We start from the raw sequence: 997,496 nt of genomic DNA, 5'->3' as shown, positions 1-997,496 counted from the left end.
GTGCTTGTTTTACCATTATTTTTCTTCATTCATTTGCTTGATATATCCAAACCATTTCAGTTTGTTTTGCTCCAGTTTTTCATTTACCCTTTGCACTTTTAGTTCTTCTTGTTGTGTCTTCATTTCTCACTCCATCCCTCCTTGTCTTCTGCACTACACACCTCAAGAACTTCATTTCAGCTGTCTGTACACTACTCTCATCTCTCTGTTTCACTGTCCATGTTTCCGCTGAATATGTCATTATAGGCACATAACATCCCTTCTTTAGCCTTCACTGGTACAATTTTTTCCATGTTAGACTCTGTACTAGTGATGGGATAATCAAATACTTTTAATAATTGATTAACCTCTGAATATTTAAATAATCAAATAAATAATATAGTGATGGCATAACCGAATACTTTTATTATTCAAAAACCTCCACCTGATTATTTAAATAATCAAATAAAATACTGTAATCAAATGAGTTTCAAATACCATTCAGTTGTATCGCTTAGAATAATTGGATGTGTCATGAACAAGTTATTCAGTTTAAGTGTGACAGATGAATAATAAGTGAATAGCTGAACTCTTTTCTCGCTTTCTTTCTTGGTCGTTTGGGCCTACTGTGGACCACGGGGCTCATATCTTCTCATCACTTGGGCCTTCTCTTTTGTCCTCTTCCAGTATTCTTTCATTTTCTGGCTGTGAGCCAGCTTTCTTTCCTCCGTCGACATAGGTGTGCTGATTCGTGTGTTCTTCCTACTCGTAAACAACATTGGAAAAATTCCCTGCTGGATGGCTTAACCAAAACTGTGGGCAGTTATGTACGACCTCGTGGACCTTTCCTGGTCATCATGAGACACTCAGAGGCATAGAGAATATATGGTTTTACTACAGCATTATAGTGCCTGAATTTGAGGTTCTTGGGGACGTACTTTGATGCGCAGATGATCCTGCAGAAGTGATAAGCCCTCTCAAACTTGATGCACCTGATATCTACGGCTAGGTTCTAAGCCACACTTCATTACCTCCATATCCTACTTGTGTACTTTACAAGACATCACATTCTTTACAATGTCGTACATCAGTCTGTTATGGCTGCTTAGTGTTCTCTATGCCTGACTTGACATGTAGTTCATCCCGATTAGACAGATGTCACCTCATGTAATGGAGGATTGCCAAAGTATTTCTTTCCAGCCTATCTTTGATTGGAGTTATCTCTGGTCTTCGGACAATAATGTCTTTTAAAAAAAAAGATGGAGACATTGGTCTACAAGATTACTTTCATCTCGTACAAATGGTTCTAAAAAAAATTTCAAATTTTATCTTGCATGGCTCTCTTAGTTCAGAGTAAATGAATATGACTTCTTCAATCTCAAGGTATTTATCCTACTTATCCTTTCTTGGCTTGCCATAGTTATGCTAGTTTGTTTCCTGAGATATCCCTATTTAGTGTATTATTCTTTTATAATTTTATTATTTCACTGTCCTTCCTTTCTCTTCTTGTCTGCTTGTTATGTAATCGTTCCTACATAGAGCTTAAAAGCTTAAGGTAGCACCGATCCGATTATATGTGTATGTGATGAGTTTGTTTGTGGTTTTGGATTGGAGACATTTTTGTTTCTCTAGATCTTCCACATTTTGGCTCAAGCTTATGTTCTGCATCATGATTTAACGCTGATATTGTATGATTCATGTTCGCCTTGGTGTGCAATATGAATATGTGTCATGTAGCGTGTAGGTTATTTACATTATATGTTTTGACTGGGTGAGCCAGGTCTCTTTGTGGTGACCCAGGTATCTAACGTGTGCTCTCAGGTCAGGCTCATGAGCCGTTGACTGATTCATGTCATGCTGTTACGATTCTTGTCATAACCTGTCTTGATTTTTTGTTTATACACTCTGCTTCACATGTTTGGTCTCTGAATATATATATATATATATATATATATATATATATGTGTGTGTGTGTGTGTGTGTGTGTGTGTGTGTGTGTGTGTGTGTGTGTGTGTGTGTGTGTGTGTGATGGTTATCGGACCTGCATTACTTTTCACTATCTTACAGATAATTGCTTTTGTCATCATTCCTATTTTATCTCGTTATTGATTCCAGCTTCCTCAGCTGATTAATATGTTTATTTCAGGATTTTGCTTTCATTTTATTTGCTTTATGACTCATGTTTATTTGTTTCTGTAACTATGGCAACTCCTTTTCTTACCTCCTTGTGTTCCATATTTGTTTACCTTTCTACCAGCCTTGGTTCACTAGCGCCTTTGATTTCTGGGGATGCAGTCTCTATGGAGATTGTTGGGAGCCATGTTTCTTTTTTTTGACAAAGAGTCTTGACTTTGTCTGGGGAGCGTGAAAATTTGATTCTGCAATACCTGCTTCTTTCACCTCATGGTAGCAGAGTGGTGCAGTGGAAGCATGATGGGCCTGTAACCCAGAGGTCCATGGATCGAAACCATGCTCTGCTACCATTTATACCACTTACCTATTCTGGATTATTATTATTATTATTATTATTATTATTATTATTATTATTATTATTATTATTATTATTATTATTATTTATTACCACACAGTGGCAATTAAAATGCGACCCAAAGCATCACTTTCTTTAGAACCATTTGCAATCATGATGTGAAAGAAATAGCTATCACACAATCAGACAAAGTCAAGGCTTTTTGTCAAAAAAAAAGAAACATGGCTCCCAACAATCTCCATAGTGACTCCATCCCCAGAAATCAAAGGCACCAGTGAACCAAGGCTGGCAGAAAAGTAAACAAATATGGAACACAAGGAGGTAAGAAAAGGAATTGCCATAGTTACAGAAACAAATAAACATGAGTCATAAAGCAAATAAATTGAAAGCAAAATCCTGAAATAAACATATTAATCAGCTGAGGAAGCTGGAATCAATAACGAGATAAAATAGGAATAATGACAAAAGCAATTATTTGTAAGATAGTGAAAAGTAACACAGGTCCAATAACCATTCCACACACACACACACATTCAGAGACCAAACATGTGAAGCAGAGTGTATTAAAAAAAACAAATTGAGACACATTATGACAAGAATTGTAACAGCATGACATGAATCAGTCAACGGCTCATGAGCTTGACCTGAGAGCACACGTTAGATACCTGGCTCACCCAGTCAAAACACATAACGTAAATAACCTACACGCTGCATGACACATATTCATATCGCACACCAAGGCGAACATGAATCATACAATATCAGCATTAAACCATGATGCAGAACATAAGCTCGAGCCAAAATGTGGAAGATCTAGAGAAACAAAAATGTCTCCAATCCAAAACCACAAACAAACTCATCACGTACACATATAATCGGATCGGTGCTACCTTAAGCTCTTAAGCTCTATGTAGGAACGATTACATAACAAGCAGACAAGAAGAGAAAGGAAGGACAGTGAAATAAGTCTGCAGAAAAATTATAAAAGAATAATACATTAAATAGGGATCTCTCAGAAAAGAAACTAGCATAACTATGGCAAGCAAAGAAAGGATAAGTAGGATAAATACCTTGAGATTGAAGAAGTAATAATAATAATAATAATAATCGTATGGCCTCAGCTACCGTGTGCAGACATTTCAATTTGACGCCATCTGGCTGTCTGCTCGTCAATTTCGACGTTCCGTTTTACTCTAGGCGCCCACTAGATGGCAGACCGAGTAAACCGAAACTCTCTTGGGCGTCTATGGCTGAGATTTAATGAATTTTGTCGGGTAAACACCAAATGTGTCACCAGAGATCTTTTACATGCCGACATCGTACGACATGGAGTGTCGAATGGACTTTTTTCCGCCCTTCAAAAATCCGACTACCTCTGCCGGGTTTGAACCCGCTATCTTGGGATCCGGAGGCCGACACTCTACCGCTGAACTAAGAGAGCCATACAAGATAAAATTTGCATCTATTTACAGAACCATTTGTATGAGATGAAAGTAATCTTGTAAACCAACGTCTCCATCTTTTCTTTTCAAAGAAATTATTGTTCGAAGACCAGAGATAACTCCAATCAAAGATAAGCTAGAAAGAAATACTTTGGCAATCCTCAATTACATGAGGTGCCATCTGTCTAATCGGGATGAACTACATGTCAAGCCAGGCATAGAGAACACTAAGCAGCCATAACAGACTGATCTACGACATTGTAAAGAATGCGATATCCTGTAAAGTACAAAAGTAGGATATGGAGGTAATGAGGTGCGGCTTAGTTCTCACTCTGCTTTGCAGAGATCCACTCTCCTAGGTACTTAATTGCCAGCATCTTTTTGATGGTAGTGTCTTCTAGTGGTATTGTGGAAGAGGTTTCCTTCATATTAGTAATGAATTCAGTCTACCTGATGTTGATCTTCAAGCCAGTCCTAGTGGCTACAGTATGAAGGCTCTGCAGGTGGTGGGTTGCTTCGTCTATACTGTTAGTTAGTATGGTGAGGTCATCAGCAAATATTTGACATGAGACATTCAGGTCGTCTTTCTTGTACCCTAGCTTCAGTCCTGCTCCTGGTGAAAATGTTGCCGTCAATTCCCTTGTGATCTTCTCCAGGATGCAGTTGAAGAGAATGCAAGAGAGTCCATCTCCTTGCCTGACTCCTGTCCTAAGGAAGAAGCTCTCAGATAGTTCACCTCTGAACTTGACCTTAGAAGTACTGTCCTTGAAAGTTTCCTGGACTAATTTTAAGGTCTTCAACAAGGCCAAGTTCCCGAAGGGTGAAGGAAAGGGTCCCCCTGTTCCACTGAGTCATATGCTTTCTGGAAATCTACTATGACAACTACCCAGGGATGTCTTCTTGGACTCTTATAGGTGAGGATGTCCTTGAGATTTTGTATCTGCTTGGGATAAGATCTATTTGCCCAGAAGCTGACCTAATAATCTCCTAATTGAGAGTTTAATTGGCTGGTGACTCTACCTAACAGGGCTGCAGAAAGAATATTGTAGGTAACCTGTAATAAGGAGGTACTGCTGTAATTATTGAGGTCTGTCTTGCTTCCCTTCTTGTGGAGTGGGTGTATCACAGCTGACATCCATCCTTCCTGTAAAGTTTCTGTTGTCCATATACCTTTTATGAGCTATGGCCTGGTCGCACTCCGTTGTCCACCAAGGACGTAGCAGCGATAGTTTCATGTGCGGCATCCAGAAGAGCCTTCTGTAGGGCTGGCCAACCTTCTTTCTGAGTCCATCCTGAGAGTCGCAAATTTCATCGGTAGTCGCAGAGTGTTGAACCTGGGTATTCTATAGCTCCTTGGGGGGTTTTGCTGTTCTTCTCAAGGGTTGACTGTTTGTATGCATATTTCCAAATCTCTGCCACTATACCTCCTTCACCTGAGGCCCTGTTATTCTTTAGGTTCTTGATTATGTCTTCTATTTCTTTCCTGGTGGGTGGTTGAAAATCAGGGTTCTCGGTTGAAGGCTTATGGAAGATTAGTCTTTCACTAGGATCTTCTGTGTTGAGGAGCTTCTGGAATATTGCAAGAATATTGGTGCAGTCCCTGTTGTTCATTTGAATCTTCCCGTCCTGCCCGCGAAGAAGTAGGGCAGGGGCAGTATACTGGGTCGCCTATTTCTTGAGTCCCTTGTACAGGTCTCTAGAGTTATTTCTCTGAAATTCTTCTGCTTGTTGCAGCAGGATTCCTCTTGGCTCTGCGTACGGTGTTTGCTGTTGCCTTTCTTTGTGTGATGAAGGCCACACAGTTGACTTCATTCTTGTGCTGGTTCCACCTGATCCAGGTTACACGCATTTCCTCTATGGCCTGGTCGCACTCTGTTGTCCACCAAGGACGTAGCAGCGATAGTTTCATGTGCGGCATCCAGAAGAGCCTTCTGTAGGGCTGGCCAACCTGCTTTCTTAGTCCATTCTGAGAGTCGCAATTTTCATCGGTAGTCGCAGAGTGTTGAACCTGGGTATTCTAGAGCTCCTTGGAGGGTTTTGCTGTTCTTCTCAAGGGTTGAAAATTAGCCGTTGAAATCATTTAAGAAAAGGCTAGGAAAACAACAGATAGGGTATCTGCCACAGGGGTGACTGCCATAAATGGAGATCAGGATTGATTGATTGATTGATTGATTGATTGATTGATTGATTGATTGATTGATTGATTGATTGATTGATTGATTGATTGATTGATTGATTGATTGATTGATTGATTGATTGATTGATTGATTGATTGATTGATTGATTGATTGATTGATTGATTGATTGATTGATTGATTGATCGTGGGTTGGTGACCACAGGCCCTTAGCTGAGTCCAGGCATTGTTTCTACTCACTTGTGCCAGGCTCCTTGCTTTCGTCTACTCTGATCGACCTTCCTTAGTCAACTCTTGTTTTTTACCGACCCCGCCGGTATTAGGTTTCCAAGGCCTAAGGAATCTTTCATTTTGACGCCCTTCGTGGCCATTTTCTTTATTTGTCAGATATCTTCATTTTTCAAAGTGTCGTAAACCTTCCATTTGTTCCCTCTGATTAGTATTAATAGAGGATGGTTGTGCAGTTGACTCCCACTTAAAACAGTAATCACTACCATCACCTGTTCCTTAATTGTTTTTAACTCTTATTGATTTGTATTGACCACTACACATCTTGGCTGTGGAAAGAACCACTATCACAAAATATCACCATCATGATCATCATCATCATTATTAGCGATCTGGAGTCTTCTTGAAGTCATTTAGCGACAGAATTTCAAAGATAGCAACTAGTGACTTTGCCATATTTTAGAGAAAATTCTAAAGAATTTCAATGTATGACTTGATAAGTTTGATGAGCCAAGTAGTCAATACAATAGCACTGCGCTTCGTGTAACCGCATGGGTGCGTGATGCACTATATTATCCTATGCATTTTAACTAATGATATCTGATTGCATGACTTATTCATACATATCATTTTACAAAGTTTATTCCACCTACTCAATACAGTACAATAATTGCAATGTCTATAAATACATTACAGTATGTTATCAAGGGACTAGTTTCGACCCTAAGTGGGTCATCATCAGCCTAAATAAGTTACACTTTGATTTGCCGAATTCCTAAGACAAAATTACATTGTGGAATAAGAATTAGATGAGTGAACTGTGTATGTGGTGTGGTAATATACATATAAAATTGTTGAGTGGATGAAATGTTGATAGATAAAATTATGTTGTACTGATCAATGAAAAATAAAAATTTTCAGGTTTATGTTGCAATTGGACTGTAAGAATAGTATCACAACGATTTTCTACATTAATGATTAAAATTGCATGTTAAAAGTATAAAATGCCGGTCTGAATACAAAGTCCAGATGCTTCTATTGAATTCTATGTTTCAAGTGCATCTTCAGGTAGAAAGTTGAATGTTTGCATGTTGAATCTTAATTCAATATGGAACCAATTATGAAATTCATAACCTTGAATTATTCATACATGTGGAGCATAGGTAAGGTAAGGGTTATTCTGCCCGAAGGCAGGTCCGAACCTCCGCAGAGGTGTTCCTGAGCTGGAGTTTACGTGCGGTAGGGTGGCCAGTTCCTTTCCACTCCTCCATTCCCTTACCCCCCACCAACAGCGCGTGGCAACCCATCCACCTCCTGACCACGCCCAATGTTGCTTAACTTTGGAGTTCTCACGGGATCCGGTGTTTCAACACGGCTACGGCCGTTGGCTGTGGAGCATGGAGCATAAGTTCTTATTATTTTCAGAAGGCTTATCAGAGACTGTCCTACTCACACACTTCCTGTAAGGGAATGGAGATAGGTAATTTTAATTTCCCTGTGATGAGATTGATGAGCTGACGACAACATTAGAATGACTTTTCTTTTGATTATTTCAAAAGCATTCACTATTCAATTGTCTGAATCATTTGAATAGAAATAAACAGTAATAAAAAATTGAATGGAAAAAGTAATCAAATAACCAAACAATAATTGAATGGAAAAATATTTGAATAATCAAATAAAATGAAATCTAATAAGCTATTATTTTGTATTTATCCCATCACTAACTACTCTGTACCTTGTGTAGAAGACAATCCTTGTATTCTTCTATTGATTTCATATCCAGTCTTCAGTCAGTTCACTTCCCAAGTACTTAAAGTCTCCACTACTTCAAGTTCCTTGTCTCCAATTTATTTATTTATTTATCTATCCGTCTATTATAAACAGTACATACAGGGGCATAACGTTAGGGCCTGCAATGTAGGCAGGCCCGGGCCTTCAAGGGGCCCTGCAGACCTCACAATAAAAATAAACTAAATATAGATCTAGCCTAATGTCACTCTGCACAGAAATGGTCAGAAGATCAGATCACGACGGAATAGTTTGTTGTTACAATTTTTATGTAGAGGAATTGCCATGTGCTTGCATGTAGCAGCTGTTGTTATAATTGTTTTTAGTGTACAAAATGCTTCTCCTTGCTGTTTCCAGCAACACTGCAACACGCTTCTCACAAAAGACCTGCACTAAATTATTCAAAAATAATTACTGCAATAAAAATTGATACTAAAATATCATATTTTCATTAGAAAATGATACATGTTTAATGTCTAGTATTCCTGAGATCATATTATGTCCAAATTTTTCTTTTCATTATTTAACTTTTCCACACATTTATTCAACAACAATGTATAATTCCAACAATAACTTGGTGTAGTGACAGTCAATTCAGTTTTGAATAAGATCTCTTTGTGGAAAGGTAATAACATGGTGTACTTGCATTTTTCATTTGTGCGGTCTGATATTTTTCAAACTTTATTTCAACCTTTTTTGATTTAATTTAATTTTGCTCGTATACTTTTCTGGGATGTAATTGAATAAATTATTATAACTGTGACTTCAGTATTGGTTACAGTCCGGCTCCACAGCTAAATGGTTAGCGTGCTGGCCTTTCGTCCAGAGGGTCCCGGATTCGATTCCTGGCCAGGTCGGGGATTTTAACGTTAATTGGTTCATTCCAATGGTTCGGGGGCTGGGTGTGTGTGGCATATTCAGCATTAGAAATCATCCTAGATAGGAACCTCATCTTCACAGACATGCAGGTCACCTAATAGGCCGTCTATGAGAAAAAGACCCACACCAGGCCTCTCCGGAGGCCATACGCCATTATTATTATTATTATTATTATTATTATTATTATTATTATTATTGGTTACGGAGTATAGTTCTATAGTTACTAAAATATGGAACCAATTTTAAGTATGAATATCTAAGTGGTTTATGGTTGACAGTTCAGCAGCTTAGCCGTTAAACCACGGAGGCAGATAAATGAAACCTATTAAAACATTATCCTTTAATAATCTTACAATAATGAATAATCCCTTTGTTCACATAATTTGAGATCTATTGCATTAGTTATACTTGCTGTAATTATATTTATATTAGTTATTTATAGGTTTTACATTTTATTTGAGGGGGCCCAAATTTTTATTTTGGCAGGTGGGCCCATATCACATTCATTACATCCCTGGTACGATGATACCAATGACATTAGATTTCCAAATACAAGACTATACAAACAGATGTTACACCATTTACGGGTCCTATTTAAATCACTACATGCATATAACCAATTACATTCCATTGTACTTATAAACTTACTTTTACATATAAGGATCTTAAATCCATACTTTTAAATACTGTGTAGAAACAGTGTTGCATCAGATACTTCTTCATGACAATCTTACATTGAGCACAGGGTGACTAGACGTCCTCCTTTTTTGACCATGTCCTACATTGTAACCTTCTGTCCAGCATCCAGGAAGAATTTTCAATAATTTCTAAATGTCCTCCATTTGTTATAAGAGTAACTTAAACTGCCAAATTTTGGTGACTTGCTTTCAAAGCAATCTTGTATTTAGAAACTCTATCATAAAATGGCATTGCGAGTAAGTTCTATCAGTATATTTATTCTAAATCAACAAAGTGTTTAAAGTAGCTCATCAGAAAAATACAGTCAAGCACATGACTGTACCCACTAAATCACTTACTACAAATCTAAATACCACCTTCAGGAAATTGAAATAATAGGGATAATGGTCGGGGCTCGCAGTACCATACGTCGTCACTTTGTCGCCACGTGGAAGCGCTTCCAACTTCCAATTAAGCTCATTCCCGAAATTGCGACTCAAATCCTCCGAGGCTCCATCAAGATTCTGAGACACCGCCTCTACAACTAGAGCTCTGAAATGCCGCACTAATTATACTGTTTCTCTATAATTTAGAGTTTTCTTCAATTAATAGAACTGTACAGAAAATTTGATATGTTTTACCTTGTACTTATGGGAGTCTGTAAATACAGGAGGAGGTTCCTAAATAAATGGAAATGTATGTATTGGTTATAAATGAATTATTATTTTTCTAACTTCAGATGACTTTCCCTGGGCATGTTTAATAAAATATAATATGTATATCACAAAATTAAATATTATCTAAAATAAAATAATTATATGAGTGTGTTTTATTTTGTAATGTCCTACAGTTTTTTTGGAAGTCCTGAATTTTGGGGCACCATGTCCTCTTTTCTGTTTATGGCGTCTGGTCACACTGAGTGAAATAACTTTCAGTCTGTTTTATTGCATTGGGTAATTTATATAGAGTTGAGGGGTCCTTGTTTGTACATACTAATGTTCATTGATTGCATATGGAAGTCTGATTTATTCCTTGTGTTGTAGACAAGTACAGTATATCATAATTTCTTTTTAATATTTGAGTATCTAGAACTAAGCTCTTCTTAAAAAATAACAAGGTTTATAGTACAGTATGTAGACAGGGAAGCGGAAGGAGCATATGTCCATATTATGGAATAGTGGTTTACAAGATAGTAATCTTGAATCTCCATTCATGATTCATATTATTATTATCACAGCCAGGAGAATTGCCCTAGAAAATTATCCCACATTTTAGAATAGAATAGAAAAGTAGCTATGCATAATATGCACTATAAAGAGTTCCTGCACTAGTATTTGTTTTTAAAATTCTTATTACGTAACAGCTTTTACTTCATTTCAATTTGATTTCATTAATATCTGTATTCCATTTGAAATAATTTCACAGCCAAAAACCTAGAAACTTAGTTTCTCATACTTAATTTTATTAGTGTTTAATTGAACTGAAATAGGATCTAGGTCTTTCCTTGTTATGATGATAAATTGTGTATGCTAATTGTAACAATATTGCAAAATACTATTTACAATTATTATCTAATGAGCGTGATTTAGCCGGAAATTTAATTTACACATCTTTGCTGCCTGGTGCTCCTAGACAATTGGGAAAATTAAATTTCTCCCAATACTTCTGTGCTACTTGTCGCCACATTTCAGGTTTGGAAGGTGAAAGGTATTTTTTGTCATTCTTGAGTAATCATAAAATTTATCGCAATAAAGTCTTGCATCTCTGTACAAACGATGGAATTCTCCTAAAGTAATTCGTTCTTCATTAAATTCATGACACCACTTTCGATTCTTCTTTCTAATTTTCAATTTTAGGTAACTGTTATCCATCAGTAAACTGTTTCTAGTGTACTTGGATAACGGCATTAGTTTGTGACCACCCTAAAACACCTTGCGCCAAACTAAGCTGAGAGCACGGCGTAGAGTTTTCGGTGTGAACAGCAAGCACGCCTTGTGCTATGCATAGCATTTCACGCTACACGCCACACACTATGCGAAGCGCGCTCGGTGTGCATACGGCCTTATTCTCACGGTTAGTTTACACTAAAACACGCAGACTCCGCACTACAGTCTCACTGAGCCGTTCAGTTACACTCATTGGTGCTGTCACAGTCCACAGTTCACAGCCCGCGCACAACAGTCTTGTAGCTCAGAATGAGGTTCCCTGTCCGCACCCCGGTGGAACTCCGTTTGTAACAGGACAATCCTCAGTTTGACAGACAAACACTCCACAGACTGCCCCTCTCAGCTCCGGCTGTCTCTTGGTCTCGGCTACTAACTGACGTAGCTCACACTGAGCTCACCCGTGACTGTAGCACCCTTCATTCTCCTTCGCTCCACTAAGTCCACACACTGACTGACAGAACTAACCTCGCTGGCAGGCCACTCCTGTCTTATACACCTGCGGCTGGGCCTTCGAGATATGTCAGTTTTGCATTGCAGGTTATAAATTTCATCTTCTTTGTCCGTATTGAAGATCTACTTGTGATACAAATTCTTATAATTTTGTTAATTACCACCTATTCAATACAATAAAAACAAGTAGTTCTCAAGAGGCTAGGAGTAACACCAAACAATTACGCAGCAGAAAGAAAAATATACCAACAAGCCATTATGGAACGTACGAGAACATCTTAAATCCAATATGACATTAGAAAGTGTTTCATCAACAAGTTTGTTCACAAACAATATTATCCTATTGACAATATAAAATTAATGCCAATACATTTGTATAAACGTTACTCTAGCAACGAGAACAAATCAAATGTCCATAACATAGACAATTATCAACTGCAGAAAATTGTCAATATAGTTTACGAAGTTTTAACGACAATCGTACAAGTTAAGCAACATGAATCAATACAATTAGCCAAATCTCAAAAGTTTTTTATTTTTTATTAATTTTTTATTTTATTTTTTAAACAATTTAAAAGATGTTCACCAGATGAGTTTTGTCAATAAAATGTTAGGCTTAGATAGATTTTAGACAAAAAGTTTTAACTTAAAGACATAATTTTATTGTTGTGTGACTTTTAAAATGTTATAAGATTTGTCAATTAGTTTTATAGGAATAATCTTGATCCAAAAGAATTGTTCATGATCTTATACAACCTTAAGTGAATGATAGTTGGCTGATGATGCTCACGAGAAAAAGGAGCGAAACATGTACCATATAAACATCTTAATAAATATGTAAGTTTGTACTATGTTTTTATTGTATTGAATAGGTGGTAATTAACAAAATTATAAGAATTTGTATATGTCAGTCTTGCGAAGCTCGTGGAGGCCTCCAGGTATAGAAATTTCTTGGCCTGCGGGACTCATAGTTTCTACCCCTCGAGGCTACTAGTGATGCAACGGCCCATGATGGCCACTGTAGCAGTGTCTGACTAATGGGCACCAGCCTCCCCCACTGGCTGAACAGCGGGAAGCGCTGCCCTGGCACATCGACATCACTCACAGGGCAAGGCCACAACTGATCGCCCTCCTCTTCAGCCCCGTTCCTCAATATTTAAGAGGATGGGTGAGAGAATGCAGCCGTGTCTTGTACCATCTTCTGCTTTGAAGTTCCTGGACATTGCTTGGTCGACCTGAGCCGGCCCCATGGTGTGGACTCGCCCGGAGGCCCTGGGTTCGATTTCCGGCCAGGTCAGGGATTTTTCTCTCGGCCTGGGGGCTGGTTCGAGGTCCACTCAGCCTACATGATTAGAATTGAGGAGTTATCTGACGGTGAGATGGCAGCCCCCCCCCATCTTGAAAGCCCAGAATAACAGCCGAGAGGATGCGTCGTGCTGACCACACAGCCCCGTGTAATCTGCAGGCCTTTGGGCTGAGCACCGGTCGCTGGGCAGGCCAAAGCCCTTTTGAGGGCGTTAAGTGCCATGGTTTTTTTTTTTTTTTTTTTTTGACGTGAACAGTCACCAGGTTGCTCTGATAAAGATTCCACACAAATACCACCAGACACTGTGGAACTCCTATTTCTAGAAGAGTGGTCGAGAGAGGTGCACTTTCCACCAAATTAAATGACTTTGGATAATCAACGAAGCACAGAAAGGTCGCAACATAGAACTTTACAAGAACTCCACCAGTAAACTAAACATGAATTCTGTGTGCATAATCACTAACCTTGCTCACTGCGCTGCCTGACCAAACACTAATATCCCCAGTCCACCTCCAAGACAGCACCAGCGAAAGCTTTGGTAACATTTTGTTGCCTCTCTCTGTAGTAACTGAAACCATCTATACCAGCTCTAGAATGTGTAAGCATATTTATTACTCCTCAGAACTTTTAATTGTCATACTGACAAGCCTGATAGTAAGACACAAGCAGTGCTTGAAACTCTCCAGGAGGAAGGCGTCTCTCTACCGTAAAATACAATGCATGTTAAATGGTGTGCACTGATGCCAGATCTGCTGCATATAAAAAGTTGTGCAAGGCCAGGCAAATGATGAGACAAAACTCTTTTAGTGTAAACCCTTGAAATTCGTAAGAATATAATTTTTTGTTTTGGGGAATATGATTCTGTATAGAAGTTATTCAGGTATGGTTACATTGTGCTTATTTTTAGTTATGATGATCTAATATGTGTGAATTATGTAGATAACTAAATGTTCTACATTGTTGTGATACAGAGTCTCGATGATATACTTGAGTAGGAAATATTGTAATAATTATTGTAATACATGAGGGTCTTCAAAATATAAAGATGGATGAGTTACGATGTGAAATATATATATGAGTCTTTGAGAACAATCTATCATAAGTGAGTGTCTTATGCTGTGATTCTGAAAGATGATGCAAGGTTTGTTCAGGATGTGTCCTATTGTATCGCACAAGTATAAGTATCACTGTTATGCACTCAAGTGTCCGGCCCCGTGGTCTAAGGGGCAACGCGTCCGCCTATCCCCGGCGGCCCCGGGTTTGATTCCTGGCCGGGTCAGGGGTTTTTAATTGTACATGGTTAATATCCCTGGCCTGGGGACTGGGTATTTGTGTCATCCTTAATGTTCATTTCCTCACATTCAACACTTTACACTTCCGCAATTTCCAAATACACGCAGGTTCATATCATATGGTGCAAAGTAGGCGCAAAAGATCTTCTTAGGATGACGCCCCAAATGGTAGTTTTTATGATGTCAGGAAATTATGTCTCAGTTTTGTGCTATCTATCTTTTTTTTTTTTTCATAGTTGCTTTGTGATGCACCAACACAGAAAGGTCTTATGACGAAGATGGGATAGGAAAGGGCTAGGAGTGGGAAGGAAGCAGACGTGGCTTTAATTAAGGTGCAGCTCCAGCATTTGCCTTCTGTGAAAACAGGAAACCTCGAAAAACCAGTGTGGTTCAAACCCACTATCTCCCAAATGCAAACTCACAGCTGGACGACCCTAACAACATGGCTAGCTCACTCAATACATCTATGTATGTATGTATGTATGTATGTATGTATGTATGTATGTTTTTTGTTGTTTTTTTTGTTATTTGCTTTACGCCGCACCAACACAGATAGGTCTTATGGCGACAATGAGGTAGGAAGGGGCTAGGAGTGTGAAGGAAGCGGCCGTGGCCTTAATTAAGGTACAGCCCCAGCATTTGCCTGGTGTGAAAATGGGAAACCACGGAAAACCATCTTCAGGGCTGCCGACAGTGGGGTTCGAACCCACGATCTCCCGAATACTGGATACTGGATGCACTTAAGCGACTGCAGCTATCGAACTCGGTATGTATGTATGTATGTATGTATGTATGTATATCCCTATATATATATATATATAATATAACATGTCCTGACTGACTGACTCATCATCGCCGAGCCAAAACTACTGGATATAAAAGAAATGAAATTTTGAGGATACATTTATATTGCAGTGTAGGTGCTCACTATGGAAGGATTTCTGAGTATTGTGTCGGTAAGGGGTGAAAGGGGTATGAATTACTAAAATGAATATAATCTATATCTCAAAAACTTAACAATTTAAAGACATGAAAATTGATATTTGGAATCTCTTTTAAAAATAAAGAAAAAAGTTTTTTTCCAGAAAATCCACTTAAGAGGGGTAAAAATAAGTGAAAAACAGGTTGAATTATTTTAATGATGATACTTATATCTCATAAACTGAACGTGTTACAAACATTAAAAATGGTATATGGAATATCCTTCAAAAATAAAGAATCGCACATTTTTTTCTTTTCGGAAAATCCATTTAAGGGGGGTTAAAAGATGTGAAAATAGGTGAATTTTTAAAATTAGTTTATCTCAAAAACTTAACATGTAACAGACGTAAAAAGTTGGTATTTTGAATCTCCTTTAAAAATAATAATAATAATAATCGTATGGCCTCAGCTACCGTGTGCAGACATTTCGATTTGACGCCATCTGGCTGTCTGCTCGTCAATTTAGATGTTCTGTTTTACTCTAGGTCCGCTAGATGGCAGACAGAGTCAACTGGATCTCTCTTGGGCGTCTATGGCTGAGATTTAATTAATTTTGTCGGGTAAATACCAAATTGTATCACCAGAGATCTTTTACATGCCAACATCGTACGACATGGAGTGTCGAATGGACTTTTTCCGCCCTTCAAAAATCCGATTACCTCTGCCGGGTTTGAACCCACTATCTTGGGATTCGGAGGCCGACACTCTACCACGGATCCACAGAGGCAGCTCCTTTAAAAAAATAAAGAAGCACATATATTTTTGTTTTTGGAAAATCTACTTAAGGGGAGGGGGTTGAAAAGAGTGAAGAAGGAGTTGAATTCTTTTTATGAGGATAATATATTTCAAAAACCGAAGATGTTACAGACATGAAAATTGGTATTTGGAATTTTCTTTAAAAATAAAGAAATGTGTATTTTGTGGTTTTCGGAAAATCTACTTAAGGGTGAGAAAAGAATTGAAAAAGCAGGTGATTGTTTTAAATTAGTGTATCTACAGTATATCTCAAGAATTTAACATGTTACAGATGTGAAAACTGGTATTTGGAATCTGCTTTAAGAATAAAAGAACATGTTTTCTTTTTTATCTTTTTTTGAAAAGCCACTTATCAGGGTTGAAAAGAAGTGAACAAGGAGTTGAATTATTTGTATGAGGATACTTATATTTCAAAAACTGAAGATGCTACAGAAACACTATTTTTTTTTTTTAACTTGAGAGAGGACTGGTTCTCACATGTACAGTTCTATGTTGTATTTTCCAGAGTAAGCTCTCCCAATAGCCTGGTCATGTTAGCCCCAGAAGGCAATACCACAAACGTGGTTTACAAAGAGATTCTGGGGTAAAAGAAACTCAATTTTTCAGTAAATTTTTATATTTGGGGGATTTTTAGATAATGTATTAGTGCAGTACGGAGAGCGATTACTTTTATCAAATTATAAAATTCACGCGGGAGAAGCCGCGTGTAACAGCTAGTATACCGGTATACTGTATAGGCTATTCCCTTACGATGATCAGTTTATTAGATTACATATCTGAGATTATATTCGTGTAGCATATGATATATACCCGTAGGCCTATATATGAGAATGCGTTATTCTGAGGATTAATTAAAGCACATTTTTCTATGTTCATTTGATCTCGTTAATTTTCCATACATAAAGCCCTCCATGCTAAGAGTAATGAAAATCCACAGCCTCTTTCCAGTCATTCGACCGGGTCAGGAATGGAATGAATGAAGTCCCCATCTAGCAACGACGATAGGATTTGTGCCAGCTGCCGAAGGCTGTCGCACTTCTCTGGGGCAATGATTGTTGATTGATAGATGATATGATACTGGAGAGTGTTTCTGGAATGAAATATGACAGGGAAAATCGGAGTATCCAGAGTAAAACCTGTCCTGCCTCCGCCTCCACTTTGTCCAGCACAAATCTCACATGGAATGACCAGGATTTAAACCACAGAACCCAGCGGTGAGAGGCCGGCGCGCTGCCACCTGAGACACGGAGGCTATGCTAAGAATAATAAATGGGATTAATAATTAAATCGATGCATATAAATAAAGTTCCTAATATCCCGTGACCCTCATTTATATATATTTGCATGTTTGTTTCATTTCAGGTACTGTTTCCATATTTATGTTTATTGTATTACCTGGCATGTGCATGCTTAGATTTGAAATTAGTCTTATAGTTTTGGTTTGTGATATTTTTCAGCTTCAGTATGAGAAGCCAACGTTGTTCATGTCATATTGTGTGTTGCCAAATGTTATTTTGTTTCTTTTACAGAATTTATCGTAGGGTAACATTGTTATGTTTGCGTTGCATATTTATTTGCAGTAATTTTTAATTGCATTTATGATGATAACGTTTGCATTGCAAGGAAAGGAATCCTTGCCAATAAAAGTAAATAAACCCTTCTAATATATGTTCAGATGAAGCAGATAGGCCTACGTATAAAATTTAATTGAATTCCAAAAACGTTTTATTATTTTCTAAATGACTAATTTATTTGATGTTCGGTTTTACTATCTTGTTAAAATACGATTGTGTCAATTGCATAATGTATTTCCATTATTCAATAAATCAATCAATCAATCAATCAATCAATCAATCTTATCTATCTATCTATCTATCTATCAATCAATCACTACTGATCTGCATTTAAGGCAGTTGCCAAAGTGGCAGATTTCCTATCTGTTCTTTACATACGGTAGCCTTTTCTTGAATGATTTCAAAGAAATTGGAAATTTATTGAACATCTCACTCGGTAAGTTATTCCAGTCCCTATGACATCAACATCTATATCATCTATATCAACATACCACTTAATCGGGCAGCTCGTCTTCTTTCTCCCAAGTCTTCCCAGCCCAAACTTTGCAACATTTTTGTAACGCTAATCTTTTATCGGAAATCACCCAGAACAAATCGAGCTGCTTTTGTTCATGATGGTGGAATTCTAAGATGAGTCAGTTAACCGTTTATCTATCTATATATATATATATATGTATAAAAGTGAAATTATGTGGGTGTGTGTGTCTTGCATAGACTCCAAAACTACTGGATCGATTTCACTGAAAATTTCACAATTTGTTCTTATTACTACTGCGACATTTTAGGAATTTGTTTGAACGAAATCCGATGGGTATTTTTTTTATGATGAGTAATTTTATGTAATTAATTTAATTGCAAAGCTGCACAAAGATTGGATCGACTCGATGGACAGATTGTCGCTAGGCGACAGCAACTTACGGTGTATCATGACAGTCTGGCAAGAAATGCTGTACATAAGAGGATGGGAAAACGCCACCATGTTTTATAAAGTGCCTTTCTTGCTAGGAAGTTCATGACAATGCCTGTTATTTGGAAATAGCGACCCAACATGCCGTGATCGAGATGTAGGCCTACTTTCTTGTCATAGGATCTACTTTGATAGGTCTGCCAAGTTTTAAGAATGTAACTGTGCATTAGATGTGAAGAAATATTTAAGGAACTGTGAAAAATGCAGAATATCAACGGTGGAATGACATGAGTTATCACCCACTCCTAACAAAGAGCAACTGGAAGTTTGGGGGCAGAGCCCTCAACAAGCAAAGGCGAGTCTATATTATCTATCTACCGTATATATAAAAATCGATGTTTTTGTGTGTGTATGTATGTAAATAACATCTCCTTCTAAACCACTGGAGCAATTTCAACCAAACTTGGTACACTTATGACATGACTTATTATCTGGAGATAAGCAGTGTGGGGGTAAGACACCGCACCCTGAGGGGTAAGGGGTGAGGTTTAAAAATAATCGAAAAGAGTGTCGAATCCATAGTTTTCAGGGTTGCTGAGATGAATAGTAACACTCATGATAACACTCCAAGTCCATCCCGCTTTGGCATAGGAGGTGAGAAGGGGTAAAAAAAAAAAATGACCAACATGAAAGAGATTAGGGATGTATGTCTGTATGTTCCAATATAGCTGTCTGTGGTACAAAAAATGTAATTACTAATCTGTAAAAATACTGTGGGGGAAAGACACTCCTAGAACCCCTAGGGGAGGGGGTGAAATATAAATTAACTAAAAACGACCAATATTAGTGTCAAATCCATTGTCTTCGGTATCGCTGTGATGAACTGTGACACTCTGGTTGATTTTTAAGTCAATATTCATCCCCAATTGGAATAGGGTTTATTAGGGGTGGAAAAGAATGTCCAAAATGACCGAGATTAAGGACGTATTGCACCTGTCCCGGGCTCCGCAGGGCATTATTTAGACAACATAGTTTCACAAATAAATATATGAATGGAAATCTTCTGGATGAGGAACTTCGGAAATCAATCCCGAGCGTCGAAGTCCCATCCTCCCTGCTTTCACTGTTACAACGGCTAAGCTCAAGAGCATACGGGTCAGTGGACTGTTTGAAATAAAGTGGGCACTTAATTTAAATATACAGGTATTGAAAGTAGGGTGCTTTATAATATGAGAGGAATACACTATACTACTGAAATGAGAATAATGTTTGTTCCCAATTCAAAAACACAAATTTAATAAAACTGAAAGAGTCACAAGAAATCAATGTACACGAGAAAATGTCGTATTATCACACACAGGGAAATCAGTTATATGGAGAATGCCTTTAGGTCCATATCAGTCCTATTTACTTCTGAATATTATCTGGCATTCTCAAATCAGCTTGTTAACACACACCTATGATTATCACAAGTCATACTGAATAAGGTCTTATCCCTTTACTTATTATCAGAACCCGATGGTATCCGTTAGGTTAGTGCATAAACCAAACACATAATTATCATTTCTCATGAAGCAAACACTATATTTTTTAGACATCATGGTTTTGAGGTATTGTATGAGACACAGTTGCACACACTTCCTTAACCATGAAAATCATGTCGCCGCTTATCGCACATAAGGTTTGCTTGATTACATTAAGTATATGTTATCACATATACGTGTTTCTCTGGGGTTACGATCTTATCCTACTATATTACAAAGCAGACCCAAACAATGTTGGTATCCTGTAAATCACCATAAAATATCATAGAACACTACAAATACATGAAATATAAACACACAAAGAATGAGCAGTCACCTGTAAACACATCGACATATAATACACTTCACACACGTATGTGAATTTTAAATTGTGAACCTCTTAGGTCTTCTGGTGTTGATACCAGGTCGTTGATACCATCTGGTATCAAACCCGTGTTCGTTGGGCTTCGAGGTGCGAATCTGAAAACCCGATTCTGACTTCATTTGAACACAAGAGGGGGACAGATCACTTCATCTATCAAATCATAGAATCTGCAATGCTGGTGGTTTTATTTTATTGGCATGTGAATACTCAAAACAATGTTGAAATGAGGAGGACTTCCTATGTGAATATTGCAAGGATTGACAAATGAAAGGAACCACTGCAGGGGCTTGGCATTCCTGTCCCTCTCAAGGCCCATAAACCTCTCTCTAAGCAGTAGCCTGTGACTGTCAGCTGGGAGAATAATTTCACTCTGTTCCCCAAACGTATGTGCGGATTGCACTTCTCAATTCTTTTGCCCCTTTCCAGGCAAATAATTATTCGTGGCTACCAAATATAATTTTATCAGTGTTTCAAATACATTCATCCCTATTCACTTCCTAATTAATATTTTCATTATCATTTTTCAATCTGTCATCTTACACATTGTTACATATTCCGTCTCACCCCTGCTTTCACATGTTTATCTCAAACACACATTATTTATGCATGAAGAAAATTATAACTCAACAGGTAATTTAATTAACACAACTTCACCCGCATAATTATATAAATCATGGTTTGCACCTCGAGCCGATATTTTTTTCTTCTTCCAAGGGTCATCATTCTTAAGATTTAAGGGAAGTAACTGGACGCATGCATTAAATTGTGAAGCATTGAAATAAATTGTATTTAAAATACTTTGAGGATTCATATCAATTAATGGAACTTGGAATGAATTATGACATCTGTCAAAGTATTAATTCCAGAGGAGCAAAGCTGGTTCTGGACATTAGCGTCAGCATTTTTTCTGAGTCAGCACCCGAGGTCATTGACCCCTAGTAGTATACCTAGGCAGGTTCTGATGCTGAGGTCATTGACTCCTAGTATAGTAGTATAGCTAAGCCGATTCGCGGACTTTGCATAAGAGAGCAAGCCTAACCTCACAGCTGCTATCTGGGAGGGACCTAACCTCACTTTAACGGCCAGTCACCCTTCCCGACGCGGATTTTACCTAAGGGAGCAAGCGTAACCTCACAGTCGCCATCTTGGAGGGCCTATCCATAACGGCAAGTTGCCCTTCCCGACATGGATTTTACATAAGAGAGCATGCCTAACCTTACAGCCTCCCCCTTAGACGGACTTAACCTCAGTTTTACTGTGAGATGCCATTCACGACGTGGACAGTCGCCATTTGGAGGGAGATAACCTCAGTTTTACGGGCAGATGCCCTTCTCGACACGGACAGTCGCCATCTTGGATGGGGCTAACCTCTGTTTTACGGCTAGATGCCCTTCCCGACACCATGTAGTAGGCGAATGGGATTATCGCGATGCCATCTTAAGTAGTAGGGCAATAGGGATTTGCATAAGAGAGCACACCTAACCACATGGAGGAGCGCAATTACACAGGCCCGTAGTTTTACGGCCAGATGCCCTTCCCGACGTGATTTGCACAAGATGGCGGCTATACACAGGCTCTTATGAAACTAACTCCTGGAACCTGGGTCAGGGGCTACTGCGCCAGATGGCGGCTATACATAGACTCTTATGGGGAAAGCTGGCTCAGGGGAGACACAGGATTTAAGGAGACCGCCTCAGGACGCTTGCGCAAGATGGCGGCTATACACAGGCTCTTATGGAGAAAGCTAGCCTAGAAGCTGCTGCGCAAGATGGTAGCTATACATAGGCTCTTGTGGAGAAAGATGGGTCAGGGGAGACATAGAACTTAAGGAGACGGTCTAGGAGCGATTGTGCAAGATGGCGGCTATATACAGGCTCTTATGGAGAAAGCTATCCCAAGGGCTACTATGTAAGATGGCGGCTATACATAGGCTCTTATGGCCTCCTCCTCCTCCTTCTCCTACGGGTCACAGCCGCGTTCTTCCTCTTCCTCCTCCTCCTCCTCCTCCTCCTCCTCCTCCGACGGGGCATAAGAGGTCAGGTCATAGCTTCATGTCACCATACGACAAGACTAAACATGCATAATTATGACGACGCGGTCTTCTGCTTAAGGCTTTACGCATCACAGGAGTGAGCACGTGACATTAGAGTGAGCACGTGCTATTATTCTGTTTTTTAACCTGCAGTGATGACGTCATCATGGTTATGCATGTTTAGACTTGTTCGTTATCAAGGTTAGGTACTCACTCAAGCCTTTATAGGTGGAATAAGTGCGAATATTTTCGATAGGTGTAAGGAGGCAAAGGAATGCAATAAGTACAACATTTTGAATTTAATGAAATATTTATTTACAAAATTAAGCAATCTACTACCGGTTATACAACAGTCTTGGTTATGTTGCCGACAAGGTTGCTATGCTCCTTAACAGCTTACTGCGAAGAGGTAGCATGCTTCCGAAATTGTAATGCCCCCTGCAACATTCAAATTAAACAAAACACTTATTGTTTATGAAATATATTGTACTATGTACGGTATGTTATGGTTTACAAAGAAGTTAATGCAGTTCTTACCTTGTCATTTATGATGTTTGTTCCTTTTCTGACTCATCGTCATCATGTACTGAAATGAGTGGAAAAAGTTCATCCGTACACTGTGTGCAGTTTTTAATCCTCAGATTTGGTCCATCCCAATCATTATCAGTATTTTCACCTCGATGCTTGTAACGACGTTGACAGGGCCTGCATAAAGCTACATCGATTGAAATCTTACTGTGTAAAGGAAGGATGTCCCAAAATGCATTTACGAAAGGGGCAGCGACCGTAGAACAAAAATCCTGGTGGTAAACATTGAATCAGATGCGAGTTTTCGTACGGTATCTGATATAAGGTTCCTAGGCATTTCCTGTCCCATCGTCGCCATAAGACCTATCTGTGTCGGTGCGACGTATAGCAAATACCGTAGCTTATATATATTGTAAAATAATGCATTTGATTGCACGTTTCGTGAACGTATTTTGCCAATACTGCAAAAATACTTAGTAGCCATGTCATTTATTTTAGGTTCATGACTTGTCTTCAGTAACAGCACTTAGACCTGAACCAAGACGATTTCTAACTGTTGACTTCAAGGCGTTCATTGTTGAAAATAGCTGCTCGTAGGCGTATGATGACCCATACAAAGTAAGTAGCGCTGTAGCAAGTTTCTTCTTGCCCGAAAATATCTGTGGCAGTCTGTTCCATTGTTCAAGTATTACGTTCTCCGGCTTCTGGAGAGAGTATTCGCCATCAACAGCACACTCGATTTTCACCAATGTTTCACCAAGTTGTACGAATTTGTTCACCCACGTACCGCTTTCCTGAAATTCAGTCAACTCCATTTCTAAACTGTCAATATCTAACCACTCAAGAAAACTGACATTAATATCACTAATTCTCCAAATCTCGAAACTGGGAAAATATCTTGGCAACTATTTGTCTTACAGAATTCAAAACAATGAACAGTTACAAAGAAGAATTACGCGATGCTGTCAATCTTCACTAAATGACTGATGTGGGTGAGCGAATGGTTCGTCGGCCGCATCTGACCTTTATCTCACTTGACTTCTGGACCTATCAGTGCTGCAGTGTTGCCACAATGCACGTCCTAATGGAACTAGAAATTAGATTTTCGGTATTAATTTCTTAAACCTGAAACACTATGAGTATACGATGCACGAGATATGTATTGTCTATAGTACAAGGCATACATAAAAACGTTAATATGTGCAGCTGGTGTGCCACCGAAATCGTGTTCGCGTGTCACCTAGTGACACGCGTGGCATAGGCTCGCCATCCCTGAGTTAGAAGCTTTGAATAGGGCGAAATTTGGGTATAGTTTTCACACATTGCATTACTCTTCGGATACTTACGTGAACTTGGCTGACTGGGTGGGCCAATGTTCATGCCGAATTTGATGTTCTTTTCTTTACTACAAGTGTGTCAAACTATGAATTATACGTGTAAAAAAGTACAACATTTACGTGCATTCGAGAAATACAGCCAAATCTAATGTGTAAGGGATCGAGATACGACAAATGGCAAGAATTAATGTTGTGGATCTCTTCATGCTGAGTTCGAATGTGCCATCTGTTTTGTGATACGACTTATCATTTAGCCACCAAATACCTTGCAACGGAGGTCTGCACAGTCATTAAAATTGCCTCAATATTTCGATATTTTTTCGGGGGTTAAAAGTGAAAAATTTAAACATCTTGGAATTTTACCAAATTTCCATTTTCTAGCTCGTCTGTCAGATTGTGCTGTCATCTTGATTTGGGAGAAGGGGAGGTAAAAATGACTTTCGGGAAACTTTTAACCCCATGAATCTTATAGGTCATCGCTTTGAAAAATTATACCCCACAGGGTGAAAGAAATGCTTATACATGCAGTCTTATGCTGAGCCCCAAATTTGAAGAAAGAAAAAAAAAAAAAAACCTGGCCTCCTCGGGGAGTTTTGAATTTTTTTATTTTTCTAGGAATCCTGCGGTCATCAGCTACCCTGGTAGAGAGTTTTAAGTTTCTAAGATGCCTCGAAGGGCCTCAATAATATTCGCATCTATTTTCAAAACCTACTTGCATTTATATATAGAGAATGCATATTACTTATTAACAGTTTTTCCTTTGAAATTGTACTCGCGCAGATAGGTATGTAACAAGGATTGCTTTATTGTCTTTATATTGCTGTCATGTTGGAAGATCCTCTACGACTTTGGGAAATCACAGAGACAGCCTTTCTGAGGATATAAAAATGCAAGTGGAAAGTGAGTGCCTACCATTATAATTATAGGAAACTGACCAACTTGTGTGTGACCATCAACATAAAATTAAAACTCCCCAACCTATATTTCACATGAGAAACGACCTATGGCGACCTCCACCTTGTGTTGCTCAGATACCGCTAAGAGCCTTGCGATTTAATAACATCTTACAACGTGTACATTACTTCACCAAGAAATCTGTGTACAATATAGAATTCCGTAGTGAAACACAGGAACATCAGCTGGTCTAATGAAATATACAATATAATTATTTTATGGAGTAATGAAGCGTTTAGTTCTCATAGCACAGTAACAATTGTATTTAGTAGGTATAAGAGGCTGCAACAATTTTCCCGTATATTTACTGACCCATCGCCCTCTACTATCACTGCGCTAATACGTCTTCCCAATACAGCAATATGAGCGATATGGGCCTAGTTCCCATTCCTACCACCGAGCGCTGCTTCGCTGGCATTGAAACACGATTGTTCATTACAGCACACGTTCAGTGTTTTCTATATTTCTGTTCAAATATAAAGCCAATCACTCAATAAACATATTTGAATTGCACCTTACACCTTAATAAAGAAATTCAGTGAAGAACGAACCCTTCCGCAGCGGAAAAACCGTACAAAATAATGTTAACGGTAGGTAGTAAGTACTTTAGGAAATAAATATATTCACACACTTTTCTGTTTAAGTGTTTCCCGTTCTCGCGTTTAAATCTTTCAAAGATCTCTGTTATTGATGTGGCTATGTTATTTAAAAATAGAGGAATAGCACACTCAAAAATAACTTCACTCAACTATGAAAGTCCGATTTCAGGAAAACTGAAGTGAGGAAAATCACGCAACACAGGCACTCATAGACGCAACAAGATTTTTATGCACAAATGGTTGTGCTTTCAGTATCATGAATAACTTTCAAAATCTACAGTGGCAAATCAGATGTGTACTGCAGCCTGCTCTTTTAATCTGTTTTATACGAGTAAATCAAGTCCATTAGCACTGTTGAATACCTTGGTCTTGTCAAAAGAATCACGCATCTTGTCCGGCTGCAATGTTGCTACATTTGTGCTACTAACACGTATGTCGAATCAATTCTTTTATCGATAACTTGTACTTGACAGTGGTACCTGCATTAAAAAATCGTGGATATCTGTATATGAATGGTCTTTCAAATATTATAGGGCTGTTATTACTTCAGTCACAAAAATATATTTTGCGCGGAGGACATTCATTTTCTTAAACTTAGACGGCTCGATGTTTTTGCACGTAAATGAACCGGTTTCACAGTTTCATTTGATTGCATCTGATACAGTTTCTTGATAAAATCACGATTTATATCCTGGGAACCATCAAACATAGATTTTTCGAGTAGGCTAAAGAATTTTTTACTTTTCAGAATGTTCCATTTGTCGAAAGCAAGAAGAGGCATTTCACTGTCAACAGGATGACAGATCATCAGTTTAATGTGTTTTGAATAAGATATTCTTCTTATCATGCTAACATTAGTCTTATGATTGTCACTCACAATGCGCAACACGAAAAAACCGCAAGCTTCGACTTCCTTTGTTGTTTTGAGTGTTAAAGTATGCAGCTCTGTGCCTAAAAGCCTCTTAAAGAAGAAAAATGCAGCTGTAACCTTTATTTTGTGGTTACAGCAGAAATTGTAAAACAGAAAAGGCTGTTAACTAGGGTAATTCGATTTCTACTTTCGCTTGGATGACGGTCATCTTGAGTAGTTTTTATTCGCTCAACGTGGAATGAAGCGTCTTTCTGTTGAAAGAAGGTGTCGAGTTTATTGTCATATAACATCTGCTGTTCGATGGACTACCAACAATCACAATCTCTCTGCTTCATTTAGGCACTGACTTTCTGCTAAGAGACACTCCTTTACTAAGAGCGTTACCATTCCAGTCTCGCAGTTTATATCTCCTACGTAGCGTGAAAGTGTGGATTTATTCGGCGTGGCAAACATATTGTTTCGATGATCTTGAATTGAAAGTCGGCAAGGATCCTTTCTTGAAATAACATTTAGCCATTTATGACGTTGCTCGTTGAGAGGAAATTCATGAAACGAAATCCCACTTTCCAATCTGCTTTTCATCTTACAATAAGGCACACAACAGTAAACAATATTGTGTACATAAACATTAAAACGGTTCACGACCAAAGAAATAACCAAATAAGGTAAATACAGGCTCAAAATTACACCAGTACTCTTAGCAATAATCACTGAGCGTGTCTCATCAAGCAGACTAATGCCAGCTTCTCAGCGCTCCAAGCGCCTGAACTGGTAACTACGCCGTGTTCGCTCGTTTACATGTGTGACCGGGCGAATGAGAAGGCGTATTAGCGCAGTCATAGTAGAGGGCGATGACTGACCATTTATTGATACCAAAACTGACACCTGAGAAATTCTTCACAGAAACAGAACAATCGTCATTCTGTGGATTCACCGCACATTTCTTCTCAGGAACTAGGCCTACTCCTAGGTCCATGTACATCTGCAGCGGTCGAGAACTCACGAAGAACATCAGCAATAACCAGAACAGAGAAAAGTACTTAAGAACATAACAATTTTGAGCTGATCTTCCTGGAAACTACTTTTTTTTTTAAGTAAGAAGGTACTCGGATATTTGTCTGCAGCTGGAAGGTGGTGAGAGTTCCTAGCTGCCCTCACCCATGCAGATTATGCCAAGAGTCGGTGCCTTTTATCGCCCCCCCCCCCAATACTATCGGACGCGCACCTTACTCATTACTTAGTGTTGATATCTCTGAGGGACTAAACCTCTGGGTTGTCACCCCGTGGACATCATCAAATACGATGAGAGGATGGCGCTTCCTTGACCTAACGCAGGAAGCTTATATAGCGGTGACGGCCCCTCCCCGCCTTCACCCGTGACGACTACCCAAAAAGTCGGTTCGCGTTGTCGCCTCCGGAATCCTTTCGGACGCGCACCGCTCCTATGAATGCTTGTGCCATTCTACCTTAACCTAAGAGAACAACTCAGCAAGCATCCATAGTGTTGATGACACCTCCCCGCCAATACCCGTGGCGACCATCCATATAGCTGGTGCGCTTTGTCGCCTCCGGAATCCTTTCGGACACGTAACGCCCCTATGAATGCTTGTGTCATGCTTGTGTCATTCTACCTTAACCTAAGAGAACTCAGCAAACATCGTAGTGGTGATGGCAACTCCCCGCCAATACCCGTGGCGACCATCCGAATAGTTGGTGCGCTTTGTCGCCTCCGGAATCCTTTAGGACGCGCACCGCCCCTATGAATGCTTGCTTCGTTGTTCCCTACCGGAACACAGAATCCTTGCCTTGTTATACAAAATGAATGCGGACTGCACAGTAAGCGACCTATTCAACACTTACATGTCACTGTCTTGCATTATTATTAACCGTGAAACATCGAATTGGTTCTGACTTTAGAGCAGAATGAAAGCTTCTTCTAAATCCTACTATTTCTTATGATAACTTAATAATATATAACTCGAAGGAGGAAGATCGTAAGAACCAATAACTGAGTTTATCTCGTATATTACATTGTTTCTCATCAGGGAATTTGTGATTTCGGCAGTGAAATACTCTCTTCTGGCAGTCCATCCTGTACATATGTACATTTTAGAATATCTAGCGTCAATATCGCATTCATGTCTTTGGTGCATCACGCTCAATTAATATAATATTGTACATCGCATGTATTACAAGCTGTCTCATTTGCACACAATAATATATTTTGTGGCAATAATAGGTTAGTACGTTTCCTTAGAAACAGTTAGATATTTAATACTTCGAAAAACAGACCGTAACTATTTTCAGTTATTCAGAACGCTGCCTTCGTCGTATGCAGGTCATATTATGGCTTTCACTGGCCCAAACGTACAAACACACTTGTCTCATATAATCAAAACACTCCCTTCAACAGTTACAAGAAATCCACCCACCTTCCAATATCACATGCAATCGTAAATAACACGTTAAGTTTAACCATTAACTACTCTGGTCCGGTCTTTCAGACAGCGCGAATTTTCTCTAACTCCATAACTCCCCTTCGTCAGTTAACACGGACTCGTCCAACCATGTAATCATTCAGCGCTATTATTCTAATAAACTGCCCTTTGGAAAGCAACAATTACTTAGGTGGTGACGAGATACAACTTGTTGAACATCTACGTATATTTTACAGACTGGATCCTAAAGTGCTTGCAGTTTTCAAGAAAAAAATGGTGTAATTCAAATAATAATTTGTACAGTATTTTGTTTATAGCAATGGACTACATTTCACTTAGTCATAAAGGAAGTTTCCAATGTAAGGAAAATGCACAGTACGTATAATAATGCGCACATATATACACCTTGTAATTGATGTTATGTACTAAACATTTCTACTTAATATTTTTAATCGTTCGCTTTGTCTTTGTGGCAGTAAAACTAAATTGATCCTACTGATCAGTAGTTCATGAAAATTTAAAAAAAAAAAGTTCTCAAAGATTAACAATGATTTCCCAGATTTGAACGGGGTGTTAATGTTCCTATCATGATAGCCGGATTGTTAAGGGTAAACATAATATGTAGGGGTTTTGAGTTCTCCTTTATTGCGATTAAACCCCGATACCCTCCTCATTTTCGAAGTGTAGAACTCCCATTCCTTGCCCTTCGATTAGTTTAATAGAGGATGTTTGCCTAGCTGTACTTCCTCTTAAATAATCACAACCACCACAACCACTACCACCATCAACACCACCACCACCAGCAGCACCACTTCATTACCGGTTAATTTCAAAAATCATCAACTGCCATGCATTAAATAATGAATTCCTTAGCCTATTTATGTAAATATTTTATGTTAACGAATAACTCGAAAGTAATTAACTATGTTGGCACAGAGTTACTACTCTGTTCCAGTCTTTTGCTGGTACAACTATTTCAAGATCTAGAACAGGGATTTCCAACTTGAAATCTGTGAATGGGTCCTTGAAAATCAAAACCTCCGTACAGGCCATGAAGGCCCTTAGAGGAGCCTTGTTAACCGCGGCACGTGATGGGGTAGAGTGGTTAGCTCTACGCCCGGCCGCCTTTGCCCCCAGGAACCTGGTGCTCATTTTTGGTGTAGGCTGAGTGAACCTCAGGGCCATATGCACCTCCGGAAGTGGAAATCTCGTGTTTTAAATTTTACGACTTCTTGACGGGGATTCGAACCCACGTCCTTCCGGGCGAACCAAGCACGCCTTTACCGCCTCGGCCAGGCAGCCCTTAATTTTTAGCAGTGCTTAGTAATAATGAAAACTCTTAACAGCCAGGTTTTATTAATGAAAACCTACAACTTGTTTTCCAGTCTTTGACCGGGTCAGGGGTGTAATGAATGAGCCATAAATAGGCTATTTGTACATTGGATTCGCCACTCCCAAAGTGATTTATGAATGACTGATAAATGCTATGAAATGATAATGGAGAGTGTTGCTGGAATGACAGGAGAAACCGGAGTACCCGGAGAAAAAACAGGTTTTATTAAATCACTAGCAAATGTACTCGTGCTTCTCTACGGTATTCTAAATTGTATACAGATATGGAAGTAAATTTCTGTACACGCAGTGAATAAGATTTTTTTTAATTGCTTGTCTCCTAGCGTTATCCGAGAAACAGCACGGGGAGTTTCCCATAAGCAGTTTCAGTGTAAAGTATGAGTTGCGGAGTGGTGATGATGACGGCAGGTTCACTTGCCTACCGCCAATCATAATCGAGTTGGGAAGTTTTCATTATAATGGCAGACACAATCGGGTAGGAGAGTTTTGAAAAAATTGCATGCTCTCTTGCCTTCTGCCAGTCAAATCGAGACGGGAATTATTCATTACAATGGTAGGCCTTCCTTCCTAATGCCAGTTACACAGGAGTTGGAGAAGGACCCCGTTCCTACTACCAGTCAAAGTCGATGTGGGGAGTATTGATTCAATAGCAAACGCCCTCCTCCTGGAAGTAATTATCGATTTGTAAAGTATTAATTACAATGGCAGACACTCCCTTTCTAGATCGCTACAAAACGACTTCAGTGAATACATTGAGATCGACATACGAAAGTATATGCACGTTGACAATATTGCAAACTATCATTTACAGATTAACTGCTCCTAAACGATACGTCATATCGACAAATGGATTGCACCATATGGCTCTTATTTTCGCAGTCGAAACGATTGATACTATGATATTTTTACGTATTTATGAGTTGAGTTAGTTACGTTGAATAAGGTGAAATTTGGTTATTTTCAAACAGTGGATTAGTTTTCGTATATACAGGGTGTTAGGTGTATACGTGCAGATATTTCTTGTAGCAATAGAGAACGATGTGACGAACCACTATATATCAAACTTTTAGTAATCCGCGGAAGTTATTTTCGAGAGCAAAGGGATACGATGTTTTTAGAATAGGTAGTATGCCTTGTTCTGTGAATGAATAGCTTTCCGTTGATAACAGGCAAGTCACGCGCCATCCGTGCCAAACCGGTTTCTGTTTATGTTTCAGAGCAAATATACTACCGTAACAGCTGAACGCTAATGCAATGCCACGAGATGTTACGTAATATACTTGCCAAACTAGTTTTATGTTTACGAGCAACTGAACTACGATAACAGCTGAAGGCTGCTACCGGTGTTCACCATGTTACGTTACATTCTCGCCAGACTGGTTTTGTTGTTAGTATTTAGTTTCCGTCAGACAACCCTAGTTATCGGTTTCGGACCCTGGAGCTGTATCGAATTGTCAGCGTTAATACTGGTTCATTTGCTGTTACGTCATTTAGGGGATTGGGATATCTGTGGTCGTCAGCCCCATGGTCTAGTGAGTATGGAAATGACCTGAAAACCTATGTCTTTACGCCAACGAAAGCAAGCATGGGATTGAATTGAATTAGGCAAGCACAGCCAACGTTTTACTTCAAACGAATAATGGACATGTTATACAAATAAATAAATTAAACGTACCTACATTTCGTGCCTCCTGCCGGGCTGTGTGGCTCAGAAGGTTGAGGTGCTGGTCCTTTGACTCCAACCTCGCAGGTTCGAACTTGGCCCAGTCCGGTAGTTTTTGAATGTGCTCAAATACGTCACACTCGTGCCGGTAGATTTAGTGGCACGTAAATAGAACCCCTGCGGGACTAAATTCCGGCACCTCATCCTCTCCGAAAACCGTAAACGTAACGCAAATACCATTATTATTATTATTATTATTATTATTATTATTATTATTATTATTATTATTATTATTATTATTATTATTGACTACTCGCCAATAATGTCTGCCTAGAAAATACTTCTCATCGTTTATAACTATGGATCTCGACAGTTGTATAATGTCCTAATTATGATGATTTTCAAAATTGGCTTTAAGTCGCACCTACACAGATATGTATTATGGCGACGATGGGACAGAAAAGGTGTAGAAGTGAGAAGGAAGCGTTCGTGACCTAAATGAGGTTCAACTCCAGCATGTTCCTGATGTGAACATGGGAAACCACGGAGAACCATCTTCAGGGCTGTCGACAGTGGAGTTCGAACCCAGTATCTCCCCACTGAAAGTTCACAATTTCGCACCCCTAACCGCACGACCGACGTATTCCAAGCTCTAATGCCGGGTTGAGTACCTCGGACGATAGAGCGCTGGTATTCTGATCCCATCTTGGCAGGTTCGATGGAGGCTCTATTCGGGGGTATTTGAAGGTGCTGAAATACGCCAGTTTCGTGTCTGTAGATTTACTTGCGTTTAAAAAAGTCCTGCGGTACAACATTCCAGCACCTCGGCGTCTCCAAAACCCGCCAAAGTAGTTATTGGGACGTAAAAAATTACATTATTATTTCGTGCTTGCAAACGAAAAGTATATGTGTAATGGTAAAATAAAGCAAAATAAAAGTGGCCAGTCTGAGTTGCTCAGACGTTTAAAGCACTGGTTTCTTGTTTCCAACTTAGCAGGCTCGATCTTGAGTCCGTCCGGTGGCATTCGAAGGTGCTCGTCAGCTTCGTGTCGGTAGATTTACTGGCACGTAAAAATAACTCCTGCGGGACTAAATTACAGCGCCTCCAGAAACAGTATGAGTAGTTAGTGGGACGTAAAGCAAATAACATTACCGGTATTATTATTATTATTATTATTATTATTATTATTATTATTATTATTATTATTATTATTATTATTATTATTATTCACCTGTTCATACTTTCGTCTTATTCCTCTTTTTACTCTCCTTTTACGTCGTATACTTGTTATTCATATTTGATGTTTTGTTATTAATATTATTGTTATTTTTATATAATTATTATTTTTATTATTTAGTTTATTTCGTTTATTTATAACATCTCTTTAGCTTCATGTGACACAATACTTTTTCCGTCTTTAATTCACCTTTTGTGTCGTGTCCCGGTGTACTTCTGTCCTGTGCTTCAAGACAGCGGTGCAAGATCTGTGTTTGTTTCCCCAGCCCGGGTGTGTTTCGTTTCTCATGTGACAGAGTTACATTTTACGTTCTGTTACATGTTTAAGTTTGGCCTTGTGATACATCGCCTTTAATCTGCTCTGCAGCCTTTAAACGTGTAGCATGGTCAATGACCTCAGTGCTTGTTTTGTTCACATATCTGGACTAAGAACTCGTCTCACTCGGCACAGCAAGTTCAAGGCCAACCACTTCTATCTGTTTGTTTGTTTATTTATATACCCAGGTATGTATGTCAACACTGTACTATGTCAACATCGTACCATGAAAACGTACTCAATAAACGGGGTGTTTGGGGGCTCTCTGTCCTGGATGGTGTGTTCTGCGGGCCTCCTCTGGGGTCCGTGTTGTTGCTGCGGTTATCTCTCTGCGCGTTCAGGTATTTACTAACATGTTCAATTCAATTTATTGTATGTACAAGACATACGTCCAACTTGAATTATTTCAACCTCACAACTCTACTTCCTTACTCCATGGCCCAAGAGCTACACGTATAGCTGACGGCCCACCCACCCCTCTACGAGTGTGGGAATGAAATAACTAATTTGATTGAATTGTTTTCATATTTCAGTAGTGATGAATATAAAACAAGAATTTTTTGAATTTTTATACGTGTTAATGATGATGATTGCTGTTTTAAGGTCATCGGCCCTTAAAAACGCAAAGTGTCTTCTGTTTTAACTCGTAGTGAATAAGAAACAAAATATAAATTTCTCGAACACACGTAAAGAATCAAAAAACCGAGCTCGATAGCTGCAGTCACTTAAGTGCGGCCAGTATCCAGTATTCGGGAGATAGTAGGTTCGAACCCCACTGTCGGCAGCCCTGAATATGGTTTTCCGTGGATTCCCATTTTCACACCAGGCAAATGGTGGGGCTGTACCTTAATTAAGGCATGGCCGCTTCCTTCCCACACCTAGCCCTTTCCTGTCCCATCGTCGCCATAAGACGTATCTGTGTCGGTGCGACGTAAAGCAAGTAGCAAAAAAAAACACATGCAGTGTAGGACTGAGCAACTGCCGAAATGCGTTCAAGGTCAATGTCTAGCGTTTTAACAAGCACGTCTTCCGCACTCGCGCACTGAAACTCTCGATTTATAATTTTTGTTACCGGTACATCAATTTCCCTGCTCGGATTTATGAGAATATCGAACTATCGAGACTCAAAATACTAAGGCGATACTGTGCTGTACTCCCAAGCCATTACGTTGCAGAAATGGCGTAACATCTGACATACCAAAGTAAAACTCGTAGCAATTGTTCAAAGTGATCACCCTGGGCTTCCCTGCAGGCTTCACTTCTCCGAATCCAGTTGCGACGCATTCGAGCCAAGACACCAGGGTTGTGTCCGACTCGTTGGCTGAACGGTCAGCGTACTGGCCTTCCGTTCAGAGGGTCCCGGGTTCGATTCCCGGCCGGGTCGGGGATTTTAACCTTAACTGGTTAATTCCAACGGCACGGGGGCTGAGTGTATGTGTTGTCTTCATCATCATTTCATCCTCATCACGACGCGCAGGTCGCCTACGAGAGTCAAATGGAAAGACCTGCACCTGGCGAATCGAACTCGTCCTGGAATATCCCGGCACTAAAAGCCATACGACATTTCATTTCATTTCATTTCACCAGGGTTGTTCAGAATATCCTCTGCTGCTTAAACAATACGTTCACGGAAGTCGTCCGAAGTGGTTACTTCAGTTCGATATACTTTGTGTTTCATGTTCCCCCAGACATTAAAGCCCATTGGAATAACGTCTGGAGATCTGGCTGGCCAATTGATAGTTTCACATCGTCCTGTCCACCGTTGAGGAAATGTCTGCACCATCGTGTAAAATCCACGTGGTTCTGCGTAGTGGAAGCGACACGTCCTCTGAAAGCTCAAGTAACGTACTGTATCTACAGGGGCAAGGTAACATTAATAAAAAGATGATTAGTCCACGTAACCGACTTCCTACTACACCCATCCAGGTATTAATTCATAACCGGTGCTGGAAATTGCCTTCTCCTACTGAATGGGGACGTTCCACAGCCCATGAGTGGGATATAGTGGGTTCGAACTCCTCTGTCGGCAGCCCTAAAGACGGTTTTCCGTGGTTTGCCATGTTCACACCAGGCAAATGCTGGTGCTGTTCCTTAATTAAGGCCACGGTTGCTTCTTCACGATCCTAGCCTTTTCCTGTCACGTCGTCGCCGTAATATCTATCTGTCTCGTGGCGACGTACATCAACTCGTAAGAAAATGGTAATCAGCTGTCAAAGACACTGCACCCGTTGAATATGTCAGGATGCACTCGTTCTTCATGCAGTGCCCTACGTATGGTCCAAGTTGGTACACCAACGGCACGTGTTATACTACGCGTACGGCGCCCGGGATCATCGTTTACTATTGTTAGGATGCTCGGCTCCATGGCAAAACGGTTAGCGTGCTGGCCTTTGGTTACAGGGGTCCCGGGTTCGATTACCGGCAGCGTCGGTATTTGAACCATCATGGTTATTTTCCCTGGCATGGGGCTGGGTGTATGTGTTGTCTTCATCCTCATTTGACTATCATCAAGATGCGCAGGTCACCTACGGGAGTCAAACCAAAAGACATGCACCTAGCGATCCGAACGCGTCCTGGGATCTCCCGGCACTAATATCCATACGCCATTTCATTTCCATTGTCAGGATGTCTTCTTCCGCGTCTAGAATTACACGTGGCCGTTTAGGCCATCGCTTCTGAAAGCGTGATGTAACACAACCTGCATCGCGAATACGCTGCAGTACAGCAAGTATCGTTGCTGGATTCGGCACCCGTCTGTTGGAAAGCCTTTTCCGATTTTCCGATAGATTCATTGAGGGCGACCCGTGTTCTGTTCTGCCACACGATACACTAGCAGCATATCATGGTATTCGTGGTATTCATACACTGGCATTATTCAAATACTACTACTACGAAGTAACTCGCGTACTAGTACGGACGATAATTCGCCTCTCTGACAGCTGTTATTCAGGTCAAGGTCAGACAGACAGCTCATTCCTCTAGTCCGGTGGTTTCATGTAGGGGCGGGAACCCGTCCCACCACACCCCCGTCGCTAGAAACAGCAGACGACCGACCGGCCCGTGACAGGTCTAGTGAATTTGTCAAACTGCTTACGTGAAATATTCTCCCACAGTGTGATTTCAATACCATGGATTCTTGGGAGACCAACTCGCCGTATGCAGAAACACCCCGTATTGACGTGTACGTAAATAAAGTTTCTTACGTCAACGAAAGAATGCGTGGGATAGGATTTCCAAGTGAGTAGTATCAGAACTGAATTGTCAAAGCACATCGAACGTTTTGCTTCATATCAATAAGGGACATGTTATAAAAATAAATAAATTAAACGTACTTCCTTTTCGTGCTTCCAAACGAAAAGAACTTGTTTAATGGTAAATTAAAGCATTCTGCTTTTGCAGTGCCTATTAAACGTATCAAAATAAACGTTGCCAGGTTGAGCGGCTCAGACGGTTCAAGCTCTGGTTTCATGAACTTAGCAGGCTCGATCCTGGCTCAGTCCGCTGGTATTTGAAGGTGCTCAAATACGTCCGCTTCTGATCGGTAGAATTACAGGCACGTTAAAGAATACCCGTGGGCAAAATTCCGAAACCGCGCGTCTCCATTGGTACGTAAACATTTATTTTTATTATTATTATTATTATTATTATTATTATTATTATTATTATTATTATTATTATTATTATTACTGAGCGAGTTGGCCGTGTGATTAGGAGCGCGCGGCTGTCAGCTTGCTTTCGTCGTAAAGCCACCTACCAATATTATAATAAAAACTGTGTTAGTCCATTATTACTAACTATTACGAAAATAAAAGTTAAACGCCCCACTCAAACTTCGTAGCTGGTAATCTGTCAGAAAACACTAAAGAAAATAGTGAACTTTTAACAAGTCCGAATTATTATTAATCTTATAATTGCGGACATGTCTCCGGAATTACCGAAACATGTACTTACAAATTGTTTTACGTCGCACCGACACAAGTAGGTCTTACGGCGACGATGGGAGAGAAAAGGGATACAAGTGGGAAGGAAGCGTTCGAGGCCTTAATAAAGGTACAGTCCCAGTATTTCCCTGATGTGAAAATGGGAAATTACGGAAAACCATCTTCCCGGCTGCCGACAGCGGAGTTCGAATCCACTATCACCAAAATGCAAGCTCACAGCTGCGCGCCCCTAACCACACGATCAACTTATTCCAAACTTATTCCAACCTCTAATGCCGGACTGAGTAGCTCGGACGATAGAGCGCTGGTCTTCTGATCCCACCTTGGCAGGTTCGATGGCGGCTCAGTTTGGTGGTATTTGAAGGTGCTCAAATAAGCCAGTCTCGTGTCTGTAGATTTACTTGCATTAAAAACACTGCGGTAAAAAATTCTGGCATTTCAGCGTCTCCAAAAACCGTGAAAATTAGTTAGTGGAACGTAAAGACATTATTATTATTATTAGTAGTAGTAGTAATATTATTATGATTACGGAAGTTCTAATTAAGCGGGTCCATTACAGTCATCACTTTACCTATCGGCACTTACTGTCCAGTAATAAGCCTTCTGTCCGCCTCTGTGGTGTAGTGGTTAGTGTGATTAGCTGCCACCCACCGAAGGCCCGGATTCGATTTCGAGCTCTGACACGAAATTTGAAAAGGGGTACGAAAGTTGGAACGGGGCCCATTATGCCTCGGGAGGTCAAATGAGTAGAGGTGGTTCGATTCGCACCTCAGCCATCCTGAAAGTGGTTTCCCGTGGTTTTCCACTTCTCCAGGCAAATGCTGCGATGGTACCTAGCTTAAGGCCACGGCCGCTTCCTTCCCTCTTCCTTTTCTATCCCTTCCCATCCCCCCGCAAGGCCCCTGTTCATCCTAGCAGGCGGGGCCGCTTGGGCGATGTACTGGTCATTCTCCCCAGTTGTATCCCCGACCCAATGTCTCACGCTCGAGGACACTGCTCTTGAGGCGGTAGAGGTGGGATCCCTTGCTGAGTCCCAGCGAAAACCAACCCTGGAGGGTAAAAATATTAGGAAAAGGAATAAGCCTTATATTACAAATGCCCGGCGGCAATTCCACAGTACCGGTAGCTCTTTTTCCTTCGAGCAATGTTCACGATGGATGAAACTACGGTTTTTGAAATGTGTCTCTATAATAATAATTTCACTGAATATGTATAGCCTTTTCTTTCAGTGTCCATCGTCCTTTCATTGACATAAAATATTTATGAATAAGCATAGACAACCCGCATGGTCTATCGTCAGAAATTCATCGCAAACTGTCGCAATAACAGCACAGAAATGTTGCGCCCATTTTTCATTTACTTATTAACTATTTCCTTTCATTTTGTCAGCTGGGGTCACTGATTAATGCCACTGACGTCTTATAAATCACACACAACTACACAACACTTGATTTGCATGCATGTGCTGGTACGGATCTTCGACGTCAACGTAAGGATTCTGTGTACTTTTCACACAGGCTACCCTAGACCGGTTTTCGAGTACAGCAAGTGGCCTGGCAGGTGAGTCAACCTCTCCTATTTGCCAAGCCTTTAGGGGAAGTGCACAACATGTGTTGGCCTGCGATAAGAAACAGGTTCAACAAACTCTATACTCTGCTACTGTACTTGGACTACGCGTGGACAGAATGACATCACCGGCGTATCCAGCTACGGCCGTTCAAAACACATTGGGTCCTGAAATATTTGGTTCAGTTATGGGCAAACTAATAGGACAAGGTAAAAAGTACATAGCATATATTGTGAGATGTCTTTTTCTTTGCCGACTAGCTTAATATCTGCACGTATACCCCTAACACCCTGTATACAGTATGTGACAGCTAGAAACATAAAATTTGGCTCATATATGGCCACTGGGTGGGCCAATGTTCGTGCCGAATTTTATGATTCTATCTTCACTATAAGTGTGTCAAACTATGAATTATATGTGTAAACAGTTCAAAATTTACGTACACTGACTGACAGAGCAAATGCAACACCAAGAAGGAGTGGTCAGAACTTTATGCCAATTGCAGGGTAGACTGACGTCACTGAGGTATGCTCATGATGTGAAATGCGCCGCTGTGCTGCGCACGTAGCGAACGATAAATGGGACACGGCGTTGGCGAATGGCCCACTTCGTACCGTGATTTCTCAGCCGACAGTCATTGTAGAACGTGTTGTCGTGTGCCACAGGACACGTGTATAGCTAAGAATGCCAGGCCGCCGTCAACGGAGGCATTTCCAGCAGACAGACGACTTTACGAGGGGTATGGTGATCGGGCTGAGAAGGGCAGGTTGGTCGCTTCGTCAAATCGCAGCCGATACCCATAGGGATGTGTCCACGGTGCAGCGCCTGTGGCGAAGATGGTTGGCGCAGGGACATGTGGCACGTGCGAGGGGTCCAGGCGCAGCCCGAGTGACGTCAGCACGCGAGGATCGCCGCATCCGCCGCCAAGCGGTGGCAGCCCCGCACGCCACGTCAACCGCCATTCTTCAGCATGTGCAAGACACCCTGGCTGTTCCAATATCGACCAGAACAATTTCCCGTCGATTGGTTGATGGAGGCCTGCACTCCCGGCGTCCGCTCAGAAGACTACCATTGACTCCACAGCATAGACGTGCACGCCTGGCATGGTGCCGGGCTAGAGCGACTTGGATGAGGGAATGGCGGAACGTCGTGTTCTCCGATGAGTCACGCTTCTGTTCTGTCAGTGATAGTCACCGCAGACGAGTGTGGCGTTGGCGTGGAGAAAAGTCAAATCCGGCAGTAACTGTGGAGCGCCCTAAGGCTAGACAACGCGGCATCATGGTTTGGGGCGCTATTGCGTATGATTCCACGTCACCTCTAGTGCGTATTCAAGGCACGTTAAATGCCCACCGCTACGTGCAGCATGTGCTGCGGCCGGTGGCACTCCCGTACCTTCAGGGGCTGCCCAATGCTCTGTTTCAGCAGGATAATGCCCGCCCACACACTGCTCGCATCTCCCAACAGGCTCTACGAGGTGTACAGATGCTTCCGTGGCCAGCGTACTCTCCGGATCTCTCACCAATCGAACACGTGTAGGATCTCATTGGACGCCGTTTGCAAACTCTGCCCCAGCCTCGTACGGACGACCAACTGTGGCAAATGGTTGACAGAGAATGGAGAACCATCCCTCAGGACACCATCCGCACTCTTATTGACTCTGTACCTCGACGTGTTTCTGCGTGCATCCTACTGAGTCGATGCCGTGCGCATTGTGTAACCTGCATATCGGTTTGAAATAAACATCAATTATTCGTCCGTGCCGTCTCTGTTTTTTTCCCAACTTTCATCCCTTTCGAACCACTCCTTCTTGGTGTTGCATTTGCTCTGTCAGTCAGTGTATGTTGTACATTCTTTGGCAACATGAGAAGCCTTCCCTGATCAAGGAAAAAGCTTTCAGTGTCGCATTTCAAGCAGGTAGACGGATAATGATGATTTTCACAATAGCTGTTTCCTTCTGACATTACTCTTTCCTTCTCCTTACAGTAGCCTCCCGAGATTTGCTTAAACTTGTGCGTTCATCTGTTAACTTGTTCTTCGTCTGCTGCAGTGTTTCACCTGATTAAACTCTGAAAATGCCTACATTTTTGCCATAAGAATGTTCCGAGCAGTCAGTGCCAGTGTTCAAGTATTAATCATTTACGTCCGTCGATGTAGAACGATCATTTTCAGCGTATAAATTAATTCTGGCCGACAACAGAAAGTTATTGACTCCTGAAAACATTGAAAAACTGTTGGAACTTACTGACATGCATCATTTTGCAAGGAATTAAACATGTTTATCAATTTAATACTGAGTTAAAATTAAATTATGTGTCTGGTAATTGTCTTTTATTGTATTTTTAGTGCATATTTTCGTGCATATTTACTACATTTTTAGTGCATATGAGCACGCTTATTTTCGGAGATTTTAGTGCATATGAATCCGGGCCCTACGTATAAGTCATCATCGAGAACATTGTAGAGTGAGGGCACGCAAGTAAAAAGTTTGTAATAGAGAATTTCCACACCTCCACACACACACACACACACACACACACACACACACTCCAAAGTGAAGCCATGCAAGAACAAAATGTGCAGGGGTACTCTTTCACAAAGAAGAAATCTCAACCCTTCCTGGGGAAAAACTTAACAAGTGTCAAGAATGTAATTATACTCTTACGTTTTCGCGAAGTGTTGATCTCGAAAGACACCATTGCACCCACTCGGACGTGAGACTACACACAAGTGTACAACATGCAATAATACGCTTTCACGAAACGAGCTAGGAAAGAACCACTCCGAGATGAGACTACACAGGAATACAATATGCAGTAATACGCTAGGAAAGAACCACTCGGAGATGAGACTACACAGGAATACAATATGCAGTAATACGCTTTCACGAAACGAGCTAGGAAAGAACCAATATAATAATGCTCCTCAGATCCTGCTCACCCGATGAGTTAAAATGAGCAATTTCCCTACGTCGCAGGAGGTCATAGCTCTTAGGGTATTATTTATTTATTTATGTACAGGTATTTATTACTTGTTAAATACAATAAAATATGGTAGTATGTTGTCTGTGCCACAGAAGTCGTGTTCGCGTGTCGCCATAGGTTCGCCATCCGTGACTTAGAAGAATAGAAAAATTAACTTTCATGCGGTGGAATATCAATGAAATCGAACTCGCAACTTAAACTGGTCACTTGAAAAAAAAATCATTAAACTTTCATGCGGTCGAATGTCAATGGAATCGAACTCGTGGTCTGTTACATTTCATCACTCAAATGTCTACTGACTGCGCTGAAATTCAACCTTGCAACCGCGAGCACAGTACTCAAGCGCCTACTACTCAGCCAATCGGCTTTAAAGTCAGGTGAAATAGAAGTGATTAGGTAGCTAACTTTGTTGAATGTGAATATTACCCTATCTGATAACCGTGTTATTTTAGACCCTGTAATATTATGCTTCACTATCATTATTTGAACCTGAAAGCTCCACCAAGGCCTCAAATGGTTTCACGTCAGCCTTTCATCACTGCATCTTGGCTGGCAGTGTGGTAAATTCGTGCTGGACAAATCTGAGGCGTGGGTCATGATAACTGACTAATATCATCAGTGGTTTCTCACGAAGGTGTCCAGGATTCAAATCCCGATCAACGCATGTGGGATTTTTTGAAATTAAAAGTTTCGTCCCTATCGTTTAGATTCCACGTAAAACAGGAAGTCTCGAGGTCATGGACCGATATCAAGAGTCACATAAAAGTACAAGCTTGCTTTGCAATAATCTGAAACACTGTAGTGTCTCAAATTCCTCGTGTGATTCTCATCCCAGTAATACACTATAACGATTCGTTTGATCCAGTGGTGTGCGAGCGTTGGCACTTTGTCCCTGATACCTGAGTTTTCATTCTCTGAAGCCTTAGAAGAACCAGGTTACGGAAGGTGCGTAGAAAAGGAGCTAAGGTACTAGAAATGGTGTTTTTACCTAAAGTTTTCCAGCAGGAAAAACAAACTCGCTATGACCTACGAACGAACCAGTCAGCTTCGACTTACAACTTCAGTAAGTGCATGCTGTTGAGCGTTTTATTAACTTTTGCAATATAGTGTTAAGAGAATGGCTTTATTTCCATCGTTGAGGCACTACCCCAGATAACTGGGAAAACGTCAGGAAAGAAGTAGAAGAATAAGGTGGTTTTATTTCTATAAACGAACTTCGTGTTTTCTTGTGTATTTAAATGACATGAGTAAAGAACAAGAATCACAGTTACGGCTTTTTGCAGATGATGTTACACTGTACAGAATATAATTAACAGCTTTACAGCCTCTTGAACACGAAATATAACAATCTAACCAGTGGCGGTGGGCTCTCAGGAGCACATGAGCACGTGAACACCCAGTTCTAACGCATATTCACGCATTCATGGATACCGGCAATTCAAAATTGTTTCCTTTTTTCGACCTGATTTCGTCAATCGATCGAAAACATTCGACTTATATCGAAACTCCGTTACACTGACAGCTGTTCGTTTCGACCAACGAGCTAGAATAACATAGAGGGGCTGTATGCCTGTCATCAGCGCTCCCTGCTTGAAACAAGTTGATAAGGGGCAGCCATGTTAACGGTTGTCAAAACAAAGCGAATTGGAGCTAGAGCATATGTTCAGGTGACAGGGAGATCGTGCATGCTAATTTAATTCCCTAAGTTATAAGAAGTGAAAACATAGATTCTCGCTTTCAAGAATGCCAGCCGTAAGCTCAGCGTATGGTTGTTGTAATCGGAGTAATAAAACCAAGGATATGTCGTATTTTAAGTAAGTATTACTGAATTATAGCCGAGATTCCTTTTTGTAATTTCTGTTTGTAATTAAATCCATTTTATTGTTTACTTAGCGAAAGTACGGATAGCCACGGTAATTATTTGTCGAATTTTGTTTCAGATTTCGTTTAAAGAACAAGGTATTAACGGAACAATGCGTTGTGAGGGCGAAAAGAGATAAATGGTATCCCACTCAACTCAGTTGCTTATGCTCTGTACATTTCCAGCCCTATTTAATTTTCATTCACATTTACAAATAAAGGAAATGGAGCGCCCACCACCAAGAAAACGTAACCACAAAAAACACTTATTTCGTTCAAACGTACACTAAGTATGATAAATACAGCATTTTACTATTTTTTTTACTGTAGATATCTGTTGCCTTGGTTTTTAAAACTATGCCACACTTCATAATGGACAACTTTCAAGCTTACCTTTCAGCTAGTAATCCCAGTATGATATGGTAATGGGAGAAACATGATATCCCCACTATATTATAATAAATAATTACACTAAACGATTATTGTGGTAAAGTATTCATGGGCCGCCTCTGTGGTGTACTGGTTAGCGTGAGCAGCTGCCACCCCTGGAAACCCGGGTTCGATTCCCGGCTCAGCCACGAAATTTGAAAAGGGGCACGAGGGCTGGAACGGGATTCTATCAGCCTGGGGAGGTCAGCTGTGTAGAAGTGGGTTCGACTCCCACCTCAGCCATCCTCGAAGTGATTTTCCATGGTTTCCCACTTTCCCACTTCTCATCCAGGCAAATGCCGGGATGGTACCTAACTTAAGGCCACGGCCGCTTCCTTCTCCCCCCCCCCCCCACAAGGCCCCTGTTCAGCATAGCAGGTGCAGCCCTCCCTCACAGTACTCATGAGGATGCAATAATTTTAAAAATATGAACAGAATGAGGTTGTAACCTATTGTAGGTCCCAATGATTTTAAGGCTTCCTGTCATAAATATTTATGTCCATCGTTTTTATTCTAATTTACGCTTAACCACAACAGCCAAGCAGGGTAAAGCTCTTGTTCCGATTTCGAGGCCTATTCGTATGTCACTGTGCGATGATTTCGAACTACCCTACAATCAACATCGTGATGTTGGCCTCGTGCCGCAATATGATGAAGTGGCGGTATTCACTTTCATGCTTCAAGCTTTCGGCAATGGACTTTAATTCTCCCCCAGCGATTATAAAATGCGCATTTTCTACACTTTTCGTCATTTAAAGGCCATGCCCCCTTACTTGTGTGACAACAGGAAACATGGCGGACGTTCGTTCTATTAGGTTCACCCAGGCAGCGCTTCCGCCTCTCTATGTTATTCTAGCTCGTTGGTTTCGACTGACAATGCCAGGGAGCACATTGGAGATTTTGCTACGAGCCTTAACATTATACGCATGCGCATGGAGATGACGTCATGGTTTATGCACAAATATCTCCATAAGCGAGGAGCACGGTAAGGAATGTGCCTTTCCGTCTACAACCACCCTCAAACCAGATATTAGTATTACAGTTGACCACAAGGGTCCGCCACCTCCCTTACTGTTGGCCACAGCTCCCAGAAGTTACTATTGCATTACTTCGCCGGAAGATTTCGCTAGTAGCTAATTCTGAACAGGTGTTTGTAATCACGGGATCAGACAGCCAGAGACGCAGCCTCAGCAAAAGCCTGAGCGATTCAGCCCGGCAGTCGTAATTTTAGTTTTTTTGTACATTCACAGATTAGCCTAGGAAAAATATGTCCTCGGTTATAAGGGTTCTACCATATTATGAGTAGAGAAGCAACCGTACAAGGAACTTTTAGTGAAATGATTTAAGTAAGTGATTTTGTACTTATTCGCGTTCAACTTTGGTATATTTGAGACGTGAACACAAATTTGGTTGTGAACCCTCTGAAAATTTGGTCATGAGCCGCCACTGACTCTAACATACCTGTAAGAAGAACACACTACTAAACAAAGAATGACAAGTTTTGTTCTTGAAAAAACATCTTCAGATTCTATCAAATCACACTTTTTTAAATTGATGAAAATTGTTTAGAAAATACAGAAACATTTATGTTTAAATTATGTTTATACACTTAAATTTACCGAGCTCGATAGCTGCAGTCGCTTAATTGCGGCCAGTATCCAGTATTCGGGAGATAGTAGGTTCGAACCCCACTATCGGCAGCACTGAAAATGGTTTTCCGTGGTTTCCCATTTTCACACCAGGCAAATGCTGGGGCTGTACCTTAATTAAGGCCACGGCCAATTCCTTCCCACTCCTAGCCATTTCCTGTCCCATCGTCGCCATAAGACCTATCTGAGTCAGTGCGACGTAAAGCAAAAAAAAAAAAAAAAAAAAAACAAACACTTAAATTTTTGAAACTTAGAACTTATCTTAATGAAGTGCTCTAGTACTCCAACAGAGTACGATGTATTATTCGCACACTTTTTAGTGATAGGTTTTTGTACTGGGTTGAGGAGTAAGGAGGGAGCACTGCCGGTTCCGGTAATACTGCCAACTGAATGGAAATGAAATCTGAATTGAATCGATAATATGATCGATCGATATGAATTTTCTAAACCTTTATTATCTTACGCCAACAACTGTGTCACACACACAATATATAATATTATATAACATTTCTCGATGCGAAACTTGTTCCTAGCATGAATTATATAGTTTGGCTTTGCTGTGTAAACAACAACAGCACTAGTACGTAAAGTGTACGCCAGATGTCGCACAGCGTTCATAAGCGATTCTTAGTTTGTGTTTCAAAGGTTGCCAATACGAATCTCGAAGATAACCGAGGTCGACCTATTCAGCACAAGGGTGTCCATCTATCACTAAAAATGCGCGTACAATAGTAATTACTTAGAAAAGAAAATGAGTAGCAAGGAGAGAGGACGTACTACTGGAGCACTTCTTGAAAATAAGTTCTAACTTTGAAGTATTGAAAGAATTTAGACACAAATATTTCTACATTTCTAAAGAATTTTCATCAATTTTAAAAAAAGTGTGATTTGATAGAATATGTTCTTGCAGTCGTCCACGTGGTGCAGGAGTCATGTGACTCCCCCTTACTCGGAGGTCTCGCGCTCGATTCCCGACCAGGTCAGGAATTTTTACCTGGATCTGAGGTCTGGTTCGAGGTCCATTGAACCTATCTGATTACAGTTGAGGAGCTATCTGATGGTGAGATGGCGGTTCCGGTCTAGAAAGCAAAGAATAACGTCAGAAAGGATTTGTCGTGCTGCCATACGACACCTTCCGACTGAATAGCCAGCGGTCGCTTGGTAGGGCCAGGCCCTTCGAGGCTGTTGCGTTGTGGTTTGTTTGATGATATTTTTTTAACCTGTCATTCTTTGTTTAATAGTATATTTTGATTTTACAGGTGTGTTATAGATGTTTTAGTATTCAACAGACTGAAAATATTTTAAGTTACATTAACATAGTCAACACTGAAAAGCATGGCTTCCTTCTTTAAAAATACCGTAACTGTTACAAAGGTAGCGGAGATTTGTGGACAAAGAAATTAAATTTTTATTCCTTTTTAGTCTCCTGAAACTGGAAATTATTAAAAAAAAGCAATTTGTACAAATCCTGACGTCTTTTAAGCTATTTCTTTAATTTAATTTCCTTAAATATTAACAAAAGTCGTCGTCGTCGTAATCGATTTACCCTCCAGGGTTGGATTTTCCCTCGGACAGCGAGGGATCCCACCTCTACCGCCTAAAGGGTAGTGTGCTGGAGCGTGAGACATTGGGTAGGGGGATACAACTGGGGAGAATGACCAGTACCTCGCCCAGGCGGCTTCACCTGCTATGCTGAACAGGGGCCTTGTTGGGGGATGGGAAGATTGGAATGGATAGACAAGGAAGAGGGAAGGAAGCGGCCGTGGCCTTAAGTTAGGTACCATCCCGGCATTTGCCTGGAGGAGAAGTGGGAAACCACGGAAAACTACTTCCAGGATGACTGAGGTGGGAACCGAACCCACCTGTACTCATTTGACCTCCCGAGGCTGAGTGGACCCCGTTCCAGCCCTCGTACCACTTTTCAAATTTTCGTGGCAGAGCCGCGAATCGAACCCGGGCCTCCGGGGGTGGCAGCTAATCACTCTAACCACTACACCACAGAGGCGGACAATTAACCAGAATGTAGTTCGTCGTGGCTAACCGAATTGTGCAGCGCCATAGCAAGTAGTGAGCAGCATGTTCTGCGACGAAGGGTAGCAGGTCACTCGTTTACCACTTGCATTCGTCAATGTGGCAGTCTCACTCACTCAGTCAGTATTACTGTGTAGTCAAATACTGATGATGATGATGATGGTTGTTGTTTAAAGGGGCCTAACACCTAGGTCATCGACCTCTAATGGTACGAAATGTCATGACAATTTAAAAATCCAGAATCCTCCACTGACCAGATTCGAAAACGTGAGGACGAAGAATGAATGGATGGATATGAAGTTAAAAACAATCAGTGGATCCGACCCGCAGTGCCTCACATTCCCAGAAACTAGCGTTAAATAATAGTATTACTGGCTAAGGGACTGCGCCTAAAGCACAAGACTGAATCGATGATGCTTGTAGTCGAAACGGGTCCAAAATCCAGGTCATCGGCCCCTCATAATGGTACTTATCGCTAGGAAAATTGAACCATGCTATTTGACATGTTACGGTACTAATCAAAAGTAGCACAGACTCGCTGTATTCCACACATTATGGTACTACTCACAGGTTATGAAATTCGGACATGTAACACAGACCTATGGTGTTTCGCACTCTGCGGCGCTATTTACAGGCAACGCAAACCTATGGCGTTCCTCACATAAGTGGACTAACCACAGGGACCCGCACTATTCCGTGGTGTTCCTCACAGAGTGGGTACTAAGCATAGGCAAAGCAGAACCATGGTGTTGCTCATATAGGGGTACGAATCACAGGTACTGTAGAAGCCGGCAATGTACTCTATTGCTACTGATCACAAACCTATTGGGTACCTAACATAGTGGTACTACCCGCAAGTAAAAGCGACCCATGGTGTTTCCCGCGTGGTGGTACTAATCGCAAGTAGTCTCATGGTTCTAATTTAATCATCCTTTGGTCGCCCCTTTTAGTCGCCTCTTACGACCGGCAGGGGGTACCGTGGGTGTATTCTTCGTCTGCGTCCCTCACCCACAGGAGTTAGTCAAATACTAAGTGAATTTTAAATTCTATAATCACGCCGTACTTCTATTTAATTGTAATACATGCATAATTAATAGCCTCCGTGGCTCAGACGGCAGCGCGTCGGCCTCTCACCGCTGGATACCGTCCATGTGAGATTTGTGCTGGACAAAGCGGAGGCGGGACAGGTTTTTCTCCGGGTACTCCGGTTTTCCCTGTCATCATTCATTCCAGCAACACTCTCCATTATCATTTCATATAATTTATCAGTCATTAATATCACCTTGGGAGTGGCGACCCCATTGTAATAATAGCCTATATCTGGTTCATTCATTACATCCCTGACCCGGTCAAAGACTGGAAAACAGGTTGTAGGTTTTCATTTCATTTTCACATGCATAATTATTGTTTCTTTGGTGAAAGTTTGATTGTATAGCACTATTATTACTGCACTTAAGTTGGTAGACTGTCAACCCGCTATCAAAATTTGCACAGAGATCATCAAAAACGATTTTTTGGCAATTTCTTTCAATTTTGATGTATATCCCCCTCCCCTCCTCCTCCTCCTCCGCGATATCCCGTCGACCCGTCTATAAATGCTCGTGCCCCCAGTTCGTCGCCGCTACTGAGTCATGGGATTGCAAGCGATTGCGAAAAGACCTAGACAGTGTTGTGAGATAGACAACTGACATTGGTATGGCAGTAAACGGGATGAAAAGTCAGGTTGTTTCACCGGGAGGTAAAGTCAGGTTGTTTCACCGGGAGGTAAAGTCAGGTTGTTTCACCGGGTGGTAAAGTCAGGTTGTTTCACCGGGAGGTAAAGTCAGGTTGTTTCACCAGGTGGTAAAGTCAGGTTGTTTTACCAGGAGGAAAAGTCCTATCAGTTTTAATTACTTTTTTTTTTGTTTACAAGTTGATTTACGTCGCACCGACACAGATAGGTGTTATGGCGACGATGGGAAAGTAAAGGGCTAGGACTGGCAAGAAGGCGGCCATGGCCTTAATTAAGGCACAGCCCCAGTATTTGACTGGTGTAAAAATGGGCAACCACGGAAAACCATATGCAGGGCTGCCGACAGTGGGGTTCAATCCCACTATCTCAGGAACGCAAGCTCACAGCTCCGCGCTCTTAACCGCACGGCCAGCTCACCTGGTACTTTAATTACTGTGTTGTTAGGGGTGAAATTACGTGGGTCACTGCAAATACTTACATGTTAGTATAACGAAAGATCTTCATTAACGATCACATTAATGAGGTTGTAAATAAAGGCTGCAGATCTCTTCTTATGGTTATGAGGGTATTTAGGAGTTGTAGTGCCGGGCTGAGTTGGTTCCACTCGTTGGCTGAATGGTCTGCGTACTGGCCTTCGGTTAAGACGGTCCCAGGTTCGATTTCCGGTCGGGTCGGGGATTTTAATCGCTTCTGATTAATGCTGGCTCGGGAACTGCATGTTTGTATCCGTCCCAACACTCTGCTCTTCACACAACACACTGCACTACCAACCACCACAGGGTCGGCGGCAGGAAGGGCATCCGGCCGTAAAACAGGGCCAAATCCACATGTACGCACCTGCGACCCCACACGTGTGGCAAACGGTATGAAAAAAAGAAGAAGAAGAAGTGCCGGGCTGAGTTGCTCAGACATCTAAGGCGCTGCGTTCCTGAACCCAGGAAGGCAGGTTCGATCCTCGCTCAGTCTGCCGGTATTTGAAGGTGCTCAAGTACGTCAGCACCGTATTCGTAGATTTACTGGCAAGTTAAAGAAACTTCCGTGGCACAAAATTCCGGCACCTCGATATCTCCGAAAACCATAAAAATATTTAGTAAGTCGTAAGACCAATAACATTTCTTAAAAATACTGAAGGAGTTGTAGTAAGGATGTAAAGGAGAGGGTAAGACATCAGCTAGAGTATGGTTCCGTTGTATGGGACCATCACCAGGACTACTTGATATGAGAACTGGAAAGAATCAAAAGGAAAGCAGCACAATTTGTTCTGGGTGATTTCCGACAAAAGTTAAGAAAATGTTGCAAACTTTGGGCTTGAGAGACTTAGGGCTTGGAAGTAAGGAGACAAGCTGCTCGACTAAATGGTACGTTAAATCAATAAAAGTAAACTTCCACCTGTTCGATACTATGAATTTGCTTTAAACAAATTAATTATTTGTAGAACATGTTTCATTCCTTAGGAACATCTTCAGCTACATAACATTCCTTAGGTGAAATTACATAAAATTTTCTTCTTCTGAAAAATCATCTTAAAATAGTACCTTTGTTATACTTAAAGCAATAATTTGAAAATGAAAACAACAATTAAAAGAGGTGTCGATAAAAACCGTTCTCTTCAGCTACTCTTCTTTTCGGAAGTGAGTATTGTCGTTTGACTTAATTTGGTGAAAATGGGTCTCTTGAATTTTTCTTGCTAGACCCCTCCAAGGACACAGTAGGTTGACGACATAACAAGACTTTGGAGAAGCTTTTTCGTAACATCAATAAGATAGCAATCAGCTTCAGAGGATATCCTCTTCTTCTTAATCTGCTTACCCTCCTGAGTTGGCTTTTCCCTCGGACTCAGCAAGGGATCCCACATCTACCGCCTCAAGGGCAGTGTCGTGGAGCGTGAGACATTGGGTCGGGGATACAACTGGGGAGGATGACCAGTACCTCGCCCAGGCGGCCTCACCTGCTATGCTGAACAGGGGCCTTGGTGGGGGATTGGAATAGTGGAAGGGATAGACAAGGAAGAGGGAAGGAAGCGGCCGTGGCCTTAAGTTAAGTACCATCCCGGCATTTGCCTGCAGGATAAGTGGGAAACCACGGAAAACCACTTCCAGGATGGCTGAGGTGGGAATCGAACGCACTCTACTCAGTTGACCTTCCGAGGCTGAGTGGAACCCGTTCCAGCCCTCGTACCACTTTTTAAATTTCGTGGCAGAGCCGGGAATCGAACTTGGGCCTCCAGGGGTGGCAGCTAATCACACTAACCACTACACCACAGAGGCGGACATAGGATACCCTAATAAACAAAAATTCAAGAGACCCATGTTCACCAAATCAAATCAAACGATAATACTCTTTTCGGAAAAGAAGAGCAGCTGAAGAGAACAGTATTTTTAATAAAGACGTAACATCGACATGAAAAGGCCCTTTTCAAGAACTTTTAAAAAATGAACTAAGAAAAACGTACACATCACATATGAACAAAAGTGCTGTATATTAACCACTTTAACATCTATTTAAGTGCATAGGAAATGGTTTTAAATTAGGTTAGAACATAAGTAGATCCATCTTCCCTTCCCACTTCACTGCCCCACACAACCCTTCCACCTATTTTAATTTTTTATCTTTTAAAATTAGTTTTGTTTTAAGCAAACAAAGGTACTATTTTAAGATGCTTTTTGAGAAGGAGAAAATTCTATGAAATTTCACCTAAGCGATATTAAGTAGCTGAGGGTGTTCCTAAGGAATGAAACATGTTCTACAAATAATGAATTTGCTTAAAGCAAATATATATTATCAAACAGGTGGAAGTTTACTTTTATTGATTTAATTTAAATAAGATTTGATATGGGAAATGAAGGTGGTTTCTTGCAATAAGCGATGCGTTCCCAACTGTCAGTGGAGAGATGGGGTGGAATTACATTTGAAGAAAGATAAGCTTGAGTGGAGCTCTTTAAGGCGACACTCAGGAGATAAAAGTCGACATTTTGGTTATTTTGGTGACATTTTTTTATGACTGAAATTGAAAGGATTGAGTTTCTTTCTTCTTGTCACGAAGTTATTCCGCTGAATTCAAACAATTTATCACTGTAATAATGCTTTGTTTGCGAATTGTAATTTTACATTTAAATCACATTTTCTCCCATAATATTCTGCCAAATATAACAAAATTTGTATGGTATATGTAGCACAGCTAGTCCGACTCGTTGGCTGAATGGTCAGCGTACTGGCCTTCGGCTCTGAGGGTCCCGGGTTCGATTCCCGGCCGGGTCGGGGATTTTAATCGCTTGTGATTAATTCTTCTGGCTCGGGGACTGGGTGTATGTGTCCGTCCCAACACTCTTCTCATCATATTCAGACAACATACTACACTACCAACCACCACAGAAACACGCAATAGCGATTACATCCCTCCATACAGGGTTGGCGTTAGGAAGGGCATCCGGCTGTAAAACAGGGCCAAATCCACATGTGCGACGCAGTTCGCACCCGCGACCCCACAGGTGTGGGAAAAAGTGGTAGAAAAAGAAATGTAGCACAGCTATATTAAGAAACATGCGTATGGAATTTTTGATTGCAGAATTTTTTCAAGTAGTAGGAATTTTTAAGTCCAAAATTTTAGAACGTAAAAATTACACAAACTTTAGTACGATATATATACTAATATAAATTATGTACAGACAAATCGATACGTAGTGCTTTTAAAGGAAGTATTATCTGCCTAATTACGAATTTACATTAACATGTTACCGGTAATTAAATTTCATGAAAAGCTTGAATTAAAAATTTCAAAAAAATATTTTGGAAAACTATTAATTGTATATGAAAGAAATATTCGTGATATCTCTACTTTTATGTAGATGACATTCCCACAAAGATTCGTGAAAATCCATGCAATAGGTAAAAATATCTTTTTATCTCCGGAGTTTCGCCTTAAGGTATAAAAGACCATAATATGAAGATAAAGTTGGAATTCAAGAGAAAATGTTCATTCACGGTAGCCATGCCCGTTAACGCGCTACGGCTATGGAGTCAAGCTCTGCATTCGGGAGACTCGTGAAGTGTGAACGGTGATTCTGGTCCAGAGAAAAATTAAAAGATGTGTTAATAATAATGTTATTGGCTTTATGCCCCATTAACCACTTTTACGGTTTAAGAGGCGCCGAGATGTGGGAATTTGTCCTGCACATTTTTTGTTTGTTTTAAATACTAGTAAATCTAGAGTAACACAAACGGACCTAGCCGGGATCGAACACGCGTCCGTTTCAGTCCCTCATTCTGGCAGGATTAAATTGCTTTATTTTGCAATTTGTTTTTGTTTGGGTGATCAGTCCTCCATGCTCTGCATGCTACCCTATCCTCCGCCAACCCTGTCCATTTCTTCATAACTACTAGATCCTACATCTGTTTGCTTGGTCTACTCCTACGTCCTTACGGCCTTCACCTCAAAAACTAACTGAACAAGTCCTGGGGGTCTTAAGATGTCTGGTCAAATGTCGCCATTCTCCTCTAACCAATTAGATTCAGTATTTCTTCATTCGCAATTCGATCAATCTCTTTTTTTTTTTTTTTTTTTCAATTTGTTTTACGTTGTACCGACACAGATATGTCTTATGGCGACGATGGCATAGCAAAGGAAGGAAACGGTCGTGGCCTTAATTAAGGTACAGCCCGAGCATTTGCCTGGTGTAAAAATGGGAAACCACGCAAAAACCATCTTCAGGTCTGTCGACAGTGGGGTTCGAACCCACTATCTCCCGATTACTGGACACTGGCCGCACTTAAGCGACTGCAGCTATCGAGCTCGGTGGGAAGGAAGCGGTCGTGGCCTTAATTAAGGTACAATCCCAGCATTTGCGGCCGAAAGTGAAGTTCGAACCTACTATCTCCCGAATGCAAGCTCACAGCTGCAGACCCCTAACTGCATGGTCTACTCGCTTGGTCTATCAATCGCATTTTCAACATTCTTCTTTATCTTTGGAATTGATAGCGTCAGTTTTCTTTTTTTCTTTGTTTAATTGATTGTCTTTTATTTACAATTGTGGCAAATGGTGAGCAAGAATAGCGAGCTATGCTCAAAGTGATCCTGCTACAAGTAAAGATCAAATCTGATCGCTTCAAAGGTTTGGTCCATTTGAACGACGGTACTATTCGCGGGCTCCTTTTGCATTTTCTACTGGGCAGCCAGAAGACCGCTAGCGCTCCTTGCGGAACGAAGGTCACCATCGAATCTCTTCTCGGATCGCATTGTGCTGTCACCTAGTGGCAAGACTCGTAAACAACTCATCATGATCAACTAACGCTACTCTCTTCGTTTGTAACTCGTTTAGAGTTTACAATGTTTAAGAAAATGCTAGTAAACTTATGTTAGCCATTCTTACTGACAAAGTAACGGTACAGTACTAGACTAAACCGATCATGCTGTGGAAAATCACTTATATTCCACTTGGATAATGCAAGTACAACACGACAACGATCACGGCACAACTAATTATCTTTCTCACCTCGTAACCTTTTATCTCGTATACTGAACACGGAGTCCGGAAGCTTTACTATAATCAGTTGTGTTTCTAAGTTAATTTAGCGATATCTCTGCATCTCATTTCCAAAATCCCTTACTGTCCACGAACCTTTCAACCAATCATGGCTCGTGTTTCAACATGCCCTCCTTACCTTTTACGGACATTGCCATGTTCGTATTCAAAATAAGATTATACATCTCTTTTCTTGTAAATCGTTCGAACAAGGCATATTCTCTAAACATGGCAATAACGAAGGTGAAATCATTGATGCTGACAGTGCGGAATAACCGAAAAAACACCATTTCTTCCTAAATCATGACAACTCGCGCCGCGCCGCCTGGTAGGAACGCGCCTTGTGGATAGCAGTAAAAGTTTTAGGAGTGGTGGGGGAAGGACAGAAGTTGCTGTAGCACAGTAGAACGGGGAAACTACGCCAGTGAGGAGCTGTGCGAAGCAGTGTATACGTGTGCGGGGCACATCTGTTGAACGTGGGGTCTCGTGTGTATTGAATAGTTCCGTCAAACGTGGTTGGGGACTGTGAATCTCTTTGTTATTCTTGTTGGATAATCTTCCTGGTTCACTGTTTTGGTTAAAGATGAAGTTTCTCATGTTCTGTACATCGTAATAAAGAGAGGAAAACTTAAGAGAAACTTTCTTCTTAGTATCTTCTTCAGAGTGAGCGCGTGTACCCAACAATTCCTTCAAGATGATGGCCGATGGCTTCTTGGTTGGGGATGGATCCTGGAATTTGCGAGTTTATGTCACTGATCTTCAGGTGGAGAGAAATCTTCGAGTGAAAGGAGATTTACACATCGGGGGAGTTATGCTTAAACTTGTGGAGGATTTAGGTGAGTAATTCATTGCTTTATTTTCAGATTCAGTATGTATTTGTATCGCCTGCTGTTCTTGTAATTTTATATTTGGAAAGCTGATCACCACCATAATTGTTACTTGTTATCTGTACACGAAAACGTCACTATAAAAATGTTACAAACCATTGATGCCAATTTACCTAATATTTGATATTACGGTACTGAAAAGACATGAAGTGTTTTTGCAGTATTCCATTTTCTGCGCTGTACATTCATACCGATATTACAGGTTCACATGAAAGTGTTGTCACTCTATAATAGCTGTAAAATACTGGAAAAGGTCACAGGTATTTTTTTCATTCCCTATCCCGTGACATTCATAGGAATAGGCCTATGTTAAATCATACACGTACAGTAGTTCCGATGAATGACAGTAGAGAAGTTCACCGATCCGATTAATGTTTTTTTGGGCTGCTTCATCGGAGAACATCCAGTACGAGATAATTTCTTACTTTATTGTCAAAGTAGTGTAATAAAATTATATTTGGCGTTTTCCGAAAGTGCGTATGATGTCCCGATAAACTCCAATAAAGTGCAATTCGGGGTCGAGTAGGGAAAATAGAGGCATTCCAAACGCCTCCCCCTAAAATTATATCTGCCAGGTCATTCGCATTCTCCGCAGTTCCATAACCGATCCCTCTCTTGATAGTTGTTACAGCTACTTGAAAACATCAGCCTGTTTCCCAAGTTATTCCACTATCCTATAACTGTGTTATTTCATTGTTGTTTTCTGCTTTTACCGGGCGAGTTGGCCGTGCTGTTAGGGGCTCGCATCCGGGAGATAGAAGTTCGGACCCCACTGTCGGCAGCCCTGAAGATGGTTTTCCGTGGTTTCCCATTTTCACACCAGGCAAATGCTGGGGCTGTACCTTAATTAAGGCCAGGACCGTTTCCTTCCCATTTCTAGGCCTTTCCTGTCCCATCGTCGCCATAAGACCTATCTGTGTCGGCGCGACGTAAAGCAAATAGCAAAAAAAAAAGAAGTGTTAGGAGCAAGTGTAACACCGTTGTTTATGACAATCGTTCATATGTTAATACATTTAATTAATAGTAATTTATGGTTTTACGTCCCACTAACTAGTTTTCGGAGACGTTGAGGTACCTGCATTTTGTCCCGCAGGTGGTCGTTTACGTGCCAGTGAATCTGCCATCTCGAGGTTGGCGTATTTGAATACCTTCAAATAACACCAGACCGAGTCGGTGTCGAACCCACGAATTTGGGCTCAATTATGTATTAGATCAACAGCTCTCTACTGTCTGAGCCACTTACCCTGTCACTTTTTTTAAATGTATGGTTCCTGGTTGAAGAATTTTCCTCCACTCCATTTCGATCTGAACACAATATATTACTAGAGATTATTCTGCACACGAGTTTTTTCAATCACCATAATGAAGTTCATCACATTCTATTATAATTATGGGGTCGCCGGGACCACACTGTCTCAATTTATGTTTTGACCCGGGGTGTAAGACCAAATGCTCTTCTTTATGGGTCGGAACTTCCTGAAGAAAACCGAGCGAATTTGCCACTCGGTTTAGATCACGTAGCTATGATGTTGCATTCGGGAGATCGTGGATTCGAGCCCCACTGTCGGCAGTCCTGAATATGGTTTCCCGTTTTCATACCAGGTAGTTTTCTTTCCAGACCTAGCACAATTAACGCTACAACTGTCTTTTCAATTGCAAATTTTAAAAGAAAATGCTGAAAATACCACCCCACACACTGTGCCGTCGAGTCTCGGCCATAAAGGGAAACCAGCATATAAGCTGTTTAACTGATCACACACCCTCTCATTGCAATAATTCGTATATATGTGTGTGTATGACGTTCAGTCAGCCTGTTGATAAAACTGTTCTTCATATGCTTGGATAAGAGTCCTCAAGTTTTGTGTGTCAGTAACAAAATGGGGGTTTAAATTTGTAGACTACATCTAGCGGGTGACCTAATTACCTCGACCGGTCAGCGAACATAAGACTATGGGTGTATTGGGACAAACATTTCATAGCGGACCGGTCTTCTCCCCGAGTACACTATCGCTCAAGAAACAACACGTGGCATCAGACCCCCACAGTCACAGGTTTATGAGGGATTTTCTCTTGCGACAACTACCGACGTATTGAACTTTGTTCCTTCGTTCCATTAATTGCGGGCAGGAGCCAGTAAGGCTTAGATCAGAATTACGGCTTTATGGTTTCAAGGCTCTTTATATATATAACCATTCTCTCATACCACTGTTGAGGGTCACCCAACTACAAGCAAAAATAAGAGTATACGTGAGTGAAAATTAATGAACTTCATTATTTATAAATTAACAGCAAAATTATCCGCACTGCCATACAGTTTGCATCCGCAAAGACAATAACTTGGTGGATATCCGCACCCGCGCAAGGCTCTGGCTGTAAGCCCAGAAACTTGAAGATATCCCGATGATCTTTAATAACGAAAGTATTGTTTTTGTTGATGTTGGGAGGCCTTTTCTTTTTGAGACAGGTAGGGACGGTGTTTTCTTACAGTTTTAGTGAGTTAAATTATCAGTGAGCAAACTTTACGTCATAGAATTGAAAATTACATTAAACATCGTTAGATTCCAACAGAACAACAAATCGGGTAGTGGAATACATATTGCAAAACAGTCTGTAGTAGCTTTCTAAGAGAAGTTAATAAATTTAATTCATACAGGAATGGTAACTTAGTGCCATTTTCTTACAACGGGGACAGCTGTTTAAATTCTTTTTTTTTTTTTTTTTTTTTTTTTTGCTATTGGCTTTATGTCGCATGGACACAGATAGGTCTTATAGCGACGACGGGATAGGAAAGGCCTAGGAAGTAGAAGGAAGCGGCCGTGGCCTTAATTAAGGTACATCCCCGGCATTTGCCTGGTGTGAAAATGGGAAACGACGGAAAACCATCTTCAGGGTTGCCGACAGTGGGGCTCGAACCCACTATCTCCCGATTACCGGATACTGGCCGCACTTAAGCGACTGCAGCTATCGAGCTCGGTGTGTTTAAATTCTGAACAGTGCTTGAGGGATTTTGTCGTTCGGATTCTTTGAAAGACTAGTTTCTGTGCCCATATTTTACTTGTTACATAACGTAGCAATATCGCATTGCAATTTGTTTAACCATTCTTAATTATCAGATATACTGTACCATATCTTGCCTGCATGGATTAAAGTAGGGTATTTTTAACATCTTATTTATTTCACTGTAACACTAGAGCTGTTATTACTTTTTCTTTTGATATTATTGTGGGAAAGTGTTCTTCTGCTGCTTTTTCCCACACTTTCGTGAGGTCACAGGTGCAGATTGTGTCACATGTGTGTACTTGGTCCTTTTATACACTCGGGTGCCTTTCCTGACTCCAACCTTATCTGAAGGATTCTAGCCTATTGCTTGTCTGAGATGGTTGACAAGTGTGGGTGGTGTGTGTTGAGACAAACCAGGACCTTTCCTACTGTATAATACACTATTGGGCAGATTAGTATAATGAGGAGAATCATCATAAATTAGATCTGCCTGCTATTTACAACAGTAGGTAATAACCTAATAACGAAGGCAAACCGCTCACCTTCATTATGAACGTGCCGTGGATCTCCTTAAATGCTCAGTTGCTTTAAGATAACCTGTTTCCATTAATAACTATATTATTGTCGAGAATGCTGTTTATCAGAACGAATGGCTGCAGAGTTTATGAAAGGGCTTAGTCCGGTTTAGGAAGAATACACTAGTATATGGAGAAATAAATGGTTTTAAGGCGATTCACCATAAAAGGATTGATTCTGTAAAGTATTTCGACCACACACGCGGACAGTATAGCGAGCGCAGTTTTTATCGGTGACGAAATTGCTCTATACGTGTGTTTAGTATGTTTAGCCCTCTGGCTGCTTATCGTAGCTTCGTCTTGAATAATGCATACTTTGGAATACCAGACCTTGCAGGTCTGTTTTTACTTATTTTATGTATCAAATTGATTACTATAACTTCACATTATTCATGTGCCTTTTTTAAAAAAAGTTTGGAATGTAGTCGTATTTCACTGGAAGTGGGAATCGATGTTTCGAAAACATCTTATGTCGGTACATCAGATCTTGCATGGGATGTTCCAAAGAAAATACGGTAGAGTATCTGGACGTCGTGTATATTTGTGCGAAATATACTGTCTTGCTTAGTTGCCACTTGTACCAGGCAAAATAATACAATCAATAGGAACTCTGCTCTTCGAATAATCGTAATAATTTTAGTAATGGGTATTAGTCGATTTAAATAGACTCGGCCGGTTATGGAAACTGTCTTATATTAGACTAGCTATCGTACCTATCTTGGGTAAATCTACCATGTTGGTGGGCTCAGGTAAATAGAGAAAACAGATTACAAACGGCACAGATTCTTACTTTTCAAGAAGAGTACTTCGCTTGCATTGCAGAGTTTCAGTGCTGGAGTGACCTGGCCACCGGCAAAAGTGAAAACAGCTCGTGTTCCGTTCAGAGTGTGTGAACTCTCCATTCCTATCAGCGCGGATCGAATAGCCGAATACTATGATGGACCAATGTATCAGGTGTTAGAATACAGAGAAATGGCAGGATAAAAAAATCAAGTTACCTAACTCCCTCGCTGCTCCTCGCCAATAATCCGACAGTTTGTTCCATTCAGCCAGGTAACTCCCCTAGATCGTGCGTCATGCTGCTGTACCCGCACTGCCCGGTAACCTTTCCACTGCCATAAACATGTATGAGGTACGGACGATTCGAATTTACTATTGCTCCTCGTTTTGCTACAAAGGTGCTTCGGTAAGACGAACATTAACAACGCTTGGATGCATCTAATAAATGGAAAATATGAAATCGTACATATTTTCGGTTATATCCGTCGTAGGATAAATGTATACTGCGTGTAAGATCAGAAATGTCATATTCATCAGGTTTAGTTATGTGGCATGTATCAGTAGGACCAATATGGGCAGAGATGTTTCAGAATGATTTTTTAGACCTTCCCCTCAATTAGTTTTACCCTGCGTGAATAAAATTCTATGTAGCCTAGATAGTAATATGTCCGACTCATTGGCTGAATGGTCAGCATTGAGGCCTTCGGTTCAGAGGGTCCCGGGTTCGATTTCCGACCGGATCAGGGATTTTAATCGCCTCTGATTAATTCTTCTTGCCCGGGGGCTGGGTGTTTGTGTTTGTCCCAACACTTTCCTCTTCATATTCAGACACCATACCACACTACCAACCACCAGAGAAACACGCAATAGTGATTACATACCTCCATATAGCGTTGGCGTCAGGAAGGGAATCCGGCCGTTAAACAGGGCCAAATCCACATGTGCGGCACAGTTCGCACCCGTGACCCCAAAGATGTGGGAGAAAGCGGTAAGAAAAATAATAATAATAATAAGAAGAAGTAGTAGTCTAGATTGTAATACATTCTCCCTTGACCTTATATGTATGCTCAACCCTTGTCCCGTTGCTGTACAGGGTCGGGTATGAAGCGAGATATCTCGATGGCAATGTTTTACGACTGGATGCCCTTCCTAACTTCAACTTCATTAGGGGATTCCTGAAATGAATGACATAATGTATGATAGTAGGAAGAGAGATGGGGAAACTCCGGTACCTACTCCAAGGGGTCTGCTCAAGGTTTAACGTTCCCATCCGACGGATGAATCCCCATCAACAGCGCCATATGTCCTCAGTCCATACGAACACTGCGGAGAATTTTGGAATTTAATCCACGCGTTTGGTACATTAACATTATCTAGTGATTAGAAATGCTATACCCCATCTTTCCTACCCTGCCGGCCAACATTCTGTTGGTGAACATTTTTTCGACCAACGGGACTCGAACAGGTGACGCCTTAACGACCATGGCGGGCCCTGACCTTAAATATATATTTTCTTTCATTATTTTCAGTCGTTTTGTCGAAGTGCACATAGGCCTATATACATGATGGAAATTTAGCAGTAGCTTTTTCTTCTTATTCTGGATATAACCGACACAAATACGTTTTGTTATTTTACAATTCTTACCAAAGTACAGACACAATTTTTAAACTGTTTAGGCTATATAGACTACTTATACTGAACCGAACGAGTTGGCCGTGCGGTTAGGGTCGCGCAACTGTGAGCTCATTCGGGAGATAGTCGGATCAATAAGTAACCCAGTTCCCTCCTCCATAATGCATAACCCTATTTCTTCCCACGGAGAATCTTCACCTTCAAGGTCATAATCGAGTTCCCTCCGCTAATTGGAAGAGAATTTTCCGTCCCATGGACTAACATGAATACAAATTATTGTTATTCCCCTCATTTTGTACCTAGTGGAGTTAAAAATTTTGTACCGCTTGCTTAATAGGCCTATATAACATGTTTCCATAATATTCAGTTTTAAATAAATGGACCTGGTATATTTAAAAAGCAACAGACTTAACATATTCGGAAATGTATAGTTCACCTCTATCGAAGCCAATTATGAGTGACGGAAGTTTATCGATTTTTTCATAGCAGATCTTTTTTTTAAATTTATGTCAAACCTTAATTTTTTTAAGACTTTTAAAAAAATGCTGCATAAATATCTGGACCGACTAAACATCAAGTGGGAACTTTACGTGCTTTAGTAGCTTGTTCCGCAGAAGCACATGTTATAACCTATATAAATGAAGGAAATATTCCATCGCTCGCTATATAACTGCCATACAGATACAGTAATCACAAAATTCTATTAGTATGTCGAAAGATGGATATTGGAAATGAAGAGATCTGCAAAACAGTCTCCCACTGAATCTGGAAATGGCACATTTTGCCCAGATAAACATATTGGAGTACAAGTTCGTTTTCGGCTAAATTAAAAATATCAACAAAAAGTGGTATGAGGCCTTCCTAAGAGTCCTGATGCAGGTCTTTCGCGTTGACGCCCTATAGGCAACCTGCTCGTCTGTGAGGATGTTGAAAACGGCACCAACGATTGGCCTCCCAAGCCAGAGAAATTAACTAAAGAAAGTTAAAATCTCCAACCAGGCCGGAAATCGAACCCGGGAAGACGACCATGCTAACCATTTACTGGGGAGCCGGAAAGGAAGTACTGTCCTCGTCCCGCTCCTGACAGACGCACCGCAATGGAGGTGAGCTGCATGTACCTTTTTTTAAATTTTGCTAGTGGCTTTACGTCGCTCCGACACAGATAGATCTTATGGCAACGATGGTCTAGGAACGACCTAGGAGTTGGAAGGAAGCGGCCGTGGCCTTAATTAAGGTACAGCCCCAGCATTTGTCTGGTGTGAAAATGGGAAACCACGGAAAAGCATCTTCAGGGCTGCCGACAGTGGGATTCGAATCCACTATCTCCCGGATGCAAGCTCGTAGCCGCGCGCCTCTAACCGCACGGCCAACTCGCCCGGTGTACCATTTTAACCACATGACAACACTTCTACCATCCTTAAATCTTTGACAGTATCAGGAATCGAACCTGAGCCTTCAAGGACGGCATCTGATAGTTACAGAGGCGGACAGAGTATCAAGCCATTAGATTATAGTGTGATGTAAAAGGAACCTTACCTAACGTGTATTTTTAATGCTATGGAATAATTGCAGAGTATTTACATTGAAAGAGTTTCTGGTGTGTTTTATCGTTACGCATTACTCACTGTAACTGGTGTGGAAATGAAAACGAAGACGAATGAGCAAGAAAATAACAAGAAGATGAATAGATTACACGATCCATTACTCGAGCTGTGTACTGTACACCCCTAGTGGTTTCTGTTTATACTCCCGGTGCGCGCAGCATCCGGTCCGCAGGTCTAGCAGCGTACCATTAGCGTGCAGAGTCGGCCTCACTGTTCTTAAAACAAATGGCTGAACGATACTGTGTTATGAATGTCTTAAGCAGGACGCTGTCTGTTTCAGCCAACATTCTGCACCTTGATCTAAAAGAAATGTATGGGTGGACTGACTGACCGACCGATGGCTGGATGAATTTCAAAACATACTCTAAATGAAAACGCTAGCGTATGTACGGTGGCATGGCGTGCTGCATCAAACTTGTCTGTGGACTGATGTCTGCAACAAAAGCAACAACAACAATGTTAAACTACTATTGGAAAAGAAACAGACTGTTAACTAAATTGAAAAGGAATACACAATTGTCACTGGCTCCACCAGGGGCGGCATCTGATAGTTACAGAGGCGCTAAAGACGTGCTCGGCTCGCCCGAAGGACGTGGGTTCAGAGTTCACTCAGCCTACATCAAAAATGAGTACCAGGTTAATTCCTGGGGGCACAGACGGTCGGGCGTAGAGCTAACCACTCTACCCCATTAAGTGCCGAGCTTACGAATAGTGGAACCCTTTACCTGTGGCCTGTACGGAGATGACTTTGCTTTTACTGGCTTTACCAAAAGATATGAGTTTGATATAAGGTAAAGTAAGTTTTGAATATTTGAATTCAACCAGAGAACAAAGTGTTTTAACTCGAAATTAACCTTCAATATATTAGGTCGTGTTCAGTGCATATAGTACATACCGAGGCCTGAAGTACTGAAAAAAATGGCCAACCTGTCACCAATGGGGTACGAACCCACAACCTTCTTGTTAGCCCCCGTTCCAGCCCTCGTACCACTTATCAAATTTCGTGGCAGAGCCGCGAATCGAACCCGGGCCTCCGGGGGTGGCAGCTGATCACACTAACCACTACACCACAGAGGCGGACCACGTTGAAAGTTAATTTCGAATACAATACAGTCGTGAACATGAAATATCCATCAAAATTATAAAATCGTCGACTGACAAACTAGAATGGTTGTGCTACAAGATATTGGTTGTTCCTTTCTTATTATAACGTAATAACATCCATGGCAATATGTGCTGCGGTATAATGCAAGCCTGCAGCAAAATATAATTAAGAACAAATGTGCCGCTGGTGTTAAGGTCCGACTCGGGTTTCTTTACCTATTAATTTTATGTCGCACCGGCACATCAGACAGGTATTATGCCAGCGATGTGATAGGACTGGGAAGGAAGTGATCTTGGCCTTAAGGTGAAGTCCCAACATTTGTCTGGAGTTAAAATGGGGAACCACGGAAAGCAGTCCTCAGGACTACCTACAGCTAACAGCTACATGGGCTGAATTGGCAACCAGCTCGCACGGTGGATCGTACTGTATACCTCTCGAGATTCTGTACGCATTTCAGGAAAGATTCCAGTCTAACCTTATAGTCACTGTAAGTCGTTTTTTCTCTTTTAAGAGAGTCGATGTCGCCTTGTGAGACAAGTACGGTGACCTTTCGGCCACCGCTCCGCTTTTTAGCCCGGAACCCCTCTGATTTGCTACGGTACGTAAGTGGCAGTAGCATAGCCAGGATCAGCTGATGGCGGGGGGGGGGGTATAGTTACCAAATAACTACAGAACACAATGAAGGGGTGTGTGTGTGTGGTGTGCGCATGCAAGGTTTGTCATTAAAATAACTCTGATACAAGTGAATTATGTTGATATTCAGGTTACAGTACACTAGGTATGTTCAGTTTACAATTTAACAAATCCAACTTTCGAAGCTTCTTAGAAAATAGATCAACAGATTTGTTGGTTCCACAATTATGTCTCTGAATTATTATTTTTTAATTTCCATGGGGGGTTCTAACCCCCAGTAATCCCCCCCCCCCCCCCTTGGCTACGCCCCTGGTAAGTGGAATAAAGTTTCTTTGAAATGAAGACAAGTAGCCTACTTACAGGCACAAAAATTGTGTGAATTCTGGTACAGCGTCAAAAAACTTTGCGTACCTCGTCCGTGCTGTGGTCCTCCATAATAAAATATTTTTTATCTTACTCTTTTTTTGTTGCTATTTGCTTTACGTCGCACCGACAGATATGTCTTATGGTGATGAGGGAATAGGAAAGGCCTTGGAATGAGAAGGAAACGGCCGTGGTCTTAATTAAGGAACTGTCTCAGCATTTTCCTTGTGTGAAAATGGGAAACCACGGAAAACCATATTCAGGGCTGCCGTGGTTTCCAGTTTTCACACCAGGCAAATGTTGAGGATGTACCTTAAGTAAGACCTGTGTGTGCCGGTGCGACGTAAAACAAATACTAAAAATAACAAACAAAAATATTTCACCTTCGATATTCACAGTATGCATGTCAGCTACTGAAAGGTACAAAATCGCAGGGAGCTATTTATTTAGGCGAAAATGTACTGTAAACAGTTTGCCTTACGCGGATGACGTGTTGATAATGGCAGATAGCGCTGAAAGCCTGCAATCAAATATATTGGAGCTTGAAAAGAGGTGCAACGAGTGTGATATGAAAATGAGCACATCACTAGGAAGAAGCCTAATTGGATTCACTATCAGGCCGGGAGTACAGAACGAGAACAGGTAGATCGTTTCAGGTATGTATGATGTGTACTTTTAGAGGATTGTAGTATACTAATCGAAATGGAGTTAAAACTGCAGCAAAGCTAATGCATTGAGCCCGCAGTTGCGATCGACATTATTCAGTTAGAATGAAGTCCGACTCGTTGACCGAATGGTCAGCGTAGTGGCCTTGGGTTCAGAGGGTCCCAGGTTCGATTCCCGGCCGGGTCGGGTATTTTAACCTTCATTGGTTAATTGCAGTGGCTCGGGGACTGGGAGTTTGTGCTGTCCCGAACATCCCTGCAACTCGCACACCACACTTAACACTATCCTCCACCACAACAACACGCAGTTATCTACACATGGCAGATGCCGCCCACCCTCGGCTGCACTCGGATAGAAATAGCTACAAGACATTGACATTATTATTATTATTATTATTATTATTATTATTATTATTATTAAGAAGGAAGAAATAGCCCGTTGCTCAGGCGGCAGCGCGCCGGCCTTACACCGCTGGATACTGTGGTTCATATCCCGGTCACTGCATGTGAGATTTGTGTTGAACAAAGCGGAGGCGGGACAGGTTTTTCTCCGGGTACTCCGGTTTTCCCTGTCATCTTTCATTCCAGCAACACTCTTCATTAACATTTCATTTCATCTGTCAGTCATTTATCATTGCCCCAGAGGAGTGCGATAGGCTTCAGCAGCCGGCACATTTCCTGTCCTCGCCGCTAGATGGGGGCTTCATGGATTCCATTCTTGTCCCGGTCGAATGACTGGAAACAGGCTGTGGATTTTAATTTATTTATTTATTTATTTATTTTTTGCTAGTGGCTTTACGTCGCACCGACACAGATAGGTCTTACGGCAACGATGAGATAGGAAAGGCCTAGGAGTTGGAAGGAAGCGGCCGTGGCCTTAATTAAGATACAGCCCCAGCGTTTGGATTTTCATTAAGATGGAAGAGAGTTCCCAGACGAAACTATATTTGTATCGGTCTGTTTTCAGACTGGCTGCTTATTCATTAGTTGGAAGTAACAGACATGAAAGTTCGGCAGCAAAAATGATTGCTGGTACAAGCAGGAGGGTACTCGGAAAAGGTTAAGAATAAACGCTCTTGATGAAGCTGTATGTATAAACCGACTTCTGTGGTGATTCGGCCATGGGGGTAAGAGAAGTTGTGGGAGACCAGGGCGACGATGGTTTTTAATGTTAAGATCTGTGGACTAAACGAGGCCATATGGTTATAATATAGAGAAGTGTGTAGAAGTTTAATTAGTTCAGCGGTTTACAGACTTAATCCTGATAGTCATAACAGTTCATGGTGATTATGTATGTGTATTATAAAGCAGCAGAAGTTAACGAAATTCGCCCAGAAATCATGAAATGTATTGGCAAAGCAGAAGTAAAATAGGTGCGTTAAGCAGTAGCATAGCGAAGATCGGTCGATTGGTGCGGGGGAGGGGGTGCATAGTTACAAAATGATGATAGGTCATATGAAGGCAGTATTGCTCACTTAGCGGATTTCCCGCTAAATCTGGTGGGTTCTAAATCCTCCTAGCGGCGAAAAACTACATTTATCCGCTAGCGGTATTTTTGGCGGAATCTTAATGTGTCAGGATTTTCTAGCGGTGTTGTTTAATGTAAATGTAATGTCATATTTATGGCATAGATATCACTGAATCAAATTAGTGGGGAAAATGAGAATGCACCTAATCCCCGATGGAAGTACCACAAACACTACTGTTACTTCTCAATTGCGTTAGGCCGAGCCTGTAAATCCCCTTCCTGTAATTGGGAAGTATAGTTTTTTTTGTTTTTTGTTTTTTACTGGATGTCGCCTGTTTTCCTTTGTGACAATGTACATTAAATAGTTAAGTTCTTCACTGAAGTCTGTGCGTGACAGTCGTCCTACGGCAGCCCCACAGGGTTCTTTTTCTAAATATTTAGTATTTTAGTGACTTTCGTAAGTTTGTTGTGCACGCATTCTGTGGTTTTTATGTTCAAACGATTTACGTTATTTATTTAATATTAAATTAGAATAAATGTGAAGAATCTAACGGATTTCTAGCGGAATTGGTACAGTCAGTTAGTGGATTTAACTCCTACTGTGATGGTAACACTGAATGGAGGTGCTTATTCGTGTGCGGTGCGCTTATGCAAGACTTGTCATTATAAGGACACTGATACAGATTAATTTTGTTGGTATTCAGATTGCAGTACACTACAAGATGCGAATGGTATGTTCAGTACCGGGCAAGTTGGCTGTGCGCGTAGAGGCGCGCGGCTGTGACATTGCATCCGGGAGATAGTGGGTTCGAATCCCACTGTCGGCAGCCCTGAAGATGGTTTTCCGTGGTTTCCCATTTTCACACCAGGTAAATTCTGGGGCTGTGCCTTAATTAAGGCCACGGCCGCTTCCTTCCAACTCCTAGGCCTATCCTATCCCATCGTCGCCATAAGACCTATCTGTGTCGGTGCGACGTAAAGCCCGTAGCAAATAAAAAAAGGTATGTTCAGTTTACAGTCTGAATTCCAACTTTCGAGGCTTCCTAGAAAATAGATTCGACAGATCTGTTGGTTTTACAATTGTTTCTGAATGATTGTTTATTTTCTATTCGTTCATTTCCTTTTTTGTAAAATTTCCACCCTTGGCTACGCCCCTGATAAGAGCAATAGTTTTGCTATTGTTATGAACGTGTCTCGGATACGTAGCATTCCTTGAATGCAAGTTTTTTTGTTTTGCTTGCTTCCCTGCATTTACAGATACTTCCAATACAAGGTAGGCCTACAATATGTTAAGGAGAATATGCTCGTTGTTTTCTTTCGTTTCCATATGAACAAATAGATCGCCGTGGTTCGAATCCCGATCATTGCATGTGGGATTTTTGAAATGAATGGTCACGTTCCAGTGGTTTGGATTCCACAGAAATCTGCAGGTCATGAGGCTGTGATCTTGATATCAAGTCATGTCAAGCTATAACATTGGTTGCTTTCAATCCTGAGTTTGTCCTTTGCTCCATTTAACCATAACAGCTAAATAAAGGGAGATGGTTCTTTTCTTCAGATTCTTCTTTATCAGTAAACATGCAGATCACTAATGTTCGTCACAAGCGTTTGCATTGTTTCTACCCGTGAAGTGATCGAAATTATTCAAGTACTGTTGATGCCACAGTGCATAGCGCGGAGTGTGTACAAAATTGGAAGTAGTTCGAGCCTTCTATAAGAATTGTAAACTAAATGAATCAAAACAAATTATATGGAAGAAAGAAAATACCGGAGATGCAGACCATGGCGCCGGTAGGCTACTTAATTATTCTGGGAAATAAGATACGAGTTTTAGAATTAGGATAATTTTACGTAAATTATGATAATTTTTAGATTACAGTACCATAATTTTGTGTTTAAGGTATAATGCGGCGGAACCTAGAGGCAAGGAATGGGAACTCCTGTGAGGTCTGGTTGGAGCTCTCCGTTCACCACACGAGCATCACCGGTTGTGGATCACTGAGCGAAGGGGGAAGGGTCAGAATAGCTGGATGTGGGATAATTAAGTAAACATCATGCGCTATCACAAGCATTGCTGTGGTATCACAGTCATTGTAAGGATTCTCCTTTACATAGAATTGAAGATGAGAGATTGACTCTCTTGTCCACCCATTATTTCATTCGGATCTCCTATTGTGTTTGTGATAAAGACTTATAATCTCGTATAACCCTCTTCATGTGACTTTGTACTAGCCCAATTTTTACTAAATTAAGGTAATTATAATATAATATACAGATATAATATGATACTGTAATTATTATTGCGCTCTTTTCCGGGGTGCAAATCACCATTTTCTACGCGCAATATTAAGCGAACTGGCCAGTTTGAGGTTAAAAAAAAAGCACGAAGTCCAGTATACTTCCAAAGCAAATGAAAGAAATAATTAGAATTTGACAAGTGGGCGTCAGAATGTCTTTGTATTATATGTAAAGGAAGTTTACGAAGCTTTTCATTAATAAACGGGCAAGTGAAGCAAAAAATGAAATAATTGGTTCTCATGTAAAATTGCACATTTGTGACATTGTATCTCCAGGGCGTATGTAATACGAAGAAACAAATTACACTGTACTCCATCTTACACCTTACGTCCAGCACATATCGTGGTACACTGAAATTGCGTACTGCCCAACAGTGTGACATTCCATCTAGCGTGGGAAATACCCAAAGATCATGCAGTGCTAAAAATACCTTCAGGGTAGACTGGTAAACTTCCAACTATGCGCAAACATATACCACAGGTGTATTCTTATCAAACCGAAAAACAACCTAGGGCCTACCTAGATAGAGTATGCTGGGATATTCTTTACCTTTAATACATACATACTCCATTATAGACTGATATGCCTTTCGACGTTCAGCCTGCAAGCCTCTGTGAATTTACTAAACGCCACCACAATCCTCTATTTGTAATTAGCTCGTAGCCTTGTTTTCCCTCTGCTCTTTTACCCTCCATAACAGAGTCCATAATTCTCCTAGGTAACCTATCCTTCTCCATTCGTCTCACATGTTCCCACCACCGAAGCCTGTTTATGCGTACAGCTTCAAAAGTCCAGTTCCTTCCTAACTCAGCCTTTATCTCCTTACTCCAAGTACCCTCCTGCCATTGTCCCCACCTGTTTGTACCAGTGACCATTCTCACTTCTTTCATGTCTGTTACTTCTAACTTATGAATAAGATATCCTGAATCTACCCAGCTTTCATTCCCGTAAAGCAAAGTTGGTCGAAAACAGACCGGTGTAAACATAGTTTCGTCTTGGAGCTAACTTCTTTCTTATTAAGTACTGTTGATCGCAACTGCGAACTCAACTGCATTAGCTTTGCTGAACCTTGATTCAATCTCGCTTACTATACTACCATCCAGGAAGAATAAACATCTTAAAGCCAGTAAACTCTTGCCATTCCCATAATCTTCCATATCTTCCCCACATTTACCAATCACCTTTCAGTTCTATTTCCAACTCTCACATTGAAATCGCCCATTAGCACTATCCTTCCTTGCTGTTGACCCTGACAATGATATCGCTCAATGTTTCATAAAACTTACCAACTCCCTGCTCATCTACACCCTCACATGGTGAATAGACTGAGACAGTTCTCGTCCTAATTCCTCCAACTGCCAAATCTACCCACATCATTCGCTCGTTCACGTGCTTAACAGAAACTGTGTTGCGTGCAGTAGCATTCCTGATGAACAGACCTACCCCACACTCTGTCATTTCCTTTTTAACACCTGTTAAAAACCTGTCTTTTTTTTTTTTTTTTTTTTCCTAGTTGCTTTACGTCGCACCGACACAGATAGGTCTTATAGCGACGATGGGACAGGGAAGGGCTAGGAGTGGGAAAGAAGCAGCCGTGGCCTTAATTAAGGTACAGCCCCAGCATTTGCCTGGTGTGAAAAAGGTAAACCACGGAAAACCATTTTCAGGGCTGCCGACAGTGGGATTCGAACCTACTATCTCCCGAATACTGGATACCGGCCGCACTTAAACGACTGCAGCTATCGAGCTCGGTCCTGTCATAATCTATCTCCTCGTTATTTCCTCTTAACCCGAATAGCATTAACTCCGAACACACCCAGACGCATCCTCTTTGCTGACTTGGCCAGTTTTTATTTCTTTCATAACCCCATTAATATTGGTAGCCCCCTATCGAATACCAATTTTGTTCGCCAGGTTGTTTCCATGGAGTTCCTAGCCCGTCAAATGGATGTGGGACTCCGTTACTCCCGTAGGCTTGCTTGAAATGTTCTGAGCTCGGTAAATTCTGTGAAGCAGGATGCTACGTTACTTACATATTGTTCGTGAGGATCTCTCATCTAACGGGCTAGGGACCACAGTGGGTTGTGTAGTCCTAGCTGCCTTCGGGCGAGGAGGGTCATGGCTCAGAATATGTCCGAGATGCCCACTCGTAACTCTCAGGAGCACTTACTAGGTTACTCAGCCGTTGTCATGGTTCACGAACTAGGACGTGACTACAGTAGCCCACACCACGAACCATCCTCCCTTTTCTCCACTACAAAAATTAGGATGCCTACTTGGTAGTGAGGTATTCATGAGTAAATACGGTGCAGTTTACATTGTTCTTAATTGGGCATATGATTCGGAACGAGCAGCTGTGGGTAACATAGTAGTTCACACTCGGAATTCGTCTGGAGTTAAGGCGCAGGGGTGGTGCATAGAAAGTTATCTCTTCTTATTCTTATTCTTGCCATTTGCTTTACGTCGCACCGACACAGATAGTTCTTATGGCGACGATGGGATAGGAAAGGCCGAGGAGTGGGAAGGAAGCGGTCGTGGCCTTAAGGTACAGCCCCAGCATTTACCTGGTGTGAAGATGGGAAACCACAGAAAACCATCTTCAGGGCTTCCGACAGTGGGATTCGAATGCACTATCTCCCGGATGCAAGCTCCCAGCTTTCTAAAATGGGATGAACTTAGTCTCGGGAACACAGTTGGGAAGAAATATCGATTACAGTTCCACTCTCCACCATACTTGAGATAACTCTAACCGCACGGCCAGAAAGTTATCTCAAGTATGGTCGAGAGTGGAACTGTAATCGATTTGTCTTCCCAACTGTGTTCCCGAGACTAAGTTCATGCCATTTCAGACGAGTAATATCCGTGAGAAATTCGGGAAGCGAATCAGAGTCTAACCCTGGGACAGCGTCGAAGAGATACAAAATCCTGATAGTTCGGAGTGTGAGGAGGTAAACTGTGATCGTAATTCTTAGCATGAATGAATAGGGAAGCAGAGTGATATGCACATCTCCTATTGTGTTGTGTGGTGTTGCATAAGATAACACGTCATTGTTATTTTCGCATCAATTCTAGGAAATGAAACTTACCTGTTCCACGTGCGGGCTTTAAGAAACCTACGCAAGTCTGTGGAAAAGCTTAAATTCCTACCCACGTTATCTGTAATAAATATTAAGATTCTAAGATAGTATTGTAAAAAAGAAAAGCTTTTTGGTCATGTGCCGCATCTGGCACGACGCACTGTATAAATACAGTTATACTATGTACGGCAATACCATCCATTTACTTCCATTACAGACTGGTGTACTTTACAATTTTCAGTCTGCATGCCTCTGAGATCTACCTGCGCTCCTCATGTTCTATGGCTTCTGTAACTTCAAGTGAACCTCATGTGGATGGGGGACGCAGATGAAGAATACACCCATGGTATCCCCTGCCTGTCGTAAGAGGCGAATATAAGGGGGGACCAAGAGATGATACTTTTGGAACCATGAGACAATCTCTGATTAGTACCATTACGCGATGAACACCATGGGTCGATTTTACTTGCGATTAGTGCTACTACTACTACTACTACTACTACTACTACTACTACTACTACATGTGCCCGGTTGTGCTCTCTCTTAGAGCAATAGTCACTACTACCTGCGGAACATGTACCGCTACTGTCTTCAGCTGGGTTTGTGATTGGTACCGTCGCGGGAGGATTAGTAGGGAAGTAGTACCATTATATGAACACCATGTGTCTGTGTTGCCTTTGTGTGGTGCTGTTATATGTGACATATGCGAGGAACACCATGATTCTTCGTTACCTGTGATTAACACTACTACACATCATGGTTCTGCTTTATCGGCGATTTGTAATATTGTTGTGAATCGGATCCACTGATTGTTTTGGATTTATGGTAATTTTGTCATCGTTTTCTAGTCTGTGAATACATTTTGAAGTTTTAATTGTCGTTTTATACCGTTGCATCTCGTATCACTAGGGGCAGATGACCTAGCTGTTAGAACCTTAAAACAGCAAACAATCGTCATAATAATCATCATCAACTCTCAAATCATTAAATATTGAACCATCCCATTTTCTCTCACGACTCCCTCTGCTCTTCTTGCCCTCTATGTTTATCCTCGTCTGCACACGTCAAAACCCAGATCTCTCGGTGTCGTGCCAGATGCGACCGTGCGGGCGGTGCCACTAGCGACCTCATAATCTGTAACCGTGTCGGATGCGACCAGTTTGATAACCTAACTTTCATTTATAATCTAGGTCATCATCCAAGATAAGGTAAGCTAAATCAGAACCAGAAAGGGTTAGAAAATAGGCCACTGCTTATCGGGTAGCGAATTAAATTGTTGTTTATTCTATTCAAATAGCAAATTACTATAATCTCATACCGTGATCAACATTTAATTATGTATTATAATTATAAGTAATAATCAGTGAATACATTTCTATGACGAAAGTTTAAATAAAACATGTATACATCACATATAAAACCAACTCAAGAACTCGTTATTGAAAAATAAATGTAATGAATAATTCGGAATGGCATAAAAAGAGATATTTCTTCCCCATAGAAAACATAGATGGGTATTAATAACGCAAGAGATATTCAAAAGTCAAAACCCTCTAAATGTGGCGGGGTACGGGGTGCGGGAATGCACAATCAGATAATTCTGTACTAGAGCTAGAATAACAAAATTTCGGTTATATTTTAAAGATTATTTGTTTTACAGTTGCCTGATCTATAAGTACAATTCTTGGGGATCATCAGAATCAGTCTCCGTATTTTCAAAAACAATAAAGAAATGATAGAGCAGCATCTTCCCGAGTTGCTTTTGAAGTACCGAGTGCAATGTCGCTTGAACCACTCCGATAAGCGGCTGCTGTCCCTACGTTACGTAACACTTCTGGGAGAAACTGGTAGTTTTAACAATACGAAATATGAGTGTGCTTTTACACTTTATCATTAAGCATGCCCAAAGATGGTGCTGAATTTCCATATCTCGAAAAGATACCAACAGGTTACCTCGGTGCGTTACGGCACGACCAGTTACGGCTAGTTCGAATACCCCGTTGGCCATCCTCGAATATCGTTTTCCGTAGTTTCCCGTTTTCATCTCAAGCCAAACGCCGGGATGTTACCTTTCTCAAGGCCTTGGCCGCTTTCTTCCCATTCCTAGCCCGTACGATTACACCTACACTCACAAGCAATACCCTCAAACAGCGCTACATGAAGCTCGTCCTCATAGAGTGTACCGGGAAAACTACATATCTGGCGAGTCGAACATGTCCTCAGACACTCCCGGCACCAAAAGCCATGCGCTAAAAATTACATTTGAAAACGCTCAAGGTAATCGTACGAAGTGGTAGCATTTATTCAGATATGGTATACTTTGAAGTTTCGTGAGATCATGTTCAATAATGAAAGCATATTCCGGTATATACGGGGTGGAAGGTAACTGATGCACTAAATGAACACAATAGATCTTGTGGAGATGATCACAATGCCGTTATTTTCAGATCTGTAGCTTGCACCCGTACGCTAAGACTTGGGAGAAAGGAGACGGCCTGCTCTACTAAGAGGAACCATATGTTCCGAACTGTCAGTGGAGAAATGGAAGGAATGACATTAATAGACGAGTAAGTTTGAGTGGTGTTTCTAAAAGTAGGAAAGATCACAATATAAAGGTGAAGTTGGAATTCAGAGGAACAAATTGGGGAAAATTAATATTTAGGAAGAGGAATTAGGGATTGGAATAACTTATCTAAAGAAATGTTCGATAAATTTGCAAATTCTTTGAAATTATTTAAGAAAAGACGGTAAAAAGCTGATGGGAAATCTGCCACTTCGGCGACCGCCCTAAATGCAGATCAGTGTTGATTGATTGGTCGCATGCGGCACGATTTTGGTTTGGCATGGTCGTATCGGCTACGGTCTCTTCTGACACGTAACTGATCTGTCTCTGATGCGATGTACGCGTATCTTTTAGTATGCCCGTTACTTTCATAGACCTGTATTTTTGAACTCACTATGTGTCACCTGCTCTGGCAGTATGAAAATGACCGAGGTGTGAGCTGTGCTAGTGACGTCATTACTGATGCAGCCAATCCCAATGATGGCGTGAACGTTTCTCTCGTTAGGTCAATTGGTGTAGACTTGTGCGTTTCAGTGGACTTAGTAAACTGTTGGTTCCGTGAAGAGAACAACAGGAAACTACACCACTCATGTTTCTAATATGCTTTTCCGGTAACGCGTGGACTATCTGCGACAGCTGATGGTTGAACTGTTGAGCATTCAACCAGCCTTCAGACTAAGCTCGTCCGTGTCACCATCTAACCTTATCCATACACATAGTTTCATCCGTTTTCATCCCTAACTTTGTCTTTATCTACTTTTACGGATACGTTTCAAATACTGTTCCCGTTTAATCGTACTCGGCCGGGCTGAGTGGCTCAGACGGTTAAGGCGCTGGCCTTCTAACCCCAACTTGGCAGGTTCGATCCTGGCTCAGTCCGATGGTATTTCAAGGTGCTCAAATACGACAGCCCCGTGTCGGTTGATTTACTGGCACGTAAAGGAACTCCTGCGGGACTAAATTCCGGCATCTCGGCGTCTCCGAAGACCTTAAAAAGTAGTTAGTGGGACGTGAAGCAAATAACATTATTATTATTATTAATCGTACTCGGAATCATTCTTCTTATCGTCATATCTGCTTCCTTATAAACACTCAAATGAGAGGTGCATCCAGGCTTTACTTGAGTAGGCTTTGTAGAAGTAAATTTATATCAGTCTACTCTTTGAAAATATTAGTATTCAACTTCCTTAGATAGGCCTGTTTCGAGCATTGCTTTTGGATCCTACACAGTTCTCTCCAAATACCATTCTATCGCATACGCATCTTAACGGTCTGTTTTAATAATGCTTACATTTTGAAGGAATAGAATAAACAAGACGTGAAGCCTTACATTTGCAATACTGCGAGGGACAGGGAAGATTGCCAAGAAGTGACACTGGTTAATCTCTGATGTTTGTACCGGAAGCAGTACTTTGTCCATGAAAGAAAATGTGCACGTTGCCGACATCCACAATGAGTTTAAGGAGAATTTCACTGGTATTCTACTACGTATTTCTTCTGAAGGGTCTCCGTGGTAGAGGCCCAGGAAGGATAATGAAAACAAGACATCTACTTCAGAGAAAGGCGATTGATATCTTAAGCGCCGTGACCGAGTGCAGCTTGAGTGCACACCAGAACCCGGTCTTCCACACTGGGGCTAAAAGGGTCACTGGTACCGTATCTGTTTGCAGAGGAAGAGGGAGTTTTTAACAATTAACTCTGTAATCTAACTTTCCACTCTTCTTTTGTTATAGTTTACTTGGATCATTTACTGAAAGGCTGGGTGGGATTGAGTTGGGAGGATATTCAGGGAGCGGTTTGTGTTGATGAGAGACTGTGTTAAAAACTTGCGGACTTTTAACGCGAAATGCAGCAAATGATAATCCCACATACAGTGGGATACGTCGTTGTAATTGGAGACAGGAGAGGGACGTATAAAAATTGTGCACTATTAGCCCAGTTTGCGTGGAATGAAAGCAATCAAGAACGTTATTTGTTTTGTTGCCCAATTACGACAGCATGGGAACATTTTAAATATTCCACAATTTCTGCTGGAGAAGTGGAGTATGTTAATTATGTATGTAGTGAGGTGGAAGGAGTCTTAAAGGAGGAAACAACAGCTATGGAGTCGACGGCTTCGCTCAAACTTTGGGAGATTAATCTATGTCTAAAGTAAACACACAACATATCCGGGAGTTTGTGACATTGACCTTTATTTGACGAGAATACGACATTTAAATTTAACAGCATGCGTATAAGTTTGGAATTTGGGTGTAAGTATATAATTAGTACCGCTGGTGATTCCTTTTATCTGATTTTTTTTCTGCGAACTAGGAATTGCGCAGAATAAATGTAAGCTATATCATTAACCAGTTTACTATCGTCCCGTCTTGCCACTCGTGACTCGACTAATCTGCGCATCTCCTAACAATAAGATCGCACCGGGCGAGTTGGCCGTGCGGTTAGGGGCGCGCGACTGTGAGCTTCAATCCGGGAGATAGTGGGTTCGAATCCCATTGCGGGCAGGCCTGAAGATGGTTTTCCGTGGTTTCCAATTTTCAAATCAGGCAAATGCTGGGGCTGTACCTACCTTACTTAAGGCCACGGCCGCTTCTTTCCAACTCATAGGCTTTTCCTATCCCACCGTCGCCATAACACCTATCTGTGTCAGTGCGACGTAAAGCCACTAGCAAAAAATAATAATAATAATAATAATAAGATCGCAGGGTCAAGGGAAAAACAGTTATAAAGTAGAATTCGAGAAGAAAAAGTAAAATATGAGGCGTTGTTGTGCTTTAAACCCAGAGCAACCATGTGGAAATCAGGGGTCGCTGACCACTAGAACAGACGTGGTACAAGTTCTCAAAACCAAATTCCCAACATTTATGCAGACTGTTAGATTTAAAGGGCCATTATCTCTTTAAATAAGGGACAGTGGCACAAACCCTCGCACAAGTCTGTTTATATTTTACATTGAACCATCTCTCAAAGTTTGAACGAAATCGATGAACAACCGGTTAGTCAGTCAGTCGGTCATCATTGACCTGCATTTAGGGCTGTCGCCCATGTGGCAGTTGTTATTTAGTTTTAAATGATTTCAAAGAACTTGGAAATTTATCGATTATTTTCCTTTATAAATTATTCCATTCCATAATTCGTCTTCCTGTAAACGAATATTTGCCCCTATTCGTCCTCTTGAATTCCAACTTTATTTTCATATTGTGATCTTTCCTATTTTTAAAAATACAACGCAAACGAATTCGTCTACTAATGTCATTACACGCCATCTCTCTACTGACAGCTAGGAACATACCACTTAGTCGAGCATGTCGTCTCCGTACTCTCAAGTCTTCCCAGCCCAAAGTTTTCAACATTATCCTAACACTACTCTTTTGTCTGAAACAAATCGTGCTGGATCTTTTCCATTTCCCGTATCAAGTTCCCCTAAATACCGACATAACCATATGAAGAGATACGTAACCTTTATGTACAACTCTAATGAAGATCTTTCATAGCTTTGCTGTGGCTTCCACTAAAGCCTGAAATAGTAGTCTATACCTTGGAATCTGTTTTGCACCCAAAGTAATGTCGTCCGCTGAATTTGTGTAATTTAACACTGCTGTGCTGCCAGATAAAATATGTATAGTTACATTTAAAGAAAGTAAGTATATGATTCAATGTCTACGTTGTTAGTAATCCTGCTGAAAAGGTGAGTAAATTGTTTTACTAGCCTAGCAAATGGCATTTAACAATATGAAAACAAAATGACGATATCTTGAGCGAATTTGGAGATATTTGCGGTGGACGTTCTTATTGTTCTTTTATTATTAAATTTTTTAATATTATTAATACAACTTCCCCCATGAGGAGGCTGCCACGAGGACAAAATATATCAACTACACAGTATTTTGTCTTCTGAGTTTGTTCGAGCCCCACTGTCGGTAGCCCTGAAGATGGTTTTCCGTGGTTTCCCATTTGCACACCAGGCAAATGCCGGGGCTGTACCTTAATTAAGGCCACGGCCGCTTCCTTCCACTTCCTAGACCTTTCCTATCCCATCGTCGCCATAAGATATATCTGTGTCGGTGCGACGTTAAGCAAAAAAAATAGCGTCTTCTCCGTTTGCTAGTATGCCAGATAAAAATACCCATCACAAGGTTCAGGAATAAGTTTGGAACGAGTTTGAAATGCGGCATGATGGATGGTTTTTCAAATGGTATATAGATGGTTGCGGAGTATGGTTACTGAACCTCGTATTGTGGCGATAGCGATGTCGTGAAGTCGTGTCCGGTTGAGGCCGAGAGAATCCCATACCTGTACAAGAAAGTTGAAGATGAAACGAATTATTCCTGTGTGTTTTCCATTATTAATCTACTATGTAGAGTTGTAGAAAATGAGTTCTAACGTGGAATTATAGCGTTTGCAGACCCATGTCGCCTTCTACGTGTGAGGAATTTGTCCTGAAAGTTTGGCCATACGTTAATGTTACACCCTGTGTGTATAGAGGAGAGTATTTGACAGACATAAATAGCTAGCCCTCGTGTCACAGGAATTAATCAGACACGGGTAAAATCCCCGGGCCAGCCGAAAATCGTACCCGGAATTCTGTGAACCGAAGGCTTCAACACTGGTCATTCAGCCAGTTAATCGGACACCACCTTTGAAAGAGTATACGCGTAGTAATGTGTTCCCAGTCCAAAGTAAGAGGTGTAGAAACCATAATGATATTTGTAAACACAGATTTGGACACAGAGCTGGAGAATGAACACGGAAACTCCTAACAGTCTAGGGCCCGGTTTCATCAACACATGTTAGTAATTAACAGGGTGTTAAATCATTTTAACATACGATTTAAGAAAGTTTGCGTTTCATCAACAACTGTTCACGTTAACAAATGTTAAACTGCGTATTAAAGTTAAAATCAGCCATTTCCAATGTTAAATGGCTAACATTAGCATTAAATGCAACCTGTTCCAAAATGGCTGCTGTGAATCTCGCTTTCGATGCGGAATTGCTCTATTTAGATATTTTACAAAACAATCCTGATCGAAGAAGAGTTCAGCGACGTAATGACTTTGAAAATTTGACGGATGCGGAATTTCTTCATAGATACAGGTTATCGAAAATAGTCGTTGACGAAATTCGAGTGAGGTTGGAATATCCTACGAATATCCCTGATTTGTAGGTTAGGCTCACTAATCACCTGAACATTAACAGAGAAATATCACTCCGATTACGATATATTTCTGCCCAATTGCCTCCAGGTGATTGGATTCTTACATGTGTGTAATCTATTGCACCTAGAACAAACACTAGGAAAACGGCTTATTTCATAGAAGTCGCGGATAATTTGCTGACGCTCTTCTGCTGAAGGGAATGTAATGTTATATGCCTCCTCCTCATGGATGCTATTGCTGCAGACACTCGACAAACAACTCTACTAACAGTGGCTTTAGAAATTCCAGCATTGTCTCCGACCATTATGTGAAAAGAACCCGTAGCAAAAAATCGTAATATTATCAGCACTTGCAACATCGGATATTCGTAGGATATTCCAACCTCACTCGAATTTCGTCAACAACCTTAACAACGACTATTTTCGATAACCTGTATCTATGAAGAAATTCCGCATCCGTCAAATTTTCAAAGTCATTACGTCGCTGAACTCTTCTTCTTCCTCCTTCGAAAAAGAGTTGTTAATTGAATTAGTAAATATATATAAGTTATTGAGTGCAAGCGCACAGATGGCTTGACGATAAAAGAAAAGGACGAGGCGTGGGAGAAAGTTCGCGAGTGTTTCAATGGGGTTAACAGATACTTTTTTTAGCGGGTATCCACTGTCACCTAACAAAATCGCTTCGTTCATTGTTCCACTTCAAACTGTGCTCCGATAGAAGAGTTATTAAATATTGTATGGTCGTGTGCAGAACCAGACCACCTAGCAGTCCTAATATTTTGTAATCATCTTTTAGCTTTGAATCACACTTCAAATCTGTGGCTTCTTCTTGAAGTTGTGCTGGCAGTGCTTCAATGTCAATGGCAAACGGATTACTTGTTTAACATCCAGGACCATTCATCTGACGAGATATCGGGAAAGTAGGAATTGAATTCTTGTGCCAGGGAATCCAAATGTGACTGTATTTGCACCTTAAGTTTCTTACGATCACGTTCATTTTCCGGCAAAATTTCATTAAGGCGGTGAAAGGATGAGAAGTTGTTCAACTGAAGCCGGCGTTTCCATAACTGTATTTTCTCCAGGAAAGCTCTGATGGCATCATAAGCAAGCATAATATTGGAGTTTTTGCCTTGGAGCTTTAAGTTCAAACTGTTCAAAGCTTCAAAAAGATCGCAAAGATATGCCAATGAGACGATAAAATTGACATCAGTAAACACTTCATACACATCGTTCTTGCCTTCACCAAGAAGAAAAATTTCAACTTCAGACTTTAATTCGAACAGCCGAGCCAACATGTTCCCTTTTGATAGCCAGCGAACCTCTGTGTTGAAAGGGAGAGTTTTGTGATCGGCTTGAAGGTCAACACAAAGGGCTTGAAACAATCTTGTCTGTAAAGATCTTGTCTTCACAGAGTTCACAATTCTTATAGCGACTTTTAGAGTGTTATTAAAATCTTGGGGCAAGGTTTTGGCCGCCAAAGCCTGCCTCTGCATTATACAGTGGGTTCCCATGATGTTTGGATTTTTATCTTTGGCCAATTTGAGAAACCCAGAACGTGACCCGATCATAGCAGATGCACCATCCGTACATATATCCACTACATTTTCCCAGGAAAGTCCATGTTCTTGGAAAAAACTATCGATGGCAGAAAACACATCACAAGCTTTCGAAGTTGTTTTCAAACATTCGGAGAATAACATTTCTTCTCTTAAAATTCCACTGTCGACAAATCGACAGTATACAATCAGTTGACAACAATGGGCCACATCGGTTGTTTCATCACACTGAATTTAAAACACTGGAGATGCTTTCACCTTTTCCAAAATTTGCATTTTAATGTCTTCTGACAGTTCTTGAAGTCTGCACTTCACTGTGTTATCGGAAAGAGAAATTTTAGACAATTTCTGCCTACTCCCTTCACCCAAAACCATATTTGCAGCTAATGACATACACGGCTTTGCTAATGTTTCTCCAATTGTGTGTGCTTTTTTGTCTTTGGCAATGGGAAGAGCTAGTTCATATGATGCTTCCACTGCTTTCTCATTTTCTTGGTTAAAAGTACCCGATGAATCTAATTTCATACGTTTTGGTGAGTTGAGTTTAGTTGCAAAATATTCTGTGTGTTTGTCTTTTAAGCCTGAATGATTCGTGTTTAAACGCCTCTCCAAACGCCCGGGCCTCATCGCATCGTTACTCAGAACACAGTGGCAGATTACGCATTGAGGCTGTTGTATTCCGTTCCTTTCAACGACTGTGAAGCCATATTTAATGTAGGCATCATTGTACAGTCTCTTCTTGGACATCGTTTTCAATTTTTTTAAAGTCACAATATTAAATTACACAATTCACACAGTCGCACTGTTACAGCGAAGCATACACAACACTCACAATAAACAACTTGACAGACACGTCCACTGCGAAAGTATACGAGGCACAGAATTAGCAGACGAAGGGCCTGGCCACTGATGTTCTATCGGCGATGTGTTGTCATGGCCATTACTGCTCCATCTCTGATAGGACAGTTGTACTATGTAGCTCCCGCCAATTTGACTGCAAGGGAAGAATAAGAATATGTAGGGGGGGTGGGGGGACAGAGCATTCAAGGACGAGCTACCCACAATATGAGTCTCTATGTCGCAGGGTGCGAGGGAAGGAGGAACTTCCACTGCATTTGTTGCTTCTGAAACTCCGATTTTCTTTGTTCTTCAGAGTTAATATCGACTCCTGACTGTAGTAACTTATTGCCAGTTAAGATCTTTGGTGAGAAAATGTCACTGTTTCATTAATTGCTGTGGTTAAACATTAATTAGTTGTAGCCCAAAATACCAGTAGGCCTACATAGAATTTCACGCTAGCCGTGGAAGGCTAACATGTTTTATTAAATACATTTATTATAATTAAGCCTACTATTATTGCCTTATCTCCTGTTGTTCTCACTACTAGATAAATTTGATATAATACCGACATTTATACGATTACCTCCTTCATGGGTAACAATAATACTGGAAAATGAAAGTAACTACTACATCGTTGATGAGTTTAAACATGTCGCGTAAGGTAATAGTTTACTTTCACGCAAGTAGGTCCACAAAGTGTGCAATTAAACGTGCGTTGAGTGCTCTTGTTCCCGCTCCTGCTCTCAGGCTACATTTTTCTCCTCACAACACAGTAAGTTCCTTATTTCACCTCCAACCTCGCGGCTCCGCAGAGGTTTGTGCCAGTGGTTTTGAACGATTGACTTGACGCGACAATCACTTGGAGAGATTCGAAAAATGTTCATTACACAAAATTGTAATATTCGAGTTAAAATCGCTTCACGCCCCCCCCCCCTGATAAAGCCCTACGCCCCCCAGGTTGGGAACCCCTGCTCTACAGGCAGGCTGACAGCTGCGCGACCCTAACCGCACGGCCAACTCGCCCGGTGATACCTGACTTAAAGCCACAGCCGCATCCTTCCCATTTCCTCTCTATCATTTCCAATCTTCCCATCCCCCCACAAGGTCCCTGTTCAGCATAGCAGGCGAGGCCGCTTGGTCGAGATACTGGTCCTCCTTCCCTGTTTTATCCCCGACCAAATGTCTAACGCTCCAGGACACTGCCCTTGAGGCGGTAGAGGTGGAGTCCCTAGCTGAGTCCAAGGGGAAAACCAACTCTGGAGGGTAAGAAATAAAGTAAGTACAGAGCAGGAGAGGTAGTGAATGTTTTCGCAGAAGTTAGTAGCACTATACGCTCATTGTAAGAGTGTATTTATAATGAGTCTCAATTTCTCTTACATAGAGTATAGTGTGTTATGTAAAGAGCTGCAATTTTTTCGCAAGACTACTACGTTGTATGCCGTGACTTGGTTCCCCTTGCCGCATTATACAGACTAGAGATAAATACGAGCTGAGGTGGCTTCTAGGAACTCCGACAGTGCAAGACTGGTGGCTTGCATCGGTCGACGGTCACTTTCAGCGAAAAGACAAGTGCATTAATGTACTTGCTGAGGAATTGGGACGGATGTAGAAGAAGGAATTTCAACAATTATTTACACCGTAGAGGTAGTGCAGCTCTTCAATCGAGGCTATGAGAAGAACTGTACGAGTCTGTACCGGAGTATATGAAAATCGAGGCTCCGTGCAAATGTCACTCCGGGCAAGTGTTCTAAGCCCTGCGATGACAAACTGAAAAAATATCTTATATGGTCAGAATATTTCGCAAGAAGGGATTAAAGGGATTAGGAAAGCACAGCAGTGAGAGCTACACATCAACTGCAAAAATGTCTTGCAGGTCACTAAACTGCTTTGTACTTCGAACGGGAAGATTCTCTGTACTCGCCAAACACACTATAGTGCCCCATCCTAGCCGCAATGAAATTGAAGGAGTACTGTACAAGTAGAAATACAGTGTGTGTATGTATTTTTAAATACTGAAAATAGAGGATGCAAGACATTTTTGGCCGTAGTTTAAATCTAGTTGAGATAAAATCACTAAAAGTGGCAAATAAGATTCGTAAATGGAGCTTGTCATCCATGACTTCCGGGGTTGCTTTCATATGTGACTGGTAATGAATTCACACCTGAAAAACAAGGCTTCGCTGATTTTCCAATCACTAGAAGTTTGTTTTTTTGGTTACAACTGACCAGCGCAACAATAAATTTATTCAAGCATCAAAATTTTGCGGAGTAAATCACTAGACATTCCCGCACGTGTGCTGTAAGTTTGTCTGTACATGGTTAGTTTGAATCCAGAAAATGACCTCTCAGCTTATGCCGAAGTGACCGAAACCCTAACATGGTTAAATCCGTCTGCTACGTCCGCTTTACATCCGTTCAATACCGTATGCCCCGGTTTTTGTCGAGCACCATTTGCTGTTTCTTCAGAACAGTTTCTGAGACGTTATCCTATATCCTGTATTTCTTTTCACTTGATACTCTGCTTTTGTAAGCACAAACATTGATTCATTGAGGCTTTAATTTTCTATAGTGTTCGCGAACACTGTAAAATTAACATGAATGTATGCCATATCATTCCTTTCTTCTCTCGTAGTATAATCTAGGCCATCTAAATACACTGAGAGTCATATTCCGACCTTAGTCAGGAGAAGGTAGGCCTATACATTAATTCGTCAATAAATCTACGCCTGGCGTATGTCGAATTTAACCTGTTTTAAATGCCAAATGACTCTACCAGGAGGTCGTGGTGGTGGTGGTGGTGGTGGTGGTGGTGATATTTGTTTTAAGAGGTAATCAACCTCTCTACTCTGTCAGTACTCGAGCCTGTTATCTGAATCACAGGAAGAAAGCTGAGATATCCTTAAATGCTTTATTCCTTTTCGTTCAATAACAGGCATTGTGTTGTGTTACCCTTGAATTCACATTTCTCTATTGGCAACTGTGCCTGCAGATTTGGCAAAGCACTGTAAGATACTGCGTCAGGTCACAGTTTTGGCTGAGCCGCTTCAAATTAGCGCCAAATAGTTACGGAGAAGGGCTATAACAGCTGAGAGGGCAATGGATTAGCATACGGAAGACATTCAGTAAAAGTGAATGTGTAATGGGTTCATCGATTCTTTTAGCGTGGAATACGGTTTTTCGGTAGGCCTAGTTGCTCAAAAGTGACACGTGGACAGCCGTATATATAGCATATGCGTGTATTCTGCCGTGGTTATCCATTGTGGATTTTGAACACTGATAGGGCAAATAATACACGTTAGTTTAGAGGGGCGGAATTTAGGCTAAGTATGTATGTATGTTGGGTATTCAGCCCGAAGGCTGGTTTCATCCTCTGCAGCTCCGCCCACAGCTGTTATAAACAGCCTAGGCGTCACTGAAGAGGCGTACTAGGGAAATGAGAAGTGAGGTAGTTTCCCGTTGCTTTCCTCACCAAGCCAGCCGTTGCTATTACACATCAGTCTGCCAAACCCACTGAAATGCATGCACCAACCGACCCTATGAGTGATATTTTCACACCATTCATAACAGGGACTGGCTGCAAAAGCAATGGTATTACTAGCATCGCTCATACCTCAGTCACTTTCATATTGTCAAAGCCAAGGATGAGACTGAGACAGGTCAATGAAAGTAACAAATTTTATGTAGCCCATATCAGGAGACATAGTGCACTGTAAACACATCTCGCCAGCAAAGGCATTTAGGCTAAGTCACACATTTATTTGATTTAGGTCACAGGTTCATGTATGTGCGAGAAGACGTGTGATGTGGTGGTACTTAACTGCTATAGTCGCCACGATTTCGAATGCAAGTAAGTATGTAAACCTGCAGGCATTGTATCGTACAGGTGCCGTGTGCCATTTTTTGCGATGGACTTCCAGTCAAATCAACAACGGTTAATGCTGGTATTGGATGACACTGGATTTGTTGTCCCATAATGTTCCATACGTGTTACTGCTTGGCTGATTGGTCAGCGTTGAGGCTTTCGGTTCAGAGGGTTCCGGGCTCGATTCGCGACCGTTTCGGGGATTTTAATCGCGTCAGGTTAATTCTTCTGGCTCGGGGACTGGATGTTTGTGTTTGTCCCAACACTTTACTCTTCATATTCACACAACACATTACACTACCAACCACCACAAAAACACGCAATAGTGATTACATCCCTGCACATAGGGTTGGCGTCAGGAAGGGCATCCGGCCATAAACCAGAGCCAAATCCACATGTGCGACGCAGTTCGCACCTGCGACCCCACAGATGTGGCAGAAGAAGAATGTGTTCCGTGCGTGTTCAGTGGACGAAAGGTCTGGTAATCTCGCAGGCAAGGCACCTGGTCGGTACTCTCTAGAGCAGGTTTGGTGACAACAGGGGTATGGAGCACGAGTTGGAAAACACCCTGTTGAATACTGCGAATTAATGACAGCACAACCGGTTTAATAACCAGTCTGACTTAGATCCCCTGCCAAGAGTCTTGGGATAACGACGAGTGTGCTCCTGCTGTCAAATGAAATCGCTCCCCAGATCATAACTCCTCGTGTAGGTCCAGTGTATGGACGCGCGGACAGCTCCAAGCGCTCACCTGGCTTCCTCCTTACCAACTTACGGTCATCACTGGGACGAAGACAGAAACGGCTCACATCTGAGAACATAACAGATCTCTACTCCGCCCTCCGATGAGCTTAGCTTGGCACCACTGAAGTCACAGGTGGCAGTGATTCGGAGTTAGTGGCATCACGTCCGACTTGATGCGTCGCTCTAGGCTAGCTCCTGGTGGCATGAACCCTACATGACGTCTAGCTCGGAGCTACCCGTCAAGTAATCGACTTGTTACAGTTCGCCAACTGGTGCCATTGGCTGCTGCAGATGCAATACGATCCACCACAGCCATGCGGCGAATACAGCGGTCTTCCCGCTCCGTAGTGGCCCGTGTGCGGCCGGACTCCGGTCTTCTGGAGATAATAATAATAATAATAATAATAATAATAATAATAATAATAATAATAATGTTATTTGCTTTACGTCCCACTAACTACTTTTTAAGGTCTTCGGAGACGCCGAGGTGCCGGAATTTAGTCCCGCAGGAGTTCTTTTACGTGCCAATAAATCTACCGACACGGGGCTGTCGTATTTGAGCACCTTCAAATACCACCGGACTGAGCCAGGATCGAACCTGCCAAGTTGGCTTCTGGAGATAGTGCTTTCCCTTCACCATTGTTGCTAACACCGTTGCACTGTGGCTACATCCCTGCCAAGTCTTTCTACAATATCATGGAAAGAAAGTCCACCTTCTTGTAGTCCTATTACACGGCCTTGTTCAGACTTGGTAAGCTGCTGATACTGCCTTCTTCGTCTCCTTAAAAGCATGTGTGACTCTCACCTACCTCACATTGTCAACGAGACGATGACTAACGCTCACGATGTGTACAGTGCGTGTTTAAAGCAAACTTGCATTGCAAGGTCATAGTGGCGCTACTAGCACAATTATTCGTCGACAAGGTGCAAATTTGAATATGCATCAACTTTCAGATGTGCAAAGATGCCTCCCGAATTACGTTTATCTAGCAGAACTCCTTAGTGTTGAGATTTAATTTGCCGCCAGTGTAATTGCCTGTTAGAATAAAATAGTAATTGCAGTATTACAAGTTGCTTTACGTCGCACCGACTCAGACCGACGATGGGCAGGAAAGGGCTAGAAGTGCGAAAGAAGCGGCCGTGGCTTTAATGAAGGTACAGCCGCAGCATTGGCCTGGTGTGAAAATGAGAAACTACGAAAACCATCTTGAGGGTTGCTGACAGTGGGGGTTCGAACCCACTATCTCCCGAATACTGGGTACTGGCCACACTTAATCTACTGAAGCTATCGAGCTCGGTAATAGCAGTATTAATTATAAACACATTGTAAATAGTTATGCAATATTAATAAAATGAAAACGTCCCAACTTGTAATCCCTTGATAGTTGATATTTGGGGAAAGTGACTGTAAGAAGGCCGGCCCCGTGCCTGCCTCTTACCCGGTGGCCCTGGGTTCGATTCCCGGCCAGGTCAGGGATTTTTACCTGGACCTGAGAGCTGGTAAGAGGTCCATTCAGCCTATGTGATTAGAATTGAGGAACTATCTGACGGTGAGATAGCGGCCGAGAGGATTCGTCGTGCTGACCACACGACACCTCGTAATCTGCAGGCCTTCGGGCTGAGCAGCGCAGCGGTCGCTTGGTAGTCCAAGGCTCTTCAAGGGCTCTAGTGCCATGGGGTTTGGTTTGGTTTTTTTGGACTGTAAGAAGGAGCGATGAAGTCTGATAATAAAATATTATAAATGAAAATTGTCAATGATATACTTGTGTCGCTTCATTATTATAAAACACATGACATATTTTTATGAAAACTTATTTTATTATATATGCTGTAATTATTATATTCCTTTTCTTATGAACATTTGTACGAAACTTCTCCGGGATGGGCGAGTCTAAATCACGCCCACGAGTTTACTTCTTTGCTTACAGGGTGGTGTATATACTTCAAAGCCAGTGTGTTAAATACATGAATCTTAGCTTTTGTTCTCATTCGATACCATATTTGGTAAGAAAGTTCAATTTACTCTAAGCGGTAATCCTATTGTTTACTGGGAATCACAACTTCCCCTACGCCTCCATATCCGGAATGACTCATCTATTGCCTGCTTCAGGCATCGAGAAGTACTTCATTGGAAAATGAACATGCATGAAATGATGTTGGTTAGTTCAACTAAAACTGTGTCTAGCTACCTCTCGCCGCTTGAAGAGAAGAAAAGGTTATGTTATTTTACGTCCCTCTAACTACTGTTATGGTTTTGAACGTCGTCTAGATGCCGCAATTTAGTCCAGTCATTCTGGCAAATCAATCGGCACCAACCTGTCGTATTTGAGTACATTTAAATATCCGCGGACTGAGCTGGGATTGGGACTGAACCCACCAACTTGAAGAAAGACCCCCTACTACTGGACAGCATTGAATTCAAAGAAGATGCAGCTTTGAAAGATGCATTCAAAGTTACACCTTCAGACATTACCTATAAACAATTTTGGAGTAAATATTTATCCAAAAATATATATCCAGTGCTGCGGAAATTGGTTAAGTAGTGTATTTTGTAAACAACAAATGTTTATCATCGTTAAGTACTATATTCATAAAAGACCTGCTGTAAATAGATTGCATTAACTTCGATCCAGATTTTATACAGATTATATCGTATCATATAGAAGGGCCGTGCCCTGATTATTGTACGTAGTTACATTACAATTCTTCTTCTGTTTACCCTCCAGGGTCGGTTTTTCCCTCGGACTCAGCGAGAGATCCCACCTCTACCGCCTCAAGGACAGTGTCCTGGAGCTTCATACTCTGGGTCGGGGATACAACTGAGGAGGATGACCAGTACCTCCCCAGGCGGCCTCACCTGCTATGCTGAACAGGGGCCTTGCGTGGGGGATGGGAAGGTTGGAAGGGATAGACAAGGGGGAGGGAAGGAAGCGCCCGTGGCCTTAAGTTAGGTACCCGGCATTTGCCTGGACGAGAAGTGGGAAACCTCGGAAAACCACTTCCAGGATGGCTGAGGTGGGAATCGAACCCATTTCTACTCGGTTGACCTCCCGAGGTTGAGTAGACCCCGTTCCAGCCCTCGTACCACTTTTCAAATTTCGTGGCAGAGCCGGGAATCGAACCCGGGCCTCCGGGGGGTGGCAGCTAGTCACACTAACCGCTACACCACAGAGGCGGACACATTACAGTTCTACTTCACTAACTGTCAGAAATTCCTGAAAGATTTTTAACTATTAACTATTGCTCCTCACAGATGATTCAGTGTTCTTCATAGGCCAGGGGAGGCATTAATAAGATTTCATTTAGGTCTTTACCACGCGACAAATGAAGTTATTAAAAGAATTTGGCTTATGTAACACTAACTGTTTTACCCGTCGTTGACAGATTATTGAACAACTTAGAAACCATAAGGTTGTCATGAGAACCTAATTACATACCATTAAGTTCGCCCCTGGTCAATAGAGGCTGATATTACACGAGAAGTTAAACCTCCGTGGCTCAGGCAGCAGCGCGTCGGCTCTCATCGCTGGATACCATGGTTCAAATCCCGGTCACTCCATGTGAGATTTGTGCTGGACACAGCGGAGGCAGGACAAGTTTTTCTCCGGGTACTCCGGTTTTCCCTGTCATATTTCGTTCCAGCAACACACTCCATTAATATTTCATTTCATTTGTCAGTCATTTATAATTGCCCCAGAGGAGTGCGACAGGCTTCGGCAGCCGGCACATTTCCTATCCTCGCCGCTAGATGGGGGCTTCATCCATTCCATTCCTGACCCGGTCGAATGACTGGAAACAGGTTGTGGATGTTAATTTTCATCACACGAGAAGGTGGTGGTGATGACGATGATGATAGAACTGAAGGAAAATATCGAAAGAACTGGAGGGACCATGTCAACTGAATGGGAAGGGAAAGAATCCCAAAGCAGATCTTACGATACCAGTCCATAGGAAGTTGTTCTATTGGACGCACAGCTAAGAGATGGATCGAGACTGTAATTGACCACTTGGTGAAATACCCGTTTGGATGATGATGATGATGATGATGGTCATAATAGTCATTGCTAATAATAATGATATTATTCATGAGCTGAGAAAGTAAGTCTAAAATATGTACTTTGACTAATCGTGCGTTGGATCACTAAATGGGGGGGGGGCGGGGGCGGAGTGAACTCACTTGCGCAGTATTTGTTCTGAATTTAGATCTTGGTATGGAAATGTTAACTCAGCGGTGTTAACTCGCGTGACCGTCTTTCAAGCACGCTGGGTGTGGTGTTTTGGTCTACGAGGCGTGTCTAGCTAGCATCCTCTAAATATGATGACTGTCGGGGTAATAACGGTTTCCTGGTAGAGCGATCACTCTTTCTTAACTCGGTTTCCAATAATTCTAAGCAAGTTTTCCTCTGATTTCTCGACTCTTAGCATGCTTCTCTATAATTAAAGCCGATTGTTATTTTATAAGCAAAACTGCGTGGTTGTCAAGCTCCGTAACATTGTGTCAAAAAGTTCCGATGTGATTTTCGTGATTGAAGGAAACTGTATTATCAGCCCCTCTCGATTGAAGGAGGAGGCGATGAAGTTGTGACCCTTAAGGAATATGGGTGGTGTGAACGATAGAAGCAGAAAGTAAGTCCGAAGGCTGGTTGGATCCTAAACAGCTCTGGTATCAACTGTCGTAGATGGCCTAGGAGTCATTACAGAGGCGTAGAGCCAGAAGTTGATGTTAGGCCTACATATCTTTGTGCCAAGTCCATTGAAAGAGATTATGCATTTCTTTTCAAGCATAACCTCAATGGAGATGTGCTGCATATACTTTTCTAACCACATACCAGTCCTCCTGCCCATCTAAACTTCCTGGCAGTACCGCGATTCGAACACATCTAATAATGCTGTTACACTACGGAGGTGACTTAAGAGTAATATTTAATTGGTAGGCTATATTGAACATGCATAAACTGAGTAGGCCTATGTCAAGGGAAATATACTGAATTATAAGCGAAACACCTCATTCCCATTAATTTTGTCTGTGTTTAAGTTATGCTTAAAAATGTTTTTTTTTTAATTCTGTAGACTATTTGACACTGAATTTTTAAATGTTTAGATTTCATTTAGCTTATCTTAAAAGGTATTTAAATGAAGTAGTCTTTAAAACCTGGAGCCTTGAAATATGTTATCCTTGATTGGATTTGATTTTGCAAAATCGTTTCCTTATTCATTATACTTCTCTGTTTTCATGAAGTGTGAAGTCAGAATTAGTAGTTAGCTTGTTAAAGAAACTTGGTGTCCGACTCTTCGGTTGAATGGTCAGCGTAGTGGCCTTCCATTCAGGGGTCCTTGGACTCGATTCCTGGCCGGGCCACATACAGTCACTCGCATAAGTATTCGTCCGCGTTCGTCATGTTAGGACAATAGCCCACAGCACCAATACAATAAAGAAGTTAATTGTAAACAAGTAATAGTATGTTTTATTTGCCATCTGAACAGCTGAGGACATAATTTATAGCACCCTAAGCGCTGGCATTTCGAATAAATAAAAAACAATCGCACTGCTTGCAGGAAAGTCACGTTGCAAAAGCATCCATCCACAATAAGAACTCAAGGAATGTTCAGTCATTGTCTAAGTATCAGAAGCGCGTCGAACGTCCTTTGGAATCAATCACGGCTTGAAGGTGTTTCACCATGGATGTCACCAGTTTTTCTGTCACTTCCGGGCCTATTTTGTGCCATTCTTCCATGAAGGATTGCTTCAGAGCTTCTTTATTGGGAATACGCTGCTTGCTCAATTCACACTTTAATTTCGCCCATAAATGCTCTATGGGGCTTAAGTCTGGGGACTGGGGTGGTGTCTGCAGCACATGTGGTGTATTGTAGAGTAGCCTTTCCCGAACAACCCGAGCAGTGTGCTTAGGGTCATTATCTTGCTGGAAGAAGTATCCACTACTAAGACCTAATTTTGCTACGCTGGGTGGTAAGTGTTGCTTTAATATATTCAAATACACCATCTTATCCATCCGTTCAGGTATTATATGGCAGTTGCCTACCCCAGCCGCCGACATACACCCCCATACCATTATGGAACCTCCTCCATATTTTACGGTTGGTTGCAGATTTTGACTTTGGAGCTCGGCGTTCTTCTTTCTCCATACACGTCGCTTTCCAGAGCAATTAAATAAACAGAATTTGCTCTCGTCCGCAAACAACACGCGTTTCCAAAATGCTGGTGGCTTCATAACGTACTGTTTGGCAAACGCCAGTCTCTTCTTACGGTTCACCTCACTTATCCAGGGCTTCTTCCGACTTGTACGCCCCTGCAAACCAGCCCTGTGTAACACACGTCGTACGGTGTCGGTACTGATGTTCTTCCCAGTGGAGGTTTGTACTTCTGTTCGAAGCACAGGTGCAGACACATGGGGATTTTTCTGGACGGTGCGTATAATGCTTCACTCTTCGCGTGCTGGCAGCTTCCTTGGCCGCCCAGGTCTTGCTCTGTTGAGTACAGTTGCACTGGTCTTATATCGCTGAATGATACTTGCGACTGTAGTTCGCGGTATTCCGGTTTTTTCAGCAATTACTCGTTCCGAATTACCAAGTTGGTGGAGTTGGATACGTTGGCGTTCAACAACAGTTCGTTCCCTTATCTTACCCATTATACTCAAGGCATGCACTAGATGTTAACTCACCGACACTGTCCGTATCACTGATGGACTGAGCTTGGTGATGTCTCATTTCTTCAATGCTGGGTTCGTTCTACAAGCCAGTGCACAAGGTGGACGAATACTTTTACGTTGCCATTTCCTAGCCCAACCACACTCATTATCATTTACTAACTAGCATTGACGTGCAAGATGTATATTCTGCCGGTATTATTGTACGTATATATTGCATATGCACTGCGTATTTGTTTCTGAACGTACCCGAAGCCTTGTAATGCTTTTTTGATGTTCAATATATGAACAGGACAGATGGACGAATACTTATGCGAGTGACTGTATTTTAACCGCGTTTGGTTAATTTCTCTAGCTCGGGGACTGTCTGTTTGTGATCGTCTTAATACACATCTACGTACAACACACTACACTTTCAACCACCACACAAACACGCAATAGTGAATACTTCCCAACATAGGTTTAGCGTCAGGAAGGGTATACAGTTGTAAAACTGAACTTAATTGACACTTGCGCCGACTCCAAATAACTGCGAAGAAGGCCAGGGAAAATAAACTAATTTTATGTAAAATTGGTAAAGGCCTACTCCTTACGGGACGCAAATTAAATTCTGAAATTTTATTCTCCAAGATCCATCAAAGGACGGAGCTTGCCTGCACCCACGTCATGTATACCCCTAGCATTTATCAACTACTAACACGTGACGTGCTCACTTTCATAGTCATTGTTACACCGGGCTGAGTGGGCCAGACGGTTGAGGCGCTGGCCTTCTGACCCCAACTTGGCTGGTTCGAACCTGGCTCAGTCCGGTGGTATTTGAAGGTGCTCCGTTATATCGTCAGCTTTGTGTCGGTGGATTTACGGACACCTGTCTGGCACCTTGGCGTCTCTGAAAATCGTAAAATGTAGTTAGTGGGACGTAAAGCCAATAACAGTAGTAGTAGTAGTAGTAGTAGTAGTAGTAGTAGTAGTAGTAGTAGTAGTCATTGTCATTGTTACAAGCCTGACTGGAAGTAATTGCATCGCTGAATGTGGCTGCCTACGACCAACTGTGTATGTAACAGAACTAGGTACAGTTACGATAGGCAGCTTTGTGTCTCTGCATCGGTGGTTGTTAAAGCACGGGACACACATCGCTCGTTGCTGCATGTGCCCCTTACTGTTATTCACCGAGGTAAAAACCGCACATTCCGATCTTCAGCTAGCCAGAAGATATTTGAGGTGAATGGAGTGAAATTATTTCAATTGTCCGACTCGTTGGCTGAATGGTCAGTGTACTGGCCTTCGGTCCAGAGGGTTCCGGGTTCCATTCCCGGCTGGGTCGGGGATTTTAACCTTCGTTGGTTAATTCCAGTGGTCCAGGGGCTGGGTGTTTGTGCTGTCCCCAACATCCCTGCAACTCACACACAACACTATCCTCCATCACAACACGCAGTTATCTACACATGGCAGATGCCGCTCACCCTCATCGGAGGGTCTGCCTTACAAGGGCTGCACTCGGCTGGAAAAAGCCACACGAAATTATGATTATTATTATTATTATTATTATTATTATTATTATTATTATTATTATTATTATTATTATTATATTTCAATTACTATGACCAGCAATATTACGGAGGTTCGGAGATTTCGCGACACACCTTGCGAATCTTGGGGCACCATTCCCGTTGCTTATCCACAGGTTGCAACACACCAGTATCATATGGTCTTCCCGTTCTACATTGTACTGTATTTTACTTCGTGCTAGACAAATAATCGGGCATCAAGTCTGGATCACCTTTAGGCATCTTCACTTGTTGTGAAGTTGGAAGGTGTTCCAAGAGGTTCTATTTTAAGATTCTGGTCTCAGTGTAGAGCCGCGAGGTAATAGCTGTCGCTGTTACACTTCTATCGCCGACTGTGTGCCTGTTAATTCTTGTTCCTAGAATTTGTGTTCAGTGTTATTATACTTCTGTAGTGCGATATAACTATGGACTCCCGTGTCTCCATTAATGCATAATAGTTTCGTGCCACAGAGCTCGATAGCTGCAGTCGCTTAAGTGCGGCCAGTATCCAGTAATCGGGAGATCGTGGGTTCGAGCCCCACTGTCGGCAGCCCCGAAGATGGTTTTCCGTGATTTCCCATTTTCACACCAGGCAAATGCCGGGGCTGTACCTTAATTAAGGCCACGGCCGCTTCCTTCCACTTCCTAGGCCTTTCACATCCCATCGTCGCCATAAGACATATCTGTGTCGGTGCGACGTAAAGCAAATAGAAAAAAAGTTTCGTGCTGGATTTAAGGAGCATTCGCCGCTGTCTCTCTCAGTTCCTTGTCGTTCTATTAATCTCCTTGGAGTTGAGACCATGAATTTCAGTACGTACGGTACGTTCTTTCCGAAACTATATTGTTCTGTGAAGAATGTGCCCACCCCGCGGTTTGGTGTCGCGGGCCTGCTTCTTATCCGGAGGCCCCGGGTTTAATTCCCGACGAGCTAAGGAATCTTTACCTGCTCCGAAGGGTGATGTGAGGTCCAGTCGCTCTACGTGAGAACATTGAGGAGCTATCTGATGGTGAGATAGTGGCTCCGGTCTAGAAAGCCAAGTATATAACGGCCGAGATAATTCATCGCGCTAACCACGCGTCACCTCGTAATCTGCAGGTCTTCGGGCTGAGGCCCGTACGGGCTGTAGCGCCATGGGGTTTGTTTATTTTCGATGTTTGTGACGAAGAATGAATTACATTATGGTAAACAGGAAGTAAAATACCGAGGTACCAGATATAGAAGTTAGTCTCTAGCAAAGACTTTCATATTAATTATCTAGACTCACAGAGCGCGCTGATGCTATGCGGAATATTGAACACTTTCGCGCATCGCCATGTTGCGGGCGCTTCAGCTTCGAATGCATGGGTAACACGTGATAATGTTTACAGTCCCTTGCATGTTTTCGATTTTATTCATGTCTGTTAGTGGATCTGTTGTAGTATTATATGTGACGGAGTGATAATATATTGATCAAATATTTTCAAGAAATGTGGGAGCTTATACATTACGGTAGTTAAACTGATCGGCAATATTAGGCATGAAGTTAGGCCTTACGTGTGGAATAGAAAGGTATTCACGAATGTGAATTCGTGTGCAGCCTTCATTTGTACAGATTGTTATCTGATATTTCTTTTCAAATGCGAGTAGAAATTGAACTGTCATAAAATAACTTTCAATGACCATAATCGAGAACTAACAGGTTATAGGGTGGGTGATTCAGAGAGCAGGACGACATGAAATTTAGAATTTTTAGGCTTCTTCTTTTTCTTGTTTGCCTTTTCCAATTCATCGGGGATAATTATTTAGAACTAAACAGCTGTTCTGAAAGAGACTACGTGATTTTCATACAGACAGTGTAGACCTACCGTTATTACAAATTTGATAAACCTGGGCCTAGAATCCGTAAGACATGATCGATAAAGCTTGATATAACGCTTTAAATATTAGGGTAAAGTACTGCTTCAAATTATTATAAATTATCTGAAAAGTGATTTATTAGTATCGCAAGTCTTAAGTTCTCAATTTTTTACACTTGCTTTATAATAAAAGAATGCAATTGTTAATAGGCTATTCCATAAAAAATTGACAATGAAAATAAAAATGAAAATCCACCGCCTGTTTCCATTCATTCGACTGGGTCAGGAATGGAATGACAATTTAAAGTCTAAATAAAGCTCATTATAAACTTGTCAATCCTAGTCTGTATTAGAAAAGGCTAATAAAAATAACTGTTTAACTATGATTTTAATCTTCTTGCAAGTGTTTTACATTCAACTCCATATTTTCTGGTGTAAATCATGGTGCGCATATTCGAGAAAAATTAGAATGCACTTTCAATTTTTATTTGTGCTCAGATAATGTTAATTCAGATTGAGTTTGTAAAAGCAGTAATACGGGTATTTAAAAAGATAATATTATGAGGAGGGTTTCACATCTTAAATTATAACTTTTTACTTAGGCCGAAACGACTCAGAGAAACTCAGACTAACCCTAGACATTTATTTAATTTTAAGAAATACACAATAGAGGCAGACTAGCACCAATGTAATGAATGTCACGCAGCATTTACCTAAGTCCAAATCACATAGAAGTAACTTCTACTAATCCAATTACGCTATTTCATATCCGAACCAAACGAAACCCCATGACCTACGAAGCGATCGCTGCTCAGCCTGAAGGCCTGCGCGAGGTGTCGTGTGGTCAGCACGACGAATCCTCTCGGCCGTTATCTCACTGTCAGATAGTTCCGCAATTGTAATCACGTCGGCTGAGTGGAATTCGAACCAGCTCGCAGATCCAGGTAAAAATCTCTGACCTGACCGGGGATTGAATTCCGGGCCACAGGGTAAGAGGTAGACACGCTACCCCTACACAGCGGAGCCGGCATTTCATATTCAGAAAATGACAAAAAATGTATCTGATCGTTTTAGAAAGATTTCTGCAGTTATGTACTTTTTAAACAATATGTTCAGAGAATTGAGTAAAACTTGATGTAATGACTTATAGAAGAGGAATCATAAGCTATGTACCTTTCATAGAAAGATTTTATTTCACAGGTTTCCTTTTTGTTGATATTGAAGATTACTGTTATCGGTACAGGAGTTTGTATATATTTAATGAGCCCTCCAGTCTGCTAACTGACAGGCAATTTTTATCTCACGATATGTAATCGTACTCAAGTTCTAGACTGCTGTCATTTGAACATGTCTTCGTATTTTCAATAAATCAAAAGTGTAGAGCCTAGGTTTCGATTACATGTATCTGCTCCGAATGTTCAAACAAAACAGTTACAACATGACCCTTATATTAAAATGAGCGACATTATCATTCATGAGGTACCCGTAGGCCTGTATACTGTTTTTCTGTTTTCGGGGACTAAAATTCAAATATGTGTTTATTTATATATATTTGATTTTGTAGTAGTATATTTTTCAGTCTTCTTATTCAGTCTCCTAAAGGTTCTTTTAAAATTTTTAATGTGCGCCACCTATGGGCTATCCAAAGAATTTGTATAGATTGTTCAGTTTTTTATACAGAAGTACCTTTCAATATTACCACAGTCTTGATATTATGTATATTTATTGCGTGTGTACACGGTAATCGGTATAGGCTGTCATTAATTTACTAGGGAGAGTGTTTTCATATGTGCGAAATGTAAGTTAATGCATGAATTCCATACGATCTCCTCGTCAAGCTGAGGAGCTCCCGCAACATGGCGGTACGCGCATGGACATGACTTCCTCCGTCACACGCTTCTGCGCAGCCAGCGGTGTGGGGCCTTGGTACAGCCTATAGAACTCCTTTAATTCATGCTACTCTTCCTACATTATGGCACAACGGGTTGTATGACACTTCCTACAAACCAAATTACTTCTAACCTATTACCACCTATAATTATTACAAATGATTGAAGCCTGAAGCGATTTCATAAATTCACTGTAGCTCCACGAATTGGCATATGGTCACGAAATAAAGTCATGTAGAAAAACTCATAAGTTTTGGTCTGCTGAAGTCGCACTTTAGATTTCTGCCACGAGAGCGCAGCAGCAGTGAGCAGTGCGTAGTGAGACAAGATGGCGACAGGAGCCGAGAAAGCGTTTGTTGTGCTTGAAATGCACTCACATCAGTCTGTCATAACAGTGCACCGACACTTCAGGATCAACAGGTCGGCGTGCAGTGACTGAAGAAACAGTTGATGCGTGCGGACAAGTTTCACGCGTAGCCCACAGAAGTTGACGGAGAGAGCAAGCAGAGAGCTGAACATACCACAGCCGACCGTTTGGGAAATCTTACGCAAACTGCTAAAGCAGAAGCCTCACCGCTTACAATTGCTACAAGCCCTGACTCCCGATGACAAAGTCAAATGCCTTGAATTTTCGGCACGGTTGTATCAGTGTATGGAAGATGATGAGTTTAGTACGAAACTTGTCTTCAGTGTTGAAGCAACATTTTTTTGTTAATGGTGCAGTGAACAGACACAATGTGCGGATCTGGGGGGGGGGGGTGTAGAGAATCCTCACGTGCAGCACATTCCAAATTCACCGAAAGTTAATGTGTTTTATGCAGTCTCACGGTTTAAAGTATACGGCCCCTTTTTCTTCTGCAAAAAATCCGTTACAGGACACGTATATTTGGACATGCTGGAAAATTGGTTCACGCTGCAACTGGAGGACAGCGCGCACTTCATCTTCCAACAGGATGGTGCTCCACCCCACTTCCATGGTGATGTTCGTCAATTCTTAAACAGGAGATTGCCAAACCGATTGATCGGTCGTGGTAGAGCTGATGATCAGCAATTCATGTCATGCCCACCACGCTCTCTTGACCTAACCCCATGCAATTTCTTTGTGTGGGGTTACGTGAAAGGCTCATAGTTTACACCTTCTCTCCTAACAAACCTGCCAGAACTGCGAGTTCGCATCAACCGTGCTTTCGAATCCATTGATATGGACATGCTGCGCCGAGTGTGGGACGAACTTGATTATACCGGTAGCCTTGATATCACTAAAACCTTTGCAAATGTCAAAAATTCTTTTTGAGTTTTTTTAATCTGTGTGCAAAGCCTTGTGAGAATATGTCAAATTATAGTTATTGTAGAGCTTTGGAATCACTCAAATTGATAACGATTCATTTATTTGCATCGTATGAATAGTTTTCGAGAGACATCTATATAGACTTTGGGGTCGACAGGTGTAGGATTCAGTGCATCGAAAGGGGAGGAAACTGTTATCTGGAAATAACTACCACGAATTAAATAATCAGTTCTCCAACGTATGATGAGATGAGGCCTCTTGATAAAAGAGCCTTCTATATGTCTCTGCCATGGCCATACATCAGTACTTCACACCAGAGCCTGCACGGTTGCTAGGTAACTTCGCGCCACACATTTTGTGGCGCAAATTTTCAGAAGAAATATGAAACTCGGCACCAACATGACGAGTAGACAGAATTATAAGCACACACATGCTAAGCGATAGTTTCGTCAACAATGAGTACAGCAGTTGTTATTAATATAACTCGAGTTCTTCCCGCCCGGGTACTGATCGGCGGTGCAAAATAGTCCATGCACGCCTTGGCTTTAAGGTATGCCCACACCAACGCGGGATGCGGGAGCGGGAACGATCCCGTCGCGAAGTATTATGAGTACAGCGGGATATGGATCCATTCACACCGGTGCGTCACTTTCCCGCCCAAATGGCGGAATTGCTGCGAACCATTTTCAGTTCGCAGCATGCAGCGTTTTCCCGCGTCCCGCATTCATTGTGACAGTAGCAATGGCGAATGAACTGTTGATACGAGTGCGTTAAGAAACATCCAATGCTTTACAACATGAGTAATGAAGATTACAAGAATGTAAGGAAGAAAGATATGTTGTGGGATGAAATAGGAAAAGAACTACGTAAACCTGGTAAGTATCAATTATTTGATTATCACTGTTTGTTTGTGACTTTTTGCACACATTTATCCGTTCATAAACTTCCAGATACATGTAATATGTATACTAAAACTATCTATACACTGGTGTTATGCATGGCCAAGAACTCCACAAATTTCTTACGATCAGTGAAGGCTACAGCGGGTGTTCGTCGTGCATCATTGTCAACATTTTCAAAGGCGCAAAGTCCTGATTCGGTAGATCTAAATCTTCGTAATATGCTGAATTTTCTCTCAGGAAATTGTGCAGAACGCACGTTGTTCTAATGATTAGCTTAGCGGTGTCCACATGAACTTCCATGGGTCTGTAATAAATTCTCCATTTGTGTGCTAATATGTCGAAGGTATTTTCTACGACCCTTCTTGCTCTACACAGTCGATGGTTGTAATTTTCTTTGCGCTTGTCTCCTTTTTCTTGTCTGTGTAGAAACTGTCTCATTAAGTAACTTTTCAGAAGAAACGCTTCGTGCCGATTATGACATAAAGCGCAGGCACGTTGTGTCCAGGAAGATTTTTGTCTTTCGGAACACCAAGAGCGCCCGCTTCTAACCTTGTCCTATTACAAAGTTCTGGAAAATACCACCATCACTGTTTTTTCCGTACCCTCCGATATCCACAAATAGGAACTTGTGATCTGGACCAACAATTGATAAAAGTACAATAGAGGATTTCTTCAGGTAACAAAAATAATTTGATCCACTGTTCCTCGGACATTTTATAGTAACGTGCTTCCCATCTATACTACCAATACAGTTTGGGAATTGCCACATTTTGTAATTGTAGGTTTCGCTCCCGATTCTCGCGTCCCGCGAGGCATCACTGTACTCATTGACTTTGAACATTGATGGTGGCGTAACAGAAAGACGAACTTAACAGCGACCGTAGGATTGTAGGTTTCGCTCTCGCTCCCGCTTACCGCGTCCCGCGTTGGGTGTGAAAATGGGGAAACCACGGAAAACCATTTTCAGGGCTGCCGACAGTGAACCTACTATCTCCCGAATACTGGATACTGGCCGCACTTAAGCGACTGCAGCTATCGAGCTCGGTCTCATCAGGTGTAAGCTAAGCTCTAATATAATAAGAGGCGGACAGAATAAGGCTATCCCCAGTGCTGGTGCGAACATTGTGTATAACCTCGTGTGTCTCAGAGCTGTACTGTTGCTGTTCAAATCATTTGTGTACGATGTGTCTTTGAAAACCAGGTTTTAAAAACTTTTTTATTTTTTAACGTGACAGCTTCTCTAATAATTGGCCTCGGTTATGTGGTCCGGGCGAGGAGAGGTGCGTCACCCGAGGTGCGATGATGAGATTCAATAGCCCGTTGTTAGGCTAATACTACGTTGTGTCGAATAATTCTATTATGTTCCTTTATTATTGTTATCTGGAAATAACAGCCTACGTCTACTTTTGTATTCCTCACCACCCACGGTCGTTCTCTGATCCATGAACTTGAAAAATCATGTCTACAAAAAGATGGAAGATCACAGGAAAATAAATTTTCTGGGAAGGTCTCTAATTTGAGGATTTTAAACGTAATCAAAACGTTTTCTTGCTTAAATTCAGGATTTATTCTGTAAGTAGAAGTGAGGATGTAGTGGGCTTCTATATTCGCGAAGGACTTTGAGGGGTTATGATGAATAGTTCGTTATATCTTGCGGCGTGTACTACACTACCGGGAAGGTTTATTTGAACTATTTGAAGTGGATTACATCTTAAAACTTTGGTTTCGCGTTTCAGCTGTGTTCCGCTCCAATTTCTGCTTTCAGAGATGTGAATCCGTCGTATTAATTTCAGGATGTAGTTCTTCTGTATCTATAGGTTTGAGAAGGGTAGGCTTCTTGTTTCCATAAAATGCAGGAATATTGAACTCTGCTACTCTTTCTGGAAGATCAGTTACAAAGCAGATTGATTTTTCATATGTCTGGAGATAGAACGATTAAAATTAAAGAGCAATTTTAACATAATGTGGATGTCAGAATTGTCTTGAGGTTATGGAAAATAATTACACAGATGTGAAGAATAACTTTTGAGTTGGTGAATTCTTCGTTTTACAGTTGCTACTAGGTTGTGGATCGTATAGACGCCAGAGAAATGATCTTAGAGCACAACACATGGCTCAGCGGCATTCCTGCGGAGCAGTGTCATGGTGTCCGCTACACGTGGCTGACGTACACAACTGAGGAGTACGAAACTCAAGACGACAGGGCTGGGCAAAATTGAACATCACTACTGTACGTTGATTTTTTAACAACTCTCAAAGCAAGTGTCAGTTTTCATTATTACGGGTGATTTATGATGTACTCTGTATAGTGATCTGATTTCAGAAGGCTTCTCACTAAGACGGCCACGGTTGGAATCCCGCCCAATGTATGTGCGATTTTTTTATTAGTACCCCTATGGTTTGGATTCCACGTATATCTATGTTTAGTAGCTTAAAAGCGTGATATCAACAGCCATGTAAATCTACAAACTTGCTTGGACTTTATTTCATCTCTTGAAGCACTCGTGCAAGTGGAATATGGAACTTAATCCAACATTACTCTAGTTCCATGGTGAAATCCTGTGTACATTCGAGCCCAGCGGTCTCTTTCAGTTTTCTAGACCTTGCGTTTCTCTTCTTCACCTCGACATTATCAGTGTAGTAGTAGTAGTGGTAGTGGTGGTGATAGTAGTAGTAAACAAGGGGAACCTAGTCGAGGCGGTAAAGACGTGCCTGGTTTATCCGGAAGGACGTGGGTTCGATTCCCCATCCAAAAAACAAACCAAACCCCATGACGCAACAGCCCCGAATGGCCTTGGCCTTCCAAGTGACCGCTGCCCAGCCCGAAGGGCTGCAGATTTCGAAATGACGTGTGATCAGCACGATGAATCCTCTCGGCCATTATTGTTGGCGTTCCAGACCGGGGTCGCTATCTCACCGTCAATAGCTTTTCAGTTGTAATCACGTAGGTTGAGTGGTCCTCGAACAAGCCCTCAGATCCAGGTAAAAATCCCTGACCTGGCCGGGAATCGAACCTGGGGTCTCCGGGTAAGAGGCAGGAACGCTGCCTGTACAGCGCGGGGCCAGCTTCGATTCCCCATTGGGGAATGGCTTTTATGAGTGATATGGTTCCAACCGAAAGTTAAGCATCGACCTGGGAGTAAGTCCAGAAGTCTTCCATAAAATATCCATGTACTGATAACCGTGTGATTTTGGCATTTAAGTTAATAAGAAACCATCTCTTAGACCAAGCATACACGCTTGCATCTGGAAAAACTGTTACAAAAGACATCTTTATAGACTTAGCACAGTTCCAGAAAATTGCGGACTTAAAATTCACTCACACAATAACCGAACATTTGCTTGTAACTGGTAGTGAACGACAAAACGTAAGAAAAGCTGTTGAACTTCTCCCTAGCACTGTGGCTAAGCTTATATCGTATATTTTTTCCTGGGAATGAATATGTAGTACAGTTTGTTGAAACTGTTCATGATGGATTTTATATCCTTAAGTAACAGAAGAAGTTGTGACACTTGCACGGAGTGACACTTGCACGGAGATGGAATGTGTTGACACTTGCACGGAAAGCCAAAAATTCCCGGAAATTACTAAGCATGGCTATTTCAAACAGTGACACTTGCACGGAGGTCCAAGGAGGGTTGGAGAACCAGAAACAGGGGAGGGGAAGGCCCACACGGTAAGTGGAATTCATTGCTACAGTTGATACCTGTGTGACAATTAGTGTTCCGTGTGGAACTGGTGATAATTGCTCTGCAGCTATGGAGTTCACTGAGACCGCCTTTATTGATTTACGACGGACATCAGTATATTGTGGACTATACCAATGAAGATCAAATGACTTATTGGCGGTGCGTATATTTCAAGAAATTAAATGTAAAGGAAGAATAACAACGAAAGGTAATACAGTTTTAGGCGAGACAAGTCATGTTTGCATTCCGGACGACGCGGCGAATGAAGTAAAAAAAAGTGTAGTAAATGCAAAAAAAAAAAAAAAAAAAAAAAAAAGTGCAAGGGAAACAGACGGTATGATTTCAACAGTTTACACCGAAGTAGGCCAGCTCTTCAATAGAGGCTATGACCTTGTGACATCGCTGCCATCATATAGAAGTGCCAAACAATCATTACATCGCATCCGACGGAAGAGAATGGGACCTACAAAAGACCCGATCGATTCTGGAGGTGTAATAATACAAGAAAGACACATAGCAATGAACGACGGTGGAAAATTCCTACTTGAAGACAACAGGAGGCTTAAAGACAGGATATTAGTGTTTGCCAGCGAGAAGGAAAATCTGTTTTATCAAGTTGCTCTTCCTTCTTTGTCGATGGGACCTTTAAAAGTTCAAGCAAGCAGTTTGGGCAGTTACTTAACATCCACGCCGATCTTGGAAGTTCTTGGAAAGAAGCTAACACGATACCAGCTGTCTACGCGCTGTTACCAAACAAGAAACGGGAAACATTATGCTTGTTTGTTCGAAGCTGTTAAAAACAACGTACTAGGATGGAACCCTGTGACACGTATTATGGACTTCGAAATAGCCATCGACCAATCAGCTAAAACGCTGTTTCCTCAAGCTGAGATTTATGGTTGCAACTATCATTTTAATCAATGTCTATGGAGGAAAGTACAAGATTGTGGCCTTGTTACTGCGTACAGGGAAAATGAAATTAGACTTCATATTCGAATGTATTCAGCACTAGTGCACATTTCCCTAGAAATGATTGATGATGGCTGGCTATGTATTCAGGAGAGCTCGCCTGAAAATCAGAATCTACAGGTGTTTTACGACTATGTCGTCGATCAATGGCTGCATAACGAGCACATGTCAAGGAATATGTGGAACTGTTGTGGAAGGCGGCATCGGACCAATAACGTTTCTGAAAGCTAGAACCAAAGAATAAACAGTTTAATTTCGAGAGCGCACCCGAATGTATATTCGCTGATCAAAACTCTTCGAGATGACGCAGAGTACTACGGTCACCAATTTGACATGATAGTTTTAAATATCGATGTGAAGAGAAGAAAGAAATCAGCAGTGAAGATCAATGAGAGTATTTCAAAGGTCTTAAAAATACTTAAAGTTGATGGCAAACTAAGATCATTCCTAGTTTGTGTTGCTTACGCTCAGAAACTGCAGTGAAACTACCCTGGAATATTACAGGATTTGTAAATCATGTAAATATTTTAAATATATAAATATTCTGAATCATTCTTAAAGAGAAAACGTGACAATTGAATATCACTGCATAACCATGCAATTATCTTGAATCAGCACTTAAAAAATAAATAACTTGATGAACTTGATAAAATGAAAAATATATCTATGAGGAACGCAAAGAGACTACCTCCCCGTGGTGTTCCCTGGAAACGGCGGTAAGTCGGCTAAATGTCTCTTACAATGTATAAAATTAACCAGAAAAACAAACCCTATGGCGCAACAGCCCTTGAAGGGCCTTAGTCTCCCAAGTGACCGCTGCTCAGCCCGAAGGCCTGCAGATTACGAGGTGACGTGTGGTCAGCACGACGAATCCTCACGGTAGTTATCCTTGGCTCTATACACCAGCGCCGCTATCTCGCCATCAGATAGCTCCTCAATTCTAATCTAATCACGTCGAACCAGCCCTCAGATTCAGATAAAAATTCCTGACCTGGCCGGGAATCGAATCCGGGGCTTCCGGGTAAGAGGCAGGCACGCTACTCCTACACAATGGGGCTGGCATTTATAAAATTAACAGTTACTTATAAATTGCATCTAAATTCACTACCGTGATTACCAGAGCTAGGATTTTTGATGACATGTCATCTTTCAGTTGGTTCTAAATAGACATTGCTAACTTGTATAGAAATCCTTATCATAGTTCCCACATTGTAAAAATGCTAATTACCGAGCAAGTGGCCGTGCGGTTAGGGTCGCGCAGGTGTGAGCTTGCATTCGGGAGATAGTGGGTTCGAACCCCACTGTCGGCAGCCCTGAAGATGGTTTTCCGTGGTTTCCCATTTTCACACCAGGCAAATGCTGGGGCTGTATCTCAATGAAGGCCACGGCCGCTACCTTCCCAATCTCCCACCCTTCCGTCGCCGAAAACCTTCGATGTCTTAGTGCGACGTTAAACAAATACGGTAGCAAAAAAAAAATGCTAATTTATTAGGTCATTTTTGTCATTTTATATTATTAGGTCATTTTATAAAGTTGTAAGTCATTATGCGGTCATTTTATGGAATTTATTGTCCGGCTCCATGGCTAAATGGTTAGCGTGCTGGCCTCTGGTCACAGGGGTCCCGGGTTCGATTCCAGGCATGGTCGGGAAGTTTAACCATAATGGGTTGTGGGTTCGTTCCGCTAGCACGGGGGCTGGGTGTACGACCCGCAGATCGCCTACGGGAGTCAAATCAAAAAGACCTGCACCTGGCGAGCCGAAGACTATTTTATACTTTTTGAGTCATTTTCTTACATGTTGAAGCATTTACGCGTGTGGTATTGGATTTCCAGGAGGGGCCAGTATTTATGTGTATCTTCGTCAAAGTACCTATCAAATTAGATTAGTATCCACAATTTATGTTAGTATGACCAATCTACTTCTGACTCTTCAGGTAGAGTGAAAGCTCCGTGCAAGTGTCACCATCCTACTTCTGACTCATCAAGTAGAGTGAAAGGCTCCGTGCAAGTGTCACTCCGTGCAAGTGTTCCAACCCCGTAACAGAATCCCTCGTCATCCAACAAACAAGTTCAAAAGTGCTTACGGAACAAGTTTACAGGAACAGGATGTTATCCTGAATAAAATATTCGACCTCTTTTCATCAGCAAGAGTTATTGGAAATACTGACTTACTACCTTTTCAAATAGTCTGTATGGTTTTCATCCGTAGCTTGCAGGGATTATTTCGAAACCTAAAATATGATGGATATCAATATCTATTAGCCTCGAAATGTAATCAAGTTGTTTTAGAGTCATATCTTTCTATGATCAGAGGCTTAGGTCGGTTTTATGATCACTCCCTGCCCACAACAGTTACTCGGATAATAAATGCCTATTACTAAGCAAAAGTGTATATGACATGATTAAAACTGGAAGCTGCAACAGGAAGAGTGTAAAACATTAACTGTAGATGTCCTCGACCGAGTAGACTAGGCTGTTACTAATGAGTAATGACACCATAGAATTAGTCGAAACTAACTTAGAAATTTTTTGTTCAGAGTATGAAGACTTCAATTGTATAGTTGGCTCATTAATAGATTAGTTTACTGAGCAGCACAATCTCGAATATTGATTACGTAATGAAAATACGGGCTTATTGAAAATGTTGGCGTGGTATATTGCATACCGAGTTACGAAATAAAAGGGATCACCACTGGCTTCATCTACGGAGGAAAAGCTGCAAAATGCGTTAGTAATTAGGAGCTCTGACTGGATCTCGGCTTTGTCTAGAGGAGGCCTAATGAATCCATCTCCTCAGTGGTTTGACACCGTTTGCGAACTAGAAACAGATCCTCAATGGTTCCACGGAAATGGTCTAAGGAAGTGCCCAACAGTGATGGAGGAACTGATAGATATCATCAGTCCTAAGTATAGTGAAGTCGACGACTTCGCTGTTACGTGTTGTGTGAGAATTCGTTCATTTATTAAAATGAAAGAAATTAATTAAAAGAGAGCACTCAAGTGGTCAGTGAATGAAACTCGGACTACGGATGCGCATGCTGACGCTGCGCGGAAAAAAAAATCGAAGATGATGAACAAAATTAAGTCCTGAAAGGTAGGCCTAATTAATAGTAATGCTGCCATTAATGCTTTCACGGCCCGTACAAAACACGGCATAAGCCCAAAAGCCTATACAGCATCGTGTCTATAATAGTAATGCTATTTTTATTATGTGGAATGATTATTATTATTATTATTATTATTATTATTATTATTATTATTATTATTATTATTATTATTATTATTATTATTATTATTATTATCTTCAACCAACTGAACTCTTAATCTTTTGTTCTGAAATATTTTGTGATTGTAAACTACAGCCCTAATATACCTTTGTGAAATAGGGCTCCATCTGTACTGGATATTCCATATTATTATTATTATTATTATTATTATGTAATTAGGAAAATTATCTTCAAGGCTGCCGACAGTGGGTCTCGAACCCACTATTTCCCGGATGCAAGCTCACATCTGCGTGCCCCTACCCGCACGGCCAACTCGCCCGGTATTATTATTATTATTATAGATTTTTGTTAATCATACAAAAGGTTTTAGTACAGTACTTACTATTTTCAGGAAAAGTAACAACATGCACTATTTACTTTTGTGTATTTTATTTAGACTTTATCGGTTAATATTATATCTTGATTGTCAAGCACAGATTTATTTAATCTATACGTGTATAGGGTACTTATTTTAAATTCTTTCAAGTAATCGGGAACTGTAGATACTAAAATTTGCGATATATTGAACATTTAAAAATGATTTTTAAACATATTAGCAAAAGGTCTTACTATTCTGGCTTTTGAAGTAGGTCTGCAATATTTCCGAAAGCATACAAACAAAATAATAAAAATACTAATTGTATGCAATATCTTGGTGGTTTTCATGTGAACATATTACGTTACAACGTAAACGTGTTTGTGATAAGGAAGGTAAGCGCGGCGCTCGGCGCACACTGGTTTGCAGTAAGTTACAGCGCTTGGCAGACTAGAGTCCGCTGACGTCACTCGCTCCTGGCCGGCTGCGCGTGACACCTCCCGTCTTTCTTTAGCTACCGTGCTAGTGCTAATCCCGAAACCGGGACACTCGTTTCTTTGAGGAAAAATTTCAAGCTGTTCAAATGTATAACTTTTGTCCCCGAAAAATATCGAAATATGGATGCAATTTTAATGACGGTGCAGACCTTAGTTTCGGGATAATTCGTCGCTAAACGGTAAGTCGTATCACAAAGCAGATAACACAATCGCCGTTCACTTTGGAGAGATCTACAACTTTGGTGCTATGACTTATCGTCGTGTCTCGATTGTTGATACTTTAGACCATTATAATGAAATGTCTCCGCCTTGATTGTGGCTGGCATTAGGAAAAGGGGCCTCTCTTTATACTGAAAACTCTCCATCTCTACTGTGAATGGCAGTTGCCAAGTGAGTCTGCTGATAGTAGAATCTCCCGAACTGTTTTGACTGGCAGTAGGAAATGTGGCCTGCCATTATCAACAAAACTTCTCTAATTCCTATCTTACATCGGGAACATCATATGGTGTCCTCCCTGTTTTATTTCTTGGATAGCGCTAAGAGACATGGCATTTAATATAATCTTACTCGCTGCCTTTACAGTAATTTACAGAGGAATCCGTATACAATGTAGAATATGGTAGCGAAGCATGAGTACATTTGCTAGTAGGACAATATTCGCTATAATTTCTTCAGATTGTGGTTATTATCGATGATTTGCTAACATGTGTGATTTTTACCCATCTTGTGTCTTGAGATTTCGTTCACATTGTTCCTCAAGTGGGCTCCTGCATAAATCGCTCAAAACAAACGGTCTTGTGTCTTCTTTTGTTCCTCACCTTGGCGAATCCAAGGCCAAGTTCACAGAAGTAAACAGAGCCCTGACAGTAGATCTCTCTGCTTGGTCGTTGTTTTACATAACGCCTCATAGTTAGGGGGCTTTGTATTCTACCGCCTGCTGATAACATCAGCACGGCACACGTCTGAGCGACACAAAAGCATCGAGGGCTCTGTCTTGGCCTCCTCTCATGGAGGATGAGGTTACGTGGTGAGCGAGCGGATCGCTATCTGAATGGCTCGTTATACATAGGCGGACGGGTGTAACCTAACAAAGAGTAGCAAAGCCTGTTTTAAAAATATTTGTTTAGGTCTATGTAATTTGATATTGGGTAGTGATATTTGATATTGGATGCAGATGTAGATCTAATTAGGCATTTTCTTCGAGAAGGGATGTTACTGAAGACAGTGCTTCCACTGCGGATAGGAAATTAATTCATGTATAGTACCATCTTCTAGAACGGGTATATTTAAACGTTTTCAAAGCCTTAACGCCGCTATAGTGCACGTTAATCAACTCATTGGAACTGAACGTTTAATTGTTCTTCGGTTATGGCAACAGATGCCTCGTCCGCCCTAAATCAGCAGTTCTTATTCTTCTTCTTCTTCTTGTTATTATTATTATTATTATTATTATTATTATTATTATTATTATTATTATTAGAGGACCCGTGCTGCTCCGTAGCATTGGTTATAAATAGGTCAGATAACTCGTCTTATGTGCCAGAGTAGTCATGTCTTTTTGTCCGCCCTTTTCAATGGTTTTATGAACATTTAATAAAAAGCGCTGTATGCTGGAGCGTGAGACATTGCGTCGGGGTATACAGCTGGGGAGGAGTACCAGTATTTCGCCCAGGCGGCCTCACCTGCTATGTTGAACAGGGGATGGGAAGATTAGAAGGGATAGACAAGGAAGAGGGAAGGAAGCGGCCGTGGCCTTAAGTTAGGTACCATCTCGGCATTTGCCTCGAGGAGAAGTGGGAAACCACGGAAAACCACTTCGAGGATGGCTGAGGTGGGAATCGAACACACCTCTACTCAGTTGACCTCCCGAGGCTGAGTGGACCCCGTTCCAGCTCTCGTACCACTTTTCATATTTCGTGGCAGAGCCGGAACTCGAACCCGGGCCTCCGGGGATGGCAGCTAATCACGCTAACCACTAAACCACAGGGGCGGACAATCGCATTACAAGGATGAAAATCACTGTATTAGAATATTAATGAAAGTGTTGGTCGCTTAGCAACCTGCTAAGTACAGAAAGTATTGCGGGTTAGGGTAAGCCTTCGCCTGCAATTATTGGAGTGATCATTTAATGATTTGATTTTATGATTATTCAAAGTTGGCTGAACTTAGAGAGCTATCAATGTCTCGTGATTCACCGGCAGGCAATTCCGAAGAGAATAAAACAGATATGAAGCAAATCTGTCCAATGGAACGGACGAACGGATTTGCCAGAGCTGTTTTTAGTAAACCTTTTTAATATAATAGTTTATTGCATTCAGTCTAACCGGCTAAATAGCCACATGTGCTTGCGTGGCACGGGCGGACGGATTCTTCAGAATAATGAGTAGAGCGGATATGTTCATTTTTCTATCCTGACTGAGGATAGAAAATTGTCGTTAAATAGGCTATATTCGGGTTTAATGGTTCGCTAATAAAGTTGTACTAGTTGGAGGAGGGGTGTTTAGTTTGAGATTTTTTCATAAAACTTCCACAAATGTTGAGTGTATATTCTGCACTTATGGAGTCTGTTGAATCACCAGGATCAACCGTTCAGTTTGGTGATTCTAGAGCGCCAGTCCTGCAGTAGAGTCCTCACTTACATTACTGTCCAGACAGGGCGATATGGAAGATTGAACAGCGTTGCGTTGTGTGAAATAACTGTAATTGTCTGCCTTGTGTGTTACGATCGTTCGCGTGTTCAATCTAGACCGTGTGAGCGACATATTTCAGCTTGTATCTGTTCAAACAACTGCTATGATGTAGTTGACCGTTAGTTATGCTGCTGACATTTGAGGCTAGGAATACGATCGACCATACATTACACCAACTCAATACGCTGTTTGAACTCTCATCATTTACTTACCCCCCGAGCACGTGTAAGACGGGAGCTGTTCACCAACTGCGCGAGTGATATCAATTCCACAAATCCTTGTGCAGAAATTTAAGGTCGCGTTACTGCTAGAGCCGGCCCCGCGCTCTAGGATCAGGGAGTCCCCTAGTTCAGTACCCGGCCAGATCAAGAATGTTTCCCTGAATCTGAGGGCTAGTTCAAGGTCCTCTCAGCCTACGTGATAACAATTGAGGGGCTGTCCGACAGTGAGTGCGGTCCGGGTCTAGTAAGCTAAGAAAAAGTTCCGAAAGGCTTTGTCGCGCTGACCGCACGTCACTTCTCGTAATTCTACAGGCCTTCGGGCTAAGCAGCGGTCGCTTGGTGGACCAAGGCTCACCAGGGCTGTAAATCATGGGGTTTGGGTTTGTTTACTACTAAAGGTGATCATTTTTTTAAAATGCTATTTGTTCGGGGAGTCGACTTTTGCCCCTACTTGCACCATGTGATATGAACCTGCGTGTAATTGGAATGGAGGAAGTGTAGAGTGTTGAATATAAGAAAAGGAACGTTAAGAACGACACAAACCCCCAGTCCCCAGGCCAGGGATATTAATCATTTACAACTAAAAACCCCTGACTCAGCCGGGAATCGAATCCGGGGCCGCCGGCTGACAGGCGGACGCGTTGCCTCCTACACCGCGGGGCCAGATTAAAGGGAATTGAGCAAACAGCACGTGTTGTTCCCAAGCGGTCACCCATCCAAGTACTGACCACGCCCAATGTTGCTTAATTGCGGTGATCGGACGAGAACCGGTGTATTCAGCATGGTATGGCCGTTGGCAAAGGTGATCATAGTATATTGTAAAATATATTGAAATTTGGTCACTTTTTAATGTTCATGCCACCATGATACGCATGCATATGAAATGAAAACAGACACGCAATGAAAACAAGCATCCTTCTTTGTAGTATTTAAGCATTGAAATGAAAAGCGTCTTTGGACACTCACAACACGACGTCATTGCATCACTGCCATAAGCTAAGTGGCACCTGGTCATACATAAAAAATGCCTGCGTGGTAATTAAGCGTCTTAATGAGCAGTATTGCCGCCCCCCCCCCCGCTCTCACGCTCTCTCGCATGGACAATAGCTTCAGAACCGAGCGAGTGGCTACGCGGTTTGGGTCACGCCGCTGACAGCCTGCATTCGGGAGATATGATGGGGTTACGACCCCACTTTAGGCAGCCCTGAAGATGTTTTTCCGTGGTTTCCCATTTTCAGACCAGGCAAATGCTGGGACTGTACCTTAAGGCCACGGTCGGTTCCTTCCCACACCTAGCCCTTTCCTGCCCCATCGTCCTTATAAGACCTATCTGTGTCCGTGCGAAGTAAAGCAAATTAAAAAACTGCTTCAGAACACCTTATGCTTCTGACAAGGCGCCACACGTTCACTTGAGGCAGACGTCCCCACTCTTCTAAAAAGGCGTCTTCAAGGGCTTTGTAGTGTTTGAGGTGGTGGATTTCTCTCTCGGGTGTGTTGCTCCAATTGGTCCCAGACTTGTTCGATCACATTCAAGTCGGGACTCCTTGATAGCCACTCCATTCATTGCTTTCTCTCTTACCTACATCGGTCAACACGATCAACCATGACTTGTAAAAGCTAAGTCCACACAGGCCAACCTTCGTATACACTTCGACTTGAAGCACTTGTACCTTTCAGCTGACACTGACACCTCCCAGATGACAATGGCGCCCTCTGTTCTGTAAACAGGACATATTACCAATACAATTACAATAGTCCAATATTCATCCCACTGTGCTATATGCAATGTGGTTGGGAACATCTGCAGACGTGACTAAATTTCATTTTTGAGCAATGTAGTTTAAGTTTGGTTCGACTGACGCCATACGGGTTACTCGCGGCACTTTTTGACAGGCTCTCGCAGAAATTTAGATCTATATAAATATTATATAACTCAAATAACCCATGCTCCCCTTCAACCAAATCACCCTAAACAGACTATCCCCCCAACCCCCTCCATTCAGGGCCACCTCGGTGGATGGAGTAGCTTAGACGCTGAATCCAAGAAATGCATTCTTGCCAAGAAACTCGCTCATTCCCACCAAGCTCAACAATTTCCCCCACCCTCTCACTTCCAGGCCACCACTAATTCTGCCCAACGAAACCCAGCCTCAACCTAAAACATCTGAAACACTAGAAACAGAACACCGATGAGGGTGCACAATGCAACGCTTATTACATAATGCTGCTTCTACATGCTAACATCCGCATTTAATTTACAAATTAGTAAATTAGCGAAAAATCGGCGGTATTGACCCCGGGTAGTCTCAAAACTCACGAATTCCAGGAAGAGGATTAATAAGAAAGGTTTCTCTACCTGGGCCAGTCTCAAAACTCACGAGCACGGCCAGTTCTTCTTTGAAAGGATAATGTCCACCCTATTAGTGATGGGATAATGGAATACTTTTAATAATCGAATGGCTTCGATCCGATTATTTAAATAATCGAATTAGTTTCAAATACTATTCAGTTATATCGCACAGAATAATCGGATGCGTCCGACTCGTTGACTGAACGGTCAGCGTACTGGCCTTCGGTTCAGAGGGTTCCGGGTTCGATTCCCGGCCGGGTCGGGGATTTTAACCTTAATTGGTTAATTCCAATGGCACGGGGTCTGGGTGTATGTGTTGTCTCCATCATTTCATCCTCATCACGACGCAGAGGTCGCCTACGGGCGTCAAATAGAAAGACCTGCACCTGGCGAGCCGAACCCGCCCGCGGCACTAAAAGCCATACGACATTTCATTTCATGGGATGCGTTATGAAATTTTTTTTTTTTTGTTTTTGTTTAAGTATGTCGGGTAGACAATCTATTGAAATAAGCGAATAGATGAACTCTTACGAAAAATAGTAATACGTCTTTTTCCCAAATGAATCTCCAAGTGTTGAATGTAAATGAGTGAATTAACCGTCTAGATCTGCCTGAATTCATGGCACACTTGGTCTAATACTTCATTGGTGTGTCCCCAACGAATAGGAACTGAAAGTTCATGTGAGATCCAAACCGTAATTTAACATTTCTTTAAAGACCTTCTAGTTTTGTCCAGTTGTACTTCCTAGTTCAGTTCTTAAGAGTTAGTCCACGGGATAAAACTACATAAAAGGGTTACTTATTCCTAACCTGTTTTACCTATTATTAAATGTTTATTTTCACTACATGCAGTTCTAGATGAACAGGTGCATGTGGGTACGGTGCTACTGTTGAAAGTATTGTGTGTTCTACTTTAGATTGTCTAATGTTTATTTAACCCTTGACCTCGCAGTCACTGGCAAAAAAAAAAAAAAAAAAAAAAAAGCCGCTTGACAAGTTCCCATTCCCACGCTATGTGGGGCGTGCAAAACGCACTGTCGGGCGCGTGCGCAGTGTTGAGCCAGGAGGTGGGAAGCTATATAGGATTAGATCGAACAACAGGTGTTCCTGGCCTTTAATTGCGTACAGGCACATCAGAGCAAAATTGAATAACCCTCAATTTTAAGAAGACAATGCACTTTGATAACTTATTTTATTCATTTTATTAATCCCCAGACAGCAAACCATGAGTGGGGATAGGGGTAGCGTGCCTACCTCTTGCCCAGAGGCCTAGGGTTCGATTCCTGCCTAGTCGAGGGATTTTAGTTCCGGATATGGAGATGGAATTGGTTCATTCGGCCTTGCGAAACCAACTGAGGAGCTGTCTGTTACAAGAGGCAGCCGACTCTGTGTGATGGCCAAGCAATACAGCTGAAGATGTTATGCTGACGATGCAACACTCCAGTATGTACAGGCCTGGCTGTTTCTTCTTCCTGGCCTTTTCCCCAAGTAATTGGGGTCGGTACTTGGTGTGGATTTGGCCCAGTTTCACGGCCTTCCTGATGCCAATCCTGTGTGGAGGGATGCAATCAATATTGCATGTTTCCGCGGTAGTGTGGTGTGTTGTATCGAGATGAGTAGCGTATTGAGACACAAACACCAGTCCCCGAGGCTCTCTGAACCGAAGGTCAGTGCGCTTACAATATAGCCAAGGAGCCAGACCTTTTTGTTTGTGGTGTCATAAGTAGTTAGCTTGAAGTTTTGAAACATAGAAGTAGTAACTTATGTGCTTACAGTAGACTTCATAAAGATTTGCATATCCCAAATTATTGTTAATTCTTTAAAGTTATTATAACCAATCAGTTTACATAAATCATCTGTTTACGAAAATCTAAGTCTTTCTTAAAGACTGCAAGCTATCATGGCACTTCACATAACACAGTTTGTGTTTTCTATTCCACTTTGGTTTAACTGCGTTTGCATGTGCTCCTCTGATACCTTTAACCACCTGAAATGATGTTCATGAACACTCCGTAAGAGATACCCGTTACAGTACAGTACACTCCGTAGCGCAGCGTTATCGACGCTAGGCAGACATTCACCAATGTACAAATCAGTAAGAAGCGTTTATGTTAAAGTTAATGAAACTATTCTAAATAAAATTAGATCTAACGTCATTTTACAATAATGCATTGCCTAATTGCATCTAAAGTTACATTTGTAATTTCATCATCCGCGTCAGTTCTCTCTCCTGTCGTATCAAGATTCCCTAGCTGTGGTTATATTGGGCTCCTGGCCGCTGTCTTCACCAAACCAATATTTATCACTATTCCCTCAATCTCCTAGTTATTTTCTTCATCAAACCAATATTTATCACTATTCCCTCAATCTCCTAGTTACATTCTTCATCAAACCAATATTTATCACTATTCCCTCAATCTCCTAGTTACATTCTTCATCAAACCAATATTTATCACTATTCCCTCAATCTCCTAGTTACATTCTTCATCAAACCAATATTTATCACTATTCCCTCAATCTCCTAGTTACTTTCTTCATCAAACCAATATTTATCACTATTCCCTCAATCTCCTAGTTACTTTCTTCATCAAACCAATATTTATCACTATTCCCCCAATCTCCTGTTCTATTAGTGCGTCACGGCGCCATTATTGTTTCTCGATATTTTAAACTTTTGCACACTTTCATTCAATCTTCTTCGGCCACTCTCGGTAGATTTACTGGCACGTAAAAGAACTCCTGCAGGACTCAATTCCGGCACCTCGGCGTCTCCGAAAACCATAAAAAAGTTAATGGGACGTAAAGCCAATAACATTAATTATTATTAATTCTAAAACGGAATATCAACACTGCATCCAACATACACCCTAGGTTAGAGCTAGTGGAACAACGAAACATCGCGCGCTCTGGTTCAACCTGCTGCGCCACACACCACTTGTGTTGACATGCGGAAATTTATTATTTTTACCACCAAGAGTCTGCCATTATTCATAATAAACGGAAGGCTGAACATGATGAAATATCACGCATTCAAACACGTTTATCATATTAATCTCTTTCGTTGGTGTCCGCCCTGTTTTCATTTTTCATTTGGATATACTCTTGTACGGGTAAAGTTAATGTGATCTTCAATTCTGTATTGGTGTTCTGTGGTGTCCCGCTTTTGGCTGAACGGTCAGCATATTGGTATTCGGTTCAGAGGGTTCCGGGATCGATTAGTCGTAATAAACTTCTCTTCATCTGCATACAATACACCACGTCAAAAACCACCGCGTAAATATGCAACAGTGATATCCCTCCATATAGAGTTGGCGTCAGGAAGGGCTTTTGGCCTTAGAACTGGGTCCGTATAAGATCATTTACCAACCTCATAAATTTAAAAAAAGAGGCGAGGAAGGAGGAGAAAGAACGTATTTCATTGGTAATTGTGAATAATATAGCTATTATGTGTAACGTCCATATTTGTCATGTAGTCTTCAGCCCTAAGGCTGGTTGGATCCTCAACAGCTCCACCATCAGCTATCATAGATGGCCTAGGCATCACTGAAGAGGCGTACTAAGGAAATGAGAAGTGAGGTAGTTGCCCGTTGCTTTCCTCACCGAGCCAGCAGTTGCTATTACATATCAGTCTGCCAAGCCCACTGAAATGCATGCACTAACAGACCCTATGAGCAACATGTTCACACCATTCATAGCAGGGACTGGCTGCAGGAGGAATGGCATTACTAGCATCGCTCATACCTCAGTCACTTTCATATTGTCAAAGCCAGGGATGAGACAGAGACAGATCAACGAAAGTAACAAAATTGCTCTGGCCCATACCAGAAGAGCACTGGAAACACTAGGTCCCGCCAGCAAAGGCATGATGGAAGCTTAACACAGATTATTTCAGTCAATCAATCACTAGTGATCTGCATTTAGGACAGTCGCCCAGTGGCAGATTCCCTATCTGTTCAATTTTACTTTCATGTACTTTGTTAGTCTGACATTCGGTGATATTATTCAAGATAATTATAATGAATAATGAAACTTCTTGAAAAAAAAAAAGGCAGAAACTATGCCAGCCTTCCGATTTAAAGTCAACTGAAAGGATAATGCAGACAGCCTAAACAGTCATAATGAGTTTTCTTATAGGCTACACGAGAACGTCTCATAAAATCTAATTTCACTCTTATTTCGCGGAAACGCATGCATTCCGCATTTTATGCTCAATCTCGAATTTTATCACGATTAAGAATTAGTAGTGCTACACTTAATTGTCCTTTGAACGTCAATGGCAACGTGTTGCATTTATCGCGATTGCAAAAATGTACCGTCACTAATCATGTTTATCGTAAAAGAAACCACACACACACCACGATGAGGTCTGCAAAATCTGACGTAAAATGTAGGGTTATTCCATCTTAAATGAGTTGTAAACCACAGGTAACAAATTTAATATTATTCCGTATTGAAGAGCAATGTAAAACAAGAGCTAAAAGGTTTCTACTTACTCAATACTATTTATTGTAACCTACAAAAGTTATTTGAAACTAGTTTCGGTCTTGCTAGAGGCCATCATCAGTCAAAATCATTAAAGTTAAGGCAAGACATGAATTATAATAGATAAATTTTTAAATTTACGAAAGTAATCGGGAGATAGTGGGTTCGGGCCCCACTGTCGGCAGCCCTGAAGATGGTTTTCCGCGGTTACCCATTTTCACACCAGGCAAATGCCGGGGCTGTACCTTAATTAAGGCCACGGCCGCTTCCTTCCACTTCCTAGGCCTTTCCTATCCCATCGTCGCCATAAGACATATCTGTGTCGGTGCGACGTAAAGCAAATAGCAAAAAGAAAAAAAAATTACGAAACAAGCATGAGTCGCAGATATTCGGTGCAAGACAAGCAAAGAGTTGAATGATAAACGCTCATCACGATCACACGTCATGTGAAAGTTCTCAAAGTTCTCTTCCAATTTTACATTACCTTGTAAACCGTTAGAGCTATTGATATATTGTCTTAACTTTCGGCAGTGGTACTGACGGGCCCATAAATGAACTTAAGTAATTTTCCAAGGTGTCAGTATGTGCTTATAACTTACTAACTTGGTATTCTTAAATTGAACCACACTATTTTCTATGCATAATCTTAAACTTACGGAAATCACAAATTCAGCGCTCTAATTATTTTGAAAATCGGAAACGTACTTCTCGAGAAAATGGAATGTATTCAAACCTGCTTCATTTGCCAGCCGTCGATCAGCCCGTGCGATTGAATCACAAACCAGGCGGCTAAAAAGACGCTATGTACATAAGATGTTGATGTGGAATTCCTTCACTTTATTCTGACAGCGGGGCATGCGCTCTATTGTGACCATAAGTACACTACGTCCGGCTCCATGGCTAAATGGTTAGCGTGCTGGTCTTTGGTCACATGGGTCCCGGGTTCGATTCCCGGCAGGATCGGGAATTTTAACCATAATTGGTTAATTTCTCTGGCTCGGGGGCTGAGTGTATGTGTCGTCTTCATCATAATTTCATCCTCATCACGACGCGCAGGTCGCCTACGGGAGTCAAATTGAAAGATCTGCATCTGGCCAGCCGAACTTGTCTTCGGACACTCCCGGCACCAAAAGCTATACGCCATTTCATTTCAGTACACTACGATAAATTGATTGATTTAAGGTAAGACCGAACGCCAAAATCTGAAAAATATTACTTTTTTCGTTTATTGACTTATGTTACAATTTGGACTTCAACGAACATTCTGATGTATCATTTATATAGAAATTCGTCCTAGAAGTATTTTTTAATTTTACATCTACACTGCATGGATTTTCGTTTCAAGTATCACCGATTGATATAGTCATTGATATATTAGGGACTTCTTGATCTAGAAGGCTGTGGTTTGGCTCATTTTAAAGTTCCGAAAGTTGGCTATACTGTTGAGCTCTAAGATGTCTGCCTACTGGTGTTTACAAACAAATAATTGGCGATAAAATTTTATAATATCTTCATGAGAAAAAACAAAATGTCAATGAAGCATTTAATATCATCATCTGTACCAGGGTCCCTAAGAATGTGTTTGTGGGATATAATCCATTAAAGTTAGCTGTTTCGGATGCTGTAATAACCTTCAATCGTGGGAATTCAGGCAGACTTAAGGTTCTTAAAGAACTGGGAGTAGAAATACGAAAGCATACAGCATCTGGATTGAAAGTGCTTGACAGGTTAAGGGTGAAAAACGCAGAATTTTCGGCAAATCTGGCAACAAAAGAAGCAATAAAGAAGAAAAAAGGAGCAGATTAGCCAGCGAGGAGTCACATTATGGCGCTGAATGCTTCTAATTGGTCTAGCAAAACGTATAGGGTAAGTATAAGATACTTTTTTCACTCTTCAACTTTGGAGTTGATTTTTTTGAAACTAAAAAAAAAATCTGATAAAATTTTCCTTTTTCTTCAAAACTATAAAATGTATAACCATGAAATTTTGACAGGTACTTAATGTGTATACAATACAGCTGGGGATCTACAATCAGGTCATTGCGACTAATACCTTGAGAGTTGTGCCTCATTGTTCAATATTTTTTTATTGGAATATTTTTTTTAAATAATCATTACTCCCACATTTATTGAACCACAGTTCAAATTGTAGATCCCAGGAGTTAGTAAGAGTTGAAGAATATACTGTAAAAATATCATGCATTTATCTTTAGCAGTTTCTGAGAGAAAAAAGAGCATAAAGTATACAAAATTAACATTGGCGTATAGGGCATTTGGTCTTACCTTAACATCTTCAGTATTGTTGTAGGTAACAGGTAAATGAAAAATGGATATGCGATGGGTTTCCCTTTCCTATCCGACTTCGTTGGCCATCTCTTATTCTTTTACACCCCGACGAAATTAGGTTTGGGAGGCCTAGGGAGTCTCATTTTCGCGTCATTCGTTTTCTTTCTTCTGTTGATATTTCGAAGCACAGGGCTTTCCAGGTGTAAAACGGGATGCCGATGATGGGGTTCGAACCGGAATGAAAGCTAACAGGTACGTGGCCTTTACAGGCAGCCAGTTAACTGTCTGTGTGGTTTAATGTCACGTCTGGATAATCGTGTTGTGTATTGGAGTCGTCACATATACGTTTTTCCTTTGCGTCTTATTCGTCTATTGTTAATGTGCTTGCACCGAATACTTAACCGCGTTTCTCATTTATGATACGTATTATATATCTGTGCATGATCGGCCGACGGTTGGTGGTGGTGGTGGTTACAAAATTGTGATGGAACACAAAGGTGCTTGTGCGTGTGTGGTGCGCGCATGCAAGACTTGTGATTATAAGGACACTGATACAAGTGAATTATGTTGATATATATATTGATATTGAAATTCAAATACAGAACAAGAACAGTACGATCAAGATCAACAAGTTGGCAGCGAATGATATGTTCAGTTTATAATCTAAAATCCAACTTTCGAGGCTTCTTAGAAAATAGATTCAACAGATCTGTTGGTAATACAGTTATGCCTCTGAATGTTGATTTAGTTTAGGTCTATTGTTTACTGTCGGCTTCTGTTTTTCTTTTCTTTTTTAATTTTCATTGGCTGATTGTCTAACCCCCAGTACCCCCCCCCCCCCACTTGGCTACGACTCTGTATCTACGTGATACTCCAAATAAACTTTCAACGGTCGTGTTCTGTATATATAGCAAGTATTGAAGAGAAAGTGCGTTTCGAGTACAATGCGGTCGTGAAAATGCAATATTCATTATCTCTATGTTTTAAAATGGTTAGTTACGGATTAAGACTTTAAAAAAACAAAACAAAAAAAACACAAGTCAGATATTGGAAGATGGTGATGGTGAAAGGGATGTATGTGGTGATTGGAATTTGGAGTCCGACAGTGTAGGCCAGGGCCTCTCAAACGCCTACACTCTCACGCGTGCAGAGCGAGGTGCATAGGCTCTGTGCACTGTGCATCGGTACGCTTCGCCTCAACTCGGCTTGACTCGGATGGTGTAGTGTGCTGAGAGCGACGAAGCGTTTCGTGGTAGACGACGTGTTTATCAGTGAAATAGACAAGCTCACGACAACAACATAATAATGGAGCAACCTGTTTCGAAGAAAGCAAAGACTTCCGAAAGTCCATTTCAATCGAACTGGGAACTTTCGTATTTTTTGTTTGTTTGTTTGTCGTGACGATAACGCCAAATGCTTAATCTGTGGGACGATAATTACGTGCGTAAGAAAATCATCTATTGAAAGACACTACAACAGACTACATTCGGAAAATTATTGTGAAATCATAGGAGACGTCAGAGAGAAAGAATTAAGGAAGTTGAAACAGCTTGAAGAAGAGCATTCTATATCCACAAATGAGTTTTGTTCCAGTACTGTAGCATTTTCATTTTGGTTACGGGTTCTGCATTTTTTAAAATTATGTTTACATTCCTCTCAAACATGTATGTGTATTTCTAATTCACTTTTTTAATTTTTTTAATAACACTGGTAACCTTGTCCCATACAACTGTGCGTCTCCGCTCACCACACATAAACATTTCGCAGTGGGGGAGAAACAGCAGTGAAGGTGAGGAACGCGGAGACAGGCCGAACCGGGAGACAGGTGTAGGGAGAGAGGAGTGGGGGGTCTGCACTCTGGTCAACCAAGCGTAGTCGTCTTTTGCACCGTGCACAGTGCATGCACCACGCGCATGCACCCTGAGAGGCCCTGGTGTAGGCCCTAAATGAGGACACTGAAACGAGCAGTGAGTTAATGCGCTCACAGCGTGGCAAACGATTTTGTCCCGGTAACAGCCGTGCTTTGCCTGCTGCCCTTTCTTGATGGATACAGTACTTTTGTATCCATCTCTTGGCACAGGCCCGAGTAAAGTGTAGCTTTCACCGAAGTCCCAGTCTCATCCATGGCTGTGACAATATGGAAGCTGCTGGGGTATGGGTGGTGCTGAGTAATGCAATTCAGAGCACGACTAGTGGATCTGAGTGTTATGAAAGGTGTTTCTCATAGGGTCAGTCGTGCTGCAATAGCACTTTCTGACCCAGTGAGGAAAGCAATGGCAAACAACCTCACTCCTCGTCTTGCCTAGTACGCCTCATTTTGGTGCTGCCATTGGTTTTTTCGGTTTCCTTATAACCGCATAACCTTTGGTGGTGCTATTTGAGGATCCAACCAGCCTCTGGGCTGATGACCTAACATACAGACAACAGCCGTGCTGTGTGTTGAGCGGGAACGTCTCATGTGAAACACGTTGGAACTCCTACTTGTCAGTGATACTTTCTCCAAGATATGATTATTGTTACTGTTAATAGTGTATAATGACTTGTAAACACCGATCTGCTGAATCGGCACAAAGTTAACTTTGTGTGTCCTCCACTAAACCGAGCTAGTAGGCCACGCGATTATGGTCGCGTAGCTATGAGCTTGTATTTGGGAGATGGTGGATTCGAATCCGACCATCGGCAGCCCTCAAGATGGTTTTCCGTGGTTTTCCATTTTCACACCAGGCAAAAGTTGGCGTTGTAGCATAATTAAAGCCTCTCCGATCCTTGAGTAGCCGAAAACCTTGGATGGGTTAGTGCGACGTTAAAGCTATTATTATTATTATTATTATTATTATTATTATTATTATTATTATTATTATTATTATTATTATTATTATTATTATTATTATTATTATTATTATTATTATTGTAAACAATGTGTGCACAGTGATTTTAATTACTAAATACTGACAGGTTTGTCAGATTCCATTGGTATCCATATGAGTTTTAGGACGGTGCTGTTCCAGGGTCTAATATTTTAATTTAACTCATAAGATTATAACGTTCACTTGTCTGATATGTCGCAAAGGACAATGAGGGAAAGTGTTGAGTGTTCGTAGTCAGTCAGGTTGCGCTAGACATGACGAAAGAGAAGAAGACAGTGGCGGGACAACATCCTGTCTTGTGAGAAAATGGACTGTGTAAGTGTTTCATGGAACCATGTGTCAGAAACTTCAGTGGAGGTTTCTTATAACGGACGATTTCTACTGGTCAATGAGTGTGTAACTTGTAGTTTCCCAACCATTTATTTTATACATATAATTCTTTCAGTTTGTTCTTTTTTAGGTATTAATCTGATATTTGGTCTTTATACCGAATAGGACAAATTGATGGCCTATCTTGAGTTCAGTTTAATTTTTGTCTGTCTTTCGCAACATTACAAACAATAGATTTATGGATTCTCATCAAGCTTGTTACAGTGAAAGTTGTTTACAAATCAACAAGGGGGGTTTTCAGATTGGATCTGAAATTAAAACTCAGTGTAATTATCTCCTTTATGGTCGGTTTTTACAGGAACATAGCTCATGGCAAAATTTATTTGGGATATTTCTTCCAATTTTTTTCCGATACAGTGAAGAAAAAAAAAGAGCAAATATTAGTGGCGTTCGTGTGAAAGTGTAAGTCGAAGAGTGTGGAGATTACCGAGGCAAATTTGTACAGTTACGTGAACGAATGTATCATGAAATGTCATTGTAATTTTTATCCTAAATGGAGGATAATTGCTTTCACACGAATCAACAGTAAAATTAGCGGTACATTAATAAATATCATTATTACTAGAGAAATATAGATATGTAACCATGGCGACTATTTCGCTGTAGATATGACTCTCTTCTGTGGCATTCCGCTTCATCGTCGTAGTCTTTTGTTTCCTTCCTGAGTTTTTTTTTTTTTTTTTTTTTTTTTTTTTTTTTTTTTTTTTTTTTTTGCTAATGGCACCGACATGGATAGGTCTTTTGGCGACGATGGGATATGAAAGGCCTAGGAGTTGGAAGGAAGGGGCCGTGGCCTTAAGGTACAGCCCCAACATTTGCCTGGTGTGAAAATGGGAAACCACGGAAAACCATCTTCAGGACTGCCGACAGTGGGATTCGAACTCACTATCTTCCGGATGAAAGCTAACAGCCGCGCGCCCGTAACCGCACGGCCAACTCGCCCGGTGTTCTTCCTGAGTCTGGGGTTAGCACCGTTCAATGGAAGTGCTATGTCTGTGAATTCTCAATATCTTTGTCCATCATCCCTAGCGCGGACGGTTCAAACGGGAAAATGGAGGTGAATAATATATCGTAAGTAACACAAAAAAATTGAAAAAAGTAGCATGATCCCTGGACCAATAATTACATTAATTAATGAGTTAAGGTAACATCAAGCAAAGTAAAGAAGTTCAAAGAAGTGGGCAGAGACTTCACACATAATTCTTACATGAACAAACGACATACTGAAGGGCTATGAGGTCTTCTCCTTTTCTTCTTTGGCATCTAAAAATTAGTTCCTAATTAGCGTCAACCTGTAAGATCTTTTGCTACCATGTTTTTCCTTCATTCCCACCTAGATATACCTGCTCCCTTCACAAAGCTGCAGGTTGTTCTTATTGGGTCTTCTTGGATGTTTTTCTCTCTCTTCACCTGGTAGTCCTAGAGTGGCGAGTCTGATTCTGCCCAGCGCCTCACATTCGAAAAGTATGTGTTCAGCTGATTCCTCTCCTTCATTGCATGTCCTACATATATCGTCTCTTATTACTCCAATTCTATGTAGGTGTTTTTTCAGATGGCAGTGTCCTGTCAACAGTCCTACTACCCATCTTATATTTTCTCTGCTGACTTTCAACAGTTCTTTAGTATGCTTCTTGTTTGGTCCTTTTATAATTTTCTTTGCAAGCCTGCATCCTGGAGTATTTTTCCAGGTCTCCATTTGTTAGCGCTATGAGTTAGTAGAATTCATAGTCATAATGTAGGGTATGAATATATTTATCTAGTAATAATGATATTTATTAATTTACCTGCGTAAAAGCAATTATCTTCCATTCAGAACAAAAATTATAATGACATTTCATGGATACGATTCGTTCACGTACCTACACCTTTGTACATCTCTCTGTACTTTTTTTTGTCTAGTTTTATGCCAGAAGGAAGAAATCATTTATCAAGATGAGCAATAATTAAAGTAAGATTAGTACATCGCCGCTATCCGCTGTTATGGAGAGGCATACCCACTTACGTGCTTCGGAATCCCAGGAACAACATGAGTGTAATTGTGCACATGCTTATTGATTGTCCCATTAGTTAGTTCCCTATACAACAGAAACTTTCCAGGTGAATAGTTTCCGGCCTTCTTCAAGACAGCGAATACAACCTTTGTCAAAAGGAATCTGAGATTTTTTTAAAAAGTAAGTTACATTTTATCGGGTAAAAGGAAAAAGTAAGGATTTCTTGTGCTTCCTTTAATTCAACCATTTGAATAGTACTCAAAAATATTCTTCTGTTTAAATTTATGCCACACCGACATCTAAAAACGAGAATTTCGTGTTTTGTTGTTGTTGTTTAGCGTTGCACAAAACGCAGACAGATTCTTTACGACGCTGTCATGGAAAAGTAGAGACTGTGACGAAGGGTGTAGTATGGTAAGGAGTTGATTAATTAATTCATTCATTTATTGACTTCATACTTGGGCTGTTGATTGCGCTCGTTACATTACGTCCGTGTGAATTTCTAGTCACCCTTCGTAAAAAAGGGGAAACTGATGAATTTCATCATGGTCTCGACTCGAATTCAGTCCTATATTGTTTTAATATCTGGAAAATCCTATTTAAGTAGTTTACCAGGAACAGTCCCGATAGTTCTGGGCTTATTTGAAAGAGTTGGGAGTATTTGAAGTCATATTTAAATCAATGAATACTTCTTGTTTGTTGTTATTAAAAGGTACTCGTTCTTTCATTTTCAGATTGTAAACAACAGTTCTTCCGGGTTGAACGGTGTTGTTGTATTCACCTTACGTACAGGTAGCCGACGTTTCGAATACATTATGGTATTCTTTGTCAAACCGAGATTAGTCTCCCCAGGCAGCTAAAATCAACTACGAAAGTGGTTGCTTTGCCTCGCCTGAAATAACCTCCTCTCCCTCGGGCTGTTGTAAGCCCTGGCAGGGCATCTTGAAACATCTGGAACGTACCTCTCGCTTGGCAGTCACCTGGGAGTTACCGGTGATATAACGTAACTTGTGGGTTTGTCCTGTATTCTCATTCTCTGACCTGCATATTGCAATCTGTATATAACAGACAACCGAGGATTGTTGATTGTGTGTAGCCTCCCTCTAAATTCATATTGTTTGGGTATTTCGTGATTTTCGTGGCCTCTCGGATTTTTATTTCGAGGTTCCGGGGAATCGCTGCTAAAATCTTGGTAACAACTGAAATTTCCGTGCCCTGGTTCTTGGTGTGACGGATATGTTCTTTGATTAAGTCCGCTAGGAATCGGACTCTTCGTTTCGCCTACGTAGCAGGTATCGCAGCGTGGTAGACTCCAAAAAAGACCTTCGGAGGGGTGGAAGGCAAAAGCTTCCACTATCCGTAACCGCGGTACTCCAGAGGCCTGCAGTTGTATTGTGACTGTGACTCGTGACGGCTGATGAGTTAACTTCCAGTTTGGTTTGTAAATGATCTTGATGTCATATTTGTTTAGCATCTTCCAAATCCTGTCTGTCGTGTTTCTGATGTACATAAGTATGACTGTCTTCAGACAGGTCGGTTCCTCTTCCCCTGTGTTCTCTTGCACCGTGGCTTTTCCTATGCTTTGTTCTAATTTTCTAAAAGCTCGTCGGATGTTGTGTAACTGTTCATTCCACGTTAAGAAAACAGTATTGCTCTTATGGACCTACAAGGAGTGAAAACATCCCCTCTGAGACACCCATAATTCCTCGTGATTAAGGGATATTAGTTTTTTTTTGTTAGTGGCTTTACGTCGCACCGACACAGATAGGTCTTATGGCGACGATGGGATAGGAAAGGCCTAGGAGTTAGAAGGTAGCGGCCGTGGCCTTAATTAAGGTACAGCCCCAGCATTTTCCTGGTGTGAAAATGGGTACCACGGAGAACCATCTACAGGGCTGCCGACAGTGGGATTCGAACCCACTATCTCCCGGATGCAAGCTCACAGTCGCGCGCCTCTAACCGCATGGCCAACTCGCCCGGTAAAGGGAATATTATATTGTAGTTTGTAATGTATTATGAAAGACAAATAAAAAGGATGAGATATTTTCGGCCGTGAGTAAATAAAATAACTACATAACATTTTATTTTTCATAAATATATTCGTTTGGACGAAGCACAATGGCAGCAACCAGCCATCGCTTCGTTGCCTTCCTTCATGTTCCTTTGTCTGTGTTGCTCTGGTACACTCACTTCTGTAGTGAGTCCGGCCCCGCGGTGTAGGGGGCAACGCGTTCGTCTGTCACCCGGCGGCCCCGGGTTCGAATCCCGGCCCGGCCAGGGGCTTTTAATTGTACATGACTAATATCCCTGACCTGCGGAATGGGTGTTTGTATCGTCCCTAACGTTCCTCTCCTCACATTCAACACTCTACACTTCCGCAATTCCAATTACAGCAGGTTCATAATATGTGGTGCAAGTAGGAGCAAAAGATCTCTACAGGTCGACGCCCCGAACAAATAGCATTTTTATAAAAATAAAAACATATGTAGTGAAGTCGTCTACAGTGTTCATTTGTTGCATGTGTGCTTGTAGGCTTTAAATCAGTGCGTACTTGTGTTGAGTGAGAGTTGGTTGTATACTGCATGGTATTTTTGTGTGTTCTATTATTTTCGTACTGTACAGAACTTGTTACTGAAGAGTTTGGGGTTATGGTCTGCAGCGATACGTCATTTCTTCGGAGAGTTCTGGTGGGTTTTCTTTCTCTTCGTCAAGATGTTGAAGAACAGGACTGGCTGAGTCCTCGTCGCAGAAGGGGTTCATCCAAATTTTCCATTAATATTGTTTGTCTTCTATTAATAGCTCTGATTTCCCCGAAGTACTGTCCACAGTGTTGACAAATAACATCCACTACGGTAGAACATTCCAGCTTCTACATTTAACAAATGAAACAAGTTAATCCTGAAATAAACGTAAAAATGAATTCATTGCGGAAGTATGACATACAGGGTGGTCGGAAAGAACGTAAACCAGTTATATGAGTGTCAGTCATACTGATAAATACATCATTTGAAAAAAATAATTCGATATCTTGCTCCGTTGTCATTTTATCGGCTGCTGAATGTCGCCAGAGGAGGGGTTTGAACACCGACCTTAGAGCTGACAGGATCATTCCATATAAAGTACGCTACGATAACACTGGCTGAAATATCCGCGGTGTGTTTGTGTTTGATGCTGATTTCTCGGCATGGCTCACAAGCCGGTCTTACGCCAGGTGCAGTTACAACAACAGCACCCCGTAAAGCCCAAAACCCATGGTGTGTTTGTGTTTGATGCTGATTTCTCGGCATGGCTCTCAAGCCGGTCTTACGCCAGGTGCAGTTACAGCAACAGCACCTCGTAAAGCCCAAAACCCATGGTGTGTTTGTGTTTGATGCTGATTTCTCGGCATGGCTCTCAAGCCGGTCTTATGCCAGGTGCAGTTACAGCAACAGCACCTCGTAAAGCCCATTTGAATTCGCCCGCGAAGTGATCTGATTGGCTAACTTCAGCAGCTGATAAAATGACAAAGGCGTGGGATATCAAATTACATTTTTGAAATTATTTATCAGGATGACCAACGGTCATACAACCGGTTCACGTTGCTTCCGACAACCCTGTATGTACTGTTACATCCGCCACTGCCCAACAGTATTCCTCAATCAATATCAATCAATCATTCAATACTGATTTGCATTTCGGGCAGTCGTCCAGGTGGTAGATTCCCCATCTGTTGTTTTCCTAGCCTTTTCTTAAATGATTTCAATGATATTGGAAATTTATTGGACATTTCCCTTGGTAAGTTATTCCAATCCCTAACTCCCCTTCCTATAAATGAATATTTGTCCCAATTTGTCTTCTTGTATTCCAACTTTATCATCATATTGTGATCTTTCCTACTTTCAAAGACGCCACTCAAACTTTTTCGTCTACTAATTTCATTCCACGCTATCTCTCCGCTGACAGCTCGGAACATACCACTTAGTCGAGCAGCTCGTCTCCTTTCTCCCAAGTCTTCCCAGCCCAAACTTTGCACTTTTGTCGGAAATCACCCAGAACAAATCGAGCTGCTTTTCTTTGGATTTTTTTCCGGTTCTTGAATCAACTAACTCTGGTGAGGGTCCCACACACTCGAACCATACTCCAGTTGGGGTCTTACCAGAGACTTATAAGCCGTCTCCTTTCCATTCTTGCTGCAACCCCTAAACACCCTCATAACCATATGCAGAGATATGTACCCTTTATTTCAGTCCCATTTATATGTTTACCCCAATGAAGATCTTTCCTTATATTAACGCCTATTGCAGGTACTTAGAGTCCCGCCAGCCGTAGTATTTCTTGACTGAAACTTCCTCCAGTTCTGTCTTCAAGACTGAAGAACAGCTAAGGGGAAGGTGATGAAGAGGCCTTAGGGACATGTTATCTCCTCTCCATTTGCAGTACTTGCATGGCAGTTCCAGAGCCTGTGTTAAGTGAGTCATCGGTAACATCATTCTAGTGTGCAAGAGACGGCGGCCTTGCTCACATATCGAGAAACCCGAGACGACGTGTTACACTCCACAGAAGGCCAACAGCTTCCCTTGTCCCAAGACAATTCCTCTGCTTTCATAGTAATTGAAGCAAAAATTGACTACAAACAGAACAGACATGTCATTATTAAAACTTCAGTCTATATACGACCCTTTATCTAGCCTTCGGCTTTATCAAACAGCTCTATTAACATGAAGTATCTGACCTGCCAAAAAACGCGTCGGGCCGGATTTCGATTAGCTAATTAATGGCAAAAAGTACATAAAAATGACAAAATAGTTCTCATAATTTTATTGAAAATTACCCAAATTATGGGGGGTCTGCCCAGTTTTACCACCGGATGCAGTTCCTGGCCCTATGTGGATGAATGTATTCATTGTTGATTGTTTCTGTGGTTGTTATAGCGTGGTGGCTATATGAAAATACGTTTGTTGAGAAGAAGGAATTAACCATACACCGTTAAAATCCTCGGCCCTGTTGAAATCAAGCCTGGCATCTTCTAAACTGAAGGTCAGTACGCTGACCATTCAATTAAGGAGCCAGACAGAATTTTCTTCAGCATATCCCAGGTATTTCTGGAGCCACCTGACTCATTTTGGGTTTTGGCTGGCAGGTTTATGCCCGAATGTTCTTCTAACGCCAAGTTATTTTTCAGCTGAATAATTCCAACCCAGGATCGACCTGCAATCGAACCTTAATCACTACAGTAATCACGCCAATAATAATAATAATAATAATAATAATGAATGAGAGAAAATGGGATAATAATGTATTAGTCCTTTCTGTTCAGTATATGCCGTTCTTCTCACAAGCAGAATAACGGTGCATCAGTATGCCGTCATTAGGAGGTTGTGGAAAGGAAAAGATGATCTTCATGATTAGCTAATCAAACACATGAATATTAATGGAAGAGATCATAGTCAACGATAATGTTCATCTGTATAGATTCCGTTATTTACCTCATTCTGCATTTGCGTCAGATGACTGGGACCATACACATATTCTCGAATACGAAAGAACGTCTGTCTTCCTGCACATTATTCTTTTTAAAGAATGATTTTTTTTTTTTTTAGTCGGCTCTGTCGGTTAATATAACTTACAAACTTTTCGGTCTGTTCAACTCGAATAGAACACTTACAACAATATAAAATACCTGTAAAACATGAGCAAATTTTAAGTGTTATATTCGCGTTCGGCAGACTGAAAAGCTTATAAGTTAATAATTTATGTGAAAAGTTCGAACCGCTGCCGAAACTTCTGATATTTGAATATTCACGATTATTCAAAGCTCCGATGGTACTCAGATATGAGGAACGTAAACGTAAATATTTGAAAATTACTGCCTAATATCGGAGAACAAAGGAAGATGACTGAGAAATAAAAATAACAAAACGAATTGCTGAAGAATGACAAAATAATGACGTCAAATTGAAAAGAAAATGGCCAAAAATATTCAGTAAAAAAGACTTAATGAATACACATTTCCTGTAATCTGGGGTCCATTATAAGGATTAATATAGAAGTTAGCAACGTCTATGATAATGATAATAATAATAATAATAAAACCGGGCGAGTTGGCCGAGCGCGTAGAGGCGCAAAAAAAAATAATAATAATAATAAAGAAAACGAATATTGTAGGCACCTTCTAAAAATAGACCTAAGCTATTTGTAGCTATAAAAATACTATTCATTTAATTCAAATCATCCATTTATTCAAAACAACGTATTGCAGTCCGACTTCTTGGCTAAATGGTTAGCGTTGAGGCCTTTGGTTCATAGTGTCCCGGGTTCGATTCCCGGCCGGGTCGGGGATTTTGATCGCGTCTGATTTAATTCTGAGCGATTGTGTTTGTACCAACATTTTCCTCTTCATATTCAGACAACACACTGCACTGCCAACCACTACAGAAACACGCGATTGTGATTACATCCCTCCACTTAGGGTTGGCGTCAGGAAGGTTATCTTGCCGTAAAACAAGGTCAAATCCACATATGCCTGACACAGTTCGCACCCGCGACCCCACAGATGTAGGAAAAGCGGTAGTAGAAGAAGGTCGGTATAAAAGATTGAAAAATAATAATTTGAGAAAAGCAATCGCATTATTCACAAAATCGTTATTCTTAAACTTTTGTATATTTTGAATAAGTTACATCAAAAAAACAATTCTTAAAATGTAAACTAATTACATTTATTTAAAGGAACTATACACTGACTGACTGATACGCATTCAAACAACTCTCAGCAGTGTTATTGGTACCGCCGCTGAAGGGAGAGGGGATATAGGATGCGAGAACTCTGCCTATTAGATGAGTTGCGCCATATTGATCACGGTTCGCCTGGATGTTTCTTGTTCCTAAATCCTAAAGTACTGTTAAGGAAATATCCAATCGTAAATTCCATGTGTTTACTGCATTACCATGTGCTCGGCAGCTATGGCCAGTCAAGAGCTGCTGGCTCAGGGATTTGTGTTAATGTCCGGGTGAGTGTGAGAAAGAATGTCCACTATAAATAGTGCTTTTATGGTGTTTGTACGTGGCACGGTGCTGTAGAGGCCGGCTGCATAGCGTAGTAGGTCAGGCATTGATCTTCTGCGTACAACGTTACAAGTGCTCTGTCTGTTGGTATTTGAGAGGGCTTAAATGCAAGAGAACAGTGCCGTTAGATTTATTCGAAGGCTTGAAAACCATTTTCAGTCCAAATCCATGCTCCCCGAGTTCCTTTTCATTTTTTTCAATTTGCTTTTCGTCGCACTGACGTAGATAAGTTTTAAGGTGACGATGAGATAGGAAAGGGAATGAAGCGGCTATGGCCATAATTGAGTACAGGCCCAACATTTTCCTGGTATGATAATGGGAAACCACGGATAACAATCATAAGGGTTGCCGACAGTAGGGTCCGAACCCACTATCTCCCGAATGTAAGCTGACAGCTACGTGACCCGAACTGCAAAGCCACTCGCTCGGTCCTTCGTTTCTTGAAACTAACAGCAGTTCAAGGGAGCTCAGACACAACAACAACAACAACAACAACAAAAATCGCTGTACCGTGTTCACCATCCCCATGTAGTAGTGACATCCAGAATATTTAAAAATATTCATTCATTTCTTCCTTAACTTTGACCATTTTTAAAAATATTTTTCAGTTGACTCGAATATCACAGTTGCCAATCCTCTTTATGGCTTTTATTATGGACTGTGAGCCCCTTTAATACTCTCTCCAATAATTGGTCATCTTTATCTACTTCGAGATGAATAACGTTATCAAATCGTAGAATATGTGAGTGATATGTACTTGAACGATGTTCAGAACACAGGCCAATATAGGCGAGTAACAAATCCTGTTTCTCCTGTCTGATTCACATAAACGTAGCCGTACGGTACTTACTATTTGTGGATGACCATCTTCCTCGCGAAGACAGTCTTAGTGTTGAAAAAAAAAAAAAAAAAAAAAAAATCCACAGCCTGTTTCCAGTCATTCGACCGGGTCAGGAATGGAATGAATGAAGCCCCATCTAGCGGCGAGGATGGAAATTGTGCCGGCTGCCGAAGCCTGTCGCACTCCTCTGGGGCAATGATTAATGAATGGCAGATGGAATGAAATGATATTGGAGAGTGTTGCTGGAATTAATTATGATAGGGAAAACCGGAGTACCCGGAGAAAAACCTGTCCCGCCTCCTCTTTATCCAGCACAAATCTCACATGGAGTGACCAGGATTTGAACCACGGAACCCAGCGGTGAGAGGCCGGCGCGCTGCCGCCTGAGCCACGGAGGCTCCAGTCTTAGTGATATTACCAGTTAATTTAGAATTGAAAGAACATTTCGTAAATGTAATATGCTTTAAATATGTATGTTTTATTTCGTGTGAAATAGGCTACCTAGCGATTCCCAACAGGAATTCCACGAAACTGCATTAAATATTTTAAGAACAGCCATAAAACTCGATCGTTCACCTGTACTGGACGCTGAACACGACCGCTGTTCATGATTTGACGTGGAGACTTGCTGTCATGTCGTGGAAAGCTTTAAACATTGTAATCCAGTTCTCCACATCTTATTGATATGAAGACGTGTTTTCCTGTTTGATGAACATAAAAACCAAACAACAGAAGCTTTTGTCTGTTGAGGAAGAACTTCGTATTTGTCTATCAGTAGGAGTGGTAATATTTTGCAATAGCGATATGGCTCGAAATGCTTATACTTTGGTGTGTTCATTGTTCACGACCTGTAAAATATTTTCTAACGTGTTTTGAAAACGCGATACAATGCGAAATTCTCTCAAAATGGGAAAATTATAGTCTAATAAACTGCGATATAAATACAAAACAGACTTTCTTTTAAAACTACTTTATTTAAGTTTTATTCTTCTTTTGGAAATTGAAGAGTTTGTGCATCTTTTAACTGCCCGTACATGCTGATGGCTGTCACCCAGAGTTAACCCAAGCAGCTTTGTAAAGTATTTGCGGCCCTACCAAGATTGCAGATGCTTTTCATTGTAGGTGATAGCAGAACACGAATGACGGAACAAATGTTCGGGTATGTTCTCTGATTTCCTTCAGAGGTGTCACCGATTCATGAACATAAATTAATTTTGTTATTTTATGTTTATTATTGTGATTTTGCATCAGTATAAATTTGCTCTTTTTCTGTTTTGTTTTAACGTATATATGTACAATTCTATCTACGTTATCCATTTTTATTTTTACTATGAACTCTATGCAGATGTGATTTTAATTTGGCAGAAATATTTTTCGTCCGCCTCTGTGGTGTAGTGGTTAGCGTGATTAGCTGCCACCCCCGGAGGTCCGGGTTCGATTCCCGGCTCTGCCACGAAATTTGAAAAGTGGTATGAGGGCTGGAACGGGGTCCACTCAGCCTCGGGAGGTCAACTGAGTAGAGGTGGGTTCGATTCCCACCTCAGCCATCCTGGAAGTGGTTTTTTGTGGTTTCCCACTTCTCCTCCAGGCAAATGCCGGGATGGTACCTAACTTAAGGCCACGGCCGCTTCCTTCCCTCTTCCTTGTCTATCCCTTCCAATCTTCCCATCCCTCCACAAGGCCCCTGTTCAGCATAGCAGGTGAGGCCGCCTGGGCGAGGTACTGGTCATTCTCCCCGGTTGTATCCCGGACCCAAAGTCTGAAACTCCAGGACACTGCCCTTGAGGCGGTAGAGGTGGGATCCCTCGCCGAGTCCGGGGGAAAAGCCAACCCTGGAGGGTAAACAGATTAAGAAGGAATATTTTCCAGAAACAACTCAAATTATGTTTTTCTTCAAAACGTGATAAAAACCGTATAATAATAATAATAATAATAATAATAATAATAATAATAATAATAATAATAATAATAATAATTACCCCGTGCAGACATTTCAATTTGACGCCATCTGGCTGTCGGCTCGTCAGTTTGGACGTTCAGTTTTACTCTAAGCCTACTAGATGGCAGAGTAAACGGAATCTCTCTTGGGCGTCTATGGCTGAGTTTGAATGAATTTTGTCGGGTGAACACCAGATGTCACCAGAGATCTTTCACATGACGACATCGTACGACATGAAGTGTCAAAAGACAAAAATATTTGTACGTCTCGCCGAAACAAAAGGGGTTGTCAAATACGGTAAAGTAAAGTCGTGTTCTCATCCGGATGGAGGTGAGCTGCATGTACAATTTCAAGAACATACCAGCCCTCCTGCCATTCTTAAATTTCTGGCAGTATCGGGAATCGAACTCAGACCCCCGAGGACGGCAGCTAATAATGCTAACCATTACGCTGCGGAGGCGGACGGGAAAAACGGTACTACCCGACGATGAAATGGAAATGTCGTATGGCTTTTAGTGTCGGGAGTGTCCAAGGACAAGTTCGGCTCGCCAGATGCAGGTCTTTTTTGGATTTGACGCCGTAGGCGACCTGCGCGTCGTGATGAGGATGGAATTATGATGAAGACGACGCATACACCCTGCCCCCGTGACAGCGAAATTAACCAATTATCGTTAAAATTCCCGACTCTGCCGGGAATCGAATTCGGGACCCCTGTGACCAAAGGCCAGCATGCTAACCATTTAGCCTTGGAGCCGGACACTGCCCGATGATGACAGTAAGCAATGTATGTTGATGCAGCAATGAATGAGACTGTCGAAGAGTTAAATGATGATCTATGGTAGGTACAGTATTTCAATTCTCCTCCTCCACTGTAACGTGTACCTGTTACGGCTATATTATGGAAGGAGTATATTCAAATGCAGTATGCGGCGGAACAAACAGTACTGTCATTACAAACATGCTCTGAACATCGAGACACGTCATCATAACATATGAGGTGACCATGGCAACACGTATCTAACTGCGTTGGGGTACAGTATATGATCAAAATCTGCACCCTCATTTTCCACACATTGTTCATAATGGCCCTGTAGACTGTCGAAAATGTTGATGAATACCGTGTCGTCTCAAAACTCAAGAATTCCAGGAAGAAGATTAGTAAGAACAGGTTTCTCTACCTGGGCCAGTCTCAGAACTCACGAGCAGGGCCAGTTCTTCTTTGAATGGATGAATGTCCACCCTATTAGTGATGGGATAATAGGATTTTTTTTTTCTTTTTTGCTATTTGCTTTACGTCGCACCGACACAGATAGGTGTTATGGCGACGATGGGACAGGAAAGATCTAGGGATGGAAAGGGAGCGGCCGTGGCCTTAATTAAGGAACAGCCCCAGCATTTGCCTGGTGTGAAAATGGGGAAACCACGGACAATCTTCAGGGCTGCCGACAGTGGGGTTCGAACCCACTATCTCCCGGATGCGAGCTCACAGCTGCGCGCTCCTAACCGCACGGCCAACTCGCCCGGTGGGATACTTTTAAATAATCGAATAACCTCCATCCGATTATTTAAATAATCGAAGGAATAATCAATTTAAATAATCGAATGAGTTTCAAATATCATTCAGTTATGTCGCACAGTATAGTGCATGAATATATATATATATATATTTTTTAAGTGTGTTCGGTAGACAATCTATTGAAATAAACGAATAGATGATCTCTTACGAAAAATAGAAATACGCCTTTTTTTTTTCTTCAAATGAATCTCCAGGTGTTGAAAATACATGGGTGAAATAACTGTCTTGATCTTATATCCAAATAAAATTCCTTATTCAAGTAAATGCCGCCTTCTGGCCGCATAATGGAACTAAGCCCCAGTACTACCAACTGACAGTTTCTTTTAACTAGCAACATTCCTAGGTGGCTCATCGGACCAGAAAACGGATTCTTTCAGCATGCCCCGAAATTGAGTTCATTTAAATGCAGAGACCTTGCGATATCATCGTTTAATGGAAGATAAAGGCTTCCCCTGTTGAAATAATGTCCTTTCAGGTAAATCTAGCGCCCTCTGTACCGTCTAAGCTCGGTAGCCTGTCTGAGTACTTAATTTTGCAAAAACAACAAATTGTGGAGATGTGCTGTGCTGTCATCGCTCAGAACGGAGGCAAGTGAAACAGCTTGCAGATAGATTGACTCCAGCATATAACACTTACTGTATACCAGAATAATTATAGATGCGGCTATCAAAAGCCCAGGCCCTTACAAACGAAACCATTGGGTAACGACATCGTTTAGTTACATTTTCAAGAAATCCATTGGAATTAATTTCGCTCTTGAGCGAAGGCAGACTCCTTACAGCAATAATGGAATATATTTATAAATGTCCCGTTATATTTCAGGATTGTTGAGTGCTAAAGCTTGTGTGGTACCCAGCGTGCTGACTGCATACTGGTGTGAAGTGGTGGTGACCCTGCCAGACGCGTTCCCCGCAGCTTCGTGACGTACGCGGCAGAGAGCTTGGGGCGACGAGCCTGCCAACCTCAGTCAAGGTCGCAGAAGGCCGGGAGTACAGTGCCTCCTCGACCCGCTTCATCTTGCAGCTTGCCTCTGCTGCTGGCAGAGGTGATTTACTCTTGGCCCGTTCTTCAGGTGATACCAGTGATGCCCCGTGCTTGGAAAATTGTAATTCCTGCCAGGCTTATTGTTGTATTACGGAGGGAGAGGTATAATGGAGGTTGAGGAAGATAAAAGGAGTCGTGGTCTAATTATCATTTCAGGGAAATAAGGTCATCCCCTCAGAACGGCAGTTTCCACTCGTCGGACTACCTCAGCATTTAGTTTTGGAGTTCAGTATAATAACGTATGCTGTTGCCGACGAGATCTACCGTCTTACTAATAAACGGTGTATAACTTTTATACAAGGTTTATACACCGTTTATGTGAAATTCGTTACTAATAAACCGTGTATAAGCCTCCTGAGTATACATCTGCTATAGTTATTCATTGAATTGCTTTATACAGACCAGGACCCTTGTATAAGCGTTGTATAGCAGTGAGTAGCGGAAAAAGAAACGAGTGAGCAGTTTATTTTCGTGGTATTTATTGTCTACAGTAATATAATCGTGGTGAATTATTCGACTTATCCATTTAACATTGAAAGAATGGACGATAACGTTGATGATCTTCACGATATTTTAAACATATAAGCCATACACCATTCAGAGGTTATGGACTCTAGACATCTTCGTAAAGTAAAGCGCTTTAAAGAGACGGAATGACAATGAATAACTATAAAAGAAATGATGGTTGGGCGTATTTTTGTGTAATAATGTGTTACTGCTTAATAGACTTTTGATATTGCGAGTTTATTATACAATATCTTCCCCTACAAAGATCTTTCTCAAATTTGAGTACCTATAAAAGGGGACATGTTCCTTGACATAAAAAATGGTATAACTTGAAAACCGCACGTAACATGATTTCCATACTTTGTAGTTGAATACGCAGAAATATGATGTATAAATGCCTAATAGAAACTTTTTTGATAAAACCTTTCGCTTAGCTACAAAACAGGTTTTCCTTTCTTCTGAAAAGTAAGGATTTTGGAATGTGTTCCCTTTTCAACTCACCGATTCAATTACAATTGCTTACGTTTTCCGTACTATCCCAGTTAGGAGCTATTGATCTTTTCTTAAGCCATTCCATTTCTTTTTTTGGCGTTCATTACACAAGCAAGCTGAATAAATATTGATATCAGTATAAGCCACTTTCCAGCTGTCTCACTTAGTGTTGCCACTGCCTTTTCGATATGCCGTGCTACTGTGCGACTTTCCGGAAAGTTTTGCTCGTAGATAACCAGCAGAAGCGATCATAAAGGCGGTGAACATGCGAAATACGTCAGTGAACTGCAGGAAGAGATTCCTACGCCTTGGAACGAGTGTATACGTGCTTTATAGTAATACAATGCGTATACCTCGTTTATTAGTAAGAAAAATGTAAAACGCTTATACAGGGTTTATTCACTGTATAACTAAACAAGAGTTAAACGACTGTATAAGGAATTTTTATTAGTAAGACGGCTAGTGTTTACAGTGCACTAAATCGTGTTGCATGACAAGAACAGATTTGTTACTTTCATTGACCTTGACTTGGTCAATATGACAGGTATGAGGGATGCAAGTAATGTCGTTCATTATACAGCTAGTCCATGCTATGAAAAATGTTACTCATAGAGTCGGTTGGTGCGTGCGAATCAATGGGCTGACTGATCAGTAATAGCAACTTCTAGCTCGGTGAGGAAAGCAACGGGAAAATACTTCACTTCCCTGGTATGCCTCTTTAGTGATGCCTTAGTCATCTATGACAACAACTGTTGTTGGAGATTGAGCCAGTCTTCGGGCTGAGTACTATACATACATACATACATACATACATACATACATACATACATACATACATAGAATGACGTTTACAATATATTTTTAAGTCTGACAGTCGATTTACATTTGATTAAAATATTCCAGGAATGCTGATCTTGTTAAGATATGTTTCGCATACTCCGAATAAATGAAACTATTATTATATATTCACAATATTAAAAGGGAAAAATAACGCTGAATAAGGACACGTGGATATTAAACCCAGCATTAGGTGAATATAATACTCTCGAACACGACACGCTTACACAAAAGGGTACTTCTACGAATCTCCCGATATTCTTCATTAAAACTGTTAGTCGGACTGAGTGGCTCAGACGGTTAAGGCGCTGGCCTTCTGACCCCAACTTGGCAGGTTCGATCCTGGCTCAGTCCGGTGGTATTTGAAGGTGCTCATATACGTCAGCCTCGTGTCGGTAGATTTACTGGCACGTAAAAAGAACTCCTGCGGGACTAAATTCCGGCACCTCGGCGTCTCCGAAAACCGTAAAAGAGTAGTTAGTGGGACGTAAAGCAAATATTATTATTATTATTATTATTATTATTATTATTATTATTATTATTATTATTATTATTACTAAAACTGTTAGCTACGATATTTATTCAGTAACATTGTAAACTAATCTTTGTGGCGAATGTGAATTAAAACCCACCTTAATGTGTTAGTTCTAGTTCTGTGTAATGATAGTAATCAACGCGACATCTGCCGCCTACCTACAAGGCGGAAATGAAGTCCCGTCAAACCCCCACTCCCACCCCCTAAATGAGTGAAAAATACAAATTTCGAATATAACTAAAATATACGCAACATAGATGTAAATTTCGATGTGTAATGGGAATTTATTGCTGTAAGCTTTAATGTCTAAATGTCTGGTATGCAATCTAGCGTGTTCAGAACACAAAATAATGCGTCGCTGGAGAATGCGCCCGGGTCCATTTGTTCGGTGGTTTTCACGCTAGCTTTCAGATCTGTCTGGCCGCACGCGCGGGGAAACACGCTGCTCTAGAATTGCAGATAATGAAATGGCGTATGGCTTTTCGTGCCGGGAGTGTCAGAGGGCAAGTTCGGTTCGCCAGATGCAGGTCTTTTGATTAGATTCCCGTAGGCGACCTGCGCGTCGTGATGAGGATGAAATAATGATGAAGACGACACATACACCCAGCCCCCATGTCAGCGAAATTAACCAGTGGTGGTTAAAATTCCCGACCCTGCTGGGAATCGAACCCGGGACCCCTGTGACCAAAGGCCAGCACGCTAACCATTTAGCCATGGAGCCGGACAAAAGTTAGATAACAGACACCTAGAGCGAACTCTGTTTAATGTATATCGTCCGTTTTCTTTATTGGGTTAATTCACAACTTTTAATTGTTATAAAACAGTGTACTCGTATATCACTCTTCTAGTGCTGTTTGAGAAATGGAATTTTTTAAACAGTGAATTGATAATTTTGGAGGTCCAAAACTATCCATGAGCTGACAGATATCGCGTAATAATTGAAAAACTTCCAAGGATTTTCTTTCAGTTTATTATGTAGGAGCACACATTTCTCCTTTGCTTCAGTATGGCCCGATCCAGTTCGACGAAACAACTAACGCAGACATAATGCAACAACTGCATTCTTATTTAATGAAATTCTGTTCATAATTACTACATCGCCCACATGATGGATTATGCCAGTATACACTCGGAATGTGAACTGCAACGTGAGAACACGTACATTTGTAGCCATGGGCAGTATATGGTTTCAAGCTACCTGGAAACACGCTTTGATCAACGGCGTGAAAAACACGCACGTGTAGCCATAGCACAACGTCGCTCTGCGACAATATTCTTGATGAACCGCCAGAATGAATTGTCGCATGTCGTTAGGTCAGGGCTTCGAGGTGGCCAGTCTAGTGAATCTGACAATGAAGGTGATCCACGGCCAGTCCAGCGTTCTGAACACACCTCATTGAAATATTCGAACCGAAACGGCAAAATGAGGATGCGCTCCATCTTATTGAAACCAGCATTCATCCTTGACCCCTCTCTTCTCCAATTGGGGTATGAACCAGTCCATTAGCATCTCAAGATATGCGTGTTGGTTAACAGGTCCATCAAAATAATGTGGGCCGTAAATGTGTATGCACCGAGCGAGTTGGCTCTGCGGTTAGGGTCGCGTAGCTTGCATTTGGAAGATTGTGGATTCGAATACCACTGTCGGTACCCCTGAGGATGGTTTTCCGTGATTTCCCAATTTTCACACCAGGCAAGTGCTGAGGCTGTACCTTAATTAAGGCCACGGCCTTTATCTTCCCAACCCTAACCCTTTCCCATCCTTGCGTCGCTGAAACCCTTCAATACGTAAGTGCGACGTTAAACCACTAGCAAAAAGGAAAGTGTCTGCTATCCATTCGGTGTAAGGCACATTCATCGCTAAATATCAGTGACGCCTGGGCTGATGGCTGAGAACTAAACATACCTGTTGATACAGGGAATTGTTGGAAGGTAGTGGAATATGTCAAAAGGACACATCCTCGCTCAACAATCGAATAGTTGTAGTACATTCGTCTAGACCAGGGTTGGCCAAATTTATACCTTTCGAGCATGGGCGCTCGCCTTGCTCCCCCCCTCCCCCTGAAATTCTAAAAAGGTTGATGTTGAATTGTTTAATATCATACCAGATTATTTCATAAACTGAACTTACTGACAGTCATCTAGCATCTGTTATAAACGGACATTTATGTAAACAATTTAATGTTGACGTTATATTGGTTTTTATGTTCAAGAAAATTGTTAATGTGCCCCCCCCCCCCCCCTGAAAAGATCCTGCGGGCGCCCATGCGTTTCGAGGACTAAATTTAATTTAGAGATATCCTTCAGGAAGCAGATCATGCATTTTTTTGTTTTATCCATGTGGAAAATATGAAATACAAGTTATACAGGTAGATGGAACTTACAAAACAAAGATCAGATGCCTGGAAATAGAATAAAGTATCTTTCTGCTGGAATTAACAGAAAAGTCTCTTGAAACATAATTTTTTAGTCCTTAAATGGGCACTGACACCCTCATACACACGCTGTTTAATGAGAACATTGTGGTTTCTGGAGAAACCAATGATCAAAACCCAAATTGTGAGGATGCCACTCGAAGAATATATGACAATAGTATAACACGGAATATAAAAGTCTGGTTCTGTTCCTAGATTTTACTTGCTTCAGTGAAGAAAATGTCTGCTTCGCAATGCAGGTGCTTGCAAAAATAGAACAATTTGAAAACCCAGTTTTGCAGCGGTGTACCGGTCTGGTGAGAACGGTTTTGAAAGTCAACTCCAGTAACCTGAGATGTGTTGATGATGGATCACGTTGAAGTTCACAAAGCTGTAACTGCAAATGTCTTCGCTGAGATTCGATATCACAATGCAGTGGATTATTTAATAACGAAGTATCAGGGTGAAATATTTCAAAATCTTGAAAACGTTGGTTGAACTCTGAAGTCAGTTCTTCAATAATTTCTTCATATTCCTAAAATTCCATGCTCCGCCATCAGTTTCTGATAAGGCAGATGTACCTGGTTATTCTTCCACAATTCCGACCTAAATAATTCAAGGTGTTTTTTTGTTGTATTGGATTTTTTTAGGGAAACCGTCAACAAAGCCGAGCATTCGACTAATTGCTTCTCTCCCTGTAGTTGCAAATTTAGAACATTAAGATGTTAAGTGATATTGGCGAGAATCTGACGTTAATGAGATAGTTCTGCAGTTCAGCAGAATTGAAAAAGTGTTCTCTTAGAAATGTGGCATTTCACGACGGAGTTCAAAGAATCGTAGCAGACACTTCCCGCGGCTTAACCCACCTTCATCATGTTGACGCAGATCCCCGTGAGCAGAATCCATTTCTGTGATTCTGTGTGGTGAGGGATCAATTTACCTGATTTTCGTGACAGTAGTCATGTTGGTAGGTTTTGTACATAGCGCCTCTTGACAGTGCAGGATAAATAGTGATTTAATTCTGTCCAGTGAAACCATGGACAGATTTTGCTTTTGCTTCATCTCTAACTATAGAGGACAATTTTGCAAAACCATCGAACGGTACTCACTCAACCACGGCACTCTAAACAGCGTTAACAAATTCTACGTCTTTAGTTGTACTGTGTGATGAGCGTACTTTACCAGCTCTTTGAAAAGGTATAATCTTCGAATTTCAAGGCGTATCCGTTGCTGTAAGACAGTTTGGAGCTTTAAAATATCCAACACAGTGAGAATGTTTGCAGTCGACTGCAAAATTTGTAAATTTGTGAAGCGTTCTCCCCCCCCCCCCCTCCCCATGGCACTACAGCCCTTGAAGGGTCTTGGCCTACACCAAGCGACCGCTGCTCAGCCCGAAGGCCTGCAGATTATGAGGTGCCGTGTGGTCAGCACGACGAATCCTCTCGGCCGTAATTCTTGGCTTTCTAGACCGGGGCCGCTATCTCGCCGTCAGAAAGCTCCTCAATTCTAATCACGTAGGCTGAGTAGACCTCGAACCAGCCCGCAGGTGCAGGTAAAAATCCCTGACCTGGCCGGGAATCGAACCCGGGGCCTCCGGGTAAGAGACAGACACGCTACCCCTACACCACGGGGCCGGCTGTGAAGCGTTCTAGCTAAAAGTAAATACTACGTTGGTACAGTGATTAAGTTATGATTTTGAAAGTAAATATCGGACTTCTCGGGACCGTGACTATTTTTTCAGATGTAACAATTTCTAATCTGGCTTCTCACTAAGGTGGTTGTAGTTCGAGTCCAGGTCAAGCGAGAATTGAAAAGTCACGTCCCAGCTGTTTGTATTCCAAACTGTAGAACCCGTTGCTTTAATAAGGTCACGTAATTAAATTAATTTCATTAATTTACTTCCTTTTGCTTTGTAGCTGCTGTGTTTCGGGCGGGGGGGGGGGGGGGGCGAAGAGCTACTTTAAGAGACACTTTCTTGAACTTTCACGTGCTGAGGGTGGTGTTACTCTTTTATTTCAGTCCTCTCTCCGCAGATTTGAGTAATGCAATACGCTGACCATGTGTTCGGTCGTGTCAAGGATGACGGGTGAAGAAGGCCTTGATTAGCTTGATCCAGCGCGAGCAGGAGTCTGCGACAAAGTGAAAGCTGAACGCGATACTCGTTTCATGAATGTTATGGAACAGACTGCAGAAGTCGAAAGTTTATTTTTAGCGATTACACAACGCCAACTTCTTTATTGTCACCAGTTTGATGCAGAATCTTTCAACAGGTTTTCTTCGCTATGGTGCAAGAAATTCCATTAAGTGTCGAGATTCATACTAATCGGTTCCTAATGTATTGTGAAATTGAATCTATATGTGTATCCGACTTGATATGATGATGGTGATAATAATCCCATCTTTTCCCGATGTATTTGGGGTGGCGTTTCCTTGAATTATGGCACCAGGTAGTGTGTACAATCTTCATTTCTTTTTTCAGAGTTTGTCCACCATGTTGTAGGTGGCTTGCCTCTTTCTCAGAGTAGATTTTTTTTTAAATTGGCTTTCGGTCTTCACGACCATTTAGCCAGCTACAAATTTGTATGTTTCTGATTATTCATTATGAATCGACTTGATGAATTGAAACTATACATTTAAGACGAATACAAACACCCAGCCTCCGAGCCGAAGAAATTAACGAGACGATCTTAAAATTCCCGGCCCGGCCAGGAATCGAAGCCGGGCCTCAGTGACCAAAGGACAACGCGCTAACCATTTAGCCATGGATCTGGACAAAAGTGGATTTGTTAAGTTTAACGCCTCCTTGACATGTCTCATCCTCCCAAGTATATGCTCATAATTTTTCTGATTTTCTTTGGCCTTCTGAGTAATAGCACTTATTATTATTATTATTATTATTATTATTATTATTATTATTATTATTATTATTATTATTATTGTCCGCCTCTGTAGTGTAGTGGTTAGCATGATTAGCTGCCACCCCCGGAGGCCCGGGTTCGATTCCCGGCTCTGTCACCAAATTTGAAAAGTGGTACGAGGGCTGGAACGGGGTCCACTCAGCCTCGGGAGGTCAACTGAGTAGAGGTGGGTTCGATTCCCACCTCAGCCATCCTGGAAGTGGTTTTCCGTGGTTTCCCACTTCTCCTCCAGGCGAATGCCGGGATGGTAGGCCTACCTAACTTAAGGCCACGGCCGCTTTCTTCCCTCTTCCTTGCCTATCTCTTCCAATCTTCCCATCCCTCCACAAGGCCCCTGTTCAGCATAGCAGGTGAGGCCGTCTGGGCGAGGTACTGGTCATACTCCCCAGTTGTATCCCCCGACCAAGAGTCTGAAGCTCCAGGACACTGCCCTTGAAGCGGTCGAGGTGGGATCCCTCGCTAAGTCCGAGGGAAAAACCGAACCTGGAGGGTAAACTGATGATGATGATGATGATGATTATTATTATTATTATTATTATTATTATTATTGTTATTATTATTATTATTCATTTTGTTTGTTAATGATATTGGTTGGCTCTGTATTGACGAATTCTAAATTTCAGTTATACAGGGTGTTAGGTGTATACGTACAGATATTTCGCTAGTCGGTAGAGAAAAGTACATCTCACAACACATACTATGCACATTTTACCTTGTCCTATTAGTTTCCCTATAAATGAGCCAAATATTTTAGGAGCTAATGTGTTTTGAATTGCCGTAGTAGGAAACGCTGGTTATGTCATACTGTCCTCGTGTCGTTGAGTCACGTGCTCAACTACAGTTGCAGAGTAAGGGAGTTGTTGAACCTGTTTGCTATCGCAGGCAAACGCATGTTGGTGCACTCCTCCCCTTGTCGCTGGGGAAGAGGGGTGATGGCCCACGTGCGGGCCATGCTGTACTCGTAAACCGGTCTAGCTTTCGTAATAATAATAATAATAATAATAATAATAATAATAATAATAATAATAAATACCGAGCTCGATAGCTGCAGTCGCTTAAATGCGGCCAGTATCCAGTATTCGAGAGATAGTAGTTTCGAACCCCACAGTCGGCAGCCCTGAAAATGGTTTTCCATGGTTTCCCATTGTCACACCAGGCAAATGCTGGCGCTCTACCTTAATTAAGGCCACGGCCGCTTCCTTCCCACTCCTAGCCCTTTCCTATCCTATCGTCGCCATAAGAGCTATCTGTGTCGGTGCGACGTAAAGCAACTAGAATAATAATAATAATAATAATAATAATAATAATAATAATAATAATAATAATAATAATAATAATAATATTAATAATAATAATAATATTAATAATAATAATAATAATAATAATAATAATAGGTTTTGCGTCCCACTAACTACTTTTACGATTTTCGGAGACACCGAGGTGCCAGAATATTGCCTCACATGACGTCTTTTACATGCTACTAATTTTGTTTTTGCTAGGGACTTTACGTCGCACCGACACAGATAGGTCTTAATGCGACGATGGGATAGGAAAGGCCTAGGAGTTGGAAGGCTCCTACTAAATCTACTGATACCGATTTCGATAACTGCAGTCGCTTAAGTGCGGCCAGTATCCACTATTCGCGAGATAGTGGGTTCGAACCCCACTGTCGGCAGCCCTGAAGATGGTTTTCCGTGGTTTCCCATTTTCACACCAGGCGAATGCTGAGGCTGTACCTTAATTAAGGCCACGACCGCTTCCTTCCCACTCCTAGCCCATCCATGTCCCATCGTCGCCATATGACCTATCTGCGTCGGCGCGATGTAAAGCAAGTTGCAACAAATCTACTGATGCGAGGCTGACGTACTTGAGCACCTTCAAATATCACCGGGCTGAGCCGTATCGAACCTAATACGTTTGAATGTCAAGACATTGTTAAATCTACGTATACCAATCAGATGAGGAAATGATTTTACGCAGCTCTTATGTAAGCAATCCGAGTGACGTTATATTCAGCAGTAGTGAGTAAACAAGTGAATGCGACACTGGATGTAGGCTCCACGCTACCTGCCCCACTGTCACTGTTCGCAAGTTGTTGCTGCCTGTCCCGCAGTCTTGGGTTAACATCACTGCAGCCAATTGATTACATAACGGAAACATTTACATGTGCCGAATTAGCTGATATTCACCTCGTTTACAGACAGCTGGAGAAACTGCACATGCGGCGAGGAAGCTGTACATACGAAGATTTCCAAACTGCCGTATTTCCAATAGCCGAACGTTCGCCGATGTGTACCGAAGGCTCCGAGAATCAGGCTCGCTTCATTCTCAGATCGAGTGCCGTGGATTGCAACGCGACCCCTTGGATCTTCGGCGGGAAGAAGAAAACTTGTCCAAGCGGGACCGACTATAGCCAAAGGAGCTTGGCAAGACAAGTAGTTACATCTAACTAGACTGCTCATCGTACATTCCGTGAACAGCTGTTGTACCCACAGCACTACCACGAAGTTCAGCATCTCACTGGGCAAGTAGCCGCATGGTTTGGGTCACGTAGTTATCAGCTTGCATTCGGGAAACAGGGGATTCGAACCCCACAGCCAGCAGCCCTGAACATGGTTTTCCGTGGTTTACCATTTTCACACCAGACAAATAGTGGGGCTCTATCTTAATTAAGGCCAAGGTTGCTTCTTTCGCATTCCTTTCCTATCCCATCGTCGCAGTAAGACGATGGGATAGGCAATTGTAAAAAACAAAAAAAAATGAGTATCTCCAAGAAGCGGATTACCTACCAAGAGCTGAATTCTGTACCTGATTCTTGTAACAGTGTGAACGTAATGCAGACGTTCCGCACAGTGAGTTGGTTACAGAGGAGGCATCCTTTACCAGTGGGGTGGGGTATAATTATTTTTCACAATGCCCCTACATGAGCGCAAGAAGACCCTCATGCCATTCACCAAGGTTATTTCCAGCATAGGTTTTCTAAAAATATTAAGGCTGTAAATTCGGGAGATCTGCTTCTTGGACCATTGGCGCTGCCTGCGCAACTGACTGGCTCTAGTTATCTCCAATTTATGCAGTTGTCTCTGCCGGAGCCTCTGGACGACGTTCCACTACAGATACGAAAGCGGATGTCGCTCATGCACGACGGGGTACCTCCTCACCTCAGTAGGTACGCTCGTCGATCACTAGAACGCCGTTTCCCCAATCGGTGCGTTTGTCGGTATAGTCTCGTCAGCTGCCAACCGAGATCACCCGAGTTCGATCCACTAGATTTTTTATTTCTGGGCGCACCTCAAAGACTTGGTGTACCAAGTGGAAATGCCGATGAATTTACTGTAAGACGACGTATTGGGGATGCCATCGTAACTGTGAGAGCTGACATGGAGGTGGGTGAGGGATTTATGCTGTCACCACATGGACGTCTGTCGTCCAGTTAACGGACGACATTTCGAGCACCTCCTATAAGGGAACGGAATGGTGACTTTGAGGTACATGTTCTAGTAATTTCGGAGCCGTATTCAGAGTTAATTTTTTTTCGCTATTTGTTTTACGTTGCACCGAGACAAATAGGTCTTATGGCGACGACGGGATAGAAAATGCCTAGGAAGGGGAAGGAAGTGGGCGTGGCCAGCATTTGCCTGGTGTGAAAATGGGAAACCACGGAAAACCATCTTCAGGGCTGCCAATAGTGGGGTTCGAACCCACTATCTCCCGGATGCGAGCTCACAGCTACGCGCTGCTAACCTCACGGCCAACTCGCCCGGTAGAGTTATGATTAACAATTCGGATAAAAATTCGGAGTTCTTGACAGTTCACTATTTTCTTTTTCATGTATTGACAAATTAAGAGCTACAAAGTTTGAGTGGGACGGATACCTTTTATTTTAATAATAATAATAATAATAATAATAATAATAATAATAATAATAATAATAACGATATTTGCTTACGTCCCACTACTTTTTACGGTTCTCGGAGACTCCGAGGTGCCGGAATCTTGCCCCACATGTATTCTTCAACGCGCCAGTAAGTCTATTGATAGGAATCACTCAATCACTACTGATCTGTATTTATGGCAGTCGCCCTGGTGGTAGATTCCCTATCTGTTGTTTTCCTAGCCTTTTTCTTAAATGATTGCAAGTAAATTGGAAATTTTTTGAACATCTCCCTTGCTAAGTTATTCCAATCCCTAACTCCCCTTCCTATAAACGAATATTTGCCCTAATTTGTCCTCTTGAATTCCAACTTTATCATCATATTGTGATCTTTCCTACTTTTAAAGACACCATCCAAACTTATTCGTCTACTGCTGTCCTCCCAAGCCATCTCTCCACTACCGAGCTCGTTAGCTGCAGTCGCTTAAGTGCGGCCAGTATCCAGTAATCGGGAGATAGTGGGTTCGAGCCCCACTGTCGGCAGCACTGAAGATGATTTTCCATGGTTTCCCATTTTCACACCAGGCAAATGCCGGAGCTGTACCTTAATTAAGGCCACGGCCGCTTCCTTCCACTTCCTGCGCCTTTCCTTTCCCATCGTCGCCATAAGGCATATCTGTGTCGGTGCGACGTAAAGCAAATAGCAGCTCTCCACTGACAGCTCGGAACATACCACTTAGTCGAGCAGCTCGTCTCCTTTCTCCCAAGTCTTCCCAGCCCAAACTTTGTAACATTTTTGTAACGCTACTCTTTTGTCGGAAATCGCCCAGAACAAATCGAGCTGCTTTTCTTTCGATATTTTCCAGTTCCTGAATCAAGTTATCCTGATAAAGGTCCCATACACTGGAACCATACTCTAGTTGGGGTCTCACCAGAGACAAATATGCTCTCTCCCTTACATCCTTATCTGACGTATTTGAGAAGGTTAAAATACCGCCAGACTGAGCTAGGATTAAGCCTGCCAAGTAAGGGCCAGGATGCCAATGCTTGAACCGTCTGAGCCACTCAGACACTAAACTTGAATTTTGATGCGGTAAATAAGCCCTGCAAAAGCAGCAATCAGTTAATGATTTTTTATTCTACCATTATACATGATCTTTTCGTTAGGAAGGATGAACTGTAGGTACGTTAATTTATGTAGTTTAATAACGTGTACATTATCCGGTTGAAACAAAACGTTCGATGTGCTTTAATAGTTCACTTTCAATACTACCTATTTTTATATCCTATCTCAAGTATTTTTTTTGACGCAACGAAAGTTCTTTACGTATACGCCAGCATGATTTTGCCTTGTTCATTCTCCATTTATGCAATACAAAGCGGGATAGTAGCATATTCATGTCCTGGAGTACTTATCCTAACTCCACTCTCGAATAATTATAATACCACACAATCTTACAGACCCCGTACCGACACAGATGATCAGGCCATTTTCACACTCACTAGAGCATGGGACTGATAACCACAAATATCCCAATCCCCTAAAGGACCTAACAGCAACAGAGCCCACATTAACACCGGCTATTCGATACATCTCCATTAACCGAGATCGATGACCAAGGGAGTCTGAAGATCTTGAAAATGGAAATCCACAGCCTCTTTCCAGACATTCGACCTGGTCAGAAATGGAATGATTGAAGCCACATCTAGCTGCGAGGATAGGAAATGTGCCGGCTGCCGAAGCCTGTCGCACTCCTCTGGGGCAATGACCTGCACGCGGCGATTCGAAATTGTCCTTGGGCACTCCCGCCACTGAACGTCGTACGCCATTTAATTTCATTAATGACCGACAGATGAAATTAAATGTTAATGAAGAGTGTTGCTGAAATGAAAGATGACAGGGAAAACCGGAGTACCCGGAGGAAGCTGTACCGCCTCCGCTTTGTCCAGCACAAATCTCACATGGAGTGACCGGGATTTGAACCGCGGTATCCAGCGGAGAGAGGCCGACGCGTTGCCGCCTGAGCCACGGAGGCTTCCTGAAGATCTTGAAATGGAAACAAAATGCTAAAAATTTATCGTGGACAGGCTGATCGTAAATAAACAAAACTGTTTTGGGAAGAATGTTATGTGACATATTAGGAACCAGTAGCACCAGCCTTCAGCTGTTATCTTGGACAGGATGCACATACTCGTAAACAAAACCGGTTTGACAAGAATGGTGCGTAACTTGTCATGAACAATTAGCACCAGCCTTCAGCTGTTATCGTGGACAGGCTGCCCAAACACATGAACAAAACCGGTTTAACAAGAGTGGTACGTAACTTGTCATGATCCAGTAGCACCAGCCTTCAGCTGTTATTGTGGACAGGCTACCCATATACATAAACAGAGCAAAGCTATCCTTTCACAACAGAGAGGTGTATTAACTACTCTAAAAACATCATATCCCTCTGCTCACGAAAGTAACTTCCGACGATTATTAAAAAATTGATATATATTGGTTCTACACATCATTCTCGATTGTTACAAGAAATATCTGCACGTATACACCTAACACCCTGTATACCGATGACATGAAAATTTACAGGCAGATTAGTTCAAACAAAGATAACGAAAAACTACAGATCTCACAGCACTGGTTGAATGTGGAAAACACAATTCCTTTCAATTCAATGTTAAGAAATGTGAATCAATGATCTTTACTAGAAAAAGACAACCAAAAATCCATTCTTATGAAATGAACGGTATCAGCCTAAAACGAGTTGAAGAAAAGAAGGATTTAGGAGTGATATTTGATAGTAAACTTCAGTACAATATACACATGAAGAAGGCCTATAGGAACCTAGGATTTCTAATGTGAAACACCAAAAAGTTCAAAAATATCAAAGTCATAATACAGGTATACATTTCACTAGTTAGAACAGAAATCGAATATGCCTCTATAGTCTGGAATCCATCGTGTATTAAACGTATAAAAGAAATAGAAAATGTTCAAGCTAAATTTCTAAGATATCTGTATTTCTGTATCTCTAAAACTAGTGCAAAATATGTGGCATGTGGTGATTTAATAACAAATTTTGGGATAGATATGTTGCATACTAGGAGAACATTAACATGTGTAAAATGCCTACATAGAATGCTCAGAGGTAGAGCAGATAACCGAGAGTTACTCCACTAAATAAACCTGTATGCACCGTTTGGAAGTAATAGAAATAATTTAAGTTTCTTTGTTAAAATGTCAAACACAAATCACCATATGAATTCACCATTAAACAGAATATGCCAGTCGGTTAATAAAATGCCAAACGTGGACATATTTCACGACAAGAGTATTTTGTTAAGGTCAGTCAGGGGGGAACTCACACAGAGAGAAGACATGAAGTAAATAGAGTAGGTAGCATACTTGTGTACCATGAATAATTTACTCCTTCATAATGTATATTTTAGGAGAAATTCAAATAATAAGTTGAAATACACACTTATCACTGTCCATAGTTCATGAGTATAGTATTAGGTTACATATTTTAATTTCTATGTAAATTATTTATAAAATTAGAAATAAGAAATGGAAATGTTCTGTAAGTGGGCAGAAATGCTTGTTGAACAATAAATCAAATCAAATAAATAAATAAATTTATTATTATTTCAGATGTGTGGGGGCTGATTAGGTCAATGGCTCAGCTACTGGCTTCCCACCAGGAAGGTTGAGGTTCGAATCTCGATGGATTCTAGGTTGAGATTTTTACCTGAAAGTTCATGTGGCATCAGGTCTTAAAACCTCGGCCTAAACCAAAATGAGCCTGGGCGACGCCAATGACGCTAGAATTACTGCGATAAGCTGAAGAAAATTAAAATGTTTTCTCAGAATTTACTGATTCGTGTTTCCACGGTATCCCACAAGGCCCATCCAGGAAAGTAATCAAATCACAGAGAAACTTATTCTGTAAGAGAGAGGTCTGCTCCAGAACGAGAGCATCTTTACATCAGTCTTGTGTTCAGACCGGCTTTACTGTACGGGAGTGAACGCTGGGTGGACTCCGGCTGTTTTACTCATACGTTAGAAGAAACAGACATGAATTAGTGATATATACTGCGTGGACAGACGCGTGGAGCAATGGCAGGGGGTACTCGAAATTGAGGAGATAAAGGTTAAATTAGGAGTAAACTCGAAGCGCATAAACTAGCTTGGGTGTTGGGGCATAGCAGGAGAATAGATGTTACGTGTTGAAAAAGGAACGTGTAAGAATGCATGATTACTACGGTTAATCGCTTTTAACTCGTAAATATTGCTACTTCTTACGTCTCGATGAATTCAATCATTGTAATGCTGTGTGTTTAATGTCATACTATCGCTGATGGTTTTTCGTTGACGATGGAGAAAAAATATAGCGGTCGTAGCCTTAATTAACGACATTTGTCTGATGTGGAAATGGGAAACTATGGAGTAAGACTTTAAAAGCTGTCTGCGGTGGTACTCGTTCTCGCCATCTCCCGAACGCAATCTCACAACTTCACGACGCGTACCATGAAGCCAGCTCGCTCAGTAATCTGTATAATGCTTGGAGTTCCTAAAATCTGTAAAAGATCACAGATGCTCGTTCTTTGAAGAGGACTGGTGTATCTTGTATTTAAACCTGAAGGGGCTTTAGAGACTGTTACTTCACAAGCATATCTATCTAGACTGAAACTCGTGTACCTTATCATTTGACAATCGCTAATGGGAAACTCTCATTTTACGGCATGGTGAAGAGAGGGAAAGCATTCTGTATCACAGGAATTAAGAGAGACTTGTCCCTCATTCAAAAAATTGACCGCTCCTTCTCGGGGTTACAGAACAAGCAGAGAACCAACAAAGGGAGCCATTGAACGAGGTCGTTGGTTATCTGACTCTCCCGGCCCAACGAGAGTAAACATCAGCAAGGAACCACTTATTAACAAATGGGTCTCTGTATATGGTGTAGCGTGAGGAACGTAGTGCCCTCGGTGGTGGGCTAATGTTTGTGGTCATAGTTAAAATATAACGTGAAACTTCGGACTTCAGCATGTTACACTGTCACGGTATTAAGGAGTTGAACTTCTGAAATAAAATGTGCTTGGTGGTAAAATTATGCCATAGACCTGAGAACGGTGTCTGGACATTTGCGGTCACTGAGACATAGGCTCTACTTGTGGCCACTCACAGAAATTCCCGAGTAGTCACAGATTTGCGGTCAGTGCAGCATAGGTGTCGTCCCATTTGCGATCACTTTTATCAGAGACATACAAACAGTCAGGTTGCTGTGAGGGAATTCCCTACTGAAGGACTGGTAAAGGAAGATATCCCTCAAGTAACTGGCTGTCTGCATACTAGGATTCTTACGAAGCGTATGTTGAAACATTAAATTACTTATATTTACCGTTTGAGACTGATCCGTTAATATCGGGACTGGCAGAGAATAAACAGAACTCAAATGAACCTTTTATTTAGAGTTACCAGATGGTTGTGGGTGTAAACGCGGTTAAATTAGTTTTAAGAAGCAAGACAAAAGATGGGCGTATTAAAACCGTTGAATTTTACAATTTCCAATTTCAAAACAAAGGATTTTGCTGTAACACTTTGCTTCTCGATAGTGCTACCCGTTCTGAAGCAATTGTAGCTCATCTGAGACTTAACAGACTTAACACTTTCTTACACAATAGGGGACACTGTTAAATTACTGCTTATAAACTGCAGCAGGTGATGGGCCTTATTAGCTTATTCTGGTGGTATCTCCGGTAACCTGCCTGGGCTCCTTCTTGCTCACTTCGAAAACATCTTTCTCGCGCAGGCATCATTTAGAGACTGATACCTTCAGCCATAATTGAGCACATTACAATGGTTATATGTAGAGAAACTTTAGGGAAAGTCAACATGAAATCGTCAATTGAGAGTGTCTGAATGAGAAGAACAAGTTGTGTCATGGTTTTGGAAACATACAGTTCAGCAATTTATAAACAAAGTATAAAACACTCCAATGTATATTGTGTGGAAAGTTGGATTAGATCAGATGACGGGTTTTTCAGTAACAATGTCTTAAAATTGACACATGGTTGAAATACATTTAAAAACGGATACTTTTTGCGTTCCACCTGCGATGAAAAGTATTAATTTAATTACACATTCAAAACCTAACTAAAACGAAACGAGCAAAATGATGATGTCATTGCCTTTTCTGTCGGTCTATTGATTATTTAATGAACAACCTCCGAACTCGAGTACATATAATAATTTGGTCGACAGTAAAGTATATGTTTTACAATGCTGATTCCCATCACACTTTATCCAGAACGTTAGTCTAGAACGAGCGAGCAGGAGCCCAGGCAGGTTAGCAGGGATATCCCGAGATTAAGCTAATGGGGCCCATCCCCTGCTGTAGTGACCGCTAATCTCCTGTGACTGCTGGGGAATTTCTGTGAGTAGGCACAAGTTTATCTCAGTGACCTCCAACGTCCGACAACCCTGAGACCGGCGACAGTGGAGCCTCTTAATAATCTACCATTGTCAAACTCCATTTTCTGCAGCATATCACCATAAATGAGCAACATATACAAATTGATCAGATTGTACTAAGATGACAGGATGCATCTACTTATCTGGAAGCATTATTTCTGATTTTATTTTTCGAAAAAAACAAAAAAAAAACGAGGTGAGTCTTAATTTGTAAAATCATGCTACTGGTGTCCGGTTGAACTTGAATCTTAAAACTGCTTTTCCACTGTCGCCATCGTTAACGAAGTTTTTTCCAATTTCGTCGTTAATCGAAGCATATCCTTTCGTCTGGAGCGTGGTATTGAATGGAAATGAAACATGGACGGACGATAACTACCTTATAGAGAAAGAAATAAAGAAAGAAAGGGAATAGAAACTTTTGAGAATGTGGTGAAGATGAGATGGGTAGATCGATCACGAATGAAGAGATACTGAATCGAATTGATGAGAGTAGAACGATTTGGCGAAATTTGGCCAGAATAAGAGATAGAAAGGACATTAAGACATGCAGGACTTGTTCAGTTGTTTTTTGAGGGAACTGCAGAGGTAGGCAGCCAATGGCCAAGAAATAAATACAATATTGTACATTGCTCATTCACTACAAAATGAGGTCAACGACGTTGTTCTCTCCGTACACTCCCGAAAATGGTACCGATCGCATTGTTTCTTGCACAATTTGCAAGTACAGTCGCATAGTTATATGATGTCGCATATTTTGTGATGGAATCCATGCACAGCGAATCGCGTCATGATATGTCGCAGATCGTAATTTGGACGTTGCCAGTCTTGAGTCATCATAGCATCCGTGGTGTAAAACGTGCTCCATATTTTTTCTTCTTGTCATGTAGTTCTTTTAACGCACTGTGATACACAGGTGTATAGAATGTAATAGCATCCATTCTCGAAGATCCTCTATAAAGAACCTTTCTCTCCAGCTCACATACCATGGGCGCCCATATGCCAGTTTCTAGAAGGGGGCCCAGACCTGGGGGTACGTAGTCATTTTAATATTTTGGAAGATAAATGGCGGTTTGTATAACCCACGGTATCCGCTGCCTGTTGGTGGTGGACGGTACTACCGCTTTTACGTAATACTGACTTTTAAATTATTTTCTTGAAAGGAAAACAGGTGACTACACTAGATTTTTGCCTTTCCCTGAGAGCTAGAGGGGGGCCGCGGCCCCACCTTGCCCTCGGGTATGGGCGCCCTTGTCACATACGAACCGTGAGGGGGTAAATTTATATACGCTGAGTAGGGCTACTCTTTTTAGATAAATTGCCTTGATCTTTTCCAATTCCAGAAGATTGCTCTTAGAAATATGGTCCCATATTAGATGTAATCCGTAACTCACAACAGGCGAGATCTTCACTCTGAATAGCTTTATCGCTGTATCCAGTGAGAGGTTCCTTATGTGTAAGATATGACAGGCAGGTTAAGAGTAAATGTAGGATGTAGTAGGTACGTAGAAATGAAAATAGCGCAGGAAACGGTGGCATAGGGAATTTCATCAAACTGGGCTACTGACTGACGACCTAAACTACAGCATCCTTTATTGCTAATGCATTGACGGTAAGTGTTGGCGAATCATCGCTCTGTAAATATATTCACGACATGACTACAAGGTATAGCTACCATAATGTGGTAGTAACACATTATACCTTAGTTATAATGCACAATGGAATTTTGGTACATTAAACAGCGATGCTGGGAGCACAAGCACACCCTATTGTAATGTATCTCCCTGGTCTTCAAACTCGTCTTACCTTGAAGTTATTGTCTGCAGTCTTTGGTTCATCATCATTTCTGCTGGTTTCATGACTTAGAGCTGTTAGGGTTTTCCGTTTTAGTACCCTGCACAATGCAGTTCCTTCTAAAACCCAAACCAAACCCCATGGTGCAACAGCCCGGAAGGACCATGGCCTACCGAGCGACCGCTGCTCAGCCCGAAGGCCTACAGATTAGGAGGTGTCGTGTGGTCAGCATGACGGATCCTCTCGGCCGTTATTCTTAGCTTTCTAGACCGGGGCCGCCATCTCACCGTCAGATAGCTCCTCAGTTGTAATCACGTAGGCTGAGTAGACCTCAAACCAGCCCTCAGATGCAGGTAAAAATCCCTGACCTGGCCGGGACTTGTTCGGTACATTGTTCTCTTGCGGGCAGGTTTTCCGTTAGCCGGTTATATTGTGAACTATGGTTGTGTAACGCTCACTGATATCTACGTCCGCCTCCATAGACTAACGGTTAGCGCTATTAGCTACCGTCCTCGGAGGCCCGGGTTATTTCCCGGTACTGTCAGAGATTTAAGAATGGCAGGAGTGCTGGTATGTGCTTAAAAATGGTGCAAGATATTCGCCTATATTGGGGATGAGCCTGTAAAAAGCTGCACCATCTCGAGTAATACGAGTAATCTACAGCGTTGTGCTTTCCCGAACTCGATGTGAGATGGATTACTCGGTACTGTTAATAACATACCCAAGTCTCATTGTAGGAAAATTCCATCCGTAAGGAACAACTAATTAGGCTCGGTGTGACCGCATTCCATCCAATCATCGTCCAGAAGAGGCCACTGTCTTTATTATGGTCATGTTCCCCGCTTAGACGGCGCAGTGCCGAGAATAACCTATGTAATGATCACTGCGGTATTGCACAACTACGTAACGACCGCGCCCCATGTGCCGGGCCACCTTCTCCAGTAGTTAGAATAACCAAGCTTGGTCATCTCAACTCCAGTCGAGTATCACATTGTGCTAGTCTGTGGCCACTTCCTTTCCAGTAAATAACAGATTAAGTACCACGCCACGCAACACCACCCTCTCTTTAACACTAATCAGAGGTAAAGTGGAAGATACCTGACTCTTCGAAGAATTAGCTTATGGGTAACAGTAAGCTAGGGGCTGGGAAGGGCGTGAAATAGAAAGACTTTCTTGGTCTCATAAACCTAATACCGACGGAATCCTGGCCAGAGAGAAGGCGTCACCTTCTAAGTGGCCGCCAACCCCTGCGGGGAGGGGGAATGAAAACTTTCCCTAGGTCCTAGGAGTCGGAAGAGAGCAAGAGACGACCCGGAGAGACCGGATAGGAAAGATGGAAGTAAGGAACAAGGCACAGTGAAGTGTAGACGGTCAGACTGAGCTTGGGGTCCCATGTTTCCAACCCATTCTCCTAACGTGGGAGTCTCTGAGCTCCGAAAGCTCCCTAGTCACCTCTTACGACAGGCTGAGGGTCGTAATCCACCTACCCACAGAGGAATTTCAGACCGAATTGACATGTTCGAAGTACGGAAGTCGGATAATAATGATATACAAAGGGAATACATACATACGACTTCATTATAAAGTCGCCTTTCAACGTTCAGTCTGCAAGCCTCTGTGAATTTACCTCTTATCTTTACATCTTTCGAAACAGTCTAACCATCGTCATCTTGGTCTACATCTAGTTTTCTTACCATCCATGACTGAGTTCGTTATTGTCCTAGGCAACCTGTTCTCCTCCATTCTCTTCACATGATCCACCACCGAAACCGGTTTTTGCATATAGCATCATCCGTAGAGTTCATTCCTAACTGACTTAGCCTTTATCTCCTCATTCCACATACCCACGTCTTTGTAACAGCGATCATTCTCACTGCTTTCTTGTCTGTTACTTCTGAATAATATATCCTGAGTCCATCCAGTCTTTACTCTCGTACAACAAAGTTGGTCTGAAACCAGACTGGTGTGAAGATTGTTTCGTCCGGGAACTGACAGAATACTGTTTTGCTAAACTGCACTGCATTAGCTTTGCTGCCTTTTCATTCAGTCTCGCTACAGTATTCTTCTTCTTCGTATTATTATTATTATTATTATTATTATTATTATTATTATTCTCCTTCTACAGCTTTTCCCACGCCTCTGCTGTCGCAGGTGCGACTGTATCGCAAATGTGAATTTGGTCCAGTTTTTACCGCCGGATGCCCTTCCTGACGCCCCCTATGTGGGGGGGGGGAATGTAATCGGTATTGCGTGTTTCAGCGGTAGTTGGTAGTGTGGTGCTTCCTGAATATACGTAAAGAGGAACGTGCTGGGACAAACACAAACATCCAGTTCATGAATCAGAAGAATTAATCAAGCGCGATTAAAATCCCCGACCCGGCCGGGAATTGAACACGGGGCCCTCTGATTGGAAGACCTCTACGTTGACCATTCAGCTAAGTGTCGGACAATCTCATTACTATAATAATAATAATAATAATAATAATAATAATAATAATAATAATAATAATGTATTGCCTGAGCTACCGTGGGCGTGCCCTTTCATTTGACGGCATCTCAGATACCTCCATGTCGATAAGTCTGATGACAATTACAGTATTATTTCGACCACTTTATATGGAGGAAAAATAACAATGATAAAGACATCGTTTATTTTATTTAGGGTATGTCTGCTAAGCGTGCTATTCCATGGGCTTGGCAGACTGAATAGCAACTTCTGATTCGGTGAAGAAGGCAATGGGAAACTACCTCGCTTCCCTAGTATGCCTCCTGAGCGATATTTAGACCATCCATGACGGCTAATAGTAGAGCTGTTGAGGATCAAACTAGCCTTCGGGCTGAGTGGTGGTGATAGTGATTGCTGTTTTAAGAGAAAGTACAACTGGGCACCCAACCTCTGATACTAGTCACAGGGGAAAATGTAAGAGGTCCCACCCTTCGAAAAACGAAAGTGCCGGAATAAGAAAAGTAACGACCACGAACAGTGTGAATCCCTGAACATGGAAAATCGAATACCATTGGGGCGAGAAAAGAGAGTTGACCAAGGGAGATCGAATAGGAAAGATGAAAGTGAGGAGCCTGACACAAGTGGAAGCAGTGCAAGACTCAGCTAAGGGAACTGTGGTCGCCAACCCATGCTTCTAAATTGAGATCCCCCCCTGATTCCCCCGTTTAGTCGCCTGTTCCTACAGGTAGGGAATACTGGGGGTGTTTCACTACTGCCCCTGGCCACAGGGGGGACCTCGGGCTGAATACTATACATACATATATACATGACTTATACAAAGCATAAAGAAAAAGTGAAAGAGAATTACAAAATGTTTAAAGAACGAAAAAGAAAGAATTTAGCCGGCTGGGTGCAGCAGCCCTCACAGCTGATAATGCAGATCAGATCCGCGCATCTGGCTAAAACCGGGCAGCGTAGCTCTCTGCTCAGGGCCATTTCGTTCTCGTACGTTTGCCTCTGCTGCTAGGTCGTTGCTTTCCACACAGCAGTCGTAGCCCCTCCCTCTTCGCCTGCCGAATGTGAGGTCCATAACTTCCGCGGTAGTCTGAAATGATTGTTACGTGCGAGCCATATCGTAGCTTCCTTCGGTGATTCCTGGTGGGATGACTTAAGTCAGCCGCGGCCTCCCCATTGTTGTTCTCTTCGTCTGTCTTCCCATGCGCCTTCTGGTAGGTGCAACGAGCATCTTCCGTCTATGGCCGAGCCCCGAAGATTCTAGTACTCCATCATCAGGATATAAAAAGGTTAGCCGCGAACAGACAGGCAGTCTGTCAATGTTGGAGTTATTTGAGTGGAGTAGTTGGACTGGGACGGCAGTAGTGCTGACTGTCGTCAGTGTTCCAGCGGAGTTAGAGTATCGTCGTGAACGGGGCGTAGCACAGTGTGTGTGCTGCCGTGGACCGTAGAACGCGGACGAGTCTGTGTGAGAAACAGTTGGTGTGAGTAAAGTGGTGCAGTTACGTTGTTGTGCGAGTGTCGAGTGTGTGGTGGGTGTTCCACAAGAATCAATGCCCGAGTATCGTAGTGTTGGGGTACGGAGATACTATGTGTGTACTACCATGGACTGTAGACCGTCGTGGAGTCAGTGTGTGGAACAGTTGGTGTGAGTAGAATTGGAACCATTTTAATTGTTGTTGTGGGGAGTATTGCAGTGCTGGTTAGAACTGTTCAGTTATAGCTGTTATATGACCGCTGTGGAGTTGTCGGTATTGAGTAGTTCAGTGTATGGAGTGGTCTCGTGAATTGTAAATAGCGCACTTTCTTTAGAGTCAAGCCAAGGAACAGTCTTCTTGTGTGCAGCCCAGTCTGCGTGCAGCTGCTGTGTGTGTGTGTGTGAAGTGTCTGAACGAGCGAGTGAAAGTGAAAGGAGCTTGTCAGTAAGGATTATAGCCTGTACCAGGTAAAAAAACTGCCCACCTGGAGTCATGCTGAGTTGTAAATAAACAGCAATTAGTGGAGTGTAGTCATTCGACGGGGAATATAATTGTATGTGTAGTAATTGGGTCATCCTAGAATTAAATTAGATCGATGGACGTGCCGGGTTTTTTTTTTTTGGTAACAGTATCTTGTCTTACTGCCAAGCTCATCTATGTGTATTTAGTTACATGTACCATGTCGGAGGAAGAAATATGTGTGACGGATACTTCGGTAATGAACCCTTACATTCATGGTGAAGCATCTCTACAACAAGGTCTGGATGGAATTTCGTGAACTAATGTGCACTTCCCTTGTGTTCTATGATGTTATCTTTGACCTTCGTTGCACAGTGGTTGGCTACACTGTGGATTTATAGAGGTGTTTGTTGTTTGTTCTGTCCTCAGCCCTAAGGCTTGTTGGATCCTCAACAGCTCTTATATCAGCTATCATAGATGGCCTAGGCATCACTGAAGAGGCGTACTAGGGAAATGAGGAGTGAGGTAGTTTCTCGTTGCTTTCCTCATCGAGCCACAAGTTGCTATTACATATGTCTGCCAAGCCCACTGAAATGCATGCATCAACCGACCCTATGAGCAACATTTTCACACCATTCATATCAAGGACCGGCTGCATAAGGAATGGCATTACTATAATCGCTCAGACCTCATTCACTTTCACATTGTCAAAGCCCAGGATAAGACTGAGACAGATCAATGAAAGTAACAAAATTGCTCTAGCCTATACAAGAAGACAGTGCACTGTAAACACTAGGTCCTGCCAGCAAAGGTATCTACTGATAAGCAGGATTGCTGCATTGACTTGAATTTTGGAATTCGTTTTGCTCACTAAAAGCCATTTTTTGAAGACTTGGCCTTTTTTTCCCTAGTGGTTTAACGTCGCACTAATGCTGGCCTTTGGTCACCGGAATCCCGGGTTCGATTCCCGGCGGGGTCGGGAATTTTAAGCATAATTTGTTAATTTATCTGACACGGGGGCTGGGTGGCTGTGTGTATGTGTCGTCTTCATCATCATTTCATCCTCATCACGACGCGTAGGTCGCCCAAGGGAGTCAAATCTGAAGATCTGCATCTGGCGAGCCGAACATGTCCTCGGACACTCCCGGCACTAAAAGCCATACGCCATTTCGTCGAAGGTTATCGGCGACGGAAGGATGGGAAAGAGCTATAATTGGGAAAGTAGTGGCCGTGGCCTTAATTAAAGTACAACCCCAGCATTTTCGTGATGTGAAAATGGGAACCTACGGAAAACCATCTTTAGGCCTGCCGACGGTGGGATTCGAACCCACTATCTCCCATATTCAGGCTCACAGCGGCGCGCCGTTAATCGCACGACCAACTTTCTCATTATTATTATTATTATTATTATTATTATTATTATTATTATTATTATTATTATTATTATTATATACGTTTTCACTGTCTGCTTCGTCTAAGCACCGTGATAATCCTATATTTGCAGCTGGCTCCTATATCTCGTACGTTCTAATATTGACTTAGTTGTTTCATATGTATATTTAGTTACATGTACCATGTCGGAGGAAGAAATATGTGTGACGGATACTTCAGTAATTAACCCTTACATTCATGGTGTAGCATATCTGCAACACGTAACCTCAAACTGCAGGCGAATAGGTTAGTAACTCGCCACAGCGATAAATAATGAGAGGTTTTTATCTTTCTGTACGATCTCCTCCTCCTTTCGCTTAACATGGCCATGTAAACTGATTCATTTTTATAACTTGAGCCGGCATGTTCATTCCTAAATATGCTTTTATCTCGTCATTACGAATACCATCCTGCAGAAGAAAGAATTCCAACCTTTTGAAGAATGCCATGAAATATAAATACGTTCCTAGACAGAGCAGGTTTATCGTTTTACGTCACTGATGTTATCGTGATCATTAATTTCAATTTTTTTTCCACGGAATATATAGTACAAGAACGTGAATTTTCATTTTAAAATACCACATGTATTCTCAGCCGGGTCGTTAGATCTTAATTGTGAATGTTTAATTCCCTTCGCTCGGGAACTGGGTGTTTGTGCTGTCCCCAACTCACGCACTACACTCAACGCTACCCTGCACCGCATTAACACGGTGCTTTTTGTATTTGTCAGAAGTCGCACAGCCTCGTCGGAGGGTCTTCTTCGTAGCTACAAAACATCGTGATCGTTATCAGCTGAAGTTAAATACAACAAGACAGACATTTGTAATAACTTCGCGGAACTTCTTCCTGACCGGCACTTCATGTGGATTTGGCTCAGTTTTACAGCAGGATGCCCTTCCTGACTCCAATCCTATGTGCTGGGATGTATTCATCGTTGCGTGTTTCCGTGGTGTTGGTAGTCTAGCTTGTGTAATGCAGACGATGAGATGCGTGTTACGACGACCACAAACACCCAATCGTCGAGCCAGAGAAATGAATCACACCCAGTTAGAAACCCCGGTCCGACCGAGAATCGAACCCGGAGCTCTCTGAACGAAGGCCATCATTTCGGAACTGATACAATGACGTAGCTTGTAAGTGGTTTTTAGTATGCTGATGATTATCTGAATGGCATTAACAATGAGAAAAGATGGATGAAGACTGTTAAAGTTAGCCTACGAAATTCGGTCATATATATGCATCTTTGTCATTGTATACGACTGTCCACGTTTGTCTCAGAGTGAGCTGAGTGTACGTGGGCGCTCGTAACCTCAAACTGCAGGCAAATAGGTCAGTAACTCGCGTATGTTGTGACGCCACAGCGATAAATAATGGGAGGTTTATATCTTTCTGTACGATCTCGCTTGTGAAATGTGGCCAGATGGGAACTTAATCACCTTTTAGACGCTGGTTATTGGATCTACAGAACGGGAACATGCCCATTTTCAGCACTGATTGTTAAATTATGTCCATAAAAGTTTCTCTTATGAGGAGGGATTCTACCGACATTTACAACAATACATTACAATTTTAGTACCAGCTGTAGCAGCAACAAAACTTGACGTTTTTCCCAAGTATGACTAGCATAAGTCAAATACCAACAACTTTACGCAGAATCCAATCCAAAGGGCCGTGATTTTTTTATCTTGAAAACCACTCTTACGTTGATCAAGATTCGATCCATGACGAAAAACTAGTAACACTATTACCATTATACCTGCCTTGCAAAGCATTTATAGGCAGACAAATTGTATTTTTCGCACAAACTCATAAGAAAACTCAGTACCGTACTTAGAAATATGAATATTCTGTTGTGTGTTCCTATTTAGCAAGATGTTTCATCATTTTTAGCTATTCGTTAAATATACGGAATGAAAGCACCAAAGAGAGAAAAAAAAAATGCAATCTTCAATGCACACAGTTATGCATTTCAGCGGTCAGATTGCAAGCTTCTGCCAGTGAACTAAAGATCTCCGCAGTTGCATATTTGCAAGAGTTCCGTGACGTCATTTAGCTTCCCATCCAATACGCTTTATTAAAAAGGGAGTTTTAAACATCGTCACGTTGGTCTCGCTCTTCTTCTCATTTACTCCATGCTCGTGTCCACTATTTTGCTAGGTAACATACAGTACATCCTCGTTCATTCCCCTCACATGACTCCACTAACCAGGCCTGTTCATACGCACAGTTTAATTCATCCAGTGTCCGGCTCCATGGCAAAATGATTAGCGTGCTGGTCTTTGGCTTAGAGGGTCCCGAGCTTGATTCCCGGCCAGGTCGAGGATTTTAACCTTCATTGGTTAATTTCGATGGATCGGGGGCTGGGTGTGTGTTCCGTCTTCAGCATTACAATTAATCATAGGTAGGGTCCCATCCTCACAGTCGCGCAGGTCGCCTATGTGGCGTAAACTCGAACGATAATAATAATAATAATAATAATAATAATAATAATAATAATAATAATAATAATAATAATATCCCGCATGTAGCTATTTCTTGATGGCTGTGACAGTGCGGAAGCTGCTGAGGTGGGGTTGCTGAGAAATGCCATTCAGAACACGACTAGTGCGTCAGAATGTTATTAAAACTGCTACTCATAGGGCTGGTTGTCCTGGCCCAGTGAGGAAAGCAGGGGCAAACTACCTTACTTCTCATCATGCTATGTCTGGCGCTACCATCGGGTGTTGTGGTTCCCTATAAGCGCATAGCCTTTGGTGGCGCTGTTACAGGATACAACCGACTTCTGTGGTGAAGTCGTAATATGGTGGTGATTGTTTCAAGAGGAAGCCCACGTGGGCAACCATCCTCTATTAACACTGATCAGAGGAAAAAAAGGAAGAGGTCCGACACTTCGAAAAAATGAAGGTATCGGCCAAAGAAAAACAAAGGCCACGAAGGGCGTGAAAATAAGACTCCTAGGCCTCGCGAAGCTAACTAATACCGTTGAGATCGGAAAAGAACAAGAGTTGACGAAGCGAAGCTGGATAGGAGAGATGAAGTGAGGAGCCTGGCACAAGTAAGGGGAAGCAATGCCTGGAAGGACTCTGTTAATGGCCCCATGGTCGCCATCCCACGCTCCCAAGTTAAGAGCCCCTGAGGGACCTTGTAGTTGACTCTTACGATAGGCAAGGGATACCGTAGATTTTATTCTACATCCACTACCCACAAGGGGAGCTGAAGTCGTGACAGACAGACAGACAGACAGACAGACAGACAGACAGTCATGAATGATCTGCAGTGTCACCCAGGTGGCACATTTTCCTCTCAGGAAAGGAACGTTAATGACGACGTAAACACCCAGTCCTCATACCAGGGATATTAATCATTTACAGTTAAAAACCCCTGACCCGGCCGGGAATGGAACCGGGGGTCGCCGGGTGACAGGCGAACGCGTTTTCTCTTACTCCTCGTCCTGTACATGAATATTTGTCCCAAATTGTCCTCTTGAATACCATCTTCATATTACGATCTTTCCACCGAGCTCGGTAGCTGCAGTCGCTTAAATGCGGCCAGTATGCAGTATTCGGGAGATAGTGGGTTCGGACCCCACTGTCGGCAGTCCGGAAGATGGTTTTCCGTGGTTTCCCATTTTCACCTATCCCTTTCCTATCCCATTTCGCCATAAGACCTATCTGTGTCGGTGCGACGTAAAGCCAATTATAAAAAATAAAAAAGATCTTTTCTACTTTTAAAAGCTACGCTCAAGCTTATTTCGTCTAGGATGACGTCTATGTCCTTACTGCCGAGGAGTTCTCTCGCATTTACTGCTATACACAGATAAGGGATGCCAGATATCTGTCCTAATATTTTACAAGATTCTTTGCTACGTGTTTTAAGCAGCTCAGACTTGTAGCTGTATACTGATAGATGTCCTCTAGCGTGTAGCCCATGCCTGTAAACTTTCCGAGGACGTAGTGCGAATAAACATGGTGCGGGCACTGTTTACCACATGCAGCTCTACTCCGGCCGCCCGGGATGTTCCTTGTGTCGGCTGGGCGTTTGTGTTTACGTTTTTTGCCTTTTAGTTAAACTGAAAGCAGCGACTTGGAGCTTCAGAAGGCATTTCCATGCGATAAGATCGGGGCTTGGAGCATTGGGGGAAGGGACTGAAAAGATAGCATTCATAAGAACAACATCCAGATTCTTCTGCTCTACTGTTGTGGGCTGTATCTGTATAGTGCCATACCTACGACAGTAGATGACTTGAACTTGGCACTTGATATCAATAACGGAGAGTTGCTACAACCAACAAATAATGTTTTAGAAAGTGATTGTTATCATCAGCTGAGGTAGTCGATTTTAAAAAAAAAGTCAAATAATTTAACAGTCATTTCATTGTTATTAGCATGCTAAATATCTCTATCTTGCGAAAAAATTAATTTAACTCAGTCGTAGTAATCGACCTTGCTAGATACCAGCATAATCGAATATAGAGGTGGGTACACAGATCGTCTGCATGGCTCCACTTCAGCAATTTGATAACTGAGGCCACAACTACTACTTTTTTTAGTACTGTAGGCTCTTTGGCTGAATGGTCCAAGGTTCGATTCCTAACAGGGTCGAGGATTTTAACTGCTTATTGTTACTTCTTAAGGCTCGGAGATTGGATGTTGGTTTTCATCTTAATACACTTCTCTTCTACATAGTCTACAACACACCAGACTACATACCACCACAGAAACACGCAACTCCTCATGGAGTTGACGTCAGGAGGGACCAATTTCTCCTCAAGTGCTGACCCCGCAATAACTTGAGAATATTTATTTATTTATTTATTTATTTATTTATTTATTTATTTATTTATTTATTTTATGCCTTTGTATGTGGCGAAGTTAGGGCTCACGGCCCTCTCTTACACTTAACCACTACGTACAGTACATAATTACATACTTTGGTAAAATAACATTAGCAGACTCTAGGAAGAATGTTATTATTACCGGTAATATTATTATTTTACGCTAACGATAGGCTTTGGACTACCATATCGTTGACAGCGGGTATCACAAAATTGTTGACTTCGTCGAAATTGATATCGATTCTGTATCATTAGTAATTAAATAGTTTGCCACTATTAGAACTCAAAGCAAACTAAAACCCATGGTGCTACAACCCTGAAGGGCCTGCGCCTATCAAGCGATCGCTGCTCAGCTTGAAGGCCTGGAGTTCACGAGGTGCGACGAATCCTCTCGGCCATCATTCTTGGATTTCTAGATCGGGGTCGCCATCTCACCGACAGACAGCTCCTCAATTTGTAATCAAGTAGATTGAGTGGACCTCGAACCAGCCATTGTTTTAAGAGGAAGTACATTTGGTAATCAGCATCTCTTTAAAGTAGTCAGGCGAAATAATGGAAGAGGTACGACCCTTCGATGAATGAAGGTATCGGCAAGAGAAGGAAAAGGGTCACAAAAGGCGGGAAAATAAGACTCCCTTTGCCTTGTAAACCTAATAGCGTCGCGGTTGGAAGAGAGTAAGAGTTGATGAAGAGAGCTCGGATAGGAAAGACAAAAGTATGAGCCTGGCACAAGTAAATGGAACCAATTTCATTCCCAGGCAAGGGCCTGATGGATAGCCTTTTAGAAGTAATATGATTTGGAGTGACGTTGGAAGAGAGCAGTGAGGGTCTGTTGGTAGTCTAATCAACGCGATTGGTACAGTACCCAAGGAATTCCTTCGTCGGTCATCTTTCGTATAGTTTTAACTCACTCTCGCAGTAATTGTACGGTGCTGAAGACTGCGGTGTACCAAACCTATAAATGCAACGTCAAAAATATTGCTATGTGTACAGATCATGGGCATCTTACTCTTGTACTCGTCCAGTCCCTACTTTATTAGGTTACGAGACCTAGGCGGATTTTAGTTTTCCCCGCTTCCATGGCCCTCCTTTTGTTTAGCCAATATCCTCACTATCACTATCACTATCATAATTTCGGGCAAATTTCGCATTGACTTACAATGCTGTACATCTAAAACTCTGCTCAAAGGACTATGCGCAGCTTCTACATATTTACGAACGTTCATGGGACACGAGCCGAAAGCTTTTATAAGTTATTTGATTTTTTTTTTCTTTTACAAGGAAAGAAAACGGAAATTGATTACTTCTTTTCCTACTGAAGAGACCCCCCACTGCCCTTTATCCATTACTTTAGACACTAGACGAAAAGTTACCACCAGTATAGCAATAAATTGATGGTGTTACCACCTTCTCCTTCATCTCCCGACGTTGTTCTTACATCCCGATGGGGTCGCAGGTGCGAACTGTGTCGCATAAGTGGACTTGGATTTAGAAGGACATCCGGCCGCAAAACACCGCCAGCGCTATTTGGAACCATTTATTTACTATTGCGTGTTCCTTTGGCACTTTGTAGTGAGATGTGTTGTGGGTTTATGAAGAGACGAACGCCCAGACCCTAAATCAGAGGAATTAACTAGACGCGGCTAAAATCTTCGACTCGGCAAGGATTCGAATCTGTGATCCTATGAACCGAGGACCCAGACAATGATCATTCAACCAAGAAGCCGGATGATAGTGTTTCTTATATCTGTAAAACATGTCACGGTGGATATACGTTATCGTTGTTCAAACGTAATGAAAACATTATTCCTTTGAAGTTGAATTCGACGTTAGTTGTTTATTTTCTTCGCCAAGTTCATGTGCAAGGGAAGACACACCACGTCAGTGGAAAATTATTTTCACAAAGGCAGTTTGGCTCAGGCTCTGGCCGTATTTTTTATACCAATACATTGCCTGTCAAGATTTGGGACAATTTATGACCTTGCCAAGGTCTGTCTTCCAGGTAGACAGGACACACCTGTTACTCTTGGTGGTTCTGGGTGGTTCTGCAGACCTTGATGATGAACTTGACAAGAAGCACGGCTTAAGCGTACTTCGAGAACCCAGTTCGAAACTACATTTAATAACAAAGATTAACATGTCTGTATTTTACTCTGTTCGATATGTATATTTATACGTCCTCTGAGGAAATTGATAGCTAGGTTAATAACTCTCTTAAAACTGAAATAGAGTTGTCCTATAATCTGAAATGGTATTAATTGTTCTACTTGAGAGTAAAAACAGAGGTTTTTAAACGACAATTTTGAATACATATGGAAGGTCTAGTGAAAACGAAGCAAGGCCCACGTACGTATAAAATTATTATTATTTTTTTTTTTTAAAGAACTTGCTTTACCTCGCACCGACACAGATAGGTCTTAACCTTGACAGCAACACGTCTATAAATATCGCTTTAGTTACACCACACGTTTCGAAGACGTGTCACTCAAAGCCTATTATTTAAAGTTACATTAAAGTTACCAGATGGAATGAACAAGGAATAGAGGTGGTGGAGGGGATAACTCTCCCCTCCTTAAGAGGAATAGATGGCATTCATTCGCACAACACGTCAGAGCTGCCGATATTGGGGTTCGAACCCACTATCTCCCGGATGCAAACTGACAGCTGCCCGGTCAGAATGATTCCTAGCTCTACCGTATGTGTCATTCGAATCCAAAATGATCTTCTTTGAATTTTATTTGCACTTGGCTGCAATCAGGGTAGAAGCTAGACGGAATTAAATGGGGAAACTAATTGAAATATGTCATTTCCAGTCAAAACGGTTCCCTTGTAAGTCGATTGTGATTTAAAGTTTCTTCTCTCCTGAACCTTCAGAGACCCATTATCATCTTTCACTCACGTGTTCTGCGAACAATACAAGCTTGTGAATTATGATTCAGAGTGATCCTAGATTAAACACGTACTTTGAAAAATGAGGTCAAAGTACACAACAGTTCAGTTAAGCACTAGATAAAAGTTGACAGACTAATAGAAATTAAACCAGTGTTCTGCAAGGTCTTGATATGCAAGGGGAAAGGATTGTATTAAAAGAGAATGGTCATTGTATTAATGAAGAGATACACTCTTAATTTAGATAAATTTCTGTGACTACAGACAGCCGCCTCTTCTAGGTTCCCCTTCGTACCTGTTGCCGTTGTCTGTTAATGAATGAAGTTTACATACACAATGAAGAATCACCGTCGTTGGGTGCATACAAATGAGATCATAATCTGATTTAGTGATAGGCTATTTCCTGTTGCTCAGAATAGGTAGTACCTGTGACATTGCCCGACACCTGCGAACCACCGGCAGGCACGTGGTGTTAAAGTACGTTATGTCACGTACAGTGCCGATAACATTGTGCACTCCACTAACAAAGCCACTCGTTCGTTTTACTCATGCAACTCCTCTGAACTCGTTATTACACTGGAATATGTTAAGAGATGTTTTGTGTTGATTTGTCCGACGTATGACCTCGTTTTGAACAGTACGCGTTAAATCTAGTGGAACAAAGGATCGTTCTGAATCATAATTCACAAGCTTGTATTTTTCGCAGAGCGCGTGGCTGAAAGATGATAATGGGTCTCTGAAGAGTCAAGGGAGGAAAAGACTTGAAATCAAAATTGACTTACAAGGGAGCTGTCAGATTTCAATGGAACTAGGGTGAATCAATTCATAATGTTATTGTATCTACGTCCCACTAACTACTTTTGACTGTTTTCGAAGACACAGAGTTGCCGAAATTTTGTCCCACAAGAGTTCTTTTAAGTGCCAGTAAATCCACCGACACGTGACTGACGTATTTGATTACCTTCAAATACCACCGGACTGAGCCAGGATCGAACCTGCCAAGTTGGGTTCAGAAGGCCAGCGCCTCAACCGTCTGAGCCACTCAGCCCGACGAATTGTCAATTAACATATCCTAAATTTAATTGCCGTAAAATTAACGGTAGTGTTGTAATTGCTGTAGAATAATGTGGCAGCTCAGAACAGCTAGCTCATGACGTAGAATGCACTGTAGAAAACCGACAGTTTTATTTTAAAGTTACATAAAAACCTTTATTCTGAAAATGAGATTTTGACAACCCGAACAGAATTTCACCCTCCTGAAACCCCTACGTCTGCGTTGCCAGGCCGAGTGGCTTAGACAGTTGAGGCTCTGGCCTTCTGGCCCCAACTTGCCCCAGTTCAACCACATTTATTTTAATCAAATTTTTAAAAAACTTAAATTTTTCAAAATTTGACGTCCGGTGGTATTTAGGTGCTCAAATACGTCATCCTCGTGTTGGTAGATTTATTGGTACGTAAAATAACTCATGCAGGACAAAAGTCCGGCACTTCGGTGCTCCGAAAACTGAAAAAGTAATTAGTGGGACGTACAGCCAATATTATTCTATTATTATTCCGGGGTCTCCGTGGCTCACAGAGGGATTAGAAGCGTGAGGGGCGAATGGGTGTACAAGTGATTAACAACAGTAGAACTTAACACAACGAAATTCGATTTTTTGTTTGCGAGTTTAAAATTTGAAAGATAGAAGATTTGGAACAAATATCAGTTAAATAGAATAACAGTGAGCTCGTCAGCTCCGATAACAACAGTGGACTCTTAAGTCCGAAAATCAGCTACAAAAACTGAAGAGAATTATCAACACGATGATATACAAAGGGATGAGCTATAACTCTGAACAGGTACACTATTTTATATGAGCATGTTTGCTCCACTAACTTACATACCCTAGTTGTCTGAGCTCCCCCCTCCAAAAAAAAAAAAAAAAAAAAGATATAGTCTAGCTTCTCAGAGGCATAAATTTCTTACAGCGCACGCGTTTATACCTGGTAATCTTCAAATAAGGTATTTACTGTCACGTAGCCCTGGCTTGGGCTTATCTTCTGCTCAACAGTTGTATAACTTACTGTTCCTAAATGGAACTTTACATTACAAACTATTATCTAATAAACAGGGACATGCTACCTACCTTAGTGTGTAAGGGAAAGGTTATACGTGATCGGTCACAAAGAAAAGGATAGGAGGCCAAACTTTTACCCTCCTTATAAAAATTGTTATAAACCCTAAGTGGGTTTATGGCCCAATAATACAGCGGCTAAGCCTATTCTACAGAGGGGTGACTAAATAAGAAACATTACATTCCAAAATAGTGTTAAGAAATTTTGAAGTTTAGAAATCTTAGTCACCCCATTCCAGTTTGAATGGGAAACAGACGGAGGGTAATCGCTATTTGTTCCCGTAGTTTGCATGTTTCCCAGTAGGGAATAAAACAAGAGTCCTCAGATTTGCCGAAATTCTACATTTAAACGACCAAATTTGTAACTTTACATAAATATGAGGCTTGAAACCTTCCCCGTAGGTTATCTGTGGGAGCTATCACAGTTTATGAAAATTCTGCCATTACCTCGCTTTGCTGGGCCTTCCGAAACCCGCCCGCGGTCCCTGCCTCCGTTAGGACACGCCGCACTCAATAAACTGGAGCGATGATGATGACCACACGGCCCTAAAGCGCTCAACTTTTATAGCATTTCGAGGGGAAGTTTTCAAGAACTCTTTACAGATAGGCTGGATTCCTGTACACACACCCAATATTAATTGGCTAGCGAAAATATTTACAAATTTCTGATTGGTTGATTACTATTGAAGAAGGAACCAGCAGAAATGTTGACAACTTTTACATATAAACAACACGGACTTTAAAACGTATGGTTTGTCACCTGTCACAATACAAATTTCTTAATAAATTAGATTTCGACCCGCTAGGGGAAGCAACAAAACCGATGACTGAGACATCTAACGGTTAAAAACCTAAGTATCTTGCATAACATCAGTTCAAGATAGATTACAGAGATGGCCTTGTGTATCACCCGTCCAATTATTATTATTATTATTATTATTATTATTATTATTATTATTATTATTATTACGTCTGTGTCATTTATAATTGAAATAAAACATTGCAAATGTTTGTAAGAAAGTTCAGTGTGTAACTGACTAGCGTAAACTGTAAATACTCGATAATAATGGCAGCAAGACGCTCTTCCTCAACCATGGGACTGGCTGTTATTTATATTATTGTGAAATATTTGTAAGATCCAGCCTATACCCACTGCTACTACATTGTGGATTGAGCATGACTGAAGGTAGCAGGTGTGTCGTGAACACGGTTAATGTTATGCCGGAACTAATTCAGTTGTTACGCAGGTCCCAGTGTGTGTCTGGCAGCTATAAAATGATCACAGCCAGAGCCTTTAGAGGTGCGGTGTGGTATTTCCTAAGAACGGACACGAGCGGGCATAGGGGCGACTAGAGAAGTGCTGTTCTGATTTACATGGGATAGAATAGACAGTTATTCTCCCCCTATCACAGATGACTAGCAAGGGGGATTATTATATATTTTATTTGTTGTACCCGTCTTTTAGGGTAGTTCCGACGTGAGAACGGTACACTCGTGGGGGGGGGGGGGGGCTTCAAAAAGAAAACAAACACAAACTGACAATAAACATTCAGAGACAATTGCAAAACCAACAGATCTCCTAAATCTATTTTCTAAGAAGCCTCGAAAGTTGGTTTTTAGATTGTAAACTGAACATACCGTTCGCTGTAAAACTTTTCACAACCGAGCGACTTGGTCGTGCGGTTAGGGGCGCTCAGCTGCGAACTCGCATCCGGGAGATAGTGGGTTCGAACCCCACTGTCGGCAGCCCTGGAGATGGTTTTCCGTGGTTTCTCATTTTCACACCAGGCAAATGCTGGGGGGCTGTACCTCCCCATTCCTAGGCCTTTCCTGCCCCCCCCCCCTCCCCAATCGGCCGATCCTAGCTACGCTACTGGTTTCACTCCGCAGGCGTCCATGTGTGGAAAGTTGGCGTCACAAAAAATACCCAGTCTGTTTCCAGCTAACTATAAGTGATACTTCATATATTCCGATATCACTAGGTATTTCAAGGGCGCATTTAAATGCCGCAATGGTGAATTTAACACGACGATGCTCCCTTTCCCCGCGGGGGTCTCGTGCTCTGGGCACTCTATTACGCACACTCAGTGCAGTTCGGAACGCCGTGGGCCGATTTAAGGTATTTTGGTCTTGTTTTCTTCGCAACAAGATAACAAAATATAAGTGGAATTTTAGCGAATATAATTGCAGTTTGTAAATACATGACTGGATATTCAAAATTTGCAACTAATGTTTTGAAAAATAGGCAAAAGTAAACTCGTGTCCTCGTCCCGAGGTGGTCCAGCTCTTTTCAAGCACACCCTCAGCGTAGGTGAGCTGCATGTACCATTTTAACCACATACCAGCCTTCCTGCCATTCTTAAATTTCTGGCAGTACCGAGAATCAAACTCGGGCCCCCGAGGACGGCAGCTTATAACACTAACCGTTACGCTACAGAGGCAGACTGAAAAATAGATGGTTTGACCATCTCAATATAAATTACTTACCATTTAAAAGCTCCTTCTAAGCTAGAGATAATGGTACCACAACCATCAACGATTGGCCTACGGTCCTTAGGAGCAAAGTTGTAGGTGGTCGAAAATGGTATAATTTCTGAATTTACTTCATATTGACTCCAGAATGTCAATTCCGACCAATAATGTGTGTGTCACTGGATAGAGAAACTTACGCCTGACATAATGATACCATTACGGTAGACATTGCACAATTAAAGCCAAGTAACATGGAGTACGAAATTTTGAATATAGATCTACCGAATGTTTTGGAACATAGCCTATGCTCGGGCTGTGTAATTTGTTATCCGCGTCGTTAAGCCACCAGTCAGACAAGCCAGTTTACAATAAATTACATCAATAATGAAACGGCCATAAAGATGAAATCAGTTAATTAGTTTTTATTTATTTATTTATTTATTTATTTATTTATTTATTTATTTATTTATTTACGTGGCAGTTCCCCAGTATTATGCCATTCGTCTCTGTACTTATCACTGGTCACTTGTAAATAAATTGGTGAACTAAATTCACTTTCTAACTTGACTTTCATTTCAGCCACAGACTAGCGCCGGCTGATGTCACGAAAAACTAACGGGACAGTCTCGTCTCTCGCTTGTCCCCACCCACAGTTTCTGTACGATTACACGAAATGTGTCAACAAAAGGGACACGGCACACTACCACTATTTTCTATTTTTTCAATAACAGTATAAAGGTCAGTAGTTGTAGGGTTGTATGTAATATTTGGGACACAAATGTTAAAAATATAAAGTCAAGACTTTCGAACCGGAAACATTTACATTTAGTCAGAAACATGCAGTATACATTCACCGCATTCACTTGAAAGTAGGCCTAATTATTGCACGTTGACGGGTACTAAAATCGCCACTGCGTGGCTCCCGCTTGCCGTATACCAATATTTTGTACACCCAAACCCTCCGCGATAAATACTCTACCCCTTAGTCCCATTTTCTGATACGGGGTCGAGAATAAGGGGAGTTGAAATTACATGGTCTATTTTTACGGTTGGATGCCCTTCCTGACGCCAACCTCTGTTTAGGTGAATGAAATTGGGTGGTTATTTACATAGCCCGCACAAACACAGCACATCTACCCGGGACTTCGTTTTGTAATAAATTAAATTCATTAGTAGGAATAATTTACTTCTTTTGTACAATGTTCTGTGTTATATTTTATGGCACCGAGCTCGATACCTGCAGTCGCTTAAGTGCGGCCAGTATCCAGTATTAGGGAGGTAGTGGGTTCGAACCCCACTGCCGGCAGCCCTGAAGACGATTTTCCGCGGTTTCCCATTTTCACACCAGGTAAATGCTGGGACTGTACCTTAATTAAGGCCACGACCGCTGCCTTCTCACTCCTAGTCCATTTCTATCCCATCGTTGCCATAAGACCTATCTCTATCGGTGCGACGTTAAGCAACTTGTATTTGTGTAGGGGAGATCGGGGCTAGTTGTTACAGGGGCAGGTTGTTACAAACATCTTTTTGAAAAAACCAATAGGAGCAGCGCACCCCCCCTCCATATAATGTGTTGACCTTGCCGTCCCTCACAATCCAAGGGAGTCTCAGGCTGCGTGTGGATCTGTGAAATTTTTAAAATGGAAAAGTTTATTTTCGCTGTGTGTTTAGGCAGCGTCTTACACCTTTCCGATCTTTAACCACGTGATCAAATATACAGGTAAACAGATTTTTTTCTGTTTGTGATTTAAACCCTCAGACATGGTTTTCTAATGTAAGATAATTCTATCTTTCCTCTGTGATTAACTGTAAGACAAAATATAAGATGGCGGCTACTGGGGCTAGTTGTTACTTACCACGCGGGGGACGTTGATACATGTAACAACGTGCCCCATGCAGTTCTTATTTCGATTCTCTCGTTTCTTAGAGTGAACATGGTTCGTTCCCCTAAGAAGACAACTGAAAGGGGTAACACAGACATGGAGACATTCGAAGCAGCCGCTTTAGAAGTAAGATCAAATAAATCTTCCATTAGGAAAGCTGCTGTAGCGTTCGGAATTCAATTAATACTGTTCCGAGGTATCTGTGGAACAGCAGAGGTGAAAGAAGGTGCGGGGGTGAACAGGTCTCAGGCTACGAAATTAAAATTAATTTAAAATTTAACAAGGTTATATTTTCTTTTCAAAATCAAGAAATAACAAGCATGGCAGGTACAGAGTAGCAAGGCAACAAAAGTACAATTACAGTATTTACAGGATTTGGGCTTCGAGCCCCGAACTCACAATTCTTGGTCAATTAGCCCAAAATAAGTTTTAACAGAGGGGCAGAAAACCCCATTCATGCCCAGGAGCTCTCGCTCCAAATTACACAGTAAAGCCTCCTCGAGGCATACAACAACTCAATTTTCGAGAAAGAGCAACTCGCTCTCAAAATTTAAGCCTATCAAAGGCCACACCAAACTCCACATTCAAGTTGTCCTCCAAGGACATGAAAACAGGGGTAAAAATACCCAACCTACTGAGGCCTATCAAGTAGAGAAACAGAAATATTACATGGCCTCGACAATACCAATTTGAAAGGAGGCGAAGCTGCACTCCTAATACATTTCGTTTAAAACCCACTTGGCACTAGGCCGTTAATACAAGGGCTAATCCCATACTAAAGAGGTGACTTATATGAGAAGACAATTTACATTACGCTAGACTGGAAGAAACGGTTGAGAAAATAAGTTCACCTCAAAGCAATATGAGTGGGAGCTCGAGAGGGTTAAGCACTCTCTATCCCAATATGTAGCTTTAAAAGAGAATAGATGCTAAGAGTCTTTACATTTTAGGGAAAGGTTACATGGTGGAAACTCTTCGGACCCGCCCCGAGAGTTAAACTGCTGAGCTAGCAAGAAAAGAAGTTATTAAACGGCCATTACCTTGTTGTTGAACTGCTGCCCGAAGAAAGAGGCGCTTCCCGCCCCCTGCTATGTACTTTACACTTTGAAAGTTGGTACTGAAGTGGCGCAGAGACCCGAAAATCAGCAGTTTATATACTCTCGTGGAAAGTTCGAGGCGTTTCAGGAATGAAAACACCTGCCCACAATCATTTTATTGGATAACCAAGAAAACCCCTACACAAAATGAAGAAGAAACACATAATTGGTGGAAAATTAACTCAAGAAATTCGGGATTGGCTAAATTCAAAACAAGGGGAAAGAAAGGGTTAATATTGCCAACTTAAACAATGACTGAAAGAAATTTAACAAGGAACAAACTTATGAATTCAAAACTTCTCCAAAAACATAGTTCTTTCACTTCGCACTAGGGTGCACTAGTGTAGTTCTTCAGTAGTGTCCTCTTGAAGAGAATGTTCACACTTCTTACTACAGGAAAAACAAAAATACGTCGAAAACGACCCAGTTCAGAAACTTCAAAATTTCCAAGTAGTGACATCTTCTGAGAAACTTGAAAATTAATACCGTAGATAAAGTTCAGACTTCCTCCAGCAGAGGAGTTTCAACTGGCGCAAAGTTTGAATTAGCGGCGCGGAGGTGTACCGCCCGGTACAAATACGTTGCACCATTTCACAGTACCTAGAAAGAATTTCCTCGGGAAAATGAACATGTGAGGAACAGAATTACCAGCTGCCCTAACTGCGCACTAAATTTACTCCTTTCCCCTGATGTTACTGCACCAACTTGCTTTACGCCTTTTACTGCCAAAATTTTGCTGGGACGCTGCACTATTGTGATAGCTGTTTCATCGCAGTTCCAAAGATCTAACGCAGACGATTCTTCGTGGAACAAGCCTGGCTCAAGTAGATCCACAGTTACCATTTGCACAGATAGTCTCAAATTACCAGAAACATTAGAAGATGGAAATTCAGCATTACGGCATGTTTGAGACATAAATAATTTTAGAGAGGCATTTTTTTCATAATTTTTGTCTTCACTGTAAGCTACGTGAATAAATTTCAGCTCAGACCATTATAAACTTAGTTGAGTATTGGTTTAAAATGATGTTAATTAGGTCATAGGGGCAGGTGATAACCTATTATATTAATTGTGTATGTATGGTCAGACCTAAGCAATAAGCCTGGTTGGATCCTCAACAACTCCGCCATCAGCTGCCATGGATGGCCTAGGCATCACAGAAGAGGCGTACAAGGGAAATGAGGAGTGATGTAGTTTCCCGTTGCTTTCCTCACCGAGCCAGGAGTCACAATTACATATCAGTCTGCCAAGCCCACTGAAATGCATGCACCAACTGACCTGATGAGCAACATTTTTACACCGTTCATAGCAGGGACTGGCTGCATAAGCAATGACATTACGAGCATCGCTCATACCTAAGTCACTTTCATATTGTCAAAGCCAAGGATAAGACTGAACAGATAATTATGTTATATTTAATGAATGGGCTAAACATATTTTGAATTTAAAATGAAAATTATAAATATTTATCATACTTTCAGTGACATTTTACTCTATGTAACAAAGTGCCCCTCGCATGTAACAACCTGCCCCGCTGTGGGGCATGTTGTTACAGAATACCTAAGCTGATAATAATGTATCTTATTGACAAATGTGTGTATGTTCTAGAATTTTTCAACTGCTATTCTTATGATAAAAGTTTGTTCCTTTTATCAGCAAAATTGAAATTTCATTAAAATTAAAAAAAATGAAAACCAAAAATCGTAACAACATGCCCCGGTCTCCCCTATATATAGTATGGCTAATGGATGGCTTCTCTTTTCTGTTACAGGTGAGTCGTTAGGAAGGGTTCGCACAACACTGTTCACTGCTGCTAAGTATAGAACGAGTTTGGTAAGATATGACATTATGTAAAATAAGTTTTATACGTTCTTCTCTTATTTATTCTTCTCTTAAGAGAAATGTCTCCCTTCTTATCGGAATGTTTTTTGTTTTCCCAGGCTGTGGAAGGTATGGGACTCCTGCAGCCCATTATATTTTAGTTTCTTTTTCAGATCAGCATAACATCCTGAATTTTCTTTACATGTTAAAGCCGTCCTCATGCTACTTTTTTTAATCACTTGTGCAACAAACGCTGGTGCATGCATATCTGCCACCTTTCCCGATTTAGACGGGAGACTCCCGATTTTCGACAGTTTTACCCGCCTCCCGATTATTATATTTTTCCCGATTTTAGCTTATTTTTTGGTGAACTTCAAACATTTGTTTTCAAATCCCGTCATTTCAGCTTTGTACGCCAGTGGCCGGAAGTCCTTCGCTCATTGGCCGCTTTCAAATTAAATATCCACGTACTGTATATTAATACGAGAAATGCGCGCGAATGTGCTATGTTGAAACCTGTATATCGCGACGCGTATATCGATTGTCAATCTCTCGTTCTCGCATGCTGTGTACGTGTTCGTTTACATCAGTCTAGTCGATTCTAGAGACTAGTCGCTAGATTTGGAGTATTTTTTAGTAATTTAGTGACAGAATTTCAAAGATAGCGACTAGTGACTTTTCTAGAGATTTTAGGACCCATTTAGAGACAATTCTGGCGAATTTTAATTTATTACGTAATAAAATTAGCATTGCGCTTACCGAGCTCGATAGCTGCAATCGTTTAAGTGCAGCCAGTATCCAGTATTCGGGAGATAATGGGTTCGAACCCCACTGTCGGCAGCCCTGAAGATGGTTTTCTGTGTTTTTCCATTTTCGCACCAGGCAAATCCTGGTGCTGTACCTTAATTAAGGCCACGGCCGCTTCCTCCCCAGTCCCAGCCCTTTCCTGTCCCATCGTCGCCGTAAGACGTATCTATGTCGGTGCGACGTAAAGCCAATAGCAAAAGAAAAGCATTGCGCTTCGCATAATCGCGCGGGCGCAAGATAGAGTATTAATCTATGCATTTGCTAAGTAATGGCATCTAAGTGCATGACTGATTCACACGTGTGGAGTATGAATTCATACCATTTTCGGAAGGCTCTCGCTCACATACTTCCTGTGAGAGGATAGAGATGCGCAGTTTTTAGCCTTGTAGCCTCGAATAACAACAGTCGGGTTTTGAGACAATAAGTGTTATAGTATACCATAGTACTCCTGTAGAATAAGCTGTTTTAATCAATAGTATCTTATGATTTTTTTGATTTTCATATCAAAATCTCCGGATTTTTGGCTTTGTAAAGTTGGCAGGTATTTTGGTGTCTATCGTCGATTTGCTGGAGACGATTCCTCTTTGGTTTACTTCACTTCATTATGAATTTCTTTTTCTTACCTGCTGTTAATATCCATCCATTACCAGCTATACGTTTCAAAGGCTTCTAAACTATCTTCATTTTTAATTGGCGTTCAAGTCTTTGTTTCTGGTCGATATGGGTAACACACATCTCATTAGGCACCTAAAGAGGTTAGATTTAAAGATTTGTATAATTTTGCTTGATTGCCTGCTTTGTTATCTCGAGTATTCAATTAACATCATTACAGTGAAGGAATTATGTTAATGTTTGTAATTCAAACAGGTTTCTTGCTCAGTTAATTTGTCACCTACTTTTATGCTGATTTTCCAGTCAGCTGATATTTTATCTTAAGTATGTCTGTTAAAGAAGGCAATCTCACCGATGTTCGTGAATTTAGATTATGTCATCTTAAGCAAGTTGACATAATAATAATAATAATAATAATAATAATAATAATAATAATAATAATAATAATAATAATAATAATAATAATAATAATAATAATAATAATGTATGGCCTCAGCTATCGTGTTGCAGTCGTTGTGATTTGACTCCATTTAGGCTTCCTGCTTGTCAGTTTTGAGGTTTTTGTTTTACTCTACCCGATGGCAGAGAAACTGGAACCCTTCTGGGCGAACTATTGCTGAGCTTTAATTAATTACACCAAATTAAACATCAAATGTGCCACTAGAGGTGTTTTACATGCCGACACCGTACGACACCGTACTTCCACTTTTCAAAAATTCCGACTATCTACTTCTGCCGCGTTTCAACCTGTGATTTTAGGATCCGTAGGCCGTTAAGCTGGCACTATGACAGAAGAAGTCGATATGTTATTATTAAACTGCTTACTTGATTTATTTATGGTATGGTTTTTAGTGCCGGGAGTGTCCGAGTACATCGTCGGCTCGCCTGGTAGATGATGATTAGATAGGGTGAAGGCGAAAATCCGTGTCGGCACATAGCCTACTCCTGTTTAATAACACAGAGGTTTAATGTCCCCACCCGACGGATGAATGACAGTCAACAGCCTTATACGCCCTCACTCCATATTAACACTGCGGAAGGGTTTGAAATTGAATCCAAGCTTTTGGTACGCGATCTATTGATTAGAACCACCACCTCTTCTGCCGTGCCGGCCAACGTTCTGACTCGAACCGGATAACCACGGTGTCAGACTTGTCGCCTTAACGATCATGGCCACGAGGCGGGCTGTTTTATTAGAAATGTCGATTATCGTATTACTTTTGAATGGATTGTAATTCTCTTCGTTTCCGTGCTTCCCATTTTCACACCAGGCAAATGCTGGGGCTGTACCTTAATCAAGGCCTCGGTTGATTCCTTTCCACTTTTTACTGCCCCATCGTCGCTGTAAGACCTGTGGGTGTCGGTGCGATGTAAAGCAAAATTGTGAAAATACCGTATAGTTGGGCCCAGGAGAGTTGAAGTATGACGTTTAGCTCCACCGACGAGAAAAAGTTGACTAACGCTGCTGGAAAATGACCTGTTGCTATGGCAACGATAACAGAGATGCCACATTTAAGGATGCTATCGCCACGTGGGTTAGCTTGCTCTCAGTCGCTTTTTTGATATTATTGGGAGTAGTATTGTGTTGGCTGTGTTAGTTGTTGCTGGTTTATGTAATAATTTAAGTGTTTATTTCCTGAACATTATTTTCGTTGTTAGGTTGTTTTTTGTAAGTTAATAAGTGGCTAGTTGTACAGTTCTATTCTCTATTTAACATGTGCATTTGTTGAGGTTATTGTCAGATTATTGAATATGAAATCTCATATTTATCGGCAATGACGTGTTCTGTCTTGAATGCCGAAATTATTAGCACGAGCTTAGAAACGGGTCGGAGTGTATTGAATTAAATTAGGCCAACATAGTTGATTAAATATTCAGCCTGTATGAAAGGGTGATATGCCGCAGATTGAGGTAACTATGAAAACGCAGCGTACTTCGTAGTTACTGCTTTCGCCGCTCAAATGTCAGACTTCAACTCTCGTGGGCCCAACTATAATAATGTTTGTTTATTGGAACTGATTTCAGGCCATGTTGTTCAGTTTTCAAACCTATTCGCTTGCAAAATTTTCTTTAAATCTTCTCGCATGTGGGACGCAGCTGTTGGTTGTTCTTCTGAAGATGTCTATTAATAAGATGTGTACCTAACCCAAATAGCACATACCTTGCCGACTGAGGAGAGGATAAACATGGGACGGGTCTTTCAAAGAATGTCGCTCATCCGTATGTTTATGGCGGGGACTTACAAGTATGCAAACTATTGGAAAGTCAGTGTTGCAATGCGGTTAACACAACGCGCGCATTATGTTTCCTGACACACTGCCTCGCCTTGGCGGCTCAGGATGAGCCTTGTTTGGCGCGAAGGCGAGATTGAAGTGAAGTACTACATCAGTTCGCCTTACTTAACATCCTCACTTCTGCTGTAAAACGTTCCTCGAATCACGTCACCATCTTCTATAAATTATACTTAAAAACATTCAAACGACCCATATTTTATCGCATCCAGCTGTACGGGGGTGAAATATGGGCAGACGTATGATATGTTGTTCATAAATTGGAAATAACTCGTGAAAGTAGCGAGACTGATTGCAGGTACAAACAGATGGAAACAATGACAGGGCTGTACTGGCAATGAGGAGATAAAGGCTAATTTAGGAATAAATTCTGTGGAAGAAGCTGTGCGAATAAAGTCTTACGTTCTGGAGTCATGTGAGGCGAACGGAGGAGTATAACGGACTCGGCCAAAGAGGGTAAGAGAAACAGGGAGACCAAGGCGACGATGGTTAGACTCTGTTTCTTTTATTTAAATATAAGAGGCGTGGAACAGAACAAGATCACTCAGCTAGTTGCAAATTGAGTGTTTTGGAGGTGCATATCTAAATCACAGAGGCATGCAGACTGAACGCTGAAAGGCGTAACAATAATGAAGATTGATTTATGTGTGTGTATGCAAAGGTTACAAGAACTCCTGTGGGACATTTCCCTTATTTCAGTGATATCTCCAAAAGCGGTAAATATATCCCCAACCCCATGGCACTACAGTCCTGAAGAGCCTTGGCCTACCAAGCGACCTCTGCTCAGCCCGAGGCCTGCAGATTACGAGGTGTCGTGTGGTCGGCACGATAAATCCTCGGCCGTTATTCTTGGCTTCCTAGACCGGGGCCGCTATCTCATTGTCAATAGCTCCTCAGTTGTAATCACTTAGGCTGAGCGGACCTCGAACCAGCCCTCAGATCCAGGTAAAATCCCTGACCTGGCCGGAAATACAACGCAGGGCTTCCGGGTAAGAGGCAGGCACACTACCCCTACACCACGGGGTCGGCTGATAATGTGTTAGCCGAGCTGAGTGGTTCAGACGGTTGAGGCGCTGGCCTTCTGACCCCAACTTGGCAGGTTCGATCTTGACTCAGTCCTGTAGTATTTGAAGGTGCTCAAATACGCCAGCCACGTGTCGGTAGATTTACTGACATGTAAAAGAACTCCTGCGAGACAAAATTCCGGCACCTCGGCGTCTCCGGAAACCGTAAAAGTACTTAGTCGGGCGTAAAGCAAATAACATTATTGTTATTTTGATAATGTATTAGTGACACTTAAAACCAGGAACATCATAATAATAATAATGGTAATACTAATAATACCCCCTGTGGGTGGGGGACACAGACGAAGATGCACCCACGGTATCCCTTGCATATCGTAAGAGACGACGAAGAAAAGGGGCAACCAAGGGATGGTGAAATTAGCATATTAAGAATAATTGTAATTAGTACCATTACGTGCGGAACACCATGGGTCGACTTTGCTTGCGACTAGTAACTCATTGCGAGGAAAACCGTGGGTCTACGTTATATAGGAGCAGTACCATTATCTGAGGAACCTATGGGTCTGAGTGTTGCTTATTTATTTGGGAAACCAAAACAGCGAGAAGCCGAATTACAGAGTTCCGCAAAGGAAAGATATATTTACAGTGGAGTAGCACAAGGCAAACATAACAAATAAGTGGAAGAACAATGAGGAAAAAATATCTAATGATAAAAATAGAGGAAAAAATTAAAAACTAACAAAATAACAACAGAGACACAACAATTAAGAACAAAATATAAAGGCAAAAGAAACGAGGAAAATTGAACATTGAACGTAAAACGAAGAGAATAACTTATACTGTAGCTAGGCACAGTAAGATAAATAAAGATATAACACATAAGTAATGGTATAGTAAAAAATAAATAAATAAATGAATGAATATTGCATTATGTACAAAAGAGAAGACAGCAGTGAGAAGAGGGGAAAAAAAAGGAATATGAAGAAAATGAACTAGGTTAAGTTAAGGAAGAATCGATTAAAGGAGGCATACGAAGAAAAAACTTCCAAGTTCCTGTTAGAAGATAAAGAGTTAAGGAGGGTTATTATGCGGATAAATAAATTTCTTTGAACAAGAGAGAGAGGCGGGAATACGGAATATGAAGGGGTGGATTAGTCCTGGTTTTGAGAGTTGGAACATTTAAGGAAAGAAGGATGCAGGTTCGGGAGAATGAAATAAACCGTTAACAGCGTTATATAGGAATCTAAGGTCGGCTACTTTCCTGCGACTAGATAACGGGCGAAGGTTTAACTTATCTAGTATCTGATTACTGCTTAAGTTTCGACAATCAGATACTCTGGCTCTAACAATGGCACAGAAGAATGACTGCACACGGTCTATGTGATTCAGATTAGTGGGTGAAGAGATAGACCAAATAGGAGACGCGAATTCAATAATCGGTAGGATGCAAGATACATAGTAGGCTCGGAGGGCGTGGACATCGGTGATGTCAGAAAATCTATACAACAAACCGAGAAGTGACATTGCTCGTGAGGTTATCTTTTGTATATGGGGGACAAATAAAAATTTGCTGTCAAACAAAACTTCTAACTCATTTTGTTCTGTTAGAGTTAGGAACGGGTTACTAAGGAGGGAGTATTTACTGAGAATCGGGGATTTACGAAGCGTGATCGAAATAGAGGAACACTTGGTAGGATTAGGCTTAAGACGTCATGTAGAGCACCATTCAGAGAGTGAGTTAAGCCCACTCTGTAAGGAGTTTACGTCTGATAATGAATCGATTTGTTTGAATATTTTACAGTCATCTGCAAATAGTAGAATTTCACAACAAACGGAGGATATAGTATTAATGAGATCGTCAATAAATAAGACAAAAAGAAGCGGACCTATGACACTGCCCTGTGGCACGCCAGAATGTACCATAACAAGAGTCGAACTGAACCCATCAAGAACCACACGCTGAGTTCTGGTATTGAGGAAGCTCTGTAGGAGAGTTATCAAGCGACCATGGATATTAAAACGTTCCGAGAGTTTATAGGAAAGAAGTGCGTGGTCGGTCCCACTGTGTTCAGAATGGGTCTGTTTTACCTGTAAATAGTACCACTTTATGAGAAACATAATAGCTTTATGGTTTAAAAAAATGCTATTTATTCGGGACGTCGACCTAAGAAGATATTTTGCCCCTATGGCTGTAGGTTGCCTGTGGTTAGTACTACTATGTGAGAAATATCACTGGTTTGACTGACCCCCGTGATTAGTACCACTATTTGAGGAAAACCGTTGGTCTGCGTTGACTGAGAGTAGTGCCATTATGTGAGGAACGCCATGGGCTTGTGTTGCCTGTGGGCGTTACTATAATGTGCGATACACCGTGGGTCTGCATTGCCTGTGATTAGTACCACTATGTGAGCGACCTCATGAGTATACGTGGCCTGTGATTAGTTCCACCAAATGAGGAACCCCATGGGAAATACCAGCGACCGTGATTAGTCGCACTATGTGAGGAGCACCATGGGTCTGCGTTGCTTGTGAGTTGTGCCCGTATGTGCGAAACACCATGGGTTTGTGTTAACTGTGAGTGGTGCAATTGTGTGTGAGACATACCATGAGTCTACTCCACCTGTGATTAGTACCATTGTGAGGGGCCGGTGATCTGGATTTGGACCCCTTTAGATAATAAGGCATCATCCACGATCATTTTCTCATCACCATTCGTTTTAGATTATAGTCAGGGGATACATATTGAAGTTCTAATTTGCATTTCGTTACACCTCGTACCATTAGGGGCCGATGACCTAGCTGTTAGGCCCCTTTAAACAATACTCATAATTATAATCAATAATGATAATACATTCTTGCATTGGTACAGTGTAGCCTGATCTAACAATAATATTTCGGGAGATAGTGCTCGGAAGATGTTTAGATATATGCCAATTAAATTTTACTGAAAATTGAATTATAATACAATTAACATTGAGCGATAGAACTGAATGACCGTCAGTCATTCATCTGAAAATCTTTCTCTTTTGATCATTTTTTTGTTTAAAGGGTCCAAACATCTAGGTCACCGCCCCTCCACATTCCTCTTTCCCCTTACCTTAACATCAAAGAAGTGGTTCTTAGTCAGAGGTGTAAAGTTCGTACCCAGTTCAAAATCATCGTATTTTACTCTTCAATTGCCCCTAGGAATAATGTGGTAGGTTATGTGGTCTGTTAATATCCCAGCTAGCCGGGCTGAGTGGCTCAGATGGGTGAGGCGCTATCCTTCTGACCCCAACGTGACAGGTTCGATCCTGGCTCAGTCCGGTGGTGTATGAAGGTGCTCAAATCGTCAGCCTCGTGTCGGTAGATTTACTGGCACGTAAAAGAACTCCTGCAGGACTAAATTCAAGCACCTCGACGTCTCCGAAGACCGTAACAATAGTTAGTGGGACGTAAAGCAATTATTATTATTATTATTATTATTATTATTATTATTATTATTATTATTATTATTATTATTATTATTATTATACCAGGCGGTACACCTCCGCGCCGCTAATTCAAACTTTGCGCCAGTTGAAACTCCTGAACTCTAACAACCATGTTAATTCTAAAGGTTATCAGAAGATGTCGCTATCTGTAAATTTTGAAGAGTTCTGAACTGTGTCTTTTTCGATTTATTTTTGTTTTCTCTGTAGTGAGAAGTGTGAACATTCTCTTCTAGATGGCACTACTGAAGAAATACAACGGTGCACCCTAGTGCGAAGTGAAAGAACTTTTTTTTTTTTTTTTTTAAGAATTTTAGTATGCATAAGTTTGTTCTTTGTTAAATTTCTTTCAGTCATTGTTTAGGTTGGCTGTATAACCCTTCTCTTTCCGCCAGTTTTGAATTCGACCAATGAGTAATTTTTGTAATTAATTTTCCACCAATCCTAGATGTATTCTTCAGTTTTGACTTGTAATGTTTTGGCCGTCCAATAAAATGCTTGTGGCCGGGTGTTATCATTCATGAAAGGTCTCGAATATTCCGCGAGGGTATATAAACTGCTGATTTTCGGGTCTCTGCGCCACTTCAGTAACATCTATCATTGTGTAAATTATGTAGCAGGGGGCGGGAAGCGCCTCTTTCTTCGGGCAGCGGTTCATCAATAAGGTAATGGCCTTTTAATAATTTCTTTTCTTGCTAGCTCAGCAGTTTAACTCTCGGGGCAGGTTCGATACCTTTTATCATGTAACTTTCCTCTAAAATGTAATAGACTCTTGGTATAAATTCTATCTCTTTAAACTACAACTTGGGATAGAGAGTGCCTAACCCTCTCGAGCTCCCTTTCATATTGTTTTTGAGGTGACTACGTTTTCTCAACCATTTTTCTTCGTTTCGTAATGTAATAAGTTTTCCTATCGTGTCACCTCTTTAGTATGGGATTAGCCCTTGCATATGCGGCCTAGTGCCAAATAGGTTTTAAATAAAGTGTATTAGGAGTGCAAGGACGCCTCCTCTCAAGTTGGTATTTTGGAGGTCATGTAATTGTCCTGTTTCTTTATTGAGTAGGCCTCAGTAGGTTGGGTATTTTTACCCCTGTTTTCATGTGCTTGGAGGTCAGCTTGAAGGTGGAGTTTGGTGTGGCCTTTGATAGGCTTGAACTTTAAGAGCGGGTTGCTCTTTCTTAAAATTTTGATTTCTGTGTGCCTCGAGCAGGCTTTACTGAGTAATAGGGAGCAAGAGCTCCTGGGCATGATTGGGGTTTTCTGCCCCTTTGTCAAACCTGGTATCTGGCTAAAGTTGGGCTAATTGCTCGAGAATTATGTGTCTGGCTCTCGGAGCCCAAATCCTGTAACACTGTAATTGTACATTCTCGATTTATTGCTAGGCTACTGTGTACCTGTTATATTTGTTATTTCTTGATCTTAAAAAGAAAATATAACCTTGTTAAATTTTAAATTAACTTTAATTTCGTATATTGAGACCTATTCATCCCAGCACCTTCTTTCACCTCTGCTAATCCACCAAACCACGGTAACAATTATTATTATTATTGAGATTGATTCAAGGTGCAGTAAAGCTAATGCAGTGAGCTCGCAGTTGCGATCAACAGTATTCTGTAAAGAAGGAAGTTAGCTCTCGGACAAAACTATATTACATCGGTCTGTTTTCAGACCAACTTTGCTTTACGGTAGCGAAAGCTGGGTGGACTCAGGATATCTTATTCATAAGTTAGAAGTCCCGGTCTAGAAAGCCAAGAATAGCGGCCGAGAGGATTCGTCGTGCTGACCACACGTTATCTCGTAATTTGCAGGCCTTCGGGCTGAGCAGCGGTCGTTTGGCAGGCCAAGGCCTTTTAGGGCTGTAGTGCCATGGGGTTACGTTAGGTTAGAGGATTATGGCGACATTTAGTACATTCACAGAGGCTTGCAGATTGAACGCTGAAAGGCATAACTCTCTATAATGATGTATTATTATTATTATTATTATTATTATTATTATTATTATTATTATCCCAGCTCAGTCGACTGTCATTTAAGAGTGTTTTAAATGCGAGAGATCCTTACCATTGACACATTAAAGAACTCATTCTCAGGATCTCAGCATTGCACGCTAAATTCAAGGAAAGCTAAAACCAAATACAGTAGAGACAATACGCGACACTTCCGGATTTAGCCTTGTTAAAATGGGAGACAAGTCGCAAGTGACGCTCCTAGTGGCTTGACCTGAAAATTCCCACTAAATTCAAATATCAATGGAAGTGTATATACGGAAATGGATAAATAAATTACCTCCAGAAAGAAAGTGTTACTAAGATATTAACTTCAAAGTTACTAAAGCAATTCTGGATAAATGAATAAAGAATTATTTAACAGGTTATTATTTAAAGACTGAAATTAGACATATAATCAAGATGTGAAATGGATTGCTGTGAAAGGGCTTGATCTTTCATTTATGCATTCCTTTTTTAGCTTTAAAATTCCTGCCTGAACGTTCACGGCTAGATTTTTCTTGTTTCTCATTTAAAAGCATTGTATCATATTAAAACACTTGTCAACAAAAATATCGGCACATTCCTTACACACATGATTCAATGAATTTACATTTAAGAGCTGGACAATTTTCCTTTTAACTTGAAGCCTACTAACAGAAAGAAAATCTATAAATTTAACCTCAAAAACATTCAAACTTTCCCTGTAAACAATACTTGCAATAATGCCATTACATTAGGGTGAAGCAAATTTGCATCATATTGTTTCAACAAAATATGTACATATTTTCTTCAATGCTTGACAACGCATTACGGCATTCTAAATGGGGTTAATTTGGAACACAACCAGCCACACTCATATGCATATATATTTTCCTGAATTAAATCAAACCCACAGGTCACACCTACAACAATACATCGGTATTGAAGGTTAACTGCTGCACTATACAATAAAATATGCGTATTATATTTTAAGCCAGTTAAAATATGGGTCGAGCAGGTCAGAAGATTATGAAGTACTATAAAAATCTCTTTGTCACTGGAAGAATACATATGCAAACACAATATTACTTACATTTTCTTGTCACGAGGGAAACGGAAGAAAGACCGCGCATTTTTCTCTACTTCATAGTTACTGCAGCCAAACACAACACATACCTTTCCCCTCATGTTGAAAGGAGATATCAAGGAATGACACACGCTACTATTTAATTATGTCAACTCACTGAAAACGCATAAATATATCAAAAACTTACACATAAATACACGTGCTCTTATGACAGAATCAGTAGTTCTCAGGTCAATCCGCTAGAGAGAGCTCTAATAGCTGTCCCTCGATATCTCCCTGAGTGTCGCGTATTCTCTATTGTATTTGGTTAAACACACAGTATTGTTCTTTTTTCTTTTTACAGGTTGCTTTACGTAGTGCCGACATAGAACTCTGTAATTCGGCTTCTCGCTATTTTGGTTTCCCAAATAAATAAATAAATAAATAAATAAATAAATAAATAAATAAATAAATAAATAGATAGGTCTTATGGCGACGATGGGATAGGAAAGGGCTAGGAGTGGGAAGGAAGCGGCAGTGGCCTTAATTAGGGTATATCCTCAGGATTTGGCTGGTGTGAAAATGGGAAACGACGGAAAACCATCTTCAGGGATGCCGGCAGTGGGGTTCGAACCCACTAACTCCCGAACCTAAGCTCACAGCTGCTCACCCCTAACTGCACGGCCAACTCGCTCGGTACAATATTGTATTGGTGTATCATATAGCCATGTAAAATACTCCTGTTCATAGCTTGGATCTATAAAGTGAAGACGTAAAATATCGGAAGATTTCCATCTAATTTCGTATTTTGTGGAATACTTTTAAAAATCAGAACATTTTCCAAAATTTCGGAGGATCTGTCAAGGTTGGATTGATAATCATGAAATACTCCTTATTTACACTTGACAACAGTACATTGGTACTTAAAACTGTGTTGGTCATTTCTTTCAAAGTGATCTCTTTTTATAACTTCATTAAGGATCCTTGCCACCTATTTCTAATTGAGTCAGGAATACTGCCACAGTTGTAATCTGAGTTTCACTGAATAAGAAACTTCTCCCCTGTGAGTAAGAATGAGTGAACTAATGCACCTTGACACCTTAACACGGTACTTTCTCTCTAGTTGGAGGTACTGTGTGAATAATGTATTAGCCAGCAATCACTCAGATCTTCTCGCCACTGGACTTTCGTTTTGATCTAGGCTCTAGGGAATAACTAAAGAACATAAATTTTATTCTTGTTTTACTCGTTATTCTGCTATTTCTCTATCTTACCAGTGTGTTAATAAACCGAGCCGGATGGCCGCGCGTGTCAACCCGCTAAGGCTATGGAGCCAAACACTGCATTCGAGAGACGTGTGGGTTCGAACCCCACCGTGTGTTCTCCTGAGAATGGTTTTCTGTGGTTTCCCATTTTCACTTTCTGGCAAATGCCAGAACAGTTCCTATTTATAGGCCACAACTGATTCACTCCACCTCCTTACTAAATTTCATCTTCATTAGCTCCTCAACTGAGATTGTCAGGAAGGACATCAGGCCGTAAGAACATACCATATAAGTTCATGTCACCTCATCGCTGGCATCGTATCAGGAAACGGGACTAAGAGGTAGTCAGAGGTTTGCTTTTGATGGTTGACAACTGCTGACAAGTTAAAAACTCAGAAAGTCACCACGATCCTGACGGAATTGCGCTATGCAAATACGAGTTTCAGTTAGATCCAGAAAATGAGCAACCTATCACAAACCATCCTGTCGGTATGAGATTTGATCTGTTAGTGGATAGATGTCAAGATACCGACATAAATCTTGATGTATTGTTTGTTTGTGATCTTATTAAACTCAAAATTATTAACGTACGGTTTTATGGAGGGTAAATCATGCCTAGCAAAGCTATCTGTCTTCAACCAACACGCTACCTGCGCCATCGCTAACAAGGCGTAGTTGGATATCATTTACATTGACCTAGCTAAAGCATTTGACTCCGTTAACTATAATTTGCTTATATACAAAAACTGTCCCACAGACATAATATTCATGGCAATTTTTTAACTCTCCTAAAAATCTATCTTCTCAATCGTCAACAGTGAGTCGTACTTCCTGGTTCTATCTCCCCCTGTCTCGTCTGGCGTCCCAGAAGAAGGATTTTATCATCTCTACTGTTTTCTCTCTTTGTAGATGTCCTCACAGATGAAATAAGAGGACCCCATGCTCCATATTGCTATACGCAGATGGTCTTAAAATGTTCAAAAACATAGTGAACTCCGGTGATTGTGATAGCATTCAGTTCTTTAGTCTTGTGCGGCCAGTATTCAGTATTCGGGAGATAGTAGGTTCGAACCCTACTGTCGGCAGCCCTGAAGATGATTTTCCGTGGTTTCCCATTTTCACACCAGGCAAATGCTGGGGCTGTACCTTAATTAAGGCCACGGCCGCTTCATTCCAACTCCTAGCCCTTTCCCGTCCCATCGTCGCCATAAGACCTATCGGTGCGACGTAAAGCAAAAAAAAACTTGTGCTACGACTGGGTAACTGAAAATGTGTTAAAATATCGATTTGTCTAAATGAACGTCAGCTTACCCACAGGTATGAAATAAATGGCACTCCACTGAAGGCTGTTACGCAGGTCAAAGATCTCGGAATAATTCATGATAGCAATAGCAAACTAAATTTCTCTCTTCATCTAGACCAAGTTAAATCTCGTGCCATGAGGTATCTTGTTCATATTTACTGAAACTCGCGACTTAAACGCTCATAAATTATACTTCTGTACGTATGTTCTTCCCATCATTGATTTCTGCTCCCCATCTGGTTATCTGCCTCCACAAATGTCAATAAAATTAACAGCGCATTCTCATTCTTTGCGTACATTACGAAAGCCCGTAACCTCGACCTGAGGCAGTACCAAGCAAATTATGTCGTGTTTGAACGTCTTGGACCTGAGTAAACGTGTACAGTACATTGATCTCTGCTTGTTAATGGCACTGTTAAATGCACATCTTTGTTACCTCATTTCCCATTACTTGTTCGTCCACGTAGGATCCGAAAATAGACCATATTTTCCGAGTGCGCCTAACACTCCAGCAACGCTCATATTCTATCGCCTTCTCACAACAGCAAATGCCCGGCAAGAAATTGACATCTTCATTCAGTGACATCTCTTCAAAATCAAACTGAAACGTATACTAAAGGAGTAAGCTCTAGATCGTCTGTTGACAACCTGACCAGAACACTACTAGAAACATGGACATTGTTATATATGCTTTTATCCCCTGCCATTTATTTGTATTTGTTATTTAATTTCTAAAGAACCTTTTAATATCGAGGCCCTTCTGTTAAATTTTGTTTGTTTTCTTACTGTTGATACTTCATATTGTTATACAGCCAGTGTACAATAAATACTTCGTACCTGTATCTCGTTACTACTAAATAAAATAAATAAAAAATAAAATAAATAAATAAATAGCAGTATCCGCGAGGTTTGCCACATTCAGGTTAAAAATCGCGAATTTTTCTGACAGTGTTGTATGGCACAAGTGAGGCTCATGGTGAAATGAAAGACACTTTATATAGTAAATTCAGCGCGCGCGCGCGCACACACACACACACACACACACACACACACACACACACACACACACACACACACACATACACACACAAACTTTCTTGAGCTTATCCTAGTTACTGCGGGGATTGTTGGAGCCACGCAGGCTCATTTGGATCCTGGCCTGGGGTTTAAGCCGGATGCCTTTCCTAATGGCGCGCGATTGTTTTTGAGTGAAAATATCAACCCAGAATCGATCAGGATTCGAACCTCAGCCTTCCCAGTCGGAAGCCAGCAACGAAGCCACTGAGCTAATCACACCCCGGAGTCAATTCAATACAGTGTTATTTAAAAATAAAATCAAACCAATTAACTGCTTTTATCTTTACAGGTGTTCTGTTATTAATGTGTGTGTGTGTGTGTGTGTGTGTGTGTGTGTGTGTGTGTGTGTTTCGAACTAACTTATGCGGCTGGTTGCCTAGCGATACCGATGGCTAATTATAATGCACGAGCATGCGCGAACTGTTCCATTCCGTATCAGTCGGCGAGTGCTCTTATGTAAGTCGTATGATTTCCTGTGGACGTAATTTGTAAAGTTAACGTCTGGGAAGAGTTACGATGTCACACTTCAGTCCTATTTGAATTCCTCTTTCCAATGATATGTCAAATACTAATGTTTGAAGATATTTAGTAATTTTCGCAATATCTGGCACCATGTAACTTCTGGCCTTATTGACCTAAATCTACCACGATGGTACCGTTATGTCTGGCGAAAGATCCCTATTCATTGATACACAAATTAAGGGTCGCACTTTACGTTCAGAAGTCGACATGAAGCAAATTACGAAACGGTTACATTTTCGACTTCCGCATAACTTTCTCCCTAAGGGTCATGGGGCAACCGTTGTGGTACAGTCATCTCGTTCTTGGAGAGACCTTGCTAACGGTTGTCTACAAGAGAATCGGAATTAATACTTACACGGTCAAATTAAAAAATCGAACTCAAATTTTGGGCCCTTCCTTTACCGTGTTATGTGTTTGGGCCGGGCTGAATGGCTCAGACGGTAGAAGCTCTGGTCTTATGAGTCCAACTTGTCGCCTTCGATCCCGGCTCTGCCTGGTGGTATTTGAAGATCCTCATATACGATAGCCTTCTGTAGGTAGATTTATCAACGCGTAAAAGAACTCCTGAATGACAAAATTCCGGCACCTCGGCATCTCCGAAAAACCTAAAAAGTACCATTTGGAACAAAAATTCTGTGGTGTAGTGGTTAGCGGATTAGCTGCCAACCCCGGAGGCCCGGGTTTGATTCCCGGCTCTGCCACGAAATTTGTAAAGTGGTAAGAGGCCTGGAACGGGGTCCTCTCAGCCTCTGGAGGTCAACTGAGTAAAGGGGGGTTCGATTTCCACGTCAGCCATCCCCGAAGTGTTTTTCCCTGGTTTCCCATTTCTCCTCCAGGCAAATGCCGGGATGGTACCTAACTTAAGGCCGCAGCCGCTACCTTCCTTCTTCCTGGTCGATCCCTTCCAATCTTCCCATCCCCCACAAAGCCCCTGTTCAGCATAGTAGGTGAGGCTGTCTGGGCGAGGTACTGGTCCTCCTCACCAGTGGTATTCCGACCCAGTCGGCCTTGAGGCGGTAGAGGTGGGATTTCTCGCTGAGTCAGAGGGAAAACCCAACCCTGGAGGTTAAACGGATTAAGAAAGAAAACGAATTATTGTTATTATTAATCCGACCATTTTGTAATGCAGATATAAGAGTGATCAGATGTTCTATCTTCAGATGTGTTAATCACGTTCGAATGCATTTTGGTTTTGGACTTACTGATCGCAAAACAAGTCATACACCTCAAGTTATTTTCTCTCATGTTCCACATTTCCAGTCAGGTGGTTCCTCATCCCTTTGGATCGGATCTACAGGGTTATTCACCTAACATGTTACACAGAAATAACTTCTAAACCATTAAAGATATCGGCATTCTGTTTTCATATTCATAAATGGTACCCAGGGCCTTGTAAAATAACGTGCTACTTAGTCTCATGATACGATTAATAACCGAGATATTGATACTACCTCCATATTTTTAAGTGGGACGTCACAAATTCATACAGCTGGCCTAAAAGATCAACTGCGTATAAGTTCAAATATGTAAGTATTTTCAAAATCGGACAATTACTTTTTGAGATATAAATAAGAACAGCATGCGCGGTTTTGCTGCAGCATTAGACGACGTGAAGTCGGGCAAGGACATATTGAGGCGCAAGCTGCTTCCTGGCCTTGATTCCAGCCACAGAACGGATATTATACCAGGCATGTACTGTAAACATAATGTGATGTACCGTAACATACCCTGGGTGTGCAACGTTATTGTATGACTGGCGAACACACAACGGGGAAGGGAGATTAAAGTTTTATTTTGACATGTAATAGGTAATAGCGTTTTTTCTCACGGATGGGAATGGGAAGGATTTGGAAAGGAAGTCGGCCGTGGCCTATCACAAAGGTACCTATCCGGTATTTGCCTAGTGTTACACATGGGACACCATGAAAATCACTTTCAGGTTGGGCGAGGCAGGACTCGAACCTACGCTCTCCCGAATGCACGCTATTTCAGTCGCACTGGAGCTCTGCGGAGATTAATGCGTCTAAAATGAAACATAAATAATAGTGTTGCTGCCATCTCACCACGATCAGCTCTGACCATTTGATTTTCTAGGAGGTCTTCCGGTGTTTTGTGTTATGTTTATTTCTCAACTCATAGAGTAGTATGAACTGTACACTAAAACCAGTGACAATTATAGCTTTCGTTATGTTCCTTTCGAGGCAAAGTACTTATTTTATTCCTTTTAAACACATCAACCCTTTCTGTCCTGTTATGTGTTCGTCTGTCATACACACTTTGCAAACCCATCACATGTGTACGAGGTGCTTACATGCCTGGTATCCATTCTGTGGCTGAACTCACTCCCAGGAAACTGCTTGCGCCTCAATATATCCTTGCCCGACTTCACGCCGTCTAATGCGGCATGCAAAACGGCACATGCTGTTCTTACTTATATCTCAAAAAGTAATTGTCCGATTTTGAAAATACTTAAATACTTGAACTTGTAACCAGATGAACTTTTAGATCAGCTGTATGGATTTGTGCCGTTCCATTTAAAAATATGGAGTTAGTACCAATATCTCGGTTGTTAATCACCCCATGAGACTAAGTAGCACGTTATTTTACAAGACCCTACGTACCATTTACGAATATGAAAACAGAATGCTGATATCTTTAATGGTTTAGAAGTTATTTCCGTGTAACACGTTAGGTGAATAACCCTGTATAGTACCGGAGCTGTAAGCCTGAATGCGAGCACTAAGGTTGGAATGTATGTAGCCTGATTTTATAAGCGTTGTTACGTCACGTCAGAAGTTCAAGGTTATAAGAGATACTGTATCATCAAAAGCACACACACACAAAAAAAAAAAACAGAGGTCATATCGTCGTTGCGCCTCGAAATATCGCTATGTGACAATGAATGTTGAGGAGAAATACTGACCCACAGCACATTGCAATTTGGAACGAAAATTCGTTGAGATAGTTCATGCAATATTGAACCTTTGATGGCTGAACCTTTGGATGCAAATATATAAACTTCAGTTTTGTTTCCGTATTGAACTGAGATTACAGACATAGGTTTTTTTAAGGTTCAACCTTTTCAAAACAAATTGCGAGTTGTATAAGATATTATTTACAACATTTATTTAATAATGGTACCGGTTTCGACATTTAAATGCCATCATCAGCCATAAAATACATTAATCACACTAGTGCAATCACTCCAATATGTTCTATATGTACTGAACAAGAACTAGTACGCTGAAAGTTTATTTAGAGTACAATGCGGCCGTGAAAATTCAACATTAATTGACTTGGCCCACAGCGGGCGACTTGAACGCACTCTACAGTGTGATGGCAGTAGTGCCAGACCGGTAGCTTAGATCCCTTGCAACAGAACAAATATGGCCTAGGCCACTATAGTTCAGCGGTAGAGCAACCGTCGCGAAATCGGTAGGTTTTGGGTTCGGATCCCACTGGTGTCCGGTTGGCCATTTTTGTTTTGTACTTAACATCTCTTCAGTGCATACTATACGTACTAAAAACACGACGTAATACACTGAGAGTTTATTTCGGAAACCTATTCATAGTGCCATATTAACATTTGTTTTAACACAAGCTTAGACTAACAATCTGTTCTTTTTCTCTTCTTCAAATGACAGCCGGCATCGTGGTCCACTACAACAGTGCTTGGATGTTGTGACCACCAGCTTCGATGCAAACACCGTGTCTGCGATTCACGTTAGAAAAGTCCGACTCCATGGCAAAATGGTTAGCGTGCTGACCTTTGGGCATGGGTCCCGGGTTCGATTCCCGGCCGGGTCGGGAATTTCAACAATTGGTTAATTTCACTGACACGGGGGCTGGGGGTACGTGCCGTCTTTATCTTTATCATCATTTCATCCTCCTCACGAGGCGCAGTTCGCCTACGGGAGTCGTATCTAAAGACCTGCATCTGGCGAGCCGAACTTGTCCTCGGATACTTCCGGCACTACATTATAAGCCATCCGCTCTTTCATGTTAGAAATGTGGTTAACTGATTCACAAGTAATTACAGTATATTACTGTTTATCCTTGAACCAGAAGAAGCGAAAGATTTGAAAACTTGATTTGAAATTATTGTACGTATAGCGTTTCCGGACGTGGGTTCCTATTCAAAACGTTATCTTTTCACTTCCCTTTACAAGTCCTAGAAGTTTGTAACGGGAATTTTCAAGCACCCTTTACATCAGAAATGAAGCATTAGTATACAAAATATATGTACAGGTTTTGTTTTTTTTTTGCACCCTAGATCGTATTGAGTTAACAAAATATCTCCATTAGACTCGTAAATAATAATTGAAAGATGAGGCCGATTTGTTAAATTTAGTTGTGCGCCTGCTGCACTGGAAGGCGGCTTTTCTCAACACAATCTCTTTCTTTCAACTTTTTGTGTAGGCCTATACCTGTATAGTAATTATATTCACCATTTAGGGGATTGTGTTCATGGGCGGGGCAAGTGGTTGCACTTGCGCACCTTTACCTCATGAAAATGGAAGGGCTTAAGTGGGAAAATCGACAAGAAGAATAGGTAGTGTAATATAGAATGTAATTTATTCAATAGTACAGACAGGACCGTATGTAACATTTTCTGCCTCGGGCCTTTGAGCACACACACACACACACACACACACACACACACACACACCTCTCCTTTCCCACCTCCCGACGAAATTACCGGTATATTTGAAAATAATCGATTACTTGTGATTAAATGAATAATCAACATAAACATTCAAAACGTTAGGCAAAAATACACAACACATCAAAAGTCAACAAAGATCTGGTAGGTTTCACTTACCAACGTGGGATTACTGCTGAAGAGGTTTCCTTCGCTCTTTCTGTTGTTCAAAAGCATCGATCATACCATCACAATCTATGGATTTGAAGTGTTCACGCTCACTGCGTAGACAAGTTATGTATGATTTTCTTAGAAAGAGAACAACAAAGATATGTTTTGATTCGTCGCAGTGACGAAAATGAACATTCAGCTGAAATGTTGGATACACAAGTGCACAAATGCGAGTGCAAAGTTACGTCCGCGTGTGGGTATACATTTTTCAAAACCTTTTGTCAAATCAAAATGCGTAAAACAGGTGTTACTTGCCTTCGATGTAATATGAGCTGCGCTGTTACAATAAGGCAGTTACAAGCGCAAATTCTGCAATGTATTAGTGGACTATATGTCGGGACAATATAGTCCGACCTGATATCGAACATCAGTACGTATCTGAAGTTAATTTTTTTAATTTCGTGTGGCTATTTCTAGTCGAGTGCAGCCCTTGTAAGGCAGACCCTCCGGTGAGGGTGGGCGGCATCTGCCATGTGTAGGTAACTGCGCGTTATTGTGGTGGAGGATAGTGTTATGTGTGGTGTGCGAGTTGCAGGGATGTTGGGGACAGCACGAACACCCAGCCCCCGGGCTATTGGAATTAACCAATGAAGGTTAAAATCCCCGTCCCGGCCGGGAATCGAACCCGGGACCCTCTGAACCGAAGGCCAGTACGCTGACCATTCAGCCAACGAGTCGGACTGTATCTGAAGTTAACACATTGTTTAATTAACTGACCATTCTTTGAGAAAAAATCTTAACGAAAGCTTGTTTCGTGAACGCCAATACTAAATTTATAAGTGCCTTCCTTGCATATCGGATTATAAAAAATCTTCATTAAAAAGTTATCCCACTTATCCCCCCAAAAAACTGTTGCCTCCCCGGAGCATGGCCTTTGTTGGCCCATGCGTAAATACGGCCCTGAGAACGGAAGTTCAATGCATTGAAGATAATGATCGTACCATAAGTCTTTTGAAAATCTAGTTCATTTAAATCATATTAACGTAAGAACAAAAAACTCCAACCTTCTTGGTTGCTGTCCAAATTTGTTTGTCACAATGCCGGCGTGTTCATTGTTCTCTTGCACTTTCTTCGTGTGAACACTGAGCATGCATAGTCCACTAAGTTTTGACCTGCCATGATGTACTGAATGTACCTTCAGTAATACACGTCACTGGCATAGAGACACCATTTCTGATGCCCTCAGCTGCAGCTTCGTAGAGCAGTGTCGCTTCACCAATTAAGTCGGCATACTCAAGGGATTCAGTTGAGGTTCCTTCATATTTCCAGATGTCATACCATGTGGCAACCTTGGACATAAAATTTGGTACCTTTAACCATAACCTAAGAGAAATAGCCCTTGTTATTTCATAAAGTCGTTCTATCGGCCCAATTTTAGTCCTATTTCAAAATGAGTTTATATTGCAGAAATTACTTGTGATTAATTGAAGTAAGAAGGCGATACTTTTAGCTGAGATTCCTTAAAAACACATCATTTTGATTTCAAATTTTAACGATTTCTTCCTATTCCCCGCTCTCAGCACCTCCCCGACCGCCCGGAATGGCATCCCTTCGCAAGTACTGTACTGTAATCCTACCGACACTCATGACCGTGTTGGTATTGTAGAAAATGTGTTAAATAATAAAATCTGAATAGTTATTAGTATTACCATACCTACCAGCCCGATCTAGAAAGCCCAGAATAACGCCGACACGCAACGCCCTTCTGAATTTCAAGGAATACTGATAAGATAAATTGTGATACCTGAACGTATGAATGAAAACCTACAACCTGTTTTCCAGTCTTTGACCGGGTCAGGGATATATATATGCTATTAGTACAATGGGGTCGTCACTCCCAAAGTGATTTATGAATGACTGATAAATGCTATGAAATGATAATGGAGAGTGTTGCTGGACAGGGAAAACTGGAGTACCCGGAGAAAAACCTCTCTTGCCTCCGCTTTGTCCAGCACAAATCTCACATGGAGTGACGGGGATTTGAACCACGGTATCCAGCGGTGTCAGAGGCCGACTCGCTGCCGCCTGAGCCACAGAGGCTACTTGAACGTATATAGTATTGTAATTTGACAACGTGTGCCACCATTGATTGTCTCTCCCCGCGGTAAGAATCACATGCTTCCTATCGGACAGCCTTGCTATTAATTAGTTTTCTAACCTCTGTTGGGAGCTTCCTGGAACAGTTTGTATTAGTAACACACTCTGTCGGCCAGCTCGCGAGTTGTTCAGTGGTGGGAGGATTCTGCAAGCAGCTATGACGTAATGTTTCCTGGGATAGCGGATTTGCTCCCCATGAGAGACTCTTTCTACGTATGTGACTCGTTTTTACGCCTGATGATGTCATTGGGCCTGGTGCGTATTCATTCATCATCTCTATACTTCGGCCAGAAGACATCGAAAGAGGTCAGCACACTCTAAATAAACACCGAGCATGGAAGATGAAGTGTTCCCCGGCCCGTTACCGTTGTCACATATGATTTCTTTGGAAATTACTTTTGTGCAATGTTATATATAATTATAATTAACAGCAGGCGCGCCGACTTAGGGAGATGTTGGGGAAGGTGGGTGGGGGTATGATAAACATGAACACAGGCATGTGAAACAAGGTCCAACTATTAACGCAAATATTCCTATATAATAACAATATTCACAAAAAGAGAAAAACAGAACAATAATAGAGCTTGTTTCTCAGATACGTTTTTGAACGAGTCTTATGTATGGGTTTTTAAATAATGTTCACAAGTAAACAGAAAAATAGAACTTGATTCATAAACACAGTACAAATTTTGGAGGGATGTTTTATGTACGAAGCTATAACAAATAATCACAAGTTAAAAAAATTAGAACTTCCTTCATAAATACATTTTCTTAATAAATATCCTTTTACCGCGCTGAATGTCCGGTTCCATGGCTAAATGGTTAGCGTGCTGGCCTTTGGTCACAGGGGTCCCGGGTTCGATTCCCGACAGGGTCGGGAATTTTAACCATCACTGGTTAATTTCGCTGACACGGGGGCTGGGAGTATGTGTCGTCATCATCACCATTTAATCCTCATCTTGACGCGCAGGTCGCCTACCGGCGTCAAATCAAAAGACCTGGACCTGGCGAGCCGAACATGTTCTCGGACATTCCCAGCACTAAAAGCCATACGCCATTTCATTTTTTTTTACCGTACTGTATATTATGCTTTTCATGATATGAAATGTGAAAAGCTCTACTGCCATATGTACCGCCTGAACAGTTTTCACGGGGAAATGTTCTCTGAAGGAATGCTCGCTTTCTAATCTCATCTACAACCTTCACCAGATTTAACTCCTTAGCAGCCTCCGAAGACTACCAAACTCCAGGTTTTTAGGGGACATAACATCTAGGAGGAGAATTTGAGGGAGGGGGAGTCAGAATGGCAATCTGGCCCTCTTAAGATCATTTGGGGGGGGGGGGGCAGAAAACGCCGTGCTCCCCAAAGTCGGCGCTACTGATTAACAGTGAACATTTAACGTTTCATCGCTTATCCTCAGATAATGCGGGCAGAACGTTTGCATGGTTATGTCAATGTCTTCAAGGCGTACCTTTCAGTTTTAAAACCCCAAGGGACTGAGTTTTACGTCTTCTTCTGGATGATAATAATAATAATAATAATAATAATAATAATAATAATAATAATAATAATAATACATCTACCGACACAAGGCTGACGTATTTGAGCACCTTCAAATACCACCAGACTGAGCCAGGATCGAATCTGCCAAGTTGGGGTCAGAAGGTCAGCGCCTCAACCGCCTGAGCCACTCAGCCCGGCATGTGCTGCTAGTTGATTATTGTTTTCAGGGACAAAGTACGATTATGAACCACCTTTTAACACTTTGTTGGAAAAAGCGGCAGACATAATGGGAACGGCCATGAAAGACGAGAAGATAATCTTCTTAGGGCTCGCAAGCGTAGTAGTAATGTTGACTGAGTATGAAACAGAACGAGAGTTGACCTACGTAATAAAGTAATTGATGTTACGTCCGGCTTGCTATTTTTACGGTTTCGGAGACGCTGATATGCCGGTAAATCTACCGACACGAGGCTGGTGTATTTGAGCACCTTCAAATACCACCGGACTGAACGGGAATAGAACCCGCCACTTGACATCGTGAGGCCCACTGCTTGTACTGTCTGAGCCACTCGGCCCGGCAGTTGGCCTAAGGAAGCAGAAGAACTAGTGTAAACAGTGCCACCGTCAGCTGGAGCCTCGTGGTCGCTATTTCACACACGCAAGTTTTGATGCATGCCGAGCTTGGAGTTTATCTTAATTTATACATAACCTACACTAGCTGATGTACCCGTGCTTCGCTACGGAATTCTACGTTAAGTAGAGTATACGTTGTAAGATTGTATTAAATCGCATAGCTCTTAGCGTTACCCCAGAAACGTGACTGGGAAGTCACCATACCATACGTCTTTTCTCATGTGCAGACAGGGTTAGGGAATTTTCATTGTAATGGTAGGCCTTCTTGCCTACCATCAGTCACAATGTAGTTGGGGAATTTACGTCATAATGGCAGTCACTCTGCACCTGCCTTTTTACATCTTCAGAAAGACTGTCTTAGTGGTCTTCCCAAATGAAAACAACACAGGCCATAACAATGACGTCAGTAGGAATGTTGCGATTAAAAGAAATGCTACCGTATAAAATACTCGATCAGATGAAAAACCACACATTTTCTCACTTTCAACGAACATTGCTATGCTGCCAGTCTAACAGTCCGAAGTTCTTGAGGTAGAATGACCAGGCCACAGACAGCGGTGAACACTCCACTGCCATTATTCCGTTAAGTGTGCATACTGTTCATTCTAATCAGTGCCTCAGAGTAGGGATCGAATAGCTGGAATACTATGATGAACCACTGTGTTACGTACCAGTAATATCAGAAAATGTATGAACCAGAGGAACGGCATGCTAAAGAAGAAAGTTATCTAATTCCCCAGCTACTTCCCGTCAGTGTTCAGGCAGGCCTGTTATACTGGGTACGCAGAAGTAATCCCATCTATCGGAGAAGAATGGCAGCAGAAGAGAGAAAGAACATCTCAACAAACAATTGTCAGTGTAATGTTATTGTTGATCAATTTCATGAACTTTCGACATTGTAGGCCTTCACATTTAGTTTCCTTCTGACTCTGAAATACACCTCTTACCATAGTCGGCACGGTAAAAATGAATAAAACATAAATTATAGGAAATTGTATTCTCTATAACTTTTGTTATGTAGTACTTTTCGATAAGACCAATAACATAGGTATTTAAAAATTACATTTCAGGCGCCTTCCCCTAAACTACCATTTCATCCAGGATAAATAAAAGATTTTTATTCCCCGACGCTACATACCGATTTTCATTAATTCTGTTTACCCATTTTCTCGTGGCTCGGCGTTGATATAGACTTAGCAACACAAATCAAACTTCATGAATATCTCTGTTATCATAACTAGTACGGTAAAAATGTATAAGACATAAATGATCGGAAGTTTAATTCTATACAACTGTAGTTTTGAACTGTAGTATTTATCGATAGGACCACTAATAACATAAATATTGGAGAATTAAATTTTAGGCCTTCCTCTAAATTACCATTTCACTTAGCGTGAGTAAAATGAGGTCCGCCTCTGTGGTGTAGTGGTTAGTGTGATTATCTCCCACCCCCGGAGGCCCGGGTTCGATTTCCGGCTCTGCCACGACATTTAAAAAGTGGTACGAGGGCTAGAACGGGTTCCACTCAGCATCGGGAGGTCAACTGAGTAGAGGTGGGTTCGATTCCCACCTCAGCCATCCTGGAAGTAGTTTTCCGTGGTTTCCTACTTCTTCTCCAGGCAAATGCCGGGATGGTACCTAACTTAAAGCCGCGGCCGCTTCCTTCCCTCTTCCTTGTCTATGCCTTCCAATCTTCCCATCCCCCCGCAAGGCCCCTGTTCAGCATAGCAGGTGAGGCCGCCTGGGCGACTTACTGGTCATCCTCCCCAGTTGTATCCACGACCCCGAGTCTGAAGCTCCAGGCCACTGCCCTTAAGGCGGTTGAGGTGGGATCCCTCGCTGAGTCCGAGCGAAAAACCGACCCTGGAGGGTAAACAGATAAAGAAGAAGTGAGTAAAATGATTTAAAGCCTAGATTGCATTGGCTCATTCCCCACCTTTACATACCGATTTTCATTAAATTCTCTTCAGCCATTTTCTCGTGATGAGCGTACAGACAGACAGACAGACAGAAATGACGGAAAATTAAAAAGTGCATTTCCTTGTTACTGTGGGCACGACAGATACAGAAATACCATCCTTTTTAAATTCTGAGCAATGTACAGATATACATACATACATACATACATACATACATACATACATACATACATACATACATACATACATACATGCCAGTGATGGCTCGTGAACGGAATATGGGAGTTTCATATACAGTATTTAATTTCAAAAATGTATATCATTTTCAATTGTTCTTGTTTCGATAAACATAAAATTAGACCATAAGGACAAAAGACACACTCACCTAAGTAAAAAACGTGGAAATCGATGGTGTTGCGGGTGAATATTTGTTGCGAAAGTAACTTTGAAGCTTGAATAATCTACAAAACGGTTTACCGTTACAAGATCGGGATCGGTCCTGAGAAATGTTCAGATGCGTAAGTGGCCTAACCAAAGCCTTGATTTCAAGATTTCTTTTTAATGGAAGACTTGAAAACTTAGTTTCCTAGGGAAACTTACCACAGCTTCCCACCATTGTAAAACGCGTTTTACTTTAGCAATTACAGTATACACAAAGCATATTCGCAGTAACGCCTGTTTCCACGAGTAAATGGTAATCTGCACCACAGAAAAGCAACTTTGTAACTACTAGTGAGCGTTAACAAAACCGACACGAATCCTGTTTTTACTTTACCACAGACTAGGCTATCTTTAAAGCAGAATCTGTCGTTCTTTCCGAAGCATACAATCTAAGCATGAGACCTTCGACTCTCTGACTCTTGAAAACACTAGTCACCCACTACAGACAAATTAACGGTCAAATCCAAATCATTTAAAGAATTAGCCAGATTTCACGTCTTAGTATCGAGGTACGTTTCTCTTGGATACCTAGCCACAGAGGTACCCAGCACAGCACACAATTAATGATGCTGACCGTCTCGCTAGAACAACACACTCCGGCCAACGCAGTGCCTCGATTCACCAGTAACCATCGGAGACTGAATGCTGCGTACCAAGCAACGTTCCCAAACACACATCGAAGAAGACTTGAACATTACAAAAATGCAGCGGCGAAAACAATACACTGTTGTACAACCATACCCTCCACACTCCCGTTGTTTCTCCGAGTGGAGAGGTTCAACCACGGAAGTTTTGCAAGCCATCTCTACCGGATAGGTGTCCTGGACTTGCCATAGTGTTCTCGTGACCTCCAAGCTATTGCTGATCTCAGTCACAGCTTTTTGTGTCAACTTTTATCATGTGCATCGACAAAAATGAACAACTACTTTACTTATACTAAAATTTCAACTTCACAATCTTTAATTCTCCCTTTAACCAGAGGTGACTGAAGCAATTGCCACGTTCATAAAAGACAGAAATTTACGAATATAAGATCTGCAGTGCTACAGAACTTGCAAAATATCACTTTACCGATAGCATTTGCAGTGCTTAGAGGCTTATTTTTTTATATGTGACCTTTACATGTGTGAGTATAATCTGTGAACCTAGAAATAGTAAATCTGTGGAGATCGAAGTACACTGTAATGGATTCCTTGTATGCGTATATTGCAAAGTACAAATTTACTTCTTATCTTTTCCTCTGTTCCAATTTGTAGCTATCTGATCTTTTTAAATTTAAACCCAATAAAATAACTCAAAATAAAAAGCCCTATTTATGTTCCGCTGCTTCCAGGCAGGTTTGTAGAGAAGTGATGGTGTGTGTGTGTGTGTGTGTGTGTGTGTGTGTGTGAGAGAGAGAGAGAGAGAAGGCAGGCTAGTGTGAGGGACGAGGACGAGAGCGTAGTGTGACAGAGATGGGAAGTATAAGAGCTACACTGGCGATTTCTGCTTTTGTTTTAAAGCACATTTCCTTATATTTGGTATCCTGTCTGTTTGCGAACAAAGGAAGACCAGAATCGTTTAAATGGGTCGGCACGTTCGCTTACGATGGTGCTCCGAAGTGTACTCACTGGACGTGATTGAGCGCTTAAAGCCTTCACGGGGTGAGGTTGAACATCTCGTTAAATTCATTGTTTTGCCTTTTAGCTGAGGCCTTGAGTTACCTAGCCAAATCGGAATATCGAATGTATGTATCACTTGCAGTTTGGTAAAACAGCCTGCGATAGAAAGGCTGATTTTCGTAACGCCAACTTTCCGTGCGTTCTGCGAAGTAAGACGTTGTTTCATCAGAAGTAAACAAATAAAAATTACAAAAAAAGTTTGTAATTAATTGAAGTAAAAGGAACATATTTTGTGTGATAAAATGCCTCAATAGCACATCATTCATTTTTTTAATCCCCTCCCTCAGGACCGCCCGGAACTGCACCTCCGTGCAAGTAATTCTGCAGACATCCATGCGTAAAAGTGAATAATCATCGCTCTCATTCTATGTTTCCGCTACATTGGCTGTTGAATTATTTTTACTTTGACATATTACCTGTCGGGATGCCGCAGGCAATTTCCAAACGAACACTACTTGACGAAGAAGTGAAGATGGTCTGTATCGACTGGCGCGTACTGTCCATATTGGGAGCGATTGCCAATCCTTGGATAAAAGTCTCTCTCTCTCTCTCTGTGTGTGTGTGATTAATGAAGCCCACAGATGTTTCTTAACCGGCCACGCGTTGTTCGTATCGCTTTCACACAGCTGCGCGCTCGTCTTGGACTTAGCGAAACTAAAAGTTATCGCAGAGCAGTTTTTTAAATTAAGATGAACGACAGGAGGAAGTCACGAAGTTCCATTGTGCCATACTTTTAGTTCACAACAACTATTACAGGACTTCCATACTCACTTGCCAAATGTCATGTTCAGAAATTATTCTTGGGTTCAGGAGAGGGTTAAAAATATCGTGTTGCTTTGTTTCGGAACTGATTTGCTTAGTCGTGCGTGAATATTGAATCCCATTTGGTCCATCCAGCTCCGTAGTCACGTATGCAACGGAACTTCGGCAAGGGGCTCACAGATTGGGACCTCTTTGACGACCTCGATGGTCTTGAGTTCAATTCCTGAAAAAAAGTGCTTGTAGTTTCACGTGACTTTTTGCTGCGATCATAGTCAGGGGACCTGAAGATTTGTGTGGAATCTGACCCAGAAGAACGCGACGTGTTATCCCAGATATGCGACATGCACTGGCCTGAATTCGAACCGCGGTAGCCTGAGTGAGAAGCTAGCGACGATGTCACACGGCTATCACGCTCTACACTGATGAGCAATTGAATTAGAGATATCTAACTAGCGGCGTATAGCGCCGCCTTTCGCCCTGATGATGGCAGTGACTTGGCTTGACGTGGACTCCAAGGTACCGAAGGCATTAGGGAGCCATACATGTCAATGACCGCCGCACAACCTCCCATAAATGCATGGAGATTGGTCGGAGCAGGGTCCAAGGAACGCAGATCCTATATGCGCTCAGTAGTATTGAGGTTGGCTGGCCTTCCGGACTAGGCAAGCATCTCATTGTCTGCGGAGAGTTCATTAAACCAATCGCAATTGGCCACAGTTCGGACAGAGACAGACCACGCGTCTCAATGGATATGTGGGCGGAGCCTAGATCCTTTGAGCGAATTTAGCCCATCAGCCTTGTGGGCCTTGAGTGCTGCTTTCGACAAATTGGAGTTTGGGCAGAATGGTTGTGGGGGGTGGTGGTACCTTTGAAGAAATCGGACTGGTCAGAATATGACCTGCACCCCTAGGGGTGGAAGAGTAGCCTGGGGTCTCTGGTGATAGATGGGGCGGTGCATTGATTTTACAGCAAAAAGTATCCTTTCAGGGTGCTGGAGGCGAACAAATGGTGGACATGATCAGACAGTAGGTTCCTGTAACGTTCGCTGGTCAAGGACGTTGGCAGATATGCCAGGGGTCCAATTTCATCCCATAATAAGAACGTTCACCGTACGAGGTTACCGCCACTACCAGCTGAGCTGTAACCTATTTGCAAGAGGGATGTGCTGGGTGACGCAATCGTACCCTGTCGTCGTTGTGTACCTTGACTCTTCAGACCAGGCGACCTTTCTCCGCACTGGACAGGCCCTGTGACCAGATTCTCGAGCCCCTGGGCAACTGAGGGGTTCGGGCCCCTAAATCTCGGTACACCCCACCGGGATTTTAGTCGCGTGTGAATAATTCCTCTGGCTTGGAGACATGGTATTTTGCGTTCGTATTAATACACAGCTCTTCATATTCACATAACTGATTAGGCCTACACTACAAACCACTTCAGAGATACGCAATAGTGAATACATCCCACTACCAGGGGAGGGGGGGGCTTCAAGAAGAGCATTCGGCCGTAAAATTGGCCAAATCCAAAGGGACAGGGCTAGGAAGGAAACGACCGTGGCCTTAATTAAGATACAGACCCAGCATTTGCTTGGCGTGAAAATCGTGAACTACGGAAAACCAACTTCAGGGCTGCCAATAGCGGGATTCGAACCTAGCTTCTCCCGAATACAAACTAACAACTACTCGGCCCGAACTGTACAGTGAACTCGCTCGGTCCATTAGTCAGTGTTATGTCGATTAGCTGCATGGGCTTAATATAGGACTGCAGGTCATCACCCCCGTGTGCTTGAGGGTATCTGATGTGATAACCGGTGTTACTGTGGTGTGTGTACTGCGATTGTAATCAGTATTGGGGTTCTGATTTGGATAGGCGCTCTGGTATTTTCCTGGAGAGTGTGGAATATCCAGGGATAAAACACAGCCACATTTATTATTATTATTATTATTATTATTATTATTATTATTATTATTATTATTATTATTTGCATTTTTCAGTCTAAAAATCTCCAGAAATGTTTTTCAGTTCATACATCAGCAATGACTGGTCTTACCAAAAAGTCGATCACTCGATTAGATTGTCTTGCTCTCTTGGGACTATTTTTCAATGGCGCCTGGTTTTTCTCGCCATGAAGTCCTGTTTGCTGCCATTCCCCTACGTCGCTAAAATGGAGCGTTAATGATATGTTTAATATGAATCACATATCGTGTTAAAGCTCTACCTCGGATTCTTTGTCCATCAACTATCCCTTCAATTATATTTTGTTCAAGACAGTCTTGCCTTATACAATATTGTGCCCAAAGTACTTGGCAGTGCGCTGTTGTACTGTCATGCTTGCGAGTAATTTGACTTCGCAGTACTAAGAAACCCATTCCACATTAATTGATAACATTTTTAGCAATGATGATGGAAATCTATAAGGTAAGGGTAAGGGTGTATTCTGCTCGAAGGCAGGTCCGAACCTCCGCAGAGGTGTGCCTGAACCGGAGTTTACGTACGGTAGGGTGGCCAGTTCCTTTCCGCTCCTCCATTCCCTTACCTCCCACCAACAGTGCGTGGCGACCCATCCAGATCTTGACCACGCCCAATGTTGCTTAACTCGGAGATCTCACGGGATCCGGTGTGAAGAACATTTAGGGGTATGGCTTATAAACAGTTTATTGTGATAGGATGACGCGTTTTTATTTTACGGAGTTGCAAAATATAGCTCTGTCCACAGAAGGTAAAAACAGGTTAACGGTTGAAATACCTTGGTAGCTAGAGCATTGGACATGACAAAAACCGAACAAGTGGCCATGCAATTAGGGTCGCGTGGTGGTGAGCTTGCAGTCGGGAGATACTGGGTTCAAACTCCACTGTCGGCAGCTCTGAAGATGTTTTTTCGTGGTTTCCCATTTTCACAACAGGCAAATGCTGGGGCTGTACCTTAAGACCACGGCTGCTTCCTTCCTACTCCTATCCCTTTCCTATCCTGTCGTCGCCGTAAGATCTACTGTATCTGTATCTGTGTCGGTGTAACGTAAAGAAAATTGCAAAAAAAATGCCCAGAATAGGTATTGTACACCACCCTTAAACGCGGAAAGAATACAGCTATAATTTGATGTGATTATGCTTTGACATTGGTCCAGCCGTTCATTTTTTATTGCGGTTTAACACTCAAGTACCCATCCTTTTGAATTGGACAGAACGTACTTTCAGTTTGAGCTTGTTTATTAGTCAACGAGTCAACGGGATCCGCCGCCACCAGTACATTTCATTTGGAAGGCTGCAGTGGTGTCCTTCAGGCCTATCTTCCGCTTTAGCTATCCCAGCTCTCCTTTTTACTTCTCACCAGAAAATGAATTGAACAAAAATGGTTTTAAACGATTTCGACGACTTCGCTCAATGTACTTCTTGTGGAAATATGTGCAGGCAACACTTAGTAACTCCCTCTAACTCCTCCCATGCTTCTTACTATATAGGAATAATTTGGATCCTACTTTTCCTTCTACTCATATACGGACTTCCATGCCAAAAATTCAAGTAGATTTGACGTGACATTCCTTAAAAAAGTGAAAACTTGCCTCGGTGGATCAGTGGCAGAATATTCGACTCATGATCCTTGGTCTTAATATTCGATTCCGGCTGAGATTTGTCAATTTTCGAAGGACGGTCAAAAAAACTTGGCAATCCATATCATTGTTTTAGGTAATGTTGGTTGGAGCTAATTATTAAAAACAACTTTATCTGCTTGGTAGCGCACTCGGTTTCAAACGGCAAAATTAAATTAACCTGACTACAGTTTTTAGCCTCGCGGTCTGGGGGTAGCGGACTTGTCTTTTACTGAGAGGCCCGGATTCGATTCCCGGCCAGGTCAGGGATTTTTATCTGGATCTGAGGGTTACTTCGATGTTACTTCTATGAGAACAATTGAGGAGCTCTCTGACAGTGATCTAGTGATCCCGGTCTAAAATCAAAGAATAGCGGCCAAGAGGATTCGTAGCGCTGACAACGCGTCATCTCGTAATCTGCAGACCTTCGGGCTGAACAGCAGTCGTCCATCAGGACTGTAGTACCATGGGGTTGTTTTGTGTTTTCATTGTTTCCATCCAATATAATTATGCTTTCGGAATGTAGAGATTGGTAGGCAGGCTGCCATAGGGTATCACTTCCAAAGTTCTACAGCTCTGTGGCCGGATGCGGATTTATCCGCGGATATTCGCGAAGTTAGTGTCTTGGCGGATGCAAACTGTATGACAGTGCGGATAATTTTGCTGATCATTTCTAAATAATGCAGTTCATTAATTTTCACTCCGGTATACTCTTTTTTTTTTTTTTTGATAGTGTGACCCTCGACAGTGGTGTGGGAGAATGGTGATAATTATATAAAGAGCCTTGAGACCATAAAGCCGTAAATCTGATCTAAGCCCAACTGGCTCCTGTCCGCGATTAATGGAAGGAAGGGGCACACGTAAATACGTCGGTAGTTGTGGCAAGAGAAAACCCTCATAAACCCGTGAATGTGGGGGTTCTGGTGCCAGGTATCAGACCTATTGTATTATGTTAACAGATCTATGCGTTTCATTACCTTAGGTGTAACATACTGTAGTTAAATATTTACAGTATCCGCAGAGAACCATTTGCGGGTGCGGTTGCGGATGAAGGAAGTGCGGAGCGGATGCGGATATTATTTTACATATCCGCGCAGGGCTCTAGTTATAGGGTTAATATTATTTAGTGGAAATGGAACCGAAGTTGGAGTTCATCATTGAACACTTTGTTCGAGATTAAAAAGAGAGATCCATGGACCGAAAATTCGCCATGTACAAACATAAAGTAAATGCATATAGATTTAAGAGGGCGTGGACCGGGCGAGTTGACAGTGCGATTAGGGGGCGCGTGGCTGTGAACTTGCATCCGGGAGATAGTGAGTTCGAATACCACTGTCGGCAGCCCTGAAGATGGTTTTCCGTGGCTTCTCATTTTCACACCAGGCAAATGCTGCGGCTGCACCTTAACGCCACGGCCGCTTCCTTCCAACTCCTAGGCCTTTCCTATCCCATCGTGGCCATAAGACCTATATGTCGGTGCGACGTAAAGCCACTTGCAAAAAAAAAAAAAAAAAAAAAAAGAGGGCGTAGAACTGTAATTTGAATTGCAGGTCGTGACTGATAGTTTGTGAGAAAGACGTGGTAGACGTAGAATAGGTACACTTGGAGTACACAGCTATTGATCTCTCGTGCAGAAAGTTGGCGCCTATTTCATACAAGAAATACGTATGAGTAATATAATGACAGCCTGTCCATCACGCAATGCCAGCCATGCACCTCTAATAACAACACGTTATGTCTGGTCAGCCTAAGGGCGAAGTGACCCAGAATGACGTTAATCTGACAATCTCTATTTAAGCTGCCGGATAACTTTTATGATGGTTGATTGTGATAACACTTTTGCTGGTAAAGCTATCAGAGTGCGTTCAGGAATGTGGTTTGTTGAGAGAATAGTTCGAATTGACGATAGCGACAGCATGTCTTTTCTTTTTTCGATAAACAAACCAAACCAAGCCCCTTGGCGGAACAGCCCCAAAGAGCCATGGCCTACCAAGCGACCGCTGTTCAGCTCGTATGAGGTGTTGTGTGGTAGGGACGACGAATCCTCTCGGCCGTTATTCATGGCTTTCCAGAACGGGGCCGCCATCTCACCGTCAGATAGCTCCTCAGTTGCAATCACGTAGGCTGAGTGAACCTCGAACCAGTCCTCACATCCAGGTAAAAATACCTGACCTGGCCGGGAATCGAACCCGGGGCCTCCGAGTGAGAGGCAGGCGCGCTACCCCTACACCGCGGGACCGGTTTTCTTTCTTTCGATAGGAGTCCTGAATGCCGTTTTACCCTGTAACCTGGATAACAGACAGGGAACTAGATTTTCAGAAACAGAAATGTACGTTTGTGACACAAAGAGTTGCTCCAATAAATTCTAAGTTCCATTGTGTGTCGGCTGTGTGATGAAACTGCTAAGACACTCTCTTCCTATGCTCCAGTTAGTGGGTTCGAATGCTGACATAGCGTCTGAACATCTGATGGTAGTGAAGAAGCGTTCCATTTTGCCTGAGTTCTTCTCCCTCTTCCTTGAAAATCATTTATGCCGTGTACCAGTCCAGAAGTTACTTCTCTCTAGAATTAGGGCCTCAGGTGCAACGGTCAGATCCTCCTTGGTACAGTACATGTCCACGTCTTGAGAAGAATTCTGCGTCATGTAGTCTGGTGTTAAACATTCGAGAGAAATTGCCGTAAAATATGAGGCGACGTTTCCTCATAGAAAATGAGAGCTTTTCAAATGTTATAGCTTTGCATTTATAATGTTATTGGCTTTACGTCCGACTAACTACTTTTACGGTTTTTCGAGACGGCGAGGTGCCGGAATTTAGTCCCTCGGGAGTTATTTAACGTGCCAGTAAATCTATCGACAAGAGGTTGACGTATTTGAGGACCTTCAGATACCACCGGACTGAGCTAGGATCGAACCTGCCAAGTTGGGGTCAGGAGGCGAGCGCCTCAACCGTCTGAGCCACTCAGCCCGGCACTTTGCATTTATCTTCAGGGGATACTCACTCTGGGCCGAGGTTCATTCACAGGATCCTCTCTATCTCACCGTGGCGTGTGTCCAGTACTCGGTGGCTTGAGGCTTCAGGACATACAGCTGTGGTGTAGTGGCGGTGTTTGGTTTAACCTGCACTGGTCAGTAGGTTTATGGTGGTGAAAAACTATTTCCGTTCCGTTGGCCCGATATTTCAGGTTGACCGTGCGGTTAGGGTCGCGCAGCTGTGAGCTTTCATTCGGGAGATAGTGGGCTCGAACCCCACTCTTGACAGCCGTGAAGATGGGTTTTCGTGGTTTCCCATTTCCGCACCAGGCAAATGCTGGGCCACAGCAGCTTCCTTCTCACTCCTAGCCCTTTCCTACCTCATCGTCGCCATAAGATCTATATGTGTCGGTGCGACGTAAGGCAAATTATATACACTCATGCTACATGGTTAAACAACGCTATGGTGGGCGGTTTGCGGTTGTAAATCACCTCGGGGTATGACCATGTGGTGCATTTGACCTGCGGTCGTCGCACGGTGGCGCTGGCAGCAGTTCAAAAACGTTGTGTGGCACCACAGTATGCAATTATCCTTAATTTATGAGCATGAGTGTATATTTCGGAACTTGATTCTCTCGTGCACTAATAGAAATGATCTCCGCAAGGTGCTTGAAATTAATGCAGTGTTTGATTTATCCATATTTGGTATTGAGAAATGCGGTGATATTGCGGAGGTCAGACATCATTGCTTCAGTTTTTTCAAATAAAATTTGGAATTATTATTATTATTATTATTATTATTATTATTATTATTATTATTATTATTATTATTATTATTATTGATTCATTGCTGACTGAATACCAAATAAAATATTGAACAAATATTTCTATTTTCCATGAAACAAATTTTTCCTTATTTTAAAAGGTAATTCAGGGTGTATTTAAGTTAGTTTTCCAGAGCAGCACAACTTGTAACCAGTGAACTATTAATTTTTTTTTACTTCAACTCGTTCGGTTTATGAGAAGGAGATTGGAATGAGTTCATTACCAAACTCTCTTTCACCTTTATGTAGTAGGATTTTCCCGCTCGTGACAAGAAGAGCACAGCGGATTCTTAGGGTGTGTGTATCCAGTCTTTGGTAAATAGGTGACATTTCTTTACTGCGATTGCGAAAGGTGTGAGTTCTCTTTACAGACTTCAAAAAAGTGTAAGCGAGTTGTTTTTTGTTTTGTTTCTGCTATAGACTAGATTGGTTTCTTGAGGCAGAACAAGATTGCGTGGAGCTGTCTGGGCTGTATTTATTTATGGTAATATCACCTCGGGCTTGTGAGGACGTTTAGTTTAACTGTGGAAGTGCGACTGAGTAAGACTGTAGCGTCGAGAAAGACATGCTGCTAACCGTCCCATTACATGAACGACAATTGACCATGTTTTACAGGTTCGTCGGTGAATCATTTTCAAAGAACGGCTTGTTTGATGCCTATGTGTCAGAAAAGTATGCACTGCATTAACCTTTGTGCCTGCCGCTAATAGAGAAAGTACGAACAATAATACTAGGTTCTGTACAAAAAATTCCAGAATGCGGAGTTTTGTCCTAATAGCAATTTATTAAACTATTTTGGGAATCAGTCCAGCTTTCCTGCCAGGCTGAGTGGCTCAGATCGTAGAACCGCTGACCTGAGCTCAAGTTGCCGGGTTCGATCCAAGCTCAGTCCAGTGGTATTTGAAGGTTCTCAGATCGGCCTGCCATGTGTCGATAAATTTACTGGCACATAAAAGAACTCCTAAGGGACAAAATTCCGTCACATCGGTCTCTCCGAAAACCGTAAAAGTAGTTAGTGTCCCCTGTGGGTGGAGGACGCAGACGAATACACCCACGGTATCCCCTGCCTGTCGTAATAGGCGACTAAAGGGGCGACGTAGGCTCGAACACGGATTGTGCTTTGGTACCATGTGTTGGAAACCCTGTGGATGGGAGGGGTTGAATACGCTGACTGAGCACATGTCATAGGATAGCAGAGCACTGATGCGCAGGTGTGTCGTCTGCGCACCACACACCCCCTGTGCCAGCGGCACTTGTATAGGAGACCTTGTGAGCAGTGGCTGTGCATGTGATAGGTGTAACATGGAACGTCGTCGTGAGCTGCTGACACCGTTCGAACGGGGTATGGTGGTCGGTGCCCGACGGACGGGAAGTGCGATTTCGGAAGTGATGCGGGAATTCGGCTTCACACGATCAACCGTGTCCAGGGTGTATCGTGAATGGTTGAATGCGGGTGTCACCGTCCACAACAGATGAACGACCGGTCGTCCAGCGACCCTCGATGATCGTGACCGGCGACATCTGAGACCGATTGTCAATAGTGACAGACAGGCAATCGTGCAACAAATCACGGCTCAATTCAACACAGGCCGTGCTAGACACGTCTCCCAGTGGACAATCCGTAGGAACATGGGTTCTGTGGGGTATGGGAGCCGGCGCCGCACACGGGTGCACTGTTCACCCTACGTCATCGGGCACAACGACGCGCATTTGTCGCCAGTCACCAGGGATGGACACTGGAACAATGGCGTAACGTGATATGGTCGGACGAATCACGATTTCAACTGCACCATGCCGATGGGAGGCACCGTGTATGGCCCAGACCACATGAAGCGATGGATCCCGCCTGCCTCGAAAGTGTGGTCTAGGGCGCTGGTGTCTGTTATGGTCTGGGGTGCATTTTCCTGGTATGAAATGGGCCCCCTAGTTGTTCTAGAAGAGACTTTGAATAGTACGCGGTATGTTGAGCTGCTCGGAGACCATCTCCACCCATTTTTGGCCTTCCAGCGCCCAGACGGTTCTGGACCATCTCCACCCATTTTTGGCCTGCCAGCGCCCAGACGGTTCTGCGGTGTTTCAAGATGATAACGCGCCGCCACATCGCTCCAACGTCGCCCGGGAATGGTTCCAGGAACATGCAGCGGAAATCCAACGACTGCCATGGCCACCCAGAAGCCCCGATATGAACCCTATCGAGCATATCTGGGATGTCCTGGAACGCAGGCTCCGTGCCATGGACCCTGCACCCACGAACAGACCAGCATTGGCGGCCGTTCTGCAAACAATTTGGTGTCAGCTGCGTCCAGAGGACTACCAGGGACTAGTCGACTCACTTCCACGGCGTCTCACTGCAGTTCGCAAGGCCAGAGAAGGCCCCACACTCTATTAGGTGACTATCCCATGGCACTTGCTAAGTCAGTGTACATCCACAGGTAATTCCTGCCTGTCGTAGAAGACGACTAAAAGGGCCATGTGTCCATCGGTCTCTTTTTTGAGAGTTAGTTGTACATCGATTCAAAATTCTTGATGTGCGTGCTGCTCGGAGATGGGCCTCTTAACGTGTGCGACTACGCCCGAAAGTCCGACGGTATTGCCAAAACTCACGTAGTATCCGCCTGATAGCACAGGTCCCCGCACAGCCGAATACCAGAAGGACATATTAATAATTGTTTTTATATTTTTGATCTATATTTATTACTCTGTGCACGCTGTGGGATACATGCTATTGCGGTTGATTGGAGGGAGTCCTAGTGCTCATTGCCTCAGTCATCCCGTATTAGGCATTGTCTAACATCGGAGCCCGGGCAATGCCTGCTATGACCAGGTGGCTATTGCCTTGACTGCTTGGTTCGGCTACAGAGGCCCCTGATCGGAGTGGGTGGCATTCGGGGAGGATAATTTTGGGCATGGCTTCGAAACGTCCTCAGCTTGCCCGAGGTAGTCCCCACGGAAGTCTTTAACTTTTGATTCCTTGAGGGGTTCAGCCCTTTGGGAACATGCGCAGTGCGAAGGAATGGGATCTACCTTCGCTAGGTTTTTCGTTGTTTCCAGAACTGATGGGAGTGACTAAAGCTGGTCAAGTCTATTTTGTATAGTAGATACACAGGTGTCTGCAGTGAACTGGAAGACTGAAAACAATGCACAACGGTAGTTTGTTGCTTAAGACGCGCACTGCCGTACAAGCTGATCGGTTGCTCAAGTGCAACCACTTTGGTGATATTCCCGTCAAAATGGAGTAATAGTTTAAGGGGGCAGACCACCCCACCTTCGACCACGAAGAGGGGGAGGCCAAGTCTCCCTCCCTTAAGAGGTCGGCGAACAGCGTGCCCAAGTCGGCGGAGGCGGCGTCGTCGACCAGGAATTTCCCAGCCCGTCAAAACGAGAAAAGAAGGCGGAGAAGAGGAACGCACTTACCAGGCGCTCCCGCACTTCTCCTGCGAACGGGAAATCATGCCCTCCATCTGGAGGATATAAATCAGCGCCAGCAGGTACGCCTCCTCCTAAACCTGATCGATCCCGTCTTAGGAGGAATCCCGCCCCTAAAATACGTCGATGGTCTGAGCGTCACTTCCCTCGTCCGTTCGTGATGATGGGATGGACGTCGAGCTTTCATCTATATTACGGATGTAGATACTGATGTTAGATGTTAGGTTTAGAAATATCTCACCGCTTATAACCGAACACTCTCCCTTTTTAGTCCACATTATAGCACAGTTACAGGGAAATTGTAACGGTTATGATCGCCGTCTTGCTGAGCTGAGTGAGTTTTCGGTGAGCGTAGTCTTCATTCAGGAAACCAATCTCAGTTCAGGTCGTCATACGATCTTGAGGAATTTTAGACTATACTAGACAGAACATTATGCTAACCAGGCTTCCGGTGCCGTTGGCATTCTAGTTCGTTCTGATACATACAGTATGCAGCGAAGGGGTTCCAGTAAGACCCTCGCTGGTGGCGTTCCGCTGCCTGTCATAGCAACAATGTGTAGTGTTTATTTTCCACCAGGGCAGCCTCTTAATATAAATGCTGTAACTGGTCTTATAGATCAGCTTCCAATTGGATTCCTCTTATTGGGAAATTTTAACGCCCATCACCCTGTATAGGGCTCTAAAACGCCTTGCGACAGGGGAAGGGAGTTGGAGCAATTAGTAAGAAAGCTGAATTTATGTATTTAGAAAACAGGTGGACCAACTCATTTTAGTGTACGTTACGGCACATACTCTCACATATACGTTAGTCTATACAGCCGAACGCTTGTTCCTCTGCTTCAGTGGAATGCACACGATGCTTTTTGTGACAGTGCGAGCCTCGATGGATTCTTAAACGTGCTGATTGGCCAAAGTTCACATCACTAGCTATCCTTAACGACGTGACCAGGCGGACCGTAGACGGTGGTATAACTTACGTAACACAGGTTATTCTTTCTGCTGCTGAGGAGTCCATTCCATCGTTTTCAGGGACTCCTTGCCAAAAACTTGGTAGAACAACCGACGCGAAATCTGGAGGTTGTGGGTTCGGATCCTGCTGTTATCCGGTTGGCCATTTTTGTTCTGTACTTAACATCTCTTCAACACGTATTAAATGTACGTAACACGACCTAATAGGTTGAAAGTCTGTTTCGATTACAATGCGGTCGTGAAAATTCAATATTCATTAAACCTTTCATTCTTTACCGTTGACGTATACAAAAGAACATGGATGTATTAGCGTTCATTTTCAGAACACAAACCGAAATATCCAAATAGGGGCGAAAACAAAGTGATAACAGTCCTCCAAGTTGGATTTTTATCACAGTTGGAGAGCTTCACTATAGTGTATGTCCTCCACGAGGATTTATCACAGCTTGGCACCTACGTGGCACGCTGCGTATAAGTCGACGGTGGTCACGTTGCGGTATCAGGTCCCATTCTTCAATGAGAGCCTGTTCGATGTCATGGAGAGTCTGTGGTGGAACAGAACGCCCACGAACACTTTTGTCAAGCCTATCCCACACATGGTCGATGGGATTAAGGTCGGGACTCACTGCTGGCCATTCTATTTCTTGAATGTCCAGTTCTCGCAAGAGAGCTCTGGTGATGCGCGCTACATGAGCCCTGGCGTTGTCGTGCATGAGTATGAATTCAGGGCCAAAACCGTATGCAGCAACCAGCACATGCTGTAGCAGTATCTGCTCGATGTACCCAGCAGCGGTAAGATTACCATGGACGACGACAAGATCCGTAAGTCCATCAATACTGATGCCACCATATATCATCCATCACAGAACCATGTCCAAATCGGTCGCCTTCCTGGTCAACATTTGGCATGTACTACTCACTACGGCGTCTCCATACACGTTGACGTCCATCGCGCTGTGTCAAGGGAAATCTGGACTCGTCTGGGAACAACACAGGTCTCCATTGGTGAAGTTGCCAGTTGACGTGGGTACGGGCAAACAGAAAGCGAGCTGCGCGATGTTTCTGCGTTCAATGGGGCACTCAAACAGGACGTCTGGGTCGTGAGGACACTTCTCTTAACCTGTTCCTTATTGTCTGGTCAGTCACCGGACTCCAGTGACCCCCGTGAGGTCTTGTTGCATTTCTCTGCCAGTTGCTAAACGACGCCGCAACGCACAGATGGTCAGATATCGGTCATCCTGTGGGGTGCCATGCGTCCACAAACTTGTCCAACCCGCCTTGTGAACTGACCTGCCTCATTGTGGCGATTCCACAAGCGCTGAATAACTGACGGAGAGACATGGAGATCCACAGCAACACGACGAAAAGTCCATCCTTCCTGGATCAAAGTGACGGCCCTTGTGACTTGAACCTCGTTAAGATGTCTCGTGGGATGTGCTAGTTGACGTACAACATGCTCAAATGACCGTGGTAGTCTGTGTACCTCACGACGACACACGGATGCACAGTTATTCACTTTGTTTTGAGGGGTCACCTGACAGTTTAATGCATGGCTACGCCTACAGATGGAGTGTAACTTCGATTTGACATACCCTGCGTAGCTAAGGTCTCGAGGTATGCTTTACGAGCGTTGGAACCCCATCTATAAAATTAACGTTCACATACGAGTGCAACAAAACATGTTCCCCCTAGTTGTTTTGAACTGTATTATTTGTTGTTCAAAATATAATTTCCGATCTTCTTTGTCTTATAAACTTGTAATTGACAAATGAAAATAACCGATATAATGGTGATTATTATATTTTTCACGCGAACCTCCGTGGCTCAGGCGGCTGCGCGCCGGCCTCTCACCGCTAAGTTCCGTGGTTCATATCCCGATCGCTCCATGTGAGATTTGTGCTGGACAAAGCGGAGGTGGGACAGGTATTCCGGTTTTCCCCGTTATCTTTCACTTCAGTAACACTCTCCAATATTATTTCATTTCATCTGTCAGTCATTAATCATTGCCCCCTGAGGAGTGCCACAGGCTTCGGCAGCTGGCACAAATCCTATCCTCGCCTCTAGATGGGGGCTTCATTCATTCCATTCCTGACTCGGTCGAATGACTGGAAACAGGCTGTGGATTTTAATTCACCGGCGATGTACGGTACACCTCATGTCTCCTTACAATGCCAGACTAGAGTCAAGCTCAACAGGGTCTTCTTTGACCACTAATTGTCCAAGGCCCGTTCCCTTGGCAGTGGTTTGGCTAAATAGGGACAGTGGGAATCTCGTTAATCCATTCATGAGCACCACTAAATAGATTATGTTTTTTCACAATCTTCCAATTTCTTCCGATATATTTATTCCATCGAAAATCTCTACATAACAAAAGTTATAGGAAATGCAGTTTCCGATCATGTACGGTAGAACCGCGCTTAACCGAACTTCGCTTAACCGACTTAACCAAAATGGTCTGGCAAAATTGTATTTTAATATTTTGTTTTTAATCTCTCGTTCTTAGCCGTCGATATTAGTAATTCTCTTGCTATATGTGCTGAGATCTAATAGGCGAACCCTATTTTTATATTATGACTTGTGCCAGAATGCACGTATATCATAAAGCAAAAGTTTCTTACCCTCTAGTTCGTTCCATGATACATATTTCTGGAACAAGCAGGAATTATTATTATTATTATTATTATTATTCGTCATAAAGATTATGCAGACGACAATAGCAGTTCTAAGAATCGAGTTACATTAGATGATGGATTTAATGCATTGGAGGTAAGATTGATTTCGAATTTTCATTAAAATACAGTACCACACGCTTTAATTAATGTAATTCAGTTCAGTACTAACAAAAATGTTTCATTAGTATTTATTTGTTGAACAAAGCAATGAACCTACACCAGCTGATATATTGTTGATTAAACGGTTGCACGACAGCGCTGCACCAAGAATATTCAGAAGAAAATCGGAGAATCACGAGTGACATTATGTAAACATTTTAATGTTTATATAGTCCGACTCGTTGGCTGAACGGTCAGCGTACTGGCCTTCGGTTCAGAGGGTCCCGGGTTCTATTCCCGGTCGGGTCGGGGATTTTAACCTTAATTGGTTAATTCCAATGGCACGGGGGCTGGGTGTATGTGTTGTCTTCATCATCACGACGCGCAGGTCGCCTACGGGCGTGAAATAGAAAGACCTGCACTTGGCGAGCCGAACCCGTCCTGGGATATCCCGGCATTTTAATGTTAATATACAGTATGCACCTTTGCTTAACAGAGTTTATACATTTCTATTTTGACATTTAACTTCCGAAAAAACACGTCGACCGTCGCCCGCTTTATTTCGGATAAACGGGGTTCTACTGTATCCCTAATAAAAAAATTTCTGCATGGGATGTGATAAGTAGAGCCCGGATTATATGTAATATAAAAATGATAAATATGTGCTTATATGGGTAGCTAAAATTGACAAAATATGTAATTAAATATGTAATAAGTAAAAAATATGTTACTTAATATCTAAACTTTATTTGATGTATTCTTGTACGCAGAAAAGGAAAAAAAAAGCAAAGAAGTGAGAAGTTCAGGTATTATTAAACCTCTAATTTTCATTTGGCGGCGCAATTAATAAAGACATATTTTTCCACATTTTCTGCGGTCATCAAATGCCTTCTGTCGGTTAGGATGTTGTTATTTATAGAAAAAGACCTTTCACCTTCACACAAAGTCACTGGCGCGTGTTTCAAATTGCCCGGCAAAGAAATATTTAATTGTAGACTTGCTCAAGCAATGAAGGTCCTTAATAAGAGAGAAGAAATTTGAACTCATCAAACACAAATATGCTTATTATAAAAATGTTCCTGAAGACTTTAGTATGGAGTGTAGGCCTTTATGGAAGTGAATCATGGGCAAGAACCGAATAAGAAAGACACTGGAAAGGAGCTTTTGACATGTTACATTAAACCGAGGACTGACGAAGGGATCACAAAGTAAGAGTCACTAAATCTAAGAGGAGAACCATGTGATAAAGTTTGTGCAAGGGAAGATTGATAGACAGTTCGAGACACCCAAACCTTGCAACGTCAACACAGCTAAGGGATGCGATTCTTTCACAGAATAGTTCACTTTAAATTATTAAATTATCTTTAGATGTTAGTGAGTACAGTCTTTTAAAACTATTTTCAATTGTTTTTAATTAAACTTCAGTCAATTTAAAATTAGTGAAAAAAAAATGTTTTCTTTCAAATACGCTATATCCTTCAGAATATTTAAAATATGTAATATTTATCAAAATATTTTTATGCATCGAGATATGTAGAAATGTGTAACTTTGAACTCCTGGAATAATGGTCCTTTTAGTGTGATTCGCCAACATTTCAGTTTTTCTTGTAGCTGCACATATGAGAACACCGCTGACATTTCCAAATTCTTTGAAATCATAGGTAAACAATAGACCGGAATCTACCAGCTGGGCGACAGTCCTAAATGCAAATCAATGATGATTCATTGATTAATTAAGTGGAAATATTGTTCAATAGTCATGGTGTATGTGATCAGCTGGTTTGGACCTCAACAGGTCCGCCATCAGCCGTCACTGAAGAGGCGTACTTGGGAAAAGAGGTGTGAGGTAGTTTCCCGTTGCTTTCCTCACTGAGCCAGAAGTTGCTATTACATCTCAATCTGCCAAACGGACTGAAATGCACGTACCAAGCAACCTTATGAGTGACATTTTCACACCATTTCTAGCAGGGACTGGCTGCATACGGAATGGCATCACTAGCATCACTCATACCTCGGTCACATTCATGTTGTCAAAGCCAAGGGTGAGACTGAGACTGGACGATGAAAGTAACAAATTTGTTCTAGCCCGCACCAGAAGACACAGTGCACTGTAAACACTAGGTCTGGTAACGAGTTAAATCGTGATAATGGCCGTTGTGATTATTTTTATACGGCACACAACCTGGTGATCATCAGCCCATATTGAGCTGGAATATAATTAAGGTAACCAACGAAATGAGAAGGAAAACGTGAAGAAAAATAATACAAGAAAAGAGCCATGAAGGGAGGTGGAAATGAGACTCCTCTGACCTCGGATGCCCTAATATCGTCGAGTCGGAAAAATAAGCTGTGGACATGTCCTAAGCTCATGAAACAATAGCACTACACTGACAAGTGCTCTTTCTTTCCCTTCGGCTGTCACTCACCTCCACTAGATCGTACTGTTGCTGCAGTTGTATAAAAAATAACACGTCAACGACAGGTTCAACAACTAGTCTTACATTATATCACATATCTCGTAGGTGAATACGCGAAATTTTATATAGACCTTCGGTTAGATAGAAACGCTTGGAAAACTCGCAGTATTAGGCTGCAGGGGCTTGATAGTAACTGGGTTCTCACCTAGGTGGCCGTGCTTCACTTCCCGGTCAGTTTTAATGGCATGTGGCCTGGTGCAAGTCATTCGAGTTGAGGATGCGCGTCTATGAGGATGGGGCCTTACCTATGATGAATTTTAATGATGACGACGGCACACACACCCAGCCCCTGAGCTATCGGAATTAGTCAATAAAGGTTAAAATCCCCGACCCGGCCTGAAATCGAATCCGGGACTCGCTGGACCACACTAACAATTTGGCCACAGATCTGGGCACTTCCTGTCCAGTGCATGCAGGGTTTAAAAATAGTCATGTCCTTGTGGTTCGGATTGCATGTAAACTTGCAGAGGTCTCTTGACCATAAACATGATATCATAAACCCTCATAAAACTACAAACTTGTTTTGCAGTAGGTTAGTAACTCTAATTTCGATCAGTTCTGCGAATTTTCATATTAAATTACTTTGATTGTAATTTCCAGCTTTGGACAATCTCAGTATATTGTGTACCTGGTATTTTACGAATTGCGGAGTCGATAAATTTCAACTTTGCAGATATACCATAAACGTAAAGCAACCGACGCAAACAAAATCAGAGCAGAAATCAGTCACTGTTAGAGTGATGCATTATTTTTTCAGGGCGTGAAAACAGTGTCATGGTCACTGGTTTATCACCAAGGTCGTGGTTCGTGGAGTTTTTAAAGGAAAAACGTAAAACTAGGATGTCCTGTAAATATGATCACTCTGTCAATATTAGCGTAAACCTGCTTGTTTGCAATACTTTCAGATAGCTGGTGACAATGCCACCCTGTTTTCACGCCCTGAAAATATATATCTCTAAAAGTGAGTAACTGAGTTTTTTGCTCTGGTTTTGATTTCATGAACAGTAGGCTCCGTAAAAAGAAATAATAACCTTGTAAGATGATCATTAGGTGATAAGAACACTGAACTTTTTTTTTTTGCTAGGGGCTTTACGTCGCACCGACACAGATAGGTCTTATGGCGACGATGGGATAGGAAAGGCCTAGGAGTTGGAAGGAAGCGGCCGTGGCCTTAATTAAGGTACAGCCCCAGCATTTGCCTGGTGTGAAAATGGGAAACCACGGAAAACCATCTTCAGGGCTGCCGATAGTGGGATTCGAACCTACTATCTCCCGGATGCAAGCTCACAGCCGCGCGCCTCTACGCGCACGGCCATCTCGCCCGGTCTGAACTTTATTAGTGTTGATAATTCTTTCTTTAGTTTTCTTCCATAGTTTATCTTGATCTCCAGAAACAAGATGGTACATTTTTGTAATTTTCTGGGATGAACAATTTACTTCATAATCACAGAAAGGCATTTAATATATTTATATACTGTCGGATTTTTAAATTGTTAACCCGAAGGGCGTTAAAAATGAGTAAATCGTCCACTTAATGACTACTACAAGGGAAGACATACGATACAGAGATTACAGCGCCTCGTGGAAAAGCTAATTGTCATTCAATCTCCCATCCAACAAGCCTCTCTTCCACTGAGGAAATAACCAAACTGATCTGATCTCTGTTCGAAAATATGTCTGACTCTACATTCATCCCTTCTACTGCTTATGACTTGCACACCGTTCGGCTTAGAGATGAAGAGTTGTCCTAAATCCGCCCTTTGTCTGTACCTTTGCCTTCCAGAAGAGGTTTCATTGGCGATCTGCAAAGCTATGGAACTCGCTGTCTGGGGATGTCAAAATTGAAACTGTAGTTGAAGAAAAATCTTATTTAAAGGTACTGCCTCTTGTATCTGCGGATGTATGAGGTAATGAATGACAGGACAGTAAAGTGAAAAGGAAGTATATGAGCACAGGAATAGGTGATTGGATTTAAATAGTCGGTTGGTTGAGAGAGTGAAGAGTGAATTAGTGAGAAATGTTTATTTATTTATTTATTTATTTATTTATTTATTTATTTATTTATTTGCATAGAAAACATATATATAATTTCGTGTGGCTATTTCTTGCCGAGTGCAGCCCTTGTAAGGCAGACCCTCCGATGAGGGTGGGCGGTATCTGCCATGTGTAGGTAACTGCGTGTAATTGTGGTGGAGGATAGTGTTATGTGTGGTGTGTGAGTTGCAGGGATCTTGGGGGCAGCACAAACACCCAGCAACCGAGCCATTGGAATTAACCAATGAAGGTTAAAATCTCCGACCCGGCCGGGAATCGAATCCGGGGCCCTCTAAACCGAAGGCCAGTACGCTGACCATTTAGCCAACGAGTCGGACATAGAAAACATTATATATTTGGAGCTCGCCCCTTTTCACTAGACCTTCCATATTCCTGTGGTTAGAATTGTGGTAACCTGAGATGGAAGTGTCGGTTTCGATGACAGTGCGACGGTAAAAACCTGTCTCCTTTTGATCACGATCAGGTTTCCGTTTGGGCTGGTTGCACATTATCCCATCAGTTCCTTGAACTTTTTGAAAAATTATCCCAATTAGTTCCCGGGATAAAAAATAATCTGTTGCTGAGTGCTCCGAAGGGATTACATGGCTGCGAATTTGTAGTGTGAAGTTTTCTGCTGTCTGGATGCTCCTGATGATAGGCGTGGTATTGTAATTCACACATCTGCTCCGTGTTTTCTGAAGGATGATTTACGATGAAATTGGAGTCTGAGCAAGAGCACATAACAACGCCATATACGGCAGTTTGCTGGAGTTTCGTAACTCCTGAGACCCAGCCCACGCTGATGTCATTTCCTTGCTTCACAGCAACACTAGAACAGGTATTTCTTTTTCTTCCCTTGACACTGCGTACTGTTGTCATTCTAAACCGAGTGCATTCATAATCCTTTTACAATTCAAGGACACAGGCCACCTCTGCAAAAACTTTATCGCCACCGGCAACACCTTCCGTGGACAATGTAGCTAACTAGTTTTACACAAAATAGCTACAGTAACAGCTCCCAGGATGATTCTTATATCAATAGAATTATTTCCAACTTTTAATAATACAGCCACTCCATCAGAATTATGGTAATACGAGCTTCCCTGTTTGGCGGTACTAATGCTGAGTTTCCTTATCAAGTGCAGCTAACATCTAGCAGAATGGTGGATGGCAGTAGCATTAGTATCAGTAGTTTGTTTCAGACTTACATAGAGTACCTTGAAAAACGAATATTTTCATACCGTCAGCTGTGTAACGTAGGTGTAACGAGTAACAGCAGTGAGAAATAACTTTTTTTTTTACAAGTTGCTTTACGTCGCACCGACACATAGACCTTATGGTGACGATGGGATAGGAAAGGGCTAGGAGTACGAAGGAAGTGACCGTGGCCTTAATTATGGTACAGCCTCAGCATTTTCCTGGTGTGAAAATGGGAAACTCCGGAAAACCATCTTCAGGACTGCCGACAGTGGGGCTCGAACCCGCTATCTCCCGAATACTGGATACCGGCCGCACTTAAGCGGCTGCAGCTGTCGAGCTCGGTAATTTCGTTTCTTTCCATAGCTCTGAGAGACGTGTCGGTGCTCTGAGGAAGGTCATCTTTTTTCCTTGCGTCATTCCCATGTTGCAACGGGGGTGGTATTTGAGTATATGTTATTATTTAGTGTTCCGACAGGGATGTTATGTTTTATTCAGAAGCTCCAGATTCGATTCATTGTCCCAGTGTTGAAATTGCTCTCAGCTTTGTCACTACAACTGAGGAGATGTCTCAAGTAGCGAACCAGGTTGTGATCGAGGAGCAAACCACGCTGACCATGTGCTAACCCTGGCCATCATTTGTCTTATCAAGCCTAGGCGCTTGGAATGCTGTAGTAGCTATATACGTGTGCCGACCTCGGCAGTGCAATCGGCGAGTCATTGTCTTTCAGTTTCGATGGTAGTGGGTTCAATTTCGATTGAAGTCGGTGGCATTTGAAGGCGTTCCACTGCATCAACTCCTTTTCGTTGACTTCCGGTGCGTTAAAGAATTCTTGCGAGATAAATTTCCGACCTCCTCAGCGTGTCACGACCGTTAATATTTACAATGAACGTTAAACAATTATTATTATTATTATTATTATTATTATTATTATTTAGAGGCATGGGTTCAGTCAAAAAAGATAATTAATTAATTTAATAATTGTATTAATTAGATATCTGCACATTTTTTCTTCTCTTCCTGCTGCCTAAATATACTTCCTGGCCCAACTCTATGTGGACGGATGAATCAGTTATAAATAAATAGATAAATAAGTGCATGTCTTTGGACATTCGATGTGAAAGGATCAACATAGTATGCTTTCTCAAAACGAAATAGCGTATCACGAAAGAAAGGCTGCATAAATAGAACTAGCGGTACTATGCGCTTGCTGCATGTAATCATAATGACATACATACATGCATTATCTTTGTAGACTATTATGCCTTTTAGCGTTCAGTCTGCAAGCCTCTATGAATTTACTAAACGTCGCCACAATCCTCGATTTGCAACTAGTGTTGTGGCCTCATTTAATTCTGTATCTCTTATCTTTAAATCGTTAGAAACCGAGTCTAACCATCGTCGTCTTGGTCTACCTCTACCTCTCTTACCCTCCATAACAGAGTCCATTATTCTCCTAGGTAACCTATCCTCCTCCATTCGCTTCACATGACACCACCACCGAAGCCGGTTTATGCGTACAGCTTCATCCATCGAGTTCATTCCTAAATTAGCCTTTATCTCATCATTCCGAGTACCCTCCTGCCATTGTTCCCACCTGTTAAAATGAGCTTCAAGAAAATATTCAGCGATTAAAGTATCGTACTGGGTAACCGTTTTAATGGACCGTATTACTTAATGATAGTCCGGCTCCATGGCTAAATGGTTAGCGTGCTGACCTTTGGTCACAGGAATTCCGGGTTCGATTCCCGGCAGGGTCAGGAATTTTAACCATAATTGGTTAATTTCGCTGGCACGGGGGCTGGGTGTATGTGTCGTCGTCATCATCATTTCATCCTCATCACGACGCGCAGGGCGTCAAATCAAAAGACCTGCATCTGGCGAGCCGAACTTGTCCTCGGACACTCCCGGCACTGAAAGCCATACGCCATTTTATTTTCAATTAATGATATTAATAAACGCGTTCTTCAATTAAAGAGCCAAAGTACTAATATTATATCCCGCCTGGTGGCCGTGGTCGTTAAGGCGTCTGGCACCGTGGTTAGCTGGTTCGAGTCTCGTTGGTCGAACAAAGTTTCACATTCATATTATCGGCCAGCAAGGTAGGAGAGGTGGTGGTATACCGAGCGAGTTCGCATCGCTTAACTGTGAGCTTGCATTCATGAGGTGTTCGGTTCGAATCCCACAATCGACAGCCCTAAAGATGAGTTTGATGTTTCCTATTTTCACACCAGGTCACGGCCGCAACCTTTCGAATCCTAGCACTTTCCCATTCTTCGGTCGCCCTTTCACTGTGACGTTAAAACCACTAGCAAAGGAGATCACAGTCGTCATCTTAGCGCGCACGCACAGATGGCGCAGCGAAAGAGTTCCTTCCTCAACCGCACGCGTACTGCGTCTGCATGAGCATAATGCAGTAGCGATCAGTGAGACACTGATGTTTCAAACGGACAGTGCATGTCAACATGGGTAGATGTAAGGATGTGACAGAGTGGCAAAAAGGGGCAATCGTGTTTGGCCGTGAAACGGGATAATCATAGGGGACCATTTAGTGGATGAGGGAATTCGAACTCTGCCTGTGTGATGGTTAAACAAGACCACAGGGGGTCAACACACTGGTTAGTACATTGCCAAAAACTCGAAATTTACTTTTTTTCTTTCAAGGGGAGCACGTGGCCTACGATCAAAGAATTAAAGCTGTTAAGAAAAAGCAGGAAGATGAGACAAATCAGGAATATTTTAATACTTTGCTTAAAGCACATACATTGAATACAGTGTACCAATAAAAAAAAAATCAGTTTTCTCAAAACTGCATTTTTATACATTAAAATACCTCAAGTCCGCCTCTGTGGTGTATGTGGTTAGCGTGATTAGCTGCCACCCCCGGAGGCCGGGGTTCGATTCCCGGCTCTGCCACGAAATTTGAAAAGTGGTACGAGGGCTGGAACGGGGTCCACTCAGCCTCGGGAGGTCAACTGAGTAGAGGTGGGTTCGATTCCCACCTCAGCCATCCTGGAAGTGGTTTTTCGTGGTTTCCCCACTTCTCCTCCAGGCAAATGCCGGGATGGTACCTATCTTAAGGCCACGGCCGGTTCCTTCCCTCTTCCTTGTCTATCCCTTCCAATCTTCCCATCCCTCACCAAGGCCCCTGTTCAGTATAGCAGGTGAGGCCGCCTGGGCGAGTTACTGATCATTCTCCCCAGTTGTATCCCCCGATCCGATGTCTGAAGCTCCAGGACACTGCCCTTGAGGCGGTAGAGGTGGGATCCCTCGCTAAGTCCGAGGGAAAAGCCAACCCTGGACAATAAACAGATTAAGAAAGGAAGAAAATACCTCAAATTTTACCTAAATTCAGTTAACGTTTCCACGAACGTTCAAACTTATACCGAGAAGTAAAATTCTAATTCAAAATTTGTGGTATCAGTGAGAGCTTACAGCTGGACTTTTTAAGTTGCCTAAAATATTTCTCTGTAAAAGTTGGCAGGATGGTCTGGGATGTGCAATATACAGATTGAAATTTTAATACATGCGAAAGGTTTTCATTACGGGACATTTTTAATAATCAGATTAATAAAAACAAAACAATTTTGAGTTATTCTAGTTGATATATAACCGGGCGAGTTGGCCGTGCGCATAGAGGCGCGCGGCTGCGAGCTTGCATCCGGGAGATAGTAGGTTCGAATCCCACTATCGGCAGTCCTGAAGATGGTTTTCCGTGGTTTCCCATTTTCACACCAGGCAAATGCTGGGGCTCTACCTTAATTAAGGCCACGGCCGCTTCCTTCCAACTCCTAGGCCTTTCGTATCCCATCGTTGCCATAAGACCTATCTGTGTCGGTGCGACGTAAAGCCCCTAGCAAAAAAGTTGATAAATATTATTTCATTCACACGAACAGATAGGCCAATAGCTGTGCTTGGAAGCTGCTTTTTTACGAAGGTGTGAGAAGGGATATATGTGTAGGAGTGTCTTCGAAATTAATTATGCTAATTTAATAATGTACACAATTTTACACTGACTGTATAACAAAATAAAATGTAAACAATAACAAAACAGAACAGATATAATCATGCCCATATCTTTAGCCACGTTTGGCAGAGAAATGAGAGCTGACTTACTCCTTAATTAGTACACATTCCAGTTTCGTTCTGAAGAGATAGTAAAGATTGATGTCAGTTTCATGTAGAGCATTTGCTGTTATTCGATGTCTGTACAGTATGGAACGTTGCTAGTCGCACACGTGGAACATGAAGTGATCTGTTTCGGATTCTACGAGGATGAATATGCAACGAGAAATGAGGTAACGAAGATGTTTATTTACGAATTCCATAAACCGAACCTTGCTGCCTTGACTGTAAAGATCCATGTCTGTAATAAAAACATGGTAACTCGGCATTCTGCACCATACCAACTAGAGGCGCAAAATAAACAATGCACGTAGCAACATTAGTTCTGAAGTCAAGATTATAGATGTTGCCTTATGAGGCGTGCATTCCTCGCCACGTGAGTTGTGACGTCAGGAGCTGTCGCCCACCGGGATCGAGGTTCCCGTCCGCCCACAGGAGTACAGGACTCCACACCTGGCACTCCCTGTTCAGGAAACAACATTCATAATACCATAGGTTTAAATTCTGGTCATACTATAAGGAAAACTTTCAGCGTTACACTATTTCATTCTTCGGTTTGCCGGGCCAGATGAGATCAAGTTGGTGGGTTCGATCCCAGCCTAAGTTCACTGGTATTTGAACCAACCAACCAACCAACCAACCAACCAACCAACCAACCAACCAACCAACCAACCAAGAGTACCTGGTGGGTATTTATAATATTTTGTAAATAGGCGTAAATGATCCATGAGATAGTAGGCCCTAATACATCACTTTCGTCTAGCCGGTGTTCATCTTCGTTCCAAACTCTTTCCCCACTACTTCAGTACCCTCCCTCATAACTTGCAGTTCTTCTTTTGTTTCTGCGAACACCTCTTCTCCCCCTCCCCCAATACTAGTCCTCCTGATTCTTTCCAAAGTCATCTCGGTTAATGTTTCGACGTATGTATTGAAAATTTTGTATGTGACATATATCTCTGTCTTACACCTCTTCGAATACCAATCTCTTACTCGGTAGACTACCACTGGACAGAATACCCTCTTCTAATATTTTATTATAATATGTTTATACTTGACCAACGTATTTTTAACTGGTTAATTCCTCTGGCTCGGGGACTGGGTGTTTGTGTTTATTCGTCTTACTACACGTCTTCATTTACATAAATTATAACACATCACACTAGCAACTACCCAAAAACACGCAATAGTGAATACATTCCTCCACATATGGTTGCGACGAGAAAGGTATCCGGCTGTAAAACTGGACTAAATTCATATTAAGTGCCGAGCCCAGGTAATTGGGAAAAGGTCAAGAAGAAGAAGAAGAAGAAGAAGAAGAAGTTTGACAAACGCATGTCATCACTATCACTACAGCCCGGAGGTTTAGACAGTAATTAATGAGTTACAGTGCAAGCTTACTAATGCGAGTAACATGTATACCCTAGCCCGGACAACAGCCCTGCTAGCAGATTTGCATAAAATCAGGGGCTCGGTCTCTCAGAACCCCTAAAAGTTACTCCCGTTACAATACGGAAGAGAGAGTACAGATAAGGTTGATGGAGTGGATTAGTTTTGGATTCCTGGGCATGCCTCTCTCTTCAAGAAGGTATGAAAAATTCGTAAACATTCTTGGAATGAATACGCCGGCAACGCGCCGAAAATGTGCGAACGCAATGTTAGTGATTACATGCTTGAAGAGTAAAGTGAACTATCCGGCTATACTGGGGTTGATCCCACTTCATGTTCCAAGGAGACGAACAAGGCAGAAATATACACTCAACCTGCCCAAATGTAGGACGGTTGCACATGAAAATTCTTGGTTCATGCAAGCCCTTAGGGCCGTAAATCAGCTCGAAGGGTCGCTCGACATTTTTCACCACCCTTCCACTGCAGTTCGGAAAGTTCTTCTCAAGGGTGCAACGTGTTCATTTTGTAAATTATATAAATAATCTGTAGAAAACATGTGAAGATGTATATCTGTTTGTATATATATTTAATTTAATGTTTTATTTAATTTAATTATTTTATTTTTTATTTTATTTTCTGTTACATCGACTGTAATTGGGACATTCTGTAGGTGATAAATAAATAAATTCTCCTATTCTATTCTATTCTATTCTATTCTATTCTATTCTATTCTAACCAACACGTATGCGCCGCGTCGTCGCTGTCACATATTGAAAGTGAAAACTGCGCTTTGTTCTAAGGCAAATAGAAATTGTAACCATCGAAGAAGTAGGTGAGCTTTGACCAGAAGTCGTGTTCTTCTGACATATAGACGAGCTTCCCACCTCTTCTGCACGTGTATCGATAATCTTTTCAGATATTTGTTGTTCGAAAATCCCTCAGAGCTAAAATACTGTGCATTTACCTATGATTAATGACTTAAATACACTAGGACAAAAATGTCGTCCAGAAATCACTAGCGCTGATACAGGGGATCAGTACATTTAACATGAGGATAGGAACGAGCCCTCTAACTCACAGTGTTCATCCAAAGTCATGCTTCATCAGCTGGGAGTCTCCACAGTCGTTCTGTCATGGGCTCAGTTCGATGCAATGACGATGTGAGTGAAAGGACTATTGTATTCGTGCAGACCTCTGCTTCTTGATGGAGCACTAGACATCGAAAAAGTATGTTTCGCAACGTAACTGATTTAAAGTTACTTGGGGGTCCCCCTTTGTCCTTTCGAGGCATTTGGGCCGCAAGACCTAGTTTAAAGCGAGCAGTCCCTCTTGCGTTCCCAGGACCCTAAAGAGACACGTGCTTGCGGCTGCCATATTTCACCACCTGTTGCTACGCAGTACTTACTGGGTAACCCGGACCATCATCGTTAATCTCTTTGTATGTGCCTCATTTACATGTCCCGACAAACTGGTTCCTCTTCTACTGCCTCTTCCATAAAGATCATTCACCGCTAATTTACAACCCTTTACAATTTGTCATTACGTAACCTTGAAACCCTATCTCCAGTCGCAGTGAATATCCGTTCGTATATTTGATTTCATTAGTTTTACTTTTACTGATCTGAAATCATTAGAAATTTAATTTGCTGTAAGTAGAATGAGGAAACAAAAGCTGCTAAAGCTGATCGTGTACCTTCTGCCTACAAAGAAGATTGTTCATGGTAAACATACACATCGAATTTCCCCGGTAGGGGACTGTTCTTCAGTTCCTCAGAGAGAGAGAGAGAGAGAGAGAGAGAGAGAGTGTGAAATGTCGGTGAAGTATCGTATATTCATTTTAGAATAATGATTATATATAATGTTCAAGTTGTTCTTAGTATTCATGAATAATTTACTGAAAGGTATAAGATGGCCGAGAGGGCTGCAGTCGGGTGGAAATGTAGTAAGCAGTCTGGTCTTCATGTCAGACCGCTATTATTTACTTATCGTATGGCTTGTAGTGCCGGGAGTGTCCGAGGACAAGCTCGGATCGCCTGGTGCGATCCCCTCGTAAGGCAGGCCCTCCAACGAGGGTAGGCGGCATCTGCCGTGTATGGATAGAGTCCTGTATCCGCGAAATTAATGTCTTGGTGGGTGCAAACTGTATCGCAGTGCGGATAATTTCCGAATAATGAAGTTTATTGATTTTCACTCAGGTATACTCTTTATTTTTGCTTGTGGTTAGGCGACCCTTGACAGTGTATGGGAGAAAGGTGATATATAAAGAGCCTTGAAACCATAAAGCCGAAAATCTGAACTGGCTCGTGCCCGCAATTAATGAAAGGAAGGAACAAAAGTCAGTAAGTCGGTAGTTGTGGCAAGAGAAATCCCTCATGAACCTGTGACTGTATCTGGTGACAGGTATCAGGCCCATTGTATTATTGTATTAGATCCATCCGTTTCAGTACATTGGGTGTAATATAATGTACCGTAGTTAAATGTTTAAAATATTCGAGGGTGCGGATGAAGGAAGTGTGGATGCGGATAATATTTTGTATATCCGCGCAGGGCTGTATGTATGGAAACTCCGTGCTTTTGTAGTAGAGAATAGTGTTGTGAGTTACAGGAATGTTACGGACAGTACAAATACTCAATCCCCGAGACAGGGGAAATAGCCGTTTTAAGGTTTACATCTCCGACCCGGCAGGGAATCCATTTCGGGGTCCTGTAAACCGACTACGCTGACAATTCAACCAAGGAGCCGGTCAATGGCAGACTGCTGAAAGCATGCATTCTAATATCTTGGAACTTGTGAAGAGATGCAGCGGGTACGATATTTTGAAAATTAACATTTCCAAGACTAAACTTACGTAAGTACGGGAAAATGTCAGAGAATTAAATGCCAGGTCGGGAATACGAACTGGAACGTGTGGATCATTTCAAATATTCAGTATGTGTGTTATCTCACGATGCCGGCCCTGCGGTGTAGGGGTAGCGTGCCTGCCTCTTCCCCGGAGGCCCCGGGTTCGATTCCCGGCCAGGTCAGGGATTTTTACCTGGATCTGAGAGCTGGTTGGAGGTCCACTCCGCCTACGTGATTACAATTGAGGAGCCATCTGACGGTGAGATAGCGGCCCCGGTCTAGAGAACCAAGAATAGCGGCCGAGAGGATTCGTCATGCTGACCACACGACACCCCGTAATATGCAGGCCTTCGGGCTGAGCAGCGGTCGCTTGGTAGGCCAAGGCCCTTCGGGGCTGTTGCACCATGGGGTTTGGTTATCCCAGGATGGCAGCATAGTAAGTGGAATCTATTCAAGAATCAGTAAAGCTAATGGAGTGAACTCGCAGATGCGATCAACGTTTTTCTGTAAGAAAGACTTCTATCCTCGGACGAAATTATCTTTACATAGCTGTTTTCAAACGGAATTTGCTGTACGGGAGGGAAAACTTGGTGGAACTACGATATCTTATACATAAGTTGAAAGTAGCAGACATTAAAAATAGTAGCGCTATGTGTGTTCTAAAACAATGGGTGCTGCGTCAGCATTTTCCCCACGAGGTCATTGACCCCTAGTTGAGCAGTGAGGCAAAGTAAGTTTTGAATCCGAGGTCATTGAACCCTAGTTGAGTAGTAAGGCATTGTACGTTCTAAACCATTGAATTCGGGATAACGTCATATCCTTTCGTACGAGAGCAAGCCTAACCCCACAGACGTCATTGGAGGGACCCAATTGTTCTGGGGTGCTTTTTGACCCCCCTAGGTGAGGTTATGACGTCATACGCATACATACGAGGTCAATGCTAACCTCACTGTTTTTGACCGCTAGGTCAGGTTATGTCGTCATACCCTTACGTACGTGGTAATTGCTAACCTCATGGACCCCTTTGGAGGAGCCGAATCGATCGGACGCCCCTTGGAGGAGCCGACTCGGAAAGAACACGGAGCCCTTAAGCACATGGACAATGTTAACCTCACGGGTGACTTTGTGGAGCCGAATCGAACGGTTGTCCCATGGAGGATCCGAGCTGGAAAGGTCACGGACCCCTTTCCGTTCACTTTAAAGCCTTGTACATCAACTATTAATGTTCTTGTCATGATGCAATAAAGCGCTCTACCCTCTATCACAGTATCTCAGAGACTAAAGAAGGCTTGAGTTCACTAGATAGTGACATTGATAACGAACAGTCTAAATATGCATAACCGTGTCGACGTGATCGCTGCATGGCACGTGTTCAGTCCCGTCGGAGACAACTCTGGAGGAGGAGGGTCGTGCATGAGGTGAGGCAGAGTTTGCGACGGGAAGGCCAGCGTCTCGACCGTCTAAACCAATCAGCCTGGGTAAGTTAGGTGGTGGTATACAGTTTCTAATTACTGAATTGTGTGCCCAAAACAGCCTTCCAACCTCTCCGTAGTGAGGTCATATAACGCTGTTGATGGTTATTTGTCCATCGGATGGAGACGTAAAGCCTTGAACAGACCTCTCGATGCTGTTCGACAGGAGAAGGCTATGTGCCACTACCGGGTTTTACCCTCTCGCCATATATCTTGACATTCGTTTCATCTTCCCTGACGTCAGGAAGGGCATCCGGTAATCGAACTTAACAGATTCATTTCATCACAAAAAACCGATACCGTAGAGAAATGAGACAAGGAATGTGGAAACACGTCATGCACCCTTAGCCAGCAGTCCGCATTTCACGTCACTCACGCTGTGACGTCACAGCTCTGCCAGGAGAAGGCCTGCGCGTTCGGTTGTGTGCATTTTTAAATCGCCCGCGCTTATTACGTCACAGCTCTGTCACTACTCCAAGGAGGGGGGGGGGGGCGACAAAGAGCCTGTGTGAGATTAGATTACCGTTCGTGACCAAAGTTAGGTTAACACACCTACAAGTCATCTCAATGGTTCGGCTCCTCCAGGGGAACCCGTCTTAGGTTAGGATAGGTTAACACGTCATCGATTAGACTCCTCCAAGGGGAGCCTCAGTGTGTGTGTGTGTGTGTGTGTGTGTGTGTGTGTGTGTGTGTGTGAGAGAGAGAGTTTGGTTGACACGTCATAATGACGTCTTAATCTCATCTGCAGGTCATCTGTAGCTCCTCCATGGGTGCCCGTTCGATTCGGCTCCTTCAAAGGGGTCCATGAGGTTAGCATTGCCCATCTACGTAAGCAGTTCGTGTCCTTTCTGAATCGGCTCCTCCAAGGGACGTCCAATCGATTCGGCTCCTCCAAAGGGGTCCGTGAGGTTACCATTGACCACATACGTAAGTGTATGACGACATAACCTCACCTAGCGGTCAAAAACACTCAGTGAGGTTAGCATTGCCCTCGTACATATGCGTATGATGTCATAACGTCACCTAGGGAGTCAGAAAGCACCCCAGACAAATTAGGCCCCTCCAGTGGCGTCTGTGAGATTAGGCTTGCTCTCGTACGCAAGGATTTGACGTTATTCCGAGTTCAATGGTTTAGAACGTACATTGCCTTACTACTCAACTAGGGGTCAATGACCTCGGGTTCAAAACGTACTTTGCTTTACTACTCAACTAGGGGTCAATGACCTCGTGGGAAAATGCTGACACAGCATCCATTGTTTTAGAACATACATAGAGCGCTACTACTATTAAAGTAGCGATAATAATTTCTGGTTCAAACAGGCGGTAAAAATGCAGGAGGGTACTCGGAATGAGGAGATAAGGCTAAATTAGGAATAAACTCGATGGATGAAGCTGTACGCATGGACTGGTTTCATTGATGGGGTCATGTGAGGCGAATGAAGGAGGATAAACCTGTGAGAATAGTGGGCTCGGTCATGGAGGGTAAGAGACTCAGAGGGAGTGAGACGATAGTTACTCTTTTTTAATGAATCGATAGTAAGGGGTGTGGAACTGCAGGAGGCTTTGTATGTATGTGATACGTTTATATGAATTTTGCAAGTGCATAATTTGATTAGCTTTTCTTCTTATATGTGTACTGGTCTTTCGCTGCCAGTAGTAACTCTGTGCTTGTTGAAATTATCTGTGGGGATATCTAGGTGCTGTTGGGATAATGCGCACTTCCTGCTTCGGACTTAATTTCAGAGGTTTTCCTGGTACAGTACCTGAAATAAGTTGATAGCCTGAGAGTATTAGGTAAGCCGTAGTGCGGTGGTTCTAATGGAATATAGAAAATTTCAGTTGGGTTTTTTCGTATTAGACAAAGAAGGTGTGGGTACTCTATTACATGTTCTCGATCGCGTGTTCTTATCTCATTCCATACTCATATATACTTCTGAACACAAATATATTATTGCTTATATTTGACACCAGTGCAAAGTTGTTTTGGTAAATTCCATGCTTAAGAGGCTGAAAGTACGCCTCTTATTATATTGCTAAAAAAACAAATATACAATTAAAATGGTCATTACAATGACAGCTTACACAACAAGACAATAACAAAAGAAATTGAAAGAAAGGTGTGCCCACTTTCTGTGGATACCGGGCTGTGAGGCTCAGACGATTGAGTGCTGGTTTTCTGAACCCACTTATCAGGTTCTATCCCGCCTCAGTTCACTGCTATTTGAAGGTGCTAAGATATCCAGCTGCCTGCTGTCATTTCTTGGTGGATGCAGTACTTTTGCATCCATCTCTTGGCACATGCCAGAGTAAAGTGTAGCTTCCACCGAAGTCCCAGTCAACATCCATGGCTGTGACAATATGGAAGTTGCTGGGGTATGGGTAGTGCTGAGTAATGGCATTCAGAGCACGACTAGTGCATCTGAGTGTTGTGAAAGGTGCTGTCATAGGGTCAGTCGTGCTGCAACAGTACCTTCTGACCCAGTGAGGAAAGCAATGGCAAACTACCTCACTCCTCATCTTGCCTAGTACGCCTCATTTTGGTGCTGCCATTGGTTTTTGGAGTTTCCTTATAACCGCATAACCTTTGGTGGTGCTATTTGAGGATCCAACCAGCCTCTGGGCTGATGACCTAACAGACAGACAAGATACCCAGACTCGTTTAGGTAGATTTACAGACACTTCAAAGAACTCCTGAGGGACAATATTCCGGCATATCGATGTCTGATTCCCTTTCGGGTGGGAACAGTAAAGCGCAACCACGGTATCCTGTCAGTCGCAAGAGGTGACCAAAAGGGTTAATATCCATGACCTCTTAACTTAGGAGCGGGGATTGGTGACCACAGGACTTCTGTGTGTAACATTACTTCCACCGGGCGAGTTGGCCGTGCGGTTATAAGCGCACAGCTGTGAGCTTGCATCCGGGAGATAGTGGGTTCGAGCCCCACTGTCGGCAGCCCTGAAGATGGTTTTCCGTGGTTTCCCATTTTCACACCAGGCAAATGCTGAGACTGTACCTTAATAAAAGCCACGGCCACTTGCTTCCCACTCCTAGGTCTTTCCTATCCCATCGTTGCCATAAGACCTATCTATGTTGGTGCGACGTAAAACAAATTGTACCCAAAAGAAAAATCTCCCACTAGTGTTAGTCTCTCAGATTTCATCTTTGCTATCCGAGATCCCTTGCTCAGCTCTTGTTCTTTTCCGCCCCGACCTTATTGGGTGTGCGAGACCTTAGAAACTCTGGCACTTGGACGACCTTCGTGGCCCTTCCTTTCCTTTCGCCGATACCCTCATTCTTCGAACAGTCGACCCTCTTCAACTTTTTTCTCGGCCCAGAATGATTGCCTGGCTATACTTCTTACAACAATCACCACCTCCTCCCGGCTCCATGGCTAAATGGTTAGATTGCTAGCCTTTGGTCCAGAGGGTCCCAGGTTCGATTCCCGGCGGGGTAGGGGATTTTAACCTTAATTGGTTAATTCCAATGGCTCCGGGGCTGGGTATGTGTGGCGTATTCAGCATTATAATTCATCCTAAGGTAGGGCCCTCATCTTCACTGACATGCAGGTCGCCTAATAGGCCGTCTATGAGATAAAGACCCGCAGAGGCCATACGCCATTATTATTATTATTATTAGTAGTAGTAGTACGCTGAAAGGCATAACAGTCTATTATTATTATTACCACCTCGTCGATGTCTCTGAAAATGTGTTAGTTGGTGTGTCGTAAAACTAATAGTAGGGACCATGAAGCTTGAAATGGATTATGGTTTAACAATATTGTTGCGTCACGTCTTCACTGTTCTCAAATGCAACCAACAAATTGACTTCATTCACTTCATCCTTCTCATCTAACGAATGAACGTGATTGTATTGCGTCTGAATCTGAAATACTTAAATTGTTACATTAGATTCATTGGCATGCTTATATATCACCATTACGGGAAGAGCATTATATAATTCACTTTTTCAGAATCCTAAATGTAGGCATCCCGGATTATCCCTCGTGTTATCATTGCTGTAGTACCAGATCGTCTCCGTATACTTCTTAAATTCACACAATCGTATACTCCATAGTTGTGGATTTCCCTCCTCGTGGCTTCTCGTGAGAAGTTTAAATGAATTGTCGAATTCACTTGCTGAAAACATCCAATTTACGAAAGAGTTGATCGATGGAACAAGTGAAACAATCATAGTAGTAGTCGTAAAAGTAACCGAACTTTGGCTGGCTGCGCCCTGCGGTGTAGGTTGAATTGTAGAGAATGAATCGGAATATTATTGCATTCTACAGCGCTTTTCTACTTGCAGAGAAAGAACATTTTCTACACGTACTTTAATGTTACCTTTTATTAATTTCTATCTGTTTTTCGGTTCGATTATCCATTCATCGAACTTAGTGGGTTTTCAATGACCGTGCGAGAATGGTGTGACGGTGACCGCTCTCGGGCACGCGGCATGCAGGATGGACGGCAACTCTGCGAGACTCACCCTATATTAGATAAAACTACAGAATATTATTGTTTTGATCATATATAGGGACTGGAACATGTCTATATATGAACCACAACGTAGTGTGGTCTACTATCCCCACCTACCTCTGTGGGAACTTAGGACTGAAGTGAAGATTTTCTGTTTTGATCTGTGTCTGTCAGCATCTTCTATTCTGTTCAGATCTTAAAGTGATCCTTTCTGCTGCGTTTTGATTCCGGTCGTTGTGCTGCCTTCTCGATCTATCCCTCTGGTTTCCTTAGAGTATGTTCAATACAGCGCCGCGTATTTTCCTTTCTCACTACAGGAGCAATCTTGAAATTTAGCCGTATATCATTCGTTTTGAAACACAGAACGACGAATTGTAGTGGTAGTTAAACAAGACAAAGCCTGGAACACTAACTTAGCTATAAAAAAAGCTGTGCATCTTGTCACAAAATGTTTTAAATTCAGCGCTACTGTAGTCGCTGAACCCATCTGTACTCTTACAAGGAGACCTTGCCAACGTGTCCCCTCGGATTTGATTCATTTCAATTTAAGTGCAGGCTACGGCGAGAACCTTTCGCATGTTCAAATTACAAGGCGCAACTCCGAACTAAGTTTTGAGAAAATGGAATTCGAAATATTTCGACAGTGCTTCACAAGATCAACACAAAACATACTCCCGCAACGAATGCGCAGCTCAACGTGCAAACTCTCTGCTTCACAAGCTTGTGATCCCGGACCGAATTTCGCCTCCATAGTGTTTTCGCATTTTTGTTGTTTTCACTTTCAGTTTGCACTGTATTTGCATTACCAGCTCGCTAAAGATAAGCGAAGCAATATTTACTTCAGAATATCGGCTGACGATTCGTTTCACCATCTGCTTCTCTGTAAAAAATGGGATGTTATGTATTGAATATATGAGTACTTTATTGTTAAACGTTGATTCCACGAACCTACTACTCTGGCGTAGCAGGGGGAGAGGTGATACTCCCACGTGGCGCGTCCCAGGTGGCGGATAGGGGGGTCCTTGCCGGCGGACTTGGGCGAAATAAAATAGCTCTCACAGACCAAACACACTACCCTCTGTGGGTGGGGGACGCAGACGAAGAATACACCCGCGGTATCCCCTGTCTGTTTTAAGAGGCGACTAAAAGGGGCGACCGAGGGATGATCGAATTATAACCATGAGGTTACTTGTAATTTGCACCATCACGCGGGAACACCATTGGTCGCCTTTGCTTGCAAGTACTACCACTATGTTAGGTACCGGTATACAATAGGTTTGTGATTAGTAGCAACAGAGAGTGAATCAGGGTGGGATTTACAGTACCCGTGATTAGTACCACTACATGAGGAACACCACGGGCTTATGTTGCCTGTAATTAGTACCATTATGTGAGAAACAACACGGATCTGGGCTTTGTCTGTGATTAGTATCACTATATGAGCGACACCGTGGGTCTGCGTTGCCTGTGAAGAGTACCCACTATGTGAGGAACACCACGGGATAGTAAGACTCCCTGTGATAAGTACACCTATGTGAGGAACACCACAGGTTTGCGTTGCCTGTAAGTGGCGCCGCAATGGGAGAGACACCATAGGTCTGCGTTACATGTGCGTATTACATTATCTGTGTGGAATACCGCGAGTTTAAGCTACTTTTGATTAATGCCGCAACATGACAAATACCATGGTTCTACTTTACTATCGATAAGGACCGTTATGAGGGGCCGATGACCTGGATTTTGGACTCCTTTAGACAACAAGCATCCTCGATTCAGAATTGTGCTTAAGAAGCAGTCCCTTGGTCAGTAATACTATAGCTTTGCGATAGTTTCTAGGAGTGTGGGGCATTGCGGGTCGGATTCACTGATTGCTTTAACTTCATATCCATCCATTCATTCTTCGTCCTCACGTTTTCGAATTATGGTCAGTGGAGGATTATGGATTTTTAAATTGTCATAACATTTCGTACCATTAGGGGCTCGGTTTTTAACGATTTAAAGATAAGAGGTATAGAACTAAATGAGGCCACAACACTAGTTGCAAATCGAGGATTGTGGCGACGTTTAGTAAATTCTCAGAGGCTTGCAGACTGAACGCTGAAAGGCATAACAGTCTATAATGATAATGTATGTATGTATGTATGTATGTATGTATGTATGTATGTATGTATGTATGTATGTATGTATGTATGTATGTATGTATGTAGCGGCCGATGACCTAGAGTGTTAGGCCCATTTAAACAACAAGGATCATCATCATCATCAACAGTCAATGTTTTAAGAACTATGTAAGTGAAATTATAAACAAAGGTTACGAGTTTGGTTCACAGTTGAAAACCAAGCATTTGAGATGTAGTTTTGTGTTTGGATAAAGTATTGTAACCAAAGCAGTAACACAATGTTTTTTCACATATCTATGCCGACAGCCTGTATTTGTCACCTGTCATTTATCGTACGGTATACATCGTTGTAAGAGTTGTGTTGTGACTACGTATTGTTACACGATCCAGGGTTGTAAAACCAAAGCAAAGTCACCTCCGTACAGGCCATGAAGGCCCTTGGAGGAGTGGAAGGTAAAGGCTTCCACCATTGTTAACTTCGGCACGTGATGGGGTAGAGTGGTTAGCTCTACGCCCGGTCGCCTTTGTCCCCAGGAATTAACCTGCTACTCATTTTTGGTGTAGGCTGAGTGAACCTTGGGGACATATGCACCTCCGGAAGTGGAAATCTCGTTTCTTAAATGTTACGACTTCCTGACGGGGATTCGAACCCACGTCCTTCCGGGCGATCCAGGGTTGTACTAATCATAAATACAAGAGAAGTAGTAATTTACACGGCATCAAACACACCAAACGAGGGCCGCGTTTTCGATTCTACAGGGAATTCTTAATTCGTCTATCGCCAAAAACAAAACCGCTGTGTAGGCGAGATTCGATCCATAGATCACAAACTCGTGAAGCGCGGAGTTTGCCAATTGTGCTGCCCGTTCGTTGTAGGCATATGCCACATAGCTGTCTTATGAAGCACTCTCAAAATACCCAAATTCCATTTTCTTTTAATTGGGTGGTAGTTGCGCCTTGCTATTTGAACCCGTGAAGGTTGTCGCCATAGTCTGCACCCATGTTGAAAATGGATCAATTCGGTGGAGACATATTGGCACGGTCTCGTCATTAGTTATTGGTACACGAATCTACTATTGTAATAAAGACTTCCTCTGCCACTTTACTCACATTTTGATGGGATCACGGGTGTGAACTGTGTAGCACATTTGGGCTTAAACCATTGTTACGACCTGATGTTGTACCTAACGCCAACCTTATGGGGAGGGATGTGTTAACTATTGTATTGTGTGTTCTGTAGTGGGTTGTAGTTGTGATGTATTGTGTGTATATGAAGAGGTGTGTGTTAAGATGGACACAAACACCCTGTCCCTGAGTCAGAGAAATTAGCCAGACACAGCTCGACTCCCCGACCCCTACTGGAATCAAACTCGCGACTCTCTGAACTTAGGGCCGTGACGCCTAGGAGACCGACACTGATTGTTAAAGACTAAGTGCTGTGCCGAGAAAACATACAATATTGTGTGTTGTACTAAAGTTAAAAAATAACTACAATATACTGTATAGTATACGAGTAAACACTTGTTTCCTCGATGCGTATTTTTCTTCACCAGCTGAAAATGAAGACAAGTGGTTGATCTCTCCATGCACTCGTTAGAGGGAGTCCATGTATATGACATAATCATAAACCCGTCCAAATTTCTTAACGTCTGGGGACGTTTTCCCAAATAACATTGTCAGTGGCTTCTTGCCTAGCCGGCCGTGGTTCCAATCCCGGCTTTCAAAATGATAAATCACGTCCCTCTGGTTCAGATCCCATGTAAAACTGGAGGCCCCTTGATTATGATCACGATATCTACATTCATATAAAAATCCAAACCCGTTTTGTTGTCTAACCAACTTCGTGAGACAGATGTGTTTGTAGATTGATCATAACCTCGAACATATACATTCCTTGTGAATGTGAACACATTCTGCTAGCTTGAATCTTGTTTTCGTTGCACGGCACCATGTGCGGCTCCTATAAGTGATGTCACGAATTAATCGTGGTCATTAGTCCATACATGTCATCCCATTTGGGTTGATTGTTCTTGCCATACCCGCCACCCCCACAACACACACACACACACCAGTCGTATCAGCATTCTCCTTGGCAAGTCATGCTCTTGAATGACTTGGTTTGGAAGTCTTTGTAGTCAATTCTTGGAGATGTTCTTTAGCTGAAGGGCTGGGGAGGGATGAGCCATGGAACTTCCGGAACTACGTCATTTCTTCCCGTCCTAACCTACTATTACCGGCACGTTCTCTCTGCTCTTCCATTGTGCGTGTCCACAACCCCCACGCTGCCATTATGAAGGGAGGTCCTCTGCTCATACAGACCGAACTGAAAACATCGAGTGTTCTGCTGTAGCTGGGAATTTATTGAATGTATTGGTTTCCTACGATATCTTCAGATTATTATTATTATTATTATTATTATTATTATTATTATTATTATTATTATTATTATTATTACGCCAAGTTGATTGACTGATGGTAAAGCGCTGGTTTTCTGCGGGAAAGTTGGCGGGTTCGCTCTGGCTCAATGGGTTGGAATTTGAAGGTGCTAATACGCTACGCATGTGCCTGTAGATTTACCAACATGTAAAAAAACGTACACAACGAAATTCTGGCACCTCGGCGGCTCCGAAAATCATTAAAATAGTGTCCGGCTCCATGGCTAAATGTTAAGCGTGCTGGCCTTTGGTGCCAGGGGTCCTGGGTTCGATTCCCGGCCGGGTCGGGGATTTTAACTTTCATTGGTTAATTCCGATGGTTCGGGGGCTGAGTGTGCTGTCGTCTCAAGCATTAGAATTTATTATAGATAGGGCCCCATTCTTACAGACGCACAGGTTGACCGACTATCAGGCGTCAACTCGAAAGATCTGCACCAGGCATCTCCGGAGGCCACACACATTTATTATTATTATTATTATTATTAATAATAATAATAATAATTTATAACACTGAATGAATAAAATTGCGTCTGCAATCAGGAGCCCTCCCGCCCCCTGCTCCTAAGATTGTACTTCTTTCACGCAGATCATTTCTTTTTGTGTTCATTATTTTCTGTCTCGCTCTTTCGGATGTTCCAATCAGGCTCGTTGGCTGAATGGTCAGCGTAGAGGCCTTCCGTTCAGAGGGTCCCGGGTTCGACTTACGATCGCGCCGGGGATTTTAGCCCCGTATGATTAATTCCTCTGGCATGGGGAGTGGGTTTTTGTATTCGTCTTTATACACACCTCTTTATTTACACACTATACAGTACATCCCACTATCAAATGCCACAGAAACTAATGAATGCATCTCCTCTGTGAGTGGGGGTGCTAGAATACATCCACAGTATCTCCTGCCTGTCGTAAGATGTGACTAAAAGGGGTCATCCCAGGGACTCCCATCTTGCGAGCGTGGTCGGACAATGGGACCCCTAGCCGAGCCTTGCATTGCTTTCACTTGTGTCAAGTTCCTCACTGTCAACTTTCCTTTGTGACTCGCTCGGTCGTCTTTTGTCCACTTCTGACCCTGACGTTATTAACTTTTCGACGCCTTGGGAGTCTTTCATTTTCACGCCCTTTCTGGCCTTTCCCTATTGTTTTTCCTTGCGGATATTGGCATTCTTTCGATCTCCAGCTCCTTTTCTGAATGGTCAGCATACTGGCTTTCGGTTTAGAGGGACCCGGCTTCGATTCTCGGCCGGGCCAAGGGTTTTAACTGTGTAGAGTTAATTCTTGTGGTTCTGGGACTGAGTGTTTGTATTCGTCCTAATACACATCTTCATGCAAAATACACACTACCAACCACCACAAAAACATATACTAGTGAATACATCCGTTGTAATGTAAAGGCGTCCGAACGTAAAACTGGGAATAATAAATACATACACGTTCATTATAGACTGTATTCTTTACAGCGTTCAGTCTGCAAGCCTCTGTGAATTTACTAAATGCCTCCACAATCCGCTACTTGTAACTAACTCTGTGGCCTCGTTTAGTTCCATACTTCGTATCTTTAGAAACTGAGTCTAACCACTGTCATCTTAGTCTCCCTCTACATCTCTTACCCCCATGACCGAGTCCATTGTTCTCCTAGGTAACCTCGTCTCACGTGACTCCGCCACCGAAGCCGGTTTATGCCTACAGCTTCATCCACAGAGTTCATTCCTGATTCAGTCTGTATCTTCTTATTCCGAGTATTCTCCTGCCATTGTTCCCACCTGTTTTTACCAGCGATCATTCTCGCTACTTTCATGTCTGTTACTTGAAACTTAGGAATAAAATATCTTGTGTCCACTCAGCCTTCACTCCCATACAGCAAAGTTGGTCTGAAAACAGATCGATGAAAATAAAGTTTCGTCCGGGAGCGGACTTCTTTCTTACAAAATACTGTTGATCGCAACTGCGAGTTCAGTGCCTTGATTCAATCTCACGTACTGTATGTACTACCATCCTGTGGGAAAACACATCTTAAATACTTGGAAATAATCTATCTACCTGTTCCGGTTTTATATTCCCAAACTGACATTTATCACTTTATCATAATTTTCAGCCCTAAATAATTTGGAAAAGAAAAATATGATTCTTGGATGTTCACTTTAAGCTTATTATTAGAGGGAAATAGTCAAATTTTGTCCCTTTTAATGCTACAATCACCACCTTTCATGTTTGTTAGTTGCGCAGAAGTCATACTTGATGGACTTTTTCTATCTAGCAAGTATATTTACACCATTTAATTTGATCACCCGACTAAAGTACTTATAGGGACCTTGCACGTGACGTCAGACTGGAAAATCCCAAGTTATTATTTTAACCCAATTTTGAAATCGGTAGAAGATATTTCATGATGCTGTCTTTCAAGGAAATTGATTTACTCTTTCATGAAATCCAGTCAGATGGATTCCTGTCCACTTATGAAAGTTGCTTGGCTCAAAAATTGGCTCATTGGCTATTTATTTAATTGTGAGGATATTGTCTAGAAACCATTTTGATTCCTAAACTGACCTTTTCGGGTATGAATTTACTGGTAACCCCTCCATTCAATTCGCTGCTTAATAATAATTAATCTGCAAGCTCGCGCACTCGAACAGTTTATTCAGTTACACTAGCTATTGTTACATTGCCACTATATTACTAGTCAAAATCATAATGTCGCTGATATATCTACTGTATATTTATATATATAACAGATGTAGTAATGGATAAGTTCTTAAGGAAATGTACCGTTTTGATACAACTCTTTCGAACCCCACTGTCGGCATCCCTGAAAATGGTTTTCCGTGGTTTCCCATTTTCACACCAGGCAAATGCTGGGGCTGTACCTTAATTAAGGCCACGGCCGCTTCCTTCCCAGTCGTAGCCCTTCCCTGTCCCATCGTCGCCATAAGACCTATCTGTGTCGGTGCGACGTAAAGCAACTAGAAAAAAAAAAAAGACAACTCCTCTCAAGATGTGAAAGAATCGAAATCTCGTACTTATTTTGAAAGTTGTTCACAATTTGATTTCTCGGCGGTTCGCCATGTATTGTGGGTTAATAATAAAAATGATAAATTATGAATAATTCCAAATATCTCCCCCCGCCCCTCCAAATAGCATCCTTTGGGGTAAAATGATAAATTATGATTAATTCCAAATATCCCCCCTCCAAATAGCATCCCTTGGGCCCTTGAAGGGTCACGACGAAGTCGGGGGGGGGGGGGGTATTGGTTATTGTTTTAAGAGGAAATACAACTAGGCAACCAACCTTTATACAACACTAATCAGAGAGAAGCAGATGGATGGATCCGACACTTCGAAAATGAAGGTATCGGCGAAAGGAAGACAAGAGCCACGAAGGGCGTGAAAATGAAAGACTCCCTAGGCCTCGAGTGCTCTAATACCGTCGGGGTCGGAAAAGAACAAGGGAGGTCGAATAGATAGATGAAAGTGAGGAGCCTGGCACAAGTAAGTGGAAGCAATTCCAGGAGTCAGCCAGGGACCCGTGGTCGCCAACCTACGCTCCCAAGTTGAGAGCCCCTGGGGCCCCATTTAGTTGCCTCTTACGACAGGCAGGGGATACCGTGGTTGTTATTCTAACGCCCCCATCCACAGGGAGTAAATGCTGGACTGGACAGATGTTCTCCAGTACTCAGTTTGTAGTAAGCGACATCACTCTCATGTTTTCTCAGACTGAGGTGCTGCCATGTCCATGTTAAACTACGAGCTCCGGGGATGACAAAAATCGGAAGGTCTTGTCGATCCATCGGCGAGCCGTGGGGAAGAGGGCACAAAAACCTCTTTGTTATGGTGGAGGGACTATTCCCACAGAGTGACACAATTATCTCCTAGCCATTAAGTGCATCCTCATGAGTCGTCTGCTGTAACGATTGGTTTTGTAGCTATACGTGCCCCGTAATTGGGAACTTAACGATGACTGTAAAAAGTCAACAATCTTCAAATGACTCATTACGAAGTGCGAGGCTGTAATCATTTATATCATAAACTCTTGCCAGGTTCGACCTTTTTTTTTTTTTTTGGATTGCAGTGTTTTTGATGGGTCACCGTCGCCACGTTAATGGAGTTCGGAGTAAGCAGGAAATGTCGCAAAGGATTTTTTTTTTCATAATTGGCTTTACGTTGCACCGACACACATAAATAGGTCTTACGCGACGATGGGAGGAAAGGGCTCGGAGTGAGAAGGAAGCGGCCGTGTCCTTAATTCAGATAGAGCTATTTGCCTGGTGTGAAAATGAGAAACCACGGAAAAGGTTCTTCAAAGCTGCCGACTTATTGTTTTAAAGGGCTACTGAAGAATATTATTACGGCCAAAAAAATGCTCTTCCACGCTTTCGTACAGAACAGTCTAGCGTACGATTACACAGAAACTCGCCGATCCAGTACTTGACAGTTTGTTTCATCTCAGTGAGGTCCGGCTCCATGGCTAAGTGGTTAGCGTGCTGGCCTTTGGCCACAGGGGTACCGGGTTCGATTCCCGGGAAGGTCGGGAATGTTAACCCTCATTTGTTAATTTCGTTGGCACGGGGGCTAGTTGTATGTGTCGTCTTCGTCATCATTTCATCCTCATCACGACGCACAGGTCGCCTACGGGAGTCAAATCAAAAGACCTACACCTGGCGAGCCGAACATGTCCTCGGACACTCCCGGCCCTAAAAGTCATACGCCATTTCATTATCTCAGTGAGCAGGTTAGGTTAGCGCACTGAATTGTTACTGATGAACTCTGGATTATTTAGGAAAAGGGTGGGTTTGTACCTCACTGTCAACCACCTTCCCAGTGCGTTCTCCATTTCGGCCTCGAGTTAATACTGCGGTTGCACCTTCTCAAGATCACGAGCGCCCAGTTCTGAAGTAGATGAATTATAGGAATGTTCAATAGTAACGCATATTGTCCCGCAGAATTCTCAGTTTAAGTATACGGGCTGTTTATAACAATCTCGGAGTTGCTTGAAATAATGCGACGTTTTGTAAAAGCTTGTGTCATAGTGCATCAGTTTGTTTGGCCTCACATAAAATTGATCGAAGCAGGAAAGGAAGACAGTCCTCCAGCCCGTGTTCAGAAATGACTAATGTATTGGGAGATTTTTTTATATGGAGGGTTATTATTTTATTTATTTATTTATTTATTTATTTATTTATTTATTTATTTAAATCATAACAGTTTGAACCTTATTGTACATGAATATATTTGGGTTATAGTTTGGATCAGATAATTATTGATCCTTGACACAAAATTAGGAAACTAAATGATTGAAAATGTGATGAACTTACGGAGCTGTTTGTAGGGGTAAGGCCTTCCCAAACAGATGGTATAATGGCTTTGAAAGTTACACATTATAGTTGTTTACGTGACACTCAAATTCGAATCTTGTCCTTCTGAACATGGTACAGTCGAACAGTTAAATAATGGTCTGCTATTAGAGAAGATCCACAGAAGCACAAATAATCGCCTGCAATGTTAATTTTTAAGCTTTCGAAGTATTGTAGCACTTAAACTTTTCATGGTTCGTACTGGAGTCGGCTATATATGTCCGGGGAAAATAATTATCTTATGACTGACCCTTTTGTACTTGATGTCCAGAGGTTGTTCCACTGTCTTATTAGATATGTTTTGATTTGGGTCTTGCATAGCTTGGGGGTGGTTTCTAGGTAATTTCTATGTTGGATGAGGAGGCTGCTGTTGCCGAGACGTCTGTCTTTTTCATTTCCAGGAGAACCGGTATGTTCTTGGATCCAGGAAGACATACCGGTTCTCCTGGAAATGAAAAAGACATCCTCGCAAGAGCAGCCTCCTCATCCAACATAGAAATGACCTGTCAGATATTACTGTTATGCGAGAATACTGCCACTCTACAAAGAATATTACATGAAGTGTATATACTGTATATGGAGAGAGAGAGAGAGAGAGAGAGAGAGAGAGAGAGAGAGAGAGTATGAAGAGGTGTCTGTTGGGTCAAACACAAATACCCCGTCCTCGAGTCAGAGGAATTCATTGCCGGACACTTGAGCTCACACAATATTCCGGCAGCTTGGCTTCTCCGAACACTATTTCGAAGAATTGATCAGATGCGGCTAAAATCCTCGACCAGGTCGGGTTGCATTGTGACGTGGTATAAATAAATGAACTTCTGATAACCTTGCACGCTATAGCCCGGAACCGCCCTCGCATTCTGTTTCGTTAGAGATTGTACAATACGTTGTCAGACTCAGCAGGTCCAAGTGTGCCGAGATATTGAGCTCCAAGGGCCACATTTTAGAATGATACAACTTTGAACCTTCGTAAAACGAATGAACTGAGATAGGTTTTGAATCAAAACGCATCTTCTGTGTCCATGTAGCAATTTTTCTGAATGCATATACTCGGATAAGCAGCTATATCATCCACAAGTCTCGGTTAAGATTTCCTCTCCTTCAACTAAGATTCCTTTCATAATTTGTCTTTGATTTTCTTTACCACCTATATACAGTATACTGTATAATAAGAGTTTTGTCTGTACATTGCTCAGAATTAAAAAAAAAAAAAGATTAGTATTTCTTTATCGGACGTGCCCACAGTAACAAGAAAATACACTTGTTGATTTTCCGTCATTTCTGTATGTATGTATGTATGTATGTATGTATGTATGTATGTATGTATGTACGGGCATCACGAGAAAATGGCTGAAGAGAATTTAATGAAAATCTGTATGTAAAGTCGGGGAGTAATGCTCTACAATCTAGGCTATAAATAATTTCCTTGGGGCCGATGACCTTCGATGTTAGGCCCCTTAAAACAACAAGCATCATCATCTCATCAATAATTTCATTCACACTGAGTGAAATGGTAGATAGGAGAAGGCCTAAAATTTAATTCTCAAATATTTGTTATTAATGGTCCTATCGATAAATAATACATAAACTAAAGTTGTATAGAATTAAATTTCCGATCATTTGTCTTATACTTTTTTTTAACAATTGGCTTTACGTCTCACCGACACAGATAGGTCTTATGGCGACGATGGGATTGGAAAGAGCTAGGAGTGGGAAGGATGCGGCCCTGGCCTTAATTGAGGTACAGTCCCAGCATTTGCCTGGTGTGAAAATGGTAAACCATCTTCAGGACCACGGACAGTGGGGTTCGAACCTATCTCCCGAATACTGGATACTGGCCGCACTTACGCTATCGAGTTTTGTTTATACATTTTTACCGTACCGGCTATAATAACAGAGATCTTCGTGAATTTCAATTTTTGTTTCTTTTTAAGTTTTTAATTTCGTGTGGCTATTTCTAGCCGAGTATAGCCCTTGTAAGGCAGACCCTCCGATGATGGAGGGCGGCATCTGCCATGTGTAGGTAACTGCGTGCTATTGTGGTGGAGGATAGTGTTACGTGTGGTGTGTGAGTTGCAGGGATGTTGGGGACAGTACAAACACCCAGCCCCCGCGCCAATGGAATTAACCAATTAAGGTTAAAATCCCCGACCCGGCCGGGAATCGAACCCGGGACCCCCTGAACCGAAGGCCAGTAGGCTGACCATTCAGCCAACGAGTCGGACATTTTTGTTGCTAAGTCCATATCAAAGCCGAACCACGAGAAAATGGGTGAACAAAATTGAATGAAAATCGGTATGTAAAGTCTGGGAATAAGGTGCTACAATTTAGGTTATAAATAATTTTTATTCACGGTTGGAATTTTTCACATGGAATTATTGTTTACTCTTGTTAACTGGCGATGGTTTTTGTCATGATTGTCTTAAGGTGTAAAACCGTGTGGTTATAGGTCCGTGTCTACAAGGAAAAATGAGAAAAACCGTAAAGGAACGATGGCTTGAAGAATAAGAAAGGGAGTCGTGAAAGAAGGAAATGCCGCCCTTATATTAGATGCTCTAATATCCCAGAGTCGGAAGAAAATTAAACGTGAAGGCCTACATTATATTTGTTGTGATATTTCTCTTCTGTTGCCACTCATCTCCGATAGATGGGATTACCGCTGCGTCTCGAGTAAAACAGCGTGCCTGAATATTGGCAGAAAGTAGCTGGGGATTAGATAACTTTGCACATGCTATATGATTGTCCCGTCAAGAACAGGTACTGCAGCTAGTCGGTTCTATGTACACATTTACCTACCCTAGGGGAAGTTTTCATTCCCCTCCCCGAAGGGGATGGGTGGGCCACTTAGAAGGTGACGCCTTCTCCCTGGCCAGGGCACATTTATAAGTGACGGGGATAGGGAAGTGACAGACAGCAACCCTTCTTCACTCCTCTGTGGATAGTTGCTTAATACCGCGTGGCTTTTATCACTTACTTGCACTTATATAGGTGAGGTGGCGCTAGTGTTTGTTTATCGTTGTGGATAGAGGCCAGCGGGGCGAGCAGCGGGCATGTCAGCAGACTGCGTGCAGTTATTACTGAATCTCGCATTACTGACAGCACCGTGTTAATTTTAGAGAAGAAACACCAAATAAATACTACACTGTAAATTACGCTACGCTAAACTTAACCACATACAATTAAACAAACGAACAGTAAAATAAATACAAATCCACGGAATGTTTGAGCGAAAGAGAAACTACTGTATCGCAAAGAACTGACTGTCTGAGTAAAATGAGCACGCACAGATTTACTGTCCTTGGCGGCAGAGCCGGTTGACTGAACACCAGCAGTAGTTCCTGACGTGGCCGAATGCAATCGCATTTTAAACAGCTTGATTTTTTGATCTGTACCCAAAAATCTGTTCGTGCTTGGCCCAATCAACGTAATAATAATAATAATAATAATAATAATAATAATAATAATAATAATAATAATAATAATAATAATAATAATCGTCCTGGCTTTTTTTACCAATTTATTGGTGTCGACACTTATAGTTTTGGATGTTTTACGGCCGAATGCCGTTCCTGACGCAACCTACGTGGAGGGATGTATTCGCTATTGCTTGTTACTGTGGTAGTTGGTAGTGTTGTGGTGGGTGTGGACGAAGAGAAGTGTATTCAGACGAACACAATCATCCAGTCCCCGTGCCAGAGGAATTGACTGCACCCAGTTAAAATCCCTGCCCTATCCAGGATTGGAACCCAGGGCTCTCTGTACCGAAGGCCAGTGAAAGCTGCAGACCTTCTGAAATGGTGCTATCCAGACGACCTCCTACTAATTTGAATTTCTGATTTTGCTGCCATCCAGCTACGAAAGCTGAATTATACTGGATGAAGAACTTTCTATGTCGAGAGTTAAAGTTTAATTAGTGCGCCCCCAAATATCTTTAACATGTCAACAACAAAGACATTGAGTGTAGAGATCTTTGCTAGTCCTTAAAAAATCGACTGCCTCAGCCGGGACCGGGATCATTAGTCGAAGACACTATCATTGATCCTCTGAGGTAGTTTAAAAGCTTTTGTACTTTAAGCGGCATAGTTGTACATTTCAGAAAATATGCAAAATCTCTGCAACTGTTTGAAGGATTTTCTTGAAATCTGGCTCATATGTGCTTTTTATTGACGTGAAACAATTTAATTTATATGTTGTGTGATTGGTTATAAAATTATTTTCAAAATATTTTGTTCCCACAAGTTTGTAAGTAAACACAATGTCCCAAAATTAAAACAAAAAACGAGCATTTTCTCTGCTCATCTTGAAAGCAGGATGAACTACAACGAGATTAACACGTACATTTATGTAGACTTTAGAATAAAATTAACATTTTTGGAAGTATGGTCTTTTTCATGGATTTTCGCATTTAAGCCTTTAATTAAATATCATTTCGGTTCATCGTCGAGAATGGCTACATTTGAAGAATTCTGCAAAATTTTAAGCGAGTTATCCAAAGAATGAAATATGAGATCAAACAAGACTTTCTTTTTCAATCTGCTTTACGGCACATAGACGCTGATAGGCCTTGATGGGATAGGAAAGGACTGGGGATAGGAATGAAACTCCGTGGCCGTGGTACAGCCTGCCTAGTATGAAAATAGGAAACCGCGGAAAACAATCTTCAGGGCTGCTGACGGTGAGGTTCGAACCCACTGTCTCCCGAATGCAAGCTTAAAGCTGCATGACCCAAACTGTACGGCCATTTTCTCGGTGTTTGTTTATTCATTGACTAAGAAAGTAAGAAAGTAAATAGTGCAACTCGAGCAAACGTCATGGGAGATGCAGAATAGTATTTTGCTCTTATCCCACGTCTACTACTCTGACTGGAACAACGGTGGCTAGAAGAACAATATGTATGTAAATCATCTTCTCAATGAACATTTGCAGCAAATAAAAAAGGAATTGAGGATCTGGCTGTTGCTGTAATGGCCGCACTATTAATAGCAGTTACTCCACTGACATATACAGGAGTGACATCACGCCGTTTTTTGGGTGCGCACAATTCAGGGCTGACTGCTTTAATTTTAGTTCACATTCTTTCAGCTTTGACTTTTTGCGCTGTTAAACCAGTTTATATGCTTTTCTTAAATCTAGTGGACATAATTGTGTGTATGACTCAGCTTACTTATCTCTCCTAACAATAGTTTAATAGCAGATTGTGTGTGTAATTAGCTACTCTGGAAACTGGCTTGTCGAAAAATGGCTACAAAGTCTTCGTGAGGATAGGAAGTCCGGACAGTGACTGTTCATTCTTTTATGCTCGTTTTGATAGAAAGGTGACCGAGCCCTGATTTAAGGTGGTGGTTCTCGTGATAGTGACTGTTGTATTTGTGAGACTTTTATAATCGTATTCAAACTTGCCTGAAATGTCGTTGCAGTAATCTCATTCTGGGCCCCGGTTTTCGGCGGGATGTCTTTTTTAATGCCGGCCTTATGTGAAGAGATGTATTCACTATTGCGTGCTAATGTTATGTGTGTGTGTGTGTGTGTGTGTGTGTGTGTGTGTGTGTGTGTGTGTGTGTGTGTGAATGAAGAGGTGTGTACTGGGAGAAAAAGGACAAACACCCAGTCCCCGAGTCACTAGAGTTAATCAGAATGGCTAAAATCCCGTAGTTGGCTGGGAATCGAACCCATGGCCCTGCATGTCGAATGTGTCTGCGCTGGCCATTTAGCTACAGAATCGGACGGAATTATCATTACAGACCTCCCATAATACCTCTCCACTAGCTCCCTATGTGGATCAGTGATAGTGCCGGCCTCCTGATCCCAAGATTGCGGGTTCAAATCCAGCAGAAGTAGTCGGATTTTTGAAAGGCGTGCATAAGATTTCTGGCGATACATTATTTTTCACCCGACAAATTTAATTGAAACTCAGCCATAGATCACCTAACGGGGATTAATTTCTTTGCCATCTGGTAAAGTAAAATGGTACGTCGATATTGACCTACAGGCAGCCAGGATGGCGTCACACCAAAACGATGCCATTTGTTATTATTATTATTATTATTATTATTATTATTATTATTACCGGGCGAGTTGGGCGTGCGGTTAGGGGCGCGCAGCTGTGAGCTTGCATCCGAAAGATAGTGGGTTCGAACCCCACTGTCGGCAGGCCTGAATATGGTTTTTCGTGGTTTCCCATTTTCACACCAAACAAATACTGCGGCTGTACTTTAACTACGGCCACGGCCGCTTCCTTCAGCTCGTCAATAACGTACCCCGCTTGGTCTGTGGTTGTCCAATCCTGTTGTACCTTAATTAAGGCGATGGCCGCTACCATCCCAATCCTATTACTTTCGCATCCTTGCGTCGCCAAAATCTTTCGATGTGTTACTCCGACGTTGAATCATTAGGAAAAATAAGTAACATTCTCTTGTAGAAAACAGTGATATCTTTAAATAAAAAGCCGATGGATCTAGTTTCCAATAGTGTTTTATCTTATGCAATTTGCTGTCCACACCAGCTCCATGATGAGCCAGTCTCTTATTGGTTTGTCGTTAATCCCTGCATTTTTGTTATTGTTGTTGTTGAGATCTAGTACTCGAGAGTCCCGGGGCGAAAACAATGCCTCTCTACTCGTCTGTATCTACGGCATGTCTGATGAATCGGAAACATCTCAAGTCTCAGTACCCTAGCTGGGGAAAAGCGATCTCTCGTGAAGAAAACAAGTTCACCACGTCAGAGATGAAACCATACACTCATTTACCAACTAATACAGATGTCATCTAGATAAGAAGTGAAAGGGGAGGAAAAACGTGAAGTGGTTGAGTGGTGGTGGTGGTGATTATTGCTTTAAGAAGAAGTACAACTAGGCACCTATCCTCTATATAACACTATTCAGAGAGAAAGAATGGAAGGGGTCCGACACATCGAAAAATGAAGGTATCGGCCAAAGGAAGACAGGGGCCACGAAGGGCATGAAAATGAAAGACTCTTTAGGCCTCCATACGTAATACCGTCGGGGTCTGAAAAGAACAAGAGTTGATCAAGGAAGGTCGGATAGGATAGATGAAAGTGAGGAGCCTGGCACAAGTATTTGGAAGCAATGCCAGGATTCATCTAAGGGCCCCGTGGTCGCCATCCCACGCTCCAAAGTACAGAACCCCTGGGACCTCTTTTAGTCGCCTCTTATGACAGGCAAGGGATACCGTGGGTGTTATTCTACCGCCCCCACCCACAGGGGGATGAAGTGGTTGAAACCGATTCCGAGCGATGTAGTGTAACTTACTTCATCGGTTAGATATCATGACCGAAGGTAGACATATTCACAGACAGCTTTAATGGTTTGATTCCCAAATTTGGGATGTTTGTTTTCGGGACTTAATATCTTAGTTTTATCGATGTTCATCTTCAAACCGCTGCTGAAGCAATCTTCACCTCCTGAATCATAGTCTTCAGTTCGTCCAAGTTTTGGCTTATAAGTACGATATCTTAATCAAACCTAGGATGATTCAGTTACGAGTCATTGATTTCTATTCCTTTGCTGTCCCGATCTACAGTTTTGAACACTAGTCGTATACTAGTGTATCTGACGTATATATTAGTGCGACAGTACTTGGTCATTTTGTAGTGGCTAATGGTAGAGAGGGAAGCGTTCCATTGGTGTCTAAACAGTCAATAAAACAATGAGGAGCGGGAGAGTCTAATAGAGCGAATGAGTTCAATGAACTAAGAGTTGACGTGGTGGAATGGTATGCTCTAGGAATGACAGCTTGTTGTCTAACAGCCTTACACCCAGCTTATGAGAGGATTCATTTTGGATTCTCTCTCACCGGTTCACCAATTCTATCCCGAACCACGGAGACCTGAGGTATCTCTCCTATTTTCTCTCCAGATATTTCCTTGCTGGGCTCAGTGTCACTGACTGTAGATCGCTGGCCTTTTGAACCCAAGTTGGCGGATTATATCCCGGCACTGCCCGGTGGTATTTGAAGGCGCCAGCCTCGTGTCGATAGATTTATCGGCACGTTAAAGGACTCTTGAGAGATAAACTTCTGGTACCTCGGCATCTCTGAAAACTAATAATAATAATAATAATAATAATAATAATAATAATAATAATAATAATAATAATAATAATAATAATAATAATAATGTTATTTGCTTTACGTCCCACTAACTACTTTTACGGTCTTCGGAGACGCCGAGGTGCCGGAATTTAGCCCTGCAGGAGTTCTTTTGCGTGCCTGTAAATCTACCGACACGAGGCTGTCGTATTTGAGCACCTTCAAATACCACCGGACTGAGCCAGGATCGAACCTGCCAAGTTGGGGTTAAAAGGCCAGCGCCTTAACCGTCTGAGCCATTCAGCCCGGCTCTCAGATAACTGTGCAAGTAATTATTGGTTATTATTATTATTATTATTATTATTATTATTATTATTATTATTATTATTATTATTATTATTCTACACCTACTCTTGAGATGAGCTAATACAGTGAGCTCGTAGTTATTATCAGCGTTTGCTGTAAGAAATAGGTGAGGTCTCGGGCAAAATTTCCTTTACGTCAATTTGATTAGGATATCTTATTAAAAAACTGGAAGTTATTGTCATGAAAGTAGCGAGAATGATTGCTGGAATGAGACGATAAAGGCTTTTAGGAATGAAGCTGTACTGGCTTCGTTTGTGGATATGTAAGTCGAAAGGAAGACGATAAGGTCTATATGATTTAAGGGTTCCACCAGATATTATGTACCCTCTGCTCGTTGTCATACTATCATATTGAGAAGTAATGTCATTCCCTTCTTCCTACCAATAAGGAAATTGATTTTTATGCAGAATGACAGTTTAAGTTGCGACTGTTCAATAACCTCTTTCTCTTTCTTTATTCGTAAAACCGCCTTAACTCGCTTTGTGCATGATCTTCGAAGAAAACTTGATACCACACAATAGTGTCAAACCGAACATTTTGCGGACCGTCGCCGGGCAGTGATCCGCGATGTGGTCGGCCGCTTCCCGCGTGTGGTGAGACTTCCCGGCGCCTCTCACCACACGGAGGATGCCGAGACGTTTCCTTTCTTTTTTCCTGTCTATATATAGTGAGCTGTGGACTGAATATCTCCTTTTTCGGCTGTTTTGCATATTCATGGACATTTATGGCTAAAAAAGAAATAAAACATCACTGTGTGTGGGGGGGGGGGGGGAATTCTCCTGTTAAGATGAGGTTATGTTTGGAGGAGTTCGCTTCGCCGTCAGGAATTTACGTACACAGTTGCCAGTTTTGCAGAGATACAATGCCTTCTGGTTACCTTGTTCTTCTTCTTCCCCATTTACTTAGAAGGCAGTATTGTGGTTATGTACATCAAGGCCGGATGTCTTTCCCTGTGTAGAGGGATGTTTTCAATAGGGCGTGTTTCTGTGGTGGTTGCAGTGTGATCTGTTGTAAATGAAAGTTAGTTTTAAGACGAACACAAGTGCCCAGCCCCCGAGCTAAAGCGGTTGAAATATCTGCCCGACTGGGAATCGAATCATGTGCGTCACTTCTGAGCCGAAACTCAGTACGCCACCATTAGCCAAGGAGGCAGACAATAGCTCTAAGAGTTAAATCTGCCAAGTTACATCCTTAGGACAGAGGCGATTGATTGTAGACTTAACAAGTATGTCCTAGTTATTACAGAGGTTATTAGTATTCCACTCCTCCAGTGGCCGTTGTGACCTGTGTGCAGATTACCTTGCTGTCTTTTCAGACGGACTCTCGAACTACTTTAAGTAGCTAAGGAAAAATCAGTCCATTCTTAAAAGTAAAATATATTCCTAAAAGAAATCAATTGACTTAGCAGTATGCCTAATCAGACACCATTCAGTTGAATACATGTCTAAACACTAACCGTCTTACTAATAAACGGTGTATAACTTTTATACAAGGTTTATACACCGTTTACGCGAAATTCGTTACTAATAAACCGTGTATAAGCCTCCTGTGTATACATCTGTTATAGTTATTCACTGAATTGCTTATACAGTCCAGGACCCTAGTATAAGCGTTGTATAGCAGCGTGTAGCGGAAAAAAAGAAACGAGCGAGCAGTTTATTTTCGTGGTATTTATTGTCGACAGTAATATAATCGTTGTAAAATATTCGACTTATCCATTTAACATTGAACACACGTTGACAGAATGACGATAACGTTGATGATCTTCACGATATTTTAAACATAGAAGACATACGGTACCGTACACCATTCAGAGGTTATGGAAGCTTTAAAGAGACGGAATGACAATGAATAACTATAAAAGAAATGATGGTTGGGCGTATTTTTGTGTAAAAATATGTTACAGCTTAATAGACCTTTGATATTGCGAGTTTATTATACACTATCTGCCCCTACAAAGATCTTTCTTAATTGAGTACCTACCGTATACAAGGGGACATATTCCTCGAGATAAAAAGTGGCATAACTTGAAAACCATACGTAATATGATTTCCATACTTTGTAGTTGAATACGTAGAAATGTGATGTATAAATGCCTAATAGAAACTTTTTTGATCTAACCTTTCGTTTAGCTACAAAACAGGTTTTCCTTTCTCCTGAAAAGTAAGGATTTTGGAATTTGTACCCTTTTCAACTCGCCGATTCAATTGCAATTGCTTACATTTTCCGAACTACCCCAGTTAGGAGCTTTTGATATTTTCTTAAGCTTTTCCATTTCTTTTTTAGCGTCCATTACACAAGCAAGCTGAAGAAATGTTGATATCAATATAAGTCAATTTCCAGCTGTCTCACGGAATGACAAGGAATAACTGTAAAAGAAATTATGGTTGGGCGTATGTTTGTGTAATAAGGTGTTACTGCTTAATAGACTTTAAATTGCGAGTTTATTATACATTATCTGCCTCTACAAAGATCTTAGATCTTTCTCAAATTTGATTATAAAAGGGGACATATTCCTTGACATAAAAAATGGTATAACTTGAAAACCGTACGTAATATGATTTCCATACTTTGTAGTTGAATACGTAGAAATGTGATGTATAAATGCCTAATAGAAACTTTTTTGATCTAACCTTTCGTTTAGCTACAAAACAGGTTTTCCTTTCTCCTGAAAAGGAAGGATTTGGGAATGTGTACCCTTTTCAACCCGCCGATTGAATTACAATTGCTTACGTTTTCCGTACTATCCTAGTTAAGAGCTATTGATCTTTTCTTAAGCCATTCCATTTCTTTTTTTGGCGATCATTACACAAGCAAGCTGAAGAAATGTTGATATCAATATAAGCGAATTTCCAGCTGTCTCACTTAGTGCTGCCACTGCCTTTTCGATATGCCGTGCTACTGTGCGACTTTCCGGAAAGTTTTGCTCGTAGATAACCAGCAGAAGCGATCATAAAGGCGGTGAACGTGCGAAATACGTCAGTGAACTACAGGAAGAGATTCCTACTCCTTGGAACGAGTGTATACGTGCTGTTTAGTAATACAATGTGTATACCTCGTTTATTAGTAAGAAAAATGTAAAACGCTTATACAGGGTTTATTCACTGTGTAACTAAACAAGAGTTAAACAACGGTATAAGGACTTTTTATTAGTAAGACCCAAACTCTGGACCACACGTTATTGACTGCTTTCTTTAAATCTGCAAATACAACGTACCGAGCAAGTTCGACAAGCTTCTAGAACAATGCAGGAACGAAGATAGTTACTGCAGGACTCCGTCCAGTAGAGGTTTTAGCAAAGACAGTTAACTAGTCCAGCACCAGGACTGCTAAATGTCGCAACATATTACATTGCTTTCCAAACAGAAAGTGAATATTTTTTATTATTTGCGGCTCCGTGACTGCACTTTGCGAACCGCTCCGTCAAGCAATAGAGACATATAGAAAACAAAAAATAAACAGTGGTTAGCTTTTCCATGTGATATCGTGTGGCCTCTGGAGAGGTCTTTCTAGCTGACCCCCATGTGCGACCTCCGCGTCTGGGTATATGTGATGATGATGATGATGATGATGATGATCGCCATGACATACAGAGAGGGTGAAATCCGGTTCGGCTCACAGCCTACTCCTGTCGAATAACATGAAGGCTTAACGTCTCCGTCCGACGGATGAATATCGACAGCGTCATACGCCCTCACTGCATATGCACACTGGGAAGAGGTGTGGAAATGTGGCACAGAATCTAATCATTAGAAATTGTATAGCACCTCTCCTACCCTACCGACCAATATGTTGATTTTTCCCACTATCGGGACTCGGAAGTAGCTCGAACTAGATCATAAAGACTAGACGTAGTAACGATCATGGCCACCAGGCGGGCTAATTTCTCCATCATATTGTACCAGTAGAGTGGGTTTTGGAAGTACTTGGTGATTATTTACATTAAGAATATCATATATTCCTTTAGGTTACATACACTGTACTGAAACGATTTCCGAAATTATGCACAATTCCAACAACACAGAAGCCTAGAAACACCATAACACACTGCGAGGTTCGCTCTTGTCTTCGGAACGGTTCAGGGAGCATGATTTTATCATCTGATCTCAAGAAATATTCGAGTAATAAACTCCTTCATTCCTTTAACATAAACATTGATGATATTGGTTGTGTGTCCCATTAACTACTATTATGGTTTTCGACGACGTCAAGGTGTGGGTAGTTCGTTCCGCAGGAGTTGTACGTGTCAATAAATCTATTCCACGGACCTACTATGCTGGCGTCCCAGGTGGCGGATAGCGGGGTCCTAACCGGCTTGCCGGCGGACTTGAGGGAAATAAAATCCCTGTAAAATACACCCGCGGTATCCCTTGCCTGTCGTAAGAGGCAACTACAAGGGCCCCAAGGGGCTCTCAACTTGGGAGTGTGGATTGGCGATCACGGGGCCTTTAGCTGAGTCTTGGCATTGCGTCCACTTGTGCAGGCTCCCCACTTTCGTCTATCCTGCCCGACCTCCCTTGGTCAACTCTTGTTCCTTTCCGACCCCGACGGTATTAGAGCATTCGAGGCCTAGGGAATCTTTCATTTTCACGCCCTTCGTGGCCCTTGCTTTTCATTGTCCGTTACTTCATTTTTCGAAGTGACTGATCCCTTCTTCTTTTTTCTCTCTCTACCCCCTGTGGGTGGGGACGCAGACGAATAATACACCCACGGTATTCCCTGCCTGTCGTGAGAGGCGACTAAAAGTGGCGAATTAGAACCATGAAACTACTTTTGATTCGTACCATCACGCGGGGAACACCATGGGTTGCCTGTACTTGCGAGTAGTACCACTATATTAGGTACGAAACAGGTTTGTGATTAGTAGCAGCAGTGAATTGGTTCGCTTGTGGGATTCCAGTACCCGTGCGTCGTACCCATGTGAGCAACATCGCGGGTCTGGGCGTTGCCTGTGTGTTGTACCACTATATGAGCGACACCGTGTGTCTGCGTTGCCTGTGATTAGTATCCACTATATGAGGAACACCACGGGAATACCGGTACCCATGACTAGTACACCTAGGTGAGGAACCTCATCGGTTTGCGTTGGCTATGAGTGGCGCCATTGTGTGAGAAACACCATAGGTCTGCGTTACCTGTACGACGTACAATACTTGTGAGTAGTATCATCACGTGTGGAGCACCGTGAGTCTTCGCTACTTTTGATTAGTACCCCAACATGACAAATACCATGGTTCTACTTTACTAGCGACATGTACGATTATGAGGGGCCGTTGACCTGGATTTTGGACCCCTTTAGAAAACAAGCGTCATCATCATCATCATCATCATCATCATCATCATCAGGATTGTACTTGAGAATGGTCCCTTGGTCGGTAACGCTGTTTCTTTCTGGTAGTTTGTGGGTAGGGTCCACTGATTGTTTTAGGTTCATGTCCATCCATTCATTCTTCATGTCGTCTTTTTTTTCTCTTTTGGTCAGTGGATGATTTAAAACTTTTGTTTTGTCATTTCATTTCGTACCATCAGGGGCCGATGACCTACATGTTAGGCCCCTTAAAACGACAAGCATCATCACCATCAATAAATCTATCGACCTGTGGCTGACGTATTTCGGGATGCTCAAATATCGCTGGATAGAGCCGGGATCGAACCCGCCAGCTGTCTACCATCTGATATTGAGCAATTCAGTTCCGGACTTACATTTCTTTCTTGTAATGCTGGAAAACAAGGAGAGGATCTTGGTCGCCCTTGTGAAATGGTAGCGCACTCTCCAAAATGCTCGGGTTCGAGATCCAGTCATTGTAAGCTCTTTTATTTGTTTTATTACCCATGTTCCAAAGGAAATAGATTTTCTTGTTTACTAACTTGTCTTTATGTTGTTGCACTGTTATCAGTTAGAACCCAAGAGAACAAGATTTAATAAGATCAGCTTTGATAAGCTATTGACTGGTAGGTTTAGGCGTTTTAGTAAACCTGCTGCCCTTCATTATTTGTTCCTTGTGTGGTTTATATTGAACTGCATACTCATATAATTTTCTCTCTCTTTGCAGGTAAGCGAGAGGAGGAGAAAAGCACGTTGGAGTTGCACAATAATTTAAGGTAACAGGTAAAGCATGATGCTCAGTTCAGCTATCTATATATTTAAAATAAATTATAAAAACTAAAGTTAGTCAGTCCAGCCATTCTATCCGGTCGATTCCCTTCATTTTTTAAACTGAAAGGTATTCGCGCACAGATTTGTCATCAGGTACCATGGATCACTTAACTTCCCGCCTTCCTCAAATTATTTGATTTTTTCCATTTTTTTTGTCTCTTAAGCAATCATATCTTTGGTTCTAATTGAGGTACGGAGTTCGTTTTGGCCTAAGAACATACAGTGGATCAAGTTCTTTCATTTCAGCACTTAACTATTCAAATTGGTTGATTCTGAGGAAAGTTATGAGTGCACATTCAATTTGACGTCTCATTTTTTAAACCTTTTTTTTTCTCATTGAAGCAATTATATCTTTCATTCTAATTGAGGTACGCAGTTTGTTTTGGTCGAAAAACACTCAGTGGATCAAGCGCTTTCTTTTGAGGTAATAACTACTTATAATTGGTAGATTCTGAGAAAAGTTATGAGTACGTTTGTCTCCATGACGCAGATCTTTGAAGGATTTTTTAACAGTTCGGCGCGTAGTGTTGTTCCAAGGAACGTTTAATTCAATTTCTTTGTGTGATGTATTTTCAAGTGTTTTGTTGACATAATATTATATTCTATTACCACAGCAGATCATGTGCTTTATTTCATTAACTCGAAACTTTGCAAATACATCCGTGAGGATAGTAACGAACAACACCATACTTTGTACATTGCGGGCGGAGCCAGCGGAAAACTGCTAGTATACTTTAAACTTGTACGCAATAAGGAATGAGGAAATGTTCTGTAAAAGAAAAGAACCTTGGCACAGCAGGCCATTAGAGCGTTGGCATGCCAAGATGGCTGCTGCCCAATTCAAATGCAGGAGTGCTAGAGGTCAGCCTGACGATATCCTCAGAGCCGTGTTACTTGGCTGTCTTGACCGGGTCAGGTTTCTGTCGTATCAGACAGCGCCTCAGTTACTTTCACGAGGCTGAATGAATCCCTTCTATACTCCGAGCCACCTTTTGAACACATAAAAGCGGAAGTAACGTCATTGCCTCGTCACACACTTCCTGGTTAACAAATGAACTGGCGCGCGCGATTGAAAGCTGTACTCTCAACACTATAACACAGCACAGTTCACCGAACTTGAGCGCATTTCAAAGAATTAATGCATTAAGGCATTCGTATTACAGCCCCGTGCCGCCACTGCTGTAGTAAACGTAATATGATACTAACTGCACCTACGTAGTTAAGACATCTACTGAATAAGTATGGCAGCATCGCATTGGGCACACCATTGCCGTAGCTCGTGCTCACAGTAGGCATGTAACGCGCGCCTGTTGCAACTTTCCTGCAGTGTGACAACACAGTAAACTCAGCCCCTCTCACCTGCGTCTTCCCCTGGCCTTCACTCTCGTTTCCGCTTTAGTCCTCATTCCGAAATTAAAATCGCTGGTTAGGTTGGGAATCGAATTCGCTATACTGGAGCCGGCAAACATTTCTGCAAACGTTGTAGTAATGAGAGAGTGTTAATATATTGGCAAATGTGTGTTGCTCAATAAAGGAGTTAGGCACTGTGAGCAACCACCGCCTCTTGACGCTAATCAGAGGGGCACGAAATGGTAGAGTTGAAGAGCGAGCGTATCGGCAAAAGAGGAGGACCACGAAAGGCGCGAAAACTGAAGACACAGTAGGCCTCACAACCCTAGCACCGTCGATGTCAGAAGAGAACAAGTGTTGACCCGGGGAAATCGGACACGAAGGGAAGTAACGAGTCTGGTAAAATTGAGTGCCTATATTGGTATAATAACCCCTTACGAAAGACAGGGGATACCATGGATTTATTCTGTAGCCCATGCGTACAAGGGCCCTTTTAGTCACCTTTTATGACAGACATAGGATACCGTGTACGCAGTCTACTCTCTGTTGCCCCCACTCAACGGGGATAATTTACGCGAGTGTGTCTCGCCTCGAAGGAGTGGGGTCATTATTAGACCAAAACTGGGTGAGACAAAGGTTTGTAATGGATGTAGTCACAAGATATGCGAAAAGTTTCCTGGATTTCAAATGTGAAACCACTATTTCGCCATTCAACTAACGTGGCTCTTTGAAGACAACTATCGGGTAATATTTAAATGCCTACTACGAGGAAGGGTTTATCATTGTTAGTTGTTACTATGGAGAGAACGAAGAGGCATCAGAGCAACTGCTGTACCATGTCAACAGACAACGTGACCTCGTTACTCTTTATCACAAAGACTGGAGCAGCGGAAGTTAGATGCATACAGAACAAAAATAGATTCTAAGGAGTCCCAGTTTGATGCTGTACTCTGCTCTCCTACAAAGATGCTCAGGTGTTGGCGACTCCTGTTTTCTGCATATATGCAATTTTTTGTTTGTATGCGGCAGTTTTTGCCCCATACTAAGTTTTTATCTCGCATAACGTATACTATAGTCGGTGATAGGTTCAGCTCAGATATTGCGTATTTGTTACTGTAGATCACGGCAAAATGGCTGAACAGAATATCTTAAAACTCTGTATTTAAGTTCAGGGAAAGGCGGATTGTGCACTAGGCTGTATGTTATATCATTATTACACAGTGGCGTAGCTATATTAAGAGGGCTAAAATAGTACATTTCAAATGTCTCCGTCAATAATACCTATATCAAAGAACTGTACATAATAAAAATGTGCCAAATGGTATAATTTCCGAACATATTTGTGTCATGCCGTTTTACCGTACAAGGATATTGAGGCAGATATTCATGATTATTGCATTCTTCACAAACTTCCAGATATTTGCGGAAATGCAGTGTGTCCCACCCGCTACCGAACCCGGTATTTCGTCAATAATTCAAATATCAATGAATAAGTTATTCCAAGGACATTTGAACAGGGCTCAACTTATTTTGTAAGGAATGGGACTTCATCATAGCACCGAGCAAGTGGCTATGCAGTTGGCGTCACCTAGCTCTGTGCTGGCATGCGGGAGCTAGTGGCTTCGAACCCTACTGTGGGCACCCCTGAAGATGGTTTTCCGTGGTTTCCCATTTTCACACGACGGAGATGCTGGGGCTATACTGAAATTAAGGCCACAGTCGCTTCCTTTCTGCACCTAGCCCTTTTCTATCTCATTGTTGCCATAAGACCTATCTGTCGGTGCGACGTAAAGCAAATTGAAAACAAATAGCTCCCTGGCACGAAAGTTGATTGATTGATTGATTGATTGATTGATTCATTCATTCATTCATTCATTCATTCATTCATTCATTCATTCATTCATAATTCTGGCAAGTTTAAGGACAGATGGCATTTTCTTACATCTAACCAGACCTAAAATAAAACATTATATTACAAACAATTGTATAACAAATACATTCCTAATTACGTATATGATAACTGAGATTGCAGAAAAGTAATCATTAGTACACTATTTCACTTTAACACATAGAAATAAAAAAGCATAACACTATGTAGATGGATATTAAACTAAGTTTATTAAATATGACATATTGTGACAGATTACGTTAGAGTAATTAAGATTCAGGAAATTTAAAAAAATAACTAAATATTAGGGATATAATCGACATGTATATGCAGTAATCATGAGATAGATTAATATGTGCACTATATAGTATTAATTAGCGAACGTGAAATTGACGTGAGTCAGTGAGATTATGACTTTAAAAATAAAATGGCCGCGTTGAGCGGCTCAGACGGTTAAGGCGCTGGCCTTTTAACCCCAACTTGGCAGGTTCGATCTTGGCTCAGTCCGGTGGTATTTGAAGGTGCTCAAATACGACAGCCTCGTGTCGGTAGATTTACTGGCACGTAAAAGAACTCCTGCGGGACTAAATTCCGGCACATCGGCGTCTCCGAAGACCGTAAAAGTAGTTAGTGGGACGTAAAGCAAATAACATTAATTATTTAATTAAAAATAAAATGCTTTAATGTCTACGGATAATTCGTAAGTTCACTGAGGTTTAGCCACACAAGAACTCCTACACAGCCGCTTTAAATATATTCGTGTTCTGTATAGTCCTGATATTATCAAGAATTCGATTCCAGTCACGGGATGAGTACCTACTGACATAAAATCACTAAAACATATTTTATGAATCTGCCGGCCCGGCGGTGTAGGGACAACGTGCCTGCCTATTACCCGGAGGCCCCGGGTTCGACTCCCGGCCAGGTCAGAGAATTTTACCTGGATCTGAGGGCTGGTTCGAGGTCTACTCACCCTACATGATTACAATCGCGAAACCATCTGACGGTGAGATGGCAGCCCCGGTCTAGAAAGCCGAGAATAACGGCCGAGAGGATTCGTCGTGCAGACCACACGACACCTCGTAATCTGTAGGCCTTCGGACTGAGCAGCGGTCGCTTGGTAGGCCATGGCCCTTCGGGGCTGTTGAGCGATGGGGTTTGGTTTAGTTTATTCTGTAAATCTTCAGTAAAGAAATAGCTTGATTCGTATTTTTTAAGATTTTTAATTTTTGTGTAATAACTGTTAGGTTCTTCAGTCTACCGAAGCTAATTTTGAGTAATTGATGCATAAACTACCTGAACAAAACGACATGTGGTAACAGTATTAAACTTCAAAATGAAACAACTTTATTAAAGTGTAACACTTGCCATATGGTTTCTTTTTCAGGTAGTTTATTAATGTATTACTCAAAATTAGTTTCGACAGAGTGAAGAGCCCAACAGTTATAGGGTCGAAAGATAACGAAAGGAATTCACGGAAAGCAACAGCGAGCAAGTGCGAAGTTGCATAGCAACTGTGACCACAGGGGGATGAGGAGAGGGCGGCTGATTATATACCTATCCTGACCTTGACTGAATCATTCGCGGCTGGTGAGGAATGTGTGATGAAAGACTTGAAGCTTTGTCTTCAATGTCTTGCTGGTTATAATAGCGTAAAAGAAAGATAAATTATGTTATGGCTGATAGCGCGAATGGATGTTATGCGTCGCACATGCGACGTTAGCATTCTAGTGATAATACGTTTCGCAGTTCTAGGGTTAAGGGGAGAATCGTCACCACTACATGAAGAGGGCTTGCAGTTTTCATACCAAGCAAAGTCAAGAGTTCTACCTTAACCCTTGTAGCTTACCTAGGGTTCTTTTACCCCATTCATTCTAAAACCTTAATAACTCGAATTCGAAACTCGTATACATATTATCTAGGTAGGATACATTTTTCAGACATTCTATTTATAATCTTTGTTTGTTTCGAGATGGCTGCCAACATTTCCGGAGTGGTCCTACAGAATTTATAGTTATCTACATGAAAAAAATAATAGCGAACCCTGTGATAAGTAAAATTGTACTCTCTAACCAATATGGGCTTTGGACATGAAAATGAGAATTGATGTTTAGAGTTTTCCAGTGCTTTTCTTGTTACCAGTTTTGGTTATTTATAAAACACTGACATACCAGGGAAACGATAATTAATTTTTGTCCAGATTTTTGAGGAAAGATAGAATGGTCCATTTTTGCAGAGCTTATTTTTAGTATTGTTGTATTTTCTTACGGGTTTGTATTTTTCTTTTTTGCTCTGGCGACGTGACTGAAAGCATATTTTAAAAGGAATTACGTGCATTACGTGATAATTATGTGGGTTTGTTTAGGGAGTATAGCTCTATACGGTGCAGAAACATGGAATAGAGGCATTCGAATAGGAGTAGTGAGCTGGGAAGATAGAATTACGAAAGCGGAAGTGCTGGAGAGAGTGGGAGAAGAGAGAAGCATGCTAGCTGTAATTCGAAAAAAGAAAGCAAAATTGAATGGGACATAGTCTACGACATGATTCCTCATCACGAATAGCAATGGAAGGGATGGTAAAGGCGAAAATGCGGAAGGGGAAGGAGGAGATACCAGCTAATAGACAACATTGGAAAAGGAAATGAAGGTTATGCAGAGGTAAAGAAAAGGGCTCAAGACAGAGAGATGTGGAGGTCACAAGCATGACTGGAGTTGCCGAAAGGCAGAACGACCTATGATGATGACGATGATGATGATGATGATGATTTTAAAGTCGCGCTGACACAGGTAGGTCTTACGACGACGATGGGACAGGGAAGGGCTAGGCGTGGGAAGGAAGCGGCGTAGCCTTGATTAAAGTACAGTTCCAGTATTTGCCTGGTGTGAAAATGGAAAAACACAGAAAACCATCTTCAGGGCTGCCGACAGTGGGGTTCGAACCCACTATCTTCCGAATACTGGATTCTTGCCGCACACGCGACTGCAACTATCAAGTTCTATGATGATTACGTGGGGCTTAGTTCATTCGCTAGAATACAAGAATGATTTTGAAAGTGTTCATATGCATACGTTAGCCTCGTGTCGGTAGAATAACTGATACGTAAGAGAATTCCTGTGGGACAAAATTCCGGGACCTCGGAGTCTCTTCAAGCCTTAAAGTAACATTATTATTCATTTGCGGTGGACATTCTGTGTACACCGTGTGACTCAGACCAAGTGGACTCAATCGACAGTAGATCAGAGTAATGAATAATAAACTGAGAACGGTGTCTTTGGAGTTAGAAAGGCCGTGAGTTCAAAAGACAAAGACTGTGATTATGTTATATACTGTATGTTTCACAGTTCAACAAATTGAACACAGAAGACGTCAAAAAGAGCATTTACAATAACTTAAAAGTTACATGAAAAGCCGTAAGAATACATCTGATGCTGTATGCAATTTTAAAGCAAGTAGGGCCTTTCCCAACGTCTCAGAAGACCGTAAGAAGATAGTGCGACGTTAAACAAGTGACCAAGAAAGATAGTTTAAATTATTTCTAAATGTTGGTAGGTCTGCTAGTAGAGCGTAGAATGTGGCTATGTCTGCTCATTGTAAAACTTGAAATGTGGCATGTTATGTTCAGGTGCTCATGTTTCTTTCTGTAGCTACATCGTTCTTGTGGTACGTACCGAGAATAAATATTCTGCCCATCTCTCTTCCCGTGCACGAACTTGTTCAGTCTGAATCAAGGTTGGCGAATTTTATGGACATGAACTTACTTGGTCAGAGGAAGTTTTAAAGTATGCCCGTTATTCAACCTTGTAACCCTTTTGTAGCGCGGTTTGCCAATAAATATCACGCGATGTTCATACGGATGAGAGGAGGAGTACATTATTTTAATCTCCAAAAGGAGTTGAAATGCTTGAAAAGGTAATATTTAGAGAAGCCAAGTCTTATTCCTGTCTTTTTCCTCAATTTATTTTGGTCGGCACGGGGTGTAGATGTTGGCTAGTTTTACGGCTGGATGCCCTTCCTGACGCGAACCCTATGTGGAGGGATGTATTCACTATTACGTGATTCTATGAGGAATAGTAATGAGTTTTATGTAGATGAAGAGATGTGTATTAGGACGAGCATTAACCGAAAGTAGTTACAATCCCGGCCCGGCCAGGGATCGAACCAGGGCCCCTCTGAACAGAAGCCTAGTATGATGACCATTCAGCCAAGGTGCCTGACATTTAAAGAACTTACTGGGAATTTGGAATCAAACGTATTCGGGAATTTAATTTTGCTTTAAAGTATATTCAAATATTCTAGTTCAGTCTAGTAAATGGTTCTGGACTTGATAAAAAATGCGAAGAGTTGCCGTTGAAATGTGATTTACAAGTTTTTTCACACCTGATATAACTGTATTGAATGGTACTAGTACAATGCATAGATGTTGAAGAAAAGTTCCCGCTGTAGATAAGTGGTAGGGTGTCCGAGTCCAAGTCCCAAATTTGCGGATTCAAACACGACAGCGGTTGTTGGATTTTTGAAGGAATGAAAAATGTCCACTCGGCACTCTATGTCGTACGATATCAGCATATAGATCTCCGGTGACACGTCTGATGCTTACTTGACAAACTTAGAGCCATACATCGAGATCCGTTTCTCTGCCATCTGCTAGAGTAGAACGGAACGTCGAAATTGACATGCAGGCAGCCTTAATTGCGCTAAATCAAAATGCCCACTCAGGGTAGCCGAGGCCGTAGAATTATTGTTAACCCATATATGTATATTAATGACATAATAAGCTGGAAGGTTGCATGGAGATTATACAAAGTATAAGGTGAGCCTTAAGGACATAAGATTCCACTGTGTTAGGTACGAATAGAGGCTTGTATAAAGGCTTAGTTTATTCAGAGAAGACTTGCACAGTGAACACCAAAAGGCTTAACATAATGAATAGCTCAAGCCTGCGTTTTAACTTTTGATGCTGAGCCAGAGACGGTGTTCAGCTAAACAAATATAGTAAAATCTGAATTAAGGAGTAGAATGGGACATGAACATGACTGATCTATCCTAGACAGGAACGATAGCTGATTTCAAATAAAATCATTAGTGTTCAGTTAACAGCTGTAGCACAGTTGTCTGTTGAGGGCTGGATTAGCGAGATTCTGTTGTATTTTTACTGTACAAGCTGAAATAATGGAAAAATTCACGATTTTAGATTTTTATAGCAAAATCCATAGACTGTTCAATCGTTATGTTAATCAATAATTCTGGCGATGTTATTTATTATTATTATTATTATTATTATTATTATTATTATTATTATTATTATTATTATTATTATTGTTACGGGGTTACCCGTGGAGCAGAAAGAGGTTAAAGAAGGTGCCGGGGTGAATAGGTCTATCTGCAATACCAAAATTAATTTAAAACGTGAGCTGAAGGTTATATTTCTTCAAAAACAACAACTCAACAAATTTTCACATAACAACATTTCAGGTACAAAGCAACCTTGAAACAAGACAAGGAAGATCCAAGATAGTGAATTTTACAGATTCTGGGCTCCAAGCCCCTAGTTTTACAATTCCAGAGATACTGGATCCAGTTTACAAAACCCCAATGAAAAATAAGGAATTATTTAGCAAAGGGCGGAAATCCCCTCATTCAAGAGCACTTGCTCCCAAAATACAATATCTAGCCTTCCAGAGGCACTCGTTAAACTTACAAAAACTTTGAAAAAGAGCAAATAGGCTCTCAGTTTCTTACTGCCCACTCAAGGCAACGTTACATCAAAATTTACAATCTCTGGCCTCTGAAGCCACCATTTACAAATTGAACTTACTTTTATATTTACAGGGGCATTTAATACCCAACCTACTGAGCCTTCATGGAAAAGAACAGGTTAGATAACTGGCCCAAACACAAAATGAATGGAGGCGCACACTGCGCTCCAAGATAATGACAACTTAAAAACCTATAGGGCTCTAGGCCGATGAAACAGGGGCTATTCCCGAAGTACTGAGGTGGCTCGCATAGAATTTACTGTAATCCATTACAAAAGGGTTGCAAAATCGCAGACACCTCAAACCAAGATGAAGGGGAGCTCGAGAGGCTAACTCACTCTCTGTCCCCAATTTACAATTAAAGATTTTATGAAGTATTTACATTAGCCAAAAAAAAAAAAAAAAACGTTTTAGAAAAGTACTGTTACATAGTTAAAGATTCGGACCTTCCCCTCGGAATAATTTGCGGATACAGCAGTAAAGATGGAATTATGTGGTCATTACCTTGTAGATGTTCTAGCTGCCGACGAAAGAGGCCGCCCGCCTCCTGCTTAAACACACACACTCAGAAAGACGACGATCAGTTGGCCAGGAAACGTGAAAAGCCGCAGTTTATAAACCCTCAGGCAAGGTTCGAGATCATTCAAGACTAATCAGGACACACCCTCTTAATTTTTATTGGCCGATTCAAAGTGAACAAGAAATGCGGGATTGGTTGAAAATTAATTACAAAAATTAGTGATTGGCTAGATTCAAAACTGGCGGAAAGAAAAGGAAGTGTTGCCAATCCAAAAATAAATGAACATAGATTCAGTTATGTACAACCTAGAAATACAAAACTTCTTTAAATTATAAGTTCTTCCACCTTGAACCAGAGTGCATGATCATAGTTTTAGTAGTGTCATCTGTAGAAAAATGTCCAAACTTCTTGATGTATATCAAAACAAAACAAGGAGAGATTCAGTCAGTTTAGGAAACTTCACAACAAAACAGTTACTTAATATTCCAGTGGTAACATCTTCTGATTAAAGTTCCAACTTGTTGTGTTATTAATTTCACTTTTTGATCGATAGGGGAGTTCTTAAGTCGCTGATTTTGAATGTGCGGCGTTGAGGTGTACCTCCCGGTACAATTATTATTATTATTATTATTATTATTATTATTATTATTATTATTATTATAATTATTATTATTATCTATAAAACCGCGTAGTCATTTGCTCCTATTGATCAGGATAATAAAAAAGAATCTTGCTTGTTGGCTGAATGGTCGGCGTACTGGTCTTCGGTTCTCAGAGGGCCCTGGGTTCGATTTTCGGTGGGCCGATGATTTTAGCTGCGTAAGATTATCTTTCGTCTTAATACACTTATCTTCATATACACAACACATCACACTGCTAACAACCTCAACAAAAAGCAATAGTGAATACTTCCCTCCTCATAGGGTTAGCGTCAGGTTGGGCACCCGGCCATAAAACCGGGCCAAATCCATATTCAAGTGCTGACACCAATTAGCTGGGAAGAAAGCCAAGAATATGAACAAGAAGAAGAGTTGCTATTCTGACAAGAAGTGCCGGTTCATAAAGAGAAGGAAAAATTCTACCTTGATTGCGAAATTCTCATTGACGTTGATAGAAAAGAAATGACACTTAATGTACATAGACATCTAGCCCATCTACTGTTCATCATATTTCAAACCACCTTAACGACCTGTCCTATTTTATTACGTTTCAGATAATAGTATTGTAAAATTTTGGTGGCTTTAGGAACATTTTCAGAAGCTTTTCTTGACGAAATGTCGCATGCTGTAGTTGGCAACACTGGCCTACTGTGTGTGTGTCATAATAATAAATATTAAACACAGATGGAACGAGTCGTTGAAAGGCATCCAGCTTTGTGATGTATGATAGAATTACCGTATCTCAGTGGATCATTCGCTACCGCGTTGGCGGAGATGTTGAGGGAGACGATACTACCTCCTCAGATCTCTCCTGGACAGAGAAAAAGAAACACCACATGAGACGTTCCTATTGACTAAAAATATACATTTCTTAGTGTTCATAGAAGCTCGCCAAATAGCTGCCCCAAAAATAAAAATATTCAGATAATAAAATAAAGCCATACATTGAAGACTTTCCCTGTTTATGAAGTGAAAGTAAGCCCCTTACTTACTATCTGGGTAACGATAGGTCTAGGAAACTGTGCCATTAGAACAACAGCTATTCTGGGGTGTGATATTTCTCAGGGCTCTTCCACACTCATTGTTGGCAAAATTTTAGGACAGTACTTTATTTCAGCTCTATGCTTCTTACAGCGGCTTCCTACCCAGTTGGCTCCGGGTTCGATATCCGGCTCTGACACGAATTTACACTGGCTTTAAGGACTGGATCGGTATCCACTCAGACTTAAGTAACATAACTTAATTGAGAATTGGGTTAACATCCCTCCTTCAGCCATCGTAGTATTTTTCCACCGAGCTCGATAGCTGCAGTCGCTTAAGTGCGGCCAGTATCCAGTAATCGGGAGATAGTGGGTTCGAGCCCCACTGTCGGCAGCCCTGAAGATGGTTTTCTGTGGTTTCCCATTTTCACACCAGGCAAATGCCGGGGCTGTACCTTAATTAAGGCCACGGCCGCTTACTTCCACTTCCTAGACCTTTCCTATCCCATCGTCGTCATAAGACATATCTGTGTCGGTGAGACGTTAAGCAAAATACCTGGGCGACCAATACATGTAGGGTTTTTGAAATGAAAACGCTAGTCCCTTTGGTTCCAGTTCCTCCCGTGGCTATCACGATATCAACAGTCGCTTGCTTGTGCTTTTCTTTTTTCCCCCTTTTTATCAGTATTTTTCGAGTTCCCTTTCCCCACTTCAACTCGAGGAGAATGCTAGGATGGCACGTAACATTAACGATCACTTCCTTCGTAAATCTAAAAGTCGCATCAAAACTCCCTAAGAAAAAGCAGAAGGAGAAGAAGAAGCGTGAATTCTGAAACATTGTGATTTTGATCCCCTTTTCCTCCCCAAAGTCGCTGCAAATCTGTGTGTTAGCACGATGCTGAATTATTAGCAAAATAACAATAACATCATGTTCTACAGAGTTGACCTGAACGTTAGCTCAGGTCACCATACTCCTCCAAAAAAGAACGTATTATTTCCGCCTGTGTGCACAGATGTCCAGTACTGCGGAGCATAGTCTGAGAGACAATAGAAGACGTGTGTCCGGTCTGCCATCCGGCAGTGACCGAGTGACCAAGGACGGCTGACCTAGAGATAAGTCCGTCTTACATCACATAATGATCTCTGGCCATTGTTAAGGTCATTGCTATCATTGTCATGTACGATATGTCGTCATATACATTCTCAAAATCGAGGTTTGATGAACATAACGAAAACCATCTGCAACAACACTAGAATCTAGGTAAAAACTAGTTGTCTCCAACTACAGATCGCCAAATACTGACATGAGTGTGTAAATAATAATAATAATAATAATAATAATAATAATAATAATAATAATAATAATAATTGCGTGTGGCCTTCGGAGAGGCCTTGTTCAATACAAAAATTCGAAACATTACAAGCATAAACAAAGAGTTATTTATTTCAAATTATAGTTATGGCTTGCTTTAAGGGTTGGAGTGACGCTGATTGTAATTTTACAGTTTTCTACATATGATTTTATTTGAAAAGTATCGTGCTGAGTAGCCCAACTTGGCAGGTTCGATCCTGGCTCAGTCCGGTGGTATTTGAAGGTGCTCAAAAACGACAGCCTCGTGTCGGTAGATTTACTGGCACGTAAAAGAACTCCTGCGGGACTAAATTCCGGCACCTCGGCGTCTCCGAAGACCGTAAAAGTAGTTAGTGGGACGTAAAGCAAATAACATTATTATTATTATTATTATTATTATTATTATTATTATTATTATTATTATTATTATTATTATTATTATTATTATTATTGATGATATTTTTGGAGATATACTGACGCGCAGCACATACATTATGAAGAGCGAGAATGCCTTGACAATATTGCACCTTAGATGACGGAACCTTACCGGGCAAAGTTCTAAGCTAAAATATTTCACATGGGAGGTTTTGCCCCGGCAGCGACGAAATACTACCAGTTTAATATTCTAAATCCATCATCATCATCATCATCATCATAATACACAGATTCACACACAACTTAAGTATTTCCAATGCTTAACACTACGGCTTACAATTCTATTGGTTGAGCTTATTACTAGCTTAGGGTCTGCCTGTCCGAGGCGGTAAAGGCGTGCTCGGTTTGCCCGGAAGGACGTGGGTTCGAATCCCCGTCAGGAAGTCGTAAAATTTAAGAAACGAGATTTCCACTTCCGGAGATGCATATGGACCAGGTTAATTCCTGGGGGCAAAGGCGGCCGGGCGTAGACCTAACCACTCTACCCCATCACGTGCCGACGTTACGAATAGTGGAAGCCTTTACCATCCACCCATCCAAGGGCCTTCATGGCCTAATACTGAAATGACTGTTACTAGCTTAACATTACAACACCGTTATATACAAATTCGCAAGTGCCTTAAGTATTTAAAAATTTTACACTATGCACTTCATTAAGTTTGACACATGCATTACAGTTTTCTCTTAGAATTATTTAATTATTACTACACTAAATATAATTTATTTTGTCCTAGATCTTCTTCTTAAATCTGTTTACCCTCCAGGGTTGGCTTTTCCCTCGGACTCAGCGAGGGATCCCACCTCTACCGCCTCCAGGGCAGTGTCCTGGAGCGTGAGACATTGGGTCGGCGGATACAACTGAGGAGAATGACCAGTACCTCGCCCAGGCAGTCTCACCTGCTATGCTGAGCAGGGGCCTTGTGGGGGATGGGAAGAGTGCAAGGGATAGACGAGGAAGAGGGAAGGAAGCGGCCGTGGCCTTAAGTTAGGTAGCATCCCGGCATTTGCCTGGAGGAGAAGTGGGAAACCACGGAAAACCACTTCGGGGATGGCTGAGGTGGGAATCGAACCCATCTCTACTCACTTGACCTCCCGAGGCTGAGTGGACCCCGTCCCAGTCCTCGTACCACTTTTCAAATGTCGTGGCAGAGCCGGGAATCGAACCCGGACCTCTGCGGGCGGCAGCTAATGACACTAACCACTACACCACGGAGGCGGACGTCCTAGATGTTAACAATGCTATATTGTCTAGGACAACATGTATCGTTCCTTAGCTTATTTAATGTTTTCTTTTGTGTTACAAGCCTGTTTGGTGTAATCTACCATTAACACATGCCTTACTTAACGGCTGAATTATGAATAGAATACACGACAATAGAACAATTTATATATCACTACATTTGACATTAGTTTTAACCTACTGGTAAATGTCTACCTTTTTAAAAAGTTGTACATTACATTATTTCTGTTCTTTGTTTTGGAAACAAAATTTGAGAAGATCTTTAGGTCGTAATTATCTTGACACCGTGTAGTCCGTAAAGAGAAATGATCTGTGAAGGAAAATAACTTTTTCTATAAAGATAATCGTACTCCAAACTTCTGAAAACGAACATTCACGTTAACAAATTAATGACACAAAAAGTGAAAGAATTACCTAGAAATGCTTACAAAAATGACGAAAAAATGACTTAATAAATACACTGCTCAAAAGAATTACAGGGACAAGAATTTGATCGCATGTACCATGTTGTAAGTAGACAGTGATTAAGAAATATACTGTTTATCTTATTCTTCCGACATGTTTTAAAAATGAGAGGAATCTTTCACAATTTGTTGGAAAGCCATGGCTTTGTTGCGGTTGTATCGTGCTATGCCTCAGAGTGAAATGGACGAGCGATGTCTCACTCTGTCATTTAGTGAGTATAAGTAAAGAGTACGTCTCTATACTCTTCGTGTACTTTTCGTCAATCGAAATGAGGTATCTGAATGAGGCAGAACGTGTTCGGGCAGTGACATTACTGCAGGAAGTTTGGACTACTCGTACAGTGTCTACAGAGCTTAACGTGGCTTCATCTATTGTTGGGAGGGTTTGGAAACGATTTCGTGAAACTCGTACATACCACGAAAGCTACGGCAAGGGAGAAAACGCAAAACATCGGCCACAGAAAACCGATATGTGGTGAATTGTTCTCCATCCCGGCGCTCTGCGACTGCCCGGGACCTACAAAACGATGCAGTTTCAGTGATCAAACAATATTCAATAGATTCCAAGAGTCAGGTTTAAAACCAGGAAGACATTATCAGGTCCCTCGATTAACTGTTCGGCACAAGAGAGATCGACTTCGATTTGCTGAGGACTACAGGAACTGGCAGCTGCGTCATTGTTCACAGACGAGTCCCGCTTTTGTCTAACATGGCGCGACGGATGTATACGTGTATATCGTCGTCGTGGTGAACGTTATAATGAAGCAGCAGTCCAGAAGGTGGACAGATTTGGCTGCGGCTCACTCATAGTATGGGGTGGCATCACAATTGATGGCCGATCGGACCTTCAGATAATCAGAGACCGACTTAAGGCTCGGAGGTACATCAACGAGATTGTAGTGGATCATGTAATGCCAATTGCAGTTGTAATCGTTCCCCAGTTTATCCTGCGAGAGCAGCCATAATGGAGACTCCACAGGACTTCGCGATTCAAACATTAGACTGGCCTGCTCTGAGTACTGACCACAATAGAGCATTTATGGGATATGCTGGAGAGACAACTTCGAGCCCGTCCTGTAGTACCTCAGACTCTTGAACAACTTGAAGAGTTCCTTATTAAGGAGTGGGACAAAATTCCACAAGCAACTGTTCGTTAGGAACATGCCTCGAAGATGTTAGGCATTAATATACGGGCACCAGATCTGGATTTTTTTTTTTTTTTTTGCTCTATGTGAATTAACTAAGGACTTTCCACTTTGGTTTACGACATGGTGTTGAATTTCTGGTCATAGCACCAACATCTATATATATAAAATAAGAGTTTTGTCTGTACATTGCTCAGAATTTGAAAAAAAAATGGTATTTCTGTATCGGTCATGTCCACAGTAACAAGAAAATGCACTTTTTACTTTTCCGTAATTTCTGTCTGTCTGTCTGTATGTACACGCATCACGAGAAAACGGCAGAAGAGAATTTAATGAAAATTGGAATGTAAAGTCGGGTGATGAACCGCTACAATCTAGGCTATAAATTATTTTAATCACGCTGAGTGAAATGGTAGTTTAGGGGAAGGCCTAAAATTTAATTGTCAAATATTTATTTTATTAGTGGTCGTATCTTCACGAAAATTGGTATGCGAAGTCGGGGAATAGGTCGCTATAATCTAGGCTATCAATAATGTTATTCGCACTGAGTGAAATGGTAGTTTAGGGGAAGGCCTGAAATGTAATCTATATATAAAATAAGTGTGTTGCCTGTGCATTGCTCAGAATTTGAAATGAATGATATATCTGTATCTGTCATGTGCACAGTAACACGGAAATGCATTTTTTACTTTTCTGTAATTTCTGTCTGTCTGTCTGTACACGCATCAATAGAAAACGGCTGAAGAGAATTTAATGAAAATCGGTATGTAATGTCGGGTGATGAACCACTGCAATCTAGGCTACAAATTATTTTATTCACGTTGAGTGAAATGGTAATTTAGTGGATGGCCTGAAATGTAATTCTCAAATAAGTTACTTATGTTATTATTGGTCGTATCGATAAATACTACATAACTAACATAACTTTAGTTATGTCGTAAGTTAGTAGTTGTAAGAAGTTATTAAATTTCCGATCACTTATGTCTTATAAATTGTTACCGTACCGCATATAATCAGAGATATTCATGAATTTGGATGTTTGTTACGAAGTCCATATCAGCGCCGAGTCACGAGAAAATGGTTAAACAGAATTTACTGAAAATAGGTATGTAAAGTCTGAGAATAAGGAACTACAGTCTACGATATAAATAATTTTGTAAGACACCCTAATATCACAGAGTTGAAAAAAAACTAATGTGAAGGCCTACAATATAGAAAGCTCATAAACTTTAACAACAATAACATTACATTGTCCATTGTTTGTTGTGATGTGCTTTTTGTCTTCTGTTTCCTCTCATCCCCGATAGATAGGATTACTGCAGCGTACTGAGGTTTCTTTAATTTGCTTGACGTCGCACCGACACAGGTAGGTCTTATGGCGACGATGGGATAGGAAATGAATAGTGGTGTGAAGGAAGCGGCCTTGGCTTTAAGATACAGCCTGGTGTGACTGGTGTGAAAATGGGAAACCATGGAATACCACCTTCAGGGTTGCCGGCAGTGGAGTTCGAATCCACTATCTCCCGGATGCAAGCTCACAGCTGCGCTCCCCTAACCACACGGCCAACTCGCCTGGTCGTACCGACTGTAACAGCCTGCCTGTATATTGGCGAGAAGTAGGTGGGGAGTAAGATAACTTTCTTCTTTAGCATGCCATTCCTCTGGTTTATACATTTTCTGATATATCTGGTACGTAACACACTGGTTCATCATAGTATTCGAGCTATTCAATCCCTACTCTGAGGCACTGATTGGAATGAGTAGTGTGCATATTTAAGAGAATAATGACGGAGGAGTGTTCACGGCAGTCTGCGACCTGGTTATTCCAGCTCTAGAACTTTGGACTCTTAGATCGGCACCGTAGTACTGTTCGTTGAAAGTGAGAAAGTGTGCGGTTTTTCATTTGTCGAGTATTTTATATGTTAACATTGCTTTCAATCCCTACATTTCTACTGACGTTTTTGTAATGACCTATGTTGAATTTAGTTAGGAAAACCACCAAGTCAGTCTTTCTGATAATCCCGTAGCGAAGCACGGGTACATCAGCTAGTGGATGATAAGAAGGATAACAGGATATGTTGTTAAAGGTTTCATTTTCCAGATAAATTGCCTGTTTCACTCCAACCATTCCTGAACAAATAATGCAGGTGTTTCCAATGTTGTCCCTCTAATTTATCACTTCAGTCTTGGAGATACTAATTTTCAAGTTCCAACTTGTTAAAATTACAGACCTCCAGCACAGTCGGCCATTAAGACCAAAGTCTTTGGCATAGGCCAAATTGCTTACTACATTTTGACCTGCCAAATCCCTCTCTGCCATTTTATACATCTCATTAAATGATCCATGTAAACTGTGAACAATATGGGTGAAAGGTTACAGCCGTGTCTAACCCCTCATACTGTCCGTCTCCATGGCTAAATGGTGAGCGTGCTGGCCTTTGGTTCAGGGGTTCCCGGGTTCGACTCCTGGCCGGGTCGGGAATTTTAACCTTCATTGGTTACTTCCGATGGCTCGAGGGCTCAGTGTGTGTGTGTGTGTGTGTGTGTGTGTGCCTTCTTCATCATTTCATATACTGCATCAACTCGAAAGATAGGCCTTTTGGGAAGCCATATACCAATTATTATTATTATTATTATTATTATTATTATTATTATTATTATTATTATTATTATTATTATTTATCCCTGCAACTAACTTGAACAAACAACTCATTCTGCCATAAATTATCACTCTGTGAAAAGTTTGACTTTTCTTTCCTATTTCATAAATAATCGTGATTTGTATTGAATAAACATTTTAGTAAGTGCATTTTTACTCCTCATTTGAAGTAGTTATGCTCTCCTCTGAACCCTATCGTTTGGTCGGTGAAGTGACAGAAAAAAATCTCGCAACGACCCCAAGATCCAAGAGTACGATATTGCTCTACCGGAGCAGCCGAGGCATACGACCAACGATGAAATGGTAAGTTGAAGGGTTCAGGATATGTATTCGTGTAAGATGGTAGTATAGTAGGTGAAAATGAATCAAGGTGTAGCGAAGCTAATGCTGTGAGTTCGCAGCTGCGATCAACGGTATTCTGTAAGACAGAAAGGAGGTCCCGGACAAAATTATCGTTACGTCGACCTGTACGAAAGTAAACTCTGGGTGGATTCAGGATATTTTGTATATAAGTTGGAAGTAACAGACATGAAGGTAGCGAGAATGATTGTTGGTACAAACTGGTTGGAACAATGGCAGGATGCTACTCGGGATGAGGAGATAAAGGTTGCTAGGAATGAGCGTTTAAACCAGATGAGGCGAATGGAGGAGAATGGGCTGCCTAGGAGAATAAGACTCGGTCATCGAAGGTTAGAAAAAACAGATGGGGACCAAGTCGGCAATGATTACTCTGCTTTAATGATTTAAAGATAAGGGATTTTGCAGATAGAAAATTGCAGAGGTGCTTAGTTCATGCACACAAGTTTGTTGACTGAACGATGAAAGGTGCAACGGTCTACAGTCTATAACAGTGAAGAATACCGAGCGAGTTGGCCGTGCTGTTACGGGCGCGCAGCTTTGAGCTTAGATTCGGGAGATAATGGGTTCGAGCCCCTCTGCCGGCAGCCCTGAACATGGGTTTCCGTGGTTTCCCATTCTCATATCAGGAAAATGCTGGGGCCACGGACGCTTCCTTCCCACTCGTATCCCATCGTCGCTATAAGACCTATCTGTCGGTGCGACATAAAGCAATTTGTAAAAAGAAAAATAAGAATATATGTAATGTATCCTAAGAAAGATTCGTGTTCTGTGCAATACAGCATGTACGTATTTAATAAAACACTAGACTGGGTCCAAAACAGTAACGTCTCTGAATCTTCGTTTTATTCGTGGGACGTGTGACTGACTTCTGACCAAGGACAGCGAGCGTCATAACGGTATGACGTAAGGACCAAGAATGCTTGAGGAGTGACAGAAGGCGTGGACCACTTGCAATTTTAACGCTTAAAGCCCACTTCTTCAGAGAATTGGACCCAAACCATATCCTGTAGTGTGTTTGTCGGCAGCTTTATTTTGATGATTGTTGTTGGCGGCAGAGATTTTTACGAAGATGCCCTTCTGTAAATGTGATTACGGACATGTGGTTCTCGGCATTACGTTCTGCACTACTTAACAAGTGGATTCCAGCAGTAATTTCTTTCATCTTGTGTGAGAGAAAAGTCAACATGCTTGTAGTTTTACGTGATTGCAATATCATGATTATCTCCAGTTTACGTGTAAGTCGTGCCACACAGATGTGCATCTTCATTTCAAAAATCTCATGTTCATTGGCCGAGATTCGAACCTCGGCACCTTGATGAGAAGTGCCACTCAACTATCTCGCGTCCCGAGAGAGACAGATCAGCATTTCGTCTAATTTCATGTTCTGACTTGCCGTCTGGAACTCTTTCTAGCCTTTCTTGTTAGTCTTTCCTTGTTTCTTTCTGGCGCTTCACCCCCTCCCGCCCCTCCCATTGATTGGGGTCAGCGCAACCTTTCTTGTTAGTGACGTTTATAATATAGCGGTATCCCGATATACGAAAGATACAGAAGTATCGTTGACTTGAATATACTTATCCAACATGAGGAAAATAGTTCACTTGAGTGTTTCATTAATCATTTTAATTTGGCAAGCCGCTTTGTGGTAGGCAGAGCTGTTTATTAATATTTTTGCAGGCATTATTTTGACACTTTCGCTCCTCGCCAAAGGAAATCCTCTTCAGATAAGTCGTTATCATGTTTTCGGATGCTCTGCTACGCTTCCTCTTTCTCCTCCATAGTCTACTTGTGCAGTCTTGACTGTTTTGAGGATGGTGGACTGTTGGCATCTTATATACCTTTATGCCTTCGTCAGGTTGTGAGTTTCACGAATAGGAAAAAGTCCGCTCAGTTTTAATTACCGAGTTGATGGAGTGAAAGTTCCTTTTGGGGATCATTGTAAGTACTGAGGTGTTAATGTAAGGAAACACCTTCATTGGGGCAATCAGATAAATGGGATTGTAAATAAAGGGTACAGATCTCTGCACATGGTTATGAGCGTATTTAGGGGTTGTAGTAAGGATATAAAAGAGAGGGCATGTAAGTCTCTGGCAAGACCCCAACTATAGTATGCTTCCAGTGTATGGGACCCTCGCCAGGATTACTTGATTCAAGAACTGGCAAAATCCAAAGAAAAGCAGCTCGATTTTTCTGGGTGATTTCCGACAAAAGAGTAGCGTTACAAAAATGTTGCAAAGTTTGGATTGGGAAGACTTAGGAGAAATGAGACGAGCTGCTCGACTAAGTGGAATGTTCGAGCTGTCTGTGGAGAGATGGCGTGGAATGACATTAGTAGACGAATAACTTTGAGTGGTCTCTTTAAAAGTAGGAAAGATCACAATATGAAGATAAAGATGGACTTCAAGAGGATAAATTGGGGCAAATATTCGTTTTTAGGAAGGGGGGGGGGGGTACAGATTGGAATAACTTACCAGGGGAGATGTTCAATAAGATTCCAAATTCTTTGCAATCATTTAAGAGAAGGCTTGGAAAACAACAGATAGAGAATCCACCACTTGGACGACTGCCCTAAATGCAGATTGATTGATGATTGATAAATGCAAATGTATAACGTAGTTGGTTGGTTTCGGTCGAGGTCAGGTTGAATCATGACTTATTTATTTATTTAATGAATTTATTTATTTATTTATTTATTTATTTATTTATTTATTTATTTATTTATTTATTTATTTATTTATTTATTTATTTTTGGCTTTCGGCCATTCGACCATACAGCCAGCTTGTAATTAGAAGGCGGATTTTGGCATATTTTCATGTTTTGTTTGTGTCAATATGTAACATGCCCATATGAAATAAAGGCTATTCATACCATTTGAAATCAATTGGCTAAGTTTTATAGGGCATATATACGGAATACGCGCATATCCTTAGCATGCGTGCATATAAATGCATAATTGCCGTTTTTAGTATTATTTCGCTTAAAACAACTTATATTGATATTCAAATCGGCACAACAATGTAGAGAAAGCTTTTACAATGCGTTGTTGTTGACAGTCAACAGTATTAGTAAGAGATTAACAGTTGCAAATTTTTTTGCAGTGGCGTTTTGGTATTCGGTTCGGATGTTGGAATAATTGAAAAATAGTGCTTTACGAGAACTGAAGTAGCAGAAAGGAGAGATCCTTTCTCGATACTTGACAGGGACGAACCTACCCGCCCCAAGAAGTATTCTTATATAGAAGTATAGAACTAAATTTATGCCACAGTTTTCTTTGTTCCTGTGGTCTTGTCACTAGCAGGACCTAACCAGTCCAGACCAATACTTTGTAGCTCTAAGTTGTCTTTACCGTTCATCTTTCGTGTGTTCGACTCGTTGGCTGAATGGTCAGCGTACTGGCCTTCGGTTCAGAGGGTCCTGGGTTCGATTCCCGGCCGGGTCGGGGATTTTAATCTTCATTGGTTAATTCCAATGGCCCGGGGGCTGGGTGTTTGTGCTGTCCCCAACATTCCTGCAACTCACACACCACACATAAAACTATCCTCCACCACAATAACACGCATCGGAGGGTCTGCCTTACAAGGGCTGCAATCGGCTAGAAATAGCCACACGAAATTATCTTTCGTGTTATTCAGTATCTGTAGATAGTGCGCCGATGTTGGCAAGCATGTCAGTGCATTGCGAGCTCGCCGAAGCCGCCGCTGTTCATTCTATAACTAGAGCCCTGCGCTGATATACAAAATAATATCCGCATCCGCGAATTCTTAGCCGCTTCTGCGAATTCTTATCCGCGGATATTGTAAATATTTAACCACAGTATATTACACCCAAGGTATTGAAACTGATAGATCTGTTAAGATAACACAATAGGCCTGACATCTGGCACCAGAACCTCTACAGTCACAGGTTTATGAGGGATTTTCTCTTGCGACAACTATCGACGTATTGACCTTTGTTCCTTCCTTCCATCAATTGCGGGCAGGAGTCAGTCGGGCTGCTTAGGTCAGATTTACGGCTTTATGGTCTCGAAGCTCGTTATATATCACCATTCTCCCGTACTTCTGTGAAGATTCGCCTAATCACAAGCAAAAATAAGAGTATACTTGAGTGAAAATCAATAACATCATTATTTAGAAATTATCAGCAAAATTATCCGTACTGCCATACAGTTTGTATCCGCCAAGACACTAACTTCGCAGGGCTCTGTCTATAACCTACACTTTCATTTCTTCGTTGTCTGGAGATCAGTAACCACTAGAAATCATGCCAAATTAGAAATCAGCTAAAAGTATTCTGCTTCATCAGTTGATATTTGGAGAACCAACCTTATACATAGAGGAAAAATAAGTATTTTGCAGAGTATGCATATATGAGTGCATATTTTGCCGTTTTTAAGGAATCCGCCATCTACTTATATTGTACAACATTAACATGTATGCCACTTTGTATACGAAACTGTAACTAGATACGTAATGGAAAGGCATCATTAGTTCAAATGGTCAATCAAGCTGTTGTAAGGAAGCCTACACATTATGCTTCCATCACTTTGTGTTGTATTGGTTCTGATCTGTGGGAACTCATATTTTAAATTCATGATAGTCGGTTGGGAAAATGCGAGAAAGAGAGAAAGCAAAACTCGTAATATTTTGCCGATTTTATCTCTATCTCAGTGGAGAAATTGCTGCATGGCAAGGAGGAGTACAAGAACAAAATATATAAAGTCAGGACAGAAGCGTTGGAATACAGTTGAGTGCAGTCCAGTGATGCAGAAGATTTTAGATTAGATGAGAAGCAGATGAATATTATTACTTGGGTACTAGAGAATAACTAACAATGGCAGAAGTAAGGAGAGGGCATAAAGTGTAGACTAGCACAAACAAGGAAGGTCTTTCTTAAGAAAATTCAAACCCACTTCACAATTATCATCTTCTCCTCCTTCCAATTATCATCTTCTCCTCCTTTCTGGCTCTTTTATTTGGGGTGCGTACTTGAAATTCATTTGGCCTAGTTTAACGGCCAAATACCCTTCACTATTGCGTGTTTCTGTGGTGATTAGCGGTGTGGCGTATTGTTTGTAAATGAAGAGAAGTGTATTGAGACGAACACACATCCAGTCCCCGAGACAGAGGAATGAATCGTTTGCGGTTAAAATCGCAGGCCCGGCCAGGATTTAACCCGGGTCCCTCTGTACCGAAGAACAACACGCTGCCCATTCAACTGAGGAGTCGGACAGCTTCGAACAACTTCGAACGTTGATATAAACATTAAAAATGTATTTTTGAAGACTTTTGTGCGTTGCATTGCATGGAAGTTTGACGACGTAACTAGCGCAGAATTGAAGTGAAATTGAAATGTGGTATTACAGAATAATTCTCAACGTGAAAGGTGGAGGGGGGGGGGGGGGGAGGGGTAGGAAGTAGGAAGAGATCAAGGCATGAGTATGACAAACAGATTAGAGTAGGTGTAGGGTGCAGCAGTTATGTACAAATGAAAAGGTTAGCATAGGATAGGATAACATGAGCGCTGCATCAAACCTGTCACCGGAGTGAAATTCCAAGGGACATCGGCAGTATTATTATTATTATTATTATTATTATTATTATTATTATTATTATTATTATTATTATTATTATTATTATTATTATCATCATTTCAAGCGGCTGTAGGTGAAATTTACTGTTGATTTAATTCTCCATGCCACTGCTAAACAAATATTATTTTGTCCTTGTGTGGGTTCAAACGTCCAGTTAGATGTCTTTCGAACACGCTCTTCTCTTCCGTACTTTTCGTCTGGGCTGTCGTGTTACATGAATATGCGATTAGAAATAGCAGAAAAAAAGTCCTATTAGTGGCGCCTCGGAACGGTTTGCAAATGATATTGCCTGTAAAGCATGTAAACGTCGAGCATTAATTTTTATGCCTCTTTGTTCGTGTCTACCATACAGCTTGTAAACAGAAGCATAAATCATAAAGGAAATGAAATAATTGAATTACTCTGCGTCTCCTTGGGTCATGCATAGTGATGAGGATGACGTACGATGACAGTACAGTCTCTCTCGACATAGTGATGAGGTGAGATACCCAAGTACAACAAGTTCTGCAAGAAGGTGGTCATGAAACAGACGGAGCGGCTTCCTTCTGTCACTAGCCCTTTAGTGGCCATTTGCAATTAGAACAAATATTAACTTACTGTCACTTTTGTAAGAATTTTTCATGAGAATATACATACATAAAATTGTAATTTTGTCTGTGCTCTTCAGTTTTGATTGATTGATTGATTGATTGATTGATTGATTGATTGATTGATTGATTGATTGATTGATTGATTGATTGATTGATTGATTGATTGATTGATTGATTGATTGATTGATTGATTGATTGATTGTGTTGACGTCACGGGGAAACGGCTTAACAGAATTTATCGAAAATTGGTATTGGCAGCCGGGGTGAATATTATTTGATTCGTGTACAGTGGCGCAGCAATACTGAAGGGACCAACACAGGAAATGTCAAATTATTCCGTCAGTATTAATTATATCGAAAAACTGTTAATGATATGCACAATATAATTGGCGATATTTTATATTTCAAGCCGTCTTCCGTGTGTGGATTTTCTCACGATTTTTCCATTTTTCATAAACTTTCAAATATCTACGGCAATATCAGTTCTGTTAAAAAAAATCAAAACCACATGGCACTATAGCCCTTGAAGGGCCTTGGCCTAACAAGCGACCGCTGCTCAGTCCGAAGGCCTGCAGATTGCGAGGTGTCGTGTGGTTAGCACGACGATTTCTCTCGGCCGTTATTCTTGGCTTTCGAGACAGGGGCCGTTATCTCACCGTCAGATACCTCCTCAGTTCTAATCATGTAGGCTGAGAGGACCTCGAACCAGCCCTTAGGTCCAGGTAAAATGCCTGTCCTGGCCGGGAATCGAACCCGGGGCCTCCGAGTAACATGCTCGCTACCCCTACACCACGGGGTCGGCTTCTATTTAAAAGGTGTGTGTAATAAAAATGATAGAAAATCCCGTATCCAACATTCAGTTTTTAATGCGTCGTACATGTTTACCGTGCGAGCTACAGTAATGCAGATATTCATGAATTCAGATGTTTTATTGCAAAACCGACCATCGCTGATGTGGTAATACTGTTCCAGTCGTCATTGTTACAAACTGATTGGCGGTGGTGAGGTTGCTGTGATTGTTTTTGTAAGCTGTAAAAGTGTGATTATTAGCTCCTGTTCATGTGAAAGACAATGAAAATTACTATCGAAATGAGAAGAAGGTGAAGGAACCATCACTTGAAGAATAAGGGGGAAGAAGGTTGGAGTTTGAGTTAAAAGGCTGAGCTCGAATACTCTGATATCGCAGAACCGGAGGAAACAAAATGTGATGGTCTACTATATCCTAAGCATCTAAAACATCAACAATAACTGATTAAGTATCATTAGTTGAGGCGTGTTCTGTCTCTTCCGTTACCTCTCGACTTCGCTAGGAGGCCTTACTGTTGCACTTACAAAAACTAACCCATCAACCACCAGTGCAGAAAAACTAGTGTGTTTATAAGTTGATAAAGGAGAGGGGGAGTTGCAGTTGAGTGCCAGTCATTGGCATCTCACACAGGCGGCCGTGGTTCGAATGCCAACCGATACATGTGGAACTTTTTGAAATGAAATGTCATATCCCTGTGGTAGTAATTACGCTAAAGACTGGAAGACCCATGGCTATGATCACAATATCAACAGTCACGTAAAATTATAAGCTTTCGTTTTCGCTCCTGGTTTCATAATAATAATAATAATAATAATAATAATAATAATAATAATAATAATAATAATAATAATAATAATAATACTGCACTGGCTTTACGTCCTACTTTATCGGTTTTCGGAGACGTTGAGATGCCAGAATTTTGTCCCACAGGAGTTCTTTTGCTTGCTAGTAAATCTACCGACGCAATGCTGGCTGGAGCATCCTCAAATTCTACTGGGCTATGCTGAGATCGAGTCCATGGATTTGGGGTCAGAAAGTCTGCTCTCAACCTTCTGAGGACTGAGCCCGACTGCTGCTATTTCATTGTAAGAATGCCAGGACTGCTGTGTGGTTGAAATGGTACATGCAGCTCACCTCCATTGGGGGTGTGCCTGAAAAGAGCTGCACCACCTGGAGATGAGGACACGAGTTTACTTACTTTACTACCACAGATAGGTTTTCGGTGGAAGAGTGGGAAGGATGTCGGCCATGGCCTCAATTATGGTGCAACACTAGCAAATATTTTTTTTTTTTTTTTGAAAATGGAAAACCACAGAAAACTATCTTCGGACTCCCGAGAGTGGAGTCGGAACCCAAGCTTTCAACTTCACGACCCGTACTGCGTAGTTAAGTCGAACGCTACCTTATCTGTCCTACCCCTTTTGATCCCGAAGACCCGTATGGTGTTAGAGGGACGTTGAGTCCAAGTTGAAGTTAATTTTCCTCCATGTTCTCGTATTTTATATGCATTTGGCGACAGAGTGTCGAGTTACTTCTTGACAGATGGAAGATATACAGTCTAAAATCGGAAAACATTATTAACGTTAATAATTATCTGCACTATGGCGCGCTTGCTAGTGTGCCCTTTTTAGGATTATTCCAATGTTGCAATGTACTATAGAAAGATGATACAGTTAATGGCTCCAATGTTGTCAGACCGTATGACCATTAGCGTGGCTAGACGGTTCGCATCTCCACAGTTCAAAGGCCAACGGCAATTAATCCTCATGTAATTGTCTTCGCTTGCAAAATGTCTGGCGTTGTTGTCGGTAATTGCCCGTGAGCTTTGGGGAGTGGACTTGGCCTAATTGGAGGGGGCTAATGAGCCGAACAAGTGTCACGCTAAACTTTGATGGACTGTTTAGTTCCTCTCCCCTTGAGTACTGAGAGTATTAATTACGAAACTAATCACACATGGTCAAGTGGTTAAAGAAGCGTGTGAATGAGTGCATTATGTCCAATAACTTCCTGGAGAAGATCCGTTCACATACACCCCATTATCAGTCGTAGAGGAGCTGAACCATTCGAGGTACTGGGCTTGAATCTCCACGCTAGTAGCCACTGTCATTGAATGTGGTTTTCTCTGGTAAATTTTCTGATAGTTTTTATTTCAAGTCACGTCGTAGTGAAGCACAGTGTCTGCTTAGCTACGAGCTTCCTACCCAGACGACAGAGATTCGAATTCTTAATTCTTCTTCGTAATTTTTCTCATTCCTACTGGAGCATAGGGCACCCACGGAACGTCGCCATTGTCTTTGACGTACCGACTCTTCGAAGTCTTGCTTATTTCAAAGGCTTCTCCTTCCATACTTCATTTCTCTTTCATTGACAAGCTCTTCTTCACTCCCTGGGTGATGGAATACATTCACGGTATGCCCTGCCTGTTGTAAGAGGCGACTAAAAGGGGACCCAGGGGCTCTCAACTTGGGAGTGCCGGTTGGCGGCCACGGGGTTATAACCGAGTCTGGCATTTCTTCCACTTGCAACCGCCAGACTCCTCACTTGCATCTTCCATATCTAACCTTTCTTGTTCAACTCTTGTTCTCTTCCGGCAGTGTTAGGTTTGCGAGGCCTGGTCAGTTCTTTTTCACGTTCTCCGTCCTGTCCCTTCTTTTGCCGACACCTTCATTCTTCGAAGGATGGTTTGCCAATTTTATTCCCTCTTAAACAATTATCACCAGCAACAGTATCAGCAACTTTCCTTTTGGATCCTTGGAGTTTCCAGTCCAAAGCCGTCGTCTCTACTTGATCCATTTGATTTTCTCAGTGTGTAGCCAATCCATTACCACTTTCTCCTTTTAATGTCTTCTACAAATGATAGCTCTCTAATGTTTTTCACTGCTTATGATTTCTTGCCATCCGAAGTTAATGATGTGTCGCTGACAACGGTTCATACCAAGTCTGTAGCGAGTTAGTGAGAATCTGAGTAACTTTCAACGTTTCACATGCATAGAATAAGCCTGATTTAATATTTATGTTAAAAATGTATATTGTCATCTTCCTTCAAATATTCTCGAATCGCAATTTTAGCTGAAAAGTCGCCTGACCTTCGGAAGGACATGTGGCCTTACATCGCCAGCCAAAACTGAAAATGCAGTAGTCAGAGTAGCTCTAGCGCGACCTCATAATTAACTGGGATAAGCTAAAGAAAGTTTATTTCAATTCCCACAGCTTCTATCCCAACCGTAGACCGAAATAATTATGTTCGTCCGCCATCACAAAAGAGGACTACCTAGCAAAGTGGTGAAGGTGCACTTGGTTCACTCACAGGAACGCAAATTCGAGTTCCATTCATGGAATGGGGAAATTTAGAAACGAGATGTAAAATGTTGAAAAGAGACGTGACTCTGTTATTCATGTGGCCTGCAACAGAAATGAATATTTGACTAAGCCCTAGGGCAAAGTGTTAACGACTCTATGCCACTTGAAGTCGAGGTTACGAAATGTGAAAATCCCACTCCACCAGGGGCGTCCAAGAACCTACCCCTAGGGGACTTGGTTGCTTTGCTAGCCATCATTAATCTCAAAATTACAGAAGTTATCAGACAATTTGCCCGGGATGATAACGAAAAGAAAGAAGATGAAACTGCCATACACGCCGTATCGTAATAATGATCGGGTTGAGATTACGAGTGGTTAATGGTTGAAAAGTAATGTCGAAATTACTTTGCTGTTTATATATCGTGGATGAAAATATGGTTGCCTTTCTCAACGAAGTCCACCGCCTTTAATGTCGATTTACTCAGTCCGTTTCGGTATTATTTCTCATTGCAAAACTCCTCACTACACTGAGACGGCCGCGTTGTAAGGCTTAAAATCAGCTTACATTTGTAACAGTTCAGTAAATCGAACCGAGATAGCAGCTTGAAGAGCTGACTGTTAGGCCAGGTAATAGTTACCAAACATAAACTCGGCACTTAAAGTTTTGTGGACAGAAGTACCATTCCGTGCATTTAAAATTTCTTGCACAGAAGTTCCATTAGTCGTGTCTTGTTGTCAACCTTCTGCCATTATTCTTGTCAGAAGTGTGTCATGCTAGGAAGGCACACACGTGTCCAGCGTTCGAATCACAGAGATGGCGGTGGTTCTGCTTTCTCCTGGAGTTTCCTTCGTTGTACTGGAACCTTTAAACTTGGGACACTATTATCAATCCTGGCATCAAAATTATTCCCTTATATGTACACAACAATGATATAAGCTATCTCAGGATATCTCTCACATACACTCTTTAAATAGTAGTTGAAGAGGCATTGAACATACACACTTATTCACAGACAATAAATACAGTACCTGGGATTGTTAGAACAAGTAACAACCGAACGAGTTAGTTACGCGCTTCAAAGCCTGTAATTGTTAGTGTGGTCACATCCCACTGTCGGCATTCTTGAAGATAGTTTTCCGTGGTTTCACATTTTCATATCAGGCAAATGAGGCCATGATCTCTTCCTTCCTAGTCCTGTCCTACCCCATCGTCGCTATAAGACCTATGTGAGTCGTGAAACAAATTGAACAAGAAAATAACAATAACGCTAAGGCAATATACCCACGGGAACTCAATTAATTTCTGACTGACAGTGTCTGCCACCAGTGCTATCAACTACGTCAGTATCAGAAACGATTACAGATAGTTTCGAGAAACAGAGTTTCGATTTTTTGCCGTTTGCCTGTGATGTATCAACCAGCCAAATTAAATAAATAAATAAATAAATAAATAAATAAATAAATAAATAAATAAATAAATAAATAAATAAATATTTTTTTGCTAGTTGTTTTACGTCGCACCGACACAGATAGGTCTTACGGCGATGATGGGATAGGAAAGGGCTAGGAGTGGGAAGGAAGCGGCCGTAGCCTTAATTAAGGTACAGCCCCAGCATTTGCCTGGTGTGAAAATGGGAAACCACGGAAAACCATCTTCAGGGCTGCCGAGAGTGGGGTTCGAACCTACTATCTCCCGAATACTGGATACTGGCCGCACTTAAGCGACTGCAGCTATCGAGCTCGGTAAATAAATAAATAAATAAATAAATAAATAAATAAATAAATAAATAAATAAATAAATAAATAAATAAATATATTCAACTGGACTTACTTTCGACTTTTGTGTACCTTATCGGAGATAAACACGAAGTATGATCCAAAGATTAGAAGATTAGAAGTGTATAGACGACATTACAATTGTAGCCCGTTTATCTAGATAACAGAGTGGATATTGGCTAGCTAAGCCAAGGGCTACTGGTAAGTCATGCTAAGCCGGACTGTCTGTGCGGTATGGTGGCATTTTATTTTATTTTTTTGATTTACGTCGCACCGACACAGATAGGTCTTACGGCGACGATGGGACAGGAAAGTCCTAGGAGTTGGAAGGAAGCGGCCTTGGCCTTAATTAGGGTACAGTCCCAGCATTTTCCTGGTGCGAAAATGGGAAACCACGGAAAACCACATTTAGGGCTGCCAACAGTGGGATTCGAACCCACTATCTCCCGGATGCAAGCTCACAGCATGGCGCGCCTAACCGAACGGCCAACTCGCCCGGTAAGTTTGTTTTCGCTCCTCCTCTAGTTAACAGCATCCGAATAGTGACAACGCACAGTATTGTTTAATTTTGGAAATCTCAGGGAAATCGCTTTTACATCTTCTACATGTAAGTAAAAATTATCCAGCCGTGAAAATTTCCCTTACCGTTGTATTTTGTTATTGTTGTTGTACCGATGCTTCTCAAGCGACCTTAATACAGCTAGAGATATTTATTGCTATGTGATGAAAATGTAAATTAATTTCTGTAACTGTCACCATATTTGCCGCCCTTCTCCGTAGCGTAACGGTTAATGTTATTAGCTGCCGTCCTCGGAGGCCCGGGTTCGATTCCTGGTACTGCCAGAAATTTAAGAATGACAGGAAGGCTGGTATGTGGTTGAAATTGTGCATGCAGCTCACCTGAAAAGAGCTGCACCACCTCGGCATGAGGACACGAGCTTGAATTTGACCATATTTGCCAACAATATTCAGGGGACTTGTTCTTGTGGAATTGCCAAAAGAAGATATTTTTATTGAGGGGCACGACACCCTCAAATTAGTCTTAAGATTTCTCCGCTCATCTATGAAATACAGTTAATGGTTGGCCGGTCTAGTCCAGTTCGTAGAAACACTGGCCAGAACGCTGCTACGTTACCCGAATTCCTCCAAGAGCTCTCAACTTGGGACATGGGACGGGCACCACTGAACTGGCATTGTTTCTGCTTAGCCTACTTGTCTCCGGCTATCCACTTTCTTCTTTCCCATCCGACCTCCCTTGGTCAGTTCTTGTACTTTTTCACTCCAAATATACTACATAGTTTTCGAGGTATAGCGTCTTCACGCCCTTTGAGGCCTTTCTCTTTATTTTTCCGATACCTTCTTTGTTCGAAGAGTCACTATTCTGAACAGCTCAGACGGTAGAATGATGATCTTGTAAACTTAAGTTGGTGGATTCGATCCCAACTTTACCTGGTGGTATTTGAAGGTGTTCATATACGTCAGCCTCCAGTCGGAAAATTTACCGGCACGTTAAAGACCTCGGCGAGACAAAATTCCGATAACTCGTCTTCGAAAACCATAAAAGTAGTTACTAAGACGTAAACCGTTTATTTATTATTATTATTATTATTATTATTAATTTTCTCTTCTAGCCCGCCTGGTGGCCATGATCGTTAAGGCGCTGAAGTCTAAAACGGTCTGACACCGAGGTTAGCCGGTTGGAGACCCGTTGGTCTAAAAAAATTTCACCATCAGAATGTTGGCCGGCAGGGTAGGGGAGCTGGTGGTATACAATTTCTAATCACTAGATTGCGTGCCAAAAGCCTGGGTTAAATTCCAAACCTCTCCGCAGTGCTCATATGAAGTGAGGGCATATGGCGCTGTTGATGGTGATTCGTCCGTCGGATGGAGACGTTAAGCCTTGAGCAGACCCCTTGGTGCTATTCGACAGGAGTATGCTATGTGCCGGCACCGGGTTTCACCCTCTCTTATCTCTTCTGATTCGTCTTGAGGGTATGCTTATGTCGTTGTACTTCCCTTGGAAACCACCACCACCACTGCTGAATGTTGACTGACTTCATAGGCCCTACAATGCGGGATTCGAGACGCGAGGAGTTCGAAAACTCATATGCGGGAGTGAGAAGTATTCATAAGTATAGCTGAAATGATTCGTCTTATACCTCGATTCATCCGTGGACAGTGAGTTTTATATCGTTGGTATTTTCGCAATGGTGATCGGTAACAGTGGGGTGTCATCAAATGGCTTAGGTATATTTGATATTAAGTATAAGTGTATCCCTAACCCGGTGGCACATACTCGCCGATTAAAATCCTGAACCAAATTCTAGAAAAATGAACAACTTGTATTTAAACAGTCTTCTCGAAAATACCCAAATCTTCCTCCAGGTCTCTTCATTCCCATCATAACACGCCCGAACTCATGGTTTGACAGCGCTGTCTGTCTAAATATTTACTGGTCTTGAAAATGTCTTTCCTTTCAGTTGATGAAAAGTTGTTAAATAGCAGCTCTTCATCAGTCGTAAACACTTTTGAAGATGAAGTCGGCTTCACGACAGTAGGAGATTGAACTTGCATTTTAAAGCTAAGTGTCGCTACAAGTTAAGAAATTGGTACCGCAACTAGGAATATATAGAGAGTCGCTGTAGATGAAAGTGGCTGTCCATTTGCGGGTAAACTATAGGCTGAAGTATGGTTTTTGAGTGTAGAGTTACAAAAATGTGCTAGAAGTTGGTTGCCAGCTGACACACTTGAAGCCCTTAAGCATTCCTCTCACAAACATATTAAAGCAAGAAAGTCTATCCTGTCATGTGGCAAAACGAGAGAAGTAATCCAAGTTGTTCACGAGTTCTTCAGTTCAGCAGTGTTTAGTCGCTTTACGGGATACAGGATCCGTATCAGTCAACTCTGCATATCTTTTAATATTCACAAAATAGTTTTACATTTATGATAGATAGATAGATAGATAGATAGATAGATAGATAGATAGATAGATAGATAGATGGTTTATTTTAACTAACATATTTAGGGACACGTGTCCCTTGTCTTACACTTAACCAGTGAATATATGAATAACATAAAATAAAAAAATAAAAAACTGAAACAAATTACTATTTTACTGTGCTGTCTTAATATATATAAAATATCTATTATACTGCACAATATAAAATAAATCAACATTTTGCTTCCTAAGTACAATATACCTACGATAACATTAAATTAAAATAAATAATAATAGTGATAAGAATAATATAAATAACCGTACTATTATTTACAACTAGCTGATGTACCCGTGCTTTGCTATGGGATTCTCAGAGAGACTGACTTTGGGGTTTTCCTAACTGAAGTCATCATAGGTCATTACAAAAAACGTCAGTAGGAATGTAGCGATTGAAAGCAATGTTATCACATAAAATACTCAACCAAATGAAAAACTCACTTTTAACGAACAGTACTACGGTGCCGATCTAACAGTCCAAAGTTCCAGAGCTGGAATGACCAGGCTACAGACAGCCGTGGACACTTCTCTGCCATTCTCTCATTCCAATCAGTGCCTTAGAGTAGGGATTGAATGGTTCGAATGCTATGATGAACCAGTGTGTTATGAACCAGTAGTATCGGAAAATTTATGAAACAGAGGAATGGCATGCTAAAGAAGAAAGTTACCTAACTCCCCACCTACTTCCCGCCAATATTTAGGCAGACTGTTGCACTTGTACGACTGGGCGAGTTGACCGTGTGGTTAGGGCGCGCAGCTGTGAGCTTGCATCCGGGAGATAATGGATTCGAACCCAACTATCGGCAGCCCTGAAGATGTTAATCCGTGGATTTCCTTTTTCACACCCAGGCACATGCTTGGGCTGTACCTTAATTAAGACCAAGGCTGCTTCCTTCACACTCATAGCCCTTTCCTATCCCATCGTCGCCATAAGACCTAACTGTGTCGGTGCGACGTAAGACAAATGTTAAAAAAATACTCGGTACGTAGCAGTAATCCTGTATATCGGAGACGAGTGGCAACAGAAGACAAAGCACATTACAACAAACAATGGTCAATGCAATGTTATCGTTGATCAATTTTATGAGCTTTCTATATTGTTGGTCTTTACATTTAGTTTTGTTTCGACTTTGTGATATTAGGATGTCTTACAAAATTATTTATAGCGTAGACTGTTGTTCCCTATTCTCCGACTTTACATACCGATTTTCATTAAATTCTGCTTACCCATTTTCTTGTGACTCGGCGCTGATCTGGACTTGGTAAGAAAAATCCAAATTCATGAATATCTCTGTGATAATAGCCGGTACGGTAACAATGTATAAGACATAAATGATCGGAAATTAATACTATATAACTTACGTTACGTAGTATTTATATCGATATGACCACTAATAACATGAATATTTGAGAATTAAATTTTAGGCCTTCCTCTAAAATACCACTTCACTCAGCGTGAATAAAATTGTTTATGGCCTAGATTATAGCGACTTTTTCCCCGAATTTGTATACCGATTTTCATTAAGATAGAACCACTAATATCAATATTTCAGAACTAAATTTTAGGCCTTCCCCTAAACTACAAATTTTCCTCAGCCTGAATACAATTATTTATGGCCTAAATTGTAGCGAGTTATTCCCCGACTTCGCCTACCGACTTTGGTTAAGATACGACCACTAATAACAAATATTTGAGAATTAAATTTTAGGCCTTCCCCTAAACTACCACTTCTCTCAGCGTGAATACAATTATTTATAGCATGGATTATAGCGACTTATTCACCGACTTTGCATACCGATTTTCATTAAATTATTTTCGGCCGTTTGCTCGTGATGCGTGTATAGACAGACAGACAGAAATTACGGAAAATTAAAGAAGACCATTTCCTTGTTACTGTGGACTCGACTGATACAGAAAAACCATCCTTCTTAACTTCTGAGCGATGTACAGACAAAACTCTTATTTTATATATAGAGAGATTGTTAAAGAAACTGCAGGAACAGAGAAATTTACAAATAATATACTGTATAGGGCTATACTAATGTTAAACGGCTTGGCATTGCGAAATATTTCACATCCCTTCGAATTATACGTGAAAAGTACTTATGAGAAAACGTTTTGAGAAAGTTTACTGATGATTACGTCACTTAGGTTATTTTAAGGAAATAGAAACAAATGAGAGCCTCCGTGGCTCAGACGGCAACGCGTCGGCCTCTCACCGCTGGATACCGTGGTTCAAATCCCGGTCACTCCATGTGAGATTCGTGCTGGACAAAGCGGAGGCGGGACAGGTTTTTCTCCGGGTACTCCGGTTTTCCCTGTCATCTTTCATTCCAGCAACACTCTCCATTCTCATTTCATAGCATCTATCAGTCATTAATAAATCACTTTGGAAGAGGCGACCTCATCGTACTAATAGCCTATATCTGCTTCATTCATTACATCCCTGACCCGGTCAATGACTGGAAAACAGGTTGTAGGTTTTCATTTTCAGAAAATAAATAAAAGGCACTGTGTTGGTTGTAGAGCGGTGCCCAGGCGAGGTTGTCAAGATGTAAGTGGTTGGTTCACCCAGAAGGACGCAGGTTTGTTTTTTCCGGCCGGAAGTAGAGAAAGAAATGAAACTTCTACGTCTGGAGAGGCACATCGCCTGCGGGTCCACTCACGAGGGAGGTGTTTGAGTTGCTGAAAACGGCTGTAGGGTTCTTTCATGTGTAAAATTACACAGTTGATCAAATAAGTAACTTCAAGTCGTTGCGGTTAGTGACATCATTCTGTGATGTTCGGTCGCAACGTTGAAAATAACCGGAAAGTATCCTTTAAAAATCAATAATATTATCAATATAAAATGTAATACAGTCGAACCTCCATTCTGCGGACACTGTCGGTTCCGGGGAAAAATGTCCGTTACGAGAGGTGTCCGCTAAAACAAGTTTGTAAAAATAATCGAACATTTTAACGGCAAAGAACATCCACCTTAAAAATCTAATCAACCATTGCTAGCTACAAAATTCTCAACTTTCAGATTATTTGCGATTTCTAGAGCTTTTTCTTGTAACATTGGTCCAGTCACACACAGTTTCTTCACTCGAGCGCACTTGAACGACTCATATACTGTACCGCAACGTTCACTTGTGAAAAAACTGACTCCCGCTTTCTTTTCACTCCTCGATTCCTATTTTCCTCCCACTCCAATAAAATTTCAGTTCTATTCTTCACAATAGTGTTTATTTGTGTTTTCCCGCAGTTTAATTTTTCGGCAAGCTTTCTCACTGAAAGTCCCTTGTCACTTTCTATAATCACATTTCTTCTTGATTCGAGATCTAAACACGATCGTCCCTTGTTACTCATGTTTAACAGACAACTGAAATGCTACGGTTTTTCTGTCTCACTAATTAGCGCCTGTACTGTATTTTCCTTCTCAAGTTGACTACTTGAGCTTGACCTTATCAGCGACAATTCGAGTTATGAATAGAATGATGCAAGAAGGGAAGAAAATCCCCAGGTAACTTGTGAGTCAACAGTCTCTGGCAGCATTTCTGGGCAATTAGAATTCTCGGAATAGGCCTATACACCACTAGGTAGAACTGCATTCCGATGTACCTTGTCTCGCCTTGCAATCGAAATAGTACAAACATTCAAAAGGGATTTCCTTATCTCTGAAGAATGGTTTTAAAAGAAAGACATGCGGTCCGGCGTAATAAATTGTCCTGCAACGTGTAAAGTGTCCGCTTAAGTCAAGTAGACGGGACATATGGCGATGTCCCGGAGTTCAAGGTGTCCGCTTAAATGAGGCCAATTTAACACCTGTCTTATGTAAAATAAAATCGGTTCCGAGGAAAATTGTCCGTATAGGGAGGTGTCCGTTGAATAAGGATGTCCCGTTAGGGCAGGTTCGACTGTACATAAAAACGCCATTACTTATCTAGTGTACACTCAAGTGTACGTGCCTCCGTACATCTTCAGCATGGGGCTTCTCAATGAAGTGTTCGACGCACAGTGCAGAACATTTGACGGTAGCCTTATCACTGCACATACCCTCTTCAGCGTTGCTACCAGACGTTACTGCAACTGCTTGAAGTTGGGTACTCGTTTGATCAAATGCGCAGTTTTATATGAAAAGAACCCTACAGTCGTTTTCAGCCACCATATTTAAACATTCTTACCAATTTTCATGCAGTGCGGAGCGTTCGAACACACATTCTTTCCTCGTCAGTCTATAACAGGAAGACATTGTAGGTTAATCCCTAAGGGCAAAGGCGGGCCTCTCTAATTTCGTTAGGGTCGAGGTCACGAATTGTGGGACCATCCAACTTTGTCCTCTAGTGATATTCATGGAGTGTACAGGAGATTGCTTTTCCGTGTTTTACGTTGTTTAAAAGCCACTCGATTCTACCAACAGGTCCAGCCCTCGACGGTTGGAATTCCTGGAAAAGTTAAATTTTATAAGCCATAGGCTGTATGAATAAAATTGTGCACTTCCGTACACTTCCGTAATTTAACTCCTTTACCTCGAAATGTTTGAACGGATGTGGTACGGTACATAAACTCAGCAGTACGAATTGTTCTTCAAGAAAGTATAAATACAGAACGCTGAATAAACTAAGGCGTTTCCTTATGATGTTCTGCGAATGGCCAATTTTGGTTGCTGTGCTGGTTGCTAGCTGGAAGCGGTCCAGACAGCTGCGTCTATTTCCAGAGCCATCTCAGATGGATTGACGTGACCTACATAATTACATACATCTTGGAAACAACTGATGTTTTCATTTGTGTGGAGCTAATGAACCAGGAAGGAAATGAGTGCAACAAATCATTCTACTGTAGAATATATAATACAATATATTATGTAGTCTGCACTCTGCGAGGTCTAAAATATGTTTGCCAGGTCACAGAAAGAAAGAAAGAAAGAAATGAGGACCACCTGGCAGCTGATGTGTTATAAGCTGTTCGAGATCACTAGGCATGCTTAGGCATACAGCATCAACAAAAACCAAACCCCACGGCGCTACAGCCCTGCCTTGACCTACAAAGCGACCGCTGCTCAGCGCGACGATCATTCATTCATTCATTCCTTCATTCATTCATTCATTAATTCATTCATTCATTCTTAGCTTTCTAGGCCGGGTCGCTATCTCACCATCAGATATCTCCTCAGTTGTTATCGCCTAAGCTGAGTGGTCATAGAGCCAACCCTCAGATCTAGGTAAAAATCCCTCAACTAACCGGTAATCGAACTCATAGCCTTCCAAGTATGAGGCCGATTCGCTTCTTCTAGAGTAGACCATGGAGCTGGCATAATGAATCAGTAGCTAAGCCTAATTGGTCTTCATTTTCTGCACTTGTTTAAGAGCCTCCGTGGTTCAGACGGCAGCGCGCCGGCCTCTCACCGCTGGGTTCCGTGGTTCAAATCCCGGTCACTCCATGTGAGAATTGTACTGGGCAAAGCTGAGACGGGATAATTTGTTCTCCGGGTACTCCAGTTTTCTCCGTCATCTTTCATTCCAGCAGTACTCTCCAATTTCATTTCATTTCGTCTGTCAGTCAGTCAGTCATCATTACCTCGGAGGAATGCAACAGGCTTCGGTAGTCAGCACAATGTCTATCCTCGCCGCTAGATGGGGGCTTCATTCATTTAATTTCATTCCTGACCCGTCGTCGTCTGACGGGTGAATCGCAATCAACAGCACCTGGGAATGGAAGTTCACAACTGAGAGACCCTAGCCGCATGGGCAGTTCCCTCGGTATCTTGAGATTCGAATATTAAGTTTGGAATTAGACTTACATTAGGTGGAACTTCTCTCAAAACACTTAGGTTGACAATACGGGTTAATAATGAAGTTCTTTTCTTGTATTAATGATCAGAAATTGTACCACCGCCTTTCCTACCCTTCTGGCCATGTGACCTGTTCACAGGAGCGTAGACACGAATTAAAACAACGTATGTAATAATAATAATAATAATAATAATAATAATAATTTCTTTTCGGAACGAGACTGGTGTGCACTATTTGCTCAGGAGCTTAGCTGTCGGTAACTGTGTCACGAGAAGCCGTTCGTTCTAAATTTGTCATGTAGACATTGAATTATTTATTTAATATTGAATGGCTTGTGCAGCGTGGACCAATCGTGCGATGCACTAGGTATTTCAGATGTAATATATTCAGGCCTGGAGCTGTGTTTTATTTTATTTTTGCCGCCTGTGAATACCGATGTGGCTTGCTTTACAGACCAGAAGGGCCACTAATCTTTTATTCGAGAGGCAGGTCCTACTCAGGTGTCAGTCGTTGGTTTACAACCCAGAGCAGAGTTACTCTACAGCCCACAGTTCAGACGACTGCGATGCACAATGTAGCGGAAAAAACTAGCAGAACTAATTCTTACACCAGGTTCTTTCCCCTTTCTGATCTCTTTTCCTTTATCTTCCTACACAGATGGTTTAAAGCTGAAGGACTAGAAAAATATGTAAAACCATCGAGTAGACAGTTTGATAACCAGCTTATCTTCTCTAAAAGTCCTCTTTTTTAAACTATAATAAGCAGGTACCGGCCACAACTCATGTCTCGAACGAAAGTGCTCTCATTATATAGAGTAGCTTTTCCTTCCAAGATCTACCATGAGTCGAAGAGTACTACAGCGCTCCATTATTATTATTATTATTATTATTATTATTATTATTATTATTATTATTATTATTATTATTATTATTCCCGGCTCTTTGGCTAATTGGTTAGCGTGTTGGGCTTTGGCCGCAGGGGTCCCGGGTTCGATTCCCGGCAGGGTCGGGAATTTTAACCATCATTGGTTAATTTCGCTGGCACGGGGACTGGGTGTATGTGTCGTCTGCATCATTCATTTCATCCTCATCACGACGCGCAGGTCGCCTACTGGTGTCAAATAGAAAGACCTGCACCTGGCGAGCTGAACTTGTCCTAGGACACTCCCGGCACTAAAAGCCATACGCCATTTCATTTTTCATTTCATTATTATTATTATTATTATTATTATTATTATTTACCTACGTGAACAATAGATGTAGTGTCCGTCTCCGAATCCCGGGATCATGGTTTCAAACCCAGGTCGGATGTTTGAAGAACGGAAAAAAAGTCCATTGTCGTATGATGTCGATATAGAAAAGTTCCCTGGTAGCACGTTGATTACGAAAAACTCGACCAGGAGAGTTCCATTTCTCTGCCACCTGGTAGAGTAAAATATAACGTCGAAATTGACTCACAGTCAGCCTTAATGTCGTCATATCAAAATTTCTGAAACGCGATAGCTGAGGCCATACAATTATCATCATAATCTTCATCAACATTATCAGAAGTAACACATTGAATGGAATACGTATAAGAAACAAATGGTACTGCTGGTTAATAATACCGGAAGGTTCTGGTAACGGCTAAGTTTCGGAGTAGCAATTGATCTAACTTCTTAGGTGAATATAAATTTGTTTAAAACTGTGCTTGTCGATGTTAATTGACCTGCGATGCATTACTTTCCTTTTACTAAATTCTAAAGCTCAGTTCTGTTTCAAAGAAATAGGGTTTTTAACTCTAATTCATATTCTAAATCTTGATAAGCCCTAAACGCTTATGAAGAAAAGATCTCATGGCAGCGAGCCCAAATGGCGCAAGGAGGGGTCATGGAAGGTGTTTACAATTATTCTGCAGCTCCTTGAAAGCTGTTAACGACACGTGCCTCGGTTTCCATGAGAAGACTGTTTCCAAGCTGCCCCTGGCAGATAAACACCTGTTCAAAGACGCATTTTAAAGAATCGAAATTCCACAATAATCTTGGACAGATTTACATGAAATTCTAAAAGCAGTTTAGAGAACTACACGCGCATACTGCTTTAGATACACTGAAGTCGTTATGGAGGAGTAAATACGGTATATTTGGCAGCAACGTTTGTTTCGAGGAATGCCGCTTCAAGGTCCTTGCGCTAGCTTTGATGCCGGCTAGGAATACAATGACCATTGTAACTATACAGTGAAACCGCGATTATACGTTCCTGTGTAATACACTGCCCCATGTAATGCTTTTTTTTTTGTTTTTTATTTTATTTTTAGCCTGGCCATCTCATGTAAAACTTTATTGGGCTCGAATTCCGCCTATTTTGCTTCATTCCTGGAATATTCTCAATTCATTCTCGACAATGCTTGGAAGAAAAAGTTTTCGTTACTTGTTCCCGCTACGGTCGTAGATCTGTAAAAATGTGCATCCTTCATTTGCTGGTTTTGTGAAGTGTTGGTCCGTGACCGCTATGTTGTTACACACACTCGCATTCCTTAGTTCTGGAGAAATTTGCTTCATTGAAGTGACTGTGTAACACGAGAAGCACGTCCTTTGTCGGGTAAATTTGAAATCTTAACGAAGCATGACGAAAACACCTTTCTTCATCAGGCATCCCATCGTCGACATAAGAATAATGATAAAGTATTCTGATTCTGTCACTACAACTGTGACACTCGAAAGATGCAGCTATTTATGCTACCTGAGCGTCTATTTTGACGTTCCGTTTTACTCTCCCAGATGGCAGAGTAAACCGGATCTCTCTACAGTAGAGTCACTGTACAGTTGGGCCCACGAGAGTTGAAGTCTGACATTTGAGCGGCGAAAGCAGTAACTACGAAGAAAGCTGCGTTGTCATAGTTACCTCAGTCTGCGGCATATCACTGTTTCATGCAGGCTGAATATTTAATCAACTATGTTGGCCTAATGCAATTCAATAAACTTTGACCCGTTCCTAACCTCATGTTAATAATTCCGGCATTTATAACAGAACACGTAAATACGAGATTTCATATTCACTAACCTGACAATAACCTCAACAAATGTACATATCAAATAGAGAATAGAACTGTACAACTACAATAGCCATTAACTAATTTACAAAAAAATAAAATAACGACGAAAATAATATTTAGGTAAGAAACATGTCAATAATTATATAAACCAGCAACAACTAACGCAGCTAACACAGTACTACTCCGAATAATATCACAAAAGCGACTGAGAGCAAGCCAACCCACGTGGCGACAACGTACTTAAATGTGGCATCTCTGTTATTGTTGCCATAGCAACAGACCATTTTCGAGCAGCGTTAGTCAACTTTTTCTCGCCGGTGGCGCTAAACGTCAGACTTCAACTCTCGTGGGCCCTACTATAGATCTCTCTTGGGCGACCTACAGCCTGTGTCAGCATGTTTGAGAGCCTGTGCGAGGTTTGGTTTTAGGAACGCACCCCCTATATAAATATTGCACAAAAATTAACGTTGCTCAACTTACATAGTTTGGAAGAAATGTTAAGAGCCTAACATACGTAGCTTTTGCTCATTATTAGCAATATAGTTTGTGTATGCCTTATTCTTCGCACATGTATATACAAATATGTTTACATCTCGTAGACGGAGGGAGGCAGGTCACTTGACGGAAGAGCTTGCGGGGAACGACGATCCGTTTCGAAAACATTATTTCGAAAACATTATTCTTTAAGCCCAGTAGCTCAGTGTTTGCTAATCCGAAGCACGTGTGTCCAGTTTACTTGTTTGCTTGTTGTAAGTTAATTGTAAATAATAATACACGACGTGTATAATTTATATTTTTTAATTAGTTGAAAAGGAAAACTTCCTTGCTGAGAGAGAAAGTGCCGTAATTGTAAACCATTTGTGAACCAGACCATTCTGTGATGAAACATTGAAAAAAAAAAAAAACACTAACTAATGGTGAGAAGACATGTGTGTTAAATGTGTTTTCCAAATTTCGTGAAGTAAATCCTGGAAGTACTCTGGATGAAGTAACACGTGCAGTGGTCGATGTAACTGGTATTTCCAAGGCGAGCATTTACCTTGCTAGGAAAAAATTTAAGGTTGACAGGAAACTAGTTACTCCCAAGAAAAAACGTAAAGCGACAAAGATAATGAGGGGAACCCGCCAAGTGTAACGACCCGATTTCCCAGAAACTTCACCCAGCAAAAGAGGGGTCGAAATAAGCGAACGCATGTTTCGGCTTATCCGTAGACACTCGACCGTTTCCAAGAAAATGACGGTCGAAATTTCCGACATGAAAATAAGTTTAACTGACGCTGTCGCCGCGGCTTCACACTTTTGCACCCCATGTTCAAATCTCGATGACTTTTTTTTAATGTATCTACTGATGTCCATTGACGATTACTACACGACTGTTTCTTATCTAGTTAGTGGATACAAAGGTGTTATATTGATTGTAAAATTACAACTAGGTTTCACAGTAAGTGTTATGTATTTTTTATTTCTTAATCCGTGCACTTTCCAGGGCTACTTTTTCCCTCGGACTCACCGAGGGATCCCACCTCTACCGCCTCAAGGGCAGTTTCCTGGAGCGTGAGACATAGAATCGGGGAGATACAACTTAGAAGTAGGGCCAGTACCTCGCCCAGATGGCCTCACCTGCTGTGCTGAACAGGGACCATGTGAGGGTTGGGAAGATTGGGAGGGATATACCAGAAAGAGGGAAGCAAGCTGCTGTGGCCTTAACTTAGGTATCATCCCGGCATTTGCTTGGAGGAGAAGTGCGAAACCACGGAAAACCACTTCGAGGATGGCTCAGGTGGGAGTCGAATTTCCCTCTACTCCCGAGGCTGAGTAGACTCCATTTCAGCCCTCGTACCACTTTTCAAATACCATGGCAGAACCGGGAATCGAACCCGGGCCACACTAACTACTAACCATAGAGACAGACGGTAACTACACTTATTGTCAAAATTACAGAACAGGTTAATTAATTACATAAAGCAACAACGAAAACTTTGTCGTAAATTAAAAATCTTTTACTGTCTCGTATCTTAACAGTAAGTCACAATAAAATGAATACACGAACATTTCTGTCAATTGAATGCATTAATACTACTACATCTTTTATGAATATTACATATTTAATTGCATAAGTGAAAATCATCTCCGTACAGGCCATGAAGGCCCTTGGAGGGGTGGAAGGTAAAGGCTTCCACTATCCGTAACCTCGGCACTTGGTGGGGTAGAGTGGTTAGCCCTACGCCCGGCCGCCTTGGCCCCCAGGAATTAACCTGGTACTCATGGTACTCGTTTCTTAAATTTTTCGACTTCCTGGCGCGGAATCGAACCCGCGTCCTTCCGGGTGAACCGAGCACGCCTTTACCACCGCCTCGACCAGGCTATTTAATTACATATTTCACTGATATTTACTACATTTTATATACAAATGAAATGAAATGGCATATGACTTTTAGTGCCGGGAGTGTCCGAGGAAATGTTCGGCTCACCAGGTGCAGGTTCTTTGATTTGACACCCGTAGGCGACCTGCGCGTCGTGGTGGTGGTGGTGGTGGTGGTGGTGGTGGTGGTGGTGGTGGTGGTGGTGATGATGATAATGAAGACGACACATACACCAAGCCCCAGTACCAGCGAAATTAACAAGTGATGGTTAAAATTACGAACCCTGTCGGGAATCGAACCCGGGACCCCTGTAAACAAAGACCGGCACTCGAACCATTTAGCTATGGAGTCGGACATTTTATATACATATTTAACACTTTGATATTACATAAGGATTCGGGCCCTAATGATAACAATGCCTGGGTAGTAATTTTGTTTGGATGTTGCTAAAACTGGTGCAGTCTTTGTAAGGCTGATCCTCTGAAGATGGCGAGCAACTTGTGCCATATGGGCAAGGTAGCTTCAAAAAGCTTGGCGGTAGACTGTCGCTATTGTAACGGCCGCAGGGTTTTGCTGGTTTCTTAGACTTACTTATTAGAAATAACGGACAAATATTATGTGGATAATAAATTTTATTCAATAGAAGTGGTACACTTGGAATATGGGTAATAACTCGGTGTAGTATGGTCTGTGCTATGAGAAACATAATTTAAGAGCTCGGGAGTAATATTACGAATAAAAGAAAGATCAATAAATGACTTGCCCAAGGTGCTGGGATAGCTGCTCGGCACGACATTCAAATTAAAATGATGTTTGAGAAAATCAAATGCCTTTTCATTTCTTTTGGATATCTATATTAAAATTGGCCATCATGATGACTGGCACATCAACATCAGTATCAAACTCGTCGTCAATCATTGAACTTGATTCAAAGTAACACATGAGTGCACTAAAGAGGAACATTTTCAAATCGCCAGAATTGATGGAAGGAGGCTAAATAGAGCGCGCGAGTCAACACAGCGCCATCTTATAACAGAGTATGCGTGTGACGTCACACATTTAGCACAGATGTTGCCTTATTTTGAAGCGCTATTTCATGAAAACTAAGTTTCAGATTTTCCTTTTTGCAACAGGTAGCTTCCTCGTTTATCTTCAGTTGAGACATTAAACATAATCGTAAGTTAAATACTCTTGGCGATATGCACCTTCTACCCAAACACCAAAAAGCGTCTTTGTTTATTTCCATGCACCCGTTGTCAAGGAATGCAAGTCTACGTGAAAACAAGATAACGAGAGCTCGTGTCGAAAAACTATTTTACAGGAAGATATACACAGTACTAGGGCACTAATGTACTTTAAATATTGAACGTACTCACCATCCTTGCCCAAGCACTTGTTCAACGGCACGCCAAGGCTTTGATGCCGGCACGCCATGACGTCATGCCGAACAGCTGTATCGTTATTGAGTCTCTTACCATCCAGGTGCTTCTTAAACGACCCGAAGAGGAAGTCACTGGGTGCCTGGCTCAGCTGTAGAGAGGATGGTCATCGTTCAGTCCAGCTAGATTAGGTCTGCCTCCTTCTAGGTGAGATAGAGTGAATATTGCTGTGTTATTATATTCCTTTGTGTTGTGGCGCCGTGGTGAGCTACCTGTTCGGACAAATGACCGACAAGCGAGTATTAACGCAGGAACATAGCCCGGTACAAGAGCACAGAGTAACGTGAGGTTCAAAGGCTAGTCTTCTGCCAGTACTTTCACCCCTCCGTAAAGGAGAAGTTATGGGAAACCTCCCTAAACACACCAGGCAATCCCATATCCCCTTTCGGCACTGGTTAACCTGTCACGGTCGTACCAAGACATCCCCGACGCTAGACTACTGCCGCTCAAGCGCCACTGTCACCTCCGGCACATGGCCGCCTGCAAGGCTTTCAAGGTGGAAAATTCGAAAAGCTACCAGTAGGTAGGTAGCCAGTGAACAAAAATTTTGGCGCGCAGTCAAGAGAGAATTGATCCTAGAAAACTTAAGTCTTGCAAACGCCCATGCGGATGGCCAGTCATGCAAAAGCTCTTCCCTACGGAGCTACTTCGCAGACCCCCTTCAAATTAGCATGTTATTGCAGCCACCTCTTATAACATTAAGGACGGACCGTATAGGGAGCGTGCACGGCCGCTCTTAGCGCCTCTAGCAGAAGAAATCGGTAACATTTTGGTGATATTGTCTTGAGCGGTCAGTCCAGGCTGTGTAACTGTGGGTGTGAAATTGTGGTGGTGGTGGTAGTAGTAGTAGTGCATCACAATGCCTAAATCAAATTGAAACTGTTGTGCAGTGAACTGCCACAACACACAAAGAAACACGCATGGAAAGGAATTACATTTCACACATTTCCTGGTCGTCCATAGGAATCGGACAGATGCAGGAAGTGCATTTCGGCTGTTGGGAGGATAAATTAAGTACAGTAGGCTACCTTATTTCATTTGTGACGTACACCACACATTTCAAACATATCAGGTATGCCAAGTCAAGAACACGTTCATTTAAGTACACTTTGAAATAGTACCTTTCATTTCAATTATACATTGCAGCAGGTTCGTATGTTTACATTCATTTCCTTCCATGCGCACGTGTCTTGATTACGCCGAATAATAATAATAATAATAATAATAATAATAATAATAATAATAATAATAATAATAATAATAATAAATGTTTTCCTGCATTTCAGTGCAGACGGAACTCCATCGGAACCCACCAAATGCTCCGTTATTTGCAGCGAACACTTTGTTGGAGGAAAGCCTAGTAATATTGAAAATCATCCATCATATATACCATCTGTGTGTCATGAGAGCTATAAGAAGAAACCGAAAAGAGAATGTGATGTATCCCGGTTTTAAGAGCGAGTAAACGAATGAAATGTTCAAATATACGTACGTCTTCTAATCAGGAAACTCATGAATTTATTGTGAAAAATTAGTGTGAAAAACTACGTAAGTCGATGCAAGCAGCATTTGAGATTGAAGCAACGACTTTCGAATTCACTTTTGTTTTTAGCGGGAATGATGTAGGCACAGTGCTAGTCAATCACAGTACCTCCAAATATTTCGGAAAAGATGGATAAAAGTTGTGGTCCCAACACCCCCTTGGACATATGCAGAGGATTTTATAGATACCAGAGCATAAAAAATTAGGCACAGTTTAATTTGAAACTGTTACCGTGTTTTTGGTGGTAGTTATGCGTGAAAGAAGGTGCGGGGTGGTGAATAGGTCTCAGGCTACGAAATTAAAGTGAATTTAAAATTTAACAAGGTTATATTTTCTTTTCAAAATCAAGAAATAACAAACATGGCAGGTACAGAGTAGCAAGGCAACAAAAGTACAATTACAGTATTTACAGGATTTGGGCTTCGAGCCCCGCGATCACAGTCCTTGAGCAATTAGCTCAGTTTTACCCCAAACACAAGTGTCAACAGAGGGGCAGAGAACCCCATTCATGCCTAGGAGCACTTGCTCCAAAATACACAATAAGGCCTCCTTGAGGCGCGCAGAAAACAAAATTTTCAGAAAAAGAGCAACTTGCTCTCAAAATTCAGGCCTGTCAAAGGCCCCACCTAATTCCACTTTCAAGCTGTCCTTTCAGGACATATACACAGGGGTAAAATACCCAACCTACTGAGGTCTGTTAAATGACAAGAAGGTTAATTACATGACCTCTAAAATAACAATTTGAGAGGAGGCGATCTGCACTCCTAATACACTTGTTTTTAAAACCTGATCTGGCTCTAGGCCACTAATGCAAGGGCTAATCCCATACTGCAGAGGTGACTTTAGAAAAGAACAATTTGCTTTACGTTAACGAAGAATAGGTTGAGAAAAATAAGTTCACCTCAAAACAATATGATTGGGAGCTCGAGAGGGTTAAGCACTCTCTATCCCGATATGCAGTTTAAAAGATGGAATAGATACAAGTTTCTTTACATTTTAAGGAAGGTTACATAATGGAAAAACTTCGGACCCGCCCCGAGAGTTAAACTGCTGAGCAAGCAAGAAAATAAGTAATTAATCGGCCATTACCTGGTTGTTGACTGCCGCCGAAGAAAGAGGCGCTTCCCGCCCCCTGCTATGTACTTTACACACGAAAAGATGGAACAGAAGTGGCCCGGAGACCCTAAAATCAGCAGTTTATATACTCTCGCGGAAAGTTCGAGGCGTTAGGGGAATGAGAACACCCTCCCACAAACTCTTTATTGGGTAGGATACAGCAACATATTCAAGTTGGGGGAAGATACATCCGATTGGTCAGAAATTAATGAAAGAAATTCGGGATTGGCTAAATTTAAAACAAGGGGAAAGAAAGGGTTAATATTGCCAACTTAAACAATGACAGAAGGAAATTTAACAAAGAACAAACTTTTGAAATTAAATTTTCTCCAAAAGAACAGTTCTTTTTCTTCGCACTAGAGTGCACTATTGTAGTTCTTCAGTAGTGTCCTCTAGAAGAGAAAGTTCACACTTCTTACTACCGGTAAAACAAAAATACATCAAAAGTGGCACAGTTCAAAAACTCCAAACTTTCCAAGTAGTGACATCTTCCGAGAAACTTGAAAATTAATACCGTCGATAAAGTTCAGACTTCCTCCAGCAGAGGAGTTTCAATTGGCGCACATTTTAAATTAGCGGCGTGGAGGTGTACCGCCCGGTACAGAAACATTCAGTTTTTACTTTCTCTCTTTGTTTCTAAAGTGTCTGTAAATATAAGTAATAACGATGTTTGTTTACTCTTTTTAATGAAAATGGAATTGGGTATAACCTATGCTGCCTTGGCAGTCATATTTGGTGTACATCGGACTACTGCAGCGCGAATATTTTTTACTGTTCTGGGAGTAGTCAAGAAACGCACTACTAATTTTATTTTGTGGCCTAGCAAACTATCCCTGCATAATACTTTGCCTAGCGCTTTTAAAACATTTTATCCTGATGCACGGGTTATAATAGATTGCACAGAAATGAAATCAGAAACGCCAGCAAGAACAGATGAGAGATGTTATATGTATTCTTCGTACAAGTCATGTTATACATTTAAATTTTTATTAGCTGTGGCCCCAAACGGAACTATTGTTTTGTTTCCCCTTGTTATGGCGGAAGAACTTGTGATACTTTTAATGTTAACAATTCAAGCTTCCTAAATCATTTGAGTGAAGGGGACGTTATATTTGCCAGCAAGGGATTCCCAGGTTTTAAAACATGGTCACATCATTCTTTACTTGTTATGCCGCCTTTTCTTCACAATGGGAGATTTACAGAAGATGAAGTGTTACAAACTCAGAGTGTAGCAAGTGTGCGAATTCATGTTGACAGATGCATACACAGGGTGACCGTTTTCAAAATCTTGAAAAATATTCCTCAAGATCTGTTTCCGTATATCAGCGACATTGTTTACGTAGCTTGTGTGCTAGCAAATTCTTGCCACCAATAATAAAGAACGTAGAACTGAAACCCCTGCACATAATCCACTCGTATAAATCTTTCTTATCAGAACTTCGCTTAGCAACATGACGTGTTATCTACTTAATCCAACTGAATTCCTGTTTATTTGCTTACCGGATGCTGCCTGTCAATAGTTTGTCAAAAGCACAGTCAATTTCACCGGAAATCTCACTCGCGAAATTTGAGTTTTCACAGATTCATAGATATGAGGTAGTTACAATATTGTTCTTCATTTCATCCTGTGACAACAATATCAGGTTTGAATGTATTTTTATATGTACATCATTTTACAACTTCCATAGAATTACTTCATATTTATCTTGACGACAAAATGCAACGATATTTTTTTGCCGTAACTATGAAGCAGGTCTTCCAGCGGAACGCACTCTCACCGTATTAATTCTCGGAACTCCGTCAGAGCGCTCTGTTACTAGTACCGTGCACGCTCCCTGTAGAGAATGTGGTACCACACCATTGTTGTCACACAAGGCAAGTTAAGACATTAAGCATAATAATAATAATAATAATAATAATAATAAGAAGAAGAAGAAGAAGAAGAAGAATGTGTGGCCTCCGAAGAGGCCTGGTGCAGGCAGGTCTTTCGAGCTGACGCCATAAAGGTGCCTCTTGAGGATGGGGCCCTACCTATGATAATTTCTAATTATGAAGACGACACACACACACACACACACACACACACACACACACACAACACAACACACACACCTAGTCCCCGAGCCATCGGAATTAACTAATGAAGGTTAAAATCCCCGACCCGGCCGAGAATCGAACTCGGGGCCACAGCACGCTAACCATTCAGCCATGGAGCCGGACAGTATACCTAATGACCAGGGATTACTTCAATATATTAAAGCTCCCACAAACTGTACGTTTGGTAGAGGAGAAATGCCAACGGCCGTAGCCGTGTTGAAACACCGGATCCCGTGAGATCTCCGAAGTTAAGCAACATTGGGCGTGGTCAGGAGTTGGATGGGTTGCCACGCGCTGTTAGCGGGGGGGTAAGGGAATGGAGGAGCGGAAAGGAACTGGCCACCGTACCGCACGTAAACTCCGGCTCAGGAACACCTCTGCGAAGGTTCGGACCTGCCTTCGGGCAGAATAACCCTTACCTAGAGGAGAAATAACTGATATGGCGAGCATCATATCTTGACTAGCATTCAGCTGTGGTCTTCTGGAGGGAATTCCCCGTAATACTGTGTTCCCATTGCATTGCTGGATGTTTTACCAGTAACTAACGAGTGGCACAGGAAAAAAGTATAAAACCCTTTTCACTGTCGGATATTTAAAAGCTTCTCTTAAATAGCAATAGTGAGAAATAGAGTGAGAAATAGGTATTCTGAAATGAAGTAGAAATAAAGATGCGCCACTCGGGATGATTGGTACAACTAAGCTACCACCCCATCTTAACGCAGCTGTATCGGACCACGGCCGCAAGTAGAATACGTACAAATCACTGATCTCTATACATGGATCGCTGATGGCAGGTCTCCGCTGCAGGAGAAAGTACGCCAAGTTGAGCGCGCGGTTCGCCATGTTGGCGTACCCAACCTAGAGCTCTCCTTATGGGGAAGCAATGATAATATAGTCAATTTTAAGTCGCAATTAATGGCGCATTGGAATAATTAAAAGTATAGAGACATGTTCACTCAAAGCATAAGGACATTGGGATCACTGACACGTCATTCCGAGGTCAGTAAATCTCCGGGATAGCAATAAACATGAGTGTATAATAACGGCCGACAAATATTAACTTAGGTGCTGAATAAATGCAATTAGCGATTGGTAACACAATACGAGTGAAAACCAGTTTCTGGAAACATTGCTGTAAATTGTATACATGTATGCCACGAAATTATGCATTCTTAAAATGATGTACCTATAAACGTAGCTCACTACACAGGCCTAGATTCGACATATCGTAATCGGTGCTTGATAATGAATTTCTGTTTCCTGTTTCCATGAAATAACGCGCATATTATCAAATTAAAATATCATTGAAGCAAATGTACACATTTATAAAACCAGCAAATATTCAAAACTTGTCAATATATCACATTACCTGCAGCTTAATTTACTATTACAGACCTCTTTAATTAAATTCAGCTAGCAAAGCGATATTGATAGTCATCATCAGAAATATGTAACACCAGTTAAAATAGTCCCAAATACCACGAATAGTATAATGCTATAGCCCCAAACACCCACCACACTTTCCCTTCTCCCACCACTCCAGTGTCTGAAATCCATAATTATTACTGATGTAAATAAGGTCCAGAATTCCTCCAGACTTCACTTTCTAAGATTGTTATAAGGTCACGCCAATTATTTCATCGAAACCGTCAGTTTAATTATGAGGAAAAAAAAAAAGTAAATCTTTACTTGCAGTTAATGTTCAGTAAAATTGAAAACAGTTGGCTGTACATCACTTCTAAGGTGTACAGTTTGTCCATTTCTATCAAAACAGTCTTCCTCTAAGTGATCCGAGCAGAGAACAGCTGTTTTAGAAGGCTCCCAATTCTCCCGCCTGATACACCTAATCGATGATCTTAGATGTTCGGGTCTCGAGAAAGGAAACCTACAAAAATTAATTGCCATTTTGCTCCCGGAATATGCGAAATAAGATACAATAAACCTAAAACTCAAAACACTACCCTAGGAAGATTCTTATGTACAGTATAAAACTCCCCGATGAAATGATTTCTCCTTCTGCTGATCGGTTCTGTTTGTACATCCATAAGCTGAACATTGCGGTATGTTAATAACCCGTAGAATGTTTCTTCATTCATATTTCAGATAAACACATACATATTTAAATTGAATCTTGCAATCCACAAGTATACTACAAGGCAACGAACCTAAATTCGTAAAATACACTACTATTTACTTTGCAATAACACAGCACAGAACACTCGTGGAACTACAATCAAGAGGCCTGGCGTCACTGAACTAAGCATAAACAAAGCAAGCGCGCTCGTCGTGGTCTATTGCACCGTGCGCTCGCTGCCATCTTACTACGCCAGTCATCTTCTATTCGGCTTACTGCTACCCAAGCTACCAGCCATCCAGGTATAGAGATCAGTGGTACAAATACACTATAGAGAATACGTGACATATTGCGAGATATTGCAAGACATTGATTGCCAGCGCACCTAGCGGGACGACCTTAAAACTGACTGTAGTAGTAATACCGATCAGCATATGCAGTGTGGACTTTTGGTCTTGGATTTGCGTTAAGAAGATTTCCATGAAAATGTAATTTATCCGGTGACAAAAGTTTAGAATTACAATCATACAAGCACTGAACCATATTTGGTAAGGTTTGTCCTGTTTTTTGCTTCAATAACTTCGAACTTTTTCAGCTGTAGAAATCTTTCTTCCGCGTTCCTCGAGACAAAACATTGTAAGTAAATTCCAATATTGTAAGATATTAGTGTACACATCACATTAGGTTTAACATTTAGTTGTCAAGTATTCTTAGATTAATTATATGAAGAAAATTAAAACAAAATACATAAAACAAACTTTTTTTCTAACCGTTTTTTCACAGATTTGTTGGGTCACGGGTGCGAGCTGTGTCGAACATGTGGATTTGGCGCTTTTACAGCCGGATGCCCTTCATCACGCCTACCCTATATGGAGGGATATAATCACTAGACCTGGTATTTTAGGGAAAGGGCTATTTTTTTTTTCTTGAATACAGAACTTAAAATGAAGTTGTATTTGCACGTTTTCACGTATTTATAATGTTAGAAACGGTAGTTGTATTAGTGTTTAAAAGTGCCTGAATTGAAGTTAGAATCTATATTACCGAGCTCGATAGCTGCAATCGCTTAAGTGCGGCCAGTATCCAGTAATCGGGAGATAGTGGGTTCGAGCCCCACTGTCGGCAGCCCTGAAGATGGTTTTCCGTGTTTTCTCATTTTCACACCGGGCAAATGCTGGGGCTGTACCTTAATTTAGGCCACGGCCGCTTCCTTCCCACTTCTAGGCCTTTGCTATCCCATCGTCGCCATAAGACCTGTCTGTGTCGGTGCGACGTAAAGCAAAAACAAAAAAGAAAAAAAGAAGAACCTACATTTGCCTATATTCCTATAATTACTATTTTTATCCCTAAATCGGCTAACATGCTTTTAATATATTCAGAGAAAATACAATATTTGCTGACTCGTTTCCAGTACCGGTATCTTAAACAAAATCTTAAAATCGGAAAGCTGTAAGCCACACATCCCGGAAAGCCTTATGAACCTCCCGCAGCGAACACTTCCGTGGTCCGTCACGAGGCTGGAGACAGTATCCACTGAAAAACTCCATTCTATTCTGTGAGAACATTTCGGTATTCCCGTGGGTTCAGTGTGTGAGTTATACCGAGAGTGTCAGGTTCCAAGTCACCTTTAATTAAAAAGTTACATGTGTTTCCCCATTTCACATCGAATGAAAAAAGTATTCTTTGACGTTTGCAGCGAAGAGGCGAGGGAAACTTGTTTTATAGTTCCCCCTAACGAGTCATTATCAACTTAGCAAAATAAACACGGTATTTTAATTCACGCCTTAAAATACATAAAATTGAAGCTACCTAAAAATATTTTAGAACCTGTTTTGACAGCCTATTTAGGCAGCTAAATAACATTTTAGCACATAAAAATCCGAGGTCTGGTAAACACTATTGCATGTTTCTGTGGAGGTTGGAAGTGTAGTGTGTTTTCTGAATATGAAGAGAAAGTGTTGGAAAAAATACAAACACCCAGTCTCCGAACCAGAAGAATTAATTAGACGCGATTAAAATCTCCGATCCCGTCGGGAATCGAATCCGTGACCTTCTGAAGAGAAGACCTCAACGCTGACCATTCAGCCAAGAATTCGGACGAAACGAAATCATTATTGAATTTCATTGTTTCTATCAGCATTAACATTCAACTTTCATAGTAGAACAACGCAGACATAATTATTTAGTTTCATTATTTCTATCAATTTTAACATGCAACTTGTGTAGTTTCAACCTTGCCACCTGACGTTTAAGGTCGGGCAGCCAGGTGCGCCACTGTCAACATGTCTCGCAGTTTAGTTTGGGAGAATGCGGGAAGTGTCCAATATTGTCTACAGTGTATTTGATACGTGCCATGTGATCTACAGTATGTCTCACCATGTTTGAGAGTCGGGAGTAGGGATTGTCTGCGAGGTTTGGTTTTGTAACGCACTCCCTATATGAACATCTGCACAAAAATTAACGTGTAGTGCTTAGCGCGATTAGCTGCCACCCCCGGAGGCCCGGGTTCGATTCCCGGCTCTGCCACGAAATTTCAAAAGTGGTACGAGAGCTGGACCGAGGTCCACTCAGCCTCGGGAGGTCAACTGAGTAGAGGTGGGTTCGATTCTCACCTCAGGCATCCTCGAAGTGGTTTTCCGTGGTTTCCCACTTCTCCCCCAGACAAATGCCGGGATGGTACCTAACTTAAGGCCACGGCCGCTTCCTTCCCATTCCTAGGCCTTTCCCATCCCATCGTCGGCATAAGATCTATCTGTATCGGTGCGATGTAAAGCAAAATAGCAAAAAAAAAAAACAAAAAAAACGAAAAAAAAACGTTGCCTAACTTAAATAGCTTAGAAGAAATGTAACAAGCCTAGCATTATTATCAGTATGATAATTTTGGACTTGATGTTGTATTTTGTTTCTGTCCAAGCAGACAGCTACTATTTCAGTGTGTTTGTAACTGGCGTTATATTTGTATATGGCTAAACGTTAGGTTGTCCTTACCTTCAGTCTCTCTACTACAGCGGAAAATCGAATTGTTCTAATTCCTCTGCGATAAAAAAAACCGTAATAATGATGAATTTTGCTCAGGCGAAACAGTCTAATGAACAAAAGAGAAAAGTTTTGAAACAGGTAGTATTTTAAAATACACGTGCTTCTGATTACTTTCTTCGACTCTCAAATATGGCGAGGCAGGCTGTAGGGCTATGTTTTAATTCATTTTGTCGAGTGAACGCCAAATGTGTTACAAGAGATCTTTTACATGTCGATGTCGTAAAACATGAAGTGTCGAATGGATTTTTTTTACGCCCCTCAAAAATCAGACTACCTCCGCCAGGTTTGAAGTCGTTTGAACGCACAATCTTAGGATCCGAAGGCTGACACTCTATAACACTGATCCACAGAGGAAGCTTAAGACTTTCATTTAATGGCTCTATCAGTCCTGGAACTAACCAATACTTTGTATAACCTATCTGTTATATTGTACTGTAACATGTTGTACCTCCGTAGCAATTAATTCCTCTCCTCTTTCTGTTTAATTATGTGGCGAATTGTAATTATTTTAAATTTATGAAGAAACAATTAATTCCAGGCACATTTATATTCAGTTAAGTAGCAAATTACAAATATGTTAAGATCATTATATGTGGACCTATTATTATATTATATTATATTATATTATATTATATTATATTATATTATATTATATTATATTATATTTTTTATGTACGATATAAATCAGACATTCTATGTAGGTCATTGTGACATACTTAAATAAAACATTTAATTTTGGTACGTAGTTGTTGGAAGTTTCCCTTTGGGTGGTGTGGAAAGCATATGCATCTAAATTGGAAAGTAATCTATAGAAGACAGAGCACGAAGTGGTTATCGTCAGAGTTCACAAAATGATCAAAGCAGACTTTTAACTTGGGCCATGAATAGTGAATTAGCAACGAGTCATTGTACTTATCACAAAAGAACTCCTTTGTGGTAAACGGTTCAGAATGTCATGTTTATATACTGGTAGTACTCGACAACGCGTATTGTGTCAGCATACAGTTCATCGACTCAGCACCATATTTGAATGATTTCCTATTTTACCGACCAATATTCAGGAACCGTGATTAATTTGGTAGGAAGGAAGACTAGTGCGCAATGTTTCATGGTCATTTCTAAATAGTAGCAGATTTTTATATAGTATATTCCATAGTTTCAGTAGACCTTGTCTGACCTTCAAATATCCTCCAGTCCATTTGGTTCTAGTCCGTACGTAAAGAAAACAGCCTCAGTCTTCAGATTTATTGTACTATTTTCGTTGAATTCTGAGTTAATAAATATTATCAGTCCCATGACATTTGTCTCCTCTTAGTATTTCCTAAGTTTCCTCTGTTCTCTTCGCTACGCAGAGTACTGTTGCTGCATAGCAGAGAATGTAGATAGATGTGTGGTGTGGCAAACAGAAAATTAAACAATTGTGTTAGCGAATTGCACAAAGCAAACCAACATCCTGTGAGGATGGGAGTTGCGGACATAGTGCCGGAATTCCGCTTGGGGAGACGAGTATGTTAGGCAATACTTAGTGCAATTATGGGACGTGCGCTATAGATGGCTTGATATATCGAACAAAACTAAGACGCGCGCATCGTTTGTTAGCCCTTCTATCAATTGCAGAAACGGAAAGGAGACAATACTTTACCGGGCGAGTTTTGGTCGTGGGGTTAGGAGCGCGCAGCTGTGAGCTCGCATCCGGGAGATAGTGGGTTCGAAACCCACTGTCGGCAGCCCTGAAGATGATTTTCCATGGTTTCCGATTTTCACACCAGGCAAATGCTGGGGCTGTACCTTAAAAATAAGGCCACGGCCGCTTCCTTCCCATTCCTAGGCCTTTCCTGTCCCATCGTCGGCATAAGACCTATGTGTGTCGGTTTGATGGAAAGCAAATAGAAGAAAGAAAAAAAAAGACAATAGTTTCAGTAGAGTTCAGCAAAAGTCTTGGTGAAGGTTTGCAAGAGACCTAGTTATAACCACATTCCTCAGAAACGTGAGTGTGTTTAAATCTGAAAACTACTCATAAATACATTTTTCCACATTTTGTGTTCTTTATTCAAATAATAATAAGACGTTTCATGATGGGATTTTTTTCACGTTTCTATTTGTAATACAAGGGATGACAGGTAAATGCATACTCTTGAAATCTCGGTTGTAGTTAATACCGGTAGGTTTTGTAAATGACCAACCAGCTTTTCGTACTTCCATTACCATTTAGCCTCATTCTCGTTTAATTGCAAAAACATTACTGTGCATTCGTCTTACTGGAAAAATACCAACCCTTCATTTTACCCCAAGTGCTTTTTCAAGATCAATTTTAAAGCCCATTCATTTACCGAGACAGTATATCGCCGTTGCGCCTGCGAAAACCGCTATGTGATAATATTTTTTGGAGAAATACTGACCCGCAGTACACATATTGTGAGGAGCGAGAATTCCGTGACAGTATTCGCACAATATTGAATCTTAGATGACAGAACCTTACTGACCAAAGTTCTCAGGTAAAATGGTTCACATAGTGGTTTTTGCAAGCGCATCGACGATGTGATGTTACAATACAAACTAAACACACAACACTGCACGACATGGGAGAACTTGGCTTCTCTCTTTTGAGTCTTTGGTCATTTTGACAGATCCCGCTATCGTTGATATCACCTCACTACTGGCGTCACATATAAATAACTAACTTCTCAGATATACCCACTAGGTCCATTAAAGCCCATTTCACACCCTCATACCAGAGACAACGGTTTGCAAAACTGTAGGTGGACCGGCACAAGGTTGCACTTGACAGTTGTATTTCGTGTTGACACCACTACAAAAAAAAGAAAAAAAATGAAGAGCGTCACCCTTCAATCAGGATGACCAATCCACTACTTTTTATGTCACATACAGTTATACACATTAGTTCGTATTAAATTTCTTATAGTGCTTATAACCTTTTATTTACCTACAAAAAGACGAGCTTGGCCAGGGAAAGGCCCGTGTAACCTTCCAGAACTTGAGTTACAGGCATCATTTCAGTTATGTTTGGGCTTGGTTGTGATACCCCTGTTAGCGTTTGTCTGGCTCCAGTGTTCTGTTCTTTGCGCAAAACAGACGTTGTGTGACACCCACAATAGCTCGCAGCAGATGTTTTCTTCAGGCAAGCTTCTGTGCATTTGGATCAGCTGTCAGGCTATCACAAAAACGACTGTTTAGTGTTATAGTGAATGTGTTGTTTTTTTGCAGCCAAATTAGGTTAAAATTAAGACCCGACTGCTGTAGAAAATTTTTCTTTTTATTCGAAGACTACGGTTGTCTTCAGAGAAACGCCGCCATTTTTATTAGTCAAGCCATTACGCTGCGAGGAGACATTTTCCACGTTATTTATTCCGAATGAAGCTTGCTTTGCTTGATCGTATTTTGCAAAGCTAAATTGATAATTTAGTTGTGCCTGGAGCCATTATATTGTTCCGAGAACTTAACGTCCCATAAATAAATGTATCGAGGCTGTAGAGCACGCGCGCTTTGACGACCTCATCGACTGAGAGATGAAGGATTACCAGGAAATAGCACATTTCAGACGTAAGATTTTAATGCCCAAGTTAAGAGAATCGCTTGTTCTTGCATAAACTTGGTTGAAACATAGTTTATAGCATTCATAACAGTCGATAATTTTATGGTGTAGTAAATTCTAGGATTTTAGTGTTGAAAACTGGCAAATAGTGGAGATTTACGGACGGACTAACCCACGGTAGTTAATCGTGGTTACTTCAGTAATCGCTAGGGGTTTATAGTAGTATCTCCATCGAAAATGAATGTTTCCCGAGCCCTTGCACGCCCGCTGTTATTCAGAAGTTTGGCCTGAGTAATTTCGTGAAATTGATAAAAAAGCAAATTCCGTGAAAGGTAAGATTCACTAGTGTACTGCACCTTTCCTGTGAAATGAAAATTTTCTTAGTTACTGTTCAATGTCACACTGTACATACAGAATGTTGACTACTCTGGGATACGATTGGGAAAGTAGCGACCCTGAACTTAATTATTAAAGTACAGCTCTGCTATTTGCCTATTGAGAAAGTGAAGAAAAATAATATGGAAAGTGATCTTCAGCGGTGCCGACGGTGAGATTCGAACTCTTCAGCTTCCGATTGCAAGCTTTAACATACACGACGTGTACCGCATAACTGACTCGCTTGGTGTTTGATAATTTATTCCTGCGTATCGACTCTAATAAATGAAAGTCAAAGTGTAGTGATCAGTTAAATGTAGATAGAAAAATGAAAATATGCATGGAAACACTTATAACTTGGTGGGTTATCCGTGACCAAGATTTCTACAAAAATATGTTTAATATTAATTTGAAACGACCATTCAAAAGGTCCGTCCGTCCGTCAGTCAGTCCGTCCGTCCTAGTTGAATCGTGGATGGGATCTGCGTCGCACATTTATTTCTGTATTTTTATTTATTTATTTATTTATTTATTTTGCTTCCCAATATCATGGGTTGCCATTTTGGCAAAACATACCATACAAATGTTAAATCGTAAAGGGTAGTACTTAAAAAAATGAACTAGGATTATACAGATGATTAATCAAAATATGAAGAGCCTTTTAGAGCCCTTAGTGCTATTTCTTTTCTTAACGGTCACAAAATTCGCTAAACAATGCGGTAATAAGAAATAGGTTATAAAGATAACAGCGGAAACTCTCGAAAGTGCGCAGCTTTCCGTCGAAACAGCGCCACTAGCACTATCTAGCGGCTCGCAGTGCAAAAACGAACAGTTGTCGACTGCTCCTTGTGGCTGCTATGACATAATACCTGAACCAGAGAGATCTCGAATTCACCTGTACACGGAAATGTATTGGTTTTAAGTTTTAAAGGAATTATGGAATAGCTTTTCAAGTACATAAGTTTTGATCTGGGGTTATAACATTTTATTAGTCACGGGATAAGGCATGAAAATTAACATCAATATAAGGCCTACAGCTAGACCAAAACTACTGGATTTTTTATGTGATAGCCTACTGTCTACAATTTTCACGTATGTCATGAAGAGTGACAACTATATACTGTACATTCAAGAAATATCTTAGCCTACTATACACGTGCTATTTTCCACAAATTAAAGTTTGACAATTAGCCTAGCTTTCAACACACAATTCTGTTTCTTATATCTGGACACTGTTTTTTTGCAACGCTCTGTCCTTTTTTTTTTTTTTGCCATTTATGAACACTTTAGCACTCTTCTTTGAAGGTGTTATTACTCACCACTTCACTTTCACCACCCACTATTATTTCTGACTCCAGTTCCTCTTCTCTCTCCATTTTCTTTGGGCTTCTCCTGGGATTGATTTCCTTCGCAGATGGAAAAGCTGAGGGGATAGACCCAGGCCAAAGTCTGAAAAGAGCAATTAAAAATTAAAAAGTAATAAAGCTATCATACATACAGTCTACATAATCGCAAATCCTAATGTATTCGAAATACTTACCCCTGACTTAATAAATGATTGTTTCTAAAGTATTTCTGTAGAAAATGATCTGAGCATACAACATCACTTTTGTTCAAATGTTCTGGTCCATCTCTTTTGAATATATCATCCAGGTCTGCTCGTCTGCTCCGAATAACCCATTGCTTGCATCTAATAAAATCTGTAATATCAATTAGTACTGTAGCGGCGCTTGGGGGCATTAATGAAACAATTATAAAAGAAAAACGTTTGGACATTAAATAAAATTTAGAATCGTTAAAACCCTATTATAAAATCAAAAGTAAACAAGGTAAAACACACGGAGTCCGCCTCTGTGGTGTAATGGTTAGTGTGATCAGCTGCCACCCCCGGAGGCCCGGGTTCGATTCCCGGCTCTGCCACGAAATTTTAAAAGTGGTACGAGAACTGGAACGGGATCCTCTGGGTTCGATTCCCACCTCAGCCATACTGGAAGTGGTTTTCCGTGGTTTTCCACTTCTCCTCCAGGCAAATGCCGGGAGGGTACCTAACTTAAGGCCATGGCCGCTCCCTTCCCTCATCCTTGTCTATTCCTTTCAATCTTTCCATCCCCTCACAAGGCCCCTGTTCAGCATAGCAGGTGAGGCCGCCTGGGCGAGGTACTGGTCATTCTCCTCAGTTGAATACCCCGACCCAGTGTCTCACGCTCCAGGACACTGCCCTTGAGGCGATAGAGGTGGGATCCCTCTCTGAGTCCGAGGAAAAAACCAACCCTGGAGGGTAAGAAGGAAAACCGAACTCGATAGCTGCAGTCGCTTAAGTGCGGCCAGTATCCAGTATTCGGGAGATAGTAAGTTCGAACAGCACTGTCGGCAGCCCTGAAGATGGTTTTCCGTGGTTTCCCATTTTCATACCAGGCAGATATCGGGGATTTACTTTAATTAAGGCTACGGACACTTCCTTCCCACTCATAGCCCTTTCCTATCCCATCGTCACCATAAGACCTATCTGTGTCGGTGCTTCGAATCTCCTCAGGTCATGCAAGTGAAACAATATGTTTGAGAATGTCGTTACGCTAACCACGTGGCACTTCTCACTAACTGCAGGTTATCTTGCTGGCCAGCTGCCATCTGGCAGCCTCTGATAGGGTGTGTGTGTCACGTGCTTGTCGTTTTGATCTGATGATTATGCATGGAATTCGTGCAGGACATGGACGTGACCATACCAGAATTCCGACCAAGACGCATCCTCGTGAGCTGAAGTCATTGTGTTGGGTTCCTGACCTTTGCTCTTGTTTGTTGTCTCCACAACTCGTCGCCCGCCTGTCTCAAGAATTGTTTTGACCAGGCGTTTAGGTCAATTTCTATCGCTGTGTTTAATTTAGACGACTCCTGTCTCGCAAGCTTGTGGAATGCAGTGACGCAGCGTGGTAACTTGACAAAGGAACTAAGAGCTACTTAGGATTGTTAGTTCGATCACTTTGTTGTGAAGGGGCTTCCACACTTCTGATTATAACGGAATATTCATGAATCACATATAATGCTCCTCATCAATTAAATGAAATGGCTAAACATGAACTAATTGTTAACGGAAATGGCTGTAAGCCTATAACAAATTTGAGAATGATTATAGATTTGTGCAGCATATTTAAACTTACAACTTACTCCTGTTGTTACACCGATATCTGGACGATGTCTGAACTGGAACGATGTTCGATATTATTAATACTACAAGGTACAACTTTGCTTCCGCCGTTTTGTCCCCAACAATGGAGGCTTTAATGGAATAGATTACTTACACATGTATCATTCAAAGTAGTGTCCATCGCTGGCCACGACTTTCTCCCATCTTTCGGGCAGTGTTCGAATCCCGTGTCGAAAAATTTGTTCATCTTTTGAAGCGATCCACGAATCGATCCAATTTGTGACTTCTTCATGAGATCGGAAGTGTCGGTCAGCCAAGCCATGCGCCATTGATCGAAACATGTGATAATCAGAGGGAGCAATGTCTGGGAAATATAGAGGGTGGTGTAGGACGTCCCATTTTAACATTCCCAGGTATGTTTTGACCTCTTTTGCAATGTGGGGTCGAGCGTTGTCGTGTTGCAAAATTACTTTATCGTGCCTCTCGCTGTATTGCGGCCGTTTGTCTTTCTATGCTCTGCTCAAACGCATTAATTGCTTTCGATAACGAGCACCTATGATTGTTTAACTGGTTTTTAACACCTCATAGTACACGACGCCGAGCTGGTCCCACCAAATGCAGAGCATGATCTTGGAGCCGTGCGTATTCGGTTTTGCCGTCGATGTTGAAGCATGGGCGGGATATCCCCATGATTTTTTGCGTTTAGGGTTATCGTAATGAACCCATTTTTCGTCCCCGTTCAACGTCTCTTGTTTTCAACTCATACGGGACCCAAGTTCCTTCTTTCTGAATCATGCCCATGGTCTTGAGACGTTTTGAAATGGCTTGCTGTGTCACTCCCACTGATCGCGCCAATTCTTCTTGAGTTTGACGCGAATCTTCACTCAGCAATGTCTCCAATTCTGCATCTTCGAAAACTTTCTTTCTTCCACCACTATGCCGGTCTTCGACGTTAAAATCACCGTTCTTGAAGCGTTGAAACCACTCACGGCACGTTTTTCCACTAATAGCGTCCTCACCATACGTACGTGAGAGCATTCGATGAGGCTCAGCCGCTGTTTTCTTCATACTGAAACAAAACAGTAACACCTCACGCAAATGCCGAGATTTTGGCTCGTACACTGCCTTGCTCAATCGAGAACAACTTTATGATGCAGACACACATCGACGAAGTTTGAATGGGGTTATGTTGACCGAGGTCCAAGCTAACTGCCTGACGTCTGCGATCTGTTTCGTTCGACCGCTACGTACCGTTGTCGCCATCCATCGGCAAACGGCGGAAGCAAAGTTGTACACCCTGTAGGAAAAGTTAAAGGTCATTGAAGTCTCAGGTGCTTAGTAGAGTTCTCTGGATGGTTCTCAAGTAAAAAAATGTATTTACTTGTTTGTGTAATCTAATGTATAGTATATATAAACTGCAAATAAATAATTAAATAAATTAATTAATAAATTAATAAATTAATTAAATAAATAAATGTGGTGCACATATTTTTTTAACTGTGTATATTTTTTAGAAAATATTTTCCCGTATTGGGAGAAGTATCATTGTCCAAGATTGCTGTTTTGAAATAAATCTTGTATGAATAGATCTAGGAATTTCGTATAGCTAATATGTTGTATCGTATTATATGTCTCATTGCTTCGTGCAGTGTTTGGGGTATTGCTGGTGTAGTCTGTATTCATTTCTAAATTGGAGTTTAATAAATCTACATTTTCTGAGATTTTTATTCAGATAAATCAGAGTGAAGTTCAGATCCTGTAACGTGAATTAAAAATAATGTAGTCTTTTCTCTTTCCATTCCCCTAATAGTAATGTACCTTTTTGTCTCTTTTCAGGTAAGTCAGCCGTCTCGGGCCATTGAAACACGTAAGGTAAACCTAAAACAATTGACCAATTTGCCATTGTGTGTGATTTTGCTCTAAATTTTGAGTCCTTGAAACTGTCTACTTTGATAAATGATTAGATGCTAATCAAAGAAGTAACATAGTATAGACTGCATAGACTGTGACGTAGACAATACTAATCTACGACTCATATTAATGCCTACGCAAACAAGCTCCTTAGAAAATAACTAAATTAAATAAATAATAGCACAAAATAAATTGTCGGCATTATACGTTAAAAATTCCTTCGATGCAGTACAGTTCGTATTAGAACTCTTACTATTTCAGGAACAATTTGCACTTTTCCACTCGACTGTTAGTATTATCCTACATTATGTCCGGCTCCATGGCTAAATGGCATGCTGGCCTTTTGGTCACAGGGGTCCCGGGTTCGATTCCCGACAGGGTCGGAATTTTAACCATAATTGGTTAATTTCGCTGGCACGAGGGCTGGGTGTATGTGTCGTCTTCATCATCATTTCATCCTCATCACGACGCGCAGGTCGCCTCCGGGCTGTCAAATCAAAAGACCTGCATCTGGCGAGCCGAACTTGTCTTCGGACACTCCCGGCACTAAAAGCCATATGCCATTTCATTTCCATTTCATCCTACATTATTTTAAAATGGGGCCGGCCCCGTGGTGTAGGGGTAGCGTGCTTGCCCTCTTACCCGGAGGTCCCGAGTTCGATTCCCGGCCAGGTCAGGGATTTTTATCTGGACCTGAGGGCTGGTTCGAGGTCCACTCAGCCTACGTGATTAGAATTGAGAAGCTATCTGACGGTGAGATAGCGGCCCTGGTCTAGAAAGCCATGAATAACGGCCGAGAGGATTCGTCGTGCTGACCACACGACACCTCGTAATCTGCAGGCCTTCGGGTTGAGCAGCAGTCGCTTGGTATGCCAAGGCCCTTCAAGGGCTGTAGTGCCATGGGGTTTGTTTTTATTTTTAAAATGGATCTATCCTGTAAGAATTAAGTTTCATCGTCAAGGTTTTATGACTGGTGTCGCGCGGAGAATCAAGTCTTGAAGTCCTTGTCTAACACCGATATACTGTACGTACAGTCACTCTCGAAAAAGAATAATAGTATGGTATTGTGTAAGTTCCTTGCAGGTATAACCAATTAAGCCTATAGATATAATGTTTGTTTTTGGTATTCGTAGGTTTTCTTTCTTTGTCTTCATGAGAAGTGAATTATATTTTGATAATAATTAAAATTAAATCTGATAAAATATGAAATGCAGGGAACGAGCCATACCATGCGCTTGTTCTTGTTTTGAAGGACTACACATAAATGGCGGCCTATCCAGAAAACCCTCCCAGCCTTTATTAATAGGCTGACGAGTGTTGATTTGCAAACTTCTGTGAATGAACTAAGCTCCTCTACAATCTCTATTCACAACTAGCTCTGCGGGCTACTCTACTTCTCCATCTCTTACCTTTAAATTATTTTTTAAAATATGGATCTAATTATCATCATCTTGGTCGCCCTTTACTTCTCTAGTCCATTATTCTCCTAGGTGACTTATCCTTCTCCACTCGCTTCTCATGACTCCGAGGCCGAATGAACAGAATGATCGTTTACCGTAGCCTGTAGGATGCGATATTGGAACTGCAAACTCCTTTACATTGGTGGCACACTTTGTCAAGCTCAAACGATAGCTGCTGAGAGTTGTTTCTGTTGCTCTTTCTTACCATCCCGTTCCAGCTTCGAGTTTCTGTCTTTGCTTTTCGAAGTGTTGAGAGCTTTCGTCGACAAGTCGACTGCATGCTATGTGGTTAGATGCAGCCACCTCCCAGTCAACAGTTCTGATTTTACTTTTCGTGTTGGGCTTTAGAACACATAATAATAATAATAATAATAATAATAATAATAATAATAATAATAATAATAATAATAATAATAATAATATGATTATTTTGCACTTACAAATAGGATTATGTAATCTTCAGTGCCATAGTAGATTCTGTTCCGCAACATTCAGTATGGGAGGCGAACTCTTTACAGAGGTGTGCTACGCAGATGGCATTCTCTTGGAATCCAACGGACGACTTCGTTCTGCAAACTGCAGGCTAGCTAGTTAACTTAGATCCGTTTCCATTTCTAATAATTTCACGGTCCCTTCGATTACTGCGAGGAGACGTCCGAGTGGTGGAATTTTTCTCTGAAGAGGGGTTCTTTACCGTGCCAGAAAAGTTGCTGATCTGAGTGTCTCGCATTTAAGGCTAGTATACATGGGTCGAGTAGCCGTTCAAGTTATGTGAACAAGTAAGGGAATCAATGTTCATAGGCAGTGAAAGTTATCCAAATAGGCATTTATATAGGCTCAAGTGTTTTTATACAAGTGACATCAAAATGGGCCTAGGGGACGTACTGTGCAAAATGGTATTAGGAGTATACGCAACGAGTTGATGAACGTTCAAATAGAGTTAAGAACAAAACAGTTACTTTAGATTGGGGAGTAGTTTACAACGAAGATCTTTTTCATGGGGGACGCTAGAACAAGAGTAAAACTAGAAAGGTCATTATGTTTTTTGTCTACAGGATATAGATATAAAGGTCTCCATTATCTTTTCCTTATACCAAAGGCTGCAATTTTAAATTTTATGCCTGAGGATACGTTTACGCGAGTGAAATATGGCTCCCTGCCTTCTTTCCAGTAAAGACTACCGTTGTTGGGGGAGTGGTGGTGATGGTAGTTGAGATTATTGTTTTAAGAGTAAGTACACCTGAGCAACCATTCTCTATTAATACTAATCAGAGGGAAAAATTGCAAAGGATCCGACACTGCAAAAAATTAAGGTATCAGCAAAAGAAAGATAAGGGCCACGAAGGGCATGAACATGAGAAACTCTCTAGGCCTCCATACTTAATACCGTCGGGGTTTGAAAAGGACAAGAGTTGACCAAGCAGCGTCGGATGGGATAGATGGAAGTCAGGAGCCTGACACAAGTGGAAGCAATGATAGTCTCAGCTAAGGGCCCCGTGGTCGCCAACCTACACTCCTAAGTTAAGAGCCCCAGGGGACCCTTTTAGTCATATCTTACGACAGGCAGGGATTACCTTGCGTGTTCTACCGCCCCCACCCACAGAGGAAGTTATAGAAGAAACTAACTCACTTGACTGGCCTGGCTACTTGTTCAAGAACTTGAACCTATGTAAACCAGCCCTTAGATTCAGAAGGCAAGCTGCTCAGGTAGCTCATCTTTCATTTGTTCTGCCATTCAATACCACCATATATAGTAAGACTTTTCTCAGGACTGTCGACTATTGCTTCTACGGATTCGTTTATTTTGAGTGATAGAATAATTAAATTGCTGACTTGAGACTGGAACGATTCATTTCAGACTCCAGTCTGTTGGTCGTGGAATGCAACCATCACAAAGGGATAGGCGGGGGGAGCTATAGTGGATTACTTCCACCCGTGTCCTGCTGTTCTCTGGGGAGTGATATATAGCATATAAGTGGGGGAATGAATAAAACTATTGTATATAAATTAGTGAACCACCACCCCTTCTTTATTGCTATCAAAATATATCATCCTGGATGAGAGGTGCCTCAAGTGGACCCTACTTCGCTCCACGGCTCGTTAGGGGTTTCTAAGGGTAAAGGGAATATTGTATTACTCGAAATTAAAATCTAATTTTCAGTTGAGTGTTTTAGTTCTATAAGCTATTGTGGTCCAGATGGTGATATGTGGCGGTTTCAGTTTGTATCTCCCCCACCAAGCGAGTTGGCTGTGCGGTTAGGGGCGCGCAGCTTTGAACTTGCCCTGAAGATGGTTTTCCGTGGTTTCCCATTTTCACACTAGGCAATTGCTGGGGCTGTACCTTAATTAAGGCTACGGCCGCTTCCTTCCAACTCCTAGGCCTTTCCTCTCCTCTCCCGTCGTCGCCATAAGACCTGTGTCGGTGCGACGTATAAAGCAGTAGCAAAAAAAAAAAAAAAAAAAAAAACCCATGTTGACTTCGTCATATTTTGACGGCCGAATGACCTTCCTGACGCCATGTATTTACTATTGCGCGTTTCTGTGATGGCTGGTTGTGGTGTGTGTGTGTGTGTGAGAGAGAGAGAGAGAGAGAGAGAGAGAGAGAGAGAGAGAGAGAGATAAGTGAATTGAGGCAAACACAAACACCCAGTCCCCGAGTCAGGATTTAACTAGACGCGATTAAAATCCTTCTACCTGGTCGGGAATCGATGCTGGGACTCTCTGAACCGAAGACCTCGACGCGGATCATTTCAGCCAAGGAGCCCAATCCCATGTAAAAGTATTTTGCTGAAATTGTAAAACATATATTTAAAGCACCTTTTATAATTCACCAGCCACTTGGTACGTACAGTAGCTGGTAATACGTGTTGGAAGCGCCAGACAGTTGATGTCGAGAATATGAACGCAGGAATCCATGAGAGGTGTGCCCTAGTAGCTGCGCTCCGTTGTTTGAACACCTGCAATAGACGACACGCCCACGCTTCGCGTGCCCCCGAAAGCACCGAGAATTAATCAATCAGCCTGCCAACTCAGGGTTATTCTCACTTTCACAGCCCACACGCTACTGTACCTCATCCTCGTTCTAATTTACTGCTTACAGTGATAGCAGAGTGGCATTCCTTAATATTTCCGACCAGCTAGTGAGGAGAGACCGGAGTATTCTTATTCTCTACAGGCGCGTGCGTGGTAAGATTCGTGCTATGGGAGTTTACTAGTTCGATATTGGACAGGTGCTACTGTCTTATCAATCGGTGTGTTTTTAAGCATAACAATTCTTCTTCTTTTTCTTTAACTATTCCCACACCCTGATGGGATGCCAACAGTGTCGCACATGTGGACTTGACCATATCTTACGGCCGGATGCCCTTCCTAATGCCACCCTACTTAGAGGGATCTCTTCACTCTTCTGCGTCTCTGTAGTGTGCGATAATGTGACGTGTTGCGTGTAATTCTAGAGTTGTGTATTGTGACAAAGGAAAACACTCAGTTCCCGAGCCAGAGGAATTACCTAGACACAGTTAAAATATCGAATTCGAGATCATCGGAATTGAATGCTGTGACACTGATCATTCAGTCAGGGAGCCGGGACATTTCTAAGCATTATACTGTGTTGATGAAGTTCCACTAAATCTCTAACTGATATGTTTAGAAACTAGAAAATTCGAGTAAGTGGCTGCGCGGTTTGGGTCACGTAGCTATCAGCTTGCATTCGGGGAGAGTGAGTTCGAACCCCACTGGTGGCAGCCCTGAAGATGGTATTCCGTGGTTTCCCATTCTTACACTAGGAAAATGCTGGAGCTGTACCTTAAGGCCACGGTCGCTTCCTTCCCTTCTCTAGCCCATCGTCGCTATAAGACGTATTTGTGTCGGTAGAACTAAAGCAAAGTGTAAACAAATCATAAAAGAATCCCAAAAACTGAAGGACGATATCAAAAGTTTCCACAGATTTATGTCTGTTTTGGGGAATTCCTATTTTTGTTTCCTTAAGAATTTCGTATCCCTCGAAAGAAATCTGGGACAAAATTGACGTTCCAAAATAAGAAGTCAGATCATCCTCACACGAAAGCGCTCCACTCACAGACTGACATACCTACCTCATGGCAATTCACAAAAATAGCAAACTTAATATCATTAGGCCATAAATATTGCTGAAGTGTGGTAGCTTCAACAATTATTCTGCCCCATGTGTTATAAATTATCCCATGCCAGAATTGTAGACCCAGCTCTGAATTACTTGCCGGTTGATCACAGGGTGACTAAAATCAACTCCTCGGGAAAGTTTTACCATCTTGCTGGAATGATACCTCCAAGTGTTCGTCGAGAAGTTGAAGCTGATCGTGAACGAATTCAGGCTGAGAACATCCAAGCTGGATGGTTATCAATTGCCTCAATCCAGGCTAAAAGCTAGGAAGAGTGTCTTCCACATATCAAAGCCCTTGGAAAAAATCTCCAGTAAAAGATAGGCCTCCTTTGTGGGAGTATCAAGGTTGGCTGGAGCCGAGCGAAGAACTTCCGGCTGGCCACAGCGAGAACGGGGATGTGTGGAGATCACTGGAGTGGGCAGGTCTACGTCGTCACTCAGGGTAAGGGGTTTCACCGAGGATAGCTGCTCCCTCTGTGGATCAGTGGTGGAGTTTCGGCGTCCGGATCCCAAGATAGCGGGTTCATACTCGGCAGAGGCAGTCGGTTTTTTGAAGGGCGGAAAAAATCTACTCGACACTCCGTCGTACGATATCGGCATGTAAAACATCTCTGGTGACACATTTGGTGCTTACCCGACAAAATTCATTCAAATTCAGCCATAGTCGCGCAAGAGAGATTCCGTTTACTGTGCCATCTAGTAGGCGTAGAGTAAACCGGAACGTCGAAATTGGCGAGGAAGCAGCTAGACGGCATCAAATTAGAATGCCTACACACGGTAGCTGAGGCCATACGATCATCATCATCATCATCATCATCATCATCATCATCATCATCATCATCATCATCGAGGATAGCAGTCTGCTCAGACTGTAAAGTGCTGGTATTCTGAGCACCATTTGCCGAGTTCGACCATCGTGGTGGTGGTGGTGGTGGTGGCGGCGTCGGCTATTGTTTCAAGAGGAAGTACAGTTCGGCAATCGTCTTCTGTTAGCACTAAACGGAAGGAAAACGGAAGAGGTCCGACACTTCAAATAATGAAGATATCAGTTAAATAAAGGGAAATGCCCCAACGGGCGTAAAAATGAGACTCCCTTAACCTAATACCCTCGGGATCGCAGAACAGGTGTTAACCAAGGAAGGTCGGATAGGAGAGACGAAGGTGAGAAACCTGACACAAGCAAATGGAAGCAGAGCTCCGTCCGGTGGTATTTGAAGGTGCTCGGATACGCTAGCCTCGTATTGGTAGATTTACTGGCACTTCTTCCTCTTCTTTTTCTATTATTATTATTATTATTATTATTATTATTATTATTATTATTAATCTGATTCCAGGGTTGGTTTTTCCCTCGGACTCGGCAAGGGATCCCATCTCTACCGCCTCAAGGGCATTGTCGTGGAGCGTGAGACTTTGGGTCGGGTATACAGCTAGAGAGGAGGACCAATACCTCGCCCAGGCAGCCTTACCTGCTATGTCGAACAGGGGTCTTGTGGGTGGAGGCGGGTAGAGTGGAAGGGATATACAAGGAAGAGGGAAGATAGCGGCCGTGGCCTTAAGTTAGGTACCATCCCGGCATTTCCCTGGAGGAGAAGTGGGAAACCACGGAAAACCACTTCGGGGATGACTGAGGTGGAAATCGAACCCACCTCTACTTGTTGACGTTCCGAGGCTGAGTGGACCCCCTTCCAGCCCTCGTACCACTTTTCAAATGTCGTGGCAGAGCCGGGAATCGAACCCGGGCCTCCGGGTTGGCAACTAATCACGCTAACCACTACACCACAGAGGTTGACATAATAATAATAATAATAATAATAATAATAATAATAATAATAATAATAATAATAATAATAATAATATTCAAAGTTCCAGTGAGCGTTAACATCTATGGACTTGTGCTTTTAACCACAACGCAGTATGTCAGAGATGCCCATTTCCATTCATAGTCGCTGGTGTCTCCATCCGATTGTACAGAAAACGATTTCCTGATCGACGCTCACCCAATAGGTGAACGTTCGTTACTGCATACCAGTGAGTATGCGATACTGGTAGTGTTTTTCCGTCCTATCGAGACTATAATAAATAATAATCGTATGGCCTCAGCTACCGTGTGCAGACATTTCGACTTGACGCCATCTGGCTGTCTGCTCGTCAGTTTCGACGTTCCGGTTTACTCTACGCCTACTAGATGGCAGGGTAAACGGAATCTCTCTTGCGCGTCTATGGCTGAGTTTGAATGAATTTTGTCGGGTAAGCACCAAATGTGTCACCAGAGATCTTTTATATGCCGATATCATACGACGGAGTGTCGAGTAGACCATGGTCAGCAAAGACTGCAGCAAGTGTTCGCAGAAGAAACCGACATTCTGAACACAATTGAACGGCGCTCGGGGCGAAGCACTCGAAGTGTTGCTAATGATGATGGTGTGTCTAAATGGTCTGTGCATCGAGTCCTGCGTGAAGAGTGTCTGCGACCGTATTGTTTGCAAAGTGTAAAGTGCCTGAAAGACGAAGATTTTCCACAAAGGCGGTAATTCTGTACGTAGGCTATCTAAACGTTTCAGCAGCCACTGTTCCTCTTCCAAGTGCTAGCCACAGCCGAAGCCTTTTTGACGGGAGATGCGTGAAAGTGAGGAGACTGGCACAAAGACTGTAAGTAGAGACTCAGCAACATGTCACGTGGTTGCCAACCCACTCTCACAAGGATAGATCTGTTGAGGGATTCGTCCTTTTTGTTACCATTTACGACAGACAAGAGCATATTCTACCCTCGCCCAAAGGAGGTGATCGGATCCCAGTAAGAACTTCCTTCCTTCACCAAGCGAGTAGGTTGCGTGATGCGCACTGCATTAACCGGAAGCTTGCATTCGGGACATGGTGAGTTCGAACGCCCTGAAGAAGGCTTTCCGTAGATTCCCATTTTCGCACCAGGTAAATTCTGGGGCTGTACCTCGGTTAAGGTCACGTCGACTTCCTTCCCAGGTCAAGTTATTTCCTCTCTCATCGTTGCTGAAAATCAGAGGTAGCACGCCGTTAAACCACTAGCAAAAGTAAAAAAGAAACTTCGTTATTCAGTCTTTCGTAATACATTGGTCCCCTGAAGTTCTTATCATTGGTGACATTTCGTAAAAGTAAATGTGCTTGTCTTTTCCAATTCACCTTTTCAAGTGTCTGGTCCTCGGAGGATAGAGAAGGTCATTCACGCTGCAGGTGACATTTACAGGCATTACGCACGGTGCGACTAATGGAATAACACGGATGGAGCTGACATGAAAACAGCTGATGAAATATTCATGAGTCTACCTTCCTCAAAGCGATCAACTGGACCAAATCAATTGATTGAATCAGAATTAATGTTCATTCAGCCCACACTCCACCAATAGAAGTTCGATACCGTCACATCTGTGAGTAATGTAACGATAAGAAAGAATCAGTTGTGTTCTATGTTACCGGGCGATTTGGCCGCGCAGCTGTGGGCTTCCATGCGGGAGATAGTAGGTTCGAACCCCACTGTCGGCTGCTCTGAAGATGGCGGCTGTACCTTAATTAAGGCCACGGCCGCTTCCTTCTCACTCCTCGCCCTTTCCTATCCTATCGTCGCCATAAGATCTATCTGTGTCCGTGCGACGTAAACCAATTTGTATTATTATTAATTTTTTTAAATCCGGGCTGAGTGCCTCAGATGGTTGAGGCGCTGACCTTCTGACCCCAATTTGCCAAGTTCGATCCTGGGCTCAGTCTGGTGGTATTTGTTGGTTGGTGTTCAATACGTCAGATTTACTGGCACGTAAAATAACTCGTGCGAGACTAAATTACGGTACCTAGGCGTCTCCGAAAACCGACAAAGTAGTTAATGGGATCCAAAGTCAATAACATTATTTATTAATTATTTTGAAAGATACACGGTAAAGTAAAAATAAATTTGTGTACCCGCCCCGAAGTGGTGCAGCACTTTCTAGGTACACCCCCAATGGAAGTGGGCTACATGTACCATTTTAACCCTCTACTGCATGAATTATTTTTCGTTTCCGTTTGGTGAAGAAAATTTCAAGCTTTAATGTTCAACATACGCTCAGTGTTTTAGATGTACCAGCAATTCTTGACTGGGTCTAATAGCTTAACACTCGTATGTGATGTGGATTGCCATATTGGAATATATATGCGATTTTTCACGATTTTACGCTAAGCTTTTAACATTCAAAGACCGAACTGGCCATGGGTACGTATTGCAAGGCGCAAGTATACTTGCACGACCGTAGGTCGGTAATGTCTTTGAGGTTGAGCCAGAGGTACTCCTGAAGCCTGTGGTAATATGATGGGGAGGGCCCACGTAAAATAAACGGTGGTTGGAACGCGTGGATGTTGACGGGGTGGAAGGAGTACCTTTCGTTGTAGGGCTGTTTTGTCTTAAGTTATGTATATATATATATATATATATATACAGGGTGTTAGGTGTATACGTGCAGATATTAAGCTAGTCGGCAAAGAAAAAGACATCTCACAATATATGCTATGTACTTTTTATCTTGTCCTATTAGTTTGCCCATAACTGAGCCAAATATTTCAGGACCTAATGTGTTTTGAACGGCCGTAGCAGGATATGCCGGTTACGTCATTCTGTCCACGCGTAGTGGAAGTACAGTAGCAGAGTCTAGGGCTTGTTGAACCTGTTTCTTATCGCAGGCCAACACATGTTGTTGTGCACTTCCCCTAAACGCTTGGCAAGTGGGAGAGGATGACTCACGTGCCAGGCCACTTGCTGTACTCGAAAACCGGTCTAGGGTACTCTGTGTGAAATGTACACAGGATCCTTACAGTGACCTCGAAGATACGCACCAGCACATACGTGCGAATAAAGTATTGTGTAGTTGTGTGTGATTTATAAGACGTCAATGGCATTACTCAGTGATCCAACCTGACAAAATGAAAGGAAATAGTTAATAAGTAAATGAAAAATGAGCGCAACATTTCTGTGCTGTTATTGCGACAGTCTACGATGAATTTCTGACAATAGACAATGCGAGTTGTCTATGCTTATTCATAAACTTTTCAGGTCAATGAAAGGACGGTGGACACTAAAAGAAAAGGCTGTAAGTATTCAGTCATATTGTTATTAATGAGACAGATTTCAAAAACCGTATTTGCAACCATGCGTGAACATTGCTCGAAGGAACAATAGCTACTGTGGATTTCTTTTGCTAGATGCTTTACGTCGCACCGACACAGAAATGTTTTATGGCGACGATGGGACAGGAAAGGGCCAGGAGTGGGAAGGAAGCGGCCGTGGCCTTAATTAAGGTACAGCCCCAGCATTTGCCTGGTGTGAAAATGGGAAACCACGGAAAATCATCTTCAAGGCCGCCGACAGTGGGGTTCGAACCTGCTATCTCCCGAATACTGGATACTGGCCGCAGTTAAGCAACTGCAGCTATCGAGCTCGGTCTACTATGGAATTGCCGCCGGGTATTTCTAACAGAAGGCTTATTCTTCTTTTTTCCTAATCTGTTTACCTTCCAGGGTTGGTTTTCCCTCGGACTCAGCGAGGGATCCCACCTCTACCGCCTGAAGGGCAGTGTCCTGGAGCGTGAGACATTGGGTCGGGGATACAACTGGGGAGAATGACCAGTACCTCGCCCAGGCGGTCTCACCTTCTATGCTGAACAGGGGTCTTGTGTAGGCCTTGCGGGGGAATGGGGAGATTGGATGGGATAGACAAGGAAGAGGGAAGGAAGCGGCCGTGGCCTTAAGTTAGGTACCATCCCGGCATTTGTCTGGAGAAGTGCGAAACTACGGGAAACCACTTTCAGGATGGCTGAGGTGGGAATCGAACCACCTCTACCCATTTGACCTCCCGAGGCTTAGTGGACCCCGTTCCAGCCCTCTACCACTTTTCAAATTTCGTGGCGGAGATGGGAATGGAACACGGGCCTCCGGGGGTTGGCAGCTAATCACACTAACCACTATTACCACAGAGGTGGACAGAAGGCTAATTACCGGACAGTAAGTGCCGATAGGTAATGTAACGGACCCGTTTAATTAAAACGTCCGTAATAATAATGTTACTACTACTACTACTACTACTACTAATATCTTTACGTTCCACTAACTAATTTTCACGGTTTTCGAAGACGCTGAAGTGCCAGAATTTTGTAAAGCAGTACGTTTTTAAGTGCAAGTAAATCCACAGACACGAGAATGGCGTATTTCAGCACCTTCAAATACCACCGAACTGAGCCGCCATCGAACCTGCCAAGGTGGGATCAGAAGACCAGCGCTCTATCGTCCGAGCTACGCAGACCGGCATTGGGGCTTAGAGTAAGTTGATCGTGCGGTTAGGGGCGCGCAGCTGTGAGCTAGTATTCTGGTGATAGTGGGTTCGAACTCCACTGTCGGTAGCCGGGAAGATGGTTTTCCGTAGATTCCCATTTTCACATCAGGGAAATGCTGGAACTGTACCTTTATTAGACTTCGAACGCTTCCTTCCCACTTGTATCCCTTTTCTCTCCCACTGTCGCCGTAAGACCTATTTGTGTCGGTGCGACGTAAAACAATTTGTAAGTACATGCTTCGGTAATTTCGGAGACATGTCTGCAATTATATTATTAATAATAATTCGGACCTGTTAAAAGTTCACTATTTTCTTTAGTGTTTTCTGACAGATTACGAGCTACAAAGTTTGAGTGGGGCGATTAACTTTTATTTTCATAATAGTCAGTAATAATAGACTAACACAGTTTTTATAATAATATTGTTAGTGGCTTTTCGACGGATGCAAGCTAATCGCACGGCCAACTCGCCCAATAATAATAATAATAATAATAATAATAATAATAATAATAATAATAATAATAATAATAATAATAATAATAATCATAATAAATCTTCACGTGCCAATGGAGACGCGCGGTGTCGGAATTTTGCCCACTGGTATTCTTTAACGTGCCCGTAAATCTACCGATCAGAAGCGGTCGTATTTGAGTACCTTCAAATACCAGCGGACTGAGCCAGGATCGAGCCTGCTAAGTTCATGAAACCAGTGCTTGAACCGTCTGAGCCACTCAGCCTGGCAACGCTTGTTTTGATACGTTGAATAGGCACTGCTAAATCAGCAGTAAGCTAGAAGGTTCTCATTTACATTTAAACATGTTCTCTTCGGTTGGAAGCACGAAATAAGGTACGTTTAATTAATTTATGTTTATAACATGTCCCTTACTGGTATGAAGTAAAACGTTCGATGTGTTTTGACATTTCAATTCCGATACTACTCACTTTGAAATTCTATCCCATGCATTCTTTCGTTGACGTAATAAACTTTATTTACGTACACGTCAACACGGGTTGTTTCTGCATACGGCGAGTTGGACTCCCAAAAGACCATGATATTGAAATCGCACTGTGGGAGAATATTCCACGTAAGCAGTTCGACAAAAGCACTAGACCTGTCACATGCCGGTTGTCTGTTGTTCTTAACGACGGGGATGTCGCTGGACGGGTTCCCCACCCCTACATGAAACCGGTCTGTCTGACCTTGACCTGAATAACAGCTGTCAGAGATGCGAATTATCGTCCGCACTAGTACGCGAGTTACTTCGTAGTAGAAGTAGTAGTATTTGAATAATGCCAGTGTATGAATACCACGAATACCATTATATGCTGCTAGTGTATCGTGTGGCAGAGCAGAACACGGGTCGCCCTTCATGAATCTATCGGGAAAGTCTTCCAGCAATTTATATTATGTTTCTTATTCCGTACGAGTTAAAACAGAGGACACTTTGCGTTTTAAGGGCCGATGACATTAAGACAGCAATCATCATCATCATCATCATCATCGTCGTCGTCGTCATGTATAAATATTCAATAAAATAATCGTTTTATATTCATCATTACTGAAATAGGAACTATAAGTTAACATTTAACTTAAGAAGATTGCCTAGAGTGTTTTGTTAATTTACAAAAGAAAGTTTAACATTTATTTTAATGCAATCTGTATGTTTTTGTTTTCTAAACTGTTGTACTGTAATGTTTAACATAGGTACATTATGTTGTTCACAGGCGTTTTCGTGTACGTTCGTAAATCCGTACTTTTCTATTCGAGATAGTCTTGTTACCGTGCACCTGGAATTACGGAGCCCGTACTGTATGTTAGTTAGTAACAGAGTGTTACGAATTCGACTGTAGTTCCCGCGACCACGCCACTCTTATGTCTGTGTCACTAATGTGCACTTTGTTCAGCTGTGTGCTGCTTGACTATGTGGCTCTCGTTACCTTCTTCTTCCTCTCCTTCTACTGCAGCCTTATGTCTTAACAGGTATACTGTATTCTACCGACATCATCTCAACACGCAGTAGCGTAATCTGCTGCGATTTACCGAGCTCGATAGCTGCAGTCGCTTAAGTCCGGCTCCATGGCTAAATGGTTAGCGTGCTGGCCTTTGGTCACAGGGGTACCGTGTTCGATTCCCGGGAGGGTCGGAAATTTAACCTTAATTGGTTAAATTTGCTGGCACGGGAAGTGGGTGTATGTGCCATCTTCATCATCATTTCATCCTCATCACGAAGCGCAGGTCGCCTACGGGAGTCAAATCAAAAGACCTGCATCTGGCGAGCCGAACTTATCCTCGGACACTCCCGGCACTAAAAGCCATACGACATTTCATTTCAGTGTGGCCAGTATCCATTATTCGGGAGATAGTGGGTTCGAACCCCACTCTCGGCAGCCCAGAAGATGGTTTTCCGTGGTTTCCCATTCTCACATCAGGCAAATGCTGGTGCTGTACCTTAATTAAGGCCACGGTCGCTTCCTTCCCTGTCCTAGCCCGTTCCAGTCCCATCGTCGCCATAAGGCCTATCTGTGTAGGTGCGACGTAAAGCCAATAGCTGCTGCGATTTGTTATTAGCACCATCATAGTAAAATGTAATATAGTTGTGGCGGAATCTTCTTAGATAAGTTCGACATCTGTGGATTGTGTATAATTTGATAATTCATCTGTACTCATGAAAGCGACCGTCGGCCTGGCGTTCAGGTTAATAGCTACATGTCTCTAACGTGTAACCATGTTTATGTTTCTTATATTTGTTGATGTGTATGTTTGATGTTTATACACAATACGAGATTACAGCTGACGCATCCCCACGAGCTTGACCTGGTTCTCGTTTTACGCATAGTAATCTGTAGGTAACTACTGCGACCGATGCTAACTCACGTGACATATATTTCATCTTGTTTCCTCTTAAACCACGCATATTTTACTATTTTCTTTCACGTATTTCAGCTTTTAATGACCTAATAATAATAATAATAATAATAATAATAATAATAATAATAATAATAATAATAATAATAATAACGTTAAGTGCTTTACGTCCCACTAACTACTTCTACGGTTTTCTGAGACGCTGAGGTGCCCGAATTTAGTCCCGCACAGTTCTTTTTATGTACCAGAAAATCTGCCGACACGAGGCTGACCTACAGTATTTGAGCACCTTCAAATACAACCGGACTGGGCCAGGTTCGAACCTGTAAAGTTGGAATCAAAAGGCCTGCACCTCAACCGTCTGAGCAACTCAGCCCGGAAGGAGGCACGAAATGTAGGTACGTTTAATTTATTTAGTTGTTTAACATGTCTAATATTCCTTTGAAACTAAACGTTCGATGTGTTTCGATAATTCAATTCCGATGCTACTCATTTGGGCATCACATAACTGCTTTCGTTGGCGTATGGACCTGCCATCTTTCTTGTACCTTTACACAATGCACACGGGGATCTACTGTATTTCACGTCCCGGCGCGCCTATACCAACCAATAATTATATCACACGCTCGTACAGGTCCCGCACCAATTCAGGTTTTCAGGTCATTTCCATACTCACTAGACCACGGGGCTGATGACCACACATATCCCAATCCCTTAAAGGACATAACAGCAAATGAAACCAGTATTAACGCTGAGAATTCGGTACATCCAGGGTCCGAAACCGATGACCAGGGTTGTCTGAAGCCCCTAAGACGGAAACTGAATACTGACAACTACGAAACCAGTCTGGCGTGAATGTAACGTAACAAGGCATACGCTACTGTAGTAGCCACCTTCAGCTGTTATCGTAGCTCAGTTGCTCTTAAACATAAAACCAGTTTGACAAGTATGTTACGTAACATCTCGTGCACTGCATAGGTAGCGTGCAGCTGTTGTACGTAAACATAAACAGAAACCAGTTTGGCACGCATGGCGCGTGACTCGCCTGTTCTCAAAGGGAAGCTATTCATTCACAAGAACAAGGCATACTACCTATTCTAAAAACATCGTATCTCTTTGCTCTCGAAAATAACTTCCGAGAATTACTAAAAGCTTGATATATAGTGGTTCGTCACATCGTTCTCTATTGCTAGAAGAAATATCTGCAGGTATACACCTAACACCCTGTATATATAAACAAGGCATCACTGGAATATATGTTTAAGGTGTGGCGTAAAACTACCTCTGCCTACAATATTTACCCATGTATACAGGTGAAAAATTTGTTGCCTAATGGCAACAGTATGCAGTAGAGGGTTAACCACATACCAGCCCTGCTCACCCATTCTTAAATCGAAACCAGGACACAGAAGACGGCAGGTCATGGTGTTAACCGTTCCGTATGTGAAATACGTCCCATTTAGTATTTCATGTACTGATATTTCTAGATTTGAGGCAAATTCTGTTTGAAGTACAGCTGCTAGATTTGTTTCTTTGAAATAATTTGTTCATGTTTTTAAGTGTGTCATATCTCGAGTAGTCTAGTGAAACTGGGAAAGGTTGCCTCTTTTTTTCTTTTTCTTGAAGTTAGTCTAATATATCACTTATGCAATAAAGACTCTACTGACTAGAGTTTTCTCAAAAACAGGTCGTTTCCATTTCTTCGGTCTTCAAGCTATTCCTAACGACGGAATTACATAACGTATATGCGAACGGGTTTTATCTTACTCGGCTATGGACTGTCTCGGGTTGCTTACTTGAAGCATAATATGACAGGCTGGAAGTGATGTGGCTTCTATCCCTTGATAATGGCGGATAAAAGTGGTGGCCACAAATTACACTGGAGTAAGCCTCTGGGAGTAGATTGCGTGTAAATGGGTGAGAAAGTAGCGTGGCGCCTGAGACGACCTCTGATAACCATAGGGCGCTGGTCTTGAAGTGCTGAGAGCAATAAAGAAAAGAAATCATCTTCCTGTAACCATAAGGGGTTGACTTTCTTCTCCCGGTAGGAAGCCTATTCAGCTGTTGTTTAAGTTTGTAGCCAGAGAAACAACAAAACCGCCTACAATGTTCTCTGAACAATGTTCCACTTGGCGTCTCCTGGTGGTCGAACATATATTTCAAAGTCTGTGGCCCTTAATGAGCCATGTCAGCAGTAAAAGAACAAGAAATTATTGGGTATTATTCGATAAGAAATTATTGTTCGTTACAAAAAATTTAAATAATGCCAAATTATCTATAAAAAAAAATTCAGCAGAATTATGTGAGACTTACCCTTGCTGCCAACTTCAGTTGTTACTTATAAAAAATCACCAAATATTACCAAAACAGATAGTTTCTCAATTCAATTAGCAACATGAAGATTCACTTACCTACGAATTATTCATGGAACTTAAAATTTAATCCTTCATCCACTAGGTGATTGGGGTGTTTAAGGCCTTACTTTGTTCATACATACCACTGTTCTGTTTGCCTCGTATCATCCTAATTGCCTTACACTCCTAAATAAATATGACATTAACCAGTCACACTCTGAAGTATACCTGTGCTGATTTAAACTATAGGACAATATGAATTCCGGACATAGATCAACTCGCAAAACAGGAAAAACGCTGCTAACATGCGAGTTTAAAGATAACTGTAGCATCTTATATCGGCAAGCAGTCTCTTCAACTATATGGGTGGTAGCGCAAAATGAAACCCGAAGAAATAAATTGTAGTGTGAGGGAGAACTGGTAAAATTTCTCCCGTAGGACTGAACACAGTTGATACTGACTACACCCGACTGTATGGAAGATCTCTTTACGTTCCATGTCACTTGTCGGTTTATTATACAGATTTAGACGTCACTGATGTTTAGGTTCTAATGTTATTATTTTGACATTTCTTTCATCATAACATTTTTTTCTCCCATCTGGTCGACAACTGCTCCTCCCAATTTAGCTAAACTTATTAGTGTCTCGTTCTCCTCCTGTAAATTAGCCAGAGCTCGTTAATCTCAGTGTCTTAATTTAAGCAGGCTAAGCTAACCTCCGACCTCCTCCTGATAGCAGTAAAGTAGCTGAGTTAAGCTACTGTTGGAGGCTGATAATGACCTCTCTAGACCATCACATGTTGTGTCATTCCTTCCCCTTTAGTATAAAGTAACTTTTCCATGTACGAACTTTCTGCTTTTTCCTCACCCAAAGTATCTACAGTATTCTGTAGCATTTTTCACCCTCTGCGACACCACATGTTCCAACATGGCTCTCGATATTCCTCCTCCATGAAGAAAATTGTGTAGTGCTGGAAGAGATTGCGAGTTCTTGGAAGTTGAATCCAATTTATATATCTTACTGTCTCTGGTTTACTTTTTTCACTTGAGCTCCAGCCAGCACTTACCGTGCGATATAGATGAAAGGAAGTATATTGGGCAGATACCATCTGACACCTCTGATTGTTTGCATAATACATTAAAATATAATTTGAGTCACACACTTGCATACATTTTATGCATAGAAACTCCAGGTTAATTTAAATTAGTCCAAAAATTTTCATGTGGTCCCTCTGGTTTGGACGACTGGAAAATCTCTAACAGCACTCCGATTTTTAGTCAGAAACTATCACCCGATTTCTATATTAGCCACCCTGTCACTCATCTGTGAAAAGATTATCCACCAGCGTTTCCTTTCTTTCACCATTCCTTATATATCGTCCCAGCAGCATGGTGTTCTTCCTGGTAGCTCCTGCCTAACTAATCTGGCTGTTCTTGTCCATTGTGCACCATCTGTTCTTAATGCCGGTTCTCATCTGAACGTGTGCTACATTGATATTGCAAAATAATAATAATAATAATAATAATGTTATTTGTTTTACGTCCCACTAACTACTTTTTAAGGTCTTCGGAGACGCCGAGGTGCCGGAATTTAGTCCCGCAGGAGTTCTTTAACGTGCCAGTAAATCTACCGACATGGGGCTGTCGTATTTGAGCACCTTCAAATACCACCGGACTGAGCCAGGATCGAACCTGCCAAGTTGGGGTTAGAAGGCCAGCGCCTTAACCGTCTGAGCCACTCAGCCCGGCGATATTGCAAAGGCTTTTGATACCGTAGACAATGCACTTCTTTCCTAAAAACTCTCAGAACGTTTTATCATCCTTTGTCGCTTCCTAACTCTCCTCAATACTGTACCAGAACTCGGCGTGTGGTTCTAGATGGGTTCAGCTCGACTCCTGTTATGGTACAATCTGGTGGCCCACAGGGCAGTGTCCTTGGTCCCTTTTTTTTTTTTTTTTTTTTGTCCTATTCATTGACGATCTCATTAATACTATATCCTCCTATTCTTGTGAAATTCTACTATTTGCAGATGACTGTAAAATATTCAAACAAATCGATTCTTTATCAGACGTAAACTCCTTACAAAGTGGGCTTAACTCTCTCTCTCTCTCTCTCTCTCTCTCTCTCGCTCTCTCTGAATGGTGCTCTACATGGCGTCTTAAGCCTAATCCTGCCAAGTGTTCCTCTATCTCGATCACTCTTCGTAAATCCCCTATTAGTACTCCCTCCGTGGTAAACCGTTCCCAACTCTAACAGAACAAAATGATTTAGGAGTATTGTTTGACAATAAATTGTTATTTGTCCTCATATACAAAAGATAACCTTACGAGCAATGTCACTTCTTGGTTTGTTGTATAGATTTTCTGACATAATCGATATCCACGCCCGCAGAGCCTACTATGTATCTTGCATCCTACTATGTATCTTGCATCCTACCGATTATGGAATTCGCGCCTCCCATTTGGTCTACCTCTTCACCCACTAATCTGAATCGCATTGACCGCCTGCAGTCATTCTTCTGTACAAATGTTAGAGCCAGAGTATCTGATTGTCAAAAACTTGAGCAGCAGTCAGATACTGGACAAATTAAACCTTCGCTCATTATCTACTCGCAGGAAAGTAGCCGACCTTAGGTCCCTTTATAACACTTTTAATGGTTTATTTCGTTCTCCTCGACCTGCATCCTTCTTTTCCCTGCATGTCCAAACTCCCAAAACCAGGATATATCCACCGCTTCATATTCCGTATTCCAACCCTTCTTAACTCTTTATCTTCTGACAGGAACTTGGACGTTTTATCTTCGTATGCCTCCTTTAATCGATTCTTGCTTAACTTAACCTAGCTCATTTCCTCCATATTCCTTCTTTTTCTCTTCTCATTGTTGTCCTCTCGATTGTACATAATGTAATATTTATTTTTGTACTGTACTGCACCGTCAGTTATGTGTCATATCTGTAGTTATCTATACGTTCTTCTCTTCGTTTTACTTTCAATAATTTTCCTAGTTTTCTTTGCCTTTGTTTTATTGTTAATTGTTGTATCTCTACAGTTATTTTCTCCGTGGTGTAGGGGTAGCGTGCCTGCCTCTTACCCAAAGGCTCCGGGTTCGATTCCCGACCAGGTCAGGGATTTTTACCTGGACCTGAGGGCTGGTTCGAGGTCCACTCAGCCTAAGTGATTAGAATTGAGGAGCTATCTGACGGTGAGATAGCGACCCCGGTCTCGAAAGCCATGATTAACGTCCGAGAGGATTCTTCGTGCTGACCACACGACACCTCGCAGTCTGCAGGCCTTCGGGCTGAGCAGCGGTTGCTTGGTATGCCAAGGCCCTTCAAGGGCTGTAGTGCCATGGAGGGTGTCTACAGTTATTTTGTTAGTTTTTAATTTTCTTCCGCTACTCTTGTCATTAGATGATTTTTCTTCATTGCTCTTTGCGCTGTGCTACTCCACTGTAAGTATATTTTTCATTGCGGAACTTTGTAATTCGGCTTCTCGCTGTTTTGGTTTCCCAAATAAATAAATAAATAAATAAATAAATAAATAAATAAATAAATAAATAAATAAATAAATAAATAAATAAATAAATAAATAAAATAAAATAAATTTCGGAGAGGATCTTGGAATCAGGCTGCCAAACCACGAAGAAAAAATACATCCCACTGAAAGTGAATATTTCTGCAAAAAGGGTACCGGCACCCTGTATATACTTTTCTTACTATAGGGTACCCCCACACATTAAGATGTTCAGAGGATGTGCAATTCAGCCATTTGTAGAAATTGTCCTAAAACATCAGGCAAGACGCCAGTTCATAGGCGTCTCCCGTCTTCTTTTTCCTAGTGGCTTTACGTCGCACCGACACAGACAGGTGTTATGGCGAGGATGGGATAGGAAAGGGCTACGGGTGGGAAGGAAGCGGCCGTGGCCTTAATTAAGTTACAGCCTCGGAATTTGCCTGGTGTGAAAATGGGAAACCACGGAAAACCATCTTCAGCGCTGCCAACGGTGGGATTCGACCTGCAGAAAGTTAGATTAGATCGACTGGGATGTCGCACTCACTTGCTATATTGACTGGACTGCCAGTTGATTTGAACGGAAAATTGTTTGGCGATTTCAACGTGCCAAATTCTTCGTCTCCCAAGCAACTCAGTTCTCTGTGTACAAACATTTAAAATTCCGAGCATGATAGAGTAAAGTTCTACAAAACATCATTGTATCATTCCGACGTTTTAAAACTGGAGAATACTTTTGATCAATACCCCTTTTCTCTCAAACGCATAAAATTGGTTTAATTTTCAACCAAGAAAACTGTTAATCATCTCAATAACATCGGGTCTGGAATGTTGATGACTACAGATAACGACAGAAACGATTGATGGGTTTCGTATTTGTCAGATGGATTCTGTATCAAGCTTTCCATTGCAGTAGTGTATTTCGAAAGTAAATGAGTGGACTATAACACCAACCATCGTTATTCTTTGCAGTAACGTACTACATGCGGGAAAATAAATTGATGTTCAGCTGAACTTAAGAAGAATATTTTGTGCATTGTTAACCAATATATGTTCCTTTGTAAGGGATGGTTGTAGAGTTAAAGCCCTTAGGGTGTATTTCTTTTCGAGGAAGAATGTAGCATTTGGCAGAATTTTAAATGGATGGGAGTGATAGGAAGCCGTAAGGAAACTGTGTTCACGACTGGTTCAAAAGCTTTCGGGGTGGACTGGAAACACTTCATGATGCGCCATGTCCGTTCTGCTTGCGGCTTATGCTCCGTACATGTGCCCCAACATCGCATGCGTCTCCGTCTCCGTATTATCCAATTTGTAACAAAACTTTATGTTTATCCGTCGCTCAACTGCACTATGACACGAGTCTTCACACGTACTACGGTCGAGTGGCCGCAGCAGACTAACCGGCGTCAAGTCCGTGTGTTCATCCCTACGTGACGCTTCTCGAGATGCTTCCCTATTACATACACGCAGTGTTTCTTCATGTTGTCATTACGATATCGGTCCATTCACCGTACTTTTTAGACACACCTCATATTTAGCCATCACTGTAGTTGGAATATTGTTCGCTCGTGGACGCGCGTAGGATATAAATTATGATACAGAATCTTAAGGCACATGGCAACTCTAATCTCGTCATGGTTTTTGCTAATTATGATTTTTTTTTTAAAGCGAGTAATTTCCTCAAAACCTACAGTGTATCATTCCGTCTTCGGGGAATCAAATTGACTAGGCATACTGTTGTGTGAATTCTGTGTTCTGTCTTGAATCTTTTGTTTAGGAAAGAACTTTGTGGCGGTGGTGAGATTTTAGCAATTGAAACAGATTTTGAACCCGCTGTAACATAAACCGAGGGGAAAAAGGGAATTGGAAACAAAATTGAAACATTTTTAAGAAACCATAATTTCTCAAATTGAGTAACATAAAGGATCAGGTATTTTGTAGTAATTATGTGCTTATACTGTGGCATTGTTTTACAGATCATTAAGAAAGTACTTTCCGTACCCTACATGACGTCACGCAAGAAGAAACCTGAGTCGCTTGGGAACTTCATCGCGTGACACGGAATTGAACCGGGGTATTCTGCTTCAGTAGTCGCAGAGTTTCTTGTGTATCCGGATTAAATGACCTGTTTGGTTACTGCTCACGAAAATTTCGTTCATAGCAACGCACGTCACTTTGTTCTGTAATACATCAAGATTTCCGGATTGACCGTAATAAAACAGTGCCAGGAATTGTCCTGGTTCTCATTTCTGGTGCAGGCTGAGTGAACCTCATCGCCATGTGCCTCTCCAGAAGTGGAACTCTACTTTCTGATGGGGGATGGAATCCACGTTTAATTCGGCTGAACCGAACTCGCCTTGATGACCTCGGATAGACACCCTCTCATATTTTATGACAGGAATGTATTACTTCTCACTCCTCGAAGAATTTCAAGAATAATTCATTGTTATTTTACCTCTCCATATCACTGAGTTCATCGGTAATCATTTGAGCACCGATCTCTTTTAGTTCTTATATAAACCTGAAAGATAGGTCTAACTCTCATTTGCCTCATTTACTCGTGGAATATTACAGTAATTGAATACAGTCACCGGTATTTTTCCATGAAACAGGAAGTAGGCCGTTCCCGTGCAAGAATATTATGTATTCTGTGCGTTATGTTTTACAATATCACGAGCATGGCGCAGTTCTCCTTATCTTATCGCTACTGATAATAACCGCATGGCTTGTTTTTACCGGGAAGCTCGGTAGGGTGCTCCTGTTGTCACTCTTGTGCTTCTCTTCTTTTAACATTTCCGGATGTTTTGAAATCTACGAAACATGCGGCCATTGTAGATACTCTTGTAATAGATCCTTCTGACAATGGAATAGCCCTTGGATACATTAGTAATAGGACCTCTAGGCTTCAAATGATTGCAATAGCACGTGTAATAACGGAGGATTAATAATAATAATAATAATAATAATAATAATAATAATAATAATAATAATAATAATAATAATAATAATCAATACTGATCTGCATTTAGGGCAGTCCCCAGGTGGCAGATGCCCTATCTGTTGTTTTCCTAACCTTTTCTTAAATGATTTCAATGACATTGGAAATTTATTGAACATCTCCCTTGGTAAGTTATTCCAATCCGTAACTCCCCTTCCTATAATTGAATATTTGCCCCAATTTGTCCTCTTGTATTCCAATTTTATCTTCATATTGTGATCTTTCCTACTTTAAAAGACGCCACTTAAACTTATTCGTCTACTAATGTCATTCCACGCCATTTCTCCGCTGACACCTCGAAACATACCACTCAGTCGAGCAGCTCGTCTCCTTTCTCCCAGTTCTTCCCAGCTCAAACTTTGCAACATTTTTGTAACGTTACACGTAATCATTCTGATAACATATAGTACTGTGTTATATTACACCAGAATTATTATCATCCCATACCTTAGCCATGAAATTCAGAATTCAAATTGGGCACAGTTTTGTTTTCATTGATGGGGGACACGACAAAGGGCATAGGCCTATTTAAGAAAGGTTAGTTTAGTTTTGCGATGCAACAGTATAATGAGTGTACTTAAAAAGTATGAATGAACAAGCTACAAGTCATAGGAATAATGAGAACATTACAGAAATAGAAGAAACGTTCCTTGGGTTTTTCATTCTAATGATCAGTCTACTTCTGGACTTGTAAATCTAGTTTTGAACACTTTGAAAAAAAAAGTGTTATACTTTCCAAAGTCAGGAGTCAAGGGTAGAATGGAGCAGCCAGATGCATGGCTATTATTCAGGAGTATGTCGTCAGTAGGGTTGCCACCTGTCCCGTATTGTACGGGACATCCCGTATTTGAGGTGAAAATTTTGCATCCCGTATTATGAACTGTTGTCCCATAAAAACAAGTATTTGTCTTTGTCTCTAGATATTTTAAAACCCGTATTTAATTTGAGCGCTATTGAAGTTCAAAGTATCTCCATTATTTTTTTTTTTTTCCTCTATGGAGCCTCAGAAGAAGGAAATCTCGTGATGTCTCGCCATTTGCTGGTAAAGCTGAGCATGTTGGGATATTTACCTGTTCTTCTGCCGCGTACTTCCATTCCAATTTCTTCCGCGATTGTTCATGCTGTTTGAGAGTGAATCTACGTAAATTGTGAAGTTATCGAAGCTCATCGAAGATATCAGTGTTAAGATGTCAGATGCATTGTGCTGTGCTGTACTGTATGTAGTGTTTAAAGGGTGGAAGTTAGTTTCTTTTACGAATTTCAGTAATGATCTTATTCTGTTAATGAAACTAATCATAATCTAATTGAAATTGGTACCTAACGTTTGATTTTCTAGTATTCATGAACTGTTATTTTTGTGAAAAATCTCGTATTTTTAGTTAAATGTCCCTTATTTCTTATGTCAAAAAGTGGCAACCCTAGTTGTCAGGTCGGTATCTCTCAATGCGTTCGAATGCCGTATCCGTTCTGAGAAATGTGCGCTCGGTAAGTTAGAGCAGAAAGATTTTCCACAACATTCTTGGCCCAAACTATAAAAAACGGGATGTACATAAAATCCAGAGAAGATAATAATGTTATTAGCTTTACGTCCCACTAACTACTTTTTAAGGTCTTCGGAGACGCCGAGGTGCCGGAATTTAGTCCCGCAAGATTTCTTTTACGTGCCCAGTAAATCTACCGACACGAGGCTGTCGTATTTGAGCACCTTCAAATACGACCGGACTGAGCCAGGATCGAACCTGCCAAGTTGGGGTTAGAAGGCCAGCGCCTTAACCGTCTGAGCCACTCAGCCCGGCAATCCAGAGAAGAAATCCACTCTTAAGATAGAGAAGATCACAGACACAATACGCAAATGCAGAGCTGGCTTGTATGGTCTCTTGCGACGGATAGACGACTCTCGATGCACAAAACACATTTTTTAAAATGTTGACTCAAAACCAGAAACAATTCCCTGGCACGTTAACGTCAAGAAAGACCTCGAAGAAATAGGCCCACGACCACGACACGAACAAACGAGACCTTTTCAGAACAACCATCGTGACTTTTGAGGCTTTCCGGGATGTGAAGTAGGCAACTGGTGAAAAGTGGTCCGATGAAGGCGCTCAGACAGCGAGCTAATGAAAACCTACTGGATCAATGGAAAATTGAGTAAACGCCAGAATGTATACCGGTAATGAAACGTATCGTGCTCCCTAGTTAGGCGAGTAGCTAATAATAAATAAAATAAATAACAATACAGTCAGTTTCACTCCGGTTCCTTGGATGAATGGTCAGCGCACTGACCTTCAGTTCAGAGGACTCCCGGTTTGATTCTCGACCGGGCCATAGATTTTAACTGCATTTATTTATTCCCCTAGCTCGGGGGCTGGGTGCTTGTGTTAGTCTTAATAAAAATCTTAATTTGCATACAACATATCACACTACAAACGACTACAAAAAAGTACGCAAATGTGAATGCATCCCTTCACATGGCGTTGGCGTCGTGAAAGACATCCCGTCGTAAAACTGAGCTTAATCCTCATAAGTGCCTACCTCATTTAATTAGGAAAATGTCAGGAAAAAGGATAGTCAGTTTCCCTTTTCTCTGTCCAGACAAGAACATTTCAAAGATTATTGTTACACAAGAACCTCGTTTATCCGGCCCTCATTAATCCGGATCTCTGGTTTATCCGGATCGAAAATAATAATAATAATAATTTTTTTTTTTTACTTTTACAGTATTTTCTTACGGGGTCGATTCTTCTTGAATGTATTTTTCGCCAAGGAGAGTTAAGGACAGGAATTAGAAGTAAGTCGGCCGTGGTATATCAAAGGTACCGTCCCGGCATTCGCCTGGAATTGAGAACGGGAAACTGTAGACTCTTCTGAGTTAGTTGACACATTTGCAGACATTCCCGGATGCTTGGACGTAGATGTGAACGACGTAAATGACTGGTTGAAAAATGACCGTAATTCAGGCTACGGCATAATGACAGATGAATACATTATTGCCTCTTGTTCCTCGGCAGGTGACGTGAGTGATGGTGAATTTGAAAATGAAACAGGTGCTCCATCAGAAGAAACAATGACTCGTGGAGATGCGACAATAGAGCTGGACAAACTGATGGCCTATTTAGAATTCCAGACTGAAACCAAACCCGCAGAACTGATGTTAGTAAAACATCTACGTGATCGTGCTGCGCTAAAACGCTATACTAATGTAAAACAGAAAAAGCTCACAAATTATTTTAGTGCATAAAACAGAGTCGTAAATTTAAGTAAAGTGTTCTTATACTTTCTTGTACAGTTGAAAAAAGGTATTATTGTATAACTTATGTTAATATGTTGTATAAGAAGTACTGTATTTGTTTTTTAGTTTTCCAGGATTATCCGGATTTTCGATAATCCGGATCAGATCCGGTCCCACTTAATCAGGATTATTATTGATACCATCTAATTGGTACCTGTTCAGGTCTGTTGGGAGAGCTCAGATGAAGTTTATTAAGTTATCTTCAGGAACTTGCCCTCAGCGATTCTCATTTTGGCATTCGATATTAGTGTGTCTGCCTCTTACACGGAGCCCTCAGGTTTGATTACTGTCTCGTCAACGTATTCTAATTCTGGACTAGGGCTGGAACGGATTCACTCTGTCTCTGACACCAGCTAAGGAGCTGTTGATATGAGAGCCAGAGTATCTGGTCACGAAAGCCAAGCAATATGGCTGACGTGTCGTCGGGCTGACCACTTGACTTTCCAGTATTTCCTGGTCATCTTGCGGTGTAGCAGTTCCCTTGGCAAGCCAAGGCCCAAAATAAGCCGTGAATGGCGCGGTTTTTCTTTTTATACATGGTCTGCTGGCCATAATCGTTAAGGCGTACGGTCTGACACCGTGGTTAGCCGGTTCGAATTCCGTTGCCTGAAAATATTTTCACCATTAGAATGTTGGCCGGCGGGATAGGAGAGGTGTACAATTTCTGATCACTAGATTCCATGCCAAAAGCCTGGATTCAATTCCAAACCTCACCGCAGTGGGCGTATGGAGTGAGGGCAAATGGCGCCGTTGGTGGTGATTCGTCTGTCGGATGGAGACGTTGAGCCTTGAGGAGACCTCTTGGTCCTATTCCACAGGAATAGGCTATGTGTCGGAACCGGCTTTCACTCTCCCTCTTCCTGCTATCATATATCACGTCATTCATTTCATCTCATTAACTCGAATGATGCGGTTGACGTCAGGAAGGACATCCTGTCGTAAAAACTCGCTACGAAGTTTCCTTTCACTTCATGCCCGATTTCACAAAGCAGTAGGATAAGGGTAGGACATACATGCATTACATTTATAGATTTTTTTTTCCGTGGCGAAGTTAGGGCTCTAGGCACACTCTTACACTTAACCATTACATTTACGATGTATGTTGAGTACAGAGTCCAAAGGCTGCGGTTGGATTCTCAAGAGCTGTGTATGTTGGGTATTCAGCCCGAAGGCTGGTTTGATTCTCTACAGCTCCACCAACAGCTGTCATAAATAGCCTACGTGTCACTGAAGAGGCATACTAGGAAAATGAGGAGTGAAGTAGTTTCCCGTTGCTTTCCTCACTGAGCCAGAAGTTGCTATTACATATCAGTCTGCCAAGCCCATTGAAATGCATGCACCAGCCGACCCTATGAGTGATATTTTCATCCATTCATAACAGGGACCGGTTGCATAAGGAACGGTATTACTAGAATCGCTCATACCTCGGTCACTTTCATACTGTCAAAGCCAAGGATGAGACTGAGACAGGTCAGTGAAAGAAACAAATGTATTATAGCCCATACCAGAAGACATGCAAAATCATCTCCGTACAGGCTATGAAGGCCATTGGAGGGGTGGTAGATACAGGCTTCCACTATCCGTAACCTCGGCACTTGATGGGGTAGAGTGGTTAGCTCTACGCCCGGCCGCCTTTGCCCCCAGGAATTAACCTGGTACTCATTTTTGGTGTAGGCTGAGTGAACCTCAGGGTCATGTGCACCTCCGGAAGTGGAAATCTCGTTTCTTAAATGTTATTACTTCCTGGCGGGGATTCGAACCCAGCACGCCTTTACCGCCTCGGCTAGGTAGCCCCTACCAGAAGACATAGTGCACTGTAAACACTACATCCCGCCAGCAAAGGCATTCGCAAGAGCTACACTATCATTTATCTTAGAAGACCTAGGACATAATTAAAATAATGCGATAGTAATAATAAAAATAACAGGAAACCATGGGAAAACAATAATAAAGTGGTAGTAATAGCAACAAATAGAGAAATAATAGAAATGAGCGCATGGTAGTGTATCTTCCTCGCATTGAATATTTTATCAGACTTATCTACTTATCACCATTAGATACTTATCGTATCTACCTCCCATGTAGATACGAACCCTTTACCCACAACAAACATACCTATAGGTTCAATTGTTTCAGAGAAAAGTGTGCCTGCGGGGAACTTACGCTGTACAATTTACTAATTTTTTTAAATTTTTTTATTGACTGTACAACATAGCAATATAAATTAATATAACGGTTGAATGGGCAAGACCCCGGTAGCCATTAATAAAAAAAAGTACCAGCAGCTATAAAAATAGTCATTGTAAAAGCAAGGAATTTGTAGTGTAACATATAACTAATTTTTAAGAAGTATGCCGATTTACTCACTCATTCATACTTTGCTCATTATACAAGTCGGATGGATGCACCCCGCAAGTGATTTCGCCAATCTATTGTAAATTTACTATTACAGTAGAACGTAAGTGTCTAATGTTGCAGGGAGGGTATTCCACAGCCTAGTTGCAGAGAGCCAGACACTACGAAGGAGGGTTGTAAGCCATGGAGTTACTGAGAGATATAGTTAGAGAGGAGCCAGATTGTGTATTGTGATAGGAGGAAAAATAATTACGGTTCGAAATAAGGAATTTTGGAACATCAGAATTTAAAACTCCATTCAGAAGACAGAACATGTAGAGGTTTCGACGCTCATGCAAATTATAGAAATCTAGATTGATGTAATCCAAATAGATGATCGCCACGCCACATTCTCCTACTGTGACCTCTCGAAATAGAATCGTATTTGGTTTGCCATGCGAAATGTCTCGCGTAGATTTTGAACTCTCATTCAAGATATCTCAAGACAAGTGTGGATACGGAGCAACATCATAGTTTTCGTAAATTGTCAGGATTTGGTAGAAAGGTGCATTCCAGACGATTTTATAGCGTAGAAAGAGTGGTGGCATAAAGCCACTGTCTGGAAGGGAGAGTTATTTAAAGTGCTTTTATAATAAGCGATAGACAGCCTACAGTCTTGTCGGGAAGCTGTTAAAAGGTTGTTGAATACCTCTCCATTAAAGATGTAGCGAACATTGTTCTGTTTGATGTCAACAGCAAAGAATGCAACACTTATCACGCATGGGAGTAGTACAACGTTGCCAGATAAGTGAAGTCATCATCATAATCATCTTATACTTCCTCGGGTTTTACCATTCCTGTGGGGTCGGGGGTGCGAACTACTGTATGTAGCGCATGTGGATTTCGCTGTTTTACGGCCGGATGCCCTTCCTTGTGGAGAGGTGTAATCACTATTGCGTGTTCCTGTGGTGGTTGGTAGTGGTGTGTTGTGTTGTTTTGTCAGAGTATAAAGTGGAGAATGTTGAGACTAACACTAACATCCAGTCTCTGAGCCAGAAGAATTAATCAGACGCGATTAAATTTCCCAATCCGGCCGGGAATCGAACCCGGGACTTTCTGGAGGACCAAAGGCCCCAACGCTGACCGTTTAGCCAAGGAGACGGAAAAGTGGAGGCAAATATCCTATATCGAAGAAATTAGTATAGAATCCTTTGAACTCGGTAAATTAAATTTTCAAATCGCATATCGGTCATTGACGAGATGCATGTATGTTTAGTCATCAGCCCGAAGGCTGGTTGGTTCCTAAACAGTTCCGCCATGAGCGGTCATAGATGGCCTAGGCATCACTGAAGAGGCGTACTAGGGAAATGTGTGAGGTAGTTTCCCGTTGCTTTCCTCACCGAGCCAGAAGTTGCTATTACATATCAGTCTGCCAAGCCCACTGAAATGCATGCACCAACCGACCCTATGAGCAACATTTTCACACCATTCATAGCAGGGACTGGCTGCGTAAGAAATAGCATTACTAGCATCGCTCATACCTTAGTCACTTTCATTTTGTCAAAGCCAAGGATAAGACAGAGACAGATCAATGAAAGTAACAAAATTGCTCTAGCCCATACCAGAAGACTTAGTGCAGTGTAAACACTAGGTCCCGCCAGCAAAGGCAAATTGACGAGATATATTCTGTTTTTTGAAGGGAAAAGGGTTTCTGAAGGGAAAAGAGAACTTCCACGTACAGTCCTGAGTTTTTCATTATCTTTGTCTGTCTGTTAGGCTAAGTATTCAGCCTAGAGGCTACTTGAATCCTCAAATAGTACCACCGAAGGTTATGCGGTTATAGGGAAACAGCAAAAGCCCATGGCGACGCCATAATGAGGATTACTAGGTATGATGGGGAGTGAGGTAGTTTGCCATTGCTTTCCTCACTGGCCCATAAAGTGCTATTTGCAGCACGACTGATCCTATGAGTAGCACCTTTCATATCATCCAGACGTACAGTGGTCTGAATGTCGTTACTCAGCAGCTATCTGTACTGTCAAGTCATGAATGAGGCTGAGAATTCTGTGAAAGCTAAACATTGCTCTACCGGGCGAGTTGGCCGTGCGCGTAGAGGCGCGCGGCTGTGAGCTTGCATCCGGGAGATAGTAGGTTCGAATCCCACTATCGGCAGCCCTGAAGATGGTTTTCCGTGGTTTCCCATTTTCACACCAGGCAAATGCTGGGATAGGGAGGGCCTAGGAGTTGGAAGGAAGCGGCCGTGACCTTAATTAAGGTACAGCCCCAGCATTTGCCTGGTGTGAAAATGGGAAACCACGGAAAACCATCTTCAGGGCTGCCGATAGTGGGATTCAAACCCACTATCTCCCGGATGCAAGCTCACAGCCGCGCGCCTCTACGCGCACGGCCATAAGACCTATCTGTGTCGGTGCAACGTAAAGCCCCTAGAAAAAAAAAAACATTGCTCTGGCCTGTGTCTAAAGGCGGGTACAAAAGTACTGCATCCATCAAGTAATAGCCATAGGCTCCTATTATGCTAAACCAATGGATTTTATTGTTCTGATCGATTACTATAGGTTGCAATGTTGAACGAGATTTCCTGACATGTTGTATATACTACGTCACTGTAGGAAGAAAAATAATTCACGAATAAAAATTGTATTTACAACTGACTTTGCTGTACTAGAGTGAAAGCCAGATGGCTCAGGACATTTTATTTACAAGCTGGAAGTAAAAGACCTGGAAATAGCGAGAATGGTAGCAGGCTATGTGAGAAATGAACTCGACGGTGAAGTTTGCGTATGGACCGGCTTCGATGGCGGGGACATGTGAGGTGAATGGAGGAAAATATGTTACCTGGAGAACAATGGAATCGACCATGGAAGGTGAGAGAAGCAGAGAACGATGAAGGGCAAGATGGTTAGACACAGTTTTTAATGGTTTCAAGTTAAGAGGTGTGGAACTAGACGAGACCACAGTGTTGAGGGGGCGCTTAGTCATTCAAAGTCTTGCAGACAATGCTGATTGGAATAACAGTCTCCGCAATTTTCTATTTGCAATTAGCTCTGTAACCTTGTTTAGTTCCATTCCCCGTATCATTAAAAACTGGGTCTTAACGATCATCGCCTTGTTCACCCTCTGCTTCTCTTACCTTCCATGGCCGAGGTCATTATTCGTCTAGGTAATCTACTCAGCTTTCACTCCCGTACAGGTAAGTTGGTCTGAAACAGATCAATATAAATATAATTTCGTCCGAGACCAGACTGTTGATCGCACCTGGGAGCTCACTCCCTTAGCTTTGTTGCACCTCGATTCATTTTCACTTAATATACTACAGTCATTGGAGAATACATGTCATCTCTATACTTTTAATGACCCGTCTGTTCCAGTTTTGTATTCCCGACCTGACATCACTTTAGAAATGCTAATTTTCATATCATGCTCCCTACAGCTCTATTTAAGCTCCAAGAAACAGGCTTTCTGCCAGTAAAACGAAGTCATCGTCTTAGACCGAACTGCTTTCTGAATTTTCCTCCAACTGAATCCCATTTTATACCTTTCAGAAAATAATCCATGTAAAATGTGAAGAAGTGGAAGCTTTTAGTCTTGTATAACCCCTGAAACTATTTTGAATCGAGAATTCGTTCTACCATCAATTCTCACCGTGGGCCGATTGTCAGAATGGATGCTTGTCGTAAGTTACCCCTAGTCACATAATCCCTCAATACGGCTAGTTTCCTTAAATCTTCAACGCATTACTTGGTATTTCTGGGTAAGATATAGCTGAATTTAAAAATCTATGGTTATTTTTTTGTGAAAATTGCAAGACCTGTTAAATACTCAGGTTACTGACTGCTCGGAGGTAAACAGCAAGGAAGTCACGCGAGCGGCAGTGTCACTATCGTGTTGATCTCACGTCGTCACAGAGCTGCCAACTTTTAATTGGTGTTCCCGCTGGCCGACAGGTTGAATGGACGTGTTGCCAGCCAACAGTGGTCTTGTTGCATAAACAACTGGTTTCTATTCATTAGAAGTGGCCAAGTATTATGATTATATTACATCACGTTTCTCACTGCACTTCTTGACACTTCATCATGTAATTGCTGTTAACCGCTTTGACATATCGACAGAAGATAATCATGATTACTGGTCGAGCGTGGCTGCAATGTGTTAACTCTGGACTTCACTTTTAGATTGTCGTTTGTGAACTGCTCTGGGGAGTACGACACCAAGAGTTACGCTTTCGGTTTCATAGAATACTAACGAATATTACTAAAATTGTAATCTTACATGCCTAATGTAGGCCTACAGTCTTGTATTCTAGGGATGGTGAGCTTGAACTCACCGTCTGGACCTCAACATGGTTCTCCGTTGTTTCCCATTTTCACGCTAGACAAGGGCGGGGCTTCACATAAATTAGGGCCACAGTGTCACCGAAAACTTGTGTCGTCCGACGTTAAATTTAGACCCTGCTATTACTATATTACTTTCATTTTAAATTCAGTGTTATTCTTCCAGACTGTTAACACCTTGGTCACTTTTTTATTGTCAGAGATGAAACTCAGATTGATCGCTGTAGATACTGTACCTCACCAGAGATGTGTGTCAGCGGCAACATATGCAGGGCTTTCAAATTGAAATACTGTCGGTCGTTGAGATCTCATAGTGAGCTTCCGGCCAAGACAGCGACCGCCTGCCGCTAAATGGTCTAAGGCCCTTAACACACGAGCGTTTTTTTGTCGTCGTTATCGACTGCAAAAATACGCATCTTTGTGGCCGGCTCAACCACTTCTGCAGTTCATTATGGCCACATTTTGTGGCCGAGCCAGCGACAAAATGTGGTCCGGTCAGCTTCACCGCTGGGACAGTCGGCAAGTGGAACTTCGGTCATTCTCATTTATAATAGGTTCTGAAGAGGAGGCTGTACTTCTTTTGCTCATGCGAAGAAGCAGGAAAAGAAGGAAAACGCGGACAATGTGGTTACATACAATAGTAGAAGTCCGGCATCAGTTGGGGCAGTTTCCTGCTTTATATCACGAACTCTACAATTATCCAGATAAGTTTTTCCAGTTCTTCAGAATGTCAAAAACGTCTTTCAGTGAACTACTACAGGAAATAGGGCCAATTATTTCACGGACAGATACTGTGATGAGGAAGGCTATATCGTCAGAAGAATGACTCGCAATAATTAAACATTTTGTAAATAAATATATGTAGATCTTACCTATTTCATTTTTCTCCTCCGTGCTTTAGTTCTGGAAGTTACTGTGAAGGACTTCACAGATCTCCTCCCATGTTCTGACCTTCTCAGCTCGGTTGCTGTATGTATCACTAGTGTAGTTCCATATAGCGGGTTCGGCTTGAATCTCGGCAATGAACGTATCTGTATCAACCGACTCCATCACGAATACTGCCAGCGGGAACTTGTCGCCAGGATGTCGCCCGTGTGTAAAGGTATGCCCTGCAGTCGGCAAGTGGTCGGTGGCTGGGATCGGCTACAGCTGGCGACATGTGGTTCGCATGTGGTCGAGAAAACGCTCGTGTGTAAAGAGGAGGTATTCTTCCCATTGCATTGTATGGTGACGGCAAAGCGGCGACAGCCGGCCACACATGAACCACTTTTTGTGGTCGACAACGGCGACAAAATAACGCTCGTGTGTAAGGGCCCTAAGTGCTATACCCCAAGACCACCCGCTATGTCGACCGGGAGATATTTCTGCGGTCGGCAGCATTTTAAATTGAAACCCCTGTATTAAAGTTTTATCTTCCGTACAATTTGTTTTAACAACGGAAATTGCAGTCCAAACTCAAGCTCGATTAACAATGTCGTAACTCTTGGTGTCGTACTCCTCAGAGCAGATCACAAACGACAATCTAAAAGCGAAGTCCAGAGTTAACACCTTGCAGCCACGCTCCACCAGTTACTTAATCTGCAGGGTAATCAGCCACTGTGCAAATCAGCTTCTACGATATTGTTTAAGCTTTTTGTAAAATGTATGAAATATATCTATGATTATATTACGAAATTCCTCCGTGAGGAGCGCAATTCATTTTTGTATTTTTATGGTACTGATACGCTGTCAGTCCCATGGTGTAAGTACCCAGAGTTCTCGGATTTGATTCTCGGCTCGCCGAAATAATATAATGCTGGAATGGGATCCACTCAGCTTCGTAACCTAATCTGAAGAGCTGCCTCCTAACTTGAAAGACAGTTGATCCTCTTGATGCTCTGTAGGAGCCACAAGGTGGTTGGTTTCCTTTTAGGGATACGCTGCACCATTCATCTAACGGTTCAGCGGTTAACTTTGTAGAGCTGGCTTTGTCTCCGATTTTAGAGATTTGACGGGTTTTATTGAACTGAGGAAAGAAACTTCTTCTCACTAATCCCCAAAATTAATATTTTACAAATCTCAGCCATCTTTGAAACCGTTATCTTTAGTTTCCTCATTTCATCTCCAGACAAATCCCAGGATGGTTCCTTACATAAAGACCACAGTAACTTCATTCTCATGCCAGCCCAATTATCTACAAGTCTATAGACACCTCAGTCCTACAGGGAATAAGTCCGACGCCAAATGCAGTAAAGTGACCGAGGTATTAGTGATAGAAGTCTGGAAGAACACCACTATATTTTAATTGAAAGGGCAGAGGCATAATTACACAAGGGAGCTTAGTCATGTACCGTATGTAGAAAGATGGGAACACGTAATAGGATAACACAATGACAGGTCAGTGTTCAAATAGATAGAACCTCTCCTTATCAATCCCAGTTCTCTTACATCCATTTCTTCTCAGCCCCTGATGAGCTGAAGTTCTGTCAAGGTGACACTCAATGAGTGCTGAAGCCTGCATTTATGATGAACCTGGAAAGCACAAAAGAACTCGGGGATGGATGAGAAGAAATTGAATTTACAACGGGGAGTCACATGAAAACCGAACACCCGCTACAACGTGACCATGGAATGGTTTTATGCAAAAGTAAGTACCAAAAGCGTTAATACACATATCCCACTGGGAGACGAGACGATAAATTCCAGTTTTATAGAAAGAGGTAGGTCGCTGACGGATCCACAACCGCACTCTCTTGCACTTCCTCGTCCGAATGAAACCGACTACCACGAATGTCTTTGTTCAGGTCGCCAAAAAAGTGAAAATCACGAAGTGACATATCCGGGATCTACGGAGGATGTTGAAGTGTTTCCCAACCAAATCGCCAGATTGGAAGTAGTGGGGCAGTGATGTGTGCCCTTCTCGGAATCCCCTATGCAACTCGTGCACACTCGTCATGGACATGCAGTGTTTGCCATACACAGCAGACATGAGACGATGAGTTTCGCGTACTCCAACACCCTCAGCCATCAGAAAACGAATCGCACTTCTCTGCTCTTCTTTGCTTGCCTCCATTGCTACAGCTGGACGAACACACTAGATCAGTGCGCGCACCAACAAGGACATAACCCAACAACAATGTGCCGTTGTGAGTAGTTCTCCTGCCACAGGGATGGCAGTTTCGATGCGTAACAACAGTGTTGCCACCTTTCGTGCAGAATTTGTCTTATGGCGGGTGTTCGGTTTTCATTTGACTGGTCCTTATACAAGGGCTGTGACTGATGAGAGAAATCGTCTGTGAAGACGGCAGTGTATTCAGGGCGTTTTCATGTTTGTCGTTGTCTCCTCTTTTTGTTGCTCCCTTTTCCCACACTCACCTGTCGTTGTTTCTGTTTCTCTCTTTCTAATTATTGTCACTTGCTTTTTCCTTTCCACTACTTAAATACCGAGGACTGTCGACAGAGAAGTTGCGAGTTTTAGTTCAAACCCTTCATCTCCGTCCATGTAACTATGAAAATAGGACATAAGCATACGTGAAAACAGACTAGCTTGTCGTTTTCAAATAGTGTGGTACAGCATTCGGAGCTGGACGAGATTTCTGGAAAAGGAAAGTGGTGAAAACAGCTGAGATACTATCTGTCAAAAACCATTCGCCAGGATAGAAGAGGTGGTCGTCATCGTTGCTGTCTGTCGGGGCGAGGGACATTGGTCGAACGCCTCTTGGGAAGGACTTTGTGTTGAGTGCCACCATAGAATTCGCCCACCGTTGACTCTGGGAAACTGATTTTAGGGTTACTGACAGTCTTTCATAACGATTGGTGCATATCAGAGATCGAACTGGGGCCGACCGAGTGAGGAACTAGTGAGTTAATTCTTAGACCACGATGGGAGACTGTGTTGATGCTTGACTTGACTGAACCTGCTACTACAGCTGTGCTGTACATCCATACAATCTTCTTGTGATAATGGCATAACAGCTCCGTCTCTTGATTTCAATTTTTCAAACTGCTACAGGCCCCATTCTTAGTGGGATGTAATGCATGGGTAGGATGCATGTACGTGAAGTGGATGACTCAGTGCACCCTCTACCAATCCTTCATGACACTGCCGCAGTGGATTAATCGTCGTCTTGTGCGGATATTGTGTTTTTTAAGAGCGTTTAAATGGGACAACTTCCAGTCGTTGACTTCCGACATGTTTAAGACCGCCTGTAGGACAAAATGTTAATACTCTGGCATTTCTTAATCTACAGAAATTGAAGAAATATTACACCATTTTATTTATTTTATTTATTTATTTATTTATTTGTCTTTCTTTCATACGTGGGGGCATAATGGCCATGTTGGCATTGTCGCTGGCTTCTCACCAACGCAGTCGTGGTTCGAATCCTGACTAATGTATGTGGGATTTAAAAAATGAAAAGTCACGTCCCTGTGGTTCGGTTTCCAACTAAAATTGGAATAAAAGCTAACAGACTTGTAGTTTTTTGAATATTGATATCGTGATCGCAGCAGTGGGACCTCCAGTTTTACGTGCAATCTGAACTAGAGGAACTGTTGTCACTCTACTCTGCTGCAGTTTCATTCTTGGTGACATCTCTGAATTTAACTAACACCCCACCTTCAGTTGTTCTCATTATGCCTAAAGCAAAACATGTAAATGAGATTTTTGAACACTGGCATCAGCTTTTAGTGGAACATTGTGCGACGCACCTGTGTTGTAGAGACAGCGGCGCCTGGAGGCAATAGAATGTCCCTCAGCTTCAGTTGCCTCTCGATTGAAATAACTTCTACCAATCCCGTGTATTTGGTTCTGTTCGTTCTCATTATATCTGGACTCGCTGACTTCAGGAAGTTGTTTATAATATTATTATTCATTGTTTTCTTTTTGTTTTCCTTAACCCTCTGACAAGTTATACAATTATTTCACTTGAAAAAGAGCCAGAGAATGTGACCATTTATTGTGTTAAGTCATGAATTTGTTAATCAACAACATTTGAGTTAGATATTAGATTCCTACCTTTCAACCAAAGAGTCCTTTAGTGTTATGGAAGACTTAAGTCCGCTAACGATCCTGGAAGAGGAGAATCCATGTCCGAATCGAATCTGACTCCTTCGGTTTATACAGTCTTTCACTTTAGTAACGAAAACGCTGCGCTTTTGATAGTCAAAATAAATTTGTTTCCTCTAACAAGATCCTACGTACATAGCTTCATGTAACATATAAAAATAAAATGACCAGTATGTATAACAATTTGAAATTTCAGAAATTGTACTTTTTTAGCCATGTTGTTATACAGTGGATTAAATAAATAGATGAGAACAAGAGTATGTTTAATACTTTGTAGAATATTCTTTGACTTTAATGATTGCTTGACACCTTCGCCACATGGCCACTTTTCTGGGCTGACATTGAACCATTCTTCAGTCACCACTCTTTTCAACTCCTCTTTAGATGACACATTTCGGCTATAAACACTAAATTTCAAATACGTTCATAAATTTTCAATAGGGCAGGTCAGCAGACTTGGCGGTGGGGGAGGTTTTTTTTAAAGAATTGTCTTGGAACGTGTAGGTAGGTAGCATCCCTAACTATTCCACACTTTGCGGTGAATAGTCGAGATTTCTTCTGAAGACGCAGAGCAAAGTTCTCTGCGAAACATAAGGAGTTTCACCTTGTTTCCTTGACACGGCATAAACCTAAAAGGCCATATCATGTCTATAATAAAGTTATTGTTTTTACGTCCCACTAACTACTTTTGTCGGTTTTCGGAAACGCCGAAGTGCCGGAATTTTGTCCCGCACGAGTTCTTTTACGTTCCAGTAAATCTATCATCACGAGGCTGACGTATTTGAGCACCTTCAAATACCACCGGCCTGAGTCAGGATCGAACTTCCCAATTTGGGGTCAGAAAGCCAGCGCCTCAACCGTCTGAGCCACTCAGCCCGGCTCATTATAATAACTTACTACCTCGTTCATTATGTCGTCAGTAGCTTGGATGTTATGAACCCTTTTTGCTACCACCCCGCCCAAAGAATAATTGACCTACCTCCATGCTTTACAGTGAGAAGTGCATTAGCCACATGATTGTCAGTATTACACCCTTTCTCCAGACCCTGTGCGTACCATCCGAACCAAAAAGGTTAATTTTAGTTTCACCAGATCAAGTAAGAGTTCCAAAATTCCTGCCCTTGTTTAGATGTTCTTTTGCGAAAAGCAATCTTGCAGCACGTTTCTTGTTACTGATATTACGGCCTGTTCCTCGGTATTCCGCCATTGTAACCATGTCTGTGTAGTACCCGACGAACCGTCTCGGTACATACCTTGTTGCCTGTAGTAATTTCCAATTCTGACAGCAGTTTTGCAACACTAATTCTAGGGTTGGATTTATGCAAGTGTAATGGACTAGTATAACTTGGAAACAATTCCCTAAACCCATGGGTAAATAGAAATATCGAGCTCGATTAGTATGTGTGATTATAATAATAATAATAATAATAATAATAATAATAATAATAATAATAATAATAATAATAATAATAATAATAATAATAATAATAATTGTACCGGGCGGTACACCTCCACGCCGCTAATTTAAAATGTGCGCCAGTTGAAACTCCTCTGCTGGAGGAAGTCTGAACTTTATCTACGCTATTAATTCTCTACTTTCTCAGAAGATGTCACCACGTGGAAAAGTTTGAGTTTTTGAACTGTGTCATTTTTGATGTGTTTTTGTTTCACTTGTAGTTAGAAGTGTGAACTTTCGCTTCTAGAGGACACTACTGAAGATCAACAACGGTGCACTCTAGTGCGAAGTGAAAGAACTGTTTTTTGGAGAAAATTTAATTTCAAGAGTTTGTTCTTTGTTAAATTTCTTTCAGTCATTGTTTAAGTTGGCAATATTCACCCCTTCTTTCCCCTTGTGTTGAACCTAACCAATCCCGAATTTCTTAAATTAATTTCTATCCAATCAGATGTATCTTCCCCCAACTTGAATATGTTGCTGTGTCCTACCCAATAAAGTGTTTGTGGGAGGGTGTTTTCATTCCCCTAACGCCTAGAAACTTCCGCGAGAGTATTTAAACTGCTGATTTTTGGGTCTCTCGGCCACTTCTGTTCCATCTTTCAGTGTATTAAGTACTTAGCAGGAGGCGGGAAGCGCCTCTTTCCTCGGCAGCGGTCAACAACAAGGTAATGGCCGATTAATAAATTCTTTCTTTGCTAGCTCAGCAGTTTAACTTTCGGGGCGGGTTCTAAGCGTTCCACTATGTAACCTTTTCCTAAAATGTAACTTCTCTTTTTATCCATTCTCTTGTAAAGCTACATACTGGGATAGAGAGTGCTAACCCTCTCGAGCTCCCACTCACATTGTCTTGAGGTGAACTTATTTTCTCAACCAATTCTTCCGTTATGTAATGTAAATTGTTATTTTCTTAAGTCACCTCCGTAGTATGGGATTAGCCCTTGCGCTAACGGCCTAAGGCCAAGTAGGTCTTAAACAAAGTGTATTGGGAGTGCAAGTTCGCCTCCCCTCAAATTGTATTTTAGAGGTCATGTATTAACCTTCTTGTCATTTAATAGACCTCAGTAGGTTGGGTATTTTACCCCTGTGTATATGTCCTTTGAGGACAGCTTAAAGGTGGAGTTTGGTGTGGCCTGGGAGAGGCTTAAATTTGAGAGCGAGTGGCTCTTTTGAAAATTGTATGTTGTATGCCTCGAGGAGGCTTTTCAGTGTAATGTGGAGCAAGGGCTCCTAGGTATGAATGGGGTTTTCTGCCCCTCTGTTAAAATTGTGTTTGGGGTAAAACTGAGCTGATTGCCCAAGAATTATGTTTCTGACTTTTGAAGCCCCAAATGGGGTACCTATGTAAATGTATTTTTTCAATCGTGTTTCGGCTACTAAGTACCTGTTCTATTTGTTGTTACCTAATTTTGCAAAGAAAATATAACCTTGTTAAATTTTAAAATTAATTTCACTTTAGTAGCTTGAGACCTATTCACCACCCAGCACCTTCTTTCATGCATAACTACCACCAAAACACGGTAACAATAATAATAATAATTATTATTATTATTATTATGAGTTGTGAGGTGTGGTTATGAAGTTGCTTACGTCTATTAGTATTATTGTTTACGTAGTTATGTACGGGTATTATTTGTGTGTTGTATGATCTGTCTTGTGTAACAAAATATGTGAGGTTATGTCACGAAACATCTGCTGTATCGCCATAAGACCTATCTGTGTCGGTGTGACGTAAAACAAATAGCAAAAGAATAGCATCTGCTGTATGTATATTCATAAGAGTTTATTTAGTGTAAGAACACGTAATTAATAGTATATAATTTATTATTACCTGTAAATATGATGTATAAGTCCAATGTAATATTGTGTAACGCAGGGTAATAGTCTTGAACAACGTATCTTTGGCACTAGAGAGTTACAGATAATTCGATCCGTTTGTAAATAGGTTATTGGAAACTCTAGAAAGTACGAGAAAACATGTTGTGTCATACTTGTCTAGAAGCCTGGCCAGGCAATGTATATAAAGAGGCAGTCTTGGGAGTTGAGTTGTTAGCGAGAGTTGCTAGTGAAAGTCGTGAACTCATGTTGTGATTTTGTTGTGTTAGTAGTCGGTTGACATGCTAATGTTGCAGTCTTCTTCTTCCTCTTCTTCGTAGCAGTGTTTTGTTCAAAATGGTGTTTTATTAATGTGTGTTTAATTTGTAAATAAAATAGTGTACACAATTGACAACATCGCGTGTGTACGCCTTTGTAGTTACAACAGGATTTATCCAACGCAAAATGAGACGTTCTTTCAAAGCATTGTCATTTTTTTCTTAGTGCGGAGTGTCTTCGTATATTTCTCACAGACCCTTGATAGTTGAATTTATTTACCACATATTGCTCTGTTGCGTGGCTTTTATGCACTATTTGTTCTTAAAATCCTCTCAGTGCTAGATTAACAATTCTGTCATTTCGGAGCCAAGCTCTCTGTCCATTTTGAACAACACTACTGTGAACGCATCCTGGATTAAATTAATTGAAGTAAAACAGCCAGTTTCTTTCGTAACAGTATTGATAAGTTAAAAACTAAACTGAAAGCAATACTTCTGTAGCTGTTATAAAAATCGCCTCTAGTCGACTGATTATAGTCGGACTTAGGTTTACAGCAAGGAAGATGTACCGTGTAAATTTAGCGAAGCTAAGCTGGGTGAAGGTTACTTCAGTGTCTTTGGCGTTCAATAAACAGTGCTGAAACACATGCTCTTCCCCAAATAAACTGTGAGGGAGGGGGCGAAGACAAACACTAACAAGAGAGGGAGCGGGGCGCTTTTAGCGCCTGACTAGGTCGATGGAAAATAATCTTTTGACAGTTCTATCGCTCTCAGGAGCCAATTACTGTCCCGACGAGCCATGGCTATTTATCAGCTGCCTTGCTTCTTATCCCATCTGACACGCTGCACCCATTCCACAATTTCGACTTCTAAAGTATTTTATTACAAAGTCTGGAAATCATGTTTTGTATTCTCTTCTAAGCTCTGCCTAAACGACTGTATACATCCTCGCGCGAACGTGAGACGGCAGCAATGGATTTCCTGTAAAACTCGCTTGATATCGTACGGCAAGAAACCACATCGTAGATTTAAGTGAAAATTGTTCATAATTCGAAATGGGGTGATTAAAACGGGCATAGCATCAGCTATATAAGCATGTTTTTATTTCTTAATGATCACTAACTCCTGGTAGGTTTTCAGCAAGGGTGGGAGAAGAAAGGACTGGGACTGGGCACGTGGTTTTAATTAAGGTACAGTTCCAGTAATTTGCTCGTGTGAAAATAGGAGACATCGACCGCCGTTCGCCGGGCTGAGTGGCTCACACGGTTGAGGCGCTGGCCTTCTGACTCCAACTTGGCAGGTTCGATCCTGGTGGTATTTGAAGGCGCTCAAATACTTCAGCCTCGTATCGGTAGATTTATTGTCACGTAAAAGAACTCCTGCGGGATTAAATCCGGTACCTCGGCGTCCCGGAAAACATTATTATTATTATTAGTAGTAGTAGTAGTAGTTAAATAAGCTTAGGAAGAGGAAGACACATGTTGTCCTAGACTATAGCGGGTGGTTCACCAGCCCCTTGCGATCCAGTCTTATTCATTCCTTCACATTTACTACAATTCTGAAAGACATCGGTCCCTTTCCCTAAACGGGGGTAATATAACGAGATGAGTGTTTACGGGCTAGAAGACAGCAGTCATCGTGAGCGCCACTATTAATTCATTATGGGTACCTGGAGTGAACCCGTAAAACGAGTACAGATACGCAGAACACGAACTTTAAAACAGGAGATGGACGCACAGACCGGGAGCACGCTACTGTATAGGCTGGGAAATAGGATGCCGTAGGTCAAGTGTCGTATTAGCTCACATGACAAACGAGCGGGGAGATATGTGATAGTGGACAGTGCTCGAGGTAGGAGGTTCGAATCCCACATAAGATTTTTTTAACAGCCAGTTGCCTGGGATGTGTTAAGGTTGCATGCTTGATAGCTTCCAAGGACTGATTTGTTTATTTGACACTGTAAAATCCTGGCAAATCCAGCGAGTTCAAAAATCTGTAAATTAAGAAGGACAGGTTTATTGTTGTCACAAAAACTATAAAATAAAATCAAATAAACATAGCAATATGGGGGATAAGTCTGTTAAAAGAAAGCAATATTATATGTTACCTTGAAAGTTGGCATGAAATTGTCCATTTGTTGCCCCAATTGAAGTCATTTGAAAGCAGTTGTTATAATTTTGGATATTTGTAAGGAAATGTATGGAATCTGTTCTTGTACCCGAAACCAACGAGTACAATGGATCTGGTGATGGAATCAGTGGTACTAATTTCACTTTGCCATTTGCGCAACACAATCCAGCGGCTTCATTTTTGTATTTCAATGCCTTACAATTTTGGCAAACTGAGTGCATAAATCCAATAGCAACTCATTGGTACGCATTGTAGTCAATTGAAACATCTTAACTGAAAGCAGCTCGATTCAAACTTGGAAGATTATTAGCTGAACGACGCGCTGCACGGGTTTGTGATATTCGAATCCATTCAGTTTCATTTCGCTCTTCACGTTGTTGTGCAGTCCGGTTAGACTGAAAATTAGCTTGGCTTGTAGCATTTCGAGTTCTTCGACCGAAGTTGCTCCGCCCGCGTCTTATAGGCGGCATGAGTCTTGAAATGAGTATACTGTGTATGGAAGCACACACAAAATAAACCATTCAACCAAAGAAATCGATGAACTTGTTTGTTGAGAAGCGAAGATTTAAAAACAATCAGGATAGACAAAGGTCTCCAACTATAACAAAACACGACACTGCATGCGACTGTCTGGAGAGCGATGTTTGGGATATCCGTACCGACACTCGAGGCAGCCAGACAGCCAGCCCGTGCGAAACCAAAACCCAAGGAGACATTCTTCCTGTCAAACTGAGAACTAAGGGAGATAAGGACTTGAGGTTTGTTTTAAAAATAACTTCCATATCTGAAGACCATATGCCTCGCTTTGACCCCCCATGCAAATTCAATAGCAAAGAAGTTGCCCAGCGACTGACTTTTTCATGCCTGCACATAAAAATCTCTGAACATGACTGAAAAGAAACACAAACAGTACATGTTCTTATCATTTAAATTTAAAAACAAACGTATCTACGTCGAGCTGAAATGTTCCTTTACCAGCAGTGAAAAAATTACAAATATAGTTAATATAACATGACATGATAAGTTCTATGCAATGAAGATTTTTGCATTTGAGGTAACATTCCATTATATCAACATTTTCACACTTAATTATTTTGTAAACCTTTTTTTTATTAACGGTTTGAAATGCGGCTTGAAATTTTGTACATAATCCCATATTCACACCCATTTTAACCGATAACATTGAGATTTACGGACATTTGGCAAACGCGGTGGATTAAAGGATGACAGCGCTAAGCGCAAACGTGGGAGAAGGAAAGAGAGACGAACAGTTTGAATGGAAAAAGAGAAATGGGGCTTTTACGTTTTTTCAGGCATTTTTTCCAGTTTTTCTCTTCGTAAAAACCTTACTCGGACTTCGACGAATATTTGAAAAAGAGAATTGGCCAAATTGGTCCAGCCGTTTCCGAGTTTTGCGCTTAGCAACACATTTAGCGACTCATTTTTATTTATATAGATATATAGATTGATGGCTATTTTTAAGTTGGTACTACCTGTTCTGTTTATTGCTAAAACGATAATATTAGTTTTTTAAACGTTTATTATTCAGTTGCTGAGCCAAACCAAGTTCAACGTGGGTTTTTATAAATTTAATGCATGCTTTACTCCGTGTAACAGTGCTCAAAAGGAAATGTAAATTTACTGATGAGTTTGCTAAGAACGCCCTTGTTTTGAGAGCTACGACAAATAATTATTCAGTCAAATGTAAAATTAATAACAGTGTATGTCTGTGGTTCATGGTGGGAGGGCAGACTTAAAGAATCCTATAGCTTTTCATAAATATAAATAGAATCTCGATCGGTAGACGCATCTGAGAAAGTGGCATTTGTGTGTACCTTCAAACTCTTTAGAACAGCAAAGAATGTCAGCAGCAGAAGGTGCAATGTCATTCTGTATGGTGAAGCAGCATGTAAGGCTGTAAGCTACCGTTCTAACGACTACAGTTTACAACTCCATAAAACAGTTTATCCTGATTCGAAAATTGCTCAGAAAGTTTCTTGTGGAACGAACAAGTGCGAGGCAATTATCAATAATGCCACAGTTTTACATTCTCATTAACTGGTAATTGATTATGTAAATAATGAGAAATAATTTCCTGTCTACTGATGCCAGCAGCTATGGGCATCAGAAAATGTTTCCAATAATAGTTCAGTATCTCTCATTATGTGAAGGAGGATTACAAATTAATTAATGTTGATGAATTGCAAAATGAAAAGTCTGAAACAGTGTCTATTTGAATGTCGGGCTGAGTGGCTCCGACGGCTAAGGCGCTGGCTGGCTTTCTGAGCCAAAGTTGGCAGGTTCCATCATGGCTCAGTTCTGCGGTATTTGAAGATGACAACCCCATGTAGGTATATTTCCCAGCACGTAAAAAGAACTCCTGCGGGACAAAATTCCCACAACTCTGCGTCAACGAAAACCGTAAAATTAGTTGGTGGGACGTAACACCAATGCAGTTATTGTTAACTATGCAAGTCAAATTATAAAAACATTGAACATAACCTCAAAACGTGTTGCAGTTCGGTGTTGACAATACTATTTTTAATTTTAGTGGAATTACCGGGGGAGTTGGCCGTGCGGTTAGGGGCGCGCCGCTGTGAGCTTGCATCCGGGAGATAGTGTGTTCGAACCCCACTGTCGGCAGCCCTGAATATGGTTTTCCGTGGTTTCCCATTTTCACACCAGGCAAATGTTAATTAAGGCCACGGCCGCTTCCTTCCCACTCCTAGCCCTTTCCTATCCCATCGTCGCCATAAGACCTATATGTGACGGTGCGATATAAACCAAGTTGTGAAAAAAATATTTAAGAAGTTGCTGGAATTAACAGGGAACGAGGCAATACTATTTTCTCACATTTTAAAGAACTAATACAACATTCTCTTATTGACAAAGGTTGCTCAGCTCATGTTGTGCACAATACCCTCCAAAGTGCTTGTGATATTTTACTTTTGGTTATAGACTGCACTGTCATGAATGTATTTTAACTATTTTCACGTGTATGATATCCATGTAGCTGAATTAATTGAGTTCAGTTATTTTGTAAGAGTCACATACTGTCATGTACTTTCTTTCTGTAAACCAGAATATTTGTCATTATTACCAGCCATAGAAAGAATTCTAAAAATGTATGAACCTTTAAGAGTAAAGCCTCCGTGGCTTAGGCGGCAGCTCACTGGCCTCTCACCGCTGGGTTCCTGGTTCATTTCCCGGCTACTCCATGTGAGATTTGTGCTGGACAAATCGGAGGCGGGACAGATTTTTTTCCGGGTACGCCGGTTTTCCCTGTCATCTTTTATTCTAGCAACAACACTCTCCAATATCATTTCATTTCATCTGTCATTCATTAATCATTGCCCCAGGGGAGTGCGACAGGCTTCGGCAGCCGGCACAGTTCCTACCCACGCCGCTAGATGGGGTTTCATTCATTCCATTCCTGACCCGGTCGAATGACTGGAAACAGGCTGTGGATTTTCGTATGAACCTTTAAAAGTGTCCTGAAATCTTAATCTTTTATGATTACGCTGCATAAGTGTTATTTCCTCTTGTACATTCACAGACGTGTGTTTGAACATTCTATTGAGCTTTGAAAAACATTTTGCAATTCTGTATGTGAAGTACTAGACTTGAAGTGTCAGATTAATGTTCTGAAACGGGACCGAGGCTAAACTATCCTTGGAAACAGCCTCTAAGCCACCCACATGCACAGACACCACAATCCCTCACCCCTCAACCTACCACCGAGCCCGGGGGTGGGATCCCATCAGTCTCCCACCCCCGAGCATGGATGCACTACACAAATACAGTCAAAGAGCAGGCGTAGAGAACCTGCTCACAAGTCCAGCAGAACACCAACACGTAACACCGCCACAGGAACTCGAACCCGTATCCCCCCCAGACCCACACTCGTAACACAGTGTTTTAACTGTCTAAAACTACATCACTCAGCTGCTACGTGTACTGATCCTACCCGCTGTAACAGGTGTCGTGGTTCACACCGCCACACTGCTTGCACGGTACCACGGGACCAGGCGAGGTGCGCCAACTGCCAAGGCAGTCATGCCGCCTCATTCCCTGGATGCCCCTTCATCAAAAAGGCAGTTAAAACACACTACAGGCACGCACAACACTTATTCACACACAATAAACCTCCCCCACTCCTAAATCTTCCTGCCACTCTACTGTCGAACCCAGGACCCTCCGCCCCAGATCTCACTACCCAGCCCAATCAGGACATCTCAACCCTACTCAACATCCTCCTTCTGAAACTACTTACGGCCCAAAACCAGACTCCACTCCCCAATATACCCTCCAGACAGCTAATCATCAACTAACCCTCCAACCACCAAGAATCCCCACCAAGATAAAACAAGTTCTCATTTCCTCAAAGCACTGGAACTCGGGTACAGCCGAGGCGGTGTGCCACCAACTGCAAATACTAGATGCTGATTTTTCCAAATTTAACATCAATAGATGCTGATTTTCCACTTAACATCCGCAATTACTTGCTCTTTTAGGCCCGGTTTCATCAACACATGTTAGTACTTAACAAGGTGTTAAATCATTTTAACATACGATTTAAGAAAATTTGCGTTTCATCAACAAATGTTAACATTAACAAATGTTAAACTGCGTATTAAAGTTAACATCAGCCATTTCCAATGTTAAATGGCTAACATTAGGATTTAGCAACCTGTTCCAAAATGGCTGCTGTGAATCTCGCTTTCGAGGCGGAATTGCTCTATTTAGATCTTTTACAAAACAGTCCTGATCGAAGAAAAGTTCAGCGACGTAATGACTTTCAAAATTTGACGGATCCGAAATTTCTTCATAGATACAGGTTATCGAAAACAGTCGGTGCTAAGGTTGTTGACGAAATTCAAGTGAGGTTAGAATATCCTACGAAGAGAAACTTACCTCTTTCTCCAATGTTGCAGGTACTGATAATATTACGAGTTTTTGCTACTGGTTATTTTCACATAATGGCGGGAGACAATGCTGGAATTTCTAAAGCCACTGTTAATAGAGTTGCTTGTCGTGTGTCTGCAGCCATAGCATCCATGAGAAGGAGGTATATAACATTCCCTTCAGTAGAACAGCGTCAGTAAATTATCCGCGACTTCTATGAAATAAGCCGTTTTCCTGGTGTTTGTTCTACGTGCAATAGATTGCATACATGTAAGAATCCAATCACCTGGAGGCAATTGGGCCGAAATATATCGTAATCGAAAGGGATATTTCTCTGTTAATGTTAATGTTCAGGTGATTAGTGAGCCTACCCTCCAAATCAGGGATATACTTGCTAGGTAGTCTGGTTCTGCACACGACAATACAATATTTAATAACTCCCATATCGGAGCACAGTTTGAAGTGGGACAATTAACGAAGTGATTTTGTTAGGTGACAGCGGATACCCGCTAAAACAAAAGTATCTGTTTACCCCATTGAAAACCTCGCGGACTTTTCCCCCGCCTCGTCCTTTTCTTTTATCGTCAAGCCATCTGTGCGCTTGCACTCAATAACTTATATATATATTTACTAACTAATTCAATTAACAACTCTTCTTCGAAGGAGGAAAAATTAGAACTACGATTCCGTTTCACTTCACGCGCCATATTTTACAGCTGTGCTCAAACAAAAGCGCATCGGAGCGCGCTGTAAAACAGCATGTTCGTACCACTGCCTCCTTGATACGCACCAGTTCGCAATATTGGGAGAGTTAACAGTCGATTAGTTAACATTTCACAAGAAAAGTTTGATGAAACGCAAGAAACCTAACAAGATGTTAAATTTCTAACTCCGTATTAACTAACTACTTGTTAGTATATATTTAACATGTGTTGATGAAACCGGGCCTTAATATGCTAAAATAGCAAGTTGCGAACTAACATACGATGCAGCGTTGCAAATATCCGAACGCAACACTAAGCTAGGCAAACCCTAAATTCAACAGGGCGAGCCACATCGTATACAAAACATGCTGTGCTAGCCATGTCACTGAATGAGGATGTTACCTTAGGCACTTAACACACACACACACACACACACACACACACACACACACACACACACAGTTAAGCATCATTGTGAGTGGTCACCCACTGGATGGATGACCACAACACATACACAAATTCCTACCACAATACGAAAAAAAATAACATACCGAAAATCCAAAACATAAATTAACTAAATTACATTTTAATAAAATACACTGCAGAAAACTAACACAATAGGCCGACAGAGGAGACTCGAACGAGACACTGGTATCGGCAAGACACAAGATGGATATACAGAGACTAGGGTTAATGTTCTGAAAAATCCTCATGAAAGGTAAACGGAAATATTATACCCATGACCGTGAAGAAGTTTTTAAATAACAGTTATAATTAACAAATGAATGAAGAGATTCAGCATAACTGAATCCACATTTTACGATGTTGTTCATTACTTACTTTTCCTGTTAGATGAAATACATAATTTTTCTACCTTCGGAAATAACCGCCAACTTGGTCAGTAGTTGAAAATAATGTTATATGTGAGTGTCAGTTTATTGTTTGATGAAATACTGTAGTTAAATCGTTTAAAAAGGAAAATTGAATATGGCAGGAGCACTGGAATCAGCTAATGGCCGATGAGAAATGGTGTAGCTTCTTCAGTTCTTGCCATTGTGATGATAGTTCACAGAATTACTTAATACTGTATAGCTGAATATTTATTTTCAGTCCCAGCACATAATGCAACGTTGAGAGTTTCCAGTTGACTATCAGCATAACGGACAGATGAGAGAAAATGGTTTGCCGTAAGTAGTACAAAAGAGTATTTTGTTAACTTGTTTCAACTTCAGGAAATTTAACGACAATGATTTTTATTCGTATGGGCTTGCAAAACCCGAGTTGCTGAATGCAATAGCAGTTTCTGCCAAGTATGATTGTATTTAAGAAAGTAAATTAACCCCGTTAGAAGCCTATTTTCTGACTTGAGCTAAATATTAATAATTTGGAAATACAGTCCAACTCGGTTATAATGACCCCAAAGGGACCGCCAATCAACGGTCCTTACAACCGATAGTCGCACAATCGGCTTTTTTTGGTTGTTGTTGTTGTTGCTAAAAGTGTCATATCTATAAGTTTTAGGCTGTACACGAACATAGTTGATTAACAATGACAACTTCAAAAAACATAAGTGAAAGTACTGTATTTACAGTACCTGGCGAGTGGCCGTGCTGTCAGGGGCGCTCAGCTGTGAGCTGGCATCCAGGAGATACTGGGTTCGAACCCCACTGTCGGCAGCTCTGAAGATGGTTTTCTGTTGTTTCCCGTTTTCACACCAGGAAAATGCTGGGGCTGTACCTTACTTAAGGCCACGGCCGCTTCCTTCCAATTCCTAGGCTTTTCCTATCCCATCGTACTTTTCTGTATCGGTGCGACGTAAAGCCGCTAGCAAATATATATCGTTGTATGCGATATGTCGTTATAAACGACGTCGTACTAAGCTATTTTTAAAATACAGTTTATATGTAGGATGTAGACGGGACCGTTAGATTTCGCCGTTATTTCCAATACGTCGTTACAAGCGATGTTGCAATGAACGGTTTAGACTGTATTTCTTCTTATAGCTACTTTTATCGAGTGTAATTTGAAATCGTTAACATTTGTTCCTTCTCTTAGTATCATTTACGTTTCATTTTGGTATTTCTTTTTCGTATGGTCAAGTTTAAACCAAATAAATACTGAATTGTGGGAAAACATGGTGTCCCACATTTTCCCTAAAGAAAGTGATTCAAGTTATACTTTCACTCCAAGGAATGCTCACTCTGCGCATACTCCTGTATTATCTGCTAATTTGAAAATATATTTTACTCTCTCTGGGCCATTTCTGGGCACTGCTCTTTTAAATCACTATGCAGTATGAAACGAAGAACAGCAGATCCGTGTAAATTTCTACTTGATTGATCGGTTATTGCATAAGGCGGTAGTAAAAAAATGGCATATGGCTTTCAGTGCCTAGTGTGCCAGATGCAGGTCTTTTGATATGACACTCGTAGGCGACCCGCGCATCGTGATGAGGATGAAATGATGAAGCGGAATTAACCAATTATGGTTAAAATTCCCGACCCTGCCGGGAATCGAACTCGGGACCCCTGTGACCAAAGGCCAGCACGATAACCATTTAGCCGTGGAGCCGGACAGGCGGTAGTAAGTTGTGATGAAACGTGAGACATGATCAAGAAAAGAGGGCACAGGTAGGTTTACATTCTCTTCCATTTATTTGTACACACCGAGTGTGGAGTGATCTCTCTGCGTTTAGCTTCACTCCCTAGCAAACAGCTGCTAGAAGGTGACATCTTTATCTATAAATAGCTGTTCATTATTGTTTGTGATCTTTACAGAGATCCGGGAGGAAAACGTGGTATCCGTCTTAAACGACCTGAACAGGGCAGCTACATTCCGAACATGGTTGAAAAACTGCATTTATGAAGATCAGGACGTCATTGTAAGGAAATCTATGATCAAGGTGATCGATCTTTTACACTTCCTCTGTCCTGCTGGATTTATGGCTTTCCTTCCTTTCCCGATATTAATGGTAAACCGTGCTGAAATCCTGCCATCTAGTAATATCTTGGAGGTTGAAAAGAGATGCAGCGGGTATAATACGAAAATTAGCACTTATTTACCTTAGAGGACTGAACACAACACTGGGTGGACTCAGGATATCTTACTCATAAGTTAGAATGATCAGACATGAAAGTAGCGAGAATGATTACTGGTTCAAACAGATAGGAACAATAGCGGGAGGGTGGTTGGAATAAGAAAAAGGCCAAGTTAGGAATAACCTGGATGGATGAAGCTGTCAGTCATAAACTAGCTTCGGTGATGGGGTCAAGCGAGTTCTGTCTGAAAACAGACCGATGTTAAGACAATTTCGGCCGAGAACGTCTTTCTGATAGTCTGCGAGCTCACTTTATCCAGTTTCACTTGGTATGCAACCATCCTAGGAGAATATACAGTAAGCGAAACTTTTAGTGATACGTCGGCTCCCTAGTGCTGAATCGGTAGACCTTGGTTATTTTCGAGATTCGTATGACCAACCTCTGACACAAAAAGTATGAAACCATTATGTATCGCCGTGAGACATCTGGCGGTATGATTGCAACACTTTAAATACTGTTATTTACACAAGAAAGTCAAAATATAGGTTAAGCTTGAAACATGAGTGAGGAAAATCAAGATACATCGCAGAAACAACCTAGAACGGAAAGGACGGTTTAGAAAATTCATATCGATAGCGAGGTGAATGGAGGAGGATAGGTTACCTAGGAGATTAATGAATTCGGCCATGGAGGCTAAGAGAAACAAAGAGAGAGTTTTTTATTAGGTTGTAAGAGGTGAAGAACTAGACGAGAAGATTCTTAGTTAATTCACAATACCTTGCGGACTGAGCGCTGGGGGCATACTAGTCTACAATGAAAATGTATGATGATGCTTACATCCTTTCCTGTAGCCGGCTGTGTTAACACACACACATTTCAGGGTAATACTGAGAAGGTTCACCGTTGGAACAGTGGAACTGTTAGCTCTCGTAAATTCCTGGGCACTACCTGGGACACTTAGTTATAATAATAATAATAATAATAATAATAATAATAATAATAATAATAATAATAATAATAATTGTGGTCATGGCTGTTGAAATGCTAATTGTTGTTGTATCCCAATAGAAGGAACTGCGTGGCATGTAAAATGTGTAATTACCGTATTATTTAAACCAACATGGCAGGACAGGAGACAGGATAAGTCTAGTGAGTTGAGTCTTTAATTGTACCCTTCACGTTCCCCATACCAGAAAGGCAGGAAATAAATATGTATAAACAGTAGAAGGTAAAGAGAATCAATCAAGTGGCTGAGAAAGCTTTTTAACTCCGGTTAACTAAACGATACAAGCTTGTAGTTCCGTTACACACTGTGAACACGAGATAAGGCGACACAAAGCTCCGAGAATAATTACAGTAACATGTATTATCTCAACCTTCATCAAAGTTTCCGCCTCGAAAGAGCCACTAAAGCAGTAGTGGCACACACTGACTCGAGCGACTCAGGTGGTAGAGCGGGGAGCCCAAGTTGGCGAGTTTTATCCCGCTTCAGCCCGGTCTGGCTATCATAGCGTGGTGCACCCTTGTAAGGCGGACCCTCCGATATGGTTGGTCGGCGTCTGCCGTATGTGGCAAACTGCGTGTTAATGTGATGGATGATAGTGTTACGTGTAGTGTGTGTTGTAGAATAAATACCCAGTCCCCGACCCAGGTGAACTAGCCATTTAAGATTAAAATCCCTGACTTGGTCGGGAATCGAAGCCGGGGCCCTCTGAACAGATGCGCTGACCATTCAGCCAAGGAGCCGGACATCAGTTCGGTGATATTTGGAGATGTTTAAATACGTCATTCTTGTGTGATCGAACACAAGATGGGTCAGAATCAAGAAATAAACAAATTATTGAAACTCTGAAAAACACGTAAAACAGAAAACATTGGACGATGTTACATACGTACATCTTCATAATAGACTGTTATGCCTTCCAGCGTTCAGTCTGCAAGCCTCTGTGGATTAACGCAGCACCTCCACGATGTTATATCTCTGTGGCATCGTTTAGTTCCACTCCTTTTATCATTGAATCTTCAAAAGCTGAGTCTAACCATCTTCACCCTGGTCTTCCTTAGCTTGGTGTCCATAGTCGAGTCCATTATTCTCCTAGATAACTTATCAACCACCATTCGACTCGCATGACCACACCACCATCCGGCTCCATGGTTAAGTAGTTAGCGTGCTGGTCTTTGGTTGCAGGGGTCCCGGGGATCGATTCCCTTCAGGGGAATTTTTAACTATTATTGGTCAATTTCGCTGGCACGGGGGTTGGGTGTATGTGTCGTCTTCATCATCATTTCATCATCACGACGCTCAGGTCGCCTACGGGAGTCAAATCAAAAGACCTGCATCTGGCGAACCGAACTTGTCCTCGGACACCCCCGGCACTAAAAGCCATACGCCACTTCATTTAATTTACCACACCACCGAAGCCGGTTTATACGCACAGCTTCACGCATCGAATTCGCCCTTAACTCGGCCTTTATTTCCTTATTCTAAACATCCTCCCGCCATTGTTCTCTCCTATTTGTACCAGAAATCTATCTCACTTCTTTCAAGTCTGTATATATCCTGAGCCAACCCACATTTCACCCCGTACAACAAAGTCTGCCTGAAAATAGACCGGTATAAAGAGTTTCGTCCGACGGCTCACAGTTGATCGCAACTGTGATTAGCTTTGCAGCACCTTGATTCAATTTCCCTTAGTATAGTACTGTCTTTGGAGAATAGGCTACACATCCTAAATACTCGAGATGATCCACCTCTTCCAGTTGTAATTCCACTCCCACCCCTTACCCCCGCTAATGCAAGTGTGTATCTTTTTACATACGGTCAACTGTAATGTGTATAACCAAGGCAGCAGTAAGCATTATCCCGTATAATATTCGATCAGAACACGGATTTATTTATGTTGGTTACAACAACAAACGTAAAGCCATCTCCGTTACAGGCCATGAAGGCCTTGGAGGAATGGTACATCTACACTAAGTGGCATAGTGGTTAGCTCTATGCCCGGCCGCCTTTGTCCCCAGGAATTAACTTGGGACTCATTTCTGGTGTCTTCTTCTTTTCCTATAGCTTTATCCGACACCTGTGGGGTCGCGGGTGCGAACTGCGTAGCACATGGGGATTTGGCCCTGTTTTACGGCCGGATGCCCTTCCTGACGCCAGCCCTATATGGAGGGATGTAAGCTCTATTGCGTGTTTCTGTGGTGGTTGGTAGTGTTGTATGTTGTCCGAATATGTTGGGGAGAGTGTTGGGACGGACACATACACCCAGTCCCCGAGCCAGAAGAATTAATCAGAAGCGATTAAAATCCCCGACCCGGCCGGGAATCGAACTGGGGATCCTCTGAACCAAAGGCCAGTACGCTGACCATTCAGCCAACGAGTCAGAATACTCATTTCTGGTGTATTTTGAGTAAACCCTGGGGTCATGTACCGCTTCAGAAGTGGAAATATCGTTCGTTAAATGTTTCGTCTTCCTGATGGGAATCGAATCCAAGTCCTTCCGGGTGAACTTACCACGCCTTTACCACCTCGGTTTTGCAGCCCCTGATTACAGCAGCATTCTACATATGAAGATCTTCTCAAAGCAGTTAGATCTAATGAAATGTAATATTTTTTTCTGTTTTAAAGATACAATAGACTTTTCTGATTCATTTTTACTTCTTCAGTCACACAGTGTCAAGGATACTCTTTCTATATAATGAAAGATGGCACCACCAAGTATTTACTTGACCTCAGTATGAGAAATACTAGTAGCTGTATCTATACTGTCCTTTTTTCTTTACTCTGCTATATTCGCCTTGTGGCAAACAGTAGTGACTTGTAGCTAAGCTCCGGAGTGGGATCGGTGGATATGAAAAAGTCTGCTGTACCCTTTAAAATAATATTGTATGTAATGTGAACGTCCTTCCAACAGAAACATAAATTCAAGATGAATTTCAAGAACAAGTGCGATGTTACAAGGGTATAACGAAGTGCACTGTGTAAAATTTTGTCTGAAGCAGGTGTACAAATCCCGCCGTAAACTGCCCAAAATCCGTCAGCCATGGATTAGTCCGATCTGGATTTATTTTTGTGAAACATAACAATAAACCTACGGCATAAATCAGTTGTTCACTTTTCTCAAGATTTATCTTCATATCACCCTACCGTGATGATAGTGATCGTTTTTAAGGGGAAAATTACGAGATGATCTGCCCTTTGTAAACATTAACCGAGGGTAAGAGGTTGAAGCCCCGACCTCTCTAGAAATTAGGCTATCGGCTAAAATTGACGGGCTATGAAAGACCTCTCAAATGAATTAACGTCGAGGTCGGAAGGGAACGAGATTTGACCGAGGAATATCGGATAGCGAGGATAACATGAGTAACCTTGCGCAATTACATGTTGCTCGTGATTGTCACATGGCAGCCTACCACTGTGTGCACCAGTACCTCTGGTTTTCCATGTTCTACCAAAATCTGAACAGTAATTGACTTTAGTCTTACAATATAAGCCTGCAGTAAAAACAAACTTAGCTTCTTCAAACATTATTGCTGTTTGGACACCAGTCCATAGACTGGTTTGGTGCTGCGCTTCATACAACCGTATTTTGTGCTGGCCGTTTCATTTCTACCCAACTACTCCATCCTTCTTGTTCTTTCTCCATCGCTTTTATCACACTCTAGTGGGGTTGTGGTTGCGAACTGTGTCGCACAAGTGCTTGGCCCTACCTGACGCCAGCGCTGTGTGGAGGAATGTATTCACTATTGTGTGTGGCGGTCTGTAGTGTGGTTTGTATGCATGTGAAGAGGAGTGTGTTCGGATAAACACAGATACCCAGTCCCCGAGTAAGAGGAATTAACCAGATTCACTCACGGCCTAGAATCGAACCAGAGGTCCCATGAACCTAAGGCCTCAACGCTGACCATTCAGCCAAGGAGCGGGACAGCTAATGCGTCCTATAATTATCCAGTCTCCTTGATGTATTTATGCCTCGGTCTATCCCTACAGTTCTTACCCTCTACACTTCCTTCAGAATCTGAGTGAACAAGTTCTGCATGTTTCAAGATTTGTCGTATCAACCTGTCACTTCTTCTGGTTAAGTTTTCCCAAATTCATTCTCTCACCAACTCGATCCAGTTTCTCTTAATTTTTGATCCCATCTACCCATCCATTCATCTTCAACATTCTTCTTTCAAAGCTTCTATCATCTATCCTCCTCCGCTAGTTATTGTTCATGTTTCACTTTCATACTTGCAGTATTTCTGCCCTCGTTGATTATTTTACAACTCAAATAATTATGTTCTTGAATACTTCATTTCCTAACGTAATATTTCCTGCATCACTTGACTTTAATCGACTAGGCCTATACTCCATTACTTTTGTTTTGGGTTTACTTATTTTCAACTTGTACTCATCGAAGACTGTGTCCACACCATTCAACAATTTGTCCAGATCATTTGTAGACTCGTATAAAGTACAGTAACAATAAGCCTATCGTCGACAAATCTCAAGAGCGTGTCCTCTCCTTTTAACTGTTTTTCAGTTTCCAGTTTAAAAAAAACATTTCCTTTACTACCTAACTGCTTTTTGGATACCGCTTCTTTCTCAGAGCCCTCGATTATTATCGCTGCAAACTGATTATTCAGATATGCGATACCTTAAATATCGTATGTACAGTATTTGAGTTGGCCTGGACCAGTCAGTTGCTCGCGGAGCGGTGTGCGGCAGGAAGTAGGCCTATTATACGTTCAACCATGGAGATACTTCTCTTGGTAGAGAGGGTTAAAGAAGATCAGGGTTTCAGAGTAGCTGCCAAGCTACTACTGGTTTACATCTATATATATATATAAAATAGCTTGTCCTGACTGACTGACTGACTGACTGACTGACTGACTGACTGACTGACTGATTCATCATCGCCGAGCCAAAACTACTTGACATAATGAAATGAAATTTTGGGGATACATTCATATTAAGATGTAGGTGCTCGCTAAGAGAGGATTTTTGGATATTCCGTTGCTAAGGGGGTGAAAAGGGGGCGTGAAATTTTAAAATGAGAGCACCTATATCTCAAAACTTTAAAAGTTTACAAATGTAAAAATTGGTATTTAGAATCTTCTTTGAAAATAAGGAAACACGTATTTTTTTGTTTTCAGAAAATCCCAATAGGACGGGTGAAAAAGGGTGAAAAAGGGGTTGAATGCCTTTAATCAGGATACCGGTACTTATATCTCAGAAACTGTAGAAATTACAGACCTGAAAATTGGTACTTTTGATCTCTTTTAAAAAAAAAATAAAGAAACACGTATTTTTTTGTTTTTGGAAAATCCAATTAATGGGAGGGGGGAAAGGGGGGGGGGAATTTTTAAAATGAGTGTATCTATATATCAAAACTTTAACAGTTTGCACATGTAAAAATTGATATTTAGAATCTCCTTTAAAAGTAAAGGAACACGTATTTTTTGTTTTCTGTAAATCCGAATAGGAGGAGTGTAAAAGGGTGAATAATGGGTTGAATGCCTTTAATGAGGATACATATATATCAGAAACTGAATTACAGAACTGAAAATTAGTATATTGGATCTCCTTTAAAAATAAAGAAACGCGTAGTTTTTTGTTTTTGGAAATGCCAATTAATGGCGGTTAAACAGGAGTGACATATTGGGGTGAATTGTTTGAAAGACTATATCTACAGAATATCAGAGAAACGTAAAATGTTACAGACATAAAAAGTGGTATTTGGAATCTCCTGTAAATGTAAAGAAACATAGGTGATTTGTTTTTGAAAACTCCACTTAAGGGGAACTAAAAAGTGGGTGAAATTTTAAAATGAGAATTTATACAGTATATCTCAAAAAACTGAACTTGTTACAGAAGTGAAAAATGGTATTTTTTTATCTCTATTAAAAATAAAGAAACGTGTGTTTTTAGTTTTCGGAAATACCACTTGGGTTGGAGGTGGGGGGGGGGGGTAAAAGTGACTGAAAATAGTGTTGAATTCTTTTAATTAGGCTACAGTTATCTCAAAAATGAAGATGTTACAGACGTGAAATTTGATATTTGGAATCTGCTTTAAAAGTAAAGAAACACGTATTCTCGGAAAATCCAATGAAGGAGGTGGAGGGGGAGGTGAAAGAATTGAAAAATTGACTTAATTGTATGAGAATACTTACATCTATTAAAAATTAAAGTTGTTAGGGCCTACAGACGTGAAAATTGGTATTTGGATCTCCTTTAAAAACAAAGAAAAACGCGTTTTGGGGGGCAAATCATCTTGGGGGGCGGGAGTGAAAAGGAGTTAAATTCCTTTTATGAGGACACATAAATCAAAAACTGAAGAAGTTACAGAGTTACAGTCGTGATGATTGGTATTTAGAAGATCCTTTACTATTAAAGGAACAAGTATTTTTTTCCGGAAAATTCATTTGGGGGGGAGTGTGAAAGTGAAAAAAAGTGAATTATTTTAATCTCAAAACTGAAGGTAATAGACGTAAACAATGGTGTTTGGAATCTCCTTTAAACATAAAGAAACACGCCTTCTTTTAGTTTTTTTGGGGGGGTGGGGGAGGTAAATAAACTTTACGGCGGTGGGGTGTAAAAGGAGGTGAGACCAATTGATTTTACTGTTCATCATGTGTTTATAAGGAGCCTCCGTTTCTCAGGCGGCAGCGCGCCGGCCTCTCACAGCTGGGTTCCGTGGTTCAAATCCCGGTCTCTCCATGTGACATTCGTGCTGGACAAAACGGAGGCGGGACAGGTTTTTCTCCGGATACTCCGGTTTTCCCTGCCATCATTCATTCCAGCAACACTGTCCAATATCATTTCATTTCATTTGTCATCCACTAATCATTGCCGCAGAAGAGTGCGACACGTTTCGGCTGCCGGCACAATTCCTATTGTCGCCGCTAGATGGGGGCTTTATTCATTCCATTCCTGATCCTGTCGAATGACTGGAAACAGGCTGTAGATTTTCGATGTACTTATTCTGATCATAAATCGATCATTTTTTTTATCTTTCCTGGGTTCGTTTTCAAGAGCCATCTTTTCCTTCGGAGAACGTTCTTAGATTACAGTAGATTCTCCTGGCATATAAATAAAAATTTAAACACATTTGAAATAAACGATAGGAATGAGATTGACCGTCCAATTTTTCGCCTCCATAATAAGGTCAATAATGCACGGAAGTATGTCATTCGTATGGCCAGAAATCCGGCACACTTGCCTACGCGCGACAATGGTGCTGGTCACATTCTCAACAATGACAATGGCAGCAGATGTAATTTACCGGCAAGTAGCGGTCTTGCATCTTGCTGTGGGGTCCAGAACATCTATAATAATAATAATAATAATAATAATAATAATAATAATAATAATAATAATAATAATGTTCTGGACCGTCGTCAAATGTGCGGACTGCGCTGGAAATGGGTCCTGGACGGGTAATGACTACGATTGCAGTCCGGCCGCGGGTTCAGTATCGCCAAGGCACCCAAGACGACACCACGCTGGATCTCCTGAAGGATTTGATCCATATTAAAAATGCTTATAGGAAAATATGGCAAAGATTTAAGGACCCAACTCACCGGGTGGAATACCTCTACTTAGCTCGGGAAGTACGAAATCGATTGCTGGAAATAAAGATTGAAAAATGGGAGGAAACTTGCCATAATCTATTAGAAAACGAGTCAGATCACGAATTTTGGCGGATTCTCTCAGAAAACGAGTCAGATCGCGAATTTCGGCGGATTATATATAAAACAATAAGCATTCAATTCCAAATTTCAGTATAATACCGTAGCGAAGCACGGGTATTTTGCTAGTATGATATAATATTACAGAGTAGAATCCAAGGGCACTTAGGCATTGGCATGGTGCAGTGTTTCATGTGGTCTGGCACAGCAGTACTGTAACGATCCACTTATTGCGTATGTACGCAACTCGACGCTATACAGAATGGCATTCTGGAACTTGGCATAAAATCAGGCTGTAAGAGCAGTGGTTGAGGGATCGGGAGGATGGTAAAGATAACCAGTAAAGGGATGCAAGCAATCGGCTGCTAACACAGTATTAAAGTCTCAGGGACGTGCTCCCAACTCAATGACTGACTGTCGTAGTTATTTTGTTATAGTGGACGCCATTTCTCTTCAGTTTCTAGGTATAACTGTGAGGTTTTCAGCTTCTTTTTTTTCTTTTTCTTTTTACAATTGGCTTTACGTCGCACCGATACAGATAGGTCTGATGGCGACTAGGGGGGAGGAAAGGGCTAGGAGTGGGAAGGAAGCTGCCGTGGCTTTGATTAAGGTACAGCCCCGGCATTTACCTAGTGTCAAAATGAGGAAACCACGGATAACCATCTTCAGGGCTGCCAACAGTGAAGTTCGAGCCCACTATTTCCCGAATGCAAGCTCTCAGCTGTGCCGAGCTTTTTCAGTTTCGACAGACTGAAGAACTTCAGTTATAATGGCATAGATATGTCATCTTTTTATGAAACACCATTCAGCAGTGGAGGGAAGTTTTATGATGTAACCTCTAGATTGTGTTCTGGAAAGAAAGTGGATCATCGGGTTGAATGGATCAGAATGCTTGACCCGCAGTTGGTGGGTTCCAACCTGGCTCAGTCTAGTGTTATTTAAAATGGGCGTTAAATTTATGGGCACGTTGAAAAGACTCTCGTGGGACAAAATTCTGGCACTTCGCCGTCTTCAAAATCTTAAAAGTAGGCACTGGGACGTAAAATTGTTATTTTTATTACTGCTACTAATACTACTACAAAGTGGATCCTTTCTCGATTCTCGCACGAACATTACATTCTTGAGAGAGCTGGCAGTCGAACCCAGGCCTACCAGGAATCTGCTGCATAAAGTCCACAGGTGATCAGAGATAGTAAGACACTTAGCACTACGCATAGTCAATGGACCGGCAAGGAGAATTCGATACTACTCTGAGAGAACGGAAATGGACAGAACGTCCTTCCTCATGAGGTCTTGAGTTATATAATTCTCTTTGAGAGTTCATTTCCCCCGAATCCAATGGTGCTAGTGACCAAGAGTGTTACGCACTTTCCTTGGCTCTTCTCAAGCTTCTGCTGCATGGCTAGAATATGTTAGGAGACGAAATAGCGACTCGGCATTCTAATTAACAGACCGAAAATAAACTCGATGACTGCTGCTGAAGGTATGCTATATTGTATGACACCATTCAGCAGGAGGAAGTTTCAGACGACTGCGAAAATATGTAGCAACGCATTCTCACATTAGCTATAGAAAACTTTTTTTTTCTTTTCGATTCGCTTTTGATCATCGGACATAGCGTTTAGACCAAAGACGGGTACAGTTCGGCTCATTGAGCAACGCTCCAGCTCAGGAAGGTACAGTACATCCTAGCAGCTGCTTTCACGTCTCTCAGTTAAAGGGTGCGATCTAAACACGTACATTTTTAACAGTTTTATTGTGCCAAATGTCTCGTTCTGCATTAGATTATGGCAAGGAAACAATATTGGTCATTTTGTATACAAACACCACGTGCTACGTAAATACGTTTAATGATATTCATTTCATTAGGTTATGTGTACAGAACGAAATTAACTTTTATTGACATGTGATAACTAAATACTTCCTTAACTACATGTCTTTTCACGAGAGTTTAATCCTGATGGTATGTCCACGCCTCCGCCAAAGAAAGAGTTGTGATTCGCTGAGCGTGTAGTACTGACCTCCACCCCGTCAACGTCTCGTGTTCGGACGCACAGGGCTGCGCATCGCATAAGACAACAGTGCGAAGATCTGAACTTCTGAATAAACGACTAATCCTCGATTCTGTTAACTCAGTTTATTGAACACATTCACAATGCACTGCTTATAGTCACTTCTGAGCGGTTTTCCTCTTTTGTGCTTCACTACACGCGATGGTCCCACCTCATTTTTCTCACTATGAATATTGACACTGACTGCTGCTGCAAGATGCAACACTTCTCCACGCTGTACAGCTTGGGATTTTCCCTCACTACGGGAAGACTTTCTGTATTACACCACGCCTTGTGCCTTCATTTCTCGTTATTTAATCACTATTTTATAAAAGAAACATATATATATATATATATATATATATATATATATATATACCGGTATATATGACAACCGTATTTTAATTTGATTACGTATTCTTCCAAACTCTCTAAATGTAATAAATTAAAATAAAATTAATGCGACGTACTACTTTTCTTCGAGCTCACATACAGTCGAGTGAGTGCGACGGTTGCTTCTCCAATCAACTACGTCTATGTCCACGTGCAAAGGCAAGGTGCTCCGCCTATTTGTTTACATCAGGATTAAACTCTCGTGAAAAGAGGTATACTACCTGTACTCATAGAAATAGTGTAGGCCAACATAAAAGCTTGAACGACAATCTAACTGTACGACTATATTGCGGAAACAACCAGGTGCATTGCTGTGGCTTCGCTTGCGACCTGACTCCGCATATCGCCATCTAGTCTTTACAGCACGAACTATTTAGAAGTCCGCGGCTCTCGGCTCATGCAGCGCTCATGCCGTTAGCTCAAAGGGCGCGGCGGTTCTCTCATCCATCAGCGGAAAATTGAAATAACACAATACATTAGCACTACTATTTAGTTAGTGGTTGAGATAGTTACGCATATGGGAAGGGCCAGGGGTTCAACCCTCTAGGTGGCCCGCCCCACACCCTCAGGGTGGGGAATGAAAGCATCCGAGCGAGCGAGGGGTTCAATCAGCGTTCATCAGAAATGACCATCAGGTTAATTCCTCAACGCAGACACCCGGGCGTAGAGCTAACCGCTCTATCTCACTTTGTGACGACGTTACGGATAGTCGAAACCTTTCCCTTCCAATCCTCCAAGGGACTTTCCAGGTCCGTAGGGAGATGGTTTTGCGTTTGAATATATATGTCTCGTTTGGATGAATCGAATTTAATAAATTCCTGAGGTTTATTTAGGCGTCTTTCAGTGTAAACGCCTCAGAGAATCTCCAGGAAAGTACACTCATTATGTTTTTAGTACTTGTGAACTTAAATTCCTCTTCTGTGCTAGTGATATGTATTAACAGGAAAATACCCTGGTTTATGCACATATATATAATCTGGCGGAGGCCACTCAAAACTGGGTAGTCAGTACAGATTGGTCGCAGTAATCTATTTCAGTGTTTTTTTTAAGAGCATCAGTATACAGTATTAATAGTCGTTTGTTCTTTGTTTGACTTACGGAATGTAGTAGAAATGCCGAAGGACAAATTTATATGCAAATTTAAGGGAGATGACGATGTTGAATTCGCGTTGCTGTAGGAAGGATTATTTGAAGCAGAATGTTAGCTTCGCAGGTTGATATTCTAAAGACAAATCCAATGAATTGGTGAAAATTGTGCACTTCTTTTTTACTTTTGTTATTCCGGCCCATAATGCAGCCGTGGAAGGTATATTTCCCTTATTAAATGTTCATTGGACAGATGAGCGAAATATGCTATCTACAGAATGTGTCGGCATGTTCTTGTGCTTGTTCTCAATTCTAATAACATCAAATTTGGAAATTAGTTTCGTCTGAAAATTCTTGAGAGTGAGAAATTCTCTGTTCTCGAAATGTAAACGATGTTAAGGTTTATAATTATTATTAGAATTAAGGATGCGTTAAACAGCCCCTTCTGCTATTAGTTTTTCGTCGCACCTACTCCTGTGGCGACGATAGAATAGTAAAGGACTAGATCTGGGAAGGAACTGGCCATGACCTTACTTAAGCTACCGCCCCAGTATTTGCCTGCCCTCTTCAGAGCTGCTGACAGTGGAAGTTCGAACCCACCATCTCCCGAATGCAAGCTCACAGTTGCTTGACCCCAACCGCGCAGACAACTCGCTAAAATATTTCAAGGACAGCCAAGACATTAACAGAATAAAAGGTGTATTGGAAAGTGAAGATGTGGAAAATGTTAACGACTCGGGTGTGAGACAGTGACACACCTTATTGTAGTCACTCTCTTGGATATATTCAACTCATGAAAAATTGCACGCTCCGTACTAGAATTAATCACTGTATGAAGCAATGTGTTATTACCTTCCTAAGCGTAGGTTGGCTTAATTTAGTTTAACAGTAAAATCTGCGGACAATATAATTTCAGAAGAGGAGCTTGGAGAACTGTTGTATAAATATGGCCTCAGAGGCATCTGAACAAGAGCCAGAGTCTGAAATAAATATATTTCTGTCTGAAGAGAGGGAGAACTCACTTAGAAGTGGAGAACGGAAATAGAGAGGATGAATATATGCTTACCGACCTGGAGCGCTTTACAATTCAATAATCAATTAGGAAATAAGGGGATGAAGCATTCGGTTATCTATAGGACACTTGTTAGATCAGCTTCACATTCCAGATCCAGTCGCAGATCATGGTTAAGGAGATGACAGGTCCATTCCAGCCATTGTATTGGAAGCTGTGAACGGAGTATTGGTTAGCGTAGTAGTGACTTTGTCCTTAAAACAGCTGTGCGTGAAGTCTCAAGCGAAATTCTAAGGGATAAGAAGATCTGCTTGAAAACTGTAGCTTAATTTCAATCAGCGTGTTCAGATCAAGATTTTTAACAATAGAAAGTATATATGCTAAACCAGTCGTGCACGACACATCTGTTGCTATTTCTTGGTGGATGTAGTATGGCATCTGTCTCTTGGCACAAGCCGGAGCAAAATGTAGTTCCCACCTGTTTGCCTCATTTATGGCTGTGGCAGTATGGATGCTACCGAGATATGGGGTGGTGATGAGTAATAAATAACACTCAGAGCGTCTGGATGTAATGAACCGTGCTGCAATACAACAATTTGGCCCATTGAGGCAAAGAGTGGCAAACGACCTCACTTATGCCTTGCACTCCTCATTATGGCGCTACCATAGTTTTTTCTTTTTTGTATTCCTGTACGGCATTACGTTTGGTGGTGCTGTTTGAGGATCCAACCAGCCTCTGGGCTGAATACTTAACAGTACGACACTGACGGAGTCGAAACGATTTCTTTGGGATTGAACTTTTCGAACATGTATTGAACTGTTTCTTCCTGTAGTATATGTAATATTTCTATAAAAATGTGAACAGTAATATGCTATAAGTGTTACGAGACGCCAAAGTACCAGAATTGTGCCCTAAAAAGAGGTTATGTCCTTTAACTTCTCCTTTCTCTACCTCTTATCCCTCAACGTGGTGAGATCGCAGGTTACAAACGTGTCGCAAATGTAGACTTCGCCCATTTTTATGGTTTGATGCCCTGTCTGACGCCAACCCTGTATGGTAGAATATACTGTGTTCTACTAAGTGTTTCAGTACGCCTAGTGGTTGGTAGTATTGAGTGTGAATGAAGATGTGTGTGTTAAAACTATAATAAATTCTCGTCCCTGAACCAGAGGAATTACAAGGCTCGGGAATCGAACTAGAGACCCTCTGAACCGTAGGCTGCTACGCTAACCACTTGACCGAAGAGCCAGATGAGTTTCATTCTTCAAAGTCCCATAGAAATAGAAACTTCCGAGACGGATCTCTCTCAGTTAAATAGTTGCAAATGCTAACAGATTGTGCTGCGGTTCGATCGAGCTACCTCGAGCACAGGAGACGAACGTGTAACCCGCTACACTGCTACACTAGCAGGGTGTTGGGAACAAAATGCAGGTGTTAGGAGCACAATACTTGTAACTTAGACATAGTCAGTTGTTGAAAAGTAGCATCTCCAAACTAATCGAAAAATCAGAAATTATTGTCCAGTATTTTCTGATACGTTGCTATCGTTTCCTGCTGTATCCAATAACAGTCTTTTAAAAAGGTAATATTGAAGCTACGGTAACTTATACTCTAATTGTTCTTTATTATGCAGTCACATTTAGGGAAACTGAAGTATTGCAAATAAGAAAAAGAGGGAAGTCAGCCAGACTCTTACATAAAGTATTTTCCGTACTGCCGTTTGAAGTGGTCACATCTGGCTGTAAGTTTTATCATCCTGCGGACTGTCCTTACGGAGAGAAGATAAGAGTATTCTATATTTTGAGGTCGGGATGCTGTGTCGACTCGCCTGTTCAAAGACTCTGAGAGTTGTTGGCACGGTGAGAATGCTAATCAGGAAGCTCTACTAGTAGACTTCCTTACAGACTGATTGGTTGTGTGTTAAGAGTTCTCAGGAATTGTAAACCCGTCAGTCTTCTCAACGCATTCCCAGGCCTCGATCTGCACACAGCTGGTAGCGGGGCTGCCAGAGATGACTGACCCGTTGAGGTGAAATATCCGCTTATTCACGGTGGTGTTGCTTAGTGACTGACTGGGCTGGAAACTTGAGGAGGCCAAGGAATGACGGGTTTTAGTTTAAGAGGGTGACAATCACCATTGTAAACTTTTGACATGTGTATGTATATATACAGTATATATAACATGTCCTGACTGACTGATTCACCATCGAGCCAAAACTACTGAACATAAAGAAATGAAATTTTGGGGATACTGTACATTTATGTTAAAGTCTAGGTGCTCACAAAGGGAGGATTTTTTTATATATTCCGTTTAAGGGGGTGAAAAGGGGGATGAATTGTTTAAATGAACATATCTATATCTCAAAAGTTTACAGACTTAAAAATTGGTATTTAGAATCTCCTTTAAAAATAAACATGCATTTTTTTGTTTTCGGAAAATTCCCTCCAGGGAGGTGAAAAAAGGTGGAAAAGGGGTTGAATACCTTTTATGAGGATACTTATATCTCAAAAAATAAAGATGTCACAGACATGAAAATTGGTAATTGGTATCTCCTGTAAAAGTAAAAAAAAAGTAGATAATTTATTTTCGGAAATTTCACTTAAGGGGAACTGAAAAAGGGGGTAAATTTTTAAAATGAAAATATCTACAGAACATCTCACAAATTTGACATATTACAGACGTGAACATTGGCATTTTTAATCTCTTTTAAAATAGACATTTTTTCGAAAAAAACACTTAAGGGGAGGGATAAAAAGGACTGAAAAGAATAGTGCTATCTCAAAAACTGAAGATGTTACAGAGATGAAAATTGGTAATTGGAGTCTCATTTAAAGAAATACGTATTTCTTTGTTTACGGAAAATCCAACTTGGGGCGGGGTGGAGGGTGTGGGTGAAAAAGTTGTTTTATTTTTATGAAGATACGTATATATCAAAAACTGAAGATGTTACAGTCATGATAATCGGCATATGGAAGCTCCTTTATAAATAAACACTTTTTAAAGTTTTTTGAAAATTCACTTAAAGGGGGGGGGGGTGAAAGGAGGTGAAATTCTTTTATTTTTTATGGTGATACTTATTAAAAACTGAAGATGTTACAGACGAGAAAAATACGTATTTGGATCTCCTTTAAAAAACAAAGAAACACGCATTTTGGGGGAAATCAACTTGGGAGGAGAGGAGTAAAAAGGCGTGGAATTATTTTATGTGGATACTTATATCTCAAAAACTGAAGACGTTACAGGCATGGACATTGGAATCTTCTTTCAGTAAAGAAACGTGTACCTATTCGTTCGTTTTTGGAAAAAAAAAACACTTGGAAGGGAGGTTGTAGAATTGAAAAAAATAGTTTAATTCTTTGTATGGGGGGTACTTATCTTAAAAACTAAAGATGTTATAGACATGAAAATTAGTATTTGGAATCTCCTTTAAAAATAAAGAAACACGCATTTTCAGCGGTGGGATCAAATAAAGTGGGGGGATGGGGTGGAAAAGGAGTTGAATTATTTTATATGAGGATACATACATCTGAAAAACTGAAGATGTTACAGTCCTGATAATTGATATTTGGAAGTTCCTTTATAAATAAACACGTATTTTTTGTTTTCGGAAAATTCGCTTAAGGAGGGAGGGTGAAAGAATTGAATTCTTTTTGTGTGGATACTTATATCTCAAGAACTGAAGGTTACAGACGTGAAAATTGGTATTTGGAATCTACTTTAAAAATAAAGAAACGCACATTTTTGGGGGGGAGGGGGAAGGAGTTGATTTGTTTTTGTGAAAATACCTATAGCTCAAAAACTGAAGATGTTACAGTCATGAAAATTTGTATTTGAAAGAAGCTTCCATATAAAGAAACACGTATTCTTTGATTTCGGAAAGTCCACTTAAGGTAGAAAAGGGGGGGGGGGGTGAAAATAAACACATTTTTTTCGATTTGAGAGAAGATTGTTTCTCACATGTACAGATCTATGTCGCATGGTCATCTTAGTCCCCGAAGGCAATACCACGAACGTGGTTTGCAAAGAGTTTCTGGGGTATATGAAACTCAATTTTTCAGTGAGTTTTTATACCACAGTTCTGGAATCTTACAATTCGATTTGCGTTAATTTTTTGTCTAGCATGTATGAAGCATTTATGAAGCGATTGACAACTTACTGTGTTAAGTTATAAACATGATAACCAAGTGTCTTATTCAAACCTGGACGTTGGCGAGGCAGCTGGGCCAGAGGTCACTCTGCTCAAGCGTCCTGAGCTGGAGTTCACTTGCCGTAGGATGATAAGTTTCTTTCTGCTCCTCTTGTAGCCAACAGCACGTGGGCTGCCCTTCCAAGCCCAGTGTTGCTTCAGGTCAGGTGTTTCCACATTTCTACGCTGTTGGATTTTGAAGTTATATCTTAATAAATGCCATTCTTTAATATAAGTTTACCTGCAGGTTTGCAAAATTTACGTATGGTACATGTGTCGGAAACTACTCATGATACTGACCCCACTGTGTTCTTGCTATATTCTCAAGGTTTGGGGGTAATTTGATCCAACAGAATTATTCGTTTCTCAATAAAAATTGTTTTAAAAATTTATTTTTAGTAGATATTTACCTTTTTGGGTAGAAATATTTTATCCTACTACTATTTTTAGTTCAGATTGATGCACGACCAACTCGTGCCGAAAATTTAAAGGAACTGCTACTTTAAGATAAAATGCACCTTTTATACCAAAAAGGTAGGTGGTGGTACGTAAAGGGTAAAGTAAAACATGTACCAGTACAGCTACGACGGTATTTAAATGCCACACTCACCTTACATAATCAACTTTAAAAACCTACAAGATGAAAACTAATAGAGATCAACAAGAAACCAACTGATTTGAGAAGAGCAACGTATGAGCTTTTAGAAATAGCAGTAATATTCCCCCCTTTTTTTGACCTGGAACCTCAGTTAGCGCCCTCTTAATCTGGCTGACTTCAGTGTACAATGCACTAGGGCCCGGATTTTGATCTTTTTAAGGCAACGTAAGGGAAAAAGTGGAACAGCTAATAATGTAAAATACGATTGCAGGATTCGGAAATCAGAGGGCCCAAGAAGAAAACAAGACATCTCAGTGACTTCTGAAATCAATGTTTGTATACCCAGTGAAGAAAATAGTAGAAACACATACACAAAATAGGACTCCGAGGGAAGCGTAGTAACCATAATAATGAAACAGCCAGTTCATCAAAACGGTTAAATCTAATAGAATACTCTGAAAATATCTTCAGTTTGTAACGGTAATGAGAGTGGCAGTAAGACCATTCACACTGGCGATAATTTCTTGCTATAATAAAACAAGATAATCTGATTTGAAAAGATCACTTGAAATGACATGATTTAAATGATAACTTGAAACATTTTAATGTTAAAATTGGATACGGCAAATACACACTGCTGCAGACACTACAGTTTCTTCCGACCGTGTGGCTGCGCAGTTTGATTCACGTAGCTCTTAGCTTGCATTCGGGAGATAATGGGTTTGAAACCCATCGTCGGCAGCCCTGAAGGTGGATTTCCCGTGGTTTCCCGTTTTCACAGCAAGAAAATTCCGGAGCTGTACCGTAATTAGGGCTACGGTCGCTTTCTTCCCAGCCCTTTCGTCGCCATAAGACCTGCCTGTATTGGTGTGACGCAAAACATAATAATAATAATAATAATAATAATAATAATAATAATAATAAATAATAATAATGTTCACAGGTTATCATTCCACAAAAACCTGATATGCGGGGCTTCTGGCTGCATGGTCCTAACTCTAGCATAGAAAGAAAAGATGACACAATTCCAATATCAGAATCCTGCATATCTTATTTTACAAAATGATACAATAAAAATCACTTACCCAAGTATTCTGAAGCAGAATTTACTCTCTCGTTAAAGTGATTCATCTTCATTATAGACTATTACACCTTACACCTTTCATCGTTCAGTCTTACAGCCCTGTGAATTAACCATGCGTCTCCATTACGTTCTATTTGCAAATGCGTAGATTCACAAGGCTATTTTATTTATTTATTTATTTATTTATTTATTTATTTATTTATTTATTTATTTATTTATTCAACTTCGCTTATTTCCATACCTATATCTTGAAATCATTAAAAACGGAGTCTAACTATCGTTGTTTTGGTCTTCCTCTACTTTTCTTGCCCTCCATGACCAAGTCCACTTTTCTCCTAAGTAACTTATCTTCCTCCATTCGCCTCCCATGACCCTCACAACCGATGCCGGTGTATGCGCACGGCTTCATCCATCGAGCTAAAAGTATCCTTTATCTCCACATTCCGAATACCCTCTGCCATTGTTCCCACCTTTTTGTACCAGAAAGCATTCTCGCTACTCATGTCTGCCACTTCCAGCTTACGAATGCCTGTCTCATTCATTCAAACACAGGTTCAGATCACTTATGTAAATGACATTGTTGACATCTAGCTTAGTCGTGCCCGCCGAACAGTTTACACTGCTTCTGCAAACGACACCGCGGAAGTTGAAAGTCCACTTCTATTTATTTTAGTTCTCAGGATTTCTAAAATGTCTTCTCTTGAATTGAGAGTAGTGGTAGGCTGTGCCAACAGACTAGCCTGAATGTATCATAGCAATATTTCCTAGTTACCGTAGCGAATGTATTTTGTCGCCCTCCCAGCTGACTGTGACGAGGTGCAGATCGAGTGTTGTGGGCAAGTGCTACAGAGACTCCCTCACCCGTGATTCATTGTCCATAAGTGGGCTGAAGGCAATGCGAATCTCTTTCGCTACGTATTTGTGTTGAGAGATTGTGGGGATGAAGGGAATGGCAATGGGGTGGCCAGTATAGGGTGAACCAATATATTGGATCCCAAGTAATGGAGTGAGCCAAAATTTAATGCAAAATGCTAATATAAACCTGATTTATCAAGCCAGTATCATTAATTGAGCTAATGTTCTACATTAGTTCGAGGCTGATAACCACTTCTTGTTATTCTTCCTGGCCTCTTTCCCAATTATTTGTAGTCGGCACTAGTGTGGGTTTAGCCCATTTTTACGACTTGTTGCCCTTCCTGACACCAAACCTATGTGGAGGAATGTTTTCATTGTTCCGTGTTCCTATGGCAGTTGTGTGTGTGGGGGGGGGGGGTGAAGAGGAGGGTGATGGGTCAAACACAAGCACCCAGTCCCCGAATCAGAGAAATTAACCAGTTGCGATTAAAATTTCCGACCCGGTCGGAAATCGAACCCGGGACCGTCGGAACCGAAGGCCTAGACGCTGACCATTCAACCAAGAATCTGGAATGGCTGATAACCACTGTGTGGCTATATTTTAGGCGGATGTCTTCTAACCCCTGCCGAGCCAGGCTGGATGGCTCAGGCAGTACAGTAGAAGAGCCAAAGTTGGCGGGTTCTATCACAACTCAGTATGGTGGCATTTGAAGGTGCTCAAATACTGCATTGTTGTTGTTGTTTTTGCAAAATTCCAGCACCTCGGCATCTCCAGAAGTGATAAATAGAACTTAAAATCAATATTATAACACCTGCCCGCCCCACACTCGTTTAAATATCATACACCTTCATTATAGACTCTCTTGCTCTTCACCTTTCAGCCTGTAGTTCTTTGTGAATGAGCTATGCTCCTCCATGACTTCTATTTGCAACTAGCAGTGTGAATTCTTGTGCTTGTACGTCTCTTACTTGGAAATAATTAAAAACCGACTCTAGTCATCACCTGCTGACGATTAACCTATCCCACTTTGAGATTGTGAAAGAGCAATGTTGTTGATATATTTAAAAGTTCCACACAACATCCGCAATAATAGTCGGTTCGTTGGGAAGTTTAGCATTTGGTGGGGTGTAAGGCATCTGCTTCTGAAATGGAAGGTAGGAGTTACGTTTCACAAAATGGTCATCGTTAGAGTTCAAAACATGATCAAAGCAGACTTCAGACTTACACCATGAACAGCGAATGAAGAACAAGGCACTGCACTGATCACAAACGTTCACACCATCTAAATCAAGGACGAACCCCTTCGGTAAGGTAAACCATCCAGAACGATCATATTTTTATAATAATAATAATCCTGGAGAACGCATATTGCATCACTATTATGAAGGAGATGAACGGCATATTTTATGTCTCTGAACACAATTCCGAGAGTGGTTATTGTTCTGTCAATGTAGGTGGACAAAAGGCCCGAAAAGGCACAGTCCTATGAACCGTAATTTGTATGTGGACGCATTATACTTTCGAATGCAGTTACAGAGTGAGCAAGTTACTACTATGCTGAAGATAGCCATAATGGCAAATGTTAGAACTCCAGAAAGTGATGCAATTTTACTTATCCCCAAACGTTGCCGTTGGGTCTGAAGAGGACGTATTTTGAACCTTCAGTTCGAAGGCTGCTTGCATCCTCGACAGCTCCACCATCATAGATAGCCTGGGTGTGTTAGGAAAATGAGGGGTGGCATGGTTTCCCGTTACTTTCCTTACAGAGCCAAAAGCTTCTGTTACATATCAGTCTGCCAAGCCCACCGAAATGCGTGCACTAACCGATCCTATAAGAGAGATTTTCACACATTCACACCAGGGACTGACTACATAAGGAATAGTGTTACTAGCATTGTTCATACCTGTCACCTTCTTATTGCCAAAGATAAGGATGAGACAGAGAAACGCCAGTACCAGTAGTGAAATGTAAACACTATGTCTCATCATAAATTGATATGCACCTCTGAACTCACATACGTCGACAGGGCCGGGTTTCGATCGCACAACCCTTAGCATAGGGGGCGAATGCCTAAGCAGTCAATCACATAATATAATTGACATGAATAAATTATACTAGAATTTATAGATTGACGCTGAAGTAATATGGTAATTTTATTTCAAGGGTAGTAAAACAATCAGTCGGGCTTAATGTAGCGAAAAATTCCGGCACATTTCGGAAGTCATGTATGGCTTCTGAGTCACGGTATTGTATGATAAACAGATTTCCGGCCTTCCTTTGCCTGTTTACCATAGTGATGGAGGGGGCCGGGGATGGTTAAGGTTAGCCGAGAGCCAACACGACGAGGGAATATTTATTAGAGTCGCTGCTACATCATGTGGTCCTCTGATACATTAAGATAGCTCGTTACAAATCCGGGTAGAATTAAGATCTAACTAATTAAGAGGCCTTAGGAAGAAAGATTTCTTACACATCCTTTGCGTAGTGTCCTCGAGTTTTCCGCTCTTTCATAGATAGTGATGGAAAGACTCTTCGTTTAATGTCCCTTCTGACTACAAATTGGTGAGTTCCTGATCCCATCCCCGTCCCGCGACATTTTAAGGTGCTCAAATACGTTAGCCTTGTGCCGATACTGGCATGCAAAATAATTTCTAGCACCTCGGTAAACTGTAAAATGATTTAGTGGAACTTAAAACCAATGATATTACGATCATCGTTCAGTGTCCTAATCCCCACTACGCGTATTATAACACTTTTTCTCTTGTAGAGATTGATATTATATCTCATCAACGGCTAGTTCTACACATGTTGCATATACCAGTGTTTGGATTCTATTTATTTTCTACAAATATACTTTCAGTCTGAAATTGACTAAAAATCGTACGAACGTCCCTAGAAAACAGCGACCCCCCCCCCTTTTTTTTTTCCTTGTCTGACACGATTATATTTTTTATAGCCCTGTTGCTTATTGCGATTATTTTTTACAAGTTGCTTTACGTCGCATGACACACATAGGGATGGGATAGGAAAGGGCTAGGAGTGGGAAGGAAGCGGCCGTGGCCTTAATTACGGTACAGCTACAGCATTTGCCTGGTGTGAAAATGGGAAACCATGCAAGACCAGGGCTGCCGACAGTGGGGTTCGAACCAACTATCTCCCGGTTGCAAGCTCACAGCACGGCCAACTCGCCCCCCGGTGAATTTTTGTTGCAACTTATTTCAGACTACTCTTTTCGCTGTGGATTTCTTATTAGTCTTTTGCGATTGAGTTCGCCGCGTACCTGTGAGCTTACATTCGAGAGATGGTGGGTTCGAATCTCGCCGTCGGCAGCCTGAAGATAGATTTTCAATGGTTTCCCATTTTCACACCAGACCGAACCTGAAGGCCACTACCGCTACCTATCCAATCTTAGCCCTTTTCCATCCCTGCATCGCCGATGTGCTAGTCATTAGGGCGATGTTAACCACTAGCTGCTCAAATACGTCAGCCTCGTGTCGGTAGATTTACTGGTTCGTCTACAAAAACCGTAAAATGTAGTTAGTGGGACGTAAATCCAAAAACATTATTAAAAGTATATAAATTGTCGTTCATTTTCTTCGGTGTTCAATGTGTAGGACAAGGAGTTTTTAAACATGACAAGGAGTTACTTCCCTCGGAAGGAACTGAATAACTTAGTCTGCTGATTTGACTGATCCTGCTCGAGATTATTTTAAATCACATGTGGCTAGTTAAAAAGTCAATTGCACATAGAGCAATAAATTATAATCCAGATACAAGGGGTTAAGATGTATAAAATAAATGATTTTTCCCTCAGAATCATGCTAAATTATTAAAGTTGCTTCTGAAAAATTGCTTTTGAAAAGAAACGTTCTTTGTTACCCAAAGGGAGTACAGATCCTCGTAGAGGGCGAGGGCATAAGAACATCCACGGTAACCCTTACCGGGATGGCTTCCTGATTCCCCAGGTGCTCTCAAATTGGGAGTGTGGGTTGGCGACCACGGGACTTCTGATCGAGTCTGGAATTTCTTTCTCTTTCTTGCACCACGCTCTTGTCCGGCTCCATGGCTAAATGGTTAGCGTGCTGGCCATTGGTCACGGGGGTCCTGGGTTCGATTCCCGGCAGGGTTGGGAAATTTTAACCATCATTGGTTAATTTCGCTGGCTTCGGGTCTGGGTGTAGGTGTTGTCTTCATCATCATTTCATCCTTATCACGACGCGCAGGTCGCCTACGGTAGTCAAATAAAAAACCTGCATCTGGCGAGCCGAACGTGTCCTCGGACACGCTCGGCACTAAAAGCCATACGCCATTGCACTTTTTTTTACCACGCTCTTAGCTTTTATCTTACCTTTCCGACCTGTCTTGGTGAACTCGTTGTCTTCCGCCCCGATGGTATTATGTTTACGAGGTATGAGGAGTATTTAATTTTCTCACTCTTCATGGCCCTTATCTTTATTTTGCCGATACTTTCGTTTTTTTGAAAGATCGGATGTCGTCTTTATGATGAGGAGGATAATTGTTAGTTCGAAGTCATCGGAGCTTTCTCCTTACTTAGAGGAGGATGGTTACTTAGTTGTCGTCATCTTTAAAGAATAATCACCATCATCATCAAAACAGACCCCATGACACAACCGCTCTGATGGACCTTGGCCTACCCCTGCTCACCCCGAAGACCTGCAGATTACGAGGTGACGTGGAGTCAGTGCAACGAATCCTTTCACCGGGCGAGTTGGCCGTGCACGTAGAGGCGCGCGGCTGTGAGCTTGTATCCGGGAGATAGTAGGTTCGAATCCCACTATCGGCAGCCCTGAAGATGGTTTTCCGTTGTTTCCCATTTTCACACCAGGCAAATGCTGGGGCTGTACCTTCATTAAGGCCATGGCCGCTTCCTTCCAACTCCTAGGCCTTTCCTATCCCATCGTCGCCATAAGACCTGTCTGTGTCGGTGCGACGTAAAGCCTCTAGCAAAAAAAACACGAATCCTTTCAGCCGTTATTTACATTCCAGACTGGGGCCGCTATCTCATCGTCAGATAGCTCCTGAATTCTTACCACGTAGGCTGCTGGGCCGATGACCTTCGATGTTAGGCCCCTTAAAACAACAAGCATCATAATCATCATCACGTAGGCTGAGTGGACCTCGAACCAGCCCTCAGATCCAGGTTAAACTCCTTGTCCTGGCCTGGAATCGAACCCGTGACCTTCGGTTGAGAGAGAGGCTCGCTACCCCTAGAACGCGGGACCAAGCACCGCCATCATCGAAAAAAAGTATTGAAGGAAAACTTTATATGTTAAACGTTTTACTCTATAGTCTACCAACTCCTGTTTGAGAAACCCTGTGATAATATATCCTGATATATAAGTTGATCATAATACTTAAAACTGGCTACGTTTCTGAAGTTTATATGTTCTTAATAGCGTAATAAAAGAACATCTTGGGGATTCGAGAACCACAGCGCTGAGCGGGTACCGTTGTTCGACCTTGCGAACTATTCTTGGCGATTCCTCAGCTTGCCAGGCCCACACGATGACAGCACAGGTCAAACCATGAAGCCGTGATGTAACAAGTGGAACAGACGGAGGTCAGGTCAAGCGCACCTAACGTGGTGATGACATCCTCTCCTTGTGTTCAGTGGCCAGCATTCAACTCAAGTTAACACCGCACTTCTTCTGTGTTGATACCTCTTGTAAGTCTAGAATTCGAGCCAAGGAATAAATACATTCCCTTTGGGAGGATCGATTCCTCATCTTGGCATGTACACGAATCGACTGTAGTAAATGGCATTTTAACTAATAATTAGGGGTCGTGATTTTTCTCAATAGTGATATAACGCGAAATATATATTTTTTTGTATCTTCATGAGCTATAAATAAGCTTTAATGTGTTGTAAAAAACTAGATCAAATATGACATTTACTCAAAATGGTATATAAATACGAATCGGACGATTTTTATCAAATAAAACTTCATTCGTGTTAAAAAAAAAATTATTCTGAACACTTAAACCGGGGAGTTTATTCACACTTGCTCTGTCTGCAAATGGTGATGCCTATTAAGCTCAAACACCCAGAATTTAGCCAATCAGCTCTGCAGTGTATTTGGTATTCTGCCAAAAGGAAAGCGAAAGGAAGCAACTGTGGCCTTAATTGAGGTACAGCTCCACTATTTCCCTTGTGTGGAAATGGGACACCACGGAAAGCCATATTCAGGGCTGTTGACATTGAGTGAGCTTCGAACCCACTTTCGAATGAAAAAGGCTGAAAGGGACTTCATTAAACATTATTTAAATTGGAAGTCATAGGAGAACACGACTGACAAAATAAAATATTCTTCGACAGTGACACTGATTCATGAACATGACTTTAAGTTAATATGATATATTTTCTTTTTTATTATTCTAATTTAGCATCAGTATAATAATTATATTATAATTTAGCGCGTATACATTTAAATTAAATGTACTGTTTTACTATACTTACTGTATAATTTAATGCCCGTACTGGCGGTATTTACAAGAAAACCCTGAGACGTTCGGATCACCGAATTTGTTAATACTTCGTGTGTTAGTAGAAGACTTCGTGTACATCACTGTTTAAAAATAATAAAATGTACCTCTCAGTAATTCATGAGAAAATAGCGATTGAGATTCAAGTAATAGGGACTGCATGGTACTGTACCTATTTTAAAAAAGATTGAAGGTGTTCATGTCAAATGCGCGGTAGTTTAACTGTTAGCACTTCTGCCTACGAATCCTGGGGGTGGCTGTTTTCTTTTACAAATGTCTATTTCAGTAACGTTTTTTCTGAAGATTAGTGTTTATCAATGAAATAATTTTTTCAACGACCGGAACGTGATCCTAGTGCTGTAGAAGTCCAGGTCCGTAGGCAGTAACGCTACCGCTGAACTACCGCTGACTTATTATTATTATTATTATTATTATTATTATTATTATTATTATTATTCCTCATACCATTTACTTTGTGCCAGTTCCAATTGGTCTTTCCTCGAAGATGGCAGAGTGGTACGCTTTATTACTTCAGCGCGTCGTTATACCTAATATATATGCTGTTAATATATATATATATATATATATATATATATATATATATATATATATATATATGCTGTTAATAAAATCAGTGACCCGAACGTCTGAGGGTCTCCTTGTTAATGTTTATTTTTTAAAAAAATATTTTTAAAGTAGTTGTTTTACATCGCACCGACACTGACAGGTCTTCTGGCAGCGATGGGATAGGAAAGGAAGCGACTGTGACCTTAATTAAGGTACAGCCCACTATTTGCCTTGTGTGAAAATGGGACACCACGGAAAGCCATCTTCAGGGTTGTTGACATTGAGTGAGCTTCGAACCCACTTTCTCTCGAATGAAAGTCCAAACCGCGTAGCCACTTGTTCGGTTTTTTTAGTGTTTACAGTGCACTATTTCTTCCGGTAAATGCTAGAACAAACGTGTTGCTTACACTAACCTGTCTGTCTCATCCTTGGCTTTGGTGATTTGAAAGTGACTGAGACTTGACGGATGCGATCCATACTGTTCAACGTTGATCAAGTATTTTGTTTGTACTGTATTACATTTCTCACCATGCTTTTGTAATGCTTCGGTACGAAATATGAACTATTCCCCTGTCGTTTTACGATTTATTAACGGCTGCCTACCCGTGGCGGTAAGAAAGTGTTCGCTTGGAAAGGCGAGGGTAAGATTCCCCGTAAGTCCAATAATAATAATAATAATAATAATAATAATAATAATAATAATAATAATGATAATAATAATAATAATAATGATAATAATAATAATAATAATAATAATAATAATAATAATAATAATAATAAACTATGGTCTCGAACATCATGTGAAGGCTTTTTAATTTGATGCCATTCGGGCTACCTGCATGTCCGTTTTAGTTTTATTCTTCCAGATCGTAGAGAAACCGGATCTTTGTTAGGTGATCTGCGGCGGAGTTTTAATTAATTTTGTCCCGTAAACACGAAATGTGTCGTCAGATATTTTTTACATGCCAATGTCGTAAGAGACGGAGTGTCGAATGGACACTTTCCCGCCCTTCAAAACTCCTATCTCTGCTGGGTTTGAACCCGCGATCTTGCGGTCCAGAGCTGACCCTCTACCACGGATCCACAAAGGGAGGTTACACCAGAAATGAATACCAGGTTACCCAGCGAGTTGCTGCGTCGTTTCGGTCACGTAGCTGCCAGCTTGCACTCGGGAGATAGTGGGTTGGTTCAAACCCTGAAGATGGTTTTCCGTAGTTTCCTATTTTCACACCAGGCAAATGCTGGAGCTGTACTTTCACAACGAATGTCGTTGTAACGGAGATTTATTCTATCAGTCGAATGAGGTGGAAAATAATTTAGAACAAAACTTAGTTAGGCTAATCTTAGATTTTACACATTTACTTTTTAAGCCTGACATTAAAGTGCAAAATTGAAGTACAACTTAAAATACTGTATTAAATTTCCTAAGAGACCTCTAGGAACTATAGTACAATACTCATTTCTTCTTTTAAGAATAATAATGAGTAGGTAATTTCTGTCTGCCTTCTTCTGCTTGTCCAATTCTAAATTAAGTTCTGTGTTCGCAATTAACATCACAGTTTGAGCATCTTCCCCTAGGTTTTTAGAACATGTTCACAGCTCTGATGGCTTCCCTCTTCTTCATGGTCACAGTGGCCGTGTGGCTCTTATTCTTCACTTACCATATTATCGTCAACTTATGCGTAAGCCTATGGCTATTGTTACATACATTTCGTAGATATTGATTCAGAGATTACTACGGTCTGTGTTTTCGCAGCAGTTCAGGTAATGGCAAATTATCATCACGGTTATTAAAATCAGCTCCGGCGCCATTTATTTCATCAGTTGATAAAATTACCGCTTGGCAGAAATAAACCAAATTGAGGTTTTACACGAGGTAGAAGCATATGTCTATCGTATTGAGCAATGAGGAATGTTGGTGCCACAAAACACCAGAATCTATAAGACTATAGACGAGGTATCGCTGAAACAGATGTTGCTATTACGAAGTTCTACTGTTAAATTACAGATTCCTCAAAACCTGTCGAACATAATGTCCTCCGAACTACGACCTTTTTTTTTTTTTTTAATTTTATTTTATGGTGTGTTCAATAGATTACTGACCCGAATTACTCTCTTCAATAAACATTTCTGACAGAGAGATTGAAACTTGTACATGTTAGCACAGTGCCAGTATCATTAAACTGAATGATATGCGTTCTTTATATTGTAAATAATGGTGAGCCCGACATTAATAATATGCTTCTCTTCTGTTACAGGTGAGTTACAGAGGATGACTTCAAGTTGCAGCAGACTCGTGACTGGTAGGATAAACTTTATTATAGTAATTGAGCTTGATTTAGCGGCTAAGGTATACCTCGCGCACTGCACAGTAGATAGACAACATGGAAGAAATAGCAGTTATGAGAGAACATAAATGTAAATCTGTCATCTGCATACAAACCATGAAGGTCCTCGGCGAAGTGCAAGATAGAGGCTTCCACTATCCGTAACATGGGCACTGAGTGAGATGGACTGGTTAACTCTACTCCTGGTCACCGCCTTTGCCGTCAGGACTTAACCTGATACTCATTTTTTATGTAGGCTGACTGAACCTCAGTGCTATACACCCCTCCAGAAGTGAAAATCTCGTTTCTAACTCTTTCGACTTCCCGGCATGGAATCGAACACATGTCCTTTTGGGGTGAACCAAGCATGGCCTTGACCGTTTCGTCTAGGCAGCTTCTGGAACATACAAATACTCGAATAAAATGTGTATGAGAGAGAAATATGTTTTCTTGAGGATGGTTTATTGTTTACTCATTCCGTAGGATATTTGCACATTATTATTACTATACGTACCTAGTTCCCTCTAATTTGTGGTAGTGTGTCCGCCTACGGATCCCAAGATCATAGTCGTATGATGTCGATATATTAATGATATCTGGTGACACATTTGATGTTCAGCTGATAAAATTAATTGAAACTGAGCTAGGCTAGTTGGTTTCTCTGGCACCTAATAGAGTAAAATAGAACGTCAAAATTGATATTCAGGCATCCTAAATTACGTCAAATCAAAATGCCTACACACAGAAGCTGAGGTTATATTACTACTACTATAATTTCGGGTTCTGCAGTCAAACATTTTTCAGAATAGTCTAGGTCTGACACAGTACATCTATGACGTATTTTCTCTATGCTATTTGGTTGAAAATACAGTACATTTAATTTGCTTCAAATTATGATCTTCTAATGCACTGAAATATTTCTATGTTGGCAAGCATGGCTTAAATATGAACTACCGAAATTCCTTTTTTTTAAAGCAGTGACAATGAAAAATCTAAGTAACTTCTGATACCTACAAGAGGGATAAATTCAAAACAGAAACACATTAATACTAAAATAAAACCTGCATACATATATACAAAAAGCAAAGAACTACAACTTTTAGATTGAAATATTGTATTTGGAAACTTGAACAAGATTATTCAAAATTTAGCATAGTCTCAAATATATTCATTCTTATCTGCACCCGCACGGTCCATGTGTGAACACATATTTCACACAAAACACACCTTTGAATTTTCAGAAAAAAGTATCACAAAACATACAGGTAGCATCCTTGTCGTTTGGGTAGTTCGAGGTATTTCAAGCTCACTATAATCCTCATTCCCAGAAGTCTCCAAAAGTGCAAAAAATATCTAATTCTGATGACTTTTTGTCCTACTTAGAATGGCGTTATCCAGTTGCTGGTGCTACTTTACTAGTTGACGCTTTTCCTCCAGTTTGTAAATTGTGAGACTTCTGATAATTTCTTTTTTCTCACTAGCAACTCGAATGTCTTCGAAACTCAACATTGTCTTTCCGTTGTTGGTAGGTTTGTCCAAGGACGTAGATAAAGCGTCTTTGTATGACATTCCAGTGATATAGGCTAGCCCATATTTAGACGAACCTCACTAGCCCGTATTTGGACCTTCTGTATGAGCACAATTTCAGTTACGCATATCATTACTGCTTAATTACGGGGGCTGATTCGTAAAGTGCCGTAAACTACAATATTTTGGACACATCATCAGGAATCAGAAAAGGTATGAGCTGCTTCAACTTATCCTGCAAGGGAAAATAGAAGGAAAAAGATCTCCTGGGCGAAGAAGAATTTCCTGGCTCGACAACCTTAAAACCTGGTTCAACAAAACATCTGCAGAACTGTTCCGAATTTCAATGGATAAAGCCCGAATAGCCATGTTGATCGCCAACGTCCGAGGCGGACAGGCACGCTAAGAAGAAGAAGATTCGTAAATCAAGGCAATTATTTCTTACCTTCCGAAAATGTGTCCACACTGGAAATCAAATATAGAAGTTTGAAAGTACATGATGCATATTTTGTAATGGTGCCCACGCAGTAATCTCTCGGAGGATGGACAGAACAAACATGACGTCTGAAATCATCACTTGTTCACGTAAAAGTTGTTTAAGCTCCATCAAAGTAATATCTCAGATAACCTACGGGTTGTGGCCATCGATGAGGAAGACGAGGAATACGATCGATCACATGAAATCCTTTAATGTGTGCTGCATCACACCAAACTACAGTTACGATGATATGTGTATTAGCAGTCATTTCCCATGCGGGGGCTTTTTCACTTTAGGAATGGAACCAAAGTCATGCGGACTACGATCAGGGAAATGATGATGGCGTGGCAAGACTTTCCATTCCCAAAGCCGTACATAATGTCCAACTATGGTCACTTCCATAACGCACCGCTCTCACCGAATGACTGTTATTGAGACCGTGATCGCCTCCAGACTGATCCACTTATGCCTCATCTAGTGGCATCGTCACAAAATACATTTTACACACTTTCAAAGGTATATATTAGATTTTCAGTTTGGGAACATTTCCAGGGAATAGAAATGAGCTACCATCAATCCCTTATATTTAGTTAATTATATTTGCTAAATTTATCTTACTATATCATATATTTCGCGTGACCTTCAAAATAGCACTTACTTCAGCAGATACATGGACATAAGGAAACATACGTACCTGAAAGAAATATTCAGTATCGTGAAGAAGTCGAAACCACACGTTATAATACAGTCTGTCTAAACTACTTAGCTGTTTAACAATTCCATGTTATTCCCACTAGGCTACAACAGCAACGAGAATGGTAGCGTCCCCTACTTTAATCAAAAGACTAAGAGCTTAAATAGTGTATTCTACGTTTTAAAAGGATTTTTTTAACGATGTATTTCAATATCACTATATGATAATTCGGTGTTATGATGTCTTCTAGCGTTACAAGAACTAGAACTGTTTTGAAAGCGACCGTGGTCGGCGGAAGAGATCCTAGCCTGACCCGACGTTCAAGTAGGAACAGAAAACCTTTTCATGGATTCGGATAGATGGTGTTTGCTCCTGTGACCTGTACGGACAAGCAAAGTAGGAATTTTAGTCATCTTCGTCGCAATATATCAGTTGCCAAGAATTCAAATTCGTAGGCTTTTGATCTCGAGTAATAATGACAAGGACTGGCGGCGCGCTATATTTTCTTCTTCGAACCATGTATGTGTAAACATCACAACTCCTTTTAATGAACAAAGCCGGCCTGAAACGTACATGTTTCGTAATATTTGTTTCGCCGCCAGACTGCGGCATTAATGAGCTCCTTAAAGTGATTTGTTTTGTGACAACTAAAATGTTACTTGTTTATTCTTACCTCAGCCCACGATGATGTCACAGGCTGCTTCTTACTGCCAAGTGAACACCCACACTGGCTTACAGTCTCAGCCAAAACGGAGACATAACTTTACTTCTGTCAGTTTCGTAGTAATGGTAAGTATTGTTGATTTAAGGAGAAGAACGACAGGATTATCAGCCTCGCATAACCCCTTCAGTCCCGATGTGGTCATTATAAAAAAATTTGAAGAGGAAGTACCGTCCTCTCTTAATAGTAATCAGAGGAAAACGTGGATCCTGTGAAGAATGAAGGTATCGGGGACAAAAGGAAAGGGCCACGGAGGTCTAAAGTGAACAACAGTTGTCCGAGGGAAGTTGGATACGAAAGTGAGGATTCTGGCACAAGTCAGTGGAAGTAATGTAAAGCCCAGCTAGGATCCTATGTTTCTCAACGTCCCTGAAAGAGAGTCGCTGGTAGGGGATGTTGTGAATGTATCCTACTGTCTCAACCCACAGGGGGTTCAGACGTGATGTTTCATATGGAACACATTGGGTGATTTCACTTCTTTCCAAGACTCATGAGACGTCATGAGTTTTGCGTCTGTAGTATCATATGCTACAGACATGCCACATCTTTATCGTAATTCCTTATGTTGGTCCAGCTCTGTGGTATCATACATGGTGCCGGTAGCTAGTATTCTCAAAGTAGGAAATCAGTAATAATTAACTAACGCAGTAGAATACATGCATCATTTAAATACATTTTTCAGTTTTATCAGCAACAGTGATCTGTTTTATTAATGATCGTAATTATATTAGAAATTTTCATTTCAATTTTTGAAGTTAGCGGAGGCATGTCACAAAGATCATATCCGACTCGTTGCCTGGACGGTCAGCGTACTGGCCTTCGGTTCAGGGTTCAATTCCTGGCCGGATCGGGGATTTTAACCTTAATTGGTTAATTCCAGTGGCACGGGGGTTGGGTGTATGTGTTTTCTTCATCATAATTTCATCCTCATCACGACGCGCAGGTCGCCTACGGGTGTCAAATAGAACGACCTGCACCTGGCGAGCCGAATCCGTCCTGGGATATCCCGGCACTAAAAGCCATACGACATTTCATTTTCATTACTAAGATAATGGATTTGTGCGGAACTTGGATAAGATACAAAAGTATCCTAAAAGCGAATTCATCTGGGTGTAAGCTTACATGGAGTCGTGTGAATAAAAAATGAGGACAAAGCGATAAGTAGGGTAAAGTAAATTTGTGTCGTCCTCCCGAAGTGGTGCACTTCATTTCAGGCACACCCTCCAGTGGAGGTTAGCTGCCATGGAACATTTTTACAGAACACTAGCCCTCCTGCCAATATTCAATTTCTGGCGATACTGGGAATCGAACCCGGGTCTCAGTGGACTGCAGCTAATAGCGCTAATCGTTACAATATGAAGGTGGACATTAGCAGCTTAAAAAGCCATTAGTTGTTTACTCAACTTACTATACCTTTCAAATAACATTATATATTATATATAATCTAGGTAATATTGATCCAATCGGCTGATATTATCAACATAGTACAAATTTCCAAGAATTCTACTCGGGATTATGTATCATTAATCCAGTAAACTCTATATAATTACCATTTTAGGAAAAAGTGCCTCAGATTTCTTCTCAGGACTGACATGATAAGAGAAAGAGGTAGAGTTCCTACCCTATAGGAGCTAAAGATGGGAGAGGCGACAGAAGGTGGAAATATACGGCTCTGCAGACTTCTCGAGGCTAGTAATCTCGGGATAGGAAGAAAAGAAAACTTGGTATTATCATTATAAACATATTTGGACCGGGCGAGTTGGCCGTGCGGTTAGGGGCGCTCAGCTGTGAGCTTGCATCCGGGAGATAGTAGGTTCGCACCCCACTGTGGACAGCCCTGAAGGTGGCTTTCCGTGGTTCCCCATCTTCACACCAGGCAAATGCTGGGGCTGTACCTTGATTAAGGCCACGGCCGGTTTCTTCCCACTCCTAGACCTTTCCCATCCCGTCATCTCCGTAAGACTTATCTGTGCCGGTGTGACGCAAAATAAATTGTTGTAAACATTATTGGAATACAAGGAGAACATTCAGCAAAGGCGGGAGCGGTGGTGGTGGTGGTGCTGGTGGTTGTGTTATTAAGGAGCAAAGCATGATTATCAATCCGAACGCGGGAAGAAAACGTTTTGTACACTTGAAGAAGTTAATACCAGGTTTTTCTCCGAGTACTCCGTTTTCCCTGTCATCTTTCATTCCAGCAACTCTCTCCACTATCATTTCATTTCATCTGTAAGTCATTAATCATTGCCCCAGAGAAGTGGGACAGGCTTCGTCAGCCGGCACAATTCTTATCCTCGCCACTAGATAGGGGCTTCATTCATTCCATTCCCGACCCGGTCGAATGACTGGAAACAGGCTGTGGATTTTCATCTTTCTTTAATGTATATCTATTGTTTTATAGGCTTGTAGGTGATGTAGTAGTATATGTATGTGTTCAGTCTTCAGCCCTAAGGCTGGTTGGATCCTCAACAGCTCTGCCATCAGCTCTCATAGATGGCCTACACATCACTGAAGAGGCGTACTAGGGAAATGAGTGATGTTGTTTCCCGTTGCTTTCCTCACTGAGCCAGAAGTTGCTATTACATATCAGTCTGCTAGCAGGGACTGGCTGTAGAAGGAATGGCATTACTAGCATCGCCCATACCTCAGTCACTTTCATATTGTCAAAGCCAACGATAAGACAGAGACAGATCAATGAAAGTAACAACATTGATGTGGTAGTGAAGTTTGTAATTGGCGGCCGTGGGCCTTCACAGACATCGGAGACAGTAGGCTCTCTGGCCCACGGGGTTTAAGCTCAGGAAGCTTCTGTTTACTCCTGCGGTACAGAATTCGTGCTCCTCGGCAGTAGCGGCGATTGGGAATTAAAAGTGGGGGGAGGGGGAGGCGAAACAAAATTACAAACAACTAAAAGTACCCGGGTTAGTGGAATATTGCGGGCGGGGGTATATGCATGTAAACTGGAAGAAAAGCTACAAAGTGGTACTTTTTTTTTTTTGCTCTCTGGACGAATTTCCACAGAGAGGTAAAGGTTTTACCAATTTCAGTGCGGTGATAACAGTTTTTGAGATGTTGATTCAATACTAGACTACAGAATAAAACATTCACCAAAGGAACAATAAATAATGTTATTTGCTTTACGTCCCACTAACTACTCTTTTACGGTTTTCGGAGACGCCGAGGTGCGGGAATTTTGTCCCGCCGGAGTTCTTTTACGTGCCAGTAAATCTACCGACACGAGGCTGACATATTTGAGCACCTTCAAATACCATCAGACTGAGCCAGTATCGAACCTGCCAAGTTGGGGTGAGAAGGCCAGCGCCTCAACTGTCTGAGCCACTCAGCCCGGCCAAAGGAACAATATATATAATATATACATATTATGTATTTAATATATACATATTATGTATTACAATTAAATAGAAGTATGGCGTGATTATACAGTTAAAAATCATTTAGTATTTCACTACACACAAAGCAACTAAAAATGAAAACCTACAACCTGTTTTCCAGTCATTGACCGGGTCAGGGGTGTAATGAATGAAGCAGATGTAGGCTATTAGTACGATGGGGTCGCCACTCCCAAAGTGATTTATTAATGAATGATAGATGCTATGAAATGAGACTGAAGAGTGTTGCTGGAATGAACGATGACAGGGAAAACCGGAGTACCCGGAGAAAAACCTGTCCCGCCTCCGCTTTGTCCAGCACAAATCTCACATGGAGTGACCGGGATTTGAACCACGGTATCCAGTGGTGAGAGGCCGACGCGCTGCCGTCTGAGCCACGGAGGCAACTAACAGAGAATAAAGACTGCCGGACCGATGAATGCGCGCGACAATCGGTGAATCATACCTGTGTCCTTGATCTCGGCAAAAAGACATACCCCTGCTAGCACATGCAACGTCTCCACTACTTAATGAGGCGCTAAGCAAATCGGTTAGCCGCGACGAACGACATTTTGTACGTATTTCCGCTAATAATTAAAGAAAATTAACTAAAGAGCTAGCTGATAAGATAACGGAATTCGTACAATTTTTTAAATCCAATAATTCCTAGTTTCAGACGGCTAAAATGGAATTAAAATGTAACGTTTTCTCTACAAAATGGGGGGGGGGGTGTGACAGACCCCCTCGCCCCTCTTAGTCGCCGCTACTGCTCTTCGGCGTCTCCGAAAACCGTAGCCTAGTTAGTGAGACGTAAAGACAATAAAATTATTATTGTTCAAGTTTAAGCTTCATTTTCTCTCGTTCACCAATCGTAAGCAGTTCGGTGAAGGAGCACTTCGTAAGGAAACGGTATTAAATTTATATTCTCTTTCTCATATTAGTAGAGTCATTATTTCGTATATAAGGAAACAAGTCATGCAAAGGAACCGACAAGCGCAAATTGTCATATACAGGGGGGTCGGAAACAGCGTGAACCCGGTATATGAGCGTTAGGGGGCGGGCCACATCGATAAATAATTTGAAGGTAGCCAATCAGATCACTTCGCGAGTGAATTCAATTAGATTCCGCGGGGTGGTGGTGACTTAAGACCGGCTTGAGAGTCATGCTGAGAAATCAGCACCAAACACAAACACACCGCGGATTTCAGCCAGTGTCACCGTAGCGCGATCCTCTCAGCTCGGAGGTCCATTCTCAAATTCCTCCTCGGGCGAAGTTTGTTTCTTCGATTTGGTGCCCTCAAGTCGGTTTTAAGCCACCTGTAGATTTAGCAACACCACCTCGCAAAGACCATTTATAAACACCCGCGAAGCGATGTGATTGGCTATCTTCAGTAGCTGATAGGGGCTGCCTGGCCGAGGCGGTAAACGCGTGCTCGGTTCGCCCGAAAGGACGTGGGTGGGAATCCCCGTCAGGAAGTCGTAAAATTTAAGAAACGTAATTTCCACTTCCGGAGGTGCACATGCCCTGAGGTTCACTCAGCATACACCAAAAATGAGTATCAGATTAATTCCTAGGGGCAAAGGCGGCCGGGCGTAGAGCTAACCAATCTACCCCATCAAGTGCCGAGGTTACAGATAGTGGAAACCTTTACCACACTTCGATGACTTTGCTTTGCTTTGCTTTGCAGTAGCTGATAAAATGGCAATCATCAGTATAAAAGTCTCCGTGGCTCAGGCGGCAGCTCGTCGGCCTCTAACCGCTGGGTTCCGTGGTTCAAATCCCGGTCACTCCATGTGAGATTTGTGGAGGTGGTGGGGACAGGTTTTTCTCCGGGTACTGCGGTTTTCCCTGTCATCTTTTATTCCAGCAACACTCTCTACTATCATTTAATTTCATCTGTAAGTCATTAATCATTGCCCCAGGGAAGTGCGACAGGCTTCGGCAGCCGGCCAAATTCCTATCCTCCCCACTAGATGGGGGCTTAATTCATTCCATTCCTTACCCGGCCGAATGACTGCAAACAGGCTGTGGATTTTCATTTTTTTTTTTTTTCATTGATCAGTTTGACTAACCCGCTAACCCTCATATAGCCTGTTCACGTTGTTACCGACCACCCTATATAGAAAGAAAGGAACATCCAATAGGATAAGGACAGCGACAGGTCAGTTTAAGAAGAGTAGGAAAACGAAATGAAATGGCTCTCTCCTCAACAGTCCCAGTTTTTCCACATCTGGGCGAGCTACTCTTTCACTGAGGAGCCATGTCGGCTGATCTTCAGGCTTGATATGGGAAGTGTAGGATAAGAAGAATGCGGATAAACACAGGAACATGGAAGAGACAAAAAGATATAAATTGACTACAGGTGGTAATCTAGGAACCTACGATAAAGGAATCCAACGGGTCGGTATGGTTAACGCAACAAACAAGTGCTAATCAATCCAGATATTATGAATATAAGTTAACCTCTTGAACATAGTGAAGAATTGTTAAACTTAGTTAATTATATCGCATAGAAAATCTTCGCATAATTTTAGAGTTTGAATGACTAGATCAGTAAACAAAACATTATTGTGGAATCCACTGGAGACAAATCTGCAGCAACTTGTTTCACGTCGAACGTATTTGTATTAACATTAGGGTACGTCTGCCAATTTAAAATGACTGAACTTACGATCACGTCCGTGAAAGTAGTATGGAAATGTTTAGAATGATATCTTTTAGGAGGGGCGAGGAAGGTTCCTGCTCTCTCCCAGCTGTTCTGCCCCACTATCAATTCAGTGATTAATGTGGAGAAGACCCGCCCTGCTGCGGTAATGGCCGCACTTTCCAATCACTGGGAAAGGCTCTAGGCGCTGCGGAAGTGCACCATCGATAAGTTCCTTCCGTTCCGCTGTGTCTCTCTGACGGGCGCAATCTTACGTCATATCGTGGCATCCAGACCGCGATAGAGGCAATCGCTGAAAAAGTTGGCAATAGAAGGGCCAGCTGGAAAATATACGAAGGGAGATTTTAAATTCAGCGCAGGTCTCTGTAACAGTTGTCATAAGTTGATTAATGAATTAAAGTTATGTCCCCTTCTTAAAGGTGAGCATCAAAAGACAGAGTATCGCCGACGGTTGGGTACTTCTCACTGTGCTCAAAATGTGTTTTTGAAACCTAGCTTTTCAACTTGAATGGGAGACAGTAGTGGTGGAATTAATTGTTTAAAGGGGGGGAATGATATTGTTATTTTATCCGAGACTGCAGAAGATCTCGAGAAGTTGCTGAATGGTATGGATGAAGTCTTGGGAAAGGAGTACAAGATGAAAATAAATAAGTCCAAAACAAAAGTAATGGAGTGCAGTCGAACGAAGGCAGGTGATGCAGGAAATATTAGATTAGGAAACGAAGTCTTAAAGGAAGTAGATGAATATTGTTACTTGGGTAGTAAAATAACTAACGATGGCAGAAGTAAGGAAGACATAAAATGCAGACTAGCACAAGCAAGGAAGAGCTTTCTTAAGAAAAGAAATTTGCTCACTTCAAACATTGATATCGGAATTAGAAAGATGTTTTTCAAGACTTTCGTGTGGAGCGTGGTATTGTATGGAAGTGAAACATGGACGATAACTAGCTCAGAAAGAAAGAGAATAGAAGCTTTTGAAATGTGGTGTTACAGAAGAATGCTGAAGGTGAGATGGATAGATCGAATCACGAATGAAGAGATACTGAATCGAATTGGTGAGACGAGATCGATTTGGCTAAATTTGACGAGAAGAAGAGATAGAATGATAGGACACATCTTAAGACACCCAGGACTTATTCAGTTGGTTTTTGAAGGAAGTGTAGGTGGTAAGAACGGTTGGGGGTAGACCAAGGTATGAATATGACAAACAGATTAGAGCAGATGTAGGATGCAATAGTTACGTAGAAATGAAAAGGTTAGCACAGGATAGGGTGGCATGGAGAGCTGCATCAAACCAGTCTATGGACTGATGACTCAAACACAAGGGGGGAAACAGTATATTATCCACCCATCTCAGCATTAATAACAAAGAACAAGCATCTTAGCTTTACCGTTGGAGTCTGTAAAGGACGATAATTTACCAAGAGAGGTCGGCTAGGAATGTTGAGAGGAGCTTGATACAAATTGTAGAAACAATGCTGCACCCTACTGTGTCCCGGTGGTCACCACACCAGATGATGAAAATGAAAGAGTCAAATAAGTATCGCACGATAGCATTTTTACTAGATGTCTACTTATTTTAACAACAGTTTTTAAAATAATTTACATCATAACTCGCTAGTTACGAACCATAGCATCATCATCGTCATTATCATCATCATCATCATCATCATCATCCAGTTATCAACCCCAAGGTTGGTTTGGAGCAGCACAAGCAAAGATAGCCATCGTCCATGCATTTCTGTCTTGAGCAAATCGTTTCATATCTTGATAATTTTTGCAGCGAACATCCTTTTGAATTTGTTGGGTATAAGACCATCTTGGTCTTCCTCTACTAATTTTTCCTTCGCGTCGTCCCTCTAGTATGATCAGCGAGATCTCTCGGCTGCACGTTCGTCGGACAGTGTTTTTCCACAGCCTCCGTTCTTCTTGTATATGCATCACGACTTCTTCGTTTGTAATATTTTATGTCCAGGTAATTTTAAGCATTCCCAGAGCTCGAAAGCTTCAAGATTACACTTTTCATATTTCCTCACTGTCCAAGCACAAAGTTATGCTCCAGAAGTATGTTTTAAGGAACATTTTCCTGGACTCAGTATTCAAGCTTTTGAATTTTAGGAGAATTTCGTTTTGAAGATTTTTTATGTTTTCCTCCCAAGTTTCGGCTGTTGATATCAGCCTTGCTTCTCCCGTCAGATGTAAATTTACTGCCCAGTAACAACATGAATTCCATAAATGCAAGAACATGCGTATTGCTCGCAAGGCATACAGATTTTGGTATTCAATTTTCATCAATTTCAGTCAATCACTACTGATCTGCATTTAGGGCAGTCGCTCAGATGGCAGATTACCTATCTGTTGTTTTCCTAGCCTTTTCTTAAACGATTGCAAAGAAATTGGAAATTTATTGAACATCTCCCTTGAAGTTATTCCAATCCCTCACTCACCTTCCTATAAACGAATATTTGCCCCAATTTGTCCTCTTCAATTCCAACTTTTAAAGACACCATTCAAACTTATTCGTCTACTGATGTCATTCCACGCTATCTCTCCACTGACAGCTCGGAACATCTCGTCTCCTTTCTCCCACGTCTTTCCAGCTCGAACGTTACAACATTTTTGTAAGCCTGCTCTTTTGTCGGAAATCGCCCAGAACAAATCGAGCTGCTTTTCTTTGGATTTTTTTTCCAGTTCTTGAATCAAGTAATCCTGGTGAGGGTCCTATACACTGGAACCATACTCTAGTTGGGGTCTTACCAGAGACTTATATGCCCTCTCCTTTACATCCTTACTACAACCCCTAAACAACTCATAACCATGAGCAGAGATCTGTGCCCTTTATTTACAATCATATTTATGCTATTACCCCAATGGAGATCTTTCCTTATATTAAGACCTAGATACTTACAATGATCCCCAAAGGGAACTTTCAACCCATCAACGCAGTAATTAAAACTGAGAGGACTTTTCCTATTTGTGAAACTCACAACCTGACTTTTAACACCGTTTATCATCATACCATTGCCTCCTGTCCATCTCACAACATTATCGAGGTCATATTGCAGTTGCTCACAATCTTGTAACTTATTTATTACTCTGTACAGAATAACATAATCTGCAAAAAGCCTTATCTCTGATTCCACTTCTTTACACACATCATTGATATATATATAAGAAAACATAAAATGATTGATAGTCTCTCAAAGTTCCTACCTGACATATCTTAAAGAGAGTAAATAGCAGATGCATTTTTGCATACGTATCAACTGGTCTGAGAACATACCTGCTGTTTTCATGTTACTCATGTTTGCTGGGCTTTCCACACCTCTCCTGTTTGTCTTGACTTTATTGTTTATTGTAAGAACCTTCTTCTCTGCCTTTCTAATTCTTAATTTGTCTATTCTTCGGAAGAATTGAGCCATATTGGACCCATGTTCTAGACCCTATCTTCTTAGAATTGCTGTTCTTCCGTTATTTATCTCTTTTAAAAGCACTTTCGGTTCTGTCAGCACTAGTAGCACAAATTATCACACCATTTTTACAACGTGAAATAGTATCGGTGAATGCTCTTCCCCTTCCAAGACCTAATTTTCCTTCAGAAACAATATCATTGGCCGAGTCATTTTAACTGCGTAAAACCGTGAAAATGTCAACAAAGGAACCAGAAAGGACGAAAATAAGAGTATAAGATTTTGCTTTAACAAGAAGAGGGCGTGGTTCAATTCAGAGAGTTCTATAGATTACATTTTGAAGGGCTTAATGCTGCATCTCTATCCAGATAGCAAGCATAGGCACTTAGAGTAAGGTCAAATCTACCAAAATTCTACGAAAACAAAAAATCGATTATTTGTCACAAACAGTTGTACAGACTCCTCTTAATATACTATGCAAGTAATTAGATTTTTTTATTTAAGTACGAGTTTTTTCTGTTATTAGAACACACTTTATGTCCGACGTGAGCTCACTTATACGAAGAACTAAGTATGAATTGTGAATTTTGTTTGTCTGGAATTATTTTAGCCTAATATGAACTTTAAGGCAGAAACAGGTTCCAAGAAGGACTTAATGAACAAGAGTGTGTATGCGAGGATCTTCAAAAGTATGTAAAGATTGTTGGTTACAAGGATAAGGTCCAGATAGAGGAGGTGACTAATACTAAAGAGCATTAAAATTTACCTATGACAATGACATTTACGGTAAGATACAAAAGTTGAAAACTAGAAAAGCAGCTGGAATTGATGAGGTTTCGGTGGATATAGTAAAGAAAATGGGTTGGGATACAGCAGCATATCTGAAGTACTTATTTGATTATTGTGTGCATGAAGGAGCTATACCAAATGAATGGAGAGTTGCTATAGTAGCCTCTGTGTGTAAAGGAAAGGGTGATAGACATGAAACTGAAAATTACAGGCCAGTCAGTTTGACATACATTGCATGTAAGCTTTGTGAAAGCATTCTTTCTGATTATATTAGACATGTTTGCGAAATTATCAACTGGTTTGATAGAAGGCAGTTTGGGTTTAAGAAAGGTTATCCCACTGAAGCTCAACTTGTAGGATTCCAGCAAGATATAGCAGATAACCTGGATTCAGGAGGTCAGATGGACTACATCGCGATTGACCTATCTAAGGCATTTGATAGGGTAGATAATGGGAAACTACTGGCAAAAATGAGTGTAATTGGACTTGACAAAAGAGTGACTGAATGGGTGGCTATGTTTCTAGAAAACAGAACTCAGAGAATTAGAGTAGGCGAAGCTTTATCTGTCCCTGTAATAATTATGAGGGGAATTCCTCAAGGCAGTATTACTAGACCTTTATGTTTTCTTATATATATCAATGATATGTGTAAAGAAGTGGAATCAGAGATAAGGCTTTTTGCAGATGATGTTATTCTGTACAGAGTAATTTAGTTGCAAGATTGTGAGCAACTGCAAAATGAGCTCGATAATGTTGTGAGATGGACAGCAGGCAATGGTATGATGAGATAAACGGGGTTAAAAGTCAGGTTGTGAGTTTCACAAATAGGAAAAGTCCTCTCAGATTTAATTACTCCGTTGATGGTGTGAAAGTTTCTGTTGGGGATCATTGTAAGTACCTAGGTCTTAATATAAGGAAAGATCTTCATTGGGGTAATCACATAACTATGATTGTAAATAAAGGTTACGGATCTCTGCATGTGGTTATGAGGATATTTAGGGGTTGTAGTAAGATTGTAAATGAGATGGCTTATAAGTCTCTGGTAAGACCCCAACTAGAGTATGGTTCCAGTGTATGGGACCCTCACCAGGATTACTTGATTCAAGAACTGGAAAAAATCCGAAGTAAAGCAGCTCGATTTGTTCTGGGTGATTTCCGACAAAAGAGTAGCGTTACTAAAATGTTGTAAAGTTTGGGCTGGGAAGACATGGGAGAAAGGAGACGAGCTGCTCGACTAGGTGGTATGTTCCGAGCTGTTAGTGGAGAGATAGCGTGGGAGGACATCAGTAGACGAATGAGTTTGAGTGGTGTCTTTAAAAGTAGGAAAGATCACAATATGAAGATAAAGTTGGAATTCAAGAAGACAAATTGGGGCAAATATTCGTTTATAGGAAGGGGAGTTAGGGATTGGAATAACTTACCAAGGAAAATGTTCAATGAATTTCCAATTTCTTTGCAATCATTTAAGTAAGGGCTAGGTAAACAACAGATAGGGAATCTGCCACCTGGGCGACTGCCCTAAATGCAGATCTGTAGTGATTGTGAGATTGAAATCAAAACTTCTCTATTATTAAAACAGTCATGATTTATTTCTGAGGATGCAGAACAGTATCGTCGCGAAACTTTGGGTTTTCTAAACAGTTTGCCTTGCATAAACTTGGAACGTTATACCCACAAATACAAAATGTGAAAAACAACCTGTCACTGTACCCACTAGCCCACTTGTTTGAAGTTTGCGTGTAGGTTATATGTAGTGTGTATTAGCCATTTTTGCGGCGGATGCAGACTCTTTGGCGGGAGCGTGGCGCCTGGAACAATACAGTCATCAGTCTTCACATCCGTCTAGCAAGTACGAGATGAGTAACTAACCGGCCGTGACGAATATTTTTCTCTCTCTCCATGGCTCATCTCTGATTTGAAGACGGATATTACTATAGTCATCAGTGGCTCTGGATCCTTGCGGCATAACAAGAGCGCACGTACGGATTGCTGTCATGCCTAACTTCGCTTCAACAGGCAGAAAGTTCCAGAATTTTGCATTGATGGGGTTCTTTAACGTGCTAGTAAATCTACAGTCACAAACTGGAGAGGAAGCACTAGTTTTTCATACATTCAGAAATAATTTTAGATATAGGTCAACACCAAGATTGAACCAAGTTATGTATTAGGATCGTGCCGTCGCCCAGAAACGTTCGTCCACCTGAACCAAAACTGAATGCATTGTGTATAATGTTATTGCACCACATGCTACTGAAGTGACTGTTGAATGTTTGACTACTGCAACACACGTTTTCATTCAGCGCCATCGCTCAGGCTAGGGAGATTTGTAAAGATGTTCGGTGAAGGTGAGGGGGTTGAGAGGAATTTCGTGTTTTGGTGTGTCCGCAAATGGAAGTAACCATGGGAGAATAAAAATGTTTCTAATTCTCATACAGTATTTTGTCTATAAATCATGTGGCATAACAACAAAACTGACCGAATTAAAATAAACTAAATTAAATAAAAACCGCTTAACTGGTTTTACCTTTACGGTTATATTACTGATGCTATTTATTGCGAACTAACTTATCTGGCTGGTCGCCTAGAGGCATGTATGGCTAATTATTTAGCCAGGGTATCTATCTATCCTCTCTCTCTCTCTCTCTCTCTCTCTCTCTCTCTCTCTCTCTCTCTCTCTCTCTCTCTCTCTCTCTCTCTCTCTCTCTCTCTCTCTCTCTCTCTCTCTCTCTCTCTCTCTCTCTCTCTCTCTCTCTCTCTCTGTGTGTGTGTGTGTGTGTGTGTGTGTGTGTGTGTGTGTGTGTGTGTGTATGTGACCGTGCCCAAAAAGGGACATTATGGCTAGAAAAATACGATTTGGGGTTTCTGCAATTTCTAATCTTTAGAACCTCTTCTTTCAAATGGAATTTACAGCCAACTGTAATATGTTCGAATGACTGACTTACAAAGAAAACAAAATGTAAAATGCATGTCCAACCCTTGTTCCGCAGAAGGGGTCTGCTCAAGACTTATCGACGCCATCCGACGGACGAATTACCATCAACAGTGTCATACGCCGTCGCTCCATATGGACACTGCGGAGAGGTCTGGAATTTAATCCAGGCTTTTGGCTCTGCTGTGCATAAAAGCTGCAGTGTTTCTGAGAATGACTTCAATAATTGCCTCTTGTACAGTTTTTGCAGTGTGCGGGGAAGCTAAGTGTTCACAAAATTGCTGTAAGATGTTGTGTAAGATACGACTAATTGAAAGAGACGTTTTTCATTTCTAACAGGTTGCATATGTTCCAGAAGAAATAGCCGTTGCTGTACCACGCGGTATATATCCAAACCAAACGACCAAGCGACCGCTGCTCAGCCCGAAGGCCTGCAGATTACGAGGTATCGTGTGGTCAGCGCGACGGATCCTCTCGGCCGTTATTCTTGGCTTTCTAGACCGAGGCCACCATCTCACCGTCAGATAGCTCCTCAGTTGTAATCACGTAGGCTGAGTGGTCCTCGAACCAGCCCTCAGATGCAGGTAAAAATCCCTGATCTGGCTGGGAATCGAACCTGGGGCCTTCGGGTAAGAGGCAGGTACGCTACCCTTACACCGTGGAGCCGGCTACGCGGTATATATAAAATCCCTATTTCTGTCCGGCTTCCACGGCGATATCGAGAAAACGAGAGCGTTTCGACAGTTGAAAGTGCCACCGAACGATAGATCTTCCCTTTACAAGAAGTAGTACAGTGAACCTTTCACGACAACGATTTTTAAGCCTCAACTGCAAAACCAGTGATGCAATTCTCTCAGTTGATGCAACGTCAGTATATCCCGTTCAACCAGAGGTCTCTTAAATTCATTATATAAGCCTTGGTAACTGGGTGGGAAGCTCAGTACTGCAATAATGCCGTGTTATGTAACTAACTGCCGTTGCATTTCTTTCCTGTGTACAACGATTTTATAAGGAAAGTAATCGAGTTGTGACATATCGCATCCAAGGCCCTCAGAAAAGATTTGTGACATGCAGTTTCTAAGAAGGAAACACAGCAGACTCGTAGCGCAACACCTCCTTAGGCCGTCGTCTACCAAGAAAACTGATGCCCAGCCGGATGGTGTGCGTGACATCATCAGCCGTATTACTTAACTTTCCTCACCAGGTCCACTGCCTCTCTGTAGTTGGCCCCGCGGGGCTGTCAGTTCTGTTCCGGCCTTCAGTCCAGATTGAAAATACCTGCACTGGCCGCCAATCGAACCCAGGGCCTTCGGGTGAGGAGCTTGCACGCTACCCGTACACCATGATGCGGGTAAAGGAAGCTTCATCGTCCTATTGCTAGCTATTCGAGATGGTTTGTCATATCGTATTCTGCGAGGGTAAGGGTGGGTGGTAGAATATATCCCCGGTACCCCCTGCCTGTCGTAAAAGGCGAATAAAAGGAACGATTCCGATAGGGTTGTCAACTTAGGAACGTGGGGTGGCTACCACGGGGCTTCTCACCTTCAGTGTTCCGCCGATCTCTCTTGGTCATTTCTTTTTCTCTCCCAGCAATGATTGTATTAGATTTGCAAGGGCTAGGGAGTGTTTCATTTCTCGCCCTTCGTGGCTCCTACCCTTCTTTTGGCCGCGCGGTTAGGGGCGCGCAGCTGTAGCTTGTATCCGGGAGATGTGCGTTCGAACCCCACTGCTGGCAGCCCTGAAGATGGTTGTCCGTGGTTAACCATTTTCACACCAGGCAAATGCTCGGGCTGTACTTTAATGAAGGCCACGGCTGCTTCCTTCCCACTCCTAGGCCTTTCGTATCTCATCGTCGCCATAAGATCTGTCTGTGTCGATGCGACGTAAAGCAAATAAAAAAATCTTTCGGTGACATCTTCATTCTTGGAAGCGTCTGAACTCCTTAATGTTAAGAGGGAATAATTATATAAGAGCACTACTCCCGACTAAGTTGTGCAACGATATGCACAATGTAGAAGAAACTGTCTCATAAATTTATCATGACATAAGTTATAGAGAGGTTTCGTCAGTACCAGGCGAGTTGGCCGTGCGGTTAGGTGCGCGCAGCTGTGAGCTTGCATCCGGGAGATAGTGAGTTCGAACCCCACTATCGGCAGCCCTGAAGATGGTTTTCCGTGGTTTCCAATTTTCACACCAGGCAAATGCTGGGGCTGTACCTTAAGGCCACGGCCGCTTCTTTCCCAACCGGGCGAGTTGACCGTACGCTTAGGGGCGCGCAGCTGTGAGCTCGCATCCAGGAGGTAATGGATACGAACCGCACTATCAGCAGCCCTGAAGGTGGTTTTCCGTGGTTTCCCATTTTCACACCAGACAAATGCTGGGACTGTACCGTAATTAAGGCCACGGCCGCTTCCTTCACATTCCTAGGCCTTTCCTGCCCCATCGTCGCCATAAGACATACAGGTCCTACCAAAAGTTTAAGGACACCTGTGTATTTCATGAATATGATTCCTGTCCATAAATTTTTACTCTCAGGAATACGATTTTTTACAGGGAATGAGTACATATTTAGAGGAACATTTCTTGAAATTTTCATTGTAATACCGCTCTTTGTTTTGAAGTAACTGAATTCTTTGTTTATGATCATTAGAAGAAAGTTGCTATATTTTGAATACTAGAGGAGATTTTGACAGTGCAGTATGGGGTTTATATTTTCATTTTTTAATGGAGAAACATACATACCTGTAGAATATTTATAATTGTAATGGAGCAACAGAATATGTTCCCATTTTTAAACATTCCCCCGCAATAGAACCACGTAAAGAGGTCATAAAACAAACATTCCTTGATCCTAGCTGGGCAGGAGATCCTTCAAGCTAGCCAAATCGTTTGTGTGTCACGTTATAGTGGTATATTTACACTACAGCGTAACACACAAACGATCTCGGTAGCTTGAGGGATCTCCTGTCCAGCTAGGATCAAGGAATGTTTGTTTTATGACCTCTTTCTGTGGTTCTATTACGGGGGGATTTTTTTTAAAAATGGGAACATATTCTGTTGCTCTATTACAATTATAAATTTTCTACAGGTATGTGTGTTTCTCCATAACAATTTTTTAAAATGTAATCCCCATATTGCACTGTCAAGATTTCCTCAAGTATTCAAAATGTAGCAACTTTCTTTCCAATGATCAAAAACAAAACATTCAGTTACTTCTAAACAAAGAGCGATATTTTAATGAAAATTTCAAGAAATGTTCCTCTATATATGTACTAATTCCCTGTAAAAAAAAAAATCGTACTCCTGTACTAAAAATTTAAGGACAAATCATATTCATGAAATACGCAGGTGTCCTTAAACTTTTGGTAGGACCTATATCTGTGTCGGTGCGACGTAAAGCAAATAGAAAAGAAAACTTCTCATATCGCAGACCCACTGTACATCGACTTTGTCTTTAAGATATGCAAATTTGTTTATAATCTACCAAGTACAATAGTAATGGTCGCCTGTCTGCAAATTTATAAATTCAGATTTTTTATAATTATTAATGCTATACGTAATACTGATCATTTGAAGGTTTTTTGTTTGTTTTATGATTTTAAAACTGGCAAACGGCTGGACAAAAGTCACTCAACAAAGTCACCCGACTCCATATTTGGAACCTAACCATTCAGGGTTATCTTGTAGGATACATATGATTTCACGGTCGTTGTATGAAGTTCGTCGAATGAAATGGGATTCTATAGGGAGATCGGAACAGTTACTCCTTAATATCTCCGTTAATATTAGGTCTATTGTAACATTTTCTATAACAAAAGTTGTAAATCGAATTGTTTAATCAGATTCCCGTGAAAATTCCGTGTATATCACTTCAGGCTCACTTCAGGGCGGGTTCACAGACAGAACAAAAGTCATTTCACTTTTTGATGGAGTAGATACTAGGGGAGATATCGACAGCGGGTGTCAATGATTCTCCAGTCGCAGCTCCACGCCAGTGGTCAGAGAACTACAGTATATTACAGGGAAGCAGAGCGATTTTGTCCTACTTTGAGCATGGAACTGTACCGTACTATACATTAAGAAATTGTTCCCATTCTGTCTCGATTTGATTGAAGTTTATCGTACTTTACACTACCGCTACATGCTTCCAGAAAGCATCCCACTGCCGTAAATAACGTGTGAATTAAGCCACAGGACTTTGCTCAAACGCATGGAGAAACCGTATATTCAATTGCAACATGCCGTTTGAAGAGCTGGTACAACTGCTACAGTAGTTAAGAGGGAGAAAATTTATTTAGATACTGTTGGATTTTCATCTAGTTGCCACTAAATACGATCTGTTGTGAACACATTTTGTTTTATATTTACAAGATATGGTAAATTATTTTCCCAACTTATTGCTTCACATAAATGTGATGGCATATGATGGCCACGGAGTCGGCGATGATACTATCTGGATTAACCGCGCTCTCGATGTCAGTATGCGGAGAACGGCGATCTCAACCGTATTCTGTTTAAATGTAATCTCTTTGGTGCTTCTCGATACCTCCTTTTTTTATCTGAACTGTAACATCTACTAGGACCGTTCACGACATTGGTGTTACAAGGACAAAACAATTCAGTAAGTTATACTTGTTATGTGCTTGTCGGGCGTAGGAGTTCTAAGCGTTTTATGTTCCGAACTCGCTTAAACGAAGGTCAGTATATACTGTATCTGTCTCTCTGTTGGGTCATCAGCCCAGAGGCTGGTTGGATCCTCAAATAGCACCACCAAAGGTTATGCGGTTATGAGGAAACCCCAAAAACCAATGGCAGCACCAAAATGAGGTGTACTAGGCAAGATAAGGAGTGAGGTAGTTTGCCATTGCTTTCCTCACTGGGTCAGAAAGTACTATTGCAGCACAACTGACCCTATGAGCAGCACCTTTCATAACACTCAGATGCACTAGTCATGCTCTGAATGTCATTACTCAGCACTACCCATACCCCAGCAACTTCCATATTATCACAGCCATGGATGTTGACTGGGACTTAGGTGGAAGCTACACTTTACTCTGGCCTGTGCCAAGAGATGGATGCAAAAGTACTGTATCCATCAAGAAATGACAGCAGGCAGATATACTGTATATTTCTTTAAATTCTGCTGCAGTACTTTGCTGTATGGAGTTACGAATCTCTCTTATTTCTTTCAAGTTCACCCTTTTTTTTTGGTAGGAGTCTGTGTAGAGGGGTCTCTCAATTGACACATTCGAAAGTATTTCAGTTCGTTGGCTGGCTGATTTGTAAACCCTTACAAATGTGAGCGTGTTTGTGTAGCGCGCTGATGTCACGCTGGTTTCTCTTGATTGAACTACAGTGTTCCCTCACCCTCCCTCTACAGTATTATAACAAGACAGGGATGCTGTTGAGGACAAGGGTGGTGGCAGCAGCAGGGAATGAATACAATAGTGGCTTGTTGATTGGTCTCCTCTTCCATAACCTTGAGGAAGTACTTCACTCAGTCTAGATCCTCTATTATGATGGGGTGCAGCTGTGACTAATCAGAAATTATGATTACAGCAGTTGAACGTACTGATATTAGTTATTAATTTATTAATAACGAATAAATCCAGAGCTTTCAATTCCGAACTTTGTAACACAGTTCAGAAAGTTGACTGGCAGAGTAGCAAAGTTGGTTGCTCAATCGTCTGATGCAGTCTGTCGGCATTTCCGAGTGCTTAAATGCGACAGACAAGTGACAGTAAAATTACCGACTTGTCAAAGAATCATTTTTCATTGCACGAGTACAACACTCTGCTGTCACTTAACAGTTGCAGAGATTTTCTTCTTCTTCTTCTTCTTCTTCTTCTTCTTCTTCTTCTTCTTCTTCTTCTCCTCCTTCTTCAACAACGGATTGTTACATGTTGCAATACTGCTTTGCTTTGGCTCGTAAGTTGACCTGTGACCAGGAAACTCATTTAATTATGCGGCAGAGTTGAAGTAGAACTGTTAGTGATGTACACTGACTGACAGAGCAAATGCAACACCAAGAAGGAGTGGTCAGAACTTTATGCCAATTGCAGGGTAGACTGACGTCACTGAGGTATGCTCATGATGTGAAATGCGCCGCTGTGCTGCGCACGTAGCGAACGATAAATGGGACACGGCGTTGGCGAATGGCCCACTTCGTACCGTGATTTCTCAGCCGACAGTCATTGTAGAACGTGTTGTCGTGTGCCACAGGACACGTGTATAGCTAAGAATGCCAGGCCGCCGTCAACGGAGGCATTTCCAGCAGACAGACGACTTTACGGGGGGTATGGTGATCGGGCTGAGAAGGGCAGGTTGGTCGCTTCGTCAAATCGCAGCCGATACCCATAGGGATGTGTCCACGGTGCAGCGCCTGTGGCGAAGATGGTTGGCGCAGGGACATGTGGCACGTGCGAGGGGTCCAGGCGCAGCCCGAGTGACGTCAGCACGCGAGGATCGGCGCATCCGCCGCCAAGCGGTGGCAGCCCCGCACGCCACGTCAACCGCCATTCTTCAGCGTGTGCAAGACACCCTGGCTGTTCCAATATCGACCAGAACAATTTCCCGTCGATTGGTTGAAGGAGGCCTGCACTCCCGGCGTCCGCTCAGAAGACTACCATTGACTCCACAGCATAGACGTGCACGCCTGGCATGGTGCCGGGCTAGAGCGACTTGGATGAGGGAATGGCGGAACGTCGTGTTCTCCGATGAGTCACGCTTCTGTTCTGTCAGTGATAGTCACCGCAGACGAGTGTGGCGTCGGCGTGGAGAAAGGTCAAATCCGGCAGTAACTGTGGAGCGCCCTACCGCTAGACAACGCGGCATCATGGTTTGGGGCGCTATTGCGTATGATTCCACGTCACCTCTAGTGCGTATTCAAGGCACGTTAAATGCCCACCGCTACGTGCAGCATGTGCTGCGGCCGGTGGCACTCCCGTACCTTCAGGGGCTGCCCAATGCTCTGTTTCAGCAGGATAATGCCCGCCCACACACTGCTCGCATCTCCCAACAGGCTCTACGAGGTGTACAGATGCTTCCGTGGCCAGCGTACTCTCCGGATCTCTCACCAGTCGAACACGTGTGGGATCTCATTGGACGCCGTTTGCAAACTCTGCCCCAGCCTCGTACGGACGACCAACTGTGGCAAATGGTTGACAGAGAATGGAGAACCATCCCTCAGGACACCATCCGCACTCTTATTGACTCTGTACCTCGACGTGTTTCTGCGTGCATCGCCGCTCGCGTTGGTCCTACATCCTACTGAGTCGATGCCGTGCGCATTGTGTAACCTGCATATCGGTTTGAAATAAACATCAATTATTCGTCCGTGCCGTCTCTGTTTTTTCCCCAACTTTCATCCCTTTCGAACCACTCCTTCTTGGTGTTGCATTTGCTCTGTCAGTCAGTGTACATTCAGTATTTGTTAAGAGAATTGTTAGCTCCGTTTGTGGATCAGTGGTAGAGCTGCGGCCTCTAGATCCCAAGGTCGCGGGTTCTTACCAGGCAGACGTAATGGGAATTTGAAGGGCAGAAAAGAATTCTATCGGCACTTAAAGTCGTACAATATCAGCGTGTAACACGTCTGTGGTGGCACTTTTTGTTTTACCCGATTAAATTAAAACAGCCATACGTTCCTGTTTCTCTGCCACCTGGTAGAATAAAATATAACATCAGAATTGACAAGCAGGCAGCCTAAATAACGCGTCAAATCAAAATCATTGTACATGATAATGAAGAAAATAAAATTATTATTATTATTATTATTATTATTATTATTATTATTATTATTATTATTATTATTATTATTATTATTATTGTTCACGAAGAGTGTTATCACTGTCAGTCTTCTCTTGTCGATTCATTACAGTGTACACCATCTGTTTCCTTTTCTCTCTCAATAAACAAAGCTTGCTAAAATGTTAAACGGGAGGACGTTTTACACAAAATCTGATAACTCGAACATTTCAAAGAATTACATTTTTTGCGTAGAAGTCTTAAACGAGGAATGAACAAAGGAAACCCGTTGCACATACTGTGCTTCTCATGAAGGCCTTCATGCCGAGACAACCGCTGCTCACCATATGGTCTGTAGACAGTGGAGCGCCACTAGGTCGGCGTATGTCTTCTTCAGCTGTAATGCTTGGCTTTCAGGACAGGGCCCGCAGCCTCTCTTATCAGACATCTTCTCATTCGACTTCACGAGGTTGAATGAACCGCGTTCTGAAATATTTGGATGAGTCTGAAATCGAATCTGGAGCCTCTCGTTACAAGGCAGGCCCTACGTCACAATGCTGGGCTTTAAATGAGGAATGCATATGCACTGATCCGCATGAGACACCATATGTGAGTTTATTTGGTACCTCATGGATTCCATGAAAATTGCAACCTTGGCACGTTTTTTTAAACAGTCAAAAAGTGGTGTGTTTGACTATATGAACAGGGCATATTATAAATAGCCATATCTAGTGATGAACATATTTTTAAAATCATTATTATTAAAGTTAGATGTAGTTTTTGAGGTTTCAAAATAAAAAAGTAGAATTTGTAACAATATTAATGCTAGGTTTTGTCTTAAGTTCCCTCTAATTATAAATTTGATTCTAATGTGTATTTAATAATAAATATCTATTAAAACACAAGGAGTTTCAGAATACATTTTAAGAAGTCGTTAAATTTTGTTCATGAGCTCTGATGCTTAATTTACTCATTTAAACAAACAATTTTACTTTAATTTGTCCTTATATCCTTTAATTTTGCCACTTTTGCTCAGTTATAATGTTTTCTGTCAACTGTGTAACACCGGTTACATTCAGAACGGTAAAATAACAAGAAAACAGATATTGTCCTCTTTTCAAAAATTACAAGTTAAGTTTTCTAGAGTTTCTTTGGTCTGCAATAAAATTTGCAAGTTTCTATTAGCTGTCATCTCATAGAGTTTATTGATTTTCACCATCTGCCTCAACAGGTGGGTTGCATTCGTGTAACACCCGTTACATTGCTTTTTTATATATTTTAAAAACTGGGAAAAGTTTTATTTCAGAAAATAATAGCCTATAGTATGCACAAAATTAAAAGCTAGCGTTTGCAATTGATGAGATTTTGATCAATAATCAACATTATCTCCAAGTTCGTATTTTTAACTGTTCAACTGCAACACCCGTTACAATGGAATGCCTGGCCTACTATAAATACAAGTAGAAACGAATGTAAGAAGGAAAGCCAGCAGTATATTCGAGGATTGGGAACAGCTCTTTCATTAAGGACACACAAATTGACATTAACGGCGGTGAAATTTGCTACGTTGTTCGCATATAGTGATGACTGTTGAGCGATCTGGGAGTCGTTCGGCTGCGATTAAAAAGAGAGCGTTTAGTGTTGATTTGAATGTCCATGCTATGTTTTTCGACTGTAATACCTAGTGTCAGGGTTCGGTAAATGGTATGGGCCGGACGACGTTTGCTGAGTGAGATTGTGGTCAGACTGTATCGTCATGCTGATAGATTTCAATAGAACTCCAGGGGGTAGAGTGGGGATTAATTTCTCTCCTTATTCTTCATCTAAGTTGGTGAGCTTAAATTGACCGTGGCTCGGACAATTGAATCTGACCAGTTAGTTTTCAGCACTCCTCCCCAGTACAGTCTAATTATAGGCGTTCACCATTTTTCTTGCTTTGGTACAAGTAACACAAGTACAAGAAGATAAGTTACATTAGCAATATAATTAAGGATATCTTGTATGACGGAGTGTCATTGAGATAGTATTTTACTGGGAGTTTCTGCAAAGCTAAGGATAAACATATCTTAACGAGCAGAAATAGTGGGAACCCGCTCCAACAGCTCAAGTTAGCTTGAGAAATTTTTACGAGTCAAGTAGTACCTGGTTGATAAACAGCATCTGCCGTAGAGATTCAATTACTTTGGCACATGTTAACCGTACACAGGGTGGAATTTGCCTTGATGCCTACTCTAGGCCAAAAAAGCGCTGTCACGTTTTGACGTAGAATAAATCTATAGTTACCGAGCGAGTTGTCTACGCGGTTTTGGTCACGTATCTATGACCTTGCACTAGGGAGATGCTGTTCGGCTCCATGGCTCCATAGCGTGCTGGTCTTTGGTCGCAGGGGTCCTGGGTTCGATTTCCGGGAGGGTCGGGAATTTCAACCATCATTGGTTAATTTCGCTGGCACGGGGCTGGGTGTATGTGTCGTCTTCATCATCATTTCATCCTCATGACGACACGCAGGTCGGCTACGGGTGTCAAATCGAAAGACCTGCATCTGGCGAGCCGAACTTGACCTCGGACACTCCCGGCACTAAAAGCCATACGCCAGGGAGATACTGCAGTGTAAATATACCACAATAACGTGACACACAAACGATTTGGGTAGCTTGAGGGATCTCCTGTCCAGCTAGGATCAAGGAATGTTTGTTTTATGACCTCTTTTTGTGGTTCTATTACGGGGGGGATTTTTAACCCGGGCGTGGATTGAATCAGTAGACGAATACGTTTGAGTGGCGACATTGAAAGTAGAAAAGATCACAATATGGAGATAAAGTCGTAATTCAAGAGGACAAATTGGGGAAAATATTTGTTTATAGGAAAAGAAGATAAGGGTTGGAATAACTTACAAAGGGAGATGTTCGATAAATTTCCAAATTCATTCAAATTATTTATAAGAAAAGACTAAGGCGACTGCCCTAAATGAATATCAATGGTTATTATTATTATTATTATTATTATTATTATTATTATTATTATTATTATTATTATTATTATTATTATTATTATTATTATTCAAAACTGCACTATGGACAGGAGTGCTCTTCTGCTATATGTTGTCGTAGAGTCAGCTCAAACATGATACTGAAATCAATCTTTCCAGCTAAAGTTCCTTGGACGTCAGCGCCTGAAGGCTGTACTGTATTCAGCTTGTGAATAATAATAATAATAATAATAATAATAATAATAATAATAATAATAATAATAATAATAATAATAATAATAATAATAATAATAATATAATAATAATAATAATAATAATAATAATAATAATTTCGTGTGGCTATTTCTAGCCGAGTGCAGCCCTTGTAAGGCAGACCCTCCGATGAGGGTGGGCGATAATAATAATAATAATAATGCCAGTAACTAGTAGTTGCTAGAGCTAACCACGGTTATGGTGCTCCGACAGTTTTCCAAACTTAGTTCTTTCTCTGTATTTTATTTTCACTTCATTGACCAGATGAGAATAAATTTAACCTTGTTCGATAACATTGGGCAGACATTGAACTCGGTCTAATGAAAATAGATTAGCCCTCTTAACGAATCTGAGCTATGAACGTCGTCATATCCGGGCAGAAAACACCAGATTGCAATCGTGGGTAGCTTGACGTCATCACCGGGATATGACATCATTTCCTAGGGTTAAATTGCGTGATCCAAAGCTAATCAGCATACAAGTAGGCACGTGCTCTGATGCTATGTCTAGTCAATCGTAAAAAGAATTAGGTACGAAACTGACCTCATAATAGGCATTCTGCTGCACCTTTTAACTTTAGTCTTTCGGTATCACGTCGCGTCGGCTAAACCCCAACTCTGTCCAGTTTTCTACTTTTCTACACCAAATCTATCCTATTTAGCAAGAAAAGGCAAGCCATATCACTCCCAAGTTGAACATTGTAAACAACCCAACGTGATCCAGTTTATTTTTTGTGGACAGAGGACTTAGTTTAATGTAGTACAGTGCATACATTCCCTTTTCATTTGAAAATACTTCAGGACTCCGGCACATTCAAGTGTAGATATGATTGAGAATTATGAATTGTAAGTGTAATCTTAAAAAAAATTACTAAAATTATTGTTGTTATTATTGTTATTATTAAACGAGGGACTGAGGTAGGTAGTCGATACATATTTATGTTTATTATGGGTTTTACGTCGCACTGACAGGTCTCATGGCTGCAGTGAGATAGGACAAGGCTAGAACTGGGAAGGAAGTGACTGTGGCCTTAATAAATGTACAACCCCAGCCAGTATTTCCCTTTTGTGAAAATGGGACACCATAGAAAACCATTCAGGGCTGCCGAGAGTGGGGTGCGAACCCACCATCTACCGAATGCATACTCACAGCTGAACCACTCAGTCAACTTGACATTTCACTCGTGACGATTTGGGGACCGACATGTGAAACTGCAGTCACGTTTCTGTAGTTCGAAGATTATCACGATATCAACAGTCAAGTAAGATTAGAAGCGTTCTTTTCTTCTTTTTCTTTTCTTCTTCTTTTGGTTTCGAACGCCAATAAAATTATATTCTTAAACTTTTGGGCGAGGTATATCCTGGGCTTAGCATACATTCACCAAGTCCTGTGTTCGGACTTGGAAAACTGAAGAAACGTAATAGGATGCTGATTTATTTGTTATTGTTTTTTGTTGTTGTTGTGGCTGTTGTGGTTGTTGTTAGTGTCGGGGACATCGTGAACAATCACTGTACATGCAAGGGAACCCTCCCACCTGGCCATGGCTAAAACTGCCCTTAACTTATCGATGGAAATGTGGTTTCAAAACGAAGTGTTTTGGGATAAAGGACCGTAGAAAATTACAGATATTTAACAAATAGCCCACTGCTTCTTCACAATATTCCATTTCACATTCGCTATTAACTTGAAATAGAGTTTGAAGAACATTTCGGAAACCACTATACACGTAAACAGTTGCATCGAACCAGTCTATAGACTACCATTATTATTTTAACGACTTTACGATTTACGGAGACGCCGAGTTGCAGGAAATTTTTCCCCTCAGGAGTTCTTTTACCTGCTTTCATAAAAAGGCCCTCAGCTTTGCGTTGTTTTAATATCACAGTTGTATATATTGTTAATAACAAAAAAGCGACATTAAGTACAATACTTAAATCCTTTTCCGTACATTGGTAGTGGAATTTTAATATTTTCTCTATCACTGATTCAGCTCGGATTGCCAGCGTTCTACTGTATGTTATCCGCATTGTTTGCAAAAGATACACGTTCATCTTTCCGCTCTCGACTCCTGGAACGTGGGGAGAGCCTCTCTTTCGAGCTTGCGGCTCTTTCTGATAATTTTACAGGCAAATTCTGGCCAGCGAATGATACAGCATGCATTTTCTTCAGTAAAATTTTGGTAAATGGCAAAATGTTCTGTTGAACAGATGAATTGAATTTAGTTCTGATGTACAGAAATATGATCGTTTTAATTTAAACACCTAATTAAAGTAGTTATCATCGTAGAAACAATATTTTTGAAGAGAAAGAAGCAGTATACTAATAAAATAACTTCGTTTGAACGTGAAGGTTCCTTGGACTAGCGGCAGTATTTAATACTTAGGAATGGCTGCAGTGGATATAAAACAAGCATACGGCCCATTAAGAGTGATGGTTGCGATTATTATTTTAAAAGGAAGTACAACTGGCCAACCATCCCAGTAATAGCCTTGGCCTCCCCTACCAGGAGGACTAGTGCCCAGCCATGTGATACTTGCCTTGTTGTAGCTCCTTGTAAACCAGTAATTGCCACCATGGCCTCAAGATACTAGAGTGCCCCTGGTCGCCATGACGACGTCCACATCCGTGTTACTTGACTTTCTTGGGTTCTCTGCCTGTCATATTAGCTTCTCAGTCTCACGAATCTGAAAGAACCCCGTTACTACTCACAGTCCACGATTTAAATTATTTGACTGGTGTAACTGGGCCCATGGGAGTAATATACATATATTATGTATAATAGTGCTAAGGGAAAATCTAAGAATAGTTTCCCCTCAAGTAGTACGATTTATGCAATGAAGTAACTATCCAATTAAGAATGGAGGCCGTGGTCTTAGAAATCTCAAACAAGCATTGCTGAGTAACAAGATATTGGGCAAAGGAAAGGATGCTACATAACCTGGAAAGTTAAAGAAAAATGTAAGGAGGAATAAGGGACATGATAAGTGAAAATAGATCAGAAACCAATATAAAATTTAGAAATAAATATATATATTGAAATAATAAATCAAACCTCTGACAATTTACATGAAAGGAGGACTATACAAATATAATATTTTCCCAACCACTTACACGGATTACAAATTCATTATATAAAAAAAGAGATAAGATATCCAAGAGAAAGAATGCCACAGGAAAGGAAAGGGACAAACAAGGAAAGGATGAATACTGCAATAAAAAGAGAAACCCAGAACGACAAGAAAAGGAAGATGTTCAGTTAGCAAATTCAAGTATACCAGCAGAAAAATTATCTGAGCAAAGTGCAAATACTATATGCAGGTCACCACCACTTCCGTTATCGCACAGATTAACACTAGGTGACGTAGTTCTACAGCCAAATAACCACAACGTAGTTCCATTAAACCAGTTTTCACAATATCCCGAAGCACTGAACGAATAGAAGTGTGTATACAGTAGAAGTCGCACAGTTGCCAATACACCACACGCACACTTCAAAAGAAAGTTGTTACGAAGGTCGTCAATGAAAAGTTTTAAATACAAAGGGGCAAGTGAAATTTCGGCCTGGAAATGCCATGCTCCCAGTTTAATTTTGCAGGGAAAGTCTGTCCCAATGCAATTTAAAATATTTACAGTAAAGAAATCAGTTTGTCATACCTCATCATGAAGCAAATTGAACTGCCCGCAAATGAAGACATCTGGGCACATGTAATTAAGGACGAAGTTGACGTAGGATGTTGCTCCCTCCACACAGGCCTAAGTCCATCTCAATATTTCCAGAGGAAGGCCAGGTATTTATAGTGTGGAGTAGAATGAGAAATATATCTGGAAGATTCCAGAGATTAGTGAAGCATGCGCGAATAAACCAGGCGGTCACGTGACGTCAGCCGGCAAAAAGGAAGTTAGTTTATCGAAGATGGTGAAGATGAATAGAGTAGAGTTCATGCAAAGTATGAAGTATGCAAGTTCAGTTGGAGAAAAAATGCAGTTATATCATGATGAGGGTAAGTCCATACTAATCGTAGAAAAAAGGTTATGTGCGTGGCGAATTTCATAACAGTAGTTGCCGATGAAGTGAAGAGTCCGTTACACTGGCCAGGAATCGAACTCGGGGCAGACTCGCTACCCCCTACACCATAGAGCTAGCGACTTGGTAATGGATACTGTAGTTTCTCGTACAGCGAACATGATACTACTGTGAAAGAACTGAAACTGTGATCGTCCTTGGGAGTACTTTAAACATTCAGTTACGATTACAGTGTTCACTCGGCTTTTTGACTTTGAAATTGACCGCCATTGGAGACATCAGCGCCCGACGTTTGTTTAAGAGGTTTCATAGTAATCCAGTCGTTATCCATCTACGCTTGGGAAGGTAGCGACCGTGGCCTTAAGGAACAGCCCTGGTAGTTCCTTGATGTGAAAATGGGAAACTGGCGGTGGGATTCAAACCCACTATCTCCTGAACTAAAGTGGCTACACGGACTGTACCGCGTAGTCAACTTGCTCGGTATCGGTATATGTTCTTCATTGCTGGGCTAGTAATTGCTTCATTCTCAGACATTGTAAAGGGTATACTCTTGCCAAGTGAGGAACACTAATCACACGCTATCACTTTCTCGTTAACGGAGATTTGCTCCAACGCAGTCCGTTGTTGAAAGAAAACAAAAAAAATTGAACATCTAAGAACCCCAAAAATACCGCTCAGAGGGAAAGCTAAAATACCTTAACGGTCTCGTGCTTGACTACCTGTCAAGCATGAAATTCAGTACTCACATTTCTCGTAGATATTACTCAGCTAAAATGTTCGTCCCCTCTCTCATTTTCTGTTAATTGACCGTTAGTAAATGATAATTTGATAATTTGAAACCAAGACGACTGCGGTTCGAATAGCAGCATTAAATGTGGGCTCTTGGAAACGAACGTTTTACTGTGCTTCAGATTCTGCGTAAAAGTCAATGTCCCGTGGCTATTTTCGCGGTATCAACAATCAAGGTTGCTTTATTTATTTGCAATAGTATTGTCATCGCTGTAACTCATTTCTGTATAGCGTAATTGCTGTATTCTGTTACTTTCAGCTTCTTGTTGCTGGAACGAGAGCAAATTCGGGACGTGCGTGCATGTGACACGAATGATTACCAGGGGCGGTGCGTGGTATTGTTGCAGGGTTGCACAACTCCCAATAATTTTGCACTTCATTTGTCATCTTTTCTTCTAATGTCTTAGTTTAACAAACCTGACATGTATTCGAAAACCTGTTAAAATCAGCCATCTTCGGTCGTTCGCTGTACTAATGCTTCGTAACGGACCAACAAACGCTGCTGGCTTCGAATCAAACTCAGGGGGTTTGTTTTCCTATGGCAACTGCCTAGTGGACAGCGCGGCGCAATGTACCTCAGCAGGGACGAGCCTAAGCCTGCACAGCACCAGGTAGCATGCTCGCCAGTATCGGTCTCAGGGAGTTGCACGAGACTAGCAAGTCCCCTACCGAGAAACAGTTCCAAATGTCCCCGTTAGATTGCGCCACACTGCGGAGATTACTTCATTCCTACTTCCTCTCCTTTCGCAACGGTAATTCATTTCCATTTTTACAAATTTACAAATTTCATTTACGTTGCACCGACGTAGATAGGTTGTACGGCGAATGGGATAGGAAAGGGCTAGGAGTTTGAAGGAAGCGACCGTGGCTTTAATTAAGGCACAGCCACAGCATTTGCCTGGTTTGAAAATTGGAAACCTTGGGAAACCATTTTCAGGGCTTCTGACAGTGGTGTTCGAACCCACTATACCCCGAATGCAAGCTCACAACTATGCGACCCTAACCGCACGGCCAACTTGCTGGGTAATTTCTTTTCCACGCCATATCAGACCACACACAATATTAGCAACATCTTTCTTCAATGAAAAAAGGGTGGCAAATTTTCAATTCAAGTGAGGCAAAAGTAACTGTGCCAGGCTGAGTGACTCAGGCGGTTGAGGCGCTGGCCTTCTGACCCAACGTGGTAGGTTCGATCCTGCTTCAGTCCGGGGGTATTTGAAGGTGCTCAAATATGTCAGCCTCGTGTCAGTATATAGAGTCGTTAGTGGGACGTAAAGTCAATAACGTTTTTATTAAGAGTAACTGTAGTTACAGTGTATAATTAGCCTCTTGTTTCCTCGGTTGTAATTGCCAGATATATTACAGTTTAGTAGGAATGTAGTTCATTACTTAACGATAATAGTTTCTTGTTATTTCTGTAAGCTATAAGAATGTGACACTAGAAATGTTGGTGCAACATCAGTGCGCGCATCAGTGAACGTTTCAATGACGAAGTAAACTCATCCTCTCGTAGCAGTCTGCCAGTGTTACATGTTCTATTTGTATTGATACTAGATCTAATACTATCTTTGTACTAGTACTTTGCCAGGGAAGTTTCTGGTCCTAACTAGTGTTTAAGATGAATATCGTTGTAGCAGTGCTGAAACACGTTGCGGAGTAGTAGTTCAAATAATTCCCCTTGATTGCTGTATTTTGTACTTCAATACAACCAGCTGTTCACCTCTATAATTATAGTTCCAATAATTCCTTCACATTCTAAAGCTAACCCCGCACTCCATCTCCTTTTAGCTAACGTTCATTCCTTGGAATAAAACCGGAAACGGGCTGCCCTCTGCCGGAAATCGTTACCTCACCCCAGCGAGTGTCACACCATTAGTCAGACATGGGCGGAACCTTGTCCTACTTCGGACTTTCGTTAGTGTCGATGACACAGATCAGCATGTGTCTAAGAATATGCGGGAGCAATGTCAAGCTGCTCCTGTGGTTTTATTTCGGTACCAAGTTAAGTGGAATCGATTGCAGGCTCGACTGGGGTTCCACCGTTGCAGGGGCGTAGCGGGGGTGGAGGCAGATGTGTTACTGGGGGTTAGAACCCCCTCCCCCCCACACCATGGAACTTTATAGAAAAGAAAATAAACAGAAATTGACAATACACAAGTAAAAGTCGACTCAATGAGTTGGCTGTTTTAAAGATTCAGTGACATAATCTTAAAACCATAATACTTTATCTCTTGAATCTATTTTCTAAAAAGCCCTGAAAGTTGGATTTTAGACAGTAGCGGCGATTGGGAATTAGAAGTGGGGGCGGGGGGAGGGGGAGCAAAATATGTAAAGACAACAAAAACTACCCGGGTTGATTGTCGAATATAGCGAGGGGAGAGGGTATATACACCAAAACTTAAAAAAATAGTTACAAAGCTTTTTTGTGCTCTTTGAGCGAATTTCGACAGGGAGATAAAGGTTGACAGTTTACCAACTTAAGTGCGGTAATGATAGTTTTTTTGAGATTTTGATTCAATAAACTAAATAAAACGTTCACCAAAGAACAATAATTACCCATGTATTACAAGTAAGTAGAAGTACGGTGTGATTATACAATTACAAATTATTGGTATTTGACTGCACGGTAAGAAACTAAGACACTACTAAAGAGACCGTCAGACTGACGAATGCGCGCGGCAAGCGGGTGAATCATACCTCAGTGTCCACGACCTTGGCAAACCTGCTGCTACCCTTCCTCACAGCACATGCAAAGTCTCTACTACTTGCTGTGGCGCTATACAAGTCTTCAGTCCCGGCTAACCGGTATTTTGTGCGTATTTCCGCCAATAATTTTGTTAACAGTTAAGGTTAATAAAGTAAAGAATTACCTCATAAGACAACAGAGCTTGTACAAATTGCTATTTTATTTAAATAATTCATATAATACATAGTTTCAGCCAACTAAAATGCAATATAAATGTAATGTTTTCTCCACAATGTGGGGGGAGGGCAACTGCCCCCCCTCGCCCCCACCTAATCGCCGCTACTGATTTTAGATTGTAATCTGAACACACCATTTGTTTTAAAACTGTTGACCTTGAACATATTGTTCTGGTTCTGTATTTTAATGTAAGATTTCTTTAGTGTACCGCTACCGCAATCTGAATATCAAAATAATTCTCTTGCTCCGGTGTCCTTATAAACACTCATGCGTGCACCAAACACGCACAAGCACCTTCATTATGTTCTATCATCATTTTTTAACTATAAACACCCCCCCTCCCCACCGAATCGGTCGATCCTGGCTACGCTACTGCACCGGTGTCTCACTCTTTCCACAAGTTGTGAGCTCTCAGGTGGAGGGCTCAAAGTTAAGCACATTTCAAGTTCCCAAACTCAAGGTCAGTCTGTGGTTCTGAGTGATGCCATTGCGGCCGGCGTTTTTTTTTTTTTTTTTTACTAACATAGTTTGTTTTGTAGCCCTTAAAAGGGCTGTTGGACCTCCCAGGTAAGCCTGGTCAGACAGGAAAGGATAGGACACGGGAAAGGATTGAACTTTAAAGTATAGTGTTGCATTACCAAACAGATTTAATTTCAATGCACTGTCTTCAGGGGTGTGTGAGATATTTGCATGGGGGGCACAGGCAGCATACTCAGGAGAAGAAACAAACATTTGTCACCTGGTAAATAGATACATTAATAAACTTAACTTCGTGTGGCTGTTTCTAGCTGAGTGCAGCCCTTGTAAGGCAGACCCTGCGATGAGGGTGGGCGTCATCTGCCATGTGTAGGTAACTGCGTGTTATTGTGGTGGAGTAGTGTTATGTGTGGTGTGTGAGTTGCAGGGATCTTGGGGACAGCACAAAACACCCAGCCTGCGAGCCACTGGAATTAAACAATGAAGGTTAAAATCCCCGATCCGGCCTCGAATTGAACCCCGGACCCTTTGAACGAAGGCCAGTACGTTGACCATTCAGCCAACGAGTCGGACATTAATATAGATACAGCATTCAACTGGTATGTACTAAGCGGAGCGGCCGCGCGTGTTGACGCGCTACGGCTATGGAGCCAAGCTCTGCATTCGGAAGACGTGTGGGTTCGAACCCCAGCGTCGGCTATTCTGTGGTTTACCATTATCACTCCTAGGCAAATGCTGTGACAGTTCCTATTTATAGGCCACAGCCAATTCTTTCCACCTCCTTACCCAGTTTAATTCACCATCATTCAGTTCATATACATTAGCTTCTCAACTGAGGTTGGTGCCAGGAAGGACAACCGGCCGTAAAACATGCCAAATACATTGACCTCACCTCATCCCCGACCCCGTATAAAATAATAAATAAATGTTATTTGCTGTACGTCCCTCTAACTACTTTTACGGTTTTCGGAGACGCAGAGGTGCCGGAATTCTGTCCCGCAGGAGCTCTCTTTCGTGCCAGTAAATCTACCGACACGATGCTCACGTATTTGAGCACCTTAAAATACCACCGGACTGAGCCAGGATCGAACCTGCCAAGTTGGGGTCAGAAGGCCAACGCCTCAACAGTCTGAGCCACTCAGCCCAGCACCCCGTACAAAGAAACGGGACTAAGGATTATACAAACAATTAAAACTAGTATGTGAGAGGTATGTTTCTTTTATATATGGCACCGACTGCCTCGCTTTGCTTTGGAGGACACCCAGTAGATATTGTAGAGATCCTCCTCCTATCCAGTCTCCTAACATGTCCCTACCGGGTTTTCCTCCCAATGTCGATGCACTGAAGCTCAGCTCTTAAAGCAAATTGTCATTCTAAATATTTTCAGGTAAATGAATGCGAGTGTAAATGATGAATTAATTTAGTTACATATTTATTTAAACTTATCTTCACCGGGAGAGTTGGCCGTGCGGTTAGGGGCGCGCGGCTGTGAGCTTGCATCCGGAAGATAGTGGGTTTGAATCCCACTGTCGGCAGCCCTGAAGATGGTTTTTCCGTGGTTTCCCATTTTCACACTAGGCAAATGCTGGGGCTGTAACTTAATTAAGGCCACGGCCGCTTCCTTTCAACTCCTAGGCCTTTCCTATCCCATCGTCGCCATAAGACTGTGTCTGTGCGACGTAAAGCCACTAACAGAAAAAAAACTTTTCTTCTGGCCAACACTTTGGGTTTGAAGCAGCATTTTTATATTGACTTTATCGACGTATAATTATTTTAGTACATTTCAGTTCACATTCCACACATCCTAGATTTTGTTGACATTTCTTACTATATTCTTGTGCAATTTGAAATCTAATTTATTTTACGTACTCAGATATAAAGGTTTCTGAGAAACATGTCGCAATTGGAAATAGTCTCTGAACTCCGCTTCACAGAAATGTAAACACGAATAGTCAGATTATGAATCAGAGATCGCCTAACTTAACCTTGTTGAATTGTTTTTGACCGTCTGTTTGCAGCACTGTAGTTCCGTACCCATCTACGTCAAAAATGATGTCTGTATTCCCAGCTCAAGTAATCTGCCGCCATCACCATGTTGACTAATCTATAGGTTAATCCATTTTCGCTTCTATTACAGTATGTCAATTTCGTATTACCTTCATTAATCCAGGACAGGATGGCCATGTTTTACGATTCTGGTAACTTAGTGGGCTGTCCACTGCTTCAAATAACATTAATTTCGATGTATTATTGCCGCATAACTCCATGTACACAGTCCGGCTCCATGGCTAAATGGTTAGCGTGCTGGCCTTTGGGCACAGGGGTCCCGGGTTTGATTCCCGGCAGGGTCGGGAATTTTAACCATAATTGGTTAATTCCCCTGGCACGGGGACTGGGTGCATGTGTCTTCTTCATCATCATTTCATCCTCATCGCGACGCGCAGGTCGTCTACGGGTGTCACATCTCGGCACTAAAAGCCATACGCCATTTCATTTTCCATGTACACACTTCATATCTTTCTTAGTAACATACAACAAAACAAGAAAACGTAATTGCATTAGTCAAACATGGATGATTTGCGTGGCGACATGTCAAAATTAATTATAATTAAATTGATTAATTTCAAATAAGTAAATTCACCATATTTTGAAATAATGTATGCAACAGCCTTGAAAGTGCTAGTTTACGTTACTCGATTCGAAACATCTCGTTCCTAACCTAAAAGGTCACTGAATATTGAAATTTCACGACCGCATTGTAATATTTCTTACAAGTTGCCTCACGTCGCACCAACACAGATAGGTCTTACGGCGACGATGGGACAGGAAAGGGCTAGGAGTGGGAAGGAAGTGGCAATGGCCTTAATTAAGGTACACTGGTGTGAAAATGGGAAACCTTCCGGGCTGCCAACAGAGGTGTTCGAACCCACAATGTCCCGAATACTGGATATTGGCTGCACTTAAGCGACTGCACCTATCGAGCTCGGTCGCATTGTAATCGAAATCGACTGTCAGCCTATTAGGTCGTGTTGCGTACATATAGTACGTGTTGAAGAGATGTTTAGTACAGAACAAAAATGGCTAATCGGACACCACTGGGATCCGAACCCATAACCTAATAGGTTGAAAGTCGATTTCGATTACAATGCGGTCATGAAAATTCAGTATTCATTGACTTGGCCCGCAATGGGCGACTTGCACGTGATGGCAGTAGTGCCAGACCTGTAGCTTAGATCCTTTCCAACAGAAGAAATATGCCATATTCACCACAGCTCAATTGGTTGAGCAACCGAATTGCATAAATAACTATTCTGACCTACTCCTTCCTGCAGGTACCCCAAAACTTCACGCCATTTTTACGCCCAGGCCGGCCTCGTGGTGTAGGGGTAGCGTGCCTGTCTCTTACCCGGAGGCCCCGGGTTCGATTCCTGGCCAGGCCAGGGATTTTTACATGGACTTGAGGGATGGTTCGAGGTCCACTCAGCCTACGTGATTAGAATTGAGGAGCTATCTGGCGGTGAGAAAGCGGCCCTGGTCTAGAAATCCAAGAATAACGGCCGAGAGAATTTGTCGTGCTGACCACATGACACCTCGTAATCTGCAGGCCTTCGGGCTGAGCAGCGGTCGCTTGGTAAGCCAAGGCCCTTTAAGGGCTGTAGTGCCATGGGGTTTGGTTTGGTTTTCACGGTTAGTGAATGCGTTCTTCCTGAGGTTGCGATTATCTCTTTACTGGCATTGGTTGCCACTCTTCTTCTTCCTGGCCTCTTTTCCAAATACTTGGGGTAGGCACTTTCTTTACAGCCGGATGCCTTTCTTGACGCCAACCACGTGTGGAAGAATGTATCGCTGTTGCCTATTTCTGTAGTAGTTGGTAGTGTAGTGTATTGTATGCACGGCCTAAATAAAGAGGTGTGTATTAAGACGAATACAAATACCCAGTCCGCGAGCTAGATGAATTAACTGGACGTGCCTAAAATTCCTGGCCGGCCGGGAATCGAATCTGTGTCTCACTGAACCGAAGACTACTATGCTGACCATTCAGCCAAAGAGCCAGTCCCTAGGTCGCCACTCTCCAACCTAGTAAATAGCCTACTTGCAAACAGGACGTCAGTGGCGCTCTCTCCGCATCCCACACGGGAGAAGCAGACGTTCCAAGCCGTTTCCCGGCACCAACCACGCCTCCCATTTTACACGATAATTGACTGCAACAATCATTGCATCACCACATTTTTGCTGAGTCTAAACGAGGTCAAAGCAAAATGCGCCTCCATTTCCTGCTCCCACAGAGCAGCTCTACAAGATGCTCTCCCGGGTCTTGGCCCCATGATCTCCTACAAGATGCTCCATGACATAGTCTCATATCTCATCAATCAAGGATCTGACCCAGACTTACAGAATGGTAATTAGATGCTCTATTTGTAACGATTCACTCCACTCGAAAATTAATCAGAATTCTTATTAAAGTCGCGTGCTGCTGTTTGTTAGTTTCTAGTATAGCTCGTACCGGGCGAGTTGGTCGCGCATCTGTGAGCTTCCATCCGGGAGATAGTGGGTTCGAACCCCACTGTCGGCAGCCCTCAAGATGGTTTTCCGTGGTTTCCCATTTTCACACTAGGCAAATGCTGGGGCTGTACCTTAATTAAGGCCACGGCCGCTTCCTTCCCACTCCAGGGCCTTTCCTATCCCATCGTCGCCATAAGACCTATCTGTGTCGGTGCGACGTAAAAAAAAAAAAGTAACCCATAGCTCGTAACAAAGGCTATTTAGTTTCCTTCTGTTAGGATGAGGAGATGTTCGGATTTCGCTCAACTTGTCCTACTTGGTCAACACTTTGAGTGAGAGTGGTCAGTCTGTTAAATCTGCTAGTGACAAGGCATGCTTTTTTACGGCTTGTCTGTCGAGTCATGAGCCTGGCGGCTGGTTTCATCCTCAGATAGCACAGTCAGGAAGTTAAAGGGAAACTGCAGGACGCGATGGCTGCACAATGATGAGGCGTGCAAGGCAAGATGAGAAGTGAGGTAGTTTGCCATTGCTTTCCTTAATGAGTCAAAAAGTAAAGTGCTGCTGCTGAACGACAGACGTTTTCACATCATCTAGATGCACTCGTAGCGTTCTGAATGGCATTGCCCAGCACCACCCATACAAGCCTCTACACACGACCTAATCTGCTGGGCCCGATCTGCAGGGTCCCTGCAGATTGCGTGGTGTGTAGGCTTGTCGGGGCCGATCGGGCCGACATAACTCATGTCGGGTGGTTGGTCGGAGCGACCACACAATCTCCCAACTATCGCGACACTGCAAGTTTGGTCGTGTGTGGGGCGGTTGTACAACTTAGGGGCAGATTTGTCATAAGCTGCCTCGCGGCCGCCTAGCACTGTGATAGTACATATATCACACCCCCGAATTATATGTAGAAGTTATAGATATTATTGTCAGTATTCGATTTATTATTATTATTATTATTATTATTATTATTATTATTATTATTATTATTATCAGTATTTATTTGTATACTTTGCCATTTATATTGGTAAGCTGGAAGATATCCACATATGTAGGTATGAGTAATTTGTTTTGCACGAGTGGGAAAACCTTGCTTTAATAACTCTGGTAATTTGAATGAGTCATCTGGCTACCCCAGTGTCTGTTGTGATGTACTTGTGTCAGGAAATTCCATTTACTCATGTATATATCCCAGCCTGATGAGATAAGCTTGTTGTTGTACCAGGAAAGTTTGGTGATTCATGAAAACTCCCCAGAGTTTGTTATTGTCTTGGGAGGAAGAAGTAGTTCAGGGCTTGGGCTTGAGAAGAGGACCACCCATGATTGGTGGGCATGCACCAATCCAGACGTCTCATCTGAGAGGAGGGGGATGTTGATGTCTATAAAGGTTGGTCATACGGCGGCAACCGGCACATTATAAGTGACATTGTATAGGAGATTGTAGAGGATTGTAGAGGAGATTGTAAAGGAGACATTGTAAGGGTGATTGTGAAGGTGATTGTATAGGAACGAGAAGGAAGATAACTACAACTACAACTGACGCACTGTACGGGAAGGAAGTGGTGCTGAGACACGGTACTGGATTGACATGGCTGCAATGGACTGGACTTCAAACGTTCGTGGAGCGTAGTCGTGTTATGTTTGTGGAAAGTGGCTGATTGTGGAGAGTGCTTGCGCATTAAGTATTGTAGCACTTGTGGCGGCCTAGCATTATATGTTGGTGAAAGCTATCTCAGACTTTCCATAAATTTATATGTTGAGGATCGACAGACGTGTGTATATATCTTTACAACAAGTGTTAAAATATGTGAACACAGTAGTACAAGGTACAGTATCTGTGTGAAGTGATAACTGCCGATTATGAGAATCGGTAAATCGAATTGATATAGAGACAGTGAAGGGTATTTATCTTCATACATGTACATTGTTCATCGGACTATCTGCAAATGGTAGCTTAGTTCTCACTTTCGTTTTCCCACGATTTTCATTATTATTGTTGTTGTTGTTGTAAATATGGAGTCTTCCAGCAATATTTTATGTGTGTATTATATGTATAATGTTGTATGTTGATGAGGTGCTCACGCACGGAATTTGTTCAGAATATAGTTAGCTATTTTAGAATCAGTGTTATTGATAAACCTAGGTGCAGTTCCTACCTAATTAGTCGTTTTCAGGAGGTTAGGTAAGGCCTGCAGCAGATGTACCAGTACGCAGCATTATGTACACGCCCTGGGATATAAAGTTTATCATGCTCTTATCCAAATTCGAGGGATCCATTCTGGTGAACTCTGGCGCCCATACTACGGACATTTCGGTTAATTATGCTTATTAATTTTATTAAGTTTTTGAGTAATTTTATTTATATATTTTTATTCATGAATTTATTTATTATTATTATTATTAAGTTACAATTGGCTTCCCAACGTGTGGCTGAATGATTGGTACATCTGTTAGGCTTATAAGCGTAGGTGCACTTGTCAGGTGTGGTTGGAATTCTGCGAACTATGTCAGTGAAGTGTTTTATATGTACGTGATATGTATGTTGGAGTATGAAGAAATGTTGTAGTGAGTCGAGTATTATAAAATTGAGAAGTAGAGAGGTTGTTAAAGTTGTGGGTACTATGAATCAGGATAAGAGAAGTCAAAAGAATTCCACCACATTGAGTTTATCTAATTTAAGTGAGAATAGCGAAATGGCTGATAGTAGGAAAGATCAATTGACAACGATAGGTGAGGAACCGAGTAACCCGTCTCAAACTCAGAATGTAGGGGATCAAGGGGCGACCTTAACTCTTAGTATGCTTCAATCACTATTTAATCAGTTCAGTAAAGAGTTGAAAGGTGAATTTAACAGTAAGAGTGATGTATTGTCCAGTAAGAGTGATGAATTATCCAGTAAAATTAATAATAATATTGTTGAGCTGTCCAGTAAAATCGATAATAATAATGTTGAACTGTCCAGTAAAATCGATAATAATAATGTTGAATTGTCTAGCAAGATTGATAGTCAGAGTAAAGAGTTGAAGAGTGAATTGAGTTTTTTAAGTAATGAAATATACAGTATTAATAGTGAATTAAATTCAGTTAGTACGGAATTGTCCAGTAAGATTGAGAATCAAAGTAAGGAGTTAAATTTAGTGAGTGTTGAATTGTCTAGTAAAATTGATAGTTTAAGCAGTGCTGTGAATGGTAGAATAGATGAATTAAACCAGAAGTTTGACCATCAAAGCAGGGAAATTCAGGAAGTCAAGAATAAGGTTGAATCTCAACGCTTGGAATTGACTGAGAAAATTGAATGCCGATTTAATGTAGTTAGGAAAGAATTTGTTGAAAACAGCAAGGAATGTGACAAGAGAATAAAAATAGTTTAAGACAAAGTCGAAGAAATAGATAGAATTAAAACCAGCCAGAATGTTTTAGTGAAGCGAATAGATGAGAAGAATGAGAAATTGGAGAAAGACCTTAAGTCGGTAAAAGATGACCTCAAGTTAGTAGAAGGAAATGCCAGAATGGTAGTGGAAGAAGGAATTAAATCATGTCATGTGAAATTAAGGCAGGAGATCAGTCAAATCCAATTAGGTAGCAGTATATGTAATAGGTACGTATCTTGTACGAAGGACTCTGAATTACCCAAGTTTAATGGTCGGCAGTTTAATCCGATGGAATTCTTGAAAACGGTGGAGAAACGGTTTTCCAAGAATCTTGACGATGGTTTGATTGATTGGAGTATGGTTGATGAGATGTTGGATATTGCATTTGTTGGTGAAGCGAGATCCTGGTTTCAAGTTTATAGACAGGGTATTTCGAGTTTAGAGGAATTTAGAGAGAAATTTAGTTCTAAATTTTGGAGTGAAGCTATTCAGGGAAGGGAAAGAGATCGCGTGCTATTTGGCAAGTATAAACCTCAGGAAGGTGTATCTATGACGGAATATTTCTTGGCGCATGTTCTGATCAGCCAGAATATTGAAGGTCTAGCATCGGAGAGAGATACAGTCCGCCAGATGTTGAGGCATTTTCCTGAGAAGGTCGGATTAGCTGCATGTATGCAGAATATTGTTACGATCAAGGAATTAGAGCAGCTGTTAGAGAGGTTTGATGCTTTGGAAGGGCAGGGGAGGACTAGGCAAAGTGAAGGTAGGAATTACGGGGATAATGGGAGACAAGGTAATCAGCTAGGGGGAGATAGGAATAATCAGAATTTCAGTCATTCTAGGCAAGGGAATCAGGGTGGTAATTCCGGAAGGGGAAACAGACACTCTAACCAAGGAGGTAATCACCAGGAATATTATGGCAGAAGTCCTAATCAAGGGGAATCAGAAAGTAGGGGGCGTACGGATCAAAGACCGCCAGATCAACTGCCGAGACATGATAACAGTGAACAAGCTACGTCAAGTAATTTAAACCGGAATCGGACTTCTTAGTTGGGTCAGATAGGCAGTCCGATACCGAAATTCCTATTCACGCGATGAAACAGGTAAGTTACGAGGTAGACGTGAAAGAGGAATTATTGAATGACCATGTGTTTTGTGATCAGGGAGATTTTGTGTATAGGGGGCGTGATGAAAGTAAGAAAGATGTGTCGGATGTCTTACTTTGTGCTAGTGGTGATGGTAATAGCGGTACTGCGATCGATAATCTTGTAGAAGTTTCTGAAATTGAAAGTGAAGTTTTTTGTGAAGTTGATGAAGGTTGTTTAGTAAGTGAAGAGTGTTTACGGAGTATACATCATGAGGATGTTTTTGTTGATTTAAGTGTAAGTGAGGAGAGTAAAGTTAGGACCATTATGTGTGAAAATGGTGACTTTGAGATTAATGAAACTTCTGATAAGAGAGTCGAAAGTAGCGGTGTTGTTGGCATGAAAGTGGTGCAAGTAGGAGCTGATATGGAAGGTGGTGAAGATGGATTAATTGTTGGGTCATTAAGTAGTAATGACAGGAAGTTCAAAGTGTATTATGGTAAGAATTTCTGTGATAGAGTGAGCGTGTGTGAGAATGGAAGTGTGCGTGAGATGAAGGAAAGTCTATCCAAGCGTGTGCGTAATGTTTTATTTAAGTCTGAGAGTTGTGTGAATGATTTGAATGACGTACTGTGTGATATCGGTGTGGAATGTGTGAAAAAGTATGTGATCTGTTTGCTTGCATTAATTATGGTTTTGTGGAAGAGTAAATATTGTGAGATTCCCGCATATTTCAGAAAGAGGGATTTCTTGGTTATGAATGTTCCGAATGAAAGTTTGTATGATTCTTGTGTGACTGGATGGGATGAATGTTTGTGTGTGAGATAGAGTGGATTCTAGACGTAGTTAGTTTTTATTGCGGTACGCATTCCTCGTCTATCGATGCCAATGTTAAGTTTATGTATAGTTTTTTCATTTATATTAGGGTCCGTATACTGTGGACAGTAGAATAGGCAAGTGTGCTTATAGGCTCCTAACCGCTGAAAATAAGGTCCTTGGGACATTTAATATTGATAGCCTTCGCAGATATAAGAGATAGGATCTGCACCTTGGAGGTATATATTATCAATTTTAATGTACATGTACAGTAGCAAGTAGGGATTGTGTTCAATGGTATATGAAACAATCAGAGTTGTGTGTATGTAGCCATATTATTATTATTGTTGTTTGGACAAATTGTATTTCGTGTGTGCGAATACAATGCAGTAGACGCAATGTATATATCATTATTACAGTAAATTATGTGTTCAGTTATGCCATTATAAGGTTATGTATGAAGTTCTGTTTTATGGTGAATCATAATATATGATATCATCGATTCACCAAGGGGGCGTTATGTGATAGTACATATATCACACCCCCGAATTATATGTAGAAGTTATAGATATTATTGTCAGTATTCGATTTATTATTATTATTATTATTATTATTATTATTATTATTATTATTATTATCAGTATTTATTTGTATACTTTGCCATTTATATTGGTAAGCTGGAAGATATCCACATATGTAGGTATGAGTAATTTGTTTTGCACGAGTGGGAAAACCTTGCTTTAATAACTCTGGTAATTTGAATGAGTCATCTGGCTACCCCAGTGTCTGTTGTGATGTACTTGTGTCAGGAAATTCCATTTACTCATGTATATATCCCAGCCTGATGAGATAAGCTTGTTGTTGTACCAGGAAAGTTTGGTGATTCATGAAAACTCCCCAGAGTTTGTTATTGTCTTGGGAGGAAGAAGTAGTTCAGGGCTTGGGCTTGAGAAGAGGACCACCCATGATTGGTGGGCATGCACCAATCCAGACGTCTCATCTGAGAGGAGGGGGATGTTGATGTCTATAAAGGTTGGTCATACGGCGGCAACCGGCACATTATAAGTGACATTGTATAGGAGATTGTAGAGGATTGTAGAGGAGATTGTAAAGGAGACATTGTAAGGGTGATTGTGAAGGTGATTGTATAGGAACGAGAAGGAAGATAACTACAACTACAACTGACGCACTGTACGGGAAGGAAGTGGTGCTGAGACACGGTACTGGATTGACATGGCTGCAATGGACTGGACTTCAAACGTTCGTGGAGCGTAGTCGTGTTATGTTTGTGGAAAGTGGCTGATTGTGGAGAGTGCTTGCGCATTAAGTATTGTAGCACTTGTGGCGGCCTAGCATTATATGTTGGTGAAAGCTATCTCAGACTTTCCATAAATTTATATGTTGAGGATCGACAGACGTGTGTATATATCTTTACAACAAGTGTTAAAATATGTGAACACAGTAGTACAAGGTACAGTATCTGTGTGAAGTGATAACTGCCGATTATGAGAATCGGTAAATCGAATTGATATAGAGACAGTGAAGGGTATTTATCTTCATACATGTACATTGTTCATCGGACTATCTGCAAATGGTAGCTTAGTTCTCACTTTCGTTTTCCCACGATTTTCATTATTATTGTTGTTGTTGTTGTAAATATGGAGTCTTCCAGCAATATTTTATGTGTGTATTATATGTATAATGTTGTATGTTGATGAGGTGCTCACGCACGGAATTTGTTCAGAATATAGTTAGCTATTTTAGAATCAGTGTTATTGATAAACCTAGGTGCAGTTCCTACCTAATTAGTCGTTTTCAGGAGGTTAGGTAAGGCCTGCAGCAGATGTACCAGTACGCAGCATTATGTACACGCCCTGGGATATAAAGTTTATCATGCTCTTATCCAAATTCGAGGGATCCATTCTGGTGAACTCTGGCGCCCATACTACGGACATTTCGGTTAATTATGCTTATTAATTTTATTAAGTTTTTGAGTAATTTTATTTATATATTTTTATTCATGAATTTATTTATTATTATCATCAAAATAGTTACAGCACATACAGTATTACGCATTAATTGAGTGCAGTGAGTAGATTGGTTCAATTATATTAGTAGATTATTACAATCGATGATGTCGGAAAAGGAGAAAGAGGTTTGGAAGGAGATTTTGGAACTATACAAAATTATGCCCTCTCTATGGGATATTTCAAATTCGAATTACCTCAGTAGAGGTATGCACAGTGAAGCGTTAGAAACTTTGCTAGATGAATATAAACTGGTCGATGAGGACGCGACCACTTCTATTTTTGAAAGGAAAATGGGAAATATATGGTGACACGGCCGCAGTAAATTGTAGATCTTCATAATTCGCTCCGGTTGCTAAAAAATCTTAGTCACGATTAATCGCTCTTGAACACTCACACATTCCCTCATTACAGTGTCTTCGTTTCTTTATTAAAGCAGCCACCATATCGAGCAGTTCATTGAAAGTTTCGATACCCATTCGTAGAAAGTTTCTAAAATCGAATGGTTCTAGTTCTTTAATAATATTTGTATGACTAAATTCTTTCCTCTGTAATAGTCAGTTTTTAGTCCAATATTTTCTCCTTTGTATAGACTTCAATGACAACAAAGTCAATGCAATTCCTATTTTTTGAAACTTAGAAAATGAAGGAGCCATGATGACGCGCGTTTTCAGAGCAGGACGAGCGAGACAGCGTACTGCACATCGGACCAAGCCGATTATGTCGTGTGTAGAGGCGTCAGCAGCCTCCATACTGTTACAGCCATAAATGAGACTAAGATTTCAGTGAAGGTACGCTTTTTTTATGGCTTGTGCCTAGATATAGATGCATAAATTCTGTATCTATTAAGAAATAGCTAGGAGTGGTTTTACAGCAAATATCGTGGTGAAGTAAAAGCCAGTGAAATCAAAACAAAATCAGTAAACTGATAGTAAGAGCATAGCAAAACAAAAAGGAGTAGTGCCCTTTATCACCCTAATTTTTCAATGTGTAAGTTGGAGGAGCCTTTACTGCTTTGAAGGAGTACAGAAAACGGATTACATTGAAAACGATTACAGAGTTAGATTTGCAGACGACATGACCATTGTTGCAGATACAGAAAAGGACGTGGATAGGATGTGGAGAAAGCTTTAGGGAAATTGAAGCTCAAAATTAACACAGAAAAAACTAAGCAACAATGGTAAGCAAGTCATAGACTGGAAGAAATAATAAGACTCGGAGAACCAGACGAAATGTTACAGTTCTGTTGAAGTATTATTACAAATGATAACCCGAGCATGGAGGAGGTCAAAAGGAGAATAGCTATGGCAAAGAATGCAATTCAAATTTAAAAAAAATGATTGATTAAAACTTCAGTCTTGGAAACAGGAGAAGAATTGTTACGTCTTATGTGTAATGTGTGGAGTATACTAACATATGGGAGTGAATCACGAACAGAGTGATTGTGTAGCACCGTACCAAACTATCCGCCACATCATCGAGGAGTTAAATTTGAGAACCTTCACGGGTGATCCGAGAGCAGTGCTACACCATCGAGCATTGAGCGGATAGCTAGACTGGACGTTAGGCTCTAACATTATTTCGTTTCGTGTCATTCCACTAGTACGTACATATTTCATTATTTGTATGTTTTATCATTACGTATTATTATTAATATTATAATTATTTAATATTTGTATGTATTATTTATCATTATCTTTTATTATTGGTATTTTATAGTAGTTTGTATGTATAGTTGTTTTTCTTCCTTGTATGATGCCACACGCTAAATAAACAAGTAAATCAATAACTGGGAAAAACAACAAGAGGACAGACTAGAAGCAGCTGAAATGTGATTTTGAAGGCAGTTAAACGGAACAAGTTTTTGAAGGCAGTTATACGGAACAAGTTTTTGAAGGCAGTTAAACGGAACAAGTTGGACTGAAAGAAATGTAACACCTTAGTGCTCAGAGAAGTAAAGGGAAAAGGAAGTCCTTTTGGAGAATAGGAAAAGAAAAGTAGGATGAAAATGTTTGAACACCTAATAAGACATCAATATCATCTGCAACTTTCTTTCCATAGACATTTTTTTGGAAAACAGGGAACGGGGTAACCAAGACTTTCATACATAAATGGATGGAAATAAACTCCAGCTCCTATGCAGAGATGAAAATGCTGGCACTGGACAGAGAGAGTTGGCATAGCCTTCAGTAAATGATGATGAAACTAGTAGACGTCGGGCTCTTTCGCCGAATAGTCAGCGTAACGTGCAAAATAGTAATATCATAGTAATGTCTGTCGCCAATTTCGTACAATTCAGTATGTAATCAGTAATCACCTACAAGACTTTCACTATGGCAAACTACCCCATTTAGTCATCATCTTATAGTTTTTCTGATACCTAGGCCTATTGATCATTTGAATTTTAACTAGTATTCCACGGCCCGTTATGTCCGTTGCGTCTTACATTTCTACCTTGGTGGGTGGCTTTGTTCGGTGACGTGCTAGTTGTCACGTGGGGATGTCGCTAATTATAGAGGTTTGAGCGGTTAGCTAACAAAGGACTCTTTGTATTTGGTGACATTTTATCCACCCTGCCATGGTATACAGTGAAATGCCTTGTTAGTTCAAAGGTTATCGGGAGGTTGAAAGGACAGTCTGACAGCTGGGACCCCGCATGTTGTCGCGTGCCTTATTCCTTACAGATTGTGTGGTCGTGTACACAGACTTGTTAATTGGTTGATTGTTTACACAAGTTAACAGGAAGAATCACCACGTACCTCGAGGTGCACATCTGGTTGCTGTAGTTCTTGGTGCAACACAGTGCGTTCACTACCAAACCCCATTGCGCTATCTCGTGGTGAACTCCAACTGATCGACGGCTGCAGATTGGGTGTTAGTCGTTAACACCGCTGTTAACTAATTATTCTCTAGATCACGGCTTCAACCTCTCCGCATAAGATAATTATCTTCTCCATCGTCTGAGTGAATCCCATTCCAGGCTCTCAAACCAGTTTCAATTTCGTGACAGAGCCGACGATAGATTGTGTGTCCTGGATACCATCTTGCAAGTCTAAATAACTGCCCACTGCTGTGGGTAGGTGGTGGTGTTGATTGTTGTTTTAGAGTCAAATAAAAATGATACTAATCGCCCTTTTCAACACTAATCAGAAACGAAAGTGAGGCCTGACTCTTCGAGAGATGAAGCTATCAACAGAAGAAAGGGAAAAGCCACCAATGGTGTGACAGTGTGGCTGAGGATATTGTTACGCTCACCATGTGGCACCCCAATGTCTGCCGGCCATCTGGCTGGACAACAATCGCCTTAGCAAATTAAGGCTCGTAAGGAGGAGGATTGGTAAACGTTACAGTCTTAAAATAAATGAAAACAATATTTCTCAGACGTTCTCTTTCTTTATATGCGAACTATAGCAGTGAGAAAACTTTATCGGTCATTTGCCTTAAAGTGCATTTTTAAAATCTGTTTCCCATATAGCTTCTAATCACGTGTCTGGTGTTGTTTGCTGTTAGGGCGAAAATGATCTGCTTGAAAACATTGAGAAATTGTTTCACTAAAAAACCCACCGCACTTAACACTTGAAAGGGCTCTGGCCTGCCCAGCGACCGCTGCTCAGCCCGAAGGCCTGCAGATTACGAGGGGCCGTGTGATCAGCACAACGCATCCTCTCGGCCGTTATTCTGGGCTTTTGAGACCGGGGCCGCCATCTCACCGTCAGATAGCAACTCAATTCTAATCAAGTAGGCTGAGTTGACCTCGAACCAGCCCTCAGGTCGAGAGAAAAATCCCTGACCTGGCCGGGAATCGAACCCGGGGCCTCCAGGCGAGAGGCAGGCACGCTACCTCTACACCACGGCGCCGGCCATGTAAGTTAACACTAAAGTAACAGGATATATCCATTCTAACTTTGAAAATGTATACTTCTGGAAGAGGTCAAATGTGACTCCTAACAGTACCATGAAAAAAAGAAGAATGTAATTATGCTGCATTAATAAATGGTCCAGCTGTGAAGGAAGCGGTGAATATCGACAAGCAAACAGCCGCCAATTTGAATAATTAGCGAGACTGATAATGCCTGTGCTATTTCTGAAATATATGATTTTGATGTAAGCATATCATATTTTTCATTTATAAAGTTAGTTGTATTAGGGACCTCATTTTTGAAGGTTGTGACATATACCAATCTCCTTAAAGAGGTGTATGTTCCACAGAGGTTTTAAAATTTACTTTTTTAGATTTTTTAGATTCAGATTTCTTCTTTGAGATGTGTAAATTGTAATACCTAATTCCATGGCTTTTTCAGTTTTATTATTCGGGTGCAGTTTTCAGTAAGTGTTTTGAGAGTACTTTCTCATTATTTTGATCCTTAATTATCATGTGCATAATGTGCCAGTTTGAATTTTGCTGTACACCATAAGATGGCACTGTATATTAATGTATCTAATAAATTCAAAGTAATGTATTTTCCTAATAGCCTGTATCTCCACATTTCTAGATTATGTAAACGAGTATTAACTTATGTTCAGTTAATGCCGGGCTAAGTAGTTCAGGCGGTAGAGCGCTGGCCTTTTGAGCCCAGCTTGGCAGGTTCGATGCTGGCTCAATACGATGGTATTTGAAGGTGCTCAAATACATAAGCCTCATTTCGGTAGATGTGCTGGCACGTAAAACTGCTGTTGGACAAAATTCGTACACCTTGGCGTCTTTAGAAACAATAAAAATATAGTTAGTGGGACGTATCAACATTGTTATTATTATTATTATTATTATTATTATTATTATTATTATTATTATTATTATAGTACACATTTCCGTTATTTCCTCTGTAGGCCCATTGTATGTGTTGTGTTTATAACACAGTCTATACTCTATCTTTTGATGGAGAAATTAGACACCTTACGTGTGGATGTATCATGATGATGATGGTGATGATGATCGTATGATCTGAGCTACAGTGTGCAGACATTTTTTCATTGACGTCATTTAGGCTGTCTGCTTGTCATTTTCGATGTTCCGTTTTATTGTCAGATGACTGAAACACTATTTGCACGACCTGTTGAAGTTAAAAAATGTCGGGTAAACACCGAATGTGCTATCAGAAGTACGACATAGAGTGACATATTAACTTTTTTTTTTCCACCCTGAAAAAAGTCCGTCTACTTCTGCTGGGTTTGAACCAGCTTTTTTGGGGACCCAGAGGCCGACACTTTTCCACCAATCCTGTTAAGCTATTACAACAATAACTTCCTGTCCGACAAAGCGAACAATGAGGACTCTGGAAGATAAGGTTCCTAATGCGGAATCTGGAATATAAATTGTTCGGCTAATCTCATCCTCCTAAGGAAAACGTTCGATTGAGAAATTAGGCACTTCGCATGTGGGTGATTAGACTCGGAAAACGAAAAAAATAACTCCCGTGCCTCGTCGTGATGGAACGATGGTTCTACATTCGGGAGGTTTACGTTTAATCACGGCGGGTTTCAGCACTATTTATAAATTTTGTCTTTTAGTTTACCAATACAGCAGTAGCTATTAGCATTCAAATTAATCTACGTCGGTTCTAATAGACTTGACTTGAAAGAGAATTATCGCGTAATGTGAAGTTACTTTCGGTTCCTCTTAAATTGACGAGATAAGACATCGCTTGCATAAACGTTCATATGACTCTCCAGGCGAGTGATACCACCAGCAGTACCATGCTTCAGCCTTTGAGCTCGTCATTTCTCTCTGCCTTTCGACTGTGTTGGACTATATACTGTAGTATCGTGTCAGGTAATGCTAAGTAGCTGGACATTATCAATAGTTTCGGCTCCATGGTTGAGTGGTCAGCGTCTTGTCCTCGTTCGAGGTATATTGATCGTAAATGGTTAATTATTTTGGTTCGGAGACTGATGCATGTGATGTCCTCAATGAAGGTCTACATCAAAGAGGATATAGGTCTGCATTCCTCGTTTACGGTCGGTCGAGTGATGGTACTATTGTCTGACCGCTTGGCGCTTGACGGTCTGAGCGAACGCACTACATTCGGTCCGCCTCATTCACATTCGCCATCACTACGCCATTCATTGCGTACATGGCATGGGAGACCAAAGATACGGTGGAAGCAAAACTTGAGATGAAAGCTTATGAATTAATAAAGGAAGAAAGGATGAAGACAAAGCGTGGGAATACTTCTTGCTAGTAACAACTACGAATGGTCAACATGTAAGATATGTGCCATGTAAACGTTGTGCTTCCTTATTGACGTTTGCATCTAATATCCTATATATGGAAGCACACGTGTGTAAAGTGCGGCCTCGTAGAGTGTTTCCATCAAATATAGTGTCCGACTCGTTGGCTGGACGGTCAGCATACTGGCCTTCGGTTCAGAGGGTCCCGGGTTCGATTCCCGGCCGGGTCGGGGATTTTAACCTTAATAGGTTAATTCTAATGGCACGGGGACTGGGTGTATGCGTTGTCTTCATCATCATTTCATCCTCATCACGACGCGCAGGTCGCCTATGGGCGTCAAATAGAAAGACCTGCACCTGGCGAGCCGAACCCGTCCTGGGATATCCCGGCACTAAAAGCCATACGATATTTCATTTCATCAAATATAGTACCATAAGATATCAAACAAAACATTACATAGAAATGCGTCAAAATATGTGCAACAGATCTCCGTCCCTTTGCGGTTGTTTCTACAATAGGGTTCCAAGATCTATCTCACAAAGAGAGTTAATGTTGGTGCAGACTATGGCCGATTAAACGTTGCAATTGTTCTTCCTACAACAATTTATTTAGCCCATTAACAATCACCTTTCTGATGACGATTCCCTTTGCATGATGAAGGAATAACAGCACAGAATATCCAAGACTTACTCTGCTAGCGAAGAAGGTATTGTCTATTCCAGCCTCCTATGCGGCAAGTGAAAGAAATTTCAGTTCAGCTGGTAACGTAATTAGTGATGAAAGGAGCTCGTTTAACCAAGATGTAGTAAATGACGCTCTCTTGATTCATTCTGTGCTAAAACTGACAACACAAAAATAATGAATGTTTGTGACGATGTGAAAGACAGTGCAACTTAATGTTCTGCTTCTACTATCTTGACAAGTTGATCTCAAAGTGTTTCTAGTAAGTTCGTAATTACATTACTTCAGTTAAAATTTCGTTAAAAATGTGTGCATGTTCAGCATTTTTATAGCCAGCCACTCTCATTTCTTCGCTCCTTTTAAGTTCGTTCGTCGTAACTTCGTTGGTACTGTCCGTAAGCGCAGCAGCCGCATGCTGCTAGCTAACCCGCTCATATGGTCGCCTATGAGGGTGAAATTAGAGTGGGCGAACGAACTGGGTGGTTTGCAGACCTCTAGTGCTCCAACTCATACGCCGCACACAACAATGTCCTTCAACACACAAACATGCAGTTTCCTATACATGGTAGATGCCTCCACCCTCGTCGAAGGGCTTGTCTTATAAAGGACTGTACCAGAACACGCGAAATTAAAAATAATGGATAGTATTGAGTATGCAGTGTAGTTCGACGATTCCACCCAGGTAGACATGAAAAGTAAGGACATAACTTTCAATTTCGAATATCTCATTTGCTTTGAAAAAGGGGTCGAAGTATGGTCAGCTTGCTGGCAGGTACAGAAATACATATAATATGCGAAGAGATCGCTGGGATTCAGCCAATTCTACGAACACTCCGTCCAGTTTCTTAGTTTTATATGCCGTATAAACTAGTTGTTATATTCGTCGCTGGTTGACTGGTTAGCTTTTGTACAACTGCAGCAGTAGTGGCTGCAAAGGAGATACAGAGCATGCAATTCAATTACTGTATAGCCATTCAGTGTGACCTTATTTTTCATTGTGAACAAAATACAATTCCCTAAGTTATTCGCATTTGTGTCAGTCAGGGTTGGCTTTATTAAGAAAGCTGCGATGACAAAAATGTTAAAGTACGGTTTGAAACATTTCTAAGTAAAACGGACTGTTTTCAAAATATCAGCAAAAAACAAATTCATCTCCCGTCTTAACCCTCTTCCTCCTTTGAATATTGAAATGCTGCTTAGCCTAGTTGTAAAATATATGGCGAATTTCATAAAAGTTGGTTGTTGAGGGCGGTTGAATACACCCACCATACTTTCTGCCCGTCGTAAGATGCAACTAAAATGAGGAAAGCCCAGGGGTCGTCAACTAGCGACCACATGACATGGTGCCGGACTGAGTGGCTCAGACGGTTGAGGCGCTGGCCTTCTGACCCCAACTTGGCAGGTTCGATCCTGGCTCAGTCCGGTGGTGTTTGAAGGTGCTCAAATACGTCAGCCTCGTGTCGGTAGATTTACTGGCACGTAAAAGAACCTCTGCGGGACTAAATTCCGGCACCTCGACGTCTCCGAAAACCGTAAAAGAGTAGTTAGTGTGACGTAAAGCAAATAACATTATTATTACATGACATGGTTTATGCCGGGATTCTCACTTTTTTTTATCCGACCTTTCGTGGCTAAGTCCTATTCATTTCCGACCCCGACGATATTAGGTTTGCGAAACTGTGAGCGTCCTTCATTTTCACGCCCTTCATGGCCCTTTCCTTCCCTTTCCTTTGCAGTTATCCTCATTCATATTTCCCTTTGATTTTTGTTAAGTGGGAATGGTTGCTTGATGCGGAAAAACAAACATGAACATCAGACAGTACATAATGTTGCCAGAAGCTTGCTACTGCAACAACAGCAGCAAGGTGGTCACTTCCCCTTCTGCAATACACCTTCGGAGGTCGCTTAAATTCCCTCACTCTCCGTAACTCCGGATCTCGTGCCCCCAGATGCTTACATGTGGGACATGTGAATATAAACAGTTTTCCGATCAGATGGCCCATTTAGGAATATTTCCAGAAAAAAATAGTCAGGTTTTGTGTCCACCGGGCGAGTTGGGCTGCGCGGTTAGGGGCGCGCAGCTGTAAGATTGCATCCGGGAGATAGTGGGTTCGAACCCCACTGTCGGCAGCCCTCAATATAGTTTTTTCGTGGTTTCCCATTTTCACACCAGGCAGATGCTGGGGCTGTACCTTAATTAAGACCACGGCTGATTCCTTCCCACTCCTAGCCCTTTCCTATCGTATCGTTGCCATAAGACCTATCTCTGTTGGTGCGCCTAAAACAAATCATTGAAATAAAGTTTTATCCTTGCAGCAACCTGTGCTCACCAGCGTGTTCTACAATCGTTATCAATAGAGTTCAGAAGTTTATGACCTAAATAAGTATAAAATATGCAAGCCAATATGCCCTAAAAGCCAGCTAAATATGACCTTAAAAGAAGGTAAAATATGACTTAAGGTAAACGTTTTAGGGATAGGTTGTAAGTATTAAGAGTATTACTAACATTAAAGGTGTCAAAAGTGATTAGCGATATTACAACAGGCACATTTAATCATGCAGACAATCCGTTCTGACTCTGTTTTTCTAAAAGAGGAACCAAAAATTACGTACGGTATGACCATGCTTTTTGGTATCTGTCGGTGTGTTTTCGTACATCATCTCTTTATTGGAATCATGTCTTCTAAATCTACTGCCTTTTTCGGGAACTCTATTGATAACGATTGTGGAACATGTTGATGAGCACAGGTTGCTCAAGGACACAAAAAGTAATGTGTTTGAAAATCGACGTAGACAACACGTACCTCGTTAAAAATGGTGCTTCAGTTTGAACGAGAATGCTCAAAATATAACCAAATATGACCTTATAGCAGAAAAATGAGCAAAACATGAGCAAAGCAATAAAAATGGCCGAAATATGCATTTATATGCAACATCAAATTGCTTTATGGGGTCAGGGACCCATCATTCACACTTATTTTTCAGATTTCGGGTAAAATAACCTCAAGAAAGAAATATGTATTTTCCTTAACATCCGAACCTTAGTTATAAACAATGTGTAAGAAGTGACGGTAATAATAATTTCATGTGGCTATTTCCAGCAGAGTGCAGCCCTTGTAAGGCAGACCCCCCGATGAGGGTGGGCGGCATCTGCCATGTGTATGTAACTTTTTTGCTAGTTGCTTTACGTCGCACCGACACAGATAGGTCTTATGGCGACGATGGGGCAGGGAAGGCCTAGGAATGGGAAGGAAGCGGCCGTGGCCTTAATTAATTTACAGCCCCAGCATTTGCCTGGTATGAAAATGGGAAACAACGGAAAACCATCCTCAGGGCTGCCGACAGTGGAGTTCGAACCCACTATCTCACGGATGCGAGCTCACAGCTGCGCGCTCCTAAGTGCACGGCCAACTCGCCCGGTAGATACGTAACTACGTGTTATTGTGGTGGAGGATAGTGTTGTGTGTGGTGTGTGAGTTGCAGGGATGTTAGGGACAACACAAACATCCAGCCCCCGAGCCACTGGAATTAACCAATGAAGGTTAAAATCCCCGACCCGGCCGGGACCCTCTGAACCGAGATTCAGTACGCTGGTCATTCAGTCAACGTGTCGGACAGAAGTGACGGTGCACATTTAGAACACATGCTGTATCGGCGCAGTTACAGTAGATACGTGTTGCCGTCGTCGCCCTGCATGTTATGATGAAATGAAATGGCGTATGGCTTTTAGTGCCGGGAGTGACCGAGGACATGTTCGGCTCGCCAGGTGCGCAGGTCTTTTGATTTGACGTCTGTAGGCGATCTGCGGGTCGTGATGAGGATGAAATGATGATGAAGACAACACATACACCCAGCCCCCGTGCCAGCGAAATTAACCAGTGATGGTTAAAATTCCCAACCCTGCCGGGAATGGAACCCAGGACCCCAGGGACCAAAGGCTAGCACACTAACCATTTAGCCATGGAGCCGGACCATGTTATGATCACGTATCTTGATGTCCAGAGCATGTTTGTAATTTCAGTACTGTTTGTTTTGCCACATACTGTACTTAGCCTTAAAAGAATAACCGCTACCGCTACCTACCTACAGACAGACATTGAACTAATGGTCTGTAATGCATCTATGATACGGGAAGGTCTGTTTAGTTAAACGAAATTATATTTTTTATAATGCGGAGATAAAATGTAAATATTAAATATAGGTATGTATTTTACACAAAATGAGATCTGTCTGAATGACTCACAACTTGGAAACTAGTAATTTTCATGTGAAGTTTACCTTCCAGTTATCACCTTGGATAACCTTAACATTACCATACACATTTTAATTTATTAAAAGTGATCATTGATTAAATAAAATTCAGGAAACTCAATCGTAAAATATTACCAGTGTTTCGCCCCAGTGCTAGCCGGCCAGTATCTTAGGAAGGTGCGGTATCCAACTGACGAGCCCATGCCGCACTGGGACGAAACAATGGTAATTCTTGACGATTGAGGTTTTTTTTTTTGTATTTTATATAGATACCTCAATCGGAAGCCATGTTTATGGTTATTTTTAAATAATTGCTTGTTAGGGTTGACAAGTGTAATAATTCGTCGTCCAGGAACAAGCATTAGTATAACAATATATGTGTATGAAATGTGGTAACCGATAAATATGGTTCTGAACCAAGGACATTAATATAGAATTGTTTATTTTAATCTGCCTTCCTCTACTTATCTCCCGTGGTGTGGTGCACACGACGTGTAAGAGAGTCAACTTATTAAGCGATTCGTGAACAGTGGTATGCTAGTAAAGATACATTGCGGATGTTGCCATGGGCCACGCCAGTTGTGGTAATAAGGAAACGTATCACTGGCTCGTTGAGTTAAGTGAAGTGGAGCTGTGGCCAAGTTGCGTATCTCACGAGGGACGTGACTAGGTTCTTGATGTCTTGAGGTGAACTCTTCGAGGTTCCAGAGTTGCACCAGACAGCTGAGAGCACAGATGATTGCTTCGGTCACGGACTTAGCCGTAGGTACATTTTTTCTCCTCCTGGTGCCCCAGTTTTTGTAGCAGTCTCTTTAAAAAGTTTTTTTCTTCAGAAAAATGAGTTGTGTAACTGAGGGACAATTTTTTTCAAATCTCTAGTTCCTATCCACAGTAGTTCCACGGTACCTTCGTTAAGTTACAAATCGTATTCTCCCAATCCATTTCTTTGACCCATTTTGACCCCTGTGGTTGGGGCGGCAGAATACATCCAAGGTATCTCCTGCCTGTCGTAAGAGGCGACTGAAGGGGGGCGTAGGAGGACTCTCATCTCGGCAGCGTGGGCTGGCGACCACGGGGCCCTTATTTAAGTCCTGGCATTGCTTCCACTTATTTGTGCCAGGCTCCGCACTTTTATACGACATTCTATCCGACCTCTCGTGGTCAGTTCGTATTCTTTTCCGATCCCGATCGTATTGAGTGTGCGAGGCCCTAGGGGAGTCTTTCATTTTCACGCCTTTCAGGCCCTTCCATTTATTTTGCCGATACCTTCGTTCTTCGAAGTGCCGGACCTCTTCCATTTCTTCCGCTGCTTAAAGTTAAGAGTTGATGGTTGTCCGTTGGTACTTCCTTTTAAAACACTACCACCACCGCTCACACATCTTGCCCGAATCAACCCTCAGTTCCACATTCAAAAATAGATATGCCTCTTAACAGATGAATTACCTTCGTGCTTGTTTGTTCTTTCTTTCTTTCTTTCTTTCTTTCTTTCTTTCTAGATGTTTAACCTCCCACCAACTCGTACAGTTTCTTGGTAACTATGGAGTGAGGAAGGGCTACACCTTGGAAGGAAGCAACCATGACCTTAATGAAGTTATAGCCCCAGCGTTTTCCTGATGTAAAATGAAAAACCACGGATTCGAACCCACCATCTCCTAAATGCATGCTAACAATTACACGGCCTGAAACATGCAGCCATATCGTTCGGTCTCGTTCGTGCTAATGTGCATTGTTTCCAGCTTCCGTGACCTTATCACTCGGCCGAATTGATCAATTCTCGTGGCAGAGGAAGCGTTCTACAGACATGGTATTCCGCTTTACAGACAATGCCCGCAGAAGAAAGAAAAATACATTTTGTAAGTAAAAGATGAAATGTGAATGTTCAACTCGAACTGTAACTAACGAAACTGAAATTGTGCCCCTTTGTAGGGTCCTGCTGAGCCTGAACATTGTCATGAGCGAATGTGGAATAGCTGAAATCTTGTGAATTGTCGCTAATCTAAAAAGGACTGCCACAGAACATCCTCCCCGAATTCTACGAAACGAGTTAAGAGAAAGCGGCTCTTCCCGATCGGTAGAATTTAAGAAAGAGTGTCTCTCGAGAGTGACTGAAAAATATTCCAGCTAATTCCCACAAAGATTCCCCACAACTTCAGCAGGAGATAATTTTCTATGTACAGTGCTCAAAGAAAAGTTTTTTGTGTTCTGATTTAGTACTTTTTTAATTTTCCTATGTCTATATACGTACATTCTTCATTACGAAGGGTATATACAAAGAAAGAAATCATGCAGTCAGCTATGCAGAAGGAACAGAAACGCATCAAGGAACAAAATTGGTAATGCGAGATTTTGAACGCAAAGTTGTCGTTTAGTATGTGACAGTTTAATACTCAATCTGCAACCGTGTGTGCCTCTTTGACATGTTTCCAAGCTCTGTACAGATCACTCTGATTCAGTCCAGCACCGAGCGGTGACATCCACTTTTTACCATCCTTCTTGGTGCAGTGTCACAATTCGAATGAGGCCAGTAGCAAAAATGGGTGCACCAAAAGTGATTTTACTTTTGCTTTACGTCGCACCGACACAGATAGGTCTTACGGCGACGATAGAACAGGAAAGGGCTAGGAGTGGGAAGGAAGCGGCCGTGGCCTTAATTAAGGTACAGCCCCAGCATTTGCCTGGTGTGAAAATGGGAAACCACGGAAAACCATTTTCAGGGCTGCCGACAGTGGGGTTCGAACCTACTATCTCCCGAATACTGGATACTGGCCGTACTTAAGCGACTGCAGCTATCGAGCTCGGTAAAAGTGATGTTAAACTGGCCAACACGACACCTCCTATCGGACAAATATCGAACCTGATGTGGATTTAGCATCACTGCGTATCTGACTCTCTGTATTAATTAAATTCGGTCTGTGTCCGTGGCGTAACGGTTAATGCTATTACCTGCCCTCCTCGGGGGCTAGGATTCGATTCCCGGTACTGTTAGAGATTTAAGAATGGCAGGAGGGCTTGTATGGGGTTGAAATGGTACAAGCAGCTTTGGGGGTGTACCTGAAAGAAACTGCATCACCTCGGAATAAGGACACGAGTTTACTAATTACATTCGGGGTAAACGGTTTAAAATTCTTTGTTGGACAATTTCATACTTTCACTCTTGTGATTTTCTGTTCGTGCTTGCTAGCCTCTGTAGGAAGGCATCGTAAAAACTCCACACGTGAGGAGGGGAGCGTGTATTGATAGCTCTCCTTCAACCTCAAGCGTGTCTTCTTCGAATATAATAGACTGTACCTAGGGCTGTACCTTAATTAAGGCAACGTCCGCTTCCTTCCCACTCCTAGCCCTTTCCTATCCCACAGTCGCCAGAAGACCTGTCTTTGTCGGTGCGACGTAAAGAAAACTGTAAAACAATAAACCGTTAATCTTACGAGATCTTTAGTTGCAGAAAGTAATTTTTTGCGGAATAAATGCACTTTTTTGGGGAAGTCTTTGAAAAAAAGGGGCTGTTTCAAAATTGTTTATGAAACTAATTGGCTGTGGAACTTTCGGGAAACCGAGCGAATAGCTGCGTAGTTTGGGTCACATAGCTGTCGGCTTGCATTTGGGAGATAGTGGGTTCGAACCCCCCGGCAAATGCTGGGGCTGTACCTTTCCGCTCATAGCCCATCCGTATCGTATCGTCGCCATAAAACCTGTTTGTGTCGATGCGCCGTTAAAAAAATAATGTCCGCTCATGCTCTTGTTATACTGATCTAGAACATGTGAGTCGTGATTCAGAGAACAGTGTTCCACGGATGTCTTTCGCCAGCTTATTTTCATCAGACCTTAACAGTGTTGAACACGCTCGATCTACTGTCTTCAGCTTACAGGAGTTGAACAGTAGGCTATATTTTCATGTTGTAAACATTGCTCAAGCCATTTAGTCCTCCAACATTCATAAAGGCACCACACTCCATAATGGATGATTATCTCGTTCCAGGGCCGGGAGGGGAAGTATCTTATGATAATAATGTTGTTGACTTTACGTCCCACTAACTACTTTTACGGTTTTTCGGAGACACCGAGGTGCCGGAATTTAGTCCCACAGGAGTTCTTTTACGTGCCAGTAAATCTACTGACACGAGGCTGAGCATTTTAAAAATACCATCGGACTGAGCCAGGATCGAACCTGCCAAATGGGGGTAAGAAGGCCAGCGCCTCAACGTTCTGAGTCACTCAGCCCGGCGGTAATTTATATCTTCGTCGCTAAACGAAAGAATAAAGTTGGTAAATCAACATATCCCAGACTCATTTTTTGACACGAGTAATTTCCCTTAATGAATGAGTGAAATAATTAATAGTACAAACTTTAAGAAAAGAAAAAAATATGTGAACGGTGAGGAAAAACGTTTTATAAGGGAATATTTTAATGTCGATTATGTTGATATACGTATTTTCACCAAAATATTACGTTAATTGTAGTATTATAGTGTAAATCCAATTTAGCTGTAAATGATTAATATACAATTTGAAAAATAATTCAGATAGTTGATATTTAATTTGAACGTTATGTACAAAATTGTTACGGATTCATGTTAGTGATGTAGCCATACGCTAAATAAATAAAATACAGAATGTTGTTGAAATAACATTCGTAATTGTTTATATATTGCAATTTTAATTTGATTAAATTAAAGTTAGTCAAAATTATACCTGTCCTCTTAAAACTGTGATCGAATACTTTACACATTTCAATAGCAACCATATATTTGGTGGTATGTGCTTTCGCCTTAGTGTATTCATTAGGCATGGGAGTTGTGGAACAACACGTTTGACCACTCAGCTGTAAGTGTAAATTAAAAACCTTAGGTGTGGTAGATATGTTTATTGTTTCCTTGTTTTAAATCCTCCATCCGGTTCCTCCCACAGACCTGTTTCTTATCGTTCCAAGTTGCAATTCTCGAAATAGGACCCTGTTAATTGGTGATAGAGAACTAGTACGCCTTCACACAGTCGATATCGCCAAGCCGCTGCCCACAAAGTAGCCGTGTGTGTGTATTCAACCCACTCGAGTATCAACAAGTTGAATGGCCTGCGTAGGGGAGGATGGCAGTGGGAAGACCTACCGACTTATATCACGACTATATAACGATAAAGTAACTTCAGTTATTTCGGAACTAAAGCGTATGGGCTTTGTATTATATTTCCTCTTTAAAACAGAGAGCACACACACACACACGCGCACACATTTGATCAGCCCGATGGTGTTAATTGCTAGTGCGGCGTAATTGGTGACCACAACATTCCAGGTTGAATCTGAAGTTGCTCCAGATTTCTGTCCTTCATATGAACATTAAAAAATATTCTTCATTAGTGTTTGTTCTCTTCAGTAACATCCTGTTAGATTTCCTAGGCGTATTGGTAATTTCCCGTGGACCACGACTCTGTTTACCGTAAACTCTATATTCAGGGGATAGGAACTTAATTTGCCTGCTTCGGAACTGCTGGTATAGATTTATAGGTCCAGAAATGTAAAGTATATTGGTCTGGTGTGGCTTGCCACTTAATTGTAATAAATGAAAACCCCCGAAGTTTATGAATGGGCAATGAACTATGGGAAATGGGTGGTCTAGGTCTCAGAAGTTTTAATATCTGCGGAATCGAGGGGATTGGTGGACCGAAGGTCAGTCTGTCTTTTTCAAGCACAGTATTTTTAAAAATAAGTTAATCTTTGTGAATTTCCTGCTTATTTGCCAAACGAGCATTTTTTTTTGCAAGTTGCTTTACGTCGCACCGACACAGATAGGTCTTATGGCGACGATGGGAGAGGAAAGGGCTAGGGGTGGGAAGGAAGCGTCCGTGGCCTTAATTAATGTACAGCCCCAGCATTTGCTTGGTGAAAATGGTAAACCACGGAAAACCATCTTCAGGGCTGCCGACAGTGGGATTCGAACCCACTATCTCCCGAATACTGGATACTGGCCGCACTTAAGCGACTGCAGCTATCGAGCTCGGTAACCGGGCATTCTTAAACCTTTAGCTTTAAATATATAAAGTTTCCAATCCGTTTTAGGTTATGTAACTACGTAGGAGCAATGAATGTTGGTTCATCCTGAGACCTCCAACTCAGATTCGTAGAAACTAGTAGTATATTTTGATGTTTGGGCCTTTTTAATGACTGACAAAACTGTGGGTGGTATCTTGCCTCTCATGTACTTTGATTCTACAATGGTCGAAGAAGATCGTGGACACGAACTATGTATGCAGAGGATAACTTTTTATTACGGTGTTTGAAGTGGTTTTCCCACCAAGTTGGCCCAGGTTCGATTCCCAGTTCCACTATCAGTTTTGATTTGGCACCGGGAACATGGTGAACACAGCCTCAGGTAAATACACTGACAAGAGAAATGCGTTAAGCTCTCTCCTTCAACTTTGGTAAATACGGGGTGGCACGGAGACTTTGATTCCAGGCCTACCAGTTTATTACAAATGTGACTTGAGACACCACAGCTACACAGTTAAGACTGACGTAATTATTGTTGACCACTCAATCCCTTTGCTTCATGCAATAATACAGTAATGATGATAATGATGACTTAGAAGATCACTGATGAATAGTAGTTCTTGAATATCGATAGAATAAATTATTATTAACAACCCCCTCTGACTCCTTGGCTGAATGTTCAGGTCGCAGCCTTCGGTTCAGAGGGTCCCGGGTTTTATTCGCTGTCGGGTCGCGGTGTGTTGCTACTTCTGGTTAATTCCTTTGCCTCGGGGTCTGTGTGTTTGTCTTAACACACATGTTCATACATTCACAACACAGCACAATACCAACCATCACAGAAATATGCAATAGAGGATACATCCCTCCATATAGGGTTGGGATCAGGAAGGACATCCAGCCGTAAAACGGAGCCAAGTCCGCATGTACGACACAGTTTGCACCCGTGACCACCAGGGTATGGAGAACAGCGGTAGATGATGATACAGCTTTCGCCATTTACGTGAGCAGTCGCAAAGAACTAACTTTAGCCATTGTGTTTTGTTGTTTTTGTTGTTGTTGTTTCCCTCCGATAAAATAAGAGGCTACTAGTTCAGTGTTCTCCCTTACTGTACTTCAAAACTGTTCAGCAGAATTGATTAACCAGCAATACAACTACGAATATTGATGATAGATTTTAAGCTTTGTTCCATGTGAAACAGTCTGTGTACGGAATAATTCAGAGTGAAAGCGTTCGTCGAACTTACCACACAATAAACATCTATCCACTAGCCAGTAAAATGCAAGAAACTTTTGGCATTCCTTAAATAAATCTTGCTAATTGAATTTTTTGCAGTGGCTGAGTGCATTGAAAGAGTCTCAAGGCAATTTGGGACAGTTTGAGAGCTCCTGGACTGGTGAAGACAGTAAGAGATGATGATGATGATGATGATGATGATGATGATGGTGGTGGTGGTGATACCGGGCGAGTTGGCCGTGCGGTTAGAGGCGCGCAGCTGTGAGCTTGCACCCGGGAGACAGTGGGTTCGAATTCCACTGTCGGGAGCCCTGAATATGGTTTTCCGTGGTTTCCCATTTTCACACCAGCCAATGCTGGGGCTGTACCTTAATTAAGGCCGCGGCCGATTCCTTCATACTCGTAGGCTTTTCCTATCGCATCGTCACCATAAGGCCTACCTGTGTAGGTGCGACGTAGAAAAAATCGTGTAAAGGACTTGCAACATCAGCATCCCCGTTTATTGGGTCTGCGATTTGGAGGAATGCGGTAGTATTCGGTAGCAGTCTGGTATTGCCTAGAGTTGAGGTGGGGAAACAGGAAAACTACCCTTAAAATGGACGAGAATGGGATTTGAGCCCCTTTCTGTCCTCATTTATCGTATAGCATGTCCCAGTCCTTCAGATGCCTTAAATTCTTGACACATGTCGAACATGGGCCAACCGAGCGGGAACCTTAGATCACGATAGGGCACCGAATGATAGTGGTGGTGGTGGTGATGATGATGATGATGATGATAATATTGTTTAGTTATCCGTTTCCAGCTGTTGGATAACACGGTTTTGAAGTAACAGTCGCAGTTTGTCTCTGAAACCGGCGTTAACGTCTGTGATCTTACGTAATTGGAACTATTGCAGACGAGTAGTAATTTAATAATCCTGAGTTCGCACATAATAAGAGTATCTTTACAATCCGGAAGATGGAGATGTTTTTCCTAATTTGGTATGGGAGGTCTAGAAAAGCGTTGACCGGTTCTTGTTAAACCCACGCATGCCGTAGGTTCAGTGGCCTGTTTCTCTGTTTTGTTTATCTGACTGGAACAGTGGGGGACCCGGTCGTGATACCGGCGTACCAAGCGCAGTCATGGCCATGTTGTGTACTACATACGCATGACACCAATCAGAAGAAAACCTACAGCCTGGTAATTACCCTCTTTCGAAGTTTTCTGCATCTTTTGCCGATGAAATTACTATTACTCGAACAAAATGACTATTTCTCGAGCAACATCACGAAATATTTATATCCTCTGTAATGTAAATATAGTGTGTAGAAACAGTCGTAAAGCCATAACTGAGGTCGTTTTGTGGGCGGTCATCAGAGAGAAGGGTGTCCGGCTCCATGGCTAAATGGTTAGCGTGCTGGCCTTTGGTCACAGGGGCCCAGGGTTCGATTCCCGGGAGGGTCGGGAATTTGAACCGTCATTGGTTAATTTCCCTGGCACGGGGGCTGGGTGTATGTGTTGTCTTCATCATTTCATCCTCATCACGACGCGCAGGTCGCCTACGGGAGTCAAATAGAAAGACCTGCACCTGGCGAGCCGAACCCGTCCTGGGATATCCCGGCACTAAAAGCCATACGACATTTCATTTCATTTCAGAGAGAAGGGTGAACGCATTCCTCTACATTGTTATTCATTATATAATTTCACGGGTTGAATATTTTAATGGCCAGTATGAGCAGATTTGACTTTTTTGTCGCGTCCCCCTTCTAGAACGAAAAATTGCTTAAGCACCCCAGCCCCTTTAATTCTTCCTTGTTCTGAACTATTCGTCCTTCGCACAAAAAACCGGCTCACGAGATCATATGTTTAGGCCTATCTATGCAATTATTATTATTATTATTATTATTATTATTATTATTATTATTATTATTATTATTATTATTATTATGGGAGGCACGATAACGCAGTGACTTTTTGGCTAGCTCTCCATCCAGACGGCTGGGCTTCGAGAACATGTAACACGGGGTTGAAATTTTCATGTGAACAGTCACGCGACCTCAGGAAGTGCATCCGATTGTATATTCTTGCATGACCATGAAACAAAGTTATGCAATCATCAAAGAAAACAGCGCATTAAGAACTTTTTCGCAGGCCTGCTCTAAAACTAATCTTATTCAAAGGTATTGAACATTGAAAATTACGAAAAAGTTTAATGGTTGCATTTACTGGAATCTGGGAATGATTAGTTCACTTCTCTTCAGAAACTTTGTCACTAACTATTTCTTCATTATATTGCTTATTTCAATTATAATGCTTCTAACATTTGAAAGCTCATGACTTATGAATGCCTATATGTTGCCAGAATACGATATAACGTAAAAATGTATTCATTATCAATAATTAAATGCAAATTACAAATCAGATCACAGCCGCGCCCCCTAGCATTTACACTCTGCGCTTCATTGGTGGGGGGAGCCCCCCCCCCCCACTTTGCTCTAGAGCACTGGCCTTGTAACCCGAAGTTGGCGTTTACGATCCCGACTCAGTTCGGTAATACAATATTTTGGAGGCGTTCAAATACGCCATTCTCTTGTCAATAGATTTACTGGCACGTAAGAACTCCTGTGGGATAAAATTCGGGTACATCGGTGCCTCGGAAAACCGTAAAGGTAGTTAATAGCACGTAAAAATCAGTCGTATTATTATTATTATTATTTTAATGATCTCTGTAAACAAATTATGACTTTTAGGTGTTGCTCTATGATTGAGATCGCACAGGAATGACTGCTATACTGCATTTTGTGCCAGAAATGCTTTTCACTAGTTTCTCTTCTCGGCTGCTGGCAGATATCCCACGCCCCACTACCTTAAGACCGAGCGAACTGGCTGCTTGGTACGAGCCGCGTAGCTGTAAGCTTGCATTTGGGAGATGGTGTGTTTGAACTCCATCACCGGCAGCTGTCAGGATGTTTTTTGTGGTTTCGCATTTCCATGCTAAGCGAATGCTGGGGATGTATCTTATTTAAAGCCACGGTACGTCGTTTCCAGTCCTAGCCCTTTCCTATCCCATCGTCACCGAAAATCTGAGCTAGTGCAACGTTCAACAACTTGCAGAAAAGAACTTGAATAATTCTTTTAATTGCCGGTGCACTCAGTTCGGCCAGGCGGTTATTAGGTAGGCTTCACATGGGCTTAGCGCACAGGCGCCTTGACTAAGATGCCTTACAATACTTGCATTTGCAACATCAGTGGAAACATTAAACAACGTAGCTGACATCAGTTCTTCGTGTTAATATAATATTCTTTCATAGACTACACCAAACTTTAGTACATGTTAATGTAAAGAACACTTTTCTTTTGTTACTAGTGTGAAAATATGTTCTTATAGGCTACTAATGCATTACTTCTCTCTTTCCAGGTAAGGGTGCAGCTCACGTAAGATTCACGAGAAAACAACTCAAGGTAAACATAATGAATAAGTTTACGTTGTAAAGTAAAAATAAAACTCATTCCATATATGAATATGAAGTATGAAGTCTTTTCCGTATCATATTTGTAATCGGCGCCTTCTTCATCGCACCGATATACAGGGGATGGCTCAGTTCTGCTTAGATCATATTATTATTATTATTATTATTATTATTATTATTATTATTATTATTATTATTATTATTCAAAACCTTAGTATGAAATGTTGGATATGATATGTATGTATGTTTATGCTCGTAGGAATAGAAAATACAGCCGGGACTTCACACACAGTATTGAGTGAAGGGAAACCATACTTTTGATGGCCTTCAGAGATCTGGAAGTCAAGTAGGGATGACATAAAAATGTTAGTGTTGAACTATAGAAGTATTGTAAAGAAAGGAATAGAATTAAGTAACTTAATAGATGTATATTTACCAGATATTGTAATACGAGTTGAATCATGGCTGAGAAATTATATAATGGATGCAGAAATTTTCTCACGGAACCGGAGTGTGTATCGTAGAGAGGATACGAATGGCGGGAGGAGGAGTATTCATTCTGGTGAAAGAAGAATTTGTAAGCTACGAAAAAGTTAAAGATGAGAAACATGAAATTTTAGATGTGAGGCTCATTTCTAAAGATAATAGGCAACTTGATGTCTTTGGAGTGTACAGACCGGGAAAGGGTAGTGCTGACACGGATTCAGAATTATTTGATAAGGTAATAAGCTATGTGGGAAACGACATAGAAAGGAATGTGATTGTAGCGAGAGATTTTAATTTACCAAATGCCAATTGGGAAGGAAATGTGAACGACAGGAAGCGTGACCAACAAATGGCAAATAAGCTAATATGGGAAGGACAGCTGATTCGGAAAGTGATGGAACGAACTAGAGGGATAAATATCCTGGATGTGGTGCTGATAAAACCAGATGAGCTCTATAGAGAAACCGAAGTAATAGATGGTATTAGTGATCACGAAGCTGTTTTTGTCGTAGTTAAAAATAAATGTAATAGAAAGGAAGGTTTTAAAAGTAGGACTGTTAGGCAGTACCATATGGCTGATAAAGCAGGCATGAGGCTGTTTTCAAAAAGTAATTATGATCGGTGGAAAACGGTAAATAAGAATGTAAACAGACTCGGGGATGGGTTTAAAGCAATTACTGAGGAATGTGAAAAAAGGTTTGTACCTTTAAAGGTGGTAAGTAATGGTAAAGACCAACCTTATTATAATAGAGAAATAGACTAAGAAGAAGGTGCAGATTGGAAAGAAATAGTTATAAATGGCTGTGGAATTAAGGAGAAATTGGAGGAACTTACTAGGAAATTGAATCTAGCAAGGAAGGTAGCTAAGGATAACATGATGGCGACCATAATTGGCAGTCATACACATTTTAGTGAAAAATGGAAGAGTATGTATATTTTAAGGCAGAAACAGGTTCCAAGAAGGACGTTCCAGGAATAATTAATGAACAAGGAGAGTGTGTATGTGAGGATCTTCAAAAGGCAGAAGTATTCAGTCAGCAGTATGTAAAGATTGTCGGTTACAAGGAAAATGTCCAGCTAGAGGAGGTGACTAGTGCTAAAGAAGTAATAAAATTTACATATGATAACAATGATTTTTACAATAAGATACAAAAGTTGAAAAATAGAAAAGCTGCTTAGAATTGATAAGATTTCTGGGGATATACTAAAGACAATGGGTTGGGATATAGTACCATATCTGAAGTACTTATTTGATTATTGTTTGGTTGAAGGAGCTATACCAAAAGAATGGAAAGTTGCTATAGTAGCCCCTGTATATAAAGGAAAGGGTGATAGACATAAAGCTGAAAATTACAGGCCAGTAGGTTTGATATGCGTTGCATGTAAGCGTTGGAAAGGCATTCTTTCTGCTTATATTAGACATGTTTGCGAAATTAATAACTGGTTCGAGAGAAGGCAATTCGGTTTTAGGAAAGGTTATTCCACTGAAGCTCAACTTGTAGGATTCCAGCAAGATATAGCAGATATTTTGGATTCTGGAGGTCAAATGGACTGTATCGCGATTGACCTGTCTAAAGCATTTGATAGGGTGGATAATGGGAGACTACTGGTAAAAATGAGTGCAATTTGACTGGACAAAAGAGTGACTTAATGGGTTGCTATATTTCTAGAAAATAGATCTCAGAGAATTAGAGTAGGCGAAGCTTTATCTGACCCTGTAATAATTAAGAGGGGAATTCTTCAAGGCAGTATTACTGGACCTTTGTTTTCTTATATATATAAATTATTTGAGTAAAGGAGTGGAATCAGAGGTAAGGCTTTTTGCGGATGATGCTATTCTCTATAGAGTAATAAATAAGTTACAAGATTGTGAGCAACTGCAAAATGACCTTGATAATGTTGTGAGATGGACAGTATGCAATGGTATGATGATATTTAACGGAGTTAAAAGTCAGATTGTGAGTTTTACAAATAGGAAAAGTCCTCTGAGTTTTAATTACTGCGTTGATGGGGTGAAAGTTCCTTTTGGGGATCATTGTAATTATCTGGATGCTAATATAAGGAAAGATCGTCATTGGGGTATTCACATAAATGGGATTGTAAATAAAGGATTCAGATCTCTGTACATGGTTCTGAGGGTGTTTAGGGGTTGTAGTAAGGATGTAAAGGAGAGGGCTTATATGCCTCTGGTAAGACCCCAACTAGAGTATGGTTCCAGTGTATGGGACCCTCACCAGGATTACTTGATTCAAGAACTGGAAAAAATTCAAGTTCTTTAGCAGAAGTAACAACATAAAATATATTTATATCATCTGCAAAAAATATATAATTATCCTTGTCATTTTAGGAAGCCTATATCATTCACAAATATTAGAAATAAAATTGGACCCAGTACTGAACCCTGAGGAATTCCAATTGATATAGGAAGAGATAAACATTTTGCATTTTTATATGAAACTGTGGTCTATCACTGGGATAATCCTTAAACCATTTCATCGCTACACCTCTTACTACTGGTCTTCCAGTTTTCTTATTATGATCTCGTGATCAACTGTGTCAAAGGCTTTTCTTAAGTCTATAAATAACCTAGAAGCAAATGTTCGTAAATCAAGAGCTTCCTGCAGTCTAAATGATAATTTCCTCAACAGCATTGTATGTAGACATAATATAGGCTTTTGGGTTTATGCCGTGTCCAGAAAATAAGGTGAAATTCTTTACGTTTCCTCTGCGTCATCAGAAGAAAATCTTGACCGTCTACGAGCAAGCCTTCTTGAACTACTGGATTTTTTTATTTCTTTTATCATACACTTTTTCGTTATCAGTTGGATACAAGAATAAAGAATTTCTTGGCGCTGTGTGATAACTATGTGGATTACTGGTATTGGTTGCATAGGTAAATTAACAGCTAGATCCTATTTCTATTGCTATTTGTTTTTAGAAGTATCTCGTTAACTAATTTCCAGGGATTTTTGCTAGAAACTAACTTGTTACTGTAATAAGAACTTTCATATTCACTTTTAAGTTTAGTGACCTTATTACAGATTATTTTATATTCATCTTTTAGATATTCTGAGACATACTGGTATCCCCATCCCAACCTATAATGCTGTCTCTTAGTTTTCCCTATATTTTATTATGTTTTATGAGGTTGAGGAGTTCAGGAATCATCCATGGACGTCCTGAGTTTTTATGGCTTGATTCAGTTGTCGTCTTAAAACTGCATATCCTGGCTTCTGCTAAGAGATTACTGGTACAGGTCTTTATACAGGGTGTCTCTTCTAAACACAGACCGAGCGCACGGTTTTTGTACTCTGCACTACAGCAGCTGCCTCAGCCCAACTTAAACGTGGCGCGCGGCCGCCCTGCTTTAAGCGCGTATGCACTCTTATAAAACATCTTACCTTATGAAAGATGCTGGAAGTGTCATCCTTCAAAATGAGGGACTTTATAAACACCATTAGGATTTTCTGCACACCAGTAGTTCACACGGCCATCCGAAAAGAACACAAGCTGCGGGTGGAATAAACAACCAGTCATGATGCAAGACACCACTCACAATATCTCACTCTCGTGGTTGGATCAGCAGATTTTAAACAATGGGCCCGTGTAAACCTGTACGGTTTGATGTGTGAGAGCTTTGTAGCTCTGTGTGCAGAAGAAACGGAAACCCCCTACTTGTTGTGTTAATTTTGTGAGTGATTTATTCGGTGATCGTTAAGATTCGCACCAATGGCATCTAGCTTTTCCTCTGTTGAAACTGTTCGTGTGTGCGCGTGTTTTTTATTGAGCACTGAGCCAGTAGTTTCATATTTATTTATTTACGTGAATCTGTACTCATGAAGGTGGAACTTCATCAGGAAATTGCTGAACAAATGCATCGCTTCCCCGTCGAATCGACTCTTATCTAAAATAAATTTTTACATACGAAAATACAGTGTTGCAATGAAAACTGTCTGACCATGTTAACAGCTGAGATTCAGACTGGCTATTGATGCTAGGTCGAACACGTGCAGGCTGCTTGCAAGGTCAGGAACTATGCGCACGCCTTCCGTACAGCTGCTTAGGTCTCGGAGAGTAGAAACGCCGTTGGACGGTCTGCGTTTATAAGGGAGATCCTGTACTTGACTTGCATCTGGGTGTGAAGTGATGATGATTATGAAGTAGGGAGAGGGTGAAACCCGGTGTCGGGACATAGCCTACTCCTGTCGAATAACACCAAGGGTTCTGGTCAAGGCTTAACGTCGCCATCCGGCGGACGAATCACCATCAACAACGTCAGATAGCCCCACTCCGTATGAACACTGCGGAGAGGTTTGGAACTGAATGCAGGCTTTTGGCACGCAATCTAGTGATTAGAAATTGTGTACCACCATTTCTCCTACTCTGCCGGCCAACGTTCTGATCGTGATTTTTTTTTCCGCCGGTGGGACTCGAATCGGGTAACCACGATGTCAGGCCATTAAAAAACTTCACGCCTTAACGATCATGGCCGCCAGGCGGGCTGCACATAATACTGAATGAATTGTAGTTGCTTAGTAGGTGTTTTGACAGTCGCCATGTATATCAAAAGAAGCTGAACAAGTGTAGTTATTTTAATTAATAAGGGTATCACACAGGTCATCTGCCCCATGAAGGATAAGGGCTCCGACCTTCCACAAATGTATGAAAGAAATAAGAGTCCTTAGACACAAATTCCTAATACCGTCAACGTCAGAATTGTTCGAGGACAAGAGGAACGTGGCGTGTGTAAATATATGAAAGAATGCCAGACACTGTTAGAAATCGATAGTGGCCATATACACTCTGTAGGCTGTGAATATTGGATAGGTTCTCGTCTGCTATGCTAATGAGGTATTTGCCTCTGTTTAAAAACAAAAGTCGACTGCTCCGGGCGCGAAAATTGACTTCAATTACGGTAGGATTTTCCTTTCGATCGTGTGATACCCATTACTGTGTAGTGTCCGGAGGAAGACGGCCACAACAGTCGCCCGTCATAGTTATTACTATTAAATTAATCATACCGTGGTTTGTCATCGAGTGCCCCGTTTACCGCGTCACGAACCGGTGATTCAACACTGCTCCATTTCGTGGAACTTGTTGCTCGGCAAGTTTCCTTACAGTGACGTCACATTAGCCTCGTATTGCATTATTGCATACTCTAGCTTGGAATGCAGCTTCTCTATTATCGAATACCGCGATCACCGTTCTCTGTGTCCAGTAAACGAGTTCGTTTTGCCCTTTTTATTTTCATACTACTGATCACATTTCCATTTTACCAGTTAATGACTGTTTCGTTGTGTTGTCTAAAGTTTGCAGTTCACACTATGAGGTTCGAACATACGAATCTCGGATGTACTAGGAGCCGACGATCTCTAACGTACGCCTCTTCAAATAATAATAATAATAATAATAATAATAATAATAATAATAATAATAATAATAATAATAATAATTTTTATTATCGTCTACATGAAGTTCGGTGTATCTTACTTTCTTACTTCACACAAGCAGGTGCAAAATAGATCCATTGCAGGATTCGTAATTTTTTGTATCAACTGTCACGATGAACTTCAAGTCCTTTGCCACGATTGGAAATGACCGCATTGTACTGCATTTTCATGAAGATCATCAGCTGAATGGCAGTATGGAGGGACTGAAAGACTGAGGATTTGGAAATAGAAATTCGTTCAATGGCAGAATAACGAAGAGCAGCCAGGATCTCTAGGACCTCATTCTTACGAGAATTTCCTGAAGTCAGAATTTGTCTTCAGGCATTATGCATAAGTACATGCCCTATATTTCCAAATGCATATCTTGGATTTTCCGCGTTGTCTCCTGTTCGCGAGAAAAAAAATAGTTGCCATGACTTATGACTCGACCCTCGTAAAATAAAGTCAACCGTTCTGTTAACTGATATTTGGTTATACGCTTTCAAGAGCTTCTGTATAACTCATCTAAGATAGGGTTAAGATCTGGGTTATTCCCAGTCCAGTACGACATTTTCATTTGAAGATAGCTCATTATACTCTTTGCTGTACCGAGCTCGATAGCTGCAGTCGCTTAAGTGCGGCCAGTATCCAGTATTCGGGAGGTAGTAGGTTCGAACCCCACTGTCGGCAGCCCTGAAGATGGTTTTCCGTGGTTTCCCATTTTCACACCAGGCAAATGCTGGCCACGGCCGCTTCCTTCCCACTCCTAGCCCTTCCCTGTCCCACCGTCGCCATAAGACATATCAGTGTCGGTGCGACGTAAAGCAACTAGCAAAAAACTCTTTGCTGTGTGGCATAGGAAACCACACGTTTTGTTGTGGAATTACACATGTATCCCTTACTTGGAAGTACTGTTCTTTCTTCATTGTACATTGAACAGTGAAATTGGTCTAATCTTCTTCTGAAATCACTCTATACCATTATTTTCGTGTGAAGTTTTACAGTTTCCTTTTCATATTTTTGCAACAGCTGTTCCTCAGGTCTGCGTCGAGAAATTCTGTTCGTTATCTACAGAAGAATCCTTAAGCAAGAGTTCGCCCATCTTAGTTATTTTTCTCATTTGGGTGGTATATTACTGATTCTTGCGATTTCACAAGCTTTGTATGTAATGATTCGTAGCATAATAAGTTTCCTTATTTTCTGGGCTAATCTCGCTATTATGTATGGGTTAGTAATTTTAAGATAGCTCCAACTGTTCTTTTAGTCTAATAAAGGAAGATTTCGTTAACATTTCTTATTCCACTGTAGAAATAGACAGAATCAGCAGGCTAAAAGAGTTAGAGTATAGCGCGTTTTCTTCACAACAAGAGTTATGGCCGGTTTCACCAAGCTTCGTTTATGAATTTGACGACTGTTTAACTTTGACGATTCGTTTATCGTCCATTTTTTCGTTTCTTCAATGTCTGTTTACTTTGACGATCGTCAAACGCACCGTCAATTTTGACGCGCCGATTTTCGACCTTCAAATATGACGATTCGTTTAAAATGGTGTGTCCGTGTTGTAAATATTGCAGTGTTCAATAGTAGTTGGAAATTATAGATCTCTTTTAAAGTGTTTTAAGCGTTCCGACATTTTACAGGAAGTGTTAAAGCATTTCACAGAACGTTATTTAGAAGATCATGAATGTGGGAGAAAACTTTGATGCTGAATTACTGTATATAGAATTATTGGAAAATCTGGGACCTGAACGTGCAATTTCTGACCGTAATGATAATTTCTTCTCAATGGATGACTTCAATTTTGTAACTAGGTACAGACTTTCCAAGAGAGTAGTACTGAAACTTTTAGAGCAAATTGAAAATAGACTGGAATATCCTACTAATAGAAACCGTCCGTTAACACCGATACAACTACTACTTTTAACTCTACGTTTTTATGCTACTGGTTCTTTTCAATTGGTACTAGCAGATGTGAATAGTGTATCTAAATCAACAATTTGTCGCTATATTAGAAAAGTTTCCGAAGCAATTGGTTCCTTGAGACCCCTGTATGTGAATTTTCCTGAAGGTGACGAAGCTCGTTCAGTTATTCGCGATTTTTATATGATAAGCAACTTCCCTGGAGTAATAGGTGCCATCGACTGCACACATATACCTACCTATACTGTCTCCTGGTGGACATAATGCAGAAGTTTTCCGCAACAGAAAGTCCTATTTCTCAATTAATGTACAGACTATTTGTGATGCTAATTTACTAATAAGGAATATTGGTGCTAGATGGCCTGGATCGGTTCATGACAGTTTTATTTTTGATAATTCTGAAATAAGAATGAAATTTGAGACGGGAAGAATCCAAGACGGACATCTCCTAGGGGATAATGGATATCGGCTAACACGTTTTCTTCTTACGCCATTCTTAAATCCACGAAATCAAGGCGAGGAAAACTACAACATAGCCCATATTAAGACAAGAAACACTGTTGAACGACAATATGGAGTATGGAAAAGGAGATTTCCGGCCTTATCACTGGGTTTAAAAAACAACAGTAACAACATCTTTGTCTGTCATAGTGGCTACCGCTGTGCTACATAATATTGCTATGCAAACAAAGGAAGATGAAGTACTCCATCACTATCTAGAAGAAAAAAAGACGACTTAACAGGAATTATTTAGTCTTTGAGGAAATTAATGTAGGCCTACCTGGCTTAGCTGATCAAGATGGTCCTCCAGTTGTTAATCGGAACAGAATCGTTGAAAACCATTTCCGTTAAGACACTGCTTTAAAAGTGGAATACATTTAAAACACACGAGTTCTGTATCACTAATATTACAAAAACAAGCACACACTTTATTGTTTTCTATAGCATATAACAGGCAATATTTAATGTGACTGTATGTTTGTTACTAATAGGTCATTGGTTAATAATGTTACTTAAGTTTATAGGTTAACACATTCGTAGATCATTATTACGTTATTATTATTATTATTATTATTATTATTATTATTATTAAATTTAGTCTATTGTTTCTTCAAATAAAAGGAAAGTTTTGCCTCTAGCACTGCACTTCTCAGTTTTTCATTTTCTTGCTTAATTTTTTCGGTTACTTTTTTCATGTGTATTAAGGCAAGTTCTTCGTTATGCCTTAATTGCAGCATGTCTAATTCTTGCTTGCAGAGATCCCTTCTTGCTTCTGACAATTCAATAACTTTTTCACGAGCTTTCAATGCTTCTGATTTCTTTGTCTTCTTAAAAGAAGGCCGGTTTCTTGATGCCCACGATATCTTGCTACCGCTAGTTGATGGTGGAAGGTCATGGATTGTATTCGGGACCGTTTCTTCACTGGTAGGAATAAGGATCTCTGTACTAGGTTCTTCTTCAAACGTCACCAGTACATTGCATGGTTCAGTAGTGTTGCTACTGGATGCGGTTAGGCCTATGTATGCAGAGTCGCTATCCAAGTTGTTGGGAAGAGGCTCTACTTGGTCCCTGATTATTTCTAGGAGTTGTGATGATGTTTGATCTAATGAAGGAGTTACAGCAACTCCACCTCCAGTTTTTAAACATATTCACCTTATCCTGGCATCTTTTTTGCTTAGCCCTTCTTTTGAAGTTGTCATAAAACATTTTCAGTTGTTTCACTGACCTCTTACAAACAAATTCATTAGAATTAAAACAATTTGCTAGTTCTATCCACGCTTTCTCTTTATCACGCAACGTTATGCCATCGGTTTTCTTGTTTTCGATTTTCTCTTTCCTTTCGGCAACAAGACTCACGAACAACTCTTCTCGTCTTCAGAGAATTTGGATCCTCTCTTCTTTGACGAAATATTATTATTATCTTCCATTTTTGAGACCACTCTTACAACAGAAAATTAAATTACAAAACAAGTCTATTTTCAACCACGGCTCAGTACTTCAATTATTAATCGAGAAATGACAATCCGAACGTACGATAAAACTCGATATATCGCGATATAACGTCGTCTGGCCTCCTTCATACACACTTACCAAACTCTTCAGTGATGTACAGAATAGTTTGTCACCAGCATCATATTCGCGATACGGAGGAATTTCGTTCCACTTGAGAGAAGATACACACAAACTTCATGGGATGTGGTTTAGAGTTGAGGCCATATCCTTCATGGAAAATCAAATCCAAATACTTTTGTCTATAACATACGGTAGGTAATTCTCTCGATTTCCTCGTTAACGACTGGTGATAAGTAATACTGACTGTCTACAGTCGCCCCTGCTGCGACCATCAGCAGATGGCTCTCCACCACTAGCATGTTAGCTTTGCCGTTGACAGTCCACGTGGAGTGCTTTAAAGCACTGAAGCCGGCTCGCTTGTCAGGTGTCCAGTGTTGCACTGCTGCACACAGTTCTGTCCAGTCTCTCCCTTCTCGCTCTCAGTGGATACATTATACAGTATATAATTAAAACGCAGAGTTGACAACGCTTTGTTTCGAGTTGGGGAAATTGTAGCACTCCGGTAACAAAGAAGGTAAACACAGCCGGCCAACTAGGCTTCAAAAGCGTGCTGGTCGTTAACGAGGAAGTTGCACAAAAACTATACATGTCGTTTCGTGGAGTTTTGGATATTATAATCTTATTAAGGAACCATTGGTTGTTCAGATTGTAATTATTGGCTACAAAATGCGACAACGGACTGGCCTTTCTTGTTTTGCCCCATCAATTAGAATAGCCAATTGAATAGAAGACTTTTTTTAGAAAGTGTTTTGAGAACAGTCCGTAAAAACAGTTTTTTCTCGTTGTTACGTCGGATATGAAATATAAGAAATCCCCGGCACTAGAAAGTAGAAGCAGTGCCACTCATCCATTCGGCGCCATATGCTAAACATCCATGTCTCAGAAGTGTTTGATCCTTTTAAAGAAAATGCGAAGAAAATTCTTATCCTTAAAGAATTGCCCATTTAGTAATGACAGGGAGGTGGTACTAAGACGGGAATGTAGGTAGGTTGAACAACAGCAAGTGGAATCCACTAATTGATATGCTCGTGAGAACAATTGTGTTGCCTTTTCAGGAAATGAATGGGTTTCTTTGCACTATCAACGACGTGGATTTTAAAGCGCTGCTGAATTTAAATCTGCAATTCTGGGGGAGTTGTCCTCGTTGGCGGTGTTCAGTAGGCGAGGCTGTGCACATTCTGCTATCAGACACCAAACTTGGATGCGGAGCTAGCTAGTGTGCGAGTGCGACCAAGGTCTTCGCCAGTGGGTGGGGCTCGCCTGGTGCCACAGGATTTGTTTGGCGAAATGCTCCTCTTGATGTCCGCAGCATCACTTCTTCTGACCAGCTGACAGGCAGGAAGTGTAGAAGACATAATTAGTCAATCTATCTCTCTATCTGCAGGGGCCGAGATTCTTAGCCCAGACCTGGTCTGGCCCGATCGGAGCCGAACCCGAGCCCGATAATGGGTTATATTTTACCACCCGTCCCAGCCTGTTGGTCCAAAATGTTACTACATAGAATATGATTTTTAAACAAAACTATTTTTATTCAGTAACTGGAGGTATGTGTATTATTATTATTATTATTATTTTAAACTAATATGTAAGCCTGTCTTCGACAGTCGAAATTACTATGTGAAAAGTAAGCCTAATTGGAAATTTAACATGTTTATAGTATTCATAATATCCCTAAGTTACATTTCTCATGTAGGCCTATGTCATTTTCATGGAATCCGAACAGATATTATGGAATTTCATCGAGAAAGAACCAGGCCTGCAAAATTCCACCATAAAAAGAGTTCCATCTCATTCTTATAGATTGTAAAGGCGATTGGGAATTAGAAGTGGGTGGGGCTTCACGTCTCAAACCGCGTAGCCAACCCGCTTGGTAATAAATGAATGTGTATATGTGTGTGTGTGTGTGTTCATACTCAATACTGTTGTATTCCCCAGTACACGCCGCATTACCGAAGAGCAGAGAACAACTTGCCTGTGATCAATTGACTCTGATGAAATTAATTATCCAGTTTGTCTAAATCACTTACAGGATGGTCATGACAGTCAAGGCACTGACATTTTAAATTTGTTTTGTAGTCGAAGGAAGGTTGAATTTATGTAATGCAATTACTATATCCCCCTTCTGTGTTACTGTCTGTGAGACGTGAGCCAGCCGAGTCTGATGTAACTTCCAATCGCTAGTGCCAGACTCTTCGTTTCTTGTTAATCTTATTTGGTCAAGTCCATCCTCTGACAGCATTACGAGATGTCATATCTAGTGCATCCGAAGTTAACATACCTGCTAAATTTTCGGTAGAACTCTAATTTTAGCAATCTGCTTCTGAAAATTTTAAGGTCAGAGTTACCTTTTTACCAGGCGAGTTGGCCGTGCGGTTAGAGTCGCGGACCTAGTGATAGTGGGAGATAGTGGGTTCGAATCCTACTGTCATCAGCCCTAAATATTGTTTCCGTGGTTTCCTATTTTCACACCATACAAATACAGAGGCTTTACTTTAAAGGCCATGGTCGCTTCCTTTCCACTCCTAGCCCTTTACTCTCCCATCGTTGCCATTAAGACTTATTTGTGCCGGTGCGACGTAAAGCACATTGAAAAATCTACATTTTTCGTTCTTTAATTTCATAATTTGAAATAAAAATACCTTCACTACGTATTGAAGGAAATGGACGCTAGTTCATGGCAACATGGAAACTGTTGGCGTTCTTGGTATCAAAATAAAAAGCCAACTATACTTTCTGCATTACAGATCAAGGGAGGTAAGGCTTACATTACCCAGAACCGCAGCATTGAGAGGGACACAGTTGTTGGCTGTATACCTGACTACCTTTGCTCCCAGGATTTTTTTTTTTTTTTGCTAGTTGTTTTACGTCGCACCGACACAGATAGGTCTTATGGCGACGATGGGACAGGTAAGGGCTAGGACTGGGAAGAAAGCGGCCGTGGCCTTAATTAAGGTACAGCCCCAGCATTTGCCTGGTGTGAAAATAGAAAACCACGGAAAACCATTTTCAGGGCTGCCGACAGTGGGGTTCGAACCTACTATCTCCCGAATACTGGACACTGGCCGCACTTAAGCGACTGCAGCAATCGAGCTCGGTACTTCCAGGAATTAACCTGGTACTCATTGCTGTTCTATGCTGAGTGGACCCCAGGGCCATGCTATCTTCGTTAATGGAGCTTGTGATCCGCGACTTCGAGGGCTGCTTTCGTACGTGACCGGTAATTAATTCACACCCGAGAAACAGCGAGGCTTCGCCGATTTTCCTATCACTAAAAGTTTTAGTTTTTCGGTTTCAGTCATATTAGCTCCCAGCATCATTGTAACCCGTTCTTTATTCGTTAACTGTTCCTCACAAACCACAAATGCCGTATTGCACAGTTAATGTTGCACAAAATTCGCGTTACAGAGTATTTTTTGCTTCAAGGGAGGAAATGTTTGCTTCGAGATATCGAGAATTTCTTGTAACTGAATTTCGAGTAATAGAGACATAAATACACGTGAAGAATAGAACAAACGGCCGGGAAATTTAAATTACTTCGAGATGCTGAAAATTCGAGTAATAAAAGGTTGGAGATATGGAGGTTCGACTGTATTACCTTGTTAACATGCATTTTACGTGTACAATGTCACCATTATACAAGTCCACTTATTTGGAGTTGACAAACACTTCCTGAAATTAATAATAGCCACTTCGAAAACCACATCTATCGAGTTATGTTATTGTATTGGATAGGCAAATCCAAGCTGCTGAAACGTACGAACTGCAGCTACTCGTATATATAACTTGTTGAATTTGAGGAAAAGAGAAACATTCTAATTTCACTAGCATCACTGAACTGCCAGTGTAGGCGGCAACAGTACGTGCCGTTCTGCACGTAATCCCGACCATTACGTACGTATTTACAATATATTACCTGCGACTTAACACCTGCCAGAAAGGGCATCTAGCCATAAAACTGGGCTTAATTCACAGTTGTGCCGACTCCAAATATAATTGGGAAAAGGGCCATGAAAGAAAGAAAGAAAGAAAGAAAGAAAGAAACCCACATCTTTAAAGGTTTTATTTTTCCATTAGTTCGTTATTTTTTAATATTCTGATACTTCAGCGAATATGCTGTATGTAACACCTGTCAATCTATAAAAAATAATTACACTTGCTTATTTGAAGAAAGTAGCAAGAATATTTGCTGGCGCACAACGATAGGGTGTTCGAAAGGAAAATATATACTCTCGAATATAATAATAATAATAATAATAATAATAATAATAATAATAATAATAATGGTGTATGGCCTCTGGAGAGGCCTGGTACAGGTCTTTTTCTAGTCGACACTCTGTAGGTGACCTGCATGTCTGTGAAGATGGGGCCGCGAAGACGGCACACATACCCAGTCCCCGAGCCAGACGAATTAACCAATTAAGGTTTAAATCCCCGACCCGACCGGGACCCGAGGCTGGGACACCCTGGTCGAAAGGCCAGAAGGTAAACCTTTTAGCCATGGAGCCGTGCGAAGTTAAGAATGAACAAGTTATATGAAAGTGGGCATTTGCACTGGGGTTATGCGAGACGAGTAGAGGATATGTTATTTCGTTTTAAAAATATGATTGCACTCGTTCATGCCGGGAACTAGTTCTTGTGTACGTCATTTGGCTCTGTCGCCAGGTATGAAAGTGACTGATAAGTTAATCGATTTTTTATTCCTTGGTTATACGGTGACTCCTTTCGCTCTAACGATCACCGCACATTACACAGACCACGCGTCTCGACGGATATGTGGGTGAGACCCAGAGCCATTAAGCAATTTTAGCCCTTCGGCCTTGTGGGCAACTCTCGATAGATTTTTAACTGGACTGCATTGATGTAGGAGGTGGTGGTACCTTGAACGGAATCGGACTGCACCCCGAAGGGTGGATTAAGCTAAGATGGACTTAGTTCTCTTATAGCGAAGGCCTTCGACGTCATAGTTTCCTAAGGTGGAGATAAGGGGGTTGGGGTTAGAGTCGAGACCAGGATAGAATTTCTTGGCGGATTTTAGAATCCTGGGGTAGACTTCATCAATGAGGTTAGAGTAGATGTCGCTATTCCGTTCAAACAATTGAGCACCTGAGATCATGCGAAGGGCACGATTTTGAAAGCCCTGGACTTGTTTTAGGTGCGTATTGGCTGCGATCCCGCAGACGGGACTGGCACATTACAGTACATTCTCAGTTCGCCCTATTGTTTTTGTAGCACTCGCATCCATCTTGTCCTGTTGATAATGCGAGACTCACATGGTGACTCTATACGGCCCAATGACGTGCCCGCTACTCGTCCCGCTGTCGCCTTCCAGTTGTGATAAACAAACATTAGCGCCGCCGGGCCTAAGTACAATCGTTCCTTGAATAATACAGTACATTTAGTTATTGAAGGCAAGATTTGGAGTTGCGGACAAGGTTAGGTTCAGTTTTTAATTGTTTCACTTTTAAAGAGGTGTAGACGCATAAGAAGCAACACTCGTAGTTGCAAATGGAGGATTATGGAGCCTCAAACACTTCGATTTGCGTTCAATTTTACTCTGCCACAGGGTTGCAGAAATTCTCTCTGAATTTAGGAGCTAGCCCAAAAGTTTAGGAGCCAGCAAGAATCCCACCACCTTGATAGCTATAAATGATCGAATTGCGCTATTTAAAGTTGACCTTGGTATTACATTTTCTAATCTTAACATTTAAATCGTCCAGAAATATTAAATAAAGAGCTATAGTAAACTGTAAACGCTGGTGTCGAATTTGTTTTAAAAAATCAGAAGATACGGAACATAAACTTCCAATCTTTCAGAATAATGACCTAATACTTTCATGGTCGTTGCGACCATGGATGTAGCTTGTGGTCTTGCTACTAAAAGAACACTAGTCCACAGATCTTGCAGGATCAAATTCATATACTGCAGGTACCTTAAGATTACATACAGTCATACAAAATGCTTGTTTCTAATGTCGATCTGAATCTGTCTTGTGTAAGGTTCATCTGATTAAATCCTCGCTCACACAATGCTGTACATACTGGAAGAACACACCCAACAGATAGTAGCTGTCCCAGAATAGGAAATCTATCACTGCTTGCCAGCTCCGACATTTCGAACTTTTTCCCCCCTCTTCCAAGAATTTCGAACTCATACCACTCATTTTGTATGCATTATGTGTTGTTCCCATCGTTGTCACATTTTGCAAGTTTCTCCCTGAAATGTTTTGTCTACCGAGCTCGATAGCTGCAGTCGCTTAAGTGCGGCCAGTATCCAGTATTTGGGAGATAGTAGGTTCGAACCCCACTCTCGGCAGCCCTGAAGATGGTTTTCCGTGGTTTCCCATTTTCACACCAGACAACGGCCGCTTACTTCCCACTCCTAGCCCTTTCCTGTCCCATCGTCGCCATAAGATCTGTGTCGGTGCGACGTAAAGCAACTAGCAAATGTTTTGCCAACATTGAGGTGTCGTCAACAGCATGGTTTTCAAGATCAGTTAGCTGGCCATGCAGAGGTATCTGATAAAGATGTGCACTTCTCTACAGTTCCGTGAACCAAAAATCTTTCCTGACGCTATGGCATCAGTTTTTCTTTCTGCAAGTCGACAGCAGAACTAGCAGCTGGTCCAACTCCCTGTATGTGTTGGAAAATGCCACTAATGGAGGCATTTGCTACAGATTTATCTTCATTTTGGCCAGGGGTAGTTTTGAGTAATTCAAGTGATGATATCGTACATTTTACACCTAATTTAATAGTGCTGAGAAATAGCTGCTCCCTCTGAAATGGGAGAGACAAGTTCGTCAGGATTTTTAAGAAGTCCAGGAAAAAGTTTAGCATGTGAACAAATGCAGTAGACCTTTTGCCACTGAAGCTGCTTTATCTTTACCTTAATTAAATTTTTCAAGTGTACAATGGCACATTTCCATTCAGTCTCTAGAACGGAGACACAGTCAATCTTGCTGGCCACCCATCCTACACTGCAAGTACTGAAATTATTTCCGAACTCTCGTCTCAGTTCTTGTAGCCCCTGGGGATACTGGTGGTAGAATTTGTAGAACGACTTCAGTAATGAATTAAGTTCATCAACATAGTCCACATTTTTTGTAGAACATAATACACTTAATTGAAGACTATGTGCTATTCAATGCACAGCACCAATATATTTCACCTTTTGTCTAATATTATGAATTAATCCATTTTGTGCACCAAGCAGAGAAGCAAGCGCCATCTGTTCCAATGCCAACTACCTTTGAACCAGACAACCATTCCGAAATGCCAAATTTTTAAAGTTCCTTTTCAAGTATTTCCATGTACCCAACTGCACTTGCACTTTCTAAAGGTGTGAGTACCGGGCGAGTTGGCCGTGCGCGTAGAGGCGCGCGGCTGTGAGCTTGCATCCGGGAGATAGTAGGTTCGAATCCCACTATCGGCAGCCCTGAAGATGGTTTTCCGTGGTTTCCCATTTTCACACCAGGCAAATGCTGGGGCTGTACCTTAATTAAGGCCACGGCCGCTTCCTTCCAACTCCTAGGCCTTTCCTATCCCATCGTCGCCATAAGACCTATCTGTGTCGGTGCGACGTAAAGCCCCTAGCAAAAAAAAAAAAAGGTGTGAGTGATAGGATCATTTATTTGATCTTTGAAGTTCCTTAAGGGGTGTTTTCACGGGGTTAATTTACGAACTGCAAGTTCTAGCGGCTTGTGAAATTACCCAATATAAACATACTCGTTAGTTAGATTTCAGCTTACCGAGCTGGCGACAAGTGTAGTTGAACTCCCGGCTACTTTACAGTCCACTTGCCGGTCACGTGTGGAATTGTGTTGAAATGGTAAGATTTCTTGATAACTATAAGCAGTATGAGTACGACATTTCGATTATTGCAATAACAATGAACGGGATTGTGCCATGATTACATTAATGAATGTATTGGCGGAAGAGAACTTTGGCGTTGATAATATAGAGAACATACGTAAAAGGATCTAAGTAATAAAGAATGTTTATCGCCAGGAATTACCCAAGATAGAGAAGTCTTAAAGAAGTGGAACTGGTGTAGATCTTAGTTATCATCCCAAACTAATATGGTTTAAGAGAGCAGACGCTTTCCTGAGGAATGTAATGATTATTGACTGCAGAGCTTCTGGTAAAAATCTTGATATTGTGCGTGATGGTATTCTAAACAATAATACAAGATAGGAGAAGCTGGCAAGATATCGAACAGAAACCTCAAGCTTTGTTCTTGTTGCAATTGCACGTTACATTCTTCACGAGTACTACAGCAGCATCAATTGCTACGAAATCACAGCAATGTACTTGTCTCTCCCTCGATCTGGGTGAATGTAGACGATGGAGAACGATGTGTGGGTTGAACTAGCCGACGACTGTGTCGGCTTGCACTAGTCCAACCGACTTGCCTGGTAACTTTGACTTGCGGCAAGTAGTTACGGCAAGTAAACTAGCCCCGTGAAAACGAGTCTGCGATTTTTACGTAGATAATTAGTTCTTCCATAGATCCATTGTCCGCCGATCCACCCAGCAGTAAACTAACACAGCTTGCATCATTCAGTTCAGAAACTGTTAGCAACTTGGCTATTTGACTGATAAATTCCTTGTACATTGCCATGCTCCTCTCTCAGCCCTGCTGTCGATTTCTCACTCCGGACTATAATCCAGCAAAATATGTGAATGGCTTATTATTCATTGCAATATAATATGCAGTGTTGAAAAGCTCCTTCAAATTGTCAAACACATTAGAATCATTTTCTTTACACTCATGGCCAGAGGCGTTGTTTCTGGAAACAATGTTGATTATAATTACAAACTTCAACACAGTTTCTGTGTTGTAAAGATTTAAGTTTCTTAAATGCTTGTAGTTTAAATGGCCCTGTAAAACCTGTTGATGGTTAGAAGACTGATCTGAATAATAATAATAATAATAATAATAATAATAATAATAATAATAATAATAATAATAATGGTTTTACGTCCCACTAAATACTTTTGATGGTTTTCGGAGACGCCCGCTGAGGTGCCGGAAGTTAGACCCACATGAGTCCCTTTACGCGCCACTAAATCTACTGACACGAGGCTGACGTATTTGAGCACCTTCAAATACCACTGGACTGAGCCAGGATCGAACCTGCCAAGTTGGGGTCAGATGGCCAACACCTCAACCGTCTGAGCCACTCAGCTCGGCTGGAAATGCTGTAGCTTTAGGTTCCCAGTGATATTGATTTCCATTATATTGCTTGTATTTTTGAATAAGATCCAATAGCTAATTGTTTGTGGAGACAGTGTGCAGTCTGATTTCAGACGTAAACAATACATTTCGCCAAGTTGCTATTAAGACGTAGAAAATGTTGCTTGACCTGGGATGATGTAACGGCAGTCTTCATATGGGCAAACTACAGTCTTTTAACTCTCGGAATTACGATGCCAAGGAAGAAAGCGACATAAATTGTGTCACGATGTTAGCCTTGGCGACGCCACTTTCGTAATACTGACAGAAATGGAACTGCGATGGTAATTAGCAGACCGTGTCCTTGCCATACTAAACTCCTTGATAGGGGAGACTATTGTTGTTCTTTGTATCGCCGACATCTTCTCAAAATTTTGATTTTGTTTGTTCTCGTTGTACATAGCATCTTCATGGTGGGAGGACATAAGATGACCCAAGCTATACATTATGTAGTGTCTCGGTTGTGATTTCCGGTATTCGGCGAGAAGTCCGTTTCCAGATTCCAAATACGCAATAGATGATGGAAGAAAAGTACCTTGTAAATAAACTTCATTTTCTTGTATTCTTGCCTCTTACAGAGATTCTTACCAATGGTGACAATGGGACTGCACGCTGGGGCTCTATCTCTCCACCCTCCCGCCCCTTCTTCTCCGCTTCTTCTAGATCCTTCTTAGGCCCGACCTTCCTTACCAACTCTTTTCATTGGACTAGGTAGAGAGTTTCGATTAGGGCGTTTTCGACAGTAATAGCTGCGTTTAGAAAATATCAGCTAATGGTACTCATCTAATGTTTCAGCATTTCCTATATGGATTCACTGAGGTGAGTTGTGTTGTCATTTTTTGTTTCTTTACATAGTAGTGAATCAAGTTATTAGAGTTTGGGTCTCGTATGATTAATAAACATTTAGTCTGCTACGTGTTTCACTAAAAGAGATCTCCTAATTGGAGCCATATCATTGAGCGGAAGGCTCACACATTGGCTGCTGCAGCAGTGTTGACTGTTCACAAGAGAGGGAAAAGATCGTCTGTTCTTATTTTCCTCCATTTTTCTCTTCTTGTACTGTGTCTAAGCTCTAATTGTTTTACTTGAATCCTGAATATTAAGTTGATCGTAATAATACTTGATGTTAGGAAAATATTACTATGTAATTTTAGGTTAGATTAATTATTATTCTTAAGTTGACAACAAAACAAATAAACATAGAGTGCAAGATGGAGATTGTGTTCATGTTACTTTTACACCTTACACATTCCCCTCCATACAATGCATCTAAGACTTCTGGCCATTTAGATGGATACTTCACATTGAAGTGATTATTAAGATGATCAGAGCCTCCGTGGCTCAGACGGCAGCGCGTCGGCCTCTCACCGCTGGATACCGTGGTTCAAACCCCGGTGACTCCATGTGAGATTTGTGCTGGACAAAGCGGAGGTGGGACAGGTTTTTCTCCGGGTACTCCGGTTTTCCCTGTCATCTTTCATTCCAGCAACACTCTCTATTATCATTTCATAGCATTTATCACTCATTAATAAATCACGTTGGGAGTGGCGATCCCATTGTAATAACAGCCTATATATGTTTCATTCATTACATCCCTGACCCGGTCAATGACGAAAACAGGTGGTAGGTTTTCATTAAGATGATCATAGATATATTTCTCTAAATTGTCAGAATGTAGTTCTCTAAGAGATGACTGCAGTCTCAGTTTCTGTAAAATTGTCTGTCAATAATAGATTTAATTTTGTTATTAGTTTATGTGACACGTTTAAATTAATGTTATTTTTGCTAAGTTTCTGTTCATTTTTGGTATGAAGACCTGGATGTTTTTGCATTTCTTCAAATACTTGTGATTGTATCGGCAGCAGGAAGGTATAGATCTTTCTTTTTCTTTTTTGAAGATCCCTTGACAGATCATCAAACTCTGTTACAGCATCGTGCTCACAGTTGCAGGATTGACTGGGACTGTAGAGACAAAACTTGAACCAATACGTGAGAGAAAACAAAATAGGCCTATCTATGTATTCTTAATTACTGGAGCGTACCGCCACTGTCTAACATGTAAGGAAACTTCCGGTACTCACTCGGCAATGTTTTTCGAACTGCCGATACTGGGACTGGTGAGTATCAGCCCAAATACACCCCTGAATAATAATAATAATCGTTGTTTTATTCTACTCATGCTATGAAGTTTAGTTTATTCCAGAGGATATAACGTTACTTATTGGGAGCTGTTATCATACTTTGGTTGATAAAAAATAATCTCAACAGTCGTGCCAATCGGAGACCCGATATTAGTATCCAAGCCTCACATCATCTATCCTGAACGTGGTTTATCCTCACTCAATTTATTTTCGAATACCTTTCGCAGATGAACGAGAGTTGCAGTAACTACTTGAGCTGATGACCGTGTTGACCTAAGCCAATATTTAAAGCTTTCGGTTCGTTATCTTGTCAGACAAATGAGAGTCCAGAATGGCATTAAATCGCTAGAGGCATGCGTTATGAGGCGGACGTGCTTGACAACTGGACAGACCATTGGTGCTGCAATGCGATCTCGCGACCCACTTGTGCTAGCTCTCATTACTCTTGGATGTGCTGGATCTCATGTGGGTGGTGGCAGCTGACTGACCTCAATATCATCAGATCTTTGTTTACTTCTGAGCCCGTCCGTAACTCCAAGAGGAACCCTCGAACTTTTAAAACAATATATTTGAATTGGTATGCAGTGTGAAGCAGGCGGGTGAAGAAAAATGCGAGCGAGAAAGCGAAGAGATTAACAAAGTTGTCATGTGAACCTGAGTACTCTCTTGTTATTGCTGATCCGTAAAAGATTGTAGTCTGCACACCACCGCCAACTTAGACTCCTACGTTCCCGGGAAACCATTCTCACTGCAGTGGAATCTTTCGCTACTCACCGTGGAGTTGGAACGCACAGAAAATGTCTAGCTAGACTTGAAACGTATGGCAGTTTTCTTTCATTTCAATAAATGTTTTATGTTCACTGTAGAGTCCGGCTCCATGGCTAGGTGGTCAACGTCTTGGACTTCAGTCCTCGGGGCACTGGGTTTGATTCTCGGCCGGACCGAGGGATTTTATCTTAAAACTCCTAATTTCTTTGGGTCGGGAACTGGGTGTGCCAACGTCCCTGCAACTCACATGTCGCACACAATATTATTCTCCAATACACTACACGCAGTTTACCATACACGGCAGATGCCGCCCACCCTATTATTATTATTATTATTATTATTATTATTATTATTATTATTATTATTATTATTATTATTATTATTATTATTCCCTATTGTTACTTTAAATATGTATATTCTTCATTTTTCTTTTGACTTTGTATTTCAGTAATTTCGTCTTCAAGAACAGAGGAAGTAAATTCTTTCTTTAATAATCTTCTTGGGTATGATCAGTTTTTAGGAACAGATTAATTCGGGAGGGGGGGGGGGTGAGTTTATTCATGTCGCGAACCCATTATTCTTAAGAAGAACCAAGTCATCGGTGTTTTTCTTAACGATATCATTGCTTCCTAATGTCAAGGGTATATTCGTACCGGGCAGAGTGGATTCAGTGGGTTTTTGTTTCTGAGCCCAAGTTGGCAGGTTCGATCTGGCTCAGTTCGGTGGTATTTGAAGGTGCTCAAATACGTCAGTCTCATGTTGGTAGATATACCGGCACGTAAAATAACTCTTGAGATAAAATTCTGGCACTTCGGCGTCTCCGAAAACGGTAAATAAGTACTATAGTTAGTAGAACGTAAAATCATTCGCAAAAAATGTTTCTAATCCGTACTACAAATTTCCTATTAAAACCACAATTTTTTGAAAAACTCTCGTTGATCCATTTTTCAAAAGTCTGTCCCGGATAAACTCTCCTCTTTGGTTCACTTTCTATATTGCCTAGTTCCAAATGACTACAGAAAACAATCTAAGCAGATCACATGCACTTGGGCATCTCTGAGTTTCATGATCTATTCCCTGGTAAGGTTTAATTATCAAATTAAAAGTTGCTCTGCAACTTGTTTTACTCCATGGCACCATTGTTTATTTATTTATTTATTTATTTATTTATTTATTTATTTATTTATTTATTTATTTATTTATTTATTTATTTATTTATTTGGTAAAGGGCACCTGAGCCATGGCTCATATAAGTGCAATACATATCTGATATACATGTAGGAGAATTAGGAGATAACACAGAATCTTAAATGTTTTACATTGAGAATAAACGAAAAGTGAGTTAAACTCATTATAGAGGTACGACACGTTTAACGTATACATGTTGCATAGTCAAGATATCTCAGATGTTCATAGCATCTTATGTAAATATTTTACAAATTTCTGATTAAATACAGTAAATGAAGCAGCCTGTTGAATATGTTCATGAAGCGAGTTATACACATGTGCTGAGTAGTACCATACAGATTTATTGCCATATTTAGTTGAATTTATTAATTCAATGTGAATTTTATTGACACCTCTTGTATTGTATGAATGTATGTCAGAATTTGACACACATAAAGTGTTGGAGTGAGCCAGAATATTTATCAATTTATAGACCATCCCAGCTGAAGCTTTCTGACGTAAAGCCTCAAGTGGAAGAACATTACAATGTTTGTATAGATAAGCTGTTGGTGTCAATGTAGGTAGCTTAAACAGTATTTTTAATGCTCTCTTGTGTAGGATTTCAACAGTCTGAAATAGATCTTTACTGCAACATGCCCAAATATGCATCATATAAAGTATATGACTTTGAATAAGACCGTGATAAATATGTTTAGTTGAGTGTTAGTAAGTTTGTATTTAAATCTATTAAGAACGCCTTTTGACATCAATATTGGTATTGCTAGTGAGACCGGGAGAGAAAGATGTGGTCAGAATGCGCGCTGAGCGCAGAGTTGACTGAAGGTGTATTTGTACAAGCGTTTTTCATGCTCTATGCGACTCTGGCCCTCTTCGTCAAAATGATATACAGTACAATATACTACTTGCTTACCGTCTTACTAATAAAAAGTCCTTATACAGTTGTTTAACACTTGTATAGTTATAGAGTGAATAAACCCTGTATAAGCGTTTTATATTTTTCTTACTAATAGACGTGGTATACGCATTGCATATTACTATACAGCACGAATACACTCGTTCCACGGCGTAGGAATCTCTTCCTAAGTTACATTTCCCATGTATGTACGTTGACACGACGTTGAACTCACGCCTGGCTTAAGATGGCGAATCTCACGCGGGAAGGGAAGGGAAGGGGTATCAACTGCTGCTAATCTGTTTATCGTCGAGGTTGTTGCAGCGTTGGGAAAACAAGAAGGAAAAGCAGGACGTCGACCTGGGAACGGATTTTACGGCGCGATGCACTGGGTGCTTCGGCAGATTTTCTAGTTGAAGTTGAAGACGAGAATGATACCTATCATCTGTGACTCAGTTATCCAGTATTCGATCATTACCGGTACTACACTCGGGAATCGGTCAACGATGTCAAGCCGCTGGATTGAGGGTGACTAGGTTTCTTCAACTGATGTGCCTGACTTTAAAAACTAATCACAATTTGTTGTCTCTACATACTACGAATGTTCTTAATTTTCTTGCTGGTTTCGTCAGCACCCACGCCTAGAATATTACGCAATTCATGGATTTCCCTGGTTCGACTTTTCATAAAGTCGAAGTCGACGTACATCACGATATTTTAGGATTCATTGGAATTGATTTTGACAACAGTAAGAACGATTCTTGATTTAAGGAAGATTACTCGGTATTCTTAAGTAGAATATATGCCTTACAGGTGTATGACCTCTTATCCTTGTACCATATGATAAAGAATAATTAGTGAAGTCTATGAATATGTTCAGGCAGTCCTGTAGTTGGACCGGTACGCCGTACACAAAAGCATGTTGTTAACGTTCCGGATAAATCACTGAAATACTTCAATAAAAATTAAAGTTGTTTACTGTCTGAAACCTTTATAATTAGGCTCGAGTTACTGAAAGTACTAATTTGTATTTAAACAATGCATTTTATTCCTTTTGCTGAAACATTTGACCGTCGTTTGCTTTTCTCGAAAACTATGGGCAGCCGCCCATGAGTTGCTGTGATGTATTAAGTTCGAAGCTTGCTCTCGAATTGGTTAGTTCACACCATGTGGCGCCTCAAGAATTCCGCTGTAGTGACACGCTTAGTTAAAAAAAATCGCGAAGGCGCCGTGCTGGCGGGTTTCTAGAGGAGGAATGAACTTGTCACTTGTGGCTAAATCTAACACTTCTAAATAATTATTTAGCCACATCTGAATTCAAAAGACATTACTTAGTCATTTTTAAAAGTTCATTTAGCCACTAAACTAAGAGATTTCGTCATTTATATTAAATGAGTTTGGCCATTTTAAATTCCGTTACGGCGATTTTTAGTCTGATGTTAGCTCAAGTATAATAAGTGCCGTAAATGTCCCTAGTAAGAGTCTATATGGAGTCTCGTTTGTCTTAATAGAAAGTTATTTTAACAGAACCCCCTGAAATGTGTTTTCAGCTGCAGCTCTGGGTACAGGACATCTCAAAAGTTCTCAACTAACATGAACTATTTGAAAGAACCAGAACATGTTAGATTGTACACTCTGTTGTTGAACACGTTTTCGGGTATATGCGGTGTATTGCTAGACTCAAATCCATCTCATCCTACTTGCTTATTCAGACATCTGGTGGTGCGGCCATAGCACACGTGACAACAACTTCAGATTACGCCGAAGTGCGTGCGTCCAGCGGTCTATAAAACAATGTCTTAATAAACGATCTCGTGACGTTTCATATGAGTGTTTCATGTCCTTTGAACTTTCAACGTTAGCTGTTATTTCTCCTCGTACATGTACTATTTGTGATTTGACTACTAGAAGAAGCGAACTGATCGACACTTCTTTATAGCCGTCTTTTCGTTGAACTGTATATTTGTGTAGTACACCTGTAGTATTTTTATGTGTAAAATAAGAAAATGATTACATTTAATTTTATATCTTTACAATGATACTCTTCTTTCACGCCCATCAACTCAAAGTATCTGAACATAATATTGTTACCATAAGTTTCACTCCCCTTTTATGTAGGTTCCGTAAACACGGCAAAATTCGCCTGCTGCTATTTATGTACGGATGCAGTGTTTTTGTACCTGTCTCTCGCCACAGGCCAGAACAAAGTGTATCTTCCACGGAAGTGGTAGCCTCGTTAATGGCTGTGACAGTATGGAAGTCACTGAGTATGGCTAGTGCGTCTGCATGTTATGAAAGGCGATGCTTATTGTGCCAGCCATTCTAGAATAGCATTTCCTGATCCAGCTAGGAAAGCAATGACATGCCTTGTACGCTTCTTTTTAACGCCACCATCAGTTTTTGAAGTTTTCCTCTAACCGGTGCCAGGATCCAGTCTGTCTCCAGGCTGAAGACAGACAGACAGTAGACGAAACAAGAACTACCTGTAGTAGTATTATTACATCACACAGCAAGATGGTTATATTCCATCTTTCTGTTAAAAATACTCAGGGTTATTGTGTAGGAAGACGCTCATTATCCTAGAATATGGCATATCTCAGTGTAAGCTATGTTACCAGAAATGTTTCTTTCCGGGAAATTTAGTTCAACGCTAGAAGACCGTTCTCTTCGCGGACTGGTGATAGTTGATCAAATATGCGGCATGTTACACATGTAGAGACACGCGTCTTGTATACGCACCGGGCTAGCCAAATCCCAGCGTCTATTTTAAGAGCGGCGCCAACATGGTTTCAAGAGGGGAGGATAAATTTGTACGCTATGGAGATATTTCTTCACACAATCTTAATCTCCAGTACGTGTTGGATACCTGCGTTCAGTGTCTCACCGTGATCCCTCTGCTTCGGCTTACCATTATTTTCAGAAATATATTAAAAAGGTGGTTTTTCGAGGTTTCTCCATTTTCTTATGCTGTACCTTAATTAGAGCCATGGCCGCTACCTTCCCATCTTAGCGTCGCCGGAGACCTATCAGTGTTAATGCAACGTTAAATCGTTTGCCTAGAGGAGGACGGCTTAATAAGATGTATGTTCAGTACTGTCCGAACCGAGTCAGGGATGTAATGAATGAATCATATATAGGCTATGGGTCGCCACTCCCAAAGTGATTTATTAATGACTGATAGATGTTATGAAATAATATTGGAGAGTGTTGCTGGAATGAAAGATGACAGTAAAAACCGGAGTACCCGGAGAAAAACCTGTCCTGCCTCCGCTTTGTCCAGCACATATCCCACGTGGAGTGACCGGGATTTGAACCACGGTATCCAGCGGTGGGAGGCCGACGCGCTGCCGTCTGAGTCACGGAGGCTCCCTTATTACGTGTATATTCCACCATTATTTGACCTATCCTTTCTCTTCTCTGGACTGCATTAACTTCTGTCTGAACGGCGACGCAAATATTGTACCTACTACTCTTTTTGCATAGTATACACTAGTTCTTTTCGATTAAATCATTTGTACAGTCGATAAAAAAAGAAAAAAGAATTGAGCGCATGGTATTGTGTAAATTCCTCTCGGTTACACTTTTCTCAGAAGCAATTGAACCTATTGTATATTTTGTTGTGGGTATCCATAAGACTTACATCAACACGGGAGGTGAATTATATTTTGATAATGCTTACAATTATGTCAGTCTATTATTAGTGCAGTTTGCGCACATCACAGTACTTCTGGTTTTCAGGCAGATCTCACATGTGCAGGAAGGACAGGACTGCTGACCGCCATGTCGGACTTATATAATACGAACCAAAAACAATAACACTACCGTCTAATATTGGACACCTGGACGTACTGTACTGTATTAAAAGCTGCGCTTGTCGTTTGCAGTGCCACTATGTTCAGGCCGCTGCGCTGCTTGCTCGCTTGTTTATATCTTTACGTTTTATGACGCAGTTATTTCGTTTGCATAGTCTGTGAGCGTTCCCTTGTTTATTCTTGGCGTTCCTCAGCCTCCCGAAGTGGCACCAGAAGCAGATAGCAGCAGAGTACAAAATCAGACGCTTAGCTAGAATTTTTGCTACCAGTCGACTACAAGTAGATAATTTATTAATAAATCGATGCTGATTATTGTCCCGTTAATTTTCCTAGTTCTTATTTAGTGTTCGTTTATTTTGGCAGAATATTTGGAAATATTTAACATTTTCCTTCATATTCATATTTTTCAAAAACTTGTGTCAGTTTTTCTAATAATACCTTGCTGCATGCAGTTCGTATCAATTGGGCAGAGTCTTCGCAAACTTAGTGCACCAATAAGATAAGAAAATGAGGATTAATTTATGAACTTGGCTTAAAAAAGACAACCTAGTTTGCCACGAGCTTTTCTTTTTTTTTTTTTTTGAGCGGACAGTTCAGTTTGTAGAATAAACCTTCAACACATGCTCAGTTTGGTAGTAATATAACTTTTTTCGTGAACTCCGAGGCGAGAGTTTTTGTTCTCAGAGGATTTTTGAAGGGTCGATGATGGATCCTATGATGTCGTCATGTTAAAGATATCTGGCGACACATTTGACACAGAAAATTAAAACTGTCATAGGCCCCCCCCCCCGGCAGAGATGTGATTTACTCTGCCGCCTGGTAGAGGAAAGCGAAACGTCGAAATTGGCACGCTGGCTGCCTGAATGGCGACAAACTGAAGTACCTGCGTGCGGTAGCTGAGGCGTGTGTCACGTAGTAAAAGCAGAAACAAGTTGCATATTTTTTTTTTTTTTTTTTTACCAGGATGGTAATATAGTAAGTGAGATTGAATCAAGGTGCCGTAAAGCTAATGCAGTGAGCTCGCAGCTGCGATCGACTGTATTCTGTAAGAAGGAAGTCAGCTCCCAGACGAAACTATCTTTACATCGGTCTGTTTTCAGACCAACTTTGCTTTACGGGAGCGAAAGCTGGGTGGACTCAGGATATCTTATTCATAAGTTAGAAGTAAAAGACATGAAAGTAGCAAGAATGATTGCTGGTACAAACAGGTGGGAACAATGGCAGGAGGGTACTCGGAATGAGGAAATAAAGGCTAATTTAGGAATGAACTCGATGAATGAAGCTGTACGCATAAACCGGCTTCGGTGGTGGGGTCATGTGAGGCGAATGGAGGAGGATAGGTTACCTAGGAGAATAATGGACTCTGCTATGGCGGGTAAGAGAAATAGAGGTAGACCAAGACGACGATGGTTAGACTCGGTTTCTAACGATTTAAAGATAAGAGGTATAGAACTAAATGAGGTCACAACACTAGTTGCAAATCGAGGATTGTGGCGACGTTTAGTAAATTCTCAGAGGCTTGCAGACTGAACGCTGAAAGGCATAACAGTCTATAATGATTATGTATGTATGTGGGGTTTTTTTTTGAATGTATGTTTACTAAGGAACAAATCATACATTTTATGCAGGAAATGTTTCAGATTATCTTTGTGTTAAAACATTGCCAATACTAGTTTCTGACATGTTGCTTTTGTCTTTTGTTCAACATTTAATCACAGAAGCAAGTAATCTATCAATTCGGGCGATTGGCCCTGGTAAATAAAATATGCATTCAGCGACAATGGCAGGAGTTGAACAACATATACAGTATTTATATCTTTCAGAATTTTTAGAAAGAAAAAAAAAACATCCCTCCAGTTTTACAGAGTTAATTTTGCCGTATTTGTGAATTATATGTAATCGCTGACTTCGCAATAGCCAAGCTATCGAAAATCTTCCCTGAATATTAATTGTAATATGCAGGTGTCAGCTTTATCTACTTTAAAAAGACCACCAGTGTCCGTATTGACACGGACGATATTCGCGTATTACTTGTAAGTAAGTGTCACATATTTAAACGAATTCTTCAGAAACCCGGGACATTTCAGCGTCCCAACGGCTTTCCTCTGGGACAGGGACACTTAGCTTCAAATCGGGACTGTCCAGAAAAAAAAAACCCCACTTAATTTTCTTTCTGCACTTGGAGGTAACGGTAATCGTGTAGCGATTCTGCTCGGATGAACAAGGTCACTGGTGAACACCGGAGTTACGCGTGCAGTGTGAGATGGAGTATACTCAAAGGTGTTGTCACACCTTTTAGTAAGGAATGAGATACGGTACTAATTTAATTGTGTAGCGTGTGGGAGAGAGTGAGAGGGGGGGGGGGGGGGCTTAGCAGTAGAATTTTCCACCCGGACGGCCGAAGTTCGATTCCCAGTCGATTCTGGGTAGGAATTTTCACCTAAAATCGCGTGATGTCAGGAAGTGCATCCGACCTCAAACGCCCAGCCAAAACCCAAAACCCACCTGCCCCCAACGAGCGCGGAAATTTCTGGGATGAGCGTAAGACAATTTTAGTCCTTTCCATCGGCTGAGTGGCTTTCGGGTCAGAGGACCCTGGGTTCGGTTCCCGGCTGAGCTGTGGATTTTAACTAGATATGGTTAATTCCTCTAGCTCGGAGGCTGGACGCTTGTGTTGGTCTAAGTACACTTTCTTTACATTGACACACAACACAACTACTACCAATCACCACATAAACACGCAGTAGTGAGTATATCGTTCCGTATAGGGTTGGGGGTCAGGAAGGGTATCCGGCCGTAAAACTTGACCAGGAGCCATCCTCAATAAATTGGAAAGAGGTCAGGAAGAAGATATCATTTGAGTGCAAGGAGCAAAAGAGATTTCAGAACTAAACAAGCAAAAGAGGTGACAAATACGAACTTCTGCATTAAAAACAATTGCTGATTGTTGGGGAATTTGTTACGTTGTGTAAATTACCTCAAAAGGGACCTGGAGTTGAGCTGCATAAGGAATATTCTCTCTCTCCCGACCCCCGCTCCAACAATTGGGATAAGCACCACCAAGTTCGTACAGTTAACGAATGGCGCGAGGCAATGAACATGTCATCTAATCTTTCCTCACTTGGAAGTACCCCTGGTAGATCTCAAGACGACAGCCTTTCTCGCAGATGTGGCAAAGAGAATGAAACAGTGGGTCACGTCTTGGATAACTGCCCTTATAGTGATACATTGAGAAAGGTCCGCCATCATGGCCGAAGAGCTTCGTGGAAAAGTTACACCGTTTGCGAAGAGGTTTACGGCGAGTGAACGAACGATAGCACCAGAATAATCAACATGATGGCCTTTAAACACGACAGGAAGAAATGTTGCAAAATCTTTCCTACAGTTAGAATGGAGCATCACACCGGCTATCCTGAAAACTTAACCTTGAAAAAAAAAAAAAGAAAAGAAAAGAAAAAAAAGAATATCTAAACACACACAATCGAATATTACAGGAGATGGTAATAGGTGTAATGCTAGGGGCACGTGGCACAGTAAGTAGGAGTTTTCTCCAACTAATTTCTGGAACAGATTCAGCTTACTAAAGTCCAGAATCGATATTTTGGTAGTCGCCACTTTACTGGGAGCTTTGTATATTTTAAAATCACATCTGTATTCTAAGTAGTTCCCTTTATATTCACATTAATGGCGTAATACCGAATGTACCGTTCCTTAATTTTTTATATTTCCAATGTTTAATGCTATAGACTGTTTACTGTATTATTATTATTATTATTATTATTATTATTATTATTATTATTATTATTATTGATATTATTATTGATATTTTAGTTTTTTATCAGATGATGTTTAATATTATATGTTCGGATTTAATTTTGCTACCTGTTTTGATGTGGTTAACTTTGGTTCTTATGGCAGTCCAGAATATCTGAAAAGTCGTTGAGCTACGAACGAAGACTAAAAATGAAACTTATTCACCGAGATAAGTAAATACCTATTTTGTCAAAACTTTAAACCTATGTTTTGTTAATGATCATTGCGAAAGCAAGACGTAACGGGAACTGCCTTCTTTTAAATTTGAAAGGCAGGTTATTGTCAGTAGACACCAAATCAATCCTAGGTAGATAAATGACCCTCGTATAATTTTATCATACCTTTCTCTATAATATACACTCCGTTTACTAAATCACAGGCGATGTGCATATCTCTTATAATTATTACAGTTGCACCAACTTTCAATTATAGGCATTCCAGACGGCATAAATTCAAGGGGTACGCTGTTTACGAAATCTGTGTCAACATAATCATCTAACAACAGAGTATCGACACTTTTGTAGTCCTTAAAACTTCCTGGGATTAGGTGAAGAACGTTTTCATTTATGCTGTTACAGTGGTCATCAAAGGGACTTACAATAGTTATAGTTAGCTGACATACGAATGAATCGTTACTTAGGAAGTCATTGGGAGCACTTATTATATATCATTTCCTATTTCACTTTTAATCTCATCATTTCCTAATTGTAATAGCCACGCCGCGAATTCTTGTTCGTCTGAGTGGCTCAGACGGTTGAGTCGCTGTCTTGTGACTCCAACTTGGAGGTTCGTTCGTGGCTCAGTCCGGTGGTATTTGAAGATGCTTAAATTCGTCAGCCTCGAGTCGGTAGATTTACTGGCACGTGAAAGAACTCATGCGGGACAAAATGCCGGCACCTCGGCGTCTCCGAAAACCTGCAAAAATAGTTTTTTTTTTTGCTAGCGGCTTTACGTCGCATGGACACAGATAGGTCTTGTGGCGACGATGGGATAGGAAAGGCCTAAAGCAGTTAGTGGGACGTTAAAGAAATAACATTACTATTTATTATTAATTCCTTTTCGGAAGGTTATGCACGCATATTTGTTTTCAAGTACAATTCTTTAATTTTTGTCCATATTTGAGCATTCTGGATACATGCCTCACTTACCTGAGCTCTTCCACCTTTAGACACCACACGAAGATCTTGGCAAAAATCTCCCCCAAATACGACAATCTTACAATCTTACCACCCATTTCTGTTTTACACCTGATAATGTCTTTTAGCAAGCGATCAATGCAATTTACTGCTAATGCAGGATTTTTTTTTTTTTTTTTTTTTTTTTTTTTTTTTTTTTTTTTTTTTTGCAAGTTGCTTTACGTCGCACCGACACAGGTTTTATGGCGACGATAGGACAGGTAAGGACTAGGAGTGGGATGGAAGCAGCCGTGGCCTTAATTAAGGTACAGCCCCAGCATTTGCCTGGTGTGAAAATGGGGAAACCACGGAAAACCATCTTCAGGGCTGCCGACCGTGGGGTTCGAACCCACTATCTCCCGGATACTGGATACTGGCTGTGACTGCAGCTATCGAGCTCGGTTCAGGAATCATCGAAGCTTCATCAATAATAATAATAATAATAATAATAATAATAATATATGTATATTCAGTCTTCAGCCCTAAGGCTGGTTGGATCCTCAACAGCTCTGCCATCAGCTGTCATAGATGGCCTAGGCATCACTGAAGAGGCATACTAGGGAAATGAGGAGTGAAGTAGTTTCCCGTTGCTTTCCTCACTGAGCCAGAAGTTGCTATTACATATCAGTCTGCCAAGCCCACTGAAATGCATGCACCAACCGACCCTATGAGCAACATTTTCACACCATTCATAGGAGGGACTTGCTGCACAAGGAATGGCATTACTAGCATCGCTCATACCTCAGTCACTTTCATAATGTCAAAGCCAAGGATAAGACAGAGACAGATCAATGAAAGTATAACAAAATTGCTCTAGCCCATACCAGAAGACATTGTGTACCGTACTGTAAACACCAGGTCCTGCAAGCAAAGGCATAATAATAATAATAATAATAATAATAATAATAATAATAATAATAATAATAATAATAATAATAATAATAATAACGGCTGGTCTTCGCAAAACGTCTGCTTCTGAGATGTTCCATTTGATACATGAAACTGAAGTTTCTGTTACAGGAACAGGCAAACCAAAAGTTTTGTGAATTGTCTTACCATCTGGTAATAACAAAGCTGCAATTACTGTCCATGCAGCAGCAATTGCAATCTCACCTCTGCTTAAACTTGAATAAACAAATGGTTTACCGCAGCCTCCTGGAGCTTCTAAACAAAACCAAATGTTCTGACTTGATTTCACATATCCATCTATCGAACTAACATACAAAAATCTGCATAGACAACTTTCATAGAACCATCTACCGGCGAATACAGTTAACTGCAGTAAGTTAAGCATCGTATTATTGGAATAAAATAGTTTACGCAAATAAAGGACTTAATGAAATAAATCATATTTTTCTAGTAATCCTGAGATGGAGACCTTTCTTTTAATGTACACTGCCGAAAAAAAAGAAACCCACCATGAAACATCCACAAGGACCAGATCATTTTATTCACAAGCTATGTGACAGGTAGTTTATTATTGCCCGAGTATGTGATTACAAATTCAGACCATATTAAACACACATTTCACAGTAAAGGGTGCCCAAACAGTCGCATCAATGCACAATGTATCCCCTCTGGTGGCATTGCAGGCATGTATTCGCGCATGCAAGGAATCATAAAGGTGCGGAATGGCATCCTGCGATAGATTGCCCCAAGCGTTTTGCACCTTCCGATGTATTTCTTGCAGTCTCTGAAGAACGCGTAGGGTCCCGTTGCATCATGTCCCATACGTGTTCAGTTGGCGAGAGATCCGGTGATCGTGCTGGCCAGGGCAGTTGTACACCACGTAGAGCACGTTGCGTCGCAGCAGCTGCGTGTGGACGTGCATTGCCCTATCTGAAAAGCACATCACTGTCCTGTCGGAGAAATGACATTAGCACGAGGACAACAACTTGTGCAATGTAGCGGCCAATGCTTACGTTACCCTGCAGAAACACCAGTTGTGACCGCGAGTTGTAACTGGTGCCCCTCTACACCATGAAGCCTGGGATGGGACCTGCGTGTCGTGGACGAATGCACTCTGGAATAGACCACTGTCCAGGTCTACGCCGTACAAGTGTACGTCCATCACTTGCATACAGACAGAACCTACTCTCGTCACAGGAGACAGCAGAGCGCCATTCCCCTCTCCAGTCGACTCTTCCACGACACCAGAATAGCCGTGCTTAGTGGTGTCGTGATGTCAGTGGTAGCCTGGCAAGAGGCACACGTCCTCGTAATCCTGCTGCAAGCAGACTGTTTCCAGTGGTCCTTGGTAACACAGCTGGTGCAACATATGACCGGATTTCGTTCCTAGATGATGTTCGGTCGGCCACCGCTGCTCGCACAATGCGTCGATCTTGACGTGCGTCTCTGTAGTACGCGGATGTCCGGAGCCTGGTGTATGGGTGTGGGAATGTTCGGCAGAACACTGCTAAAAGCAGCGACGCACCACCAGTACATTGTGCCCAACATGTGCAGCAATCCGTCGATACATCCATCCAGCTTCCCGCAGGCCCACAATGCGACTCCATTCAAAGGGCTGCAGCTGTTCAACAGGAGCACGCAGTCATTGGCGGGCCATTGTTGTAGCCTAGAATGAATGTTGTGAACACTGTTCACCTCTAACCTCAGCACAGTTACTGCATGCAGAGTCAAGTCAGAGTGCGCACGGACAGGCCTCCTGATGTTGGATGTTTTATTCCGGCGATGTATAACACACGGGCGTTAGCATTGCAGTTTTCTCACAATATTACGTTACACGTTTATATTTTATATTTTGCAATCTGCTTTACGTCACACCGACACAGGTAAGTTTTATGGTGACAATGGGATAGGGATGCTAGGACTTGGAAGGAAGCGACCATGACCTTAATTAAGGCACAGACCGAGCATTTGCCTGGTGTGAAAATAGGAAACCACGGAAAACCATCTTCAGGACTGCCGGCAATGGAATTCGAGCCCACTGTCTCCCGAATGCAGTTTACGTGCCGCAAACCGCGCAGCCACTTTTTTTGGTTTTTCTCGGTAATTATTTAAGCAAGTTCTGTAGAACATCTGTACGCATTCCAATTTCACAACAGCCTTTCCTTCAGAAGAGGTTGTTCTGATTATCTTTTGATTTGTGAAGGGTTGAAATGCTGTCGAGCAGATGGCTGGAACTCCTTACAGGTATACGGTAAATTGCCTGTTGTTTATGTGGTGGTTTTATTAAGGCCTCCTATTACTGTAAATGCGTAAACATCATATATGGAAGCGATAAAACTCATTTTTATATGCGGCCTCTGTTTTCATGTCGCCAAGTTGCCGCATGCCTTGCTGTTGTGTGGAATGCAATAAGGAATATCTGTCTATTCGACCGTCCGCTCTGGAGGGCTGAGGAAGAGGAGGTGGAGGCAAAGAAGAGAAGCATGCATTGCAATAAACCTGAGGGTCATGGCCAAACTTGTAGCCTCAGGCTTCGAGACCCGCCATACCAGCGCCAGACAGTCCTTGGTCGCCACAGCGCCTCTGACTCACCATGACAGGCGTCATCTAACATTGTCTGTGAGTTATTTATAATTATTGAGAATTCCCCGGTTATTAACTATAATGTAATTGCTATCTTGAAGTCGACTGATTAAGATTGTTGTTGAATCCGTAATTTTGAAATAAGTGATCCTCTCAAAGAATTGATTATTATTATTATTATTATTCATACACTTCTCCACAGGAAATATGGGTAGTAATGGGGCACGGGATGCACCAAGTGCCTTACATAATTAAACTATTTACACATTATAATACAAACGTTAATGTACAGGTATATACAAAACTGTAGATCACGGGATCTTCATTCTTGCGAGAGGAATGATCGCACAATGTTGCATGTTGACAGGAGGACAGAATGTTGCATAATTCTGTAGATGTTCGGTGGAAGACCCAGTTCTCGCAGACTCTTGTGAAGTGTGTGTGGAATGAGGCCGTTGACTGACAGAATCACAGGAACTATTCGTACCAGTTTCATCTTCCAGATCCTCTTTATCTCTTCTGCAAGTTCTTTGTACTTGGAGATTTTTTCACTGTACTTCCTGTCAATGTTGGTGTCATTGGGGATAGCGATGTCAATAATGAAAGTCGTCCCAGTTTTCTTGTTTACCAGTATGATGTCTGGCCTGTTATGGTTGACTGTTTTGTCTGTCACTACAGCAGTGTCCCAATAAAGCTTAATCGACTCGTTCTCCAGGAATGGTCTTGGATGGTACTTGTAATAAGGGATACGCTCCTGAATTAATTGGTTTTCCTGAGCAAGTGCCTGGTGTATGATTCCCGAGACATGATTGTGTCGTCTCGTGTATTCTACGGGGGCAAGTACTGGGCAGCCCGCAGTGATATGGTCGATGGTCTCGAGATGAATGGAGCATCGTCTGCATTTGTCGGAGAGTACACTGGTGTCTTTGATGATGTACTTTTTGTAATTGTTTGTAGCTATTACTTGGTCTTGTATAGCAACTGCAAATCCCTCTGTCTCCCCAAATAAACGCCCACTTTGTAACCACATACATGACGCATTCTTGTCTATGCTCTGTTGGTTTAGATTGCTGTAGTATTTTCCGTGGAGGGTCTTCTCTCGCCATGTCCTTTCTTTCTCCTGCAGGGATACTTGGTGATTTGTATGTGGGTCAGAGGCATTGTATGGATACAGAACAGTGTACTTGTCAGTAAGTACTACAGCTTTATGGAGAAGGCTGTTTTCTTGCTTTTTATGGAAGTATCTCCGTAGGTTCTTTATCTGATTCAGGAGCATGACTTGAAGATCCAGTACTCCTCGGCCTCCCGATTTTCGTGGGAGAGTGACCCTTTCCATGCATGAATTGGGATGATGTAATCTATAGGTGGTGAGCAAAGTTCTCGTTTTTCTTTGTATGCTGTCTATTTCTGTAGCAGACCATTTCAGAATTCCGAATGAATAAACAAGGGTTGGAATAGCGTACGTGTTTATTGCTTTAATTTTGTTCTTGGCATTTAGGTAGCTGCGCAAAATCTGATGCAACCTCGATGTATATTTATCAGTGAGTTCCTGTTTGATTTTCTTGTGTTCCAGAGTTGTATTCTGAGCAAATCCAAGGTACTTGTATGTTTCTGTTTGTGTCATTCCCTCAATTAAAGATCCGGTATGGAGTTCATATGGTTGGGAGTTTGTGTACCGACCACGTTCAATTGTTAGCAGCTTGCATTTCTTTACTCCCAACGTCATTCCCACATCAGATGAGTATGAGTCTATTATATTCAGCAGGGCGTTCATTTGTGTCTCGTTGTGGGCATACACTTTCAGATCATCCATATAAAACAAATGAGATATTCTGTGTTTCCCATTGTTATATTTAATATCAAATCCAAAACCAGTAGCTTTTAGAAGATTGGATAGGGGATTCATTGCAAGGCAAAACCACAGAGGACTTAATGAATCTCCTTGAAATATACCACGTTCAAGTTTAATTGTGTCGGACATGATACATTTATTTTCTGTCTTAGTGCAGAGCATTGTCTTCCAATTGTTCATAGTAACTTCAAGAAAATGAATTATGGCAGGACTGATCTTGTACAAATGAAGTACTTCTTTTAACCATGAGTGGGGGACTGAGTCAAATGCTTTCTGATAATCTATATACGCTGTGTACAGGTTCCTTTGTGAGTGTATTGCCTGTTGTGTTACAACGGAGTCTATGATTATCTGTTCTTTGCACCCTAGTGATGACTTTTTGCATCCTTTCTGCTCCTCAGTCAGAATGTTATGGTTGCTGATATGTTTATACATTTCTTCTGTGAGTATGGATGTAAAAAGTTTGTAGATCGTTTGTAGACAAGTTATTGGTCTGTAAGCTGATGGATCTTCTGCATTTCCACCTTCCTTAGGTAGGAGGTATGTAATTCCTGATGTAAGGAATTCAGGACACTCTTCAGGATGATGCATGAGATAAGTGAATTGTTGGGCTATTTTCTTGTGGACGCAAGTGAAATGTTTATACCAAAAATTTTGTATTTTGTCTGTACCTGGTGCTTTCCAACTTTGAGTTCTCCTGACAGCATTACTCACATGACTTTCTTCTATGGTATCAAAACTCATTTCTGCATAACCATTGTTGTTTTTCTCTTCCTTAATCCATGTTTTGTTTGTATTGTGGACTGTGTTGGTACACCAAATACGTTTCCAAAAGTCTTCCGTGTCCTGCATACTTGGAGGTTCTTCTGCCTTAGTTTGGCGATTTTGCTTGAGCGTTCTGTAGAATTGGCCCTCATTCTTGGAGAAAAGGTTGTTTTGCATTTTCCTAGCTCGAGACTCTTTGTACCTCCTGAGCCTTGCTGCTTTTGCACACAACTTTTGTTTTTGGGTGTCAATGTATTCTTTGACCTTTTCTCTGTGCTCGGGTTCATTTGTGTGGGTGTTGATTTTCCTGAACACATTCCTCAAGTTTCTGTTAGTTTTCGTTTTCGTTTTGTTACAGAGGTATGCAGAAAGTTGACCAATGGTTTTTCTTAGCTCTTGGATATCACTTTGTAATCGACGTTGCCATGGTGGAATGTATTCTGAATCTGCGTTCTTACAAGAGCTTCTGGAGATGGGTATTAGATTTTGGTTGTTCATCCTAACCACAGTTACTGCTGCGCAATAAACGAGGGTGTTTGTTTCCTCTATGCTACTGGATTCTTCTATATACTGCTGTAGGATGTTATTTACAGTACTCATAAGGTTTTTGCTCATTGGTGTTCCTCGAATTTTGGGAAGTTTTGGTCTATAGTTCACTTTGAGACCCACGAACTCCGCCATCGCCTCTTTAAACATGTCTTCGGCACGACGTGCTTCATCAGCACCTGAGAAATCAACAGTTTCTCTTATTTCCACAGATTTATCTTCCTGTGGTTCTTTTCTTCCAGAATCATCCTGATGAATTTGAGGCATTGAGATGGAGTTGCCTTCACTGCTCGGCCTCGTAGCTAGAATTTTAGCAGCTTCTTCCTTAAGGTTTTGAATTATTGTGGCAGGAAGTCTGTTGTTGGTTACTATTGCACGTCTTTGGTCTGCAACTCTTTGTTCTGTGACAAAGGAGTACTGGGGGAATTTGTCCACAAACAACCTGTGCATATCTCTCCTGTACGTTGTAAGGTCTTTCTCTAAGTTCGTAGTTATAAAGTAGGAGCGCATTATGAATTTATTCATATCATCTGTCCATTTCAAGCGCTGCCTCGGTTTACCTGCCTTGGTGGTCAGCTGAACTTCTGAAACATCTTCGGCAGGAGGAGTAGGTAGCTGTTGAGTTCTCCTAGCTGAATTGTCGGCTGTAGAATTTTCGGGTGACCCGACATGTGCCCGCCTGATCAGCATCATGTCACTGGTGGCTTGCCTGCTGTCACGCTCAGCACCAGCTCCAAGCGTGCCCCGACGACCCTCGGGTAGCGTCCTTTTCCGAGGCTCATTTCTATTATTCATTTCCTCCATCAATGATGGGTTGCATTTTATACCTACTGCCAGGATTTTAATGAGGCCGCCCCTAACATGGGGTACAGACGCCTTTCACAGCCGCCTCTAACATGAGGTACAGACGCTGCTAGATGGTTTGTGTTCAGTAAGTTCATCCGCCCTCTCCGCCACTGGGATATATCCTCTTCTGCCGTCGAGGCCGTTGACCATATTCGCATTCCCTCAGTTGATCCGCGGGTGCTTATTTGGCTAGGCCTTATTCACACCTGTCCTGCATATCTGCAGGAACTTTCCCTATCAGCCATTGGGACGCGCCGTGTCGGGGTTGAGGGCCCCCACCCCAGTGTCTCGCGTAGAGTTATGCCTAACCCCTACTCAATTCAGGGCTAGACCCCTACGCAAGCTGACAGGGCACGGTTATTATTATTATTATTATTATTATTATTATTATTATTATTATTATTATTATTATTATTATTATTATTATTCAAAGTTCGTAGAATATCATGATGGTAGAGGGTTGTAATGCTAGTTTTCGTGATGATTAAAAACAGTGTCCGACTCTTTGGCTGAATGATCAGCGCAGTGGCTTAATATGTGGTGGTTATTGTCTTAAGAGAAAGTATAACTGTGCAACCGTGCTCTCTTTAAACTAACGAAAGGAAACACAAAGAAGTTCAGACCCGTCCAAGAATGAGGGTATCGGAAAAACAAAGTGCAGGGCCACAGAGGACGTGAAATTGAAGGGCTCCCTAGACCTCGGAAACCTAATACCTTCTGCGTCGGAGTGTGGCCAAGCGTGGTCAGATAGGGGAGATGAAAACGAGAAGCCTTGCACAATGATAAAACTCTTGGAGTTACGGCAGAATGACACCATCAAGTTTGATTTTTTTTTTTTTTTTTTTTTTTACAAGTTGCTTTGCGTCGCACCGACACAGACAGGTCTTATGGCGACGATGGGACAGGAATGGGCTCGGAGTGGGAAGGAAGCAGCCGTGGCCTTAATTAAGGTACAGCCTCAGCATTTGCGTGGTGTGAAAATGGGAACATCCTTTCCAGTTTCATGGCGAAATGTCTGCTCCAGCCCAAACAATTCCCTTGTAAGAGGTAATTTACAAATCATAATCTTGTTATTTGATTACATGTCCCGATTCGTTTCAGTGAAGATTTCTCTTCGTAACCAGAGAGGTCTTGAAGTACTATTCCGATTGCACAGTATGTGACGTTGAAGCACTGTTATGGACAGCGGGCATTGAACCGCGTAAGACATGATGATGATGATGATGATGATGATGATGATGATGGATTATGATGATCAAAATTTCATCTAATGAAATGAAAGTAATAATTACTTCGCGAACGTGCATATACTTTCACCGTCTGAACAAATGACATCGAATGATTTTAAATTTCATTTATATTAGCCTGGTTCAAATCTTGGACATTAGAAGAATTTTGTCTTCTTGAGATATCGTCTCATCACAGATCGTTGTGTTTTCCGCATCACAGTTGCCGCATCGTGGATGTCGAACCACTGCCGAAGGATGCGTGTCGAGGATAATCTCCTGCAGTCACGTCTACATTTCTCTTCTGAGAAGAACTGCTTACTATGTAGACAGTTTAGTACGTCTTTCCAGTTCTGATTTTATTTGTGTTAACAGAAGGTTTCGCACTATTGCCGTGTCACAGACACAAACACTGCTGCTATGGGCACTTTATTTGACGCTTCAAATCCAGTTCACATTACCAAGCCTGTCTAGATTACAGTGTGAACTTATATTTCGGAGATGATGGCTTTGAACCTCATCGACGGCAGCCCTGAAAATGGTTTTCTGTGGTGTTTCAGTTTCATTTCTGGCTGCCGGTGCCACTGTTGCATCCCAGCGTCTCTGGAAACGTGCATGTGTTGGTGCGACATTAAACCATCGAAAGCGATGCATCAGTTCAGTATAACAAAATTAGTTTGATCCCTGTCATTAATTGGCGTCTATAATATAGTGTGGTCCAGATCGTTCGTAAAATAATTTACGATTGTGAGAGTAAATATAAAAGAAAATTGTTTGACTGTCTGATGAGGCATGCATAAGATGCATAGTTCTGGGGAAGTATAGTAGGATAAAAATACACAGGGCTGTAGTCCAGGGTAAACAAGGTATACGCCGCATGCCCTCCGGTTAACTCCACTCATTAGAGTATGCCTTCTGATTTCTAGCGTATACCTTCTACTTTTCCTTCTTTTCTTTTTTATTTCGCAAATCCGTAAGTGAGTGTTAACTCTCCAACTCGCTCGTAATTGTGAACATCGAAGGTTCAGCTTGATGAATAACATTATCAGCTATTACTTATTTAACGTCACCACTGTTCGTTGCTTACATCTCCAGCCTTATGTTCATACATTCAAATGCCTCTCCAGTTGACAGATTTAAGCCTAAGAAATATTTGAAGACGTAGCCGCAAAACCACCGTTTGCAACATACACCAGTTCAAGAGTTTGTTCCAGTGAAAAGTGTGATTGCAAATCAAAAGAGCACCTTGGATTGTTTTTTAATGAATAGCTGGAAGTAGGCTCAGTAGAAAACTACTGTGTATGCAAATTAATATTTTCAAACTAGTGCATTCAAATATGGATTTCTTCTTTGTCATCAAACTGTCTTCTATATGCATAATGTTTGCCAAATTGAGGGGAGTTTGTTGTAATTAGCTGTAACCCACTCACTTTAAACGGGCTTTGTCATTCCCTGTCCTAGAGTAGGCCTATACCCTGTGAACTTTTGGGCCTGCAGCGCTGAAAATAGGCTACATGTCTCAAAACATAATTTTTCAGCAGAAAGTGTTAGACATTCAAATACTTCAATAAATGAGGGATAGTTTTAATTTATTACTGTTTTTGTTAAAGCATGAAAAACAGCATTAGTGAACTTGTGTAGATTTCACATATGAAAAATGAAAGCGTTATACACAATTTTGTTTCAGAATACATACCCAAAGTAGTCTCCGTGGCTCAGGCGGCAGCGCGCCGGCCTCTCACCGCTCAAATCCCGGTCACTCCATGTGAGATTTGTGCTGGACAAAGCGGAGGCGGGACAGGTTTTTCTCCGGGTACTCCGGTTTTCCCTGTCATAATTAATTCCAGCAATACTCTCCAATGTCATTTCATTTCATCTGTCATTCATTAATCATTGCCTCAGAGGAGTGCGACAGGCTTCGGCAGCCGGCACAATTCTTATCCTCGCCGCTAGATGGGGGCTTCATTCATTCCATTCCTGACCCGGTCGAATGACTGGAAACAGGCTGTGGATTATCATTATTATCATTTATCAATACATACCCAAATTAACGTGATATTTACTCCAGCAGAATCTTCTATAAAGTTTTAGACACTAAGTAAAAATACATAAATAAAATTATTCACTAATACACAAACCAATTGATGTGAATACTGACCGTGGCAAGTAATATAAATTAACATGTGGCTAGTTTAGCTTGTACATAACAAATCGGACTTAAATATATATTGTGTTAAAAAGCATGAAATCTGTCACTAAATTTAAATAGTACAAACACTAAATAAATGCCTTCAATCCGAGATAAAGGATAAAAGAAAGCTACGATAATAAGCTTACCTTATCTTTTTTCGATCAGGTTGTAATTTGGATTAAGAATTTTTGTTAACTTTTTTGTTCAAGAAGTTAGTAAAATAACCACCTAATCGATACTTTATTATTGCAATGTTTTTCTTCTCAATTCTTTCTTTATACAGCTGAAGAGGACCACTAAGTGGTCGAAACATGTCCTGTAAGTTCTAATTTATATTCAATTTTGCCTGATGCAATAATGAAGTATCGATTACGTGGTTATTTTACTAACTTCTTGATTATATTCATCGATACAGTCATGAAATGGACAACTTGTAACTTTTTTGTTGTTGTAATTGGTTGTCACTAGAAACGAATATCAGTGCATTAGATATACAAATACAGTATGCCTTTGCTGGCAAGATATGATGTTTACCGGTGCACTATGTATTATGGTATCGGCTAGAGCAATTTTGTTACTTGCATTGATCTGTCAGTCTTATCCTTGGCTCTAACAATATGAAAGTGGCTGAGGTATGAGCGATAATCGTAATGCTATTCCTTATGCAGCCAGTCCCTGCTATGAATGGTGTGAAAATGTTGCTCATAGTGTCGGTTGGTGCTTGCGTTTCAGTGGGCTTGGCGGACTGATATGTAACAGTAACTTCTGGCTCAGTGAGGAAAGCAACGGGAAACTACCTCACTCCTCATTTCCCTAGTGCGCCTCTTCAGTGATGTCTACGCCATCTGTGACAAGTTAATGGTGGAGCTGTTGAGGATACAACCAGCCTTCGGGCTGAGGAATGAACATACATAACATAGATACAAAACTAGCGACAGGAGCACACGCCTGGTCTAGACGAATTCAACGTGAATCGAAAGAGAATAGCATTTTATTCGAACACGTCTGGATTTATTTATATGCCTTTCAATGTTTTGACTTTTCAGCTGCCGCGGTGCTACATCTTGTTCAACCTATTCTCTGCAGCTGTAGATAAGCCTTCTTTTCTGTATGTCTTTTAGGATCGTAAGCTGGGCCTCATTTACCACTTATTGTGTGTTCCTCTTCATGGGCGGTCAGCTGTGTTGTGCTGATGATGCCCTTGGCATTTGTGGGGCTGTTTCACCTTCAAACATTGTTACACTTGTTTTTGAACTGGAAATGCCAGCCAAACCATTCTCTGTTTTAAAGGGGACGTCTTCGCTTGTCGTTTAATAAAGTGTTTTTTGTTATCTGTTCAAAACAATGTACAGTGTTACAGACTTCGATATAAAGAAATCGAGTAAGTGGCTGCGCGGTTTGAGTCGCGTAGCTGTCAGCTTGCATTCGGGAGGTAGTGGGTTCCTACCCCAATGTTAGCAGCCCTGAAGATGGTTTTCCGTGGGTTGCCATTTTCACACAAGGCAAATGCTGTGCCTTAATCAAGGCCACGGACACTTTCTTCCTACTCCTAGCTCTTTCCTATCCCATCGTCGCCGTAAGACCTATCTGTGTCGTTGCGACGTAAAGCAAATGGTCAAAAAGATTAGTGGAGCTTATTAACGTGACTATGTCTATAAAATAAGACGTCATACATTCGAACCCCATTGTAACGAAAACATGCCCTCACACTCTGGTTTATAGCTTTGGAACTGAAGACCCAATCCGAATGACTGAGATACCATTTGATTTGAAATGTGAAACACAAGAGAAAATATGATACTCAGTGAAATACAGGGGAGGGATGGGCCTTTTTTTTAAATGATGATTTTGGCTTGCGATTAATCACCTCAAAGCCAAATGACGAAGGTAGATAAAGTGTCTGAAAACAGAGCATTTGATGTCTAACATGCTCGCAACAAAATGGTCCTAATTCTAAAAGAACAACACGACAAGGGATAATTTGAAAATGGAACATTTTTTTTGAAAATATCTTCAATTTCACCGTTTAAAAATCAATTCTGACTCTTCACGTAGGGTACTAATAGACTGTATTCTCTAAACCTGAGATTGTTGAGTTACAACAGTTATCCTACGGCTCTTAAGAACACAATTATGCGGGGTTCGAAAATGTGGGAATTTCTTAATTTGGTTCAAATCGACTTCTGTATGCACATTCCGACCATGAAGAATGTATTACTGAAGTCAACTATTCCTCCTCCTCCTTCTCCTCCTCTTCAATCCACTTTACACACTAAACATACATCATTCGTAACTTCTTCGGAGAACGGACAATGACAACTTTTGCTGTTATGCCTTTATAACATTTCTTCAATAGAATCGTCCTGGAGAAAAATTCCGGAGACTCGAGTCATTGTAACCTGCTCATTGTCAAAAATTCCAGCACAACTAGCATTATCAGAGAAATGGTAATTTAGTGTATATTTATTGTTATATTATATTCCTGTCAGGGGTTGATGAAGGATTTCTTCTTTGCCGTCTCAAGAGCACCAGCCAATAAGGGAACGTGAGATATTAGTGAGGCGTGAAGAGGCTCATGTTCGAATGTCGGTGACCAGCTGTTGCACCATATTACGTATCACGCACTGATGGGAGCGGTAATTACATTCTGTGCTGCAGCGATGGCGCGCGCCTTCCATTCAGTATCACCCTGCGACTACCACTTCGCTAGAATATTTATGCTAAAGACGGTAGGAAATAATTTATATTACTTTTGTCAAAAACATTGGAAATTGTCCCTGAAACTCTTGTATATAACTGAATACTAACAATTATTTTGTTCGTTACTCGAAAAGGTTTCCGGAAGGACTGCAAAGTACTATCAAAGTATTAGTAAATACTACTCTTTCTGTTAACCAGACGGTAGAGCGCTGGCCTTCTGAGCTCATGTATGCAGGTTCTATCGCTCAGTCCAGTGGTTTTGAAGGTGCTGAAATGCATAAGCCTACTGTCGGTAGATTTACCGGGACGTAAAAGAACTCCTGCAGAAAAGAATACGAGCACTTCGGCACCTTCCGAAAACCTCCAGGCGCTTCATATCTCTTTTATTCGCCATCCAGGTTTCTGAGTCGTACAGTAATGCGGTCCAGACTAATGTATGTAGAATCCTCATATGAAGGTAGAGGTTGAGTCTGGTCCAAGCTTTGCTTGAGCAATCTGGCTTTTGTTATTATTATTATTATTATTATTATTATTATTATTATTATTATTATTATTATTATTATTATTATTATTCCCAAGTGGTGTCATCTTTCGTCAAAGTTTTTCCTGCATATACTCAACATATTAGCACACACTCTTTTGTAAAGAAAAACATTAACATAACTGTTGCCATCCTTGTGTGTGGAATGTGGTGCTCTTTGTAAATTGGTGATCTCATTCTAACGACACAGCGGTTGCCTCATGCCCGCAAATAATGATCCAGAGGAGCCGGTTGCGGAGGTTAAATGAAAACACAGCTGTTTCTGAGCAAATTGACTCGCACGCAGCTTTAATGAAAGAGCGAGGTACTCTAACTGCCCTCGGACGAAAACATAATGGTTGCAAGGGAAGCCACATGTTTTCAGAAAGCCGCGCAGCTCAGATTGACGAGTTCGATTCCTGCTCGGTCCGGTGGTATTTGGATGTGCTCAAATACGCCAGTCTCGTGTTGGTAGATTTACTAGTACATAATGGAACCCCTGCGGGACAAAATTCCAGCACATTGGCGTCTCAGAAATCCGTACTGGTTGGTGGTTATGCGTTTATAGCGAAATCGCAAAAGCCGACAGCGGCACCGGAATGAGGAGTACGCTCCGAAGTTCAGAGCCCTTGCGATCCCCGTTTCGTCGCCTCTTACGATAGGTAGAGAATATCGTGGACCGCCCCCACACACTGAGGGTAGTTGACCAGACGGAAAGCTTGAACTGCGTGGAATGTGAGAAAATGTCCGGCCCAACTGAGGTCCCGCCTGTGCCATTCCTTTTCCAGTTTCTGGGAGACTACAGTATTGAACTTCCACAATAAATTCATAAATTTGTCCCCAACTGAATATCAGTCCATGAGCCTTACCTATAAAGCAGGCACGACAGCTTTATGATTGTCACTCTGTTTTCTCAAAATGAATTTCTTTCACTTATAATTCATTTATCCTTCTACAGTCTTGATGTCTACTGATGTCATTCCACGCCATCTCTCCACTGTGAACAGTGAACATACGGTTTGTCAAGTAGTTTGTCTCCTTATTTCCAAATCGTCCCAGCCCAAAGTTTACAATATTTTCGTAACACTACTCTTTTGTTGGAAATCACCCACAACAAATCTTGCTGCTTTCTTTTGGTTATCTTCCATTTTTCGTATCAAGTAATACTGATGTGGATCTCATATACTGGAACGAAACTCTGAGAGACTTCTCCTTCACATCCTTACTACAACCCCAAAATACTCTCGTTAACCTCGTTAATGCCATTGCCCCAATTAAGATCTTTCCTTACATTAACACCTAAGTTCTTACAGTGATCCCTCTGAGGTACTATCACCCATTCAACACAGTAATCAAAACTGAGAGAACTTTCCTTCTTGGTGAAACTTACAACCTCACTTTTCATCCCATTTATCATCATATCATTGTCGACTGTCTATCTCGAGGCTCTTTGTGCAGTCGCTCGCAATCCTGTAACACATACTGCTATATACAGTATAGCATCATGTGCAAAAAGCCTTCTTATCTGTGATTCCAATTTTTTATCCATATAATTTATGTATATAATCCCAGAATGATTAAGTTATTTAATACTAATTTATATACATAATCCTACTACCTCATTCTGTATGGCCTCTTAGTATATGTTAAACGAAAGAGGAGATAGGACACAGTCTTGACGCACTCCTCGGCGGTGCAGCACTTTTACGCAAAAGTACGTTGCATTTACACAAATTGGCATGGCTATAGTACAGCAAACGTTGACATATCATTAGCGCAAATGAACATCAAGGCTTACCTTACCCTAGAAGTGTGGCGTCCACTGCATTCTTCGAAGAATTCGTCATAGCACTTATTCTTTTCCGAGCTGTTGTGGCTGGTAACGGTGTCCTAAATTTTGGTGTGCTGTAGTAACGACATTGTACCAGCTAAATAACTTTTCCAGAGTTCCATGTTGTGTTTCTGTATGATATGTTTTCTAACATTTCTCTTATGCAAAAAGGCGATGGAGGTGTATATTTTACTGTGGAATTTCTTAAGCAATGCAGTCAGCACATGAACAGATGGATGTACGGTAATTCATGAAATTGTGTTTTTTTAAAATGTCTATGGAAAGACTCAGCCCCATTTGTTGTTCGGGGATCGCTTGAAGGACAACTAGCCCATGACCCTGGTGGAAATTTGGCGTCATCAGTGATGTAGTTTTCGAATACATACTTGACGAAAGCATTCATTTGGGGATTATCAGGAGTTACGCTGTACAGTTCAACAAACCCATCACCTACAGTATCTGAAGGCAAATACTGCATACCAAAGAAAATGTTTGGATGTCCTAATTCTGAGCTTTTATTGATGTATTCACGTTTCAGCCCGATATTTAGAGCTTTTCGGAGCCAGGCCTGTCCCAAATGAAAGCTACACCATTTAAGACGCGCGTTCGGAAACACATTCCTTACAGCAGTTAGAGCTGCTAATTCAAGTCTAAAATTATACATTCAGGTTTAAAATAGGTTTTACTTAACTGGTAATACCGTTCCACATGTGTTCATACGTTTCAACAGTTTTGATTAAAAGTAAACCAAATATAAGTTAAATGTATCCGGCATTTTGTATATGAGTGAATGGTATATATCTGATAAAAATGCTTAAAGTATTTAATTCAAGTAATTGTACTTGTGCCTCGTCAGCAGAACGAGGTAAAAGTGGTAGTAGTATCCTTCGTTCTCTGTACATTGAAATACATCATCATCATCATCTTCCTTCCAAGTATTGGGCCATGTGACCCGTTACGGTCTTGCATTTTACTTTTTGCAAGACTTGAAAGCAGTCAAATGTCCTTCCGACGGGTTGCTAGCCTGAAGGAAGTAAGACCATTGGTGGGGCTGCCACCTCTCAGCTAATGGACTAGCTGAAATCACAGCATTTCCTCCATAATGGATGTAACGGTTATACCGCCGTGACTCTGTCAACAGGGCTGGGAACAGGTTTTCATCTCGGGAAGGTGAGGTTGGCCTTTGGGCAGGAGAGGTTATGTCATAATCATCATCATCATCCTTCCAAGTACTGGGCCATGTGGCCCGTTACGGTCTTGCATTTTCTTTCCATCGCTTCATTGGACGTCCTATAGATCTCTGTCCTCTTGGCTGATAGCGTAGGATCTCCTTTGGCAGTCTTCCAGATTCCATCCTTTGAACATGACGTTTCCAGTTTTCTTGGTAATCATAGATGTAATTGATTACTGATTTCACATTCAACATTGAAATACGAATACTATTAATGTTTCCTTTGTGAATACGATTAGCATTTGACTTACAGAGTTCCTCTGCAGCTATGCGATTACAACTACACAGTTAAAAAAATTAGGGAACATGTTTTTGAACGCATACTATGCTCCACAAAACAATACCTCACACCCAGATATATTACCAACTAAAGCTTTATTCTTTACCGTTGAAGTATACAAAAGAACATCGATGGATTCGCGTTCGTTTTCAGAACACAAACGGAAATGTCCAAATAGGGGCGAAAACAAAGTGAAAACAGTCCTCCAGGGTGGATTTTTTATCACAGTTGGAGAGCTTCAGTATGGTGTATGTCCTCCACGAGCTTTATCACAGCTTGGCACGTACGTGGCATGCTCCATACAAGTCGACGTAGGTCACGTTGCGGTATCAGATCCCATTCTTCAGTGAGAGCCTGTTCGATGTCATGGAGAGTCTGTGGTGGAACAGGACGCCCACGAACACTTTCGTCAAGCCTATCCCACACATGCTCGATTGGATTAAGGTCGGGACTCACTGCTGGCCATTCCATCTCTTGGATGTCCAGTTCTCGCAAGACAGCTCTGGTGATGCGCGCTACATGGGCCCTGGCGTTGTCGTGCATGAGTACGAATTCAGGGCCAACACCGTATGCAGCATCCAGCACATGCTGTAGCAGTATCTGCTCGATGTACCCCGCAGCGGTAAGATTACTACGGACGACGACAAGATCCGTACGGCCATTAATACTGATGCCACCCCACACCATCACAGAACCTTGTCCGAATCGGTCGCCTTCCTGGACAACATTTGGTATGTACTACTCACCACGGAGTCTCCATACACGTTGATGCCCATCACGCTGTGTCAGGGGAAATGTGAACTCGTCTGTGAACAACACAGGTCTCCATTGGCGAAGTTGCCAGTTGACGTGGGCACGGGCAAACAGAAGGCGAGCTGCGCGATATTGCTGCGTTAAAACGGGGCACTCAAACAGGACGTCTGGGTCGTAAGGACACTTTTCTTAACCAGTTCCTTACTGTCTGGTCAGACACCGTGACTCCAGTGACCCCCCTGAGGACTTGTTGCAGTTCTCTGGCAGTTGCTAAACGACGCCGCAACTCACAGATGATCAGATATCGGTCATCCTGTGGGGTTGTCATGCGTCCACGACCTTGTCCAACCCTCCTTGTGAACTGGCCTGTCTCATTGTAGCGATTCCACAAGCGTTGAATAACTGACGGAGACACATTGAGATCCACAGCAACACGACGAAAATTCCATCCTTCCTGGATCAAAGTGACGGGCCTTGCGACTTGAACCTCGTTAAGATGTCTCATGGGATGCGCTAGTTTACATACAACGTGCTCAAAGAGTCTGTGTACCTCACGACGACACACGGATGCACAGTTATTCCATTTGTTTTGAGGGGTCATCTGACAGTTTAATGCATGGCTACGTGTACAGATGGAGTATAACTTCGATTTGACATACCCTGGGTAGCTAAGGTCTCAAGGTATGCTGTACGAGCATTAGAACCCCATCTACCAAATTAACGTTCACATATCAGACGTCGTTACAAAACATATTCCCCTAATTTTTTTGAACTGTGTGTTTTTGATGTTTGGATTTTCGATACACTGTTCGCTGTTACTTTCTTGCATATGTTCACCTTTTGTAAACACGACTTCATTCGCTTCTGAGCTAGTCTGTAATGTAGCTACACAGTTTTTAACAGTGCACCGATACGATATATTTCCAGTACTCACTACACGTTGTCTACGGTATTTAACATTATCCCAGACTACGCATTGCACTCCACGGTTGGTCACTTTTTTCACAAGCTCCATGCCGGCGCTTATACTGACACACTGAAGAACGTCTACGTATGCTGTTACACCGGCAATATGTACTGTTCAGCAGTACTGCCACGCCAGTACCATATGGACGTGTTCGTAAATTCAGAAATTAAAAGACGGCTCGATAAATTATTGATAGACTCAATCTTCCTTTGTACGAACGATTTATATACCATAGAGCTTAGAGCCAGTTAGTCACTTTCACTGTGTGATTAATTTGTCACATTCATTTGCAGTACTGTAAACTGAATTTTTGCGGTACTATAACCTACATTTTTGCGGTTATGTCACGGTATCCCACGGTCAGTTTTGCGCAAATGGCATGCACCCCTTCTCTGATCTGAATTTCTTCAAGCAATGTGCCTTCAACGCAAATCTTTGCCTTCTGATTCTAGCAGAGATAAACTCTGTTACGGGGATGTTTGCTATAAAGACCGATCTGCTGCAGAACTATCGACAGTCTTTCGTGTTGCAGTTATGAAACACTTTCTCATTAATTTCAGGAAGACATGAACTACGTTTACTTATATACTGACGATGGCCTAGACGTAACTAAATGGAGATAGACGTGTCGAGCATAGGGCCCTTTCAGAAAGTGAAAACTTGTTTTGCTTTTACGTTGATTGTAACAATTACCTCGAAGCGAATAATGAAGAAAAAGGTCAGTGCCCCATATTAGTAGTCTTCACCAGCCATTCCTCCCTACAGCAGAACACTGCTCATTCAACACCCATTTCATCTAATGAAAATGTTCCTAGTTTCACATTATCAGAGCTATATAACTAAGTTACTGGATCACTATCTTCCTAGTGTTTGTCCCACTTTGGTGCAGGTCCGATGTTCGGTACAGTGATCTCCAGTTGGCTCTCTCCATTCCGTCGTCAGGATCTAGATGAGCGTGGCGCATGTTTATCTGTATCCGATCGAACCAGTGTATTTTGGGCCGAGCGTGACGTCGAATTCCAGATGGAGTGATATTCCTTTGCGGCGTAAGACGTGACCATTCCATCGGAGGTGGGCTCCACTCATTTTATCTACAATCGGAGCAACACTCGTTATTTTTCTGTTTGTTACGAGTTAGGCCAAGTGACCTACGTAGCTCGTGCATCTCCATGGCATGGACCGCTTGTTCATGTTTGACTGTCGCTGGCCATTGTTCAGAGCCTTCGAAGTTACTATTGAAATTGAAATCCACAGGCTGTTTCCACTTTCAACCGGGTCAGGAATGGAATGAATGCAGCCCTCATCTAGCGGCGAGGATAGGAACTGTGCTGGCTGGCGAAGCCTGTCGCACTCCTCTCGGGCAATGATTGAAAGCCGGACTGAGTGGCTCAGACGGTTGAGGCGCTGGCCTTCTAACCCCAACTTAGCAGGTTCGATCCTGGTTCAGTCGGGTGGTATTTGAAGATGCTCAGATACGTCAGTCTCGTGTCGGTAGATTCACTGGCACGTAAAAGAACTCCTGCCGGACTAAATCCCGGCACCTCGGCGTCCCCGAAAACCGTTAAGTAGTGAGATGGCGTGTGGCCTCCGGAGAGGCCTGGTGCAAGTCTTTTAATTTCACTCCAGTAGGCGACCTGCGCGTCGTGATGAAGTGATGATGATAATTGCCCAATTATGGTTTAAATTTTCGACCCTGCCGGGAATCGAACCCGGGACCCCTGTGACCAAAGGCCAGCACGCTAACCATTTAGCCATGGAGCCGGACAAAAGTAAATCCGTGTCCTCATCCCGAGGTGATGCAGCTCTTTTCAGGCACACCCCCAGTGTAGGTGAGCAGCATGTACCATTTCAACCACATACCAGCCCTCCTGCCATTCTTAATTCTGGCAGTACCGGGAATCGAACCCGGGCCCCGAGGACAGCAGCTAATAATACTAACCGTTACGCTACGGAGGCGGACGTTAAAGTAGTTAGTGAGACGTAAAGTTATTATTATTATTATTATTATTATTATTATTATTATTATTATTATTATTATTATTATTATTATTATTATTACTGACTTATAGTATTGTAAGCCGCAGTGTTAAGCACTGGAAATTCTTAAGTTGTGTATGAATTTGTGTATGATGATGCTGGATGTAGTATTTCTAGTAATATTTTCTTTCCATGGACTTGCTTGTTGTAGGCCTACTCTTGTTGTTTAATTATGTTTAAACCGGGCGAGTTGGCCGTGCGCGTAGAGGCGCGCGGCTGTGAGCTTGCATCCGGGAGATAGTAGGTTCGAATCCCACTATCGGCAGCCCTGAAAATGGTTTTCCGTGGTTTCCCATTTTCACACCAGGCAAATGCTGGGGCTGTATCTTAAAGGCCACGGCCGCTTCTTTCGAACTCCTAGGCCTTTTCTATCCCATCGTCGCCATAAGACCTATCTGTGTCGGTGCGACGTAAAGCCCATAGCAAAAGAAAAAAAAAAATGTTTAAACTTTAAGTGATCATTGCCACCGGGATATTTCCCAATTGCGAAGTATTTGTTAATAATATTAATAGAAGAAATGATATCGGAGAGTGTTGCTGGAATGAAAGATGACAGGGAAAACCGGAGTATCCGCAGAGAAACCTGTCTCGTCTCCGCTTTGTCCAAATCTCGCATGGGGTGACCGGGATTTGAACCACGGAATCCAACGGTGAGAGGAGGATACGAAGTTACTAATATGAACAATACATACATAACGTGAATATCTGCAAGAAATATAAAATTATACCTTTAGTTGACATCTTATAGTTCAGATCCTGTTACAAGAGGAAGAATACCTTGAGACTAGGCTTCCTTCACGCGTACCACTTTGCAACCACACCGCAACCTCACCACAGTGGTTGGCTGTGGGCGGCCTCAAGCTCTTATGGAAACGCAGTATTGCTTTCACACGTACCACACGCTGCACTCAAGTTCAACCACTGTCGCAGTCTGTGGACGATATCGCCCACAAAAATGTCACTGACAGTGGTCGAACGCTGTTCAAACGTGCGATTCGCCAACCTCACGCCAGTAACAATTCTGTACATCGGCACACACCTGTCATTGTGATTGGCGAGACGTTCTTCTGGCGATAAACTTTCCCTCGTAGGTGTGTTCTTCCATTCTAAATTAACTTTTGCTCCTCTTTTCTATAGTAGGATGTATGTATGTATGTATGTATGTATGTTCAGTCCTCAGCCCTAAGGCTGGTTGGATCCTCACCATTTCTGCCATCATCTGTCATAGATGGCCTAGGCATCACTGAGGAGGAGTACTAGGGAAATGAGGAGTGAGGTAGTTTCCCAATGCTTTCCTCACCGAGCCAGAAGTTGCTATTACATATTATCAGTCTGCCAAACAAACTGAAATGCATGCACCAACCGAGCCTATGAGCAACATTTTCACACCACTCATAGCAGGGACTTGCTGCATAAGGAATGGCATTACTAGCATCGCTCATACCTCAGTCACTTTCATATTGTCAAAGCCAAGGATAAGACAGAGACAGATCTATGAAAGTAACAAAATTGCTCTAGCCCATACCAGAAGACACAGTGCACTGTAAATAGGTCCTGCCAGCAAAGGCATATAATAGGATGAATCCAATAAATTCTACGTCTTCGTCGACGTAATAAAGGCCACAGCAATGCTCTTCGAAATCCATTTCAGTACTGCGTACTTTTTACGGGTGTAAAGTGGTTGGAAAGATTGTGGCCGATGTGAACTTCACACATTAATAATAATAATAATAATAATAATAATAATAATAATAATAATAATAATAATAATGTCATTTTGCTTTACGTCCCACTAACTATTTTTACGGTTTTCGGAGACGACGAGGTGCCGGAATTTAGTCCCACATGAGTTACTTTACGTGCCAGTAAATCTACCGACACGAGGCTGAGGTATCTAAGCACCTTCAAATACTATCGGACTGAGCCAGGATCAAACCTGCCAAGCTGGGGTCAGAAGGCCAGCGCTTCAAACGTCTGAGCCACTCAGCCCGGCGAACTTCAAACAACCACAAAGAACCACTTAATTGTGGTTGAGAAGTGGTACGTGTGAAGACAGCCTAATGTAGTCGATTTCAGCTGTCTAGGGAGACATTACTTTAAGAGCGTGTAGGAGTGCATCAGTCGCTATGATAAAGAACGTTGTAACCTATTCTAAACGGCAGCATCTTGTACATAAGGTATATAAAACAACACGGTCCAGCTTGGAAGAAGAGTGTAATGTTTTTCCAATTTTCAGCTACACTAGTTCTTGCAATATTCGAGGTATTGGTTATTCGTCACACCGACTCAGACAGGTGTCATGGCGACAGTGGATTGAACTGGGAAGGAAGCGACCGTGGCCTTAATTAACGTACAACCCAAGCATTTACCTGGTGTGAAAATAGAAAACGACGGAAGACCATCTTCAGGGCTGCCGACAGTGGGACTTGAACCCACCATCTCCCGGCCTGAGCCGTGCAGCCAATTCGCTCTGTTTATCCAATATTCTGAAAATCAATCAATCAATCAATCAATCAATACTGATCTGCATTTAGGGCAGTCGCCCAGGTGGCAGATTCCCTATCTGTTGCTTTCCTAGCCTTTTCCGAAATGATTTCAATGAAATTGGAAATTTATTGAACATCTCCCTTGGTAAGTTATTCCAATCCCTAACTCCCCTTCCTATAAATGAATATTTGCCCCAGTTTGTCCTCTTGAATTCCAACTTTATCTTCATATTGTGATCTTTCCTACTTTTATAAACGCCATTCAAACTTATTCGTCTACTAATGTCATTCCACGCCATCTCTCCGCTGACAGCTCGGAACATACCACTTAGTCGAGCAGCTCTTCTTCTTTCTCTCAATTCTTCCCAACCCAAACATTGCAACATTTTTGTAACGCTACTCTTTTGTCGGAAATCACTCAGAACAAATCGAGCTGCTTTTCTTTGGATTTTTTCCAGTTCTTGAATCAGGTAATCCTGGTGAGGGTCCCATACACTGGAACCATACTCTAGTTGGGGTCTTACCAGAGACTTATATGCCCTCTCCTTTACATCCTTACTACAACCCCTAAACACCCTCATAACCATGTGCAGAGATCGGTACCCTTTATTTACAATCCCATTTATGTGATTACCCCAATGAAGAACTTTCCTTATATTAACACCTAGATACTTACAATGATCCCCAAAAGGAACTTTCACCCCATCAACGCAGTAATTAAAACTGAGAGGACTTTTCCTATTTGTGAAACTCACAACCTGACTTTTAACCCCGTTTATCAACATACCATTGCCTGCTGTCCATCTCACAACATTTTCGAGGTCACGTTGCAGTTGCTCACAATCTTGTAACTTATTTATTACTCTATAGAGAATAACATCATCCGCAAAAAGCCTTACCTCCGATTCCACTCCTTTACTCATATCATTTATATATATAAGAAAACATAAAGGTCAGATAACACTGCCCTGAGGAACTCCCCTCTCAACTATTACAGGGTCAGACAAAACTTCACCTACTCTAACTCTCTGAGATCTATTTTCTTGAAATATAGCAACCCATTCAGTCACTCTTTTGTCTAGTCCAATTGCACTCATTTTTGCCAGTAGTCTCCCATGATCCACCCTATCAAATGCTTTAGACAGGTCAATCGCGATACAGTCCATTTGACCTCCAGAATCCAAGATATCTGCTATATCTTGCTGGAATCGTACAAGTTGAGCTTCAGTGGAATAATCTTTCCTAAAACCGAATTGCCTTCTATCGAACCAGTTATTAATTTCACAAACATGTCTAATATAATCAGAAAGAATGCCTTCCCAAAGCTTACATACAATGCATGTCAAACTTACTGGCCTGTAATTTTCAGCTTTATGTCTATCACCCTTTCCTTTATACACAGGGGCTACTGTAGCAACTCTCCATTCATCTGGTATAGGTCCTCCGACCAAACAATAATCAAATAAGTACTACAGATATGGTACTATATCCCAACCCATTGTCTTTAGTATATCCCCAGAAATCTGATCAATTCCAGCCGCTTTTCTAGTTTTCAACTTTTGTATCTTATTGTAAATGCCATTGTTATCATATGTAAATTTTATTACTTCTTTCGCCTTAGTCTCCTCCTCTATCTCGACATTATCCTTGAAACCAACAATCTTTACATACTGCTGACTGAATACTTCTGCCTTTTGAAGATCTTCACATACACACTCCCCTTGTTCATTAATTATTCCTGGAATGTCCTTCTTGGAACCTGTTTCTGCCTTAAAATACCTATACATACCCTTCCATTTTTCACTAAAATTTGTATGACTGCCAATTATGCTTGCCATCATGTTATCCTTAGCTGCCTTCTTTGCTAGATTTCTAGTAAGTTCCTTCAATTTCTCCTTACTTCCACAGCCATTTTTAACTCTATTTCTTTCCAGTCTGCACCTCCTTCTTAGTCTCTTTATTTCTCTATTATAATAAGGTGGGTCTTTACCATTCCTTACCACCCTTAAAGGTACAAACCTGTTTTCGCATTTCTCAACAATTTCTTTAAACCCATCCCAGAGTCTGTTTACATTTTTATTTACCGTTTTCCACCGATCATAGTTACTTTTTAGAAACTGCCTCATGCCTGCTTTATCAGCCATATGGTACTGCCTAACAGTCCTACTTTTAAGACCTTCCTTTCTATCACATTTATTTTTAACTACCACAAAAACAGCTTCATGATCGCTAGTACCATATATTACTTCAGTTTCCCTATAGAGCTCATCTGGTTTTATCAGCACCACATCCAGGATATTTTTCCCTCTGGTTGGTTCCATCACTTTCTGAATCAGTTGTCCTTCCCATATTAACTTATTTGCCATTTGTTGGTCATGCTTCCTGTCGTTCGCATTTCCTTCCCAATTTACATCTGGCAAATTCAGATCTCCCGCTACAATCACATTTCTTTCCATGTCGTTTCCCACATAGCTGACTATCCTATCAAATAATTCCGAATCCGCGTCAGTGCTACCCTTTCCCGATCTGTACACTCCAAATATATCAAGTTGCCTATTATCTTTAGAAATGAGCCTTACACCTAGAATTTCATGTGTCTCATCTTTAACTTTTTCATAGCTTACAAATTCTTCTTTCACCAGAATGAACACTCCCCCTCCCACCCTTCCTATCCTATCTCTACGATACACACTCCAGTGCCGTGAGAAAATTTCTGCATCCATTATATCATTTCTCAGCCATGATTCAACTCCTATTACAATATCTGGTAAATATATATCTATTAAATTACTTAATTCTATTCCTTTCTTTACAATACTTCAACAGTTCAACACTAACAATTTTATGTCATCCCTACTTGATTTCCAGTTCCCTGTTTGTCTCACTTCCAACTGTCAGTGTTGTTGCAATGAGGAATATTTGTAAGGAGTAAACAAAGATGATCACCATTTTAGAAACATTTCCCTAAACTGTAATTGAACAAGCGCAGCGGTTCAGAAAGGGTATGCCCTGAAATTGCCTGATTTGTGCCAAAAAAAAAAAAAAAAAAAATAATTGAAGGGGAAACTATGAACACACAAAAATAGGCATGTATATTGTACATAGTTTAGTGATGTTATTTACTAAATTTGGAGAACTGCAAAGATTTAATAGAACCCGAAAAACTAAGAATATTCTGTCAGTGTCTACATTATTGTTGCAACCCAGTAGGAACGGAGAGGTGGTTTACTTTTGCACAGTCGTTCAATACCGGCATACAGAAGAACTGCACCAACACACTCGTAATTCTCAATCTAAAGGTGTGGTGGTGGTGGTGGTGGTGGTGGTTACTGTTTCAAGAGGAAGTACAACTGGGCAACCTTCCTCTATTAACACTAATCAGAGGGAAAAATGGAAGGAGCCCGAAACTCTTAATCAACAGAAATAAATGCTGATCAGTGCCTAAAATCCCTGATCACACAGGTACGTTCTTAATAATAATAATAATAATAATAATAATAATAATAATAATAATAATAATAATAATAATAATAATAACAACGAGCGAGTTGGCCGTGCGGTTACGGGCGTGCATGTATGAGCTTGCATTCGGGAGATAGTGGGTTCGAACGCTATTGTCGGCAGCCCTGAAGGTAGTTTTCCGTGGTTTCCAATTTTCACCAGTCAAATACCGGCTGTACCTTAATTAAGGCCAAGGCCGCTTCCTTCCCACTCCTAGCCCTTTTCTGTCCCATCGTCGCCGTAAGACCTATGTGTGTCGTTTCAACGTAAAACCAGTTATAATAATAATAATAATACTAATAATAATAATAATAATGTAGTATTAACGTCCCACCAACTACTTCTGTGGTTTTCGGAGACGCTGAGGTGCCGGAATTTTGTCCCACAGGAGCTTTCTTACGTGCCAGTAAATCTGCAAACATGTGGCTGGCGTATTTGAGAATCTTAAAATACTACCGAACTGAGCCGGGATCGAACCCGCCGCCTTGAGCTCAGGAGGCCAGCGTTCTACCGTCTCTATTCAGCCAGGCAGATACGTTGTTGAAGTAGGGTATACAAGGCGTCTGAAACCTTTTGGGTCAAACTGAAACAGATGATAGTGGGTCCACAATATATTGAGATAGGGAGCCAAGATCTCCAAGATCCCTGGTCTCTGTTGTACGAAGAGACAGGCAGCTTGGGCCCTAGCAAGCAGGTATTCATCCGTTTCTATGGGGGTTTCATACACCAACTACTTGACGTAACCCCAGAGGAAAATTTCGGGATCTTTGCGAGAGTGCGGCAGAACTTAATGCGCCGTTTACCATGCATGCATTGAGTTTGGCGATCGTCACTTTGAACAATTACTATGAGCTATGTTGTTATTAAGCGGTATACGCTGTGTATGTGTATGTCCATAACACAATAAGCATTTCCGACCATTTGTCCTCTATATACATTTAATTGGTTGTGGACCCACTATCACCTGTTTCAATTTGACCCCAAGGTTTGAGACACACTGTGTAGGTCCTACTTTCCGCTAAGGTTCGTGATCTTCCGGGACTGCTCCCTGGCATTTGAAATCTTTCTTAAGTATACCGAACTTGCCGCAATATTTCTTCATGTGAAAGTGTATGCTGAAAAAATATAAAAATTAAATAAATGAGAACTGGTCTAAGGTCTCTGTAATGCTGGATTGGGTGTTGTGATTCTCTTTTTCCTATACTGACATACTAATATATTGATTTTGGAGTGGATTAGTGTATTCTAGGAGCCTTGCAGGAGTATCACTTTGTTTTTTGAAATGCTGATTTTAAAGATAATGTTCTTATTTTTTCAGACATAGCCATGGACTGGTCTGACCATGCTCTTTGGTGGCCTGCTCGTAATGTGTGGCTGGCTCGAACCCGCTCCACCTTGGACCAGTGTGGAGTTCAGGCCGACGCTCAACTTTACTTCACACCCATGCACAAAACTTTAAGGGTCCAGCTACCAGACTTACGCTACCTCGACTGTCGGGTGGACTTCTCCATCAAGACCTTCAACGCTGTTGTCAATCTCTGCAAGGACCTAGGTTAGCACTACTTCCTTTTTGTTTATTAACTCATACTCGTATAAATGGAGGTCATATAGGAAAAATGCAAGTGAGGAGCTAGACACAAGTAAGTGGGAGCTATGACAGACTTAACTATGGTCTCCAACCAACAGTCCCAAGTTGGAGAGTTCCCATTTTAGTTGCCTCTTGTGATAAATAAATATTCTGCCTTCCCCAACCATGGGGGACATCACTACTGTATAGCAAAACATCAGACTAACATAAATGCCTCATGTTGTTTGCATATTTAAAAACGGCAGTATATTATGTTCTTGTAACCTGAATTTTGAAAGTAGTCTAGAGGGTTGGTGTTTTGGACATTCACCAGGGAGTTGATTAAGTGACAAAATCTGTCTTAGTGTTTATGTGATTGTGGAAATGTAGTAAGCAGCCTGGCCTATGCTGACGACTTGGTCTTAATGGCAGATTGTGCCGAAAGCCTGCAGTCTAATATCTTGGAACTTGAAAATAGGTGCAATAAGTATGATATGAAAATTAGCCTCTCGAAGATTAAATTGATGTCAGTAGGTAAGAAATTCAACAGAATTGAATGTCAGATTGGTGATACAAAGCTAGAACAGGTAGATAATTTCAAGTATTTAGGTTGTGTGTTCTCCCAGGATGGTAATATGGTAAGTGAGATTGAATCAAGGTGTAGTAAAGCTAATGCAGTGAGCTCGCAGTTGCGATCAACAGTATTCTGTAAGAAGGAAGTCAGCTCCCAGATGAAACTATCTTTACATCGGTCTGTTTTCAGACCAACTTTGCTTTACGGGAGCGAAAGCTGGGTGGACTCAGGATATCTTATTCATAAATTAGAAGTAACAGACATGAAAGTAGCAAGAATGATTGTTGGTACAAACAGGTGGGAACAATGGCAGAAGGGTACTCGGAATGAGGAGATAAAGGCTAATTTAGGAATGAACTCGATGGATGAAGCTGTACGCATAAACCGGCTTCGGTGGTGGGGTCATGTGAGGCGAATGGAGGAGGATAGGTTACCTAGGAGAATAATGGACTCTGCTATGGAGGGTAAGGGAAGTAGAGGTAGACCAAGACGAGATGGTTAGACTCGGTTTCTAACGATTTAAAGATAAGAGGTATAGAACTAAATGAGGCCACAACACTAGTTGCAAATCGAGGATTGTGGCGACGTTTAGTAAATTCATAGAGACTTGCAGACTGAACGCTGAAAGGCATAACAGTCTATAATGATAATGTATGTATGTATGTATGTATGTATGTATGTATGTATGATTTGATGAGTGGTATTTTATGATGCAGGACTGAGGCATCCAGAGGAATTGTCTTTCTGTAAACCACTGGAACCAAACCATCTCAAGTACAATCTGAAAGACATGCCATGCAATAAGAAGAGACACTCGGACACAAAAGGGCACAACAACAGTTTGCCTCCTCCAGATACAAACACCTTCATTGCCAACCACAGTCCCTCAGGTTCGACTGGCAGTCTAGATAAGACGAGCCCTCCGTTTATGTGTGCACCAGTCACGCCTAGCAGACAGCAAACTTCTACTCCGATCAGTTCTCCTGTTTCGGTAAGTCTGGCCTTTAGATGGTATGTGTTAATCATTTCATTTGTGCTGTGTAAAATTACACTTCACGAAGTATGAGCTCTGCATGACATAATTGATAAATGTTACTGGTACCGGTATGTGTTACAAATTTACAAAGGATGTGTAGGGTCAAAAGTGTAATTTCTGAGTTGAAATATGGGTTTGAAGTACCTAGTACTATTCTTTAATTATAATAATAATAATAATAATAATAATAATAATAATAATAATAATAATAATAATCTGTATGTAGGACTGTTGCCCAGGTGGCAGATTTCATGTCAATTGCTTATCTAATCTTTTCGTAAATAGTTTCAAAGTAATTCAACATTTATTGAACATTCAAAATGACTATTATGCTTTAAAATTGATTACTGCATTTAAAGTTGCATACTAAACTATATTTAGAATGGTCTCTAAAGGGTGCTGTAATTTGTAATGAACTTGGAGTTCAGTTCTTCATCTTGAAGATCAGTTACTCACACTACGCCTCTAACCTTCCAGAAAATTGGCCTGTCACGACTTGTGAGTAGAATTGTGTGATAAAATACACCGTTAAGATGCATAATTCACTGATAGAGATATAAAACACTTCATGCTTTATGATCCTCAACAGTCCCAAGTTGGCAGTAAATCTCGACAGTGATGATTACATTCCTTTGAAACATTTCATTGTAGATGTCATCATTGTTACTCCACCAGATGCACAACATTTTCTTCCATCGATACTCCCAGTTTTGCCCAGGGAGTTCAACTTTTGTTTGGGCCTAATTGTTCCTTTATTTCTTGATGCTGATGTTTCACTAGCAATAACATATGGGGCAGAAAGACCAATATTGCTGATGAGCTGAATGATGATGGATGAACAAATATGGAAGTACAAATGCTAACTTGTTCATTTTTATCATTTTCACTTAAAATGTATAGTACCCATTCATCCAATTTTTAAACTTTGTCTTCCATGAAATGCAGCTCAGAATATGTTTGATTGATATTTGTTCATCAGAAATGTTTACATTTTAAAATTGATCTCTGTGGCTTATTATTAATGTCCTTAAATGCTTATCTTCAAGGTTGGTTGATCTTCCAGAATAAGGAGAATCATTTATGTTGGAATGGCCATATTCGAAATGAGAGTACGGTACCATATTTTTGTAGAATTTTCCGTAATGATGTTCTCTCCATAAACAGCCTTTGATGTCTTTGCTTATCAGTTAAACTGAAAAATATGTCAGAGTAGATACTGTATTTGATTTTTTTTTCCACTTGACTCTCCATTTTTAGCCCCTAAATAACACAACTTTCTTAATTCGGCCATTCAAGACATATTGAATATCATGATTTCTGATGGTAGTTCAATTTCACTAGTGTGTGTGTGTTTAAAAAAAAAAATCTTGATCAGGGTACCTCGGTGCATTAAAATGCTATTCTGGATTATCTGATAAGTCATCAGCCCAGAGGCTGGTTAGATCCTCTGAAAGCATCACCAAAGGTAATGCGATTACAGAGAAACCACAAAAAACTATGGTAGTGCCAAACTGAGGCATCAAGGCAAGACGGGAGATGGATAGTTTGCCATTGCTCTTGCTTGCTGGGCCACAAAGTACTACTGAAGCACAACTGACCCTATGAGTAACACCTTTTACTCCGTAGCCTCCATACTGTCACACCCATAAATGAGACTGATCTTCAGTAGAAGCTACATATTGTTCTGGCCTGTACTAAGAAGCAGATGAAAAAAATATTTCATCCATCAAAAAATAGCCACAGGCAAATATCTAGGCTTAAAACTTCTAAACTTCAGGATAGGTCACATCGTAGGCCATCCTCCATATACAATAATTGTTTTTTTCCATATTTTCCCACTTCATCTCTAGGGAAATTGTTATGGTGTTTTTTCCAATGATATACCTATATGACCTTCTCTTTTAATTCAGCTCCATTTGATTTTAAGCAAACTAGTTCAGCTAAAACATAGATTGCCAGTGTAGGCCATAACAATGTGAAATTCAAATTGGTGACCAAATTTTCATTTAATTTTCCATTTTCTATGGAGATTATTATTTATCTATTTATTTAATTTTTAAAAACAATTTCTGAAGTACATTTTTGATTACAGCAATCTGGTACCTGGAAACGTGCTAACCATTCGAGTGAAATGAACGGTAGTTATTCCAACAATAGCCTTACTCTAGAGATGCTGAATGGCAGTTTGGATTCATCATTAGCTCACAGCCCTGCCCATCCCAGCCCTGAAGCACGCAGTCGCCTCCTGAGGCCTCGCTCTTTGGTTGAACGTGCACGTATTAATGTAGCGTAAGTACAGCCATTATACTTCAGAATTAAAGGTGCTGGAGATTTAAGTTAAACTCTGTGATATATTTTTTTTATCTTGTCAAAGATAGATGGTAGAGATTGTTGTTTTAAGGGTCTTTCCATTGGCCCATTTGATAATGCTTAATTTTTTAACTTCAGGTTCTTTTTCTCATTAATTTTTTGATACATGATGATCAAATTTTATTACCATAATTTGTAGATATTCCTTATAAATTACACAGTATCTTTAATTTTCTTCACTGTTGCCAATATATTTCTCAAACAAATCACTATAAATATATCAATATTTAGAAGAATAAACTTGTATTAAAAGCTTGTGCATGTATCACAGGATATATTTCATTCAGGGGCCTCTGGACTGAAGTATTATGAAAGGCAGGAAACCCTAAAAGTTGTAGTAAAGGAATCTAATACCATTAGGGTTGTAAAGGTTCGGCTTTTAAGACTCTGTGCATGTTAGGCATGAGGTACAAGTCCTGCACTGCATACTAACTTCACGATGATGTTATCAGGCTTAGTAGTTTCTCACACTGCAAAATCACATTCTGTCCAATAGATCTCCTCACCTGCAAACTACTTTTGAAAGAGAAGGCTGATGATAAGGACAACATTCTTCTGTGCACTTTTGATGGGGAAAGTGGTGGTGATAGTGGTGATTATTGTTTTAAGAGAAAGTACAACTGGGCAACTCTCCTCTATTAACACTAATCAGAAAATGGAAGAGGTTTAACACTTCAAAATATGAAGGTATCGGCAAAGGAAAAACAATGGCCGCAAAAGACATGAAAGTGAAAGACTTCCTAGGACTCGGAAACCCAACACCGTCGAGGTTGGAAAAAACAAGAGTTGACCAAGGGAGGTTGGATAGGATAGATAGCCTGGCACAAGAAAGTGGAAGCAGTGTCAGAACTCAGCCAAGGTCTCTGTAGTCACCAAACCGTGCTTCTTGCATGTATGGCCTACCCTTTTTTGTGTAATCAATGTTTGCTTGTATGTTTTAGGTGGCTAGACTCGTCCTTGTCCATCATGGAGCAGGGAGTACGTGAGTTCGACACTCTGTGTCTTCGCTTTAAGTTCTACTCTTTTTACGACTTGAACCCCAAATATGATGCTGTAAGGATCAACCAAATCTATGAGCAGGCCAAGTGGCAACTCCTAAATGAAGAGATTGACTGCACTGAAGAGGAGATGCTCATGTTTGCAGCCTTGCAGGTTTGTTGCTCCAAGTAACCAAAGGCAGAGAGTTGAAATATTTTCTCTGTCTCTTCATATTTTCAGTTACTCTGTTATAATAGACGTGGAGCATCGTTTTGGCATTCCTTGTCTTCTATGTATTGTATAATGGATCATTTTTAAACTTACATTTGTATTAACATAACTATCAATTTTGCAGAAAGAAATGAACTAGAACAAAACCCAGTTTAGGAAATTTTCAAAACCAAATTAAATATTATTTGCAGTTAAATAACAATTATAGTTATTACATTGAGTTCCTCTTGTTCTTCTATTGAAAGTTTTTAAAATTGGGTATAGTAAGTGTAAAATTATGAATACCAATTCATAAGACAGAGAAAAAAATACGAATAAAGTTTAAGGTACAAACACAACTCTTTGGAAGAATACACAGTACATTCCTTACCTTCGTTGGTCATATTTGCATGAGAAGCCTGCAAAGTCAAAGAGCTGCTAGCCAATGCTTGACTGCCTTGAAATATCTCATAGCTTTTCAAATGGGGAATCATGCTCAGAGTATTTTTGCTTTCAAAACTAAAACACAAAAAATGTTTCACATCATTTTTTTAAATTTTCTGGGACTTCCATAAAATATTTCCAGGCCCATGAATTTTTCTTGGCAGCCATTGATGTGTGCTAAAAGTATCACATCCAATAAATCAGGAGCAGAAGGGTGCAGATCTTCCCATTCACCTTAAATTAGAGAAGGCTCAGTCTCAAATGAAATGATGGATTCTGCTGTTCACTTCATATGTTACCTGAGGCAAATGTGACTTGCTATCACCTTTCTTTGTGCTTGTTATTCGTAGTGAATGGGAAGTCAAACTGCTTCCCGACTTGTCCAGTTTACCGAGACGTGATGTCTTGTTATCGCTCTCGGTGCACTGCATGATGTAAGAGTGGTGGTGGTGATATTGTTTTAAGAGGAAGTACAACTGTGCAACCATCTTCTCTTAACACTAATCAAAAATGAAAATGGAATATTCCAACCTTTAAAAAAAATGAAGGTATCAACAAAAGAAATGGGAGGACCACGACAGATCTGATAATAAAGACTCCCTAGGCCTCAAGAAGCTAATACGTTCAAGGTCAGGTAAGAACAAGAAGAAATATGAAAGCGAGGATGCTGTACAAGTAAGTGGAAGCAATGCCAGACTTGGCTAGAGGCCCTAGGTCGGCAATCCACTCTCCCAAAATGAGATCTGCGGGATCCCCTTTTAGTCTTCTTTTACAACAGGCTGCCCTCACCCAGAGGGTGTGCAAGGCGTAAGAAATGTGCTTAGTTTTGTCAAAAGGCTTACAAGATGTCTTCTCTGAAAAACGTACAGAAGTTCTTGGGCTTCTCAAGATGTGTACTCTCATTTCACATCTCTAATGCTTAGTAAGGTACATATTTAGGGGTTGTAGTAAGGATGTAAAGGAGAGGGCATATAAGTCTCTGGTAAGACCCCAAGTAGAGTATGGTTCCAGTGTAAGGGACCCTCGCCAGGATTACTTCATTCAAGAACGGGAAAAATCCAAACAAAAGCAGCTCGATTTGTTCTGGGTGATTTCCGACAAAAGAGTAGCGTTAAAAATATGTTGCAAAGTTTGGGCTGGGAAGACTTCGGAGAAAGGAGGCAAGCTGCTCGACTAAGTGGTATGTGATGCAGATGTTGATTGCCATAGGGGAACCTAAAATATTTGTTCCGAATGAGTAAATTTAAAACCCCAATATCGTAGGTCTGTTATTAGACATTATAAATTTTCCAGCTAACTCATTCCTGGTTGCTAGCGTTTCAACCCAGTGTGCTAAGTTGGGCTCATCAGTTGGTAATTAAGTGGTATGTTCCGAGCTATCAGTGGAGACATGGCGTGGAATGACATCAGTAGAAAAATAAGTTTGAGCGGTGTCTTTAAAAGTAGGAAAGATCACAATATGAAGATAAAGCTGGAACTTAAGAGGACAAATTGGGACAAATATTCATTTTTAGGAAGGGGAGTTAGGGATTGGAATAACTTACCAAGGGAGATGTTCAATCAATTTCCAATTTCTTTGAATTCGTTTAAGAAGAAGCTAGGAAAACAACAGATAGGGAATCTGCCACCTGGGCAGCTGCCCTAAATGCAGGTCATTAGTGATTGATTGATTGATTGATTGATTGATTGATTGATTGATTGATTATAAAGATGACTTTTGAATATACTATAGCGTTTTTATTCTTTGATCCAATGGACTCATTAGGACAGTCTCTAGTTTCTATATGATACAAGTTTGGAAAGGGTTCAGATTATCCAGAAATTTTAGACCACGTTAAATTCAGGTAATATTGATATTATTGACCGAAATAATTGTACATAATTTTGATCATTTAGAGATATATCACATGTACCTGTATGTGGTGATACAGTTATATTATTTTTTGCACAGTATCTGAAAGTTTTGTATGTTATATCATCATTAGAAAGAAGCTGGGCTAAAATGGGTAGTAAGAGTGTAAAACTCACAAGGTCAGAATGGAAGAATGTCACATAATGGGATACTGGTACTAAAATCATATTTGCTTCCACCCACGCAAACTATCTAACAGTTATTTTATGCCACAAATATTATTTGAATTTATAAATAATTTGTTATAGATAATTATAGTCATCAATAATTTATGTCAAGGAATACCAAGTGTATATCTTGTCATACCTTTGTTAGTTATAATTATAGCTATCAGTAATTTATGCTAAGGAATACAGGCTTTATTTGGAGAATATTGGCTGCTGGCACTAAATTAACATTTCAGTGTATTCCACATGGATCCACAGGGGTGATGTTCTATCATCATTATTCTTTTCTTTTCTTCAAAAGAGCACTCCTAATTGGAGTCGCAATTTAATTAATTTTGTGGAAGACTTGTTCACTGCAGTAGTATTAGCTGTTGACAAAAGAGGGAAGTCCATCTTTTTACGTATTTATTTATTTATTTATTTATTTATTTATTTATTTATTTATTTATTTATTTATTTATTTATGTAATTTATTTATTTATTTATTTATTTATTTATTTATTTATTTATTTATTTATTTATTTATTTATTTATTTATTTATTTATTTATTTATTTATTTATTTATTTATGTTTTTCTCTTCATTTTTGTCTTCCATTTACTGTCTGTTAGCTCTAATTATTTTACTTCAATCTTTTACGTCATGAGCCTCCGTGGCTCAGACGGCAGCGCGTCGGCCTCTCACCGCTGGATACCGTGGTTCAAATCCCGGTCACTCCATGTGAGATTTGTGCTGGACAAAGCGGAGGCGAGACAGGTTTTTCTCCGGGTATTCCGGTTTTCCCTGTCATCTTTCATTCAAGCAACACTCTCCATTATCATTTCATAGCATTTATCACTCATTAATATCACCTTGGGAGTGGCGACCCCATTGTAATAATAGCCTATATGGTTGATTCATTACATCCCTGACACGTTCAAAGACTGGAAAACAGGTTGTAGGTTTTCATTTTCAATCTTTTACGTTAAGTAGATTGTGCAAATACACAACACATTCCTCTCCATATAATCCATCTGGCCATTCAGATGGATACATTACATAAAAGTTTAGCAATTTTTCAAACTACTGTTAGTGAGTACTGTTGAGTACTGACCCAATTAAACCCCTCCTTTTCCTGAGATAACAAAAGAATTTGAGTGAAGTTGGATAGAAATGGTAAGTTGTAATTTATAAGACGGACCTGATTGTTCTCCAAGCTTTTTCAGGCAAACTGCTTGACAATCTTGATGTTTCGTGAAGACCTTCACTACACTACCACTATTGTAATAATACTAAAAGGTTTTATGATAATATATTATAGAATTAAAGTTATGGTTACCATACGGAGAAGGAGAAACTATATCTGTACTTGTTATTCTTTTATCTGTAAAATAGAATGGAGAAAAAGTTACAGTATCCTACCTTTCAATTTGAACCTATGAATTAAAATTTGGTTTTTGCTACAACTAACGGTGAACCATGTTGTGTTCACAGGTACAAGTAACACTTCAGTCTGGAGTACCGCAGCCGGTTATGGACAACAGTTCAGTTGTTGTAGAAGATGACATTGATGCTGCACTTACAGATCTCCAAGTCACATTGGAAGGTTCTCACATAAACTCAATGCACAATGACATTACGCAGGTGCCAGAACTCTACGACTACCTACGCTTCCTTAAGTACGTTTATTAACATGTGTTGAAATGTTTTATAGTATCATATAGAATTTTTATGTTATTTCTGTGCATGGGATATGTAGTGAGCAAGGTAGATATTAATCCTTTCAAACAGTTTATCTCTTACTTATTGCTCAGCTCTGAGAAGAAGAGGAGTTGCCCTTTTTTTTTTTTCCCTTTGCCCATACCTCTGCCTTCCAGAAAGGCTTTTATCGGTGCTGTACAAAGCCATACAACTTACTGTCAGTTGATGCCAAGAACTTGCTTCTTCAAAAATTTCAGTTAACTTAGGCCTATACATAAAGAAAATTATTACATAACAGGGCTGGTGTATGTGTCTGGGAGTGTGTGAGGGAATGAGTTAGTGACAACTGACAGAGTGAAGGAAGTATGTGAACACACGAATGCGTGTGTGATCAGTATTAATAAGTTGATTTTTGAGTGAGCAATGAGAAATAATTTACCTAGATATATGTACACCCATGTTCATAAAAACCAGAACGCCTTGAAAGACTAGAGGTAGAAAGTTCGTATTCACAGGACATGTGCATTAGTATGTTCTGAAGAAATGATTAGCATTTAAACCATGTCGGCCCTCAGGTTCAAGGTCCACATCGATATCTCCGCGCACCACCACCAACTGGTAAAATTTGCCTGCGGCTCTCATTGTCTCTATAAACCGAAGGTAATGGATCAATCCGACTTGAGCAGATGTGCAGGTTGCCTCACAGATGTATGCGAGAACCGTACCGTCAAATGTGTTAGTTTGAAAGAGGGCGCATTATTGGCACGAGAGAATGTGATGCATCCTTCCAGAAATTGCTGCTGGTGTGGGACGAAGTGTGTCAGCAGTGCAATGGGTGTGTAAGAACGGTTCACAGAATGCCGTAGAACACGATAAGATGGGTCTGGTCGCACCACCCAGACCATTTCCCGAGAAGATAGTCGCCTCATCCGAATGGGATTGCCGGACAGATATGCGTCCTCCTCGGCTCTGGTGCAACTGTAGAACAGTGTAACACATCGTACACTATCAGGAGTGACAGTCCGTCGCCGTTTATTACGGTGTGGGTTACTGGCCCGTCATCCACTTCTCCGTCTACCTTTGACTAATGTACAAAAATATTTTAGACTGCAATGGTGTATGGAACGACATCACTGGAGACGGGAATGGCAGCAGATAGTGTTTTCAGACGAATCCAGGTTCTGTTTGTTTTAAAATGATGGCCAAATTTTGGTTTGCCGCAGACAGGGGGAGAGGCATCACATTGACTGTATTCGCACAAGACTTACAGCGCCAACTCAAGGCCTTATGGTGCGGGGTGCTATTGGGTACAACCACAAATCACAGTTGGTGCGTGTCCAGGACACTGTTACCAGTTTGACCTACGTGAATGACATCCTGCGACCCATAGCCATACCCTTTCTGCTGGACACCCAAGACCCCATATTTCAGCAGGACAATGTGTGACCACATTGCTGCATGAACACATGCCTTCTTGTTGTCACAGGATGTCAGATTGTTGGCCTGGCCCGTCCGATCACCAGACTTGTCGTCAATCGAAAATGTGTGGATATGGTGAAATGACGGGTGTGGCGCTGCGACCTAATGCCAACCACCAAAGATGAACTGTGGAACCAGGTGAATGCAGCATGGATGGCTATACCCCAGGGCGCCATTCACGCCTTATTCACATCGATGCCATCACGCATGGAACAAGTTATCAGTGTCCATGGAGGACCCAGTGCCTACTAGGCAACAGGACACATGCTGAACCTAGCTGACTGAAATGCTAATCGTTTCTGCAGAACATACTAATGAACATGTCCTGTGAATATGAACTTCCTATCTAGTCTTTCAAGGTGTTCTGTTTTTTATGAACATGGGTGTATATTTTGGTATTTTGTAATTTTAAGGATAGTTGTGGAATATTTTTTATATGTGGGACTCTTCCTTTTCCACTAGACCTTGCCAGGATGAATAGCTTGGACAGTACAGAGCTGGCCTTCTGAGCCCAACTTGGCAGGTTCAATCTTGGCTCAGTCCAGTGGTATTTGAAGGTACTCAGATACGTCAGTCTGGTGGTAGTAGATTTACTGGCAAGTAAAAGAACTCTTGTGGGATAAAATTCTGGCACCCTGATGTCTCTGAAATCCATAAAAGTAGTTAGTGGAGCATAAAATAATAATAATAATAATAATAATAATAATAATAATAATAATAATAATAATAATAATAACAATAACAACAACCACCTTCTGTATTTATGTTCAGAATTGTGGTAAATAAACAATAAAGCAAACGTGAAACTGCTTAAACTTTTGGCAGTATAACATCACATCTGAGATGGATTCATGGAAAGTTAAGTGAATGATTTCTACAAAATATACAATGGGTAAATAAAATTATTATTTTAAACACATCATCATCATCATCAGTACTCCACTTCTGGGTGCTGACATACATATATCAAACAATGTCTGTCTGTTTTTTCAAATCTTTTCTTAAAAAAAAAAATTTTTTTAGACCTTTTAAAATTGAATGGTGAAGAAAAAATTGTTTCATGTCTTTATGTGCATGTATGTGTGTTTGTAGTATCATCACACGAGAACCTCTGAAAATATTTAGTTGGTGTTTGGACTAAGGTAGGCCTCAGTTAATGTTTAGAGTAGCTTTTGTTTCAAAATTCAAATTTGAACACTGTCTTATATGGAAGCATAAAATACAAACTTTGAAGTATCTCCCTTAATATTGGGTGTAGGAAAAAGTTTTAAAGGAGAAACATGCTTTAAAAATCAATTTGCAGTAATTTTTGTGATATGAAAAATGTTGAAATGATGAAATTTTCTGAAATCTTCCTCTCCCCCAACTGTCCAGCAGTGATAACAGCCCAGATGCATTCGCCTGCCAGTGACTAATCATGTGATCATTCCTTGCTGCACTCTGTCAATTAAATACATTTACATGATGGCTTACGAAGTTGCTGCTGATTCTTTCAAAATAACTTATCCATCTTATCCATATGAGTTGTAAGAGCTCAAACTTTGTTCTCTATTCTGAAGGTAGCTGAAGACATGTAGTGGAAAGAAGGTTGTTATTGCTACTTTCACATTGATACAGACAGGTCTTTAGATGAAATAAATTTCATGGTTGATGCCTTATTGATGAATATTCATATCATATAATTTTTAAAGAAGTCCACCTTTTCAGTACTAAAAAAATGTATTCACTTATTAAAGGAATGTACATTTATATGTTAAGTAGGATACTTTTGTCCTTTGATGTAGGACATCTTCAGATACATACAAAATCGGAACAAATTCCAATAATAGAAAGATATACATTGAGGAATAAAATAGAACACATAGAATGATACATTGATATATAGACATTACTTTTCGCTTATAGTCTGAAAAAAACATTTTCAGCATTGTTCAAATCATTCACCACTGATCTGCATTTAGGGCTGTTGCTTCAGCGTGATAGTGAGTTTAGAAACAATGTGTGTGTTGAACTTCTACTTCATTATATTATGCCAATTCAGTAGTCATGTAGCATGCAGTTTCTTTGCAGTCACAGTATCTTTTTCATGTCAGTTTTTAAGAGTAAATGATTCACTTCTCTGCTGATAAGATATTTGTCCCAGCTTTTTCTGCCATTATTCATGGTCACAAAATCACTGCCATTTCTGTTCCCTCTTTAGGAGAAGTCTATAGTGTACATACCTTCGGTCAGGCTGATTGGTTCAGACGGTAGAGTGCTAGCTTTCTGAGCTCAAGTTGGCAAGTTGAATACTGGCTCAGTCTCAAGGTATTTGAAGGTGTTCATATATGCCGGTCTCATGTCAGTAGATTTGCTAGCATGTAAAAGAACTCTGTGGGGAAAACATTCTGGCTCTTTGATTATCTCCAAAATCCATAAAGAAAATTAGTGGTTTGTGGGATGTAAAACCAATAATATTATATTTCCATTCTGAATAAATTTCTCTGAACCTATGCCCAATACTGTACTTGTTCTTTAGTAACCTTTCATTATTTTCTGCATTTGTGGTAGCTAATGACCATCGTTTCCATTTGCAGACCAAAGAGGTTCACTCTGAAGGCTTTCAAGAGACTGTGGTTCACATGTCGTGACCTACACTTGACTCTGTACAAATCTCGCGAAGATGCCGGTCAAGGAGCTGAACCTGTGCTGCGTATCAATCTCCGTGGCTGCGAAGTGACGCCTGACGTCAATCTGGCTCAGAACAAGTATGGCATCAAGTTGGAGGTACCCAGTGCTGAGGGTATGACGGAGATGTGGATTCGTTGTGATTCGGTAAGTTCATTGAATTTCCTACTTACTTGGAAAAGCTAAATACGTGTAATTTCATACATATTGTAGGATTAGAACTGAAACTAAACAGAGTGAATAATAAAAGTCTGCAAGAGCTCATATTATTAACAGGAGAAGCAAGTTCAGGAATTGAAGAATGAAAATTTTGTGAAAAGAACATGACATTAATTGTTAAAGATAATTATGGATTTGAACTAAATACCCAACTAAACACTGAAATATTCCTGGCACAGATAACGGAACCTGATAAAATTTTAAATGAATCAGTCGCAAGCAACATATTATTCACAACCTTGAGGCGACGTAGTATCGTGTACTTCCAGCGTGCCCCGTACTTAATTCTGAATGTTTGTCTAATACTAGATCACGAGGATAATCCAGCCCTTCCTATGGTGTGTCATATATATTTTTTACGTCATCATTAAGTTTTATATGTGTTTTATGCATACTCTTACATTTTTTATTTTTCTTATTTTACCGTTGATCTCAAGAGGGCTCTATTTTAACTTAAAACTCAGTGTGACACCTTCATCTAAAATCAAATGTTTTAAAATATTTCAACACTGTTGATGGAACTTAAGAGTCCAAAAACTGCTTCTGAAATAAAATTTAGTGTGCTGATACGACTGTATATAATTAATTATAATAATAAGTAACACCATCAGCACTGTTATTAAGATGGCTTTGATATTTTATAATGATTATAATGAAGTAACAATATTTGGATCTGGTGCGAGTGGTACTTAACATAGTGAAATTTTCCGAGGAACGCAGTGCATTGTGTGGATAGGATATCGTGACTACATAGCAGCTGCTTGGTTGGACAATTCTGAGTAATCTCTTGAGACCAAAGCACTCCCTGTTTGACACAGATTGTAAATCATATTATTCATATATTTTCATGATAGTATCTTAACACATTGCTGTCCGGCCCATCTGACGTATAACCTGCCCCTGTGGCCGGAAGGTTTTGGCAGAGACATGGAGTTTTGCAGGGTATCATAATTTAATAATTTTAGGTTCATTCACAGTTATATCTGTACACTTTAAAGTTTTTGGTGAGATTTTATATTTCGGTTCATTCTGGCATTGATATCTGTTTGATTCCTCCACCATATACGCCAACAAATCATTACAAATGAACAACTTGACGTCACAACCTATATTTTCAGGTTCACTCGGCGAAATTTTAACGCCAGGCGTCCACGAGAAAGACTCCAAAAACAGTATAATATCCTGTTAGGCCACTCACTGCAAGAAATAGGGAGAATATTATCAACAGTACTTATATCTAGACCATCTTTGCTATCTGAAGCATCAGGTCATTGCTCACATGGTGCAATTCAACGCATCACTTCCACATAAATGCATGGCACTAGCACTAGAATTATCATTAGACAATTCATCTTCACTTTCCTCACAATCACGGGAAACGTATGACAAATTATCAGCGTATAATTCATGTATAATATCACTAGGAGTCAGTCCACTGTTTTTGTTTACCGGGGCTGCCATTTTTGTTTACTAGCATTGATGGATACACGGAAGATATTCGAAGGCAAAAACAAATGCAACTGACGCAGTAAAACGGGAAAAGCCAGTACTAAAATAAGCATAGTTTCTCTACCATTTAGGCACATCAACGATAATCTCCAAATAGTTCCTCAATAACCGTTAGATGGCATCAGAAGACAGACTTGCACAAACACGTATTTATACGTGATCGGCTGCAGAGCACCGTGCTTGGAAACACGTTTTGATACGTGAGCGGACAGCATTGTGTTAACTGTACTTAGCATTATAAGATGTAGTAATACTCCTGCCCAGAATGGCTTGATGAGATAGAAACTTGCATGTTAAGTAAGCAGATACAGAGTAAGTGCTGATCTACATTTCAGTTACCAGTTGTTCTGCAGAATTTTGTTGCCTCATCGAATCGTGATAGGATATCAAAATAATCCTTAAGCAAATGTAATTTTTATTACTTAAAATAGTAGAAAATTTCTAATTAACATTTATTATGCTTGAAGTTCATTAATTTCACTGTGGTTTTTTTTTTAAATTATGTAATTTGTAGTGATGATAGTGCTCCAAACAGCACCTTGTGCTCTAGATGGCCGGGCCACTGAACGCACTGAAAGAGTAAGCTGGAAACTGCAACTATCACTAGGGTTTTATGTGTCTTTCTTGAGTATGATACTGTAGGTATGCTGTGATATCATACTAATCATACTACTTCTGCTTGCAGATCACAAGTTTTTGTTGCATATGTTTAGACTGAGATGGAAAAGATTCACCATACTGTTTGTGTTTTGTATAATTTCTCTATCCATTTAACATAATGTAGAGCAAGGCTAGTAATGTAATGCATACTTTGTTGGTCAAGTGCAGTTAATGCTAATTATTTACTCATTTTTGTTTAGGACAAGCCAGTTTGTTACAACTGAATAAACTGTAGATATTCATCATCTAGCTCATCTAGTTTGTATTCAGAGTCTTTTTTCCTTGCCATGAATGTTCTAATTCAATTCAGTTCTGTGATGTAACAGAGTATAATAGTAACAGAGTGATGTATTGGGATTCTCAGTTTTTATGTTTCTTCTGAACAGGAAGAGCAGTATGCCAAATGGATGGCTGCTTGCCGCCTAGCTGCCAAGGGCCGATCGCTGGCTGACAGCTCATATGAGGCAGAAGTGCAGTCTATCCGGGCATTGTTACAGATACAACATCCTGCACCAGCTCCTGCGATAAACCCAGCATCCCTCGACATCAGCCCTGATGATTACATTGCTCCGCGATTTGTTCGCAAGCTCAAGGGGAAAGTATGTGTTTTTGTTTGAATATATTTTTTTTAACAAATGTGAGACCACCAGTATGTTAAGACCTGCTTCATAGAAACTTGGCATTTCTCCATCATCATCATCATCATCATCATCATCATCATCATCATCATCATCATCATCATCATCATCATCATCATCATCATTTCCCCTATTCCAACTGACAGCGGGTGGGAGCAATTATGGTTCCTCTCTGTCCTGTCTCCACTATTCCTCATCCAACACTATGTTCCAGTTGTCCTATGCTGTTCTGCACAGAGTCCATCCAACGTAATCTTAGTCTTCCTCATCTTCTCTTTCCTGTCATCTGACTTTCCAGTGCCTGTCCTGGCACTCGTTCTTCTTTCATCCGCTTGACATGTCCAAACCATCTTCATCTTGTTCAGTTCCAGTTTATCATTTAATGTTTGTACATTTAGCTCTTTTTTTTGTGCATCACTCTATCCCATCCCTCCTTGTCTTCTGTACTACCTATATTTACTTGTGTATTAGACCCCCTCGCGTATTAGATCCCCCCCCTGGCTTTTCAAGACAAATAAAATGAGAAAAATAATCTCACATACAAGACCCCCCAACGTAATTTGTCAGAGAAGAACGATGATTCCACTTCGAAGCGGTTACAAGTCTTATTGCATCTCTGATGACATCACACAAATTTGTGAATAGGTTCATGTCCGACCCGCGCATTGCAGGAATGCATCAGTCATGCTATATGTCAGTGTTTTCTAGTTAAGAATGTCCGCCAGCGTAATGGTTAGCACAATTAGCTGTCATTCTCGGGAGTCTGAGTTCGATTCTTGGTACCGTACTGCCAGAGATTTACGAATGGCAGGAAGGTTGATATGTGGTAAAAATGGTACATGTAACTCGCCTCCACTTGGAGCGTGTCTCAAAAGAGCTGCACCACCTCTGGATGAGGAAACGAGTTTACTTTAGTTGAGAAATATTCACGGTTACTATCAATACAGCAGGCGAGATCATTAACAAAGTGATCGTTTAATATCTCGTAACTCAGTTCAATATAGGTATTTTTTTGGAGAGAAGTAGGTTTAAAATGTGATAAAAACTACTGGATCATAACGATTGTTTTACTTGCCAACGTACCTAACAAATAATAATAATAATAATAATAATAATAATAATAATAATAATAATAATAATAATAATTTTATGTTTCCGCTTACTTTTAACAATTTTTGGAGATGCCAAACAAAACATACTAGGATATGCGTTAATAAAAAATGGAGACAACTAATGTACGAAATTAAACATCGTGATGATAAAACGCATTACCATCACACCTGTAGATATCCATAAATGTGACAAACTTTCCTGGTATTTATTTTTATTCTTTCCGTCGTGAAACTTTTGGCACTATTCGGGCGATAGCATATCTAACCTAAACAACGCGGTCTCTCTTATCTCATTTACAGCTGTTCAGGATAATCCTGATGTGATAAATGTGGAGAACAAGCATGAAATATACTTAAAAATAAGAGTCTTGCTTTCAATAGCCGCAGTTATCAAAAGAATGCTTCCAGACACTATGTATTAAATTCGGTAGTACAACTCGTAACATACGCTAGTATCAGCTGGTGGTTTGCCACGCTTTATACATGGCTTTATTTGAAAAGAGTTGCTTCTGCTACACCTACACCAAATGGGAATATAAGAGACCATCTCCAGAAACCATTTGGGAATATATTCACACTGTTTGGACTCTATAGTCGGGAATGAAAATATTTTTAAAAGGTTCAAAAAGACGGGACCTCGAATGCTCTCTATTGCAGGGCTATGGTTGATGAGATGGTAGTGAAGATGTCACTTGGAATGACGACACGCTGGTAGCAGGGAAGTTGGCGGCGCAAAACAATAATTCAAATGAAAGCAGTGATCGGGTTTACTCAGGTTTACTGTGTGGTAGCCCTACTGCTCAACTCACAGAGACAAATGACTGGCTATTTATTTTTTATCAATATTGCATAATATCCCTTTTTTCTACGGGATTGAGTATGAAGTGAGACGAATCTTCGAGTGAGTTTTTATGACCAAATGCCCTTCCTGACGTCAACCTTATCAGAGGAATTAAGGGTAATTAAAACTGCCTATATTTACTTTATATATAGGCCTAAAAGTAGTGTTCTCCATTTATTGTCATTTTACTTTTAGAAATACTGCCTTCCATCAAAAATAGCCAGTATAACTCAAATACATTCATAAGTTTGTTAAAGAATAGTGTAGAATGTTTACATGTACAGTTTATAGCTCTTTATAGCCTAGAAGTCAAGTGTTCACTGCACAAAATTTGAGGTTATCGCATATTGGACATCCCGTGTACGTTTTCTGGCTGTAGAAGTGGAAAAAAGAAGAAGGGGGTCTAATACGCAAGTAAATACGGTATACTCCTCAGGAATTTCACTTCAGCTGCCAGTACTCTACTCTCATCTCTGCGAGTCATTGTCCAGATTTCTGTTACGTATGTCGTTATAGGTAATCAATATCCCTTGTACATTACTTCTTTAACCTTCATTGGTACATCTTTATTCCATATTAATCTCCGTACCTGGTGGTAGTAGGCACTCCCCAGTCGTATCCTTCTACTAATGTCCATATCCAGTCTTCCATTTTCTGTCAATTCACTTCCCAAGTACTGAAAGTGTTCTACTAATTCGAGTTCTTTGTCTTCAATTTTAATAGCTCCTTTTTCATTTTTACTTCCCCTACTTATCACCATTATCTTGCTCTTCTTAATGTTGATCCTCAATCCTCATTGTTCAGTCCTTCTATTCAGTACATTCAGCTTTAATTGCACCTCATCATCTTCTGCCCAGATCACATCATCATCATCATCATCTGAAAACGTCATTACGTTCATTCTTTCCCCTCTATAATCTTCCCTTGCTACTTGTATGATGTCATCCATTACCAGTGTGAACAGTAAAGGTGACAGCACACTCCCTTGTTTTAGTCTTTTGTCAATTCCAAACGATTCTGATCTACCAACTGGTGTCTTCACACAGCTATCATCATCATCATCATCGTCATCGTTATCGACATCATTATTGTTATTATTATTATTATTGTTATTATTATTGTTGTTGTTGTTATTATTATTATTATTATTATTATTATTATTATTATTATTATTATTATTATTATTATTATTATTATTATTATTATTATTATATAATTCGCTGGGGCCATCAAGGATCACGTTAAGTCTTGTTTCATTTGACACTGAACTTGGCCTTCTTTAGAGCCCAAATTTCCCTCATTCCTTGTGAGTGGGCCTGCTTACGCTCCTCTGTCCAAGGGGCACCGTGTCTTCTCTTCGGTTGCTCGTCTCGGTTTAGCCCGTTCGTCAATATTTTCTTGCGGAAGAGATCTCTGTTAAGGGCGTCTTCAGCTGAGATATGTAGCATTTGCAGGTCTTCTTTGGTATTTCTAAACCAGGAAATTGTGGTTTTGGGGTTTGAATCAAAAAAGTGAAAGATTTCTTTAGTTAACTTTCTTCCGTCCATTCTTTTCAGATGACCGTAAAATTGTGCCCGTCTTTTTCTGATTGTGTCAGTAATTTTCTCTATTGCTGTAGACTTCCTTGTTGGATCTCTTTTGATGGATTCCATTTTTGTACTTTGATCCCAAGATCCCTCTCACAATTTTGTGTTCTCTTTTCTCCAGTTCTTCAAGGAGTCCTTTGTTGGCATTTAGAGACAGGGTTTCGGCTGCATATAGAACTACTGGCTTCAGAACTGTTTCATAGTGATGTATCTTGGTGTTTTGGGAAAGGCATTTTTTGTTGTAGATTGTGCGGGATGTTTGGTAGGCTATTTCCAGTTTGCGTACTCGCTCCTGAAGTGCTTCTTTGTCCAGTCCATTTTTCATGATGATCTCACCCAGGTATTTGAATTTGTCTACTCAGGTGATGTTCCCGTATTTTGTATGGAGTTTTGGTGGAGCCTCTTTGATGTTAGTCATTACTTCTGTTTTCTCAAACGATATCTGCAAACCAGTTTATTCAGCAATTTCCTTTAAAATTTCAACTTGAGCTCTAGCGGTTTCTATGTCGTTTGAGAGAACAGCAATATCATCGGCAAATGCTAAGCAGTCTGTTGCGATCCCCTTGGATTTGGTTCCTATTCTTAATGGACTGTAGTTGGTTTCCTGTAATCTCACCCGCCAGGTTCTGATGATCTTTTCAAGAACACAGTTGAAGAGTGTCGGGGATAGCCCATCACCTTGTCGGACTCATGTTTTGATGTCAAAGGAATGCGAGAGACATCCGAGGAACTTCACCTTGGATTTTGTATCGGTCAGGGTGGCTCTAATTAATGCCAGCAGTTTCAAATCAACTCCAAATTCATTTAAGACGTTTAGCAGGACTTCCCGGTCAATGGAGTCGTACGCTTTCTTAAAGTCCACAAAGACAGACACATACTGCTTGGACCTTAGTGTACAATATCTGATGATCGTTTTGAGATTTTGGATCTGTTCAGCTGTTGAGCGACCTTTTCTGAACCCTCCTTGGTATTCACCTGTTTGATGTTCGACTTGTGCTTCCAAACGCTCCAGGATGGCAAGTGATATAATTTTGTAAGTCACGGGTAGCAAAGATGTTCCTCTGTAGTTGTTGATGTTCTTCATGCTGCCTTTTTTGTGTAGTGGATGGATCAAAGCTATTTTCCAATCATCGGGTAGGGTCTCCTTGTTCCAAATTTCTTTATTTGCTTTTGCAAGATATCAAGTGATTCCTCCGGGGCATATTTCCATAGTTCTGCTACTACTGAGTCTTCACCCGGCGCTTTGTTAGTTTTGAGACGGGCAATGTGGCGCTTGATTTCATCTCTGTCGGGTGGTACCTTTCGCTCAAAGCATAGAGATGGTGGTTTATAGCCAGTGAGTTTGCGTTTGAAGGCTCTGTAGTACTCTCTGCTTTCATTCTTCCTAAAGTTTTGTTCTATCTTTTCAATGAGAGATTTTTCGTATTTATGTTTCTCAGTTCTGAACACCCTAGCTGCTTGGGCACGTTGGGTTTTGTAGGTTTCCCAATCATTTTCTGATTTCATAGAGTAGTACTGTTTCCATGCATTGAGTCTTTCTTGGAGGACTGATTCGCAGGTACCATTCCACCAGGCATGCTTTTTGCTTCTCTTGATTTCTGCAACGTCTTTGGCGGCCTCATCAAGGAGACTTTTGGCGTTGTTAAAGTCACAGTCATTTGGTCTAGCCTTCTCCTGGAACTCCTCGACCCTTTGCCGAAGTTTATCATTGTCGAAGCGTGTGATCTGTTTGGTTGTTTTCCTTGTGTTTGCGGGAATTGGTTTGAATTTGATAAGAGACATATAATGATCTGAGGCCACATTGATGCCTTTCTTTACCTTCACATTCATAATCTCAGGACTGTTTCTCCTGGAGATGGCAACGTGATCAATTTGGAACTCTCCGAGAGCTTGGACGGGAGAACGCCAAGTCATTTGCTTTCTGGGTAGATGGCGAAAGTGGGTCGACATGACCTGCAGGTTGTGATTTTCGCAAATGGACACCAGTCTTTTGCCGTTGGGATTGGTTCTTTTGTGAGCAGGGTAATTTCCTATAACTTTCTTGTACTTCTGTTCACGACCTAGTTGGGCATTGAAGTCACCCAAAAGAAGCTTGACATGGTGTTTGGGGATTTTGTTTAATTTCTCATCCAGTAGGTCCCAGAAATTATCAACTTCGTCTGGATCAGACTTGTTCTTATCGTTTGTAGGAGCATGTGCGTTAACTAGGGCGTAGGTTTTTTTTGCGCATTTAATTGTGAGTATAGACAATCTGTCATTCACAGGTTCGAAATTTGCAACCGATTTAAGGATCTTGGTTCTAACAGCAAACGCGGTTCCAACCATCACAGCTCCATTGAGGATTCCTCTTTGCGCTTTGCTCTTGAAAAATCGGTAGCCTTCGGATTAAAAAATCTCTTCATCTGGGTACCTTGTTTCCTGTAGGGCCATCATGGATATCTGATTTTCGTGAAGAGCTTTGGTGAGGGTTTTCAGCTTGCCAGTTTGTGTAAGTGAATTTATGTTGAAAGTTGCTAGAAAGGTTTTAGATTTTGGCCTGAGTTTTTGACTCTTCGGGGTACACCGAGACGCTCCGCCTCATCTCTTGCATGATGTCGAGTCTCCCCCAGAATCCGAACGAGACTCGTGCGCCGTGGCATTCACGACGAGGGATTTATCCGAAGATTTACCCCCTGGGGTATGTTTCTTGAAATGTTGTGCCATCATGCTTTTTGACTTGACTTTGCTTTGGACGGGTACCCATCCTTTTACAACTAGGGTTGTTAAGCCCTATTGGTTGCCTCAAGATGTTTTCTGGCTTCTGGTCATTTACCAGTCTTCGCCGTAACCCTGGCAAGGGACCAGTTTTTTTTTTTCACGGTGGTATTTTATTTCCCTACTACTCTCTGACTCTGCTGGCGGCAGAGCCAGCGAGCTTCCCCAATTCCAATGGGATGCGCCCGATGGAGGTATTATTATTATTATTATTATTATTATTATTATTATTATTATTATTATTATTATTATTATTTCTTTGCCAATGCCCCTGTGTGTCAGGCTTTTCCAAACTTTCGATCTGGGGATGCTGTCATATGCTTTTATAAAGTTGATAAGTCATCACTATATCCTTCCCATATTCCCAGCTCTTTTCCATAATCTGTCTCAGAATGAAAATGTGTTCCACAGATGATCTTCCACTTCTGAATCCAAATTGTTCTTATTGTACTGATGATTCATCTTTTCTCTAATTCTTCTTTCCAATAACCTTGAAATTATCTTGGCAACCTGGGGAGTTGATGGTGATTCCTTGGTAGTTATGACATATCTTATCTCCTTTCTTTGAATATTTGTATTATAATCCTCTTTTTCCCTATCTTCAGGCACTTTTTTCTCTCTCCATATACACTTGATTACAGTATTTTATTAGTCCACTGAAGTCCCGCTGATCTTGCAGCCTTGATCATTTCTATGGCTACTTTATTTATTCCCACAACTTTTCCCAACTTCATCTCTTTAACTGCCCAATCCATCTCTGTCATTGTTAAGTCTGATTCCTTCTCTGTTACTTCTATACCTGCTGCCTGGATACCTTCTTCACATGTCTTGTTTCTCACGTTCAGCAGTTTACTGAAATATTCTTTCCATCTGTTCCTTATCTCTTCTGGGTTTGTCAGTATTACTCCTTTATTGTTCACAAACCCTGTGTTCGCTGTTTCATTCCTACAATTTCTTAGAATTCCAAAGAATTTTTTTTTTTTCCCCACAGTTCAAATCTTCCTTTATTTCCTGGGTGAATGTTCTCAACTTTTCTTCTTTTCATCGGTTACTACTTTTTTATTACAAACTCTTTCCACTTTGACCCCCTGTGGGTGAGGGATACAGATGAAGAATACACCCACGGTATCCTCTGCCTGTTGTAAGAAGCGACCAAGGGATGATGGATTTTGAACCACGTAGCCTACCTGTGATTGGTACCATCACGTGAGGAACACCATGGGGCGACTTTACTTGCAATTAGTACCACTATGTGAGGAACACCATGGGTCTATGATTTGTATCATCGTGGGTGGATCACTATGGGTTTACAGTATCTGTGATTAGTACCACTATACTGCAAGAGAATTCTCATGATTGATCCATATTGAAACTAACTATAAGCAAATTATCACTAAAATAGTTTATTCTATTATCACCACCTATTCAGTACAAGCCACGTGCTACGTGGATGAAATCTACACAATATTATGTACACTTCTCAGGGACATGTTTCGCCCCTTGTTAAGGGCATCATCAGCCTGTAGGTAACCTTAAGGTCAAATGTCTGAAACTATATCTATTCATACATACAGAACAGTATATACATACATACATGCATACATATCAATGTATGAATAGATAATGTTTCAGACATTTGACTTTAAGGTTACCTACAGGCTGATGATGCCCTTAACAAGGGGCGAAACACATCCTTGAGAAGTGTACATAGTACTATGTAGATTTCATCTACGTAGCTCATGGCTTGTATTGAATAGGTGGTGATAATAGAATAAATTATTTTTGTGATAATTTGCTTAGTACCGCTATATGCGGAACGCAATGGGTTTACATTGCCTGTGATTAGTACCACTATGTGAGGAGCACAGTGAGTCTACATTACTTACGATTAGTACCACTACATAAGGAACACCATGGTTTTACTTTACCAGCGATTTGTACCATTATGAGGGGCTGGTGACCTGGATTTTGGACCACTTTAGACAACAAGCATCATTGTCATCATAATCTTTTTGCTTCAGTGTATCTTGCTCTACTCTCTTCAGTCTTTTGTGTTCTCCATTCCTTCCAAGTTTTCTTCTTTTCCTTTACTTTATCTTTCATTCTATCATTCTACCTTGTTGTGTCTTTCTCTCTTACATTTCCTGATGTTTGCTACATGTTTTCTCTGCACACATTACAAATGTACTCCTAAAACTATTCCATTCCTTTTCAACATGACTAATATAAATATTCTTAATATAAGCTTTTGTAATTTTTTCCTAAACTCTTTCTGAACCTCCTTTTCCTTCAATCTCCAGACCCTAATCTTTCCTATGTCTTTTTTCCACTAATATGTATTCATTCAGAGTTTTCATTCTTCTATCTCCCCATCAACACCTGGTAATGGTCTTATCTATTTTTCTTCCTGAACCATGTGTTTCCTATTATTAGGCGGTTTCTCTGGCAAAAGTCAACTAACATAGTCACTTCTTGATTCTTGTTGCCATATCCATATGGCCCCAGAATGTCTTCTCTTGTCATTTGAGAGTTCAGATCTTCCATTATAATTACTTCTTTTCTTCATTGTATTTCTCCATTTCTTCTTCTCTTCTTTATTTCCAGTTTGTGGAGCAGATCTCATGTTTCCTGTCTCAAACTGTATCCGTGCTATAATAATTCTGTCATTGATTTTCACTTCCTCTGCTTATTACAGGACATTCTTTCCAATGATCATTCCTTCTCCATTTACTGCATCCTGTCCTCCACTGTAAAACAGCCTATACCCTTCCTTCGGTTTTCTTTCCCCTCTTCCTCTCTATTTTGTTTCACTAAGACCAAGGATGACTATGTCCTTCTCTTTCATGAACTCTTATCAGCTCCTCAGTCTAGGATGTTGACTGTCTCGATTCGGATATATTAATACTGGTCGTTCACTTCTCACAGCTCCCCCAGTACCTGAAGAACTGCATGTCGCTTGCAGGGGGTGCCCTAGCATTTTCCGAGGCCACACCATATTTTCACTCATTTTAGGCTTTTATTACGATGGGTTCACCAGTCCCAAAAACATTTTAGAGCTGCTGCCAACAGGTGATGAGGCCGCTCCCAACACGGAGTACAGGCGCCTTCTGCAGCTGTCCCTAATTCGGGGACAGGCACTGTTTGATGGGTCCCAGTGTCGGAGCCAGACAACTGAAGCAGCTTTTTATTAGCTCCAGAATATCTTTGAAGATAATCAGTATGTTATTTTACTTTTGGATAGCAGTTAGTACAGTAATTGTAAGTTACATAATTCTTTATTTACTCATTAGAAATGTGATAGGTAATTAAGCCTTTTAGTGTCACACCTGTTTACAGTGGGTATGCTAAAAATGACACCTAATTGCAAGGCTGAATAAGATGAACCATAATTTACCAAATTCTCCACAATTTGCTTTACATCGCACCGACATGGATAGGTCTCATGGCGACGATGGGATAGGAAAGGATGAGGAGTGGAAGGAAGCAACTGTGGCCTTAATTAAGTTACAGCTCTGGCATTTGCCTGGTGTGAAAATAGGAAACCACAGAAAACCAGGGCTGCTGAAAGTGGGGTGTGAACCCGTTATCTCCTGAATGAAAGCTGATAGCTATGTGACCCAAACCACAGAGCCACTTGTTTGGTCCAAATTCTCCAAATTCTAAAGCCACATTACTGAAAATTGTCCCAAATCGCTCAGAAAGGTTGACTATATTGAGATTGATAGATAATTTGAGGAAGAAAAAAAAATTTTCTGGGAAATTAACATGGAACAGATTGAAATTTTCAAGTTAGACCTGTAAAAGTTGCCTGAAATATTTAGGCACTCACCTAAGAATGGTGTGGTGGGAGGTCTTCTAATATGTACTTATAGTTAGATGGAAGGAAAAAACTCCCTGGGATTTCTGACATCCATTCATTTTTGAGTTCATAAATAATGGAAGTAATCAATTTTAACCTTCATCTTTGTCCGTGGAGTCCAAGATCAAAACAATCTGTTACTCATCCTCCCTCTTTCTACTCATCTCTCACTGCTAAGTGGTAATGGCACTCTATTCAGGGAATTCCCATTGAGCTAGAATTTGTTTACTGCCATCTGTCAAGCTATATGAATATTATGTGTGTCTGCAATGGTGTATCTGCCGGATTAATGTATTAAATTCCACTCACAGGCAAACTGTTATGAGATTTAATATATTAAATTCCTCCCTCTTGAGGGATAAGGCGATGGCAACAACAAAAATAATAATTGTATACTTCTTTAGCCCATCACTTTAATTAAACAGAAGATATTTACTACAGTTTGTTGCAATTAGTTTCAACACTGTTGTTCCCAGGCTATAATAGCCATGGCCATTTTATCCCCAGCCGGCATCAGAGAGAGTAGGTCTTTAAAACACAGTCTTACCTACCTTCTCAGTGTTGCAGGTGGCCTCGAAATAAATGTTGATACCAAATACCTATTGTCCTCCATGACGACTTAAGAATATCCTAGTGAGCAGTATGCGCAGGTTTTAGTTTGCTTTGGTGTTTCTAGATTTTTACCTAACTGTGCTAACTTTATTGTGGAACTGATTTAAAAAAAATATGTTTTCTTTCATTCATTTATTTAGCTTCCATAGACTGTACAATTACATATTTTGAAATATGCCAACAGTATAGGAGTTGTCAAGTGATTTCCTAATACTAACAATAATATATGCACAACAATGAACATTTTGAAAAAGAAGAAAAACAGAAACACCACATACCTCAATGTTAGGATAGCACATCTTAATTTTTTAAAATAATATTAATAACCAATATTTACAAGACAAAATAAAAATATATTGGTGTGGTGTTAATAATGTGAACATAGTCAATGTGACATTAACATATTTTTAAGGCTATATACCAGATTACAAGTTAATAAGTAGTAGCATCATTACCATCACTTCATCATGTATTGTTCTGTACTGTAGAAGCAGCTACTCAGCAGGAGATTTTTTAAAGCTGTGGTAAATGAACTGACGGGACTAATATCTTTAATCGTATTTGGAAGCTTATTACACAATCTGATTCCAACAGTGTCTACATGTCTCAAGGCAATGGTTTTACTCTTGTGCTCGATAAAAATATTATTTCTTGTTCATGTCTGGTAATTGTGATTGTCAAAATTCTTTCTGAAGTGATCAATATTTTTTTTCACGTGTAGAATGCATTGCATGATGTATATACTTGGTACTGGGAGTATCCTTAGTCTCTTAAATAATGGTCTGCAATGATCTAACCTGTTACGTCTCAATATAATTCTGATAGCTCGTTTCTGTATTTGAAAAATAACATCAAGATTTGATTTGTAGCAGCCCCAGAGACCAATAGCATAAGTGATGACTGAATGGAAATATCCAAAATATGCTATCCTAACATATTCTTCACTACAACTATTAGACAAAATCCTTAAGGCAAAACAAAGAGAACTCAGAGACTTCCCTATTTTTTTAATATGACAATCCCATCTTAATTTTTCATCTATATGGACACCTAAAAATTTTGTGGTCAGCGTATTTTCAATTGCACTTGCATTTAATATAAGGTTGTGTTTTTTTGCAGTTTTGTCATGGTACCGGTAGTTAGATGCCTTGAATTCCATGTATTGGGTCTTTTTAAAGTTCAATGTTAATTTGTTTTTCCTGAACCAGGATTCTAACCTAGACAGGACTGTATTTGCTGTAGTTTCTATAGACGTAGGGTCAGGATTATTAATAATTATGTTTGTATCATCAGCATACAGAACTGCTGTTTCTACTTGATTGTTGTGAGGAAGATCATTCACATAGATCAAGAAAAGAACAGGCCCCAAAATACTACCCTGCGGAATACCTAAGTCTATGCTTTTTACCTGAGAGTGATGTCTCATTATGCCCTTTACTGTTACAATGTGTAATTTCAACAAACTGGGATCGTTTATTCAGGTATGATCTAAACCAGTCATTAACAATTCCTCTAACTCCAATCGGATATAATTTGTGCAACAATATTTCATGATCAACAGTATCAAATGCCTTTGAAAGGTCAAGAAATAGTCCTATCACAGTTTCATCATTATCAAGAGCATTTACGACCAACTGTGTAAAATGTGATAAAGCAGACAAAGTACTTCTGCCAGCTCTGAACCCTTTTTGTGCATTATTTAACAAGTTATATTTGATTAAAAAATTAGTAAGCCAATCTTTCATAGCACATTCAAATATTTTTGAAATAACAGTAAGTATTGATATTGGTCTGTAGTTATGTAAATCGTGTAAGTTTCCACTTTTAAAGACTGGGATAACTTCAGCTATTTTTAGGAGATTAGGAAACTGACCACTAGAAAATGATTCATTGATGAGATAAGTTAAAGGCTGTACCAGATAGGGAGCACATTTTTTAATGAGTTTTGTGGGAACTTCATCTACACCTGTGGAAGTTTTGTTCTTCAAAGATTGTATGATTTTAAAAACTTCCAGTTCTGTTACTGGAGTTAACTGTATAGAGTTTTGCACAAAGGTTGGGAGTTCTGGTAATACATCTGATTGATTTGCATTTTCAAGTTTGTATGGTAGGGATAGAAAGAAATCATTTATATAATTAGCCAAATGATGAGGGTCATTCATTTGTATTCCTTTATCATTTTTTACGGCAGCAACTTTATTTCCAACTGCGTGTCTGTTGGTTTCTCCCTTGATTACCTTAATTGTTTGTCTGTGGGAGTGAGCAGTCACTAGCTACTAGAAGCCCAGTCTTGTGCTCTTTACAGCTTTCAAGGGAGTTACGGGTCAAAAGCAAGTGTTCCATTACAACTCAGACTGCTGACTGGGAGATCCAATGGCCATGGTGACTTAATGTTGTGAGGAACAGTTTTGTATGAGACTTACTTGACAATTCAGTGTAGTTACTGTATGAACATATTTTCCTTCATGTTCTGAAAATGTAACTAATGTAATTTTAAGATGACTTGGATTGCCTGTGAAAGTCCGAAGGCTGGAATTTTCAGAGTAGTATTGTATACTGTACAGTAATTAGAAATGTGTTTATTGTGGTTGCAGCTGGTCCAGCGAATATTAGAGGCACATGCAAATGTGAAAGATTTACCTCTTATAGAAGCAAAGATGAATTACATCAAGGCATGGCAATCTCTGCCTGAATATGGAATTTCCCTCTTCATTGTTAAGTTCATGGGCCATAAGAAGGAAGAGCTGTTGGGTGTGGCTTTCAATAGACTTATGCGCATGGACATAAGCACGGGTGATCACATCAAAACCTGGCGCTATAATACTATGAAGGTAAGTTCTAAGATGACCCTTGTTATAAATAAGTTGCAAGATGCATGCAATGAAGGGACTAGCAAACTAAAGTTGTCTGATTCAAATTTCGGTCTCGGTAACTTGTGGCAGCTGTCCCGAATATATTCCCCCTCGCTGAAGTTTTCGTGAAATTTTTCTATGCACTATTACAGCGATACCTAATTTTAAGTATCAGAACACTTAAACTCAAACCTCACATCAATTAATTGTCGTCATCGCAGTTGTCGTCATCATCATTTCCACTTACCCAAATTCTGCCTATTCAAGACAAATGTGGTTTCTGCCCATTTTACTTTACAGTACTTATTTCACTCTCTTCCTATTACCTTATGCTGTTCTTAATCAAATTCATCCATTGGAATTAATCTCTTTCCATTCTTTTATAATTCTGTAGTTAACTATGTCTTTCTTAATGTATTCAACCCTGTAATATGTTCAAAATATCTTGGTTTGTTTTTCCCCACTCCACCCACCATTACTTTTTCAATACATCTTCATTTCTACTACATATTTCATTATTTTCTGTAGTATACTACTACTTAGAAATATTTCTGAAGTCTGAATTTCATTTCTTTCCTAGTCTGTCTCTGACCACAAATGTTCTGATGGTTATACAATATACCTGTACATTAAGGCACTCACCTAAGAATGGTGTGGTAATTGTACTGAATTTGTTCTAAAATACCCTCTATTTCAAAAGTAATTACAGCCATAAACATAAGCAAAATTACCACAAAATTACATATTACATTAATTTTTTTTTCTTACCTAATGTGAGATTCCTAGCACTGAGAGAAACCCTAGACTGTTCCTATCTCTTGTCTATTCAAAAGAAACTCGTCCTCCCTTGGCTTCTCCTCTAATTTTCAGCGATCATTGCTGATACAGTATATTGTTTATGTTTTCATCCTGTTCTTTTTAAGTTCAGAGTACTGAAAACTTGTTCAACCTGAGGCACTTACAAAGGGAAGACAGAGGAGGAATTTGGAAAAAATAGGAATTTTGGCTGCAGATTTCATACCAAAGGTTTTCTTTCAGTATTCATTGGCAGGTTAAGATGCATCTAATCCAAATTTTTCATGCTCCAGCGTAGCGTAAATTTTCCTTTTGGAATCCAGTTGCTAACAATTAGGTACATCTTTAAAACAGGGAACCTAGTTACTACAGGGAGCAAAGATTTAATAGTGAAGGATTGGCTTTGCTAGATTCAACTATAAAATAGCATCTGAGAATAAACATAGTCTTTTGATATGTGATACAAGCTCGTAAGTAGAAATTCAAGTAACTTTTGAGAAATAAATATATATCCTGTTGTTGTACTTCAGTGTTGCTTTTGAGTCTTGCAGATGTTTCCTGGGCTCCATGCCTAAATACAGGGTGTAACAACAAGGTGTGAGCTAACTTTCAGGACACGTTCCTCACATGTAGAAGAAGAAAATATGTTATATCGACATGGGTTTGGAAATGCTTTATTTCCATGTTAGAATTCCTTCTCTACATCTCTACACAGTACAGCTGGGCCGAGGGGCTCAGTTGAGACGCTGGCCTGCTGACCCCAACTTGACAGGTTCAGTCTGGTGGTATTACAAGATTTTCAAATCAAATAGGTCAGTCTCGTGTAGGTACATTTATTGGCACATAAAAGAACTCCTGTGGGACAAAATTACAGCACCTTGGCATCTCCAAAAACGGTCAGAAATTAGTTACTATTATATTATCATTAATACATAGTACGAGGGCAAATCAAAAAGTTAGTTACACTAGCTCGCCGTGAGAGCATGCTGCGTGTCGAGACCGTAGCCAATGCGGAGCAAGCTACAATAACTGCTGACACATCCAATAGGAAGGTTGGTGTGGTATCTTGTCGTGTTGTGTGTGTGTGCGGAGCGGGCTAGGCTCAATGGCGCATCAACTGGATGTTCACTCCAAATTGGAGGTGCATGCAACGATCAGATTTCTATGGGCTAAAGGGCTCAGTTGCACGGACATTCATCGTGAAATCACTGCTGTATATGGTGTGCGTGCAATTTCTCGTCCAGGTATTGTAAAGTGGTGTAAGCAATTTGACACCGGGCGCACGGATCTCACGGACGAATATCACGAAGGCAAGTCCTCAATGTCCAGTACCGTGTGGATGGGATCATTAGAGGGAATCGGCGCATAACACTGCAGGAAATTGCCAGCATGCGGAGTATTTCGTATGGCAGTGTGTTCTCCATTGTTCACCAGCACCTTGGCTGTTGTAAACTGTGTCAAAGATGGATCCCACGTCTGCTCACCAATCAACGACGATTGTGAAACTAAACGATGAGGAGGTGAAAGCAGCTGTTGCCAGGTGGTTACATGGTGCTGGAGGTGATTTCTACGCATCCGGAATCAAAAAGTTGGTTGACCGTTCTGAGAAATGTTTAGTCTCTTGGGGACTCTGTGGAAAAGTGAACTTACATTGTATGTTGTCATAGCCATGTTGGCTATGTGTAGGTGGTTTCATAAATGGCCATAACTTGGAAGTGTAAACTTACTTTTCGATTCGCCCTCATCCATTAATCATGGAAAACACACAGGAACATCACATTGTAGGCATTGCTACTCAGCTTTATAAAGAGATATCAGTATTAGATGCAACACTTTTAATTTTATTAATATGTTTGGCAGATTTTGAATGTCTCAGTATTTCAGATTTATGTGCTGTTATAAAATTATCACATACCTTGCAGGCCTTCCAGTGCTCCAAATCACGTCCATCCCTTCGTTTGTCGATCTTTCACAACTATCCAATGCACTCCAGCGAACTTAGGCAAGGATCACTAAATCTGTTTATTTTGGATTTCTTTGATTTCTTGTTCAAAGAACATGATGTAGATGAAGCATTCTTATCTTTTTCAGTAAGCTCACTGTGTAAATTAGGAATTGCAGGAAAATGTCAGGAAAGTCAGAAGGATCATCTGGATTGTCTGTAGATTTCACACTAACACTAGCTTTATGAAACCACCACCCATTTTAAAGAAACGGTACAAACACTACAACTAATTTTATTACTAAACTTTTTCTTTAACTGACCACAACTTTTGCCAGGGGAAGAACATTCAGTTAACAAGAAAAACCTTACTAGGCATGCACCAGTGAGCTGCATAAGCAATTTCAAAGAGTGAGAAATCTGATTCACCGTGACTAATTCAGCATACCAGCATCAAGAGCAAGCAAGCAAAGCAATTGAGGAATTCTCAGGGTAAGGAAACCCTGTTGCATAATACTGCATTTCTTTGCATATTAGACCCCATTTTTTCCATTATGCAATAGCCTCCCATTTCGTGCAGTGACTTCTGGGTGCAAAGAACTATAAATTGTATATGTATGTATTCTACACAATTCTTTAAAAAATTTAGGATTGTATTCCGAGTCTTACTGGTTACCCTCATTGAAAGGCAGTATTTCTAAATTTAAAAAAATAGAGAAAACATTAAATGAACACACGACAACATATACTGTAAATATAATCAGTTTTATTTACTCTTATATCTCTTCATTCGTTTCATCTCATTAACTTCTCTGATAATGTTGACATTAGGAAGGGCATCCGGTCGTAAAAACCCACTAAAAATTCATTTCGCTTCATATTCAACCCCGAAGCGAGAAGTGATAAGGTTTGAACCTCCACTTTTATGGATTGTATTATGCATTATTAATACGAAAGGCCGAAAAAGAACTGAATGGCCAGTCATTTTTCTCTGTCAGCTGAGCAGTAGGCCTATCGCACGGTAAATTTAATCACTTTCATTTAAATATCATCGTCTTGTGCTGTCAGCTTCCCTGCTACCAGTGTTGTCATCATCCCAAAAGACGTCAACTTCACTGCCATAAAGAGCATTTGAGATCCTGGTCTTTTTGAAACTCTTAAAAAGAATTTTGTTCCCAATTACAAAGTCCAAACAGTGAGAATCTGTCCGTAAATGGTTTCTAGAGATGATCTCATTATTTTCCCAGTTGGTGTATGTGTAGCAGAAACTACCCCTTCTGAATAAAGCTGCGCTGTAGAAAGCATCATTGCTAGCAAATGTTATGAATTTTACTTCCAAATGTAATATGGTACATAATTACTGGAAACATTCTTTGGATAACAACAGCTATTGTTTTTAAGTGTATTTAATTCTTGTTCTCTACATTTCTCACATCAGGATTTACCTAAACAGCTGTAATTGAAATAGAGAGACTCATTGTTTAGATGCCCAGATAGTGCCAGAAGTTACATGACGAAAAAATAAATAAAGGAAATCTTGCGGTGTTTATAGATATCTAAAGGTGTGGAGGTAATGCATTTTGTTATTAGACCCGTCGGTGTTGGTGCGACGTAAAACAACTTGTAAAATTTAAAAAAGTCTCCATGTTTTTATTAACATATAGTATAATTCGTTTGCCGTCTGGAAAAAGTGTAAAAGTAGTTATTGGGACATAAAACTAATAACATTATTATTATTATTATTATTATTATTATTATTATTATTATTATTATTATTATTATTATTATTATTATTATTATTATTATTATTATTATTTGTTAGGCACATCGGCGAGTAAAACAATTGTCATGATTGGATTATTTTTATCGCGTTTAAATTCAAATAAATAAATAAATAAATAAATAAATAAATAAATAAATAAATAAATAAATAAATGCTGGTACAAACAGGTGGGAACAGTGGTAGGAGGGTATTCGGAATGAGGAGATAAAGGCTAATTTAGGAATGAACTCGATGAATGAAGCTGTACGCATAAACTGGCTTCGGTGGTGGGGTCAGGTCATGTGAGGCGAATGGAGGAGGATAGGTTACCTAGGAGAATAATGGATTCTGTTATTGAGGGTAAAAGAAGTAGAGACGACGATGGTTAGACTCAGTTTTTAACGATTTAAAGATAAGAAGTATAGAACTAAATGAGGCCACAGCATTAGTTGCAAATAGAGGATTGTGGCAACGTTTAGTAAATTCACAGAGGCTTGCAGACTGAACGCTGACAGCCATAACAGTCTATAATGATAATGTATGTATGTATGTATGTATGTATGTATGTATGTATGTATGTATGTATGTTAAAATCAACATTTCCAAATAATACCCATATTCACCTCAGTTACCAGATATTAAACTATCACTTTGTTAATGATCTTGCCTACTATACTAATAGCAACAACCATGAATATTTCTTAACTAAAGTAAATGCATATCCTCATCCTGAGGTAGTGCAGGTCTTTTTAGGCCCATCCCCAATGGATGTGAGCTGTATGTATGAGATTACCACATACCAACTTTCCTGCCATTCTTAAATCTCTGGCAGTACCAGAAATTGAACTTGGGCCCCCGAGAATGCTGGCTAATTGTGTTAACCGTTACACTGGCGGACATTCTTAACTACAGAACACAGACATATCATACGACTATGCGTGCTTGCAGTGTGTGGATCAGATGTACGAAACTATTCACTAATTTGTGTGATGTCATCAGAGCTGCAGTACGGCCTGCACCCGCTTTGAAGCAGAATTGTTGTTTCCTATGATGAGGTACGCTGGGAGATCTTATATGCAAGTTTTATTTTTTCATGTTCTTTGTCTCAAAAAGCCAGGGAGGTCTAATATGCGAGGGGGTCTAATGCAGAGGAAATACGATATTACACATGTCACTGTTCTGGTACATGGTGTACTGTATTTAAAAAGTTGTCAATTCAATTTTATTTCAGAAATGTAGAAGTATGAATTTAATCAGAGAATACCAGAAATTTCTTACTACCTGCTAAAATACCCACCAATTAAGGTTTAACCAAAAAATTGGGTGGTTGCCCTCTGATTGGCAACACTGTTAATTATGCTCAATACAGAGAATACAATAATACAAGTTGTCTTAAATAATTTATTGGTCTGGTAAGTATGTTGGGTTGTTCCCAGTATCTAACAGGGTTGACATGTCTGCTTGCTTCCCTGAATTCTGTGTTTTTAAATCCTGAAGTCCTCTGCCTCTCTTTTTTTTTTTTTCATGGCTTAATGGAATTATTGAGTGATCTATGATAGCCATGACTTTAAAGCAGGAATTCTTTTGTGTTACAGGCATGGAATGTGAACTGGGAAGTGAAGCATATGATGGTTCAGTTTGAAGAGGAAAATATCATTTTCAGTTGCCTTTCTGCAGACTGCAAAGTAATCCACGAGTTCATTGGTGGATATATCTTCTTATCGATGAGGTCCAAGGAAGCAAACCAAACGCTCAATGAGGACATGTTCCACAAGTTGACTGGTGGCTGGGTTTAGTGAAAGAGTAGCAGCAACCAAATAACAGTGCCTTCATAGCTGTGAGACAATCACAGTCAGTCATATAACATGTACAGTAAGCCCATTGACTCAAGATCGAGGGGACTGAACATAATAAATTTTTCATATAGATGGAATCTGCCAGTCAATTCATCTAAAAGAAAGAAATTTAAAAATAACTACCCTTCAGAGAATCAATCTGTCATTTGAATTAAAATATAACTCCTGTGAGATAAAATTTAAACATCCTGACATCTGTTAAAACAGGTTCTAAGTGAATATTTTTTTTAAGAAACTTCTTGCAGATCTATTTATTGGTATGTTTCTACTGAAACTGCAAATGAATTACCAGATAGATCTACAATATGGATAACAATCTACCCTTTCCTGGTCCTCAACCTATCCCAAGGAAGATTATTCTCTCTGAAAGGAATAATCTGGCATGCACTGCTAGGTATCTGTACATATTAGATTCTTGTGGAGTTGTTGAATAATGGGTAGAGTTAGAAAGTAATAATACCAGATTGTTGGTTTTTTATTTTACTATTGGTATGTGATAACTCAACCTGAGAAATGAATTAATAAACTTTTTTTCCTTCAGCCTGAGCTGTGCTACATCTAGGCTATGTCTGCTACACCTTTTCAGTCCTTGTAAATATAAGTGGAGTGGAAGGATAGTTTACAATACAAAGTGGATAATAACAGGCTTCTGTTGAACTCTTCTTCAGTTTCTCTGTTACCGTATATATTATTTGAAAAATTATCTCACTGGAAGTTATAAACTGATAAATAAATATTTTTATTTTATAATTGTTTACTATGAATTAGTCTCCTGTATAATATAACTTGCATCTACTGTAAATGAAAGGTTGTAAAAATGTTTCAAATATTGTGAAATTAATATTTTGTGTATGAAATGATAACGACTACAGTAATGTAGATAAAATCATGTGTGCATTTTTAAGTGATAAAGATAGTCTCTTTGTGTAATTTTATTGTAAATAAAATATAAGAAAACCAATTATGGTTAAAGATTTAGGTTGCATTTAGAACATACTGGTAGGAGATAGAACAGTTGTAAACACAGGCAGTCAGTTCTTTCTAATCAAATATACTTAGCATCTGATATGGCCCTGATTAATACAGTATACTGTAAAACTATTTCTCATGTTCTGTTGTCTAAAGGATGCTATTAGCATCATGAAAAAGTAAATAGGATGGAAAGAAAGGAACTAAGAACTGTAAACTCTCAGCATATCCCTCTGTCATTGAAAACAGGAATATGTAACTACTGGTCTATAGAATATTTTCTTGTTTTTTTTACCTTAAATTTCATTTCTTTTCCTCAAATTTTATTTCTTGCCCTGCTGTGTGAGATATGAATAGTTATGTACTTTTGGAAATTATTTTAAAAGTTTGAAGTTGTGTTTCTGATGGGAATCCTTGTATGCTTTGGCTGCTGAAGGACTGTTTTTACAACAAATTTCTGTTCTATCAGCATTGTATAATAATGCCATTTTTCTCTGAAAATGCCAAGAGTTAACCAAATGTTGAGAAGGGATGCCTCATTATTGTTAGTTACATTTGCTGACCTTGGAATTCACCTGTTGTTAACCATTAAATGTACTGTATAAAGTTGATATGTAAATAATTTTAACCTAGGAAAAAGGCCCAATAATAGGTTTAGTAAGTTTAAAAATAAGTCGGTTATTAAGAAAGAGAGAGTTATTTATGTTTTTTGTTAGGAGCTAGTGTTGGTGATGTTGACATATACTGACATTTTATATCCTTGTTAATAATCTTGTTACTATTGTAATTAGTGAATATAAAATGAACAGTCATATTATATATGTTTCTAAACCAAAACTTATGGAAGTACTTGTATTCTTATAAAATACCTGACACACTCAAACACTTTTATAAGTGAAATAGTGCATAATTACTTCAGCATTGCTGAAGGCAGATTGTACAAGCATGTAGATCTACAATATAGCCAACCAAGGTAAGACCTACCTGTGCTTCCCTCCTACAAGACTGCTTGTTAAGGGCAAATTACTATATTATTTATATATATGGTATCAATCAATAAGTCAATCTATTATCTGCATTTAGGGCTGTCGCCCAGAGGGCAGATTCCCCATCAATTGTTTACCTAGCTTTTTCTTAAATACCGTATTTTCAAAGCACTTACAAATTTATTGAACATTTCCCTTGATAAATATGCCAATCCTTTACACCTTGTCCTATAAATTAATATTTGCCCCAATTTGTCCTTTTGATTTCTAACTTTATCTTCATATTACCATCTTTCCTACTTTTAAAAGCTTCGCTCAAGCTTATTCGCCTACTAATGTCACTCCACACCATCTCTCCACTGATAGCTCGAAACATACCACTTATTACATGTTATAAATCTCATTTTTGGTCCGTATTGAAAATTTACAGTTCAACAACAATAAAGGTGTTTTAATTTAATCCACCTATTCAGTACTTTTATTTTCACTTATAGTGGTTACATAAATAGACTCACAGTTAAATGGGACATGTTTCGCCCTCAATTAAGGGCATCTTCAGCCTAAAAACAATCATCAAGAGTACAACTAATATTAAAAGTGGAAGCTAAAAGTTTAGCCAGTTATTAAAATTCGGAACATGAAAATGTGAAAAATGATACAATATATGAAGATGCTAATGGAAACACTTTCAATGATTAAACTATAATCTTGTCGGAGACTAAAACTTCTTCCATTAAAATTCCAATTAAAACAGTTCATTTAAAATGTTAGTGGAAAACCAAAGTGGTAATAATATAAAGCCAACGATATGAGGGCGTGAACACAAACATAAACATGATTGTCATAAATACAATATGTCCAAGGCCTTTGCAGCACAGTTACAACACCAGACTCAGAGCCAACAGAAGGGCAGCAACCAACACAACAGTAGATATCATCATCATCATCATCATCATCATCATCATCATCATCATCATCATCCTAAACCATCTCCAGTTTCCCGGGTGTGGTATATGAGCCTCCTCCATCTCATCCTGTCCTTGTACTATTCTTCCTCCACCAACTTGTCCCAGTCATGACCTCTCAGCAGTACATCGCTCTTAACTAAATCTTAACTAAATCTATCCATAACAAATAACAAATAACTTTCAACTAACATGTAAGTCCTCATCTGTTTCAATTTATGTAATCCGAATTCTCTCCTTACGTTCTACTTCTTATTTCATCTTTTCCTTCTCTTACAGAAAACATTATTTCAGTATCTACTGACATTTCCTGGCAAGGTTTCAGCCAATAGTATTACCTACCGGTGCTAAGGGCCACTTACAATTTTTCAACTGATGCTTCTGTCTCACTTCATGCTGACGAATTTCATCAACGGCCTTGGACATATTGTATTTATGACAGTCATGTTTATGCTTGTGTTCACGCCCTCATGTTGTTGGCTTTATATTATTACCACTTTGGTTTTCCACTAACATTTTAAATGAACTGTTTTAATTGGAATTTTAATGGAAGAAGTTTGTCTCCGACAAGATTATAGTTTAATCATTGACAGTGTTTCCATTAGCATCTTTATATATTGTATCATTTTTCACATTTTTATGTCCTGAATTTTAATAACTGGCTAAACTTTTAGCTTCCACTTTTAATATTAGTTGTACTCTTGATGATTGTTTTTAGGCTGAAGATGCCCTTAATTGAGGGCGAAACATGTCCCATTTAACTGTGAGTCTATTTATGTAACCACTATAAGTGAAAATAAAAGTATTGAATAGGTGGATTAAATTAAAACACCTTTATTGTTGTTGAACATACCACTTAGTCGAGCATCTCATCTCCTTACTCCCAAGTCTTCCCAGCCGAAAGTTTGCAACATTTTTGTAATGCTACTTCTTTGTCGGAAATCACTCGGAACAAATAGTGCTGCTTTTTCTCTCGATATTTTCCAATTCTCTTATCAAGTAGTCCTGGTGTGGGTCCCATACACTGGAACCATAATTGGGGTCTTGATCAGAGAATTATACACCCTCTCCTTTACTGCCACTCATAAATACAATCATAACCATGTGAAGAGATCTGTAACCTTTCTTAACACATTGAGGAGGTGCTCCAAACAGAGGCTGCTACCCCATGTAGACCAAATACTTCAAGCCTATAAACAATGATTTTTCATATTCATATTGATGGGTATGACTTTATTAACAGACATAAGAGTTAGAGATCCAACTAATCAATACATCAGAATTGAGATCATTCTTGTTCTATATGTTTTTATTCACATGTTTAATCCATTGTTCTTACATGAACAAGGATAACAATTCCATTGTTCCTTCGCATGTTTTATACTTTTATACTATCTTATTGGAAATACTAGCCTAGATACTCATATTGCCTAACATTATGGACTCTTTACTTCAACCTTTTATAACCATTTAACTACATTGATCATAGATTTATATGCTTTTTTTTTTTAAGTTCATTGTGTTCTTTTACTGATTGGACTCTCACAGTCCTCTTTTGACTTGTTTTAACTATACAATTCACCTTCATGCTTTAGACAATTTCATGTACTCAATTCTTAGATATGTTTTATTCTGTTATTTGATTCGTTTAGCTGAAGATGATCAGATTCTTGATCGAAACTAGTACTAAGATGATAAGAACTTTGAATGAATACATGAGTCAATTTTAACTATATCAATTCTGATGTGATTAGGTGGATCTATAACTCTTATTTCTGTTTAATATAGTTAAAACCTCCAAGAAAGAAATTACACTGCTGTACTCAAACTTCTTTATCTCAAAAAGTATTCAAGATATTGACCTCAAACTTGGAACATGTGATCTTTTTTTTTTTTTTTTTTTTTTTTTTTTTTTTTTACAAGTTGCTTTACGTCACACTGACACTGATAGGTCTTATGGCGACGATGGGACAGAAAGGGGCTAGGAGTGGGAAGGAAGCAACCGTGGCCTTAATTAAGGTACAGACCCAGCATTTTCCTGATGTAGAAATGGGAAACCACGGAAAACCACCTTCAGGGGTGCCGACAGTGGGGTTTTAATCCACTATCTCCCGAGTACTGGATACTGGCTGCACTTCAGCGATTGCAGGTATCGAGCTTGGTATGATATCTTTCAAAGCAGTGCCATTTGTGGCTCCATTTCTAAGCACAGTGTAGCAGGAATGCTCTGTTTGTGCCTTTTGTGTACTTATTGTATTCAAGTATGCAAGGATTTCTCTTTACGGTTACTTCCCGTATAGTGTTAGCCGTTAATCATTAGAAATATCCAATTCACTGTCACTCAGTATCTATATTAACCGGTCTGCACATAATTAATCGCAAATATCAGTATCCGTTAGCAACAAAATGCACCGCGCCATGTTGACATCCGCACTGAAGTTCCAGGGAATAACTCTACATATCCGATATTACAGTATTTTGTTAAATACATGAAGGTTTAGCATATATGCTTTGTCCATATAGGCTATTGTTACGATGGGCTTGCCACACCCAAGGGCTTTTTGTACCTACTGCCAGGTTTAAAATTAGGCTGCCCCTAACATGGAGACAGATGCCTTTCGTAGCCGCTCCTCTGGAGTATAGACGCTACAGGTTTGCCCCTTCCGCCATCTCCACTGTACCAAAGTCGTACCTTCTTCGCCGTAGATGCCGTTGAGGTCTTCGCTCGTAACTCGGAGCTGGGACCCATACCAGATGTTACACACTGGGTCAGTGTACTCTGGGACTCGCATAGGCAGGGGTGCCACTCCCTGGGTAGGGCTGCCTCCGAAGAGGGTCGAATACAGGCAGCCGAAATGAAGTTCTTCAGGAGTGTAATACAGAAGAGTAGAAGAGACAAAATAAGGAATGAAATTGGAGTGGAAAAAATTAATGATAGAATAGAGAAGAGCTGACTAAGATGGTTTGGGCACATAAAGCGAATAAGTAATGAAAGAATGCCAAAAAAGATCGTGGAAATGCAAATGTAAGGAAGGAGAGGCCGTGGACAACCACATCAGCTCCTGGGAAGGTCTTGCAGTCCAACACCTGGTTTCTGAATTTCTGCCTTATCATAATGAAGTCTATTTGATACCTTCCTGGATCTCCAGGTCTCGACCACATATACAGCCTTTGCTTGTGGTGTTTGAATCAAATATAGCAAGGACTAAATTATAATGAAATGAAAATAAAATGGCGTATGGCTTTTAGTGCCGGGAGTGTCCGAAGACATGTTCGGCTCGCCAGGTGCAGGTCTTTCGAGTTGACTCCCGTAGGCGACCTGCACGTCGTGATGAGGATGAAATGATGATGAAGACAACACATATACCCAGCCCCCGTGCCATTGGAATTAACCAATTGAGGTTAAAATCGCCGACCCGGCCGGGAATCGAACCCGGGACCCTCTGAACCGAAAGCCAGTACGCTGACCGTTCAGCCAACGAGTCGGACACTAAATTATAATCATTGGAGAATTCAACTACCCAACTTCCTCTTTCATTCCTTCGTCCCAGTTTGAATTCTCTTACAGCATTACCTTCTCTTCCTTGGCCTACCACAACATTCCAGTCTCCCATCATAATTAGATTCTCATTTCCTTTTACATATTGTCTTCTACCTCTTCATATATTGTTTCAATTTCATTATATTTTGCTGAACTAGTAGGCATATAGATCTGCACCTTTTGTAGTGGGCATTGGCTTGGTGTATATCTTGACAACAAATTTCGTTCACTATGCTGGTCATAGTATCTTACCTGCTGCCCTGTTTTCTTATTTATTATTAAACCAACTCCTGCATTCCCCTGTTTGATTTTGTGTTGGTAATTCTGTAGTACCTGACCAAAAACCTTGTTCCTCCTGCCAACGTACTTGACTTATACCAACTACATCTAAATTTAGTCTATCCATTTCCCTTTTCAAATTTTAAAATCTACCACAACGATTCAAACTTCTAACATTCCAACATTTGACTCACAGAATGTTGGTCTTAATCTTCATTATGATTGCCCCCTCTTGTGTAGTCCGCACCCAGAGATCCAAATGGATGACTATCTTACTTCTGGAATATTTTATCCGGGAGAACGCCATCATCAGTACATCATTCATTCATTCATTCATACAGAGAGAGCTGCATGTCCTCGGGAGTTAGTTACGGCTTTAGTTTCCCCATTGTTTCCAGTCGTGTAGCAGTATCAACACAGCTAAGCCATGTTATATATTATTACAAGGCCATATCAATCAATTGGCCAGACTGTCGCACTTGCAACTTCTAAAAGGCATGTACTCTCTTTTGTTGAACCAGTTGTTAGTGTGGTCTCTTGACAGATACCCATCCAATATAGTTGCACCTATGGTTCAGCTATCTGCTTCATTGGGATGCACTGTGGCAAGGTGGAGGATTCAGAGGGGACAATTCATTTGTTAATGTAATATTTATTAAAATGTTCCAAATTCTGTCCAGCAATCTTTGATGATGATGCTTGTTGTTTTAAGGGGCCTAACATCGAAGGTCATCGGCCCCCAGCAATCTTTAACTTGCTTTCTGGTATAACACAACTTTTTAATGTTTTTTTACAATTTGCTTTACATCGCATTGAAACAGATAGTTCTTATGGCGACGATGGGACAGGAAAAGGCTAGGAGTGGGAAGAGAAGGAAACTGCCTGGTGTGAAAATGAGAAACCACGGAAAACCATCTTCAGGGCTGCCCACAGTGGGATTCGAACCCACTATCTCCTGAATACTAGCCGCACTTGCGCAAGTGCAGCTATCGAGCTCGGTATAAGACAACTATAGGCAGCGGAATGTGGTGGGAGACAGTGGTGAATGGTAAGTGAGGAGAGACTATGCCAGGCAAAACAGCAGCCAGTTATCAGCGGTGACATGTACCGGCTTGCTGAAATCTTAACTGATGATTTTATGATTAGTCGTAGCGGTAGCCTCTGACATCACACGATTGCAGTTATCATGGCCCATCCATATCTCTCCAGCACAGCTTCATAATAGACGAGGACAGAATTCTTGAGACCTTTCCCATTAACATCCAAGCTTGAGCTTTCAAATGATCCTGAGATATATCGAGACTCTTGGGTCTGATTTCCCATTCATAGTGTTTAGCTCTAAATTATGCTGAGAATGAATGGAAGTAACAAAGGTCCCTTCTCAATTATTTCGTGAATATATTTTTTAAGGATGAAATTGAACTCATTAATGCCATCATTTGTTGATATTAGGTACCACAAACAAAATTGCTGGAGACAATAAACTGGATAAATTGCTTATATTTACAGTCATACTTAATGTACATGGCAGATCATCTTACCTCTTTCTTTTTTGAGTTGCAGCTATCTTTGAATATATGGCAGTATTAAACTGCAGACCATATGAGTGAAAACAAATTCTGTTTTGTATGTCAGTCACTGAAGTTGAGTGTATTACAGAGTAACACTATGATAACTCTATGACAATGATGTACTGTGTTTCAGCTGCTCTGAATACATAGCTTTTCAGTGCACATAAAGGATCATAATGAACCCTAAGGCTTAATCTTCGTCGTCTTCTTCGTCCTCTTCACCTTCTTCTTCCTCTTCTTCCTGTTCTTCCTCTTCCTCCTCATCAGGAGGTGGAGGTTTCTTCTCGTGTGCCAAGCGCCAAGCTTCCTCCTCTTCGGGAGTGGGATCATCTATTTCCATAATTTCAGGGCCTTGTGGATACTCTGATTGAATTGCTTCCATAGGCTCTGGACTGAAGTTGTTCAATGAAATTTTATGGCCCCAGCCAATATACACATTGTCAAACTTCCTGTGAATGAACACAAACAAACAAATAAATGAAATAATGGATAAAATTTGATGAAAGAGTGGAATACAAAGACTTCAAAATGTCCTATGTAGAGTAGAGAAGAAGAGAAATATAACACTAGAATTGGTGGAGGACACCACATGTATGCTCCGAAGGGCTTAAATTCGAAACTGACAGTTGGCCAACTATGTGACCAACACATTACCTTAGAGTAGAGAAGAAGAGAAATATAACACTAGAATTGGTGGAGGACACCACATGTATGCTCCGAAGGGCTTAAATTCGAAACTGACAGTTGGCCAACTACGTGACCAACACATTACCTATATTGCCAGCGCTCTACTGCGAGAAAAGCTGATGCTATATGATCGTGGTACACGGCCCTCATAAAATCTAAAATTCAGAGAAAGTAACGAATTACAAGAACACATTGAAAAACAAATTCACAAAAACACACTAACTTACATGCACTTACTAACACATCTGACACTAGAATGAGGAAAGAACATTTTGAAGAATGAAAGAGAATGAGAAAATGACAAATCACTAGAAATACATATTTTAAAAATTTTTTACAATTGGCTTTACATCGCACCGACACAGACAAGTCTTATAGTGATGATGGGATAGGAAAGGGCTAGGAGTTGGAAGGAAATGGCCGTGGCCTTAATTAAGGAACCCACTATCTCCTGAAGGCAAGCTCACAGCTGCGCGCCGCTAACTGTATGGCCAACCACAGCAGTTCTTGCCTCATAAGTTGAGAGAAGCTCTATCTGCCATATTTGGGTATCCAAGAGATGTCACTCTGGTATCTCAACTGCACATTTACCCTCCTTCAGGCCTAATGAAGTACAGTTGAGAAACATATGCAAATGCACATCATTCAACGTTACAAAGAAGTAACACACACAATACATATACACGAAAATACCAAAAAAATTACCATGGAGTGGTCAAAACTGACTAATAACTGGTCAGGAACTGGACACGTGCCTCTTATACAAATAAAACCCAGTATAGAAAGGCAATAACCCAAGACAGATGTAGTTTAAAACACAACAGGATTTATTAAATTAAACTTTGGCTAAAGCAAGGATAAAGCAGAGTATAACATACAGTGGAAACGTAGGGGAAGTGAATACAACTTGTATGCATAATCATGGACCTTTTAACGTTGCTTGACATGATTGGGAGATCTTTTAATATCATCAGCTTCTCATTCAACTGTATCATATTTTCTTCACAATAATATAATAATTTAGAGGCTGGGGAACCATCATCGATTTATGCTATAATAAGGTCAAAACATTTCTTTCTTTATACAGAGAAATTGTATAGTAACAAACTGGTAACCACAATCTCATCAGAAAAGGGGGGTGAGATCACACACATCAATTAAGAGTTCTTCTTGTGTAACAACAATCCCCAAGGAATAGCATCAAGAAGAAAAGATAATACATGGGCAAAGAAGTACTTTTGCCAAAAGATGAACCGCAAAATACAAAGAGGTTATAGGGAAGTGAGGGACGCTAAAGGTTGCCATAGCTACACAATAAAATTAAACATACTCCCAGAGCATAAAATAAGGAAAATAGAATGAGATCCCAAACTACAAATAGAAATGGCAGAATCAGCCTAAGATAGGGAATAAAATAAGCAATATGGCCACCCAAACACACAAAAAAAGGAAAATAACACCTGTAAGGAAATACAAGATATAAAGATAGCACAAACCCGTCATTCATACTATCCATTCATACATGAATACACGTAGACCAAATGTCCAAGGTATCATAATAGCAAAACAGACACACACTGTGATGGAATCACAGCAGCACAAGCATGTAAGCTCATAGTACATAGGCTCGAACTGAAAGATTAGATCCAATTTTCAGGGTGGCCATAAATATAAGACAAGAATCACCTCATCGTATAAAATTACAGAACAATCATGCTATTGGACACATTCATATCTGCTCTGGTGGTGAAAATGAATTGACGCAAGATAGCATTATACGCACACACAACATAATGAGCCCAAGATGAGATGCGAGGAAGGAGACATAGGTACAGGTCTAGAATACACAACCAGGGCAGACAGACAATGACATGCACCCATACACACAAAATGGGTCTGTGTTACCTTCTTGTCCTTACATAACAGTATAAATACATTCAGGAATAATAATAATAATAATAATAATAATAATAATAATAATAATAATAATGCAAAAGGAAAACAGAGAATATCACCTCGTAATGATACAATAATAAATAACACAAACGGGACCACAAAGACATATAACCAAGTAGCCATGGCAACCAAAGAAAAAGGTAAATAACAAATATCTGGGGTCAGATTCTGTACACATTAAGTGATTCTGAAATAAAGTCAGGACAGAGAATTAAGTAAGGCAAGGTTTGCATTCCTTTCAAAAACGATTTCTACCACATGATACACATTTCGTAAGACCGTCTCGCCATCTTTGTGTTAAAAGCCTCTATCCTTTTCAAAGAGATAATAAAAGTAAAAGGGTAGGGAAGAAAGAAATGTCTTAGAATACCAAAGTGGCATGGAGGTGCTATCTGTCAAGTTAGGGCAGAAGTAATTGTTAAGTCCAAGAAAGTTACAATATTGGAACAACAAACATATGGTATAGCCTCTAGGAAATAGAATAATAGGGCAGCTAGAGCAATGAAGCAAAAGAGCATTTGGTGTGGCACATATTTCATGCTCCAAAAAAGAATGAGACTAACATGCTTCCTCTCTCCTTCTGTTCATTAATTTTATCTAATTTTATCTGTCATTTATCCAGGTTAACTTCATGGACACTGCAATGAATTGCGAATTTATACCAGCCACAAATTAAACATGTGTCAGTTTTAACCATATCTTCATGTGCCATCCTGACAATGTCCAACAGCATTTCAGCGTGTTTTTAACAAGCACTATGGGAATATTTCATTTTATTTACATTGGTCGATGTGGAAACACCATCTAGGAGTTCTGCGTCAGCTGGCGGTTATTTACAGTGGCATCCAGTGGCTTGCGTACTGATAACACCACTAAAGTGGAATTGGTGATTGATGATCTGACTACAGAATCAACATTTACCAGTTCCCATTTTGCAATTGAAATTGTAAAGATTAGCAATGATGGCACTAAAAATTCTATGAATATCAATACAAGAAAGACTCTGGATGATGAGCATACTCCAGATGCTAAGAATTTAGAACCTAATTTATTTTTCAGATTTTACACTTAGTTCATCCCAGATTAATTGTGTGTTTGTACATTAGTTTTCGTGCCAGTTGTGTGTTTTTACATTTTTTAGTTATTAGATGTATTACATTAAGGCTGAAGATGGCCAGCGAAGGCGGAAACTAGTCCCTAGTTTAGTAATGATAATAATCATATAATTAAGAAAGCAGATAAAGGTAACACTACCATCATAATGGGCAAAAACGAGTATGTAAGCAAAACAAATCAATTTTTTAAAGATAGCTCATTCTGTACGGTATAGAAGGACCCTACCCTGAGAATACATCACCTTAAACAGACCCTCAAGAATACTTCATATCTACTAACAGATCAAGACAAAACTAATATGAACCCAGGTTTACCCACCGCCAAAGCCCTCCCCAAGATACACAAAACCGGCGCCCCCATTCGCCCGATCATTAACTATAGACCGAGTCCGTTATATAAAGCATCACAATTCATTCAAAGATTTTTAGGTAGGAACTATCATTTTTTGTAGAACAAATCCGTCAAAAATACTGAAGAATTGATTGATAAATAAAAAAGTTTAACATTTAATCCTATCATTCTTTTCACTTATTCGATACTGTAAACATGTATCCTAGCATACAAATCTCCAAGGTATACCCCATCATTCAAAACAATTTAAGCAAATACAGCAGCGTAAATATATTAGAAATACAGGATTTCATGTCTATGCTTAAAATAGTTACAAGCAACAATTATTTCACTTTCAATAATGTTATTTATCAACAGGAAGAATTAGCTATGGGATCGCCAGCCTCGGGTATCTTAGCTGAGATTTACTTGGATTTTTTGGAACACACCAAAATTGATAATAATAATAACTTTGACAACATCCCTTTCTGGGCAAGATATGGAGATGACACCATAGTCCAACCTGTGTCTGAAAAGTTCGGTGAATGGTCTCATGAAATAAAGACAACATAAGTTACACACAAAACTCCTTTACTGGCCTTCAAAGTAATCTCTGTTAGCTACAACACACTTTTGACTTTGCTTGAATCTGGCAGCAAACGCTTCTTTTGGAATCTCCCAGAGAACCCTTGTCACGCGTTGTTGGATACCTGCTACACTGTCGAACCGGTGGCCTTTCAGGGCTAATTTAAGACAGGGAACAAAAAAAAAATCTGCCGGCGCCAAATCCAGACAATACGGAGGGTGTGGAAGAACAGTTACCTGGCGTTCAGCGAGAAACTGGGTCACGCGGATCGCGGTGTGCGGACAGGCATTGTCGTGGAGGAGCTTCCACTGTCCATTCTGGTACAGTTCAGGCTGAACCCGTCTGATGCGTTGCAGTAGCCATTTCAAAACTTCCTCGTAGAATTACGTGTTGATAGGTATACCCTGGGGTACAAATTCATGATGAACGACACCATTGCTGTCGAAAAAGGGGATCAGCATTGTCTTAATCTTGGACTTTGTGCGCCGACTTTTCTTGGGAGGCGGAGAAGATGCTGAACACCACGGCACTGGTTGTCTCTTGGTCTCCGGATCATACTGGTAGCACCACAACTGTACTGATGGTTTTCAACACCTCCGGATTTCGGTCACAAACGTCAATGAAATCTCCTGATGTTTCCATCCGAGTTTGCTTCTGCTCGTCTGTCAGGTTGTGCGGTACAAACCGGGCACAAATCTTCTGCTTTTTCAAATGTTCATGAACAGTGGTCCTTACATTGTCCTTGTCTACACCCACTTCATCTGTTATCATTCATAAGGACAGTCTCCGATCATTCGCAAGCTTCAGTCGCACTCGTTTGATGTTGTCTGGAGATGTGCTTGTGGTTGGTCAACCCAAACGCACCTCGTCCTCAACACTTTCATTTCCATCTTGAAAGCGTTTAAACCAGTTAAAAATGCACTTTTTACTCACTGCTTGAGCATGGTAAACTTGCACTAACATTGTGTGTTTTTCCATTGACGTTTTGCCTAGGTGGAAGCAAAACTTCATGTTAACGCGTTGTTCCATTTTGCACTCCATTGTGCAATGACACGAGTCCTCGCACTAACTCCATGCAATGTATTGCAGTGTTCAACTCCATTTAACTGTGTTGAGTTGACTGATAAGGGGCACTTGGTGTCTTGTCTCACAATGCGTGGGCCGATGACCTTCGATGTTAGGCCCCTTAAAACAACAAGCAACAAGAGAATCACAATGCGTATGCACGAGCGTATCGTCCGAATTAGCACGGTGTACAACCTAGGTGACCATTCACCAAACTTTTCAGACACAGGTTGTAATTATGGATGAGAGCATCACAGACGCTGCTACCACCCTCATTAATCTAAATAACATTGACCCATATATAAAATTCATACTTGAATCCAAAATTGAACGGAAAATTAAATTTTTAGACTTAACTATTATCAGGCACCCAAGCTACTCAAGATAAAAGATTTTCAGGAAACCCACCCAAACAGTCACTACAATCCATCAAGATTCTTCACACCCCCAAATTCACAAATGAGCAGCGTACAACAGCATGGTGTACCGAGCCTTCAATGTTCCAATGTCTAAAAGAGACCTCAAAATTGAGTTGAACACCATTTGTAATATAGCTAAATCTAATGGATGCAACAGTTTATTTATTGGAAAAATAATCAATAAATATAAATATCACCCCTCTACCACTTTCAAAAAGATAAACAAAACAACTCCCCCCCTTTCTATCTTTATGTTCAACGAACAAGTTTACAAAGTCACCAACATCTTTAAAAAGCACGATGTAAAAGTAGTTTTGAAAACCAACAATAGGAATGCACAAGTCTTACATAATGCCACATCCATAAACAAGTTCAATAGTTTTTCAAAATCAGCAGTATACAGGATTATTTGCAACATTTATAATTCTTCTTACGTCGGACAGACCGGGAGGAATTTTAATATAAGGTACTCGGAACACGTCAATGCCCTGAAGTACAATAAATTTTCAGCTGTAGGACAGCATATGCATGACTGTAATCACAAATTCACAGACATAAAACAAGATATGGACATTTTCAAAATCATCAACAAAGGACCCCTCCTTAACATTACTGAAAGCTGCTTCATACATATAGATCAATGCTGGCGAGATGTAGTGTTTACAGTGCACTATGTCTTCTGGTATGGGCTATATCAAATTTGTTACTTTCATTGACCTGTCTCAGTCTCATCCTTGGCTTTGACAATATGAAAGTGACCGAGGTATGAGTGATGCTAGTAATACCATTGCTTATGCAGCCAGTCCCTGTTATGAATGGTGTAAAAATATCGCTCATAGGGTCAGTTGGTGCATGCATTTCAGTGGGCATGGCAGACTGATATGAAATAGCAGCGGCTGACTCGGTGAGGAAAGCAACGGGAAACTACCTCACTCCTCATAGTATGCCTCTTCAGTGATGCCTAGGCTATTTATGGCAGTTGTTGGCAGAGCTGCAGAGGATCAAACCAGCCTTCGGGCTTAATACCTAACATACAACATACACATTTTTTTTAAATTTTTTTTTTTTTGCTAGGGGCTTTACGTCGCACCGACACAGATAGGTCTTATGGCGACGACATACACATTTTAACCTGAATCATAATCTTAATGACATTTCAGAAAAGCCAAATATCCTATTTGACCTTCTAATTCCCATCTTTAGAAACATCAAACCAACAAGTCATAATTCAGTTTTTCATAATATTCACAGCACCTTCCCTCAACAGCCATCTCTATTCCCACAACCTTCAGCCCTGCCTTAATTCCCCCCCTCCTCTCCTTTCCCCAACCCCTCCCCTTTCCCCCCTTGCACCTCTCTCTATCTCCTTGCCCCCCCCCCCCCCCCTTCCTTCTCCTTTGAATCTCACAACCGTTAGTATGAGGCACACATCAATACACCACGCACCACATGCCGCAACAAGAGGTAGGTCTCATATAACCTATGCCATTTGACTAACACACTTTCTCTCTCCTTCTATTCATTAATTTTATCTAATTTTATCTGTAATTTATTCGGGTTAACTTCATGGACACCGCAATGAATTGCGAATTTATACCAGCCACAAATTTAAAATGTGTCGTTTTAACCATATCTTCATGTGCCGTCCAGACAATGTTCAACAGCATTTCAGCATGTTTTTAACAAGCACTATGGGAACATTTCATTTTATTTACATTGGTTGATGTGGAAACACCATCTAGCAGTTCTGTGTTAGCTGGTGATTATTTACAGTGACATCCAGTGGCTGGCATACTGCTAACACCACTCAAGTGGAATTGGTGATTGATGATCTGACTACAGAATCAACATTTACCAGTTCCCGTTTTGCAATTGAATTGTAATGATTAGCAGTGATGGATCTAAAAATTCTATGAATATCAGTACAAGAAAGACTCTGGATGATGAGCATACTCCAGATGCTAAGAATTTAGAGCCTAATTTATTTTTCAGATTTTACACTTAGTTCATTCCAGATTTTAATGTTAATTGTGTGTTTGTACATTAGTTTTCATGTCAACTGTGTGTTTTTACATTTGTATAGTTATTAGATGTATTACACATTTCTGTAATATAATATGATAATATGAAGGGCATGGTTCTTGTCAACAATAACCCTGGAGAAAATTTTGAAATCACAGGAGGTGTGAAGCAAGGTTGTGTGATAGCTCCTACTCTGTTCTCAATATTTGTTGGGACTATACTTCATCTTGTTGATAGGAAACTACCAAAAGGCATAGAAATTGAATACAGGACTGATGGAGGTTTATTCATTCTCAGTAGACTGTAGACTACGAGCCAAGACCAAAAATTCCACTACATCCATCATTGAACTTCAGTATGCTGATGACAATGTTGTTCTTGCAAATTCTGAACAAGATTTACAAGCAATCTTAAACACATTTGATGAAGCTTATACAAGTATTGTCCTAAGCCTTAACATCCAAAAGATGCAGATCTTTTATCAGCCTGCACCCAACTCCACCTCCGTATGTCCTACAATCACAGTCCAAGGCAAAGTTCTGAAGAACATAGAACATTACCCAGACCTTGGCAGCCATCTCTCAGCAAATGCAAATCTTGATGATGAGATTCAACACAGCCTCAAATGTGCTAGTATGGCTTTTGGTCGTCTTCATGTAAGGGTCTTTGATTATCATAATATCAGCACTCAGACCAAGCTTTATGTGTACAAGCTACCGTTATACCATCTCTTACATATGGATTCGAAGCATGGACTACCTACAGAAGGCACATACGATGCTTGGAAAAATACCATCAACGTTGCATGAGAAGGATCCTGAGGGTGAAATGGCAAGATCAACGCACTAACATCAGTGTTCTGGAAGAAGGTAACTCCATTAGCATTGAGGCCATGATTATCAAGCACCAACTTCGCTCGACAGGCCACATCGTTTGCATGCCTGATTTCCGTCTCCCAAAACAAATTATCTACTCCCAGCTAAAGGATGGTCATAGAAAACTTGGAAGACCTCAAAAGCATTACAAAGATGCGCTAAAAACCAACATGAAAAAGTGTCAAATCAAAACTAACAACTGGGAAGCTACTGCATGTAACCGCAGTCTGGCATCATAATGTCTGGGAAGGAACTCAGCGCTTTGAGCAAGAAAGGCGGAGAACAGAAATTGACAAGCGCAATGCAAGAAAACAACGTAAGCTCGTGGAGAAAAACCAAACTACACAGCCAGTACCTAACAGAACAAATGTGTGTCAAAAATGCAGAAAAATCTGCGATTCTAGGATTGGCCTCTACAGTCACTTAAGGTCTCACAAAAACTAAGTTCTTCAGGAAGACAATCATACTCGTCTACGAGGGATAGCCCATCAGATGTGTTACATTAAGGCAAGGCTGCAGTTTGTCCCAACTCCTTTTCAATTTTTACATAGAACAGGCAGTAAAGGAAACAAAGAGGAATTTGGTAAGGGTATCAAAGTTCAAGAAGAGGAAATCAAAACCCTGAGATTTGCCGATGATATTGTTATTTTATCTGACTCTGCAAAAGATAAGGAAAAATTGCTGAATGATATGGATAGAGTCTTGGGGAAGGAATAAAAGATGAAAATAAATAAGTCCAAAACAAAAGTAATGGAGTGCAGTCGAATGAAGGCAGGTGATGCAGGAAATAGTAGATTAGGAAATGAAGTCTTAAAGGATGTAGATGACTATTGTTACTTGGGTAGCAAAATAACTAATGATGGCAGAAGTAAGGAGGACATAAAATGCAAACTAGTACAAGCAAGGAAGGCCTTTTGTAAGAAAAGAAATTTGTTCACCTCGAACATTGATATAGGAATTAGAAAGATGTTTTTGAAGACTTTCGTCTGGAGTGTGGCATTGTATGAAAGTGAAACATGGACGATAACTAGCTCGGAAAGAAAGAGAATAGAAGCTTTTGAAATGAGCTGTTACAGAAGAATGCTGAAGGTGAGATGGGTAGAATCATGAATGAAGAGGTACTGAATCGAATTGATGAGAGATCGATTTGGCTAAATTTGACCAGAAGAAGAGATAGAATATGGCACATCTTAAGACACCCAGGTCTTGTATATTTGGTTTTTGATGGAAGTGTAGGTGGTAAGAACGGTAGGGGTAGACCAAGGTATGAATATGACAAGCAGATTAGAGCAGATATAGGCTGTAGTAGTTATGTAGAAATGAAGAGTTAGCACAGGATAGGGTGGCATGGAGCACTGTATCAAACCTGTCTATGGACTGATGACTCAAACAACAACAAAAACAACAACAACAACAACGACAACAACACATGATGTTCTTAGGTATTTTTATGTGTGTTGAATTTTCTCAATAATTAAAAAAGGTAATGAACAGTGTTTTGAGTAATTCAGGTTAACTCATATTATATCCCAGGGATTCACTGGAGAGGTGGAGGGAATATTTTGAACATCTTCTCAACGTAAAAGGAAATCATCCTGGTGGTGTTGCGAGCAGCCAAGCTCATGGGGAGGAGGAAAATTATGTTGGTGAAATTACGCTTGAGGAAGTGGAAAGGATGGTAAATAAACTCCATTATCATAAAGCAGCAGGAACAGATGAAATTAGACCTGAAATGGTGAAGTATAGTGGAAAGGCAGGGATGAAATGGCTTTATACAGTAGTAAGATTAGCATGGAGTGTTGGTAAGGTACCTTCAGATTGGACAAAATCAGTAATTGCACCTATCTATAAGCAAGGAAATAGGAAGGATTACAACAACTATCGAGGAATCTCATTGATTAGTATACCAGGCAAAGTATTCACTGGCATCTTGGAAGGGAGGGTGCGATCAGTCGTTGAGAGGAAGTTGGATGAAAACCAGTGTGGTTTCAGACCACAGAAAGGCTGTCAGGATCAGATTTTCAGCATGCGCCAGGTAATTGTATAATGCTACGAGAGGAATAGGTAGTTGTGTTTATGTTTCGTAGATCTAGAGAAAGCATATGATAGGGTACCAAGGGAAAAGATGTTTGCTATACTGGGTGACTATGGAATTAAAGGTAGATTATTAAAATCTATCAAAGGCATTTATGTTGACAATTGGGCTTCAGTGAGAATTTATGGTAGAATGAGTTCTTTGTTAAGGGTACTTACAGGGGTTAGACAAGACTGTAATCTTTCACCTTTGCTGTTCGTAGTTTACATGGATCATCTGCTGAAAGGTATAAAATGGCAAGGAAGGATTCAGTTAGGTGGAAATGTAGTAAGCAGTCTGGCCTATGCTGACAACTTGGTCTTAATGGCAGATTGTGCTGAAAGCCTGCAGTGTAATATCTTGGAACTTGAAAAGAGGTGCAATGAGTGTGGTATGAAAATTAACCTTTCAAAGACTAAATTGATGTCAGTAGGTAAGAAATTCAACAGAATTTAATGTCAGATTGGTGATACCAAGCTAGAACAGGTAGATAATTTCAAGTATTTAGGTTGTGTGTTCTCCCAGGAAGGTTATATCGTAAATGAGATTGTTAATGAAGTGAGCTCGCAGTTGCGATCAACAGTATTCTGTAAGAAGGAAGTCAGCTCTCAGAGGAAACTATCTTTACATCGGTCTGTTTTTAGACCAACTTTGATTTACGGGAGCAAAAGCTGGGTGGACTCAGGATATCTTATTTATAAGTTAGAAGTAACAGACATGAAAGTAGTGAGAATGATTGCTGGTACAAACAGGTGCTAACAATGGCAGGAGGGTACTTGGAATGAGGAGATAAAGGCTAATTTAGAAATGAACTTGATGGATGAAGCTGTACGGATAAACCTGCTTCGGTGGTGGGGTCATGTGAGGGGAATGGAGGAGAATAGGTTACCCAGCAGAATAATGGACTCTGTTATGGAGGTTAAGAGAAGTAGAGGGAGACCAAGACGATGATGGTTTGACTCAGTTTCTAATTATTTAAAGATAAGAGGTATAGAACTAAATGAGGCCACAGCACTAGTTGCAAATAGAGGGTTGTGGTGACGTTTAGTAAATTCACGGAGGCTTGCAGACTGAATGCTGAAAGGCATAACGGTCTATAATGATAATGTATGTATGTATTAAAAATGTGGCCTGTGATTTCTTCTTGTCAATCATGTACTGTGCTGTACTTGTTATGCATGCTGTACTTTTGCTAGTGGGAGTAAATTTTATATGTGAGTATTGAATGTGCACATCATGATGTTTTCAAATTTTCTGTCTTCAGTAAACTGATTGTTCGTGGTGTCAGTTACTGTAGTCATCTCTTAGATCGTGAACCATGGTCAATGGCTGATGGTCCTGATTGTCAGGATGCCAATTGCTATATAATAGGAGTGGGCATCGGGCATATTCCCTCCTTGTAATCAAGCAGCTAGGACAATACAATCCGCCAGTTGTCCCTAACCCATTAGAGGAAAGATTCTCACCAAGACTATATACACACAGGGTGTATCAGTGATGATGTTACAAACTTTCAGGGATGATGAGGATGGCAAATGGATCAATTTGAGATAAGGAACCGTATTCTGGAAACGATTGAGTCAAAAGTTAAGCAAAATTGTACTAATTTAAGTCCATTTACATGCACATATTTCACCAGCTGCTCTATTTACAACAAATGTTCAAAATGACGTCCCCCTGCGTCAATGCAGGCATGGCATCGTCGCACATAGTTCTGTCGTACTCATTCAAAATTTTCCGGTGTCATTTGAACAGCGTCCCCTAGGGTTTGCTTACCCCCACAGTGCTTTTTTTTCAGACAGTCATATGTGCAGTAGAATCTCTCCTTGGGTTTTCGTACATTTACGCATGTGCCTACTTCGAATACCAGGCCTGTATTTTACTGTAGAATCCTTGATCTGACATTGCCATGGTTATGGCTGGTCATTTCTTCATCCAATTCCTAGAGCGGGACAGTGTGATGCCAATATCTCCATAACGGTTAGGATTTTTTTGTTGCTATTTTGCTTTACGTCGCACCGACACAGGTAGGTCTTTTAGCAATGATGGGATAGGAAAGGGCTAGGACTGGGAAGGAAGCACCTGTGGCTTTAATTAAGGTACAGCCCCAGCATTTGCATGGTCTGACAATGGGAAACCACGGAAAAACATCTTCAGTGCTGCCAACAGTGGGGTTCGAACCCACTATCTGTCGGATGCAAGCTCAGAGCTGCGCGTCTCTAACCGCTGGCTAACTCGCCTGGTATGGTTAATTTTAGGCCCTTAAAACATGATCTTCGGGGCCCACAGGGCCTTACCGAGTTTGTTCTTTGCGGCGTAAGGCGTAAAATGAGCTTTGTCTCGTCCTTCTATGACAAATTTGATATTCGCGTATATTAGCCTACGTTAATGTGCCAAAGGGCCTAAATATTGGGAATGGAGAGGGCTGTTAAAATTTCTTGCAGATGGTATTACCTGCATGGTCCTAAAAGGTAAGTATACAAAACTTGGTTCAGATTGGTAAAACGGTATGGATTTGGGTAAGTAACAGGTGGACGGACAGACAGACATTCTGTTTTATAGTAGAATGAAAGCTGCAGAGGACCATGATGAGGACTCCCCTGAGTTTTATTCAGCCAGGCGCACTGATACTAGTGCCAACTTTTAGGTGATGCAACAGCCATTGAAGAATAATATTCCAAACTTTAATGTTAACTATTTTTGCAGTTACGGGATGTTTTCAATTTAAAAAATAATCATCACTACATTTTGAGCATCAACATTGTTGTTAATGTTCTCAGAAACTTTCACTGTGTTTACCTTTCAGAAAATTTCTATATGGCTGCCTCAATAAGAAAACCTGATTTATACGATGACAAAAATTGGATTTCACAATTTTCCATTATAAAATTTAAACCCTGTAATAACTTGGGGGATATTTTCATAGCTCTTCAAGAGGACTGTGTCTGGAGTTAGGATATTTAGTGATAACTGACATTAGAATTATATTCACTAGTTATTTGAAGTTAATGTACCTGCCACTAGCAAAGGCAATTGCTCCAGGCCAGAGATTTGAGCGCAGCACTGCCACAGCAAAGTCTGTAAGAGTTTTAGAACTGGACTGGACAGTCCAAGGAGGAGTAGCTTCCATGGAGGTGTCTTCAGACAAGGGAGTGAGTAAAGGAGGCCCAATTTCCGGCTTAACATCTGTTTGTTCCTCTTCAGGCTCTTCTTCCTCTTCTTCCTCTTCATCCTGTAAAATATGAATTTTTCTATTCTTTAGTTTCTGATATTAGAATTATAAAGATTGGTTTTGAGTATAGTATGTATACTGTTTGATTAACTGAATTTCACCATTGCTCACAAACATTGATTAGCCTCTAAATATAGACTACTATTTTCATGCCACAATCCCATCCAAAGTAAGAGAAATTTGTTATCTCAGCACAATTCAAACATCAAAATTGAGAGGGAGGCTGTCTACATGGCACTACTTTAACCCTTAGCACTCAAATAGGATTGTCAGGTACACTACTCGTATTTATTTTTCTAAAAAAGTATAGATGTAGTGCTATCTATTCTTATGGCTATAACTGAGCAAAATCTGATTTGAAGTTCTTTACGTGATATGTAGGGCCCGCATTTTTATGTAATATCAAAGTGCTAAATATGTACATATATATGTAGTAAATATCAGTGAAATATGTAATATTCATAAAATAAAATGTAGTATTTATGCACTAGATACACACAAAAAAAAAAAAAGTTAGTGTATTTCTTTCATGATTTATGTTTGTGATATGAGCCAATAAAATACGTCCATATTTTATGACAAAGTCATCACTGTCTCTTTAGATCTTTTATATAGTCTACTGCTTTCTAATTTTGACAGCATTAAATACTGTAATCAAATTAAAGGCATAATCAAAATACTTAAAATATTTCAAAATATTGTTATGCACTGTAAATCGTGGAGTATATTACACAGTGTACTGTTGTAGCTAATTTAAGAGCCTCCGTGGCTCAGGCGGCAGCGCACTGGCCTCTCACCGCTGGGTTCTGTGGTTCAAATTTCGGTCACTCCATGTGAGATTTGTGCTGTCAGTCATTTATCATTGCCCCAGAGGAGTGTGACAGGCTTCGGCAGCTGGCACATTTCCTATCCTCGCCGCTAGATGGGGCTTCATTCATTCCTTTCCTGACCTGGTCGAATGACTGGAAACAGGCTGTAGATTTTCATTGTTGTAGCTAATTTCCTGTTGCCCTCATGCCCTGAAAATGGAACTAATAAATGTTACTAATGAAGTTAATATAGAATCTCTCTTTACACCCCTATTAAGTAACACAAATAGTACGGTACTTTTTTTAACCGTGTGTCACCAAATAGTTCTCCATGTTTTCCATTGTGATGTTTTGGTGCTGATCTGATAAAAATCTCTTGTAGGCTGAAAAGGACCGTTCAGCATTGCAGGAAAACACTGGTGCATATTTTAAAAGGTAAAACTAGCTGGGTGATGTATCTTCCGGGGGTACTTCTTGTTTGCCACTAATGCTCTTACAAACAGATGGAGAGCTTGAATAACCTGGATTTTGTTTCAAGACTGCATGGAATTTATTAGAAACTCTGATCAATGAAAGACACCTAACCATCCCAGATTCTGAGAAAGGTTTAGTGCTGTTGTATACAGTAGAGGCACTCGGGCCCTCGGGTTAGAATTCCCAATTTGAAAGCAACTTTGAAGCCAACTATAGGAAATAAAATATACTCTATATGAGATAAAATTCGCCCATTATTTTACTATAGTCTGTAAATTAAACAAGCTGACACATTTTATAAAATAATCACCTAGATATGTACAAAACTGTTACGTTCTTCACATAATATGTAAAAAAAAAAAAAAAAGTAATATTACTAAGAATATGTAGAATGAAACACAGGTGTAACCATATCAGAAGCACAGTTTGCTGACATTTTTCATTTTCAGTTGTCTGTAAGTAAAGGAATGGGACATCTAATTACTTAAGAATCTGGGCCCTACTCTTATGTAAATGTGAAATGAAGAATTTTTAGGTACGCTTTTGTTTACTTTTATCCTCTGTAGAGCACGTCTCGAAGCACACATCTCGGTGCGGTCTTGTTTCATCATTGCAAGAAGTGGGTTTCTCTTTGCCTTTCTTTGTTCTGTCTATTACTGCAAAGTCCATTGTAATATTCGAGTGTGTGCCTAGATGATGTGTGGCCCTCAGTGACCAATCTGGTACAGTATAAGAATATCAGGAATTTTGGTTGGCCCTCATCTTAATTGAAAAAATACATTCCACAGCCCATAAATTGGTACTTTACATATGTGATTCTCTATAAGAATTGCTAAAAGCTTTAATGATGCCATTAAAGTGAACTGCTCTTGGACGCTGATGCTGATTCAGAATTATTTGATAAGATAATCAGCTATGTGGAAAATGATATGGAAAGGAATTTGATAGTAGCAGGTGATCTCAGTTTACCAAATGTCAGTTGGGAAGGTAATGCGAATGACAGGAAGCATGATCAACAAATGGCAAATAAGATAATATGGGAAGACCAGTTGATTCAGAAAGTGATGGAACCAACTAGAGGGAAGAATATTTTCGATGTGATGCTGGTAAAACCAGATGAGCTCTACAGAGAAACCGAAGTAACAGATGGTATTAGTGATCACGCAGCTGTTTTTATCGTAGTTAAACATAAATGTGAAAGAAAGAAAGAAAGGAAGGTATTAAAATTAGGACTATTAGGCAGTACCATATGGCTGATAAAACAGGCATGAGGGAGTTTAAAAAAAGTAACTATGATCGGTGGAAAATGGTAAATAAAAATGTAAACAGACTCTGGGATGGGTGGTAAGGAATGGTAAAGATTCACTATATTATAACAGAGAAGTAAAGAGACTAAGAAGAGGTGGAGGTTGGAAAGAAAGAGTTAGAAATGGCTGTGGAAGTAAGGAGACATTGAAGGAACTTACTAGGAAAGTGAATCTAGCAAAGAAGTCAGCTAAGGATAACATGATGGCAAGCATAATTGGTGGTCATACAAATTTTAGTGAAAAATGGAAGAGTATATATAGATACTTGAAGGCAGAAACATGTTCCAAGAAGGACATTCCAGGAATTATTAATGAACAAGGGGAGTGTGTATGCGAGGATCTTCAAAAGGCAGAAGTATTTTCAGTCAGCAGTATGTAAAGATTGCTGGTTACAAGGATAATGTCCAGATAGAGGAGGTGACTAATACTAAAGAAGTATTCAAATTTACCTATGATAATAATGAGATTTACAGTAAAGATACAAAAGTTGAAAACTAGAACAGCTGGAATTGATAAGATTTCTGGGGATATACTAAAGGCAATAGGTTGATTTATAGTACCATATCTGAAGTACTTATTTGATTATTGTTTGCATGAAGGAGCTATACCACATGAATAGAGAGTTGCTATATTAGGCCCTGTGAATAAAAGAAAGGGTGATAGACATTTTGACATGCATTGCATGTAAGCTTTGGGAAAGCATTCTTTCTGATTATATTAGACATGTTTGTTAAATTAATAACTGGTTTGACAGAAGGCAGTTTGGGTCTAGACTGAAGCTCAACTTGTAGGATTCCAGCAAGATATATCAGATATCCTGGATTCAGGAGGTCAAATGGACTGTATTGCGATTGACCTATCAAAGGCATTTGATAGGGTGAATCATGGGAGACTACTGGCAAAAATGAGTGCAATTGGACTAGAAAAAAAGAGACTGAATGGGTTGCTATATTTCTAGAAAATAGAACTCAGAGAATTAGAGTAAGCGAAGCTTTATCTGATCCTGTAATAATTAAGAGGGGAATTCCTCAAGTCAGTATTATTGGACCTTTATATTTATATATATATATATCAATGATATGTGTAAACAAGTGGAATCAGAGACAAGGCTGTTTGCAGATAATGTTATTCTCTACAGAGAAATAAATAAGTTACAAGATTGTGAGCAACTGAAAAATGACCTTGATAATGTTGTGAGATGGACAGTAGGCAATGGTATGATGATAAACAGGGTTAAAAGTCAGGTTATGAGTTTCACAAATAGGAAAAGACCTCTCAGTCTTAATTACTGCGTTGATGGGGTGAAAGTTCCTTTTGGGGAGCATTGTAGGTACCCAGGTGTTAATATAAGGAAAGATCTTCATTGGGGTGATCACATAAATATGCTTGTTAATAAAGGGTACAGATCTCTGTACATGGTTATGAGGGTATTTAGAGGTTGTAGTAAGGATGTAACGGAGAGGGCATATTTGTTCTGGGTGATTTCCGACAAAAGAGTAGCGTTACAAAAATGTTGCAAAGTTGTATGTACACAAGTATGAAGTGGTATGTTACAAGTAACAATTCTCATTCTTGTTCTGTAATGAAAATGATGTTATGCATAAATATCTCCAGGGTAATTTAATGAAACCACCTGTTCAATGCATACCACATTTAATGTAGTTTGGATCTACATGAATTTATATGGATTTATATGTAGCTCCTTCTGAACACTGTTCTGTTTGTAATATCTCCCTCCTCAGTTCCACACTTTTTAAGATCCTGATGAATTTCTTTCAGCCATGGTACTTGGGTCTTTCTTCCTTCCTGGAAGAGGAGGATCTTATTTGCTAGGCGTTCCGGTGCCATTCTTCTCATGTGTCCATAGAAAGTCGGTTGCCTTTTCCTTATCGAGGTTGAAATGTTTTCACATTTTTCATACAGCTCTTGATTTGATCTCAGACGGAAGGTAAACTCATTTCCTGTTGCTTTCTTGGGTCCCAGAATTTTCCGCTCTTTATTTTCTATTTTGGTAATCCCCTTTCTGGCAATTGTTTCTGCTGCATAGAAGCATTCAGGTTTCACCACGGTTTTATAGCGTCTGAGTTTGGCTTGATAGGAGAGGGATTTGGACTTATATGTTTCCTGGCATAGTCTGAATGCAATCTCCATCTTCTTTGCTCTTTCTTCAATAGCTGGCTTCTCGTTGTTGTTAGGAGTCAGAATCTCCCCTAGATATTTGAATTTATGTCACCATACTTGATCTTCATTGTCCATGTTGGTTCTTTGGGATCTATGTCCATGTACTTAGTTTTCTCAAAGGATATTTGAAGTCTTGCCTTTTCTGCTGTTTCTTGCAAAACCTCTATCTGTGTAGTGGCAGCCTCTAGATTTTCAGCAAGGAACACTAAGTCGTCTGCAAATACAAGACATTCAAATTCAAGTCCAGCCTTTCTGTGTCCTATCTTGATTCCATTCGGGATATTTTTCTGACTCACTTGTTTTCACCATTCTCTTATCACCTACTCCAAGACACAGTTGAAAAGGACTGGGGAGACGCCATCTCCTTGCTCACACCTGTCTTGATTTCAAACGGTTCTGATAGCTCTCCAAGGAATTTTACTTGTGACTGGGTGTTTGTTAATGTCTGTTGTATTATATTAGTTGTTTTTTCATCAATTCCAAATTCTTTCAGCATTTTTATTAATGTGTTCCTGTCAACAGAGTCATATTCCTTTTTGAAATCTACAAATGTCATAATTACCTTGTCTGCTGCTAAAATTTTAATTTTGATTTAAGTCTTGATAGTAAATATCTGCTCCGACAGGACCATCCTTTCCTGAATCCTGCTTGGTATTCACCCAACTCTTGATCTATGTGATTATTCTATTCTGGAGCACTTTAGACAATCTCTTGTATGTGACTGACAGGAGTGATATGCCTCTATAGTTGTTAACATTAGTTTTGTCTCCTTTTTTAATGTAATGGGTGATTGATAGCATCCATCCATTCATCTGGTATCTTTTCCGTTTCCCAAATCTTGTGGAAGAGTCTCACTAACTGTTCTAATACTTTGTCCCCTGAGTATTTTAGAAGTTCTGCCACGATTGAATTTTTACCGGATGTTTTGTTGTTTTTGAGTTTATTAATGATTTCTTTTATTTTCTCTTTGGTGGGGCTGATACCAATATAAATGGTCCGTTATTGGACATTATAAATTTTCCAGCTAACTCATTCTTGGTTGCCAGCGTTTCGCCCTCGTGTGCTAGGGTGGGCTCATCAGTTGGTACCTAGCACACCTACCAATACGCTGGCTAGTGCATACCGTGGAGGTCACTGCGTAGGCTACTTGGAGCCACCGGCAGTGCCGATGCACTAAGAGACTTTGTCTCATTACCAAAAATTTATGCCTGCTTGGCCATCAGATGATATAGATGTTGATTCCCATACGGAATCTAAAATCATCTGATGGCCAAACAGGCATCAATTTTTGGTAATGAGACAAAGTCTCTTAGTGCATTGGCACTGCCGGTGGCTCCAAGTAGCCTACGCAGTGGCCTCCACGGTATGCACTAGCCAGCGTATTGGTAGGTGTGCTAGGTACCAACTGATGAGCCCACCCTAGCACACGAGGGCGAAACGCTGGCAACCAAGAATGAATTAGCTGGAAAATTTATAATGTCCAATAACGGACCATTTATATTGGTATTATAAATTTACTCATTCCGGACAAACATTTTAGATTCCATATGGGAATCAACATCTATATCATGGTGGGGCTGAGTCGAAAAGTTTGGATTGGGGTTCTTGGAAGGACATCTCTTTCTTTAGAGATTCACAGTTCACTAATACTTTAAAGTATCACAATTTTGTTTGTTGTTCAGAAGCAATTTACCGGAATCCTTCTTGAAGTGGTTAGCAGATGGAGAATACTGTATTTTCTAAGTTCTGATTTGAAGGTCTTATAGAAGTTTCTTTTGTTGTTCTTAAAATTTTCTTCAATATCCCTTAATTGGTCTCTTTCAAAGTTTCGTTTGGCGTTTATGAAAACTTTGGCCGTCAATTTCCTTTGAGTTTCTGAACCCATCAGAAATATCTTTGGTGGAGTTCTATATATTCTATGTCTCAGAACGTTTCTTTAGAGTAGCTTCACACTCATCATTCCACTATGGATGCTTTTTCCTTTTAGCGAGAAATATTGTATGTTTTGCAGCTTCTTGAATTTTTTGAACCATTTCATCCCATTTATACGTGTTCAATAAATCCAGTTCTTTCTATTATATCTTGGTTTATTTTCAGTTCTTCAATTCTGTATTTTTGTATCCTGAAAGTTTTCTTCTTGGTGTTGTTAGGAATGAATTTCATTTTGATCCTAGTCAGATAGTGGCCTGCTCCTCGTTGTACTCTAACATTCATTATTTCTTTGGGGTTATTGGTTGCAACATGATCAATCTGGAACTCTCCTAGCAGAAGGAGCTTGAACTGTATGGACATTATTTTCAAGTTGAAAGGTTCACAGATATCTATTAACCTTTCACCGTTCTTGTTTATCCTGTGGTGAGCTGAGTGTTTACCTATCACCTTTCTGTACTTCTTTTCTTTCCCTAGCTGAGCATTAAAGTCCCCCATTAGAATCTTGATGTGCCTGTCTGGAGTTCTGAATATTTCTTCTTCAAGTTGAGACCAGAAGTCGTTTACCTTCTGGGAATTCTTTTTGTTGTCATCATTAATAGGGGCATGGGCATTGAATACAGTATAGAGTTTATTGCCACTTTTTAGGGTCAGTATAGACAGTCCTGGAGATGGAGATCTGAAATCCACGATGGATTTTATTATTGAGTGGTGAACAAAGAAGGCTGTACCAAGTATTACCATCATGTTCTTGGTTTTCTCAGATTTACTAACTTTAATGGCTGGTTTTCCCTTTAGTATCCTGAAGTTATCTGCTACTGAGATTTCATTTGATATGCCTTGTTTCCTGGATGGTTAGTAGTTTTATCTGATATTTTTCAAGTACTTTTATTAGTTCCATCTGTTTACATGTATTCAGAAGAGTGCTTACAATGAGTGTTCCAAAGAAGTGTTTCTGTTTTGTCCTCAGCTTGCGGGGTGATAGACCCTCCGACTGATCCAAGTATGATGCGTTAGGGTCCCCAGAATCCTGTGCCCTAAGACCAATGAGTTGGCCCCGGATTTTACCGGCTAGGGTATTAATTGTCAAACGTTTTTCATCCATCAAGGTAGTTGTGTGAGATAGCACTTGTGGGACAGAGCAATGCTATGTCCAGGAGTAAAACCAAGTTGGTAAGGCCTGGAGTTGGTTCTTCTGCCCTCCAAGCCATTGGGAATCTTACTCTTCCACCCTGGAAACCGTTGACTGGGTGGCTTTATTGCACTCATATTAATCCCTGAGTGTAGGGCTGCCTCTTCCGCCATCTCCACCATATTAAAGTCCATCTTCTCCGCTGTAGATGTCGTTGAGGTCTTAACTCGTAACCCTGAGCTGGGACCCTTACCAGATGCTACACACCGGGTCAGTGTGCTCCGGGACTCACATAGGCAGGGGCGCCACTCCCTGGATAGGACTACCTCCAAAGAGGGTCCCTACCTGCTATCCCTTTTATTATTATTATTATTGTTGTTGTTATTATTATTATTATTATTATTATTATTATTATTATTATTATTATTATTATTATGTCCGACTCGTTGGCTGAACGGTCAGCGTACTGGCCTTCGGTTCAGAGGGTCCCGGGTTCGATTCCCGGCCGGGTCGGGGATTTTAACCTTAATTGGTTAATTCCAATGGCACGGGGGCTGGGTGTATGTGTTGTCTTCATCATCATTTCATCCTCATCACGACGCGCAGGTCACCTACGGGTGTTAAATAGAAAGACCTGCACCTGGCGAGCCGAACCCGTCCTGGGATATCCCGGCACTAAAAGCCATACGACATTTCATTTCATTATTATTATTATTATTATTATTATTATTATTATTATTATTATTGACAAAGATTTCAATTTAATATATTGTGAAACAGAACTGTTATGACGTTATGACTGAATCAAACTTAACTTCTACAAATCTCAGATTTTATGTTTAATATGGAAGCATGAGATTCTTGATACAGAACTACTTCCAGACAAATTTGATATGAGGACAATTTCCAGATACTATTTACCTTATGAACCAGTGACCAATCTGGTATTAGAATGTCAGGAATTTCAACCAATCAGAGCTGCCTATCTTTGCAGTTTCTGTTTTATCACTTTCATTTTATAACACCTATGTGCACTACTTGCTTCTTCATTTAGTTAACTGGTATCTTGAAGGTAGGGTGTAAAAAAAATATTCCTTACCACCTTTAAAGGTACAAACCTGTTTTCACATTCCTCAACAATTGCTTAACCCATTCCAGAGTCTGTTTACATTTTTATTTATCGTTTTCCACCGATCATAGTTACTTTTTAAAAACTCCCTCATACCTGTTTTACCAGCCATATGGTACTGCCTAATAGTCCTAATTTTAATACCTTCATTTTTATCACATTTATTTTTAACTACGACTGCTGAGCGTTTCAAAAGGGTGTTAAATAGAACAGAAAGAAAAGTAAGAGAAGAGAATGAGTTTTTTTTTTTTTTTTTTACAATTGCTTTACGTTGTACAGACACAGAAAGGTCTTATGGCGACCATGGGATAGAAAACGGCTCGGAGTGGGAAGGAAGCAGCCGTGCCCTTAATTAAGGTACAGCCCCATCAATTGCCTGGTGTGAAAATGAGAAACCATGGAAAACCATCTTCAGGGCTACCGACAGTGGGGTTCAGACCCACTCACAGTGTGTCATTTCAGGAATCTAGCTGGCCAAAAATCATATCTCAGGAACTAATGGACCGATTGACATAAAACTTAGTATATAACTGTTATTATTGGAGATAATTAAGGGTGTGGTCAATCAAGTACAAAGAACAATTTACTACGCTAAGAATAGAATTAGTAATTTCAGTAATTTTAATCATTTTTCATATAGCTTTAAGAAATTAAATATATGTTAATAATGGGACATACTGTTCAGAATGTTTAAAAACAGATACAGGAATACATGTGCTTACCAAACAATTTAGTCATTAGGTGCAGTTCCATCAGAATTGCTACCTTCACCGCCATTATATCTTTCGGCAGAACCAGATACAGGAGGCTCAGTTGAGCACTTCTCGTGAAAGTGTAATCAACTTCCTCTTCCTTGATTTCACCAAGGGTCCGAGGATATAAGCAGCCTATGGAAAAGGTCAGTATTTCTGTCTTTTCTGGAGTTCTTCCTGGTGAATATTTCTCTATGGATCAGTGGTAGAGTGTCGGCCTCCGGATCCCAAGATAGCGGGTTCAAACTTGGCAGCGGTAGTCGGATTTTTGAAGGGCGGAAAAAAGTCCATTCGACACTCCATGTTGTATGATGTCGGCATGTAAAAGATCTCTGGTGGCACATTTGGTGTTTACCCAACAAAATTCATTAAAAATCTCAGCCATAGATGCCCAAGAGAGTTTCGGTTTGCTTGGTCTGCTATCTAGTGGGCCTAGAGTAAAACGGAACATCGAAATTGATGAGCAGACAGCCAGATGGCATCAAATTGAAATGTCTGCACACGGTAGCTGAGGCCATACAATTATTATTATTATTATTATTATTATTATTATTATTATTATTATTATTATTATTATTATTATTATTATTATTATTATTATTATTATTATTATTATTATTATTATTGTTATTATTATTATTATTATTATTACTTCTCTGAAGCACCTATTATCTTTATTCCTGGTCTTCTGGGCTTCCTCGGAGAGTTGTCCAATAGGTGCAGTACAGTGCCCAATAACCTCCTCTCCATGAACCAAGAGTTTATGCAAAGTTACAGGCATGGACTACCATTTGTATTTTTGTAAGTAGGCCTACAGTTTCCTTTTCCTACATTCCAAATGCCACTTTATCAATGGCATACCCACACGAAAGAGTTTCTAAGATGACATATAGATGGTTTATTAAATTTAGATCTATTCCAGTAATATCGGCAGAAGTAGGAGCCTCCCTGAGGTGTCTTCTAGCGGTGTTTTCATCATTAGTACTGCCAGCACTTTGCTTTGGTATATCAACCAATAGACCCGTTTCCTTCCTGAACTAAGCCAGTATATTCTTCTTTCTTTCTTTAACCAGTTTCTTCTCCTCGGCATCCCTTTTTTGTCACTTTCTTATGTCAACTCTGTATGCTTTATGTAAAAGGCATTCGAAACATCGAATCCATGCATGAAGTGGTGATAACCCAAATTTAAGTGTTGTTTTGATTAATCTCTCACTCAATTCAGGAATATTACTCAACTCTTTAGGGGACGCACCACATATATAGCACCTTTGGGAAGACTGATAGGAAGATAATGCACTGCAGACTTCTTTATTGATTGACCCTGTGAAAATCTCTGTTTATAGCAACTTTGGTCTGAACTGCCACCACAGCCCAACTTCGTTACAAGTTTTTACTGATACCTACCTTCTTGATCTGCCAAATTCAATGTATTCCCTTGTATTTGGCAAATTTGGCATATCTGTATGGTCAAGCATTGCTTGTAATCTGACCTCTGCAGATGAACCACAGATATCACTGGGGCAACATTCGTATTTACTTTTTCTCGTTAGATAATACTAAGGGTAAAAGTTACAGCTATATGTTTTAGCATTTTCCCTCAATTCTTTGTACTGATTAGATGACAATTGCAAATCAATTATCTTAGCAAGAGACTGATCAGGTGAGATTGTCGGTTGTTCTTGCAAAAATAAATTGCGTGACCTTTTCATTTTTGTTGCACGTTGAGGAGAGTTCACCAACAATATCAGCAGCGTCCTTTATCCAAGAAGCTCAAAGACTCATCTGAGTGGCAGGAACTATCTCTTCTTGTGATTTTTCATTAAGAAGTGATCTAGTTTTCCTTCTCTCAGACCGTTCACTCGCTTTTGCAAACAGTATACTCGGGCGTCCTCGAATGCTAGTACTGGCAGGCTCATCCTGACATTGTTGTAATACACGTCCTTCTGCAAGGCTCACTCTCTGGTCCAACCAACTTTTATGGTACTTCAGGAATTTGTCCTTTTTTCTATTATATTTTGTCCAGCGTGATCTAATTTTAGCACACAAAATACTGACCGATTTCCTTACTGACTTGGATATATCCTCGGAACAATCCTCAAGGCCTCAATATTCAATTACAACATTCACAATATCATTGTTCTGCTTATATTCCCTGATGTTCCTCCACAGCTCGAAAACTGTGCTCCGGATTACAGAGCACATGGCTTCTGAAAAAATTAATTATTCTCATGGTCGCACCTTTTTGTAGCAAAAAGTGACAGTTTTCTATTCTTTAAAGTATAGATAACTCCTCCAAAAACTTTCATTATAGAAATCAAAGGCAATCCATTTCGAAAGTCAGCTATAAATTTGTATAATTAGATAGTGCTTGGACATCCTGTACCTGACTTTTAAGCATACATTCCGGACAATAATATCGTAATCTTCAGCAAATGCTAGATACTATATAAAATACATACTTTCATCTAATATAATGGCACTGCAAGCTACATAAATATTTAGTTCTGACGTCCTTGCTGAGCCCTCACATAAAAACAATTGTGTGCCTGCCTTGCCAGAATATTATCCCCTAACGGAGAAGAGCTACTTTGGGCCTTCGGTGAGATAAGACAACCAGACAGAGCAACGTTTCAACACTTAATTACTGTACCCAAGAGTCTTATAAACACTACTCACAGAAAATGAGCACCAAAGAGAGGGGTGGAAAATATTATTTTTGTCCGGCTGGATGCTAGAAATTTCCCATTGTGCCACTGTTTCCTGAATGCAAGTTCACAACTGCGCGCCACTAACCGCACGGCCAACTCACTTGGTAATGAGGTCCTAGAGGCAGATTTTAACACTAGGAGTAAATTTGTGAATGCATTTACGTAATCGACATAAGTAATAGTGCGACACAAGAGTTCGTTTTTACCTGTACGACTGATGGTAATGATATTGCTAGTGAAGCATGTATTCCCATAGGCTTTTATATTGGTAGGGGTATTGTACAAAAATATAATAATGATGATGAATTAACTGAATCAGTAGGCTTTGAAGGTTACTGATCTATTAAAGTTCTTGAACTCAGAGACTCGACGGTTGTAAATACAGAGGTTTTTGATTTACTTCTAAAGAAGTTGCTAGATCGGAGGAACTAAAGGTTACTAAAGCAAATTGCTTCTTTGTTTAATGAAGAAAAAAAAACTGGTTTATCCTACTCAGTATTGAGAGTTTTGTTTGCTATTCATCACACTAAAAACTAGAATTTTTATGGCGACACTTACGACTCCTTCAGCGATTATGGCGAACTTTGTTATCTGGCCTGGTAGAGAAAGTGTCAAAGAAACTATGCTCTCAGAATTTCAAAATAAACTTTCCCATTGCAGAGTAATATAGACTACACAGAGTTAAACAACCAAGCAGAATTGACCATAGAATATATCTGTTCCCACATTTCAAGGGATGATACACAGTAAAATTTTGTATAGGAATCACACCATTGATCAGAAACAACAGTTTTACAGTCTTGTTCTAACATGTTTCGCTCTACTGAATTAACAACAATTTTATTACACTTTTGCAAATCCTGTCTATTTCTGTTTTATTCTCCTCTTGCATTATTTGCCTTCAGGTGCAATTGATACCTTGAAGGTCATCTTTTGTTAGACAATTGTACACTTCAATTTTTTCTTGGGGCTTCTTGGTTGCTTTCCATTTGAATATTTTTCTTTATGAATATTGGTAGCACTAGGTATCCCCCAATTTTGTGACAGACTAGTATTGGGGAAGGAACATTCATTGTTTATATAAAAAAGTACATTTGCAACGTGTTTACATAATCCTCCTCCTGCAGGACAGGTGTATTCTCCACTTAAAAATTGTGCTCTGTATCAATCTAAACAATAATGTGAATAAAAATTAAAAGTTTCATATTTACTTAGTGCAAGCATGTGGAATGGATAACACAAATATGCACAATTATACAGCTACCTAGAGTTTTACTGTGTACGATGGTAGTGTCATAGACGTTTGCCGTATCACATTTGCAGAAATAACTGATACATCATCTCTTCTTATTTCCTTTGCTTCATTCGCATGTCCACTTGGGTACAAATTTTCACCCTTAGAAAGTGATGCTCAGCCAGATTTTGTACTTTTGATGGGTAGAAATCCACATTCAATGCTGAGATGCATCTTATCTTAATGTCACTCAGGAACTCCTCTCAGTAGACGCAAGGTCCACATTTAATTCACCACAGAAATGCTTGGCGGCACTTTTAGTACATCCCGCAAGGTACCTATATCTTTCATTTGACCATAGATTGTAGAATCATCAGAATGTAACTCAGTTATTCTGATGGAGTTGACACATTGGCACACTGCAGCCTAAAGAGAGTAAATGGAAAAATAAAACAGTACAGTATATTTCCATACTGAAAATTTTGTTCTCTGAATAAGTTACAAATAGCTGTGTTGTTGATTTGTTTTATATTTCTTCACTTTTATTATAATTATTTTTTATTTTTACAATTCGCTTTACGTCGCACTGACATGGATAGGTCTTATGGTGACGATGGGATAGGAAAGGTCTAGGTGTGGGAAGGAAGCGGCTGGGGCCTTAATTAAGGTACAGCCTGGTGTGAATATGGGAAACCACTGAAACCATCTTCAGGGCTTCTGACAGTAGGGTTTGAACCCACTATCTCCTGGATGCAAGGTTACAGCTACACAGGGCTAACCACATGGCCAGCTTGCCAGGTATATCATAATTATTTAATTTTGTAGTTAATAGTCAAAATAAGTAGAATTTGAACTCAAGTTTCTCTCAAGATAAATTCTGGAGCTCCCATTATATTTCTCAATTTATACTATATTGTTGCATAGCTAAATCTATCTAAATAAAGAAAAAAGAACTGAATAGTTTCAATTAAAAAATAAGTTGGCAATAGATAACCATAATTATTTAAATTTCATCAATATTGCAAATACAATATCAACAAAATTGAAATTATTTAAGCTTTTTAAGCATTTTCAGTTGAGAAATTACCAGCTTTTTGCCCCAGTGTGGCAGCAGTCTCTTCAGTTGGAATACCACATCTTTCTAAGATGCTGGTGGCTATTGCATCATTGAGACATCACAGCTATTTTTTTTGCTATTTGCTTTACGCCGCACCGACACAGTTATGTCTTATGGCGATGATGGGATAGGAAGGCCTAGGAATGAGAAGGAAGCAGCCATGGCCTTAATTAAGGTACAGCCCCAGCATTTGCCTGGTGTGAAAATGGGAAACGACGGAAAACCATCTTCAGGGCTGCTGACAGTGGGGTTCGAACCCCCTCCAGCTGATGAGTCCAAATGGCACATCTGGGTGAAACTCTGCAAATGCACATGGCCTAACCACCCAAAAGCTGGTTCTATTCCTGTGATTGTAAGATCTGCGGCTGTGAAAGCCATTTTTGAAAGAATAAATAAACCGCTAAGTTGTGTTGCCAGCCTACCACTATTCTTTCCATACCAGCACAACTTTCAATACAGCAAAGACTTCAATCAATCTGCCACCAAAAACATTATTGAAAGAGGGTGATGTTAAATAGGTTACACATATAAACATAATCATTTCATAAATTCCATTATTATGCTTCCCATTCCTTCTACATAGCTGCTCAAGTCACCAACTCACCACGCTTACTCGCTTGACGTTATTTCTGCGAAAGGACTTCAGATGTTGCCAATTGAAGTGACGTTTGGCACTTTTTATGCAATTTTAAACACGTGCTGATAGTCTGAAGATCTTAATTTTTATTAAATTATTATTTACTTCACTGCTGGTCAAGCACCTGAGTGTCACATTTAATAGTTTGTTCTTGTGCATATATTATACATGAATTTCATTACTTTACAAATTACATTTATAGAGTAATAAAAACTTTTCAACAATGAATGAAAGTTCCTTTGATTCTTTTTTCAAATAGGCCTATACATGGGACTACACTTGTTCAACAACTGGGCTTTGATCTTTATCCAGTATTGTTGCATCATCATCTTCTGGTGTAACTTCTTTAATTCCTCTGAAACAAGGGAGTGGGAGCGGGATACCCTTCTTCTTCATAGGTTTTCTCTGAAAACCACAAACTTTCTTCAGGATCAGTCTCACAGTCGTCTGTTTTGCAGGTCTGTCGGCCCCTGTTCTTTTATGTCATTCTAAGTCTCCCTCAGCCCTGTGGTATGGACTTGCTTGTTTTTCCAGAAGGTGAACAGGTGGTTATTCAGCCAGTGGGGGGAAGATCTTTCCACATGATGACAGGAAACAGCCCTCATTCTCCTGGCATAGTCAGAGAACCTCTCTATCTGGAAGTAGAGCTCTGAATTTTGATGTCTCTTGTATTCCCCCATCTTCCAGTACCGGGCCTAGGATATCTCTCACTCCCTCCTTCTGACTGCCAGTTTCTCAATCAAGCATTTTCTGTTTAGTGGCAGATACTTCACGGCATACAGGACTTCCGAGCGGGTGACTTATGCTTCAGTGTCAGATTACGTGCCTGATATTGCTTTTTTGTAGGTGTTTTGTGTCACTCTATAGGTACTTCCAGCTTATTAACTCTTGCGGAGAATTGTTTATATCTTTTACAATATTGTCAATTTTATAAAGTTACTTATAGCTAAAATATCCTTCATTTAGTACTGTTAAAGTATAATTGATTTTTCATAATAATTGCAGGTGTTGGTGATGTTAGAATAAATATCTTGCGAGATCACGATCAAACTATACAGAATGGAAATTCTAAGTTCCCATGGAGGGAATTAGATATTTTTCCACCAATAGAGCATATCAAAAATCAGATCAACAATTAGATGTATGGCTTTTCAGGCGTTTGCTCTGTTAACTATACGGAATGGCAATGTGCATTAACGCATTACGGTTATGGAGGCAAGCTTTGCATTTGGAAGACGAGTAGATTTGAACACCACTATTGGCTGTCCTTAAAATGGTTTACTGTGGTTTACCATTTACATTTCCGGACAAATGCCAGTCTATTCATAGGCCACAGCCGATTCCTTCCAACTCCTCACCCACTTTCATTCCCCATCATTTTTTTCATCTTCATTAGATCCTCTTCAGGAAGGGTGTCCAGCCGTAAAGACATGCAATATAATTTCATCTCACCTCATCCCTGACTCCTTATCAGGAAATGGACTAAAGGGTAGACAATCGAACTATCACTATTAACAATTAACAAGTTAACCAGTAGTCAGAACAATGTGATAGTGAGACTAAGGTTGACCAAATACAACTTCACACTGTTTAACTTCACAACATTTATCCATTTTTTTTACTGCGAATATGACCCTTTATCATAATTAATAATTTTCATTCCGTGCTGATATAGTCAATAACTAAAAAGAAATTGGGGTACATGCTCCACCTAATCAACACTATATGACCCCCTTTTTTTTTAGGTATGACCCTTTAGGCAGAGAAAACAAAGCTTTGGGAAGGCATTCTTTCTTATTAAATTAGACATGTTTGTGAAATTAACAACTGGTTTGATAGAAGGCAGATTGGGTTTAGGAAAGGTTATTCCACTGAAGCTCAACTTGTAGGATTCCAGCAAGATATAGTAGATATCTTGGATTCAGGAGGTCAAATGGACTGTATTGCGATTGACCTGTCTAAAGCATTTGATAGGGTAGATCATGGGAGACTACTGGCAAAAATGACTAGACTAGACAAAAGAGTGACTGAATGGGTTGTTATATTTCTAGAAAATAGATCTTAGAGAATTAGATTAGGCGAAGCTTTATCTGACCCTGTAATAATTAAGAGAGGAATTCCTCAGGGCAGTAATTATTGGATCTTTATGTTTTATATATATAAATGATATGAGTAAAGAAGTGGAATCAGAGGTAAGGCTTTTTGCAGATGATATTATTCTGTATAGAGTAATAAATAAGTTACAAGGTTGTGTGCAACTGCAACGTGACCTCGATAATGTTGTGAGATGGACAGCAGGCAATGGTATGTTGATAAACGGGGTTAAAAGTCAGGTTGTGAGTTTCACAAATAGGAAAAGTCCTCTCAGTTTTAATTACTGTGTTGATGGGTTGAACATTTCTTTTGGGGATCATTGTAAGTATCTAGGTGTTAATATAAGGAAAGATCTTCATTGGGGTAATCACATAAATGGGATTGTAAATAAAGAGTACAGATCTCTGCACATGGTTATGAGGGTGTTTAGAGGTTGTAGTAAGGATGTAAAGGAGAGGGCATATAAATCTCTGGTAAGACCCCAACTAGAGTATGGTTCCAGTGTATGGGACCCTTACCAGGATTACCTGATTCAAGAACTGGAAAAAATCCAAAGAAAAGCAGCTCAATTTGTTCTGGGTGATTTACGACAAAAGAGTAGCGTTACAAAAATGTTGCAAAGTTTGGGCTGGGAAAAATTGGGAGAAAGGAGACGAGCTGCTCGACTAAGTGGTATGTTCTGAGCTGTCAGTGGAGAGATGGCGTGGAATGACATTAGTAGACGAATAAGTTTGAGTGGCGTCTTCAAAAGTAGGAAAGATCACAATATGAAGATAAAGTTTGAATTCAAGAGGACAAATTGGGGCAAATATTCATTTATAGGAAAGGGAGTTGGGGATTGGAATAACTTACCAAGGGAAATGTTCAATAAATTTCCAATTTTTTGAAATCATTTAAGAAAAGAATAGGAAAACAACAGATAGGGAATCTGCAGATCAGTATCGATTGATTGAAAGAATAAAAAAGAGTATGCTAGGAAAAATATGTCCTAAATCTGTTGGGTTTTTGAACAAATTTCTGTGGCTCTGAATCTTTGCCGGCCCCACAGTGTAGGGATAGCGTTACTGTCTTGTACCTGGAGTCCCCGGGTTTGATTCCCGGTCAGGACAGGGATTTTTACCTGTATCCGAGGGCTGGTTCGAGGTCGACTCAGCCTATCTGATTACAATTGAGGAGCTGTCTGACGGTGAGATGGTGGCCCTGGTCTAGAAAGTCAAGAATAACGGCCGAGAGGATTCATTGTGCTGATCACGACATCTCATAATCCGCAGGCCTACGGGCTGAGCAGCAGTCGCTTGGTAAGCCATGGCCCTTCGGGGCCGTTGCGCCAAGGGGTTTGGTTTTCAGAATCTATACCGGTACATCTGTACTTCATCTCTTGAATTTTCCTCTGTCTAGAGGTTCTTTTTAAGAGCCTTTATTTTTATGTTTCTGATTCAGGAAATGGACTTTTGTTAATCGGCTGATTTAGGTAAGGGTTTTGCAAATTCAGGTACTCTAAGGAAAATTTGAAATGGTGAAAATTTTTTCAGTGACCACTATGAACTAATTAAAATAATTAATTTTCATTTAAAAGCATGAATGTGCGAAAACTCTTTGGGATGAAATCTAGTAGGAAGTAAAGCAAGTCATCTCCATAAAGGCTCTTGGAGGAGATGGAAATAAAGGCTTCCAATATCCATCTACGCCTGGCTGCCTTTGGTCCCAGGAATTAGCCTGGTACTCATTTTTAGTGTAGGTGGAGAGAACCTCAGGACCACATGCACCTCCAGAAGTGGAAAACTAGTTTCTTAAATTTTTCAGCATCCTGAAAAGGAATCAAACCCCCATCCTTCTGAGTGAATTGGACCTTTGCTGCCCCCTGCCAAACAGCTAAAAATATAATATTTTGTTTCTTTACAGTTATTTGAATATTTTGTTATCAGCTTTGAAAAATATCTTAAGCCTGCCTCCTTGGATGAGTGGTCTGCGTAGTGGACTTAGTTTCGTAGGGCTGAGAGTTCAATTTCTGGCTGGGCCAAGGATTTTAATCACGTTTGGTTAATTCCTCCAGATTGAGGACTTGGAATTTATGACCGCACACAACATATCACACTATCAACCATCACATAAACACACAACAGTGAAGACATCTTCCCATAAAATCCATATCAGTGCTGACCTGAGATAACTGGGGAAAAGATCAGGAAAATAGAAGAAACTCTTAAGTATTCCTGAAACACGATTCATATTAATTGATGACAAATGTGTCAAAAACTGAAGACAAAACTATAAATTTTAGGCTTATAACAATTCAGATTTATAAGTAGGCTACTTCAACACTTATAATATTAAGACAAGTTATGTTTAGAGAGATAGGAAGATGTTTTCATGTTTGTCTTTGTCCTGCCCTTTCTGTTGCTTCCTCTTCCCACATTGTCTTACCAGGATGTTTGTCTTATTGTGTTCTTTCTTGTACTTATTTCTCTGTACATAACCTTATTTGATACTTGTTTGTTCCTTTACCCTCTGGATATGACCTTGTACCAGATAGCAAATATATAGCCAAATGAGCAATAGTTGATGTTCATTAAAATAAATGAGGTTTCTCCAGTGGTTACAGAGGGTACGTGTACTCCTCATGTGCTTATCTGGACTCTTGGGAAGAATACGTGGAATATGAAACTATCTATAAATATTTGACATTTCTTTAGTCAGTGTTTCAATAAAGATATATTCTTACTCTTTTACTATAATAATTGTTTCAAATCACACAAATTCTAACAACAAAATATATTCAGTTATACACTATTCACCTCAATGCACTTGGCCCTTCCTTATAAACTGCAAGTTAGAGTACAAAGCAGTCAAGAAATTCTATTCACAACTTTGTTTAATTTTCAGAATATTAGCCAATTCATATTTCTGGAAGAGTTTAAATTGACAGCCCAGAAGATAAAAATTTGCCATACGTCCATATTCTTGAATCTGTAATAACAAGTTAAAAGGACCAAATATATACTTATAATACCTAACAACTTTTACTACAAACTATAGTATTTTGGAAATTGGGAAATGAATGGAGTGTGATGAAAATATAATACATGTATAAAATCTTTGCTATGATTTTTATCTGCAGTCTATAACTAAAACAGTACGGTACCATATGTGTGCAAAGGACAGATTTTTACAGTATGTGAATTTTAAGTTTGTAAGGTACAATACAATTTAAGTCACAGCTAAGTTTATAAATATTTATAATTTTGCCACACATTATTTTGCATTTTTCAGGTTCTTTACTAAAGAGGAGAAGTACTGCTCTAGCTGCTTAGAGAAAGAGAACACTGGAATAGAAATGTACGACCATATTCAAACTTACCTCTTTTTGTAGTCCTTTCTTCGGGTTCCACCAAGCAGTGCGGCCCTGCTTGAGGATGTGTTGGGTGTGATGAACCCAGAAAGGAAAATTGCCATCCAGAAGATCTCTAAGGGGTACTGGTTCAAACTCGGGGTTCTCTATGTAGTTTGTACGCTGTTCTGTAATGGAGATGGAGTGAACTTTGTCACTTTGGTTCTTAAGTACAGTTACAAACTAGATTGCAATTTGTATTTTCTAATTGTGGAAGCTCTATGTGTTGAAGTGTTGATCATTATATCAGGTGCCCATGAGCTTGAGATTTATTACCACTATGTTCAAAGTTCCTAGCTAGGTGGGGGTGGGAGGGGCTGTTACGGGGGAGATGGAAATTTTACAAAAATAAAATAAACAGAAACTGACAATAAACTAAATTAACAGTCCGAGACGTAATTATAGGCTCCATGCGCTGCTGGGAAAAATGCACCGCTGCGCTGTGAGTGGCGAACATTGTAAGTTAATCCGATCACCGCACAAATATCTCTGTCATTTCACAGCGTGTTGCTATGGCCGACTAAATAACAACAGTGGGATTTCAGAGTGTTTTATGCAACAACAATTGGCCAAATTATTCCAAACTTCAAGAAAGTGGTCATGTATTAATTTTACAAGAAAAACTGTTCGCAGGAAACAGCAACAGAGCGAATAACTGCAAATATGATAAGAGAAAAACGTTGGTTCACTAGAGAGACTACCATTTCACGATAGAGGCAACATAGTAATTTATGTATTATTTGTGGTGATAACGAGAATGATTTTCATGTACACATTCAACAATGCTGTCTTCAGAAAAATATATTTGGCCTATCTCTAATACGATATCATGTTAGCGTAGGTTAATGTTGCGAGGGAGGCCTTGGTAAAATAATAAAAATGTTTCCATAAATGTAAGCATATTTTTGCTGTTATTTATACAGTTTACTCAGAACATGTCACTTCGTGTACCGATCAACCCTGTGAATTGTCTGGACTTCGCATCTAAAAAGCGCGGAAGGAGAAATACAACAGGGAGAAGAACTTATAGAGGAACTGTTTCCGATAAAAAGGCACAAGTTTGATGTTGGACCAGTTGAAAATATCAGAATATCTTAATGTTGCCAATAAATTATTGTGTCTATTTATAATATGATCGCGACCACCTCTGTATTATAACGGTTAGCGCTACTAGTTTCCTCCGTCAGGGGATAAAAGAACATCCATCCAATTCGGTACTCCTTACTTTCAACTGGACATGCTTAATTCAGTTTTGCATTCAAGCCCTCTGATCACTCAGGGAGGATATGGATGCATAGGAAAGAGTCGTAAGTCCTAAAATACTACCCGTTTTCTCCAACAATATTCACCGTTGCTGGTGAGAATAGTGAATATAAGTGAAAGAGACGTTGTCCAGTTGATGAATTCCTTGGAGAGGGAGTGGATGGGGTGATGACCATGTACAAAATCTGGGGAGAAGCCACAAGTCTGTATAGTTACACCCCAACGTCTGCCACACGTCACATGAAACAAGGCTGGAGGTTCAAAATGGAAGGCCACTAGAGGGTCGAAGCCCTTTTGCATATTCTGCATGTCTCAGGATGTTGGACTCAGGACTGTAAAATGGTATTGGATGTCAAGGTAAGGACTGAAAGTTATTTGCTTTACGTCCCACTAACTACATTTATGGTTTTTGGAGGAGGATTGAATCAGTGTTTTCTCTGTTTAAATTGCAGGTACAGTACACATCTTCAAGTTGCAAAAAGAAGGGGAAGGCACAATGCACAAAATGCAGATCACACACAGATTCTTGAGATGAATATCTCTACCCAGGATCGACAGGGATTCGAACATCGGTCTTCTGGGTGTGAAGCTAGCAGCTAAGTAACTGAGCTAATCATGCCTCCCTTTTCTTTTCCTGTTTCTATGAAGGTTGAAGTGCTTCTGGTACACTGCCTACCCCTCAGTAATACCACATCTGTAGGCTTCACCTACTTGCTGACTGCCCAGTTGTGGATCACTGCTTTGACGGGATTGAGTTGACTTACTCATTGCATGCTGGATGGTAGAAGTCAATCAAATTTCATCACATAAAATGTAATTGGGGAACTAAAACTTATGACCATCGAGTAACAAGAACTGAATGTTTCTGTGTTTGACTCAGAGGTTACCATTTCAAGTCAGCATAGGCTCATTCATTTCGATACGAAAGGTCATATGCCACTTGAGAGCATGCACATGCTTTTGCCACAGCCAGCTGTACCACATGATATCAGATTCTTGGCACACACCCAGAGAGTGCAATTAGCAGACCCGAAGACTGATTCATTAGAGGACATGCCTATCGAAGTTCTAATTAGTGGTGATTCATACTGGGAGATAGTGATAAATTGTTTGCCAATAAACATTTCTGCATCCTTGGTATTAATACCTTCCATTTTCAGGTGAATACTTAGAGGGATTCGGATCGCAGTATGCGTGAGTGCTGCTACAGTTAATTTCATGCAATTGGAAAAACTTCACTAACAATGACCTCAGGTGCTTTTGAGACTTAGAGGCCATTGGAATAACTGCCAAACTGAATTAAGCCATGAGTTCCAAAGGTACTTCTCCAAGAATCCAGAATCAATATAAAATGACAAAACCATATTTAAAAATCAAGTGCTGATGAATTACAAACAATACAAGAATAGAAACACAGTCTAAATCAGCATGAATCAAGTATCTTTATTATAACTTCTTTATGGAATTAAATTCCATCATCAGTAACATATTATATCCTTAAGTTACAACATACTTGAAAATGGTAGGACTACAGTAGTTGGACGTATGATAATATTAATGTGAGTTAGCTGTTTCTGTGGTATTGGGTTCAACTTACTGTAATTTGTCGGTAATTGGTATGAGATTCAAATGTTATGTCAGATTTTTAAAGAAAATATTTTCAGCAGTGCACTCATTTAATAAATTTTAAATTTTCAGGGTTCTGGTACACTGTCTACCCCCCCCCCCCCCCCCCCCCCCCCCCCCCCGTAATACCACGTCTGTAGGGAGGATAGATGTTGCAATAAGTGGCTTCACCTACTTGCTGACTGCCCAGTTGTGAATCACTGCTTTGACGGGATTGTGTCGACTTACTCATTGCATGCTGGATGGTAGAAGTCAATCAAATTTCATCACATAAAATCTAATCGGGGAACTAAAACTAACAACCATTGAGTAACAAGAACTGAATGTATCTGTGTTTGACTCAGATGATACCAAGCTAATATGAGAAGGACAGCTGATTCAGAAAGTGATGGAACCAACTAGAGGGAAAAATATCCTGGATGTGGTGCTGATAAATTCAGGTGAGCTCTATAGAGAAACCGAAGTAATAGATGGCATTAGTGATCATGAAGCTGTTTTTGTCGTAGTTAAAAATAAATGTGTAAGAAAGGAAGGTCTTAAAAGTAGGACTATTAGGCAGTACCATATGGCTGATAAAGCAGGCATGAGGTAGTTTAAAAAAAGTAAATATGATCAGTGGAAAACGGTAAATAAAAATGTAAACAGACTCTGGGATGGGCTTAAAGCAATTGTTGAGGAATGTGAAAACAGGTTTGTACCTTTAAAGGTGGTAAGGAATAGTAAAGACTCACCTTATTATAATAGAAAAATAAGAGACTAAGAAGGAGGTGCATATTGGAAAGAAATAGAGTTAGAAATGGCTGTGGAAGTAAGGAGAAATTGAAGGAACTTACTAGGAAATTGAATCTAGCAAAGAAGCCAGCTAAGGATAACACGATGGCAAGCATAATTGGCAGTCATACAAATTTTAGTGAAAAATGGAGGGGTATATATAGGTATTTTAAAGGCAGAAACAGGTTCCAAGGAGGACATTCCAGGAATAATTAATGAACAAGGGGAGTGTGTATGTGAGGATCTTCAAAAGGCAGAAGTATTCAGTCAGCAGTATGTAAAGATTTTGGTTACAAGGATAATGTCGAGATAGAGGAGAAGACTAATGCTAAAGAAGTATTAAAATTTACATATGATAACGACATTTACAATAAGATACAAAAGTTGAAAACTAGAAAAATGGCTGGAATTGATAAGATTTCTGTGGATATACTAAAGACAATGGGTTGGGATATAGTACCATATCTGAAGTACTTATTTGATTATTGTTTGGTCGGAGGAGCTATACCTGATGAATGGAGAGTTGCTATTGTAGCCCCTTTGTATAAAGGAAAGGGTGATAGACATAAAGCTGAAAATGACAGGCCAGTAAGTTTGACATGCATTGCATGTAAGCTTTGGGAAGGTATTCTTTCTGCTTATATTAGAGATGTTTGCGAAATTAATAACTAGTTCGATAGAAGGCAGTTCAGTTTTAGGAAAGGTTATTCCACTGAAGCTCAACTTGTAGGATTCCAGCAAGATACAGCAGATATCTTGGATTCAGGAGGTCAAATGGACTGTATCCTGATTGACCTGTCTAAAGCATTTGTGGACCATGGGAGACTACTGGCAAAAATGAGTGCAATTGGACTAGAAAAAAGAGTGACTGAATGGGTTGCTATATTTCTAGAAAATAGAACTCAGAGAATTAGAGTAGGCAAAGCTTTATCTGACCCTGTAATAATTAAGGGGAAAATTCCTCAGGGCAGTGTTATTGGACCTTTATGTTTTCTTATATATATAAACTAGCAAGATACCCGTGCTTCGCTACGGTATTATACTGAAATTTACAACTGAATGCTTATTGTTTTATATATAATCCGCCGAAATTCGCGATCTGACTGGTTATCTGAGAGAATCCGCCAAAATTCGCGATCTGACTGGTTATCTGAGAGAATCCGCCAAAATTCGCGATCTGACTCGTTTTCTAACAGATTACGGCAAGTTTCCTCCCATTTTTCAATCTTTCTTTCCAGCAATCGATTTCGTACTTCCCGGGCTAGGTCCAGGTATTCCACCTGCTCAGTTGGGTCCCTAAATCTTTGCCATCTTTTCCTATAAGAATTTTTAATATTGATCAAATCCTTGAGGAGATCCGGCGTGGTGTCCTCTTGGGTGCCTTGGCGGTACTGAACCCGCGGCTGGACTGCATTCTTAGTCATTACCCGCCCAGGACCCATTTCCAGCGTGGTCTGCACATTTGACGACGGTCCAGAACATTATTATTATTATTATTATTATTATTATTATTATTATTATTATTATTATTATTATAGATGTTCTGGACCCCACAGCAAGATGCAAGACCGCTACTTGGCGGTAAATTATATCTGCTGCCACTGTCATTGTTAACAATGTGACCAGCACCACTGTCGCGCGTAGCCAAGTGTGCGGGATTTCTGGTGATACGAATGACATATTCCGTGCATTGTTGACCTTATTATAGAGGTGAACAATTGGACGGTCAATCTCATTCCTATCGTTTATTTCAAAGGTGTTTAAATTTTTATTTATATGCCAGGATAATGTACTGTAATCTAAGAACGTTCTCCGAAGAAAAAGATGGTTCTTGAAAACGAACCCAGCAAAGATAAAAAATGATCGGTTTATGATCAGAGTAAGTACATCGGAAATCTACAGCCTGTTTCCAGTCATTCGACAGGGTCAGGAATGGAATGAATAAAGCCCCCATCTGGCAGCGGCAATAGGAATTGTGCCGGCTGCCGAAGCCTGTCACACTCCTCTGGGGCAATGGATAATGAATGACAAATGAAATGAAATGATATTGGTCAGTGTTGCTGGAATGAATGATGACAGGAAAAACCGGAGTATCCGGAGAAAACCCTGTCCTGCCTCCGTTTTGTCCAGCACGAATATCACATGGAGTGACCAGGATTTGAACCACATAACCCAGCTGTGAGAGGCAGGCGCGCTGCCACCTGAGCAACGGAGGCTCCTTATAAGTACATTATGAACAGTAAAATCAACTATTCTCACCTCTATTTACACTCCACCGCCGGTAAGTTTATTTACCCCCCCCCCACAAAAATAACAGAAAGGCATGTTTCTTTATGTTTAAAGGAGATTCCAAACACCAATGTTCACGTCTATTACCTTCAGTTTTGAGATATAAGTATCCCCATAAAAATAATTCACTTTTTTCACTTCCTTTCACATTCTCCCCCCCCCCCCCCGAATTGAATTTTCCGGCAAAAACCTTGTTTCTTTAATAGTAAACGATCTTCTAAATACCAATTATCACGACTCTAACTTCCTCAGTTTTTGATTTGTGTGACCTCATGAAAGGAATTCAACTCCTTTTCAAACCCGCGCACCAAGATGATTCCCCCCCCCCCCCCACAAAAAACGCGTTTTCTTTGTTTCTAAAGGAGATCCAAATACCAATTTTCACGTCTGTAACAACTTTAGTTTTTATTAGGCGTAAGTATTCTCATACAATTAAGTCAATTATTTTTTCAATTCTTTCACCCCCACCCCTTCATTGGATTTTTCGAGAATACGTGTTTCTTTACTTTAAAGCAGAATCCAAATATCAAATTTCACGTCTGTAACATCTTCATTTTTGAGATATCAGTAGCTTAATTAAAATAATGGTATTCAACCCATTATTCACCCTTTTCCGAAAACAAAAAATACATGTTTCTTTATTTTTAAAGGAGATTTTAAATACCAATTTTTACATCTGTAAACTTTTCAAGCTTTAAGATGTAGATACACTCATTTTAAAAATTCACTCCCCTTTTCACCCCACCCCCCCACATTTGGATTTTCCAAAAACAAAAAAATACCTGTTTCTTTATTTTTAAAGTAGATCCCAAATACCAATTTTCAGGTCTGTAATATCTTCAGGTTCTGAAATAAAAGTAGCCTCATTAAAGGCATTCAACCCATTTTCACCCTTTTCCACCCTTCCTATTGAGATTATCCGAAAACAAAAATATACGTGTTTCTTTATTTTTAAGAGGAGATTCTCAATACTAATTTTTTACATCTATAAACTTTAAAAGTTTTGTGATATAGATACACTCATTTTAAATATTCTCCCCCTCTCACCCCCCCCCCCATTAATTGGATTTTCCAAAAACAAAAAATACGTATTTCTTTACTTTTAAAGGAGATCCAAATCACCAATTTTCAGATCTGTAATATATTCAGTTTCTGAGATATAAGTAGACCCTATCCTCATTAAATGCATTCAACCCATTTTTCAGCCCTTTCCACCTTTCCTTTTGGGATTTTCCGAAAACAAAAAAATACGTGTTTCTTTATTTTTAATGAAGATTCTAAATACCAATTTTTACATCTGTAAACTTTCAAAATTTTGAGATATAGATACACTGATTTTAAAAATTCACCCCCCTTTTCACACTCCCATTAATTGGATTTTCCAAAAACAAAAAAATACGTGTTTCTTTATTTTTAAAAGAGATCAAAAGTACCAATTTTCAGGTCTGTAATACCTTCAGTTTCTGAAATATAAGTACCGGTATCCTGATTAAAGGCATTCAACCCATTTTCCCCCATTTTCATCCTTTTTCACCTCTCCTATTGGGATTTTCTGAAGACAAAAAAATACGTATTTCCTTATTTTTAAAGAAGATTCTAAATACCAATTTTTACATTTGTAAACTTTTAAAGTTTTGAGATATAGATCCACTCATTTTCAAATTTCACCCCCCTTTTCACCCCCTTAGCGATGGAATATCCAAAAATCCTCTCTTAGCGAGCACCTACATCTTAATATGAATGTATCCCCAAAATTTCATTTCATTATGTCCAGTAGTTTTGGCTCAGCGATGATGAATCAGTCAGTCAGTCAGTCAGTCAGTCAGTCAGTCAGTCAGTCAGGACAAGCTATTTATATATATAGATGATATGAGTAAAGAAGTGGAATCAGAGGTAAGGCTTTTTGCAGATGATGTTATTCTGTATAGAGAAATAAATAAGTTACAAGATTGTGAGCAATTGCAACGTGACCTCGATAATGTTGTGAGATGGGCAGCAGGCAATAGTATGTTGATAAACGGGGTTACATTGCTTATAAATTTGTTCTCTCACTGTTTCTTTTTTTCTTTTCCTGTGTATAAATTTGCTTCAGCTGGTCCCAGCTGGGGTCGCTGGAGCCTCTCAGGCTCATTTTGGTTTCGGCTGGGGTTTAAAGACTGGATGCCCTTCCTGATGCCACGTGATTCTTGAGATGAATATCTCTACCCAGGATCGACAGGGATTCGAACATCGGCCTTCTGGGTGTGAAGCTAGCAGCTAAGTAACTGAGCTAATCATGCCTCCCTTTTCTTTTACTGTGTATAATTGTATATATATATATTGTATATAATTTTATTTCATTTTATAACTATTAGGTTTTTCACTCTGTTGAAAGAAGGTTCTTTTACAGGTATAATTCTGTTGTCGTATGTTTTCATTTTCAGGTAGTTTCTAAATTTATTAATTAATTAGTTTTGACAGACTGAAGAAAACAGTTATAAGTTAACTGTGTCAAAACTGGAAAGAAATAGCTTCAAATGTCACAAAAGAATAAAAATAAATTTTATCAATTTTTTTTGGTTGTAATTATTTGCTTTTGCTATAGGCTATGTTGTATTAGTTGCTTTTCATCCATCCATTGGAATATTTAACATTGTATTGACAAAACTACTGTATGCTGCTCACTTGTGAGCCGCTGGATGATTAGAAATTACATTTATTGTGGTTATATAATGTCGTGTGGCCTCCAGAGAGGACTGGTGCAGGTCTCTTGATTGACGCCCATAGGCGATCTGCGCATCATGATGAGGATGAAATGATGATGAAGACGGCACATACACCCAGTCCCCGTGCCAGGGGAATTAACCAATTATGGTTAAAATTCCTGACGTTGCGGGGAATCAAACCCAGGCCTTCTGTGACCCAAGGCCAGCACGCTAACCATTTAGCCATAGAGCCGGACATTTATTATGGTGACAGATTGTAACTGCTTTCTGAAAATGTTGAATGTTATACTATTTGCATCCTTTGATGAAGTGAGGTCCAAAAAATGTAATTTGTTACTGTTTTTTTCCATGGTAAACTAATATGTTTGTGTAGCAAATTCACACAATCAAAAAGTATCTGGAGAGTAGTGAGGTTTCCATTCAATAAAAGCACCATACCATCAACATATTGAGCCTAGAGTGTAATATCTTTATGGAAAATTATATTCTGAAGTTTGTTGAGATATATATCAATTAAGAAACCTGATAGAGGTCCTCCCATTGAAAGCCCTGTGTCTTATTGGTAAAATTTCCATTGAGAATAAAATAATTAGTTTGCAACACTAATTTTAATAAACTTATGATTTCCTTTTCTGTTTGACACCTCCACCACCACCACCACCACCACCACCACCACCACCACCACCACCACCACCACCACCACCACCCATTAAAAAAATTTGTTTATGAGCTCTGTTGTTTCTCTTATTGGGTTACTGTCTTTGTTAATTTCTGTTGACTGTATTTTAGTGACTGCCTCTAGTGTTTTATAAAACAGGCAACTGTTCACAGTTTGTTTTTCAAGAATAATTTTTATGTTTATAAAGGAACTTTATACAAGTTTCATCCTTTGTATTTCTGATCAATTGTGACAAGACCTTTTATTTAAATTGTGAATCTTCCTACTCTAAGTAGAACTCAGGACTTTCCTGATTCCATCTCGAGTTAAATAATTATGTTATGTTAAAGTGTCATTCTAATTGGGATTGTCATATTTACAGAGAAACTCTATATATGGTTCAACCTTTGTATAACATTTCATTTCATTTATGACAAGACTTTTTATTTATTTGAGTATCTTACGATTCTAAGTCGAACTTAATACTTTCAAAGTTCTATCTTGAGTGAAAAGAATTATGTTGTGTTAAGTGTCGTTCTAATCGTGACTTCAAAATTTTGAAATTGTGATTATTTGAAGTTTTCTCCAGAAACTTTTAGGGGCATCATAAGTCCCATATTAAGAGTGTTTATATGTGCATTGATATGATGATATGTTTATTTATGATTGTCTGTTCTCATATTTGACTGACCAGCGTTGAAACTAGTTCCAAGTAAATGTTATAACTTGTTTAGTTTAATATTAGTATTGAAAAGGTGGATTTTTAATTTTACTCATCTATTATTCTCAGTTCAAAACAGGCTTAAAAATGAAATTCTTAAATTTAAAAGTTGCAACAATTGACAATAAGTCTAGTAGAATGATTCTCTTTATGGATTTTCAGAAGTGATTTTGAAGTGGAGCATCGTGGATTCATACGAGTTAATTTCTGTTTTTATTACCATTTAGTATGAAGTGTGTTCTATTTAAAGTTTTTTGTTTTAGTGTTTATGATTTTAGTGGGGTCCTTCTTCATTTCTTTAATGTTGTTCCCAAAAATTTGATAGTTAAAAAAATTATTAGTAATTAATTATTATTATTATTCCCACCTGGTGGCCATGATTGTTAAGGCATTAAAGTCTAAAAGGGTCTGACTCCACGGTTAGCCAGTTCGAGCCAGGTCAAAAAAACTTTTACCATCAGAGTGTAGGCTGGCAGAGTAGGGGAGGTTGTGGTATAGAATTTCTAATCAGTAGATTGCATGCCCAAAGCCTGGATTAAATTCCATACCTCTCCGTAGTGTTCATATGAAGTGAGGGCATATGACGCTGTTGATGGTGATTTGTCCATCGCATGGGGACATTAGGTCTTGAGCAGACGCCTTGGTGCTATTCGACAGAAGTAGGCTATGTGCTGGCACTGGGTTTTACCCTCTCCCTTCCTGCTGTCATATATCACGTCATTTATTTATTTTTTGTTAACTCCTCTGATGAGGTTGACATCCGGTCATTAAAAAATCCACCACAACAGATTCATCTCACCTCATACCCGACCCTGTTAAGAAACGGGGCAAGGGTTGGAAATCATCATAATCATCATCATCATCGTCGTTGTCGTCATCGTCATCATTCATTAAAACTGTGGCATTACCTTCATCTCCTTTTGTTATGGTTAGGTTATTTTGTTAAATTTTAGACTTGAATTTAGGTACTATATTTTGGATTATACTATGTTCTTTAATTTCTTTAACTAGTTTATTTTTTCAATTGCATTTGGAACTAAATCCATTCTACATGAATAAATACATTCATTAAATGTAAATGAAGGTAACGTGCTTCTTCATTTATAAGTTCCTTCTTTGCTTCATTCTTTTTCCATATAGTTCTAGCTATCTAATTGGCCATTGACGAAATGTTATGTTGTAGACATGATGTAGATTTTTGGGCTTATGCTGCATCAAGAAAACAAGGTGAAACTCTTTACATTTCGCAGAGAACTTTGCTCTGCAACTTCAGAAGAAATCTCAACTGTTCACGAGAAGGACTTCTCCAAAACTGAAGGTATAAATTTTACTGTTAGTAAAATAAAATGTACATTTATTCGTCACCAGATGGCTCACCGTATGCTGGCAAACCGATAGCATTTAAAGAGGGAGCTGATGGCACCATCTAGAGTGGGTCAGGGAGTGGGGAGCATAACAAGTGCAGACACATTATGAAAGTATGACCCTAAGACAAGCCCGGAAAGAAACACCTGGTGATGAGGAATGTACAAATTTGGAAAACACTGAAATTAAAAGGAAAAAAAAAAAAAAAAAGAGTGAAAATCCTTCGTTGATGGGAGGACCAACAACAAAAGGAAAGCTCTTGCAAACAAAAGCAGGTTTCTAAACCCACTTGGGCTGTTCTCTCCAGTGTTCCAAATTAGTTGACTGTTATTCCAAGACACTTGGTGTCGAGAACCAGGCTGGAATGAGCTCCTGCCTAGGGATCTTGGATCACGTTGGTGCTCATGGATATCAACCTTATCTGCATTGTCAAATGCTAACATTCCCCAGTGGATAGCTACTTCAGCAGAACAAGGCTTTACAATGCAAGTTTTCTGTGATTCCACCTTCTACATCTGTGCAACCAGAAATGACAATATCCTGATTCATTTAGCTTGCAGTAAGAATAGACTAGTGCATGTTAAATGGGTAACACTACTTAAATTTTTTTTTTTTTTTACAATTGGCTTTACGTTGCACCAACACAAACAGGTCTTATGGCAAGATGGGAGAGGAAAGGCCTGGGATTTGGAAGGAGGTGGCCATGTGATTGCAAATCAAAAGAGCACCTTGGATTGTTTTTTAATTAATAGCTGGAAGCAGGTCCAATAGAACTACTGTGTAAGCAAATTAAGATTTTCAAACTAGTGCATTCAAATATGGATTTCTTCTTTGTTATCATAAACTATCTTCTATATGCATAATGTTTGCTAAATTGAGGGAAGTTTGTTGTAATTAACTGTAACCCACTAATTTTAAATGTCAGGGTGGTCTTGCATCTGGGATTTGTCATGCTCTGTATTAGAGTATACGCTGTGAGAATTTTGGGACTACAGCGCTGAAAATACATGTCTCAAAACATAATTTTTCAGGAGAGAGCATTAGACATTCAAATACTTCAATTTTTTATTATTACAATTGGCTTTACATCACACCTACACAGATAGGTCTTATGGCGATGATGGGATAGGAAAGGCCTAGGAGTGGGTAGGAAGCAGTCGTGGCCTTAATTAAGGTACAGGCCCAGCATTTTCCTGTTGTGAAAATAGGAAAACACGGAAAACCATCTTCAGGGCTGCCGACAGTGGGGTTTGAACCCACTATCTCCCAGATGCAAGCTCACAGCTGCGCGGCCCTAACCGCATGGTCAACTCGCCTGGTGAAAATAACACTACTTTGGCTAAAGCTTCTTGTAACATTGTAGGAACATGATTGCTGCACTACATTTGTTTTGCAAAGTGCTACAATACTCATGCCACACTGTGGATGGACACCATTGTGGCTTTGGGCTGAATATAAAATGACCCAAATAGATGGAAGTTATCTGTTTATGACAGAATCATGGACTTCTGCACAATGGAGACAATTTAGACAACTCAGCTGACCCCCTTTCTGAGAACTGTTTGTCAATCAGATACTGTCATTGGATTTCTGATGGCATGGATTGTCATGGCTTGTACTCCTGGAGAATGATTGGCCATTTAGAACCTTTGATGAACAAAAGCACTTCTGGAAGGAAAGGACAGACACTGCGACCACCAGCATTACAAATGATTCCAGATTTACAGGAAGTTGGTTAGTGTAATGGCATGGGTTCTTCACTTCTTAAGAAATGTCTATGGATGAGAAAAAATCGAAGGAGAGTTAACAGCTGAAAACTCACTGCTGTGGTAGGTACTGTGCATGTGCAGTACAGCAGGAAGCCTTCACTTAAGAATCTGAAGCATTTCAGAAGAACTTAGCATTGTCAATAGAGTCCAGAATGACATGATACAACCCTTTCCTGAATGACAGATTCATTGGTTTAGGCAAAAGGCTACAGTGTTCAGATCTTAACAGAGAGCTTCATCCACTGATCCTTTGACTTTCATTGCTTCACAGAATTGCTCATCTTTCAAACATATGACCAGATGCACCACCTTGAAGTTTGTGTCATTCTGCCCAAAACTTTGAAATTCGTTTTGGATTGTTAAAAGGTTGCCAGACAATAAAGGTTTCACACAAAAACCTTATATGTAAAATATTGAACAGTTCAACAGGACAGCAAATTGAATGAAGTCATCAAGGCCCTTTGATGTCACCACAATCGACTTTACTAGCCCTCTTTACATGAAGGTGGGGAGGGTTACGCCAAGGACATATATGACCCTATTTACATACTCCACCACTTGAGCATTGCATCTCGAACTTTGCTTTGACACGATCACTGACAAATTCCTCATGGCTCTATAGTAATTCACTGGTCACTGAGGCCTACTGCACACATCTACTCTAATAACAAGCTGAAAATATTTAAGAATACACTCAAATATTCTATTTACGAATGGCTGCCAGTATGGAACTTTATATAAGAAAGCTGTATTTGAACTGTCCAAATAGTGAGAACAGATTCCAGATTTACAGGAAATTGGTTTGTGTAATGGCATGGGTTCTTCACTTTTTAGGAAATGTCTATGGATGAGAAAAAATCGAAGGAGAGTTAACAGCTGAAAATTCACTGCTGTGGTAGGTACTGTGCATGTGCAGTACAGCAGGAAGCCCTCAAAATAACTTTATAATGATTGTCCATTGTACCACAGGAGAACATTCCAGCCATAATTTTCACATTTCTACATCACATCAATTACTTTATCAATGAGCACTCTCACAGATCAGCATTTTATGAACATTTTTAGACTTAAAATGCAGCAAGATATTAAACAAAATGTTTTGAATGTGCTTGTTATAATATGTATTTGAAAACGTCTTTGTATCTAAGCTTTTTGTCATAAAATTATAAGAAAGCTGGTTTGCATGAATCTGAAGCTCCCAAAGACTAAAGCACTATCAAAATAGCATAATGAAAATATCCCCATTAGACCTATTATAAATTATCGAGACAGTCCTACATATAAAGTTTCCCAGTATATACATAAGTTTTAAACTGTGACAATATAAAGGCAGCAGTGGGAATGGATTGAAATTTCTTATTTTATTGTATTAAAAATAATTTTTTGTTGTATAAAATTTTATTCTGTTTGGACTTTTGCTACTGGCTGGTATGCGGTCATGCCAGGAGAGTAAAGATAGTGGGTTGAGCTGGGATTGCTGTGCAGTAGACCACTCTGCAAGACTCTGCTGGCAACCCCAATGGCATTAGGTTTGCGACGTGTAGGTAGTCTTTTATTTTCATGCACTTTGTGGCCCTTCCCTCATTTTTTAAACAGTCAGCCCTCCTCCATTTTTCCCTCCGATTAGCATTAAGAGAAGATGGTTGCCCAGTTATGCTTCCTTTTAAAGCAATAATCACCACTGCCACCATTCTGAGAAAATACACACTGGCACATCAAATGCCACTGTGTAAGATATGTAAAAATCAATCCAGACCTATAATGTTTCTGTGTAAACTGGACGTTACTCTTGTAAACTCTTTATTTGTCCTTGTTAAAGATGACTGATGTTTGTATTCATATCATCCACAGATATAGCAATGATTTTAAGTCAGCTTAAACTTGATAAAAGTACTTCTGTAATCAGTTTTGTAATATAACTCAACTTTGCAAATAACCTCAGCCTTTGTGGGTGAGATTAACTTCTGAAAGTAACCAGAGAAACCTAATCCCTACATAGTGCATCTCCAGGTGGCAGATAGGGGGCCCCTATAGTATGTAGGGCTGGTTGAAATACCCAATACAACCCGCGGGCCAACAGGTAGCTCAATTCCTGGAGGCTTTAAAATACTGGGACACCCTCTCTCCAGGGGTCGTAAATATGGAGGGCCTTGCCCTGGATTATGGGTGAAGTCCTCAATGGCATCTACGGCGGAGAAGATGAACTTTGGTGCGGTGGAGATGGCGGGAGGGGCAAACCCGTAGCGTCTGTACTCCAGAGGAACGGTTATGAAAGTCGTCTGTCTCCATGTTAGGGGCGGTTATATAAGCTTGTGAAAGCCACGGCTTGCTCATTCTGAGCGGAGCTATGGCACGGTACAGACGTAGGCATGCTGAAGGATGAAGGTGGCATAATATTAAAAAAGCTAGAAGAAATGAGAAAGAGACAGAAAGAATATTTTCAGAATTTCCGAACATGACAACTAATGACAGTCATTCAACGGACCACCAGGAAAGGCAACTAGTTGATGAAGAAATGGACAAAGAAATTACAATGAAAGAAATTGAAATGGCAGTCAGAAAGATGAAGAATGGAAAAACTGCTGGAATAGATGAAATTTCAGTGGAGATGATAAAGGCAGCTGGAGCTGTAGGCCTGCAGTGAACATATCAAGTTCTCAGGATTGTCTGGGAGAATAAGGAGATCCCTGAGGATTGGCAAAAAAGAATAATCACCCAAATTTTCAAGAAAGACGATAAGAAAGTATTGAAGAACTGCAGGGGAATTACTCTGATATCCCATGTTGCTAAGATAATGGAAAGGATACTGGAAAGTAGGATAAGGTGGAGGGTTGAAAATCAGATACAGGAAAGACAGTTTGGTTTCATAAGTGGAAGGTCAACAATAGAGCCCATTTTCGTTATGAGACAACTAATGGAAAAGTAATGGGAGTATGGGAATGATATGGTGATGACATTCACTGACATTGAAAACGCATATGATAGTGTCCCTAGGACGAAAGTTTGGGACAGTCTGGTGCAAAAAGGAATGCGGACAGGGATTAATAAAAATGATCATGGCAATATACAAGGAATGTTATAGTTGCATGCAAACACAAATTGGCAGGACAAGTTCAAAATCGCTAGTGGGCTGAGACAGGGAAGTGTTCTATCGCCATTCCTGTTTACAATAGTAATGGATGACAGCATGAGAACAGCAAAAGCAGCATATGGAGGAAGAGAAATGAAGTGATTTGGGGAAAAGAGGACATGAATGTTCAAGAACTGTTGGATGTGGTGAATGGGAAGATTGAAGAATGTGGATTGAAAATAAATGTAGAAAAGAGTAAAACTCTTGTTATGACTAGAAGGGAGAAGGAAGGGAAAGGTCAGGCTAGACTTGCAGACAAGCCCCTGGAAGTAGAGGAGATGTTCAAATACCTGGGGAGTGAATTAATGGAGAATGCTCGAATGGATGCTGAAATTAGTAAGAAGATTCAAGCTGGAAGCTGTTTCTATCATAATGTAAGAAACATGTTATGGGACAAAGATGTGCTAATGGAAGCCAAGGAAACTATGTACACCGAGCTCGATAGCTGCAGTCGCTTAAGTGCGGCCAGTATCCAGTATTCGGGAGATAGTAGGTTCGAGCCCCACTGTTGGCAGCCCTGAAAATGGTTTTCCGTGGTTTCCCATTTTCACACCAGGCAAATGCTGGGGCTGTACCTTAATTAAGGCCATGGCCACTTCCTTCCCACTCCTAGCCCTTTCCTGTCCCATCGTCGCCATAAGACCTATCTGTGTCGGTGCGACGTAAAACAACTAGAAAAAAAAAAAACTATGTACAAGATGTATTACGTACCCATAACAACTTACGGAGCAGAAACTTGGACAATGACAAAGAAGGATGAAAGTCGAATACAGGCCGCCAAAATTAAGTTCTTGAGGAGTATCGTACAGAAGAGTAGAAGAGATAAAATAAGGAATGAGAAAATCTGGGAAGAAAAAAAATGAATGATAGAATAGAGAAGAGCCAACTAAGATGGTCTGCGCACATAAAGCTAATGAGTGATGAAAAAATGCCAAAACAGGTGATGGAAATGCAAATGCAAGAAAGGAGAGGCCATGGACAACCACGATTGAGATGGAAGGACACAATCCAATGCAGTATTAGAGAAAGAAACCTGGACTGGGACACAGTGTTGGAGGAGGAGTGGTGGAAGGACCGAAGTGGAGAGAAACCATATTTGCCCCTACCTAGCTACTGCTGGATAACGGGAAATGATGATGATGATGATGATGATGATGATGATGATGATCTCAACTTTCTTTTTCTTTGATCGTGGTTTATCATCACATTAAGTCAGACAGGTTATTTGATGACAATGAAATAGGAAAGGACTAGGACTGGGAAGGAAACAACTGTGACATTAAGTAAGGAACAGCCCCAGCATTTGCCTGGTGTGAAAATGGGAAAACAACAGAAAATATCTTCATTGCTGTTGCTAGTTGCTTTACGTCGCACCGACACAGATAGGTCTTGTGGCGACGATGGGACAGGAAGGGGCTAGGAGTGGGAAGGAAGCAGCCGTGGCCTTAATTAAGGTACAGCCCCAGCATTTGCCTGGTGTGAAAATGGGAAACCACGGAAAACCATTTTCAGGGCTGCCGACAGTGGGGTTCGAACCTACTATCTTCCGAATACTGGACACTGGCCGCACTTAAACGACTGCAGCCATTGCTGTTGATAGAGGGGTTTGAACCCACATCTCCTGAATACAAGCCATCAGTTACATGGTCCAAACTGCACAGCGAATTCATTTGGTATCTAAAATCTTCTCTTGAGGATTACTGGCCTTATGCTTCATTGCTTGCAAAATGAAAACACTTCATTTGCAACTAGTTCATATTTACAAAATAATCTGGTAAGGTTTCCTAAATAAGAGCAGTCTGAAGGGTTGCTACATTGTTGACCGTGGAATCAGATTTAATTTGCCCGCCCATAGTTTGAGCGTGCCTGTAAAACGAAAGTATGCACAAAATAAAAACTAATGCAGATAATTCACTCAAATTTCACATTCATGCCATTGAAGGTCACGATTTACCCCACTCTTCATTCCTTGAGTGACTGCTGGCTGTGGTAGAAATGTTTCATTTGAAATAATTTCAAAAGGAGCGGATCCGTGTACCCTAAAAACATTGCAGTTTTTAGACAGTGAGCAGACTATACATTTTTGTAGAACTTCTGAAACACCGCTGTATCCATGAAATGGACATATATTAGGATTATTGTCTTTTTTCTCCAATTTCCAATCACTATGGTTCTTTTGTTTCACTGGCCGTGTGCATTTGGGAGAACCTGGCGTGGCACATTCACCCTCACTTTCTTCTTCTACTCACTTTAGTAACTTTCACTGTTGCTGTCACTATCCTCAAAATCTGATTAATTTTCTAAAATGTCATTATTGCCATAATCACCATCCAAAACCATATCTATAAGTGCTTTCAATCTCTTATCGTCATTACTAGAAAACTGGTGCTACTGCATAAAGATGAAAACAAACCCAGTGTCATACAGAAATACAGACAGCATTGTTTACCAACAGTACATGCCTCTAGTTCCTTACAGTGTGTATTATTAGAAATTATGCTGCAAATGGAATCTAATATACGAAGATAATCGAAGCACTGTGTCGTTGCAAGCTGAATTCGTAATTTGATTCATGCACCAAACCGCCGCACACGACCACAGCTCGTCATATGATGCAAATGGGTTAATTCTGTTTAGATCTAATATGGTCTGTCTACATAAAATAGTTTACTGCACTAGGAACTTACCCCAGTCTCATTAGCTGCTATGGTAGATCAGTGGGAGTGTGTCCGACTCATGATCCCAAGATCGCTATTTTGACTGCTACTGTAGCCTATTTAAGGATGGCCAAAAATCTTGGCACTCGATGTCATTGTAGTTGGCATATTAAAGATCGCTAATGCCACAATCATTTTCATCTGACAAAATTAAATCAACTCGGCCATAGTATCCGTCCAGTAAGAATTCCACTTTTGTTGCTTCAAACAGAATGTTGAAATTCAAAGGCACCACTTCAGGTGTGCAACTCTGTAGTTGGGGCCATATTATTATTATTATTATTATTATTATTATTTTGATTCATTATGCCCAACTAAGGAGCGTATGTGAACTCATTTAGCACAATGTTTCTTCTTGTCTTCCCAAAATCTCTTCATCCTTTCGCTGTGCTTCTTTTTGTGTTCTTCCGTCCATCCTGTAGCTTGTCTTTTAGGTTGATCAGCAAATTTGTGTTTGTTTATGAGATTTCTGAATTTTTTTTCTGTCTTGCATGATTTCTTCATTTATACCAATTTCCTGAAGATATTTGTTTATTTCTGTAAGCAGTTGTTGTGATTTTTTAGAGATACTGCGAGATTTAGTATTTTCTTTGTTACCCCATTGTTATCCATCCTGATCAGGTGACCACAGAATTTTATTCTTCTTTTTTCTAATGGTGTCTGTGACTTTTTCTGGTACTTGATAGATATCCTGTGATTTCCTTTTCATCCAAATGCCATTCTCGCATTTAGGTCCTAGAATTTTCCTGAGAATTTTCCTCTCTTGTTTTTTGATGTTTTTTATTTGTGATCTGCCACCAATTATCCGAGTTTCTGATGCATAAAGGGCTTCTGGTTTGACAACTGTATTGTAGTGTCATAATTTTGCGTTTTGGGATATAGATTTTCAGTTGTATATACTCCAGACAATTTTGTATGCTTTTTGTAATTTTGTAATTCTTTCTTTGTTTGCTTGCTGATTTATCCCGTTTGGTTGTATAATTTCGCCTAGGTATTTGAATTTATCTACTTGGGAGATTTTCCCATATCTAGTGATTAGTGGATTTATTATTATTATTATTATTATTATTATTATTATTATTATTATTATTATTATTATTATTATTATTATTATTATTATTATTATTATTTATTACAGTCTCATTAACGTCCAACTCGTTGGCTGAATAATCAGTGTTGAAACTTTCAGTTCAGAGGGTCCCGGGTTCAGATTTCCAGCCGCGCCAGGGATTTTAAATGCGTCTGATTAATTCTTCTGGCTTGGGAACTGGGCATTTGTGTTTGCCTCAACACTCTTATCTTCGTATTCAGAGAACACACCACACTACCAACCACCACAAAAACACGCATTAGTGATCACATCCCTCCACATAGGATTGGCACCAGGAAGGGTAAACCAGGGGCAAATCGACATGTGTGACACAGCTTGCACCCGCGACCCTTAGGCAAGGAACGATTAACTGTTCTGTTGTTGTTTATAAGTTTCATTTCCGTATTGATAGATATTACTTTACAAAAAACAATATAAATATGAGTCTCCACCTTATCAATACAAAATTAATTCCATTAAGCTGGTAAATATAGTCAAGACTAGTTTCGACCCCTAGGGGGTCATCTTCAGTTGACATGCATTAAAAATGTATTTTTTACAAAAACATCACATGTAGTGGTAAAAGCTTAAATTAATTTGAACCGATCATAAATGTTGGTATGACTGGTACATTTGGGCTATTGTATGTGTCCAATTTTGAGTTTTTAGCACACAGTGTGAAGGTAGTTGATTAACTAGTGTGCATCATCCATGAAGTCACATGTTATTTTTATGCTACTACCATCCAATTTTTTGGGTTATACAATGTGGAATATACATACATTTGTGCAAATCAACAGTGGCAAGTTTAATAATATACATTTAAAGTTGGTTCATAAATTACACAAATTGGCTATTGATTAGTCATATGAAAATGTAGGACATTGGTTTGAACACTTTTGACTGAAATATCAATGTAACACCTTACTGGCATATATCTTAGATGCTAAAATCAGTTTATAGAGCCTGTTATTCTTGATTGAGTCTTGGAATAGGGTTACAATTTTTTTTTTTTTTTAAATAAAAACTATTGCTTAGTATAGGCATTAAATAATGCTGTTAAAATGGACATATAACTAAAACAGTGGTATATGTATGCCATATATGCCTGGTTAAAAACACATTACATTAATGTTATTGATATGTGGTGCTACATGTACATTGTTTTGGAATAAATGGGGTTGACGAATTTTTGTGAAAAATTCGTCAACCCCAATTTGTCAACCCCATTTATTCCAAAACAATGTACAGCAAAACATTTTAACAGCATTATTTAATGCCTATACTAAGCAATAGTTTTTATTAAAAAAAAAAAAAAATTTAACCCTATTCCAAGACTCAATCAAGAATAACAGGCTCTATAAACTGATTTTAGCATCTAAGATATATGCCAGTAAGGTGTTACATTGATATTTCAGTCAAAAGTGTTCAAACCAATGTCCTACATTTTCATATGACTAATCAATAGCCAATTTGTGTAATTTATGAACCAACTTTAAATGTATATTGTTAAACTTGCCACTGTTGATTTGCACAAATGTATGTATATTCCACATTGTATAACCCAAAAAATTGGATGGTAGTAGCATAAAAATAACATGTGACTTCATGGATGATGCACACTAGTTAATCAACTACCTTCACACTGTGTGCTAAAAACTCAAAATTGGACACATACAATAGCCCAAATGTACCAGTCATACCAACATTTATGATCGGTTCAAATTAATTTAAGCTTTTACCACTACATGTGATGTTTTTGTAAAAAATACATTTTTAATGCATGTCAACTGAAGATGACCCCCTAGGGGTCGAAACTAGTCTTGACTATATTTACCAGCTTAATGGAATTAATTTTGTATTGATAAGGTGGAGACTCATATTTATATTGTTTTTTTGTAAAGTAACTGTTCTGTGCTGTGCAGATACTGAAACTTCCTGTAGACAGAAAAGCAGAAATGAAATATTTGCTTCTTCATTACTACAATAATAAATTAGCATGGATGACCAGGAATATTTTCAAAACTTGGTTCCATTCTAATTTGTTCCACGAGTAAAAGAATTCCTGTCATCCAAAGGTCTGTCCAAAAATAGATCCTCTTGAAAATTATTTGGAAACATCAGATAGACAGCTTTTCATTTCATACCTGCTGCCAAATATGACATCACTCATTCAAGCTATGAATCTAGATATTATTGTTACAATCAAAAGACAAAAGTCTTTTACTGACTGATGTGCAAATTATGTACGTAAACTAGGTCCTACTTGTTAAAGTGACTGGATAACATGTTTCCAAACATCCATGCTTTGATATATGTAATATGTGTTTTCAGCAGAAGCTTAAATATCATGTTTCTTATACACATGCAAACATAAAATATGATGCTTTACTTCAAATATGCTATCAGCTCTCTTTTGGTTTATCTTTCATTGCTGAAAACTTAAAATAAAATTTAGTGAAATTATTGACAAAATAAGCAGACTCATTGGCTGAATGGTCAGCGTACTGGCCTGCGGTTCAGAGGGTCCCGGGTTTGATTCCCGGCCGGGTCGGGGATTTTAATCGCTTCTGATTAATTCTTCTGGCTTGGGGACTGGGTGCATGTGTCCGTCCCAACACTCTTCTCATCATTTTCAGACAACATACTACACTACCAACCACCACTGGAACACATAATAGTGATTACATCCCTCCATATAGGGTTGGCATTAGGAAGGGCATGCAGCCATAAAACAGGGCCAAATTCACATGTGCAACACAGTTTGCACCTGCGACCACACAGGTGTGGGGAAAAGCAGTAGGGAAAGAAGAATATTGATGAAATAAAATAAACATAGCAAATAATATACCAAAATAACTTTGTTTAAATAACAAAATTAGGCAAAAATATTCACCACAAACAGGTGCCTATACTTATGATCTTGGGGGAAGCTGTATTCCAACAGTAAGGAACATTCAGAACAATAACAAGGTTTTGAAGAGAATGATGACAGTGAATGTGTTATAGAGAAAAATTAAAAGGTTGGTGAAGGAAAATTACCAGTTTATTGATAAAAGTGAAGGAAACAATCAGTGGCTGGATACAGACTTGGTCTTCCTGGCCATGAAATAAAAAGTTTCAACAATATTGTTGACCCTGCATATGGAGGCTACTATACCGGGTGGCAGTGATAAGGATGAAGAGGTTGTATTCAATCCCATATTCCTGTAGACACTGCACTTTAATTAGCAGTTTATGGAGCAAGAAGATGATGCTTCATTTTCAGACATTACTCCAGAGAATTAAAATGGACATCAGAAAAAAAATCAGTCATAGTAAAGTTCAGAAGAAAGTTACAGGCTTCTTTAAAAGAACACAAAAATATGGTAAGAACAAGTCAAATGAGTTATCCATCTTTTCCTACTATTAGTTCCTCCCCTCTCCTTCATTATGATGGATAATCAAGGTCATACTGTACAGAGTGAATTTAGGTTGAACCAAGGATGCTGCAAATGTGTTAGCAAATAGGCATTTCACCATCCAAATCTATGTTTTGAGTTTAAATAATTGAATCTGTCAGAGGTAAAAGGTGTTATATCAAAATATAACATTATTTCTTTCTGCTTTAATCCAAGGTTAGGAAGTTAGTTTCATACAACATTAATTTTGTCAGACCTTTCCTTGTATTATAAAGAAGATATTACTCTTTATAATGGGGCATACGGAGGAGGAAATTATTGTCACTCACTACATACCATTCAACCTCCTAATATCTGTAGTGACAGGTCTAGGAAACATTCAAAGGGGGAGGGGAAAGGCAAGGATCATATTTTATTTTTTTCACAAACTTGACCACTGTAAATAACATTGCAAACAGTAATTTTAAATTTTACATGGTGTGAAGTCTGGAAGCTTTAGTTGTTCTGTCTTTAGTAGGTATTTTTTTCCCCAATGTGAACACCAAAGTAGCAGTTTCTCTTTGATTTAATATATAGAACATTATGTTTTTATCACATAGACTCAGCTTCAAGAATATGTTCCATACACTATCGCTGGGTCTAAATAATTTGTTGAAAGTTTAATTTAAAAGAAAAACTATATCATGGAAAAATACTGATTAATTCTAAAATGATGTTTGAAATTAAAACCCCCCAGTTAAATATGTTACAGTAGATTTGGGGCATACAGGGATATGTCCTACAAGTGAAAGTGTTGGAAATTTAAAAAGAAACAAAAAGTGATAGGGTAAGGTTGTGTATCTGATCCTCCTTTATTAATATATTAGGTTGCAATATTTTCTGGCCTAATTACTTGCATCATACCAGTTTTAACTGTACTCATATATCAATTTTCCTACTGGAAATACGCAGATTATCTACTTAAATATTTAACTTTTATGGCATAAATGCTTGGTAAAACACTTTAATATACTGTAAAAATTCTACATGCATGATGTGTTACATTTCAGACAAGAAACAAGAATGTGTAATATAATATGTTTTGATAATAACAAAAAATCTAGCTTGTAGCTAAAAGGAATTATGTCACTTTTATAAAATATCTCATTGTAAATAATTCTGAAAGTGTCAGTAGATCACCATTGTCTCACAATGTAATATCTGTCATTAGTTTGTAATACTCAGTTCATGTCCAGCAAATATTCTTTTAAACATTATGTTTTTTCCCTTCTGAAAATATGCAGCGAATGACATAATACCTTTTAGCTCCAACTGATTCATTTATATAATGGAACATGGGTAATATAATAAATTATTTTTAGTACACAATTTCCAATGTACTTTCTGACACATAATCATCTGAACATTTCTAAGTCCGTGAGAATGAGCAAGCATGACTGTAAGGAAGGAAGGGGCATGTTTTTATGAACATTTATTGACTAGTTGATTCGTAAAGCACTTTAAAGCTTTTAGAAAGAGAGTAAATTATAATATTTGCTACAAATCGCCACAGATACTGCTCATTACTTTGTTAACATAGCAAAAATACTTACGTTTATTGGCATTATGTATATTGGAAAAATGTATATTGAAGAGTGAGACAAGAAATATTTTGTTACTAGCAAGATACCCGTGCTTCGCTATGGTATTATACTGAAATTTACAATTGAATGCTTAACATTTTATATATAATCCTCCAAAATTTGCGATCTGACTCGTTTTCTGAGAGATTACAACGAAGTTCCTCCCATTTTTCAATCTATTTTTCCAGCAATCGATTTGTACTTCCCGGGCTAGGTCCAGGTATTCCACCTGGTCAGTTGGGTCCCTAAATCTTTGCCATCTTCTCTTATAAGCATTTTTAATACGGATCAAATTCTTGAGGAGGTCCGGCGTGGTGTCTTCTTGGGTGCCTTGGTGATACTGAACCCGTGGCCGGACTGCATTCGTAGTCATTACCTGGCCAGGACCCGTTCCCAGCGCGGCCTGCACATTTTGACGATGGTCCAGATTATTATTATTATTATTATTATTATTATTATTATTATTATTATTATTATTATTATTATTATTATTATTATTATTATTATTATTATTATTATTATTATTGATGTTCTGGACCCCGCAGCAAGATGCAAGACCATTACTTGGCGGTAAATTACATATGCTGCCATTGTCATTGCTGACAATATGACCAGCACCATTGTCGCACATAGGCAAGTGCGCAGGATTTCTGGAAATATGAATGACATACTTCTGTGCATTATTGACCTTATTATAGAGGTGAACAAATGCATGGTCAATCTCATTCCTAACGTTTATTTGAAATGTGTTTTAATTTTTATTTATATGCCAGGAGAATCTACTGTAATATAAGAATGGTCCCCAAAGGAAAAGATGGCTCTTGAAAATGAACCCAGGAAAGATTAAAAATGATCGGTTAATGATCAGAATAAGTACACTGAAAATCCACAGCCTGTTTCCAGTCATTCGACTGGGTCAGTAATGGAATGAATAAAGCCCCATCTAGCGGCGAGGATAGGAATTGTACCGGCTGCCGAAGCCTGTCGCACTCCTCTGGCGCAATGATTAATGAATGACAAATGAAATGAAATGATATTGGGGAGTGTTGCTGGAATGAATGATGACATCGAAAACCGGAGTACACGGAGAAAAACCTGTCCCGCCTCTGCTTTGTCCAGCACAAATCTTACATGGAGTGACCGGGATTTGAACCAAGGAACCCAGTGGTGAGAGGCCGGTGTGCTGCCGCCTGAGCCACGGAGGCTCCTTATAAGTACATTATGAACAGTAAAATCAATTGGTCTCAACTCCTTTATCACCCTACCACCGTTAAGTTGATTTGCCCCCCCACCCCCACCCCAAAAAAAGGAAGGCGTGTTTCTTTAAGTTTAAGGGAGATTCCAAATTTCAATGTTCATGTCTGTTACCTTCAGTTTTGAGATATAAGTATCCTCATAAAATAATTCACTTTTTTCACTTCCTTTCACACTCCCCTTCCGCCCAACCCTTAGGGGAAATTTCCAGCAAAAGTACTTGTTTTCTTAATAGTAAAGGATCTTCTAAATACCAATTATCACGACTCTAACATCTTCAGTTTTTGAGATATGTCTCCTCATTAAAGGAATTCAACTCCTATTAACTCCTGCCCCCCAAGATGATTTCCCCCACACCAAAATGCATTTTTGTTTTTTGTTTTTAAAGGAGATCCAAATACCAATTTTCATGTCTGTGACAACTTTAGTTTCTTTTAGATGTAAGTATCCTCATACAATTAATTCAATTAATTTTTCAATTCTTTCACCTCCCCCCCTCTTTCATTGGATTTTCCGAGAATACGTGTGTCTTTACTTTTAAAGCAGATTCCATATACCAAATTTCTTGTCTGTAACATCTTTAGTTTTTGAAATATCAGCATCCTAATTATAAGAATCCAACCCCATTCCAGTCACTTTTACCCCCAGCCCCCACCCAAGTGGTTTTTCCGAAAACTAAAAATACAAGTTTCTTTATTTTTAATAGAGATAATACAGGAGATTCCAAATACCAATTTTTACGTTTGTAACATTTTACATTTCTGAAATATACTGTAGATATAATCTTTCTAAAAATTCACCCCAATTTGTCACTCCTGTTTAACCCCCATTCATTGGATTTTCCAAAAACAAAACATACATGTTTCTTTATTTTTAAAGTAGATCCCAAATACCAATTTTCAGGTTTGTAATATCTTCAGTTTCTGAGATATAAGTATTCTCATTAAAGGCATTCAACCTATTATTCACCCCTTTTCACCCCTAATATTGGGATTCTCAGAAGAAAAAAATGTGTTTCTTTATGAATAAAAGAGATTCTAATATCAATTTTTATATCTGTAAACTTTTAAAATTTTGAGATATAAATACACTCATTTTAAAATTCACCCCCCCCCACCATTTTCACCCCCCATTCATTGGATTTTCTAAAAACAAAAAATACATGTTTCTTTATTTTTAAAAGAGATTCCAAATAACAATTTTCAGGTCTATAATACCTTCAGTTTCTGAGATATAAGTATCCTCATTAAAGGCATTCAACCCCTTTTTCACCCCTTTTCATCCCTCCTATTGGGATTTTCCGAAAACAAAAAAGAATACATGTTTCTTTATTTTTAAAGGAGATTTTAAATACCAATTTTTACATCTGTAAACTTTTAAAGTTTTGAGATATAGATACAATCATTTTAAAAATTCACCCCCTTTTAACCCTCCCATTAATTGCATTTTCCACAAACAAAAATATACGTGTTTCTTTATTTTTAAAGGAGATCCCAAATACCAATTTACAGGTCTGTAATATCTTCAGTTTCTGAGATATAAGTGTCCGCATTAAAGGCATTCAACCCATTTTTCACTCACCCCTCCTATTGGGATTTTCCGAAAACAAAAAATATATCTTTCCTTATTTTTAAAGGAGATTCTAAAGACCAATTTTTTACATCTGTAAACTTTTTAAGTTTTGAGATATAGATACACTCATTTTAAAATTTCACCCCCCTTTTCATCCCCTTAGCGACAGAATATCCAAAAATCCTCCCTTAGCAAGCACCTAGATTGTATTATAAATGTACCCTCAAAATTTCATTTCATTGTGTCCAGTAGGTTTGGCTCAGCGATGATGAATCAGTCAGTCAGTCAGTCAGTCAGTCAGTCAGTCAGTCAGGACAAGTTATTTTATATATATAGATGGAAGACCATAGCATGGGGTGAAATATACAAAGTTTGACACTGATTCTTCTGCACAGGAGTCCACTCAGATTTTTTGCCAGGAAGCATACATTCATCTCAAATTAAAGCAATAATTGATATAAATATGGTTTCCTCACGTTCTTCCTCCTCTTCAACTTCTTCTTCCTCTTCATCAAAATGGTAGAAGCCGAGGGGAGACACTTGTGTTCCAGCTGAGATTCGTGCAATCTGGGCTCTCAAATATTCCATTTCCGTGCCAGGAAATGGAGGATAAGACTGAATCTGAAGGAAGGAGAGGAGAGGAGCTTTTAACTTATGATGGTGGTGGTGGTGGTGGTGGTAGTGGTGGTGGTAGCAGTTATTGTTTCAAAGGGAATTGTAACTCTAAATCAGAAGTGATGAAGCAAGAGATCTGACACTTTCAAGGATGAAGATATCGCTAAAAGAAAGCAAAGACCCACGTACGGTGTCAAAATGAAATAATCGCTAGCTTCTGGGGAACTCTCCGTTTTAGTCACCCCTTATAATAGGCAGGGGACACCATGGATGCATTCTATACCCCCAACCATAGGGGTAGAGTGTTTTAATCTTCCTGCTAAGTTCTGCATGGAAGAATTGATCTTAAAGTGAGATACACAGGTACCGTCCAATATTCACAAAACGCAATATAGTGGATTAGGACAATTAAAATGGGTAATGGTATGAACCCTCTAACTTGCAATTTTCGTCCAGAGACAATTAGGAGAATGTAACATAATGTAGTTTTGTAACCTTAATTTATCTGATGGAGTCTCCATGGTGTTTCTGCCTGGTCTCAATTAGATCTTTTACTTTTGAACGATGCTGTGAGTAAAGGAAAATTTTGACATCCGATATTTGATGAATTTTGACATTTCACAACCACAAGACAACAAAAACGTAGGTTTCACAACTTGGGGGTGGGGGTGGGGCTCCTTGTAAGGCATTTGGGTGCAAACCTCATCTAAACCAATAATACATTACTTTCCTTGTTTGAATCTGGATAAAAATTGCAAATTAGAGGATTGTTTCTTATCTTCATGTTAATTGTCTTCATCCCCCTTTATCACGACCTGTTATTATTGGACAGCATTTTTTGCTAAACCTTGTATATCTTCATTATGTAGGTGATATGAATAAGAATAAAGCTATAGGTATGCATAATTTGGAATAAAACATTTAAAAAAATATTTTGCAATAGCTATTTGTTTAGTAAGAGGGACAAGGAATATGTGACATCTGTGAAATTTCCAAGGCTGGTAGTAACTAATAACTAATCTACTTTTCATCAAAACTAATTCTGAGAGCCATTAAATTAGTATCATACAAAATGTTTGTACCCATTTTAGAGCTTGCTATTAACCATCTAACTTCTATTGTGCTGCCACTGCCCATCCTCATGAGTTTATCAGATGTTTTATCATCTGCATTTCACAGCAAGATCAGTTGAGATATGGTGCAATCTATGTTAGCTGTAACTACTGTAGTACATGTTTCATAGTTCTTCAACATTTTAAAGTTGTCTGTTTTAGGTTAACACTTCAGAGCAAATTATGGTCTGGTAATGACAAGTGAGATAAATTTTAGGGTTTGTTGGACAGATTCCAGTTATTCTAAAGGATTTCTGATCAGTGTTACAACTTGTGAGACATGTGTAGCAACTAATTGAGTTGTGCATTGTGTCCTTGCTTGTGAGGTTCCTGTTTTTTTTTTTTTTTTTTTTCATATTTCTTGTCTGACTTCCCTTGGTTAACTCCCACTCCTTTTCAACCTCATAAATATTAAATGTGTGTGTGGCCTAAGGAGTCTTTCATATTCCTACCTCTCATGGCTATTCCTTCCTTTTAGCTAAGTCCTTCATTCTTCAAGGGATTGAAACTCATTCTCATTCTCCATTGATTAACCCTCAAATGGTATCAAATGTCTGTGAGATGGCTGTCGAACAATCCCATGGTCACTCCCTCTCTTTCCATGCCCTACTGAATTTGTAGTTATTTCAATGAAAATATAAAAAAGATAGCATACTGTGGATAAGGAAAACTGTGCACTCTAATCAATATGGTTTTCAGACTTTATTTTTCCAGTTATTATTTTTTCTAATTCTAGGTCCTTTATGAAAGATCAACATAGAAGAGAAAATTGGAAAGATCCACTTTTCTGGAGATTCATTTTAGTTATTAGTATTTTCTTCTGACTTTGAAAATTCTTCCTTTAAAGTTTTGCTGTAAAGTGATTGAAACCATATTTTTAAAGGAATTAAGTTCAATAAATAACATAAATATTAAGAAAACATTATTTAATTTAGTAGTAAATGTCTGGGGTCTGACTGGTATTAGGATACCAGTTGTGTGTTAATGCTGAGAGGGGTTGATCAAGCTTGTTATTTAACCACTTCAGATACCATAAAAATTACCACTACCATTCTTTTGACTGGTTGAGAGCCCTTTAAAAAATGGTCTTAGCAGAAGATAGGAAAAGGCCCTAAACGGTGTGAAAATAAAAGACGGTTCAAGATTTGCAAATCGCATACTCTCAAGGTCAGAAGAAACAAGAGTTGATCAAGGTAGGTTGTATATGAATAATGAATGTAAGGAGCCTTTCACAGTAATGCCAGATGCAATAAGGGGTTGTACAAGCTCTGCTCCAGTCTCCCAAGTTGAGGACCATAGGAGTTTGGGTGAGAATAATATAAAGTTAGGCTATCACTACTAATATGTTACTGTTCCAAACAAGATTTTTAAGAACTGGAAGATCTTTAATATGGTTTGTCCTAGTGCAAGTTTTATATATAATCCCGTGACATTCAGAGCCTTCTGCAACAGGGGAGGCTATTCATGTTTTCATGCTACTTAGTGACCATTCAAGTATTACCTAAGCATATTTGTAGTATTTTATAAACTCCCCTCCCCACTCCTTGTCCTTTGGTCCCCTGAACCTATTGTGCTTACGTAAAATTAATCTACAAGTAATTTCTTTAGGTTACATCACTGGTCAAATTACTGGTTTCAATATTTAAATTCATAGTCCACTCTGAAGTAGAAATGTATAGGTATTAAAAGAATAACAGTAAACACCATTGAAAAATAAATGAAAAAATATATCAGAGTGTTAAACAGTTTACCATTCTTTGTTTAATAATTGGAAATTTTCAGTTTTATCTGTCTTTAGTAAGCAATGCTCTGTTCTTTCCTCCCGCTTGCCAACAGAATAAGCTAAGTTTGATCCATAAAAATGTATGTAATATTTCATCGGTCCCTTACAATATCTTGAACACATTGGTAATTTAATATAATTTATGATATCAAACCAGGGCATGCCGATTTTGATAGCAAATGAGTAAAATAAACAGTTACCTACTTTACTTGAAGGAGAACTGCATTCTGCGTTCTTGTTTGTAAAACGCCTCAATGACATCGCTGTGGATTGTTCAACACCTTGCTTTTTGGGTTTCTCTCAACTTCTTCTCAATGGACATCAGTGCAAGGCTGCTCAGTCTTTGTTGTCCTTGTGCTGTCCTTTGGAATAATTTGATCCGTTTAAGTGCAGAAAATAATCTTTCGGCTGATGCATATGTGCTTGGGATGGTCAAAGCAAGTATTTATAATTCAGGAAATACCGTGATTTCAAATGTGTTGCCAGTACATGACCGTATTTGCCACAAAACTTCCCCATGAAATATAAGACTGTCAGTTCATTTTTGAGTCGAACAATATCAATCATTGAATTGTGTTTCACTTTTAACGACTGAGCGAGTTAGCTGTGCAGTTAGGGGCGCACAACTGTGAGCTTGCATTCAGGAGATAGTGGGTTTAAACCCTGCTGTTGGCCCCTGAAGATGGTTTCAAAAACTGAGTATGCTACATTCACTTTTAATAATCAAGCTATACACCAGATTACTAATGTGTTCAAGAAACATAATTTTAATATAGCTTTTAGAACTACTAACACTAACCAATCCGTATTCTTTAATCATAAAAAAATTATGACAAAAATCGTTATTTGGGATCAGGAGTATACAGACTCAAATGTACACAGTGTAATTTTTCATATGTTGGTCAGACTGGGAGAAGCTTTATGACAAGATATATGGAACATGTTAACGCGGAAAAACATAGGAAATACTCAGCGATGAGTTTGCATATGAGGAGACTGGTCACCAATTTGAATCCATAGAGAAAGCGATAATTAGAAACATAGAAAAAGGGAGAATGTTGAATGAACTAGAAAGTTTATATATCTATTTAGATCAGACATATAATAAGGAACAGAATCTTAATGAAATCACGGACAGTAAAAGCATGTTACATGAATTAACGCCAAAATTGTTAAAGACAGTTAGTTCAAATAAATTTAGGATACCTAATATATTTAATTCTTCATACTCTAATACTCCACCCATACCTACAGATATTAGGCCTACTTCCAGCAAAACAGATGATTCCACCCCTTTGTCAGCCTCATCACAGTTAACTCCACCCATCCTCTTCTCCCTTCTACACTCCCCTACTCCTTCCCCTCCGAGTTCACTACCGCCTCTGCAGCACAGTTATAATACGAGACTCAGAGCCAACAGAAGGGCAGCCACCAACACAACAGTAGATAACAGATAACAACTTTCAACTAACATGTAAGTCCTTATCTGTTCCAAACTACATAATCAGAATTCTCTCTTTGCGTTCAACTTAATTCATCCTTTCCTTCTCTTACAGAGAACATTTTCCAGTATTTACTGAGATTTCCTGACAAGGTTTCAGACAATAATATTGCCTACCGGTGCTAAGGGCCACTTCTACAATATTTCAGCTGATGCTTCTGTTTCACCTTATGCTCACAAATTCATCAGCGGCTTTGAACATGTTGTATTTTTGACATTCATGTTTGTGCTTGTGTTCACGCCCTCATGTCATTGGATTTATGTTATTTTCACTTTGGTATTCCACTAACAATTTTAAATGAAGAAGTTTTAGTCTCCGACAAGATTACAGTTTAATCATTGACAGTGTTTCCATTAACATGTTTGTATAATGTATCATTTTTCACATTTTTATGTTCTGATTTTTAGTAACTAGCTAAACTTTTAGCTTCCATATTTAATATTAGATGTACTCTTGAAGATTGTTTTTAGGCTGAAGATGCCCTAAATTGAGGGCGAAACATGTCTCATTTAAATGATAGTCTGTTTATGTAGCCACTATAAGTGAAAATAAAAGTATTGAATAGGTGGATTAAAAAACACCTTTATTGTTTTTGAACTGGATCAAGTATTGAAAGAAATTCCAGTTGGGGCAAGTTTCCAAACCTGTCTGCAACGTGATTTGTTATATTGTCTATTATTTCAAAATTTATTCTCCTATATTTCACAATATCACTGTCCAGGCGTTTTCTCTTTCATAGCACTTCTTTGTATTCAACACCACTACAAACATAATTCCAAATTGGTTCAAATCTCTCTCTTTCATTCTGCATAATACACTTTGTTTCGTTCACCTTGTCTGCACAATACAGTATGTCCAAATGCTTTGTCTGAAAAATGTTATGTAGATGGTCAGTACATGAATAGATGTTTGATAAAACATAAAGAAGGAATTTGGTCTCAAATTCTAAAAGGAAAGACAAATATCCATGTACAAGGGCTACAGTTTCATTTTCTCAGTCTGATGTATTGTCTAGTATACTTTGAAAGAAGTCCACCAGCAAGGCTCTCCTTGACAACATTTACAACTCTGGAAGAGCAATTCCATCTTTGTGCATTTTGTGCACCTTTATTATTGGAATAATCAGTAAGAGCATGAGTGTGTTTTGTAGACTTAGAGAAGAATCTACTTAGTCCACTGAGAACTTGGAAAAAGATATGGAACTCTTTAATTCTAATAGCTGACTGAGATAAGACTAGATTTAGAACTTGAACATTGCTTTTTAGTCCATTTAGTTCACCAGCCATCACTGCAGCACCGTCATATATCTGGGAAACCAATTTTTCTCTTATTAGCGGATCTATCTGCACTCGCATTAACGAAGGAAATAAACGTTGCTTGAACCTGCGCTGGCTGATGATGAACATATCTTAGGGTTGTGGATAGTTTTATTTGTTGCTAATATCAGAAGTTTCATCTAAAATATTTGCTACATGTTGGGCCATGGAAATCTCATTGCTTATGGTTTCCATCAACATGCTACTGGTAGCAGCAATCAGGTCGCTTTGAATCCTGTTCGATGTGCCCGTAAAAGTTGAAGATGACTCTAGATGTTCTCTAAGAGTAGTGTCATAGCTGCTCAACATATCTGAAAGTTCTACATAATTACCTTTGGTAAATGAACCTTGACTTTTGTCGTGTCCTCTGAATGGCAATTCTTGCATGTTGCGTCAATTAGGCACTTTAATATTTTTCTTTCCTTCTTGACTATTACATTGTGATACACCACGTCAGCTTTTAAGTGTTGATCCAGTTGGGTATCAATGCAAACACTTCCGAAGAACACAAGCTGAACAAACGAACGTAAATGACTTTGCGATCGTTCATGTTTGATAATGGTATTACTGAGATTATTTAGATTACCATAACCCCCCTTGTACCAAACAGTTTGTTCACTACAAAATAATGAGCATGGCCAGCAAAATAATTTATTAAAATGACTACTTCCAGCTAGCCAATTAGTTTTTTCGTACTAATCCATACTAAATTATGTAAATATTCTCTACCCTTTTCCTTATGAAGAAATGCTAATATTGGAATCGTCAGCATTAGTCTTCCCACTGTTATAATGTCACTCTTTTCATTAAATGATCAAGAACCAAAAGGCTTTTTAAAAATGTCTTCAATAATGCAACGATTTTCTGCCATAATGCAGCAGTATTGCCCTAATTTTTTTCACTCACTTGAAATAAACACTATAACCACAGCCACTTCACCACCAAAGACACTTCCAATACCACCTACAAAAGAATGTTCTACAGCAAGCTGCTACGTACACAAATCACAGCGCATGCGCCAGCCTATGTAATGTACTGGCTGTGAAGGGGAATATTATGCTCATTATGGGTCCTGTATGCAGCGTCTACAGCACCAAAGAGGAAGGAGCACAACTCACAACTTCATAGACGAGCGGGAGGGATTGTGTGACTGACTACACCGACTGCTTATTCTGCGGACCATGCAGTTGAAAACATCCATGCGATATCAGCACATAACATTGGCCAAAACAAAAGGAAAATTAAGATTTAAACATCCACTGAAACTGGCAAATATATTTGAGGATTTTATTAAGTATTGTTACTTTTTATACAAATTTAATTAAATTCAATTTATTCCTTTGCTGGGTAGGCGCCGAATACCTAGTTTACCAGCAATGCTCACCACTGATATAATCTAAAGGATACTAATTATTAACTAATTATTATCTAATTGACACTTTGTTCCTTTCCATTACTCATTATTAACTAATCAGCTGCTCAAAACCATTTGTCTTCTAACTAGTAATATGATGATGAGTTAAATAACACCATATTTTAACCAGCAACTAGATCCATTTTATAGATTTCAGATTTATTATAATAAGAATAAAAAAAGTAATTTTAAAACTATTAAATGTATCCAGCAATGTGGTGGTATAATTATATTCTGGGATTGCTACCTGGTTCAACAAACAAGTGCCTCCAAAACATCAATAAATTTATTTGTTCTTTAATTGTTAATATTCTCATTAAAAAAAAAAGTAAAGCAAAGCAAAGCAAAGCAAAACAAAGCAAAGCAAAGCAAAGCAAAGCAAAGCAAAGCAAAGTCAACTCCATACAGGCCATGGAGGCCCTTGGAGGAGTGGAAGGTAAAGGCTTCCACCATTGTTAACCTCGGCACGTGATGGGGTATAGTGGGTAGCTCTACAACCGGCCGCCTTTGCCCCCAGGAATTAATCTGGTACTAATTTTTGGTGTAGGCTGAGTGAACCTCAGGGCCATATGCACCTCCGGAAGTGGAAATCTCGTTTCTTAAATTTTACGACTTCCTGATGGGAATTCGAACCTATGTCCTTCCGGGCGAACCAAGCACGCCTTTACTGCCTCGGCCAGGCAGCCCCTCATTAAAAAAGAGGAGCTGATAATCTGATTATTTTTAGTCTTAAAACTACAATCACCATCACCTTGAACAAAAAAAAAAAAAAAAAAAAATAAACTTCCTACATAGAATTGGAGTATAAAAGTGAGAATTCAAACCAGAATTTTTCAGACATCAGACAAAGTTGATATGGCACACCACATGAAAAAAAGAAGCTTCTGAATATTACTCACTGGAGCTGTTAAGTTTCCTGTAAAGTAAATCTTTATCTTCCTTGCCACAACGATCTGTTCTGGTGTGACCTCTGGAAGTTCTACCCACTTTTCCCCAGGTTGGTTGCACACAAAAAACACCTGTAATATGAAACCATTTGACCTGTGATAACAATATTATGAGCTAGAGAAGAGAATAATATATCTGTAGTACCATATTGTAAGTAGCTTATATTAATTGTAAGATACAATTTGTAATGCATGGTTTACAAAATCTTCTGAATCAAAACACTCCTATGATGTGAAAGTTAATTAAATATGGTATATTAAATGATCTGAATTATGAAATCTACCATGTAATTCTGAAGAAACTCTAATTTTGTCTCAATCATTTATGTTAAGAACAGCAGGTACATATGCACTTAATAAATGGTCACAACCACTACAAATTTTGGGCATATCAGACCTCCAATAGCACGTAACTTCCTCTGATTTATGATTCATGTTCTATGTTCCATGTAACTCCCTCTGATTTATGATTCATGTTCTATATACCTAGCCTTTTACAACCTGCATTCGTGATCATCATCATCATCATCATCATCATCATCATCATCATCATCATCATCATCACCACACCTTCATCATCATCATCATCATCATCATCATCATCATCATCATCATCATCATCATCATCATCATCATTGAACTTCACTTAGGGCTGTTGCCCAGGTGGCAGATTTCCTATCAGTTGTTTGCTTAACCTTTTATTGAATGATTTCAAGGGACTTTGAAATTTATCAAAACATTTCTCTTGATAAATTATTCCAGTCCTTAATTCCTCTATCTATAAATGAATATTTACCTCATGAATTCTACCTTTGCCTTCATATTATGATCCTTCCTACCTTTAAAAGCTGGGGAACTTAAACAACACCCCATTCATTTGGTAAAGCTCCTTCATGCAAACTGTAATCAGATAAGTATTTCAGATATGGCACTATATCCCAACCCATTGCTTTTTGTGTATCCCCAGAAATCTTATCAATCTTGGCTGCTTTTATAGTTTTCAACTTAACCCGTGATCACTTGCACTACAAGGTTCAATCTAACATTTTAACAAATTTTGCTACAATTCATTTGTTCTTAGCTTTGAATCGACGTCCATTTGAAAATTCCTCATTCGGTCCTTTGAACATGCCATGATGTATTTGTGTAGTAGCTGTGATATTTTGGAGGGAAGGAAAGAGTGGGGGAAAGAGCACGTCATGTGTTGTGTTAGTTGCTATCTCACAGTGCAAGAAGTCATGTGTGTGTAACCTGCGAGTAGAGTTAGGGAAGACCTAATAGCGCAAGTGATCACGTGTGTGTGATTTTTTACAGTTTGATTGATCTTCATTGTTATCACCGGCAATATGAGCGTAAGTCAAAGCCAGCAAATTATTAGATGGTTGTCAGAATAAGAATGTATCGAAGAATTATTTCCATTGTCTGACACAGATGATGTTAGTGAACACAGTGCACACAACACGGCTTCAGAACATTCAGATGAAAGTGAACATCTGCTGAGAATATTCAGGTTGGAGATGAACGGCGGAGAACTAATACATTTTATACTGGCAAAGATGGAACCCGATGGGACATTCACAAATGTCCCCCAAGCAAAACAGTGCTACAAAACCTGGTAAAGAAAATACCAAGTGTAGCTCGAGAATTTCAGGATCATAAAAATCGATTAGATTGCTGGAAGATTTTCTTCCCTGATAATTTGATTAAGGACATTGTTGTTTTCACAAAACAGCAGTTATGTGTAATGCATTCACAATATACTTGTGAACGAGACTGTCTGGATACTGACTTTGAAGAAACTAATACTTTCTGAGCGTTTCTATATTTAATGGGTGTTAAGAAAGGTCAACACCTGAACACAGATGAATTGTGGATCACAGATCGAACAGCTCCAGATATATTTGTTTCAACAATGTCTAAAAAAAAGATTCCATACCTTAGTGCAAGTATTCCGGTTTGATGACAAAGCTGCAAGAAACAAAAGAAGAAATGTTGATAACATTGCTCCTACGTTAAAAATTAAATAATTGAAAAAGAGGTTCAACCTATTCAATACATAAAAGAAAGAAATGTAGTGATTACATTCTTATTTAATAGTAACTATAAATGGGACCGGTTTCGACCCTAGTCCAGGTCATCGTCAGCCGTAAAAACATGTAAAACAATGCATACATGTATGCCTCTTTTTCAATTATTTAATTTTTAACGTTAATACTTTCAATACGGAACAACGGAATTTTTATCTTTAAACATTGCTCCTATTCATGGCATATTTGAAACTTTTGTAAGCTTATGCAAAGTAAGCTATAACATCAGTGAATATGCAACAATTGAAGAGATACTTGAACCTTATAGAGGTATATCCAAATTATGACAGTTCATTGTGAATAAACCTCCCAACTATGGAATACTTGCTGACTCCAAAGACATATTTCACTAATAACATGAGGATATATGCTGGGAAACAACTGGATAGTCCATATAAGATACCTATTATCTGCGCACCTTTTCTGGATAGATTTACACCCTAGTGTGGAATTGGTCGACCTCGGCAATCTTCGAGATTCATACTGGCAACCTTTGAAACACAAACTATGAATCGCTTATGCATCGCTGTGCGACATCTGGCGCACCCTTTACGTACTAGTACTGTTGTTATTTACGCAGCAAAGCCAAACTATAGAATTCACTCTAAGAATAAGATTTGCATCGAGAAATGTTATATAATGTTATATAATGTGTGTGTGACACAGTTGTTGGCTTAAGATAACAAAGGTTTAGCAAAATTCATATCGATCGATCATATTATCGATTCAATTCTGATTTCATTTCCATTCAGTTGGCATACTACTGGAAACGGAATTGCTCCCTCCTTACTCCTCAAACCCGTACACAAATCTATTGATAAAAAGTGCGCAGATAATAATTATGCAAGGAGTGTTGTGAAAAGGTTAATAACAAGCGTTGACAACAGTGGGCATAACATAACAATGGACAATTACTGCACCAGTGCTCCTCTTTCAAATAACTTGTACACAAATCACAGACTGACAGTGGTGGGCACAATACGTGAAAACAAACCACAAATCCCACCAGAGCTACTAACTGCAGCAGCATGTTTGCGTTTGGAAAAGATCCCAACAAGTGTACTTTAATATTGTATGTGCCAAGGAAGAAGTTGAAGAAGAATGTGTTACTTGTCTCAACAATGCATGCAGATGACAAAATTGATGAGGAATCAGGAGACAACAATAAATCAGTAATAATAACTTTCTAGAACATGAACGAAGGAGGAATCAGTTTTGTTGATAGGATGAAAAGCGAGTACAATATCACCCGAGTTAGTAATCGATGAATATTTATTATTTTTTGTGGGTTGCTCAATGTTGGAGCAATAAGTTCCCAGATAATCTACAAAGCAAACACAAATATAATGATGCTGAGAAGAAAATTCTTGACTGATCTAGCCAAGGAACTGGTAAAGCCTCACATGATTTGTCGATCTTCCATCGAAAAGCTATCTACAACAGCACTGCGTCAAAAAATACGACAACTAACAGGACTTCTGACTCATCCTCCAGAACAAAACCATGGGGAGAAAACAAGCTGTGCTTTCTGTCCACTAAGGAAAAACCGATTCACCCTGCATATTTGCAGTGGCTGCAATAGGCATATCTGCAATGAACATACTGATTCAACCACTCACATATGCTAGATGTGCGCTGTACAACAAGATTCAGACAGATAAACAATAAATAACAAAATGTTGATAAAAACTTAGTCTGCTTTTATTTTCATGTTATTTCATTGTCTGGTTTTGTTCGTTTGTGAACAACTATAATTAATGTAAAATGAAAATTACATTGATCACATGAGTTTTCCTGGGAATAATTATGTGTTGCTTGTGTGAAGATGCTGTAAAGGACATAGATACCATAGGATAAAGTAACCTAACTTTTAGACCATAAACTAATATACCGTAGACTTCATTAATATTCCAAATTGTATTTGTGATTTAGTAAGTAAGTTGATATGTTTATAGACTATTTTTTTTTATCAGTTGGTGCTATTTCATTTGATTTTTTTTTTGCTAGTGGTTTTACGTCGCATTGACACAGATAGGTCTTATAGCGATGATGGGATAGGAAAGGTCTGGGAGTTGGAAGGAAGCGGCCGTGCCCTTAATTAAGGTACAACCCCAGCATTTGCCTGGTGTGAAAATGGGAAACCACGGAAAACCATCTTCAGGGCTGCCGACAGTGGGATTCGAACCCACTATTTCATCTGAAATAAATGTAATGTTTAAGTTTAACTGTAGGTATGTTGTATTCAATAAAAATCTTAAAATAAATACATTAAAATAAAATAAAAGCAAAAATTAACATACAAAATTAATGATTTTATAACAGAAATACAGATGTTAGATTCCACCTAACAACATGAGTGATCGCGTGATTTGCTGATGCGTGAGTGATCGCGGATTAATAATCTTTTTTGCAAATGTCTTTATTATCATTCAAAGTTTCCAGAATCATAGCTACTGTAAATTTCAGTACTTCACCAGTATTAGTCATTTTTCAACCTGAATATTATTCTTACATCCAACTATCTTTACCTCCTGCTGACTAAAACCTTCTCCCTTCTGTAAGTCCTCACATATATACTTCTGTGGAATGTCCTTCCTGTAACCTGTTTCTACCTTAAAGTACCTACTTATCCTCTAGTGACCCTATGTATCGTATATGATATGCGATGTGCTTTATCTTTTCCTGGCTCAGACAATTAGTGTAACTTGTGATGACCTTTTGTGTCATACATGATACATTTTGCATTTTAGGTTTGTAATTGTTGTGTCTGCTTCTACTGCAAAGTAGGTATAGGTGGCTGCACAGTGTAAATGTCAAAACTTGGTATAGTTCTGGATGTATCATATATGATATAACCAAAAATTACCCTAGAACTCCTTTCCAAAATATTCTGAAAATATTTTTATAGGTATGTCGTATTTTGCCCCTTAAGATTGAAATGAGCTGAAAGTGAACTAAATTAATGTCAAAATCCCCCCCCCCCCCACAGAATTCCCAATGACCCCCATGGTAAAACGTTTGCCCCCACCACCCTCACCTACCAAAAATATATTTTTGCAAATTTGTTGTATTTTGTTATCTAAGAGCCCTTTAAATACAAAAATGTTTTTTTAAATGTCTAATTTTGACTTGGGTCTTTAGAGGATAAATCCTTCTATTTTCCCCTAAAATTCATATGATTTCCAATTGTGTTCACCATCGTGTTATCCTTAGATGACTTTTTAGCTAAATTGAATTATCTTGTAAGTTTTTTCAAACTCTCCTTACTGTATTTCTTTCTAACCTGCAGCTTCTTCTTACTCTCCTTATTTCTCTGTTATAGTATCGTAAGTTAAGAACTTCATTAAGAACTTCATGGTTTATCCGTATTGACATGTAATCAGGAGAATAGGTATGAGGTTATCCACCTTTCAATACACTATAAGTAAAATTACAGAGATTTTAGATCATTTCACTATTTAAGTGACCGGTTTCAATCCAACCAGCATTCTCAGCCTTATAAGTCTAAACATCGACAAGTTATGCAATGTATGTACAATGTACAATGTACATAAAATGCACATTAAAATATATAATGACAAAATAGAAGACACTTAAAACACCAGACATGAAATTCAAATAAAAGTTTTGGTAAATTGACCACTTGTAAACAAGTTGTGTTGGACTAGAAGTCCGAAGTGTGTCACTCAGTTCACATTTATTCCTTGTGTGTGTTTCCCATTTGTTGGTATATAGTACCAGTGTACACAAAGTTAAAACTTTATCTTCTTAAATAATGTTTAAAAATGTTGGCCAAAGTTATTTGGTTAATTAAAAGTCGTCACTTGTTGTAATAGAGAATCATATAATATATGGGGTATTATCCTGTGACCAAGCATCTTAAAAAAATATAAGATATAAGCCAATTTGTGGATTAGGCTCAAGAGTATACTCCTGACTGTGTCAGTGTAGGAAATGTTTAAATGTTACACTTGTAGTGTATTGAAAGGTGGATAACCTCATACCTATTCTTCTGTTATAATATACTGGTAGTGATAGATAAGCTTCAGTGAATGTACAACAAAGAAGTCTTATGTAGTTCAATCAATCAATCAATCAATCAATCAATCAATCAATCAATCAATCAATCAATCAATCAATCAATCAATCAATCAATCAATCAATCAATCAATCAATCAATCAATCAATCAATCAATCAATCAATCAATCAATCAATCAATCAATCAATCAATCAATCAATCAATCAATCAATCAATCAATCAATCAATCAATCAATCAATCAATCAATCAATCAATCAATCAATCAATCAATCAATCAATCAATCAATCAATCAATCAATCAATCAATCAATCAATCAATCAATCAATCAATCAATCAATCAATCAATCAATCAATCAATCAATCAATCAATCAATCAATCAATCAATCAATCAATCAATCAATCAATCAATCAATCAATCAATCAATCAATCAATCAATCAATCAATCAATCAATCAATCAATCAATCAATCAATCAATCAATCAATCAATCAATCAATCAATCAATCAATCAATCAATCAATCAATCAATCAATCAATCAATCAATCAATCAATCAATCAATCAATCAATCAATCAATCAATCAATCAATCAATCAATCAATCAATCAATCAATCAATCAATCAATCAATCAATCAATCAATCAATCAATCAATCAATCAATCAATCAATCAATCAATCAATCAATCAATCAATCAATCAATCCTGATTTGCATTTAGGGCAGTCACCCAGGTGGCAGATTCCCTATCTGTTGTTTTCCTAGCCATTTCTTAAATGATTTAAAAGAAATTGGAAATTTATTGAACATCTCCCTTGGTAAGTTATTCCAATCCCTAACTCCCCTTCCTATAAATGAATATTTGCCCCAATTTGTCTTCTTGAATTCCAACTTTATCTTCATATTGTGATCTTTCCTACTTTTAAAGACGCCACTCAAACTTATTCATCTACTAATGTCATTCCACGCCATCTCTCCACTGACAGCTCGGAACATACCACTTATGATACAGATGATGATTCTCATAGGGAATCTGTGATATTTGTTCCGAATGAGTAAATTTATAATACCAATATAAATGGTCCATCATTGGACATTATAAATTTAGGAATGAGTTAGCTGGAAAATTTATAATGTACAACAACGGACCATTTATATTGGTACATACCACTTAGTCAAGCAGCTTGTCTTCTTTCTCCCAATTCTTCCCAGCCCAATCTTTGCAACATTTTTACAATGCTACTCTTTTGTCGGAAATCACCCAGAACAAATCGAGCTGCTTTTCTTTGGATTTTGTCCAGTTTTTGAATCAGGTAATCCTGGTGAGGATCCCATACACTGGAACCATACTCTAGTTGGGGTCTTACCAGAGACTTATATGCCTTCTCCTTTACATCCTTACTACAACCCCTAAACACCCACATAACCATGTGGAGAGATATGTATCCTTTATTTACAATCCCATTTATGTGATTACCCCAACGAAGATCTTTCATTATATTAACACCTAGGTACTTACAATGATCCCCAAAAGGAACTTTCACCCCATCAACGCAGTAATTAAAATTAAGAGGACTTTTCCTATTTGTGAAACTCACAACCTGACTTTTAACCCCATTTATCAGCATACCATTGCCTGCTGTCCATCTCACAACATTTTATCGGTCACGTTGCAGTTGCTCACAATCTTGTAAATTATTTATTACTCTGTACAGAATAACATCAACTGCAAAAAGCCTTACCTCTGATTCCACTTCTCTACTCATATCATTTATATATGTAAGAAAAAGGTCCAATAATACTTCCCTGAGGAATTTCCCTCTTAATTATTACAGGGTCAGATAAAGGTTTGCCTACTCTAACTCTCTGAGATCTATTTTCTAGAAATATAGCAACCCATTCAGTCACTCTTTTGTCTAGTCCAATTGCACTCATTTTTGCCAGTAGTCTCCCATGATCCACCCTGTCAAATGCTTTAGACAGGTCAATCGCAATACGGTCCATCTGACCTCCTGAATCCAAGATATCTACTATATCTTGCTGGAATCCTACAAGTTGAGCTTCAGTGGAATAACCTTTCCTAAAAACAAATTGCCTTCTATCGAACCAGTTATTAATTTCACAAACATGCCTAATATAATCAGAAAGAATGCCTTCCCAAAGCTTACATGCAATGCATGTCAAACTTACTGGTTATTATACTTATTGTTGGCAGGTGATGAAAATGAGGTGTGATATCTTTTTCAAGAAGACTTACTGCTTGAAAGGTACATACCTGTTTTCACACTCCTCAGCAATTGCTTTAAACTTTACATTTTAATTTCTTTTTAAAAACTCCCCCATACCTTGCTTATCAACCATATAGTATTTCTACTAGTCCTACTTTTACAACCCTTTCCTTCTGTTGCCTTTATTTTAAACTACAAGAAAAACCAGATTCTTGATCACTTATACCATCTATCACTTTAGTTTCTCTTCAGAGCTCATCTGGTTTTATCAGCAAGACATCTAGAATATTTTTCCTCTAGTCTGTTCTATCACTTTCTATTGACCTATCTTACTCATTCATATTACCTTCCCAGTTAACATTTGGTAAACTGATATCTTGCTACAACAATGTTCCTTTCTTTATCTAGTCAGTCAAGAGGTGATAGATAAGCTTCAGCGAATGTACAACAAAGATGTCTTATGTAGTTTACTATTGGCAGAAGATGATGAAGGTGAATTGTGATATCTTTTTCAAGAAAACTTAAGAATTGCTGTTATATGCTAGCTGATGTGTTATTCCTACAAATTTCTTGATTTTCTGCTGTAATAGAGAAGATGCATGAACTTAGTTGGAAAGTGACTATGACCCAGGTTTCCAAATTTTGCATTTTGATGAAATTGTTTTTGTGGTGCAAGAAGAGAGTGAGAACGAAGAGAATTAAATTTTGGATGATGATGGAGAAGAATGAGGACCAAGATGAAAGTTGCTCAACTCAACTTCTGCTGAATAGAATGCATGATTTAGCTCTGTCCGCGTGCGGCGCGAAAAAAAAAGAAAAATACCACTATGGGCTTACGCGCGTACACACACGTGCACACACACACTCACGCACGCACACGCGCGCATGCACACACACACACACACACACACACACACACACACACACACACACACACACACACACACACACCACACACACACAACTCTTATCTTGTAAAAAAAATCTGTTTTTAAAAACATTTTTCAATGTTTGTTCCCTTTTCATAGTCTTTAAATTTACAGTACCATACTGTGATTTTTAATTGTGGTTTCTTTAATACTGTAAATATGGCTTAAAAAATAGTGCCATGTTGTACATGTTTTTCTGCATTAAAGAAGTGCATGTTCGATTACCTTTATCTAGAATGCCATCTCAGTTAGTCCAGATAAACAATGTTCTACTCTATGCAGTACAAAAATGTGCCATATATAGAAGCAGGTAACAGACACACTACCCTTTTACAACAGTCAGGTTGTACTGTACTGACGTCCTTAAACAGTACTTTTGAATATACCACCGAGTTATGCCATGAATGAATTATAAGCATATGAAATTAAGGTTCTAAGATCAGCTTTTTTTTTTTTTTTTTTTGCAAGTTGATTTACGTCGCACCGACACAGATAGGTCTTATGACGACGATGGGACAGGAAAGGGCTAGGAATGGGAAGGAAGCATCTATGGGCTTAATTAAGGTACAGCCCCAGCATTTGCCTGGTGTGAAAATGAGAAACCATGGACCATCTTCAAGGCTGCCGACAGTGGGGTTCGAACCCACTATCTCCCGAATATTGGATACTGGCCGCACTTAAGCGACTGCAGCTATCCAGCTCGGTCTAAGATAGCTATGCAGAATCAAGGCTGATTACAAAAGAAGAGACATCCAGATGAAAACTATGACAGAAGAAAAACTGAGAACTACAAATCTGAAATGGTTTGGGCATATAAAGGGAATGCAAGAGAGATATATTTTCAAGCAGTACTTAGAGAGGATGGTGCCTGGAGAAAAGGGAGAAACATTAGCATATATAATGCGAGAAGTAGTTTACAAGGACAGAAACAAATGGAAGCATATCATTCACTTAAGTCCTACCTGATCTAATGAAAGGATCCACAGATGTTGATGTTGATGATGACGATTATTATACTTGTTGTACCTTCTTGTTTGTTCCTTGTCCCAGTTTCTCTGTTGGTGCTTGTGGGGGCTTCTTGTAGTCAGACTGGGGTATGGGAGGGAAGGGAGGTGGCTTCTTCGGCGGGGGAGGAGGCATCTCGGCTCCTTCTCCTATCATTTCCTCCTCTGCCTCTTTCTCTTCTTCTGTAAGTTCCTGGACAGCAATCTGCTCCTCTTCCTTCTCCTCTCCTTCGACCTGGCCCTCACCCACCTCTTCCTCCTGAAGAACAGTAAGAATGAAATAATGGTTATGATAGAGAGGGAGAGAGAGTTTATTGAAGGTAGGCTACCATTAACAGTTTAAACAAATATTGAATACAAATCCAAATGATGCAGTAACCCTTTAAACTACAGGTGATCACTCTTCAAAACAACTGTACCGGTATTACTTTTCTCTCTGTTTAATTTACAATGTCCTGAGAGGTTGTGTTATGATTTCCGAGAACTGTTATCAAAACAGGTGGTATAGGAAATTTCAAGCTATGCTCTGGAACAGGTTTGCCCAGTGAGAGGATGCCAGTTCTGGAGGTAGTATCATAGAATGATAAAGCTGCTTCACTATCAATCCTGTTCATAACAGTAAATAAAATTCACTGTGAGAAAATGGACAGCAGGAGCTTGGGAAATGTATTAGGGAAAGGTAAATGTTTGCCACTGATGGATGAAAGGTGAAAATGTCTTGTGCAAAGTCCATTAACAAGAAGGATAAAATGCAAAGCAATACTACGATTACACATGTGTACATTTTAAACTTATTTGTTGTTGTTTTAATTTGTAAATATACAGTTATAAGTAGCAGGCTGACATTTAACTGCAATTCGACCAAAAATTCTTTTCTTTTCTTTTTGGTCTTGTGCTTTTAAATAGACCTTACACTTTGCTCAACAAGAAACAAAATTTTGTCATTTTGCACCATTTTTAAATGTCTGGGAGCATGTTCTTTTAAAAACCACGAATGAATAACTAGATCACGCCAACTTCTCTATTGCGGGGGTTTGCCAATCTTTTAATATTTATTTATTTATTTGTTTGTTTGTTTGTTTGTTTGTTTGCCCATGTAATGTTGATGTTTGTCACCACTAAGGGAAAAATGCAGCAAAGAGACTCTCGTATGGATCCTGGCAGGTTTTTTAAAATGAAGCACATGGCAAGAAAATGTTTATGTGTCTTTCTCAAAACTACATTTATTTATGCTTCTCTTCTTTCAAAAAGTTTCTCTAATCACAGTTTTAGTACTATGATGTAGAAATTTGTTACAGCAAACAGAATAGAAGTTACTATGGCTCTAGGGCTCAGTTGCATATAAGGTTATGTTTACGTTGGCATAAAAAGTTGCTATCTCGTGTGAAGGAATAAAAAAAGAGAATTCAACATTTTAAAGCTAAAATTGCACTTATAATGGCTGCATCTACAAACCAAATGAAAGTTATAAGTGACATGAATAGTGAAAATATATTGGTAAAATACCAATGGAATATAATAGCTAATGATCCCACTGCTACACTGGGGCAAAACAATGATAATTTCATGATTAAAAAAGCCTGAAGAGCTTGAATATTTTAAAATTTGCAATTGATGAAATTGAATTATGGTATGGTTTCCTTCTGGAATCTGAGTTTTTGATATTAAAGCCAAAGGTAAGCAGTTACACAAGTGGAAGAACATATCTCCTCTAGTGCTCCACCTCTGCATTGTTCTACAAAGGAGGCTTGTAGTTGTGCCTCAACGGCACACTAGCCTCCAGCATCTTAAAGGTACTGGTATGGAAACTGAACTGACAAGCCCACTGCCACACTGGAGTGAAACTCTGACAATTTCATAATTGTAAAAGCCTGAAAAGCTTGAATATTTTGATAAAAAATTGTTGCACAAGAAAATAATATTTTAATAACAGCAATTAATTTTATACAATATTCAATAACTCAGAAAATATAAGAGCAACTAGCTTGAAATGTTGAGGGTAACATATAAAATTGATAGCAAATACAGTAGTAGTAAAAATGTCTTGATAAGATGTATAGTTTCTAGTTTTTAAATTTCAGTCACGGCTAACCTTTAACATATTGAAATTTAGAAGAGTAATGGGTACCTGTACTCTTACTTCAAAAGACACACTTCTCCTAGTGTATTTTATTCTACAATCACACTTGCTGTAAATCTGTGAGGCTGATTTTCTTTCTGTCTTTCAAGTTACTAATTACCTACAAGACCTCAAATATATATATATTTTGCTTTACGTCGCACGGACACAGATAGGTCTTATGGCAATGATGGGATAGGAAAGGCCTAGGAATGGGAAGGAAGCGGCCATGGACTTAATTAAGGTACAGCCCCAGCATTTGCCTGGTGTGAAAATGGGAAATCATGGAAAACCATCTTCAGGGCTGCTGACAGTGGGATTCGAACCCACTATCTCCCAGATGCAAGTGCACAGTGGCGCGACTCTAACCGCACGGCCAACTCGCCCGGTGCTCAAATAGTTGGTGAGATGTCAGTGTTCCTAGATTTTTAAACTTTGTTCCAAAATTTTAATATAGTTGTGTCCTTTAATCAATCCTTTAACAAGGTTAGCCTACATAATTCAGTCTTATAAACCAGTAAATAATGTTATGGTTTTGCCATCACCTCATGATTTAAACTAAGTCTTTAATATAGGACTCACTCTGCAGTGAATACCAAACAAAGAACTATTGTCTCAAGTTTAAGTTCACTTTCATTCTCATGGCCTCTCTTTGATGGTGATAATGACACAAGCAGCCTATTTTCTTTGATCATTAACCTCTTTTTACTTTTGGTCTGACTGGATTCTTGCCTATGTTCTCTGAAAAAATTCAAAATGAATGTGGCACTTTGAACTATTAGCAGGCAATGAAGACTTCCTCTATTTACCCCACATACATAATTTTGTTCATTTGGATTTTATTACATTAAAAGTATATAAGGAATATAAGGTGGTGAATTTTGTTTTGTTCTGTGGTTTCCTTGGGAGAATATACACACTGTGTTCTGTGCTGCTGTGGTTGTGTGTGTAATCATTGGTTGTCATTATGATACATTCATGCTTTTTGCATATCTGATAATGTTGTTTGCAGTTTCTATATTCTAATGACTGAAATTCTTCCCATAAAACTTGGGTGAAATTTGGATCCTTAATTGCTGCCATCTTGTTCATTTTGACTGTTCAGCATTGAATGTACACCTACAAGATCTTCAAGGAGATACAATGCACAACACAACAACAATCGCATCAACCTTCGAACTCGAACACATTTTTGTACTTCTGTGTGTTATGTCTACTGACCATAAGTACTCCAGTATGGTATTGAATTAGAAAACCCAGCAACTTTGTAAGCTGTGAGAGTAATACCACAGGATGGATGAGGGGCCAGCACCCTTTCTTCGTAAAAAACTAAACATTCTTTCAGAAAATCAATGATAAAACTAAATTTAGACAATGATAATGGCAAAGGAATGAATGGTATGGTATATGATTCAGTCTACAGTTTGGAATGTGGACTGTTAGGAGTCTATACAAGGCAGGAGAAATCTAGAAGTACAAAAATAGATCTAGTTGCACTGTAAGAATTCAGGTGGGAGGATTCGGGTAGCATTGATGTTGAAAACTCTACTATCTTTTATGGAACCTGTGAACAAGTACGAACATTAGGTACTGGTTTTTACTTGAGCAAGACCTTGGCAGCTAATGAATTTGTGTCTGTCAACGCAAGAATCTCTGTCTTAATGGTGAACATGAAGCACAACAAGGTGACTTTCGTGAACTGCCATGTTCCCATAGAAGACAGGCTGACTGAAAGAAAAGACAAGTTCTATGTTCAGCTAGAAATGGCATTAGATGCCATCTGAAATGGAAATTGCATGATTCTCATCAGTGATATCAACACTACAGTAGGGAAGGAGCAGATATTCCAAGACATGATAGGTAAACACAGTCTACGTGAACTTTGTAAGCAACTACAGTATAATAGTGTGAGATTCATTAGCTTTGCCACTTCAGCAGATCTGTTCATCTCCAGCATATAGACATACATAAGGGGACATGGATATCACCAGATGGGAGGACAATAAATCAGATTGACCACATCACCATAGATATAAGAGCCAAGAGCTGGATGTCTGAGGTTAAGATGCCACAGGGAGCAGAGTGTAGAAGTGATCACTTTCTGGTCACAGGAAGTAGAAGCACAGTGTAAAGGATGGAACAGTACCAACTTGAAGAAGGTTATGAGATACCATGTTGAAAGGTGTAAAGATGAAGCAATAAAGACTGAATATCAGCTGCAACTTAACAACCGCTTTGAAGCACTGGGGGGACTGGACATGAGCGAAGGACACAATCAAGACATAGTAGGCAAGAAGACCTGATTTGGAAAGGAATACGCAGATGCCTTGGAACGGAGAAAGGAAGAACGATCTGGTGCAAGCTACAGCACAATTTGGGGAAGTTTGAAGAACTACCCAAGCAACACAGAGAAGAGCAAAAAGGAAGTTTCTTAGTGACAACATTGTTGAGGCAGAAGCAGATTTCAGGGGAAATGTATGTATGTTTAGTCCTCAGCCCGAAGGCTGGTTGGATCCTCAACAGCTCTGCCATCAGCTGTCATAGATGGCCTAGGCATCACTGAAGAGGCGTACGAGGGAAATGAGGAGTGAGGTAGTTTCCCGTTGCTTTCCTCACCGAGCGAGAAGTTGCTATTACATATCAGTCTGCCAAGCCCACTGAAATGCATGCACCAACCAACCCTATGAGCAATATTTTCGCACCATTCATAGCAAAGAATGTCAGGTAAGACAGAAGTTTGTCAAAGACGATAGTGACATCGCTGAGGGAAGGAATACTTCAATCAGTTCCTCAATTGTGATTTACCTGACATATTGTTTGAGTTCCACTTCCCAACCACAGCTGATTCAGATTACCCCCCATACCAATATCAGGACCCAAATCAAACAGGTTAAGAGGAATAAGAGGCCAGGTGAAGATGGAATATGGCCAGAGATGATCCAGGAGGGGGGAGAGAATCTTCAAGAAAGAAGACACGCTCTGATACAAACAATCTGGACCAATGAACTACCAGCAGAATGGAAAATAGCTCTGATCTGTCCAGACCATAAGAAGGGTGACAAATTGAAATGTGATAACTATTGAGGAATTGCCCTGCTTAATGTCTGCTACAAGATTCTGTCCAACTGCCTTATAGATAGAATTCAAGCCTTGGCAGAATCAGCGGTAAGTGAATACCAAGGAGGTTTCTGGCAGTCTTCATTCTCTGACAGCTCACTGAAGAATGGAGAAAATACGGTAAAGAAATGCATGTGCTATTTGCATATTTCAAGAAGGTTTATGATTGCATACACTGAGAATCTGTTCCACTGCCTATGAGAGTTTGGGTTGGCTATAAACACATCAACCTGGTAAAGATCTGTCTGAGTGAAACATGCGGTAAGGTGAAGATGGGAGACAGATAAACAGAGGGTTTTGAAATTGTGATGGGTCTCAGGAAAGGAGATTGGTTATCTCCTATCCTGTTCAATTTTGCCCTTGAGAAAATTATATACAAGACTTTCTGAGAGAAGCTTGAAAAATCTAATACACTTAGCCTACACAGACAATATATATTTACTCACCAGCTCTGAGGAAAAACTGATACAAATGACCAATGCAGTGGAGATAGCTGGCAGCAGGTTTGGGCTCCTCATAAATTAAGCTAAGATGGACTACCTTGTTGTGACTCAAGGACAAGGTCAAGTTGCTTGACAGCTATAGTCAATGCGCATGGGAGATCGGTCCTACAGGAGAGTCCATGAATTCAAATACCTGGGGAGCTCTTTTCACTGAGGACTTATCATGCGAAATGGAAATCAACCCCAGAATCGAGGCAGCTGATTTTTCTATAGCTTAACAACTGAGCTCCTCCAAAAGTCTCTTGAAACAGTTCAAGATTCAGCTGTACAAAACCCTGACCCAGCCCGTTGTACTATATGCCTGTGAGACATGGAGTGTCTGAAAACAGGACTTCCATGAACTCCCTCGGTTTGAGAGAAAAGGTGTGCGAAAGATCTTCGGTCTGGTGTTGGATGCAAACACTGGTGAATGGAGGATCAGACACAATTGTGAGCTAGAGGAACTGTACCAAGATGCTAACATAGCTGTTACCATCAGAAGCAAGCAACTGCAGTGGATGAACTGGACATGTGGCTAGGATGGAAGACCACAGATGGCCACGGAAGCTCCTGGATTTCATTCCCACAGGAAGGAGACCCCTGGGTAAGCCAAGAAAGAGGTGGAGTGATGGCCTCCAAGTAGACCTGCAACAGTCAGCGATAGATATAGATAGATGGCGATTGGCAGGGATGGATGGTACATGATGGAGGAGGGTACATGTAGCGGTGTGTGGTCCATTGAGGATAATACTGCCAGCACTGTGATGTAGGAGTAGCATACCCAGTATACCTGCCTCTTACCAGGAGGCCTTGAGTTCAATTCCTGACCAGTCCAGGTATTTTAATTCTGGACTAATGGCCAGAACAAGGTTTACTCTGGCTTGTGAGACCAACTGAGCAGATATCTGATGTGAGAAGGAATGGACCTGGTCATAAAAGTCCAGTAGTATGGCTGAGGATTTTGTCATGTTGGCCCCATGACATTCCAATATCTGCATGCCACCTGGCTGGGTAGCAGTCATCATGGCAAGCAAGACCCAAAATCATTTTATGCACAACAATTTTAAAGTTAATATCTTTTGTTTTTAGTAATTCTTATATATTCTCTTCAGAAATAAATTTTGAATAATAATAATATAGAAAGTGAATGGGTGGCATACAGGGATGCTGTAGTAGAAACAGCAAGGGAATGCCTAGGAACAACTGTGTGTAAAGATGGGAAAAGGCGAACATCATGGTGGAATGATGAAGTGAGAGCAGCTTGTAAACATAAAAAGAAGGCTTATCAGAAATGGCTCCAAACAAGGGCAGAGGCAGACAGGGATTTGTACGTAGATGAAAGAAACAGAGCGAAACAAATAGTTGTTGAATCCAAAAAGAAGTCATGGGAAGATTTTGATAACAACCTGGAAAGGCTAGGTCAAGCAGCAGGGAAACCTTTCTGGACAGTAATAAAGAATCTTAGGAAGGGAGGGAAAAAGGAAATGAACAGTGTTTTGAGTAATTCAGGTGAACTCATAATAGACCCCAGAGAATCACTGGAGAGGTGTTCGCCTCCGTAGCGTAACGGTTAGTGTTATTAGCTGTCATCCTCGGGGGCCCGGGTTCGATTCCCGGTACTGCCAGAAATTTAAGATTGGCAGGAGGGCTGGTGTGTGGTTGAAATGGTACATGCAGCTTACCTCCAATGGGGTGTGCCTGAAAAGAGCTGCACCACCTCGGGATGAGGACACAAATTTTTTACTGGAGAGGTGGAGGGAATATTTTGAACATCTTCTCAATGTTAAAGGAAATCATCCTGGTGGTGTTGCGAACAGCCAAGCTCATGGGGAGGAGGAAAATGATGTTGGTGAAATTATGCTTGAGGAAGTGGAAAAGATGGTAAATAAACTCCATTATCATAAGGCAGCAGGAATAGATGAAATTAGACCTGAAATGGTGAAGTATAGTGGGAAGGCAGGGTTGAAATGGCTTCATAGAGTAGTAAAATTAGCATGGAGTGTTGGTAAGGTACCTTCAGATTGGACAAAAGCAGTAATTGCACCTACCTATAAGCAAGGGAACAGGAAGGATTGCAACAACTATCAAGGTATCTCATTGATTAGTATACCGGGCAAAGTATTCACCGGCATCTTGGAAGGGAGGGTGAGATCAGTCATTGAGAGGAAGTTGGATGAAAATCAGTGTGGTTTCAGACCACAGAGAGGCTGTCAGGATCAGATTTTCAGTATGCGCCAGGTAATTGAAAAATGCTATGAGATGAATAGGCAGTTGTGTTTATATTTCGTAGATCTAGAGAAAACATATGACAGGGTACCGAGGGAAAAGATGTTCGCCATACTGGGGGACTATGGAATTAAAGGTAGATTATTAAAATCAATCAAAGGTATTTATGTTGACAATTGGGCTTCAGTGAGAATCGATGGTAGAATGAGTTCTTGGTTCAGGGTACTTACAGGGGTTAGACAAGGCTGTAATCTTTCACCTTTGCTGTTCGTAGTTTACATGGATCATCTGCTGAAAGGTATAAAATGGCAGGGAGGGATTCAGTTAGGTGGAAATGTAGTAAGCAGTCTGGCATATGCTGACGACTTGGTCCTAATGGCAGATTGTGCCGAAAGCCTGCAGTGTAATATCTTGGAACTTGAAAATAGGTGCAATGAGTGTGGTATGAAAATTAGCCTCTCGAAGACTAAATTGATGTCAGTAGGTAAGAAATTCAACAGAATCGAATGTCAGATTGATGATACAAAGCTAGAACAGGTCGATAATTCCAAGTATTTAGGTTGTGTGTTCTCCCAGGATGGTAATATAGTAAGTGAGATTGAATCAAGGTGTCATAAAGCTAATGCAGTGAGCTCGCAGTTGCGATCAACAGTATTCTGTAAGAAGGAAGTCAACTCCCAGACGAAACTATCTTTATATTGGTCTGTTTTCAGACCATCTTTGCTTTACGGGAGCGAAAGCTGGGTGGACTCAGGATATCTTATTCATAAATTAGAAGTAACAGACATGAAAATAGCGAGAATGATTGCTGGTACAAACAGGTGGGAACAATGGCAGGAGGGTACTTGGAATGAGGAGATAAAGGCTAATTTAGGAATGAACTCGATGGATGAAGCTGTACGCATAAACCGGCTTTGGTGGTGGGGTCATGTGAGCGAATGGAGGAGGATAGGTTACCTAGGAGAATAATGGACTCTGCTATGGAGGGTAAAAGAAGTAGAGGTAGACCAAGACGACGATGGTTAGACTCGGTTTCTAACGATTTAAAGATAAGAGGTATAGAACTAAATGAGGCCACAACACTAGTTGAAAATCAAGGATTGTGGCGACGTTTAGTAAATTCAGAGGCTTGTAGACTGAACGCTGAAAGGCATAACAGTCTATAATGATAATGTATGTATGTATGTATGTATAATAATAATAAAAAATTGTTTAAGAAAAAATATTGGTAAATTTCTATCTAGTTCAGCAAATACAACTTCCGACTTGAAAGACCTTCGATCAGCTTGTGCCAATACGCTGTTCACAACAACTGGAGGAGATTTCGAGAAATCTTCTATTTAAATCGACCTATCGAATTAGTTCCTCTTGGTTGGCAACTTGGCATTAAGCAAAATGAGTAAAGAAGTAAAATGATTAGAAATACTGAGTACAGTTACCATTTTGACATGTTGATCACAAATAAAATAGCATTATCAATTTTTCGATAAACATGTCAGGCTAAAAAGTGATAACTATTTGCCAAAAATTGTAAGGCGTTTCTTAAGAAAAGAAATTTGTTCACCTTGAACATTGATATTATTATCATCAGTGTTTTGTCTAGTACAACTGGGAGTACCCTTAAAAATTCTTTAGAAAAAAAGCACTGATGACGACGACAACAACAACAACAACAACAACAACAACGACAATGACAACAACAACAACAATAATAACAATAATGTTTCAGTCATCAGTCCATAGACTGGTTTAATACAGCTCTGCATGCCACCCTATCCTGTGCCAAACTTTTCATTTCTACATAACCACTACATCCTACATCTGCTTTAATCTGCTTGTCATATTTGTATCTTGGTCTACCCCAACCGTTCTTACCACCTACACTTCCCTCAAAAATCAACTGTACAAGACCTGGGTGTCGTAAGATGTGCCGAATCATTTTATCTCTTCTTCTGGTCAAATTTAACTAAATCGATTTCCTCTCATCAATTCGATTCAGTATCTCTTCATTCGTGATTCTATCTACCCATCTCACCTTCAGTATTCTTCTGTAACACCACATTTCAAAAGCTTCTATTCTCTTTCTTTCTGAGCTAGTTATCGTGCATGTTTCACTTCCATACAATGCCACGCTGCATACGAAAGTCTTCAAAAACAACTTTCTAATTCCTATATCAATGTTCGAGGTGAACAAATTTCTTTTCTTAAGAAAGGCCTTCCTTGCTTGTGCTAGTCTTCATTTTATGTCCTTACTTACACCATCTTTAGTTATTTTACTACCCAAGTAACAATATTCATCTACTTCCTTTAAGACTTCATTCCTAATCTAGTATTTCCTGCATCACCTGACTATTTGACTGCACTCCATTACTTTTGTTTTGGACTTATCTTGATTTCCTTCTCCATGACTCTGTCCATACCATTCAGCAATTTCTCCAGATCATTTGCAGAGTCAGATAAACTAACAATATCATCGGCAAATCTCAGGGTTTTGATTTACTCTCCTTGGACTTTGATTCCCTTTCCAAATTCCTCTTTGATTTCCTTTATCGCCTGTTCTATGTAAACAATGAAAAGGAGAGAGGAAAAAAGATAAAGCCTTGCCTCACTCCATTCTGGATTCTTGCCTCTTTTTCAAAACCCTTGATTCTTATCACTGCAGACTGATTTTTGTATAGATTGTAGATAATTCTCCTTTCTCAGTATCTGATTCCTATCACCTTCAGAATCTCAAAAAGCTTGGTCCAATCAACATTACTGAATGCCTTTTCTACATCTACAAAAGCCATGTATGTGGGCTTGTCTTTCTTAATTCGGTCCACTAAGATCAGACGTAAAGTCAGGATTGCTTCACGTGTTCCCACATTTCTTCCGAAGCCAAATTGATCTTCTCCCAACTCAGTTTCAAATTGTCCTTCCATTCTTTTGTAAATAATGTGTGTTAAAATTTTGTAGGCATGAGACTAAACTAATGTTGCGGTAGTTTTCACACTTGTCAGCACCAGCTTTCTTGGGAATAGATATAAGAACATTCTGCCAGAAATCGGATGGCACTTCTCCTGTATCATACATCTTACACACTAAGCGGAATAACCTCTCCACGCTGGTTTCTCCTAAGGCAGTCAGTAATTCTGAGGGTATGTCATCAATTCCTGGTGCCTTCTTCCTACTTAAGTCTCTCAAAGCTCTGTCAAACTCTGACCTCAAAATTGGCTCTCCCATTTCATCAGCTACAACAGCCTCTTCTTGTTCCAGAACCCTATCATCTACTTCTTTACCTTGACACAACTGTTGGATATGTTCCTGCCAACTTTCTGACTTGTCTTCTTTCCCTAGGAGTGGTTTTCCACCTGAGCTTTTAATATTCATACACCTAGTTTTCCTTTCTCCAAAGGATTCCTTGATTTTCCTGTATGCAGTATCTACCTTTCCTAGGACCATACAACCTTCAACATCCTTGCACTTTTCTTTCAGTCATTGTTCCTTAGCTGTCCTGCACTTTCTATCTACTTCATTCTTTATTTGCCTGTATTTTTTTTTTTGCCCTCCTTTTTTTTTTGCGTTCTTGTACTTTTGTCGTTCGTCAGCTTATTTATTTATTTATTTATTTATTGACTTGTTTTATATGGCAGGACTCAGGCTAAGAAGTCTGCTATTCTATCCGACCATACATACATCTACATGAAGGGTTAAATATAAACTAAATAAATTATCTACAATTTAATATCTTAAGGTATCAATTAAATGTTTTAATTAACCTAATAACTTAGCTATGATCTAATCCTACGTATGTTATTAATAATTATTATTTATTAACCAAGTTTGATAGAGTTTTTTAATGCGGAGGTGGTTTGACACGCTCCTAATTTCAGCAGGTAGGGCATTCCAAATTTGGCTGGCAGCGACTACAAATGATCTGCTGTAGCCAGTTGAGCGGTGAATGGGAACGCTTAGTATTGAAGTGGATGATGATCTGGTAGGAATACTAGAAGGTGATGCTAAGTAATGGAATTGTGTGGCAAGGTATTCAGAAGTGTTAAGATTCAGTATACGATGTAACAGGGAAACAGTGTGTAAATTTCGTTGCTCTCTTAAGCGGAGCCATGAAAGTCTTTCAAATGTGGGGGAAATGTGGTTAAACCCTGGTATATCTGAAATAAATCGAACACATGCGTTATGTGCCTTTTGGAGCTTGATGGAAAGTGAGGCGTTCGGTTACTGTATACTACGTCACAGTAGTCGAATATTGGCATCACCATACTTTGGATAAGCAGTTTTCTTACATTTTGGGGGAGTAAATCTCTGAGTTTCTTAAGGGAATGTAAGTAATAAAATGATCGCTGACATTTATCTATTACATAATCGTTCCAACTAAGGTTTTTGTCCATTATCATCCCTAAGTTTTGGCTTTGAACTGTAACTGAGTGCCTCTTAATGTTGCTGAGTGGATATGAACGTCTGTGAGGCATGCATGTTTTTTTTTTTTGGGTAGCTAAACAAATACACTGCAATTTTCGGGCATTGATTTTTTGTGCATGGGCATCGGTCCACTTAGATATTCTTTCTAGGTCGTCATTCATATTATTTATTACAATCAGTAAATCATGAGGATGTGCATGTGTATATATTTGTAAGTTGCCTGTGTATCCATGATATTGACAATGTTTAATTACTTGTGTTAGTCCTGAAATGAAGATTGAAAATAGGAGTGGCGCTAGCACTGAACCCTGTTGTATTCCAGTCTTTATAGATTGCCATGAAGAGAAATTTTCACCTGTTGATACACACTGCTAGCGATCAGAGAGACAGGAATACATCCAGGATAGTGTGCATTGTGAGAAATTAAGAGCACATAATTTTGCCATGCAGTTGAAGGCTTTACTAAGGTCTAGAAGAGTTAGAACAGTAACTTCTCTCTTATCCATAACTACTCCTATGTTGTTTATAACTTTAAGTAGTGCAGAGCTGAGCAATGATTGCCTCTAAAACCAGACTGGTATTTGTCAATAAGTATATTGTTATTTGCCTGTGAACTATTTTCTCCAAAATTTTGGACAGAAATGGTAAAATGCAAATGGATTGATAGTCTTTGGGTTCCACGGGATTGCTGGTCTTTGGGAGTGGGCGAACTATTGCACATTTCCAAGGGGAAGGGAATATGCTGGATATCAGTGAGGTATTAATGATGTGGGTTGAGTTGGTAGGATTACGTCTAGAGTTTTTAACAGTAACTGTGAAACAATCTTGTCACATCCTGTCACAGTTATTTTTATTGATCATGCAGTCAGGTCTAGTATCTTTTCAGTTATCAATTGTTTCTCAGTTTATCTTTCCTTTCTTCCTAACTTTTCTTCAGCAGCCTTACTGATCTCATTCTTCATGACTGTCCATTCTTCCTCTACTGTGTTTCCTTCAGCCGTTTTATTTGGTCTTTGTGTTACATGTTCCTTGAAACAATCCCTCACACTCTTTTCTTTCAACTTGTCTAGATCCCATCTCCTTGCATTGCTTCCTTTCTTCAATTTCTTCAACTCCAGATGGCATTTCTTGACCAACAGGTTGTGGTCAGAGTCCACGTCTGTTCCTGGGAAAGTCTTGCAATCCAACACCTGGTTTCTGAATCTCTGCCTAATCATAATGAAATCTATTTGATACCTTCCAGTGTCTCCAGGTCTCGTCCATGTATATAGCTGTCGTTTGAGGTGTTTGAACCAAGTGTTAGCAAAGACTAAATTATGATCGATGAAGAATTAACCAGCTGGCTTCCTCTTTCATTCCCCAATCTGTATTCTCCTACTATGTTACCTTCTCTTCCTTGGCCTACCATTGCATTCCAATCTTCCATCACAATTACATTCTCATCACCTTTTACATATTGTATTGTATATTCTTTTGTTTTCTTCATCATCCGCTGAACTAGTAGGCATATAGGCCTGCACTGTTGTGGTGGGCATTGGCTTGGTGTCTATCTTGACAACAATAATTGTTTCACTGTGCTGGTCGTAGTAGCTTACCCGCTGCCCTATTTTCTTATTCATTATTAAACCATCTCCTGCATTTCCCCCGTTTGATTTTGTGTTGATAATTCGGTAGTCGCTTGACCAAAAATCCTGCTCTTCCTGCCAGCGTATTCACTTATACCAACTACATCTAACTTTAGTCTATCCACCTCCCTTTTCATATTCTCTAACCTACCACAATGATTCAAACTTCTAACATTCCAGATTCCAACTCGCAGAATATCAGTATTCATCTTCCTGATGATTGCCTCTTCTCATGTAGTCCCCACCCGGAGATCCGAATGGGAAACTATTTTAGCTCTGGAATATTTTACCCGGGAGGAAGCCATCATCAGTACATAATTCGTACAGAGAGAGCTGCGTGTCCTCGGGAGTTAGTTACAGATGTAGATTGCCGTTGCTTTCAGCCACGTAGTAGTATCAACATAGCTAAGGCTTGTTAAGTAATTTTACAAGACCACATCAGTCATCATCTAGAGTGCAGCCCTTGCAACTTCCAAAAGGCTGCTGCCCTTTTGATGAACCATTCGTTAGTCTGGTCTCGACAGATACCCATCTGATATGGTTGCACCTATGGCTCGGCTACCTGCTTCATTGGGACATGCAAGCCTCCCCACCCCACCGTGGCATGGTCACATGGTAAAGAGGGGAGGAATAATAATAATAATAATAATAATAATAATAATAATAATAATAATAATAATAATAATAATAATAATTTCACTTGTTGGAAGCTAATAACAGGGAGTTGCTCAATTTAAAACACCATTAAATGCCACCGACCTTATGGGGATCCAACTTCCGTTTCTTTGGAATGTCTTAACTGCTGCACCACTGACAATAAAATGTAATTTTTATTGCCGTATGATAGTTTATATATTTTTTTTAATACATCTCGGCACTGATGTGGGCTAACAAGCTGCAGTGATAAAAGTATGTTTAGTATGTTTCATTCTTCTGGAGTACGTGAGTTTGACTCTCCACCTGGAAGCCAACAAATTTTGGCTTCTGGAGAGGTTAATTCGTTGGGGATTGAAGGCAGCTAAGAACAATCACTCTGGCGCACTTGGTGCCTAGGTTAGAGGTAGTGCGGGGCATGATAGCCGGGTAATTGGTTTTTCACCAATGTGGCCAGGATTCAAATTCGGCCAACGCTAGTGAAATATTTTTGAAATGAAAAGTCATGTTAGTGTGGGTAGTAATAGTAGTAGTAGTTTCTCCTACTCAAATGTCAACCTTACCTACATGTGGTGCACCCTGCTTTCGACTGACGAGGCTCTGAAGACTGAGCGACTCCCAGGATAAGGAGTCCCCCCTCTACTATGCCAACGGTTCCCTATGAAGGCAGGTGAGCTGGCAGGGGCTGGGTCACTCTCTTGCACTTGAGGTGGAAAACCACCTCCAAAGGCGGAAGAACCATGTATGGTCAATGGCTTAGAAAGTCCTCAACGGCGGACCAGGCGTAGGGACAACTAAAGCTTTCCTGGTGGTTGGGAAGGTGGACGAAGACTGCAGCAGTCTTAGAGCCTCCAGTCGTCATAACTCTTATGCCACTGGGGACAGGTTCTGAGCCTGTCAAGAACTGTGTGATCGTTGATGTGCAGCAGCATTCCCACACTAAAAGATGTCACACACAGGTGTCTTCTGAAGAACTCAGCACATACACTACAAGTCCTGCAGCGATTGGGAGTTGTAATGGGAGCAGTATTATATAGTTTGGGAACTCCTGGTGACAAATCGGTCTTGTAGGCGACAAATGTGTGATCGCCATTTTGCTTGAGGAAAGGTTGTAAAGCAACTCATGTGCTGCATTCGTGACTGAGCAGGCCTATCCAGGAACCACTCTGCTTACCCTGAATGGGGAGGAGGCTATAAAAGGTGCCCTAAACATAGTCAGCCTCAACACAACCCAACTGGAAAATCGCACCCAGAGGGGACACCATAAGTGGTCAGAAGAAAAAAAAAAAAGAATTTTGCAACCTGGAACATCTGTACCCTTAATAATGGCATGTGGCCTCCGAAGAGGCCGGGTGCAGGTCTTATGAGTTGACGCTGTATAGGCGACCTACGTGTCTATGAGAATGGGGCCCTACCTGTAATGAGAATGCTGAAGAAGGCACACACACCCAGTCCCCAAGCCATTGGAATTAACCAATGAAGGTTAAAATCCCTGGCCCGGCCGGGAATTGAACCCGGGACCCTCTAGACCAAAGGCCAGCACGATAACTATTTAGCCATGGAGCCGGACATCCGTACCCTAATGGACAATGATACAGCTAATCGGCCAGAAAGGAGAACAGCTATCGTGGCTCATCAACTAAAAAGATTTAACATCAATATTGCAACACTGAGTGAAACTAGAAGGCCCGATGAAGGTCAAATTAAAGAACAAGGAGGCGGATACACTTTCTTTTGGAAGGGTAAAAACTTTCATGAGCCTTGCATTCATGGTGTTGGTTTTGCCATAGCAAACAAACTTGTTCCTCACCTTGATAAACTTCCTTCTGGCATAAATGAAAGACTCATGAGCTTACACCTCAAGCTCACCAACTGTCTAAGAGTTACAGTAATTAGTTCATATGCCCTGACCCTCACTTGTGAAGAAGATGAAAAGGAAGCATTCTATTGCCAACTCGACATACCTCTAACAAGAATACTTCAAGCTGACAAAATCATTCTCTTGGGCGACTTCAATGCGCAAGTTGGCAGAGACTCAACACTGTGGCCCAAAGTAATTGGAAAAGAGGGAGTAGGGAATTGCAACTCTAATGGAACCCTCCTGCTCATGAAGTACTCAGAGCACAATCTAGTTATCACTAATACCCTCTTCAGACAGAAGAATAAATTTAAAACATTATGGCAACATCCATGGTCAAAATACTGGCATCTAATTGATTACATAATTGTACGCGCCCAAGACCAATGAGATATGTTAATCACGAAGACTCTAACAAGTGCTGATGACTGCTGGACAGACCACTGACTTACACGGTCTATGATGATGCTTCACATCCATTTGCAGTGAAGGAAACAGAGAAAACGTATGAGACCTAAAACGAACACAGACTGTCTCAAGGATTATAGCACTAAAGCAAAATTTCAACAACTCCTAGGACATAAACTGCCAGATGAATACCCTGAAAGCACTGAAGAACACTCTGTAACACTGAAGACTGCAATACTATCAGCTGGTGAAGAATCAGTAGGACACCGTTGAGTCAAACACCAAGACTGGTTTGATGAAAATGACCAAGAAATTCAGACTCCAATAAACAAAAAGAGAGTAGCACACCAAGCTTGGCAGATCAATCCTAGTTCACTCTCCAAGAAACTAGAATATCAAGAAGCAAAAGCTGATGTTCAGAGGAAAACCTGTGTTCTGGAAAACAGTTGCTGGATGATGAAAACAAGAAATGCAACATCTAGCAGAAACTAACAACACTAGAGCTTTTTTCAGCATGATAAAAAACGTATATGGCCCAACAGCTCAAGGACTAAACCCTCTTAAATCTAGGAATGGCTCTACTCTTCTAAAAGACAGCAATTCCATTATTGCATGATGGAAAGAACATTTCCATGAACTACTGAACAAGGATCCAGAGATAAACAAAGTAGAAGTCTTGAAAATTCCACAAAAACCTACAAAATCTCATTTTGGGGAAGTTCCTTCTTTACGAGAAGCTGAAAATGCTATTCAGCTCAAGAACAATAAAGCTGCTGTATCAGATGGCATTCCTGCTGAATTTTTGAAGGAAGATGGACGAATTCTTGCTGAACATACACTAATGCTCATAGTCATGATATGGAACACTGAAACAATACCTCCAGATCTCAGAGATGCTCTGATAGTTATAATACTCATGAAAGGAGACAGAACTGACTGTGGTAACTACCGTGGAATAACCCTTCTGTCTATTGCTGGGAAAATTATCACTCAAATTCTATCCAGCTGCCTGATGCCTCTCGCTGAAGACTGCTTACCTGAAACTCAGTGTGGATTTCGACCCAATAGCTGCAGAACAGATATGATTTTCTGTGCTAGACAAATGCAGGAGAAATGCAAAGAACAACATCTCCCTCTGTACATGGCATTCATACATCTTGCCAAAGCCTTTGATTCAGTTAAAAGAGATGCCCTGTGGAAGATCCTAGCAAGGATAGGCTGTCCTCAGAAGTACATAAATATTCTTAGATTGCTGCATGATAATGTGAAGGGCATGGTTCTTGTCAACAATAACCCTACAGAAAATTTTGAAATCACAGGAGGTGTGAAGTAAGGTTGTGTGATAGCTCCCACTCTGTTCTCAATATTTTTTGGGACTATACTTCATCTTGTTGATGGGAAACTACTAGAAGGCATAGAAATTGAATACAGAACTGATGAAGGTTTAGTAAAAAAAAAAAAAAAATTAATCCACTACATCCGTCATTGAACTTTACTATGCTGATGACAATGTTGTTCTTGCAAATTCAGAACAAGATTTACAAGCAATCTTAAACACATGAACCATATACAAGTATTGGTCTAAGACTTAACATCCAGAAGACACAGATCCTTCACCAGCCTGCACCCAACTCCACCTCTGTGTGTCCTACAGTCACAGTCCAAGGCAAAGTTCTGAAGTACATAGAACATTACCCAGACCTTGGCAGCCATCTCTCAGCAAATGCAAATATTGATGATGAGATTCAACACCGCCTCAAATGTGCTAGTATGGCTTTTGGTCGTCTTCATGTAAGGGTCTTTGATAATCATAATATCAGCACTCAGACCAAGCTTTATGTGTACAAAGCTACCGTTATACCATATCTTACATACGGATGCGAAACGTGGACTACCTACAGAAGACACATACGATGCCTGGAAAATATACCATTAATGTTGCCTGAGAAGGATCTTGAGGGTGAAACGGCAAGATCGATGCACTAACATCTGTGTTCTGGAAGAAGCTAACTCCACTAGCATTGAGGCCATGATTATCGAGCACCAACTCTGCTAGACAGGCCACATCGTTCGCACGTCTGGCTCCTTGGCTAAATGGTTAGCATGCTGGCCTTTGGCCACAGGAGTCCCAGGTTCGATTCCCAGTGGGGTCGGGAATTTTAACCATAATTGGTTAATTTCGCTGACACGGGGGCTGGGTGTATGTGGCGTCTTCATCATCATTTCATTCTCATCACGACGTGTAGGTCGTCTATGGGCGTCAAATTAAAAGACCTGCATCTTGCGAGCCGAACTTGTCCTCCCGGCACTAAAAGCCATACACCATTTCATTTATCGTTCACATGCCTGAATTCCATCTACCAAAATAAATTATGTACTCCCAGCTAAAGGATAGTTATAGAAAACTTGGAAGACCACAAAAACATTACAAAGATGTGCTAAAAACCAACATGAGAAAAGTATCAAATCAAAACTAACAACTGGGAAGTTACTGCATGTAACCGCACAGTCTGGCATCATAATGTCTGGGAAGGAACTCAGCGCTTCGAGCAAGAAAAGTGGAGAACAGAAACAGACAAGCACAATGCAAGAAAACAACAGAAGCTCTATTTCTTCAAGAGCCTAGTGCAAATTGCCACTGAGATGGCTCCATTGTTAAAACAGAAGAAACATGCCTGGTGGACAAATACCTGTGAAGAATCAATGACGTGGAGATAGACAGCCTGTCTAAAGTGGAACTCACAGAAGACACAGTACAATAGTGATAAGTTCATAGAGCAACAGAAGTTAACTGTCAGAACCATCAGACAAGTAAAACGCCAGTTCACAAAGGACCAGCTGACACAGTTGGATGAAGACTTCAAGAAGAACAACTGCAGAAACTTCTGCAGAAGCTTTAAACAGAACCTCAGTCACTTCAATTCACCCAGCCTCCACTTCAGAGGACCAGATGGGAAGATAGCTTATAATGATACAAACAACTGCCACCTTTTGGCGAAGTACTTTGAAAATCTTCTTAACTTTGAATCACCTGATACATTCTTCATGTAACAAGACAATATAAAGCAACTAAACTCTCAACCACCGACCAAAGAAAAATCATTGTCATTGAAAACCAACAAAGCATTGGGAGAAGACTCAATAGCAACCCAAATGTGGAAGCAGGCTGGAGATAAGACAGTCAACAATTTGATTCTCCAAAACATTTAGGAGACTGAAACATTACCTAGTGACTGGACTTCTGCTTCGATTCGTCCCTTGCACAAAGAGAGGAGACCTGATCGACATGAACAATTATTGAGGCATCTCCTTGATACCCATCACATATAAGATTTTCTCCAAGGTCTTGTTAAACAGAGCTGAACCCTAACTAGATCCACAACTAGGAGAATACCAAGGGGGATTCAGAAAAGGGCGCTCTTGTACTGAACAGATACTCAACCTGAAGTTGGTGCTACGTCAGGTAAAAATGGCTGTAAGGAAATATGTCATTGTCTTTGTTGACTTCAAGAAGGCATATGACTCAGTTGACAGGCCTACTCTCATGCAAATCCTGCAGGAACAAGGACTGGACCAGAAGGCCCATAACCTTATCCAGCAGACTTTAAATAACACCAGGTCACAAGTGAAGTTCAGAGGAACGCTCTCAAAAAGTTTTGAATTCAAAACAGGGCTAAGACAGGGAGATATCCTCTCCCCTCTCCTCTTTAACTGTGCCCTGGAAAAGGTAATGGGTGGTGTGAATAAAAATGATTATAAGCAAGTGAGCATGTGCTCGCTGAGTGCCTGAGTGTCTCACTGTCGACGAACTTCCACTCCGCATTTCCAGGGAATAAAAATGTAGAGTGCAAACACAGCATAAACTCAAGTGTCTGGAGCAGCCACTCAGTGGCATTGATAAACGTCGGGCGCGTGTCATATATATACAGGGTGTACCAAAACTCGACGGCAACAATTTAGGAATGGATTCCTCACATAGAGAGAAGAAAAAAAAGGTTATGACAACATGGGTCCAGAAATGTATACTTGCGGATTTATTCAAACTTTGTGACACAAATTCCTGTTTGCTGCAAAAAAAAATTCGAGACATCAGTTACAGTTGTTACAAAAGTAATCGTGTTGTAAATGAATCTGATGTGAGTCTTAAAATACCTTAGCTCTCACACATCTGGAGACTGCTACAAGAAAACCTGTTGTATCCGTATCATCTGCAGCGTGTAAAAGCCTTGTCCCCTGCGGATTACCCTGCAAGAGTAACGTTCTGCTGGTGGTTCCTACAAGAATGCGGCATGATGCCTAACTTCGCAGCTTCTGTGTTGTTCACAGATGAAGCGACATCCCCAAGAGACGGAATACAGAATTTCCATAATCAACACATGTGGAGTGATACAAATCTTCATAAAATCATCCAATCTTCTCATCAACAGAGGTTTGCCATTAACATCTGGGCAGGCATTGTTGGTGATTCCTTGTTGGTAACATACATTCTTCCAAATAGGCTTACTCGACAGAACTACACGAATTTCTTGTGTACTGCATTGCTTGATTACTTGGAAGACATGCCACTTGCATCCCGTCGACAAATGTTTTTAATGCTTGATGGTGCTCCAGCACATTTCAGTCTACCTGCTCGCAGGTACCTGAATACCCATTTTCCTTAGCGCTGGATAGGTAGAGGAGGACCGATAGCTTGCCCATGACGCTCCCCTGACTTGAACCCCCTGGACTTTTACCGGTGGAGACAAGTTAAGTCTCTCGTGTATGCGACCCCTGTTCCTGATGAAGCAACTTTACGCGAGCGCATTGTGACAACCTGCCAGACAGTACGCACTACACCAGGCATTTTGTCGCGTGCATAACTCCATGTGACGATGAGTGGAGGCTTGTATTCAAGCTGCAGGTCGTCACTTTGAAAAATTCCTCTGATATATGCTCAAAGTGTTTCAGCTGCCGTTACAGATGTACGGTGTAATTGTACAAAAGTTTGAATAAATCTGCAAGTATACGTTTCCGGACCCATATTGTCATAAACTTTTCTTCTTCTCTCTATGTGAGGAATCCATTCCTCAATTCTTGCCATCGAGTTTTGGTACACCCTGTATATATCACACCTTGGTGACTTCCGAATGTTTGAAGCTCAGTTCATTGCTCATGATGGCAGAAGACAGTGTGGAATTCCAATCCGCTTTTATCTCAATTTTAAAGGAACATCAAATTCTGTTTTCTAAGTGTCAGAGACCTTGGGTGCTGAAAATTTCAAATGACGAAATCCTTCATCGCATGAAGAAACAAAAAGAACTATTACTTACTTAAAAAAAAAAAAAAAGGAAAACCCAATATCTAGGGCACATTATGAGAGGCGAGATTTACAAGCTATTTCAACTCATCATTGAAGGTAAGATACAGGGGAAAAGGTCTGTAGGCAGGAGGAGGAATTCATGGCTGAAGGACATCCGAAGATGGCACAACTGCACTCCAGAAGATGCTTTCCATGCTGCAACATCACGTTTGGAGCTGGCTATGTGGACCGCCAACCTCTGCTAGGAGAAGGCGCCTCAAGAAGAAGAAGTAGTCTCAGTTACCGGATATGAAGCACAAGAAAGCAAGTGCAATAAATGCAGTTCAGTGTGAACTGCTTGCTGAACGTAACTTAAAACTTTCATTGCAACAGCTTTATAAAAAGCTGCAAAACATGAAAGCAAGACTGAAATTTAAAGTAGATTTAAAGCGCACTGGAAACAAGAATGGGAGAAACAGCTAATGAATCTGATGCAGGGGGAGGATAACCCAACCACCGGCCGCCTGAAAGGTAAGAAATCATAGCCTGAAAATTACGGCATTAATAAATTGAGAAAAATGGTATTATGTAAATAACAAAACTTCATTATGACGAAAATAGTATATTAACAATTGAATGTAATTTTTAAGGAGCAAGATCTGCAGGAGTTGTCTTCACTTCGTCTTCCAACAGAGGCGGCAGTGAAAATCTGAATGGTAAGGAAATATGGAAATTACAACACTAGATAATTGTGGAAGATAGATTTTATTTAAAATATAATGCAATGTTGTTATTGAATTGTATGGTAATTTTTAAGGAGAGCAGTCACCAAACCCATTTTGGATGATTATGAAGAGATTTCCTCACATGAAGTTGCTGCAGGGCCTAGTAGGGAAAACACACCAAGCATACCACCTTCAATGGCACCAATAGTCTGCACACAACCAAGACCAATAGTGAGCACAGCTAACAGAGACATGCTGGATGAAACCAAACAAACGAAACACTTAACTAATAGTGAACAGCAAAGGTTGGTGCTTTTGAAACAACTGAAGGTTTTGGAATAGAAACATGAAGTTTTGGTATTACAAGAAAAACATCTAAAGAGAAAGAGAAAGAGATATGGAAAGAAAAGGGGAAGGGGAAACAGGAAAGGAGGGGGAATGAGAAGAACAAGTAACAGACTGTGAAATGCTGATTATTGTCAGTTGTAAACATACAGTATGGTACTGTATTATTTTAAATGGTAGCTCATTATTGCTAATGAATTTATTATTAAAATAAAGTTAAGAACTAACACTGTTGTATTACATTGATGTAACTAAACCTTGAAATTTTTCCTTATAGGAGAATTATATTGTATATGGCAAGTCATGGGTAAATGTAATTTATAGAATAATTATTGCATGATAATACACTGAACACTCAAAATCTCATGATTAATTAACAGAAGGTATGAAGTTGACTGATACAAGTCGCCAAATTTATTTTACTCACCTAATGTTGTAAGTCATATATTTCTGCTGCTATTTCATCTTGCCCACTCTCTATTACAAACACCATCATGTTCAACTGGCACGTTCTCGTCTTCTTCGTCATTAAAGTCTCTGATTTCAAAATCTTCATCTTAGATATGCTTCGCGGCATTGTGAAGAATGAAACAGCATAAAATGACTGCTGGGACCTTCTCTGTAGCTAACCTAATTTTGCTTTGCAGAATAGGAAAGTGCTGTTTTACCTGACCAAATCATCTTTCTATCACAACTTGCTCTCTTGTAATACAAGCATTATAAGTCCTCTGTTTAGGAGTGTCAACGTTTTGAAACGGTGTCATGAGCCATGGAGAGATTCCATAAACTACGTCACCAAGCAGGAGTGCATTTCCATGATATCTGGTCTTAACTCTGCAAAACATCAGAGTTTCTCCAATTTGCGAGTCATGGACAGAGCCAGGCCACGATACATCTACACTGGTGAACTCTTCCTTTCCATTGCAAGTGGCCTGTACATTAATGCTAGGGATGCCTTTTCTGTTAATGTACTCATCCCCATGAACATGTGGCTTCTTAATCTATACATGGGTACAGTCCACAGCTCCGATAGCATAAGGAAAGGAAAAACGTTCTTGCCACTTAGCCTGTGCTTCCTGCATCTCAATAACATTTGTTGGAAATTTTATCCAATAATCTGCTTTAATTTCTATTGAAGTCAAAACCTGCAAAAATGTTTTCGACATGGTGCTCTGACTTACACTGACATTTTCACCAACTCCACTCTTAAACCCTGGGTCACCAACATAATGCAAGAAGATTCTCATTTTTTCTTTGTTTGTTCTTTTTCCTTTGTTGTTTCTTCGGAGTGCCCAAGGTATTGCTCCACTAACCATTCAACATGTTTCTTACTGAACCTATATAACACTTTGTAATCAAGTTGAGATGATTCTCTGCATTCTGATTAACCACCGTCATAAACTCTGCCATGCTAGTGAACTTGACACTATCGCTTTGAGTCACCTACTGAACTAGTTCAAGGAAACATGAGCAGGTGCTAACGGAAATGAGTGCCTGCTTTATCTTTATTCATCAGAAATCTAGAGTGCCGGCTCTGCTACTCGAGCGACTGGAGTGTGTGCTCAAGGTCACAGGTCCGCTGTGAGTGTCTGCTACTGATCAGCAGTATTCACCTCAATGCCAGTGCCCGTTCTAAATTTGTGAGTTAAGAGTGTGTGCTCATTTTTAATCACACCACCCATTAGGAGAGTGGTGAAAGAGGTTTGCTAGACAGAGGATTCCATGTGGTATATCTCTGGGACACAAGCACAATAGACTGAATGTTGATTGCCTGGCATTTGTCGACGACCAGGCACTTCTATCTAATTAAACAGAAATTTCAGTGAAACAACTCAATGTTCTCAGACAACAAGCTGCAAAGGTAGAGCTACACATTTCACATGAGAAAAAACAATACATCACAAACATCAGTGAATATTCTTGTACACTGCATCTGGAACAAGGAACGATCAAGGAAACTAGCAGGTTCAAGTACCTGGGAGAATGGCTGGAACTCAATGTTTCTGAAGGAGTAGCATTATCAACTCAAGTTATTAAACCAGAACAGGCATACCAACTGATCAAAACCACCTACAATAAAAATTGTCTCCCCCATAACACTAAAATGAAGCACTACCAGACAGTCATCCACCCTGAAGCCTTATATGCTTCAAAATGCCTAATATTCAACAAGAAGATACTCACGAACAAGCTCAAACTCCAGAAGAGAAAAATATTGAGGAAGATATTACGGCCATTCAAGGAAGGGAATGAATGCAAAAGGTGACTCATCAAAGAGCTCTACAAATACTATGAAAATATAATGGATGTGGCCAGGAAGAGATGCCTAGCATTTTATGGACACATGTACAAAATGCATTATACCAGGTTGACCAACCAGCTTCTCATTTACTGGCAAATGAGGAAGACCATGTCACCATGGTTGACTGAAGTAAACAAAGATCTGCAGGAACTGGGTGGAACAGACAGAGACTTTAAAGACCGGACATCTCTCAGGAGGATGATTAAACAAATGAGGTTCCAGGGAAAACCATCAAGAAGGAAGATGGGGTATCAATCAATCAATACTGATCTGCATTTAGGGCAGTCACCCAGGTGGCAGATTCCCTATCTGTTGTTTTCCTAGCCTTTTCTTAAATGATTTCAATGACATTGGAAATTTATTGAACATCTCCCTTGGTAAGTTATTCCAATCCCTAACTCCCCTTCTTATAAATGAATATTTTCCCCAATTTGTCCTCTTGTATTCCAACTTTATCTTCATATTGTGATCTTTCCTACTTTTAAAGATGCCACTCAAACTTATTCGTCTACTAATGTTATTCCACGCCATTTCTCCGCTCACAGCTCGGAACATACCACTCATTACACGTTATAATTCTCATGTTAGGTCTGTATTGAAATGTACATAAATACAAAGTATGTTACAAGTGTTATTATTTTTTATATCCACCTATTTGTTATTATTTTTTTACATCCACCTATTATTTTTTTATATCTACCTATTCAATATTGATTTGATAGGTGGATATAAAAAAATAATAACACTTGTAACATACTTTGTATTTACATACCACTCAGTCGAGCAGCTCGTCTCCTTTCCCCCAGTTCTTCCCAGCACAAACTTTGCAACATTTTTGTAATGCTACTCTTTTGTCGGAAATCACCCAGAACAAATCGAGCTGCTTTTCTTTGGATTTTTTCCAGTTCTTGAATCAAGTAATCCTGGTGAAGGTCCCATACACTGGAACCATACTCTAGTTGGGGTCTTACCAGAGACTTATATGCCCTCTCCTTCACATCCTTACTACAAACGCTAAACACCCTCATAACCATGTGCAGAGATCTGTATCCTTTATTTACAATCCCATTTATGTGATTATCCCAATGAAGACAAAGTGGTGGTGGTGGTGGTTATTGTTTTAAGAGGAAGTACAACTAGGCAACCATCCTCTATATAACACTAATCAGACGGAAAATTGGAAGGGGTCCGACACTTCGAAAAATGAGGATATCGGCCAAAGGAAGACAAGGGCCACGAAGGGCGTGAAAATGAAAGACTCCCTAGCCCTCGCAAACCTAATAGCGTCGGGGTCGGAAAAGAACAAGAGTTGACCAAGGGAGGTCGGACAGGATAGATGAAAGTGAGGAGCCTGGCACAAGTAAGTGGAAGCAATGCCAGGACTCAGCTGAGGGCCCCGTGGTCGCCAACCCACGCTCCAAAGTTCAGAGCCCCTGGGGCCCCTTTTAGTCGCCTTTTACGACAGGCAGGGGATACCGTGGGTGTTATTCTACCGCCCCCACCCACAGGGGGATGAAAACAAAGGAGAGGAAGGATCAACACAGCCAGAGGATGCGCGATTGCTGGGCAAACATCAAAACCCACCCCTATACCAACGGCTCCATATCGTGGTCCTCAGTCAGCCTATATGAAATAATAATAATAATAATAATAATAATAATAATAATAATAATAATATGATGTTACTAGTTCTTCTTCTTCATGTGTCATGTCCTCGCAGATCAGTAACATGATCTGTTGTTTGTTCATAGCTGCTCTGAATAGGGTAAGCCTTGTCACCCCAAACCACTGGCTCAAGTTGCCGAGTCATGATGTCCTACTTCGCCCAAGACCACGTTTTCCATTAATTTTGCCTTGGAGTATTACTTGTAGAAGGTGGTGTTTGCTGTTCCATATCACATGACCAAAGTATTCTAGCTTTCTTCTGTTGATGCTAGTGATAATTTCTTGTTCTTTGTTCATATGATGCAAAACTTTTATATCGGTCATTTTTTGCTGTCCAGGGCATCTTCAGAATCCTTTGGTACGTCCACATTTCAAATGCTTGCAATCTCTTGCACAGGGTCTTAGTTAGTATTGCGCCTTTCCTGCGTCCAGGGCGAGTCGCCAAAGAAATCCAGACCAGCATACTCTCAGGGTGCGATGATTAATATTTTTAACATGAGTTCCGAGAAAGATGAGAAGGGCTTTTCAACAAGTGCATTACCTGCGAGTAGTAATGATGAACGTCTCCATCCTACAAATAGTTGGTTTCCACAAGAATGTAATTTATATTACTCCTTATGTCTAAATATATTCAAAATGCTTAAGCTAATAATAATTGATGAATAGGAATCCCATTATACCTTAATCATTTATTCAAAGTCTTAAAATTGAGAAAAGAAAATGAAATCTAAGGAAAATTATTATCTCATATTAAATTCATTAAATCTGTTTTGCCTTAGTAAATATGGATGTTGATCAAAAATATGTTAATTATATACAATAAAAATTATTAAAATTCGAAATGAACTCATGTATCACCTTCACATCATCAATCAAATTATGAAACTATACATAAATCAAAGTTAAAGTCTCTTTAAATTAATTACAAATCAACTTGGAGAGTATAGGGTAATGTTGACTTGTTTAGTCTTTATCAGCATCATATTTCACTTTTCTTCACATGATAACTTAGGATGAGAATTAGGCTTTGTTTGTTGTAGGATTATCAAATTAATTATATGAATCAGGAAAAAGATAAGTATATCTGGTTAGCAAAACATATGGTAATATTCATCTTAACTTGTAACATTATTTATCAATATATATATATAATTCAACGCATTAATCTTCGATTCAATTTGACCATAAAATGTAACTAAACCAAACCAAACCCCATGGCACTACAGCCCTTGAAGGGCCATGGCCTACCAAGCGACCGCTGCTCAGCCCGAAGGCCTGCAGATTACGAGGTGTCGTGGGGTCAGCACGACGAATCCTCTCGGCCGTTATTCTTGGTTTTCTAGACCGGATAAAATGTAACTAATGAAACATATTCTCATACGAGTGTCTGAATTCTTATTTTCTTATTATCTTATTATCTTTCAATTACTGCTATTGTAATTACAGCATATGTCCTTTAGCTACGAGGACGGTTTGAAAAGTTCTCGGAATCACCGCTAGATGTCAGTGCTAGAGCAACGAGGTTCCCGCGCAATAATCACACATCCTTTGTAAGTGAACATGTGGTGCGTCAGTGCTCTAGCTGCAGGAGTGTGGTAGTGACGACTCTTTGTTGTTGTTCCCGTGTAGTGATTTGTGACAATGGAAAAAACTGAGATTCGAGCAGTGATTAAATACTTTGTAAAGAAAGGTATGAAAGCAAAGGAAATTCATGCCGACTTTCAGAACACATTGGGGGACTCTGCTCCTTCATTTTCAACTGTTGCCTAGTGGACCAGTGAGTTTAAATTTGGTCGGGAGAGCTTGGATGATGATCCGCGTAGTGGACGGCCAAAAAGTGTTACGACCCCAGAATTTATTGCAAAACTGCATAAAATGGTCATGGAGGATCATCAACTGAAAGTGCGGGAGATTGCTGAAGCTGTAGGGATGTCTTCTGAATGGGCATATTATATTTTAACCGAAGAATTCGATATGAAAAAATTATCCGCAAGATGGGTGCCGCGGCTCTTGACATTGGACAATAAACGCACCAGATTGGAAATGTCCAAACAAAGTCTGGCCCATTTTCAGTGCAACCAACAAGATTTTTTGCGCCAGTTTGTGACTACAGATGAAACTTGGGTCCACTGCTATACCCCAGAGACAAAACCGCAGTCAAAGCAGTGGAAACATGCTGATTCACCACCACCAAAGAAAGCAAAGGCAGTACGTTCGGCCGGAAAGGTCATGGCCTCAGTTTTCTGGGATGCAAAAGGCATTCTGCTGATAGATTTTATCTTCCTACTGGCCAAACAATTATGGGGCAATACTATGCAAACCTCCTAGACCAACTACAGGAAAAGATACGCGAAACAAGGCCTGGTTTGGCAAGGAAAAAGGTCATCTTTCATCAGGACAACGCTCCGCCGCACACAAGTGTTATTGCCATGGCAAAACTTCATGAACTGGGGTACAAATTGTTGCCACATCCACCTTATTCACCTGATTTGGCACCATCAGACTTTCATCTATTCCCCAAGCTGAAAATTTTCCTCGGTGGATGGAGATTTTCTACAAGGGAAGAACTGACAGCCGAATTGGAGAGGTATTTTGCAGGCCTGGAGGAATCTCATTTTCAAGATGGAATCAAGGCATTGGAACATCGCTGGACCAAATGCATTAGTCTACAGGGAGACTATGTTGAAAAATAAAAGCAGTTCCACCGAGGTAAGGTACTTAATTCTAGTACATTCCGAGAATTTTTCAAACCACCTACGTACTTCTGACACTGCGAATCTTTATTCTTCTACTGATTTCCTTCTAAATCTTGAATTTATATATGCGTTTCTAGCCTCTTCAAATTAGCATGTCTGCTCTTTAAGATCGCTTGTTCATTTATCATTTTGCAATAGTACAGTGTTTAACAATTCTGAGTCTTGTTTTGTCTCAGCCGCTGCCATGTTGATCTTTACTATTCCGATCGCATGCTATATCGTATCTCCTTGATATGAATGATTGAGTTTAGGCGTTATGTTTAAATTTGATATCGGCAATTGTGACCATCTTAATTCCAAGGAATTACAATCTTAGGACAGTGAAATGACACATTATCCATACCTCAGCGCCTCATAGTTACAGCCCTGCATGGATATCCAAAATATTATTCGCATCCGCAAATGGTTATCCGCATCCACGAATTGTAATCCGTGGATATTGTAAATATTAACTGCAGTATATAACACCCAAGGTGTTGAAATGGATAGATCTGTTAATATAATACAATAGGCCTGATACCTGGCATCAGACCCCCGCAGTCACAGGTTTATGAGGAATTTTCTCTTGCGACAACTACCGACGTATTGACCTTTGTTCCTTTTTTCCATTAACTGTGGGCAGGAGCCAATTGGGCTTAGGTCAGATTTATGGCTTTATGGTCTCAAGGCTCTTTATATATATCACAATTCTCCCATACCACTGTCAAGGGTCATCTGATGACAAGCAAGAAAAAAGAGTATACCCGAGTGAAAATTAATACACTTCATTATTCACGGATATTGTAAATATCAGCAAAATTATCCACACTGCCATACAGTTTGCATCCACCAAGACAGTAACTTCATGGATATCTGCATCCGTGCAGGGTTCTACTTATAGTAGGATACTGAAAACGTAACATCAGAGCAGTCATGTCTGCAATGTAATGGAAAGGCCACGGCTTGTGAAAAGTTTTCTAAGTTTTTGAAAAGAAATTCTGGCCTCCTCATTTTCTCCATCAGATCTCATGAGCAAGGAGTCATCATTAATGTGTTACCCCAGTTACAGTATTTAAATGTTGCCACTCTCATAATACAGTCCTTTCCTGCTTTGAAACTACCCCAAATAACCATCTTCTTTCCTATTTGCAACCATCCACAGGGTCTTCTTTACATTCAGTCTCAAGCCCATGACATTGGTGGCTTCAGTGACAATGTTAAGTTGTTCCTAGAGATTGGTTGCAAGGAGGACAGTGTCTCATCACCATACTCGTACCTAATGTTATGATGACTCCTTTAAGCAGAAGTTCTTGAGTCTTTCCGTAAATAGCATCTTGAAACATTTTTCTGAATAGATGTTGAAAAGCATTAATGAAAGAGTACAGCCTTGGCAAACACCTTTCATAATTGACACTCCTTCTGAGACACTGCCGTCAACTTTTACGCTAGCACTCTTGTTCCAGTAGAGATTACCAATCATATGGATGTCCCGCCCATCAAGCCCTAATTCTTGAATGTTCATGAGTTCTTCATGGCGGACTTTTCAAAAGCATTCTCATAGTCTATAAAACAACCATATGACTTTGCGGCACCATTGGGCTAATACCTACGTCCAACTAACTTTAAAACAAACAATTTTCAGAGATGACAAGGTGCTGAAATTTTGCTCTGCATGGGCACTTTTACATGTTAGTAAATCTACCAACTCATTGCCATAAGGCCCATCTGTGTTGGTGCGATGTAAAGCAAAATAAAAAAAATAAAATAAAAAAATCAAAACAAATCTACTGACACAAGGTTGGACGTATTTGAACACTTTCAAATACCATCAGACCAAGCTGGAGTTGAACCCACCAACTTTGGCTCAGAAGGCTGGCGTTGTTCAGCTCTGCTAGCAATATAGAGAAAGCTACACATACTTAGAAAATAATTTATCAGTAATATTGTAATGTCTTACCTCAGTACGGCGAGTAAATTCCTGGAGAGTGAGCTCAGTCTCGGCTATTATGTAGTTCTTTTCAAGACCAAGTATCTTACCCCAGAATCTGAAAGCAATTGACTACTGAATAAGTTAATTTTGTTTATATCTCGAAAGTTGATACTGTAGTATGATATAGATGTTGATTCCCATAGGGAATATATTGGTATTAGCTCTGTAATAGTAATGAACAGGTCTCCTATGAGGACGATGTACATAGAAAATAAGCTGCCAGATGAACAATGTCCAAATTTAAAATAGTGTTTGATCTCATAATGCCAATTATGTTTAGAAACTTGATGACTTGACAACTATGGGAACTAGGACTAGGAAGGCAAAAACAAAACACACCCATGTGCATATACCGGTGATTGGAAGTCTTGATCTGCCAAGGCTACTACTTCCTTGGCAGATAGCTTTCAGATACTGGAGTGTCATGTGGTCAGTGTAAATAACAGTGAGATACACAGTTGTAACACAAGAAATAAGAATGATTACCACATGAGTTTCCATCACAGTAAATAAAAAGATGGACCATAGCCCATACGTGAAGGGTATGCTACTCTTAACAAACTGCCTAGCGATATAAAAAATCTGCATGGTAAAGAGTTTCAAAAGTCATTGAAAAACACTTAAATAAACTGTAACTTAGAATGTATGGTTTCTTTCATATTCACTAGCTATATTATCTGACGCTGCCCGGGCACTTTATTTCCTTATTGTGACGTTGACTGACATTTTAACAAATATGCATTCAATTTTCAGTTTTAGTTATAGATTTTCTTCCTCATTAATTAAACTAATCTTGGTCAGTTAGGTCATTTTCTTCATCACCACTTCTAACCATGCCTAGGCAGCTGCACTGGTACTTAAACGGCATCCAGAGTGTCACAATACATCTCAGACCACGGAAACTATGGATTTGACATTAATATTGGTCATTTTCAATTATTCTTGTATGTCATTTCCCTCCTCTAGGAAGACGAGCTGCTCGACTAAGTGGTATGTTCTGAGCTGTCAGCAGAGAGATGGCGTGGAATGACATTAGTAGACGAATAAGTTTGAGTAGCATCTTTAAAAGTAGGAAAGATCACAATATGAAGATAGAGTTGGAATTCAAGAGTACAAATTGGGACAAATATTAATTCATAGGAAGGGGAGTTAGGGATTGGAATAACTTACCAAGGGAGATGTTCAAAAAGTTTCCAATTTCTTTGAAATCATTTAAGAAAAGGCTAGGAAAACAACAGGCAGGGAATCTGCCACCTGGGTGACTGCCCTAAATGCAGATCAGGATTGATTGATTGATTGATTGATTGATTGATTGATTGATTGATTGATTGATTGATTGATTGATTGATTCCTAGGGGTGTCTTACCTCTCCAGTATCTTTTCGAGATAGTCATTCTTATTTGTACAAAGTTTGGTTGAGAGCTGTTCTGGAAGATACTGTACATACATACATACATACATACATACATACATACATACATACATACATACATACATACATTTACAATATCGGTCATTCTGGTCATTTTCTCTTTCACACCTTTTACTTTTAGGATTTGTATTACCTGTGTGAAGTGATTTTTTTCCTTAATTGTGACGTTGATTGATAGCTTATGAAATCGTATGTAGATTTATAAATATTGTTATGTGTATAATTTTACATTTATGTTGAGATTATTTAGTTTTGCATTAAAGTATTTCCTTGTGGCAGCCCAGATTGTCTGGGAAGTAGTTGATCCTTTCAAACAAATAATAATCGTTGTCAGAAGTTACTCGTTTCCGAGTTTACAGATTTCCTGGCTAATAGCTTACTTCAGTTCACAGCAGTTTGTGTTAACTTCTGGTGACATCACAGGTCAATTCTTGGGTAGAACATATGTCCACAGATCACGCAGCTGAGGGACAGGGGAGATCTTGGCTGGACTTCTCAAAGTTTGCGTTCCCGTCACTTAATATCTTCATGTCTGCAGCATTTTTGTATGAAGTGTTGAACTGAGGCACAGACACTTTGCTGCCAAATTAATCATGTGTCAACAGTTTGTCTGGAGACTCGGAAACACATTGAGACTGTGGTAAAGTCCTCTCAGAGATGACTTACAGGCAGCTAAGCAGGATCCTTGCGAGAAGTTTACCTACAATGGATAACAGAGAAATGCCTCCATAGTTGTCACATATACTATGGTCACCTTTCTTGGAAATAGTGATGATATTGGCATTTTTGAGATCATCAGGTACTTTTTGGGTTTCCCAAATTGAGAGGATGAGGGTGAAGAGCCTTGCTTTTAGGGGTAAGCCTCCACCTTGAATTAGTTCCAGAGGGATGTTGTCTGGACCAGGTGCTTTCCTAGGTTTCAGCCTATCAAGTGCCACACAGAATTCTTGATAACTTGGTGGCAACACCATCCATGGTTGAGGGGGAAGTTATGGCACATCCCGTAGAAAGTCATCAGCAGCAGTGGAGCTTGGGTTTAAAAGAGTGGACAAGTGCTCCTACCAGCACTCCAGGATGTATCTACCACCGGTAAGCGTGTTAGCACCATCAACTGTTTCCAGAGTTCCAATTGAGGAGCGAGATGGAATGTAGATCTCTTTTACTCCCATGTAGAAGTTTTGCAGGTCTCAGGCATCAGATACTCTTTGTAGTTCTAGAGCCTTCTCCTACTCCCAGTTGTTCTATGTTTCTCTTATTTGAGTCTAACATTTCTGTTTCAGATCTTGAAATGCAGCTTTCTTCACACTGGATGATAGATCTTGAAGAAGTGATAGGTGGGCTTCCCATTTGGCACTGATAAGGTTCAGAATTTCTTCATTGTTGTCCTCGAACCAGTCCTGCCTCTTTATTTTCTCATAGCTGATAATTTCCTCAGCTGACTCAGTGATAGCCCTTTGGAGTGTTGACCATTCTTGCTCCACATCATTTGCATACTGGATTGCTTGCCAGTTGGTTCATGATTGCATTTTGGAAGTCTGACGATGTGGATTTATCTGAGAGTTTGAAAGTGGCAAACTTGCGTCGGGGCTTGCTTGGGTGATGCATAGATGGTTTCCGATGGAAGGATATTCTGAGTCGACAGATCAGAAGTTAGCGATCTGTCCAATAATCATCAATGCTCCTCACAGTCTTAGTGATGAGAACATCTTTCTTGTCACACTGTTGGGTGATGACGTAGTCAAAGATGTGCCAGTGCTTAGATCGTGGTCTTGTAATGGTTAGGTAGGCAAAACTGACTGTTAGTGATGAGCAGCTCGTGTTCTGGACATCGGTTGAGAAGTAGCAATTATGAATACCATGTTTGCCCATTACACTTCCCCACAATTGATGGTTATGAATTTCATGTTTTTGGTCCGTATTGAACTGAGAATAATATATAAGTAATAATAATAATAACGTAAATGTTTCCACCTTTTCAATACAATATATTCACAAGTTTTCAGCCATCGGCCAACACATGCAAGATTATAACCATAATTTCACCAATATTGAACAAGACATGGACATCCTCGTATTAGCAAACAAGGGCCCTTTACTGAACATAATGGAAAATTACTACATACACCTAGACCAATACTTTAATGCCAGTCACAATCTCAATGAAATCTCAGAGAAACCCAACATACTCTTCGATCTATTTATCACTTTCCTCAGAAACAATAATGCAGCCAACCTAAACTCAATCCTAAATTTAATCAAAGGTACTTTTCCAAGACAATTACACTTTCTCCCGCACCCTTCAGCCCCACCTTAAGCCCTCTTCCTAAGCCATATTTCATTTCAATACAAGAACTTACTGATTTCCATGATTATAATTTTTACAACACCCTTTTATACTTTATTCTTTGTTAAAAACCTCTTAGTATGTATATTCCTTGTATTATTAACTATTACCATAACATCTCACTTCACTTGTTATTCTTTAAAATAATATTGTCTTAGGATTTGCTCCAATACGGCTGATGATGACCCCTAGATGGGTCGAAACTAGTACCGTATAATTTTGTAATTTTGTGAATATATTGTATTGAAAAGGTGGAAACATTTACGTTATTATTATTATTACTTATATATTACTTCCCCACAACCAATTATCCCTTCCCACTCTGGCATTGAAGTCTTCAAGCAGTAGCAGCTTGTCTGACGGTGCTATTTTGGTGATGATGGAGTTCAGCTAGTGGTAGAAATATTTCTTAGTTTCATCGGCTTTCAGGGTGGGGGCATATGCAGAGATGAGTGTGATGAGCCTATCTCCGGGGAGTGGTATACGGAGTGACATAAGCCTTTCACTGAATGCAATGGGCTGATGATCATTTACCAGTTTTGTCTTAACTGCAAAGCCAACCCCATGAATATGGTTCTCTCCATCCTCCTTCCCTTTCCAAAAGATGGTATAGCCCGATCCAGACTCAACAATTTTTCCTTCATCGGATTGTCTAATTTCGCTCAGTGCAGCGACATCTATGTTTAGTCTAGCAAGCTCATGGGTGATGAGAACTCTTCTTCTCTCTGGTCTGTCAATGTTGTCATTATCAAGCAATGTTCTGACATTCCAGGATTTTACGTTCATCTGCCATATTTCAACTGCATGGGGGTTACCTGCCGGGTGCGGCTGCCCAGCCAGGTGAAAGGGTGACTTCTGATGCAGAGTCTTCAGCAGTCCATTGCAATCTTGGTGCCTAATCCTGCACGTATCATCTCACAAGTGCCACAGGATATGGTTTTGAGATCATAGCGTGAAGGTCACGGATCCTTCTTAAACAAATCCATACCAGTGGCACTTTTCCTGTTACTGTCTTCACTTCAATCTAGTCCAGTGGTAATGAGGCAAGGATGGTGGATGTAGGTTTTGGGTAATAATAATGACAACATGGTATAGCAGAGATTGGTCACTGATATCAGTTTTGGACAATATGCTCTTTGACTGTGTGATGAAGAGGAGCATCATAGATGTGAAGGTAATATCATCAGTGGCCTTAGAAAGTGACCACCGGCTGTTGGTAATGCATCTCCAAATACTGAAAGAAAGAAAAAATACAGAAGACCAGGAAAGGGAAATAAAAGTATGGAAAATGAAAAAGAAGGAAAACAAGCAAGAGTATCAAGAACTGATAAGGAAGAAATTACTAACAGATGAATCAAGGACAGGAGAGGAGAAATGGGAAAGATTCAAAAATACTTTGGTAAAAGCTGTGGAAACAACATATGGAAGGACCTGCAGAAGGAAGAAATGGAAGGAGAGACCATGGTGGAATGACAGAGTGAAAGAAGCAGTAGGGAAGGAAAACAAGACATTTCAGGCATGGTTCCAACAAAGCACCAGAGACAAGAGAAGACTATACGAACAAACGGATGGAAGCTTAAAAGGTGGTTACCGAGGAGAGGAGGAAGTGGATGGAGAAGTGGTCACAGATGATGGAGGAAGATGGCAAAGACAATTGGAAAGTATTGTATGGAATGGTGAGAAATAAAAGGAAGAGTAGGCAGAATGAAGTGGACAGTATACTGTATTTTGTTTTGAATTGTCTCAATAATATCAAATACCATATGAGGCGTCCAATTGCAAAACTCGTTTTGTCCATGATAACAGATTTTTCAGAAACCAGGAAGAACTGACATTTGCTTATGCCTAGTGTTAGAAGGATGAATCTTGAACCAATTAACAGCAGATGCCAACAAATCTCTGACTCATATATTCCGAGATTTTATATAAAATAGTTTGGATATAATGTGATTTGCAACAGTATCATGAAGATAATGAGTATTGCAACAGTATAATGGATATAACAATTTTTGTAACTTTTGAGACTGGTGAGTTATCAAGTGCTAGGAAATGAAAAACAACACATATCTTAATCAAAATATAATTATTTGAATATGTTTACAGTAATGAACTCAAATTACATACATTAAATACATTATACTTAAAAATAATTTTCACTTGCTTCTCGCAAATTCACACTTCTCATAACACCAGTCCCTCATGCTCTTCAATGAAGTCCCCAGAATCAGATTCCATGTCATCATCTGCCTCAAGTAAGGTTTCTTGTTGTTCAAACAATTTCTTAAAAAGTATAGTTTGTCATTTTGCTTCCAGTTTTCTTCAAAATATTTAGACAATAATGTGTTTAAATCGGCAAGTTTTTTATAATTTTTTATGGGTATACCTCTCTCCATGATATTAGGAACAACATTCACATACATTGTTCCACGTTTCAAAATACCTTTGGCCTCTCCAAAATCACTGTTGTAATTTATTTCACCTTGCACAACACATCTTCCTTGCTCTGTTTCCTTGATAATAACCCTTTTCGAAGGTTGCAACTTAAAATGCCATTGAGCGGGTTCTTTAACTACTTTTGAAACAGCAGTCTTCCAGTCTTGCACTGGACACGTTTGGTCTCCCAAACGAATGACTGTCGCATGAGATTCAAAAATCTTCAGATAATCTTTGTCAGTTAGCAATGTTGTATGCTTTTTTATATCAGCCTCCATTTGCCCAAAAATTTGGTCTGGAGGTATATAGGAGTGGCCTACTATAGGAAACACTAGTGTAATTTGCCTTACTGTCGCTGGGGCATCTTGACTCAGAAATTTGCCTAACATACCAATCATGATTTTATTCTTGTTTTGGCCACCACAGCCATCTGCAACCAGTCTGATTGAATCGTATCCTGTAAGAAAGATCTGCTGCTACCAGCCTATGGTATAATGCAGAAACTATTTGATTTGCACCTTTTGGGTAGTCATTTTTGAGCCAAATATAAGAAAAGGTTCTCTCTCTACCTTGAGTGTCTTTTGATGTTCCCTCACATATAGTGAAATTGTACAGGTATAGCTGGCATAAATAGTATGCTGCCTGATCAGCAGTCTTTGGAATGGCTTGATTTTTTGGCAGTCAAAACTGAAAACACATTCACCTTTGTTAGCTGAACATAGTTGATCATAAAACGCATCGGCTATTTTGGTATGTATGTTTAACTCTGTTTGCAAATCTTGCCTCTTCACGGGGTCTTGGCAGTTCTGTATGCGTTCCTTAAGAGACGAGCACTGAGAACAAACATCTGTGGCTGGTGAGCCGAAGCCTAGATTGTAATCACTAACAAAGATTTTCCAAAAAGTTAATATTTGACATGAAAGTCTGGTTCATGCTTATCATTCTATTGTACCCAGAGAGCTCTGATGCTCAGTTCACTTGGCAAATATTGCCGTTTTGTACTTTTGCTATGACAATAATGCATTTCGAGGACTTGTATAGATTCTATAAATGTTTTCACTGCTTATCGTCTGTCAAAAAACTTAGCGGTCCTCCTGTCACCACCTCTTCGCTCGGGAGGTATGTCACCCTTTTCCAAAAATTTTCGACACAATGCTTGTACCCTATCCCTTGATATGTACAACAATTTTATAAACAGCTGTTTGCAAACTGGTATATTTTCATATCGATCACTTTTCAAGCATGGCATGAAATATTTAGTCGTGATCTGTTACGTTACGTTACGTTGTGGGGTGGAAACTGTAACATGTCTTAATATGAAATTGTGTTGAGATTGTCCGTCCGGATTGGCATAACATTTCTGATGCATGTACCTTACATCCTGGTAGCTGACTTCACTGCATCGAAAAGCTTCCACAGATTTGTATTGACATGCAGGTGGTGGAGGAAAGGACGGTGCAGAATAATTGAAATAAAATTGTATTAATTGTTTATTTGTCAAACAAGAATTTATAGTGGGAATATGATTGAATAAGAACTTGGCTTGGAGGTATTGAGCTGACAAATACATCACACATCTGTAAATCTTACCTCATCCTCTTTGCCACATTACGTTTCCATGTATCCTTCCTGCTTCTCTTCTTTCTTCCTTTATCCGACTCTGATTTATTTACTTTCAGAGGATTCATATTTTGTAATAAACACAGTATTTACTTACACAAATACACGACTGAGGGCTACAATGCAACTCTGCTATGTTTACAAAATTTGGAGGGAAATGCAATGCAGGATGTTTATCATCTCAGGTTGGCCACATGTTGAAAATTAAATTTACCTATTATACTATTATTACAAGACCTGTTTCTTTGTAATAATTAACAATACCGATTTAAACAAACTGTGCTGCGAACTGGACTAAGTGAGTTCTGCACCAGTTTCTTGTTGTAACGTACAGATTGTTATAGGACAAAACGAGTTTTGCACCACTTTGCCTAAGATGGACAAAACGGAATATGAAACAGTATAGGCAATGGACAAAACAAGTTCTGCAACAGAACCTATAATTTGAAGCCTATTTTCAACGGGATTAAACAGACTTTGCAATGAACATTTTACACCAAAGTGTGCTGCTGTGAATGAGGAATTGATTTACGGACTTAACTCACTTTTAAAAAAAATGGACAAAACGAGTTTTAGAATTGGAGATGTCTATTTGCAAAACCGGCCATCTCACAATGGTTACATTTTTTAGGCAACCAAAAAAAAAAAGTATAAAATCTAAATGGTGAGATTTAGAATTTTTTTAATTTGTTTAATCGCTTCTAAATAGCATTGTTTGAATGTTGCAGAATACCAATGTTTTATTTGTATAATTATTTGGAATATTAAATTTTAAAATTGGAGATGGCTGAGTTTGCAGTAAATAAAAGAAATTGAAGAAATGTAAATGCACAAAAAATGCTTTATTTAAAAGTTAAGTAAAAAGAAATCAATGCAGTATAAAAAGGCAATACATTTACAAAAAATAACCGGAATGGAACATTAATTAATGTCATTGTCACTGTACTCACATGCATCTTTCCAATCTTCTGGGTTGTTTTGTGGAAGGTTATTATTATCAATGAGTTCTTTGTAAAACTTCAGCACTTCTTTACTCACTACTGAGTCCAAAAATGTTTAGTCAATAGAGATTCAGCATCTTTTGTCTAACTCCAGTTTTCGATGAAGAAAATAAGCTGATTAGAGGCAGAGTTTGTAGCTAATAGTTTGCTGTCTTGTGTAAAAGTGGAGAGAGAACACATTTAGCACAAAAAAGTGGATTTCAATTTTTTGGAGATGGTTAGTTTTGCAAATAGACAATTCATGTCTATGAAGGAGGATCATCAAGACATATGCCATTACTGCATTCATGATTTCTTTTCAAATGTGTTTATTTTTGTGTTTGTTATTAATCCTTTTTAAGTGTTTGTGTGCTGATGATGGCTCCAAGAGCTGAAACATGTCCACATATGTTAGATAAATAATCTTTTTAGATTATATTGTGTATTGATTAGGTGGTTAATTTATGTATATTTTTTTCTCAAGTTATATAGTCAATATGGACCAACATGAGCCAAAACACCTGTTTGTTCAGATAATTGTTCAGTCCCATCAATCTATAACTATTTCCTACATCATCCTCACATTCATTTGTAATTTTTTTTTTAAATCAACCACAATTGAGAACAATTAGGATCCTGATTTTTTATCTTTCAGATTGAGATTTAGGCTGAAGATGCCCTTAAATAAAGGGCAAAACATGTCCCTATAATTTAAAATCACTTTTTATGTATTGAATAGGTGGAATAAATAAACATTAATATTTCTTTGACTTCATCATGAACTTCTCGAACATTTTGAGGCAGAAGCGGCAAGTTTCTCCCTCTTCTCGGCTCTACTGTTTCTTTTTATCCTTCCTTAACATCATTCAATAGTAAACTATCAGACAAGTGCTCAGGGTCATCATTTACCGGTATGTCTTTCCTCGCCAACTTTGATGGCCATTCACAGATCTCGTCATGCACCTTTCTTTTTACACTGTTTGAAATAAATTCTTGACTGATCGTACAGCATGGTTGAAGATGCCTTGCTTGAATACCTCCACTTCCGGCTGTGTTGCATCAACTCACACTTACAACATTTATATTTTCCTGTAACACGTAAGTCTGCATTTCTTTTGACTATACATGTCCAACGTGTTAATATTGCACTGATTATTTCTACAGAAACTTCAGGGAGTCCAGGTATACTATTATGTATCTGTCAGTCAACTCGGCTCACCCATCAACTAACCGCTCAACCAACGTTTCAAGGAAGGTACTCTCAACTCTCTTCCCAAACGCATTACTGAGAGCTAAGGGGACTCTCTGGGTATCACCCCCAGTAGCGTAGCAAGGTTTTCAGTTGGGGTGGGAGCATTAAGGTAGTTCTTCATCCAGAATTTTATTTTGATAGGTGACCAAACTTCCAGAGTTTAGGTGGTATAAAATACCTAAAAAGGAAATGAGTGTCCTTGGATTCAAGTAAGAGTGGTGGATTCGTGCGGATTCCGGAAGCTAATAGTAATATACATATATACCGGTATATAAAATGCTTAATAAAAGTACATTTGTTAGAACTCCTGGGGTGTCTTGACTCTTTGGATGACACCTTCCCCCCCCCCCCCCATCCCCCGCTAACCTCCGTTATTCCCATTCCAACATAAATGCAGCATTTCATATATTCCAAGTACAAGTGAAATGAATGCAAGAATATGTAGTTTGAGTAAAGATGCAATATTCTGGTTTAGAACAAATACGGTAGTTTTATTATAATAATGGTCATGTGATAAGCTATAAAGAAGTGAAATTTTATACAAATAATGTGGCAAAGAAATACACACACACAACATATGTATATAGAATGTAAGCGGTATGGGTATAGATATTTTGTTAGTTGGTAAAGAAAAATACATGTCACAACATATGCTAGGTAGGGTTTACCTTGTCCTATTAGTTTCCCCCACAAGCCTGGGATACAGAATATAGTAGTATAAAGTTACAGTTTTGTGGTGCTACTATTCATATGTAAATTATTATTAATGTGTCAGAAACCAATGACATGGAGCTGTTGCCTTTTCAACACTGTTTTAAAGGCCACGACCCAAGCCAGGATTTGAACCTGCGAACTCTGACTCAGCAGGACAGCTACTCAACCAACTGAGCCACATGAAAAAGAGGCGTTTGTGATTGTTATAAATAAATGCAGTTAGTATTTTTAGAAAAGTTTTATGAGGAGCATTTATTAAGGCGTACGTTTTCCAGCTGTCCTAAATGCACGAGGCTGGACGGAAGAACTAGCTGGAAGCTAAAGAGCCTTGCAGGGATGTCACTTCCTTTTCTGTTTACTTTTCCAAACCGAACTCCATAGAGTAACCACCTCGAAGGGTCACCGCCTACCAAGCGACCACTGTTCAGCCCGAAGGCCTGCAGATTATGAGGTGTTGTGTGGTCAGCATGACAAATCCTCTCCGCCATTATTCTTGGGTTTCTAGACCGAGGCCGCCATCTCACCGTCATATAGCTTCCCAATTATAAGCATGTGGGGTGAGTGTACCTCGAACCAGCCCTCAGATCCAGGCCGGGAATCGAACCCGGGGCCTCCAGTAAGAGGCAGGCCCTCTACCCTTATACCGCAGGGCCGGCTATTTACTTTTAGGTCTCCTTATTTTAGAATTTGACTTAAGGCATCCTGCATTTGATTCCCGACATTGACAGAGTTAAGAAAGGCATGGGATGGGGAAGATACAGCCTTGTTGGTGGGTGCAATAGTTGGCCTTGAGTCTCCCGTAATCGAAATACGAAGGTCGATCAAATATAAACAAGATTTTTGTTCCTGAACATCAACAGTTGGTAGGACTGGCCCCACGCTTCTGCTATGCTTAGGCGGGACCCTTAGGAGTGGGGAGAGCATGCTGTTAGATATTTTCCGCCATGTCGTCAGTAACGCTCACGATGTCGGAGGAACAGGTGCACCTCTCCACTGCACAACACATCATTACAAAATTTCATGCTCGTGAAGGTGTTACAGTAGCGTCCCCCTGTGGGTGGGGGCGGTAGAATAACACCCACGGTATCCCCTGCCTGTCGTAAGAGGCGACTAAAAGGGGCCTCAGGGGCTCTGAACTTTGGAGCGTGGGCTGGCGACCACGAGGCCCTCAGCTGAGTCCTGACATTGCTTCCACTTACTTATACCAGGCTCCTCACTTTCATATATCCTATCCGACCTTCCTTGGGCAACACTTGTTCTTTTCCGACCCCGACGCTATTAGGTTTGCGAGGGCTAGGGATTCTTTCATTTTTACGCCCTTCGTGGCCCTTGTCTTTCTTTGGCCGATACTTTCATTTTTCGAAGTGTCGGATCCCTTCCTTTTTTCCCTCTGATTAGTGTTATATAGAGGATGGTTGCCTAGTTGTACTTCCTCTTAAAACAATAATCACCACCACCACCACCTTACAGTAGCGGAAATTTGCTAGAGATTGACTGCACAGTTCGGGGATCAAACATTGTCAAGGACGCGTGTGTTTGCCTGGCATAAAACGTTCAAGGAAGGACGAGAACGTGTGGAAAATCAGCAACACGATCGCCGTCCTCGGACCAGCATTACAGACGAAAACATTCGTGCGGTTAAAGACATTATTGATGATTGATTTTTTGAATCAGCGACGCACAGTCAATGTTGTTTACTACTGCGAACTGTTGAACAAAGCGAGGGTTGCATATCACCGCAAGAGACGAGACCAAACGATTTGACAGGTCATCCTCCTCCATGACAATGCGCGGCCCTGTACTGCAGCTCTAACTGTATCCAAGCTACAGGAAATGCACTGGACTACACTTGATCGTCCTCCTTACAGTCCGGACATCGCCCTGCGATTTCCATTTGTTCGGACCGCTTAAGAAGCTCTAGGAGGGCAACGATTTAAAGATGACGAGAGTGAGAAAGACTTCGTGCGCAGCTGGCTGGTGACACGACCCTGTTCTTTATACGATGGGGGGATCAAAAAGCTGCCCATATCCTGGGACAAATGCATTTCCAAAGCAGGAAACTATGTGGAAAAATAAATTGTAATTGCCTTCTGTTTTTCAATAAATGAATTTAAATAAAAAATAAAATCCCATTTATGTGTGATTCCCCCTCATATCTACGACTTGGAAGATAGTCACCTTCACGGGGCGTTGTACTAAAGTACGGTAGTTCCTTTTTTAAGAAGGCAAATTAAATAAAGATTCTACTTCCTCACAAACGAAGAACGATATTATCAATTTTACGAACAGTTTTATTATGCAGCCGGTTTATGTTAACAGTACAGAAGCTGTGATTTCGATTGTTGGATATAATTACATGGTAACAATCAAAACCATGAAGATCCGTCACCGCACGCGGTAGGACCGGCTTTCTTTTCATATCCACTGGGCGAGTAGGCCGTGCGGTTAGGGACTCACAACTGTGAGCTTGCATCCGGGAGATAGTGGGTTTGAACCTCACTGTCGGCAGTCCTAAAGACGGTTTCCCGTGGTTTCCCCATTTTCACACCAGGCAAATGCTGGGGCTGTACCTTAATTAAGGCCACGGCCGCTTCCTTCCCACTCTTAGCCATTTCCTTTCCTTGTCACCACAAGACCTACGGTGCGACGTAAAGCAAATTCTAAATACAAAATAAAAAATCTTTTCACAAAACCTTCCAAGGAAAAGGTGTATCCATGCTACTGGCCTGGACTTATACCCCTCCCACTGAAATTATTTTGTGGGTACGCCACTGCATCCACTCACCATTTAAGGTACAAGGCAAGCCCGAAGAATGGTTGGATACTCAAAATACACCACCATAAATGATATGGTTATGGCTCAAAAGTACTAAAGAAAGGTAAGGGACGAGATCTAGTGTTTTAAGTAGAATCCGAATCAATAGAACGTGGCTTCCCATTTAAAAAATGTTTCATGCATCGACTGCGATTCAAGCCTCGGCCGTCTTGATGAGAGGATAGAACCATTGGAATTGAGTTATCACTCTCACGAATTACAAAATAGTTACCCGCACTTTTGATGGTGCCATTTGAGGTTCTAATCAGTCCCCGGACGTTTGAAAAATATATAAGCCTATCTATAGAACTTAGGCACGCATCCGCGATCTGTCTTGCTACTGTTAGAATTTAAAAAAACCGTTTTCATAACTTATCGAGGATGCACATAGTTTTTGACAAAACGATCCATCTTAAAAAATGTTACTTATATGGCACAAAATGAGGAACTAACGTGTAGCTCATAACCACAGTCTTCCCAACCCTGCAACTTAAACACAGCCCATCTCTCAACCACGGTACAACACCAGCATCCCTAGGATATTGTTGTTTCCTGGAACCGATGTGCAAAAGCTGACACGATATTGTAAGCTTGAAACTGTTTCTGGCCGTGGCCCCCGTTATCTCGGTAGTAACGTTCCGGCCCCCTTGCTAATTGTCCTCTTCCTCATCTCTACAAGGAAATATCCCCGCGCATCACAAATCCTTTTAAAAGTGTTTTCCTTTCATTCAAGCAGTACAAATATAGAGACTTATTTATGGCCCTACTGAGCCTTGCTAGTATATTCTTTGTCGCTACGTTAATTTAACATTTAGGCGTAAGTTTTTAAATTGTTCGTGCCGTACGTAAAACAACGGGTGGTGATCTGTATGTGTAATCTGGAGATAATGTGTTATTTCGCACAGAACTGTTTACTGATAGATGAAACTAAGCTGTGTTCATTGCTTGGTCATTCTTTCATTCATTCGCCCATGGCATGCCGTTCGTTTTTTGGATAGCTGAACATAGTATAGTGAGGTGACTGTGTTTTTTTGTTCTGTATCTCATTTAGTTAGCCTATAATGTGTGGTAACTTCATTGCATGATGGTGTTATTTTGCATGAACAAAAGGAGGTTAAGAAAGTGACAGCAATCTCATCCATACGAAATCATCACTTTGAAGCTTGGCCTTTAAAACTATATAGACCTACATACATCTTTGAACCAAGGAGGCGATTATATTATTGTCTTGAAGTGACGCGTAGGGCCAGACCAACTTGTGTAAATAAATATTAGAAGCTGGGTGGACTCAAGGCGTCAGTCAGAGGAGGAACGATTTTTGTAGGCCTAATTAAGGTCGGAGATGGCCTTAGCAAATAAGGGGCATCCAAGTGTAAGGAAGGTCGTCGCACCTGCCCTTCTTAGACAAAGTGGAATTCTGGTAGCATCATACAGTGTCTATCAGACCATTATGTTGAGGTACCAATATGTAATAGGTGTAAATATGTAATTCAAGACTGAGTGTATCTAAATTGTTGGTATATTTTCTGTCTATATATTGAACATCTGAGGTTTGTCAATTTTGGAAACGTAATTTACAGAAAATGCACTTATAATGACCTCGTGATGAATGATATCACACGCGCGCACACGTCTACAGTCTTGCTCCACGTGGCTGTAGCGCCTCCAAACATTCAATGGTAGCAACGTTCTCCCTGACACATCTCCAAGCGTATCTCAGTCAACGTAACCTCATTCAAAATCCGAGTCTTCGGATTCGGATTGGCTATCGAACGGCCGATACGAAAATTAGCGCTCTCTCGTGTCCATCCACAATCTTCAGCCATACATCCCGATTGTAACCTGGGTTTTCAAGCCCCTCGTTGCAGCGCTTTCAACCGACTTCAACCGTCTCCATGTTGCACAATCTTGAGCAATCTTCATTGCTATGCCATATGTACAGATTCGTACTCAGATTAAAAGTTATACAAATATAATCATACATAGGTTCAATATTCCCTAACTAAAAATTATTCTTGTAACACTATATTCTTACATCTTAAGGGCACATGTCTGTTAAGACCACAGTAAAGTAGTAGAAAATCACTATATTTGCCATCATAATTTGGACAGAAATAATTATTCCAGCTGAATAATAATTATCATGTGCGATGAATAAAAATTGCGAATTGTTATTAGCTTATTAGTTACTGGCTATACTTTATTGTTATCTTTTATAACAGTTTATTCCTTGTGATGTTTTTATGACTGCAAATTCACTCGAAGTTGTCGGAAGGTTAAACTCGGAAACTACTCATGTAACATGAATGGTATTTCAACAACCACTACCCACAGCATGTAGGTACAAAGTACACTACAATCATGATATTTGGTCAAACAGTTTTTTGTCAAGAAAAGCTCAAATATTGTTATTTAAATTTTCATAATTTTTTGAAAATTTATTGCCCTTATTTTCATAAATAGATATTGAACCCATGACCTTTGTGGACCAAAGAGTTCAGTAAATTCATGATTTTAGTTCATTTTTCAGATACTGTAATTCCACACTGAAACAGTGTGCCGAATTTCATTTGTTTGTGATTAATGACTGACTAAATTAAATTATTATTCTTAATAATACACTTTTACAGGACAGCAATACAAAGTAAAAAGGGGGCCGATGACCATCGATGTTAGGCCCCTTTAAACAACAAGCATCATCATCACAAAGTAAAAGTCTAGACCAATGTAATTTGACACACTGTTTTAGCGCACAATTGTCTTCATCTTGAACTACAATCATGAATGTTCGGTATATCATTATTTAAGAAAAATAGGCCATATAATATTCGACAACATTTTAGAAAATTTGATTTGCAACATTTGACATTTTCCTACAAAATACTATTTTACCAAATATAATGATTGTAGTCTACTTTGTACCTACATGCCGTGGATAGAACTGTAAACATATTGAGTTTACCCTTCCGACAGCTTGGAGAGAATTCACAGACTTAAAACACATCGCAAGGAATACACTGTCATAAAAATTAACTATTAAGTCTAACCAGTAAATAATAAGCTAATAACAATTTACAATGTTTATTCATTTTACAGGATACATTTTGTCCACGTAGAATAAGTATTCCTGTCTAAATTATGATGGCAAAAACAGTGATTTTCCACTACTTTACTGCGGTCTTCAAAGACATGTCCCCTTAATTTAACAAGCTTACATGATGTTCACTATTTTCTTCTTCTTCTTCTCCTTCTCCTGCTTTTACCGCCTAATTGGACCACTTCAGTCAATCATTTTCTGGTCATCTTCTTTGATAGGTTTTCTTTGCTTTTCATTCTGTTCTGTTCTGTCGTTCCTCGTCTGTAAAATAATACCCTTTTCATTGTGTGTCGTTTGTCTATTTTTGGTTTAATTTTTTTAATGTTTTCAGTTTTATAATTTTCCGTTTTGCTTTTCAAATCGTCCAGAGTTATTCCTACTTTTTCTTTCAGATTCCAGAGTTTCTCTGTAATTTTGCTTGGTAATCTAGTTTCTGGTGTCCTCATAATATGATCAAAAGAGATCCTCTTCTTCCGTATATTATCTGTGATGGGCTCCATTTCTCCAATTCTTTGTAGACTACTTCACCTGGCGTTATCCACCATTGTCCATCTTTATGACATTTTTTATTTAACCACGTCCTTGCTATTCTTCTCTCTGCTTTTAGAATTTTGTCGATTCTGTTTGAGTGATTTTGAAAAGAGTTTCGCTTCCGTATGTCGCCTTTGGCTGAACCAGCGTCTTGTAATATTTTAATTTCATTTTGATCGATAGACATTTTTAATTGTATGTAGACCATGTTATTGTTTGAGCTTTTATAATTTGATTAGTTTTTTTCTTGCCAAGCAGGTTTGTCGTACAATTTGTATGTTATAATAAGGGTTCGGACGATTATGACCGAGCGAAATACAAAATATGCCCTAAAAAATGAAATATGACTTAAGCATTTTAATGATAGGTACGGTAGCTAGTATTATAGTATTGCTAACATTAAACGTGTCAACAAGCGATAATACTAACAGACACATTTAATCTTAAAAACTGACAGAGCTACAGTAGGTTAATTCAAATTAAAACTATTCATTCAGTATCGTAGTCTTGAGGCGAAGTTTTTATTCTATTTTCCTAAAACAATAACCAAAAATGAAGTACTAGCATGCTTTTTGGTATCTGTCGGCGTACGTTCGTATAACATCTCTTTCTCGGAATCATATCTTCTAAACCTGCTACCTATCTCTTTCCGGTAAAGAAAGAAAAATACAGCTACTGCAGTATTTTGAAATCCTGTGTTTGCAAATCGACGCAGATAACATGTACCTTGCTAAAAACGACGCATCAGTTTAAACAAAAATGCTCAAAATATAACCATATATGACCTTATATTGCTAAAATGAGCAAAATATGACCCAAAAAATAAAAATGGTTGAAATATGCATTTATATGCCACATAGAATTGCTTTAAACATGGTCAAGAACCCATCATTTACGATTATTTTTCAAGTTTCGAGGAAAATGACCTCAGGAATGAAATATGACTTTTTCTTAACATCCGAACCTTAGTTATAATTTATTCTAGGAATTTAAATTGTTTCACTATTTTTATTTTCCTGTTATTTACTGTTATGTGATGTATTACTAGCAAATCTGCTACCATTATCTCAGTCTTTTCAAATGGTATCTAGAGTCCTATTTTTTGTGCTATATTTTGTAGACTTGTTATTTGTTTTCTGGCTTCAGGAATGTTATTAGCTAGTAACGCTAAGTCATCCGCGAGTCCCAAGTAATTTATTAAAAACCAAGTTACGAACATTTCCTAACCTAAAATCGAGAGATCGTACTTGTGTACGGTTACAATGTTAAACTGACTTATAAAGTAAGAAATACGACTGCTGAAAATGGATCTGAGTCTGAAGCAGCTACCACTGTGCAGGTTTTTTTAATACATTGTAAGTATAAGGATGTCATAGGTCTTTTCTTAGTAGAAGGTAAGAATGCTGAAACACTACTGAATCCATAAGTGTTTTCAAAGTAATGAATGAATAAATTGATGGCGTGTGCTTGGCCTTAGATAGCCATGGAAAAAATAGGAAGATATTTAAACTGTTACGTGGTGGCATCCTAACATTTTGAGCCTCTAATCCAGGTGATCCACCCAAGTATCTCTTTCTTCTGTTTGACAGTGTGTGTTTATTGAAATGCATGAAAAATAAATGGTTGAACAGATTTAATTAAATATTTATTATCCCAGATGCTAAACAGTCAATCACTATCATTGAACATTACTGAAGGTAAGACTATATACCAGTTCACTACTATTCAGGCTAACTTTTAATAACTGGGACATTTATTTCATTCTGAAAAGAGAATGATATTAAAGCTGGCTCGAAAGCCTTGTATCTCACAGCTACCGAGAGATAAAAAGTTACTCTACCTATACATATTTTTTTACCCCCTGTGGGTGGGGTGTGGAAGAATGACATCCACGGTATCCCCTGCCTGTCGTAAGAGGCGACCAAAAGGGGGCCCAGGGGCTCTTAACTTACAAGCGCGGGTTGGCCACCACGAGGCCCTTAGCTGAGTCCTGGCATTACTTCCGCTTACTTGTGTGAGGCTCCTCACTTTCATCTATCCTATCCGACCTCCTTTGGTCAACTCTTGTTCTTTTCCGACCCCGGCGGTATTACATTACTCGAAGCCTAGGGAGTCTTCATTTTCATGCCCTTCGTGGCCCTTGTCTTTCTTTGGACGATACCTTCATTTTCGAATTGTCGGTTCTTTTCCACTTTTTCTCTCTGATTAGTGTTATATAGAGGATGGTTGCCCAGTTTAACTTCCTCTTAAAACAATAATCACCACCACCACCACCACCACCACAACTACTATGAATATTTTTTATTTTAACAAATCTGTGGCATTAGAGATATCATGTTTATTAATTTAATGTTATTGGTTTTACGACCTACTAACTACTTTTGATGGTTTCGGAGACGCCAATGTGCCGAAATTTTGTTCCGCAGGAGTTCTTTTACGTGCCAGTAAATCTACCGATACGAGGCTGACGTATTTAATCGCGTTCAAATACCACCGGACTGAGTCAGGATTGAGCCTGCCAAGTTGGAGTCAGAAGGCCAGCGCCTCAACCGTCTGAGCCACTCAGTCCGGCAAGATGCTATGTAATGAGGGTATGGTTATTTGTGAGGGTAACATTCAATTTTTACCAAGTTAATTTCTAAATGGTGGACTGTTGTCAATGTTCGGCACGTCATGAAGGAAATATACACTTTAAATGACGATACAAACCCAATCTACGATCCCAATGATACGAAGTTCATGTTTCTGCAAACGTTGAAAAGTTATATTGATATCTGTATTGATATCTGCTACTTGTCGCAAACCGAAGGACGCATACACAACTCTAACTCACATCGCAGTTGTTGATCTATGTAAATACATTTTCGATAAATCAGGTGTGCCAGTATATTCACATCCGAGTTAGACAGACAGACAGACAGACAGACAGACAGACAGACAGACAGACAGACAGACAGACAGACAGACAGACAGACAGACAGACAGACAGACAGACAGACAGACAGACAGACAGACAGACAGACAGACAGACAGACAGTACGGAGGAAAACATTGCAGTTTATAGAAGACTGATGGCTGCACATACAATGTACTGTATCTGTCGAACTGATACTCTAGTCTGATCGAAGATATAATGTATTAAATTAGCTGAAATTGAAGTCTATGGAGTTACGAGAATTCACGTTCTAGGACATAGTAGGACATTTTTTCAAAGAAAAACTTAGATGTATTTGGAACTTCTATTCATGAGTCCTGCAGTTCAACTGTTTCCGTAGAAACTTAAAGAATCTTGGTAAGCTATGTATTGCTAGTTGTACAAACATGACCGCCCTCGAAAAGATAAGAAAGGAATAGAAGTGTTTAGAGTGTAAAGTTAAACTACACTCTGATAAAGAGTTACCGAGCTCGATAGCTGCAGTCGTTTAATTGCCTCCAGTATCCAGTATTCGGGAGATAGTGGGTTCGAACCCCACTGTCGGCAGCCCTGAAGATGATTTTCCTTGGTTTCCCATTTTCACACCAGGAAAATGCTGGGGCTGTACCTAATTAAGCCGCTTCCTTCCCACTCCTAGCTCCTTTCTGTCCCATCGTTGCCATAAGACCTGTCTGTGTCGGTGCGACGTAAAGCAACTTGCAAAAAAAAAAAAAAAAATCAAGAGTTACTACTTGATTGTGATTATCTGGAACTTATTCTTACTTTATCCAGATAAATAGAGGTGGATTAATGCTTTTCAGTTGTATCTTAGTTTTGACATTTATTGCTTCATCTACACTCTCATCAGTTTTGAAATTAGACGGAGAGATGCTGTAGTATGTAAAACGAGGTCGCCAAATGCCTGAAAATACTCTAATCAATATAAAACATGTTAGCAGGTGTTGTGTGTTATTAATTGACATTTTAAAGAAATGTATGAAAGTCCTGATCGACATTTTTGACAAAAAATAACTACGCTCATGTTCTACATGACAATAATATATCCAAAGATATTGGTACAAAGCTGAACAGTCAACAGGTGAAGAGGAGTAATACCGAGTAGGGAAGCAGGAGATTCGCACGAATCTTAAGATCAACAGCAAGAAGACACCAGGTGACTGCTATTTATATTAGGTACTCTATTCTCTACCATTTCAATCCTAATAACTGCACATTCAGGTATAGTTGTTTGTTCTATAAATGATGAATTGGATGTGGTATTTATTTACATGTTTCATTTCGTCAATATTGTGTTTTTCGTATTTTAAACGAACAAATAGTGATGGATTGACTTAACAAAACTAATGAGAAAATGCATAGAACTTCTCAGTTATTTTCTGCCAAGTATGTACTTCTTAACTTTATGTTTGGTGTTTCTAGTGGAATGCAAACTAGTATGGTAAGGTTTCTCGTTGAAGTGAAGTTATTTATGTGACACGCTAATCTTAAACTGTCGACAGTCTCACATTCTCCTCGGGCAATTACTCCCTTATGACTACCACCACCTTCATTTTGGTAGTACAGTCTGAGATATTATAACTGGTCTTCTACTCTCACTTACTTTTTTCCTATCATTCATTACCTGGACTGTGCGACTAGTATGCGAAGGTTTCTCGTTGAAGTGAAGTTATTTATGTGACACGCTAATCTTAAACAGTCGGCAGTCTCACATTCTCCTCGGGCAATTGCTCCCTTATGACTACCACCACCTTCATTTTGGTAGTACAGTCTGAGATATTATAACTGGTCTTGTACTCTCACTTATTTTTTTCCTATCGTTCATTACCTGGACTGTGCGACTTGGAAAATGGCAACTGTAGTAACAATCCCAAGAAGGCTTCTGCGTCCGATTTACTGATCGAACCCCACTCTCGGCAGCAATGAAGATGGTTTTCCGCGGTTTCCCATTTACGCACCAGATAAATGCTGAGACTGTACCTTAATTAAGACCACGGCCTTTTTCTTCCCGTTCCTAGCCCTTTCTTATCCCATCGTCGCCATGAAACCTGTCTGTTCCAGTGCAACATAAAGCAAATTGTAAAATAAATAAATTAAATAATGCTGATCGAAAAGCTTGAAATGAAACCGAGGCTAATCACGAAGCCGTGCCAAAAAAATCTTTGATCTTTCTTCCGGAAATACAGTAGTTGAAGATTCCAAGAAATCGGGACCTTCTTCCAATTCAGTATACATAATTATCTTATACCGTGCACCGCAGTTCTTCAAGAAAGTATACACCGTCACTGCTTGGTCCATAGTTTTCTGTTTTCTTTTTTCCTTCCTTTCATTCTTCACATCCTACACAATTGATGCCGCGACCAGAAACGCTAGTTTTCTCTTATCGTTCATACAAAACGTCAAACACGAACTAGATGGCTCAACTGACACAAATGAAGAAACCGAACGAAAGTTGAGCTGTTGTCACTCACGCTCAGTTCAATTAACCGTTCGGTTTTCTGCCGTTAAACTGGCAATTAACCCGAGCGTGTATGGCCCGCGTTACAAAGCCGTTCTTCCATAGTGAACATAACGCCGTGGCGTAGGTCATTTAGGCAACCCTTCTAACATGTCAACTGGCAATTAACCCGAGCGTGTATGGCCTGCGTTACGAAGTCGTTCTTCCATAGTGAACATAACGCCGTGGCGTAGGTCATTCAGGCAACACTTCTAACATGTCAAGAGACAAGTTGCATACCATGCCCCCACACGGAAAGTCGGATTCCACAACACCGTCTTTCCACTGTAATCGAACGTGTTAATAATAACTGAGGCTGGCCATAAACGTTGCGGCGTACCGGTGTACCTGCACAACCACAGAGCTAACACACATTACGGTAAACCGCAATGTTTTGCTATCAGTTGACCTTATTACATCGGGGGAGAAAATGACGTGATCGCGCTGGTTGGTATTATTCGCTATTAACTGTATTTTTTTAAACGTGGATTTTTTTGTGAAGAGTGGTTGTTACATGAAATAAATATAATTTTTCGTCTGTATTGATTATATTTGATTGGAATAATAACAGTAAGTTATTTATTAAATAGACCACCTAATCAATACAAAGTCTAGTCTTGGATGATGTACATAAATCTGTTAACTAATAGTGGTACATATTTCGCCTTGTATGAAGGCATCATAAGCCACTGTCTTAACCTTAGATTGAAAATAAGCATCTAATTAACATGTAATAATGAAATTAATCTTAAAAATCTTGAAGAGATTTGAAGTAAATTAACATTAAAAATAACAATGATGGTTAAAAAATATACAATGTGATGAGTTACAATGGTGGAAGTATTAACAAAATGAACATTAGAAGGTTGCTATAATAAGTACAATGGATAAAACAACAGACTGTTATACAACAAGTAGGAAGATTGCTATAAAAATAAAGTTGACTGTCCGGCGGTTACAATTAGACGATGGCGAAAAATCGTATATATTCAAAATAAAGAAGAGAGAATAAGTGTCGAAGGTTGGTCGAGAGATCCGAAATTAATCATAATCAGGAAGATAAAAGACGAAAGTCAGAGGCATATGGTGAAGTTGTAGAACACATTGAAGATATGAAGTTGTAGAATAGAAGTTGAAGAACAGTTTTAAATTGGTTCTAATTGATAAATCGCAATGAACTCTTCGGCCACTTGATTGCTCTTCCGGTTTATCGACATCATTATTATGTACAACAATCAAAGCGTACCAAAATAAGTGAGTTTTCTAAGACACACTTCGTAGTCAAAACTGACTACAGAACTAAAACTTGTGCAGGTGAGCCACACACACGCCTGGTATGCACCAATGCGCAGGTACAAAATACAATTTTTCAATTCTTTCTCGGTCAACCGCACAGGTAGCGAAACATGTACAGTTTCTCAGAAAGTAATAGGCATACACACTCCACTTTGCCCGTTCAGGTAAACCTCTCCGGTATGCCGCAACGTGTATGGTCGACCTAACGGAGATGTTTCTTTCGCTCGAGGCGAATGATAGCGTAGCACGTTTATAAAATGAGGAAGCAGCCACCACATTTCTGAAAATGAAAATCCACAGCCTGTTGCCAGTCATTCGACCGGGTCAGGAATGGAATGAATGTAGTCCAATCTAGTGGCGAGGATAGAAAATGTGCCGGCTGGTGAAGCCTGTCGCACTCTTCTGGGACAATGATTAATTTGAAGAGTGTTGCTGCAGTCCGTGGCTCAGGTGGTAGCACGCTGCCCTGCAACCACTGGGTTCCGTGGTTCAAATCCAGGTCACTCCATGTGAGATTTCTGCTGGACAAAGTGGAGGTGAGACAGGTTTCCCACCGGGTACTCCGGTTTTTCCTGGCATCTTTCATTCGAGCAACACTCTTTCATTCCACCAAATTTCTAACCTCATTTAAATTAGATGGTAATTTACAGTTGAGAGATATCTTCACAGGCTTCTCATTAAGGTATCCGTGGTTCGAATCCCAACTAATTCACGTGGAGTTTTTGATAAGTTATATATCCTTATGTCGGCAGCCCTGAAGATGGTTTTCCGTGGTTTCGCATTTTCACACCAGGAAAATGCTGGGGCTGTACCTTAATTAAGGCCACGGCCGCTTCCTTCCCAGTCCTAGCCCTTTCCTGTCCCATCGTCGCCATAAGACCTATCTGTGTCGGTGCGACGTAAAGCCAATAGCAAAAAAAAAAAGGTTCGAATTCTACGTAGATCTCTTGACTGCAATCACTAGCGCCTGGATTTTTGTGTAATATTAAAGTGCAAAATATGTAATAAAAAGTATAGCAAATACCAGTGAAATACGTATATTTAATATTCATAACTCATAACGTATGTAACAGTATTAATCCATTAAATTTACAAAAATGTTCGCATACTCATTTTATTATGACTTATGGTATTGAGTGATACAGTAAAATTGTTTTAAATACCTTATTATTTTAAGACAGAGACAGCATTGCTGCTTTAGATAATATATACAGCCTACTGTTTTCTAATTTTGACAGTAACAGTAAGTATAGTTACTTATTTAAAAATAATCAAATTCAAGGCATATTAATGTTATGCCTTGTACACTGTAAATCGTGGAGTGTATTACGCAATTTATTGTTATAGTTAATTTCTTGTTGGGCTTATGTCGTCAAAATAAACGTTACTAAATAGAGTTAATGTAGAAACTGTCCTTAATCCCCCTATTGACTCAGTTAGTACGGTGCCTTTTTAAAAAAATGCGATGCGCAGTGTGTGTTTTCCGTTATGATGTTTTGACTCTGATCTAATAACATTCTCTTGTAGGCTGAGAAAGACCCTTCAACATCTCACGAAGTCACCGGTGCAGGTTTTAGAAGATACAACTTGCTGGGCGAAATATCTTCCGGGACTTATTTTTGTTCTCCACGAATGATCTTCCAAACAGATAGGAAACCTGAATAACCTGGATTTTGTTTCAAGACTGCATGGAGTTTGTTAGCATTTGTCCTGCCATGGTAGTTCTAAGTTTCAATTTAGCATTCTCCGTAACTGTCATGGATTCTTGAAGTGGAAGGCCGATGGTCTCTAGTTTTATAATGCCCGCTGCAATCCAAGTAAAATTGCTCTGAACGTATACAATATCGCAGACTACACTCTATTCACTGAATGCACTCTCAGAATTGCATACTAATCCTGTCGACTCGGAAGGAAAAGAGTCTGCACTTGACTTAATAGCTTCAAAATGTCCATTGTTGAAACTAACAGCCTGAAGCCAAGTACTGCATCGTGTTAAGATAGGCTCAGGTGGGAAGGCTACATGCGGTAGATGTCCTTTATAATACTGAACTTTCATTGGGGCTCTCACAATACTTCTTGTTGATGCTATTAAATTATTTACGTTCGTGAAATTACTTCTCACTTCTTTAACGACACGTTGTAATGCGTGCTAAACGTGTGAAAAGAACATAACTTGCAGTGTTCGAGCGGCTTTCAACATTTAGGCCGCACTATCTGAATGCAAAACATATTTATACTTTACCTAGTTGTATGCCTTCTGGTCGCAAAACTTCCAGCCCGTCATTAACAAATCGTGCAAATGTTGCATGACTTGTTTGTTCCAGGATTCTCGAACAGATTAGATGTGACTCGGAGGGGACTTCTGGATCCAGTTTTCCAACAATAAGGTTGGCAGTAGAGTGTCCCAAGACGTCTGTCCTTTCATCCACTGTGGGCCAGATATAGGAGTTCTAAATAGCGTTTCAAATAGATGCCAGTATATCCCGGTAACACTCATTGTCTTGTCTCAGACACATTCTTTGCTTTCTCTTGTGCTTAAAGGTATTTTTATATCTCACCCATAATGGTTCTCTTCTTAGTGAAAGAGAAAAACTGGCTTAAATTTACCGACAAATTAGCAGAAGATAGTAAAGGAAATAAGAAACTTATGTACAGAATTGTGAAAAACAAAATGACTATTCATGTACCAATTAAAGCACTGGAAAGAGATGATGGAATTATAACGTAGGAAGAGGAAGACATTCGGGAAGAGATGATAAGGTATTTTTCTTCCTTGTATAACGGAACTGACCCAGCAGAAATCACTCAAGCAAATCTGGAATTGGGTACTGGGAACAAGGCTGGAGAAACTGAATCCCCATTGACTTGGTTTGAGATTGAAAATGCTCTGAACAGTATGAGCAAAGGCAGATGAGGTGAGCTCAGACATGATTAAAGCTGCTCGAATTCATGGACTTCAGTGGCTATTAAGAGTGATGAATGCTGTGTGGAATGAACAAAACATTCCGACTGACTGAACTAAGGGTTTTATAGTCCTCCACTTCAATAAAGGAAATAGACGGATAAGTGGCAATTATAAAGGAATCACACTCCTGTCTCATGGACTGAAATTGATGGAGAAAGTGATAGAGAAAAGATTACGAAAGATCACAGAACCACAGCTTGAGAAAGAACAATACTGATTTCGAAGCAACGGATCAAAATTATCTAATTTTTGCTGTTAGGATGATAACGGAAAAAGACATTGGGGAAAGGGAAAAATTTCATTTTTGTCTTCTGGACTTAGAAAAGCCTATGGCAGCACACTGAGGTATAAACTTTGGGATTGCTTGCAAAGGAGAAATGTTCCAGTATCTCTCACCAGTAAAGTAACAATGTTGTACAAAAACTGCCAGAGCTGTGTAAGGATAGGAAATGGCTATTCCAACTGGTTTGTAACAAGTAGAGGAGTGCAACAAGGCAGCACTTTGTTGCCTCTGCTATTTATCACCGTGATGGATAAGATAAGGAAAAGAGTGAAACAGCACAGCAAGAACAGTGTATTCAAGGCACTTGCAATTGCAGATGATGTAGTGTTTTGGGTAGGTAATGAGGAAGCAGTTCAAGGTATAATAATAATAATCGTATGGCCTCAGCTACCGTGTGCAGACATTTCGATTTGACGCCATCTGGCTGTCTGCTCGTCAATTTCGACGTTCCGTTTTACTCTAGGCCTACTAGATGGCAGACCAAGTAAACCGGATCTCTCTTGGGCGTCTATGGCTGAGATTTAATGAATTTTGTCGGGTAAATACCAAATGTATCACCAGAGATCTTTTACATGCCGACATCATACGACATGGAGTATCGAATGGACTTTTTTCCGCCCTTCAAAAATCCGATTACCTCTGCCGGGTTTGAACCCGCTATCTTGGGATTAATGCTTGGAATTGTCATTTTAAGGAATTTTGACTTAAAATCAGCCTTAAGAAAACAGTTGTTGTGTCAGTCAACAGACAAATGTCCGGAACAAATATCATAGTAGACGGACAGGAATTCCAATACCTGACTGAAGATAATCGATCTAGTGCTGAAGTCACAAACAGAGTTCAAAAAGGAGCTATCCTTTACTATCAGGATAGAAGCCTTCTCTGGGACAGCCAGATTCCAATACTAGCCAAACGAACATTTTATCAAGCTTCCTTCCTGCCCATAACAACCTATGGCCTTGAAACTTCTATCACCATAGGGAGAGATAAAAGTAGACTCCATGTTGCAGAAATGAAATTCCTCCGGACAAAGCTACAAAACCCCAGGAGAGATAATGTACGCAACGAGAGGATTCGCCAAGAGATTCAAATAAGAGAATCGTTATGTGATACCATAAACAGATCAATATTGAAATGGTATGGCCATGTAATGACAATGGATTCTTGCTCAGTAGCTAAGGAATGGTTGGAGAAAACCTTAGGACCTAGAGACAGACGTCGAAGGAGATGGATTGAACAAGTAACAAGATGTAGAAGACAGAGGAGTGGATTGGAACCAAATACAGGAAGAAGAATTGTACCTGAATCGACTGAAGTGACGAGCGCTCATACACCGCGCCTGGAAAACTGGAGACGGTTAACTGATGATGATGATGATGATGATGATAATGACACATACTGGTGTTTATACTTCTCTGGAACCCGACCCAAGCCCCTCACCAATAGCTTGCTTCAATTTGTAAAATGTTAAATGACAAATGCACTTGGCTATCCCAGATTCTGAGAAAGGATTAGTGGTTTTGTACGGAGTCGAGCTAGTCGGACGACCGTATTTCACAGATAAAGGCTTGGAATTCCAATTGAAAACGAACTATTCCTTTAGTCAAGTTTAGCTATTGTAATAGTTTCTATACGAAAGGAACTACGTCAGAACCTTACTAGAAACTGAAATAAAGCAAACTGAACATTTTTAAAATGTTGAATAATTACTTAGATATGTAAACAACTGTTACATTCTTCGCATAATATGTGAAATACGTAATATTACTAAGAATATGTAAAATTAAACTCAAGTATAACAATATTAGAACCACAGTTCCCCAACATTTTTTATTTGTCCACAAGTAAGGGAATGGAATATGTAATTACATAAGAATCCAGGCTCTAATGATCATTTAACTACTTTTTATCTATTGATTCTCTGGTAGTCTTTTGTGTATTTGAATGTGTTTTATAACTTTTTGATTTCAAGGCAATGTCTTATTCTACTTTAATATATTTTTATATAATTTCATACGTAAATAAGTCATTGCAAATTAGCTTCACTGATTATTTTAACTTCATAATAATTTGTTTTAAGTTCTAGTCTGTGGATATATTTTAAAATTTTAATTATTATATTTCGTTATCCTTGTACCATTAGGGGACGATGACCTAGATGTTAGGCCCCTTCAAACTACAATCATCATTATCATCATTAACGATCATGCACCAACAGTAAAGCAAAACGGTGAACTTGTTTTACACACTAGACAACTCAGACTTTGATAGTTCTCCTTCATCATCAAGAACCGGCTCCAGCTGCACTGGCGCGACGAATGACGGATCTCCTTTCGGTCTATCCCACCCCGTCAGTTTCAACCTGTTACCACTCCATCCCTTGATGGTCTTGATTTATCTGGTCGAGCCATCCTTTCCTCTAAAGTCCACTTAGTTTCTTGCTTCAATTGTTTTCTCAAACCATACCATACTATTTTTCTTTATGGACTCATTGTCTTGAGAGGTCCAAACCAAATTAGCCGGACGTTAACATTGATTTCACTGAGTAAATGTTTTGCCTGGTACCGACGTCGTGTCTCATTTCTTTATTTTGCTCCTCCTCGTGGTTTGAATATCACGGAACTCCACCACATGCGGCGATGGTCGTACAGAATCATCTCCATGCGACATATTCTGATAAATGGATAGGAAGTGGAGGACCTGTCCCCTGGCCCGTTAGATCGTCCGATCTTACGCCCCTGGATTTTTTTTTCTGTGGGTTCATGTAAAACAACTGGTGTGTGCACAGGAGCCGAACAATCCTGGTCACCTTATACAGCTCATCACCGCGGCACACCGATTCGTTACGCCGGAGATGTTGCAACGTCCCAGACGCTCCTTACAGCGTCGTGCGCAACTCTGCATCGACCAGGGAGGTCGTCAGTTCAAGCAGGTGCTGCGTTAAAAGACGAAGGAAACCGAAATCTTGTTACATGTTTTCTAGCCTCTTCCAACCCAGCTCCATACCATATGCCACCATACCAATGGCTCTTTTCAGGGCGAATAAACACATCAGTCTGTGGAGACTATTAAGTATGTAACCTAGCCACATTTCAGTCAACTGTCTGTATAAAAACAAACTTGCGTGGGATTCGAACTTTCAAGCACCATCCACTATCACAACTCCCATCGCGCCGCTGCCAAGTGAGCTATTGTGAGGCTTGACATACAGCACGCAGTTTCCTGCCTAACCTGTTCCTGGTCTGTGTTTGCACCTCTTGTTGTAAGGTACATATTCTTCGTATATGTGTTCGTTTTACGGGTTCATTTGGGTTGCTCATAAAGAATTAATAGTGATGCTCACGATTCCAGCTAATTTTTAGCCCGTTACAACACATCTCGTTATATTACCCCAGTTTGGGGAAAGGGGCCGATGTATTTCAGAACTGTAGTAAACGCGGCGGGATACATAATACTTAATCGCAAAGGGTTGGTGAACCTCCCAGTGTATATATGGAATGCTCGAACATATACTTCTCAGAAAAATCCAAATTACTCCAGGAACACTAAAACGTATTTGTAAATTAAGTACGTAATTCGGTAAGCAAGGTAGAAAGAAAAACATTACGATTTAGCATATTTAAGTAATTGTCTTACACTTTTGCAAGACACTAAGGGAGGCAAGTCTGTTACTGCTCTGAGTGGAGTGGCACACGCTACCTGAAGATTTCATTATTGTCCTTCTACATCAACAAGAACAACAGCAAACATACCTGTAATTCTTGACGGGTGAATTCTTCCTGAGGTCGTTGAGCGCTAGAGCGATGAGAAACATCTCCTCTCGAGGAAGGCCAACGTCTGCCTGCTCAAAGTAGAACAGCAACTCCATGACGTTGGGCGGAGTTTGGGCTATTTCTTCACCTTCTTCCTCGTCATCCTCCTCAGCTGCTTCTCCTAGTTGTTCAGGCGATGTCGGCTGAAAGACAGAGTTAATAGAGTTCCCTGAAGCCGGAGGTGATATGATATACTTTCCATAAATTATTATTATTATTATTATTATTATTATTATTATTATTATTATTATTACTATTGTTATTATTATTATTAATACCGTGTTTTGGTGGACCACATAGGAAAAGAAGTATGAGGGATGAATGGCTGAACAAATCATGAACCGAAGATTAAATGTTGATACCGGTAACAAATTCTACTGAAATTTTCTTTCTTTCTTTTCTTATCTTTTGAAGCAAGAACAACAACAAAGATTAGACAAGAGGAAAACCCTGAAAATAATTACATGGAAGCTTATAATCTTAGTACATTTACAATCAGGGGAGAGCAACTCCCATTTCGAACAAGTCGGTTAGAGAACAGAACAAAAGTTCTTAAAAATTTACAAGTTTACAGCGATAGGCTAGCCTTTACAAAAGCAGAGAGAAAATAAAGTCAATATTCAGTCACAATCAATCAATCAATCAATCAATCAATCAATCAATCAATCAATCAATCAATCAATCAATCAATCAATCAATCAATCAATCAATCAATCAATCAATCAATCAATCAATCAATCAATCAATCAATCAATCAATCAATCAATCAATCAATCAATCAATCAATCAATCAATCAATCAATCAATCAATCAATCACTACTGATATGCATTTAGGGCCGTCGCTCAGGTGGCAAATTCCCCATCTGTGTTTTCCTAGCCTTTTCTTAAATGATTGCAAAGAAATTGGAAATTTATTGAACATCTCCCTTGGTAAGTTTTTCCACTCCGTAACTCCCCTTCCTATAAACGAATATTTGCCCCAATTTGTTCTCTTGAATTTCAACTTTATCTTCATATTGTGATCTTTCCTACTTTTAAAGACACCACTCAAACTTATTCGTCTACTAATGTCATTCCACGCCATCTCTCCGCTGACAGCTCAGAACATACTACTTAGTCGAGCAGCTCGTCTTCTTTCTCTCAAGTCTTCCCAGCCCAAACTTTGTAACATTTTTGTAACGCTACTCTTTTGTCGGAAATCACCCAGAAAAAAATCGTGCTGCTTTTCTTTGGATTTTCTCCAGTTCTTTAATCAAGTAATGCTGGCCAGGGTCCCATACACTGGAACCATGCTCTAGTTGGGGTCTTACCAGAGACTTATATGCCCTCTCCTTTACATCCTTACTACAACCCCTAAATACCATCATAACCATGTGCAGAGATCTGTACCCTTTATTTACAATCATATTTATGTTATTACCCCAATGAAGATCTTTCCTTATATTAAGACCGAGGTAGCCTACTTACAATGATCCCCAAAGGGAACTTTCACCCCATCAACACAGTAATTAAAACTGAGAGGACTTTTCTTATTTGTGAAACTCACAACCTGACTTTTAACCCCGATTATTATCATCCCATTGCCTACTGTCCATCTCACAACATTATTGAGGTCATTTCGCAGTTGCTCACAATATTGTAACTTATTTATTACTCTGTACAGAATAATGTCATCTCCAAAAAGCCTTGGCTCTGATTCCACTTCTTTACACATATCATTGATATATATAAGAAAACATAAAAGTCCAGTAATACTGTGTTGGGGAATTATCCTCTTCATTATTACAGGGACAGATAAAGCTTCGCCTACTCTAACTCTGATTTCTATTTTCTAGAAACATAGCCACCCATTCAGTCACTCTTTTGTCAAGTCCAATTGCACTCATTTTTGCCAGTAGTCTCCCATCATCTACCATATCAAATGCCTTAGATAGTAAAAAGAAAAAAGCCGTAGCTTCTGGTACAAAGTTACACAGGACGGGACTGGAACCCTGAAGCACCGTTTACAATTTATACCTTACAAACACCCTTTTTTGGGCCCAGGAGATTACATTCATTTTTATAGTCAAACGCCTGTGACACTTGAAGCAGCAAATACATTCTGCTTTAAAAATTTAAGCAGCTGTTACCTTCGCTACCTTTATAGAGGAGCCATACTCGAAGGAAGGATCGAAGATCCAGAAAGTTCTCAGGAGCTGAAACCCATACTACACTGCCATGAAAAGTGAAAGAGAATGTAAAGGTAGTAGAAAGGCCAAGAACAAACTGAAAACGGAGGCTGAAAACCCCAAGTACTACTAGGTTAAGACCAAAGAAAATACCTAAGGGGACATGAGGCCCAATGACGCAGTGGATAAGCCATACTAGTTGGTGACTAAAAAAGACGAAAAATAGTCCGAAAGAAGGGAAAGGAAACTTAGAAAAATGGAAAACTTAGTCACCAGGAAACAATGTGAAGAAGGGAAACGAGAGTAAACACTCGTGCATCTTTCTTTTTACAACATCCCCACATGGGGTCGTTATATTAAGTCCGAGGACTGCCTAGAGAACTTACATTTTAATTTTAAACGATGAGAAAGCCCTATATTAAAGTTAAAGTAAATGTAGGTCGACCTAACCGTTAAATGCTAAGGGGGGAACGCTGGAATCTTCCCTTTATAATACGTATATAATGTTCATATAGTTAGATGAAAATTGTGCCTTTAACTTGTGATGCCACCTTCTCACGCCATTACCTGCCTCAGCATCTCCCGAGGGAGACCTCCTAAGTTACCTAGAACACTCAAAGATACGATGCAGTTAGACACCTTAGCTCAAAAACTCACAGTATTTATAGATGGGCTGGCTGACATTTCTAGAATCGTTACCTACGCTATAATACAAGGCCTTGAAATACACTAATGAAAACGGGTGTCATCTTGGTTCACCATTCAGCCACTAGGATCGTGTTCTTGCCCCCTTGTGTTCGCATTGCCGTGTATATTGCACCCGTCCACCTCCCTGGTAATATCTCTGGTTCCCTTGGTTCCTCGTTGGATATGGCCTATAGTTATTCCTTTGAGATCCACGGTATCCCCTGTCAGCTCGAAATTGACCTCTGTCGGTTTGCCGGTTGCCTTCCGCAAAATTTCTAGGTCTTGTCCATTGTCGCGCCCTCCATTCCGTGTTATATGATCGACGGGGTTCCGTATCAGTACTTGTTCCCTGGTTTCTCGTAATGGTGGTCTTGGGTTCGATCGCTCGTTCGATAGTGTTAATTTGTTGGTCCCTGTTCCTAAGTTGTCTTGGGTTCGAATGATGTGTCGTCAGATCTAACTGGCGCAATAAAGCCTCCGCCTGGACAGCTGTCTGGACATTTGATGCTATCATCATTCGCTGGACCTCGAATGGTAATTGCTTGCCGATGGCGCTAATTAATTCAGTTTCGCTCATCGGGTTATCAAGCTCTCGTAACTTGTGAAATTATGCCACAAAGTAGTCCGAGAATTTCGTGGGTGAGGACGTCGAATACCGTCTGGAGTACAATTCCAGCCTCAACTCCTGCTGTTCCTGAATGCTCCAGAATTTTTGAAGAAAAGCCCACCGAAAGCCTTCAAAGTCTTCAAAGGTATATAAGAAAGCCCTGAACCACACAGTCGGTGCTCCGTCTAGGAACTTCTCGACTGTTCGTAATTGTCGCTCTACTGGGATATTGGTTTCACTTATGTAACCGGCAATCTCCCGGATAAAACCTTTTGGCGTGATATGCCCACGGGCATCGAACCTGGGTGGTTTGTCATCTGACATTTTAATGACATGTACCACTGATGTCGGGATGGCATTCGACGAGGTAGTTGACCCATCTCTGTTTTCAAACTTAAAGCCGTTTGTGTCAGCTTGGGATAGGCCCTCTTTCTTATGAATCCCCTGGTTATCGTGGGGTTCGAACTCACGGTACTGAAGGTTAAAGTCTTGGGTAGACACTGACTGTTCCAGCCTAGCCTTAAATATCTCCAAGTCTTTCCGGATGTCGTCCAGCCCTTCGGGATTACCATTTGACATTTCTTTGGTGCCGGAATTTTGCCCAGTATATGCCTTGCACTGCTCTGTTATGCGGACTTCCGTATCGGCAAACGACTGGTCCCGTTCCATTAAAGCTTCCGTTCGCTGGAATAACGCTAAATCGCCTCTTCGCACTGCGTTATTCTCTGGCTACGGTCCTCTGAATTTACTGTCAGTTCCTAGACCTTGTTTTTCAACCCTGCTACTAATACAAGTGTACGTACAGCTTCCCCAAGTAACTCGTTTATGCCCTTGTCATGCTTATCCAATGTACCAGCTATCTGCGCGCATTTTTCTTCCATACGTCCCCGAATGATGTCATTTTCCTTCCGACATTCACCCCGTACGTCCTCTATGTGTGTTTCAACATCCTGTCAGCTAATCTCCGAGCGGCAATTTCTTTGACACTAGCGCTCAATTTCTCTTTAATTTCTGTACGCTCCATTTGAGCCTCGTCTCTAACACGATCAACCTTTTCGTTAATACTGGTAATGTACGAATCCATGTGCCCTTTCAACTCGTCTTTCGCGAAGTGACATGCCTCCTGGACTTGTTTTAATTGGTCCCTAAGTTCCTGTCCCATAGCTACGCTTGTGGCCTGAACTGCATCTATTTGTGCCTTCAGTTCTGTTTTATTTAATTCACATGCGGCCTGTACTAGGTCAACTTTATGCTCTAGTGAAACATTAACGGCTTGTATTTGTTCCATAAGTTCCTGTTTATTTGCATCTATTTTACTCTCTAGTGAAACACTAGCGTCCTGCACTTTATCTTTCTCTAATGAAACACTATTGGCCTGCATTTGACCAGTAAGTTCCTGTTTAATTGAAACACTATTGGCCTGCATTTGTTCTGTAAATTCCTGTCTATTAAGAACCAATTCTCGCATTAAGTCCTCTAACGTTAGATCTTTCACCTCTCCCTGTCCATCTACTAATATGTCCTGGGGTCGCTCCCCACCGTCGTCTGACATTATAACTTCTTGAGAAATAAAGGGCCTATAGGCCTCTCATCCTGCCGCACAAGAATGAATACGCTATTGGGTCTAGGCCCTATCATACGATAATTTACCCCTGTATTACTTTTCATTTAACAAAAGTTTTAGAAAAAATTTGAATATAAAAACTCGTTTAAATTTTCGTGTCAGTCAATTTGCATGCTGATTTACTCCTAAAATTGCACAATAAACAGCTCCAATGTAACAACAACAACAACAACAACAACAACATTAAGACAACGATGAAGTTGGAAATCTCCTGCCCTGAAATACGTTAATGTTTTAATTTATACCATCTCAACCTCTTTTTTTAAGTAATAACTTGAACTGGTGCTCAGTAATATTTTTACCACTTCAAGCCTTCCTACACAACTGTTTATAACATTCATCTCATGTCTAATGACATTTAAATGGAGTCCTGAATTACCATAAACAATATTAAATTTCATAAAGAAAAAGAGAAACATCATATCTTTGAGCCTTTTAAATTTTGAATCATTGCCTAACTTGAAGAGATTAGCAATGGATTATATTAACACTTGTCAAATCTAGCCCCGTTCGGAACTAACCTTTCTCCAGCATGATACTATGTTACATGTGAATGCACACTTGACCGTGATGCGGTCATCAATTAATTAAAAATCACAAAAAAGAAATTTAAAAAATATAAGTTTTTTTACAATTAGCAATAATATTGGCCTCTTTATAATGCAATCAAGCTTCCCAGTGGGCACACAGTAAAGCACCACATTGGGCCAGCCATTTTGCACCCGTCCACCTCCCGAGTCCCAGACTAGCATTCATCTCAGGGGTGTCGGTTCATTATTTAAGTCATCATATATATAAATATAGAGGCATCAGTGAACACGGGAACGAACGGGGCAACTAAAATAAAAATGGGGAAAGCTCAATTGTAACATGAATTTAAGGACTCCATGATAGGACTAGGAAGTGACATTTAACTTTAAAAAGGGCATAACATCTAACTACAATAAAAAGATTATGAGAATGGTTTCCTTTGAAATAATTGCCAGAAGGAGCAGTTTATTGAGCCATCCGGCGCACTGAACTTTGATACACATGATAACAACCATTAATTTTACAACACGTTAAATCAAACAAATCACTTGCTTCACCGCAAGTGGTGACAATATGCTGATGATGTTCATCCTGGAAAAGAATTACAGTTGTGGGGTATTTTATTTATTTTCAAAATCTTCCTCCACTCGGAGGCTGCCTAAGACAAAGAATACACATACAATTTCATTCAAAAAATAAAAAAAATAAGTAATTAATGTCTCAGTCTGGCGAATACAAGTGGTGTCTGAGTATCAAAAGAGAACCCCTGAGTGCTTTCACTGATCGATCGCATTAGGATCGAACCTATGTCCATAGGACTCGAGAGCCCGAGGATAAATCATGTTTATTGTTGGCTTCTCGATTGAAATTAGATGAAGTACCTCCGACTATTTACATTTCCCTGAGGTCGGCACTCGGGATGGGAAATGTCATAATGATCTCGGGAAGTGTAATCACGAACGGGTTCTATTTTATATCCAGCTGATGCCATGCCACTGGAACCAAAATCTACAAATTATTCACACACGCAAGCTGAATGATGTCGTCGTCAATACTTTAATTCATTATTATTAGATTATTATTATTATTATTATTATTATTATTATTATTATTATTATTATTATTATTATTATTATTATTATTATTATTATTATTCGATGATTCCTAACACCGCCACGTTTTATTATGATCCTGATTATTACGGGACGCAAAACACAAATGTTGTTATTATTATTATTATTATTATTATTATTATTATTATTATTATTATTATTATTATTATTATTATTATTATTATTATGCTATCACTCATGTGATTATTAATATTATTATGATATCACTCATATGATTTTTATTATGGGTTATGAGTTGGTCACGTCCGCAAACATCTCAATACACCGGTTACATTTACGTATCTACAATGATCGCCACGCCAAAATGTGATTATTATTATTATTATTATTATTCTGACAATTATTGTTATAGCCTACTGATCACTACGATTTATCACCGTTCTAACATTATTATTATTATTATTATTATTATTATTATTATTATTGGTCTCACACCATCAGTTATATTCCTCTTTAACACATTTTTCCTCGTTTATTTATTTAACACGGTCCCACTTCTTGATCTAAAATATTTATTATTATTATTATTATTATTATTATTATTATTATTATTATTATTATCACTTGTCATTTTTAACTATCACAACATACGATCATTTATGTGGAATCTGAACCTCTCATTATCTTTAGGTCCGTGGTATTTCAACGAATAGCTGCGCAGTCTATTTATTTCGTACATGCTGTCACGGGTTCGAATCCTGCCCGATACGTAATTCAGTTTTACTCTGTTACCTTGCCCGTACTTTTACACTCATTTCTCTGTGTTCATCATTAATTTCATGCATTTCCTCGTATCATATTATTTCAACACAGCTTCATCATATGCTAAGTGTTTCCAATACGGAATTTATATCTCTTTCTATCTCAACATAATTTTATTCATTTATTTATCACACAGTTTTCAACTGACTTATATTTCTCATCTATGACATCGTACGACGTTTTTATATCCGGACTGCGTGATCTTTATAATATCTCTCTTCCCATCTGATTTATTTCTGAGGTCATTCTCCACAAATTATCGCAACAACCTGGAATTATATTGCCAACATCTGACAATCATGATCACGTAATTCATCATCATACGTGTTCCGACTAATAATTGCAAATGAAATATCTGACATTTATTTATAAAATATTGGACCGTAATTTAAACAACACGTTTATTAGCATATAAGGATTATTAGCACCGATCTCACTACTCATAGTTATTAATGCACCAATTTAGATTATTACTCATATTAAGTCCGAATTAGAAAAACATACCGTCATTAACGATTCCCGATAATATCATCACATATCATCACACGAAATTTACTATTACTCACTGTTCACGTCGAAAGACGATATCTCAAGAATTATTATTATTATTATTATTATTATTATTATTATTATTATTATTATTATTATTATTATTATTATTATTATTATTATTATTATTATTAGTGGCATTCCCTCCAACTTTTGACAACGTCAAACGGAGACTATTAACACAACAACACAGATTCAGCTGGCCTGACAAATGGCTGGATTTTCCCTAAATATTATTATACAACTTGTCGTCAAATGAATAACATAAAAGCAAACTCCGGGTCGAATTGAACACTACACAAAATCAAAACTTGTCGAAAAATCTCGACTATAAAATACTGGTAACAGCTGCATGACTTAACTGCTATCCTATACCTACAGAATCATATGTACAACAAAATGAATACATATTTCGACCCGACATTTACGTTAGAATTATTTAATCCCGTTCGTTATACAAATTTAGAATGGCGTCGAGAAGCGACCCATTTCGTTACGTGAAGTAACCAAGTCAAAATCAAACTACTACCCTTCCCTGGTCATGATGACATCCCCAAATATTATTTACACATTAGTACTCATCTGGTAGTTGTAATCCTTAGTGGCATAGCAGACGAGAGACGTATTCGGCCCTCTCTGCTGTTTTAGCCTTCCATAACGGCTGGTTGCCCGTCACAACATCTGACATTTCCATGCATGACATCTAAAAAGTTCCTTAAGTTGATCCATATAACTGCAATAATTTATTGATGATTACTTTTGAAGCTAACCTTATTAATTCACCCAGATCTTGAATTTTCACCTGCAATAACAACAACTTAGCCAACGATTGCCGTGGAAACACTGTAATTTTACTCTCTGAGAATCCGTGACGTAGCAGAAAGTTTGCGCTCACCCAAAATATACCTTCGCAGCGCTCATGTTGCAACCATTCTATTGTTTCTGGCTCGCCTTTCTCTTCTTGTACGAAACATATTTGTGGACATACGTATCTTCTGGTCGCTAAATTAATGGGCCCCCTGCTGTGAGGCAGCTCTCTACACACTGTGACAAGCTCATCTCCCAGGCTCCAGTCTGTCCTGTCCTTAGCTCATGTTTCAACACTACACAGATGAAATATTGTCAACTAAAATTCTGCACTTCAATAATGTACCCTATATTCTTTCATATATCAAATCATGATTAAATTATGACCCCGATCATGCGGGTTCAATATCTATAAGTAAATTATATCCTAAATAAAGAGAGTTGAAAGTTGTTTCGAGTATTTACAGTATCTTATTTATAGAGCTGTGCTTCATTGGCTTGGATAGGCCTCTAAAGTTTTAAAACTTTCCTACTCAGGGGCTTCTTATCAAGTCTCAAAACTTTCTCTCTTCTACTTGAGTGGCTCGAAGCAATGTTATCTAATAGAGGACTCAGAAATTTTTGGAATAGAAATAGAGGTAGTTTGTCGTCTTTATACTCTGTACATTTAATTTCACTGATGAACCTGGTTTTCAGAAAAAAAACGTACACATGTTTAGTAACTGTCGTCGGGGTAAATACTGCACAGCAGAGGTGACAAATTCCGTCATGCACTGCATAAGAGCCACACATGATGATTTCGGGTATCTGATGGCTCCTCGATCTTGAGAGTGAATAAGACACAATGTTGGACTTTCACTAGCTGGAGAAGAGATATGTTCTAAACAGCCTTCACAGTCTGTTTGTTCTTCTGCCACATGCTTTAAGTATCCTGCTACCATAGCTACAGAAATACCAGGCATTGTAGCTGTTGAATCTGAAACAAATTAATCATATTTATAGGCTCTACTATCTACTAGAGAACACTTAGCAATAATGTGTTGTTCACACAGATCTGATGCATTTTACCTTGCAAGGATTTTGTAATGATATACATTATGTGTTCAGGAAGCTGCGGAATTAGCACATCCTCGCGACTTTCAATCCTTCTATATTTTTCATCCAACTGGCACATTCCTGATTGTAGTAAACTGGTTCGTACATTGAGGATTTTATTTTCATCTCTCAGCTCAACATTGCCATGTTTTGATGCCGCAATAATTCCTGTATGGAGCGTTGTTTCGACTGCGTTAAGACATGACCTTGCGTCCATTGTGTCATTGTATCCCGCTTTGCGTCGTAGGTGGCTAAAGAAAAGCTCAATATCATCGCTTGTTAGGTTCCTCGTCAAGACATAATGAAAATGTATACTTATGAGGTATTTTACGCTGTCGTAGGACAGATATCCTAATTATGATAAAACCTTCAATAATCGTATTTTGAAGTTTTACGATGAGCCGAAACTATTACGTTAATATATTTATGTTTCGTGTCCATGGACGTATAACGTACATATGATTATCCTGGTTAACACAGCAACGGACGTACGGACACACAGACTTTCAATATGGCGTCAAGAAACAGCACCATTAGGTCTCTGATGTGAAACATGTATATATTCTATGTAGATTGTTTTAGAGAGCGATTGTTTTCTCTCGAGGGATTGTTTTCTTCTTCTGGCAGGAAAGAAATAGAGTTAGCACTGTGGTATTTAGAAAAGAGAGATTGACGAGACTAGGACAAGTTTCGTAGTGATAATAAAGTTGTTTAGAAATACGTAAACGTGTTCTCGTGTGATATTTTTATTTCGTAAAATAAAAAATCGCATATAGAGAACGATAAATTGTCGACCGTGACAGGATTTCCGAAACTTAACGATGAAAATTGATGAAATGACCGTAGTGATTTTACGAAAGGCGCTGATATCCCGAGGGTTACCGACGGCTGGGAGCAAGTCGGAACTACAAGAGAGGCTACGCCAGGATCTGATAGAAAATGAGGAAGACCCAGGCAGTTTCGATTTTGAAGTCGTCTCGGAGAAGGAAGCCAACGGCCGGGTAAGCATTATGCTTACGCAACTAACTACTTTGATTGGGACACAATCTGAAAAACTCGAAGGGAAAATCGAGGCCCAGGCTCAAGAGATAAAAGGCCGAATCGATTCCTTGGTAAGAGATTTAAAAGAGGATATTTCAAAAATTTATGACAAAAGCAACAGCGTAGAATTAGATGTACCGGTAGGTAAAGTAGTAAGTGATATGAACACCTTGGAAAACGAAGTCAAGAAGAAGAAAGGTGAAGAGAAAACCATTTCAGAGGCTAACAATGCAAAAGATCAAGATTTTGATGTCCATTCTACAACTGAAGGTCAACGAAAGAAACCTGCGTATGATCTGTCCTGTCCTCATTGCTTAATACAATGTGACACAGTACAGGAGTATAAAATGCACCTCTATTCACATAAACACATAAATGCCATGAGGAAACAAACATTATTACATAAGCAGACCTTGCAGCGAATGCGTATGAATCAGCGTCAAAAGCAACGCATGCTAGAGGAGACTGAAGAGTTCCGGCATACACTGTCTGATAGAACGAAGTTCTGTGCCATTTGTAAGCTCAATTACAAGCAGCCCAAATCAACACACATGACTTCTGAGGATCATGAGAATATGGTCAAATTCTTGAATCCATATTGCCAGGCGTGTAAACAAAGATTCAATACACTAATGTCTTATGAACATCATCTGTGTTCCTTGGATCACATCAAGTTCAAGGCTCTCTTGGCTGACAAATCCAAGAGTGACGATGAAGAGAGTGGTGGAAAGGATGATGAAAAGGAGCTCAACCTTGTCAACTTCATGATTCTTGATTCAGTAGGTTCTGTTGATGGTGAGGAAGGAGAAAGCGGAGGAGATGAAAAAGCTGAAAAGAAAGCCGGGGGAGAAGAAGAGAAGGAAATCAAACCAAAATCTAAAGCCAAAACTGAAACCTTAGGTGCTGAATATGCCCGGAAGATGGGGGTGTATTACTATGATTTGTGTCGTACCTACTTGTCATGGTATGAAGAACAAGAGGAGTTCTAACCACCCATTATCACTCAAGGGCACACTTACGGCGATATGTACGTTATCGTGAAGATAGATTTCTTAGAAAAGAGGCTGAGAGACTTCATCAGAAAAAGTTGGCAAGAAAGAGGCTGAAAAAGAAGCAAGGGCCGAAAAGGCATCTGGAGAGAAGGATCAATCAGATAGTAAAACAGCTGAAAATAAGAAAAAAAGCGAGAAGGATAGTGAGAAAAGCTCAGAAGATACAACAGGTGAATCTTCCAAGAAAAAGAAAAAAGACGACTGAAATGGCAGTGAGGTTTCTCAAGGAGAAGATGTTATCTCGACCCCTACAGGAGAGCGGAGGGACCGGAGAGTGGGCACTCTCTGGGGAGTCCCGGAGGAGTACGGACTTCGGGGAGGATCAACATGCACCGATGCCTGTCCTGGAGGATGGAATAGGTGAAGACATAGATATCAAGACGCCTAGGTGTAATTTGGGACCTGGAGAAGGGAAGGTCCGGGATGAGTATTGAAGGTTTTAGGGGGGATAATTGTCGTAGGACAGATATCCTAATTATGATAAAACCTTCAATAATCGTATTTTGAAGTTTTACGATGAGCCGAAACTATTACGTTAATATATTTATGTTTCGTGTCCATGGACGTATAACGTACATATGCTTATCCTGGTTAACACAGCAACGGACGTACGGACACACAGACTTTCAATATGGCGTCAAGAAACAGCACCATTAGGTCTCTGATGTGAAACATGTATATATTCGATGTAGATTGTTTTAGAGAGCGATTATTTTCTCTCGAGGGATTGTTTTCTTCTTCTGGCAGGAAAGAAATAAAGTTAGCACTGTGGTATTTAGAAAAGAGAGATTGACGAGACTAGGACAAGTTTCGTAGTGATAATAAAGTTGTTTAGAAATACGTAAACGTGTTCTCGTGTGATATTTTTATTTCGTAAAATAAAAAATCGCATATAGAGAACGACAACGCAGGCCACAGTGGATTGGGTAGTCAAGACAACGGCTCATACGTTTCCCTTCTGAATCTTTTGTCTTTCTCTAGATGCATTTGAATGTTCTTCATATATGACAGGAAATCATTTATTAACCAACTGAGATGTTCACCTTCAATGCTGAAAAATGCCAGTTTGTTCTCATTCCTGGAATATGTCCCATACGAAGTGTTGCAGACATCATGCGCATCGAATCATTTCATAAAATGCTCCATAAAACAAATTGTTTCTTTTAAACTGCCCGTCTTTAATGTTTTCGGGACAAACCACCTCCATACTCTTCAAACCAGCGATTGTTTCAGGGGAAAATACAATTTTAGCTTTTGCTACATTCATTTTCTCCAAATTTGTCCGATAAACTACTTTTCTGGTTAGTTTCCTTACCGACTTCATAATTAAAAATATCTGAAATTTGAAAAGACCTCTCAAATGATCGCCGGTCACGGTAGTATTATTTACAAAAAAAAAAAAAAAAAAGTCCCGTGACAAATGTTGGGATCGCACTTGTTTTTCTGGCGTGACTGGGGTCAAAACTTAGGAACAGAGACCTAGTTTCATCAGCTGGAAGTCGTATGTCATACGTAATGCTTCCTCTGCATAATGTTTCGAACCTGGGAATTGTCGGTCACAATTCTGATCACTCTGTAAGCACACTCTTCAACAGCATTTAACGCATCCAAGGTTAATGTTGCAAGTTGTGAGCCCGTAACGGACGAAGTGAAATAGAAAGACACTGGTATTCTGTTCTATGTAGAGAGTCCCTTGAACAAAATGCAGATTAGTTTATTGGCCAACCTATCTTCGACTCTAAGAGCGTCAATTTCAATGTCATTCAGTCCAATAAACATATCTTTTTCTTGCTAGTTGCTTTACGTCGCACCGACTCAGATATGTCTTATGGCGACGATGGGATAGGAAAGGCCTAGGAGTTGGAAGGAAGTAACCATGGCCTTAATTAAGGTATAGCCCCAGCATTTGCCCGGTGTGAAAATGGAAAACCACGGAAAACCATCTTCAGGGCTGCCGACAGTTGGATTCGAACCCACTATCTCCCGGACACAAGCTCACAGCCGCGTGCCCCTGACCGCACGGCCAACTCGCCCGGTCATATCTAATTCCCTGTCTTTATGAACATTCCATCTGTTATAAAGAAACCAACCTTTTCGTTATCGTTCACTGACGACAGTTTTCTTTCACTAATCGGGCCTTAGCGAAGTTTCCCCTTTTGAGTATCCAACATACGATTTCAACGTTCTTGGATGAGGAAGATGCAAAATACCGAGTGTTCTGAGAAGCCAATAACCCGTTGGTGACTTTGAAGATAACAGCACACAAATTTTAACTGTAGTCTCCTGATATTTACATTTATTTTTTCAAATCTCTGAAGTTGCTCTAACAAAAAGTTTCCTTTCATATTACCTCCCTCAGCTTCCTTCTGAATTTTAGAAACTCGACTTTCAAGATTTCCGGGATCCTTCTTTACCTTGCTAAGTTCTGCTTCCAAGATGCGGATTTTTACGCGCAACTTCTTAACACTGGTCACGTGATTTCTATTTATTCTGATCTCCTTCCTTAATTTCCTGATGATGTATTTTGGTACTGTTGGTTTTAGGACGGGAGAAAACTGTGTACCTACTGTTTTGGTGCCTACATTTATCCGGTCAGATTCTCCAGTATTATCAAGCACAGGAGATTCCGATTGTTCTGCACATTTTCTCTTATTTTTTATATACTCATTTTCACTCTTCGGTTTTTCAAACTGTCTTTTCTTGGGAGGTTTCCTACATTTTAAAGTGACTTGTTTGTGTTTGGGAAGCTCTGTAAAAACTGAAGGGACTTTATTAGGCAGGAGTGTCTTTTTAGATTTACTTATACTAAAGTCTTCTTCCCGGAAGTGTTTCCTTCACACCTTCGATTTTTTGTAGGAACCCAGAGAGATCCCGGTTTGTATTCTCCGCGAGATATAGCAACAAGCCATCGTTCTTTTAAAGCTCTATTCACTGGAAATTTGTGAAATAAAATTCCACACCTTTAATTTCTCGTGACTGACAATAAGGAACACAGCAATACTATTGTCTGCTATTTTTTTGCTTTACGTCGCACCGACACATGGCGACGATGGGACGGGAAAGGCCTAGGAATGGGAAAGAAGCGGCCGTGGCCTTAATTAAGGTACAGCCCCAGCATTTGCCTGGTGTGAAAATGGGAAACCACGGAACACCATCTTCAGGGGCTGCTGACTGGGATTCGAACCCGCTATCTCCCGGATGCGAGCTCACAGCTGCACGCCCTAACCGCACGGCCAACTCGCCCGGTGAACACAGCAATAAACCATGATTGAAACTGCGAGTGCTTATTATCACAAGAATACACACATTCACAACCAAGTCAATAAACGCGTTTAAAGGCGCGAACCTGGTAAACAGGGGACTAGAAAGCGATCCTAGCGGCTCGCCATTGAACTGCAGCGTGACCACTTCCATAGCGTTTTACGGGTTCTATTTCCAGGCCTTGTATTATAACGTAGGCAACGTCTAGAACAATGATGCAACGAGCAGTCTGATAAGTAGACACTGGCATTAAGAGGCGGAGTCTAATTGGTTGTTAGAACGGAGGTGACTAGTCTAACGTAACAAATAAACAAGAGAAGAGTGATTAGGTTATCAAACCAAGACCGGACTTGATCAAACCTTCAAACTGCTAGCGCAGTCATAGTAGAGGGCGATGTCTAAACCACTGGTCTAAACATAAATATTTTCGATAAGTTAGTAACAGTATGTAACACTAGGTAGCACTAGAAAATCAATAGTGGAGACATCTTGTGAAAGTGGTTTGAAACTCCCCGACCTGGTAAAGTCTGATCTTGTCCCTGGTAGATAGCGCTACAGTTATACGCAATAGCGGAGGGTTCAAACTCAAAATTAGCTAAACTACTAGCAGTTTCCCGCTGACTCCGCTCGCAATGTACAATGTATGGTGTTCGTTACTATCCTCACGGATGTATTCGCAAAGTTCCGACTTAATGAAATAAAGCACATGATCTGCTGCGGTAATAGAATGTAATATTGTGTCAAGAAAACACTTGAAAATACATTACACAAATAAATTGAATTAAACGTTCCTTGGAACAACACTACGCGCCGAACTATTGAAAAGTCCTTCAAAGATCTTCGTCATGGAGACAAATCTACTCATAACTATTCTCATAATCTACCAATGTAAGTAGTTATTACCTCAAAAGAAAGCGCTTGATCCACTGAGCGTTTTTAGACCAAAACGAACTGCGTACCTCAATTAGAACGAAAGATACCAATGTGCACTCATAACTTTGTTCAGAATGAACCAATTTGAACAGTTAAGAGCTGAAATGAAAGAGCCTGATACACTGAGTATTCTTAGGCCAAAACGAACTCCGTACCTCAATTAGAACCAAAGATATGATTGCTTCAAGGATACAAAAATTGAAAAAATGAAATAAGGTAATTTGAGGAATGTGGAAGTTAAGTGATTTGTAGTACCTGATGACAAATTTGTGCATGAATACCTTTAAGTTAAAACAAAAATGAAGGAAATCGACCGGATAGAATGGCTGGACTGACTGACTGTAGTTTTCATAAATTTTTTAAATATATAGATTAGCAGTTTCCCGCTGGCTCCGCCCGCAATGTGCAAAGTATGGTGTTGTTCGTTACCCTCCTCACGGATGTATTTGCAAAGTTCCGACTTAATGAAATAAAGCACATGATCTGCTGCGGTAATAGAATGTAATATTATGTCAACAAAACACTTGAAAATACATCACACAAAGAAATTGAATTAAACGTTCCTTGGAACAACACTACGCGCCGAACTATTAAAAAGTCCTTCAAAGATCTCCGTCATGGAGACAAATCTACTCATAACTATTCTCATAATCTACCAATGTAAGTAGTTATTGCCTCAAAAGAAAGCGCTTGATCCACTGAGTGTTTTAGACTAAAACAAATTGTGTACCTCAATTAGAACGAAAGATTTAATTGCTTCAATGAGAAAAAAAATGTTGAAATGGGACGTCAAATTGAATGTGCACTCATAACTTTCCTCAGAATCAACCAATTTGAATAGTTAAGAGCTGAAATTAAAGATCTTGATCCACTGAGTGTTCTTAGGTCAAAACAAACTCCGTACCTCAATTAGAGCCAAAGACATGATGGCTTCAAAGAGACAAAAAATTGAAAAAATCAAATAATTTGAGGAAGGCGAAAGTTAAGTGATTTATAGTGCCTGATGACAAATCTTTGCACGAATACCTTTCAGTTAAAAAAATTAAGGAAATTGACCGGATAGAATGGCCGTACTGACTGACTTTAGTTTTCATCAATTTTTTTAATATATAAGATTGCCTCAATTATTATTATTATTATTATTATTATTATTATTATTATTATTATTATTATTATTATTATTATTATTTATTCATTTATTTGCCGTTAGGATCAACTATGAGCCACATTTAAGTATAACTCATTTCTCGTTCTTCTTTCGATCAGCCCAGTATTTCTTCACTCTTTCGGAATGGACATCTTTACATTCTTGCGACGAGGTGTTGCCGGTCCGTTTCCTATTCGTGTGATTTTGGTTGATCGTTTGATCTCAGAATCCCCAGTAGTTTTTTAATTTATTATTATTATTATTATTATTATTATTATTATTATTATTATTATTATTATTAACAATATTTATCTTTCTCCCACTGCACACTTACAGCACTTTCTCACAGTGTGCATTATTTTTTACGCCACTGATGACAGGCTTTGTCCTTGTGAGCCGACTCACCACACTAGGAAGTTGCTCCAATTGGAGATCAATGTTTGAATTCCATCGCGAGCAGCGTTTAACTTAATATGGTGTTCCCCGTACTTTTGCAGGTGGGGTAGTAGCTTATTTTACATTCTCAGACACGTACCTTAAATCAATGTGCAAATTATGCCAGGAATAAGAGTAAAAATCGTACAGAGGGGAAGCTTACAACACTTAGCAGAACTTGAACTTCAAAGTACTGTACTACAACGTACTACTACCAAGTACTGTACTTAATTTTGGTGAATGTAAAATATGTGTATTCGTCCCAAGTGGATGACTTTACTGATGCGCATTTTCCTTAATTTTCTTTTTATATATCAAGACAAATAATTTCCACACGAAGTGTACAGAAGGCTCTCGCTTTATGAGCGTCAGTGACGTACAGTGCAGCAACTTAAATTATGCTCGACTGTGTATTGAAAAGAAGCCGGCCCCGTGGTGTAGGACTAGCGTGCCTGCCTCTTACCTTGAGGCCCCGGGTTCGATTCCCGGCCAGGTCAGCGATTTTTATCAGGACCTGAGGGCTGGTTCGAGGTCCACTCAGCCTACGTGATTAGAATTGAGGAGCTATCTGACGGTGAGATAGCGGCCCCGGTCAAGGAAGCCAAGAATAACGGCCGAGAGGATTCGTCGTGCTGACCACACGACACCTCGTAATCTGCAGGTCTTCAGGCTGAGCAGCGGTCGCTTAGTAGGCCAAGGCCCTTCAAGGGCTGTAGTGCCATGGGGTTTGGTTGGTTTGGTATTGAAAAGAAACGTAATACGTTAATACAGTACATCAAAGAAACTCACTTACGAGAATCTGCAATATTAAGTTATAAAACAGACTTGTCATTCCAAACTTTTGCGAACCATTTAAGTGAAAAATTTTGGTCCGATAGAGAGATTATATAGATTACACGTGTTTTAGTATTCTTTGTCAAGGCGACTGAAATACTGCAATGTACTCGAAACGTCGACAAACTGTACGTAATGTACAGAAAACAACACGGTTCAACCCGGAAAAGGAACTAAATAATTCTACACACCGTGGAAGTTTCACTTCTAAGATAATGATAAAAGTGATTGTATATGAATGCGCGCAGTGATAATAGTGTACCTTACTTAATAATCATAGGTCTATGTATAATATTCAATCAGAATGTTCATAAATCAACTCCTAGGAACTCCACCACAGTGGAAGTTTTAGAATTTTTCATCCATATGCAGCCATTAACTACGTTTAGAGTTGCAGGACTGAGATTCACCGTCTGTTCAAGTCAGTGTAGCCCTAAGCATGCACCGTGATGACCGTGACAAGACCTGCACATTGAACGCTGGAGTATTACAAAATATGATAAACGCTATGTACTTACCGTCACTTCAAAGAGACTCATTATTTCTTTGGCGCGCTCGTAGCGCTCTGGGGGCACGTAAAGGTCCAGGAGATGCTCAGTCTTGTCTCGGAAGCGGGTCTCCTTCAGCTTGCGACTATGCTCTTCAAAGAACTCGAGAATGTTCCTAGGACGCTCGGCGAGAATTTTCGCCAGTAACTCACTCAAATGATCGAACCTGGAATATTCCAAAAAATTGAAGATTAATACGAACAATGGCTGCGATTTCATAATACATCCTTCATATTCTTGAGAGGGTTTGCCAACGCAGGTAGACCCTATTATTAAACACATCTCTTACTCAGGCTACAGGTCTACTGGAGTTTATTCTTATGCTTTTCTCCTTCAAATATCTTGTCAGTGACCAACTGAGTGACTCATAATGACCTGCCTCGCTAGTTATTATCGTTAGAAAATACCGAGTAAGCTCGCTACGCAGTTCGAGGTGTAGCTGCTCACTTGTATTCGGAAGATGGTGGGTTCGAATCCTAGTCGGCAGCCCTGAAGATGACGTTCCGTAGTTTCCCATTTTCACACTGAGTGCTGTATCTTAACTAAGGCCAAGATCACTTCCTTCCCATTCCTATCCCTGTCCTACCCCAACCTACCATAAGCCCTGTCTGAGTCGATCCGACGTTACCATCTTGTATTAACATTAATCAGCGGGAACAAAATGAAGGAGTCCGACACTTCGAAAAATGAAGATATCGGCCAAAGGAAAACAAATGCCATAAAAAAATGAAATGTCGTATGGCTTTCAGTGCCGGGATATCCCAGGAAGGGTTCGGCTCGCCAAAGTGCAGGTCTTTCTATTTGACACCCGTAGGTGACCTGCGCGTCGTGATGAGGATGAAATGATGATGAAGACAACACATACACCTAGCCCCCGTGCCGTAGGAATTAACCAATTAAGGTTAAAATCCCTGACCCGGCCGGGAATCGAACCAGGGACCCTCTGAACCGAAGGCCAGTACGCTGACCGTTCAGCCAACGAGTCGGACACAAATGCCATGAAGGGCATAAAAATGAAAGACTCCATAGGCCTCGAATGCTCTAATACCATCAGGGTCGGAGAAGAACAAAAGTTGACCAAGGAAGGTCGGGTAGGATGGATGAAAGTGAGGAGCCTGCCACAAGCAAGTGGAAGCAATGCCACGACTCAGCTAAGGGTCCCGTGGCCACCAAACCACGCTCCCAAGTTCAGCGACCCTGGGGCCCCTTTTCGTTGCCTCTTACGACAGGCAGGGGATACCGTGGGTGTTATTATAACGCCCCCACCCACACGGAGTTCGGGGTCGAAGACAAAAGGAGCTGACAAAGGGAGGTTTAATAGAAAAGAGAAAGTGAGGTGATTGGCACGCTTTGTAAAATTCAGTTCACCGGGCGAGTTGGCCGTGCGCGTAGAGGCGCGCGGCTGTGAGCTTGCATCCGGGAGATAGTAGGTTCGAATCCCACTATCGGCAGCCCTGAAGATGGTTTTCCGTGGTTTCCCATTTTCACACCAGGCAAATGCTGGGGCTGTACCTTAATTAAGGCCACGGCCGCTTCCTTCCAACTCCTAGGCCTTTCCTATCCCATCGTCGCCATAAGACCTATCTGTGTCGGTGCGACGTAAAGCCCCTAGCAAAAAAAAAAAAAAAAAAAAATCAGTTCCCAGTCTTCCAACTTGAGAAGCTATAAAGAGTCGTCCCTTTTAGTCATTTCTTAAGATGGGAAAGGGATACTGTCCTCCAGGGACGGTGGCGTGGTATTGTTGCAGGGTTGCACAACTCCCAATCATTTTACACATCATTTATCGTCTTTTCTTCTATTGTTTTAGTTTAATAAACCTAACATATAACCGAAAATATGTTGAAATCAACCATCTTTGGTTTCTCGCTGTACTAATACTTCGTAACGGACCAAAAAACGCTGCTGGCTTCGAATCAAACTCAGGGGGTTTGCTTTCCTATGGTAACTGCCTAGCGGACAGCGCGGCGCAATGTACCTCAGCAGGGACGAGCCTAAGCCTGCATAGCATCAGGTAGCATGCTCGCCAGTGTCGGTCACAGGGAGTTGCGCGAGACTAGCAAGTCCCTACCGAGAAACAGTTCCAAATGTCCCCGTTAGATTGCGCCATTCTGCGGAGATTACTTCATTCCTACTTTCACTCCTCTCGCAAAGCTAATTTCATTTCCACTTTTTAATTTACAATTTTTGCTTTACGTTGCAACGACGCAGATAGGTCTCACAGCGACGATGGGATAGAAAAGGGCTAGGAGTTGGAAGGAAGCGGTCGTGGCTTTAATTAAGGCACAGCCACAGCTACGGCATTTGCCTTGTGTGAAAATGGAAAACCATCTTCAGGACTTCCGACAGTGGTATTCGAACCTACTATCCCATGAATGCAAGCTCATAGCTACGCGACGCTAAACGCGCGACCAACTTGCTGGGTAATTACTTTTCCACGCCATGCCAGACCACCCACAATATTACCAACATCTCGCTTCAATGAAAAACAGGAGGGCAAATTTTCAATTCAAGTTAGGCAAAAGTAACTGCGCCAGGCTAAGTGGCTCAAATGGCTGAGGCGCTGGACTTCTGACCCGAACGTCCGGTAGGTTTTGAACGTGGTACGTCAGCCTCGTGTCAGTAGATTTACTGGCATGTAAAATAACTTCTGCGTGACTCAATTCCGGCACCTCGGCGTCTCCGAAAACCGTAAAAATGTCGTTACTGGGACGTAAAGCCAAAAACATTAATATTGAGAATAACTGTAGTTATGAATCCAGCAGTATGTAAAGGTTGTTGGTTACAAGGATAATGTCCAGATAGAGGAGGTGACTAATGCTAAAGAAGTATTAAAATTTACCTATGGCAACAATGACATTTACAGTAAGCTACAAAAGTTGAAAACTAGAAAAGCAGCTGGAATTGATAAGGTTTCGGGCATATACTAAAGTCAATGGGTTGGGATATAGTACCATATCTGAAGTACTTAATTGATTATTGTTTGCATGAAGGAGCTATACCAAATGAATGGAGAGTTGCTATAGTAGCCCCTGTGTATACAGGAAAGAGTGATAGACAGTAAGCTAAAAATTACAGGCCAGTCAGTTTGACATGCATACCATGTAAGCTTTGGGAAAGCATTCTTCCTGATTACATTAGACATGTTTGCGAAATTAATAACTGGTTTGATAGAAGGCAATTTGGGTTTAGGAAAGGTTATTCCACTGAAACTCAACTTGTAGGATTCCAGCAAGATGTAGCAGATATCCTGGATTCAGGAGGTCAAATTGACTGTATCGCGATTGACCTATCTAAGGCATTTGATAGGGTAGACCATGGGAGACTACTGGCAAAAATGAATGCAGTTGGACTTGATAAAAGGGTGACTGAATGTGTGGCTAAGTTTCTAGAAAATAGAACTCAGAGAATTAGAGTAGGCGAAGCTTTATCCGTCCCTGTCAAAATTAAGAGGGGAATTCCTCAAGGAAGTATTATTGGACTTTATGTTTTCTTGATATCAATGATATGTGTTAAGAAGTGGAATCACAGATAAGGCTTTTTGCAGATGATGTTATTCTGTACAGACTAATAAATAAGTTACAATATTGTGAGCAACTGCAAAATGACCTCGATGATGAGAGATGGACAGTAGGCAATGGTATGATGATAAACGGGGATAAAAGTCAGGTTGTGAGTTTCACAAATAAGAAAAGTCCTCTCAGTTTTAATTACTGCGTTGATGGGGTGAAAGTTCCTTTTGGGGATCATTGTAAATGCCTAGGTATTAATATAAGGAAAGATCTTCATTGGGGTAATCACATAAATATGACTGTAAATAAAGGGTACAGATCTCTGCACATGGTTATGAGAGTATTTAGGGGTTGTAGTAAGGATGTAAAGGAGAAAGCATATTTGTCTCTGGTGAGACCCCAACTAGAGTATGGTTCCAGTGTATGGGACCCTTACTAGGATTACTTGATTAAAGAACTGGAAAAAATCCAAAGAAAAGCAGCTCGATTTGTTCTGGGCGATTTCCGACAAAAGAGTAGCGTTACAAAAATGTTGTAAAGTTTGGGCTGGGAAGACTTGGGAGAAAGAAGTCGAGCTGCTCGACTAAGTGGTATGTTCCGAGCTGTCAGTGGAGAGATGGCGTGGGAGGACATCTGTAGACGAATAAGTTTGGATGGTGTCTTTAAAAGTAGGAAAGATCACAATATTTAGATAAAGTTGGAATTCAAGAGGACTAAATGGGGCAAATATTCGTTTATAGGAAGGGGAGTTAGGGATTGGAATAACTTACCAAATTTCCAATTTCTTTGCAATCATTCAAGAAAAGGCTAGGAAAACAACAGATAGGGAATCTACCACCTGGGCGACTGCCCTAAATGCAGATCAATAGTGATTGATTGTTGTTTGTCCAACCCTTGTCCCGTTTCCCTACGGGGTCGGGTATGAGGTGAGATGAATTTGTCGTGGCGGTTTTTTTATGACCGGATGCCCTTCCTGACGTCAACCTCATCAGAGGAGTTAATGAGAGATGAAATGAATGACGTGATATATGATAGTAGGGAGAGGGTGAAACCCGGTGCCGGCACATAGCCTACTCCTGTCGAATAGCACCAAGGGGTCTGCTCAAGGCTTAACGTCCCCATCCGACGGACGAATCACCATCAACAGCGTCATATGCCCTCACTCCATATGAGCACTGCGGAGAGGTTTGGAATTTAATCCAGGCTTTTGGCACGCAATCTAGTGATTAGAAATTGTATACCACCACCTCCCCTACCCTGCCGGCCAACATTCTGATGGTGAAATTTTTTTCGACCAACGGGACTCGAACCGGCTAACCTCGGTGTTAGACCGTTTTTAGACTTCAGCGCCTTAACGATCATGGCCACCAGGCGGGCATCAATAGTGATTGATTGATAGGGTTTAATTAGCCTCTGATTTCCTGGGTTGAAATTGCCAGATATATTTCAGTTTTAGTAGGAATGTAGTTAATTACGTAACGATAATAGAGTCTCTTGTTATTTCTGTAAGCTATAAAAATGTGACACTGAAAATTTTGGTGCAACACCCAGCTTAAGATACCACCAGCTGCCACTGCTGTCCTCCGTCAACAGAGATAATGCAATTACAATGTGGGCTTTCTGTAGTGATCCCGTGCTCTCCGACAATAGGCCCATATAGTTGTATATAAGTCATTTATCTGTCATTTGAAAAACAACTAACTTTTCTTCATTACTTTAATACAATAACATTAAACTCACAGTGCATCCCACAGGCACTAAGGGGTGGAGAATGATTTGTTTATGAAGGATACAAATTCCTTACAACTTACAAGCTTATACCGTCTTTTCGGGTGGTTTGCTTCAGGAATGCTTTTGCACTGAGCATGTCATGTTCTAGCGAGATATCACTTTCTTCTTCTTCCTCCGGTATAGTGAAATCTAGCTCTCTCCGATCCGGTGAATAGCCTTCTCCGAACTGATATCCGTACGGAAACATATACTGGTCACTATAGCGTGCAAACACATCCCTGTACCGGTACCGGTACGCTTCCTCGTGCTCTCCTTGTTGTTGCCCTTCATTAATGCGAGGTTCGTTTCCTTCTGGAACACTTTCCTTCGAACTTGAACTCATTTTTGAGCTATTTCGCAATTTCCACTCTCACACACAGTAATCTCTTCTTGTCTTACTGTTTAAATAGATGACGAGAGAAATCTGACAGTCACATGTCATACTTTAATACTCGTTGACTCACGGAGCACCTATAATATTTATATCTGTTCAGAGCCATCTACTGTTACAAGTAAGAGAATGTTCACCTGACAGCTCTGTAAATTATATACCAATACAACTATCAATATGACGCCTAGGAAAACATGTCGACTTCTGAATGACGTTACTCTCATAAAACACTTTTCAGTCTGTAAGCTGATCATGAAAAATGATTTGTCTTGATATATAAAAAGAAAATTAAGGAAAATGTACATCAGTAAAATCATCCACTTGGGACGAATACACATATTTTACATTCACCAAAATTAAGTACAGTAGGCTACTTGGAAGTAGTACTTTGTAGTACAGTACTTTGAAGTTCAAGTTCTCCTGTGTTGGAAGCTTCCCCTCTGTACGAATTTTACTCTTATTCCTGGCATAATTTGCACATTGATTTAAGGTACGTGTCTGAGAATGTAAAATAAGCTACTACCCCACCTGGAAAACTACGGGGAACACCGTATTCAAGTTAAACGCTGCTCGCGACGGAATTCAAACATTGATCTCCTATTGGAGCAACTTCCTAGGCCTTCAGTGTGGTGGAAGCGAAAACAATTTCTTGAAATTTGCATGAATAGGTGCATTATAGACGGAATGGTAGATATCAGTAGGTCAACTAATGTTTATCTGTTGGAAATGACCAAACCCCAAGGCGCAAGAGCCCCGAAGGGCTATGGCTTACCAAACGACCACTGCTCAGCCCGAAGGCCTGCAGAATACGAGGTGCCGTGTGGTCAGCACGACTAATTCTCTCGGCCGTTATTCTTGGCTTTCTAGACCGGGGCCACCATTTCACCGTCAGATAGCTCCTCAATTTTAATCACATAGGCTGAGTGGACCTCGAACCAGACTTCAGATCCAGGTAAAAATCTCTGACCTGGCCGGGAATCGAACCCGGGGCCTTGGGGTAAGAGTTAGGCACGCTACCCCTACAGCGCGGGGCCGGCTGTCAGAAATAAACCGTGTAAAATAATTCGTGAATTACGCTAAACTCACCGGTACCAAAAAATGCCACAATTTAAAATATCGCGAACCTTACTTGAAAAGTTCTCGATACCTATGGATTCATCTCTAGTAACATTTTTGGAATCGTTGAACTAACAACATGTTGCTTTACTTATAATCTTATAATCATATTGCGGATATCTGTTTACGATAGCTCATATTTTATAACATTACACTGTATACTTTGTATATCGACACCTAAGAATGGAAACCTCATATGTCTGACCAGCAGTTACCCGCGGCTTCGCTCGCGTGGATTTCGTAATTTGATAAAAGTAATCGTTCTTCGGTACTGTACTAAGACATTATCTGAAAATCCCTAAAGTATAAAAAGTCACCGAAAAACTTAGTATCATTTACCCCAGAAAGTCCTTGTAAATCACGTTTGTGGTGTTGCCTTTTGGGGCTAAAATGTGATATAGAACTGTACATGTGAGAAACAATCTTCTCTCAAGTCGAAAAAACACGTTTATTTTTAAAGGAGATTCCAAATATCTATTTCCACGTGCGTGACATATTCAGTTTTTGAGATATACGTATTCCCATAAATATAATTCTACCCCTTTATCAGTCCTTCCATCAAATACGTGTTTCCTTATTTTTAAAAGATATTAAAAATACCAGTTTTTACGTCTGTAATATGTTAAGTTTTTGAGATGTACTATAGATATGCTCATTTTTAAAATTAACCCCCTTTTTCAGTTCCCCTTAAGTGAATTTTCCAAAAACAAATCATCTGTGTTTCTTTACTTTTGCAGGATATTGCAAATACCAATTTTCACGTCTGTAACATGTTATGTTTCTGAGATACCGTAGATAAAGTCTTTTTTTTAATTCCCCCCCCCCCTCTTTGTCACTCCTGTTCACCCGCCATTACTTGAATTTTACAAAAACAAAAAATAAGTGTTGCTTTATTTTTAAAGGCTATTCCAAATACCAATTTTCAAGTCTGTAACATCTTCAGTTTTTGAGATATAAGTATCCTCATAATTCAACCACTTTTTAACCTTTTTCACACCCGGTAGAGGAATTTCCGTAAAAACACGTTTCCTTATTTTTAAAGGAGATTCCAAATACCAATTTTCACAAACTTTATACTGTTAAATTTTGAGATATAGATACACTCATTTTAAAATTTCACCCCCTCCCTTTTCACCCCCTTAGCGACGGAATATTAAAAAACCCTCCCTTTGAGAACACCTACATTGTAATATAAATGTATCTCCAAAATTTAATTTCTTTATGTCCAGTAGTTTTGGCTCGGCAATGATGAATCAGTCAGTCAGTCAGTCAGTCAGTCAGTCAGTCAGTCAGTCAGTCAGTCAGTCAGGGCATGTTGTTTCATATATGTAGGTTAAACAGTGGCGTATGCTGGGATCAAGACGTGGGCTACCAGTAGACTTAGGTCACCCCTTTTCGATGGTTGGTTTGATGAACGTCAAGCCTTAAGCGTTTTGAACTGCAGTCAACAGCCAACGGAGAAGCCTGCTGTGTTGTCAAGGTTGCTTCACAAGCTACTGCTCTGGCCTCTGCTACTGCAAATACTCAACACCTGATCAGTGGAGATGGTAGCCTAAGGTTTAGCAAATTCAAGTCCGGTTTTGTGGCTAAATGGATAGAATGCTTGCCTTTGGTTCGATGGCCCCGGATCAATTTTCAGAATCAAACCCCTTATCCTGTTAATTTCCCTGGCTTGGTGATTGGGTATTTATGGCATCTTCGCCATTCATTTTATCCTCATTAGGACACCACCAAGCCTCTACAGACGCCATGCACCATTATTATTATTATTATTGTATTATTAAATGCAAATGCTAAATTTTGCAGCGGTCGTACCCATCGTTCACTGGTTTATTAGCTTCCTGGGGAGATCAGTGATGATGTCCGACCCATGATCACGGATTCGATTCTAACGAACAAAAGAGTACCTGAAAGATTGCATTCCATTTTAGCAGATCTACCCATAAAAATAAAACTATATTACTTCTATAATAGCAGCCCTGCAGTGTCTTCCTACATGGATCAAGTCAACGGAAGTGAAATACCAGATAAGATCAAGTCAGAGGTATGAGGTGAGGAAGTATATACGACGAGTAACGCATGGTTGATAGTTAGCAGTGGCCGGCAGTGGCGATCTGACAAACCGAAGCCTAGCACACCTATCCCCCCGGTCCCCCCTCCTATGCGATATACAGCAGCAAGCCGCGAGGGTCGAGAAGAGGGGAGAGGGACGCGAGTCTGGGCTGCAATATCAGTCTTCGATTCTTTGCTCTCAGAAATACGTGCGACGTTTTTTATCACTGCTTTCAAGTTTTGTAAATGGAACAATGTGTTAGATGCTTACATTATAATCTGCTTTAGACTTCCATCATTCTCAATTGAGGTTTGGGCTTCACCGATAGCCTTGGTAGCCCTCAGTATACGCCAATGAGGTTAACTAATTTTACAGGAGAAACAAAAATCTGTTTCTCTTTAGATTTTAAACTCTCTCTAAATAGGTCCATTGTAATTATGTTGCATAACATCTTACAAACATGCATGTATTGACAGTTTAAAAATTGTTTACTTAATACGTCTGTTACTGGATGTAGGGACATTTGAATCAACCAGTCAATACTGATCTGCATTCAGGGCAGTCGCCCAGGGGGTAGATTCCCATCTGTTGTTCATAGCTTCGCAGTTAAGATTTGAGAGGTTTTAATTGAATCGATGAGTTCGAAAACTAGCCATCTCCAATTTTTTTACGAAACCTAGATTCTTTCACTTTCCAGCTGTACTGATATGGACATACCATTTAGGCTCATGAAAAAGGTCATCTTCTCCTACTGCATACAGGAAATACTGCACAGTGGATTCTCTATTTGGTCTGAAAACATGCCATATCCTGGACATGACCTGTTCTCTTACTTAACTGGGATGCTCTGTACAAAAAAAAGCACCCTGAGAGTGGATCTACTACCAGTACCGGTAAAGGGAACATATTATGGAAAAGTTGCCATAAACCAATAGAAAATTGCAGACATCAAAAAAGTGTCAAAATACATCCCAAATGACATTCTGCCTGAATACAAAGAAATTTGTATGTGGCCCAGCACAGATTATAATGATCCAGAAGAGGATTTTTCAATCTACAGACTTAGCTTGCTGCCATAGAATGTAGCCATGCTCCTAGAAGATTTCTGAACCTATAGACTTAGTTTAGCTCTTTCATATTACTTTGTTAACTGTTGGTACGACTTCAATGACAAAATTATCCATACATTTTAGGAGCATAATATCAGTGTCTATTGAGTGTTGTAGAAAAGGTTTTATTACTATCTCGCGAATGCAAGCTAATAGCTACGTGACTCGAACCGCGCAGCCACTCACTCGATTTATTCTATTATTATTCTACAGCTGGTTAAACATTATTTATATCGTTTTGTAATCTGAGGCATACCGTATTTGCGCGAATAATCCCCGCACCCTAATTTTAGGAAGGATAATTTTGAAAAAAAAATGAAATGAACTAAAATCCCTTCCAGCGAAACCCTAACGTAGGCATAAACAAACATTTCACATCACTCCTTGAGTTCCACGTGGTCTTTACGGAAATATGAACATGACTGATATGGCTACTTTGTCTGAATATATTTGAGATGATAAAATTGCATTGTCACTGCTATAAAATATATTTGCCATGAAAATTAGCTAGTAGGCATTCTTATGTGCCAGGTATTTCATTAATCTGAACTTGCAATAGGCTCGATTCGCTGTAGATCGGAAGATTCGTTGTCACTTGCATCACTAGAATCCTCTCCTAAATTACTTAAAAATTCGTCACATTTCATGTCAAAAACAATTCTCACACGCGATCTTTTTACTCGGAAAGTAACATGACCAGTGGTAGATAATTCTTTTCGTGTAATGTAAACACTTGAAACAGACACACGCGCGAACTCGTTTGTTAGTTTTGCGATACAGTAAAATTTCGTCAATTCGAAGTCGTAGGGGCGCAAAAATGTGATTTCGAATTAACCGCCAACTCATAATTCAGAAATGCCACCCTTACCGCGTCACAAAATATTATAAGACCCGCTACTGCATCCAGCGATGATTCACAGTGTAAACCTTTCAAATGTCACGAATTTTTTTTTCCAAAATGTATCCAACGACGTGCATTTACCGTATTCAAATAATGCACTTCGATAACTCACCGGCAAACACAACCTCACGCAACGAAAGAAAAAAGTTATTCCAAGACGAGGAGAAATCTATACTGGCTCCCCGGTGCAAGTGTCTTATTCACTGGATTACTGTACTGCATGCATTTTAGATGCCTTGTGCTTGCACGGGAAGTAGCCGATGCCCTTAAAACACCGTGGCTTATCGAACATTCCTATGGCAACACAGGACAGTACGATCGTACGATTTCGCGCCATGGCACTTCTCTCGTAGTTCAGAAATGCCAACCTTTGCCGCGTCACAAAGTACCCCTAACACTCATTAATGCATGCAATCACCGTGGTTCACAGTTTAAATCTTTCAAATGCCGTGGAAAAAACTATTTCTGAAATGTATTCAACAAGGTGCATTTACATTATTCAAATAAAGCACTTGGTTAAATCACTGGTAAATCGATGGATGTGCAATGAAAGAAAAACAACAAGATTCAAAGACGAGGACAAATTGTGCTGGCTTCCCTGTGCAAGTGCCTTCTTTTTATTACTGTACTGTTTGCATTTTTAGATGCAAACAGCACAGACACATAGTGGCTTATCGAACTTTCCTATGACGAGGGGAGGAAGTCTTTCGCTTCCGTCTGCATTGCGACACAGTACACTTACCCCATCTCCTGTAAAACCATCAGTCCGTTTGATCTCGGCATTGAAAAAGAAAGATGCAGTTTCATAGGCTTTGACAATATTGTTCGGTGCGTACAAACTGATTATAATAATGAGCCACGCTTTTTCGCCAAGCGTCGGCATCGCCAGTGTTTGCGGATTCTGTTTCTCCGCACACTGCCTGTTACGTGATATTGTGGCGATCCTTTAAACGCAGAATACTAATGAAGTACGATTTCTCTCAAACTTAGATATAAGAAACACACTGTAGACACACTGGAGCCAGCGAAAGTACGGAAAGCTAACACTGCACGTCCCAGAAGACGTGTTCTATCGTGGCGCCGAGAACATTCGAATTTAAACTTGTAAAAACTATTTTTAAAAAATGTAAAGGCAGTTTTGAATTAAAAGTCTGAATTGTGTTCCGTTTAAATATGACATATGGGGGCAGTTTTCTTCCATCTGCAGTTACACAAAGCATAACTGTACACCCAACATCGAAAACTCAATGCTGGATCCGAGCTCGGTCCCATGCCTTGGCCTCTCACGGTTCTTCCTTGCTGCGAGGCCGCGTTCTGCCTTGTGGAGTCGCAGTCTACTCACGGAGGTTTCAGCGGCGGCCGCGCGGATTCTATTCGGCCGCCATTCAACGCTCGGCTCAGAACTCGCACGGACCAGGGGAATCCGACTGTCTAATTAAAACAAAGCATTGCGATGGCCCAAGCGGGTGTTGACGCAATGTGATTTCTGCCCAGTGCTCTGAATGTCAACGTGAAGAAATTCAAGCAAGCGCGGGTAAACGGCGGACCAGGAGCGTGTTGCCAAACTTGACGCAAATAAAACCCGCACACCAATATCCTGCCTCAATTGTTTAAACTATGTGGGAATTTTTCGCGTAAATACGGTATATAATACGTATCTGAGTCAAGAATGATTCATATTTCCACTTTTTAAACATGTGAAGTACATTTTAAGATTTAACAGTATACAAAAACAAGTCATATCCACATTTTACTTATTTTTACAACAAAGTAAGTATTATTATCACAAAATAGTGATGGCATATTTGGTAGCCATGAATAATTTAATGTAAAATATGATTAAGTTCTGTATGTAACATGAGTAGTGAAATATTTCGTTTCTTCTCTCTCCTGTAAAATTAGTCTCAATGGAAATGACTGGTTTTCGAACTCAACGATTCAATTATATTTCAATGTATGGGATAGGAAAGGCTTAGGAGTTGGAAGGAAGCGACCGTGGCCTTAATTAAGGTACAGCCCCAGCATTTGCCTGGTGTGAAAATGGGAAACCACGAAAACCATCTTAAGGGCTGCCGACAGTAGGGAAACCACGGAAAACAATTTTCAGGGCTGCCGATAGTAGGATTCGAACCTACTATCTCCCGGATGCAAGCTCACAGCCGCGCGCCTCTACGCGCACGGCCAACTCGCCCGGTACCTAGTCTATCAGTTTTATTGTATTAAATGAGCATTATTGCAGACTACATGAAAAATGTTGGTCACCATCAATGGCCAATCAGTATTTCACAGTAAATTCCATCAACTTAGATATACGTGTTTTTTTTTTTTTTTTTTAACTGGTTGTTGGAGGACAGTATAATTCGGTCTTCCCATATTTCGTCAGTAAGCAGCTTAATATAAGAGGTCTTCAACCTTTGGTCCAATTACATCTCAGTTTCAGAAAAACATCTACTTACGAGTTTTTAATTCTTAAATGTCGATATAGTAGTAAATGGACTTAGAAAGTTGATCAATAATTTATATTACGAGACGTAAATACAAAGCCAGAGTGTACTGTATGTCGTGCCGAATCTTGAGGGACTCGTAAGTAGAGCACGGAGTAGTGCACTTGACAGTAACTAACTCATTCTGTTATTTTGTTTGTCTTATCCGTTCCGGATGTTAGCTGCCATCCTGGCAGTGGCGGCGCGTGGATAAAACGTCTGGGGGTTCACTGCTGTGGAAAATAAGGTGTTCAGATTATTATTGTTACTTGATGTTTACATATATGTAAAATAGTGACATTGCTTGATTAGAAACATGACTTTGCTTTGCAGAGACACGGCTACAGCTTGAAGAAGTTACCAAAACAATGAAGAATGAAAGGCAGAGGATATGAGGTGCAATTACTTTAAGCTGATCCAATTTCCCCTCATTTTGTAGACGTTGCTTACGTAGGAATAACTTCAAGAACGTGTTAGGCAGACTACTGTTATTTATTTATTGACGTATTTTGCTGTTTACTTTTCATAAAACACGTATTACTAATGAAAAGTTTCATTTGATTACATAAACTTATGCTACTTACGCCTATTGATGCTATACAAACTGTAGTTAGCAAAATATTCTGGCTCATTGCGGTTAATTACATCAGAATGGCAAAATCGCCAAATTAAAATCCCTTCAAAACCTACCACATACGGCAAATTTTAACCGCGCGCTCTGACAATGCTTCGGCTAATTTCGGAACTGCTCGATGTAACTCGTGTCTATCGCTGGTCCAGTTGCCAGCGATTCCTGGGCTATGTTTTCCCTGCTCCTCACAGCCCCTCGCCGTGCGCACCTTCCTTAAGTCTCACGGCCCCGCGCGTTCAGACCTGAAATTGAACCTCTTCGCTGGTTCCGGAGAGCAACCGAGTGTTGATGTCAAAAATACCGCTACGCGCGCTGATATACAGAGCAAATTTAAGGAATAGGCTCTGATAAATCATTTTACCTAGACTTATCTATTTCTAGGGGGTTCACTGAACCACTGAACATATAGAACGCGCCGCCACTGCATCCTGGTAATCTTTGATTTGTCCAATGGGAATTTGGAGAGTTGAACAGAGTTCAAATTATACTCTTCTCTCAAGTTCGTCAACCAGTATTATTCTATCTGCCTCTTTCTGCATTCTAGTTTTCCTTGTATTGTAAATTATAGTGTAGAAGCCGATATTTTTTGTTCTTTTCACAATGTGCCCAAAATATTCAGCATCTTTTGTTTAATAAGCATCATCTGTGATATGGTAGGTCCACGAGATCCTCAAGATCGACCTAGACACTCACATTTCAAAAGCCAGGATCTTCTTCTCTGTAACTGCAGGAATTTCATCTTCATTCAAGTCAGGTTCCATGTCTAAGCGCTCAACGACTTGGCCTTCGGGACACCGGGCTCGATTCCCGGACGGGTCGAGAATTTTAATCTTAAATGGTAAATTTTCTTGACTCTGAGACTGGTGTTTCCTGTGTAACGGACTCTTCACTTCATCGGCAACTACTGTTATGAAACTCGCCACGCACATAACCTTTTTGCTACGATTAGTATGGACTTACCCTCATCATGATATAAACTGCATTTTTTCTCCAACTGGAACTTGCATACTTCTGTGAACTTGCATACTTCATACTTTGCATGAACTCTACTCTATTCATCTTCACCATCTTCGATAAACTAACTTCCTTTCTGCCGGTTGAAGTCATGTGACCGCCTGGTTTATTCGCGCATGCTTCACTAATATCTGGAATCTTCTAGATATATTTCTCATTCTACTCCACACTATAAATACCTGGCCTTCCTCTGGAAACATTGAGATGGACTTAGGCCTGTGTGGAGGGAGCAACATCCTACGTCAACTTCGTCCTTATTTACATGTGCCCAGATGTCTTCATTTGCGGGCAGTTCAATTTGCTTCATGATGAGGTATGACAAACTGATTTCTTTACTGTAAATATTTTAAATTGCATTGGGACAGACTTTCCTTGCAAAATTAAACTGGGAGCATGGCATTTCCAGGACGAAATTTCACTTGCCCTTTTTGTATTTAAAACTTTTCATTCACGACCTTCGTAACAACTTTCTTTTGAAATGTGCGTGTGGTGTATTGGCAACTGTGCGACTTCTACTGTACACGTACTTCTATTCGTTCAGTGCTTCAGGATATTGTGAAACTGGTTCAATGAAATTACATGGTGATTATTCGGCTGTAGAACTACGTTACCTAGTGTTAATCTGTGGGATAACAGAAGTGGTGGTGACCTGCATATAGTATTTGCATTTTGTTCAGATAATTTTTTCTGCTGGTGTACTCGAATTTGCTAACTGAACATCTTCCCTTTCTTGTCGTTCTGGAGATCTCTTTTCATTGCAGTATTCATCCTTTCCTTGTTTGCCCTTTTCCTTTCCTGCGGCATCTTCTCTTTTTCCTTTCTTTCTCTTGGATATCTTATCTCTTTTTTTTGATATAATGAATTTGTAATCCGTGTAAGTGGTTGGGAAAATTTTATATTTGTATAGTTCTCATTTCATGTAAATTGTCAGAGGTTCGATTTATTGTTTCAATATATATGGTATTTTAAATCTTATACTGGTTTCTGATCTATTTTCACTTATGTCCCTTATTCCTCCGTATATTTCTCCTTTCCAGGTTATGTAGCATACTTTCCTTTGCCCAATATCTTGTTACTCTGCAATGCTTGGTGGAGATTTTTAAGTCCACGGCCTCCATTCTTAATTTGATAGTTACTCCACTGCATAAATACTACTCGAGGGAAACTATTCTTAGATTTTCTATTGGCACTATTATACATAATATATGTGTATTACTCCCATGGGCCCAGTTACACATGGTAGCAGAGTATATATCGCAGCATAAACTCGAATTGTGTAATCCATTAGTACTTTAAATCTCCACTTTGTTACGGCCTTAGTTGCTTAATATTTTTTCTTGGGTGGTTTAGTATTTCACCTCGCTAGACTTTGCCTTTCTTTTTCTCCTCTTTTTCAACATGGCTTATTTCTCCGACAATTTTTCTCCCTATGCTTCCGATACTTCTGATATTTCGTTTGATCCTTATTTCAATTTTTCTGATCCCAATCCTTTTACTAATCTGTCTTATAACCCTTTTGTTACTTCTACATCTTGTACTTTTACTACGACAGTTTCTTCCAGTGCAGGCTCTGAATCTCTACCACCCCCACTTCCACCTAACACCCCTCTCTATCCTGATCTTTCTCTTTTTACTGCCGAGTCGAAACCTCCACTTAACCAGGCACCTCCGCCTTCTGTCGACAAAACTCAATCAGCACAGCACTACACTCCTGATTTGGGAACTCCACCACCATCTCCTTCTCAGCAATATTTTTATGAATCCCCATATCATCACAACCCCTCTTCACATCAACCACTTAATTTCCATATTCTCACTAAATGTCTTGACCAGGTACCCGTCATTCAGTCTACTGATCCTGATACTTTGACACAATGGCTTTTTTCCGTTCGCAAATTTCTACAAACTGACTTAGCTCCGTTTTCCCAATTGCTTTCATTGCTTTACCCAAAAACATCTGGTCATCTTAGTAACTTTTGGCTTCAATATATGAAGTCTTCTCACGATTGGGCTCATTTTCGTTCAGTTTTACACACTTATTTTTTGCCTTATGAGATCCGAAAACAACTCGGTAACAAGTATATCAGACGTCATCAACGTCCCGATGAATCGGCTTATGATTATCTTGACTCCATTATCGGCTATTCTGACGTGTTAGCTATTGCTCAACATCCCCAGGAAATCATTTCTCTTATTCGATTTTATGCCTCTCCAGCCTTCCGTCAAATCATTAATCCCTTTTCGCCACCCACTACTGTTCCTCAGCTTTACAGTATCGCTCAACTAGATGTTCTAAATACCCATAGTAACTTTTCTTATTATTCTACCACTCCACCTCCCCAGTTCAACATTTCAACAATTCGCACACCTTCTACCACTCGTCTACCTTCTCAGGGTAATATCTCGCGTTTCCGTTGTTATCGGTGTCAGGCTATAGGACACTTAGCGCGCGATTGTACCAATTTTTCCTTGGGAAACTTCACTTCCCGTCGTCAGTAGGCAGCTCACGACCTCATGGGCAAAATCTGCCTCGTGTTTCTTCAGCATTCTCTTCTGGTACTCAATCACAGTCCTATACTCTTGTACAGTTACATAATACTCCCTCCTTAGCCTTATTAGATTCTGGTTCTGCGATTTCCCTAATCAGTTTCTCTTTTTTCCAGCAACTTTTACAAACACATCCGCATCTTCAATTATGCCCTTCTACCCTCAAATGTCTCTCCATATCTCAACACTCTCTTGAAATCGTGGGTCAACTAAAACTCTGTGTTAAAATTTCCAAATTTTCTTGGCCATTTGAATTTCAAGTGGTTAGCAATTGCTCACTCCCTGTCATACTCGGTTATGATTTTTTTGCTCATACTGGCCTTATTTATAATACTGCTATGGCTTCTATCTCATTTTTTTTCAATCCACACGTTCAAATTCCTTTGGTGGACCCCCTTGATTTCCCTATGAACCACGTCTTCAGTCATCAGCATATTTATGCCACTGCTCCCCAACTAGATGCAATTGATGCCTTAAAATCTGAATTCGCTGATGTTATCACTGATAAACTAGGCTCTGTGGTTACTTATCAGGCTCACATTGATTTAATTGATCAAACTCCTGTTCGTTCACCTCCTTACCATCTCAGCCCTCCTCGGATGGCAAAAATGGATGACATTATTCACAAAATGCTTCAGGATGGTACCATTGTTCCGTCCTCTTCCAATTACGCATCCCCGGCATTTCTTGTCGACAAGCCTGATGGTTCTTCGCGCCTGGTAGTTGATTACCGTAAATTAAACTCCAAAATCCTCTATGATTCCTATCCTATTCCTAAAATGCAAAACGCTTTCCACTTTTTTCTAAAGCTAAATATTTTTCTCTTTTAGATCTCAATTCTGCTTACTACCAAATCCCCTTGGACTCTCGGAGCAGTCGGCTTACTGCTTTCATCACCCCAAATGGCCTTTTTCAGTTCACAAAAGTTCACTTTGGATTGAACTTGGGGTCACAAATCATGCAGAGATTAGTAGATTCTTTATTCTCAGATTTCAAGTACAAATTTCTCTATCCTTATATTGATGACCTTTTAATCTTTAGCCCAGATTTTGAGTCCCACATGTCTCATCTCCACCAAGTTCTTTCCAGATTACGTTCTATTGGTCTGACAGTTAACCCCTCTAAAATTTCCCTAGCTCAAACTTCTATAAAGTTCTTAGGTCACATTGTGTCACCTCAGGGAGTAGCCGTCGATCCCGAACGTACTTCTGCTATCTCTAATATTCCACCTCCCAAAAATCTCAAACAAATGCGCACCTTTTTAGGTCTGGTTTCTTTCTATCACTGGTTCATCCCTAACTTTTCCCACATTGCTGAGCCTCTCAATTATCTGAAACGTAAAAATGTTCCGTTTACTTGGACTCAATCTCAACAGGATGCCTTTCTTCAGCTTAAATCTCTTTTCATGCATGCTCCCATTCTTCAATTTCCTGATTTCTCCCTACCTTTTGAAATACACACTGATGCTTCTAATCTTGCTGTTGCTGGTGTTTTAACTCAGGTTGTTAATGATGTTCCTCTGCCTATCGCCTATTTCAGTCGACTTCTTTCTCCTACTGAAAGAAAATATTCTATCTTTGAACGTGAAGCCCTGGCCCTATTAAATACTATTGAACACTTTGCTGAATATTTGGAGCATAAAGAATTCCTTGTAAAGACTGATAATCAGGCTCTTTCATGGTTGTTGCACAATGCACCTAAGATTGGTAGAACTGGCCGATGGCTCATGCGATTGTCCAGATTTAAGTTCTCCCTTAAATTCATTTCTAGCTCTGAAAATTCTGTAGCGGACGCTCTTAGCCGTTTATTTGACACTTCTGCTCCTCAGCCTAGTACCACTGATGATTTACCCCTGAACGTCTCTATGTTGCCTTCACCTTCCTCTGTTAATGCTGTTTTTTCCTTAACAGATTTTCCCCTTTCATTTCAATCTTGTCAGTCGCATCAGCTCACCGATCAGTTCTGCATCCAACTCAAACAATCTTTCTCTGACCCCTCTTACCAGGGTCCGTTTACTATTTTTAAAGACCTCTTGGTCTACAAACCCACCAAGAAAGCTTCTCCTAAAGTGGTGCTCCCACAAGCTCTTCAACCCATGATTTTGCAATATTATCACTCCTCCCCTGTAGGTGGGCATCTCGGCATCACCAAAACGTACAACCGTATAGCCTCTCTTTTCTTTTGGCCTCAAATGCGTAAGTCTATTCGCAACTTTGTTCAAACTTGTGAATTGTGTCAAAAATCTAAACCTTTAAACATAAAGTCTGCTGGTCTTCATTCTGCCCTTCCACCTACTCACCCTGCCCAAACCTTTTTCATTGATCTAGTTGGACCTATTGTTCGGTCTTCTCGTGGCAACTTGTATATTTTCACCCTGTTGGATGCATTTTCCAAATTTCTAGTCCTCCGACCCTTACGTAAAATTTCTACCAAGATTGTCATCAATTTACTCACTGAACAAATTTTTCCTATTACCGGTTTGCCTGCTAATATTGTTTCTGATAATGCTTCTATTTTCACTTCCGGTGTCTTTTTTAATATGTGTTTTCAACTGGGTATCAAACGTATTTTGACTTCTCCCTACCATCCTCAGTCCAACACCGTGGAAAGGTACCACCGTAATCTCAAAGTTGCTTTATCTATATTTCATAGTTCTTTTCAGAAAGACTGGGATTCTTATCTTTCCTCTTTGGCGTTGGCTTTTAATTCCAGCATTAATAGTTCTACTGCTCAAACTCCGGCTAAGCTCTTTCTTGGTCGTGATCTTCAAACTCCTCTTTCCCTAAATTGGGATTTACACAAACCTTTTGAATATTCTGATCAGCCATCCTCTTCATCACTCTGGTAAGACGCCTTTAATCAATTGCTAAAAGCTCAACAAGTGCACAAAAAAGTTTATAATCCTCGTCATAAGCCATCAAAATTTAAAATTGGCGATTTAGTCCTCGTTGCCAATCATCCGCACAGCTCGGCAATCAATGCCACCTCTGCTAAACTTGCTCTTCGATGGCTTGGTCCATACCGTATTTTGTCTTTCCCTACCCCTGTCACTGCATTTTTCCAATCTACGACTGATCTCTTCGACACGAAGAAACTTCATCTGAGTCAGCTCAAGCGATTTCATCCTTCTTGAGCTTTCACATCTTGCTTTTCTTTGCACTGTGTTTTCCTTCTTTTGTTATTACCTCTTTCTAAAAAAATTTTTCTCTCTCTTTTCTGCTTCTAGTCTGGAAATGTCTACTGCTCCCAGTGTTATTTTTCTTTGTTTTTTCTTATTCTTTGTTGTTTGTCTACCTCATCACTTCCTTTTGCTCCTTTTATGGATTTTTTTTCTCTTTCTCCCCCTCCACACAGGTCTCTCCAGTCTCCCTCCCAGCCCAGTCGGCACAGGTTGTAATGGGAGTGTAAATATGCTTCCCAACCATTTTCTTTCTCTCTTTTACAATTGTTTTTCATTTTTATTGTCGTTTGTGATATTTACATTTATATATCTATGTATATATTTCTATTTATAACTACTCTCCTCTCCTTCCCTTCTCCCCTTCCTAACGCGTTGGCCCTTTCCTTTTTCTTCTTCTTCCACTACCTCTGTGTGATTTCCTTTTTTTCTGACTAGGCATGTTCTTTGTGTTTGGATATTTTTTCTGCCGCCCTTTGTTTTGTTTTCCAGTACCTTTCCTCTTTGATATACTGTTGCGGCTGCCGTCGACCCCCGCTCCAGCTTTTGGAAGGGCCCTCCATCGCTGTTCCTGGGGCCGTCTCGCCGTCGCCATTCAACTGTATCTTCGGCTTTTCGTCTCCTACCACCAATCTTCACTCTTCAATCATATCAACTACTTCAACTTCAACTACAGCAACTACCAAATAACAACCAACAAGAAAAAAAAATCCTTTGGATTTTTTTTCTGGTGCCCGGCGGATAATGTAACGGACTCTTCACTTCATCGGCAACTACTGTTATGAAACTCGCCACGCACATAACCTTTTTTCTAAGATTAGTATGGACTTACCCTCATCATGATATAAACTGCATTTTTTCTCCAACTTGAACTTGCATACTTCTGTGAACTTGCATACTTCATACTTTGCATGAACTCTACTCTATTCATCTTCACCATCTTCGATAAACTAACTTCCTTTTTGCCGGCTGAAGTCATTTGACCGCCTGGTTTATTCGCGCATGCTTCACTAATATCTGGAATCTTCTAGATATATTTCTCATTCTACTCCACACTATAAATACCTGGCCTTCCTCTGGAAACATTGAGATGGACTTAGGCCTGTGTGGAGGGAGCAACATCCTACGTCAACTTCGTCCTTATTTACATGTGCCCAGATGTCTTCATTTGCGGGCAGTTCAATTTGCTTCATGATGAGGTATGACAAACTGATTTCTTTACTGTAAATATTTTAAATTGCATTGGGACAGACTTTCCTTGCAAAATTAAACTGGGAGCATGGCATTTCCAGGACGAAATTTCACTTGCCCTTTTTGTATTTAAAACTTTTCATTCACGACCTTCGTAACAACTTTCTTTTGAAATGTGCGTGTGGTGTATTGGCAACTGTGCGACTTCTACTGTACACGTACTTCTATTCGTTCAGTGCTTCAGGATATTGTGAAACTGGTTCAATGAAATTACATGGTGATTATTCGGCTGTAGAACTACGTTACCTAGTGTTAATCTGTGGGATAACAGAAGTGGTGGTGACCTGCATATAGTATTTGCATTTTGTTCAGATAATTTTTTCTGCTGGTGTACTCGAATTTGCTAACTGAACATCTTCCCTTTCTTGTCGTTCTGGATTTCTCTTTTCATTGCAGTATTCATCCTTTCCTTGTTTGCCTTTTTCCTTTCCTGCGGCATCTTCTCTTTTTCCTTTCTTTCTCTTGGATATCTTATCTCTTTTTTTTTGATATAATGAATTTGTAATCCGTGTAAGTGGTTGGGAAAATTTTATATTTGTATAGTTCTCATTTCATGTAAATTGTCAGAGGTTCGATTTATTGTTTCAATATATATATATATCTATTTTTAAATCTTATAGTGGTTTCTGATCTATTTTCACTTATGTCCCTTATTCCTCCGTATATTTCTCCTTTCCAGGTTATGTAGCATACTTTCCTTTGCCCAATATCTTGTTACTCTGCAATGCTTGGTGGAGATTTCTAAGTCCACGGCCTCCATTCTTAATTTGATAGTTACTCCACTGCATAAATCTTACTACTCGAGGGAAACTATTCTTAGATTTTCTATTGGCACTATTATACATAATATATGTGTATCACTCCCATGGGCCCAGTTACACCTGCAACCCATACATCACACAAAACATTCTCCATCATAGTAACACGCAGTATCCCATTCAAGATAGATGACGCCTACCCACGTCGTCGGTGGTGGTGGTGGTTATTGTTTCAAGAGGAAGTACAACTAGGCAACCATAGTCTATTAACACTATTCAGAGGCAAAATAAGATATCCGACACTTCGAAAAATGAAGGTATCGGCAAAAGAAAAGGAAGGCCGCAAAAATGAAACATTCCCTAGGCTTCGAAAACCAAATACCGTCGGGGTTGAAGAAAACAAGGGTTGACCAAGGGAGGTCGGATATGAAAGATGAACGTGAGGAACCTGGGAGCCTGACACAAGTAAGTGGAAGCAAACCGAAACTCAGAATTGTGAGCTCCTGGACCTCCTTTCAGTTGTCTCTTACAACATGCAGGGTATATAGCGGAAGTATTCTACCACCCCAACCACAGGGGGACACTCGTCGGTGGGTGTGCCTTACACGGGCTACACCAGTATAACAATAGACAAACTGTTGCTTACGCTATTATTGTATAATCTGACAAAACGTACTTGTTTTCAGGAGCTAGCCTGAGGGATGACGCAATGATGAGTCAAATACGCATGTGCATGGAAGAGATAGCACACTTCACTACACAGATCTTGAATAGAAGAGATGTCACTTGATGCCAGACAGGTTGGAACTTGCTGTTACACCACCCCTACTACATCTTCTTCAACCTGACCACTGGAAAGTCGAGGAAAAGTCCTCTCAGTTTTAATTACTGTGTTGATGATGTGATAGTAACTGTGATGAGTATCACTGTAAGTACCTAGGTGTCAATCCAGTGTTAAGAGATTTGAGTCATTCACTTAATTATTCTTTGATTTTATTATTTTTCATTTATCGAATCGATAATCGATCTGTAATCTAAGAAGACCGACTCCAATCCTCAGACCAGCTACCCCCAGCCTGAAGAACACATATAATAGCACACCGGCATTGCTGCAGCTGCTTCTGAAAGAAAATGGCGCCGGTACTGAAAAGTAGACTACCAAGACAAGTTTGCTCTGGGTGAGATACACCCATCTCCTTCCCTGGTTGCATCACTTCTCGAAGTGCTTAAATACACACACACACACACACACACACACACACACACACACACACACACACACACACACACAGAGACACACGTACTCACTACGTCAGCACACGATATGTTACGTATTTCATTTGGTATTGTTGAATGAAGGGGATAGTTATAATAATGTGACTCGACTGTCAGAAACGTTGGATTAAAAGAACGAACTGCAGTGCGTAAGTTCAGAGTGCTGGTGGTGGTGACTATTGTTTTACGAGAAAGTACAACTGGCCAACCATCCTGTATTAACACTAATCAGAGGGAAAAATGGAAGGAGTCCGACATTCTGACACTTCGAAAAATAGAAAATTGATGTGTCGACCAAAGAAATACAAGGGCCGGCCACGAAGTGCGGGAACATGAAAGACTCCCTAGACCTCGGAAGTCTAATACTCCCGCGGTCGGTAAAGAACATCAGTTGGCCAAGGGAGGTCAGATAGGAAAGATGAAAGTGAAGAGCCTGACACAAGTGGAAGCATTGCCATACTCAGGGGAATCGTATTTGCCAACCCACGCTCAAAAGTTCAGAGCCCCTGGTTGTCCGTTTAGTCGTCTTTTATGACAAGAAGGGGATACCGTGTATGGAATATACAGACCCCAACCACAGAAGACATGAGTTCAGAGTTCCATATATACAGTATCAAAAGTGGGAAAAGGGAGAGAGATTAATAGCGAGAGAAAAGAATTGGAATTTTCCTAGTACGGTATGTTGCATACTGCTGCCGCTAGTGTGTGGAGTGTCAACAATAACAGAGAGAGTAGCGGTAAATTTGAACTCTGTTATTGTTTTAAGCATCACGTAGCCTAACTTGTTACTCTTAATATTTAGAACAGTTGGGCTCCATTCATTTCGCGGTCCGTGAACATGGGAGACTCCGAGTCTCGTAAACCTAAATTCATTGGGTAGTACAAAACACGTGTTGAACAAGAAATATAAGAAAGATGAAAAACAAGATCCTAGCACAAGAAAGTGCAATGAATATTAGACCCAGCTAAGGCCTTGTGGTTTGCGGTCTACACGATCTTTAAAACGTGAGCCTTGGAATAGGCAATTTAAAGAGAGGTCTACAACGAGATAATCGTGTCCGCAGGTGTGTATGTATCAACGAGCTAGAATAACGTAGAGGGGCTGTATACCTGACATCAGCGCTCCCTGCGGAAGCAAGTTGATGATAGGCAGCCATGTTTACGGTTGTCAAAACCATCGCCCTCTACTATGACTGCGCTAATACCGTTGCATCATGGCTAATACAATACGCCTTCTCATTCGCCCGGTAACACGTCATGTAAACGAGCGAACAAGTCATAGTTACCAGTTCAGGCGATTGGAGCGCTGAGAAGCTGGCATTAGTCTGCCTGAAGAAATACGCTTAGTGATCATTGCTAAGAGTGCTGGTGTAATTTGAGCCTCTGCTTGCCTTATTTGGCTTGTTTCTTTGGTCGTAAACCGTTTTAATGTTTACTATACGCGAACCTTTTCTTGAGCCCTGAGCTCCCTAGTGCTGAATCGGTAGACCTCGGTTATCTTCGACATCTGTATTGGCAACCTTTGAAACACAACCTATGAATCGCTTATGCATCGCTGTGCAACATCTGGCGTACACTTTACGAACTAGTACTGTTGTTGTTTACACACCAAAGCCAAACTATAATTATAATTCATGCTAGGAACAAGATTCGCATCGAGAAATGTTATATAATGTTAAATAATATATGTGTGACACAGTTGTTGGCGTAAGATAATAACTGTTTTGAAAATTCATATCGATCGATCATATTATTGATTCAATTCAGATTTCATTTCCATCCAGTTGGCAGTATAACCGGAACCGGCAGCGCTCCCTCCTTACTCCTTACCCCCATAAAAATCGGGCTCAAAAGGTTCGCGTATAATATGTACATAGTATTGTTTACTGCTGTGTGCCTTAATGTGAGAAGCAGATCGGGAAGTGGTATTTCGTTTCATGAATTTCCTTTCAACGAGTAACATTGTCACAAATGGCTAAATGTTATTTCAAGAAAGAATTTATCTCTTAATTTCAATTCGAGTTCATCGAAACTATATGTTTGCCACACCGAATAAATCCACACTTTCACGCTACGTAGGAGATATAAATTGCGAAACTGGAATAACACTCTTAGTAAAGGAGCGCCTCTTAGCAGAAAGTCAGCGCGTAAATGAAGCAGAGAGATTGTGTTTGTTGGTAATCCATCGAACAGCAGATGTTATATGACAAGAAACTCGACGCCTCCTTTGAACAGAAAGAAGCTTCGTTCCATGTTGAACGAATAAAAACTACTCGAATTACCCTGGTCAATAACCTTCTCTGTTTTATAATTTCTGCTGTGACTACAAATAAAGGTTACTAGCAGCATTTTTCTTTTTAAGAAGCTTTTAGGTACAGAGCTACATTCTTTAACACTCACAACAATAAAGGAAGTCGAAGCTTGCGTTTTTTCGTGTTGTGCATTGTGAGTGATAATCGTAAGACTAATGTTAGCATGATAAGAAGAAAGTCTCTTTCAAAACACATTAAACCGAAGCTCTGTCATCCTGTTGATAGTGAAATGCCTTTTCTTGCTTTCGACCAATCGCACATTCTGAAGAAGTAAGAAATTCTTTACTAAAAAAATCTGTGTTTGATGGTTCCCAGGATATAAATGGTGATTTTATCAAGAAACTGTATCAGATGCAATCAAATGAAACTGTGAAACCTGTTTGTTTTTCTTACACGCAAAAACATCGAGCCGTCTAAGTTTAAGAAAATGAACTTGCGGCGCGCGAAATATATTTTCGCGACTGAAGTAATAAGAGCCCTAGCCACTGTCAAATACATGTTATCAATAAAAAAATGATTTGACATACATGTCAGTAGCACAAATCTAGCAACATTGCAGCCAGACAAGATGCTTGATTCTTTTGATAAGACCAAGGTGTTCAACAATGCTAATGGACTTGATTTATAAAAGAGATTAAAACAGCAGGCTGCAGTACCCATCTGATTTGCCACTGTGGATTTTGAAAGTCATTCATGATTTTGTATTGAAAACACAACAGTAGTATAAGTGGATGGTTCTGGAACCGCCGCCGCCGCAGGCTCTCCGCAGAGGCCACCACCTCATTGACCCCGGCTACGTGACCGTGACGTCATCACCACGTGCTCTTGTTTGTAAACAAAGCCACGTGCTTTTTTGACAGCTGTCAGCTCAGTGCTGCCATCTTTACGGTACTAAACCTCATCGTGGTAGCGGGTAATTTAAAATCCACGTGCTTTTTGACAGCTGTCATCCGCCATCTTGCATCGCTAACCTCAGTGCTGCCCTCTTCACGGAACTAAACCTCATCCTTATGCATGTAGTGGCGGGTAATTTGAAAGCCACCTGCTTCTTGACAGCGGCCAGCGGCCATCTTTAATCAACAGAGCATCGTGCTGCCATCTTTACGGCACTACTTTTGAAATGTGGTGGCGGCTTTTTCTACGTGCTTTTTGACATCCGTCATCTTTAATCAACAGAGCATCGTGCTGCAATCTATATGACACTAAATCTTATCCTTATGCATGCGGCGGAGGGCAATTTGAAATTCAACGTGCTCTTGTTTGTAAACAAAGCCACATGCTTTTTTGACAGCTGTTAACGGCCATATTTAATCAACAGAGCATCGTGCTGCTATCTTTGGCTACTATCTTTGAAATGTGGTGGCGGGCAATTTGAAAAATTCCACGTGCATTTTGACAGCTGCCAGCCCCCATCCTTAACTACATGCGCATGGCTTACTACTACTATACTGACGGAAGTAAACTTTATAGCGGGGAATTTAACAGGACAATAAAGTAAGCCGCCCTTCTTACGATCATAGTTATAAAGCAAGCTGCCCTTCTCAACATACTTACCGAGCTGCCCTTCTCAACACACTATTATCTTAGTTTTTAAATCAAGATGCTGTTAGAGATGCCGGCTATGGGTGATTGCACAAGATGGTGGCGACGACCTAGGGGGCGATTGCGCAAGATGGCGACTATACACAGGCTCTTATGGACAAAGCTAGCTTGGAGGCTACTGCACAAGATGGCGGCTGCTGTTATGAAGAAAACTAGCTTAGAGGCTACTACACAAGTTGGCGGCTATACATAGGCTGTTATGGCCTTCTCCTCTGTCAAGGCATATCGTATCTCTATCGAACAAGTATAAACATGCATAGCGAAGGCAAGAGTGTGCACGTGTTTTTAACCTGAAGCGATGACTTCATCATAGTTGTGCATGTTTAGAGTTGATCGTTGACTGAAAGCTTTAGTCTTCGAGATACAGTAATAGAGAGTTGAACGCAAATATGACGAGAACATTAATAGTTGATGTACAAGGCTTTAAAGTGAACGGCAACAAATTTGTGTTTAAAGAGGAGGCTGTGTTAGATTGCAATGTGATGTGGGCACCAAAACTTGTTAGTTTAGTATTTAGTCCACCTTTCCCTTACTGTTTGCAAACAGATAAAGATAAAAAGCAGACTCAATGGATTAAAAAATAGGTTTGCAGTGGGAAGAAAAAGGAATCCCTTATCGTTTTCTATCTTTAATGATGAACGCACATTTGTCAAGAGCAGATCTTGTTTTTTAAAGGGTTGTGAAAAGAAGGAATGGCTGCGTGAGTATCTACCATTATCGACATGCATGAATTAGGGTGTCCGTCATTTAAAACTCTTCTGAAGGAGCATAGTGGAGAAACAAGTAAGCAGTCTTTACAATATGTGTGCATGCTCTTCGATTTGTTGTGTTGCAGTGCATGCCGGTAGGTGAACAAAATATGTAAACTGCAGTGTCGAAATAACGTTAGTGTGAAAGAAACATTTGTAGAGTAAAGGCACCATGTCATTTCTAACAGATACTAAGTGTAACGCAGTTGCAAAGGCAATCGTAAAGTTTTATGCATGGAAAAAGAAAACACTTTTACGGAAGAAGAGTTAAATGCATTACCAAAAGCATCTTTGGTTAATGTAGCTGCGAATGCTGTAAAGAAGATTTGGGATAAGGTCCCTCGTGAGTGGATTCAAGATCATGTTTTGTCAGAGCTTCAAACGTGTAGTTTACATCATGAACACATGAGTTTAGGTAAGAGACCTTCTGTGAGACAGTGTCGTACATGTCAACTGATTAAACTGTATCGTGGACCTAAAACTAACGAGTTGTCTTCGCTTATAAACACTTATCATGGCTGCGAAGAGAGTAAACAAGAAAAAGGTGAAAGTAGATATAGTGGACAGTTCGGGCGCCACCGCCACCTACGGCTCTCGGCAGAGGCCAACACCACCTCCTCCTCACGCTCTCGGGAGAGGCCTCCACCGCCACCAGCGCCACACACACTCGGGAGACGCATCCTCCTCACGCTTGCTAAGAGCGCATCCCTAACCTCACATCCTCCATCTTGGAGGGGCTTAACCTAACTTTTTATGCGTAAGAGAGCTAGCCTAACCTAACGGAGGGGCTTAACCTCAGTTTACGGCCGGAGCCCTTCCTGACGCATTGGAGAGTGAGCTTAACCTTATATCTGCTATCTTGGAGGGGTTTAACCTAACAAAGACAGCAAGCCTAACCTCATGGAAGGGCCTAACTTCAGTTTTACGGCCGGCTGCTCTTCCAGACGCCTAAGAGAGTGAGCTTAACCTTATATCTGCTATCTTGGAGGGGCTTAACCTAACAAAGACAGCAAGCCTAAACTCATGGAAGGACCTAACCTCAGTTTTACGTCTGGATGCCCTTCCCGACGCCAATTGCACAAGATGGCTGCTATAGATGGCTCCTTATGAGACACCGCCTAACCTCACATCCGCTATCTTAGAGGGGCTTAACTTAACACAAGACAGCAAGCCTAACCTTATAGAAGGAGCTAACCTAAGTTTTACGGCCGGATGCCCTTCTCGACGCCAATTGGACAGGATGGCGGCTATACATGACTCCTTATGAGACGCCTTAAGAGTGATTGCGCAAGATGGTGGATGCAAGATGGCTGCTGCTCTTATGAGACTCCCTTGGGATGCTTGCGCAAGATGGCGGCTACAAGATGGCGGCTATACATGGCTTCTTATGAGACGCCTTAAGGGTGCTTGCGCAAGATGGTGGCTGCTCTTATGAGACGGCTGAAGTGTGCTTGAACAAGATGGCTTGAGACTCCCGTGGGATGCTTGCGCAAGATGGCGGACACAAGATGGGGCAAATACATGACTCATTATGAGACGCCTTAGGGTGCTTGCTCAAGATGGCGGCTATACATAGCTTCTTATGGGACTGCTTAAGGGTGCTTGCACAATCGTGCTGCTACATACCTTTGAAATGTGGTGGCGGCAATTTGAAAAATTCCACGTGCTTAACAAACCCACGTGCTTTTTGACAGCTGTTATTCGCCATCTTGCATCGCAAACTTCAGAGCTGCACTCTTTAGCTACTTACCTTTGAAATGTGGCGGCGGCAATTTGAAAATTTCTATTTGACAAGCAGCCATCTTTAGTCAACATAGCGTCGTGTTGCTATAACTTTGAAATGTAGTGCCGGGCAAAGTCCACGTCAGAGCTGTCATCCGCCATCTTGCATCGCTAAACTTAGTGTTGCCCTCTTTACGGCTCTGCTGGTAATTTCAAAAATTCCGTCAGCTGTCATCCGCCATCTTGCATCGCAAACCTCAGTGCTGCACTCTTTAGCTACTTACCTTTGAAATGTTGTGGCGGATAATTTGAAAAATTGTTTTGACAGCAGCCATATTTAATCAACAGAGCACCGTGCTGCTATACCTTTGAAATGTGGTGGCGGTATTTTGAAATTCTATTAAGCTGCTATCTTTAGCTATATACCTTCGACATGTGGTAGTGGGCAATTTTATAGCGACCATCAACAAAGTGCTAGCTAAATCCACATGCTTGCTACTTTACGCACGCAATTTGTTATGCGCTATTTATTTGTTGACGATTCCTATCCAACGGATCTGTTTTAGGATTCATGCCGAAGCAACTACACCTTAGGCGAATGCTGCTTAGCATGACTTGCGTCTGACATGCTCTTGTGCAAGCAAAACGGTAGTGACTTAGCAAAAATAAATCCCGGTTTTGTTATGTCAGGAAGGGCAACCGGTCGAATCCCGGTCCTGCGGTGTCAGGAAGGGCATCCGGTCGTAAAACAGGACTAGGAGCGGGGAAGCAGCTAGCCGCTCCCTAGTGTAGTTCGGGCGTTATGCCTTGCGAGTAGGCATGTACAAGCACCGGGTTTCGAATAAGCAGACTCTAGAGTTCTAGCACCGACGTGTAAGTCCTTTCCGAGTAAGAAAAATATCAGGGATGTGTTTTACTAAAACGTTGAATTAGAATAAGCTTGAAAGCAAACCCACACACAACCTACATCAAGTCGGTCAGCACATGGACACTGCTGGAAAATGATGCTTCAGCGAGTTTCGCCCAGTACAAAGTTCACTGCTCACCTACAGCCTGCATCAAAAGTAACAGCGGCAGCCTGCTCTCTCTTGCCGGGCTGAGCTGAGTAGCTTAGAAGCGCTAGCATTATAACATAACAGGTTCGATTCTGGCTTAGTCTGGTATACGCCTTGCCGGTAGAACTTTTGAGGGATTAAGGTCTTACACTTTGGCGTTTCCGAGTTCGATCCTAGCTCAGTCTGAAAGTGCTTGGAATAACTTCTGAGAGACAAAATTATAGCACTTCGGTGTCTCTAGGTTTAATCTTAGCTTAGTCTGAAGGTGCTCGGAAGGACTAAATTTTGGCACCTCGGCGTCTCCAAGTTCGATCCTAGCTCAGTCTGAAGGTGCTTAGTAGAACTTCTGAGGGACAAAATTCTAGCACCTCGGCGTCTCTAGGTTCGATCTTTGCTCAGTCTGAAGGTGCTTAGTACAACTTCTGAGGGATAACATTCTGACACCTTGGCGTCTCCGAGTTCGATCCTAGCTTAGCCCGGTGGTTCAGCCTTATGTCGGTAGATTTACTAGCAGAACTCTTGAGGGGCTAAATTCCGGCACTTTAGCGTTTCCTGTAGCTTAGTCTGAAGGTGATTGGTAGAACTCTTGAGAGACTAAATTCCGACACCTCGGCATCTCTAGCAGGTTCGATCCGGCAGGGAATACCGTAGACGATACTCCCTTTTTTACGGTGCGTTGTTGTTAACTTAGAGTCGCTTCTTGCTAACAACTACTTTTTGGGATACTAACACAGGAAGGAAGAACGGCTTTAGTCTACTGATTACTTTAAAGGCTTGTGTGTTTTCTCCTGACCGCTTTGAAAGTCAGTGCATAAACGTTTTGTTACAACTGTAGTACAGACGTTACAACTGTAGTGCGGATGTCTGCAGATTGCATAGCCGCCTAGTAACAAGTCGCATTTTACTGAGTGTAGTCTGTGCGGAGCGTACGCAGTTCTCCGTGTGTGTTAAGTGTTGTGCATATACAATTCCTCTACGTATCGCCTACCGTCTGGCAGTAAAACAAAAGGTAAGATTAATTCTTTGATTATTATTATTATTATTATTATTATTATTATTATTATTATTATTATTATTATTACGATTTTTTTCGTTGTTTTTAGAAAATTACGTCAGCTGTGAACATTATTCCAGTGAGCATTCTTCAGTTTGCCGCCTTCAACTTAAGGTAAGCCTAAACTGTTGGTTGCATTTTTGTTCGAAAGCGACTTCTACGCTAGGTAATAAAAATCTGCGAGCTGCATGTTTGTAAAGATAGCTAGGCTAGCTGTTAACGAATTAACTTACCCTTTCATATCCCATCATCACTATGTGCAATGCAAGTGCTTCTACGCTAGGCAATAGAGATCTTCGAGTTGCATGTAGATTTAACTTAGTAAAGATAGCTAGGCTAGCTGTTAACAAACCAACTTACCCTTTCATATTCTATCAACACAATGTGCGACGCAAGTGCTTCTACGCTAGGTAATAAACATCTTCGAGTTGCATGTTTGTAAAAATAGCTAGGCTAGCTGTTAACGAATCGACTTACCCTTTCCCCTATCTTCACTATGTGCGATGCAAATGCTGTGTATGTAAACATGAGAATGTGCTAACGCTACCTTCAGTTAGACGATATTTATAACAGGTTAGCTGTTAGCAAACTAAGTAACGTTTGTAGCCCTTTCCTATCCTATCATCACTATGTGCGATGTAAGTGCTGTGTGTGCAAACATAAGTATGTGCTAACGCTACTTTCAGGCAGTTAGACGATATTAATAACAGGCTAGCTGTTGACGAACCAACTTGCCCTTTCCTATCACAATGTGCGCTGCAAGTGCTAACGCTAAATTCATATATTTTTGTTCTTTTCTAGGTACATCAAGAATTATCGTCGACATTTATTCGAGTTACAGTTTGAAAGGCTTGAACGTGCATATTTTAAGATTTGTCGCCATTCATCCGAGTAACAGTTTGCAGTCTGCAGCGTGTACATTTTAAGGTATGTTTCGATCACTTTTTATCGATTTTATATGTTTACATTTTAAAAAAATCTAAAAATAGTATTCTAGGATAGGAGGATTAGAAAGCATAGACAAGGAAGAGGTTAATCTTATAACTTCAAACTCGTAACAATGTCTGGCCTCTATAGGTTGAAACTTGGTTTCTTCCGAACATTGCAACTTTTGTCTAATCTCTATTGATAAATAGTTGCTCTCTTCAAACCTCATGCTGGTTACTGTATATGACCGTTATTAATTGAATTTTCGTTTTTTCCAGTTTTTAACCTTGCGACTCGAGGGAAGGACATTTAGTTACGATATCTTAACAACGGTAGCAACACCCTCATCGAACGTTATCTTCAAGAGTTCTTCTACTTTGTTAGGTATAGAACATTCATCTCTCTGTTTGCTTCTTCTAACTTTAAATTTACGATACCATCTAACCTCTATAGGTAAAAACTTGGTTTCTTCCGAACTCGCAACCATGCCTGACCTCTATAGGTTGAAATTTGGTTTCTTCCGAACATCGTAACTTTTGTCTAATCTCTATTGATAAATGGTTGTTCTCTTTTCCGAACCTGTTGCATACGCTGTTTACTTAGAGAAGACACTATGTTCCCCTGCGAGCTGTGTAAAAGCAACCTTCACAAGACGTGATAGCCTTGCACGCCATGTAAAAACAAAACATCATCAGGTATCTGCTTGCGACTATAACCCTACAATGTTCCCCCTGCGAGCAGTGTAAGACAATATTCGCAAGACAGGATAACCTCGCGCGTCATATAAAATCAAAACACCCTAGCATAACATCCGCTTTATGTGAAATTTGTGGGGTGTATTTCACTAATGTGGAGCAATACCAGGCTCACTTGGTAGAAGTACATCAGATATCTACTTGCGACTATAACCCTCAGGTAGTGCGAAGAAAGCGTGTAAATACTTTCGTAGCTGTAGAAAGCTCTAGTAACAAAAAGTAAGGAAAAATGAAGAACTTCAAACTATTCACTGCGAACACTGTAACACTAATGTACCATCTTCACATTTTCAGGGTCACTTACAAAGTAATGCGCATAAAAATAATGCGTGTAGAAGTGCTAGTAATATAAACATCGAGGAAATTAATAATGCATTTAAAAGTAGGATTTTTAGTTGCAGAATTCGTACTAGTCAGAAGTTTCAAAGTACCGAAAACTTTTTAAATTGCGTTCAATCAGATGTGCAACAGCTTCTAGACAAAACTTTGTGTGATCATAATTTATTTAAGGTTAATTTTGAACTTTTTGCGTTGCATATTAAGAGCACAGATGAATCTGAAATAACTGAAATTAAATCATTTAATACGAAGAATTTTGTAGTAAGTGAGTCAACTAATTTTGGTGATGTATTTAGGGATATCTCGAACATTATTTCAACGAAGAGCGAGGAATTTCAGGAAAAGGAATCAGGGTGGGCTTTAGTTGAAATTTTGTATCTAGAAGTTAACATCAATAAGTACAATCCTTTGCGAGGATCTTCGTACATCGAACTGCCGCGTGTTTTGCATGGGCTGTCGTGTCGGCTTTAAATCCTGTAAAACGGAATGTAGCGAATAGAACATCATCGTATCCTCACTATTCAACACGACTAAATTTAGATGGTATAGAATTTCCTATGCCGTTAGAGGACATTAAGCGCTTTGAACAACTAAATAATATTGGCATTAATGTGTATGGTGTAGAAACAAAGTCTGTAGTATGTCCTCTGTATTATACATGTAATAAGAAGAGTACTCATGTTAATTTACTCTATATCGAAAACAGTAAGAATAGTCACTTTTGTTGGATTAAAAATTTGAGTAGACTTGCTGGTAGTCAGTTGTCAAAACATGATGGTAAAACGTAGTTATGCGACGGATGCAGGCATTTTGGAACTGAAGATCAGTTAACAAACCATTCTAAGAATTACTGCAATCATGTATGTACAGAGATACCTACTACAGGCAATAATGTTTTAAAATTTACGAGTTATGACAAGCAGATGTGGGTGCCTTTCGTCATTTACGCGGACTTTGAAGCCATCCTCAAACTATTCAGCACATGCACACCTAATTCAGACAACTCTTTCATTAATAATACACACATGCATGTCCCGTATAGCTTCGCGTATTATATCAAGTGTAGTTATGATAGTACGCTTAACAAATTAGAGCTGTATCGAGGACCTGATGCTGCTTAAGTATTTTTAGAAATACTTGAAAGTGATGCAGTACGACTTAGCAGCATTCTAAATACTAATATTCCTATGTAACCACTCACCGAAATTCAGTTACAAGAACATGAACGTGCTACAAAATGTAGAATTTGTGATGGTGAACTTTCTGGAAATGACCCTAAAGTTTTCGATCATGATCATTTAACTGGCTTGTACAGATGTCCTGCTCATAATAGCTGTAATCTTAAATACAGAGTTTCAAAATTTATTCCTGTAATATTTCATAACTTATCTGGTTACGACTCACATTTTATTGTTTCACAAGTTGGAGCTTCAGATGTAAAAATAGATATAATCCCTCAGAACAAAGAGCGGTACATTGCATTTACAAAGTGCGTAAAAGTAGATGAGGAGCATACTATAAAATTGAGATTTATTGACTTGTTTCGCTTTGTGGCGAGTAGCCTTGATAAACTTTCTAGTAATTTGCAGTTTAGAGAAATTCGGCGTGTTTTTCCTGAAGAAGAGCAGTTTAATTTAATTCGGCGTAAGGGTGTCTTCTGTTATGAATATCTTGACTACTTAGAACGCCTCGAAGAACGCGCTTTACCATCAAAACAATCATTTTACAGCTCACTGAATTCAGCTGATATTAGTGATGATGACTATTTACATGCACAACGTATCTGGGAGCAGTTCCACATTCAAACGCTATACGAATACTCTGATTTATATTTAAAGACGGGCCTACTTTTGTTAGCTGACGTTTTCAAAAATTTTCGCTGTTTGCAAGAAAACCTACAGCCTTGATCCATGTCAGTATTTTACAGCACCTGGGTTAAGTTGGGATGCCATGTTAAAATACACGCACGTGAATTTGGAACTGCTAACCGATATCGATATGGTGCACTTTATAAAATCGTCTATTCGAGTTGGTCTAAGTCAGTGTAGTGGGCGGTATTCTAAGGCAAATAATAAGTACATGCCCAGTTATGACTCTAGTCAGGAATCTCAGTATATTGTTTTTCTCGATGCTAACAATCAGTATGGGTGGGCGATGAGTCAGCATCTACCATTAAGTGGTTTCCGCTGGCTACCACAGTGCGAAATTGATGATTTACAGCTGTACACCCTGGACGATGAAGCTAATAAAGGCTATTTCCCTGAACTTGACTTCACATCAACAACAAAGATGCTAATTGCTAATTTGTGTGACAAATCTAAGTATGTCTTTCATTATCGAAATTTAAAACAGTGTTTGCAGCATGGTTTGAAGTTAACCAAAATTTATCGCGTATTAGAATTTAATCAGTCACCGTGGCTAAAGCCATATATCGATCTCAACAATAATTTAAGAACAAATGCAGATACGAGTTTGAGAAACATTTTAACAAGCTCATGAATAACAGTGTATTTGGTAAGACTATGGAAAATGATTACAAATTGGGAAAATATTAAGCAAGGGTATGGTGCTAACCATTTAATAAGTAAACCGAATTTCCATAGCTGTACTATCATTCATGAAAATTTAGTTATTATACAAATGAATCGTGTTAAGGTTAAGTACGACAAACCTACACATGTTGGCTTTGCAGTACTTGAATTAGCTAAAACACTAATGTATGAATTCCATTACGATGATATGATGAAGAAGTACGCTCATAATGCGCAATTGTTGTACACAGATACCGATTCGTTTATTTGCCAAATCAAAACTGATGACTATTACAATGATATTAAGCCAGACATAGGTAGGTTTGATACTAGTAACTATCCACAAAAAATAAATATAATCTACCGCTAGTAAACAAAAGGGTTCTAGGTAAAATAAAAGACGAATGTGCTGGAAATATTATCGATTCATTTGTAGGTACTAAATACAAATCATATTGCATAATGCTCTTAAATCAACTACAAATAAAGAGATTAAAAGGAATAAAAAGAATGTAGTTCAGAATCAGCTAGGTTTAGAAAATTATAAATATTGTATTAAAAGTAATCCACACATTTTACATAAGCAAATAGCTGTTATTAGAAGGAAGAAGCATCAGTTGTACACTCATTTAATTAGTAAGGTATCATTTAATAATGTTGATTGCAAACGGTTTGTCATTCCAAATTCTACCAACACTCTAGCATGGGGGCATAGCAGTATTCATAGGTACTACTTCACATAAAGCAGATGTGTGTGTAAACATTATGCTAGAGGTGTGTACTTTGTAATATATATACGCTAAGCTGTCTTACATCACAATTTACTGTACATATTATATAAAGATAGTAAGATGGGAGAGGTACGCTGAGAGCGTAGTACAGCAAATAATTCAAGTTTATACTTATGCATACAAAAATTGCAAGATAAATCATGTTCATACAAGAATTGCAACGAGAAGGGAGAAGTACGCAAACATCACTACGGTAAAATGATTCGACATAAAACTTGTACATACAAGATGTAAATAAATTATGTAGAATTGGCATGTTCTTTTACTTTAGACCCGTGCTTCGCTACGGTATTATACTGAAATTTATAATTGAATGCTTATTGTTTTAGATATATAATCCGCCGAAATTCTCGAACCAACTCGTCTCCCGCGAGAATCCGCCAAAATTCGCGATCTGACTCGTTTTCTCATAGATTACGGAAAGTTTCCTCCCATTTTTCAATCTTTCTTTCCAGCAATCGATTTCGTACTTCCCGGGCTAGGTCCAGGTGTTCCTCCCGGTCAGTTGGGTCCCTAAATCTTTGCCATCTTTTCCTATAAGCATTTTTAATATGGATCAATTCATTCAGGAGATCCGGCGTGGTGTCTTCTTGGGTGCCTTGGCGGTACTGAACCCGCCGCCGGACTGCATTCTTAGTCATTACCCGTCCAGGACCTGTTTTCAGCGCGGTCCGCACATTTGACGACGGTCCAGAGCATTATTATTATTATTATTATTATTATTATTATTATTATTATTATTATTATTATTATTATTATTATTATTATTATTATTATTATTATTATTATTATTATTATTATTATTATTAGATATTCTGGACCCCACAGCAAGATGCAAGACCGCTACTGGGCGGTAAATTACATCCGCTGCCACTGTCATTGTTGACAATGTGACCAGCACCATTGTCGCGCGTAGGCAAGTGTGCGGGATTTCTGGCGATACGAATGACATACTTCCGTGCGTTATTGACCTTATTATAGAGGTGAACAATTTGACGGTTAATCTCATTTCTATCGTTTATTTCAAATGTGTTTAAATTTTTATTTATATGCCAGGAGAATCTACTGTAATCTAAGAACGTTCTCCGAAGGAAAAGATGGCTGTTGAAAACGTACCCAGGAAGGACTAAAATGGTCGGTTTATGATCAGAACAATACATCGAAAATCTACAGCCTTTTTCAGTCATTCGACAGCGTCAGGAATGGGATGAATAAAGCCCCATCTAGCGGCGACAATAGGAATTGTACCGGCTGCCGAAGCCTGTCGCACTCCTCTGGGTCAATGATCGATGAATGACAAATTAAATGAAATATTGGACAGTATTGCAGGAATGAATGATGACAGGAAAAACCGGAGTATCCGGAGAAAAACCTGTCCCGCCTCCGTTTTGTCCAGCACGAATGTCACATGGAGTGACCGGGATTTGAACCACGGAACACAGCTGTGAGAGGCAGGCGCGCTGCCGCCTGAGCGGCGGAGGGTCCTTATAAGTACATTATGAACAGTAAACTCAATTGGTCTCACCTCCTTCTACACCCCACCGCTGTTAAGTTTATTTACCCCTCCCCCCGCGAAAAAATTAAAAGAAGGCGTGTTTCTTTATGTTCAAAGGAGATTCTAAACACCAATGTTCACGTCTATTACCTTCAGTTTTGAGATATAAGTATCCTCATAAAAAATGCACATTTTTCACTTCCTTTCACAATCCTCCCCCCCCCCCCTCCCCAAGTGAATTTTCCGGCAAAAAAATACTTGTTTCTTTTAACAGTAAAGGATCTTCTAAATACCAATTATCACGACTCTAACTTCTTCAGTTTTTCATTTATGTGTGTTCATGAAAGGAATTCAACTCCTTTTCTCTCCCGCCCCCCAAGATGGTTTCGCCCCAAAACGCGTTTTTCTTTGTTTTTAAAGGTGATCCAAATACCAATTTTCACGACTGTAACAACTTTAGTTTTTATTAGATGTATGTATTCTCATATAATTAAGTAAATTAACTTTTCAATTCTTTCACCCACCCCCACTTCATTGGATTTTCCGAGAATACGTGTTTCTTTACTTTTAAAGCAGATTCCAAATATCAAATTTCACGTATGTAACATCTTCATTTTTGAGATATCAGAAGCCTAATTAAAAGAACTCGACGCCATTTTCAGTCACTTTTACCCCCCTCCACTCAAGTGGTATTTCCGAAAACTAAAAATACACGTTTCTTTATTTTTAATAGAGATAAAGAAATACCATTTTCACTTCTGTAACATGGTAAGTGTTTTGATATATTCTGTAGAAATTCTCATTTAAAATTTTCACCCCTTTTTTGTTCCCCTTAAGTGGAGTTTCCAAAAACAAATCACCTATATTTCTTTACATTAACAGGCGATTCCAAATACCCACTTTTTAGGTCTGTAACATTTTACGTTTCTCAGATATTATGTAGATATAGTATTCAAAAAATTCACCCCAAATTGTCACTCCTGTTTAACTGCCATTAATTGGATTTTCCAAAAGCAAAAAATACTTGTTTCTTTATTTTTAAAGGAGATCCCATATACAAATTTTCAGTTCTGTAATATCTTCAGTTTCTGAGATTTATGTATCCTCATTAAAGGCATTCAACCCATTATTCACCCCTTTACCCCCCTCCTATTGGGATTTACAGAAAACAAATAAATATGAGTTCCTTTATTTTTAAAGGAGATTCTAAATACCAATTTTTACATCTGTAAACTTTAAAAGTTTTGAGATACAGATGCACTCATTTTAAAAATTCACCCCCCTTTTCACCCTCACATTAATTAGATTTTTCAAAAACAAAAAAATACGTGTTCCTTTATTTTTAAAAGAGATCAAAAGTACCAATTTTCAGGTCTGTCATGTCTTCAGTTTCTGAGATATAAGTACCGGTATCCTGATTAAAGGCATTCAACTCCTTTTTCACCCTTTTCCACTCCTATTGGGATTTTCTGAAAACAAAAAAATACGTGTTTTCTTATTTTTAAAGAAGATTCTAAATACCTATTTTTACATGTATAAACGTTAAAAATTTTGAGATATAGACACTCATTTTAAAAATTCACCCCCTTTTCACCCCCCATTCATTGGATTTTCCAAAAACAAAAAAATACGTGTTTCTTTATTTTAAAGGAGATCCCAAACACCAATTTTCAGGTCTGTAATATCTTCAGGTTCTGAAATATAAGTAGCCTCATTAAAGGCATTCAACCCATTCTTCACCCTTTTCCACCCTTCCTATTGGGATTTTCCGAAAACAAAAAAATGCGTGTTTCTTTAGTTTTAGAGGAAATTCTAAATACCAATTTTTACATCTATAAACTTTAAAAGTTTTGAGATATAGATACACTCATTTTTAAAAATTCACCCCCTTTTCACCATCCTGCATTAATTGGATTTTCCAAAAATAACAAAATACGTGTTTCTTTATTTTTAAAGGAGATCCCAAACACCAATTTTCATATCTGTAATATCTTCAGTTTCTAAGATATGAGTATCCTCATTAAAGGCCTTCAACCCATTTTTCACCCCTTTTCACCCCCCTATTGGGATTTTCCGAAAACAAAAACGTACGTGTTTCTTTAGTTTTAGAGGAAATTCTAAATACCAATTTTTACATCTATAAACTTTTAAAGTTCTGAGATATAGATACCATCATTTTAAAAATTCACCCCCTTTTCACCCTCCCATTAATTGGATTTTCCAAAAACAAAAAAATACGTGTTTCTTTATTTTTAAAAGAGATCAAATGTACAAATTTTCAGGTCTGTAATATATTCAGTTTCTGAGATATAAGTACCGGTATCCTGATTAAAGGCATTCAACCAATTTTTCACCCCTTTTCACCCCCCCCCCCCCCGTATTGGGATTTTCTGAAAACAAAAAATACGTTTTTACTTAATTTTAAAGAAGATTCTAAATACCAATATTTACATCTGCAAACTTTCAAAGTTTTGAGATATAGATACGCTCATTTTAAAATTTCACCCCCCTTTTCACCCCCTTAGCGACGGAATATCCAAGAATCCTTTCTTAGCGAGCACCTGCATCTTAATATGAATATATCCCCCAAAAATTTCATTTCTTTATGTCCAGTAGTTTTGGCTCGGCGATGATGAATCAGTCAGTCAGTCAGTCAGTCAGTCAGTCAGTCAGTCAGTCAGTCAGTCAGTCAGTCAGTCAGTCAGTCAGTCGGTCAGTCAGTCAGTCAGGACAAGTTATTTTATATATATAGATTAGGTATTACCTTCTCCTCCTCCCACTTCTTCCTCTCGAAGAAGAACAAGAGTAAGTATGTCAAGAAAGGAGGTGTTCAGCAGATTCGTAAGTATGTTATCGTCTTAGAAGAGCAGCTCAGTAAGTATGTTGAGAAGAGAATTTTTTCTAAACAGTGTTTGATTCTAGTCTTGCAATGCAGTGTTCTACAACATCGAACTATAGTATGTATATGTTTTTGAACGGTAGTACGTGTTCAAGTCTAAACTGCGCAATGATGTTATTACTGCACACTCTTGCTTTTGCAATGCATGTTCGATAGAGATGTGCCTTGACAGAGGAGGAAGAAGAGCAGCTCAGTAAGTATGTTGAGAAAGATTTTTTCTAAACACTATTTGATTCTAGTCATGCAATGCAGTGTTCTACAACATCAAACTATAGTATGCGATTTTAGTTGTAATATATTTTGAACAGCAGTATGTGTCCAAGTCTAAACATGCAGCACGCGATGTTCGATAAAGCTGTGCCTTGACAGAGGAGAAGGAAGTGGTAGAGGCGGGGGAGGTAGCTATAACAGCCACCGCCATCTTGTGTAGTAACCTCTAAGTAGTAATTAGCGTCGGAAAGGCCATCTTGTTGTAAACTAAGGATAGTCTCCCCTATATGGTAGATGAGAGGTTAGGTTCGATAGCGAATAACAGCTGTCAGAAATTTATTTTTCAAATTGCCGCAACCACATTTCAAAGGTATGGCAGCACGGTGCTCTGTTGATTAAAGATGGCTGCTGTCAAATTTTTTTTCAAATTAGCCGCCACCACATTTCAAATGTAAGTACCTAAAGAGTGCAGCACTGAGGTTTGCGATGAAAGATGGTGGATGACAGCTGACGGAATTTTTTAAATTACCAGCAGTGCCGTGAAGAGGGCAGCACTAAAGTTAACGATGCAAGATGGCGGATGACAGCTATCACGTGGAAATTGCCCGCCACCACATTTCAAAGTTATAGCAGCACGGTGCTCTGTTGATTAAAGATGGATGTTGTCAAAAAAATTTTAAAAATTATCCGCCACCACATTTAAAAGATAAGTAGCTAAAGAGTGCAGCACTGAAGTTTGCGATGCAAGATGGCGGATGACAGCTGACGGAATTTACGAAATTACTAGCATTGCCGTAAAAAGGGCAGCACTAAGGTTAGCGATGCAAGATGGCGTATGACAGCTGTAACGCGGAATTTATCCGCAACCACATTTCAAAGTTATAACAGCACGATGCTCTGTTGACTGAAGTTGGCTGCTTGTCAAATATAATTTTTCAAATTGCCGCCACCACATTTCAAAGGTAAGTAGCTAAAGAGTGCAGCACTGAGGTTTGCGATGCAAGATGGAGGATGACAGCTGACGGAATTTTTAAATTACCAGCAGTGCCGTAAAGAGGGCAGCACTAATTTTAGCGATGCAAGATGTCGGATGACAGCTGTCACGTGGAAATTGCCCGCCACCACATTTCAAAGGTATAGCAGCACAGTGCTCTGTTGATTAAGATGGCTGCTGTCAAAAACAATTTTTCAAATTGCCGCCACCACATTTCAAAGGGAAGTAGCTAAAGAGTACAGCACTGAGGTTTGCGATGCGAGATGGCGAATAACAGCTGTCAAAAAAGCACGTGGGTTTGTTAAGCACGTAGAATTTTTCAAATTGCCGCCACCACATTTCAAAGGTATGTAGCAGCACGATTGTTCAAGCACCCTTAACCAGTCCCATAAGAAGCTATGTATAGCCGCCATCTTGTAGCCGCCACCTTGCGCAAGCACCCTTAAGGAATCTCATAATGAGTCATGTATATCCGCCATCTTGTGTCCGCCATCTTGCGCAAGCACCCTTAAGGCGTCTCATAAGGAGTCATGTATAGCCGCCATCCTGTGCAATTGGCGTCGAGAAGGGCATCCGGCCGTAAAACTGAGGATAGGTCCTTCTATAAGGTTAGGCTTGCTGTCTTGTGTTAGGTTAAGCCCCTCTAAGATGGCGGATGTGAGGTTAGGCGGTGTCCCATAAGGAGCCATGTAGAGCAGCCATCTTGTGCAATTGGCGTCGGGAAGGGCATCCAGACGTAAAACTGAGGTTAGGTCCTACCATGATTTTAGGCTTGCTGTCTTCGTTAGGTTAAGCCCCTCCAAGGTAGCAGATATAAGGTTAAGCTCACTCTCTTGGGCGTCAGGAAGGCCAGCCGGCCGTAAAACTGAGGTTAGGCCCTTCCATGAGGTTAGGCTTGCTGTCTTTATGAGGTTAAGCCCCTCCAAGGTAGCAGATATAACGTCAAGCTCAATCTCTTAGGCGTCAGGAAGGGCATCCGGCCGTAAACTGAGGTTAAGCCCCACCGTGAGGTTAGACTAGCTCTCTTACGCATAAAAAGTTAGGTTAAGCCCCCAAGATACGGATGTGAGGTTAGGGTCGCACTCTTAGCCAGCGTGAGGAGGAGGCCTCTCCCGAGAGAGTGTGGCGATGGTGGCGGTGGAGGCTTCTCCCGAGAGCGTGAGGAGTAGGTGGCGGTGGAGGCCTCTGCCGAGAGCCGTAGGTGGCGGTGGCGCCCGAACTGTCCACTATATCTACTGGTGAAGAAACGTGCTGGGAGAAAGGTGAGGAAGCATGCTGGGCATGGGCTCGTTAATAAAGTGATTGATCGTCTTCCCTTCGAGCTTCATCTTCCTACTTACGAGTACTGCGGCCCTAGAACACGATTTGACGTTCGCTTGGCACGTGGTGTTCCTGGTATTAATATGTTAGATGCTGCATGCAAAGAGCATTACCTTGTTTATCGACAAAACAATCCTAAACTAAGACGTGTAGCTGATGAAAATCTGCTTCGTAAAGCTAGGCTGCGTGTGTCGTCACCTAGTGCTTCAGTTGCTGAGAACATAGCAGCACTTGTTGTCGGTGCAATAAAAGGAAAACTGTTACTAGGTAGTGGCAAAGACCTTCAAATAAATAAAGGATAAAACAGATTTACTTGAAGAAAAAATGTATATATATTCTAAAATAAATATGAATTGTCAAAACATATTACAGATGTTTTTTTATATTAATCATACAGCATGTTCTAGTATTAATGTTAACTTAGAAGAAAGGAGAGGTAGAGGATCTAAAATTTAAAAAATACGCACAAGACTTAAAGTCCTTTTTATGGATCCATGAATTAAAGCTGTTATTAAAACCAAACCATTTAACATACAGTGTATTCCCACGGCGTCGAATAACATGTTCAACTAAATAGTGATCAGGATATTTTGTTTTCTGCAGTTCTTCGATGTAGAATCCTCCTTCAATAGGCTGTCCTCTGAGATTGCGAAGTAAATTCGTAACTGGATTAGTAAGCTTAACACTCCTGATTTGAAAAAAATCAGTGCTCCAGTTGGGAGTATATCCTTTTGCAAAGACAGACTTGTGTTTGCTGATGCGAACAAAATCACCTTCTTTAAAGCGATAGCGGCGCGGATCAGCTGTTAATATTCGTTGCTCTGTTAACACACGAAAAGTAGGAATCGTCCTGGAAATGTAAACAGGGATGAAGTTGATACTGCAAAAACCATAAAAATATAGCCGAACAAATTCAGGATGTAAATTTCGAAAAGCCCAAGAACAAGTTCGTCAGTATACCAAACACGTCATTGATGATCCCCAAGACATGATTTAACAAGAAACAAATCAACAAAAACAACGACGACGTCTAACGGGGCACACAAGCTCGAGGACACTGATAAACCCATGCTTCACTCTGACCAGGAAAGGGGAAAACTACAGCCAAAAGGATATTAGGTTTAATTTTGAAGATCCTAATCACAGGAAAGAAAGAAAGGATGAAAAGAGAACGAGGATCTACATTCTCTTTTACAAAATTTTAGCCAGAGATAGGCATTTACACCAGAATATAGTCAATAAATATAAAAGAGACCAAAACCAAAAATACAAATTGCCTCAAAATGAATGGGTATATCAGGCAGTGTTTAACTATACATTTGCTTTTGCTCCGCAGGCCGGTTGTTTACTTATTTATTTAGCGTATGGCATACAAATACATTATCACAAATGAACAACAATAACCAATGAACCAAACTACAAACAAATATCTAGATCTTGTATGTACTCAATACATTTTGGGGTTGCCATCAAGAAATCTTCATATGGCCCTGCATATGCTCTGATGCTGCATTCCTCCCTGATGTGTTTAATAGTTTGTCGCGGTGCTCCACTGTCGCATAGCGGTGAGGAGAGCATTCGCTATTTAAAAAGTGAATCCCCACATCTTCCGTGTCCCGTCCTGAGTCGGTTGAGCATTGACCATACCTTACGAGGTTGATCAAACCCTGGAACTGTCTTATCGATGCATGGCATTTCCAGGCATGTAGCTGGAGCATTTTGCATCCATCCTTCCCTCCAGGAATCGGTGATGTTGAACCCGTTGTGATTGATCTGGCTACAAGAGGTGGATGTCTCGAACGAAGTCGCTTGATTTTGAGGTCTGAGGTGTCAGAGTGTACCAGTAGTCCAGGGTTTGCTAGGATCTTTTTGTATTCTCTGATCAAAGCTACTTTCCTTCGCAGGTTAGGTGGTGGTACGTTACTTAGGACAGGCAGCCAGATGGTGGGAGTAGACCTGATTCTTCCTGTAATAATGCGCATTGTACTATTAAGTTGGACATCAACTTTGTTAGTATGGGCGCTGTTCAACCATACTGGTGAGCAGTACTCCGCCGCAGAATATACCAAGCTCAATGCAGACTTCCGCAGAGTTGTGGCGGATGATCCCCACGTGGTTCCACAAAGCTTTGTATGATGTATGATGTTGTATGATGTTGTTTCTTGTTCTCAGTTTTTGTGAGATGTGATTTAAACGACAGGGTCCTGTCTAGCGTGACTCCAAGATATGTTGTTTCCATCTTGTGGGTAAGTTGTGTACCATCAAAGTAGACTTCCAGAGTCCTATTGAATTGTCTGTTGCTGAGATGGAAGCAAGTCACCTCTGTTTTTGATACATTAGGTTGAAGCCTCCATTTACGAAAATACTCTGCAAGCACAGACAAATCAGATGTTAGAGTTTCTTCCATGGGTTCGAAGTGAGTGTGCCTAGTTGCAATGGCCCAATCATCAGGATATCCAAAATTTTGCTGACAGTTTCTGGCATATCAGCAATGTAAAGGCTAAAGGGCAGTGGGGCTAGAACAGAACCTTGAGGGAGACCTTTTATGGAGGAAAAGCAAGGAAACACGAGTAACTCTGACGTCAGTGCACTGTAAGCGCTGAGTGAGCTAACCACTCCATCCATTACATTTTTGCAATACGCGCGCTGTGTCTCTTCCGTTTATTTGAAGTGTTGTTTATTATAATCGAGTGTGATGACTGTCGAAATGCCTACCTATAGTGTGTACGACTGTAAGAACACAACGGCTAGAAACCGAAACTGTTGAGAGTAAGAAATGCATTTTCATGGATTTTCAAATCGAAGTAAGTCAACACGTAGGTTTAACAGTTCGGCACAATGTTGCAAGAGGAAACAATTTTCTCCCAGCGAATAATATTGTACATGGAAGAAATTGTAATATAAAACTCTTCCCTTCTATCGACACAAAGGATTAGAGTATTTACAGGAAACGCAGTACCTTGATCTCGAACATGAATTTGACGTTTGGCACATGGTTTTGAAAGAGATGAAAGCTCTCGTCAAAACATGCAGAAATTTAAGCGTGCCAAGGCAGTATAAACAATAATATATATTCGGTAACATAAACGTGTAACGGAAAGAGTTGTGTTTTATGAATTTACGTCAGTTTTGCAACTTTCTACCCCTTTGTTCCTGCCCTGCGTCTCCTTGGCCTAAAACTGTTCAGAAACTTTGGCTATCGCCCCTGGTTTGTTTTGATTTTATGACTGAAATATATGACAGTCATTTACAAATCTTTAATATTTTCTTCAAAAATTTTATACCGCATAGTCATGATATTGGTGAAATGGTTTCTTAGGGACTTTTGTTTTACAGTGCGATAACCTCTCACCCTTATCTCTTCACGTTTTTCAAGGGGATTTATGACATTGCTGTCGTGTTTACAACGCCCATTGTTACCAGCACTTTCCGAGCGCCTTCAATTTCAGCCGACATTCTACCGACCTTGGCTTTCAACAGACATGTTCATGCCATTTATATTCCATTTAATGTCTTAATCAGTTAAATGCATTTTACACAAATGTATAATCAAGTGCATGATGAAATTGGGACTCAATAAGTTCGTATATTTTTTAACGAAGTTAACTCAATATTGCGCCGTTCCCGCGTCCAGGTCGCGTCGCATGAGATGCAGGCTCGCTCGAATATTCTATTAACTTCTCGATACTTTAAATTTATGGGCTATAGGTCCCGTTAGCAGAAAACCCTAACCTACGTAGTGGACGTCTCCTACCCGTAACTCGGTTAGTCTTCGCATTCGACTCACAAAATATGCAAATAATCATCACTTACAACTACAGTAATATTCAAACGATCATTACTTATAACTAGATCCTTATACTAAGAAGTCATTAAAAGAGGAATTAAGTTTTACAATATAATATTTATTTAAAAATAAAGTAGAAATTGAAGAAAATACTTGGTATGTTATGAATTATTTCTTGAAAAGATAAATAAGGAATAGTTGACTTCGTGCTTCATCAGTTAATCTTCGAAATGCATTAAAATTAAAGGTCTCTAACTGAATAAAGAAAATTACATCATATTATAATATTTACAATATTGACTGAGAGCTATTAAATGTGTCGGACGCAGATTACAGGGTCTGATTAAATCACAAATAAAATTAGAATCTCATCTTTCATATTATCATTCATCGCGCGAAATTGTTCCTAAGATCTTACTAACTTTTTCTCAAACATTCATTAATTACCTTAAGTACGATAGACTCACTTGGATGTAGCTGTTATTGACAATAACTTGGCTGTGAGAAAATATTATCTAAAAAAATATAATTTAAATTATTTAACATGGTTCACTTGTGTTACAATTTTCGAACATTCTTTCAAAATTTTTGGTGTCGAATTTCGTACGGGAAGAAAGGTAATTCATTAAGCCATTATATCCTTAAAAATAATGTGACTGAAACATCATAACTAATATTTACTCAAATTGTTCACTTGGGGTGGCTATAAATTGATTTAAGTGTTCATATAGTGATTATACATGTCGTAATACTGTGCTATAATCCATATTTGAGGTCATTTAGCACAATTATGCTGGATATCAGGTGATATAGCTTGTAAGAAGATACTATCAATTACTAGTAGCCTTCAATTTTGAAGAACAGTTACCACTGATACCAATTAATGTACTACAGTAAGCTTCCTAGCTTTCCTAATCTAATTGAGAATACTTGTGGTTACAGGAAACATAAGTATAGGCTAATACTGTGCCACTCCTATTATCAGGAATTATTTGATGGTGTACTAAGTAAATGTCAACATAGGAACATTATGAAGATCGTAATCAACGATATATAAGAGCTTATGCAAAGATTAAGGGGCAATTGAGAACAAATCATAGCCTTCTTCCATCTCAAAATACGTAAATTGAAATAATATCGTCGCTAAACTAAACCATAACTTCATCTATAACGAAGCAATAATCATCACCAACATTATTCATAATTTTCACGTACCATTATTCGCATATAAATCATTCACTTCACATTATTCATCCCATGTTACACCTCACATTACCATAAACACATTAATTCATTTCAACTTGACGTATACCATACTATCATCATTACTCATCCATTCGATTATCTTATTATGTTCTCAATCTTTCAAAAATTCCAATAAAATATCATCATATTTTTCTAGCGAGTTATCAAAAATCCAACATACGATCTCATTTCCTCTTAACTTCACGTCACCTGTTCTAAAATAAACCGGATGTTTACCACAATGTCGTATTGTATTTACATTTAGATTATCATAACCTCCTCATACTCAATACTGACAGTATTGCGAACGGAATATTAAATCATCACTGGTTAACTGCTTCCTACATAATAGATTTGATATTCATGTCAGATGAGTACCTACTAATCTCTAACATACCTATGTGAGTTATCTTCTCATGTAACATCACTTCTTTGGTAATATTTAAGATAACACTTGGTTCATATTTTGATAAATGAGAATAAAAATATAGGATAGCACTCTCCAAAAGAAAACACATATCATTTACATCAATTTCTCTGAAGTTTCCATACTACCTGATCCTTCTTTTTGTTCATTTATTGGTCTGAGAGAAAGTAATGTTTTGAAATGTTTTGCCCATCTTTCCAGAATTCGTTCGTTTCCAAGAATCATTATATTAGTCTCATCCTTAATCATATTCACTCTAGGTTGATATTCCTTCTTTACTTGTCCAACCCCATGGAAGAATTTTCTACCTTGTTTGTTTTCAAAATTCTTCTGCACTTCATCCAATCTCTCCCGTCTATTCTTTTCTTGTTCCATGTCAGTGTCTATGCTATTCACAGTTTCTCTTTAAAAACTGCCATATAATTTCGGTTGGGTCTCTGTAGCATTCTTAGTCGGGCCAGATTTCTCTCTTCTAGGAACCTTACCCACTTCTTCGTCATACCATTTATTTCTATTCTGTTTCCTTCTCTCTCCAAGTACTTCCTACGCTGTTGTATTTATTGCTAGCTTGGTTTCTTCTCATATTTTATTGATGTCCACATTTCCGTTTCAGTCCATCTGTAGTTTTCTTTTCAGCCGGTCTCTATATTCTTCCTCCTTCTTTTCATCCCTTAACAGCGCTACATTATAGACCTTGATTTGCTCAGCCCTGTCCCTGGATTTAATTGTCAGTCTTTCTTGGAACTTGATCCTCACTAGTATGTGATCTGAATCACTGTCTGCACCACGCATGCTTCTCACATCCATAATATTGGAGGCATGTGACGCATCTATCAGCACATGGTCTATCTGGTTCTTTGTCAGACCATCCGGTGATATCCATGTCTCTTTATGGATCTCCTTATGGGGAAAACATGTGCCCTTAATCACCAGCTCCTTGCTAAAAGCAAAATCAGTCAAATTCCATCCGTTCTCATTGGATTCTTGGTGTTTACTGTGATATCCTGCCACTGAGGGGTTTTCTTTCTCTTTGCCTACTTTGGCGTTGTAATTAGTGTTGGCTACTGAATGCATGATTCGAAGCAGTGTATCGATTCATTCAAGTGTCCGAGTGAATCGATTCACAGGAACGGCGAGCTGACGGCACACGATTCAGCTTACTCCCAGCGGACAGTGCTGAGTGGCGCACTCACGGCTCACTAGCGTGACACTGGACATTGGCGGGGAGCCGAGCTTCCGTTGCAGCGAGACAGTGAATCATGGCACACCGAAAGAATCGTGCACTAGCACGGCTCAGTGAGACACAAGATACACATGGCTCCCTATCGGCACACTGGACACTGGTGGAGAACCATCCGCATACTGTGAGCCATGGCACACCGAAAGAATCGTACGCAGTCACGGATTAGTGAAACACAACACACACACACACCGTCCATTATCGGTACACTGTACATTGGCGCGAACTACCCCTGAAGCAATGCATACAGAGCCATGGTACACTGAAAGAATGGTATGCTATGATGGACTCTCGAGCTCAGCTCATTTGAAAATAATACCCACTTGCATTCACTGTCCTCTTCTTACAGGGAGGTTTAAATAACAGATGGATTTATTTGCAGTATTAAAAAGGTAGTAAACATATAATTCTAAAGTAGCAAGTAAGTAGGCTATTAGGTTATACTATTTATTAGTTTAATGAATCTTAGTATTATAACCTAGTTGATATTTGACAATTAATTAAACTCGACTCTAGCCTGCCCTATGACTACTAGTCATGCTCATGACCACTCAAAAGTACCTATTTTATATTGGGAAGAACGGTTCAGTATTCTTTTAGTTCGTGTGTCACATCATTGCACAAGACTTCAATCATATGTGGACATAAGTGAGCCGACTGACGCAATAACTACACCAACAGTATATATGTTTATATGTTGAATCAGAAAACCAGTGGGCTACTGTACATCTCAGGTAGCCCATACAAAATAGGACGATTTAAAAAATCCTCTCCTGATAGAAAAGTACAAATTTTCAAAAATGACTGAGCGAGTTGGACGTGCGGTTAGTACCGCATAGCTATGCGCTTGCATTCGGGGGATGGTGGGTTCGAATCCCACCGTCAGCAGCTGTTAAGATGTTCGATGTATTAGAGTGACCAGCATTTTTTAAAGAAAAGATTTCTTAGTATGAAGAGCTGATGGCAGCAGCAAGCACTGAATGCTGTTGCTGCTGTCTTAGCACTACATACTACGCAGATGCAGTAGGAGCGGTGCGGTGACCCTAATGTGCCGTGTATCGGATCTCTGTAAAGATTCAGTAACGTGAACGGAATCAAATGAATCGATTCAGTAAAATGAATCAAATGTCCCATCACTAACTGTAATCCCCTAGGACAACTTAACATCATACTTGGGCAACTTGTGATATACTTGATCCATTTTTTCACAGAACTGATCTTTCTCTTCCCCTTCGGCATTCTCTGTTGGGATATGGACACTAATTAGTGATATGTTGGCAGATCTCCCTCTAAGGATCAGTTGAACACGCAAGCCTCCAAAACACCCGGCAAAATGTATTTTGCCTTTGTCAAGGTGATTTTCACCATTGGGAGGACGGAGATGAATCTGCTTTTAAAATACTAGTACAGTACTCATGTTTATTATTATGTTTGTTTATTCATACCCCCTACTTTCTAATTCAGTGACCATGGAATTGCTCTTGATGTGTAAATTACCGTATATTTATTTTTTATTGTATAGATTTATTATTATTATTATTATTATTATTATTATTATTATTATTATTATTATTATTATTATTATTATTATTATTATTATTATTATTACATATCCCTTAAAATGTAAATAAACTAATATTTAATATACCGGTAACTTAGTAAATTATGCTTATTTCATTTATTTCATTGCATATTGATACTGCTGTGACAACATGACTTCTTTATGATGTAGATACAGTATAAAAGTATTTCTTCCAAAATAGATTTGTTATACACCCCCATGGATGAGGGACGCAGGCGAAGAATACACCCACGGTATCCCCTGCCGGTTGTAAGAGGCGACCAAAAGGGGCGACGAAGAGATGATTGTATTAGAACCATGAAACTACTTGTGATTAGTACAATCACGTGGGGAACACTATGGGTCGCCTTTACTTGTGAGTAGTACCACTGTGTTAGGTACACAATAGGTTTGCGATTAATAGCAGCATAAGATGAGTGTATGGGTTTTCCAGTACCCGTGATTAGCACCATTGTGAGAAACACCATGTGTTTGGGCGTTGCTTGTGATTAGTACCATATATCAGCGGCACCGTGGGAGGAACACCATGGGAATCACTGTATCGATTCAGTAACGTGAACGGAATCAAATGAACCGATTCAGTAAAATGAATCAAATGTCCCATCACTAATTGTAATCCCCTAGGACAACTTAACATCATACTTGGGCAACTTGTCATATACTTGCTCCATTTTTTCATAGAACTGTTCTTTCTCTTCCCCTTCGGCTTCCTATGTTGGGGCATGGACACTAATTAGTGATATGTTGGCAGATCTCCCTCTAAGGATCATTTGAACACGCAAGCATCCAAAACAGCCGGAAAAATGTATTTTGCCTTTGTCAAGGTGGTGTTACCATCGGGAGGACGGACATAACTTTGCTTTTTATATACCAATATAGTACTCATGTTTATTATTATGTTTGTTTATTCATATCCCTTGCTTTGTAATTCAGTGACCAAGGAATGGCTCTGGATGTGTAAATTACCGTATATTTATTTTTATTGCATACTTTATTATTATTATTATTATTATTATTATTATTATTATTATTATTATTATTATTATTATTATTATTATTGTACCGGGCGGTACAACTCCACGCCGCTAATTTAAAATTTGCGCCAGTTGAAACTCCTCTGCTGGAGGAAGTCTGAACTTTATATACGCTATTAATTCGCTACCTTCTCAAAAGATGTCACCACGTGGAAAATTTTGAGTTTTTGAACTGTGTCATTTTTGATGTGTTTTTGTTTTGCTTGAAGTAAGAAGTGTGAACTTTCTCTTCTAGAGGACACTACTGAAGATCAACAATAGTGCACCCTAGTGCGAAGTCAAAGAACTATTTTGTTGGAGAAATTTTTATTTCAAATGTTTGTCTTTGCTAAATTTTTTTCAGTTATTGTTTAAGTTGGCTGTATACCCCTCTCTTTCCCCTTGTTTTGCATTTAACCAATCCCGAATTTCTGTTATTAATTTCTGACCAATCGTAGGTATCTTCCCCCAACTTGAATATGTTGCTGTATCCTACCCAATAAAAAGTTTGTGGGAGGGTGTTTTCATTCCCCTGACACCTAGAACCTTCCGCGAGAGGATATAAACTGCTGATTTTAAGGTCTCCGGGCCACTTCTGTTCCATCTTTCAGTGTATTAAGTACATAGCAGGAGGCGGGAAGCGCCTCTTTCCTCGGCAGCGGTCAACAACAAGGTAATGGCCGATTAATAACTTCTTTCTTTGCTTGCTCAGCAGTTTAACTCTCGGGGCGGGTTCTAAGCGTTCCACCATGTAACCTTTTCCTAAATGTAACTACGCTTTTCATATATTCTCTTTTAAAGCTACATACTGGGATAGAGAGTGCTAACCCTCTCGAGCTCCCACTCATATTGTTTTGAGGTGAACTTATTTTTCTCAGCCTATTCTCGTTAACGTTAAACAATTGTTCTCTTCTTAATTCACCTCTTTAGTATGGGATTAGCCCTGGTATTATCGGCCTAGCGCCAAGTAGGTCTTAATCAAAGTGTATTAGGAGTGCAAGTTCGCCTCCTCTCAAATTGTTACCTTAGAGGTCATTTAATTAACCTTCTTTTCATTTTATAGACCTCAGTAGATTGGGTATTTTACCCCTGTGTTTATGTCCGTTGAGGACAACTTGAAGGTGGAGTTTGGTGTGGCCTGGGAGAGGCTTAAATTTGAGAGCGAGTGGCTCTTTCGAAAATTGAGTGTTGTATGCCTCGTGGAGGCTTTTCAGTGTAATTTGGAGCTAGGGCTCCTAGGCATGAATGGGGTTTTCTGCCCCTCTGTTGAAACTTGTGTTTGGAGGTAAAACTGAGCTGATTGCCCAGGCATTGTGTTTTCAGGGCTCGAAGCCCAAATCCTGTAAATATTGTAACTACCCTTTGACTTGCTACTTTGTACCTGCCATGCTTGTTATTTCTTTGTTTTTGAAAAGAAAATATAACCTGGTTAAATTTTAAATTAATTTTACTTTAGTAGCTTGAGACCCGTTCACCACCCCGCACCTTCTTTCACGCATAACTACCACAAAAACACGGTAACAAGTGGTAGCAGAGCGTGGTTGAATGGGTCTCAATTTAGCCCCTTTTGACGACTAAACATTGTTTTGTTCCGAACTCTAACTATTTTCCCAGTTGCTGGAATCTTTTGAGTTTTTCAAAATTGTTCTGTCACCATGCCCGGCCCTCGCGATGTTCTCCATCTTAACTATTTGCACAAGGAGGAGTTGATCTATGAATTGACTATTAGAAATGTACAATCTGGAGGCACGGTTGCAGTAGACACAAACAAGCTTAGAGAATCCCTAGATTTGCCCATTTCCATCCCCAATTTGGGAGAGAAAGAAATTGACGACTCTCTTTCCACGATCACGGAGAATATTACTGGGCTAGCTTCTGTAGTTAGTTTTTTTGATGAAAATGATCCTTCTCCTAATCAAATTAAGCGTGTGCAAGCTAGGCTGTTTCATTTTTCCAATAGAGTTAACGATCTGTTGTCTCTAAAGTTGAATGACGTTCAGAAGAAGGAAGCTAGTACGCTGCTTGAAAATATGTCTAAATTATCTAGCAAGGTCACTCAATTGTTAACAGGGGAGGTTCCTCCCAAAAGCGATCTACCCACCACAGTGAATGTAGGTAGCGAGGAAGAGCCTCATAAGGGAGAAGTTAATAGGAAAACCATCGCCGCTCAAACTATCTCTGCCCCATTGGACAACGAATCTGAACGCCGTGCATCGTTGAGTAACATCCGTTCTGAATTAACTTCCTTGCCATTGAAACCTTTACCTACTATGTCACCCGGGTTTAGCAGCTTGCCTCACCCATTGGCAATGTTGCTCAGAGGTATCTCTAAGTTTTCGGTTAATACCACCAGTGAAGTAATTTCATTTTTAAGATTTCTGGTTGAATTTCAGGATCATGCCCTTGTGTTTTCTCTTTCTCCATGTCAAATTTTGCAAATTATCTATCCTTATGCAATTGGTATTCTTTCTGACAAATTAGTAAGAGCCATAGCCGAACAGTCATCTATTGAAGATTTTCATGCACACTTGCTTGCAAATTTTATTCCCGCCCGCGCGAGGTCTTCTCTGATTCAGAAGTACTATTATCGTGCACAGCGATTGGATGAGAACTTGGCTGATTTCATACAAGACATTAAGTTTTATACTAGGGTGTTTGCTCTTCACTTCCCTGAGGATCAAATTGTACAAGCTATTGTGGAAGGTATTTCACCATCTTATAGGTCATACTTGTGTTTCGCGGCGTGCCCGCAAACTTTCTCTGAACTTGAAGCGTTGGCCGTCTCAGCGGAAGGAGTTAGGTACGCCGATTCTTTGCGTGTGGCAAAAGAACCCCCTCCTTCGTTTAGTAATACTCGGCCTCCACCTCGCCGACCAGTCACACCCCGTAAATGTTATGCTTGCGGGTCGCCTGACCATCTTCGCAATAAATGTCCATTGGTCAAAACTAGTAGGGCAAATAATGGAGCTGGTTCAGCACAAGGCTGTTTTAAATGTGGGACTTTCTCACATATCGCCAAGAATTGCCCAAACTCGAATAGCACCCCCTCCTGCTCAACTTCTGGTGCAAATTCTACCTATGCCAATAATAAAAAGTGACTAGTGGCTTCGGCTGAGTCGACTAATCCATCTTCCCGAGACTCAGCCCCTGGTAAACAGGTTGTAAATTCAGGGAACGAGCAATTTTCAAATTTATCTTTTGAAGGTCCCAAAGAGTGTCTTAGGATTGCGGCGGATTCCCCCGCACCGGTTCCTTTTCTTAAGATTGAGTTAAATAACGAGCCTATTACAGCTCTCTTAGATTCAGGCAGTGTTTGTTCGATTATTTCGGCTGAATGGTATTCTAAATTGAAATCTGTTTGTAAACTACCTGACTATGTCTCATCTCCTGTTCAATATGTTTCGGCTAATTCATCCCCATTAGAAATTCTAGGTTCCTTATTGGTCAAAATTCGTATTTTTAAATTCACTTGGAAAGTTAAATTGTTTGTGGCCAAGCTCTTGTCTTGCCCCATTATATTGGGAGCGGACTTTATTTTTCACACTGGTCTTGTGCTCGATCTTCAGAGTAGGTCTTGCACTTTCAAATTTGCCTCTAATTGTAGCATCCCTTTATTAAAGTGTAATTCTGCATCATGTTCTTCTATTTCGCCTACCCAGGATGAGATGTTGTTAGACCTTAGACATCTACCTGAGGAGCAGGCTGATAGTATTCGTAAGCTGTGTCAGTCGTTTCCAGAGGTGTTTTCTGATACTCTTGGTGTTACTGACCTGATAGAATACAAAATTGAGGTCACGGATTCGATTCCTGTCCGTTTTCCACCGTATAGGCTATCTCCACCTAAAATGAAGGCTCTGAAAGAAATTATCGATCAGATGTTGAAGGATGGTATTATTAGGCCCTCTAAGTCAGCGTATTCCTCGCCTATTTTTCTAGTCCCGAAACCCCAAGGGGGCTTCAGGCCTGTCATTGATTACAGGGCTCTCAATCGGAAGGTGGTGTTACAATCTGTGCCCCTTCCCGACCTTCATTCTTGTTTTTCATCGTTTCGTAAGGCCAAGTTCTTTACTATCTTGGACTTGAATCAGGCCTATAATCAAATTCCCCTTGCCGAAGAGTCTAAACACCTTACAGCGTTTGCCACGGACTGGAATTTATATGAATACAACCGCGTGCCTTTCGGGCTCCCCACGGGAGCAGCTGTACTCACTAGGCTGCTAGATAGGGTCTTCTCCGACATCAAATTTGAGTACTTATATCACTACTTGGATGATGTCGTCGTATTTTCAGAGACTTTTGAAGAGCATCTAGATCATCTGCGAGAAGTTCTCGATCGCCTTCGTAAAGCTGGGTTAACTGTTAAGTTGTCCAAGGTTGCCTTTGCTAAGCCCTCTATGTCTTTCCTAGGGCATACTGTGTCACCTGATGGTGTAGCCGTCGATCATTCTAGAACACAGGCCATCCGTGATTTTAAACCTCCCAAGGACATCAAAGGCATCGCCAGGTTTATTGGTATGGTGAATTTCTTCAGGAAGTTTATTCCTAACTTCGCTAATAGAGCGGCGCCCTTAAACCTTCTTCGTAGGAAAGGCATCAAATTCGAGTGGGGACCTTCTCAACAAGCCGCTTTTGAAGACCTTAAATTAGCTCTTTGTAATGCCCCTGTACTTGCTATGCCTGATTTCTCGAAGAAATTCATCGTCGAAACCGACGCGTCGTCGTCAGCAGTAGCGGCAGTCCTTCTTCAAGAGACTGAACTAGGGAGGCGACCCATCGCCTATGCATCTAGGACCTTGTCGGCTCAAGAAGCCAAGTATTCCATATATGAGCTCGAAGGTTTGGCAGTCTTATTCGCCTTAGAGAAGTTCCGTCTCTATCTGGAACATGTTAAATTCGACCTGGAGACAGATAATCAAGCCTTAAGCTGGGTCTTAGGTAGGCCGCGTCGTACTGGTCGTATAGCCCGTTGGGCCATCCGTATTTCTGCCTTCCAGTTTGATGTTAGACATATCAGAGGTACCGAAAATATTGTCGCTGATGGACTCAGCCGTATGTTTTCAAACGACGTCGAGACCCAAGAACCGGTCGACAGTTCATCACCTCCCGAGTCCATACTATCTGATGTTAATGCCATCTTAACGGATTCCCCCATGCTCTTTAGGGATATCGAGAAATACCAACATGAAGATCCGACGCTGGCTCCGATAATGGAAACCCTTTCTTCTGGGGAACATGTCGTCCCTTATGTTCTGAGGAATGGTGTTTTATGTTGCCCTTCGAGGCATGACAAGATGATGAAGGTTGTCGTTCCAGCTGTCCTTGTGCCTATGATCTTCAAATACTATCATGAGACCCCATTAGGGGGGCATCTTGGAATCTTTAAAACTCGTGAAATGATTCGTGAAATGTTCATCTGGAAAGGTATGGACGGTGAAATCCGTGAACTTGTAAAAGCTTGTAAATCTTGTTTGCTCAGTAAACCCACCATGTCCACCAAGGTAGGCCTTTTGTCTTCGCATCAAGCATCGCGCCCCATGGAACGCCTGTATATTGATTATGTAGGACCCTTCCCCCAGTCGAAGGGAAATGCCAACAAATTCATCTTTGTATGTGTAGATGGTTTTACCAGATTTTCCTGGTTATTTCCGACTAAGCTGGCTACCGCTCAGTCCACCATTACTTGCCTAAATTCTATTTTTGCTTCTTTTGGTCCGTGCCAATATATTGTATCTGATAATGCTAAGGCTTTTACATCTAATTTATTTCGTAAATTCTGTTTTGACTTATCCATCTCTCATGTAATTACTTCTGCTTATTACCCTCAACCATCTCTGGCTGAACGGGTTAATCGTAATCTCAGGTCCGCACTTATTGCCTATCATCATGATGATCATTCCAGGTGGGACACGTCCCTGCATTGGTTAGCTTTTGCTTTGAATTCGGCGGTTCATGAATCACATAAATTTACTCCAGCTTCTTTGATGTTCAAGTTTGTTCCCAACTCGCCGCTCTCTAACCTCTGGTCTCTGAGTGACATTCTATCCGAGACAATAGATCCGGATAATATTAAAGATCTTTGGAAGAAGGCTAAAGCCAATCTTAAGGTATCTCATGAAAAGGTTAGGGAAAGGTATGATCGTGGACGGAGACCCACCACTTTGAATGTAGGTGACCAGGTGATGGTCAAGAACTTTGTTCCCGCGGGCAAGCTTGCCCCCAGATTTCATGGGCCTTGTATCATTCTCGATTTTCTTACGCCAGTTACGTTGTTAGTAAGCAATCCAGCCACCGAGAGGATATTTAGGGTTCACCTGTCACAGGTGAAACCGGTGTAATTTCCGTGTTAACTTGCTTCATATAATTTTGAAAGGAATATGAAGGTTATATATTTTTTTTGAGTTTCACTTTTAAGGCTTTCTGCCCCTTCTATAAGATTTTGTTTTATATGTAAGCATTTGTGTGAAACCTCCCCCGATTTGTTAAACTGCCATCCTGTCCTTGCCTCGGCCATTACCACGCTCCCGTCTCCTGCTCCAATACACACTGTGGCTGAATTATATTAAATGCCATGGAGATCTGCACGCCGCTGACCCCTCAACCTCTTCACCAAGCCTGTGCCCTCAAAAAGATGATGGTCCAACACAATTCTGCCGCCTAGCTTTAATGTTTCAGTGCCCCCGCAGCCGCGCGGCGCCGTGCAGCAACTGGGGCAGAGGACGGGCCCCCTCTTCTCCAGCGAGGACGTCAGGTGCACGGCGAGCCGGAGCTCTCCTCCCGGCCAAGGCTGATGCGCGGCGCACGACCTGCTACTTGCCCGCAGCCTGTATATGTTCACCGCGGGCGCGGCGTGTTTCAACACCTCTGCTCCCCTCATAGTGCGGGCGAGCGGTATCTCAGGGTACTTGAGGGGTCCGAGCGGCCTCCCTTTGGACGCAAGCTGCAACGGCCGGTCTGGCCATTCAACTTAATCAACATCAACTACATGGACAGTTACGATAAGCAATGACTACACTTGGGAATTCCACAGCAATATTTGGTGGCAATTGCAAAATTTTTCTTCACCTCTAAGTATTAAAAGTTTATCTTCAGAAATTCAACTTCTACAAATATAAAGACTTTACTTCACCTGCAACAACAAAATTTTGAAACTGAATCAAACCAAATTAAGAAATCTTATAAATGCTTCTGCAATCAATCTTCATATCCACAGCATAACTTGGACCTTGTTTCAAACAGATTTCATGTGTCACCCCTGGAGGTACTTTTGGGGGGGGGGAGGTCTGTACCGGGCGGTACAACTCCACGCCGCTAATTTAAAATTTGCGCCAGTTGAAACTCCTCTGCTGGAGGAAGTCTGAACTTTATATACGCTATTAATTCGCTACCTTCTCAAAAGATGTCACCACGTGGAAAATTTTGAGTTTTTGAACTGTGTCATTTTTGATGTGTTTTTGTTTTGCTTGAAGTAAGAAGTGTGAACTTTCTCTTCTAGAGGACACTACTGAAGATCAACAATAGTGCACCCTAGTGCGAAGTCAAAGAACTATTTTGTTGGAGAAATTTTTATTTCAAATGTTTGTCTTTGCTAAATTTTTTTCAGTTATTGTTTAAGTTGGCTGTATACCCCTCTCTTTCCCCTTGTTTTGCATTTAACCAATCCCGAATTTCTGTTATTAATTTCTGACCAATCGTAGGTATCTTCCCCCAACTTGAATATGTTGCTGTATCCTACCCAATAAAAAGTTTGTGGGAGGGTGTTTTCATTCCCCTGACACCTAGAACCTTCCGCGAGAGGATATAAACTGCTGATTTTAAGGTCTCCGGGCCACTTCTGTTCCATCTTTCAGTGTATTAAGTACATAGCAGGAGGCGGGAAGCGCCTCTTTCCTCGGCAGCGGTCAACAACAAGGTAATGGCCGATTAATAACTTCTTTCTTTGCTTGCTCAGCAGTTTAACTCTCGGGGCGGGTTCTAAGCGTTCCACCATGTAACGTTTTCCTAAATGTAACTACGCTTTTCATATATTCTCTTTTAAAGCTACATACTGGGATAGAGAGTGCTAACCCTCTCGAGCTCCCACTCATATTGTTTTGAGGTGAACTTATTTTTCTCAACCTATTCTCGTTAACGTTAAACAATTGTTCTCTTCTTAATTCACCTCTTTAGTATGGGATTAGCCCTGGTATTATCGGCCTAGCGCCAAGTAGGTCTTAATCAAAGTGTATTAGGAGTGCAAGTTCGCCTCCTCTCAAATTGTTACCTTAGAGGTCATTTAATTAACCTTCTTTTCATTTTATAGACCTCAGTAGATTGGGTATTTTACCCCTGTGTTTATGTCCGTTGAGGACAACTTGAAGGTGGAGTTTGGTGTGGCCTGGGAGAGGCTTAAATTTGAGAGCGAGTGGCTCTTTCGAAAATTGAGTGTTGTATGCCTCGTGGAGGCTTTTCAGTGTAATTTGGAGCTAGGGCTCCTAGGCATGAATGGGGTTTTCTGCCCCTCTGTTGAAACTTGTGTTTGGAGGTAAAACTGAGCTGATTGCCCAGGCATTGTGTTTTCAGGGCTCGAAGCCCAAATCCTGTAAATATTGTAACTACCCTTTGACTTGCTACTTTGTACCTGCCATGCTTGTTATTTCTTTGTTTTTGAAAAGAAAATATAACCTGGTTAAATTTTAAATTAATTTTACTTTAGTAGCTTGAGACCCGTTCACCACCCCGCACCTTCTTTCACGCATAACTACCACAAAAACACGGTAACAATTATTATTATTATTATTATTATTATTATTATTATTATTATTATTATTATTATTATTATTATTATTATTATTATTATTATTATTATTATTATTATTATTATTATTATTACATATTCCTTAAAATGTAAATAAACTAATATTTAATATAGTAAATTATGCTTATTTCATTTATTTCATTGCATGTTGATATTGCTTTGACAACATGACTTCTTTATGATTTAGATACAGTATGAAAGTATTTCTTCCCAAATGGATTTGTTATACACCCCCATGGATGAGGGACGCAGGCAAAGAATACACCCACGGTATCCCCTGCCGGTTGTAAGAGGCGACTAAACTACTTGTGATTAGTACAATCACGTGCGGAACACCATGGGTCGCCTTTACTTGCGAGTAGTACCACTGTGTTAGGTACACAATAGGTTTGTGATTAGTAGCAACATAAGGTGAGTGTATGGGGTTTCCAGTACCCGTGATTAGTACCATTGTGAGAAACACCATGTGTTTGGGCGTTGCCTGTGATTAGTACCACTATATCAGCGGCACCGTGGGAGGAACACCATTGGAATACCAGCGCCCGTGATTGGTTCCGGTACACCTAGGTGAGGCACAGCATGGGTTTGCGTTGCCTATGAGTGGCGCCATTATGTGAGAAACACCGAAGGTCTGCGTTACCTGTACAAAGTAGAATACTTGTGAGTAGTACCATAATGTGTTGAACACCTAGAGTCTACACTATTTCTGATTAGTACCGCTACATGACAAATACCATGGTTCTACTTTACTAGCCGTAAGTACCATTATGAGGGGCTGTTGACCTAGATGTTAGGCCCTTTAAACAACAAGCATCATCGTCATCATCATCAGATGTTATACCTACACCAATCAAACTACAGACTAGAGAAGTGTATTTTATTAAGATACATAATATTCTTGCATATATGTATAATTGAAGAAATGAAGATCCATATACAGGTACGTGGGTCGCCCTATGGTAGAAGTTGAAACTGTGTAATTTGGGAGAGAGCAAGCCCATGTGGTAGGCCTATTACGCGTCATAAGGAACTGAGTGAACTGGCTGTGCAGTTCGATGTCATTGCTGTGAGCTTGCTTTCAGAAGATGGTGGATTCAAGCCCCATAGTCGGCAGGTCTGAAGTAGTTGTGCTTTTCCCTAATGTTGTAAGCTTGAGATAGACGAAGTTGCAAGCTGAAAATATGTTTAAAATACCCCCATCCCCTTCTACTTATTGAAGAAAGAAGACAATATCCAAGCAAAAGGAAGGACACCGGGCTGAGTGGCTCAGACTGCTGAGGCGCTGGCCTTCTGACCTCAACTTGGCAGGTTCGATATGGCTTGGTACGGTGGTATTTGAAGGTACTCAAATACATCAGTCACATGTCCATAGATTTACTGGCACGTAAAAGAACTCCTGCAGGACAAAGTTCTGCCACCTCGGCGTCTCCACAAACCGTAAAATTACTTAGTGGGATGTAAAGCTATCAGCATTATTACTATTATTATTATTATTATTATTATTATTATTATTATTATTATTATTATGGCGGCAAGTCCTTGAAATGACAGAAATTGCAATGTATTATACAATCTAGATTCTTTCTCTCTTTCCCCTCCCCCCTCCCAGTCCATTTAATAATACAGTTGTAGTAATGCATACATCAGAATAAAGGCAGGAAATGTTTAAAATTAATTTAAGCGAGTGAAGGAGAGAATGTATGACTAGCTCAGGTTGGTGGGTTCGAGTCTGATGGTACTTGAAAATGCTCAAATACGCCAGTCTCGTGTCTAGACTACCGGTACATAAAATAACTCTTGCGGGACGAAATTCTGGCACCTCGGCGTATATGAAAACGATAGAAGTATTTAGTAGAACTAATAACATTATTTTCAATACCGCAGTGGGATTGAAAGCTGACCTAATTTCCGTTCACGTAGTTTGGCACATTAGTGTTCCTATGTAGTGGGTTCGAGTCCGGCGGTACTTGAAAGTGCTCAAATACGCCAGTCTCATGTCTAGATCTACCGGTACATGAAATAACTCTTGCGGGGCGAAATTTTGGCACCTCGGCGTATATGAAAATGATAGAAGTAGTTATGGTAGTAGAACTAATAACATTATTATTTTCAATTCCGCAGTAAACTTGAAAGCTGACCTAATTTCCGTTCACGGAGCTTGGCACATTAGTATTCCTATATGTTTCCTGGATAAGCTTGAAGATATAATCACCCTGCAGGCTGAAAATATGCCCAATAATCTCTCTCCTTACTGGTTATTGAAGATAGGAGGAAATGTTCGCGCAAAAGAAAGGGAAGTCATTAATTGATGTCTGGAACTTTCGAAAATCACACTGCAAAGACTTATTAAATAAACTGCATCGTTTGACACGTCCCTATTTTCAAGAATATGGTTATAGTACGCCTACTGTATATCAAAATAAAGACAGAAATACGTAACATTAATTTGAGTGAGAAAGTGTGTTTATTTCCTTAATTCCTCATTGAGCGTGGAAACCGACTTAATTATGAATATCTTGATTTATTTCAACTTATATCAGTTATTAGTGTAGGGAAACATTCATTATCGATGCTTACATTGAGGTTAGTTTTTCATGGTTAAGTCTGGTGATTTTAAAATGTAACTAGGTAGGTTGGCAGCAGAAATCAGCCATTACAAAAAAGAGAAAAGAAGAGAATCGGGCGGCGATATTTACTTTCTAGTGTATTGCCTTAGGTGGCGATTATTATACGTGTGACTAAATCCAGTTGCATCCCGCAGATTGTGTCAGAAGAGGGTTTAAATAAAGCAGGTGCATTGTCCACTTTTCTCAAATGATATTAAGTCTTTCATTTCAACTTCAAGCTGAGAAACAAATGCAGCAGAGTAAAATTTTCTGAGTGTGAGGCATTTTTGAGGTTATTGGGGTTACCTTGACCGCTGGCCAAAGTTTCCCACCTAGTCAATGTATGTTACGGTCTAAGCATTTACAATAATATTTCTGGTTTTATCAACCCTAATGGCGTGCGTGTATAATATTTCAGACATTCGCTCATCTGTTCAACACGATGGGTTGTGTACACAAACGAAACCGCTCGAGTAGACGTTATAACACCGCAGATCCAAGTGTTCTAAAGGCAGCAATGCCAGATGTAGAATCAAGGAAATTGTCAATTAGCAAGGCAACTGCCCATTACAAAATAGCAAAACGCACTGTCATGAATATGCTTCACAACAAGCATTCACTAGCCGTGGGCAAGCCTACTGTATTTAGCAAGGAAGAGGAGGATTTATTTGCAGATCATATCATTGTTTTAGGTGGGTGGGGATTTCCCTGCGATACTCTAGACATTCGTTGTTTATCTAACGGGTGTTTGGGTGCATGTGGTAGGAAAGTATCAATATTCGGTAAGAAAAAATTACCAGGTACTGATTGTATGCGTTCCTTCATTGAAAGAAATAAACTACGTCTAAACTACAGACGTTGCCAGAACATTAAACTAGTTAAAGCCAACCTGACTCCTGAGGCCATCAAAGAGTATTTTGAACATTTAAAAATTTCCATGCAATATAATAGTACAATGGTGCCACCAGAGCGTTTATTCAATTATGATGAGTCTAATCTCTGCGATGACCCTGGTACTAAAAAGTGTGTGTTTAAGCGAATGATAAAATACCCAGAATGCATCAGAGACAACACTAAATAAAGTATTTCACTGATACTTTGTGGTTCAGCAGCTGGACAGCTACCACCTGCATATGTTGTTTACATATAAGAGCATTTATGGCAATTCCAATATTTTGACAGATTGGTTTACACATTTATTCATATCACATGTGAAGAAACTGAATGGCAAGGTAATTCCCATTGGAGATAATTTGTCTAGCCATTTTACTCCAGAAGTAATTAGATTAGCAATAGAAAATAACGCGCCATTTCTCTGCATCCCTAAGACTTCTACGCATATTTGTCAACCACTGGACGCTGACTTTTATGGATCTCTCAAGAAGTATTGGAGAAATATCTTAGATGAATGGAAGGAAGGATTGCGGAATAAATCCCAAATACTGTCAAAAGACGTCTTTCCAACATTGCTGAAGACACTATATGAAAAAGCTGAAGGTCCAAATAGTCTGAGTGAAAATCACATAAGTGGATTTCTTAAGTGTGGTATTTATTCACTTAATGCTGACATAGTTTGTAGTAGTTTGCCTTCTGAACTTCCAAACGTTCCAATAATGCAATAGCTCCGAATGTATAAGAAACTGTTGTTAAAATGCAAAGCGACATGCGATACAAAGCCAAAGAAAATACTGCCACTGTTACGCCTCGAAGACGGAGAACCAAAGTTAATGTAACCCCAGGAATGAGTCTGTGTATTGAAGGCATTGAAAACTGTGAAGGTGAGACATCCTATGACATACAGTTAGGCAACCTTACCAATGAAAGTCCTTTATCTTTTGGGATCGCTACAGATCATCCTCCTTACCTGGACAGTGACACAAATGAAGAAGCGTTCAACAACGAAAATAATGAGCCTGCTGCAAAGGATACTTCATGTCATGCGAAGGGTGAATATTTTGTGATAGTCTCGATCCCGGCAGTGCACAAATCGGAGAAATACTTCATTGGACAAATCACTGAAGTTTGCATCAATGACTTAGGATATGTTGTGAAATTTCTAAAGAGAGAGAAATCGAAATTTGTGTGGCCTGATCATGTTGATGAAAGCGAAGTCACTAGAGAACGAATTATGTTAACCTTCACCACACCTTATGTACTGAAACGAGGCTTTAATTTCTTCAGCATGAAATAGAGTGCTTCAATATTAACTAATATTTGTGATAATAAACTGTAATAACAGTAGTAAATTTATTTGAAATGCCACAGGAATATACTGTATGGATATTTATATCTGAATAAGGTCTATGTTTTTCCTTAAATTAAGTTTGACATTAATTTCGTATTTGTGTAAAAAAATTTCTTTGAGAACAAAAGGTTGGTACTCATATTCACCAATAAATTATATCTAATACGGTATCTCCACATGCATTTTCTTCAAGTCAAAGAAACCTGTGATGGGGTTTACTATGACTTGCAATGATTATTCAGGCACAAAAAATAAAAAATAAAACTCTGTGGTCAAAGTAACCCCATTTGCATAGTAAGTTTGACCGGTTACTACAGGGCTGTTTTCTCATGCATAGTGCATGATTAATACATAGTCACCACAGATTGTTTACAGGAAATGTCAGCCCCGAAATTGGTGTACTTTATTTCTTCAGGCGACATTCAGAAATTATATAAATGTAATTTGAATAAAATTTTAGGTTAAAGTATACCCATTAGACGGTACCACATCGTTTTCAACTTTCTATATCGATCTTTTTATACACAACGTTCCTAAAAATGACAAAAAGGTCATTTATTGTAATAGGCTTTCAATTACCGGTACTGAATTTGATGTTAATTAGTACTTACTTTTATCTAATCCTTCAAAAAGGAATAGATAGCAGCACATACCTCAAGAATTATATTTGAATTAGGAGATTTAGAAACGCGGAGTATAACATTTTTTAATTTGTTCCTGAAGCTAGAAATGCTATATAGGGTTATCTGTAGCTTTAGCCTGACCAGCAGAGGCTAGCGCATCAGTATGTCGTTACAGGCATTGACTGTGTTCATAAGAAACAACAGTTCTTCAAATTGATTTGTAGTCAGTCTCATTCACAACTTTATACTCTTGTGGTTCATTGTCATGAAATTGATTATTGTCTCCGATGGTCCCAAATTCTTTTTATTCATCCAATCTCGTATCCACGTTTCTCGTTCTTTTTTCTGTAGTTCATGAGCACATATTTCCAAGAGTACTTCACACGGAACTAAAACAACAGAACGCATTTCTTTTTGCTCCTTGAACGGCAGTTCAGTATTATGTTTCAGCCATTTTAACAATAAAATACAACCCACCACGTTGCGCTACGCCCGCACAATACCAGGATTTTTCCAGTTACTGGCAATGTGTAGACGGTAAAGCGCCAGTAATCTGGTATTCCAACCGCCGTGTGCACTGACCTTCCAGTCAACTCCCCAGCTAGCATGCCAGCCACTGTCCTTAACAAGTATTTTTTAATTTTTTTATGTGGGCAGCTGCCGTGTATGCATATGGAAATCTAGCAAGATAACTACGGTTTTCAACTGAAAGTTATTATTCAAAGTTTTACATTTTGGAGAGTCCACTGTCAGCCGAGCCTTAAAATACGCCCTCAGTTCGTACGTGAAACGGTTTTGGGGAATGATTATTTATTTTCTGATCTAACACTCATTCGAACCCATACGGAATAATTTGTATCCTTTAAAACCTTTCTTATTTAACATCTAGGATGTAAAAACGACCAAACTGTGGAATTTTGATTTTCTACGTCGAACAGTAATGGAGGAATGAATACTTTTCTAAGGGGTGAATGTTTTTAAAGATTTATTAACATCTAGGATATAGAAGACCACATTTCATAAAAAAATTCGTGCTTGAAACGGTTTCGGAAGAATGGATATTGTGTTTTTGACAGTCAACCACCATTTAAACCCCCTTCGTTTACGGGGCTAAACCTCATTTAACATTTTAGGAGTGGAACGTTAAAAAATGTTTCCAATTCCTCACCTAGGATTTAAAATATATACCACTATTTGGAATTTAGCCTTCGTACGTTAAACCGTTTCGGAGGAACGAATGAATATATTTGTTTCCGAATCTTAACCGCCATTTAACTCTCTGAGCGGTTAAATTTGATTCGAACCTTCTGTTATTTAATACATAGGATATAACTTGAAAGTTTTACTTGATAATTCAAACGGTTTCATATAAATGCCTATTTTTGTCATCATTCCTCAGCCTCCCCCCGTCAAAACCCCCTTATGGGTGTATGTTTTAAGTCAACTTATTTGTACTCTCATAAAAATTTCAACTCCTTTTACACCCCCTTTAAGTTGATTCCACTCTCCCTCCCCCACCACAAAATATTTATGTCTTTTTTTAAAAAGGAGATTCCAAATACCAATTTTCTCGCCCGTAACATCCTTCGTTTTCGAGATATAAGTATCCTCAAGCAAAGAATTCAACTCGTATTTCAATTATGTTATCCCCTTCCTTAGTTGGATTTTCTGAAAACAAAAGAATACGTATTTCTTTATTTTTAAAGGAGATTCCAAATACCAGTTTTCACGCCTGTGATGTCTTCAGTTTTGGAGGTATCAGTATATCCTAATAAAAATAATTCACCCCCCTTTTTCGGTCATTTTCCCCCCAATTAGTTTTGAAAAAAAATATATGTTACTTTATTTTTTAAAAGAGATTACCAATTTTCGCGTTTGTAATATGTTAAGTTTTTGATATAGACGGTAGAAATGCTCATTTTAAAAATTTCATCCGTTTTATCACTTCGCCTTAAGTGGATTTTCAGAAAACAAATTATGCGTGTTCCTTGACTATTACAGGAGATTCCAAATACCAATTTTCACGTCTGTAACATCTTCAGTATTTGATAAATAAGTATCCGAATAAAAAATTAAACACTTTCTTCACTTCTTTTCACCTACCCCACCCCTTAAGTGGATTTTCCGAAAAGAAAAAACACGTATTTCTTTATTTTTAAGGAAGATTCCAAATATAATTTTTCATGTATGTAAGTTAACATCTTCAGTTTTTGAGATATAAGTATCCTGATAAAAATGACTCACCCCATTTTCACTAGCCTAATAATACCAATTTTCACGTCTAAAAATACGTGTTACTTTACTTTTAAAAGAGATTAAAATGCCAATTTTCACGTCTGCAATATGTTAATTTTTTGAGATATACTGTAGCTACTGTATTTGACTGTAGAAATGCTCCCTTTAATACTTCCCTGTACGTTGATTTTCAGAAAACAAATTATGTTTGTTCCTTTACTTTTACAGTAGACTGCAACTACCAATTTTCACGTCTGTAACGTGTTACGATTTTGAGATTGGAAGAGAACAGAACATGGCTGCGACCCTTTGCGGCCAGTAGCTGAATCGCAGCTTTGGCTTGGTCACCGCCGTCTCAATCTCTGTCTTGGTTTTAGTCCTTAGGCAATGGCCTAGCAGATGGCGACACATACATTCTTTGCTGACGGCGATGCACTGAGATTCACGTCCTCACGCAGTATAGAACCACTGCCAACATACGAACATAGCAATATTGTACACGAACTCTATAAAATCAAATATATTCGGTGACAGTTAATCTCCAAATACGGAGTTGACGTTCGGCTGTTGTGCGGTGTACACGTCTAGCTCCGGTCACTGGTGCAGCGGCTTTTTTCCTGTTTGTAGATAAGTAGCGTGTTTTATGTTTGTGTTTGTATCCTAGTAATTTTCTTTTGTGGTTGTTCTGGTGCTAGTATAGGGTAATTCCTTTTGGACTATTATGTCTGTAGATAGTGGTGGTGGCCCTTTAGGCCGACCTCCTGATATTGCTAAAGGTGCCGTGCGTAAGGATTTACCCATGGACGTTAGTAATACTGTTACTCAACGAGACAGTTCTCACGATACAATATGTGATTCGGATCAGCGCCCGCAAGTTCCTGTATCTACCTATTCTACCACTCATCTTGGCCCTTACATAGTATTTGTTGAATCGATTGACTCTACAAATAAAATAGGACATATTCACCCTATGGCACTGGGACGGATTTTCTACGAGAGGCAAATTGGTGACGTCAAGGCCATCCATAGGAAGGGACGAAATAGAATTCAAGTTACTTTTATGTCTAGTAAGGCTGCAAACGCCTTTCTCTCTCATCCCATTCTTGCAGAAAAGAAATTGAAAGCTTTTATTCCGTCTTCGAATATTCAGCGTGTAGGGGTCATAAGGGGAGTAGACACTACTATTTCCGAATCCGACATTCTCACCTATTTAGATTCACCTTATCCTGTAGTGAAAGTACAACGTCTAAATAGACGTTCATCTAAAGACGGAAAAACTGAATATATCCCTACAGGTACTGTGAAGGTTGTATTCGAGAGTCAACACCTTCCGAAAAGCGTGTCTATTTTTAAAGTCATGATAGAGGTTCAGGCCTATATTTTTTCTCCTTTAATATGCAAACGATGTCAGCGGTATGGACACACCGCTTCTAATTGTCGTTCTAGGGAGCCGAGATGTGGAAAGTGTTCCCTTACTCATTCTACTGAAGATTGCACTCACCAAGTCGTTAAATGTGCTAACTGTGGCGGAAATCATCCTGCTGGAGCAGAACATTGTGAAATCCACAAACAACAAAAAGAAATTAAACGCATTATGAGTGTTGAAAACAAATCCTATTTTGAAGTGAAAAACTATTTTGCCCCATTACAGTCCCTATCTAACCCCCTTCTGATACCCCAACATTTTCCTCCTTTACCCACTAGATCAACTCCATCGGTAGAAACTCATCCTCGAAAACGTAAATTTACTATGGTGGTTAATAACCCCCCCCGCCCACCTGTCACCCCAGGGTATGATAGGGCATCATATTTGCGGTTACTAAGTAATCCGCAAACGGTTCCAGAACATTCTGGCACTCCCCTAGTGCGTTTGATACCTGCTCCTCCTACCGAGACTGCCTCTACATCACTGAAGCCAAGTCCTCAAGGGCAAACTTCGGATCCCCACGCGCCAATATCGTCATCTTCCTCTGTCATGGCTTTACAGGGTAAAGCAAACGTTAACCCTAAAGAACTATGTCGACCTCTCTTTAACAGATTTGCAGATGTAATCGCAACAATTGATACAACCGGCATATGGAAGAAAGAGTTAAAATCAATATTTGATGATCTTGTTCAAGTTGTGGAATCTCCCCCTACCGTCAAGTAAAACTTGCGGCTCCTGCAATAGAATTGTCGGAGCATATTAACTAAGTAACATGAATTAGTGAGTTTACTAAAGTCTTTTGATCCTGTGGTAATTTTCTTGAGTGAAACTTGGTTACAATCCCCTTTTCATTTTCGTATGACAGGTTTTACATAAAATATTCTGGAATATCACAAGCTCTCATTTGTACTTTAAGCACCTTGAAGGCTTTAGACAATCCCGAACGTACCAATAATTGGTACATTAAAAATTTACGCAAATTAAGCTATGACTTGTTAAAGTATTATTCGCATGGCTTCCGGGCCATTCTGGCATACACGGTAACGTCACAGCGGATATCCTAGCTAAAGAGGCTGCCCAGGGTTCTGGATTGGATTACTATATCGCAGTTTCACACACAGACTTATGGGACCACTGTCGTCACTTCATCCACGATCAGTGGTGTGCAGTATGGCGCCGAACTTCACCGTTGAAAGGTAAGCACTTATTCACACTTCTGCCTGATATTCCTAATAAACTGTGTTTCGCTTTTGGTACCTTCACTCGGCGTCATATTACTACAATTATACGGCTTCGCTTAAATCATGTGCGTACGCCTGCTCATCTCTATCGCCTTAATCTTATCGAAAGTAACTTATGTCCATGCGGTCGGGCAGTAGGTACTGTCAACCATATTTTTTTTCTTTCAGTGTCAGACATATGAACATCACCGTCGAGAATTCATAGCTAAGCTTCTTCATGTGGGGTACTAACTGCCGTTAAATGTTTCGTGTTTAGTGTTTCAACCGTCCTTTCGCGTGGTAGACTTAATCCTTAAATTTTTAGTTACCTGTAACATCCAATAGTAACCTTTTCCTTCCCTATAGGTATGAACTTTTGCATCCTAACCCTTATATGTGGTCCGGTCTGGTTTGTTCGTAGTAAGACGTCGTGGCAGACCACACAGACGTGAAGCGTTAGAACCCTGTGTCCCAGTGTTTTTGTGTTGTCCTCGATAGATTAGCCTCCATATTCTTGGTATTTTCCTCAGTTTCATTATTCCCGGCTGTCATTAGCTTCATTACATAGCTAACCCCACTATCTTGTAGTGTACTATTTTCTTCTAATGTTGGTACCTCTCCTAGACATTTATTATTCCGCACACCAGTGACTGGACGTAGCGTCTTACGACGATGTCCAAAAACTCACCAAGAAGAAGAAGAAGATTCACGTCCTTTGCGCGATATCTACCTTCCAACCCTCTATTTGTGTTATTCCATCCTTAATACTCGATCCTTTAGTTGTTGTGTTCTATCGTCTGTCCTTCCCAATTGTAGACCCGTTCCGTATGTCAAAGTAGAAGACGCCAAGATGGGTCACTTCGGCGTGAAGATATAGTACCTTGTGTCCCCGTGCTTACTCCTATGTCTATTACAATTACACCCACAAGATGTAATTTTCCACCCATACCAGTGATCTTTGTCCTGTGTGATAAAGTCTTTCTTAGTCACCATAACTAACTGTTTCTGAGTGTTCTACAGTGTTTCATTTACAAAGTATTGGAACTGTGTGTTAGTTATATACAGAGCCCAACCAAATATCAAGAAGAAAGAAGAAAAGAGATTCACGTCTTCCTCTTGCGATCTCTGATTTGTTTTGATTTGTACTGTACACTGCAGTACTGTAAAAGGTATACTATTTTCTTGAATTTAAGGTTAAGACGATCACAGTTATTTTAATGAAGCCACTTTGTAGTTCTGAAATACAGAGCGACAGCTATTCATTCAGTTTCTATAACTTTTAAATACCGTAAGTTAGTTTTGAAGTCTATTATTTTCTTCAATTGTGGTCAGTACGGTTAGATTATGTTCCTTGTGCTAAAATGTGCATCTTCAGGTTATTGTATCTCAAACAGGTCCCATGAAAATCGAGAATGGAAATGATGTTCCGAAAATTTTTGCGACCAGTCAAGACCTTCAGAATCCGAGGAATATCCCGAACTTTGTCCTTCAGTGGTAATTGCCTTAATGACACAACATACGTAGAGCAGCTTCATAAACGAGGGTTACTGCGAGTATCTGGAAAGGAGACATCGGTGTTTTTGCAAGGTGTAATCACAAATGATATAAGACATCTCCAGGAAGGTGCTTTAAGTATGTACACAATGTTTCTCAATACCAAAGGAAGAGTGCTGTATGATGGTATCATATATCGTACTTCTGATCCAGATATCGTATTTGTGGAAAGTGATTCAGAAGCATTACCTGCTTTACAAAAGCATTTGAAATTGTATAGAGTGCGAAGGAAGATAGACATTGACATAATCGATGATATGTTCAAAGTGTGGGTTGTATTTGATCGTGAGAAAAGTCAGTACTTGGAGAAAGATATTCATGACCCAACCTTGCTTAAAGGCCAGATAGTTTCTCATGGGGGAACCATGCCTGATAAGGAATTAGAGGTTGGAAATAGCGTTATTAAAGCTCTTAATAACAAAGATAGTTACATAGTAACCCGCGATCCTAGGTTACCAGCACTTGGCCATAGAATTTTGGCACCGGTTGGTGAAGATGTACGGAAGGATGTTGGGCTATTAAAGTCTGATGAATGTACTACTTTTAATTATAAGGTAGTTCGGTACATGCTGGGTGTTGGTGAAGGTGTTGATGATTTACCACCTGGTAAGTGCTTTCCTTTGGAGGCAAATTGTGATTATCTTCATGGAGTGAGTTTTCATAAAGGTTGTTATATTGGACAGGAATTAACAGCCAGAACCCATCATACTGGAGTTGTGCGGAAGCGACTTATGCCATTGTTCTTTGATTCTGAACCAAGTGTTGAATTTAAGCCTGATACGCCGATTTATGCTACTCCTGAAACAAAGAATGCCGTAGGAAAGTTGCGTGGTGTAGAAAAGAATGTTGGATTGGGTTTATTACGTATAACTGAAGCTCTTCAGACATCGGTGATGCGAGTTATGGATGTATTAGTTAGAACTAAGAGACCAAACTGGTGGCCACAAGAAGCACCAAAGGAGAGATCAATAGTTATAAAAGAATTGTAAAATTATGTGTTGTAAACAAGACCAGTTATTTTTTTCTACCTCTGTTTGTGATGAAAATGCAGAGTTTAATCTCAAGCCAAGTGGAGACTAAAACAGTAATTCTATGTAAAATTTATTAGTCATTTATGATTCCTTAACATTATGATAATTGTTTGTTATTGTAGTCTTGATTCTTATCACTCAAGCAGTTATTAGAAATCCAGGGTTTATTTTCGCGTATGGCCTCTATCCACCTATTACTGCTTGCTGGAATGCCTTGTAAATCAGGGTACATGAGGCTTCCTGTAGATAAGAGAATTGCATAATTAACTTGCAATATTGAGTGATGAATGAAAGCAAAAATTTTGAACACATGTTAGGCCTATATTATTATGTTATGACTTATTATGTCTATTCCAATTGTTGGAATTCCAATCTCTGGATTAACTTGGCTTGTGGGTGTTAAGGCAACTAGTCATGGAAATTGATCAAATAATAGTTGAATTTTGTAGGCCTGCAGTTGCATTGTTGGCATATAATACTTTTTGTATAGGTTGATTTTTTCTTCTGTAAAGAAGTTCCTATTAATAATCCTCATCTCAGCAGTATTATACAGTTTTCTGAAATGTAATTTATTTTACTTTTATCCTTACGTGCAATAAAGAAAGCAATATTATTTTGCTGTTATATGACATACCTTCTGCATTCTTTTTGAGGGTTTTCTTATTGACTTAGTCTTTAATTGTATATTATACTTCTGGAAGGAGAGAACAAGACTGATGCAAGACTAGGTAATCTGTAGATATTTTCATTTTTGCTGTGATCCTGCTAACTTCATTGGTAAACCGCTTGTATTTATTGAGAATATGGAAGAGAAATAAAGTTACATTATTTCTTAAGTAGTATTAGTTAAAAATACTACAGGAATGATGATTTGTTGCTTAAACATGTAATAAGATATGTTCATTGAAATGACCTGCGTTCTATGAAGTCAGTTAGGCCCTACTCGACCCCTATATTTGGGTGTTTCTTTCTTTGATATATTGCTGTCCAACTTTATTCTTTCTTTCTTATATAACATTGTTAGGGCATCTATTCTCTATTGAATGAAACACTAGTCACGTGTGAAAGTCTATGTTAGTGTTACTGACTCAAGCAGGGTTGCCAACCTCAGATTACAAAAATATTATCCTGAGCCTTCAGTTAATGGGCATTTTATTAATAATATTTTTGTGCATTTTAAAATACTTTTAATAAAGAGGGATATTTTATTACTGTCAAGATTATGATGGAAGATATGCAGGTGGCGCAGCATCAGCATTGATTCAACAAAACTGTGTGGGGTGCCAGGGCCAGACGGTAACTGCTTGAATTTGCCTCGAGAGAATTTCCTAACATGGAGCTCATAAGTTAGCACCTACATGAATTCATCCCAATTCTTTGCGAAGCTTCTGTATAGTTTGGAAGGCAGAGACCTACCATTGCCTCCGCTGTAGATTGCTGTGGAAGGTAATTATACTTCCACATGGTTTCTGTTCATAGCATTTACATTGTGATCATCAACTGCCTGGCACTATGAAAACACATGGGTGATATTATCGTTAGTTTTCAAAATTATTGTGTTTTTTGCTATCATCACTCTTCCTAATACTATAGATCATACCAATCTCAAAATTATTGTATGCCTCCATAATTGTTGTGTAGGTTGGTAACACTGATATCAAGCCCAGTCACCCACCAATTAATATCTGTTTTAGTTGCTGCTGCTTCATTTAAGGAGCTTAGAGCATTGTATTCAATAGCTCTATAAACTATTTTCAGGGAGAAAGAAAGTGGACATTATCATTCTTTAAAGTTTGATTACCTTACAGTGGGTTTTATATGAAAATCGTTCATGGCAAATTTTTGTTCTATACCTTTTCCTTATAACTGCATAACCTTTGGTGGTGCTATTTGAGGATCCAACCAGCCTCTGGGCTGATGACCTAACAGACAGACACCTTTCTCTGATACAATGAAAAATAAGGGTTATATCAGTGGCAGTTGTATGGAAGATTAAGTCCAACAGCCAGTCACTAGCTCTCTTGTAAAGAGAGTTGCTATGAAGATGGTTCCAGCATGGTTTAAAGGCTTTGTGCACATGTCAGTATTTAAAAAAATATTAACCTGATACCTGGTTTTCTTTTCTCCCATACTAGAAGTAAGAGATCAAATCATGATCAGTAATAATGCAAATAAAAATGAAACTGTAAAAGGCCGCAGAGGGCAAGGACGTGTATCTTGAGCCACTGGCAGGAAGAGGCATGACCATTTATGTGCTTCAGAATCTGGGGAACAGTATGAGGGATGGAGAAAAATGTCGTTGTGCACATGCTAAGTGATTGTACTGTCAACAGTGGGTTCTGCAGCAATTTTTAAAATAATTCAAAGTATCTGAGGTAAAGGGATTGCAAATTTGCAAGTTTTGGAATACGTAGCTGACCCAAAATTTATCCTTAGGGTACAACAAGGACTTTTTGATATTATGAAAACTGTGGTAAGAGAAAACCGAGCTTCAGTAGATCATATAAATTTTCCCTATTTTTGTTCACCAGCTTTCTAATGTTCTGTGGGATAAAATCAAATTTTAGCTGACAGTTGAACGGGTAAGTGAGAGTTCAGGAAGCATGCTGGCTGAAACTTTGAGTTTCACAAAACCAGACTTGTTTAATAATAATAATAATGATGATGATGATGATGTGTGGCTCTGGAGAGGTCTGTCAAGTTGATGCCTGCTAGGCAACCTGTGAATCTGTAAGGATGGGGCTGCCTATAATGAATTCTAATGCTGAAGATATCATACACACCCAGTCCCCAAACGATCAATTATCCAGTGAAGGTTAAAATCCCCAACCTGACCAGGGTAGTAGAACCGTGACCTCTTGCATGGAACCGGTCAGTAAGCTTGTTGATTACCTACCTACTTACTTAATCAATCTATCCTCTTATATCGGTTAGTGTCAAGGTTTGTCAGAGATTGCCAAGCTTTCCTGTCTTGAGTCTTTGATCGGGTCACTGTCCATCTCTCTCTCTTGATTTCAGACTAGAGGCTGTGTTGTCTTCCCATTTGATGTGTTGCCTGCCTCTTGTTTTGGGACCCTCATTCTGGGCCTCCCACCCCTGGGATGGTTGTCTTGTTTCAGGCATTCGTAAGACATGGCCAAACACCCACATCTGGGCTCTCTTGATTATTGATGCTAGAGGTATGTTGATGGTGGTGAGTATATTTTAAGAGGGAGTACAACTAGGCAACCATCCTCTATCACCACTAATCAGAGAGAAAATCTGGAAGGGATCTGAAGGGCCACAAAAGGCGTGAAAATGAAAGATCCCTAGGCCTCGCAAACCTATTACTGTCAGATAGATGAAAGTGAGGAGCCTTGGACAAGTAAATGAAAGCAATGCTAGGACTAGCCTAAGGGGCCTGTGGTTACCAACCCATGCTCCCAAGTTTTGTAGGAGTACCCGATGAGCTGTAAAATCTCAATTCACTACACTGGCGGCGGAAAAATCTATTTGGCTTGGAGGTAAATTTTTCCTCCAAGCCAGAGGAGAAACCCTCTCTTCACTGCTAATTTGGAATAAAACGAATGTAGAATTTAATAAAAGTGAAGAGGAAGAAGCTCTCCTTAAGACACAGCCCCTCCTGGCCTTCTGTTCAACTTGCCTCGGGTATCTTATCATAGCAACTTGTGGCCTACTTAGATTTTGGGTGCATAATGTTCAGGACTCACATCTGTACGTGAGTGTTGGCACATAAACTGACTCATAAACTGCCAGCTTAATCTTCTTGCTTACTTCCCTCTTGTTCACAAAACTGTGGCACAGTGAGTGGTTAAGTCATCCTGCTGCAGAAATGCAGTTATTTAGTTTCACATCCATCTTCAGATATTGTGGCCCCCTGAGTACATATGTATCTGTATGTGTTGCAGTTTCTTGACATCTGTGTTTATGTTCAGTGTTGATTACCTGACTAATTTGTATTGGAGTTGTAGAGGTTACTGTACCATATTTCTCCCCATTTTTACACAAAATGCTCACCTATATCATTTCTGATTGCTGCTACACTTCCCACATTTAATTGATATACTAGTTGATGTACCCGTGCTTCGCTAACGGAATTCTACATTGTATACAGAATATTCTAGGTTAGGTAGTGTACACACTGTAAGCAAGACTGTATTAAATTGCATAGCTCTTAACATTACCCTAGAAACGCGATGGGGAAGTCAGCAAACTTCTTTTCTCATACAAAGACTGGGTTAGGGAATTTTCATTAATGGTAGGCTCACTTGCGTCCCATCGGTCACAATCAGGTTGGGGAATTTCAATATAATGGCAGACACTCACTCTCCACCTGCCTGTTTACATCCTCAGAAAGACTGTCTTAGTGGTTTTCCCAACTGAAATGAATATAGGTCATTACGATGACATCAGTAGAAATGGCGCGATTAAAGGCAATGATTTCACATGAAATACTCGATCAAATAAAAAACCACACATTTTCTTTTAATGAACAGTACTATGCTGCCACTTGAACAGTCCAAAGTTCCAGAGCTGGAATGACCAGGCCGCAGACAGCCGTAATCCGTGAACACTCGTCTTTTCTCTGAGAAGGTGTGTGTGTGTCAAATAGTATAAAGTCCCAGGGAAAAAAACTATGCCTTTTTGCTAATCTGTTTCGTAGGAGTACACGATGAGCTGTAAAATCTCAATTCACTACACTGGCGGCGGAAAAATCTATTTGGCTTGGAGGTAAATTTTTCCTCCAAGCCAGAGGAGAAACCCTCTCTTCACTGCTAATTTGGGATAAAATGAATGTAGAATTTAATAAAAGTGAAGAGGAAGAAGCTCTCCTTAAGAGACGGCTCTTTTCAGGGTTGAATTCTGAGTTATTTAGTGAATTGTAGTGCTATAATTTGGCATAGGCCTAAATTATAATTCTAGATCGAAGTTGAGCAGCAGCATAAGAGACAAAAGAACATCACAACAAACAATGGTCATTGTAATGTTATTGTTGATCAATGGTATGCGCTTTCGATATTGTAGGCCTTCACATTTAGTTTTCTTCCGACTCTGAAATAGCACTCTTAGCATAGTCGGTATGGTAAAAGTGATCAAAACATAAATGATTGGAAATTGTATTTTCTATAAGTTTTGTTAGGTAGTACTTTCCGATAGGACCAATAATATAGGTATTTAAAAATTGAATTTTAGGCACCTTCCCCTAAACTACAATTTCATCCAGGGTGAATAAAATTGTTTATAATTTAGACTGTAGTTTCTTATTCCCCGACTGTATATACTGATTTTCTTTAAATTCTGTTAACCCATTTTCTCGTGGCTCGGCGTTGATATGGACTTACAACAAAAATACAAATTCATGAATATCTGTGTTATCATAGCCTGTACAGTAACAATGTATGATATAATGATCGGAAATTTAATTCTATATACCATAATTTTAGTTATGTAGTATTTATCGATAGGACCACTAATATTAGAAATATTTGAGAATTAAATTTTTGGCCTTCCCCTAAACTACCATTTCACTCAGCGTGAATAAAATGATTTATAGCCTAGATTGTAGTGGCTTATCCGCGACTTCACATACCGATTTTCATTAAATTCTCTTCAGCCATTTTCTCGGGATGCGTGTACATACATACAGACAGAAATTACGGAAAATTAAAAAGTGCATTTCCTTGTTACTGTGGACACGACTGATACAGAAATACCATTCTTTTTAAATTCTGAGTAATGTACAGACAAAACTCTTATTTTTTATATATATGCAGGGTGACCCAAAAGTCCGTTAACACTTGTCAAGGCAATACTTCACAGAATATTGCAGGTAGAGAGGTGATAATTGACACACATGATTGGCATGACGCGGGTTTTATTGACACCAAAATAAACTGCACAAAATGACCAAGAGATGGCACTTCATATGATACACAAGCAGTAATTAGCATAACAATCAAGGTTTAGCAAAGACAATGTTCTTTATAACACATGTTCAACATGCCAGCAGTCATTCATCAACAATACCTGTAGTCAAGGGACAATGTTCTGAACATCACTTTACAGCATATCCGTAGGTATGGTGAGAAATTGCCATCAAATGTTGTCTTTTAGCATCCCTAACGAGGTCAGACAATCACGGTAGACTTGCGACTTCTTGTTTATAATTTAGACTGTAGTTTCTTATTCCCCGACTGTATATACCGATTTTCTTTAAATTCTGTTAACCCATTTTCTCATGGCTCGGCGTTGATATGGACTTACAACAAAAATACAAATTCAAGTCATATATATATAGAAAGACAGGAATAAAGAATAAACACAGTGATAGATCTGTGTGGGAAGAATGAGTTCCTATTCAGCACACAATTCATTTACATCGAGGACCATCCCTTTTCCAAAGCAGATATTTCTAGTAAATATTTTTATAATCTTTCAAATCTGTTGTCATTGGAAGGAATAGATTTACTTCCTTTCAGTTGTTTTACTGTTTACTCTCAAAACAGAGCACACATTACAGACAATATACTGTGCGACGCACGGTTCCTAGGATTAAAAATGAGTGCTCAGGCAAGGGGATGCATTTGCATTTAGTCATTGTTAAAGGGAGGTAAATTATGTGCTTTCACAGAAGTTGTGTGAATAATGGTACATGACTAGATGACATTTAAAGGATGGAACAGTGATGTAATGTGGTAAATTACCTATTCTGACAGGTGTTAGAAGTGAGGTTGTTCGAGCAAGATAGTTTAACAGAGGTAAGTCTATATAATGCCTGCTCCGTCGTGTAGGAGTAGTAAGCCTGCCTTTTATCTGATGACGCTGGGGTTGATTCACTGCCTGTATAGGGATTTCAAATCTGGACTGAGGGCTGGAACAGGATTCACTCAGCCTCATGAGATCAACTGAGGTCCGAGCAAGTGGCTGGGCAGTTTGGATCACATAGCCATCAGCTTGCATTCAGGAGATAGTGAGTTTGAACCCCACTGTTAGGAGCCCTGAAGATGGTTTTCTGTGTGTGGCTTCCCATTTTCACACCAGGCAAATACCGGGGCTGTACCTTAAGGCCACGGGCGTTTCCTTACAACTCTGGTCCTCTCCTATCTCATTGTCATCATAAGACCTATCTATGTCGGTGTAACCTAAAGCAAACTGTAAAAAAACAACTGAGGAGCTGTCTGATAGAGAAGTCCATGGCATGGCCATTAAAGTAATATGCATCAGTGACCACTTGGCACTTCAGGATGTCTGACTGGACAGTAGCTGTCTTGGCATACCAAGGCTAATGTGCCTCAGGTTTGTTTGCTTTATAGGCGTAATTAATGCACATAGTTAATTTATTATTTGCTTGCATGTGTGTATGCTATATTTGAAGAGATTTTATGTAAAGAATATTTGTATAAACTATTTAAAAAATTACAATTTGCAGGGTCTGAAAAACAACTGCCAGTAGCATTCTTAAGTAATAATAATGATAATAGTGAAAGGACAGGGAAGAGAATATCTACTTAAATCCTTAATGGCTAGCAACCATGCATTACTTAATTGATAGCCAGTGTCCCTGTTGAAATTGTTCCTGTATAATCCTAGACTTGTAGTGTTTAGTGTGGGTAAGAACTCAAATACTTTGGAACACAACATCATGGCCCATTAATAGGGCATGCTCAGCTATTGCTGATCTTTCAGGCTGGTTGAGATGGATATTTTAGTGGTGTTCCATGATACAAGTACCAATGGACTGGCATGTTTGGCCAGTGTGTACCCTGGCAGGAGTACAGGGTGTAATAGACCAATGGCAAAGCATTCTTAAATTCAAACCTTCATTATTAGAGAAGCCTTCCTGGTAAACAGATGAGATTTTCTTGTGAAGACGCAAAGTTCTCTGCAAAATGTAGAGAATTTCACCTTGTTTCCTTGACACGGAAAAAGCCCAAAAGGTTATTATCATGTCTACAATTACGGGCGATAAAAGCATAAATCTAAACACCAATGTGTCACCGGAGATCTTTTACTTGGCAATATACGATATAGTGTGTCAAATGGATGTTTTTCTACCCTTCAGAAATCAGATTACTGAGCGAATTGGCCATGTGGTTTGGATCATGTAGCTGTGAGCTTGCATTTGGTGGGTGGTGGGTTCGAGCCCCACTGTTGGCAGCCCTGAAGATGGTTTTCTTCCATTTTCTTACCAGGCATTTTCTGGGACTGTACCTTAATTAAGACCTCAGTCACTTCCTTCCCAGTCATAGACCTGTCCTATCCCATCGTTACCATAAGACCTGTCTGTGTCGATGTGACGTAAAACCATTAGGAAAATATAAAAATCCAACTACCTCTGCCAGGTTTAAACCCATGATCATGGGATCTGGAGGTCAACACTCCCCTGCTGATCCACAGAGGGAGCTACATGCCTGTTGTGCCATCAAATGATATAGATTTTGATTCCCATAGATAACTTGAGTCTGTGGCTCCAAGTAGCCTACGCAGTGGCCTCCGCTGTGTGCACTAGCCAAGTATCTCGGTAAGTGTGCTAGTTACCAACTGTTGAGCCCAAATTAGCACACCTGGGTGAAACGCTGGCAACCAAGAATGAGTTAGCTGGAAAATTTATCACTTCCAATAATACTTACTCACTTACTCCTCGGCGCTACAGCCCTTGTAGGGCCTTGGCCTCTCTGACGATTGTAGCCCAATCTTCACGATCTTCTGCACGCCTCCTCCATCTTCTTATTCCCATCTTTCTTAAATCCTCCTTCACATCATCCAGCCATCTTTTCCGGGGTCTTCCTTTCCATCTTCTACCACCTGGATTTCCCTTATAGATCTTCTTGACAGCCCTATTATCTGGCATTCTCTCCACGTGTCCCAACCACCTTAATCTGTTGCTTTTTATTTCGGTTACGATACTTGGATGTCCATAGAGTTCTTCCAATTCCTTGTTTTTCCTTATTCTCCACAATTCCCCTTCCTTCACCGGGCCAAAAATCTTTCTCAGTATTTTTCTCTCCCATCTGTTCAATAGTTCTTCATCTACTTTGGTCATTGTCCATGTTTCAGAGCCATAAGTTACCACTGGTCGTAATACTGTTCGATAGACTGTCAACTTTAATCTTCTACCAATGCTGCGTGATCTAAACACTTTCAATAAAGCTAAGTAAGCCCTATTGCCCGCAGCAATCCTCGCTTTTACTTCCTCTTTCATGTCATTATCTTTTGTCACCAGCACTCCTAAATACTTAAACTTTTCACATCTCTCGTAGTTAATCCCATTTAATTTTATGCACTTGTCTTCCCTTACTACGGTCCTCCTAGATGCAAACAAGTAACGAGTTTTGGCATTATTCACTCTTAGGCCCATTTCACCTCCTTCCTTTTCTAATCTATCCAGTCCTTCCTCTAGGTCTTTCAATCTTCTGGACAGCATATCAACATCATCAGCATAAGCCAGATTCTGTGTTACACGGTTGAACAGCGTACCGCCTGGGTTACTGACCTCCACCTTTCTCATCACACGCTCCAAAACCACATTGAAGAGCAGGGTAGATAACACATCCCCTTGCCGCAAACCTTGGTTTACTTCAAACTCTTTAGTAAGAGTTTGACAAGTTGCGTCAACTGCTCACCCCCGTATTTAATCATCTCAGCTGAAATGTTATCACTTCCTGGAGCCTTATTATTCTTCAAGTACTTAATTGCCGTCCTCACTTCTTCTATAGATGGTACAGGCACTGGTTTTAAATCTAGGCTAGGATCCTGCCAAGGCTGCCCATCCACTTCTTCCAATCTCACCGTCTCTGCAGCCACATTCAACAGTTCACTAAAGTATTCTGCCCATCGGTCAAGAATCCGGTCTCTTCCCCCAATCATGTTTCCTTCTTTATCTCTACAGAATACAGCATGTGGTTGAAAACCTTTCTGTACGTCCTTTATTTTCCCATAGAACTTCCGTACTTCTTGCATATCATATTGTTCCTCCAAATCTGTAATCCATTTCCTCTCTGCCTCTCTCTTCTTTCTCCTACAAATTCTGTCTGCCTCTTTCCTCTTCTTCCTAAATTCTTCTACATATGTTCTTGTTTTCCTGCTAAACATTTTCTTCCTTGCTTCATTTCTTTCCTCAACTGCTCTTCTGCAATCATCATCAAACCATCCTTGCCTTTCGGTCTTTACCTCAACTCCTAGTACTTCATCCGCAGTTTCCTGCAATGCATCCCTCAATAAAATCCACTTTCCTTCGATGTTTTCCACTGCCCAGCTTTGTTGTTTAGCCTCCAATTTCTTCTCCATCCTGCATTCATATAGTTGTGCAGTTTCTTTATCTTTCAATTTTGAGACCATATATCTCCTTGGAGCTTTCCCTTTCTTAGCAGATCTGTAAGTTGCAATACGTTGCCTGTATTTTACCCTACCAAGTAATGGTCCGAATCACAATCAGCTCCCCTACAACTGTCAACTTGTAGTATGTCAGATGCATGTCTCCTATCAATTACTACATGGTCTATTTGATTAAAGGTGACACCATCTGGTGAACAGCAAGTGGCTTTCCGTATATTCTTTCTCTGAAACCATGTACTCTTCACCACCATTGAGTTTCCCATGGCAAAATCAATTAGCCTCTGTCCATTATCATTTGACTCATCATGCAAACTTTCCTTCCCAACTGTCTCCCTATAGGCTTCTTCTTTACCCACTTTAGCGTTGAAATCTCCAAGTATGATTTTTACATCTTGTCTTGGGATGCATTCTGTTTCTTGTTCCAATTGTCCATAGAACATATCTTTCTCTTCATCCTCAGCCTCTTCTGTAGGTGCATAGACACACACAAGGGTGATATTGAAAAAATGGGCCTTCATCCTTAGAGTGCATATCCTTTCATTTACAGGTTTAAAATTCAAAACTGCTGACTTATTCTGTCATCCACTAGGAAGCCTGTGCCACCTATTGTACCTTTGGCTCCGCCACTATGCAGAACTGTATATCTACCACTTCTAAAAACACCATTTCCTTTCCATCTGACTTCCTGAATTGCTGCTATTCCAATATTATATTTCTCCATTTCTTGTTTTAGATTGTTTAGGGCTCCCGGTTTATTCAGGGTTCATACATTCCAGGTTGCTACATACATATATTTCCGTTTGCATCTTCCATTTCCTCGCGTGGGTCGTTTACCATTATCATCAGTCCGGCTATTCTTGTCTGTGAGTTTCGTAACGAGTTGTTTTTCTGATATAGGGTTGTTAGCCCCATGATCAACCCCCAACCTGGAGGACCAGGGTATCCCTCTTAGTCTGGCCTATCACCTTTGACCTGTCCGGCTTGGGTGGCTCTACCAGGAGCTTATGCTCCCGCCGGCATAGCTCTCAGGATCACTTAGGCACGCAAGCTCCCACATTGCGACAAGATGAAGATACCAGCGTGGGAGACTTTCAATAATGGACCAATTATATTGAAATGATGAATTTACTCATTCAGGACAAATATTTCAAGTTCTCTAAGGGAATCAAAATCTTTTTCATCTTTCCTATTGGACCTCTCTTGGTCAACTCCCTTTCCTGACCCCAATGCTATTAGGTTTTTAAGTCATAGGGAGTCTTTCGTTTTCATGCCCTTTGTGGCCCTTCTCTTATCTTTGCCGATACTTCATTCTTTGAAGGATCAGACTTTTTCCTTTCTCATTAGTGTTAATAGAAGGTGGTTGCCAGACAGCCCAGACTGTTCAGGGCTCCCAACAGTGGTTGCCAGACACTCCTGGCTTTTAGTGAGGTAAGGAGGGTGAAATCCGGTATTGGCTCATAGCCTGCCCCTGTCGAATAACACCAACGCTTAACTTCTTCATCCGATGCATGATTACCATCAACAGCATTGTATACCCTCACACCATATGAAGACTGTGGAGAAGTTTGGAATTGAGTCCAGGCTTTTGGCAAGCAATCCAGTGATTAGAAACATTTTGATGGTGACTATTTTTTTGACTAATGGGACTCGAATCGGCTAACATTGGTGTCAGACGCTACAGACTTGACGCCTTAATGATCATGCCCACAAAGTGGGCATATTGCTCAGTTGTACTTCCTCTGAAAAAGTTATCACCACCAGAAGGAATTCCTATTTATATGCTGATGTTTTAAAAAATGGACTTTTTATTGCTAGCAATTTGAGACTCAAGATATACACTAAAATGAGCAATATTTAACTTGTCGGCTAGATATACTGTACAAAGGGCACTAGGAAAGTTTTGCAATACGCAAAAACGGTTGGCTGGACACCCCTGTTATGGTGAGGGGTGAAAACTGGTCTAGAATACAGCAAGTCGTGACCTTCACACCAGTTGTTACCAAGCAGTGGGATTGAAAGCAAGTTAAGATATCAGTGTGGTCTAAAGGTGAATATCGCGCAGTTATCCGCTACAATTTTGCTTGTGGATTAACTGTTGACCAGTGCCTGGAGGAAATGACTCCTATGCTGGGGAAAGACTGTCCACATCGGACAACAATTTTCCCCTGGTACAAAGAGTTCCAGAGGGAAAATTTTGGGGTTGAAGACGATCCTCGTTCTGGGCGACCATCTGAATCAGTGACTGAGGAAAACATTGAAGCTGTAAGGAACATTTTGCAGCAAGAGAGGTGGTTGACATATCGGCAGGTAGAAGAGACCCTCCACATCCCTGCACCAGCTATTCTTTCAATTCTACAGAACCATCTCCATGTTAGAAAGGTTTGTTCCCTTTGGATGCCCCATTCACTTTCAGAGGAACAAGGGACACATCGAGTGAAATGGTGCCGAAAAATGCTAAAACAGTTTGAAACATCAATAGCATTGTTACAGGTGACGAAACTTGGCTTTATTATTACGATGTCCCAACAAAATCCCAGAACAAGGTGTGGCTGTTTGAGGATTAGGGTACTCCTGTGACTTTGTGAAAGTCAAGGTGAGTGAAGAAAAGGATGATTGCAGTATTCTTTACTAAACGGGGCATCTTGACTCGCGTTGTGCTAGAAACACAAAGGACAGTTACTGCGAAGTGGCACAGTGAGACTTGTCTGCCTCAGGTCATCCAGGCTCTCGAGCAGCTCCGTCCAAGGTCACGACTCAACACTTGGCTCTTGCATCACGACAATGCTCCATCACATCTTGCTAATGTAACAATGGATTTTCTTGCCAGATCAGGGTTGACTGTGTTTCATTACCCTCCATACAGTCCTGATCTTGCCCCATGTGACTTCGCACTCTTCCCAGAAATGAAGATGAAGCTGAAAGGGCAGTGTTTTGCATCCGATGAGGAGCTTCTGGCAGCATGGGATCAAGAGTGTGAAAATGTAACCGAAGAAACGTGGCAGAGTTGGTTCAGTGACTGGTTTCGACATATGGAGAAGTGTATTGAGTGTGGTGGAAATTATTTTGAAAAAGTCTAAAGCTTTCACTCACATTGCAAAACTTTTCTAGTGCCCTTTGTAATAATATTGGTTCCAAACTGAAATAGTTAAATGTTTTTTGCACTCCCCTGTAAAAAATCTGTTCTTGCCATTCAGTGGTGTTATATATGTTGTTATACATGTTTTCTTTGAAAACGGACCAGACAATTAACTCCTAAAAAATTGTATTAGATATAACAGAACATCTTATCAATATCATTAGCTGATATTGAAGCAAGCAAAAGTATAATGGAAAATAATTGTGCAAAGCAAAATATATTTTCATGGCCAATAGAATTGTGTCCAGAAGAGACTTGAGATGTCCAAGGATAAGAAAAGAGGAGCCTAGCACAAATTGAATTTGCCAGTCGTAACAATTGGTGGAATGATAATATTATGACTTACTATCTGGAAGAAAATACTACAGGAGTAAAAACGTGAACGTTTGCAGAGAATATATTCGTGAAACAAAACACCCGTTTCACCCTCAGTTCTTTATCTTTGACCGGCCATGTGTTTAAAATTCTCGAGGGTTGTGTGATTTGACAATGCAAGACCAACATGGTGAAGGGTAGTAATAAATCTGTCAGCATTGATAGCACTGAAGTGAAGAATGTCAAAATATGTTAGCACATAAAAATATCTGAGGAAAGAAAAGATAAGGTAAGATAAACTCAGCCCTTACATAAATATATCTTAGCACAGTACCACCATATTCTTCATTTGGCTTTCTTTTATCATTATCAGAGTTATTTACTGTTTTTTAAGTGTTCTTTAGTGTTGTGTATAGTGATATATTAATTTTTTTTTTAAATGCTATTTGTTCGGGGTGCTGACCTATGAAGATCTTTTGGTCCTACTTGCACCATATGTGAAGAACCTGCGTATTATGTAAATGGCAGAAGTGTAAAGTGTTGAATGTGAGGAAAAGAACATTAAGGATGACACAAACACCCAGTCCCCAGGCCAGGGATATTAATCATTTACAATTAAAAACCCCTGACCGGACCAGGAATCAAACCCAGGACCACCTGATGACAGGCGGACACGTTGCTCCCTACACCACGGGGCAGGACTATATATTAATATAATATGGCTTCAGTCTCTGCAGCACCTAAAAGGTAGTGTATGAACAACCCGATCAATTTCTGTACTTGTATGGAGCAGAAACATAATATTACATCCTTTATTAAGAAAGTGTACAGTACCTTGCATGTTTCAAAGTTAAACTCAGAGATCAAGACAAGGAATAAGATAGTGGTTTAGTGGAAAACAGAAATCCATGCCATTTTGAATTCCCATGATTTGGTGTGAACCACAAAATCATTATGATGATTGCTACTTCTGCCTGTGTAATGTATTGGAGTACAACAAAGTTAATAAATCAAAAATAAAACAGCTGTTAGTCCTGTGCCACATAGTTAAGATATTCCCGTTCCATTGCCACCAAAGCAACTAGAGGATGTGGAGCAATCGAGTTCATTCGAGTCTACAGAACATTTTGAAGTAGATGAGGATTTCTCCCCACTCCAGAACACAAACCACAGGTTTTTACTCAGGCAGAGTTTAATGATTTTGTGTGGGACTTAGGTCTTATCAAGGAAAAGATCGAGATTGAAAGAAAAGAAAAGTGTTTCAAAATAGGAAAACAGGTAGTTTATTGCAGTTTGGTGGTGAAAATTATGATAGTAATCTCTGGTGTTTATTTATTGATGCATCAAAGAGAGTTACTGCATAATAGAAGCAAATTTCCTTCTATTCCCGTTGAGTATTCTGTTGTTCTCAAAGAAACGAAAATTTTCCGTTGATTCCAGAAAGAAATTAACTACTTTTTTTTTTTTTTTGCTATTTGTTTTACGTCGCACCGACACAGATATGTCTTATGGCGACGATGGGATAGGAAAAACCTAGGAAGGGGAAGGAAGCAGCCGTGGTCTTAATTAAGGTACAGCCCCAGCATTTGCCTGGTGTGAAAATGGGAAACCACGGAAAACCATCTTCAGGGCTGCCGACAGTGGGGCTCGAACCCACTATCTCCCGATTACTGGATACTGGCCGCACTTAAGCGACTACAGCTATCGAGCTCGGTAAATTAACTACTAGGAACATCAGTGGCTATTGTAAAAAAAAAATCCTTGCTTTTTATGTCATTGATATAGCAGAAGTAGAGATAAACTTGGACAACAAGAGAGTGGCGTAAGAGGGAAAGTTTAACTCCTGCAGATAAAAATGTAATTTGTGCTAGTTTGGTTGATCTCACTTCCCCCTTTGCATATCAAACTTGGGATCATTAAATAGTTTGTAAAAGCACAGGACAAAATTGGTATATGCTTTGAGAATTTAAACCAAAGATTTCCACTCTTATCAGAAACTAAGATAAAAGAGGGAGTATTCGATGGACCATAGATTAGGCTCCTTACGAAGGGCACCACATTTTTCGGCACCATGAATGATGGTGAACATCAGGCGGTACATTTTTGAGAAACGTAAAAGATGTTAACTATGAGACAATTGTGAAAAATATCTTGAAACTATTTCAAGCTCACAGCTGTAACATTAGTTTAGAGTTCCATTTCTTGAACAATCATCGGGACTATTTCCCTGACAATTTGGGAGCCCTAAATGATGAGCAGGGTGAAGATTCCACCAACAAATAAACGAAATGGAATGAAGATATCAGGGATGGTGGAACGTAGCGAGGCTTACATTGCACTTTATTAGGTAAAAACTAACTTTTATGACCTTAGTTTTGTATACTGTAAGAAAACCAGACTCTGGCACTAAATTCGGTGTGTTAAAAAATTATATTTACAATCACCTATAACATCTCAGACCTCAGAAAATATTTTGCTGGCCAGTCATTTACGGTCATCTAGTAAATAATATTTTTTCAGATTCTTAAACCTTTAAAGGGGTGTCAAAATTTAGTGACATGTGATCAAAATTATTATATTAAAGGAAATGATGCAGCTGTTGTAAAAAATCCTTAAGTGATATGAAAAAACAGAAAGCAGATTTTAAATCAGCAAATGAGTTATATTAATGTTTGTCTATATTCTTTTTTTTTTTTCAGATCTTTACGCGGTGTCAAAATTGAGTGAAATGTGATCAAAATCATGATATTAAAGGAAATGATTAGGCTACTGTGTAAAATCCTTACGTGATACAGAAAAACGGAAAGCAGATTTGAACTTAGCACACATAACTTAGGTAAGATCACCTATTAAACCTCTTATCGAAGGAAAAAATATTATTTTGCAGGCTGGTATAATTTGTTTAAATTGAAGTTTATAAACGGTCTGACACCAAGGTTAGCCGGTTCGAGTCCCGTTGGTCAAAAAATATTTTCACCATCAGAATGTTGGCCGGCAGGGTATGGGAGGTGGTGGTATACAATTTCTAATCACTAGATTGCGTGCCAAAAGTCTGGATTAAATTCCAAACCTCTCCACAGTGCTCATATGGAGTGAGGGCATATGACGCTGTTGATGGTGATTTGTCCATCGGATGGAGACAAGCCTTGAGCAGACCCCTTGGTGCTATTCGACAGGAGTAGGCTATGTGCTGGTACCGGGTTTCACCCTCTCCCTGCTTTCATATATCACGTCATTCATTTAATCTCATTAACTCCTCTGATGAGGATGACGTCAGGAAAGGCATCCGGTCATAAAAACCTGCCACGACAGATTCATCTCACCTCATACCCGACGCCGTAGGGAAACGGACAAGGGTTGGACAAACAGTGTAATTTGTTTAAATGTTCATGGTTTAAATAAATAAATAGCCTTGTGAATCTCCTAAGGGCTATGGCCTCCTGCAATGCAGGGACAGTGCTCAGTTTAACTCATCAGGTAAGCAGGTCCTGAAGAGCATTATTATATTGGTTATTTCCTAGTTTGTTTTGTGAAAATGTATTACTGCATCTTGTACACTTGTGTAGTCTCAGCTCTGAGTTGATACACTATCCCATCATTGCTGAAAACCTTTAATGCAGTGTTATACTGCTAGCAGAGAAAAATGAAAAGAAAAGGAACATGCAATAGGATAAACAAAATGACTTATAATTGTGAGGAGGAGGAGCAAACGAAAGAGGAGACAAGGGCAAACATTTAAACATGAAAAGAGTGAGGGCTATCTCCATACACTGAAATGCGCATAAGAAAACCATAAAACTGTGTGAAAATGAAAGTGCTTTATACTAGCTGTAAATAAATGACCCGTTTCAACATTTTTGATTTTAGGGGAGATTTACAAATTTTTTTTACGTTAACACAATTAAAATGCTGTTATTATATTCTCCTAATATATGGATGATGCTATAGCCAAAGAATCTAGTGAAAGTGCCAAACCTTTAGTGATTGCTTGCTACAATTAAACAAGATCAGTAGTCAGTGTATCAAGTGAATGGCTGTGCTGTTTGGGTCATGTAGCTGTGAGCTTACATTTGGGAGATAGTGGCTTCGAACCCCAGTCGGCAGCCCTAAAGGTGGTTTTCTGTGGTTTTTCATTTTCACGCCTGACAAATGCTAGGGCTGTGTCTTAGTTAAGGCCACGGTTGCTTCCTTCCAACTCCTAGCACTTTCCTATCCCATCGCCGCCATGAAACCTATCAGTGTTGGTACGAAGTAAAGCAAATTGTAATGAAAATAGTAGTCAGTGTTGTTGACTAACTATGCTCAGTTTACAAGACCAGAAACACACACAGTTAACCATATTAGAGGGATCCTCATGCAGGTGATTCTGATTGGCAGTAATCATGAGAACATGCTATTGAAGGTTTTCTTTTTTGTGACTTAATCACCAATTGGTCCTATCTCAGATACAGAAGACTCTACTGTCTATTGCTGAGGTACTGAAAAGATTAAGATCACTCAAACTTCTTGAGGAAAGTGGACTGTTTGCATAAGAAAATCCACCTTACCTTGCAAAGCATCGTCGCTGTGCTCATGTATTACAAATCACAGAAAACCTGACCAAGGGCAATCAAAGGTGGTTGTAGTGGTGGTGGTGGTGATTATTGTTATAAGAGGAAGTACAATTAAGCAGCCATCCTCTATATAACATTAATCAGAGAGAAAAAGAAGGAAGGGTTACGACACTTCAAAAAATGAAGGTATTGGCCAAAGGAAGACGAGGGCCACAAAAGGCGTGAAAGACTCACTAGCCCTCAGAACCTAACGCACGAGGTTGTGATTTTGTGACCTTTAATCTTTTAGGGTTATGCATATTCACACAAAAAATTACATCAGTAGATGATAAGGGAACTCCGATATTGTCCATTATACCTCCTTGATAGGGAGAGCTCTGTTTTGCTCACTGCTTGCTTCCTGTGATATGTTCACAAGTGTCGCTCTAGTAGTGACTAAATAGTATGCCTCTAGCAATGGTCATGAATGGACGAGTTAGTGCCTGTCACTTGTGTAGTATAGTGCGTAATAATGGTTCAGCATCAAAAACTTACTCCTATTCAGTTATTAGCAAAACTTGAAAATCTAGGAAAAGACTAATCCTGTGATGAAGATACATTATCAGAAATAGACGTAATGAGTGATGGTAAGGATTTTTTACTTCAACGGTGTGGTGATATGTAGGATACTAATAGTGATTCGGCTAATGAAAATGTGTACAGAGTGGACTTTGTATCTACAATAGACGCAGATACTCCTTCAGTTAGTCCAGATTAATTTTGCAGTAGAGGACGATCCCTTAGCAGCAGGCACTCTGTTTGAAGAGGAAGGGGACGAGATGGGAGAGGTCATGAACTGGTAAAGTCTCCTTCATTTGCACTAGGGGATCAGTTATGTGGTAAGGATGGAACAGCTATTTGTACTGTTATCAACAGTAGTGGGAAAACTGGGAGTGAATGTCACAGCTGTTGAACAACTCTTCCCCAGCAAAGATCGGTTTAGGTTCACGCAGTACATGGCCAACAAGCCAGATAAATCTGGCATAAAATTCTGGCTACTGGTAGAGGTTGATTCTAAGTATGTGTGCAATAAGTTTCCTAATCTTGGGAAAGACGAAATGCGACCTACCAATGAGTCGCTGCTTGAAAATGTTGTAATGAAACTTATGAACTCATACCTCATGAAAGGGCGTAATGTAACCACTGATAACTTCTTTACATAGGTAAAGATGGCTGAGAGACTGAAACAGAAGAAAACTGTATTACTGGAGCAATAAATTGAGTGAGGAAGGTAATTCTGGAGTCAATAAAAGCATCACGCATGGATCTGTACAAGACTGTCATGCTTCAGAAGGAAGATCACACTGTTCTCACAGTATATGAAGGAAAAGTGAATAAGAATGTGCTTCTGCTAAGCACACTACACCCGAACATTCAAGTCAGTGAAGAAAACAAGAAGCTCCCTAGTACTACTGAGTTTTACAACTGAACTAAGTATGGTGTGGATGTAGCTGATCAAATGGCACGTAAATACACCACTAGGGCTGGATGAACATTTATTTTACAACGGACTTGATCTAGCAGCAATAAATTCATGGGTAGTCTACAAGGAATTTATGGGACAGAGAATCTCTTGACATGATTATTTTCTTCAAGTAATATAAGAACTAAGATCTGATTTTGTGATGACCAAATCCTGGTTAATTGAACTCCCTACACTTTAGCCTGAGTCTCAGCCTTAGGTCCAATGTGCCAGTCATAAGTGACGACAATGTCAAGTAGACTCCAACTGTAAACAGAACAAAACCTCTGCCACATGTTCTTTGAGCAACAAAGTATTCACTTTACAAAGGTGAAAAATGAGAGTATCCTCCTAATTCAATACAATAAATATTCCGTCATTAGACGGAGTAAACAAATTCAAACATGTTTCGGCTCGAGCCATCTTCAGTAAAAATTGAGGGGAGATTTGAAATAATTTACGTAATGTAAGTTGAAAAAAATGCTAAAAAACATAATGAAGGAGCAAATGAAAAAACAAACAAAAGAGAGCCTAGACGGAAACAAAATTAGCACAAATATACAATATTTACATCAATATGCGGAGCAAAAAACAACTCACTGCAACAAAATTCAGTGAAAAGGTGTTAATTTAAAATAATAATTGAGTATTCGGTGGGAAATGTTCGTGTAAGATAATCACTTGTATAAATAGCTTATCAAGTGCTTGAATAGGTCTGTAAACAAATAGAGACTTATTTTTAATATCTCGTAAGTTTTCACAAGGCATTCAGTAGCACATCCACCAAAATATTTCATTATCAAAGGGTAGAGAAGGGTCCACCTATTCAATACCATAAGCTTGTATATTGTCTTACAAAACTGGAACTAGTTTCGACCCAGTATATATCGGGTCATCTTCAGCCACGCTACAATTGGAAGACATATGCACACATATAACCAATAATAAATTAAACACTTTGGTATGCTACAATTTAGAACATCGATGAAGTCCGAACAACACATCCAAACTTGAAGCTAAATGACAGATCAAAACTGCTGTGGATGATGCCGAATTGTCATTGCTCCTACAGCAGTCAAATGTTCCTGAGTTGATCTGGGAGTTGGCATCCCTATCTGTGTAGACGAGCAACTTGATTTATAATTTAGGTTTGTTCAGTGTAATATGAGTCGCTTGAAGGGGAACATTCGTAATTTTGAATAGGTATTTCTTTTCGTCAGATGTAGTGATCTATTGTTTAATTTGGTTTGAAGTGAATGTCCCTGTGTTCTTCATAAGTTGCGTGCATCTGATACGGACACCATCAAGGGAATAGTATGAGTACACTATGCATCAGCAGCATTTGTTGCAAGGGTGTCTGTTCCCCATCCAGCAGCCTGAATAATTGCTGGCAGTAGGTCTAAAATGTCTTTGGGAATAGCTACCCCCTCGTAACAACACCCTGACCAGGCTCGATAGCTGCAGTCGCTTAAGTGCGGTCAGTATCCAGTAATCGGGAGACAGTGGGTTCGAACCCCACTGTCGGCAACCCTGAAGATGGTTTTCGGTGGTTTCCCATTTTCACACCAGGCAAATGCTGGGGCTGTACCTTAATTAAGGCCATGGCCGATTCCTTCCCATTCCTAGGCCTTTCCTATTCCATCGTCACCATAAGACATATCTGTGTCGGTGCAACGTAAAGCAAAAAATGCTGATACATAGTGTACTCATACTATTCCCTTAGTACGAGGCTGCCTCTTATGCAATCTCCACCATTTTGAAGTCCATCTTCCCCGCTGTAGATTCCATTGAGCTGGGATCCTTATCAGATGATACACACCGGATCGATGTGCTCTGGGACTCACATAGGCAGGGACGCCACTCCCTGGGCAGAGCTGCCTCCAAAGAGGGTCCCTACCTGTTACCAGCTACAAAGGATTCTAAATCCTCTGGTGATGTTTCACAGCAAGTATATGAAACTTAGCAACTACTATACTAGTGTACAGAATGATCACAAAGTTTCATTACCCCTTATGTATTACATGGTAATGAATTGTGTCTTGTTGTAGGAACGTGGTAGAGGACAGCTTTGAAGTAGTGTGACTTCGTTATTATTTATTCCAGGGTGTCTGTATGTACACCATCATTTTCATAACAGAGTATGATTCTCCTCCATGTACGATGTGAAATTCTCCTCAACATTGCTGGCGTGATGGTAGAAAATGCACGTTGAACAGCATCCTTAAGTTCGTCAACTGTCTCGTAATGTGTGTCAGCAACCGCCTGTTTAATGAACCCCCATAATGCATTATCGCAGGATGAGAGATCAGGACTTTGGGGTGGCTGCTCTAAAGGCACAAGCAAATGGACAGAACCACATCCAGTCCATTTATCAGGAAATACCTCATTGAGATTTCTGAAACCTTAAGTGAAATTATGCTGAATATCTGTCATTGACTTTCCTGTATGAAACCTTAAGTGAAATCATGCTGAATATCTGTCATTGACTTTCCTGTATGCGGTTGTTCATGAGCCCACGTGCTCATTACGATCTGTTCCTCCATGGTGTAAGTGGACTCATCTGCCATGATTTAGATGTATATCAACACCTACAACAATAAGAACCAACAATTCATTAACATCAGTGTAATACATAGGAAATACGATCTATGTAATACTTACGGGGTAATGCGACTTAGTGATCACCCTGTACATCCATTTTTACTGGTCATGAATCATTACACAGCAAGTATATGAAACCTGGTAACTACTGTACTAGTGTACATCCATCTTTAATGGTCAGGAATCATTACACATGATGTCCAGCTCCATGGCTAAATGGTTAGCATGCTGGCCTTTGGTCACAGTGGTCCCGAGTTTGATTCCCAGCAGGGTCGAGAATTTTAACCATAATTGGTTAATTTCGCTGGCGTGGGGGCTGGGTGTATGTGTCATCTTTGTACCGGGAGGTACACCCCAACACCGCACATTTAAATCTAGCGCCTAAAAGAACTCCTCTACTGGAGAAACCGTGAACTTGAAACTAGACCTACTTAAAACTTTACTCACAAGATGTCACCACTAATATCTGATGGAATTTTGTTATTTTGAAGTTTCCTGTACTGTGTGAATTTCTACTTGTTTTGTTAAACACTTATCAAGAAGTTTGGACATTCTTCCATAGATGTCACTGCTAAAAAACTATGATCATGCACCCTGGTGCGAAGTGAAAGAACTTTTGATTTAAAGAAATTTTGTATTCATAAGTTTTTTTACTAATTGATGCTCATTTATTTTTGGGTTGGCAATAATTATCTTTTCTTTCTGCCAGTTTTGAATCTAACCAATCCCAAATTTCTGTAATTAATTTTCAACCTTCTTCTTCTTCTTCGATTTTTAGTGTAACTTTTAAATCCACCAATAAATTGAGAGGGTGTGGCCGGTTTATTCGTGGAAGGTCTCAAACTTTCCCCGAAGGTTTATAAACTGCGGAGTTTCACGTCTCTTGGCCAATTGATCGTCATCTGAACTAGTGTGTGTGTCAAGCAGGAGGCGGGAGGCACCTCTTTCATCAGGCAGCAGTACACCGACAAGGTAATGGCCATATAACATCTTTATTTCTTGCTGGCTCCGCAGTTTAACCCAAGGGAAAGGTTCGAAACTTTAACTATGTAACCAACTTCTCTAAAATGTAAATCTCCTTTCGGCTCATGTAAATTTTTTTTCATAAATCTTTAACTCTAAACTGGGGATAGAGAGTGATATACCCTCTCGAGTTCCCCTTCATCTTGGTTTGAGGTGCCACATTTGTTTCTGCAATGTATTAACGTTATCTCCATCCGTGCTACCTCAGTAGTTTGGGATTAGCCCCTGTTTCGTTGGCCAAGTGCCCTATAGGTTTTTAAATTTCTTGGAGCTCAATCTTTGACTCCATTCATGTTGTACTCGGGCCATTTATTTAACCTGTTCTTTTTCACTAAGGCCCTGTCGGTTGGTTACTAGATACCTCTGTGTAATAAAATTACTAATTGTAAATAGTGCCTTGTAAGGCCAGTGATTATGGTGTTTTCATGTTATGTTGACTTGAGTAGGCTTGGAAAACTGAGAGCACTTTAGCACTTTTTCAAGTGTATAAAAGTGCCTCTGGGAGGCCTGATATTGTAATTGCTGGAGCAAGTGCTCCACAGATTAGGGGATTTGTGGCCCTTTGAATAAATTTGTGCTCATTTGTAAATTTGAGCTGGGAGCTCAAAAATTGTAAAACTAGGAGCTTGAAGCCCAAGGGTGTTAAAAGTTCTGAAATCTTGGGTTTTATAAATCTTTTTTCCAAAGTTCTATTTTGTACCTGAAATGTCATTGTCAATGTCATTGAAATGTCAAGTGAGAATTTGTTACCTTGTTATTTTTCGAAAATATAACCTTCAGTTTACGTTTTAAATTTACTTCTTGACATTGTAGTTAGACCCATTCCCCCCAGCACCTTCTTTCACCTCTGCGTTCCACGGGTAACCCCTGAACAGTCATCATCATTAATTTCATCCTCATCATGACGGGCAGGTCGCCTACGGGAGTCAAATGAAAAGACCTGAATCTGGCGAGCCGAACTTGTCCTTGGACACTCCCGGCACTAAAAGCCATACGCCATTTCATTTCATTACACATGATGTCATTCATTATTCAAGTTCCATATTGGCTATGACAATTAAAATAATTGTATTGTCTTGTCTACATGTATGTATGTATGTTGGGTATTCAGCATGAAGGCTGGTTTGATCCTCAACAGCTCTGCCAACAGCTGTTTTAAAGAATTATTAAATAATGAGTATTAAATGGGTGGACAACAAAATACTATTTTTCTAATGGTCATGATCGTTCATTCTGTATGTAGTATTTGTTATGAGTACTGTGGTTACAGCTTGTTTTAAAACACTTCTTTTTTCACTTTACAGATTACATTTTATATCAAATGGAAGCTAGTACTTCTAAAAGTCAAGAATGTGGCACATCCTCTCAGATGCTGAGTGAAAGGTATGGTGTATTTTAAGATGCTTCAGACCTCTGTTGAGATTTGAATCTTTTTCTAGCAATAGTAAGTGACAAAGACACTTTTTTGCTCAGAGATTCCTCTTCTCTGTGTCAGCAGTGATGTAGGGTGATTTTGAAACTTAACTTTATATCTTTCCTTCTCCATGTGGACCATGTGGTACAAGCCATCACAAAATTGTATTCATCATTTTTATCTACTTTGTGTGACTGCAAAACTTCTCAGTTTTTTCATCCATAAACTTGAACTTTGGGTCATTTCTCCAGCAACTCCTAATTTTATTGATATTGTCACAACTCCATTCAGTATTTCCAGTCCCTTTATAGACTAATGTTGTCTCAATTCCTTTCAAAGTTTAAAATTAATGTTCAACGGTTGTTGGAATTGTGAGAATAAATATAACCGGGCAGAATTTCTTAAAAGAAATTACAAAAGTCTGATCCACCTTTTCAATACAATTCAAGTTAATTACAGAATAAGCCATCCAAGTTCATATATTTCTGGCATGGTTAAGGATAACTGATTTTTATTCGTCTATGCTACCATCTTGTATTAACTATTAAAAGCTTCTCTGTATAATCTCTGTTTCCAAAGGCTTTTCTCCTTACGCCTTCTACTGATTTCTCACACTTCATGACAATGTAAAGTCCCAAAAGCACTATCTTAAACTGTAGTACACTCACATTATGATTCAACCATCCTCATTCACAGCGTTTTCCTTGTGGTAGAATCTCTCCCAACTGCGATGGACTCAGTTGCAAAACAGAAGGATGGCTTGCTGTATGGTTAGTGAGGAGCATCATTGTGATGCTACACATGCAAAGTGCCTTCAAAAAGTAAGTTACACTTGATTGTGGGAGGACATTGAATGTTTAATGAGTTATGGAGTATTATACAAGGTGACACACACACACACACCACATCATTTTTCAACATGGTTAACCAGTCTCTGTAAACACCTATCAGAATGTTTGAATTGTTTGTACCATTTCACAATGGTCTGTCATGACATTGCATTTGATCCCTATGCCACCATAATTTCATGGTGAATCTCACTGCAATCATGACATGTTGCTCATAGAAAGCATACTGTTCTGCATACTTCAACCTTGTTGTACACTTCCAGTTGATGTGCCATTTCATTTGACCCCCTGTGGGTGGGGGACCCAGACAGAGAATACACCCATCATATTTCCTGCCTGTTGTAAGAGGTGACTAAAAGGGGTGACCAAAGGATGATGAAACTGAAACCATGAGATTACTCGTGATGAGTACCATTAAGTGAGGAACACCATGGGTCGACGTTACTTGCTATTAGTACCATTATGTGAGGAACACCATGGGTCTGGGCATTGTCTGTGATTAATACCATTCTGTGCATTCCACCAAGGCAGGGGAGCGGGCATGCGACATCACGGACTGGTGTACACTCACATTATGATTCAACAATACTCGTTCACAGCGTTTTCCTTGTGGTAAAATCTCTCCCAACTGGGATGGACACAGTTGCCATGTGCCATGCTGAATTGTGTTGGTTCCCCTGTATTCAGAACGGGTCTGCATTACCTATGAGTAGTACTACTGCGTGAGGAACACTACGCGATTGTGCATTGCCCGTGATTAGTACCTCTATGTATGGACCACAATGATTCCGCATTGCCGTGAGTAGTGCCTTTATGAGAGGAATACCATGGGTCTGCATTGTTTGTGAGTAGCACCCTTACATCAGGAGCACCATGGGTCTGTGTTACTTGTGAGTGGTGCCATTGTGTGTGACATACCATGGGCCTAGATCACCTGTGATTAGTACCACCATGCGAGGAACACCATGAGTCTACGTTACCTGTGATTAGTACAAATATAGGAGGAACACCATGGTTCTGCTATACCAGTGGTAAGAACAATTAAGAGGGACTGGTGACCTGGATTTTGGACCCCTTTGGACAGCAAGCATCATCTCGGAATATGAGGCATTGTGAATTAGATCCACTGATTGTTTGGGTTCAAGGACCATTGTAGAGTCTGCAACTGGAGCAGCTGTTGTGAATGTATTTGGAAGAGTGTTAATGGTCATCTTTGTGAGGAGTATTGTCCTGCTGTTTAACACCGTTGAGCTGTTGCTGTTTAGTTGTTCACTGTGTTTGACTGTGTGAATTACTGCACTGTCTCTGGAGTCGAACCAAGAAATACACACAGGAACACTGACACAGATAGGTCATACGGTGACAATGGGATAGGAAAGGCCTAGGAGTGGGAAGGAAGTAACTGTGGCCTCAATTAATGTACAGCCCAAGCATTTGCCTGGTGTGAAAATGGGAAATCACAGAAAAGCATCTTCAGGGCTGCTGACAGTGGGACTTGAACCCACTATCTCCCGTATGACCCAAACCACACATCCACTTGCTCAGTAGGTAAACAATTGATAGAGAAAACGCCACTTGGGCACCAGCCCTAAATGCAGAGTAGTGGTGATTGATTAAAAGGCTAAAGCCTGTAGTGATAAGTTTAGAAGTGGTCTGTCTGGTTCAGTCTAGTATGTCCTACTTAGTATTCGATTCTTTTCAGCCTGCCTGGTGGCCATAATTTTTAAGGTATCAAGTCTATATGGTCTGACATTGTGATTAACCAGTTAGGGTCCCATTGGTCGAAAAAATTTCATCATCAGAATGTTAGCCAGAAAGCTAGAGAGGTGGTGGTATACAATATATATTCACTAGATTGTGTGCTAAAATCCTGGATTCAATTCCAAACCTCTCAGGAATGTTGATATGGAGTGAGAGCATGACACTATTGATGGTAATTTGTCCGTCAGATGACGATGTTAAACCTTAAGCAGACTCCCTGGTGCTATTTGACATCAGTAGGCTGTGTGATGGCACCAGGTTTCACCCTTCCCCCTTCCTACTATCATATATCATAGCATTCATTTCATCTCATTAACTCCTCTGATGAGCTTGCCGTCAGGAAGGACATCTGGTCATAAAATCTCCGTTATGATTTCTACCACAAGAACTATGTCTTGTTGGATCTTTTTCTGGTATACTTGTATATAAGTTTATGACAGATTCTGCTATTCTGACATTCGACTCATCCGTTACGGGTCATTGTTATAAATTTGACTGATGAATGATTTCCCTCTAGCATAATCTTCTTCTTTTTCTTCTACTGTCACCCTTATCCAGGGAGCTCCAGGGTGGGGTGGTGGTGGTAGTGATTAAAAGTTTTAAGGGGAAGTACAACTGGGTAACCATTCATCCAACTACAGGAGCTCCTCCGCCGAAATCCACGGGTCCCTTCAGAGGCAATCCAACGTTCAGTGTTAGAACCTAATCCTGCCCTGCCCAATTATAATTTTCACTCAATAATTCATGAATAAAAATTAATACATTACACTGCTTCTTTGAAAATCTGATATGTACATCTATTACAAAGCATGCTAATGCATGAACCATAAGAGGACTAGTAAGCCTAAGTAAAAGGTTCAATCCCAGCCATCCATGACTGCAGTGGTAAGTTTTATTTTCCTCAATTTTCATATTCTCTAATCCTAGCCACTAAAATAACTATTGGTGGCAGAGGCAAGGAGAAGTAAAATGTAAACATACCCAAGCATGGAAAAATGGGCACTGCAATAATACAACTCGTTGGATATGTGCCACTCACATATGTAAATACTTGGCTATGATAACCATATTGTCCATAGTATGAATATAATGATCAAAGATATTAACACCTCGGTAAGATAAGGCATATACCATCAACATATTTCCTTCTGGCTATTAAACACATTCGCGGTCACTCAGAGATTGGTAACTGTTACCGCGGTACAGTAATACTTTTCTTGCTTAACAGAGTTTATTTCTATGTCTTTGTGCATTTTAATTATTTCAGTAATATTTCTATGGATGGGAGCCATAACGCACATGGTGCGTCAGCGGCACTGCTAATGAGCTATTTGCCTGCGGTGCTGTTTGATGCAACATATGCGTCATGACAGGTAATAAAGTGGAATCGGGAAAAGAATATTTAGTCCGGTCGTAGTAGATATTCAATAACTTTCCTATGGCAGATAAATACATTTTTGAACATTTCTGATAAACATGCTGCGTGGTAAAATGCTGTGTGAACAATGCATTAGCCTTTAATAGTGAGCTACAACAATCACAGGTAGGTATGGCATTGTTTGGAATCCATTACTTCTGTCTTTTGTGAAATTCTGCAAAGTATTACTCAAGACACAAGCCTGGCTGCCCTGAACACTTTCTGCAGTAAAACATGCGGTCCTGCACTGCCACCCCTCTCACTGTCCGCACAGTAGGAGAATTTGGATTGGGACAAAGGAACGAAAGAGGAAGTCGGCTGGTTGAATTCTGCACTGATCATAATTTAGTCCTCGCCAATACTTGGTTCAAACACCACAAACGACGACTGTATACGTGGACGAGACCTGGAGACACTGGAAGGTATCAAATAGACTTCATTATGATTCGGCAGAGATTCAGAAACCAGGTGTTGGATTGCAAAGCTTTCCCAGGAGCAGACTTGGACTCTGACCACAAATTGTTGGTCATGAAATGCCATCTGAAGTTGAAGAAATTGAAGAAAGGAAAGAATGCAAAAAGATGGGATCTAGACAAGTTGAAAGAAAAGAGTGTGAGGGATTGTTTCAAGGAACATGTTGCACAAGGGCTAAATGAAAAGGCTGAAGGAAACACAGTAGAGGAAGAGTGGAGAGTCATGAAAAATGAAGTCAGTAGGGCTGCTGAAGAAATGTTAGGAAGGAAGAAAAGATCCACTTAGAATCAGTGGATAACTCAGGAGATAGTAGACCTGATTGATGAATGACGAAAATACAAGAATTCTAGAAATAAAGAGGGCAGAAAAGAATATAGGCAATTAAAGAATCAAGTGGATAGAAAGTGCAAGGTAGCTAAGGAAGAATGGCTGAAGGAGAAGTGCAAGGATGTCGAAGGTTGTATGGTCCTAGGAAAGGTAGATGCTGCATACAGGAAAATCAACGAAACCTTTGGAGAAAGAAAATCTAGGTGTATGAATATTAAGAGCTCAGATGGAAAGCAACTTCTAGGGAAAGAAGACAAAGCAGAAAGATGACAGGAACATATCCAACAGTTGTATCAAGGTAAAGATGTAGATAATTTGGTTCTGGAATAAGAAGAGGCTGTTGATGCTTGAGGTCAGAGTTTGACAGAGCTATGAGTGACCTAAATAGGAGCAAGGCACCTGGAATTGATGACATTCCGTCTGAATTACTGACTGCCTTAGGAGAAACCAGCATGGTAAGGTTATTCCATTTAGTGTGTAAGATATACGAGACAGGAGAAGTCCCATTCGATTTCCGGCAGAATGTTGTTATACCTATTCCCAAGAAAGCCGGTGCTGACAGGTGTGAAAACTACTGCACCATTAGTTTAGTATCTCATGCCTGCAAAATTTTAACACGTATTATTTACAGAAGAATGGAAAAACAAGTTGAAGCTGAGTTGGGAGAAGATCAATTTGGCTTCAGAAGAAATGTAGGAACACGTGAAGCAATCTTGACTTTACATCTAATCTTAGAGGAACGAATCAAGAAAGACAAGCCCACGTACATGGTATTCATAGATCTAGAAAAGGCATTCAATAATGTTGACTGGACCAAGCTATTTAAGATTCTGAGGGTGTTTAGGATCAGATACCGAGAGCAAAGAATTATCTACAGTCTGTATAAAAATCGGTCTGCGGTGATAAGAATCGAGGGCTTTGAAAAAGAAGCAGCAATCCAGAAAGGAGTGAGGCAAGGCTGCAGTTTGTCCCCCCTCCTTTTCAGTGTTTACATAGAACAGGCAGTAAAGGAAATCAAAGAGGAATTTGGAAAGGGAATCACAATCCAGGGAGAGGAAATCAAAACCTTGAGATTTGCCGATGATATTGTTATTTTATCTGAGACTGCAGAGGACCTCGAGAAGCCGCTGAATGGTATGGACGAAGTCTTGGGTAAGGAGTACAACATGAAAATAAATAAGTCCAAAACAAAAGTAATGGAGTGCAGTCGAATGAAGGCGGGTGATGCAGAAAATATTAGATTAGGAAATGAAATCTTAAAGGAAGTGGATGAATATTGTTACTTGGGTATTAAAATAACTAACGATGGCAGAAGTAAGGAGGACATAAGATGCAGACTAGCACAAGCAAGGAAGAGCTTTCTTAAGAAAAGAAATTTGCTCACTTCCAACATTGATATAGGAATTAGAAAGATGTTTTTGAAAACTTTCGTGTGGAGCGTAGCATTATATTGATGTGAAACATGGACGATAACTAGCTCAGAAAGAAAGAGAATAGAAGCTTTTGAAATGTGGTGGTACAAAAGAATGCTGAAGGTGAGATGGATAGATCGGATCATGATTGAAGAGATACTGAATCGAATTTTTGAGGGGAGATCGATTTGGCTAAATTTGACGAGAAGAAGAGATAGAATGATAGGACACATCTTAAGACACCCAGGACTTGTTCAGTTGGTTTTTGAAGGAAGTGTAGGTGGTAAGAACGGTAGGGGTAGACCAAGATATGAATATGACAATTAGATTAGAGCAGATGTAGGATGCAATAGTTACGTAGAAATGAAAAGGTTATCACAGGATAGGGTGGCATGGAGGCTGCATCAAACCAGTCTATGGACTCATGACTCAAACAACAACATAAACAATATGTCACTTTTAAATCATTTTAAAAATTTTTTCCCACAACTCTTACAAACAGAATAAGTAAAGACGATGCAAAATGATTTAGAGGATGACTTACTTTTTCTATCTTGAAGAAACAATTGCTATGTTATCTCATGAAGGTCCTTTAGTCAGTCAACTTCTTAAACCAAACAAAAATTGTTCCATCCCTCTCAGCCTTTGTTGTATTCCTTGTTGGTACTGAACATTGTAGACATTTTGGGAAGAACTAATTGTATACATCATTCTGATAAAAGGGTTATTCATTACCATAACACTGAAATTACCATGCATAAACTGCACACCAATGTCACTATAATCAAGAAGGAGGTTTCAAATTTAGCAAAGTCTAGAAACCAGTCATCTCTCAGCTCTTCAGATTCAAGAGCAAAGTTTTGTTCTCTAAGAAAAATATGTATAGTCACTCATAGGAAGAATGAGTGCATGGTATTTATTGTTTGTTCCTTGCATTTAATATTTTATCAGATGTAATTCTTATCAAAATTAATTCATTTACCTTGTACAGGCTCTGTCATATAAACTCAGACCAAATGCACGGTGTTTGTACTCTGCGCTACGGCAGCTGCCTCAGCTGGACTTACGTCGCATGTGGTCACTCTGCTTTAAGCGTGTATGCAATCTTACGTGAAATCTTAACTTATAAAAGATTCTGGAAGTGCTGTCTTTCATGGGTTACACAGGCATTGTATCTGGTAACCACATTCTGGCTGACGCAAGTGAGTTCTGCCACGGTAATGTTTCTGGTTTCATTCGTAAGGTTTTCTTTCAGATCCTCCAACGTTTAAGGATTTTTCTGTACACAAATAGAGAGAGTTAAGATGTATCATTAAGACGAAACCAGAACTTTTACACACAAAAAATATGGTGTTGGAATGATAACTGACATCACGTCCCACGGGGCCGATCGGAGGCGTTTGGGTATAAGTCTGGTAGAACTTCAATGGTTTGCTGTAGCTCTGGTTCCTGTTGGTCGGGGTCGAATGTGGCCCAATATTCCTGAAGCGTAGTTGGTAGATCGATGGCTGGCGCGAGGGCAGTCCAGGTTCCGGTGCTGGGCGTGGAAGACCGCTCTATAGCACTGGCGCACGCAGGCTCCTACTCCCACGTGCCCCTCCGTCGCCATCGATGAGTTGGACGGTCACGTAGTCCCATAGTGAATTTAGTTGTGGCCACCCATTCCCTCCACAGCTCAGTTCAGACTGACATCTCGCCCAGGGAGCGCCCCGAATTTATAGCAATTCCGGGTGCACATGTAGGGAATCCAGCACTTCCCTGGACGGGATGTCAGCCGGGTTGGCTGCAGAAGCAATGGGTTGCCACGAGAGGGTAACCCCCCTCTCCAATGCTTTATTGATCATCATTAAATACAGTAACATAATATATCCATGTGAGTGAAGCACAGGACCTCTCCCGGTCTGCAATGTCCACAGTGTTACAGCACTGTCTGTGTATATATACAATGTACGAACATTAACCTGAATGTCTTGGAGAAACTACAACGCGGCCATTAAGGCCGCGGCTGTCTCGGTGGCATGGATGGGCGCTGGTACTGCGAAGGCCTGTGCCCTGGCGAGATGCGACGGCAGCGATGGACCTCGGTGTGGCGTCTGCATATATGGAGTCCGATGGTGCCTGGTGGAGGACGCAGCAAGGGGTTGCTATGAAGTCAGGTGTTAACAGTCGGCTGATCCAGAATGCCTCTCCAGACAAGCATGCTTGGCCACAAAATATGGCCAAGACATGACATAGGCACACCATGCCAAATAGCCGGCAATTTGTGCACGTTCCTCTTCTGAAGCGTTGGGTATAATGGGAATAAGCTGAAGAATCTTTTCTTGGGTAGTGTGATGGAGCGTAAGCTCTGAAGCTGGTATGTCAATGGTGACGCCCAAGTATGTAAGCACTTCTACTGGCGTGGTGATGGGTTTTCTCTTGTTTATCGTGATGCCCGGGATCACGTCGAGGTAGAGAAGGATGTCGGCTGCCATCTGGTCGTCAAGTTGGCCTCCTGTCCCCGCTTGACGACTGCTCCAGAGCCAGCTCGCCCCCCGGCTTATATAGCCGATTGGCTTGGCGCGTGTAGTGGGAAGCCAGCACTGACACAGCCTCGCTGGGACAAGAGGCTTGAACCGTGAGGTCTCTCTGAGGGAGTTGACCCCACCCATGTTGTCTTTATTTATAATTACCTTACAGCAGACTGTCTACAAACATTATAGAGAAATATAACAAAACATACAAAGCCAAGTTGGCCTAAACATAAAAGAAAGATATACACACAACAATATTTCACTGAAATTTGTCCAGAGGTCGTTTCCACCTGGGACTGCGGCGGAGTGGCACTTTCACTTTTCTCTGGAACCTGCGAAGCTGTGTCACTGGTGTCTGACAGTCCTCCGATGTCGGTGATGGGATTGGGCTCCGTCTGTCGCGGGGGAGTTGGACAGGTGGAGCTGGAACTGTAGACATGTCTACTGTTGAGTGGCTGCTGCTGCTGGAGCGCCCCCTCCCCCGGCTTGGTGTGGGGCGGGTGACTCTCCGTTGTGGTTGAGGTTAGAACTGGAACCCGGCCGGTAATTCGGCGGTCTCGTCCCCTGTAGCTTGGTCCAGTTGGATGGCTGAGTTCCAGCCCCTTGACAAGGCAATGTACAACAGGTTTGCCCTGTCGAAGGCGTATTTTCTTTGCGCTTGGTCCAGGGAATACCAAGCTGAGAGCAGCCATAGTGTTGTCGCGACGTCGTGGTGATCTCTCCCGGCAGGAAGGGCGTGTAACATTCCCTCAAGGGTTGACACGATCTGGTAGACCCTGTGGTCCGGTGGGGTCTCGAGGCCCTTGCTGTAATTGAGTGGCCGAAGACTGCGAAAGGGAAATGCCTGGTCGTCCGGTTCATTGTCCCCACCTGTGTCATCCAAGCCCTGCTCTGGCTCCAAAAATTGGTCAGTAAGTGTTTGCATACTGCGTGCCAGTTGGTTGACGATGGGACTGGTGACTGATGCTTGCCAGGTGGTGGTGGTGGTGGTAAGTGTAAGAACAACTAGGCATATGTTCCCTATATAACACTAATCAGAGGGAAAAATGGAAGTGAGCCAACACTTGAAAAATGAAGGTATCAGCCAAAGATAGACGAGGGTGATGAAGGGCGCAAAAATGAAAGAGTCCATAGGCCTCAAGTGCTCCGATACCATTGGGGTTGGAAAATAACAAGAGTTGACCAATGGAGGTCAGATAGGTTAGATGAAGATAAGGAGCCTGGCACAAGTAAGTGGAAGCAGTACCAGGACTTCACTAAGGGCCCCATGGTCGCCAACCCATGCTCCAAAATTCAGAGCCCCTGGGGCTCCTTTTAGTCATCTCTTATAACAGGCAGAAGATACATTGGGTATCATTATACCACCCCCACCCACATGGAAAATATACCCAAACAAACATTATATCTATAGATTCATTTGTTTCTGAGAAATGTTTACTTATGTGGAACATTTGCAATACCATACGCTCACTCTTTTCTTGGGTGACTTTATATCCATCAACTGATAATTTTCATTCACAAGTCAATTTATAAGGTCTTAGTGTCCATACCATCTGTGGCAGAATAAACACTGAAATGTTATTTAATTGCTGTGGTACAGTACGTATTCAATATGTTTACCGTCATGTGCCACATATTGTTCACAATGTTTCTGAAGATTGTTGAACATGTTGATGAACAAATGTTACTCTAAGGACACAAAAAAAAAATTATGTTATCTTCATGAAAAATTCAGGTTTATTTTGTCGGTGGGTCATCTTGTCTTCAAAACTGATTCTTTCAACATGCCCTATATGTAGGTATCTGGGACCTTAACATCTGGGGAGTAGGAAGGGTATGGTAATGGAGTTCCATGAAAAATTAGGTGATTTCCAAAGTGTCGTTGGAGAAAGGCTAGGGATTTGCTCATGGTGTGGACTGTAGCTCCATCTTACTGCATTCATTCTCTTTGGAGGGGTAAGTTTCTGGTATGACACAAACTGCTCAAATCCTGCACAAATGGGGTAATAATGAGGTTTCTGTAGACACCTGGTCCACCGTTTTTTGGTTTCTGTGCAGCATCCTCAATGAAATAAGGGTCCAGTATTCCGTGACTGGACACAGCACACTAAATCATAGCCCGTGGACTGTGTAGTGGTTTCTGTATAACATCAGGCCTTCAAACCCTGAAAAGCTAGTTGTATGTCGGTTGTTGTGGCCAGCTTTCATCTGAAATTCATGTTTCAGTAGAAATCTGGATCCTCATATGTCATGGAAAACATTCAGCTAAAATAGGGCTCCCTAATCCCTTTCTGTTAAACACTGAGCTGAGCAACTAGAATGCGGTATGCAACTTCACCCAACTCGTTAAGCATCCGTGCAACAGATAGCAAACTGAGTTTCAGGGATGTTCATCATAGACTGCACTTGGGGGCTGTAACACGTGTTGGAGAAATAATCCATGATTCTCATTTGTAGTGACAGAACTTGACAATGACAGTTAATATTGTTCTCTTATTTGGTACCTCTTTATTAAACCACTCCTTGTACTGTTCTTAAACATGAAGCAAACTCAGCCCATTCTGACGTCCCACTCCATATATGACCATAAATAATGTTCTATGATAAACACCTTAGGGAAACATGGACAGCAGATGAGCAATAATTTCAGTGTTGTTTGTTTTCACAATAATGGTTATTAAATATCCTATGATAGTTTGTTTTGTTGCATACTATACGCCATGTGCTCCCAAATGACTGTGTGGGAGTTCTAAAAAATATAAGATTGAAGTTTTATTTGCTCCTTATGTACTCTGAATATTTGTAAATTGCTGAACTGCTGGTGTATCACATTGCGAAAGGTTATTTTGAACTGGTTATATAAGTTAGTTTTACTGTTTGATTACAGTCAGAGGTAAATGAAGACTGAATAGAGTCAAATTTAGAGACAGAAGAACATGAAAAGGAACAAATAACAGGATTAACATATTGGCAGGTTGGTATTGGGAAAATGTTGTATGTATGTTCAGTCCACAGCCCTAAGGCTGGTTGGATCCTCAACAGCTCTGCCATCAGCTGTCATAAATGGCCTAGGCATCACTGAAGAGGCGTACTAGGGAAATGAGGAGTGAGGTAGTTTCCCGTTGCTTTCCTCACCAAGCCAGGAATTGCAATTACAGATCAGTCTGCCAAGCCCACTGAAATGTATTGGGAAAAGGAGAAACAAAAAGTGTGGTGGTGGTGATTATTTTAAGAGGAAGTACAACTAGGCAACACTAATCAAAGAGAAAATGGAAGAGCTCTGATACTTTGAGAAATGAAATCATTGTCAAAAAGAAGCAAAGGGCCAAAAGGGCACAGTGGGCCAGAACTCTAATGTAGCGGGGCAAAAATACAAAAACCAACATTTTCTTGTCTCCATTTCTTCCTTCTGAAACTGTGGGCAAATAACCAGGGATAATGAATTTCAACCCTGGTGGTGCCATATAAACAGATATGGCTAGAAATAAGACTCTTTATCTTCCCCTTCTGGAAGAGGCTGTCTGGCTTACTGCTAGTTGTGTTTTAGCAGTAAACTTCGCCGATTGCTAACATAGTATCAGTAGACAATAGTGAATATTTGAAGTATAGAAAAGCTACAAGAATACAACTTTATATTCATTTAATTGAAATATAACTATTTTCATCACTATTCCACACCAAAGACTTGTATTACATAATGTGAATAGCACATGAAATTCTAACTTTACAATATTTACGTAGAGTTATGAAAATGTATCGAAACATTGCTGCCTGCATTTTGGTACCATCATATAGAGATATTCATTAATGTTAAGACTAATATCTCAGTACATGCACTTTCTTGCACTCTTCTTAGAAAAGTAACTGAACTGATGACCTTAGATGTTAGGCCCCTTTAAATAACAAGCAAGCAGAAAAGTAACTCTATATTTACAGTGATGCATGCTCCACCAAGACCTGCAGTAACACAGTAACACACATTGAGCTGTGTGAAGTGTTGTGGGACAAGAAACAGGATGGAAACGAGCAAGAGCGTAGCATCTTGGCCCTATGAAAAAAAATATAGAAACTCGTAGAACGAATCATTTCGCGAGATCAAGGAGGCAGCGAGTAAAAAAAAAAAAAACAACAACAAAAAGGATGATAAACATAAACATGAGAGCACTGTAGCATTAGGATCAGGAGACAAAAATCAAATACAAAGGGAACACTTACAGGTCTAAAAATGACAACTAAGACAGGATTGTGGAACGTGTGGGGGGCCCTATGAGGTCTGTGGGAACGTATGATGTTATGGGGGAGAAAAGGCTTACGATCATCACCTCGAAACTCATCATATTAACATAAGCAAAACCAAAATTACAAGAAACAAGATCATGAAATAGAAACCAATACGTATTCACCAATTATTCACCAATGAAGGGTGTTTCAAAGACTTTACATACTTAAGCAACTTAAAGAAATATTAGATTTAACATATAAAGGTGATGCTACATTGCAATGTATAGTTTAAAACAAAAGTAAGTGATAGAACTGAAATTACGGCAATGGGAACCTAGGGTAAACTCGGACACGTTAAATTTTAAACTTTGAAAATGACATTAAGCAAGGAAATACCAAAATAATTAAATTGAATCATATGAAACCAGAAAACATTGAGAATAACATTGAAATAACAACCAAATAAAAACTGGAGCTCCCAAGGGGAGCCCTCGAGCACACGCGCTCGCTAGGGCGGTCGGATGTAAATGACGCCGAGCACACGCATAATTTTTTCGAAGCCGGCAGAAGACCGGAAATAGCCCGATCACAATTAACCAATAAGATCAAACTTACACTAGATTCCCATTCACCAATACAATTGGATGACCATATATGGTCATTTCCTGGCCTACCGATGCAAAAGGAATTACGTCACCTGTTTCAGCATCGGTAACGGTGCGTGTGGTATAGGATGCCTCTCAACAAAAGCACCTTACAAAATTTTACATTCTTCATGTTAAAATGTCCCAAGTGTCTTTGCTTGCTAACAATAATTTAAATTTACATACAACAAAATCACTTCAAAACTCTTTTGCATCTTGCAATGTTCATACGGTTCAATACATCTTGAAGTTACAAACAAAAATGAAATCCTTCAGACACGTTAAATAAAAAACTTTAAAATTATATTTCCCATAGTTCCAGTTCTCTGTCCCACCACATATGACAGCACGCATGTATATTCTTTAATAAATGGAATGTTTGTGTGTATTTAGCATTGGTTATACCATATTTACGCGAATAATCCCCGCCACAGAGTAATCCCCGCACCCTAATTTTAGGAAGGCTCATTTTGTAAAAAATTAAATGCCAACATTGACGCAAATAAAATCCGCACCCCAATTTTGTGCCTGATTTTAAAAAAATAAGCGGGGATTATTCACATAAATGCGGTATTTAGTTATAAATACATTTATAAATCAAGCGTGCATCAAGTGGTGACCCTGACATGATTCTCCAGACATAATTCTGCCATCTCTCAGTTTAGAGCAGTCTTACCGGTAAGTAGATAATTATACTATGGGGGAACATAGCCCCAGCGTCGGAAGGATCAATGAAAGTGAACTTGAAGGTAAAACGTGTGATATTAGTGAAGTTAGTGTTAAGATTCCCCCCATTCTGATTGGAGAAACCAGATATATGGTTCTACCAGGTGGAGGCGCAGTTTGCCATAAATAAGATAACTAAGGAAGAAACGAAATTCAGTTACCTAATAGCTCAACCAGATCTGAAGTATGTAAAGAATATCTGGGACATAATAACCAGAATTGAGGTAAATAAGTATTCTGCTGCAAAATCATGACTTCATGATATTTATTACAGACTATAAATCTCATTTTAGATCCGTATTAATGGTTGAACTACTTACAAAATTGTACAAAATTATTTTGTACAATTTTGTAAGAAGTTTGTGATATAAAAAAAAATGAAAATAAAAGAATTAATAGGTTAGTTACTGGTATCGAGCTAGGAGATTATAAGCCGAACCAGTTAGTTAGGAAAATGAAGTCTTTGGCAGGAAGAGATGTCTCTGACAAAGTTCTTTGTACTCATTGGCTAGAGAAACTTCCCGATTCAATAAAAAGCATCCTCGTAAGTGAGGAATGCCTCGACAGAGTTGTCATTATGGTAGACAAAATCCTAGAAATGAATCCTCGCAGCGCAAGTGTCAGGAAAAAATCCACGAAAGGTGCATCAGTTAATGAGTTAGTTACTAAAATATCACAGCTAAAGCAACAAATAGCAACATTGTCAACAGAAAGATGCTGCAGTCGAAGCAGAAGCTCATACCATAGATCTCCAAGCAGAGTCCGCAGCTCGAGTTGCAGTGGGAGGAAATTTGACCCTAATGGTAAATTCTGCTAGTACCATTTTAAATTCGGAAGGAAATGCATGCCTGAAAAATGCAAGCAGCCTTGCCAGTGGGATGCACAGGAAAACTCCAACCGACGGTAAACTTAGCGGCCAGTTCTGTTGCCAAGAATCAGGACAAGAGCCGCAAACACCACCTAATTTCGCAAGATGAAAAGTCCAGCTTGTTTCCATTATTTCAGCATCCATAGGTGATAAGTTAGACAAATATGTCATTTAACCATCAAAATCAGAATGGGCAAGCCCACTCCATATGGTCATGACCCTGTAGGGATTACAAACATTTGAATCACAGGACTATTCTAGGCAGATATCCTATTCCTAGGATAGATGACTCAACAGATTCTAAGAAGTGCAAAATTATTTTCAAAAACTGATTTATTCGTGACATTTTTCCAGGTCCCAGTGGCTGAAGAAGATAAACCAAAAACTGCCATAATTACCCCTTCTGGATTGTTTGAATTCAGTGTGATGAGTTTTGGGTTATGCAGTGCCCCCATCATCTTTTCAATGCTTTATTAATGAAGTGCTGCAAGGTCTGGAATTCGTGTTCCTGTATCTTAATAATATTCTTGTTGTATCAAAGTCAGAGGAAGAACATTATGAACATCTGAAACTTGTGTTGGATAGAGCAGCTAGCTCTCATACCCAGGAGACGAAAACAAGAAGAGGTCTAGTGGCGCATTTTCTTGCACGATATGTGGACTGTGCAAGATAGTGCGTGAAGTGTACATAGTATATTCAGTATATTGTTAGAATTGTGATAATTAGTAATAGGTTTCTTTTCATTGTTATGGTTCATTTTTATTGGAATTTATTTAGAATAACAGTGCGTCTACAATTAATACCTTACCTTCGTTACTGGCAGGGGAGGAAACTGTAGCATCTTGGCCCTATAAAAGTAAATATAGAAACTCAGAACTAATCATTTCGTGAGATCAAGGAGGCAAGGATTAAGAAAAAAAGAAGAATGATAAACATAAACATAAGACCATGCATGTATATTCTTTAATACATATAATATTTGTGTACTTAACATTGGTTATATTTAGTTATAAATACATTTTAAAATCAAACATTCATCAAGGATTATGTATTATCAAAGATGAACATTCAGGACTACTCTTCATCTGTTTTACAAAACCTTAAATTGACAGTGAGTGTTTTCAAATACAAATTTCAAGAGCAATGGAAACCTAGTTATAGGATGAAAGACAGGTTTGTAAGAAAAATAATTCCAATTGGCTACCAAAGGATTTACATATTTTTGAAGCAGTGCATAAAGCTGCACTATCTAATCTTCAAACGAATAGTTAATTTACATCCATCTTCAGAGTTGGAAGGACTAGAAAACTCTTCAGAATTAGCGAATTGAGAACTAAGCGAAGAAGGTGAGATGCTGTAATAGATCATAATTTAATTTTGACCAAAATAGATGGCAAAATATGTAATGCATTGGCAGCCACTTCTTTGAAGGTTTGCAACATATGCGGCAGTGCTCCAAAAACAGTGAATGCCATTAATGTAGCGGACTACTATAGCATTGACACTATGGATTATTCTTTTGGGTTCTCTCCTTTGCATGCCTGGATCCGATTGTTTGAGTGCATTTTACACATTGCATACAGGAGTGATATTCAAAAGTGGCAAAAAAGGAAAACTGAAGAAAAAGTGCATATTTCAACAGAGATTTTGATCTGAAATGGGACTGATAGTTGATGAACCAAGAGCAGGAGGCAGTACCACTTCAGATGACAGAAACATAGCTCGCCTTTTTAATTTTTTTGGAGAACTGTGCATTTTGAGTTGAAATTACAGTGAAGAAATTATCAAACTTGTTTTTTTCACAGTATTATGGACTGGATCTCATGGCTACCTAGTAAACGGAGAAGCTTTCAACAAGCATGCTCTGGAAACTTGCAAAATTATATTTAGATAAGTTATGTATTCATGGTTTTACATGCCTCCTTCTGTCCAAAATAATTATAATTCATGGTGCAAAAGTAATACAGGCCACTATCATGCCGACTGGAATGCTATCACAAGAAGATGTAGAAGCAAGAAATAAGCACTTACGAAGGTACAAGTTAGAGCCTTGCGAAAAAGTTCTCGTTAAGTTGTACTATACAGAATGTTTTTAGTTACTAGTAAGATCTGACCCCATAATTTCACAGCTAACTGCAGTATCAAGGAACAAGAAAGGATCATTACCATTGGACGTCCGTTGTTTGCTGAAGGAATGAAGAGTAACCAGTGCCACAGCTGAACAGGAAGGTGACATGCACAGTGGCAATGAATGTGATGACAATGATAATAATGATGATGATGATGATGACGTTGAAAGTGACCAGGACAATGATGAGTAAGATGATCTTCCTACAAATGACTGGTGTAACAGATGTCTACCACAGTTCCAAATAGGTTTGGTTGCTTCTAAAATGTAACATTTGTGATGGCTGTGTTCAGAGGAATTTGTTGGTTTCCTTTCCCTTTTTCATGTGACTTTTATGTTAACTTGTGTTATTTAATCACTCCATACAATATTAAGTCATTATAGTACCTACTGAACTGTATTTTATGCTAAGTAATTTTTTCCCGCTAGAATTGCATTTTGGCCCACCGTGAAGGGGTGTGAAAACGAAGTACTCCCTAAGCATCAAAAACCTAATACTGTCAGGGTCGAAAACGAACAAGAGTTGACGACGGGAGTTCGGATAGGAAGATAAAAGCGAGGAGCCTGACACAAGTAAGTGCAAGGAATGCCAGACTCAGCTAGGGGAACCATCGTTGCTATCACATGTTCTCAAGTTGAGAGACCCAGGTCCCCCGTTTAGTCACCTCTAACAACAGGTAGGGGGTACTGTGGATGTATTCTACCACTCCCACCCACATTGGAAGGAGCAGAAAGAGGAGACAAGGACAAATGTGACAAACGAAAGAACAAGGACATTCTCCAGATTTTCAAATTGACTGGCTCTCTCTTCATCAATCCTAGTTCTATTTCTTCTCAGTCCCTGACGAGCTCATTTCTCCTTCCTATCTTCATCATGAAGGCAGGCATTAGCAGTCACTGAGAGGCCATCTGGACAGACTTTTGATCTCGATGCTGGACATTGTAGGATGAGAAGAAAGCCAGATAAACACAGGAAAAGGGAAGAGGTGGTGGTGATTACTCCTTTAAGAGGGAGTACAACCTGACAACCATCCTCTGTTAATACTAATCAGAGGGGAAAAAAAAAAAAAAAAAAAAAAAAAATTGGAAGAGGACCAGCACTTTGAAAAATATATTGGTGAAAGAAAGAGAAGGGCGGTAAAATGAAATACTGCCTAGGCCTCAAAAACCGAATACCGTTGGGGTTGGAAAAGAGCAAGAGTTGACCAAGGGAGGACGGATAGGAAAGATGAAGGTGAGGAGCCTGACACAGTTAAGTGGAAGCGATAGCAGACTCAACTAAGGAAACTGTCTCCTTTTGAGGAAAAGGGAAGAGACATAAGATGAACACAGGTGGTAAAAGACTAGGAGCACAGGGCAAACACAAAAGGAGAAAAGGATCCCAGTGGAATCCTTTCTAGTACTTAAAGACTGAATTTATATTGCTAAAGCTATTCATTTTTAAATTTACCTCTTATTTATAAACTACAATATTTTTGATAGTTATCTTTTGTTTCCTTTCTTTCAGGACAGACACAATATCTCAAACTGAAAGACATAGTTTTCAAGAAGAGCAGCCCACTGAGGAGGAAGGAGGAACATTTCTGTGCTCTCAATGTTTTCTGGAAGAACATTACCATTATAAAGGAACAAAACCTCCATTTTCTAAACACGTGAAATTTCTGGACCCTAGTTACTTAATGAGAGACCCTTTTACTCCACCAAGCAAGCACCAATTTCTGCTCCTTGGTTCTGACTGTTTTGTATGTCATAAACCAGTTTGTCAAGCTCCAGAATGTAGCCTTTTTTACTCAAAGAGGTTTTGTCGATCCTGTGCTGAGGACAATATTGACCAGTTTCCATCTCCTGTACAGGGAAAAATTAAGAGATTTCCATCTAACTGTAAATGATATGGTTCATGACTGATGGAATGTCATGTTACCTATTATAAAATTACTTTTAGTTAAATTTCTTTCAAACTTTTCTAAAGGTCTTGTTTACTATATTACTATATTCTTTACTATATTATTCATTCTTTCCTCTAAAGTTTGTGTCCACTTTTGAATGAAAAATATAGTTTGTAATTTTAGTTCTACTTCAACTATAGAATAATATCACATGATAGTGTAACAGTGTCTCTTAAAAGCCACAATCACCTCGAGAGGGAATGTTTATTAGTGATGTTCAAAGTGGTGACCACTATGATCGAGGCATCCTGTATTCATTGTGTGACATTGTGACTACCTCGTTACAAATGTGAACATCAACAGACCAGATCACTTCAGCGATCATTTCATAAAACAGGTAAACATCGAACATCCCCAGGTTTTCACATGTTTGCAGCATGTTTTATTGCTCCCTAAACGTGAATGTGAGGGCGTAAAGTGGTTTACACATAACTCTATAATTATTTTCTCCATCTTCTGAAGAATGCAGGAAAATTTTTGAACCTCCTAGAAACCCCAAATACATAATAGTGACTTTAGAACACCTTAAGTGAATGATTGTGGGACAAAGAGTACAAATATCTTCTAACACATTCACTCCCTTATCTGACTTAAGGGGGATACCATTTTGCCAGTGCCTTGAGGCATATGGTGAGAAAAATTTCAAGCTTCAAAGTTCAGCATATGTTTGGTGTCTTGGGTTTACTAATAATTCTTATTCGGACCTAATACTGTACCTTAACAGTTGTATGTGATGTGGTTTGTCATTATGGAATATTTATTATACAACTTTTTGTGATTACTACGCTAAGCTTTTAACATTCAAAGATCTATCATTACTACCTACTGACCATAGGTACATATTGCAAGGTGCAACTACGAGGTTTGGGGCAGAAGTCATTGCAACTACTTTTTTTTGCTTGAATGTGGGATTTACCAGAGAAATGGGAATATATGGATGGGAATGAGGAACGTAAGGTGCTGTGGAATGTATGAATAATGCCGAGTAGGTTTACCAGGTGTATGATATTAAGCAAGGAAACTGTTAGCCGTGAAATCCTTGTGCTACGTAATGTTTGTTCTCAGAGAGTACAGTAACCGTCAAACAGTAAATCTTCAAAGTAGCTCCCTAGATTGTGTACTGGACATTGGCAGTAAGTGGAGACGTCGGATACCAGTCATCTCGCCATGTGTGAATTGTGCAGTGTCATGTTTCACAGCGTTGACAGTGTCCTCTCGTATCCCAAACCACATCCAATGCAATAGTTCTTTTCCTCTGGGGACGAGATCAAAATCGCACGGAGACAGGTCCGACGAGTATAGCGGGTTTTCCAGTACTTCCCACCTTGAACGCTGAAATTATCGCATCCATTCTGCACGGAACCTGACTCACAACTGCAGTCTCATCGCTCTGTGCGTGGTACCTGTCCAACACATCACAATCTCATGCTGTGTCCATGTACTATGAGTGTCATATTTTCCAGGACATATGGCCGTTAAATGGTAGTACCATGCAAATATGAGGAAAACAGTGGTTGCGATGACTTGTGCCCTAACCCTTGTATACTTGCACGAATGCCTGTGGTAACTGGATGGGGAGGGCCCATAGAAAATGAATGGTTGTTCTTACACTTAGATATGTTAATGGGGGTGGAAGGAGTACTTTTAATGTAGGGCTGTTTTGCCATCAGTTGTGTAAAAAAAAAAAGAAGCATCACTGGTATAGCCTATGCGTTTGACTGTGCACCCCACAGAGAGCATATGACACCAGAAAATATTATGCTCAGGTAATGGCCGGGAGTGAACGTGTTAACATCTAAATTTATCTAAGATCTCTGGAAACACCACTTCCAAATTCTGCTTTGTTTTGCTAGTGACTGTAATTGACTTCCTTCAGTTGCACTTGCAGTCAAATACAGTAGAGACAATACGTGACACTCAGCGAGATATCGAGGGAGAGCTATTAGAGCTCTCTCTAGCGGATTGACCTGAGAACTACTGATTCTGTCATAAGAGCGTGTGTATTTCTGTGTGGAGTTTTTGGTGTTATTTATGCGTTTTCAGTGAGTTGACATAATTAAATAGTAGCGTGTGTCATTCCTTGATATCTCCTCTTAACATGAGGGGAAAGGTGTGTGCTTTGTTTGCCTGCAGTAACTATGAAGTAGAGAAGAATGCGCGGTCTTTATTTCGCTTTGCTCGTGACAAGAAAATGTACCGGTAAGTAATATTGTGTTTGCATATATATTCTTCCAGTGACAAAGAGATTTTTATAGTACTTCATAATGTTCTGACTTGCTCGACCCATATTTTAACTGCTTAAAATATAATATGCATATTTTATTTTGTAGTGCAGCAGTTAACCTTCAGTATCGATGTGTTGTTGCAGGTGTGATCTGTGGGTTTTGATTTAATTTTAAAAAATGCATACGCATATGTGTGTGGCTGGTTGTGTTCCAAGTTACCCCATTTGGAATGTCGTAATGTGTTGTCAAGCACTGAACAAAATATGGGTGACTTAAGAAATGTACACATTTTGTTGAAGCAGCATGATGATGCAAATGTAATAGCAAGTATTGCTTATAGGGAAGTTTTGAATGTTTTTGAGGCTAATTTTATAGATTTTCTTTCTGTTAGTAGGCTTCATGTTAAGAGGAAAATTGTCCAGCTTTTAAATGTTAATTCATTGCATCATGTGTGTAAGGAATGTGCCGATATTTTTATTGACAAGTGTCTTAATATGATGATAAAATGTTTTTTAAATGAGAAAAAAGACAAATCTGACCGTAAAAGTTCAGGCAGGAATGCTAAAGTAAAAAAAGTAATGCTAAATGAAAGCTCAAGCCATTTCACAGCAGTCCATTTCACATCTTGTTTATATGTCTAATTTCAGTGTTTAAATATTAATCTTTTAAATAATTCTTCATTCATTTATCCAGAATTGCTATAGCAACTTCAAAGTTAATATCTCAATAACACTTTTTTTTTCTATACGTAATTTATTTATCCATTTTCATATATGCATTTCCATTGATATTTGAATTTAGCGCGACTTTTCAGGCCAAGTCACTAGAAGTGCCACCGTCGAATTGTTTCCCATTTTAACAAGGCTAAATCCATAAGTGTCGCGTATTGTCTCTACTGTATTTGTTGCAGTGTATTTATATGTCTGTTGATATATGTCTAATTAAACAAGCTTTATCATTTACATCCTGACTGGAAAATCTGCCTTAAAGCACTGCTTTATTATCTGATGAAAACTATGAATTGGAAACAGATGTATCACTCACTTCTCTTGTTAACCATATGTGATCACTGGCCAGAAAAGCAGATCATAACAAGGATGTTCCAATTTATGGGCATGGAAAATAACTCCTATGGGACAAAATTCAGGCACCACGGCATCTCCCAAAACCATAAAACTATAATCTATATATTAAAAGAGTTTACAAAAAACAATTTATCCAGTCCATCCATTGTACTAGACCGATTTGCTTCATTTTTGTTTTATTCTCTCTGGAATTACCTGCCAATGAATTGTCAAGCTTTGATACGTCTCTAAATTCAGTCAATTTTGAGTAATCCTAAAATCAAGTCATTAAATGATCACTCCAGTAATTGTAGGCGAAGGCTTATCCTAGCCCGTAAAACATTCTGTACCTAGAGGGTTGCACACAGTACAAGCAATATCTTTACGTAAAGATATTGGCCAAGGTAAACGATTAGACGGCGACTATAGGCAAACCTGCAATTTCGACCAAACTTGGTACACATATGACTTAATACTATCTGGAGAGAAATTCTGTGGGGGTAAGACACCTCTAGCACCCCTAGGTGTGGAGTGGGGAAGGAGGGAATGACATGTAAACATAATAATAAAAACCAACCTATATTAGTGTTGAATCCATAATTTTGTGGGTTACTGAGGTGAATAGTGACACTCTGGATGACATTTAAGTCCAAGTTCAACGACCATTAGCATGGGGCATGAGAAGGGGTGAAAAAGAAAATGTCCAAAATGACCAAGATTATTTACTAAACCCTTTTGGTCACCCATCAGTATAAATGTGTGTTCCAACATAGCTGTCAACCAAACTTGATACACATGACTTACTGTCTGGAGCAAAATACTGTGGGGGTTAAGACATCCCTAGCACCTGTACGAGTGAGAAAGAAAATGTACAAAATGACTGAAATCAGAACTGACAGTCCCAATGACAGTTGGAATTGTGTGTAACATATCTATAGCGTGATGTGCAAATACATATTTATCACTTATCTTTTTTACTTGGAAGGAACATTTACTTCCCGGACAATCTCGGCTGCTACATGGACAAAGTTCCACATGAATCAAAATAATCCAAAACTAAAACTTTAAATTTACAATAACTATAAAGCTACAAAATTGTAAAAACCGAGCAAGTGGCTGTGCGGTTTGGGTCACGCAGCTGTCAGCTTGCATTCGAGAGATAGTGGGTTCACACCCCACTGTCCGCAACTGTGAGGGTGGTTTCATATGGTTTCCTATTTTCACACCAGCCACTCTTAGCCCTTTTCTATCCCATTGTTGCCAAAAGACCTATCTGTGTCGGTGCAAAGTAAAGCAAATTGATTCGTACTGATGTGAAAGGGGCTAAGTCATTTTATGCAACTTTTCAGGAGAAGCAAAATACTTTATAAAAATTACAAAATGCAACTAAGGAAAGCAATATAAGGTGTGACATTGCTCTACATAATTTTATGTTATTTATTAAGTATGTGTACATTTTGTCTTTGAACATGACTTACTGTTATACCTTTTTAAATTGTTTGAAAAGCTTGACTAAGTTATTTTCTCCTCATTATTATGATCTGAAATCAAAGTAGTCTTATAAAACTTAATATTTATGAACCTAAAGTACTTATAAGGCATTTGAGGTTTCACTATCATTACATAGACCTACATTAGGAAAATAAAGGTTTACGCATTTGAGTTGTCATTGGCTTTCATGCCGTTTGTAGGTTATTTAGTCATCAGCCGTCTCTTCCTTCATAGAATTCCACTGGCATGTTTCTGTAAAAAAGTTCACCGCTGCATCGTCATGCTGCACATACACTTGTAGCTGTCTTAGGTGGTGGTGGTGGTGGTGATTATTGTTTTAAAAAGAAGTGCAGGTAACTGCTAGTAGAATATATATAACACAGTTTTTGTAATTACTATGCCAAGCTTTTAACATTCAAGGACTGATCAGTACTGTCTACCGGCCCTGGGTACGTGTTGCAAGGCACAAGTATACTTGCACAACTGTAGGTCAGTAATGTCTTCGAGGTTGAGGCAGATCATGGATCCATTGCATCTGCATATATTGTGGATTACTGGAAACCAACCCAAAATTCAGCTGTTCTGTATTTCTGCTAATTTTCTTTCCTGACCAAACTAGTTTTTTCCTTCCCTCACTCATTAAATTCACTTCTTGACAGTCTACCTCTTGGTTCATGTAAAGCGGTTAAATGACTACACAATCCATTACATAATGAATGTGTTTACAACATATTCAAGCTCTCCTATGACTAACTTAATGTAATATGCCTTAAAGTAAATATAATAAAGTTTTATTTTAATATAAAATACTGTGGGCTTTCCTCAGTTTTATTATGCAATAAATCCGATAGGCGACCAGTTTATTGGCATAATCTGCTGGTAGGCATTGCACATTAGTAGTGTGGAATCATAAACACAGTCCTGAATCATGTCGGTATTTTCCGGGCTTGTAGGCCCTGGTCCAGGAGCACGTGATGGTTCCGACATTTCACCAAAGACTGCCTTCGGCATTTTCAAGGATTCAACTGATCTTGATAGGAGCAAAGCTCTTAGTGGAATGAAGTGGTGTTGTAATTTCACCTCATTATACAGTACAGGCTACGAAGCGCTGCTTGCTTATTGGTCTGCCATGCTGGAGGGATGGTCACTGATTGGCTGTTCTTTGGCCAATGGTTGAAGCATTAAGGAGCCCGATGTACATCGACCTGCCTTGCCGGAAACAGGCAACTGATCACCCGTTGCTTTTTCTGTTCTGCCTCGGCCATCGTGTCCTTCAAGATTTAAGGCTTTGAGGACTGGAAACCAGGCTTTATTGCCTATTCAGATTCCTCCTTACGGTTGAAGCTGTTGGTGTGCTTCTTGATTTCAATGACTTTCTTTTGTAGCCAGGTGTGGTAAGACACAGTAGTTGTCAGTACTCTGGTGTCACTGTACTGTATGTCATGGTCTGCTAGCAGCGAGTGTTCAGCGACTGATGTTCTATCTGCTTGTCCCAGCTGGCTATGTCTGTTGTGCTCCTTCAGTCGTGTGGTGATCTGCGCTTTGTAGTGGCTATGTACACCTGGCCACAGCTGCACGGGATCTTGTAGGCACCTGCTGTGGAGAGAGCATGGCGCTTGTCTTTGGCAGACCTAAGTAGTTCTTGGATTTTCTTCGTTGGCCTATATATGGTTTTCATCCCATGGGACTCCAGTAGCCTCCCTATTCTGTCAATTGTTTTCCCAATAAACGCCAGGAAGGCTTTTGCTGCTGGCTGCTCCTCTTCTTTCTTCCTGGTTGTTGGACGTCTGGGGTGAAGTACTCACTGGATATTTTTATGGCTGTACCTGTTAGCGAGTAGGGCCATATTGAGGTGTGTGAGCTCCTTGTTTAACTACTGAGATTGACAAATTCTCTTAGCATGGTCGGCTAGCATCTTAATCACTCTGTATTATTGTCGTGGATGGTGGTTGGACATCTTTTGAAGATAGAGGTCTGCGGAGGTCGGCTTGCGGTACACTGTGTGTCTCAAGTTTAAATTGGCAGTCTTCATTACCAGAACATCGAGGAAAGGGAGTTTTCCTTCGTTTTCTTTCTCCATAGTGAACTGAATATTGATGTTAATACTATTCAAATGCTGTAGAAACAGCTGTAGTTCTTTTCTGTGGCTCCAGTTCACAAAGGTCTCATCTACAAAGCGCAGCCACACCTTCGGTTTCAGTGGTACGATCTCGAGTGCTGTTTGTTCAAACTTTTCCATAAAGAAATTTGCAATCACCTGACTCAGAGGACTGCCCATGGCGGCACCGTCAGTTTGTTCATAGAAATTGTCATTCCACAGGAAATAGCTTATGGTGAGGCAATGGTTGAACAAGTTGGTAATGTCCTCGGGAAGAATCTGAGCGATATGGTCCAGGGCCTCATTTACATGTACTTCAGTGAAGAGTGAGACCACGTCAAAGCTAACAAGCAGGTCTTTGGCCTCTAACTGTATGTACTTCAGCTTTTCTATGAAGTGGTCTAAATCTCTGACATACGACTGTGTGCCAACGATGTAAGGTTGTAGTAAAGTGGCCAGATGTTTAGCAAATATTGTAGTTCAGTGATCCAGTAGCACTCATGATGGGCTAAAGAGGTACATTGTCCTAGTGTATCTTGGGTAAGCCATATAGTCTTGGGGATAGAACTTACTTTTAGAGGTTTCCCTCTTCACCAACAGCCTTATTAAAGCCTCATCATTGCCAGACAATCATTGCTAGAAACAAACTTGATTGCAGTCTGTACATTATTAGTACATTTTGCCTTTGATGAGAACCCGTGTATTCAACATGGTATGACCGTTAGCAAATAAACCCACGATTTGAGGTTTACACAATAACTTCTCTTTCCTTTATTTAACTGAGGTGATTCTTTCCTTTCCACACAAACTGCTATGACTGGAAGTGATCAAAACTGAATGCAACAATAGTTAATAACATGAGCTTGTGAAATCTTAGAGTGCATGTTAACTCCCACTACACCAATCAATACAGTGAGGAACGATACAAATAGACCTCCACAATAATGAGTCTTTTTCAAAACAGGCTGTGCATATAAGACTTTGGGTTATAAGTACATTTTAACGTAAAAAACGTAGTCTTATATTCAGGCTAATACAGTATGAGGTTTTATCATATGAAGAGTTGACAATAATTTTAAAAACCAGTTGAAACATTGCTACCATAAGCTTGTAGGTAGTAAACTTACTGTTGCAGCAGCATATGAGTGCCTTGCTCAAAGAAGTCATTCAACTGGGAGAGGAAGAGCCAGTCTGTCATGTAGAGCTGCAGCTCATTGTCTGAACCAAAACATTGACTCTTAGTGTGAATTTATCCCCAAACTGTTTAATGTCTGGTCATGATGATTACTGTTTTAAGGGACTAAACATTATCATCCTCTAGTTTCTTGACTTAGTTGGTACTGTATATGACAAACTTCAAATAAACAATAAAACTTTGCCTTCACTTTAACATTCTGCAAAGCTTAGTCTTTTTTTAATTTTTTTACTTCATAGAAAATGAAAACATGAAATGCTACAATGCTGATCAATTTTGACAGATGATTGACACTTGATAGTTTTAGAACAAAGGACTAGAAACAGTACATGAAGTGTTAAACAACATTATTATACAGTACAGTAGTTAGAGTGGCCCAACTTTCAAGAAATTAGAAATGTGTTTCCCTATTTTACATTTTACATTGTGACAGTCTGAGAGAAAGGAGCAAACATGTTGTCAGTGGTTGGCTAAGGTTGTGAATGATTAGTGCTCCCTCCAGTAAATGTGAGTTATTCTATAACTAAAGGTAAGTTTAGTGATTAGAAACTGGACTCACAGATTCTGTGAGTGTTATGGATGCTGTGGAACTATACATATTGGAACTAATCCTTCTCTAAGAGTTAAACTTGTAAGTTTTGTCGGGGTTTAAGCCAGTCTTATGTAAACAAAGCTATCAAGGTAATTTAAGCATGCTTTTGAGGGGTCATGACACTTGCATATACGGTTTTCGTATTCAGTATATTGAGTCAAGGTAACTTGAACGTGGGTACCGGGATCACAACACACTACCCACATTACTTGCACATTGGTTAATTTTATCATTGAAGAACAGCTGATAGTACCTGTGCGAAGTGTGGGAAAGCAGTACCTAAGCAGGATATAGTGACTAAATTTGAGTGTAGCACCTGCAGCAGTTGGTTTCACAGTATGTGTGTGAACCTCAAAGGTCAAGATGTAGAATTTTGGAAATCTCAGAGTCAGACAAGGAGGTGTGACTAGCGCCATTCACAGTGGCGTAGGAGCATTTGAGATGAAGTGCAGCGAACTGTGCCAGCACCATCAGTTCTGGGGGATATATATAATCTGCTGCTAACTTTAATCAAAGACATGGCTACACTGAAGAAAACAACTGGTAAAATAGAAAAACAGTTAGGTAAATCAACTGATGTGTGTCACGAAAGGCTGGACGAGTACAAACAAATTCTAGATAATCAGCAGGCCATAATTAATCAACAACAAAGTATTATTGATAATTTATTATCTGAAAACAACCAGCTTGCAAAAGCTCTCATTGAACTCAAAATCAGGTGTGATGACAGTGAGCCATACTCCAGGATAAATACTCTTGAGATATATGGTGTTCTGGAAGTTCCAAATGAAAATGTCAGTCATGTGATCAGCATTGTTGCCATGTGGATGTATAAATAAAAGACAATATGATTGATGCTTGCCATAGGCTGGAAAAAGTGCAAATTCGTCCAACTTCTGCCATTATTGTAAATTTTGTTAGAAGACGCTACAAGTAACACGTCTGAAAAAAACTTAATATCAAGAAGAATTTGTCCACAACACATCTCAGTCTTTCCATCCATAGTCCTATATGCAGGGTCATTAACCTAAGATGTTACACGGAAATAACGTCTAAACCATTAAAGATATCGGTATTCTGTTTTCATAGTCATAAATGATACCCAGGGGCTTGTAAAATAATGTGCTAGTTATTTTCATGGGGTGATTAATAACCAAGATATTGATCCTAACTCCATATTTTTAAATCGAATGGCACGAATACATACAGCTTGCCTAAAAGTTCAACTGCGTACAAGTTCAAATATGTAAGTATTTTCAAAACCGGACAGTTACTTTTTGAGATATCAATAAAAAACACATTTAGGCTTTTGCGTGACCCATCAGACAGCGTGCAGTCGGCCAAGGATGTATTGGCACGCAAGCTATTTCCTGGCATTGATTCCAACTGCAGAATGGATACCAGGCATGTACTGTAAACTATCGTACACATAATGTGATGTATTGGAACATACCCTGGGTGTGCAACGTTATTGTACGACTGGTGAACACATAACGGGGAAGGGAGATTAAAGTTTATTTTTTCATTTTGTTTTGTTTTGAAATCTATGTATAACTGGTTGCGCTCAGTTTGGCCTCATTCCCCACGGATGAGAATGGGAGGGATTTAGAAAGGACGTCGGCCGTGGTCTATCTCAAAGGTACCAATCCGGTATTTGCCTGGTGTTGAACATGGGACACCATGAAAATCACTTTCAGGTAAGGCGAGGCCGAACTCAAGCCCGAATGCACGCTAATACATTATTCATTTGCTTTTCTACAAGGAGCTTTTCAGGAGTCCCGTGTTACGTGTATTTCTCAATTCTCAAGTCAAAGTTATTATTTTGTTCCTTTTAAAAGCATCACCCCTCCTTGTCCTGTCATGAGTTCACCTGTCATACACACTTTGCAAACTCATCACATGTGTATGATATGCTTACATGCCTGGTATCCATTCTGTGGCTGGAATTGCACCCAGAAAACTGCTTGCGCATCAGTATCTCCTTGCTTGACTGCTCGTTGTCTGATGCGACATGCAAAACAGCGCATTTTGTTGTTATTGATATTTCAAAAGGTAAATGTCCGATTTTGAAAATACTTACATATTTGAACTTGTACGCGGGTGAACTTTTGGGCCAGCTGTATGAATTTGTGCTGTTCCATTTAAAAATATGGAGTTGCTATCAATATCTTGGATATTAATCACCCCATGAGAATGCATAGCACATTATTTTACAAGCCCCTGGGCATCATTTACGAATGTGAAAACAGAATACGGTACTGATATCTTTTATGGTTTAGACGTTATTTCTGTGTAACATCTTAGGTGAATAACCCTGTATGTTAACCCTAGTGCTGATCGTTTCACTCTTAAGTGCTGAGCATTCATTTAAAAAATTATAATAAATACAAATTTGTAACTACATATGGCATATATATATGTTCAGGAACAATTAGAGAATAAGATAATAGTAGGATGTTTTATCTACAAGTATCCAGTAAAAGTATAATGGATGATTAGTCATATTTTAAAAAATCAAAAGATATTCCAATTTTTGAGGTTGGTCACAAGCACTACATTATCTGAAATTAAATTCCAAGCTATACAAAATGTGCCAAATGGCATTATGAGCACAATGATATATAATAATAGAAATTGCAATGAATAATATAAAAAAAAGTCACAGGAAAAAAGTAGTGATGGGCAACGCTCTCGCTCGAGACTCTCGAGACTGACGTCGCAGATCTCGAGACTCTCGCGAGAATCTCGAGACCGATCCTCCTGTAGTGCAAGCTGTGCGACGTACCAGTAAAGAAGACTGTAAACTTGATAGTATATCATTGGCAGTTATTGCGTGAAATAACGTTCTCATATGAAAACGTGTGACCCAATACATTTTGTTAAAAGCCTGGAAAAGTAGTGCATGTTCAACTATGAACCCCTTAATACCATTAACGAAAGTGAAAACAGAATGTCAGTATCTTAAACTGTTCACGACTTATTTGGGGTGGACATCTTAGCTGAATAACCATGCATAATTTGTGAATAACTGTAGATAGGATACTAGAGGCGTGCAATGTTCGAACTTGAGACGGGGAAGATGTGTTTTGCTACATATGTAACCCCCATTACACACGAGTGGAACGTGTAATCTAAAATGCCCGACTTTGTTCCAATTCTTTCAGCAGGGGTGATGGGCAACGCTCTCGAGACCTGTGCTGCGAGCTGTACGACGTCACAGTAACTACGAGTGTAAGATTGATAGTTATCATCAACAGTTCTCATATGGAAACGTGTGTGACGATAAATTTTGTCAAAAGCCTAGACAAGCACTGCATGTTGAACTATGAGCTTCTTAATACCATTAACGAAAGTGAAGGCAGAATGCCAGTATCTTAAACTGTTCACGAGTTATTTCAGGTGGACTTCTTAGCTGAATAACCCGTGTCATTTGTTAGTGATTGTTATTAGGATGTAAACCTATCTGGATGCCTGATAATCGTTGTCGGCACGGTAGCTTCTTGTGATTCAGACCGGGCCGGAGCTGTTCTGTGACGATTCCTCTTCATTTATACTATGCGTTTGTAAGTGCCGGATCATCCCAGAAGTATTTCTGCCGACGTACCGGTATTTTACTTCTTTTGAACAAGCAACACAGCGGGCTGTGCTATGTGATATCTCTTCAAAATAACCGACATCCACGACTTCATTGCGTTTCGTACACCGTCTTCACGTTGTCGCGTACAACTAGACACAATTTCACATTGCACCGTCATATATCGAAGTACCTAATTATGACGTGAACACTCTATAACATTGTAAGGTATAATTTCCTTCGTCACCAAAATATCGGTAAACAAGCAGTGGTCATATGTTATTGAATGTGGAGTCTGATAACGATGTACACCTACCTGTCGAAAGAACTGTTGCAAACTGAAGCATTTTAGATTATACATTCTACTCATGCGCAATGGTGGTTGCATATGCAGCAAGGCGCATCTTGCCTCGTCTCGAGTTTGAGTAACGCACGCCTCTAGTATCTAGGTACGTGTACCAACAGTAGCCGACAGTTTTTGTACTTAAACCATTCAGTCGTGTACCTGCCAGTGAATACAGTGCCAGAATGCGTATCCTTTATAATGACGTTATACTGCGTCAAAATAGACCTCGGTAGAAATGAACGCCCTAGTCGCTTGTTGACATGTATTTTACGAAATGGAGAAGGCCAGTGGTTGGCTATTCGCATACTCGGCACAAACAACATTCAGCTCCGACTATCTGTAGGCCTACGACACGCTGCTCGCCGCACAATGCGGGGACAACGCTCTCGAGAGATCTCGAAATTTCTCGCGAGAAATAGTGCCTGCGCTGGTCTCGAGAAATCCCGAGAAATCTCGAGACCTCGTCTCAGACTGCCCATCACTAGTTTACCATGCTATTGTCATATCAACACTGCTTTATGGTTGTGAAACCTGGACACTCTACTGTCAAGGTATCAAAAAGCTAGAGCGCTTCCGTCTGCAAAAACTTAGATCCATGTTGAACATCAAATGGGAGGACCGTGTTATCAAACTTGTAGTTCTTGAGAAAGTGGATGCTATAAGCATTGAGGCTACCATCATTGGGTTGAGTTGCTATAAACACTACAAGCATCTTTTTTTTTTTAAGAGCAACAATAGTGGCATTTTCAAGTTTGCCAGGTACTTTGCAGGTTTCCCATATTAAGAGGATAAGAGTATGAAGTTTGGTCTTTAGAGGTAGGCCTCCACTTTGAATCAACTCCAAAGGAATGACATCAGGGCCAGGAGTCTTGCCAGGTTTCAGTTTATTGATTGTGAGAGCAGCATTGAATTCCTTGAATGTTGGCAGGAGACTATTAGTAATAGCGGTTGCATTATCAGCAGCTTTCAGTGTCCTGGAGTCCGACTCGTTGGCTGAACGGTCAGCGTACTGGCCTTCGGTTCAGAGGGTCCCAGGTTCGATTTTAACCTTCATTGGTTAATTCCAGTGGCCCAGGGGCTGGGTGTTTGTACTGTCCCCAACATCCCTGCAATTTACACACCATACATAACACTATCCTCCACCACAATAACACGCAGTTACCTACACATGGCAGATGCCGCCCACCCTCATCGGTGGGTCTGCCTTACAAGGGCTGCACCCGGCTAGAAATAGCCACACAAATTTTTTTAAAAAAAGTGTCCTGGAGGAGGAGCGAGTTGGGCCACATAACTCTTTTATTCCTGCATAAAAGTTAAGCAGATCTTGGGCATCAGACATACTTTGCAGTTTCTGAGCTTTCTGCTGCCTTCAGTTATTTACATCTCTTATTTGTCCTTGACATTTATATTTGAGTTAAAGAAAATGCAATTTCTTTGCATCTGAAGATGGATCTTGAAGAAGGGATAGATGGGCTTCTCGTTTAGCTTTGAAAATGCACTAAATTTATTTGTTGTTGTCATCAAAACCAATGGTTCTCTCAGCTGATTCTGTGCTTACTTTCTGCAATGTTGCCCATTCCTAGTCTACATTTTTTTTGTTGACTGGAGCATTTGCCAGCATATCACAGATCATATTGTGGGAATTCATGGCAGTGGATCCACATCAAAATTTTTAAGTATCAAACGCATGTACAGGGTTCAAAGATGCTTGAGTGGTTTATGGTGAAGACTGATCCTAAGTTGACAGAAGTGTAGCTTATGATCTGTCCAGCAATCATTGACATTTCTAGCTGTCCTGGTGATGAGGACATCCTTCTTATCACATTGTTGAGTAATAATGTGATCGAGGATGTGCCAATGCTTAGAGCGGGGTTGAATGTATGTGGTCTTGAAGCGATTAGATAGGCGAAACTGCATATTGGTTATGAAAAGTTCACATTTAGTACATAGACCGAGAAGCAGCAATTTGTTGGTGTTGCAACTACCGAGTCCCTGTTTGCTCGTCAATTTTCCCATAGCAGATTATCCTTCCCAACTCTAGCATTGAAGTCACCTAGGAGGAAGAACTTATCTTTAAACCCCTTGAAGCCAACCTCCATGTGTGATAAAGATCCCTGTAGGCCTAACTTCATTTTGTTCTAGCTTGTAAACTTTTAAGTTGTTGAGATGGAAGTGGTACATCCTTGAAGCTGAATATCCCTGCCTTCCTTTTGTGTATTAATCAGCTTGAATCAGTATTTCTATTTTTTTTTTCCTATCTAGTTTGAGGTAGTCTTATCTCTTTCCACTTCAGAGCGTGCTGCGTTCCAGCACATGTATTGTAACTTGAATAAAATATCAATACTGAAATTGAGCAATGTAAATGCCTGCCACCTGCAAAAACTTTGCAGGAATAAATGACTCTGTTGAGCATGGATGAACACCTTCTTTCAACGTGATGGTTATCAGGCTGATGGGGCTCCAAACATGCTTCATTACCTTACCTGCTACTATTTAACCCTGAAAATAAATTTGGGTAACATGCCAGATTTTTCTTTACTCCACCAATAAAAAAATTACCTCACCATAAGTTTCACTACATGAATTTACTCTTGAAACAAAACAAAGCAGACACCAACAATAATCATAACATCATGGGACCAACTTGTCTTGCTGCTTAAAAAAACAAAAAACTCAAATCAACAATCTACAAATCTGTGGCTTGGTTCTAAAAGGGCTAATGTCAAAAAACCTGTTTTTGAGCTATGAGCATTTGAAGTTTTGCTTATAGTTTTCCAATTATTTTTTTCAACAACTAACTTTAAATAACTTTATACTTCCTTTGTGGAAGTCACCTTATTAAACGCTAATTTTTTCTATCGTATTCTTTAAAAATTGCCAGGTCTCTAATCTTTATTGGTAATCTAACATTATTGGCAAGGGGTTATTTAATTAAATGTTAACTGTTCGTTTAGTACTTAACAGAGGCATTGGCCCTTTTAACATGTTGCAAGCCAGGATAAAACACGTTTGTATCAGTTAATATTTCAATTTTGATAAAAAATGACATTGGCCCTTTTAGAACCAAGCCACAGGAATGTGGAATATACCAACAATTTGAATACACCCAGTCTTCATATACATAGTTTTTTTTTAATACACTTATTACATTCCTCGAGGTAAGAGTCCAATAAGTACTGTCTGATGCTATTAGAATTCCACTTTATCTAGTAGGAATAGGTGCAATGACCTTTCTTACACCTGAATGCCCCATTCTTTGCAAAGATCATCCCTAACTTTCATTACACACTTCCTCTTCACTGACACTTAAGAATCCTCCCAGCTTTCACAAACTATTTCCAAAGCTTACTTGGGCTCCTCACTTCGCTCCAAGACATTAATGTACATGAATTGCCTCCTTAGTTCACATATTAGACATCTTGCTTCCTTGCTGTGAAGGTTGTTCACTGTGATTTTTAATTAATCATAACCGTTTATGAGAACACACTCCTGCTATACTATATGAATCTATCCATACAACTTCACAAAGTAAAATTAATTACTGTGGGATTAGTGAATGATGAATACCATGTTGAATCAATCAAGAAATGATCAATTAATGAACACTTGGCCTATGATTTCATCGAGCAATAATCAGTTCTGTGCACAACAACACATTAGCTCCAAATTACACTTGTAAACCACCACACACACTGTGCATTCTCTCGGAGAATGAACGAGCAGAAGAATACCATGTAGCATCTTCCCCAGAATGCACACAGAGAATGAACTTGTAATAACCTCGTAATACACTCATATTGACTCCTAATGCCTTCGTTGTGAACTCATCGCACGCACACATGCACATGTGTATATAGGCTTGTCCACATGGCTGTAGCATCACCAGAAGTGTAGCAACATTCTAACTAAAACATCTTCAAGCGTCTCTCAGTCAACGCAACCTAGTTAAAATTCGGAGCTTTTTGTTCAGTTACCGAGCAGCCGATATGAAAGTGATCTTTAGTGTTCATCCACATTGATGAATAACAATCTTCACCAGGTGTGGAATATATTAACAGTTTGAATACACCCAGTCTTCATATACCGGTACATAGTTTTTTAAAATACACTTATTATATTCTTCAAGGTAAGAGTCCAACAGGTACTGTCTGATGATCCTTCCCAACTCTAGCATTGAAGTCACCTAGGAGGAAGAACTCATCTTTAGCCCCTTGAGGCTGACCTTCATGTGTGATATATGTGAGAACACACTCCTGCTATACTATGTGAATCTATCCATACAACTTCACAATGTAAAATTAACTACAATGGGATTAATGAATGATGAATGCCATGTTGAATCATACTCCCGCTGTACTATGTGAATCTATCCATACAACTTCACAATGTAACCATAGTATGCCTTCATTGTGAACTCGTCGCATGCACACACGCACATGTATATATAGGCTTGCTCCACATGGCATTAGCGCCACCAAAAGTGTAGCAACATTCTAACTAAAACATCTTGAAGCGTCTCTCAGTCAACACAACCTTTGAACTATTGTTTCTAGTTCTTCTGCTCGAAGTTTTCGAGGCAACAATATTATCCCAGTTTTTATTGCATCTTGAAACAACCCATAGAAACACAAGAACTTACTTTTATTCCGTATAAAACATAACATTCCGGGAGATAGTGGGTTCGAACCCCACTGTCGGCAGCCCTGAAGAGGGTTTTCCGTGGTTTCCCATTTTCACAGTAGGCAAATGCTGGGGCTGTACCTTAATTAAGGCCACGATTGGTTCCTTCCCACTCTTAGGCCTTTCCTATCCCATCGTCGCCATGAGACCTATATGTGCAGGTGTGACGCAAAACAAATTGTAAAAAAGAATAACAATCTTCAGCATATACTTTCCAACTGTACCTCAGGTTTCCAAGCCACTTGTTGCAATGCTTTCAACCAACTTCAATCGTCTTTACTGATATAGTCACTGTTTCCCATGTTGCACAATCTTTACTGCTAGTCCATGTGTACAGATTCTTAACCAAATTAAAAGTAATACAAAAATAAGGATATACTTGTTCACTATTCCCTAACTAAAAATCCTTCTTATAATACAATGTTCTTACCCAGTAGCGGCGATTGGGAATTAGAAGTAGGGGGGCAAAAAATGTAAAGACAACAAAGTACTCCAGTTTGTGGGATACAGGGGGAGTATACACGTTATACATTAAAACTGAAAAAAAAAGCTACTAAATGGAATTTCGACAGAGAGGTAAAGATTCTCAGCCTACCAACGTACCTGTGTTGATAATATAAATTTGAGATTTTGATTCAATACTATACAATAAAACTTTCACGAGAGGAACAATATTACACATGTATTACAATTAAATAGACGATGGCATGATTATATAATTAAAAATCATTTGGTATTTGACTACAAACTATAAAAAACTAACTGACAATAAATAGACTGCCAGACTAATGTATGTGCGCGTACCCTTCCTCACAGCACATACAAAGTCTCCACTACAATACTCGCTGTGACGCTATACAAATCAGTTAACCGCGTGAACGACTTTGTTGCGTATTTCCGCTAATAATTTCATTATTAATTAAAGCAAATAATTAGCTGATAAGACAACAGGGCTTGTACAAATTGCTTGTTTTAATAATTCCTATAATTCCTTGTTTCATCCAGCTAAAATGGAATACAAATGCAAACTTTTCTCCACAAAGTAGGGGGCGACTGCCCCCCCTTGCCCCCCCTAATCGCCGCTACTGTTCTTACCTCTTCATTTAACAGACTTACGTGATATTCACTTTGTATTAAAAATTATTTTACGAAAATTTCCTAACCTAAAATCAGGAGATCGTAATTTGCAAAAATTTCCTAACCTGAAATCGGGATCGTACTTGTGTACAGTTACAGTATGTATCACTACATGTTTCCATATGTAGTTTCATAGTATAAATCGCTATCTTTCTGGTGAGGATTCACATAATTCTTTCAACGCCTTGAAACCTCTTAAGACTCGTAATTACTTGACTCACTTTTACTTTGAGATGTGGTACTGCATGATGCTAATGTATGGAATGCCTTAGTTTGATTGAAAGTGAAGTGATTAAGTTTGAACAAATCAAACCGTAACATCACTACACCAGACTGAACTGAGCAAAGTGAGAGTGGACACATAACGTAAGTAATGGAAGCGCATGTTGCGTGCGACCAAGTAACAGATGACAAAACACCCTGAAGTACTCGCCCTCCTTCTCATGAACTAATCATCCCATTAACCTGGAATTTGTGCTAAATGAATCTTTGAACTATTCTTTCTAGTTCTTCTGCTCGAAGTTTCCGAGGCAGCAATATTATCCCAGTTTTTATTGCATCATGAAACAACCCATAAAAACACAAGAACTCACTTTTATTCCATATAAAACATGGAAGATCTCTCCTCTATTAGTAGACTATAAGGTGTTAATAATATTATTGGCTTTACGTCACGATACCTACTTTTATGGTTTTCGGAGACTGTAAGGTGGTGATTATTTTAAGAGGAAGTACAACTAGGCAACTATCCTCTATATAACACTAATCAGAGGGAAAAATGGAAGGGATCCGACACTCCGAAAAATGAAGATATCGGCCGAAGAAAGACAAGGGCCACGAAGGGCATGAAAATGAAAGACCCCTAGCCCTCACAAACCTAATAGCATCGGGGTCGGAAAAGAACAAGAGTTGACCAAGGGAGGTCGGATAGGATAGATGAAAGTGAGGAGCCAAGCACAAGTAAGTGGAAGCAATGCCAGGACTCAGCTAAGGGCCCCATGGTCGACAACCCACGCTCCACTTTTTTTTGCTAGGGCTTTACGTCGCACCGACACAGATAGGTCTTATGGCGACGATGGGATAGGAAAGGCCTAGGAGTTGGAAGGAAGCGGCCGTGGCCTTAATTAAGGTACAGCCCCAGCATTTGCCTGGTGTGAAAATGGGAAACCACGGAAAACCATCTTCAGGGCTGCCGATAGTGGGATTCGAACCTACTATCTCCCGGATGCAAGCTCACAGCCACACGCCTCTACGCGCACGGCCAACTCGCCCGGTACGCTCCAAATTTCAGAGCCCCTTGGACCCCTTTTAGTCGCCTCTTACGACAGGCAGGAGATACCGTGGGTGTTATTCTACTGCCCCCACCCACAGGGGATTGTAAGGTGTGGGTGTGTGTGTCTCTCTCTCTCTCTCTCTCTCTCTCTCCTACATCATTTTGAGTCTCTAATGTAAACACTTGTAAATAATCTGAGCTAAACTGTTGCAACAATGAATTTTAAGAGAGATCAATGTATTTTCTTAGTGCTCACACCTGAATCACTTCTGTCTGCTGGGTAAAGCTGCACTTAAATGTTCCACGTCACAGAGGGGTTATTTCGTACATTGGAGATGGTTGTGGAAAGCAAGGGTTGGAACTGGTTGTTACCATCTTCATCATAATCTAATTTAGGAACATAAGCAGAAATGAGAGTCATGAAACTATCTCCGGGAATTGGTATACAGAGAGTCATAAGGAGGGGGCGGATGTTGTTGAAATGTCATCTTTTTTCCCTTTGCATTAGAATGTTGTTCAATAGTACAGAAATTCATTCTGCTATGTAACAAAGTATAATAACACATTTTTATTTGGCATTATTTTTTTGTTGTTGCTGAATTTGGATGATCAGTCACTATTTCATCTTTCAAGAGGATTTTAGGCCAATATATTGCATTTTGAAGAATGTTTACATCATTTTAAAAGTCTTTTTTTAAACGATTGTCAGATTGATAAAAATCCAGAAGTGACAATATAAAAAAGTATACATTTTCCTTAAATATGGTAAATTTGCTAAATATCTTTCATGGCCAAGCAAACTTACCACCAGTTGTTGGTGATAAAGAAATGGTCAGAAAAAGGATTTATAACTGTGAGTTTCGTGTATCCAAGATATGTTTTTTAATTTTGCTAGGGGCTTTATGTTGCACCGACACAGATAGGTCTTATGGCGACGATGGGATAGGAAAGGCCTAGGAGTTGGAAGGAATCGGGCGTGGCCTTAATTAAGGTACAGCCCCAACATTTGCCTGGTGTGAAAATGGGAAACCACGGAAAACTATGCGAGATATGTGCAGAAACATATAACTGATAATTAGGAGAATGTTTTTCCTAATGTGTCTCAAGCACCAGGATTTCGCACCCACCCCTACAGCCAGTCATTCACCCCCACGTACCTCAAAGGCCAAGAACAAATGGAAAGGGGAAGGGATTGCAAACAACAGTTAAAACTTACCAGCAGTTGTTGGTGACAAGGAAATGGTCAGTAAAGGATTTATAACTGTGAGTTTTGTGTATCCGAGATATGAGCAGAAGCATGTAATAACTGATAATTGGGAGACTGTTTTTCCTAACGTGTCTCAAGCATCAGCATTTCGCACCCACCCCTACAGCCAGTCATTCAACTCCACATACCTCAAGGCCAGGACAAATGGAAAAGAGAAGGGATTGCAAACAACAGTTAACTTTTGGCTTCTGTAGAGAATTATCCGCCCAAGTTCTATGCAAGAAAAATGCCAAAAGTGAAATTACCACAAAGTGTGTTTTTAAATCAGCTAGAGAATGAATTTGGAAAAGACGTGTTTATGACAGATGGCATGTTTCATTTTCTAAATTGTGCAGTGTAGGCAATGTGGAAAATAAATATACTGTACAGCAGCACATTAAACGAGAAAAAACATCTGAAATGTGTAACGAGTGCAAGGAACAAAAAAATTTTCAAGATTCTTCAGGAACAAAGTTTTAGCACTACACCCAGCAAATAATTATGTCCGTATTGTATACACTTCCAAGCAAATTAGGAGAGAACTATTTCTGTAAAAACAACAGCTGTGCAGTGAATAGAACAGGGATGATTTACTTGGAAAACCATGGTTAAACAATCTCCAGAATTCAGTTTATTCAAATATTTTAAAGTCTTTTCTTTAGCTTACTTAATAGCATTTTTCCATACATTTAACAGCATTTTATTGATCAGTTTCAGTGATTTTTTTAGGTCAACAACATCCGTTCCAAAGTCATAAGTCTTTCATTAATTGCATTTGGGGTAAGTTGGTGATCAGTAACTATATTTGTACTCACAGCAAATCCAGCACCATGAATATGTCGCTCTCCCTCCTCCTTACCGTTCCAAAATATGGTATATCCTAAACTGGATTCAATAACTTTGCCTTCACTGAATAATCTTGTTTCAGTCAAGGCAGCTACTTCAATATTCAATCTACAAAGCTCGTGGACAACAGTAGCTGTTCTCCTTACGTGTCTGTAGCTTGCACCTGGGCAACTGCCCTAATTGCAGATCAGGATTGATTGATTGATTGATTGTAGCTGTCTTTTATGTTCAGACTTTCCGTGTTGCAATTATAAACTGTTTTCCTTGATTATTTCTACCATATATAGGGTGATCCACTGGGTGCTGTTGCCCAACTGGGCAAAAGTATGACTTCTGATGCTTAGCCCATCTTTTCTAGGGCCTTCCCCACTTGGGGTTGGCAGGGGTGATCCTAAATAGGCTTGCCCAATCACAGGTACAGGACTGAATTCCCAAGTAGTTACAATTCTTAGAAAGGCAACCATCACACACCTGCTGCCAACGTGCAGGTCCAAACTGAATGTTTCTAGTTTCACTTGAGAACTTACCTCTACATCCTTATCCTATCATCGTTGGACTTGGAGTGAAAAGTCACAGCTGAAGAAAGTACCATTGGCATGGATTTGTTTAAGGTTGATTGCAGCTTACCAGGATGTGACCCACATACTATGATTTTGGAATCATTCACTATGGCACATATGCATGAAACATGTGGTGTCAAACACCGAAACTGCAATGACTGCTGCTGACTCAAGAAAAAACAAGCAGCGCCTTCATAGCCAGTCTGCCTGACACTTTCTCTTCCGCTTCACTCACCGTACTGAAGCCCATCTTCTCTGCTGAATAAACCGTTGAGTAATGATATTTCAAGAGCATTTCCTCTACTGAAGGCCCATTGCCCTCTTAACAAGGTTTCATCCTCCGTAAGCCGTTGGTCTTTGTATGGGGTCAGTTATTTTCTGCCACCTGACATTCATCGTGAAGTTGCTAGCTGTACAGTCTACTCCACAACGTTTCATAATACCGTCACAAAAAAAAGTTGATCTATTCACCAAATCGGACAATGTAAAAGCCTGCTTTTACAATTTGTAATTTGTTTTTGATAATTCTTTCTTTTTGGTACTCATCATATTTCCCAGTATACTCATTTGTGTTTTAAGTTTGATTTTATTATTGTTTCTTTTGCTTTCGATTACTGTGTGATTTCGTTGTGTATTGCAGTAGAAGTCCACTATAGCGAGTGTGGCATATAGCGAGAACTCAGTTGTAACGACAGTTTCTTTCTGAATTCTTATATTAAACTGTATGCAGTGCGAACCCCATCACTGAATACATCCGTTATTACGAGCGATTAAGCTTGCGTTTTTTTTTTTTTTTCTGTTATTGATATTTATGAACTCCAACGATTATATTGAATGTGATCAATGATCTTCGGAATAGTTTTCTCGCTATGTGCACTAGCGAGATCACTCGTCAACATTTGAAGTCGAAGGCAATTTCGAAGTCTAATAGAAATACTTGTTGACTGGTGTTCTGTAAACCCAGTTCAAAATTAAAGAGAATATGTTTCCGTAATAAATGCGTAAATAACGTGGCCTATAGCAGTAGTTAACTCATTAGAAATAAAGGCTGAAGTAAACAATCACTTAATTGTATTACTATGTACTGAAATTAAGTAGGGATATGATACACCTCAAAATACCGCAGAGAGGTGATGGATTTTGTAGGTTAATTTATTCCGAAAATCATTTTTAGGACGTTTCTGCTGAGGACAAGGAAAGAGAATGTATTAAGCGAGAAAATGTACTATTGAATTTTGTTTGTTCAATCCATGTCCCTTTTCTCTACAGGGTCAGGTGTGAGGTGAGATGAATCTGTCATGGCAGGTTTTTATGACCAGATGCCCTTCCTGGTGTCAACCTCATCAGAGGAGTTAATGAGATGAAATGAGATATGCGATATATAATAGAGGGAGAGGGTGAAACCCGGTGCCAGCACACAGCCTACTCCTGTCGAATATCACCAAGGGATCTGCTCAAGGCTTAATGTCACCGTCTGATGGACGAATCACCATCAATAGTGTCATATGCCCTTACTCAATATGAACACTGTGGAGAGATTTTTAATTTAATCCACGCTTTTGGCATGCAATCTAGTGGTTAAAAATTGTATACCACCACCTCCCCTACCCTGCCAGCCAACATTCTGATGGTGAAATTCTTTCGACCAGTGGGACTCGAACCGGCTAAACATGGTATCAGACCATGTAGACTTCAACGCCTTAACGATAATGGCCATCAGGAGGGCTAAAACATGCTATTGAGTACACAAATAAAAACTATCCAACAGGGATATGTAAGCCTAAACACTTGATACACATTTTTTTTTGACATGCATGCATTTTACATTGTGTATGTACGGGTACACACAGAGACGTAAAAGAATTATCTACAAGACTTATTTTGTGTTCATTTTGACATATGGATCAGAAACGTGGGTGATGAAGTTGAGAGATAAAAGTAGAATACAAGCAGTTTCAAAGGTGTCAAGTAGGTTTAATAAGAATGGACAAGAGTAAGAAATGAGAGAGTTCGGAAAATGGTAAATGAGGTACATCTACAGGAAAAAAAGAGAAAAATCGAGGCTGCAGTGGTATGGACATGTTAAGCAAATGGGAGAAGAGAGGACACCAAGAAAGATGTTAGAAATGGAGTTGAAGGGAAGGAAACCTAGAGGGGACAGATGGCTGAAAGGTGTAAAGAAGAGCATTGAGGCAAGAGAAGGGAACTGGACGACAGTGAGAGAAGAGGAGGATGGACAGAAAACGATGGAAAGGCTTAAGTTCCAAGCAGACCCAGCCTGTGTTTGGAACCTGTTCTAGATAATGATGCCCTCTGTGAGTGAGGGACACAGACGAAGAATACACCCATGGTATCCCCTGCCTATCGTAAGAGGTGACTAAAAGGGGCAACCAAGGGATGATGAAATTAGAACCATGATAATACTTGTGATTAGTACCATTACATGCGGAACACTATGGGTCAACGTTACTTGCGACCAGTACCACTTGTGAGAAAAACCATGGGTCTACGTTACATAGGAGCAGTACCATTATGCGAGAAACACTACAGGTCTGGGCGTTGTTTGTCATAATGGTCATTGTGTGTATTCCACCGGTCGGTTCCACTGCATTCAGAACGGGTCTGCGTTACCTATGAGTAGTACCACTTTATGAGAAACACCATGTGTCTATGTTGCCTGTGGTTAGTGTCACTAAATGAGAAACAACACATGTTTGACTGGCGCCCGTGATTACCACTTGTGAGTAAAACCATATGTCTGTGTTGCCTGAGAGTAGTAGTACCATTAAGTGAGGAGCACCATGGGAATACCGGCGCCTGTGATTAGTCCCACTATGTGCGACACTGCATTGCTTGTGAGTAGTGCCTGTATGTGCAAAACACCATAGCTTTGTGTTACCTGTGAGTGGTACCATTGTATGTGACATACCATGGGACTACATTACCTGTGATTAGTACTACCATGTGAGAAACACCATAAGTCTATGTTACCTGCGATTAGTACCACTGTAGGAGGAACACCATGCTTCTGCTTTACCAGCGATTAGTACCATTATGGGGAGCCGGTAACCTGGATTTTGGAGCCCTTTAGATAATGAGTATCATCCTGGTAATGAAGGCATTGTGAATTGGATCCACTGATTGTTTTGTGTCACGATCATTTTTTCATCATCATCCATTTCAGATTCTAGCCAGTGGATACATTTTGAAGTTTTTTCATTTTGTTCACATCACATCATCATCAGATGGAAGGAACTTCTTAATTAGATATCAAGAACACGTCAATGCTGAAAAATACAAAAGATTCTCTGCCATGGGATCCCATATGAAAGAGTCCAACCATAAATTCACCAATATCAGACAGGACCTTCAAATTATCTGTATGATAAGTAAAGGAAATCTAATGAACAACCTTGAAAACATCCACATTGTTCTTGGTAAATTAGAAAACGGTGAAGAGAATCTTAACGAAAACGAGCAAAAAAACATATTATACGAGAACATTAGTAAATACTTGGAATGGGTAGACATAAAACAGACAAGACAGACAAGAGATATAATCAAACACGACATCGCAGAAGCACAGCCCAATCTCCCTCCTCCTTCCTCCCTCACACGATATTTTAGATGAGGACAAAACTCTACTTCCCTTCTCTCCAGAGCTTTGCATGAACTGTCAGACTGTGCCACATTGTTACTTCACCAGGTCACGCTCAAAGACAAACCCTCTAGACAACACAGAATAAACATCTTTTCCAAACAAGAACGAGAGGCAAGATGTCCTGTTCTGATGACCTCCCATTTTTTAACAAAGGAGTCTCCAAAGAACTTTCATTATTTGTGCTTATTGTCCTAATGGTTTTTCTTCTCAATTCTTTCTTTATACAACTGAAGAGGACCACTAAGTGGTTGAAACATGTCCTGTAAGTGCTAATTTATATTCAATTTTGCCTGAGGCAATAATAAAGTATCGATTAGGTGGTTATTTTACTAACTTCTTGATTATATTCATCGATACGGTCATGAAATGGACAACTTGTAATCTTGAATGGAATGCAAAATATAAGCACAAACAGGCTTAGTGGGTTATTCAGCAATATTAATGAAAACTGGAGAGCAAAAATTAACTATCCTGAGGCTAATGGCGTACTTCCTGAAGGTGTAACCCACCCTGTAAAGTTCACGATTCAAGGCTCCATCATCTCCTTCACCGAATTAAACTGCCCTAACCCATTTCCTGACTCCTTCAAAGCTCTAAACCTGCCGAATCTTCTGGCCAGAGAAAAGGCGCTACCTTCTGATTGGACTACCCACCACCTTGGTGGGGGGATGAGAACCTTTCCCTGCCTGCCTGCCTGCCATTTCTCACGCCTTTTCCCGACCTGCCTCCTGTGGCTGCGGCCCTAATCTGTGTTGGAAATCACGTTTGTTTCACAAGGGATGATAAAGAACATTTTCAGGACTAGGAAAAATATGATCGTACAAGGCAGTGAAACTGTGTGATGCTATAAGTGAGGTGTTTTGTATATATCCTAGATTTAATACAAAGTGAATCGAGACTTCATATGTACAACGTGCAAAGCGAAAAATCATCTTAGTAAGGAGCACATTGATGAGATTTCACTGTATTTTCTCACGTCTGGTTAAATTTAGTAAAGTCTATTCCCATGTAAATTTATAGCAAAAAGGTTATCATTACTCTATGGTCGCTTGTAATATGTTTTCATGATGCATATAAGGTTAAGTTAGGTTAGGTGATGCTGTTTGGAGAATAAAACCGAAACATTTGCCACTGGAGTGATTCTAATCCAATTTTTCAGAATGGAATTTAGCATATGCATTCACATTTTCTCAGAATTAGAAAATTAACTAACAAGTAAGCTGTAGTATGGAAATCAGCAAAAACGCAAGTTTTGAACTAATTAATTGCCATTTCACATTGATTTTAATGTGTTTGGGGTTTCTCCAAACTTTTATAAAAAATTGGATATAATGACAATCCGCTATAGCGAGTAAATTTTTCGCTGTTATGAATTCTCGCTATAATGGAATTCTCTTGTACTGTTTAATGTTACTATACATTTTTTTATTATGTTTTTTGTTAATGTTTGATTTCATATATATAGATTGACAGTTAATGTTAAAAAGGTACTTAATTGGGTATAAAACATGTGTACTTTCACATAAATAAATAAATTAATTAATTATTGGTTGAACTGAGAAGTTAACCTTGTAGATATAGTCTGTCCTGTTTCAGTGTCAATTACCAGCAAATAAATCAAGATAAATGATATAAAGTGATGACGTGGGAAATTCAATGTAGCAGTGGCTTGAAAATGCCATCTCCATTTTCTCAAGCTGTAGCATGCACTCACTTATGGATGAGACTCAGTTTCTGCACTCTTTGATCACCATTTTATTGATTCTTCCTCATTTGGCTACAGAGGTACACTAAACACCTAAAAACAAGGTATTCCTGACAGGAATATGGATGTTCGTTATAGATGTTGAATGGTAAATGTCTGACAGGAACAAAGACAGTGAAATAAATATTCAGTGTTCTTTGTTAAATGGAAAATATATTTTACAACAATTCTCCACTATCACTGTTACTGAAAAGTTTTCGTTTTTTAACAGCTGGGAATGCTACTTTATTTTTGTTTGCATTGTGAAAGTAAACTGTTAAGGGTTCTCTATTAGTTCCACTTGCTGTTAGGCAAACATCATAGGGTACAGAAGGAGCTGAATTCTGAATTGAAGCAGAAGGATTTTTAAGGTCTGTGAAACTCTGTTCTCCTCCTGGGTTTATGGGCTTATGGTATAAGAGAGGCTGCCTTGATGGTCTTGGAGATTGTATTCCAAGTTCATTAAGCTGAGATACCTGGTGTTCAAGCTCCATTACTCTCTGAAACAGAATACCATAAAACGAAATCAGTATGGACAGCAAGAAATGGAAAAGAGAGGAAAAAAAAAAAACAATATTAGTAAATAGAAGTGACTATTTTCCATTCCTTGTGTTAACATTGAACAGACTGTGAAATTTGGAGATGAAATAAAAGTTCTGAGATTGTTGATTATACTTTCCTTTTAGTTCATTTGCAAGATAAAAACAGATTAGAACAAGCACTGATCAACTGCGTACCAATTGTTTTTTGCCTTTGAGCTCAAGATAGCATGGAGCATTTGATTCACATTTAACCATAGGACTCCTAAGAGGTGTTCGTTAAACCCACAACTTTATATTGCTGATATGATCACAGACATGAAAGTAGTGAGAATGATTGTTGGTATAAACAGGTGGGAACAATGGCAGGAGGGAACTCAGAATGAGGAGATAAAGGCTAAGTTATGAATTAACCTGATGAATGAAGTTGTACACATAAACCAGCTTCAGTGGTGGGATCATGTGAGGCAAATGGATGAGGATAGGTTACCTAGGAGAATAATGGACTATTTATTTATTTATTTATTTATTTATTTATTTATTTATTTATTTATTTATTTATTTATTTATTTATTTATTTATTTATTTATTTATTTATTTATTTATTTATTTATTTATTTTTATTTTTATTTATTTATTTATTTTTATTTATTTTTATTTATTTATTTATTTTTATTTATTTTTATTTATTTATTTATTTATTTGACTTTTTGAAAGTACACAGGCAGTAAGCCCAATACAGTACCTTCTTAACACAACAGTCAACAGTACTTATAATGCATACATGTAAGTAAAGATAAATACACAATAATAATGCTGAAGATAATAAAGACAAGGAAGAAGAATGAATGGAAAACACATACACAGAGACAATGACAATCCAGAGTACAACAATGATTATTTCTACACTATAAAAATACAAGAATTGCAACAAAGGTATAAATAAAGTAGTAAGTGACTATATTAATAAATAAGTTAAAGAGCACCTATTATATAGAAAAGGAGTCTGAATTTATAAATTAGAAACACAGGCCTTTAAATGTATATTAATGACAGTGTGTGATTCTGAAAATAAATCTATTCCTGCAGCAAATGTGTTATAAAATCGTAGCATTTTAATAAATGGCGAGTTCAAGTGATGAGATGTTCTAGATCTTGGAACTTGAAATACTGTGTTCATGCGAGCTCCAGCTCGTGGAACATGAAAGGAGATAAAATTGAGCAGTCCTATGGAATTAAATTTATTTCTTACAATTTTGTTTAACGTTTTTAGAGAAATAATGGTTCTTCTGTTGCGCAACGACGTGAGGTTAAAGTTACTTCTTAAATACCGTGTTGATGTATCAAAAGGGCAAAATGTCTTATTTGTTTTATAATACAGATACCGTAAAATGGAGGGTAAGAGAAGTAGAGGGAAACTAAGACTACGTTTCTAACAATTTAAAGATAAGAGGTATAGAACAAAATGAGGCCACAGCACGTTACAAATATAGGATTGTGGTGACATTTAGTGAATTCATAGAGGCTTGCAGACTGAATGCTGAAAGGCATAATGATCTATAATTATGATGTATGTATATATGTATGATATTTTCCTTAAAAATTTTCACAGATCCTCCTCCTTTCAAGTAATTGTCCCTTGACTAGTTTATAAGTCCATAGTATTATCATTTTAGATGTCATATTGTGCACTTGATAAAATAAATGATAAATATTAGTATGGGTTCAATGAATCCCCCTCTTGGGAAGTCCTTGTCATATTTTTAATAGCGTTGTTATGTTTCTCGCATGTACAACAATTACATTGTTTTCTAAGCATCAACATTGTTCGTATATTTCAATCTTACAAACATAACAGGCGAAAGCCATTTCTTTTGCAAGCTGGAGTGGAAATGGTGACACCTCAAGTAGAAAACAGAAGTACAAATTCAAAAGGGCTTTCCAAGGAGATTATTCAGTCACTGGAATCTATCCTAGACAGTAAAATGAAAGCTTGAAGACCCCACTAAGATCAACCCCCTACAATGAAAGGATGGTGTTATGTTTGCGTGAGAGATGCTAAAACCAGAAAGGAAAAGTACAACAATTTGAGTAAGTCAAAGCAATATTGTGCACAGTGTAATAGACAGTATGTAATGTACACTCAGGTAAACTTGTGAAATGTGTCAGTTGCCTTGAAACAGATGATTTAGATAAATTTCAATGTACCTTGTTGCAAAATATGACCATTACTCCCACAACATAGTTTTCAGTATTGCAGAATAGTTGAATTGCATACGAGGAACATTTTCTAGTGATCAAAAACTCTGTTTTAATTGGATAAGGTCTTCATAAAATTTTAATGTTCTTTCCTTAGAATAATTTTATGTAGTGGGTTCGACGAACCCTCCTCTTCGGAGTTCATGTTACAAAAATAAACTTCGGAGTTCTAGGGCTCTAGGCTAATTTCGCTGCCATGTGATAAAATCTATGTGATTAGACTTACTAGATTCTGGCACTCTGGTATTTCTGAAGACTGATTGCAGTTATTATTGTTGTTGTTATTATTATTATTATTATTATTATTATTATTATTATTATTATTATTATTATTATTATTATTATTATTATTATCATCATCATCACTATCATCATCACATTAGGACGAGTATAGTCTGTATTCAGTAGACAAACCTCAGGCCAGGTCATCATACGGTCTTGGGAAATTTCAGACTATACTCGACAGAAGGATATTATGCTCACTGGACGTCCGGTGGCTTGGGTATTTTTGTTCGTTCTGATACTTATAGCGACGAGGTTCCTCTAAGAACCCCACTGGAAGCAGTTGCGGTGCGGGTACCGCTGCCTGTCATAGCAACAGTGTGTAATGTTTATTTTCCACCAGGCCAGCCTCTTAACATTTATGATGTCACTGATCTTATAGATCAGCTTCCACCTCCCTTCCTCTTATTGGGTGATTTTAATGCCCATCACGCCATATGGGGCTCTGAAGCACCTTGCCCCAGAGGAAGGGAGTTCAAAACATTAGTAACAGAGCTGGATTTATGTGTTTTGAACACGGGTGAACCAACTCATTTCAGTGTATGTTACAGCACATACTCTCGCATAGACGTAAGCCTATGCAGCCGAACGTTGGTTTTGCTGTTTCGGTGGAATACACACGATGATCTATGTGACAGTGACCATTGTCCCATTATTCTTACTTTGTTGAAACAAAAATCTGTCGAGGCTCCTCCTCAATGGATTCTTAAACATGCTGATTGGCCAAAGTTCACATCACTAGCTATCTTTTAACGACGTGACCAGGCGGTCCATAGATGGCAAAATAACTTACATAACACAAGTTATTCTTGCTGCTGCTGAGGAGTCCATTCCGCCCTTCTCAGGGACTCCTCGCCAAAAACTCGTTCCTTGGTGGAACCAAGAAATTGCAGCAGCTATCGGACAATGCCGTTGCACTCATAAACGCTATCGTAGGCAGCCTACTGTGGCCAACTTGGTAACATAAAAAAAAAACTCCACACTAAGTTCTTATTCGCCAAAGTAAGAAAGCTTTGTGGGAGAGATATGTGTCGTCTATGATGTCACATACTCCATCATCTCAAGTGTAGACTAAACCGACGTATTTTGGGTACCCAGGATTATCTTCTGTACCGGGAATTTCCATTGCAGGTAGTATCGTCACTAAACCACTCTCGATAACTAACCATCTAGCCCGTCATTTCGCGGATGTGTCAGGTTCCGGGAATTACCATCGTGATTTCCTCACTCTGAAGCGGGAGGCAGAACGTCATCAGCTTAGTTTTTCCACTCAAGCTTCAGATGACTATACCATGCACTCCACGGAGCGTCATGTTGATAGCTCAATTCTCGAGTATCGAATGACAGAGTGAGGCTCAGATGTGAACCAGCTAAAGGGAATTTCACCAACTTTAATGACCTTGCCTTTTCAAAGGAATAGTCATAAGAATTTAGCTATCAATATGGTGGTCATGCACCGCAGATCTTTGCCACACGACAGGCTATCTCAGAAGCATTAGATTCCTCCTATCAGAAATAGCTTATTTTTGAAAGGAATTTTCATAAGAATTAAAGCTTTTAAGTATTCTGATGTGGATATGGTCCCATTTTCTATTCAGAGACCAGAATTCAAATCTCCCTCAGTCAGTACACTGAAGCTACCAGCTACCAGCACTGCATGTCATATTTTCAAGAAATGTCATTCAAATGTAGTAATGAAGAATTTTTTACAAGAAGTGATGGACAGTTTTTGTAAATATTATTTATTGTCTTTAGTGTATTCTCATTCAGTTCTTAAAGGACATGGGTTCTTCCATTTTTAAAATTATTAGACAGCAACAATGAGTATCGTAATCTGTTACGAGACGTTATGGCCGAAGAAGTCTTCAGATGAAACCTGTTAAGTATGTTTAATATATTTTAATATTAAATAGTTTTCACTTGTAAAGTGAAGTGTATTGATTGGGTGGACCATTAAACCTAACACTAGTTCTTAATTTAAACTGTATCAATATGGATCATATGATGAAGTTGATCGTTGTACATGGTAGTACTTTCAGCGTGACGAGTGCTGCACAATTAGGCTTCAAATACAAGAGGGCTAACGATGGAAGAAAATTTCTGCTAGAAAGACAGAACACTGTCATAGCTCAAACACGATTTTTGAGAAAGAAGGATGAAAATCATATACAGGCAGAAAAAATGAAGACAAACAGAGGAAAATAATGCTGCAAAAGTTAAATGATAAAAGGAAGAAACTGGTGATTTGGGTATGTTAAACAGGTGAAAACAAAAAAAGAATGCCAAGACCAACTGTAGATTACAAATTAAAGAAAAAAGAGGCCAAGGAAAGCATGGAATGGAGCAAATAAGGAGTGCTGGAGAGATTGAGTAAAATGGAGAGGGACAGTCTTTTTACTGCAAATTGGCTGCTTCTGGTTAAGGAGAAAGTTTTTGTTGAATATGTGTAAAAATACTAGTCAAAGGTAGTAGTTTATTTCTTTCGTTCTAGTGTATTTGCCACTGAAGTGCAGTAGTTCATATGTCATCTTAATACATTTTAAAATTCTTAAAATAATGATAATGTAGCTTATTGGTATGATTTTACATGGGTTGATTTTTTAATATTGATAACTATGATGTAACAATGCCATGAAAAATACCCAGGCAGTATAATGTATACCTGACGTAGCTTGGATACCCAACCTCCCTGAGCGTAAATGAACTCGTCCTCCACATGCTATGCAAGTGTGCAGGGACAACAAGAAGAATGCAGTTTTAAGCACGCGCTCATGGAGTACAGCTGTAATGATTTCGAAGTAAGATCAGAGGAGCCGGTTGAAAGCTGAATGCGCAAGAGGTCACAGTGCAAGGCAGTGTTATGAATAATTGCTTGTACTGTAGCATGGTGGGTTAAGGCCTTCAAAGACGGACAACAAAATGTAACAGACCATGGCATGGTTATCCTGCAGTAAGTGATGACGATATGCAGCATGTGAACGTGTTAGTCCTGGCGGATCAGAACACCACAATTTGTGAATTGGCCAACGATACAGGGCTAGTGCCTTGGACTGTGCTGCAAATCCTCAAAAATTGACTGGGAATGAGGAAAATCGCCTCCAAATGGGTTCCACATGATTTGACCGAACGTAAAAAATGGATTGATATGATGTAGCTCGTACACATTTGGAGCGCTATGAGCGTGAAGGTGAGGCCTTCTTATAGTGGATAATCACAATTGACGAGATCTGGGTCAGAGCTTATGAACTGCAGCTGAAACGCCAATCAAACGTGTGGCGTCATCACGGGTCACCGCGAAAAGTAATGGTTCAGCCAACCAGAACCAATGTGAAGGCCATGCTGACCATTGCCTACGACTGGGATGGTGTTATCATAAAGCATACCATTCCTCGAGGGGTCCCTTCCGCACAATGGATGACATTCTCCAGGCCACCAACCGCTCCATCTGCGACTTCCAGAGATCAGGCTCTCTCACTGGCATCCAACGCCTTCCACTTCACTAAGAGTGAATGATACACAACAGTGATTACTTTGAAGGCCTGTAAAATGCCTAATGTGGTGTAAATATGCTATCTAAATAAAAAAAATAGTTGCCACTATTAAAAAATCAACCCATGTATATTACCATCATCGATCTACTTTCTGTTCTAACAACCAAAATATATTCATCTTGAACCAATTCCACTCACTATAATACCTTTCACTGCCAGAATGTTGCTGAAGCAAAAATGTTTTGCATAAGTATAATTAAAATGTACATACCCTCTTGTAGATAGCAATATTAGCTGATGCGTGTTCTGCTAACTGATGCTTTTCAGCTCTAGCTTCCTTGAGTGCCATTTCTAAATTGCTAACTTTCTTTTCATACTGTAAAAGAAAATAATAGTTATAGAGCTGCTGCCATGCATTATGATTGTAATAATGATCTCTGCTACTATGTGCAGGTATTTTGATTTGATGGCATTTAGGCTGTACATGTGTCAAAATCAGTGTTTTGTTTTACTCTATCATTGCTAAATTTTCAAAATTAATTTTTCTGGTAAACACTAAATGTGGCACCAGAGATTTCTCACATGTCAATATCATACTATATGGAATGCTGAATAGATTTCTTTTTCCATTAAAAATTTGGATTACCTCTGCTAGGTTTGACCTGTGATCTTAGAATCCAGTGGTCAACACTTTACCACTGATCAATAGGGTTAGCTTATTTTTAAGACTGCTTGTGCAATTACAGAGATATACCTGTTCCATTATTCCATTCACATATTCTGTTGTATACAATTACTCAGAACTATCGTAAGGTTGCTCATACCTAAATGTACTTATTCAGAATCAAATGGAATTATGGTGGGTTGTCACAGTCCTTAACACATTGAACACTGGCATATTTGTAATGTATTTCTGTAACTGCTGTGTACTGAGCATTTTAGCCACATTTTGATGCTTTATAACTTTAAAACTTTTTGAGTTAAACTAATTACTCTTTTTTTATCCTAAACTATAATTATCTGTCTCAGCACAAGACTTGTTTGGTCCTTTATATTCAACAATGAAATATGAAAGGGGGGCAACCATTTATTTCAAAGGTAGCATGTAATTAATTATTTTCATATTCACATCCAAAATTGTTACATCTATATATTAAAAGAGTCTACAAAAAACAGCTTTGGCAAATCTGCCAGTCTATTCTGCTGGACTGATTTGCTTCATTTCTTTTTTATTTTCCCCAGAATTACCTGCCGCTGAATCATGAGACATTGATAGATCTCCAAGTTCAGCCAACTTTGAATAATCATAAAATCAATTCATTGAAGGATCACTCCAATAAATGCAAGCGAAGGCTTACCTTAACCCACAATAAATTCTGTACTTAGTAGGTTGCAAAGCGATTAACACTTTCATTAATACTCTGATCTTATTATGTGATTTTCACCCTTAGTAATGTGTTAGTTATGTTAGGAAGAGTATACACTTCCTCTGATCATGGAAGAATATTATTCTGTGCTATACACTCTTTGATTCTCTGAACTTCCCCAGCTTCTTAATATACTCAACAGATGGCAGAACTTTCCTAATAACTTCCATGCTGCTTATAAAAATGATCAACGTATGCATAGACAGGAAGGTATCAAGTCGACTAACCTTCTGTATGACCATTACCAGTAATAAAGTGCAGGACAACCTCTTGATAAAGTGGGTGTGTACTTACCCAAACCAGGATTCAGTCACGGCCAATTGTATGTTGCACTATCTCAAGCAAGATCATTTGAAAATGTTAAGATTCAGATACGCCTGAATGGTCGAAGCATATTGAATATTGTATGGAAAGAAATGTTATAAACTACATAATGAATGAATCAGTTATTTTGTACTGATATTAAATGTTCATGAAAGATGTATGTATGTTTAGTCCTCAGCCCGTAGGCTGGTTGGATCCTCAACAGTTCCGCCATCAGCTGTCATAGATGGCCTAGGCATCACTGAAGAGGCATACTAGGGAAATGAGGAGTGAGTTAGTTTCCCGTTGCTTTCCTCACCGAGCCAGAAGTTGATATTACATATCAGTCTGCCAAGCCCACTGAAATGCATGCACCAACTGACCCTATGAGCAATATTTTCACACCATTCATAACAGGGACTGGCTGCAGAAGGAATGGCATTACTAGCATCACTCATACCTCAGTCACTTTCATTTTGTCAAAGCCAAGGATAAAGCTGAGACGAGTTATCTGACCTGTTTATAACGAATGCTGTGGCTCCAAAATGTGGTTGGTAAAAGTAATCCTTTTCCTACAGTCCCAATTAAGTTCATATGATAAAGTTCGAAACATTTGGGTAAACAGAAAGGCGTATTGCTATCTTCATCAAAATTGGGTATGTAACTATACCTGAGTTACTGACAAAAAGTAGAGATCATCTATTATCATTGCTGTCATCCAGTTCAGATCCTGAATTCCAGTTTATCAGGGTTTCTATTTCACCATTGCTCAATGAAAGACACTGTGACGCCATTGTAGGAATAAGCAGGAAAACAAAGTGCACGGGTCACATGTTTGCTACTCTTCAAAACAAGCATTCATATTCTATCCGGCAAGGGTAGTTGTCTGATCTATTAGCAGCATAAGGAACTATAATGCTGTCATTCATGTTTACCAGAAGAGACAGAGATGTATTTCCAGCATGTGAAAATTTATTAGTTAAGAAAACCAAGGCCAGTTGCTGCTTGGGCACCGTGTTCAATGTGTTTAAACTAATATCACTACTCAAAAAGGTAGTGTTTTTTACTATCCACTAAATTTATTAAACTATTATTTACAGTTATTTACTGGTTCACTTGCATCTGAGGTTTCCATTTGACACAGTTTTTTACAATACCAATATAAATTTTCCAGTTAACTCAATCCTCATTTTGCCGCAGTGTGCCAATTTGGGCTCATCAATTGGTAACTAGCACACCTACCATGGATGGCTAGTGCATACTTTGGAGGCCACTGTGTAGGCTACTTAAGAGCCACCGGCAGTGCCAATGCACTGTGAGAGACTTCATCTCTTTTTCAAAAATTAATGTTTGCTAGGCCATCAGATGTTACAGAAATCATAACACACGATCATAACACACAGTCCAGTAGTGCGTCAAACTTCTAATCTCCAACAAAGCCTTCACAGCACGGTGTCGTTCCAGAACAATTAACTTTACAACTAACAACCTGCACTGAGCTCATCGTGGCCATCTGAGTACAACTCCTTGCTGTAATCACTTGTCACAGACTTGCAACCATCTTGTAACTGCATGCATTCACTCACCACGACTCGCTCAAGACTTGTCTCCAGACAGACTAGCATTTACTGGCTCTGATCTTTATACAGGCCAGACTGATCATTCTGGATTGTTAAAACAGTTTCCAGCTTCTTCTAAGCAGCTTTCTTATCATAAACTCCTACAATTCACTGGTGTTATTGTTTTGCTCATCACTGGTGCTCACATTGTTACCACTCCACTGATATTGTTACCCCCTCTCTGGGTCCACTGCAATCTTGACCTGCATCATCACAGTATTATTTTGATAGATTTTTACTCAAATGTAAAGAAGAGAGAAAAATTCTTAGTTCTTTAAATCAGTATTTTAAAACTAATGACATCGTACAATCATATTAAACATCATGGAGTCTAGCTGGTAACTTGAATATTTTCCTAAGCTGGCAATAATTATACACTTCATAGATATGAGGGCTGTAGTAACTTGAATAGCACATAGAGGACTCAGGAAGGATGGCTTTGTGCATCAAGTGTTTTAACATGCACCTGCCCTCTGTCCCAATTACTAAACAAACCAACACAATCTGTTCTCTCCAAGGTGAGTGGAAAGATTATTTCGTGTACATTTCATTTCTAGAGAGAGCAGTTGAACAATAGTAATGACTGCTATTTCTGTTCATGTGATGTGAGGAGGTACAGTTCTAAAAACAAAAAGCAAATAGTGTATCCAGTTGTTCAGGCAGCTATTTTACGTGTACCATATGAAGCTGAACATGGGTGATGAGCAAAGGGTGATAGGCCTGAAAACCTTGAACTAACAGCTTGCCACAAACTTGCAAAACCCTTTTCTGAAGGCCATATTCCAACATGGTACCAAATATATAGGCTACACTTGGTTGTTTCACACTCCTTTTTTCAGTTAATTACAAAAACATACCCCCATATGGACAATTACAGTCACACACATTTATCATATAGATTTTACACACACCACATATAAAGTAGCCAGAAGCAGTTAACCATTAGGAGTTTCAGATTCAACAAATTGATTGCAACTAGAGATATGTGCAATTCTGTTGTTGTTTTGAAATATTGCAACTAAAATTTGTGGAAAATTATTAACAAAGAGAGGCACATCTACATATGACTTTTGAAGTACTTATACAGATTATTCTTGTCTGCATGAATTCTTCTAGCCTGCAGATCTGAAAGACTGACTATGATTTTGAGACTAGCATATTCCTTCAATTCTGGATTGTTAGCTTCTAGTTCCACAGTGCAAGGGATATTACTAAAAGTATTAACAATTCTTGTTTTATCATTTCATTTTACATTAATGAAAATTGAAAATTTGGATTCAGCAAATTTACATTATAAAAAATTACACAATTTACTTTACGCGACGAACGCAAGCCATGCAAGTACGTTATGTATTAATAAAAGTAAGTAACAGTGATGAATAAATGTAGTTCCCCATACAATACATAGTTTAATTTAAAAAATAAAAAGTTATTAATTTGCACATCATAATTACTATCTCCTTTTTGATTCTGGTAATAACTGTCTGGTTCCTTGGCTGAATTGTCAGTGTTAAGGCCTTCAGTTCAAAAGGTCCTGGTTTAATTCCCAGCTGTGTCAGATATTTTAGCCATGTTTGGTTAATTCCCCTAACTTCAGGATTGGAGGTTTGTGTTTGTTGCAATACACACCTCTTTGTATACACACAACACACCATACTACCAACCACCACAGAAACACACACCAGTGAACATATCCCTCATCACAGGATTGGTGTCAGGAAGACAGTTTGGCTGTAAAACAGGGCCAAATTCCACATGTGCAACACAGTTCACATTTGTGACCTTGTGAGCTTGTTGGAAAAGTGATGGAAGAAGAAGAAGAAGAAGAAGAAGATAACATTTCTGCAATTTTTAGAATTATTTAATGAAAATACCAGTTCATGGCCCTAAAGTAAGATACACTAAACAGCTGTGTGGTAGATGGTGAGGCTGAAAAAATAATATTATACATTAATGATGTTTAAGATTTACAAGAAAAGGATGCATGTGGAAAGTGTAGGTATGCACAGTCCTGTTGTTGTTCTTGTTGTTGATGATGTTGTTGTTGATGTTGTTTGCACATTTTATGTTTGGGCTTATCTACTCAGGAGGATGAGGAGAGTTAAACCCATAATATTGCAACTGCATATGTGTAGTACTTCGGAAATAACAAAGTCTTCTTGTTGGTTCCTTTTTTCTTCAAGCTTTCAATGTCTTATTTATAGGATAATACTCATTATTCAGAGTGCGAGAAGTATATGGAACTTACCTGTTGGACTGTAAAATGAATTTCATTTGTCTTGGTGCTTTCAAGTTCTTCCAGTTTCTTTGCAGACTCTGTTTGTTGTACTTCTAATTCTGCTAGACTCAATTCAAGATGCTTTCTAGTTTTTAGTGCTGTAAAGAAAAAGATCTACTGTATAGTTATCTCTGAAGTATATATTTTTTAGTTTTCTTTTATAAAAGTATTGGTTCTGGAAAGGCTGCATTTATGGCACACATTAGTGGTATTTTGGAAAAGTGAGAATAACTTCTCTCTTAAGCTGCGGGAATGTAAAATACAAAGGTGTCTATCATCACAATGACTGCTAAATAGATCACATCTTATTATGTGTGGTGTGTGAGTTGCAGGAATGTTGGGGACAGCACATATATATCCTGTTCATAAGCCAAGGGAATTTACCGTTTAAGATTAAATTTTTCAATTATGATGAAGTGGTTAGTAGGTTCAACCACAGGTTTGAGTAACAAGGATATGACAATACTGATGTGTTGCTACCAAGCAGTGTAGTGTAGTGTTGTTTGATATTATAAAGTGGTAGAATCTTTTTTTAGTTGTGATCTGCAAATGTTTATCATTTCTTAATGATGGGTTTATAATGTCTGTCTGCTTGGCTGAATGATCAGTGTTGAGGCCTTTGATTCACAGTGCCCCAGATGGGATTCCCAGCTATGTTGGGGACTTTAACTGTGTCTGGGTAATTCCTCTGACTTAGAGACTGAGAATTTGTACCTTATTATGGTTTTCACAACATAATCACCACAGAAACATGTGATAATGAAAACATCCGCACATAGTGTTGGCATCAGAAAGTGCATCCAGCCATAAAACAGTGACACAGTTCACACCCGTGACCCCACCAGGGTGTGTGAAAAGTGGTGGAAGGAGAAGAAAAAGATTGATGGGTTTATTATATAGTAACAATTATAATTTTGTGTGGCTACATCTAGCCTAGTACGGCAGACCCTCCAGCAAGGGTGGGTGGCATCTGCCATTTACGGGAAACTGCATGTTAGTTAAAAACGACCTCACCTTGCCTCCTGGTGTGGGTTATTTTAGTCACGTCCTAGTTCGTGAAGCATGGGCAACAGCTGAGTGGCCTAGTAAGTGATTGTTACGCTTAGAGTACGTCGGGCAGAATGTGTATCACTGTTCACCAATTTGTAACAAGTTTGAATACTCAGCTGTGACACTTTAAGATATAACAACAGGCAATCCATTCACAGTGTTGAAAACAACAACAACAACAATGTATGAATGAAAATGACATAATTACAATAGAGTCCTAGACCATTTACAAAAGATTTACATAAGGCAATTAAAAAAAAGATCTTGTGAACTTCCAAGCCTCAGGCTAACAAGGAGAGAGAATACAATTTGAACAGAGTAAAAGGGGAAAGCGTGTAACACGGAAGTTCAGGAGGGAACGAGGCGGGATCACAACACCGGGAGTCGCCCAAGCAACAATGTGGAGTGCCAGAGTTTATTCAAAGTTCACTTACTAAAGTCCAGGCCCACATTTGATGATTCAAGCCTCACCACTCAATGCATCATCTTAGTGCCATTATTTTGTGTTAAAAGATACTGAAGTTAAAATACTCGTATACAACTTAAACTGCCCATGATCACAAAGTTAAAGTTACACCCGCATAATAAAGTCCTTTGGGCAAATAATAAAAATAATAATCATAATAAAACACTCTGTTGCTCACCCAATATTGGAGAGAGAATTAGAGTTTCCCAGCAAACTACTGGGAACTTGTAGGACGACCCTCCAACCTCACTCAATGTCAGTGTTGGACTGAAGACCAAGCGGTCAGGGGAAGAATTTATAGGGTGAGAGAAGGTTCGTGAAGCACACAGGTCTTCAAGAAACAACACATAGTGGCATGGTGGGTGACGTAAGCCAGTGGTAGTTCTGTACATAGCGGCGGTTTGAGCTAGTCGGGCGATATACGAAGCAGCAGCGGGTCAAGTAGATAAGTGCTCGTTACAATTCAATAACATTGTGGCGTGTTGAGAAAGTCCAGCGATGTGCGGGAAAACAGTGGCCATACAAAGTCAAGTAGGTGAGTGCTCGTTACATGATCCTGAGAGTCGAGATACCAGTTGCTATGCAATGGGAGTGGGCATCTCGGACATATTCTGAGTCATGGCCATCCTTGTGCTCAAGCGACTAGGACTATACAATTCACTGCTGGTCCCTAACCTGTTAGAGGAGAGATCCTCACTTGGACTATGTGGGATCCTGTTTCACTGCTTCACTGAATTTTCACCAAGCACGCTCAGAACATTTTAAGGAAGCCTTGAACCTATGGGAGTAATGGAGTCACACTCTCATTTGACAGGAGAGGGACTCTTTGGAAACAAATTGATGAATGAAATGGAATTCGATGGGGAACTATCAATATTAATGGGGCTTATGGAAGAAAGAATGTAGAACTGGCTGAGTCAGCAAAGAGGATGTGTCTGGATGTGTTCGGAGTTAATGACATTGGGGTAAGAGGAGATAACGAGAAAGAGACAGGAGATTATAAAGTGTACTTGACGGGTGTTAAAAAGGGAAGGCCAGAGTCTGGCATAGGACTGTTCATCAGGAATACTATTGCACGCAATATAGTTTCTGTTAGGCAAGTAAATAAGCAAATGATGTGGGTAGATTGGGCAGTTGGAAGAATTTGGATGAGAATTGTCTCAGTGTATTCACCATGTGAGGTTGCAGATGAAGATGAAGTTGACAAGTTTTATGAAGCATTGAGCAACATCGTAGTCAAAGTAAACAGTAAGGATAGGATAGTGCTAATGGGAAATTTCAATGTAAGAGTTGAAAACAGAACTGAAGGATATGAAAGGGTGATTGGTAAATGTGGGGAAGATATGGAAGCTAATAGGAATGGAAAGCATTGGCTGGACTTCTGTGCTAGTATGGGATTAGCAGTGGCAAATACATTCTACAAGCATGAGACTATTCACTGCTACACATGGGAGGGCAGGGCACCAGATCCACAATAGACTATATCACAACCTACTTTGAATTCAGGAAATCTGTTAGGAATGTGTGGGTTTTCAAAGGATTTTTCAATGAAAAAGACCACTATCTGATCTGTAGTGAACTAGGTATCTCTAGACCTAGGATAGAGAAAGTGAAATCTATCTGCAGCTGAATAAGGGTAGAAAATCTCCAAGATGAGGAAATTAAACAGAAGTACATGGATATGATTAGTGAAAAGTTCCAAACAATGGACAGTAAGCAGGTTCAGGATATAGAAAGAGAATGGGGATGGGTGGCATATAGGGATGCTGTAGTAGAAACAGCGAAGGAATGCCTAGGAACAGCTGTGTGTAAAGATGGGAAAAAGTGAACATATTGGTGGAATGATGAAGTGAGATCAGCTTGTAAACATAAAAAGAAGGCATATCAGAAATAGCTCCAAACAGGAAATTATACATATATGAAAGAAACAGAGCAAAACAAATAGTTGTTGAATCCAAAGAGAAGTCGTGGGAAGATTTTGGTAATAACCTAGAAATGCTAGGTCAAGCAGCACAGAAACCTTTCTGGATAGTAATAAAGAATCTTAGGAAGGGAGGGATAAAAAATGAATAGTGTTTTGGGTAATTCAGTTGAACTCATAATAGATCCCAGGGAATCATTGGACAGGTGAAAGGAATAATTTGAAATCTTCTCAACGTAAAAGGAAATCGTCCTGTTGATGTTGCAAACAACCGAGCTCATGGGGAGGAAAACAACAATGTTGATGAAATTACACTTGATGAAGTGGAAAGGATGGTAAATAAACTCCATTGTCATAAAGCAGTAGGAATAGATGAAATTAGACCTAAAATGGTGAAATATAGAGGGAAGGCAGGGATGAAATAGCTTCATAGAGTAATAAGATTAGCATGGACTATTAGTAAGATACCTTCTGATTGGACATAAGCAGTAATTGCACCTATCTATAAGCAAGAGAACAGGAAGGATTCCAACAACTATCGAGGTATCTCATTGATCAGTATACCAGGCAAAGTGTTCACTGGCATCTTGGAATGGAGGGGGCGAGCAGTGGTTTGAGAGGAAGTTGGATGAAAACCAGTGTGGTTTCCGACCACAGAGGGGCCGTCAGGATCAGATTTTCAATATGTGCCAGGTAATTGGAAAATGTTACAAGAGAAATAGACAAGTATGTTTATGTTTCATGGATTTAGAGAATGCATATGACAGTGTACCGAGGGAAAAGATGTTTGACGTACTGGGTGACTATGGGATCAAGGGTAGATTATTAAAATTCATCAAAGGCATTTATGTTGACAATTGGGCTGCAGTGAGAATTGATGGTGGAATGAGTTCTTGGTTCAAGGTAATTATAGGGATTAGACAAGGCTTCAATCTTTCACCTTTGTTGTTCATAGTTTACATGGATCATCTGCTGAAAGCTATAAAATGGCAGGGAGGGATTCAGGTAGGTGGAAATGTAGTAAGCAGTCTGGTCTATGTTGATAACTTGGTGTTAATGGCAGATTGTGCCAGAAGCCTGCAGTCTAATACCTTGGAATTTGAAAATAGGTGCAAGGACTATGGTATGATAATTAGCCTTTCCAAGACTAAATTGATTGAATTGAATGTCAGATTGGGGATACAAAGCTGGAAGAGGTAGATAATTTCAATTATTTAGGATGTGTGTGTGTGAGAGATTGAATCAAGGTGCAGTAAAGCCAATGCAGTGAGCTCACAGTTGCGATCAGCAGTACCGTACTCTGTAAGAAGGAAGTCAGCTCCCAGATGAAACTATCTTTACATAGATCTGTTTTCAGACCAACTTTGCTTTACAGGAGTGAAAGCTGTGTGTACTCAGGATATCTTAATCATATGTTAGAAGTAACAGACATGAAAGTAGCGAGAATAATTGCTGGTACAAACAGATGGGAACAATGGCAATAGGGTACTCGAAATGAGGAAATGAAGGATAAGGTAGGAATGAACTCGATGGATGAAACTGTTTGCATAAGACGGCTTTGGTGGTGGGATCATGTGAAGCAAATGAAAGGATAGGTTATCTAGGAGAATAATGGACTCTCTTATGGAGGATAAGAAAAGTAGAGGTAGGATGGTTAGACTCAGTTTCTAATGATTTAAAGATAAAAGGTATAGAACTAAACGAAGCCACAGAACTAGTAACAAATAGAAGATTTTGGCAGCGTTCAATAAATTCACAGAAGCTTGTAGACTGAACGCTGAAAGGCATAATTGTCTATAATGAAGATGTATATAGGTATGCATGTGGGTGTGGTGTAGGATAGTGATGCGTGTGGTATATGAGTTGCAGGAATTTTAGGGGAGCACAAATTATCCTGTTCCTGAGCCTAGGGAATCAACCACTTAAGATCAAAATCCCTCTTCCTGGCCAGGAATCGAATCAAGGATCAATAGTCAAGACACTGACCATTCAGCCATGGAGATGGACAGTTGATGATGTAAACTGAATATAGTGAATCTTATTATCTTCTTCAAAAGGAGTTCTCTTTCTTTTGTTTACACAACTATTAGCACAGGTCTAGTAAGTTAACTTTGCCCAAAAATGATTAGATCTTATGGATACAATTCCCATTCATGTGTTACCATTTCTGCATTACCAACCTTTAGGTGTAGTAAATCAATTTTATTTACAGTTCTCAAAATGTGTGGTACCTCACTTATATGCTGTGTTTTCTCTCTACCAGTACATAATTAATTACACACATTTACACTCATATGCATTTTGTATAATGTAAGTTAGTGCTGTACCTTAACTATGAGCTGAGTTAATTGAAAGTGTTTTAGACAGTGATTTGGAGGAGAGTGATGGCAATTATGTTAATGCTGATGAAGAGATTCAGAGTTCATCTGATACAAAAAACAGTGAAATCGTACATTAAGCCCTGCATGCGAAAGCAAGACATAGTGGCTAGGTGTGGGTTAGTAATCACTTTACTGGCTCTCCAGGGGTGTCAGGAGAACTGAGAGAAAAATTATTTAGATAATTCTGTACCAGAGTTCTCTGTATTTTTTGATTTTATGGGCCCGTCGTTTTCCCACATTGCATGGGGAAAAAATATTTATGCTATGGAACAATTATTGGACCCAGACAAGAAAGAAAATATGATAGCAAGTGGTTTGACACTAATGAGGATGAAATTGAGGCCTATTTTGCCCTCTGCATTCTGATATTCCAGGTTCATAAGCCTTGCATCCAATTATATTGGAGCAAAGATAAATGTATTGAGATCCCAAAAAGTGTGAAGTGCCTCTACATGTACCTGAATGTTTTGAGATTTACCTAAAAGAATCTTCATTCTGACATCATTATTGTTTAAATACAATTATTTTGAATGTATCACTGACAACTGACCATGAAATCTTTATGGCATTTATTTCATAGTGGTGCACAGTTGTTCGGACCAGGTGGCTTGCTCGAGTTGAGGGCGATTTAAATCTGATTTCTAAGCAAGTGCGTGGGACCATTGAACCTGAAGTAATTGGGTTACTACATGCATAAGATCATTTTAAGCACACTTGATTGGTTTGGCATCAGGGAAATTTGTCAGTCAATCCAAACACACAATATCCCCAATTTCCAGGTAGTAGTCCAAGAATGTAGGTTTATATTGATGGGCACTGGCCTTAAGAAACAAGAACTGTTTTACTGTACAACACTGAATTTCATGGTATGCTGTTAGAGAATGACTAATCTGTACACCTGACTAATTACAGAACCATATGGAGAGATGTATTATCGGCACACTCTTTCTGAATAGATTTACACCCTAGTGCTGAATCGGTCGACCTCGACAATCTTCGAGATTCATACTGGCAACCTTTGAAACACAAACTATGAATCGCTTATGCATCGCTGTGCGACATCTGGCATACACTTTACGTACTAGTAGTTTACACAGCAAAGCCAAACTATAGAATTCGTGCTAGGAACAAGTTTCGTATTGAGAAATGTTATATAATGTGTGTGTGACACAGTTGTTGGCTTAAGATAATAATGGTTCAGAAACTTCATATCGATCGATCATATTCTCGATTCAATTCAGATTTCATTTTCATTCAGTTGGTAGCGCTACCAGAACCGGGAGAGCTCTCTTCTTACTCCTCAGCCCCATACACAAATCTTTCCAGAAAAAGAGTGCCGATAATACAAGAATAGAAATAAGTAATGGCACACATGAATTCTCAACATCCCAGATAGTAAACACTGTGCATGTTTACATATTAGCACTAACAGAGGGACTAGTATTCACTGCAGATAGGTCAACTGTTATCATATCTCATTATTATGTTCATAACCTGGTGAGTAAAATATGAAGGTCTATCATCACAATGAATTGCTAACTGGATCATCACATCTCATTGAAAATAGACAAAGAAATTTCCAGTTTGAGAGGGAGACAGTGACACTAGTAATATATGTATGACTTTGTGCCAAGTGTCCAGTAGGCTCCTTGGTAGAAAAATTGCTCTGAAACTTGAGGTCGAAGGTTCAATCCTTGCTGCGGCAGTATACATGGTTTTTATTTCTTTACTTTAGCAGCTGACTCAGTCTTTTGATTTAACTATTACTTCTTACAAAATTGTAGAAAAACTATTTTAATCCTTCTAGTTAATACTGTATATTTTACATCCAATTAGGACGAAACTTCACACATAAATAGACATATTTCGACCCGGCATTAGGTCATCCTCAGTAAGATATGTATGATGAATTTAAAACATAGGAAATAGGAAAGTTGTTTTTTAAACGCATGATGAAAGTTTAGAAAACTGTGAAATGTTGATCGTTAAAACAATCTTGATCTGGAGGCTTTTTTGTTTCAATGTTTTTGTTGTCCTTTGGTGTGGTTCAACTAGTATCTGTATACTGTTGGCTTAGTTGTGTTCTGACATGGGCTGATATACATAAGCTTTAATGAAGTTGAACCGTCTGATTTTTAGTCTGTAAAATGGGTAATACTGAGACCTATGCGGAGTCCATTTTTAAGGAAAATTTACTGTGTGATGTGGAATGTTGTTGTAGAATATTTTATTTGTAAATCTTTTTAAGGAATGTTTACTGTATGATGTGGAATGTTGTGGTAGAAAATTTTATTCGTATTCCATTTAGCTACCTAACCTGTATGGTGTAAAATATTATTGCAGGATATTTTATTTGCATTCCCTTCATCTACTTAAGTAACCACTAGATTGTTCTGTGATATTGGGTAGGACCTGAGGAACAGGGCGTGTTGGCCCCTGTTGATTCTAGAAATATGTCCTTACTAATTCTGGAAGATGGAAAGTTCGCGATTAGTGTCTGGATATGTTCTGGAACATAGTCAAAACATCGCAACTGGATAAAGGGTTATAATTGGCGGATCTGGGTGGTGATAGGCTAACTCCTGTGCTGTGATTGGTCACTCAGTAATCACACCAAGGCCAGACTTCCCTTTTTAAGTGAGCGAGGCAGGATTTCGTGGCCTTTCGTTCTCTCGTCAGTTCTGTGATAAGACGCACGTTGGCAACTCCTCGCTCCCGAGATGGGCTACCTTAGGATAAGCACTCTTGATTCCAGTTCCGCTTTATTTACATTTAATATTCGCTTGTATTTTCACATAAGAGATTGCCCTTCTCGCCGAGACACGCCACTCAATTTCTCAAATGTCTTAGAAAGCACGTTAACTTTTATTTAATATTGTTTGATACCTTGTGTTTCCTTTTATCTTGAAATGTGTATTGTAGAACTTGAATTATGCTAAGATGTATTTAGTTAACGTCTCGACCTAATAGCAAAGCTCTTGGCAAGTACATCTAATTTATATTTTGTAAATTGTGTAAATGGATGGTGTGGATAGATGAATTTTGTTCAGAATTTACCTTGTAATGTTTATTCTCGAAAATAATATCTTGAATCAAAGATCACCGTTGATTTTTCTGGAAACCCGCAACCTTTGTATCTCTATGGCCCTGGTAGGTTTGTCCAGACCCGTTCCACATTCCTTATGATAGTCGTCAAGTTGCCCAACCTGATATTTATTTGTGCGTATTGGCGTAGTCCATCCCATGTTTGTTGTGTGTTAAGGTTTTTATGTACCGTGTAATTTGATTTATTTTCCTCTTTACTTAGCTGTGTATCGTGTAACTGCTGAAAGCCGGTTACATATAACCTTAGAACACAACATACATGGAATGGACTACGCCAATACGCACAAATAAATATCAGCTTGGGCAACTTGATGACTATCATAAGGAACGTGGAACGGGTCTGAGCAAACCTACCAGGGCCATAGAGATACGAAGGTTGCGGGTTTCCAGAAAAATCAACAGTGACCTTTGATTCAAGATATTATTTTCGAGAATAAACATTACAAGGTAAATTCCGAACAAAATTCATCTATCCACACCATCCATTTACACAATTTACGAAATATAAATTAGATGTACTTGACAAGAGCTTTGCTGTTAGGTCAAGACGTTAACTAAATACATCTTAGCATAATTCAAGTTCTACAATACACAGTTTATATATCTCAGAATTTGTGTATTTATTGCTAGCATTTACTGTGTGAGAGTTAAATGATATTCTTTCATTAGTGTTGCCGGTTTTGAAAGCAATTTTTAGGTTCTGTTTTCTTAGGACATTGGTGATTATGTGTATTTTATTATTGCTATATGTGAATGTGGCATATTTTTCTTTAGTTTTTGACTCTTTCATTAAAGTAGTTGTGGGCTTCTTACTATATTTATTGATTAGCTTATTATTATAAATTATGTGCTGAATCCATTGTTCAAAGCTATTTCACAGAGGGTCCTCATTTCTTTTTTCAACTTTTTCTTTGAGAGCGGGATTTTTAAAGCTCTTTCTAACATGCCATTGTAGGCAGCTTTTTTTGTGAGCTTCAGGATGTATTGAATTTTGTTTAATGGTGTTAGCAGTGTAAGTTGGTTTCCGGTAAATGTTAAATGCCAGGTGATTATTTTGATGACGTGATAGTGTTATGTCTAAATAATTAAGCGAGTTATTGTTTTCCATTTCCATAGTGAATTGGATCTAAACTGTTGAGTATTAAAGTAAGTCTTAGCAAGGACAACCTTGAAATTTTGAGTAGTGGATCCAAACATAACTGGCCCACCACCTCCAAATGTGATAGTTTAATTTCCACTTTAGTAGTAACATAAATGCAGTGAACAAATTACCCTTAGATAGACAGGAAGAGATAAAATACATTATAGAAAACAAACTTTTATCTTATCATAAACAAGTATTTAAACCTGAGGAGAGTATTGGTGAAGACAGCTGAGAGAGTATGTGGAAGGCAGAGTCAAATAAGAAAATCCAAAGGAACAGCATGGTGCAATGAGGATGCAAAAGCTGCTGTCAAAGCTAGAAACGGTGCACGAAGAGCTTTGTGCCATGCCAGAGTGCAAGGAAATCCAAGTAAAATTAAGGATAAACTATTATTTTACATAGAAAAAAGATTACAGGTCAAAAGAATAGTTGGCATTGAGAAACAGAAATGCAAAGAAGATCTTGCCAGTAGAATGAGGCAAGACAAACACAAGAAGCTCTGTATAGCATTGTTAAGAACAAAAGAAATGATAATATTACTATCTATTTGCTATTTGTTTTATGTCGCACCGTCACAGATAGGTCTTATGGTGACGATGGGATAGGAAAGGCCTAGGAATGGGAAGGAAGTGGCCGGGGCCTTAATTAAGGTACAGCCCCAGCATTTGCCTGGTGTGAAAATGGGAAACCACAGAAAACTATCTTCAGGGCTGCCGACAATGGAGTTCAAACCCACTATCTCTCAGATGCAAGCTCACAGCTGCGTGCTCCTAGTCACATGGCCAACTCGCCCAGTGAATATTACTATCAAAACAGTAGAATTTCCAAACAGAGAGGTAACTAGAAATGAAAATGAAATATTACAGGAGTTCAGTAGATATTTCAATCACTTACTGAACTGTACTGACAACACACAAGATGACCCTCTAAACCCTGTTGTAGTTTGAGTCATCAGTCCATAGACTGATTTGATGCAGCCCTCCATGCCACCCTATCCTGTTCTAACCTTTTCATTTCTACGTAACTATTGCATCCTACATCTGCTCTAATCTGCTTGTCATATTCATACCTTGGTCTACCCCTACCGTTCTTACCACCTACACTTCCTTCAAAACCCAACTGAACAAGTCCTGGGTGTCTTAAGATGTGTCCTATCATTCTATCTCTTCTTCTCGTCAAATTCAGCCAAATCAATCTCCTCTCACCAATTCGATTCAGTATCTCTTCATTCGTGATTCGATCTATCCATCTCACCTTCAGCATTCTTCTGTAACACCACATTTCAAAAGCTTCTATTCTCTTTCTTTCTGAGCCAGTTATCGTCCATGTTTCACTTCCATACAATGCCACGCTCCACACGAAAGTCTTCAAAAACATCTTTCTAATTCCGATATCAATGTTTGAAGTGAGCAAATTTCTTTTCTTAAGAAAGCTCTTCCTTGCTTGTGCTAGTCTGCATTTTATGTCCTCCTTACTTCTGCCATCGTTAGTTATTTTAATACCCAAGTAACAATATTCATCCACTTCCTTTAAGATTTCATTTCCTAATCTAAAGTCAGGATTGATTCACGTGTTCCTACGTTTCTTCTGAAGCCAAATTGATCTTCTCCCAACTCAGCTTCAACTTGTTTTTCCATTCTTCTGTAAATAATACGTGTTAAAATTTTCATCTTGTACTCCTTACCCAAGACTTCATCCATACCATTCAGCAACTTCTCGAGATCTTCTGCAGTCTCAGATAAAATAACAATATCATCGGCAAATCTCAAGGTTTTGATTTCCTCTCCTTGGACTGTGATTCCAAATTTCTCTTTGATTTCCTTTACTGCCTGTTCTATATAAACATTGAAAAGGAGAGGAGACAAACTGCAGCCTTGCCTTTCTGGATTGCTGCTTCTTTTTCAAAGCCCTCGATTCTTATCACTGCAGACTGATTTTTATACAGATTGTAGATAATTCTTCGTTGTCGGTATCTGATCCCTATCATCTTCAGAATCATAAATAGCTTGGTCCAATCAACATTATCGAATGCCTTTTCTAGATCTACGAATGCCATGTACGTGGGCTTGTCCTTCTTGATTCGATCCTCTAAAATCAGACGTAAAGTCAGGATTGCTTCACGTGTTCCTACGTTTCTTCTGAAGCCAAATTGATATTCTCCCAACTCAGCTTCAACTTGTTTTTCTATTCTTCTGTAAATAATACATGTTAAAATTTTGCAGGCATGAGATACTAAACTAATGGTGCGGTAGTTTTCACACCTGTCAGCACCGGCTTTCTTGGGAATAGGTATAACAACATTCTACCGAAAATCGGATGGGACTTCTCCTGTCTCATACATCTTGCACACTAAATGAAATAACCTTGCCATGCTGGTTTCTCCTAAGGCAGTCAGTAATTCAGAGGGAATGTCATCAATTCCAGGTGCCTTGTTCCTATTTAGGTCACTCACAGCTCTGTCAAACTCTGACCTCAAAATTGGGTCTCCCATTTCATCAGCATCAACAACCTCTTCATGTTAAATTATAATGTAGAAAGTTTGAACTGGCTGGAAGTGGAAACAGCAATATGTAAAATGGAACACAACAAGTCTGTAGGATTGGATGAGTTCAGTGTGGACGTGATCAAAGCACTTGGAGAACCTGGAATACAATGGTTGTAGAGAGTACTAAATAAAATTTGGGAAGAAAATCGAATCCCCAGTGACTGGAGGCAAGGAGTGATTATTCCACTGTTTAAGAAAGGTGACCGAAAGAAGTATAACAACTATATCTCATGCATTAAAAATATATGAGACCATCCTGGAGAGAAAAATCAGAAAATTTGTTGAACCTAAACTTGAGGAAGAACAACATGGATTTTGAGTGAACAGATCAATGCTAGACCTCATTTTTCAACAAGAATGCTCTTTGAAAAATACTGGGATAAGAATAGAATGGTTATAGTTGTATTCTTGGATATTGAGAAAACATATGATCATGTACCACGTAAGCACATATTGGAATGTCTGAGACGTAAAGAAGTGCCAAATGAGATTATAACTTGAGTAAACAACTATAGCGAGAGACAAAGAGCTGTGTGCAAATCCAAGGAGGCAGGTCTAACTGTTTTGAAACCAAGAGCAGAGTCCAACAAGGAAGTTGTCTATCACCACTTCTCTTCATTACTATAATGGATGAGGTTATAAAAGCAGTGAAAATGAAGGATTAGACAACAAATGCACTTGTATCCGATGTTATGCTATGGGGTGAGACAGAAGCAGAAGTTCAAGTTAAACTAGATCTTTGGCAAGATGAATTTGAAAGAATGGGAATGATCATCAGCCGAACTAAAATCGTTGGTTTAGTGATGAGGCGAAATCCTGAAGCAGTCCACGTGCGAGTGCAAAATGAAGAAGTAGACATTATCAATAACTTCAAATACTTATGGAGCTTCGTTTCTTCTGACAATACCATGAACCAAGGAATAGGCAATAGAATACAAGCTGCATCAAAATTCGACCATTCCATTCGTCATTACTTTGGATGACTCATTTCCCCAAGCCTGCAAACTCACGCTGTACAAAATATATGTTGTACCAATTCTAACATATGGATGGAAGCAGGAACATTGACTAGATCTGCACAAAGTCGCCTACAGGCCACTGAAATGACAAAAGACAAGGAGAGACAAAATAAGGAATGAAAGTATTCAGCAACAAGTTAGACTGGACAAGAGCCTGTTGGAAACCTTAGAATGAAGCAGATTATGATGGTATGGACATATGAGTAGGATGACTCCAATTAAGACCCCTGCATCCTCAGGAAAGACTGAAAAAACGATGGACGGATCCTCTGTAGGTCTCCGCCCTGCTGATGTAGTAGACAAGTGAAATGGAGGGTGAAGTGCAAACCGGCACATCCCAATGATACAAGACCCAGATGGCTACAGTAAACAGCATGAAAAGAATGTTGTTGGTAAGAGGCCCAGAGGGAGGCCTCGTGATAGTTGGGAAAAGCAAATTTTCAAAGACCTTGCCAAAAGTGATGTAAATTAGCAGAAAAAGGTACAATATCAGCTGTGAATGGATAGGACGAACTGGAAGAGGCTCGTAAACACCTGCACCCAGCTTGCTGGAGCGGAAAATCGATGATGATGGTGTGTTACATTTCTATGTTGCGCCAACTCAGACAGGTCTTATGGTGACTACTCATGTTATTTTCCTGTGCCAAGGGAGAGGTAAGGCTTAAAAGTTGCCCATGAGTTGTTCCTACATTGTTATTAGGATAGCCATTAGATGGCAACTACATTGCCTGTAATGGTACTAAAATTATTTAAGGAGGAAGTGGGATTTGAACTTGTGTCCTTCTTTGTGAAAGGCATGTGCTTCAAATGCCTGAGTTACAGAGACAAGTTTGTACAAAGATGATATTCCTCTCTCATGTACCTAGCCCAGCCTAATATTAACCCCCAAGGCATATCGTACACATTCTTATTGCAGTTTTACAGTGTGTATACCAAAAATGCTTGTAGTGTTAGTGTGGATTCACCCCATGAACTTTCACATGATGACTAACACCTGAACATTTGTGATTACAAGAAATGGGCCATAACTTATTTTTAGTACTGTACATTATGCAACACCAGACCAAGACTGCCACTTATTGTAGTTTTAAAGGTGTATAATTTCTCTTACTTATGGTATAAAATAATAAACCATGCATGGTCTGAAAGAGTAACTGTACGAGTTTTCATAACACACACTACAAGGACTCAGTGTGAGAACCTTTAAGCGATACGGTACATATCCAACTGTTGGTTGAGCTCTTCTCACACTAAAGGCAGCCTTACCGAGCTCGATAGCTGCAGTCGCTTAAGTGCGGCCAGTATCCAGTAATCGGGAGATAGTGGGTTCGAGCCCCACTGTCGGCAGCCCTGAAGATGGTTTTCCGTGGTTTCCCATTTTCAGACCAGGCAAATGCCGGGGCTGTACCTTAATTAAGGCCACGGCCGCCTCCTTCCAGTTCCTAGGCCTATCCTATCCCATCGTCGCCATAAGACCTATCTGTGTCGGTGCGACGTAAAGCAAATAGCAAAAAAAAAAACTAAAGGCAGCCTGTCTGATGTAATGGACTCCACCACAGCAGTGACTCCGCATCTCAATTCAGATGGTGGCACACATAGTGCATGTGATTCTTAACATACCTCCACAAAAGAAAAAAAATCACATAAAGGTCGGGGCTCTTTGCAGGCCATTGACGGAAGTTTTATCTTCTGGGTGATGGTGGTTGATGATCGTACTTATTTTCACACAGGTATCCCACCATATGGAACTGTTTGTACTATTGTTGAATGTTTTTAGATGGAGGATCACATCCATATTGGTGCCAAAACTCACGCTGAACTGTAACTGCCGAATAGCACTTCATAAACTGCAATACATAGACGTCTAAGCACTCAGGAGTCACCATCTATAACCGATATGCTACATATGGCGTTGTCAAGCAACAGGGTGAGGAAACAACAATTTGCTGTATAGAATACAAACTTCCAGATTTCTCTTTCATACAGTTGAGAAGACAGATGGCTACAGGTGGTTACATAGCCATATATGCACGGTATATATCTGTAAACAGCACACAAAGCCACCATTTCCCTGGTCCAAGTTTGATGTTATTTGCACCATACTAACTGTGTAATGCTGCGAGATATCAAGTGTGCCTCTGGGTATGCAGTCCTAGTAGAGTCAAGTGTTAGTAAACAGTAAACCTGGAATCTTCGTCTCCACAGCTATCATAAAGTCCACGCAAGACCCTCTTTTGTGCTCTGACTGCATTGTCTGGCATTTATGCCAGTTAATAATCATATAGCCAGCCCCACGGTGTAGGGGTAGTATGCCCACCTCTTAGCCGGAGGCCCCGGGTTCGATTCCCGGCCAGGTCAGGGATTTTTACCTGCATCTGAGGGCTGGTTCGAGGTCCACTCATCCTATGTGATTACAATTGAGGAGCTATCTGATGGTAAGATAACGGCCCCGGTCTAGAAAGCCAAGAATAACAGCCGAGGGGATTCGTCATGCTGACCACACGATACCTTGTAATCTGTAGGCCTTCGGGCTGAGCAGCGGTCGCTTGGTAGGCCATGGCCCTTCGGGGCTGTTGCGCCGTGGGGTGTTTAAATAATTGTATTACATTGTCTTGGGAACCCATTGTTGAGGGATCAACTAATTATTAACCCTGTTGAATAAATAAAAAAATAAAAAAACATTAAAAGCAGATATTAATTTACAATAGCCAGAGTAAAAATGTGTAAAGGACGAGGTAGTAAAAATAAGTAAATAACCAATGATACATCAGCCAAACATTATAAAGCTGTTAAGAAGATATTTAAGACCATTTGCAAGTTAATAAGAGCATCCTTACCAGCACTTTTCATGGATTATTTCATACTGTAGGAAGAGTCACCAATCAAGAAATTTTCTTAACCTTGTCGTGAACAGGCTGATGGGTGAAATTCTTATTTAGAAGCTTCTTATAAAATTTTATTCCATCAGACTCAGTATGTCTCAAGTTAATAGTTTTACTTTTGTGATCAATAAATATATTACTTCTTGTTTGGATTTGGTATTTGTGATTGTCATGATTCTTTCTGAAGTGATTAATATTTTGTTTCACATGTTGAATGCATTGCACAATATATATAGTTGGTATTGGGAGTATTCTTAGTCGCTTAAATAATGATCTACAATGGTCTAATCTATTACATCTCAATATAATTCTAATAGTTTGTTTCTGTATTAAAAAATAATGTCAAGATTTGATATGCAGCAGCTCCAGAGAACAATACCATAAGAGATGATGGAATGAAAGTATCCAAAGTATGCCGATTCCAACAGAGTCGATATGTCTCAAGTTAATAGTTTTACTTTTGTGGTCAATAAATATATTACTTCTTGTTTGGATTTGGTATTTGTGATTGTCATGATTCTTTCTGAAGCACAACAAAGAGAACTCGGAGATTTCTCTGTTATTAAAATTATATTCTCGTCTTAAGTTTTTAATTTACATGGACACCTAAAAATTGTGTATACAATGTTTCTTTTCAATTGCATTTAATGCAAGGGTATAATTTCTTGTAGTTTTACTGGCCACCACAAAAACTCACAGTGTAGAATATATCCCTCCACGTAGGGTTAACATCAGGAAGGCTACCCAGCTGTTAAACTCAAGATTAATCCACATTATCATCTACCCTAGATGAATGAGAGAAGGCCAGGAAAGAAGCCTTGAATTCCATGACTTGAGTCTTATTTTAAGTTCACTATTAATTTGTTTTTTACTGAACCATGTTCCTAATCTAGACTCAATTCTGAGTGTCAAGCAGCAGGAAATAACCTGACTCCCAGCAAAGGCCAAACGATTTCAGATGGATGAGTCTTTCTAGGTGGGTAAATGGGGCCCTCAGTAGAGGAAATGTTACTGAATTCTTATTACAAGTAGCATCTGTAGTCCAGGAGAGTAGCTACAAAAGGTGAAGAGTGGCCTGATGTCCTGTGGGTTTGTGCAAGGCCTTGGAACAGTGGTGATGCATACCAAGATGGTCACTAGGCCGCATTAAAAATGAAGACGTTTGGAACACCTTGGGAGTCACCCTGATAACATCCAAACTGAGGGAAGCAAGACTGCGGTGGTATGGACGTGTGACCAGAGCGAATGATGAATCCATCATTGGAAAGACACTGGCTTGGAACCCAGCTGGACTGCATCCTCAGGAAAGACTGGAAAAACGATGGATGGATCCTCTGTAGGTCTCCACCCTGCTGATGCAGTGGGTGAGTGAAATGGAGGGTGAAGTGCAGACCGCCACATCCCAGATCATAAATGGGAATAGTGCCAGGAAGAAGGCGAAGAAGACATTTTTAATCTGGTAGGACCGTGTATTTGTTGTAATTTCTGTAGTTGTAGGGTCAAAATCATTAAAAATGATTTAGTTCTTTCCGGGTTGAATCTTGTTGTTGTCTTCTGTACATTCTGTACAGTTTGCTGACATTTCGAATACAATCAGATTGCTGCCTGGGAGACTGATTACCTCAGATTGAGTAGGGGTATTTCATGTTAAAAATTGAATAACTGGAAAGGAGGTTCAACCTATTCAATACTCAAAAGAAAGAAACGTAGCAATCACGTTTCTATTTGAATGGGACCGGTTTCGACCTTAGTCTAGGTCATCATCAGCCATAAAAAACATGTAAAATGTTTAAGAATGTTGTAGGTCAGTTTTTCACTCTGTTAGGCACAAAGACACGATATCACATTATGTTCTGCACAAAGTCACAACATTAACAATCAACTTGCGAAGATCAAAAAGGCTTGAATTCGCAGACGAACAGATCTGTAGAAGAAAGCCGCCAGCTCCCGGTGACTACGCGACACACTCAAGGTCACGGCTGCGGCCAAACACCAAAGTAGAGTGGGGAACGTTTCGAAGGTCCAGAACCTGTCACGGCTGCGGGAAGCCAAGTACGTATATAAAAATATACGATGCCAATTAGTATAACCGAATGAGCACCCGTACTCCAGCTAAGATCTTGGTAAACAGTTGACTTGAAAAAACAATTGTAGAGAAAAGAAAAAAATGTAGTAAAAAGCGCAATATCGGAAAACAAATGAAAACTTATATGCACAGTGCGCTATTTAAAAAAAAAAAAAAAAAAAAAAAAAAAAAAAAAAAAAAAAAAAAAAAAAAAAAAAAAATTTAGGTTATGATTGAAGTAGTCGAAGTTGGCGCAAGACAAAAATTTTTGAAAGAGGAGAATAAATTAAACGAGGAAGAGTGATAGTGAAATAAGAGAAAGAATAAAAGAAATTGAGGTTAGATGGTAACGAGGAAAGATAGGGAAATGAAGGAGGGGTAGTTTAAGGTGGGTTAGGAGGGTGGGTTATCGGAGGTAGAAAATGTGGGTGGGAACTATGTAAGACATGGAAAATAGAATTGGGGTTTTGGAATTTGGAATTTTTGAGAAGAAGAATTAGGAAGTCAAAAAGGATATTGGGTTTTTCAGAAATGTCGTTTAAATTGAAATTAGGGTTGAAGTACTGGTCAAGGTGGATAAAGCAATTTTCAGTAATGTTTAAGAGGGGGCCTTTGTTAATGATTTTAAGTATGTTTATGTCATTGTCAATACTGGTGAAACTATGTTTGGAGTCTTGTATGTGCTGTCCTATGGCAGAGAATCTGTTGTATTTAATGGCGTTGACATGTTCAGAGTACCTGATATTGAAGTTGCGGCCAGTTTGTCCGACGTAGGAGGAACTGCAGTTGTTGCATTTAAATCTGTATACACCAGAATTAGAAAAGGCATTAGACTTATTTAGAGATTTAGAGTTGTGTAAGATATCAAGACTTCTATTGTTAGTTCTAAAAGAAATTTTCATATTATGTTTTTTAAAGATATTAGTTATTTTATAAGCATCCTGAGTAAAAGTGAAGGTGGAAAAAGCAGTTGGTTTTATTGTGTCTTTAGATAAAGTGGTTTTTGGACGGTGTTTGAATTTGTTGATGATGCGGTTAATGAAGGAGTTGTTAAAGCCATTAAATTTAGCAATGTTGCGGATGGTGTTTAATTCATTATTTAAATCTTTTTTGGACATAGGGGTGTTGAAGGCACGAAAAATTAAGCTGTTATAAGTAGCACGTTTATGAGCTTGGGGGTGCGAAGAATCTTGTCTTATTGTAGTTGCTGTTTGGGTTGGTTTTCTGAAAATTTTGTAAGATAAAGAAGAAGGATGTCTAGTAATAGTTAGGTCTAGAAAATTAAGAGTTTGGTTGTGTTCTGATTCGAGGGTGAATTTAATGTTAGAGTCTAAGTTGTTGAGATGAAGAAGTGTAGAGGCTGCGTTGGTTGATTCCTCATTTAATATTACCAATGTGTCGTCGACATATCTCGCCCAAAAGAGGATGTTGGAGAAATTATTATTATTATTAATTCTTGTGTTTTCTAAGAAGTCGAGGTAAATTTCAGCAAGAATGCCAGAAGCAGGTGAGCCCATAGCCAAGCCATCTTGTTGATAAATGGTGTTGTCAAAGGTAAAATAATTATTGTTGAGAACTAATTTTAAAATAGACATGAAGTCTTGAATTTCAAGTTTACTTAGGTTACTGAATTTGTTTAGGTTGTTGTTTATAATGGGGAATAATTTTGGAATTGGAATACTAGGGTACATGTTGACAATGTCAAAAGAATGGAGAGAAAAATTTGGTTGGATTTCAAAATTTTTTAATTTGTTGATTAGATCAGAAGTGTTTTTGATAGATTTGTTGGATAAAAATCGATAATTTTTTAGTAAAAATGTTTGGATGAATTTAGAAGTGTTGTATAGGGGACTGGGTCTGTAATTGATAATTGGACGGATAGGAATGTTAGTTTTGTGAATTTTAGGGAGGGCTTTGGCAGTGGGTAGTCCAGGGTTCATGTTTATTAGTTTAGTTTTTTCTTGATCTGTGAGGAGAAAGGAAACGTTTTTTAAAGTATGTTTGAGTAGGCGTTGGATTTTTGTGGTTGGGTCTTTTTTTATTATAGAAAAAGAAGGGTCACTGAAAAAGTTTTTGGTTTTATCTAAGTAGTCAGTTTTATCCATTATGACAGTAGTGTTGCCTTTATCAGATTTGGTGATAATGAGATTATTGTCATTGATTTTCTTTTTAAGATCTGAAATGGTTTTATTATCTTTAATTAAATTATTATTATTATTATTAATAAGAGAAGTGTTTTTGTTATTGTTAATGAAGATTTTTTCAAGTTTCCTTTTTACTTCATATCTGATTTCATCTTGTTCATCTGTTGGCATTTTGTTAATGGCTATTTCAGATTCAATAATTAAATTGGTGGCTACATTGAAAGTGTTAAGATTGGGCCAATTGTGTTTGAAGCCCTTCGAAAGGATTGAGTTTTCATCATCACTCAGAGTTGTTTTAGATAGATTTACGATGGGAGGATGGAATTGTTCAATAGTTTTGGAGGGTGTGTTACGGTTCTTAAACTGGAATTTATGTGAAGAAGAGTTGTTCTTGAGAATTTTGAGTTTTTTCTCAAGGGTTTGTTGTTTGATTGACAGTACATGAAATAATTTATCGTCTACTTGAGTTAGGAAGAGGTTCCATTGTGCACTCGGGAGAAGATTAGAAATTTCTAGATGTGTTTCGTATAATCTGTTGTTTAAAAATGATTTTTTCTTGTATAAGAAACGAATTTCGTTTTTTAGCCAAATTTTGTTGGTTATTTTTTGGGTTTTTAACATGTGAGGAGAAGAAATGTTTTTTCTGGTACAACTTTGGAGAAATTTGGGGGTAAGATTGTAGGATATGCATTGTTTCAGGAAGTCGATGTCTTTTCCTAATTTAGCGATCTTGATCTTAAGGCCCATGTAAGAGAAGGCTTTTTGTTTAGCTTGGTTAGCTTGTGCATTTAAAGATAAAAATTTCATTGTTCCGTATTGAAATTATTGATGTTAAAAATTGAATAACTGGAAAGGAGGTTCAACCTATTCAATACTCAAAAGAAAGAAACGTAGCAATCACGTTTCTATTTGAATGGGACCGGTTTCGACCTTAGTCTAGGTCATCATCAGCCATAAAAAACATGTAAAATGTTTAAGAATGTTGTAGGTCAGTTTTTCACTCTGTTAGGCACAAAGACACGATATCACATTATGTTCTGCACAAAGTCACAACATTAACAATCAACTTGCGAAGATCAAAAAGGCTTGAATTCGCAGACGAACAGATCTGTAGAAGAAAGCCGCCAGCTCCCGGTGACTACGCGACACACTCAAGGTCACGGCTGCGGCCAAACACCAAAGTAGAGTGGGGAACGTTTCGAAGGTCCAGAACCTGTCACGGCTGCGGGAAGCCAAGTACGTATATAAAAATATACGATGCCAATTAGTATAACCGAATGAGCACCCGTACTCCAGCTAAGATCTTGGTAAACAGTTGACTTGAAAAAATAATTGTAGAGAAAAGAAAAAAATGTAGTAAAAAGCGCAATATCGGAAAACAAATGAAAACTTATATGCACAACATCCTCTTTTGGGCGAGATATGTCGACGACACATTGGTAATATTAAATGAGGAATCAACCAACGCAGCCTCTACACTTCTTCATCTCAACAACTTAGACTCTAACATTAAATTCACCCTCGAATCAGAACACAACCAAACTCTTAATTTTCTAGACCTAACTATTACTAGACATCCTTCTTCTTTATCTTACAAAATTTTCAGAAAACCAACCCAAACAGCAACTACAATAAGACAAGATTCTTCGCACCCCCAAGCTCATAAACGTGCTACTTATAACAGCTTAATTTTTCGTGCCTTCAACACCCCTATGTCCAAAAAAGATTTAAATAATGAATTAAACACCATCCGCAACATTGCTAAATTTAATGGCTTTAACAACTCCTTCATTAACCGCATCATCAACAAATTCAAACACCGTCCAAAAACCACTTTATCTAAAGACACAATAAAACCAACTGCTTTTTCCACCTTCACTTTTACTCAGGATGCTTATAAAATAACTAATATCTTTAAAAAACATAATATGAAAATTTCTTTTAGAACTAACAATAGAAGTCTTGATATCTTACACAACTCTAAATCTCTAAATAAGTCTAATGCCTTTTCTAATTCTGGTGTATACAGATTTAAATGCAACAACTGCAGTTCCTCCTACGTCGGACAAACTGGCCGCAACTTCAATATCAGGTACTCTGAACATGTCAACGCCATTAAATACAACAGATTCTCTGCCATAGGACAGCACATACAAGACTCCAAACATAGTTTCACCAGTATTGACAATGACATAAACATACTTAAAATCATTAACAAAGGCCCCCTCTTAAACATTACTGAAAATTGCTTTATCCACCTTGACCAGTACTTCAACCCTAATTTCAATTTAAACGACATTTCTGAAAAACCCAATATCCTTTTTGACTTCCTAATTCTTCTTCTCAAAAATTCCAAATTCCAAAACCCCAATTCTATTTTCCATGTCTTACATAGTTCCCACCCACATTTTCTACCTCCGATAACCCACCCTCCTAACCCACCTTAAACTACCCCTCCTTCATTTCCCTATCTTTCCTCGTTACCATCTAACCTCAATTTCTTTTATTCTTTCTCTTATTTCACTATCACTCTTCCTCGTTTAATTTATTCTCCTCTTTCAAAAATTTTTGTCTTGCGCCAACTTCGACTACTTCAATCATAACCTAAAATTTTTTTTTTTTTTTTTTTTTTTTTTTTTTTTTTTTTTTTTTTTTAAAATAGCGCACTGTGCATATAAGTTTTCATTTGTTTTCCGATATTGCGCTTTTTACTACATTTTTTTCTTTTCTCTACAATTGTTTTTTCAAGTCAACTGTTTACCAAGATCTTAGCTGGAGTACGGGTGCTCATTCGGTTATACTAATTGGCATCGTATATTTTTATATACGTACTTGGCTTCCCGCAGCCGTGACAGGTTCTGGACCTTCGAAACGTTCCCCACTCTACTTTGGTGTTTGGCCGCAGCCGTGACCTTGAGTGTGTCGCGTAGTCACCGGGAGCTGGCGGCTTTCTTCTACAGATCTGTTCGTCTGCGAATTCAAGCCTTTTTGATCTTCGCAAGTTGATTGTTAATGTTGTGACTTTGTGCAGAACATAATGTGATATCGTGTCTTTGTGCCTAACAGAGTGAAAAACTGACCTACAACATTCTTAAACATTTTACATGTTTTTTATGGCTGATGATGACCTAGACTAAGGTCGAAACCGGTCCCATTCAAATAGAAACGTGATTGCTACGTTTCTTTCTTTTGAGTATTGAATAGGTTGAACCTCCTTTCCAGTTATTCAATTTTTAACATCAATAATTTCAATACGGAACAATGAAATTTTTATCTTTAAATAGGGGTATTTCAGTCGCCTTGACCAAAAATACAGCAATGTTTCCACTTTTAAAGACTGTGATAACTTCAGCTATTTTTAAGAAATTAGGAAATTGACCACCAGAAAATGGTTCATCAATAAGATTATTTTATTTTTCAGTGTATGATTTTTAGAACTCCAATTCTGTTAACATGGTTAATTCCATAGAATTTTTCAGGGGTGGGAGGTCCAGTAATATATCAGATTTATTTTCATTTTGAATTTTGTATGGTAAAGATAGAAAGTAATAATTTATGTAATTTTGTTTTTTGCTATTTGCTTTACGTCACACCGACACAGATAGGTCTTATGGTAACGATGGGACAGGAAGGGCCTAGGAACGGGAAGGAAGCGGCCGTGGCTTTAATTAAGGTACAGCCTCAGCATTTGCCTAGTGTGAAAATGGGAAACCACAGAAAACCATCTTCGGGGGTGCGAACCCACTATCCCCAAATGCAAGCTCACAGCTGCGCGCTCCTTACCGCACGGCCAACTCGCCCGGTAATTTATGTAATTAGTGAAGTGCTAAGGGTCAGTTATCAGTGTACCCTGATTTTTTTTTTTTAAATTATTTTTTTTTATGGTGTAGACGTTGTTTCTATGTTTGTAAAAACTATGCCAGACTCGAGAAATAACACTCTGTGGAATATGCAAGGCATGAGATACTGTAACCTAAGTTTGGTGTGCCTCAAGTTGCTTATGATACAGTCCATCATTGCATTACATTTCACTATAATCCTTAATGTTTGTTTGTAAGTATCCATACATAAAGAACATTCAGCATAAGCTGCCCCTATTAGGGAATCAAACTATCAGTTCACATAGAACAATAATTATGGCAATCATTCTAGTTTTTTTGTGTGTGTTTTATTGCTATTTTTCTAGCAAGCAGATTGATATCTGGTATTGAGAATGAAGGTTATCAATTGAACTTTATGTCCTCCAGAATACTGAAATTTTGAAAATTTTACACTTATAGTCATGATGTGGAATACAGGTGATGTCCGATAATTAATAACGTGTGTTATGAGTCTGCCATACGCTGGATGGTGGATTAAGATGTTTTAATCTTCTTCAAGAAGTCCAGAGTTTCTTTAGCCATAGCCCCTCTGGCACCAATAATCCGACCAACCAGTTCCCATTTTTGAATTTTGTATCTGCTTTTAAGGTCGTCACAGCACAGTTCATAGGTGGCCCTTCTCTAATCGTCTAACTGTTGGATCGATTACCATAGCCGCTTCTAGCTCAGTCTGTTATTATGTCAGCTCAATGTGTTGATCCATCTTTGGAGAGGCATCTGACTTCATAGACTTTGAGGTGATGTTCATGAAGTCTTTCAGCGATCATAAGAAGCACTGCATCAGTTCACATAGAACAATAATTATAGCAATTATTATAGGTTTTTTGTGTGTGTTTTATTGTTATTTTTCTAGCAAGCAGATTGATATCTGGTATTGAGAATGAAGGTTATCAATTGAACTTTCTGTCCTCCAGAATACTGAAATTTTGAAAATTTTACACTTATAGTCATGATTAGTTACCCCACGTGGGGTGCCTTATGTCACCGTTGCTCACATGATGCTCACATTATATTTTCATTAGCTCTCGCTTGGGACAGAACCCTAATATTTGACAAAGGGTTTCAAACTTCAAGGGTTTCACACCTTCTATAGTTGGATGTATTAAGGCTCCTTCCAGGAAAAGTTGGAACAGGGATGACATTGCAATTCATTTTAATTGGTTCCGTCCATTGTCCACATGATATTCCTTTCTTATTTATTAACCGGAAGTTCCCTTGCTTCCAATGAGAAAAGAACATTAACTTATTTTCCTTTCCAGTTTCTGAAAGAACCCTCACAAAGCAGTTTTTGGATAGAGTTAGCATTCGGGTTTCTAAGATATTCAGTTTGCTCTTTGGTGAGAGGCAAGCTGTGGAGACAGTGATTAATTTCAGTTTGAAGCTTTAAGGTCACTTCTTTGTATAATTTCTTTACAGTTATCAACCTTTTGTATGTATTTATACAATAAATGAAGGCTTCACATTTTGCTTTAAAGATCCCAAGTCCTCATGGTGCATATAGCATAACATCTGGTGCATCTGTTGGTAATCCAATCATTTCTTTAACAGAGCTCTTTATGAACTAAATTGTCAACGTTACTGAGAAATTTGTCAGTTTCTTAAGATGTACATACCAGAACGGGTGCACTAGTTGTGCTAAATATACCAGTGGAATGAGTGTATTTAACATTTGATCAGAAATGAAAAGAGCTGAGCTAACCAGTTGGTTTAAATTCTTGATGAGCTGGTCTATAACAAAAGAGATTTAATATAAAGTATTTTATGGTCTCATCGGGGGAAAAGCACTTTTCTGCATATTTGTCCTGCAAGTGTATTCTATCACCAGCAGAACCCATTCATTAGACATTTGTAGTGGTCAGAAAGGTCTGAAACACTCAGCTTACATTCTGGTGAAAATGTGATAGACTTAGTTTTCCTTACAACATTTCTGCATTTGTAATGGTACTGAAACTGAGTGAGTTTGAAACTACATTGTTGTTTTTTTTTTTTTTAATCTTTATACTTTCCTTTTAATGGCCTCTTTTGGGTTTCTAAACCATATATAGGTCAACCCATCAGGGTTCAGTTTTCTAACTTGATGCTGTTTATACTATAGTACTTTACTGCTGGATGTTTGTGGCCTTTACAGCAGTTTACAGCATTCTTGCAGTTTTTAGGTAAGTCTGTGGTCACCAACCTTTTGAATATATCTTCCTACTGTCTACATTTGATGATGGTATCAGCCTGATGGTATGTGGAAGGTAAGAGGCTTCTGTTTTGTTTACATGTCTATCTGTCATGTCATCAAATAGCACCCAAAACTGCAAAAACTGATTGTGGTGTCATAATGAGGCATAACCTACCAGATGAGATGAGGAGTGAAGTATTTTGCCATTACTTTTGTCACTGAGCCAGATACGACTGACTCTGTGAGTACCTTTTACAAAATCCACATGTACTAGTCTTGCTCTGGAAGTCATTACTCAGCACTATCTATACCTCAGTAGTTTTCATACTGTCATAAATGAGACTCAGTGAAAGCCATCTTTTGCTCTGGCCTGTGCCATCAAGGAATAGTCACAGGCTGCCATAAACATACATTCTCTCTTTTGTTGTACAATCCGCGGAATCGCAAAATTCAACGGCTTCAGCAATCATTTTATAGAAAGGATAATCAATAAACACAAACATCGCCCAAAAACTACCCTCAAAAAAGAAATAACCAAACCTCTAACATTTTCCATCTTCATGTTCAACAATGATATCTACAAGTTAACCAACATCTTTAAGAAACAAGGCGTTAAAATAGCCTTCAAAACCAACAATAAGAATATGAACGTTTTATACAATACCTCACACATCAACAAGACCAGCAGTTTTTTAAAATCAGGAGTTTATAGGATCAAATGTACCACCTGTAAAAAAAACCTACATCGGGCAAACTGGGAGGAACTTCATCATCAGATACCACGAGCACACTAACGCAATAAAATACAACAGATTTTCAGCCATCGGCCAACACATGCAAGATTATAACCATAATTTCACCAATATTGAACAAGACATGGACATCCTTGTATTAGGAAACAAGGGCCCTTTACTCAACATAATGGAAAATTACTACATACACCTAGACCAATACTTTAATGCCAGTCACAATCTCAATGAAATCTCAGAGAAACCCAACATACTCTTCGATCTATTTATCACTTTCCTCAGAAACAATAATGCAGCCAACCTAAACTCAATCCTAAATTTAATCAAAGGTACTTTTCCAAGACAATTACACTTTCTCCCGCACCCTTCAGCCCCACCTTAAGCCCTCTTCCTAAGCCATATTTCATTTCAATACAAGAACTTACTGATTTCCATGATTATAATTTTTAACAACACCCCATTTATACTTTATTCTTTGTTAAAAACCTCTTAGTATGTATATTCCTTGTATTATTAACTATTACCATAATAACATCTCATTTCACTTGTTATTCTTTAAAATAACATTTTCTTAGGATTTCGCCAAAAGTGATCTTTGCTCCATTACGGCTGATGATGACCCCTAGATGGGTCGAAACTAGTACCGTGTAATTTATAATTTTATGAATATATTTTAGTATTGAAAAGGTGGAAACGTTTATGTTGTTATTATTATTACTTATATATTATGAATTCAGAGGCTACTTGGAAGGAAGGAAGTTCCAGCTCTACACCGATAATGCCACTCTCAAATGGTTGAACTCGGTCTCTGGCTCAAAATCTAAATTGATGCAATGGGCTCTGTTAATCTCAGAAATTGATTTTGATGTGTGTCACATCCCAGGACCGATGAACATAGGAGCAAACAGCTTATCTAGCCACCCTGCAACGCAACCTGAAGCTAGGAGCACCATTGTGGAGAGAGAAGTTCCCATGAAAACACCAGAGTGAGCCTAAGGAACCTGTCCTTACGAGTGGTGGTGAATTTTTGTTTTAAGAGGAAGTACAATGAGGTAATCATCCTCTCTGAACAAATTAATGGAAAACAAATTTAAAATAAAAACAAATTTCTAATAAGTCACTACAATACACTACAACAGCTTTTTAAACTACGTACAGATGTATCCTAATTACAATAGGTTATTATTAAGCACAAATAGAAATGAAAATAGCATCTGTCAGTCAAATACTTCAGCATTTGATTATGGATTTTGTCCGATCCAGGAGCTGTGTCTCTGCATAGTGCGAGTGCACTCCGCAACTCCCACTTCATGAAAGGTACATTGTAGGGATGTGAAGCACTAGAGGCGAAAGAGAGACCATGTGCCCCTGCTTCGCACTTAATTGGTAGAAATGCAGGATCGTATCTCCCAGAGTTGGACGTATCTGCAAAATGTGATGCAACATTGTCAGCAATGACTGAAGGAGTTGTAACAATATTTCCATTAATGGAAATATCGGGGACTGAGGGCACATTCTGTACACCAACAATACAGCGGAGTTTTGTCCACACTTGTGATGACAGAGTATGTGCCATCATGGAAGACCCATACTTTTCCCATGTAGCTTTCTTACTTTCTCTAATCAAAAAACCGGCCATCGCGCGCAGACGCTTAAATGTGATATGATTGGCCATCGTTGGATTTCGACGATAGTGCTTAAAAGCCCGTCGGCGATCATGTACTGCTGCTGCAATTTCGTCCGTCCACCATGTGACCTGTTTCTGGCAATGAATACCGGACAAGGATGGAATTGTTTCCTCTGCAGCAGTCAAAATTCCAGTAGTAGTGGAAGAAACGTGGTTGTCAACAGTCTCCAGCATATCTTCGGCCATCACTGCGCGTTTTGAAAATTCTGGCCAATTTGCCCGCCGAAGTAACCAGCACTCGGACTGTCTTTGATTCAAGAGAGATAGAATTATCGGAAAGTGGTCACTATCACAGAGGTCGTCGTGTACTTGCCACCATAGAAGGGGAACTAGCGCACGGCTGCACAAAGTGACATCCAGGTGTGAGAATGTGCCATGTGCCCTGCTGAAATGTGTTGGTTCCCCTGTATTAAGCACGCAAAGATCAAACAGGCTGATCAGTCACTCGAGCATCCTCCCCCAGCACAGGAAGATGGAGAACCCAATAGTGTGTTACGGGCATTCACGTCTCCCAGCATGAGGAAAGGAGGAGGAAACTGAGCGATCAAATCTTGTAGTCCACGCATTTCAAGATCGTAGTCTGGTGGAAAGTACACGTTGCACACTGTTGTCATTACTGGCAACGGAGTGCGAACTGCAACTGCATCTAGCTGAGTATGGAGCGGTACTTCTTTCGCTGAAGATGTCGGAGCGAACTAGGGTACAAACGCCCCCAGTTGCTGCGCCATCCACAGCTACCCTGTCTTTGGAATAAAGATGATATCCTCTCAGAGTCATGTCGTGTCCAGGTCTCAAATGAGATTCCTGTAGGCAGACTATGGAGGCCGCATAGATGGATATCAACTGATGTAACTCAGCTAAGCGACAGTGATAACTACTGTAGTTCCATTGCAATAGTGGCATTGTGTGGATAGGTAAAACTTCGAATTCAGAGCAATTTCTTGCCCTTTGTTTGGTTCATTACCTGCCAGGAACTTGATCTGGGAGTAATCAAACAGTGGCAGGAACAAGATAAGCCCTGTAGGACCATGACACTGCGGATTAGGAGACAGAACACTGATAGTCAACTCTTCTGGAGGAAATTCAAGATGTGCTACAAGAACTTCCAAGTTGATGGAGGAATCTACATGTACAGGTCGTACCTCTCCGACATGCCTACAGTAGTGTGATCCCTAGACAACACAAGACGAACATCCTCGAAAATTCCACGACAGCAATTAAGCCAGACATTCAGGAGGCAAAGAGACATACCAGTCTATCTGATGAAGATTCTTGTAGGTCAACATGTGGAAAGAAAACCTGGACTATGCGAAGGGGTGCTACATCTGTGCCTGCACCAAGGCAAGCAACAGGGGGTCAGATTCCAGTCTGCGAGGAAGACGGCCGCAGTTCCCTTGGGAGGTCATAGCCCTGGACTTGATGGGTCCTTACCCTAGAACACCATGGGGTAAAACAGGACTCCTAGTAATCATTGACCTCTTCACAAGATGGATTGAGGCCTTTCTGATACCTGAAGCCACAACGGGACGCATCACCAGCCTGTTACAAGAAGAGGTATTCAGCTACTATGGTTATCCAGGGTGCATTCTGTCAGACAACAGGAGTCAGTTCACGTCAAGGAAGTGGCAGCAGATGATAACAGAATGGGATGTGGATCACTGGACTACCCCTATCTACAACCCAAGGGTTAATCCAATGGAATGCCGGGCTGAGTGGCTCAGACGGTTGAGGCGCTGGCCTTCTGACCCCAACTTGGCAGGTTCGATCTTGGCTCAGTCCGGTGGTATTTGAAGGTGCTCAAATACGTCAGCCTCATGTCGGTAGATTTACTGGCACGTAAAAGAACTCCTGCGGGACTAAATTCCGGCATCTTTGCATCTCCGAAGACCAAAAAAGTAGTTAGTGGGACGTAAAGCAAATAGCATTATTACACTAGCCAACATGATTTTGCGGTAAAATAGAAAATATGTAATTCTTATGGAAATCGCTGCCCTGATTCCAAAAATGATGCTATTTTTTTCCTATCACATCTAATTTTGATGCAATTTGGTGTTTTAGTATCTGCATGAATTCGTAAGATGTAATGTTGAGAGATGTTCTCGTGCAACTTTTTTTTAGAATACAATTATGCAATTTGGTTTGTTATTGTTTGCATTTTATTATAGGTTTATTGCTGTCTAAATTTTCATTTTGTAGTTGGGGGATTTCCTGATAAATTCATAACAAACTCCCCCAGATACGCAATAGACTCCGAGGTATGTAGGATTGACGATAAGACAGTTGAGAGTTTATCTTTCATCTTAGACCACTTGAATAATCAGGTATGTTAAAAGCCCCAGTCCTTATGCAATGTTTATGATGGACTGATAAAGCAGTTTCCTTTCAAAGATAACAGTCTGAAAGTATTATACTCAAGAAGATGAACTTGTATTTTGTACGGATGTTTCAAATCTTCTACGTCGATTGGGAGAGAAAGTATGATCCTAGTAACTGGTGTGTTTTTATTGACTCCTCCAAAATAAGTTTAAAGGCTGTTTTGCTTCATAATGCAAATGTTCTGGCATCCAACCACTTGCACACTCCACAAAAATATCTGAAACATACAAGACCTTAAAGTTGGTGCTTGAAAAAATTAAATATCATGAGCATGGGTGGCAAATTTGCGGTGATTTGAAGATCATTGTATTGTTGCTGGGACAACAAAAAGGCTATACAAAATTTCCCTGTTTCCTATGCGAATGGGATAGCAGGGCACGGGATAAACATTGGGATACAGTGAATTGGACAGAAAGGAAACAACTACAACCAGAATCTAAAAATGTCTTGAATGTAAGTCTTATTGACCATGAAAAAATTCTACTTCCACACTTGCACATCAAATTTGGATTGATCAAACTGTATGTCGAGGCATTAGATAAAAGTAGCCTATGCTTCCAATATTTATCCACTAAATTTCCCTCATTATTAGATGAAAAAATCAAAGAAGGGATATTTGATGGACCACAGATTCGTAAACAGATGAAGGATAAAATTTTCACAGACACGATGACCAAAATTGAGAAAGAGGCATGGAACGCATTCAACGATGTAGTGACTAAATTCCTTGGCAACATTAAGGACCCTCAATGCAAAGAAATTGTAAGGAAAATGTTGGTAAAATTTAAGGAACTCGGTTGTAATATGAGCCTTAAGCTTCATTTCTTAGCTTTGCATCTGGATTATTTCCCTCTAAATTTAGGAGCTGTCAGTGAAAAACAAGGTGAAAGGTTTCACCAGGATCTCAAAGATGCAGAACGACGCTATCAGGGACGTTGGGATGTGAATATGATGGCCGATTAGTGTTGGTCGATTGCACGAGACGACCCTTCTAGAGATCATTCAAGAATTTCAAACACCCCGAAATTCCACGGAAAACGGGAAAAGACGGAGGTGTGAATCTAACCTGCACATAATGTAAGTAACAAAACTATGTATGTTTAACCATGTAATTTTTATTCAAGGTATGGTTATATTAATTTAAAAGCAACTGTACAGGCGCTTTATGCTTCAGTTTCACGAATTTCAATATACATTAAAAATATAATACATACTATCTACTTGCTTACAAAGCAGCATTTATGTGTATTCAATGCATGAAAAATATGATTGCGTTTTGCAAGCTGAAATTTACATTAATACATCAAATTTAATCAATACCAAGTATCAACAATTTTATGTAAGAACAAAATAATATTTTGTAAAATCGCCACCAAACCAGACGTGATTCGCCAAAACTAATTTTTTTCTCGAATTCTGCGTTAAGAAATTCATAAAACCCACCTAGTTTCGTTTTTACTGCACAAGAAAAGTTTTATTTTGCAGGCTAGTGTTATTATTAATCCAATGGAATGACGGAACCAGGTGCTGAAAAGGATGCTACGGGTCCACCTGATAGACAAGGAACATCGACTGTGGGACTGTCAGATACCGCAGTCACTCTTTGCCCTGCAACGATGCATCAACCATGTCACCGGCTATTCCCGAGCAGAGCTGTTCATTGGTCGACAGCCATATAGCACCGGAGATTGGGAGTGGGAGATTCGTCCACCACCCACTTCTGGTTAAGATGATGCAGCTGTTTCCCTAGCAGACTGGCAGCAGCAGCAGCAGCAGCAGCAACAGGACATCAAGGAGAAGCAAGCTTTGGCTGAGAAGAGATCCCTTACCCAGGCCAAGGCTCAAGATGTCGAAGAGAGCCAGATCTTCCTACCAGGCCAACAAGTACTGCAACGTAACTACCCAGTCAGTAATAAGATTGGAGGGTTTCACGCAGGTCTCACATCTAAGTGGCTAAGCAGGTGGGCCATGGGGTCTACTTACTAAAGACCAACCCTCCTGTCAATGTCCACACATCGGGAGTTGCGGTGAGTCACCCAACTGCTGCGCATACAGAGTAAACCTGGTACTACCACGGGTCCACCTGAAGGAGAGGCTACTGATGACACAGCACAATCTGGTCATGAGGAGACTGCATCGACTATCATCAAGGAAGAGGCTGGGAATGAGGCAACCCTGACCCCCAACACGGCACGATCTGGTCAAAAGAAGGAGAGTACATCCAGTGAAGTCAAGGAAGAGAGAAGATACAATCTACAACCAGGGCAAAGTCAACGAGTGTGACAGACTGTGGAAATTGTTTCAAGTTATAGGGAGGATATTGATGCAAGTGTGATAAACTGCTATATAACTTGAAAACAATATTCTCTCACCCATGGGTAAATAAAGTAAGTATTGAGATCAAATTATTATTATTATTATTATTATTATTATTATTATTATTTATTTTATGATTATTATGACTTGTACTTTATGGCTATGATGTGTTTACATCAATTTATTATTATTATTGTTATTATTTACATAGTTGGATGATCGCATTGTGTGAGGTTATGTCATGAAACATTTACTGTATATAGACATTTTTATGAGTTCAGTTAATGTAAGAACCTGTATATAGTTTATTATTACCTGTATATATGATTTGTAATCCACTACAGTATTGTGAAGAACACTGTAACATCCAGAATGGAACTGGGTAGGCGAGAACTATGGAGAATATTCTGTACATTATATCTACAGTATGTATTAAGCACTCTAGAATTTATGAGAAGGTGTTTTGTAACGTATCTTTCTAGAAGCCTGTCCAAGCACCTATATAAGGAGGGGATCTTGATGGTTGAGACGAGTTATTGCTTAGTTGGAGTTATGGTTTAACAGGAATTGTACTTGTGACCTCGTGTTGTGTTGAACCGACATGCAATCAACTGTTTCAATTGTGTTTTAAGGTTGCAATCTCCATGTGGCATGTGCTTAGTGATAGGCAGTTGTTAAAATGGTGGTTTGTTGATGTTTTCGGAATGAAGTGTTTTGTTTGCAATGGCAGTGATTAAGGTTATGTGTACTTAATTTGTAAATAATTGTGAATAAATCCATATACACAAGTTGACAGCATTTTGTGTGCGTCATTGGTGATACAACAAGTTTTATCGGCAAATCATTTTTTTGTTTTTGTTTTAATATCTCTGGCTCTCCTTTCATGAAGTTGAGGAACCAATTGCAGTATTGAAAACATTTTGCTTTTCAGAATCTTTCACCTTGGAGTACTGCAGTCACTCCTTATGGTCTGAGTTTTTGCATGCTTCATCAGAAAGGCCAGGCATAAACACTCAATGAGGGGCCATCTTGACAGACATTCAGACCTTATGTCCTTCAGTCCCTCAATGAGTGTTTAGGTCCACTCTCCTGATGAAGATGGGAAGCAGAAACAAGCTTGTCATGAGTTGGGAAGAGATAGATGTAGAAGAACTGGGGTTGATGAGGAGAGAGCCTATCTGTTCGAATACAGCAGCATAAGCTTACCTGACAAAAATTAGTCACCCTAGTGCGCACGCACAGATGGATCATTAAGCCTGTACAGATGGCACAGCAAATGAGTCCCATGCTTAACCATACACGCACTGCCTCTATGTGAGCATAAGGCAGTATTGATCAGTGAGACATTGATGTTTCATATGGACAGCGTACATTAACATGGGTAGATGTAAGGATGTAAGAGAGTGGCCAAAAGGGGAAAACGAGTTTGGTTGTGCCCATGGCCATACGGTGTGTGAAGTTGCTAGATTTATTGGTGTTTTGCAGTGGACTGTTCAACGTATCTATAAGCAGTGGTGTGCTGCATATGGTCACGAAACACGTCAGAATTGTTGGAAAAATGATCCTGACTGAGAGGGACCGGAGATGCGTTTCACAGCTTGTGAATCAACATTGTGTCCAAACCTGACAGGAATTGCTGCAGTCAATGAATAAGGTCCATCACAACCTGTTAGTGAGAGAACACCGCAACGGAACTGCATGCAGTGAACATTTGGAATCGGTCACCTGGCAAGAGGCCATTGCTTATACAGGCACATAAAGCTGAGCATCTTCAACAGGCTAGAAATCATCAAATGTGGACAGTAGCTGACGAATCATGTGAATCATGTTTTTGCCTGTATTCCAGTGACACACGTCGTTGAGTGCACTGAAGGCCAAATGAAGCATTTTATCCTGGGTGTTTGCAAGGTCAGGTTCAAGCCGTATGTTTTGGGGGTGTTTTCCGTATCATGGATTGGGGCCACTCACTGAGATGACCACTAACATGAACCAGCATGTTTATTTAAACATTATGAGTATGCTATTAATACCCGGATTTTTAAAGATGACAACAGCTAAGTTCATCAGGCTGGATGCATATGTGACTGGTTTTATGAGAACTCGCCCACTGTATTACATCTTGATTGGCCTACAAAATCACCTGACTTGAACCACATTGAAAATCTGTGGGACATGTTGGAGAAGACGCTGATATCAGCATCCCCGCAATTTTGTGGAACTGCACAATCAAATCCTCAGCGAGTGCCTTAACCTGGATATGACGTACCTGCACAACCTTGTGGACTCACTTCCTAGTTGAATCCAGGTGGTTATCAAGTCCAGAGGTAGAGTTACACGGTATTAAATGATGCTTGTAATGATTTCTCCAGGGGTGGCTGATTTTTGTCTGATGAGCTTATGAAGATGTGGAGATTATTCTTGTCCTTTTCTGTTTTCACATTTGTCCTTGTCTCCTTTTTCTGTTGCTCCATTTTCCCACACTGACCCACCATTGTGTTCATTCTGTGTTCCTTTTCTTGTTTCCTTCTCTCTCTGTACGCCTTAAACTGAAGAATATTTTCTGTTAAACTTCAATCACGGTCAGATGAATAACATCTACTTATTTTATGTGCTTAAGTGCTACCATCTGTTCATCCAGGATATTAAGGCAAGTTCAGCTTAAAGTGAACTGCAGGATATGTGGTTTTGGTCAAGTTTAGACACTTATTTCATTTTCACCATTAAAGGTTTGCTGGATGAAAATATATTTGTATCTGTGAAGTATACAATGGAATAACTTCTTTTGTTAGTAAATCAGGAATAGGCCTAATTAATGGGACAGTATGCTTGTATGTGTCAAACCTGTTTGACAACATCTGTTACTGAAGTTACTATAATAGTGTGTGGATTTAGGATTGAGATTGGTGATAATGGAAGGAAAGGGGAGTAGAGACCACACTCAGGTTAGTGTCAGATTGTACCATGATCCACGATTACGGTAAATAAATTCACTATGCTACATGGTCCTCTCACGGTGCACATACTAACATACATGACTATAAATGCATGCTTATTCTGCAAGTTCTTTGCTTCATAATGAGGTAAAAAATGTACAAGCATGATTAGTATGGCTTTACAATGACTGGGTAAGAGAAGAAAAGTTGGGAAGTATTTACACAAAAGATGGAAATTGATGGAGTTGGCAGTAAAAGAATAGTAATAGGAAAGGAAGAGTTTATACAAATCTGATGAAAGAGGAAGGTGGAGAGTTGATAACACATCCAGAAGAAATAAAGAGAAGATGGAAGGAGTATTTTGATAAACTGCTGAATGTGAGATATTGTGCAAAGGAGACAGTAGTAATATGACTCAACAGTAGAAGATGATATAACAATGTTAGAGGTGGAATTATCAGATAAAATAAAAATGGGAAAGGCACCAGGGATGGATGAAATTAGTGTAGAAATGATAAAGGCTGTTGGACCTGTAGGACTACAATGGGTGTACAGATCGCTAAAGTGTGTATGGAAGCAGAAACATGTACTAGAAGACTGGGGGAAGAAAACAATGAATACCAGACAAAAAAGTGTGTGATAATTATACAAGAATCACACTTTTATCATTAGTGGCAAAACTATTTGAAAGGGTATTCAAGAGGAGAATGAGTAGAAAGATAGAGAGTTGCAAGAGGAACAGTATGGCTTTAGAAGTGGAAGATCTAGTGTAGACCCAATCATTAGCATGTGGCAGTTAATGGAAAAGAATTGGGAATTTGGAAAGGATCTGGTCATGACATTCATAGATATAACAAAGGTATATGATATTGTTCTTAGGAAGAAGGTTTTAGAAAACCATGACCAAAAGGAGCTGGGTACACAAGCTGTAGAAATGGGGCAAGCAATGTACAACTGCATCAGCAGTGTACAGCCTCCAGTTGGAAAGTTGGAATGTTTCAGAAATGAAACTGGAATAAGAGAGAGGAGTGTACTGTCACCTCTTTTGTTTCTAATGGTTGTGGATGAAATTGTAAAGGAGACAAAAGAAGCATATGGGAATAAGGAGATGAAGTTATTACTATTTGCAGACAATATTGTGCTCTAGGGGATGAACAGCAGTGAAGTACAAGAACAACTTGATGTACTGAACAAGAAAATTCAAAAGTATGATCTGGATATCAGCGCAGGTAAAAGCAAGGCCATGGTGATACCACGAGGAGAAAGCCAAGGGAAAGGCAGTATGAAAATTGGTGGTCAAAGCCTTGGAATTGTTGACAGTTTCTAATACCTAGGGAGTAAATTAATGGAGAATACAAGTCTGGACATGGAGATTAGCAAGACAGAGCAACAGGGCAATGCATTCTACCAGAGTGTAAGAAACCTTGTCTGGAATAAAGAAGTACCAAGGAAGTATGAAGAGATAATGTACAAAATGTATTATGCACCCATATTGACTATGCAGCTGAGACTGGGCAGTGAAAGGTAGGGAGAAAAGTAGAATTCAGGCCAGCAAAATTAAGTACCTAAGAAATATGATAGGAAAAGCACAGATTGAGAAACGAAGATGTAAGAAAAGCTAACCTAAATGAGAGAATTGATAGGAGTAAACGAAGATGGCTTGGACATGTATAGATGATGGAGGAGAAAAGAATACCAAAACAAATGATGGAGAAGAAGTTCGAAGGAAAGAGAGAGAGAGAGAGAGAGACGTAGAACAAGGTGGACTGATTCAGTAAAGAGGAATGCAAGAAGAAGAAACCTGGACTGGGGCAGAATGATGGAGAGAGGAAGATGGAGAAGTGCCATAAATGTCCCCAAACTGGCAGGAGATGCATAAGGGGAAAGGATGATGATGATAATGAATAAATAGGCTGAAATATATACTGTAGTCTTCCGTAGTATGCCTACTGAGGTATTTTTAGAACTTTATTTTCTTTTTTATATGTGAGGATCAGTATTGTATCTACATACCATATTTGCATATGTAGTTTTTATTTGAAGTTTGTTCTAATAATTGAACATATTGAACTTACCTTCATCTTGTAACTTCTTTCTTATTTCATCCACACGCTTATCGTGTTCCCACTTCATATCTCGTAATCTCCGCTCCCAAGCTGCACTCTCGTTCACCACTTTCTGTTTAATTAGAAGATTTTATAAATAGTGAGGTATTTTCTATTAAGTACTTTTTGTTTCAACTACAATAAAAGCTTACAACAACTTTTCACAAATATAAACTAGTAGCTGATGTGCCTGTGATTGCTGGGTTAGTTTTTACACAATTATAGTAGTATACTCTCTAGTGGAGACGAATGGCACAGATGAGGCAGAGTACACTTCAGTTAACAATAGTCAGTCAGTGTAATGTTATCATGGTCAACTGATTATAGGCTTAGACATTAGAGGTTATTACCCATAGTGTGTCAAAATGTCTCCAATAACTAGTGGTGTTGGTAGTGGCTGTAGTGGGATTTTTGTTTTAATAGAAGTTATAGTAGAGTATGTACTGTACCTGTCATTATTAGGGCAAGGCTTTAAGTAGGTGCCCTAGGACTTGACATACAGTACTGTTAGTTTTATTTTTTCCTTTTTGTTTAGAGCAAAGCTATTCATTTCAGTGTCAACTTAGTTAATATAACTTTAAAGTTTTTCAATCTGTCAAACACAAAATATAAATTTATCAAAACACTACAACATAACTGTAAAAGGAGATTGTTATGTTTCATTGTACAAGAACATTCTCATCATAATCTTTAAATCACTATAACAATGATTTATTGTTAAATAGTATCCTCCCTATTCAATACATTATGGTATAATGTGAATTAAAAAAATTAAGTCTGCAACTCTCTTTCTACCTTTCTTCTCATTCTCCTATCGAATATCCTTTCCAATAGTTCTGTCACTAATGATAAGAGTGTGATTCCTCTATAATTATCGCGCACTTTTTTGTCTGGTATTTGTTGTTCTCCTTCCCGTCTTCTGGTACACATTTCTGCTTCTTATCTTAACTGGATCATCTTTAGGAGATTGCTAAAAGTTAACATATCATAGTTAAAAACATTTAAAACTGAAGGAAGAATGATGTTGTGAATGTTAACATGTTTTTATTAAGACAAGGTTCATGCTCCTAATAAGTCATGTTAAAATCATCAGTGTGCACTGTTATCCACTTGTCATAATATCATCTTGATGTTTCATTAGTTAAAAGTCTGCTAATTGGATTAGGCAGTATCTGTTTATTAGTGGATGTTTCGTGAATTGGTTCGCTGCCAATAAGGATTACCGTAATAACATATGTCTCGATGATATAATTGCCTTCTTTGCCCAGTTGAATGATGTGTTTACGTGCGTGATCCTGTGAAATCAGATACCACCTAGTCCAATTAGCGACTTTTAACTAATGAGGCATTAAGAAGATATTATGACAAGTGGATAACAATGCACACTGAAGATTTTAACACGACTTATTATGGGCATAATTTTTTCTTAATAAGAACAATTTAACATTCACAACATCATTCTTTCTTCAATTTTAAATGATTTAAACTATGATATATGTTAAATTTTAGCAATCTACTGAAGATGATCCAATTAGGATTGAAACATGTATAGATGTGACAAATGTGAAATTTAAGTTTTTTAAATCCTTGTTATAACCATAATTAAGAGTTTGTGGTTTATAGCATTTAAAAATCAGAGATTTAGCATTTTGATTTCCAAATTTACCATTTATTTAGCATCTATACTTCTCAAATTTAGCATTTTGTAGCAAATTGGTTGAAAATAGGCATAATTTGATTGCAAAGTCGGCACATCAATATATCTGTATCGCTTACATAAAGATGTTCTGATTAGTAAATCTCGGCACGCTGTTTGATTGTCACTTCGCTTCTACCCATGGCTACCAGACAATAAATCGCTACTGTACTTTAAAACAGAACTAGTACTCAACACCTATGTCAAGAATAACCGACTATGATCAAGGGTCAACACAAAGTGAATGAACGCGTGTGCATGAAAGTATATTAAGATGTTTGATAGGTTGTTCTTTGCACTTATCTTTGTTGAAAGATATTCCACACATTGAGAGATTTAAGGTGCCATAATAATTCTTTCCCCTGAAATAAATAACATAGCCTATATCTTATTTTTAAGAAAATGCATCTTTTTAAAAAGATATACGTTAATTCGCATTAAACCAAGTATTTTGAATCTATTTTGCATAAATTGTATAATTTTGCACTTTGAATCAATTTCACATTTTATTGCTAATTCATAATAGCTAAAAACCACTCGTAGGGGTCATATAAGATGAAGGCACATACGCTGACAAAGTTTCAACATATTTTGCATTTATTACAAAATAATGCTAAAAACCACAAACTCTAAACATAAAGTATTGAATAAGGAGGATACTATTTAATAATAAATCATTGATTTAAAGATTATTAGTTTAGCTGTCAATACAGGAAAAATGAAATTTATATTTTGTAGAACTTCCTCAGATTCTAGCAAATCACTTTTATATCATGCATATGCATATGCATATATGCACAGTGTATTCAAAATTGTTCATGTTAAAGAAAGTCTTGTCACTGATTATTAGTGGATGATGATAAAAAGATGGTGAGACCAATGTCCTGGCTCAAAGTAAGTATAGCAGCTGAGAGGAGCAGACATACAGTATCTGGGGCTACACTAAGTATAGCAAGCATTTTCACATTTATTAATGTGTTGAACATGGAATTTTACTTGATTTTTTTGATTTTGTTTTAACACTTGTTCATATCGCCCATTAATAGTCAGTAACAAATGTATGCAACACTACCTATATATACTGTAAAATAAGAGTTTTGTCTGTGCATTGCTCAGAATTTAGAAATAATGGTATTTCTATATCAGTTGTGTCCATATGAGTAAAGGAGTGGAATCGGAGGTAAGGCTTTTTGCGGATGATGTTATTCTCTATAGAGTGATAAATAAGTTACAAGATTGTGAGCAACTGCAACGTGACCTCGAAAATGTTGTGAGATGGACAGCAGGCAATGGTATGTTGATAAATGGGGCTAAAAGTCAGGTTGTGAGTTTCACAAATAGGAAAAGTCCTCTCAGTTTTAATTACTGCGTTGATGGGGTGAAAGTTCCTTTTGGGGATCATTGTAAGTATCTAGGTGTTAATATAAGGAAAGATCTTCACTGGGGTAATCACATAAATGGGATTGTAAATAAAGGGTACCGATCTCTACACATGGTTATGAGGGTGTTTAGGGGTTGTAGTAAGGATGTAAAGGAGAGTGCATATAAGTCTCTGGTAAGACCCCAACTAGAGTATGGTTCCAGTGTATGGGACCCTCACCAGGATTACCTGATTCAAGAACTGGAAAAAATCCAAAGAAAAGCAGCTCGATTTGTTCTGGGTGATTTCCGACAAAAGAGTAGCATTACAAAAATGTTGCAATGTTTGGGTTGGGAAGAATTGAGAGAAAGAAGAAGAGTTGCTCGACTAAGTGGTATGTTCCGAGCTGTCAGCGGAGAGATGGCGTGGAATGACATTAGTAGACGAATAGGTTTGAATGGCGTTTATAAAAGTAGGAAAGATCACGATATGAAGATAAAGTTGGAATTCAAGAGGACAAACTGGGGCAAATATTCATTTATAGGAAGGGGAGTTAGGGATTGGAATAACTTACCAAGGGAGATGTTCAATAAATTTCCAATTTCTTTGAAATCATTTCGGAAAAGGCTAGGTAAGCAACAGATAGGGAATCTGCCACCTGGGCGACTGCCCTAAATGCAGATCAGTATTGATTGATTGATTGATCACAGCAACAAGGAAATGCACTTTTTAATTTTCTGTTGTCTCTGTCTGTCTGTCTGTACGGGCATCACGAGAAACTGGCTGAAGAGAATTTAATGAAAATCAGTATGTAAAGTCGAGGAATGAGGCACTATAATCTAGGCTATAAATAATTTAATACAAGCTGAGTGAAATGGTAGTTTAGGGGAAGGCCTAATAATTAATTCTCAAATATTTATGTTAATAATAGTCTTACTGATAAATACCGGTACTACATAACTAAAGTTATATAGAATTTTATGTCTGTATACTTTTACTGTACTGGCAATGATAACAGAGATGTTAATGAATTGCATTTTTTGTTGTTGCTAAGTCACTTTTACCATACCAGCTATGATAATGCACATAATTATTTTATTTTTCCTTTTCATTTCATTTTTCCGTAAAGAATGGCTAAGGGATGCAAGTGTAGGAACTGTGGGTGTAGCCAGGCATTAAGGACTATGAGGGAGGAGTTGGAGAGTTTGAGGGAGATAATTAGGATTCTCTCAGAAGACAGGAAGGAAGGTAGGCCTCCCTCAAACAATGTACAGGATACAGTAGATGTAAAATGGAGATGGGAAGGAATGGGAGGAATTGTAGAAGACAGGTGGTGTAATGTTCTAAACGGAAGGAGATTGCAGGTTAAGGGCTCTATTCAGGATCAGAATTCAGGACAGGTGTCTGTGAGAAATTGGTACGAGTCACTGCAGTTAGAACAACAGAGGGAAGATGAAGAACAGGAAACTGTTGTTGAGAAGTGTGGAAATAGGAGGAAGGGAAATAGTAGGAAAGGGAAATGTACAGTAGAGGATAAGAAAAGTCAGGTGGAACAGGGTCATGGGAGGGATAAAAGGGAGGAGGAAGTAGTTTTGGCAGCTGTCAGTAAAGATAGGGCTGACCAGGAGGGGAGGGGATCAGTTGGGGAGGGTAGGGTTGTCGCTCTGGTCATGGGGGATTCCATCGTAAGACATGTGAGGGAAGTGTGTGGAGGAAAGGGAACCAGCATAGAGTGTTATCCAGGAATTACGTTGAGGCGGATGTTGATAGAGTGTTATCCAGGAATTACGTTGAGGCGGATGTTGAAGAAAGTAGAAGAGAAGGAGGAGGGGAAAGAGAAGGTGGTAGTGTTTCACGTTGGTACCAACAACGTAAAGCAAGCTGGTATAAGTACCAACATAGTTAGGAATGTGTGGGATCTGGTAAATGCAGCATGGGTGAAGTTTAAGGAAGTGCAGATTATCAGTGGAATAGTGTGTAGAAGGGATACTGACTGGAGGGTGATTGGGAATTTAAATGAGACTATAGAGAGGGTATGTGGGAAACTAGGAGTGAGATTTCTAGATCCTAATGGGTGGTTAGGAGATAGGGTTCTGCACTCCGATGGCCTTCACTTAAACCACAGTGGTACATATAAGTTAGGAAATTTGTTTGGAAGGGTTATAGGGAGGTACATTCAAGGAAACGGGGTGGTCTAGGGAGTGGTGATAAGGGTACAGAGATCTGGAAGTCAAGTAGGGATGACATAAAAAAGTTAGTGTTGAACTGTAGAAATATTGTAAAGAAAGGAATAGAACAAAGTAATTTAATAGATATATACTTGCTAGATATTGCAATAGGAGTTGAATCATGGCTGAGAAATGATGCAATGCATGCAGAAATATTCTCACAGAACTAGAGAGTGTATCGTAGAGATAGGATAGGATTGGTAGGAGGGGGAGTATTCATTCTGGTGAAAGAAGAATTTGTAAGCTACGAAAAAGTTAACCCGTATACTGGGGAGCGTGACTTAAGTTGCTCGAGGAAATAACCAGCCAGGTGGGGAGAGTGACTTCAGTCCTCATTATCTGCATGCCCCTGTCATGAAGTGTTATTTTTAGTAAGTACTTCTGCTTAACAGAAACAGAGCAGACAAAGCTGTATGTCATTCAAAAAAATTTGCTTCCGTGCAAAAGCGCGCTATGTGTTTGTCTCGCACGGGAAGTAGGCTAATCAGCTGCGTTCTTGCTATGTACTTACTCGAATGCTTCAGTGTCTTATGAGACTGGGAACTGTATAGTATATCAGTTTGAAAAGGAGTAATTATGGGGAGAAGTGAATTTGAACTTATACTGTAGATGCATTGCACTTTTGTTTCATGAGAGTACTTTTCAGTCATAATTATGTCTTCTAAATGACATCGAGTTGAAGAATTACGTGATGACATCTTGTATTCACTTGTACATGAAATATTGGAGTTTAGTGACAAGGACGATGACTTCAGTGACTTCCATTCAGATAGTGAAGATAATTCGTTCCCTGGAGAAGGAGGCACAAGTGGTACAGGACAGCATTCTGGTGCTATCACAGCAAATGGTTGCAGTTTTGAAAGTGACGCCTCGGGTGATGACAGTGACGATGGAGAGATACAGGCAGACTCAAACTGCAGTGATATGTCAGGGCCTATTACGTGGGTAGAAGATGAACACAAAAGGAGTAGATTTCCAGCAAAATTCATTCCTGGAGTAAAAGAACAGTTCTTGGATGTAAAGACTCCAGAGGACAATTACAAACTGTTTGTGGATGATACTATCTGTCAGTATATTGCTGAGCAAACTAATATTTATGTTCAACAGAAAATTTGTGGGAAAACACTGGTGAACAAAATGAAATGGAGGAGTAGGGAAAAATACTGGATTCCTACAAATAAGTATGAAATAAAACTTTTATTTGGACTTTTGTTTCTTCAAGGGATTATTCACAAACCTACGATGGGGGATTATTTTTCTTGTAACAAGTTACTGGCCACGCCCATATTTTACGAGATCATGACAGAAACAGGTTTTTCCTTCTCTTGAAATTTCTCCATTTTTCTGACAATTAGAAACTGTATACCACCACCTCCCCTACCCTGGCGGCCAACATTCTGATGGCGAAAGTTTGCTCTATTAACCAGCGTTTTGTCTTAGGTCTGACACTAGACTCTTCAGAGTGGGATGTGTCAGACCCTACCCACTGACGCTGGGTGTATGCAGGTCTGATACTAGACTCTTCAGAGTGGAATGTGTCAGACCCTACCCACTGACGCTGGGTGTATGCAGGTGAATTTATCAGAAGCCTATTTAAGAGGCACAGTCTGATAACTGCATACGGGAGATAAAACTCCACAATGGAATTAATGCCCGCCTAGCAATTCCGAATGGAATCAGAATTTATCAGAAGCCTATTTAAGAGGCACAGTCTGATCAGACGAAACGCTGGTTAATAGAACAAACGCCTGAAAAGCCATACATGTAATTTTTTATATGCTCTATTGGTGGACAAATATCTAATTCCCTCCAGGGGAACTTAGAATTTCCATTCAGTGATTCATCCGTCGGATGGAGACGTTAAACCTTGAGTAGACCCCTTGGTGCTATCTGACAGGAGTAGGCTATGTGCCAGCACCGGGTTTCACCCTCTCCCTACTATCATATCGTCGTCGTTCAGGCAGAATTCACTAAGTCAGAAATCTTACTTCTGAGTTATAGCTGTTTTAATGTTTCAAACAACTCCTAAAATCAGTTTTGCATTATTAGTTAGCATTAACATGTTTTTTGGTGTTGTTGCCACTATTACTTCGACTTACTTCCATAATTTCACTATTTTTGCAAATTTGAAGTACCATACCAAATTTGAAAGAAATCTAATATTTTTTGACTTAGTGACTTCTGTTGGGAAAGGAATGAACTTCTTCTTGGGTTGTTATAAAGGCAAAAATAACAAGTACTGGCTCACAATAAATGTGTAGCTGCATGAAAGTATTATATTATTATTATTTCTTTGAACTATTTGTAATAACTACACAGTATGATTCAGAGAACGAAAGTGTGACAATATAAAAAAATTTAAAACACTCATGTCAGTAAAACAGTAAACCTTTCTCACTGTTATGTGTCATGTTTTAGTCATTATCATTAGATTCACATTCACTTTCACTGTCCACACTTGGTTCTGGATTTCGATCCCTCACTGCACCTGAATGGTGTAAGGAGTAGTACCATGTTTGAAATTCTGTTGGATCAACTCCTTTATTGCATAGTCTAATAAGATCCTTGTACTTTTGTTCTGATATAGGGAAAGGAGTTTTGTAAGCCTTCTGAAGGGTGGGCATCTTTTTTTTCAGCGACCTCGGCCAAAAGTATTTATCTCAGAGTATCTTCCAGACTGACCATATCGATACTTGAGAATACCCGGTGTATCCTTTTCAAATCTAAAGCGCTTTACTTTCAACCAGTTTACTTTATTTCCATCACTGTCCTTGGTTTTGTTACACATATAAAGGGCACTAGGAAAGTTTTGCAATGTGAGTGAATGCTTTAGACTTTTTCAAAATAATTTCCACCACACTCAATACACTTCTCCATACGATGAAACCAGTCACTGAACCAACCCTGCCACTTTTCTTCGGTTACATTTTCACACTCTTGATCCCATGCTACCAGAAGCTCCTCGTCGGATGAAAAACGCCGCCCTTTCAGCTTCAGCTTCGCTTCTGGGAAGAGTGCGAAGTCACATGGGGCAAGATCAGGACTGTATGGAGGGCGATCAAGCACAGTCAACCCTGATCTGGCAAGAAAATCCATTGTTACATTAGCACGATGTGCTGGAGCATTGTCGTGATGCAAGAGCCAAGTGTTGAACCGTGACCTTGGACGGAGCTGCTTGAGAGCCTGGATGACCTGAGGCAGACAAGTGTCACTGTACCACTTCGGAGTAACTGTCCTTTGTGTTTCTAGCACAACCCAAGTCAGGATGCCCCGGTTAGTGAAGCATACTGCAATCATCCTTTTCTTCACTGACCTTGAATTTTGCACAGTCACAGGAGTACCCTCATCTTCAAACAGCCACACCTTGTTCTAGGATTTTGTTAGGACATTATTAAAACTGCTGTTGCCAGGAGACATACATGACTCTGCTGGAATATTCATGTGGGTTGTTGTAGACTTTCCAGACCTACACATCTGGTCTATTTCACAACAATCTTCATCTGAAGGTAGCCAATTAGGATCCTTGTCACTATCATCCATGCGAGGATAGCCAAAGGGATCAGATTCACTATCCTGATAATGAAGATTGAAAACTTAGAAAAGCTGTTAAATCTTTATGATTTAATTTTCAAAACTAAAAAATTCTACACAAACTTACATCACTATTTTCATCAGCAGTCGATTCTGCTATGATGGTGTTTTTATTGCCCTGTATTTCCTTTGAGCCAAGTCCATTCTCCTCAGTTGCACCCGGCTCTGCCTAAAATGTTAAAAGATTGCTAACGTAATAAATTTATTCCTCTGCAGAATCGGATTTATTAATGAATGTAAACGAGAATGTAGTAAGTCCATGACCACTCGAAGAATGGATATACTGTACTTACATCTATAAGAACAGCTTCAGATTCTGCAGTTAGAGAGGTATCCTCAGGTTCTTGGTGTTTAGCATAATGTATTATAAGGTTTCTGCTTTCTAAAGATAAATCACATATTTCACACTTCAACATTATTGCAAACTTACAGATATCAACCAGCTTCTAACACAAATAGCAGCTTTCTAGCGACTGAAAAAACATTATTGTAAAAATGACGCAGCCATACTATAATTATTACGGCCAACAATAGACAGAGTTATTGTTATAACAGCTGCACAATACGATGTGAATTCTACTGAACAATAATCAAAGGAAGAACTTGCACCAAGCAGAAGTCACTAAGTGGACTAAGGAACTTCTGCCTGACTAATAAACCAGAAAAATGCACTTAGTGAAAATAGCGAGTGCAGTTTGCAACGGAACGCTTCTCAATATGACTTAGTAAGTTGCACCTGACTCAAAACCCATAGGGAAACGGGACAAGGGTTGGACAAACAAAACAACAACAACAACAACAACAATAATAATAATAATAATAATAATAAATACAACATGGTTCACTGAAATTGAAAAGGATATGAAAAACGCTGAAATTAAAATAGATACAATAGAATACAGAACACGTTTCAGATAAGTAACATGAAAGGCAGGATTTCAGGAGAGAAAGAAATTAACAACTGGAAGAAAATGTACTCAAGAGGAAAAGGAACAACATTTTCAGAAAAATGAAGGAAGTTTGGAAACAAAGGAAATTAAATGGAAAGAAAAGTAACCAAAGTTGATTAACGTACCCTAAAAAGGGTTATTTGAATAATAATAATAATAATAATAATAATAATAATAATAATAATAATAAATGTTTTTCCTACATGTCAGTGCAGATGGAACAACGTGGGAGACCAGTAAATGCTCCATTGTTTGCAGTGAACATTTTGCTGGAGGAAAGCCAAGTAAAATTGAAAATCATGCATCATATATACCATCTATTATTCATGAGAGCTATAAGAGGAAACCAAAAAGAGAATGTGATGTATCCCATTTTGAAAGTGCGAGGAAATGAATGAAGTGCTCAAGGATACATATGTACATCTTCTAGTCAGGAAACTTGTGACTTAGTTGTACAGAATGAAAGTGAAAATCTACACAAGTCAGTGCAAGCAGCATTTGAGGTTGAAGCAATGACTTTCAAATTCACATCTGTTTTTAGTGGAAATAATGTAGGTACACCGTGCAACTCAAGTACAGCAATTACAAGTATTTTGGAAAAGGTGGATGAAAGTTGTTTTCCCAGCTCCTCCCTTCCCCCCTCTCTGTACATATGTAGAGGATTTCATGGATATCAGAGCATAAAAAGTGAGGCACAGTTGAAGGATTTAACAGTGTTTCATTTAAAACATTCATTTTTTTACTTTCGTGATTTCTTTCTAAAGTGTCTATAAATGTAAGTAATGATGATGTTTGTTTACTATTTTTAATTAAAATGAAATTGGGCATAACCTTTGCTGCCTTGGCAGTCATATATGATGTACACTGTACTATTGTTGCACAAATATTTTTCACAGCTCTTGGAATAGTCAAGAAATGCACTTCTAATTTTATTTTCTGGTCTAGCAAACTATTCACACAAAATAATTTGCCTCATGTTTTTAAAACACTTTATCCTGATGCATGTGTTATAATCGATTGCACAGAAATAAAATCAGAAACACCACCAAGAGGAGATGAGATATGTTACATGTATTTTTCACACAAGTCATGTTATACATTTAAGATTTTATTAGACGTGGCCCCAAACGGAACTATTGTTTTTGTTTTTCCTTGTTATGATGGAAGGACTAATGATTGTTAACAATTCAGGCTTCTGAAATCTTTCGAGTGAGGGGGACGTTATATCAGCCGACAAGGGCTTCCCAGTCACCTCAGTCACCTCATTCTTTACTTGTTATGCTGCCTTTTCTTCACAATGGGTGATTACAGAAGATGAAGTGTTACAAACTCAGAGTGCAGCAAGTGTGTGAATACATGCTGAAAGATGCATACAGATGAAAATTTTTCAAAATCTTGAAACATTTTCCTAAAGATCTGTTCCCATACATCAGCGACATTGTTTACGTAGCTTGTGTATTAACAAATTTCTTGCCACCAATAATAAAGAATGTAGAACTATAATCCTTGTAAATAATACACTCGGATAAATCTAGCTTATCAGAACTTCGCTTAGCAATATGATGAAAGAGTCATCTACTTATTTAAACTGATGGAATTCCTGTTTATAGCCTTACCAGATGTTGCCTGTTAATAGGAAATGCTGCTGCTGTACCTTAATTAAGGCCATGACCGCTTCCTTCCAACTCCTCGGCCTTTCCTATCCCATCGTCGTCATAAGACCTACCTGTGTCGGGGCGATGTAAAGCCTCTAGCAAAAAACCAACAAAAACCATTTTAGTATATATAAACCTTTTATATGTAGTGCTCTGTTTAATGACAATTAGATGTAGTGTATTTATATTTTTTAAACTGTAACTTGTATTTGACTTTGTCTATTGCAACTGTATGTTGTCTAATGGCAATAAACTGTATTGTATTGTATTGTATTGTATTGTATTGTACTGTAACACAAAGCCAGGGTTGTTTATGGTTTATTACTACCCCTGAGGTTAGACATTCCAATCTTGTTAAAGAGGAGTACTCTTTCAGGGCAATGCCCTCACTAGCTTTGCCATACATGAGATTTCTATGAGCCACGGGGTTTTCCTCAAGGAACGTTTTTGCTAATTTATGAGGGTTACGCGTCCTACGGGCCCAATGGGCTCGACTTGAAGCAGAAATGAGGAAATCCTTAAATAGTTCACCTGTGACAAGTACCTTCAGCAATTCATCACATGCACTTGGAAACTGAGTTTTAAAGGCAATATCAAGTATTTGTTCTGTTGTTACCATAATATTAGTTAGAAGTATAAAAATTGTTACTTCAAACTCTCCAGAACTGAACACTATGGATGTGTTTTGAACTTGTAGCAACTCATTCATGAGTTTATTAAAACTCTCCTTATGCCAATGCTGACACTATTATTGCACAACTTTTTGCATAAACTTTTGGCTACTGATTCAGATTCAGTTTTCAGCTCCTCTCTAATCATTTCAGTCCAAGATGAATTATCTAGATCAGATCTTCCTACTTTCTCGATGGTAATAACAGCACGTCTGTCAGTTCTCATCCTCTGCTTGGGAAAAAGATCTTCAGCCTTCTTCTCTCTCATATATTTTATGGACCCTAGAACATATAAAATCTACACTGTATTAATCAAATTGTGAGCACTTCAATTTATTATATAATTAACAGCGACAATATTACATACCAGTTGTTTCCAAATTTGGTTTCCCCCATTCTTGTGGCAAATTTGTCTTACTAAATCCTGAATCAGAATTGCAGTACTGTATAATGGCACCTACATGTTTACAGTGCCCTCTGGCACCAGCCACACAGTCACAATTTGAATCTACGCAGTTTCATTGTTGACTGTCAAGCTGTAATAGAAATTCAAAATATTATAAACTTCACTGACTCACATAAAATTAAAATGTAAAATACACTGTGTTTAACAATAGTGAGCTACCATAATTACCTCAATTGTTACCTTGTGCAGGCATTTACTGACACTTATCAGTCTTACAACAAAGCCAGTAAGTGTACAACTTGAAACAGTTATATTTCTTCAGCTTGTAACACGCGGCCACTCTCAACTAGTTTCTGTGTTTTATTCACTGTTGATTTGCAACTATTTTGGTAGTGTATGTACCCAAACCCATATTTTATTACAACTTCCATAGAACTAGTTCATATCTTGATGATACAATGCAATGATATTTTTACCGTAACTGTGAAACAAGTCTTCAACCTCAGCGAGACGTATTCTCCCAGCAGTAATGCCTGGAACTCCGCCAGAGCACTCGGTAACCAGTACCTTGCATGCTCCCTATTACTAGTCTAATTATTACTTAGATAGTTCACATGTGACAAGTACTCTTATGGGACACCTCTGACAATTTTTTATCTCTCTAAGTAAGTTCCACATCAAGCCTTCATACTTATTCTGACTATTTCCATATAATTTTGAAAAGAAATCTATAACCAGTGTATGTGTTCAAAATTTACTTACAGTTTTTAAATCAACTACAGTTTTCTTTAAGTCTTTGGTACTTTCTCTTAATTTTTCATTTTCATCTGAAATGAGAAAATGTCACAATTACCACAAAAGAACATTATAAACAGTATAGCCTACTATATCTTATTAAATCACATTTTGAATATCAGAATTAAATTTGACCATTTATTATGGAATTTCTACTGAACATTACCAATGCTGAACGTCTGCATCGAAGGAGATGCGGCAACGCGGACCGCGACACTCCTGCTGTCGGCGACGGACGGAGCCGCCGCTTACAGAGTACATACAGGACTCGCCTGAGCTCGTAACAGCAGGCTCAGCAGGAGTCTCGCTCCTTGAGGGAGCCTTGCCGAAGGAGAGGACCGCGCGAGGCCGTCCGACTCCTCCTCCTTGAAATGTTTTTTGATAAAAACAATTTCGGTAATGATCCTTCCACAGGTTCACCTACGGAAACCTTGTTACGACTTTACTTCCTCTAAACAATCAAGTTTGGTCATCTTTCCGGACACATCGGAAACCGCGTGAAGCAGATCCCATGCACCGGTCCGAAGACCTCACTAAATCATTCAATCGGCAGTAGCGACGGGCGGTGTGTATATAGGGCAGGGATGTAATCAACATGAGCTTATGACTTGCGCTTACTGGGAATTCCTCGTTCATGGGGAACAATTGCAAGCCCCAATTCCTAGCACGAAGGAGGTTCAACGGGTTGCCCAGTCCTTTCGGACTAAGAGGACATGCTGATTCCTTCAGTGTAGTGCGCGTGCGGCCCAGAACATCTAAGTGCATCACAGACCTGTTATTGCTCAATCTCGTGCGACTAGAAGCCGCCTGTTCCTCTAAGAGGATGTGTTGCTGCCGGTAGCACGAACGGATACCGGATGCGACTATTTAGCAGCCTAGATTCTCGTTTGTTATTGGAATTAACCAGACAAATCGCTCCACCAACTAAGAATGGCCATGCACCACCACCCACCGAATCAAGAAAGAGCTCTTAATCTGTCAATCCTTCCGGTGTCCGGGCCTGGTGAGGTTTCCCGTGTTGAGTCAAATTAAGCTGCAGGCTCCACTCCTGGTGGTGCCCTTCCGTCAATTCCTTTAAGTTTCAGCTTTGCAACCATACTTCCCCTGGAGCCCAAAAGCTTTGGTTTCCCAGGAGCTGCCCACTGAGTCATCGGAGGAACTTCGGCGGATTGCTAGCTGGCATCGTTTATGGTTAGAACTAGGGCGGTTTCTGATCGCCTTCGAACCTCTAACTTTCCTTCTTGATTAATGAAAACATACTTGGCAAATGCTTTCGCTTCGGTCCGTCTTGCAATGATCCAAGAATTTCACCTCTAATGTTGCAATACGACGTCCCTTTTAATCATTACCTCGGGTTACGAAAACCAACAAAATAGAACCGAGGTCCTGTTCCATTATTCCATGCACACAGTATTCATGCGCGGCCAGCCTGCTTTAAGCACTCTAATTTGTTCAAAGTAAACGTGCCGGTCCACCTCGACACTCGATGAAGAGCACCGCAGTAGGATTTCATCGGGGTCCGCCTACGGCGTGCAGAAACCGCACGCGGATAACCACAATGACCGCGCGCTTTCGACTCGCCACCACCGGCAGGACGTCCCACGAACCATGCCGGTTAGATACCGATGAGCGATGAACCGACAGCGTGGGACACAAATCCAACTACGAGCATTTTAACCGCAACAACTTTAATATACACTATTGGGGCTGGAATTATCGTGGCTGCTGGCACCAGACTTGCCCTCCAATGGATACTCATTAAAGGATTTAAAGTGTACTCATTCCGATGAGTCCCGTATTGTTATTTTTCGTCACTACCTCCCTGAGCCGGGAGTGGGTAATTTGCGCGCCTAGTGCCTTCCTTAGATGTGGTAGCCGTTTCTCAGGCTCCCTCTCCGGAATCGAGCCCTGATTCCCCGTTACCCGTTACAACCATGGTAGGTGCAGAATCTCCCATCAACAGTTGATAAGGCAGACATTTGAAAGATGCATCGCCAGTATGAGGACCGTGCGATCAGCCCAAAGTTATTCAGTCACCAAGGCAAACGGACCGGCACAAACCTATTGGTTTTGTAGGTCAATTCTTTGTAGCAAACTCTTCTAGACTTAATAATGGATTGCAAGCAATCAGAAACTATCATTTTTGTGGCCAATTTAGGACAGCAGTGGGGAAATGATGAAAAAAAAAAAAAAGTTTTGAAAAATTGATTTACTGTTTTGGAAATTTTTATTTATGGTGCTGTATATCTATTTTGGACCTTTGAACATTGGAAGAAAACTATTTTAATTTTTTTTTTGTGTGTGTAAAAATTATGTGAATTTTTTTTGTATCTAAATTGTGAAACAGCCTATACCTACAAATTTCCTGTTGCTTCCTGTTGCGTCAAAGAACTACAGTAGAGTCCCACTCATCCGACATTCCGTGTTATCTGACACTGGTAGACTTACTTTGAACTTTTAATCAATCAATCAATCAATCAATCAATCAATCAATCAATCAATCAATCAATCAATCAACCACTACTGATCTACATTTAGGGCAGTCGCTCAGGTGACAGATTCCTTAGCTGTTGTTTTCCTAGCCTTTTCTTAAATGATTGCAAAGAAATTGGAAATTTATTGAACATCTCCCTTGGTAAGTTATTCCAATCCCTAACTCCCCTTCCTATAAACAAATATTTGCCCCAATTTGTCCTCTTGAATTCCAGCTTTATCTTCATATTGTGTTCTTACCTACTTTTAAAGACACCACTCAAACTTATTCGTCTACTGATATCACTCCACGCCATCTCTCCACTGACAGCTCGGAACATACCACTTATTACTCGTGATAAAAATCATTTTTGGATCCGTATTGAAAGTATTTATATTAAATAAAACTAGTTTATTTTTATTGTTTACCCACCTATTCAATTGAACAAATCGACCTGCTTTTCTTTGGATTTTTCCAGTTCTTGAATCAAGTAATCCTGGTGAGGGTCCCATACACTACAGCCATACTCTAGTTGGGGTCTTACCAGAGACTTATATGCCCTCTCCTTTACATCCTTACTACAACCCGTAAATACCCTCATAACCATGTGCAGAGATCTGTACCCTTTATTTACAATCCCATTTATGTGATTATCCCAGTGAAGATCTTTCCTTATGTTTACACCTAGGTACTTCCAGTGATCCCTGATATCCTGAGTCCAGCCAGCTTTCATTCCTATAAAGCAAAGTTGGTCTGAAAACAGACTGGAACTGACTACCTTCTTATAGAATACTGTTGATTGCAACTGTGAACTCACTGTGTTAGTTTTGCTGCACCTTGATTCAATCTCACTTACTAAGAGAATAAACGTTCTAAATATTTGTTATTGTCTACCTGTTCCAGCTTTGTAATCACAACATGGCATTCAATTCCCTTTGGTTTCTTGCCTACTGACATCACTTTAGTCTGGGGAAGGCTAAGTTTCATACCATACTCACTGCCCCTGTTTTCAAGTTCCACAGTATTAAACTGCAGGCTTTCAGCACAATCTGCCATTAAGATCAAGTCAATGGCATAGGCCAAATTGCTTACTAAATTTCCATGTAAACTATGAACAACAAAGGTGAAATAATACATCCTTGTCTAATACCTGTAAGTACTTGAACCAAGAAATCATTCTACCATCAATTCTCACCACAGCCCAATTGTCACCATAAACGCCTTTGATTCCTTTTAATAATCTTCCCTTAATTACATTTTCCTCAGTACTCCATCATATGTCTTCTCTAGATTTATGAAACATAAACATACTTGTCTATTTCTCTTGTAACATTTTTGAATTACCTGGAGATACTGAAAATCTGATCCTGACAGCCCCTCTGTTGTCTGAAACTATTGGTTTTCATCCAAATTATTCTCGACCACTGAGTGGTATTGGTGGTGATTTTTGTTTTAAGAGGAAGTACAACTAGGTAATCATCCTCTCTGAACAAATTAAATGGAAACAAAAAATAAAGTAAAATTATTCAGCAGAAGAATTTGAAAGTGACTTAGGAAAAAAATTAATTGAAAAGGTTAGTAACAGAACACTTGAAATTTATATGCCCTTGATTAATCTACTCTCACACATAAAGTGAATGATGAGATCAGCAGTATTTATGTCATCGGCTAGTATGAGTTAGAGTGTCTCCTCCAGGTCGAGGTTCCATCTTAGGCCAGAGAGATCAGCACACTCTGCGAGGATATGAGCCATAGTAATGTTGGCACTACAACCCTCTTCAAGAGGTAAGAGTGCGTGATTGCATCCTCCCTTCCTTAATGCCAATTCTTGCTTGGTCTAGTAATCAATGAAATACCTTGATGGTTGTCACAATTCTTCCCATTCCCTTGCTTATGAATAGGTACAATTACTGCTTTCATCCAATCAGTAGATACCTTACTAATATCCCATGCTAATATTATTACTCTATGATGCCATTTCATCTATTCCTCATCATGAGGAGAAAGGTTTCCCTGCCAATTGACCTAGCTTTTCCAAGTTATTACTGATATCTTTCTACGACTTCTTCTTGGATTCGACAATTGAGGAGCATATTTCCAAAACGTCCTTTCTCCAGTAGCTTCTAGTTTACAGAATGGAGAAAAAATAAATAGAAAATGTAATTTTGAGTTTGACTCTCTCAAACATTCTTCTGGCTAATTGTTGTACATTCCATAATTCCCCACAATCAAAGAATGCATTTAATACCATACTGTTAATTAGATATTAATACAAATTAGTTGGAGAAGGGACATTTTGGAAATATAAAAAGGATAAGAGACGTTTTGGAAATACATTTGAAATTATTTCTTATTAAACATGCAAAAACTTTACTACTAGATTAAAATTGATGTGTACCAGTAACCAGCATAATTAATATAAATAATTTCAAGAATTCCATAGTAATCTAAGGCATCTAACTCTTAAGTAAATACCATTTATGAAATTTTAAGTTCCCAAGTGATTTAAAAACTTGAAATGTCTTTGAAAGTGGTTAAACAACATCCAAGTCTTCCATCAATCCCCCTTCATCTTCGGCTTCAGACGGAGTAGCTTCATTAGTGTCTCTATTAACGATGTCTTTATAGAACTTGAGGTCCTGATTTGACTCCCATTCATCACCAAAATGCAACCTCAGCAGTTTCTTCATGTCTGCTTTCTTTACATCTTTAATAGGAATGTTTGTTGGAACGCTAGGAAGGTTAAAATCAGGAAAATTAATACCAGGCTTGAGGACTTTCTTCACTACTCCTATGTTATTGTTATAGTGTGGCTCGTCTCTGACAAGAATGGCGCCATTTGGCAATGGATTGTGCCTTATGATAATCCGCTTTGTTGTTGCGAACCTGAAGTGCCACTGTTGAGGTTTCTTCATGTAAGCCAGTGAGATGTTTTTTCCAGTCATGAATTGTACAGTCATCCACTAACGTTCTATTCTTCCGAAAACTCAATCCGGTGGGATGAATGAGTGACCCGGTATGGGGAATATGAGCTCTATCTCTTTGATGTTGCTTGGGGCACAGACACTCAACCAGTACATAAGCATACAGATCATGGAAGAATTCTTATTCTGGCCCCCGCACCCATCTGCGAACAGCCTAATTTTACTGTAGCCTTCCATGGTTGTATTTTGTAAATGGTGAAAGAATGCTGAAGAAATCTGTGCTGAACCTTTGGCACAGTCTGCCTCAGTCTGCCTCAGTCCATGCACAGATAAAAACTTTGTCTTTAGACTGTTTATCGTTTGAAGTGCCCTCACAGATTGTGAGGTTTCATAAATACAACTGGCGGCTATAATAAGCCACCTAGTCAGTATTTGCATGGAAACGAATGTAACAGTAAACACCTGACAAAAAGTATGTCCAAACTTATTAAATACCGTATACCAAACAATATGCGTAAAAGCACAATAACTTAGCAAAAAACGCACACGAAGTACAAGGACTTGAATGTATTATTACACCATAACCTGTAGTTCAATTGTTTTCCTAAATCTCATAGTCATGCATTAATGTTACCACTACACAATTATCACAATATTTGCAAAGATATTGCATAAAATGCTTGTTTTGCATTGCCTTTATATCTAGTTGTATTGGAGTTTAAGAGACAGCTTTGAAACAATAATGGCAGTCCTTGTTATACAGTATCACACAGTATAGAGTAGGAGAGACATTTTGTAAACATAATTGTGATGCACTCCAGTCAGCCATATTGCTGTGGAGAAGAGACTTTTTGGAAACATAGCTCATATTTAACCGTGTTTTATGCTTATAAAAAGGACATTCTGCCTAAAAAACTCATCACCATTCCACGGAGAAAGAGATGGACATTATCAATGTACCCATAAGTCAATTTCCTCAAAATGTGGAGAAAGGACGTTTTGGAAATATACTCCTCAATTATTTGTTTCACTCTGTTTCTTTCATCTATGTACAATTTCTTGTTTGCATCAGTCCATGTTTGGAGCCATTTCTGATATGCTCTCTTTTCACATTTATGACTTCATCACTCCACCAAGATGTTCACTTTTTCCCATCATCACACACAGTTGTTCCTAGGCATTCCCTTGATGTTTCTACTACAGCATCCCTGTATGCCACCCATTCTCCTTCTATATTCTGAACATGCTTACTGTCTATTGTTTGGAACTTTTCGCTAATCATCCATATACTTCTAATTTCCTCATCCTGAGGATTTTCTTCCCTTTTTGTCTGCAGACAGATTTCACTTTCTCTATCATAGGCCTAGAGATACTTTGTTCACTGCAGATCAGATAGTAGTCTGTACCATCAAAAAATCGCCTGAATACCCACACATTCCTAAGAGATTTCCTGAATTCAACGTTGGTTATGATACAGTTTATTTTGGATCTGGTGCCCATACCCTCCCATATGTAGCGGTGAATAGCCTTATGCTTGAAGAATTCATAACTGCTAATCCTATACTACCACATAAGTCCAGTAAATGCTTCTCATTCCAATTAGCTTCCATATCTTCCTTACATTTACCAATCGCCTTCTCATATCCTTCCAACTCTCACATTAAAATTGCCCATAAGCACTATCCTCTTCCTACTGTTGACCCTGACTACGATGTCGCTCAGTGCTCCATAAACCTTGTCAACTTCCTCCTCATCTGTACCCTCACATGGTGAAGAGACTGAGATAGTTCTCATCCTAATTCCTCTGACTACCATATCTACCCACATAATTTGCTCATTAATGTGCCCAACAGAAACTATGTTGCATGCAATAGCATTCCTAATGAAAAGTCTTACACCACACTCTGCCTTTCCTTTTTTATTAACACTTGTCAGGAACACTTTGTAATCTCCTATTTCTTTCTTGTTATCTCCCCTTACCCTAATATCATTAATGCCTAACACATCCAGAAACATCCTCTTCGCTGACTCAGTGAGTTCTGCTTTCTTTCTTCCATAAGCCCCATTAATATTGATAGCTCACCATCAAATTCCATTTTGTTCACCAAGTTGTTTCCAAGGAGTCCCTCACCTATCAAATGAAAGTGGAACTCTGTTACTCCCATAGATCCGAGGCTCGCATATTGTGTTCGGAGCTCGGTAAATTCTGTGAAGCAGGATGCTATCCTACTTACGCATAGTCCCAGTGAGGATCTCTCCTCTAACAGGTTAGGGAATACTGGTGGATTGTATAGTCCTAACCGCCTGAGCATAAACAGGGCCATGACTCAGAATATGTCTGAGATGCCTACTCCCATTCCATAGCAACTGGTCCCCTTACCCTCAGGACCACTTAGCAGGCCACTCAGCCATTGCCTGTGGTTCATGAACTAGGATTTGACTACAGTAACCGATAATAACAACAACAACAACAACAATAAAGGCGACTGACTTTCTGTGGACACCTGAGAAGAATGGGAACTGAACGCCTAGCAAATAAGATCCTCGACTTCCAGGAAAGAAGAAAGACCGAAGTACCATGGCTGAAAGAAGTTCATCAAGATCTTAAAAAATGTGGCACTGAGGAGGGAGATATTACAAACAGGACAGTGTTCAGAAGGAAAATTGCGGAGGTGATGGATCTGTTCATAGAGAAACCCAACAGAACAAGAAGGATGTTTTCGGATGAGGAATAAGCAAAAGTGAGCCGATAATGAAGGAGTATTGGCGTAAAATGAAACAACATCAACAGTCAAGGAGGTTGTGTAATCGTAACCCATAGGAGGTTGAAACGATCCTATTATTATTATTGTACCGGGAGGTACACCTCAACTCTGCACATTTAAAAGAAGTGCCTTAAGGAATTCTATCTATCAAACAAAACGTGAAATAGCTACAGCATGAAGTTGGGACATTGACCAGAAGATGTCACCATTGAATTATTGAATATTGTGTTATTTTGAAGTTGCGTAAACTGACTGGATTTATTTGGTTTGGTTTACGTCAAGAAGTTTGAACTTTCTCCATATCATTACAAAAAAACTGAGGTAATGCACTCTGGTGCAAGGTAGAAGAATTAGTGATTTAAAGAAGTTTTGTGTTAATAAGTTTTCAGAATTAAACTAACTTTCATTTATTTCTATATTTCAAGGTTTGCAACACTTCCTTCTCATTCCACCAGCTTTTGAATCTGACCAATCACTAATTTTCTGTAATTATTTTTTAACCAATAATAGGCTTCTTGTACCTTTCGAATTTGCCAATGAAAATGAGAGGGTATGTCCGGATTTAGTTCAGAACCCTCTCGAATCATCCCCTCGGGTATATAAGCTGCGGCGTTTCCAGCTACCTTGTCTTATTGATCGTCGACTTACTGAGTATGTGTGCTAAGACAGGACTGGCTACCTCTGCAGACTTACATGAGGGGAAGGTTCTAATTTCTAACTATGTAACTATCTGTTTTCTAAAATGTAAACCTTCTTTTGGCTAAGGTAAATTTTCATAAAGACTTAAATTGTAAATCGGGGATAGAGAGTGTGTCACCCTCTCGAGTTCCCCTTCAATTTATCTTGAGGTGACTACGATTTTGTAACTCTTTCTCCTTTCTGTAAAGCATTAAATTAACTTTCATTCTAGTCACCTCAGTAGCTTGGGATTAACCTCTGCATCATCGGGCTGCGAGCCCAATTAGGGTTTTATATTTAATTTTCTAGGAGCGCTAGTGTACACCTCCATACATTTTGTATTCGGGCCAGTAATTTAACATGTTCTTCTTTCCACGAAGGCCCAGTAGTTTGGGTAATAGATACTCCTGTGTAAAAATTGTAAACTATAGTTTGGGCCTAGAGAGGCCAGAAATTTGTAAGATTTTTTTTTTGGTGTAATGTTGCCTTGAGCAGGTTGTAAGAAATTGGGAGCGCAGTCTCCTTGGTTAAAGTTGGAGAGCATGTAAGCTCTTCTCTGAGATTGCTAATTTTACTGGAATATTGGAGGGTGCCTTTAGAAGGCCGTATTTGTAACCTTTGGAGCAAAGTGCTCTTGAATTGGGAGATTCTCTCCTCATCCAACTAAACGCAACATTTGTGATGTTGTAAACTTGTCAATTTGGTTCTGGAAGCTCAGCACTTGTAATTTCCAAACTGCTATTTGTACCTGTAACCTCATCATTTCACCTAGCGAAAAATTTGTTAAGTTTGTAATTTGAAAATAAATATAACCTTTATTTACAGTTTTAAGTTAATCTTTGATATAATAGATAGACCAATAATAATAATAATAATAATAATAATAATAATAATAATAATAATAATAATAATAATAATAATAATATATTTGTTGTTTTTCATTAATAGTCATAAGTATGTTTTAATTCAGGAGACCTACAACCATGGTGAAATTTGTGATGAATGATAATAGGACTTCAGGTGAGCATTCCTCACAATTGCAGACGAGCTTACAATTACAGATTATCCATAATTATTAGAGAATATATATAGGTAAAAACATGAACAGAAACACACAATAGGACAAGCACAATGACAGGTCAGCAATGGAAGAGTGAGTGGCAGAAATGGAAATAAGGACAAATATGAAAACATTGAAGGACAATCTCCAATTCTTCAACACTGTTGCCTTCAAGTTGATAAGCTCTGTTCACATCAGTCTCAAATCTTCTACATCCATTTATTCTCAGCCCCCAACAAGCTAGTTTCTGCTTCCTAGCTTCATCAAGACAGCAGACCACAGCACTCATTGAGGGACCATTTTGAAAGATCTTTAGTCTTGATATGGGAAATTTAGAACAAGAAGAAAGTGAGATAAACACAGGAAAATGGAGGAGACAAAAAGATGGAGGCAGTAAAAGACCAAGAACACAGGGCAAACACAAAAGGAGAAAAGGAACAAAACATGTCAATAAATAAAGGAAAGGAACAAACAAGTGGCAAATCTACTCACACACAGAAAGGTAGGAACATGAACAGGAACACACACCAGGACAAACAAGACAGGTTAGCATCGGAAGAGTGATCCATAGTAAAGGAGACAAGGACAAGCATGCAACATTGCTCCCCCTTCCAATGCTGACCTGCCACTAAACCTGTCCCACCATGTACTTGCATTCATACCCTCACCCCTCCAGATATGAGTTGATTTGTCACCTGCCTGCTTCCTTCCATGACCCTCTGACCTGCTCCCTCCTCCTACTGCCTCATCCTAGGTTCAAATTCTTACTTACTTACTTAATCCGGTCCACTTGTACCATAAGATGTCGAGGATACGAGAGATCTCCATCTATTCCTTTCTGCGGTAATGGCAATGCCTCTCGTACAGAGAGTCCCCTCTCCTGCAGTGCTTCTCTACTCCCCTCCTCCCATGTTTTCCATGGTCTTCCTCGAGCCTTCCTTCCTTCGCCTCTCACCTCCCTCATTAACCTCGGCAAGTGGTCTGTTGACATTCGATGGACGTGGCCAAACCATCTCAATTGGTATTCTTGGATGGTTTTCTCTAGTGGCTTCATATTCAATACTTTCTGGATGGCTGTATTCCGGATCCTGTCCCTCCTGGTTTTATCCTCTACTTTCCGGAGGTATCTCATTTCTGCTGCCTGGATTCTGCTCTTGGTACTTTCTGTTAGCGAGCAGAATTTGCAGCCATAGGTCAATGTGGGTACAAAGGTGGATTTGTAAACGGATAACTTTGTGCCCTTCTTGTTGAGGAAGTTTTTTCAGATGGCATTAAACAAGCACCATGCTGTTCCTATTCTTTCTGTTATTTCCTCCTCCATCTTCCCGTCTGAGCTGATGATTGAGCCAAGATACCTGAACTTGGTGACTTGCTCTAATGGTTTACTATCGACCATGATACTGTATCTCTCCTCATTCCTGCTGATAACCATAGTCTTTGTCTTGTCCACATTTACCTCCATACCTTTTGTCTTTAGCTCTTCCTACATTGATGTTGTGTTGAAGGTTTTGTTCACTGGAGGCAACAACAATCAGGTCATCAGCAAATGCCTAGTCAGAAAGTCATACTGGCCGCATGAGGTATTTTACAACCGTCAACTTGATTCTCTCATGACACAGCTTCATAATTTGGTTGAGGTACATGATGAAAAGAAGAGGGCTAAGACTGCAGTCTTGCCGGTCTCCCTGTCTTGTACTGAACTCTGCAGACCACACTTTACCTGTCCAAACATAATTCCGACAGTTCTTATACAGACTCGTGATGGAACTGTAAAGTGACTTGCTAACTCCATACTCCTTTAGGACTTTCCAGAGTTTGGACCTTAGGACTCTGTCAAATGCCTGTTTCAGGTCAATAAAGGCAGTATGAAGGGTCTTGTTCTTCTCCAGTAGTTTTGCACTGGCCATCCTAACAGTAAATATGAGATCTTGCGTGCTTCTATTTGGATGGAAGCCACACTGGGCTTCTTCAAGTTTAGCCTCTACCTCCTTTCTTAATCTAGTCTCCAGGATCTCTGAGAAGACTTTTCCAGGCACTGATAGCAAGGATATGCCATGATGATTTCTGCACTCTCGTTTGTCTCCTTTCTTAAAGATGGGGATGATGACTGCTACCTGCCAATCCCTAGATACCTTCTTTGTTCTTCAAGCCTCCACCGTAATCTTGAATAGAAAGTCTTCTGCTTTCTTTCCGAAGTTCTTAATCATTTCTGGGGCAATTCCATCATGCCCTTGTGCCTTTCCATTCTTGAGTTGTTTAATAGCCAACTGCATTTCATTTATCCTTAAGTCTTCTCCTTCTTCTTGTTCTCCTTCGCTCCCCGTCTCCTCTCTTTCCTTACTTGACCATGGGCTGTTTTCATCCTCATTTCCATTCAATAAATCATTAAAATATTCTTTCCATCTCTCCATTATTTCGTTCTCTTCTGTTAAGATTTTCCCTTACTTATCTTTTATAAACTTTAAAGGGCATTGTTTCTCCTTTATCATGTTTTTCAGTGCTCTATACAACAGCTTCTGGTTCTCTTTATAATTTTTCTCCATTCTTTGTCTGAATTCTTCCCACGACTGTCTTTTCGCTATTTTCACTAGGTCTTTAACACTAGGACTGCCGGAACATACTCTATACCTAGAACCGCCGATGCGGTCATTTTGACCGCTGTATTGGAATTATTATTTTTACTCTCAGTACCTATAGTAACTCATTATCATCATTTCAAATATGTATTACTAAGTTTATAAAACATTAATTATGGGACCTAACATGGAAAGGAAACAAATTATTTAATAGTATTGCGAATGTAATATTTTCCTCATGTATTGCAAACACAAAAACGTTTCTATAAAACACACTTATCTAATAAACGAACGTTGCTTTTATTTCAAATTCTTTTAGTCTAAACGGTAAAATAGTTATTACTGATTATCAGATAAGAAAATTACTGTAACATTACATTTAGTGCAATTTATGACCTGAAACATGTTTGCCAAATCCATGTATCACAACATATTTGTGTTTTTCTTTTCCTTCAGTGTATTTGCACACACTGATGCAATTCTGCGTTTTTAGAAGCAGGAACTATGTACCACGACCTTAGTTATGTCCTTTGAGCAATAACCACATACTCGCTGTTTGCATTTTCTGCAGGTAAAACTTGTCTTATTCCTGCATTTCTTCATTTAGCATTGTCTCTTCTGTACATTTCCTTCCACAGGCTCCCTAAATTTGGGTTCTATATTCACAGACTTCGGATTTGATTCCAGGTATCCCATACGAAGCTCGTCAGCTAGCTTCAGGATATAATTCAGCGACTGATCTTCTCCATCAACTTCATTACTACACTTTCGGAAAGTCTTGTCACGTGGTCTGAGGTTGTCTTTTCCTAGGTAAGGAAACCCATTGCATGGAAACTTTGAGTCAACGTCCACAAGAAGCCAAAACTTAATTCCAGATTTATCTGATTTGTTGGGCATGTACTGTAAGAATGGCCACCTTGTTTTGTTTGGGAAAAGCTGCTCATCAGCAGGCAGATTTTCACCTGGAATATAAGTCAATTGACAATTTTCAATGCATTTGTTCCTACTTTTGATACTAACAAAAATTCATCAGTCTTCAAACGTTCTAATCTTTTAGTTCTGACGTCGAAACACAAAAATCTTTGGATTTCCTGAAAACAGTTCCTCCCTATTGTTTCACTGAAGAATGGTGGCCCCCACTTTTTAGACCCGAGTTCATCAAGTTTAGTGCTACAGGCTCCAAGAACACCACGAGCATACACTATGACAATGAATGACTCCAGTTTCTCTAAACTTACACTCCATAATTTATCTCCTAGAACACGTTTTGCTTCAGTTTCCGTACAGTGTGTGATGTGATTCAATATAGATTCATCAGTAAAAAGACGTCATGCGCACGCTTCACTGTCGTTAGAAACATACCGCTTTGAATCTGGAGTAAGTCCTGGATTTTCTTTCAAGATGTTGTGACAAGACATCCTGCCAGGTATAGTCTTAACAAACTCTCCTACAGTCCGCTCCCTGATGCCATCTCTACCTAGTAACTTATTACTTGGTCCTGGGAGGATTGTGTTGATGTGACCCCTCTTATTTCCAGCTTTTGGTATTACATTTGCTACAGCTGGAATAGAACAATTGAAAACTTTCAGTTCTCGGCCTATACCAGACATAATTGCAGTCTATATGCTGAATTTCAGTACCAAAGTTGAAATGTTGACATCAAAACAACGTATATCATTAGGCAATTGTGACAGCGGAAGAATGTTTACTACTCTCAAAGGAGAGTGACCCATTAGCTCTCGTAGCCGCCTTTAGAAAAATGAATAAAGAAGAGAATGAATAATGGCCATAGATAGACTATTAGAGTTTCATAATTGTGCTTACATTATTGCAGGGAGAATAATTATAAACAAATGTTATCTCAACCAGAGAAATAAGCACATGTTCTAACACATTTTATTATGATAATCAATACAACGGTCAAAATGACCGCTCCGGTGGTTCTAGGCATACTCGTTACCTACGTCCTAACCAATGATGCAAAATTAATTCAATTTAATACGGATGATTCTGACCGGTAATCAGGAAAAGTCACTGAAGCTCTTAACAATACGACAGAAAATATGGTCAAAATAAGGCTTTGAAAATGTGTAGCAGTCATTTTGACTGCTCTGGCGGTTCTAGTGTTAACATTTCTTACTTGTTCCTTATACATCTATGGTCCTCAGCATCCTTGCTTCTCAAGATTTTCTTCCATATTTCCTTTTTTCTTACTCCTTCCTTGATATCATCATTCCACCAGCTTGTTCTTTCCTTGTACTCTCCCACCTTTGTTGTTCCACATACTTTACTTGCCGCTTCTAGTAGTATCTTCTTGAACATGTTCCACTTTCCCTCCAGGTCCATTCCCTTGATCCTCTCCTTTATCCTCTAACACTCCTACTCCACTTCCTGTGTGAACTGCTCCTGTACCTCCTTGTTCTCTCTTAACTTGTACACCTTAATCTTTTATTGCTTGTTCTTCTTAGGTTGTTTTCTCTTTACCTTTGTTTCCATTGTAGTTTGCATTGTTGTATCAAGAGAAAATGGTCACTTCCTATTTCGTAGCTACAGTAAACTCGACAATCTGTCACCTTCTGGAGGTGATCTCTCTTCATTAACACATAATCTATTATGGAGCATTCATCACGGCTGGGTTCCTCCCTCATGTACATATATATCATCTTATGTGGGAACATGGTGTTCACTGCGATGAGATTATTGGCAATGCAGAAATCAACAATCCTCTCACCACTGTTGTTAACCATGTGTTCACCATGCTGCCCAACAGCTCCGCCACTCCCCTCGGGCTGGTTTCTGACTCTGCCGTTGAGATCTCCTAATACAATGATTTCCCCTCAAGTGTCGTCCATCACATTCTGGAGCTCTTTGTGGAACCTATCCTCCTCCTCCTTTCTTACATAGTCATTAACTCCATAAACCACAATAAACATCATCAGCTCAATCTCAGAATCTAATCATATGCTGACCGCGAGGATCCTATCTGTATGGAATTTCCATTCTTGAATCTTGTTTCTGACATTCTTGTGGACCATCAGTGCTACTCCTGATTTGGACCTTAGTCTGTTGCTAACTCCACTATAAATAAGTAAATGATCATTCACCATTGTATCCACCCCTTGCCCTTTCCTTTTCGTCTCTGTCCGTGCCAACACTACAAGCCTTGCTCTCTCGAATTCTGCCACTAGTTCATTCTCCTTTTCAGTTATTCCTCGTATATTCCATGTTCCAAATCTCATAATCCTTTTTCCTTGCCACATTGTCATCGGGTACATCAGTCCAGTATATCTCTCGTTTTCAATTTTCATGGCTGCCCTATTTTGGCCTCTGCCCCTGCCATGTTGTGACTTCAGGACTGATGGTGTTTTCATTCCCTACTCCCTGAGACAAAGATTTTCGTCCTTCAGGACCTACAGCTGAAGATCTGTCATTTACCCCTCACCCTCAACCTTACCAGCAAGGGTGACACAGTCAGGAGCCGAAGCTCCCGCCAGCTTCACTCTTGGGATCATTGAGCACGCAAGCCTCCCCACCACATCAAGGTACCAGACCATGGGGGGAGGCTCAAAGTCTTTACCCACCTGTAATAGTAAAGGAGACAATATCAAGCATGCAACTTCATCCCTCTTCCGGTGGTGGCCCGTCCTGCAATGTGCTCCTGCTCATGTTCCTACCTTTTTATATATGGCTTGATTTGTCCCTTGTTTGTTCCCCTCCATTACTCATGATCATACTGGGAGCCCTCAGTTTCCTTACTAGGAGCAGTGAATCTAACTGGACAGCATAGTGAGAATGGTGAAGTAACTACGTTTGGCATTTGGAAGGATTCAATCAACTGCACTTTTATGAAGAAACAAAATTGGGACTATATGATCTTGTATAAGAAATAGGCCTGAAAATGGTGTGAATTCTGGCATTTTTCATAGAAATATAGTATCCATTATTCTATATGATTGTACAGAAAATATGTAGTATGATCAAATGAAAATCAATCATTACTGTCTGCATTTAAGGCTATTGTTCAGGTTGCAGATTCCCTATCATTTGCTTTTCTATTCTTTTCTTAAAAATGATTATTTAGTTATGTATACAAGAACTCCAGCATAAATTTATAGCAGAAGCTACATTGGAAGCAAGTAGATTTTAGCTCACTTTTTGAAAGCAATTCCAAGGACACCATATTACTCTAATGTAACAATAACTGAATGTTTTGCAACTATTTTACATGAGAGAATTTCTGTTGAATGTTGAACTACCTTTGAGAACCAGAAGTTTGTTCATAGTTTCTTGCTGTTGATGGAGAAGACTACGAGTCTCGTTCAGTTTTGCACGTTCCGTTCTTTCAGTAGCTTGAGTAAACTGAAACTCTTCCTTCAGTTTTCGTAGACTATGGCATAATTCCTGTCTTGATTTTTCTTCATCTGCACGAAGCTATAAAAATCAGTGAAATAAGAGAATTAATGTATATTTTATCCTAATGCAGCACTATCAACAGAATGGTAGGAAATCCTATGAATATCTACAGGAGTTCAGTTGAGGTGTTGGTTACATACAGTGACCAATAGAAAGTGGGTCATATAGACAAAGCCTGGATTTCTATGCAGCATTTAAAACATGCATGCATTTATGCACTTTCAAATGACAAAACATGCACAATGTAGTAAAAATATGCACTATCAAAATTCAATTCTCCATTACGTTACATTATTTTCAAACTATGTAGCCAACAAAAAACAAATTTCTCCCTGTTTTCTTTGCTCAAGTCATGCATTTACCTGAGAATGTACTATCAAAATTCAGTTCTGCAGTATTTTATTTTTATTTTGAAATGCATGATGATTTCTCTTATTTTTACCTGAATATGCACTATCAAAATTCAGTTCTGCAGTATGTTATTTTTATTTTGAAATGCATGACTGATTTCTCTTAATTTTCTTCATTGAAGCTCGTGTGATTATCTGATAGCATGATCTTTCTACATCACAAGAAACTTGCATATTTAAATGAAGAAATGTGGGATTTTCTACTTGTTTAACATTGCACGAACACATGAAAGGTTTCTGGTGATGGAAGGATGGGAAAGGACTAGGATTGGGAAGGTAGCGGCCATGGCCTTGTGAAAATGGGAAACCACGAAAACCATCTTCAGGCTACTGCTGGTGAGATTTGAACTCACTGTCTCCTGATTGCAAGCCCACAGCTGCACAATCCTAACCACATGGACATCTCACTTGGTAGAAAAAATTGGGATAAAGTGAGGTCAAATTGTAAGTCTTCTGCATTTTCACCACAAAATACATTTTTAAAAATAAATCGCACAAATTTAAAATCAGGATTTGAACAGATCACTTTGTTCAGGCTTATCTTTAGCTTTTCAACATCTTCAGAAACTGTTGAAGATTCAACCAGTGGTAGACCTGTAGCTTCCAACTTTGTTATTGCAACGGACAATTTGCCAAAATTTGATTTTATAGAGGGTGTAACTTAATTATACTGACAAAATAAATCAGGGATGCTCTGTGTTATGTAAGGAACGATGGCACATTCGGATTGGCAGAAATTTTTCGTTTTGAGAAAATTAGGCTCTTTGTTACATCTGGGTGTGTGATTCAAATTGATGAACTCATTGTATTTTTGTGCCAGAGAGTGCAACCTGCTGCCCATTGCTATGCTTCAGAGGAGATAAGGGAAGGTAGGGGAAGTGGGGTATGATAGAGATAGGGATAATGCTTGATGTGAATGCCCAAGTTTCTCGTTTGTTTCACGTAGTCGCTTCCCAACGCAGCTACCACTCTCATTAATCTAAATAACATTGACCCACATATAAAATTCAAACTTGAATCCAAAAATGAACAGAAAAAAATTTTTTAGACCTAACTATTATCAGACACCCAAGCTACTTAAGATATAAGATTTTCAGAAAACCCACCCAAACAGTCACCACAATCTGTCAAGATTCTTCACACCACTAAATTCACAAACGAGCAGCATACATTAGCATGGTATACCGAGCCTTCAGTGTTCCAATCTCTTAAAGACATCTCAAAAATGAGTTGAACACTATTCGTTATATAGCTAAATCCAATGAATACAACAGCTTCTTTATAGAAAAAATAATCAATAAATATAAATACTGCCCTTCTACCACCTTGAAAAAAAGATAAGAAAAACAATTCCTCTCTTTCTATATTTACCTTCAACGAACAAATCTACCAAGTCACCAACATCTTTAAAAAGTACGACGTAAAAGTAGCTTTCAAAACAAACAATAGAAACGTCTTTGCACTGTAATCATGGAATTGCATTTCGCAAACTCTTACATAATGCTACATCCAGAAACAAGTTCAATAGTTATTCAAAATTAGGAGTATACAGGATCATTTGCAACAGTTGTAATTCTTCTTCAAATCAAATCAAAATCTCTTTATTTGCAAATGAGGTAGCGAATGGTACACTAAAATACATTATTGTCAAGCACTAAATTTCAAATTAACAAGAGACGAAGAAAATTTTCCTAGAATACAATATTATACAATTTACGCTAATAATTTTTGCTATTAAACATAGTCAACTCATATACAGTATGTGAAATTACTTCTAATAATACTATACAACTGGTATAAGGTTAAAATTAACATTGTATTTATTAACATAACAACCTGGTGCGTCTTAACCAGAGGCCCTTTTGCTAGTGGTGCCACTTTTCAGAGTTCCTGAAGGGCCTTCACAGCTACTGTAGCGTTCCCAGGGCAAGTTTCTGGCAAGTTTCCCTGTATGTGCCAGTTTAGTTGTATGAGTTTTCTTAAGTACAGATTAGTTTGCAAATCTCTGTTGATAATTGTGGCAATTTGTCTACAGAGAGTTGCTTTTCCATTACCATTCAGATGTAACCCATGCCTAGTGAACATTTGCCTGCCAAGACCTAAAGGATCTACTACATAGACATTTCTAAAACCCTTACATAATCTCTTGATTTTTATATTTACATCATGTACAGCTTTGTTCACACACGAGTCCTCTAAAAGGTCATACCGGTACCTGGGTGGCACATTAACTACAATTACTTTTGAGTCAGATAGTCGTATGGAAAGCACTTCATACCCATCCCCTGTCGTAATTAGTTCCTCACCTTCATTTGCAGCAATGTCATTTGTACCACTCACAATTACCACATAATAGTCCTTCTCAAACACAGGATCACAACTTGAAAGGACGTCTTCAGTTTTGGCACCTGTTTTTATTAGTCCTAAAACCTCAGTTTCTTGATTCTGCAGCTCATCCTTGATGCCTTCTGCCATACCCCGCCCTTGACTGTCTGCGTAGAGATGAATTTTTGGCGATCTTGACTTTCGGTTGGTTTTCTTCTTCTGTAGGTTACCTCCACTGGTATTAAAATTATTTGGAAAACTTTGGAAAACTTTGTTACGTCGGACAGACCGGGAGAAATTTTAGTATAAGGTACTCGGAACACGTCAATGCCCTTTTTTGTTTAAAAATGTGACCTTTTCATTTTATTTCATTACTAGCAATTACAGAGCAGTTCTAATTTGCAAATAGGCTATATATTCACATATTGAAAATAATCCATTTCACTGATTTCATGAGATTTTAAAATAAATCGTAAGTCTGAATGTGCAAAATGTGTGTTTCTTTTGTGGGGTACTTAGAGCATCGGTGTACAATTAGTGTCCCTGAAACTTAGGTGTAGTCTATGGTTCCAGGGTTGAGAACTGCCACAGTTACAGACTTCCGCTCCTGATTGTAAGGATATTGAAGAAAGACTAATGATAATGACGATTTCAAATGCATCAGGTTCACACAAACTCAATTTGACAGTTATTGGCCAAGCGAAATAACTACAATCTTTCAAGGGGATGGGTATGAAGTGCTTTCCATACGATTATTACCACCGTCTCAAACCTTCAATCAACCAGTCTATCTTCATATTGTGGATTTTCAAACAATTTTTTCCGTCAGTAAAAAATCACTTAGAAGATAAAGGTCTTCCTCCCAAAGCTATTCTTCTGTTAGACATTGAGCCTTCCCACTTTTAAAATCAATCCTGCTTTCAGGCGGTGGCCTCATTTTGTACACTAATTCCACTGAACATAACTTCACCATAAGAAAAAAACCACAATCTGACACGCAAATTTACAGCACTAACGAATCTGGTCTTTTCTGGACCAATGAATCGAGGAGTAATATCTGCTGTGCAAAATGTGTGATTCTTTTCTGGGGTACTTAGAGCCCAGTGTTCCTATTACATATCACTCTGCCAAGCCCATTGAAGGTACAGAAAAATGCTGTTTTGGTTTATCCTCAAAGAAGACTGAGCTGGATCCATGACAGAAACATTGAAATCATGGGTGGAAAAAGATGCAGTTTCTGAAGTGTGTGAAGCTTGGAACAGTGTGTCTACAATTACCTTAAGTGACATGTTCATGACCAAAATTATTGGAACAAATAAATGTTCTAGAAGATGATATTAAGAATTCTAATTTTCAAATATATATTCACGTTTTGAAAATAATCCATTTTATTGATTTCATGAGATTTTAAAATCATAAGTCTGAATGTGCAAAATGTGTGTTTCTTTTGTGGGGTACTTAGAGCCTGGTGTTGCTATTACATATCACTCTGCCAAGCCCATTGAAGTCCAAATATCAACTGAAACTATGAGCAACTTTCACACCATTCATATGGTAACAGGGATTGGCTGCATAGCATTACTAGCATAGTTCGTACCTGAGTCACTTTCATGTTGTCAAAGTGGTGGTGGTGGTGATTATTGTTTTAAGAGGAAGTACAACTAGGCAACCATCCTCTATGTAACACTAATCAGAGAGTAAAAATGGAAGGGGTCCGACACTTCGAAAAATGAAGGTATCGGCCAAAGGAAGACTAGGGCCTCGAAGGGCATGAAAATTAAAGACTCCCTAGCCCTCGCAAACCTAATAGCGTTGGGGTCGGAAAAGAACAAGAGTTGACCAGGGGAGGTCGGATAGGATAGATGAAGGTGAGGAGCCTGACACAAGTAAGTGGAAGCAATACCAGGACTCAGCTGAGGGCCTCGTGGTCGCCAACCCATGCTCCAAAGTTCAGAGCCCTTGGGGCCCCTATTAGTCGTCTCTTACAACAGGCAGGGGATACCGTTGTCAAAACCAAAGATGAAGTACACGGCGAGATTTTCCCTTGCTTTACTGCACTATAGTGTACATAGATACTTCAATGCTTTTAATGCTTGTACAAGTACTGTAACTTAATTTTTTTATTAATGTTCCATTATCGGTGATTTTAAGTTTTTCGTGTAGGCCTTAGCCCTGCTATTCATTAGCCGGATAAGGGAGGTCCTACTGTATAGGAAGCTGATATGGAGAGCAGCAACTTACCATGTATGCAACCATGAATAGAGTACACATGCAAGTAAGTCATAGGTTCAAATTTTAAGCTGTAGCGTATTGTACCAATGTTTTTTATGTGTATTGTACTAATTATTGCCGCTTTTCCGTTATACCGCAGGCCTATAGCACTGCAAATTTGCAGCAAACTAGCCACAAACCTCAAGGCAGTTAAATGGGAGCAGAGTTTATTGGAGAACATTAATTTGGTACCTACCTGCTGTGAACTTCCACTGAATTTATTAACTATCAGTAGTGGTACCTAGGCCTACTGGTATGGTAACTTAGCTTTTGTAGCCTAAATTACTGTCATTGTGTAATAAACATACATACTGAGGAGTTATGATGTCACGCGAGTTCAAATTGTCTTTGAAATGGTTTTCCATAATCTGTTTATTCCAATTCTTGGCAAATCTGTTTAAAGTTCGAGGGTCAACCTTCAACCTAACCACATTTAATTACAAGTGCACCAAAACAGACTTCACAGTACCAGTCCAGAATGTTACCAGGACCAGTAACAAAGATTGTCAAGCACGCTTTAAGCATGCAGTGAGTACCGGTACGTGGAACTGCTGGCCACGATGTCCCTATTCGTTAAAAAAAAGAAACTTGTTCATCATCAAGTCAATGGAAGTCTAGCAAAAATTTAGATCTACCGGTACAGTATTGATAACTTACACTTGGTATCGGGGTTGCTGCAAGTTGTATGTTGGTTAGAATAGGTAGGCTACAGTACAGTACCGCATTAGCTTATAGGCCTATTCCATTTCTTTCCCATGTCCATTTTAAAATTTCTTAGCAATTGCTTGTAAAGTATTTTTATTTTTTGAGAGGGTTATGAATCTCATAAAAACCTGTATTATCTGTGCGGTACTTGCAAAGAATGATACATTTCCGCTAAATATCGAGTGATAAACCACATACACCTACCGGTAGAATGTTAACTAGTCATTTCACGTCTCTTCAGCGATTAGAGTATTTTCAAATGCAAACATGGTACCGGTACGGTACTTTGTGGTAAATGTTTTTGGAAGAAATACGGTAGGGCCTCCTCTAGGCTAAATATTTGCCGGATAACTTCAGTTACGGTACAGTAACGATCCTAATATAAAAATCTGAATGTTTGTGTTCGGTGCATAGCCTAACGATAACGTAGGCAAATCCTACCTCCCGAAAGTTAATGAAGGATCTCATTAACTCCAACAAGTCTTTGCAAAGTCTTCCTCCAGGCTCCATTTTTGGTAATGTGTTGATAAGGGTAGCGGAAATATTCAACCAACAATCTGGAGTGACATCAACTACGTAACTGTCATGTTGTCATTCGTTTCATGATGATACAAGTCATCCTATAGGATATTATAGGATGACGAAACATTCCCTCAAGGTACATTCTGAAACAGGTCTATGTAGAAAAAGTTCATAATCAATATTTACGAATCCTTAGACATTTCATTGTTGTTCGATTCAAAGAGGATTAAAACAAGACCAACTACAATCCTCAGACCTCAAGGCAGGTTTCGATTAATGGCAATATGGCCGTGGGCGCGGGCCAGGCGTAGGTTAAATGTGATTGTGGATACGAGTTTAAAGCCATAATTGTGAAATAGGTATTTCGAATGGGCATATGATCGTACTTCGTGATTTTCAATACTGATACGGAAGTATTTGTGTCTCCAGTCGCTTTTACGTGGAAGCTTAAAATCCCTGTAGGTTAATTTATTTCGTGCTTCAACGCGGTACCGTACAGGTTATGTGTTTGTTTATCATTGTGTTTGAGAGGCGGTGTTATAATTATTGGCGTTTACTTAGAATGTAGTGTGCTGTATTGTGTACCTCTCTGCAGGTCAAATTACGGAAATTCTTCGCGTATGTCTGCCCTCTCCATTTCGAGAGAAATGGATTCGGTGCATTGATAGGGAAAATTTTGCTATAAAAATGAATCAAATATTTTACTCCAAGTTCATTGTCCGCAAAGATATTATATTTCCCGTTGAGATTAGTGAACCTATTCGCTTCCCTAGGAAATATCTTAAATTGTCCATTGAGATCTGTCTCTCGCATAACATTTATTTATCTCGAGGAAGAAGGTGCCCTAAAAAGCATGAACAGCAACTGCCACTGAGAGACGAAGTAGCATTTAAACATTGGTGTGAAGATGATACAGATATTTTCAGCCTTTTAAGACAAAAATATGAGTCCATTCAACGTGATTGCGAAATATTATAATGTTCTCAAGACCTACAGTAGATATTCCATCAATATGAAAGTGACGAGTGACCTAGAAGTGCAAGTGTATTTTAAAATTATTTCTTTACTAGCAGAAAAATTAAAGTTGATATTAGGATGTTACGGGAAGGCAACCTCAACTGTGAGAGATAGAGACAATGTGAAATTCTGGTAAGTCACCTTGGTAATTACAGAGAGAGTAGTATTGAAATGAGTGACATAATCTTTATTTCGGGGAACTTTCTGAAAATAGAGCCCTTGTTTTAGCCTTGTATTAACCTTTGAAAGTAACATTAATTGTTCAAGTGATGTGTGGAAGTGTGATGTTTCTTCGTCAAAAATTATAAAGGACTGTGTAAAAATTCTGGCCAGTAATTTTATCAACAATTATACGATCTCAAATGAAAAATTGCCAAGAAACTTCAAAAGAGGAGTTGTAGGATGTGTGTAGTGCTAGTTTTAGTCAACTTTAATATTTTGGTGAATGATGCATAATAGGATAATGGGTCACAGTGTTCATGATCGGAAAACTACTTATTTGTTTGGTGCTGTGTCGATTTCTTCTTAAGTCCGTATTCGTATTTTCAACGAAGTGACATTTGTTAGGCGTTGATAACTTGTTGTTTATTGTAATGCTTTTTTCTGTTGCCAGTTATTCAACGTCACACTAACACATCAAAAGTTCTCGGTGACGGAAGGATAGGAAAGAGGTAGGAGTGGGAAGAAAGCGGTCGTGGTCCTAATTAAAGTACAGCCTCAGCATTCGCCTGGTGTGAAAATGCGAAGCCAGGGACACCATCTTCAGGGCTACAACGATGGGATTCGAACCCCTCCCATCTTCCGAATGCAAGATCACGGCTACTCAACCCTGACCGCGCGGCCCTCAAGATGGTTTCAGTGGTTTCACATTTTCAAACCAGGCAAATGCCGGGGCTGTACCTTAATTAAGGCCGCGGCCGCTACCTTCCCACTCGTAGCCCTTTCCTTCCATCCATCGCCAAAACCTTTCGATGTGATAGTGGACGTTAAACAAGAAAAAATCCTCTAGATAAAGAGCACGTAAAA

At 40.2% G+C, this 997,496-nt stretch overlaps 4 protein-coding genes and 2 non-coding genes across 8 annotated transcripts; 3 read left to right on the top strand and 3 right to left on the bottom strand.

Annotated features, from left to right (window-relative positions):
- The first annotated feature begins 56,151 nt into the window (after positions 1–56,151).
- On the top strand, positions 56,152–587,750 carry LOC136856987 (unc-112-related protein). Of its 2 annotated transcripts, none has more exons than XM_067135309.2 (10): positions 56,152–56,613; positions 550,760–550,993; positions 552,299–552,573; positions 554,711–554,907; positions 555,930–556,140; positions 560,173–560,357; positions 564,435–564,672; positions 567,300–567,512; positions 580,910–581,146; positions 587,262–587,750. In XM_067135309.2, the coding sequence occupies exons 1-10, from the start codon at positions 56,472–56,474 to the stop codon at positions 587,460–587,462; spliced, it is 2,133 nt and encodes a 710-aa protein (XP_066991410.1). In that variant the 5' UTR covers positions 56,152–56,471; the 3' UTR covers positions 587,463–587,750. The 2 variants fall into 2 exon arrangements, with proteins under 2 accessions (XP_066991410.1, XP_066991411.1); XM_067135310.2 differs by lacking the exon at positions 56,152–56,613 and adding an exon at positions 489,256–489,279.
- On the bottom strand, positions 115,041–115,159 carry LOC136859407 (5S ribosomal RNA). Its single transcript, XR_011017743.1, has one exon. It is a non-coding gene; the product is annotated as a 5S ribosomal RNA (ribosomal RNA).
- An 8,273-nt stretch (positions 587,751–596,023) lies between the features above and the next one.
- On the bottom strand, positions 596,024–765,803 carry Rsph4a (Radial spoke head protein 4a). The gene is made up of 11 exons (XM_068227579.1): positions 765,502–765,803; positions 760,152–760,347; positions 740,907–741,109; positions 709,931–710,018; positions 682,940–683,092; positions 678,038–678,274; positions 667,681–667,800; positions 659,516–659,660; positions 631,057–631,214; positions 609,978–610,195; positions 596,024–596,282 (listed from the first exon to the last, which is right to left on the bottom strand). The coding sequence occupies exons 1-11, from the start codon at positions 765,801–765,803 to the stop codon at positions 596,024–596,026; spliced, it is 2,079 nt and encodes a 692-aa protein (XP_068083680.1).
- Positions 765,804–834,138: 68,335 nt separating this feature from the next.
- On the top strand, positions 834,139–836,583 carry LOC137496887 (putative transferase CAF17 homolog, mitochondrial). Of its 2 annotated transcripts, none has more exons than XM_067135308.2 (2): positions 834,139–834,534; positions 834,760–836,583. In XM_067135308.2, the coding sequence occupies exon 2, from the start codon at positions 834,778–834,780 to the stop codon at positions 835,906–835,908; it is 1,131 nt and encodes a 376-aa protein (XP_066991409.2). In that variant the 5' UTR covers positions 834,139–834,534; positions 834,760–834,777; the 3' UTR covers positions 835,909–836,583. The 2 variants fall into 2 exon arrangements, with proteins under 2 accessions (XP_066991409.2, XP_066991408.2); XM_067135307.2 differs by having other exon boundaries at positions 834,521–834,653.
- A 13,788-nt stretch (positions 836,584–850,371) lies between these two features.
- On the top strand, positions 850,372–879,795 carry LOC136856985 (uncharacterized). The gene is made up of 6 exons (XR_011017526.1): positions 850,372–850,483; positions 852,436–852,572; positions 860,719–860,797; positions 878,169–878,415; positions 878,597–878,740; positions 879,675–879,795. It is a non-coding gene; the product is annotated as an uncharacterized protein (transcript).
- Positions 879,796–907,834: 28,039 nt separating this feature from the next.
- On the bottom strand, positions 907,835–995,502 carry LOC136856984 (myosin-9). Its single transcript, XM_067135306.2, has 7 exons — positions 995,373–995,502; positions 989,064–989,238; positions 972,299–972,363; positions 958,950–959,052; positions 920,014–920,141; positions 914,688–914,792; positions 907,835–908,345 (listed from the first exon to the last, which is right to left on the bottom strand). Exons 1-7 carry the CDS (start codon positions 995,439–995,441, stop codon positions 908,025–908,027), a joined length of 966 nt encoding a protein of 321 aa, XP_066991407.1. The 5' UTR covers positions 995,442–995,502; the 3' UTR covers positions 907,835–908,024.
- Between the last annotated feature and the right edge of the window lie 1,994 nt (positions 995,503–997,496).

This window comes from Anabrus simplex, chromosome 1, assembly GCF_040414725.1.
Source record: "Anabrus simplex isolate iqAnaSimp1 chromosome 1, ASM4041472v1, whole genome shotgun sequence".
NCBI classification, from domain to species: Eukaryota; Metazoa; Arthropoda; class Insecta; order Orthoptera; family Tettigoniidae; genus Anabrus; species Anabrus simplex.
This window is presented reverse-complemented; position numbering and strand designations above follow the sequence as displayed.

Bases quoted from the DNA above. Each gene is read 5' to 3' on its own strand.
- LOC136856987 (XM_067135309.2), top strand. From the start codon at position 56,472: ATGATGGCCGATGGCTTCTTGGTTGGGGATGGATCCTGGAATTTGCGA. The intron at 552,574-554,710 runs GTAAGTCTGGCC...TTTTGATTACAG, and splicing joins CGATCAGTTCTCCTGTTTCG to CAATCTGGTACCTGGAAACG. The intron at 554,908-555,929 runs GTAAGTACAGCC...TGTATGTTTTAG, and splicing joins CGTGCACGTATTAATGTAGC to GTGGCTAGACTCGTCCTTGT.
- Rsph4a (XM_068227579.1), bottom strand. From the start codon at position 765,803: ATGAGTTCAAGTTCGAAGGAAAGTGTTCCAGAAGGAAACGAACCTCGC. The intron at 741,110-760,151 runs GTAAGTACATAG...TCTGTCTTTCAG, and splicing joins TGAGTCTCTTTGAAGTGACG to CCGACATCGCCTGAACAACT. The intron at 610,196-631,056 runs GTAAGTTTGAAT...CATATTTTACAG, and splicing joins AGAAAGGACTACAAAAAGAG to GATGAAGAGGAAGAAGAGGA.
- LOC137496887 (XM_067135308.2), top strand. From the start codon at position 834,778: ATGGAAATGATGTTCCGAAAATTTTTGCGACCAGTCAAGACCTTCAGA.
- LOC136856984 (XM_067135306.2), bottom strand. From the start codon at position 995,441: ATGGAGCCTGGAGGAAGACTTTGCAAAGACTTGTTGGAGTTAATGAGA. The intron at 972,364-989,063 runs GTAGTTCAACAT...TTCTCATTTCAG, and splicing joins CAAACTTCTGGTTCTCAAAG to ATGAAAATGAAAAATTAAGA. The intron at 908,346-914,687 runs GTATGTACATTT...ATTCTGTTTCAG, and splicing joins ATATTGCTATCTACAAGAGG to AGAGTAATGGAGCTTGAACA.